Source organism: Petromyzon marinus, chromosome 71 (genome assembly GCF_048934315.1).
Source record: "Petromyzon marinus isolate PM22_M1 ecotype Great Lakes invasive population chromosome 71, UKy_Petmar_22M1.pri1.0, whole genome shotgun sequence".
In the NCBI taxonomy this organism is placed as follows: domain Eukaryota; kingdom Metazoa; phylum Chordata; class Hyperoartia; order Petromyzontiformes; family Petromyzontidae; genus Petromyzon; species Petromyzon marinus.
In genome coordinates this window covers 1222959-2376391 of record NC_133737.1, presented here as the reverse complement: position 1 = coordinate 2376391, position 1153433 = coordinate 1222959, and the positions used below count along the sequence as shown (strand labels likewise).

General features: G+C 46.7%; 39 protein-coding genes, 2 long non-coding RNA genes and 5 pseudogenes across 71 annotated transcripts; 10 read left to right on the top strand and 36 right to left on the bottom strand.

The window, feature by feature from the left end:
• Window positions 1–10600: 10600 nt before the first annotated feature.
• LOC142906857 (uncharacterized) lies at window positions 10601–16269 on the bottom strand. Of its 3 annotated transcripts, none has more exons than XM_076055548.1 (3): window positions 16043–16227; window positions 14853–14915; window positions 10601–12775 (listed from the first exon to the last, which is right to left on the bottom strand). In XM_076055548.1, exon 3 carries the CDS (start codon window positions 12763–12765, stop codon window positions 11770–11772), a length of 996 nt encoding a protein of 331 aa, XP_075911663.1. In that variant the 5' UTR covers window positions 12766–12775; window positions 14853–14915; window positions 16043–16227; the 3' UTR covers window positions 10601–11769. The 3 variants fall into 3 exon arrangements, 2 of the variants coding, with proteins under 2 accessions (XP_075911663.1, XP_075911662.1); XM_076055547.1 differs by lacking the exon at window positions 16043–16227 and adding an exon at window positions 15910–16010; XR_012930531.1 differs by lacking the exon at window positions 10601–12775 and adding an exon at window positions 12786–13276 and having other exon boundaries at window positions 16043–16269.
• Window positions 16270–27942: 11673 nt separating this feature from the next.
• On the bottom strand, window positions 27943–33925 carry LOC142906841 (uncharacterized). Its single transcript, XM_076055488.1, has 3 exons — window positions 33650–33925; window positions 33044–33106; window positions 27943–30855 (listed from the first exon to the last, which is right to left on the bottom strand). Exon 3 carries the CDS (start codon window positions 30825–30827, stop codon window positions 29499–29501), a length of 1329 nt encoding a protein of 442 aa, XP_075911603.1. The 5' UTR covers window positions 30828–30855; window positions 33044–33106; window positions 33650–33925; the 3' UTR covers window positions 27943–29498.
• Window positions 33926–40679: 6754 nt separating this feature from the next.
• LOC142906893 (uncharacterized) lies at window positions 40680–57084 on the bottom strand. The gene is made up of 4 exons (XM_076055614.1): window positions 56983–57084; window positions 55049–55111; window positions 52366–53548; window positions 40680–43589 (listed from the first exon to the last, which is right to left on the bottom strand). The coding sequence occupies exons 1-4, from the start codon at window positions 56997–56999 to the stop codon at window positions 42159–42161; spliced, it is 2694 nt and encodes an 897-aa protein (XP_075911729.1). The 5' UTR covers window positions 57000–57084; the 3' UTR covers window positions 40680–42158.
• A 16483-nt stretch (window positions 57085–73567) lies between these two features.
• LOC142906846 (uncharacterized) lies at window positions 73568–130571 on the bottom strand. Of its 2 annotated transcripts, none has more exons than XM_076055507.1 (3): window positions 130454–130571; window positions 80141–80203; window positions 73568–76581 (listed from the first exon to the last, which is right to left on the bottom strand). In XM_076055507.1, the coding sequence occupies exon 3, from the start codon at window positions 76551–76553 to the stop codon at window positions 75249–75251; it is 1305 nt and encodes a 434-aa protein (XP_075911622.1). In that variant the 5' UTR covers window positions 76554–76581; window positions 80141–80203; window positions 130454–130571; the 3' UTR covers window positions 73568–75248. The 2 variants fall into 2 exon arrangements, with proteins under 2 accessions (XP_075911622.1, XP_075911621.1); XM_076055506.1 differs by lacking the exon at window positions 130454–130571 and adding an exon at window positions 84206–84334.
• LOC116957268 (uncharacterized) lies at window positions 90809–114007 on the bottom strand. Its single transcript, XM_076055605.1, has 4 exons — window positions 113916–114007; window positions 112810–112872; window positions 109918–111354; window positions 90809–96194 (listed from the first exon to the last, which is right to left on the bottom strand). Exons 1-4 carry the CDS (start codon window positions 113930–113932, stop codon window positions 95096–95098), a joined length of 2616 nt encoding a protein of 871 aa, XP_075911720.1. The 5' UTR covers window positions 113933–114007; the 3' UTR covers window positions 90809–95095.
• On the bottom strand, window positions 117004–130542 carry LOC142906845 (uncharacterized). Its single transcript, XM_076055505.1, has 3 exons — window positions 130454–130542; window positions 130100–130162; window positions 117004–120031 (listed from the first exon to the last, which is right to left on the bottom strand). Exon 3 carries the CDS (start codon window positions 120001–120003, stop codon window positions 118696–118698), a length of 1308 nt encoding a protein of 435 aa, XP_075911620.1. The 5' UTR covers window positions 120004–120031; window positions 130100–130162; window positions 130454–130542; the 3' UTR covers window positions 117004–118695.
• A 7269-nt stretch (window positions 130572–137840) lies between the features above and the next one.
• On the bottom strand, window positions 137841–143759 carry LOC142906867 (uncharacterized). Of its 3 annotated transcripts, XM_076055572.1 has the most exons (4): window positions 143614–143759; window positions 141321–141383; window positions 140894–141020; window positions 137841–140120 (listed from the first exon to the last, which is right to left on the bottom strand). In XM_076055572.1, exon 4 carries the CDS (start codon window positions 140108–140110, stop codon window positions 139082–139084), a length of 1029 nt encoding a protein of 342 aa, XP_075911687.1. In that variant the 5' UTR covers window positions 140111–140120; window positions 140894–141020; window positions 141321–141383; window positions 143614–143759; the 3' UTR covers window positions 137841–139081. The 3 variants fall into 3 exon arrangements, with proteins under 3 accessions (XP_075911687.1, XP_075911686.1, XP_075911688.1); XM_076055571.1 differs by lacking the exon at window positions 140894–141020 and having other exon boundaries at window positions 143614–143757; XM_076055573.1 differs by lacking the exons at window positions 140894–141020; window positions 141321–141383; window positions 143614–143759 and adding an exon at window positions 140522–140677.
• Window positions 143760–146630: 2871 nt separating this feature from the next.
• LOC142906837 (uncharacterized) lies at window positions 146631–154535 on the bottom strand. The gene is made up of 3 exons (XM_076055469.1): window positions 154398–154535; window positions 154004–154066; window positions 146631–149813 (listed from the first exon to the last, which is right to left on the bottom strand). Exon 3 carries the CDS (start codon window positions 149783–149785, stop codon window positions 148310–148312), a length of 1476 nt encoding a protein of 491 aa, XP_075911584.1. The 5' UTR covers window positions 149786–149813; window positions 154004–154066; window positions 154398–154535; the 3' UTR covers window positions 146631–148309.
• Window positions 154536–157421: 2886 nt separating this feature from the next.
• Window positions 157422–164040, bottom strand: LOC142906870 (uncharacterized). 2 transcript variants are annotated; one of them, XM_076055579.1, is made up of 2 exons: window positions 163636–164040; window positions 157422–160071 (listed from the first exon to the last, which is right to left on the bottom strand). In XM_076055579.1, the coding sequence occupies exon 2, from the start codon at window positions 160015–160017 to the stop codon at window positions 159022–159024; it is 996 nt and encodes a 331-aa protein (XP_075911694.1). In that variant the 5' UTR covers window positions 160018–160071; window positions 163636–164040; the 3' UTR covers window positions 157422–159021. The 2 variants fall into 2 exon arrangements, with proteins under 2 accessions (XP_075911694.1, XP_075911695.1); XM_076055580.1 differs by lacking the exon at window positions 163636–164040 and adding an exon at window positions 163222–163266.
• A 1536-nt stretch (window positions 164041–165576) lies between these two features.
• Window positions 165577–169886, bottom strand: LOC142906876 (uncharacterized). The gene is made up of 3 exons (XM_076055588.1): window positions 169501–169886; window positions 169126–169188; window positions 165577–168068 (listed from the first exon to the last, which is right to left on the bottom strand). The coding sequence occupies exon 3, from the start codon at window positions 168038–168040 to the stop codon at window positions 167129–167131; it is 912 nt and encodes a 303-aa protein (XP_075911703.1). The 5' UTR covers window positions 168041–168068; window positions 169126–169188; window positions 169501–169886; the 3' UTR covers window positions 165577–167128.
• Window positions 169887–181712: 11826 nt separating this feature from the next.
• Window positions 181713–210318, top strand: LOC116957264 (uncharacterized; annotated as a pseudogene).
• Window positions 210319–215162: 4844 nt separating this feature from the next.
• LOC142906882 (uncharacterized) lies at window positions 215163–242524 on the top strand. Its single transcript, XM_076055602.1, has 4 exons — window positions 215163–215296; window positions 217624–217686; window positions 221234–222679; window positions 238935–242524. Exons 3-4 carry the CDS (start codon window positions 221262–221264, stop codon window positions 241030–241032), a joined length of 3516 nt encoding a protein of 1171 aa, XP_075911717.1. The 5' UTR covers window positions 215163–215296; window positions 217624–217686; window positions 221234–221261; the 3' UTR covers window positions 241033–242524.
• Window positions 242525–253282: 10758 nt separating this feature from the next.
• On the top strand, window positions 253283–264062 carry LOC142905279 (uncharacterized). The gene is made up of 3 exons (XM_076055430.1): window positions 253283–253558; window positions 254026–254114; window positions 259464–264062. Exon 3 carries the CDS (start codon window positions 259505–259507, stop codon window positions 261173–261175), a length of 1671 nt encoding a protein of 556 aa, XP_075911545.1. The 5' UTR covers window positions 253283–253558; window positions 254026–254114; window positions 259464–259504; the 3' UTR covers window positions 261176–264062.
• A 19191-nt stretch (window positions 264063–283253) lies between these two features.
• LOC142906819 (uncharacterized) lies at window positions 283254–422033 on the bottom strand. Of its 10 annotated transcripts, none has more exons than XM_076055403.1 (3): window positions 421800–421960; window positions 419776–419898; window positions 283254–292409 (listed from the first exon to the last, which is right to left on the bottom strand). In XM_076055403.1, the coding sequence occupies exons 2-3, from the start codon at window positions 419823–419825 to the stop codon at window positions 290672–290674; spliced, it is 1788 nt and encodes a 595-aa protein (XP_075911518.1). In that variant the 5' UTR covers window positions 419826–419898; window positions 421800–421960; the 3' UTR covers window positions 283254–290671. The 10 variants fall into 10 exon arrangements, with proteins under 10 accessions (XP_075911518.1, XP_075911519.1, XP_075911521.1 ...); XM_076055397.1 differs by lacking the exon at window positions 283254–292409 and adding an exon at window positions 382192–384370 and having other exon boundaries at window positions 421800–422033; XM_076055398.1 differs by lacking the exon at window positions 283254–292409 and adding an exon at window positions 382192–384367 and having other exon boundaries at window positions 421800–422033.
• A 4161-nt stretch (window positions 422034–426194) lies between these two features.
• Window positions 426195–461144, top strand: LOC116957231 (uncharacterized). The gene is made up of 5 exons (XM_076055609.1): window positions 426195–426287; window positions 427662–427710; window positions 434382–435641; window positions 448446–448454; window positions 452603–461144. Exons 2-5 carry the CDS (start codon window positions 427679–427681, stop codon window positions 454077–454079), a joined length of 2778 nt encoding a protein of 925 aa, XP_075911724.1. The 5' UTR covers window positions 426195–426287; window positions 427662–427678; the 3' UTR covers window positions 454080–461144.
• On the top strand, window positions 442841–1074084 carry LOC116957256 (uncharacterized). Of its 4 annotated transcripts, none has more exons than XM_076055390.1 (4): window positions 1067770–1068084; window positions 1070072–1070195; window positions 1071590–1073528; window positions 1073565–1074084. In XM_076055390.1, exons 3-4 carry the CDS (start codon window positions 1071630–1071632, stop codon window positions 1073748–1073750), a joined length of 2085 nt encoding a protein of 694 aa, XP_075911505.1. In that variant the 5' UTR covers window positions 1067770–1068084; window positions 1070072–1070195; window positions 1071590–1071629; the 3' UTR covers window positions 1073751–1074084. The 4 variants fall into 4 exon arrangements, with proteins under 4 accessions (XP_075911507.1, XP_075911505.1, XP_075911506.1 ...); XM_076055389.1 differs by having other exon boundaries at window positions 1067771–1068084; window positions 1071620–1073528; XM_076055392.1 differs by lacking the exons at window positions 1067770–1068084; window positions 1070072–1070195 and adding an exon at window positions 442841–442969 and having other exon boundaries at window positions 1071620–1073528.
• On the bottom strand, window positions 479830–487866 carry LOC142906829 (uncharacterized). Of its 2 annotated transcripts, none has more exons than XM_076055438.1 (3): window positions 487434–487866; window positions 486880–486968; window positions 479830–482276 (listed from the first exon to the last, which is right to left on the bottom strand). In XM_076055438.1, exon 3 carries the CDS (start codon window positions 482233–482235, stop codon window positions 480592–480594), a length of 1644 nt encoding a protein of 547 aa, XP_075911553.1. In that variant the 5' UTR covers window positions 482236–482276; window positions 486880–486968; window positions 487434–487866; the 3' UTR covers window positions 479830–480591. The 2 variants fall into 2 exon arrangements, with proteins under 2 accessions (XP_075911553.1, XP_075911554.1); XM_076055439.1 differs by lacking the exon at window positions 487434–487866 and adding an exon at window positions 487375–487418.
• Window positions 509245–514970, bottom strand: LOC142906861 (uncharacterized). Of its 3 annotated transcripts, none has more exons than XM_076055558.1 (4): window positions 514853–514970; window positions 514340–514402; window positions 513438–513560; window positions 509245–511829 (listed from the first exon to the last, which is right to left on the bottom strand). In XM_076055558.1, the coding sequence occupies exon 4, from the start codon at window positions 511799–511801 to the stop codon at window positions 510752–510754; it is 1050 nt and encodes a 349-aa protein (XP_075911673.1). In that variant the 5' UTR covers window positions 511802–511829; window positions 513438–513560; window positions 514340–514402; window positions 514853–514970; the 3' UTR covers window positions 509245–510751. The 3 variants fall into 3 exon arrangements, with proteins under 3 accessions (XP_075911673.1, XP_075911674.1, XP_075911675.1); XM_076055559.1 differs by having other exon boundaries at window positions 513444–513560; XM_076055560.1 differs by lacking the exon at window positions 513438–513560.
• On the bottom strand, window positions 522191–527903 carry LOC142906850 (uncharacterized). 2 transcript variants are annotated; one of them, XM_076055515.1, is made up of 4 exons: window positions 527813–527903; window positions 526929–526991; window positions 526146–526239; window positions 522191–524660 (listed from the first exon to the last, which is right to left on the bottom strand). In XM_076055515.1, the coding sequence occupies exon 4, from the start codon at window positions 524630–524632 to the stop codon at window positions 523472–523474; it is 1161 nt and encodes a 386-aa protein (XP_075911630.1). In that variant the 5' UTR covers window positions 524633–524660; window positions 526146–526239; window positions 526929–526991; window positions 527813–527903; the 3' UTR covers window positions 522191–523471. The 2 variants fall into 2 exon arrangements, with proteins under 2 accessions (XP_075911630.1, XP_075911629.1); XM_076055514.1 differs by lacking the exon at window positions 526146–526239.
• Window positions 535758–567004, bottom strand: LOC142906808 (uncharacterized). The gene is made up of 5 exons (XM_076055354.1): window positions 566917–567004; window positions 558051–558113; window positions 552386–554222; window positions 540548–540804; window positions 535758–538311 (listed from the first exon to the last, which is right to left on the bottom strand). The coding sequence occupies exons 3-5, from the start codon at window positions 554192–554194 to the stop codon at window positions 537039–537041; spliced, it is 3339 nt and encodes a 1112-aa protein (XP_075911469.1). The 5' UTR covers window positions 554195–554222; window positions 558051–558113; window positions 566917–567004; the 3' UTR covers window positions 535758–537038.
• LOC142906864 (uncharacterized) lies at window positions 570552–578984 on the bottom strand. Its single transcript, XM_076055567.1, has 2 exons — window positions 577166–578984; window positions 570552–572665 (listed from the first exon to the last, which is right to left on the bottom strand). Exon 2 carries the CDS (start codon window positions 572653–572655, stop codon window positions 571615–571617), a length of 1041 nt encoding a protein of 346 aa, XP_075911682.1. The 5' UTR covers window positions 572656–572665; window positions 577166–578984; the 3' UTR covers window positions 570552–571614.
• On the bottom strand, window positions 579110–598887 carry LOC142906896 (uncharacterized). The gene is made up of 4 exons (XM_076055617.1): window positions 598334–598887; window positions 597946–598008; window positions 594563–595309; window positions 579110–581611 (listed from the first exon to the last, which is right to left on the bottom strand). Exons 3-4 carry the CDS (start codon window positions 595279–595281, stop codon window positions 580657–580659), a joined length of 1674 nt encoding a protein of 557 aa, XP_075911732.1. The 5' UTR covers window positions 595282–595309; window positions 597946–598008; window positions 598334–598887; the 3' UTR covers window positions 579110–580656.
• On the bottom strand, window positions 611355–622101 carry LOC142906875 (uncharacterized; annotated as a pseudogene).
• Window positions 622222–653004, bottom strand: LOC142906891 (uncharacterized). The gene is made up of 4 exons (XM_076055612.1): window positions 652835–653004; window positions 642839–642901; window positions 638099–639208; window positions 622222–624653 (listed from the first exon to the last, which is right to left on the bottom strand). Exons 3-4 carry the CDS (start codon window positions 639178–639180, stop codon window positions 623675–623677), a joined length of 2061 nt encoding a protein of 686 aa, XP_075911727.1. The 5' UTR covers window positions 639181–639208; window positions 642839–642901; window positions 652835–653004; the 3' UTR covers window positions 622222–623674.
• LOC142906904 (uncharacterized) lies at window positions 624769–633279 on the bottom strand. Its single transcript, XR_012930547.1, has 3 exons — window positions 633146–633279; window positions 627218–627280; window positions 624769–626802 (listed from the first exon to the last, which is right to left on the bottom strand). It is a non-coding gene; the product is annotated as an uncharacterized LOC142906904 (long non-coding RNA).
• Window positions 655191–672337, bottom strand: LOC116957215 (uncharacterized). Of its 4 annotated transcripts, none has more exons than XM_076055434.1 (4): window positions 672205–672337; window positions 670817–670879; window positions 670007–670129; window positions 664370–668475 (listed from the first exon to the last, which is right to left on the bottom strand). In XM_076055434.1, exon 4 carries the CDS (start codon window positions 668445–668447, stop codon window positions 666792–666794), a length of 1656 nt encoding a protein of 551 aa, XP_075911549.1. In that variant the 5' UTR covers window positions 668448–668475; window positions 670007–670129; window positions 670817–670879; window positions 672205–672337; the 3' UTR covers window positions 664370–666791. The 4 variants fall into 4 exon arrangements, with proteins under 4 accessions (XP_075911552.1, XP_075911549.1, XP_075911550.1 ...); XM_076055435.1 differs by having other exon boundaries at window positions 670013–670129; XM_076055437.1 differs by lacking the exons at window positions 670007–670129; window positions 670817–670879; window positions 672205–672337 and adding exons at window positions 655191–660914; window positions 663535–663548 and having other exon boundaries at window positions 666948–668741.
• LOC142906823 (uncharacterized) lies at window positions 675243–679056 on the bottom strand. Its single transcript, XM_076055411.1, has 2 exons — window positions 676053–679056; window positions 675243–675861 (listed from the first exon to the last, which is right to left on the bottom strand). Exon 1 carries the CDS (start codon window positions 678614–678616, stop codon window positions 676781–676783), a length of 1836 nt encoding a protein of 611 aa, XP_075911526.1. The 5' UTR covers window positions 678617–679056; the 3' UTR covers window positions 675243–675861; window positions 676053–676780.
• Window positions 684367–686712, bottom strand: LOC142906807 (uncharacterized; the record flags this gene model as incomplete). The annotated part of the gene is made up of 1 exon (XM_076055353.1): window positions 684367–686712. A coding segment is annotated over one exon (1173 nt), but the record flags the coding sequence as incomplete, so codon positions are not given.
• Window positions 695199–712554, bottom strand: LOC142906806 (uncharacterized). The gene is made up of 3 exons (XM_076055352.1): window positions 709545–712554; window positions 699414–699472; window positions 695199–697059 (listed from the first exon to the last, which is right to left on the bottom strand). The coding sequence occupies exons 1-3, from the start codon at window positions 710844–710846 to the stop codon at window positions 695787–695789; spliced, it is 2634 nt and encodes an 877-aa protein (XP_075911467.1). The 5' UTR covers window positions 710847–712554; the 3' UTR covers window positions 695199–695786.
• LOC142906805 (uncharacterized) lies at window positions 721945–739016 on the bottom strand. Its single transcript, XM_076055351.1, has 3 exons — window positions 736983–739016; window positions 726771–727027; window positions 721945–724444 (listed from the first exon to the last, which is right to left on the bottom strand). Exons 1-3 carry the CDS (start codon window positions 738282–738284, stop codon window positions 723226–723228), a joined length of 2778 nt encoding a protein of 925 aa, XP_075911466.1. The 5' UTR covers window positions 738285–739016; the 3' UTR covers window positions 721945–723225.
• LOC142906868 (uncharacterized) lies at window positions 746847–750639 on the bottom strand. Of its 2 annotated transcripts, XM_076055577.1 has the most exons (3): window positions 750325–750639; window positions 749898–750024; window positions 746847–749124 (listed from the first exon to the last, which is right to left on the bottom strand). In XM_076055577.1, the coding sequence occupies exon 3, from the start codon at window positions 749112–749114 to the stop codon at window positions 748086–748088; it is 1029 nt and encodes a 342-aa protein (XP_075911692.1). In that variant the 5' UTR covers window positions 749115–749124; window positions 749898–750024; window positions 750325–750639; the 3' UTR covers window positions 746847–748085. The 2 variants fall into 2 exon arrangements, with proteins under 2 accessions (XP_075911692.1, XP_075911691.1); XM_076055576.1 differs by lacking the exon at window positions 749898–750024 and having other exon boundaries at window positions 750325–750636.
• LOC142906888 (uncharacterized) lies at window positions 756266–775176 on the bottom strand. Its single transcript, XM_076055608.1, has 4 exons — window positions 775081–775176; window positions 774188–774249; window positions 771192–772085; window positions 756266–758767 (listed from the first exon to the last, which is right to left on the bottom strand). Exons 1-4 carry the CDS (start codon window positions 775132–775134, stop codon window positions 757453–757455), a joined length of 2325 nt encoding a protein of 774 aa, XP_075911723.1. The 5' UTR covers window positions 775135–775176; the 3' UTR covers window positions 756266–757452.
• LOC142906832 (uncharacterized) lies at window positions 794260–882643 on the bottom strand. 2 transcript variants are annotated; one of them, XM_076055447.1, is made up of 3 exons: window positions 882576–882643; window positions 800640–800702; window positions 794260–797084 (listed from the first exon to the last, which is right to left on the bottom strand). In XM_076055447.1, the coding sequence occupies exon 3, from the start codon at window positions 797054–797056 to the stop codon at window positions 795434–795436; it is 1623 nt and encodes a 540-aa protein (XP_075911562.1). In that variant the 5' UTR covers window positions 797057–797084; window positions 800640–800702; window positions 882576–882643; the 3' UTR covers window positions 794260–795433. The 2 variants fall into 2 exon arrangements, with proteins under 2 accessions (XP_075911562.1, XP_075911561.1); XM_076055446.1 differs by lacking the exon at window positions 882576–882643 and adding an exon at window positions 803049–803214.
• LOC142906895 (uncharacterized) lies at window positions 806327–822394 on the bottom strand (annotated as a pseudogene).
• LOC142906871 (uncharacterized) lies at window positions 831891–841963 on the bottom strand. Its single transcript, XM_076055581.1, has 2 exons — window positions 841645–841963; window positions 831891–833507 (listed from the first exon to the last, which is right to left on the bottom strand). The coding sequence occupies exon 2, from the start codon at window positions 833465–833467 to the stop codon at window positions 832475–832477; it is 993 nt and encodes a 330-aa protein (XP_075911696.1). The 5' UTR covers window positions 833468–833507; window positions 841645–841963; the 3' UTR covers window positions 831891–832474.
• On the bottom strand, window positions 850389–866093 carry LOC142906887 (uncharacterized). The gene is made up of 4 exons (XM_076055607.1): window positions 865859–866093; window positions 864486–864548; window positions 861938–863120; window positions 850389–853431 (listed from the first exon to the last, which is right to left on the bottom strand). Exons 3-4 carry the CDS (start codon window positions 863090–863092, stop codon window positions 851743–851745), a joined length of 2844 nt encoding a protein of 947 aa, XP_075911722.1. The 5' UTR covers window positions 863093–863120; window positions 864486–864548; window positions 865859–866093; the 3' UTR covers window positions 850389–851742.
• LOC142906824 (uncharacterized) lies at window positions 868894–872707 on the bottom strand. The gene is made up of 2 exons (XM_076055412.1): window positions 869704–872707; window positions 868894–869512 (listed from the first exon to the last, which is right to left on the bottom strand). Exon 1 carries the CDS (start codon window positions 872265–872267, stop codon window positions 870432–870434), a length of 1836 nt encoding a protein of 611 aa, XP_075911527.1. The 5' UTR covers window positions 872268–872707; the 3' UTR covers window positions 868894–869512; window positions 869704–870431.
• On the bottom strand, window positions 877997–899231 carry LOC142906890 (uncharacterized). Its single transcript, XM_076055611.1, has 4 exons — window positions 899115–899231; window positions 898189–898251; window positions 889901–890861; window positions 877997–880202 (listed from the first exon to the last, which is right to left on the bottom strand). Exons 3-4 carry the CDS (start codon window positions 890824–890826, stop codon window positions 879170–879172), a joined length of 1959 nt encoding a protein of 652 aa, XP_075911726.1. The 5' UTR covers window positions 890827–890861; window positions 898189–898251; window positions 899115–899231; the 3' UTR covers window positions 877997–879169.
• Window positions 907041–909790, bottom strand: LOC142906849 (uncharacterized). The gene has a single exon (XM_076055513.1). It carries the CDS (start codon window positions 909570–909572, stop codon window positions 908322–908324), a length of 1251 nt encoding a protein of 416 aa, XP_075911628.1. The 5' UTR covers window positions 909573–909790; the 3' UTR covers window positions 907041–908321.
• Window positions 956705–979826, top strand: LOC142906804 (uncharacterized; annotated as a pseudogene).
• Window positions 984161–988664, top strand: LOC142906879 (uncharacterized). Its single transcript, XM_076055599.1, has 2 exons — window positions 984161–984225; window positions 987217–988664. The coding sequence occupies exon 2, from the start codon at window positions 987245–987247 to the stop codon at window positions 988067–988069; it is 825 nt and encodes a 274-aa protein (XP_075911714.1). The 5' UTR covers window positions 984161–984225; window positions 987217–987244; the 3' UTR covers window positions 988070–988664.
• LOC142906815 (uncharacterized) lies at window positions 995225–1014908 on the top strand. Its single transcript, XM_076055368.1, has 2 exons — window positions 995225–995412; window positions 997918–1014908. The coding sequence occupies exon 2, from the start codon at window positions 1011686–1011688 to the stop codon at window positions 1014611–1014613; it is 2928 nt and encodes a 975-aa protein (XP_075911483.1). The 5' UTR covers window positions 995225–995412; window positions 997918–1011685; the 3' UTR covers window positions 1014614–1014908.
• Window positions 1016863–1027215, top strand: LOC116957254 (uncharacterized). Of its 2 annotated transcripts, XR_012930519.1 has the most exons (4): window positions 1016863–1016975; window positions 1017447–1017535; window positions 1022570–1024348; window positions 1026862–1027215. XR_012930519.1 is itself a non-coding variant. In XM_076055440.1 (3 exons), exon 3 carries the CDS (start codon window positions 1022611–1022613, stop codon window positions 1024252–1024254), a length of 1644 nt encoding a protein of 547 aa, XP_075911555.1. In that variant the 5' UTR covers window positions 1016863–1016975; window positions 1017447–1017535; window positions 1022570–1022610; the 3' UTR covers window positions 1024255–1025236. The 2 variants fall into 2 exon arrangements, 1 of the variants encoding a protein (XP_075911555.1); XM_076055440.1 differs by lacking the exon at window positions 1026862–1027215 and having other exon boundaries at window positions 1022570–1025236.
• LOC116957274 (uncharacterized) lies at window positions 1047325–1064580 on the bottom strand. Of its 3 annotated transcripts, none has more exons than XM_076055426.1 (2): window positions 1064497–1064580; window positions 1047325–1055206 (listed from the first exon to the last, which is right to left on the bottom strand). In XM_076055426.1, exon 2 carries the CDS (start codon window positions 1055194–1055196, stop codon window positions 1053469–1053471), a length of 1728 nt encoding a protein of 575 aa, XP_075911541.1. In that variant the 5' UTR covers window positions 1055197–1055206; window positions 1064497–1064580; the 3' UTR covers window positions 1047325–1053468. The 3 variants fall into 3 exon arrangements, with proteins under 3 accessions (XP_075911541.1, XP_075911542.1, XP_075911540.1); XM_076055427.1 differs by lacking the exon at window positions 1064497–1064580 and adding an exon at window positions 1059304–1059359; XM_076055425.1 differs by lacking the exon at window positions 1064497–1064580 and adding an exon at window positions 1056632–1057216.
• Window positions 1074085–1106151: 32067 nt separating the features above from the next.
• Window positions 1106152–1110772, top strand: LOC142906821 (uncharacterized; annotated as a pseudogene).
• A 20815-nt stretch (window positions 1110773–1131587) lies between these two features.
• LOC142906899 (uncharacterized) lies at window positions 1131588–1145272 on the bottom strand. Its single transcript, XR_012930540.1, has 3 exons — window positions 1144695–1145272; window positions 1144140–1144226; window positions 1131588–1136742 (listed from the first exon to the last, which is right to left on the bottom strand). It is a non-coding gene; the product is annotated as an uncharacterized LOC142906899 (long non-coding RNA).
• Window positions 1145273–1153433: the final 8161 nt, after the last annotated feature.

The following is a 1153433-nucleotide window of genomic DNA, read 5'->3' as shown; positions in this document are numbered from 1 at the left end:
TGCTAAATTCTATGCTAATTCCTTTGTCAAGGCACTTTGTTTCGTCTCACACAGCTTAAAGGTCGCGATCTGAGCGTGGCTTTGTTCGCTCCAGCGCTGTCCTCCAGACAGTCTCGTCCCTTCACCTGATGAAGGCCGCTTGTGTTGTGGTCGAAACGTCGTGAGAATTTTATCGTGTTATTTTAATTGATCAATTTATCATTTTATTCACATTCTACATGACTTTACGGAAAGAACCAAAGAAGATGAATCCTTGCAGTCACGAAAGTTTTAAATCGAAATTTAACCGCCTCTACGGGGAGGGATTCCACACAACCTTAAGATCATTCAACAGACTCCGGAATAAGAAGGCTCAACTAATCGAGTCTCTCACCTTTCTGAAGAGATGCCGCGACTCTAAGGTAATACCAACCGTATTTACACTAACCTCTGCTGCTGCAACTTCTCTCAATGCAAAACGAATTCTAGCTAGAACTAGCTTCGCTCTTATCTCGGAAAAAATCAGACTTACACGCACTGAACTCGATCAGTTAGACAAGACACTCTACAAATCACACTTAACATTGACAACAACAATATCTACATCGGATTGGGAACATGTAGACAATATGACTACCTCTTCGGCTGCCACTATGTCGACCAAATGTAGGGACAATTTGATTTCCAATTTCAATCACTTCTCCAACAAAAAATCGGATCAACACACCAAAAAGTTAGACGTCAACAAAGTCGTAATTAATCGCAGTAACAGTTCCATTTCTGATGGTCTGAAATCCGTTTTAGCTAAAGGTCTAAACTTTGCTGTCGCACCGAGACACATACCGGTTAATTATATCATTGCCCATGTCGACGTTGCACTCAAGGGCTTGAGTCACATCTCTGCAGACGTAGCAAGATCTGAAATCGCTGCAACCCTAAAAAACGCTAAGTTGCCACCCAGCAACATCAGCAAAGATGAACGCTTTGAATTATCTCAATTAAAAAAGAGACGTGATATTGTCATCCTCTCAGCCGACAAGGGCAATGCCACTGTCATCATGGACAAAACAGAATATAACAACAAAATTCAAGAACTACTCAACGATGGCAGCTATACCAAAATAAAAAGAGATCCCACCAACAGCCTGGTTACCAAAACAAACAAAATAATCTCTGATTCAACAGCATTAATTTATCAGACCAAACAGTTCTCGTTGAAACCCTCTGCTGCCAGACCACCAAGATTATATGGCCTTCCAAAGATACACAAAGAAGATACACTCCTTCGTCCTATCATCTCTACTTTCAACTCCCCCACCTATAAACTGGCACGTTTTCTTGCTGATATACTGCGACCTTTCACTGGAAAAACCACCTCTGCGGTACTAAATTCTACTCACCTGGTATCGACAATCAAAGGAATTTTCCTGTCCCCAGACGACCTGCTTGTCAGTTTTGATGTGGTGTCCTTGTTCACCAAAGTCCCGGTACCTGACACCATCGCTATCATTGAAGACCTGGTTCATCAAGGACTGCATACTGATCTACCCCCCCTGGTGAGACATTGCTTAACCAACACATACTTCACCTGGAATGGAACTTTCTACAAACAAACCGAGGGCACCCCAATGGGCTCCCCCCCATCTCCGGTTGTAGCCAACGTATTCATGTAAAAATTTGAAACTGACGCCATCCAGACTGCCACTCTACGCCCGACCTTATGGAAGAGGTACGTGGATGACACCTTTGTCATCTGGCCACATGGCCAGCCTGCTCTAGACCAATTCCGCGACCACATCAATTCCATACACCCAGCCATCAGATTTACCATGGAGGTCGAAACAGATGGCAAACTACCCTTTTTGGATGTCTTAATTAAATGGAGACATGATGGTTCAATGAGCCACTCTGTCTATAGGAAAGCTACCCATACAGATGCTTACTTGAAACCGGATTCCCACCACCATCCATCCCAGAAGAACTCCCTCATCAAGACTCTATACCATAGAGCCCAATGCATTTCCGACCAGGAACACATTACCAGTGAACTCAAGCACGTCCACCAGGCTCTCAGGGCTAATAGTTACTCCGACTACACAATCTGCAAAGCCATCACTCCAGTCATGAAGAAGGATCCTCTTGTGGAGCCACTCAAAACCATCACCTTACCCTACATTGCAGGGGTCAGTAAAAAGATCTCCAAAATCCTGAATAAACACAAGATCCTGGTCAGATTCAACACAGTACATAAAATCCGTGATCTGGTTCCTTCTGTAAAACATGCTGTTCCAGACATACAGTACCCGGGCGTTTACAAACTAAAGTGCCTCTGTGGTAGTAGCTACATTGGAGAAACCAAACGACATATCTCGGACTGCATACGCGAACATAAAGCAGACTTGAAACACGGTAGAACGAACTCCTCTGCCGTGGAAGACCACTGTTATAATTCAGTGGGCTCACATGACATTGACTTCTCCAAGACGGAGGTTATTTGCAAAAAAACCGGCTACCATGAGAGATTCATTCATAAGGCCATTCACATATACAAGCACAGAGACAATTTCAACCGAGAAGATGGATTCTGGCTTAGTAACCATTGGAAAGATGTTTTACACCATTTCCGTTCTTAATTAATTGTATTTTACAATGACCTTCAGACCGCAGCTCTTTCGCTGGCATTGACTCTTAATACCTCTCACACCACGGTTAATGGTATGGTTTACAACATGGAGTATAACAGTGCCTCGCAGCTGTCTCTCTCCCCCTCCTCCGTTCCGACCATGGATGAACTCGTCCGTCTGAACGGGGCTCGTAGCTATCCGTGGTGGTAAAGTTGAGGGTAAGAATCCACCCATTTTTTCGCCATATAGCATTGTGATATATAACGACTTATTGTTGGTAGCTTAGCTGATTGGAGAATATATAAAGTTTATTGATAACATTGAGGTAATTTATAATTTAGTTTTGTATTAGTTTACTAGAGAGTATTCATCATATAGTGTAGTGTATACCCAGTTACTGTTAATAGCTCAAATGTATAGGCTTTGACTTTAACATAGCCCTTTCTGTGACCAGTCACAAGCGAATCACTCAGTTATTTCAATGCTAAATTCTCCTAGTTATTTCAATGCTAAATTCTCCTGTTTGACTTGTACTAGGTGCCTCTGTGAATGTGTATGCTTTGACTTTAACATAGCCATTTTTGTGACCAGTCACAAGCTAATTACTCAGCTATTTCAATGCTAGATTCTATGCTAATTCCTTTGTCAAGGGGTGCCTCTGTGGATGTGTATGCTTTGACTTTAACATAGCCATTTCTGTGACCAGTCACAAGCTAATCACTCAGCTATTTCAATGCTAAATTCTATGCTAATTCCTTTGTCAAGGCACTTTGTTTCGTCTCACACAGCTTAAAGGTCGCGATCTGAGCGTGGCTTTGTTCACTCCAGCGCTGTCCTCCAGACAGTCTCGTCCCTTCACCTGATGAAGGCCGCTTGTGTTGTGGCCGAAACGTCGTGAGAATTTTATCGTGTTATTTTAATTGATCAATTTATCATTTTATTCACATTCTACATGACTTTACGGAAAGAACCAAAGAAGATGAATCCTTGCAGTCACGAAAGTTTTAAATCGAAATTTAACCGCCTCTATGGGGAGGGATTCCACACAACCTTAAGATCATTCAACAGACTCCGGAATAAGAAGGCTCAACTAATCGAGTCTCTCACCTTTCTGAAGAGATGCCGCGACTCTAAGGTAATACCAACCGTATTTACACTAACCTCTGCTGCTGCAACTTCTCTCAATGCAAAACGAATTCTAGCTAGAACTAGCTTCGCTCTTATCTCGGAAAAAATCAGACTTACACGCACCGAACTCGATCAGTTAGACAAGATACTCTACAAATCACACTTAACATTGACAACAACAATATCTACATCGGATTGGGAACATGTAGACAATATGACTACCTCTTCGGCTGCCACTATGTCGACCAAATGTAGGGACAATTTGATTTCCAAATTCAATCACTTCTCCAACAAAAAATCGGATCAACACATCAAACAGTTAGACGTCAACAAAGTCGTAATTAATCGCAGTAACAGTTCCATTTCTGATGGTCTGAAATCCGTTTTCGCTAAAGGTCTAAACTTTGCTGTCACACCGAGACACATACCGGTTAATGATATCATTGCCCATGTCGACGTTGCACTCAAGGGCTTGAGTCACATCTCTGCAGACGTAGCAAGATCTGAAATCGCTGCAACCCTAAAAAACGCTAAGTTGCCACCCAGCAACATCAGCAAAGATGAACGCTTTGAATTATCTCAATTAAAAAAGAGACGTGATATTGTCGTCCTCTCAGCCGACAAGGGCAATGCCACTGTCATCATGGATAAAACAGAATATAACAACAAAATTCAAGAACTACTCAACGATGGCAGCTATACAAAAATAAAAAGAGATTCCACCAACAGCCTGGTTACCAAAACGAACAAAATCATCTCTGATTCAACAGCATTAATTTATCAGACCAAACAGTTCTCGTTGAAACCCTCTGCTGCCAGACCACCAAGATTATATGGCCTTCCAATGATAAACAAAGAAGATACACCCCTTCGTCCCATCTCTACTATCAACTCCCCCACCTATAAACTGGCACGTTTTCTTGCTGATATACTGCGACCTTTCACTGGAAAAACCACCTCTGCGGTACTAAATTCTACTCACCTGGTATCGACAATCAAAGGAATTTTCCTGTCCCCAGACGACCTGCTTGTCAGTTTTGATGTGGTGTCCTTGCTCACCAAAGTACTGGTACCTGACACCATCGCTATCATTGAAGACCTGGTTCATCAAGGACTGCATACTGATCTACCCCCCCCTGGTGAGACATTGCTTAACCAACACATACTTCACCTGGAATGGAACTTTCTACAAACAAACCGAGGGCACCCCAATGGGCCCCCCCCCATCTCCGATTGTAGCCAACGTATTCATGGAAACATTTGAAACTGACGCCATCCAGACTGGCACTCCACGCCCGACCTTATGAAAGAGGTACGTGGATGACACCTTTGTCATCTGGCCACATGGCCAGCCTGCTCTAGACCAATTCCGCGACCACATCAATTCCATACACCCAGCCATCAGATTTACCATGGAGGTCGAAAAATATGGCAAACTACCCTTTTTTGATGTCTTAATTAAAAGGAGACCTGATGGTTCAATGAGCCACTCTGTCTACAGGAAAGCTACCCATACAGATGCTTACTTGAAACTGGATTCCCACCACCATCCATCCCAGAAGAACTCCCTCATCAAGACTCTATACCATAGAGCCCAATGCATTTCCGACCAGGAACACATTACCAGTGAACTCAAGCACATACACCAAGCTCTCATGGCTAATGGTTACTCCGAGTACACAATCCGCAAAGCCATCACTCCAGCCATGAAGAAGGATCCTCTTGTGGAGCCACTCAAAACCATCACCTTACCCTACATTGCAGGGGTCTCTAAAAAGATCTCCAAAATCCTGAATAAACACAAGATCCTGGTCAGATTCAACACAGTACATAAAATCCGTGATCTGGTTCCATCTGTAAAGATGCTGCTCCAGACATACAGTACCCGGGCGTTTACAAACTGAAGTTCCTCTGTGGTAGTAGCTACATTGGAGAAACCAAACGACATATCTCGGACCGCATCCACGAACATAAAGCAGACTTGAAACAGGGTAGAACGAACTCCTCTGCCGTGGGAGATCATTGTTATCATTCAGTGGGCTCACATGACATTGACTTCTCCAAGACGGAGGTTCTTTGCAAACCAACCGGCTACCATGAGAGATTTGTTCATGAGGCCATTCACATATACAAGCACAGAGACAATTTCAACCGAGAAGATGGATTCTGGCTTAGTAACCATTGGAAAGATATTTTAAACCATTTCCGTTCTTAATTAATTGTATTTTACTATGACCTTCAGACCGCAGCTCTTTCGCTGGCATTGACTCTTAATACCTCTCACACCACGGTTAATGGTATGGTTTACAACATGGAGCATAACAGCGCCTCGCAGCTGTCTCTCTCCCCCTCCTCCATTCCGACCATGGATGAACTCGTCCGTCTGAACGGGGCTCGTAGCTATCCGTGGTGCTAAAGTTGAGGGTAAGAATCCACCCATTTTTTCGCCATATAGCATTGTGATATATAACGACTCATTGTTGGTAGCTTAGCTGATTGGAGAATATATAAAGTTTATTGATAACATTGAGGTAATTTATATTTTAGTTTATTATTGGTTTACTAGAGTATTCATTATATAGTGTAGTGTATATCTAGTTACTGTTAATAGCTCAGATGTGTAGGCTTTGACTTTAACATAGCCATTTCTGTGACCAGTCACAAGCTAATCACTCAGTTATTTCAATGCTAAATTCTCCTAGTTATTTCAATGCTAAATTCTCCTGTTTGATTTGTACTAGGTGCCTCTTTGAATGTGTATGCTTTGACTTTAACATAGCCATTTCTGTGACCAGTCACAAGCTAATTACTCAAGTGTTTCAATGCTAAATTCTATGCTAATTCCTTTGTCAAGTGGTGCCTCTGTGGATCTGTATGCTTTGACTTTAACATAGCCATTTCTGTGACCAGTCACAAGCTAATCACTCAGCTATTTCAATGCTAAATTCAGTGGTAATTCCTTTGTCAAGGCGCTTTGTTTCTTCTCACACAGCTTAAAGGTCGCGATCTGAGCGTGGCTTTGTTCGCTCCAGCGCTGTCCTCCAGACAGTCTCGTCCCTTCACCTGATGAAGGCCGCTTGTGTTGTGGCCGAAACGTCGTGAGAATTTTATCGTGTTATTTTAATTTATCAATTTATTATTTTATTCTCATTCTACATGACTTTACCGAAAGAACCAAAGAAGGTAACTTGATTTGTTTCAGCTTTTTTCTTTCTTGCAAGCATCAACATTTTTAAGGGTTTTTCAGTGAAAGCTAAGGGAATATGAAATTTATCCAAGACAAGAATCCAATTCCCGGGCGAAGCTGGTTCACAGGTGGTGGTGGGTCCAGACCCACGCCTGGCCACGTTCACCTGCTTAGAATTAATGCTCCCTCACTCCACCAAGTAGAGTGAACACCGCCATGCGCCCAGAGTGAACACCGCCACGCGCCCAGAGTGAACACCGCCACGCGTCTAGAGCGAACACCGCCACGCGTCTAGAGCGAACACCGCCACGCGTCTAGAGTGAACACCGCCACGTGCCCAGAGTGAACACTGCCACGCGTCTAGAGTGAACACCGCCACGCGTCCAGAGTGAACACCGCCACGCTGTGTGTGTGTACAAACTGTGTGTACGTTCATGCTGTGTGTGTGTACACTGTGTGTGTACACCGTGTGTATACACTGTGTGTATGTACACTGTGTGTGTACACGGTGTGTGTGCACACTGTGTCTGTACACAATGTGTGTACGTACATGCAACGTGGACATTATTGTGTGTGTACGCACACGGTGTGTGTACGCACATGGTGTATGTACGCACACGGTGTGTGTGTACACACGGTGTTTGTGTGCACATGCATATATTATGATAGTATTTTTTTTGTTTGCATTTTGACTTCAGGTATTGTGGTTAATGCAGACATGAATCCTTGTAAAAAGGTTTCAGTTTTGTTGCCAGAAAAAAGAGGAAAAACCCTATTATTACAGTTCGTCTCTTGTTAGGGAACTCCGAAAATCTTGGCAAAACACTGAATTAACAGACAAAACAAGACAAAACAGGGCTCACCGACAGGCTGAGGCTACCATCATCGGCGCCATCTTCTCACCAACACGGGTGTGCTGAACAGCAGGCCCCTCTCACCAGCACAGGTGTGCTGAACAGCAGGCCCTTCTCACCAGCACAGGTGTGCTGAACAACAGGCCTCTCTCACCAGCACGGGTGTGCTGAACAGCAGGCACCTCTCACCAGCACAGGTGTGCTGAACAGCAGGCATTTCTCACCAGAACAGGTGTGCTGAACAGCAGGCCTTTCTCACCAACACAGGTGTGCTGAACAGCAGGCCCCTCTCACCAGCACGGGTGTGCTGAACAGCAAGCCTCTCTCACCAGCACGGGTGTGCTGAATAGCAGGCCCCTCTCACCAGCACAGGTGTGCTGAACAGCAGGCCCTTCTCACCAGCACGGGTGTGATGAACAGTAGGCCTCTCTCACCAACACGGGTGTGCTGAACAGCAGGCCCCTCTCACCAGCACGGGTGTGCGGAACAGTACGCTTCTCTCACCAGCACAGGTGTGATGAACAGTAGGCCTCTCTCACCAGCGCTAGTGTGCTGAACAGCAAGCCCCTCTCACCAGCACGGGTGTGATGAACAGCAGGCCCCTCTCACCAGCACGGGTGTGCTGAACAGCAGTCCCCACTCACCAGCACGGGTGTGCTGAACAGCAGGCCTCTTTCACCAGCACGGGTGTGCTGAACAGCAGGCCCCTCTCACCAGCAAGGGAGATCAAGCAAAACAAGACAAAACCGGACAAAACCGGGCGCACCAACCGGCCAAGGCTGCCATCATCTGCGCCAACCGAAAGAACGAAGAATATGGTAGCACATTCTCTATTTATTGCAGAGGTTCAAGGTTCACATGCGACAGGCACACCTGGCTACCCCAGTAACATTCACCACAATATGCGCAGTCTGCTTAATGGCAGATGTAAAACATAGCGTTGAGTCATTCACAACGCACAGGTCATTGCATGTTGGTGTCACGGTCAAAACTGGGGTAATTCCAAACATTATCCAGAAACTACACAAGAGAGATGGCGCGTCAATGATCGCCCCCTACCGACAGACTCATGTCCACGTGCAGGCCAGTGCAGGGCCACCTTGTGCCACACCGGGGCAGCTGCCACTTAGGGGGAGGGGGGAGTCCTTCGATTGTTTGAGATTAGATTCGATACGAAACACTGAGTTGCTGAGGCAATTAGGCAAGCGACTTATGAGTGCAAATATGATGTTGGTAACGTAGTGAAAGCTTGGGAGCTTCATTGTCTCTCGCTCCTGCTGACAGATTTACCCAGCCCACAGCTCCACAGATACCAGCCGCTCCTACTGTGCAGGTTCGGCTACATATGGTGCGGAAGAAGTTCCAGATACACACACACAGACCCACAGATTAGCATGGTTGGCTACGTATTGTGCGAAATAATTTCAACGTACACACAGAGACTCGGAGCAAGTTTGAGTCGCGTGGAGTCGTGGGCCGTGAAAGTTGAACGGGCGCATGTTGCTACTGACAGTAGTTGAATATGGTTGGCAAGACGCTGATAGAGACACACACAGAGACCGACAAGAGAGAAGTGGACAGACACAGACAAGAGGAAGACAGAAAGAAAGATACAGAGACGACAGAGACACAGTCAGCGAGAGAGACACACAAAGGGGAACAGAGACAGACGGACAGAGAGATGTTGAATCGAACAAACTTAACTCACTCCATTAAAAGAGATTCCTCAATCTTTGCCCATCCCCGGAATTAAGTCGTTCTAGTTTCTATTTATTTCATTGTGTGTGGTGTGTACGTGTAAGCAATGTGGGACATCGATGTACACGGATATGAACAAGATCAGCAGACAAGACGTCTTTGATACTCTTTAGTTATTTCGGTAAAGTCACGTAGGTAGGAAAAAATTAAAATAAAATAAAAAATTATTCACGACGTTTTGATCACAATACGAGGGTTCGCCCTCAGGCGAAAACATCCAGACATTGTCGTGGCAGAAATTACGTGAGCTACGGCACGTGACAAAGATAAGGTGACCCCCCCCCCCCCCCTCCGGGAGTGACAGCCTCCCTTCTCTCACAGCCTGCACACTCCAGGATCTGCTACCCACAGGTCCCTTAGCTCGGCGTTAAGGGAAGACTGGACGACCCGTCCCAGCCAGGGTACGGGAGCTCACCTCTGGTCTGCTACAACCCGGCTCTGGCTAGAGCCCAGGGAGGGTCCCCGGGTGCTGGTCCAGTCTTCAGGTCTTCGGATGTCTTCAGGCTTGAGTTGGTGAACACTGCCCGGCCCGTCCCGAGGGCCGGCCTGTTAACCCCAGGTCGGGCTCACCCCTCCACTCCTGAACCCCCCCCCCCCTCCCAAAAACCTTCTGGAAGGTCTTATCTTAAGGGGCCTTAGGGACGGGTGGGGGGTCAGGGGTGTTAGTCTCCGGTCACGGGGGGGCGCCAGGGGTTTACTTTGGTCGACCCCTACGCACCTCGCTCTCTCTCTCGGCTGCCTGCTGTTGACCTGTGAACGTGATGGTAGGTCAGCTTACAGCGCCTTGTTGTGGCGCTTACGCACAACTTCGTGACGAACGCTGCACGTTACGTCGCTTTCATGCAGGGGGCGCTGAAAACCTACACACCCCCTGCATGAACGACGGAGGTGCAGGGACAGACGTTCGATCGAGTTGGAATCGATCAGCAGACGGCGGTCTTCTCGCACGGCCAGCTCTGTGTCGCCTCATCTCGATCCCGCGATCCCAAACCAGGTGAAAGTCCGTATCGAACCGAACCCCCGGTAAGGCCATCTACTTAACGACGAGAGAAAATTCACACGAAATATCGTTTTCAATGAATAAGCTTTTAATGAAGAAATACAATTATCTAATTAAAAACATAATACAATTCAAAGTTGTTCAAAACGGAGCATCGGAAGCTTGCGTGGAGGCGTCGTTCGTGTGCAATTTTCTTCGTGACTTTCCTGGCCCAAGGCCGTAAATGTTTCTGAGGGGCGCCGCAGGCGGTCAGGCTTGCTTCAACCCTCGGTTGTGAACATCCAGACGTTAATCAGCAAGGAGCATTTCTAGACCTAGTTTGACAAAATCTACGTCAACATGTAATACAAAATTATTATTCGTGTTGTAGAGAATGTATCTCCTCCAAGTGTAGTTGATGAATGATCCGAGTGTGCTCCCTATTTCGAAGACAATTAGTTGCTCCAGAGAGAGATGCTTCCTGAAAACACACAAATACCCATTGACCTGTATCACAAGAACAATGTGTCTCACCTGAGTTATCTGTACAGGTTACTTCCAAAACACACACTTTGTCCTAACATCACTTATTCAATGTTCGACCCTTATAGACAAAATCTTACATGTACGCACACAATCAGACAAGTATTCATTATAAATTATTGAGTCATTTTAACTAAATTTTATTACTGCACTGAAATATGCTTATCAGGTTACATCGTTTTAACAAGAAGATATTTTAAAAATACACACCGTCTGCTTAACAGTGTATGTACAACATACTATTGCGCCATTCAAAACGAGTAGGCCATTTCATGCTGGCGTCTGGGTCAAAATTTATCAAATTCTAAACATTACCTACAAACTCCACAACTGAGATGCCACATCAACCATCGCCCCCTACTGACAGGCTCTTGTCCACATGCAGGCCGGTGCAGGGCCACCACCTTGTGCCACACAGGGGCAGCTGCTACTTGGGGATGCTCTTCGAGTGTTTGAGATGAGATATGACACAAAACTCCGAATTGCCAGAGGCGATTAAGCAAGCACCATATAAATGAAATTATTCCAACCTTGTGAATGCTTGGGAGCTTATTGGCTCTCGCTCCTGGTTAGAGATCTACGCAACCCACAGGTCCACAAAGACTTGCCGCTCTTACCCTGCAGGTTGAACCTAGGAATTGAGTGTTCAACTTCACATTCTTGTCATTAAAGGCCTGTGAAAAAAGGTGCATCTATTGGAGCGACATCGTTTCAAGCTTACACATCTACCGGGTCTCCATTTGACTTTGTATTGTCTCGGAGGAAGTCCACCCACACCTCCACTTCCACAAACTGCGGGGAGTTGCCTCGCTCTGCCTCACAGTCAGAATTCTCCTCCTGCTTCACGTTGCCTCCATCGATGTGAAGGTCCGATTTTGGAGTTGAATCTTCTTCTTCACATTTGACCTTCACTTCTTCGCTCTTCACCATCACTTCTTCACATTTCACCTTCACCTCTTCACATTTCACCTCGATATCTTTAAAAGTGTCCAAGCTGGGATTTTTTTCCGGTTCTTGTCTCATGAGGGATGGGCTCATTGCGGCTCTTTGACTTTCACAAGCTGATTTCAGACTCCACTCCTTGTGGATCTTCTGATGCTTGTGTGTTCTCTGGTGTTTTTGAAGAGTAGATAACTGTGTAAACGCCATCCCACACACACTGCACTTGAAAGGTTTCTCTACCGTGTGTGTTCTATGGTGGGCATGAAGATTTGGTGACTGTGCAAACGCCTTCCCACACACACTGCACTTGAAGGGTTTATCTCCTGTGTGTGTTCTCTGGTGTGTTACAAGAGCAGATGACTGTGCAAACGCCTTCCTACACACACTGCACTTGAAGGGTTTCTCTCCTGTGTGTGTTCTCTGGTGTGTTACAAGAGTAGATGAATGTGCAAACGCCTTCACACACACACTGCACTTGAAGGGTTTCTCTCCCGTGTGTGTTCGCTGGTGTGCTTGAAGATGTGGTGACTGTGAAAACATCTTCCCACACAAACTGCACTTGAAGGGTTTCTCTCCCGTGTGTATTCTCTGGTGCGTTACAAGAAGAGATGACTGTGCAAACGCCTTCCCACACACACTGCACTTGAAGTGTTTCTCTCCCAAGTGAGTTTTCTGGTGCTCTGTCAAATTTCCCGTACGATCCGTGCTGTATGCACACCGGTCGCATTGATGCCTTTTTGCACCGAGCTGTGCCGAGTGCCTTTGCTCCATCAGACAAATTCTGCAGAGGAAGCAACAGAGGAAGCGTCAGCTGCAGACAGAAAAATAATTATATCGACACCATCTACACGTCAGTATCAATGCACAGAAGAATGCATACACACAGTCACACGTGACTTACACGTCTATACTTCTTCATATATTCATGATATAGTGAAAATATGTCCCAAATTCATCACACGGGCTGTTATGGCACACAATGAGAGGGCAAATGTCACAAACATGTCTGGAAGCCCTCGTATCTTCAAAATGAATATTAACCCAAAACTGCGAGCACACAATTTCGGCTGTCTGGCTTCAAAAGGAATATTTATGAAAGCTAAATGCAGCTGACATAGCAAAGGGTGTGGAAAATAATACTATTTGTGTTATGCAGAAATGCATAAATTAATGTGCAATCGCAACTTAGAGGTGTGAAGCCAGGCACAGATGTCCTTGAATGCTGGGATGAACAATTCCGACTTCAGCTGCACGTGTGCTGTGATAACTTCCCGACTACATTCTTAGAAAGAGTTGCAGAGGAAAACAAAAATAAACTACCGTTTTGATATAACCTCCGTGCTCTATAGAGTTAATAGACTTTACTGCAAATACAAACTTGACCCTGTCACACACTCAGGGGTGGAGCCAGGATTTTCAGGTAGGAGGGGCAACCCCTTCAGCAATGAAAAATGATAGTTGTTAGTAAGGAGTTGTTAGCAAGGAGTTGTTAGTAAGTAAGGACTTGTCCTATGCTTTTTATTGGACGCGGGTGATCGGCATCGCGCTCGCTGAAGGTGTTTGCCTTCAGGGAAGTCGTGTACTGTATACGCAACTGCGCACAATTCTGAGTCGCTTGTATCTGCTTTGCCATTAATTATTGCCAATTATGGAATCGAAATGTTGTCCTCTCATAGAGTCCCTGGCACGTAATAATATGCCACACGGTGGCAGTGGGGGTCGCAAAATGCTGATTTATCTATATATATAAAAGCAAAATGTGTGGATATGTAAATTTTGATTTAAAGCTTTCGTGACTGCAGCAATTCATATTCTTAGTTCTTTCGGTAAATTCACGTTGAAGGGAAACAATAAAATATATATACACCGAAAGAACTAAGATTATGTGTGGATGTGTCTGTTCGAAAGTATTTAGCATACTTCCCAACATGCTACACACATGAAATTTGGCATGTGGGTAGGTTCCATACTGTACACAATGAAAAAATATAAAAATATACTTTTGTATTTTGTATGATCATGAAGTTTGTGGCGCCAACCCGCAACACACCTAAGTTAAGCGCTCTGCAATGCTTAGAGCTGTTCACAGCGTGCCGGGAGATTTTAGGTGGCGCTTCGCTCCTGGCCGATTAAGCCACTGTCTTCTCGGAGTTTCAATACATATCCGTGCGAAGAACAGGTACAACAGCTATATTAAATATGAAGCAGAACATTATATCTGTTTGTTTGTGTGTAGCAGCAAAACTCTCCAACGCTGAGCTCTGGCATCATGACATTTTCACAGCTTATGCTGTTTGGAATTTCTAAGTGAACGCGACTATTTTCAGCTCGCCACGTCATTCACTTCCCGAGTGGCCAAAATCGACCTTGCGTAGAAGTGGGTTAAGGTTGAATTTCCTTGAGTGAAAACATCCGATTTAGGTAACTTGATTTGTTTCGGCATTTTTCTTTCTTGCAAGCATCAACATTTTAAGGGGTTTTCAGTGAAATATAAGGGAATATTAAATTTGAAATTTATCCAAGACAAGAATCCAAGTCCTGGGTGAAGCTGGGTAGTGAAGCTAGTTACTAATAATCCCCAATGATCCGATCAAAATTAGGGATTTCGATCGGACCGTTGAGGAGGCACGTGCCACCCCACCCCCACTGGCTCCACCACTGTCACACACTGGCATGGTTCACAAGTGGTGGTGTGTCCAGACCCACGCCTGGCCACCTTCACCTGCTCAGATTCCATGCTTCCTCACTCCAAGTAGAGTGCACACCACCACGCGTCTACAGTGAACACCGTCACGCGTCCTGATTGAACACCGCCACGCGTCTAAAGTGAACACCGCCACGCTGTTGAAGAGCCTCACCTTGTGTTGTGGGCAGGTTGCTTCTGAAAACAAAAGTGGTGCAGCAGCTCCAGCGGGCTTGGCCTGGTAAAAAAAATGCAATAAAGCTGCGTCAATATTTAAAAGTAAAACAAAGTGACAAAGTGGCGAGCCGTGTGAAGACAAATTAAACTTAAGCGAGAGAACTGAAGCAAATGCGATCAGGCGAGGGCATGAGGCAAGGCCCCGGGTTGTAAAGTTCCAACCTGGACATCGCTTCCATGCTCGCTACTACTCAATTGACATCCCTATGAGAGAGAGCGAGGCTCTACCTCGGAAAACAACAACCACCACCACAACCACCACCACAACCATCACCACCACAACCACCACAACAACCACAACCACCACAACCACCACAACAACCACCACCACAACAACCACCACAACAACCACCAGAACAACCACCACCACATCCACAACAAGCAATACCACAACAACCACAACAACCACCACCTCAACAACCACCACAACCACAAACACCACCACAACCATACTCTTTAGTTCTATTGGGTAAAGTCACGTAGGTAAAAAATAAAATAACAAAAATCACGACGTTTCGGCCACAACACAAGCGGCCTTCATCAGGTAAAGGGACGAGACTGTCTGGAGGACAACAACCACCACAACCACCACCACGACAACAACCACCACAAACACCACCACAACCACCACCACAACCACCACAACAACCACAACTACCACCACAACCACCACAACAACCACAACCACCACAATAACCACCAAAACCACCACTACAACCACCACAACAACCACAACCAGCACCACAACAACAACCACAACCACCACAACCACAACAACCATCACCATAAGCACCACAACGACTACCACAACCACCACCACAACCACCACCACCAAAACCACCACAACAACCACCACAACAACCACCACAACAACCACCACAAAAACCACCACCACAACCACTAAAACAAAGTGACAAAGTGACGAGCTGAGTGAATCAGGCAAGGGCAGGAGGCAAGGCCCCGCGTGGCTAGGCCCCGCGCTTTAAAGTTCCAACCTGGACATCGCATCCATGCTCGCTGCTACTCAATTGACATCCCTACGAGAGAGAGAGCGAGGCTCTACCTCGGTAAACAACAACCACCACCACCACTACCACAACAACCACAACCGCGATGAGAATTTCTCACCTCGGATTACAGTGCACGGCGGAGCAGCAGCTTCCTGTTATCTCGTGACGTCACGCGGCAGCAGGAGGTGACATGACGTCACTTGAACAGAAAACGGCAGTGACCCAGGCAGAGGGGACGTCACGCTCAAGGGCGCCTTGGACAGGGTGGGGTGAATACCTTGGTGACATGACGTACCTGGCGAGGTACACCTCCCCCTGGCGTTTCACGCCGATGAGGTAATGCTGAGTGGGGACGTCACAGAGCGGGGTTGGAGTTTATGTTGATTTAGATTAATTTTCCATTGCTCCCTCCCTTGATCAGAGGCCCCTTGGGTGTGTGAGCTCAGCAACAACTGTGTGTGTGTGTACACTGTGTGTGTACGTACACAGTGTGTGTGTACACTGTGTGTGTACACTGTGTGTGTGTAGACAATGTGTGTGTACACTGTGTGTACACTGTGTGTGTGCACTGTGTGTACACTGTGTGTGTGTACACTGTGTGTGTACACTGTGTGTGTACACTGTGTGTGTGTACACTGTGTGTGTACACTGCGTGTGTGTACACTGTGTGTGTACACTGCGTGTGTGTACACTGTGTGTGTGTGTGTACACTGTGTGTGTACGCTGTATGTGTATACACTGTGTGTGTACACTGTGTGTTAACACTGTGTGTGTGTGTACACTGTGTGTGTAGACTGTGTGTACACCGTGTACACTGTGTGTGTGTGTCTGTACACTGTGTGTGTACACACTGTGTGTATGTGTACACTGTGTACACACTGTGTGTATGTGTACACTGTGTGTGTACACACTGTGTGTGTACGTACACGGTGTGTGTGTGTACACTGTGTTTGTACACTGTGTGTGTGTACACTGTGTGTGTACACTGTGTACACTGTGTGTGTACACTGTGTGTGTGTACACTTTGTGTGTACACTGTATGTGTGTACACATTGTGTGTGTACACTGTGTGTGTGTGTGTACACTGTGTGTGTGTACACTGTGTGTACACTGTGTGTGTGTACACTGTGTGTGTACACACTGTGTGTGTGTGTACACTGTGTGTACACACACACACAGTTTACACACACACAGTGTGTACACACACACACAGTGTGTACACTGTGTGTGTGTGTAAACTGTGTGTGTACACTGTGTGTGTGTACACTGTGTGTGTGGGGGGGCCAAGCATCCACGCAGATTGAGGCGAGCCGAGTGGTGGCGCATTCTATTTTGACTTAAAACTTTCGTGACTGCAGGAATTAATATTCTTGGTTCTTTCGGTAAAGTCAGGAAAATTCAAAAACATGTTACTCAAAAGAAAATAATTAAATGAAATGACAATTTAAATAATAAAAATAACCACATTTTTTCTTTATTTTTGTTTTCTATTTACATGACTTTAATCAGAAAGGGTTTTTTTTTTTATCAGAAAGGGTTTCATTCGCCATGAAAGTTCGCACAAACAAATAATTTACATTCAACATATAGGAATCTTAAATCTTAAATAAGTGGTATACAAGTCTAACTATACTAAAGGTAAAAAGTCTAACACTAAGGGGCTTAAGTATGTAAAATTTTGAATAAATATTTAATTAAAAGTAGCTATAAGATACAATCTAAAAATACCAAAAAATACAAATAGGGTAACATAGTGTAAATATGGCAAGGTGTCATTTTGTAGATAAAATGTTAAAGTCAGTGTAAGCCCTTCGCCTTGTTGAAGAGGCCAGCAGCGGATGGGAAGAAACTGTTTTTGTGGCTTGAGGTTTTGGTCCCGATGGACCGCAGCCTTCTGCCGGGGGGGAGTAGCTGGAACAGAGAAGTGTCCAGGGTGGGAGGAATCGGCCACAAATCGTCCTCGCTCGCCTCATGCTCCTCGAGGTGTGCAGGTCCTCGAGGGTTGGTAGATTGTGTGGTGCCACCGCAGCGGAGCAGCTCGGTCGGCGCTACCTCCTCCACGCACCCCCCCTCCCCCCGCACGAACGCATGCCCCACTAAACACTCGCATGCACCCCCGTAGGGTCTCGATTAGGGATCACCTGGTACGATGGTTTTCACCCGAGGACCCCACTAGCAGGGACGTTCCACGGTTTCCCCAGATCAGGAAATTGGCTGAACCCCCCTGACCGGATTACATGACGGCCCCCCCCCCAAAAAAAAGGGTGCGTAGAGCTTTACAGGCCGGCCGCGATGAAGCGTACACATCACGGGTAATGGGAACCTCAGCCAGTACCCAGCGGCAGGATAACCAGTGGGGTGGGAGGGAAAAGCCCCTAGGCAGATAAGAGTTGACTTAAGGGGGAGGGAGCGAGGGGATTATCGATGAGTCACCGGCGAGGAACGCAGGCACAGAGACAATGGGAAGGGGGGGGGATGACGCGACCCCCCCCCCCCCCAACGGCCAGAGCGCTCAAAACGGCCGCAAAGAGGATTCAATTGGATGCTCAGGATGACGTCATTTGACCCGGGGGTTAACGGGCGTTGGGAACATAAGGGGGGCAGGAGGGAGAATTTGGTCAGAGTCCTTCTGGAGCGATAGGAGTGTGGATGATACGCTGCAGTCTGCTCTTGTCCTTGGCAATGGCAGCAGCGTACCAGACAGTTATAGAGGAGGTGAGGATGGATTCAATGATTTTCTGTATAGAAGTGCACCATCATTGTCTTTGGCAGGTTGAATTTCTTCAGCTGCCGTGGGAAGATCATCCTCTGTTGAGCTCTCTTGGTGAAAGGGCTGATGTTCACTTCCCACTTGAGGTCCCGGGAGAGAATAGTGCCCAGGAAACGGAAGGACTCTACAGTTTTGACTGGGAAGTCGCACAGGGTGATGGGGGTGAGTGGGGCTGTATTTTTCCTAGTCCACAACCATCTCAACTGTCTTTAGAGCATTCAGCTCTAAGTTGTTCTGGCTACACCAGGTCACCAGGTTGTCAGCTTCCCACCCATAGTCAGACTCATCCCCACCATAGATCAGCCCAATGAGGGTGGTGTCATCCGCAAACTTCAAGAGTTTGACGGACAGATGATTGGAGGTGCAGCTGTTGGTGTACAGGGAGAAGAGCAGTGGGGAAAGGACGCAGCCCTGAGGAGTTCCGGTGCTGATGTACCTGGAGTCAGAGACTTGTGTTCCCAGCTTAACGCACTTCTTCCTGTCAGACAGGAAGTCTGTGATCCACCTGCAGGTGGAGTCGGGCATGTTCAGCTGGAAGAGCTCGTCCTGAAGCAGGGCAGAGATGATGGTGTTGAAGGCAGAGCTGAAGTCCACAAACAGGATCCTGGCGTAGGATGCTCGTTAGTCCAGATGCTGTAGGGTGAAGTGGAGGGCAATGTTAACTGCGTCGTCCACAGACCTGTGGGCTCTGTAGGCAAACTGAAGGGGGTTCAGGATAGGGTCTGTGATGGCTTTGCGGTGTGCCAGGACCAGGCGCTCAAAAGACTTCATTACCACAGAGGTAAGGGCGACCGGTCTATAATCATTTAGTCCTGTTGGCCTTAGCTTTTTGGGCACAGGGATGATGGTGGAGGACTTGAGACAGGCTGGTACATGGCATGTCTCCAGGGAGGTGTTAAAGATGTTGGTGAACACCGGAGACAGCTGGTCAGTGCAGTGCCTGAGGGTGGCTGGAGAGACAGAGTCCGGCCCAGCTGCTTTGCGTGGGTTCTGCCTCTTGAAAAGTCTATTAACTTCTCCCTCCTGAAAGGAGAGAGTCGTCTCTGTAGTAGGGGTGGGGAATACGGCCTCTTGGGTGGGAAGGGGTAGTTCAGGACAGTCCAATTGTCTTTTAAATCTGCAGTAGAACTCGTTAATGTCGTTGGCCAGGCGGAAGTCGTTAGTGGTGTGGGGGGCTCTGGGCTTATAGTTGGTGATCTGCCTGAGCCCTCTCCAGACAGAAGCAGAGTCGTTAGCAGAGAACTGGTGTTTTAGTCTCTCTAATTACAGTCGTTTAGCCTCTCTCACCGCCTTGCTAAACCTGGTCTTCGACTCCTTGAATCTGTCTCTATCCCCACTCCTCAACGCTTCCTCCTCCAACCTCAACCTTCTGAGCTTTGCTGAGAACCAGGGCTTGTTGTTGTTGTTGTTGAAGTTCAACCTGGTACGTGTTGGAATACAGCAGTCCTCACAGAAGCTGATGTACGACGTCACAGCCTCTGTGAGTTCATCCAGACTATTGGTAGCAGTCGTGAACATATCCCAGTCAGTACAGTCCAAGCACGCCCGCAAATCCTCCACAGCCTCACTGGTCTACTGTTTAGATGTCCTCACAGCAGGTTTACAGAGTTATAGTTTCTGCCTGTATGCAGGAATCAGGTGGACCATGGCATGGTCAGAGTGTCCCAGTGCTGCTCGGGGGACGGCGTGGTAGGCTCTACAGACTGTAGTGTAGCAGTGATCCAGAGTGTTCCCTTCTCTGGTAGGGCATTTAATGAATTGTATGTATTTGGGGAGTTCGTGGCTGAGATTACCTTTGTTAAAGTCGCCAAGTACGATAACCAGCGAATCTGGATTTGCTCGCTCCACACTCAGAATCTGGTCGGCGAGGATGCCTTGGGCCTCTTTAACCTGAGGACCTGGCGGCAAGTAAACTCTGACCAAAATTAGCGACGCGAACTCGCGAGGCGAGTAAAAAGGTTTAGAGTTTTAAAAAAATATTCAAGGAGCAGAGAACAACGTTGCAGAATCACTGTGACATCTACACACCAGCCACTGTTAATGTAAAAACAAATACCACCGCTTTTCGTCTTGGTGGAGAGTGCTATGTCACGATCCGATCTTACAAGATGGAATCCTGCCAGTTGTAGTGCAGTGTCCGGAATCAAATCACACAGCCATGTCTCCGTGAAGCACAAAACAGAAGATGAAAGAAAGTCTCTGTTTGTCACCATCAGTAGCTGAAGTTCCTCCATTTTGTTGCACAGTGAACAAAGTTGGAGAGGAAAAAGTTCGGAAGCACTGTTCGGATCCCGCGTCTGCGTAGCCGTACTAGAGCCCCCGACCGTTTACCCCTTTGGCGGCGTTTCGCTGCTTGAGCAAAGTCTAGAGCAGCTTTGACTAGAATGCCCACTAATTCTGCCGCTGGAAGCAGAAAAGTGGGAAATAAATCCACAGGAGTTGTTTCCGTGATGTTTAAAAGTTCATCTCTTGTTAGGGAAATCTTGGCAAAACACTGAATTAACAGACAAAACAAGACAAAACAGGGCGCACCGACCAGCTGAGGCTACCATCATCGGCGCCATCTTCTCACCAGCACGGGTGTGCTGAACAGCAGGCCCCTCTCACTAACACAGGTGTGCTGAACAGCAGGCCCCTCTCACCAGCACGGGTGTGCTGGAGAGCAGGCCCCTCTCACCAACATGGGTGTGCTGAACAGCAGGCCCCTCTCACCAGCACGGGTGTGCTGAACAGCAGGCCTCTCTCACCAGCACAGGTGTGATGAACAGCAGGCCTCTCTCACCAGCACGGATGTGCTGAACAGCAGGCCTCTCTCACCAGCACAGGTGTGCTGAACAGCAGGCCGCTCTTACCAACACGGGTGTGCTGAACAGCAGGCCCCTCTCACTTGCACGGGTGTGCTGAACAGCAGGCCCCTCTCACCAGCACGGGTGTGCTGAACAGCAGGCCCCTCTCACCCGCACGAGTGTGCTGAACAGCAGGCCCCTCTCACCAGCACGGGTGATTAAACAAAACAAGACAAAACCGGACAAAACAGGGCGTACCCACTGGCCGAGGCTGCCATCATCGGCGCCAACCGAAAGAACCAAGAATATGGTAGCACATTATCTATTTATTGCAGAGGTTCAAGGTTCAAATCCGACAGACACACCTGGCTACCCCAGTAGCAATCACCAAAACATGCGCAGTCTGCTTAACGGCAGCTGTAAAACATAGCGTTGTGTCATTCACAATTCACAGGTCATTGCATGTTGGTGTCACGGTCAAAATTGGGGTAATTCCAAACATTATCCAGAAACTACACAACGGAGATGGCGCGTCAATGATCGCCCCCTACCTACAGACTCATGTCCACGTGCAAGCCGTTGCAGGGCCACCTTGTGCCACACAGGGGCAGCTCCCACTTAGGGGGCGTCCTTCGATTTTTTGAGATGAGATTCGATACGAAACACTGAGTTGCCGAGGCAATTAGGGAATCGACTTATGAGTGCATATATGATATTGCTAACATAGTGAATGCTTGGGAGCTTCATTGTCTTTCGCTCCTGCTGACAAATGTACCCAGCCCACAGCTCCACAGATACCAGCCGCTCATACTGTGCAGGTTCGGCTACGCACGGTGCGAAAGAAGTTCCAGAAACACACAGAGACTCACACAGAGACCCACAGATTAGCATGGTTGGCTACGTATTGTGCGTAACAAGTTCAACGTACACACAGAGACTCAGAGCAAGTTTGAGTTCGTGCAGTCGTGGGTCTTGAAAGTTGAACAGGCACATGTTGCTACTGACAGTAGTTGAATACGGTTGGAAAGACGCTGATAGAGACACACACAGAGACTGACAAGAGAGAGGTGGACAGACACAGACAAGAGGAAGACAGAATGATACAGAGACGACAGAGACACAGTCAGCGAGAGAGACACAGAGGGGAACAGAGACACAGACAGACAGAGGGATGTTGAATCGAACACAATTAACTCGCTCCATTGAAAGAGATTCCTCAATATTTGCCCATCCCCGGAATTAAGTCGTTCTAGTTTCTATTTATTTAAATGTGTGTGGTGTGTATGTGTAAGCAATGTGGGATATCGATGTACACAGATATGAACAAGCTCAGCAGACAAGACGTCTTTCATACTCTTTTGTTCTTTCGGTAAAGTCACGCAGGTAGAAAAAATTAATAAAAAAAATAAATCGCAACGTTTCGATCGCAACACGAGCGGTCATCCTCAGACGAAAACATCCAGACATTGGCGCGGCAGAAGTCACTTGAGCTACGGCACGTGATAAAGATAAGGTGACCTCCCCCCCCCCCCAATCGCTCGCCCCGCTCAGCTGAGCATCGTTTTAATGCGGTGGGCTCACGCGAAATTGATTTCTGTAAGATGAAGGTACTTTGAAAACCCACTGGCTATTCTCTTTTAAGTGTTGTGTCCTTAACTAACCACACGGAGACGTCTGGTTGAGGCAACGCGTTTATTATAACTCTTTCGAACTCGGCTCTACACACTACTGTAACACGAAGTGGTACGGCCCCTTCCACCAGATAGCCTACGGGAGTGACAGCCTTCCTTCTATCGCAGCCTGCACACTCAGTTCAGTTCAGTTTCAGTTCAGTTTATTTTGGTATAGCCCTGTGAGCCATCCGGCTCTTGAATCGGGTGCAACCACAACAAACAAAAAAAAACACAAACAAAAAAAACATCTTAAAGTGACTATGTGACTGTGCAAACAGAAAATCCATGGGAAAAAAAAACGGTAAAAATATTCCTGAAAAAAGCACCGTACAGCAACGCTGTGTGCAAAAAATCCCAGTGGGATGCAAGTCAAACAACAACAACCACAAAAACTCAGATTAAGGCCATCAGTCTAACTCCGTACTACAACAAAACAAACATGTTCAAACCAAAAAACGTTTTCCAAATCACCAAAAAATAAAGCCATAATTGCAATGTAAGAGTGATCACAAGGACTGTGACCGAATTTTTACAATAAACTATAAACTACCTATTGATGGTGTGAAAAGGGAATTTATAAGAGCTGCAAAAATTTGGGGTACCACTACTTGAAAAAATATACTGTACCATTGAAATTAGTTTAATGTTTAGTTCGATTTAGAACATCTTTCCAATGGTTGCTTAATTTGAAACCATCCTCTCGGTTGAAATTGTGTCTGTGTTTGTAGATCTGAATTGCTTCATGAACAAATCGTATACTTTAACTTTTCAATGAGCCATTTCAATGCTAAATTATATGCTTATTCCTTTGTCAAGGCGCTTTGTGTTTTTCTTCTCACACAGCTTAAAGGTCGTGATCTAAGCGTGGCTTCTCTCACTCCAGCGCTGTCCTCCAGACAGTCTCGTCCCTTCACCTGATGAAGGCCGCTTGTGTTGTGGCCGAAACGTCGTGATTTCTTGTTATTTTATTTTCACCTACGTGACTTTACCCAATAGAACCAAAGAGTATGGATCCTAGCAGTCACGAAAGCTTTAAATCTAGAATAGAAGGCACAGTACTGCTTATTATCAAGGCTACTGTAAATGTGATTCAGAGAGTCTAATGCAGCAGATGTGGTGCTGTATTTTTTTCGGAACCCAGATTGTTTAGATGTAGTAGATTGTTGGTGGACAGGAAACTGCTAATTTGGTAGGTCAAAATTTTTTCTAAAATTTTCATCAACGGGGACAAAATTGAGATAGGTCGGTAGTTATTTGGATCATCTTTAGGGTCCCCTTTGTGAAGTGGACGGACATAGGAATGTTTTCATTCTAGAGGAACTGATGCTTCTTTCATGGACAGGTTGAAAATATGGGCTATAGGTTTGTATATTAGGTGACCAACAGTTAGTAGAGCAAAGACAGAAATACTATCTGCTCCGGTAGAGGAGGACCCTTTGAGGTTGGACAGTTGTTTCAGAAAATTACTTTCGTGGATTGGCTGGAAACTAAATTCGTTCAATGTTTGGACAGGGGTGTAGGAATTTGCATGAGCAGGGGTGACTCGCAATACATTATCAAAAAGATTACCAGCTTCAGAAAAATGAAGGTTAAAATTGTCAACTATTTTTTTGGGATCTGAAAAATATTCCCCATTTCGGTTAAGCTCAACGGGCAGATTGTCTGTTTTGGATGTCTTTTCGATACATTGTTTTCCAGAAAATCCTGGCATTTCCATGTGATTCCAGGAGAGTGGAGGAAAAATGGGCATTTTTTGCATGCCATATTTTTTTGACGCATTTATTAAATTAAAATCCTGTATTCTAGCCAGTCATTGACCAAATTACTTTCTGAGCACATGCCCAAGCCTTGTCCCTAGTTTTAATGAGCTTTGTAATCAAAAGATCAAACCATGGTGGGCGGTTGGTTTTAGTTTTAAATCTAACCAACGGAGCATGTTTGTTAAGAATTTGGAGAAACGTGTACCTGAAGGTCTCCCAAGCCTGTCGGGTTGGGGATATCACAGACCTTGTCAATATCCGAGTAAAGCACATCATTAGTAAATGCCTGAGTGCTGAAGAGTATCATAGAGTGCTTCTCAACCAATTTATGGGGGACTTTGGGTCTGGCTGATGATCTCACACCAAAAATGAAGGAGTGATCACTAAGGTTATTACCCAGAACACCAGTCAGTGTGAAATTGTGAGGGGCATTTGTCAATAGGACGTCAAGCAGAGATGACTGTCCCGGATTTTTTAGGTTGGGTCTTGTGGGGACATTTATTAATTGAAACAGGGTAAATTCATCTGTAAAATGTGTGGCCACGGCCGGCGGGTTTAGCCAATTCCAATTTAGATCACCCACTAAAACTATTTCACCTTTAGGGAGGCCCCAAACAAGCTCTCTCAGTGCAGATGCAGCTTCAACATCCTTCCCAATAGGCGGTCTATAGCAGCACACTACCAATATCTGTTGATTATTTGGAAGAGTTATTCTGAGAGCCAAACCTTCAAAGCAACATTTTTTAAACAAGGAGTGAGCTGGTGAACATGCAATAGTATTACGAACATAGATGGCAATTCCACCTCCTTTAGATCCTCGGTCAAGTCGAAAAAGGTTGTAGTTGTCAATCGTAATCTGCAAGTCATTGACGGCAGGAGTGAGAAATGTTTCTGTTAGGAAAAAAATGTCCGGGTCAAGATTTGCCACTTCTAGTTTTAGTTGACTTAATTTAATCACAAGTCCTCTGATGTTGACATGTAGAACACCAACACTTTTCCTGACAGAAAAATCTACATAATTATACGAGTTCTTTATATTTGGGCCAGGATGAAGCTCAATACCACCCAGAAATAAGAAAAGTAGAATTAATAGTTTGCTCAAGTATTTTCTGTGAAAGGATGAAGAGCGGTGAACCTTGGACGAATAGCAGCAGCACGCAGATCGTGTTATTTTTATGAGCAGAATGAAGTTTGGAAGGAGTGCTGGTGAAGTAATGGGACAAAGATAGGGTTTAAAAGGATACAATGATGGAGTGTAGAAGTGTCTATGAGCTGTTTCATTTGCAGGTGTAGTGGCAACTCGAGCAACAAGTATGGATGCAAAGTAACGAGGGTAGCCGTTTGTAGAGTTGATTGTGGCACTAGATATGGCCGGGAACGACAGTAGTAAGATACACAGCAAGAGAATTGCCATCTTTAAGATAACAAAGATCCACAACAGTTAAACACACAAGTGAAATACGCACAGGTAGGCCGAGCGCGAGTAATGTCTTGCCGCACTCGTCGCACATGTACGGCTTCTCGCCCGTGTGCTTGAGTTTGTGGTGGCGGTCAACTCCAGGTCACGAAGATGACTAGCCATTCAAGTTCTTGCTGTTTGTAAGCACACCTTGGTGCGTTGCTATTTCGCTACGCTAGCGTGCATGTGACCTAACACTCTTTTTTTCAAGGAACATCTTCGTGAACAGGGCAATAACCTGATCAAGCAGGTGAAGGGTAAAAACCTCAAGGAGCGTGTTAAGATGGTCGAGGGCTTCCTGCAGAAGCTTCAGCTCCTTGATAACGGAGAGTGTTTCTGAGCAAACCAGGCAGCAGCAGATTTAGGCAGACCCAAGGAGCAGCATCTCAGGCAGGCCCAGGGAGCAGCAGCTCAGGCAGGCCCAGGGAGCAGCAGCTCAGGCAGGCCCAGGGAGCAGCAGCTCAGGCAGGCCCAGGGAGCAGCAGCTCAGGCAGGCCCAGGGAGCAGCAGCTCAAGTAGAGCCAGGGAGCAGCAGCTCTGGTAGACCCATGGAGCAGCTTAGGCAGCTGTAGGGAGAAGCAGCACAGACAGACCCGTGGAGAAGTAGCTTTGGTAGACTCAGGGAGCAGCAGCTCGGGCAGATGCAGGGAGCAGCTCAGGCAGCCACGGGGAGCAGCTCAGGCAGACCCAGGGAGCAGCAGCTCAAACATATACTGCGTTATGAGATTTCTATTCGCATGAATGAAGCTCTGCTACCCACGGGTCCCTTAGCCCGGCGTTAAGGGAAGACTGGACCACCCGTCCCAGCCAGGGTACGGGAGCTCACCTCTCGTCCGCTACAACCCGGCTCTGGCGAGAGCTCGGGGAGGGTCCCCGGGTGTCCGAGCCACCTCGGTCCGCTACAACCCGGCTCTAACAAGAGCCTCGGTTGAGGGTCCCCGGGTGCTGGTAAAGTCTTCAGGTCTTCGGATGTCTTCAGGCTTGAGTTGGTGAACACTGCCCGGCCCATCCAGAGGGCCGGACTTTTATCCCCAGGTCGGGCTCACCCCTCCCCTCCTGACAACCCCCCCCTCCCAGAACCTTCTGGAAGGTCTTATCTTAATGGGCCTTAGGGACGGGTGGGGGGGTCAGGGGTGTTAGTCTCCGGTCACGGGGGGGGGGGGGCAGGGGTTTACTTTGGTCGACCCCTACGCACCTCACTCTCTCGCTCTCGGCTGCCCCCTGTTGACCCGTGAACGTGGTGGCAGGTCAGCTGACAGCGCCTTGTTATGGCGCTTACGCACAACTTCGTGACTAACGCTGCACGTTCCGTCGTTTTCGTGCAAGGGGCGCTGCAAACCTACGCGCCCCCTGCATGAACGACGGAGGCGCAAGGACAGACGTTCGATCGCGTTGGAATCGATCTGCAGACGGCGGTCTTCTCGCACGGCCAGCTCTGTCGCCTCATCTCGATCACCGCGATCCCAACCAGGTGAAAGTCCGCATCGAACCGAACCCCCGGCAAGGCCATCTACTTAACGACGAGAGAAAATTCATACCAAATGTCGTTTTCAAATAAGTCTTCCAGATGTAAAATGAGATAAGCTTTTAATGAAGAAATACAATTATCGAATTCAAAACATAATCAAATTAAAACTGTTTCATTTTAAAACTTCAAAACGGAGCATCAGGTGCTTGCGTGGAGGCGTCGTTCGTGTGCAGTTTGCTTAGTGACTTTCCTGGCCCCATGCTGTAAATGGTTGTGAGGGGCGCCGCAGGCGGTCAGGCTTGCTTCAACCCTTGGTTGTGAACATCCAGACGTTAATCAGCAAGGAGCATTTATAGTCCTAGTTCACCAACATATAAGACGTCATGCAAAATTCTCATGAGTGTTGTTGTGGAGAATGTATCTACTAGATGTGCTCTGCCTTGTAACCGAATACAAATCTGCACCAAAAATGAATTTCAAATGTGCACTTAAAATTACTTCCTTGGTATGACGCAGATCAGCAGACACGACATCTTTCATTTATCGATCTCTCCACAAAACAAAGGAATGTTTTACAAAAACTATAACTAGCACAGCCTTCTGAGAGTGCATCATTGATTCAGTGCAAGCCACCTGTGGGCTCTTATTGGTGCACAGCGTCTCAAAAGCAGCCGGGCTGCTTCAACCGATAGTTTCGGACATCCAGACGTTAATCAGCAAGGAGCATTTCTAGACCTAGTTAGACAAAATCTACGTCAACACGTAATACTAAATTATAATTCGTGTTGTAGAGAATGTATCTCCTCTACGTGTAACTGATTAATAATTCGAGTGTGCTCCCTATTTCAAAGACAATGACTTGCTCTAGACTGGAGGCAGACGCTTCCTGAAAACACAAAAGTACCCTTTGACCTGTATCACAAGAACAATGAGTCTCACCTGAGTTCTGTACAGGTTACTTCCAAAACACACAATTTGTCCTAACATCACTAATTCAATGTTTCACCCTTATAGACAAAATGTTACATATACGCACACAATCAGACAAGTATTCATTCTAAACTGACAGGCATATTAACAAAATTGAATTACTGCAGTGAAATACACTGCATCAGGTTACATCGTACTAACAAGACGCTATTTTAAAACATACGTACTGTCTGCTTAACAGTGTATGTACAACTTACTATTGCGCCAATCAAAACGAGTAGGCCATTGCATGCTGGCGTCTGGGTCAAAATTGAGCTAATTCTAAACATTACCTACTAACTACACAACTGAGATGACACATCAACCAGCGCCCCATACTGACAGGCTCTTGTCCACATGCAGGCCGGTGCAGGGCCACCACCTTGTGCCACACAGGGGCAGCTGCTACTTCGGGGTGCTCTTCGAGTGTTTGAGATGAGAAACGATGCAAAACTCCGAATTGCCAGAGGTGATTAAGCAAGCACCATATAATTGCAATTATAACATAGTCAACGCTTGGGAGCTTATTGGCTCTCGCTCCTGGTTAGAGATCTACCCAACCCACAGGTCCACAAAGACTGGCTGCTCTTACCCTGCAGGTTGAAACTCGCAATTGAGTGTTCAACTTCATTCTTGTCATTAAAGGCCTGTGACAAAGGTGCATCTATTGGAGCGACATCGTCTCAAGCTTACACATCTACCGGGTCTCCATTTGACTTTGTATTGTCTAGGAAGTCGACCCACACCTCCACTTCCACAAACTGCTGGGAGTTGCCTCGCTCTGCCTCGCAGTCAGAATTCTCCTCCTGCTTCACGTTGCCTCCATCGACGTGAAGGTCCGATTTTGGAGTTGAATCTTCATCTTCACATTTTACACTCACTTCTTCGCTCTTCACCATCACTTCTTCACATTTCACCTTCACCTCTTCATATTTCACCTGGATACCTTTAAAAGTGTCCAAGCTGGGATTTTCTTCCGGTTCTTGTTTCATGAGGGATGGGCTCATTGCGGCACTTTGACTTTCACAAGCTGATTTCAGACTCCACTCCTTGTGGATCTTCAGATGCTTTTGAGTTCTCTGGTGTCTTTGAAGATGTGTTGAACGTGCAAACGCCTTCCCACACACACTGCACTTGAAGGGTTTCTCTCCTGTGTGAGTTCTCTGGTGTGTTACAAGAGCAGATGACTGTGCACATGCCTTCCCACACACACTGCACTTGAAGGGTTTATCTCCTGTGTGTGTTCTCTGGTGTTTTACAAGAGTAGATGAAAGTGCAAACGCCTTCCCACACACACTGCACTTGAAGGGTTTATCTCCTGTGTGAGTTCTCTGGTGTTTTTTAAGAGTAGATGAATCTGAAAATGCCGTCCCACACACACTGCACTTGAAGGGTTTCTCTCCTGTGTGTGTTCTCTGGTGTGTTACAAGAGCAGATGAATGTGCAAAGGCCTTCCCACACACACTGCACTTGAAGGGTTTCTCTCCTGTGTGTGTTCTCTGGTGTGTTACAAGTGTAAATGAAAGTGCAAACACCTTCCCACACACACTGCACTTGAAGGGTTTCTCTCCTGTGTGTGTTCTCTGGTGTGTTACAAGTGTAAATGAAAGTGCAAACGCCTTACCACACACACTGCACTTGAAGGGTTTCTCTCCTGTGTGTGTTCTCTGGTGTCTTTGAAGATGTGGTGACTGTGCAAACCCCTTCCCACACACACTGCACTTGAAGGGTTTCTCTCCCGTGTGTGTTCTCTGGTGTATTACAAGAGTAGATGAATGTATAAACGCCATCCCACACACACTGCACTTGAAGGGTTTCTCTCCCGTGTGAGTTCTCTGGTGTGTTACAAGAGTAGATGAACGTGAAAACGCCTTCTCACACACACTGCACTTGAAGGGGTTCTCTCCTGTGTGAGTTCTCTGGTGCTGTGTCAAATGTGCAGGACGATCCGTGCTGTTTGCACGCCGGTCGCATTGTTGCCTTTTTGCGCCGAGCCGCGCTGAGTGCCTTTGCTCCATCAGACAAATTCTGCAGAGGAAGTGACAGCTGCAGACAGAAAAAAATAATATCCACACCATCTACACGTCAGTATCGATGCACAGAGGAATGCATATATACAGTCACACGTGACTTACATGTCTATACTTATTCATATATTCATGATTTAGTGGAAACGTGTCCCAAATTCATCACACGGGCTATGGCACACAATGAGAGGGCAAATGTCATAAACGTGCCTGGAAGCCCTCGTATCTTCAAAATGAATGTTAATCCAAAACTCCGAGCACACAATTTCAGCTGTCTGGCTTCAAAAGGAATATTTATGAAAGCTAAATTCAGCTGACATAGCAAAGGGTGTGGAAAATAATACTATTTGTGCTATGCAGAAATGCATAAATAAATGTTCAATCACAACTTAGAGGTGTGAAGCCAGGCACAGATGTCCTTGAATGCTGGGATGAACAGTTCCAACTTCAGCTGCACGTGTGCTGTGATAACTTCCCGCCTCCATTCTTACAATGAGTTCCAGAGGAAAACAAAAATAAACTACCGTTTTGATATAACCTTCGTGCACAATAGAGTTAATAGACTTTACTGCACATACAAACTTGACACTGTCACACACTCAGAGGTGGAGCCAGGATTTTCAGGCAGGGAGGGGCAACCCCTCCAGCAATTTAAAATGATAGTTGTTAGTAAGTAGGGAGTTTTAAGTAAGGAGTTGTTAGTAAGGAGTTGTTAGTAAGTAAGGAAGATGTTTGTAAGGAGTTGTTAGTAAGTAAGGAGTTGTTAGTAAGGAGTTGTTATTAAGTAAGGAGTTGTTAGTAAGGGTTTGTTAGTAAGGAGTTGTTATTAAGGAGTTATTAGTAAGGAGTTGTTGGTAAGGAGTTGTTAGTAAGGAGTTGTTACTAAGGACTTGTCCTATGCTTTTTATTGGACGCGGATGATCGGCATCGCGCTCGCTGAAGGTGTTTGCCATCAGGGAAGTCGTGTACTATATAGGCAACTGCGCACAATTCTGTGAGTCGCTTGTAACTGCTTTACCGTTACTTATTGCCAATTATGGCCTCGGACTGTTGTCCTCTCAGAGAGTCCCTGGCACGTAATAATATGCCACACGGTGGCAGTGGGGGTCGCAAAATGCTGATTTATCTATATTTATAAAAGGGAAATTTGTGAATTTGTGTCTGTTTGAAATGTTCAGCATACTTCCCAACATGCTACACACTTGAAATTTGGCATGTCGGTAGCTTCCAGACGGGACACAATGCAAAAAGTATTAAAATATACTTTTGTATTTTGGGGGGGGGGTGGGGGAAATGACCATGGAGTGTGTGGCATCAATCTGCAACAAAGATAAGGGAATATGAAATTTGAAATTTATCCAAGACAAGAATCCAAGTTCCGGGCGATGCCGGGTAGTGAAGCTAGTTATTAATAAACCCCAACGGTCCGATCGAAATTAGGGATTTCGATCGGACCGTTGGAGGGGCACGTGCCACCCCACCCCCACTGGCTCCATCACTGTCACACACTGGCATGGTTCACAGGTGGTGGTGTGTCCAGACCCACGCCTGGCCACCTTCACCTGCTCAGAATTCATGCTTCCTCACTCCACCAAGTAGAGTGAACACCGCCGTGTGCCCAGAGTGAACACCGCCACGCGTCTCGAGTGAACACCGCCACGCGCCCAGAGTGAACACGGCTGCGTGCCAAGAGTGAACACCGCCGTGCGTCAAGAGGGAACACTGCCACGCGTCCAGAGTGAACACCGCTACGCGTCTAGAATGAACACCGCCATGCGTCTAGAGTGAACACCACCACGCGTCTAGAGTGAACACCGCCACGTGCCCAGAGTGAACACCGCCACGCGTCCAGAGTGAACACCGCAACGCGTCCAGAGTGAACACCGCCACGCGTCCAGAGTGAACACCGCCACGCGTCTAGAGTGAACACCGCAACGCGTCTAGAGTGAACACCGCCACGCGTCTAGAGTGAACACCGCCACGCGTCCAGAGTGAACACCGCCACGCGTCCAGAGTGAACACCGCCACGCGTCTAGAGTGAACACCGCCACGCGTCTAGAGTGAACACCGCCACGCGTCCAGAGTGAACACCGCCACGCGTCCAGAGTGAACACCGCCACGCGTCCAGAGTGAACACCACCACGCATCTAGAGTGAACACCGCCACGCGTCTAGAGTGAACACCGCCACGCTGTTGACGGGCCTCACCTTGTGTTGTGGGCAGGTCGCTTCTGAAAACAAAAGCGGTACAGCAGCTCAAGCGGGCTTGGCCTGGTAAAAAAGCATGAAATAAAAACAGCGTGAATATTTAAAAGTAAAACAAAGTGACAAAGTGGCGAGCCGTATTAAGACAAATTCAACTTTAGCGAGAGAATTGAAGCAAACGCGATCAGGCGAGGGCAGGAGGCAAGGCCCCACGTGGCTAGGCCCTGCGCTGTAAAGTTCCAACCCGGACATCGCTTCCATGCTCGCTGCTACTCAATTCACATCCCTACGAGAGAGAGCGAGGCTCTACCTCGGTAAACAACAACCACCACCACCACAACCACCACCACTACAACCACCACAAACACCACCACAACCACCACCACAACCACTACAACCACCACCACAACAACCACAACCATCACCACAACTACCACCACAACAACCACCACAACTACCACCACAACAACAACCACAACAACAACAACCACCACCATAACAACTACCACAACCACCACCACAACAATCACAATAACCACCACCACAACCACCACCGCAACCACCACCACAACAACCACCACAACCACAACCGTGATGAGAATTTCTCACCTCGGATTTCAGTGCACGGCGTAGCAGCAGCTTCCTGTTATCTCGTGACGTCACGCGGCAGCAGGAGGTGACATGACGTCACTTGACCAAAAACGGCAGCGGCCCAGGCAGAGGTGACGTTACGCTCAAGGGCGCCTTGGACGGGGTGGGGTGAATACCTTGGTGACATGACGCCACTACCGAGTTCCACCTCCCACTGGCGTTTCACGCCGATGAGGTAATGCTGAGTGGTGACGTCACAGAGCAGGGTTGGCCTTTAAGTTGATTTAGATTCATTTCCCATACACACAGTGTGTGTGTACGTACGTACACTGTGTGTACGTGTGTACACTGTGTGTGTACACACTGTGTGTACGTACATGCTGTGTGTGTACACTGTGTGTGTACGTACACGCTGTGTGTGTACACTGTGTGTGTGTGTACACTGTGTGTGTTTGTACACTGTGTGTGTTTGTACACAATGTGTGTACGAGTACACTGTGTATGTACACGGTGTGTGTACACTGTGTGTGTGTACACTGTGTGTACACACGGTGTATGTACATGCTGTTTGTGTGTACACTGTGTGTGTACGTACATGCTGTGTATACTGTGTGTGTGTACACCGTGTGTGTGTGTACACACTGTGTGTGTGTACGTACACAGTGTGTGTGTGCACTTTGTGTGTACACACTGTGTGTGTACGTGTACACTGTGTGTGTGTACACTGTGTGTGTGGGGGCCAAGCCTCCACGCAGATTGAGGCGAGTGGAGTGGAGGTGCATTCTATTTTGACTTAAAACTTTCGTGACTGCAGGAATTAATATTCTTGGTTCTTTCGGTAAAGTCAGGTAAATAAAAAAAAACATGTTACATTAATGAAAAAAATTAAATGAATTGACAATTTAAATAATAAAAATAAGCACATTTTTTCTTTATTTTGTTTTCTATTTACATGACTTTAATCAGAAAGGGTTTAAATCAGAAAGGGTTTTATTCGCCATGAAAGTTCGCACAAACAATGAATTTACATTCAACATATAGGAATCTTAAATCTTAAATAAGTGGTATACAAGTCTAACTATTCTAAAGGTACAAAGTCTAACTAACACCAAGGGGCTAAAGTATGTAAAATTTTGAATAAATATTGAATATAAAGTAGCTGTAAGATACAATCTAAAAATGCAAATAGGATAACATAGTGTAAATATGGCAAGGTGTCATTTTGTAGATACAATGTTAAAGTCAGTGTAAGCCCTTGGCCTTGTTGAAGAGGCCACCAGCGGATGGGAAGAAACTGTTTTTGTGGCGTGAGGTTTTGGTCCCGATGGACCGCAGCGTTCTGCCGGAGGGGAGTAGCTGGCACAGAGAAGTGTCCAGGGTGGGAGGAATCGGCCACAAATCTTCCTCGCTCGCCTCATGCTCCTCGAGGTGTGCAGGTCCTCGAGGGTTGGTAGATTGTGTGGTGCCACCGCAGCGGAGCAGCTCGGTCGACGCTACCCCTCCACGCACCCCCCCTCCCCCCCCACGAACGCACACCCTACTAAACACTCGCATGCACCCCCGTAGGGTCTCGAGGAGGGATCATCTGGTACGATGGGTTTTCACCCGAGGACCCCACTAACACGGACGTTCCACGGTTTCCCCGGACCAGGAATTTGGCTGAGCCCCCCAGACCGGATTACATGGCGGCCCCCCCAAAAAGGGGGGCGTAGAGCTTTACAGGCCGGCCGCGATGAAGCATTCACAACAAGGGGGTATGAGAACTTCAGCCAGTACCCAGCAGCAGGGTAAACAGTGGGGTGGGAGGGAAAAGCCCCTAGGCAGATAAGAAGTTGACTTAAGTGGGAGGGAGCGAGGGGATTATCGATGAATCAACGGCGAGGAACGCAGGCACAGAGACAATGGGAAGGAGGGGGGATGAAGCGACCCCCCCCCCCCCACAACGGCCAGAGCGCTCAAAATGGCCGTAAAAGAGGATTTGATTGGATGCTCAGGATGACGTCATGTGACCCGGGGGTTAACGGGCGTTGGGGACATAAGGGGGGCAGGAGGGAGAAATCAAAATACAGATAATACTTTGCAGCGTCATCCGAAACATTTTATTTTACGCCAATGAATAGCAGTGGCAGCTAGGGGTGTACAACTCCTCTAGAGCAGTTTTGAGAGAAGATCTCATTGGTAGCGATTCAAGTTGCAGTTTATTGGCAATAGCATTCCAGACTCTGGGGGCATAAATAGCAAAGGCCCTTCCTCCAGTTTTTGTACGGCAATAGGGAATGTGAAGTTGGTAAATGAGCGAAGACCTGAGGTCAAATTTGTTCTTTGAAACAGAGAGGATATCCAGCAGGTAGTCTGTGGATTTTTTTGTAAGTACCTCGTGAATAAATAAGATCTGGTGCACAAGCTGTCGAACATTAAGAGATGTTAAGTTTGACCCAATGTAGAGATCACAGTGGTGAGTTCTATATGGGTAGTTCAATGTAAATCTTAAGGCCGAGTGATAGATGGAATCAAGCTTCTTCAGTACAATACTTGGGGCTGATTTATACACGATGTCACGGTAGTCAATTAGAGGCAGTATGGTAGCTTTTATCAATTCCAAACGGAACATTGGGGAGAAGCAGTGCTTGTGTCGATACAAAAAACAATTTTTATTTTTGTCTTTTTACCAATATAATCAATGTGATATTCAAAATTCAGTTTTGAATCCAGGATGACCCCAAGATACTCATAGATCTTGACTTGCTCTATTTGACAATTATTTAAGTAATGTATTTGGGGAAAAATAACTTCCTGCTTTAGTCCTGGTGAGAAGAATAGCACCTTGGTTTTGGAGGTATTCAGGACTAGTTTAAGAGCAACTAGCTGATGTTGTAGTTTGTTGAAATCACCCTGTAGCTTAGCAATCACGTCATCCGGAGAGCAGCCAGCAGTAATCAGTATCGTGTCATCTGCAAAAAGATTTACCCTGGAATGATCCAGGTCAGTGCCCAAGTCATTGACATGAAGAGAGAACAAAAGGGGGCCGAGGATGGAACCCTGTGGAACCCCTTTTGTTATCTTAACACTGTTTGACCTCCAACCATCTGTGAATACAGTTTGGGTGCGAGAAAAGAGGTAATTTTGTAACCATTTTACTGCGTTTTCGGAAAAACCGAGGCAACTTAGTTTACTAAGCAGGGTGTTGTGGTCTACTGTATCAAAAGCTTTGGACAGGTCTATAAAAAGACAGGCACAGTACTGCTTATTATCAAGGCTACTTTAAATGTGATTCAGAGAGTCTAATGCAGCAGATGTGGTGCTGTATTTTTTTCGGAACCCAGATTGTTTTAGATATAGTAGATTGTTGGTGGACAGGAAACTGCTAATTTGGTAGGTCAATAATTTTTCAAAAATTTTCATCAACGGGGACAAAATTGAGATAGGTCGGTAGTTATTTGGATCACCTTTAGGGCCCTCTTTGTGAAGTGGATTGATATAGGAATGTTTCCATTCTAGAGGAACTGATGCTTCTTTGATGGACAGGTTGAAAATATGCGCGATAGGTTTGTATATTAGGTGACCAACAGTTAGTAGAGCAAAGACAGGAATACTGCCTGCTCCGGTAGAGGAGGACCCTTTGAGGTAGGACAGTTGTTTCAGAACATTACTTTCGTGGATTGGCTGGAAACTAAATTCGTTTAATGTTTGGACAGAGGTGTAGGAATTTGCATGAGCAGGGGTGACTCCCAATACATTATCAAAAAGATTACCAGCTTCAGAAAAATGAAGGTTAAAATTGTCAACTATTTTTTTAGGGATCTGAAAAATATTTCCCATTTCGGTTAAGCTCAATGGGCAGATTGTCTGTTTTGGATGCCTTTTCGATACATTTGATTGTTTTCCAGAAAATCCTGGCATGTCCATGTGATTCCAGGAGAGTGAAGGAAAAATAGGCATGTTTTGCATGCCGTATTTTTTTTACGCATCTATTCCTTAAAATCCTGTATTCTAGCCAGTCATTGACCAAATTACTTTCTGAGCACATGCCCAAGCCTTGTCCCTAGTTTTCATGAGCTTTGTAATCAAAGGATCAAACCATGGTGGGCAGTTGCTTTTAGTTTTAAATCTAACCAACGGAGCATGTTTGTTAAGAATTTGGAGAAACGTGTACCTGAAGGTCTCCCAAGCCTGTCAGGTTGGGGATATCACAGACCTTGTCAATATCCGAGTGAAGCACATCATTATTAAATGCCTGAGTGCTGAAGTGTATCATAGAGTGCTTCTCAGCCAATTTAGGGGGGGCTTTGGGTCTGGCTGATGATCTCACACCAAAAATGAAGGAGTGATCACGAAGGTTATTACCCAGAACACCAGTCAGTGTGAAATTGTGAGGGGCATTTGTCAATAGGACGTCAAGCAGAGATGACTGTCCCGGATTTTTTAGGTTGGGTCTTGTGGGGACATTTATTAATTGAAACAGGTTAAATTTATCTGTAAAATTTGTGGCCACGGCCGGCAGGTCTAGCAAATTCCAATTTAGTTCACCCACTAAAACTATTTCACCTTTAGGGAGGTCCCCAAAAAGCTCTCTCAGTGCAGATGCAGCTTCAATATCCTTCCCAATAGGCGGTCTATAGCAGCACACTACCAATATCTGTTGATTATTTGGAAGAGTTATTCTGAGAGCCAAACCTTCAAAGCAACATTTTTTTAACAAGGAGTTAGTTGGTGAACATGCAATAGTATTACGAACATAGATGGCAATTCCACCTCCTTTAGATCCTCGGTCAAGCCGAAAAAGGTTGTAGTTGTCAATCGTAATCTGCAAGTCATTGACGGCAGGAGTGAGAAATGTTTCTGTTAGGCAAAAAATGTCCGGGTCAAGATTTGCCACTTCTAGTTTTAGTTGACTTAATTTAATCACAAGCCCTCTGATGTTGACATGTAGAACACCAACATCTTTCCTGCCAGAAAAATCTACAGAATTATACGAGTTCTTTATATTTTGGCTAGGATGAAGCTCAATACCACCCAGAAATAAGAAAAGTAGAATTAATATTTTCCACAAGTATTTTCTGTGATAGGATGAAGAGCGGTGAACCTTGGACGAATAGCAGCAGAATGCAGATCGTGTTATTTTTATGAGCAGAATGAAGTTTGGAAGGAGTCCTGGTGAAGTAATGGGACAAAGATAGGGTTTAAAAGGATACAATGATGGAGTGTAGAAGTGTCTATGAGCTGTTTCATTTGCAGGTGTAGTGGCAAATCGAGCAACAAGTATGGACGCAAAGTAACGAGGGTAGCCGTTTGTAGAGTTGAATGTGGCACTAGATATGGCCGGGAACGACAGTAGTATGATACACAGCAGGAGAATTGCCATCTTTAAGATAACAAAGATCTACAACAGTTAAACACACAAGTGAAAAACGCACAGGTAGGCCGATCGCGAGTAATGTCTTGCCACACTCGTCGCACATGTACGGCTTCTCGCCCGTGTTTTTGAGTTTGTGGTGGCGTTCAGCTCCAGGTCACGAAGTTGACTAGCCGTTCAAGTTCTTGCTGTTTGTAAGCACACCTTGGTGCTTTGCTATTCGCTACGCTAGCGTGCATGTGACCTAACACTCTTTTTTTTCAAGGAACATCTTTGCGAACAGGGCAATAACCTGATCAAGCAGGTGAAGGGTAAAAACCTCAAGGAGCGGGTTAAGATGGTCTGAGGGCTTCCTGCAGAAGCTTCGGCTCCTTGATAACGGAGAGCGTTTCTGAGCAAACCAGGCAGCAGCGGATTTAGGCAGACCCAAGGAGCAGCATCTCAGGCAGGCCCAGGGAGCAGCAGCTCAGGCAGGCCCAGGGAGCAGCAGCTCAAGTAGACCCAGAGAGCAGCAGCTCAAGTAGAGCCAGGGAGCAGCAGCTCTGGAAGACCCATGGAGCAACTTAGGCAGCTGCAGGGAGCAGCAGCACAGACAGACCCGTGGAGCAGTAACTTTGGCAGGCCACGAAAGCAGCAGCTCAGGCAGACCCAGGGAGCAGCTCAGGCAGCCACGGGGAGCAGCAGCTCAGGCAGACCCAGGGAGCAGCTCAGGCAGGCCCAGGAAGCAGCAGCTCAGGCAGACCCAGGGAGCAGCTCAGGCAGGCCCAGGAAGCAGCAGCTCAGGCAGCCACGGGGAGCAGCAGCTCAGGTAGACGCAAAGAGCAGCAGCTCAGGCAGACCCGGGGAGCAGCAGCTCAAACATATACTGCGTTATGGGATTTATATTCGCATGAATGACGCTCTGCTACCCACGGATCCCTCAGCCCGGCGTTAAGGGAAGACTGGATGACCCGTCACAGCCAGGGTACGGGAGCTCACCTCTGGTCCGCTACAACCCGGCTCTGGCGAGAGCTCGGGGAGGGTCCCAGGGTGTCCGAGCCACCTCGGTCCGCTACAACCCGGCTCTAACAAGAGCCTCGGTTGAGGGTCCCCGGGTGCTGGTCCAGTCTTCAGGTCTTCGGATGTCTTCAGGCTTGAGTTGGTGAACACTGCCCCGGCCCGTCCAGAGGGCCGGACTTTTATCCCAAGGTCGGGCTCACCCCTCCCCTTCTGACCCCCCCCCTCCCAAAACCTTCTGGAAGGTCTTATCTTAAGGGGCCTTAGGGACAGGTGGGGGGTCAGGGGTGTTAGTCTCCGGTCACGGGGGGGGGGGGGGGTGGGGGCAGGGGTTTACTTTGGTCGACCCCTATGCACCTCGCTCTCTCTCGGCTGCCCCCAGTTGACCCATGAACGTGGTAGCAGGTCAGATTACAGCGCCTTGTTATGGCGCTTACGCACAACTTCGTGACTAATGCTGCACGTTCCGTCGCTGCAGACCTACGCGCCCCCTGCATGAACGACGGAGGCGCAGGGACAGATGTTCGATCGCGTTGGAATCGATCTGCAGACGGCGGTCTTCTCGCATGGGCAGCTCTGCGTCGCCTCATCTCGATCCCGCGATCCCAACCAGGTGAAAGTCCGCATCGAACCGAACCCCCGGCAAGGCCATCTACTTAACGACGAGAGGAAATTCACACGAAATAAGTCTTCCAGATGTAAAATGAGATAAGCTTTTAATGAATACAATTATCGAATTAAAAAATAATACAATTCAAAGTTGTTTCATTTTAAAACTTCAAAACAGAGCATCGGGAGCTTGCGTGGAGGTGTCGTTCGTGTGCAATTTTTTTCGTGACTTTCCTGGCCCAAGGCCGTAAATGGTTGTGAGGGGCGCGGTAGGCGGTCAGGCTTGCTTCAACCCTTGGTTGTGAACATCCACGCGTTAATCAGCAAGGGCCATTTCTAGTCCTAGTTCACCAACATATAAGACGTGATGCAAAATTCTAATGAGTGTTGTTGTGGAGAATGTATCTACTAGATGTGCTCTGCCATGTAACCAAATACAAATCTGTACCAAAAATGCATTTCAAATGTGCTCTTAAAATTACCTCCTTGCTATGAAGCAGATCAGCAGACACATCTTTCATTTATCAATCTCTCCACGAAACAAAGGAATGTTTTACACAAACTATAACTAGCACAGCCTTCTGGGAGTGCATTATTGATTCAGTGCAAGCCACCTGTGGACCCTTAATGGTGCACAGCATCTCAACAGCAGCCGGGCTGCTTCAACCGATAGTTTCGAACATCCAGTATACAAAATTATAATTCGTGTTGTAGAGAATGTATCTGCTCTACGTGTAACTGATTAATGATCTGAGTGTGCTCCATATTGCAAAGACAATGAGTTGCTCCAGAGGGAGAAGCTTCCTGAAAACGCAAAAATACCCTTTGACCTGTATCACAAGAATAATGAGTCTCACCTGAGTTATCTGTACAGGTTACTTCCAAAACACACACTTTGTCCTAACATCACTTATTCAATGTTTGACTCTTATAGACAAAATGTTACATGTACGGACATAATCAGACAAGCATTAATTCAAAATTATTGACAGGCATGTGAACAAAAATTAATTACTGCACTGAAATATACTGCATCAGGTTACATCGCATTTACAATAAGCTATTTAAAAAAAATACACAGTCTGCTTAATAGTATGTACAACATACTATTGCGCCATTCAAAACGAGTAGGCCATTGCATGCTGGCGTCTGGGTCAAAATTGAGCAAATTCTAAACATTACCTACAAACTCCACAACTGAGAAGCCACATCAACCATCGCCCCCTACTGACAGGCTCTTGTCCACATGCAGGCCGGTGCAGGGCCACACAGGGGCAGCTGCTACTTAGGGGTGCTCTTCCGAGTGTTTGAAACGAGATACGATACAAAACTTCGAATTGCCAGAGGCGATTAAGCAAGCACCATATAAATGGAATTATTAGAACCTTGTGAATGCTTGGGAGCTTATTGGCCCTCGCTCCTGGTTAGAGATCTACTAAACCCACAGGTCCACAAAGACTGGCCGCTCTTACCCTGCAGGTTGCACCTAGGAATTGAGTGTTCAACTTCATTCTTGTCATTGAAGGCCTGTGACAAAGGTGCATCTATTGGAGCGACATCGTCTCTGGCTTACACATCTACCGGGTCTCCATTTGACTTTGTATTGTCTAGGAAGTCCACCCACACCTCCACTTCCACAAACTGCTGGGAGTTGCCTCGCTCTGCCTCACAGTCAGAATTCTCCTCCTGCTTCACGTTGCCTCCATCGATGCGAAGGTCCGGTTTTGGAGTTGAATCTTCATCTTCACATTTTACCCTCACTTCTTCACTCTTCACCATCACTTCTTCACATTTCACCTTCACATCTTTATATTTCACCTCGATACCTTTAAAAGTGTCCAAGCTGGGAATTTCTTCTGCTTGTTTCATAAGGGATGGGCTCATTGCGGCACTTTGACTTTCACAAACTGATTTCAGACTCCTCTCCTTGTGGATCTTCTGATGCTTGCGAGTTCTCTGGTGCACATGAAGATTTGATGAATGTGTAAACGCCATCCCACACACACTGCACTTGAAGGGTTTCTTTCCCGTGTGTGTTCTCTGGTGTGTTACAAGAGCAGATGAACGTGCAAAAGCCTTCCCACACACACTGCACTTGAAGGGTTTCTCTCCCGTGTGTGTTCTCTGGTGTGCATGAAGATGTGTTGACTGTGAAAACGCCTTCCCACACACACTGCACTTGAAGGGTTTCTCTCCTGTATGTGTTCTCTGGTGTCGATGAAGAAGTGATGACTGTGCAAATGCCTTCCCACACACACTGCACTTGAAGGGTTTCTCTCCCGTGTGTGTTCTCTGGTGTACATGGAGATTTGTGGAAAGTGCAAACGCCTTCCCACACACACTGCACTTGAAGGGTTTCTCTCCCGTGTGTGTTCTCTGGTGTACATGAAGATTTGGGGAAAGTGCAAACGCCTTCCCACACACATTGCACCTGAACGGTTTCTCTCCCGTGTGTGTTCTCTGGTGTACATGAAGATTTGGGGAAAGTGCAAACGCCTTCCCACACACATTGCACCTGAAGGGTTTCTCTCCCGTGTGTGTTCTCTGGTGTCGCTGAAGAAGTGATGACTGTGCAAACGCCTTCCCACACACACTGCACTTGAAGGGTTTCTCTCCCTTGTGTGTTCTCTGGTGTTCTACAAGAATAGATGACTGTGCAAACGCCTTCCCACACACACTGCACTTGAAGGGTTTCTCTCCCATGTGAGTTCTCTGGTGTTTTTTAAGAGCAGATGAAAATGAAAACGCCTTCCCACACACATTGCACCTGAAGGGTTTCTCTCCAGTGTGTGTTCTCTGGTGTTCTACAAGAGTAGATGACTGTGCAAACGCCTTCCCACACACACTGCACTTGAAGCGTTTCTCTCCCGTGTGTGTTCTCTGGTGTACTTGAAGATGTGGTGACTGTGAAAACGCCTTCCCACACACACTGCACTTGAAGGGTTTCTCTTTCGTGTGTGTTCTCTGGTGTATTTGAAGATGTGGTGACCGTGCAAACGCCTTCCCACACACACTGCACTTGAAGGGATTCTCTCCTGTGTGTGTTCTCTGATGCCGTGTCAAATGTTCAGTACGATCCGTGCTGTATGCAAACCGGTCGCATTGATGCCTTTTTGCACCGAGCCGCGCCGAGTGCCTTTGCTCCATCAGACAAATTCTGCAGAGGAAGCGACAGCTGCAGACAGAAAAAAAGAATATCCACACCATCTACACGTCAGTATCGATGCACAGAGGAATGCATATATACAGTCACACGTGACTTACATGTCTATACTTATTCATATATTCATGATATAGTGAAAGTGTCCCAAATTCATCACACGGGCTGTTATGGCACACAATGAGAGGACAAATGGTCATATACGTGCCTCGAAGCCCTCAAATCTTCAAAATGAATGTTAACCCAAAACTCCGAGCACACAATTTCGGATGTCTGGCTTCAAAAGGAATATTTATGAAAGCTAAATTCAGCTGACATAGCTAAGGGTGTTGAAAATAATATTTGTGTTATGCAGACATGCATAAATTAATGTGTGCTGGGATAACCACTGTCACGCACTGGCATGGTTCACAGGTGGTGGTGTGTCGAGACCCACGCCTGGCCACGTTCACCTGCTCAGAATTAATGGTTCCTCATTCCATCAAGTAATTCATTGAGGATCAATCAACACAGCCGAGGCCGCGTGTCTCTCTCTCTCTCTCTCCCTGTGGTCGCGTGGATTTCCCTCCCGATCCCCGGGTTTCCCCTCCACATGTAGAGAGTGAACACCACCACGAGCCCAGAGTGAACACCGCCACGCGCCCAGAGTGAACACCGCCAAGCGTCTAGAGTGAACACTGCCACGCGTCTAGAGTGACCACCGCCACGCGTCTAGAGTGAACACCGCCACGCGTCCAGAGTGAACACTGCCACGCGTCTAGAGTGAACACCGCCACGTGCCCAGAGTGAACACCACCAAGCGTCTAGAGTGAACACCGCCACGCGTCTAGAGTGACCACCGCCACGCGTCTAGAGTGAACACCGCCACGCGTCCAGAGCGAACACTGCCACGTGTCTAGAGTGAACACCGCCACGCGCCCAGAGTGAACACCGCCGCGCGTCTAGAGTGAACACCGCCACGCGTCTAGAGTGAACACCACCACGCGCCCAGAGTGAACACCGCCACGCGCCCAGAGTGAACACCGCCGCGCATCCAGAGTGAACACCGCCACGCGTCTAGAGTGAACACCGCCATGCGTCTAGAGTGAACACCAACACGCGTCTAGAGTGAACACCGCCACGCTGTTGACGAGCCTCACCTTGTGTTGTGGGCAGGTCGCTTCTGAAAACAAAAGCGGTACAGCAGCTCAAGCGGGCTTGGCCTGGTAAAAAAGAATGAAATAAAAACTGCGTGAATATTTAAAAGTAAGACAAAGTGACAAAGAGGCGAGCCGTGTGAAGACAAATTAAACTTAAGCGAGAGAATTAAAGCAAACGCGATCAGGCGAGGGCAGGAGGCAAGGCCCCACGTGCCTAGGCCCCGCGCTGTAAAGTGGACATCGCTTCCATGCTCGCTGCTACTCAATTGACATCCCTACGAGAGAGAGAGGGAGGCTCTACCTCGGTAAACAACAACCACCACCACCACAACCACCACAACCACCACCGCCACAACCACCACCACAACAACCACCATCACAACAACCACCACCAGAACAACCACCACAACAGCCACCACCACAACCACCACCAAATCCACCACCACCAAAACCACACCACAACCACCACAACAACCACCACAACAACCACCACAACAACCACCACCATAACAACCACAACAACCACCACCACAACAACCACAACAACCACCACAACAACCACCACCACAACAACCACCACCACAACCACCACAACAACAACCACAACGACCACCACAACAACCACCACCACAACCACAACAACCACCACCGCAACAACTACCACAACAACCACCACAACCACCACAACAACCACAACCACCACCACAACAACCACCACCACAACAACCACCACAACAACCACCACCACAACAACAACCACAACCACCACAACCACAACCACCACCGCCAAAACCACAACCACCACCACCAAAACCACAACCACCACCACAATAACCACAACAACCACCACAATAACCACCACAATAACCACAACAACCACAACAACCACCACCACAACAACCACAACCACCACAACCACCACAATAACAACCACCACAACAACCACCATCACAACAACCACCACCACAACCACCACAATAACCACAACAACCACCACCACAACAACCACCACCACAACAACCACCACCACAACAACCACTACAACCACCACCAAAACCACAACCACTACAACCACCACCAAAACCACAACCACCACCACAACCACCACCACAACCACCACAACAACCACCACCACAACAACCACCACAATAACCACAACAACCACCACCAGAACCACCACCACAACAACCAGCACCACAACAACCACAACCACCACCACAACAACCACCACCACCAAAACCACAACAACCACCACAACAACCACCACCACAATAACCACAACAACCACCACAATAACCACCACCACAACCACCACCACCACAACAACCACCACCACAACCACCACCACCACCACAACAAACACCACAACAAACACCACAACAACCACCACAAACACCACCACAGCCACCACCACAACAACCACAACCACCACAATAACCACCACAACAACCACCATCACAACAACCACCACCACAATAACCACAACAACCACCACCACAACAACCACCGCCACAACAACCACCACCACAACAACCACTACAACGACCAGCAAAACCACAACAACCACCACCACAACCACCACCACCACATCCACCACAACAACCACCACCACAACAACCATCACAACCACCACCACAACAACCACCACCACAACAACCACCACAACAAGTAAAACAAAGTGACAACGTGGCGAGCCGAGTGAAGACAAATTAACCTTAAGCGAGAGAATTGAAGCAAACGCGATCAGGCGAGGGCAGGAGGCAAGGCCCCGCGTGGCTAGGCCCCGCGCTGTAAAGTTTCAACCTGGACATCGCTTCCATGCTCGCTGCTACTCAATTGACATCCCTACGAGAGAGAGGGAGGCTCTACCTCGGTAAACAACAACCACCACCACAACCACCACCGCCACAACCACCACCACAACAACCACCACCACCAGAACAACCATCACAACCACCACCAGAACAACCACCACAACAGCCACCACCACAACCACCACCAAAACCACCACCACCAAAACCACACCACAACCACCACAACAACCACAACCACCACCATAACAACCACCACACGAACCACAACCACCACAACAACCACCACCACAACAACCACAACAACCACCACCACAACCACAACAACCACCACAACGACCACAACCACCACCACAACCACCACCACAACCACAACAACCACCACCGCAACAACCACCACAACAACCACCACAACAACCACCACAACCACCACCACAACCACCACATCCACCACAACAACCACCACAACAAGTAAAACAAAGTGACAAAGTGGCGAGCTGAGTGAAGACAAATTAAACTTAAGCGAGAGAATTGAAGCAAACGCGATCAGGCGAGGGCAGGAGGCAAGGCCCCGCGTGGCTAGGCCCCGCGCTGTAAAGTTTCAACCTGGACATCGCTTCCATGCTCGCTGCTACTCAATTGACATCCCTACGAGAGAGAGCGAGGCTCTACCTCGGTAAACAACAACCACCACCACCACAACAACCACCACAACAACCACGATGAGAATTTCTCACCTCGACTTTCAGTGCACAGCGGAGCAGCAGCTTCCTGTTACTTCGTGACGTCACGCGGCAGCAGGAGTTGACATGACGTCACTTGCAGGGTACAAAACACTTCCCTCCCACAAAGAGCGGCTCTGTAACTTGAATAAATTATGTTAATGAGCCTGGCCCATACGTGGAGGGATGGGCGTAGGTGCCGAACTCGTCGCAATAATCTCGCGACGGCACTCATGAATATATTATGTTAATGAACCGCCAGTCACCGGCAGTAGCTTTGCCCAAATACGGATTCTACTTGAACAGATAACAGAAGTGACCCAGGCAGAGGTGACATGACGTCACTAGAGAGGTACACCTCCCCCTGGCGTTTCACGCTGATGAGGTAATGCTGAGTGGGGACGTCACAGAGCGGCGTTGGAGTTTAAGTTGATTTAGATTCATTTTCCATTGCTCCCTCCCTTGATCAAAGACCCCTTGGGTGTGTGAGCTGAGCAACAACTGTGTGTGTGTGCGTGTACACTGTGTGTGTAAACTGTGTGTGTACAGTGTATATGTACACTGTGTGTGTACACTGTGTGTGTGTGTACACGGTGTGTGTGTATACTGTGTGTGTGTGTGTACAGTGTGTGTGTGTACACGGTGTGTTTGTGTACACTGTGTGCGTGTACACTGTGTGTGTGTACACTGTGTGTGTGTACACGGTGTGTTTCTGTACACTGTGTGTGTGTGTACACAGTGTGTATGTGTACAGTGTATATATACACTGTGTATATATACGCTGTGTGTATATACACTGTGTGTGTGTGTGTGTTCACTGTGTGTGTGTGTACACTGTGTGTGTGTGTGTGTACACTGTGTGTACACTGATGTGTACACTGTGTGTACACTGTGTGTGTGTCACTGTCAGTATAACACGTAGGCTTTCGCGACCAATATTATTCATAATATAGGTTTTTGGGTTAGATCGCGTTATTTATAAATGTGTCGTAACCCTCCACCACCCGACACGGCTAATCAGCAAAAAAGTGTCACGTTGACAAAAGACAATTAGTTCACTACTTTAGCCCACCGGTGTGTTGAAGAGTGAATCCACAACATTTACAGTTTGAATACGCCGTTTCGCTGGTAATTACGGTTTTTAAAATTTTATTCAGTATCTCAGCGGAGACAACAAAAACAAAACAAAGCAAAGACCGAGGGGCCGCCCCCGTTCAGCTCCAGGTCACGAAGTTGACTAGCCGTTCAAGCTCTTGCTGTTTGTAAGCACACCTTGGTGCTTTGCTATTTCGCTACGCTAGCGTGCATGTGACCTAACACTCTTTTTTTTCAAGGAGCATCTTCGCGAACAGGGCAATAACCTGATCAAGCAGGTGAAGGGCAAAAACCTCAAGGAGCGGGTTAAGACCGTCTGAGGGCTTCCTGCAGAAGCTTCGGCTCCTTGATAACGGAGAGCGTTTCTGAGCAAACCAGGCAGCAGCAGATTTAGGCAGACCCAAGGAGCAGCATCTCAGGCAGGCCCAGGGAGCAGCAGCTCAGGCAGGCCCAGGGAGCAGCAGCTCAAGTAAACCCAGAGAGCAGCAGCTCAAGTAGAGCCAGGGAGCAGCAGCTCTGGAAGACCCATGGAGCAACTTAGGCAGCTGCAGGGAGCAGCAGCACAGACAGACCCGTGGAGCAGTAACTTTGGCAGGCCACGAAAGCAGCAGCTCAGGTAGACCCAGGGAGCAGCTCAGGCAGCCACGGGGAGCAGCAGCTCAGGCAGACCCAGGGAGCAGCTCAGGCAGGCCCAGGGAGCAGCTCAGGCAGGCCCAGGAAGCAGCAGCTCAGGCAGCCACGGGGAGCAGCAGCTCAAGTAGACCCAGGGAGCAGCAGCTCAGGTGGACGCAGGGAGCAGCAGCTCAGGCAGACCCGGGGAGCAGCAGCTCAAACATATACTGCGTTATGGGATTTCTATTCACATGAATGACGCTCTGCTACCCACGGATCCCTTAGCCCGGCGTTAAGGGAAGACTGGACGACCCGTCACAGCCAGGGTACGGGAGCTCACCTCTGGTGCGCTACAACCCGGCTCTGGCGAGAGCTCGGGGAGGGTCCCAGGGTGTCCGAGCCACCTCGGTCCGCTACAACCCGGCTCTAACAAGAGCCTCGGTTGAGGGTCCCCGGGTGCTGGTCCAGTCTTCAGGTCTTCGGATGTGTTCAGGCTTGAGTTGGTGAACACTGCCCGGCCCGTCCAGAGGGCCGGACTTTTATCCCCAGGTCGGGCTCACCCCTCCCCTCCTGACCCCCCCCCCTCCCAAAACCTTCTGGAAGGTCTTATCTTAATGGGCCTTAGGGACGGGTGGGGGGTCAGGGGTGTTAGTCTCCGGTCACGGGGGGGGGGGGGGCCCGAGGTTTACTTTGGTCGACCCCTACGCACCTCACTCTTTCTCTCTCGGCTGCCCCCTGTTATGGCGCTTACGCACAACTTCGTGACTAACGCTGCACGTTCCGTCGTTTTCGTGCAGGGGGCGCTGCAAACCTACACGCCCCCTGCATGAACGACGGAGGCGCAGGGACAGACGTTCGATCGCGTTGGAATCGATCTGCAGACGGCGGTCTTCTCGCACGGACAGCTCTGTGTCGCCTCATCTCGATCCCGCGATCCCAACCAGGTGAAAGTCCGCATCGAACCGAACCCCCGGCAAGGCCATCTACTTAACGACGAGAGAAAATTCATACCAAATGTCGTTTTCAAATAAGTCTTCCAGAAGTAAAATGAGATAAGCTTTTAATGAAGAAATACAATTATCGAATTCAAAACAATCAAATTAAAACTGTTTCATTTTAAAACTTCAAAACAGAGCATCGGGAGCTTGCGTGGAGGCGTCGTTCGTGTGCAATTTTTTTCGTGACTTTCCTGGCCCTAGGCTGTAAATGGTTGAGGGGCACCGCAGGCGGTCAGGCTTGCTTCAACCCTTGGTTGTGAACATCCAGACGTTAATCAGCAAGGACCATTTCTTGTCCTAGTTCACCAACATATAACATGTCATGCAAAATTCTCATGAGTGTTGTTGTGGAGAATGTATCTACTAGATGTGCGCTGCCTTGTAACCGAATACAAATCTGTACCAAAAATGCATTTCAAATGTAGTCTCTTAAATTACTTCCTTGGTATGACGCAGATCAGCAGACACGACATCTTTCATTTATCGATCTCTCCACAAAACAAAGGAATGTTTTACACAAACTATAACTAGCACAGCCTTATGGGAGTGCATTATTGAGTCAGTGCAAGCCACCTGTGGACCCTTATTGGTGTACAGCGTCTCAAGAGCAGCCGGGCTGCTTCAACCGATAGTTATGGACATCCAGACGTTAACAAGCAAGGACCATTTCTCGTCCTTATTCGACAAAATCTACGTCAACACGTAAAACAAAATTATAATTAGTGTTATAGAGAATGTTTCTCCTCTACGTGTAACTTTTGAGTCGTATGCCTTGTAGCTGATGAATGATCCGAGTGTGCTCCCTATTTCAAAGACAATGAGTTGCTCCAGAGGGAGATGCTTCCTGAAAACACAAAAAAAACCCTTTGCCCTGTATCACAAGAACAATGAGTCTCACCTGAGTTACCTGTACAGGTTACTTCCAAAAAACACTTTGTCCTAACATCACTTGTTCAATGTTTGACCCTTATAGACAAAATCAGACAAGTATTCATTCTAAATTATTGAGTAATTTTAACAAAATTTTATTACTGCACTGAAATATGCTGCATCAGGTTACATCGTATTTTTAAAAATACACACCGTCTGCTTAACAGTGTATGTACAACATACTCTTGCGCCATTCAAAACGAGTAGGCCATTGCATGCTGGCGTCTGGGTCAAAATGTATCAAATTCTAAACATTACCTACAAACTCCACAAATAAGATGCCACATCAACCATCGCCCCCTACTGACAGGCTCTTGTCCACATGCAGGCCGGTGCAGGGCCACCACCTTGTGCCACACAGGAGCAGCTGCTACTTGGGGGTGCTCTTCGAGTGTTTGAAACGAGATACGACACAAAACTCCGAATTGCCAGCGTCGATTAAGCAAGCACGATATAAATGGAATTATTATAACCTAGTGAATGCTTGGGAGATTATTGGCTCTCGCTCCTAGTTAGAGATCTACCCAACCCACAGGTCCACAAAGACTGGCCGCTCTTACCCTGCAGGTTGCACCTAGGAAATGAGCGTTCAACTTCACATTCTTGTCATTAAAGGCCTGTGACAAAGGTGCATCTATTGGAGCGACATCGTCTCAAGCTTACACATCTAACGGGTCTCCATTTGACTTTGTATTGTTTTGGAGGAAGTCCACCCACACCTCCACTTCCACAAACTGCTGGGAGTTGCCTCGCTCTGCCTCACAGTCAGAACTCTCCTCCTGCTTCACGTTGCCTCCATCGATGCAAAGGTCCGGTTTTGGAGTTGAATCTTCATCTTCACATTTTACCCTCATTTCACCATCACCTCTTCATATTTCACCTCGATATCTTTAAAAGTGTCCAAGCTGGGATTTTCTTCCAGTTCTTGTTTCATGAGGGATGGGCTCATTGCGGCACCTTGACTTTCACAAGCTGATTTCAGACTCCACTCCTTGTGGATCTTCCGATGCTTGTGTGTTCTCTGGTGTCTTTGAAGATTTGATGAAAGTGCAAACGCCTTCCCACACACACTGCACTTGAAGGGTTTCTCTCCTATGTGAGTTCTCTGGTGTGTTACAAGAGTAGATGATTGTGCAAACGCCTTCCCACACACATTGCACTTGAAGGGTTTATCTCCCGTGTGTGTTCTCTGGTGTTTTACAAGACCAGATGAATGTGCAAGCGCCTTCCCACACACACTGTCCTTGAAGGGTTTCTCTCCTGTGTGAGTGCTCTGGTGTATTACAAGAGTAGTTGAACGTGGAAACGCCTTCCCACACACACTGCACTTGAAGGGTTTCTCTCCTGTGTGAGTTCTCTGGTGTATTACAAGAGTAGCTGATTGTGCAAACGCCTTTCCACACACATTGCACTTGAAGGGTTTATCTCCCGTGTGTGTTCTCTGGTGTTTTACAAGACCAGATGAATGTGCAATCGCCTTCCCAAACACACTGCACTTGAAGGGTTTCTCTCCTGTGTGAGTCCTCTGGTGTGTTACAAGAGTAGTTGAACGTGCAAACGCCTTCCCACACACACTGCACTTGAAGGGTTTATCTCCCGTGTGTGTTCTCTGGTGTTTTACAAGAGCAGATGAATCTGAAAACGCCGTCCCACACACACTGCACTTAAAGGCTTTCTCTCCCGTGTATGTTCTCTGGTGTTTTACAAGACCAGATGAATGTGCAAGCGCCTTCCCACACACACTGCACTTGAAGGGTTTCTCTCCTGTGTGAGTCCTCTGGTGTGTTACAAGAGTAGTTGAACGTGCAAACGCCTTCCCACACACACTGCACTTGAAGGGTTTATCTCCCGTGTGTGTTCTCTGGTGTATTACAAGAGCAGATGAATCTGAAAACGCCGTCCCACACACACTGCACTTGAAGGCTTTCTCTCCCGTGTGTGTTCTCTGGTGTTTTACAAGAACAGATGAATGTGCAAACGCCTTCCCACACACACTGCACTTGAAGGGTTTCTCTCCTGTGTGAGTGCTCTGGTGTGTTACAAGAACAGATGAATGTGCAAACGCCTTCCCACACACACTGCACTTGAAGGGTTTCTCTCCTGTGTGTGTTCTCTGGTGTATATGAAGATGCGTTAACTGTGCAAACGCCTTCCCACACACATTGCACTTGAAGGGTTTATCTCCCGTGTGTGTTCTCTGGTGTTTTACAAGAGCAGATGAATGTGCAAGCGCCTTCCCACACACACTGCACTTGAAGGGTTTCTCTCCCGTGTGTGTTCTCTGGTGTTTTACAAGAGTAGATGAATGTGCAAACGACTTCCCACACACACTGCACTTGAAGGGTTTCTCTCCTGTGTGAGTTCTCTGGTGCCGTGTCAAATGGTCAGGACGATCTGTGCTGTATGCACACCGAGCGCATTGTTGCCTTTTTCCACCGAGCCGCGCCGAGTGCCTTTGCCCCATCAGACAAATTCTGCAGAGGAAGCGACAGCTGCAGACAGAAAAAAGAATATCCCCACCATCTACACGTCAGTATCGATGCACAGAGGAATGCATATATAGTCACACGTGACTTACATGTCTATACTTATTCATATATTCATGATATAGTGAAAAAGTGTCCCAAATTCATCACACGGGCTGTTATGGCACACAATGAGAGGGAAAATGGTTATAAACGTACCTAGAAGCCCTAGTATCTTCAAAATGAATGTTAACCCAGAACTCCTAGCACACAATTTCGGCTGTCTGGCATCAAAAGGAATATTTATGAAAGCTAAATTCAGCTGACATACCAAAGGATGTTGAAAATAATACTATTTGTGTTATGCAGAAATGCATAAATGAATGTTAAATCGCAACTTAGAGGTGTGAACCCAGGCACAGATGTCCTTGAATGCTGGGATGAACAGTTCCGACTTCTGCTGCACGTGTGCTGTGATAACTTCCTGACTCCATTCTTACAAAAAGTTCCAGAGGAAAACAAAAATAAACTACTATTTTGATATAACCTCAGTGCTCAATAGAGTTAATAGACTTTACTGCAAATACAAACTTGACCCTGTCACACACTCAGAGGTAGAGCCAGGATTTTCAGGTAGGGCAGGCAAGCCCTCCAGCAATGAAAAATGATAAGAGTTGTTAGTAAGTAAGGAGTTGTCAGTAAGTAAGGAGATGTTAGTAAGGACTTGTCCTATGCTTTTTATTCGACGCCTGTGATCGGCATCGCGTTCGCTGAAGGTGTTTGCCATCAGGGAAGTCGTGTACTGAATACACAACTGCACACAATTGTGAATTTGTGTCTGTTTGAAATGTTCAGCAAACTTCCCAACATGCTACAAACTTGAAATTTGTAATGTGCACAAAGTATTAAAATATAATTTTGTATTTTGGGGGGGTGGGGGAAATTACCATGGAGTGTGTGGCGTCAACCCGCAACACAGATAAGGGAATATGAAATTTATCCAAGACAAGAATCCAAGTCCCGGGCGAAGCCGTGTAGTGAAGCTAGTTACTAATAAACCCCAATGATCCCATCGAAATTAGGGATTTCGATCGGACCGTTGGGGGGGCACGTGCCACCACACCCCCACTGGCACCACCACTATCACGCACTGGCATGGTGCACAGGTGGTGGTGTGTCCAGACCCACGCCTGGCCACCTTCACCTGCTCAGAATTCATGGTTCCTCACTCCACCAAGTAGAGTGAACACCGCCACGCGTCTAGAGTGAACACCGCCACGTGTCCAGAGTGAACACCGCCACGTGTCCAGAGTGAACAACGCCAAGTGACTAGAGTGAACACCGCCACACGTCTAGAGTGAACACCGCCGCGTGTCTAGAGTGAACACCGTCACGCGTCTAGAGTGAACACCACCACGCGTCTAGAGTGAACACCGCCACGAGTCTAGAATGAACACCGCCACGCGCCCAGTGTGAACACCACCGCGCGTCTAGAGTGAACACCACCACGCTGTTGACGAGCCTCACCTTGTGATGTGGGCAGGCCGCTTCTGAAAACAAAAGTGGTACAGCAGCTCAAGCGGGCTTGGCCTGGTAAAAAAGAATGAAATAAAAACTGCGTGAATATTTAAAAGTAAAACAAAGTGACAAAGTGGCGAGCCGTGTGAAGACAAATTAAACTTAAGTGAGAGAAATGAAGTAAACGCAATCAGGCGAGGGCAGGAGGCAAGGCCCGCGTGGCTAGGCCCCGCGCTGTAAAGTTTCACCTGGACATCGCTTCCATGCTCGCTGCTACTCAATTGACATTCCTACGAGAGAGAGCGAGGCTCTACCTCGGTAAACAACAACCACAACCACCACCACCACAACCACCACCACCACTACAACCACCAACACAACAACCACCGCAACAACCACCACCACAACAACCACCACCACAACCACCATAACCACCACAACAAACACCACCACAACAACCACCACCACAACCACCACAACAACCACTACCACAACCACCACAACAACCACCACCACAACCACCACCACTACAACCACCACAACAACCACCACCACAACCACCGCAACAACCACCACCACAACAACCACTGCAACAACCACCACCACAACAACCACTACAACCACCACCACAGCAACCACCACAACCACAACAACCACTACCACAACCACCACAACAACCACCACCGCAACAACAACCACTACAACAACCACCACTACAACAACCACCACCATAACTACCACCACAACCACCACAACAACCACCACAACAACAACCTCCACAACAACCACCACACCAACCACAACCACCCCCACAAGCACCACCACAACAACGACCACCACAACAACCACAACCACCACAACAACCACCACCACAACAACCACCACAACAACCACCACAACAACCACCACCACAACCACCACAACAACCACCACCACCAAAACCACAACCACCACCACCACAACAACCACCACCACAATAACCACAACAACCACCACAATAACCACCACAATAACCACAACAACCACAACAACCACAACCACCACCAAAACAACCACCACAACAACCACCACAACAACCACAACAACCACCACAACCACCACCACAATAACAACCACCACAACAACCACCATCACAACAACCACCACCACAACCACCACAATAACCACAACAACCACCACCACAACAACCACCACCACAACAACCACCACCACAACAACCACTACAACCACCACCAAAACCACTACAACCACCACCAAAACCACAACAACCACCACCACAACCACCACAACAACCACCACCACAACCGCCACAACAACCACCACAACAACCACAACCACCACCACAACAACCACCACCACAATAACCACAACAACCACCACCAGAACCACCACCACCACCACAATAACCACAACCACCACCACAACAACCACCACCGCCAAAACCACAACAACCACAACAACCACCACCACAATAACCACAACAACCACCACAATAACCACCACCACAACCACCACCACAACAACCACCACCACAACCACCACCACAACCACCACCACAACAAACACCACAACAACCACCACAAACACCACCACAACCACCACCACAACAACCACAACAATAACAACTACCACAACAACCACCATCACAACAACCACCACAATAACCACAACAACCACCACCACCACAACAACCACTACCACCACCACAACAACCACCACCACAACAACCACCACAACAACCACTACAACCACCAGCAAAACCACAACAACCACCACCACAACCACCACCACCACATCCACCACAACAAGTAAAACAAAGTGACAACGTGGCGAGCCGAGTGAAGACAAATTAAACTTAAGCGAGAGAATTGAAGCAAACGCGATCAGGCGAGGGCAGGAGGCAAGGCCCCGCGTGGCTAGGCCCTGTGCTGTAAAGTTCCAACCTGGACATCGCTTCCATGCTCGCTGCTGCTCAATTGACATCCCTACGAGAGAGAGAGAGGCTCTACCTCGGTAAACAACAACCACAACAACCACCACAACCACATCCGCGATGAGAATTTCTCACCTCGGATTTCAGTGCACGGCGGAGCAGCAGCTTCCTGTTACTTCGTGACGTCACGCGGCAGCAGTAGGTGACATGACGTCACTTGCGGGGTACAAAACACTCCCCTCCCACAATGAGCGGCTCTGTAACTTGAATAAATTATGTTAATGAGCCTGGCTCATACGTGGAGGGATGGGCGTGGGTGCCGAACTCGTCGCAATAAACTCGCAACGGTTTTCATGAATATATTATGTTAATGAGCCGCCAGTCACCGGCAGTAGCTTTGCCCAAATAAGGATTCTAATTGAACAGATAAGGTAAGTGACCCAGGCAGAGGTGACGTCACGCTCAAGGGCGCGGTGGACGGGGTGGGGTGAATACCTTGGTGACATGACGTTCCTAGCGAGGTACATCTCCCCCTGGCGTTTCATGCCGATGAGGTAATGCTGAGTGGTGACGTCACAGAGCGGAGTTGGAGTTTAAGTTGATTTAGATTCATTTTCCATTGCTCCCTCTCTTGATCAGAGACCCCTTGGGTGTGTGAGCTGAGCAACAACGTGTACATTATTGTGTACACACTGTGTGTGTGATTGTACACTGTGTGTGTACACTGTGTAAACTGTGTGTGTACAGTGTATATACACTGTGTATGTGTGTACACTGTGTGTGTGTGTACACTGTGTGTGTGTACACGGTGTGTGTGTACACGGTGTGTGTGTACACTGTGTGTGTACACTGTGTGTGTGTGTACACTGTGTGTGTACACGGTGTGTGTGCACTGTGTGTGTGTACACGGTGTGTGTGTACACGGTGTGTGTGTGTGTACACTGTGTGTGTGTGTACACGGTGTGTTTGTGTACACGGTGTGTTTGTGTACACGGTGTGTTTGTGTACACTGTGTGTGTGTGTACACGGTGTGTATGTGTACAGTGTATATACACTGTGTGTGTGTACACTCTGTGTGTACACACTGTGTGTGTGTGTGTACACTGTCAGTTTAACACGTAGGCTTTCGCGACCAATATTATTCATAATATAGGTTTTTGGGTTAGATCGCGTTATTTATAAATGTGTCGTAACCCTCCACTACCCGACACAGCCAATCAGCAAAAAAGTGCAACATTGACAAAAGACAAGTAGTTCACTACGTTAGCCCACCGGTGTGTTGAAGAGTGAATCCACAACATTTACAGTTTGAATACGCCGTTTCGCTGGTAATTGCGGTCTTTAAAATTTTATTCAGTATCTCAGCGGAGACAACAAAAACAAAACAAAGCAAAGACCGAGGGGCCGCCCCCTCGCTCGCGCCATAAAGGCCCCGCTCGGCCACCGACCCATCCTCTGGACCGGAGTCACCCCTGCCACAGCACTGGAGGGGCAGCCTCCCCTTCCAGTCATGCACACCTTCACCCCGGACGCCCTAGCCCACCCTGGGCAGCGGCCACTTCTATCGTTCCTTTGCGGCATCGCGCCCCATTTTCACCCGGTCCACCACCACCCTTTCCAACAATCTCCTCGCAACATAACATGTCTCCAACGGGGACATCAGGGACCCCACCAGCTCCTTCTTTCGCGCTTTCCACAGTGCCTCCTTCGTTGCTCCTATTACAGCCCACACCTGGTCCCTGTCCTCCCTCCCCACCCCCCGCAGCTCTCCCCACATGACGTCCCGTGCCGTCACCCTCGACAGCGCGAAACGGGCCAGCAACGGCTTACTCCTCCTCCAGACCTCCTGGGCAAAAGGGCACGCCACCATCACGTGCGATGCAGTTTCGTCCGCGTTGCAGACCCTCGGACACTTGGGGTAAGCGCCATTTGGCGGCTGTACAAGAAACCCCGTGTCTCCAACTTGTCCCGGACAGCCAGCCATGACAGGTCCCTCTGCTCCTTCGTGAGCGCTGCCGACAACACATTCCTCCAAATCTTCCCGTGCATCTCCCTCCTCGCACCGGCCACCTCGTCACAGGCCTCCTCCTTCTCCGCCGCAGCTCGCACCTCCCTGGGAGCCCACTGGCCCTCCCACCGGTTCAGGCCGTGCTGCCCGACATAGCTCCCCACCACGTCGCTGACCCAGCCCCCCGGCCAGTCCAAAGGAGAGCTCCTTCCTACCTCAGTTATCCCAAGCCCCCGCAACCGCCACGTCAGCCGATACCTCATATAGCATGCTGCCTTGCCCCGCGGCTCCGCAGAGAAAAACAGCCGCAGCGCGTTGCAGACAAAAGTCGATTGAAGGGTAGACCCCACATTTGGGGCACCCCTCCCCCCATTGCCGACCTGCAGACACACCGCAGCCCTCCTCACCCTCTCCATCCCTCCCCCCCCAGATAAACCTGAAAATTGCCGAGGTCAAGGCCTTAGCCTCCCTCCCACCTGGCGGGAAAACCTGCGCCAAGTAGTTTAGGGATGGTAATATTTCTGTCTTTACCACCATAATCCTACCGGCCATCGTGAGCCGCCTCCCAGTACACTTACCCAGACAGCCCTTTGCCTTCCTCACCCCCTTCTCCCAGTTATTTTCCCCCATCCTATCCCCACAGAAGAACACCCCCAGTACCTTTATCCCCTCTGTAGACTCAATTCTGGCGGCCGACCCTTGAAAAGCCTCGAGTCTCCATAAACCATCAGCTCACTTTTCCCCACACTAACCTTCAATCCGGAGGCCGGGCAGAACCTCCCCATCCCCTCCATTGCCCTCCATACCGATGCTACGTCCCTACATAGCACGGCCACATCGTCCATGTACAGGGTCACCTTTCCTTGCTCCTTGCTCCCCGATATTACCACCCCCCTAATCCTCTGGTCATTCCGTATCATCTGCGCCAGAGGCTCCATGCACATGACAAATAGTACTGGGGACATCGGGCATCCCTGCCGCACCCCGGAACCCACTGGAATGATCCCGGAGCGTTCCCCATTTATCAGGAGCCTGGCTCTGAGCCCCCCATAAAGTCGCTCCACCCACTCCACCAGGGGCCCACACACCCCCATCCTCTCCATCACCGCCAGCATGAATTCATGCGAGAGGCGGTCGAAGGCCTTGTCCAGGTCCAGACTTAGGATCCCCAATGGGCACCCCCTCTCTCTCTCGCCTTCAATCGCCTCCCTTAAAACCACCAAAGTGTCCGCGATCCTCCTCCCCGGGACCGCACACGTCTGGTCCGGCCCCACCACCTCACCCACCACCTTCCCCAGTCGCCCCGCGACTACCCTTGCCAAGATCTTGTAGTCCGCATTCAGGAGGGTTATTGGCCTCCAACTTCCCAGGTCCCTACGGTCTCCCTTCCCTTTATAAATCAATGTGACCAGGCCCTCCAGCATGTCATCCGGCACCCGCCCCTCCTCCAGAGTTTCCCTACAAATTTGCATAATATCCTCTTTCAGGAGTTCCCAGAATTTTATATAGAAGTCCGCTGGGATCCTGTCCGGGCCTGGGGTCCTTTTCTTGTTCAGCCCCTTCACCGCCCCTTCCACTTCTTCCCATCGTATTCTCTCCTCTAGCGCCTCCGGGTTCTCAACCCTCTTCCCCAATGCCCCCAGCAGCTCCTCCCGCCGCCCCCCATCTATCCCTTTCCTCTTATACAAATCCCCATAAAAGTCTTCCGCTACACTAATCATCCCTTCCGTCGTCACCTGTCTACCCCTAGTAGGACTAACCAGCTCCCTCATTTCATTGTCTCCCTCCCTACCCGCCTTAAAGAAGAATCTTGTACACTGTTCCCTATCCTCTGTTGCCCTGACCCTCGCCCTATACACTAATTGCCTAGTCCTCTTTTCCAGGACTGAGGCTACCCTCCCTTTCAACTCCTCTATCCTTTCTCCCATCGGGAACCCTAGCTCTAGCAGTCTATACAGCCTTTCTAACCTAGCGTTCCACTGTCTCAATTCCCTACCCACCCCCTTCCTCCTACTATAACGCTGAAAGAACGTTCTTATCCTACCCTTTATCTGCCCCCACCACTCCACCCTCGTGGGGAAGCACACCTGCAGCGTCCTCCAGCTGGTATATGCTCGCGTGAAATCCTCCGCCACCTCCTGATCCACCAGCAAGCCCACATTCATCTTCCACACACCCTTCCCCCTCTTCACCCCACCTGGGATCACAAGCCCCGCCACCACTATTCTGTGATCCGAGAGGGGAAAAGGTTCCACCCCCGCACTTCCCACATTCACCTTGTCGGAGACGAAAATAAAGTCGATACGTGACTGTGTGCCCCCACTCTTATCCGCCCACGTGAACCCTGGCCGCGTGCCATGCACCCTCCTGAACGTATCCACCATCCCAAAGTCCTCCATCAACTCCCTCAGTTTCCTGGAAGAGGAATCTAACTTCCTCCTCCCCTTTACCGACACCAGATCCGCCAGACACAACGGGCAGTTAAAATCGCCCCCCACAATGACCTGCCTCATGGTGGCCAGTAGGCCCGCCAGGCTCTCCCACACCTCCGTCCTCTTCATACATCGTACCGGGGCATACACATTTATCAGCCCGAGCTCCACACCCTGGTAAGATGCATCTACACAGAGGAGCCGATCCGGTATTATTTCCTGGGTCTCTTCCACTCTCATTCCCCATCTTCCTAGGAGGGTAACCACGCCTGTACATCTGTTCCCGTTGCTGCCAGACCAAATGTAGTGTCCCTTCCATTCGTCCAGCAGAGCCTCCGACCCTAGGGTATAGGGTAGGTGACATTCTTGGAGGAAAATTACGTCACGTCTGGTGATCTGCAGCCACTGCATGATTGCCCCTCTCCTTCCCTTCCCCTTCATTCCTCTCACATTAACAGATGCTACAGATATGTCCATGCCGAGGGGTACATTATTCAGTGTCGGACTCTGGTGCGCGCTCCCCCCGTCTATCTTTGTCCGCCTTCTCCTTCACCTTTTTTCTCCCCTTCAACCTCCGGGGCTTCCCCCGGTTCAAACGTCCCCCCCCCCTTCCGCCCACCTCCACCCAGATTCCCCCGAATCCGGCGAGGATCCTGAAAGGCTCGCATCATGCTGGGGACTAGCTTCTTTCAGAACTCTGTCCAGCTTCTGTTTTCTCCCCACCGATTCCTCCCATGCGTCATCCGCTTCTTCCTCCACCCGCTGCCCCTCCTCGCCCTCCTCCTCGCCCATCACCTCCGCCCAGTCCCCCACTGGGGTTTCCGAGTCCTCTTCTCCATCTCCCCTCCCCTCCTCCCCCCCCTCCCCCTCCAGTGGTGGTGGTGCTCCCTCCCCCACAGATCCCCCCCCCCTCACCCTCCCCAGGGGGTCGTGGTTCCTCCACCTCCCCTTTCCCTTCCCCTCCATGCATCCGGCCCGCTTCCCGTCCGGCCACCTCCTCCGCCACCTCCTCTACCTGTCCACTCCAACATGCCCGCACCCTGTTAGCATAGGACTCTGGGCAGGTCCTATACAGATGCCCTCTGCTGCCGCACAGGTTGCAAAGGGCCGGCTCCCCACATTCCTCCACCGTGTGGTCCAGCGCCCTGCACCTGTAACAAACGCGTGCCACGCACGCTGCCGCCAGGTGCCCCCCTCCCTCACACCTCCTACACAGTTTGGGCTGTCTCGCATAGACAACATAGCCCCTGTTCCCCCCAATGTTCAATGCGCTCGGGACGTGCCTCAGTGCCCCCCCCCTCCGTCTTCAGACGCACCCTCCATTGTCTGGCCCCCGTCCATATCCCCACCGCATCCAGCACCCTCTTGCAACCCAACAGCACCACACAATGCTGCCTCAGCCACACCTCCACGTCCTGATCATACAATGCTTCATTATAAAGGAACACGGTCACAACCTTTGTCTCCAGGTCTGACAGTAACCGCGTCCTCATGGAGGTTAGCGGCTTCTCCCCTGCCTTCTCCTCGAAACGGGCAAGGAAATTTTGCAGCAGAATGTTGGAGTTGAAGCTCACATCAAACGCCCTCCCCCCCGGCAGAGCAATCAAGCAATAGAGGTCCTCCACCTCCACCCGCAGCATCCCAAGCACCACCGACCTCACGAAGGTCGTCCTGTCCAGGGTCACTCCCTCTTCCACATCTTCCTTGAATTCGACTCGCACGCAGTTGTGCCTCCTGGCCTGCATCGGGGTCAGGCCCGCCCCAGCTCCGCTGCGCCACCTCCCCGCTCCTCCGCCGGGCCTCCCCGCACCCACCGGGCCAGCGCCCACGGTCTTCTCCCTCCACTGCCCCTCCCCCGGCCCCTGGGCTGCAGGCGCCTCTCCTGCCCCTTCCTCCCCATTCTGGTCCGGGGCACTCCCACCCCATCCTCCCGGCGCTCCCCCTCGTTCTCCTTCCCGCTCCTCCCTCCCCGCACTCTCCAGCCCATCCACCCCCTCCACTCTCTTCCCTCGTTGCGCCTCACCCAACATCACCCCCACACCAGACGGGCTCACGCCGCTCCTCCGGTCGCTCGCAGCACCCCGGGCATCTTCCTTGGTCCGCGACGTGCGCCGCGACTCCGTCTCCATCCCCGCCATCTCCACGTGGCCGCTGCAGCGGGGTCACTCCTCCCGCGGTGCCTGTGGCTCCCCCACCCTCCGGCAGCAAGGCCACCCCAGACCACCCGGCCTGGGGCCCTCGCACACCCCGGGGTGGCTGGAGAACCCACGAGACACCGACGAGCGCTGCAGTAGTGCGTAAGGAAGAACAGGAACAGGAACGCGTTTCGCTGGTAATTACTCCAGCAGCATCGGGCAATTCGCCAGAATGGTAAAGCCCTCACTTGCTCCTGGTCTTAAATAGAGCAGCAGGGTGACGCCATCATTTAACTCATTCAGGTGCAGTGATTTGAGGCAGAGGGGGGGGGGGGGGTATTGTAATTATATAATCGATTGGTAATCAGTCAATGGTTATGATTAGTAACGAGTTGTAGATTAGTATTTAGTTGTAATGTGTGTTGTTGTGATTTTATGCTACGTTAGTTATCCGTCAATTAGTATGTGTTTCCCTTATAAGGAATTGTAATATGTATTATTTAATAATACGCTTCCAAGCCGCACTAAGCCTATAGCTATCAGAGCGATTAAAGTTATTTCTGTTTCTCTCAATTTCAATGGATTCTCTAATTAATCTTTGCCAGTAATAATTAGTTTTACACAACACTTCAACGTTATCAAAATCAATTGAGTGTCCTTGTTGACAAGCATGTTCTGCCACTGCCGACAGTTGTGTTTGAGATAATTTAATATTTCTTTGGTGTTCTTTTCATCTTATGCTGATGTTATGTCCCGTCTGTCCAATATAGCATCTGCCACATAAACAATTAATCCGATATACACCTTCTGTTGATAATTTAGGTAAATCGTCATTAGTGCAAGATACTAGTTTTTGAATTTTGTGTACTGTACCAAATCTTACTGTAATGTTTTGCTTTTGCAAAACACTGGCTAATTTGTCAGTTACTCCTGAGATATATGGAATTTTAATTGTTTTAACAATCTGATCGCTTTCAGCAGTGTTGCTTTGCGAACGTGATTTGGCATTCAGTGCTCTGTTAATTTGAGTATTATTGTAGCCATTCTGTCGTAATGCTTCTTTAATGTGTTTGATCTCTCTCACTAGACTTTCACCATCTGACACTGTTTTAGCCCAATGTATGAGCGTCTTGATAAGAGAGGATTTCTGAGCTGGATGGTGATGCGAATCTGCATTCAGATAGGCATCAGTGTGCGTTTGCTTTCTGTAAACGCTGTGTGTTATTTTATCGTTTAGGCCATGTCCAAGCAAAATATCTAGGAACGGGAGTGTGTTATTCACCTCCATTTCCATGGTGAACTGGATGGCCGGGTTTTGTGCATTGAGATGATATAGAAAATCATTAAGAGTATCTTTACCATGTGACCAGACAACCAAAGTGTCATGCACATATCTAAACCAAAAGATGGTTTTAATGTGCTCGAGGCAAGTGCTCTTATTTCAAAGTTTTCCATGTACAGATTTGCTATAGCAGGAGATAAAGGAGAGCCCATTGCTGCTCCTTCCTTTTGGTTAAAGAAATCCCCTCAACATAAGAAGTAAGCGCTATTTAAACAATGGTCATCAAGTTTCAGAATATCTTTTGGTAAACCTGTATTCTTTACGAGTATATCAAGTAATTTAAGCGATTCGTTCAATGGAACCTGAGTGAATAGAGAAATTGTGGTGCCGCCGCAGCGGAGCCGCTCCAGCGGAACCGCGCCCACCACCGTGGCGCCATCACCGATGCCGCGGATTTTCCGCCACTCTCCCGGAGCCGGTGCCTTCTCAGACGTCCGTGTTTTGGCCCCTGCACAGTCGTGAGGCCGCTGCAGCAGGGCCGCTCTGCCGAGGTCGAGCCCACCGCCACAAAGCCGCCACCGGGGGATGTCGACGCCGACGTGGCGCACCCTCACCACCCCCCCCTCCCCCCCCACACGAACGTACACACGCCCCACGTAGAGCCGGGAGGGGAGGTCACCCGGCGATCTTCCCCCTGTAGCTGACATGCACTGCGGCGCCGCGACCTAATATTAAAGTTGCATGGTCACGGAAAGGGCCATCGAACCACCGCGAGTGGAGCCACACAGGCACAAGCACGGGTTAGTGGACTGGTAGTGGGAGAACAGAGAGCGGACGTCGGTGAGATCACTGCGGCGACGTCACCCGAGCTGGGATCCGGGCATCAATAGGGCGGGAGAATCCGAGCCCCTGATTGGACGGGAGGCCAATGGTCTGAAAGAGTCAGTGAGTCAGCCATCTGAAACGTCCGTGAGACATACTCCAGCATCGGCAGGCTCGCCCCCTCATTCCCTTACAGCGGTCAGTACATTAGGGAGAAGTAAGTACGAGTGAGAGAGGCGTAAGTTTAGGCGTTTTAAATCCAGGATAGAGAGCGGGGCGATCGGTAGGGGAAATGGACTCGAAGACCTCCGAGGGATAGATTAGCGTTCACTGACCATACCATCACAGGTAAATCAAATTCGCTAGTGGGGGGATAAAACTGTGTTGCGTGGTCTTTTGGGAGTGTGAAGTGGAGGGCAGTGTGCGCTGGGTGTCTACGTGTATACGCGGCTGTGCACCTCGAGACGAAGCGTGGGGTGTTTACGTGCCCGCACGATTGCTCATAATAGTGCTTAGCGATCGCGTACCTGGGTGGCTGTGTCGCGGTCACGCACCCGCACAAGTGTCTGATAGTGAGGTAGCTAATTAAAGCGCCGAGCGCGCGCGTATTCGCGCGACTGTTTGAGCAGGACCTTTAACTCAGAGCCAAGCGAGTGTCCCCAATCAGCGGCGCGCGCACGGCAGAAACCCCGCCCGCCCGTCCCCCAGCTCCAACCCCCTCGCGTGCGATTGGTTTGTTTACGGGCGGAGGGTAGGGGCGTGTTTGTTATTGTCGGCACACGTGGAGCGCGGGTGGGAGGGAAACACGCGCCGTGCCTGTTTGTTTACGGGCGGCACGGAGATTTACTGGCGAGCACGCTTACAGCCCCACCCCGCCGTTGCACAGTGTAACGCATCGCAAGCGCAAAGCGTACGAGCCGCTAATTAAACTATGCAAACGCGGTCGACATCCCAGGCAGAGGTACAGGGGGGCGAGACGTTAGGGGTCGTTAGTTTGGACCTGACAGAGCAGCCGGGGGGTAGCGGTATGAGTGGAACGGGGGAGTCGGTGGGCAGCGGCCCCGACAATTCAGTGATGGCGGGGGACGGTAGCCCCCACAAAGGTTTTCCCGAGCGTATACACACTCCTACCCCGTGCTGCGGGGATGCAAAGACGGCCGGGATCTCCCTTTCTCTGGGACCCTGGGTTTAACATCGCCCAAGTCATTATGCAGTTTATGTTTGTGTAAGCTTAGTATAGTTCACGGTGAATAGCCCGAATGTTAAGTAGGAAATAATGTATTGTGAATTTTTATCAACTTAGCCTGGTGTTTTGCTGACATGCGCTGATATTCCAAGCCCCCGCCCTTATTTTTGCTCGGCACGGTGTCCGCCAACCTTTGCCCTAATTTTCTCTGCCCGACCGTTGTTGTCAGGCTCTTTTGCTGACGTTAGCAGTTCGCTGCGCTCTTGTTTTTTCTTTCCTCTCCAACCTTATATCAACTCTGCTCATTATTCGCTTCTGTCTGGGTTAGAGCATTCATTTTGACTTAGGAAGATTCTGATTGTCATATGCTTCAGGTCAAGTTGTATCGAAATTATTAAAGTATGGAAATAACATTTCATATTGAATTAATAGACGGTGATGGTTGACTGGTTGCCAATGGGAGTTGGTGTGATGATTGACCATGTTACCCCACTTTTGTCATTGAATCCCGAACTTTAACGTTACCTTAATAGCAATGCAGAATAAATGAGCTTTTTGACTTAACTATGTTAACGCGAACTGCTGGTGACCCTCGGTGCCGCTTACGTCACCCCGCAGCCTTGTGTTGTTCAGCCGAGTCTGCATCCTTGAGAGATAAACAACACCATTATTCTTGTCTCACCGTGGCTGGCCATCCAACCTTCTGCTCTGGGAGTATTATTCTTAATTTCAGGTATAAGTCCTTTTCACGTTCAGACGTGGGTTGTTTAAATCAGCTCCAGCCTGTGGTATTGGCCTGGCCTTCGGGTGTTTACCTCAGTCCCTAGGAATTCGCTGCTCAGGCTTGGTCGGTGACCTCCACATTCCATGCTGAGGGGCTTCGGACTGTTTTTTATTCGTTAGTAAAATATAAAAAAAAAACAATAGAAATATGTATCTATATGAATCGAAAAATTACTTGTTCATATTAAGATGGAAAAGGGGCCTAGATACAACAGCTTTCACCCGAGAACCCCACTAGCAGGGACGTTCCACGGTTTCCCCTGACCAGGCTGAGCCCCCCAGACCGGATTACATGGTGACCCCCCCAAAAAGGGGGGCGTAGAGTTTTACAGGCTAGCCGCGATGAAGCATTCACAACACGGGGGGATGGGAACTTCAGCCAGCACCCAGCGGCAGGGTAACCAGTGGGGTGGGAGGGAAAAGCCCCCAGGCAGATAAGGAGTTAACTTAAGTGGGAGGGAGCGAGGGGATTATCGATGAGTCACCGGCGAGGAACGCAGGCACAGAGACAATGGGAAGGGAGGGGGATGACGCGCCTCCCCACCCCCCCCAACGGCCAGAGCGCTCAAAACGGCCAGAAAGAGGATTTGATTGGCTGCTCAGGATGACGTCATGTGACCCGGGGGTTAACGGGCGTTGGGGACATAAGGGGGGCAGGAGGGAGATTGGGTCAGAGTCCTTCTGGAGCGACGGGAGTGTGGATGATACGCTGCAGTCTGCTCTTGTCCTTGGCAGCAGCGTACCAGACGGTTACGGAGGAGGTGAGGATGGATTCAATGATTTCTGTATAGAAGTGCACCATCATTGTCTTTGGCATGTTGAATTTCTTCAGCTGCCATAGGAAGTACATCCTCTGTTGAGCTCTCTTGGTGAGGGAACTGATGTTCAGTTCCCACTTGAGGTCCCGGGAGAGAATAGTGCCCAGGAAGCAGAAGGACTCCACAGTTTTGACTGGGGAGTCGCACAGGGTGATGGGGGTGAGTGGGGCTATATTCTTCCTGAAGTTCACAACCATCTCAACTGTCTTTAGACCATTTAGCTCTAAGTTGCTCTGGCTACACCAGGTCACCAGGTTGTCAGCTTCCCACCCATAGTCAGACTCATCACCACCAGAGATCAGCCGAATGAAGGTGGTGTCGTCCGCAAACTTCAAGAGTTTGACGGACTGATGATGATAGGGAGAAGAGCAGTGGGGAAAGGACGCAGCCCTGAGGAGTTCTGGTGCTGATAGACCTGGAGTCAGAGACTTGTGTTCCCAGCTTAACGCACTGCTTCCTGTCAGACAGGAAGTCTGTGATCCATTTACAGGTGGTGTAGGGCACGTTCAGCTGGAAGAGCTTGTCCTGAAGCAGGGCAGGGATGATGGTGTTGAAGGCAGAGCTGAAGTCCACAAACAGGATCCTGGCGTATGATGCTGGGGAGTCCAGATGCTGTAGGGTGAAGTGGAGGGCCATGTTAACTGCGTCGTCCACAGACCTGTTGGCTCTGTAGGCAAACTGAAGGGGGTCCAGGAGAGGGTCTGTGATGGCTTTGAGGTGTGCCAGGACCAGGCGCTCAAAAGATTTCATTACCACAGAGGTAAGGGCGACCGGTCTCTAATAATTTAGTCCTGTTGGCCTTAGCTTTTTGGGCACAGGGATGATGGTGGAGGACTTGAGACAGGCTGGTACATGGCATGTCTCCAGGGAGGTGTTAAAGATGTTGGTGAACACTGGAGACAGCTGGTCAGCGCAGTGCCTGAGGGTGGCTGGAGAGACAGAGTCCGGCCCAGCTGCTTTGCGTGGGTTCTGCCTCTTGAAAAGTCTATTAACTTCTCCCTCCTGAAAGGAGAGAGTCGTCTCTGTAGTAGTGGTGGGGGATGGGGCCTCTTGGGTGGGAAGGGGTAGTTCAGGACAGTCCGATTGTCTTTCAAATCTGCAGTAGAACTCATTCAGGTCGTTGGCCAGGCGGGAGTCGTTAGTGGTGTGGGGGGCTCTGGGCTTGTAGTTGGTGATCTGCCTGAGCCCTCTCCAGACAGAAGCAGAGTCGTTAGCAGAGAACTGGTGTTTTAGTCTCTCTGAGTACAGTCGTTTAGCCTCTCTCACCGCCTTGCTAAACCTGTCCTTGAATCTGTCTCTATCATCACTCCTAAACGCTTACTCCTTCTCCAACCTCAACCTTCTGAGCTTTGCTGAGAACCAGAGCTTGTTGTTGTTGAAGTTCACCCTGGTACGTGTTGGAATATAGCAGTCCTCACACAAGCTGATGTACGACGTCACAGCCTCTGTGAGTTCATCCAGACTCTTGGTAGCAGTCGTGAACATATCCCAGTCAGTAAAGTCCAAGCACGCCCGCAAATCCTCCACAGCCTCAGTGGTCCACTGTTTAGATGTCCTCACAGCAGGTTTACAGAGCTTTAGTTTCTGCCTGTGTGCAAGAATTAGGTGGACCATGGCATGGTCAGTGGCCCAGTGCTGCTCGGGGGACGGCGTGGTAGGCTCTACTGACTGTAGTATAGCAGTGACCCAAAGTGTTCCCTTCTCTGGTAGGGCATTTCATGAATTTTATGTATTTGGGGAGTTCGTGGCTGAGATTACCTTTGTTAAAGTCACCAAGTACGATAACCAGCAAATCTGGATTTGCTCGCTCCACACTCAGAATCTGGTGGGCGAGCATGCGTTGGGCCTCTTCAACCTGAGGACACGGCGGCAAGTAAACTCCGACCAAAATGAGCGACGCGAACTCGCGAGGCGAGTAGAAAGGTTTACAGTTTATAAAAAACAATGATTCAAGGATCGGACAACAATGTTGCAGAATCACTGTGACATCTACACACCAGCCACGGTTAATGTAAAAACAAATACCACCGCCTTTCGTCTTGCCGGAGAGTGCTATGTCACGATCCGATCTTACAAGATGGAATCCTGCCAGTTGTAGCGCAGTGTCCAGAATCAAATCACACAGCCATGTCTCCGTGAAGCACGAAACAGAAGCTGAAAGAAAGTCTCTGTTTTTCACCATCAGTAGCTGAAGTTCATCCATTTTGTTGCACAGTGAACGTACGTTGCAGAGGAAAATGCTCGGAGGCACTGTTCTGATCCCGCGTCTGCGTAGCCATACAAGAGCCCCCGACCGTTTGCCCCTTGGGCAGCGTTTCGCTGCTTGAGCAAAGCCTAGCGCGACTATGACTAGAATGCCCAAAAATTATGCTGCTGGAAACAGAAAAGTGGGAAATAAATCCACAGGAGTTATTTCCCTGATGTTTAAAAGTTCGTCTCTTGTTAGGGAACTCCGAAAATCTTGGCAAAACACTGAATTAACAGACAAGACAAAACAGGGCGCACCGACTGGCTGAGGCTACCATAATCGGCGCCATCTTCTCACCAGCACAGGTGTGCTGAACAGCAGGCCCCTCTCACCAGCACAGGTGTGCTAAACAGCAGGCCCCTCTCACCAACACGGGTGTGCTGAACAGCAGGCCCCTCTCACCAGCACGGGTGTGCTGAACATCAGGCCCCTCTCACCAACCCGAGTTGTGCTGAACAGCGGGCCCTCTTACCAGCACGGGTGTGTTGAACAGCAGGCCCCTCTCACCAGCACGAGTGTGCTGAACAGCAGGCCCCTCTCACCAACACGGGTGATCAAGCAAAACAAGACAAAACAGGGCGCACCAACCGGCCGCGGCTGCCATCATCGGCGCCAACCGAAAGAACCAAGAATATGGCAGTGCATTCTCTATTTATTGCAGAGGTTCAAGGTTCAAATGCGACAGGCACACCTGGCTACCCCAGTAACATTCACCACAATATGCGCAGTCTGCTTAACGGCAGATGTAAAACATAGCGTTGTGTCATTCACAACGCACAGGTAATTGCATGTTGGTGTCACGGTCAAAACTCGGGTAATTCCAAACATTATCCAGAAACTACACAACGGAGATGGCGCGTCAATGATCGCCCCCTACCGACAGACTCATGTCCACGTGCAGGCCGGTGCAGGGCCACCTTGTGCCACACAGGGGCAGCTGCCACTTAGTGGGGGGGGGGTCCTTCGATTGTTCGAGATGAGATTCGATACGAAACACCGAGTTGCTGAGGCAATTAGGCAAGCGACTTATGAGTGCAAATATGATGTTGGTAACGTAGTGAATGCTTGAGAGCTTCATTGTCTCTCGCTCCTGCTGACAGATGTACCCAGCCCACAGCTCCACAGATACCAGACGCTCCTCCTGTGCAGGTTCGGCTACGTACGGTGCAAAAGAAGTTCCAGATACACACAGAGACTCACAGGGACCCACAGATAGCATGGTTGGCTACGTATGGTGCAAAATAAGTTCAACGTACACACAGAGAGTCAGAGCAAGTTTGAGTTGCGTGTAGTCGTGGGCCATGAAAGTTGAATGGGCGCATGTTGCTACTGACAGTAGTTGAATACGGTTGGAAAGACGCTGATAGAGACACACACAGAGACTGACAATAGAGAGGTGGACAGAAACAGACAAGAGGAAGACAGAAAGATACAGAGACGACAGAGACACAGTCAGCGAGAGAGACACAAAGAGGGGAACAGAGACACAGACGGATAGAGAGATGTTCAATCGAACACACTTAACTCGCTCCATTGAGATTCCTCCATCTTTGCCCATCCCTGGAAGTAAGTCGTTCCAGTTTCTATTTACTTCATTGCGTGTGGTGTGTACGTGTAAGCAATGTGGGATATCGATGTATACGGATATGAACAAGATCAGCAGACAAGACGTCTTTCATACTCTTTGGTTCTTTCGGTGAAGTCACGTAGGTAGAAAAAATCAATAAAAAATAAATCACGACGTTTCGATCGCAACACGAGCGGTCGTCCTCAGGTGAAAACATCCAGACATTGTTGCGGCAGAAGTCACGTGAGCTACGGCACGTGACAAAGATAAGGTGACCCCCCCCCCCCCACTCCGTGTGGCTCGCCCTGCTCAGCTGAGCATTGTTTTAATGCGGTGGGCTCACGCAAAATTTATTTCTCTAAAAAGAAGGTACTTTGAAAACGCACTGGCTATTCTCTTTTATATAAGCGTTGTGTACTTAACTAACCACACGGAGACGTCTGGTTGAGGCAACGCGTTTATTATAACTCGAACTCGGCTCTTCACACTACTGTAGCACGAAGGGGTACGGCCCCTTCCACCCGATAGCCTCCGGGAGTGACAGCCTCCCTTCTATGGCAGCCTGCACACTCCGGGCTCTGCTACCCACAGGTCCCTTAGCCCGGCGTTAAAGGAAGACTGGACGACCCGTCCCAGACAGGCTACGGGAGCTCACCTCTGGTCCGCTACAACCCGGCTCTAACAAGAGCCTCGGTTGAGGGTCCCTGGGTGCTGGTCCACTCTTCAGGTCTTCGGATGTCTTCAGGCTTGAGTTGGTGAACACTGCCCGGCCGGTCCAGGGGGCCGGGCTTTTAACCCCAGGTCGGGGTCACCCCTCCCCTCCTGAACCACCAACCCCCCCTCCCAGAACCTTCTGGAAGGTCTTATCTTAAGGGGCCTTAGAGACGGGTGGGGGGTCAGGGATGTTATTCTCGGGTCACGGGGGGAGGGGGGGCGGGGGTTTACTTTGGTCGACCCGTACACACCTCACTCTCTCTCGGCTGCCCCCTGTTGACCCGTGAACGTGGTGGCAGGTCAGCTGACAGCGCCTTGTTGTGGCGCTTACGCACAACTTCGTGACTAACGCTGCACATTCCGTCATATTCATGCAGGGGGCGCTGCGAACCTACGCGTCCCCTGCATGAACGACGGAGGCGCAGGGACAGACGTTCGATCGCATTGGAATCAATTTGTGGACGGCGGTCTCCTCGCACGGCCAGCTCTGCGTCACCTCATCTGGATCCCGCGATCCCAACCAGGTGAAAGTTCGCATCGAACCAAACCACCGGCAAAGCCATCTACTTAATGACGCGAGAAAATTCACACGAAATATAGTTTTCAATTAATAAGCTTTTAATGAAGAAATACAATTATCTAATTCAAAATAATACAATTCAAAGTTGTTTCATTTTAAAACTTCAAAACGGAGCATCGGGAGCTTGCGTGGAGGCGTCGTTCATGTGCAATTTTTTTCGTGACTTTCCTGGCCCCAGGCCGTAAATGGTTGTGAGGGGCACCGCAGGCGATCTGGCTTGCTTCAAGCCATGGTTGTGAACATCCAGACGTTAATCAGCAAGGACCATTTCTTGTCCTAATTCGAGAAAATCTACATCAACACGTAATACAAAATTATAATTCGTGTTGTAGAGAATGTATCTCCTCTACGTGTAACTTTTGAGTGGTATGCCTTGTAACTGATGAATGATCCGAGTGTGCTCCCTATTTCAAAGACAATGAGTTGCTCCAGAGGGAGAAGCTTCCTGAAACATAAAATACCATTTGACCTGTATCACAAGAACAATGAGTCTCACCTGACTTATCTGTACAGGTTACTTCCAAAACACACACTGTCCTAACATCACTTATTCAATGTTTGACCCTTTTACACAATGTTACATGTACGTACACAATCAGACAAGTATTCATTCTAAATTATTGACAGGCATATGAACAAAATTGAATTACAGGTGCACCCCAAGCCTGTTCCCCCCCCCCCCCCCCCGCTTCAGTGTATATGCAAGATGTGCTGTTTTGAGCTGCCGCAAGATGAGCTGCCACTCTCCTTTTGCTCCCCCCCCCCCCAACCTTATTTCCTATTTAAGCTTCTGTTCACCTCTCTCTCTTTGCCTCTCCGTCTTTCCTACTGACCATGTACCTCGTATTTTCACTCTGTCTATGCTGGTTTGTGCAATACAGAAGTTGAACACGAAATTTAACACTCTTCTGAAATTCGTGGTCCGCCAGGAAGTGTCTGTGTTGTTGGCCTGGCTGGTTGTGCTTCACATGTTTTTTAGGTTTGTTAAATTCTCGTCTCTCATCTTTTTTACCTCCATGATTTGTTCTTGCCATGGTTTGTCCTTGACACCTGGTGAAGATCGCTTGTGTTGTGATCTAAACGTCGTGATTGTTTTGTATTTAATATAATTTTATTGTATTTCTACATACGTCACTTTACCGAAAAAACCAATGAGTAAGGTTACATCGTATTAACAAGAAGCTATTTTAAAAAAATATGCACCGTCTGCTTAACAGTGTATGTACAACATGCTATTGCACCAAAACGAGTTGACCATTGCATGCTGGCGTCTGCGTCAAAATGTATCAAATTCTAAACATTACCTACAAACTACACAACCAAGATCCCACATCAACCATCACCCCCTACTGACAGGCTCTTGTCCACATCCAGGCCGGTGCAGGGCCACCACCTTGTGCCACACAGGGGCAAATGCTATTTGGGGGTGCTCTACGAGTGTTTGAGACGAGATACGATACAAAACTCCAAATTGCCAGAGGTGATTAAGCAAGCACCATATAATTGCAATTGAAAACATAGTCAACGCTTGGGAGCTTATTGGCTCTCGCTTCTGGTTAGAGATCTACCCAACCCACAGGTCCACAAAGACTGGCTGCTCTTACCCTGCAGGTTGAACCTAGGAATTGAGTGTTCAACTTTATTGTTGTCATTAAAGGCCTGTGACAAAGGTGCATCTATTGGAGCGACATCGTCTCAAGCTTACACATCTAACGGGTCTCCAATTGACTTCGTATTGTCTCGGAGGAAGTCCACCCACACCTCCACTTCCACAAACTGCTGAGAATTGCCTCGCTCTGCCTCACAGTCAGAATTCTCCTCCTGCTTCACGTTTCCTCCATTAATGTGTCGGTCCGACTTTGGAGTTGAATCATCTTCACATTTTACCTTCACTTCTTCGCTCTTCACCATCACTTGTTCATATTTCACCTCTATACCTTTAAAAGTGTCCAAGCTTGGATTTTCTTCCGGTTCTTGTTTCATGAGGGATGGGCTCATTGCGCCACTTTGACTTCCACAAGCTGATTTCAGACTCCACTCCTTGTGGGTCTTCTGATGCTTGCGAGTTCTGTGTTTTTGAAGATGTGGTGACTGTGCAAACGCCTTCCCACACACACTGCACTTGAAGGGTTTCTCTCCCATGTGTGTTCTCTGGTGTACATGAAGATTTGATGAAAGTGCAAACGCCGTCCCACACACACTGCACTTGAAGGGTTTCTCTCCTGTGTGTGTTCTCTGGTGTTTTTTAAGAGTAGATGAATGTGCAAACGCCTTCCCACACACACTGCACTTGAAGGGTTTCTCTCCTGTGTGTGTACTCTGGTGTTTTATAAGAGTAGATGAATGTGCAAACGCCTTCCCACACACACTGCACTTGAAGGGTTTCTCTCCTGTGTGTGTTCTCTGGTGTTTTACAAGAGCAGATGAATCTGAAAACGCCTTCCCACACACACTGCACTTGAAGGGTTTCTCTCCCGTGTGAGTTCTCTGGTGTACTTGAAGATGTGATGAATGTGCAAACGCCTTCCCACACACACTGCACTTGAAGGGTTTCTCTCCCGTGTGTGTTCTCTGGTGTTCTACAAGAGTAGATGAACGTGCAAACGCCTTCCCACACACACTGCACTTGAAGGGTTTCTCTCCCGTGTGTGTTCTCTGGTGTGTTACAAGAGGAGATAAATCTGAAAACGCCTTCCCACACACACTGCACTTGAAGGGTTTCTCTCCTGTGTGAGTTCTCTGGTGTGTTACAAGAGTAGATGACTGTGTGAACGCCTTCCCACACACACTGCACTTGAAGGGTTTATTTCCCGTGTGTGTTCTCTGGTGTGCTACAAGAGCAGATGACTGTGAAAATGCCTTCCCACACACACTGCACTTGAAGGGTTTCTCTCCTGTGTGAGTTATCTGGTGCCGTGTCAAATGTTCAGTACTATCCGTGCTGTTTGCACGCCGGTTGCATTGATGCCTTTTTGCACCGAGCTGCGCTGAGTGCCTTTGCTCCATCAGACAAATTCTGCAGAGGAAGCGACAGCTGCAGACAGAAAAAAAAGAATATCCACACCATCTACATGTCAGTATTGATGCACAGAGGAATGCATATACACAGTCAAAGGTGACTTACATGTCTATACTTATTCATATATTTATGATATAGTGAAAAAGTGTCCCAAATTCATCACACGGGCTGTTATGGCACACAACGAGAGGGCGAATGTCATAAACATGCCTGGAAGCCCTCGTATCTTCAAAATGAATGTTAACCCAAAACTCCGAGCACACAATTTCGGCTATCTGGCTTCAAAAGGAATATTTATGAAAGCTAAATTCAGCTGACATACCAAAGGGTGTTGAAAATAATACTGTTTGTGTTATGCAGAAATGCATAAATTAATGTTCAATCACAACTTAGAGGTGTGAAGCCAGGCACAGATGTCCTTGAATGCTGGGATGAACAGTTCTGACTTCAACTGCACATGTGCTGTGATAACTTCCTGACTCCATTCTTACAAAAAGTTCCAGAGGAAATAAAAAATAAACTGTTTTGATATAACCTCCGTGCTCAATAGAGTTAATAGACTTTACTGCAAAATACAAACTTGACCCTGTCACACACTCAGAGGTGGAGCCAGGATTTTCAGGAAGATGGGGCAACCCCTTCAGCAATGAAAAATGATAGGAGTTGTTAGTAAGTAAGGAGTTGTTAGTAAGTAAGTTGTTAGTATGTAAGGAGTTGTTAGTAAGCAAGGAGTTGTTAGTAAGGAGTTGTTAGTAAGGAGTTGTAAGGAGTTGTTAGTTAGTAAGGACATGTCCCTTGCTTTTTATTTGACGCGTATGATAGGCATCACGCTCGCTGAAGGTGTTTGCCATCAGGGAAGTCGTGTACTGTATACGCAACTGCGCACAATTCTGTGAGTCGCTTGTAACAGCTTTGCCGTGACTTATTGCCAATTTTGGACTCGGACTGTTGTCCTCTCATAGAGTCCCTGGCACGTAATAATATGCCACACGGTGGCAGTGGGGGTCGCAAAATGCTGATTTATCTATATATAAAAGGGAAATGTGTGGATATGTGTGTCTGTTCGAAAGTGTTTAGCATACTTCCCAACATGCTACACACTTGAAATTTGGCATGTGGGTAGGTTCCGTACTGTACGCAATGAACAAAGTATGAAAATATAAGGAGGGAGGAAAGACGGACAGGGAGGCAGAGAGAGAGAGAGGGGGAGGTGCGGAGGGATGAACAGAAGCTTAAATAGGAAATACGGTTGGAGGGGGAGAGGGGCCAGAGCGAGAGCGGCAGCTTAAACACGCACATCTTACACATACAAAACGGCAGCTCAAAAAAGGACCACCTCTTGTAAATACAAAATGGAAGCTCAAAAAAGGACCACCTCTTGTAAATCCAAAACGGCAGCTCAAAAAAGGGCACATCTTACACATAAGTACAACGGTAACTTCCCCGTAGAAGTGTGATAATAAAGTATTAAAGCTTTCGTGACTGCATAAAATTACTCATTGGTTTTTTCGGTAAAGTCACGTATGTAGAAATACAATAAAATTATATTAAAACAAAAAAACAATCACGACGTTTCGATCACAACGCAAGAGATCTTCATCAGGTTTCAAGAACAAATCACGGAGGTAAATACAACAAAAAGATGAGAGACGAGAATTCAACAAACCTGAAAAACATTATGTGAAGCACATCCAGTCAGGCCAACAACACAGTTAGACACTTCCTGGCGGACCACGAATTTCAGGAGAGTGTTAAATTTCGTATTCAACCTTTGGATTGCACATACCAGCATAGATAGAATGAAAATTATGAGGTTCTACATACGTAACTTTACAAAAAAACAATGAGTAATTTTATGCAGTCACGAAAGCTTTAATACTTTATTATCACACTTCTACGGGGAAGTTACCGTTGTAATTACGTGTAAGATGTGCCCTTTTTTGAGCTGACATTTTGTATTTACAAGAGGTGGTCATTTTTTGAGCTGCCGTTTTGTATCTACAAGAGGTGGTCCTTTTTTGAGCTGCCGTTTTGTATGTGTAAGATGTGCGTGTTTGAGCTGCCGCTCTCGCTCTGGCCCCTCCCCCCCTCCAACTGTATTTCCTATTTAACCTTCTGTTCATCCCTCCGCCCCCCCCCCCCTCTCTCTCTGCCTCCCTGTCCGTCTTTCCTCCCCCCTTACCTCTTGGTGGACATGTATATGTATTTCTACTGACCTTGTACCTCGTATTTTTTATTCTATCTATGCTGGTATTTGCAATCCAAAGGTTGAACACGAAATTTAACACTCTTCTGAAATTCGTGGTCCGCTAGGAAGTGTCTGTGTTGTTGGCCTGACTGGATGTGCTTCACATGTTTTTTCAGGTTTGTTGAATTCTCGTCTCTCATCTTTTTGTTGTATTTACCTCCGTGATTTGTTCTTGACACCTGATGAAGATCGCTTGCATTGTGATCGAAACGTCGTGATTGTTTTTTGTTTTTTTGTTTAAATATAATTTTATTGTATTTCTACATACGTGACTTTACCGAAAAAAAAATGAGTAATTTTATGCAGTCACGAAAGCTTTAATACTTTATTATAAAAATATATTTTTGTATTTTGTATGACCATGAAGTTTGTTACGTCAACCCGCAACACACCTGAGTTAAGCGCTCTGAAATGCTTAGAGCTGTTCACAGCGTGCCGGGAGATTTTAGGTGGCGCGTCGCTCCTGGCCGATGAAGCCATTGGTTTCTCGGAGTTTCAATACATATCCGTGCGAAGAACGGGTAGAACGGCTATCTTAAATATGAAGCAGAAAATTATATCTGTTTGTTTGTGTGAAGCAGCAAAACCTCTCCAACGCTGAGCTTTGGTGTCATGAAATTTTCACAGCTTATGCTGTTTGGAATTTCTAAGTGAACGCGACTATTTTCAGCTCGCCACGTCATTCATTCCAGAGTGGCGAAAATCGACCTTGCGTAGAAGTGGATTAAGGTTAAATTTCCTTGAGTGAAAACAACCGATTTAGGTAACTTGATTTGTTTTGGCTTTTTTCCTTCTTGCAAGCATCAACATTTAAGGGTTTTTCAGTGAAATATAAGGTAATATGAAATATATCCAAGACAAGAATCCAAGTTCCGGGCGAAGCCGGGTAGTGAAGCTAGTTACTAATAAACCCCAATGATCCAATCGAAATTAGGGATTTCGATCGGACTGTTGGGGGGGCACGTGCCACCCCACCCCCACTGGCTCCACCACTGTCACGGACTGGCATGCTACACAGGTGATGGTGTGTCCAGACCCACGCCTGGCCACGTTCACCTGCTCAGAATTAATGCTTCCTCACTCCACCAAGCAAATTCATTGAGGATCAATCAATACAGCCGAAGTTGCGTGTCTCTATCTCTCTTCCCGTGGTTGCCTGGATTTCCTTCCCGATACCCGGGGTTCCCCTCCACATGTAGAGTGTGAACACCACCACGCGTCTAGGGTGAACACCGCCACGCGTCTAGAGTGAACACCGCCACACGTCTAGAGTGAACACCGCCACGCATCTAGAGTGAACACCGCCATGCTGTTGACGAGCCTCACCTTGTGATGTCAGCAGGTCGCTTCTAAAAACAAAAGCAGCACAGCAGCTCAAGCGGGCTTGGCCTGGTAAAAAAAAAAATGACATAAAAACTGCATGAATATTTAAAAGTAAAACAAAGTGACAAAGTGGCGAGCCGAGTGAAGACAAATTAAACTTAAGCGATAGAATTGAAGCAAACGCGATCAGGCGAGGGCAGGAGGCAAGACCCCGGGTGGCTAGGCCCCGCACTGTAAAGTTCCAACCTGGACATCGCTTCCATGCTTGCTGCTACTCAATTGACATCCCTACGAGAGAGACAGCGAGGCTCTACCTCGATAAACAACAACCACCACCACAACCACCACCACAACAACCACCACCACCACTACAACCACCACCACCAACACAACCACCACCAACACAACAACCACCACCACATCAACCACCACCACAACAACCACCACCACAACAACCACCACAACAACAACCACAACAACAACCACCACAACAACCACCACAGCAACCACAACCACCACAACCACTAGCACAACAACCACTACCACAACAATCACCACCACAACTATCACCACAACAACCACCACCACAGCCACCACCACAACCAGAACCCCCACAACCACAACCACCACAACAACCACCACCCACACAACCACTACCACAACAACCACCACCACAACAACCACTACCACAACAACCACCACCACAACCACAATCACCAGAACTACCACCACAACCACTACCACACCAATCACCACCACAACTATCACCACAACAACCACCACCACAGCAACCACCACAACCACAACCCAAACAATCACAACCACCACAACAACCACCACAGCCACCACCACAACCACAATCACCAGAACTACCACCACAACAACCACCACCACAACCACCACCAAAACCACAACCACAACAACCACCACAACAACCACCACAACCACCACCATAACCACCACAATAACCACAACAACCACCACCACAACAACCACCACCACAACCACCAACACAACAACAAACACCACAGCAACCACAACAACCATCACCACAACCACCACAACCACCACCACTACAGCAAACACCACCACAACCACCACAACAACCACCACAACAACCACCACCACAACAACCACCACCACAACAACCACCACAACAACCACGACCACCACCACAACAACCACCACAACCACCACCACAACCACCAACACAACAACCACCACAACAACCACCACCACAACCACCACCACCACCACCACAACCACCACAACAACCACCCCCACAACCACCACAACAACCACTACCACAACAACCACTACCACAACAAACACTACCACAACAACCACCACCACAACCACAATCACCAGAACTACCACCACAACAACCACTACCACAACAATCACCACCACAACTATCACCACAACAACCACCACCACAGTCACCACCACAACCACAATCCCCACAATCACAACCACCACAACAACCACCACCACAACAACCACCACCACAACCACCAACACAACAACAAACACCACAGCAACCACAACAACCATCACCACAACCACCACAACCACCACCACTACAGCAAACACCACCACAACCACCACAACAACCACCACCACAACAACCACCACAACAACCACCACCACAACAACCACCACCACAACAACCACCACAACAACCACGACCACAACCACCACCACAACAACCACCACAACCACCACCACAACCACCAACACAACAACCACCACAACAACCACCACCACAACCACCACCACCACCACCACAACCACCACAACAACCACCCCCACAACCACCACAACAACCACTACCACAACAACCACTACCACAACAAACACTACCACAACAACCACCACCACAACCACAATCACCAGAACTACCACCACAACCACTACCACACCAATCACCACCACAACTATCACCACAACAACCACCACCACAGCAACCACCACAACCACAACCCAAACAATCACAACCACCACAACAACCACCACAGCCACCACCACAACCACAATCACCAGAACTACCACCACAACAACCACCACCACAACCACCACCAAAACCACAACCACAACAACCACCACAACAACCACCACAACCACCACCATAACCACCACAATAACCACAACAACCACCACCACAACCACCAACACAACAACAAACACCACAGCAACCACAACAACCATCACCACAACCACCACAACCACCACCACTACAGCAAACACCACCACAACCACCACAACAACCACCACCACAACAACCACCACAACAACCACCACCACAACAACCACCACCACAACAACCACCACAACAACCACGACCACAACCACCACCACAACAACCACCACAACCACCACCACAACCACCACCACAACCACCAACACAACAACCACCACAACAACCACCACCACAACCACCACCACCACAACCACCACAACAACCACCCCCACAACCACCACAACAACCACTACCACAACAACCACTACCACAACAAACACTACCACAACAACCACCACCACAACCACAATCACCAGAACTACCACCACAACAACCACTACCACAACAATCACCACCACAACTATCACCACAACAACCACCACCACAGTCACCACCACAACCACAATCCCCACAATCACAACCACCACAACAACCACCACCACAACAACCACCACCACAACCACCAACACAACAACAAACACCACAGCAACCACAACAACCATCACCACAACCACCACAACCACCACCACTACAGCAAACACCACCACAACCACCACAACAACCACCACCACAACAACCACCACAACAACCACCACCACAACAACCACCACCACAACAACCACCACAACAACCACGACCACAACCACCACCACAACAACCACCACAACCACCACCACAACCACCAACACAACAACCACCACAACAACCACCACCACAACCACCACCACCACCACCACAACCACCACAACAACCACCCCCACAACCACCACAACAACCACTACCACAACAACCACTACCACAACAAACACTACCACAACAACCACCACCACAACCACAATCACCAGAACTACCACCACAACAACCACTACCACAACAATCACCACCACAACTATCACCACAACAACCACCACCACAGTCACCACCACAACCACAATCCCCACAATCACAACCACCACAACAACCACCACAACAACCACCACAGCCACCACCACAACCACAATCACCAGGACTACCACCACAACAACCACCACCACAACCACCACCACCAAAACCACAACAACCACCACAACAACCACCACAACCACCACCATAACCACCACAATAACCACAACAACCACCACCACCACAACAACCACCACAACAACCACAACAACCATCACCACAACCACCACCACAACAACCACAACAACCATCACCACAACCACCACCACTACAGCAAACACCACCACAACCATCACAACAACAACCACCACAACCATCACCACAACAACCACCACCACAACACCCACCACCACAACAACCACCACCACAACAACCACCACCACAACAACCACCACAACAACCACCACAACAACAAACACCACAACAACCACAACAAACACCACAACCACCACCAAAACCACCACTACAACAACCACCACAGCCACCACCACCACAACAACCACCACCACAACAACCACCACCACAACCACCACCACAACAACCACCACAACCATCACCACAACCACCAACACAACAACCACCACAACAACCACCACAACCACAACAACCACCACAACAAGTAAAACAAAGTGACAAAGTGGCGAGCTGAGTGAAGACAAATTAAACTTAAGCGAGAGAATTGAAGCAAACGCGATCAGGCGAGGGCAGGAGGCAAGGCCCCGCGTGGCTAGGCCCCGCGTTGTAAAGTTTCAACCTGGACATCGCTTCCATGCTCGCTGCTACTCAATTGACATCCCTACGAGAGAGAGAGCGAGGCTCTACCTCGGTAAACAACAACCACCACCACAACAACCACCACAACCACAACCGCGATGAGAATTTCTCACCTCGGATTTCAGTGCACGGCGGAGCAGCAGCTTCCTGTTATTTCGTGACGTCATACAGCAGCAGGAGTTGACATGACGTCACTTGCAGGGTACAAAACACTCCCCTCCCACAATGAGCGGCTCTGTAACTTAAATAAATTATGTTAATGAGCCAGGCCCATACGTAGGGGGATGGGCGTGGGTGCCGAGCTCGTCGCAATAATTTCGCGACGGCTTTCATGAATATATTATGTTAATGAGTCGCCAGTCCCTCGGAGTAGCTTTGCCCAAATAAGGATTCTACTTGAACAGATAAGGGAAGTGACCCAGGCAGAGGTGACGCCACGCTCAAGGGTGCGGTGGACGGGGTGTTGTGAGTACCTTGGTGACATGACGTCACTAGCGAGGTACACCTCCCCCTGGCGTTTCACGCCGATGAGGTAATGCTGAGTGATGACGTCACAGAGCGGGGTTTCAGTTTAAGTTGATTTAAATTAATTTTCCATTGCTCCCTCCCTTGATCAGAGACCCCTTGGGTGTGTGAGCTCAGCAACAACTGTGTGTGTGTTGTACACTGTGTGTGTGTGTGTACGCACACACACACAGTGTGTGTGTGTGTGTACACTGTGTGTGTACACTGTGTGTGTGTGTGTACACTGTGTGTGTGTACACTGTGTGTACGTACATGCTGTGTGTACGTACATGCTGTGTGTACGTACATGCTGTGTGTACGTACATGCTGTGTGTGTACACTGTGTGTGTACGTACATGCTGTGTGTGTGTACACTGTGTGTGTGTACACACCGTGTGTGTGTGGGGGCCAAACCTCCACGCAGATTGAGGCGAGCCTAGTGGAGGTGCATTCTATTTTGACTTTAAACTTTTGTGACTGCAGGAATTAATATTCTTAGTTCTTTCGGTAAAGTCAGGTAGATTAAAAAACATGTTTCATTAAAGAAAAAACTTAAATGAAATGACAATTTAAATAATAAAAATAAACACATTTTTTTCTCTATTATTGTTTTCTATTTACATGACTTTAATCAGAAAGGGTTTAAATCAGAAAGGGTTTTATTCGCCATGAAAGTTCGCACAGACAAGGAATTTACATTCAACATATAGGAATCTTAAATCTTAAATAAGTGGTATACAAGTCTAACTATACTAAAGGTACAACGTCTAACTAACACTAAGGGGCTAAAGTATGTAAAATTTTGAATAAATATTGAATATAAATTAGCTATGAGATACAATCTAAAAATACAAATAGGGTAACATAGTGTAAATATGGCAAGGTGTCATTTTGTAGATAAAATGTTAAATTCAGTGTAAGCCCTTGGCCTTGTTGAAGAGGCCAGCAGCGAATGGGAAGAAACTGTTTTTGTGGCGTGTGGTTTTGGTCCTGATGGACCGCAGCCTTCTGTCGGAGTTGAGTAGCTGGAACAGAGAAGTGTCCAGGGTGGGAGGAATCGGCCACAAATCTTCCTCGCTCGCCTCATGCTCCTCGAGGTGGGCAGGTCCTCGAAGGTTGGTAGATTGTGTGGTGCCACCGCAGCGGAGCAGCTCGATCGGCGCTACCCCCTCCACGTGCCCCCCCCACACCCACCCCATGAATGCACGCCCCACTAAACACTTACATGCACCCCCGTAGGGTCTCGAGGAGGGATCACCTGGTACGATGGGTTTTCACCCGAGAACTCCACTAGCAGGGACGTTCCACGGTTTCCCCGGACCAGGAAATTGGCTGAGCCCCCCAGACCGGATTACATGGTGGCCCCCCCAAAAAGGGGGCGTAGAGCTTTACAGGCCGGCCGCGATGAAGCATTCACAACACGCAGGGGATGGGAACTTCAGCCAGCACCCTGCGGCAGGGTAAACAGTGGGGTGGGAAGGGAAAGCTCCCAGGCAGATAAGAGTTGACTAAAGTGGGAGGGGGCAAGGGGATTATCGATGAGTCAACGCCGAAGAACGCAGGCACAGAGACAATGGGAAGGGGATGACGCGACCCCCCCCCCCCCCCCACAACGGCCAGAGCGCTCAAAATGGCCGCAAGAGGATTTGATTGAATGCTCAGGATGACGTCATATGACCCGGGGGTTAACGGGCGTTGGGGACATAAGGGGGGCAGGAGGGAGAATTGGGTCAGAGTCCTTCTGGAGCGACGGGACTGTGGATGATACGCTGCAGTCTGCTCTTGTCCTTGGCAGCAGCGTACCAGACGGTTATGGAGGAGGTGAGGATGGATTCAATTTCTGTATAGAAGTGCACCATTATTGTCTTAGGCAGGTTGAATTTCTTCAGCTGCCGTAGGAAGTACATCCTCTGTTGAGCTCTCTTGGTGAGGGAGCTGATGTTCAGTTCCCACTTGAGGTCCCGGGAGAGAATAGTGCCCAGGAAACGGAAGGACTCCACACCTTTGACTGGGGAGTCGCACAGGGTGATGGGGGTGAGTGGGGCTGTATTCTTCCTGAAGTCCAAGACCATCTCATCTGTATTCTTGCTTCTTTCGGTAAAGTCACCACGTAGATAGGGAAACAATAAAATAATAAAAATATAAAACAATAAAATGTTCACGTTTCGACTGCAACACAAGTACTCATCATCAGGTGTGAAAACCACAGTAAGAAAATTTGAAAAAAAGTCGCGGTTTTTATTGTTTCCCTTCTATGTGGTGACTTTACCGAAAGATCCAAGAATATGAATTCTTGGGGCGACTGCCCCCCGTTTCCCCGTTCTCCTGTGACCCCCCACTCGTCTCTTCTCCCCCCTCGCAGCATGAATTAAATGGCTGTACTAACCACCTTGTGAATACGCCGCTGTGCCCCTCTCGTCCACGCTAACCCCAAGCTGCGCAGTGACGAGAGCACCCATGCGGGCAGAATACACGCTCGTGCGAAAACACAAGACTCCACAACACACTGGCTCACCACACCATGCACCCCCCCCCCCCCCCCCCTCCGTACTCGCAGAGACAGCACGACACGGTTTAATGTGTACTGGCGATGTATTGTTTAATTCGAGTTAATCTACACGTGTCAGTGTGGACCAGCAGTGCTGATCTAACCTATCTCCCGGCGGCCTAGGACTCAATTTGCCTGGTCTCTCCCTACTCGCTCCCCCCTACGGGATTTTCTCCTTGGACTTACCTCCCCTCTCCGTTCTTACGCTCCGATCTCGAGGTGTAGGAAGTCGCGGGAAGGCAAGGCTGCACGTGGCTTTGGCTGGGAACTGGACCTGGCTGCTCTGAGACCTGTCTCATGGACGTTCGAGTAGCAGGGGACGATGACTCCTTGATCTCTCACTCCAGCAAACCCTGAACACAAAAGAGAGCTTGCTTCTCATTTTCGTCCCTTTTATCCCCCTACTTCAAAGCTAACGCGCCGCGAACCCGCTGGCCTCTCGTCCAATCCGGAGCCTCGGATTTCCCGCCCTTGGCCAATCGGATTTATCCCCCTCTCCGACGCCCGCTATACCGCACGGTGTGCAAGGGCGAGGGCCCCTCCCCTCCATTGTTTAACCGAGTGCCTGGCATCCTCTTGTACCGCCCCGCCCCCCTCCTGCCTGCCGATCCGCGTGTGCCCTGGGTGTTCCCTCAACGCGGTTCTCAGTAGTTCGCCGTGGCCGTGCAATTTTAAGTCGATCCACGGCTCCGCAGTGCCATTCGGCCTGGGGGGGGGGGGGGGTTCTGCCAATTCCCTGGCCCTGAGAAACCGTGGAGCACCCCCACGAGGGGGGCCCTCGGGTGAAAATTCAGGGGCAGGTGACCCCCCCACGAGACCCTACGTGAGTGCGTGTGTGCGTTCACGTGGAGGGTGGTGGGGGAAGCGCTGCGACGGCAGCCTGGTGGCTTCTCTGCCGCAGCACCCCCGTTGCAGGCACAGCTCCCACGGAGCGGCTTTGCTGTCGTGGCACCACAGTTCCAACGACTGCGAGAAGCCCATCTCAAGCTCAAGCCGCGTAAGTGTCATATTGCGCAGTGCGAGGTTGGGTACCTCGGACACCGCGTCAGCGAGGCAGGGGTGCGCACCGACCAGGAGAAGGTACGTGCCGTAGTGGAATGGCCAAGACTGAGGAACCTGACGGAGATCAGGTCGTTTTTGGGGCTAGCCACTTATTGTCGTCGATTTGTGAAGGGATTCGGCGAGATTGCACGCCCCCTCACCAAACTCAGTTCCCCTAAGAACCCCTATCAGTGGACGGAGGACCACCTCGCCCATACCCCCCACCCTGGCTTTCCCTGACTTTTCCACCGATTTTATTTTGGACACTGACGCCTGCAGCAGTGGGCTGGGCGCGGTGTTGTCATAGGTGCAGGATGGGATAGAGCGGGTCATCGCATACGCTAGCCGGACCCTGAGCGGGGCCGAGCTGAATTATTGCGTGACCCGTCAGGAACTGTATGCCGTGATTTTCACGTGTAAGCAGTTCCGGCCGTATTTGTACGGCAGGAAATGTCGCGTGCGAACTGACCATTATGCTCTGCAGTTTCTCCTAACGTTCAAGGAACCGTGGGGGCAGATGGCCCGGTGGCTGACGCAGCTGCAGGAGTATAACCTGCAGATCGAGTACAGGGCAGGGCGGACGCATGCAAACGCGGACGCCTTGTCAAGGCGACCCACGGTGTACGCCGAGACGAGGGTGGAGGAGGCCTGCCCGTACTTCACGGGGGGATGCTGCCGACAGGCAATGGACCCCCTAGAGCGCCCTGAGACTAACCCCCCTCCGCTGAAAGTGCCATGTGTGCCACGGAGGTCCCTGCAGAAGGAGCCAGGGACCCAGTGGACCGCCCAGCGGGCATGGGGCCCACACCCCGGGGCCCGACGGGCCGCTCCGCCCTGCCCGGTCAGATCCAAAAGGACGTCGGCTGTGCGTTCCCGGGCCTGGACGACGAGCAGCTGAGACAGGCCCAGCGGCGGGACCCGGACCTGGCGGCGGTGGAGGCGGCCCTGCAGGAGGAAAAGGTCGCCCTGCAGGGACCCTGGGTTGCGTGTAGAGAACGGAGTGGTGCGGGAACTAACCGAAGCCGGGCAGCTGGGGTGCATCTGTGTTCCCACCCAGGTGCGGCCCCAGCTGCTACGGTTGGTGCATGATCACCCGCTAGGGGGCCATGATGGGGATCGGCGCACTCGGGAGACCCTGCGTCGCCAGTATCTCTGGCCCAAACTGGCACAAGATGTGGCCACCTGGGTACAGGGCTGCCGCGCTTGTCAGCAGTGTGGGCAGAAACCGGTGCAGTATCAGGTGTCCCTGAGTCCGATCCGTGTCAGACGGGTGAACCAGCTAGTTGGGATCGACCTACAGGGGCCATTCCCACGATTACACCGAGGCAACCGGTATATCCTCGTGGCGGTGGAGTATTTCACGCGCTACCCAGTGGCGGTGGCCATCCCAGATAAAACGGCCCTTGTGGTCACCCGAGCATTTGTGGAGCATTACGTACTTAAACATGAGATCCCTGACCAAGTCATTACTGACCAGGGTAGTGAGTTCGAGGCAGAGCTATTTCAGGCGCTGTGCCGGGAGTTCGGAATCCAGAAGGACCAGACTACGGCATACCACCCCCAGGCGAATGGGATGGTGGAGCGTACGTACCAGACCTTAGCCGGGAAGCTCAAACGTATGGCGGCTGCCAATCAACAGGATTGGGACGAACACCTCCCCTATGCCCTGTTTGCCTATGCCACCACCATACACACATCTACGGGACAGACCCCGTTCCTAATGATGTTTGGTAGTGAATCTCGCCTACCAGCAGATGTTGTTCGGCGTTCCCCCGCCGCAACTGGAGGAAGGGAGCCAGCCCATGGAGCACCTGATGGTGACCCTGCGAGGGGCCCGTGGCCGGGCCTACCAATAGGCGGAGGCTGCACATCAGCGGCAAGAGCAGGACGCCCGGCCCGGTGTGGAGCCCCCCTTCTACTCAGTGGGCTCTAAGGTGCGGCTGCACACCCCGCGCGTAGGGGTTGGACAGGTGGGGAAGCTGACCACCTACTGGCGCGGACCCTGGACTGTGGTGCGGCAGATCCCCCCCTGGACGGTGCTGATCCAGGGCGGGGAGAGGGGCCGAGAGACGGTGGTCAACGTCCGCCAATTAAAACCATGGAGGGCAGCCCCGGCGAGAGAGACCCCAGCCCTTCAGGTACCCCGAAACCCCGGTATGTGTGAGTCCATGTGTGTGTGTAAGTCGATGTGTGTGCGTGGGTTCATGTTGTGTGTAAGTCCATGTGTGTGTCTCTTAGTCGATGTGTGTAAATCTACGTGTGCTTAGGTCTGTTGTTTATGTGGGTTATGAAAATTTAATGGAAATAATAAAAATTAAATGAAATTTGCATAATGTATCTGAAATTATGTTAATTTGTGTAATTGTGCGTATAAATTATGCTAATTCGAAAGATAATCATATTCATTTATGCGAGTGGGTGTGGTTATGTTAATTAAACCCCTTTATGATAATCAGGCCCCACCTCGTTGACGGGGGTCGGTTATCAATCGGGATAATACAATTATTCTTGCTTTAACATTTACCGAGTATGGATTAGAGTATTTATGTAAGGTCACCAAGTTCATATCTCAACGCAGAACCAGTTCTTATGCATAGATTTCAGGAAAGAATCATACGACCACTTCTGCATTAATCAATTTTATTTCCTAACTAAACTTTAACTCTAGAAGATGCAACTCTCGGCTTGGAATTACAACACAGGATCAACACAGTATCATCAATGACTGTGTGGTTTCACTTTGATTCATTTCCCCCGCGTAACGCGAGTGTTGTTGGTGAGAGAGAAGCCAAAAATGCATATGCTATTCTAAACAAAAACCTTAACTTCATCATCAATGATTATCCTTGAATTGTCCACACAGTACCGCACTCATTATTGGTCAAAGGAAACCCTTATCACGTTGTTAGCACATTGGGTCATGGAACAGTTGAGTATTCTGTAGAGTACGCGAGTACGTGCGGCGATCAGTAACGAAAGGTACTTAAAGGTTATATGACGATATTCATACGAAAAGGCGATCAAAACAGTTATTGTTCCCAAAGACACAAATATAGCAACAGATCCATCGGACAGATTATATGATTACCGAAATGTCTTAGAGTAAGGGTGTGCAGTGGGGAGCGCTCTTTCCCCTGATATCCTTATCTTGGGCCAACGTTTAATTGTGGACCAGTTTGCCTGATAAGGAAGTCGGTTGGATACGCTATTCCCCCATGTGAGCGTAGCTCCGTGGCGAAGGTGTCAAGGATTAATTCGTATTGATGGATCGGTTGGTAATTTATGCGATTAGAAGTACAGCCCAAAACAAAGTATTAAGGAGGAAAAATATGAATATACTTATAAACGACGGAGTGTACACTCAGTCTGCCGCAATGCCTTCACGGCCACTGATGGTTAACAGACTTGAGTATTGGCTTTTTGGTTAAGGACCCGTGTATGTTGAGTGATATGAATTGTGTTAAGTCATCAGTGTTCGGAATTGACTCCTTATGTCAAGCAGACGCCTGATTTGTCGTGTAGTGGGGCAGTGTGCATCATACATATTAGTTGATTCTCTTCTCACAGTAGTTGGTTAGGTTCGGCTCACACTGGTTGAAATAGGTTGACCAGTTGACAAGTTGTTGTAGTTGCGATGGCCCGTCGGTAGATGGCGCACACAGCTCGCTCATAGCGTGCGTGGTGGTGTCGTCGGCTTGGCGGATGGCCCACGTTCCGCTCTCAGCGGGCACGGTTGTATGATCGGTAGATGGCGCTTGTCTGCTGGTCGCTGGCACGGCTGTGTCGCCGAGTGTTGACCACTGGTTGCGCTATCGGGCGCTGGCGATACACGTTCTTTGCATTGCTACTTTTGATGGTGCCGACTCGCACCGCGTAGCCCCGTCACTAAACAGCGAGTCTCGCCATTCTGACGGGCGGCAGAGACCTCCCCCGCGTCGGCGGCGGTTGATCTCCTGCAGGGATTAGTTGAGCTGGCAAGTGGGTCTTGCTCACTTGCTGATGAGCTCTTTGCTGATGAGCTCTTTGCTGATGAGCTGAGTTGAGCTGGCAAGTGGGTCTTGCTCGCTTGCTCATGAGCTGAGTTGAGCTGGCAAGTGGGTCTTGCCCACTTGCTGACAAGCTGAGGTTTCAATGCTGTAGTGTCCTCTTTTATGCCAAAATCCCTCCTCTTGGCTCCTCCCCACAAGGCGGAGCTTCTTTTGATTTATCTGTGTCGTGGTCTGGAGTGTGTGTCCGTATGTGCGTGCGTCCGTCCGTATGTGTGTCCTTGTGTGCGCCATTTACGGCATAGTTCTGTTGCCCTCCTCTTTCCATAAACCATAACAGGTGTTACAAACCGTCTCAAAGGCATCTCTGTGTTGCACAATCTGAAGGGAGGGCGAGATTCCCTCCGGTATGACCTTCCCCGACGCACAAAGAAATGGTAAGGTTTTTTTTTAAGTTAACATTTTATTCCGTGAGTTTATTCCATCATAGTCTTACAGTTATGATTCTGTATGTGACTCGAGGTCTGTTGTTTAGTTTTCCATGGTGGTGTTTGATTTTATTTCAAGGGAAGGTGCTCTCTTGAGCGTATGCATATTCTTATCATGTGCTGCAGGAAGACAAAGGCGGCCGGGAGGCTCTCTTTTTCCCTGGCCCCCGGTTTAACATCGCTCAAGTATCATGTAGTTTTATGTTTAACAAGGTTGTGTTTTACCCTATTATCCTGGCTCTCCTTCAGTTTTATTAATTTGTCATTCCGCGTGTAAGCTTTCATTTATCATTTTATTCCCGATATCCTGAGCCAGAGGTAACCTCTCAGTTGTTGGAATCTTGTGCTCTTTGTTTTTGCAAGGTTATATAAACGGAACCATGTTAGCATTATATTCTGTATTAATATCCTTTCCTTTAACTTAAAACTTGCTCGCCTGAGGTTTCGCTGAAGCACGCTGCACATTGAGGCATCTCTCTTTCTCTCCGTTGCCCTTGGTCCACCATCACCCAAACACCACCTGTTCCATGTTCAACAAGGTTATGATTCACCCCGCTATCCTGGCCCCTCTCCAGTCTTCAATAATTTTCGTCATTCCATGTAGCTGCGGTGGGGGAATGTTATCTACGGATTCCCAGCCTTCTGGTGCTATCTTTGCTCTCTCACGCTGCGGGAAGACAAAGGCGTCTCTCTCCTTTATCATGCAGCTGCTAGCTTAGCACAGACACCCGGTGGTGTCTCTCCTGCCCTCCCTTCAGGGCTGCGCCGGCTCAGGCTCTTTCCTCTGCTCCATTCTCTCTCCTTTGGCGGGCAGCTGCCAGTTTCACGCTGGCATTCAGTGTTGCCTCTCCCACCCTTCCTTCAGGGCTCTTACTGTGAGCTGCTCATTAGGTCCACACACGCCGCACATCCCAAGGCTTCTCTCTCCACGCCCCCTCCTCTCTGCTTGCGCGGGGAATGCCATTAGCTGCGGTGGGGGAGTGTTATCTACGGATTCCCAGCGTTCCCGCGAGCGCAGGTGGCAGCAATTATTTCTTAGCTCGGGTTTAATAATTTATTTATATAGCAATTCAATGGCCCTTCCATGAACTCCACCTGCTGTTTGCTTATGCTTGTTGTTTTCATTCATTATTTCGGTTAAACAAAAAAGTATATATCGGCAAATATTGTTATTGATATTAAAGATGGAAAAAGGGGCCCATATACAACAGGTCCATGTGTGTGTGAGAGTCTATGTGTGTGTGAGTCGCTGTATGTGTGTATGTCGATTTGTGTGTAACTCCACGTGTGTGTATAAAGTGGATGTCTGTGTGTGTAAGTCGATGTGTTTGTGTGTGTGGGTCGATGTGTGTGTGGGTCGATGTGTGTCTTTTTCGCCCGGGTAACGCCAAGTGCTTCCCGGCGTTACCCGGTTGTAAAGGGCGCCGCAGGCGGTCAGGTTTGCTTCAACCCATGGTTGTGAACATCCAGACGTTAATCAGCAAGGACCATTTCTCGTCCTAATTCGACAAAATCTACGTCAACATGTAATACAAAATTGAAATTCGTGTTGCAGAGAATGTACCTCCAATATGTTTAACTTTTGAGTGGTATGCCTTGTAACTGATGAATGATCCGAGTGTGCTCCCTATTTCAAAGACAATGAGTTGCACCAGAGGGAGATGCTTCCTGAAAACACAAAAATACCATTTGACCTGTATCACAAGAACAATGAGTCTCACCTGAGTTATCTGTACAGGCTACTTCCAAAACACACACTTTGTCCTAACATCACTTATCAATGTTTGACCCTTATAGACAAAATGTTACATATACGCACACAATCAGACAAGTATTCATTCTAAATTGACAGGCATATTAACAAAATTGAATTACTGCAGTGAAATATACTGCATCAGGTTACATCGTACTAACAAGAAGCTATTTTAAAACATACGTACTGTCTGCTTAACAGTGTATGTACAACATACTATTGCGCCATTTAAAACGAGTAGGCCATTGCATGCTGGCGTCTGGGTCAAAATTTAGCAAATTCTAAACATTACCTACTAACTACACAACTGAGATGCCACATCAACCAGCGCCCCCTACTGACAGGCTCTTATCCACATGCAGGCCGGTGCAGGGCCACCACCTTGTGCCACACAGGGGCAGCTGCTACTTGGGGGTGCTCTACGAGTGTTTGAGACGAGATACGATACAAAACACCAAATTGCCAGAGGTGATTAAGCAAGCACCATATAATTGCAATTGAAAACATAGTCAACGCTTGGGAGCTTATTGGCTCTCGCTCCTGGTTAGAGATCTACCCAACCCACAGGTCCACAAAGACTGGCTGCTCTTACCCTGCAGGTTGAAACTCACAATTGAGTGTTCAACTTCATTCTTGTTATTAAAGGCCTGTGACAAAGGTGCATCTATTGGAGCGACATCGTCTCAAGCATACACATCTACCGGGTCTCCATTTGACTTTGTATTGTCTAGGAAGTCCACCCAAACTTCCACTTCCACAAACTGCTGGGAGTTGCCTCGCTCTGCCTCGCAGTTAGAATTCTCCTCCTGCTTCACGTTGCCTCCATCGATGTGAAGGTCCGATTTTGGAGTTGAATCTTCATCCTCACATTTTACACTCACTTCTTCGCTCTTCACCATCACTTCTTCACATTTCACCTTCACCTCTTCATATTTCACCTCGATACCTTTAAAAGTGTCCAAGCTGGGATTTTCTTCCAGTTGTTTCATGAGGGATGGGCTCATTGCGGAACTTTGACTTTCACAAGCTGATTTCAGACTCCACTCCTTGTGGATCTTCTGATGCTTTTGAATTCTCTGGTGTCTTTGAAGATGTGTTGAACGTGCAAACGCCTTCCCACACACACTGCACTTGAAGGGTTTCTCTCCCGTGTGTGTTCTCTGGTGTGCTACAAGAGCAGATGACTGTGAAAACGACTTCCCACACACACTGCACTTGAAGGGTTTCTCTCCAGTGTGTGTTCTCTGGTGTGTTACAAGAGTAGATGAAAGTGTAAACGCCTTCCCACACACACTGCAGTTGAAGGGTTTCTCTCCCGTGTGTGTTCTCTGGTGTTTTTTAAGAGCAGATGACTGTGCAAACGCCTTCCCACACACACCACATCTGAAGGGTTTATCTCCCATGTGTGTTCTCTGGTGTATTACAAGTGTAGATGAAAGTGTAAACGCCTTCCCACACACACTGCACTTGAAGGGTTTCTCTCCCGTGTGTGTTCTCTGGTGTTTTTTAAGAGTAGATGAATCTGAAAACGCCTTCCCACACACACTGCAATTGAAGGGTTTCTCTCCTGTGTGAGTTCTCTGGTGTGTTACAAGAGTAGATGAATGTGCAAACGCCTTCCCACACACACTGCACTTGAAGTGTTTCTCTCCCGTGTGTGTTCTCTGGTGTATTACAAGAGCAGATGACTGTGAAAATGCCTTCCCGCACACACTGCACTTGGAGGGTTTCTCTCCTGTGTGAGTTTTCTGGTGCCGTGTCAAATTCCCCGTACGATGCGTGCTGTATGCACACCGGTCACATTGTTGTCTTTTTGCACCGAGCCGTGCCGAGTGCCTTTGCTCCATCAGACAAATTCTGCAGAGGAAGCGACAGCTGCAGACAGAAAAAAAAGAATATCCACACCATCTACACGTCAGTATTGATGCACAGAGGAATGCATATACACAGTCAAAGGTGACTTACACGTCTATACTTATTCATAATTTCATGATATAGTGAAAAAGTGTCCCAAATTCATCACACGGGCTGTTATGGCACACAATGAGAGGGCAAATGGTCATAAACGTGCCTGGAAGCCCTCGTATCTTCAAAATGAATGTTAACCCAAAACTCCGAGCACACAATTTCGGCTGTGTGGCTTGAAAAGGAATATTTATGAAAGCTAAATTCAGCTGACATAGCAAAGGGTGTGGAAAATAATACTATTTGTGTTATGCAGAAATGCATAAATTAATGTTCCATCGCAACTTAGAGGTGTGAAGCCAGGCACAGATGTCCTTGAATGCTGGGATGAACAGTTCCAACTTCAGCTGCACGTGTGCTGTGATTACTTCCTGACTCCATTCTTACAAAGAGTTGCATAGAAAAACAAAAAAACTGTTCCGTGCTCAATAGAGTTAATAGATTTTACTGCAAATACAATCTTGACCCTGTCACACACTCAGAGGTGGAGCCAGGATTTTTAGGTAGGGGGGGCAACCCCGTTCAGCAATGAAAAATTATAGTTGTTAGTAAGGAGTTGTTAGTAAGGAGTTTTTAGTAAGGAGTGTTAGTAAGTAAGGAGTTGTTAGTAAGTAGTTCTAAGTAAGGAGTTGTTAGTAAGAAGTTGTTAGTAATTATGGAGTTGTTAGTAAGTAAGGAGTTGTTAGTAAGGACTTGTCCTATGCTTTTTATTCGACGCGTGTGATAGGCATCGCGCTCGCTGAAGGTGTTTGCCATCAGGGAAGTCGTGTACTGTATACGCAACTGCGCACAATTCTGTGAGTCGCTTGTAACTGCTTTGCCATTAATTATTGCCAATTATGGAATCGGACTGTTGTCCTCTCATAGCGTCCCTGGCACATAATAATATGCCACACGGTGGCAGTGGGGGGGTCGCAAAATGCTGATTTATCTATATATATAAAAGGGAAATTTGTCAATTTGTGTCTGTTTGAAATGTTCAGCATACTTCCCGACATGCAACAAACTTGAAATTTGGCATGTGGATAGCTTCCAGACTGGACACAATGCACAAAGTATTAAAATAGCCGTCATATCTGAGCAGTCACCCTATGCGGCAGCGTTGCGCAGTGTGCCCGCTGACGTCACGCATCCCTCCCTCAACACTCCGCGAAGGCCGTGTTTTAATCCAAGACAAAAATCAAAGTCCCGGGTGAAGCCGGGTAGGAAAGCTAGTCTATATATAAAAGGGAAATTTGTGGACATGTGTGTGTGTGTCTGTGCGAAATGTTTAGCATACTTCTCAACAGGCCACACACTTGAAATTTGGCATGTGGGTAGGTTCCATACTGTACACAATGAAAAAAGTATAAAAATATACTTTTGTATTTTGTATGACCATGAAGTTTGTGGCATCAACCCGCAACACACCTGAGTTAAGCGCTCTGCAATGCTTACCACTACAATATGGCTCTTCACGAGCCGTACTTCTAGAGCTGTTAACAGCGTGCCGGGAGATTTTAGGTGGCGCTTTGCTTCTGGCTGATGAAGCCATTGGGTTCTCGGAGTTTCAATACATATCCGTGCGAATAACGGGTACAACAGCTATATTAAATATAAAGCAGAAATTACATCTGTTTGTTTGTGTGAAGCAGCAAAAACTGTCCAACACTGAGCTCTGGCGTCATGAAATTTTTACAGCTATGCTGACTGGAATTTCTAAGTGAACGCGACTATTTTCAGCTCGCCACGTCATTCCCTTCCCGAGTGGCCAAAATCGACCTTACGTAGAAGTGGGTTAAGGTTGAAATTCCTTGAGTGGAAACATCCGATTTAGGTAACTTGATATGTTTCAGCTTTTTTCTTTCTTGCAAGCATCAATATTTTGAAGGGTTTTTCAGTGAAATATAAGGGAATATGAAATTTATCCAAGACAAGAATCCAAGTCCCGGAAGAAGCCGGGTAGTGAAGCGAGTTATTAATAAACCCTAATGATCCGATCGAAATTATGGATTTCCATCGGACCGTTGGGGGGGCACGTGCCACCCCACCCCCACTGGCTCCACCACTGTCACACACTATCATGGTTCACAGGTGGTGGTGTGCCCAGACCCAAGCCTGGCCACCTTCACCTGTTCAGAATTCATGTTTCCTCACTCCACCAAGTAGAGTCAACACCGCCACGCGTCCAGAGTGAACAGCGCCACGCATCCAGAGTGAACAGCGCCACGCATCCAGAGTGAACAGCGCCATGCGTCCAGAATCAACACCGCCACGAGCCCAGAGTGAACACCGCCACGCGTCCAGAGTGAACACCGCCACGCGTCCGGAGTGAACACCGCCATGAGTCCGGAGTGAACACCGCCACGTGTCTAGAGTGAACACCGCCACGCGTCTAGAGTGAACACCGCCACACTGTTGACGAGCCTCACCTTGTGTTATGGGCAGGTCGCTTCTGAAAACAAAAGCGGTACAGCAGCTCAAACGGGCTTGGCCTGGTAAAAAAGGAAATAAAAACTGCATGAATATTTAAAAGTAAAACAAAGTGACAAAGTGGCGAGCCCTGTGAAGACAAATTAAACTTAAGCGAGAGAATTGAAGCAAACGCGATCAGGCGAGGGCAGGAGGCAAGGCCCCGCGTGGCTAGGCCCCGCGCTGTAAAGTTCCAACCTGGACATCGCTTCCATGCTCGCTGCTACTCAATTGACATCCCTACGAGAGAGAGAGCGAGGCTCTACCTCGGTAAACAACAACCACCACAACAACCACCACCACAACCACCACCACCACAACAACCACCACCACAACCACCACCACAACCACCACCACAACCACCACAACAACAACCACCACCACAACCACCACAACCACCACCACAACAACCACAACCACCACAACAACCACCACAACAACAACCACCACAACAACCACCACAACCACCACAACAACCACCACAACAACCACCACAACCACCACAACCACTACCACAACAACCACAACCACCACCACAACAACCACCACAACAACCACCACAACCACCACAACAACCACCACAACAACCACAACAACCACAACCACCACCATAACAACCACAACAACCACCACAACAACCACAACCACCACAACAACCACCACAACAACCACAACCACCACAACCACCACCACAACCACCACAACAACCACCACAACAAGTAAAACAAAGTGACAAAGTGACGAGCTGAGTGAAGACAAATTAAACTTAAGCGAGAGAATTGAAGCAAACGCGATCAGGCGAGGGCAGGAGGCAAGGCCGCGCGTGGCTAGGCCCCGCGTGGTAAAGTTTCAACCTGGACATCGCTTCCATGCTCGCTGCTACTCAATTGACATCCCTACGAGAGAGAGCGAGGCTCTACCTCGGTAAACAACAACCACCACCACCACAACAACCACCACAACAACCACCACAACAACCACCACCACAACCACCACAACCACGATGAGAATTTCCCACCTCGGATTTCAGTGCACGGCGGAGCAGCAGCTTCCTGTTATCTCGTGACGTCACGCAGCAGCAATAGCTGACATGACATCACGCGGCAGCAGGAGGTGACATGACGTCACTTGAACAGAACACGGCAGCTACCCAGGCAGAGGTGACGTCACGCTCAAGGGCGCCTTGGACGGTGTGGGGTGAATACCTTGGTGACATGACGTCACTAGCGAGGTACACCTCCCCCTGGCGTTTCACGCCGATGAGGTCATGCTGTGTAATGACGTCACAGAGCGGGGTTGGAGTTTAAGTTGATTTAGATTAATTTTCCATTGCTCCCTCCCTTGATCAGAGACCCCTTGGGTGTGTGAGCTCAGCAACAACTGTGTGTGTGTTTGTACACTGTGTGTGTGTGTGTTAACTGTGTGTGTACGTACACACTGTGTACGTACACACTGTGTGTGTGTACACTGTGTGTGTACACTGTGTGTGTACAAAAACAGACACAATTTCAACCGAGAGGATGGTTTCAAATTAAGCCATCATTGGAAAGATGTTCTAAATCAAACCAAACATTAAACTAATTTTCAATGGAACAGTATATTTATTCAAGTCGTGGTATCCCAAACTTTCACAGCAGCCTATTTCCCTTCACAACAACATTATGTAAACTCCCCAACCCCCCCCCCCCCCCCCCCACCGTGCCGGTCCAGTACATCATTTTATGCTAATTCCTTTGTCAAGGCGTTTTTTGTTTCCTCCCACACAGCTTAAAGGACGCGACCTGGGCTTGGCTGTCTTCACTCCAACGCTGTCCTCTGGACAGTCCGGTCCCTTCACCGGATGAAGGCCACTTGTGTTGTGGCCGAAACGTTGTGATTTTGGTTATTTTATTTTTACCTACGTGACTTTACCGAATAGAACCAAAGAGCATACACTGTGTGTGTTTGTTCACTGTGTGTGTGTTTGTACACTGTGTGTGTGTACACTGTGTGTGTGTACACAAAGTGTGTGTACACTGTGTGTGTGTGTACACTGTGTGTATACTGTGTGTGTATACACTGTGTGTGTTTGTACACTGTGTGTGTGTGTACACAATGTGTGTACGTGTACATTGTGTGTACACGGTGTGTGTACACTATGTGTGTGTGTACACTGTGTGTGTACACATTGTGTGTGTGTACACTGTGTGTGTACACACTGTGTGTACGTACATGCTGTGTGCGTGTACACTGTGTGCACGTACATGCTGTGTGTGTGTACACTGAGTGTGTACGTACACGCTGTGTGTGTACACTGTGTGTGTGTACACTGTGTGCGTGTGTACACGGTGTGTTTGTGTACATTGTGTGTGTACACTGCGTGTGTGTGTGTACACACTGTGTGTGTGTGTACACACTGTGTGTGTGTGTACACACTGTGTGTGTGTGCACTTTGTGTGTACAACACTATGTGTGTACACTGTGTATGTTTACACTGTGTGTGTACACACTGTGTGTGTGTGGGGGCCAAGCCTCCACGCAGATTGAGGCGAGCCGAGTGGAGGTGCATTCTATTTTGACTTAGAACTTTTGTGACTGCAGCAATTAATATTCTTGGTTCTTTCGGTAAAGTCAGGTAAATTAAAAAAAACATCTTACATTAATGAAATAAATTAAATGAAAAGACAATTTAAATAAAATATTATCACATTTTTTTCTTTATTATTGTTTTCTAATTACATGACTTTAATCAGAAAGGGTTTTAATCAGAAAGGGTTTTATTCGCCATGAAATTTCGCACAAACAAGGAATTTACATTCAACATATAGGAATCTTAAATCTCAAATAAGTGGTATACAAGTCTAACTATACTAAAGGTACAAAGTTTAACTAACACTAAGGGGCTAAAGGATGTAAAAATTTTCATAAATATTGAATAGAAAGTAGCTATAAGATACAATCTAAAATACAAAAATTACAAATAGGGTAACATAGTGTAAATATGGAAAGGTGTCATTTTATAGATAAAATGTTCAAGTCAGTGTAAGCCCTTGGCCTTGTTGAAGAGGCCAGCAGCGAATGGGAAGAAACTGTTTTTGTGGCGTGAAGTTTTGGTCCCGATGGACCGCAGCCTTCTGCCGGAGGGGAATAACTGGAACAGAGAAGTGTCCAGGGTGGGAGGAATCGGCCACAAATCTTCCTCGCTCGCCTCATGCTCCTCGAGGTGTGCAGGTCCTCGAGGGTTGGTAGATTGTGTGGTGCCACCGCAGCGGAGCAGCTCGGTCAGCGCTACCCCCTCCACGCACCCCCACCCCCCCCCACGAACGCACGACCCACTAAACACTCGCATGCACCCCCGTAGGGTCTCAAGGAGGGATCACCTGGTACGATGGATTTTCACTCGAGGACCCCACTAGCAGGGACGTTCCACGGTTTCCCCAGACCAGGAAATTGGCTGAGCCCCCCAGACTGGATTACATGGCGGCCCCCCCAAAAAGGGGGGCGTAGAGCTTTACAGGCCGGCCGCATTGAAGCATTCACAACACGGGGGGGGGGGGGTGGGACCTTCAGCCAGTACCCAGCGTAAGGGTAAACAGTGGGGTGGGAGGGAAAAGCCCCGAGGTAGATAAGAAGTTGACTTAAGTGGGAGGGGGCAAGGGGATTATCGGTGAGTCACCGGCGAGGAACGCAGGCACAGAGACAATGGGAAGGAGGGGGGGGGGATGACGCGACCCCCCCCCCCCCCCACCAACGGCCATAGCGCTCAAAACGGCCGGAAAAGGGGATTTGATTGGATGCTCAGGATGACGTCATGTGACCCGGGGGTTAACGGGCTTTGGGGACATAAGGGGGGAGGACGGAGAATTGGGTCAGAGTCCTTCTGGAGCGACGGGAGTGTGGATGATATGCTGCAGTCTGCTCTTGTCCTTGGCAGTGGCAGCAGCGTACCAGACGGTTATGGAGGAGGTGAGGATGGATTCAATGATTGCTGTATAGAAGTGCACCATCATTGTCTTTGGCAGGTTGAATTTATTCAGCTGCCGTTGGAAGTACATCCTCTGTTGAGCTCTCTTGGTGAAAGGGCTGATGTTCACTTCCCACTTGAGGTCCCGGGAGAGAATAGTGCCCAGGAAACGGAAGGACTCTACAGTTTTGACTGGGAAGTCGCACAGGGTGATGGGGGTAAGTGGGGCTGTATTTTTCTTGAAGTCCACAACCATCTCAACTGTCTTTAGAGCATTTAGCTCTAAGTTGTTCTGGCTACACCAGGTCACCAGGTTGTCAGCTTCCCACCCATATTCAGACTCATCCCCACCAGAGATCAGCCCAATGAGGGTGGTGTCATCCGCAAACTTCAAGAGTTTGACGGACAGATGATTGGAGGTGCAGCTGTTGGTGTACAGGGAGAAGAGCAGTGGGGAAATGACGCAGCCCTGAGGAGTTCCGGTGCTGATGTACCTGGAGTCAGAGACTTGTGTTCCCAGCTTAATGCACTGCTTCCTGTCAGACAGGAAGTCTGTGATCCACCTGCAGGTGGAGTCGGGCACGTTTAGCTGGAAGAGCTCGTCCTGAAGCAGGGCAGGGATGATGGTGTTGAAGGCAGAGCTGAAGTCCACAAACAGGATCCTGGTGTAGGATGCTCGGGAGTCCAGATGCTGTAGGATGACGTGGAGGGCCATGTTAACTGCGTCGTCCACATACCTGTGTAGGCAAACTGAAGGGGGTCCAGGAGAGGGTCTGTGATGGCTTTGAGGTGTGCCAGGACCAGGCGCTCAAAAGACTTCATTACCACAGAGGTAAGGGCGCCCTGTCTATAATAATTTAGTCCTGTTGGCCTTAGCTTTTTGGGCACAGGGATGATGGTGGAGGACTTGAGACAGGCTGGTACATGGCATGTCTCCAGGGAGGTGTTAAAGATGTTGGTGAACACCGGAGACAGCTGGTCAGTGCAGTGCCTGAGGGTGGCTGGAGAGACAGAGTTCGGCCCAGCTGCTTTGCGTGGGTTCTGCCTCTTGAAAAGTCTATTAACTTCTCCCTCCTGAAAGGAGAGAGTTGTCTCTGTAGTAGGGGTGGGGAATGGGGCCTCTTGGGTGGGAAGGGATAGTTCAGGACAGTCCAATTGTCTTTCAAATATGCAGTAGAACTCGTTCAGGTCGTTGGCCAGGCGGGAGTCGTTAGTGGTGTGGGGGGCTCTGGGCTTGTAGTTGGTGATCTGCCTGAGCGGTCTCCAGAGAGAAGCAGAGTCATTAGCAGAGAACTGGTGTTTTAGTCTCTCTGAGTACAGTCGTTTAGCCTCTCTCACCGCCTTGCTAAACCTGTTCTTCGTCTCCTTGAATCTGTCTCTATCACCACTCCTAAACGCTTCCTCCTTCTCCAACCTCAACCTTCTGAGCTTTGCTGAGAACCAGGGCTTGTTGTTGTTGAAGTTCACGCTGGTACGAGTTGGAATATAGCAGTCCTCACAAAAGCTGATGTACGACGTCACAGCCTCTGTGAGTTCATCCAGTCTCTTGATAGCAGTCGTGAACATATCCCAGTTAGTACAGTCCAAGCACGCCTGCAAATCCTCCACAGCCTCACTGGTCCACTGTTTAGATGTCCTCACAGCAGGTTTACATAGCTTTAGTTTCTGCCTGTATGCAGGAATCAGGTGGACCTTGGCATGTTCAGAGTGTCCCAATGCTGCTCGGGGGACGGCGTGGTAGGCTCTACTGACTGTAGTGTAGCAGTGCTCCAGAGTGTTCCCTTCTCTGGTAGGGCATTTAATGAATTGTATGTATTTGTGGAGTTCGTGGCTGAGATTACCTTTGTTAAAGTCGCCAAGTACGATAACCAGCGAATCTGGATTTGCTCGCTCCACACTCAGAATCTGGTTGGTGAGCATGCGATGGGCCTCTTTAACCTGAGGACCCGGCGGCAAGTAAACTCCGACCAAAATGAGCGACGCGAACTCGCGAGGCGAGTAGAAAGGTTTACAGTTTATGAAAAATTATTCAAGGAGCGGAGAACAATGTTGCAGAATCACTGTGACATCTACACACCAGCCACTGTTAATGTAAAAACAAATACCACCGCCTTTCATCTTGCCGATGAGTGCTATGTCACGATCCAAACTTACAAGATGGACTCCTGCCAGTTGTAACGCAGTGTCCGGAATCAAATCACACAGCCATGTCTCTGTGAAGCACAAGACAGAAGATGAAAGAAAGTCTCTGTTTTTCACCATCAGTAGCTGAAGTTCGTCCATATTGTTGCACAGTGAATGTACGTTGGAGAGGAAAAAGTTCGGAAGCAACGTTCGGATCCCGCGTCTGCATAGCCGTACAAGAGCCCCCGACCATTTACCTCTTGGGCGGCGTTTCGCTGCTTGAGCAAAGCCTAGCGCGGCTATGACTAGAATTCCCACATTTTCTGCCGCTGGAAGCAGAAAGTTGGGAAATAAATCCACAGGAGTTGTTTCCCTGATGTTAAAAGTTTGTCTCTTGTTAGGGAACTCCGAAAATCTTGGCAAAACACTGAATTAACAGACAAGACAAAACAAGGCGCACCGACCGGCTGAGGCTACCATCATCGGCGCCATCTTCTCACCATCACGGGTGTGCTGAACAGCAGGCCTCTCTCACCAGCACGATTGTGCTGAACAGCAGGCCCCTCTCACCAGCACATGTGTGCTAAACAGCAGTCCCCTCTCACCAGCACGGGTGTGCTGAACAGCAGGCCTCTCTCACCAGCACAGGTGTGCTGAACAGCAAGCCTCTCTCACCAGCATGGGTGTGCTGAACAGCAGGCCCCTCTCACCAGCACAGGTGTGCTGAACAGCAGGCCCCTCTCACCAGCACAGGTGTGCTGAACAGCAAGCCTCTCTCACCAACACAGGTGTCCGGAACAGCAGGTCCCTCTCACCAGCACGGGTGTGCTGAACAGCAGGCCCCTCTCACCAGCACAGGTGTGCTGAACAGCAGGCCTCTCACCAGTGCAAGTATGCTGAACAGCAGGCCCGTCTCACCAGCACGGGTGTGCTGAACAGCAGGCCCCTATCACCAGCACGGGTAATCAAGCAAAACAAGACAAAACCAGACAAAACAGGGCGCACCAACCGGCCGAGGCTGCTATCATCGGCGCCAACTGAAAGAACCAAGAATATGGTAGCACATTCTCTATTTATTGCAGAGGTTCAAGGGTCAAATCCGACAGACACACCTGGCTACCCCAGTAACATTCACAAAAATATGCGCAGTCTGCTTAACGGCAGATGTAAACCATAGCGTTGTGTCATTCACAACGCACAGGTCATTGCATGTTGGTGTCACGGTCAAAATTGTGGAAATTCCAAACATTATTCAGAAACTACACAAGGGAGATAGCGCGTCAATGATCGCCCCCTACCAACAGACTCATGTCCACGTGCAGGCCGGTGCAGGGCCACCTTGTGCCACACAGGGGCAGCTGCCACTTGGGGGGGGGGGGGGTCCTTCGATTGTTTGAGATGAAATTCGATACGAAACACCGAGTTGCCGAGGCAATTAGGCAAGTGATTTATGAGTGCAAATATGATGTTGGTAACGTAGTGAATGCTTGGGAGCTTCATTGTCTCTCGCTCCTGCTGACAGATGTACCCAGCCCATAGCTCCACAGATACCTGCCGCTCCTCCTGTGCAGGTTCGGCTACGTACGGTGCGAAATAAGTTACAGATACACACAGAGACTCACACAGAGACCCACAGATTAGCACGGTTGGCTACATACGGTGCAAAATAAGGTCCACGTACACACAAGAGACTCGGAGCAAGTTTGAGTCGCGTGCTACTGACAGTAGTTGAATATGGTTGGAAAGACGCTGATAGAGACACACACAGAGACTGACAAGGGAGAGGTGGACAGACACAGACAAGAGGAAGACAGAAAGAAAGATACAGAGACGACAGAGACACAGTCGGCGAGAGAGAGACACAGAGGAGAACAGAGACACCGACGGACAGAGATGTTGAATCGAACACACTTAACTCGCTCCATTGAAAGAGATTCCTCGATCTTTGCCCATCCCCGGAAGTCGTTCTTGTTTCATTGTGTGTGGTGTGTACGTGTAAGCAATGTGGGATATCGATGTACATGGATATGAACAAGATCAGCAGACAAGACGTCTTTCATACTCTTTGGTTCTTTCAGTAAAGTGACGTAGGTCGAAAAAATAAAATAATAAAAAATAAATCGCGACGTTTCGATCGCAACACGAGCGGTCGTCCTCAGACGAAAACATCCAGACATTGTCGTGGCAGAAGTCACGTGAGCTACAGCACGTGACAAAGATAAGGTGACCCCCCCCCCCCCGTGGCTCGCCCCACACAGCAGAGCATTGTTTTAATGCGGTGGGCTCACGCGAAATTGATTTCTCTAAAACGAAGGTACTTTGAAAACCCACTAGCTATTCTCTTTTATATAAGCGTTGTGTCCTTAACTAACCACACGGAGACGTCTGGTGGAGGCAACGCGTTTATTATAACAACTCTTTCGAACTCGGCTCTACACACTACTGTAGCACGAAGGGGTACGGCCCCTTCCACCCGATAGCCTGCGGGAGTGACAGCCTCCCTTCTATCGCAGCCTGCACACTCCGGGCTCTGCTACCCACGGGTCCCTTAGCCCGGCGTTAAGGGAAGACTGGACGACCCGTCCCAGCCAGGGTACGGGAGCTCACCTCTGGTCCGCTAAAACCCGGCTCTGGCTAGAGCCCGGGGAGGGTCCCCGGGTGCTGGTCCAGTCTTCAGGTCTTCGGATGTCTTCAGGCTTGAGTTGGTGAACACTGCCCGGCCCGTCCAGAGGGCCGGACTTTTATCCCCAGGTCAGGCTCACCCCTCCCCTCCTGACCCCCCCCCCTCCCAAAACCTTCTGGAAGGTCTTATCTTAAGGGGCCTTGGGGACGGGTGGGGGGGTCAGGGGTGTTAGTCTCCGGTCACGGGGGGGGGGGGGCAGGGGTTTACTTTGGTCGACCCCTACGCACCTCGCTCTCTCTCTCTCGGCTGCCCCCTGTTATGGCGCTTACGCACAACTTCGTGACTAACGCTGCACGTTCCGTCGTTTTCATGCAGGGGGCGCTGCAAACCTACGCGCCCCCTGCATGAACGACGGAGGCACAAGGACAGACGTTCGATCGCGTTGTAATCGATCTGCAGACGTCGGTCTTCTCGCACGGCCAGCTCTGTGTCGCCTCATCTCGATCCCGCGATCCCAAACCAGGTGAAAGTCCGCATCGAACCGAACTCCCAGCAAGGCCATCTACTTAACCACGACAGAAAATTCATACCAAATGTCGTTTTCAAATAAGTCTTCCAGATGTAAAATGAGAAGCTTTTAATGAAGAAATACAATTATCAAATTCAAAACAATCAAATTAAAACTGTTTCATTTTAAAACTTCAAAACAGAGCATCGGGAGCTTGCGCGGAGGCGTCGTTCGTGTGCAATTTTTTTCGTGACTTTCCTGGCCCTAGGCTGTAAATGGTTGAGGGGCACCGCAGGCGGTCAGGCTTGCTTCAACCCTTGGTTGTGAACATCCAGACGTTAATCAGGAAGGACCATTTCTTGTCCTAGTTCACCAACATATAAGACGTCATGCAAAATTCTCATGAGTGTTGTTGTGGAGAATGTATCTACTACATGTGCGCTGCCTTGTAACCGAATACAAATCTGTACCAAAAATGCATTTCAAATGTAGTCTCTTAAATTACTTCCTTGGTATGACGCAGATCAGCAGACACGACATCTTTCATTTATCAATCTCTCCACAAAACAAAGGAATGTTTTACACAAACTATAACTAGCACAGCCTTATGGGAGTGCATTATTGAGTCAGTGCAAGCCACCTGTGGACCCTTATTGGTGTACAGCGTCTCAAGAGCAGCCGGGCTGCTTCAACCGATAGTTATGGACATCCAGACGTTAATAAGCAAGGACCATTTCCTTTGCCCTGTATCACAAGAACAGTGAGTCTCACCCGAGTTACCTGTACAGGTTACTTCCAAAACACACACTTTGTCCTAACATCACTTATTCAATGTTTGACCCTTATAGACAAAATCAGACAAGTATTCATTCTAAATTATTGAGTAATTTTAACAAAATTGTATTACTGCACTGAAATATGCTGCATCAGGTTACATCGTATTTTTAAAAATACGCACCGTCTGCTTAACAGTGTATGTACAACATACTCTTGCGCCATTCAAAACGAGTAGGACATTGCATGCTGGCGTCTGGGTCAAAATGTATCAAATTCTAAACATTACCTACAAACTCCACAAATAAGACGCCACATCAACCATCGCCCCCTACTGACAGGCTCTTGTCCACATGCAGGCTAGTGCAGGGCCACCACCTTGTGCCACACAGGAGCAGCTGCTACTTGGGGGTGCTCTTCGAGTGTTTGAAACGAGATACGACACAAAACTCCGAATTGCCAGCGTCGATTAAGCAAGCACGATATAAATGGAATTATTAGAACCTAGTGAATGCTTAGGAGATTATTGGCTCTCGCTCCTAGTTAGAGATCTACCCCACCCACAGGTCCACAAAGACTGGCCGCTCTTACCCTGCAGGTTGCACCTAGGAATTGAGCGTTCAACTTCACATTCTTGTCATTAAAGGCCTGTGACAAAGGTGCATCTATTGGAGCGACATCGTCTCAAGCTTACACATCTAACGGTTCTCCATTTGACTTTGTATTGTTTTGGAAAAAGTCCACCCACACCTCCACTTCCACAAACTGCTGGGAGTTGCCTCGCTCTGCCTCACAGTCAGAACTCTCCTCCTGCTTCACGTTGCCTCCATCGATGCGAAGGTCCGGTTTTGGAGTTGAATCTTCATCTTCACATTTTACCCTCACTTTTTCACTCTTCACCATCACTTCTTCACATTTCACCATCACCTCTTCATATTTCACCTCGATACCTTTAAAAGTGTCCAAGCTGGGATTTTCTTCCAGTTCTTGTTTCATGAGGGATGGGCTCATTGCGGAACTTTGACTTTCACAAGCTGATTTCAGACTCCACTCCTTGTGGATCTTCCGATGCTTGTGTGTTCTCTGGTGTCTTTGAAGATTTGATGAAACTGCAAACGCCTTCCCACACACACTGCACTTGAAGGGTTTCTCTCCTATGTGAGTTCTATGGTGTGTTAGAAGAGTAGATGATTGTGCAAACGCCTTCCCACACACATTGCACTTGAAGGGTTTATCTCCCGTGTGTGTTCTCTGGTGTTTTACAAGACCAGATGAATGTGCAAGCGCCTTCCCACACACACTGTCCTTGAAGGGTTTCTCTCCTGTGTGAGTGCTCTGGTGTGTTACAAGAGTAGTTGAACGTGCAAACGCCTTCCCACACACACTGCACTTGAAGGGTTTCTCTCCTGTGTGAGTTCTCTGGTGTATTACAAGAGTAGATGATTGTGCAAACGCCTTCCCACACACATTGCACTTGAAGGGTTTATCTCCCGTGTGTGTTCTCTGGTGTTTTACAAGACCAGATGAATGTGCAAGCGCCTTCCCACACACACTGCACTTGAAGGGTTTCTCTCCTGTGTGAGTCCTCTGGTGTGTTACAAGAGTAGTTGAACGTGCAAACGCCTTCCCACACACACTGCACTTGAAGGGTTTATCTCCCGTGTGTGTTCTCTGGTGTTTTACAAGAGCAGATGAATCTGAAAACGCCGTCCCACACACACTGCACTTAAAGGCTTTCTCTCCCGTGTGTGTTCTCTGGTGTTTTACAAGACCAGATGAATGTGCAAGCGCCTTCCCACACACACTGCACTTGAAGGGTTTCTCTCCTGTGTGAGTCCTCTGGTGTGTTACAAGAGTATTTGAACGTGCAAACGCCTTCCCACACACACTGCACTTGAAGGGTTTATCTCCCGTGTGTGTTCTCTGGTGTATTACAAGAGCAGATGAATCTGAAAACGCCGTCCCACACACACTGCACTTAAAGGCTTTCTCTCCCGTGTGTGTTCTCTGGTGTTTGACAAGAGCAGATGAATTTGAAAATGCCATCCCACACACACTGCACTTGAAGGGTTTCTCTCCTGTGTGAGTGCTCTGGTGTGTTACAAGAACAGATGAATGTGCAAACGCCTTCCCACACACACTGCACTTGAAGGGTTTCTCTCCTGTGTGTGTTCTCTGGTGTACATGAAGATGCGTTAACTGTGCAAACGCCTTCCCACACACATTGCACTTGAAGGGTTTATCTCCCGTGTGTGTTCTCTGGTGTTTTACAAGAGCAGATGAACTTGCAAACGCCTTCCCACACACACTGCACTTGAAGGGTTTCTCTCCCGTGTGTGTTCTCTGGTGTTTTACAAGAGTAGATGAATGTGCAAACGCCTTCCCACACACACTGCACTTGAAGGGTTTCTCTCCCGAGTGAGTTCTCTGGTGCCGTGTCAAATTGTCAGGACGATCTGTGCTGTATGCACACCGATCGCATTGTTGAGTTTTTGCACCGAGCCGCGCCGAGTGCCTTTGATCCATCAGACAAATTCTGCAGAGGAAGCGACAGCTGCAGACAGAAAAAAGAATATCCCCACCATCTACACGTCAGTATCGATGCACAGAGGAATGCAAATATACAGGTACACGTGACTTACATGTCTTTACCTATTCATATATTCATGATATAGTGAAAAAGTGTCCCAAATTCATCACACGGGCTGTTATGGCACACAATGAGAGGGAAAATGGTTATAAACGTACCTAGAAGCCCTAGTATCTTCAAAATGAATGTTAACCCAGAACTCCGAGCACACAATTTCGGCTGTCTGGCATCAAAAGGAATATTTATGAAAACTAAATTCAGCTGACATAGCAAAGGGTGTGGAAAATAATACTATTTGTGTTATGCAGAAATTCATAAATGAATGTTAAATCGCAACTTAGAAGTGTGAACCCAGGCACAGATGTCCTTGAATGCTGGGATGAACAGTTCCGACTTCTGCTGCACGTGTGCTGTGATAACTTCCTGACTCCATTCTTACAAAAAGTTCCAGGTGAAAAGAAAAATAAACTATTTTGATATAACCTCCGTGCTCAATAGAGTTAATAGACTTTACTGCAAATACAAACTTGACCCTGTCACACACTCAGAGGTGGAGTCAGGATTTTCAGGTAGGGCAGGCAAGCCCTCCAGCAATGAAAAATGATAAGAGTTGTTAGTAAGTAAGGAGTTGTTAGTAAGTAAGGAGTTGTCAGTAAGTAAGGAGATGTTAGTAAGGACTTGTCCTATGCTTTTTATTCGATGCCTGTGATCGGCATCGCGTTCGCTGAAGGTGTTTGCCACCAGGGAAGTCGTGTACTGAATACGCAACTGCACACAATTGTGAATTTGTGTCTGTTTGAAATGTTCAGCAAACTTCCCAACATGCTACAAACTTGAAATTTGTAATGTGGATAGCTTCCAGACTGGACACAATGCACAAAGTATTCAAAAACTACTTTTTATTTTGGGGGGGTGGGGGAAATAACCATGGAGTGTGTGGCGTCAACCCGCAACACAGATAAGGGAATATGAAATTTGAAATTAATCCAAGACAAGAATCCAAGTCCCGGGCGAAGCCGGGTAGTGAAGCTAGTTACTAATAAACCCCAATGATCCCATCGAAATTAGGGATTTCGATCGGACCGTTGGGGGGGCACGTGCCACCACACCCCCACTGGCACCACCACTGTCACGCACTGGCATGGTGCACAGGTGATGGTGTGTCCAGACCCATGCCTGGCCACCTTCACATGCTCAGAATTCATGATTCCTCACTCCACCAAGTAGAGTGAACACCGCCACGAGTCTAGAGTGAACACCGCCGCGCGTCTAGTGAACACCGCCACGCGTCCAGAGGGAACACCGCCACGCGTCTAGAGTGAACACCGCCACGCGTCTAGAGTGAACACCGCCGCGCATCTAGAGTGAACACTGCCGCGCGTCTAGAGTGAACATCACCACGCTGTTGACGAGCCTCACCTTGTGATGTGGGTAGGTCGCTTCTGAAAACAAAAGTGGTACAGCAGCTCAAGCGGGCTGGGCCTGGCAAAAAAGAATGAAATAAAAACTGCGTGAATATTTAAAAGAAAAACAAAGTGACAAAGTGGCGAGCCGTGTGAAGACAAATTAAACTTAAGCGAGAGAATTTAAGTAAACGCAATCAGGCGAGGGCAGGAGGCAAGGACCCGCGTGGCTAGGCCCCGCGCTGTAAACTTTCACATGGACATCGCTTCCATGCTCGCTGCTACTCAATTGACATCCCTACGAGAGAGAGAGCGAGGCTCTACCTCGGTAAACAACAACCACCACCACCACTACAACCACCAACACAACAACCACCGCAACAAACACCACCACAACAACAACCACAACAACCACAACCACCACCAAAACCACCATAACCACCACAACAAACACCACCACAACAACCACCACCACTACCACAACCACCACCACAACAACCACCACCACAACCACCACAACCACCACCACTACAACCACCACAACAACCACCACAACAACCACCACCACAACAACCACCACAACCACCACCACTACAACCACCACAACAACCACCACCACAACAACCACCGCAACAACCACCACCACAACAACCACCACAACAACCACCACAACAACCACAACCTCCACAACAACCACCACACCAACCACAACCACCACCAGAACCACCACCACCAAAACAACAACCACCACAACAACCACCACCACAACAACCACAACCACCACAACAACCACCACCACCACAACAACCACCACCACAACCACCACAACCACCACAACAACCACCACCACCACAACAACCACCACCACAACCACCACCACAACAACCACCACAACCACCACCACAACAACCACCACGACAACCACCACCACAACAACAACCACCACCACAACAACCACAACAACCACCACAACAACCACCACAACAAGTAAAACAAAGTGACAAAGTGGCGAGCCGAGTGAAGACAAATTAAACTTAAGCGAGAGAATTGAAGCAAACGCGATCAGGCGAGGGCAGGAGGCAAGGCCCCGCGTGGCTAGGCCCCGTGCTGTAAAGTTTCAACCTGGACATCGCTTCCATGCTCGCTGCTACTCAATTGGCATCCCTACGAGAGAGAGCGGGGCTCTACCTCGGTAAACAACAACCACCACAACAACCACCACAACCGCGATGAGAATGTCTCACCTCGGATTTCAGTGCACGGCGGAGCAGCAGCTTGCTGTTACTTCGTGACGTCACGCAGCAGCAGGAGTTGACATGACGTCACTTGCGGGGTACAAAACACTCCCCTCCCACAATGAGCGGCTCTGTGGGCGTGGGTGCCGAACTCGTCGCAATAAACTCGGGACGGCTTTCATGGATATATTATGTTAATGAGCTGCCAGTCACCGGGAGTAGCTTTGCCCAAACAAGGATTCTAGTTGAACAGGTAAGGGAAGTGACCCAGGCAGAGGTGACGTCACGCTCAATGGCGCAGTGGACCGGGTGGGATGAATACCTTGGTGACATGACGTCACTAGCGAGGTACACCTCCCCCTGGCGTTTCACGCCGATGAGGTAATGCTGAGTGGTGACGTCACAGAGCGGGGTTGGAGTTTAAGTTGATTTAGATTCATTTTCCCTTGCTCCCTTCCTTGATCAGAGACCCCTTGGGGTGTGTGAGCTCAGCAACAACTGTGTGTGTGTGTACACTATGTGTACGTTTACACTGTGTGTGTACACTGTATGTGTGAACACTGTGTGTGTACACACACTGTGTGTGTGACTGGGCCCCCCACAGTGTGTGTACACACTGTGGGGGGCCCAGTCATCTAAGTCAGTCGACCAATGGCATTTTTTCATCAATTTATTATTTTCACATTTTTTTTTTCTATTTACATAACTTTACCGAAAGAACCAAGAATACGGTTGCACATTCTCTATTTATTGCAGAGATTCAAGGTTCAACACCGACAGACACACCTGGCTACCCCAGTAACATTCACCAAAATATGCACAGTCTGCTTAACGGCAGCTATAAAACATAGCGTTGTATCATTCACAACGCGCAGGTCATTGCATATTTGTGTCACGGTCAAAATTGGGGTAATTCCAAACATTATCCAGAAACTACACAATGGAGATGACGCTTCAATGATCGCCCCCTACCGACAGACTCATGTCCACGTGAAGGCCGGTGCAGGGCCACCTTGTGCCACACAGGGGCAGCTGCAACTCAGGGGGGGGGTCCTTCGATTGTTTGAGATGAGATTCGATACGAAACACTGAGTTGCTGAGGCAATTAGGCAAGCGACTTATGAGTGCAAATATGATGTTGGTAACGTAGTGAATGCTTGGGAGCTTCATTGTCTCTCGCTCCTGCTGACAGATGTACCTAGCCCACAGCTCCACAGATACCAGACGCTCCTCCTGTGCAGGTTCGGCTACGTACGGTGCAAAAGAAGTTCCAGATACACACAGAGACTCACAGAGACCCACAGATAGCATGGTTGGCTACGTATGGTGCAAAATAAGTTCAACGTACACACAGAGAGTCAGAGCAAGTTTGAGTTGCGTGTAGTCGTGGGCCATGAAAGTTGAATGGGCGCATGTTGCTACTGACAGTAGTTGAATACGGTTGGAAAGACGCTGATAGAGACACACACAGAGATTGACAATAGAGAGGTGGACAGAAACAGACAAGAGGAAGACAGAAAGATACAGAGACGACAGAGACACAGCCAGCGAGAGAAACACAAAGAGGGGAACAGAGACACAGACGGATAGAGAGATGTTCAATCGAACACACTTAACTTGCTCCATTGAGATTCCTCCATATTTGCCCATCCCTGGAAGTAAGTCGTTCTAGTTTCTATTTACTTCATTGCGTGTGGTGTGTACGTGTAAGCAATGTGGGATATCGATGTATACGGATATGAACAAGTTCAACAGACAAGACGTCTTTCATACTCTTTGGTTCTTTCGGTGAAGTCACGCAGGTAGAAAAAATCAATAAAAAATAAATCACGACGTTTCGATCGCAACACGAGCGGTCGTCCTCAGGTGAAAACATCCAGACATTGTCGCGGCAGAAGTCACGTGAGCTACGGCACGTGACAAAGATAAGGTGACCCCCCCCCCCACTCCGTGTGGCTCGCCCCGCTCAGCTGAGCATTGTTTTAATGCGGTGGGCTCACGCGAAATTTATTTCTCTAAAAAGAAGGTACTTTGAAAACGCACTGGCTATTCTCTTTTATATAAGCGTTGTGTCCTTAACTAACCACACGGAGACGTCTGGTTGAGGCAACGCGTTTATTATAACTCTTTCGAACTCGGCTCTTCACACTACTGTAACACGAAGGGGTACGGCCCCTTCCACCCGATAGCCTCCGGGAGTGACAGCCTCCCTTCTATGGCAGCCTGCACACTCCGGGCTCTGCTACCCACAGGTCCCTTAGCCCGGCGTTAAAGGAAGACTGGACGACCCGTCCCAGACAGGGTACAGGAGCTCACCTCTGGTCTGCTACAACCCGGCTCTAACAAGAGCCTCGGTTGAGGGTCCCTGGGTGCTGGTCCAGTCTTCAGGTCTTCGGATGTCTTCAGGCTTGAGTTGGTGAACACTGCCCGGCCGGTCCAGGGGGCCGGGCTTTTAACCCCAGGTCGGGGTCACCCCTCCCCTCCTGAACCACCAACCCCCCCTCCCAGAACCTTCTGGAAGGTCTTATCTTAAGGGGCCTTAGAGACGGGTGGAGGGTCAGGGATGTTATTCTCGGGTCACGGGGGGGGGGGGGGCGGGGGTTTACTTTGGTCGACCCGTACACACCTCACTCTCTCTCGGCTGCCCCCTGTTGACCCGTGAACGTGGTGGCAGGTCAGCTGACAGCGCCTTGTTGTGGCGCTTACGCACAACTTCGTGACTAACGCTGCACGTTCCGTCATATTCATGCAGGGGGCGCTGCAAACCTACGCGTCCCCTGCATGAACGATGGAGGCGCAGGGACAGACGTTCGATCGCATTGGAATCAATTTGCGGACGGCGATCTTCTCGCACGGCCAGCTCTGCGTCGCCTCATCTGGATCCCGCGATCCCAACCAGGTGAAAGTTCGCATCGAACCAAACCACCGGCAAAGCCATCTACTTAATGACGCGAGAAAATTCACACGAAATATAGTTTTCAATTAATAAGCTTTTAATGAAGAAATACAATTATCTAATTCAAAATAATACAATTCAAAGTTGTTTCATTTTAAAACTTCAAAACGGAGCATCGGGAGCTTGCGTGGAGGCGTCGTTCGTGTGCAATTTTTTTCGTGACTTTCCTGGCCCCAGGCCGTAAATGGTTGTGAGGGGCACCGCAGGCGATCTGGCTTGCTTCAAGCCATGGTTGTGAACATCCAGACGTTAATCAGCAAGGACCATTTCTTGTCCTAATTCGAGAAAATCTACATCAACACGTAATACAAAATTATAATTCGTGTTGTAGAGAATGTATCTCCTCTACGTGTAACTTTTGAGTGGTATGCCTTGTAACTGATGAATGATCCGAGTGTGCTCCCTATTTCAAAGACAATGAGTTGCTCCAGAGGGAGAAGCTTCCTGAAACATAAAATACCCTTTGACCTGTATCACAAGAACAATGAGTCTCACCTGACTTATCTGTACAGGTTACTTCCAAAACACACACTTTGTCCTAACATCACTTATTCAATGTTTGACCCTTTTACACAAAATGTTACATGTACGTACACAATCAGACAAGTATTCATTCTAAATTATTGACAGGCATCTGAACAAAATTGACTTACAGGTGCACCCCAAGCCTGTTCCCACCCCCCCCCCCCCGCTTCTGTGTATATGCAAGATATGCTGTTTTGAGCTGCCGCAAGATGAGCTGCCACTCTCCTTTTGCTCCCCCCCCCCCCAACCTTATTTCCTATTTAAGCTTCTGTTCACCTCTCTCTCTCTCTCTTTGCCTCTCCGTCTTTCCTACTGACCATGTACCTCGTATTTTCACTCTGTCTATGCTGGTTTGTGCAATCCAGAAGTTGAACACGAAATTTAACACTCTTCTGAAATTCGTGGTCCGCCAGGAAGTGTCTGTGTTGTTGGCCTGACTGGTTGTGCTTCACATGTTTTTTAGGTTTGTTAAATTCTCGTCTCTCATCTTTTTTACCTCCATGATTTGTTCTTGCCATGATTTGTCCTTGACACCTGGTGAAGATCGCTTGTGTTGTGATCTAAACGTCGTGATTGTTTTGTATTTAATATAATTTTATTGTATTTCTACATACGTGACTTTACCGAAAAAACCAATGAGTAAGGTTACATCGCATTAACAAGAAGCTATTTTAAAAAAAATATGCACCGTCTGCTTAACAGTGTATGTACAACATGCTATTGCGCCAAAACGAGTTGACCATTGCATGCTGGCGTCTGCGTCAAAATGTATCAAATTCTAAACATTACCTACAAACTACACAACCAAGATCCCACATCAACCATCACCCCCTACTGACAGGCTCTTGTCCACATCCAGGCCGGTGCAGGGCCACCACCTTGTGCCACACAGGGGCAAATGCTATTTGGGGGTGCTCTACGAGTGTTTGAGACGAGATACGATACAAAACTCCAAATTGCCAGAGGTGATTAAGCAAGCACCATATAATTGCAATTGAAAACATAGTCAACGCTTGGGAGCTTATTGGCTCTCGCTCCTGGTTAGAGATCTACCCAACCCACAGGTCCACAAAGACTGGCTGCTCTTACCCTGCAGGTTGAACCTAGGAATTGAGTGTTCAACTTTATTGTTGTCATTAAAGGCCTGTGACAAAGGTGCATCTATTGGAGCGACATCGTCTCAAGCTTACACATCTAACGGGTCTCCAATTGACTTCGTATTGTCTCGGAGGAAGTCCACCCACACCTCCACTTCCACAAACTGCTGAGAATTGCCTTGCTCTGCCTCACAGTCAGAATTCTCCTCCTGCTTCACGTTTCCTCCATTAATGTGTCGGTCCGACTTTGGAGTTGAATCATCTTCACATTTTACCTTCACTTCTTCGCTCTTCACCATCACTTCTTCATATTTCACCTCTATACCTTTAAAAGTGTCCAAGCTTGGATTTTCTTCCGGTTCTTGTTTCATGAGGGATGGGCTCATTCCGCCACTTTGACTTCCACAAGCTGATTTCAGACTCCACTCCTTGTGGGTCTTCTGATGCTTGCGAGTTCTCTTGTGTTTTTGAAGATGTGGTGACTGTGCAAACGCCTTCCCACACACACTGCACTTGAAGGGTTTCTCTCCCATGTGTGTTCTCTGGTGTACATGAAGATTTGATGAAAGTGCAAACGCCGTCCCACACACACTGCACTTGAAGGGTTTCTCTCCTGTGTGTGTTCTCTGGTGTTTTATAAGAGTAGATGAATGTGCAAACGCCTTCCCACACACACTGCACTTGAAGGGTTTCTCTCCTGTATGTGTACTCTGGTGTTTTATAAGAGTAGATGAATGTGCAAACGCCTTCCCACACACACTGCACTTGAAGGGTTTCTCTCCTGTGTGTGTTCTCTGGTGTTTTACAAGAGCAGATGAATCTGAAAACGCCTTCCCACACACACTGCACTTGAAGGGTTTCTCTCCCGTGTGAGTTCTCTGGTGTACTTGAAGATGTGATGAATGTGCAAACGCCTTCCCACACACACTGCACTTGAAGGGTTTCTCTCCCGTGTGTGTTCTCTGGTGTTCTACAAGAGTAGATGAACGTGCAAACGCCTTCCCACACACACTGCACTTGAAGGGTTTCTCTCCCGTGTGTGTTCTCTGGTGTGTTACAAGAGGAGATAAATCTGAAAACGCCTTCCCACACACACTGCACTTGAAGGGTTTCTCTCCTGTGTGAGTTCTCTGGTGTGTTACAAGAGTAGATGACTGTGTGAACGCCTTCCCACACACACTGCACTTGAAGGGTTTATTTCCCGTGTGTGTTCTCTGGTGTGCTACAAGAGCAGATGACTGTGAAAATGCCTTCCCGCACACACTGCACTTGAAGGGTTTCTCTCCTGTGTGAGTTATCTGGTGCCGTGTCAAATTTCCAGTACTATCCGTGCTGTTTGCACGCCGGTTGCATTGATGCTTTTTTGCACCGAGCTGCGCTGAGTGCCTTTGCTCCATCAGACAATTTCTGCAGAGGAAGCGACAGCTGCAGAGAGAAAAAAAAGAATATCCACACCATCTACATGTCAGTATTGATGCACAGAGGAATGCATATACACAGTCAAAGGTGACTTACATGTCTATACTTATTCATATATTTATGATACAGTGAAAAAGTGTCCCAAATTCATCACACGGGCTGTTATGGCACACAACGAGAGGGCGAATGTCATAAACATGCCTGGAAGCCCTCGTATCTTCAAAATGAATGTTAACCCAAAACTCCGAGGACACAATTTCGGCTATCTGGCTTCAAAAGGAATATCTATGAAAGCTAAATTCAGCTGACATACCAAAGGGTGTTGAAAATAATACTGTTTGTGTTATGCAGAAATGCATAAATTAATGTTCAATCGCAACTTAGAGGTGTGAAGCCAGGCACAGATGTCCTTGAATGCTGGGATGAACAGTTCTGACTTCAACTGCACATGTGCTGTGATAACTTCCTGACTCCATTCTTACAAAAAGTTCCAGAGGAAATAAAAAATAAACTGTTTTGATATAACCTCCGTGCTCAATAGAGTTAATAGACTTTACTGCAAAATACAAACTTGACCCTGTCACACACTCAGAGGTGGAGCCAGGATTTTCAGGAAGATGGGGCAACCCCTTCAGCAATGAAAAATGATAGGAGTTGTTAGTAAGTAACGAGTTCATATTCTTAGTTTTTTCGGTAAAGTCACGTTGAAGAGAAACAACAAAATAACAAAATATATATAAAACAATAAAAAATTCTCACGACGTTTCGACCATAACTCAAACGGTCATCATCAGGTGTGTCGGTTTGCATAAATTTATTTTGAAAACGGGATATTTATTTATATATATATATATATATAAAATAACGTTTGCGTCACGCGCAACGATTGGCAGTTTGCCCAGGACTAGTCCATCTATTTTTTGAAAACAGGAGGGGGGAGACGAAATTTGTTTTTTATGTATGCTGTCTGAAAGCCACTGTAAGCGTGAACAATCAATCAAGAACTGAAATGATTTATCAAATCTTTCCAATGATTGCTAAGATAGAATCCATCTTCTCGGTTGAAATTGTCTCTGTGCTTGTATATGTGGATAGCCTCATGAACGAATCTCTCATGGAAGCCAGATGGCTTACAAAGAACCTCCGTCTTGGAAAAGTCAATGGCATGTGAGCCTACTGAATTAGAACAATGATCTGCTACGGCCGAGGTGTTGGTCCTACCGTGTTTAAGGTCTGCTTTATGTTCACGAATGCGGTCCGAGATATGGCGTTTGGTTTCTCCAATGTAACTACTACCACAGAGGCAACTTAGTTTGTAGACACCAGGGTATTGTATGTCCGGAATCACATCTTTTACAGACGGAACCAGATCACGGATTTTATGTAATGTGTTGAAACGGACCTGGATCTTGTGTTTATTCAAGATTTTGGAGATCTTTTTTGTGATCCCAGCAATGTAGGGTAAAGTGATGGTTTTGAAAGGCTCCTCAAGAGGGTTCTTCTTCATGGTTTGAGTGATAGCTTTGCGGATTGTATAGTCGGAGTAACCATTAGCCCTAAGAGCTTGGTGTACGTGCTTGAGTTCACTGCTTATGTGTTCCTGGTCGGATATGCATTGGGCTCTATGATACAGAGTCTTGATGAGAGAATTCTTCTGTGATGGATGGTGGTGGGAATCCGGTTTCAGATAAGCATCCGTATGGGTAGCTTTCCTGTAGACAGAGTGGCTCATTGAACCATCAGGTCTCTTTTTAATTAGGACATCCAAAAAAGGTATCTTGCCATCTATTTCGACTTCCATGGTAAATCTGATGGCTGGGTGTATGGAATTGATGTGGTCGAAGAATTGGTCTAGAGCAGGCCGGCCATGTGGCCAGATGACAAAAGTGTCATCCACGTATCTCTTCCATAAGGTTGGGCGCAGAGTGGCAGTCTGGATGGCGTCAGTCTCAAATTTCTCCATGAAAATGTTAGCTATAACTGGAAAAAGGGGGGAGCCCATTGGGGTGCCCTCAGTTTGTTTGTAGAAAGTTCCATTCCAAGTGAAGTATGTATTGGTTAAACAGTGTCTCACCAGGGGGGGTACCTCAGTGTTTAGTCCTTGATTAACCAAGTCTTCAATGATTGCAATGGTGTCAGGTACAGGAACCTTGGTGAATAAGGAAACTACATCAAAACTGACAAGCAGGTCGTCTGGGGACAGGGAAATACCCTTGATTGTTGATACCAGGTGAGTAGAATTTTGTACCGCAGAGGTGGTCTTTCCAGTGAAAGGATGCAGGATTTCAGACAAAAAACGAGCTAGTTTGTAGGTGGGGGAGCTGATAGTAGAGACTATGGGACGAAGAGGTGTATCAACTTTATGTATTTTTGGTAAGCCGTATAATCTTGGTGGCCTGGCAGCAGAAGGTTTCAACGAAAACTGTTTAGATTGATCAATTAATGCGGTTAAATCAGAAATTATTTTGTTGGTTTGTGTGACGAGGCTGTTGGTGGGATCTCTTTTTATTTTTGTATAACTACCATCGTCGAGTAATTCTTTAATTTTGTTGTTGTATTCTATTTTATCCATGATGACAGTAGCATTGCCTTTGTCAGCTGAGAGAACTACAATATCATTCCTCTTTTTTAATTTATATAATTCAAAACGCTCATCTTTGCTGAGGTTGCTAGCTGGCATCTTAGCGTTTTTGAGGGTTGCAGCGATTTCAGATCTTGCTACGTCTGCAGCGATGTGACCCAGGCCCCTGAGAGCAACGTCTACTTGGGCAATTATATCATTAACTGGTATGTGTTTAGGTGTGACTGCAAAGTTTAGACCTTTAGCTAAAACGGATTTCAGACCATCGGAAATAGAACTGTTACTGCGATTAATTACGACTTTATTAACGTCTAACTTTTTGGTGTGTGGGTCCGGTCTTTTGTTGAAGAGGAGGTTAAATTTGGAAATCAGGTTTTCCTTACATTTGGTCGACATAGTAGCAGCTGAAGAGGCAGTCATATTGTCTACATGTTCCCAATCCGATGTGGACATTATTGCCGTCAATGATAAGTGTGATTTGTAGAGTGTCTTGTCTAACTGATCTAGTTCTGTGCGTATAAGTCTGATTTTTTCTGAGATAAGAGCTAAGCTAGTTTTGAAAAGAATTCGTTTCGCATTAGAAGAAGTTACAGTAGCAGAGGTGAGTGTAAATGCGATTGGTATTACCCCAGAGTCGCGGCATCTCTTCAGGAAGGTGAGAGACTCGATCAGCTGAGCTTTCTTATCCCGGAGTTTGTTGAAGGATCTTAAAGTTATGTGAAAACCCTCCCCGTAGAGGCGATTAAATTTTGATTTAAAGCTTTCGTGACTGCAGTAATTCATATTCTTAGTTTTTTCGGTAAAGTCACGTTGAAGAGAAACAACAAAATAACAAAATATATATAAAACAATAAAAAATTCTCACGACGTTTCGACCATAACTCAAACGGTCATCATCAGGTGTGTTGGTTTGCATAAATTTATTTAGAAAACGGCATATTTATTTATATATATATAAAAAAATAACGTTTGCGTCACGCGCAACGATTGGCAGTTTGCCCAGGACTAGTCCATCTATTTTTTGAAAAGAGGAGGGGGGAGACGAAATTTGTTTTTATGTATGCTGTCTGAAAGCCACTGTAAGCATGAACAATCAATCAAGAACTGAAATGATTTATCAAATCTTTCTAATGATTGCTAAGATAGAATCCATCTTCTCGGTTGAAATTGTCTCTGTGCTTGTATATGTGGATAGCCTCATGAACGAATCTCTCATGGAAGCCAGATGGCTTACAAAGAACCTCCGTCTTGGAAAAGTCAATGGCATGTGAGCCTACTGAATTAGAACAATGATCTGCTACGGCCGAGGTGTTGGTCCTACCGTGTTTAAGGTCTGCTTTATGTTCACGAATGCGGTCCGAGATATGGCGTTTGGTTTCTCCAATGTAACTACTACCACAGAGGCAACTTAGTTTGTAGACACCAGGGTATTGTATGTCCGGAATCACATCTTTTATAGACGGAACCAGATCACGGATTTTATGTAATGTGTTGAAACGGACCTGGATCTTGTGTTTATTCAAGATTTTGGAGATCTTTTTTGTGATCCCAGCAATGTAGGGTAAAGTGATGGTTTTGAAAGGCTCCTCAAGAGGGTTCTTCTTCATGGTTTGAGTGATAGCTTTGCGGATTGTATAGTCGGAGTAACCATTAGCCCTAAGAGCTTGGTGTACGTGCTTGAGTTCACTGCTTATGTGTTCCTGGTCGGATATGCATTGGGCTCTATGATACAGAGTCTTGATGAGAGAATTTTTTTTATTGTTTTATATATATTTTGTTATTTAGTTGTTTCTCTTCAACGTGACTTTACCGAAAAAACTAAGAATATGAATTACTGCAGTCACGAAAGCTTTAAATCAAAATTTAATCGCCTCTACGGGGAGGGTTTTCACATAACTTTAAGATCCTTCAACAAACTCCGGGATTAGAAAGCTCAGCTGATCGAGTCTCTCACCTTCCTGAAGAGATGCCGCGACTCTGGGGTAATACCAATCGCATTTACACTCACCTCTGCTACTGTAACTTCTTCTAATGCGAAACGAATTCTTTTCAAAACTAGCTTAGCTCTTATCTCAGAAAAAATCAGACTTATACGCACAGAACTAGATCAGTTAGACAAGACACTCTACAAATCACACTTATCATTGATGGCAATAATGTCCACATCGGATTGGGAACATGTAGACAATATGACTGCCTCTTCAGCTGCTACTATGTCGACCAAATGTAAGGAAAACCTGATTTCCAAATTTAACCTCCTCTTCAACAAAAGACCGGACCCACACACCAAAAAGTTAGACGTTAATAAAGTCGTAATTAATCGCAGTAACAGTTCTATTTCCGATGGTCTGAAATCCGTTTTAGCTAAAGGTCTAAACTTTGCAGTCACACCTAAACACATACCAGTTAATGATATAATTGCCCAAGTAGACGTTGCTCTCAGGGGCCTGGGTCACATCGCTGCAGACGTAGCAAGATCTGAAATCGCTGCAACCCTCAAAAACGCTAAGATGCCAGCTAGCAACCTCAGCAAAGATGAGCGTTTTGAATTATATAAATTAAAAAAGAGGAATGATATTGTAGTTCTCTCAGCTGACAAAGGCAATGCTACTGTCATCATGGATAAAATAGAATACAACAACAAAATTAAAGAATTACTCGACGATGGTAGTTATACAAAAATAAAAAGAGATCCCACCAACAGCCTCGTCACACAAACCAACAAAATAATTTCTGATTCAACCGCATTAATTGATCAATCTAAACAGTTTTCGTTGAAACCTTCTGCTGCCAGGCCACTAAGATTATACGGCTTACCAAAAATACATAAAGTTGATACACCTCTTCGTCCCATAGTCTCTACTATCAGCTCCCCCACCTACAAACTAGCTCGTTTTTTGTCTGAAATCCTGCGTCCTTTCACTGGAAAGACCACCTCTGCGGTAAAAAATTCTACTCACCTGGTATCAACAATCAAGGGTATTTCCCTGTCCCCAGACGACCTGCTTGTCAGTTTTGATGTAGTTTCCTTATTCACCAAGGTTCCTGTACCTGACACCATTGCAATCATTGAAGACTTGGTTAATCAAGGACTAAACACTGAGGTACCCCCCCTGGTGAGACACTGTTTAACCAATACATACTTCACTTGGAATGGAACTTTCTACAAACAAACTGAGGGCACCCCAATGGGCTCCCCCCTTTCTCCAGTTATAGCTAACATTTTCATGGAGAAATTTGAGACTGACGCCATCCAGACTGCCACTCTGCGCCCAACCTTATGGAAGAGGTACGTGGATGACACTTTTGTCATCTGGCCACATGGCCGGCCTGCTCTAGACCAATTCTTCGACCACATCAATTCCATACACCCAGCCATCAGATTTACCATGGAAGTCGAAATAGATGGCAAGATACCTTTTTTGGATGTCCTAATTAAAAAGAGACCTGATGGTTCAATGAGCCACTCTGTCTACAGGAAAGCTACCCATACGGATGCTTATCTGAAACCGGATTCCCACCACCATCCATCACAGAAGAATTCTCTCATCAAGACTCTGTATCATAGAGCCCAATGCATATCCGACCAGGAACACATAAGCAGTGAACTCAAGCACGTACACCAAGCTCTTAGGGCTAATGGTTACTCCGACTATACAATCCGCAAAGCTATCACTCAAACCATGAAGAAGAACCCTCTTGAGGAGCCTTTCAAAACCATCACTTTACCCTACATTGCTGGGATCACAAAAAAGATCTCCAAAATCTTGAATAAACACAAGATCCAGGTCCGTTTCAACACATTACATAAAATCCGTGATCTGGTTCCGTCTGTAAAAGATGTGATTCCGGACATACAATACCCTGGTGTCTACAAACTAAGTTGCCTCTGTGGTAGTAGTTACATTGGAGAAACCAAACGCCATATCTCGGACCGTATTCGTGAACATAAAGCAGACCTTAAACACGGTAGGACCAACACCTCGGCCGTAGCAGATCATTGTTCTAATTCAGTAGGCTCACATGCCATTGACTTTTCCAAGACGGAGGTTCTTTGTAAGCCATCTGGCTTCCATGAGAGATTCGTTCATGAGGCTATCCACATATACAAGCACAGAGACAATTTCAACCGAGAAGATGGATTCTATCTTAGCAATCATTGGAAAGATTTGATAAATCATTTCAGTTCTTGATTGATTGTTCACGCTTACAGTGGCTTTCAGACAGCATACATAAAAACAAATTTCGTCTCCCCCCTCCTGTTTTCAAAAAATAGATGGACTAGTCCTGGGCAAACTGCCAATCGTTGCGCGTGACGCAAACGTTATTTTTTTTATATATAAATAAATAAATATGGCGTTTTCAAAATAAATTTATGCAAACCGACACACCTGATGATGACCGTTTGAGTTATGGTCGAAACGTCGTGAGAATTTTTTATTGTTTTATATATATTTTGTTATTTTGTTGTTTCTCTTCAACGTGACTTTACCGAAAAAACTAAGAATATGAATTACTGCAGTCACGAAAGCTTTAAATCAAAAAGTAAGGAGTTGTTAGTAAGTAAGTTGTTAGTATGTAAGGAGTTCTTAGTAAGCAAGGAGTTGTTAGTAAGGAGTTGTTAGTAAGGAGTTGTAAGGAGTTGTTAGTTAGTAAGGACTTGTTCCTTGCTTTTTATTTGACGCGTATGATAGGCATCGCGCTCGCTGAAGGTGTTTGCCATCAGGGAAGTCGTGTACTGTATACGCAACTGCGCACAATTCTGTGAGTCGCTTGTAACAGCTTTGCCGTGACTTATTGCCAATTTTGGACTCGGTCTGTTGTCCTCTCATAAGAGTCCCTGGCACGTAATAATATGCCACACGGTGGCAGTGGGGGTCGCAAAATGCTGATTTATCTATATATATAAAAGGGAAATGTGTGGATATGTGTCTGTTCGAAAGTGTTTAGCATACTTCCCAACATGCTACACACTTGAAATTTGGCATGTGGGTAGGTTCCGTACTGTACACAATGAACAAAGTATAAAAATATAAGGAGGGAGGAAAGACGGACAGGGAGGCAGAGAGAGAGGGAGGTGCGGAGGGATGAACAGAAGCTTAAATAGGAAATACGGTTGGAGGGGGGGAGGGGCCAGAGCGAGAGTGACAGCTCAAGCACGCACATCTTACACATACAAAACGGCAGCTCAAAAAAGGACCACCTCTTGTAAATACAAAATGGCAGCTCAAAAAAGGACCACCTCTTGTAAATACAAAACGGCAGCTCAAAAAAGGGCACATCTTACACATAATTACAACGGTAACTTCCCCGTAGAAGTGTGATAATAAAGTATTAAAGCTTTCGTGACGGCATAAAATTACTCATTGTTTTTTTCGGTAAAGTCACGTATGTAGAAATACAATAAAATTATATTTAAACAAAAAACAATCACGACGTTTCGATCACAACGCAAGCGATCTTCATCAGGTGTCAAGAACAAATCACGGAGGTAAATACAACAAAAAGATGAGAGACGAGAATTCAACAAACCTGAAAAAACATTATGTGAAGCACATCCAGTCAGGCCAACAACACAGTTAGACACTTCCTGGCGGACCACGAATTTCAGGAGAGTGTTAAATTTCGTATTCAACCTTTGGATTGCACATACCAGCATAGATAGAATGAAAAATACGAGGTTCTACATACGTGACTTTACAAAAAAAAACAATGAGTAATTTTATGCAGTCACGAAAGCTTTAATACTTTATTATCACACTTCTACGGGGAAGTTACCGTTGTAATTACGTGTAAGATGTGCCCTTTTTTGAGCTGACATTTTGGATTTACAAGAGGTGGTCATTTTTTGAGCTGCCGTTTTGTATCTACAAGAGGTGGTCCTTTTTTGAGCTGCCGTTTTGTATGTGTAAGATGTGCGTGTTTGAGCTGCCGCTCTCGCTCTGGCCCCTCCCCCCCTCCAACCGTATTTCCTATTTAACCTTCTGTTCATCCCTCCGCCCCCCCCCCCCCTCTCTCTCTGCCTCCCTGTCCGTCTTTCCTCCCCCCTTACCTCTTGGTGGACATGTATTTCTACTGACCTTGTACCTCGTATTTTTTATTCTATCTATGCTGGTATTTGCAATCCAAAGGTTGAACACGAAATTTAACACTCTTCTGAAATTCGTGGTCCGCCAGGAAGTGTCTGTGTTGTTGGCCTGACTGGATGTGCTTCACATGTTTTTTCAGGTTTGTTGAATTCTCGTCTCTCATCTTTTTATTGTATTTACCTCCGGGATTTGTTCTTGACACCTGATGAAGATCGCTTGCATTGTGATCGAAGCGTCGTGATTGTTTTTTGTTTTTTGTTTAAATATAATTTTATTGTATTTCTACATACGTCACTTTACCGAAAAAAACAATGAGTAATTTTATGCAGTCATGAAAGCTTTAATACTTTATTATAAGAATATATTTTTGTATTTTGTATGACCATGAAGTTTGTTACGTCAACCCGCAACACACCTGAGTTATGCGCTCTGCAATGCTTAGAGCTGTTCACAGCGTGCCAGGCGATTTGAGGTGGCGCGTCGCTCCTGGCCGATGAAGCCATTGGTTTCTCGGAGTTTCAATACATATCCGTGCGAAGAACGGGTAGAACGGCTATCTTAAATATGAAGCAGAAAATTACATCTGTTTGTTTGTGTGAAGCAGCAAAACCTCTCCAACGCTGAGCTTTGGCGTCATGAAATTTTCACAGCTTATGCTGTTTGGAATTTGTAAGTGAACACGACTATTTTCAGCTCGCCACGTCATTCATTCCAGAGTGGCGAAAATCGACCTTGCATAGAAGTGGGTTAAGGTTGAAATTCCTTGAGTGGAAACATCCGATTTAGGTAACTTGATATGTTTCAGCTTTTTTCTTTCTTGCAAGCATCAATATTTTGAAGGGTTTTTCAGTGAAATATAAGGGAATATGAAATTTATCCAAGACAAGAATCCAAGTCCCGGAAGAAGCCGGGTAGTGAAGCGAGTTATTAATAAACCCTAATGATCCGATCGAAATTATGGATTTCCATCGGACCGTTGGGGGGGCACGTGCCACCCCACCCCCACTGGCTCCACCACTGTCACACACTATCATGGTTCACAGGTGGTGGTGTGCCCAGACCCAAGCCTGGCCACCTTCACCTGTTCAGAATTCATGTTTCCTCACTCCACCAAGTAGAGTCAACACCGCCACGCGTCCAGAGTGAACAGCGCCACGCATCCAGAGTGAACAGCGCCACGCATCCAGAGTGAACAGCGCCATGCGTCCAGAATCAACACCGCCACGAGCCCAGAGTGAACACCGCCACGCGTCCAGAGTGAACACCGCCACGCGTCCGGAGTGAACACCGCCATGAGTCCGGAGTGAACACCGCCACGTGTCTAGAGTGAACACCGCCACGCGTCTAGAGTGAACACCGCCTCGCGTCTAGAGTGAACACCGCCACGCTGTTGACGAGCCTCACCTTGTGTTATGGGCAGGTCGCTTCTGAAAACAAAAGCGGTACAGCAGCTCAAACGGGCTTGGCCTGGTAAAAAAGGAAATAAAAACTGCATGAATATTTAAAAGTAAAACAAAGTGACAAAGTGGCGAGCTGAGTGAAGACAAATTAAACTTAAGCGAGAGAATTGAAGCAAACGCGATCAGGCGAGGGCAGGAGGCAAGGCCCCGCGTGACTAGGCCCCGCGCTGTAAATTTCCAACCTGGACATCGCTTCCATGCTCGCTGCTACTCAATTGACATCCCTACGAGAGAGAGCGAGGCTCTACCTCGGTAAACAACAACCACCACCACCACAACCGCGATGAGAATTTCTCACCTCGGCTTTCAGTGCACGGCGGAGCAGCAGCTTCCTGTTATTTCGTGACGTCATACAGCAGCCGGAGTTGACATGACGTCACTTGCAGGGTACAAACACTCCCCTCCCACAATGAGCGGCTCTGTAACTTAAATAAATTATGTTAATGAGCCTGGCCCATACGTAGAGGGATGGGCGTGGGTGCCGATCTCGTCGCAATAATCTCGCGACGGCTTTCATGAATATATTATGTTAATGAGCCGCCAGTCCCTTGGAGTAGCTTTGCCCAAATAAGGATTCTACTTGAACAGATAAGGGAAGTGACCCAGGCAGACGTGACGCCACGCTCAAGGGCGCGGTGGACGGGGTGTTGTGAATTCCTTGGTGACATGACGTCACTAGCGAGGTACACCTCCCCCTGTCGTTTCACGCCGATGAGGTAATGCTGAGTGGTGACGTCACAGAGCGGGGTTTGAGTTTAAGTTGATTTAAATTAATTTTCCATTGCTCCCTCCCTTGATCAGAGACCCCTTGGGTGTGTGAGCTCAGCAACAACTGTGTGTGTGTGTTTGTACACTATGTGTGTGTACGCACACAGTGTGTGTGTACGTGTACGTGTGTACACTGTGCCTCAGTGGCCCGTGATCACAACTCTCTATTTAACTCCATCAAAAAAGTAACCTGCAGCGCCACACCTATTACCATCATTAGGGGAAAAAACGGTGATCCAATTTCCGACCCCCAGGAACAGGTTCGCAGATTTGCTGAGCATTTCTGTGAGGTCCTGGGGGAGGGAAAATCCCTCAGCCAGGAAAACACCGTGGCACAAAGTGAGGATGACCCTGCTGAGGCTGCGGTGCCTCAAATATTGGATGAAGTCACCCCCTGTGAGTGGCTGGCTGAGGTGCCATCTGCTGAGGAAGTATTGAAGGCGATCCGGAGTCTGAGACCAGGAAAGGCAGCGGGCAGAGATGATCTCCCAAGCGAAATGCTGAGGGAGGGTGGCGTTTGTGCACAGACTGCCCTATATGACATCATAACAACAGTCTGGACCACTGGACGGGTTCCGCAGGATTGGAAGGATGCCCTGGTGGTCCCCCTTTTTAAGAAGGGGGACCGCACAGACTGTAACAACTACAGGGGCATCTCACTCCTCAGTGTGCCGGGAAAGGTCCTGGCAAGGATTATTCAGCATCGCCTTGCCAGGCACGCTGAGGAGAGGCTTGCGGAGCCCCAATGCGGTTTCAGGAAAGGGCGGTCCTGCACAGATGCCATATTTTCTGTCCGTCTGCTACAGCAGAGGTGTAGGGAATTCCAACAAGACCTACATCTCTGCTTTATTGACCTGGTCAAGGCCTATGATACCATCAGTAGGCCTAGGCTCTGGGTCGTTCTTCGTGCTTTTGGAGTACCTGACCCTCTGCTCACGATCATTAAGGACCTTCATGATGGTGAGCGGGCCCGGGTAAAACTACGTGGCCGGGAGTCAGAGCCATTCCCTGTACACCTTGGGGTGCGACAGGGATGTCCTCTGGCTCCCACATTATTTAACATCTATTTTGACCACGTAGTTCGTGAAGCCTTCAATAGCTGTACCGGGGGAATCTCCATATGGTACAGATATAATGGGAGGCTAATCGATGCCCGGGTGCGGTCAAGGGATGGCTCCCTATTGCTCAACCACGTTATGTATGCTGATGACTTGGTAATAGCTGCTCAGTCAGAGGAGGAGTTGGAGACGCTGCTGCTGAGACTGGAGCGTGCCACTAAGAGGTGGGGCCTTACCATCAGCCCCACCAAAACTAAGCACCTGCCTGGGTATTTTGTACCATCGGACACTCCACCCCCACAACTCCCAATCGGTGATGGGGCAGTTGTGGAGAGAGTGGAGAGTTTCCCATACCTGGGCAGTGTGCTTATGACTGGCTCCAGTTTAACAGCAGAGGTCTCACTCCGAATCAGTCGAGCGGCAATATCTTTTCATCGGTTGCGTAACGCTGTGTGGAAGCTACCTGGTCTGTCGCTCCGCACTAAGCTTCAGGTCTTCTCGGCCACGGTCATTCCCTCCCTTCTCTACGCTTGCGAAACGTGGACCCCCCTAATGGAACATCTTCGCCGGTTAGAAACATTTAGGCTGGCCTGCCTACGATCCATCCTGGGTTTAACCAGACTGGATTGTGTGAGGAGCTCACAAATCCTTGAAAGATCTGGGCAAGGTCCCATCGGTGAGCTCCTCCGGCAGGCAAGGCTGCGATGGCTGGGTCATGTAGCCTGCATGCCCAGCCACCGCATGCCGAAACAGCTTTTGTTTGGCCGGATTGAGGGGGCTAAGCGGGCGCGGCATGGGCTAGAGAAGAGATGGAGTGATGTGGTACAGGAGGACGTGGAGCTGAGTGGACTTGCCGATGACTGGTACCAGCGGTGTCAAGATCGGCCTCTGTGGAGGAGGCTCGTGAAGGATGCTACTGGGCAGTTGGAGGCAGTCGCCCTCCAACAACAACGGAGGGCGGAGGAGCGACGCTCACAACAGCGAGCGGAGCGCCGGGTGGCTAAAGCACAGCAGGTTGGCACAGTAGGGGGCACAGGTGGTGCATCAACCAGTCATCTCAGTCAGTCGACCCGTGGCACCTGGGTCTGCCCCGTGACCTCCTGCCAGCGGGCGTTCGACACTTCACGTGGCCTCAGGGTGCACATAGCCTGGCACAAGCGTCGTGGTGACGTCACCGCCACTTAGTGGCGAATGGCGGTTGTTGTGTACACTGTGTGTGTGTACACTGTGTGTGTGTACACTGTGTGTGTACAATCTGTGTGTGTGTACAATCTGTGTGTGTGTACACTCTGTGTGTGTACGTACACACACACACTGTGTACGTACGTACACAGTGTGTGTGTGTACACTGTGTGTGTACACTGTGTGTGTACACTGTGTGTGTACGTACATGCTGTGTGTGTGTACACTGTGTTTGTGTACACTGTGTGTGTGTGTACGTGTACACACTGTGTGTATACGTGTACACACTGTGTGTGTGTACACTGTGTGTGTGTACACACTGTGTGTGTGTGGGGGCCAAGCCTCCACGCAGATTGAGGCGAGCCTAGTGGAGGTGCATTCTATTTTGACTTTAAACTTTTGTGACTGCAGGAATTAATATTCTTGGTTCTTTCGGTAAAGTCAGGTAAATTAAAAAAACATGTTTCATTAAAGAAAAAACTTAAATGAAATGACAATTTAAATAATAAAAATAAACACATTTTTTATTTATTATTGTTTTCTATTTACATGACTTTAATCAGAAAGGGTTTAAATCAGAAAGGGTTTTATTCGCCATGAAAGTTCGCACAGACAAGGAATTTACATTCAACATATAGGAATCTTAAATCATAAATAAGTGGTATACAAGTCTAACTATACTAAAGGTACAACGTCTAACTAACACTAAGGGGCTAAAGTATGTAAAATTTTGAATAAATATTGAATATAAATTAGCTATGAGATACAATCTAAAAATACAAATAGGGTAACATAGTGTAAATATGGCAAGGTGTCATTTTGTAGATAAAATGTTAAAGTCAGTGTAAGCCCTTGGCCTTGTTGAAGAGGCCAGCAGCGGATGGGAAGAAACTGTTTTTGTGGCGTGAGGTTTTGGTCCCGATGGACCGCAGCCTTCTGCCGGAGGGGAGTAGCTGGAACAGAGAAGTGTCCAGGGTGGGAGGAATTGGCCACAAATCTTCCTCGCTCGCCTCATGCTCCACGAGGTGTGCAGGTCCTCGAGGGTTGGTAGATTGTGTGGTGCCACCGCAGCGGAGCAGCTTGGTCGCCGTTACCCCCTCCATGTGCCCCCCCCCCCCCCACGAACGCACGCCCCACTAAACACTTACATGCACCCCCGTAGGGTCTCGAGGAGGGATCACCTGGTACGATGGGTTTTCACCCGAGAACTCCACTAACAGGGACGTTCCACGGTTTCCCCGGACCAGGAAATTGGCTGAGCCCCCAGACCGGATTACCTGGTGACCCCCCCAAAAAGGGGGGCGTAGAGCTTTACAGGCCGGCCGCGATGAAGCATTCACAACACGGGGGGATGGGAACTTCAGCCAGCACCCAGCAGCAGGGTAACCAGTGGGGTGGGAGGGTAAAGCCCCTAGGCCGAAAAGAGTAGACTTAGGTGGGAGGGAGCAAGGGGATTATCGATGAGTCACCGGCGAGGAACGCAGGCACAGAGACAATGGGAAGGGGGGGGGGATGACGCGACCCCCCCCCCCCCAACGGCCAGAGCGCTCAAAATGGCCGCAAAGAGGATTCGATTGCATGCTCACGATGACGTCATGTGACCCGGGGGTGAACGGGCGTTGGGGACATAAGGGGGGCAGGAGGGAGAATTGGGTCAGAGTCCTTCTGGAGCGATGGGAGTGTGGATGATACGCTGCAGTCTGCTCTTGTCCTTGGCAGTGGCAGCAGCGGTTATGGAGGTGAGGATGGATTCAATGATCGCTGTATAGAAGTGCACCATCATTGTCTTTGGCAGGTTGAATTTCTTCAGCTGCCGTAGGAAGTACATTCTCTGTTGAGCTCTCTTGGTGAGGGGGCTGATGTTCAGTTCCCACTTGAGGTCCCGGGAGAGAATAGTGCCCAGGAAGCGGAAGGACTCCACAGGTTTGACTGGGGAGTCGCACAGGGTAATGGGGGTGAGTGGGGCTGTATTCTTCCTGAAGTCCACAACCATCTCAACTGTATTTTTGGTTCTTTCGGTAAAGTCACCACGAAGATAGGGAAAAAATAAAATAATAAAAATATAAAACAATAAAATTCTCACGGCGTTTCGACTGCAACATAAGCAATCGTCATCAGGTGTGAAAACCACGGCAAGAAAATTTGAAAAAAGTCGCGGTTTTCATTTTGTTTCCCTTCTACGTGGTGACTTTACCGAAAGAACCAAGAATATGAATTGTTGGGGTGGCTGCCCCCCGTCTCCTCATTCTCCCGTGACCCCCCACTCGTCTCTTCTCCCCCCCTCGCTGCTGCCCCTCATGGCATGATTTAAACGGCTGTACTAACCACCTTGCGAATACGCCGCGGTGCCCCTCTCGTCCACGCTAACCACGAGCTGCGGGTGAAAACTCAGGGGCAGGTGACCCCCCCCACGAGACCCTACGTGAGTGCGTGTGTGCGTTCACGTGGAGGGTGGTGGGGGAAGCCCTGCGACGGCAGCCTGGTGGCTTCTCTGCCGCAGCACCCCCGTTGCAGGCACGGCTCCCACGGAGCGGCTTCGCTGTCGTGGTACCACAGTTCCAACGACTGCAAGAAGCCCATCTCAAGCTCAAGCCGCGTGTCATATTGCGCAGCGCGAGGTTGGGTACCTCGGACACCGCGTCAGCGAGGCAGGGGTGCGCACCGACCCGGAGAAGGTACGCGCCGTAGTAGAATGGCCAAGACTGAGGAACCTGACGGAGATCAGGTCGTTTTTGGGGCTAGCCACTTATTGTCGTCGATTTGTGAAGGGATTCGGCGAGATTGCATGCCCCCTCACCCAACTCACTTCCACTAGGAACCCCTATCAGTGGACGGAGGACCACCTCGCCCATACCCCCCACCCTGGCTTTCCCTGACTTTTCCACCGATTTTATTTTGGACACTGACGCCTGCAGCAGTGGGCTGGGCGCGGTGTTGTCACAGGTGCAGGGTGGGACGGAGCGGGTCATCGCATACGCCAGCCGAACCCTGAGCGGTGCCGAGCTGAATTATTGCGTGACCCGTCAGGAACTGTATGCCGTGATTTTCACGTGTAAGTAGTTCCGGCCGTATCTGTACGGCAGGAAATGTCGCGTGCGAACTGACCATTATGCTCTGCAGTTTCTCCTCACATTCAAGGAACCGCGGGGGGCAGATGGCCCGGTGGCTGATGCAGCTGCAGGAGTATAACCTGCAGATCGAGTACAGGGCAGGGCGGACGCACGCAAACGCGGACGCCTTGTCAAGGCGACCCGCGGTGTGCGCCGAGACGAGGGCGGAGGAGGCCTGCCCGTACTTCACGGGGGGACGCTGCCGACAGGCAACGGCCCCCCTGGAGCGCCCTGAGACTAACCCCCCTCCGCTGAAAGTGCCGTGTGTGCCACGGAGGTCCCTGCAGAAGGAGCCAGGGACCCAGTGGACCGCCCGGCGGGCACGGGGCCCACATCCCGGGCCCCGACGGGCCGCTCAACCTCACCCGGTGAGATCCAAGAGGACGTCGGCTGTGCGTTCCCGGGCCTGGATCACGAGCAGCTGAGACAGGCCCAGCGGCGGGACCCGGACCTGGCGGCGGTGGAGGCAGCCCTGCGGGAGGAAAAGGTCGCCCTGCAGGGACCCTGGAGTGGTTTGTATGCCCGGTTGCGTGTAGAGAACGGAGTGGTGCGGGAACTAACCGAAGCCGGGCAGCTAGGGTGCATCTGTGTTCCCGCCCAGGTGCGGCCCCAGCTGCTACGGTTGGTGCATGATCACCCGCTAGGGGGCCATGATGGGGAACGGCGCACTCGGGAGACCCTGCGTCGCCAGTATCTCTAGCCCAAACTGGCACAAGATGTGGCCACCTGGGTACAGGGCTGCCGCGCTTGTCAGCAGTGTGGGCAGAAACCGGTGCAGTATCAGGTGTCCCTGAGTCCGATCCGTGTCAGGCGGGTGAACCAGCTAGTTGGGATCGACCTACAGGGGCCATTCCCACGATTACACCGAGGCAACCGGTATATCCTCGTGGCGGTGGAGTATTTCACGCGCTACCCAGTGGCGGTGGTCATCCCAGATAAAATGGCCCTTGTGGTCACCAGAGCATTTGTGGAACAATACGTACTTTAACATGGGATCCCTGAACGAGTCATTACTGACCAGGGTAGTGAGTTCGAGGCAGAGCTATTTCAGGCGCTGTGCCAGGAGTTCGGAATCCAGAAGGACCAAACTACGGCATACCACCCCCAGGCGAATGGGATGGTGGAGCGTACAAACCAGACCTTAGCCGGGAAGCTCAAATTTTCATAACCCACATATACAACAGGGGCCAGGGGTTTACTTTGGTCGACCCCTACGCACCTCGCTCTCTCTCTCGGATGCCTCCTGTTGACCCATAAACGTGGTGGCAGGTCAGCTCACACCGCTTTGTTGTGGCGCTTGCGCACAACTTCGTGACTAACGCTGCACGTTCTGTCGTTTTCATGCAGGGGGCACTGCAAACCTACGCGCCCCCTGCATGAACGATGGAGGCGCAGGAACAGACGTTCGATCGCGTTGTAATCGATCTGCGGACGGCGGTCTTCACGCACGGCCAGCTCTGTGTCGCCTCATCTCAATCCCGCGATCCCAACCAGGTGAAAGTCCCCATCGAACTAAACCTCTGGCAAGGCCATCTACTTAAAGACGAGAGAGAATTCACACAAAATATCGTTTTCAATGAATAAGCTTTTAATGAAGAAATACAATTATCTAATTCAAAACATAATACAATTCAAAGTTGTTTCATTTTCAAACTTCAAATCGGAGCATCAGGTGCTTGCGTGAATGCGTCATTCGTGTGCAATTTTTTTCGTTAATTTCCTGGCCCAAGGCCGTAAATGGTTGTGGGGGGCGCCGCAGGCAGTCAGGCTTGCTTCAAGCATTGGTTGTGAACATCCAGACGTTAATCAGCAAGGACCATTTCTCGTCCTAATTCGACAAAATCTACGCCAACACGTAAAACTAAATTATAATTCGTGTTGTAGAGAATGTATCTCCTCTACATGTAACTTTTGTGTGGTATGCCTTCTAACTTATGAATGATCCGAGTGTGCTCCCTACTTGAAAAGACAATGAGTTGCTCCAGAGGGAGATGCTTCCTGAAAATACAAAAATACCCTTTAACCTGTATCACAAGAACAATGAGTCTCACCTGAGTTATCTGTACAGGTTACTTCCAAAACACACTTTGTCCTAACATCACTTATTCAATGTTTGACCGTTTTACACAAAATGTTACATGTACGCACACAATCAGACAAGTATTCATTCTAAATTATTGACAGGAATATTCACAAAATTGAATTACTGCAGTGAAATATACTGCATCAGGTTCACATCGCATTAACAAGAAGCTATTTTAAAAAAAATACGTTTAACAGTGTATGTACATCATACTATTGCGCCATTTAAAATGAGGCCATTGGATGCTGGCGTCTGGGTCAAAATTGAGCAAATTCTAAACATTACCTACTAACTACACAACCAAGATGCCACATCAACCATCACCCCTTACTGACAGGCTCTTGTCCACATGCAGGCCGGAGCAGGGCCACCACCTTGTGCCACACAGGGGCAGCTGCTACTTGGGGATGCTCTTCGAGTGTTTGAGACGAGATACGATACAAAACTCTGAATTGCCAGAGGCGATTAAGCAAGCACCATATAAATGCAATTATTAGAACATAGTGAATGCTTGGGAGCTTATTGGCTGTCGCTCCTGGTTAGAGATCTACCCAACCCACAGATCCACAAAGACTGGCCGCTCTTCCCCTGCAATTTGCACCTAGGAATTTAGTGTTCAACTTCACATTCTTGTCATTAAAGGCCTGTGACAAAGGTGCATCTATTGGAGCGACATCGTCTCTGGCTTACACATTTACCGGGTCTCCATTTGACTTTGTATTGTCTCAGAGGAAGTCCACCCACACCTCCACTTCCACAAACTGCTGGGAGTTGCCTCGCTCTGCCTCACAGTCAGAATTCTCCTCCTGCTTCACGTTGCCTCCATCGATGTGAAGGTCCGATTTTGGAGTTGAATCGTCACATTTTACCTTCACTTCTTCGCTCTTCACCATCACTTCTTCACATTTCACCATTTCATATTTCACCTCGATACCTTTAAAAGTGTCCAAGCTGGGATTTTCCTCCGGTTCTTGTTTCATGAGGGATGGGCTCATTGCGGCACTTTGACTTTCACAAGCTGATTTCCGACTCCACTCCTTGTGGATCTTCTGATGCTTGTGTGTTGTCTGGTGTACATGAAGATTTGATGAAAGTGCAAACACTATCCCGCACGGAGTGCACCTGAAGGGTTTCTCTACCGTGTGTGTTCTCTGGTGTCTTACAATCGAAGATGAATATGCAAACGCCTTCCCACACACACTGCACTTGAAGGGTTTCTCTCCCGTGTGTGTTCTCTGGTGTACATGAAGACTTTGTGAACGTGTAAATGCCTTCCCACACACACTGCACTTGAAGGGTTTCTCTCCTGTGTGTGTTCTCTGGTGTGCATGACGATGTGATGAACGTGCAAACGCCTTCCCACACACACTGCACTTGAAGGGTTTATCTCCCGTGTGTGATCTCTGGTGTGTTACGAGAGCAGATGACTGTGCAAACGCCTTCCCACACACACTGCACTTGAAGGGTTTCTCTCCTGTGTGAGTTCTCTGGTGTCTTTGAAGATTTGCTGAAAGTGTAAACGTCTTCCCACACGCACTGCACTTGAAGGGTTTATATCCCGTGTGTGTTCTCTGGTGTACATGAAGATTTGGTGACTGTGAAAACGCCTTCTCACACACACTGCACTTGAAGGGTTTCTCTCCTGTGTGAGTTCTCTGGTGCCGTCTCAAACGGTCAGGACGATCCGTGCTGAATGCACACCGGTCGCATTGTCGCCTTGTTGCACCGAGCTGCGCCCAGTGCCTTTTCTCCATCAGATAAATTCTGTAGAGGAAGCGACAGAGGAAGCGTCAGCTGCAGACAGAAAAAAATTATATCCACACCATCTACACGTCAGTATCGATGTACAGAGGAATGCATACACACAGTCACACGTGACTTACATGTCTATACTTATTCATATGTTCATTTTATAGTGAAAAAGTGTCCCACATTCATCAAACGGGCTGTTATGGCACACAATGAGAGGGCAAATGGTCATAAACGTGCCTGGAAGCCCTCGTATCTTCAAAATGAATGTTAACCCAAAACTCCGAGCACACAATTTCGGATGTCTGGCTTCAAAAGGAACATTTATGAAAGCTAAATTCAGCTGACATAGCAAAGGGTGTGGAAAATAATACTATTTGTGTTATGCAGAAATGCATAAATTAATGTTCAATCACAACGTAGAGGTGTGAAGCCAGGCACAGATGTCCTTGAATGCTGGGATGAACAGTTCCGACTTCAGCTGCACGTGTGCTGTGATAACTTCCCGACTCCATTCTTACAAACAGTCCCAGAGGAAAACAAAAATAAACTATTGTTTTGATATAACCTCCATGCTAAATAGAGTTAATAGACTTTACTGCCAATACAAACTTGACCCTGTCACACACTGGCATGGTAAACAGTTGGTGGTGTGTCCAGACGCATGCCTGGCCACCTTCATCCTCTCAGTATTAATGCTTCCTTACTCCACCAAGTAATTAATTGAAGATCAATCAACATTGCCGAGGCTGCATGTCTCTCTCTACATGTGGTGAGATGTTAACTACCTCTCCTGGCATACAGGAAGTGGTGGGTTGGATCCCGACCCTGGCGCCTGCTGTATATTTGGAGTTTACGTGTCTCTCTCTCCCTGTGGCCGCGTGGATTTCCCTCCAGATCCCCCGGTTGTCCCCACTCCACATGCAGAGAGTGAACACCGCCACACGTCTAGAGTGAACACCGCCATGCGTCTAGAGTGAACACCACCATGCGTCTAGAGTGAACACCGCCACACGTCTAGAGTGAACAGCGCCAAGCGTCTAGAGTGAACACCGCCACGCGTCTAGAGTGAACACCGCCACGAGCCCAGAGTGAACACCGCCACGCACCCAGAGTGAACACCGCCACGCGTCCAGAGTGAACACCGCCACGCGTCCAGAGTGAACACCGCCACGCGTCCAGAGTGAACACCGCCACGCTGTTGACGAGCCTCACCTTGTGTTGTGGGCAGGTCGCTTCCGAAAACAAAAGCGGTACAGCAGCTCAAGCGGGCTTGGCCTGGTAAAAAAGAACGAAATAAAAACTGCGTGAATATTTAAAAGTAAAACAAAGTGACAAAGTGGCGAACCGTGTGAAGACAAATTAAACTTAAGCGAGAGAATTGAAGCAAACGCGATCAGGCGAGGGCAGGAGGCAAGGCCCCGCGTGACTAGGCCCCGCGCTGTAAAGTTCCAACCTGGACATCGCTTCCATGCTTGCTGCTACTCAATTGACATCCCTACGAGAGAGAGCGAGGCTCTACCTCGGTAAACAACCACCACCACCACAACCACCACCAACACTACAACCACCACAACCACCACAACCAAACCAACCACCACAACCACCACCACAACAACCACCACCATAACAACCACCACAATAACCACCACAACAACTACCACCAAAATAATCACCACAACAAGTAAAACAAAGTGACAAAGTGGCGAGCCGTGTGAATACAAATTAAACTTAAGCTAGAGAATTGAAGAAAACACGATCAGGCGAGGGCAGGAGGCAAGGCCCCGCGTGGCTAGGCCCCGTGCTGTAAAGTTCCAACCTGGACATCGCTTCCATGCTCGCTGCTACTCAATTGGCATCCCTACGAGAGAGAGCGAGGCTCTACCTCGGTAAACAACCACCACCACCACAACCACCACCAACACTACAACCACCACAACCACCACAACCAAAACAACCACCACAACAACCACCACCACAACAACCACCACCATAACAACCACCACAATAACCACCACAACAACTACCACCAAAATAATCACCACAACAAGTAAAACAAAGTGACAAAGTGGTGAGCCGTGTGAATACAAATTAAACTTAAGCTAGAGAATTGAAGAAAACACGATCAGGCGAGGGCAGGAGGCAAGGCCCCGCGTGGCTAGGCCCCGTGCTGTAAAGTTCCAACCTGGACATCGCTTCCATGCTCGCTGCTACTCAATTGACATCCCTACGAGAGAGAGCGAGGCTCTACACCAGTAAACAACCACCACCACAACTACCACCACAACAACCACCACCAAAACAACCACCACAACAAACACCACCACAACAACCACCACCACAACAACCACCACCACAACCACCACCACTATTGCCAATAAACTGCAACTTGAATCACTACCTATGAGATCTTCACTTAAAACTGCTCTAGAGGAGTTGTACACCTCTAGCTGCCACTGCTACTCAGTGGCCTAAAATAAAATAAAATGTTTTGCTCCGGACGACCACTGCAAAGTATTATCTGTATTTGATTTAGTGTGCTGATCTTAAAGGTGCATTGAAAAATGTGATACTCCGACTGATGCTCCTGTTGTTTGTGGAGTGACTCATGCAGCCAGCTGTGGCTCTAGGGTTTGGCGTTACATGTTATTTATGTAGTTTATTGTTAAAAATTTGGTCACAGTTCCTATGATCACTGTTACATTGCATTTATGGCTTTATTTTGGTGATTACTAAAAGTTTTTTGGTTTGGCCTCGTTTTTGTCTATTGTAGTACGGAGTTAGACTGATGGCCTTAATCTAAGTTTTCTTGTTGTTGTTTGACTTGCATCCCACTGGGATTTTTGCACACAGCGTTGGTATACGGTGCTATTTCAGGAATATTTTGATATTTTTTTCTGGATTTTCAGTTTGCACAGTCACATAGTCACTTTAAGATGTTTCCTTGTTCATGTTTTTGCTTTTTTGTTTGTTGCAGTTGCACCCGATTCAAGAGCCGAAATGGCTCACAGGGCTATACCAAATAAATGAAAACTATGAAAACTAAACCACCACCACCACAACAACCACCACCACAACTACCACAACAACCACCACCACAACCACCACCACAACAACCACCGCCACAACCACCGCCACAACCACAACCACCACAACAACCACCACAACAACCACCACAACCACAACAACCACCACCACAACAACAACCACCACCACAACAACCACCACAACAAGTAAAACAAAGTGACAAAGTGGCGAGCCGAGTGAAGACAAATTAAACTTAAGCGAGAGAATTAAAGCAAACGCGATCAGGCGAGGGCAGGAGGCAAGGCCCCGCGTGGCTAGGCCCCGTGCTGTAAATTTCCAACCTGGACATCGCTTCCATGCTCGCTGCTACTCAATTGACATCCCTACGAGAGAGAGCGAGGCTCTACCTCGGTAAACAATAACCACCACAACAACAACCACCACAACCACCACAACCACAACCGCGATGAGAATGTCTCACCTCGGATTTCAGTGCACGGCGGAGCAGAAGCTTCCTGTTACTTCGTGACGTCACGCAGCAGCAGGAGTTGACATGACGTCACTTGCGGGGTACAAAACACTCCCCTCCCACGATGAGCGGCTCTGTGGGCGTGGGTGCCGAACTCGTCGCAATAAACTCGCGACGGCTTTCATGAATATATTATGTTAATGAGCCGCCAGTCACCGGGAGTAGCTTTGCCCAATAGGTAAGGGCAGTGACCCAGGCAGAGATGACGTCACGCTCAAGGGCGCAGTGGACCGGGTGGGATGAATACCTTCGTGACATGACGTCACTAGCGAGGTACACCTCCCCCTGGCGTTACACGCCGATGAGGTAATGCTGAGTGGTGACGTCACAGAGCGGGGTTGGAGTTTAAGTTGATTTAGATTCATTTTCCCTTGCTCCCTCCCTTGATCAGAGACCCCTTAGGTGTGTGAGCTCAGCCACAACTGTGTGTGTGTGTACACTGTGTGTACGTGTACACTGTGTGTGTGTGTACACTGTATGTGTGCACACTGTGTGTGTGTACACTGTGTGTGTGTACTTCTCACTGTGTGTGTACACTGTGTGTGTGTACACACTTTGTACACACACACAGTGCAAACACACACAGTGTACACACACAGTGTGTACGTGTACACACACTGTGTGTACACGTACACACTGTGGGGGGCCCAGTCATCTAAGTCGACCAATGGCATTTATTCATCAATTTATTATTTTCCCAAAAAATTTGTTTTCAATTTACGTAACTTTACCGAAAGAACCAAGAATACGGTAGCACATTCTCTATTTATTGCAGAGATTCAAGGTTCAACACCGACAGACAGACCTGGCTACCCCAGTAACATTCACCAAAATATGCACAGTCTGCTTAACGGCAGCTATAAAACATAGCGTTGTGTCATTCACAACGCGCAGGTCATTGCATATTTGTGTCAGGGTCAAAATTGGGGTAATTCCAAACATCCAGAAACTACACAACGGAGATGGCGCTTCAATGATCGCCCCCTACCGACAGACTCATGTCCACGTGCAGGCCGGTGCAGGGCCACCTTGTGCCACACAGGGGCAGCTGCCACTTGGGTGGGGGGGGGGTCCTTCGCTTGTTTGAGATGAGATTCGATACGAAACACTGAGTTGCCGAGGCAATTAGGCAAGCGATTTATGAGTGCAAATATGATGTTGGTAACGTAGTGAATGCTTGGGAGCTTCATTGTCTCTCGCTCCTGCTGACAGATGTACCCAGCCCACAGCTCCACAGATACCAGCCGCTCCTCCTGTGCAGGTTCAGCTACGTACAGTGCAAAAGAAGTTCCAGATACACACAGAGACTCACACAGAGACCAACAGATTAGCATCGTTCGCTACGTATGGTGCGAAATAAGTTCAACGTACACACAGAGACTCGGAGCAAGTTTGAGTCGCATGCAGTCGTGGGCCATGAAAGTTGAATTGGCGCATGTTGCTACTGACAGTAGTTGAATACGGTTGGAAAGACGCTGATAGAGACACACACAGAGACTGACAAGAGAAAGGTGGACAGACACAGACAAGAGGAAGACAGAAAGAAAGATACAGAGATGACAGAGACACAGTCAGCGAGAGAGAGACCCAGAGGGGAACAGAGACACAGATGGACAGAGAGATGTTGAATCGAACAAACTTAACTCGCTCCATTGAAAGAGATTCCTCAATCTTTGCCCATCCCCGGAAGTCGTTCCAGTTTCTATTTATTTCATTGTATGTGGTGTGTACGTGTAAGCAATGTGGGATATCAATGTAGACAGATATGAACAAGATCAGCAGACAAAACGTCTTTCATACTCTTTGGTTCTTTGAGTGAAGTCACGCAGGTAGAAAAAATAAAATAAATCACGACGTTTCTATCGCAACACGAGCGGTCGTCCTCAGGCGAAAACATCCAGACATTGTCGCGGCAGAAGTCACGTGAGCTACGGCACGTGGCAAAGATAAGGTGACCCCCCACCCCCGTGGCTCGCCCTGCTCAGCTGAGAATTGTTTTAATGCGGTGTGCTCACACGAAATTAATTTCTCTAAAACGAAGGTACTTTGAAAACGCACTGGCTATACTTTTATATAAGTGTTGTGTCCTTAACTAACCACACGGAGACGTCTGGTTGAGGCAACGCGTTTATTATAACAACTCTTTCGAACTCGGCTCTACACACTACTGTACCACGAAGGAGTACGGCCCCTTCCACTTGATATTCTACGCGAGTGACAGCCTCCCTTCTATCGCAGCCTGCACACTCCGGGCTCTGCTACACACGGGTCCCTTAGCCCGGCGTTAAGGGAAGACTGGACGACCCGTCCCTGCCAGGGTACGGGAGCTCACCTCTGGTCCGCTACAACCCGGCTCTAACAAGAGCCTCGGTTGAGGGTCCCTGGGTGCTGGTCCAGTCTTCAGGTCTTCGGATGTCTTCAGGCTTGAGTTGGTGAACACTGCCCGGCCGGTCCAGGTTGGGGTCACCCCTCCCCTCCTGAACCCCCCCCCCCCTGCTCCCAAAACCTTCTGGAAGGTCTTATCTTAAAGGGCCTTAGAGACGGGTGGGGGGTCAGGGATGTTATTCTCCGGTCACGGGGGGGGGGGCGGGGGTTTACTTTGGTCGACCCGTACACACCTCACTCTCTCTCTCGGCTGCCCCCTGTTGACCCGTGAACGTGGTGGCAGGTCAGCTTACAGCGCCTTGTTGTGGCGCTTACGCACAACTTCGTGACTAACGCTGCACGTTCCGTCGTATTCATGCAGGGGGCGCTGCAAACCTACGCATCCCCTGCATGAACGATGGAGGCGCAGGGACAGACGTTCGATCGCATTGGAATCAATTTGCGGACGGCGGTCTTCTCGCACGGCCAGCTCTGTGTCGCCTCATCTCGATCCCGCGATCCCAACCAGGTGAAAGTCCGCATCGAACCAAACCACCGGCAAAGCCATCTACTTAATGACGCGAGAAAATTCACACGAAATATCGTTTTCAATTAATAAGCTTTTAATGAAGAAATACAATTATCTAATTCAAAATAATACAATTCAAAGTTGTTTCATTTTAAAACTTCAAAACGGAGCATCGGGAGCTTGCGTAGAGGCGTCGTTCGTGTGCAATTTTTTCGTGACTTTCCTGGCCCCAGGCCGTAAATGGTTGTGAGGGGCACCGCAGGCGATCTGGCTTGCTTCAAGCCATGGTTGTGAACATCCAGACGTTAATCAGCAAGGACCATTTCTTGTCCTAATTCGAGAAAATCTACATCAACACGTAATACAAAATTATAATTCGTTTTGTAGAGAATGTATTTCCTCTACGTGTAACTTTTGAGTGGTATGCCTTGTAACTGATGAATGATCCGAGTGTGCTCCCTATTTCAAAGACAATGAGTTGCTCCAGAGAAGCTTCCTGAAACATAAAATACCCTTTGACCTGTATCACAAGAACAATGAGTCTCACCTGAGTTATCTGTACAGGTTACTTCCAAAACACACACTTTGTCTTAACATCACTTATTCAATGTTTGACCCTTTTACACAAAATGTTACATGTATGCACACAATCATACAAGTATTAATTCTAAATTATTGACAGGCATATGAACAAAATTGAATTACAGGTGCACCCCAAGCCTGTTCCCACCCCCCCCCCCCCCCCCCGCTTGTGTATATGCAAGATGTGCTGTTTTGAGCTGCCGCAAGATGAGCTGCAACTCTCCTTTTGCTCCCCCCCCCCAACCTTATTTCCTATTTAAGCTTCTGTTCACCTCTCTCTCTCCTTGCCTCTCCGTCTTTCCTACTGACCATGTACCTCGTATTTTCACTCTGTCTATGCTGGTTTATGCAATCCAGAAGTTGAACACGAAATTTAACACTCCTGAAATTCATGGTCCGCCAGGAAGTGTCTGTGTTGTTGGCCTGACTGGTTATGCTTCACATGTTTTTTAGGTTTGTTAAATTCTCGTCTCTCATCTTTTTACCTCCATGATTTGTTCTTGCCATGATTTGTCCTTGACAACTGATGAAGATCGCTTGTGTTGTGATCTAAACGTCGTGATTGTTTTGTTTTAATATAATTTTATTGTATTTCTACATGTGACTTTACCGAAAAAACCAATGAGTAAGGTTACATCGCATTAACAAGAAGCTATTTTAAAAAAATATGCACCGTCTGCTTAACAATGTATGTACAACATACTATTGCGCCAAAACGAGTTGGCCATTGCATGCTGGCGTCTGGGTCAAAATGTATCAAATTCTAAACATTACCTATAAACTACACAACCAAGATGCCACATCAACCATCACCCCCTACTGACAGGCTCTTGTCCACATGCAGGCCAGTGCAGGGCCACCACCTTGTGCCACACAGGGGCAGGTGCTATTTGGGGATGCTCTTCGAGTGTTTGAGACAAGATACGATACAAAACTCCGAATTGCCAGAGGCGATTAAGCAACCACCATATAATTGGAATAATTAGAACCTTGTGAATGCTTGGGAGCTTATTGACTCTCGCTCATGGTTAGAGATCTACCCAACCCACAGGTCCACAAAGACTGGCCGCTCTTACCCTGCAGGTTGAACCTAGGAATTGAGTGTTCAACTTCATTGTTGTCATTAAAGGCCTGTGACAAAGGTGCATCTATTGGAGCGACATCGTCTCAAGCTTACACATCTAACGGGTCTCCAATTGACTTTGTATTGTCTCGGAGGAAGTCCACCCACACCTCCACTTCCACAAACTGCTGAGAATTGCCTCGCTCTGCCTCACAGTCAGAATTCTCCTCCTGCTTCACGTTTCCTCCATTAATGTGTCGGTCCGACTTTGGAGTTGAATCATCTTCACATTTTACCTTCACTTCTTCGCTCTTCACCATCACTTCTTCATATTTCACCTCGATACCTTTAAAAGTGTCCAAGCTTGGATTTTCTTCCGGTTCTTGTTTCATGAGGGATGGGCTCATTGCGCCACTTTGACTTCCACAAGCTGATTTCAGACTCCACTCCTTGTGGGTCTTCTGATGCTTGTGAGTTCTCTGGTGTCTTTGAAGATGTGGTGACTGTGCAAACGCCTTCCCACACACACTGCACTTGAAGGGTTTCTCTCCCATGTGTGTTCTCTGGTGTACATGAAGATTTGATGAAAGTGTAAACGCCGTCCCACACACACTGCACTTGAAGGGTTTCTCTCCTGTGTGTGTTCTCTGGTGTTTTTTAAGAGTAGATGAATGTGCAAACGCCTTCCCACACACACTGCACTTGAAGGGTTTATCTCCTGTGTGTGTACTCTGGTGTGTTATAAGAACAGATGAACGTGCAAACGCCTTCCCACACACACTGCACTTGAAGGGTTTATCTCCTGTGTGTGTACTCTGGTGTGTTATAAGAACAGATGAACATGTAAACGCCTTCCCACACACACTGCACTTGAAGGGCTTCTCTCCCGTGTGTGTTCTCTGGTGTTTTACAAGATTTGGTGACTGTGAAAACGCCTTCCCACACACACTGCACTTGAAGGGTTTCTCTCCCGTGTGTGTTCTCTGGTGTGTTACAAGAGCAGATGAATCTGTAAACGCCTTTCCACACACACTGCACTTGAAGGGTTTCTCTCCCGTGTGAGTTCTCCGGTGTGCTTGAAGATGTGGTGACTGTGCAAACGCCTTCGGACACACACTGCACTTGAAGGGTTTCTTTCCCGTATGTGTTCTCTGGTGTGTTACAAGAGCAGATGAATGTGCAAACGCCTTCCCACACACACTGCACTTGAAGGGTTTCTCTCCCGTGTGTGTTCTCTGGTGTACTTGAAGATGTGGTGACTGTGCAAACGCCTTCCCACACGCACTGCACTTGAAGGGTTTCTCTCCCGTGTGTGTTCTCTGGTGTACTTGAAGATGTGGTGACTGTGCAAACGCCTTCCCACACGCACTGCACTTGAAGGGTTTCTTTCCTGTGTGTGTTCTCTGGTGTGTTACAAGAGCAGATGAATGTGCAAATGCCTTCCCACACACACTGCACTTGAAGGGTTTCTCTCCTGTGCGTGTTCTCTGGTGCCGTGTCAAATTTCCAGTACGATCCGTGCTGTATGCACGCCGGTCGCATTGTTGCCTTTTTGCACCGAGCCGCGCCGAGTGCCTTTGCTCCATCAGACAAATACTGCAGAGGAAGCGACAGCTGCAGACAGAAAAAAAGAATATAAACACCATCTACACGTCAGTATCGATGCACAGAGGAATGCATACACACAGTAACACGTGACTAACACGTCTATACTTCTTCATATATTCATGTTATAGTGAAAAAGTGTCCCAAATTCATCACACGGGCTGTTATGGCACACAATGAGAGGGCAAATGGTTATAAACGTGCCTGGAAGCCCTGGTATCTTCAAAATGAATGTTAACACAAAACTCCGAGCACACAATTTCGGATGTCTGGCTTCAAAAGGAATATTTATGAAAGCTAAATTCAGCTGACATAGCAAAGGTGTTGAAAATAATACTATTTGTGTTATGCCGAAATGCATAAATGAATGTTAAATCGCAACTTAGAGGTGTGAACCCAGGCACAGATGTCCTTGAATGCTGGGATGAACAGTTCCGACTTCAGCTGCACGTGTGCTGTGATAACTTCCTGACTCCATTCTTACAAAGAGTTGCAGAGAAAAAACTAAAATAAACTGTTTTGATATAAGACCCGTGCTCAATAGGGTTAATAGACTTTACTGCAAATACAAACTTGACACTGTCACACACTCAGAGGTGGAGCCAGGATTTTCAGTTAGGGGGGGCAACCCCTTCGATCGGACTGTTGGGGGGGCACGTGCCACCCCAACCCCACTGGCTCCACCACTGTCACGCACTGGCATGGTTCACAGGTGGTGGTGTGTCCAGACTCACGCCTGGCCACGTTCACCTGCTCAGAATTAATAGTTCCTCATTCCACCAAGTAATTCATTGAGGATCAATCAACACAGCCGAGGCTGCGTGTCTCTCTCTCTCTCCCCGTGGTCGCGTGGATTTCCCTCCCGATCCCCGGGTTTCCCCTCCACATGTAGAGAGTGAACACCGCCACGCGTCCAGAGTGAACACCGTCACGCGCCCAGAGTGAACACCGCAAGGCACCCAGAGTGAACACCGCCGCGCGTCCAGAGTGAACACCGCCGCGCATCCAGAGTGAACAGCACCAAGCGTCTAGAGTGAACACCGCCACGCGTCTAGAGTGAACACCGCCACGCGCCCAGAGTGAACACTGCCACGCGTCTAGAGTGAACACCGCCACGCGTCTAGAGTGAACACCGCCACGTGTCAAGAGTGAACACCGCCACGCGTCTAGAGTGAACACCGCCACGCGTCTAGAGTGAACACCGCCACGCGTCTAGAGTGACCACCGCCACGTGTCAAGAGTGAACACCGCCACGCGTCTAGAGCAGTGGTTCTTAACCTGGGTTCGATCGAACCCCAGGGGTTCGGTGAGTCGATCTCAGGGGTTCGGCAGAGCCCCCGCCACGGAGGTCCGGACACACTTGAATTATTGTGTAAATTTGTGATGACACACACGGCCCGCTTGGCCATCACTGGCTGCAGATGATCATGCTACACTGCTTGGCCAATCAGCGCTGCGGGGAATTTGGTGCGTACTCAGTAGTCAACGTGTGACTGTTGTTGTCGTACGTCGTGTGATTTCTTTAATATTTTATCCATACTAACTATGTCGGGCAAAAGAAGAAAGTGGTCGGACGAATATGTACAACATGGATTCTCATGTATCACGGAACGTGATGGGAGTGAGCGTCCTATCTGCATGATTTGCAACGCCAAGTTGAGCAACTCTAGTCTTGCACCGGCAAAACTAAAGGAACACTTCTTGAAGCTGCATGGAGACGGGGAATACAAGAACACAACACTTGCTGAATTCAGGGTGAAGAGAGCCAGATTCGATGAAAGGGCCACTCTGCCTGCTCTTGGATTTGTACCTGTTAACAAACCGATCCTGACAGCATCGTACGAAGTTGCTTACCTGATCGCAAAGCAGGGCAAGCCACACACCATTGGTGAAACACTTGTGAGACCAGCTGCATTAAAGATGGCGAATCTGATACTCGGAACAGCGGCCGAAGGTAAATTATCCCAAATTCCCCTTTCAAATGACACCGTCAGTGACAGAATAGAAGACATGAGTAAAGACATCTTGGCTCAACTGTTGTTGTCGTACGTCGTGTGATTTCTTTAATATTTTATCCATACTAACTATGTCGGGCAAAAGAAGAAAGTGGTCGGACGAATATGTACAACATGGATTCTCATGTATCACGGAACGTGATGGGAGTGAGCGTCCTATCTGCATGATTTGCAACGCCAAGTTGAGCAACTCTAGTCTTGCACCGGCAAAACTAAAGGAACACTTCTTGAAGCTGCATGGAGACGGGGAATACAAGAACACAACACTTGCTGAATTCAGGGTGAAGAGAGCCAGATTCGATGAAAGGGCCACTCTGCCTGCTCTTGGATTTGTACCTGTTAACAAACCGATCCTGACAGCATCGTACGAAGTTGCTTACCTGATCGCAAAGCAGGGCAAGCCACACACCATTGGTGAAACACTTGTGAGACCAGCTGCATTAAAGATGGCGAATCTGATACTCGGAACAGCGGCCGAAGGTAAATTATCCCAAATTCCCCTTTCAAATGACACCGTCAGTGACAGAATAGAAGACATGAGTAAAGACATCTTGGCTCAAGTAGTCGCGGATCTGATTTCAAGCCTGGCAAAATTCAGCCTTCAACTCGACGAAACCACAGACGTTTCTGATCTAAGCCAGCTTGCTGTTTTTGTACGCTATGTGAAAGACGACATGATAAAAGAAGAGTTTTTATTTTGTAAGCCTCTTACAACAACAACGAAGGCAGCCGATGTGAAGAAGCTTGTGGATGACTTCTTCAGAGACAACAATCTTTCATGGGATATGGTTTTTGCAGTTTGTACGGACGGAGCTCCAGTCATGCTGGGAAGAAAGTCTGGTTTTGGTGCGCTAGTAAAGGCCGATGCACCACACATCATTGTGACGCATTGTATTCTGCACAGGCATGCGTTGGCAACAAAAACCTTACCTCCAAAAATGGCAGACGTATTAAAAACTGTGGTGGAATGTGTGAACTATGTGCGAAAAAGTGCTGAGGCACCGCATCTTCAGTGAGCTGTGTAAAGAAATGGGCTCTGAATTTGAGGTACTTCTGCTCCATTCTAATATTCGGTGGTTATCCCGGGGACAGGTGCTGAATCGTGTTTTTGCCATGCGTGTGGAATTAGCCCTGTTTTTGCAAGAGCACCAACACTGCCATGCAGATTGCTTCAAAAATCCTGAGTTCATTCTCATTTTAGCGTACATGGCTGATATATTCGCAGCTCTCAATCATCTCAATCAGCAGATGCAGGGTGGTGGAGTCAATATCATGGAAGCGGAAGAACACCTGCAGGCTTTTCAAAAAAAGCTACCGTTATGGAAACGACGAACAGAGAACAATAACTTCGCAAACTTCCCGCTTCTGGACGACTGTGCAAGTAAGATCGAAGATGTCTGGAATCGGAGATATTTCTGTATCCACGGAACTGAAGCAAACAATTGCCACGCACTTAGATGAGCTTGCAAAGTCTCTCGACGGATATTTCCCTACAAGAGAGTCATATCCAGCATGGGTGAGACAGCCGTTCACGTTTGCTGTTGAAACAGCAGATGTCAATGATGAATTCCTCGACGAAATTATTGAAATTCAGCAGAGCCAGGTTCAACAGCAACTCTTCAGAACAACAATGCTCTCAACGTTTTGGTGTCGACAAATGAACAAGTATCCAGTTATTGCTAAGAAAGCCCTGGATTTTTTTTATACCATTTGTTACAACATATCTTTGTGAGCAATCCTTTTCGAGGATGCTGGACATAAAAACGAAGAAAAGGAACAGACTTTGCTGTGAAAATGACATGAGAGTGGCACTTGCCAAGGTGAAGCCACGCATATCTGAACTGATCTCTCAAAGGCAACAGCAGAAGTCACATTGATTTCCAGGTATGTAATTTGTTGTGAGTTTATGCATTGTGTTGGTTTTATTCTTTGAACAAGGTAATGTTCATGCACGGCTCATTTTGTGTACCAGTAAAAAACATATCTATGTCTTGAATTTGAAAAAAAATCACATTTTATTTTTCACTAAAGAGGGGTTCGGTGAATGCGCATATGAAACTGGTGGGGTTCGGTACCTCCAACAAGGTTAAGAACCACTGGTCTAGAGTGAACACCGCCACGCGTCTAGAGTGAACACCACCACGCGTCAAGAGTGAACACCGCCACACTGTTGACGAGCCCCACCTTGTGTTGTGGGCAGGTTGCGTCTGAAAACAAAAGCGGTACAGCAGCTCAAGCGGGCTTGGCCTGGTAAAAAAGAATGAAATCAAAACTGCGTGAATATGTAAAAGTAAAACAAAGTGACAAAGTGGCGAGCCGTGTGAAGACAAATTAAACTTAAGCAAGAGAATTGAAGCAAACGCAATCAGGCGAGGGCAGGAGGCAAGGCCCCGCGTGCCTAGGCTAGGCCCCGTGCTGTAAAGTTCAAACCTGGACATCGCTTCCATGCTCGCTGCTACTCAATTGACATCCCTACGAGAGAGAGAGCGAGGCTTTACCTCGGTAAACAAAAACAACAATCACCACCACAACAACCACCACAACCACAACCACCACAACCGCGATGAGAATTTCTCACCTCGGATTTCAGTGCACGGCGGAGCAGCAGCTTCCTGTTACTTCGTGACGTCACGCAGCAGCAGGAGTTGACATGACGTCACTTGCGGGGTACAAAACACTCCCCTCCCACAATGAGCGGCTCTGTGGGCGTGGGTGCCGAACTCGTCGCAATAAACTCGGGATGGCTTTCATGAATATATTATGTTAATGAGCCGCCAGTCACCGGGAGTAGCTTTGCCCAAACAAGGATTCTACTTGAACAGATAATGATAGTGACCCAGGCAGAGGTGACGTCACGCTCAAGGGCGCAGTGGACCGGGTGGGATGAATACCTTGGTGACATGACGTCACTAGCTAGGTACACCTCCCCCTGGCGTTTCACGCCGATGAGGTAATGCTGAGTGGTGACGTCACAGAGCGGGGTTGGAGTTTAAGTTGATTTAGATACATTTTCCTTGCTCCCTCCCTTGATCAGAGACCCCTTGGGTGTGTGAGCTCAGCAACAACTGTGTGTGTGTACACTGTGTGTGTACACTGTGTGTGTGTACACTCTGTGTGTGTACACACTGTGTGTGTACGTACACTGTGTGTGTGTACGTACACACATAGTGTCTGTGTACACACTGTGTGTGTGTACACTGTGTGTGTGTGTACACTGTGTGTGTGTGTACACTGTGTGTGTGTACACTGTGTGAGTGTACACACTGTGGGGGGCCCAGTCATCTAAGTCAGTCGACCAATGGCATTTTTTCATCAATTTATTATTTTCCAAAAAAAAATATTTTCAATTTACATAACTTTACCGAAAGAACCAAGAATACGGTAGCGCATTCTCTATTTATTGCAGAGATTCAAGGTTCAACACCGACAGACAGACCTGGCTACCCCAGTAACAGTCACCAAAATATGCACAGTCTGCTTAACGGCAGCTGTAAAACATAGCGTTTTGTCATTCACAACGCGCAGGTCATTGCATATTTGTGTCAGGGTCAAAATTGGGGTAATTCCAAACATTATCCAGAAACTACACAACGGAGATGGCGCGTCAATGATCGCCCCCTACCGACAGACTCATGTCCACGTGCAGGCCGGTGCAGGGCCACCTTGTGCCACACAGGGGCAGCTGCCACTTGGGGGGGGGGGGGTCCTTCGCTTGTTTGAGATGAGATTCGATACGAAACACCGAGTTGCCGAGGCAATTAGGCAAGCGATTTATGAGTGCAAATATGATGTTGGTAACGTAGTGAATGCTTGGGAGCTTCATTGTCTTTCGCTCCTGCTGACAGATGTACCCAGCCCACAGCTCCACAGATACCAGCCGCTCCTCCTGTGCAGGTTCAGCTACGTACAGTGCAAAAGAAGTTCCAGAAACACACAGAGACTCACACAGAGACCAACAGATTAGCATGGTTGGCTACGTATGGTGCGAAATAAGTTCAACGTACACACAGAGACTCGGAGCAAGTTTGAGTCACGTGCAGTCGTGGGCCATGAAAGTTGAATTGGCGCATGTTGCTACTGACAGTAGTTGAATACGGTTGGAAAGACGCTGATAGAGACACACACAGAGACTGACAAGAGAAAGGTGGACAGACACAGACAAGAGGAAGACAGAAAGAAAGATACAGAGATGACAGAGACACAGTCAGCGAGAGAGACACAGAGGGGAACAGAGACACAGATGGACAGAGAGATGTTGAATCGAACAAACTTAACTCGCTCCATTGAAAGAGATTCCTCAATCTTTGCCCATCCCCGGAAGTCGTACCAGTTTCTATTTATTTCATTGTATGTGGTGTGTGCGTGTAAGCAATGTGGGATTTCAATGTAGACAGATATGAACAAGATCAGCAGACAAGACGTCTTTGATACTCTTTGGTTCTTTGAGTGAAGTCACGCAGGTAGAAAAAAATAAAATAAATCACGACGTTTCTATCGCAACACGAGTGGTCGTCCTCAGGCGAAAACATCCAGACATTGTCGCGGCAGAAGTCACGTGAGCTACGGCACGTCGCAAAGATAAGGTGACCCCCCACCCCCGTGGCTCGCCCTGCTCAGCTGAGCATTGTTTTAATGCGGTGGGCTCACGTGAAATAGATTTCTGGAAGACGAAGGTACTTTCAAAACCCACTGGCTAAACTCTTTTATATAAGTGTTGTGTCCTTAACTAACCACACGTAGACGTCTGGTTGAGGCAACGCGTTTATTATAACTCTTTTGAACTCGGCTCTACACACTACTGTACCACGAAGGTGTATGGCCCCTTCCACTTGATAGCCTACGCGAGTGACAGCCTCCCTTCTATCGCAGCCTGCACACTCCGGGCTCTGCTACCCACGGGTCCCTTAGCCCGGCGTTAAGGGAAGACAGGATGACCCGTCCCAGCCAGGGTACGGGAGCTCACCTCTGGTCCGCTACAACCCGGCTCTGGCGAGAGCTCGGGGAGGGTCCCCGGGTGCTGGTCCAGTCTTCAGGTCTTCGGATGTCTTCAGGCTTGAGTTGGTGAACACTGCCCGGCCGGTCCAGGGGGCCGGGCTTTTAACCCCAGGTCGGGGTCACCCCTCCCCTCCTGATCCCCCCCCCCTCCCAGAACCTTCTGGAAGGTCTTATCTTAAGGGGCCTTCGGGACCGGTGGGGGGTCAGGGGTGTTAGTCTCCGGTCACAGGGGGGGGCCGGGGGTTTAACCTTTGGTCGACCCCTACGCACCTCGCTCTCTCGGCTGCCCACTGTTGACCTGTGAACGTGGTGGCAGGTCAGCTTACAGTGCCTTGTTATGGCGCTTACGCACAACTTCGTGACTAACGCTGCACATTGTCGTTTTCATGCAGGGGGCGCTGCAAACCTACACGCTCCCTGCATGAATGATGGAGGTGCAGGGACAGACGTTCGATCGCGTTGGAATCGATCTGCAGATGGCGGTCTTCTCGCACGGCCAGCTCTGTCGCCTCATCTCGATCCCGCGATCCCGACCAAGTGAAAGTCCGCATCTAACCGGACCCCCGGCAAAGCCATTTACTTAACGACGAGAGAAAATTCACACCAAATATCTTTTCAATGAAGAAGCTTTTAATGAATAAATACAATTATCTAATTCTAATGAGTGTTGTTGTGGAGAATGTATCTACTAGATGTGCTCTGCCTTGTAACCAAATACAAATCTGTACCAAAAATGCATTCCAAATGTGCTCTTAAAATTACCTTGCTATGAAGCAGATCAGCAGACACGACATCTTTCACTTATCGATCTCTCCACGAAACAAAGGAATGTTTTTCACAAACTATAACTAGCACAGCCTTCTGGGAGTGCATCATTGATTCAGTGCAAGCCACCTGTGGACTCTTATTGGTGCACAGCGTCTCAAGAGCAGCCGGGCTTGCTTCAACCGATAGTTTCGAACATCCTGACATTAATCAGCAAGGAGCATTTCTAGACCTAATTTGACAAAATCTACATCAACACGTAAGAAAATATTATAATTCGTGTTGTAGAGAATGTACCTCCTTTTCGTGTAACTTTTGAGTGGTATGCCTGGTAACTGATGAATGATCCGAGTGTGCTCCCTATTTTGAAGACAATGAGTTGCTCCAGAGGCAGACGCTTCCTGAAAACGCGAAAATACCCTTTGACCTGTATCACAAGAACAATGAGCCTCACCTGAGTTATCTGTACAGGTTACTTCCAAAACACACACTTTGTCCTAACATCAATTAATCAATGTTTGACCCTTATAGACAAAATGTTAGATGTACGCACACAATCAGACAAGTATTGATTCTAAATTATTGAGTCATTTTAACTAAATTTTATTACTGCACTGAAATATACTGCATCAGGTTACATCGCATTAACAAGAATATATTTTAAAAAACATATGCACCGTCTGCTAACAGTGTATGTACAACATACTATTGCGTCATTCAAAACGAATAGGCCAATGCATGCTGGCGTTTGGGTCAAAATGGATCAAATTATAAACATTACCTACAAACTCCACAACTGAGATGCCACATCAACCATAGCCCCCTACTGACAGGCTCTTGTCCACATGCAGGCCGGTGCAGGGCCACCACCTTGTGCCACACAGGGGCAGCTGCTACTTAAGGGTGCTCTTCGAGTGTTTGAGACGAGATACGATACAAAACTCCGAATTGCCAGAGGCGATTAAGCAAACACCATATAATTGGAATAACTAGAACCTTGTGAATGCTTGGGAGCTTATTGGCTTTCGCTACTGGTAAGAGATCTACCCAACCCACAGGTCCACAAAGACTGGCCGCTCTTACCCTGAAGGTTGAACCCAGGAATTGAGTGTTCAACTTCATTCTTGTCATTAAAGGCCTGTGACAAAGGTGCATCTATTGCAGCAACATCGTCTCTGGCTTACACATTTACCGGGTCTCCATATGATTTTGCATTGTCTCGGAGGAAGTCCACCCACACCTCCACTTCCACAAACTGCTGGGAGTTGCCTCGCTCTGCCTCACAGTCAGAATTCTCCTCATGCTTCACGTTGAATCGAACGATGTGAAGGTCCGATTTTGGAGTTGAATTTTCATCTTCACATTTGACCTTCACTTCTTCACTCTTCACCATCACTTCTTCACATTTGACTTTCACTTCTTCGCTCTTCACCATCACTTCTTCAGATTTGACCTTCACATTTCACCTTCACCTCTTCATATTTCACCTCGATACCTTTAAAAGTGTCCAAGCTGGGATTTTCTTCCGGTTCTTGATTCATGAGGGATGGGCTCATTGTGGCACTTTGACTGTCACAAGCTGATTTCAGAATCCACTCCTTGTGGGTCTTCTGATGCTTGTGAGTTCTCTTGTGTTTTTGAAGATGTGGTGACTGTGCAAACGCCTTCCCACACACACTGCACTTGAAGGGTTTCTCTCCCGTGTGTGTTCTCTGGTGTACATGAAGATTTGATGAACGTGTAAACGCCTTCCCACACACACTGCACTTGAAGGGTTTCTCTCCCGTGTGTGTTCTCTGGTGTTTTTGAAGAGTAGATGGAACTGAAAACGCCTTCCCACACGGAGTGCACCTGGAGGGTTTCTCCACCGTGTGTGTTCTCTGGTGTGCTACAAGAGCAGATGAATCTGAAAACGCCTTCCCGCACACACTGCACTTGAAGGGTTTCTCTCCCGTGTGTCTTCTCTGGTGTTTTACAAGAGTAGATGACTGTGCAAACGCCTTCCCACACACAGTACACTTGAAGGGGTTCTCTCCCGTGTGTGTTCTCTGGTGTGTTACAAGAGTAGATGAATCTGAAAACGCCTTCCCACACACACTGCACTTGAAGGGTTTATCTCCCGTGTGTGTTCTCTGGTGTGCTACAAGAGTAGATGAAAGTGTAAACGCCTTCCCACACACACTGCACTTGAAGGGTTTCTCTCCCGTGTGTGTTCTCTGGTGTACATGAAGATTTGATGAATCTGAAAATGCCTTCCCACACACATTGCACTTGAAGGGTTTCTCTCCCGTGTGTGTTGTCTGGTGTTTTACAAGAGTAGATGAAAGTGTAAACGCCTTCCCACACACACGGGACTTGAACGGCTTCTCTCCTGTGTGAGTTCTTTGGTGCAAGGTCAAATTTCCAGTACGATCTGTGCTGTATGCACACCGTCGCATTGATGCCTTTTTGCACTGAGCTGCGCCGAGTGCCTTTGCTCCATCAGACAAATTCTGCAGAGGAAGCAACAGAGGAAGCGTCAGCTGCAGACAGAAAAAATTATATCTACAACATCTACACGTCAGTATCGATGCACAGAGGAATGCATACACACAGTAACACGTGACTTACACATCTATACTTATTCATATATTCATGATATAGTGAAAAAGTGTCCCAAATTCATCACACGGGCTGTTATGGCACACAATGAGAGGGCAAATGGTCATAAACGTGCCTGGAAGCCATCGTATCTTCAAAATTAATGTTAATACAAAACTCCGAGCACACAATTTCGGCTGTCTGGCTTCAAAAGGAATATTTAGGAAAGCTAAATTCAGCTGACATAGCAAAGGGTGTTGAAAATAATACTATGTGTTATGCAGAAATGCATAAATTAATGTTCAATCACAACGTAGAGGTGTGAAGCCAGGCACAGATGTCCTTGAATGCTGGGATGAACAGTTCCGACTTCAGCTGCACGTGTGCTGTGATAACTTCCTGACTCCATTCTTACAAAGATTTGCAGAGGAAAACAAAAATATAAACTACCGTTTTGATATAACCCCCGTGCTCAATAGAGTTAATAGACTTTACTGCAAATACAAACTTGACCCTGTCACACACTCAGAGGTGGAGCCAGGATTTTCAGGTAGGAGGGGCAACCCCTTCAGCAATGAAAAATGATAGTTGTTAGTAAGCAAGGAGTTGTTAGTAAGGAGTTGTTAGTAAGGAGTTGTTAGTAAGTAAGGACTTGTCCTATGCTTTTTATTGGACGCGGGTGATCGGCATCGCGCTCGCTGAAGGTGTTTGCCATCAGGGAAGTCGTGTACTGTATACGCAACTGAGCACAATTCTGAGTCGCTTGTAACTGCTTTGCCGTTAATTATTGCCAATTATGGACTCGGACTGTTGTCCTCTCATAGAGTCCCTGGCACGTAATAATATGCCACACGGTGGCAGTGGGGGTTGCAAAATGCTGATTTATCTATATATATAAAAGCGAAATGTGTGGATGTGTCTGTTCGAAAGTGTTTAGCATACTTCCCAACATGCTACACACTTGAAATTTGGCATGTGGGTAGGTTCCATACTGTACACAATAAAAAAAAGTATGAAAATATACTTTCGTATTTTGTATGACCATGAAGTTTGTGGCGTCAACCCGCAACACACCTGAGTTAAGCACTCTGGAATGCTTAGAGCTGTTCACAGCGTGCCGGGAGATTTTAGGTGGTGCTTCGCTCCTGGCCGATTAAGCCATTGTCTTCTCGGAGTTTCAATACATATCCGTGCGAAGAACGGGTACAACAGCTATATTAAATATGAAGCAGAACATTACATCTGTTTGTTTGTGTGTAGCAGCAAAACCTCTCCAACGCTGAGCTCTGGCGTCATGACATTTTCACAGCTTATGCTGTTTGGAATTTCTAAGTGAACGTGACTATTTTCAGCTCGACACGTCATTCCCTTTCCGAGTGGCAAAAATCGACCTTGTGTAGCAATGGATTAAGGTTAAATTTCCTTGAGTGAAAACATTCGATTTAGGTAACTTGATTTGTTTCGGCTTTTTTTCTTTCTTGCAAGCATCAACATTTTAAAGGGTTTTTTCAGTGAAATATATGGGAATATGAAATTTATCCAAGAGAAGAATCCAAGTCCCGGGCGAAGCCGGGTAGTAAAGCGAGTTACTAATAAACCCCAATGATCCGATCAAAATTAGGGATTTCGATCGGATCGTTGGGGGGCACGTGCCACCTCACCCCCACTGGCTCCACAACTGCCACACACTGGCATGGTTCACAGGTGGTGGTGTGTCCAGACCCACGCCTGGCCACCTTCACCTGCTCAGAATTCATGCTTCCTCACTCCAAGTAGAGTGAACACCGCCACGCGTCTAGAGTGTACACCGCCACGCTTCTAGAGTGAACACCTCCACGCGTCTAGACTGAACACCGCCACGCATCTAGATTGAACACCACCACACGTCTAGAGTGAACACCGCTGTGCATCTAGAGTGAACACCGCCACGCATCTAGAGTGAACACCGCCACGCATCTAGAGTGAACACCACCACACGTCTAGAGTGAACACCGCCGCACGTCTAGAGTGAACACCGCCACGCGTCTAGAGTGAACACCGCCACACGTCTAGACTGAACACTGCCACGTGTCTAGAGTGAACACCACCACGCGTCTAGAGTGAACACTACCACGCGTCTAGAGTGAAACTTAAGCAATATGCTCTTTGGTTATTTCGGTAAAGTCACGTAGGAAAAATTAATTCATTAAATAATAACATACGTTTTGATTGCAACACAAGCAATCATCATCAGGTACAAATGAAAGAGAAAACAAACCTAGTAAACTTAGAAACGTATTGCAATACAACACAGAGAGACGGCTAACATAACAGTCAACGCCCCACCTGGATGATAACGTTCTTCCAAAGATTGCTCAATTTGAGAGAGAGACAAAACACAGACACAGAGACACATAGACAGAGAGAGAGATAACACAGAGACACACAGAGAGAGATACACACATAGGCACACAGAGAAACAACGCCTCTGTGTCGAGGCCTTAAATAGAGAGGGGGGGTAGAGAAATTAGCATGTCAATGCAAGGCCGTAGCCATGGAGTCAACATTGGGGGGGACCAAATCTTCCAGGGGGTCGGGGATCTGGGGTCTCCCCCCCCCCCCCCAGAATAAAATTAAATTTGAAAACTAATTGCCTGCAATTTCCTGCTTAAAATATTTAACAATTTCACTAACACATGGGATGGATTTTTTTTTAATCTGATACAATGTCTAATATTGTATTGTATTACATTGCTCTGTTTTATCTTTTTTACCTTTTCTTGTTTCATAGTATGTAAAGGCGGAGATTAGTGATTCATAAAGTACAACGCAATCATATAAACAGAAATTACACGAGCACACAGAGAGAGAGAGAGAGAAAGCACACTTAATCAAACTGAGTACAATTAGGAAATGTAATGCAATGTAACACAGAGTCGTCAACACACAATGAACGCATAGCCTGGTTCTTTACGTTCATCCAAAGATTGCTCAACTAAGCAAGATAATTGAAGCAAACGCGATCAGGCAAGGGCAGAAGGCAAGGCCCCTCGTGGCTAGGCCCCACGCTGTAAAGTTCCAACCTGGCCATCGCTTCCATGCTCGCTGCTACTCAATTGACATTCCTACGAGAGAGAGAGCGAGGCTCTACCTCGGTAAACAAAAACCACCACAACAACCACCACAACCACAACAACCACCACCACAACAACCACCACCACAACAACCACCACAACAAGTAAAACAAAGTGACAAAGTGGCGAGCCGAGTGAAGACAAATTAAACTTAAGCGAGAGAATTAAAGCAAACGCGATCAGGCGAGGGCAGGAGGCAAGGCCCCTCGTGGCTAGGCCCCACGCTGTAAAGTTCCAACCTGGCCATCGCTTCCATGCTCGCTGCTACTCAATTGACATCCCTACGAGAGCGAGGCTCTACCTCGGTAAACAACAACCACCACAACAACCACCACCACCACAACCGCGATGAGAATTTCTCACCTCGGATTTCAGTGCATGGGCGGAGCAGCAGCTTCCTGTTATCTCGCGACTTCACGCGGCAGGTGACATGACGTCACTTGTGGGGAACAGAAACACTCGCCTCCCGCAAAGAGCGCATCTGTACCTTAAATAATGTTAATGAGCCCGTCCCATACGTGGAGGGATGGGGCGTGGGTGCTGAACCGGTCGCAAAAAATTCGCGACGGCTTTCATGAATGCATTATGTTAATGAGCGGGCAGTCACAGGGCGTAGCTTTGCCCAAATAAGGATTGGCACCGGAACAGAAATCGGCAGCGGCCGAACGGAGGTGACGTCACACCCAAGAGAGCAGTGGTTGGGGGTGGGCGACATGACGTCACTAGCGAGGCCCACCGCCCCCTGGCGTTTGACGCCGATGAGGTCACGCTGAGCGGTGACGTCAGAGAGCGGTGTCAGAGTTCAAGTGTGTTGACAGAAGGGGCGCGGCAGTGACGTGGGGAGCGCTGCGCTCCCGACCAGCCGGGTTCCATTCCCGCTCGTGGCCAACACCGCCAGTGACGATTTTCTGAACCGGTCCTGAGGCTCCCCTACGTCGACTCGGCCTCAAACGAGTACCCGGTGCGGTGTGTAGTAAACATCGCCACTAGGGAGACAAAGGCGGCCGGGCGTGGTGTTGGCCACCCACCCCCTCGTGCGCCGTCCCACCCTTAATAGGTGCTCGCTAACAGCACTTGCCCCTACATTCTGTCCAGGCTATATGGGGGATCTTTGTCTTTGTGTTAGGTGCTCACTAACAGCACTTGCCCCAACATTCTGTCCAAGCTATACGGGGATCTTTGTCTTTGTGTTAGGTGCTCGCTAACAGCACTTGCCCCAACATTATTTCCTGGCTATATGGCGGGTCTTTGTGTTAGGTGCTCACTAACAGCACTTGCCCAAACATTCTGTCCAAGCTATACGGGGGATCTTTGTCTTTGTGTGTTGGGAGCAAGTTTGAGTGGCGTGTAGCCGTGGGAGCTGAACGCGCGCCTGCTGCTACTGACAGTCGTTGACTACGGTTGGACAGACGCTGATAGACAGACAAGACAGGTGGACAGACACAAACAAGAGGAACACAGAGACAGAGAAAGATAGACAGAGAGACACAGGCAGAGAGAGAAACAGAGGGAAACAGAGACACAGACGGACAGAGAGATGTTGAACAAACTTAACTCGCTCCATTGAAAGAGATTCCTCAATCTTTGCCCATCTCCGGAAGTCGTTCCAGTTTCTATTTAGTTCATTGTGTGTGGTGTGTATGTGTAAGCAATGTGAGATATCGATGTACACAGATATGAACAAGATCAGCAGACGACGTATTTCATACTCATTGGTTCTTTCGGCAAAGTCACGTAGGTAGAAAAAATAAAATAATAAAAATAATAAATCACGACGTTTCGATCGAAACACGAGCGGTCGTCCTCAGGTGAAAACATCCAGACATTGTCGCGGCAGAAGTCACGTGAGCTACGGCACGTGACAAAGATAAGGTGACCCCCCCTCTCCCCCGCCGTGGCTCACCCCGCTCAGCTGAGCATCGTTTTAATGCGGTGGGCTCACGCGAAATTGATTTCTGTAAGACGAAGGTACTTTGAAAACCCACTGGCTAAACTATTTTCTATAAGTGCACAACTTCATCTGTGATGAACGCTGCACTTTCCATCGTTTTCATGCAGGGGGCACTGCAAACCTACACGCTCCCTGCATGAACGATGGAGGCGCAAGGACAGACGTTCGATCGCGTTGGAATCGATCTGCAGACGGCGGTCTTCTCGCACGGCCAGCTCTGTGTCGCCTCATCTCGATCCCGCGATCCCAACCAGGTGAAAGTCCGCATCGAACCGAACCCCCGGCAAGGCCATCTACTTAACGACGAGAGAAAATTCATACCAAATGTCGTTTTAAAATAAGTCTTCCAGATGTAAAATGAGAAGCTTTTAATGAAGAAATACAATTATCAAATTCAAAACAATCAAATTAAAACTGTTTCATTTTAAAACTTCAAAACAGAGCCTCGGGAGCTTGCGTGGAGGCGTCGTTCGTGTGCAATTTTTTTCGTGACTTTCCTGGCCCCAGGCTGTAAATGGTTGAGGGGCACCGCAGGCGGTCAGGCTTGCTTCAACCCTTGGTTGTGAACATCCAGACGTTAATCAGCAAGGACCATTTCTTGTCCTAGTTCACCAACATATAAGACGTCATGCAAAATTCTCATGAGTGTTGTTGTGGAGAATGTATCTACTAGATGTCCTCTGCCTTGTAACCGAATACAAATCTGTACCAAAAATGAATTTCAAATGTGCACTTAAAATTACTTCCTTGCTATGAAGCAGATCAGCAGACACGACATCTTTCATTTATCGATCTCTCCATGAAATAAAGGAATGTTTTACACAAACTAAAACTAGCACAGCCTTCTGGGAGTGCATCATTGATTCAGTGCAAGCCACCTGTGGACTCTTATTGGTGCACAACATCTCAAAAGCAGCCGGGCTGCTTAAACCGATAGTTTCGAACATCCAGACGTTAATCAGCAGGGAGCATTTCTAGACCTAGTTAGACAAAATCTACGTCAACACGTAATACAAAATTATAATTCGTGTTGAAGAGAATGTATCTCCTCTACGTGTAACTGATTAATAATCCGAGTGTGCTCCCTATTTCAAAGACAATGAGTTGCTCCAGAGGGAGATGCTTCCTGAAAACACAAAAATACCCTTTGACCTGTATCACAAGAACAATGAGTCTCACCTTAGTTATCTGTACAGGTTACTTCCAAAACACACACTTTGTCCTAACATCACTTATTTAATGTTTGACCCTTATAGACAAAATGTTACATGTATGCACACAATCAGACAAGTATTCATTCTAAATAATTAAGTCATTTTAAAAATTTGTATTACTGCACTGAAATATACTGCATCAGGTTACATCGCATTAACAATAACCTATTTTAAAAAAAATACGCACCGTCTGCTTAACAGTGTATGTACAACATACTATTGCGCCATTCAAAACGAGTTGGCCATTGCATGCTGGCGTCTGGGTCAAAATGTATCAAATTCTAAACATTACCTACAAACTCCACAACTGAGATGCCACATCAACCATCGCCCCCTACTGACAGGCTCTTGTCCATATGCAGGCCGGTGCAGGGCCACCACCTTGTGTCACACAGGGGCAGCTGCTATTTGGGGATGCTCTTCGAGTGTTTGAGACGAGATACGATACAAAACTCCGAATTGCCAGAGGCGATTAAGCAAGCACCATATAAATGGAATTATTAGAACATAGTGAATGCTTGGGAGCTTATTGGTTCTCGCTCCTGGTTAGAGATCTACCCAACCCACAGGGCCACAAAGACTGGCCGCTCTTACTCTGCAGGTTGAACCTAGGAATTGAGTGTTCAACTTCATTCTTGTCATTAAAGACCTGTGACAAAGGTGCATCTATTGGAGCGACATCGTCTCAAGCTTACACATCTACCGGGTCTCCATTTGACTTTGTATTGTCTCGGAGGAAGTCCACCCACACTTCCACTTCCACAAACTGCTGGGAGTTGCCTCGCTCTGCCTCACAGTCAGAATTCTCCTCCTGCTTCACATTGCCTCCATCGATGTGAAGGTCCGATTTTGGAGTTGAATCTTCATCTTCACATTTTACCTTCAGTTCTTCGCTCTTCACCATCACTTCTTCACATTTTACCTTCACCTCTTCATATTTCACCTCGATACCTTTAAAAGTGTCCAAGCTGGGATTTTCTTCCGGTTCTTGTTTCATGAGGGATGGGCTCATTGCGACACTTTGACTTTCACAAGCTGATTTCAGACTCCACTCCTTGTGGATCTTCCGATGCTTGTGTGTTCTCTGGTGTCTTTGAAGATTTGATGAAAGTGCAAATGCCTTCCCACACACACTGCACTTGAAGGGTTTCTCTCCTGTGTGAGTTCTCTGGTGTGTTACAAGAGTAGATGATTGTGCACACGCCGTCCCACACACACGGCACTTAAAGGCTTTCTCTCCCGTGTGTGTTCTCTGGTGTTTTACAAGAGCAGATGAATTTGAAAACGCCATCCCACACACACTGCACTTGAAGGGTTTCTCTCCCGTGTGTGTTCTCTGGTGTGTTACAAGAACAGATGAATGTGCAAACGCCTTCCCACACACACTGCACTTGAAGGGTTTCTCTCCTGTGTGTGTTCTCTGGTGTACATGAAGATGCATTAACCGTGCAAACGCCTTCCCACACACACTGCACTTGAAGGGTTTCTCTCCTGTGTGAGTTCTCAGGTGCCGTATCAAATGGTCAGGACGATCCGTGCTGTATGCACACCGTTCGCATTGTTGCCTTTTTGCACCGATCTGCACCGAGTGCCTTTGCTCCATCAGACAATTTCTGCAGAGGAAGCGACAGCTGCAGACAGAAAAAGGAATATCCCCACCATCTACACGTCAGTATCGATGCACAGAGGAATGCATATATACAGTCACACGTGGCACAGATGTCCTTGAATGCTGGGATGAACAGTTCCGACTTCTGCTGCACGTGTGCTGTGATAACTTCCTGACTCCATTCTTACAAAAAGTTCCAGAGGAAAACAAAAATAAACTACTATTTTGATATAACCTCCGTGCTCAATAGAGTTAATAGACTTTACTGCAAATACAAACTTGACCCTGTCACACACTCAGAGGTGGAGCCAGGATTTTCAGGTAGGGCAGGCAAGCCCTCCAGCAATGAAAAATGATAAGAGTTGTTAGTAAGTAAGGAGTTGTCAGTAAGTAAGGAGTTGTTAGTAAGTAAGGAGTTGTTAGTAAGGAAGTCGTGTACTGAATACGAACTGCACACAATTGTGAATTTGTGTCTGTTAGAAATGTTCCGCAAACTTCCCAACATGCTACAAACTTGAAATTTGTAATGTGGATAGCTTCCAGCCTGGACACAATGCACAAAGTATTCAAAAATATTTTTTTTTATTTTGGGGGGGTGGGGGAAATTACCATGGAGTGTGTGGCGTCAAACCGCAACACAGATAAGGGAATATGAAATTTGAAATTTATCCAAGACAAGAATCCAAGTCCCGGGCGAAGCCGGGTAGTGAAGCTAGTGACTAATAAACCCCAATGATCCCATCGAAATTAGGGATTTCGATCGGACCGTTGGGGGGGCACGTGCCACCACACCCCCACTGGCACCACCACTGTCACGCACTGGCATGGTGCACAGGTGATGGTGTGTCCAGACCCATGCCTGGCCACCTTCACATGCTCAGAATTCATGATTCCTCACTCCACCAAGTAGAGTGAACACCGCCACGCGTCTAGAGTGAACACCGCCGCGCGTCTAGTGAACACCGCCACGCGTCCAGAGTGAACACCGCCACGCGTCTAGAGTGAACACCGCCACGCGTCTAGAGTGAACACCGCCGCGCATCTAGAGTGAACACCACCACGCTGTTGACGAGCCTCACCTTGTGATGTGGGCAGGCCGCTTCTGAAAACAAAAGTGGTACAGCAGCTCAAGCGGGCTTGGCCTGGTAAAAAAGAATTAAATAAAAACTGCGTGAATATTTAAAAGTAAAACAAAGTGACAAAGTGGCGAGCCGTGTGAAGACAAATTAAACTTAAGTGAGAGAATTGAAGCAAACGCGATCAGGCGAGGGCAGGAGGCAAGGCCCCGCGTGGCTAGGCCCCGTGCTGTAAAGTTCCAACCTGGACATCGCTTCCATGCTCGCTGCTACTCAATTGACATCCCTACGAGAGAGAGCGAGGCTCTACCTCGGTAAACAACAACCACCACCACCACAACAACCACCACAACCACATCCGCGATGAGAATTTCTCACCTCGGATTTCAGTGCACGGCGGAGCAGCAGCTTCCTGTTACTTCGTGACGTCACGCGGCAGCAGTAGGTGACATGACGTCACTTGCGGGGTACAAAACACTCCCCTCCCACAATGAGCGGCTCTGTAACTTGAATAAATTATGTTAATGAGCCTGGCCCATACGTGGAGGGATGGGCGTGGGTGCCGAACTCGTCGCAATAAACTCGCAACGGCTTTCATGAATATATTATGTTAATGAGCCGCCAGTCACCTGCAGTAGCTTTGCCCAAATAAGGATTCTAATTGAACAGATAAGGGAAGTGACCCAGGCAGAGGTGACGTCACGCTCAAGGGCGCGGTGGACGGGGTGGGGTGAATACCTTGGTGACATGACGTTCCTAGCGAGGTACATCTCCCCCTGGCGTTTCATGCCAATGAGGTAATGCTGAGTGGTGACGTCACAGAGCGGAGTTGGAGTTTAAGTTGATTTAGATTCATTTTCCATTGCTCCCTCTCTTGATCAGAGACCCCTTGGGTGTGTGAGCTGAGCAACAACGTGGACATTATTGTGTACACACTGTGTGTGTGTGTGATTGTACACTGTGTGTGTGTAGACTGTGTAAACTGTGTGTGTACAGTGTATATACACTGTGTATGTGTGTACACTGTGCGTGTGTGTACACTGTGTGTGTGTACACGGTGTGTGTGTGTCCACTGTGTGTGTGTACACTGTGTGTGTGTACACGGTGTGTGTGTGTACACTGTGTGTGTGTGTACACGGTGTGTTTGTGTACACGGTGTGTTTGTGTACACTGTGTGTGTGTACACGGTGTGTATGTGTACAGTGTATATACACTGTGTGTGTGTGTACACACTGTGTGTGTGTGTACACTGTCAGTTTAACACGTAGGCTTTCGCGACCAATATTATTCATAATATAAGTTTTTGGGTTAGATCGCGTTATTTATAAATGTGTCGTAACCCACCACCACCCGACACGGCCAATCAGCAAAAAAGTCCAACATTGACAAAAGACAATTAGTTCACTACGTTAGCCCACCGGTGTGTTGAAGAGTGAATCCACAACATTTACAGTTTGAATACGCCGTTTCGCTGGTAATTACGGTTTTTAAAATTTTATTCAGTATCTCAGCGGAGACAACAAAAACAAAACAAAGCAAAGACCGAGGGGGCGCCCCCTCGCTCGCGCCATAAAGGCCCCGCTCGGCCACCGACCCATCCTCTGGACCGGAGTCACCCCTGCCACAGCACTGGAGGGGCAGCCTCCCCTTCCAGTCACGCACACCTTCACTCCCGGACGCCGGCGAGGCCCCCCCCCCCCGGCCGCCCTAGCCCACTCTGGGCAGCGGCCACTTCCATCGTTCCCTTGCGGCATCGCGCCCCATTTTCACCCGGTCCACCTCCACCACCCTTTCCAACAATCTCCTGGCAACATAACATGTCTCCAACGGGGACATCAGGGACCCCTCCAGCTCCTTCTTTCGCGCTTTCCACAGTGCCTCCTTCGTCGCTCCTGTTACAGCCCACACCTGGTCCCTGTCCTCCCTCCCCACCCCCCGCAGCTCTCCCCACATGACGTCCCGTGCCGTCACCCTCGACAGCGCGAAACGGGCCAGCAACGGCTTACTCCTCCTCCAGACCTCCTGGGCAAAAGGGCACGCCACCATCACGTGCGATGCAGTTTCGTCCGCGTTGCAGCCCCTCGGACACTTGGGGTATGCGCCATTTGGCGGCTGTACAAGAAACCCCGTGTCTCCAACTTGTCCCGGACAGCCAGCCATGACAGGTCCCTCTGCTCCTTCGTGAGCGCTGCCGACAACACATTCCTCCAAATCTTCCCGTGCATCTCCCTCCTCGCACCGGCCACCGCGTCACAGGCCTCCTCCTTCTCCGCCGCAGCTCGCACCTCCCTGGGAGCCCACCGGCCCCCCCACCGGTTCAGGCCGTGCTGTCTAACGTAGCTCCCCACCACGTCGCTGACCCAGCCCCCCGGCCAGTCCAAAGGAGAGCTCCTTCCTACCTCAGTCATCCCGAGCCCCCGCAACCGCCACGTCAGCCGATACCTCATATAGCATGCTGCCTTGCCCCGCGGCTCCGCAGAGAAAAACAGCCGCAGCGCGTTGCAGACAAAAGTCGATTGAAGGGTAGACCCCACATTTGGGGCACCCCTCCCCCCATTCCCGACCTGCAGACACACCGCAGCCCTCCTCACCCTCTCCATCCCTCCCCCCAGATAAACCTGAAAATCGCCGAGGTCAAGGCCTTAGCCTCCCTCCCACCTGGCGGGAAAACCTGCGCCAAGTAGTTTAGGGATGGTAATATTTCTGTCTTTACCACCATAATCCTACCGGCCATCGTGAGCCGCCTCCCAGCACACTTACCCAGACAGCCCTTTGCCTTCCTCACCCCTTCTCCCAGTTATTTTCCCCCATCCTATCCCCACAGAAGAACACCCCCAGTACCTTTATCCCCTCTGTTTGTAGACTCAATTCCGGCGGCCGACCCTCGAAAAGCCTCGAGTCTCCATAAACCATCAGCTCACTTTTCCCCACACTAACCTTCAATCCGGAGGTCGCACAGAACCTCCCCATCCCCTCCATTGCGCTCCATACCGATGCTACGTCCCTACATAGCATGGCCACATCGTCCATGTACAGGGTCACCTTTCCTTGCTCCTTGCTCCCCGGTATTACCACCCCCCTAATCCTCTGGTCATTCCGTATCATCTGCGCCAGAGGCTCCATGCACATGACAAATAGTACTGGGGACATCGGGCATCCCTGCCGCACCCCGGAACCCACTGGAATGATCCCGGAGCGTTCCCCATTTATCAGGAGCCTGGCTCTGAGCCCCCCATAAAGTCGCTAGACCCACTCCACCAGGGGCCCACACACCCCCATCCTCTCCATCACCGCCAGCATGAATTCATGAGAGAGGCGGTCGAAGGCCTTGTCCAGGTCCAGACTTAGGATCCCCAACGGGCACCCCCTCTCTCTCTCGCCTTCAATCGCCTCCCTCAAAACCCTTGCCAAGATCTTGTAGTCCACATTCAGGAGGGTTATTGGCCTCCAACTTCCCAGGTCCCTACGGTCTCCCTTCCCTTTATAAATCAATGTGACCAGGCCCTCCCGCATGTCATCCGGCACCCGCCCCTCGTCCAGAGTTTCCCTACAAATTTGCATAATATCCTCTTTCAGGAGTTCCCAGAATTTTATATAGAAGTCCGCTGGGATCCCGTCCGGGCCTGGGGTCCTTTTCTTGTTCAGCCCCTTCACCGCCCCTTCCACTTCCTCCCATCGTATTCTCTCCTCTAGCGCCTCCGGGTTCTCAACCCTCTTCCCCAATGCCCCCAGCAGCTCCTCCCGCCGCCCCCCATCTATCCCTTTCCTCTTATACAAATCCCCATAAAAGTCTTCCGCTACACTAATCATCCCTTCCGTCGTCACCTGTCTACCCCTAGTAGGACTAACCAGCTCCCTCATTTCATTGTCTCCCTCTCTACCTGCCTTAAAGAAGAATCTTGTACACTGTTCCCTATCCTCTGTTGCCCTGACCCTCGCCCTATACACTAATTGCCTAGTCCTCTTTTCCAGGACTGAGGCTACCCTCCCTTTCAACTCCTCTATCCTTTCTCCCACCGGGAACCCTAGCTCTAGCAGTCTATACAGCCTTTCTAACCTAGCGTTCCACTGTCTCAATTCCCTACCCACCCACTTCCTCCTACTATAACGCTGAAAGAACGTTCTTATCCTACCCTTTATCTGCCCCCACCACTCCACCCTCGTGGGGAAGCACACCTGCAGCGTCCTCCAGCTGGTATATGCTCGCGTGAAATCCTCCGCCACCTCCTGATCCACCAGCAAGCCCACATTCATCTTCCACACACCCTTCCCCCTCTTCACCCCACCTGGGATCACAAGCCCCGCCACCACTATTCTGTGATCCGAGAGGGGAAAAGGTTCCACCCCCGCACTTCCCACATTCACCTTGTCGGAGACGAAAATAAAGTCGATACGTGACTGTGTGTCCCCACTCTTATCCGCCCACGTGAAATCTGGCCACGTGCCATGCACCTTCCTGAACGTATCCACCATCCCAAAGTGCTCCATCAACTCCCTCAGTTTCCTGGAAGAGGAATCTAACTTCCTCCTCCCCTTTACCGACACCAGATCCGCCAGACACAACGGGCAGTTAAAATCGCCCTCCACAATGACCTGCCTCCTGGTGGCCAGTAGGCCCGCCAGGCTCTCCCACACCTCCGTCCTGTTCATACATCGTACCGGGGCATACACATTTTTCAGCCGTAGCTCCACACCCTGGTAAGATGCATCTACACAGAGGAGCCGATCCGGTATTATTTCCTGGGTCTCTTCCACTCTCATTCCTCATCTTCCTAGGAGGGTAACCACGCCTGTACATCTGTTCCCGTTGCTGCCAGACCAAATGTAGTGCCCCTTCCATTCGTCCAGCAGAGCCTCCGACCCTAGGGTATAGGGTAGGTGACATTCTTGGAGGAAAATTAAGTCACGTCTGGTGATCTGCAGCCACTGCATGATTGCCCCTCTCCTTCCCTTCCCCTTCATTCCTCTCACATTAACAGATGCTACAGATATGTCCATGCCGAGGCGTGCATTATTCCGTGTCGGACTCCGGTGCGCGCTCCCCCCGTCTGCCTTTGTCAGCCTTCTCCTTCACCTTTTTTCTCCCCTTCAACCTCCGGGGCTTCCCCCGGTTCAAACGTCCCCCCCCTTCCGCCCACCTCCACCCAGATTCCCCCGAATCCGGCGAGGATCCTGAAAGGCTCGCATCTTGCTGGGGACTAGCTTCTTTCAGAACTCTATCCAGCTTCCGTTTTCTCCCCCCCGATTCCTCCCATGCGTCATCCGCTTATTCCTCCACCCGCTGCCCCTCCTCGCCCTCCTCCTCGCCCATGACCTCCGCCCAGTCCCCCACTGGGGTTTCCGAGTCCTCTTCTCCATCTCCCCTCCCCTCCTCCCCCCCCTCCCCCTCCAGTGGTGGTGGTGCTCCCTCCCCCACAGATCCCCCCCCCCTCACCCTCCCCAGGGGGTCGTGGTTCCTCCACCTCCCCTTTCCCTTCAACTCCATGCATCCGGCCCGCTTCCCGTCCGGCCACCTCCTCCGCCGCCTCCTCTACCTGTCCACTTCGACATGCCCGCACCCTGTTAGCATAGGACTCTGGGCAGGTCCTATACAGATGCCCTCTGCTGCCGCACAGGTTGCAAAGGGCCGGCTCCCCACATTCCTCCACCGTGTGGTCCAGCGCCCTGCGCCTGTAACAAACGCGTGCCACGCACGCTGCCGCCAGGTGCCCCCCTCCCTCACACCTCCTACACAGTTTGGGCTGTCTCGCATAGACAACATAGCCCCTGTTCCCCCCAATCTTCAATGTGCTCGGGACGTGCCTCAGTGCCCCCCCCACCTCCGTCTTCAGACGCACCCTCCATTGTCTGGCCCCCATCCATATCCCTGCCGCATCCAGCACCCTCTTGCAACCCGAAAGCACCACACAATGCTGCCTCAGCCACACCTCCACGTCCTGATCATACAATGCTTCATTATAAAGGAACACGGTCACAACCTTTGTCTCCAGGTCCGACAGTAACCGCGACCTCATGGAGGTTAGCGGCTTCTCCCCTGCCTTCTCCTCGAAACGGGCAAGGAAATTTTGCAGCAGAATGTTGGAGTTGAAGCTCACATCAAACGCCCTCCCCCCCGGCAGAGCAATCAAGCAATAGAGGTCCTCCACCTCCACCCGCAGCATCCCAAGCACCACCGACCTCACGAAGGTCGTCCTGTCCAGGGTCACTCCCTCTTCCACATATTCCTTGAATTCGACTCGCACGCAGTTGTGCCTCCTGGCCTGCATCGGGGTCAGGCCCGCCCCAGCTCCGCTGCGCCACCTCCCCGCTCCTCCGCCGGGCCTCCCCGCACCCACCGGGCCAGCGCCCATGGTCTTCTCCCTCCACTGCCCCTCCCCCGGCCCCTGGGCTGCAGGCGCCTCTCCTGCCCCTTCCTCCCCATTCTGGTCCGGGGCACTCCCACCCCATCCTCCCGGCGCTCCCCCTCGTTCTCCTCCCCGCTCCTCCCTCCCCGCACTCTCCAGCCCATTCACCCCCTCCACTCTCTTCCCTCGTTGCGCCTCACCCAACATCACCCCCGCACCAGACGGGCTCACGCCGCTCCTCCGGTCGCTCGCAGCACCCCGGGCATCTTCCTTGGTCTGCGACGTGCGCCGCGACTCCGTTTCCATCCCCGCCATCTCCACGTGGCCGCTGCAGCGGGGTCACTCCTCCCACGGCGCCTGTGGCTCCCCCACCCTCCGGAAGCAAGGCCACCCCAGACCACCCGGCCTGGGGCCCTCACACACCCCGGGGTGGCTGGAGAACCCACGAGACACCGACGAGCGCTGCAGTAGTGCGTCAGGAAGAACAGGAACAGGAACGCGTTTCGCTGGTAATTACATCCAGCATCATCGGGCAATTCGCCAGAATGGTAAAGCCCTCACTTGCTCCTGGTCTTAAATAGAGCAGCAGGGTGACATCATCATTTAACTCATTCAGGTGCAGTGATTTGAGGCAGAGGGGGGTATTGTAATTATATAATCGATTGGTAATCAGTCAATGGTTATGATTAGTAACGAGTTGTAGATTAGTGATTAGTTGTAATGTGTGTTATTGTGATTTTATGCTACGTTAGTTAGCCTCTAATTAGTATGTGTTTTCCTTATAAGGAATTGTAATATGTATTATTTAATAATACGCTTCCAAGCCACACTAAGCCTATAGCTATCAGAGTGATTAAAGATATTTCTGTTTCTCTCAATTTCAATGGATTCTCTAATTAGTATTTGCCAGTAAAAATTAGTTTTACACAACACTTCAACGTTATCAAAATAAATTGAGTGTCCTTGTTGACAAGCATGTTCTGCCACTGCCGACAGTTGTGTTTGAGATAATTTAATATTTATTTGGTGTTCTTTTAGTCTTATGCTGATGTTATGTCCCGTCTGTCCAATATAGCATCTGCCACATAAACAATTAATCTGATATACACCTTCTGTTGATAATTTAGGTAATTCGTCTTTAGTGCAAGATACTAGTTTTTGAATTTGGTGTACTGTACCAAATCTTACTGTATTGTTTTGCTTTTGCAAAACACTGGCTAATTTGTCAGTTACTCCTGAGATATATGGAATTTTAATTGTTTTAACAATCTGATCGCTTTCAGCAGTGTTGCTTTTCGAACGTGATTTGGCATTCAGTGCTCTGTTAATTTGAGTATTATTGTAGCCATTCTGTCGTAATGCTTCTTTAACGTGTTTGATCTCTCTCACTAGACTTTCACCATCTGACACTGTTTTAGCCCAATATATGAGCGTCTTGATAATAGAGGATTTCTGAGCTGGATGGTGATGCGAATCTGCATTCAGGTAGGCATCAGTGTGCGTTTGCTTTCTGTAAATGCTGTGTGTTATTTTACCGTTTAGGCCATGTCCAAGCAAAAGATCTAGGAACGGGAGTGTGTTATTCACCTCCATTTCCATGGTGAACTGGATGGCCGGGTTTTGTGCATTGAGATGATTTAGAAAATCATTAAGAGTATCTTTAACATGTGGCCAGACAACCAAAGTGTCATGCACATATCTAAACCAAAAAGATGGTTTTAATGTGCTCAACTTTAGCACCACGGATAGCTACGGGCCCCGTTCAGACGGACGAGTTCATCCATGGTCGGAACAGAGGAGGGGGAGAGAGACAGCTGCGAGGCGCTATTATACTCCATGTTGTAAACCATACCATTAACCGTGGTGTGAGAGGTATTAAGAGTCAATGCTGGCGAAAGAGCTGCGGTCTGAAGGTCATCGTAAAATACAATTAATTAAGAACAGAAATGGTTTAAAACATCTTTCCAATGGTTACTAAGCCAGAATCCATCTTCTCGGTTGAAATTGTCTTTGTGCTTGTATATGTGAATGGCCTCATGAACGAATCTCTCATGGTAGCCGGTTGGTTTGCAAAGAACCTCCAAAAAAATGGGTGGATTCTTACCCTCAACTTTAGCACCACGGATAGCTACGGGCCCCGTTCAGACGGACGAGTTCATCCATGGTCGGAACAGAGGAGGGGGAGAGAGACAGCTGCGAGGCACTATTATACTCCATGTTGTAAACCATACCATTAACCGTGGTGTGAGAGATATTAAGAGTCAATGCTGGCGAAAGAGCTGCGGTCTGAAGGTCATCGTAAAATACAATTAATTAAGAACAGAAATGGTTTAAAACATCTTTCCAATGGTTACTAAGCCAGAATCCATCTTCTCGGTTGAAATTGTCTCTGTGCTTGTATATGTGAATGGCCTCATGAACGAATCTCTCATGGTAGCCGGTTGGTTTGCAAAGAACCTCCGTCTTGGAGAAGTCAATGTCATGTGAGCCCACTGAATTATAACAGTGATCTGCCACGGCAGAGGAGTTCGTCCTACCGTGTTTCAAGTCTGCTTTATGTTCGCGGATGCGGTCCGAGATATGTCGTTTGGTTTCTCCAATGTAGCTACTACCACAGAGGCACTTTAGTTTGTAAACGCCCGGGTACTGTATGTCTGGAACAGCATCTTTTACAGATGGAACTAAATCACGGATTTTATGTACTGTGTTGAATCGGACCTGGATCTTGTGTTTATTCAGGATTTTGGAGATCTTTTTAGTGACCCCTGCAATGTAGGGTAAGGTGATGGTTTTGAGTGGCTCCACAAGAGGATCCTTCTTCATGACTGGAGTGATGGCTTTGCGGATTGTGTAGTCGGAGTAACCATTAGCCCTGAGAGCCTGGTGTACGTGCTTGAGTTCAATGGTAATGTGTTCCTGGTCGGAAATGCATTGGGCTCTATGGTATAGAGTCTTCATGAGGGAGTTCTTCTGGGATGGATGGTGGTGGGAATCCGGTTTCAAGTAAGCATCTGTATGGGTAGCTTTCCTGTAGACAGAGTGGCTCATTGAACCATCATGTCTCCTTTTAATTAAGACATCCAAAAAGGGTAGTTTGCCATCTTTTTCGACCTCCATGGTAAATCTGATGGCTGGGTGTATGGAATTGATGTGGTCGCGGAATTGGTCTAGAGCAGGCTGGCCATGTGGCCAGATGACAAAGGTGTCATCAACGTACCTCTTCCATAAGGTCGGGCGTAGAGTGGCAGTCTGGATGGCGTCAGTTTCAAATTTTTCCATGAATACGTTGGCTACAACCGGAGATAGGGGGGAGCCCATTGGGGTGCCCTCAGTTTGTTTGTAGAAAGTTCCATTCCAGGTGAAGTATGTGTTGGTTAAGCAATGTCTCACCAGGGGGGGTACATCAGTATGCAGTCCTTGATGAACCAGGTCTTCAATGATAGCGATGGTGTCAGGTACCGGGACTTTGGTGAACAAGAACACCACATCAAAACTGACAAGCAGGTCGTCTGGGCACAGGGAAATGCCTTTGATTGTCGATACCAGGTGAGTAGAATTTAGTACCGCAGAGGTGGTTTTTCCAGTGAAAGGTCGCAGTATATCAGCAAGAAAACGTGCCAGTTTGTAGGTGGGGGAGTTGATAGTAGAGACGATGGGAGGAAGGGGTGTATCTTCTTTGTGTATCTTTGGAAGGCCATATAATCTTGGTGGTCTGGCAGCAGAGGGTTTCAACGAGAACTGTTTGATCTCATCAATTAATGCTGTTGAATCAGAGATGATTTTGTTCGTTTTGGTGACCAGGCTGTTGGTGGGATCTCTTTTTATTTTTGTATAGCTGCCATCGTTGAGTAGTTCTTGAATTTTGTTGTTATATTCTGTTTTGTCCATGATGACAGTGGCATTGCCCTTGTCGGCTGAGAGGACGACAATATCATCCCTCTTTTTTAATTGAGATAATTCAAAACGTTCGTCTTTGCTGATGTTGCTGGGTGGCAACTTAGCGTTTTTGAGGGTTGCAGCGATTTCAGATCTTGCTACGTCTGCAGAGATGTGACTCAAGCCCTTGAGTGCAACGTCGACATGGGCAATGATATCATTAACCGGTAAGTGTCTCGGTGTGACAGCAAAGTTTAGACCTTTAGCTAAAACGGATTTCAGACCATCAGAAATGGAACTGTTACTGCGATTAATTACGACTTTGTTGACGTCTATCTTTTCGGTGTGTGGATCCGATTTTTTGCTGGAGAGGTGATTGAATTTGGAAATCAAATTGTCCCTACATTTGGTCGACAGTGGCAGCCGAAGAGGTAGTCATATTGTCTACATGTTCCCAATCCGATGTAGACATTGTTGCTGTCAATTTTAAGTGTGATTTGTAGAGTGTCTTGTCTAACTGATCGAGTTCGGTGCGTGTAAGTTTGATTTTTTCCGAGATAAGAGCGAAGCTAGTTCTAGCTAGAATTCGTTTTGCATTGAGAGAAGTTGCAACAGCAGAGGTTAGTGTAAATGCGGTTGGTATTACCTTAGAGTTGCGGCATCTCTTCAGAAAGGTGAGAGACTCGATTAGTTGAGCCTTCTTATCCCGGAGTCTGTTGAATGATCTTAAGGATGTGTGGAATCCCTCCCCGTAGAGGCGGTTAAATTTCGATTTAAAGCTTTCATCTGTATGGGTAGCTTTCCTGTAGACAGAGTGGCTCATTGAACCATCGTGTCTCCTTTTAATTAAGACATCCAAAAAGGGTAGTTTGCCATCTTTTTCGACCTCCATGGTAAATCTGATGGCTGGGTGTATGGAATGGCCTTGTTCATGAGGCCATTCACATATACAAGCACAGAGACAATTTCAACCGAGAAGATGGATTCTGGCTTAGTAACCATTGGAAAGATGTTTTAAACCATTTCTGTTCTTAATTAATTGTATTTTACGATGACCTTCAGACCGCAGCTCTTTCGCCAGCATTGACTCTTAATACCTCTCACACCACGGTTAATGGTATGGTTTACAACATGGAGTATAATAGCGCCTCGCAGCTGTCTCTCTCCCCCTCCTCTGTTCCGACCATGGATGAACTCGTCCGTCTGAACGGGGCCCGTAGCTATCCGTGGTGCTAAAGTTGAGGGTAAGAATCCACCCATTTTTTCGCCATATAGCATTGTGATATATAACGACTTAATGTTGGTAGCTTAGCTGATTGGAGAATATAGAGTTTATTGATAACATTAAGGTAATTTATATTTTAGTTTTTTATTGGTTCACTATATAGTACTGTGAATAGCTCAGATGTGTAGGCCTTGACTTCAACATAGTCATTTCTGTGACCAGTCACTAGCTAATCACTCAGTTATTTCAATGCTAAATTCGCCTAGTTATTTCAATGCTAAATTCTCCTGTTTGATGTGTACTAAGTGCCTCGGTGAATGTGTATGCTCTGACTTTAACGTAGCTATTTCTGTGACCAGTTACAAGCTAATCACTCAGCTATTTCAATGCTAAATTCTATGCTAATTCCTTTGTCAAGGGGTGCCTCTGCGGATGTGTATGCTTTAACTTAGCTATTTCAATGCTAAATTATATGCTAATTCCTTTATCAAGGGGTGCCTCTGCGGATGTGTATGCTTTAACTTTTAACATAGCTATTTCTGTGACCAGTCACAAGCTAATCACTCAGCCATTTCAATGCTAAATTATATGCTAATTCCTTTGTCAAGGCGCTTTGTTTCCTCTCACACAGCTTAAAGGTCGTGATCTGAACGTGGCTCTTTCACTTCAGTGCTGTCCTACCAGACAGTCTCGTCCCTTCACCTGATGAAGGCCGCTTGTGTTGTGGCCAAAACGTCGTGAGAATATTATTGTGTTATTTTATTTTATCAATTTATTATTTTATTCTCATTCTACGTTGTGACTTTACCGAAAGAACCAAAGAAGATTATTTTGTATTATTTGATTTTATTTTTTCTACCTACGTGACTTTACCGAAAGAACCAAAGAGTATGAAAGACGTCTTGTCTGCTGATCTTGTTCATATCTCTGTACATCGGTATCCCACATTGCCTACAAATACACACCACACACAATGAACTAAATAGAAACTTGAATGACTTCCGGGGATGGGCAAAGATTGAGGAATCTCTTTCAATGGAGCGAGTTCAGTTTAACATCTCTGTCCGTCTGTGTCTCTGTGCTCCTCTGTGTCTCTCTCTGCCTGTGTCTCTCTGTCTCTGTCTATCTTTCTCTGTCTCTGTGTTCCTCTTGTTTGTGTCTGTCCACCTGTCTTGTCTGTCTGTGTCTGTCTATCAGCGTCTGTCCAACCGTAGTCAACGACTGTCAGTAGCAGCAGGCGCCCGTTCAGCTCCCACGGCTACACGCCACTCAAACTTGCTCCCAACACACAAAGACAAAGATCCCCCGTATAGCTTGGACAGAATGTTGGGGCAAGTGCTGTTAGTGAGCACCTAACACAAAGACAAAGATCCCCGTATAGCTTGGACAGAATGTTGGGGCAAGTGCTGTTAGTGAGCACCTAACACAAAGACAAAGATCCCCCATATAGCTTGGACAGAATGTCGGGGCAAGTGCTGTTAGTGAGCACATAAGACAAAGATCCCCCGTATAGCCTGGACAGACTGTAGGGGCAACTGCTGTTAGTGAGCACCTAACACAAAGACAAAGATCCCCCGTATAGCTTGGACAGAATGTAGGGGCAAGTGCTGTTAGCGAGCACCTATTAAGGGTGGGACGGCACATGAGGGGGTGGGTGACCAGCACCACGCCGGGCCGCCTTTGTCTCCCTAGTGGCGATGTTTACTACACACCGCACCGGGTACTCGTTTGAGGCTGAGTCGACGTAGGGGAGGCTCAGGACCGGTTCAGAAAATCGTCACTGGCGGTGTTGGCCACGAGCGGGAATGGAACTCGGCTGGTCGGGAGCGCAGCGCTCACACGTCACTGCCGCTCCCCTTCTGTCACCGCTCAGCATGACCTCATCGGCGTCAAACGCGAGGGGGCGGTTGGCCTAGCTAGTGACGTCATGTCAGCCACACCCGACAACCGCTCTCTTGAGCGTTACGTCACCTCCGTTCGGCCGCTGCCGATTTCTGTTCCGGTGCCAATCCTTATTTGGGCAAAGCTACGCCCGGTGACTGCACGCTCATTAACATAATGTGTCCGTTAAAGCCGTCCGCTCAGTGTGGGAGGAGAGTGTCTTGTATTCCGGAAGTGACGTCACGTCACCTGCTGCCGCGTGACGTCACGAGGAAACCTGAAGCTGCCGCTTCGTGCGTGAACTGAAATCCGAGGTGAGAAATTCTCATCGCGGTTGTGGTGGTTGTTGTTGTGGTGGTTGTTGTGGTTGTTGTTGTGGTGGTTTTTGTTGTGGTGGTTGTTGTTGTGGTGGTTGTTGTTGTGGTGGTTGTGGTTGTTGTGGTGGTGATTGTGGTGGTGGTTGTGGTGGTGGTTGTGGTGGTTGTGGTTGTTGTGGTTGTTGTGGTGGTGGTTGTGGTGGTGGTTGTGGTGGTGGTGTTGGTGGTTGTGGTGGTGGTTGTTGTTTACCGAGGTAGAGCCTCGCTCTCTCTCGTAGGGATGTCAATTGAGTAGCAGCGAGCATGGAAGCGATGTCCAGGTTGGAACTTTACAGCGCGGGGCCTAGCCACGCAGGGCCTTGCCTCCTGCCCTCGCCTGATCGCGTTTGCTTCAATTCTCTTGCTTAGTTGAGCAATCTTTGTAAGAATGTAATCGACCAGGCTATGCGTTAATTTTGTGTTGACCGACTCTCTGTGTTGCATTGCATTACATTTCCAAATTTTACTCAGTTTGTTTGATTAAGTGTGCTTTCTCTCTGTGTCCTGTTATTATTTACTGCAGTCACCAAAGCTCCAATCTCTCATTGGCACAAGGCCGTAATTGTAATATATTATAATAATTATAATATATATTGGGCGACACACACTGTTGTATATATGTTTTATGAAAATTGATGAAAATAATGAAAATTAAATGAAAGTTGAAATTTGCATAATTTATCCGAAATTTTGTTAATTAGTGTAATTATGCGCATAAATTATACTGATTCGAGAGATAATCGTATTAATTTATGCGAGTGGGCGTGGTTAGGATAATGCAGGTCGTTATGGATTATCAGGTCGAGCCTCGGTGACTAGGATTGTGCTATGAATTGGAATGACGCAATTTATCGTATGCAGTGACGCAGGCGTTGTGAGCATGAATGAGAGAGAGTCGATTCGACTCTGCTCTTTAATTCCGTATTATCGATAAGGATACGATTACTCTCGATTGAACATTACGAATTATGTGTGTTATGGATTATGTGTGGTGATAGTGTGCTTATGATAGGTCCCCAGGATTCAGATCTCATACACAGAACAATATTATGCAGAATTTCAGGAAGAATCACACACAAACCTTCTGCTTTAATCAATTTTATTTCTAGCTAAATTTAATTTTTGGATAATATGAAAACTCAATCTCGGGATTTTGGAATTTCAACACAGCGTTAACATGATACCATCACGATTGCGTTGTTTCACCTCGATAGCGGCACCTGTGGTTAATTCCCGACGCGTAGCGCAATCGATCGGTTGTTGAGAGAGAGATTAAAAACATGCGAACTATTCTATCAAACCTTAACTTTATAATATGCAAACTCGTATACTTGAATTGTTACACAACATGGCACTCGGTCTTTGATTCGTATCCAATCCTTAACACATTCTAATATGCGAAATTATTATGCTTGAAATCGTCAGCACAGTACCACGGCGATGTTCGTTCATTAATTCATCAACGATCATGCAATTAAAGCGTTCGACTGAAATAATTCTGATTGCCTCATCAATGTAACTCAATGGGTGGCGATGTTTTTCGTTATCAGCTAATAGTTGACGCAGTTATCATGAGTCTTGTATGTTTAATGGGAGGGTTGTTGATTTCTTGCGTTGAGCAAACGCCTAGGTTGATTTCCTTGTCAAAAAAAAATGTTTGTTCGTTGTGTAGCGGTGGGGGAGTGAGGAGGGAGTGTGGGGGAGGGGCATACGAACGACTGACAGTTTCTGTCCACCGCTGGCTGGATGAGTCAGCACGACGCTCGCCGTCGTCGCGCCGATGGGTGTTGAGTGCGGGGCCGCTGCCCTCTCAGCCCTGGTGACGCGAAGTTGCGCGCTGTAGCACGCTGGTGGCACGCTGTTGGCACGCGCTGGTGCTGGTGGCACGCTGGTGGCGCGCTGTTGGCACGCGCTGGTGCTAATGCTGGTGCTGGTGGCACGCTGGTGGCGCGCTGTTGGCACGCGCTGGTGCTGGTGCTGATGGCACGCTGGTGGCGCGCGCTCCCTCTCCTTGAAGATGCGCGAACGCGCCCGTGCTGGTTCGCTGATAGCAGTTTCTCTCCACTGCTGGCTGAGCTGCTGCACGCTCTTGCTTGGCGTTGCTGGCCGCGCTCTTTCTCCTTGAAGATGCGCGAACGCGCCCGTGCTGATTCGCTGACAGCAGTTTCCTCCACTGCTGTAGTATCTGACGCTGCACTCGCGGGCGACAGGTCAAGTTTTTCTTCTGCTGAGTGAGCCGAGTCGCACGCGCTCTCTTTGTTGAGGTTGTTGGCGGCTCTCTGACAGCAGGTTTCTTCCACTGCTGTATAACTCAAGTCGCACGCGCTTGGTCACTGGTTTGCTGAAGTTGTTGGCGGCTGCTCGTGCTTTTCCGCTGCTGGTTGAGCCACGTTGCACGTGCTTTCCTCGTGGAGATGCTCGAGCGCTCTCAGCGCTGATTCGCTGATACTTTGTTGGCGGCTGGCCAAGCTTTTTCTTCAGTTGAGTGAGTTGAGTCGCACGTGCTCTCTCTGTTGAAGTGCGCGAACGCGCCCGTGCTGGTTCGCTGACAGCAGGTTTCCTCCACTGCTGTATGGCTCACTTTTGTTGATATATCGCCACTCGGCGATCATCGCTACTCAGCGAGGCTCGGAGCCAGCCGCTCCATGCGACTGCTCGTCCTGTGGACGTCTTGACTCGCTGATCTGTCTTGACTCTTGACTTAACTTCACTGACTTTTGAAAATGCGGCTGACCGTTATATTCAAAGACAATTATCTCTGCGCAGTGGAAAAGGGGGGGGCGGGGTCTGTGTGTGTGAGTTCGTGTGGTTGTACAGATGGCTCCTGCGATAACGATCTGTTTGCCCTGGCGTGAAATTCCTCTCTCGCGCTCTTCGGGAGAGACAAAGGTGGTCGGGAGTACCTATCTCTTTATACTTTCGACTTTATATTTCTCAAATATCATTTGGTCCCATGTTCGCCAAGACTCGTGTTTGTAACTACGTCCTCCCGACACCCCTCTCGGGTTACCGAGGTTCGCATTGATATGATGGAGTTATTAGAAAGAAAAATAATTTTCATCCTGAGTTTAAGAGGTCCGTTTCCAGATTGTTGGAATCCATATCCCTTGGTTCTGTAAGGTTCTATAATGGAATATCGTTTAAGGTTAACACGTTATTATTAATATTATATTGCAATTTTCTTTAAAACTTTGTTTGCCTGGTTGCCATGTGTGGGGTGGGGTGTGTCTCCTCATCAAACCCAGCTGGCTTTTCCAGATGGCCCCTTGTGATAAAGGTGGTCGGGGTTGCTTGGGATATTGTTTAAACTCTTTTGTAAGTTTGCCCGTTCACCTCATTCCTTCTCGATAACCTTTGATGTGACTCGGTATTTTGTCTCCAAGCTTTGTTTTAACAGTAAAAGTATTAAAGGTGAAAATCATTTGATCGCGAATTAATTATTGGATAATAATTCACTGATGTATCTGGTGGCCTGGTCTTGATTGGAGTGAGCGCAAGGACCGCTTACTTTAGCTTATTCTTGTTATTGCATTTTAAATTTGAACCGTTGTTTTAATGACAAAGGAAAAAAAAATATATGGTTTAACCCGTGGGCGTCCTCGTTTCTGGCTTGCGGAGGGCTTCCCTCTGCGTGACCTCCCTTAGGGCACATCAAACTCTTGTTCATCTGGAGATCTTCACAGATAGCTGCTAACATGCTCACCTCGAGAGTTTTATTATTTCTTTATTTTTTAATGGTCTGTTTATGATCGACATCTGGTTTTTAGTGTGCCTGGCTTACGGGTTTTATTGATTATTTTGTTTGTTTGTAAAAAAATATATATAATGCAAATATTATTGTTAATATCAATTTTAGAAAAGGCTCATATACAACAACACCCCCCTCCCAATAATAAAATATGCTCAAAATGTCCCCCCCAATATATTGCTATGAAAATATGTTTTTTAAATAATAATTGCTATGTTAATAAAAACCACAATTTGCTAAACCTTGGCCACAAAATCTGGACTTGTCTTCATATAACAATGCATAGATTTCTGTTTATATGATTGCGTTGTACTTTATGAATCCCTAATCTCTGCCATTACATACTATGAAACAAGAAAAGGTAAAAAAGAAAAAACAGAGCAATGTAATACAATACAATATTAGACATTGTATCAAATAAAACAAATTCCAACCCATGTGTTAGTGAATTTTTAAAATATTTTATGCAGGAAATGGCAGGAAATTAGTTTTCAAATTACATTTTTTTCTGGGGGGGGGGGGACCCCAGACCCCCTGGAAAATTTGGTCCCCCCCCAATGTTGACTCCATGGCTACGGCCTTGCAATGACTTGCTAATTTCTCTACCCCCCCCCCTCTCTCGCTATTTAAGGCCTCGACACAGAGGCGTTGCCTATGTGTGTATCTCTCTCTGTGTGTCTTTGTGTTATCTCTCTCTGTCTGTGTCTCTGTGTCTGTGTTTTGTCTCTCAAATTGAGCAATCTTTGGAAGAACGTAATCAACCAGGTGGGGTGTTGTTGACTGTTATGTTAGCCGACTTTGTGTTGTATTGCAGTACTTTCTAAGTTTTCTAGGTTTGTTTTCTCTTTCATTTGTACCTGATGATGATTGCTTGTGTTGCAATCGAAACGTCGTATGCTATTTGCACACAGCGTTGGTGTACGGTGCTTTTTCTGGAATATTTTGCTGTTTTTTCCTGGATTTTCTATTTGCACAGTCACATAGTCACTTCAAGATGTTTTCTTGTTCGTGTTTTTGTTTTTTGTTTGTTGCGGTTGCACCCGATTCAAGAGCCGAAGGGCTCACAGAGCTATACCAAATAAATGAAACTGAAAATATTATTTTATTTATTTAGTTTTTTTCCACGTGACTTTACCGAAAGAACCAAAGACTATCTTGCTTAAGTTTTAATTTCTCTTCACCTGGCTTGCTACTTTGTTACTTTGTTTTATTTTAAATATTCACAGTTTTTATTTAATTTTTTTACCAGGCCACGCCCGCGTTCAACTGCTGTACTCCTCTTGTTTTCAAAAGCGACCTGCCCACAACAACAATAACAACAAGGTGGGGCTTGTCAACAGCATGGCGGTGTTCACTCTAAACGCGTGGAGGTGTTCACTCTGGATGCGTGGAGGTGTTCACTCTGGACGCGTGGCGGTGTTCACTCTGGATGCGTGGCGGTGTTAACTCTGGACACGTGGCGGTGTTCACTCTGGACACGTGGCGGGGTTCACTCTGGACGCGTTACGGTGTTCACTCAAGACGCTTGGCGGTGTTCACTCTAGACACGTGGCGGTGTTCACTCTGGAGGCGTGGCGGTGTTCACTCTACTTGGTGGAGTGAGGAAGCATTAATTCTGAGCAGGTGAAAGTGGCCAGGCGTGGGTCTGGACACACCACCACCTGTGAACCATGCCAGTGTGTGACAGTGGTGGAGCCAGTGGGGGTGTGGTGGCACGTACTTCCCCAATGGTCCGATTGAAATCCCTAATTTCGATCGGATCATTGGGGTTTATTAGTAACTAGCTTCACTACCTGGCTTCGCCTGGGACTTGGATTCTTGTCTTGGATAAATTTCAAATTTCATAATCCCTTATCTGTGTTGCGGGTTGACGCCACACACTCCATGGTCAATTCCCCCACTCCCCTAAAATACAAAAATATATTTTAATACTTTGTGCATTGTGTCCAATCTGGAAGCTACCCACATTACAAATGTCAAGTTTGTAGCATGTTTGGAAGTATGCTGAACATTTCAAACAGACACAAATTCACAATTGTGTGCAGTTGCGTATTCAGTACACGACTTCCCTGATGGCAAACACCTTCAGCGAGCGTGATGCCTATCACACGCATCGAATAAAAAGCATAGGACAACTCCTTAGTAACAACTCCTTACTTACTAACAACTCCTTACTAACAACTCCTTACTCACTAACAACTCCTTACTAACAACTCCTTACTTACTAACAACTATCATTTTTAATTTGCTGAAGGGGTTGCCCCTCCTACCTGAAAATCCTGGCTCCACCTCTGAGTGTGTGACAGGGTCAAGTTTGTATTTGCAGTAAACTCTATTAACTATATTGAGCACGGCGGTTATATCAAAACAGTTTATTTTAGTTTTCTATGGAACTCTTTGTAAGAATGGAGTCAGGAAGTTATCACAGCACACGTGCAGCTGAAGTCGGAACTGTCCATCCCAGCATTCAAGGACATCTGTGCCTGGCTTCACACCTCTAAGTTGCAATTGAACATTAATTTATGCATTTCTGCACAACACAAATAGTATTATTTTCAACACCCTTTGCTATGTCAGCTGAATTTCGCTTTCATTAATATTTTTTTTAAAGCCAGACAGCCGAAATTGTGTGCTCGGAGTTTTGGGTTAACATTCATTTTGAAGATACGAGGGCTTCCAGGCACGTTTATGACATTTGCCCTCTTATTGTGTGCCATAACAGCCCTTGTGATGAATTTGGGACACTTTTTCACTATATCATGAATATATGAATAAGTATAGACATGTAAGTCACGTGTGACTGTGTGTATGCATTCCTCTGTGCATCAATACTGACGTGTAGATGGTGTGGACATACGTTTTTTTCTGTCTGCAGCTGTCGCTTCCTCTGTTGCTTCCTCTGCAGAATTTGTCTAATGGAGCAAAGGCACTCGGCGCAGCTCGGTACAAAAAGGCAACAATGCAACCTGTGTGCATACAGCACGGATCGTACTGGAAATTTGACCTTGCACCAGAGAACTCACACAGGAGAGAAACCCTTCAAGTGCAGTGCGTGTGGGAAGGCGTTTTCAGTTTCATCTACTCTTGTAACACACCAGAGAACACACACGGGAGAGAAACCCTTCAAGTGCAATGTGTGTGGGAAGGCATTTTCAGATTCATCAAATCTTCATGTACACCAGAGAACACACACGGGAGAGAAACCCTTCAAGTGCAGTGTGTGTGGGAAGGCGTTTACACTTTCATCTACTCTTGTAACACACCAGAGAACACACACGGGAGAGAAACCTTTCAAGTGTACTGTGTGTGGGAAGGCGTTTGCACAGTCACCTACTCTTGTAAGACACCAGAGAAGACACACGGGAGAGAAACCCTTCAAGTGCAGTGTGTGTGGGAAGGCGTTTTCAGATTCATCTGCTCTTGTAGCACACCAGAGAACACACACAGGAGAGAAACCCTTCAAGTGCAGTGTGTGTGGGAAGGCGTTTACACGTTCATCAAATCTTCATGTACACCAAAGAACACACACGGGAGAGAAACCCTTCAATTGCAGTCTGTGTGGGAAGGTGTTTTCACAGTCACCACATCTTCAAAAACACAAGAAAACTCACAAGCATCAGAAGATCCACAAGGAGTGGAGTCTGAAATCAGCTTGTGAAAGTCAAAGTGCTGCAATGAGCCCATCCCTCATGAATCAAGAACTGGAAGAAAATCCCAGCTTGGACACTTTTAAAGGTATAGAGGTGAAATATGAAGAGGTGAAGGTGAAATGTGAAGAAGTGATGGTGAAGAGCGCAGAAGTGAAGGTCAAATGTGAAGATGAAGATTCAACTCCAAAATCGGACCTTCACATCGATGGAGGCAAGGTGAAGCAGGAGGAGAATTCTGACTGCGAGGCAGAGCGAGGCAACTCCCAGCAGTTTGTGGAAGTGGAGGTGTGGGTGGACTTCCTAGACAATACAAAGTCAAATGGAGACCCGGTAGATGTGTAAGGCAGAGACGATGTCGCTCCAATAGATGCACCTTTGTCACAGGCCTTCAATGACAAGAATGTGAAGTTGAACACTCAATTCCTAGGTGCAACCTGCAGGGTAAGAGCGGCCAGTCTTTGTGGACCTGTGGGTTGCGTAGATCTCAAACCAGTAGCGAGAGCCAATAAGCTCCCAAGCATTCACTGTTCTAATAATTGCATTTATATGGTGCTTGCTTAATCGCCTCTGGCAATTCGGAGTTTATTTATCGTATCTCGTCTCAAACACTCGAAGAGCATCCCCAAGTAGCAGCAGCCCCTGTGTGGCACAAGGTGGTGGCCCTGCACCGGCCTGCATGTGGACAAGAGCCTGTCAGTAGGGGGCGATGGTTGATGTGGCGTCTCAGTTGTGGAGTTTGTAGGTAATGTTTAGAATTTGGTAAATTTTGACCCAGACGCCAGCATGCAATGGCCTACTCGTTTTTAATGACAATAGTATGTTGTACATACACTGTTAAGCAGACGGTGTGTATTTTTTTAAAAATATATTCTTGTTAATACGATGTAACCTGATACAGTATATTTCAGTGCAGTAATAAAATTTTGTTAAAATGACTCAATAATTTATAATTAATGCTTGTCTGATTGTGTTCGTACATGTATCATTTTGTCTATAAGGGTCAAACATTGAATAAGTGATGTTAGGACAAAGTGTGTGTTTTGGAAGTAACCTGTACAGATAACTCAGGTGAGACTCATTGTTCTTGTGATACAGGTCAAAGGGTATTTTTGTGTTTTCAGGAAGCATCTTCCTCTGGAGCAACTATTTTTCTTTGAAATAGGGAGCACACTCGGATCATTAATCAGTTACAAGGCATACCACTCAAAAGTTACACGTAGGGGAGATGCATTCTCTACAACACGAATTATAATTTTGTATTATGTGTTGACGTAGATTTTGTCTTACTGGGTCTAGAAATGCTCCTTGCTGATTAACGTCTGAATGTTCGAAACTATCGGTTGAAGCAGCCCGGCTGCTTTTGATACGCTGTGCACCAATAAGAGTCCACAGGTGGCTTGCACTGAATCAATGATGCACTCTCAGAAGGCTGTGCTAGATATAGTTTGTGGTAAACATTCCTTTGTTTCGTGGAGAGATCGATAAATGAAAGATGTCGTGTCTGCTGATCTGCTTCATAGCAAGGAGGTAATTTTAAGAGCACATTTGAAATGCATTTTTGGTACAGATTTGTATTCGGTTACAAGGCAGAGCACATCTAGTAGATACATTCCCCACAACAACACTCATTAGAATTTTTCATGACGTCTTATATGTTCGTGAACGAGGACTAGAAATGCTCCTTGCTGATTAACGTCTGGATGTTCACAACCAAGGGTTGAAGCAAGCCTGACCGCCTGCGGCGCCCCTCACAACCATTTACGGCCTTGGGCCAGGAAAGTCACGAAAAAAATTGCACACGAACGACACCTCCATGCAAGCTCTCGATGCTCCGTTTTGAAGTTTTAAAATGAAACAGCTTAGAATTGTATTGTTTTGAATTAGATAATTGTATTTCTTCATTAAAAGCTTATCTCATTTTACATGTGGAAGACTTATTTGAAAACGACATTTGGTGTGAATTTTCTCACGTCGTTAAGTAGATGGTCTTGCCGGGGATTCGGTTCGATGCGGACTTTCACCTGGTTGGGATCGTGGGATCGAGATGAGGTGACACAGAGATGGCCGTGCGAGAAGACCGCCGTCTGCAGATCGATTCCAACGCGATCGAACGTCTGTCCCTGCGCCTCCACTGTTCATGCAGGGGGTGCGTAGATTTGCAGAGCCCCCTGCATGAAAACGATGGAAAGTACAGCGTTCGTCACAGATGAAGTTGTGCGCTTATATAAAAGAGAGTAGCCAGTGGGTTTTCAAAGTACCTTCGTCTTACAGAAATAAATTTCGCGTGAGCCCACCGCAGTAAAACGATGCTCAGCTGAGCGGGGTGAGCCACGGCGGGGGGGGGGGGTCACCTTATCTTTGTCACGTGCCGTAGCTCACGTGACTTCTGCCGCGACAATGTCTGGATGTTTTCACTTGAGGACGACCGCTCGTGTTGCGATCGAAACGTCGCGATTTATTTTTTATTATTTTATTTTTTCTACCTGCGTGACTTTACCCAAAGAACCAAAGTATGAAAGACGTCTTGTTTGCTGATCTTGTTCATAGCTGTGTACATTGCTTACACGTACACACCACACACAATGAAATAATTAGAAACTAGAACGACTTCTGGGGATGGGCAAAGATTGAGGAATCTTTCAATGGAGCGAGTTAAGTTTGTTCAACATATAGGAATAGGTTTTACCCTTTTAACTGGCACAAAAACTGACACCTTTATTCAAGGCATCATGTTTGCAATGACCACAACACAAGCAGTCAAAATGCAAACAAAAAAGACAACTCTGATAATAATATGCACTGTCTTTGAATTTGATTGGTCCACACCCGAGACAGCTTTTCTTAGAGCCTAGTCTCCATTGGTGTTGGACCAGAAGACGCCAAAAGGCGTACAACTAAAAAAACAGCGCACTATCAGAGTATTGAGGGCTCGGGGTGAGCATTTACATTATGAGACCTCCTTTGCCAGAAACAAGATATAGGAATAGGTTTTACCCTTTTAACTGGCACATCTCTCTGTCCGTCTGTGTCTCTGTTCCCCTCTGTGTCTCTCTCTGCCTGTGTCTCTCTGTCTATCTTTCTCTGTCTCTGTGTTCCTCTTGTTTGTGTCTGTCCACCTGTCTTGTCTGTCTATCAGCGTCTGTCCAACCGTAGTCACCGACTGTCAGTAGCAGCAGGCGCCCGTTCAGCTCCCACGGCTACACGCCACTCAAACTTGCTCCCAACACATAAATACAAAGATCCCCCGTGTAGCCTGCACAGACTGTTGGGGCAAATGCTGTAAGCGAGCACCTATTAAGGGTGAGACGGCACACGAGGGGGTGGGTGACCAGCACCACGCCGGGCCGCCTTTGTCTCCCTAGTAGCGATGTTTACTACACACCGCACCGGGTACTCATTTGAGGTTGAGTCGACGTAGGGGAGGCTCAGGACCGGTTCAGAAAATCGTCACTGGCGGTTTTGGCCACGAGCGGGAATGGAACTCGGCTGGTCGGGAGCGAGGCGCTCACCACGTCACTGCCGCTCCCCTTCTGTCACCGCTCAGCATGACCTCATCCGCGTCAAACGCGAGGGGGCGGTTGGCCTCGCTAGTGACGTCATGTCAGCCACACCCGACAACCGCTCTCTTGAGCGTTACGTCACCTCCGTTCGGCCGCTGCCGATTTCTGTTCCGGTGCCAATCCTTATTTGGGCAAAGCTACGCCCGTTGACTGCACGCTCATTAACATAATGTGTTCGTTAAAGCCGTCCGTTTAGTGTGGGAGGAGAGTGTCTTGTACCCCGGAAGTGACGTCACGGTACCTGCTGCCGCGTGACGTCACGAGGAAACATGAAGCTGCCGCTTCACGCGTGAACTGAAATTCGAGTTGAGAAATTCTCATCGCGGTTGTGGTGGTTGTGGTTGTTGTGGTGGTTGTTGTGGTGGTTGTTGTGGTGGTTGTAGTGGTTGTGGTGGTTGTTGTGGTTGTTGTGGTTGTGGTTGTTGTGGTTGTTGTGGTGGTTGTTGTTGTGGTCGTGGTGGTTGTTGTTGTGATGGTTGTGGTGGTGGTTGTGGTGGTGGTTGTTGTGGTGGTTGTTGTGGTTGTGGTGGTTGTTGTTGTGATGGTTGTGGTGGTGGTGGTTGTGGTGGTTGTTGTTTACCGAGGTAGAGCCTCGCTCTATCTCTCGTAGGGATGTCAATTGAGTAGCAGCGAGCATGGAAGCGATGTCCAGGTTGGAACTTTACAGCGTGGGGCCTAACCACACGGGGCCTTGCCTCCTGTCCTCGCCTGATCACGTTTGCTTCAATTCTCTTGCTTAGTTGAGCAATCTTTGTAAGAATGTAATCGACCAGGCTATGCGTTAATTGTGTGTTGACCGACTCTCTGTGTTGCATTGCATTATATTTCCAAATTTTACTCAGTTTGTTTGATTAAGTGTGCTTTCTCTCTCTCTGTGTGTCCTGTTATTATTTACTGCAGTCACCAAAGCTCTAAATCTCTCATTGACACAAGGCCGTAATTATAATATATTATAATAATTATAATATATATTGGGCGACACACACCCCCCTCCCAATAATCAAATATGCTCAAAATTTCCCCCCCAATATATTGCTATAAAAATATTTTTTAAATATAATAATTGCTATGTTAATAAAAACAATTTGCTAAACCTTGGCCACAAAATCTGGACTTGTCTTCATATAACAATGCATAGATTTCTGTTTATATGATTGCGTTGTACTTTATGAATCCTTAATCTCTGCCATTACATACTATGAAACAAGAAAAGGTAAAAAAAGTAATAATAGAGCAATGTAATACAATACAATATTTGACATTGTATCAAATAAAACAAATTCCATCCCATGTGTTAGTGAATTTTTTTAATATTTTACGCAGGAAATGGCAGGAAATTAGTTTTCAAATTTACATTTTTTTCTGGGGGGGGGACCCCAGACCCCCTGGAAGATTTGGTCCCCCCCAATGTTGACTCCATGGCTACGCCCTTGCATTGACATGCTAATTTCTGTACCACCCCTCTCTCGCTATTTAAGGCCTCGAAACAGAGGCGTTGCCTATGTGTGTATCTCTCTCTGTGTGTCTTTGTGTTATCTCTCTCTGTGTATGTGTCTCCGTGTCTGTGTTTTGTCTCTCAAATTGAGCAATCTTTGGAAGAACGTTATCAACCAGGTGGGGTGTTGACTTATGTTAGCCGACTCTTTGTGTTGTGTTCCCGTACGTTTCTAAGTTTTCTAGGTTTGTTTTCTCTTTCATTTGTACCTGATGATGATTGCTTGTGTTGCAATCGAAACGTCGTATGCTATTTGCACACAGCGTTGGTGTACGGTGCTTTTTCTGGAATATTTTGCTGTTTTTTCCTGGATTTTCTATTTGCACAGTCACATAGTCACTTCAAGATGTTTTCTTGTTCGTGTTTTTGTTTGTTGCGGTTGCACCCGATTCAAGAGCCGAAGGGCTCACAGAGCTATACCAAATGAATGAAACTGAAAATAGTAATTTAATTTTTTTTCCACATGACTTTACCGAAAGAACCAAAGAGTATCTTGCTTAATTTTTAATTTCTCTTCACCTGGCATGCTACTTTCTTACTTTGTTTTATTTAAAATATTCACAGTTTTTATTTATTTATTTTTACCAGGCCACGCCCGCATTGAGCTGCTGTAACACTCTTGTTTTCAGAAGCGACCTGCCCACAACAACAATAACAACAAGGTGGGGCTTGTCAACAGCGTGGTGGTGTTCACTCTAGACGCGTGGTGGTGTTCACTCTAGACGCGTGGTGGTGTTCACTTTAGACACGTGGTGGTGTTCACACTAGACGCGTGGCAGTGTTCACACTAGACGCATGGCGGTGTTCACTCTAGACGCGTGGTGGTGTTCACTCTAGATGTGTGGTGTTCACTCTAGACGCGTGGTGGTGTTCACTTTAGACACGTGGTGGTGTTCACTTTAGACACGTGGTGGTGTTCACTCTAGACACGTGGTGGTGTTCACTCTAGACACGTGGCGGTGTTCACTCTAGATGTGTGGCGGTGTTCACTCTAGACGCGTGGTGGTGTTCACTCTAGATGTGTGGTGTTCACTCTAGACGCGTGGTGGTGTTCACTTTAGACGCGTGGTGGTGTTCACTTTAGACACGTGGTGGTGTTCACTCTAGACGCGTGGTGGTGTTCACTCTAGATGTGTGGTGTTCACTCTAGATGCGTGGTGGTGTTCACTCCAGACGTGCGGCGGTGTTCACTCCAGACGTGTGGCGGTGTTCACTCTAGACGCGTGGCGGTGTTCACTCTAGACGCGTGGCGGTGTTCACTCTAGATGCGTGGCGGTGTTCACTCTAGACGCGTGGCGGTGCTCACTCAAGACGCGTGGCGGTGTTCACTCTAGACGCGTGGGGGTGTTGACTCTAGACGCGTGGCGGTGTTCACTCTAGACGCGTGGCTGTGAAAATTTCATGACGCCAGAGCTCAGCGTTGGAGAGGTTTTGCTGCTTCACACAAACAAACAGATGTAATGTTCTGCTTCATATTTAAGATAGCAGTTCTACCCGTTCTTCGCACGGATATGTATTGAACCTCCGAGAAGCCAATGGCTTCATCGGCCAGGAGCAAAGCGCCACCTAAAATCTCTCGGCACACTGTTAACAGCTCTAGAAGCACGGCGCGCAAAGAGCTATATGGTGGAGGTAAGCATTCAGTTTTTTTTTCAGTTTCTTTATTTTGGTATAGCCCTGTGAGCCATTCGGCTCTTGAATCGGGTGCATCCACAACAAACAAAAAAACAAAAACACGAACAAGAAAAACATCTTAAAGTGACTATGTGACTGCAAACAGAAAATACATGAAAATAAACAGCAAAATATTCCTGAAAAAAGCACCATACACCAACGCTGTGTGCAAAAAATCCCGGTGGGATGCAAGTCAAATAACAACAACAACCAAAATAAAACTTAGATTAAGGCCATCAGTCTAACTCTACTACAACAAACAAACAAACATGTCCAAACCAAAAAACGTTCCAAATCACCAAAAAATAAAGCCATAATTGCAACGTAACAGTGATTACAGGGACTGTGACCGAATTTTTACAATGAACTACATAAATAACATGTAACACCAAACCCTAGAGCCATAGCTGGCTGCATGAGTTACTCCACATAAACAGAAGCATCAGTCGGAGTATCAAATTTTTCAATACACCTTTAAGATCAGCACGCTAAATCAAAATACAGATAATACTTTGCAGCATCATCTGGAGCAAAACATTTTATTTTACGCCAATGAATAGCAGTGGCAGCTCGGGGTGTACAACTCCTCTAGAGCAGTTTTGAGAGAAGATCTCATTGGTAGCGATTCAAGTTGCAGTGTATTGGCAATAGCATTCCAGACCCTGGGGGCATCAATAGCAAAGGCCCTTCCTCCAGTTTTTGTACGGCAATAGGGAATGTGAAGCTGGTAAATGAGCGAAGACCTGAGGTCAAATTTGTTCTTTGAAACAGAGAGGAGATCCAGCAGAGCGCTTAACTCAGGCATTGCAGAGCGCTTAACTCAGGTGTGTTGTGGGTTGACGTCACACACTCCACGGTCATTTCCCCCCCCCCCCCCCAAAAAAAAAATACAAAAGTCTATTTTTATACTTTCTACATTGTGTACAGTATGGAACCTACCCACATGCCAAATTTCAATGGTGTTGCATGTTGGGAAGTATGCTAAACATTTCGAACAGACACACATATGCACACATTTCCCTTTTATAAATATAGATAAATCAGCATTTTGCGACCCCCACTGCCACCATGTGGCATATTATTACGTGCCAGGGACTCTATAAGAGGACAACAGTCCAAGTCCATAATTGGCAATAATTAACGGCAAAGCAGTTACAAGCGACTCACAGAATTGTGCGCAGTTGCGTATACAGTACACGACTTGCCTGATTTAAAGCTTTCGTGACTGCAAGGATTCATATTATTGCTTCTTTCGGTAAAGTCACGTAGAAGGGAAACAATAAAATAATACCGAAAGAACCAAGAATATGACTTCCCTGATGGCAAACACCTTCAGGGAGCGGTGATGCCTATCACACGCGTTGAATAAAAAGCGTAGGACAGGTCCTTACTTAGTAACAACTCCTTACTAACAACTCCTTACTTACTAACAACTCCTATCATTTTTGATTGCTGAAGGGGTTGCCCCTCCTACCTGAAAATCCTGGCTCCACCTCTGAGTGTGTGACAGGGTCAAGTTTTTATTTGCAGTAGAGTCTATTAACTCTATTGAGCATGGAGGTTATATCAAAACAGTTTATTTTTGTTTTCCTCTGGAACTTTTTGTAAGAATGGAGTCAGGAAGTTATCACCGCACACGTGCAGCTGAAGTTGGAACTGTTCATAACAGCATTCAAGGACATCTGTGCCTGGCTTCACACCTCAAAGTTGCGATTGAACGTTAATTTATGCATTTCTGCATAACACAAACAGTATTATTTTCAACACCCTTTGCTATGTCAGCTGAATTTAGCTTTCATAAATATTCCTTTTGAAGCCACACAGCCGAAATTGTGTGCTCTGAGTTTTGGGTTAACATTCATTTTGAAGATACTAGGGCTTCCAGGCATGTTTATGAACATTTGCCCTCTAATTGTGTGCCATAACAGCCCATGTGATGAATTTGGGACACTTTTTCACTATAACATGAATATATGAATAAGTATAGACATGTAAGTCATGTTTGACTGTATATATGCATTCCTCTGTGCCTCGATACTGACGTGTAGATGGTGTGGATATTGTTTTTTCTCTCTGCAGCTGTCGCTTCCTCTGCAGAATTTGTCTGATGGAGCAAAGGCACTCGGTGCAGCTCTGTGCAAAAAGGCATCAATGCGACCGGTGTGCATACAGGACGGATCGTACTGACCATTTGACCTTGCACCAGAGAACTCACACGGGAGAGAAACCCTTCAAGTGCAGTGTGTGCGGGAAGGCATTTTCACAGTCATCTGCTCTTGTAACACACCAGAGAACACACACGGGAGAGAAACCCTTCAAGTGCAGTGTGTGTGGGAAGTCGTTTTCAGATTCATCTACTCTTGTAACACACCAGAGAACACACACGGGAGAGAAACCTTTCAAGTGCAGTGTGTGTGGGAAGGCGTTTGCACAGTCATCAAATCTTCAAAAACACCAGAGAACACACGGGAGAGAAACCCTTCAAGTGCAGTGTGTGTGGGAAGTCGTTTTCAGATTCATCTACTCTTGTAACACACCAGAGAACACACACGGCAGAGAAACCCTTCAAGTGCAGTGTGTGTGGGAAGGCGTTTGCACAGTCATCAAATCTTCAAAAACACCAGAGAACGCACAAGCATCAGAAGATCCACAAGGGATGGAGTCTGAAATCAGCTTGTGAAAGTCAAAGTGCCGCAATGAGTCCATCCCTCATGAAACAACCAGAAGAAAATCCCGGCTTGGACACTTTTAAAGGTATCGAGTTGAAATATGAAGAAGTGATGATGAAGAGCGAAGAAGTGAGGGTAAAATGTGAAGATGAAGTTTCAACTCCAAAATGGGACCTTCACATCGATGGAGGCAACGTGAAGCAGGAGGAGAATTCTGACTGAGGCAGAGCGAGGCAACGCCCAGCAGTTTGTGGAAGTGGAGGTGTGGGTGGACTTCCTCCGAGACAATATTAAGTCAAATGGAGACCCGGTAGATGTGTAAGCTTGAGAAGATGTTGCTCCAATAAATGGACCTTCGTCACAGGCCTTTAATGACAAGAATGTGAAGTTGAACACTCAATTCCTAGGTTCAACCTGCAGGGTAAGAGCGGCCAGTCTTTGTGGACCTGTGGGTTGGGTAGATTTCTAACCAGGAGCGAGAACCAATAAGCTCCCAAGCGTTGAGTATGTTATCATAATTGCATTTAGATGGTGCTTGCTTAATCGCCTCTGGCAATTCGGAGTTTTGTATCATATCTCGTCTCAAACACTGGAAGAGCACCCCCAAGTAGCAGCTGCCCCTGTGTGGCACAAGGTGGTGGCCCTGCACCGGCCTGTATGTGGACAAGAGCCTGTCAGTAGGGGGCGATTATTGACGTGGCATCTTGGTTGTGGAGTTTGTAGGTAATGTTTAGAATTTGATCAATTTTGACCCAGACGCCAGCATGCAATGGCCTACTCGTTTTTAATGACACAATAGTATGTTGTACATACACTGTTAAGCAGATGGTGCGTATGTTGTACATACACTGTTAAGCAGATGGTGCGTATTTTTTTTAAATATCTTCTTGTTAATACGATGTAACCTGATACAGTATATTTCAGTGAAGTAATAAAATTTTGTTAAAATTACACAATAATTTAGAATTAATACTTGTCTGATTGTGTGCGTACATGTAACATTTTGTCTAAGGGTCAAACATTGATTAACTGATGTTAGGACAAAGTGTGTGTTTTGGAAGTAACCTGTACAGATAACTCAGGTGAGGCTCATTGTTCTTGTGATACAGGTCAAAGGGTATTTTTGTGTTTTCAGGAAGCATCTTCCTCTGGAGCAACTCATTGTCTTTGAAATAGGGAGCACACTCGGATCATTAATCAGTTACACGTAGAGGAGATACATTCTCTTCAACACGAATTATAATTTTGTATTACGTGTTGACGTAGATTTTGTCTAACTAGGTCTAGAAATGCTCCTTGCTGATTAACGTCTGGATGTTCGAAACTATCGGTTGAAGCAGCCCGGCTGCTTTTGAGATGTTGTGCACCAATAAGAGTCCACAGGTGGCTTGCACTGAATCAATGATGCACTCCCAGAAGGCTATGCTAGTTTTAGTTTGTGTAAAACATTCCTTTGTTTCATAGAGAGATCGATAAATGAAAGATGTCGTGTCTGCTGATCTGCTTCATAGCAAGGAAGTAATTTTAAGTGCACATTTGAAATTCATTTTTGGTACAGATTTGTATTCGGTTACAAGGCAGAGCACATCTAGTAGATACATTCTCCACAACAACACTCATGAGAATTTTGCATGACGTCTTATATGTTGGTGAACTAGGACAAGAAATGGTCCTTGCTGATTAACGTCTGGATGTTCACAACCAAGGGTTGAAGCAAGCCTGACCGCCTGCGGTGCCCCTCAACCATTTACAGCCTGGGGCCAGGAAAGTCACGAAAAAAATTGCACACGAATGAGGCCTCCACGCAAGCTCCCAATGCTAGATTGAACGCTTTCGTGACTGCAAGGATCCATATTCTTTGGTTCTATTGGGTAAAGTCACATAGGTAAAAAATAAAATAACAAAAATCACGACGTTTCGGCCACAACACAAGCGGCCTTCATCAGGCGAAGGGACCAGGCTGTCTCGAGGACAGCGCTGGAGCGAAACACAACCACTCTCAGACCGCGGACCTTTAAGCTGTGTGCGAGCAAACAAGGTGTCCTGACAAATAAATTAGGATAAAAATTAGCATTTGATTGGCCGATTTTAGAAAAGACGTGGTGTACGTGCCGGTGGACTTGCCGTTTGGCGCGGGGGTGGGGGGGGGGGAGTTTACCTATTGATGGGGTGAAAAGGGAATTTATAAAAGCTGCGAAAGTTTGGGGTACCACTACTTGAAAAATATACTGTACCATTAAAATTAGTTTAATGTTTAGTTCGATTTAGAACATCTTTCCAATGGTTGCTTAATTTGAAACCATCTTCTCGGTTGAAATTGTGTCCGTTTGTAGATCTGAATTGCCTCGTGAACAAATCTCTGATAAAAACCCGTGGGTTTGCAAAGAACCTTGGTATTGGAGAAAATTATATCGTGATCACCCACAGCGTTGTAACAGTGATCAGCCACGGCAGAAGAATTCGTTTTGCCGTGTTTCAAATCTGATTTGTGCTCGCGAATTCGGTCAGAGACATGTCGCTTTGTCTCCCCAATATAGCAATCACCGCAGGTACAACTCAATTTATAAACCCCGGGGTACTGTAAGTCAGGAATGACATCCTTCACGGATGGGATCAGATCACGAATTTTGTGTACTGTATTGAACCGGACCTGGATCTTGTGTTTGTTTAGAATTTTGGAAATCTTTTTAGTAATGCCTGCTATATATGGTAGTGTGATGGTTTTGACCGGAGTATCAAGTGGTTGTTTCTGTATGGAGGGAGAAACAGCTTGGCGGATGGTACGGTCAGAGTAACCATTCCTTTTGAGGGCCAGGTGTACATGTTTTAATTCACTGGTCAGGTGGTGTTGGTCCGAAATGAAATGAGCCCTATGGTATAAAGTTTTGAAGAGAATTATTTTGGGCTGGGTGGTGGTGGGAATCAGGTTTCAAGTAGGAATCTGTGTGGGTGGGTTTCCTGTAGACAGAATGCCCCAATGAGCTATCAGGTCTCCTCTCAAATAGAACATCTAAGAATGGTAGCTTGCCATCTTTCTCCACTTCCATGATGAATTTGATGGCGGGATGTCTGGAATTGATGTGGTGTAGGAAAAGGTTCAGAGCTGGGAGGCCATGTGGCCAAATGACGAAAGTGTCATCCACAGATCTCTTCCACAAGGAAGGTCTGAGGGTGGAAGTCTAGATGGCGTCTGATTCAAATTTCTCCATGAAAATATTGGCTATCACTGGTGACAAGGGGGATCCGATGGGGGTACCCTCATTTTGTTTGTAGAAGGAGCCATTCCAAGTAAAGTAGGTATTGTTGAGGCAGTGCCTAACCAGTGCAGGTGTGTCGGGATCTAGTCCATGTTGGACCAAATTTTCAATTATTTCAATGGTATCAGGTACTGGGACCTTGGTGAACAAAGAGACCACATCGAAGCTGACAAGGATATCGTCAGGGGACAGTACAACGTATTTGACCATAGAGACCAATTGGGCTGAGTTAAGTACTGCTGAGGCGGTCTTGCCAGTGAAGGCAGCAAGGTATCTGACAGAAAACGGGCTAGTCTATAGGTAGGGGAGTTGATCGTGGATACGATGGGTCGTAGTGGGGTGCCTTTTTTACGAATCTTGGGAAGACCATAGAATCTAGGGGGTCTTGCAGCAGAAGGTTTTAGGGAGGGACGTTTGGGTCGATTAGGGAGGTCGAACTTGTGATGATCTTGTTGGTTTTTATCGCTAGGCTATTGGTAGGGTCATTTTTTTTTTAGTAACTTCCATAGTTGAGCAGATTCTGGATTTTGTTGTTGTATGAATCTTTATCCATAATAACAGTAGCATTGCCTTTATCGGCTGAGAGGATGACTATATCACTTCTGTTTTTTAAATTCACGAGTTCAGAGCGTTCATTTTAGCTGATGTTACTAATAGGTTTCTTAACATTCTTAAGAATAGTGGCTATTTCAGCTCTCGCAACGTCTGCTTGGATGTGTACTACGCCTTTGAGGGCTACATCGACCTGAGAGATGATATCATCTACTGGTATGTGTTTTGGGGTGACAGCAAAATTTAGTCCCCTAGCCAGTACTGTTTTCAGATTGTCTGAAATCGGGGTGCTACTCTGATTAATGACGAATGGGTTCTTCTTTGATAGGTGGTTGAATTTATAAATCAGGTTAGCTTTACATTTGACTGACAGTGACTCCGCAGAAGAAGCAGTCATGTTGTCTACGTGATTCCAATCAGACGGTGACATTTTTTTGTGTTAACATTAAATGAGCTTGTAGGAGAGTCCTGTCTAAAGTATCGAGTTCAAATCGGAGTAGCCTTATCCTCTCTGAGATTAAAGATAGGCTGGCCTTAAGCAGAATCTGTTTAGAATTCGGAGAAGATACAGCAGCAGAAGTGAGTGTGAAAGCGGGTAAAGTCACGTAGGTAAAAAGCTCCCGATGCTCCGTTTTGAAGTTTTAAAATGAAACAGTTTTAATTTGATTATGTTTTGAATTCGATAATTGTATTTATTCATTAAAAGCTTATCTCATCTTACATCTGGAAGACTTATTTGAAAACGACATTTGGTATGAATTTTCTCTCGTCGTTAAGTAGATGGCCTTGCCGGGGGTTCGGTTCGATGCGGACTTTCACCTGGTTGGGATCGCGGGATCCAGATGAGGCGACACAGAGCTGGCCGTGCGAGAAGACCGCCGTCCACAGATTCCAATGCGATCGAACGTCTGTCCCTGCGCCTCCATCGTTCATGCAGGGGGCGCGTAGGTTTGCAGTGCCCCCTGCATGAAAACGACGGAACGTGCAGCGTTAGTCACGAAGTTGTGCGTAAGCGCCACAACAAGGCGCTGTAAGCTGACCTGCCACCACGTTCACGGGTCAACAGGGGGCAGCCGAGAGAGAGAGTGAGGTGTGTACGGGTCGACCAAAGTAAACCCCCGCCCCCCCCCCCCGCCCGTGACCGGAGACTAACACCCCTGACCCTCCACCCGTCCCTAAGGCCCATTAAGATAAGAACTTCCAGAAGGTTTTGGGAGGGGGGGGGGGGTCAAGAGGGGAGTGGAGACCCCGACCTGGGGTTAAAAGCCCGGCCCTCTGGACGGGCCGGGCAGTGTTCACCAACTCAAGCCTGAAGACATCCGAAGACCTGAAGACTGGACCAGCACCTGGGGACCCTCAACCGAGGCTCTTGTTAGAGCCGGGTTGTAGCGGACCGCGGTGGCTCGGACACCCTGAGACCCTCCCCGAGCTCTAGCCAGAGCCGGGTTGTAGCGGACCAGAGGTGATCTCCCGTACCCTGGCTGGGACGGGTCGTCCAGTCTTTCCTTAACGCCGGGCTAAGGGACCCGTGGGTAGCAGAGCCCGGAGTGTGCAGGCTGCGATAGAAGGGAGGCTGTCACTCGCGTAGGCTATCAAGTGGAAGGGGCCGTACACCTTCGTGGTACAGTAGTGTGTAGAGCCGAGTTCAAAAGAGTTATAATAAACGTGTTGCCTCAACCAGACGTCTACGTGTGGTTAGTTAAGGACACAACACTTATATAAAAGAGTTTAGCCAGTGGGTTTTGAAAGTACCTTCGTCTTCCAGAAATCTATTTCGCGTGAGCCCACCGCATTAAAACAATGCTCAGCTGAGCAGGGCGAGCCACGGGTGTGGGGGGGGGTCACCTTATCTTTGCCACGTGCCGTAGCTCACGTGACTTCTGCCGCGACAATGTCTGGGTGTTTTCGCCTGAGGACGACCGCTCGTGTTGCGATACAAACGTCGTGATTTATTGTATTTTTTCTACCTGCGTGACTTCACTCAAAGAACCAAAGAGTATGAAAGACGTCTTGTCTGCTGATCTTGTTCATATCTGTCTACATCGATATCCCACATTGCTTACACGTACACACCACACACAATGAAATAAATAGAAACTAGAACGACCTCCGGGGATGGGCAAAGATTGAGGAATCTCTTTCAATGGAGCGAGTTAAGTTTGTTCGATTCAACATCTCTCTGTCCATCTGTGTCTCTGTTCCCCTCTGTGTCTCTCTCTCGCTGACTGTGTCTCTGTCATCTCTGTATCTTTCTTTCTGTCTTCCTCTTGGCTGTGTCTGTCCACCTTTCTCTTGTCAGTCTCTGTGTGTGTCTCTATCAGCATCTTTCCAACCGTATTCAACTACTGTCAGTAGCAACATGCGCCAATTCAACTTTCATGGCCCACGACTGCACGCGACTCAAACTTGCTCCGAGTCTGTGTGTACGTTGAACTTATTTCGCACCATACGTAGCCAACCATGCTATCTGTGGGTTTCAGTGTGAGTCTCTGTGTGTATCTGGAACTTCTTTTGCACTGTACGTAGCTGAACCTGCACAGGAGGAGCGGCTGGTATCTGTGGAGCTGTGGGCTGGGTACATCTGTCAGCAGGAGCGAGAGACAATGAAGCTCCCAAGCATTCACTACGTTACCAACATCATATTTGCACTCATAAGTCGCTTGTCTAATTGCCTCAGCAACTCAGTGTTTCGTATCGAATCTCATCTCAAACAAGCGAAGGACCCCCCCCCGCACCCCCAAGTGGCAGCTGCCCCTGTGTGGTACAAGGTGGCCCTGCACCGGCCTGCACGTGGACATGAGTCTGTCGGTAGGGGGCGATCATTGAAGCGCCATCTCCGTTGTGTAGTTTCTGGATAATGTTTGGAATTACCCCAATTTTGACCCTGACACAAATATGCAATGACCTGCGCGTTGTGAATGACACAACGCTATGTTTTATAGCTGCCGTTAAGCAGACTGTGCATATTTTGGTGAATGTTACTGGGGTAGCCAGGTCTGTCTGTCGGTGTTGAACCTTGAATCTCTGCAATAAATAGAGAATGTGCTACCGTATTCTTGGTTCTTTCGGTAAAGTTACGTAAATTGAAAACAATTTTTTTTGGAAAATAATAAATTGATGAATAAATGCCATTGGTCGACTGACTTAGATGACTGGGCCCCCCACAGTGTGTGTACACACACACTGTGTGTGTACACACACAGTGTGTGTGTACACGTACACACTGTGTGTGTACACTGTGTGTGTTTGCACTGTGTGTGTACAAAGTGTGTGTGTACACTCTGTGTGCAAACACTGCAAACACTGTGTGTGTGTACGTACACACACACAGTGGCGAACCGTGTGAAGTTTAATTTGTCTTCACACGGTTCGCCACTTTGTCACTTTGTTTTACTTTTAAATATTTACGCAGTTTTTATTTCGTTCTTTTTTACCAGGCCAAGCCCGCTTGAGCTGCTGTACCCCTTTTGTTTTCGGAAGCGACCTGCCCACAACACAAGGTGAGGCTCGTCAACAGCGTGGCGGTGTTCACTCTGGACGCGTGGCGGTGTTCACTCTGGGCGCGTGGCGGTGTTCACTCTGGGCGCGTGGCGGTGTTCACTCTAGACGCTTGGCGCTGTTCACTCTAGACGTGTGGCGGTGTTCACTCTAGATGCATGGCGGTGTTCACTCTAGACGCATGGCGGTGTTCACTCTAGACGTGTGGCGGTGTTCACTCTCTGCATGTGGAGTGGGGACAACCGGGGGATCTGGAGGGAAATCCACGCAGCCACAGGGAGAGAGAGACACGTAAACTCCAAATATACAGCAGGCGCCAGGGTCGGGATCCAACCCACGACTTCCTGTATGCCAGGAGAGGTAGTTAACATCTCACCACATGTAGAGAGAGACATGCAGCCTCGGCAATGTTGATTGATCTTCAATTAATTACTTGGTGGAGTAAGGAAGCATTAATACTGAGAGGATGAAGGTGGCCAGGCATGCGTCTGGACACACCACCAACTGTTTACCATGCCAGTGTGTGACAGGGTCAAGTTTGTATTTGCAGTAAAGTCTATTAACTCTATTTAGCATGGAGGTTATATCAAAACAATAGTTTATTTTTGTTTTCCTCTGGGACTGTTTGTAAGAATGGAGTCGGGAAGTTATCACAGCACACGTGCAGCTGAAGTCGGAACTGCTCATCCCAGCATTAAAGGACATCTGTGCCTGGCTTTACACCTCTAAGTTGCAATTTAACATTAATTTATGCATTTATGCATAACACAAATAGTATTATTTTCCACACACTTTGCTATGTCAGCTGAATTTAGCTTTCATAAATGTTCCTTTTGAAGCCAGACATCCGAAATTGTGTGCTCGGAGTTTTGGGTTAACATTCATTTTGAAGATACGAGGGCTTCCAGGCACGTTTATGACCATTTGCCCTCTCATTGTGTGCCATAACAGCCCGTTTGATGAATTTGGGACACTTTTTCACTATAAAATGAACATATGAATAAGTATAGACATGTAAGTCACATGTGACTGTGTGTATGCATTCCTCTGTACATCGATACTGACGTGTAGATGGTGTGGATATAATTTTTTTCTGTCTGCAGCTGACGCTTCCTCTGTCGCTTCCTCTACAGAATTTGTCTGATGGAGAAAAGGCACTGGGCGCAGCTCGGTGCAACAAGGCGACAATGCGACCGGTGTGCATTCAGCACGGATCGTCCTGACCGTTTGAGACGGCACCAGAGAACTCACACAGGAGAGAAACCCTTCAAGTGCAGTGTGTGTGAGAAGGCGTTTTCACAGTCACCAAATCTTCATGTACACCAGAGAACACACACGGGATATAAACCCTTCAAGTGCAGTGCGTGTGGGAAGACGTTTACACTTTCAGCAAATCTTCAAAGACACCAGAGAACTCACACAGGAGAGAAACCCTTCAAGTGCAGTGTGTGTGGGAAGGCGTTTGCACAGTCATCTGCTCTCGTAACACACCAGAGATCACACACGGGAGATAAACCCTTCAAGTGCAGTGTGTGTGGGAAGGCGTTTGCACGTTCATCACATCGTCATGCACACCAGAGAACACACACAGGAGAGAAACCCTTCAAGTGCAGTGTGTGTGGGAAGGCATTTACACGTTCACAAAGTCTTCATGTACACCAGAGAACACACACGGGAGAGAAACCCTTCAAGTGCAGTGTGTGTGGGAAGGCGTTTGCATATTCATCTTCGATTGTAAGACACCAGAGAACACACACGGTAGAGAAACCCTTCAGGTGCACTCCGTGCGGGATAGTGTTTGCACTTTCATCAAATCTTCATGTACACCAGACAACACACAAGCATCAGAAGATCCACAAGGAGTGGAGTCGGAAATCAGCTTGTGAAAGTCAAAGTGCCGCAATGAGCCCATCCCTCATGAAACAAGAACCGGAGGAAAATCCCAGCTTGGACACTTTTAAAGGTATCGATGTGAAATATGAAGTGGTGAAATGTGAAGAAGTGATGGTGAAGAGCGAAGAAGTGAAGGTAAAATGTGACGATTCAACTCCAAAATCGGACCTTCACATCGATGGAGGCAACGTGAAGCAGGAGGAGAATTCTGACTGTGAGGCAGAGCGAGGCAACTCCCAGCAGTTTGTGGAAGTGGAGGTGTGGGTGGACTTCCTCTGAGACAATACAAAGTCAAATGGAGACCCGGTAAATGTGTAAGCCAGAGACGATGTCGCTCCAATAGATGCACCTTTGTCACAGGCCTTTAATGACAAGAATGTGAAGTTGAACACTAAATTCCTAGGTGCAAATTGCAGGGGAAGAGCGGCCAGTCTTTGTGGATCTGTGGGTTGGGTAGATCTCTAACCAGGAGCGACAGCCAATAAGCTCCCAAGCATTCACTATGTTCTAATAATTGCATTTATATGGTGCTTGCTTAATCGCCTCTGGCAATTCAGAGTTTTGTATCGTATCTCGTCTCAAACACTCGAAGAGCATCCCCAAGTAGCAGCTGCCCCTGTGTGGCACAAGGTGGTGGCCCTGCTCCGGCCTGCATGTGGACAAGAGCCTGTCAGTAAGGGGTGATGGTTGATGTGGCATCTTGGTTGTGTAGTTAGTAGGTAATGTTTAGAATTTGATACATTTTGACCCAGACGCCAGCATCCAATGGCCTCATTTTAAATGGCGCAATAGTATGATGTACATACACTGTTAAACGTATTTTTTAAAATAGCTTCTTGTTAATGCGATGTGAACCTGATGCAGTATATTTCACTGCAGTAATTCAATTTTGTGAATATTCCTGTCAATAATTTAGAATGAATACTTGTCTGATTGTGTGCGTACATGTAACATTTTGTCTATAAGGGTCAAACATTGAATAAGTGATGTTAGGACAAAGTGTGTTTTGGAAGTAACCTGTACAGATAACTCAGGTGAGACTCATTGTTCTTGTGATACAGGTTAAAGGGTATTTTTGTATTTTCAGGAAGCATCTCCCTCTGGAGCAACTCATTGTCTTTTCAAGTAGGGAGCACACTCGGATCATTCATAAGTTAGAAGGCATACCACACAAAAGTTACATGTAGAGGAGATACATTCTCTACAACACGAATTATAATTTAGTTTTACGTGTTGGCGTAGATTTTGTCGAATTAGGACGAGAAATGGTCCTTGCTGATTAACGTCTGGATGTTCACAACCAATGCTTGAAGCAAGCCTGACTGCCTGCGGCGCCCCTCACAACCATTTACGGCCTTGGGCCAGGAAATTAACGAAAAAAATTGCACACGAACGACGCATTCACGCAAGCACCTGATGCTCCGATTTGAAGTTTGAAAATGAAACAACTTTGAATTGTATTATGTTTTGAATTAGATAATTGTATTTCTTCATTAAAAGCTTATTCATTGAAAACGATATTTTGTGTGAATTTTCTCTCGTCTTTAAGTAGATGGCCTTGCCAGAGGTTCAGTTCGATGGGGACTTTCACCTGGTTGGGATCGCGGGATTGAGATGAGGCGACACAGAGCTGGCCGTGCGTGAAGACCGCCGTCCGCAGATCGATTACAACGCGATCGAACGTCTGTTCCTGCGCCTCCATCGTTCATGCAGGGGGCGCGTAGGTTTGCAGTGCCCCCTGCATGAAAACGACAGAACGTGCAGCGTTAGTCACGAAGTTGTGCGCAAGCGCCACAACAAGGCGGTGTGAGCTGACCTGCCACCACGTTTATGGGTCAACAGGAGGCATCCGAGAGAGAGAGCGAGGTGCGTAGGGGTCGACCAAAGTAAACCCCTGGCCCCTGTTGTATATGTGGGTTATGAAAATTTGAGCTTCCCGGCTAAGGTCTGGTTTGTACGCTCCACCATCCCATTCGCCTGGGGGTGGTATGCCGTAGTTTGGTCCTTCTGGATTCCGAACTCCTGGCACAGCGCCTGAAATAGCTCTGCCTCGAACTCACTACCCTGGTCAGTAATGACTCGTTCAGGGATCCCATGTTAAAGTACATATTGTTCCACAAATGCTCTGGTGACCACAAGGGCCGTTTTATCTGGGATGACCACCGCCACTGGGTAGCGCGTGAAATACTCCACCGCCACGAGGATATACCGGTTGCCTCGGTGTAATCGTGGGAATGGCCCCTGTAGGTCGATCCCAACTAGCTGGTTCACCCGTCTGACACGGATCGGACTCAGGGACACCTGATACTGCACCGGTTTCTGCCCACACTGCTGACAAGCACGGCAGCCCTGTACCCAGGTGGCCACATCTTGTGCCAGTTTGGGCTAGAGATACTGGCGACGCAGGGTCTCCCGAGTGCGCCGTTCCCCATCATGGCCCCCTAGCGGGTGATCATGCACCAACCGTAGCAGCTGGGGCCGCACCTGGGCGGGAACAGAGATGCACCCTGGCTGCCCGGCTTCGGTTAGTTCCCGCACCACTCCGTTCTCTACACGCAACCGGGCATACAAACCACTCCAGGGTCCCTGCAGGGCGACCTTTTCCTCCCGCAGGGCCGCCTCCACCGCCGCCAGGTCCGGGTCCCGCCGCTGGGCCTGTCTCAGCTGCTCGTGATCCAGGCCCGGGAACGCACAGCCGACGTCCTCTTGGATCTGACCGGGTGAGGCTGAGTGGCCCGTCGGGCCCCGGGATGTGGGCCCCGTGCCCGCCGGGCGGTCCACTGGGTCCCTGGCTCCTTCTGCAGGGACCTCCGTGGCACACACGGCACTTTCTCTCAGCGGAGGGGGGTTAGTCTCAGGGCGCTCTAGGGGGGCCGTTGCCTGTTGGCAGCGTCCCCCCGTGAAGCACAGGCAGGCCTCCTCCGCCCTCGTCACGGCGCACACCGCGGGTCGCCTTGACAAGGCGTCCGCATTTGCGTGCATCCGCCCTGCCCTGTACTCGATCTGCAGGTTATACTCCTGCAGCTGCATCAGCCACCGGGCCATCTGCCCCCCGCTGTTCCTTGAATGTGAGGAGAAACTGCAGAGCATAATGGTCAGTTCGCACGCGACATTTCCTGCCGTACAAATACGGCCGGAACTGCTTACACGTGAAAATCACGGCATACAGTTCCTGACGGGTCACGGAATAATTCAGCTTGGCACCACTCAGGGTCCGGCTGGCGTATGCGATGACCCGCTCCGTCCCACCCTGCACCTATGACAACACCGCGCCCAGCCCACTGCTGCAGGCGTCAGTGTCCAAAATAAAATCGGTGGAAAAGTCAGGGAAAGCCAGGGTGGGGGGTATGGGCGAGGTGGTCCTCCGTCCACTGATAGGGGTTCCTAGTGGAAGTGAGTTTGGTGAGGGGGCGTGCAATCTCGCCGAATCCCTTCACAAATCGACGACAATAAGTGGCTAGCCCCAAAAACTACCTGATCTCCGTCAGGTTCCTCAGTCTTGGCCATTCTACTACGGCGCGTACCTTCTCCTGGTCGGTGCGCACCCCTGCCTCGCTGACGCGGTGTCCGAGGTACCCAACCTCGCACTGCGCAATATGACACTTACGCGGCTTGAGCTTGAGATGGGCTTCTCGCAGTCGTTGGAACTGTGGTGCCACGACAGCGAAGCCGCTCCGTGGGAGCCGTGCCTGCAACGGGGGTGCTGCGGCAGAGAAGCCACCAGGCTGCCGTCGCAGGGCTTCCCCCCACCACCCTCCACGTGAACGCACACACGCACTCACGTAGGGTCTCGTGGGGGGGTCACCTGCCCCTGAGTTTTCACCTGCAGCTTGTGGTTAGCGTGGACGAGAGGGGCACCGCGGCGTATTCGCAAGGTGGTTAGTACAGCCATTTAAATCATGCCACGAGGGGCAGCAGCGAGGGGGGGAGAAGAGACGAGTGGGGGGTCACGGGAGAATGGGGAGACGGGGGGCAGCCACCCCAACAATTCATATTCTTGGTTCTTTCGGTAAAGTCACCACGTAGAAGGGAAACAAAATGAAAACCGCGACTTTTTTTCAAATTTTCTTGCTGTGGTTTTCACACCTGATGATGATTGCTTGTGTTGCAGTCGAAACGTCGTGACAATTTTATTGTTTTATATTTTATTATTTTATTTTTTCCCTATCTTCGTGGTGACTTTACCGAAAGAACCAAAAATACAGTTGAGATGGTTGTGGACTTCAGGAAGAATACAGCCCCACTCACCCCCATTACCCTGTACGACTCCCCAGTCAAACCTGTGGAGTCCTTCCGCTTCCTGGGCACTATTCTCTCCCGGGACCTCAAGTGGGAACTGAACATCAGCCCCCCACCAAGAGAGCTCAACAGAGAATGTACTTCCTACGGCAGCTGAAGAAATTCAACCTGCCTAAGACAATAATGGTGCACTTCTATACAGCGATCATTGAATCCATCCTCACCTCCTCCATAACCGCTGCTGCCACTGCCAAGGACAAGAGCAGACTGCAGCGTATCATCCACACTCCCATCGCTCCAGAAGGACTCTGACCCAATTCTCCCTCCTGCCCCCCTTATGTCCCCAACGCCCGTTAACCCCCGGGTCACATGACGTCATCCTGAGCATTCAATCGAATCCTCTTGCGGCCATTTTGAGCGCTCTGGCCGTTGTGGGGGGGGGGGGGGGGGGGGGTCGCGTCATCCCCCCCCCCTCCTTCCCATTGTCTCTGTGCCTGCATTCTTCGCCGGTGACTCATCGATAATCCCCTTGCCCCCTCCCACTTAAGTCAACTCTTATCTGCCTGGGGGCTTTCCCTTCCCACCCCACTGTTTACCCTGCCGCTGGGTGCTGGCTGAAGTTCCCATCCCCTGCGTGTTGTGAATGCTTCATCGCGGCCGGCCTGTAAAGCTCTACGCCCCCTTTTTGGGAGGGCCACCATGTAATCCGGTCTGGGGGGCTCAGCCAATTTCCTGGTCCGGGGAAACCGTGGAACGTCCCTGCTAGTGGAGTTCTCGGGTGAAAACCCATCGTACCAGGTGATCCCTCCTCGAGACCCTACGGGGGTGCATGCGAGTGTTTAGTGGGGCGTGCATTCATGGGGTGGGTGTGGGGGGGGCACGTGGAGGGGGTAGCGCCGATCGAGCTGCTCCGCTGCGGTGGCACCACACAATCTACCAACCCTCGAGGACCTGCCCACCTCGAGGAGCATGAGGCGAGCGAGGAAGATTTGTGGCCGATTCCTCCCACCCTGGACACTTCTCTGTTCCAGCTACTCAACTCCGACAGAAGGCTGCGGTCCATCAGGACCAAAACCACACGCCACAAAAACAGTTTCTTCCCATCCGCTGCTGGCCTCTTCAACAAGGCCAAGGGCTTACACTGACTTTAACATTTTATCTACAAAATGACACCATGCCATATTTACACTATGTTACCCTATTTGTATTTTTAGATTGTATCTCATAGCTAATTTATATTCAATATTTATTCAAAAATTTACATACTTTAGCCCCTTAGTGTTAGTTAGACGTTGTACCTTTAGTATAGTTAGACTTGTATACCACTTATTTAAGATTTCTATATGTTGAATGTAAATTCCTTGTCTGTGCGAACTTTCATGGCGAATAAAACCCTTTCTGATTTAAACCCTTTCTGATTAAAGTCATGTAAATAGAAAACAATAATAAAGAAAAAATGTGTTTATTTTTATTATTTAAATTGTCATTTCATTTAAGTTTTTTCTTTAATGAAACATGTTTTTTAATCTACCTGACTTTACCGAAAGAACCAAGAATATTAATTCCTGCAGTCACAAAAGTTTAAAGTCAAAATAGAATGCACCTCCACTAGGCTCGCCTCAATCTGCGTGGAGGCTTGGCCCCCACACACACACAGTGTGTACACACGCACGCTGTGTGTGTGCGCGCGCGCGCACACACACAGCGTGCAAACACACACAGTTGTTGCTGAGCTCACACACCCAAGGGGTCTCTGATCAAGGGAGGGAGCAATGGAAAATTAATTTAAATCAACTTAAACTCAAACCCCGCTCTGTGACGTCATCACTCAGCATTACCTCATCGGCGTGAAACGCCAGGGGGAGGTGTACCTCGCTAGTGACGTCATGTCACCAAGGTACTCACAACACCCCGTCCACCGCACCCTTGAGCGTGGCGTCACCTCTGCCTGGGTCACTTCCCTTATCTGTTCAAGTAGAATCCTTATTTGGGCAATGCTACTCCGAGGGACTGGCGACTCATTAACATAATATATTCATGAAAGCCGTCGCGAAATTATTGCGACGAGCTCGGCACCCACGCCCATCCCTCTACGTATGGGCCAGGCTCATTAACATAATTTATTTAAGTTACAGAGCCGCTCATTGTGGGAGGGGAGTGTTTTGTACCCTGCAAGTGACGTCATGTCAACTCCTGCTGCTGTATGACGTCACGAAATAACAGGAAGCTGCTGCTCCGCCGTGCACTGAAATCCGAGGTGAGAAATTCTCATCGCGGTTGTGGTGGTGGTGGTGGTGGTTGTTGTTGTGGTGGTGGTTGTTGTTGTGGTTGTTGTTGTTTACCGAGGTAGAGCCTCGCTCTCTCTCTCGTAGGGATGTCAATTGAGTAGCAGCGAGCATGGAAGCGATGTCCAGGTTGAAACTTTACAACGCGGGGCCTAGCCACGCGGGGCCTTGCCTCCTGCCCTCGCCTGATCGCGTTTGCTTCAATTCTCTCGCTTAAGTTTAATTTGTCTTCACTCGGCTCGCCACTTTGTCACTTTGTTTTACTTGTTGTGGTGGTTGTTGTGGTTGTGGTTATTGTGGTGGTTGTGGTGGTGGTTGTTGTGGTGGTTGTGGTGGTTGTTGTGGTGGTTGTTGTGTTGGTGGTTGTGGTGGTTGTTGTGTTGGTGGTTGTGGTGATGGTTGTGGTGGTTGTTGTGGTGGTGGTTGTGGTGGTTGTGGTGGTTGTTGTGGTGGTGGTGGCTGTGGTGGTTGTTGTAGTGGTGGTTTTGGTGGTGGTTGTGGTGGTGGTTGTTGTGGTGGTTGTTGTGGTGGTGGTTGTGGTGGTGGTTGTTGTGGTGGTGGTTGTTGTGGTGGTGGGTGTTGTGGTGGTGGTTGTTGTGGTGATGGTTGTGGTGGTGGTTGTTGTGGTGGTTGTGGTGGTGTTTGCTTTAGTGGTGGTGGTTGTGGTGTTTGTTGTTGTGGTGGTGGTTGTGGTGGTGGTTGTTGTGGTGGTGGTTGTTGTGGTTATTGTGGTGGTTATGGTGGTGGTTGTGGTTTTTGTGGTGGTTGTTGTGGTTTTGGTGGTGGTGGTTTTGGTGGTGGTTGTGGTGGTGGTTGTTTTGGTGGTAGGTCTGGTGATTGTGGTTGTGGTGGTGGATGTGGTGGTTGTTGTGGTGGTTGTTGTGGTGGTTGTGATTGTGGGGGTTGTGGTTGTGGTGGTGACTGTGGTGGTGGTTGTTGTGGTGATAGTTGTGGTGGTGATTGTTGTGGTAGTGGTTGTTGTGGTGGTAGTTCTGGTGATTGTGGTTGTGGTGGTGGTTGTTGTGGTAGTGGTTGTTGTGGTAGTGGTTGTTGTGGTAGTGGTTGTTGTGGTGGTTGTGGGGGTGGTTGTTGTGGTGGTGGTTGTGGTGGTTGTTGTGGTGGTTGTTGTGGTGGTGGTTGTGGTGGTTGTTGTGGTGGTGGTTGTTGTGGTGGTTGTTGTGGTGGTGGTGGCTGTGGTGGTTGTTGTAGTGGTGGTTGTGGTGGTGTTTGTGGTTGTGGTGGTGGTTGTGGTGGTTGTTGTGGTTGTTGTGGTGGTTGTTGTGGTGGTGGTTGTTGTGGTGGTGGTTGTGGTGGTGGTTGTTGTGGTGGTGGGTTTTGTGGTGGTTGTGGTGGTTGTTGTTGTGGTGATGGTTGTGGTGGTTGTTGTTGTGGTGATGGTTGTGGTGGTGTTTGCTGTAGTGGTGGTGGTTGTGGTGGTTGTGGTGATGGTTGTTGTGGTTGCTGTGGTGTTTGTTGTTGTGTTGGTGGTTGTGGTGGTGGTTGTTGTGGTGGTGGTTGTTGTGGTTATTGTGGTGCTTGTGGTGGTTGTTGTGGTGGTTGTTGTGGTTTTGGTGGTGGTGGTTTTGGTGGTGGTTGTGGTGGTGGTTGTTGTGGTGGTAGTTCTGGTGATTGTGGTTGTGGTGGTGGCTGTGGTGGTTGTTGTGGTGGTTGTGATTGTTTGGGTTGTGGTAGTGGTGGTGGCTGTGGTGGTGGTTGTTGTGGTGACAGTTGTGGTGGTGATTGTTGTGGTAGTGGTTGTTGTGGTGGTAGTTCTGGTGATTGTGGTTGTGGTGGTGGTTGTTGTGGTAGTGGTTGTTGTGGTAGTGGTTGTTGTGCTAGTGGTTGTGGTTGCTGTGGTGGTTGTTGTGGTGGTTGTTGTTGTGGTTGTTGTTGTGGTGGTTGTTGTAGTGGTGGTTGTTGTGGTGGTGGTTGATGTGGTGGTGGTTGTGGTGGTGGTGGTTGATGTGGTGGTGGTTGTTGTGTTGGTGGTGGTTGTGTTGGTGGTGGTTGTAGTGGTGGTGGTGGTTGTGGTGGTGGTGGTTGTTTACCGAGGTACAGCCTCGCTGTCTCTCTCGTAGGGATGTCAATTGAGTAGCAGCGAGCATGGAAGCGATGTCCAGGTTGGAACTTTACAGCGCGGGGCCTAGCCACCCGGGGTCTTGCCTCCTGCCCTCGCCTGATCACGTTTGCTTCAATTCTATCGCTTAAGTTTAATTTGTCTTCACTCGGCTCGCCACTTTGTCACTTTGTTTTACTTTTAAATATTCACGAAGTTTTTATTTCATTCTTTTTTTACCAGGCCAAGCCCGCTTGAGCTGCTGTGCTGCTTTTGTTTTTAGAAGCGACCTGCTGACATCACAAGGTGAGGCTCGTCAACAGCATGGCGGTGTTCACTCTAGACGCGTGGCGGTGTTCACTCTAGACGTGTGGCGGTGTTCACTCTAGACGCGTGGCGGTGTTCACCCTAGACGCGTGGTGGTGTTCACACTCTACATGTGGAGGGGAACCCCGGGTATCGGGAAGGAAATCCACGCAACCACGGGAAGAGAGATAGAGACACACAACTTCGGCTGTGTTGATTGATCCTCAATGAATTTGCTTGGTGGAGTGAGGAAGCATTAATTCTGAGAAGGTGAACGTGGCCAGGCGTGGGTCTGGACACACCATCACCAGTGTAGCATGCCAGTCCATGACAGTGGTGGAGCCAGTGGGGGTGGGGTGGCACGTGCCCCCCCAACAGTCCGATCGAAATCCCTAATTTCGATTGGATCATTGGGGTTTATTAGTAACTAGCTTCACTACCCGGCTTTGCCCGGAACTTGGATTCTTGTCTTGGATATATTTCATATTACCTTATATTTCACTGAAAAACCCTTAAATGTTGATGCTTGCAAGAAGGTAAAAAGCCAAAACAAATCAAGTTACCTAAATCGGTTGTTTTCACTCAAGGAAATTTAACCTTAATCCACTTCTACGCAAGGTCGATTTTCGCCACTCTGGAATGAATGACGTGGCGAGCTGAAAATAGTCGCGTTCACTTAGAAATTCCAAACAGCATAAGCTGTGAAAATTTCATGACGCCAAAGCTCAGCGTTGGAGAGGTTTTGCTGCTTCACACAAACAAACAGATGTAATTTTCTGCTTCATATTTAAGATAGCCGTTCTACCCGTTCTTCGCACGGATATGTATTGAAACTCCGAGAAACCAATGGCTTCATCGGCCAGAAGCGACGCACCACTTAAAATCTCCCGGCACGCTGTGAACAGCTCTAAGCATTGCAGAGCGCTTAACTCAGGTGTGTTGCGGGTTGACATAACAAACTTCATGGTCATACAAAATACAAAAATATATTTTTATAATAAAGTATTAAAGCTTTCGTGACTGCATAAAATTACTCATTGGTTTTTTCGGTAAAGTCACGTATGTAGAAATACAATAAAATTATATTTAAACAAAAAACAATCACGACGCTTCAATCACAATGCAAGCGATCTTCATCAGGTGTCAAGAACAAATCACGGAGGTAAATACAACAAAAAGATGAGAGACGAGAATTCAACAAACCTGAAAAAACATGTGAAGCACATCCAGTCAGGCCAACAACACAGACACTTCCTGGCATTCCACGAATTTTAGAAGAGTGTTAAATTTCGTGTTCAACCTTTGGATTGCAAATACCAGCATAGATAGAATAAAAAATACGAGGTACAAGGTCAGTACAAATACATATACATGTCCACCAAGAGGTAAGGGGGGAGGAAAGACGGGCAGGGAGGCAGAGAGAGAGGGGGGGCGGAGGGATGAACAGAAGCTTAAATAGGAAATACGGTTGGAGGGGGGGAGGGGCCAGAGCGAGTGCGGCAGCTCAAACACGCACATCTTACACATACAAAACGGCAGCTCAAAAAAGGACCACCTCTTGTAGATACAAAATGGCAGCTCAAAAAATGACCACCTCTTGTAAATACAAAATGTCAGCTCAAAAAAGGGCACATCTTACACGTAATTACAACGGTAACTTCCCCGTAGAAGTGTGATAATAAAGTATTAAAGCTTTCGTGACTGCATAAAATTACTCATTGTTTTTTTTGGTAAAGTCACGTATGTAGAACCTCGTATTTTTCATTCTATCTATGCTGGTATGTGCAATCCAAAGGTTGAATACGAAATTTAACACTCTCCTGAAATTCGTGGTCTGCTGGGAAGTGTCTAACTGTGTTGTTGGCCTGACTGGATGTGCTTCACATAATGTTTTTTCAGGTTTGTTGAATTCTCGTCTCTCATCTTTTTGTTGTATTTACCTCCGTGATTTGTTCTTGACACCTGATGAAGATCGCTTGCGTTGTGATCGAAACGTCGTGATTGTTTTTTTTAAATATAATTTTATTGTATTTCTACATACGTGACTTTACCGAAAAAAACAATGAGTAATTTTATGCAGTCACGAAAGCTTTAATACTTTATTATCACACTTCTACGGGGAAGTTACCGTTGTAATTATGTGTAAGATGTGCCCTTTTTTGAGCTGCCGTTTTGTATTTACAAGAGGTGGTCCTTTTTTGAGCTGCCATTTTGTATTTACAAGAGGTGGTCCTTTTTTGAGCTGCCGTTTTGTATGTGTAAGATGTGCGTGTTTGAGCTGCCGCTCTCGCTCTGGCCCCTCCCCCCCTCCAACCGTATTTCCTATTTAAGCTTCTGTTCATCCCTCCGCACCTCCCCCTCTCTCTCTCTCTGCCTCCCTGTCCGTCTTTCCTCCCTCCTTATATTTTTATACTTTGTTCATTGTGTACAGTACGGAACCTACCCACATGCCAAATTTCAAGTGTGTAGCATGTTGGGAAGTATGCTAAACACTTTCGAACAGACACATATCCACACATTTCCCTTTTATAAATATAGATAAATCAGCATTTTGCGACCCCCACTGCCACCGTGTGGCATATTATTACGTGCCAGGGACTCTATGAGAGGACAACAGTCCGAGTTCAAAATTGGCAATAAGTCACGGCAAAGCTGTTACAAGCGACTCACAGAATTGTGCGCAGTTGCGTATACAGTACACGACTTCCCTGATGGCAAACATCTTCAGCGAGCGCGATGCCTATCATACGCGTCAAATAAAAAGCAAGGGACAAGTCCTTACTAACTAACAACTCCTTACAACTCCTTACTAACAACTCCTTACTAACAACTCCTTGCTTACTAACAACTCCTTACATACTAACAACTTACTTACTAACAACTCCTTACTTACTAACAACTCCTATCATTTTTCATTGCTGAAGGGGTTGCCCCATCTTCCTGAAAATCCTGGCTCCACCTCTGAGTGTGTGACAGGGTCAAGTTTGTATTTTGCAGTAAAGTCTATTAACTCTATTGAGCACGGAGGTTATATCAAAACAGTTTATTTTTGATTTCCTCTGGAACTTTTTGTAAGAATGGAGTCAGGAAGTTATCACAGCACATGTGCAGTTGAAGTCAGAACTGTTCATCCCAGCATTCAAGGACATCTGTGCCTGGCTTCACACCTCTAAGTTGCGATTGAACATTAATTTATGCATTTCTGCATAACACAAACAGTATTATTTTCAACACCCTTTGCTATGTCAACTGAATTTAGCTTTCATAAATATTCCTTTTGAAGCCAGATAGCCGAAATTGTGTCCTCGGAGTTTTGGGTTAACATTCATTTTGAAGATACGAGGGCTTCCAGGCATGTTTATGACATTCGCCCTCTCGTTGTGTGCCATAACAGCCCGCGTGATGAATTTGGGACACTTTTTCACTATATCATGAATATATGAATAAGTATAGATGTGTAAGTCATGTGTTACTGTGTGTATGCATTCCTCTGTGCCTCAATACTGACGTGTAGATGGTGTGGATATTCTTTTTTTTCTCTCTGCAGCTGTCGCTTCCTCTGCAGAATTTGTCTGATGGAGCAGAGTCACTCAGCGCAGCTCGGTGCAAAAAGGCATCAATGCAACTGGCGTGCAAACAGCACGGATAGTACTGAACATTTGACACGGCACCAGATAACTCACACAGGAGAGAAACCCTTCAAGTGCAGTGTGTGCGGGAAGGCATTTTCACAGTCATCTGCTCTTGTAGCACACCAGAGAACACACACGGGAGAGAAACCCTTCAAGTGCAGTGTGTGTGGGAAGGCGTTTTCACATTCACCACATCTTCAAATACACCAGAAAACACACACGGGAGAGAAACCCTTCAAGTGCAGTGTGTGTGGGAAGGCGTTTGCACATTCATCTCCTCTTGTAGCACACCAGAGAACACACACGGGTGAGAAACCCTTTAAGTGCAGTGTGTGTGGGAAGGCGTTTGCACATTCATCACATCTTCAAGTACACCAGAGAACTCACACGGGAGAGAAACCCTTCAAGTGCAGTGTGTGTGGGAAGGCGTTTTCAGATTCATCTGCTCTTGTAAAACACCAGAGAACACACACAGGAGAGAAACCCTTCAAGTGCAGTGTGTGTGGGAAGGCGTTTGCAGATTCATCTGATCTTGTACCACACCAGAGAACACACACAGGAGAGAAACCCTTCAAGTGCAGTGTGTGTGGGAAGGCGTTTGCAGATTCATCTGCTCTTGTACCACACGAGAGAAGACACATGGGAGAGAAACCCTTCAAGTGCAGTGTGTGTGGGAAGGCGTTTGCACGTTCATCTACTCTTGTAACACACCAGAGAACTCACACAGGAGAGAAACCCTTCAAGTGCAGTGTGTGTGGGAAGGCGTTTGCACATTCATCTACTCTTGTAACACACCAGAGAACACACACAGGAGATAAACCCTTCAAGTGCAGTGTGTGTGGGAAGGCGTTTTCAAATTCATCTACTCTTGTAAAACACCAGAGAACACACATGGGAAATAAACCCTTCAAGTGCAGTGTGTGTGGGAAGGCGTTCACACAGTCATCTACTCTTGTAACACACCAGAGAACTCACACAGGAGAGAAACCCTTCAAGTGCAGTGTGTGTGGGAAGGCGTTTTCAGATTCATCTGCTCTTGTAAAACACCAGAGAACACACACAGGAGAGAAACCCTTCAAGTGCAGTGTGTGTGGGAAGGCGTTTTCAGATTCATCTGCTCTTGTAAAACACCAGAGAACACACACAGGAGAGAAACCCTTCAAGTGCAGTGTGTGTGGGAAGGCGTTTGCACATTCATCTACTCTTAAAAAACACCAGAGAACACACACAGGAGAGAAACCCTTCAAGTGCAGTGTGTGTGGGACGGCGTTTACACTTTCATCAAATCTTCATGTACACCAGAGAACACACATGGGAGAGAAACCCTTCAAGTGCAGTGTGTGTGGGAAGGCGTTTGCACAGTCACCACAACTTCAAAGACACCAGAGAACTCACAAGCATCAGAAGACCCACAAGGAGTGGAGTCTGAAATCAGCTTGTGGAAGTCAAAGTGGCGCAATGAGCCCATCCCTCATGAAACAAGAACCGGAAGAAAATCCAAGCTTGGACACTTTTAAAGGTATAGAGGTGAAATATGAACAAGTGATGGTGAAGAGCGAAGAAGTGAAGGTAAAATGTGAAGATGATTCAACTCCAAAGTCGGACCGACACATTAATGGAGGAAACGTGAAGCAGGAGGAGAATTCTGACTGTGAGGCAGAGCGAGGCAATTCTCAGCAGTTTGTGGAAGTGGAGGTGTGGGTGGACTTCCTCCGAGACAATACGAAGTCAATTGGAGACACGTTAGATGTGTAAGCTTGAGACGATGTCGCTCCAATAGATGCACCTTTGTCACAGGCCTTTAATGACAACAATAAAGTTGAACACTCAATTCCTAGGTTCAACCTGCAGGGTAAGAGCGGCCAGTCTTTGTGGACCTGTGGGTTGGGTAGATCTCTAACCATGAGCGAGAGTCAATAAGCTCCCAAGCATTCACAAGGTTCTAATTATTCCAATTATATGGTGGTTGCTTAATCGCCTCTGGCAATTCGGAGTTTTGTATCGTATCTTGTCTCAAACACTCGAAGAGCATCCCCAAATAGCAGCTGCCCCTGTGTGGCACAAGGTGGTGGCCCTGCACTGGCCTGCATGTGGACAAGAGCCTGTCAGTAGGGGGTGATGGTTGATGTGGCATCTTGGTTGTGTAGTTTGTAGGTAATGTTTAGAATTTGATACATTTTGACCCAGACGCCAGCATGCAATGGCCAACTCGTTTTGGCGCAATAGTATGTTGTACATACACTGTTAAGCAGACGGTGCATATTTTTTTTAAATAGCTTCTTGTTAATGCGATGTAACCTTACTCATTGGTTTTTTCGGTAAAGTCACGTATGTAGAAATACAATAAAATTATATTAAATACAAAACAATCACGACGTTTAGATCACAACACAAGCGATCTTCACCAGGTGTCAAGGACAAATCATGGCAAGAACAAATCATGGAGGTAAAAAAGATGAGAGACGAGAATTTAACAAACCTAAAAAACATGTGAAGCACAACCAGTCAGGCCAACAACACAGACACTTCCTGGCGGACCACGAATTTCAGAAGTGTTAAATTTCGTGTTCAACTTCTGGATTGCACAAACCAGCATAGACAGAGTGAAAATACGAGGTACATGGTCAGTAGGAAAGACGGAGAGGCAAAGAGAGAGAGGTGAACAGAAGCTTAAATAGGAAATAAGGTTGGGGGGGGGGGAGCAAAAGGAGAGTGGCAGCTCATCTTGCGGCAGCTCAAAACAGCACATCTTGCATATACACAGAAGCGGGGGGGGGGGGGGGGGGTGGGAACAGGCTTGGGGTGCACCTGTAATTCAATTTTGTTCAGATGCCTGTCAATAATTTAGAATGAATACTTGTTTGATTGTGTACGTACATGTAACATTTTGTGTATAAGGGTCAAACATTGAATAAGTGATGTTAAGACAAAGTGTGTGTTTTGGAAGTAACCTGTACAGATAACTCAGGTGAGACTCATTGTTCTTGTGATACAGGTCAAAGGGTATTTTATGTTTCAGGAAGCTTCTCCCTCTGGAGCAACTCATTGTCTTTGAAATAGGGAGCACACTCGGATCATTCATCAGTTACAAGGCATACCACTCAAAAGTTACACGTAGAGGAGATACATTCTCTACAACACGAATTATAATTTTGTATTACATGTTGATGTAGATTTTCTCGAATTAGGACAAGAAATGGCCCTTGCTGATTAACGTCTGGATGTTCACAACCATGGCTTGAAGCAAGCCAGATCGCCTGCGGTGCCCCTCACAACCATTTACGGCCTGGGGCCAGGAAAGTCACGAAAAAAATTGCACACGAACGACGCCTCCACGCAAGCTCCCGATGCTCCGTTTTGAAGTTTTAAAATGAAACAACTTTGAATTGTATTATTTTGAATTAGATAATTGTATTTCTTCATTAAAAGCTTATTAATTGAAAGCGATATTTCGTGTGAATTTTCTCGCGTCATTAAGTAGATGGCTTTGCCGGTGGTTTGGTTCGATGCGAACTTTCACCTGGTTGGGATCGCGGGATCCAGATGAGGCGACACAGAGCTGGCCGTGCGAGAAGACCGCCGTCCGCAAATTGATTCCAATGCGATCGAACGTCTGTCCCTGCGCCTCCGTCGTTCATGCAGGGGACGCGTAGGTTTGCAGCGCCCCCTGCATGAATATGACGGAACGTGCAGCGTTAGTCACGAAGTTGTGCGTAAGCGCCACAACAAGGCGCTGTAAGCTGACCTGCCACCACGTTCACAGTTCAACAGGGGGCAGCCGAGAGAGAGAGTGAGGTGTGTACGGGTCGACCAAAGCAAACCCCCGCCCCCCCCCCCGTGACCCGAGAATAACATCCCTGACCCCCCACCCGTCCCCAAGGCCCCTTAAGATAAGACCTTCCAAAAGGTTCTGGGAGGGGGGGGGCTCAAGAGGGTAGTGGAGACCCCGACCTGGGGTTAAAAGCCCAGCCCTCTGGACGGGCCGGGCAGTGTTCACCAACTCAAGCCTGAAGACATCCGAAGACCTGAAGACTGGACCAGCACCCGGGGACCCTCAACCGAGGCTCTTGTTAGAGTCGGGTTGTAGCGGACCGAGGTGGCTCGAACACCCTGGGACCCTCCCCGAGCTCTAGCCAGAGCCGGGTTGTAGCGGACCAGAGGTGAGCTCCCGTACCCGGGCTGGGACGGGTCGTCCAGTCTTCCCTTAACGCCGGGCTAAGGGACCCGTGGGTAGCAGAGCCCGGAGTGTGCAGGCTGCGATAGAAGGGAGGCTGTCACTCGCGTAGGCTATCAAGTGGAAGGGGCCGTACTCCTTCGTGGTACAGTAGTGTGTAGAGCCGAGTTCAAAAGAGTTATAAAAAACGCGTTGCCTCAACCAGACGTCTACGTGTGGTTAGTTAAGGACACAACACTTATATAAAAGTATAGCCAGTGGGTTTTCAAAGTACCTTCGTTTTACAGAAATCAATCTCGCGTGAGCCCACCGCATTAAAACAATGCTCAGCTGAGCAGGGATAGCCACGGGGGTGGGGGGTCACCTTATCTTTGTCACGTGCCGTAGCTCACGTGACTTCTGCCGTGACAATGTCTGGATGTTTTCGCCTGAGGACGACCGCTCGTGTTGCGATAGAAACGTCGTGATTTATTGTACTTTTTCTACCTGCGTGACTTCACTCAAAGAACCAAAGAGTATGAAAGACGTCTTGTCTGCTGATCTTGTTCATATCTATCTACATTGATATCCCACATTGCTTACACGTAGACACCACATACAATGAAATAAATAGAAACTGGAACGACTTCCGGGGATGGGCAAAGATTGAGGAATCTCTTTCAGTGGAGCAAGTTAAGTTTGTTCGATTCAACATCTCTCTGTCCATCTGTGTCTCTGTTCCCCTCTGTGTCTCTCTCTCGCTGACTGTGTCTCTGTCATCTCTGTATCTTTCTGTCTTCCTCTTGTCTGTGTCTGTCCACCTTTCTCTTGTCAGTCTCTGTGTGTGTCTCTATCAGCATCTTTCCAACCGTATTCAACTACTGTCAGTAGCAACATGCGCCAATTCAACTTTCATGGCCCACGACTGCACGCGACTCAAACTTGCTCCGAGTCTCTGTGTGTACGTTGAACTTATTTCGCACCATACGTAGCCAACCATGCTAATCTGTTGGTCTCTGTGTGAGTCTCTGTGTGTTTCTGGAACTTCTTTTGCACTGTACGTAGCTGAACCTGCACAGGAGGAGCGGCTAGTATCTGTGGAGCTGTGGGCTGGGTACATCTGTCAGCAGGAGCGAGAGACAATGAAGCTCCCAAGCATTCACTACGTTACCAACATCATATTTGCACTCATAAATCGCTTGCCTAATTGCCTCGGCAACTCAGTGTTTCGTATCGAATCTCATCTCAAACAAGCGAAGGACCCCCCCCCCCCAAGTGGCAGCTGCCCCTGTGTGGCACAAGGTGGCCCTGCACCGGCCTGCACGTGGACATGAGTCTGTCGGTAGGGGGCGATCATTGAAGCGCCATCTCCGTTGTGTAGTTTCTGGATAATGTTTGGAATTACCCCAATTTTGACCCTGACACAAATATGCAATGACCTGCGCGTTGTGAATGACACAACGCTATGTTTTATAGCTGCCGTTAAGCAGACTGTGCATATTTTGGTGAATGTTACTGGGGTAGCCAGGTCTGTCTGTCGGTGTTGAACCTTGAATCTCTGCAATAAATAGAGAATGTGCTACCGTATTCTTGGTTCTTTCGGTAAAGTTACGTAAATTGAAAACAATTTTTTTGGGAAAATAATAAATTGATGAATAAATGCCATTGGTCGACTGACTTAGATGACTGGGCCCCCCACAGTGTGTGTACACACAGTGTGTGTGTACACACAGTGTGTGTGTACACACACAGTGTGTGTACACACACAGTGTGTGTGTACACGTACACACTGTGTGTGTACACGTACACACTGTGTGTGTACACTGTGTGTGTTTGCACTGTGTGTGTACAAAGTGTGTGTGTACACTCTGTGTGCAAACACTGCAAACACTGTGTGTGTGTGTGTACGTACACACACACACAGTGTACGTACACACAAAGTGTACACACACACAGTGTACACACACAGTGAGTAGTACACGCACTGTGTGTGTACACACACACAGTGTACACACACACAGTGTACACACGTACAGTGTACACACATACAGTGTACACGTACACACAGTGTACACACACACAGTTGTTGCTGAGCTCACACACCCAAGGGGTCTCTGATCAAGGGAGGGAGCAAGGGAAAATGAATCTAAATCAACTTAAATTCCAACCCCGCCCTGTGACGTCACCACTCAGCATTACCTCATCGGCTTGAAACGCCAGGGGGAGGTGTACCTTGCTAGTGACGTCATGTCACCAAGGTATTCATCCCACTCGGTCCACTGCGCCCTTGAGCGTGACGTCACCTCTGCCTGGGTCACTTCCCTTACCTGTTCAACTAGAATCCTTGTTTGGGCAAAGCTACTCCCGGTGACTGTCGGCTCATTAACATAATATATTCATGAAAGCCGTCGCGAGTTTATTGCGACGAGTTCGGCACCCACGCCCACAGAGCCGCTCATTGTGGGAGGGGAGTGTTTGGTACCCCGCAAGTGGCGTCATGTCAACTCCTGCTGCTGCGTGACGTCACGAAGTAACAGGAAGCTGCTGCTCCGCCGTGCACTGAAATCCGAGGTGAGAAATTCTCATCGCGGTTGTGGTGGTGGTTGTTGTTGTGGTGGTTGTTGTGGTGGTGGTTGTTGTTTACCGAGGTAGAGCCTCGCTCTCTCTCGTAGGGATGTCAATTGAGTAGCAGCGAACATGGAAGCGATGTCCAGGTTGGAAATTTACAGCGCGGGGCCTAGCCACGCGGGGCCTTGCCTCCTGCCCTCGCCTGATCGCGTTTGCTTCAATTCTCTCGCTTAAGTTTAATTTGTCTTCACTCGGCTCGCCACTTTGTCACTTTGTTTTACTTGTTGTGGTGGTTGTTGTGGTCGTGGTTATTGTGGTAGTTGTTGTGGTTTTTGTGGTGGTTGTGGTGGTGGTTGTGGTGGTGGTTGTGGTGGTGGTTGTGGTGGTTGTTGTGGTGGTTGTTGTGTTGGTGGTTGTGGTGGTTGTTGTGGTGGTGGTGGTGGCTGTGGTGGTTGTTGTAGTGGTGATTTTGGTGGTGTTTGTGGTTGTTGTGGTGGTTGTTGTTGTGGTGGTGGTTGTGGTGGTGTTTGCTGTAGTGGTGGTGGTTGTGGTGGTTGTGGTGATGGTTGTTGTGGTTGTTGTGGTGTTTGTTGTTGTGTTGGTGGTTGTGGTGGTGGTTGTTTTGGTGGTAGTTCTGGTGATTGTGGTGGTGGCTGTGGTGGTTGTTGTGGTGGTTGTGATTGTGGGGGTTGTGGTTGTGGTGGTGACTGTGGTGGTGGTTGTTGTGGTGATAGTTGTGGTGGTGATTGTTGTGGTAGTGGTTGTTGTGGTGGTAGTTCTGGTGATTGTGGTTGTGGTGGTGGTTGTTGTGGTAGTGGTTGTTGTGGTAGTTGTGGGGGTGGTGGTTGTGGTGGTGGTTGTGGTGGTGGTTGTGGTGGTGGTGGCTGTGGTGGTTGTTGTAGTGGTGGTTTTGGTGGTGTTTGTGGTTGTGGTGGTTGTTGTGGTTGTTGTGGTGTTTGTTGTGGTGGTGGTTGTTGTGGTGGTGGTGGTTGTTGTGGTGGTTGTTGTGTTGGTGGTTGTGGTGGTGTTTGCTGTAGTGGTGGTGGTTGTGGTGGTTGTATAGGTGGTGGCTGTGGTGGTTGTTGTAGTGGTGGTTGTGGTGGTGTTTGTGGTTGTGGTGGTTGTTGTGGTTGTTGTGGTATTTGTTGTTGTGGTGGTGGTTGTGGTGGTGGTTGTTGTGGTGGTGGTTGTTGTGGTGGTGGTGGTTGTGGTGGTGGTTATACTCTTTGGTTCTATTCGGTGAAGTCACGTAGGTAAATAATAAAACAACAATAATCACGACGTTTCGGCCACAACACAAGCGGCCTTCATCAGGTGAAGGGACGAGCCTGTCTGGAGGACAGCGCTGGAGTGGAAGAAGCCACGCTTAGATCGCGACATTTAAGCTGTGTGAGAAGAAGAAGAAGACCACGGGCTTTGACAAAGGAATTAGCATATAATTTAGCATTGAAATGGCTCATTGAAATAGCTAAGTTAAAGTATACACATCCGCAGAGGTGCCCCTTGACAAAGGAATTAGCATAGAATTTAGCATTTAAATAGCTGAGTGATTAGCTAGTAACTGGTCACAGAAATAGCTATGTTAAAGTCAGAGTATATACATTCACCGAGGCACCTAGTACTCATCAAACAGGAGAATTTAGCGAAACACAACCACGCTCAGACATCGGACCTGTGTGCGAGCAAAGAGGTGGTGTACGTGCCGGTGGACTTGCAGTTTGGCGAGGGGGGGGGAAGGGGGGAGGGGGATTTTACCTATTGATGGTGTGAAAATGGGAATTTATAAGAGCTGCGAAAGTTTGGGGTACCACTACTCGAAAAATATACTGTACCATTTAAATTAGTTTAATGTTTAGTTCGATTTAGAACATCTTTCCAATGGTTGCTTAATTTGAAACCATCCTCTCGGTTGAAATTGTGTCTGTGTTTGTAGATCTGAATTGCTTCATGAACAAATCTCTGATAAAAGCCCGTGGGTTTGCAAAGAACCTTGGTATCGGAAAAAATTATATCGTGATCCCCCACAGCGTTGTAACAGTGATCAGCTACGGCAGAAGAATTCGTTTTGCCGTGTTTCAAATCTGATTTGTGCTCGCGAATTCGGTCAGAGACATGTCGCTTTGTCTCACCGATGTAGCAATAACCGCAGGTACAACTCAATTTGTGAACCCCGGGGTACTGTAAATCAGGAATGACATCCTTCACGGATGGGATCAGATCACGAATTTTGTGTACTGTATTGAACCGGACCTGGATCTTGTGTTTGTTTAGAATTTTGGAAATATTTTTAGTAACGCCTGCTATATATGGAAGTGTGATGGTTTTGACCGGAGTATCAAGTGGTTGTTTCTGTATGGAGGGAGAGACAGCTTGGCGGATGGTACGGTCAGAGTAACCATTCCTTTTGAGGGCCAGGTGTACATGTTTTAATTCACTGGTCAGGTGGTGTTGGTCCGAAATGCAATGAGCCCTATGGTATAAAGTTTTGATGAGAGAATTCTTTTGGGCTGGGTGGTGGTGGGAATCAGGTTTCAAGTAGGAATCTGTGTGGGTGGGTTTCCTGTAGACAGAATGTCCCAATGAGCCATCAGGTCTCCTCTCAAACAGAACGTCTAAGAATGGTAGCTTGCCATCTTTCTCCACTTCCATGGTGAATTTGATGGCGGGATGTCTGGAATTGATGTGGTGTAGGAAAAGGTTCAGAGCTGGGAGGCCATGTGGCCAAATGACGAAAGTGTCATCCACATATCTCTTCCACAGGGAAGGTCTGAGGGTGGAAGTCTGGATGGCGTCTGATTCAAATTTCTCCAAGAAAATATTGGCTGTCACTGGTGACAAGGGGGAACCCATGGGGGTACCCTCATTTTGTTTGTAGAAGGAGCCATTCCAAGTAAAGTAGGTATTGTTGAGGCAGTGCCTAACCAGTGCAGGTGTGTCGGGGTCTAGTCCATGTTGGACCAAATTTTCAATTATTTCAATGGTATCAGGTACTGGGACCTTGGTGAACAAAGAGACCACATCGAAGCTGACAAGGATATCGTCAGGGGACAGTACAACGTCTTTGACCATAGAGACCAATTGGGCTGAGTTAAGTACTGCTGAGGTGGTCTTGCCAGTGAAAGGCAGCAAGGTATCTGACAGAAAACGGGCTAGTCTAAAGGTAGGGGAGTTGATCGTGGATACGATGGGTCGTAGTGGGGTGCCTTCTTTATGAATCTTGGGAAGACCATAGAATCTAGGGGGTCTTGCAGCAGAAGGTTTTAGGGAGGGACGTTTAGTTGGGTCGATTAGGGAGGTCGAACTAGTGATGATCTTGTTGTTTTTTATCGCTAGGCTATTAGTGGGGTAATTTTTTATTTTTGAGTAACTTCCATCGTTGAGCAGATTCTGGATTTTGTTGTTGTATGAATCTTTATCCATAATAACAGTAGCGTTTCCTTAAATGTCGTGATCTAAGCGTGGCTTCTTCCACTCCAGCGCTGTCCTCCAGACAGGCTCGTCCCTTCACCTGATGAAGGCCGCTTGTGTTGTGCCCGAAACGTCGTGATTATTGTTGTTTTATTATTTACCTACGTGACTTTACCGAATAGAACCAAAGAGTATGGATCCTTGCAGTCACGAAAGCTTTAAATCTAGAATTGTGGTGGTGGTTGTTGTGGTGGTGGGTGTTGTGGTGGTGGTTGTGGTGGTTGTTGTTGTGTTGATGGTTGTGGTGGTTGTTGTTGTGGTGATGGCTGTGGTGGTGTTTGCTGTAGTGGTGGTGGTTGTGGTGGTTGTGGTGATGGTTGTTGTGGTTGTTGTTGTATTGATGGTTGTGGTGGTTGTTGTTGTGGTGATGGTTGTGGTGGTGTTTGCTGTAGTGGTGGTGGTTGTGGTGGTTGTGGTGATGGTTGTTGTGGTTGTTGTGGTGTTTGTTGTTGTGTTGGTGGTTGTGGTGGTGGTTGTTGTGGTGGTAGTTCTGGTGATTGTGGTTGTGGTGGTGGCTGTGGTGGTTGTTGTGGTGGTTGTGATTGTGGGGGTTGTGGTTGTGGTGGTGGCTGTGGTGGTGGTTGTTGTGGTGATAGTTGTGGTGGTGATTGTTGTGGTAGTGGTTGTTGTGGTGGTAGTTCTTGTGGTTGTGGTGGTGGTTGTTGTGGTAGTGGTTGTTGTGGTTGTTGTGGTAGTGGTTGTGGGGGTGGTGGTTGTTGTGGTGGTTGTGGGGGTTGTGGTTGTGGTGGTGGCTGTGGTGGTGGTTGTTGTGGTGATAGTTGTGGTGGTGATTGTTGTGGTAGTGGTTGTTGTGCTAGTGGTTGTTGTTGTGGTGGTGGTGTTTGTTGTAGTTGTGGTGGTTCTGGTTGTTATGGTGGTAATGGTTGTTGTGGTGTTTGTTGTTGTGGTGGTTGTGGTGGGGGTTGTTGTGGTGGTTGTCATGGTGGTTGTTGTGGTGGTTGTGGTGGTGGTTGTTGTAGTTATTGTGGTGGTTGTGGTTGCTGTGGTGGTTGTTGTGGTGGTTGTTGTTGTGGTTGTTGTGGTGGTGGTTGTTGTGGTGGTTGTTGTGGTGGTGGTTGTTGTGGTGGTGGTTGTTGTGGTGGTGGTTGTGGTGGTGGTTGTTGTGGTGGTTGTGGTGGTGGTTGATGTGGTGGTGGTTGTTGTAGTGGTGGTGGTTGTGGTTGTTGTGGTGGTTGTGGTGGTTGTTGTATTGGTGGTGGTTGTGGTGTTTGTTGTGGTGTTGTGGTGGTGGTTGTGGTGGTGGTTGTTGTTGTGGTTGTTGTGGTGGTGGTTGTTGTGGTGGTTGTGGTGGTTGTTGTGGTGGTTGTTGTGTTGGTGGTTAATGTGGTGGTGGTTGTGGTGGTGGTTGTTGTGGTGGTTGTGGTGGTGGCTGTGGTGGTTGTTGTAGTGGTGGTTGTTGTAGTGGTGGTTTTGGTGGTGTTTGTGGTTGTGGTGGTTGTTGTGGTTGTTGTGGTGTTTGTTGTGGTGGTGGTTGTTGTGGTGGTGGTGGTTGTTGTGGTGGTTGTTGTGTTGGTGGTTGTGGTGGTGTTTGCTGTAGTGGTGGTGGTTGTGGTGGTTGTTGTGTTGGTGGTTGTGGTGGTGTTTGCTGTAGTGGTGGTGGTTGTGGTGGTTGTGGTGATGGTTGTTGTGGTTGTTGTGGTGTTTGTTGTTGTGTTGGTGGTTGTGGTGGTTGTTGTGGTTATTGTGGTGGTTATGGTGGTGGTTGTTGTGGTGGTAGTTCTGGTGATTGTGGTGGTGGCTGTGGTGGTTGTTGTGGTGGTTGTGATTGTGGGGGTTGTGGTTGTGGTGGTGACTGTGGTGGTGGTTGTTGTGGTGATAGTTGTGGTGGTGATTGTTGTGGTAGTGGTTGTTGTGGTGGTAGTTCTGGTGATTGTGGTTGTGGTGGTGGTTGTTGTGGTAGTGGTTGTTGTGGTAGTGGTTGTTGTGGTGGTTGTGGGGGTGGTTGTTGTGGTGGTTGTGGTGGTTGTGGTTGTGGTGGTGGTGGCTGTGGTGGTTGTTGTAGTGGTGGTTGTGGTGGTGTTTGTGGTTGTGGTGGTTGTTGTGGTGTTTGTTGTTGTGGTGGTGGTGGTTGTGGTGGTGGTGGTTGTTGTAGTGGTGGTTATGGTGGTGTTTGTGGTTGTGGTGGTTGTTGTGGTGTTTGTTGTTGTGGTGGTGGTGGTTGTGGTGGTGGTGGTTGTAGTGGTGGTGGTTGTTGTGGTGGTGGTTGTTGTGGTGGTGGTTGTGGTGGTGGTTGTTGTGGTGGTGGGTGTTGTGGTGGTGGTTGTGGTGGTTCTGGTGCTTGTTGTTGTGTTGATGGTTGTGGTGGTTGTTGTTGTGGTGATGGTTGTGGTGGTGTTTGCTGTAGTGGTGGTGGTTGTGGTGGTTGTGGTGATGGTTGTTGTGGTTGTTGTGGTGTTTGTTGTTGTGGTGGTTGTGGTGGTGGTTGTTGTGGTGGTGGTTGTTGTGGTTATTGTGGTGGTTATGGTGGTGGTTGTGGTGGTTGTTGTGGTTGTTGTGGTTTTGGTGGTGGTTGTGGTGGTGGTTGTTGTGGTGGTAGTTCTGGTGTTTGTGGTTGTGGTGGTGGCTGTGGTGGTTGTTGTGGTGGTTGTGATTGTGGGGGTTGTGGTGGTGGCTGTGGTGGTGGTTGTTGTGGTGATAGTTGTGGTGGTTATTGTTGTGGTAGTGGTTGTTGTGGTGGTAGTTCTGGTGATTGTGGTTGTGGTGGTGGTTGTTGTGGTAGTGGTTGTTGTGGTAGTGGTTGTTGTGGGGTGGTGGTTGTTGTGGTGGTTGTGGGGGTTGTGGTTGTGGTGGTGGCTGTGGTGGTGGTTGTTGTGGTGATAGTTGTGGTGGTGATTGTTGTGGTAGTGGTTGTTGTGCTAGTGGTTGTTGTTGTGGTGGTGGTGTTTGTTGTAGTGGTGGTGGTTGTGGTTGTTATGGTGGTAATGGTTGTTGTGGTGTTTGTTGTTGTTGTGGTGGTGGTTGTTGTGGTGGTTGTCATGGTGGTTGTTGTGGTGGTTGTGGTGGTGGTTGTTGTAGTTATTGTGGTGGTTGTGGTTGCTGTGGTGGTTGTGGTGGTGGTTGTTGTTGTGGTTGTTGTTGTGGTGGTGGTTGTGGTGGTGGTTGTTGTGGTGGTGGTTGTGGTGGTGGTTGATGTGGTGGTGGTTGTTGTGGTGGTGGTTGTTGTGTTGGTGGTGGTTGTGTTGGTGGTGGTTGTGTTGGTGGTGGTTGTGTTGGTGGTGGTTGTGTTGGTGGTGGTTGTAGTGGTGGTGGTTGTAGTGGTGGTGGTGGTTGTAGTGGTGGTGGTGGTTGTTGTGGTTGTGGTGGTTGTTGTGGTTGTGGTTGTTGTTGTGGTGGTGGTTGTGGTGATTGTTGTTGTGATTGTTGTTGTGATTGTTGTTGTGGTGGTTGTGGTGGTGGTGGTTGTTGTTTACTGAGGTAGAGCCTCGCTGTCTCTCTCGTAGGGATGTCAATTGAGTAGCAGCGAGCATGGAAGCGATGTCCAGGTTGGAACTTTACAGCGCGGGGCCTAGCCACCCGGAGCCTTGCCTCCTGCCCTCGCCTGATCGCGTTTGCTTCAATTCTATCGCTTAAGTTTAATTTGTCTTCACTCGGCTCGCCACTTTGTCACTTTGTTTTACTTTTAAATATTCACGCAGTTTTTATTTCATTCTTTTTTTACCAGGCCAGGCCCGCTTGAGCTGCTGTGCTGCTTTTGTTTTTAGAAGCGACCTGCCGACATCACAAGGTGAGGCTCGTCAACAGTGTGGCGGTGTTCACTCTAGACGTGTGGCGGTGTTCACTCTAGACGTGTGGCGGTGTTCACTCTAGACGCTTGGCGGTGTTCACTCTAGACGCGTGGCGGTGTTCACTCTAGACGCGTGGTGGTGTTCACACTTTACATGTGGAGGGGAAACCCGGGTATCGGGAAGGAAATCCACGCAACCACGGGAAGAGAGATAGAGACACGCAACTTCGGCTGTGTTGATTGATCCTCAATGAATTTGCTTGGTGGAGTGAGGAAGCATTAATTCTGAGCAGGTGAACGTGGCCAGGCGTGAGTCTGGACACACCACCACCTGTGAACCATGCCAGTCCGTGACAGTGGTGGAGCCAGTGGGGGTGGGGTGGCACGTGCCCTCCCAACAGTCCGATCGAAATCCCTAATTTCGATTGGATCATTGGGGTTTATTAGTAACTAGCTTCACTACCCGGCTTCGCCCGGAACTTGGATTCTTGTCTTGGATATATTTCATATTACCTTATATTTCACTGAAAAACCCTTAAATGTTGATGCTTGCAAGAAGGAAAAAAGCCAAAACAAATCAAGTTACCTAAATCGGTTGTTTTCACTCAAGGAAATTTAACCTTAATCCACTTCTATGCAAGGTCGATTTTCGCCACTCTGGAATGAATGACGTGGCGAGCTGAAAATAGTCGCGTTCACTTAGAAATTCCAAACAGCATAAGCTGTGAAAATTTCATGACGCCAAAGCTCAGCGTTGGAGAGGTTTTGCTGCTTCACACAAACAAACAGATATAATTTTCTGCTTCATATTTAAGATAGCCATTCTACCCGTTCTTCGCACGGATATGTATTGAAACTCCGAGAAACCAATGGCTTCATCGGCCAGGAGCGACGCGCCACCTAAAATCTCCCGGCACGCTGTGAACAGCTCTAAGCATTGCAGAGCGCTTAACTCAGGTGTGTTGCGGGTTGACGTAACAAACTTCATGGTCATACAAAATACAAAAATATATTTTTATAATAAAGTATTAAAGCTTTCGTGACTGGATAAAATTACTCATTTTTTTTTCGGTAAAGTCACGTATGTAGAAATACAATAAAATTATATTTAAACAAAAAAACAAAAAACAATCACGACGCTTCGATCACAATGCAAGCGATCTTCATCAGGTGTCAAGAACAAATCACGGAGGTAAATACAACAAAAAGATGAGAGACGAGAATTCAACAAACCTGAAAAAACATATGAAGCACATCCAGTCAGGCCAACAACACAGACACTTCCTAGCGGACCACGAATTTCAGAAGAGTGTTAAATTTCGTGTTCAACCTTTGGATTGCAAATACCAGCATAGATAGAATAAAAAATACGAGGTACAAGGTCAGTAGAAATACATATACATGTCCACCAAGAGGTAAGGGGGGAGGAAAGACGGACAGGGAGGCAGAGAGAGGGGGGGGGGGGCGGAGGGATGAACAGAAGCTTAAATAGGAAATACGGTTGGAGGGGGGGAGGGGCCAGAGCGAGAGCGGCAGCTCAAACACGCACATCTTACACATACAAAACGGCAGCTCAAAAAAGGACCACCTCTTGTAGATACAAAACGGCAGCTCAAAAAATGACCACCTCTTGTAAATACAAAATGTCAGCTCAAAAAAGGGCACATCTTACACGTAATTACAACGGTAACTTCCCCGTAGAAGTGTGATAATAAAGTATTAAAGCTTTCGTGACTGCATAAAATTACTCATTGTTTTTTTTGGTAAAGTCACGTATGTAGAACCTCGTATTTTTCATTCTATCTATGCTGGTATGTGCAATCCAAAGGTTGAATACGAAATTTAACACTCTCCTGAAATTCGTGGTCCGCCAGGAAGTGTCTGTGTTGTTGGCCTGACTGGATGTGCTTCACATAATGTTTTTCAGGTTTGTTGAATTCTCGTCTCTCATCTTTTTGTTGTATTTACCTCCGTGATTTGTTCTTGACACCTGATGAAGATCGCTTGCGTTGTGATCGAAACGTCGTGATTGTTTTTTTGTTTTAATATAATTTTATTGTATTTCTACATACGTGACTTTACCGAAAAAACCAATGAGTAATTTTATGCAGTCACGAAAGCTTTAATACTTTATTATCACACTTCTACTGGGAAGTTACCGTTGTACTTATGTGTAAGATGTGCCCTTTTTTGAGCTGCCGTTTTGGATTTACAAGAGGTGGTCCTTTTTTGAGCTGCCATTTTGTATCTACAAGAGGTGGTCCTTTTTTGAGCTGCCGTTTTGTATGTGTAAGATGTGCGTGTTTAAGCTGCCGCTCTCGCTCTGGCCCCTCTCCCCCTCCAACCGTATTTCCTATTTAAGCTTCTGTTCATCCCTCCGCACCTCCCCCTCTCTCTCTCTCTCTGCCTCCCTGTCCGTCTTTCCTCCCTCCTTATATTTTCATACTTTGTTCATTGCGTACAGTACAGAACCTACCCACATGCCAAATTTCAAGTGTGTAGCATGTTGGGAAGTATGCTAATCACTTTCGAACAGACACACATATCCACACTTTTCCCTTTTATATATATAGATAAATCAGCATTTTGCGACCCCCACTGCCACCGTGTGGCATATTATTACGTGCCAGGGACTCTATGAGAGGACAACAGTCCGAGTCCAAAATTGGCAATAAGTCACGGCAAAGCTGTTACAAGCGACTCACAGAATTGGGCGCAGTTGCGTATACAGTACACGACTTCCCTGATGGCAAACACCTTCAGCGAGCGCGGTGCCTATCATACGCGTCAAATATAAAGCAAGGGACAAGTCCTTACTAACTAACAACTCCTTACAACTCCTTACTAACAACTCCTTACTAACAACTCCTTGCTTACTAACAACTCCTTACATACTAACAACTTACTTACTAACAACTCCTTACTTACTAACAACTCCTATCATTTTTCATTGCTGAAGGGGTTGCCCCATCTTCCTGAAAATCCTGGCTCCACCTCTGAGTGTGTGACAGGGTCAAGTTTGTATTTTGCAGTAAAGTCTATTAACTCTATTGAGCACGGAGGTTATATCAAAACAGTTTATTTTTTATTTCCTCTGGAACTTTTTGTAAGAATGGAGTCAGGAAGTAATCACAGCACATGTGCAGTTGAAGTCAGAACTGTTCATCCCAGCATTCAAGGACATCTGTGCCTGGCTTCACACCTCTAAGTTGCGATTGAACATTAATTTATGCATTTCTGCATAACACAAACAGTATTATTTTCAACACCCTTTGCTATGTCAACTGAATTTAGCTTTCATAAATATTCCTTTTGAAGCCAGATAGCCGAAATTGTGTGCTCGGAGTTTTGGGTTAACATTCATTTTGAAGATACGAGGGCTTCCAGGCATGTTTATGACATTCGCCCTCTCGTTGTGTGCCATAACAGCCCGCGTGATGAATTTGGGACACTTTTTCACCATATCATGAATATATGAATAAGTATAGATGTGTAAGTCATGTGTTACTGTGTTTGCATTCCTCTGTGCCTCAATACTGACGTGTAGATGGTGTGGATATTCTTTTTTTTCTCTCTGCAGCTGTCGCTTCCTCTGCAGAATTTGTCTGATGGAGCAAAGGCACTCAGCACAGCTCGGTGCAAAAAGGCATCAATGCAACCGGCGTGCAAACAGCACGGATAGTACTGAACATTTGACACGGCACCAGATAACTCACACAGGAGAGAAACCCTTCAAGTGCAGTGTGTGTGGGAAGGCGTTTTCAGATTCATCTCCTCTTGTAACACACCAGAAAACACACACGGGAGAGAAACCCTTCAAGTGCAGTGTGTGTGGGAAGGCGTTTGCACGTTCATCTACTCTTGTAGAACACCAGAGAACACACACAGGAGAGAATCCCTTCAAGTGCAGTGTGTGTGGGAAGGCGTTTGCACATTCATCACATCTTCAAGTACACCAGAGAACTCACACGGGAGAGAAACCCTTCAAGTGCAGTGTGTGTGGGAAGGCGTTTGCACGTTCATCTACTCTTGTAGAACACCAGAGAACACATACAGGAGAGAAACCCTTCAAGTGCAGTGTGTGTGGGAAGGCGTTTGCACATTCATCACATCTTCAAGTACACCAGAGAACTCACACGAGAGAGAAACCCTTCAAGTGCAGTGTGTGTGGGAAGGCGTTTGCACGTTCATCTACTCTTGTAGAACACCAGAGAACACACACAGGAGAGAAACCCTTCAAGTGCAGTGTGTGTGGGAAGGCGTTTGCACATTCATCACATCTTCAAGTACACCAGAGAACTCACACGGGAGAGAAACCCTTCAAGTGCAGTGTGTGTGGGAAGGCGTTTGCACGTTCATCTACTCTTGTAGAACACCAGAGAACACACACAGGAGAGAAACCCTTCAAGTGCAGTGTGTGTGGGAAGGCGTTTGCACATTCATCACATCTTCAAGTACACCAGAGAACTCACACGGGAGAGAAACCCTTCAAGTGCAGTGTGTGTGGGAAGGCGTTTTCAGATTCATCTGCTCTTGTAAAACACCAAAGAACACACACAGGAGAGAAACCCTTCAAGTACAGTGTGTGTGGGAAGGCGTTTGCAGATTCATCTACTCTTGTAAAACACCAGAGAACACACACAGGAAATACACCCCTCAAGTGCAGTGTGTGTGGGAAGGTGTTCACACAGTCATCTACTCTTGTAACACACCAGAGAACACACACAGGAGAGAAACCCTTCAAGTGCAGTGTGTGTGGGAAGGCGTTTTCAGATTCATCTGCTCTTGTAAAACACCAGAGAACACACACAGGAGAGAAACCCTTCAAGTGCAGTGTGTGTGGGAAGGCGTTTGCAGATTCATCTGATCTTGTACCACACCAGAGAACACACACAGGAGAGAAACCCTTCAAGTGCAGTGTGTGTGGGAAGGCGTTTGCAGATTCATCTGCTCTTGTACCACACGAGAGAAGACACACGGGAGAGAAACCCTTCAAGTGCAGTGTGTGTGGGAAGGCGTTTGCACGTTCATCTACTCTTGTAACACACCAGAGAACACACACAGGAGATAAACCCTTCAAGTGCAGTGTGTGTGGGAAGGTGTTTTCAGATTCATCTACTCTTGTAACACACCAGAGAACTCACACAGGAGATAAACCCTTCAAGTGCAGTGTGTGTGGGAAGGCGTTTTCAAATTCATCTCCTCTTGTAACACACCAGAGAACACACACGGGAGAGAAACCCTTCAAGCGCAGTGTGTGTGGGAAGGCGTTTGCACGTTCATCTACTCTTGTAGAACACCAGAGAACACACACGGGAGAGAAACCCTTCAAGTGCAGTGTGTGTGGGAAGGCGTTTGCAAAGTCATCAAATCTTCATGTACACCAGAGAACACACACGCATCAGAAGATCCACAAGGAGAGGAGTCTGAAATCAGCTTGTGAAAGTCAAAGTACCGCAATGAGCCCATCCTTGATGAAACAAGATACGGAAGAAAATCCCAGCTTGGACACTTTTAAAGGTATCGAGGTGAAATATGAAGAGGTGAAGGTGAAATGTGAAGAAGTGATGGTGAAGAGCGAAGAAGTGAAGGTAAAATGTGAAGATGAAGATTCAACTCCAAAATTGGGCCTTCACATCAATGGAGGCAACGTGAAGCAAGAGGAGAACTCTGACTGTGAGGCAGAGCGAGGCAACTCCCAGCAGTTTGTGGAAGTGGAGGTGTGGGTGGACTTCCTCCGAGACAATACAAAGTCAAATGGAGACCCGGTAGATGTGTAAGGCAGAGACGATGTCGCTCCAATAGATGCACCTTTGTCACAGGCCTTTAATGACAAGAATGTGAAGTTGAACACTCAATTCCTAGGTTCAACCTGCAGGCTAAGAGCGGCCAGTTTTTGTGGAACAGTGGGTTTGGTAGATCTCGAACCATGAGCGAGAGCCAATACGCTCCCTTCCTACACCTGTGACAACACCGCGCCCAGCCCACTGCTGAAGGCATCGGTGTCCAAAATAAAATTGGTGGAAAGGGTCAGGGAAAGCCAGGGTGGGGGTGTGGGTGAGGTGGTCCTCCGTCCACTGATAGGGATTCTTGGGGGAAGTGAGTTGGGTGAGGGGGCGTGCAATCTCGCTGAATCCCTTGACAAATCGACGACAATAAGTGGCTAGCCCCAAAAACGACCTGATCTCCGTCAGGTTCCTCAGTCTTGGCCATTCCACTACGGCGCGTACCTTCTCCAGGTCGGTGCGCACCCCTGCCTCGCTGACGCGGTGTCCGAGGTACCCAACCTCGCGCTGCGCAAGGTAACACACAGCTTGAGCTTGAGATGGGCTACTCGCAGTTGCTGGAACACCTCCCGTAACCTGGACCAGTGCTCAGACAGAGATCTTCTGAACACTATCACATCATCCAGGTAAATTAGGCACTGTTCCCACTGCAAGCCCCCCATCACCAACTCCATCAACCGCTGGAATGTCGCAGGCACGTTAGTGAGTCCGAACGGGAGTATTCGGAACTCGAACAGTCCCATCGGGGTGGTAAACGCGGTCTTTGACCGATCCTCCTCCACCATCTCCACCTGCCAGTACCCGGACGCTAGATTGAGGGTGGAAAAATACCGCGCCCCTGCGAGGCTGTCAAAGGTGTCATTGATGCGGGGGATGGGAAGGCGTCGCTGAGGGTAGCTGCATTTAACTTTCGATAATCGACGCAAAACCGGGTCGATCCATCCTTTTTCGTCACTAGTACAACCGGTGTAGAGGTGTGACGGGAGGGGGGACACGCGGTTGTAGGGCAGTGGTTACAACCACGTCCACTACGGACCACCCTGGGGGGCTGTGGGGGATGCTGGGATCCCTCGCGAGCCCCACCCCTGAGTGAGGAACTGTAGAAAAGGTGGGACCCGGGGTGCTGGAGTTCAGTTCGGCTCAAGCAAGATGAAGCACCAGTGAAGAAAGAAGATCAACAGGCTAGACCCTGGAACTCCTTTGGCCCGCTGTCCTTTTGAGGGCCGGGCAAAGCAAGCCAGGGTACGACCCCAGAGCCGCGAGGCCCGATGTCCTTTTAAGGGCCGGACTCGTGTGGCTGGTGGTCGTGACCTACGCCGAAGCTGGGCTAGGTCAGATAGCCTCGGGAGATAGGGCCAGGTTGGAGGGAACCAGGGAACTAGCGTAGGCTTGAGCTCGGGGACCGTTCCCTCTGTAGAGTACAGGTGGAGAGTATTAGATTCGTTACTGTGATCGAAGAGTTGGTAATAAATACGTGTTGCCTCTACGAACAGTCTCCGACGTCATTAAGGCCACTACACCGGTGCAGAACAGGGGCTCGCCGAGGGCTGGATTATGTTATCACGGAGCATATCCACGACTGCTTCTTTGATCTGGGCCCGTTCAGGCGCGCCCACTCGGTATGCGGGGAGTTTGATGGGTCGGGCTGCACCGGTGTCAATTTGGTGCTTAACGAGGTCTGTCTGGCCCACATCCGAATCGTGCTCACTGAACACGTCGGCGTACTCCCGCAACAACCCGCGCAGCTGATCGGCCTCCCCCTTAGGTAAATCCGCCCAGGGTACATGTAACGCATCACGCAAGGGGGCGACCTCGGCTCGGAGAGTCGGGCCGACCCGCCAGGCCAGGTCCTGGTTGTCCTCGGGGCGACCGGGGTCCTCAGCCCAGAGTGCAAACACCGAGTCGTTAGAGTGGCGCGCGTGCAGGGGGTGTATGGTGGATACCGTGGTGCGTCATAGCATTGCCGGGGTACCGTGTGGGTTAAACACCCGCATGAACAGTCGCCCCCCCGTCTGCGTTGACCAGCGTGGCTGATCCCACCACTCCGTACCGCACTGCCAACTCCGGGTGAGGAGTCAGCATTACCTCGCCCGATGGTCGATGTGCGGGGTCAGTGGAGGGTGCTGCCATGGGCACCAGCATCTCGGCGAGCGGCCCGATGGTGACGGCCGACACCAGGGTAGCGGCCACGGGTGTGAAGCGGAATCCGCTCCCCGCTGCCTTCCAAGGTGGCGCATCGCTGGCGGGGCTGCACGTTGAGCCCCAACTTTTCCAGGAGGTCAGTACCTGCGATACACTCGTGGCATAACACGCTCGAGACACAGAACTCCTGGGTGCACACCTGGTGTCCGAGATGGACTTCCAGGGTGACCTTCCCCAGCAGCCCCATCCCTGCTCTGCTTGCGGTGTGCAGCGCACGATCCGGGGCCTGCAGGCGGCCCACGTCAACCCCGAGCACGCTGCAGTGCGCGGCGCTCACGAGTGAGGCCACCGCCCCCGTGTCCAACAGAATCCGGGTGCGCCGCCCGTTCACCTGCCCTTCCACCAGCGACGTGGCCCCCGTGATTCCCCCCACCAGCTCCCGCAGCCAGTCACCCGTCCTCACCGCCTCCTTGGGTGTTGTTGCCGGAATCTGTGTGGAGGTCACTCGCTCGCCATTATTATTGTCTTTTTGTGTTGGGACCGTGTCGATTGCACCCCTAGTTGGTTCACTCCCTAGAGTTTAACCCTGGCGCGTGTCTAGCGCGGGCGATCTGAGGACAGTCTCTCACGAGATGCCCTCGACGGTCGCACAGGTAGCACGCCCGGGGAAGGGCGGCGGCCCCTAGGGGCTTCCCCGCCCACTCCCTACTTCCCCTCCAGACTCTGCCTCTAGTCGGGCCACCCTCCCGGTTAGCCCTCCTAACGTGGAGCGTAGTTCACCCATCTCGGACTGGATCGTCTCCACGGTAGACTGCAGTTTGGTGATATGGCCGAGCACTTGGGTCACCTCCCCGCTAACTCGGTTCACCTCCCCGCCAACTTGGGCCACCTCCCCGCCAACTTGGGCCACCTTGTTGTCTATCCTCCCGATGCCCGTCTGTATCCCCACTACCCAGCCCGGGGTTGTCTCGCGGGGTCCCGGGGGCTCCCTTGCCCACCCCCTTACCGTCCTGGCGAGCTCCTCCTCCTCCTCTTCCTCCTCTGGGAGTAGGCTCGCGATGGCACGCTCTCGTCCCAGCCCCCCGAAGCTTTGCTCGCGCTCACTAGACAGTCTCTCGCATTTATGCGCACGCTCGACAAGGGCGTTAAAGGGTAGACGTGCACAGCTTACATCGGGCTGCCACCACGAGGTGCGAGCCAAGTACCGCTGGATCTTCTCGGCGGCGAGGTCCTCAATCGCCTCGGTCGTGTACCCCGGGCGTACGATCTTTGTTAGCGCGCGCACATCATCGGCATAGTTAGAAAAGTCCTCGCCGGGTTGGCGGCGGCACGCCTCTAAGGCTGCCTTTGCCTCCTCATCACGCGCACCGAAGCGCAGATCAAGTCGGCGCATCAACTCCTCTGATTGGGTTTGCGCGCTTGCGGGTAGGGCCTCCACAAAGTCGGCCGCCCGCCCGCCCATCCAGGTTCATAGCAAGTCGGCGTAACGCCTGCGCGTCCGTCCAGCCATTAATGTCTTTAGCCCCTATGATGTTGCGGGCAAACGCTTTCCGTGAAGGGGTCCCCTGGCCGGTGAACACATTCCTTAATTTTGCATGTGGTGCTACGCACCTCTCCCGTGGGGATGTGGGGGTTCGTACCACCAATTTGTGGGGGCTTATGCCCCCCTCCCCACTCCCCATTACGTGGGGGCTGATCTCTCACTCTCCACGAGCGAGAGTGGGGGGGGGGGTGATGTTTGCCTCCACCACCCCCGTCCCCTCCGCGTTTGCGTCTTTCGGGGTCTCCCGAGCGGGTGACCGCCCCCCCCCCCCCCTCCCGTACCAGGGTCCTCTCGGACCGACATAGCTGGCGGCTGGCCGACCCCGCCTAGGGTTTGATTACGCCCCGCGTGCCTTCGCCCACTCGCGGGTCCTAACTGCCTGGATTTCGCAAGTGTTTGACTCGCCGCTGTGTGGGGGTGTAATTCATAATTTCCACTAATCCGTTGTGTCAAAAAGGCAAACGCTCCCGCGCGGTCCGAGTATAAATAAATTAATCGTACCAGGTGGTCCCTCCTCGAGACCCTACGGGGGTGCATGTGAGTGTTTAGTGGGGCGTGCGTTCGTGGGGGTGGGGGGGTGCGAGGAGGGGGTAGCGCCGGCCGAGTTGCTCCGCTGCGGTGACACTACAGCCTCTTCACCCGTTCTACAGAGGGAAGTATTTCCCAAGCTAACACCCCAAGTTAACTCCTCTACTTCCCTCTATCCTACGATCCTCCTCTCAAGGAGACTAATTGACCTGGCCCAGCTTCGGCACAGGTCTCGACCACCAGCCACACGAATCCGGCCATGAAAAGGACATCGGCCTTCGCGGCTCTGGGGTTGTACCACTGGTTTGCTCTGCCCGACACAGAACCCACACAGTGTACACACAGTTTGTACACACACACACACAGTCCACACACAGTGTATACACAGTTTGTACACACACACAGAACACACACACAGTGTATACACAGTTTGTACACACAGTACACACAGTGTATACACAGTTTGTAAACACAGTACACAGTGTATACACAGTTTGTACACACACACAGTGTATACACAATTTGTACACACACAGTGTATACACAGTTTGTACACACACACACAGTGTATACACAGTTTCTACACACACACAGTGTATACACAGTTTGTACATACAATACACACAGTGTATACACAGCCAAATCACGATCGCAAAGCAATACTGCTGAAAGCGATCAGATTGTTAAAACAATTAAAATTCCATATATCTCAGGAGTAACTGACAAATTAGCCCGTGTTTTGCAAAAGCAAAACATTGCAGTAAGATTTGATACAGTACACAAAATTAAAAAACTAGTATCTTGCACTAAAGACGCATTTCTTAAATTATCAACAGAAGGTGTACATTGGATTAATTGTTTATGTGGGAGATGCTATATTGGACAGACGGGACGTAATATCAGCATAAGACTAAAAGAACATCAAAGAAATTAAATGATTTCAAACACAACTGTCGGCAGTGGCAGAACATGCTTGTCAACAAGGACACTCAATTGATTTTGATAACGTTGAAGTGTTGTGTAAAACTAATTATTACTGGCAAAGACTAATCAGAGAATCCATTGAAATTGAGAGGAATAGAAATAACTTTAATCGCTCTGACAGTTCCAGGCTTAGTGCGGCTTGGAAGCGTATTATTAATTAATACATATTACAATTCCTTATAGGGGAAACGCATACTAATTAATGGATTACTAATATAAACAATAAAACATTACAACTAATTACCAATCTACAATTCATTACTAATCATAACCATTGACTGATTACCAATCGATTATATAATTACAATACCCCCCCCCCCGCCTCAAATCACTGCACCTGAAATGAGTTCAATGATGACGTCACCCTGCTGCTCTATTTAAGACCGGGAGCAAGCGAGGGCTTTACCATTCTGGCGAATTGCCCGATGATGCTGGATGTAATTACCAGCGAAACGTCGTACTCAAACTGTAAATGTTGTGGATTTACTCTTCAATACACCGGTTGGCTAAAGTAGTGAACTATTTGTCTTTTGTCAACGTGACACTTTTTTTGCTGATTGGCCGTGTCGGGTGGTGGAGGGTTATAACACATTTATAAATAACGCGATCTAACCAAAAAACCTTTATTATGAATAATATTGGTCGCGAAAGCCTACGTGTTAAACTGACTAACCTCTATGGGGAGGATACTTTTCTTAAAACCAGAAAGTTGGAGAAGCTCCGCATTAAGCGGATGAAATTGATATCTCCACTGGTGTTCCTCAAAAGGTGCAGAGATTCAAAGGTAATACCAAACGCAGTTAAAATAACACATCACATAAAGTCTTCTAAAGCTAGCCAAATACTACACAAAGCTAGTGAATTATTAATAGAGAGAATACAGCACAACAGGAGTGAATTATCTCACATTTCAGAATCGCTAAAGCAGTTACACTTAGATGTAAGCAATAGTGTATCCATGCATTATTGGAATATAATCGATACCATAACACAACAATCGGCTGATAATGTGTTTAATCTAACAAAAACTCACCAAATTAATAAATTTTCTAGACTTCATAATAAACAAATCCCTACTAAAAACGAACAATTTAAAAACAAAACCGTAATGAACTTTACTAACACTGTTTTAACCAGTGACATGATCTCTGTTCTTTCTAAAGGCCTTAACTTTGCCATTACCCCACACACAATTGCAGTGGATGAGATAATTGCTGAGGTAGAATCAGCAGTAAGACTACTTCCACATAATGAGGCAGAGATGACTAGACACGAGGTTGCCAAAATAATTGAGAATAGCAAAGTTCCAAAAGTAAATATTAGCTCTAACGAAGCAAAAGCCTTCAGAGAGCTGCGTGTAAATAAAGATATCCAAATCCTGGCAGCTGATAAAGGCCGCACTACTGTAGTGACGTCACGAGCCGATTATGATAATAAGATTAGAAATTTACTAGAGAAAAGTACCTACATTAAAATTAAATGAGATCCAACTAATACTTTAGAACTTAAGACTACTGCAATAATTGCAAATTCATTAATCCCTAAGAATGAGCAATACCAAATTAAGCCAAGGGCCTCAAAACCACCTAAACTGTATGGGCTACCAAAGATTCATAAAATCGACATACCATTACGACCCATAGTCAATACAATTGGCTCTGCCACATATAAATTAGCAAAATATATAACAAAACAAATACAACCCTACATCGGTAGGACATCTTCATTCATAAGAAATTCAGAACATCTTGTGAATGTGATTAAAGATATTAAACTTAATCCTAATGATATTCTGATAAGTTTTGACGTGATTTCTCTATTCACAGGTTCCAGTGAACGAATCGCTTAAATTACTTGATACACTAGTAAAGAATATAGGTTTACCAAAAGATATTCCGAAACTTGCTGACCATTGTTTAAATAACACTTCTTATGAAGAGGGGATTTCTTTAAACAAAAGGAAGGAGCAGCAATGGGCTCTCCTTTATCCCCTGCTATAGCAAATCTGTACATGGAAAACTTTGAAATAAGAGCACTTGCCTCGACCACATTAAAACCATCTTTTTGGTTTAGATATGTAGATTACACTTTGGTTGTCTGGCCACATGGTAAAGATACCCTTAATGATTTTCTAAATCATCTCAATGCACAAAACCCGGCCATCCAGTTCACCATGAAAATGGAGGTGAGTAACATACTCCCGTTCCTAGATATTTTGCTTGGACATAGCCTAAACGGTAAAATAACACAGCGTTTACAGAAAGCAAACGCACACTGATGCCTATCTGAATGCAGATTCGCATCATCATCCAGCTCAGAAATCCTCTCTTATCAAGACGCTCATACATCGGGCTAAAACAGTGTCAGATGGTGAAAGTCTAGTGAGAGAGATCAAACACGTTAAAGAAGCACTACGACAGAATGGCTACAATAATGCTCAAATTAACAACACTGAATGCCAAATCACGATCGCAAAGCAATACTGCTGAAAGCGATCAGATTGTTAAAACAATTAAAATTCCATATATCTCAGGAGTAACTGACAAATTAGCCCGTGTTTTGCAAAAGCAAAACATTACAGTAAGATTTGGTACAGTACACAAAATTCAAAAACTAGTATCTTGTACTAAAGACGCATTACCTAAATTATCAACAGAAGGTGTATATCGGATTAATTGTTTATGTGGCAGATGCTATATTGGACAGACGGGACGTAACATCAGCATAAGACTAAAAGAACATCAAAGAAATTAAATTATCTCAAACACAGCTGTCGGCAGTGGCAGAACATGCTTGTCAACAAGGACACTCAATTGATTTTGATAACGTTGAAGTGTTGTGTAAAACTAATTATTACTGGCAAAGACTAATCAGATAATCCATTGAAATTGAGAGGAATAGAAATAACTTTAATCGCTCTGACAGCTCCAGGCTAATTGCGGCTTGGAAGCGTATTATTAAATAATACATATTACAATTCCTTATAGGGGAAACACATACTAATTAACGGATTACTAACGTAGCATATAAACACGATAAAACACATTACAACTAATTACCAATCTACAATTCATTACTAATCAACCATTGACTGATTACCAATCGATTATATAATTACAATACCCTCCGCCTCAAATCACTGCACCTGAAATGAGTTAAATGATGATGTCACCCTGCTGCTCTATTTAAGACCGGGAGCAAGCGAGGGCTTTACCATTCTGGCGAATTGCCCGATGATGCTGGATGTAATTACTAGCGAAACGTACTCAAACTGTAAATGTTATGGATTCACTCTTCAACACACCTGATTAGCCGTGATGGGGGGTGGAGGGTTACGACACATTTATAAATAACGCGATCTAACCCAAAAACCTTTATTATGAATAATATTGGTCGTGAAAGCTTACGTGTTAAACAAATAAATGAAACTGAAAAACTGAAGCTGAAACACAGTACACAGTGTATATACACACACACAGTGTATACACAGTTTGTACACACACAATAATGTTCACGTTGTTGTTGAGCTCACGCACCCAAGGGGCAAGGTACACGTTTCTCCAAATTCTTAACAAAAATGCTCCGTTGGTTAGATTTAAAACTAAAGCAACCGCCCACCATGGTTTGAACCTTTTATTACAAAGCTCATGAAAACTAGGAACAAGGCTTGGGCATGTGCTCAGAAAAGTAAGTTGCTCAATGACTGGCTAGAATACAGGATTTTAAGGAATAGAGGCATCAAAAAAATAAGGCATGCAAAACATGCCTACTTTTCCTCCACTCTCCTGGAATCACATGAAAATGCCAGGATTTTCTGGAAAACAATCAAATGTATCAAAAGGTATCCAAAACAGATAATCTGCCCTTTGAGCTTAACCAAAATGGGGAATATTTTTCAGATCCCCAAAAAATAGTTGACAATTTTAACCTTCATTTTTCTGAAGCTGGTATTCTTTTTGATAATGTATTGGGAATCACCCTTGCTCATGCAAATTCCTACACCCCTGTCCAAACATTAAACGAATTTAGTTTCCAGCCAATCCACGAAAGTAATGTTCTGAAACAACTGTCCTACCTCAAAGGGTCCTCCTCTACCGGAGCAGATAGTGTTCCTGTCTTTGCTCTACTAACTGTTGGTCACCTAATATACAAACTTATAGCCCACATTTTCAACCTGTCCATCAAAGAAGCATCAGTTCCTCTAGAATGGAAACATTCCTATGTCCGTCCACTTCACAAAGGGGGCCCTAAAGATGATCCAGACAACTACTGACCTATCTCAATTTTGTTCCCGTTGATGAAAATTCATGAAAAATTATTGAACTACCAAATTAGCAGTTTCCTGTCCACCAACAATCTACTACATCTAAAACAATCTGGGTTCCGGAAAAAAATACAGCACCACATCTGCTGCATTAGACACTCTGAATCACATTTACAGTAGCCTTGATAATAAGCAATACTGTGCCTGTCTTTTTCTTGACCTGTCAGCTTTTGATACAGTAGACCACAACACCCTGCTTAGTAAACCAAGTTGCCTCGGTTTTTCCGAAAACGCAGTAAAATGGTTAAAAAATTACCTCTTTTCTCGCACCCAAACTGTATTCACAGATGGTTGGAGGTCAAACAGTGTTAAGATAACAAAAGGGGTTCCACAGGGTTCCATCCTCGGCCCCCTCTTGTTTTCTCTATATGTCAATGACTTGGGCACTGACCTGGATCATTCCAGGGTAAATCTTTTTGCAGATGACACGATACTGAATACTGTTGGCCGCTCTCCAGATGACGTGATTGCTAAGCTCCAGGGTGATTTCAACAAACTACAACATCAGCTAGTTGCTCTTAAACTAATCCTGAATATCTCCAAAACCAAGGTGCTATGCTTCTCACCAGGACTAAAGCAGGAAGTTATTTTTACCCAATTACATTCCTTAAATAATTATCAAATAGAGCAAATCAAGATCTATAAGCATCCTGGGGTCATCCTGGATTCAAAACTGAATTTTGAAGATCACATTGATTATATAGGTAAAAAGACAAATATAAAAAATTGGTTTTCTGTATCGACACAAGCACTGCTTCCCGCCTATGTTCCGTTTGGAATTGATAAAAGCTACCATACTGCCTCTACTTGATTACTGTGACATCGTGTATAAATCAGCTCCAAGTACTGAACTGAAGAAGCTTGATTCCATCTATCACTCGGCCTTAAGATTTGCATTGAACTGCCCATATAAGACTCACCACTTTGATCTCTACATTGGGTCAAACTTAACATTTCTTAATGTTCGACGGCTTGTGCACCAGATCTTATTTATTCACGATGTACTTACAAAATAATCCGCAAACTACCTGCTGGATCTCCTCTCTGTTTCAAAGAAAAAAATTTACCTCAGGTCTTCGCTCATTTACAAGCTTCACATTCCCTATTGCCGTACAAAAACTGGAGAAAGGGCCTTTGCTATTGATGCCCCCAGGGTCTGGAATGCTATTGCCAAAAAAACTGCAACTTGAATTATTACCAATGAGATCTTCACTCAAAACTGCTGTAGAGGAGTTGTACACCCCTAGCTGCCACTGCTATTCAGTGGCCTAAAATAAAATAAAATGTTTCGCTCCGGATGACCACTGCAAAGTATTATCTGTATTTTGATATAGCGTGCTGATTTTAAAGGTGCATTGAAAAATTTGATACTCCGACTGATGCTCCTGTTTTATGAGACCTCCATTGCCAGTAACAAGATATAGTAATAGGTTTTACCCTTTTAACTGACACAAAAACTGACACCTTTATTTCAGGCATCATGTTTGCAATAACCACAACACAAGCAGTCAAAATGCAAACAAAAGAGACAACTCTGATAATAATATGCACTGTCCTTGAATTTGATTGGCCCACACCCGAGACGGCTTTTCTTAGAGCCTAGTTTGTGCCAGTTAAAAGGGTAAAACCTATTACTATATCTTGTTACTGGCAAAGGAGGTCTCAATGTAAATGCTCACCCTGAGCCCTCAATACTCTGATGGTGCGCTGTTTTTGAGTTGTACGCCTTTTGGTGTCATCTCGTCCAACACCAGTGGAGACTAGGCTCTAAGAAAAGCCGTCTCGGGTGTGGACCAATCAAATTCAAGGACAGTGCATGTCATTATCAGAGTTGTCTTTTTTGTTTGCATTTTGACTGCTTGTGTTGTGGTTATTGCAAACATGATGCCTTGAATAAAGGTGTCAGTTTTTGTGCCAGTTAAAAGGGTAAAACCTATTACTATTTGATGCTCCTGTTGTTGTGGAGTGACTCATGCAGCCAGCTATGGCTCTCGGGTTTGGTGTTACATGTTATTTATGTAGTTTATTGTGAAAATTCGGTCACAGTTCCTATGATCACTGTTACATTGCTTTTATGGCTTTATGTTGGTGGTGTCGAAAACGTTTTTTGGTTTGGCCATGTTTGTTTGTTGTAGTACGGAGTTAGACTGATGGCCTTAATCTAAGTTTTCTTGTGGTTGTTGTTGTTTGACTTGCATCCCACTGGGATTTTTTGGACACAGCGTTGGTGTACGGTGCTTTTTCAGGAATATTTTGCTGGTTTTTTCCTGGATTATCTGTTTGCACAGTCACATAGTCACTTTAAGATGTTTTCTTGTTCATGTTTTTTTGTTTGTTGCGGTTGCACCCGATTCAAGAGCCGAATGGCTCACAGGGCTATACCAAATAAATGAAACTGAAACTGAAAGAGAGGGAGCAATGGAATACAATCTAAATAAACTTAAACTCAAACCCCGCTCTCTGACGTCACAACTCCGCATTACCTCATCGGCGTGAGACGCGAGGGGGAGGTGTAACCCGCTAGTGACGTCATGTCACCAAGGTATTCACCCAACCCCCCTCTACCGCGAGTTCACTCACTTATGGGCCTAAGTTCATTAACATAATTTATTAATATTCTTAGTTTTTTCGGTAAAGTCACGTTGAAGAGAAATAACAAAATATATATAAAACAAAAAAAAATTCTCACGACGGTCATCATCATGATGACCGTTTGAGTTATGGTCGAAACGTCGTGAGAATTTTTTATTGTTTTATATATATTTTGTTATTTTGTTGTTTCTCTTCAACGTGACTTTACCGAAAAAACTAAGAATATGAATTACTGCAGTCACGAAAGCTTTAAATCAAAATATAATTTATTAAGTTGCACCGCCGCACATTGGGTATGGGAGTTGTTGTAACCCTCTAGTGACGTCATGTCACCTCCTGCTGCCGCGTGACGTCACGAGACACCAGGAAGCTGCCGATCGGGTCTCCTGCGCTCACTGAGATTTGAGGTGAGAAGTTCACATCGTGGTGGTGGTTGTTGTTGTTGTGGTGGTTGTTGTTGTTTACCCAGGTAGAGCCTCGCTCCTCTCTCTCTCGTAGGGATATCAATTGAGTAGCAGCGAGTAATGGAATCGACGTCCAGGTCGGAACATTACAACGCGGGGCCTAGCCATGCGGAGCCTTGCCTCCTGCCCCTCGCCTTGATTGCATTTGCTTTTATTCTCTCGCTTTAAGTTTAATTTGTCTTCACCTGGCTCGCTGCTTTGTCACTTTGTTTTTCTTTGAAATATTCCTACAGTTTTCTTTGTTTTGTTATCTTTAGTTATCTTTACCAAGGTCAAAGCCCGCTTCAGCTGCTGTAACGCTCTTGTTTTCAGAAGCGACCTGCACACAACAGAGTGGTTTATCAACGTGTTGAAATGCCCGTCGGTCAAATACTCTAAAACGCGTGGTGATGTTCACTCTGAATGTGCAGGGGAAAAAACCCTGGAGGATCCTGAGGGAAAATCCACGCGACCACGAGGAGAGAGACACGCAAACTCCAAATATACATCCTTAATACAGGTTTGTTTGGGTTAGATCGCGTCAATGTGTGTGTGTAGTTAAACCCCTCCACCACTCGACACAGCCAACTAGTAGGGGTTGTCACGTTATCTACCGAAATATAGTAGTAACTACTATAAATAGTAACTACTGACTATAGTAGTATCTACTGACTAGTAGTATTTACTGACCATAGTATCTACTGACAGGAGTATCTACTAACTCTACAGTAGTATCTACTAACTCTATAGTAGTAACTACTGACTCTAAATAGTATCTACTGACTCTATAGTAGTATCTACTGACTGTAGTAGTATTTACTGACCATAGTAGTATCTAATGACAGTAGTATCTACTTACTATACAGGAGTATCTACTAACTCTACAGTAGTATCTACTGACTCTATAGTAGTAACTAGTGACTCTAAATAGTATCTACTGACTCTATAGTAGTATCTACTGACTATAGTAGTAACTACTGACTATAGTAGTATTTACTGACCATAGTAGTGTCTAATGACAGTAGTATCTACTTACTATACAGGAGTATCTACTGACTATAGTAGTATCTACTGACTGTAGTAGTATTTACTGACCATAGTGTCTAATGACAGTAGTATCTACTTACTATACAGGAGTATCTACTGACTGTAGTAGTATTTACTGACCATAGTATCTACTGACAGGAGTATCTACTGACTCTATAGTAGTATCTACTGACTCTATAGTAGTATCTACTGACTATAGTAGTATCTACTGACTCTATAGTAGTATTTACTGACCATAGTGTCTAATGACAGTAGTATCTACTTACTATACAGGAGTATCTACTGACTGTAGTAGTATTTACTGACCATAGTATCTACTGACAGGAGTATCTACTGACTCTATAGTAGTATCTACTGACTCTATAGTAGTATCTACTGACTATAGTAGTAACTACTAACTCTAAATAGTATCTACTGACTCTATAGTAGTATCTACTGACTGTAGTAGTATTTACTGACCATTGTAGTGTCTAATGACAGTAGTATCTACTTGCTATACAGGAGTATCTACTGACTATAGTAGTATCTACTGACAGTAGTATCTACTGACAGCAGTGTCTACTTTCTCTATAGTAGTATCTACTTACTCTATAGTAGTATCTACTGATCATAGTAGTATCTACTGATCATATTAGTATCTATGGACTGTATAGTAGTATCAACTGACTGTATTATCTACTGACAGTAGTATCTACTGACAGTAGTATCTACTTACTCTATAGTAGTATCTACTGATCATAGTAGTATCTACTGATCACAGTAGTATCTATGGACTGTATAGTAGTATCAACTGACTGTATTATCTACTGACAGTAGTATCTACTGACAGTAGTATCTACTTACTCTATATTAGTATCTACTGGCTATAGTAGTATCTAATGATCACAGTAGTATCTATGGACTGTATAGTAGTATCAACTGACTGTAGTACCTACTGACAGTAGTATCTACTGACAGTAGTATCTACTTACTCTATAGTAGTATCTACTTACTCTATAGTAGTATCTACTTACTCTATAGTAGTATCTACTTACTCTATAGTATCTACTGGCCATAGTAGTATCTACTGATCACAGTAGTATCTATGGACTGTATAGTAGTATCAACTGACTGTCGCGGTATTTGCTGGCTAGTGGTATCTACTGACTAGTATCTACTGATTCTACAGTAGTATCTGCCGACTATAGTGGGAACGAGTAACTCGAAAGTAGTATCTGCTTACTCTTTAAAAGTAGCTTCTACTGACTGCAGTGATATCTACCGACTCTACAGTAGTAACTACCGACTTTATAGTCGTAACTACTGACTATAGTAGTATATAGTGACTCTACAGTAGTTTCTACTGACTGCAGTAGTGTCTACCGACTCTTTAATATATATCAAGGCCGTAATTATAATATATATTGGGGGGGGGGGGTTAAAATATGCTCAAAATGCCCCCCCCCAATATATTGCTATAAAAATATAAAAAAATTAGTAATAATTGCCATGCTATGTAAATAAAAAGAACAATTTGCTAAACCTTGGCCACAATATCTGGACTTGTCTTCATATAAATCAATGCATAGATTTCTGTTTATATGATTGTGGTTATGGTTGTACTTTATTAATCCCTAATCTCAGACATTACATACAATGAAACAAGAAATGATAAAAAAGTAAAAACAGAGCAATGTAATACAATACACTATTTTACATGATTATAAAAAAATAATAAAAAGTCTATCTCATGTGTTAGTGAATTTTTTAATATTTTTTTGCAGGAAATGGCAGTAAATTAGTTTTCAAATTTAGATATTTTTCTGGGTTGGGACCCCCAGACCCCCTGGAAGATTTGGTCCCCCCCAATGTTGACTCCATGGCTACAGCCTTGGTATATATCGACTCTATAGCAGTAGCTACTAACTCTATAGTAGGAAATACTGACTTTAGTAATAACTACTAACTCTATAGTAGTATATACTGGCTCGATAGCACTATCTACTATCACTACAGTAGTATGTACTGGCTGTCGTAGTAGCTACTATCACTACAGTAGTATGTACTGGCTATAGTAGTAGTTACTATCACTACAGTAGTATGTACTGGCTATAGTAGTAGCTACTATCACTACAGTAGTATGTACTGGCTGTAGTAGTAGCTACTATCACTACAGTAGTATGTACTGGCTGTAGTAGTAGCTACTATCACTACAGTAGTATGTATTGGCTGTAGTAGTAGCTACTATCACTCCAGTAGTATGTACTGGCTATAGTAGTAGCTATCACTCCAGTAGTATGTACTGGCTGTAGTAGTAGTTACTATCACTACAGTAGTATGTACTGGCTGTAGTAGTAGCTACTATCACTACAGTGGTATGTACTAGCTGTAGTAGTAGCTACTATCACTACAGTGGTATGTACTAGCTGTAGTAGTAGCTACTATCACTACAGTAGTATGTACTGACTGTAGTAGTACCTACTATCACTACAGTAGTATGTACTGGCTGTCGTAGTAGCTACTATCACTACAGTAGTATGTACTGGCTGTAGTAGTAGCTACTATCACTACAGTAGTATGTATTGGCTGTAGTAGTAGCTACTATCACTCCAGTAGTATGTACTGGCTATAGTAGTAGCTATCACTCCAGTAGTATGTACTGGCTGTAGTAGTAGTTACTATCACTACAGTAGTATGTACTGACTGTAGTAGTAGCAACTATCACTACAGTAGTATGTATTGGCTGTAGTAGTAGCTACTATCACTCCAGTAGTATGTACTGGCTGTAGTAGTAGTTACTATCACTACAGTAGTATGTACTGGCTGTAGTAGTAGCTACTATCACTACAGTGGTATGTACTAGCTGTAGTAGTAGCTACTATCACTACAGTGGTATGTACTAGCTGTAGTAGTAGCTACTATCACTACAGTAGTATGTACTGACTGTAGTAGTACCTACTATCACTACAGTAGTATGTATTGGCTGTAGTAGTAGCTATACTAACTTTAGCAATACGTACTGGCTGTAGTATTAGCTATATTTAACTCTATAACAGTGTGTACTGGCTGTTGTAGTAACTATACTATCTGTAAATCAGTGTGTACTGGCTGTAATAGTAGCTATACAAACTCTATAGCAATGAGTACTGGCCGTAGTAGTAGCTATACTAACTCTATAGCAGTGTGTACTGGTCACAGTAGTAGCTATACTAACTCTATAGCAGTGTGTACTGGTCACAGTAGTAGCTATACTAACTCTATAGCAGTGTGTACTGGATGTAATAGCTATACTAACTCTATAGCAGTGTGTGCTGGCTGTAGTAGTAGCTATACTAACTCTATAGCAGTGTGTACTGTATGTAATAGCTATACTAACTCTATAGCAGTGTGTGCTGGCTGTAGTAGTAGCTATACTAACTCTATAGCAGTGTGTACTGGCTGTAGTAGTAGCTATACTGACTCTATAATTATAATCTCTAGTTCTTTGGTTGAGTCATGTAGATAGACAAATAGTAATACAAATAAAGTTACTAATAAAGTGAATAAAAAATAAAAATAACCATCGATGTAAGCTGTAGCCTGGTTGTTAAGTTTTGTGAATGTACTGGCAGTCTATAATGCAGACTGAAGAAATGGTTATTAATAACCAAGAATAAGTCTATAGACTGCCATTACACTCGCCCAGCTTACTAACCATTGCTACAGTCTACATTATAGACTGCGCGTAAACTCACTAAACTTAATAAGAAACCTACAGTCTACATTATAGACTGCCAGTTCACTCACCGAGGTTAAGAACCAGGCTATAGTCTACATTATAGACTGCCAGTGCACTCAACCAACTTAATAACCATTGCCATAGTCGCATCTTGATTTGAAGCTTTCGTGACTGCAGGAATGCATACTCTTTGGTTCTTTCGGTGAATTCACGTTGGTAGAAAAAATAATAGATCACAACGTTTCGATCGCAACTCAAGCAACCGTCATCAGGTGTGAAACAAAACACAGCAGAAGGATTGCTGACGTAGGAGAAAGAGCTGCTGCAACAAGAGTTGCAGCAGCTCTTTGGAGGTTCAATCAAAACAATAGCTTATTTGAGTATCCTCTGGAACTTTTTGTAAGAATGTAAACATATTCTTAGCTCTTTCGGTAAAGTCACCACGTTGAAGGGAAACAATAAAATAATCAAATATATATATAAAACAATAAAAAAATTCTCACGACGTTTCGACCATAACACAAACTGTCGTCATCAGGTGTGTCGGTTTGGTCGAAACGTCGTGAGAATTTTTATTGTTTTATATATATTTTATTGTTTCCCTTCAACGTGACTTTACCGAAAGAGCTAAGAATGAATTACTGCAGTCACGAAAGATTTAAATCAGAATGTAAACAGTCAGGAAATTGACACAGCATATATGCTGCTGAAGTTAGATCTGTTCATCCAAGCATTCAAGCAAATCTGAGCCTGGCTTCACACCTCTAAATTGCGATTGAATATTAATTTATGCATTTCTGCATAATACAAATCGTATTATTATCAACAGCCGTTGCTATGTTAGCTGAATTTTGCTTTTATAAATATTGCTATTGTTGCCAGGCAGCCGAAATTGTGTGCTTGATGTTTTGGGTTAATATTTATTTTGAAGATACTAGGGCCTCCGGGCATATTTATAACCATTTGCCCTCTCATTGTGTGCCTTAACAGCCCATAAGATGGATTGGGGAATATCTTGAGTATATGAATAAATATAGACGTGTAAGTCACCTGTGATTGTGTATATGCATTCCTCTGTGCCTCGATATTGACGTAGATGGTGTGGATATTTTTTTCTGTCTGCAGCTGAAACATTCTTCTGACGCTTCATCGGCAGAATTGGTCTGATGGAGCAAAGGCACTCGGCGCAGCCCGGTTCAACAAGACAACAATGGGACCAGGATACAAACAGCATGGATTGTACTGGAAGTGTGACATGGCACCAGAGAACTCAAAGAGGAGATGAACCCTTCAAGTGCACTGTGTGTGAGAAGGCATTTTCAGATTCATCTGTTTTTAAAAAACACCAGAGAACGCACACGGGAGTGAAACCTTTCAAGTGCACTGTCTGTGAGAAGGCATTTGCAGAGTTATCAAATCTTAAAACACACCATAGAACACACACAGGAGAGAAATATTTCAAGTGCACTGTGTGCGAGAAGGCATTTGCACAATTATCAAATCTTCAGAGGCACCACAGAACGCACACAGGAGAGAAACCCTTCAAGTGCAGTGTGTGTGGGAAGGCATTTTCAAATTCATCTGGTCTTAAGAACCACCAGAGAACACACACGGAAGGGAAACATTACAAGTGCAGTTTGTGCGAGACGACATTTTCAAGTTCATTTTGTTTTAAAATGCACCAGAGAACACACAAAGGAGAGAAACCCTTCAGGTGCACTCTGTGCGGGAAGCCCTTTGCATATTCATCACAGCTTAAAAAACACCAGAGAACGCACACAGGAGAGAAACCCTTCAAGTGCACTCTGTGCGGGAAGCCCTTTGCAGATTCATCACTTCTTAAAAAACACCAGAGAACGCACACAGGAGAGAAACCCTTCAAGTGCACTGTCTGTGAGAAGGCATTTGCATGGTCATCAGATCTTCAGATCCACCAGAGAACACACACGGGAGAGAAACCCTTCAAGTGCACTTTCTGTGAGAAGGCATTTGCATGCTCATCAGCTCTTCAGATCCACCAGAGAACACACACAGGAGAGAAACCCTTCAGGTGCACTCCGTGTGGGAAGCCCTTTGTAGATTCATCACATCTTAAAAAACACCAGAGAACACACACAGGAGATAAACCCTTCAGGTGCACTGTCTGTGAGAAGGCATTTGCATGGTCATCAGATCTTCAGATCCACCAGAGAACACACACAGGAGAGAAACCCTTCAGGTGCACTCTGTGTGGGAAGCCCTTTGCAGATTCATCACATCTTAAACGGCACCAGAGAACACACATGGGAGAGAAACCCTTCAAGTGCACTCTGTGTGGAAAGGCGTTCACACGGTCATCATATCTTGAAATACACCAGAGAACACACACAGGAGAGAATCCCTTCAAGTGCAGTGTGTGTGGGAAGGCATTTTCAGATTCATCAAATCTTAAAATACACCAGGGAACACACAGGCATCAGAAAATCCCCAAGGAGTGTAGTCTGAAAGCGGCTTGTGAAAGTCAAAGTGCTGCAATAAGCCCATCCCTCCTGAAAATAGAACCAGAAGAGAATCCCAGCTTGGACACTATGAAATGTTTCAAGGTGAAATGTGAAGAGGTGACAGTGAAGAGCGAAGAAGTGAAGGTGAAATGTGAAGATGAAGATTCAACTCCAAAATGGGACCTTAACATCGATGGAGGCAACGTGAAGCAGGAGGAGAATTCTGACTGTGAGGCAGAGCGAGGCAACTCCCAGCAGTTTGTGAAAGTGGAGGTGTGGGTGGACTTCTTAGACAATACAAAGTCAAAAATGCCTATCGATAATTTAATGAATACTTATTCTTGGTTCTTTCGGTAAAGTCACGTAGAAGGGAAACAATAAAATAATAAAAAATATATAAAACTAAAAATTCTCACGACGTTTCGACCATAACACAAACACCTGATGACGACCGTTTGTGTTATGGTCGAAACGTCGTGAGAATTTTAAATTTTTATATATTTTATTGTTTCCCTTCAACGTGACTTTACTGAAAGAGCTAAGATTATAATGAATACTTGTCTGATTTTGTGCGTACATGTAACATTTTGTCTATAAGGTCAAATATGGAACACGTGATTGTAGGAGAAAGTGTGTGTTTTGGAAGTAACCTATACAGATGTAGTGGAGTAGGAAGGTATGCTGGGGAAACTGCGCGATTGTATTGATGACACGGACAGTGTGAGGTTATTTGGGGGTTAGCCTATGGAAGGCGTAAACAGCGTGGGTCGCCTTAGGACAGGCACGTGCAGAAGCTGAAAGGTGACGTCATCGGTTGGGCCAGTTAAGGTAGACGAGAAGCAACGGCAGTGATTGGCTGGGACTTGTTGGGGAGTCAGCTGAAGAGAATTGGGAGTGGGAGCTGAGGAGAGTTGGGGTCCGGAGTTGGAAGCCAGGACAGTGTGTAGAGTTAGCGGAGCTGAAGAAGACGGAACAGTTAGCAGTGGAGTGAGCGTAGAGTTAGCGGAGCTGAAGAAGATGAAGCAGTTAGCAGTGGAGTGAGCGTAGAGTTAGCGGAGCTGAAGAAGACGGAACAGTTAGCAGTGGAGTGAGCGTAGAGTTAGCGGAGCTCAAGAAGACGGAACAGTTAGCAGTGGAGTGAGCGTAGAGTTAGCGGAGCTCAAGAAGACGGAACAGTTAGCAGTGGAGTGAGCGTAGAGTTAGCGGAGCTGAAGAAGAAGCAGTTAGCAGTGGAGAGAGCGTAGCGTTAGCGGAGCTGAAGAAGACGGAACAGTTAGCAGTGGACTGAGCGTAGAGTTAGCGGAGCTGAAGAAGGCGGAGCAGTTAGCAGTGGAGAGAGCGTAGAGTTAGCGGAGCTGAAGAAGGCGGAACAGTTAGCAGTGGAGAGAGCGTGGAGTTAACGGAGCTGAAGAAGACGGAACAGTTAGCAGTGGAGTGAGCGTAGTAATAGAGGAGCTGAAGAAGGCGGAGCAGTTAGCAGTGGAGTGAGCGTAGAGTTAGCGGAGCTGAAGAAGGCGGAACAGTTAGCAGTGGAGTGAGCGTAGAGTTAGCGGAGCTGAAGAAGGCGGAACAGTTAGCAGTGGAGTGAGCGTAGAGTTAGCGGAGCTGAAGAAGGCGGAGCAGTTAGCAGTGGAGTGAGCGTAGAGTTAGCGGAGCTGAAGAAGAAGCAGCAGTTAGCAGTGGAGTGAGCGTAGAGTTAGCGGAGCTGAAGAAGGCGGAACAGTTAGCAGTGGAGTGAGCGTAGAGTTAGCGGAGCTGAAGAAGACGGAGCAGTTAGCAGTGGAGTGAGTGTAGAGTTAGCGGAGCTGAAGAAGGCGGAACAGTTAGCAGTGGAGTGAGCGTAGAGTTAGCGGAGCTGAAGAAGGCGGAACAGTTAGCAGTGGAGAGAGCGTAGAGTTAGCGGAGCTGAAGAAGACTTAGCAGTGGAGTGAGCGTAGAGTTAGCGGAGCTGAAGAAGACGGAGCAGTTAGCAGTGGAGTGAGTGTGGAGTTAGCGGAGCTGAAGAAGGCGGAACAGTTAGCAGTGGAGTGAGCGTAGAGTTAGCGGAGCTGAAGAAGACGGAACAGTTAGCAGTGGAGTGAGCGTAGAGTTAGCGGAGCTGAAGAAGACGGAACAGTTAGCAGTGGAGTGAGCGTAGCGTTAGCGGAGCTGAAGAAGACGGAACAGTTAGCAGTGGAGTGAGTGTAGAGTTAGCGGAGCTGAAGAAGCCGAAGCAGTTAGCAGTGGAGTGAGCGTAGAGTTAGCGGAGCTGAAGAATACGGAACAGTTAGCAGTGGAGTGAGCGTAGAGTTAGCGGAGCTGAAGAAGTCGGAGCAGTTAGCAGTGGAGTGAGCGTAGAGTTAGCGGAGCTGAAGAAGACGGAACAGTTAGCAGTGGAGTGAGCGTAGAGTTAGCGGAGCTGAAGAAGACGGAACAGTTAGCAGTGGAGTGAGCGTAGAGTTAGCGGAGCTGAAGAAGACGGAACAGTTAGCAGTGGAGAGAGCGTAGCGTTAGCGAAGCTGAAGAAGACGGAACAGTTAGCAGTGGAGTGAGCGTAGAGTTAGCGGAGCTGAAGAAGACTTAGCAGTGGAGTGAGCGTAGAGTTAGCGGAGCTGAAGAAGACGGAACAGTTAGCAGTGGAGTGAGCGTGGAGTTAGCGGAGCCGAAGAAGGCGGAGCAGTTAGCAGTGGAGAGAGCGTAGAGTTAGCGGAGCTGAAGACGTCTTAGCAGTGGAGAGAGCGTAGTAATAGAGGAGCTGGAGACGAGGTGTGTGGAGACAGAGAAGTGAGATTGGCTTTCGCTGCGTGCGACGACGCTGTATTAGCGGAGGAGCTGAGGAGGATAGCCAGCAGTGGAGAGAGCGTAGGAATAGAGGAGTTGAAGACGTGTGTGTGTGTGTGCGGAGCAGAGCGACGTGATACTGGGAACCAAAGGTGGTGAGCGAGACGGGCGAAGCACGGCGAGGCGAGCCGCTGTGTCCGGGATACGGTGGAGTGTGGAGAACGTGTTTTTTATTTATTTTTAATTTTTTTTAATTTTTTTAAATTATATCTTAAAGCTATTTTATATTCGATATTTATTTAATTTTATATACTTCAGCCCCTTGGTGTTAGACTTTTAACCCTCATTATAGTAAGACTTGTTTAAAACTTATTTAAGATTTTAGATTCCTATATGTTGAATGTATGCACCATCCTGCCAAAGTAAATTCCGTGTCGGTGTGAACTTACATGGCGAATAAAACCCTTTCTGATTCTGAAAATAACTCACGTGAGAGCTGTTCTTTTGATACGGGTCAACTGGTAATTTTTCGTGATTGAGGAAGCATCTGCCTCTGGAAAAAGTCATTGTCTTTTGAAATAAGGAACATTCGCATAATTAATCAGTTACAAGGCATGCGACTTAAAAGTTACGTAAGGGAGATACATTCTCCACAACGCGTATTCTAATTTTATCATACGTGTGTGGCAGTCAGAGTGATAGCTTTGGGGGGGCAGGGTGTTTCTTTGATTGGGGAGAAGCGAGGGACTCGTGGGTTGGGGTGGAGTGGCTTTGTGTGAAGGCGGTTGCAGGTGCGTTGGATTGGATTGGCTCGTGCGCACGGGGTTTAGACTCGTGGGCACGCAGCGCCAATCAAATGGGGGGAATGAGCCCAAGGGTGTGATTCAATTAAAGGCCCCGCCATGGGGAACCCAGAGGAAGGGGCGGGGAATTTCATTACGCGACTGATCCTGCTTCAAGGTGGCTTGCTGATCCGGCTCGAGGTGGCTGGGGACTGATCCGCTGAGGGTGGTCTTCTTTGGTTCTTTCGGTAAAGTCACCACGTAGAATGAGAATAAAATAATAAATTGATAAAATAAAATAACACAATAATATTCTCACGACGTTTCGGCCACAACACAAGCGGCCTTCATCAGATGAAGGGACGAGACTGTCTGGTAGGACAGCGCTGGAGTGGAGAGCACTCCAGCGCTGTCCTACGAGACTGTCTGGTAGGACAGTGCTGGAGTGGAGAGCACTCCAGCGCTGTCCTACCAGACAGTCTCGTCCCTTCATCTGATGAAGGCCGCTTGTGTTGTGGCCGAAACGTCGTGAGAATATTGTGTTATTTTATCAATTTATTATTTTATTCTCATTCTACGTGACTTTACCGAAAGAACCAAAGAAGATGAATCATTGCAGTCACGAAAGCTTTAAGTCGCTGAGGGTGGTGTTTGGAGCGGTTTTTGTTTGGTCTGCTCCAGAGCCGGGCGGTGCGTCGTGCGTGCCTTCGCTCAGCGGTTTGCTCCCACCGGCGTTTGTGTGGGTGGAGTAAGTCGGTGAGGCCGCGGTTGTTGGAGTATTGCGTGACTGTGTTGGTTGTTGTGTTGTTGCGAGGGTCATTTGGGTTGGTATAGTGGCTTGTGATGCGTGCACTCCTCCACAGAGAAGTAGTAGCCCTGTTGCCCTTTAACAATGTAGTAAGATTTGTGCAGAGATTAAATTATAAGTAAACACTATACATCCTGGAATATACCGGCAGTGGTCTTGGTTGTGTTTCCCGCATTGTAATATGGGGTGTCGCGTGAAATAGAGGCCCCGCCGTAATTTAAGCGACAATGATGCTAGCGAGGGTTTCGGATGTAGACCGAAACCTGCTAAAGCATGTCCCAAAAGGATGCACCATTGCAACGTATTTTGTAGATTTTGTCGAACTAGGACTAGAAATGCTCCTTGCTGATTTCACATCTGGATGTTCGTCACCATCGGTTGAAGCAAGCCCGACTGCTGTTGAGACATTGTACACCAATACTGGTCCGCAGGTGGCTTGCACTGAATCAATGATGTACTCCTAGAAGGCTGCTATTTATACTCTTTGGTTCTATTGGGTAAAGTCACGTAGGTGAAAACAAAATAACAAAAAAATCACGACAGCGCTGTCCTCCAGACAGGCTCGTCCCTTCACCTGATGAAGGCCGCTAGTGTTGTGGCCGAAACGTCGTGATTTTTTGTTATTTTGTTTTCACCTACGTGACTTTACCCAATAGAACCAAAGAGTATGGATCCTAGCAATCACGAAAGCTTTAAATCTAGAACTGCTATTTATAGTTTGTGTAAAACATTTCTCTGTGTCCATGAAGAGACCAATAAATGAAATACACGTGTCTGCTGATCTGATTCATAGCAAGGAGGTAATTTTAAGAGCACATTTGAAATGCATCATGGATTTTTGTTACAGATTTGTATTCTAGCCTAGGTTTTATTGGATTTTAATATCTGTTTAGAAAAAAAATTAAATTAACCGTGTCCATCGATATCCCGCTGCTTACCACATGTTTACTTAAATATGTAAAAGCCTCTGAAGATATCGCCTCAGTCACGTGGGTGGTGTCAGTGCCTCCCTATCTGGTTAATGACCTCACCAACAGCAGAACTCCTCTCGTCCACGGGACGTGGCGACTGCGCACCGAGTCTTGGAATTCATTTGCACAGTCAATCAAATCTTGACCGACAACAGAGAACACGCACAGAAGAGGATCCCATCAGGTGCATTTTGTGTGGTGAGACGTTTGCACGGTCATCAAATCTTCACAACCGCCAGGGAACACGTTAAGAACGCCGTCAAGTACACTGTGTTTGAAGGCCTTTGAAGTGTTTTGAAACTGAAACACGCGTAAGGAGATCAATAAAGAGCAGAGTCTGCATTCGAGGTGTGAAATTCCAAGTGCCACAATAAGCCCATAGCTTGCAACGCAAGAACCATTAGAAAATCCTTGCTTGGATTACATGGCCAGGAGGAAAGGTGACATATGAAGACTCCAGGGTTTGAGCTCCGGTCATCAATGAAGGCAGCTGAAAGCGTGAGAAGAGGTTGGACTGTGAGTGAACCCGGGACAAATCCCAGACGGTTTTCGATGTGCAGGTTTGGGTTGAATGTTTTAATAATGTAGAGTAGGAGCAGCCAGTATATACAGTGAGGGAAAAAAGTATTTGATCCCCTGCTGATTTTTTACGTTTGCCCACTGACAAAGAAATGATCAGTCTTGATTTTAATGGTAGGTTTATTTGAACAGTGAGAGACAGAATAACAACAAAAATCCAGAAAAACGCATGTCAAAAATGTTATGAATTGATTTTCATTTTAATGAGGAAAATAAGTATTTGACCCCCTTCTCAATCAGAAAGATGTCTGGCTCCCAGGTGTCTTTTATACAGGTAACGTGCTGAGATTAGGAGCACACTCTTAAAGGGAGTGCTCCTAATCTCAGCTTGTTACCTGTATAAAAAGACACCTGTCCACAGAAGCAATCTTTCAGATTCCAACTCTCCACCATCGCCAAGACCAAAGAGCTCTCCAAGGATGTAAGGGACAAGATTGTAGACCTACACAAGGCTGGAATGGGCTACAAGACCATTGCCAAGCAGCTTGGTGAGAAGATGACAACAGTTGGTGCGATTATTCGCAAATGTAAGAAACACAAAAGACCTGTCAATCTCCCTCGGCCTGGGGCTCCATGCAATATCTCACCTCGTGGAGTTGCAATGATGAGAACAGTGAGGAATCAGCCCAGAACTACACGGGAGGATCTTGCCAGTGATCTCAAGGCAGCTGGGACCATAGTCACCAAGAAAACAATTGGTAACACACTATGCCGTGAAGGACTGAAATCCTGCAGCGCCCGCAAGGTCCCCCTGCTCAAGAAAGTACATACACATGCCGTCTGAAGTTTGCCAATGAACATCTGAATGATTCAGAGGACAACTGGGTGAAAGTGTTGTGGTCAGATGAGACCAAAATGGAGCTCTTTGGCATCAACTCAACTCGCCGTGTTTGGAGGAGGAGGAATGCTGCCTATGACCCCAAGAACACCATCCCCACCGTCAAACATGGAGGTGGAAACATTATGCCTTGGGGGTGTTTTTCTGCTAAGGGGACAGGACAACTTCACCGCATCAAAGGGACGATGGACGGGGCCATGTACCGTCAAATCTTGGGTGAGAACCTCCTTCCCTCAGCCAGGGCATTGAAAATGGGTCGTGGATGGGTATTCCAGCATGACAATAACCCAAAACATACGGCCAAGGCAACAAGTGAGTGGCTCAAGAAGAAGCACATTAAGGTCCTGGAGGGGCCTAGCCAGTCTCCAGACCTTAATCCCATAGAAAATTTGTGGAGGGAGCTGAAGGTTCGAGTTGCCAAACGTCAGCCTCGAAACAATGACTTGGAGAAGATCTGCAAAGAGGAGTGGGACAAAATCCCTCCTGAGATGTGTGCAAACCTGGTGGCCAACTACAAAAAACGTCTGACCTCTGTGATTGCCAACAAGGGTTTTGCCACCAAGTACTAAGTCGTTTTGCGGAGGGGTCAAATACTTATTTCCCTCATTAAAATGCAAATCAATTTATAACATTTTTGACATGCGTTTTTCTGGATTTTTTGTTGTTGTTATTCTGTCTCTCACTGTTCACCATTAAAATTATAGACTGATCATTTCTTTGTCAGTGGGCAAACGTACAAAATCAGCAGGGGATCAAATACTTTTTTTCCCTCACTGTATGACCGAACGTGTTTGGGTAGATCCTGTAACCAGGAGGCTGAGACACGGAAGCTCAATAGCATGCACCTTGGGATACTAGTAACAAAATACTTGTATTTATATGGCGCTTAATTGCCTCAGCAACTCAAAGTGGCTTGTATCAAATCTCATCTCAAACAGTCGACGGCCACTCCCACGGTGTAACTGTCCCTGTGCCGCATGAGTTGACTCAGTAGCGGTCTAAGTGGATGTTCCTCTGCCAGTAGGGGGTGATGATTGATCTCAGGTGGGTAGCTTTTGGATACTTGTGCAATTTGGTAAATGTTAACAATTACATTGGCATGGAATGGCTTATTTATTTTGAATCACTTCGGAGGCATTTTAACATCCACTGTGAAGCAGATGGTGCATATGTTTTCAGGTTACTGCAGCTGCAGTAATAACCAGATCTGCCGGCCGCATTTGAATCTTGTGTAGTGGCCTTGGTTGACGACAGACGGTTGAATTAAGGCAACACGTATTTATTAACAATGACTACGATACAGCACGTAGCGAACCTGACACTTGAAGAGGTAACGGCCTCTTCACTCGTTATACTGAGGGAAGTATATCCCAAGCTAACACCCCAAGGTAACTCCTCTACTTCCCTCTATCCTACGATCCTCCTCTCACGGAGATTAATTGACCCGGCCCAGCTTTGGCACAGGTCTCGACCACCAGCCACACGAATCTGGCCCTGAAAAGGACATCGGCCTTCGCGGCTCTGGGGTCGTACCACTGGCTTGCTCTGCCCGGCCCTTAGAAGGGCAGCGGGTCAGAGGAGTCCCAGGGTCTATCTAGCTGGACTTCAGTCTTCAGCTGGTTCTTCGTCTTGACTTGGTCGAACTGCACTCTCTGCTCTCAGGGTCCCGCCTTTTATACAATTCCGCACCGAGGGGCGGGTTTCTGTGGGATCACACGCACCCCCAGCCCCCTCCTCTCAGGAGGGGCCCTGGTCAGGGATGACACAATCACCCCGCACCGGTAAGTACTGTAATTCACCCGGGTTTGGTGTGCACGCGTTCCAACATCACCACCAATATGGTGTTCGACCATATTATATTTTGCTACTGGCAAAGGAGGTCTCATGATGTAAATGCTCTCAATACTCTGATGGTGCGTTGCCTTTGAGTTGTGCGCCTTTTGGCGTCATCTGGTCGAACACCATATGAGACTGGGCTATACAAAAGCTGCCTCTGGTGTGGACCAATCAATTTCCAGGACAATGCATACATTATCAGTGCTGTGTTTTTGCATTTTGACCGCAGGTATTGTGGTTAATGCAAACATGATCCCTTGTAAAAAGGTGTCAGTTTTGTGCCAGATAAAAGGGTAAAAAACGTATTACTATTCCATGATCTTTGCAATTTGCACGCTACTCATCTCTATCAGCTTCAGATTTCTCCCAGGCCCTTTGCGTTGTTGTAACAGCCCGATTTATTTCCATTTATTTGGTATAGCCCTGTGAGCCATTCGGCTCTTGAATCGGGTGCAACCGCAACAAACAAAAAACAAAAACATGAACAAGAAAAACATCTTAAAGTGACTATGTGACTGTGCAAACAGAAAATCCAGGAATAAACATCAAAATATTCCTGAAAAAGCACCGTACACCAACGCTGTGTGCAAAAAATCCCAGTGGGATGCAAGTCAACAACAACAACCACAAGACAACTAAGATTAAGGCCATCAGTCTAACTCCGTACTACAATAAACAAAAACATGGTCAAACCAATTTTTTTCGAAATCACCAAAATAAAGCCATAAATGCATTGTAACAGTGATCATAGGGACTGTGACCGAATGTTTTACAATAAACTACATAAATATCATGTAACACCAAACCCTAGAGCCATAGCTGGCTGCGATGTGACCTCGCCTAATCGTAATAATTATAAAGCAATTTTGTTTTACTTTTCTGTACTTAGCACTGCTACCGTGGTTTTGTATTGTTTGTTGGACATCTGTGAAAGAGCTTTATAACTCATCGGATTGCTCCAGAATGAATTAATATTGATTTTAATATTGAACCCTGTTGTGGTTCTACGTCTGAAGCGCAGGCGTAATGGTAGGCCCCGCTGTAGAGATGTAGCCGGAAGATCACGCATCTGCTGTGGTTGAGCCCGCTACGTAGTTATCTGTTCACTGTTGGGTCCTCGCCGTGCGTGATGCTACGCGACTATACACACAGGAAGCAATTGGCGGGACCCCGGGATCCCATCACTGCCCCAGGGTGGGAAAAACCACGTAGCGACACGAGTCTTGCCGTACCGACAACAAAACTAAGTGTCAATCGATTGGCCTCGTCGAGAGCTACTCGGGGCACTAAGTTTCGTAAAAAGTTGAAAAATTACATAAACACGTTAAATTCACTGCCTGGGGGGGCAGGGCTCGCCTTGGCAAAGAAGCTGAGGATCGACGGCTGACCGGAGGGCGTCGTCGCCGCGCGCGACCGCGGCGGACGCCCCCCCGGGGCTCACGTTTGGCCGGTGGGGTGGCGCCCATCGTGTCGATCGCCGCCTGCTGCTGCTGGCGCTTGTTGGCGCGAGTCTGGGCGGGCGGCGCGTTGCTGTCGGGATCACGAGTGGGCGGACTGAAAAATAATAATTACTGACCTGATTTTTGCGGGACCCCAGGGTCCCGCCAAATGATTCGTATAGCTAAACACTGTCCTAACATTTTTTTTTAATGACAGAGTGCCTTCTGAACTTCCTGTTCTTTGCTGCAATAACTTGTGGATCTTTGAAAGTTCAATTCGAAACGGCGAATCGGCATCATCATTAGACAGAACCAGAGTGAAACTGACAGAAACGGAGACATTCAGTATTCATTACACTCTTAAATTCTGGAAACGTGTAGATTTACACACCCATTCCACAATGTGCAATGTATACAATTTAACTAGGCCATACAATATACATAATATGATGTAAAAGCAAGCCATTACCCACATGCGATATTTACTAAAATCTTAATCATCAGTGCATCTTACAATACAGCAATTACACTGCGTAACAATTTATTTATTGTTCCCGGGTAGAAAGTGTTATTTCCTAGTTGCGTGTGCTTCAAAAGTACATAAAATGGCTATTATTCCCCACAAACTTTGCTTTTGTGACCAGGACATTGATATTTTGTAATTTACATATTTTCCAGAACATTCCAGATAGATTCAGTGCTGAGTAAACTTGGAGTAACTTCTAGAACATTTTAGAACTTTCCAGTAATATAAATAGTAGTCCAATAGTTCAGTTTAGTTCCAGCTGCCTAAGTAGAAAGATATCTGCATTTATCTGAGATGGCATTAAGAGGCTGCAAGCATCCGGCAGACGCATTTTGCTATGTCAGCGGCCAATTTATCAAGGCAAGAGCGAAAAAGTACTCTGTGAAAGCATCTCCAAAGATGTGTGAGGCCTACAAGGCATATTTCGGCATGCCTGTTGGGGATCAAGACAATCCCTGGGCAGCTCATTTCACCTGCGAGCAACGCAAAAAAAATCTCTGGAAGGTAAGATGGACAATTGTTGCTTGGAATTTTACGTTATAAAATTTGTTCAAATTCTTAAAATTGTAAAGGTTTTTAATTTTTAAATGTTTTACAATTTAAAATGTTATTGAGAAAATATCATATATGAAAAATGTCGCGGGAATATCTTACATATAAGTCATGGGTGAAATAAATGTATTTTTGTAGGATGGTACAGAGGGGATGCTATGAAGTTCGGAACTCACTGACCACTCAAGCAACTGCTACTTCTGCATGGTGGACCCTTCCAAACGTCGGACTGGCAAGCATGCACCTGCTATCACGTATCCGGACCTTCCTTCATCCATCGCCCCGGTGCCACACTGCCATCAGCTCCCCCTACCCACTCCTCCGGAGAGAGAGCGCAGACGTCTTTTGAGGAGATCACCAAGTCAAAGAGCGAGGAAGACGTAGATCCAGATGACAATTTCAGAGGTGGAGCTGACGAGAGAAACCCATACTACCCCAACCGGAAATACCTCAACGACTTGTTCAGAGATTTTGGTCTCACAAAGTCCAATGCTGAGCTTTCGACGTCTAGACTCAAGCAGTGGAACTAGTTGGATGAGAGTGTGCAAGTCGCAGATCAGAGGAAGCGTCACCAACCTTTTTTCAGCTTCTTCACCCGTCAAGATGGGCTCTGCTTCTGCCAGAATGTGAAGTCTGTTCGAGGCAATTGGAATCACCTGTAACCAGAATGAGTGGTGCCTCTTCATTGACAGCTCATCCAGGGGCCTCAAAGCCGTGCTGCTCCATAATGGTAACAAGTACCCGTCTCTTCCCCTGGCTCACTCGGTGCACCTCAAAGAGGATTACAACAGCATCAAGACCTTGCTGGACGCCTTAAAGTATGAGGAGTATGGCTGGGAGGTCATCGGAGACTTCAAAATAGTGGAATTCCTGATAGGTCTCCAAGGCGGTTTCACCAAGTTTCCCTGCGATCTTTATCTTTGGGACAGTAGGGGCACCAAGGCGCACTAATACAGGCAGGACTGGCCACAGCGGACCAAGCTCTCTGTGGGGAGGAACAACGTCAAGTGGGAGCCACTGGTGTACCCCCAGAAGGTGCTGATGCCATCACTGCACATCAAATTGGGCCTTATGAAACAATTTGTCAGAGCTGTAGATAAGGAGTCGGCAGCGTTCAAGTACCTTCAAGACTTCTTCTCTAAGCTGCCTGAGGCAAAGGTCAAAGCCAGTGTCTTCGTCAGACCACAGATAAAGATGATCCTGGAGTGAAATAAATTCCCCAAGAAGCTCACTAGTAAGGAGAAAGCGGCTTGGAACAGCTTTGTCGCAGTGGTTCGTGGCTTCCTGGGCAATCACAAGGTCGAAAACTACGTGGAGCTGGTTGAGACTCTGGTGAAGAACTACAGCACAATGGCTGTAGAATGCCCCTCAAAGTCCATATCCTTGATGCGCATCTTGATAAATTCAAGGAGAACAAGGAAGCGTACTCGGAGGAGCAAGGCGAGAGTTTCCATCAGGATATACTGGACTTTGAACACCACCACCAAAGACCTCCTACGGGGCCACCACACTCCCCCGGGCGTGTTACCTGTGTGACCGTCGAGGGCATCTCATGAGAGACTGTCCTCAGACTGCCCGTGGAAGACATGCGGCAGGGTTAAACTCTAACGCCCCCTAGAGAGTGGACCAACTAGGGGTGCAATCGACGTGGTCCCGACACAAATAGATGATAATGAGACTACTGGTGAGCGAGTGACCTCCGCGCAGATTCCGGCAACAGCACCTAAGAACACGGTGACTTCTGGCGACTGGCTACGGGAGCTGGTGGCGGGAATCACGGGAGCAAAGTCGCTGGTGAAAGGACAGGTAAACGGATGGCGTACCCGGATTCTGTTGGACACGGGGGCGGTGGCCTCACTCGTGAGCGCCACACACTGCAGCGTGCTCGGGGTTGACGTGGGCCGCCTGCAGGCCCCGGATCGCGCGCTGCACACCGCAAGCAGAGCAGGGATGGGGCTGCTGGGGAGGGTCACCCTTGAGGTCCGTCTCGGACACCAGGTGTGCACCCAGGAGTTCTATGTCTCGAGTGTGTTGTGCCACGATTGTATTGCAGGTACGGACCTCCTGGAAAAGTTGGGGCTCAACGTGCAGCCCCGCCAGCGATGCGTCACCTTGGAAGGCAGCGGGGAGCGGATTCCGCTTCACACCCGTGGCCGCTATGCTGGTGTCGGTCGTCATCATCCGACCGCTTGCCGAGATGCTGGTGCCCATGGCAACCCCCTCCACTGACCCCGCACATCGACCATCGGGCGAGGTAATGCTGACTCCTCACCCGGAGTTGGCAGTGCGGTACGGAGTGGTGGGATCAGCCACGCTGGTAAACGCGGACGGGGGCCAACTGTTTATGCGGGTGTTTAACCCACACAGTACCCCGGCAATGCTGCGACGGTGCACCACGGTAGCCACAGTACACCCCCTGCACGCGCGCCACTTCTAACGATTCGGTGTTTGCCCTCTGGGCTGAGGACCCCGGCCGCCCCGAGGACAACCAGGACCTGGCCTGGCGGGTCGGCCCGACTCCCCGAGCCGAGGTCGTCCCACTTCTCGACCCGTTACTTGTACCCTGGGCGGATCTACCTAAGGGGGAGGCCGATCGGCTGCGCGGGTTGTTGCGGGAGTTCGCCGACGTGTTCAGTGAGCACGATTCAGATGTAGGCCGAACAGACCTCGTTAAGCACCAAATTGACATCGGTGCCGCCCGACCCATTAAACTCCCCGCATACCGAGTGGGCGCACCTGAACGGGGCCAGATCAAAGAGGCAGTCTTGGATCTGCTCTGCGAAAACATAATCCAGCCCTCAGCGAGCCCCTGGTCTGCCCCGGTAGTGCTGATGAGTAAAAAGGACGGGTCGACCCAGTTTTGCGTTGATTACCGAAAGTTGAACGCAGTTACCCTCAGCGACGCCTTCCCCATACCCCACATCGATGACACCTTTGACAGCCTCGCAGGGGCACGGGCACTTTTCCACCCTCGATCTAGCGTCCGGGTACTGGCAGGTGGAGATGGCGGAGGAGGATCGGCCAAAAACTGCATTCACCACCCCGATGGGACTATTCGAGGTTCGAGTACTCACGTTCGGACTCACTAACGTGCCTGCGACATTCCAGCGGTTGATGGAGTTGGTGATGCGGGGCTTGCAGTGGGAACAATGCCTAATTTACTTGGACAACGTGATAGTGTTCAGCAGATCTCTGTCTGAGCACTGGTCCAGGTTACGGGAGGTGTTCCAACAACTGCGAGCAGCCCATCTCAAGCTCAAGCCGCGTAAGTCTTATATGGAGCAGCGTGAGGTGGGGTACCTCGGACACCGCGTCAGCGAGGCAGGGGTGCACACCGACCCAGAGAAGGTACACGCCGTAATGGAATGGCCACGGCCAAGGAACCTGATAGAGATTAGGTCATTCTTGGGGCTCACCACCTATTATCATCGATTTGTAAAGGGATTCAGCGAGATTGCACGCCCCCTCACCCAACTCACCTCCCCTAAGAACCCCTATCAGTGGACGGAGACCTGCCAGACGGCCTTCACAACCCTCAATGACCACCTCGCCCATACCCCCCCACCCTGGCTTTCCCCGATTTTTTCACCGATTTTATTTTGGACACCGACGTCTGCAGCAGTGGGCTGGGCGCGGTGTTGTCACAGGTGCAGGGTGGGACGGAGCGGGTCATCGCATACGCCAGCCGGACCCAGAGTGGGTCCGAACTGAACTATTGCGTGACCCGTCAGGAACTGTATGCCGTGATCTTCGCGTTTATACAGTTCGGGCCGTATTTGTACGGCAGGAAATGTCGCGTGCGAACTGACCATTATGCTCTGCAGTTCCTCCTCACATTCAAGGAACCGCGTGGGCAGATGGCCCGATGGCTGGCGCAGCTGCAGGAGTACAACCTGTAGATCGAGTACCGGGCGGGATGGACGCACGCAAACGCGGACGCCCTGTCGAGGCGACCCGCGGTATGCCCCGGGGAGAGAGAGTGCAGTATGCGTCACAGAGACCCCTACAGAGGGAGCCAGGGACCCAACGGACCGCCCCGCCCTGACCGGGCGGATCCAAGAGGACGTCGGCTGCGCCTTCCCAGGCCTGGACGACGAGCAGCTGAGACGGACCCAGGAACGGGATCCGGACCTGGCGGCGGCGGAGGCGGCCCTGCGGGAGAAGAAGAGCGCCCTCTACCGGGACCCTGGAGTGGTTTGTACGCCCGGTTGTGTGTAGAGAACGGGGTGCTGCGGGAACTAACCGAAGCCGGCCAGCCGAGGTGCATCTGTGTTCTTGCCCAGGTGCGGCCCCAGCTGCTACGGCTGATGCACGACCACCCGCTCGGGGGCCATGATGGGGAACGGCGCACTCGGGAGACCCTGCGTCGCCAGTATCTCTGGCCCAAACTGGCACAAGATGTGGCCACCTGGGTACAGGGCTGCCGCGCTTGTCAGCAGTGTGGGCAGAAACCGGTGCAGTATCAGGTGCCCCTGAGTCCGATCCGTGTCAGACGGGTGAACCAGCTAGTTGGGATCGACCTACAGGGGCCATTCCCGCGATCCCACCGAGGCGACCGGTATATCCTCGTGGTGGTGGAGTATTTCACCCGCTATCCCGTAGCGGTGGCCATCCCTGATAAAACATCCCTTGTGGTTGCCCGGGCATTCCTGAAGCACTGCGTGCTTAAACATGGGATCCCCGAACGAGTCATTACTGACCAGGGTAGCGAGTTCGAGGCAGAGCTGTTTCAGGCGCTGTGCCGGGAGTTCGGAATCCATAAGGACCGAACTACGGCGCACCACCTCCAGGCGAACGGTATGGTGGAGCATATGAACCAGACCTTCTCAAACGTATGGCGGCCGCCAATCAACAGGACTGGGACGAACACCTCCCCTAATCCCTGTTCGCCTACACCACCACCGTACACACATTTATGGGACAGACCCCGTTCCTAATGATGTTTGGTCGTGAGTCTCGTCTACCCGCAGATCCGTTGTTCGGCGTTTCCCCACCGCAACCGGAGGAAGGGAGCCGGCCCGTGGAGCACCTGATGGGGACCCTGCGAGGGGCCCGTGGCCGGGCCTACCAACAAGGGGAGGCTGCACATCAGCGGCAAGAGCAGGGCGCCCGGCCCGGTGTGGAGCCCCCCTTCTACTCAGCGGGCTCTAAGGTGCGGCTGCACACCCCGCGCGTCGGGGCTGGACAGGTGGGGAAGCTGACCACCTACTGGCGCGGACCCTGGACCGTGGTGCGACAGATCCCCCCCCCTGGACGGTGCTGATCCAGGGCGAGGAGAGGGGACCGAGAGACGGCGGTCAACGTCCGCCGATTGAAACCACGGAGGGCGGCCCCGGCGAAGGAGAACCCCGCCGGTCGAGCACCCCGAAATCCCGGGGGTCCCCGCTAACCCCCATGCTCGGGAGCCTCGCAACGCTACAATGGGCCCCGCAGGGCCCCGCAGGGCCCCGAGAGGTCCCGGCCCCGGCCATGGGACGGCGGGGGGCGACGTCCCCCCTGAACCCTTCTGCCTCTGAGTTTGTTCCCCAGCCCGTAGGTGCCGAGGGACAAGAGGAGCCGCTGGAGTGGAGGAGGAGACCAACCGCAGGAACCCCCGAGGCCTGCCACGAGGGGCCGCAGGGCGAGTCCCGAGGACCCCGCGGCGCTACCTCGTGGGGGCCAGCCCAGGCGAGGTGCTCCGGCAGTCAACCCGGGGCAGGCACCTCAACGGGGGGGGGGGCTATGCGATGCCACAGCAGCAAAGCCGCTCTGTCGGCGCCACGCCTGCGATGCCCTCACAACAATGCAGCCTGGCCGACGCTGTTTCCCCCTCGCCACCACCCCCCCCCCCACATGGACACACACACCCCCACGTAGGACCTCGTGGGGAAGTCGCCTGGCCTCCAGATTTTCACCCAGGAGCCCTCCTCGTGGGGACATCCTCCACGGTTTCCTGGGGCCAGGGAATTGGCCCGAGGCTTCCCCGAGGTTGAATTGCACTGCGGCGCCGTGAATCGACGTGAAATTGCATGGTCACGACGAGGCTACTCAGCCACCACGGTTAAGGCACACACAGCACGGCAGGAAGAGGGGGGACGGGGCCACTAACGATGGATTAGAGCACACAGGAGGCAGAATCAGCCGGGTAGGCGCCTGATTGGCTAAAGATCTGCGTGAGCACCAGGGTAAAGCGTCTGATTGGCAGGACAAGTGTGCTCGTACGCCCCTGCCAATTCAGCAGCCCAGCGGCGGCCCCTTTGATGGGTAAAGAGGGATGCGGACGGGGCATCGATCCGATTGGCCGTGAGGGCCGCCGGATCAGCCGAGGGGTTCCTTTGATGTAGAGGAGAATTAAATGGGAGAGGAAAGGGCGATGATCAGTTCGTGTGTTCTTCTCAAGCCAGCGATCGGGGCCGTCGACTTTCCGGCCACTCGAACGTCCGTGCGACGAGTCGCAGTGCAGCGAGGACTGGACCGCAGGAGCTCCGTGCGGGTCAAATCGTGAGCACGAGAGAGAGAGAAATTCCAAAGAGGTGGGGTGGATTGGGTTTAGACTGGCGAGTGTCAGCGTAGTTCCCTCACCGATTTTAGCTCTGGGTCACCTCGTGGTTAATCCAAGTCACACCGGGAATAAATCGTTAGCGAGCAATAACCGTCTCGTGTGGTTTCTGCGAGTGTGGGAAGAGCGCATGGTGGCGTGAGTCCGCTCGTCGTAACACGGAGATGTGCGCGCGAATAACTCTATCGGGGCGACCATTGTGTGCGAATCCGACCGACGTTCCTCCGTCGTCGTGCTGAGTTTGCGCGCGAATCCGGTCGCCAGTATTCATCATTGCGCAGAGGAGCCGGAGAACGATTAAAGCATTTCTTTAATCCGCCAGTGTACCGCAATACTCGTTCTAAAACCCATCATCCCGCATACCCGCCCCACCGCCCTTTAAATCATCCCCATTGCACACTTGCGGCTTCAACACGTGCGTCAGTGACGTCACTGCCTACACATCCACAGAGGCACCTAGTACAAATCAAATAGGATAATTTAGCATTGAAATAACTGAGGGATTAGCTTGTGACTGGTCATAGAAATAGCTATGTTAAAGTCAAAGCCTACACATCCACAGAGGCACCTAGTACATGGGCGTCAAAGGGGCTGCAACAACTCAACTATCATACAATAAACTGATGTGAAAAAACCTAAGTCTAAATTACATCAATATAATAAATGTACTCAATATATTCTTCAATAAGCTGAGATGTTAACAGTAACTGGGTATACACTACACTATATAATGAATACCATATAGTAAACCAATAAAAACTAAAATATAAAATACCTCAATGTTTATACTCTTTGGTTCTATTGGGTAAAGTCATGTAGGTGAAAATAAAATAACAAAAAATCACGACGTTTCGGCCACAACACAAGCGGCCTTCATCAGGTGAAGGGACGAGACTGTCTGGAGGACAGCGCTGGAGTGAGAGAAGCCACGCTTAGATCACGACCTTTAAGCTCAATGTATTAAATAAATTTCGATTTAAAGCTTTCGTGACTGCAATGATTCATCTTCTTTGGTTATTTCGGTAAAGTCACGTAGAATGAGAAATAAATAATAAATTGATAAAATAAAATAACACAATAATATTCTCACGACGTTTCGGCCACAACACAAGAGGCCTTCATCAGGTGAAGGGACGAGACTGTCTGGTAGGACAGCGCTGGAGTGAAAGAGCCACGTTCAGAACGTGAGCCACGTTCAGAACGTGAGCCACGTTCAGAACGTGAGCCACGTTCAGAACGTGAGCCACGTTCAGAACGTGAGCCACGTTCTGAACGTGAGCCACGTTCTGAACGTGAGCCACGTTCTGAACGTGAGCCACGTTCTGAACGTGAGCCACGTTCAGAACGTGAGCCACGTTCAGAACGTGAGCCACGTTCTGAACGTGAGCCACGTTCTGAACGTGAGCCACGTTCTGAACGTGAGCCACGTTCTGAACGTGAGCCACGTTCAGAACGTGAGCCACGTTCAGAACGTGAGCCACGTTCAGAACGTGAGCCACGTTCAGAACGTGAGCCACGTTCAGAACGTGAGCCACGTTCAGAACGTGAGCCACGTTCAGAACGTGAGCCACGTTCAGAACGTGAGCCACGTTCAGAACGTGAGCCACGTTCAGAACGTGAGCCACGTTCAGAACGTGAGCCACGTTCAGAACGTGAGCCACGTTCAGAACGTGAGCCACGTTCAGAACGTGAGCCACGTTCAGAACGTGAGCCACGTTCAGAACGTGAGCCACGTTCAGAACGTGAGCCACGTTCAGAACGTGAGCCACGTTCAGAACGTGAGCCACGTTCAGAACGTGAGCCACGTTCAGAACGTGAGCCACGTTCAGAACGTGAGCCACGTTCAGAACGTGAGCCACGTTCAGAACGTGAGCCACGTTCAGAACGTGAGCCACGTTCAGCGCTGTCCGACCAGACAGTCTCGTCCCTTCACCTGATGAAGGCCGCTTGTGTTGTGGCCGAAACGTCGTGAGAATATTATTGTGTTATTTTATTTTATCAATGTATTATTTTATTCTCATTCTACGTGACTTTACCGAAAGAACCAAAGAAGGTTATCAATAACTCTACATATTCTCCAATCAGCTGAGCTACCAACAATAAGTTGTTTTATATCACAATGCTATATGGCGAAAAAATGGGTGGATTCTTACCCTCAACTTTAGCAACACGTACAGCTACGAGCCCCGTTCAGACGGATGAGTTCATCATGGTCGGAACGGAGGAGGGAGGAGACAGCTGCGAGGCGCTGTTATACTCCATGTTGTAAACCATACCATTAACTGTGGTGTGAGAGGTATTAAGAGTCAATGCCAGCGAAAGAGCTGCGGTCTGAAGGTCCTCGTAAAATACAATTAATTAAGAACCAAAATGGTTTAAAACATCTTTCCAATGGTTACTAAGCCAGAATCCATCTTCTCGGTTCAAATTATCTCTGTGCTTGTATATGTGGGTGACCTCAAGAACGAATCTCTCATGGTAGCCGGTTGGTTTGCAAAGAACCTCCATCTTGGAAGTCAATGTCATGTGAGCCCACTGAATTATAACAGTTATCTACCATGGCAGAGGAGTTCGTTCTACCGTGTTTCAAGTCTGCTTTATGTTCGCGGATGCGGTCCGAGATATGTCGTTTGGTTTCTCCAATGTAGCTACTACCACAGAGGCACTTTAGTTTGTAAACGCCCGGGTACTCTATGTCTGGAACAGCATCTTTTACAGATGGAACCAGATCACGGATTTTATGTACTGTGATGTATCGGACCTGGATCTTGTGTTTATTCAGGATTTTGGAGATCTTTTTAGTGACCCCTGCAATGTAGGGTAAGGTGATGGTTTTGAGTGGCTCCACAAGAGGATCCTTCTTCATGACTGGAATTATGGCTTTGCAGATTGTGTAGTCAGAGTAACCATTAGCCCTGAGAGCCTGGTGTACGTGCTTGAGTTCACTGGTAATGTGTTCCTGGTCGGAAATGCATTGGGCTCTATGGTATAGAGTATTGATGAGGGAGTTCTTCTGGGATGGATGGTGGTGGGAATCCGGTTTCAAGTAAGCATCTGTATGGGTAGCTTTCCTGTAGACAGAGTGGCTCATTGAACCATCAGGTCTCCTTTTAATTAAGACATCCAAAAAGGGTAGTTTGCCATCTTTTTCAACCTCCATGGTAAATCTGATGGCTGGGTGTATGAAATTGATGTGGTCGCGGAATTGGTCTAGAGCAGGCTGGCCATGTGGCCAGATGACAAAAGTGTCATCCACGTACCTCTTCCATAAGGTCGGGCGTAGAGTGGCAGTCTGGATGGCGTCAGTTTCAATTATTTCCATGAATACGTTGGCTACAACCGGAGATAGGGGGGAGCCCATTGGGGTGCCCTCAGTTTGTTTGTAGAAAGTTCCATTCCAGGTGAAGTATGTGTTGGTTAAGCAACGTCTCACCAGGGGGGGTACATCAGTATGCAGTCCTTGATGAACCAGGTCTTCAATGATAGCGATGCTGTCAGGTACCGGAACTTTGGTGAACAAGGACACCACATCAAAACTGACAAGCAAGTCGTCTGGGGACAGGGAAATGCATTTGATTGTCGATACCAGGTGAGTAGAGTTTAGTACCGCAGAGGTGGATTTTCCAGTGAAAGGTTGCAGTATATCAGCAAGAAAACGTGCCAGTTTATAAATGGGGGAGTTGATAGTAGAGACGATGGGACGAAGGGGTGTATCTTTGGAAGGCCATATAATCTTGGTGGTCTGGCAGCAGAGGGTTTCAACGAGAACTGTTTGGTCTGATCAATTAATTCTGTTGAATCAGAGATGATGTTCGTTTTGGTAACCAGGCTGTTGGTGGGATCTCTTTTTATTTTTGTATAGCTGCATCGTTGAGTAGTTCTTGAAATTTGTTGTATTATTGTTTTGTCCATGATGACAGTGGCATTGCCCTTGTCGGCTGAGAGGACAGCAATATCATCTCTCTTTTTTAATTGAGATATTTCAAAGCGTTCATCTTTGCTGATGTTGCTAGGTGGCAACTTAGCGTTTTTGAGGGTTGCAGCGATTTCAGATCTTGCTACGTCTGCAGCGATGTGACTCAAGCCCTTGAGTGCAACGTCGACATGGGCAATGATATCATTAACCGGTATGTGTCTCGGTGTGACAGCAAAGTTTAGACCTTTAGCTAAAACAGATTTCAGGCCATCAGAAATGGAACTTACTGCGATTAATTACGACTTTGTTAACGTCTATCTTTTCGGTGTGTGGATCCGATTTTTTGTTGGAGAGGTGATTGAATTTGGAAATTAAATTGTCCCTACATTTGGTCGACATAGTGGCAGCCGAAGAGGTATATTGTCTACATGTTCCCAATCCGATGTAGACATTGTTGCTGTCAATGTCACGAAAGCTTTAAATCGAAATTTAACCGCCTCTACGGGGAGGGATTCCACATGTGGGTGAATAAGTTCAAGTCACTGAATGAAGATTTGGAAAGACTTGAACGACAGCAAGCAGAGCTGGCGAGCAAACACAAGTGGACAGAAATGAAAAAACTTCAACCCCGCAGACCAGCTGATTGTCAAAACATGGAACGCGCTTCCTGTCACATACCACACACTGCAGCGTGTGAGTATTGCTGTATTGACCATGTTTGGTTCTACGTATTCATGTGAGCAGTCGTTCTCACATCTAAAAAACATCAAGACCAACCTATGATCCCGTTTAACGGATGAAAGCCTCAACACCTGCATGAAGCTTAACCTCACCACGTATCAACCAGACTACAAAGCCATCAGCAAAACCATGCAGCACCAGAAGTCGCATTAATAGTAAGAAGTATTTTATTTATTATTGGTTGTTGGTATAACAACGTTATTAAAAATAATACATTCAGAGACTTATTATATTCTAAAATTGGTGGTCTTAGTTAAAAATACACGCATTTAGTTGTATTCAGTGTTAAAAAATATTATATGGCTCTCACGGAAATTTATTTTAAAATATGTGGCTTTCATGGCCCTCTCAGCCAAAAAGGTTCCCGACCCCTGATCTAGCTAGTCGATCTTCTTTCTTCACCGGCTCTTCATCTTGCTCAAGTCGAACTGCCCCCTCAGCTCCTCCGGGTCCCGACTTTTATACTGTCCCTCGCCGAGGGGCGTGGCTGGGAGGGATCACAGCGTCCCCCCCACGGTCCCCCCAGGGTGGTGGCCGTAGCGGACGTAGTTCGTGGCCACCGCCCTACGACCGCGTGTCACACCCTCCCGTAACACCTCTACAACTTGTACCGACAAAATTCCTCAGGTCCCCAGCAGGGGCGCTGGGTCGGCGTGTTTGAACACAAGGCGCTCTGGGCTGCTTCGTCAGTCTCTCTCCACCGCTGGGGTGGTTGCCGAGTCTGCGCGCTGGTCACGCTGTCGGCGGTGCCCGTACTGGCAGGGATGATGGGTCCGGCTACGTCTCCGTAGATGCGCGCCATCATCCCGTCGCCAGGCGCCGCTCGCAGCTCGTCCGCTGGTTGCCGCGCGTCACCCCCCTTGGCACCAGACACTGTTGGTCCTTGTAGACTGTGGAGCGACTTGGAGAGATAGTGCCTGCCATCTCCCCCCCCCCCCCCCCCCCTTTTCAAGAGTCCTCTTCCAGTTGTCTGTACAGAGGACACGCTACAGATCAAGTTATATCGTTCCGTGTCAGTCTCCGATTCCGATCCTCAACTAAACTTCGCCTGCGGGGTTGCGATTTGAAGGGGCACTCTCACGAATAGTGAGTGGTTGCACCAGCTTTCGCAAAAAGGGTTGCCTTTGATCGGAGCACAATTGGAACGATTGTCACTATGATCGTATGTGTTGACTGTACACAGCGACCTCGCCACCGGGAAAAGTAATGTTACAGCACTCCCCGCCCCACGTTTGTATTGTAATACTGCGAGCACCAGCCTTGGCTGGAAGCCTCTCTTAATGACGCAAAAAAAAAAACTTTCCGTGATGCGTGGCTTCTGCCGATGCAGTGCTCCCTATCAATTTTCCAGTCACGAGGGCGATCCCTGGACCCTGCCACTCCCAGTACTTCGTCTTTCGTAAGGCATTGTGAAAAGCAACAGTTTTTAATGAGCGTCACAAATTAATGCAAAGCTTCCTCATCCAGTCCAATGATGTGGTTGACGAAGTGTGGATTTCAGCGGTACCGCCAGGCTGCGCTTGATTGTTCGGACTTCTCCAGTCGCAGTTGGGCGATTATTTGAGCAGTACTGATTTCTGTTTTTGCGTTCTTGCTTATATCTGAATTTTTTCCTACCTCAGGCTCTTTCTTCTCACAAAGGGGCAGCTGTTTTCCTTTTGAAGTCGCTTGGGGCTGTTTTGTTGTCCGGATTTTCTTTATCACCGACATGTTTCTGTTCACGTTTTGGGCAGCGTTCCCCACGCTCCCATCACGGGCTGGAAGTACTGCAAATTTTTTCGCATCGGACTTGCAGTCTCTCTCAAAAAGGGGGCGCTTGTGGCCTTTTGAAGTCGTGAACGATTGTGCACGGGGTGTGTGTGTGCTTGCTGTCACCATGTAATTCCGTTCTCTCATCACGGGTAGGAAGTCAAATAGAATATCATTCACCCCTTATAGCTTGGTACCGTACCACTTTCCGCAGTTTTGACCCTGCAAGTGACTTGAAGTACGTTTTGAGCAGCGTTCACAGCTCTCGCGTCGTGGTTTTGAATTATTGCGTGGTAATTGATATATTAGGGGAGGCGCCCCCCTGCATACATAATTTACCGCTACCATGTGCTGTTAGCTACTGGAAGACAAAGGCGGTTGGGCGAGGCTTTGATCCCGTGGAATACATATTATCGTGGTCGTGTGTGATTGACACATTTCGCATTGTAGCTCTTCTGAATGACCCTAGGTCTAATACTTTCATAACTATTATTTGGTTCATGCTTAACCAAGATTTGTGGTATACCATAGTTGTTACCAAATATATTCTGAGGGTTTTATTAAACTTTGTTCCCCGTCTGTATCACCAGGGATCCGTGATTCTTATTCTCAAGTTATATTTTGATATCCTGAGGTTGAAGATAGACATTTCGATTTAAAGCTTTCGTGACTGCAGGGAATCATCTTCTTTGGTTCTTTCGGTAAAGTCACGTAGAATGAGAATAAAATAAAAATAAGACAATAAAATTCTCACGACGTTTCGGCCACAACACAAGCGGCCTTCTTCAGGTGAAAGAACAGAACTGTCGAGACGACAGTGCTTCAATGAGTGCTGCTGAGATTCGTGGCGTCTTTTAAGCTCGGTGATAGGTGTGAATGACCTTAGAGTCGCGGCATCTCTTCATGAAGGTGAGAGACTCGATTAGTTGAGCTTTCTTGTCCCGGAGTCTGTTGAAGGATCCTGAAGAGATGCCGTGACACTAAGGTCATTCACACCTATCACCGAGCTTAAAAGACGCCACGAATCTCAGCAGCACTCATTGAAGCACTGTCGTCCCGACAGTTCTGTTCTTTCACCTGAAGAAGGCCGCTTGTGTTGTGGCCGAAACGACGTGAGAATTTCGTCTTATTTTTATTTTATTATTTTATTATCATTCTTTCGGTAAAGTCACCACGTAGATACAGCTAAGCTTCGAACTTTACTGTTGTATTTAAAGAACCCCAGTCAGCTCATAATTATTAACCGTCCTTGGGTGGATTGTGCTGTCCAAGGAAGGTTCGTGACCCTTGCTGTTTCAGTCTTGGTTGTTTTATTGTGGGGTTGTTTCCTTTAAGGCGGTCTTCTCTTTAAGTCAAATGGGGATCTCCTGCAGAATCTCATAAGCCCCCTCCTTGGGTTTGCAGGTTTTATTATATTCTATGACTTCCCCATCAGGCTTATGAGTAATTATCCTCCAGTTGTCTTTTGCGTGGCAAGGCAGGAGGCAGAGGGTGTGACTCACCCTTTCCGTGCCCCAGGGCTACATCCCCATCAAATTACAAAAAAACCAGGCAGAATTACTCTCAATATAATTTTTTGTAAAAGGCAATTACAGTAAAACCTTGGATTGCGAGTAACTTGGTCTGCGAGTGTTTTGCAAGACGAGCAAATTTTTCACTTGATAAGTGTATACTGTTTACACGTGGTCACAACACTATAGTACTGTAGTAAACAGTATACACGTGGTCACAACACTATAGTACTGTAGTAAACAGTATACACGTGGTCACAACACTATAGTACTGTAATAAACAGTATACACGTGGTCACAACATTATAGTACTGTAGTAGACAGTATACATGTGGTCACAACACTATAGTACTATAGTAAACAGTATACACGTGGTCACAACACTATAGTAAACATTACACACGTGGTCACAACACTATAGTACTGTAGTAGACAGTATACACGTGGTCACAACACTATAGTACTGTAGTAGACAGTATACACGTGGTCACAACACTATAGTACTGTAGTAAACAGTATACACGTGGTCACAACACTATAGTACTGTAGTAAACAGTATACACGTGGTCACAACACTATAGTACTGTAGTAGACAGTATACACGTGGTCACAACACTATAGTACTGTAGTAGACAGTATACACGTGGTCACAACACTATAGTACTGTAGTAAACAGTATACACGTGGTCACAACACTATAGTACTGTAGTAGACAGTATACACGTGGTCACAACACTATAGTACTGTAGTAAACAGTATACACATGGTCACAACACTATAGTACTATAGTAAACAGTATACACATGGTCACAACACTATAGTACTATAGTAAACAGTATACACGTGGTCACAACACTATAGTACTATAGTAAACAGTATACACGTGGTCACAACACTATAGTACTATAGTAAACAGTATACACGTGGTCACAACACTATAGTACTGTAGTAAACAGAATACACGTGGTCACAACACTATAGTAAACAGTATACACGTGGTCACAACACTATAGTACTGTAGTAAACAGTATACACGTGGTCACAACACTATAGTACTGTAGTAAACAGTATACACGTGGTCACAACACTATAGTACTGTAGTAGACAGTATACACGTGGTCACAACACTATAGTACTATAGTAGACAGTATACACGTGGTCACAACACTATAGTACTGTAGTAAACAGTATACACGTGGTCACAACACTATAGTACTATAGTAGACAGTATACACGTGGTCACAACACTATAGTACTGTAGTAGACAGTATACACGTGGTCACAACACTATAGTACTGTAGTAGACAGTATACACGTGGTCACAACACTACAGTACTGTAGTAAACAGTATACACGTGGTCACAACACTATAGTACTGTAGTAGACAGTATACACGTGGTCACAACACTATAGTACTGTAGTAAACAGTATACACGTGGTCACAACACTAGTACTATAGTAGACAGTATACACGTGGTCACAACACTATAGTACTGTAGTAGACAGTATACACGTGGTCACAACACTATAGTACTGTAGTAGACAGTATACACGTGGTCACAACACTATAGTACTGTAGTAGACAGTATACACATGGTCACAACACTATAGTACTGTAGTAAACAGTATACACGTGGTCACAACACTATAGTACTGTTGTAAACAGTATACACGTGGTCACAACACTAGTACTGTAGTAGACAGTATACACGTGGTCACAACACTATAGTACTATAGTAAACAGTATACACGTGGTCACAACACTATAGTACTGTAATAGACAGTATACACGTGGTCACAACACTATAGTACTGTAGTAAACAGTATACACGTGGTCACAACACTATAGTACTGTAGTAAACAGTATACACGTGGTCACAACACTATAGTACTGTAGTAAACAGTATACACGTGGTGACAACACTATAGTACTGTAGTAAACAGTATACACGTGGTCACAACACTATAGTACTAAAGTAAACAGTATACACGTGGTCACAACACTATAGTACTGTAGTAAACAGTATACACGTGGTCACAACACTATAGTACTGTTGTAAACAGTATACACGTGGTCACAACACTAGTACTGTAGTAGACAGTATGCACGTGGTCACAACACTATAGTACTATAGTAAACAGTATACACGTGGTCACAACACTATAGTACTGTAGTAAACAGTATACACGTGGTCACAACACTATAGTACTGTAGTAAACAGTATACACGTGGTCACAACCCTAAGCAGTGTTAGCGATGAATCTGTTTAACGACAATGCAATGTCACATTTCCGCGAAATCCTCAAAAGGAGGCAAAAGCGAGTGTCATTGGGATAGGTTCCTTGCTAGAGTCGCATTCCCACTGAGCCAACAGATGGCGGTGATTCAGTTAGTGACAGTGAAAGTCGTCCTACACAATAACCCTCCTCCTCTCCTCTCTCTCGTCTCCCTCACACCAGCCACGATTAAATTTAATTTATAAAGTCGATTACTTAACATTAAATTTAAATAATAAAAATATAAAAAGGTATTTTGTATTAATCATTTTTACATGCATATTTTTGGGTTGTGGAACGAATCATCTGAGTTTCCATGATTTCTTATGGGGGAATTCGCTTTGACATACGAGTGCTTTGGATTACAAACACGTTTCCGGAACGAATAATGCTCGCAATCCAAGGTTTTACTGTATATGCAACATGCTCTTCGAGTGAGAATAGGTTTTCTACTTTTTTCTGGAAACAGGTGTCGAGATGTTAAAACACCAAACTGAAACCTCTCACAAGGAATCACGTCACTGCATTAACTACAACACTTGTGGTCAGAATGCAAACAAAATCACACTGATAATATGATGGCGTTGTCTTTGAAACTGATTGGTCCACACCAGAGACAGCTTTCTTTTGAGCCTCGTCTCAAACGGTGTTAGACCAGAGGACGCTAAACGGCGTGCTCTTCGAGTGTTTGTGATGATACAAAACTCCCGAGTTGCTGAGGTGATTAAGCAAGCACCATATACATGCTAATATTAGTATTATTATAACATAGTGAATGCTTGGGAGCTTATTGACTCTGGCTCCTAGTTAGAGATCTACCCAACCCGCAGGTCCGCAAAGACTGACCGCTCTTACTCTGCAGGTTGAACCTAGGAATTGAGTGTTAAACTTCGCGTTATTTTTGTTAAAGATCGTATAGACAAAATGTTACATGTGTGGTGGTCACTCTGTAAACACGCACATGCTACACAGTAACTACCAGAGCGAGGTCATTCATAACCCTGATGGAGACCCCGCCTGAGGGGTAGAGGCTGTGAAGTGTGTGTGTGTATGGGATCCCCCAGAACCCTGGTCCTAGACAGAAAGTGGGGTCGAACAAGCACAGATTGTTGGGCTCCCTGTGACCAGCACCTCTCCTGAGGGGAGGGGCCTGCGAGGGATCTGTGATCCCTCGGAACCCCCGCCCCTCGGTGGGAAATGGTATAAAAGGCGGGCTCCTGAGAGCAGGAGGCAGTTCGTCTCAAGCCGAAGCCGTGGAGCCGCCTGAAGAGGAGATCCTGGACCCCAAACCCCGACGTCCTTCTGAGGGCCGGGGCTCAGTGCGGTGCCAGTGATCAGCAGGCTAGGGCCCTGAAGTTCCCTCAGCCCGACGTCCTTCTCAGGGCCGGGTCTGGACGGGCCAGTGGTCAAAGACCCACCGGTGCCAGCGGTGGGTCAGCCTCCCCTAGGTCCAGCTAGCCGGAGGGCTAGAGTAGTAGTTCGACCCAAGGCTAGAGTAAGCTAGCCCGGAGGCTGTACCTCCCTAGGTTGTGGGTAAAAGGAACCGTTACCCCTTCGTGTTAAGGACCTAGGGAATCGTTAAGGATATAAATAAAATAGTTTAATTCCTACTACGACTCCGTCTCCATCTATGACTACTACACATGTACACACAAAATCAGACAAGTATTCATTAATTTTGATTTAAAGCTTTCGTGACTGCTACAATTATCATCAGGTGTGAAAACCACAGCAATAATTTTTTCTTGCTGTGGCAGCTGAAAAAAATGACATTTGATTAAAATATGCTTATTTAAATTAGGCTCGGCTTAATTATCTAGGGGTATATTACCAATTGTGAAAATAAAATGGTTGTTTTAGTGTAATTCTATCAGGTATCAGAATTCAGATCCCCTAGTTAAAGATCTACCCAACCCACAAGTCCACAAATACTGAGCGCTCTTGCTGTGCAGGTTGAACCTAGGTATGGAGTTATTTTCATTAAAGGCCTGTGACAAAGGTGAATCTATTCGGGCTTCATTGTCTCAATCTTACACATCTACAGGGTCTCCATTTGACTTTGTATTGTCTAAGAAGTCCACCCACACCTCCACTTCCACAAACTGCTGGGAGTTGCCTCGCTCTGCCTCACAGTCGGAATTCTCCTCCTGCTTCACGTCGCCTCCATTGATGTGAAGGTCCGATTTTGGAGTTGAATCTTCATCTTCACATTTCACCTTCACTTCTTCGCTCTTCACCGTCACCTCTTCAAATTTCACCTTGAAACATTTCATAGTGTCCAAGCTGGAATTCACTTCTGGTTCTTTTTTCAGGAGGGATGGGCTCATTGCAGCACTTTGACTTTCACAAGTCGATTTCAGACTACACTCCTTGGCGATCTTCTGATGCCTGTGTGTTCTCTGGTGTCGATGCAGAACTGATGACTGTGAAAATGCCTTCTCACAGACAGTGCAATTGAAGGGTTTCTCTCCTGTGTGTGTTCCCTGGTGCCTTTTAAGATCAGATGAACTTGAAATTGCCTTCCCACACACAGTGCACTTGAAGGGTTTCTCTCCTGTGTGCGTTCTCTGGTGTTTTTTAAGATTTGATGACTGTGAAAATTCCTTCTCACACACACTGCACTTGAAGGGGTTATCTCCTGTGTGTATTCTTTGGTGTGCTTTAACATAAAATGAAGTTGAAAATGCCTTCCCACACACACTGCACTTGAAGGGTTTCTCTCCTGTGTGCGTTCTCTGGTGTATTTTAAGATTTGATGACTGTGAAAATTCCTTCTCACACACAGTGCACTTGAAGGGTTTTTCTCCTGTGTGTGTCCTCTGGTGTGTTTGAAGACGTGATGACCGTGCAAACGCCTTCCTGCACAGAGTGCACTTGAAGGGGTTCTCTCCTGTGTGCCTTCTCTTGTGTCTCTGAAGATCTGATGACCGTGCAAATGCGCTTCCACACACAGTGCACTTGAAGGGTTTCTCTCCTGTGTGTGTTCTCTGGTGGATCTGAAGACCTGATGAATGTGCAAATGCCTTCTCACAGACAGTGCACTTGAAGGGTTTCTCTCCTGTGTGTGTTCTCTGGTGGCTCTGAAGAACTGACGACTGTGAAAATGTCTTCTCACAGACAGTGCACTTGAAGGGTTTCTCTCCTGTGTGTGTTCTCTGGTGGATCTGAAGACCTGATGAATGTGCAAATGCCTTCTCACAGACAGTGCACTTGAAGGGTTTCTCTCCTGTGTGTGTTCTCTGGTGGCTCTGAAGAACTGACGACTGTGAAAATGTCTTCTCACAGACAGTGCACTTGAAGGGTTTCTCTCCTGTGTGCCTTCTCTGGTGGATCTGAAGATTTGATGACCGTGCAAATGCCTTCTCACAGACACTGCACTTGAAGGGTTTCTCTCCTGTGTGTGTTCTCTGGTGGTTTTTAAGATGTGATAACTCTGCAAATGCCTTTTCACACACACTGCACTTGAAGGGGTTCTCTCCCCTGTGTGTCCTCTGGTGTTTTTTAAGATGTGATGACTCTGCAAATTCCTTCTCACACACACTGCACTTGAAGGTTTTCTCTCCCGTGTGTGTTCTCTGGTGTCTTTTAAGATGTGATGACTCTGCAAATGCCTTCTCACACACAATGCACTTGAAGGGTTTCTCTCCTGTGTGCGTTCTCTTGTGCTGTGCCAAACTTCCAGTACTACCCGTGCTGTATGCACACTGGTCGCATTGTTTATTTTTTGTACCGAGCTGCGCCGAGTGCCGTTGCTTCATCAGACCAATTCTGAAGAGGAAGCGTCAGAGGAAGAGTCAGCTGCAGTCATAAAAATGTATCCACACCATCTACGTCAGTATCAAGACACAGAGGAATGCATATATACAGTCACACATGACTTACACATCTATACTTATTCATATATTCATGATACAGTGAAAATTATTCCCCAATTCATCACGCCGGCTGTTCAGGCACACAATGAGAGGGCCAATGGTCATAAATATTCCTGGATGCCCTAGTATCTTCAAAATGAATGTTTACCCAAAACTCCAAGCACACAATTTCGGCTGTCTAGCTATGAAAGGAATATTTAAGAAGAATTCAGCTATAATAGCAAAGTGTGTTGAAAATAATACTATTTGTATGATGCAGAAATGCATAAATTAATGTTCAATCGAAACTTCGAGGTGGAATCCAGGCTCAGATTTGCTTTAATGCTCGGATGAACAGATCTAACTTCAGCTGCATATGTGGTGAGATATTTTCCTGACTGTTTCCATCCTTACAAAAAGTCCCAGAGGAAAATTAAAATAAACTATTGTTTTGATTTAACCTCCATGTTCAATCGTTAATATACATTACTGCAAATACAAACTTGACATCGTCACACACTGGCATGGTAAAAAGGTGGTAGAACCATGCCTGGCCACCTTCATCTGCTCATTATTAATGCTTTCTCACTTCACCATGTAATTAATTTAAGATCAATCAACATAGCAGAGGCCCACAATAAGTTCAGCTTTCACTTACACTATGTAACACGATTTTTTTTTGTCGCCGGATGGCTAGTGTTATTTTTTTATTGGTCATGCCCACAAACTTTCCTTTTGTAACCAGGACTTTACGTAAAGGAATGACACAAATGCGCACGTTTTCTCATTGAAAATAGGTACATTTCAAAAGATCACTGTCCTGGTCACAAAGGCAAAGTTTGTGGGGAATAATAGCCATTTTCTGTACTTTTGAGGCATAAGCAATTAGAAAATAACACTTACTACGCAGGGACAATTTTTTTTGTTACAGTGTTATCAATCATGTTTGCTGTTGGCGATAATCAAACTAATTGTCGAGTTCATAATGCAGTGAAATAACTGCGAGATAAACTCTTAAATACACGTACATTTCACATGGATCATTAACATATTATACGAACAAAACATCCAACATTCATGACGAATTGCAAGTAACCTTTTCCCAGTGCTAATGCCGTGATAGGTGCAATTTAAGGCCATGTAAGTGTGGATTCCTTGTCAATAGGTAATGGGAATGATCCAGGTGTCAAGGCATGACTGACAGAAGAACCAGCTGTGCTCCCCACTGTCTTGCTGGGTTTGATGAACCCAGCGTTCCACCTATTATTCATGTGGGCGTTGCTCTTCCGACCTCATCGTTATTGCAGAGCAACTATCTCTTATCTGCCATGAAGCATACCTCACTGGGCCTCCTCCACAGAGGCCGATCTCCGCTCCTGGCACCAGTCATCGGCAGGTCCGATCACCTCCACATCCTCCAATCTCTTCTCTAGCCAATGCCTCGCCTGATCAGCCCCTAATATCTGGACAAAAAGCTGGTTGATCATGCAGTGTCTGGGAATGCGGGATTCATGACCAAACCAATGCAGCCTCGCCTGCCAAAGAAACTCAAGATTATATTCTATATTGATATCTAAGGGTCTGTAAGCTTCTAAATAGAATATAAACTGGTTGAAGAGAGGATGAATCATAGGCAGGCCAGCCTTCACTGTATAAGCCAGCACAGATGGTCATTTAAATAAGTTCATATTTTGAATCCACAGAGTAATATCTGTGGCCAAGAAGAATCACAGCTTTGTCCATTAGTTTCTGAAAATGCTTGTCCTGGTGAGGGTCACGGTGGCAGTACGCTGAGAAGGGCGGTCCAGGCCTCCCTTTCCCTGGCGACAGACTCCAGCTCATCCTGGGGAATTCCCAAGCGTTCCCAGGCCAGCCGAGTGACATAGTCCCGCCAGCGTGTCCTGGGGCAAGCCCTGGGGTCATCGCCCAGTGGGACGTGTGTGGTAGAGATCCAGGGGGAGTCTATTGGGGGGGCATCCTTACATATATTCTATATTGATTTCACCCCTAGAGCCAGGGCCCAGGGGTTGTGCTCACCAACAAGCGCCTCGTGACCTCGTGACCCATGTAGCTCAGTCAGGCCAACTCGAATTGGCTAAGTGGTGCCATCCTGTGCGTCGAACATCCGCAGGATGAAGGGTGAGGGGCGGATGCGATGCCAGTATGGCAGGGAGAGGGATGGTCTCAGACGGACTAGACATTAGCGATGGACACACAAAGCTTTGTACGGAGCAGAAGTCCAGGCACCTTCCACACAATGTAACAGTCTAATGAAAGAATGCTGCTCGACTAATTTGAAGTGAGACTTTGGCTGCCAAACCAGAGCTGGTCGTGAACACATTAACCAGGTATGGAAGCTCCTACAAGACTTGTAGAACTGCCTGATTATTCATGGAGAGTTGAGCAGGTGCAGTGTTGTATGACATGACATTCCCAGGCAGGTAATTTATTTTTGTGGAACATTTGCAAGGCCCCATTTCATGATGGAATTATCAAGGCACAGAACAAGATGCCCTAATTCCATCTCACTGAGTAGCCATTACCAAATCATCAGATGTGACATGGTTGACCAGCAGGGAACGATCCCTTAACTATAACCAGGCATTGATGAGCGTATCATTGTAACTATAACGAATGCAATGGTTTTCATATGACGATTTGGAGATTCTCAAACTACATAGTTATTGAAGATGCTATGTAATGTAATGCATGGGGCCAGAGTGAATTTCTGCCACAAGCCAAGTTGAACAGGAAATGGCTCCGACTCCTGGTCACGCAGCTTTAGACTGTCCTGCCCAAAATCATACAAATCCTCAAATAATGTGAACAGAGGCATAGATTTGAAAACAAATAACAACCCAAAGCCCCAAGCCTCTTTATGGTACTACAGGCCTTAATTAAATCAAGAATGCAGAGATCTAGTTTCTGTTGAAAATCCGTACACCTCTACTGTCGTCAATAGACAGAAGATACGGCAGCCCCTTGCAATTCGCGGAGGTTACGATCTTGCAAATTGCTGCGCGAAAGATAAAAGCGCGATATTCAATACTTAAGCCTTACCAAAGTAATGGCGTTAAGTAAACGTCAACGAAATTTTACATCAGATATGAATTAAGTACTGTACTGTATTCCAAATAAACTATACAATTGAAATAAAGAAGAAGAAACCGTATACAAAAAATATTCCAAGACAAAAAATTAGTATAAACCTATAAAGATAAAGCAGACTTTGCGCTTGTGTAGATTTTTTGTGAACCAAATTGCGCCAACACACCCCAAACTCTCCACACACACTCACGGGTGAGTTAGTGTGTTCTTCCCATCTGCTGCTGGCCTGTTAAACAAGGCCAAGGGCTTACACTGTTTTTAACATTTTATCTATAAAATGACACCTTGCCGATATTAACTATGCTAACCTATTTGTATTTATTATTTTAAAATTATATCTTAAAGCTATTTTATATTCCATATTTATTCAATTTTATATACTTCAGCCCCTTGGTGTTAGACTTTTAACCCTTATTATAGTAAGACTTGTTTAAAACTTATTTAAGATTTTAGATTCCTATATGTTGAATGTATGCACCATCCTGCCAAAGTAAATTCCGTGTCGGTGTGAACTTACATGGCGAATAAACCCTTTCTGATTCTGATTCTGATTTTCCACTATTTTTAGCTTCCCTGCTCACCTTCAACACCTGTACCACGTGCACACCCCCCCCCCCCCGCTCCTCACCTCCCCCCCATTGCTTTCTCTTGCCATGTGTTAAAGCCCGGGGCATTCCCACAACTTCCGGTTTGCCACACATCCAAACACATTTTGACGTTTCATCTACGACAATTCCACGCACTCACCGTGACATAAGTGTCTCCACCGCACTGCTACATTTGTTCTCACAGATCTACTTGCAAGTCTGACAATCCTAGACAGGCTCGCCAGCATTGCAAAAAATGTCATCAACACCAAGAGGCAAATCCTGCAAGGTGATGATGGCTACCATTTCCCACTTCGCCAAACTGACCCAGCAACAAGTTGCCAACACAAAAAGATTGCCGCCATGGACTTCTTTGCCTTCAGGATCATGGTGTGAAACGGCAGCTTAAATCTCTTCTTGAGACGCAAAAAGCTCTTCCACTAATTTGCTGTCGACATGTATGCCAAAATTGAAGCTTCATTCGATTAAACCTATCAGATGGAAAAAAACATCCAACATTGTCTATCTTGAAGCTCTCCAAGGGCCACGGATTTACAAGCCCTGCGATTGTAAAACACAACCGAAAACCCGTTACAAAAACACACATTTACCGACTTCACTGTCAGAAATAAATTATTCTAACAAAGCCAGCATGGCAAGACATTACCCTTAATGTTTGATTACTGAGACCTGTGCGAAGCCGGGTAACTTAGCTAGTACTGAAAAAATACTATATCTTAGATGTTGGTGCTTGAATGGGGAGCGGTAGTCCAACGGTTAGCGTCCTGAGCTATAATCCCAGCGAGCCGATTTGTATTCCTACAGAGCCAAGCCACGACATTTGGCTGTCGCCTGATGAAGCTGGTTATAATTACTGGCGAAACATCGTACTCAGATTGTAAATGTTGTGGCTTGGCTCTCCAACACACAACCGGTGTGCTGTACTAGTGACGAATTTGCCACGTTCTTTTGACGTGACAACCCTTACTAGTTGGCTGTGTCAGGTGGTAGGCGGGTTTAACGACACATTTATATATCTTCTTTGGTTCTTTCGGTAAAGTCACGTAGAATGAGAATAAAATAATAAATTAATAAAATAAAATAACACAATAAAATTTTCACGACGTTTCGGCCACAACACAAGTGGCCTTCATCAGGTGAAGGGACCAGACTGTCTCGAGGATAGCGCTGGAGTGAAGACAGCCAAGCTCAGACCGCGACCTTTAAGCTTTGTGAGAGGAAACAGAGCGCCTTGACAAAGGACTTAGCATAAAAATTAGCATTTAATTGGCGGACTTAGCGTGATGAACGGTGTAGAGGGGGTGAACATGTGCAGACCGGCGAGGGGGGGAGGGGGAGTTTACATATTGATGGTGTGAAAAGGGAATTTAAGTTGCTGCGAAAGTTTGGGATACCACTACTTGAAAAAATATACTGTACCATTGAAAATTTGTTTAATGTTTGGTTCGGATGTATCTAGCATTGGCCTTCACCTGATGAAGGCCACTTGTGTTGTGGCCGAAACGTCGTGAGAATTTGATCGTGTTATTTTATTTTATTAATTTATTATTTTATTCTCATTCTACGTGGTGGTGACTTTACCGAAAGAACCAAAGAAGATGAATCCTTGCAGTCACGAAAGCTTTAAATCGAAACCTTCATATATTTAGACGATCTAACCCAGGGGGGTCCCCAACCCCCGGGCCGCAGAACGGTACCGGTCCGTGGCCTGTTAGGAACCGGGCAGCACAGCAGGAGGTGAGAGCGGCGAGTCCGCGCGTGGCCCACCCATTATTTTATTTACCAATTCCGTCCGCGCCACTTTTCCGCACTTGTCTCAGTCATAGTTTTGGTAAGCCCACGAGCTAGCCCCTAGCAAAAATGAGTAAAAAACAAACGTTGTTGGAGAGCTTCTTTGAAAAAAGGGGGAAAAACCCAATGATGAACCCTCTTTGCGGATTGTACGGTCAGAATATCCGTTCATCCTGTTGGCTTGGTGTACGTGCTCCAGCTCACTGGCTAGGCCTCCTTCCCCCCTCTCTTACCTATATAACCTCTTGCCACGGCAGCTCTCCTGCCGACTTCAGCATTTTCTTGCCGTGGTTGTCCCACCTGATGAAGATCGCTCGTGTTGCATTCGAAACGTCGTGATTTGTTTTATTTTCTTATTTCTACCAACGTTACTTTACCGAAAGGACAAAAAAGTATGGATTCCTGCAGTCACGAAAGCTTAAAATCAAGATGGAATTGATGTGGTTGAGAAATTGGTTCAGTGCTGGCAGGCCATGTGGCCAGATGACGAACGTGTCATCTACGCATCTCTTCCACAAGGAAGGACATAGGGTGGATGTCTGGATGGCATCTGTCTCAAATGTCTCCATGAAAACATTCGCTACCACTGGCGATAAGGGAGAACCCATTGGGGTACCCTCATTTTGTTTGTAGAATGTACCATTCCAGGTGAAGTAAGTGTTGGTAAGGCAGTGCCAAGCCCTCACGATGAACAGATATTCTGACCGTAAAATCCGCAAAGCTGTCTCCCCAGCAATGTGGAGACAACCATCTGAGGATCCAACCGAAACCCTCACTTTGCCATACATAGCAGGGGTTACCAAAAATATTTCCAAAATCTTAAAGAAACACAAGATCTAGGTTCGTCTCAACACAGTACACAATATCCGTGATTTGATCCCATCTGTAAAGGATGTGATTCCTGACATGCAATACCCTGGTGTCTACAAACAGTTGTGGCTGCGGCAACAGTTACATTGGGGAAACGAAACGACATGTCTCGGGCCGTGTTCGTGAACACAAGGGAGATCTGAAACACGCAGGACCAATACCTCTGCCGTTGCCGATCATTGTTTAAAGCTGCGGGCTCACACGAAAGAGATTTTTCCAAGACGAAGGTACTCTGCAAACCCACCGGCTATCATGACAAATTTGTTCATGAAGCCATCCAGATATATAAACACAGACACAACTTCAACCGAGAAGATGGATACAAACTGAGCAATCATTGGAAGGACGTTATTAACCAAGTAAAGTCTTAACTGACTGTGATGTCAGCTGTTATTTCCGGCTCTCTGAGTACATCACCAGGTTAAATATCTGTGAGGTGGCCCAGCCACAGGAGGATCCCCGCCACCTCTGGTGGCTGGGACCGTCTCACATTGACGTGCTCATCTCTCTCACATTGACATGCAAATTCCTTCTCTAGCTCCGCCCACTTACCCTTGGGTTGAGCCCACCAAAATCTTAGATATAAAAGTCTCCGCCACGCGCGCTTGCGAGGGATTTGGCTCTCGAACGGTGGGCTTGACGTCGAAAAAAAATTGTCAGTCAGCACGCCCTAAGCCCCGCGGTGGGAATAGGCTATTCCGTTTTCCCATCCGTAAACTCTAATGAGTAAAATGAGCGAATTATAGTGCCATTATAATTTTAAATATTCTTGCGCGAGCTCGACCGTACCAACTGGCGACAATTGCGTGGGGGGGGGGGCGGACCCTGCCAAGTGATGCGCGTTCGGTCGAACTCACGGGAGACATTTTCTTTAACGCGTTTAACATGCAATTAATATAGACATAAAGCTGCGGCTGTTTCTTCACAGTGTGATGTCCTCTTCGCCCACCTCCCCCACCCCCAACACGATGCGTGCAGTTACTGCTATGAAGTCCGTAGATATTAATATTACAGCGCTCATATACCATTATTGTAGTATTATTGTTTATTATTATTAAACAAATACGTTGCCAGATATTACAATCATAATGTTTGCGTGCGCAAAACTCATTTTTCATTATTACGTTGCTAAATATTCCCTTATTCTTAGTTTTTTCGGTAGAGTCACGTTTTAGGGAAACAACAAATTAATAAAATATATATAAATTATGCAAACCAACACACCTGAAGACGACCGTTTGAGTTATGGTCGAAACGTCGTGAGAATTTTTTTATTGTTTTATATATATTTTATTATTTTGTTGTTTCCCTTCAACGTGACCTTACCGAACAAACTAAGAATATGAATTACTGCAGTCACGAAAGCTTTAAATCAAAACATTCCCTTTTGTAGCTGTGCTTTTATGATGCTGCGATGGTCTACTGCCAGTCTGTGATGTGGCCTGCTGCCTGTTGATTCATTAACGTCAGTGCACTGGCACTCTATCATCTACACTGATGATTTTCCTTTTGACCATTATGAGTGTATGCCAGTCTATAATCTGTTGCATGCTTCTTTACCTCACTCAGCGTACTGACAGCCTTTCATGTCGACTGTTTTCTGCTTTTTCAGCTGCTGCCCGTATTGCCAGCTTTTTATGTCGACTGTAGCGGTGCTTATGTCATTGAGTCGGCGTACTGGCAGTCTATAATCTAGACTGTATCCTGCTTCTCAACTTACCTGTGCGTACTGATGCTCTTTCATTTACACTTACTACAGCTTAATTCTTCAATGCATTTCTATTGGTTCGATTGTTCACGTCACGCTATTTACTCATACGTAGTACTGCGATGCTGATGAATATGTTATACGTTGGACTTTCTTAGCTACAGCCCATTGCATTTCGTCTATCGTTTTGGTACATTGGTGGGAACATCACCCATTTCTATTTCACCGTACCGCACCTTTACTTTTCACTAAAGCGGGGAGAACGCAGGGAGGTTCAATGCCCCAAATATTGTTGACCTTGCTTTCTTACGGTGGGTGAGGAACATTGCCAGAGGGACATTGTTCCTCCATACCAAGAAAACACCATCGCACGATTTCCTGACAATAACAGAGCATACGATGCCCTACAATAACACATTGTCCTGTCGCAAGGCCAAGATGCCTACCACGTCAACATTCCTCTAATTACAAAGCTGCAGGACAAAGACATCCTCTCAAAACTGTCCACTCTAAAAATACTTCTATTCCTTCGTGATCATGGACAGAGGAGGAAACTGCATATGATGGTGCGCCAACCTCTTTCACCAGTATGTTGTCGATTAGTATGCCAACATTGAGAGTGAGCACCTTCTTTACATTCAACTGAATCAAAACCGACTGCGTGTGAACAGTATGCTCATCTCTGGGGCGACATCAATGCCAAAGGAGATACAAACGCTCACAATATGGGCAGAATAGTTGCTTTGCCTTCATCCTTCACAGCTCCACCAAGATCCATGCATGAGAAGACTCAGGATGCCATGACGTACATCAGCCAACATAACACGCCCCATCTCTACATCACCTTCACTTGCAATCCCGAATGAAAGGAGATCCAGCTTTAGCTTTATCCAAACCAAAAGCCACCAGACAGACATGACATCTTAGCAAGGGTCTTCAAACTCAAAGTTTATTGCCTCTTGATGCTTATTATGACCAACGAAGGCGGCGTCATTGGATAGACAAGCAGTACCTTGCACACCATTGGGTGGCAAAAATGTCCTCTTCCTCATGCTCACATTTCCCAATGGATGAGGGAAACAATTCATGCAATTCACATTGACACATTTATCAGTACTGAGCTACCTCACCTTCATCAAGACCCTGCCCTTTTGTTATGTGGTCTGCAACCAAATGGTCCATGGCCCATGTGGCCAGTTCTATCCAAATGCGCCATGTATGCAAGACCACAGCTGTACCAAGTGGTATCCATGCAACTACGTGAAAGACGCTCAAGTTGGCCCATGATGGCTATCCTCTATATCTTCACAGAAATACTGAGCATGGTGGATTTCAAACAACGCTCAGACCTGCCACTAACTCGCTAATTAAGGTTCACAACCGATGGATCGTTTCCCTACTGCCCTCCCCTGTGCAAGATCTTCCACCATCTTCATGAAGCTATGACAGAAGCTTCAGATGCTCAGTCCCCTTTCCCAACTGACATTGATCTTCTGCAAGATTCTTCAAGTTTGCAGCCCATCTAACCCCATGGGGACTCTGCCAAAAAATACAAAGAGGGCATCCTCCACGGAGCTCAACGACAAAATACAAACCCCGACGTCAACTTCTCTGATGTGATCTTCAAACAGGCCCTCATCCTCCTTCAGGACAGACTGCACTGCATTGGTGCTAAAGACCTCGCGTCTATGGGACTACCAACGCCCTACACGGACAACATGCATGCCCTTGCTCAAGAATGCCCTACGTTAAATACGCCATTGTGCTTCAACGGCTTCGTATATTTACTCACGAAAATTAACCAAGGCTCACGCGTGCACAAAGCCAAGCCCACACGAACATCTTGGAAGACATTGAGACTACAAATTGAGTCTTTTTTGTTTTTCCCCTTGACGCACCTGCCAGTACTGGGAAGACTTTTGTTTTCAAACTGCTCCTCGCTAAGGCTCGCCAGAGAGAGGGAAAATTGCTCTAGCTGTGGCATCATCGGGGATTGCTGTGCAAGTCTTTGTGTGTGTAAGTCGATGTGTGTGTAAGTGGATGTGTGTGTGAGTCGATGTGTGTGTAAGTCGATGTGTGTGTAAGTCGATGTGTGTGTAAGTGGATGTGTGTGTAAGTCGATGTGTGTGTAAGTCAATGTGTGTGTAAGTGGATGTGTGTGTAAGTCGATTTGTGTGTAAGTCGATGTGTAAGTCGATGTGTGTGTAAGTCGATGTGTGTGTAAGTCGATGTGTGTGTAAGTCGATGTGTGTGTAAGTGGATGTGTGTGTAAGTCGATGTGTAAGTCGATGTGTGTGTAAGTGGGTGTGTGTGTAAGTCGATGTGTGTGTAAGTCGATGTGTGTGTGTAAGTCGATGTGTGTGTAAGTCGATGTGTGTGTAAGTCGATGTGTGTGTGTTGTCCGGCAAAACAACCCCCTACCTCCTCGCGGTGCCGGACGGGCAACTCTGTCGTGGACAGCGCTGTGGGGGGAGATCCAATTTTGATTGGCTCCTCCCCTCATGGCAAATGTGTCCACCACAGGGGCTAAACGGGGGCTCTGGACGGGTGCGAGGGGCTGGTAACCCCTCCACCTTCAATTAATTACCACGAAACTACGAATTCAACTGAAATATGTAACAACTAAGCTTGTGCCGGAGGCCCCGGGGGGCCAGGCGTCTATGACGTCTCCTGGCCAAACCCCAATTGGCGGAGCCAGGAGATTGAATACCTACCCTCGGGGCTACTCCAGAAACAACGAAAAGCCACTACGGTTGGCCACGTGGAATGTTCGAACGCTCACTGCAGAGGAGAGGCTGCCACTCCTCTGTCGGGAGCTGGACCGGTACCGCCTGGATCTATGCGGCATTCAGGAGGTCCGGTGGACCGGCTCTGGCTCCTGCCACCATGAGGGGTGGACAGTCCTCTACTCGGGGCAGCAGACTGCCAAACAACAGGGTGTGGGTCTTCTTTTGAACAAAAGAATGAAGGGGGCGTGGGAGCGTGGCGGTGAGGTGTGGGAAGCTGTAAGCCCCAGGCTACTTTGGGCTCGCCTTCCCATCAACCGGAGGCGAGGAATGGTGGTCGTGGTTACTTATGCCCCCACCGAAGATGAACATCCGTGGAGGGATGCAGGCAAAGCCGATGAGTCAGATGCCTTCTATGACCTCCTGTCACAGGTGCTGGCTAAAGTGGCCCCTCGGGATAGAGTCATCATGTTGGGTGACTTCAATGCCCGAGTTGGTCATGATACTGGCACCTGGTCTGGAGTGATTGGAGGGCATGGGCCAGATCAGCTCAATAACAACGGTAGGAGGCTGCTAGATTTTTGTGCAGCCCATGGGCTTGTAATTACCAACACGCTGTTCCGGCATCGGCGCATCCACACAACATCATGGATGCATGCCGGGTCCAAGCAAGAACATCTGCTGGATTACATAGTGACGGACCAGCGAATGCGAGCCCATGTCCTTGACACCAGGACCTACCGTGGAGCTGATCTGCCCTCTGACCATCGACTAGTCATCTGTAAGATGCGCCTGCCATTCTTCCACTCCGGTGGTGGGTGTACACCCAGGACCCCATTCCAACCTAAAGTGGCCTGGTCTCAGTTATCTGATGAAAGTTGCAAGCGAGAATTTCATCATCGCTTGCGGCTGGGATTGGCATCGTCCCCGACTCCTCCTGATGTCGAGGGTAAATGGGCGAGGTTTAGGACTGTGACTCATGCAGCTGCAATGGCTGCTTTGGGTACGCGGTCCAGACCTCCCCAGACACCCTGGATGACAGAGGAGTTGTTCACGATGGTTGAGAAAAAGCGACAGGCCCACTGTCATCGGCTACAGAATCCCACGTCAGAGAATGAGGAGGCTTACCGCAGCCTTCGCTCGGAGGTTCGGAGAGCCGTGAGGCGCTGCAAGGATGGGTGGTGGTCGCGGGTTGCTGAGGAGATGGAGTCTGCCTCAGTGGCCCGTGATCACAAATCTCTATTTAACTCCATCAAAAAAGTAACCTGCAGCGCCACACCTATTACCATCATTAGGGGAAAAAACGGTGATCCAATTTCCGACCCCCAGGAACAGGTTCGCAGATTTGCTGAGCATTTCTGTGAGATCCTGGGGGAGGGAAAATCCCTCAGCCAGGAAAACATCGTGGCACAAAGTGAGGATGACCCTGCTGAGGCTGCGGTGCCTCAAATATTGGATGAAGTCACCCCCTGTGAGTGGCTGGCTGAGGTGCCATCTGCTGAGGAAGTATTGAAGGCGATCCGGAGTCTGAGACCAGGAAAGGCAGCGGGCAGAGATGATCTCCCAAGCGAAATGCTGAGGGAGGGTGGCGTTTGTGCACAGACTGCCCTATATGACATCATAACAACAGTCTGGACCACTGGACGGGTTCCGCAGGATTGGAAGGATGCCCTGGTGGTCCCCCTTTTTAAGAAGGGGGACCGCACAGACTGTAACAACTACAGGGGCATCTCACTCCTCAGTGTGCCGGGAAAGGTCCTGGCAAGGATTATTCAGCATCGCCTTGCCAGGCACGCTGAGGAGAGGCTTGCGGAGCCCCAATGCGGTTTCAGGAAAGGGCGGTCCTGCACAGATGCCATATTTTCTGTCCGTCTGCTACAGCAGAGGTGTAGGGAATTCCAACAAGACCTACATCTCTGCTTTATTGACCTGGTCAAGGCCTATGATACCATCAGTAGGCCTGGGCTCTGGGTCGTTCTTCGTGCTTTTGGAGTACCTGACCCTCTGCTCACGATCATTAAGGACCTTCATGATGGTGAGCGGGCCCGGGTAAAACTACGTGGCCGGGAGTCAGAGCCATTCCCTGTACACCTTGGGGTGCGACAGGGATGTCCTCTGGCTCCCACATTATTTAACATCTATTTTGACCACGTAGTTCGTGAAGCCTTCAATAGCTGTACCGGGGGAATCTCCATATGGTACAGATATAATGGGAGGCTAATCGATGCCCGGGTGCGGTCAAGGGATGGCTCCCTATTGCTCAACCACGTTATGTATGCTGATGACTTGGTAATAGCTGCTCAGTCAGAGGAGGAGTTGGAGACGCTGCTGCTGAGACTGGAGCGTGCCACTAAGAGGTGGGGCCTTACCATCAGCCCCACCAAAACTAAGCACCTGCCTGGGTATTTTGTACCATCGGACACTCCACCCCCACAACTCCCAATCGGTGATGGGGCAGTTGTGGAGAGAGTGGAGAGTTTCCCATACCTGGGCAGTGTGCTTATGACTGGCTCCAGTTTAACAGCAGAGGTCTCACTCCGAATCAGTCGAGCGGCAATATCTTTTCATCGGTTGCGTAACGCTGTGTGGAAGCTACCTGGTCTGTCGCTCCGCACTAAGCTTCAGGTCTTCTCGGCCACGGTCATTCCCTCCCTTCTCTACGCTTGCGAAACGTGGACCCCCCTAATGGAACATCTTCGCCGGTTAGAAACATTTAGGCTGGCCTGCCTCCGATCCATCCTCGGTTTAACCAGACTGGATTGTGTGAGGAGCTCACAAATCCTTGAAAGATCTGGGCAGGGTCCCATCGGTGAGCTCCTCCGGCAGGCAAGGCTGCGATGGCTGGGTCATGTAGCCCGCATGCCCAGCCACCGCATGCCGAAACAGCTTTTGTTTGGCCGGATTGAGGGGGCTAAGCGGGCGCGGCACGGGCTAGAGAAGAGATGGAGTGATGTGGTACAGGAGGACGTGGAGCTGAGTGGACTTGCCGATGACTGGTACCAGCGGTGTCAAGATCGGCCTCTGTGGAGGAGGCTCGTGAAGGATGCTACTGGGCAGTTGGAGGCAGTCGCCCTCCAACAACAACGGAGGGCGGAGGAGCGACGCTCACAACAGCGAGCGGAGCGCCGGGTGGCTAAAGCACAGCAGGTTGGCACAGTAGGGGGCACAGGTGGTGCATCAGCCAGTCATCTCAGTCAGTCGACCCGTGGCACCTGGGTCTGCCCCGTGACCTCCTGCCAGCGGGCGTTCGATACTTCACGTGGCCTCAGGGTGCACATAGCCTGGCACAAGCGTCGTGGTGACGTCACCGCCACTTAGTGGCGAATGGCGGTTGTTGTTGTTGTTGTTGTGTCAGTCCATGTGTGTGTGGGGAGCGATAGTGTAGTGGTTAGCGCTACGCTGCGCTATGAACCTGGCGACCCGGGTTCGATTCCCGCTCACGGCCACCAACACCGGTGACGATTATCTGAACCGGTCCCGGACCTCCCCTAGGTCGACTCAGCCTCAAATGAGTACCTGGTGCGGTGTGTAAATATTGCCACTGGGGAGACAAAGGCGGTCGGGCGTGGTGCTGGCCACCCACCCCCTCGTGTACCGTTCCGGCCTTCATAGGTGCTCGCTAACAGCACTTGCCCCTACAGTCTGTTAAGGCTATATGGGGGATCTTTGTGTGTTGGAGTCCATGTGTGTGTAAGTCTATGTGTGTGTGTTTGAGTCCATGTGTGTGTGTTTGAGTCCATGTGTGTGTCAGCCGATGTGTGTGCATGGCTCAAAGTGAGCGTGTAAGTCACTGTGTGTGTGTAAGTCAATGTGTGTGTGTGTAAGTCACTATGTGTGTGTGTGTGAGTCAATGTGTGTGTGTGTAAGTCAATGTAGGTGTGTGTAAGTCAATGTGTGTGTGTGTAAGTCAATGTCTGTGTGTGTAGGCCAATGTGTGTGTGTGTAAGTCAATGTGTGTGTGTAAGTCAATGTGTGTGTGTAAGTCAATGTGTGTGTGTATCTAAAGTCCATGTCTGTCTGTGTGTATCTAAAGTCAATGTCTGTGTGAGTCTAAGCAGAGAATTAAAGCAAAAGCAATCAGGCGATGGGCAGGAGGCGAGGCCCCGCATGGCTAGGCCCCGCGTTGTAATGTTCCGACCTGGACGTCGATTCCATTACTCGCTGCTACTCAATTGATATCCCTACGAGAGAGAGAGGAGCGAGGCTCTACCTGGGTAAACAACAACAACAACCACCACCACCACCAACACGACAACAACAACAACCACGATGTGAACTTCTCACCTCGGCTCACAGTGAGCGCGCGCGTTGAGTACGGCAGCTTCCTGGTGTCTCGTGACGTCACGCGGCAGCAGGTGACATGACGTCACTAGCGGGGAACATACCTCCCCCCCCACGCCGATGAGGTAGTGCAGCGGTGACGTCAGAAAGCGGGGTTAGAGTTCAAGTTTATTAAGATTCCTATTCCATTGATCCCTCTATTGAACATTGACCCTTTGGTGTGCGTGAACTCAACAACGTGAACATTGTGTATACAGTGTGTGTGTACAAACTGTGTATACAGCGTGTGTGTACAAACTGTGTATACAGCATGTGTGTACAAACTGCGTATAAGTGTGTGAGACCAAATTGCGTATAAGTGTGTGTGTGTGTACAAACTGTGTATAAGTGTGTGTACAACCTGTGTATAAGTGTGTGTACAAACTGTGTATACAGTGTGTGTACAACCTGTGTATAAGTGTGTGTGTACAAACTGTGTATAAGTGTGTGTACAACCTGTGTATAAGTGTGTGTGTACAACCTGTGTATAAGTGTGTGTACAACCTGTGTATACAATGTGTGTACAAACTGTGTATAAGTGTGTGTGTACATCCTGTGTATAAGTGTGTGTACAAACTGTGTATAAGTGTATAAAAACTGTGTATAAGAGTGTGTGTACAAACTGTATACAGTGTGTACAAACTGTGTATAAGTGTGTGTACAAACTGTGTATACAGTGTGTGCACAACCTGTGTATAAGTGTGTGTACAATCTGTGTATAAGTGTGTGTACAAACTGTGTACAAGTGTGTGTACAAACTGTATAAGTGTGTGTACAAACTGTATACAGTGTGTGTACAAACTGTGTATAAGTGTGTGTGTACAAACTGTGTATAAGTGTGTGTGTGTACAAATTGTGTATAAGTGTGTGTGTACAAACTGTGTATAAGTGTGTGTGTACAAACTGTGTATAAGTGTGTGTGTGTGTACAAATTGTGTATAAGTGTGTGTACAAACTGTGTAGAAGTGTGTGTGTACAAACTGTGTATACAGTGTGTGTACAAACTGTGTATAAGTGTGTGTGTACTAACTGTGTATAAGTGTGTGTGTGTACAAACTGTGTATAAGTGTGTACAAACTGTGTATAAGTGTGTGTGTACAAACTGTGTATGTGTGTGTACAAACCGTGTATAAGTGTGTGTGTACAACCTGTGTATAAGTGTGTACAAACTGTGTAAAAGTGTGTGTACAAACTGTGCATAAGTGTGTGTGTACAAATTGTGTATACAGCATGTGTGTACAAACTGTGTATACAGCATGTGTGTACAAACTGCGTATAAGTGTGTGAGACCAAATTGCGTATAAGTGTGTGTGTGTACAAACTGTGTATAACAGTGTGTGCATAAACTGTGTATAAGTGTGTGTGTACAAACTGTGTATAAGTGTGTGTGTACAACCTGTGTATAAGTGTGTGTGTACGAACTGTGTAAACAGTGTGTGTACAACCTGTGTATAAGTGTGTGTGTACAAACTGTGTAAGCAGTGTGTGTACAAACTGTGTATAAGTGTGTGTACAACCTATGTATAAGTGTGTGTGTACAAACTGTGTATAAGTGTGTGTGTACAAACTGTGTATAAGTGTGTACAAACTGTCTATAAGTGTGTGTGTACAACCTGTGTATAAGTGTGTGTGTGTGTACAAACTGTGTATATAATGTGTGTGTACAACCTGTGTATAAGTGTGTGTGTACAAACTGTGTATACAGCGTGTGTACAAACTGTGTATAAGTGTGTGTGTGTGTGCAACCTTTGTATAAATGTGTGTGTACAACCTGTGTATAAGTGTGTGTGCAAACTGTGTATAAGTGTGTGTACAAACTGTGTACAAGTGTGTGTACAAACTGTATAAGTGTGTGTATAAACTGTGTATAAGTGTGTGTGTACAACCTGTGTATAAGTGTGTACAAACTGTGTATAAGTGTGTACAAACTGTGTATAAGTGTGTGTACAAACTGTGTATAAGTGTGTGTGTACAAACTGTGTATAAGTGTGTGTGTACAAACTGTGTATAAGTGTGTGTGTACAACCTGTGTATAAGTGTGTGTACAACCTGTGTATACAATGTGTGTGTACAACCTGTGTATACAGTGTGTGCACAAACTGTGTATACAGTGTGTGTGTACAACCTGTGTATAAGTGTGTGTACAACCTGTGTATACAATGTGTGTACAAACTGTGTATAAGTGTGTGTGTACAAACTGTGTAAACAGTGTGTGTACAAACTGTGTACAAGTGTGTGTACAAACTGTGTATAAGTGTGTGTGTACATCCTGTGTATAAGTGTGTGTACAAACTGTGTATGAGAGTGTAAAAACTGTGTATAAGTGTGTGTACAAACTTTATACAGTGTGTACAAACTGTGTATAAGTGTGTGTACAAACTGTGTATACAGTGTGTGCACAACCTGTGTATAAGTGTTTGTACAATCTGTGTATAAGTGTGTGTACAAACTGTGTACAAGTGTGTGTACAAACTGTATAAGTGTGTGTACAAACTGTATACAGTGTGTGTACAAACTGTGTATAAGTGTGTGTGTACAAGCTGTGTATAAGTGTGTGTGTACAAATTGTGTATAAGTGTGTGTGTACAAACTGTGTATAAGTGTGTGTGTACAAACTGTGTATAAGTGTGTGTGTGTACAAATTGTGTATAAGTGTGTGTACAAACTGTGTATAAGTGTGTGTGTACAAACTGTGTATACAGTGTGTGTACAAACTGTGTATAAGTGTGTGTGTACAAACTGTGTATAAGTGTGTGTGTGTACAAACTGTGTATAAGTGTGTACAAACTGTGTATAAGTGTGTGTGTACAAACTGTGTATAAGTGTGTGTTTACAAACTGTGTATAAGTGTGTATGTACAAACTGTGTATAAGTGTGTGTGTACAAACTGTGTATAAGTGTGTGTGTACAAACTGTGTATAAGTGTGTGTGTACATACTGTGTATGTGTGTGTACAAACTGTGTATACAGTGTGTGTACAAACTGTGTAAACAGTGTGTGTACAAACTGTGTATAAGTGTGTGTACAACCTGTGTATACAGTGTGTGTACAAACTGTGTATAAGTGTGTGTGTGTACAGCCTGTGTATAAGTGTGTGTGTACAAACTGTGTATACAGTGTGTGCACAAACTGTGTATAAGTGTGTGTACAAACTGTGTATAAGTGTGTGTACAGCCTGTGTATAAGTGTGTGTGTGTACAAACTGTGTATAGTGTGTGTGTGTACAAACTGTGTATACAGTGTGTGTGTACAAACTGTGTATGTGTGTGTACAAACTGTGTATACAGCGTGTGTACAAACTGTGTATAAGTGTGTGTACAAACTGTGTACAAGTGTGTGTACAAACTGTATAAGTGTGTGTACAAACTGTGTATACAGTGTGTGCACAAACTGTGTATAAGTGTGTGTACAAACTGTGTATAAGTGTGTGTACAGCCTGTGTATAAGTGTGTGTGTGTACAAACTGTGTATAGTGTGTGTGTACAAACTGTGTATACAGTGTGTGTGTACAAACTGTGTATGTGTGTGTACAAACTGTGTATACAGCGTGTGTACAAACTGTGTATAAGTGTGTGTACAAACTGTGTAAGTGTGTGTACAAACTGTATACAGTGTGTGTACAAACTGTGTATACAGTGTGTGTGTACAAACTGTGTATAAGTGTGTGTACAAATTGTGTATAAGTGTGTGTACAAACTGTGTATAAGTGTGTGTGTACAAACTATGTATAAGTGTGTGTACAAACTGTGTATACAGTGTGTGTACAAACTGTGTATACAGTGTGTGTACAAACTGTGTATAAGTGTGTGTACAAACTGTGTAAACAGTGTGTGTACAACCTGTGTATAAGTGTGTGTGTACAAACTGTGTAAGCAGTGTGTGTACAAACTGTGTATAAGTGTGTGTACAACCTATGTATAAGTGTGTGTGTACAAACTGTGTATAAGTGTATAAAAACTGTGTATAAGAGTGTGTGTACAAACTGTATACAGTGTGTACAAACTGTGTATAAGTGTGTGTACAAACTGTGTATACAGTGTGTGCACAACCTGTGTATAAGTGTGTGTACAATCTGTGTATAAGTGTGTGTACAAACTGTGTACAAGTGTGTGTACAAACTGTATAAGTGTGTGTACAAACTGTATACAGTGTGTGTACAAACTGTGTATAAGTGTGTGTGTACAAACTGTGTATAAGTGTGTGTGTGTACAAATTGTGTATAAGTGTGTGTGTACAAACTGTGTATAAGTGTGTGTGTACAAACTGTGTATAAGTGTGTGTGTGTACAAATTGTGTATAAGTGTGTGTACAAACTGTGTAGAAGTGTGTGTGTACAAACTGTGTATACAGTGTGTGTACAAACTGTGTATAAGTGTGTGTGTACTAACTGTGTATAAGTGTGTGTGTGTACAAACTGTGTATAAGTGTGTACAAACTGTGTATAAGTGTGTGTGTACAAACTGTGTATGTGTGTGTACAAACCGTGTATAAGTGTGTGTGTACAACCTGTGTATAAGTGTGTACAAACTGTGTAAAAGTGTGTGTACAAACTGTGCATAAGTGTGTGTGTACAAATTGTGTATACAGCGTGTGTGTACAAACTGTGTATACAGCATGTGTGTACAAACTGCGTATAAGTGTGTGAGACCAAATTGCGTATAAGTGTGTGTGTGTACAAACTGTGTATAACAGTGTGTGCATAAACTGTGTATAAGTGTGTGTGTACAAACTGTGTATAAGTGTGTGTGTACAACCTGTGTATAAGTGTGTGTGTACAAACTGTGTAAACAGTGTGTGTACAACCTGTGTATAAGTGTGTGTGTACAAACTGTGTAAGCAGTGTGTGTACAAACTGTGTATAAGTGTGTGTACAACCTATGTATAAGTGTGTGTGTACAAACTGTGTATAAGTGTGTGTGTACAAACTGTGTATAAGTGTGTACAAACTGTCTATAAGTGTGTGTGTACAACCTGTGTATAAGTGTGTGTGTGTACAAACTGTGTATATAATGTGTGTGTACAACCTGTGTATAAGTGTGTGTGTACAAACTGTGTATACAGCGTGTGTACAAACTGTGTATAAGTGTGTGTGTGTGTGCAACCTTTGTATAAATGTGTGTGTACAACCTGTGTATAAGTGTGTGTGCAAACTGTGTATAAGTGTGTGTACAAACTGTGTACAAGTGTGTGTACAAACTGTATAAGTGTGTGTATAAACTGTGTATAAGTGTGTGTGTACAACCTGTGTATAAGTGTGTACAAACTGTGTATAAGTGTGTACAAACTGTGTATAAGTGTGTGTACAAACTGTGTATAAGTGTGTGTACAACCTATGTATAAGTGTGTGTGTACAAACTGTGTATAAGTGTGTGTGTACAAACTGTGTATAAGTGTGTACAAACTGTCTATAAGTGTGTGTGTACAACCTGTGTATAAGTGTGTGTGTGTACAAACTGTGTATATAATGTGTGTGTACAACCTGTGTATAAGTGTGTGTGTACAAACTGTGTATACAGCGTGTGTACAAACTGTGTATAAGTGTGTGTGTGTGTGCAACCTTTGTATAAATGTGTGTGTACAACCTGTGTATAAGTGTGTGTGCAAACTGTGTATAAGTGTGTGTACAAACTGTGTACAAGTGTGTGTACAAACTGTATAAGTGTGTGTATAAACTGTGTATAAGTGTGTGTGTACAACCTGTGTATAAGTGTGTACAAACTGTGTATAAGTGTGTACAAACTGTGTATAAGTGTGTGTACAAACTGTGTATAAGTGTGTGTGTACAAACTGTGTATAAGTGTGTGTGTACAAACTGTGTATAAGTGTGTGTGTACAACCTGTGTATAAGTGTGTGTACAACCTGTGTATACAATGTGTGTGTACAACCTGTGTATACAGTGTGTGCACAAACTGTGTATACAGTGTGTGTGTACAACCTGTGTATAAGTGTGTGTACAACCTGTGTATACAATGTGTGTACAAACTGTGTATAAGTGTGTGTGTACAAACTGTGTAAACAGTGTGTGTACAAACTGTGTACAAGTGTGTGTACAAACTGTGTATAAGTGTGTGTGTACATCCTGTGTATAAGTGTGTGTACAAACTGTGTATGAGAGTGTAAAAACTGTGTATAAGTGTGTGTACAAACTTTATACAGTGTGTACAAACTGTGTATAAGTGTGTGTACAAACTGTGTATACAGTGTGTGCACAACCTGTGTATAAGTGTTTGTACAATCTGTGTATAAGTGTGTGTACAAACTGTGTACAAGTGTGTGTACAAACTGTATAAGTGTGTGTACAAACTGTATACAGTGTGTGTACAAACTGTGTATAAGTGTGTGTGTACAAGCTGTGTATAAGTGTGTGTGTACAAATTGTGTATAAGTGTGTGTGTACAAACTGTGTATAAGTGTGTGTGTACAAACTGTGTATAAGTGTGTGTGTGTACAAATTGTGTATAAGTGTGTGTACAAACTGTGTATAAGTGTGTGTGTACAAACTGTGTATACAGTGTGTGTACAAACTGTGTATAAGTGTGTGTGTACAAACTGTGTATAAGTGTGTGTGTGTACAAACTGTGTATAAGTGTGTACAAACTGTGTATAAGTGTGTGTGTACAAACTGTGTATAAGTGTGTGTTTACAAACTGTGTATAAGTGTGTATGTACAAACTGTGTATAAGTGTGTGTGTACAAACTGTGTATAACTGTGTGTGTACAAACTGTGTATAAGTGTGTGTGTACATACTGTGTATGTGTGTGTATAAACTGTGTATACAGTGTGTGTACAAACTGTGTAAACAGTGTGTGTACAAACTGTGTATAAGTGTGTGTACAACCTGTGTATACAGTGTGTGTACAAACTGTGTATAAGTGTGTGTGTGTACAGCCTGTGTATAAGTGTGTGTGTACAAACTGTGTATACAGTGTGTGCACAAACTGTGTATAAGTGTGTGTACAAACTGTGTATAAGTGTGTGTACAGCCTGTGTATAAGTGTGTGTGTGTACAAACTGTGTATAGTGTGTGTGTGTACAAACTGTGTATACAGTGTGTGTGTACAAACTGTGTATGTGTGTGTACAAACTGTGTATACAGCGTGTGTACAAACTGTGTATAAGTGTGTGTACAAACTGTGTACAAGTGTGTGTACAAACTGTATAAGTGTGTGTACAAACTGTGTATACAGTGTGTGCACAAACTGTGTATAAGTGTGTGTACAAACTGTGTATAAGTGTGTGTACAGCCTGTGTATAAGTGTGTGTGTGTACAAACTGTGTATAGTGTGTGTGTACAAACTGTGTATACAGTGTGTGTGTACAAACTGTGTATGTGTGTGTACAAACTGTGTATACAGCGTGTATACAAACTGTGTATAAGTGTGTGTACAAACTGTGTAAGTGTGTGTACAAACTGTATACAGTGTGTGTACAAACTGTGTATACAGTGTGTGTGTACAAACTGTGTATAAGTGTGTGTACAAACTGTGTATAAGTGTGTGTACAAACTGTGTATAAGTGTGTGTGTACAAACTGTGTATAAGTGTGTGTACAAACTGTGTATACAGTGTGTGTACAAACTGTGTATACAGTGTGTGTACAAACTGTGTATAAGTGTGTGTACAAACTGTGTAAACAGTGTGTGTACAACCTGTGTATAAGTGTGTGTGTACAAACTGTGTAAGCAGTGTGTGTACAAACTGTGTATAAGTGTGTGTACAACCTATGTATAAGTGTGTGTGTACAAACTGTGTATAAGTGTGTGTGTACAAACTGTGTATAAGTGTGTACAAACTGTCTATAAGTGTGTGTGTACAACCTGTGTATAAGTGTGTGTGTGTACAAACTGTGTATATAATGTGTGTGTACAACCTGTGTATAAGTGTGTGTGTACAAACTGTGTATACAGCGTGTGTACAAACTGTGTATAAGTGTGTGTGTGTGCAACCTTTGTATAAATGTGTGTGTACAACCTGTGTATAAGTGTGTGTGCAAACTGTGTATAAGTGTGTGTACAAACTGTGTACAAGTGTGTGTACAAACTGTATAAGTGTGTGTATAAACTGTGTATAAGTGTGTGTGTACAACCTGTGTATAAGTGTGTACAAACTGTGTATAAGTGTGTACAAACTGTGTATAAGTGTGTGTACAAACTGTGTATAAGTGTGTGTGTACAAACTGTGTATAAGTGTGTGTGTACAAACTGTGTATAAGTGTGTGTGTACAACCTGTGTATAAGTGTGTGTACAACCTGTGTATACAATGTGTGTGTACAACCTGTGTATACAGTGTGTGCACAAACTGTGTATACAGTGTGTGTGTACAACCTGTGTATAAGTGTGTGTACAACCTGTGTATACAATGTGTGTACAAACTGTGTATAAGTGTGTGTGTACAAACTGTGTAAACAGTGTGTGTACAAACTGTGTACAAGTGTGTGTACAAACTGTGTATAAGTGTGTGTGTACATCCTGTGTATAAGTGTGTGTACAAACTGTGTATGAGAGTGTAAAAACTGTGTATAAGTGTGTGTACAAACTTTATACAGTGTGTACAAACTGTGTATAAGTGTGTGTACAAACTGTGTATACAGTGTGTGCACAACCTGTGTATAAGTGTTTGTACAATCTGTGTATAAGTGTGTGTACAAACTGTGTACAAGTGTGTGTACAAACTGTATAAGTGTGTGTACAAACTGTATAGAGTGTGTGTACAAACTGTGTATAAGTGTGTGTGTACAAGCTGTGTATAAGTGTGTGTGTACAAATTGTGTATAAGTGTGTGTGTACAAACTGTGTATAAGTGTGTGTGTACAAACTGTGTATAAGTGTGTGTGTGTACAAATTGTGTATAAGTGTGTGTACAAACTGTGTATAAGTGTGTGTGTACAAACTGTGTATACAGTGTGTGTACAAACTGTGTATAAGTGTGTGTGTACAAACTGTGTATAAGTGTGTGTGTGTACAAACTGTGTATAAGTGTGTACAAACTGTGTATAAGTGTGTGTGTACAAACTGTGTATAAGTGTGTGTTTACAAACTGTGTATAAGTGTGTATGTACAAACTGTGTATAAGTGTGTGTGTACAAACTGTGTATAAGTGTGTGTGTACAAACTGTGTATAAGTGTGTGTGTACATACTGTGTATGTGTGTGTACAAACTGTGTATACAGTGTGTGTACAAACTGTGTAAACAGTGTGTGTACAAACTGTGTATAAGTGTGTGTACAACCTGTGTATACAGTGTGTGTACAAACTGTGTATAAGTGTGTGTGTGTACAGCCTGTGTATAAGTGTGTGTGTACAAACTGTGTATACAGTGTGTGCACAAACTGTGTATAAGTGTGTGTACAAACTGTGTATAAGTGTGTGTACAGCCTGTGTATAAGTGTGTGTGTGTACAAACTGTGTATAGTGTGTGTGTGTACAAACTGTGTATACAGTGTGTGTGTACAAACTGTGTATGTGTGTGTACAAACTGTGTATACAGCGTGTGTACAAACTGTGTATAAGTGTGTGTACAAACTGTGTACAAGTGTGTGTACAAACTGTATAAGTGTGTGTACAAACTGTGTATACAGTGTGTGCACAAACTGTGTATAAGTGTGTGTACAAACTGTGTATAAGTGTGTGTACAGCCTGTGTATAAGTGTGTGTGTGTACAAACTGTGTATAGTGTGTGTGTACAAACTGTGTATACAGTGTGTGTGTACAAACTGTGTATGTGTGTGTACAAACTGTGTATACAGCGTGTGTACAAACTGTGTATAAGTGTGTGTACAAACTGTGTAAGTGTGTGTACAAACTGTATACAGTGTGTGTACAAACTGTGTATACAGTGTGTGTGTACAAACTGTGTATAAGTGTGTGTACAAACTGTGTATAAGTGTGTGTGTACAAACTGTGTATAAGTGTGTGTACAAACTGTGTATACAGTGTGTGTACAAACTGTGTATACAGTGTGTGTACAAACTGTGTATAAGTGTGTGTACAAACTGTGTATAAGTGTGTGTGTACAACCTGTGTATACAGTGTGTGTGTGTACAAACTGTGTATAAGTGTGTGTACAACCTGTGTATAAGTGTGTGTGTACAAACTGTGTATAAGTGTGTGTGTACAACCTGTGTATAAGTGTGTGCACAACCTGTGTATACAATGTGTGTACAAACTGTGTATAAGTGTGTACAAACTGTGTATAAGTGTGTGTACAAACTGTGTATAAGTGTGTGTGTACAAACTGTGTATAAGTGTGTGTGTACAAACTGTGTATAAGTGTGTGTGTACAACCTGTGTATAAGTGTGTGTGTACAAACTGTGTATAAGTGTGTGTACAAACTGTGTATAAGTGTGTGTACAAACTGTGTATAAGTGTCTGTATAAACTGTGTATAAGTGTGTGTGTGTACAGCCTGTGTATAAGTGTGTGTGTGTGTACAACCTGTGTATAAGTGTGTGTGTACAACCTGTGTATAAGTGTGTGTACAACCTGTGTATACAATGTGTGTGTACAACCTGTGTATACAGTGTGTGCACAAACTGTGTATACAGTGTGTGTGTACAACCTGTGTATAAGTGTGTGTACAACCTGTGTATACAATGTGTGTACAAACTGTGTATAAGTGTGTGTGTACAAACTGTGTAAACAGTGTGTGTACAAACTGTGTACAAGTGTGTGTACAAACTGTATAAGTGTGTGTACAAACTGTGTATAAGTGTGTGTGTACAACCTGTGTATAAGTGTGTGTGTACAAACTGTGTATAAGTGTGTGTACAAACTGTGTATAAGTGTGTGTACAAACTGTGTATAAGTGTCTGTATAAACTGTGTATAAGTGTGTGTGTGTGTGTACAGCCTGTGTTAAGTGTGTGTGTACAACCTGTGTATAAGTGTGTGTACAACCTGTGTATACAATGTGTGTGTACAACCTGTGTATACAGTGTGTGCACAAACTGTGTATACAGTGTGTGTGTACAACCTGTGTATAAGTGTGTGTACAACCTGTGTATACAATGTGTGTACAAACTGTGTATAAGTGTGTGTGTACAAACTGTGTAAACAGTGTGTGTACAAACTGTGTACAAGTGTGTGTACAAACTGTATAAGTGTGTGTACAAACTGTGTATAAGTGTGTGTGTACATCCTGTGTATAAGTGTGTGTACAAACTGTGTATGAGTGTGTAAAAACTGTGTATAAGTGTGTGTACAAACTGTATACAGTGTGTACAAACTGTGTATAAGTGTGTGTACAAACTGTGTATACAGTGTGTGCACAACCTGTGCATAAGTGTGTGTACAATCTGTGTATAAGTGTGTGTACAAACTGTGTACAAGTGTGTGTACAAACTGTATAAGTGTGTGTACAAACTGTATACAGTGTGTGTACAAACTGTGTATAAGTGTGTGTACAAACTGTGTATAAGTGTGTGTGTACAACCTGTGTATACAGTGTGTGTGTGTACAAACTGTGTATAAGTGTGTGTACAACCTGTGTATAAGTGTGTGTGTACAAACTGTGTATAAGTGTGTGTGTACAACCTGTGTATAAGTGTGTGTACAACCTGTGTATACAATGTGTGTACAAACTGTGTATAAGTGTGTACAAACTGTGTATAAGTGTGTGTACAACCTGTGTATAAGTGTGTGTGTACAAACTGTGTATAAGTGTGTGTGTACAACCTGTGTATAAGTGTGTGCACAACCTGTGTATACAATGTGTGTACAAACTGTGTATAAGTGTGTACAAACTGTGTATAAGTGTGTGTACAAACTGTGTATAAGTGTGTGTGTACAAACTGTGTATAAGTGTGTGTGTACAAACTGTGTATAAGTGTGTGTGTACAACCTGTGTATAAGTGTGTGTGTACAAACTGTGTATAAGTGTGTGTACAAACTGTGTATAAGTGTGTGTACAAACTGTGTATAAGTGTCTGTATAAACTGTGTATAAGTGTGTGTGTGTACAGCCTGTGTATAAGTGTGTGTGTGTGTACAACCTGTGTATAAGTGTGTGTGTACAACCTGTGTATAAGTGTGTGTACAACCTGTGTATACAATGTGTGTGTACAACCTGTGTATACAGTGTGTGCACAAACTGTGTATACAGTGTGTGTGTACAACCTGTGTATAAGTGTGTGTACAACCTGTGTATACAATGTGTGTACAAACTGTGTATAAGTGTGTGTGTACAAACTGTGTAAACAGTGTGTGTACAAACTGTGTACAAGTGTGTGTACAAACTGTATAAGTGTGTGTACAAACTGTGTATAAGTGTGTGTGTACAACCTGTGTATAAGTGTGTGTGTACAAACTGTGTATAAGTGTGTGTACAAACTGTGTATAAGTGTGTGTACAAACTGTGTATAAGTGTCTGTATAAACTGTGTATAAGTGTGTGTGTGTGTACAGCCTGTGTATAAGTGTGTGTGTGTGTGTACAACCTGTGTTAAGTGTGTGTGTACAACCTGTGTATAAGTGTGTGTACAACCTGTGTATACAATGTGTGTGTACAACCTGTGTATACAGTGTGTGCACAAACTGTGTATACAGTGTGTGTGTACAACCTGTGTATAAGTGTGTGTACAACCTGTGTATACAATGTGTGTACAAACTGTGTATAAGTGTGTGTGTACAAACTGTGTAAACAGTGTGTGTACAAACTGTGTACAAGTGTGTGTACAAACTGTATAAGTGTGTGTACAAACTGTGTATAAGTGTGTGTGTACATCCTGTGTATAAGTGTGTGTACAAACTGTGTATGAGTGTGTAAAAACTGTGTATAAGTGTGTGTACAAACTGTATACAGTGTGTACAAACTGTGTATAAGTGTGTGTACAAACTGTGTATACAGTGTGTGCACAACCTGTGTATAAGTGTGTGTACAATCTGTGTATAAGTGTGTGTACAAACTGTGTACAAGTGTGTGTACAAACTGTATAAGTGTGTGTACAAACTGTATACAGTGTGTGTACAAACTGTGTATAAGTGTGTGTGTACAAACTGTGTATAAGTGTGTGTGTACAAATTGTGTATAAGTGTGTGTGTACAAACTGTGTATAAGTGTGTGTGTACAAACTGTGTATAAGTGTCTGTGTGTGTGTACAAATTGTGTATAAGTGTGTGTACAAACTGTGTATAAGTGTGTGTGTACAAACTGTGTATACAGTGTGTGTACAAACTGTGTATAAGTGTGTGTGTGTACAAACTGTGTATAAGTGTGTGTGTGTGTACAAACTGTGTATAAGTGTGTACAAACTGTGTATAAGTGTGTGTGTACAAACTGTGTATAAGTGTGTACAAACTGTGTATAAGTGTGTATGTACAAACTGTGTATAAGTGTGTGTGTACAAACTGTGTATAAGTGTGTGTGTACAAACTGTGTATAAGTGTGTGTGTACATACTGTGTATGTGTGTGTACAAACTGTGTATACAGTGTGTGTACAAACTGTGTAAACAGTGTGTGTACAAACTGTGTATAAGTGTGTGTACAAACTGTGTATACAGTGTGTGTACAAACTGTGTGTGTGTGTACAGCCTGTGTATAAGTGTGTGTGTACCAACTGTGTATAAGTGTGTGTGTACAACCTGTGTATAAGTGTGTGTACAACCTGTGTATACATTGTGTGTGTACAACCTGTGTATACAGTGTGTGCACAAACTGTGTATAAGTGTGTGTACAAACTGTGTATAAGTGTGTGTACAGCCTGTGTATAAGTGTGTGTGTGTACAAACTGTGTATAGTGTGTGTGTACAAACTGTGTAAACGTGTGTATGAACAACCTGTGTATACAATGTGTGTGTACAACCTGTGTATACAATGTGTGTACAACCTGTGTATAAGTGTGTGTGTACAAACTGTGTATGTGTGTACAACCTGTGTATAAGTGTGTGTGTACAAACTGTGTATAAGTGTTTGTGTGTGTACAAACTGTGTATACAGTGTGTGTGTACAAACTGTGTATACAGTGTGTGTGTACAAACTGTGTATGTGTGTGTACAAACTGTGTATACAGCGTGTGTACAAACTGTGTATAAGTGTGTGTACAAACTGTGTACAAGTGTGTGTACAAACTGTATAAGTGTGTGTACAAACTGTATACAGTGTGTGTACAAACTGTGTATAAGTGTGTGTGTACAAACTGTGTATAAGTGTGTGTACAAACTGTGTATAAGAGTGTGTGTGTACAACCTGTGTATAAGGGTATGTACAAACTGTGTATGAGTGTGTGTGTACAAACTGTGTATAAGTGTGTGTGTACAAACTGTGTATAAGTGTGTGTGTACAACCTGTGTATAAGTGTGTGTACAACCTGTGTATACAATGTGTGTGTACAACCTGTGTATACAGTGTGTGCACAAACTGTGTATACAGTGTGTGTGTACAACCTGTGTATAAGTGTGTGTACAACCTGTGTATACAATGTGTGTACAAACTGTGTATAAGTGTGTGTGTACAAACTGTGTAAACAGTGTGTGTACAAACTGTGTACAAGTGTGTGTACAAACTGTATAAGTGTGTGTACAAACTGTGTATAAGTGTGTGTGTACATCCTGTGTATAAGTGTGTGTACAAACTGTGTATGAGTGTGTAAAAACTGTGTATAAGTGTGTGTACAAACTGTATACAGTGTGTACAAACTGTGTATAAGTGTGTGTACAAACTGTGTATACAGTGTGTGCACAACCTGTGTATAAGTGTTCGTACAATCTGTGTATAAGTGTGTGTACAAACTGTGTACAAGTGTGTGTACAAACTGTATAAGTGTGTGTACAAACTGTATAGAGTGTGTGTACAAACTGTGTATAAGTGTGTGTGTACAAACTGTGTATAAGTGTGTGTGTACAAATTGTGTATAAGTGTGTGTGTACAAACTGTGTATAAGTGTGTGTGTACAAACTGTGTATAAGTGTGTGTGTGTACAAATTGTGTATAAGTGTGTGTACAAACTGTGTATAAGTGTGTGTACAAACTGTGTATACAGTGTGTGTACAAACTGTGTATAAGTGTGTGTGTACAAACTGTGTATAAGTGTGTGTGTGTACAAACTGTGTATAAGTGTGTACAAACTGTGTATAAGTGTGTGTGTACAAACTGTGTATAAGTGTGTGTTTACAAACTGGGTATAAGTGTGTATGTACAAACTGTGTATAAGTGTGTGTGTACAAACTGTGTATAAGTGTGTGTGTACAAACTGTGTATAAGTGTGTGTGTACATACTGTGTATGTGTGTGTACAAACTGTGTATACAGTGTGTGTACAAACTGTGTAAACAGTGTGTGTACAAACTGTGTATAAGTGTGTGTACAACCTGTGTATACAGTGTGTGTACAAACTGTGTATAAGTGTGTGTGTACAGCCTGTGTATAAGTGTGTGCGTACAAACTGTGTATACAGTGTGTGCACAAACTGTGTATAAGTGTGTGTACAAACTGTGTATAAGTGTGTGTACAGCCTGTGTATAAGTGTGTGTGTGTACAAACTGTGTATAGTGTGTGTGTACAAACTGTGTATACAGTGTGTGTGTACAAACTGTGTATGTGTGTGTACAAACTGTGTATACAGTGTGTGTACAAACTGTGTATAAGTGTGTGTGTACAAACTGTGTATAAGTGTGTGTGTACAAACTGTGTATAAGTGTGTGTGTACAACCTATGTATACAGTGTGTGTTTACAAACTGTGTATAAGTGTGTATGTACAAACTGTGTATAAGTGTGTGTGTATAAACTGTGTATAAGTGTGTGTGTACAAACTGTGTATAAGTGTGTGTGTGTACATACTGTGTATGTGTGTGTACAAACTGTGTATACAGTGTGTGTACAAACTGTGTAAACAGTGTGTGTACAAACTGTGTATAAGTGTGTGTACAACCTGTGTATACAGTGTGTGTACAAACTGTGTATAAGTGTGTGTGTGTACAGCCTGTGTATAAGTGTGTGTGTACAAACTGTGTATACAGTGTGTGCACAAACTGTGTATAAGTGTGTGTACAAACTGTGTATAAGTGTGTGTACAGCCTGTGTATAAGTGTGTGTGTACAAACTGTGTATAGTGTGTGTGTACAAACTGTGTATACAGTGTGTGTGTACAAACTGTGTATGTGTGTGTACAAACTGTGTATACAGCGTGTGTACAAACTGTGTATAAGTGTGTGTACAAACTGTGTACAAGTGTGTGTACAAACTGTATAAGTGTGTGTACAAACTGTATACAGTGTGTGTACAAACTGTGTATACAGTGTGTGTGTACAAACTGTGTATAAGTGTGTGTACAAACTGTGTATAAGTGTGTGTACAAACTGTGTATAAGTGTGTGTGTACAAACTGTGTATAAGTGTGTGTACAAACTGTGTATACAGTGTGTGTACAAACTGTGTATACAGTGTGTGTACAAACTGTGTATAAGTGTGTGTGTACAAACTGTGTATAAGTGTGTGTACAAACTGTGTATACAGTGTGTGTACAAACTGTGTATAAGTGTGTGTGTACAACCTGTGTATACAGTGTGTGTGTGTACAAACTGTGTATAAGTGTGTGTACAACCTGTGTATAAGTGTGTGTGTACAAACTGTGTTTAAGTGTGTGTGTACAACCTGTGTATAAGTGTGTGTACAACCTGTGTATACAATGTGTGTACAAACTGTGTATAAGTGTGTACAAACTGTGTATAAGTGTGTGAACAAACTGTGTATAAGTGTGTGTGTACAAACTGTGTATAAGTGTGTGTGTACAAGCTGTGTATAAGTGTGTGTGTACAAATTGTGTATAAGTGTGTGTGTACAAACTGTGTATAAGTGTGTGTGTACAAACTGTGTATAAGTGTGTGTGTGTACAAATTGTGTATAAGTGTGTGTACAAACTGTGTATAAGTGTGTGTGTACAAACTGTGTATACAGTGTGTGTACAAACTGTGTATAAGTGTGTGTGTACAAACTGTGTATAAGTGTGTGTGTGTACAAACTGTGTATAAGTGTGTACAAACTGTGTATAAGTGTGTGTGTACAAACTGTGTATAAGTGTGTGTTTACAAACTGTGTATAAGTGTGTATGTACAAACTGTGTATAAGTGTGTGTGTACAAACTGTGTATAAGTGTGTGTGTACAAACTGTGTATAAGTGTGTGTGTACATACTGTGTATGTGTGTGTACAAACTGTGTATACAGTGTGTGTACAAACTGTGTAAACAGTGTGTGTACAAACTGTGTATAAGTGTGTGTACAACCTGTGTATACAGTGTGTGTACAAACTGTGTATAAGTGTGTGTGTGTACAGCCTGTATATAAGTGTGTGTGTACAAACTGTGTATACAGTGTGTGCACAAACTGTGTATAAGTGTGTGTACAAACTGTGTATAAGTGTGTGTACAGCCTGTGTATAAGTGTGTGTGTGTACAAACTGTGTATAGTGTGTGTGTGTACAAACTGTGTATACAGTGTGTGTGTACAAACTGTGTATGTGTGTGTACAAACTGTGTATACAGCGTGTGTACAAACTGTGTATAAGTGTGTGTACAAACTGTGTACAAGTGTGTGTACAAACTGTATAAGTGTGTGTACAAACTGTGTATACAGTGTGTGCACAAACTGTGTATAAGTGTGTGTACAAACTGTGTATAAGTGTGTGTACAGCCTGTGTATAAGTGTGTGTGTGTACAAACTGTGTATAGTGTGTGTGTACAAACTGTGTATACAGTGTGTGTGTACAAACTGTGTATGTGTGTGTACAAACTGTGTATACAGCGTGTGTACAAACTGTGTATAAGTGTGTGTACAAACTGTGTAAGTGTGTGTACAAACTGTATACAGTGTGTGTACAAACTGTGTATACAGTGTGTGTGTACAAACTGTGTATAAGTGTGTGTACAAACTGTGTATAAGTGTGTGTACAAACTGTGTATAAGTGTGTGTGTACAAACTGTGTATAAGTGTGTGTACAAACTGTGTATACAGTGTGTGTACAAACTGTGTATAAGTGTGTGTACAAACTGTGTATAAGTGTGTGTGTACAACCTGTGTATACAGTGTGTGTGTGTACAAACTGTGTATAAGTGTGTGTACAACCTGTGTATAAGTGTGTGTGTACAAACTGTGTATAAGTGTGTGTGTACAACCTGTGTATAAGTGTGTGTACAACCTGTGTATACAATGTGTGTACAAACTGTGTATAAGTGTGTACAAACTGTGTATAAGTGTGTGTACAACCTGTGTATAAGTGTGTGTGTACAAACTGTGTGTAAGTGTGTGTGTACAACCTGTGTATAAGTGTGTGCACAACCTGTGTATACAATGTGTGTACAAACTGTGTATAAGTGTGTACAAACTGTGTATAAGTGTGTGTACAAACTGTGTATAAGTGTGTGTGTACAAACTGTGTATAAGTGTGCGTGTACAAACTGTGTATAAGTGTGTGTGTACAACCTGTGTATAAGTGTGTGTGTACAAACTGTGTATAAGTGTGTGTACAAACTGTGTATAAGTGTGTGTACAAACTGTGTATAAGTGTCTGTATAAACTGTGTATAAGTGTGTGTGTGTACAGCCTGTGTATAAGTGTGTGTGTGTGTACAACCTGTGTATAAGTGTGTGTGTACAACCTGTGTATAAGTGTGTGTACAACCTGTGTATACAATGTGTGTGTACAACCTGTGTATACAGTGTGTGCACAAACTGTGTATACAGTGTGTGTGTACAACCTGTGTATAAGTGTGTGTACAACCTGTGTATACAATGTGTGTACAAACTGTGTATAAGTGTGTGTGTACAAACTGTGTAAACAGTGTGTGTACAAACTGTGTACAAGTGTGTGTACAAACTGTGTATAAGTGTCTGTATAAACTGTGTATAAGTGTGTGTGTGTGTACAGCCTGTGTATAAGTGTGTGTGTGTGTACAACCTGTGTTAAGTGTGTGTGTACAACCTGTGTATAAGTGTGTGTACAACCTGTGTATACAATGTGTGTGTACAACCTGTGTATACAGTGTGTGCACAAACTGTGTATACAGTGTGTGTGTACAACCTGTGTATAAGTGTGTGTACAACCTGTGTATAAAATGTGTGTACAAACTGTGTATAAGTGTGTGTGTACAAACTGTGTAAACAGTGTGTGTACAAACTGTGTACAAGTGTGTGTACAAACTGTATAAGTGTGTGTACAAACTGTGTATAAGTGTGTGTGTACATCCTGTGTATAAGTGTGTGTACAAACTGTGTATGAGTGTGTAAAAACTGTGTATAAGTGTGTGTACAAACTGTATACAGTGTGTACAAACTGTGTATAAGTGTGTGTACAAACTGTGTATACAGTGTGTGCACAACCTGTGTATAAGTGTGTGTACAATCTGTGTATAAGTGTGTGTACAAACTGTGTACAAGTGTGTGTACAAACTGTATAAGTGTGTGTACAAACTGTATACAGTGTGTGTACAAACTGTGTATAAGTGTGTGTGTACAAACTGTGTATAAGTGTGTGTGTACAAATTGTGTATAAGTGTGTGTGTACAAACTGTGTATAAGTGTGTGTGTACAAACTGTGTATAAGTGTGTGTGTGTGTACAAATTGTGTATAAGTGTGTGTACAAACTGTGTATAAGTGTGTGTGTACAAACTGTGTATACAGTGTGTGTACAAACTGTGTATAAGTGTGTGTGTGTACAAACTGTGTATAAGTGTGTGTGTGTGTGTACAAACTGTGTATAAGTGTGTACAAACTGTGTATAAGTGTGTGTGTACAAACTGTGTATAAGTGTGTACAAACTGTGTATAAGTGTGTATGTACAAACTGTGTATAAGTGTGTGTGTACAAACTGTGTATAAGTGTGTGTGTACAAACTGTGTATAAGTGTGTGTGTACATACTGTGTATGTGTGTGTACAAACTGTGTATACAGTGTGTGTACAAACTGTGTAAACAGTGTGTGTACAAACTGTGTATAAGTGTGTGTACAAACTGTGTATACAGTGTGTGTACAAACTGTGTGTGTGTGTACAGCCTGTGTATAAGTGTGTGTGTACCAACTGTGTATAAGTGTGTGTGTACAACCTGTGTATAAGTGTGTGTACAACCTGTGTATACAATGTGTGTGTACAACCTGTGTATACAGTGTGTGCACAAACTGTGTATAAGTGTGTGTACAAACTGTGTATAAGTGTGTGTACAGCCTGTGTATAAGTGTGTGTGTGTACAAACTGTGTATAGTGTGTGTGTACAAACTGTGTAAACGTGTGTATGTACAACCTGTGTATACAATGTGTGTGTACAACCTGTGTATACAATGTGTGTACAACCTGTGTATAAGTGTGTGTGTACAAACTGTGTATGTGTGTACAACCTGTGTATAAGTGTGTGTGTACAAACTGTGTATAAGTGTGTGTGTGTGTGTGTACAAACTGTGTATACAGTGTGTGTGTACAAACTGTGTATACAGTGTGTGTGTACAAACTGTGTATGTGTGTGTACAAACTGTGTATACAGCGTGTGTACAAACTGTGAATAAGTGTGTGTACAAACTGTGTACAAGTGTGTGTACAAACTGTATAAGTGTGTGTACAAACTGTATACAGTGTGTGTACAAACTGTGTATAAGTGTGTGTGTACAAACTGTGTATAAGTGTGTGTACAAACTGTGTATAAGTGTGTGTGTGTACAACCTGTGTATAAGGGTATGTACAAACTGTGTATGAGTGTGTGTGTACAAACTGTGTATAAGTGTGTGTGTACAAACTGTGTATAAGTGTGTGTGTACAACCTGTGTATAAGTGTGTGTACAACCTGTGTATACAATGTGTGTGTACAACCTGTGTATACAGTGTGTGCACAAACTGTGTATACAGTGTGTGTGTACAACCTGTGTATAAGTGTGTGTACAACCTGTGTATACAATGTGTGTACAAACTGTGTATAAGTGTGTGTGTACAAACTGTGTAAACAGTGTGTGTACAAACTGTGTACAAGTGTGTGTACAAACTGTATAAGTGTGTGTACAAACTGTGTATGAGTGTGTAAAAACTGTGTATAAGTGTGTGTACAAACTGTATACAGTGTGTACAAACTGTGTATAAGTGTGTGTACAAACTGTGTATACAGTGTGTGCACAACCTGTGTATAAGTGTTCGTACAATCTGTGTATAAGTGTGTGTACAAACTGTGTACAAGTGTGTGTACAAACTGTATAAGTGTGTGTACAAACTGTATAGAGTGTGTGTACAAACTGTGTATAAGTGTGTGTGTACAAACTGTGTATAAGTGTGTGTGTACAAATTGTGTATAAGTGTGTGTGTACAAACTGTGTATAAGTGTGTGTGTACAAACTGTGTATAAGTGTGTGTGTGTACAAATTGTGTATAAGTGTGTGTACAAACTGTGTATAAGTGTGTGTACAAACTGTGTATAAGTGTGTGTACAGCCTGTGTATAAGTGTGTGTGTGTACAAACTGTGTATAGTGTGTGTGTACAAACTGTGTAAACGTGTGTATGTACAACCTGTGTATACAATGTGTGTGTACAACCTGTGTATACAATGTGTGTACAACCTGTGTATAAGTGTGTGTGTACAAACTGTGTATGTGTGTACAACCTGTGTATAAGTGTGTGTGTACAAACTGTGTATAAGTGTGTGTGTGTGTGTACAAACTGTGTATACAGTGTGTGTGTACAAACTGTGTATACAGTGTGTGTGTACAAACTGTGTATGTGTGTGTACAAACTGTGTATACAGCGTGTGTACAAACTGTGTATAAGTGTGTGTACAAACTGTGTACAAGTGTGTGTACAAACTGTATAAGTGTGTGTACAAACTGTATACAGTGTGTGTACAAACTGTGTATAAGTGTGTGTGTACAAACTGTGTATAAGTGTGTGTACAAACTGTGTATAAGTGTGTGTGTGTACAACCTGTGTATAAGGGTATGTACAAACTATGTATGAGTGTGTGTGTACAAACTGTGTATAAGTGTGTGTGTACAAACTGTGTATAAGTGTGTGTGTACAACCTGTGTATAAGTGTGTGTACAACCTGTGTATACAATGTGTGTGTACAACCTGTGTATACAGTGTGTGCACAAACTGTGTATACAGTGTGTGTGTACAACCTGTGTATAAGTGTGTGTACAACCTGTGTATACAATGTGTGTACAAACTGTGTATAAGTGTGTGTGTACAAACTGTGTAAACAGTGTGTGTACAAACTGTGTACAAGTGTGTGTACAAACTGTATAAGTGTGTGTACAAACTGTGTATAAGTGTGTGTGTACATCCTGTGTATAAGTGTGTGTACAAACTGTGTATGAGTGTGTAAAAACTGTGTATAAGTGTGTGTACAAACTGTATACAGTGTGTACAAACTGTGTATAAGTGTGTGTACAAACTGTGTATACAGTGTGTGCACAACCTGTGTATAAGTGTTCGTACAATCTGTGTATAAGTGTGTGTACAAACTGTGTACAAGTGTGTGTACAAACTGTATAAGTGTGTGTACAAACTGTATAGAGTGTGTGTACAAACTGTGTATAAGTGTGTGTGTACAAACTGTGTATAAGTGTGTGTGTACAAATTGTGTATAAGTGTGTGTGTACAAACTGTGTATAAGTGTGTGTGTACAAACTGTGTATAAGTGTGTGTGTGTACAAATTGTGTATAAGTGTGTGTACAAACTGTGTATAAGTGTGTGTACAAACTGTGTATACAGTGTGTGTACAAACTGTGTATAAGTGTGTGTGTACAAACTGTGTATAAGTGTGTGTGTGTACAAACTGTGTATAAGTGTGTACAAACTGTGTATAAGTGTGTGTGTACAAACTGTGTATAAGTGTGTGTTTACAAACTGTGTATAAGTGTGTATGTACAAACTGTGTATAAGTGTGTGTGTACAAACTGTGTATAAGTGTGTGTGTACAAACTGTGTATAAGTGTGTGTGTACATACTGTGTATGTGTGTGTACAAACTGTGTATACAGTGTGTGTACAAACTGTGTAAACAGTGTGTGTACAAACTGTGTATAAGTGTGTGTACAACCTGTGTATACAGTGTGTGTACAAACTGTGTATAAGTGTGTGTGTACAGCCTGTGTATAAGTGTGTGCGTACAAACTGTGTATACAGTGTGTGCACAAACTGTGTATAAGTGTGTGTACAAACTGTGTATAAGTGTGTGTACAGCCTGTGTATAAGTGTGTGTGTGTACAAACTGTGTATAGTGTGTGTGTACAAACTGTGTATACAGTGTGTGTGTACAAACTGTGTATGTGTGTGTACAAACTGTGTATACAGCGTGTGTACAAACTGTGTATAAGTGTGTGTACAAACTGTGTACAAGTGTGTGTACAAACTGTATAAGTGTGTGTACAAACTGTATACAGTGTGTGTACAAACTGTGTATACAGTGTGTGTGTACAAACTGTGTATAAGTGTGTGTACAAACTGTGTATAAGTGTGTGTACAAACTGTGTATAAGTGTGTGTGTACAAACTGTGTATACAGTGTGTGTACAAACTGTGTATAAGTGTGTGTGTACAAACTGTGTATAAGTGTGTGTGTACAAACTGTGTATAAGTGTGTGTGTACAACCTGTGTATACAGTGTGTGTTTACAAACTGTGTATAAGTGTGTATGTACAAACTGTGTATAAGTGTGTGTGTACAAACTGTGTATAAGTGTGTGTGTACAAACTGTGTATAAGTGTGTGTGTACATACTGTGTATGTGTGTGTACAAACTGTGTATACAGTGTGTGTACAAACTGTGTAAACAGTGTGTGTACAAACTGTGTATAAGTGTGTGTACAACCTGTGTATACAGTGTGTGTACAAACTGTGTATAAGTGTGTGTGTGTACAGCCTGTGTATAAGTGTGTGTGTACAAACTGTGTATACAGTGTGTGCACAAACTGTGTATAAGTGTGTGTACAAACTGTGTATAAGTGTGTGTACAGCCTGTGTATAAGTGTGTGTGTACAAACTGTGTATAGTGTGTGTGTACAAACTGTGTATACAGTGTGTGTGTACAAACTGTGTATGTGTGTGTACAAACTGTGTATACAGCGTGTGTACAAACTGTGTATAAGTGTGTGTACAAACTGTGTACAAGTGTGTGTACAAACTGTATAAGTGTGTGTACAAACTGTATACAGTGTGTGTACAAACTGTGTATACAGTGTGTGTGTACAAACTGTATATAAGTGTGTGTACAAACTGTGTATAAGTGTGTGTACAAACTGTGTATAAGTGTGTGTGTACAAACTGTGTATAAGTGTGTGTACAAACTGTGTATACAGTGTGTGTACAAACTGTGTATACAGTGTGTGTACAAACTGTGTATAAGTGTGTGTGTACAAACTGTGTATAAGTGTGTGTACAAACTGTGTATACAGTGTGTGTACAAACTGTGTATAAGTGTGTGTGTACAACCTGTGTATACAGTGTGTGTGTGTACAAACTGTGTATAAGTGTGTGTACAACCTGTGTATAAGTGTGTGTGTACAAACTGTGTTTAAGTGTGTGTGTACAACCTGTGTATAAGTGTGTGTACAACCTGTGTATACAATGTGTGTACAAACTGTGTATAAGTGTGTACAAACTGTGTATAAGTGTGTGAACAAACTGTGTATAAGTGTGTGTGTACAAACTGTGTATAAGTGTGTGTGTACAAACTGTGTATAAGTGTGTGTGTACAACCTGTGTATAAGTGTGTGTACAACCTGTGTATACAGTGTGTGCCCAAACTGTGTATACAGTGTGTGTGTACAACCTGTGTATAAGTGTGTGTACAACCTGTGTATACAATGTGTGTACAAACTGTGTATAAGTGTGTGTGTACAAACTGTGTAAACAGTGTGTGTACAAACTGTGTACAAGTGTGTGTACAAACTGTATAAGTGTGTGTACAAACTGTATACAGTGTGTGTACAAACTGTGTATACAGTGTGTGTGTACAAACTGTGTATAAGTGTGTGTACAAACTGTGTATAAGTGTGTGTACAAACTGTGTATAAGTGTGTGTGTACAAACTGTGTATAAGTGTGTGTACAAACTGTGTATACAGTGTGTGAACAAACTGTGTATACAGTGTGTGTACAAACTGTGTATAAGTGTGTGTGTACAAACTGTGTATAAGTGTGTGTACAAACTGTGTATACAGTGTGTGTACAAACTGTGTATAAGTGTGTGTGTACAACCTGTGTATACAGTGTGTGTGTGTACAAACTGTGTATAAGTGTGTGTACAACCTGTGTATAAGTGTGTGTGTACAAACTGTGTTTAAGTGTGTGTGTACAACCTGTGTATAAGTGTGTGTACAACCTGTGTATACAATGTGTGTACAAACTGTGTATAAGTGTGTACAAACTGTGTATAAGTGTGTGAACAAACTGTGTATAAGTGTGTGTGTACAAACTGTGTATAAGTGTGTGTGTACAAACTGTGTATAAGTGTGTGTGTACAACCTGTGTATAAGTGTGTGTACAACCTGTGTATACAGTGTGTGCCCAAACTGTGTATACAGTGTGTGTGTACAACCTGTGTATAAGTGTGTGTACAACCTGTGTATACAATGTGTGTACAAACTGTGTATAAGTGTGTGTGTACAAACTGTGTAAACAGTGTGTGTACAAACTGTGTACAAGTGTGTGTACAAACTGTATAAGTGTGTGTACAAACTGTGTATAAGTGTGTGTGTGTACATCCTGTGTATAAGTGTGTGTACAAACTGTGTATGAGTGTGTAAAAACTGTGTATAAGTGTGTGTACAAACTGTATACAGTGTGTACAAACTGTGTATAAGTGTGTGTACAAACTGTGTATACAGTGTGTGCACAACCTGTGTATAAGTGTGTGTACAATCTGTGTATAAGTGTGTGTACAAACTGTGTACAAGTGTGTGTACAAACTGTATAAGTGTGTGTACAAACTGTATACAGTGTGTGTACAAACTGTGTATAAGTGTGTGTGTACAAACTGTGTATAAGTGTGTGTGTACAAATTGTGTATAAGTGTGTGTACAAACTGTGTATAAGTGTGTGTGTACAAACTGTGTATAAGTGTGTGTTTGTGTGTACAAATTGTGTATAAGTGTGTGTACAAACTGTGTATAAGTGTGTGTGTACAAACTGTGTATACAGTGTGTGTACAAACTGTGTATAAGTGTGTGTGTACAAACTGTGTATAAGTGTGTGTGTGTACAAACTGTGTATAAGTGTGTACAAACTGTGTATAAGTGTGTGTGTACAAACTGTGTATAAGTGTGTACAAACTGTGTATAAGTGTGTATGTACAAACTGTGTATAAGTGTGTGTGTACAAACTGTGTATAAGTGTGTGTGTACAAACTGTGTATAAGTGTGTGTGTACATACTGTGTATGTGTGTGTACAAACTGTGTATACAGTGTGTGTACAAACTGTGTATAAGTGTGTGTGTAAAAACTGTGTATAAGTGTGTGTACAAACTGTGTATACAGTGTGTGTACAAACTGTGTATGTGTGTGTGTGTGTACAGCCTGTGTATAAGTGTGTGTGTACAAACTGTGTATAAGTGTGTGTGTACAACCTGTGTATAAGTGTGTGTACAACCTGTGTATACAATGTGTGTGTACAACCTGTGTATACAGTGTGTGCACAAACTGTGTATAAGTGTGTGTACAAACTGTGTATAAGTGTGTGTACAGCCTGTGTATAAGTGTGTGTGTGTACAAACTGTGTATAGTGTGTGTGTACAAACTGTGTATACGTGTGTATGTACAACCTGTGTATACAATGTGTGTGTACAACCTGTGTATACAATGTGTGTACAACCTGTGTATAAGTGTGTGTGTACAAACTGTGTATAAGTGTGTGTGTACATCCTGTGTATAAGTGTGTGTACAAACTGTGTATAAGTGTGTGTGTGTACAACCTGTGTATAAGGGTATGTACAAACTGTGTATAAGTGTGTGTGTACAAACTGTGTATACAATGTGTGTACAACCTGTGTATAAGTGTGTGTGTACAAACTGTGTATAAGTGTGTGTGTACAAACTGTGTATACAATGTGTGTACAACCTGTGTATAAGTGTGTGTGTACAAACTGTGTATAAGTGTGTGTGTACATCCTGTGTATAAGTGTGTGTGTACAAACTGTGTATACAGTGTGTGTACAAACTGTGTATACAGTGTGTGTGTACAAACTGTGTATACAGTGTGTGTACAAACTGTGTATAAGTGTGTGTGTACAAACTGTGTATAAGTGTGTGTACAAACTGTGTATAAGTGTGTGTGTACAAACTGTGTATAAGTGTGTGTGTACATCCTGTGTATAAGTGTGTGTGTACAAACTGTGTATACAGTGTGTGTACAAACTGTGTATTAGTGTGTGTGTGTACAAACTGTGTATAAGTGTGTGTGTACAAACTGTGTATACAGTGTGTGCACAACCTGTGTATAAGTGTATGTACAATCTGTGTATAAGTGTGTGTACAAACTGTGTACAAGTGTGTGTACAAACTGTATAAGTGTGTGTACAAGCTGTATACAGTGTGTGTACAAACTGTGTATAAGTGTGTGTGTACAAACTGTGTATAAGTGTGTGTGTACAAATTGTGTATAAGTGTGTGTGTACAAACTGTGTATAAGTGTGTGTGTGTGTGTACGAATTGTGTATAAGTGTGTGTACAAACTGTGTATAAGTGTGTGTGTACAAACTGTGTATAAGTGTGTGTGTACAAACTGTGTATAAGTGTGTGGTTGTACAACCTGTGTATAAGTGTGTGTGTACAAACTGTGTATAAGTGTGTGTACAAACTGTGTATAAGTGTGTGTACAAACTGTGTATAAGTGTCTGTATAAACTGTGTATAAGTGTGTGTGTACAGCCTGTGTATAAGTGTGTGTGTGTGTACAACCTGTGTATAAGTGTGTGTGTACAACCTGTGTATAAGTGTGTGTACAACCTGTGTATACAATGTGTGTGTACAACCTGTGTATACAGTGTGTGCACAAACTGTGTATACAGTGTGTGTGTACAACCTGTGTATAAGTGTGTGTACAACCTGTGTATACAATGTGTGTACAAACTGTGTATAAGTGTGTGTGTACAAACTGTGTAAACAGTGTGTGTACAAACTGTGTACAAGTGTGTGTACAAACTGTATAAGTGTGTGTACAAACTGTGTATAAGTGTGTGTGTGCATCCTGTGTATAAGTGTGTGTACAAACTGTGTATGAGTGTGTAAAAACTGTGTATAAGTGTGTGTACAAACTGTATACAGTGTGTACAAACTGTGTATAAGTGTGTGTACAAACTGTGTATACAGTGTGTGCACAACCTGTGTATAAGTGTGTGTACAATCTGTGTATAAGTGTGTGTGTACAAACTGTGTATACAGTGTGTGTACAAACTGTGTATAAGTGTGTGTGTACAAACTGTGTATAAGTGTGTACAAACTGTGTATAAGTGTGTGTGTACAAACTGTGTATAAGTGTGTGTTTACAAACTGTGTATAAGTGTGTATGTACAAACTGTGTATAAGTGTGTGTGTACAAACTGTGTATAAGTGTGTGTGTACAAACTGTGTATAAGTGTGTGTGTACATACTGTGTATGTGTGTGTACAAACTGTGTATACAGTGTGTGTACAAACTGTGTAAACAGTGTGTGTACAAACTGTGTATAAGTGTGTGTACAACCTGTGTATACAGTGTGTGTACAAACTGTGTATAAGTGTGTGTGTACAGCCTGTGTATAAGTGTGTGCGTACAAACTGTGTATACAGTGTGTGCACAAACTGTGTATAAGTGTGTGTACAAACTGTGTATAAGTGTGTGTACAGCCTGTGTATAAGTGTGTGTGTGTACAAACTGTGTATAGTGTGTGTGTACAAACTGTGTATACAGTGTGTGTGTACAAACTGTGTATGTGTGTGTACAAACTGTGTATACAGCGTGTGTACAAACTGTGTATAAGTGTGTGTACAAACTGTGTACAAGTGTGTGTACAAACTGTATAAGTGTGTGTACAAACTGTATACAGTGTGTGTACAAACTGTGTATACAGTGTGTGTGTACAAACTGTGTATAAGTGTGTGTACAAACTGTGTATAAGTGTGTGTACAAACTGTGTATAAGTGTGTGTGTACAAACTGTGTATAAGTGTGTGTACAAACTGTGTATACAGTGTGTGTACAAACTGTGTATAAGTGTGTGTGTACAAACTGTGTATAAGTGTGTGTGTACAAACTGTGTATAAGTGTGTGTGTACAACCTGTGTATACAGTGTGTGTTTACAAACTGTGTATAAGTGTGTATGTACAAACTGTGTATAAGTGTGTGTGTACAAACTGTGTATAAGTGTGTGTGTACAAACTGTGTATAAGTGTGTGTGTACATACTGTGTATGTGTGTGTACAAACTGTGTATACAGTGTGTGTACAAACTGTGTAAACAGTGTGTGTACAAACTGTGTATAAGTGTGTGTACAACCTGTGTATACAGTGTGTGTACAAACTGTGTATAAGTGTGTGTGTGTACAGCCTGTGTATAAGTGTGTGTGTACAAACTGTGTATACAGTGTGTGCACAAACTGTGTATAAGTGTGTGTACAAACTGTGTATAAGTGTGTGTACAGCCTGTGTATAAGTGTGTGTGTACAAACTGTGTATAGTGTGTGTGTACAAACTGTGTATACAGTGTGTGTGTACAAACTGTGTATGTGTGTGTACAAACTGTGTATACAGCGTGTGTACAAACTGTGTATAAGTGTGTGTACAAACTGTGTACAAGTGTGTGTACAAACTGTATAAGTGTGTGTACAAACTGTATACAGTGTGTGTACAAACTGTGTATACAGTGTGTGTGTACAAACTGTATATAAGTGTGTGTACAAACTGTGTATAAGTGTGTGTACAAACTGTGTATAAGTGTGTGTGTACAAACTGTGTATAAGTGTGTGTACAAACTGTGTATACAGTGTGTGTACAAACTGTGTATACAGTGTGTGTGCAAACTGTGTATAAGTGTGTGTGTACAAACTGTGTATAAGTGTGTGTACAAACTGTGTATACAGTATGTGTACAAACTGTGTATAAGTGTGTGTGTACAACCTGTGTATACAGTGTGTGTGTGTACAAACTGTGTATAAGTGTGTGTACAACCTGTGTATAAGTGTGTGTGTACAAACTGTGTTTAAGTGTGTGTGTACAACCTGTGTATAAGTGTGTGTACAACCTGTGTATACAATGTGTGTACAAACTGTGTATAAGTGTGTACAAACTGTGTATAAGTGTGTGAACAAACTGTGTATAAGTGTGTGTGTACAAACTGTGTATAAGTGTGTGTGTACAAACTGTGTATAAGTGTGTGTGTACAACCTGTGTATAAGTGTGTGTACAACCTGTGTATACAGTGTGTGCCCAAACTGTGTATACAGTGTGTGTGTACAACCTGTGTATAAGTGTGTGTACAACCTGTGTATACAATGTGTGTACAAACTGTGTATAAGTGTGTGTGTACAAACTGTGTAAACAGTGTGTGTACAAACTGTGTACAAGTGTGTGTACAAACTGTATAAGTGTGTGTACAAACTGTATACAGTGTGTGTACAAACTGTGTATACAGTGTGTGTGTACAAACTGTGTATAAGTGTGTGTACAAACTGTGTATAAGTGTGTGTACAAACTGTGTATAAGTGTGTGTGTACAAACTGTGTATAAGTGTGTGTACAAACTGTGTATACAGTGTGTGTACAAACTGTGTATACAGTGTGTGTACAAACTGTGTATAAGTGTGTGTGTACAAACTGTGTATAAGTGTGTGTACAAACTGTGTATACAGTGTGTGTACAAACTGTGTATAAGTGTGTGTGTACAACCTGTGTATACAGTGTGTGTGTGTACAAACTGTGTATAAGTGTGTGTACAACCTGTGTATAAGTGTGTGTGTACAAACTGTGTTTAAGTGTGTGTGTACAACCTGTGTATAAGTGTGTGTACAACCTGTGTATACAATGTGTGTACAAACTGTGTATAAGTGTGTACAAACTGTGTATAAGTGTGTGAACAAACTGTGTATAAGTGTGTGTGTACAAACTGTGTATAAGTGTGTGTGTACAAACTGTGTATAAGTGTGTGTGTACAACCTGTGTATAAGTGTGTGTACAACCTGTGTATACAGTGTGTGCCCAAACTGTGTATACAGTGTGTGTGTACAACCTGTGTATAAGTGTGTGTACAACCTGTGTATACAATGTGTGTACAAACTGTGTATAAGTGTGTGTGTACAAACTGTGTAAACAGTGTGTGTACAAACTGTGTACAAGTGTGTGTACAAACTGTATAAGTGTGTGTACAAACTGTGTATAAGTGTGTGTGTGTACATCCTGTGTATAAGTGTGTGTACAAACTGTGTATGAGTGTGTAAAAACTGTGTATAAGTGTGTGTACAAACTGTATACAGTGTGTACAAACTGTGTATAAGTGTGTGTACAAACTGTGTATACAGTGTGTGCACAACCTGTGTATAAGTGTGTGTACAATCTGTGTATAAGTGTGTGTACAAACTGTGTACAAGTGTGTGTACAAACTGTATAAGTGTGTGTACAAACTGTATACAGTGTGTGTACAAACTGTGTATAAGTGTGTGTGTACAAACTGTGTATAAGTGTGTGTGTACAAATTGTGTATAAGTGTGTGTACAAACTGTGTATAAGTGTGTGTGTACAAACTGTGTATACAGTGTGTGTACAAACTGTGTATAAGTGTGTGTGTACAAACTGTGTATAAGTGTGTGTGTGTACAAACTGTGTATAAGTGTGTACAAACTGTGTATAAGTGTGTGTGTACAAACTGTGTATAAGTGTGTACAAACTGTGTATAAGTGTGTATGTACAAACTGTGTATAAGTGTGTGTGTACAAACTGTGTATAAGTGTGTGTGTACAAACTGTGTATAAGTGTGTGTGTACATACTGTGTATGTGTGTGTACAAACTGTGTATACAGTGTGTGTACAAACTGTGTATAAGTGTGTGTGTAAAAACTGTGTATAAGTGTGTGTACAAACTGTGTATACAGTGTGTGTAAAAACTGTGTATGTGTGTGTGTGTACAGCCTGTGTATAAGTGTGTGTGTACAAACTGTGTATAAGTGTGTGTGTACAACCTGTGTATAAGTGTGTGTACAACCTGTGTATACAATGTGTGTGTACAACCTGTGTATACAGTGTGTGCACAAACTGTGTATAAGTGTGTGTACAAACTGTGTATAAGTGTGTGTACAGCCTGTGTATAAGTGTGTGTGTGTACAAACTGTGTATAGTGTGTGTGTACAAACTGTGTATACGTGTGTATGTACAACCTGTGTATACAATGTGTGTGTACAACCTGTGTATACAATGTGTGTACAACCTGTGTATAAGTGTGTGTGTACAAACTGTGTATAAGTGTGTGTGTACATCCTGTGTATAAGTGTGTGTGTACATCCTGTGTATAAGTGTGTGTACAAACTGTGTATAAGTGTGTGTGTGTGTACAACCTGTGTATAAGGGTATGTACAAACTGTGTATAAGTGTGTGTGTACAAACTGTGTATACAATGTGTGTACAACCTGTGTATAAGTGTGTGTGTACAAACTGTGTATAAGTTTGTGTGTACAAACTGTGTATACAATGTGTGTACAACCTGTGTATAAGTGTGTGTGTACAAACTGTGTATAAGTGTGTGTGTACATCCTGTGTATAAGTGTGTGTGTACAAACTGTGTATACAGTGTGTGTACAAACTGTGTATACAGTGTGTGTGTACAAACTGTGTATACAGTGTGTGTACAAACTGTGTATAAGTGTGTGTGTACAAACTGTGTATAAGTGTGTGTACAAACTGTGTATAAGTGTGTGTGTACAAACTGTGTATAAGTGTGTGTGTACATCCTGTGTATAAGTGTGTGTGTACAAACTGTGTATACAGTGTGTGTACAAACTGTGTATTAGTGTGTGTGTGTACAAACTGTGTATAAGTGTGTGTGTACAAACTGTGTATACAGTGTGTGCACAACCTGTGTATAAGTGTATGTACAATCTGTGTATAAGTGTGTGTACAAACTGTGTACAAGTGTGTGTACAAACTGTATAAGTGTGTGTACAAGCTGTATACAGTGTGTGTACAAACTGTGTATAAGTGTGTGTGTACAAACTGTGTATAAGTGTGTGTGTACAAATTGTGTATAAGTGTGTGTGTACAAACTGTGTATAAGTGTGTGTGTGTGTGTACAAATTGTGTATAAGTGTGTGTACAAACTGTGTATAAGTGTGTGTGTACAAACTGTGTATAAGTGTGTGTGTACAAACTGTGTATAAGTGTGTGGTTGTACAACCTGTGTATAAGTGTGTGTGTACAAACTGTGTATAAGTGTGTGTACAAACTGTGTATAAGTGTGTGTACAAACTGTGTATAAGTGTCTGTATAAACTGTGTATAAGTGTGTGTGTGTACAGCCTGTGTATAAGTGTGTGTGTGTGTACAACCTGTGTATAAGTGTGTGTGTACAACCTGTGTATAAGTGTGTGTACAACCTGTGTATACAATGTGTGTGTACAACCTGTGTATACAGTGTGTGCACAAACTGTGTATACAGTGTGTGTGTACAACCTGTGTATAAGTGTGTGTACAACCTGTGTATACAATGTGTGTACAAACTGTGTATAAGTGTGTGTGTACAAACTGTGTAAACAGTGTGTGTACAAACTGTGTACAAGTGTGTGTACAAACTGTATAAGTGTGTGTACAAACTGTGTATAAGTGTGTGTGTACATCCTGTGTATAAGTGTGTGTACAAACTGTGTATGAGTGTGTAAAAACTGTGTATAAGTGTGTGTACAAACTGTATACAGTGTGTACAAACTGTGTATAAGTGTGTGTACAAACTGTGTATACAGTGTGTGCACAACCTGTGTATAAGTGTGTGTACAATCTGTGTATAAGTGTGTGTACAAACTGTGTACAAGTGTGTGTACAAACTGTATAAGTGTGTGTACAAACTGTATACAGTGTGTGTACAAACTGTGTATAAGTGTGTGTGTACAAACTGTGTATAAGTGTGTGTGTACAAATTGTGTATAAGTGTGTGTGTACAAACTGTGTATAAGTGTGTGTGTACAAACTGTGTATAAGTGTGTGTGTGTGTGTGTACAAATTGTGTATAAGTGTGTGTACAAACTGTGTATAAGTGTGTGTGTACAAACTGTGTATACAGTGTGTGTACAAACTGTGTATAAGTGTGTGTGTACAAACTGTGTATAAGTGTGTGTGTGTACAAACTGTGTATAAGTGTGTACAAACTGTGTATAAGTGTGTGTGTACAAACTGTGTATAAGTGTGTGTGTGTACAAACTGTGTATAAGTATGTACAAATTGTGTATAAGTGTGTGTGTACAAACTGTGTATAAGTGTGTGTGTACAAACTGTGTATAAGTGTGTGTGTGTGTGTACAAATTGTGTATAAGTGTGTGTACAAACTGTGTATAAGTGTGTGTGTACAAACTGTGTATACAGTGTGTGTACAAACTGTGTATAAGTGTGTGTACAACCTGTGTATACAATGTGTGTACAAACTGTGTATAAGTGTGTACAAACTGTGTATAAGTGTGTGAACAAACTGTGTATAAGTGTGTGTACAAACTGTGTATAAGTGTGTGTACAGCCTGTGTATAAGTGTGTGTGTACAAACTGTGTATAGTGTGTGTGTACAAACTGTGTATACAGTGTGTGTGTACAAACTGTGTATGTGTGTGTACAAACTGTGTATACAGCGTGTGTACAAACTGTGTATAAGTGTGTGTACAAACTGTGTACAAGTGTGTGTACAAACTGTATAAGTGTGTGTACAAACTGTATACAGTGTGTGTACAAACTGTGTATACAGTGTGTGTGTACAAACTGTATATAAGTGTGTGTACAAACTGTGTATAAGTGTGTGTACAAACTGTGTATAAGTGTGTGTGTACAAACTGTGTATAAGTGTGTGTACAAACTGTGTATACAGTGTGTGTACAAACTGTGTATACAGTGTGTGTACAAACTGTGTATAAGTGTGTGTGTACAAACTGTGTATAAGTGTGTGTACAAACTGTGTATACAGTATGTGTACAAACTGTGTATAAGTGTGTGTGTACAACCTGTGTATACAGTGTGTGTGTGTACAAACTGTGTATAAGTGTGTGTACAACCTGTGTATAAGTGTGTGTGTACAAACTGTGTTTAAGTGTGTGTGTACAACCTGTGTATAAGTGTGTGTACAACCTGTGTATACAATGTGTGTACAAACTGTGTATAAGTGTGTACAAACTGTGTATAAGTGTGTGAACAAACTGTGTATAAGTGTGTGTGTACAAACTGTGTATAAGTGTGTGTGTACAAACTGTGTATAAGTGTGTGTGTACAACCTGTGTATAAGTGTGTGTACAACCTGTGTATACAGTGTGTGCCCAAACTGTGTATACAGTGTGTGTGTACAACCTGTGTATAAGTGTGTGTACAACCTGTGTATACAATGTGTGTACAAACTGTGTATAAGTGTGTGTGTACAAACTGTGTAAACAGTGTGTGTACAAACTGTGTACAAGTGTGTGTACAAACTGTATAAGTGTGTGTACAAACTGTATACAGTGTGTGTACAAACTGTGTATACAGTGTGTGTGTACAAACTGTGTATAAGTGTGTGTACAAACTGTGTATAAGTGTGTGTACAAACTGTGTATAAGTGTGTGTGTACAAACTGTGTATAAGTGTGTGTACAAACTGTGTATACAGTGTGTGTACAAACTGTGTATACAGTGTGTGTACAAACTGTGTATAAGTGTGTGTGTACAAACTGTGTATAAGTGTGTGTACAAACTGTGTATACAGTGTGTGTACAAACTGTGTATAAGTGTGTGTGTACAACCTGTGTATACAGTGTGTGTGTGTACAAACTGTGTATAAGTGTGTGTACAACCTGTGTATAAGTGTGTGTGTACAAACTGTGTTTAAGTGTGTGTGTACAACCTGTGTATAAGTGTGTGTACAACCTGTGTATACAATGTGTGTACAAACTGTGTATAAGTGTGTACAAACTGTGTATAAGTGTGTGAACAAACTGTGTATAAGTGTGTGTGTACAAACTGTGTATAAGTGTGTGTGTACAAACTGTGTATAAGTGTGTGTGTACAACCTGTGTATAAGTGTGTGTACAACCTGTGTATACAGTGTGTGCCCAAACTGTGTATACAGTGTGTGTGTACAACCTGTGTATAAGTGTGTGTACAACCTGTGTATACAATGTGTGTACAAACTGTGTATAAGTGTGTGTGTACAAACTGTGTAAACAGTGTGTGTACAAACTGTGTACAAGTGTGTGTACAAACTGTATAAGTGTGTGTACAAACTGTGTATAAGTGTGTGTGTGTACATCCTGTGTATAAGTGTGTGTACAAACTGTGTATGAGTGTGTAAAAACTGTGTATAAGTGTGTGTACAAACTGTATACAGTGTGTACAAACTGTGTATAAGTGTGTGTACAAACTGTGTATACAGTGTGTGCACAACCTGTGTATAAGTGTGTGTACAATCTGTGTATAAGTGTGTGTACAAACTGTGTACAAGTGTGTGTACAAACTGTATAAGTGTGTGTACAAACTGTATACAGTGTGTGTACAAACTGTGTATAAGTGTGTGTGTACAAACTGTGTATAAGTGTGTGTGTACAAATTGTGTATAAGTGTGTGTACAAACTGTGTATAAGTGTGTGTGTACAAACTGTGTATACAGTGTGTGTACAAACTGTGTATAAGTGTGTGTGTACAAACTGTGTATAAGTGTGTGTGTGTGTACAAACTGTGTATAAGTGTGTACAAACTGTGTATAAGTGTGTGTGTACAAACTGTGTATAAGTGTGTACAAACTGTGTATAAGTGTGTATGTACAAACTGTGTATAAGTGTGTGTGTACAAACTGTGTATAAGTGTGTGTGTACAAACTGTGTATAAGTGTGTGTGTACATACTGTGTATGTGTGTGTACAAACTGTGTATACAGTGTGTGTACAAACTGTGTATAAGTGTGTGTGTAAAAACTGTGTATAAGTGTGTGTACAAACTGTGTATACAGTGTGTGTACAAACTGTGTATGTGTGTGTGTGTACAGCCTGTGTATAAGTGTGTGTGTACAAACTGTGTATAAGTGTGTGTGTACAACCTGTGTATAAGTGTGTGTACAACCTGTGTATACAATGTGTGTGTACAACCTGTGTATACAGTGTGTGCACAAACTGTGTATAAGTGTGTGTACAAACTGTGTATAAGTGTGTGTACAGCCTGTGTATAAGTGTGTGTGTGTACAAACTGTGTATAGTGTGTGTGTACAAACTGTGTATACGTGTGTATGTACAACCTGTGTATACAATGTGTGTGTACAACCTGTGTATACAATGTGTGTACAACCTGTGTATAAGTGTGTGTGTACAAACTGTGTATAAGTGTGTGTGTACATCCTGTGTATAAGTGTGTGTGTACATCCTGTGTATAAGTGTGTGTACAAACTGTGTATAAGTGTGTGTGTGTGTACAACCTGTGTATAAGGGTATGTACAAACTGTGTATAAGTGTGTGTGTACAAACTGTGTATACAATGTGTGTACAACCTGTGTATAAGTGTGTGTGTACAAACTGTGTATAAGTGTGTGTGTACAAACTGTGTATACAATGTGTGTACAACCTGTGTATAAGTGTGTGTGTACAAACTGTGTATAAGTGTGTGTGTACATCCTGTGTATAAGTGTGTGTGTACAAACTGTGTATACAGTGTGTGTACAAACTGTGTATACAGTGTGTGTGTACAAACTGTGTATACAGTGTGTGTACAAACTGTGTATAAGTGTGTGTGTACAAACTGTGTATAAGTGTGTGTACAAACTGTGTATAAGTGTGTGTGTACAAACTGTGTATAAGTGTGTGTGTACATCCTGTGTATAAGTGTGTGTGTACAAACTGTGTATACAGTGTGTGTACAAACTGTGTATTAGTGTGTGTGTGTACAAACTGTGTATAAGTGTGTGTGTACAAACTGTGTATACAGTGTGTGCACAACCTGTGTATAAGTGTATGTACAATCTGTGTATAAGTGTGTGTACAAACTGTGTACAAGTGTGTGTACAAACTGTATAAGTGTGTGTACAAGCTGTATACAGTGTGTGTACAAACTGTGTATAAGTGTGTGTGTACAAACTGTGTATAAGTGTGTGTGTACAAATTGTGTATAAGTGTGTGTGTACAAACTGTGTATAAGTGTGTGTGTGTGTGTACAAATTGTGTATAAGTGTGTGTACAAACTGTGTATAAGTGTGTGTGTACAAACTGTGTATAAGTGTGTGTGTACAAACTGTGTATAAGTGTGTGGTTGTACAACCTGTGTATAAGTGTGTGTGTACAAACTGTGTATAAGTGTGTGTACAAACTGTGTATAAGTGTGTGTACAAACTGTGTATAAGTGTCTGTATAAACTGTGTATAAGTGTGTGTGTGTACAGCCTGTGTATAAGTGTGTGTGTGTGTGTACAACCTGTGTATAAGTGTGTGTGTACAACCTGTGTATAAGTGTGTGTACAACCTGTGTATACAATGTGTGTGTACAACCTGTGTATACAGTGTGTGCACAAACTGTGTATACAGTGTGTGTGTACAACCTGTGTATAAGTGTGTGTACAACCTGTGTATACAATGTGTGTACAAACTGTGTATAAGTGTGTGTGTACAAACTGTGTAAACAGTGTGTGTACAAACTGTGTACAAGTGTGTGTACAAACTGTATAAGTGTGTGTACAAACTGTGTATAAGTGTGTGTGTACATCCTGTGTATAAGTGTGTGTACAAACTGTGTATGAGTGTGTAAAAACTGTGTATAAGTGTGTGTACAAACTGTATACAGTGTGTACAAACTGTGTATAAGTGTGTGTACAAACTGTGTATACAGTGTGTGCACAACCTGTGTATAAGTGTGTGTACAATCTGTGTATAAGTGTGTGTACAAACTGTGTACAAGTGTGTGTACAAACTGTATAAGTGTGTGTACAAACTGTATACAGTGTGTGTACAAACTGTGTATAAGTGTGTGTGTACAAACTGTGTATAAGTGTGTGTGTACAAATTGTGTATAAGTGTGTGTGTACAAACTGTGTATAAGTGTGTGTGTACAAACTGTGTATAAGTGTGTGTGTGTGTGTGTACAAATTGTGTATAAGTGTGTGTACAAACTGTGTATAAGTGTGTGTGTACAAACTGTGTATACAGTGTGTGTACAAACTGTGTATAAGTGTGTGTGTACAAACTGTGTATAAGTGTGTGTGTGTACAAACTGTGTATAAGTGTGTACAAACTGTGTATAAGTGTGTGTGTACAAACTGTGTATAAGTGTGTGTGTGTACAAACTGTGTATAAGTATGTACAAATTGTGTATAAGTGTGTGTGTACAAACTGTGTATAAGTGTGTGTGTACAAACTGTGTATAAGTGTGTGTGTGTGTGTGTGTACAAATTGTGTATAAGTGTGTGTACAAACTGTGTATAAGTGTGTGTGTACAAACTGTGTATACAGTGTGTGTACAAACTGTGTATAAGTGTGTGTACAACCTGTGTATACAATGTGTGTACAAACTGTGTATAAGTGTGTACAAACTGTGTATAAGTGTGTGAACAAACTGTGTATAAGTGTGTGTGTACAAACTGTGTATAAGTGTGTGTGTACAAACTGTGTATAAGTGTGTGTGTACAACCTGTGTATAAGTGTGTGTACAACCTGTGTATACAGTGTGTGCCCAAACTGTGTATACAGTGTGTGTGTACAACCTGTGTATAAGTGTGTGTACAACCTGTGTATACAATGTGTGTACAAACTGTGTATAAGTGTGTGTGTACAAACTGTGTAAACAGTGTGTGTACAAACTGTGCACAAGTGTGTGTACAAACTGTATAAGTGTGTGTACAGAACTGTATACAGTGTGTGTACAAACTGTGTATACAGTGTGTGTGTACAAACTGTGTATAAGTGTGTGTACAAACTGTGTATAAGTGTGTGTACAAACTGTGTATAAGTGTGTGTGTACAAACTGTGTATAAGTGTGTGTACAAACTGTGTATACAGTGTGTGTACAAACTGTGTATACAGTGTGTGTACAAACTGTGTATAAGTGTGTGTGTACAAACTGTGTAAAAGTGTGTGTACAAACTGTGTATACAGTGTGTGTACAAACTGTGTATAAGTGTGTGTGTACAACCTGTGTATACAGTGTGTGTGTGTACAAACTGTGTATAAGTGTGTGTACAACCTGTGTATAAGTGTGTGTGTACAAACTGTGTTTAAGTGTGTGTGTACAACCTGTGTATAAGTGTGTGTACAACCTGTGTATACAATGTGTGTACAAACTGTGTATAAGTGTGTACAAACTGTGTATAAGTGTGTGAACAAACTGTGTATAAGTGTGTGTGTACAAACTGTGTATAAGTGTGTGTGTACAAACTGTGTATAAGTGTGTGTGTACAACCTGTGTATAAGTGTGTGTACAACCTGTGTATACAGTGTGTGCCCAAACTGTGTATACAGTGTGTGTGTACAACCTGTGTATAAGTGTGTGTACAACCTGTGTATACAATGTGTGTACAAACTGTGTATAAGTGTGTGTGTACAAACTGTGTAAACAGTGTGTGTACAAACTGTGTACAAGTGTGTGTACAAACTGTATAAGTGTGTGTACAAACTGTGTATAAGTGTGTGTGTGTACATCCTGTGTATAAGTGTGTGTACAAACTGTGTATGAGTGTGTAAAAACTGTGTATAAGTGTGTGTGTACAAACTGTGTATAAGTGTGTACAAACTGTGTATAAGTGTGTATGTACAAACTGTGTATAAGTGTGTGTGTACAAACTGTGTATAAGTGTGTGTGTACAAACTGTGTATAAGTGTGTGTGTACATACTGTGTATGTGTGTGTACAAACTGTGTATACAGTGTGTGTACAAACTGTGTATAAGTGTGTGTGTAAAAACTGTGTATAAGTGTGTGTACAAACTGTGTATACAGTGTGTGTACAAACTGTGTATGTGTGTGTGTGTGTACAGCCTGTGTATAAGTGTGTGTGTACAAACTGTGTATAAGTGTGTGTGTACAACCTGTGTATAAGTGTGTGTACAACCTGTGTATACAATGTGTGTGTACAACCTGTGTATACAGTGTGTGCACAAACTGTGTATAAGTGTGTGTACAAACTGTGTATAAGTGTGTGTACAGCCTGTGTATAAGTGTGTGTGTGTACAAACTGTGTATAGTGTGTGTGTACAAACTGTGTATACGTGTGTATGTACAACCTGTGTATACAATGTGTGTGTACAACCTGTGTATACAATGTGTGTACAACCTGTGTATAAGTGTGTGTGTACAAACTGTGTATAAGTGTGTGTGTACATCCTGTGTATAAGTGTGTGTACAAACTGTGTATAAGTGTGTGTGTGTACAACCTGTGTATAAGGGTATGTACAAACTGTGTATAAGTGTGTGTGTACAAACTGTGTATACAATGTGTGTACAACCTGTGTATAAGTGTGTGTGTACAAACTGTGTATAAGTGTGTGTGTACAAACTGTGTATACAATGTGTGTACAACCTGTGTATAAGTGTGTGTGTACAAACTGTGTATAAGTGTGTGTGTACATCCTGTGTATAAGTGTGTGTGTACAAACTGTGTATACAGTGTGTGTACAAACTGTGTATACAGTGTGTGTGTACAAACTGTGTATACAGTGTGTGTACAAACTGTGTATAAGTGTGTGTGTACAAACTGTGTATAAGTGTGTGTACAAACTGTGTATAAGTGTGTGTGTACAAACTGTGTATAAGTGTGTGTGTACATCCTGTGTATAAGTGTGTGTGTACAAACTGTGTATACAGTGTGTGTACAAACTGTGTATTAGTGTGTGTGTGTACAAACTGTGTATAAGTGTGTGTGTACAAACTGTGTATACAGTGTGTGCACAACCTGTGTATAAGTGTATGTACAATCTGTGTATAAGTGTGTGTACAAACTGTGTACAAGTGTGTGTACAAACTGTATAAGTGTGTGTGTACAAATTGTGTATAAGTGTGTGTGTACAAACTGTGTATAAGTGTGTGTGTGTGTGTACAAATTGTGTATAAGTGTGTGTACAAACTGTGTATAAGTGTGTGTGTACAAACTGTGTATAAGTGTGTGTGTACAAACTGTGTATAAGTGTGTGGTTGTACAACCTGTGCATAAGTGTGTGTGTACAAACTGTGTATAAGTGTGTGTACAAACTGTGTATAAGTGTGTGTACAAACTGTGTATAAGTGTCTGTATAAACTGTGTATAAGTGTGTGTGTGTACAGCCTGTGTATAAGTGTGTGTGTGTGTACAACCTGTGTATAAGTGTGTGTGTACAACCTGTGTATAAGTGTGTGTACAACCTGTGTATACAATGTGTGTGTACAACCTGTGTATACAGTGTGTGCACAAACTGTGTATACAGTGTGTGTGTACAACCTGTGTATAAGTGTGTGTACAACCTGTGTATACAATGTGTGTACTAACTGTGTATAAGTGTGTGTGTACAAACTGTGTAAACAGTGTGTGTACAAACTGTGTACAAGTGTGTGTACAAACTGTATAAGTGTGTGTACAAACTGTGTATAAGTGTGTGTGTGCATCCTGTGTATAAGTGTGTGTACAAACTGTGTATGAGTGTGTAAAAACTGTGTATAAGTGTGTGTACAAACTGTATACAGTGTGTACAAACTGTGTATAAGTGTGTGTACAAACTGTGTATACAGTGTGTGCACAACCTGTGTATAAGTGTGTGTACAATCTGTGTATAAGTGTGTGTGTACAAACTGTGTATACAGTGTGTGTACAAACTGTGTATAAGTGTGTGTGTACAAACTGTGTATAAGTGTGTACAAACTGTGTATAAGTGTGTGTGTACAAACTGTGTATAAGTGTGTGTTTACAAACTGTGTATAAGTGTGTATGTACAAACTGTGTATAAGTGTGTGTGTACAAACTGTGTATAAGTGTGTGTGTACAAACTGTGTATAAGTGTGTGTGTACATACTGTGTATGTGTGTGTACAAACTGTGTATACAGTGTGTGTACAAACTGTGTAAACAGTGTGTGTACAAACTGTGTATAAGTGTGTGTACAACCTGTGTATACAGTGTGTGTACAAACTGTGTATAAGTGTGTGTGTACAGCCTGTGTATAAGTGTGTGCGTACAAACTGTGTATACAGTGTGTGCACAAACTGTGTATAAGTGTGTGTACAAACTGTGTATAAGTGTGTGTACAGCCTGTGTATAAGTGTGTGTGTGTACAAACTGTGTATAGTGTGTGTGTACAAACTGTGTATACAGTGTGTGTGTACAAACTGTGTATGTGTGTGTACAAACTGTGTATACAGCGTGTGTACAAACTGTGTATAAGTGTGTGTACAAACTGTGTACAAGTGTGTGTACAAACTGTATAAGTGTGTGTACAAACTGTATACAGTGTGTGTACAAACTGTGTATACAGTGTGTGTGTACAAACTGTGTATAAGTGTGTGTACAAACTGTGTATAAGTGTGTGTACAAACTGTGTATAAGTGTGTGTGTACAAACTGTGTATAAGTGTGTGTACAAACTGTGTATACAGTGTGTGTACAAACTGTGTATAAGTGTGTGTGTACAAACTGTGTATAAGTGTGTGTGTACAAACTGTGTATAAGTGTGTGTGTACAACCTGTGTATACAGTGTGTGTTTACAAACTGTGTATAAGTGTGTATGTACAAACTGTGTATAAGTGTGTGTGTACAAACTGTGTATAAGTGTGTGTGTACAAACTGTGTATAAGTGTGTGTGTACATACTGTGTATGTGTGTGTACAAACTGTGTATACAGTGTGTGTACAAACTGTGTAAACAGTGTGTGTACAAACTGTGTATAAGTGTGTGTACAACCTGTGTATACAGTGTGTGTACAAACTGTGTATAAGTGTGTGTGTGTACAGCCTGTGTATAAGTGTGTGTGTGTACAAACTGTGTATACAGTGTGTGCACAAACTGTGTATAAGTGTGTGTACAAACTGTGTATAAGTGTGTGTACAGCCTGTGTATAAGTGTGTGTGTACAAACTGTGTATAGTGTGTGTGTACAAACTGTGTATACAGTGTGTGTGTACAAACTGTGTATGTGTGTGTACAAACTGTGTATACAGCGTGTGTACAAACTGTGTATAAGTGTGTGTACAAACTGTGTACAAGTGTGTGTACAAACTGTATAAGTGTGTGTACAAACTGTATACAGTGTGTGTACAAACTGTGTATACAGTGTGTGTGTACAAACTGTATATAAGTGTGTGTACAAACTGTGTATAAGTGTGTGTACAAACTGTGTATAAGTGTGTGTGTACAAACTGTGTATAAGTGTGTGTACAAACTGTGTATACAGTGTGTGTACAAACTGTGTATACAGTGTGTGTACAAACTGTGTATAAGTGTGTGTGTACAAACTGTGTATAAGTGTGTGTACAAACTGTGTATACAGTGTGTGTACAAACTGTGTATAAGTGTGTGTGTACAACCTGTGTATACAGTGTGTGTGTGTACAAACTGTGTATAAGTGTGTGTACAACCTGTGTATAAGTGTGTGTGTACAAACTGTGTTTAAGTGTGTGTGTACAACCTGTGTATAAGTGTGTGTACAACCTGTGTATACAATGTGTGTACAAACTGTGTATAAGTGTGTACAAACTGTGTATAAGTGTGTGAACAAACTGTGTATAAGTGTGTGTGTACAAACTGTGTATAAGTGTGTGTGTACAAACTGTGTATAAGTGTGTGTGTACAACCTGTGTATAAGTGTGTGTACAACCTGTGTATACAGTGTGTGCCCAAACTGTGTATACAGTGTGTGTGTACAACCTGTGTATAAGTGTGTGTACAACCTGTGTATACAATGTGTGTACAAACTGTGTATAAGTGTGTGTGTACAAACTGTGTAAACAGTGTGTGTACAAACTGTGTACAAGTGTGTGTACAAACTGTATAAGTGTGTGTACAAACTGTATACAGTGTGTGTACAAACTGTGTATACAGTGTGTGTGTACAAACTGTGTATAAGTGTGTGTACAAACTGTGTATAAGTGTGTGTACAAACTGTGTATAAGTGTGTGTGTACAAACTGTGTATAAGTGTGTGTACAAACTGTGTATACAGTGTGTGTACAAACTGTGTATACAGTGTGTGTACAAACTGTGTATAAGTGTGTGTGTACAAACTGTGTATAAGTGTGTGTACAAACTGTGTATACAGTGTGTGTACAAACTGTGTATAAGTGTGTGTGTACAACCTGTGTATACAGTGTGTGTGTGTACAAACTGTGTATAAGTGTGTGTACAACCTGTGTATAAGTGTGTGTGTACAAACTGTGTTTAAGTGTGTGTGTACAACCTGTGTATAAGTGTGTGTACAACCTGTGTATACAATGTGTGTACAAACTGTGTATAAGTGTGTACAAACTGTGTATAAGTGTGTGAACAAACTGTGTATAAGTGTGTGTGTACAAACTGTGTATAAGTGTGTGTGTACAAACTGTGTATAAGTGTGTGTGTACAACCTGTGTATAAGTGTGTGTACAACCTGTGTATACAGTGTGTGCCCAAACTGTGTATACAGTGTGTGTGTACAACCTGTGTATAAGTGTGTGTACAACCTGTGTATACAATGTGTGTACAAACTGTGTATAAGTGTGTGTGTACAAACTGTGTAAACAGTGTGTGTACAAACTGTGTACAAGTGTGTGTACAAACTGTATAAGTGTGTGTACAAACTGTGTATAAGTGTGTGTGTGTACATCCTGTGTATAAGTGTGTGTACAAACTGTGTATGAGTGTGTAAAAACTGTGTATAAGTGTGTGTACAAACTGTATACAGTGTGTACAAACTGTGTATAAGTGTGTGTACAAACTGTGTATACAGTGTGTGCACAACCTGTGTATAAGTGTGTGTACAATCTGTGTATAAGTGTGTGTACAAACTGTGTACAAGTGTGTGTACAAACTGTATAAGTGTGTGTACAAACTGTATACAGTGTGTGTACAAACTGTGTATAAGTGTGTGTGTACAAACTGTGTATAAGTGTGTGTGTACAAATTGTGTATAAGTGTGTGTGTACAAACTGTGTATAAGTGTGTGTGTACAAACTGTGTATAAGTGTGTGTGTGTGTGTGTACAAATTGTGTATAAGTGTGTGTACAAACTGTGTATAAGTGTGTGTGTACAAACTGTGTATACAGTGTGTGTACAAACTGTGTATAAGTGTGTGTGTACAAACTGTGTATAAGTGTGTGTGTGTACAAACTGTGTATAAGTGTGTACAAACTGTGTATAAGTGTGTGTGTACAAACTGTGTATAAGTGTGTGTGTGTACAAACTGTGTATAAGTATGTACAAATTGTGTATAAGTGTGTGTGTACAAACTGTGTATAAGTGTGTGTGTACAAACTGTGTATAAGTGTGTGTGTGTGTGTACAAATTGTGTATAAGTGTGTGTACAAACTGTGTATAAGTGTGTGTGTACAAACTGTGTATACAGTGTGTGTACAAACTGTGTATAAGTGTGTGTACAACCTGTGTATACAATGTGTGTACAAACTGTGTATAAGTGTGTACAAACTGTGTATAAGTGTGTGAACAAACTGTGTATAAGTGTGTGTGTACAAACTGTGTATAAGTGTGTGTGTACAAACTGTGTATAAGTGTGTGTGTACAACCTGTGTATAAGTGTGTGTACAACCTGTGTATACAGTGTGTGCCCAAACTGTGTATACAGTGTGTGTGTACAACCTGTGTATAAGTGTGTGTACAACCTGTGTATACAATGTGTGTACAAACTGTGTATAAGTGTGTGTGTACAAACTGTGTAAACAGTGTGTGTACAAACTGTGCACAAGTGTGTGTACAAACTGTATAAGTGTGTGTACAGAACTGTATACAGTGTGTGTACAAACTGTGTATACAGTGTGTGTGTACAAACTGTGTATAAGTGTGTGTACAAACTGTGTATAAGTGTGTGTACAAACTGTGTATAAGTGTGTGTGTACAAACTGTGTATAAGTGTGTGTACAAACTGTGTATACAGTGTGTGTACAAACTGTGTATACAGTGTGTGTACAAACTGTGTATAAGTGTGTGTGTACAAACTGTGTATAAGTGTGTGTACAAACTGTGTATACAGTGTGTGTACAAACTGTGTATAAGTGTGTGTGTACAACCTGTGTATACAGTGTGTGTGTGTACAAACTGTGTATAAGTGTGTGTACAACCTGTGTATAAGTGTGTGTGTACAAACTGTGTTTAAGTGTGTGTGTACAACCTGTGTATAAGTGTGTGTACAACCTGTGTATACAATGTGTGTACAAACTGTGTATAAGTGTGTACAAACTGTGTATAAGTGTGTGAACAAACTGTGTATAAGTGTGTGTGTACAAACTGTGTATAAGTGTGTGTGTACAAACTGTGTATAAGTGTGTGTGTGTACAACCTGTGTATAAGTGTGTGTACAACCTGTGTATACAGTGTGTGCCCAAACTGTGTATACAGTGTGTGTGTACAACCTGTGTATAAGTGTGTGTACAACCTGTGTATACAATGTGTGTACAAACTGTGTATAAGTGTGTGTGTACAAACTGTGTAAACAGTGTGTGTACAAACTGTGTACAAGTGTGTGTACAAACTGTATAAGTGTGTGTACAAACTGTGTATAAGTGTGTGTGTGTACATCCTGTGTATAAGTGTGTGTACAAACTGTGTATGAGTGTGTAAAAACTGTGTATAAGTGTGTGTACAAACTGTATACAGTGTGTACAAACTGTGTATAAGTGTGTGTACAAACTGTGTATACAGTGTGTGCACAACCTGTGTATAAGTGTGTGTACAATCTGTGTATAAGTGTGTGTACAAACTGTGTACAAGTGTGTGTACAAACTGTATAAGTGTGTGTACAAACTGTATACAGTGTGTGTACAAACTGTGTATAAGTGTGTGTGTACAAACTGTGTATAAGTGTGTGTGTACAAATTGTGTATAAGTGTGTGTACAAACTGTGTATAAGTGTGTGTGTACAAACTGTGTATAAGTGTGTGTTTGTGTGTACAAATTGTGTATAAGTGTGTGTACAAACTGTGTATAAGTGTGTGTGTACAAACTGTGTATACAGTGTGTGTACAAACTGTGTATAAGTGTGTGTGTACAAACTGTGTATAAGTGTGTGTGTGTACAAACTGTGTATAAGTGTGTACAAACTGTGTATAAGTGTGTGTGTACAAACTGTGTATAAGTGTGTACAAACTGTGTATAAGTGTGTATGTACAAACTGTGTATAAGTGTGTGTGTACAAACTGTGTATAAGTGTGTGTGTACAAACTGTGTATAAGTGTGTGTGTACATACTGTGTATGTGTGTGTACAAACTGTGTATACAGTGTGTGTACAAACTGTGTATAAGTGTGTGTGTAAAAACTGTGTATAAGTGTGTGTACAAACTGTGTATACAGTGTGTGTACAAACTGTGTATGTGTGTGTGTGTACAGCCTGTGTATAAGTGTGTGTGTACAAACTGTGTACAAGTGTGTGTGTACAACCTGTGTATAAGTGTGTGTACAACCTGTGTATACAATGTGTGTGTACAACCTGTGTATACAGTGTGTGCACAAACTGTGTATAAGTGTGTGTACAAACTGTGTATAAGTGTGTGTACAGCCTGTGTATAAGTGTGTGTGTGTACAAACTGTGTATAGTGTGTGTGTACAAACTGTGTATACGTGTGTATGTACAACCTGTGTATACAATGTGTGTGTACAACCTGTGTATACAATGTGTGTACAACCTGTGTATAAGTGTGTGTGTACAAACTGTGTATAAGTGTGTGTGTACATCCTGTGTATAAGTGTGTGTACAAACTGTGTATAAGTGTGTGTGTGTACAACCTGTGTATAAGGGTATGTACAAACTGTGTATAAGTGTGTGTGTACAAACTGTGTATACAATGTGTGTACAACCTGTGTATAAGTGTGTGTGTACAAACTGTGTATAAGTGTGTGTGTACAAACTGTGTATACAATGTGTGTACAACCTGTGTATAAGTGTGTGTGTACAAACTGTGTATAAGTGTGTGTGTACATCCTGTGTATAAGTGTGTGTGTACAAACTGTGTATACAGTGTGTGTACAAACTGTGTATACAGTGTGTGTGTACAAACTGTGTATACAGTGTGTGTACAAACTGTGTATAAGTGTGTGTGTACAAACTGTGTATAAGTGTGTGTACAAACTGTGTATAAGTGTGTGTGTACAAACTGTGTATAAGTGTGTGTGTACATCCTGTGTATAAGTGTGGGTGTACAAACTGTGTATACAGTGTGTGTACAAACTGTGTATTAGTGTGTGTGTGTACAAACTGTGTATAAGTGTGTGTGTACAAACTGTGTATACAGTGTGTGCACAACCTGTGTATAAGTGTATGTACAATCTGTGTATAAGTGTGTGTACAAACTGTGTACAAGTGTGTGTACAAACTGTATAAGTGTGTGTACAAACTGTATACAGTGTGTGTACAAACTGTGTATAAGTGTGTGTGTACAAACTGTGTATAAGTGTGTGTGTACAAATTGTGTATAAGTGTGTGTGTACAAACTGTGTATAAGTGTGTGTGTGTGTGTACAAATTGTGTATAAGTGTGTGTACAAACTGTGTATAAGTGTGTGTGTACAAACTGTGTATAAGTGTGTGTACAAACTGTGTATAAGTGTGTGGTTGTACAACCTGTGTATAAGTGTGTGTGTACAAACTGTGTATAAGTGTGTGTACAAACTGTGTATAAGTGTGTGTACAAACTGTGTATAAGTGTCTGTATAAACTGTGTATAAGTGTGTGTGTGTACAGCCTGTGTATAAGTGTGTGTGTGTGTACAACCTGTGTATAAGTGTGTGTGTACAACCTGTGTATAAGTGTGTGTACAACCTGTGTATACAATGTGTGTGTACAACCTGTGTATACAGTGTGTGCACAAACTGTGTATACAGTGTGTGTGTACAACCTGTGTATAAGTGTGTGTACAACCTGTGTATACAATGTGTGTACAAACTGTGTATAAGTGTGTGTGTACAAACTGTGTAAACAGTGTGTGTACAAACTGTGTACAAGTGTGTGTACAAACTGTATAAGTGTGTGTACAAACTGTGTATAAGTGTGTGTGTACATCCTGTGTATAAGTGTGTGTACAAACTGTGTATGAGTGTGTAAAAACTGTGTATAAGTGTGTGTACAAACTGTATACAGTGTGTACAAACTGTGTATAAGTGTGTGTACAAACTGTGTATACAGTGTGTGCACAACCTGTGTATAAGTGTGTGTACAATCTGTGTATAAGTGTGTGTACAAACTGTGTACAAGTGTGTGTACAAACTGTATAAGTGTGTGTACAAACTGTATACAGTGTGTGTACAAACTGTGTATAAGTGTGTGTGTACAAACTGTGTATAAGTGTGTGTGTACAAATTGTGTATAAGTGTGTGTGTACAAACTGTGTATAAGTGTGTGTGTACAAACTGTGTATAAGTGTGTGTGTGTGTGTGTACAAATTGTGTATAAGTGTGTGTACAAACTGTGTATAAGTGTGTGTGTACAAACTGTGAATACAGTGTGTGTACAAACTGTGTATAAGTGTGTGTGTACAAACTGTGTATAAGTGTGTGTGTGTACAAACTGTGTATAAGTGTGTACAAACTGTGTATAAGTGTGTGTGTACAAACTGTGTATAAGTGTGTGTGTGTACAAACTGTGTATAAGTGTGTACAAATTGTGTATAAGTGTGTGTGTACAAACTGTGTATAAGTGTGTGTGTACAAACTGTGTATAAGTGTGTCTGTGTGTGTACAAATTGTGTATAAGTGTGTGTACAAACTGTGTATAAGTGTGTGTGTACAAACTGTGTATACAGTGTGTGTACAAACTGTGTATAAGTGTGTGTGTACAAACTGTGTATAAGTGTGTGTGTGTGTACAAACTGTGTATAAGTGTGTACAAACTGTGTATAAGTGTGTGTGTACAAACTGTGTATAAGTGTGTACAAACTGTGTATAAGTGTGTATGTACAAACTGTGTATAAGTGTGTGTGTACAAACTGTGTATAAGTGTGTGTGTACAAACTGTGTATAAGTGTGTGTGTACATACTGTGTATGTGTGTGTACAAACTGTGTATACAGTGTGTGTACAAACTGTGTAAACAGTGTGTGTACAAACTGTGTATAAGTGTGTGTACAAACTGTGTATACAGTGTGTGTACAAACTGTGTATGTGTGTGTGTACAGCCTGTGTATAAGTGTGTGTGTACAAACTGTGTATAAGTGTGTGTGTACAACCTGTGTATAAGTGTGTGTACAACCTGTGTATACAATGTGTGTGTACAACCTGTGTATACAGTGTGTGCACAAACTGTGTATAAGTATGTGTACAAACTGTGTATAAGTGTGTGTACAGCCTGTGTATAAGTGTGTGTGTGTGTACAAACTGTGTATAGTGTGTGTGTACAAACTGTGTATACGTGTGTATGTACAACCTGTGTATACAATGTGTGTGTACAACCTGTGTATACAATGTGTGTACAACCTGTGTATAAGTGTGTGTGTACAAACTGTGTATGTGTGTACAACCTGTGTATAAGTGTGTGTGTACAAACTGTGTATAAGTGTGTGTGTGTGTACAAACTGTGTATACAGTGTGTGTGTACAAACTGTGTATACAGTGTGTGTGTACAAACTGTGTATGTGTGTGTACAAACTGTGTATACAGCGTGTGTACAAACTGTGTATAAGTGTGTGTACAAACTGTGTACAAGTGTGTGTACAAACTGTATAAGTGTGTGTACAAACTGTATACAGTGTGTGTACAAACTGTGTATAAGTGTGTGTGTACAAACTGTGTATAAGTGTGTGTACAAACTGTGTATAAGTGTGTGTGTGTACAACCTGTGTATAAGGGTATGTACAAACTGTGTATAAGTGTGTGTGTACAAACTGTGTATAAGTGTGTGTGTACAAACTGTGTATAAGTGTGTGTGTACAACCTGTGTATAAGTGTGTGTACAACCTGTGTATACAATGTGTGTGTACAACCTGTGTATACAGTGTGTGCACAAACTGTGTATACAGTGTGTGTGTACAACCTGTGTATAAGTGTGTGTACAACCTGTGTATACAATGTGTGTACAAACTGTGTATAAGTGTGTGTGTACAAACTGTGTAAGCAGTGTGTGTACAAACTGTGTACAAGTGTGTGTACAAACTGTATAAGTGTGTGTACAAACTGTGTATAAGTGTGTGTGTACATCCTGTGTATAAGTGTGTGTACAAACTGTGTATGAGTGTGTAAAAACTGTGTATAAGTGTGTGTACAAACTGTATACAGTGTGTACAAACTGTGTATAAGTGTGTGTACAAACTGTGTATACAGTGTGTGCACAACCTGTGTATAAGTGTTTGTACAATCTGTGTATAAGTGTGTGTACAAACTGTGTACAAGTGTGTGTACAAACTGTATAAGTGTGTGTACAAACTGTATACAGTGTGTACAAACTGTGTATAAGTGAGTGTGTGTACAAACTGTGTATAAGTGTGTGTGTACAAATTGTGTATAAGTGTGTGTGTACAAACTGTGTATAAGTGTGTGTGTACAAACTGTGTATAAGTGTGTGTGTACAAACTGTGTATAAGTGTGTGTGTGTACAAATTGTGTATAAGTGTGTGTACAAACTGTGTATAAGTGTGTGTGTACAAACTGTGTATACAGGGTGTGTACAAACTGTGTATAAGTGTGTGTGTACAAACTGTGTATAAGTGTGTGTGTGTACAAACTGTGTATAAGTGTGTACAAACTGTGTATAAGTGTGTGTGTACAAACTGTGTATAAGTGTGTGTTTACAAACTGTGTATAAGTGTGTATGTACAAACTGTGTATAAGTGTGTGTGTACAAACTGTGTATAAGTGTGTGTGTACAAACTGTGTATAAGTGTGTGTGTACATACTGTGTATGTGTGTGTACAAACTGTGTATACAGTGTGTGTACAAACTGTGTAAACGGTGTGTGTACAAACTGTGTATAAGTGTGTGTACAACCTGTGTATACAGTGTGTGTACAAACTGTGTATAAGTGTGTGTGTGTACAGCCTGTGTATAAGTGTGTGTGTACAAACTGTGTATACAGTGTGTGCACAAACTGTGTATAAGTGTGTGTACAAACTGTGTATAAGTGTGTGTACAGCCTGTGTATAAGTGTGTGTGTGTACAAACTGTGTATAGTGTGTGTGTACAAACTGTGTATACAGTGTGTGTGTACAAACTGTGTATGTGTGTGTACAAACTGTGTATACAGCGTGTGTACAAACTGTGTATAAGTGTGTGTACAAACTGTGTACAAGTGTGTGTACAAACTGTATAAGTGTGTGTACAAACTGTATACAGTGTTTGTACAAACTGTGTATACAGTGTGTGTGTACAAACTGTGTATAAGTGTGTGTACAAACTGTGTATAAGTGTGTGTACAAACTGTGTATAAGTGTGTGTGTACAAACTGTGTATAAGTGTGTGTACAAACTGTGTATACAGTGTGTGTACAAACTGTGTATAAGTGTGTGTGTACAAACTGTGTATAAGTGTGTGTACAAACTGTGTATAAGTGTGTGTGTACAACCTGTGTATACAGTGTGTGTGTGTACAAACTGTGTATAAGTGTGTGTACAACCTGTGTATACGTGTGTGTGTACAAACTGTGTATAAGTGTGTGTGTACAACCTGTGTATAAGTGTGTGTACAACCTGTGTATACAATGTGTGTACAAACTGTGTATAAGTGTGTACAAACTGTGTATAAGTGTGTGTACAAACTGTGTATAAGTGTGTGTGTACAAACTGTGTATAATTGTGTGTGTACAAACTGTGTATAAGTGTGTGTGTACAACCTGTGTATAAGTGTGTGTGTACAAACTGTGTATAAGTGTGTGTACAAACTGTGTATAAGTGTGTGTACAAACTGTGTATAAGGGTATGTACAAACTGTGTATAAGTGTGTGTGTACAAACTGTGTATAAGTGTGTGTGTACAAACTGTGTATAAGTGTGTGTGTACAACCTGTGTATAAGTGTGTGTACAACCTGTGTATACAATGTGTGTGTACAACCTGTGTATACAGTGTGTGCACAAACTGTGTATACAGTGTGTGTGTACAACCTGTGTATAAGTGTGTGTACAACCTGTGTATACAATGTGTGTACAAACTGTGTATAAGTGTGTGTGTACAAACTGTGTAAACAGTGTGTGTACAAACTGTGTACAAGTGTGTGTACAAACTGTATAAGTGTGTGTACAAACTGTGTATAAGTGTGTGTGTACATCCTGTGTATAAGTGTGTGTACAAACTGTGTATGAGTGTGTAAAAACTGTGTATAAGTGTGTGTACAAACTGTATACAGTGTGTACAAACTGTGTATAAGTGTGTGTACAAACTGTGTATACAGTGTGTGCACAACCTGTGTATAAGTGTGTGTACAATCTGTGTATAAGTGTGTGTACAAACTGTGTACAAGTGTGTGTACAAACTGTATAAGTGTGTGTACAAACTGTATACAGTGTGTGTACAAACTGTGTATAAGTGTGTGTGTACAAACTGTGTATAAGTGTGTGTGTACAAATTGTGTATAAGTGTGTGTGTACAAACTGTGTATAAGTGTGTGTGTACAAACTGTGTATAAGTGTGTGTGTGTACAAATTGTGTATAAGTGTGTGTACAAACTGTGTATAAGTGTGTGTGTACAAACTGTGTATACAGTGTGTGTACAAACTGTGTATAAGTGTGTGTGTACAAACTGTGTATAAGTGTGTGTGTGTACAAACTGTGTATAAGTGTGTACAAACTGTGTATAAGTGTGTGTGTACAAACTGTGTATAAGTGTGTACAAACTGTGTATAAGTGTGTATGTACAAACTGTGTATAAGTGTGTGTGTACAAACTGTGTATAAGTGTGTCTGTACATACTGTGTATGTGTGTGTACAAACTGTGTATACAGTGTGTGTACAAACTGTGTATAAGTGTGTGTGTACAAACTGTGTATAAGTGTGTGTACAAACTGTGTATACAGTGTGTGTACAAACTGTGTATGTGTGTGTGTGTACAGCCTGTGTATAAGTGTGTGTGTACAAACTGTGTATAAGTGTGTGTGTACAACCTGTGTATAAGTGTGTGTACAACCTGTGTGTACAATGTGTGTGTACAACCTGTGTATACAGTGTGTGCACAAACTGTGTATAAGTGTGTGTACAAACTGTGTATAAGTGTGTGTACAGCCTGTGTATAAGTGTGTGTGTGTACAAACTGTGTATAGTGTGTGTGTACAAACTGTGTATACGTGTGTATGTACAACCTGTGTATACAATGTGTGTGTACAACCTGTGTATACAATGTGTGTACAACCTGTGTATAAGTGTGTGTGTACAAACTGTGTATAAGTGTGTGTGTACATCCTGTGTATAAGTGTGTGTACAAACTGTGTATAAGAGTGTGTGTGTACAACCTGTGTATAAGGGTATGTACAAACTGTGTATAAGTGTGTGTGTACACACTGTGTATACAATGTGTGTACAACCTGTGTATAAGTGTGTGTGTACAAACTGTGTATAAGTGTGTGTGTACAAACTGTGTATACAATGTGTGTACAACCTGTGTATAAGTGTGTGTGTACAAACTGTGTATAAGTGTGTGTGTACATCCTGTGTATAAGTGTGTGTGTACAAACTGTGTATACAGTGTGTGTACAAACTGTGTATTAGTGTGTGTGTGTACAAACTGTGTATAAGTGTGTGTGTGTACAAACTGTGTATACAGTGTGTGTACAAACTGTGTATAAGTGTGTGTACAAACTGTGTATAAGTGTGTGTGTACAAACTGTGTATAAGTGTGTGTGTACATCCTGTGTATAAGTGTATGTGTACAAACTGTGTATACAGTGTGTACAAACTGTGTATTAGTGTGTGTGTGTACAAACTGTGTATAAGTGTGTGTGTACAAACTGTGTATACAGTGTGTGCACAACCTGTGTATAAGTGTGTGTACAATCTGTGTATAAGTGTGTGTACAAACTGTGTACAAGTGTGTGTACAAACTGTATAAGTGTGTGTACAAACTGTATACAGTGTGTGTACAAACTGTGTATAAGTGTGTGTGTACAAACTGTGTATAAGTGTGTGTGTACAAATTGTGTATAAGTGTGTGTGTACAAACTGTGTATAAGTGTGTGTGTACAAACTGTGTATAAGTGTGTGTGTGTGTACAAATTGTGTATAAGTGTGTGTACAAACTGTGTATAAGTGTGTGTGTACAAACTGTGTATAAGTGTGTGTGTACAAACTGTGTATACAGTGTGTGTACAAACTGTGTATAAGTGTGTGTGTACAAACTGTGTATAAGTGTGTGTGTGTACAAACTGTGTATAAGTGTGTACAAACTGTGTATAAGTGTGTGTGTGTACAAACTGTGTATAAGTGTGTACAAACTGTGTATAAGTGTGTATGTACAAACTGTGTATAAGTGTGTGTGTACAAACTGTGTATAAGTGTGTGTGTACAAACTGTGTATAAGTGTGTGTGTACATACTGTGTATGTGTGTGTACAAACTGTGTATACAGTGTGTGTACAAACTGTGTAAACAGTGTGTGTACAAACTGTGTATAAGTGTGTGTGTGTACAGCCTGTGTATAAGTGTGTGTGTACAAACTGTGTATAAGTGTGTGTGTACAACCTGTGTATAAGTGTGTGTACAACCTGTGTATACAATGTGTGTGTACAACCTGTGTATACAGTGTGTGCACAAACTGTGTATAAGTGTGTGTACAAACTGTGTATAAGTGTGTGTACAGCCTGTGTATAAGTGTGTGTGTGTACAAACTGTGTATAGTGTGTGTGTACAAACTGTGTATACGTGTGTATGTACAACCTGTGTATACAATGTGTGTGTACAACCTGTGTATACAATGTGTGTACAACCTGTGTATAAGTGTGTGTGTACAAACTGTGTATAAGTGTGTGTGTGTACAAACTGTGTATACAGTGTGTGTGTACAAACTGTGTATACAGTGTGTGTGTACAAACTGTGTATGTGTGTGTACAAACTGTGTATACAGCGTGTGTACAAACTGTGTATAAGTGTGTGTACAAACTGTGTACAAGTGTGTGTACAAACTGTATAAGTGTGTGTACAAACTGTGTATAAGTGTGTGTGTACATCCTGTGTATAAGTGTGTGTACAAACTGTGTATGAGTGTGTAAAAACTGTGTATAAGTGTGTGTACAAACTGTATACAGTGTGTACAAACTGTGTATAAGTGTGTGTACAAACTGTGTATACAGTGTGTGCACAACCTGTGTATAAGTGTGGGTACAATCTGTGTATAAGTGTGTGTACAAACTGTGTACAAGTGTGTGTACAAACTGTATAAGTGTGTGTACAAACTGTATACAGTGTGTGTACAAACTGTGTATAAGTGTGTGTGTACAAACTGTGTATAAGTGTGTGTGTACAAATTGTGTATAAGTGTGTGTGTACAAACTGTGTATAAGTGTGTGTGTACAAACTGTGTATAAGTGTGTGTGTGTGTACAAATTGTGTATAAGTGTGTGTACAAACTGTGTATAAGTGTGTGTGTACAAACTGTGTATACAGTGTGTGTACAAACTGTGTATAAGTGTGTGTGTACAAACTGTGTATAAGTGTGTGTGTGTACAAACTGTGTATACGTGTGTACAAACTGTGTATAAGTGTGTGTGTACAAACTGTGTATAAGTGTGTACAAACTGTGTATAAGTGTGTATGTACAAACTGTGTATAAGTGTGTGTGTACAAACTGTGTATAAGTGTGTGTGTACAAACTGTGTATAAGTGTGTGTGCACATACTGTGTATGTGTGTGTACAAACTGTGTATACAGTGTGTGTACAAACTGTGTATAAGTGTGTGTGTGTACAAACTGTGTATAAGTGTGTGTACAATCTGTGTATAGAGTGTGTGTACAAACTGTGTATGTGTGTGTGTGTACAGCCTGTGTATAAGTGTGTGTGTACAAACTGTGTATAAGTGTGTGTGTACAACCTGTGTATAAGTGTGTGTACAACCTGTGTATACAATGTGTGTGTACAACCTGTGTATACAGTGTGTGCACAAACTGTGTATAAGTGTGTGTACAAACTGTGTATAAGTGTGTGTACAGCCTGTGTATAAGTGTGTGTGTGTACAAACTGTGTATAGTGTGTGTGTACAAACTGTGTATACGTGTGTATGTACAACCTGTGTATACAATGTGTGTGTACAACCTGTGTATACAATGTGTGTACAACCTGTGTATAAGTGTGTGTGTACAAACTGTGTATAAGTGTGTGTGTACATCCTGTGTATAAGTGTGTGTACAAACTGTGTATAAGTGTGTGTGTGTACAACCTGTGTATAAGGGTATGTACAAACTGTGTATAAGTGTGTGTGTACAAACTGTGTATACAATGTGTGTACAACCTGTGTATAAGTGTGTGTGTACAAACTGTGTATAAGTGTGTGTGTACAAACTGTGTATACAATGTGTGTACAACCTGTGTATAAGTGTGTGTGTACAAACTGTGTATAAGTGTGTGTGTACATCCTGTGTATAAGTGTGTGTGTACAAACTGTGTATACAGTGTGTGTACAAACTGTGTATTAGTGTGTGTGTGTACAAACTGTGTATAAGTGTGTGTGTGTACAAACTGTGTATACAGTGTGTGTACAAACTGTGTATAAGTGTGTGTACAAACTGTGTATAAGTGTGTGTGTACAAACTGTGTATAAGTGTGTGTGTACATCCTGTGTATAAGTGTATGTGTACAAACTGTGTATACAGTGTGTGTACAAACTGTGTATTAGTGTGTGTGTGTACAAACTGTGTATAAGTGTGTGTGTACAAACTGTGTATAAAGTGTGTGCACAACCTGTGTATAAGTGTGTGTACAATCTGTGTATAAGTGTGTGTACAAACTGTGTACAAGTGTGTGTACAAACTGTATAAGTGTGTGTACAAACTGTATACAGTGTGTGTACAAACTGTGTATAAGTGTGTGTGTACAAACTGTGTATAAGTGTGTGTGTACAAATTGTGTATAAGTGTGTGTGTACAAACTGTGTATAAGTGTGTGTGTACAAACTGTGTATAAGTGTGTGTGTGTGTGTACAAATTGTGTATAAGTGTGTGTACAAACTGTGTATAAGTGTGTGTGTACAAACTGTGTATAAGTGTGTGTGTGTACAAACTGTGTATAAGTGTGTACAAACTGTGTATAAGTGTGTGTGTACAAACTGTGTATAAGTGTGTACAAACTGTGTATAAGTGTGTATGTACAAACTGTGTATAAGTGTGTGTGTACAAACTGTGTATAAGTGTGTGTGTACAAACTGTGTATAAGTGTGTGTGTACATACTGTGTGTGTGTGTGTACAAACTGTGTATACAGTGTGTGTACAAACTGTGTAAACAGTGTGTGTACAAACTGTGTACAAGTGTGTGTGTGTACAGCCTGTGTATAAGTGTGTGTGTACAAACTGTGTATAAGTGTGTGTGTACAACCTGTGTATAAGTGTGTGTACAACCTGTGTATACAATGTGTGTGTACAACCTGTGTATACAGTGTGTGCACAAACTGTGTATAAGTGTGTGTACAAACTGTGTATAAGTGTGTGTACAGCCTGTGTATAAGTGTGTGTGTGTACAAACTGTGTATAGTGTGTGTGTACAAACTGTGTATACGTGTGTATGTACAACCTGTGTATACAATGTGTGTGTACAACCTGTGTATACAATGTGTGTACAACCTGTGTATAAGTGTGTGTGTACAAACTGTGTGTGGACAACCTGTGTATAAGTGTGTGTGTACAAACTGTGTATAAGTGTGTGTGTGTACAAACTGTGTATACAGTGTGTGTGTACAAACTGTGTATACAGTGTGTGTGTACAAACTGTGTATGTGTGTGTACAAACTGTGTATACAGCGTGTGTACAAACTGTGTATAAGTGTGTGTACAAACTGTGTACAAGTGTGTGTACAAACTGTATAAGTGTGTGTACAAACTGTATACAGTGTGTGTACAAACTGTGTATAAGTGTGTGTGTACAAACTGTGTATAAGTGTGTGTACAAACTGTGTATAAGTGTGTGTGTGTGTACAACCTGTGTATAAGGGTATGTACAAACTGTGTATAAGTGTGTGTGTACAAACTGTGTATACAATGTGTGTACAACCTGTGTATAAGTGTGTGTGTACAAACTGTGTATAAGTGTGTGTGTACAAACTGTGTATACAATGTGTGTACAACCTGTGTATAAGTGTGTGTGTACAAACTGTGTATAAGTGTGTGTGTACATCCTGTGTATAAGTGTGTGTGTACAAACTGTGTATACAGTGTGTGTACAAACTGTGTATTAGTGTGTGTGTGTACAAACTGTGTATAAGTGTGTGTGTACAAACTGTGTATAAGTGTGTGTGTACAAACTGTGTATAAGTGTGTGTGTACAAACTGTGTATAAGTGTGTGTACAAACTGTGTATAAGTGTGTGTGTACAAACTGTGTATAAGTGTGTGTGTACAAACTGTGTATAAGTGTGTGTGTACAAACTGTGTATAAGTGTGTGTGTACAAACTGTGTATAAGTGTGTGTGTACAAACTGTGTATACAATGTGTGTACAACCTGTGTATAAGTGTGTGTATACAAACTGTGTATAAGTGTGTGTACAAACTGTGTAAAAGTGTGTGTGTACAACCTGTGTATACAATGTGTGTACAACCTGTGTATAAGTGTGTGTGTACAAACTGTGTATAAGTGTGTGTGTACAACCTGTGTATAAGTGTGTGTACAACCTGTGTATACAATGTGTGTACAAACTGTGTATAAGTGTGTACAAACTGTGTATAAGTGTGTGTGTACAAACTGTGTATAAGTGTGTGTGTACAAACTGTGTATAAGTGTGTGTGTACAAACTGTGTATAAGTGTGTGTGTACAACCTGTGTATAAGTGTGTGTGTACAAACTGTATAAGTGTGTGTACAAACTGTTTACAGTGTGTGTACAAACTGTGTATAAGTGTGTGTGTACAAACTGTGTATAAGTGTGTGTACAAACTGTGTATAAGTGTGTGTGTGTACAACCTGCGTATAAGGGTATGTACAAACTGTGTATAAGTGTGTGTGTACAAACTGTGTATACAATGTGTGTACAACCTGTGTATAAGTGTGTGTGTACAAACTGTGTATAAGTGTGTGTGTACAAACTGTGTATACAATGTGTGTACAACCTGTGTATAAGTGTGTGTGTACAAACTGTGTATAAGTGTGTGTGTACATCCTGTGTATAAGTGTGTGTGTACAAACTGTGTATACAGTGTGTGTACAAACTGTGTATTAGTGTGTGTGTGTACAAACTGTGTATAAGTGTGTGTGTACAAACTGTGTATATAGTGTGTACAAACTGTGTATAAGTGTGTGTACAAACTGTGTATAAGTGTGTGTGTACAAACTGTGTATAAGTGTGTGTGTACAAACTGTGTATAAGTGTGTGTGTACAAACTGTGTATAAGTGTGTGTGTACAAACTGTGTATACAATGTGTGTACAACCTGTGTATAAGTGTGTGTGTACAAACTGTGTATAAGTGTGTGTACAAACTGTGTAAAAGTGTGTGTGTACATCCTGTGTATAAGTGTGCGTGTACAAACTGTGTATACAGTGTGTGTACAAACTGTGTATTAGTGTGTGTGTGTACAAACTATGTATAAGTGTGTGTACAAACTGTGTATAAGTGTGTGTGTACATCCTGTGTATAAGTGTGTGTGTACATACTGTGTATGTGTGTGTACAAACTGTGTATACAGTGTGTGTACAAACTGTGTAAACAGTGTGTGTACAAACTGTGTATAAGTGTGTGTGTGTACAGCCTGTGTATAAGTGTGTGTGTACAAACTGTGTATAAGTGTGTGTGTGTCCGGCAAAACAACCCCCTACCTCCTCGCGGTGCCGGACGGGCAACTCTGTCGTGGACAGCGCTGTGGGGGGAGATCCAATTTTGATTGGCTCCTCCCCTCATGGCATATGTGTCCACCACAGGGGCTAAACGGGGGCTCTGGACGGGTGCGAGGGGCTGGTAACCCCTCCACCTTCAATTAATTACTACGAAACTACGAATTAAACTGAAATATGTAACAACTAAGCTTGTGCCGGAGGCCCCGGGGGGCCAGGCGTCTATGACGTCTCCTGGCCAAACCCCAATTGGCGGAGCCAGGAGATTGAATACCTACCCTCGGGGCTACTCCAGAAACAACGAAAAGCCACTACGGTTGGCCACGTGGAATGTTCGAACGCTCACTGCAGAGGAGAGGCTGCCACTCCTCTGTCGGGAGCTGGACCGGTACCGCCTGGATCTATGCGGCATTCAGGAGGTCCGGTGGACCGGCTCTGGCTCCTGCCACCATGAGGGGTGGACAGTCCTCTACTCGGGGCAGCAGACTGCCAAACAACAAGGTGTGGGTCTTCTTTTGAACAAAAGAATGAAGGGGGCGTGGGAGCGTGGCGGTGAGGTGTGGGAAGCTGTAAGCCCCAGGCTACTTTGGGCTCGCCTTCCCATCAACCGGAGGCGAGGAATGGTGGTCGTGGTTACTTATGCCCCCACCGAAGATGAACATCCGTGGAGGGATGCAGGCAAAGCCGATGAGTCAGATGCCTTCTATGACCTCCTGTCACAGGTGCTGGCTAAAGTGGCCCCTCGGGATAGAGTCATCATGTTGGGTGACTTCAATGCCCGAGTTGGTCATGATACTGGCACCTGGTCTGGAGTGATTGGAGGGCATGGGCCAGATCAGCTCAATAACAACGGTAGGAGGCTGCTAGATTTTTGTGCAGCCCATGGGCTTGTAATTACCAACACGCTGTTCCGGCATCGGCGCATCCACACAACATCATGGATGCATGCCGGGTCCAAGCAAGAACATCTGCTGGACTACATAGTGACGGACCAGCGAATGCGAGCCCATGTCCTTGACACCAGGACCTACCGTGGAGCTGATCTGCCCTCTGACCATCGACTAGTCATCTGTAAGATGCGCCTGCCATTCTTCCACTCCGGTGGTAGGTGTACACCCAGGACCCCATTCCAACCTAAAGTGGCCTGGTCTCAGTTATCTGATGAAAGTTGCAAGCGAGAATTTCATCATCGCTTGCGGCTGGGATTGGCATCGTCCCCGACTCCTCCTGATGTCGAGGGTAAATGGGCGAGGTTTAGGACTGTGACTCATGCAGCTGCAATGGCTGCTTTGGGTACGCGGTCCAGACCTCCCCAGACACCCTGGATGACAGAAGAGTTGTTCACGATGGTTGAGAAAAAGCGACAGGCCCACTGTCATCGGCTACAGAATCCCACGTCAGAGAATGAGGAGGCTTACCGCAGCCTTCGCTCGGAGGTTCGGAGAGCCGTGAGGCGCTGCAAGGATGGGTGGTGGTCGCGGGTTGCTGAGGAGATGGAGTCTGCCTCAGTGGCCCGTGATCACAAATCTCTATTTAACGCCATCAAAAAAGTAACCTGCAGCGCCACACCTATTACCATCATTAGGGGAAAAAACGGTGATCCAATTTCCGACCCCCAGGAACAGGTTCGCAGATTTGCTGAGCATTTCTGTGAGGTCCTGGGGGAGGGAAAATCCCTCAGCCAGGAAAACATCGTGGCACAAAGTGAGGATGACCCTGCTGAGGCTGCGGTGCCTCAAATATTGGATGAAGTCACCCCCTGTGAGTGGCTGGCTGAGGTGCCATCTGCTGAGGAAGTATTGAAGGCGATCCGGAGTCTGAGACCAGGAAAGGCAGCGGGCAGAGATGATCTCCCAAGCGAAATGCTGAGGGAGGGTGGCGTTTGTGCACAGACTGCCCTATATGACATTATAACAACAGTCTGGACCACTGGACGGGTTCCGCAGGATTGGAAGGATGCCCTGGTGGTCCCCCTTTTTAAGAAGGGGGACCGCACAGACTGTAACAACTACAGGGGCATCTCACTCCTCAGTGTGCCGGGAAAGGTCCTGGCAAGGATTATTCAGCATCGCCTTGCCAGGCACGCTGAGGAGAGGCTTGCGGAGCCCCAATGCGGTTTCAGGAAAGGGCGGTCCTGCACAGATGCCATATTTTCTGTCCGTCTGCTACAGCAGAGGTGTAGGGAATTCCAACAAGACCTACATCTCTGCTTTATTGACCTGGTCAAGGCCTATGATACCATCAGTAGGCCTGGGCTCTGGGTCGTTCTTCGTGCTTTTGGAGTACCTGACCCTCTGCTCACGATCATTAAGGACCTTCATGATGGTGAGCGGGCCCGGGTAAAACTACGTGGCCGGGAGTCGGAGCCATTCCCTGTACACCTTGGGGTGCGACAGGGATGTCCTCTGGCTCCCACATTATTTAACATCTATTTTGACCACGTAGTTCGTGAAGCCTTCAATAGCTGTACCGGGGGAATCTCCATATGGTACAGATATAATGGGAGGCTAATCGATGCCCGGGTGCGGTCAAGGGATGGCTCCCTATTGCTCAACCACGTTATGTATGCTGATGACTTGGTAATAGCTGCTCAGTCAGAGGAGGAGTTGGAGACGCTGCTGCTGAGACTGGAGCGTGCCACTAAGAGGTGGGGCCTTACCATCAGCCCCACCAAAACTAAGCACCTGCCTGGGTATTTTGTACCATCGGACACTCCACCCCCACAACTCCCAATCGGTGATGGGGCAGTTGTGGAGAGAGTGGAGAGTTTCCCATACCTGGGCAGTGTGCTTATGACTGGCTCCAGTTTAACAGCAGAGGTCTCACTCCGAATCAGTCGAGCGGCAATATCTTTTCATCGGTTGCGTAACGCTGTGTGGAAGCTACCTGGTCTGTCGCTCCGCACTAAGCTTCAGGTCTTCTCGGCCATGGTCATTCCCTCCCTTCTCTACGCTTGCGAAACGTGGACCCCCCTAATGGAACATCTTCGCCGGTTAGAAACATTTAGGCTGGCCTGCCTACGATCCATCCTGGGTTTAACCAGACTGGATTGTGTGAGGAGCTCACAAATCCTTGAAAGATCTGGGCAGGGTCCCATCGGTGAGCTCCTCCGGCAGGCAAGGCTGCGATGGCTGGGTCATGTTGCCCGCATGCCCAGCCACCGCATGCCAAAACAGCTTTTGTTTGGCCGGATTGAGGGGGCTAAGCGGGCGCGGCACGGGCTGGAGAAGAGATGGAGTGATGTGGTACAGGAGGACGTGGAGCTGAGTGGACTTGCCGATGACTGGTACCAGCGGTGTCAAGATCGGCCTCTGTGGAGGAGGCTCGTGAAGGATGCTACTGGGCAGTTGGAGGCAGTCGCCCTCCAACAACAAAGGAGGGCGGAGGAGCGACGCTCACAACAGCGAGCGGAGCGCCGGGTGGCTAAAGCACAGCAGGTTGGCACAGTAGGGGGCACAGGTGGTGCATCAGCCAGTCATCTCAGTCAGTCAACCCGTGGCACCTGGGTCTGCCCCGTGACCTCCTGCCAGCGGGCGTTCGACACTTCACGTGGCCTCAGGGTGCACATAGCCTGGCACAAGCGTCGTGGTGACGTCACCGCCACTTAGTGGCGAATGGCGGTTGTTGTTGTTGTTGTTGTGTACAACCTGTGTATAAGTGTGTGTGTACAAACTGTGTATGTGTGCACAAACTGTGTATACAGTGTGTGTGTACAAACTGTGTATGTGTGTACAAACTGTGTATAAGTGTGTGTGTACAAACTGTGTATACAGTGTGTGTGTACAAACTGTGTATACAGTGTGTGTGTACAAACTGTGTATAAGTGTGTGTGTACAAACTGTGTATACAATGTGTGTGTACAAACTGTGTATAAGTGTGTGTGTACAAACTGTGTATAAGTGTGTGTACAAACTGTGTATACAGTGTGTGTACAAACTGTGTATACAGTGTGTGTGTGTACAAACTGTGTATAAGTGTGTATGTACAAACTGTATAAGTGTGTGTACAAACTGTGTATAAGTGTGTGTACAAACTGTGTATAAGTGTGTACAAACTGTGTATAAGTGTGTGTGTACAAACTGTGTATAAGTGTGTACAAACTGTGTATAAGTGTGTATGTACAAACTGGGTATAAGTGTGTGTGTACAAACTGTGTATAAGTGTGTGTGTACAAACTGTGTATAAGTGTGTGTGTACATACTGTGTATGTGTGTGTACAAACTGTGTATACAGTGTGTGTACAAACAGTGTAAACAGTGTGTGTACAAACTGTGTATAAGTGTGTGTACAAACTGTGTATACAGTGTGTGTACAAACTGTGTATGTGTGTGTGTGTACAGCCTGTGTATAAGTGTGTGTGTACAAACTGTGTATAAGTGTGTGTGTACAACCTGTGTATAAGTGTGTGTACAACCTGTGTATACAATGTGTGTGTACAACCTGTGTATACAGTGTGTGCACAAACTGTGTATAAGTGTGTGTACAAACTGTGTATAAGTGTGTGTACAGCCTGTGTATAAGTGTGTGTGTGTACAAACTGTGTATAGTGTGTGTGTACAAACTGTGTATACGTGTGTATGTACAACCTGTGTATACAATGTGTGTGTACAACCTGTGTATACAATGTGTGTACAACCTGTGTATAAGTGTGTGTGTACAAACTGTGTATGTGTGTACAACCTGTGTATAAGTGTGTGTACAAACTGTGTATAAGTGTGTGTGTGTGTACAAACTGTGTATACAGTGTGTGTGTACAAACTGTGTATACAGTGTGTGTGTACAAACTGTGTATGTGTGTGTACAAACTGTGTATACAGCGTGTGTACAAACTGTGTATAAGTGTGTGTACAAACTGTGTACAAGTGTGTGTACAAACTGTATAAGTGTGTGTACAAACTGTATACAGTGTGTGTACAAACTGTGTATAAGTGTGTGTGTACAAACTGTGTATAAGTGTGTGTACAAACTGTGTATAAGTGTGTGTGTGTACAACCTGCGTATAAGGGTATGTACAAACTGTGTATAAGTGTGTGTGTACAAACTGTGTATACAATGTGTGTACAACCTGTGTATAAGTGTGTGTGTACAAACTGTGTATAAGTGTGTGTGTACAAACTGTGTATACAATGCGTGTACAACCTGTGTATAAGTGTGTGTGTACAAACTGTGTATAAGTGTGTGTGTACATCCTGTGTATAAGTGTGTGTGTACAAACTGTGTATACAGTGTGTGTACAAACTGTGTATTAGTGTGTGTGTGTACAAACTGTGTATAAGTGTGTGTGTACAAACTGTGTATATAGTGTGTACAAACTGTGTATAAGTGTGTGTACAAACTGTGTATAAGTGTGTGTGTACAAACTGTGTATAAGTGTGTGTGTGTACAAACTGTGTATAAGTGTGTGTGTACAAACTGTGTATAAGTGTGTGTACAAACTGTGTATACAATGTGTGTACAACCTGTGTATAAGTGTGTGTGTACAAACTGTGTATAAGTGTGTGTACAAACTGTGTAAAAGTGTGTGTGTACATCCTGTGTATAAGTGTGCGTGTACAAACTGTGTATACAGTGTGTGTACAAACTGTGTATTAGTGTGTGTGTGTACAAACTGTGTATAAGTGTGTGTACAAACTGTGTATAAGTGTGTGTGTACATCCTGTGTATAAGTGTGTGTGTACATACTGTGTATGTGTGTGTACAAACTGTGTATACAGTGTGTGTACAAACTGTGTAAACAGTGTGTGTACAAACTGTGTATAAGTGTGTGTGTGTACAGCCTGTGTATAAGTGTGTGTGTACAAACTGTGTATAAGTGTGTGTGTGTACAACCTGTGTATAAGTGTGTGTGTACAAACTGTGTATGTGTGTACAAACTGTGTATACAGTGTGTGTGTACAAACTGTGTATGTGTGTACAAACTGTGTATACAGTGTGTGTGTACAAACTGTGTATAAGTGTGTGTGTACAAACTGTGTATACAGTGTGTGTACAAACTGTGTATAAGTGTGTGTGTACAAACTGTGTATACAGTGTGTGTGTACAAACTGTGTATAAGTGTGTGTGTACAAACTGTGTATACAATGTGTGTGTACAAACTGTGTATAAGTGTGTGTACAAACGGTGTATAAGTGTGTGTACAAACTGTGTATACAGTGTGTGTACAAACTGTGTATACAGTGTGTGTGTGTACAAACTGTGTATAAGTGTGTATGTACAAACTGTATAAGTGTGTGTACAAACTGTGTATAAGTGTGTGTACAAACTGTGTATAAGTGTGTGTGTATAAACTGTGTATAAGTGTGTGTACAAACTGTGTATAAGTGTGTGTGTGTACAAACTGTGTATAAGTGTGTGTGTACAAACTGTGTATAAGTGTGTGTGTGTACAAACTGTGTATACAGTGTGTGTGTACAAACTGTGTATACAGTGTGTGTGTACAAACTGTGTATGTGTGTGTACAAACTGTGTATACAGCGTGTGTACAAACTGTGTATAAGTGTGTGTACAAACTGTGTACAAGTGTGTGTACAAACTGTATAAGTGTGTGTGTGTACAAACTGTGTATAAGTGTGTGTGTACAAACTGTGTATAAGTGTGTGTACAAACTGTGTATAAGTGTGTGTGTACAAACTGTCACGGTCAGACATTTGTGACTATGTATGACGAGGGGAGGAGGGGTGACGTCACATCAAAATGCGCAACTTTAAATATAGACAACACGTTCTATTTAATTAAATAGACTTTTAATTAAATATTTTCTCATACACCAGAGTGTAGCGCCACATTAAATACGCACTACAATGACAATAGTTTAAAGCGATTTGAAGCATGTTTTATTTTTTTTTGGGGGGGGGGGCAGAGCTTTGTGACGTCATATTTGAGGGGGGGGTCTGACTTTTTGTGACGTCGTGTCACAAGGGGGGGGGGTCAAAAATCGCGTGACGTCATTTATGGACGTGTGTACAAACACACGTCCATAAATGATGATTATTGCTTGTGTTGCAGTCGAAACGTCGTGAGAATTTTATTGTTTATTTTTATTATTTTATTGTTTCCCTTCTACGTGACTTTACCGAAAGAACCAGGAATATGAATCCCTGCAGTCACGAAAGCTTTAAATCAAAACATTATCTTGGTCGTGTGTGATTGACAATTCGCATTATCTCTTCTGAATGACCCAAGGTCTAATACTTTCATACTGACTTGGTTCATGATTAACCGTGATTTGTGGTATACCATAGTTGTTACCACGGATATTACGAGGGTTTAATTAACATTTGTTCCCAGTCTGTATTGACAGGGATCCTTGATTCTTATTCTCAAGTTATATTTTGATATCCTGAGGTTTAAGATATAGCTAACCTTCAAACCTTACTGTTGTATTAAAAAAAAAACCCCAGTTAGCTCATAACGATTAACTGCCCTTTGTTGTATATGCTGGGTATTGTAAATTTAATTAAAATAATAAATATTTAATGCAATTTCAAAACATGCATCATTATCCGAAATTATGGTTAATTTATACAAGTCTGTGCATAAATTATGCTGCTTAGAGATATAATCGTATTAATTTATGCGAATGTGTGTGATTATGTTAATGCAAGCCATTATGATAATTAGGCCCTCCCTCATTGTCGAGGGTAGTATTACCAATCGGGATAATACGATTAATGTATAAAGTTATGCAGGTGTGCTGTAAGTATGCTAGAATAAGCTCGGCTTCGTTGTCTCGGTTCGTATTATCACTCGGTATAATACAATTATTCTCGCTTTAACATTTAACGATTATGTATTAGTGTGTTTATGTCAGGTCTCCAAATTCAAATCTCACCGCAGGATACAGTTCTTATAATTAAGATTATTACACCATGAACTTAGGAAAGAAACACTCAAACACTTCTGTGTTAAGCAATTTTAATTTCTAAACATAACACTCTAATATGCAAACTCTTATGCTTGGAATTGTCAACACAGTACTCCTGGAGATGTTCTCCTCATCGATCCATACATTTAACCCTCAATGATCACGTTGTTAAATTGGGTAACAGAATAATCGATTAATTCCTTAGAATAACGCGAACATATATGGTGATAGGAAAAAGTCCTTAAAATTCATATGAAGGGCAATAAAGAAACATGTCCCGATGGCAAAAGTATACGGCAATGAATTCATTGGGAAGATTATGTAGCTTTAACTTTAACATAGCCATAGCCATTTCTGGGACCAGTCAAGCTAATCACTCAGCCATTTCAATGCTAAATTCTATGCTAATTCCTTTGTCAACGCGCTTTATGTCTTCTCACACAGCTTAAAGGTCGCGATCTGAGCGTGGCTCTTTCACTCCAGCGCTGTCCTCCAGACAGTCTCGTCCCTTCACCTGATGAAGGCCGCTTGTGTTGTGGCCGAAACGTCGTGAGAATTTTATTGTTATTTTATTTTATCAATTTATTATTTTATTCTCATTCTACGTGAATTTACCGAAAGAACCAAAGAAGATGAATCCTTGCAGTCACGAAAGCTTTAAATCGAAATTTAAAGATGATGTAGTTACGAAATGTCTTGGGACAATGGTGTGCGACAGTCTGCCTGCTTCAGCAAATGCTCATCAATTGGCTGAGGCTTCAATTAATTCGCGGGCAAGATTCTGTGATCAAAAGAACGATTTCAACACAATATTCTCCTTGTGAGTGTGTAGATTCGTAACGTAGGTTTCTAAACGTTGGGTTTCATCAATTAATTCATTGGTAATAGTTATGCAATTAAAAAGAAAGTGAAAAAAATAACGACTGAAATACTTCTAAATGACTATCCACGTAACTCAATGGGCCGCAATGTTCCTCGTTATCAGCTAGTAGTTGACGCACTTATCATGAGTCTTCTTGTACGTGTTAATGTGTGAGTGTTGTTGATCTTCTTGCATTAAGCAAACGCCGAGGTGGGGCATCCCTTGTATCAAAAATGTGTTTGTCCCCTGCGGAGAGGTGAGGGTGTGAGGGTGGGCGTGTCTTACAAACGGTGGGCGTCTTACAAACGGTGGGCGTGCCTTACAACGGTGGGCGTGTCTTACAACGGTGTGCGTGTCTTACAACGGTGTGCGTGTCTTACAACGGTGGGCGTGTCTTACAACGGTGTGCGTGCCTTACAACGGTGGGCGTGTCTTACAACGGTGGGCGTCTTACAACGGTGGGCGCGTCTTACAAACGGTGGGCGTGCCTTACATCGGTGGGCGTGTCATAGAAACGGCTTTGTTGCTCTCTCTCGCTCGGGGCGTCGGCTTAGCTGCCCGTCCGCTGACAGCAGCAGGCTCCTTCCACTGCTGGAGGAGCTGCGCCGCACGCGCTCCCTCCTGCCCCGTGCTCTTTGTCGATGCCCGACTGCGCGTGCAGTTCGTTCGCCGGCGGCAGACGCCCTTGCTCGTTATTCTGTTGCTCGGCTGTGGCTGCTGGTGGGAGCCGGCACTCTGGATGGAATGACTTTGAGCGACGCTTCTCCTGTCGGCTCTAAACTCGCGTTCGGTGACACGTCGCTACTCGGCGAGTCTCTCCATCCCCGGTTGGTTGCAGAGTCTCACCCCGGAGCTTGCCGCTCGCCGCCCTCTTCTGAGAGAGCTGTCTCCTGCCGAGCTGTCCCTTGTCGAGCTCCCCATGTCGAGCTGAACTGTGTGTGTCGTAGGAATAGGTTTCACCCTTTTTTTAACTGGCACAAAAACTGGCACCTCTATTCAAGGCATCATGTTTGCAATAACCACAACACAAGCAGTCAAAATGCAAAGAGTATTATACTCTGATAGTGCGCTGTTCTTGAGCCGCACGCCCCCTGGCGTCCCCCGGCCCAACACCAATGGAGACCAGGCTCCAGGAAAAGCCAGGGGGCGTGCGGCTCAAGAACAGCGCACTATCAGAGTATAATACACTTTTGTTTGCATTTTGACTGCTTGTGTTGTGGTTATTGCAAACATGATGCCTTGAATAGAGGTGCCAGTTTTTGTGCCAGTTAAAAAAAGGGTGAAACCTATTCCTATATCTTGTTACTGGCAAAGGAGGTCTCATGATGTGTGTCGTGTTGCTGTTTTTAATCCGAAAAATCTCCCCTCTGCGCCTCTCTTGCGAGAGAAAAAGAAACAGATGCTTACTCCGTCATGCTCTAACCCCCCCTCCCCTCTTCCCTTGGTGACCCCGGCTGCTTTACATCAAATTGATGGTTGTTTGCCCTCCCAACCCCTCTCTTCGCGGTATCCGCTAAGGGAGGGGACGCACCGTTCATACGTTTTATGGCTACCATGTGTTTGTGTTAAATTGTTGGAAGACAAAGGCGGCCGGGGAGGCTCTGATTTAATGGAAAACATTGATCTGGTCTTTGTGTTTGACATATTTCTTGTACCTCTAATGAATTAGCCTAGGTCTAATCTCTTGTGATTATCATTTGGTTTGTGTTTAACCAAGATTTGTAATGTACCATTAGATGTTACCTCCGGTATTTCAAGGCTTTGATTAACTTTTGCTCCCTGTCTGCATCCAGGGATCCGTGTTTTTTTATTCTCGAGGTCAGAGATATCCCAAGGGCTGGAGATATAACCAAGCCCTCACTTTCTTGACTGCCAGAATTCACATTCCTTGGTTCTCTTGGTGAAGTTACATAGATAGAAATATACAATAGGAAACAATGTGAGTTGAATAAGGGTGAAATAAAATAAGTAATAATGAAGCCACTAATATAGACTGCAGTCTATCATGTCGACTTATTCTTATAGCCAAGCTTTAACTTTTTCCATACAAAAAAAATATCAGTTATAATGTCCGTTTGCCTTGTGCTCTGTGTCCGTGCCTGTGATTCTGGATATTTGTTTGTGAACTGTCAACAGTGCCAAGCAGGTGATGGTATTTGGTCCTTTGGCAATCTGGAGATTTTGCAGATCGTGGTTAACCTCCCTTTGCCCCCGGAGTTTATTATTTAATGGCCTTTCACGACCTCCAGATGCTCAGTGCTTGTGGGAGGTAGCAGGTTTGAGGGTGTTTATTTATTTTATCGATTATTAATCAAAAATGGCAGAATTATTCTTACTCTTTGGTTCTATTCGGTAAAGTCACGTAGGTAAAAAATAAAACAAAAATCACGTTTCGGCTACAACACAAGTGGCCTTCATCAGGTGAAGGGACCAGACTGTCTCGAGGACAGCGCTGGAGTGAACACAGCCAAGCTCAGACCGCGACCTTTAAGCTGTGTGAGAGGAATTAAGGTGCCTTGATAAAGGAATTAGCATAAAAAATAGCATTTAATTGGCGGACTTAGCATGATGAACGGTGTAGAGGGGGTGAACATGTGCAGGCCGGCGAGGTGGGGAGGGGGAGTTTACATATTGATGGTGTGAAAAGGGAATTTTAAGAAGCTGCGAAAGTTTGGGGTACCACGACTTGAAAAAATATACTGTACCATTGAAAATTAGTTTAATGTTTGGTTTGATTTAGAACATCTTTCCAATGGTTGCTTAATTTGAAACCATCCTCTTGGTTGAAATTGTGTCTGTGCTTGTAAATCTGAATTGCCTCGTGGACAAATCTCATAAAAACCCGTGGGTTTGCAAAGAACCTTGGTATCGGAGAAAATTATATCGTGATCACCCACAACGTTGTAACAGTGATCAGCCACGGCAGAAGAATTCGTTTTGCCGTGTTTCAAATCTGATTTGTGCTCGCGAATTTGGTCAGAGACATGTCGCTTCATCTCCCCGATATAGCAATCACCGCAGGTACAACTCAATTTGTAAACCCCGGAGTACTGTAAGTCAGGAATGACATCCTTCACGAATGGGATCAGATCACAAATTTTGAGTACTGTGTTGAACCGGACCTGGATCTTGTGTTTGTTTAGAATTTTGGAAACCTTTTTAGTAACGCCTGCAATATATGGAAGTGTGATGGTTTTGACCGGAGTATCAAGTGGTTGTTTCTGTATGGAGGGAGAAACAGCTTGGCGGATGGTATTGTCAGAGTATCCATTCCTTTTGAGGGCCAAGATGTACATGTTTTAATTCACTGGTCAGGTGGTGTTGGTGCAAAATGCAAGAATTATTCTGAATATAAATTTTGGAAAAAGGCCTACACATATACAACACCTTGGGAGAATTTCTCTGTCCAAGGGAGGTTCGTGACCCCTGCTGTTTTCGTCTTTTGTTTGGTTTTGGGGTTTTTCCTTCACGGCGGCCTTCTCTTTAAGTCAACTGGGGATTTCCCGCAGAATCTCATTAGCCCTCCACCCCCCACCTTTGGGTTTGCCATTTTTTTATTACATTTTATAACTTCCTCAGCAGGCTTGTGAGTAATTATCCTCCAGCAGTCTTTTGTGTGGCAAGGCAGGAGGCAGTGGGGGATGGGGGGGACTCACCCTTTCTGTGCCCCCAGTGCTACATCCCGATCAAAATGATTACAAAACAATAGAAAGAATCAATATAATAACTTTATGGAAAAGGCATATTTACAACATGCTTTTCGAGTGTTTGTGATGAGATGATACAAAACAACTGAGTTGCTGGGGCGATAAAGCAAGCGCCATATAAATGCTAAAATTATTATAACATAGTGTAACATCGTGAATGCTTCGGAGATTATTGGCTCTGGCTCCTGGCTAGAGATCTACCCAACCCACAGGTCCGCAAATACTGGTTGCTCTTACTCTGCAGGTTGAACCTAGGAATGTAGTGTTCAACTTCACGTTATTGTAATTAAAAGCCTGTGCCAAGGCTGAATCTATTGGAGCTTCATTGTCTCAACCTTACACATCTACAGGGTCTCCATTTGACTTTGTATTGTCTAAGAAGTCCACCCACACCTCCACTTCCACAAACTGCTGGGAGTTGCCTCGCTCTGCCTCACAGTCAGAATTCTCCTCCTGCTTCACGTTGCCTCCATCGATGTGAAGGCCCAATTTTGGAGTTGAATCTTCATCTTCACATTTTACCATCACTTCTTCGCTCTTCCCCATCACTTCTTCACATTTCACCTTCGCCTCTTCAAAATCCACCTTGATACATTTCATTGCGTCCAAGCTGGAAGTAAATTCTGGTTCTTTTTTCAGCAGGGATGGGCTCATTGCAGCACTTTGACTTTCAGAAGCCGATTTCAGACTCCGCTCCTTGGGGCTCTTCTGATACCTGTGTGTCCTCTGGTGTCTTTGAAGATATGATGACCGTGCAAACGCCTTCCCGCACAGAGTGCACTCGAAGGGTTTCCCTCCTGTGTGCGTTCTCTGGTGGTCGTGAAGAGTTGATAACCGTGCAAATGCGCTTCCACACAAACTGCACTTAAAATGTTTCTCTCCCGTGTGTGTTCTCTGGTGGATCAGAAAACCTGTTGACCATGCAAATGCCTTCCCACACACACTGCACTTGAAGGGTTTCTCTCCTGTGTGTGTTCTCTGGTGTTTTTTAAGAAGTGATGACTCTGTAAATGCCTTCTCACACACAGTGCACCTGAAGGGTTTCTCTCTTGTGTGTGATCTCTGGTGGATCAGAAAACGTGTTGACCATGCAAATGCCTTCTCACAGATAGTGCACTTGAAGGGTTTCTCTCCTGTGTGTGTTCTCTGGTGGATCTGAAGACTTGATGACTGTGCAAACGCCTTCCCGCACAGAGTGCAGTTGAAGGGTTTCTCTCCTGTGTGCGTTCTCTGGTGTTTTTTAAGAACTGATGACCGTGCAAACGCCTTCTCACACAGAGTGCACCTAAAGGGTTTCTCTCCTGTGTGTGTTCTCTGGTGTTTTTTAAGAAGTGATGACTCTGTAAATGCCTTCTCACACACACTGCACCTGAAGGGTTTCTCTCCTGTGTGTGATCTCCGGTGTCTCTGAAGATCTGATGACTTTGCAAATGCCTTCTCACAAACAATGCACTTGAAGGGTTTCTCTCCCGTGTGTGTTCTCTGGTGGTCGCGAAGAAACGATGGCCGTGCAAATGCGCTCCCACACACCGTGCACTTGAAAGGTTTAGCTCCTGAGTGTGTTCTCTGGTGGCTCCTAAGATGTGATGACTGTGCAAATGCCTTCTCACACACAGTGCACTTGAAGGGTTTCTCTCCCGTGTGTGTTCTCTGGTGGTCGTGAAGAAACGATGGTCGTGCAAATGCGCGCCCACACACAGTGCACTTGAAGGGTTTCTCTCCTGTGTGTGTTATCTGGTGACTCCTAAGATGTGATGACTGTGCAAATGCCTTCTCACACACAATGCACTTGAAGGGTTTCTCTCCTGTGTGTGTTCTCTGGTGCACTTTAAAACAAAATGAATTTGAAAATGTCTTCTCACACAAACTGCACTTGAAATGTTTCTCTCCCGTGTGTGTTCTCTGGTGGGTCTTAAGATCAGATGAACTTGAAAATGCCTTCTCACACACAGTGCACTTGAAAGGTTTCTCTCCCGTGTGTGTTCTCTGGTGTGTTTTAAGGGTGAATGAATCTGAAAAGTCCTTCTCACACACAGTGCACTTGAAGGGTTCATCTCCTGTTTGAGTTCTCTGGTGCCATGTCACACTTCCAGTACAATCCGTGCTGTTTGCATCCTGGTCCCATTGTTGTCTTGTTGAACCGGGCTGCGCCGAGTGCCTTTGCTCCATCAGACCAATTCTGCTGAGGAAACGTCAGAAGACGCGTCAGCTGCAGACAGAAAAAAATATCCACACCATCTACGTCAGTATTGAGGCACAGAGGAATACATTTATAGACATAGTCAAACATGACTTACATGTCTATATGTATTCATATATTCAATATATTCCCCAATCCATCACATGGGCTGTGAAGGCACACAATGAGAGGGCAAATGGTTATAAATATGCCTGGAGGCCCTAGTATCTTCAAAATAAATATTAACCCAAAACACCAAGCACACAATTTTGGCTGCCAGGCAACAATAGCAATATTTATAAAAGCAAAATTCAGCTAACATAGCAAAGGCTTATTCTTAGTTTTTTCGGTAAAGTCACGTTGAAGAGAAACAACAAAATAACAAAATATATATAAAACAATAAAAAATTCTCACGACGTTTCGACCATAACTCAAACGGTCATCATCAGGTGTGTCGGTTTGCATAAATGTATTTTGAAAACGGCATATTTATTTATTTATATATATATAAAAAACGTTTGCGTCACGCGCAACGATTGGCAGTTTGCCCAGGACTAGTCCATCTATTTTTTGAAAAGAGGAGGGGGGAGACGAAATTTGTTTTTATGTATGCTGTCTGAAAGCCACTGTAAGCGTGAACAATCAATCAAGAACTGAAATGATTTATCAAATCTTTCCAATGATTGCTAAGATAGAATCCATCTTCTCGGTTGAAATTGTCTCTGTGTTTGTATATGTGGATAGCCTCATGAACGAATCTCTCATGGAAGCCAGATGGCTTACAAAGAACCTCCGTCTTGGAGAAGTCAATGTCATGTGAGCCTACTGAATTATAACAATGATCTGCTACGGCCGAGGTGTTGGTCCTACCGGCCTGCTCTAGACCAATTCTTCGACCACATCAATTCCATACACCCAGCCATCAGATTTATCATGGAAGTCGAAATAGATGGCAAGATACCTTTTTTGGATGTCCTAATTAAAAAGAGACCTGATGGTTCATTGAGCCACTCTGTCTACAGGAAAGCTACCCATACGGATGCTTATCTGAAACCGGATTCCCACCACCATCCATCACAGAAGAATTCTCTCATCAAGACTCTGTATCATAGAGCCCAATGCATATCCGACCAGGAACACATAAGCAGTGAACTCAAGCACGTACACCAAGCTCTTAGGGCTAATGGTTACTCCGACTATACAATCCGCAAAGCTATCACTCAAACCATGAAGAAGAACCCTCTTGAGGAGCCTTTCAAAACCATCACTTTACCCTACATTGCTGGGATCACAAAAAATATCTCCAAAATCTTGAATAAACACAAGATCCAGGTCCGTTTCAACACATTACATAAAATCCGTAATCTGGTTCCGTCTGTAAAAGATGTGATTCCAGACATACAATACCCTGGTGTCTACAAACTAAGTTGCCTCTGTGGTAGTAGTTACATTGGAGAAACCAAACGCCATATCTCGGACCGCATTCGTGAACATAAAGCAGACCTTAAACACGGTAGGACCAACACCTCGGCCGTAGCAGATCATTGTTATAATTCAGTAGGCTCACATGACATTGACTTCTCCAAGACGGAGGTTCTTTGTAAGCCATCTGGCTTCCATGAGAGATTCGTTCATGAGGCTATCCACATATACAAACACAGAGACAATTTCAACCGAGAAGATGGATTCTATCTTAGCAATCATTGGAAAGATTTGATAAATCATTTCAGTTCTTGATTGATTGTTCACGCTTACAGTGGCTTTCAGACAGCATACATAAAAACAAATTTCGTCTCCCCCCTCCTCTTTTAAAAAAATAGATGGACTAGTCCTGGGCAAACTGCCAATCGTTGCGCGTGACGCAAACGTTATTTTTTATATATATATAAATAAATGTGCCGTTTTCAAAATAAATTTATGCAAACCGACACACCTGATGATGACCGTTTGAGTTATGGTCGAAACGTCGTGAGAATTTTTTATTGTTTTATATATATTTTGTTATTTTGTTGTTTCTCTTCAACGTGACTTTACCGAAAAAACTAAGAATATGAATTACTGCAGTCACGAAAGCTTCAAATCAAAATTTAATCGCCTCTACGGGGAGGGTTTTCACATAACTTTAAGATCCTTCAACAAACTCCGGGATAAGAAAGCTCAGCTGATCGAGTCTCTCACCTTCCTGAAGAGATGCCGCGACTCTGGGGTAATACCAATCGCATTTACACTCACCTCTGCTACTGTAACTTCTTCTAATGCGAAACGAATTCTTTTCAAAACTAGCTTAGCTCTTATCTCAGAAAAAATCAGACTTATACGCACAGAACTAGATCAGTTAGACAAGACACTCTACAAATCACACTTATCATTGACGGCAATAATGTCCACATCGGATTGGGAACATGTAGACAATATGACTGCCTCTTCAGCTGCTACTATGTCGACCAAATGTAAGGAAAACCTGATTTCCAAATTTAACCTCCTCTTCAACAAAAGACCGGACCCACACACCAAAAAGTTAGACGTTAATAAAGTTGTAATTAATCGCAGTAACAGTTCTATTTCCGATGGTCTGAAATCGGTTTTAGCTAAAGGTCTAAACTTTGCAGTCACACCTAAACACATACCAGTTAATGATATAATTGCCCAAGTAGACGTTGCTCTCAGGGGCCTGGGTCACATCGCTGCAGACGTAGCAAGATCTGAAATCGCTGCAACCCTCAAAAACGCTAAGATGCCAGCTAGCAACCTCAGCAAAGATGAGCGTTTTGAATTATATAAATTAAAAAAGAGGAATGATATTGTAGTTCTCTCAGCTGACAAAGGCAATGCTACTGTCATCATGGATAAAATAGAATACAACAACAAAATTAAAGAATTACTCGACGATGGTAGTTATACAAAAATAAAAAGAGATCCCACCAACAGCCTCGTCATACAAACCAACAAAATAATTTCTGATTCAACCGCATTAATTGATCAATCTAAACAGTTTTCGTTGAAACCTTCTGCTGCCAGGCCACCAAGATTATACGGCTTACCAAAAATACATAAAGTTGATACACCTCTTCGTCCCATAGTCTCTACTATCAGCTCCCCCACCTACAAACTAGCTCGTTTTTTGTCTGAAATCCTGCGTCCTTTCACTGGAAAGACCACCTCTGCGGTACAAAATTCTACTCACCTGGTATCAACAATCAAGGGTATTTCCCTGTCCCCAGACGACCTGCTTGTCAGTTTTGATGTAGTTTCCTTATTCACCAAGGTTCCTGTACCTGACACCATTGCAATCATTGAAGACTTGGTTCATCAAGGACTAAACACTGAGGTACCCCCCCTGGTGAGACACTGTTTAACCAATACATACTTCACTTGGAATGGAACTTTCTACAAACAAACTGAGGGCACCCCAATGGGCTCCCCCCTTTCTCCAGTTATAGCTAACATTTTCATGGAGAAATTTGAGACTGACGCCATCCAGACTGCCACTCTGCGCCCAACCTTATGGAAGAGGTACGTGGATGACACTTTTGTCATCTGGCCACATGGCCGGCCTGCTCTAGACCAATTCTTCGACCACATCAATTCCATACACCCAGCCATCAGATTTACCATGGAAGTCGAAATAGATGGCAAGATACCTTTTTTGGATGTCCTAATTAAAAAGAGACCTGATGGTTCATTGAGCCACTCTGTCTACAGGAAAGCTACCCATACGGATGCTTATCTGAAACCGGATTCCCACCACCATCCATCACAGAAGAATTCTCTCATCAAGACTCTGTATCATAGAGCCCAATGCATATCCGACCAGGAACACATAAGCAGTGAACTCAAGCACGTACACCAAGCTCTTAGGGCTAATGGTTACTCCGACTATACAATCCGCAAAGCTATCACTCAAACCATGAAGAAGAACCCTCTTGAGGAGCCTTTCAAAACCATCACTTTACCCTACATTGCTGGGATCACAAAAAATATCTCCAAAATCTTGAATAAACACAAGATCCAGGTCCGTTTCAACACATTACATAAAATCCGTAATCTGGTTCCGTCTGTAAAAGATGTGATTCCAGACATACAATACCCTGGTGTCTACAAACTAAGTTGCCTCTGTGGTAGTAGTTACATTGGAGAAACCAAACGCCATATCTCGGACCGCATTCGTGAACATAAAGCAGACCTTAAACACGGTAGGACCAACACCTCGGCCGTAGCAGATCATTGTTATAATTCAGTAGGCTCACATGACATTGACTTCTCCAAGACGGAGGTTCTTTGTAAGCCATCTGGCTTCCATGAGAGATTCGTTCATGAGGCTATCCACATATACAAACACAGAGACAATTTCAACCGAGAAGATGGATTCTATCTTAGCAATCATTGGAAAGATTTGATAAATCATTTCAGTTCTTGATTGATTGTTCACGCTTACAGTGGCTTTCAGACAGCATACATAAAAACAAATTTCGTCTCCCCCCTCCTCTTTTAAAAAAATAGATGGACTAGTCCTGGGCAAACTGCCAATCGTTGCGCGTGACGCAAACGTTATATTTTTATATATATATATATATATAAATAAATAAATGTGCCGTTTTCAAAATAAATTTATGCAAACCGACACACCTGATGATGACCGTTTGAGTTATGGTCGAAACGTCGTGAGAATTTTTTATTGTTTTATATATATTTTGTTATTTTGTTGTTTCTTTTCAACGTGACTTTACCGAAAAAACTAAGAATATGAATTACTGCAGTCACGAAAGCTTTAAATCAAAATTTAATCGCCTCTACGGGGAGGGTTTTCACATAACTTTAAGATCCTTCAACAAACTCCGGGATAAGAAAGCTCAGCTGATCGAGTCTCTCACCTTCCTGAAGAGATGCCGCGACTCTGGGGTAATACCAATCGCATTTACACTCACCTCTGCTACTGTAACTTCTTCTAATGCGAAACGAATTCTTTTCAAAACTAGCTTAGCTCTTATCTCAGAAAAAATCAGACTTATACGCACAGAACTAGATCAGTTAGACAAGACACTCTACAAATCACACTTATCATTGACGGCAATAATGTCCACATCGGATTGGGAACATGTAGACAATATGACTGCCTCTTCAGCTGCTACTATGTCGACCAAATGTAAGGAAAACCTGATTTCCAAATTTAACCTCCTCTTCAACAAAAGACCGGACCCACACACCAAAAAGTTAGACGTTAATAAAGTTGTAATTAATCGCAGTAACAGTTCTATTTCCGATGGTCTGAAATCCGTTTTAGCTAAAGGTCTAAACTTTGCAGTCACACCTAAACACATACCAGTTAATGATATAATTGCCCAAGTAGACGTTGCTCTCAGGGGCCTGGGTCACATCGCTGCAGACGTAGCAAGATCTGAAATCGCTGCAACCCTCAAAAACGCTAAGATGCCAGCTAGCAACCTCAGCAAAGATGAGCGTTTTGAATTATATAAATTAAAAAAGAGGAATGATATTGTAGTTCTCTCAGCTGACAAAGGCAATGCTACTGTCATCATGGATAAAATAGAATACAACAACAAAATTAAAGAATTACTCGACGATGGTAGTTATACAAAAATAAAAAGAGATCCCACCAACAGCCTCGTCATACAAACCAACAAAATAATTTCTGATTCAACCGCATTAATTGATCAATCTAAACAGTTTTCGTTGAAACCTTCTGCTGCCAGGCCACCAAGATTATACGGCTTACCAAAAATACATAAAGTTGATACACCTCTTCGTCCCATAGTCTCTACTATCAGCTCCCCCACCTACAAACTAGCTCGTTTTTTGTCTGAAATCCTGCGTCCTTTCACTGGAAAGACCACCTCTGCGGTACAAAATTCTACTCACCTGGTATCAACAATCAAGGGTATTTCCCTGTCCCCAGACGACCTGCTTGTCAGTTTTGATGTAGTTTCCTTATTCACCAAGGTTCCTGTACCTGACACCATTGCAATCATTGAAGACTTGGTTCATCAAGGACTAAACACTGAGGTACCCCCCCTGGTGAGACACTGTTTAACCAATACATACTTCACTTGGAATGGAACTTTCTACAAACAAACTGAGGGCACCCCAATGGGCTCCCCCCTTTCTCCAGTTATAGCTAACATTTTCATGGAGAAATTTGAGACTGACGCCATCCAGACTGCCACTCTGCGCCCAACCTTATGGAAGAGGTACGTGGATGACACTTTTGTCATCTGGCCACATGGCCGGCCTGCTCTAGACCAATTCTTCGACCACATCAATTCCATACACCCAGCCATCAGATTTACCATGGAAGTCGAAATAGATGGCAAGATACCTTTTTTGGATGTCCTAATTAAAAAGAGACCTGATGGTTCATTGAGCCACTCTGTCTACAGGAAAGCTACCCATACGGATGCTTATCTGAAACCGGATTCCCACCACCATCCATCACAGAAGAATTCTCTCATCAAGACTCTGTATCATAGAGCCCAATGCATATCCGACCAGGAACACATAAGCAGTGAACTCAAGCACGTACACCAAGCTCTTAGGGCTAATGGTTACTCCGACTATACAATCCGCAAAGCTATCACTCAAACCATGAAGAAGAACCCTCTTGAGGAGCCTTTCAAAACCATCACTTTACCCTACATTGCTGGGATCACAAAAAAGATCTCCAAAATCTTGAATAAACACAAGATCCAGGTCCGTTTCAACACATTACATAAAATCCGTAATCTGGTTCCGTCTGTAAAAGATGTGATTCCAGACATACAATACCCTGGTGTCTACAAACTAAGTTGCCTCTGTGGTAGTAGTTACATTGGAGAAACCAAACGCCATATCTCGGACCGCATTCGTGAACATAAAGCAGACCTTAAACACGGTAGGACCAACACCTCGGCCGTAGCAGATCATTGTTATAATTCAGTAGGCTCACATGACATTGACTTCTCCAAGACGGAGGTTCTTTGTAAGCCATCTGGCTTCCATGAGAGATTCGTTCATGAGGCTATCCACATATACAAACACAGAGACAATTTCAACCGAGAAGATGGATTCTATCTTAGCAATCATTGGAAAGATTTGATAAATCATTTCAGTTCTTGATTGATTGTTCACGCTTACAGTGGCTTTCAGACAGCATACATAAAAACAAATTTCGTCTCCCCCCTCCTCTTTTAAAAAAATAGATGGACTAGTCCTGGGCAAACTGCCAATCGTTGCGCGTGACGCAAACGTTATATTTATATATATATATATATATAAATAAATAAATAAATGTGCCGTTTTCAAAATAAATTTATGCAAACCGACACACCTGATGATGACCGTTTGAGTTATGGTCGAAACGTCGTGAGAATTTTTTATTGTTTTATATATATTTTGTTATTTTGTTGTTTCTTTTCAACGTGACTTTACCGAAAAAACTAAGAATATGAATTACTGCAGTCACGAAAGCTTTAAATCAAAATTTAATCGCCTCTACGGGGAGGGTTTTCACATAACTTTAAGATCCTTCAACAAACTCCGGGATAAGAAAGCTCAGCTGATCGAGTCTCTCACCTTCCTGAAGAGATGCCGCGACTCTGGGGTAATACCAATCGCATTTACACTCACCTCTGCTACTGTAACTTCTTCTAATGCGAAACGAATTCTTTTCAAAACTAGCTTAGCTCTTATCTCAGAAAAAATCAGACTTATACGCACAGAACTAGATCAGTTAGACAAGACACTCTACAAATCACACTTATCATTGACGGCAATAATGTCCACATCGGATTGGGAACATGTAGACAATATGACTGCCTCTTCAGCTGCTACTATGTCGACCAAATGTAAGGAAAACCTGATTTCCAAATTTAACCTCCTCTTCAACAAAAGACCGGACCCACACACCAAAAAGTTAGACGTTAATAAAGTCGTAATTAATCGCAGTAACAGTTCTATTTCCGATGGTCTGAAATCCGTTTTAGCTAAAGGTCTAAACTTTGCAGTCACACCTAAACACATACCAGTTAATGATATAATTGCCCAAGTAGACGTTGCTCTCAGGAGCCTGGGTCACATCGCTGCAGACGTAGCAAGATCTGAAATCGCTGCAACCCTCAAAAACGCTAAGATGCCAGCTAGCAACCTCAGCAAAGATGAGCGTTTTGAATTATAAATTAAAAAAGAGGAATGATATTGTAGTTCTCTCAGCTGACAAAGGCAATGCTACTGTCATCATGGATAAAATAGAATACAACAACAAAATTAAAGAATTACTCGACGATGGTAGTTATACAAAAATAAAAAGAGATCCCACCAACAGCCTCGTCATACAAACCAACAAAATAATTTCTGATTCAACCGCATTAATTGATCAATCTAAACAGTTTTCGTTGAAACCTTCTGCTGCCAGGCCACCAAGATTATACGGCTTACCAAAAATACATAAAGTTGATACACCTCTTCGTCCCATAGTCTCTACTATCAGCTCCCCCACCTACAAACTAGCTCGTTTTTTGTCTGAAATCCTGTGTCCTTTCACTGGAAAGACCACCTCTGCGGTACAAAATTCTACTCACCTGGTATCAACAATCAAGGGTATTTCCCTGTCCCCAGACGACCTGCTTGTCAGTTTTGATGTAGTTTCCTTATTCACCAAGGTTCCTGTACCTGACACCATTGCAATCATTGAAGACTTGGTTCATCAAGGACTAAACACTGAGGTACCCCCCCTGGTGAGACACTGTTTAACCAATACATACTTCACTTGGAATGGAACTTTCTACAAACAAACTGAGGGCACCCCAATGGGCTCCCCCCTTTCTCCAGTTATAGCTAACATTTTCATGGAGAAATTTGAGACTGACGCCATCCAGACTGCCACTCTGCGCCCAACCTTATGGAAGAGGTACGTGGATGACACTTTTGTCATCTGGCCACATGGCCGGCCTGCTCTAGACCAATTCTTCGACCACATCAATTCCATACACCCAGCCATCAGATTTACCATGGAAGTCGAAATAGATGGCAAGATACCTTTTTTGGATGTCCTAATTAAAAAGAGACCTGATGGTTCATTGAGCCACTCTGTCTACAGGAAAGCTACCCATACGGATGCTTATCTGAAACCGGATTCCCACCACCATCCATCACAGAAGAATTCTCTCATCAAGACTCTGTATCATAGAGCCCAATGCATATCCGACCAGGAACACATAAGCAGTGAACTCAAGCACGTACACCAAGCTCTTAGGGCTAATGGTTACTCCGACTATACAATCCGCAAAGCTATCACTCAAACCATGAAGAAGAACCCTCTTGAGGAGCCTTTCAAAACCATCACTTTACCCTACATTGCTGGGATCACAAAAAAGATCTCCAAAATCTTGAATAAACACAAGATCCAGGTCCGTTTCAACACATTACATAAAATCCGTAATCTGGTTCCGTCTGTAAAAGATGTGATTCCAGACATACAATACCCTGGTGTCTACAAACTAAGTTGCCTCTGTGGTAGTAGTTACATTGGAGAAACCAAACGCCATATCTCGGACCGCATTCGTGAACATAAAGCAGACCTTAAACACGGTAGGACCAACACCTCGGCCGTAGCAGATCATTGTTATAATTCAGTAGGCTCACATGACATTGACTTCTCCAAGACGGAGGTTCTTTGTAAGCCATCTGGCTTCCATGAGAGATTCGTTCATGAGGCTATCCACATATACAAACACAGAGACAATTTCAACCGAGAAGATGGATTCTATCTTAGCAATCATTGGAAAGATTTGATAAATCATTTCAGTTCTTGATTGATTGTTCACGCTTACAGTGGCTTTCAGACAGCATACATAAAAACAAATTTCGTCTCCCCCCTCCTCTTTTCAAAAAATAGATGGACTAGTCCTGGGCAAACTGCCAATCGTTGCGCGTGACGCAAACGTTAATTTATATATATATATATATATAAATAAATAAATGTGCCGTTTTCAAAATAAATTTATGCAAACCGACACACCTGATGATGACCGTTTGAGTTATGGTCGAAACGTCGTGAGAATTTTTTTATTGTTTTATATATATTTTGTTATTTTGTTGTTTCTTTTCAACGTGACTTTACCGAAAAAACTAAGAATATGAATTACTGCAGTCACGAAAGCTTTAAATCAAAATTTAATCGCCTCTACGGGGAGGGTTTTCACATAACTTTAAGATCCTTCAACAAACTCCGGGATAAGAAAGCTCAGCTGATCGAGTCTCTCACCTTCCTGAAGAGATGCCGCGACTCTGGGGTAATACCAATCGCATTTACACTCACCTCTGCTACTGTAACTTCTTCTAATGCGAAACGAATTCTTTTCAAAACTAGCTTAGCTCTTATCTCAGAAAAAATCAGACTTATACGCACAGAACTAGATCAGTTAGACAAGACACTCTACAAATCACACTTATCATTGACGGCAATAATGTCCACATCGGATTGGGAACATGTAGACAATATGACTGCCTCTTCAGCTGCTACTATGTCGACCAAATGTAAGGAAAACCTGATTTCCAAATTTAACCTCCTCTTCAACAAAAGACCGGACCCACACACCAAAAAGTTAGACGTTAATAAAGTCGTAATTAATCGCAGTAACAGTTCTATTTCCGATGGTCTGAAATCCGTTTTAGCTAAAGGTCTAAACTTTGCAGTCACACCTAAACACATACCAGTTAATGATATAATTGCCCAAGTAGACGTTGCTCTCAGGGGCCTGGGTCACATCGCTGCAGACGTAGCAAGATCTGAAATCGCTGCAACCCTCAAAAACGCTAAGATGCCAGCTAGCAACCTCAGCAAAGATGAGCGTTTTGAATTATATAAATTAAAAAAGAGGAATGATATTGTAGTTCTCTCAGCTGACAAAGGCAATGCTACTGTCATCATGGATAAAATAGAATACAACAACAAAATTAAAGAATTACTCGACGATGGTAGTTATACAAAAATAAAAAGAGATCCCACCAACAGCCTCGTCATACAAACCAACAAAATAATTTCTGATTCAACCGCATTAATTGATCAATCTAAACAGTTTTCGTTGAAACCTTCTGCTGCCAGGCCACCAAGATTATACGGCTTACCAAAAATACATAAAGTTGATACACCTCTTCGTCCCATAGTCTCTACTATCAGCTCCCCCACCTACAAACTAGCTCGTTTTTTGTCTGAAATCCTGCGTCCTTTCACTGGAAAGATCTCCTCTGCGGTACAAAATTCTACTCACCTGGTATCAACAATCAAGGGTATTTCCCTGTCCCCAGACGACCTGCTTGTCAGTTTTGATGTAGTTTCCTTATTCACCAAGGTTCCTGTACCTGACACCATTGCAATCATTGAAGACTTGGTTCATCAAGGACTAAACACTGAGGTACCCCCCCTGGTGAGACACTGTTTAACCAATACATACTTCACTTGGAATGGAACTTTCTACAAACAAACTGAGGGCACCCCAATGGGCTCCCCCCTTTCTCCAGTTATAGCTAACATTTTCATGGAGAAATTTGAGACTGACGCCATCCAGACTGCCACTCTGCGCCCAACCTTATGGAAGAGGTACGTGGATGACACTTTTGTCATCTGGCCACATGGCCGGCCTGCTCTAGACCAATTCTTCGACCACATCAATTCCATACACCCAGCCATCAGATTTACCATGGAAGTCGAAATAGATGGCAAGATACCTTTTTTGGATGTCCTAATTAAAAAGAGACCTGATGGTTCATTGAGCCACTCTGTCTACAGGAAAGCTACCCATACGGATGCTTATCTGAAACCGGATTCCCACCACCATCCATCACAGAAGAATTCTCTCATCAAGACTCTGTATCATAGAGCCCAATGCATATCCGACCAGGAACACATAAGCAGTGAACTCAAGCACGTACACCAAGCTCTTAGGGCTAATGGTTACTCCGACTATACAATCCGCAAAGCTATCACTCAAACCATGAAGAAGAACCCTCTTGAGGAGCCTTTCAAAACCATCACTTTACCCTACATTGCTGGGATCACAAAAAAGATCTCCAAAATCTTGAATAAACACAAGATCCAGGTCCGTTTCAACACATTACATAAAATCCGTAATCTGGTTCCGTCTGTAAAAGATGTGATTCCAGACATACAATACCCTGGTGTCTACAAACTAAGTTGCCTCTGTGGTAGTAGTTACATTGGAGAAACCAAACGCCATATCTCGGACCGCATTCGTGAACATAAAGCAGACCTTAAACACGGTAGGACCAACACCTCGGCCGTAGCAGATCATTGTTATAATTCAGTAGGCTCACATGACATTGACTTCTCCAAGACGGAGGTTCTTTGTAAGCCATCTGGCTTCCATGAGAGATTCGTTCATGAGGCTATCCACATATACAAACACAGAGACAATTTCAACCGAGAAGATGGATTCTATCTTAGCAATCATTGGAAAGATTTGATAAATCATTTCAGTTCTTGATTGATTGTTCACGCTTACAGTGGCTTTCAGACAGCATACATAAAAACAAATTTCGTCTCCCCCCTCCTCTTTTCAAAAAATAGATGGACTAGTCCTGGGCAAACTGCCAATCGTTGCGCGTGACGCAAACGTTATTTTTTATATATATATAAATAAATGTGCCGTTTTCAAAATAAATTTATGCAAACCGACACACCTGATGATGACCGTTTGAGTTATGGTCGAAACGTCGTGAGAATTTTTTATTGTTTTATATATATTTTGTTATTTTGTTGTTTCTCTTCAACGTGACTTTACCGAAAAAACTAAGAATATGAATTACTGCAGTCACGAAAGCTTTAAATCAAAATTTAATCGCCTCTACGGGGAGGGTTTTCACATAACTTTAAGATCCTTCAACAAACTCCGGGATAAGAAAGCTCAGCTGATCGAGTCTCTCACCTTCCTGAAGAGATGCCGCGACTCTGGGGTAATACCAATCGCATTTACACTCACCTCTGCTACTGTAACTTCTTCTAATGCGAAACGAATTCTTTTCAAAACTAGCTTAGCTCTTATCTCAGAAAAAATCAGACTTATACGCACAGAACTAGATCAGTTAGACAAGACACTCTACAAATCACACTTATCATTGACGGCAATAATGTCCACATCGGATTGGGAACATGTAGACAATATGACTGCCTCTTCAGCTGCTACTATGTCGACCAAATGTAAGGAAAACCTGATTTCCAAATTTAACCTCCTCTTCAACAAAAGACCGGACCCACACACCAAAAAGTTAGACGTTAATAAAGTCGTAATTAATCGCAGTAACAGTTCTATTTCCGATGGTCTGAAATCCGTTTTAGCTAAAGGTCTAAACTTTGCAGTCACACCTAATCACATACCAGTTAATGATATAATTGCCCAAGTAGACGTTGCTCTCAGGGGCCTGGGTCACATCGCTGCAGACGTAGCAAGATCTGAAATCGCTGCAACCCTCAAAAACGCTAAGATGCCAGCTAGCAACCTCAGCAAAGATGAGCGTTTTGAATTATATAAATTAAAAAAGAGGAATGATATTGTAGTTCTCTCAGCTGACAAAGGCAAAGCTACTGTCATCATGGATAAAATAGAATACAACAACAAAATTAAAGAATTACTCGACGATGGTAGTTATACAAAAATAAAAAGAGATCCCACCAACAGCCTCGTCATACAAACCAACAAAATAATTTCTGATTCAACCGCATTAATTGATCAATCTAAACAGTTTTCGTTGAAACCTTCTGCTGCCAGGCCACCAAGATTATACGGCTTACCAAAAATACATAAAGTTGATACACCTCTTCGTCCCATAGTCTCTACTATCAGCTCCCCCACCTACAAACTAGCTCGTTTTTTGTCTGAAATCCTGCGTCCTTTCACTGGAAAGACCACCTCTGCGGTACAAAATTCTACTCACCTGGTATCAACAATCAAGGGTATTTCCCTGTCCCCAGACGACCTGCTTGTCAGTTTTGATGTAGTTTCCTTATTCACCAAGGTTCCTGTACCTGACACCATTGCAATCATTGAAGACTTGGTTCATCAAGGACTAAACACTGAGGTACCCCCCCTGGTGAGACACTGTTTAACCAATACATACTTCACTTGGAATGGAACTTTCTACAAACAAACTGAGGGCACCCCAATGGGCTCCCCCCTTTCTCCAGTTATAGCTAACATTTTCATGGAGAAATTTGAGACTGACGCCATCCAGACTGCCACTCTGCGCCCAACCTTATGGAAGAGGTACGTGGATGACACTTTTGTCATCTGGCCACATGGCCGGCCTGCTCTAGACCAATTCTTCGACCACATCAATTCCATACACCCAGCCATCAGATTTACCATGGAAGTCGAAATAGATGGCAAGATACCTTTTTTGGATGTCCTAATTAAAAAGAGACCTGATGGTTCATTGAGCCACTCTGTCTACAGGAAAGCTACCCATACGGATGCTTATCTGAAACCGGATTCCCACCACCATCCATCACAGAAGAATTCTCTCATCAAGACTCTGTATCATAGAGCCCAATGCATATCCGACCAGGAACACATAAGCAGTGAACTCAAGCACGTACACCAAGCTCTTAGGGCTAATGGTTACTCCGACTATACAATCCGCAAAGCTATCACTCAAACCATGAAGAAGAACCCTCTTGAGGAGCCTTTCAAAACCATCACTTTACCCTACATTGCTGGGATCACAAAAAAGATCTCCAAAATCTTGAATAAACACAAGATCCAGGTCCGTTTCAACACATTACATAAAATCCGTAATCTGGTTCCGTCTGTAAAAGATGTGATTCCAGACATACAATACCCTGGTGTCTACAAACTAAGTTGCCTCTGTGGTAGTAGTTACATTGGAGAAACCAAACGCCATATCTCGGACCGCATTCGTGAACATAAAGCAGACCTTAAACACGGTAGGACCAACACCTCGGCCGTAGCAGATCATTGTTATAATTCAGTAGGCTCACATGACATTGACTTCTCCAAGACGGAGGTTCTTTGTAAGCCATCTGGCTTCCATGAGAGATTCGTTCATGAGGCTATCCACATATACAAACACAGAGACAATTTCAACCGAGAAGATGGATTCTATCTTAGCAATCATTGGAAAGATTTGATAAATCATTTCAGTTCTTGATTGATTGTTCACGCTTACAGTGGCTTTCAGACAGCATACATAAAAACAAATTTCGTCTCCCCCCTCCTCTTTTCAAAAAATAGATGGACTAGTCCTGGGCAAACTGCCAATCGTTGCGCGTGACGCAAACGTTATTTTTTATATATATATAAATAAATGTGCCGTTTTCAAAATAAATTTATGCAAACCGACACACCTGATGATGACCGTTTGAGTTATGGTCGAAACGTCGTGAGAATTTTTTATTGTTTTATATATATTTTGTTATTTTGTTGTTTCTCTTCAACGTGACTTTACCGAAAAAACTAAGAATATGAATTACTGCAGTCACGAAAGCTTTAAATCAAAATTTAATCGCCTCTACGGGGAGGGTTTTCACATAACTTTAAGATCCTTCAACAAACTCCGGGATAAGAAAGCTCAGCTGATCGAGTCTCTCACCTTCCTGAAGAGATGCCGCGACTCTGGGGTAATACCAATCGCATTTACACTCACCTCTGCTACTGTAACTTCTTCTAATGCGAAACGAATTCTTTTCAAAACTAGCTTAGCTCTTATCTCAGAAAAAATCAGACTTATACGCACAGAACTAGATCAGTTAGACAAGACACTCTACAAATCACACTTATCATTGACGGCAATAATGTCCACATCGGATTGGGAACATGTAGACAATATGACTGCCTCTTCAGCTGCTACTATGTCGACCAAATGTAAGGAAAACCTGATTTCCAAATTTAACCTCCTCTTCAACAAAAGACCGGACCCACACACCAAAAAGTTAGACGTTAATAAAGTCGTAATTAATCGCAGTAACAGTTCTATTTCCGATGGTCTGAAATCCGTTTTAGCTAAAGGTCTAAACTTTGCAGTCACACCTAAACACATACCAGTTAATGATATAATTGCCCAAGTAGACGTTGCTCTCAGGGGCCTGGGTCACATCGCTGCAGACGTAGCAAGATCTGAAATCGCTGCAACCCTCAAAAACGCTAAGATGCCAGCTAGCAACCTCAGCAAAGATGAGCGTTTTGAATTATATAAATTAAAAAAGAGGAATGATATTGTAGTTCTCTCAGCTGACAAAGGCAAAGCTACTGTCATCATGGATAAAATAGAATACAACAACAAAATTAAAGAATTACTCGACGATGGTAGTTATACAAAAATAAAAAGAGATCCCACCAACAGCCTCGTCATACAAACCAACAAAATAATTTCTGATTCAACCGCATTAATTGATCAATCTAAACAGTTTTCGTTGAAACCTTCTGCTGCCAGGCCACCAAGATTATACGGCTTACCAAAAATACATAAAGTTGATACACCTCTTCGTCCCATAGTCTCTACTATCAGCTCCCCCACCTACAAACTAGCTCGTTTTTTGTCTGAAATCCTGCGTCCTTTCACTGGAAAGACCACCTCTGCGGTACAAAATTCTACTCACCTGGTATCAACAATCAAGGGTATTTCCCTGTCCCCAGACGACCTGCTTGTCAGTTTTGATGTAGTTTCCTTATTCACCAAGGTTCCTGTACCTGACACCATTGCAATCATTGAAGACTTGGTTCATCAAGGACTAAACACTGAGGTACCCCCCCTGGTGAGACACTGTTTAACCAATACATACTTCACTTGGAATGGAACTTTCTACAAACAAACTGAGGGCACCCCAATGGGCTCCCCCCTTTCTCCAGTTATAGCTAACATTTTCATGGAGAAATTTGAGACTGACGCCATCCAGACTGCCACTCTGCGCCCAACCTTATGGAAGAGGTACGTGGATGACACTTTTGTCATCTGGCCACATGGCCGGCCTGCTCTAGACCAATTCTTCGACCACATCAATTCCATACACCCAGCCATCAGATTTACCATGGAAGTCGAAATAGATGGCAAGATACCTTTTTTGGATGTCCTAATTAAAAAGAGACCTGATGGTTCATTGAGCCACTCTGTCTACAGGAAAGCTACCCATACGGATGCTTATCTGAAACCGGATTCCCACCACCATCCATCACAGAAGAATTCTCTCATCAAGACTCTGTATCATAGAGCCCAATGCATATCCGACCAGGAACACATAAGCAGTGAACTCAAGCACGTACACCAAGCTCTTAGGGCTAATGGTTACTCCGACTATACAATCCGCAAAGCTATCACTCAAACCATGAAGAAGAACCCTCTTGAGGAGCCTTTCAAAACCATCACTTTACCCTACATTGCTGGGATCACAAAAAAGATCTCCAAAATCTTGAATAAACACAAGATCCAGGTCCGTTTCAACACATTACATAAAATCCGTAATCTGGTTCCGTCTGTAAAAGATGTGATTCCAGACATACAATACCCTGGTGTCTACAAACTAAGTTGCCTCTGTGGTAGTAGTTACATTGGAGAAACCAAACGCCATATCTCGGACCGCATTCGTGAACATAAAGCAGACCTTAAACACGGTAGGACCAACACCTCGGCCGTAGCAGATCATTGTTATAATTCAGTAGGCTCACATGACATTGACTTCTCCAAGACGGAGGTTCTTTGTAAGCCATCTGGCTTCCATGAGAGATTCGTTCATGAGGCTATCCACATATACAAACACAGAGACAATTTCAACCGAGAAGATGGATTCTATCTTAGCAATCATTGGAAAGATTTGATAAATCATTTCAGTTCTTGATTGATTGTTCACGCTTACAGTGGCTTTCAGACAGCATACATAAAAACAAATTTCGTCTCCCCCCTCCTCTTTTCAAAAAATAGATGGACTAGTCCTGGGCAAACTGCCAATCGTTGCACGTGACGCAAACGTTATTTTTATATATATAAATAAATAAATGTGCCGTTTTCAAAATAAATTTATGCAAACCGACACACCTGATGATGACCGTTTGAGTTATGGTCGAAACGTCGTGAGAATTTTTTATTGTTTTATATATATTTTGTTATTTTGTTGTTTCTCTTCAACGTGACTTTACCGAAAAAACTAAGAATATGAATTACTGCAGTCACGAAAGCTTTAAATCAAAATTTAATCGCCTCTACGGGGAGGGTTTTCACATAACTTTAAGATCCTTCAACAAACTCCGGGATAAGAAAGCTCAGCTGATCGAGTCTCTCACCTTCCTGAAGAGATGCCGCGACTCTGGGGTAATACCAATCGCATTTACACTCACCTCTGCTACTGTAACTTCTTCTAATGCGAAACGAATTCTTTTCAAAACTAGCTTAGCTCTTATCTCAGAAAAAATCAGACTTATACGCACAGAACTAGATCAGTTAGACAAGACACTCTACAAATCACACTTATCATTGACGGCAATAATGTCCACATCGGATTGGGAACATGTAGACAATATGACTGCCTCTTCAGCTGCTACTATGTCGACCAAATGTAAGGAAAACCTGATTTCCAAATTTAACCTCCTCTTCAACAAAAGACCGGACCCACACACCAAAAAGTTAGACGTTAATAAAGTCGTAATTAATCGCAGTAACAGTTCTATTTCCGATGGTCTGAAATCCGTTTTAGCTAAAGGTCTAAACTTTGCAGTCACACCTAAACACATACCAGTTAATGATATAATTGCCCAAGTAGACGTTGCTCTCAGGGGCCTGGGTCACATCGCTGCAGACGTAGCAAGATCTGAAATCGCTGCAACCCTCAAAAACGCTAAGATGCCAGCTAGCAACCTCAGCAAAGATGAGCGTTTTGAATTATATAAATTAAAAAAGAGGAATGATATTGTAGTTCTCTCAGCTGACAAAGGCAAAGCTACTGTCATCATGGATAAAATAGAATACAACAACAAAATTAAAGAATTACTCGACGATGGTAGTTATACAAAAATAAAAAGAGATCCCACCAACAGCCTCGTCATACAAACCAACAAAATAATTTCTGATTCAACCGCATTAATTGATCAATCTAAACAGTTTTCGTTGAAACCTTCTGCTGCCAGGCCACCAAGATTATACGGCTTACCAAAAATACATAAAGTTGATACACCTCTTCGTCCCATAGTCTCTACTATCAGCTCCCCCACCTACAAACTAGCTCGTTTTTTGTCTGAAATCCTGCGTCCTTTCACTGGAAAGACCACCTCTGCGGTACAAAATTCTACTCACCTGGTATCAACAATCAAGGGTATTTCCCTGTCCCCAGACGACCTGCTTGTCAGTTTTGATGTAGTTTCCTTATTCACCAAGGTTCCTGTACCTGACACCATTGCAATCATTGAAGACTTGGTTCATCAAGGACTAAACACTGAGGTACCCCCCCTGGTGAGACACTGTTTAACCAATACATACTTCACTTGGAATGGAACTTTCTACAAACAAACTGAGGGCACCCCAATGGGCTCCCCCCTTTCTCCAGTTATAGCTAACATTTTCATGGAGAAATTTGAGACTGACGCCATCCAGACTGCCACTCTGCGCCCAACCTTATGGAAGAGGTACGTGGATGACACTTTTGTCATCTGGCCACATGGCCGGCCTGCTCTAGACCAATTCTTCGACCACATCAATTCCATACACCCAGCCATCAGATTTACCATGGAAGTCGAAATAGATGGCAAGATACCTTTTTTGGATGTCCTAATTAAAAAGAGACCTGATGGTTCATTGAGCCACTCTGTCTACAGGAAAGCTACCCATACGGATGCTTATCTGAAACCGGATTCCCACCACCATCCATCACAGAAGAATTCTCTCATCAAGACTCTGTATCATAGAGCCCAATGCATATCCGACCAGGAACACATAAGCAGTGAACTCAAGCACGTACACCAAGCTCTTAGGGCTAATGGTTACTCCGACTATACAATCCGCAAAGCTATCACTCAAACCATGAAGAAGAACCCTCTTGAGGAGCCTTTCAAAACCATCACTTTACCCTACATTGCTGGGATCACAAAAAAGATCTCCAAAATCTTGAATAAACACAAGATCCAGGTCCGTTTCAACACATTACATAAAATCCGTAATCTGGTTCCGTCTGTAAAAGATGTGATTCCAGACATACAATACCCTGGTGTCTACAAACTAAGTTGCCTCTGTGGTAGTAGTTACATTGGAGAAACCAAACGCCATATCTCGGACCGCATTCGTGAACATAAAGCAGACCTTAAACACGGTAGGACCAACACCTCGGCCGTAGCAGATCATTGTTATAATTCAGTAGGCTCACATGACATTGACTTCTCCAAGACGGAGGTTCTTTGTAAGCCATCTGGCTTCCATGAGAGATTCGTTCATGAGGCTATCCACATATACAAACACAGAGACAATTTCAACCGAGAAGATGGATTCTATCTTAGCAATCATTGGAAAGATTTGATAAATCATTTCAGTTCTTGATTGATTGTTCACGCTTACAGTGGCTTTCAGACAGCATACATAAAAACAAATTTCGTCTCCCCCCTCCTCTTTTCAAAAAATAGATGGACTAGTCCTGGGCAAACTGCCAATCGTTGCGCGTGACGCAAACGTTATTTTTTATATATATATAAATAAATGTGCCGTTTTCAAAATAAATTTATGCAAACCGACACACCTGATGATGACCGTTTGAGTTATGGTCGAAACGTCGTGAGAATTTTTTATTGTTTTATATATATTTTGTTATTTTGTTGTTTCTCTTCAACGTGACTTTACCGAAAAAACTAAGAATATGAATTACTGCAGTCACGAAAGCTTTAAATCAAAATTTAATCGCCTCTACGGGGAGGGTTTTCACATAACTTTAAGATCCTTCAACAAACTCCGGGATAAGAAAGCTCAGCTGATCGAGTCTCTCACCTTCCTGAAGAGATGCCGCGACTCTGGGGTAATACCAATCGCATTTACACTCACCTCTGCTACTGTAACTTCTTCTAATGCGAAACGAATTCTTTTCAAAACTAGCTTAGCTCTTATCTCAGAAAAAATCAGACTTATACGCACAGAACTAGATCAGTTAGACAAGACACTCTACAAATCACACTTATCATTGACGGCAATAATGTCCACATCGGATTGGGAACATGTAGACAATATGACTGCCTCTTCAGCTGCTACTATGTCGACCAAATGTAAGGAAAACCTGATTTCCAAATTTAACCTCCTCTTCAACAAAAGACCGGACCCACACACCAAAAAGTTAGACGTTAATAAAGTCGTAATTAATCGCAGTAACAGTTTTATTTCCGATGGTCTGAAATCCGTTTTAGCTAAAGGTCTAAACTTTGCAGTCACACCTAAACACATACCAGTTAATGATATAATTGCCCAAGTAGACGTTGCTCTCAGGGGCCTGGGTCACATCGCTGCAGACGTAGCAAGATCTGAAATCGCTGCAACCCTCAAAAACGCTAAGATGCCAGCTAGCAACCTCAGCAAAGATGAGCGTTTTGAATTATATAAATTAAAAAAGAGGAATGATATTGTAGTTCTCTCAGCTGACAAAGGCAAAGCTACTGTCATCATGGATAAAATAGAATACAACAACAAAATTAAAGAATTACTCGACGATGGTAGTTATACAAAAATAAAAAGAGATCCCACCAACAGCCTCGTCATACAAACCAACAAAATAATTTCTGATTCAACCGCATTAATTGATCAATCTAAACAGTTTTCGTTGAAACCTTCTGCTGCCAGGCCACCAAGATTATACGGCTTACCAAAAATACATAAAGTTGATACACCTCTTCGTCCCATAGTCTCTACTATCAGCTCCCCCACCTACAAACTAGCTCGTTTTTTGTCTGAAATCCTGCGTCCTTTCACTGGAAAGACCACCTCTGCGGTACAAAATTCTACTCACCTGGTATCAACAATCAAGGGTATTTCCCTGTCCCCAGACGACCTGCTTGTCAGTTTTGATGTAGTTTCCTTATTCACCAAGGTTCCTGTACCTGACACCATTGCAATCATTGAAGACTTGGTTCATCAAGGACTAAACACTGAGGTACCCCCCCTGGTGAGACACTGTTTAACCAATACATACTTCACTTGGAATGGAACTTTCTACAAACAAACTGAGGGCACCCCAATGGGCTCCCCCCTTTCTCCAGTTATAGCTAACATTTTCATGGAGAAATTTGAGACTGACGCCATCCAGACTGCCACTCTGCGCCCAACCTTATGGAAGAGGTACGTGGATGACACTTTTGTCATCTGGCCACATGGCCGGCCTGCTCTAGACCAATTCTTCGACCACATCAATTCCATACACCCAGCCATCAGATTTACCATGGAAGTCGAAATAGATGGCAAGATACCTTTTTTGGATGTCCTAATTAAAAAGAGACCTGATGGTTCATTGAGCCACTCTGTCTACAGGAAAGCTACCCATACGGATGCTTATCTGAAACCGGATTCCCACCACCATCCATCACAGAAGAATTCTCTCATCAAGACTCTGTATCATAGAGCCCAATGCATATCCGACCAGGAACACATAAGCAGTGAACTCAAGCACGTACACCAAGCTCTTAGGGCTAATGGTTACTCCGACTATACAATCCGCAAAGCTATCACTCAAACCATGAAGAAGAACCCTCTTGAGGAGCCTTTCAAAACCATCACTTTACCCTACATTGCTGGGATCACAAAAAAGATCTCCAAAATCTTGAATAAACACAAGATCCAGGTCCGTTTCAACACATTACATAAAATCCGTAATCTGGTTCCGTCTGTAAAAGATGTGATTCCAGACATACAATACCCTGGTGTCTACAAACTAAGTTGCCTCTGTGGTAGTAGTTACATTGGAGAAACCAAACGCCATATCTCGGACCGCATTCGTGAACATAAAGCAGACCTTAAACACGGTAGGACCAACACCTCGGCCGTAGCAGATCATTGTTATAATTCAGTAGGCTCACATGACATTGACTTCTCCAAGACGGAGGTTCTTTGTAAGCCATCTGGCTTCCATGAGAGATTCGTTCATGAGGCTATCCACATATACAAACACAGAGACAATTTCAACCGAGAAGATGGATTCTATCTTAGCAATCATTGGAAAGATTTGATAAATCATTTCAGTTCTTGATTGATTGTTCACGCTTACAGTGGCTTTCAGACAGCATACATAAAAACAAATTTCGTCTCCCCCCTCCTCTTTTCAAAAAATAGATGGACTAGTCCTGGGCAAACTGCCAATCGTTGCGCGTGACGCAAACGTTATTTTTTATATATATATAAATAAATGTGCCGTTTTCAAAATAAATTTATGCAAACCGACACACCTGATGATGACCGTTTGAGTTATGGTCGAAACGTCGTGAGAATTTTTTATTGTTTTATATATATTTTGTTATTTTGTTGTTTCTCTTCAATGTGACTTTACCGAAAAAACTAAGAATATGAATTACTGCAGTCACGAAAGCTTTAAATCAAAATTTAATCGCCTCTACGGGGAGGGTTTTCACATAACTTTAAGATCCTTCAACAAACTCCGGGATAAGAAAGCTCAGCTGATCGAGTCTCTCACCTTCCTGAAGAGATGCCGCGACTCTGGGGTAATACCAATCGCATTTACACTCACCTCTGCTACTGTAACTTCTTCTAATGCGAAACGAATTCTTTTCAAAACTAGCTTAGCTCTTATCTCAGAAAAAATCAGACTTATACGCACAGAACTAGATCAGTTAGACAAGACACTCTACAAATCACACTTATCATTGACGGCAATAATGTCCACATCGGATTGGGAACATGTAGACAATATGACTGCCTCTTCAGCTGCTACTATGTCGACCAAATGTAAGGAAAACCTGATTTCCAAATTTAACCTCCTCTTCAACAAAAGACCGGACCCACACACCAAAAAGTTAGACGTTAATAAAGTTGTAATTAATCGCAGTAACAGTTCTATTTCCGATGGTCTGAAATCCGTTTTAGCTAAAGGTCTAAACTTTGCAGTCACACCTAAACACATACCAGTTAATGATATAATTGCCCAAGTAGACGTTGCTCTCAGGGGCCTGGGTCACATCGCTGCAGACGTAGCAAGATCTGAAATCGCTGCAACCCTCAAAAACGCTAAGATGCCAGCTAGCAACCTCAGCAAAGATGAGCGTTTTGAATTATATAAATTAAAAAAGAGGAATGATATTGTAGTTCTCTCAGCTGACAAAGGCAAAGCTACTGTCATCATGGATAAAATAGAATACAACAACAAAATTAAAGAATTACTCGACGATGGTAGTTATACAAAAATAAAAAGAGATCCCACCAACAGCCTCGTCATACAAACCAACAAAATAATTTCTGATTCAACCGCATTAATTGATCAATCTAAACAGTTTTCGTTGAAACCTTCTGCTGCCAGGCCACCAAGATTATACGGCTTACCAAAAATACATAAAGTTGATACACCTCTTCGTCCCATAGTCTCTACTATCAGCTCCCCCACCTACAAACTAGCTCGTTTTTTGTCTGAAATCCTGCGTCCTTTCACTGGAAAGACCACCTCTGCGGTACAAAATTCTACTCACCTGGTATCAACAATCAAGGGTATTTCCCTGTCCCCAGACGACCTGCTTGTCAGTTTTGATGTAGTTTCCTTATTCACCAAGGTTCCTGTACCTGACACCATTGCAATCATTGAAGACTTGGTTCATCAAGGACTAAACACTGAGGTACCCCCCCTGGTGAGACACTGTTTAACCAATACATACTTCACTTGGAATGGAACTTTCTACAAACAAACTGAGGGCACCCCAATGGGCTCCCCCCTTTCTCCAGTTATAGCTAACATTTTCATGGAGAAATTTGAGACTGACGCCATCCAGACTGCCACTCTGCGCCCAACCTTATGGAAGAGGTACGTGGATGACACTTTTGTCATCTGGCCACATGGCCGGCCTGCTCTAGACCAATTCTTCGACCACATCAATTCCATACACCCAGCCATCAGATTTACCATGGAAGTCGAAATAGATGGCAAGATACCTTTTTTGGATGTCCTAATTAAAAAGAGACCTGATGGTTCATTGAGCCACTCTGTCTACAGGAAAGCTACCCATACGGATGCTTATCTGAAACCGGATTCCCACCACCATCCATCACAGAAGAATTCTCTCATCAAGACTCTGTATCATAGAGCCCAATGCATATCCGACCAGGAACACATAAGCAGTGAACTCAAGCACGTACACCAAGCTCTTAGGGCTAATGGTTACTCCGACTATACAATCCGCAAAGCTATCACTCAAACCATGAAGAAGAACCCTCTTGAGGAGCCTTTCAAAACCATCACTTTACCCTACATTGCTGGGATCACAAAAAAGATCTCCAAAATCTTGAATAAACACAAGATCCAGGTCCGTTTCAACACATTACATAAAATCCGTAATCTGGTTCCGTCTGTAAAAGATGTGATTCCAGACATACAATACCCTGGTGTCTACAAACTAAGTTGCCTCTGTGGTAGTAGTTACATTGGAGAAACCAAACGCCATATCTCGGACCGCATTCGTGAACATAAAGCAGACCTTAAACACGGTAGGACCAACACCTCGGCCGTAGCAGATCATTGTTATAATTCAGTAGGCTCACATGACATTGACTTCTCCAAGACGGAGGTTCTTTGTAAGCCATCTGGCTTCCATGAGAGATTCGTTCATGAGGCTATCCACATATACAAACACAGAGACAATTTCAACCGAGAAGATGGATTCTATCTTAGCAATCATTGGAAAGATTTGATAAATCATTTCAGTTCTTGATTGATTGTTCACGCTTACAGTGGCTTTCAGACAGCATACATAAAAACAAATTTCGTCTCCCCCCTCCTCTTTTCAAAAAATAGATGGACTAGTCCTGGGCAAACTGCCAATCGTTGCGCGTGACGCAAACGTTATTTTTTTTATATATATATATAAATAAATAAATGTGCCGTTTTCAAAATAAATTTATGCAAACCGACACACCTGATGATGATCGTTTGAGTTATGGTCGAAACGTCGTGAGAATTTTTTATTGTTTTATATATATTTTGTTATTTTGTTGTTTCTTTTCAACGTGACTTTACCGAAAAAACTAAGAATATGAATTACTGCAGTCACGAAAGCTTTAAATCAAAATTTAATCGCCTCTACGGGGAGGGTTTTCACATAACTTTAAGATCCTTCAACAAACTCCGGGATAAGAAAGCTCAGCTGATCGAGTCTCTCACCTTCCTGAAGAGATGCCGCGACTCTGGGGTAATACCAATCGCATTTACACTCACCTCTGCTACTGTAACTTCTTCTAATGCGAAACGAATTCTTTTCAAAACTAGCTTAGCTCTTATCTCAGAAAAAATCAGACTTATACGCACAGAACTAGATCAGTTAGACAAGACACTCTACAAATCACACTTATCATTGACGGCAATAATGTCCACATCGGATTGGGAACATGTAGACAATATGACTGCCTCTTCAGCTGCTACTATGTCGACCAAATGTAAGGAAAACCTGATTTCCAAATTTAACCTCCTCTTCAACAAAAGACCGGACCCACACACCAAAAAGTTAGACGTTAATAAAGTCGTAATTAATCGCAGTAACAGTTCTATTTCCGATGGTCTGAAATCCGTTTTAGCTAAAGGTCTAAACTTTGCAGTCACACCTAAACACATACCAGTTAATGATATAATTGCCCAAGTAGACGTTGCTCTCAGGGGCCTGGGTCACATCGCTGCAGACGTAGCAAGATCTGAAATCGCTGCAACCCTCAAAAACGCTAAGATGCCAGCTAGCAACCTCAGCAAAGATGAGCGTTTTGAATTATATAAATTAAAAAAGAGGAATGATATTGTAGTTCTCTCAGCTGACAAAGGCAATGCTACTGTCATCATGGATAAAATAGAATACAACAACAAAATTAAAGAATTACTCGACGATGGTAGTTATACAAAAATAAAAAGAGATCCCACCAACAGCCTCGTCATACAAACCAACAAAATAATTTCTGATTCAACCGCATTAATTGATCAATCTAAACAGTTTTCGTTGAAACCTTCTGCTGCCAGGCCACCAAGATTATACGGCTTACCAAAAATACATAAAGTTGATACACCTCTTCGTCCCATAGTCTCTACTATCAGCTCCCCCACCTACAAACTAGCTCGTTTTTTGTCTGAAATCCTGCGTCCTTTCACTGGAAAGACCACCTCTGCGGTACAAAATTCTACTCACCTGGTATCAACAATCAAGGGTATTTCCCTGTCCCCAGACGACCTGCTTGTCAGTTTTGATGTAGTTTCCTTATTCACCAAGGTTCCTGTACCTGACACCATTGCAATCATTGAAGACTTGGTTCATCAAGGACTAAACACTGAGGTACCCCCCCTGGTGAGACACTGTTTAACCAATACATACTTCACTTGGAATGGAACTTTCTACAAACAAACTGAGGGCACCCCAATGGGCTCCCCCCTTTCTCCAGTTATAGCTAACATTTTCATGGAGAAATTTGAGACTGACGCCATCCAGACTGGCACTCTGCGCCCAACCTTATGGAAGAGGTACGTGGATGACACTTTTGTCATCTGGCCACATGGCCGGCCTGCTCTAGACCAATTCTTCGACCACATCAATTCCATACACCCAGCCATCAGATTTACCATGGAAGTCGAAATAGATGGCAAGATACCTTTTTTGGATGTCCTAATTAAAAAGAGACCTGATGGTTCATTGAGCCACTCTGTCTACAGGAAAGCTACCCATACGGATGCTTATCTGAAACCGGATTCCCACCACCATCCATCACAGAAGAATTCTCTCATCAAGACTCTGTATCATAGAGCCCAATGCATATCCGACCAGGAACACATAAGCAGTGAACTCAAGCACGTACACCAAGCTCTTAGGGCTAATGGTTACTCCGACTATACAATCCGCAAAGCTATCACTCAAACCATGAAGAAGAACCCTCTTGAGGAGCCTTTCAAAACCATCACTTTACCCTACATTGCTGGGATCACAAAAAAGATCTCCAAAATCTTGAATAAACACAAGATCCAGGTCCGTTTCAACACATTACATAAAATCCGTAATCTGGTTCCGTCTGTAAAAGATGTGATTCCAGACATACAATACCCTGGTGTCTACAAACTAAGTTGCCTCTGTGGTAGTAGTTACATTGGAGAAACCAAACGCCATATCTCGGACCGCATTCGTGAACATAAAGCAGACCTTAAACACGGTAGGACCAACACCTCGGCCGTAGCAGATCATTGTTATAATTCAGTAGGCTCACATGACATTGACTTCTCCAAGACGGAGGTTCTTTGTAAGCCATCTGGCTTCCATGAGAGATTCGTTCATGAGGCTATCCACATATACAAACACAGAGACAATTTCAACCGAGAAGATGGATTCTATCTTAGCAATCATTGGAAAGATTTGATAAATCATTTCAGTTCTTGATTGATTGTTCACGCTTACAGTGGCTTTCAGACAGCATACATAAAAACAAATTTCGTCTCCCCCCTCCTCTTTTAAAAAAATAGATGGACTAGTCCTGGGCAAACTGCCAATCGTTGCGCGTGACGCAAACGTTATATTTTTTATATAAATAAATAAATAAATGTGCCGTTTTCAAAATAAATTTATGCAAACCGACACACCTGATGATGACCGTTTGAGTTATGGTCGAAACGTCGTGAGAATTTTTTATTGTTTTATATATATTTTGTTATTTTGTTGTTTCTCTTCAACGTGACTTTACCGAAAAAACTAAGAATATGAATTACTGCAGTCACGAAAGCTTTAAATCAAAATTTAATCGCCTCTACGGGGAGGGTTTTCACATAACTTTAAGATCCTTCAACAAACTCCGGGATAAGAAAGCTCAGCTGATCGAGTCTCTCACCTTCCTGAAGAGATGCCGCGACTCTGGGGTAATACCAATCGCATTTACACTCACCTCTGCTACTGTAACTTCTTCTAATGCGAAACGAATTCTTTTCAAAACTAGCTTAGCTCTTATCTCAGAAAAAATCAGACTTATACGCACAGAACTAGATCAGTTAGACAAGACACTCTACAAATCACACTTATCATTGACGGCAATAATGTCCACATCGGATTGGGAACATGTAGACAATATGACTGCCTCTTCAGCTGCTACTATGTCGACCAAATGTAAGGAAAACCTGATTTCCAAATTTAACCTCCTCTTCAACAAAAGACCGGACCCACACACCAAAAAGTTAGACGTTAATAAAGTCGTAATTAATCGCAGTAACAGTTCTATTTCCGATGGTCTGAAATCCGTTTTAGCTAAAGGTCTAAACTTTGCAGTCACACCTAAACACATACCAGTTAATGATATAATTGCCCAAGTAGACGTTGCTCTCAGGGGCCTGGGTCACATCGCTGCAGACGTAGCAAGATCTGAAATCGCTGCAACCCTCAAAAACGCTAAGATGCCAGCTAGCAACCTCAGCAAAGATGAGCGTTTTGAATTATATAAATTAAAAAAGAGGAATGATATTGTAGTTCTCTCAGCTGACAAAGGCAATGCTACTGTCATCATGGATAAAATAGAATACAACAACAAAATTAAAGAATTACTCGACGATGGTAGTTATACAAAAATAAAAAGAGATCCCACCAACAGCCTCGTCATACAAACCAACAAAATAATTTCTGATTCAACCGCATTAATTGATCAATCTAAACAGTTTTCGTTGAAACCTTCTGCTGCCAGGCCACCAAGATTATACGGCTTACCAAAAATACATAAAGTTGATACACCTCTTCGTCCCATAGTCTCTACTATCAGCTCCCCCACCTACAAACTAGCTCGTTTTTTGTCTGAAATCCTGCGTCCTTTCACTGGAAAGACCACCTCTGCGGTACAAAATTCTACTCACCTGGTATCAACAATCAAGGGTATTTCCCTGTCCCCAGACGACCTGCTTGTCAGTTTTGATGTAGTTTCCTTATTCACCAAGGTTCCTGTACCTGACACCATTGCAATCATTGAAGACTTGGTTCATCAAGGACTAAACACTGAGGTACCCCCCCTGGTGAGACACTGTTTAACCAATACATACTTCACTTGGAATGGAACTTTCTACAAACAAACTGAGGGCACCCCAATGGGCTCCCCCCTTTCTCCAGTTATAGCTAACATTTTCATGGAGAAATTTGAGACTGACGCCATCCAGACTGCCACTCTGCGCCCAACCTTATGGAAGAGGTACGTGGATGACACTTTTGTCATCTGGCCACATGGCCGGCCTGCTCTAGACCAATTCTTCGACCACATCAATTCCATACACCCAGCCATCAGATTTACCATGGAAGTCGAAATAGATGGCAAGATACCTTTTTTGGATGTCCTAATTAAAAAGAGACCTGATGGTTCATTGAGCCACTCTGTCTACAGGAAAGCTACCCATACGGATGCTTATCTGAAACCGGATTCCCACCACCATCCATCACAGAAGAATTCTCTCATCAAGACTCTGTATCATAGAGCCCAATGCATATCCGACCAGGAACACATAAGCAGTGAACTCAAGCACGTACACCAAGCTCTTAGGGCTAATGGTTACTCCGACTATACAATCCGCAAAGCTATCACTCAAACCATGAAGAAGAACCCTCTTGAGGAGCCTTTCAAAACCATCACTTTACCCTACATTGCTGGGATCACAAAAAAGATCTCCAAAATCTTGAATAAACACAAGATCCAGGTCCGTTTCAACACATTACATAAAATCCGTAATCTGGTTCCGTCTGTAAAAGATGTGATTCCAGACATACAATACCCTGGTGTCTACAAACTAAGTTGCCTCTGTGGTAGTAGTTACATTGGAGAAACCAAACGCCATATCTCGGACCGCATTCGTGAACATAAAGCAGACCTTAAACACGGTAGGACCAACACCTCGGCCGTAGCAGATCATTGTTATAATTCAGTAGGCTCACATGACATTGACTTCTCCAAGACGGAGGTTCTTTGTAAGCCATCTGGCTTCCATGAGAGATTCGTTCATGAGGCTATCCACATATACAAACACAGAGACAATTTCAACCGAGAAGATGGATTCTATCTTAGCAATCATTGGAAAGATTTGATGAATCATTTCAGTTCTTGATTGATTGTTCACGCTTACAGTGGCTTTCAGACAGCATACATAAAAACAAATTTCGTCTCCCCCCTCCTCTTTTAAAAAAATAGATGGACTAGTCCTGGGCAAACTGCCAATCGTTGCGCGTGACGCAAACGTTATTTTTTATATATATATAAATAAATGTGCCGTTTTCAAAATAAATTTATGCAAACCGACACACCTGATGATGACCGTTTGAGTTATGGTCGAAACGTCGTGAGAATTTTTTATTGTTTTATATATATTTTGTTATTTTGTTGTTTCTCTTCAACGTGACTTTACCGAAAAAACTAAGAATATGAATTACTGCAGTCACGAAAGCTTTAAATCAAAATTTAATCGCCTCTACGGGGAGAGTTTTCACGTAACTTTAAGATCCTTCAACAAACTCCGGGATAAGAAAGCTCAGCTGATCGAGTCTCTCACCTTCCTGAAGAGATGCCGCGACTCTGGGGTAATACCAATCGCATTTACACTCACCTCTGCTACTGTAACTTCTTCTAATGCGAAACGAATTCTTTTCAAAACTAGCTTAGCTCTTATCTCAGAAAAAATCAGACTTATACGCACAGAACTAGATCAGTTAGACAAGACACTCTACAAATCACACTTATCATTGACGGCAATAATGTCCACATCGGATTGGGAACATGTAGACAATATGACTGCCTCTTCAGCTGCTACTATGTCGACCAAATGTAAGGAAAACCTGATTTCCAAATTTAACCTCCTCTTCAACAAAAGACCGGACCCACACACCAAAAAGTTAGACGTTAATAAAGTCGTAATTAATCGCAGTAACAGTTCTATTTCCGATGGTCTGAAATCCGTTTTAGCTAAAGGTCTAAACTTTGCAGTCACACCTAAACACATACCAGTTAATGATATAATTGCCCAAGTAGACGTTGCTCTCAGGGGCCTGGGTCACATCGCTGCAGACGTAGCAAGATCTGAAATCGCTGCAACCCTCAAAAACGCTAAGATGCCAGCTAGCAACCTCAGCAAAGATGAGCGTTTTGAATTATATAAATTAAAAAAGAGGAATGATATTGTAGTTCTCTCAGCTGACAAAGGCAATGCTACTGTCATCATGGATAAAATAGAATACAACAACAAAATTAAAGAATTACTCGACGATGGTAGTTATACAAAAATAAAAAGAGATCCCACCAACAGCCTCGTCATACAAACCAACAAAATAATTTCTGATTCAACCGCATTAATTGATCAATCTAAACAGTTTTCGTTGAAACCTTCTGCTGCCAGGCCACCAAGATTATACGGCTTACCAAAAATACATAAAGTTGATACACCTCTTCGTCCCATAGTCTCTACTATCAGCTCCCCCACCTACAAACTAGCTCGTTTTTTGTCTGAAATCCTGCGTCCTTTCACTGGAAAGACCACCTCTGCGGTACAAAATTCTACTCACCTGGTATCAACAATCAAGGGTATTTCCCTGTCCCCAGACGACCTGCTTGTCAGTTTTGATGTAGTTTCCTTATTCACCAAGGTTCCTGTACCTGACACCATTGCAATCATTGAAGACTTGGTTCATCAAGGACTAAACACTGAGGTACCCCCCCTGGTGAGACACTGTTTAACCAATACATACTTCACTTGGAATGGAACTTTCTACAAACAAACTGAGGGCACCCCAATGGGCTCCCCCCTTTCTCCAGTTATAGCTAACATTTTCATGGAGAAATTTGAGACTGACGCCATCCAGACTGCCACTCTGCGCCCAACCTTATGGAAGAGGTACGTGGATGACACTTTTGTCATCTGGCCACATGGCCGGCCTGCTCTAGACCAATTCTTCGACCACATCAATTCCATACACCCAGCCATCAGATTTACCATGGAAGTCGAAATAGATGGCAAGATACCTTTTTTGGATGTCCTAATTAAAAAGAGACCTGATGGTTCATTGAGCCACTCTGTCTACAGGAAAGCTACCCATACGGATGCTTATCTGAAACCGGATTCCCACCACCATCCATCACAGAAGAATTCTCTCATCAAGACTCTGTATCATAGAGCCCAATGCATATCCGACCAGGAACACATAAGCAGTGAACTCAAGCACGTACACCAAGCTCTTAGGGCTAATGGTTACTCCGACTATACAATCCGCAAAGCTATCACTCAAACCATGAAGAAGAACCCTCTTGAGGAGCCTTTCAAAACCATCACTTTACCCTACATTGCTGGGATCACAAAAAAGATCTCCAAAATCTTGAATAAACACAAGATCCAGGTCCGTTTCAACACATTACATAAAATCCGTAATCTGGTTCCGTCTGTAAAAGATGTGATTCCAGACATACAATACCCTGGTGTCTACAAACTAAGTTGCCTCTGTGGTAGTAGTTACATTGGAGAAACCAAACGCCATATCTCGGACCGCATTCGTGAACATAAAGCAGACCTTAAACACGGTAGGACCAACACCTCGGCCGTAGCAGATCATTGTTATAATTCAGTAGGCTCACATGACATTGACTTCTCCAAGACGGAGGTTCTTTGTAAGCCATCTGGCTTCCATGAGAGATTCGTTCATGAGGCTATCCACATATACAAACACAGAGACAATTTCAACCGAGAAGATGGATTCTATCTTAGCAATCATTGGAAAGATTTGATAAATCATTTCAGTTCTTGATTGATTGTTCACGCTTACAGTGGCTTTCAGACAGCATACATAAAAACAAATTTCGTCTCCCCCCTCCTCTTTTCAAAAAATAGATGGACTAGTCCTGGGTAAACTGCCAATCGTTGCGCGTGACGCAAACGTTATTTATATATATATAAATAAATATGCCGTTTTCAAAATAAATTTATGCAAACCGACACACCTGATGATGACCGTTTGAGTTATGGTCGAAACGTCGTGAGAATTTTTTATTGTTTTATATATATTTTGTTATTTTGTTGTTTCTCTTCAACGTGACTTTACCGAAAAAACTAAGAATATGAATTACTGCAGTCACGAAAGCTTTAAATCAAAATTTAATAGCAAAGGCTGTTGAAAATAATACTATTTGCATTATGCAGAAATGCATAAATTAATGTTCAATCGCAATTTAGAGGTGTGAAGCCAGTCTTAGATTTGCTTGAATGCTTGGATGAACAGATCTAACTTCAGATGCACATGTGCTGTGTTAATTTCCTGTTTCCATTCTTACAAAAAGTCCCAGAGGAAAATTAAAATAAGCTATTGTTTTGATTTAACCTCCATGTTCAATAGTTAATATACTTTACTGCAAATACAAACTTGACATTGTCACACACTGGCATGGTACAAAGGTGGTGGTGTGTCCAGAACCATGCCTGGCCACCTTCATCTGCTCATTATTAATGCTTTCTCACTTCACCATGTAATTAATTTAAGATCAATCAACATAGCAGAGGCCCACAATAAGTTCAGCTTTCACTTACACTATGTAACACGATTTTTTTTTGTCGCTGGATGGCTAGTGTTATTTTTTTATTGGTCATGCCCACAAACTTTCGTTTTGTAACCAGGACTTTACGTGAAGGAATGACACAAATGCGCACGTTTTCTCATTGAAAATAGGTACATTTCAAAAGATCACTGTCCTGGTCACAAAAGCAAAGTTTGTGGGGAATAATAGCCATTTTCTGTACTTTTGAGGCATAAGCAATTAGAAAATAACACTTACTACGCAGGGACAATTTTTTTTTGTTACACAGTGTTATCAATCATGTTTGCTGTCGGCGATAATCAAACTAATTGTTGAGTTCATAATGCAGTGAAATAACTGCGAGATAAACTCTGAAATACACGTACATTTCGCGTGGATCATTAACATATTATACGAACAAAACATCCAACATTCATGACGAATTGCAAGTAACCTTTTCCCAGTGCTAATGCCATGATAGGTGCAATTTAAGGCCATGTAAGTGTGGATTCCGTGTCAGCAGGTAATGGGAATGATCCAGGTGTCAAGGGATGACTGACAGAAGAACCAGCTGTGCTCCCCACTGTCTTGCTGGGTTTTAGTAACCCAGCGTTCCACCTATTATTCATGTGGGCGTTGCTCTTCCGACCTCATCGTTATTGCAGAGCAACTAACTCTTATCTGCCATGAAGCATACCTCACGGGCCTCCTCCACAGAGGCCGATCTCCACTCCTGGCACAAGTCATCGGCAGGTCCGATCACCTCCACATCCTCCAGTCTCTTCTCTAGCCAATGCCTCGCCTGACCAGCCCCTAATATCTGGACAAAAAGCTGCTTGAGCATGCAGTGTCTGGGAATGCGGGATTCATGACCAAACCAATGCAGCCTCGCCTGCCAAAGAAACTCAAGATTATATTCTATATTGATATCTTAAGGGTCTGCAAGCTTCTAATATAATATAAACTGGTTGAATAGAGGATAAATCATTGGCAGGCCAGCCTTCACTGTATAAGCCAGCACAGATGGTCATTTACAGTGAGGGAAAAAAGTATTTGATCCCCTGCTGATTTTGTACGTTCGCCCACTGACAAAGAAATGATCAGTGTATAATTTTAATGGTAGGTTTATTTGAACAGTGAGAGACAGAATAACAACAAAATCCAGAAAAACGCATGTCAAAAATGTTATAAATTGATTTGCATTTGAATGAGGGAAATAAGTATTTGACGCCCTCTCAATCAGAAAGATTTCTGGCAGCCAGGTGCCTTTTATGCAGGTAACGAGCTGAGATTAGGAGCACACTCTTAAAGGGAGTGCTCCTAAACTCAGCTTGTTACCTGTATAAAAGACACCTGTCCACAGAAGCAATCAATCAATCAGATTCCAAACTCTCCACCATGGTCAAGACCAAAGAGCTCTCCAAGGATGTCAGGGACAAGATTGTAGACCTACACAAGGCTGGAATGGGCTACAAGACCATTGCCAAGCAGCTTTGTGAGAAGGTGACAACAGTTGGTGCGATTATTCGCAAATGGAAGAAACACAAAAGAACTGTCAATATCCCTCGACCTGGGGCTCCATGCAAGATCTCACCTCGTGGAGTTGCAATGATCATGAGATCGGTGTGGAATCAGCCCAGAACTACACGGGAGGATCTTGTCAATGATCTCAAGGCAGCTGGGACCATAGTCACCATGAAAACAATTGGTAACACACTACGTCGTGAAGGACTGAAATGCTGCAGCGCCCGCAAGGTCCCCCTGCTCCAGACAGCACATATACATGCCCGTCTGAAGTTTGCCAATGAACATCTGAATGATTCAGAGGACAATTAGGTGAAAGTGTTGTGGTCAGATAAGACCAAAATGGAGCTCTTTGGCATCAACTCAACTCGCCGTGTTTGGAGGAGGAATGCTGCCTATGACCCCAAGAACACCACCCCCACCGTCAAACATGGAGGTGGAAACATTATGCTTTGGGGGTGTTTTTCTGCCAAGTGGACAGGCCAACTTCACCGCATCAAAGGGATGATGGACGGGGCCATGTACCGTCAAATATTGGGTGAGAACCTCCTTCACTCAGCCAGGGCATTGAAAATGGGTCGTGGATGGGTATTCCAGCATTACAATGACCCAAAACACACGGCCAAGGCAACAAAGGAGTGGCTCAAGAAGCACATTAAGGTCCTAGAGTGGCCTAGCCAGTCTCCAGACCTTAATCCCATAGAAAATCTGTGGAGGGAGCTGAAAGTTCGAGTTGTTATTTTATTTTATCAATTTATTATTTTATTATCATTCTACGTGGTGGTGACTTTACCGAAAGAACCACAGTGAGAATATTATTGTGTTATTTTATTTTATCAATTTATTATTTTATTATCATTCTACGTGGTGGTAACTTTACCTAAAGAACCACAGTGAGAATATTATTGTTATTTTATTTTATCAATTTATTATTTTATTATCATTCTACGTGGTGGTGACTTAACCGACAGAACCAAAGAAGATTAAAGCGAGAGAATTAAAGCAAATGCAATCAGGCGATGGGCAGGAGGCGAGGCCCCGCATGGCTAGGCCCCGCGTTGTAATGTTCCGACCTGGACGTCGATTCCATTACTCGCTGCTACTCAATTGATATCCCTACGAGAGAGAGAGACGGAGCGAGGCTCTACCTGGGTAAACAACAACAACACGACAACAACCACGAGGTGAATTTCTCACCTCGTAGTATCTCAGTGAGAGCAGGCACGCGCGTAGTGCAGAAGCTTCCCGCTATATAGTGACGTCACGCGGCAGCAGGAGGTGACGTGACGTCACTCGCGTGGTCTCAACGCACAATCCCCTCCCCCCAACGAGCTGCGGTGTAACTGAATAAATTATGTTAATGAGACAGGCTCACTTCCATTGATGGATGAGGCGTGGTATGCTGAAACCGGCACAATGAACTCGCGACGGTATTTATGAACAAATTATGTTAATGAACCGCCAGTGACCGGCGTAGCTCTGCCCAAATATGGATTTTTACTGGAACGGAAATCAGCAGTGACCAAGCAGACGTGACGTCACGCTCAAAAGCGCGGTGGAGGGGGTGAATACCTTGGTGACATGACGTCACTAGAGAGGTACATCTCCCCTCGGCGTCTCACACCGATGAGGTAATGAGAAGTTGTGACGTCAGAGAGCGGGGGATTTGAGTTTATTTACATTCCTTTTCCATTTCTCCCTCTCTCTTGAACAGAGACCCCTTGGGTGCGTGAGCTCAACAACAACAACGTGGTTACTCTCTGGTTCTATTGGGTAAAGTCACGTAGGTAAAAAATAAAATAACAAAAATCACGACGTTTCGGCCACAACACAAGCGGCCTTCATCAGGTGAAGGGACGAGACTGTCTGGAGGACAGCGCTGGAGTGAAAAAAGCCACGCTCAGATCACGACCTTTAAGCTGTGTGAGAAGAAACAAAGCGCCTTGACAAAGGAATTAGCATTGAATTTAGCATTGAAATGGCTGAGTGATTAGCTTGTGACTGGTCACAGAAATGGCTATATTAAAGTTAAAGCATACACATCCACAGAGGCATCACTGGTTACTCCGACTACACAATCCGCAAAGCCATCACTCCAGTCATGAAGAAGGATCCCCTTGAAGAGCCACTCAAAACCATCACCTTACCCTACATTGCAGGGGTCACTAAAAAGATCTCCAAAATCCTGAACAAACACGAGACCCAGGTCCGATTCAACACAGTACATAAAATCCGTGATTTGATTCCACGTGTAAAAGATGCTGTTCCAGACATACAGTACCCGGGCGTTTATAAACTAAAGTGCCTCTGTGGTAGTAGCTACATTGGAGAAACCAAACGACATATCTCGGACCGCATCCACGAACATAAAGCAGACTTGAAACACGGTAGGACGAACTCCTCTGCCGTGGCAGATCGCTGTTACAATTCAGTGGGCTCACATGACATTGACTTCAACCAAGACGGAGGTTATTTGCAAGCCAACCGGCTACCATGAGAGATTCGTTCATGAGGCCACCCATATATACAAGCACAGAGACAATTTCAACCGAGAAGATGGATTCTGGCTTAGTAACCATTGGAAAGATGTTTTAAACCATTTCCGTTCTTAATTAATTGTATTTTACAATGACCTTCAGAACGCAGCTCTTTCGCTGGCATTGACTCTTAATACCTCTCACACCACGGTTAAAGGTATGGTTTACAACATGGAGTATAACAGCGCCTCACAGCTGTCTCTCTCCCCCTCCTCTGTTCCGACCATGGATGAACTCGTCCGTCTGAACGGGACCCGTAGCTATCCGTATTGCTAAAGTTGAGGGTAAGAATCCACCCATTTTTCGCCATATAACATTGTGATATATAACGACTTATTGTTGGTAGCTTAGCTGATTGGAGAATATAGAGTGTATTGATAACATTGAGGTAATTTATATTTTAGTATTTTTTATTGGTTCACTATATAGTATTCATTATATATTGTATTGTATACCCAGTTACTGTGAATAGCTCAGATGTGTTGGCCGTGACTTCAACATAGCCATTTCTGTGACCAGTCACAAGCTGATCACTCAGTTATTTCAATGCTAAATTCGCTTAGTTATTTCAATGCTAAATTCTCCTGTTTGATTTGTACTAGGTGCCTCGGTGAATGTGTGTGCTCTGACTTTAACATAGCTATTTCTGTGACCAGTTACAAGCTAATCACTCAGCTATTTCAATGCAAATTTTTATGCTAATTCCTTTGTCAAGGAGTGCCTCTGCGGATGTGTATACTTTAACTTAGCTATTTCAATGCTAAATTCTATGCTAATTCCTTTGTCAAGGGGTGCCTTTGCGGATGTGTATGCTTTAACTTTAACATAGCCTTTTCTGTGACCAGTCACGAGCTAATCACTCAGCCATTTCAATGCTAAATTCTATGATAATTCCTTTGTCAAGGCGCTTTGTTTCTTCACGCAGCTTAAAGGTCGTGATCTCAGCGTGGCTTTCTCACTCCAGCGCTGTCCTCCAGACAGTCTCGTCCACTTCACCTGATGAAGGCCGCTTGTGTTGTGGCCGAAACGTCGTGAGAATATTATTGTGTTATTTTATTTTATCAATTTATTATTTTATTCTCATTCTACGTGACTTTACCGAAAGAACCAAAGAAGATGAATCCTTGCAGTCACGAAAGCTTTAAGTCGAAATTTAACCATTTTAAACCCTCCAAATAAAAACACATTCTTCAAATCGCTTTAAACTATTGTCATTGTAGTGCGTATTTAATGTGGCGCTACACTCTGATGTAGGAGAAAATATTTAAAAGTCTATTTAATTAAATAGAACGTTTTTATATTTAAAGTTGCGCATTTTGATGTGACGTCACCCCCCCCCTCGTCACATATCGTCACAAATGTGTGACCGTCACAGTTTGTACACATTGTATACACAGTTTGTACACACACACTGTATACACAGTTTGTACACACACATTGTATACACAGTTTGTACACACACTGTATACACAGTTTGTACACATTGTATACACAGTTTGTACACACACTTATACACAGTTTGTACACATTGTATACACAGTTTGTACACACACACTTATACACAGTTTGTACACACACTGTATACACAGTTTGTACACACACACACTTATACACAGTTTGTACAAACACTTATACACAGTTTGTACACATTGTATACACAGTTTGTACACACACACTTATACACAGTTTGTACACACACTGTATACACTGTTCACACACTATACACAGTTTGTACACACACTGTATACACAGTTTGTACACATACACTTATACACAGTTTGTACACACATACACAGTTTGTACACAGTTTGTACACACATACACAGTTTGTACACAGTTTGTACACACACACTTATACACAGTTTGTACACACACACTTATACACAGTTTGTACACACACACTTATACGCAGTTTGTACACACACACTTATACGCAGTTTGTACACACACACTGTATACGCAGTTTGTACACACACACTTATACACAGGTTGTACACACACACACTTATACACAGTTTGTACACACACACACTGTATACACAGTTTGTACACACACTATTTACACAGTTTGTACACACACACTTATACACAGTTTGTACACACACATTATACACAGGTTGTACACACACACTTATACACAGTTTGTACACACACTGTATACACAGTTTGTTCACACACTATACACAGTTTGTACACACACTTATACACAGTGTGTACACACACACTGTATACGCAGTTTGTACACACACACTTATACACAGTTTGTACACACACACGTATACACAGTTTGTACACACACACTTATACACAGTTTGTACACACACTTATAGACAGTTTGTACACACACTGTATACACAGTTTGTACACACACACTTATACACAGTTTGTACACACACACTTATATACAGTTTGTACACACACACTTATACACAGTTTGTACACACACACTGTATACACAGTTTGTACACACACTGTATACACAGTTTGTACACACACTTATACACAGTTTGTACACACACACTTATACACAGTTTGTACACACACATTGTATACACAGTTTGTACACACACATTGTATACACAGTTTGTACACACACTTATGCACAGTTTGTACACACACACTGTATACACAGTTTGTACATACACACTTATACACAGTTTGTACACACACTTATACACAGTTTGTACACACACTTATACACAGTTTGTACACACACACTTATACGCAGTTTGTACACACACACTTATACACAGTTTGTACACACACACACACTTATACACAGTTTGTACACACACACACTTATACACAGTTTGTACACACACACTTATACACAGTTTGTACACACACACTTATACAGTTTGTACACACACACTTATACACAGTTTGTACACACACACTGTATACACAATGTTCACGTTGTTGAGCTCACGCACACCAAAGGGTCAATGTTCAATAGAGGGATCAATGGAATAGGAATCTTAATAAACTTGAACTCTAACCCCGCTCTCTGACGTCACCGCTGCATTACCTCTTCGGCGTGAGGGGGGAGGTGTACCCCGCTATTGACGTCATGTCACCTGCTGCCGCGTGACGTCACGAGACACCAGGAAGCTGCCGTACTCTACGCGCGCGCTCACTGTGAGCCGAGGTGAGAAGTTCACATCGTGGTTGTTGTTGCTGTTGTCGTGTTGGTGGTGGTGGTGGTGGTTGTTGTTGTTGTTGTTTACCCAGGTACAGCCTCGCTCCTCTCTCTCTCTCTCGTAGGGATATCAATTGAGTAGCAGCGAGTAATGGAATCGACGTCCAGGTCGGAACATTACAACGCCGGGCCTAGCCATGCGGGGCCTCGCCTCCTGCCCATCGCCTGATTGCGTTTGCTTTAATTCCCTGCTTAGACTCACACAGACATTGGCCTACACACACACAGACAGACATGGACTTTAGATACACACACATTGACTTACACACACACATTGACTTACACACACACATTAACTTACACACACACATCGACTGATACATCGACTTACACACACATCGACTTACACACACATCGACTTACACACACATCGACCGACACACACATCGACTCACACATCGACTTACACACACATCGACATACACACACATCGACTTACACACACATCGACTTACACACACATCGACTTACACACACATCCACTTACACACACATCGACTTACACACACATCGACTTACACATCCACTTACACACACATCCACTTACACACACATCGACTTACACACACATCCACTTACACACACATCCACTTACACACACATCCACTTACACACACATCCACTTACACACACATCGACTTACACACACATCGACTTACACACACAAAGACTTGCACAGCAATCCCCGATGATGCCACAGCTAGAGCAATTGTCTCTCTCTCTGGCGAGCCTTAGCGAGGAGCAGTTTGAAAACAAAAGTCTTCCCAGTACTGGCAGGTGCGTCAAGGGGAAAAACAAAAAAGACTCAATTTGTAGTCTCAATGTCTTCCAAGATGTTCGTGTGGGCTTGACTTTGTGCACGCGTGAGCCTTGGTTAATTTTCGTGAGTAAATTTACGAAGCCGTTGAAGCACAATGGCATAGGAATAGGTTTTACCCTTTTAACTGGCACAAAAAACTGACACCTTTATTCAAGGCATCATGTTTGCAATAACCACAACACAAGCAGTCAAAATGCAAACAAAAAAGACAACTCTGATAATAATATGCACTGTCCTTGAATTTGATTGGTCCACACCCGAGACAGCACAATAGCATATTTAACGTAGGGCCTCTTGAGCAAGGGCATGCAGGTTGTCCGTGTAGGGCGTTGGTAATCCCATAGACGCGAGGTATTTAGCACCAATGCAGTGCAGTTTGTCCTGAAGGAGGATGAGGGCCTGTTTGAAGATCACATCAGAGAAGTTGACGTCGAGGTTTGTATTTTGTCATTGAGCTCCGTGGAGGATGTCCTTACTCATGCCCTCTTTGTATTTTTTGGCAGAGTCCCCATGGGGTTAGATGGGCTGCAAACTTGAAGAATCTTGCAGAAGGTAAATGTCAGTTGGGAAACGGGACTGAGCATCAGAAGCTTCTGTCATAGCTTCATGAAGATGGTGGAAGATCTTGCACAGGGGAGGGCAGTAGGTAAACGATCCATCGATTGTGAACCTGAATTAGCGAGTTAGTGGCAGGTCTGAGCGTTGTTTGAAATCCACCATGCTCAGCATTTCTGTGAAGATATAAGAGGATAGCCATCATGGGCCAACTTGAGCGTCTTTCAAGTAGTTGCATGGATACGTCTTGGTACGGCTGTGGTCTTGCATACTTGGCGCATTTGGATAGAACTGGCCACATGGGCCATGGACCATTTGGTTGCAGACCTCATGACAAAAGGGCAGGGTCTTGATGAAGGTGAGGTAGATTTCGATTTAAAGCTTTCGTGACTGCAATGATTCATCTTCTTTGGTTCTTTCGGTAAAGTCACGTAGAATGATAATAAAATAATAAATTGATAAAATAAAATAACACAATAATATTCTCACGACGTTTCGGCCACAACACAAGCGGCCTTCATCAGGTGAAGGGGGCGAGACTGTCTGGTAGGACAGCGCTGGAGTGAAAGAGCCACGTTCAGATCACGGCCTTTAAGCTGTGTGAGAGGAACAAAGCGCCTTGACAAAGGAATTAGCATATAATTTAGCATTGAAATGGCTGAATGATTAGCTTGTGACTGGTCACAGAAATAGCTGTGTTAGAAGTTAAAGCATACACACCCGCAGAGGCACCCATTGTTAAAGGAATTAGCATAGAATTTAGCATTGAAATAGCTAAGTTAAGGCATACACATCCGCAGAGGCACCCCTTGACAATGGAATTAGCATAGAATTTAGCATTGAAATAGCTGAGTGATTAGCTTGTACCTGCTGCAGAAATAGCTACGTTAAAGTCAGAGCATACACATTCACCGAGGCCCTTAGTACAAATCAAACAGGAGAATTTAGCATTGAAATAACTAGGCGAATTTAGCATTGAAATAACTGAGTGATTAGCTAGTGACTGGTCACAGAAATGACTACACATCTGAGCTATTCACAGTACTATATAGTGAACCAATAAAAACTAAAATATAAATTACCTTCATGTTATCAATAAACTCTATATTCTCCAATCAGCTAAGCTACCAACAATAAGTCGTTATATATCACAATGCTATATGGCGAAAAAATGGGTGGATTCTTACCCTCAAATTTCAGCACCACGGATAGCTACGGGCCCCGTTCAGACGGACGAGTTCGTCCATGGTCGGAACAGAGGAGGGGGAGAGAGACAGCTGCGAGGCCCTAGTATACTCCATGTTGTAAAACTATACCATTAACCGTGGTGTGAGAGGTATTAAGAGGCAATGCTGGCGAAAGAGCTGCGGTCTGAAGGTCATCGTAAAAATACAATTAATTAAGAACAGAAATGATTTAAAACATCTTTCCAGTGGTTACTAAGCCAGAATCCATCTTCTCGGTTGAAATTGTCTCTGTGCTTGTATATGTGGGTGGCCTCATGAACGAATCTCTCATGGTAGCCGGTTGGCTTGCAAAGAACCTCCGTCTTGGTTGAAGTCAATGTCATGTGAGCCCACTGAATTGTAACAGCGATCTGCCACGGCAGAGGAGTTCGTCCTACCGTGTTTCAAGTCTGCTTTATGTTCGTGGATGCGGTCCGAGATATGTCGTTTGGCTTCTCCAATGTAGCTACTACCACAGAGGCACTTTAGTTTATAAACGCCCGGGTACTGTATGTCTGGAACAGCATCTTTTACACGTGTAATCAGATCACGGATTTTATGTACTGTGTTGAATCGGACCTGGATCTTGTGTTTATTCAGGATTTTGGAGATCTTTTTAGTGACCCCTGCAATGTAGGGTAAGGTGATGGTTTTGAGTGGCTCCACAAGAGAATCCTTCTTCATGACTGGAGTGATGGCTTTGCTGATTGTGTAGTCGGAGTAACCATTAGCCCTGAGAGCCTGGTGTACGTGCTTGAGTTCACTGGTAATGTGTTCCTGGTCGGATATGCATTGGGCTCTTTGGTATAGAGTCTTGATGAGGGAGTTCTTCTGGGATGGATGGTGGTGGGAATCCGGTTTCAAGTAAGCATCTGTATGGGTGGCTTTCCTGTAGACAGAGTGGCTCATTGAACCATCATGTCTCCTTTTAATTAAGACATCCAAAAAGGGTAGTTTGCCATCTTTTTCGACCTCCATGGTAAATCTGATGGCTGGGTGTATGGAATTGATGTGGTCGCGAAATTGGTCTAGAGCAGGCTGGCCATGTGGCCAGATGACAAAGATGTGTATGCTTTAACTTTAACATAGCCATTTCTGTGACCAGTCACAAGCTAATCACTCGGCCATTTCAATGCTAAATTATATGCTAATTCCTTTGTCAAGGCGCTTTGTTTCTTCTGACACAGCTTAAAGGTCGTGATCTGAGCGTGGCTTTTTTCACTCCAGCGCTGTCCTACCAGACAGTCTCGCCCCTTCACCTGATGAAGGCCGCTTGTGTTGTGGCCGAAACGTCGTGAGTTTTGTTATTTTATTTTTTACCTACGTGACTTTACCCAATAGAACCAGAGATTAACCACGTTGTTGTTGAGCTCACGCACTCAAGGGGTCTCTGTTCAAGAGAGAAATGGAAAAGGAATATAAATAAACTCAAATCCCCCGCTCTCTGACGTCACAACTTCGCATTACCTCATCGGTGTGAGACGCCTAGGGGAGATGTACCTCTCTGGTGACGTCATGTCACCAAGGTATTCACCCCCCCTCCACCGCGCTTTTTAGCGTGACGTCACGTCTGCTTGGTCACTGCCGATTTCCGTTCGAGTAAAAATCCATATTTGGGCAGAGCTACGCCCGGTCACTGGCGGTTCATTAACATAATTTATTCATAAATACCGTCGCGAGTTCATTGTGCCGGGTTCAGCATACCACGCCTCATCCATCAATGGACGTGAGCATGTCTCATTAACATAATTTATTCAGTTACACCGCCGCTCGTTGGGGGGAGGGGATTGTGCGTTGAGACCACGCGAGTGACGTCACCTCCTGCTGCCGCGTGACGTCACGATATAGCGGGAAGCTTCTGCACTACGCGCGCGCCTGCTCTCACTGAGACACTACGAGGTGAGAAATTCACATCGTGGTTGTTGTTGTGGTGGTGTTGTTGTGGTGTTGTTGTTGTTTACCCAGGTACAGCCTCGCTCCTCTCTCTCTCGTTGGGATATCAATTGAGTAGCAGCGAGTAATGGAATCGACGTCCTGGTCGGAACATTACAACGCGGGGCCTAGCCATGCGGGGCCTCGCCTCCTGCCCATCGCCTGATTGCGTTTGCTTTAATTCTCTCGCTTTAACCTTCTTTGGTTCTGTCGGTAAAGTCACCACCACGTAGATTGAGAATAAAATAATAAATTGATGAAATAAAATAACACAATAATATTCTCACTGTGTGGTTCTGTCGGTAAAGTTACCACCACGTAGAATGAGAATAAAATAATAAATTGATAAAATAAAATAACAATATTCTCACTGTGGTTCTTTCGGTAAAGTCACCACCACGTGGAATGAGAATAAAATAATAAAATTGATAAAATAAAATAATAATATTCTCACTGTGGTTCTTTCGGTAAAGTCACCACATAGAATGATAATAAAATAACAAATTTATAAAATAAAATAACAACTCGAACTTTCAGCTCCCTCCACAGATTTTCTATGGTATTAAGGTCTGGAGACTGGCTAGGCCACTCTAGGACCTTAATGTGCTTCTTGAGCCACTCCTTTGTTGCCTTGGCCGTGTGTTTTGGGTCATTGTAATGCTGGAATACCCATCCACGACCCATTTTCAATGCCCTGGCTGAGGGAAGGAGGTTCTCACCCAATATTTGACGGTACATGGCCCCATCCATCATCCCTTTGATGCGGTGAAGTTGGCCTGTCCACTTGGCAGAAAAACACCCCCAAAGCATAATGTTTCCACTTCCATGTTTGACGGTTGGGATGGTGTTCTTGGGGTCATATGCAGCATTCCTCCTCCAAACACGGCGAGTTGAGTTGATGCCAAGGAGCTCCATTTTGGTCTTATCTGACCACAACACTTTCACCTAATTTTCCTCTGAATCATTCAGATGTTCATTGGCAAACTTCAGACGGGCATGTATATGTGCTGTCTGGAGCAGGGGGACCTTGCAGGCGCTGCAGGATTTCAGTCCTTCACGACGTATTGTGTTACCAATTGTTTTCTTGGTGACTATGGTCCCAGCTGCCTTGAGATCATTGACAAGATCCTCCCGTGTAGTTATGGGCTGATTCCACACCGTTCTCATGATCATTGCAACTCCACGAGGTGAGATCTTGCATGGAGCCCCAGGCCGAGGGATATTGACAGTTCTTTTGTGTTTCTTCCATTTGCGAATAATAGCACCAACTGTTATCACCTTCTCACAAAGCTGCTTGGCAATGGTCTTGTAGCCCATTCCAGCCTTGTGTAGGTCTACAATCTTGTCCCTGACATCCTTGGAGAGCTCTTTGGTCTTGACCATGGTGGAGAGTTTGGAATCTGATTGATTGATTGCTTCTGTGGACAGGTGTCTTTTATACAGGTAACAAGCTGAGATTAGAAGCACTCCCTTTAAGAATGTGCTCCTAATCTCAGCTCGTTACCTGCATAAAAGGCACCTGGGTGCCAGAAATCTTTCTGATTGAGAGGGCGTCAAATACTTATTTCCCTCATTCAAATGCAAATCAATTTATTACATTTTTGGCATGCGTTTTTCTGGATTTTGTTGTTATTCTGTCTCTCACTGTTCAAATAAACCTACCATTAAAATTATACACTGATCATTTCTTTGTCAGTGGGCAAACGTACAAAATCAGCAGGGGATCAAATACTTTTTTCCCTCACTGTAAATGACCATCTGTGCTGGCTTATACAGTGAAGGCTGGCCTGCCAATGATTTATCCTCTATTCAACCAGTTTATATTCTATTTAGAAGCTTACAGACCCTTAAGATATCAATATAGAATATAATCTTGAGTTTCTTTGGCAGGCGAGGCTGCATTGGTTTGGTCATGAATCCCGCATTCCCAGATACTGCATGATCAACCAGCTTTTTGTCCAGATATTAGGGGCTGATCAGGCATGGCATTGGCTAGAGAAGAGATTGGAGGATGTGGAGGTGATCGGACCTGCCGATGACTGGTGCCAGGAGTGGAGATCGGCCTCTGTGGAGGAGGCCGAGTGAGGTATGCTTCATGGCAGATAAGAGATAGTTGCTCTGCAATGATGATGAGGTCGGAAGAGTAACGCCCACATGAATAATAGGTGGAACACTGGGTTCCCAACACCCAGCAAGACAGTGGGGAGCACAGCTGGTTCTTCTGTCAGTCATCCCTTGACACCTGGATCATTCCCGTTACCTGCTGACACGGAATCCACACTTACATGGCCTTAAATTGCACCTATCATAGCATTAGCACTGGGAAAAGGTTACTTGCAATTCGTCATGAATGTTGGATGTTTTGTTTGTATAATATGTTAATGATCCACGTGAAATGTACGTGTATTTAAGAGTTTATCTCGCAGTTATTTCACTGCATTATGAACTCAACAATTAGTTTGATTATCGCCGACAGCAAACATGATTGATAACACTGTAACAAAAAAAATTGTCCCTGCATAGTAAGTGTTATTTTCTAATTGCTTATGCCTCAAAAGTACAGAAAATGGCTATTATTCCCCACAAACTTTGCTTTCGTGACCAGGACAGTGATCTTTTGAAATGTACCTATTTTCAATGAGAAAACGTGCGCATTTGTGTCATTCCTTCACATAAAGTCCTGGTTACAAAAGGAAAGTTTGTGGGCATGACCAATAAAAAAATAACACTAGCCATCCAGCGACAAAAAAATCGTGTTACATAGTGTAAGTTGAACTTATTGTGGGCCTCTGCTATGTTGATTGATCTTAAATTAATTACATGGTGAAGTGAGAACGCATTAATAATGAGCAGATGAAGGTGGCCAGGCATGGTTCTGGACACACCACCACCTTTTTACCATGCCAGTGTGTGACGATGTCAAGTTTGTATTTGCAGTAATGTATATTAACGACTGAACATGGAGGTTAAATCAAAACAATAGTTTATTTTAATTTTCCTCTGGGACTTTTTGTAAGGATGGAAACAGGAAAACATCTCAGCACATATGCAGCTGAAGTTAGATCTGTTCATCCGAGCATTCAAGCGAATCTGAGCCTGGCTTCCACCTCGAAGTTTCGATTGAACATTAATTTATGCCTTTCTGCATAATACAAATAGTATTATTTTCAAGACACTTTGCTATTATAGCTGATTTTTTCTTAAATATTCCTTTCATAGCTAGTCAGCCGAAATTGTGTGCTTGGAGTTTTGGGTAAACATTCATTTTGAAGATACTAGGGCATCCAGGAATATGTATGACCATTGGCCCTCTCATTGTGTGCCTTAACAGCCCGTGTGATGAATTGGGGAATAATTTTCACTATATCATGAATATTTGAATAAGTATAGATGTGTAAGTCATGTGTGACTGTGTATATATGCATTCCTCTGTGTCTTGATACTGACGTAGATGGTGTGGATACATTTTTCTGACTGCAGCTGACTATTTCTCTGACGCTTCCTCTGCAGAATTGGTCTGATGGAGCAACGGCACTCGGCGCAGCTCGGTACAAAAAAGAAACAATGCGACCAGTGTGCATACAGCACGGATCATACTGGAAGTTTGACTCAGCACAAGAGAACACACACAGGAGAGAAACCCTTCAAGTGCAGTGTGTGTGAGAAGGCATTTGCCAAGCCATCGCTTCTTCACGACCACCAGAGAACACACACGGGAGAGAAACCCTTCAAGTGCATTGTTTGTGAGAAGACATTTGCACAGTCAGCAGTTCTTCAGAGACACAAGAGAACACACACGGGAGAGAAACCCTTCAGGTGCACTGTGTGCGGGAAGGCGTTTAAATGGTCATCACATCTTAAAAAACACCAGAGAATGCACACAGGAGAGAAACCCTTCAAGTGCACTGTGTGTAGAAGCGTATTTGCACAGTCATCAAGTCTTAAGATCCACCAGAGAATGCACACAGGAGAGAAACCCTTCAAGTGCACTGTGTGTGAGAAGGCATTTGCACGGTTATCACATCTTCACGACCACCAGAGAATGCACACAGGAGAGAAACCCTTCAAGTGCACTGTGTGTGAGAAGGCATTTGCACAGTCATCACGTCTTAAGATCCACCAGAGAATGCACACAGGAGAGAAACCCTTCAAGTGCACTGTGTGTGAGAAGGCATTTGCACACTCATCAAGTCTTAAGTACCACCAGAGAATGCACACAGGAGAGAAACCCTTCAAGTGCACTGTGTGTGAGAAGGCGTTTACACGTTCATCAGGTCTTAAGATCCACCAGAGAAGGCACACAGGAGAGAAACCCTTCAAGTGCACTGTGTGTGAGAAGGCATTTGCAAAGTCAGCAGTTCTTCAGAGACACCAGACAACACACACAGGAAAGAAACCCTTCAAGTGCACTGTGTGTGAGAAGGCATTTGCAGAGTCATCACATCTTAAAAAACACCAGAGAACACACACAGGAGAGAAACCCTTCAAGTGCACTGTGTGTAGAAGTGCATTTGCACAGTCATCACATCTTCACGACCACCAGAGAACACACACAGGAGAGAAACCCTTCAAGTGCACTGTGTGTGAGAAGGCATTTGCAGAGTCATCACATCTTAAAAAACACCAGAGAACACACACAGGAGAGAAACCCTTCAAGTGCACTGTGTGTGAGAAGGCATTTGCAGAGTCATCACATCTTAAAAAACACCAGAGAACACACACAGGAGAGAAACCCTTCAAGTGCACTCTGTGCGGGAAGGCGTTTGCACGGTCATCACATCTTCAAAGACACCAGAGGACACACAGTTATCAGAAGATCCCCAAGGAGCGGAATCTGAAATCGGCTTGTGAAAGTCAAAGTGCTGCAATGAGCCCATCCCTGCTGAAAAAAGAACCAGAATTTAATTCCAGCTTGGACGCAATGAAATGTATCAAGGTGGATTTTGAAGAGGCGAAGGTGAAATGTGAAGAAGTGATGGTGAAGAGCGAAGAAGTGATGGTGAAATGTGAAGAAGTGATGGTGAAGAGCGAAGAAGTGAAGGTAAAATGTGAAGATGAAGATTCAACTCCAAAATCGGACCTTCACATCGATGGAGGCAACGTGAAGCAGGAGGAGAATTCTGACTGTGAGGCAGAGCGAGGCAACTCCCAGCAGTTTGTGGAAGTGGAGGTGTGGGTGGACTTCTTAGACAATACAAAGTCAAATGGAGACCCTGTAGATGTGTAAGGTTGAGACAATGAAGCTCCAATAGATTCAGCCTTGGCACAGGCTTTTAATTACAATAACGTGAAGTTGAACAGTCCATTCCTAGGTTCAACCTGCAGAGTAAGAGCAACCAGTATTTGCGGACCTGTGGGTTGGGTAAATCTCTTGCCAGGAGCCAGAGCCAATAATCTCCGAAGCATTCACGATGTTACACTATGTTATAATAATTTTAGCATTTATATGGCGCTTGCTTAATCGCCTCAGCAACTCAGTTGTTTTGTATCATCTCATCACAAACACTCGAAGAGCATGTTGTATATATGCCTTTTCCATAAAATTGTATTGATTGATTCTTTCTATTGTTTTGTAATCATTTTGATCGGGATGTAGCGCTGGGGCACGGAAAGGGTGAGTCACACCCCCCCCCCTGCTGCCTCCTGCCTTGCCACACACAAGACTGCTGGGGAAGTTATAAAATGTCATTTTAAAAAATGGCAAACCCAAGGGTGGGGGGGGGGGGCTAATGAGATTCTGCGGGAAATCCCCAGTTGACTTCAAGAGAAGGCCGCCATGAAGGAAAAACCCCACAACAAAACAAAAGACGAAAACAGCAGGGGTCACGAACCTCCCTTGGACAGCGAAATTCATTTAAGGTGTTGTATATGTGTAGGCCTTTTTCCAAAATTTATATTAAGAATAATTCTTGCATTTCGCACCAACACCACCTGACCAGTGAATTAAAACATGTACATCTTGGCCCTCAAAAGGAATGGATACTCTGACAATACCATCCGCCAGGCTGTTTCTCCCTCCATACAGAAACAACCACTTGATACTCCGGTCAAAACCATCACACTGCCACATATAGCAGGCGTTACTAAAAAGATTTCCAAAATTCTAAACAAACACAAGATCCACGTCCGGTTCAATACAGTGCACAAAATTCGTGATCTGATCCCATCCGTGAATGATGTCATTCCTGACTTACAGTACCCCGGGGTTTACAAATTGAGTTGTACCTGCGGTGACTGCTATATCGGGGAGACGAAGCGACATGTCTCTGACCGAATTCGCGAGCACAAATCAGATTTGAAACACGGCAGAACGAATTATTCTGCCGTAGCTGATCACTGTTACAACGCTGTGGGTGATCACGATATAATTTTCTCCGATACCAAGGTTCTTTGCAAACCCACGGGTTTTTATCAGAGATTTGTTCACGAGGCAATTCAGATTTACAAACACGGACACAATTTCAACCGAGAAGATGGTTTCAAATTAAGCAACCATTGGAAAGATGTTCTAAATCGAACCAAGCATTAAACTAATTTTCAATGCTACAGTATATTTTTTCAAGTAGTGGTACCCCAAACTTTCGCAGCTTCTTAAAATTCCCTTTTCACACCATCAATATGTAAACTCCCCCTCCCCCCCTCGCCGGCCTGCACATGTTCACCCCCTCTACACCGTTCATCATGCTAAGTCCGCCAATTAAATGCTAATTTTTATGCTAATTCCTTTGTCAAGGCACCTTAATTCCTCTCACACAGCTTAAAGGTCGCGGTCTGAGCTTGGCTGTGTTCACTCCAGCGCTGTCCTCGAGACAGTCTGGTCCCTTCACCTGATGAAGGCCACTTGTGTTGTGGCCGAAACGTCGTGATTTTTGTTTTATTTTTTACCTACGTGACTTTACCGAATAGAACCAAAGAGTAAGAATAATTCTGCCATTTTTTAATAATAATCGATTACATAAATAAATTAACACCCTCAAACCCGCTACCTCCCACAAGCACTGAGCATCTGGAGGTCGTGAAAGGCCATTAAATAAAAAAACTCCGGGGGCAAAGGGAGGTTAACGACGACGATCTGCAAAATCTCCAGATTGCCAAAGGACCACATACCATGAGATGCTTGGCACTGTTGACAGTTCACAAACAAATATCCAGAATCACAGGCACGGACACAGAGCACAGGGCAAACGGACATTATAACTGATATTTTTTTTTCGTATGGAAAAAGTTACAGCTTGGCTATAAGAATAAGTCGACATGATAGACTGCAGTCTACATTAGTGGCTTTATTATTACTTATTTTATTTCACCCTTATTCAACTCACATTGTTTCCTATTTTATATTTCTATCTATGTAACTTCACCAAGAGAACCAAGGAATGTGAATTGTGGCAGTCAAGAAAGTGAGGGCTTGGTTATATCTCCAGCCTCGGGATATCTCTGACCTCGAGAATAAAAAAACACGGATCCCTGGATGCAGACAGAGAGCAAAAGTTAATAAAAGCCTTGAAATACCGGAGGTAACATCTAATGGTACATTACAAATCTTGGTTAAACACAAACCAAATAATAATCACAAGGGATTAGACCTAGGCTAATTCATTAGAGGTACAAGAAATAGGTCAAACACAAAGACCACATAAATGTATTCCATTAAATCAGAGCCTCCCTGGCCACCTTTGTCTTCCAACAATTTAACACAAACACATGGTAGCCATAAAACGTATGAAAGGTGCGTCCCCTCCCTTAGCGGACACCGCGAAGAGAGGGGTTGGGAGGGCAAACAAACATCAATTTGATGTAAAGCAGCCCGGGGTCACCAAGGGAAGAGGGGAGGGGTTAGAGCATGACGGAGTAAGCATCTGTTTCTTTTTCTCTCGTAAGAGACGCGCAGAGGGGAGATTTTTCGGATTAAAAACAGCAACACGACACACACATCATGAGACCTCCTTTGCCAGTAACAAGATATAGGAATAGGTTTCACCCTTTTTTTAACTGGCACAAAAACTGGCACCTCTATTCAAGGCATCATGTTTGCAATAACCACAACACAAGCAGTCAAAATGCAAACAAAAGAGTATTATACTCTGATAGTGCGCTGTTCTTGAGCCGCCACGCCCCCTGGCTTTTCCTGGAGCCTGGTCTCCATTGGTGTTGGGCCGGGGGACGCCAGGGGGCGTGGCGGCTCAAGAACAGCGCACTATCAGAGTATAATTGTCTTTTGTTTGCATTTTGACTGCTTGTGTTGTGGTTATTGCAAACATGATGCCTTGAATAGAGGTGCCAGTTTTTGTGCCAGTTAAAAAAAGGGTGAAACCTATTCCTACGACACACACAGTTCAGCTCGACATGGGGAGCTCGACAAGGGACAGCTCGGCAAGAGACAGCTCTCTCAGAAGAGGGCGGCGAGCGGCAAGCTCCGGGGTGAGACTCTGCAACCAACCGGGGATGGAGAGACTTGCCGAGTAGCGACGTGTCGCCGAACGCGAGTTTAGAGCCGACAGGAGAAGCGTCGCTCAAAGTCATTCCATCCTGAGTGCCGGCTCCCACCAGCAGCCACAGCCGAGCAACAGAATAACGAGCAAGGGTGTCTGCCGCCGGCGAACGAACTGCACGCGCAGTCGGGTTATCGACAGCGAGAGAGAGCAACGAAGCCGTTTGTATGACACGCCCACCGTTGTAAGACACGCCCACCGTTGTAAGACACGCCCACCGTTGTATGACACGCACACCGTTGTAAGAAACGCCCACCGTTGTAAGACACGCCCACCGTTGTATGACACGCACACCGTTGTAAGACACGCCCACCGTTTGTATGACACGCCCACCGTTGTATGGCACGCCCACCGTTGTAAGACACGCCCACCGTTGTAAGACACGCCCACCGTTTGTAAGACGCCCACCGTTGTAAGACACGCCCACCGTTGTAAGACACGCCCACCGTTTGTAAGACACGCCCACCATTGTAAGACGCCCACCGTTGTAAGACACGCCCACAGTTGTAAGACACGCCCACCCTCACACCCTCGCCTCTCATCTAGGAGACAAACACATTTTTGATACAAGGGATGCCCAACCTCGGCGTTTGCTTAACGCAAGAAGATCAACAACACTCACACATTAACACATACAAGAAGACTCATGATAAGTGCGTCAACTACTAGCTGATAACGAGGAACATTGCGGCCCATTGAGTTACGTGGATACAGTCATTTAGAAGTATTTTAGTCGTTTTTTTTTTCACTTTCTTTTTAATTGCATAACTATTACCAATGAATTAATTGATGAAACCAAACGTTTAGAAACCTACGTTACGAATCTACACACTCACAGGGAGAATATTGTGTTGAAATCGTTCTGTTTGATCACAGAATCTTGCCTGCGAATTGATTGAAGCCTCAGCCAATTGATGAGCATTTGCTGAAGCAGGCAGACTGTCGCACACCATTGTCCCAAGACATTTCGTAACTACATAATCTTAAAATTTCGATTTAAAGCTTTCGTGACTGCAATGATTCATCTTCTTTGGTTCTTTCGGTAAAGTCACGTAGAATGAGAATAAAATAATACATTGATAAATAAAATAACACAATAAAATTCTCACGACGTTTCGGCCACAACACAAGCGGCCTTCATGAGGTGAAGGGACGAGACTGTCTGGAGGACAGCGCTGGAGTGAAAAAGCCACGCTCAGATCGCGACCTTTAAGCTGTGTGAGAAGACATAAAGCTCCTTGACAAAGGAATTAGCATAGAATTTAGCATTGAAATGGCTGAGTGATTAGCTTGTGACTGGTCCCAGAAATGGCTATGGCTATGTTAAAGTTAAAGCTACATAATCTTCCCAATGAATTCATTGCCGTATACTTTTGCCACCGGGACATGTTTCTTAATTGCCCTTCATATGAATTTTAAGGACTTTTTCCTATCACCATATATGTTCGCGTTATTCTAAGGAATTAATCGATTATTCTGTTACCCAATTTAACAACGTGATCATTGAGGGTTAAATGTATGGATCGATGAGAAGAACATCTCCAGGAGTACTGTTTTGACAATTCCAAGCATAAGAGTTCGCATATTAGAGTATTATGTTTTTGTTTAGAAATTAAAATTGCTTAACACAGAAGTGTTTGAGTGTTTCTTTCCTAAGTTCATGCGTAATAATCTTAATTATAAGAACTGTATCCTGCGGTGAGATTTGAATTTGGAGACCTGACATAAACACACTAATACATAATCGGTAAATGTTAAAGCGAGAATAATTGTATTATACCAAGTAATAATACGAACGTAGACAATGAAGCCGAGCTTAATCTAGCATACTTACAGCACACCTGCATCACTTCATACATTAATTGTATTATCCCGATTGGTAATACTACTCTCGACAACGAGGGAGGGCCTAATTATCATAACGGCTCGCATTAACATAATCGCACACATTTGCATAAATTAATATGATTATCTCTCTAATCAGCATAATGTATGCGCATACGTGTATAAATTAACATAATTTTGGATAATTATCCATTTTTTATTTCATTTAATATTTATTATTTTCATTAAATTTCCAATACCTGGCATATACAACAAAAGGCAGTTAATCATTATGAGCTAACTGGGTTTTTTTTTAAATACAACAGTAAGGTTTGAAGCCTAGCTATATCTTAAACCTCAGGATATCAAAATATAACTTGAGAATAAGAATCACGGATCCCTGTCAATACAGACTGGGAACAAATGTTAATTAAACCCTCGTAATATCCGTGGTAACAACTATGGTATACCACAAATCTTGGTTAAACATGAACCAAGTCAGTATGCAAGTATTAGACCGTGGGTCATTCAGAAGAGACAATGCGAATTGTCAATCACACACGACCAAGATAATGTTTTGATTTAAAGCTTTCGCGACTGCAGGGATTCATATTCTTGGTTCTTTCGGTAAAGTCACGTAGGAGGAAACAAAATAATAAAAATATAAAACAATAAAATTCTCACGACGTTTCGACTGCAATACAAGCAATCAATCATTTATAGACGTGTGTTTGTACACACGTCCATAAATGACGTCACGCGATTTTTGACCCCCCCCCCCTTCGTGACACGACGTCACAAAAAGTCAGACCCCCCCCCTCAAATATGACGTCACACAGCTTTGCCCCCCCGCCCCCGCAAAAAAACCTAAAACATGCTTCAAATCGCTTTAAACTATTGCCATTTTAGTGCGTATTTAATGTGGCGCTACACTCTGGTGTAGGAGAAAATATTTATTTAAAAGTCTATTTAATTAAATAGAACGTGTTGTCTATATTTAAAGTTGCGCATTTTGATGTGACGTCGCCCCCCCTCCCCCCTCGTCACACATCGTCACAAATGTCTGACCGTCACAGTTTGAACGCACACACTGTATACACAGTTTGTACACACACACTTATACACAGTTTGTACACACTTATACACAGTTTGTACACACACACTGTATACACAGGTTGTACACACACACTGTATACACAGGTTGTACACACACACTTATACACAGTTTGTACACACACTTATACACAGTTTGTACACACACACTTATACACAGTTTGTACACACACTTATACACAGTTTGTACACACACACATATACACAGTTTGTATACACACACTTATACACAGTTTGTACACACACACTTATACACAGTTTGTACACACACTTATAGACAGTTTGTACACACACTTATACACAGTTTGTACACACACTTATAGACAGTTTGTACACACACTGTATACACAGTTTGTACACACACACTTATACACAGTTTGTACACACACACTTATACACAGTTTGTACACACACACTGTATACACAATGTTCACGTTGTTGAGCTCACGCACACCAAAGGGTCAATGTTCAATAGAGGGATCAATGGAATAGGAATCTTAATAAACTTGAACTCTAACCCCGCTCTCTGACGTCACCACTGCATTACCTCATCGGCGTGAGGGGGGAGGTGTGTACCCCGCTAGTGACGTCATGTCACCTGCTGCCGCGTGACGTCACGAGACACCAGGAAGCTGCCGTACACTACGCGCGCGCTCACTGTGAGCCGAGGTGAGAAGTTCACATCGTGGTTGTTGTTGTTGTTGTCGTGTTGGTGGTGGTGGTGGTTGTTGTTGTTTACCCAGGTACAGCCTCGCTCCTCTCTCTCTCTCTCGTAGGGATATCAATTGAGTAGCAGCGAGTAATGGAATCGACGTCCAGGTCGGAACATTACAACGCGGGGCCTAGCCATGCGGGGCCTCGCCTCCTACCCATCGCCTGATTGCACTTGCTTTAATTCTCTGCTTCGACTCACACAGACATTGACTTTAGATACACACACACATCGACTTTAGATCTACACACACACATTGACTTACACACACACATTGGCCTACACACACACATTGGCCTACACACACACAGACATGGACTTTAGATACACACACACATCGACTCACACACACACATTGGCCTACACACACACAGACATGGACTTTAGATACACACACACACATTGACTTACACACATTGACTTACACACAGTGACTTACACGCTCACTTTGAGCCATGCACACACATGGACTAACACACACACAGCGACTTACACACAGACATATGGCGTTGCCTGTGCAAAGCATACACAGACACACATAGACTTACACACACACGGACTCCAACACACAAAGATCCCCCATATAGCCTTAACAGACTGTAGGGGCAAGTGCTCTTAGCGAGCACCTATGAAGGCCGGAACGGTACACGAGAGGGTGGGTGGCCAGCACCACGCCCGACCGCCTTTGTCTCCCCAGTGGCGATGTTTACACACCGCACCAGGTACTCATTTGAGGCTGAGTCGACCTAGGGGAGGACCGGGACCGGTTCAGATAATCGTCACTGGTGTTGGCCGTGAGCGGGAATCGAACCCGGGTCGCCAGGTTCATAGCGCAGCGTAGCGCTAACCGCTACACTATCGCTCCCCACACACACATCGACTTACACACACATCGACTTACACACACATCCACTTACACACACAAAGACTTACACACACATCGACTTACACACACATCGACTTACACACACACATCGACTTACACACACATCGACTTACACACACATCGACTTACACACACATCGACTGACACACACACATCCACTTACACACACACACATCGACTTACACACACATCGACTTACACACACATTGACTTACACACACAAAGACTTGCACAGCAATCCCCGATGATGCCACAGCTAGAGCAATTGTCTCTCTCTCTGGCGAGCCTTAGCGAGGAGCAGTTTGAAAACAAAAGTCTTCCCAGTACTGGCAGGTGCGTCAAGGGGGAAAAAAAGACTCAATTTGTAGTCTCAATGTCTTCCAAGATGTTCGTGTGGGCTTGACTTTGTGCACGCGTGAGCCTTGGTTAATTTTCGTGAGTAAATTTACGAAGCCGTTGAAGCACAATGGCATAGGAATAGGTTTTACCCTTTTAACTGGCACAAAAAAATTGACACCTTTATTCAAGGCATCATGTTTGCAATAACCACAACACAAGCAGTCAAAATGCAAACAAAAAAGACAACTCTGATAATAATATGCACTGTCCTTGAATTTGATTGGTCCACACCCGAGACAGCACAATAGCATATTTAACGTAGGGCCTCTTGAGCAAGGGCATGCAGGTTGTCCGTGTAGGGCGTTGGTAATCCCATAGACGCGAGGTATTTAGCACCAATGCAGTGCAGTTTGTCCTGAAGGGGGATGAGGGCCTGTTTGAAGGTCACATCAGAGAAGTTGACGTCGAGGTTTGTATTTTGTCATCGAGCTCCGTGGAGGATGTCCTTACTCATGCCCTCTTTGTATATTTGGCAGAGTCCCCATGGGGTTAGATGGGCTGCAAACTTGAAGAATCTTGCAGAAGATCAATGTCAGTTGGGAAAGGGGACTGAGCATCAGAAGCTTCTGTCATAGCTTCATGAAGATGGTGGAAGATCTTGCACAGGGGAGGGCAGTAGGGAACGATCCAGCGGTTGTGAACCTTAATTAGCGAGTTAGTGGCAGGTCTGAGCGTTGTTTGAAATCCACCATGCTCAGTATTTCTGTGAAGATATAGAGGATAGCCATCATGGGCCAACTTGAGCGTCTTTCAAGTAGTTGCATGGATACCTCTTGGTACAGCTGTGGTCTTGCATACATGGCGCATTTGGATAGAACTGGCCACATGGGCCATGGACCGTTTGGTTGCAGAACTCATAACAAAAGGGCAGGGTCTTGATGAAGGTGAGGTAGCTCAGTACTGATAAATGTGTCAATGTGAATTGCATGAATTGTTTCCCTCATCCATTGGGAAAAATGAGCATGAGGAAGAGGACATTTTTGCCACCCAATGGTGTGCAAGGTACTGCTTGTCTATCCAAAGACGCCGCCTTCGTTGGTCGTAATAAGCATCAAGAGGCAATAAACTTTGAGTTTGAAGACCCTTGCTAAGATGTCATGTCTGTCTGGTGGCTTTTGGTTTGGATAAAGCTGGATCTCCTTTCATTCGGGATTGCAAAGTGAAGGTGATGTAGAGATGGGGCGTGGCATGTTGGCTGATGTACGTCATGGCATCTTGAGTCTTCTCATGCATGTATCTTGGTGGAGCTGTGAAGGATGAAGGCAAAGCAACTAATCTGCCCATATTGTGAGCGTTTGTATCTCCTTCGGCATTGATGGCGTCCCAGAGATGAGCATACTGTTCACACGCAGTCGGTTTTGATTCAGTTGAATGCAATAGAAGGCGCTCACTCTCAATGTTGGCATACTAATCGACAACATACTGGTGAAAGAGGTTGGCGCACCATCATATGCAGTTTCCTCCTCTGTCCATGATCACGAAAGAATAGAAGTATTTTTAGCGAAGACAGTTTTGAGAGGATGTCTTTGTCCTGCAGCTTTGTAATTGGAGGAATGTTGACGTGGTAGGCACCTTGGCCTTGCGACAGGACAATGTGTTATTGTAGGGCATCGCATGCTCTGTTATTGTCAGGAAATCGTGCGATGGTGTTTTCTTGGTATGGAGGAACAATGTCCCTCCGGCAATGTTCCTCACCCACCGTAAGAAAGCAAGGTCAACAATATTTGGGGCATTGAACCTCCCTGCGTTCTCCCCGCTTTAGTGAAAAGTAAAGGTGCGGTATGGCGAAATAGAAATGGATGATGTTCCCACCAATGTAACAAAACGATAGACGAAATGCAATGGGCTGTAGCTAAGAACGTCCAATGTATTTAGCAGTATAACATTTTGATCAGCATCGCAGTACTACGTATGAGTAAATAGCGTGAGGTGAGCAATCGAAACAATAGAAATGCATTGAAGAATTAAGCTGTAGTAAGTGTAAATGAAAGAGCATCAGTACGCACAGGTAAGTTGAGAAGCAGGATACAGTCTAGATTATAGACTGCCAGTACGCCGACTCAATGACATAAGCACAGCTACAGTCGACATAAAAAGCTGGCAATACAGGCAGCAGCTGAAAAAGCAGAAAACAGTCGACATGAAAGGCTGTGGCAGTACGCTGAGTGAGGTAAAGAAGCAGGCAACAGATTATAGACTGGCATACGCTCAATGGTCAAAAGGAAAATTATCAGTGTAGATGATAGAGTGCCAGTGCACTGACGTTAATTAATCAACAGGCAGCAGGCTACATCACAGACTGGCATTAGAGCATCGCAGCGTCATAAAAGCACAGCTAAAAAAGGCAATATTTAGCAACGTAATAATGAAAAATGAGTTTTGTGCACACAAACATGATTGTAATATCTGGCAACGTATTTGTTTAATAATAATAATAAACAATAATATTACAATAATGGTATATAAGCGCTGTAATATTAATATCTACGGACTTCATAGCAGTAACTGCACGCATCGTGTTGGGAGGGGGGGGGGGGCGAAGAGGACATCACACTGTGAAGAAACAGCCGCAGGTTTATGTCTATATTAATTGCATGTTAAACGCGTTAAAGAAAATGTCCCCCGTGAGCTCGACCGAACGCTCATCACTTGACAGGGTTCGCCCCCCTCCCCCCCACGCAATTGTCGCCAGTTGGTACGGTCGAGCTCGCGCAATAAGTAAATAATAAAAATTGTAATGGCACGAAATCGCTCATTTTACTAATTAGAGTTTACGGATGGGAAAACGGAATAGCCTATTCCCACCGCGGGGCTTAGGGCGTGCTGCCTGCCAATTTTTTTTCGACGTCAAGCCCACCGTTCGAGAGCCAAATCCCTCGCAAGCGCACGCGGCGGAGACTTTTATATGTAAGATCTTGGTGGGCTCAACCCAAGGGTAAGTGGGCGGAGCTAGAGAAGGAATTTGCATGACAATGTGAGAGAGATGAGCACGTCAATGTGAGACGGTCCCAGCCTCCAGAGGTGGCGGGGATCCTCCTGTGGCTGGGCTGCCTCACAGATATTTAACCTGGTGATGTTCTCAGAGAGCCGGAAAAAACAGCTGACATCACAGTCAGTTAAGACTTTACTTGGGTTAATAACGTCCTTCCAATGATTGCTCAGTTTGTATCCATCTTCTCGGTTGAAGTTGTGTCTGTGTTTATATATCTGGATGGCTTCATGAACACATTTTTCATGATAGCCGGTGGGTTTGCAGAGTACCTTCGTCTTGGAAAAATCTCTTTCGTGTGAGCCCGCAGCTTTAAACAATGATCGGCAACGGCAGAGGTATTGGTCCTGCGTGTTTCAGATCTCCCTTGTGTTCACGAACACGGTCCGAGACATGTCGTTTCGTTTCCCCAATGTAACTGCTGCCGCAGCCACAACTCAGTTTGTAGACACCAGGGTATTGCATGTCAGGAATCACATCCTTTACAGATGGGATCAAATCACAGATTTTGTGTACTGTGTTGAAACAAACCTAGATCTTGTGTTTCTTTAAGATTTTGGAAGTATTTTTTGTAACCCCTGCTATGTATGGCAAAGTGATGGTTTCGGTTGGATCCTCAGATGGTTGTCTCCACATTGCTGGGGAGACAGCTTTGCGGATTGTACGGTCAGAATATCTGTTCATCGTGAGGGCTTTGGCACTGCCTTACCAACACTTACTTCACCTGGAATGGTACATTCTACAAACAAAATTAGGGTACCCCAACGGGTTCTCCCTTATCGCCAGTGGTAGCGAATGTTTTCATGGAGAAATTTGAGACAGATGCCATCCAGACATCCACCCTATGTCCTTCCTTGTGGAAGAGATGCGTAGAAGACACGTTCGTCATCTGGCCACATGGCCTGCCAGCACTGAACCAATTTCTCAACCACATCAATTCTATCTTGATTTGAAGCTTTCGTGACTGCAGGAATCCATACTTTTTTGTTCTTTCGGTAAAGTAACGTTGGTAGAAATAAGAAAATAAAACAAATCACGACGTTTCGAATGCAACACGAGCGATCTTCATCAGGTGGGACAACCACGGCAAGAAAATGCTGAAGTCTGCAGGAGAGCTGCCGTGGCAAGAGGTTATATAGGTAAGAGAGGGGGGAAGGAGGCCTAGCCAGTGAGCTGGAGCACGTACACCAAGCCCTCAGGATGAACGGATATTCTGACCGTACAATCCGCAAAGAGGGTTCATCATTGGGTCTTTCTCCCTTTTCAAAGAAGCTCTCCAACAACGTTTGTTTTTTTACTCATTGTGGCTAGGGGTTGGCTCGTGGGCTTACCAAAACTGTGACTGAGACAAGTGCGGAAAAGTGGCGTGGACGGAAGTGGTAAATAAAATAATGGGCGGGCCATGCGCGGACTCGCCGCTCTCACCTCCTGCTGTGCTGCCCGGTTCCTAACAGGACACGGACCGGTACCGTTCTGCGGCCCGGGGGTTGGGGACCCCGCTGAGTTAGAGCGTCTAAATATATGAATGGTGTCGGTAACCCCGCCACCACCCAACACAGCCAACTAGTAAGGGTTGTCACGTCAAAAGAACGTGGCAAATTCGTCACTAGTACAGCACACCGGTTGTGTGTTGGATAGCCAAGTCACAAAATTTACAATCAGCACGATGTTTCGCCAGTAATTATAACCAGCTTCATCAGGCGACAGCCAAATGTCGTGGCTTGGCTCTGTAGGAATACAAATCGGCTCGCTGGGATTATAGCTCAGGATGCTAACCGTAGGACTACCGCTCCCCATTCAAGCACCAACATCTAAGATATAGTATTTTTTCAGTACTAGCTAAGTTACCCGGCTTCGCACAGGTCTCAATAATCAAACATTAAGAGTAATGTCTTGCCATGCTTTATCTTTATAGATTTATACTAATTTTTTGTCTTGGAATATTTTTTGTATCCGGTTTCTTCTTCTTTATTTCAATTGTATAGTTTATTTGGAATACAGTACATTACTTAATTCATATGTGATGTCAAATTTCGTTGACGTTTACTTAACGCCATTACTTTGGTAAGGCTTAAGTATTGAATATCGCGCTTTTATCTTTCGCGCAGCAATTTCCAAGAACGTAACCTCCGCGAAATTCAAGGGGCTGCCGTATCTTCTGTCTATTGACTACAGCAAAGGTGTACGGATTTTCAACAGAAACTAGATCTCTGCATTTTTAATTTAATTAAGGCCTGTAGTACCATAAAGAGGCTTGGGGCTTTGGGTTATTTGTTTTCAAATCTATGCCTCTGTTCACATTATTTGAGGATTTGTATGATTTTGGGCAGGACAGTCTTTAGCTGCGTGACCAGGAGTCGGAGCCATTTCCTGTTCAACTTGGCTTGTGACAGAAATTCACTCTGGCCCCATGCATTACATTACATAGCATCTTCAATATCTATGTAGTTTGAGAATCTCCAAATCGTCATATGAAAACCATTGCATTCGTTATAGTTACAATGATACGCTCATCAATGCCTGGTTATAGTTAAGGGATCGTTCCCTGCTGGTCAACCATGTTACATCTGCTGATGATTTGGTAATGGCTACTCAGTGAGATGGAATTAGGGAATCTTGTTCTGTGCCTTGATAATTCCATCATGAAATGGGGCCTTGCAAATGTTCCACAAAAATAAATGACCTGCCTGGGAATGTCATGTCATACAACACTGCACCTGCTCAACTCTGCATGAATAATCAGGCAGTTCTACAAGTCTTGTAGGTGCTCCCATACCTGGTTAATGTGTTCACAACCAGCTCTGGTTTGGCAGCCAAAGTCTCACTTCAAATTAGTCGAGCAGCATTCTTTCATTAGACTGTGTAACTCTGTGTGGAAGGTGCCTGGACTTTTACTCCGTACTAAGCTTTGTGTGTCCATCGCTAATGTCTAGTCCGTCTGAGACCATCCCTCTCCCTGCCATACTGGCATCGCATCCGCCCCTCACCCTTCATCCTGCGGATGTTCGACGCACAGGATGGCACCACTCAGCCAATTCGAGTTGGCCTGACTGAGTTACATGGGTCACGAGGTCACGAGGCGCTTGTTGGTGAGCACAACCCCTGGGCCCTGGCTCTAGGGGTGATATCAATATAGAATATATGTAAGGATGCCCCCCCAATAGACTCCCTCTGGAACTCTACCAGACACCTCCCACTGGGCGATGACCCCAGGGCTTGCCCCAGGACACGCTGGCGGGACTATGTCACTCGGCTGGCCTGGGAACGCTTGGGAATTCCCCAGGATGAGCTGGAGTCTGTCGCCAGGGAAAGGGAGGCCTGGACCGCCCTTCTCAGCGTACTGCCACCGTGACCCTCACCAGGACAAGCATTTTCAGAAACTAATGGACAAAGCTGTGATTCTTCTTGGCCACAGATATTACTCTGTGGATTCAAAATATGAACTTATTTAAATGACCGTCTGTGCTGGCTTATACAGTGAAGGCTGGCCTGCCTATGATTCATCCTCTCTTCAACCAGTTTATATTCTATTTAGAAGCTTACAGACCCTTAGATATCAATATAGAATATAATCTTGAGTTTCTTTGGCAGGCGAGGCTGCATTGGTTTGGTCATGAATCCCGCATTCCCAGACACTGCATGATCAACCAGCTTTTTGTCCAGATATTAGGGGCTGATCAGGCGAGGCATTGGCTAGAGAAGAGATTGGAGGATGTGGAGGTGATCGGACCTGCCGATGACTGGTGCCAGGAGCGGAGATCGGCCTCTGTGGAGGAGGCCCAGTGAGGTATGCTTCATGGCAGATAAGAGATAGTTGCTCTGCAATAACGATGAGGTCGGAAGAGCAACGCCCACATGAATAATAGGTGGAACGCTGGGTTCATCAAACCCAGCAAGACAGTGGGGAGCACAGCTGGTTCTTCTGTCAGTCATGCCTTGACACCTGGATCATTCCCATTACCTATTGACAAGGAATCCACACTTACATGGCCTTAAATTGCACCTATCACGGCATTAGCACTGGGAAAAGGTTACTTGCAATTCGTCATGAATGTTGGATGTTTTGTTCGTATAATATGTTAATGATCCATGTGAAATGTACGTGTATTTAAGAGTTTATCTCGCAGTTATTTCACTGCATTATGAACTCGACAATTAGTTTGATTATCGCCAACAGCAAACATGATTGATAACACTGTGTAACAAAAAAAATTGTCCCTGCGTAGTAAGTGTTATTTTCTAATTGCTTATGCCTCAAAAGTACAGAAAATGGCTATTATTCCCCACAAACTTTGCCTTTGTGACCAGGACAGTGATCTTTTGAAATGTACCTATTTTCAATGAGAAAACGTGCGCATTTGTGTCATTCCTTTACGTAAAGTCCTGGTTACAAAAGGAAAGTTTGTGGGCATGACCAATAAAAAAATAACACTAGCCATCCGGCGACAAAAAAAAATCGTGTTACATAGTGTAAGTGAAAGCTGAACTTATTGTGGGCCTCTGCTATGTTGATTGATCTTAAATTAAGTACATGGTGAAGTGAGAAAGCATTAATAATGAGCAGATGAAGGTGGCCAGGCATGGTTCTGGACACACCACCACCTTTTTACCATGCCAGTGTGTGACGATGTCAAGTTTGTATTTGCAGTAATGTATATTAACGATTGAACATGGAGGTTAAATCAAAACAATAGTTTATTTTAATTTTCCTCTGGGACTTTTTGTAAGGATGGAAACAGTCAGGAAAATATCTCAGCACATATGCAGCTGAAGTTAGATCTGTTCATCCGAGCATTAAAGCAAATCTGAGCCTGGATTCCACCTCGAAGTTTCGATTGAACATTAATTTATGCATTTCTGCATCATACAAATAGTATTATTTTCAACACACTTTGCTATTATAGCTGAATTCTTCTTAAATATTCCTTTCATAGCTAGACAGCCGAAATTGTGTGCTTGGAATTTTGGGTAAACATTCATTTTGAAGATACTAGGGCATCCAGGAATATTTATGACCATTGGCCCTCTCATTGTGTGCCTGAACAGCCGGCGTGATGAATTGGGGAATAATTTTCACTGTATCATGAATATATGAATAAGTATAGATGTGTAAGTCATGTGTGACTGTATATATGCATTCCTCTGTGTCTTGATACTGACGTAGATGGTGTGGATACATTTTTATGACTGCAGCTGACTCTTCCTCTGACGCTTCCTCTTCAGAATTGGTCTGATGAAGCAACGGCACTCGGCGCAGCTCGGTACAAAAAATAAACAATGCGACCAGTGTGCATACAGCACGGATAGTACTGGAAGTTTGGCACAGCACAAGAGAACGCACACAGGAGAGAAACCCTTCAAGTGCATTGTGTGTGAGAAGGCATTTGCAGAGTCATCACATCTTAAAAGCCACCAGAGAACACACACGGGAGAGAAAACCTTCAAGTGCAGTGTGTGTGAGAAGGCATTTGCACGGTCATCAAATCTTCAGATCCACCAGAGAAGGCACACAGGAGAGAAACCCTTCAAGTGCACTGTCTGTGAGAAGACATTTTCACAGTCGTCAGTTCTTCAGAGCCACCAGAGAACACACACAGGAGAGAAACCCTTCAAGTGCACTGTCTGTGAGAAGGCATTTGCACATTCATCAGGTCTTCAGATCCACCAGAGAACACACACAGGAGAGAAACCCTTCAAGTGCACTGTCTGTGAGAAGACATTTTCACAGTCGTCAGTTCTTCAGAGCCACCAGAGAACACACACAGGAGAGAAACCCTTCAAGTGCACTGTCTGTGAGAAGGCATTTGCACATTCATCAGGTCTTCAGATCCACCAGAGAACACACACAGGAGAGAAACCCTTCAAGTGCACTGTGTGTGGAAGCGCATTTGCACGGTCATCAGATCTTCAGAGACACAAGAGAAGGCACACAGGAGAGAACCCCTTCAAGTGCACTCTGTGCAGGAAGGCGTTTGCACGGTCATCACGTCTTCAAACACACCAGAGGACACACACAGGAGAAAAACCCTTCAAGTGCACTGTGTGTGAGAAGGAATTTTCACAGTCATCAAATCTTAAAATACACCAGAGAACGCACACAGGAGAGAAACCCTTCAAGTGCAGTGTGTGTGGGAAGGCATTTTCAACTTCATTTTATGTTAAAGCACACCAAAGAATACACACAGGAGATAACCCCTTCAAGTGCAGTGTGTGTGAGAAGGAATTTTCACAGTCATCAAATCTTAAAAAACACCAGAGAACGCACACAGGAGAGAAACCCTTCAAGTGCACTGTGTGTGGGAAGGCAATTTCAAGTTCATCTGATCTTAAAAGGCACCAGGGAACACACACAGGAGAGAAACCCTTCAATTGCACTGTCTGTGAGAAGGCATTTTCACAGTCATCAGTTCTGCATCGACACCAGAGAACACACAGGCATCAGAAGATCGCCAAGGAGTGTAGTCTGAAATCGACTTGTGAAAGTCAAAGTGCTGCAATGAGCCCATCCCTCCTGAAAAAAGAACCAGAAGTGAATTCCAGCTTGGACACTATGAAATGTTTCAAGGTGAAATTTGAAGAGGTGACGGTGAAGAGCGAAGAAGTGAAGGTGAAATGTGAAGATGAAGATTCAACTCCAAAATCGGACCTTCACATCAATGGAGGCAACGTGAAGCAGGAGGAGAATTCCGACTGTGAGGCAGAGCGAGGCAACTCCCAGCAGTTTGTGGAAGTGGAGGTGTGGGTGGACTTCTTAGACAATACAAAGTCAAATGGAGACCCTGTAGATGTGTAAGATTGAGACAATGAAGCCCGAATAGATTCACCTTTGTCACAGGCCTTTAATGAAAATAACTCCATACCTAGGTTCAACCTGCACAGCAAGAGCGCTCAGTATTTGTGGACTTGTGGGTTGGGTAGATCTTTAACTAGGGGATCTGAATTCTGATACCTGATAGAATTACACTAAAACAACCATTTTATTTTCACAATTGGTAATATACCCCTAGATAATTAAGCCGAGCCTAATTTAAATAAGCATATTTTAATCAAATGTCATTTTTTTCAGCTGCCACAGCAAGAAAAAATTATTGCTGTGGTTTTCACACCTGATGATAATTGTAGCAGTCACGAAAGCTTTAAATCAAAATTAATGAATACTTGTCTGATTTTGTGTGTACATGTGTAGTAGTCATAGATGGAGACGGAGTCGTAGTAGGAATTAAACTTTTATTTATATCCTTAACGATTCCCTAGGTCCTTAACACGAAGGGGTAACGGTTCCTTTTACCCACAACCTAGGGAGGTACAGCCTCCGGGCTAGCTTACTCTAGCCTTGGGTCGAACTACTACTCTAGCCCTCCGGCTAGCTGGACCTAGGGGAGGCTGACCCACCGCTGGCACCGGTGGGTCTTTGACCACTGGCCCGTCCAGACCCGGCCCTGAGAAGGACGTCGGGCTGAGGGAACTTCAGGGCCCTAGCCTGCTGATCACTGGCACCGCACTGAGCCCCGACCCTCAGAAGGACGTCGGGGTTTGGGGTCCAGGATCTCCTCTTCAGGCGGCTCCACGGCTTCGGCTTGAGACGAACTGCCTCCTGCTCTCAGGAGCCCGCCTTTTATACCATTTCCCACCGAGGGGCGGGGGTTCCGAGGGATCACAGATCCCTCGCAGGCCCCTCCCCTCAGGAGAGGTGCTGGTCACAGGGAGCCCAACAATCTGTGCTTGTTCGACCCCACTTTCTGTCTAGGACCAGGGTTCTGGGGGATCCCATACACACACACACTTCACAGCCTCTACCCCTCAGGCGGGGTCTCCATCAGGGTTATGAATGACCTCGCTCTGGTAGTTACTGTGTAGCATGTGCGTGTTTACAGAGTGACCACCACACATGTAACATTTTGTCTATACGATCTTTAACAAAAATAACGCGAAGTTTAACACTCAATTCCTAGGTTCAACCTGCAGAGTAAGAGCGGTCAGTCTTTGCGGACCTGCGGGTTGGGCAGATCTCTAACTAGGAGCCAGAGTCAATAAGCTCCCAAGCATTCACTACGTTATAATAATACTAATATTAGCATGTATATGGTGCTTGCTTAATCACCTCAGCAACTCGGAGTTTTGTACCACATCTCATCACAAACACTCGAAGAGCACGCCGTTTAGCGTCCTCTGGTCTAACACCGTTTGAGACGAGGCTCAAAAGAAAGCTGTCTCTGGTGTGGACCAATCAGTTTCAAAGACAACGCCATCATATTATCAGAGCGTGTTTTTTGTTTGCATTCTGACCACAAGTATTGTGGTTAATGCATCGACGTGATTCCTTGTGAGAGGTTTCAGTTTGGTGTTTTAACATCTCGACACCTGTTTCCAGAAAAAAGTAGAAAACCTATTCTCACTCGAAGAGCATGTTTGAATATACAGTAAAACCTTGGATTGCGAGCATTATTCGTTCCGGAAACGTGTTTGTAATCCAAAGCACTCGTATGTCAAAGCTAATTCCCCCATAAGAAATCATGGAAACTCAGATGATTCGTTCCACAACCCAAAAATATGCATGTAAAAATGATTAATACAAAATCCCTTTTTATATTTTTATTATTTAAATTTAATGTTAAGTAATCGAATTTATAAATTAAATTTAATCGTGGCTGGTGTGAGGGAGACGAGAGAGAGGAGAGGAGGAGGGTTATTGTGTAGGACGACTTTCACTGTCACTAACTGAATCACCGCCATCTGTTGGCGCAGTGGAATGCGACTCTAGCAAGGAACCTATCCCAATGACACTCGCTTTTGCCTCCTTTTGAGGATTTCGCGGAAATGTGACATTGCATTGTCGTTAAACAGATTCATCGCTTAGTGTTGTGACCACGTGTATACTGTTTACAACAGTACTATAGTGTTGTGACCACGTGTATACTGTCTATTACAGTACTATAGTGTTGTGACCACGTGTATACTGTTTACTACAGTACTATAGTGTTGTGACCACGTGTATACTGTTTACTACAGTACTATAGTGTTGTGACCACGTGTATACTGTTTACTACAGTACTATAGTGTTGTGACCACGTGTATACTGTTTACTACAGTACTATAGTGTTGTGACCACGTGTATACTGTTTACTACAGTACTATAGTGTTGTGACCACGTGTATACTGTTTACTACAGTACTATAGTGTTGTGACCACGTGTATACTGTTTACTACAGTACTATAGTGTTGTGACCACGTGTTTACTGTTTACTACAGTACTATAGTGTTGTGACCACGTGTATACTGTCTACTACAGTACTATAGTGTTGTGACCACGTGTATACTGTCTACTACAGTACTATGGTGTTGTGACCACGTGTATACTGTTTACTACAGTACTATAGTGTTGTGACCACGTGTATACTGTTTACTACAGTACTATAGTGTTGTGACCACGTGTATACTGTTTACTATAGTGTTGTGACCACGTGTATTCTGTTTACTACAGTACTATAGTGTTGTGACCATGTGTATACTGTTTACTATAGTACTATAGTGTTGTGACCATGTGTATACTGTTTACTACAGTACTATAGTGTTGTGACCACGTGTATACTGTCTACTACAGTACTATAGTGTTGTGACCACGTGTATACTGTTTACTACAGTACTATAGTGTTGTGACCACGTGTATACTGTCTACTACAGTACTATAGTGTTGTGACCACGTGTATACTGTCTACTATAGTACTATAGTGTTGTGACCACGTGTATACTGTCTACTACAGTACTATAGTGTTGTGACCACGTGTATACTGTTTACTACAGTACTATAGTGTTGTGACCACGTGTATACTGTTTACTACAGTACTATAGTGTTGTGACCACGTGTATACTGTCTACTACAGTACTATAGTGTTGTGACCACGTGTATACTGTTTACTACAGTACTATAGTGTTGTGACTACGTGTATACTGTTTACTACAGTACTACAGTGTAGTGACCACGTGTATACTGTTTACTACAGTACTATAGTGTTGTGACCACGTGTATACTGTTTACTACAGTACTATAGTGTTGTGACCACGTGTATACTGTCTACTACAGTACTATAGTGTTGTGACCACGTGTATACTGTCTACTACAGTACTATAGTGTTGTGACCACGTGTATACTGTTTACTACAGTACTATAGTGTTGTGACCACGTGTATACTGTTTACTACAGTACTATAGTGTTGTGACCACGTGTATACTGTCTACTACAGTACTATAGTGTTGTGACCACGTGTATACTGTCTACTACAGTACTATAGTGTTGTGACCACGTGTGTAATGTTTACGACAGTACTATAGTGTTGTGACCACGTGTATACTGTTTACTACAGTACTATAGTGTTGTGACCACGTGTATACTGTTTACTATAGTACTATAGTGTTGTGACCACATGTATACTGTCTACTACAGTACTATAGTGTTGTGACCACGTGTATACTGTTTATTACAGTACTATAGTGTTGTGACCACGTGTATACTGTTTACTACAGTACTATAGTGTTGTGACCACGTGTATACTGTTTACTACAGTACTATAGTGTTGTGACCACGTGTAAACAGTATACACTTATCAAGTGAAAAATTTGCTCGTCTTGCAAAACACTCGCAGACCAAGTTACTCGCAATCCAAGGTTTTACTGTAATTGCCTTTTACAAAAAATTATATTGAGAGTAATTCTGCCTGGTTTTTTTGTAATTTGATGGGGATGTAGCCCTGGGGCACGGAAAGGGTGAGTCACACCCTCTGCCTCCTGCCTTGCCACGCAAAAGACAACTGGAGGATAATTACTCATAAGCCTGATGGGGAAGTCATAGAATATAATAAAACCTGCAAACCCAAGGAGGGGGCTTATGAGATTCTGCAGGAGATCCCCATTTGACTTAAAGAGAAGACTGCCTTAAAGGAAACAACCCCACAATAAAACAACCAAGACTGAAACAGCAAGGGTCACGAACCTTCCTTGGACAGCACAATCCACCCAAGGACGGTTAATAATTATGAGCTGACTGGGGTTCTTTAAATACAACAGTAAAGTTCGAAGCTTAGCTGTATCTACGTGGTGACTTTACCGAAAGAATGATAATAAAATAATAAAATAAAAATAAGACAAAATTCTCACGACGTTTCGGCCACAACACGAGCGGCCTTCTTCAGGTGAAAGAACAGAACTGTCGGGACGACAGTGCTTCAATGAGTGCTGCTGAGATTCGTGGCGTCTTTTAAGCTCGGTGATAGGTGTGAATGACCTTAGAGTCGCGGCATCTCTTCAGGATCCTTCAACAGACTCCGGGACAAGAAAGCTCAACTAATCGAGTCTCTCACCTTCATGAAGAGATGCCGCGACTCTAAGGTCATTCACACCTATCACCGAGCTTAAAAGACGCCACGAATCTCAGCAGCACTCATTGAAGCACTGTCGTCTCGACAGTTCTGTTCTTTCACCTGAAGAAGGCCGCTTGTGTTGTGGCCGAAACGTCGTGAGAATTCTATTGTCTTATTTTTATTGTATTCTCATTCTACGTGACTTTACCGAAAGAACCAAAGAAGATGATTCCCTGCAGTCACGAAAGCTTTAAATCGAAATTTATATCTTCAACCTCAGGATATCAAAATATAACTTGAGAATAAGAATCACGGATCCCTGGTGATACAGACGGGGAACAAAGTTTAATAAAACCCTCGAAATATATTTGGTAACAACTATGGTATACCACAAATCTTGGTTAAGCATGAACCAAATAATAGTTATGAAAGTATTAGACCTAGGGTCATTCAGAAGAGCTACAATGCGAAATGTGTCAATCACACACGACCAAGATAATATGTATTCCACGGGATCAAAGCCTCGCCAACCGCCTTTGTCTTCCAGTAGCAAACAGCACATGGTAGCGGTAAATTATGTATGCAGGGGGGCGCCTCCCCTAATATATCAATTACCACGCAATAATTCAAAACCACGACGCGAGTGCTGTGAACGCTGCTCAAAACGTACTTCAAGTCACTTGCAGGGTCAAAACTGCGGAAAGTGGTACGGTACCAAGCTATAAGAGGTGAATAATATTTTATTTGACTTCCTACCCGTGATGAGAGAACGGAATTACATGGCGACAGCAAGCACACACACCCCGTGCACAATAGGTCACGACTTCAAAGGCCACAGCGCCCCTTTTTGAGAGAGACTGCAAGTCTGATGCGAAAAAAATGTAACACTTCCAGCCCGTGATGGGAGCGTGGGGAACGCTACCCAAAACGTGAACAGAAACATGTCGGTGATAAAGAAAATCCGGACAACAAAACAACCCCCAAGCGACTTCAAAAGGAAAACAGCTGCCCCTTTGTGAGAAGAAAGAGCCTGAGGTGGGAAAAAATTCAGATATGAGCAAGAACGCAAGAACAGAAATCAGTTACTGCTCAAATAATTGCCCAACTGCGACTGTGGAGAAGTCCGAACAATCAAGCACATCCTGGCGGTACCGCTGAAATCCACACTTCGTCAACCACATCATTGGACTGGATGAGGAAGCTTTGCATTAATTTGTGACGCTCATTAAAAACTGTTGCTTTTCACAATGCCATACGAAAGACGAAGTACTGGGAGTGGCAGGGTCCAGGGATCGCCCTCGTGACTGGAAAATTGATAGGGAGCGCTGCATCGGCAGAAGCCACGCATCACGGAAAGTTTTTTTTTGCGTCATTAAGAGAGGCTTCCAGCCAAGGCTGGTGCTCGCAGTATTACAATACAAACGTGGGGGCGGGGGGAGTGCTGTAACATTACTTTTCCCGGTGGCGAGGTCGCTGTGTACAGTCAACACATACGATCATAGTGACAATCGTTCCAATTGTGCTCCGATCAAAGTCAACCCCTTCTAGCGAAAGCTGGTGCAACCACTCACTATTCGTGAGAGTGCCCCTTCAAATCGCAACCCACAGGCGAAGTTTAGTTGAGGGTCGGATCGGAGACTGACACGGAACGATCTGTAGCGTGTCCTCTGTGCAGCATGAGTCGTACAGACAACTGGAAGAGGACTCTTTAAGAGGGGATGGGGGGGGGAGATGACAGGCGCTGTCTCTCCAAGTCGCTCCACAGTCTACAAGGACCAAAAGTGTCTGGTGCCAAGGGGGGTGACGCGCGGCAACCAGCGGACGAGCTGCGAGCGGCGCCTGGCGACGGGATGATGGCGCGCATCTACGGAGACGTAGCCGGACCCATCATCCCTGCCAGTACGGGCACCGCCGACAGCGTGACCAGCGCGCAGACTCGGCAACCACCCCAGTGGTGGAGAGAGACTTGACGAAGCAGCCCAGAGCGCCTTGTGTTCAAACACGCCGACCCAGCGCCCCTGCTGGGGACCTGAGGAATTTTGTCGGTACAAGTTGTAGAGGTGTTACGGGAGGGTGTGACACGCGGTCGTAGGGCGGTGGCCACGAACCACGTCCGCTACGGCCACCACCCTGGGGGGACCGTGGGGGGGACGCTGTGATCCCTCCCAGCCACGCCCCTCGGCGAGGGACAGTATAAAAGTCGGGACCCGGAGGAGCTGAGGGGGCAGTTCGACTTGAGCAAGATGAAGAGCCGGTGAAGAAAGAAGATCGACTAGCTAGATCAGGGGTCGGGAACCTTTTTGGCTGAGAGGGCCATGAAAGCCACATATTTTAAAATACATTTCCGTGAGAGCCATATAATATTTTTTAACACTGAATACAACTAGATGCGTGTATTTTTAACTAAGACCACCAATTTTAGAATATAATAAGTCTCTGAATGTATTCTTTTTAATAACGTTATACCAACAACCAATAATAAATAAAATACTTCTTACTATTAATGCGACTTCTGGTGCTGCATGGTTTTGCTGATGGCTTTGTAGTCTGGTTGATACGTGGTGAGGTTAAGCTTCATGCAGGCGTTGAGGCTTTCATCCGTTAAACGGGATCATAGGTTGGTCTTGATGTTTTTTAGATGTGAGAACGACTGCTCACATGAATACGTAGAACCAAACATGGTCAATACAGCAATACTCACGCTGCAGTGTGTGGTATGTGACAGGAAGCGCGTTCCATGTTTTGACAATCAGCTGGTCTGCGGGGTTGAAGTTTTTTCATTTCTGTCCACTTGTGTTTGCTCGCCAATTCTGCTTGCTGTCGTTCAAGTCTTTCCATTCAGTGACTTGAGCTTATTCACCCACATGTGGAATCCCTCCCCGTAGAGGCGGTTAAATTTCGATTTAAAGCTTGCGTGACATTGACAGCAACAATGTCTACATCAGATTGGGAAAATGTAGACAATATGACTACCTCTTCGGCTGCCACTATGTCGACCAAATGTAGGGACAATTTAATTTCCAAATTCAATCACCTCTCCAACAAAAAATCGGATCCACACACCAAAAAGATAGATGTTAACAAAGTCTTAATTAATCGCAGTAACAGTTCCATTTCTGATAGCCTGAAATCCGTTCGAGACCAATTCCGCGACCACATCAATTCCATACACCCAGCCATTAGATTTACCATGGAGGTCGAAAAAGATGGCAAGCTACCTTTTTTGGATGTCTTAATTAAAAGGAGACATGATGGTTCAATGAGCCACTCTGTCTACAGGAAAGCTACCCATACAGATGCTTACTTGCAACCGGATTCCCACCACCATCCATCCCAGAAGAACTCCCTCGTCAATACTCTATACCATAGAGCCCAATGCATTTCCGACCAGGAACACATCAGTGAACTCAAGCACGTACACCAGGCTCTCAGGGCTAATGGTTACTCCGACTACACAATCTGCAAAGCCATCATTCCAGTCATGAAGAAGGATCCTCTTGTGGAGCCACTCAAAACCATCACCTTACCCTACATTGCAGGGGTCACTAAAAAGATCTCCAAAATCCTGAATAAACACAAGATCCAGGTCCGATTCATCACAGTACATAAAATCCGTGATCTGGTTCCATCTGTAAAAGGTGCTGTTCCAGACATACAGTACCCGGGCGTTTACAAACTAAAGTGCCTCTGTGATAGTAGCTACATTGGAGAAACCAAACGACATATCTCGGACCGCATCCGCGAACATAAAGCAGACTTGAAACACGGTAGAACAAACTCCTCTGCCGTGGCAGATCACTGTTATAATTCAGTGGGCTCACATGACATTGACTTCCAAGACGGAGGTTCTTTGCAAACCAACCGGCTACCATGAGAGATTCGTTCATGAGGCCATCCACATATACAAGCACAGAGATAATTTGAACCGAGAAGATGGATTCTGGCTTAGTAACCATTGGAAAGATGTTTTAAACCATTTCGGTTCTTAATTAATTGTATTTTACGAGGACCTTCAGACCGCAGCTCTTTCACTGGCATTGACTCTTAATACCTCTCACACCACAGTTAATGGTATGGTTTACAACATGGAGTATAACAGCGCCTCGCAGCTGTCTCCTCCCTCCTCCGTTCCGACCATGGATGGACTCGTCTGTCTGAACGGGGCTCGTAGCTGTCCGTGGTGCTGAAGTTGAGGGTAAGAATCCACCCATTTTTTTGCCATATGGCATTGTGATATAAAACGACTTGTTGGTAGCTCAGCTGATTGGAGAATATATAGAGTTTATTGATAACATTGAGGTAGTTTATATTTTAGTTTTTATTGGTTTACTATATGGTATTCATTATATAGTGTAGTGTATACCCAGTTACTGTTAATAGCTCAGCTTATTGAAGAATATATTGAGTACATTTAGTATATTGATGTAATTTAGACTTAGGTTTTTTCACATTGGTTTATTGTATGATAGTTGAGTTGTTGCAGCCCCTTTGGCGTCCATGTACTAGGTGCCTCTGTGGATGTGTAGGCTTTGACTTTAACATAGCTATTTCTATGACCAGTCACAAGCTAATCCCTCAGTTATTTCAATGCTAAATTATCCTATTTGATTTGTACTAGGTGCCTCTGTGGATGTGTAGGCAGTGACGTCACTGACGCACGTGTTGAAGCCGCAAGTGTGCAATGGGGATGATTTAAAGGGCGGTGGGGCGGGTATGCGGGATGATGGGTTTTAGAACGAGTATTGCGGTACACTGGCGGATTAAAGAAATGCTTTAATCGTTCTCCGGCTCCTCTACGCAATGATGAACACTGGCGACCGGATTCGCGCGCAAACTCGGCACGACGACGGAGGAACGTCGGTCGGATTCGCACACAATGGTCGCCCCGATATAGTTATTCGCGCGCACATCTCCGTGTTACGACGAGCGGACTCACGCCACCATGCGCTCTTCCCACACTCGCAGAAACCACACGAGACGGTTATTGCTCACTAACGATTTATTCCCGGTGTGACTTGGATTAACCACGAGGTGACCCAGAGCTAAAATCGGTGTAGGAACTACACTGTCACTCGCCAGTCTAAACCCAATCCACCCCACCTCTTTGGAATTTCTCTCTCTCGTGCTCACGATTTGACCCGCACGGAGCTCCTGCGGTCCAGTCCTCGCTGCACTGCGACTCGTCGCACGGACGTTCGAGTGGCCGGAAAGTCGACGGCCCCGATCGCTGGCTTGAGAAGAACACACGAACTGATCATCGCCCTTTCCTCTCCCATTTAATTCTCCTCTACATCAAAGGAACCCCTCGGCTGATCCGGCGGCCCTCACGGCCAATCGGATCGATGCCCCGTCCGCATCCCTCTTTACCCATCAAAGGGGCCGCCGCTGGGCTGCTGAATTGGTAGGGGCGTACGAGCACACTTGTCCTGCCAATCAGACGCTTTACCCTGGTGCTCACGCAGATCTTTAGCCAATCAGGCGCCTACCCGGCTGATTCTGCCTCCTGTGTGCTCTAATCCATCGTTCGTGGCCCCGTCCCCCCTCTTCCTGCTGTGCTGTGTGTGCCTTAACCGTGGTGGCTGAGTAGCCTCGTCGTGACCATGCAATTTCACGTCGATTCACGGCGCCGCAGTGCGATTCAACCTCGGGGAAGCCTCGGGCCAATTCCCTGGCCCCAGGAAACCGTGGAGGATGTCCCCACGAGGGGGGCTCCTGGGTGAAAATCTGGAGGCCAGGCGACTTCCCCACGAGGTCCTACGTGGGGGTGTGTGTGTCCATGTGGGGGGGGGGGGGGTGGTGGCGAGGGGGAAACAGCGTCGGCCAGGCTGCATTGTTGTGAGGGCATCGCAGGCGTGGCGCCGACAGAGCGGCTTTGCTGCTGTGGCATCGCATAGCCCCCCCCCCCCGTTGAGGTGCCTGCCCCGGGTTGACTGCTGGAGCACCTCGCCTGGGCTGCCCCCCACGAGGCAGCGCCGCGGGGTCCTCGGGACTCGCCCGGCGCCCCTCGTGGCCGGCCTCGGGGGTTCCTGCGGTTGGTCTCCTCCTCCACTCCAGCGGCTCCTCTTGTCCCTCGGCACCTACGGGCTGGGGAACAAACTCAGAGGCAGAAGGGTTCAGGGGGGCCGTCGCCCCCCGCCGTCCCATGGCCGGGGCCGGGACCTCTCAGGGCTCGGGGCCCTGCGGGGCACATTGTAGCGTTGCGAGGCTCCCGAGCATGGGGGTTAGCGGGGACCCCCGGGATTTCGGGGTGCTCGACCGGCGGGGTTCTCCTTCGCCGGGGCCGCCCTCCGTGGTTTCAATCGGCGGACGTTGACCGCCGTCTCTCGGTCCCCTCTCCTCGCCCTGGATCAGCACCGTCCAGGGGGGGATCTGTCGCACCACAGTCCAGGGTCCACGCCGGTAGGTGGTCAGCTTCCCCACCTGTCCAGCCCCGACGCGCGGGGTGTGCAGCCGCACCTTAGAGCCCGCCGAGTAGAAGGGGGGCTCCACACGGGGCCGGGCGCCCCGCTCCTGTCGCTGGTGCGCGGCCTCCCCTTGTTGGTAAGCCCGGCCACGGGCCCCTCGCAGGGTCCCCATCAGGTGCTCCACGGGCCGGCTCCCTTCCTCCGGTTGCGGTGGGGAAACGCCGAACAACGGATCTGCGGGTAGACGAGACTCACAACCAAACATCATTAGGAACGGGGTCTGTCCCGTAGATGTGTGTACGGTGGTGGTGTAGGCGAACAGGGATTAGGGGAGGTGTTCGTCCCAGTCCTGTTGATTGGCGGCCGCCATACGTTTGAGAAGGTCTGGTTCATATGCTCCACCATACCGTTCGCCTGGAGGTGGTACGCCGTAGTTCGGTCCTTATGGATTCCGAACTCCCGGCACAGCGCCTGAAACAGCTCTGCCTCGAACTCGCTACCCTGGTCAGTAATGACTTGTTCGGGGATCCCATGTTTAAGCACGCAGTGCTTCACGAATGCCCGGGCAACCACAAGGGATGTTTTATCAGGGATGGCGACCGCCACGGGATAGCGGGTAAAGTACTCCACCACCACGAGGATATACTGGTCGCCTCGGTGGGATCGCGGGAATGGCCCCTGTAGGTCGATCCCAACTAGCTGGTTTGCCCAACTGACGCGGATCGGACTCAGGGGCACCTGATACCACGCCGGTTTCTGCCCACACTGCTGACAAGCGCGGCAGCCCTGTACCCAGGCGGCCACGTCCTGCGCCAATTTGGGCCAGAGATGCTGGCGACGCAGGGTCTCCCGAGTGCGCCGTTCCCCATCATGGCCCCCGAGCGGGTGGTCGTGCATCAGCCGTAGCAGCTGGGGCCGCACCTGGGCAAGAACACAGATGCACCCTGGCTGCCCGGCTTCGGTTAGTTCCCGCAGCACCCCGTTCTCTACACACAACCGGGCGTACAAACCACTCCAGGGTCCCGGTAGAGGGCGCTCTTCTTCTCCCGCAGGGCCGCCTCCGCCGCCGCCAGGTCCGGATCCCGTTGCTGGGTCCGTCTCAGCTGCTCGTCGTCCAGGCCTGGGAAGGCGCAGCCGACGTCCTCTTGGATCTGCCCGGTCAGGGCGGGGCGGTCCGTTGGGTCCCTGGCTCCCTCTGTAGGGGTCTCTGTGACGCATACTGCACTCTCTCTCCCCGGGGCATACCGCGGGTCGCCTCGACAGGGCGTCCGCGTTTGCGTGCGTCCGTCCCGCCCGGTACTCGGGCCATCTGCCCCCACGGTTCCTTGAATGTGAGGAGGAACAGCAGAGCATAAATACGGCCGGAATTGTTTACACGCGAAGATCACGGCATACAGTTCCTGACGGGTCACGCAATAGTTCAGTTCGGACCCACTCTGGGTCCGGCTGGCGTATGCGATGACCCACTCCGTTCCACCCTGCACCTGTGACAACACCGCGCCCAGCCCACTGCTGCAGGCGTCGGTGTCCAAAATAAAATCGGTGGAAAAATCGTGGAAAGCCAGGGTGGGGGGTATGGGTGAGGTGGTCGTTGAGGGTTGTGAAGGCCGTCTGGCAGGTCTCCGTCCACTGATAGGGGTTCTTAGGGGAAGTGAGTTGGGTGAGGGGGCGTGCAATCTCGCTGAATCCCTTTACAAATCGATGATAATAGGTGGTGAGCCCCAAGAATGACCTAATCTCCATCAGGTTCCTTGGCCGTGGCCATTCCATTACGGCGCGTACCTTCTCCGGGTCGGTGTGCACCCCCGCCTCGCTGACGCGGTGTCCGAGGTACCCCACCTCACGCTGCGCAATATGACACTTACGCGGCTTGAGCTTGAGATGGGCCGCTCGCAGTCGCTGGAACACCTCCCGTAACCTGGACCAGTGCTCAGACAGAGATCTGCTGAACACTATCACGTCGTCCAGGTAAATTAGGCACTGTTCCCACTGCAAGCCCCGCATCACCAACTCCATCAACCGCTGGAATGTCGCAGGCACGTTAGTGAGTCCGAACGTGAGTACTCGAACCTCGAATAGTCCCATCGGGGTGGTAAATGCAGTTTTTGGCCGATCCTCCTCCGCCATCTCCACCTGCCAGTACCCGGACGCTAGATCGAGGGTGGAAAAGTACCATGCCCGTGCCCCTGCGAGGCTGTCAAAGGTGTTGTCGATGCGAGGTATGGGGAAGGCGTCCCCGAGGGTGACTGCGTTCAACTTTCGGTAATCAACGCAAAACTGGGTCGACCTGTCCTTTTTACTCGCCAGCACTACCTGGGCAGACCAGGGGCTCGCTGAGGGCTGGATTATGTTACAACGGAGCATATCCAAGACTGCCTCTTTGATCTGGCCCCGTTCAGGTGTGCCCACCCGGTATGCGGGGAGTTTGATGGGTCGGGCGGCACCGGTGTCAATTTGGTGCTTAACGAGGTCTGTCTGGCCCATGTCCGAATCGTGCTCACTGAACACGTCGGCGTACTCCCGCAACAACCCGCGCAGCCGATCGGCCTCCCCCTTAGGTAGATCCGCCCAGGGTACAAGTAACGGGTCGAGAAGTGGGACGACCTCGGCTCGGGGAGTCGGGCCGACCCGCCAGGCCAGGTCCTGGTTGTCCTCGGGGCGGCCGGGGTCCTCAGCCCAGAGGGCAAACACCGAATCGTTAGAAGTGGCGCGCGTGCAGGGGGTGTACTGTGGCTACCGTGGTGCACCGTCGCAGCATTGCCGGGGTACTGTGAGGGTTAAACACCCGCATAAACAGTCGGCCCCCGTCCGCGTTTACCAGCGTGGCTGATCCCACCACTCCGTACCGTTCCGCCAACTCCGGGTGAGGAGTCAGCATTACCTCGCCCGATGGTCGATGTGCGAGGTCAGTGGAGGGGGTTGCCACTGGCACCAGCATCTCGGCAAGCGGTCCGATGGTGACGACCGACACCAGGGTAGCGGCCACGGGTGTGAAGCGGAATCTGCTCCCCGCTGCCTTCCAAGGTGACGCATCGCTGGCGGGGCTGCACGTTGAGCCCCAACTTTTCCAGGAGGTCAGTACCTGCAATACAATCATGGCACAACACGCTCGAGACATAGAACTCCTGGGTGCACACCTGGTGTCCGAGATGGACTTCCAGGGTAACCCTCCCCAGAGGTCCCATCCCTGCTCTGCTTGCGGTGTGCAGCGCGCGATCCGGGGCCTGCAGGCGGCCCACGTCAACCCCGAGCACGCTGCAGTGTGCGGCGCTCACGAGTGAGGCCACCGCCCCCATTTCCAACAAAATCCGGGTACGCCATCCGTTTACCTGTCCTTCCACCAGCGACTTTGCTCCCGTGATTCCCGCCACCAGCTCCCGTAGCCAGTCGCCAGAAGTCACCGTGTTCTTAGGTGCTGTTGCCGGAATCTGCGCGGAGATCACTCGCTCACCAGTAGTCTCATTATCATCTATTTGTGTCGGGACCACGTCGATTGCACCCCTAGTTGGTCCACTCTCTAGGGGGCGTTGGAGTTTAACCCTGCCGCATGTCTTCCACGGGCAGTCTGAGGACAGTCTCTCATGAGATGCCCTCGATGGTCACACAGGTAACACGCCCGGGGGAGTGTGGTGGCCCCGTAGGAGGTCTTTGGTGGTGGTGTTCAAAGTCCAGTATATCCTGATGGAAACTCTCGCCTTGCTCCTCCGAGTACGCTTCCTTGTTCTCCTTGAATTTATCAAGATGCGCATCAAGGATATGGACTTTGAGGGGCATTCTACAGCCATTGTGCTGTAGTTCTTCACCAGAGTCTCAACCAGCTCCACGTAGTTTTCGACCTTGTGATTGCCCAGGAAGCCACGAACCACTGCGACAAAGCTGTTCCAAGCCGCTTTCTCCTTACTAGTGAGCTTCTTGGGGAATTTATTTCACTCCAGGATCATCTTTATCTGTGGTCTGACGAAGACACTGGCTTTGACCTTTGCCTCAGGCAGCTTAGAGAAGAAGTCTTGAAGGTACTTGAACGCTGCCGACTCCTTATCTACAGCTCTGACAAATTGTTTCATAAGGCCCAATTTGATGTGCAGTGATGGCATCAGCACCTTCTGGGGGTACGCCAGTGGCTCCCACTTGACGTTGTTCCTCCCCACAGAGAGCTTGGTCCGCTGTGGCCAGTCCTGCCTGTATTAGTGCGCCTTGGTGCCCCTACTGTCCCAAAGATAAAGATCGCAGGGAAACTTGGTGAAACCGCCTTGGAGACCCATCAGGAATTCCACTATTTTGAAGTCTCCGATGACCTCCCAGCCATACTCCTCATACTTCAAGGCGTCCAGCAAGGTCTTGATGCTGTTGTAATCCTCTTTGAGGTGCACCGAGTGAGCCAGGGGAAGAGACGGGTACTTGTTACCATTATGGAGCAGCACGGCTTTGAGGCCCCTGGATGAGCTGTCAATGAAGAGGCACCACTCATTCTGGTTACAGGTGATTCCAATTGCCTCGAACAGACTTCACATTCTGGCAGAAGCAGAGCCCATCTTGACGGGTGGAGAAGCTGAAAAAAGGTTGGTGACGCTTCCTCTGATCTGCGACTTGCACACTCTCATCCAACTAGTTCCACTGCTTGAGTCTAGACGTCGAAAGCTCAGCACTGGACTTTGTGAGACCAAAATCTCTGAACAAGTCGTTGAGGTATTTCTGGTTGGGGTAGTATGGGTTTCTCTCGTCAGCTCCACCTCTGAAATTGTCATCTGGATCTACGTCTTCCTCGCTCTTTGACTTGGTGATCTCAAAAGACGGCTGCGCTCTCTCTCCGGAGGAGTGGGTACGGGGAGCTGATGGCAGTGTGGCACCGGGGCGATGGATGAAGGTCCGGATACGTGATAGCAGGTGCATTCTTGCCAGTCCGACGTTTGGAAGGATCCACCATGCAGAAGTAGCAGTTGCTTGAGTGGTCAGTGAGTTCCGAACTTCATAGCTTCCCCTCTGTACCATCCTACAAAAAATACATTTATTTTACCCATGACTTATATGTAAGATATTCCCGCGACATTTTTCATATATGATATTTTCTCAATAACATTTTAAATTGTAAAACATTTAAAAATTAAAAACCTTTACAATTTTAAGAATTTGAACAAATTTTATAACGTCAAATTCCAAGCAACAATTGTCCATCTTACCTTCCAGAGTTTTTTTTTGCATTGCTCGCAGGTGAAATGAGCTGCCCAGGGATTGTCTTGATCCCCAACAGGCATGCCGAAATATGCCTTGTAGGCCTCACACATCTTTGGAGATGCTTTCACAGAGTACTTTTTCGCTCTTGCCTTGATAAATTGGCCGCTGACATAGCAAAATGCGTCTGCCGGATGCTTGCAGCCTCTTAATGCCATCTCAGATAAATGCAGATATCTTTCCACTTAGGCAGCTGGAACTAAACTGAACTATTGGACTACTATTTATATTACTGGAAAGTTCTAGAATGTTCTAGAAGTTACTCCAAGTTTACTCAGCACTGAATCTATCTGGAATGTTCTGAAAAATATGTAAATTACAAAATATCAATGTCCTGGTCACAAAAGCAAAGTTTGTGGGGAATAATAGCCATTTTATGTACTTTTGAAGCATACGCAACTAGGAAATAACACTTCCTACCCGGGAACAAAAAATAAATTGTTACGCAGTGTAATTGCTGTATTGTAAGATGCACTGATGATTAAGATTTTAGTAAATATCGCATGTGGGTAATGGTTTGTTTTTACATCATATGTATATTGTATGGCCTAGTTAAATTGTATACATTGCACATTGTGGAATGGGTGTGTAAATCTACACGTTTCCAGAATTTAAGAGTGTAATGAATACTGAATGTCTCCGTTTCTGTCAGTTTCACTCTGGTTCTGTCTAATGATGATGCCGATTCGCCGTTTCGAATTGAACTTTCAAAGATCCACAAGTTATTGCAGCAAAGAACAGGAAGTTCAGAAGGCACTCTGTCATTAAAAAACAATGTTGGGACAGTGTTTAGCTATACAAATCATTTGGCGGGACCCTGGGGTCCCACAAAAATCAGGTCAATAATAATTATTATTTTTCAGTCCGCCCACTCGTGATCCCGACAGCAACGCGCCGCCCGCCCAGACTCGCGCCAACAAGCGCCAGCAGCAGCAGCAGGCGGCGATCACCACGATGGGCGCCACCCCACCGGCCAAACGTGAGCCCCGGGGGGGCGTCCGCCGCGGTCGCGCGCGGCGACGACGCCCTCCGGTCAGCCGTCGATCCTCAGCTTCTTTGCCAAGGCGAGCCCTGCCCCCCCAGGCAGTGAATTTAACGTGTTTATGTAATTTTTCAACTTTTTACGAAACTTAGTGCCCCGAGTAGCTCTCGACGAGGCCAATCGATTGACACTTAGTTTTGTTGTCGGTACGGCAAGACTCGTGTCGCTACGCGGTTTTTCCCACCCTGGGGCAGTGATGGGACCCCGGGGTCCCGCCAATTGCTTCCTATGTGTATAGTCGCGTAGCATCACGCACGGCGAGGACCCAACAGTGAACAGATAACTACGTAGCGGGCTCAACCACAGCAGATGCGTGATCTTCCGGCTACATCTCTACAGCGGGGCCTACCATTACGCCTGCGCTTCAGACGTAGAGCCACAACAGGGTTCAATGTTAAAATCAATATTAATTCATTCTGGAGCAATCCGATGAGTTATAAAGCTCTTTCACAGATGTCCAACAAACAATACAAAACCACGGTAGCAGTGCTAAGTACAGAAAAGTAAAACAAAATTGCTTTATAATTATTACGATTAGGCGAGGTCACATCGCAGCCAGCTATGGCTCTAGGGTTTGGTGTTACATGATATTTATGTAGTTTATTGTAAAACATTCGGTCACAGTCCCTATGATCACTGTTACAATGCATTTATGGCTTTATTTTGGTGATTTCGAAAAAAATTGGTTTGGCCATGTTTTTGTTTATTGTAGTACGGAGTTAGACTGATGGCCTTAATCTTAGTTGTCTTGTGGTTGTTGTTGTTGACTTGCATCCCACTGGGATTTTTTGCACACAGCGTTGGTGTACGGTGCTTTTTCAGGAATATTTTGATGTTTATTCCTGGATTTTCTGTTTGCACAGTCGCATAGTCACTTTAAGATGTTTTTCTTGTTCATGTTTTTGTTTTTTGTTTGTTGCGGTTGCACCCGATTCAAGAGCCGAATGGCTCACAGGGCTATACCAAAGAAATGGAAATAAATCGGACTGTTACAACACAAAGGGCCTGGGAGAAATCTGAAGCTGATAGAGATGAGTAGCGTGCAAATTGCAAAGATCATGGAATAGTAATGTTTTTTACCCTTTTATCTGGCACAAAACTGACACCTTTTTACAAGGGATCATGTTTGCATTAACCACAATACCTGCGGTCAAAATGCAAACAAAACACAGCACTCTGATAATGTATGCATTGTCCTGGAAATTGATTGGTCCACACCAGAGGCAGCTTTTGTATAGCCCAGTCTCATATGGTGTTCGACCAGATGACGCCAAAAGGCGCACAAAAGACAACGCACCATCAGAGTATTGAGAGCTCGGGGTAAGCATTTACATCATGAGACCTCCTTTGCCAGTAGCAAAATATAATATGGTCGAACACCATATTGGTGGTGATGTTGGAACGCGCGCACACCAAACCCGGGTGAATTACAGTACTTACCGGTGCGGGGTGATTGTGTCATCCCTGACCAGGGCCCCTCCTGAGGGGAGGGGGCTGTGGGGTGCGTGTGATCCCACAGAAACCCGCCCCTCGGTGCGGAATTTGATAAAAGGCGGGACCCTGAGAGCAGAGCGTGCAGTTCGACCCAGTCAAGACGAAGAACCAGCTGAAGACTGAAGTCCAGCTAGATAGACCCTGGGACTCCTCTGACCCGCTGCCCTTCTAAGGGCCGGGCAGAGCAAGCCAGTGGTACGACCCCAGAGCCGCGAAGGCCGATGTCCTTTTCAGGGCCAGATTCGTGTGGCTGGTGGTCGAGACCTGTGCCAAAGCTGGGCCGGGTCAATTAATCTCCTTGAGAGGAGGATCGTAGGATAGAGGGAAGTAGAGGAGTTAACTTGGAGTGTTAGCTTGGGAAATACTTCCCTCGGTATAACGGGTGAAGAGGCCGTTACCTCTTCAAGTGTCAGGTTCGCTACGTGCTGTATCGTAGTCATTGTTAATAAATACGCGTTGCCTTAATTCAACCGTCTCTGTCGTCAACCAAGGCCACTACACAAGATTCAAATGCGGCTGGCAGATCTGGTTATTACTGCAGCTGCAGTAACCTGAAAACATATGCACCATCTGCTTCACAGTGGATGTTAAAATGCCTCCGAAGTGATTCAAAATAAATAAGCCATTCCATGCCAATGTAATTGTTAACATTTACCAAATTGCACAAGTATCCAAAAGCTACCCACCTGAGATCAATCATCACCCCCTACTGGCAGAGGAACATCCACTTAGACCGCTACTGAGTCAACTCATGCGGCACAGGGACAGTTACACCGTGGGAGTGGCCGTCGACTGTTTGAGATGAGATCTGATACAAGCCACTTTGAGTTGCCGAGGCAATTAAGCGCCATATAAATACAAGTATTTTGTTACTAGTATCCCAAGGTGCATGCTATTGAGCTTCCGTGTCTCAGCCTCCTGGTTACAGGATCTACCCAAACACGTTCGGTCATACAGCGAGGGAAAAAAAGTATTTGATCCCCTGCTGTTTTGTACGTTTGCCCACTGACAAAGAAATGATCAGTCTATAATTTTAATGGTGAACAGTGAGAGACAGAATAACAACAAAAAATCCAGAAAAACGCATGTCAAAAATGTTATAAATTGATTTACATTTTAATGAGGGAAATAAGTATTTGACCCCTCTGCAAAACGACTTAGTACTTGGTGGCAAAACCCTTGTTGGCAATCACAGAGGTCAGACGTTTTTTGTAGTTGGCCACCAGGTTTGCACACATCTCAGGAGGGATTTTGTCCCACTCCTCTTTGCAGATCTTCTCCAAGTCATTGTTTCGAGGCTGACGTTTGGCAACTCGAACCTTCAGCTCCCTCCACAGATTTTCTATGGGATTAAGGTCTGGAGACTGGCTAGGCCCCTCCAGGACCTTAATGTGCTTCTTCTTGAGCCACTCCTTTGTTGCCTTGGCCGTATGTTTTGGGTCATTGTCATGCTGGAATACCCATCCACGACCCATTTTCAATGCCCTGGCTGAGGGAAGGAGGTTCTCACCCAAGATTTGACGGTACATGGCCCCGTCTATCGTCCCTTTGATGCGGTGAAGTTGTCCTGTCCCCTTAGCAGAAAAACACCCCCAAAGCATGTTTCCACCTCCATGTTTGACGGTGGGGATGGTGTTCTTGGAGTCATAGGCAGCATTCCTCCTCCTCCAAACACGGCGAGTTGAGTTGATGCCAAAGAGCTCCATTTTGGTCTCATCTGACCACAACATTTTCACCCAGTTGTCCTCTGAATCATTCAGATGTTCATTGGCAAACTTCAGACGACATGTGTATGTACTTTCTTGAGCAGGGGGACCTTGCGGGCACTGCAGGATTTCAGTCGCACCAACTGTTGTCATCTTCTCACCAAGCTGCTTGGCAATGGTCTTGTAGCCCATTCCAGCCTTGTGTAGGTCTACAATCTTGTCCCTTACATCCTTGGAGAGCTCTTTCGTCTTGGCCATGGTGGAGAGTTGGAATCTGATTGATTGCTTCTGTGGACAGGTGTCTTTTTATACAGGTAACAAGCTGAGATTAGGAGCACTCCCTTTAAGAGTGTGCTCTTAATCTCAGCACGTTACCTGTATAAAAGACACCTGGGAGCCAGACATCTTTCTGATTGAGAAGGGGGTCAAATACTTATTTCCATCATTAAAATCAATTTATAACATTTTTGACATGCGTTTTTCTGGATTTTTGTTGTTATTCTGTCTCTCACTGTTCAAATAAACCTACCATTAAAATTAGACCTGATAATTTCTTTGTCAGTGGGCAAACGTACAAAATCAGCAGGGGATCAAATACTTTTTTCCCTCACTGTATATACTGGCTGCTCCTACTCTACATTATTAAAACATTCAACCCAAACCTGCACATCGAAAATCGTCTGGGATTTGTCCCGGGTTCACTCACAGTCCAACCTCTTCTCACGCTTTCAGCTGCCTTCATTGATGACCTGGAGCTCAAACCCTGGAGTCTTCATGTCACCTTTCCTCCTGGCCATGTAATCCAAGCAAGAATTTTCTAATGGTTCTTGCGTTGCAAGCTATGGGCTTCTTGTCGCACTTGGAATTTCACACCTCGAATGCAGACTCCGCTCTTGATTGATCTCCTTACGCGTGTTTCAGTTTCAAAACACTTCAAAGGCCTTCAAACACAGTGTACTTGACGGCGTTTTTAACGTGTTCCCTGGCGGTTGTGAAGATTTGATGACCGTGCAAACGTCTCACCACACAAAATGCACCCGGTGGGCTCCTCTTCTGTGCGTGTTCTCCGTTGCCGGTCAAGATTTGATTGACTGTGCAAATGAATTCCAAGACTCGGTGCGCAGTCGCCACGTCCCGTGGACGAGAGGAGTTCTGCTGTTGGTGAGGTCATTGACCAGATAGGGAGGCACTGACATCACCCACATGACTTTGAGGCGATATCTTCAGAGGCTTTTACATATTTAAGTAAACATGTGGTAAGCAGCGGGATATCGATGGACACGGTTAATTTAATTTTTTTTCTAAACAGATATTAAAATCCAATGAAACCTAGGCTAGAATACAAATCTGTAACAAAAATCCATGACGCATTTCAAATGTGCTCTTAAAATTACCTCCTTGCTATGAATCAGATCAGCAGACACGTGGATTTCATTTATTGGTCTCTCCATGGACACAGAGAAATGTTTTACACAAACTATAAATAGCAGTTCTAGATTTAAAGCTTTCGTGATTGCTAGGATCCATACTCTTTGGTTCTATTGGGTAAAGTCACGTAGGTGAAAACAAAATAACAAAAAAATCACGACGTTTCGGCCACAACACTAGCGGCCTTCATCAGGTGAAGGGACGAGCCTGTCTGGAGGACAGCGCTGTCGTGATTTTTTTGTTATTTTGTTTTCACCTACGTGACTTTACCCATTAGAACCAAAGAGTATAAATAGCAGCCTTCTAGGAGTACATCATTGATTCAGTGCAAGCCACCTGTGGACCAGTATTGATGTACAATGTCTCAACAGCAGTCGGGCTTGCTTCAACCGATGGTGACGAACATCCAGACGTTCAATCAGCAAGGAGCATTTCTAGTCCTAGATCGACAAAATCTACAAAATACGTTGCAATGGTGCATCCTTTTGGGACATGCTTTAGCGGGTTTCGGTCTACATCCGAAACCCTAGCTAGCATCACTGTCGCTTAAATTACGGCGGGGCCTCTATTTCACGCGACGCCCAAAATTACAATGCGGGAAACACAACCAAGACCACTGCCGGTATATTCCAGATGTATAGTGTTTACTTATAATTTAATCTCTACACAAATCTTACATTGTTAAAGGGCAACAGGGCTACCACTTCTCTGTGGAGGAGTGCACGCATCACAAGCCACTATACCAACCCAAATGACCCTCGCGACAACACAACAACCAACACAGTCACGCAATAATCCAACAACCGCGTTCTCACCGACTTACTCCACCCACAAACGCCGGTGGGAGCAAACCGCTGAGCGAAGGCACGCACGACGCACCACCCGGGTCTGGAACAGACCAAACAAAAACCGCTCCAAACACCATCCTCAGCGATTTAAAGCTTTCGTGACTGCAATGATTCATCTTCTCTGATTCTTTCGGTAAAGTCACGTAGAATGAGAATAAAATAATAAATTGATAAAATAAAATAACACAATAATATTCTCACGACGAGTGCTCTCCACTCCAGCGCTGTCCTACCAGACAGTCTCGTCCCTTCATCTGATGAAGGCCGCTTGTGTTGTGGCCGAAACGTCGTGAGAATATTATTGTTATTTTATCAATTTATTATTTTATTCTCATTCTACGTGGTGACTTTACCGAAAGAACCAAAGAAGACCACCCTCAGCGGATCAGTCCCCAGCCACCTCGAGCCGGATCAGCAGGCCACCTTGAAGCAGGATCAGTCGCGTAATGAAATTCCCCGCCCCTTCCTCCGGGTTCCCCATAGCGGGGCCTTTAATTGAATCACACCCTTGGGCTCATCCCCCCCCCCCATTTGATTGGCGCTGCGTGCCCACGAGTCTAAACCCCCGTGCGCACGAGCCAATCAAATCCAACGCACCTACAACCACCTTCACACAAAGCCACTCACCCCCCCACCCCACGAGTCCCTCGCTTCTCCACAATCAAAGAAACACCCTGCCCCCCCAAAGCTATCACTCTGACTGCCACACACGTATGATAAAATTAGAATACGCGTTGTGGAGAATGTATCTCCCATACGTAACTTTTAAGTCGCATGCCTTGTAACTGATTAATTATGCGAATGTTCCTTATTTCAAAGACAATTGACTTTTTCCAGAGGCAGATGCTTCCTCAATCACGAATACCAGTTGACCCGTATCAAAAGAACAGCTCTCACGTGAGTTATTTTCAGAATCAGAAAGGGTTTTATTCGCCATATAAGTTCACACCGACACGGAATTTACTTTGGCAGGATGGTGCATACATTCAAATAGGAATCTAAAATCTTAAATAAGTTTTAAACAAGTCTTACTATAATGAGGGTTAAAAGTCTAACACCAAGGGGCTGAAGTATATAAAATTAAATAAATAACGAATATAAAATAGCTTTAAGATAAAAAAATATAAAAAAAAAATAAAAACCCACGTTCTACACACTCCACCGTATCCCGGACACCGCGGCTCGCCTCGCCGTGCTTCGCCCGTCTCGCTCACCACCTTTGGTTCCCAGTATCACGTCGCTCTGCTCCGCACACACACACACGTCTTCAACTCCTCTATTCCTACGCTCTCTCCACTGCTGGCTATCCTCCTCAGCTCCTCCGCTAATACAGCGTCGTCGCACGCAGCGAAAGCCAATCTCACTTCTCTGTCTCCACACACCTCGTCTCCAGCTCCTCTATTACTACGCTCTCTCCACTGCTAAGACGTCTTCAGCTCCGCTAACTCTACGCTCTCTCCACTGCTAACTGCTCCGCCTTCTTCAGCTCCGCTAACTCTACGCTCACTCCACTGCTAACTGTTCCGTCGTCTTCAGCTCTGCTAACTCTACACTCACTCCACTGCTAACTGTTCCGTCTTCTTCAGCTCCGCTAACTCTACGCTCACTCCACTGCTAACTGTTCCGTCTTCTTCAGCTCCGCTAACTCTACGCTCACTCCACTGCTAACTGTTCCGTCTTCTTGAGCTCCGCTAACTCTACGCTCACTCCACTGCTAACTGTTCCGTCTTCTTCAGCTCCGCTAACTCTACGCTCACTCCACTGCTAACTGTTCCGTCTTCTTCAGCTCCGCTAACTCTACGCTCACTCCACTGCTAACTGTTCCGTCTTCTTCAGCTCCGCTAACTCTACGCTCACTCCACTGCTAACTGTTCCGTCTACTTCAGCTCCGCTAACTCTAAGCTCACTCCACTGCTAACTGTTCCGTCTTCTTCAGCTCCGCTAACTCTACGCTCACTCCACTGCTAACTGTTCCGTCTTCTTCAGCTCCGCTAACTCCACGCTCACTCCACTGCTAACTGTTCCGTCTTCTTCAGCTCCGCTAACTCTACGCTCACTCCACTGCTAACTGTTCCGTCTTCAGCTCCGCTAACTCTACACACAGTCCTGGCTTCCAACTCCGGACCCCAACTCTCCTCAGCTCCCACTCCCAATTCTCAACTCCGACTCCCCAATTCTCTTCAGCTCCGACTCCCCAACTCTCTGTCTCCTCCCAATTTATCCCCCTTCACATTATTGCTAATTAATTGGCCCGCGTGCCTCAGCACACAACGCGTCATCCACCACCTGTCTCCTCTCAGACATCCCGGCACCTCTCCAGCCCCTGCAACAGTCCCAGCCAATCACTGCCGTTGCTTCTCGTCTACCTTAACTGGCCCAACCGATTACCTCACCTTTCAGCTTCTGCACGTGCCTGCCCTAAGGCGACCCACACTGTTTACGCCTTCCATAGGCTAACCCCCAAATAACCCCACACTGTCCGTGTGATCAATACAATCGCGCAGTTTCCCCAGCATACCTTCCTACTCCACTACATCTGTATAGGTTACTTCCAAAACACACACTTTCTCCTACAATCACGTGTTCCATATTTGACCTTATAGACAAAATGTTACATGTACGCGCAAAATCAGACAAGTATTCATTATAATCTTAGCTCTTTCGGTAAAGTCACGTTGAAGGGAAACAATAAAATATATATAAAACAATTAAAATTCTCACGTTTCGACCATAACACAAACGGTCGTCATCAGGTGTTTGTGCTATGGTCGAAACGTCGTGAGAATTTTTAGTTTTATATATATTTTATCATTTTATTGTTTCCCTTCAACGTGACTTTACCGAAAGAGCTAAGAATATGAATGACTGCAGTCACGAAAGCTTTAAATCAAAATTTAAGTATTCATTAATTTTGATTTAAAGCTTTCGTGACTGCAACAATCATCATCAGGTGTGAAAACCACAGCAATATTTTTTTCTTGCTGTGGTTTTCACACCTGATGATGATTGCTTGTGTTGCAGTCGAAACGTCACGATAATTTTATTGTTTTATATTTTTATTATTTTATTGTTTCCCTTCTACGTGACTTTACCGAAAGAACCAAGAATAAGTATTCATTAAATTATCGATAGGCATATTTACAAAATGTAATTACTGCACTGAAATGTATTTCATCGTGTTATATCGTATTCACAAGTTGATCTCTGTCGGATGAGGCCTACACCTACAGTAGTCAGATTGAGGGGTAGAGGTTCAAGGTTCAAATCTGACAGGCATCCCTGATTAGTCCAGGAACATTAATTACAAATATGCACCGTACTTCTTAACATCTGATTCTAAAACAAACTATTGTCATTCAAAATGTGCATGCGATTGCATGCTGGCGTTGTGGTTAAAGTTTGGCAAATTCGAAACATTACCCACAAATGACACAACTGAGATCATACATCAATCATTGCGCCCTACCAACAGACTCATGCCCACATGCAGACTGGTGCAGGACCACCTTATGCCACACAGGGGCAGCTGAAAAAATGACATTTGATTAAATTATGCTAATTTAAATTAGGCTGGGCTTCGTTATCTAGGGGTATATTACCAATTGTGAAAATAAAATGGTTATGTTTTAGTGTAATTCTATCAGGTCTCAGAATTCAGATCTCCTAGTTAGAGATCTACCCAACCCACAGGTCCACAAATACTGACCGCTCTTGCTGTGCAGGTTGAACCTAGGAATAGAGTTATTTTCATTAAAGGCCTGTGACAAAGGTGAATATATTCGGGCTTCATTGTCTCAATCTTACACATCTACAGGGTCTCCATTTGACTTTGTATTGTCTAAGAAGTCCACCCACACCTCCACTTCCACAAACTGCTGGGAGTTGCCTCGCTCTGCCTCACAGTCAGAATTCTCCTCCTGCTTCACGTTGCCTCCATCGATGTTAAGGTCCCATTTTGGAGTTGAATCTTCATCTTCACATTTGACCTTCACTTCTTCGCTCTTCACTGTCACCTCTTCACATTTCACCTTGAAACATTTCATAGTGTCCAAGATGGGATTCTCTTCTGGTTCTATTTTCAGGAGGGATGGGCTCATTGCAGCACTTTGACTTTCACAAGTCGCTTTCAGACTACACTCCTTGGGGATCTTCTGATGCCTGTGTGTTCCCTGGTGTATTTTAAGATTTGATGAATCTGAAAATGCCTTCCCACACACACTGCACTTGAAGGGATTCTCTCCTGTGTGTGTTCTCTGGTGTATTTCAAGATATGATGACCGTGTGAACGCCTTTCCACACAGAGTGCACTTGAAGGGTTTCTCTCCCATGTGTGTTCTCTGGTGCCGTTTAAGATGTGATGAATCTGCAAAGGGCTTCCCACACAGAGTGCACCTGAAGGGTTTCTCTCCTGTGTGTGTTCTCTGGTGGATCTGAAGATCTGATGACCATGCAAATGCCTTCTCACAGACAGTGCACCTGAAGGGTTTATCTCCTGTGTGTGTTCTCTGGTGTTTTTTAAGATGTGATGAATCTACAAAGGGCTTCCCGCACAGAGTGCACCTGAAGGGTTTCTCTCCTGTGTGTGTTCTCTGGTGGATCTGAAGAGCTGATGACCATGCAAATGCCTTCTCACAGAAAGTGCACTTGAAGGGTTTCTCTCCCGTGTGTGTTCTCTGGTGGATCTGAAGATCTGATGACCATGCAAATGCCTTCTCACAGACAGTGCACTTGAAGGGTTTCTCTCCTGTGTGCGTTCTCTGGTGTTTTTTAAGAAGTGATATATCTGCAAAGGGCTTCCCGCACAGAGTGCACTTGAAGGGTTTCTCTCCTGTGTGCGTTCTCTGGTGTTTTTTAAGCTGTGATGAATATGCAAAGGGCTTCCCGCACAGAGTGCACCTGAAGGGTTTCTCTCCTTTGTGTGTTCTCTGGTGCATTTTAAAACAAAATGAACTTGAAAATGTCGTCTCGCACAAACTGCACTTGTAATGTTTCCCTTCCGTGTGTGTTCTCTGGTGGTTCTTAAGACCAGATGAATTTGAAAATGCCTTCCCACACACACTGCACTTGAAGGGTTTCTCTCCTGTGTGCGTTCTGTGGTGCCTCTGAAGATTTGATAACTGTGCAAATGCCTTCTCGCACACGGTGCACTTGAAATATTTCTCTCCTGTGTGTGTTCTATGGTGTGTTTTAAGATTTGATAATTCTGCAAATGCCTTCTCACAGACAGTGCACTTGAAAGGTTTCACTCCCGTGTGCGTTCTCTGGTGTTTTTTAAAAACAGATGAATCTGAAAATGCCTTCTCACACACAGTGCACTTGAAGGGTTCATCTCCTCTTTGAGTTCTCTGGTGCCATGTCACACTTCCAGTACAATCCATGCTGTTTGTATCCTGGTCCCATTGTTGTCTTGTTGAACCGGGCTGCGCCGAGTGCCTTTGCTCCATCAGACCAATTCTGCCGATGAAGCGTCAGAAGAATGTTTCAGCTGCAGACAGACAAAAAATATCCACACCATCTACGTCAGTATCGAGGCACAGAGGAATGCATATACACAATCACAGGTGACTTACACGTCTATATTTATTCATATACTCAAGATATTCCCCAATCCATCTTATGGGCTGTTAAGGCACACAATGAGAGGGCAAATGGTTATAAATATGCCCGGAGGCCCAAGTATCTTCAAAATAAATATTAACCCAAAACACCAAGCACACAATTTCGGCTGCCTGGCAACAATAGCAATATTTATAAAAGCAAAATTCAGCTAACATAGCAACGGCTGTTGATAATAATACGATTTGTATTATGCAGAAATGCATAAATTAATATTCAATCGCAATTTAGAGGTGTGAAGCCAGGCTCAGATTTGCTTGAATGCTTGGATGAACAGATCTAACTTCAGCAGCATATATGCTGTGTCAATTTCCTGACTGTTTACATTCTGATTTAAAGCTTTCGTGACTGCAGTAATTCATTCTTAGCTCTTTCGGTAAAGTCACGTTGAAGGGAAACAATAAAATATATATAAAACAATAAAAATTCTCACGACGTTTCAACCAAACCGACACACCTGATGACGACAGTTTGTGTTATGGTCGAAACGTCGTAAGAATTTTTTTATTGTTTTATATATATTTGATTATTTTATTGTTTCCCTTCAACGTGGTGACTTTACCGAAAGAGCTAAGAATATGTTTACATTCTTACAAAAAGTTCCAGAGGATACTCAAATAAGCTATTGTTTTGATTTAACCTCCAAAGAGCTGCTGCAACTCTTGTTGCAGCAGCTCTTTCTCCTACGTCAGCAATCCTTCTGCTGTGTTTTGTTTCACACCTGATGACGGTTGCTTGAGTTGCGGTCGAAACGTTGTGATCTATTATTTTTTCTACCTACGTGAATTCACCGAAAGAACCAAAGAGTATGCATTCCTGCAGTCACGAAAGCTTCAAATCAAGATGCGACTATGGCAATGGTTATTAAGTTGGTTGAGTGCACTGGCAGTCTATAATGTAGACTATAGCCTGGTTCTTAACCTCGGTGAGTGAACTGGCAGTCTATAATGTAGACTGTAGGTTTCTTATTAAGTTTAGTGAGTTTACGCGCAGTCTATAATGTAGACTGTAGCAATGGTTAGTAAGCTGGGCGAGTGTAATGGCAGTCTATAGACTTATTCTTGGTTATTAATAACCATTTATTCAGTCTGCATTATAGACTGCCAGTACATTCACAAAACTTAACAACCAGGCTACAGCTTACATCGATGGTTATTTTTATTTTTTATTCACTTTATTAGTAACTTTATTTGTATTACTATTTGTCTATCTACATGACTCAACCAAATAACCAGAGATTATAATTATAGAGTCAGTATAGCTACTACTACAGCCAGCACACACTGCTATAGAGTTAGTATAGCTATTACATACAGTACACACTGCTATAGAGTTAGTATAGCTACTACTGTGACCAGTACACACTGCTATCGAGTTAGTATAGCTACTACTGTGACCAGTACACACAGCTATAGAGTTAGTATAGCTACTACTACGGCCAGTACTCATTGCTATAGAGTTTGTATAGCTACTATTACAGCCAGTACACACTGATTTACAGGTAGTATAGTTACTACAACAGCCAGTACACACTGTTATAGAGTTAAATATAGCTAATACTACAGCCAGTACGTATTGCTAAAGTTAGTATAGCTACTACTACAGCCAATACATACTACTGTAGTGATAGTAGGTACTACTACAGTCAGTACATACTACTGTAGTGATAGTAGCTACTGCTACAGCTAGTACATACCACTGTAGTGATAGTAGCTACTACTACAGCTAGTAAATACCACTGTAGTGATAGTAGCTACTACTACAGCCAGTACATACTACTGTAGTGATAGTAACTACTACTACAGCTAGTACATACTACTGGAGTGATAGTAGCTACTACTACAGCCAATACATACTACTGTAGTGATAGTTGCTACTACTACAGCCAGTACATACTACTGTAGTGATAGTAGCTACTACTACAGCCAATACATACTACTGTAGTGATAGTTGCTACTCCTACAGCCAGTACATACCACTGTAGTCATAGTAGCTACTAATAAAGCCAGTACATACTACTGTAGGGATAGTAGCTACTACTATAGCCAATAAATACCACTGTAGTGATAGTAGATACTACTATAGCCAGTACATACCACTGTAGTGATAGTAGCTACTACTAAAGCCAGTACATACTACTGTAGTGATAGCTACTACTATAACCAGTTCATACTACTGTAATGATAGCTACTACTATAGCCAGTACATACTACTGTAGTGATAGTAGCTACTACAGCCAATACATACTACTGTAGTGATAGTAGCTACTACTACAGCCAGTACATACTACTGTAGTGATAGTAGCTACTACTACAGCCAGTACATACTACTGTAGTGATAGTAGCTACTACTATAGCCAGTACATTCTACTGTAGTGATAGTAACTACTACTATAGCCAGTACATACTACTGTAGTGATAGTAACTACTACTATAGCCAGTACATACTACTGTAGTGATAGTAGCTACTACTACAGCCAGTACATACTACTGTAGTGATAGTAGATAGTGCTATCGAGTCAGTATATACTACTATAGAGTTAGTAGTTATTACTAAAGTCAGTATTTCCTACTATAGAGTTAGTAGCTACTGCTATAGAGTCGATATATACCAAGGCTGTAGCCATGGAGTCAACATTGGGGGGGACCAAATATTCCAGGGGGTCTGGGGGTCCCAACCCAGAAAAATATCTAAATTTGAAAACTAATTTCCTGCCAAAAATATTTAAAAATTCACTAACACATGAGACAGACTTTTTATTATTTTTTTATAATCATGTAAAATAGTATATTGTATTACATTGCTCTGTTTTTACTTTTTTACCATTTCTTGTTTCATTGTATGTAATTTCTGAGATTAGGGATTAATAAAGTACAACCATAACCACAATCATATAAACAGAAATCTATGCATTGATTTATATGAAGACAAGTCCAGATATTGTGGCCAAGGTTTAGCAAATTCTTCTTTTTATTTACATAGCATGGCAATTATTACTAATTTTTTTTTTATATATTTTTATAGCAATATATTGGGGGGGGACATTTTGAGCATATTTTAACCCCCCCAATATATATTATAATTACGGCCTTGATATATATTAAAGAGTTGGTAGACACTACTGCAGTCAGTAGAAACTACTGTAGAGTCACTATATACTATTATAGTCAGTAGTTACGACTATAAAGTCGGTAGTTACTACTGTAGAGTCGGTAGATATCACTGCAGTCAGTAGAAGCTACTTTTAAAGAGTAAGCAGATACTACTTTCGAGTTACTCGTTCCCACTATAGTCGGCAGATACTACTGTAGAATCAGTAGATACTAGTCAGTAGATACCACTAGCCAGCAAATACTGCGACAGTCAGTTGATACTACTATACAGTCCATAGATACTACTGTGATCAGTAGATACTACTATGGCCAGTAGATACTATAGAGTAAGTAGATACTACTATAGAGTAAGTAGATACTACTATAGAGTAAATGGATACTACTGTCAGTAGATACTACTGTCAGTAGATACTACAGTCAGTTGATACTACTATAGAGTCCATAGATACTAATATGATCAGTAGATACTACTATGATCAGTAGATACTACTATAGAGTAAGTAGATACTACTATAGAGAAAGTAGACACTACTGTCAGTAGATACTACTGTCAGTAGATACTGTCAGTAGATAATACAGTCAGTTGATACTACTATACAGTCCATAGATACTACTGTGATCAGCAGATACTACTATGATCAGTAGATACTACTATAGAGAAAGTAGACACTACTGTCAGTAGATACTATGGTCAGTAGATACTACAGTCAGTTGATACTACTATAGAGTCCATAGATACTAATATGATCAGTAGATACTACTATGATCAGTAGATACTACTATAGAGTAAGTAGATACTACTATAGAGAAAGTAGACACTACTGACAGTAAATACTACTAGTCAGTAGATACTACTGTAGAGTCAGTAGATACTCCTGTATAGTAAGTAGATACTACTGTAATTAGACACTATGGTCAGTAAATACTACTACTACAGTCAGTAGATACTACTATAGAGTCAGTAGATACTCCTGTATAGTAAGTAGATACTACTGTCATTAGATACTACTATGGTCAGTAAATACTACTACAGTCAGTAGATACTACTATAGAGTCAGTAGATACTATTTAGAGTCAGTAGTTACTACTATAGTCAGTAGATACTACTATAGAGTCAGTAGATACTACTGTAGAGTTAGTAGATACTCCTGTCAGTAGATACTATGGTCAGTAAATACTACTAGTCAGTAGATACTACTATAGTCAGTAGATACTATTTAGAGTTAGTAGTTACTATTTAGAGTTAGTAGTTACTACTATAGTCGGTAGATAACGTGACAACCCCTACTAGTTGGCTGTGTCGAGTGGTGGAGGGGTTTAACTACACACACACATTGACGCGATCTAACCCAAACAAACCTGTATTAAGGATGTATATTTGGAGTTTGCGTGTCTCTCTCCTCGTGGTCGCGTGGATTTTCCCTCAGGATCCTCCAGGGTTTTTTTCCCTGCACATTCAGAGTGAACATCACCACGCGTTTTAGAGTATTTGACCGACGGGCATTTCAACACGTTGATAAACCACTTTGTTGTGTGCAGGTCGCTTCTGAAAACAAGAGCGTTACAGCAGCTGAAGCGGGCTTTGACCTTGGTAAAGATAACTAAAGATAACAAAACAAAGAAAACTGTAGGAATATTTCAAAGAAAAAACAAAGTTTCAAAGCAGCGAGCCAGGTGAAGACAAATTAAACTTAAAGCGAGAGAATTAAAGCAAACGCAATCAAGGCGAGGGGCAGGAGGCAAGGCTCCGCATGGCTAGGCCCCGCGTTGTAATGTTCCGACCTGGACGTCGATTCCATTACTCGCTGCTACTCAATTGATATCCCTACGAGAGAGAGAGGAGCGAGGCTCTACCTGGGTAAACAACAACAACCACCACAACAACCACCACCACCACGATGTGAACTTCTCACCTCAAATCTCAGTGAGCGCAGGAGACCCGATCGGCAGCTTCCTGGTGTCTCGTGACGTCACGCGGCAGCAGGAGGTGACATGACGTCACTACAGGGTTACAACAACTCCCATACCCAATGTGCGGCGGTGCAACTTAATAAATTATATTTTGATTTAAAGCTTTCGTGACTGCAGTAATTCATATTCTTAGTTTTTTCGGTAAAGTCACGTTGAAGAGAAACAACAAAATAACAAAATATATATAAAACAATAAAAAATTCTCACGACGTTTCGACCATAACTCAAACGGTCATCATCAGGTGTGTCGGTTTGCATAAATTTATTTTGAAAACGGCATATTTATTTATATATATAAAAATAACGTTTGCGTCACGCGCAACGATGGCAGTTTGCCAGGACTAGTCCATCTATTTTTTGAAAAGAGGAGGGGGGAGACGAAATTTGTTTTTATGTATGCTGTCTGAAAGGCACTGTAAGCGTGAACAATCAATCAAGAACTGAAATGATTTATCAAATCTTTCCAATGATTGCTAAGATAGAATCCATCTTCTCGGTTGAAATTGTCTCTGTGTTTGTATATGTGGATAGCCTCGTGACTTTACCGAAAAAACTAAGAATATGAATTACTGCAGTCACGAAAGCTTTAAATCAAAATTTAATCGCCTCTACGGGGAGGGTTTTCACATAACTTTAAGATCTTTCAACAAACTCCGGGATAAGAAAGCTCAGCTGATCGAGTCTCTCACCTTCCTGAAGAGATGCCGCGACTCTGGGGTAATACCAATCGCATTTACACTCACCTCTGCTACTGTAACTTCTTCTAATGCGAAACGAATTCTTTTCAAAACTAGCTTAGCTCTTATCTCAGAAAAAATCAGACTTATACGCACAGAACTAGATCAGTTAGACAAGACACTCTACAAATCACACTTATCATTGACGGCAATAATGTCCACATCGGATTGGGAACATGTAGACAATATGACTGCCTCTTCAGCTGCTACTATGTCGACCAAATGTAAGGAAAACCTGATTTCCAAATTTAACCTCCTCTTAAACAAAAGACCGGACCCACACACCAAAAAGTTAGACGTTAATAAAGTCGTAATTAATCGCAGTAACAGTTCTATTTCCGATGGTCTGAAATCCGTTTTAGCTAAAGGTCTAAACTTTGCAGTCACACCTAAACACATACCAGTTAATGATATAATTGCCCAAGTAGACGTTGCTCTCAGGGGCCTGGGTCACATCGCTGCAGACGTAGCAAGATCTGAAATCGCTGCAACCCTCAAAAACGCTAAGATGCCAGCTAGCAACCTCAGCAAAGATGAGCGTTTTGAATTATATAAATTAAAAAAGAGGAATGATATTGTAGTTCTCTCAGCTGACAAAGGCAATGCTACTGTTATCATGGATAAAATAGAATACAACAACAAAATTAAAGAATTACTCGACGATGGTAGTTATACAAAAATAAAAAGAGATCCCACCAACAGCCTCGTCACACAAACCAACAAAATAATTTCTGATTCAACCGCATTAATTGATCAATCTAAACAGTTTTCGTTGAAACCTTCTGCTGCCAGGCCACCAAGATTATACGGCTTACCAAAAATACATAAAGTTGATACACCTCTTCGTCCCATAGTCTCTACTATCAGCTCCCCCACCTACAAACTAGCTCGTTTTTTGTCTGAAATCCTGCGTCCTTTCACTGGAAAGACCACCTCTGCGGTACAAAATTCTACTCACCTGGTATCAACAATCAAGGGTATTTCCCTGTCCCCAGACGACCTGCTTGTCAGTTTTGATGTAGTTTCCTTATTCACCAAGGTTCCTGTACCTGACACCATTGCAATCATTGAAGACTTGGTTCATCAAGGACTAAACACTGAGGTACCCCCCCTGGTGAGACACTGTTTAACCAATACATACTTCACTTGGAATGGAACTTTCTACAAACAAACTGAGGGCACCCCAATGGGCTCCCCCCTTTCTCCAGTTATAGCTAACATTTTCATGGAGAAATTTGAGACTGACGCCATCCAGACTGCCACTCTGCGCCCAACCTTATGGAAGAGGTACGTGGATGACACTTTTGTCATCTGGCCACATGGCCGGCCTGCTCTAGACAAATTCTTCGACCACATCAATTCCATACACCCAGCCATCAGATTTACCATGGAAGTCGAAATAGATGGCAAGATACCTTTTTTGGATGTCCTAATTAAAAAGAGACCTGATGGTTCAATGAGCCACTCTGTCTACAGGAAAGCTACCCATACGGATGCTTATCTGAAACCGGATTCCCACCACCATCCATCACAGAAGAATTCTCTCATCAAGACTCTGTATCATAGAGCCCAATGCATATCCGACCAGGAACACATAAGCAGTGAACTCAAGCACGTACACCAAGCTCTTAGGGCTAATGGTTACTCCGACTATACAATCCGCAAAGCTATCACTCAAACCATGAAGAAGAACCCTCTTGAGGAGCCTTTCAAAACCATCACTTTACCCTACATTGCTGGGATCACAAAAAAGATCTCCAAAATCTTGAATAAACACAAGATCCAGGTCCGTTTCAACACATTACATAAAATCCGTGATCTGGTTCCGTCTGTAAAAGATGTGATTCCGGACATACAATACCCTGGTGTCTACAAACTAAGTTGCCTCTGTGGTAGTAGTTACATTGGAGAAACCAAACGCCATATCTCGGACCGCATTCGTGAACATAAAGCAGACCTTAAACACGGTAGGACCAACACCTCGGCCGTAGCAGATCATTGTTCTAATTCAGTAGGCTCACATGCCATTGACTTTTCCAAGACGGAGGTTCTTTGTAAGCCATCTGGCTTCCATGAGAGATTCGTTCATAAGGCTATCCACATATACAAACACAGAGACAATTTCAACCGAGAAGATGGATTCTATCTTAGCAATCATTGGAAAGATTTGATAAATCATTTCAGTTCTTGATTGATTGTTCACGCTTACAGTGCCTTTCAGACAGCATACATGAAAACAAATTTCGTCTCCCCCCTCCTCTTTTCAAAAAATAGATGGACTAGTCCTGGCAAACTGCCATCGTTGCGCGTGACGCAAACGTTATTTTTATATATATAAATAAATATGCCGTTTTCAAAATAAATTTATGCAAACCGACACACCTGATGATGACCGTTTGAGTTATGGTCGAAACGTCGTGAGAATTTTTTATTGTTTTATATATATTTTGTTATTTTGTTGTTTCTCTTCAACGTGACTTTACCGAAAAAACTAAGAATATGAATTACTGCAGTCACGAAAGCTTTAAATCAAAATTTAATCGCCTCTACGGGGAGGGTTTTCACATAACTTTAAGATCTTTCAACAAACTCCGGGATAAGAAAGCTCAGCTGATCGAGTCTCTCACCTTCCTGAAGAGATGCCGCGACTCTGGGGTAATACCAATCGCATTTACACTCACCTCTGCTACTGTAACTTCTTCTAATGCGAAACGAATTCTTTTCAAAACTAGCTTAGCTCTTATCTCAGAAAAAATCAGACTTATACGCACAGAACTAGATCAGTTAGACAAGACACTCTACAAATCACACTTATCATTGACGGCAATAATGTCCACATCGGATTGGGAACATGTAGACAATATGACTGCCTCTTCAGCTGCTACTATGTCGACCAAATGTAAGGAAAACCTGATTTCCAAATTTAACCTCCTCTTAAACAAAAGACCGGACCCACACACCAAAAAGTTAGACGTTAATAAAGTCGTAATTAATCGCAGTAACAGTTCTATTTCCGATGGTCTGAAATCCGTTTTAGCTAAAGGTCTAAACTTTGCAGTCACACCTAAACACATACCAGTTAATGATATAATTGCCCAAGTAGACGTTGCTCTCAGGGGCCTGGGTCACATCGCTGCAGACGTAGCAAGATCTGAAATCGCTGCAACCCTCAAAAACGCTAAGATGCCAGCTAGCAACCTCAGCAAAGATGAGCGTTTTGAATTATATAAATTAAAAAAGAGGAATGATATTGTAGTTCTCTCAGCTGACAAAGGCAATGCTACTGTTATCATGGATAAAATAGAATACAACAACAAAATTAAAGAATTACTCGACGATGGTAGTTATACAAAAATAAAAAGAGATCCCACCAACAGCCTCGTCACACAAACCAACAAAATAATTTCTGATTCAACCGCATTAATTGATCAATCTAAACAGTTTTCGTTGAAACCTTCTGCTGCCAGGCCACCAAGATTATACGGCTTACCAAAAATACATAAAGTTGATACACCTCTTCGTCCCATAGTCTCTACTATCAGCTCCCCCACCTACAAACTAGCTCGTTTTTTGTCTGAAATCCTGCGTCCTTTCACTGGAAAGACCACCTCTGCGGTACAAAATTCTACTCACCTGGTATCAACAATCAAGGGTATTTCCCTGTCCCCAGACGACCTGCTTGTCAGTTTTGATGTAGTTTCCTTATTCACCAAGGTTCCTGTACCTGACACCATTGCAATCATTGAAGACTTGGTTCATCAAGGACTAAACACTGAGGTACCCCCCCTGGTGAGACACTGTTTAACCAATACATACTTCACTTGGAATGGAACTTTCTACAAACAAACTGAGGGCACCCCAATGGGCTCCCCCCTTTCTCCAGTTATAGCTAACATTTTCATGGAGAAATTTGAGACTGACGCCATCCAGACTGCCACTCTGCGCCCAACCTTATGGAAGAGGTACGTGGATGACACTTTTGTCATCTGGCCACATGGCCGGCCTGCTCTAGACAAATTCTTCGACCACATCAATTCCATACACCCAGCCATCAGATTTACCATGGAAGTCGAAATAGATGGCAAGATACCTTTTTTGGATGTCCTAATTAAAAAGAGACCTGATGGTTCAATGAGCCACTCTGTCTACAGGAAAGCTACCCATACGGATGCTTATCTGAAACCGGATTCCCACCACCATCCATCACAGAAGAATTCTCTCATCAAGACTCTGTATCATAGAGCCCAATGCATATCCGACCAGGAACACATAAGCAGTGAACTCAAGCACGTACACCAAGCTCTTAGGGCTAATGGTTACTCCGACTATACAATCCGCAAAGCTATCACTCAAACCATGAAGAAGAACCCTCTTGAGGAGCCTTTCAAAACCATCACTTTACCCTACATTGCTGGGATCACAAAAAAGATCTCCAAAATCTTGAATAAACACAAGATCCAGGTCCGTTTCAACACATTACATAAAATCCGTGATCTGGTTCCGTCTGTAAAAGATGTGATTCCGGACATACAATACCCTGGTGTCTACAAACTAAGTTGCCTCTGTGGTAGTAGTTACATTGGAGAAACCAAACGCCATATCTCGGACCGCATTCGTGAACATAAAGCAGACCTTAAACACGGTAGGACCAACACCTCGGCCGTAGCAGATCATTGTTCTAATTCAGTAGGCTCACATGCCATTGACTTTTCCAAGACGGAGGTTCTTTGTAAGCCATCTGGCTTCCATGAGAGATTCGTTCATGAGGCTATCCACATATACAAACACAGAGACAATTTCAACCGAGAAGATGGATTCTATCTTAGCAATCATTGGAAAGATTTGATAAATCATTTCAGTTCTTGATTGATTGTTCACGCTTACAGTGCCTTTCAGACAGCATACATAAAAACAAATTTCGTCTCCCCCCTCCTCTTTTCAAAAAATAGATGGACTAGTCCTGGCAAACTGCCATCGTTGCGCGTGACGCAAACGTTATTTTTATATATATAAATAAATATGCCGTTTTCAAAATAAATTTATGCAAACCGACACACCTGATGATGACCGTTTGAGTTATGGTCGAAACGTCGTGAGAATTTTTTATTGTTTTATATATATTTTGTTATTTTGTTGTTTCTCTTCAACGTGACTTTACCGAAAAAACTAAGAATATGAATTACTGCAGTCACGAAAGCTTTAAATCAAAATTTAATCGCCTCTACGGGGAGGGTTTTCACATAACTTTAAGATCTTTCAACAAACTCCGGGATAAGAAAGCTCAGCTGATCGAGTCTCTCACCTTCCTGAAGAGATGCCGCGACTCTGGGGTAATACCAATCGCATTTACACTCACCTCTGCTACTGTAACTTCTTCTAATGCGAAACGAATTCTTTTCAAAACTAGCTTAGCTCTTATCTCAGAAAAAATCAGACTTATACGCACAGAACTAGATCAGTTAGACAAGACACTCTACAAATCACACTTATCATTGACGGCAATAATGTCCACATCGGATTGGGAACATGTAGACAATATGACTGCCTCTTCAGCTGCTACTATGTCGACCAAATGTAAGGAAAACCTGATTTCCAAATTTAACCTCCTCTTAAACAAAAGACCGGACCCACACACCAAAAAGTTAGACGTTAATAAAGTCGTAATTAATCGCAGTAACAGTTCTATTTCCGATGGTCTGAAATCCGTTTTAGCTAAAGGTCTAAACTTTGCAGTCACACCTAAACACATACCAGTTAATGATATAATTGCCCAAGTAGACGTTGCTCTCAGGGGCCTGGGTCACATCGCTGCAGACGTAGCAAGATCTGAAATCGCTGCAACCCTCAAAAACGCTAAGATGCCAGCTAGCAACCTCAGCAAAGATGAGCGTTTTGAATTATATAAATTAAAAAAGAGGAATGATATTGTAGTTCTCTCAGCTGACAAAGGCAATGCTACTGTTATCATGGATAAAATAGAATACAACAACAAAATTAAAGAATTACTCGACGATGGTAGTTATACAAAAATAAAAAGAGATCCCACCAACAGCCTCGTCACACAAACCAACAAAATAATTTCTGATTCAACCGCATTAATTGATCAATCTAAACAGTTTTCGTTGAAACCTTCTGCTGCCAGGCCACCAAGATTATACGGCTTACCAAAAATACATAAAGTTGATACACCTCTTCGTCCCATAGTCTCTACTATCAGCTCCCCCACCTACAAACTAGCTCGTTTTTTGTCTGAAATCCTGCGTCCTTTCACTGGAAAGACCACCTCTGCGGTACAAAATTCTACTCACCTGGTATCAACAATCAAGGGTATTTCCCTGTCCCCAGACGACCTGCTTGTCAGTTTTGATGTAGTTTCCTTATTCACCAAGGTTCCTGTACCTGACACCATTGCAATCATTGAAGACTTGGTTCATCAAGGACTAAACACTGAGGTACCCCCCCTGGTGAGACACTGTTTAACCAATACATACTTCACTTGGAATGGAACTTTCTACAAACAAACTGAGGGCACCCCAATGGGCTCCCCCCTTTCTCCAGTTATAGCTAACATTTTCATGGAGAAATTTGAGACTGACGCCATCCAGACTGCCACTCTGCGCCCAACCTTATGGAAGAGGTACGTGGATGACACTTTTGTCATCTGGCCACATGGCCGGCCTGCTCTAGACAAATTCTTCGACCACATCAATTCCATACACCCAGCCATCAGATTTACCATGGAAGTCGAAATAGATGGCAAGATACCTTTTTTGGATGTCCTAATTAAAAAGAGACCTGATGGTTCAATGAGCCACTCTGTCTACAGGAAAGCTACCCATACGGATGCTTATCTGAAACCGGATTCCCACCACCATCCATCACAGAAGAATTCTCTCATCAAGACTCTGTATCATAGAGCCCAATGCATATCCGACCAGGAACACATAAGCAGTGAACTCAAGCACGTACACCAAGCTCTTAGGGCTAATGGTTACTCTGACTATACAATCCGCAAAGCTATCACTCAAACCATGAAGAAGAACCCTCTTGAGGAGCCTTTCAAAACCATCACTTTACCCTACATTGCTGGGATCACAAAAAAGATCTCCAAAATCTTGAATAAACACAAGATCCAGGTCCGTTTCAACACATTACATAAAATCCGTGATCTGGTTCCGTCTGTAAAAGATGTGATTCCGGACATACAATACCCTGGTGTCTACAAACTAAGTTGCCTCTGTGGTAGTAGTTACATTGGAGAAACCAAACGCCATATCTCGGACCGCATTCGTGAACATAAAGCAGACCTTAAACACGGTAGGACCAACACCTCGGCCGTAGCAGATCATTGTTCTAATTCAGTAGGCTCACATGCCATTGACTTTTCCAAGACGGAGGTTCTTTGTAAGCCATCTGGCTTCCATGAGAGATTCGTTCATGAGGCTATCCACATATACAAACACAGAGACAATTTCAACCGAGAAGATGGATTCTATCTTAGCAATCATTGGAAAGATTTGATAAATCATTTCAGTTCTTGATTGATTGTTCACGCTTACAGTGCCTTTCAGACAGCATACATAAAAACAAATTTCGTCTCCCCCCTCCTCTTTTCAAAAAATAGATGGACTAGTCCTGGCAAACTGCCATCGTTGCGCGTGACGCAAACGTTATTTTTATATATATAAATAAATATGCCGTTTTCAAAATAAATTTATGCAAACCGACACACCTGATGATGACCGTTTGAGTTATGGTCGAAACGTCGTGAGAATTTTTTATTGTTTTATATATATTTTGTTATTTTGTTGTTTCTCTTCAACGTGACTTTACCGAAAAAACTAAGAATATTAATAAATTATGTTAATGAACTTAGGCCCATAAGTGAGTGAACTCGCGGTAGAGGGGGGTTGGGTGAATACCTTGGCGACATGACGTCACTAGCGGGTTACACCTCCCCCTCGCGTCTCACGCCGATGAGGTAATGCGGAGTTGTGACGTCAGAGGGCGGGGTTTGAGTTTAAGTTTATTTAGATTGTATTCCATTGCTCCCTCTCTTTCAGTTTCAGTTTCATTTATTTGGTATAGCCCTGTGAGCCATTCGGCTCTTGAATCGGGTGCAACCGCAACAAACAAAAAAACACGAACAAGAAAACATCTTAAAGTGATAATGTGACTGTGCAAACAGATAATCCAGAAAAAAAAACCCAGCAAAATATTCCTGAAAAAGCACCGTACACCAACGCTGTGTGCAAAAAATCCCAGTGGGATGCAAGTCAAACAACGACAACCACAAGAAAACTTAGATTAAGGCCATCAGTCTAACTCCGTACTACAACAAACAAACATGGCCAAACCAAAAAAGTTTTCGACACCACCAAAATAAAGCCATAAAAGCAATGTAACAGTGATCATAGGAACTGTGACCGAATTTTCACAATAAACTACATAAATAACATGTAACACCAAACCCGAGAGCCATAGCTGGCTGCATGAGTCACTCCACAACAACAGGAGCATCAAATAGTAATAGGTTTTACCCTTTTAACTGGCACAAAAACTGACACCTTTATTCAAGGCATCATGTTTGCAATAACCACAACACAAGCAGTCAAAATGCAAACAAAAGAGACAACTCTGATAATGACATGCACTGTCCTTGAATTTGATTGCTCCACACCCGAGACGGCTTTCTTTAGAGCCTAGTCTCCACTGGTGTTCGACGAGATCACACCAAAAGGCGTACAGCTCAAAAACAGCGCACCATCAGAGTATTGAGGGCTCAGGGTGAGCATTTACATTGAGACCTCCTTTGCCAGTAACAAGATATAGTAATAGGTTTTACCCTTTTAACTGGCACAAACTAGGCTCTAAGAAAAGCCGTCTCGGGTGTGGGCCAATCAAATTCAAGGACAGTGCATATTATTATCAGAGTTGTCTCTTTTGTTTGCATTTTGACTGCTTGTGTTGTGCTTATTGCAAACATGATGCCTGAAATAAAGGTGTCAGTTTTTGTGTCAGTTAAAAGGGTAAAACCTATTACTATATCTTGTTACTGGCAATGGAGGTCTCATAAAACAGGAGCATCAGTCGGAGTATCAAATTTTTCAATGCACCTTTAAAATCAGCACGCTATATCAAAATACAGATAATACTTTGCAGTGGTCATCCGGAGCGAAACATTTTATTTTATTTTAGGCCACTGAATAGCAGTGGCAGCTAGGGGTGTACAACTCCTCTACAGCAGTTTTGAGTGAAGATCTCATTGGTAATGATTCAAGTTGCAGTTTTTTGGCAATAGCATTCCAGACCCTGGGGGCATCAATAGCAAAGGCCCTTTCTCCAGTTTTTGTACGGCAATAGGGAATGTGAAGCTTGTAAATGAGCGAAGACCTGAGGTCAATTTTTTTCTTTGAAACAGAGAGGAGATCCAGCAGGTAGTTTGCGGATTATTTTGTAAGTACATCGTGAATAAATAAGATCTGGTGCACAAGCCGTCGAACATTAAGAAATGTTAAGTTTGACCCAATGTAGAGATCAAAGTGGTGAGTCTTATATGGGCAGTTCAATGCAAATCTTAAGGCCGAGTGATAGATGGAATCAAGCTTCTTCAGTTCAGTACTTGGAGCTGATTTATACACGATGTCACAGTAATCAAGTAGAGGCAGTATGGTAGCTTTTATCAATTCCAAACGGAACATAGGGGGGAAGCAGTGCTTGTGTCGATACAGAAAACCAATTTTTTATATTTGTCTTTTTACCTATATAATCAATGTGATCTTCAAAATTCAGTTTTGAATCCAGGATGACCCCAGGATGCTTATAGATCTTCATTTGCTCTATTTGATAATTATTTAAGGAATGTAATTGGGTAAAAATAACTTCCTGCTTTAGTCCTGGTGAGAAGCATAGCACCTTGGTTTTGGAGATATTCAGGATTAGTTTAAGAGCAACTAGCTGATGTTGTAGTTTGTTGAAATCACCCTGGAGCTTAGCAATCACGTCATCCGGAGAGCGGCCAACAGTATTCAGTATCGTGCCATCTGCAAAAAGATTTACCCTGGAATGATCCAGGTCAGTGCCCAAGTCATTGACATATAGAGAAAACAAGAGGGGGCCGAGGATGGAACCCTGTGGAACCCCTTTTGTTATCTTAACACTGTTTGACCTCCAACCATCTGTGAATACAGTTTGGGTGCGAGAAAAGAGGTAATTTTTTAACCATTTTACTGCGTTTTCGGAAAACCGAAGCAACTTGGTTTACTAAGCAGGGTGTTGTGGTCTACTGTATCAAAAGCTGACAGGTCAAGAAAAAGACAGGCACAGTACTGCTTATTATCAAGGCTACTGTAAATGTGATTCAGAGTGTCTAATGCAGCAGATGTGGTGCTGTATTTTTTTCCGGAACCCAGATTGTTTTAGATGTAGTAGATTGTTGGTGGACAGGAAACTGCTAATTTGGTAGTTCAATAATTTTTCATAAATTTTCATCAACGGGGACAAAATTGAGATAGGTCAGTAGTTGTCTGGATCATCTTTAGGGCCCCCTTTGTGAAGTGGATGGACATAGGAATGTTTCCATTCTAGAGGAACTGATGCTTCTTTGATGGACAGGTTGAAAATGTGGGCTATAGGTTTGTATATTAGGTGACCAACAGTTAGTAGAGCAAAGACAGGAACACTATCTGCTCCAGTAGAGGAGGACCCTTTGAGGTAGGACAGTTGTTTCAGAACATTACTTTCGTGGATTGGCTGGAAACTAAATTCGTTTAATGTTTGGACAGGGGTGTAGGAATTTGCATGAGCAGGGGTGATTCCCAATACATTATCAAAAAGATTACCAGCTTCAGAAAAATGAAGGTTAAAATTGTCAACTATTTTTTGGGGATCTGAAAAATATTCCCCATTTTGGTTAAGCTCAAAGGGCAGATTATCTGTTTTGGATACCTTTTGATACATTTGATTGTTTTCCAGAAAATCCTGGCATTTTCATGTGATTCCAGGAGAGTGGAGGAAAAGTAGGCATGTTTTGCATGCCTTTTTTTTTGACGCATCTATTCCTTAAAATCCTGTATTCTAGCCAGTCATTGAGCAACTTACTTTTCTGAGCACATGCCCAAGCCTTGTCCCTAGTTTTCATGAGCTTTGTAATAAAAGGTTCAAACCATGGTGGGCGGTTGCTTTAGTTTTAAATCTAACCAACGGAGCATGTTTGTTAAGAATTTGGAGAAACGTGTACCTTGCCCCTTGGGTGCGTGAGCTCAACAACAACGTGAACATTATTGTGTGTGTACAAACTGTGTATACACTGTGTGTGTGTGTATATACACTGTGTACTGTGTTTCAGCTTCAGTTTTTCAGTTTCATTTATTTGTTTAACACGTAAGCTTTCACGACCAATATTATTCATAATAAAGGTTTTTGGGTTAGATCGCGTTATTTATAAATGTGTCGTAACCCTCCACCCCCCATCACGGCTAATCAGCAAAAAAGTGTCAGGTTGACAAAAGACAAATAGTTCACTACTTTAGCCCACCGGTGTGTTGAAGAGTGAATCCATAACATTTACAGTTTGAGTACGTTTCGCTAGTAATTACATCCAGCATCATCGGGCAATTCGCCAGAATGGTAAAGCCCTCGCTTGCTCCCGGTCTTAAATAGAGCAGCAGGGTGACATCATCATTTAACTCATTTCAGGTGAAGTGATTTGAGGCGGAGGGGGAGGGTATTGTAATTATATAATCTATTGGTAATCAGTCAATGGTTGATTAGTAATGAATTGTAGATTGGTAATTAGTTGTAATGTGTTTTATCGCATTTATATGCTACGTTAGTAATCTGTTAATTAGTATGTGTTTCCCCTATAAGGAATTGTAATATGTATTATTTAATAATACGCTTCCAAGCCGCAATTAGCCTGGAGCTGTCAGAGCGATTAAAGTTATTTATATTCCTCTCAATTTCAATGGATTATCTGATTAGTCTTTGCCAGTAATAATTAGTTTTACACAACACTTCAACGTTATCAAAATCAATTGAGTGTCCTTGTTGACAAGCATGTTCTGCCACTGCCGACAGTTGTGTTTGAGATAATTTAATTTTATTTGATGTTCTTTTAGTCTTATGCTGATGTTACGTCCCGTCTGTCCAATATAGCATCTGCCACATAAACAATTAATCCGATATACACCTTCTGTTGATAATTTAGGTAATGCGTCTTTAGTACAAGATACTAGTTTTTGAATTTTGTGTACTGTACCAAATCTTACTGTAATGTTTTGCTTTTGCAAAACACGGGATAATTTGTCAGTTACTCCTGAGATATATGGAATTTTAATTGTTTTAACAATCTGATCGCTTTCAGCAGTATTGCTTTGCGATCGTGATTTGGCATTCAGTGCTCTGTTAATTTGAGCATTATTGTAGCCATTCTGTCGTAGTGCTTCTTTAACGTGTTTGATCTCTCTCACTCGACTTTCACCATCTGACACTGTTTTAGCCCGATGTATGAGCGTCTTGATAAGAGAGGATTTCTGAGCTGGATGATGATGCGAATCTGCATTCAGATAGGCATCAGTGTGCGTTTGCTTTCTGTAAACGCTGTGTTATTTTACCGTTTAGGCCATGTTCAAGCAAAATATCTAGGAACGGGAGTATGTTACTCACCTCCATTTCCATGGTGAACTGGATGGCTGGGTTTTGTGCATTGAGATGATTTAGAAAATCATTAAGGGTATCTTTACCATGTGGCCAGACAACCAAAGTGTCATCTGCATATCTAAACCAAAAAGATGGTTTTAATGTGCTCGAGGCAAGTGCTCTTATTTCTAAGTTTTCCATGTACAGATTTGCTATAGCAGGGGATAAAGGAGAGCCCTTTGCTGCTCCTTCCTTTTGTTTAAAGAAATCCCCTCTCCATAAGAAGTGTTATTTAAACAATGGTCAGCAAGTTTCGGAATATCTTTTGGTAAACCTATATTCTTTACTAGTGTATCAAGTAATTTAAGCGATTCGTTTACTGGAACCTGTGAATAGAGAAATCACGTCAAAACTTGTCAGAATATCATTAGGATTAAGTTTAATATCTTTAATCACATTCACAAGATGTTCTGAATTTCTTATGAATGAAGATGTCCTATCGATGTAGGGTTGTATTTGTTTTGTTATATATTTTGCTAATTTATATGTGGCAGAGCCAATTGTATTGACTATGGGTCGTAATGGTATGTCGATTTTATGAATCTTTGGTAGCCCATACAGTCTAGGTGGTTTTGAGGCCCTTGGCTTAATTTGGTATTGCTCATTCTTAGGGATTAATGAATTTGCAATTATTGCAGTAGGCTTACGTTCTAAAATATTAGTTGGATCTCATTTAATTTTAATGTAGGTACTTTTCTCTAGTAAATTTCTAATCTTATTATCATAATCGGCTCGTGACATCACTACAGTAGTACGCCTTTATCAGCTGCCAGGATTTGGATATCTTCATTTACACGCAGCTCTCTGAAGGCTTTTGCTTCGTTAGAGCTAATATTTACTTTTGGAACTTTGCTATTCTCAATTACTTTGGCAACCTCGTGTCTAGTCATCTCTGCCTCATTATGTGGAAGTAGTCTTACTGCTGATTCTACCTCAGCAATTATCTCATCCACTGTAATTGTGCGTGGGGTAATGGCAAAGTTAAGGCCTTTAGAAAGAACAGAGATCATGTCACTGGTTAAAACAATGTTAGTCAAGTTCATTACGGTTTTGTTTTTAAATTGTTCGTTTTTAGTAGGAATTTGTTTATTATGAAGTCTAGAAAATTTATTAATTTGGTGAGTTTTTGTTAGATTAAACACATTATCAGCCGATTGTTGTTATGGTATCGATTATATTCCAATAATGCATGGATACACTATTGCTTATATCTAAGTGTAACTGCTTTAGCGATTCTGAAATGAGATCATTCACTCCTGTTGTGCTGTATTCTCTCTATTAATAATTCACTAGCTTTGTGTAGTATTTGGCTAGCTTTAGAAGACTTTATGTGATGTTTTATTTTAACTGCGTTAGGCATTACCTTTGAATCTCTGCACCTTTTGAGGAACGCCAGTGAAGATATCAATTTAATCCGCTTAATGCGGAGCTTCTCCAACTTTCTGGTTTTAAGAAAAGTATCCTCCCCATAGAGGTTAGTCAGTTTAACACGTAGGCTTTCGCGACCAATATTATTCATAAAGGTTTTTTGGTTAGATCGCGTTATTTATAAATGTGTCATAACCCTCCACCACCCGACACGGCCAATCAGCAAAAAAAGTGTCACGTTGACAAAAGACAAATAGCTCACTACTTTAGCCTACCGGTGTATTGAAGAGTGAATCCACAACATTTACAGTTTGAGTACGACGTTTCGCTGGTAATTACATCCAGCATCATCGGGCAATTCGCCAGAATGGTAAAGCCCTCGCTTGCTCCCGGTCTTAAATAGAGCAGCAGGGTGACGTCATAATTTAACTCATTTCAGGTGCAGTGATTTGAGGTGGAGGGGGGTATTGTAATTATATAATCGATTGGTAATCAGTCAATGGTTATTTTTAGTAATGAATTGTAGATTGGTAATTAGTTGTAATGTTTTATTGTGTTTATGTTAGTAATCCGTTAATCAGTATGCGTTTCCCCTATAAGGAATTGTAATATATATTATTTAATAATACGCTTCCAAGCCGCACTAAGCCTGTAGCTGTCAGAGTGATTAAAGTTATTTCTATTCCTCTCAATTTCAATGGATTCTCTGATTAGTCTTTGCCAGTAATAATTAGTTTTACACAACACTTCAACGTTATCAAAATCAATTGAGTGTCCTTGTTGACAAGCATGTTCTGCCACTGCCGACAGTTGTGTTTGAGATAATTTAATATTTCTTTAATGTTCTTTTAGTCTTATGCTGATGTTACGTCCCGTCTGTCCAATATAGCATCTGCCACATAAACAATTAATCCGATATACACCTTCTGTTGATAATTTAGGAAATGCGTCTTTAGTGCAAGATACTAGTTTTTGAATTTTGTGTACTGTACCAAATCTTACTTAATGTTTTGCTTTTGCAAAACACGGGCTAATTTGTCAGTTACTCCTGAGATATATGGAATTTTTATTGTTTTAACAATCTTATCGCTTTCAGCAGTATTGCTTTGCGATCGTGATTTGGCTGTGTATACAATGTGTGTACTGTGTGTATGTACAAACTGTGTATACACTGTGTGTGTGTACAAACTGTGTATACACTGTGTGTGTACAAACTGTGTATACACTGTGTGTGTACTGTGTGTACAAACTGTGTATACACTGTATGTACTGTGTGTACAAACTGTGTATACACTGTGTGTGTTCTGTGTGTGTGTACAAACTGTGCATACACTGTGTGTGTATTGTGTGTGTGTACAAACTGTGTATACACTGTATGTGTACTGTATGTGTGTGTGTACAAACTGTGTATACACTGTGTGGGTTCTGTGTGTCTGGCAGAGCAAGCCAGTGGTACAACCCCAGAGCCACGAAGGCCGATGTCCTTTTCAGGGCTGGATTCGTGTGGCTGGTGGTCGAGACCTGTGCCGAAGCTGGGCCAGGTCAATTAGTCTCCTTGAGAGGAGGATCGTAGGATAGAGGGAAGTAGAGGAGTTAACTTGGGGTGTTAGCTTGGGAAATACTTCCCTCTGTAGAACGGGTGAAGAGGCTGTAGTGCCACCGCAGCGGAGCAACTCGGCTGGCGCTACCCTCTCCTCGCAACCCCGCCCCCCCCCCACGAACGCACGCCCCACTAAACACTCACATGCACCCCCGTAGGGTCTCGAGGAGGGATCACCTGGTACGATGGGTTTTCACCAGAGGACCCCACTAGCAGGGACGTTCCACGGTTTCCCCGGACCAGGAAATTGGCTGAGCCCCCCAGACCGGATTTCATGGCGGCCCCCAAAGAGCTTTACAGGCTAGCCGCGATGAAGCATTCACAACACAGTGGGGAGGGGGTGGGACCTCAAAGCCAGCACCCAGCGGCAGGGTTAACAGTGGGGAGGGAGGGAAAAGGAGCGCTCAAAACGGCCGCAAAGAGGATTCGATTGGATGCGAAGGATGACGTCATATGACCCGGGGGTTAACGGGCGTTGGAGACATAAGGGGGCTGTGGGGGGGGGGCGGATTGAATCAGAGTTCTTCTGGAGCGGCGGAAGAGACCAGCCATCCTCAGCGTCCTTCAACGCATGCAGGGTGGAGCTGGAAACGATCGGTCAGAAAAAGTCCCCAAGGCGAGCATCTTCCCCAGCCCCATCGGGCAGCTGAAGACGTGAGTAGGTACAGGAAGGGGGACCAATCCAGTAAGCTCGAGCTTGGGAGATAGACGCACTCTGCGACGGCTAGGAGACATGCCATGTACCATTCTGTCTCAAGTCCTCCACCATCATCCCTGTCCCCAAAAAGTAAAGGCCAACAGAACTAAATTATTATAGACTGGTCACCCTTACCTCTGTGGTAATGAAATCTTTTGAGCGCCTGGTCCTGGCACACCTCAAAGCCATCACAGACCCTCTCCTGGACCCCCTTCAGTTTGCCTACAGAGGCAACAGGTCTGTGGACGACACAGTTAACATGGCCCTCCACTTCACCCTACAGCATCTGGACTCCCCAGCATCCTACGCCAGGATCCTGTTTGGGGACTTCAGCTCTGCCTTCAACACCATCATCCCTGCCCTGCTTCAGGACAAGCTCTTCCAGCTGAACGTGCCCGACTCCACCTGCAGGTGGATCACAGAGTTCCTGTCTGACAAGAAGCAGTGCGTTAAGCTGGGAACACAAGTCTCTGACTCCAGGTCCATCAGCACCGGAACTCCTCAGGGCTGCGTCCTTTCCCCACTGCTCTTCTCCCTATATACCAACAGCTGCACCTCCAATCATCAGTCCGTCAAACACTTGAAGTTTGTGGACGACACCACCCTCATTGGGCTGATCTCTGGTGGGGATGAGTCTGACTATAGGTGGGAAGCTGACAACCTGGTGACCTGGTGTAGTCAGAACAACTTAGAGCTAAATGCTCTAAAGACAGTTGAGATGGTTGTGGACTTCAGGAAGAATACTGCCCCACTCACCCCGATCACCTTGTGTGACTCCCCAGTCAAAATTGTAGAGTCCTTCCACTTGCTGGCCACTATTCTCTCCCGGGACCTCAAGTAGGAACTGAACATCAGCTCCCTCACCAAGAGAGCACAACAGAGGATGTACTTCCTACGGCAGCTGAAGAAATTCAATCTGCCAAAGACAATGATGGTGCAATTCTATACAGCAATCATTGAATCTATCCTCACCTCCATAACCGTCTGGTACGCTGCTGCCACTGCCAAGGACAAGAGCAGACTGCAGCGTATCGTCCACATTGCTGAGAAGGTGATTGCCTGCAATCTACCAACCCTTGAGGACCTGCACACCTCGAGGAGCATGAGGCGAGCGAGGAAGATTTGTGGCCGATTCCTCCCACCCTGGACACTTCTCTGTTCCAGCTACTCCCCTCCGGCAGAAGGCTGCGGTCCATCAGGACCAAAACCTCACGCCACAAAAACAGTTTCTTCCCATCCGCTGCTGGCCTCTTAAACAAGGCCAAGGACTTACACTGACTTTAACATTTTATCTACAAAATGACACCTTGCCAATATTAACTATGTTACCCTCTTTGTATTTTTTATTTATTTTAAGATTGTATCTTATAGCTATTTTATATTCTATATTTATTCAATTTAATATACTTTAGCCCCTTGGTGTTAGACTTTGAACCCTTATTATAGTAAGACTTGTTTACCACTTAAGATTTTAGATTTCTATATGTTGAATGTATGCACCATCCTGCCAAAGTAAATTCCGTGCCTGTGTGAACTTTCATGGCGAATAAAACCCTTTCTGATTCTGATTCTTTCTGATTCTGATAGGAGGTTAGGCGCGTACGAAGGGTGCTGGCTGGAGGGGGCCATAAACGGGGGTCCCCATTCGCTCCGGGAAATGAATCTTAGCACAGGCTGACGTTGTGACGCGTGGTGCATGTGTCCGTGTGAAGAGCGGTGGGAGAGCGATCGGCGTACGACGGTGTGTGGATGACTATAAATCAGTGTGGGTGTGACGCGCGCGCATATTAAAATACCAACGGTTGCCGCTCCGGCGCGTGTCAATGCGCGCACCACAGTATTAACGGTGAGACACGCGCGAGGGTCGCGCGGAGAAACCGCGTGGGTGGGTGGGGGAGGGGGCCGCGCGAGCGCCGATTAATTTATTAATACTCGGACCGCGCGGGAGCGTTCGCCTTTTTGACACAACGGCTTAGTGGAAATTATGAATTACACACACACAGCGGCGAGTCAAACACTTGCGTAATCCAGGCAGTTAGGACCCGCGAGTGGGGGAAGGCACGCGGCGCGTAATCAAACCCTAGGCGGGGTCGGCCAGCCGCCAGCTATGTCGGTCCGAGAGGACCCTGGTACGGGGGGGGGCGGTCACCCGCTCGGGGGACCCCGAAAGACGCAAACGCAGAGGGGACGGGGGTGGTGGAGGCAAACATCACACCCCCCCCCCCTCGCTCGTGGAGAGTGAGAGATCAGCCCCCACGTAATGGGGAGTGGAGCGGGGGGGCATCAGCCCCCACAAATTGGTGTCAGAGGTTGTACGAACCCCCACATCCCCACGGGAGAGGTGCGTAGCACCACATGCAAAATTAAGGAATGTGTTCACCGGCCAGGGGACCCCTTCACGGAAAGCGTTTGCCCGCAACATCATAGGGGCTAAAGACATTAATGGCTGGATGGACGCGCAGGCGTTACGCCGACTTGCTATGAACCTGGATGGGCGGGCGGCTGACTTTGTGGAGGCCCTACCCGCAAGCGCGCAAACCCAATTAGAGGAGTTGATGCGCTGACTTGACCTGCGCTTCGGTGCGCGTGATGAGGAGGCAAAGGCAGCCTTAGAGGCGTGCCGCCGCCAACCCGGCGAGGACTTTTCTAACTATGCCGAGGATGTGCGCGCGCTAACAAAGATCGCACGCCCGGGGTACACGACCGAGGCGATTGAGGACCTCGCCGCCGAGAAGATCCAGCGGTACTTGGCTCGCACCTCGTGGTGGCAGCCCGATGTAAGCTGTGCACGTCTACCCTTTAACGCCTTTGTCGAGCGTGCGCATAAATGCGAGAGACTGTCTAGTGAGCGCGAGCAAAGCTTCGGGGGCTGGGAGGAGAGCGTGCCATCGCGAGCCTACTCCCAGAGGAGGAAGAGGAGGAGGAGGAGCTCGCCAGGACGGTAAGGGGGTGGGCAAGGGAGCCCCCGGGACCCCGCGAGACAACCCCGGGCTGGGTAGTGGGGATACAGACGGGCATCGGGAGGATAGACAACAAGGTGGCCCAAGTTGGCGGGACAGGTGGCCCAAGTTGGCGGGGAGGTGAACCGAATTAGCGGGGAGGTGACCCAAGTGCTCGGCCATATCACCAAACTGCAGTCTACCGTGGAGACGATCCAGTCCGAGATGGGTGAACTACGCTCCACGGTAGGAGGGCTAACCGGGAGGGTGGCCCGACTAGAGGCAGAGTCTGGGCAGCGGCGTACTGGAGGGGAAGTAGGGAGTGGGCGGGGAAGCCCCTAGGGGCCGCCGCCCTTCCCCGGGCATGTTACCTGTGCGACTGTCGAGGGCATCTCGTGAGAGACTGTCCTCAGATGGCCCACGCTAGACACGCGCCAGGGTTAAACTCTAGGGAGTGAACCAACTAGGGGTGCAATTGACACGGTCCCAACACAAAAAGACAATAATAATGGCGAGCGAGTGACCTCCACACAGATTCCGGCAACAACACCCAAGGAGGCGGTGAGGACGGGTGACTGGCTGCGGGAGCTGGTGGGGGGAATCACGGGGGCCACGTCGCTGGTAGAAGGGCAGGTGAACGGGCGGCGCACCTGGATTCTGCTGGACACGGGGGCGGTGGCCTCACTCGTGAGCGCCGCGCACTGCAGCGTGCTCGGGGTTGACGTGAGCCGCCTGCAGGCCCCGGATCGCGCGCTGCACACGGCGAGCGGAGCCGGGATGGGACCTCTGGGGAGGGTCACCCTGGAAGTCCATCTCGGACGCCAGGTGTGTGACCAAGAGTTCTATGTCTCGAGCGTGTTATGCCACGAGTGTATCGCAGGTACGGACCTCCTGGAAAAGCTGGGGCTCAACGTGCAGCCCCGCCAGCGATGCGCCACCGTGGAAGGCAGCGGGGAGCGGATCCCGTTCTTGGGACCCCGAGCTGAATCGCCCTCGCTTCACACCCGTGGCCGCTACCCTGGTGTCGGCCGTCACCATCGGGCCGCTCGCCGAGATGCTGGTGCCAGTGGCAGCACCCTCCACTGACCCCGCACATCGACCATCGGGCGAGGTAATGCTGACTCCTCACCCGGAGTTGGCAGCGCGGTACGGAGTGGTGGGATCAGCCACGCTGGTAAGCGCAGACGGGGGTCGACTGTTTATGCGGGTGTTTAACCCTCACGGTACCCCGGCAATGCTATGATGACGCACCACGGTATCCACCATACACCCCCTGCACGCGCGCCACTCTAACGACTCGGTGTTTGCACTCTGGGCTTAGGACCCCGGTCGCCCCGAGGACAACCAGGACCTAGGCCTGGCGGGTCCGCCCAACTCCCCGAGCCGAGGTCATCCCCTTGCGTGATGCGTTACATGTGCCACGGGCAGATTTACCTAAGGGGGAGGCCGATCAGCTGCGCGGGTTGTTGCGGGAGTACGCCGACGTGTTCAGTGAGCACGATTCGGATGTGGGCCGGACAGACCTCGTTAAGCACCAAATTGACACCGGTGCAGCCAGACCCATCAAACTCCCCGCATACCGAGTGGGCGCGCCTGAACGGGCCCAGATCAAAGAGGCAGTCGTGGATATGCTCCGTGATAACATAATCCAGCCCTCGGCGAGCCCCTGGTCTGCACCGGTGTAGTGGCCTTAATGACGTCGGAGACTGTTCGTAGAGGCAACACGTATTTATTACCAACACTTCGATCACAGTAACGAATCTAATACTTGGAGGGGTAACGGCCTCTCCACCTGTACTCTACAGAGGGAACGGTCCCCGAGCTCAAGCCTACGCTAGTTCCCTGGTTCCCTCCAACCTGGCCCTATCTCCCGAGGCTATCTGACCTAGCCCAGCTTCGGCGTAGGTCACGACCACCAGCCACACGAGTCCGGCCCTTAAAAGGACATCGGGCCTCGCGGCTCTGGGGTCGCACCCTGGCTTGCTTTGCCCGGCCCTCAAAAGGACAGCGGGCCAAAGGAGTTCCAGGGTCTAGCTAGTTGATCTTCTTTCTTCACTGGTGCTTCATCTTGCTTGAGCCGAACTGAACTCCAGCACCCCGGGTCCCACCTTTTATACAGTTCCTCACTCAGGGGTGGGGCTCGAGAGGGATCCCAGCATCCCCCACAGCCCTCCAGGGTGGTCCGTAGCGGACGTGGTTGTAACCACTGCCCTACAACCGCCTGTCCCCCCTCCCGTCACACCTCTACACCGGTTGTACTAGTGACGAAAAAGGATGGATCGACCCGGTTTTGCGTCGATTATCGAAAGTTAAATGCAGCTACCCTCAGCGACGCCTTCCCATCCCCCACATCGATGACACCTTTGACAGCCTCGCAGGGGCGCGGTATTTTTCCACCCTCGATCTAGCGTCCGGGTACTGGCAGGTGGAGATGGTGGAGGAGGATCGGCCAAAGACCGCGTTTACCACCCCGATGGGACTGTTCGAGTTCCGAATACTCCTGTTCGGACTCACTAACGTGCCTGCGACATTCCAGCGGTTGATGGAGTTGGTGATGGGGGGCTTGCAGTGGGAACAATGCCTAATTTACCTGGATGATGTGATAGTGTTCAGTAGATTTCTGTCTGAGCACTGGTCCAGGTTACGGGAGGTGTTCCAGCGACTGCGAGTAGCCCATCTCAAGCTCAAGCTGTGTGTTACCTTGCGCAGCGCGAGGTTGGGTACCTCGGACACCGCGTCAGCGAGGCAGGGGTGCGCACCGACCTGGAGAAGGTACGCGCCGTAGTGGAATGGCCAAGACTGAGGAACCTGACGGAGATCAGGTCGTTTTTGGGGCTAGCCACTTATTGTCGTCGATTTGTCAAGGGATTCAGCGAGATTGCACGCCCCCTCACCCAACTCACTTCCCCCAAGAATCCCTATCAGTGGACGGAGGACCACCTCACCCACACCCCCACCCTGGCTTTCCCTGACCCTTTCCACCAATTTTATTTTGGACACCGATGCCTTCAGCAGTGGGCTGGGCGCGGTGTTGTCACAGGTGTAGGAAGGGAGCGTATTGGCTCTCGCTCATGGTTCGAGATCTACCAAACCCACTGTTCCACAAAAACTGGCCGCTCTTACCCTGCAGGTTGAACCTAGGAATTGAGTGTTCAACTTTATTGTTGTCATTAAAGGCCTGTGACAAAGGTGCATCTATTGGAGCGACATCGTCTCTGCCTTACACATCTACCGGGTCTCCATTTGACTTTGTATTGTCTCGGAGGAAGTCCACCCACACCTCCACTTCCACAAACTGCTGGGAGTTGCCTCGCTCTGCCTCACAGTCAGAGTTCTCCTCTTGCTTCACGTTGCCTCCATTGATGTGAAGGCCCAATTTTGGAGTTGAATCTTCATCTTCACATTTTACCATCACTTCTTCGCTCTTCACCATCACTTCTTCACATTTCACCTTCACCTCTTCATATTTCACCTCAATACCTTTAAAATTGTCCAAGTTGGGATTTTCTTCCGGTTGTTTCATGAGGGATGGGCTCATTGCGGCACTTTGACTTTCACAAGCTGATTTCAGACTCCACTCCATGTGGATCTTCTGATGCTTGTGTGTTCTCTGGTGTACTTGAAGATTTGATGACTGTGCAAACGCCTTCCCACACACACTGCACTTGAAGGGTTTCTCTCCTGTGTGTTTTCTCTGGTGTACTTGAAGATGTGATGAACGTGCAAACGCCTTCCCACACACACTGCACTTGAAGGGTTTCTCTCCCGTGTGAGTTCTCTGGTGTCTTTGAAGATATGTTGAATGTGCAAACGCCTTCCCACACACACTGCACTTGAAGGGTTTCTCTCCCGTGTGTGTTCTCTGGTGTGTTACAAAAGTAAATGAATATGAAAACGCCTTGCTACACACACTGCACTTGAAGGGTTTCTCTCCTGTGTGTGTTCTCTGGTGTGTTACAAGAGGAGATGACTGTGCAAACGCCTTCCCACACACACTGCACTTGAAGGGTTTATCTCCCGTGTGTGTTCTCTGGTGTGTTACAAGAGCAGATGACTGGGCAAACGCCTTCCCACACACACTGCACTTGAAGGGTTTCTCTCCCGTGTGTGTTCTCTGGTGTGCTACAAGAGCAGATGAATGTGCAAACGCCTTCCCACACACACTGCACTTGAAGGGTTTCTCTCCTGTGTGAGTTCTCTGGTGCCGTGTCAAATGTGCAGGACGATCCGTGCTGTTTGCACCGAGCCGCGCCGAGTGCCTTTGCTCCATCAGACAAATTCTGCAGAGGAAGCGACAGCTGCAGACAGAAAAAAACATCCACACCATCTACACGTCAGTATCGATGCACAGAGGAATGCATATACACAGTCACACGTCACTTACACGTCTATACTTATTCATATATTCATGGTAGAGTGAAAAATAGTCTCCAATTCATCACACGGGCTGTTTTGGCACACAATGAGAGGGCAAATGTCATAAGTAAGGAGTTGTCCTATGCTTTTTATGCGACGAGTGTGATCGGCATCGCGCTCGCTGAAGGTGTTTGCATTCGTATCTTCAAAATGAATGTTCACCCAAAACTCCGAGCACACAATTTCGGCTGTGTGGCTTCAAAAGGAATATTTATGAAAGCTAAATTCAGCTGACATGGCAAAGGGTGTGGAAAATAATACTATTTGTGTTATGCAGAAATGCAGAAATTAATGTTCAATCGCAACTTAGAGGTGTGAAGCCAGGCACAGATGTCCTTGAATGCAGGGATGAACAGTTCTGACTTCAGCTGCACGTGTGCTGTGATAACTTCCTGATTCCATTCTTACAAAGAGTTCCAGAGGAAAACAAAAATAAACTACAGTTTTGATATAACCTCCATGCTCAATAGAGTTAATAGACTTTACTGCAAATACCAACTTGACCCTGTCACACACTCTGAGGTGGAACCAGGATTTTCAGGTAGGAGGGGCAACTCCTTCAGCAATGAAAAATGATAGTTGTTAGTAAGTAGGAAGTTGTTAGTAAGGAGTTGTTAGTAAGTAAGGAGTTGTTCGTAAGTAAGGAGTTGTTAGTAGGGAGTTGTTAATAAGGAGTTGTTGGTAAGTAAGGAGTTGTTAGTAAGTAGGGCGTTGTTAGTAAGGAGTTGTTACTAGGGACTTGTCCCTTGCTTTTTATTCAACGCGTGTGATAGGCATCGTGCTCGCTGAAGGTGTTTGCCATCAGGGAAGTCGTGTACTGTATACGCAACTGCGCACAATTCTGTGAGTCGCTTGTAACTGCTTTGCCGTTAATTATTGCCAATTATGGACTCGGACTGTTGTCCTCTCATAGAGTCCCTGCCACGTAATAATATGCCACATGGTGGCGGTGGGGGTCGCAAAATGCTGATTTATCTATATATATAAAGGAAATGTGTGGATATGTGTGTCTGTTCGAAATGTTCAGCATACTTCCCGACATGCAACAAACTTGAAATTTGACATGTGGGTAGCTTCCAGACTGGAAACAATGCACAAAGTATTAAAATAGTCGTCATCTGAGATGTCACCTTATGCGGCAGCGTTACGCAGTGTGCCTGCTGACGTCACGCATCCCCCCCCCCAACACTCCGCGAAGGCCGTGTTTTAATCCAAGACAAGAATTAAAGTCCCGGGCAAAGCCGGGCAGTAAAGCTAGTCTATATATAATAGGGAAATGTGTGGACGTGTGTGTGTGTCTGTTCGAAATGTTTAGCATACTTCCCAACATGCAACACACTTGAAATTTGGCATGTGGGTAGGTTCCATACTTTACACAATGAAAAAACTATAAGAAATTACTTGTATATTTGGGGGGGGAGGGTGGGAGACCATGGAGTGTGTGACGTCAACCCGCAACACACCTGAGTTAAGTGGTTTGTAATGCTTACCCGTACCATATGGCTCGTCGCACGCCATACTTCTAGAGCTGTTAACAGCATGCCGGGAGATTTTATGTGGCGCTTTGCTCCTGGCCGATGAAGCCATTGGCTTCTCGGAGTTTCAATACATATCTGTGCGAAGAACGTGTACAACGGCTATCTTAAACATGAAGCAGAAATTACAACTGTTTGTTTGTGTGAAGCAGCAAAAACTCTCCAACGCTGAGCTCTGGCGTCATGAAATTTGCACAGCTTATGTTGTCTGGAATTTCTAAGTTAACACGACTATTTTCAGCTCGCCACGTCATTCTCTTCTGGAGTGGCCAAAATCGACATTACGTAGAAGTGGATTAAGGTTGAATTTCCTTGAGTGAAAACATCCGATTTAGGAAACTTGATTTGTTTCAGCTTTTTTCTTTCTTGCAAGCATCAAATTTTTTCAGGGGTTTTCGGTGAAAGGGAATATGAAATTTATCCAAGACAAGAATCCAAGTCCCGGGCGAAGGCGGGTAGTGAAGCGAGTTACTAATAAACCCCAATGATCCAATCGAAATTAGGGATTTCGATCGGACCATTGGGGGGGGCACGTGCCACCCCACCCCCACTGGCTCCACCACTGTCACACACTGGCATGGTTCACAGGTGGTGGTGTGTCCAGACCCATGCCTGGCCACCTTCACCTGCTCAGAATTAATGCTTCCTCACTCCACCAAGTAGAGTGAACACCGCCACGAGCCCAGAGTGAACACCGCCACGCGCCCAGAGTGAACACCGTCACGCGTCCAGAGTGAACACCGCCACGAGCCCAGAGTGAACACCGCCACGTGTCTAGAGTGAACACCGCCACGCGTCTAGAGTGAACACCGCCACGCGTCTAGAGTGAACACCACCACGCTGTTGACGAGCCTCACCTTGTGTTGTGGGCAGGTCGTTTCTGAAAACAAAAGCGGTACAGCAGCTCAAGCGGGCTTGGCCTGGTAAAAAATAATGAAATAAAAACTGCGTGAATATTTAAAAGTAAAACAAAGTGACAAAGTGGCGAGCCGAGTGAAGACAAATTAAACTTAAGTGAGAGAATTGAAGCAAATGCGATCAGGCGAGGGCAGGAGGCAAGGCCCCGCGTGGCTAGGCCCCGTGCTGTAAAGTTCAAACCTGGACATCGCTTCCATGCTCGCTGCTACTCAATTGACATCCCTACGAGAGAGAGAGCGAGACTCTACCCCGGTAAACAACAACCACCACCACAACCACCACCACTACAACCACCACACCCACCACCATAACCACCACAACAACCACCACAACAACCACCACAAAACCACTACCACAACCACCACTACAACCACCCACCCACCACAACCACCACCACATCCACAACCACCACCACAAGCACCACCACAACAACCGCGATGAGAATTTCTCACCTCAGATTTCAGTGCACGGCGGAGCAGCAGCTTCCTGTTATCTCGTGACGTCACGCGGCAGCAGGAGGTGACATGACGTCACTTGAACAGAAAACAGCAGCGACCCAGGCAGAGATGACGTCACGCTCAAGGGAGCCTTGGACAGGGTGGGGTGAATACCTTGGTGACATGACGTCACTAGCGAGGTACACCTCTCCCTGGCGTTTCACGCCGATGAGGTAATGCTGAGTGGTGACGTCACAGATCGGGGTTGGAGTTTAAGTTTAGATTCATTTTCCATTGCTCCCTCACTTGATCAGAGGCCCCTTGGGTGTGTGAGCTCAGCAACAACGTGGACATTATTGTGTACACACTGTGTGTGTGTTTGTACACTGTGTGTGTATACTGTGTGTGTGTACACTGTGTGTGTGTGTACACTGAGTGTACACGCTGTGTGTTTGTACACTGTGTGTGTGTACAGTGTGTGTGTGTACACTGTGTGTGTGTACACTGTGTGTGTGTACACTGTGTGTGTACACTGTGTGTGTACACTGTGTGTGTACACTGTGTGTGTGTACACTGTGTGTGTGTGTACACTGAGTGTACACGCTGTGTGTTTGTACACTGTGTGTGTGTACACTGTGTGTGTACACTGTGTGTGTACACTTTGTGTGAGGGGGGGCCAAGCCTCCACGCAGATTGAGGCGAGCCGAGTGGTGGCGCATTCTTTTTTTACTTAAAACTTTCGTGACTGCAGGAATTAATATTCTTGCTTCTTTCGGTAAAGTCTGGTAAATTAAAAAACATGTTACTCAAAAGAAAATAATGAAATGAAATGGCAATTTAAATAATAAAATTAACCACATTTTTTCTTTATTTTTGGTTTCTATTTACATGACTTTAATCAGAAAGGGTTTTAATCAGAAAGGATTTCATTCGCCATGAAAGTTCGCACGAAGAATTTACATTCAACATATAGGAATCTTAAATCTTAAATAAGTGGTATACAAGTCTAACTATACTAAAGGTAAAAGTCAAACTAACACTAAGGGGCTAAAAGTATGTAAAATATTGAATAAATATTTAATATAAAGTAGCTGTAAGATACAATCTAAAAATACAAATATGCTAATATAGTGTAAGTATGGCAAGGTGTCATTTTGTAGATAAAATTTTAAAGTCAGTGTAAGCCCTTGGCCTTGTTGAAGAGGCCAGCAGCGGATGGGAAGAAACTGTTTTTTGTGGCGTGAGGTTTTGGTCCCGATGGACCGCAGCCTTCTGCCCGAAGGGAGTAGCTGGCACAGAGAAGTGTCCAGGGTGGGAGGAATCGGCCACAAATCTTCCTCGCTCGCCTCATGCTCCTCGAGATGTGCAGGTCCTCGAGGGTTGGTAGATTGTGTGGTAGCCACCATAGCGCTACCCCCTCCACGCACCCCCCCCCCCCCCACGAACGCACGCCGCACTAAACACTCGCATGCACCCCCATAGGGTCTCAAGGAAGGATCACCTGGTAGGATGGGTTTTCACTCGAGGACCCCACTAGCAGGGACGTTCCACGGTTTCCCCAGACCAGGAAATTGGCTGAGCCTCCCAGACTGGATTACATGGCGGCCCCCCCAAAAAGGGTGGCGTAGAGCTTTACAGGCCGGCCGCATTGAAGCATTCACAACACGGGGGGGGGGGGGGGGGGTGGGACCTTCAGCCAGTACCCAGCGTAAGGGTAAACAGTGGGGTGGGAGGGAAAAGCCCCGAGGCAGATAAGAAGTTGACTTAAGTGGGAGGGGGCAAGGGGATTATCGGTGAGTCACCGGCGAGGAACGCAGGCACAGAGACAATGGGAAGGAGGGGGGGGGGATGACGCGACCCCCCCCCCCCCCCCACCAACGGCCAGAGTGCTCAAAACGGCCGGAAAAGAGGATTTGATTGGATGGTCAGGATGACGTCATGTGACCCGGGGGTTAACGGGCTTTGGGGACATAATGGGGGAGGAGGGAGAATTGGGTCAGAGTCCTTCTGGAGCAACGGGAGTGTGGATGATACGCTGCAGTCTGCTCTTGTCCTTGGTAGTGGCAGCAGCGTACCAGACGGTTATGGAGAAGGTGAGGATGGATTCAATGATTGCTGTATAGAAGTGCACCATCATTGTCTTTGGCAGGTTGAATTTATTCAGCTGCCGTTGGAAGTACATCATCTGTTGAGCTCTCTTGGTGAAAGGGCTGATGTTCACTTCCCACTTGAGGTCCTGGGAGAGAATAGTGCCCAGGAAACGGAAGGACTCTACAGTTTTGACTGGGAAGTCGCACAGGGTGATGGGGGTAAGTGGGGCTGTATTTTTCTTGAAGTCCACAACCATCTCAACTGTATTTAGAGCATTTAGCTCTAAGTTGTTCTGGCTACACCAGGTCACCAGGTTGTCAGCTTCCCACCCATAGTCAGACTCATCCCCACCAGAGATCAGCCCAATGAGGGTGGTGTCATCCGCAAACTTCAAGAGTTTGACGGACAGATGATTGGAGGTGCAGCTGTTGGTGTACAGGGAGAAGAGCAGTGGGGAAAGGACGCAGCCCTGAGGAGTTCCGGTGCTGATGTACCTGGAGTCAGAGACTTGTGTTCCCAGCTTAATGCACTGCTTACTGTCAGACAGGAAGTCTGTGATCCACCTGCAGGTGGAGTCGGGCACGTTCAGCTGGAAGAGCTCGTCCTGAAGCAGGGCAGGGATGATGGTGTTGAAGGCAGAGCTGAAGTCCACAAACAGGATCCTGGTGTAGGATGCTCGGGAGTCCAGATGCTGTAGGATGACGTGGAGGGCCATGTTAACTGCGTCGTCCACAGACCTGTGTAGGCAAACTGAAGGGGGTCCAGGAGAGGGTCTGTGATGGCTTTGAGGTGTGCCAGGAACAGGCGCTCAAAAGACTTCATTACCACAGAGGTAAGGGCGCCCTGTCTATAATCATTTAGTCCTGTTGGCCTTAGCTTTTTGGGCACAGGGATGATGGTGGAGGACTTGAGACAGGCTGGTACATGGCATGTCTCCAGGGAGGTGTTAAAGATGTTGGTGAACACCGGAGACAGCTGGTCAGCGCAGTGCCTGAAGGTGGCTGGAGAGACAGAGTCCGGCCCAGCTGCTTTGCGTGGGTTCTGCCTCTTGAAAAGTCTATTAACTTCTCCCTCCTGAAAGGAGAGAGTTGTCTCTGTAGTAGGGGTGGGGAATGGGGCTTCTTGGGTGGGAAGGGATAGTTCAGGACAGTCCAATTGTCTTTCAAATATGCAGTAGAACTCGTTCAGGTCGTTGGCCAGGAGGGAGTCGTTAGTGGTGTTGGGGGCTCTGGGCTTGTAGTTGGTGATCTGCCTGAGCGGTCTCCAGAGAGAAGCAGAGTCGTTAGCAGAGAACTGGTGTTTTAGTCTCTCTGAGTACAGTCGTTTAGCCTCTCTCACCGCCTTGCTAAACCTGTTCTTCGTCTCCTTGAATCTGTCTCTATCACCACTCCTAAACGCTTCCTCCTTCTCCAACCTCAACCTTCTGAGCTTTGCTGAGAACCAGGGCTTGTTGTTGTTGAAGTTCACGCTGGTACGTGTTGGAATATAGCAGTCCTCACAAAAGCTGATGTACGACGTCACAGCCTCTGTGAGTTCATCCAGTCTCTTGATAGCAGTCGTGAACATATCCCAGTTAGTACAGTCCAAGCACGCCTGCAAATCCTCCACAGCCTCACTGGTCCACTGTTTAGATGTCCTCACAGCAGGTTTACATAGCTTTAGTTTCTGCCTGTATGCAGGAATCAGGTGGACCTTGGCATGTTCAGAGTGTCCCAATGCTGCTCGGGGGACGGCGTGGTAGGCTCTACTGACTGTAGTGTAGCAGTGATCCAGAGTGTTCCCTTCTCTGGTAGGGCATTTAATTAATTGTATGTATTTGGGGAGTTCGTGGCTGAGATTACCTTTGTTGAAGTCGCCAAGTACGATAACCAGCGAATCTGGATTTGCTCGCTCCACACTCATAATCTGGTCGGTGAGCATGCGTTGGGCCTCTTTAACCTGAGGACCCGGCGGCAAGTAAACTCCGACCAAAATGAGCGACGCGAACTCGCGAGCCGAGTAGAAAGGTTTACAGTTTATAAAAAATTATTCAAGGAGCGGAGAGCAATGTTGCAGAATCACTGTGACATCTACACACCAGCCACTGTTAATGTAAAAACAAATACCACCGCCTTTCGTCTTGCCGATGAGTGCTATGTCACGATCCAATCTTACAAGATGGACTCCTGCCAGTTATAACGCAGTGTCCGGAATCAAATCACACAGCCATGTCTCTGTGAAGCACAAGACAGAAGATGAAAGAAATTATCTGTTTTTCACCATCAGTAGCTGAAGTTCGTCCATATTGTTGCACAGTGAACGTACGTTGGAGAGGAAAAAGTTCGGAAGCACTGTTCGGATCCTGCGTCTGCATAGTCGTACAAGAGCCCCCGACCATTTACCCCTTGGGCGGCGTTTCGCTGCTTGAGCAAAGCCTAGCGCGGCTATGACTAAAATTCCCACATTTTCTGCCGCTGGAAGCAGAAAGTTGGGAAATAAATCCACAGGAGTTGTTTCCCTGATGTTAAAAGTTTGTCTCTTGTTAGGGAACTCCGAAAATCTTGGCAAAACACTGAATTAACAGACAAAACAAGACAAAACAGGGCGCACCGACCGGCTGAGGCTACCATCATCGGCGCCATCTTCTCACCATCACGGGTGTGCTGAACAGCAGGCCTCTCTCACCAGCACGAGTGTGCTGAACAGCAGGCCCCTCTCACCAGCACAGGTGTGCTGAACAGCAGTCCCCTCTCACCAGCACGGGTGTGCTGAACAGCAGGCCTCTCTCACCAGCACAGGTGTGCTGAACAGCAAGCCTCTCTCACCAGCACGGGTGTGCTGAACAGCAGGCCCCTCTCACCAGCACAGGTGTGCTGAACAGCAGGCCCCTCTCACCAGCACAGGTGTGCTGAACAGCAAGCCTCTCTCACCAACACAGGTGTGCGGAACAGCAGGCCCCTCTCACCAGCACGGGTGTGCTGAGCAGCAGGCCTCTCTCACCAGCGAGGGTGTGCTGAACAGCAGGCCCCTCTCACCAGCACAGGTGTGCTGAACAGCAGGCCTCTCACCAGCGCGGGTATGCTGAACAGCAGGCCCCTCTCACCAGCACGGGTGTGCTGAACAGCAGGCCCCTATCACCAGCACGGGTAATCAAGCAAAACAAGACAAAACCAGACAAAACAGGGCGCACCAACCGGCCGAGGCTGCCATCATCGGCGCCAACTGAAAGAACCAAGAATATGGTAGCACATTCTCTATTTATTGCAGAGGTTCAAGGGTCAAATCCGACAGACACATCTGGCTACCCCAGTAACATTCACCAAAATATGCGCAGTCTGCGTAACGGCAGATGTAAACCATAGCGTTGTGTCATTCACAACGCACAGGTCATTTGATGTTGGTGTCACGGTCAAAATTGTGGAAATTCCAAACATTATCCAGAAACTACACAAGGGAGATAGCGCGTCAATGATCGCCCCCTACCAACAGACTCATGTCCACGTGCAGGCCGGTGTAGGGCCACCTTGTGCCACACAGGGGCAGCTGCCACTTGGGGGGGGGGGGGGTCCTTCGATTGTTTGAGATGAGATTCGATACGAAACACCGAGTTGCCGAGGCAATGAGACTCACACAGAGACCCACAGATTAGCACGGTTGGCTACATATGGTGCAAAATAAGGTCCACGTACACACAAGAGACTCGGAGCAAGTTTGAGTCGCGTGCTACTGACAGTAGTTGAATACGGTTGGAAAGACGCTGATAGAGACACACACAGAGACTGACAAGAGAGAGGTGGACAGACACAGACAAGAGGAAGACAGAAAGAAAGATACAGAGACGACAGAGACACAGTCGGCGAGAGAGGGACACAGCGGAGAACAGAGACACAGACGGACAGAGATGTTGAATCGAACACACTTAACTCGCTCCATTGAAAGAGATTCCTCGATCTTTGCCCATCCCCGGAAGTCGTTCTAGCTTCTATTTATTTCATTGTGTGTGGTGTGTACGTGTAAGCAATGTGGGATATCGATGTACACGGATATGAACAAGATCAGCAGACAAGACGTCTTTCATACTCTTTGGTTCTTTCAGTAAAGTGACGTAGGTCGAAAAAATAAAATAATAAAAATATATATCGCGACGTTTCGATCGCAACACGAGCGGTCGTCCTCAGACGAAAACATCCAGACATTGTCGCGTCAGAAGTCACGTGAGCTACGGCACGTGACAAAGATAAGGTGACCCACCCCCCCCCCCCCCGTGGCTCGCCCCGCTCAGCAGAGCATTGTTTACAATGCAGTGGGCTCAACGCGATTTCTGTAAAACGAAGGTACTTTGAAAACTCACTGGCTATACATTTATATAAGTGTTGTGTCCTTAACTAACCACACGGAGATATCTGGTTGAGGCAACGCGTTTATTATAATGCTTTCGAACTCGGCTCTACACACTACTGTACCACGAAGGAGTACGGCCCCTTCCACTTGATAGCCTGCGGGAGTGACAGCCTCCCTTCTATCGCAGCCTGCACACTCCGGGCTCTGCTACCCACGGGTCCCTTAGACCGGCGTTAAGGGAAGACTGGACGACCCGTCCCAGCCAGGGTACGGGAGCTCACCTCTGGTCCGCTACAACCCGGCTCTAACAAGAGCCTCGGTTGAGGGTCCCTGGGTGCTGGTCCAGTCTTCAGGTCTTCGGATGTCTTCAGGCTTGAGTTGGTGAACACTGCCTGGCCGGTCCAGGGGGCCGGGCTTTTAACCCCAGGTCGGGGTCACCCCTCCCCTCCTGAACCCCCCCCCCCCCTCCCAGAACCTTCTAGGTCTTATCTTAAGGGGCCTTAGGGACGGGTGGAGGGTCAGGTGTGGTAGTCTCCGGTCACGGGGAGGGGGGGCAGGGGTTTACTTTCATCGACCCCTACGCACCTCGCTTTCTCGGCTGCCCCCTGTTGACCCGTGAACGTGGTGGCAGGTCAGCTTACAGCGCCTTGTTGTGGCGCTTACGCACAACTTCGTGACTAACGCTGCACGTTCCGTCATATTCATGCAGGGGGCGCTGCAGACCTACGCGTCCCCTGCATGAACGACGGAGGCGCAGGGACAGACGTTCGATCGCGTTGTAATCGATCTCCGGACGGCGGTCTTCTCGCACGGCCAGCTCTGTGTCGCCTCATCTGGATCCCGCGATCCCAACCAGGTGAAAGTCCGCATCGAACCAAACCCCCGGCAAGGCCATCTACTTAATGACGAGAGAAAATTCACACGAAATAAGTCTTCCAGATGTAAAATGAGATAAGCTTTTAATGAATACAATTATCTAATTAAAAAATAATTAATGACGAGAGAAAATTCATACCAAATGTCGTTTTCAAATAAGTGTTCCAGATGTAAAATGAGATAAGCTTTTAATGAAGAAATACAATTATCGAATTCAAAACATAATCAAATTAAAACTGTTTCATTTTAAAACTTCAAAACGGAGCATCAGGTGCTTGTGTGGAGGCGTCGTTCGTGTGCAGTTTTCTTTGTGACTTTCTTGGCCCCAGGCCGTAAATGGTTGTGAGGGGCGGCGCAGGCGGTCAGGCTTGCTTCAAGCCATGGTTGTGAACATCCAGACGTTAATCAGCAAGGAGCATTTCTAGACCTAGTTAGACAAAATCTACGTCAACACGTAATACTAAATTACAATTCGTGTTGTAGAGAATGTATCTCCTCTACGTGTAACTGATTAATAATTCGAGTGTGCTCCCTATTTCAAAGACAATGACTAGCTCCAGAGGGAGAAGCTTCCTGAAAACACAAAAATACCCTTTGACCTTCATCACAAGAACAATGAGTCTCACCTGAGTTATCTGTACAGGTTACTTCCAAAACACACAATTTGTCCTAACATCACTTATTCAATGTTTCACCCTTAAAGACAAAATGTTACATATACGCACACAATCAGACAAGTATTCATTCTAAACTGACAGGCATATTAACAAAATTGAATTACTGCAGTTAAATATACTGCATCAGGTTACATCGTACTAACAAGAAGCTATTTTAAAACATACGTACCGTCTGCTTAACAGTGTATGTACAACATACTATTGCGCCAATCAAAACGAGTAGGCCATTGCATGCTGGCGTCTGGGTCAAAATTGAGCAAATTCTAAACATTACCTACTAACTACACAACTGAGATGACACATCAACCAGCGCCCCATACTGACAGGCTCTTGTCCACATGCAGGCCGGTGCAGGGCCACCACCTTGTGCCACACAGGGGCAGCTGCTACTTGGGGGTGCTCTTCGAGTGTTTGAGATGAGAAACGATACAAAACTCCGAATTGCCAGAGGTGATTAAGCAAGCACCATATAATTGCAATTATAACATAGTCAACGCTTGGGAGCTTCTTGGCTCTCGCTCCTGGTTAGAGATCTACCCAACCCACAGGTCCACAAAGACTGGCTGCTCTTACCCTGCAGGTTGAAACTCGCAATTGAGTGTTCAACTTCATTCTTGTCATTAAAGGTCTGTGCCAAAGGTGCATCTATTGGAGCGACATTGTCTCAAGCTTACACATCTACCGGGTCTCCATTTGACTTTGTATTGTCTAGGAAGTCCACCCACACCTCCACTTCCACAAACTGCTGGGAGTTGCCTCGCTCTGCCTCGCCGTCAGAATTCTCCTCCTGCTTCACGTTCCCTCCATCGATGTGAAGGTCCGATTTTGGAGTTGAATCTTCATCTTCACATTTTACACTCACTTCTTCGCTCTTCACCATCACTTCTTCACATTTCACCTTCACCTCTTCATATTTCACCTCGATACCTTTAAAAGTGTCCAAGCTGGGATTTTCTTCCAGTTCTTGTTTCATGAGGGATGGGCTCATTGCGGCACTTTGACTTTCACAAGCTGATTTCAGACTCCACTCCTTGTGGATCTTCAGATGCTTTTGAGTTCTCTGGTGTATTTGAAGATGTGTTGAACGTGCAAACGCTTTCCCACACACACTGCACTTGAAGGGTTTCTCTCCTGTGTGAGTTCTCTGGTGTGTTACAAGAGCAGATGACTGTGCACACGCCTTCCCACACACACTGCACTTGAAGGGTTTATCTCCTGTGTGTGTTCTCTGGTGTTTTACAAGAGTAGATGAAAGTGCAAATGCCTTCCCACACACACTGCACTTGAAGGGTTTATCTCCCGTGTGTGTTCTCTGGTGTTTTTTAAGAGTAGATGAATCTGAAAATGCCATCCCACACACAATGCACTTGAAGGGTTTCTCTCCTGTGTGTGTTCTCTGGTGTGTTACAAGTGTAAATGAAAGTGCAAACGCCTTCCCACACACACTGCACTTGAAGGGTTTCTCTCCTGTGTGTGTTCTCTGGTGTGTTACAAGTGTAAATGAAAGTGCAAACGCCTTACCACACACACTGCACTTGAAGGGTTTCTCTCCTGTGTGTGTTCTCTGGTGTCTTTGAAGATGTGGTGACTGTGCAAACCCCTTCCCACACACACTGCATTTGAAGGGTTTCTCTCCCGTGTGTGTTCTCTGGTGTATTACAAGAGTAGATGAATGTATAAACACCATCCCACACACACTGCAGTTGAAGGGGTTCTCTCCTGTGTGAGTTCTCTGGTGCTGTGTCAAATGTGCAGAACGATCCGTGCTGTTCGCACGCCGGTCGCATTGTTGCCTTTTTGCAGCGAGCCGCGCCGAGTGCCTTTGCTCCATCAGACAAATTCTGCAGAGGAAGTGACAGCTGCAGACAGAAAAAAATAATATCCACACCATCTACACGTCAGTATCGATGCACAGAGAAATGCATATATACACAATAACACGACTTACATGTCTATACTTATTCATATATGCATGATATAGTGGAAACGTGTCCCAAATTCATCACACGGGCTGTTATGGCACACAATGAGAGGGCAAATGTCATAAACGTGCCTGGAAGCCCTCGTATCTTCAAAATGAATGTTAATCCAAAACTCCGAGCACACAATTTCAGCTGTCTGGCTTCAAAAGGAATATTTATGAAAGCTAAATTCAGCTGACATAGCAAAGGGTGTGGAAAATAATACTATTTGTGCTATGCAGAAATGCATAAATAAATGTTCAATCGCAACTTAGAGGTGTGAAGCCAGGCACAGATGTCCTTGAATGCTGGGATGAACAGTTCCAACTTCAGCTGCACGTGTGCTGTGATAACTTCCCGACTCCATTCTTACAATGAGTTCCAGAGGAAAATAAAAATAAACTACCGTTTTGATATAACCTTCGTGCACAATAGAGTTAATAGACTTTACTGCAAATACAAACTTGACACTGTCACACAGAGGTGGAGCCAGGATTTTCAGGCAGGGAGGGGTAACCCCTCCAGCAATTAAAAATGATAGGAGTTGTTAGTAAGTAGGGAGTTGTTAGTAAGGAGTTGTTAGTAAGTAAGGAGTTGCTAGTAAGGAGTTGTTATTAAGTAAGGAGTTGTTAGTAAGGAGTTATTAATAAGGAGTTGTTAGTAAGGAGTTGTTATTAAGGAGTTGTTGGTAAGGAGTTGTTACTAAGGACTTGTCCTATGCTTTTTATTGGACGCGGATGATTGGCATCGCTCTCGCTGAAGGTGTTTGCCATCAGGGAAGTCGTGTACTATATAGGCAACTGCGCACAATTCTGAGTCGCTTGTAACTGCTTTGCCGTTACTTATTGCCAATTATGGCCTCGGACTGTTGTCCTCTCATAGAGTCCCTGGCACGTAATAATATGCCACATGGTGGCAGTGGCGGTCGCAAAATGCTGATTTATCTATATTTAGAAAATGGAAATTTGTGAATTTGTGTCTGTTTGAAATGTGCAGCATACTTCCCAACATGCTACACACTTGAAATTTGGCATGTCGGTAGCTTCCAGACAGGACACAATGCAAAAAGTATTAAAATATACTTTTGTATTTGGGGGGGGGGGGGGGGGGGGAAATGACCATGGAGTGTGTGGCATCAACCTGCAACAAAGATAAGGGAATATGAAATTTGAAATTTATCCAAGACAAGAATCCAAGTTCCGGGCGATGTCGGGTAGTGAAGCTAGTTATTAATAAACCCCAACGGTCCGATCGAAATTAGGGATTTCGATCGGACCGTTGGAGGGGCACGTGCCACCCCACCCCCACTGGCTCCACCACTGTCACACACTGGCATAGTTCACAGTTGGTGGTGTGTCCAGACCCACGCCTGGCCACCTTCACCTGCTCAGAATTCATGCTTCCTCACTCCACCAAGTAGAGTGAACACCGCCACGTGCCCAGAGTGAACACCGCCACGCGCCCGGAGTGAACACGGCTGCGCGCCCAGAGTGAACACCGCCGTGCGTCAAGAGGGAACACTGCCACTCGTCCAGAGTGAACACCGCCACGCGTCCAGAGTGAACACCGCCACGCGTTCAGAGTGAACACCGTCACGCGTCTAGAGTGAACACCACCACGTGCCCAGAGTGAACACCGCCACGCGTCTAGAGTGAACACCGCCACGCGCCCAGAGTGAACACCGCCACGCGCCCAAAGTGAACACCGCCACGCGCCCAGAGTGAACACCGCAAGGCACCCAGAGTGAACACCACCACGCGTCTAGAGTGAACACCGCCACGCGTTTAGAGTGAACACCGCCACGCGCCCAGAGTGAACACCGCCACGCGTCTAGAGTGAACACCGCCGCGCGCCCAAAGTGAACACCGCCACGCGTCTAGAGTGAACACCGCCACGCGCCCAGAGTGAACACCGCCGCGCGTCTAGAGTGAACACCGCCACGCGCCCAGAGTGAACACCGCCACATGCCCAGAGTGAACACCGCCACGCGTCTAGAGTGAACACCGCCGCTGGCCCAGAGTGAACACCGCCACGCGCCCAGAGTGAACACCGCCACGCGCCCAGAGTGAACACCGCCGCTGGCCCAGAGTGAACACCGCCACGCGCCCAGAGTGAACACCGCCGCGCGTCTAGAGTGAACACCGCCACGCTGTTGATGAGCCTCACCTTGTGTTGTGGGCAGGTCGCTTTTGAAAACAAAAGCGGTAAAGCAGCTCAAGCGGGCTTGGCCTGGTAAAAAATAATGAAATTAAAACTGCGTGAATATTTAAAAATAAAACAAAGTGACAAAGTGGCGAGCCGAGTGAAGACAAATTAAACTTAAGTGAGAGAATTGAAGCAAACGCGTTCAGGCGAGGGCAGGAGGCAACGCCCCGCGTGGCTAGGCCCCGTGCTGTAAAGTTCCAACCTGGACATCGCTTCCATGCTCCCTGCTACTCAATTGACATCCATACGAGAGAGCGAGACTCTACCCCGGTAAACAACAACCACCACCACCACCACAACCACCCCCACAACCACAACCACCACACCCACCACCACAAACACCACCACACCCATCACCACAACCACCACCACAACCACCACAACAACCACTACCACAACCACCACTACAACCACCCACCCACCACCACAAGCACCACCACAACCACCACCACCACCACATCCACCACCACAACAACCATCACAACAACCAACAAACAACCAACACAACAACCACCACCACCACAACCACCACAACCACCACCACTACAACAACCACCACAAACACCACCACAACCACAACAACCACCCCCACAACAACCACCACCACCACCACAACAACCACCACAACAACCACCACAACAACCACCACAACAACCACAACCACCACCACAACCACCACCACAAAAACCACCACAACCACCACCACAACAACCACCACCACAAAAACCACCACAACCACCACAACCACCACCACAACAACCACCACAACAACCACCACAACAACCACCACAACAACCACCACAACCACCACCACAACCACCACAACCGCGATGAGAATTTCTCACCTCAGATTTCAGTGCACGGCGGAGCAGCAGCTTCCTGTTATCTCGTGACGTCACGCGGCAGCAGGAGGTGACATGACGTCACTTGAACAGAAAGCAGCAGCGACCCAGGCAGAGTTGACGTCACGCTCAAAGGAGTCTTGGACAGGGTGGGGTGAATACCTTAGTGACATGACATCACTAGCGAGGTACACCTCCCCCTGGCGTTTCACGCCGCTGAGGTAATGCTGAGTGGTGACGTCACAGAGCGGGGTTGGAGTTTAAGTTGATTTAAATTAATTTTCCATTGCTCCCTCCCTTGATCAGAGACCCCTTGGGTGTGTGAACTGAGCAACAACGTGGACATTATTGTGCACACACTGTGTGTGTGTTTGTACACTGTGTGTGTGTGTGCACACTGCGTGTGTGTGTGTGTGTGCACACTGCGTTTGTGTGTGTGTGCACACTGCGTGTGTGTGTGTGTGCACACTGCGTGTGTGTGTGTGTGCACACTGCGTGTGTGTGTGTGTGCACACTGCGTGTGTGTGTGTGTGCACACTGCGTGTCAGACACACACACAGTGTGTGTCTGTACACTGTGTGTACACATTGTGTGTGTGTACACTGTGTGTGTACACTGTGTGTGTGTACACTGTGTGTGTGTACACTGTGTGTACACTGTGTGTGTACACTGTGTGTGTACACATTGTGTGTGTGTACACTGTGTGTGTACACTGTGTGTGTACACTGTGTGTGTGTACACTGTGTGTACACTGTGTGTACACTGTGTGTGTACACTGTGTGTGTACACTATGTGTACACTGTATGTGTGTGTACACTGTGTGTGTACACACGGTGTGTGTGTACACTGTGTACACACTGTGAGTACACTGTGTGTGTACACACTGTGTGTACACGGTGTGTGTGTGTACACTGTGTGTGTGTACACTGTGTGTGTACACTGTGTGTGTGTAGACAGTGTGTGTGTACACTGTGTGTACACTGTGTGTACACTGTGTGTGTGTGTACACTGTGTACACTGTGTGTGTGCACACTGTGTGTTTGAAAACTGTGTGTGTACACTGTGTGTACACTGTGTGTGTGTGTACACTGTGTGTGTGTACACACTTTGTGTGTGTGAGGGGGGGCCAAGCCCCCACGCAGATTGAGGCGAGCCGAGTGGTGGCGCATTCTATTTTGACTTAAAACTTTTGTGACTGCAGGAATTAATATTCTTGCTTCTTTCGGTAAAGTCTGGTAGATTAAAAAACATGTTACTCAAAAGAAAATAATGAACTGAAATGACAATTTAAATAATAAAAATAACCACATTTTTCTTTATTTTTGTTTTCTATTTACATGACTTTAATCAGAAAGGGTTTAAATCAGAAAGGGTTTTATTCGCCATGAAAGTTCGTACAGACAAGGAATTTACATTCAACATATAGGAATCTTAAATAAGTGGTATACAAGTCTAACTATACTAAAGGTACAACGTCTAACTAACACTAAGGGGCTAACGTATGTAAAATTTTGAATAAATATTGAATATAAATTAGCTATGAGATACAATCTAAAAATACAAATAGGGTAACATAGTGTAAATATGGCAAGGTGTCATTTTGTAGATAAAATGTTAAAGTCAGTGTAAGCCCTTGGCCTTGTTGAAGAGGCCAGCAGCGGATGGGAAGAAACTGTTTTTGTGGCGTGTGGTTTTGGTCCTGATGGGCCGCAGCCTTCTGTCGGAGTTGAGTAGCTGGAACAGAGAAGTGTCCAGGGTGGGAGGAATCGGCCACAAATCTTCCTCGCTCGCCTCATGCTCCTCGAGGTGTGCAGGTCCTCGAGGGTTGGTAGATTGTGTGGTGCCACCGCAGCGGAGCAGCTCGATCGGCGCTACCCCCTCCACGTGCCCCCCCCACACCCACCCCATGAATGCACGCCCCACTAAACACTCGCATGCACCCCCGTAGGGTCTCGAGGAGGGATCACCTGGTACGATGGGTTTTCACCCGAGAACTCCACTAGCAGGGACGTTCCACGGTTTCCCCGGACCAGGAAATTGGCTGAGCCCCCCAGACCGGATTAACTGGCGGCCCCACCAAAAAGGGGGGGCGTGGAGCTTTACAGGCCGGCCGCATTGAAGCATTCACAACACGGGGGGGGGGGGGGGGGTGGGACCTTCAGCCAGTACCCAGCGTAAGGGTAAACAGTGGGGTGGGAGGGAAAAGCCTCGAGGCAGATAAGAAGTTGACTTAAGTGGGAGGGGCCAAGGGGATTATCGGTGAGTCACCGGCGAGGAACGCAGGCACAGAGACAATGGGAAGGAGGGGGGGGATGACGCGACCCCCCCCCCCCCCCCCCCCCACCAACGGCCAGAGCGCTCAAAACGGCCGGAAAAGAGGATTTGATTGGATGGTCAGGATGACGTCATGTGACCCGGGGGTTAACGGGCTTTGGGGACATAATGGGGGAGGAGGGAGAATTGGGTCAGAGTCCTTCTGGAGCGACGGGAGTGTGGATGATATGCTGCAGTCTGCTCTTGTCCTTGGTAGTGGCAGCAGCGTACCAGACGGTTATGGAGAAGGTGAGGATGGATTCAATGATTGCTGTATAGAAGTGCACCATCATTGTCTTTGGCAGGTTGAATTTATTCAGCTGCCGTTGGAAGTACATCATCTGTTGAGCTCTCTTGGTGAAAGGGCTGATGTTCACTTCCCACTTGAGGTCCCGGGAGAGAATAGTGCCCAGGAAACGGAAGGACTCTACAGTTTTGACTGGGAAGTCGCACAGGGTGATGGGGGTAAGTGGGGCTGTATTTTTCTTGAAGTCCACAACCATCTCAACTGTCTTTAGAGCATTTAGCTCTAAGTTGTTCTGGCTACACCAGGTCACCAGGTTGTCAGCTTCCCACCCATAGTCAGACTCATCCCCACCAGAGATCAGCCCAATGAGGGTGGTGTCATCCGCAAACTTCAAGAGTTTGACGGACAGATGATTGGAGGTGCAGCTGTTGGTGTACAGGGAGAAGAGCAGTGGGGAAAGGACGCAGCCCTGAGGAGTTCCGGTGCTGATGTACCTGGAGTCAGAGACTTGTGTTCCCAGCTTAATGTACTGCTTCCTGTCAGACAGGAAGTCTGTGATCCACCTGCAGGTGGAGTCGGGCACGTTCAGCTGGAAGAGCTCGTCCTGAAGCAGGGCAGGGATGATGGTGTTGAAGGCAGAGCTGAAGTCCACAAACAGGATCCTGGTGTAGGATGCTCGGGAGTCCAGATGCTGTAGGATGACGTGGAGGGCCATGTTAACTGCGTCGTCCACAGACCTGTGTAGGCATACTGAAGGGGGTCCAGGAGAGGGTCTGTGATGGCTTTGAGGTGTGCCAGGACCAGGCGCTCAAAAGACTTCATTACCACAGAGGTAAGGGCGCCCGGTCTATAATCATTTAGTCCTGTTGGCCTTAGCTTTTTGGGCACAGGGATGATGGTGGAGGACTTGAGACAGGCTGGTACATGGCATGTCTCCAGGGAGGTGTTAAAGATGTTGGTAAACACCGGAGACAGCTGGTCAGCGCAGTGCCTGGGGGTGGCTGGAGAGACAGAGTCCGGCCCAGCTGCTTTGCGTGGGTTCTGCCTCTTGAAAAGTCTATTAACTTCTCCCTCCGGAAAGGAGAGAGTTGTCTCTGTAGTAGGGGTGGGGAATGGGGCCTCTTGGGTGGGAAGGGATAGTTCAGGACAGTCCAATTGTCTTTCAAATCTGCAGTAGAACTCGTTCAGGTCGTTGGCCAGGCGGGAGTCGTTAGTGGTGTGGGGGGCTCTGGGCTTGTAGTTGGTGATCTGCCTGAGCGGTCTCCAGAGAGAAGCAGAGTCGTTAGCAGAGAACTGGTGTTTTAGTCTCTCTGAGTACAGTCGTTTAGCCTCTCTCACCGCCTTGCTAAACCTGTTCTTCGTCTCCTTGAATCTGTCTCTATCACCACTCCTAAACACTTCCTCCTTCTCCAACCTCAACCTTCTGAGCTTTGCTGAGAACCAGGGCTTGTTGTTGTTGAAGTTCACGCTGGTACGTGTTGGAATATAGCAGTCCTCACAGAAGCTGATGTACGACGTCACAGCCTCTGTGAGTTCATCCAGTCTCTTGATAGCAGTCGTGAACTTATCCCAGTTAGTACAGTCCAAGCACGCCTGCAAATCCTCCACAGCCTCACTGGTCCACTGTTTAGATGTCCTCACAGCAGGTTTACAGAGCTATAGTTTCTGCCTGTATGCAGGAATCAGGTGGACCATGGCATGGTCAGAGTGTCCCAGTGCTGCTCGGGGGACGGCGTGGTAGGCTCTACTGACTGTAGTGTAGCAGTGATCCAGAGTGTTCCCTTCTCTGGTAGGGCATTTAATGAATTGTATGTATTTGTGGAGTTCGTGGCTGAGATTACCTTTGTTAAAGTCGCCAAGTACGATAACCAGCGAATCTGGATTTGCTCGCTCCACACTCAGAATCTGGTTGGTGAGCATGCGATGGGCCTCTTTAACCTGAGGACCCAGCGGCAAGTAAACTCCGACCAAAATGAGCGACGCGAACTCGCGAGGCAAGTAGAAAGGTTTACAGTTTATGAAAAATAATTCAAGGAGCGGAGAACAATGTTGCAGAATCACTGTGACATCTACACACCAGCCACTGTTAATGTAAAAACAAATACCACCGCTTTTCATCTTGCCGATGAGTCACGATCCAATCTTACAAGATGGACTCCTGCCAGTTGTAACGCAGTGTCTGGAATCAAATCACACAGCCATGTCTCTGTGAAGCACAAGACAGAAGATGAAAGAAAGTCTCTGTTTTTCACCATCAGTAGCTGAAGTTCGTCCATATTGTTGCACAGTGAACGTATGTTGGAGAGGAAAAAGTTCGGAAGCAACGTTCGGATCCCGCGTCTGCATAGCCGTACAAGAGCCCCCGACCATTTACCTCTTGGGCGGCGTTTCGCTGCTTGAGCAAAGCCTAGCGCAGCTATGACTAGAAATCCCACATTTTCTGCCGCTGGAAGCAGAAAGTTGGGAAATAAATCCACAGGAGTTGTTTCCCTGATGTTAACAGTTTGTCTCTTGTTAGGGAACTCCAAAAATCTTGGCAAAACACTGAATTAACAGACAAGACAAAACAGGGCGCACTGACCGGCTGAGGCTACCATCATCGGCGCCATCTTCTCACCATCACGGGTGTGCTGAACAGCAGGCCTCTCTCACCGGCACGATTGTGCTGAACAGCAGGCCCCTCTCACCAGCACAGGTGTGCTAAACAGCAGTCCCCTCTCACCAGCACGGGTGTGCTGAACAGCAGGCCTCTCTCACCAGCACAGGTGTGCTGAACAGCAAGCCTCTCTCACCAGCACGGGTGTGCTGAACAGCAGGCCCCTCTCACCAGCACAGGTGTGCTGAACAGCAGGCCCCTCTCACTAGCACAGGTGTGCTGAACAGCAAGCCTCTCTCACCAACACAGGTGTGCGGAACAGCAGGTCCCTCTCACCAGCACGAGTGTGCTGAGCAGCAGGCCTCTCTCACCAGCGAGGGTGTGCTGAACAGCAGGCCCCTCTCACTAGCGCGGGTATGCTGAACAGCAGGCCCCTCTCACCAGCACGGGTGTGCTGAACAGCAGGCCCTTATCACCAGCACGGGTAATCAAGCAAAACAAGACAAAACCAGACAAAACAGGGCGCACCAACCGGCCGAGGCTGCTATCATCGGCGCCAACTGAAAGAACCAAGAATATGGTAGCACATTATTTATTGCAGAGGTTCAAGGGTCAAATCCGACAGACACACCTGGCTACCCCAGTAACATTCACAAAAATATGCGCAGTCTGCTTAACGGCAGATGTAAACCATAGCGGTGTCATTCACAACGCACAGGTCATTGCATGTTGGTGTCACGGTCAAAATTGTGGAAATTCCAAACATTATTCAGAAACTACACAAGGGAGATAGCGCGTCAATGATCGCCCCCTACCAACAGACTCATGTCCACGTGCAGGCCGGTGTAGGGCCACCTTGTGCCACACAGGGGCAGCTGCCACTTGGCGGGGGGGGGGGGTCCTTCGATTGTTTGAGATGAAATTCGATACGAAACACCGAGTTGCCGAGGCAATTAGGCAAGTGATTTATGAGTGCAAATATGATGTTGGTAACGTAGTGAATGCTTGGGAGCTTCATTGTCTCTCGCTCCTGCTGACAGATGTACCCAGCCCACAGCTCCACAGATACCTGCCGCTCCTCCTGTGCAGGTTCGGCTATGTACGGTGCGAAATAAGTTACAGATACACACAGAGACTCACACAGAGACCCACAGATTAGCACGGTTGGCTACATACGGTGCAAAATAAGGTCCACGTACACACAAGAGACTCGGAGCAAGTTTGAGTCGCGTGCTACTGACAGTAGTTGAATACGGTTGGAAAGACGCTGATAGAGACACACACAGAGACTGACAAGAGAGAGGTGGACAGACACAGACAAGAGGAAGACAGAAAGAAAGATACAGAGACGACAGAGACACAGTCGGAGAGAGAGGGACACAGAGGAGAACAGAGACACAGATGGACAGAGAGATGTTGAATCGAACACACTTAACTCGCTCCATTGAAAGAGATTCCTCGATCTTTGCCCATCCCCGGAAGTCGTTCTTGTTTCATTGTGTGTGGTGTGTACGTGTAAGCAATGTGGGATATCGATGTACACGGATATGAACAAGATCAGCAGACAAGACGTCTTTCATACTCTTTGGTTCTTTCAGTAAAGTGATGTAGGTCGAAAAAAATAAATTATAAAAAATAAATCGCGACGTTTCGATCGCAACACGAGCGGTCGTCCTCAGACGAAAACATCCAGACATTGTCGCGGCAGAAGTCACGTGAGCTACGGCACGTGACAAAGATAAGGTGACCCCCCCCCCCACTCCGTGTGGCTCGCCCCGCTCAGCTGAGCATTGTTTTAATGCGGTGGGCTCACGCGAAATTTATTTCTCTAAAAAGAAGGTACTTTGAAAACGCACTGGCTATTCTCTTTTATATAAGCGTTGTGTCCTTAACTAACCACACGGAGACGTCTGGTTGAGGCAACGCGTTTATTATAACTCTTTCGAACTCGGCTCTTCACACTACTGTAACACGAAGGGGTACGGCCCCTTCCACCCAATAGCCTCCGGGAGTGACAGCCTCCCTTCTATGGCAGCCTGCACACTCCGGGCTCTGCTACCCACAGGTCCCTTAGCCCGGCGTTAAAGGAAGACTGGACGACCCGTCCCAGACAGGGTACGGGAGCTCACCTCTGGTCCGCTACAACCCGGCTCTAACAAGAGCCTCGGTTGAGGGTCCCTGGGTGCTGGTGCAGTCTTCAGGTCTTCGGATGTCTTCAGGCTTGAGTTGGTGAACACTGCCCGGCCAGTCCAGGGGGCCGGGCTTTTAACCCCAGGTCGGGGTCACCCCTCCCCTCCTGAACCCCCCCCCTCCCAGAACCTTCTGGAAGGTCTTATCTTAAGGGGCCTTAGGGACGGGTGGAGGGTCAGGTGTGGTAGTCTCCGGTCACGGGGAGGGGGGGCAGGGGTTTACTTTCATCGACCCCTACGCACCTCGCTCTCTCGGCTGCCCCCTGTTGACCCGTGAACGTGGTGGCAGGTCAGCTTACAGCGCCTTGTTGTGGCGCTTATGCACAACTTCGTGACTAACGCTGCACGTTCCGTCATATTCATGCAGGGGGCGCTGCAGACCTACGCGTCCCCTGCATGAACGACGGAGGCGCAGGGACAGACGTTCGATCGCGTTGTAATCGATCTGCGGACGGCGGTCTTCTCGCACGGCCAGCTCTGTGTCGCCTCATCTGGATCCCGCGATCCCAACCAGGTGAAAGTCCGCATCGAACCAAACCCCCGGCAAGGCCATCTACCTAATGACGAGAGAAAATTCACACGAAATAAGTCTTCCAGATGTAAAATGAGATAAGCTTTTAATGAATACAATTATCTAATAAAAAAATAATAATTAATGACGAGAGAAAATTCATACCAAATGTCGTTTTCAAATAAGTGTTCCAGATGTAAAATGAGATAAGCTTTTAATGAAGAAATACAATTATCGAATTCAAAGCATAATCAAATTAAAACTGTTTCATTTTAAAACTTCAAAACGGAGCATCAGGTGCTTGCGTGGAGGCGTCGTTCGTGTGCAGTTTTCTTTGTGACTTTCTTGGCCCCAGGCCGTAAATGGTTGTGAGGGGCGGCGCAGGCGGTCAGGCTTGCTTCAACCCTTGGTTGTGAACATCCAGACGTTAATCAGCAAGGAGCATTTCTAGACCTAGTTAGACAAAATCTACGTCAACACGTAATACTAAATTATAATTCGTGTTGTAGAGAATGTATCTCCTCTACGTGTAACTGATTAATAATTCGAGTGTGCTCCCTATTTCAAAGACAATGACTAGCTCCAGAGGGAGAAGCTTCCTGAAAACACAAAAATACCCTTTGACCTTCATCACAAGAACAATGAGTCTCACCTGAGTTATCTGTACAGGTTACTTCCAAAACACACAATTTGTCCTAACATCACTTATTCAATGTTTCACCCTTAAAGACAAAATGTTACATATACGCACACAATCAGACAAGCATTCATTCTAAACTGACAGGCATATTAACAAAATTGAATTACTGCAGTTAAATATACTGCATCAGGTTACATCGTACTAACAAGAAGCTATTTTAAAACATACATACCGTCTGCTTAACAGTGTATGTACAACATACTATTGCGCCAATCAAAACGAGTAGGCCATTGCATGCTGGCGTCTGGGTCAAAATTGAGCAAATTCTAAACATTACCTACTAACTACACAACTGAGATGACACATCAACCAGCGCCCCATACTGACAGGCTCTTGTCCACATGCAGGCCGGTGCAGGGCCACCACCTTGTGCCACACAGGGGCAGCTGCTACTTGGGGGTGCTCTTCGAGTGTTTGAGATGAGAAACGATACAAAACTCCGAATTGCCAGAGGTGATTAAGCAACCACCATATAATTGCAATTATAACATAGTCAACGCTTGGGAGCTTCTTGGCTCTCGCTCCTGGTTAGAGATCTACCCAACCCACAGGTCCACAAAGACTGGCTGCTCTTACCCTGCAGGTTGAAACTCGCAATTGAGTGTTCAACTTCATTCTTGTCATTAAAGGTCTGTGCCAAAGGTGCATCTATTGGAGCGACATTGTCTCAAGCTTACACATCTACCGGGTCTCCATTTGACTTTGTATTGTCTAGGAAGTCCACCCACACCTCCACTTCCACAAACTGCTGGGAGTTGCCTCGCTCTGCCTCGCCGTCAGAATTCTCCTCCTGCTTCACGTTGCCTCCATCGATGTGAAGGTCCGATTTTGGAGTTGAATCTTCATCTTCACATTTTACACTCACTTCTTCGCTCTTCACCATCACTTCTTCACATTTCACCTTTACCTCTTCATATTTCACCTCGATACCTTTAAAAGTGTCCAAGCTGGGATTTTCTTCCGGTTCTTGTTTCATGAGGGATGGGCTCATTGCGGCACTTTGACTTTCACAAGCTGATTTCAGACTCCACTCCTTGTGGATCTTCAGATGCTTTTGAGTTCTCTGGTGTATTTGAAGATGTGTTGAACGTGCAAACGCTTTCCCACACACACTGCACTTGAAGGGTTTCTCTCCTGTGTGAGTTCTCTGGTGTGTTACAAGAGCAGATGACTGTGCACACGCCTTCCCACACACACTGCACTTGAAGGGTTTATCTCCTGTGTGTGTTCTCTGGTGTTTTACAAGAGTAGATGAAAGTGCAAACGCCTTCCCACACACACTGCACTTGAAGGGTTTATCTCCCGTGTGTGTTCTCTGGTGTTTTTTAAGAGTAGATGAATCTGAAAATGCCGTCCCACACACAATGCACTTGAAGGGTTTCTCTCCTGTGTGTGTTCTCTGGTGTGTTACAAGAGCAGATGAATGTGCAAAGGCCTTCCCACACACACTACACTTGAAGGGTTTCTCTCCTGTGTGTGTTCTCTGGTGTGTTACAAGTGTAAATGAAAGTGCAAACGCCTTCCCACACACACTGCACTTGAAGGGTTTCTCTCCTGTGTGTGTTCTCTGGTGTGTTACAAGTGTAAATGAAAGTGCAAACGCCTTACCACACACACTGCACTTGAAGGGTTTCTCTCCTGTGTGTGTTCTCTGGTGTCTTTGAAGATGTGGTGACTGTGCAAACCCCTTCCCACACACACTGCATTTGAAGGGTTTCTCTCCCGTGTGTGTTCTTTGGTGTATTACAAGAGTAGATGAATGTATAAACGCCATCCCACACACACTGCAGTTGAAGGGGTTCTCTCCTGTGTGAGTTCTCTGGTGCTGTGTCAAATGTGCCGAACGATCCGTGCTGTTCGCACGCCGGTCGCATTGTTGCCTTTTTGCACCGAGCCGCGCCGAGTGCCTTTGCTCCATCAGACAAATTCTGCAGAGGAAGTGACAGCTGCAGACAGAAAAAAATAATATCCACACCATCTACACGTCAGTATCGATGCACAGAGAAATGCATATATACACAATAACACGACTTACATGTATATACTTATTCATATATGCATGATATAGTGGAAACGTGTCCCAAATTCATCACACGGGCTGTTATGGCACACAATGAGAGGGCAAATGTCATAAACGTGCCTGGAAGCCCTCGTATCTTCAAAATGAATGTTAATCCAAAACTCCGAGCACACAATTTCAGCTGTCTGGCTTCAAAAGGAATATTTATGAAAGCTAAATTCAGCTGACATAGCAAAGGGTGTGGAAAATAATACTATTTGTGCTATGCAGAAATGCATAAATAAATGTTCAATCGCAACTTAGAGGTGTGAAGCCAGGCACAGATGTCCTTGAATGCTGGGATGAACAGTTCCAACTTCAGCTGCACGTGTGCTGTGATAACTTCCCGACTCCATTCTTACAATGAGTTCCAGAGGAAAATAAAAATAAACTACCGTTTTGATATAACCTTCGTGCACAATAGAGTTAATAGACTTTACTGCAAATACAAACTTGACACTGTCACACACTCAGAGGTGGAGCCAGGATTTTCAGGCAGGGAGGGGTAACCCCTCCAGCAATTAAAAATGATAGGAGTTGTTAGTAAGTAGGGAGTTGTTAGTAAGGAGTTGTTAGTAAGTAAGGAGTTGCTAGTAAGGAGTTGTTATTAAGTAAGGAGTTGTTAGTAAGGAGTTGTTAGTAAGGAGTTATTAGTAAGGAGTTGTTAGTAAGGAGTTGTTATTAAGGAGTTGTTGGTAAGGAGTTGTTGGTAAGGAGTTGTTACTAAGGACTTGTCCTATGCTTTTTATTGGACGCGGATGATTGGCATCGCGCTCGCTGAAGGTGTTTGCCATCAGGGAAGTCGTGTACTATATAGGCAACTGCGCACAATTCTGAGTCGCTTGTAACTGCTTTGCCGTTACTTATTGCCAATTATGGCCTCGGACTGTTGTCCTCTCATAGAGTCCCTGGCACGTAATAATATGCCACATGGTGGCAGTGGCGGTCGCAAAATGCTGATTTATCTATATTTATAAAATGGAAATTTGTGAATTTGTGTCTGTTTGAAATGTGCAGCATACTTCCCAACATGCTACACACTTGAAATTTGGCATGTCGGTAGCTTCCAGACAGGACACAATGCAAAAAGTATTAAAATATACTTTTGTATTTGGGGGGGGGGGGGGGGGGGTGGGGGAAATGACCATGGAGTGTGTGGCATCAACCTGCAACAAAGATAAGGGAATATGAAATTTGAAATTTATCCAAGACAAGAATCCAAGTTCCGGGCGATGTCGGGTAGTGAAGCTAGTTATTAATAAACCCCAACGGTCCGATCGAAATTAGGGATTTCGATCGGACCGTTGGAGGGGCACGTGCCACCCCACCCCCACTGGCTCCACCACTGTCACACACTGGCATGGTTCACAGGTGGTGGTGTGTCCAGACCCACGCCTGGCCACCTTCACCTGCTCAGAATTCATGCTTCCTCACTCCACCAAGTAGAGTGAACACCGCCACGTGCCCAGAGTGAACACCGCCACGCGCCCGGAGTGAACACGGCTGCGCGCCCAGAGTGAACACCGCCGTGCGTCAAGAGGGAACACTGCCACTCGTCCAGTGTGAACACCGCCACACGTCCAGAGTGAACACCAACACGCGTCTAGAGTGAACACCGCCGCGCGCCCAGAGTGAACACCACCGCGCGCCCAGAGTGAACACCGTCACGCGTCTAGTGTGAACACCACCACGTGCCCAGAGTGAACACCGCCACGTGTCTAGAGTGAACACCGCCACGCACCCAGAGTGAACACCGCCACGCGTCTAGAGTGAACACCGCCACGCGCCCAGAGCGAACACCGCCACACGCCCAGAGTGAACACCGTCACGCGTCTAGAGTGAACACCGCCACGCGTCCAGAGTGAACACCACCGCGCGTCCAGAGTGAACACCGCCACGCGCCCAGAGCGAACACCGCCACACGCCCAGAGTGAACACCGTCACGCATCTAGAGTGAACACCGCCATGCGCCCAGAGTGAAAACCGCCACGCGCCCAGAGTGAACACCACAAGGCACCCAGAGTGAACACCACCACCCGTCTAGAGTGAACACCGCCACGCGTCCAGAGTGAACACCGCCACGCGTCTAGAGTGAACACCGCCACGCTGTTGACGAGCCTCACCTTGTGTTGTGGGCAGGTCGCTTCTGAAAACAAAAGCGGTACAGCAGCTCAAGCGGGCTTGGCCTGGTAAAAAATAATGAAATTAAAACTGCGTGAATATTAAAAAATAAAACAAAGTGAAAAAGTGGCGAGCCGAGTGAAGACAAATTAAACTTAAGTGAGAGAATTGAAGCAAACGCGTTCAGGCGAGGGCAGGAGGCAACGCCCCGCGTGGCTAGGCCCCGTGCTGTAAAGTTCCAACCTGGACATCGCTTCCATGCTCGCTGCTACTCAATTGACATCCATACGAGAGAGAGGGAGGCTCTACCTCGGTTAACAACAACCACCACCACAACCACCACCGCCACAACCACCACCACAACAACCACCATCACAACAACCACCACCAGAACAACCATCACAACAACCACCACCAGAACAACCACCACAACAGCCACCACCACAACCACCACCAAAACCACCACCACCAAAACCACACCACAACCACCACAACAACCACCACAACAACCACCACAACAACCACCACAACAACCACCACCATAACCACCACCACACGAACCACAACCACCACCACACGAACCGAGAGCGAGGCTCTACCTCGGTAAACAACAACCACCACCACCCCCACAACCACCACCACTACAACCACCACACCCACCACCACAAACACCACCACACCCATCACCACAACCACCACCACAACAACCACTACCACCACTACAACCACCCACCCACCACCACCACAAGCGCCACCACAACCACCACATCCACCACCACAACAACCATCACAACAACCAACACAACAACCACCACCACATCCACAACCACCACCACAAGCACCACCACAACCACCACCAGCACATCCACCACAACAACCAACACAACAACCACCACCGCCACAACCACCACAAAAACCACCACAACAACCACCACAACCACCACCATAACAACAACCACCACCACAACAACCACCACCACAACAACCACAAGCACCACCACGACCACAAGCACCACCACGACCACCACAACCACTACAACAACCACCATAACCACCACTACAACAACCACCACAAACACCACCACAACCACCACCACAACCACAACAACCACCCCCACAACCACAACAACCACCCCCACAACCACAACGACCACCACAACAACCACCCCCACAACCACAACAACGACCACCACAACCACAATCACCACAACCACCAGAACAACCACCACAACCACCACAACAACCACCACAACAACCACAACCACCACCACAAAAAACACCACAACCACCACCACAACAACCACCACCACAACCACCACCACCACAACCACCACAACAACCACAACAACCACCACAAGAAGTAAAACAAAGTGACAAAGTGGCGAGCCGAGTGAAGACAAATTAAACTTAAGCGAGAGAATTGAAGCAAACGCGATCAGGCGAGGGCAGGAGGCAAGGCCCCGCGTGGCTAGGCCCCGTGCTGTAAAGTTCCAACCTGGACATCGCTTCCATGCTCGCTGCTACTCAATTGACATCCCTACGAGAGAGAGGCTCTACCTCGGTAAACAACAACCACCACCACAACCATCACAACAACAACCACCACAACCACAACAACCACCACAACAACCACCACCACAACCACCACCACCACAACCACAACCGCGATGAGAATTTCTCACCTCAGATTTTAGTGCACGGCGGAGCAGCAGCTTCCTGTTATCTCGTGACGTCACGCGGCAGCAGGAGGTGACAAGACGTCACTTGAACAAAAACAGCAGCGACCCAGGCAGAGATGACGTCACGCTCAAAGGAGCCTTGGACAGGGTAGGGTGAATACCTTGGTGACATGACGTCACTAGCGAAGTACACCTCCCCCTGGCGTTTCACGCCGATGAGGTAATGCTGAGTAGTGACGTCACAGCGGGGTTGGAGTTTAAGTTTAGATTCATTTTCCATTGCTCCCTCACTTGATCAGAGGCCCCTTGGGTGTGTGAGCTCAGCAACAATGTGGACATTATTGTGTACACACTGTGTGTGTGTTTGTACACTGTGTGTGTGTACACTGTGTGTGTACACTGTGTGTGTGTACACTGTGTGTGTGTACACTGTGTGTGTACACTGTGTGTGTGTACACTGTGTGTGTGTACACTGTGTACACTGTGTGTGTGTACACTGTGTACACTGTGTGTGTGTACACTGTGTGTGTGCACACTGTGTGTTTGAAAACTGTGTGTGTACACTGTGTGTGTACACTGTGTGTGTGTACAGTGTGTGTACACACTGTGTGTGTACGTACACGGTGTACACTGTGTGTGTGTACACTGTGTACACTGTGTGTGTGTACACTGTGTGTGTGCATACTGTGTGTTTGAAAACTGTGTGTGTACACTGTGTGTGTACAGTGTGTGTACACACACTGTACACACACTGTGTGTTTGTACACTGTGTGTGTGTACACTGTGTGTGTGTGTACACTGTGTGTGTGTACATTGTGTCTGTGTGTACACTGTGTGTGTACACTGTGTGTGTACACTGTGTGTGTGTACACTGTGTGTGTACACACTGTGTGTGTACACACTGCGTGTGTATACACTGTGTGTTAACACTGTGTGTGTGTGCACACTGTGTGTGTGTGCACACTGTGTGTGTGTGTATACTGTGTGTGTGTATACTGTGTGTGTATACGTGAACACTGTGTGTACACTGTGTGTACACTGTGTGTCCACTGTGTGTACACTGTGTACACTGTGTGTGTACACTGTGTGTGTACACTATGTGTACATTGTATGTGTGTACACTGTATGTGTGTGTACACTGTGTGTGTACACACTGTGTGTGTACGTACACTGTGTGTGTACACACTGTGAGTGTGTACTCTGTGTGTGTACACACTGTGTGTGTACACGGTGTGTGTGTGTACACTGTGTGTACACTGTGTGTGTGTACACTGTGTGTACACTGTGTGTGTGTACACACTGTGTACACTGTGTGTGTGTACACTGTGTGTGCACACTGTGTGTTTGAAAACTGTGTGTGTACACTGTGTGTGTGTACAGTGTGTGTACACACTGTGTGTGTACACGGTGTGTGTGTGTGTACACTGTGTGTACACTGTGTGTGTGTGTGTAGACAGTGTTTGTGTACACTGTGTGTGTACACTGTGTACACTGTGTGTGTGTACACTGTGTGTGTGTACACTGTGTGTTTGAAAACTGTGTGTGTACACTGTGTGTGTACACTGTGTGTGTACACACTGTGTGTGTACACACTTTGTGTGTGTGAGGGGGGGCCAAGCCTCCACGCAGATTGAGGCGAGCCGAGTGGTGGCGCTTTCAATTTTGACTTAAAACTTTCGTGACTGCAGGATTTAATATTCTTGCTTCTTTCGGTAAAGTCTGGTAAATTAAAAAAACATGTTACTCAAAAGAAAATAATGAAATGAAATGGCAATTTAAATAATAAAATTAACCACATTTTTTCTTTATTTTTGGTTTCTATTTACATGACTTTAATCAGAAAGGGTTTTAATCAGAAAAGATTTCATTCGCCATGAAAGTTCGCACAAAGAATTTACATTCAACATATAGGAATCTTAAATCTTAAACAAGTGGCATACAAGTCTAACTATACTAAAGGTAAAAAGTCAAACTAACACTAAGGGGCTAAAAGTATGTAAAATATTGAATAAATATTTAATATAAAGTAGCTGTAAGATACAATCTAAAAATAAAAAAATACAAATATGGTAACATAGTGTAAGTATGGCAAGGTGTCATTTTGTAGATAAAATGTTCAAGTCAGTGTAAGCCCTTGGCCTTGTTGAAGAGGTCAGCAGCGGATGGGAAGAAACTGTTTTTGTGGCGTGAGGTTTTGGTCCCGATGGACCGCAGCCTTCTGCCGGAGGGGAGTAGCTGGAACAGAGAAGTGTCCAGGGTGGGAGGAATCGGCCACAAATCTTCCTCGCTCGCCTCATGCTCCTCGAGATGTGCAGGTCCTCGAGGGTTGGTAGATTGTGTGGTAGCCACCATAGCGCTACCCCCTCCACGCACCCCCCCCCCCCCCCCCCCCACGAACGCACGCCGCACTAAACACTCGCATGCACCCCCATAGGGTCTCAAGGAAGGATCACCTGGTAGGATGGGTTTTCACTCGAGGACCCCACTAGCAGGGACGTTCCACGGTTTCCCCAGACCAGGAAATTGGCTGAGCCTCCCAGACTGGATTACATGGCGGCCCCCCCAAAAAGGGGGCGTAGAGCTTTACAGGCCGGCCGCATTGAAGCATTCACAACACGGGGGGGGGGGGGGGGGGTGGGACCTTCAGCCAGTACCCAGCGTAAGGGTAAACAGTGGGGTGGGAGGGAAAAGCCTCGAGGCAGATAAGAAGTTGACTTAAGTGGGAGGGGGAAGGGGATTATCGGTGAGTCACCGGTGAGGAACGCAGGCACAGAGACAATGGGAAGGAGGGGGGGGGGATGACGCGACCCCCCCCCCCCCCCCCCACCAACGGCCAGAGCGCTCAAAACGGCCGGAAAAGAGGATTTGATTGGATGGTCAGGATGATGTCATGTGACCCGGGGGTTAACGGGCTTTGGGGACATAATGGGGGAGGAGGGAGAATTGGGTCAGAGTCCTTCTGGAGCGACGGGAGTGTGGATGATATGCTGCAGTCTGCTCTTGTCCTTGGTAGTGGCAGCAGCGTACCAGACGGTTATGGAGAAGGTGAGGATGGATTCAATGATTGTTGTATAGAAGTGCACCATCATTGTCTTTGGCAGGTTGAATTTATTCAGCTGCCGTTGGAAGTACATCATCTGTTGAGCTCTCTTGGTGAAAGGGCTGATGTTCACTTCCCACTTGAGGTCCCGGGAGAGAATAGTGCCCAGGAAACGGAAGGACTCTACAGTTTTGACTGGGAAGTCGCACAGGGTGATGGAGGTAAGTGGGGCTGTATTTTTCTTGAAGTCCACAACCATCTCAACTGTCTTTAGAGCATTTAGCTCTAAGTTGTTCTGGCTACACCAGGTCACCAGGTTGTCAGCTTCCCACCCATAGTCAGACTCATCCCCACCAGAGATCAGCCCAATGAGGGTGGTGTCATCCGCAAACTTCAAGAGTTTGACGGACAGATGATTGGAGGTGCAGCTGTTGGTGTACAGGGAGAAGAGCAGTGGGGAAAGGACGCAGCCCTGAGGAGTTCCGGTGCTGATGTACCTGGAGTCAGAGACTTGTGTTCCCAGCTTAATGCACTGCTTCCTGTCAGACAGGAAGTCTGTGATCCACCTGCAGGTGGAGTCGGGCACGTTCAGCTGGAAGAGCTTGTCCTGAAGCAGGGCAGGGATGATGGTGTTGAAGGCAGAGCTGAAGTCCACAAACAGGATCCTGGTGTAGGATGCTCGGGAGTCCAGATGCTGTAGGATGACGTGGAGGGCCATGTTAACTGCGTCGTCCACAGACCTGTGTAGGCAAACTGAAGGGGGTCCAGGAGAGGGTCTGTGATGGCTTTGAGGTGTGCCAGGAACAGGCGCTCAAAAGACTTCATTACCACAGAGGTAAGGGCGCCCTGTCTATAATCATTTAGTCCTGTTGGCCTTAGCTTTTTGGGCACAGGGATGATGGTGGAGGACTTGAGACAGGCTGGTACATGGCATGTCTCCAGGGAGGTGTTAAAGATGTTGGTGAACACCGGAGACAGCTGGTCAGCGCAGTGCCTGAGGGTGGCTGGAGAGACAGAGTCCGGCCCAGCTGCTTTGCGTGGGTTCTGCCTCTTGAAAAGTCTATTAACTTCTCCCTCCTGAAAGGAGAGAGTTGTCTCTGTAGTAGGGGTGGGGAATGGGGCTTCTTGGGTGGGAAGGGATAGTTCAGGACAGTCCAATTGTCTTTCAAATATGCAGTAGAACTCGTTCAGGTCGTTGGCCAGGAGGGAGTCGTTAGTGGTGTGGGGGGCTCTGGGCTTGTAGTTGGTGATCTGCCTGAGCGGTCTCCAGAGAGAAGCAGAGTCGTTAGCAGAGAACTGGTGTTTTAGTCTCTCTGAGTACAGTCGTTTAGCCTCTCTCACCGCCTTGCTAAACCTGTTCTTCGTCTCCTTGAATCTGTCTCTATCACCACTCCTAAACGCTTCCTCCTTCTCCAACCTCAACCTTCTGAGCTTTGCTGAGAACCAGGGCTTGTTGTTGTTGAAGTTCACGCTGGTACCTGTTGGAATATAGCAGTCCTCACAAAAGCTGATGTACGACGTCACAGCCTCTGTGAGTTCATCCAGTCTCTTGATAGCAGTCGTGAACATATCCCAGTTAGTACAGTCCAAGCACGCCTGAAAATCCTCCACAGCCTCACTGGTCCACTGTTTAGATGTCCTCACAGCAGGTTTACATAGCTTTAGTTTCTGCCTGTATGCAGGAATCAGGTGGACCTTGGCATGTTCAGAGTGTCCCAATGCTGCTCGGGGGACGGCGTGGTCGGCTCTACTGACTGTAGTGTAGCAGTGATCCAGAGTGTTCCCTTCTCTGGTAGGGCATTTAATGAATTGTATGTATTTGTGGAGTTCGTGGCTGAGATTACCTTTGTTAAAGTCGCCAAGTACGATAACCAGCGAATCTGGATTTGCTCGCTCCACACTCAGAATCTGGTTGGTGAGCATGCGATGGGCCTCTTTAACCTGAGGACCCGGCGGCAAGTAAACTCTGACCAAAATGAGCGACGCGAACTCGCGAGGCGAGTAGAAAGGTTTACAGTTTATGAAAAATTATTCAAGGAGCGGAGAACAATGTTGCAGAATCGCTGTGACATCTACACACCAGCCACTGTTAATGTAAAACAAATACCACCGCCTTTCATCTTGCCAATGAGTGCTATGTCACGATCCAATCTTACAAGATGGACTCCTGCCAGTTGCAACGCAGTGTCCGGAATCAAATCACACAGCCATGTCTCTGTGAAGCACAAGACAGAAGATGAAAGAAAGTCTCTGTTTTTCACCATCAGTAGCTGAAGTTCGTCCATATTGTTGCACAGTGAACGTACGTTGGAGAGGAAAAAGTTCAGAAGCACTGTTCGGATCCCGCGTCTGCATAGCCGTACAAGAGCCCCCGACCATTTACCCCTTGGGCGGCGTTTCGCTGCTTGAGCAAAGCCTAGCGCGGCTATGACTAGAATTCCCACATTTTCTGCCGCTGGAAGCACAAAGTTGGGAAATAAATCCACAGGAGTTGTTTCCCTGATGTTTAAAAGTTTGTCTCTTGTTAGGGAACTCCGAAAATATTGGCAAAACACTGAATTAACAGACAAGACAAAACAGGGCGCACCGACCGGCTGAGGCTACCATCATCGTCGCCATCTTCTCACCATCACGGGTGTGCTGAACAGCAGGCCTCTCTCACCAGCACGAGTGTGCTGAACAGCAGGCCCCTCTCACCAGCACAGGTGTGCTGAACAGCAGTCCCCTCTCACCAGCACGGGTGTGCTGAACAGCAGGCCTCTCTCACCAGCACAGGCGTGCTGAACAGCAAGCCTCTCTCACCAGCACGGGTGTGCTGAACAGCAGGCCCCTCTCACCAGCACAGGTGTGCTGAACAGCAAGCCTCTCTCACCAGCACGGGTGTGCTGAACAGCAGGCCCCTCTCACCAACACAGGTGTGCGGAACAGCAGGCCCTTCTCACCAGCACGGGTGTGCTGAGCAGCAGGCCCCTCTCACCAGCACAGGTGTGCTGAACAGCAGGCCTCTCTCACCAACACAGGTGTGCGGAACAGCAGGCCCCTCTCACCAGCACGGGTGTGCTGAACAGCAGGCCCCTATCACCAGCACGGGTAATCAAGCAAAACAAGACAAAACCAGACAAAACAGGGCGCACCAACCGGCCGAGGCTGCCATCATCGGCGCCAACTGAAAGAACCAAGAATATGGTAGCACATTCTATATTTATTGCAGAGGTTCAAGGTTCAAATCCGACAGACACACCTGGCTACCCCAGTAACATTCACAAAAATATGCGCAGTCTGCTTAACGGCAGATGTAAACCATAGCGTTTTGTCATTCACAACGCACAGGTCATTGCATGTTGGTGTCACGGTCAAAATTGGGGTAATTCCAAACATTATCCAGAAACTACACAACGGACATGGCGCTCCAATGATCGTCCCCTACCAACAGACTCATGTCCACGTGCAGGCCGGTGCAGGGCCACCTTGTGCCACACAGGGGCAGCTGCCACTTGGGGGGGGGGGGTCCTTCGATTGTTTGAGATGAGATTCGATACGAAACACCGAGTTGCCGAGGCAATTAGGCAAGCGATATATGAGTGCAAATATGATGTTGGTAACGTAGTGAATGCTTGGGAGCTTCATTGTCTCTCGCTCCTGCTAACAGATGTACCCAGCCCACAGCTCCACAGATACCAGCCGCTCCTCCTGTGCAGGTTCGGCTACATACGGTGCGAAAGAAGTTCCAGATACACACAGAGACTCACACAGAGACCCACAGATTAGCATGGTTGGCTACATACGGTGCGAAATAAGTTCAACGTACACACAGAGACTCGGAGCAAGTTTGAGTCGCGTGCAGTCGTGGGCCATGAAAGTTGAATGGGCGCATGTTGCTACTGACAGTAGTTGAATACGGTTGGAAAGACGCTGATAGAGACACATAGAGAGACTGACAATAGAGAGGTGGACAGAAACAGACAAGAGGAAGACAGAAAGATACAGAGACGACAGAGACACAGTCAGCAAGAGAGACACACAGAGGGGAACAGAGACACTGACGGATAGAGAGATGTTGAATCGAACAAACTTAACTCGCTCCATTGAGATTCCTCCATCTTTACCCATCCCTGGAAGTAAGTCGTTCTAGTTTCTATTTATTTCATTGCGTGTGGTGTGTACGTGTAAGCAATGTGGGATATCGATGTATACGGATGTAAACAGACAAGACGTCTTTCATACTCTTTGGTTCTTTCGGTAAAGTCACGTAGGTAGGAAAAATAAATAAATAAAACACGACGTTTCGATCGTAACACGAGCGGTCATCCTCAGGTGAAAACATCCAGACATTGTCGCGGCAGAAGTCACGTGAGCTACGGCACGTGACAAAGATAAGGTGACCCCCCCCCCCCTACTCCGTGTGGCTCGCCCCGCTCAGCTGAACATTGTTTTAATGCGGTGGGCTCACGCGAAATAGATTTCTGGAAGATGAAGGTACTTTGAAAACGCACTGGCTATTCTCTTTTATATAAGCGTTGTGTCCTTAACTAACCACACGGAGACGTCTGGTTGAGGCAACGCGTTTATTATAACTCTTTCGAACTCGGCTCTTCACACTACTGTAACACGAAGGGGTACGGCCCCTTCCACCCGATAGCCTCCGTGAGTGACAGCCTCCCTTCTATGGCAGCCTGTACACTCCAGGCTCTGCTACCCACAGGTCCCTTAGCCCGGCGTTAAAGGAAGACTGGACGACCCGTCCCAGACAGGGTACGGGAGCTCACCTCTGGTCCGCTACAATCCGGCTCTAACAAGAGCCTCGGTTGAGGGTCCCTGGGTGCTGGTCCAGTCTTCAGGTCTTCGGATGTCTTCAGGCTTGAGTTGGTGAACACTGCCCGGCCGGTCCAGGGGGCCGGGCTTTTAACCCCAGGTCGGGGTCACCCCTCCTCTCCTGAACCACCAACCCCCCCTCCCAGAACCTTCTGGAAGGTCTTATCTTAAGGGGCCTTAGAGACGGGTGGGGGGTCAGGGATGTTATTCTCGGGTCACGGGGGGGGGGGGGGGGGCGGGGGTTTACTTTGGTCGACCCGTACACACCTCACTCTCTCTCTCGGCTGCCCCCTGTTGACCCGTGAACGTGGTGGCAGGTCAGCTTACAGCGCCTTGTTGTGGCGCTTACGCACAACTTCGTGACTAACGCTGCACGTTCCGTCATATTCATGCAGGGGGCGCTGCAAACCTACGCGTCCCCTGCATGAACGACGGAGGCGCAGGGACAGACGTTCGATCGCATTGGAATCAATTTGCGGACGGCGGTCTTCTCGCACGGCCAGCTCTGTGTCGCCTCATCTGGATCCCGCGATCCCAACCAGGTGAAAGTTCGCATCGAACCAAACCACCGGCAAAGCCATCTACTTAATGACGCGAGAAAATTCACACGAAATATCGCTTTCAATTAATAAGCTTTTAATGAAGAAATACAATTATCTAATTCAAAATAATACAATTCAAAGTTGTTTCATTTTAAAACTTCAAAACGGAGCATCGGGAGCTTGCGTGGAGGCGTCGTTCGTGTGCAATTTTTTTCGTGACTTTCCTGGCCCCAGGCCGTAAATGGTTGTGAGGGGCACCGCAGGCGATCTGGCTTGCTTCAAGCCATGGTTGTGAACATCCAGACGTTAATCAGCAAGGGCCATTTCTTGTCCTAATTCGAGAAAATCTACATCAACATGTAATACAAAATTATAATTCGTGTTGTAGAGAATGTATCTCCTCTACGTGTAACTTTTGAGTGGTATGCCTTGTAACTGATGAATGATCCGAGTGTGCTCCCTATTTCAAAGACAATGAGTTGCTCCAGAGGGAGAAGCTTCCTGAAACATAAAATACCCTTTGACCTGTATCACAAGAACAATGAGTCTCACCTGAGTTATCTGTACAGGTTACTTCCAAAACACACACTTTGTCTTAACATCACTTATTCAATGTTTGACCCTTATACACAAAATGTTACATGTACGTACACAATCAAACAAGTATTAATTCTAAATTATTGACAGGCATCTGAACAAAATTGAATTACAGGTTCACCCCAAGCCTGTTCCCACCCCCCCCCCCCCCCCCGCTTCTGTGTATATGCAAGATGTGCTGTTTTGAGCTGCCGCAAGATGAGCTGCCACTCTCCTTTTGCTCCCCCCCCCCCAACCTTATTTCCTATTTAAGCTTCTGTTCACCTCTCTCTCTTTGCCTCTCCGTCTTTCCTACTGACCATGTACCTCGTATTTTCACTCTGTCTATGCTGGTTTGTGCAATCCAGAAGTTGAACACGAAATTTAACACTTCTGAAATTCGTGGTCCGCCAGGAAGTGTCTGTGTTGTTGGCCTGACTGGTTGTGCTTCACATGTTTTTTAGGTTTGTTAAATTCTCGTCTCTCATCTTTTTTACCTCCATGATTTGTTCTTGCCATGATTTGTCCTTGACACCTGGTGAAGATCGCTTGTGTTGTGATCTAAACGTCGTGATTGTTTTGTATTTAATATAATTTTATTGTATTTCTACATACGTGACTTTACCGAAAAAACCAATGAGTAAGGTTACATCGCATTAACAAGAAGCTATTTAAAAAAAATATGCACCGTCTGCTTAACAGTGTATGTACAACATACTATTGCGCCAAAACGAGTTGGCCATTGCATGCTGGCGTCTGGGTCAAAATGTATCAAATTCTAAACATTACCTACAAACTACACAACCAAGATGCCACATCAACCATCACCCCCTACTGACAGGCTCTTGTCCACATGCAGGCCAGTGCAGGGCCACCACCTTATGCCACACAGGGGCAGCTGCTATTTGGGGGTGCTCTTCGAGTGTTTGAGACAAGATACGATACAAAACTCCGAATTGCCAGAGGCGATTAAGCAACCACCATATAATTGGAATAATTAGAACCTTGTGAATGCTTGGGAGCTTATTGACTCTCGCTCATGGTTAGAGATCTACCCAACCCACAGGTCCACAAAGACTGGCCGCTCTTACCCTGCAGGTTGAACCTAGGAATTGAGTGTTCAACTTTATTGTTGTCATTAAAGGCCTGTGACAAAGGTGCATCTATTGGAGCGACATCGTCTCAAGCTTACACATCTAACGTGTCTCCAATTGACTTCGTATTGTCTCGGAGGAAGTCCACCCACACCTCCACTTCCACAAACTGCTGAGAATTGCCTCGCTCTGCCTCACAGTCAGAATTCTCCTCCTGCTTCACGTTTCCTCCATTAATGTGTCGGTCCGACTTTGGAGTTGAATCATCTTCACATTTTACCTTCACTTCTTCGCTCTTCACCATCACTTGTTCATATTTCACCTCTATACCTTTAAAAGTGTCCAAGCTTGGATTTTCTTCCGGTTCTTGTTTCATGAGGGATGGGCTCATTGCGCCACTTTGACTTCCACAAGCTGATTTCAGACTCCACTCCTTGTGGGTCTTCTGATGCTTGTGAGTTCTCTGGTGTCTTTGAAGTTGTGGTGACTGTGCAAACGCCTTCCCACACACACTGCACTTGAAGGGTTTCTCTCCCATGTGTGTTCTCTGGTGTACATGAAGATTTGATGAAAGTGTAAACGCCGTCCCACACACACTGCACTTGAAGGGTTTCTCTCCTGTGTGTGTTCTCTGGTGTTTTTTAAGAGTAGATGAATGTGCAAACGCCTTCCCACACACACTGCACTTGAAGGGTTTCTCTCCTGTGTGTGTTCTCTGGTGTTTTACAAGAGCAGATGAATCTGAAAACGCCTTCCCACACACACTGCACTTGAAGGGTTTCTCTCCTGTGTGTGTTCTCTGGTGTTTTACAAGAGTAGATGAATTTGAAAACGCCTTCCCACACACACTGCACTTGAAGGGTTTATCTCCTGTGTGTGTTCTCTGGTGTGTTACAAGAGTAGATGAATGTGCAAACGCCTTCCCACACACACTGCACTTGAAGGGTTTCTCTCCTGTGTGAGTTCTCTGGTGTGTTACAAGAGTAGATGACTGTGTGAACGCCTTCCCACACACACTGCACTTGAAGGGTTTATTTCCCATGTGTGTTCTCTGGTGTTTTACCAGAGTAGATGAAATTGAAAACGCCTTCCCACACACACTGCACTTGAAGGGTTTATCTCCTGTGTGTGTTCTCTGGTGTGTTACAAGAGTAGATGAACGTGCAAACGCCTTCCCACACACACTGCACTTGAAGGGTTTCTCTCCCATGTGTCTTCTCTCGTGTGGTACAAGAGCAGATGAATCTGCAAACGCCTTCCCACACACACTGCACTTGAAGGGTTTATCTCCTGTGTGTGTTCTCTGGTGTGGTACAAGATCAGATGAATCTGCAAACGCCTTCCCACACACACTGCACTTGAAGGGTTTCTCTCCTGTGTGTGTTCTCTGGTGTTTTACAAGAGCAGATGAATCTGAAAACGCCTTCCCACACACACTGCACTTGAAGGGTTTCTCTCCCGTGTGAGTTCTCTGGTGTACTTGAAGATGTGATGAATGTGCAAACGCCTTCCCACACACACTGCACTTAAAGGGTTTCTCACCCGTGTGTGTTCTCTGGTGTGCTACAAGAGGAGATGAATGTGCAAACGCCTTCCCACACACACTGCACTTGAAGGGTTTCTCTCCCGTGTGTGTTTTCTGGTGTATTTGAAGATGTGGTGAATGTGAAAACGCCTTCCCACACACACTGCACTTGAAGGGTTTCTCTCCCGTGTGTGTTCTCTGGTGTGCTACAAGAGCAGATGACTGTGAAAATGCCTTCCCGCACACACTGCACTTGAAGGGTTTCTCTCCTGTGTGAGTTATCTGGTGCCGTGTCAAATGTTCAGTACTATCCGTGCTGTTTGCACGCCAGTTGCATTGATGCCTGTTTGCACCGAGCTGCGCTGAGTGACTCTGCTCCATCAGACAAATTCTGCAGAGGAAGCGACAGCTGCAGAGAGAAAAAAAATAATATCCACACCATCTACACGTCAGTATTGAGGCACAGAGGAATGCATACACACAGTAACACATGACTTACACATCTATACTTATTCATATATTCATGATATAGTGAAAAAGTGTCCCAAATTCATCACACGGGCTGTTATGGCACACAACGAGAGGGTGAATGTCATAAACATGCCTAGAAGCCCTCGTATCTTCAAAATGAATGTTAACCCAAAACTCCGAGCACACAATTTCGGCTATCTGGCTTCAAAAGGAATATTTATGAAAGCTAAATTCAGCTGACATAGCAAAGGGTGTTGAAAATAATACTGTTTGTGTTATGCAGAAATGCATAAATTAATGTTCAATCGCAACTTAGAGGTGTGAAGCCAGGCACAGATGTCCTTGAATGCTGGGATGAACAGTTCTGACTTCAACTGCACATGTGCTGTGATAACTTCCTGACTCCATTCTTACAAAAAGTTCCAGAGGAAATCAAAAATAAACTGTTTTGATATAACCTCCGTGCTCAATAGAGTTAATAGACTTTACTGCAAAATACAAACTTGACCCTGTCACACACTCAGAGGTGGAGCCAGGATTTTCAGGAAGATGGGGCAACCCCTTCAGCAATGAAAAATGATAGGAGTTGTTAGTAAGTAAGGAGTTGTTAGTAAGTAAGTTGTTAGTATGTAAGGAGTTGTTAGTAAGCGAGGAGTTGTTAGTAAGGAGTTGTTAGTAAGGAGTTGTTAGTTAGTAAGGGCTTGTCCCTTGCTTTTTATTTGACGCGTATGATAGGCATCGCGCTCGCTGAAGATGTTTGCCATCAGGGAAGTCGTGTACTGTATACGCACCTGCGCACAATTCTGTGAGTCGCTTGTAACAGCTTTGCCGTGACTTATTGCCAATTTTGAACTCGGACTGTTGTCCTCTCATAGAGTCCCTGGCACGTAATAATATGCCACACGGTGGCAGTGGGGGTCGCAAAATGCTGATTTATCTATATTTATAAAAGGGAAATGTGTGGATATGTGTCTGTTCGAAAGTGTTTAGCATACTTCCCAACATGCTACACACTTGAAATTTGGCATGTGGGTAGGTTCCGTACTGTACACAATGAACAAAGTATAAAAATATGAGGGAGGAAAGACGGACAGGGAGGCAGAGAGAGAGAGAGGGGGAGGTGCGGAGGGATGAACAGAAGCTTAAATAGGAAATACGGTTGGAGGGGGGGAGGGGCCAGAGCGAGAGCGGCAGCTCAAACACGCACATCTTACACATACAAAACGGCAGCTCAAAAAAGGACCACCTCTTGTAAATACAAAATGGCAGCTCAAAAAAGGACCACCTCTTGTAAATACAAAACGGCAGCTCAAAAAAGGGCACATCTTACACATAATTACAACGGTAACTTCCCCGTAGAAGTGTGATAATAAAGTATTAAAGCTTTCGTGACTGCATAAAATTACTCATTGGTTTTTTCGGTAAAGTCACGTATGTAGAAATACAATAAAATTATATTTAAAAAAACAATCACGACGTTTCGATCACAACGCAAGCGATCTTCATCAGGTGTCAAGAACAAATCACGGAGGTAAATACAACAAAAAGATGAGAGATGAGAATTCAACAAACCTGAAAAAACATTGTGAAGCACATCCAGTCAGGCCAACAACACAGTTAGACACTTCCCAGCAGACCACAAATTTCAGGAGAGTGTTAAATTTCATATTCAACCTTTGGATTGCACATACCAGCATAGATAGAATGAAAAATACGAGGTTCTACATATGTGACTTTACCAAAAAAAACAATGAGTAATTTTATGCAGTCACGAAAGCTTTAATACTTTATTATCACACTTCTACGGGGAAGTTACCGTTGTAATTACGTGTAAGATGTGCCCTTTTTTGAGCTGACATTTTGTATTTACAAGAGGTGGTCATTTTTTGAGCTGCCGTTTTGTATCTACAAGAGGTGGTCCTTTTTTGAGCTGCCGTTTTGTATGTGTAAGATGTGCGTGTTTGAGCTGCCGCTCTCGCTCTGGCCCCTCCCCCCCTCCAACCGTATTTCCTATTTAAGCTTCTGTTCATCCCTCCGCCCCCCCCTCTCTCTCTGCCTCCCTGTCCGTCTTTCCTCCCCCCTTACCTCTTGGTGGACATGTATATGTATTTCTACTGACCTTGTACCTCGTATTTTTTATTCTATCTATGCTGGTATTTGCAATCCAAAGGTTGAACACGAAATTTAACACTCTTCTAAAATTCGTGGAATGCCAGGAAGTGTCTGTGTTGTTGGCCTGACTGGATGTGCTTCACATGTTTTTTCAGGTTTGTTGAATTCTCGTCTCTCATCTTTTTGTTGTATTTACCCCCCCCCCCCCCTCTCTCTGCCTCCCTGTCCATCTTTCCTCCCCCCTTACCTCTTGGTGGACATGTATATGTATTTCTACTGACCTTGTACCTCGTATTTTTTATTCTATCTATGCTGGTATTTGCAATCCAAAGGTTGAACACAAAATTTAATACTCTTCTGAAATTCGTGGTCCGCCAGGAAGTGTCTGTGTTGTTGGCCTGACTGGATGTGCTTCACATATTTTTCAGGTTTGTTGAATTCTCGTCTCTCATCTTTTTGTTGTATTTACCTCCGTGATTTGTTCTTGACACCTGATGAAGATCGCTTGCATTGTGATCGAAGCGTCGTGATTGTTTTTTGTTTAAATATAATTTTATTGTATTTCTACATACGTGACTTTACCGAAAAAACCAATGAGTAATTTTATGCAGTCACGAAAGCTTTAATACTTTATTATAAAAATATATTTTTGTATTTTGTATGACCATGAAGTTTGTTATGTCAACCCGCAACACACCTGAGTTAAGCGCTCTGCAATGCTTAGAGCTGTTCACAGCGTGCCGGGAGATTTTAAGTGGTGCGTCGCTTCTGGCCGATGAAGCCATTGGTTTCTCGGAGTTTCAATACATATCCGTGCGAAGAACGGGTAGAACGGCTATCTTAAATATGAAGCAGAAAATTACATTTGTTTGTTTGTGTGAAGCAACAAAACCTCTCCAACGCTGAGCTTTGGCGTCATGAAATTTTCACAGCTTATGCTGTTTGGAATTTCTAAGTGAACGCGACTATTTTCAGCTCGCCACGTCATTCATTCCAGAGTGGCGAAAATCGACCTTGCGTAGAAGTGGATTAAGGTTAAATTTCCTTGAGTTAAAACAACCGATTTAGGTAACTTGATTTGTTTTAGCTTTTTTCCTTCTTGCAAGCATCAACATTTAAGGGTTTTTCAGTGAAATATAAGGTAATATGAAATATATCCAAGACAAGAATCCAAGTTACGGGCGAAGCCGGGTAGTGAAGCTAGTTACTAATAAACCCCAATGATCCAATCGAAATTAGGGATTTCGATCGGACTGTTGGGAGGGCACGTGCCACCCCACCCCCACTGGCTCCACCACTGTCACGGACTGGCATGCTACACTGGTGATGGTGTGTCCACACCGATGCCTGGCCACGTTCACCTGCTCAGAATTAATGCTTCCTCACTCCACCAAGCAAATTCATTGAGGATCAATCAACACAGCCGAAGTTGCGTGTCTCTATCTCTCTTCCCGTGGTTGCGTGGATTTCCTTCCCGATACCCGGGTTTCCCATCCACATGTAGAGTGTGAACACCACCACGCTTCTAGAGTGAACACCGCCACGCGTCTAGAGTGAACACCGCCACGCGTCTAGAGTGAACACCGCCACACGTCTAGAGTGAACACCGCCACGCGTCTAGAGTGAACACCGCCACGCTGTTGACGAGCCTCACCTTGTGATGTCGGCAGGTCGCTTCTAAAAACAAAAGCAGCACAGCAGCTCAAGCGGGCCTGGCCTGGTAAAAAAAGAATGAAATAAAAACTGCGTGAATATTTAAAAGTAAAACAAAGTGACAAAGTGGCGAGCCGAGTGAAGACAAATTAAACTTAAGCGAGAGAATTGAAGCAAACGCGATCAGGCGAGGGCAGGAGGCAAGGCCCCGGGTGGCTAGGCCCCGCGCTGTAAAGTTCCAACCTGGACATCGCTTCCATGCTCGCTGCTACTCAATTGACATCCCTACGAGAGAGACAGCGAGGCTCTACCTCGGTAAACAACAACCACCACCACAACCACCACCACCACAACAACCACCACCACCACCACTACCACTACAACCACCACCACCACTACAACCACCACCAACACTACAACCACCACCACCACTACAACCACCACCAACACAACCACCACCAACACCACAACAACCACCACCACAACCACCACCACATCAACCACAACCACCACCACAACAACCACCACCACCACAACAACAACCACAACAACAACCACCACCACAACCACCACAACAACCACCATGACAACCACCACAACAACCACCACCACAACCACAACAACAACAAACACCACAACAACCATTACCACCATAACAACCACAACCACCACCACTACAACAAACACCACCACAACAACAACAACCACTAGCACAACAACCACTACCACAACAATCACCACCACAACTATCACCACAACAACCACCACCAAAGCCACCACCACAACCACAACCCCCACAACCACCACAACAACCACCACCCCACAACCACTACCACAACAACCACTACCACAACAACCACTACCACAACAACCACCACCACAACCACAATCACCAGAACTACCACCACAACAACCACTACCACAACAATAACCACCACAACTATCACCACAACAACCACCACCACAGCCACCACCACAACCACAACCCCCACAATCACAACCACCACAACAACCACCACAGCCACCACCACAACCACAATCACCAGAACTACCACCACAACAACCACCACCACAACCACCACCAAAACCACCACAACAACCACCACAACCACCACCATAACCACCACAATAACCACAACAACCACCACCACAACAACCACCACAACAACCACCACCACAACAACAAACACCACAACAACCACAACAACCATCACCACAACCACCACAACCACCACCACTACAGCAAACACCACCACAACCATCACCACAACAACAACCACCACAACCATCAACACAACAACAACCACCACAACCACCACAACCACCACCACAACCACCACAACAACAAACACCACAACAACCACCACAACCACAAACACCACCACAACCACCACTACAACAACCACCACAGCCACCACAACAACCACCACAACAACCACCACCACAACCACCACCACAACCACCAACACAACAACCACCACAACAACCACCACCACAACCACCACCACAAATACCACAACCACCACAACAACCACCCCCACAACAACCACTACCACAACAACCACCACCACAACCACAATCACCAGAACTACCACCACAACAACCACTACCACAACAATCACCACCACAACAATCACCACGACAACCACCACCACAACCACCACCAAAACCACAACAACCACCACAACAACCACCACAACCACCACCATAACCACCACAATAAACACAGCAACCACCACCACAACCACCAACACAACAACAAACACCACAACAACCACAACAACAATCACCACAACCACCACCACCACTACAGCAAACACCACCACAACCACCAATACAACAACCACCACCACAACAACCACCACAACACCCACCACCACAACAAACACCACAACAACCACAACAACTACCACAACCACAAACACCACCAAAACCACCACTACAACAACCACCACAACCACCACCACCACAACAACCACCACAACCACCACAACAACCACCACCACTACAACCACCACCACATTAACCACCAACACAACAACCACCACAACAACCACCACAACCACCACAAAAACCACCACCACAACCACCACAATAACCACGACCACAACAACCACCACAACAAGTAAAACAAAGTGACAAAGTGGCGAGCCGAGTGAAGACAAATTAAACTTAAGCGATAGAATTGAAGCAAACGCGATCAGGCGAGGGCAGGAGGCAAGGCCCCGCGTGGCTAGGCCCCGCGCTGTAAAGTTCCAACCTGGACATCGCTTCCATGCTCGCTGCTACTCAATTGACATCCATACGAGAGAGACAGCGAGGCTCTACCTCGGTAAACAACAACCACCACCACAACCACCACCACAACAACCACCACCACCACCACTACAACCACCACTACAACCACCACCACTACAACCACCACCAACACAACCACCACCAACACAACAACCACCACCACAACAACCACCACCACAACCACCACCACATCAACCACCACAACAACCACCACCACAACCACAACAACAACAAACACCACAACAACCATTACCACCATAACAACCACAACCACCACCACTACAACAAACACCACCACAACAACAACCACTAGCACAACAACCACTACCACAACAATCAACACCACAACTATCACCACAACAACCACCACCACAGCCACCACCACAACCACAACCCCCACAACCACAACCACCACAACAACCACCACCCCACAACCACTACCACAACAACCACTACCACAACAACCACTACCACAACAACCACCACCACAACCACAATCACCAGAACTACCACCACAACAACCACTACCACAACAATAACCACCACAACTATCACCACAACAACCACCACCACAGCCACCACCACAACCACAACCCCCACAATCACAACCACCACAACAACCACCACAGCCACCACCACAACCACAATCACCAGAACTACCACCACAACAACCACCACCACAACCACCACCAAAACCACAACAACCACCACAACAACCACCACAACCACCACCATAACCACCACAATAACCACAACAACCACCACCACAACAACCACCACCACAACCACCACAACAACAAACACCACAACAACCACAACAACCATCACCACAACCACCACAACCACCACCACTACAGCAAACACCACCACAACCATCACCACAACAACAACCACCACAACCATCAACACAACAACAACCACCACAACCATCAACACAACAACAACCACCACAACCATCAACACAACAACAACCACCACAACCACCACAACCACCACCACAACCACCACCACAACAACAAACACCACAACAACCACCACAACCACAAACACCACCACAACCACCACTACAACAACCACCACAGCCACCACCACCACAACAACCACCACAACAACCACCACCACAACCACCACCACAACCACCAACACAACAACCACCACAACAACCACCACCACAACCACCACCACAACCACCACCACAAACACCACAACCACTACCACAACAACCACCCCCACAACCACCACAACAACCACTACCACAACAACCACTACCACAACAACCACCACCACAACCACAATCACCAGAACTACCACCACAACAACCACTACCACAACAATCACCACCACAACTATCACCACAACAACCACCACCACAACCACCACCAAAACCACCACCACCAAAACCACAACAACCACCACAACCACCACCATAACCACCACAATAACCACAGCAACCACCACCACAACCACCAACACAACAACAAACACCACAACAACCATCACCACAACCACCACAACCACCACCACTACAGCAAACACCACCACAACCACGAACACAACAACCACCACCACAACAACCACCACAACAACCACCACCACAACAAACACCACAACAACCACAACAACCACCACAACCACAAACACCACCAAAACCACCACTACAACAACCACCACAGCCACCACCACCACAACAACCACCACAACCACCACAACAACCACCACCACTACAACCACCACCACATTAACCACCACAACCACCAACACAACAACCACCACAACCACCACAAAAACCACCACCACAACCACCACAATAACCACGACCACAACAACCACCACAACAAGTAAAACAAAGTGACGAAGTGGCGAGCCGAGTGAAGACAAATTAAACTTAAGCGAGAGAATTGAAGCAAACGCGATCAGGCGAGGGCAGAAGGCAAGGCCCCGGGTGGCTAGGCCCCGCGCTGTAAAGTTCAAACCTGGACATCGCTTCCATGCTCGCTGCTACTCAATTGACATCCCTACGAGAGAGGCAGCGAGGCTCTACCTCGGTAAACAACAACCACCACCACAACCACCACCACAACAACCACCACCACTACAACAACCACCACCACATCAACCACCACCACAACCACCACAACAACCACCACCACAACAACCACCACCACAACCACCACCACAACAACCACCACCACAACAACCACCACCACAACAACCACCACCACAACAACCACCACCACAACAACCACAACAACAACCACCACCACAACAACCACCACAGCAACCACAACCACCACAATAACTACAACAACCACCATAACCACCACACAACCATCATGACAACCACCACAACAACCACCACCACAACCACCACCACCACAACAACAAACACCACAACCATTACCACCATAACAACCACAACCACCACAACTACAACAAACACCACCACAACAACAACCACTAGCACAACAACCACTACCACAACAATCACCACCACAACTATCACCACAACAACCACCACCACAGCCACCACCACAACCACAACCCCCACAACCACAACCACCACAACAACCACCACCCCCACAACCACTACCACAACAACCACAACCACAATCACCAGAACTACCACCACAACAACCACTACCACAACAATCACCACCACAACTATCACCACAACAACCACCACCACAGCCACCACCACAACCACAACTCCCACAACCACCCCAACAACCACCACAGCCACCACCACAACCACAATCACCAGAACTACCACCACAACAACCACCACCACAACCACCACCAAAACCACAACAACCACCACAAAACCACCACAACCACCACCATAACCACCACAATAACCACAACAACCACCACAACAACCACCACCACAACCACAACCACCAACACAACAACAAACACCACAACAACCACCACAACCATCAACACAACAACAACCACCACAACCACCACCACAACACCCACCACCACAACAACCACCACCACAATTCTAGATTTAAAGCTTTCGTGACTGCAAGGATCCATACTCTTTGGTTCTATTCGGTAAAGTCACGTAGGTAAATAATAAAACAACAATAATCACGACGTTTCGGCCACAACACAAGCGGCCTTCATCAGGTGAAGGGACGAGCCTGTCTGGAGGACAGCGCTGGAGTGGAAGAAGCCACGCTTAGATCACGACATTTAAGGAAACGCTACTGTTATTATGGATAAAGATTCATACAGCAACAAAATCCAGAATCTGCTCAACGATGGAAGTTACTCAAAAATAAAAAATGACCCCACTAATAGCCTAGCGATAAAAACCAACAAGATCATCACTAGTTCGACCTCCCTAATCGACCCAACTAAACGTCCCTCCCTAAAACCTTCTGCTGCAAGACCCCCTAGATTCTATGGTCTTCCCAAGATTCATAAAGAAGGCACCCCACTACGACCCATCGTATCCAAGATCAACTCCCCTACCTATAGACTAGCCCGTTTTCTGTCAGATACCTTGCTGCATTTCACTGGCAAGACCACCTCAGCAGTACTTAACTCAGCCCAATTGGTCTCTATGGTCAAAGACGTTGTACTGTCCCCTGACGATATCCTTGTCAGCTTCGATGTGGTCTCTTTGTTCACCAAGGTCCCAGTACCTGATACCATTGAAATAATTGAAAATTTGGTCCAACATGGACTAGACCCCGACACACCTGCACTGGTTAGGCACTGCCTCAACAATACCTACTTTACTTGGAATGGCTCCTTCTACAAACAAAATGAGGGTACCCCCATGGGTCCCCCCTTGTCACCAGTGATAGCCAATATTTTCTTGGAGAAATTTGAATCAGACGCCATCCAGACTTCCACCCTCAGACCTTCCCTGTGGAAGAGATATGTGGATGACACTTTCGTCATTTGGCCACATGGCCTCCCAGCTCTGAACCTTTTCCTACACCACATCAATTCCAGACATCCCGCCATCAAATTCACCATGGAAGTGGAGAAAGATGGCAAGCTACCATTCTTAGACATTCTGTTTGAGAGGAGACCTGATGGCTCATTGGGACATTCTGTCTACAGGAAACCCACCCACACAGATTCCTACTTGAAACCTGATTCCCACCACCACCCAGCCCAAAAGAATTCTCTCATCAAAACTTTATACCATAGGGCTCATTGCATTTCAGACCAACACCACCTGACCAGTGAATTAAAACATGTACACCTGGCCCTCAAAAGGAATGGTTACTCTGACCGTACCATCCGCCAAGCTGTCTCTCCCTCCATACAGAAACAACCACTTGATACTCCGGTCAAAACCATCACACTTCCATATATAGCAGGCGTCAATAAAAAGATTTCCAAAATTCTAAACAAACACAAGATCCAGGTCCGGTTCAATACAGTACACAAAATTCGTGATCTGATCCCATCCGTGAAGGATGTCATTCCTGATTTACAGTACCCCGGGGTTTACAAATTGAGTTGTACCTGCGGTTATTGCTACATCGGTGAGACAAAGCGACATGTCTCTGACCGAATTCGCGAGCACAAATCAGATTTGAAACACGGCAAAACGAAATCTTCTGCCGTAGCTGATCACTGTTACAACGCTGTGGGGGATCACGCTATAATTTTTTCCGATACCAAGGTTCTTTGCAAACCCACGGGCTTTTATCAGAGATTTGTTCATGAAGCAATTCAGATCTACAAACACAGACACAATTTCAACCGAGAGGATGGTTTCAAATTAAGCAACCATTGGAAAGATGTTCTAAATCGAACTAAACATTAAACTAATTTCAATGGTACAGTATATTTTTCGAGTAGTGGTACCCCAAACTTTCGCAGCTCTTATAAATTCCCATTTTCACACCATCAATAGGTAAAATCCCCCTCCCCCCTTCCCCCCCCCCTCGCCAAACTGCAAGTCCACCGGCACGTACACCACCTCTTTGCTCGCACACAGGTCCGATGTCTGAGCGTGGTTGTGTTTCGCTAAATTCTCCTGTTTGATGAGTACTAGGTGCCTCGGTGAATGTATATACTCTGACTTTAACATAGCTATTTCTGTGACTAGTTACTAGCTAATCACTCAGCTATTTAAATGCTAAATTCTATGCTAATTCCTTTGTCAAGGGGCACCTCTGCGGATGTGTATACTTTAACTTAGCTATTTCAATGAGCCATTTCAATGCTAAATTATATGCTAATTCCTTTGTCAAAGCCCGTGGTCTTCTTCTTCTTCTCACACAGCTTAAATGTCGTGATCTAAGCGTGGCTTCTTCCACTCCAGCGCTGTCCTCCAGACAGGCTCGTCCCTTCACCTGATGAAGGCCGCTTGTGTTGTGGCCGAAACGTCGTGATTATTGTTGTTTTATTATTTACCTACGTGACTTTGCCGAATAGAACAAAAGAGTATAACCACCACCACAACCACCACCGCCACAACAACCACCACCAAAACAACCACCACCACAACCACCACCACAACAACAAATACCACAACAACCACCACAGCCACCACCACCACAACAACCACCACAACCACCACAACAACCACCACCACCACAACCACCACCACCACCACAACAACCACCACAACCACCACCACAACAACCACCACAACAACCACCACAACCACCAACACAACAACCACCACAACAACCACCACCACCACAACCACCACCACCACCACGACCACAACCACCACCACAACCACCACCCCCACAACCACCACAACAACCACTACCACAACAACCACTACCACAACAACCACCACCACAACCACAATCACCAGAACTACCACCACAACAACCACTACCACAACAATCACCACCACAACTATCACCACAACAACCACCACCACAGTCACCACCACAACCACAACCCCCACAATCACAACCACCACAACAACCACCACAGCCACCACCACAATCACCAGAACTACCACCAAAACAACCACCACCACAACCACCAACACAACAACAAACACCACAACAACCACAACAACCATCACCACAACCACCACAACCACCACCACTACAGCAAACACCACCACAACCACCACCACAACAACAAACACCACAACAACCACAAACACCACCAAAACCACCACTACAACAACCACCACAGCCACCACCACCACAACAACCACCACAACCACCAACACAACAACCACCACCACAACCAACACAACCACCACCACAACCACCACCACAACCACCACAACCACCACAAAAACCACAACAACTACCACAATAACCACGACCACAACAACCACCACAACAAGTAAAACAAAGTGACAAAGTGGCGAGCCGAGTGAAGACAAATTAAACTTAAGCGAGAGAATTGAAGCAAACGCGATCAGGCGAGGGCAGGAGGCAAGGCCCCGCGTGGCTAGGCCCCGCGCTGTAAATTTCCAACCTGGACATCGCTTCCATGTTCGCTGCTACTCAATTGACATCCCTACGAGAGAGAGCGAGGCTCTACCTCGGTAAACAACAACCACCACCACAACAACAACCACCACAACCACCACCACCACAACCGCGATGAGAATGTCTCACCTCGGATTTCAGTGCACGGCGGAGCAGAATCTTCCTGTTACTTCGTGACGTCACGCAGCAGGAGTTGACATGACGTCACTTGCGGGGTACAAAACACTCCCCTCCCACAATGAGAGGCTCTGTGGGCGTGGGTGCCGAACTCGTCGCAATAAACTCGCGACGGCTTTCATGAATATATTATGTTAATGAGCCGCCAGTCACCGGGAGTAGCTTTGCCCAAACAAGGATTCTAGTTGAATAGGTAAGGGCAGTGACCCAGGCAGAGGTGACGTCACGCTCAAGGGCGCAGTGGACCGGGTGGGATGAATACCTTCGTGACATGACGTCACTAGCGAGGTACACCTCCCCCTGGCGTTTCACGCCGATGAGGTAATGCTGAGTGGTGACGTCACAGAGCGGGGTTGGAGTTTAAGTTGATTTAGATTCATTTTCCCTTGCTCCCTCCCTTGATCAGTGACCCCTTAGGTGTGTGAGCTCAGCCACAACTGTGTGTGTGTGTACACTGTATGTACGTGTACACTGTGTGTGTGTACACTGTATGTACGTGTACACACACACAGTGTGTGTACTTCTCACTGTGTGTGTACACTGTGTGTGTGTACACTCTGTGTGTACGTACACTGTGTGTGTGTACGTACACACACACAGTGTTTGCAGTGTTTGCACACAGAGTGTACACACACACTTTGTACACACACAGTGCAAACACACACAGTGTACACACACAGTGTGTACGTGTGTACACACACTGTGTGTGTACACACACAGTGTGTGTACACACACAGTGTGTGTACACACACAGTGTGTGTACACTGTGTGTGTGTACACACACAGTGTACACACACACTGTGTGTCTAAGTCAGTCGACCAATGGCATTTATTCATCAATTTATTATTTTCCAAATTTGTTTTTCTATTTACGTAACTTTACCGAAAGAACCAAGAATACGGTAGCACATTCTCTATTTATTGCAGAGATTCAAGGTTCAACACCGACAGACACACCTGGCTACCCCAGTAACATTCACCAAAATATGCACAGCCTGCTTAACGGCGGCTATAAAACATAGCGTTTTGTCATTCACAACGCGCAGGTCATTGCATATTTGTGTCACGATCAAAATTGGGGTAATTCCAAACATTATCCAGAAACTACACAACGGAGATGGCGCGTCAATGATCGCCCCCTACCGACAGACTCATGTCCACGTGCAGGCCGGTGCAGGGCCACCTTGTGCCACACAGGGGCAGCTGCCACTTGGGGGGGGGTCCTTCGCTTGTTTGAGATGAGATTCGATACGAAACACCGAGTTGCTGAGGCAATTAGACAAGCGACTTATGAGTGCAAATATGATGTTGATAACGTAGTTAATGCTTGGGAGCTTCATTGTCTCTCGCTCCTGCTGACAGATGTACCCAGCCCACAGCTCCACAGATACCAGCCGCTCCTCCTGTGCAGGTTCAGCTACGTACAGTGCAAAAGAAGTTCCAGATACACACAGAGACTCACACAGAGACCAACAGATTAGCATGGTTCGCTACGTATGGTGCGAAATAAGTTCAACGTACACACAGAGACTCGGAGCAAGTTTGAGTCGCATGCAGTCGTGGGCCATGACAGTTGAATTGGCGCATGTTGCTACTGACAGTAGTTGAATACGGTTGGAAAGACGCTGATAGAGACACACACAGAGACTGACAAGAGAAAGGTGGACAGGCACAGACAAGAGGAAGACAGAAAGAAAGATACAGAGATGACAGAGACACAGTCAGCGAGAGAGAGACACAGAGGGGAACAGAGACACAGATGGACAGAGAGATGTTGAATCGAACAAACTTAACTCGCTCCATTGAAAGAGATTCCTCAATCTTTGCCCATCCCCGGAAGTCGTTCCAGTTTCTATTTATTTCATTGTATGTGGTGTGTACGTGTAAGCAATGTGGGATATCAATGTAGACAGATATGAACAAGATCAGCAGACAAAACGTCTTTCATACTCTTTTGTTCTTTGAGTGAAGTCACGCAGGTAGAAAAAATACAATAAATCACGACGTTTCTATCGCAACACGAGTGGTCGTCCTCAGGCGAAAACATCCAGACATTGTCGCGGCAGAAGTCACGTGAGCTACGGCACGTCGCAAAGATAAGGTGACCCCCCACCCCCGTGGCTCGCCCTGCTCAGCTGAGCATTGTTTTAATGCGGTGGGCTCACGCGAAATAGATTTCTGGAAGACGAAGGTACTTTCAAAACCCACTGGCTAAACTCTTTTATATAAGTGTTGTGTCCTTAACTAACCACACGTAGACGTCTGGTTGAGGCAACGCGTTTATTATAACTCTTTTGAACTCGGCTCTACACACTACTGTACCACGAAGGAATACGTCCCCTTCCACTTGATAGCCTACGCGAGTGACAGCCTCCCTTCTATCGCAGCCTGCACACTCCGGGCTCTGCTACCCACGGGTCCCTTAGCCCGGCGTTAAGGGAAGACAGGATGACCCGTCCCAGCCAGGGTACGGGAGCTCACCTCTTGTCCGCTACAACCCGGCTCTGGCGAGAGCTCGGAGAGGGTCCCCGGGTGCTGGTCCAGTCTTCAGGTCTTCGGATGTCTTCAGGCTTGAGTTGGTGAACACTGCCCGGCCGGTCCAGGGGGCCGGGCTTTTAACCCCAGGTCGGGGTCACCCCTCCCCTCCTGATCCCCCCCCCCTCCCAGAACCTTCTGGAAGGTCTTATCTTAAGGGGCCTTCGGGACCGGTAGGGGGTCAGGGGTGTTAGTCTCCGGTCACAGGGGGGGGCCGGGGGTTTAACCTTTGGTCGACCCCTACGCACCTCGCTCTCTCGGCTGCCCACTGTTGACCTGTGAACGTGGTGGCAGGTCAGCTTACAGTGCCTTGTTATGGCGCTTACGCACAACTTCGTGACTAACGCTGCACATTGTCGTTTTCATGCAGGGGGCGCTGCAAATCTACGCACCCCCTGCATGAACGATGGAGGTGCAGGGACAGACGTTCGATCGCGTTGGAATCGATCTGCAGATGGCGGTCTTCTCGCACGGCCAGCTCTGTCGCCTCATCTCGATCCCACAATCCCGACCAAGTGAAAGTCCGCATCTAACCGGACCCCCGGCAAAGCCATCTACTTAACGACGAGAGAAAATTCACACCAAATATCTTTTCAATGAAGAAGCTTTTAATGAATAAATACAATTATCTAATTCTAATGAGTGTTGTTGTGGAGAATGTATCTACTAGATGTGCTCTGCCTTGTAACCAAATACAAATCTGTACCAAAAATGCATTCCAAATGTGCTCTTAAAATTACCTTGCTATGAAGCAGATCAGCAGACACGACATCTTTCACTTATCGATCTCTCCACGAAACAAAGGAATGTTTTTCACAAACTATAACTAGCACAGCCTTCTGGGAGTGCATCATTGATTCAGTGCAAGCCACCTGTGCACTCTTATTGGAGCACAGCGTCTCAAGAGCAGCCGGGCTTGCTTCAACCGATAGTTTCGAACATCCTGACATTAATCAGCAAGGAGCATTTCTAAACCTAATTTGACAAAATCTACATCAACACGTAAGAAGATATTATAATTCGTGTTGTAGAGAATGTACCTCCTTTTCGTGTACCTCCTTTTCGTGTAACTTTTGAGTGGTATGCCTTGTAACTGATGAATGATCCGAGTGTGCTCCCTATTTCGAAGACAATGAGTTGCTCCAGAGGCAGACGCTTCCTGAAAACGCGAAAATACCCTTTGATCTGTATCACAAGAACAATGAGCCTCACCTGAGTTATCTGTACAGGTTACTTCCAAAACACACACTTTGTCCTAACATCAATTAATCAATGTTTGACCCTTATAGACAAAATGTTAGATGTACGCACACAATCAGACAAGTATTGATTCTAAATTATTGAGTCATTTTAACAAAATGTTATTACTGCACTGAAATATACTGCATCAGGTTACATCGCATTAACAAGAAGATATTTTAAAAACATATGCACCGTCTGCTAACAGTGTATGTACAACATACTAATGCGCCATTCAAAACAAGTAGGCCATTGCATGCTGGCGTTTGGGTCAAAATGGATCAAATTATAAACATTACCTTCAAACTCCACAACTGAGATGCCACATCAACCATAGCCCCCTACTGACAGGCTCTTGTCCACATGCAGGCCGGTGCAGGGCCACCACCTTGTGCCACACAGGGGCAGCTGCTACTTGGGGGTGCTCTTCGAGTGTTTGAGACGAGATACGATACAAAACTCCGAATTGCCAGAGGCGATTAAGCAAACACCATATAATTGGAATTATTAGAACCTTGTGAATGCTTGGGAGCTAATTGGCTTTCGCTACTGGTAAGAGATCTACCCAACCCACAGGTCCACAAAGACTGGCCGCTCTTACCCTGAAGGTTGAACCCAGGAATTGAGTGTTCAACTTCATTCTTGTCATTAAAGGCCTGTGACAAAGGTGCATCTATTGCAGCAACATCGTCTCTGGCTTACACATTTACCGGGTCTCCATATGACTTTGCTTTGTCTCGGAGGAAGTCCACCCACACCTCCACTTCCACAAACTGCTGGGAATTGCCTCGCTCTGCCTCACAGTCAGAATTCTCCTCATGCTTCACGTTGAATCGATCGATGTGAAGGTCCGATTTTGGAGTTGAATCTTCATCTTCACATTTGACCTTCACTCTTCACCATCACTTCTTCACATTTGACTTTCACTTCTTCGCTCTTCACCATAACTTCTTCAGATTTGACCTTCACTTCTTCACATTTCACCTTCACCTCTTCATATTTCACCTCGATACCTTTAAAAGTGTCCAAGCTGGGATTTTCTTCCGGTTCTTCATTCATGAGGGATGGGCTCATTGTGGCACTTTGACTGTCACAAGCTGATTTCAGAATCCACTCCTTGTGGGTCTTCTGATGCTTGTGAGTTCTCTTGTGTTTTTGAAGATGTGGTGACTGTGCAAACGCCTTCCCACACACACTGCACTTGAAGGGTTTCTCTCCCGTGTGTGTTCTCTGGTGTACATGAAGATTTGATGAACGTGTAAACGCCTTCCCACACACACTGCACTTGAAGGGTTTCTTTCCCGTGTGTGTTCTCTGGTGTTTTTGAAGAGTAGATGAAACTGAAAACGCCTTCCCGCACGGAGTGCACCTGAATGGTTTCTCCACCGTGTGTGTTCTCTGGTGTGCAACAAGAGCAGATGAATCTGAAAACGCCTTCCCGCACACACTGTACTTGAAGGGTTTCTCTCCCGTGTGTCTTCTCTGGTGTCTTACAAGAGTAGATGAATCTGAAAACGCCTTCTCACACACACTGCACTTGAAGGGTTTATCTCCCGTGTGTGTTCTCTGGTGTGCTACAAGAGTAGATGAAAGTGTAAACGCCTTCCCACACACACTGCACTTGAAGGGTTTCTCTCCCGTGTGTGTTCTCTGGTGTACATGAAGATTTGATGAATCTGAAAATGCCTTCCCACACACATTGCACTTTAAGGGTTTCTCTCCCGTGTGTGTTGTCTGGTGTTTTACAAGAGTAGATGAAAGTGTAAACGCCTTCCCACACACACGGCACTTGAATGGCTTCTCTCCTGTGTGAGTTCTTTGGTGCAAGGTCAAATTTCCAGTACGATCTGTGCTGTATGCACACCGGTCGCATTGATGCCTTTTTGCACTGAGCTGCGCCGAGTGCCTTTGCTCCATCAGACAAATTCTGCAGAGGAAGCAACAGAGGAAGCGTCAGCTGCAGACAGAAAAATTATATCAACAACATCTACACGTCAGTATCGATGCACAGAGGAATGCATACACAGAGTAACACGTGACTTACACATCTATACTTATTCATATATTCATGATATAGTAAAAAAGTGTCCCAAATTCATCACACGGGCTGTTATGGCACACAATGAGAGGGCAAATGGTCATAAACGTGCCTGGAAGCCATCGTATCTTCAAAATTAATGTTAATACAAAACTCCGAGCACACAATTTCGGCTGTCTGGCTTCAAAAGGAATATTTAGGAAAGCTAAATTCAGCTGACATAGCAAAGGGTGTTGAAAATAATACTGTGTTATGCAGAAATGCATAAATTAATGTTCAATCACAACGTAGAGGTGTGAAGCCAGGCACAGATGTCCTTGAATGCTGGGATGAACAGTTCCGACTTCAGCTGCACGTGTGCTGTGATAACTTCCTGACTCCATTCTTACAAAGATTTGCAGAGGAAAACAAAAATATAAACTACCGTTTTGATATAACCTCCGTGCTCAATAGAGTTAATAGACTTTACTGCAAATACAAACTTGACCCTGTCACACACTCAGAGGTGGAGCCAGGATTTTCAGGTAGGAGGGGCAACCCCTTCAGCAATGAAAAATGATAGTTGTTAGTCAGCAAGGAGTTGTTAGTCAGGAGTTGTTAGTAAGGAGTTGTTAGTAAGTAAGGACTTGTCCTATGCTTTTTATTGGACGCGGGTGATCGGCATCGCGCTCGCTGAAGGTGTTTGCCATCAGGGAAGTCGTGTACTGTATACGCAACTGAGCACAATTCTGAGTCGCTTGTAACTGCTTTGCCGTTAATTATTGCCAATTATGGACTCGGACTGTTGTCATCTCATAGAGTCCCTGGCACGTAATAATATGCCACACGGTGGCAGTGGGGGTTGCAAAATGCTGATTTATCTATATATATAAAAGCGAAATGTGTGGATGTGTCGGTTCGAAAGTGTTTAGCATACTTCCCAACATGCTACACACTTGAAATTTGGCATGTGGGTAGATTCCATACTGTACACAATGAAAAAAAGTATGAAAATATACTTTTGTATTTTGTATGACCATGAAGTTTGTGGCGTCAACCCGCAACACACCTGAGTTAAGCACTCTGGAATGCTTAGAGCTGTTCACAGCGTGCCGGGAGATTTTAGGTGGTGTTTCGCTCCTGGCCGATTAAGCCATTGTCTTCTCGGAGTTTCAATACATATCCGTGCGAAGAACGGGTACAACAGCTATATTAAATATGAAGCAGAACATTACATCTGTTTGTTTGTGTGTAGCAGCAAAACCTCTCCAACGCTGAGCTCTGGCGTCATGACATTTTCACAGCTTATGCTGTTTGGAATTTCTAAGTGAACGTGACTATTTTCAGCTCGACACGTCATTCCCTTTCCGAGTGGCAAAAATCGACCTTGTGTAGCAATGGATTAAGGTTAAGTTTCCTTGAGTGAAAACATTCGATTTAGGTAACTTGATTTGTTTCGGCTTTTTTTCTTTCTTGCAAGCATCAACATTTTAAAGGGTTTTTTCAGTGAAATATAAGGGAATATGAAATTTGAAATTTATCCAAGAGAACAATCCAAGTCCCGGGCGAAGCCGGGTAGTGAAGCGAGTTACTAATAAACCCCAATGATCCGATCAAAATTAGGGATTTCGATCGGATCGTTGGGGGGCACGTGCCACCTCACCTCCACTGGCTCCACCACTGCCACACACTGGCATGGTTCACAGGTGGTGGTGTGTCCAGACCTACGCCTGGCCACCTTCACCTGCTCAGAATTCATGCTTCCTCACTCCAAGTAGAGTGAACACCGCCACGCGTCTAGAGTGAACACCGCCACGCGTCCAGAGTGAACACCGCCACGCGTCTAGAGTGAACACGCAACGCTCCTAGAGTGAACACCGCCATGCGTCTAGAGTGAACACCGCCACGCGTCTAGAGGGAACACCACCACGCGTCTAGAGTGAACACCGCTGCGCATCTAGAGTGAACACCGCCACGCATCTAGAGTGAACACCACCACACGTCTAGAGTGAACACCGCCGCACGTCTAGAGTGAACACCGCCACGCGTCTAGAGTGAACACCGCCACACGTCTAGACTGAACACTGCCACGCGTCTAGAGTGAAACTTAAGCAATATACTCTTTGGTTATTTCGGTAAAGTAACGTAGGAAAATTAAATTAATTAAATAATAACATACGTTTTGATTGCAACACAAGCAATCATCATCAGGTACAAATGAAAGAGAAAACAAACCTAGTAAACTTAGAAACGTATTGCAATACAACACAGAGAGACGGCTAACATAACAGTCAACGCCCCACCTGGATGATAACGTTCTTCCAAAGATTGCTCAATTTGAGAGAGAGACAAAACACAGCCACAGAGACACATAGAAAGAGAGAGAGATAACACAGAGACACACAGTGAGAGATACACACATAGGCACACAGAGAAACAACGCCTCTGTGTCGAGGCCTTAAATAGAGAGGGGGGGTAGAGAAATTAGCATGTCAATGCAAGGCCGTAGCCATGGAGTCAACATTGGGGGGGACCAAATCTTCCAGGGGGTCGGGGATCTGGGGCCTCCCCCCCCCCCCAGAATAAAATTAAATTTGAAAACTAATTGCCTGCAATTTCCTGCTTAAAATATTTAACAATTTCACTAACACATGGGATGGATTTTTTTAAATCTGATACAATGTCTAATATTGTATTGTATTACATTGCTCTGTTTTATCTTTTTTACCTTTTCTTGTTTCATAGTATGTAATGGCAGAGAATAGTGATTCATAAAGTACAACGCAATCATATAAACAGAAATCTATGCATTGTTATATGCAGACAAGTCCAGATTTTGTGGCCAAGGTTTAGCAAATTGTTTTTATTAACATAGCATAGCAATTATTATATATTTATTTTGCATTATATTGGGGGGGACAGTTTGAGCATATTTGATTATTGGGGGGATGTGTGTCCCCCAATATGTATTATAATTATTATAACATATTATAATTACGGCCTTGTGTCAATGAGAGATTTGGAGCTTTGGTGACTGCAGGAAATAATAATAACACGAGCACAGAGAGAGAGAGAGAAAGCACACTTAATCAAACTGAGTACAATTAGGAAATGTAATGCAATGTAACACAGAGTCGTCAACACACAATGAACGCATAGCCTGGTTCTTTACGTTCATCCAAAGATTGCTCAACTAAGCAAGATAATTGAAGCAAACGCGATCAGGCAAGGGCAGAAGGCAAGGCCCCTCGTGGCTAGGCCCCACGCTGTAAAGTTCCAACCTGGCCATCGCTTCCATGCTCGCTGCTACTCAATTGACATCCCTACGAGAGCGAGGCTCTACCTCGGTAAACAACCACCACAACAACCACCACAACAACCACCACAACAACCACCACAACAACCACCACAACAACCACCACAACAACCACCACAACAACCACCACAACAACCACCACAACAACCACCACAACAACCACCACAACAACCACCACAACAACCACCACAACAACCACCACAACAACCACCACAACAACCACCACAACAACCACCACAACAACCACCACAACAACCACCACAACAACCACCACAACAACCACCACAACAACCACCACAACAACCACCACAACAACCACCACAACAACCACCACAACAACCACCACAACAACCACCACAACAACCACCACAACAACCACCACAACAACCACCACAACAACCACCACAACAACCACCACAACAACCACCACAACAACCACCACAACAACCACCACAACAACCACCACAACAACCACCACAACAACCACCACAACAACCACCACAACAACCACCACAACAACCACCACAACAACCACCACAACAACCACCACAACAACCACCACAACAACCACCACAACAACCACCACAACAACCACCACAACAACCACCACAACAACCACCACAACAACCACCACAACAACCACCACAACAACCACCACAACAACCACCACAACAACCACCACAACAACCACCACAACAACCACCACAACAACCACCACAACAACCACCACAACAACCACCACAACAACCACCACAACAACCACCACAACAACCACCACAACAACCACCACAACAACCACCACAACAACCACCACAACAACCACCACAACAACCACCACAACAACCACCACAACAACCACCACAACAACCACCACAACAACCACCACAACAACCACCACAACAACCACCACAACAACCACCACAACAACCACCACAACAACCACCACAACAACCACCACAACAACCACCACAACAACCACCACAACAACCACCACAACAACCACCACAACAACCACCACAACAACCACCACAACAACCACCACAACAACCACCACAACCACCACCACCACCACAACCGCGATGAGAATTTCTCACCTCGGATTTCAGTGCATGGGCGGAGCAGCAGCTTCCTGTTATCTCGCGACTTCACGCGGCAGGAGGTGACATGACGTCACTTGTGGGGAACAGAAACACTCCCCTCCCGCAAAGAGCGGATCTGTACCTTAAATAATGTTAATGAGCCCGTCCCATACGTGGAGGGATGGGGCGTGGGTGCTGAACCGGTCGCAAAAAATTCGCGACGGCTTTCATGAATGCATTATGTTAATGAGCGGGCAGTCACAGGGCGTAGCTTTGCCCAAATAAGGATTGGCACCGGAACAGAAATCGGCAGCGGCCGAACGGAGGTGACGTCACACCCAAGAGAGCAGTGGTTGGGGGTGGGCGACATGACGTCACTAGCGAGGCCCACCGCCCCCAGGCGTTTGACGCCGATGAGGTCACGCTGAGCGGTGACGTCAGAGAGCGGGGTCAGAGTTCAAGTTTGTTGACAGAAGGGGCGCGGCAGTGACGTGGGGAGCGCTGCGCTCCCGACCAGCCGGGTTCCATTCCCGCTCGTGGCCAACACCGCCAGTGACGATTTTCTGAACCGGTCCTGAGGCTCCCCTACGTCGACTCGGCCTCAAACGAGTACCCGGTGCGGTGTGTAGTAAACATCGCCACTAGGGAGACAAAGGCGGCCGGGCGTGGTGTTGGCCACCCACCCCCTCGTGCGCCGTCCCACCCTTAATAGGTGCTCGCTAACAGCACTTGCCCCTACATTCTGTCCAGGCTATATGGGGGATCTTTGTCTTTGTGTTAGGTGCTCACTAACAGCACTTGCCCCAACATTCTGTCCAAGCTATACGGGGATCTTTGTCTTTGTGTTAGGTGCTCGCTAACAGCACTTGCCCCAACATTATTTCCTGGCTATATGGCGGGTCTTTGTGTTAGGTGCTCACTAACAGCACTTGCCCCAACATTCTGTCCAAGCTATACGGGGGATCTTTGTCTTTGTGTGTTGGGAGCAAGTTTGAGTGGCGTGTAGCCGTGGGAGCTGAACGGGCGCCTGCTGCTACTGACAGTCGTTGACTACGGTTGGACAGACGCTGATAGACAGACAAGACAGGTGGACAGACACAAACAAGAGGAACACAGAGACAGAGAAAGATAGACAGAGAGACACAGGCAGAGAGAGAAACAGAGGGAAACAGAGACACAGACGGACAGAGAGATGTTGAACAAACTTAACTCGCTCCATTGAAAGAGATTCCTCAATCTTTGCCCATCTCCGGAAGTCGTTCCAGTTTCTATTTAGTTCATTGTGTGTGGTGTGTATGTGTAAGCAATGTGAGATATCGATGTACACAGATATGAACAAGATCAGCAGACGACGTATTTCATACTCATTGGTTCTTTCGGCAAAGTCACGTAGGTAGAAAAAATAAAATAATAAAAATAATAAATCACGACGTTTCGATCGAAACACGAGCGGTCGTCCTCAGGTGAAAACATCCAGACATTGTCGCGGCAGAAGTCACGTGAGCTACGGCACGTGACAAAGATAAGGTGACCCCCCCTCTCCCCCGCCGTGGCTCACCCCGCTCAGCTAAGCATCGTTTTAATGCGGTGGGCTCACGCGAAATTGATTTCTGTAAGACGAAGGTACTTTGAAAACCCACTGGCTAAACTATTTTCTATAAGTGCACAACTTCATCTGTGATGAACGCTGCACTTTCCATCGTTTTCATGCAGGGGGCACTGCAAACCTACACGCTCCCTGCATGAACGATGGAGGCGCAAGGACAGACGTTCGATCGCGTTGGAATCGATCTGCAGACGGCGGTCTTCTCGCACGGCCAGCTCTGTGTCGCCTCATCTCGATCCCGCGATCCCAACCAGGTGAAAGTCCGCATCGAACCGAACCCCCGGCAAGGCCATCTACTTAACGACGAGAGAAAATTCATACCAAATGTCGTTTTAAAATAAGTCTTCCAGATGTAAAATGAGAAGCTTTTAATGAAGAAATACAATTATCAAATTCAAAACAATCAAATTAAAACTGTTTCATTTTAAAACTTCAAAACAGAGCCTCGGGAGCTTGCGTGGAGGCGTCGTTCGTGTGCAATTTTTTTCGTGACTTTCCTGGCCCCAGGCTGTAAATGGTTGAGGGGCACTGCAGGCGGTCAGGCTTGCTTTAACCCTTGGTTGTGAACATCCAGACGTTAATCAGCAAGGACCATTTCTTGTCCTAGTTCACCAACATATAAGACGTCATGCAAAATTCTCATGAGTGTTGTTGTGGAGAATGTATCTACTAGATGTGCTCTGCCTTGTAACCGAATACAAATCTGTACCAAAAATGAATTTCAAATGTGCACTTAAAATTACTTCCTTGCTATGAAGCAGATCAGCAGACACGACATCTTTCATTTATCGATCTCTCCATGAAATAAAGGAATGTTTTACACAAACTAAAACTAGCACAGCCTTCTGGGAGTGCATCATTGATTCAGTGCAAGCCACCTGTGGACTCTTATTGGTGCACAACATCTCAAAAGCAGCTGGGCTGCTTAAACCGATAGTTTCGAACATCCAGACGTTAATCAGCAGGGAGCATTTCTAGACCTAGTTAGACAAAATCTACGTCAACACGTAATACAAAATTATAATTCGTGTTGAAGAGAATGTATCTCCTCTACGTGTAACTGATTAATAATCCGAGTGTGCTCCCTATTTCAAAGACAATGAGTTACTCCAGAGGGAGATGCTTCCTGAAAACACAAAAATACCCTTTGACCTGTATCACAAGAACAATGAGTCTCACCTTAGTTATCTGTACAGGTTACTTCCAAAACACACAATTTGTCCTAACATCACTTATTCAATGTTTCACCCTTAAAGACAAAATGTTACATATACGCACACAATCAGACAAGTATTCATTCTAAACTGACAGGCATATTAACAAAATTGAATTACTGCAGTTAAATATACTGCATCAGGTTACATCGTACTAACAAGAAGCTATTTTAAAACATACGTACCGTCTGCTTAACAGTGTATGTACAACATACTATTGCGCCAATCAAAACGAGTAGGCCATTGCATGCTGGCGTCTGGGTCAAAATTGAGCAAATTCTAAACATTACCTACTAACTACACAACTGAGATGACACATCAACCAGCGCCCCATACTGACAGGCTCTTGTCCACATGCAGGCCGGTGCAGGGCCACCACCTTGTGCCACACAGGGGCAGCTGCTACTTGGGGGTGCTCTTCGAGTGTTTGAGATGAGAAACGATACAAAACTCCGAATTGCCAGAGGTGATTAAGCAAACACCATATAATTGCAATTATAACATAGTCAACGCTTGGGAGCTTCTTGGCTCTCGCTCCTGGTTAGAGATCTACCCAACCCACAGGTCCACAAAGACTGGCTGCTCTTACCCTGCAGGTTGAAACTCGCAATTGAGTGTTCAACTTCATTCTTGTCATTAAAGGTCTGTGCCAAAGGTGCATCTATTGGAGCGACATTGTCTCAAGCTTACACATCTACCGGGTCTCCATTTGACTTTGTATTGTCTAGGAAGTCCACCCACACCTCCACTTCCACAAACTGCTGGGAGTTGCCTCGCACTGCCTCGCCGTCAGAATTCTCCTCCTGCTTCACGTTGCCTCCATCGATGTGAAGGTCCGATTTTGGAGTTGAATCTTCATCTTCACATTTTACACTCACTTCTTCGCTCTTCACCATCACTTCTTCACATTTCACCTTCACCTCTTCATATTTCACCTCGATACCTTTAAAAGTGTCCAAGCTGGGATTTTCTTCCGGTTCTTGTTTCATGAGGGATGGGCTCATTGCGGTACTTTGACTTTCACAAGCTGATTTCAGACTCCACTCCTTGTGGATCTTCAGATGCTTTTGCGTTCTCTGGTGTATTTGAAGATGTGTTGAACGTGCAAACGCTTTCCCACACACACTGCACTTGAAGGGTTTATCTCCTGTGTGTGTTCTCTGGTGTTTTACAAGAGTAGATGAAAGTGCAAACGCCTTCCCACACACACTGCACTTGAAGGGTTTATCTCCCGTGTGTGTTCTCTGGTGTTTTTTAAGAGTAGATGAATCTGAAAATGCCGTCCCACACACAATGCACTTGAAGGGTTTCTCTCCTGTGTGTGTTCTCTGGTGTGTTACAAGAGCAGATGAATGTGCAAAGGCCTTCCCACACACACTGCACTTGAAGGGTTTCTCTCCTGTGTGTGTTCTCTGGTGTCTTTGAAGATGTGGTGACTGTGCAAACCCCTTCCCACACACACTGCATTTGAAGGGTTTCTCTCCCGTGTGTGTTCTCTGGTGTATTACAAGAGTAGATGAATGTATAAACACCATCCCACACACACTGCAGTTGAAGGGGTTCTCTCCTGTGCGAGTTCTCTGGTGCTGTGTCAAATGTGCAGAACGATCCGTGCTGTTCACACGCCGGTCGCATTGTTGCCTTTTTGCACCGAGCCGCGCCGAGTGCCTTTGCTCCATCAGACAAATTCTGCAGAGGAAGTGACAGCTGCAGACAGAAAAAAATAATATCCACACCATCTACACGTCAGTATCGATGCACAGAGAAATGCATATATACACAATAACACGACTTACATGTCTATACTTATTCATATATGCATGATATAGTGGAAACGTGTCCCAAATTCATCACACGGGCTGTTATGGCACACAATGAGAGGGCAAATGTCATAAACGTGCCTGGAAGCCCTCGTATCTTCAAAATGAATGTTAATCCAAAACTCCGAGCACACAATTTCAGCTGTCTGGCTTCAAAAGGAATATTTATGAAAGCTAAATTCAGCTGACATAGCAAAGGGTGTGGAAAATAATACTATTTGTGCTATGCAGAAATGCATAAATAAATGTTCAATCGCAACTTAGAGGTGTGAAGCCAGGCACAGATGTCCTTGAATGCTGGGATGAACAGTTCCAACTTCAGCTGCACGTGTGCTGTGATAACTTCCCGACTCCATTCTTACAATGAGTTCCAGAGGAAAATAAAAATAAACTACCGTTTTGATATAACCTTCGTGCACAATAGAGTTAATAGACTTTACTGCAAATACAAACTTGACACTGTCACACACTCAGAGGTGGAGCCAGGATTTTCAGGCAGGGAGGGGTAACCCCTCCAGCAATTAAAAATGATAGGAGTTGTTAGTAAGTAGGGAGTTGTTAGTAAGGAGTTGTTAGTAAGTAAGGAGTTGCTAGTAAGGAGTTGTTATTAAGTAAGGAGTTGTTAGTAAGGAGTTATTAGTAAGGAGTTGTTAGTAAGGAGTTGTTATTAAGGAGTTGTTGGTAAGGAGTTGTTGGTAGGGAGTTGTTACTAAGGACTTGTCCTATGCTTTTTATTGGACGCGGATGATTGGCATCGCGCTCGCTGAAGGTGTTTGCCATCAGGGAAGTCGTGTACTATATAGGCAACTGCGCACAATTCTGAGTCGCTTGTAACTGCTTTGCCGTTACTTATTGCCAATTATGGCCTCGGACTGTTGTCCTCTCATAGAGTCCCTGGCACGTAATAATATGCCACATGGTGGCAGTGGCGGTCGCAAAATGCTGATTTATCTATATATATAAAATGGAAATTTGTTAATTTGTGTCTGTTTGAAATGTGCAGCATACTTCCCAACATGCTACACACTTGAAATTTGGCATGTCGGTAGCTTCCAGACAGGACACAATGCAAAAAGTATTAAAATATACTTTTGTATTTGGGGGGGGGGGGGGGGTGGGGGAAATGACCATGGAGTGTGTGGCATCAACCTGCAACAAAGATAAGGGAATATGAAATTTGAAATTTATCCAAGACAAGAATCCAAGTTCCGGGCGATGTCGGGTAGTGAAGCTAGTTATTAATAAACCCCAACGGTCCGATCGAAATTAGGGATTTCGATCGGACCGTTGGAGGGGCACGTGCCACCCCACCCCCACTGGCTCCACCACTGTCACACACTGGCATGGTTCACAGGTGGTGGTGTGTCCAGACCCATGCCTGGCCACCTTCACCTGCTCAGAATTCATGCTTCCTCACTCCACCAAGTAGAGTGAACACCGCCACGTGCCCAGAGTGAACACCGCCACGCGCCCGGAGTGAACACGGCTGCGCGCCCAGAGTGAACACCGCCGTGCGTCAAGAGGGAACACTGCCACTCGTCCAGAGTGAACACCGCCACGCGTCCAGAGTGAACACCGCCACGCGTTTAGAGTGAACACCGCCACGCGCCCAGAGTGAACACCGCCGCTGGCCCAGAGTGAACACCGCCACGCGCCCAGAGTGAACACCGCCGCGCGTCTAGAGTGAACACCGCCACGCTGTTGATGAGCCTCACCTTGTGTTATGGGCAGGTCGCTTTTGAAAACAAAAGCGGTAAAGCAGCTCAAGCGGGCTTGGCCTGGTAAAAAATAATGAAATTAAAACTGCGTGAATATTTAAAAATAAAACAAAGTGACAAAGTGGCGAGCCGAGTGAAGACAAATTAAACTTAAGTGAGAGAATTGAAGCAAACGCGTTCAGGCGAGGGCAGGAGGCAACGCCCCGCGTGGCTAGGCCCCGTGCTGTAAAGTTCCAACCTGGACATCGCTTCCATGCTCCCTGCTACTCAATTGACATCCATACGAGAGAGAGAGCGAGACTCTACCCCGGTAAACAACAACCACCACCACCACCACAACCACCCCCACAACCACAACCACCACACCCACCACCACAAACACCACCACACCCATCACCACAACCACCACCACAACAACCACTACCACAACCACCACTACAACCACCCACCCACCACCACAAGCACCACCACAACCACCACCACCACCACATCCACCACCACAACAACCATCACAACAACCAACAAACAACCAACACAACAACCACCACCACCACAACCACCAATACAACCACCACAACAACCACCACAACCACCACAACAACCACCACAACCACCACCACAACCACCACCACAACAACCACCACAACAACCACCACAACAACCACAACAACAACCACCACAACCACCACCACTACAACAACCACCACAAACACCACCACCACCACAACAACCACCCCCACAACAACCACCACCACAACCACCACAACAACCACCACAACAACCACCACAACAACCACCACAACCACCACCACAACAACCACCACAACAACCACAACTACCACCACAACCACCACCACAAAAACCACCACAACCACCACCACAACCACCACCACAACAACCACCACAACAACAACCACCACCACCACAACCACCACAACCGCGATGAGAATTTCTCACCTCAGATTTCAGTGCACGGCGGACAGCAGCTTCCTGTTATCTCGTGACGTCACGCGGCAGCAGGAGGTGACATGACGTCACTTGAACAGAAAGTAGCAGCGACCCAGGCAGAGATGACGTCACGCTCAAGGGAGCCTTGGACAGGGTGGGGTGAATACCTTAGTGACATGACGTCACTACCGAGGTACACCTCCCCCTGGCGTTTCACGCCGATGAGGTAATGCTGAGTGGTGACGTCACAGAGCGGGGTTGGAGTTTAAGTCGATTTAAATTAATTTTCCATTGCTCCCTCCCTTGATCAGAGACCCCTTGGGTGTGTGAGCTCAGCAACAACGTGGACCTTATTGTGTACACACTGTGCGTGTGTGTGTGTACACTGTGTGTGTGTGTACACTGTGTGTGTGTGTACACTGTGTGTGTGTGTACACTGTGTGTGTGTGTACACTGTGTGTGTGTGTACACTGTGTGTGTGTGTACACTGTGTGTGTGTGTACACTGTGTGTGTGTGTACACTGTGTGTGTGTGTACACTGTGTGTGTGTGTACACTGTGTGTGTGTGTACACTGTGTGTGTGTGTACACTGTGTGTGTGTGTACACTGTGTGTGTGTACACTGTGTGTGTGCACACTGTGTGTGTGCACACTGCGTGTGTGCACACTGCGTGTGTGCACACTGCGTGTGTGCACACTGCGTGTGTGTGTGTGTGCACACTGCGTGTGTGTGTGTGTACACACACACACACGCAGTGTGTGTGTGTGTACACTGTATGTGTACACTGTATGTGTACACTGTGTGTGTACACTGTGTGTGTACACTGTGTGTACACTGTGTGTACACTGTGTACACTGTGTGTGTACACTGTGTGTGTGTGTACACTATGTGTACACTGTATGTGTGTACACTGTATGTGTGTGTACACTGTATGTGTGTGTACACTGTGTGTGTGTGTAGACAGTGTGTGTGTACACTGTGTGTACACTGTGTGTGTGTGTACACTGTGTACACTGTGTGTGTGCACACTATGTGTTTGAAAACTGTGTGCACACTATGTGTTTGAAAACTATGTGTACACTGTATGTGTGTACACTGTATGTGTGTGTACACTGTATGTGTGTGTACACTGTGTGTGTGTGTAGACAGTGTGTGTGTACACTGTGTGTACACTGTGTGTGTGTGTACACTGTGTACACTGTGTGTGTGCACACTATGTGTTTGAAAACTGTGTGTGTACACTGTGTGTACACTGTGTGTGTGTGTACACTGTGTGTGTACACACTTTGTGTGTGTGAGGGGGGGCCAAGCCCCCACGCAGATTGAGGCGAGCCGAGTGGTGGCGCATTCTATTTTGACTTTAAACTTTTGTGACTGCAGGAATTAATATTCTTGCTTCTTTCGGTAAAGTCTGGTAGATTAAAAAACATGTTACTCAAAAGAAAATAATGAACTGAAATGACAATTTAAATAATAAAAATAACCACATTTTTCTTTATTTTTGTTTTCTATTTACATGACTTTAATCAGAAAGGGTTTAAATCAGAAAGGGTTTTATTCGCCATGAAAGTTCGTACAGACAAGGAATTTACATTCAACATATAGGAATCTTAAATCTTAAATAAGTGGTATACAAGTCTAACTATACTAAAGGTACAACGTCTAACTAACACTAAGGGGCTAAAGTATGTAAAATTTTGAATAAATATTGAATATAAATTAGCTATGAGATACAATCTAAAAATACAAATAGGGTAACATAGTGTAAATATGGCAAGGTGTCATTTTGTAGATAAAATGTTAAATTCAGTGTAAGCCCTTGGCCTTGTTGAAGAGGCCAGCAGCGAATGGGAAGAAACTGTTTTTGTGGCGTGTGGTTTTGGTCCTGATGGACCGCAGCCTTCTGTCGGAGTTGAGTAGCTGGAACAGAGAAGTGTCCAGGGTGGGAGGAATCGGCCACAAATCTTCCTCGCTCGCCTCATGCTCCTCGAGGTGTGCAGGTCCTCGAGGGTTGGTAGATTGTGTGGTGCCACCGCAGCGGAGCAGCTCGGTCGCCGTTACCCCCTCCATGTGCCCCCCCCCCCACGAACGCACGCCCCACTAAACACTCGCATGCACCCCCGTAGGGTCTCGAGGAGGGATCACCTGGTACGATGGGTTTTCACCCGAGAACTCCACTAGCAGGGACGTTCCACGGTTTCCCCGGACCAGGAAATTGGCTGAGCCCCCCAGACCGGATTACCTGATGACCCCCCCAAAAATGGGGGCGTAGAGCTTTACAGGCCGGCCGCATTGAAGCATTCACAACACGGGGGGGGGGGGGGGGGTGGGACCTTCAGCCATACCCAACTTAAGGGTAAACAGTGGGGTGGGAGGGAAAAGCCTCGAGGCAGATAAGAAGTTGACTTAAGTGGGAGGGGCCAAGGGGATTATCGGTGAGTCACCGGCGAGGAACGCAGGCACAGAGACAATGGGAAGGAGGGGGGGGGATGACGCGACCCCCCCCCCCCCCCACCAACGGCCAGAGCGCTCAAAACGGCCGGAAAAAAGGATTTGATTGGATGGTCAGGATGACGTCATGTGACCCGGGGGTTAACGGGCTTTGGGGACATAATGGGGGAGGAGGGAGAATTGGGTCAGAGTCCTTCTGGAGCGACGGGAGTGTGGATGATACGCTGCAGTCTGCTCTTGTCCTTGGCAGTGGCAGCAGCGTACCAGACGGTTATGGAGGAGGTGAAAATGGATTCAATGATTGCTGTATAGAAGTGCACCATCATTGTCTTTGGCAGGTTGAATTTATTCAGCTGCCGTTGGAAGTACATCCTCTGTTGAGCTCTCTTGGTGAAAGGGCTGATGTTCACTTCACATTTGAGGTCCCGGTAGAGAATAGTGCCCAGGAAACGGAAGAACTCTACAGTTTTGACTGGGAAGTCGCACAGGGTGATGGGGGTAAGTGGGGCTGTATTTTTCCTGAAGTCCACAACCATCTCAACTGTCTTTAGAGCATTTAGCTCTAAGTTGTTCTGGCTACACCAGGTCACCAGGTTGTCAGCTTCCCACCCATAGTCAGACTCATCCCCACCAGAGATCAGCCCAATGAGGGTGGTGTCATCCGCAAACTTCAAGAGTTTGACGGACAGATGATTGGAGGTGCAGCTGTTGGTGTACAGGGAGAAGAGCAGTGGGGAAATGACGCAGCCCTGAGGAGTTCCGGTGCTGATGTACCTGGAGTCAGAGACTTGTGTTCCCAGCTTAATGTACTGCTTCCTGACAGACAGGAAGTCTGTGATCCACCTGCAGGTGGAGTCGGGCACGTTCAGATGGAAGAGCTCGTCCTGAAGCAGGGCAGGGATGATGGTGTTGAAGGCAGAGCTGAAGTCCACAAACAGGATCCTGGTGTAGGATGCTCGGGAGTCCAGATGCTGTAGGGTGACGTTGAGGGCCATGTTAACTGCGTCGTCCACAGACCTGTGTAGGCATACTGAAGGGGGTCCAGGAGAGGGTCTGTGATGGCTTTGAGGTGTGCCAGGACCAGGCGCTCAAAAGACTTCATTACCACAGAGGTAAGGGCGCCCGGTCTATAATCATTTAGTCCTGTTGGCCTTGGCTTTTTGGGCACAGGGATGATGGTGGAGGACTTGAGACAGGCTGGTACATGGCATGTCTCCAGGGAGGTGTTAAAGATGTTGGTAAACACCGGAGACAGCTGGTCAGCGCAGTGCCTGAGGGTGGCTGGAGAGACAGAGTCCGGCCCAGCTGCTTTGCGTGGGTTCTGCCTCTTGAAAAGTCTATTAACTTCTCCCTCCGGAAAGGAGAGAGTTGTCTCTGTAGTAGGGGTGGGGAATGGGGCCTCTTGGGTGGGAAGGGATAGTTCAGGACAGTCCAATTGTCTTTCAAATCTGCAGTAGAACTCGTTCAGGTCGTTGGCCAGGCGGGAGTCGTTAGTGGTGTGGGGGGCTCTGGGCTTGTAGTTGGTGATCTGCCTGAGCGGTCTCCAGAGAGAAGCAGAGTCGTTAGCAGAGAACTGGTGTTTTAGTCTCTCTGAGTACAGTCGTTTAGCCTCTCTCACCGCCTTGCTAAACCTGTTCTTCGTCTCCTTGAATCTGTCTCTATCACCACTCCTAAACGCTTCCTCCTTCTCCAACCTCAACCTTCTGAGCTTTGCTGAGAACCAGGGCTTGTTGTTGTTGAAGTTCACGCTGGTACGTGTTGGAATATAGCAGTCCTCACAGAAGCTGATGTACGACGTCACAGCCTCTGTGAGTTCATCCAGTCTCTTGATAGCAGTCGTGAACTTATCCCAGTTAGTACAGTCCAAGCACGCCTGCAAATCCTCCACAGCCTCACTGGTCCACTGTTTAGATGTCCTCACAGCAGGTTTACAGAGCTATAGTTTCTGCCTGTATGCAGGAATCAGGTGGACCATGGCATGGTCAGAGTGTCCCAGTGCTGCTCGGGGGACGGCGTGGTAGGCTCTACTGACTGTAGTGTAGCAGTGATCCAGAGTGTTCCCTTCTCTGGTAGGGCATTTAATGAATTGTATGTATTTGTGGAGTTCGTGGCTGAGATTACCTTTGTTAAAGTCGCCAAGTACGATAAGCAGCGAGTCTGGATTTGCTCGCTCCACACTCAGAATCTGGTTGGTGAGCATGCGATGGGCCTCTTTAACCTGAGGACCCGGCGGCAAGTAAACTCCGACCAAAATGAGCGACGCGAACTCGCGAGGCAAGTAGAAAGGTTTACAGTTTATGAAAAATTATTCAAGGAGCGGAGAACAATGTTGCAGAATCACTGTGACATCTACACACCAGCCACTGTTAATGTAAAAACAAATACCACCGCCTTTCATCTTGCCGATGAGTCACGATCCAATCTTACAAGATGGACTCCTGCCAGTTGTAACGCAGTGTCCGGAATCAAATCACACAGCCATGTCTCTGTGAAGCACAAGACAGAAGATGAAAGAAAGTCTCTGTTTTTCACCATCAGTAGCTGAAGTTCGTCCATATTGTTGCACAGTGAACGTACGTTGGAGAGGAAAAAGTTCGGAAGCAACGTTCGGATCCTGCGTCTGCATAGCCGTACAAGAGCCCCCGACCATTTACCTCTTGGGCGGCGTTTCGCTGCTTGAGCAAAGCCTAGCGCGGCTATGACTAGAAATCCCACATTTTCTGCCGCTGGAAGCAGAAAGTTGGGAAATAAATCCACAGGAGTTGTTTCCCTGATGTTAAAAGTTTGTCTCTTGTTAGGGAACTCCGAAAATCTTGGCAAAACACTGAATTAACAGACAAGACAAAACAGGGCGCACTGACCGGCTGAGGCTACCATCATCGGCGCCATCTTCTCACCATCACGGGTGTGCTGAACAGCAGGCCTCTCTCACCGGCACGATTGTGCTGAACAGCAGGCCCCTCTCACCAGCACAGGTGTGCTAAACAGCAGTCCCCTCTCACCAGCACGGGTGTGCTGAACAGCAGGCCTCTCTCACCAGCACAGGTGTGCTGAACAGCAAGCCTCTCTCACCAGCACGGGTGTGCTGAACAGCAGGCCCCTCTCACCAGCACAGGTGTGCTGAACAGCAGGCCCCTCTCACCAGCACAGGTGTGCTGAACAGCAAGCCTCTCTCACCAACACAGGTGTGCGGAACAGCAGGTCCCTCTCACCAGCACGGGTGTGCTGAGCAGCAGGCCTCTCTCACCAGCGAGGGTGTGCTGAACAGCAGGCCCCTCTCACTAGCGCGGGTATGCTGAACAGCAGGCCCCTCTCACCAGCACGGGTGTGCTGAACAGCAGGCCCTTATCACCAGCACGGGTAATCAAGCAAAACAAGACAAAACCAGACAAAACAGGGCGCACCAACCGGCCGAGGCTGCTATCATCGGCGCCAACTGAAAGAACCAAGAATATGGTAGCACATTCTATATTTATTGCAGAGGTTCAAGGTTCAAATCCGACAGGCACACCTGGCTACCCCAGTAACATTCACAAAAATACGCGCAGTCTGCTTAACGGCAGATGTAAACCATAGCGTTGTGTCATTCACGACGCACAGGTCATTGCATGTTGGTGTCACGGTCAAAATTGTGGAAATTCCAAACATTATTCAGAAACTACACAAGGGAGATAGCGCGTCAATGATCGCCCCCTACCAACAGACTCATGTCCACGTGCAGGCCGGTGTAGGGCCACCTTGTGCCACACAGGGGCAGCTGCCACTTGGGGGGGGGGGGGTCCTTCGATTGTTTTAGATGAAATTCGATACGAAACACCGAGTTGCCGAGGCAATTAGGCAAGCGATTTATGAGTGCAAATATGATGTTGGTAACGTAGTGAATGCTTGGGAGCTTCATTGTCTCTCGCTCCTGCTGACAGATGTACCCAGCCCACAGCTCCACAGATACCTGCCGCTCCTCCTGTGCAGGTTCGGCTATGTACGGTGCGAAATAAGTTACAGATACACACAGAGACTCACACAGAGACCCACAGATTAGCACGGTTGGCTACATACGGTGCAAAATAAGGTCCACGTACACACAAGAGACTCGGAGCAAGTTTGAGTCGCGTGCTACTGACAGTAGTTGAATACGGTTGGAAAGACGCTGATAGAGACACACACAGAGACTGACAAGAGAGAGGTGGACAGACACAGACAAGAGGAAGACAGAAAGAAAGATACAGAGACGACAGAGACACAGATGGACAGAGAGATGTTGAATCGAACACACTTAACTCGCTCCATTGAAAGAGATTCCTTGATCTTTGCCCATCCCCGGAAGTCGTTCTTGTTTCATTGTGTGTGGTGTGTACGTGTAAGCAATGTGTGATATCGATGTACACGGATATGAACAAGATCAGCAGACAAGACGTCTTTCATACTCTTTGGTTCTTTCAGTAAAGTGACGTAGGTCGAAAAAATTAAATTATAAAAAATAAATCGCGACATTTCGATCGCAACACGAGCGGTCGTCCTCAGACGAAAACATCCAGACATTGTCGCGGCAGAAGTCACGTGAGCTACGGCACGTGACAAAGATAAGGTGACCCCCCCCCCCACTCCGTGTGGCTCGCCCCGCTCAGCTGAGCATTGTTTTAATGCGGTGGGCTCACGCGAAATTGATTTATCTAAAAAGAAGGTACTTTGAAAACGCACTGGCTATTCTCTTTTATATAAGCGTTGTGTCCTTAACTAACCACACGGAGACGTCTGGTTGAGGCAACGCGTTTATTATAACTCTTTCGAACTCGGCTCTTCACACTACTGTAACACGAAGGGGTACGGCCCCTTCCACCCAATAGCCTCCGGGAGTGACAGCCTCCCTTCTATGGCAGCCTGCACACTCCGGGCTCTGCTACCCACAGGTCCCTTAGCCCGGCGTTAAAGGAAGACTGGACGACCCGTCCCAGACAGGGTACGGGAGCTCACCTCTGGTCCGCTACAACCCGGCTCTAACAAGAGCCTCGGTTGAGGGTCCCTGGGTGCTGGTCCAGTCTTCAGGTCTTCGGATGTCTTCAGGCTTGAGTTGGTGAACACTGCCCGGCCAGTCCAGGGGGCCGGGCTTTTAACCCCAGGTCGGGGTCACCCCTCCCCTTCTGAACCCCCCCCCCTCCCAAAACCTTCTGGAAGGTCTTATCTTAAGGGGCCTTAGGGACGGGTGGTGGGTCAGGGGTGTTATTCTCCGGGGGGGGGGGGGGGCTGGGGTTTACTTTCATCGACCCCTACGCACCTCGCTCTCTCTCTCTCGGCTGCCCCCTGTTGACCCGTGAACGTGGTGGCAGGTCAGCTGACAGCACCTTGTTATAACGCTTACACACAACTTCGTGACTAACGCTGCACGTTCCGTCGTTTTCATGGAGGGGGCACTGCAGACCTACGCGCCCCCTGAATGAACGATGGAGGCGCAGGGACAGACGTTCGATCGCGTTGGAATCAATTTGCGGACGGCGGTCTTCTCGCACGGCCAGCTCTGTGTCGCCTCATCTCGATCCCGCGATCCCAACCAGGTGAAAGTCCGCATCGAACTGAACCCCCGGCAAGGCCATCTACTTAATGACGCGAGAAAATTCACACGAAATATCGTTTTCAATTAATTAGCTTTTAATGAAGAAATACAATTATCTAATTCAAAATAATACAATTCAAAGTTGTTTCATTTTAAAACTTCAAAACGGAGCATCGGGAGCTTGCGTGGAGGTGTCGTTCGTGTGCATTTTTTTCGTGACTTTCCTGGCCCCAGGCCGTAAATGGTTGTGAGGGGCACCGCAGGCGATCTGGCTTGCTTCAAGCCATGGTTGTGAACATCCAGACGTTAATCAGCAAGGACAATTTATTGTCCTAATTCGAGAAAATATACGTAAACATGTAATACAAAATTATAATTTGTGTTGTACAGAATGTATCTCCTCTACGTGTAACTTTTGAGTGGTATGCCTTGTAACTGAAGAATGATCCGAGTGTGCTCCCTATTTCAAAGACAATGAGTTGCTCCAGAGGGAGAAGCTTCCTGAAACATAAAATACCCTTTGACCTGTATCACAAGAACAATGAGTCTCACCTGAGTTATCTGTACAGGTTACTTCCAAAACACACACTTTGTCTTAACATCACTTATTCAATGTTTGACCCGTATACAGAAAATGTTACATGTACGTACACAATCAGACAAGTATTCATTCTAAATTATTGACAGGAATATGAACAAAATTGAATTACAGGTGCACCCCAAGCCTGTTCCCACCCCCCCCCCCCCCCCGCTTCTGTGTACATGCAAGATGTGCTGTTTTGAGCTGCCGCAAGATGAACTGCCTATTTAAGCTTCTGTTCACCTCTCTCTCTCTTCTTGCCTCTCTGTCTGTCTTTCCTACTGACCATGTACCTCGTATTTTCACTCTGTCTATGCTGGTTTGTGCAATCCAGAAGTTGAACACGAAATTTAACACTCCTGAAATTCGTGGTCCGCCAGGAAGTGTCTGTGTTGTTGGCCTGACTGGTTGTGCTTCACATAATGTTTTTTAGGTTTGTTAAATTCTCATCTCTCATCTTTTTTGTTGTATTTACCTCCATGATTTGTTCTTGCCATGATTTGTCCTTGACACCTGATGAAGATCGCTTGTGTTGTGATCTAAACGTCGTGATTTTGTTTTAATATAATTTTATTGTATTTCTACATACGTGACTTTACCGAAAAAAACAATGAGTAAGGTTACTTCGCATTAACAAGAAGCTATTTAAAAAAAAATATGCACCGTCTGCTTAACAGTGTATGTACAACATACTATTGCGCCATTCAAAACAAGTTGGCCATTGCATGCTGGCGTCTGGGACAAAATGTATCAAATTCTAAACATTACCTACAAACTACACAACCAAGATGCCACATCAACCATCACCCCCTACTGACAGGCTCTTGTCCACATGCAGGCCGGTGCAGAGCCACCACCTTGTGCCACACAGGGGCAGCTGCTATTTGGGGGTGCTCTTCGAGTGTTTGAGACGAGATACGATGCAAAACTCCGAATTGCCAGAGGCGATTAAGCAAGCATCATTTAAATGGAATTATTAGACATAGTGAATGCTTGGGAGCTGATTGGCTCTCGCTTCTGGTTAGAGATCTACCCAACCCACAGGCCCACAAAGACTGGCTGCTCTTACCCTGCAGGTTGCACCTAGAAATTGAGTGTTCAACTTCATTCTTGTCATTAAAGGCCTGTGACAAAGGTGCACCTATTGCAGCAACATCGTCTCAAGCTTATACATCTAACGGTTCTCCATTTGACTTCGTATTGTCTCGGGGGAAGTCCACCCACACCTCCACTTCCACAAACTGCTGAGAGTTGCCTCGCTCTGCCTCACAGTCAGAATTCTCCTCCTGCTTCACGTTGCCTCCATCAATGTGAAGGTCCGATTTTGGAGTTGAATCTTCATCTTCACATTTTACCCTCACTTCTTCGCTCTTCACCATCACTTCTTCAAATTTCACCTTCACCTCTTCATATTTCACCTCGATACCTATAAAAGTGTCCAAGCTGGGATTTTCTTCCGGTTCTTGTTTCATGAGGGATGGGCTCATTGTGGCACTTTGACTTTCACAAGCTGATTTCAGACTCAACTCCTTGTGGATCTTCTGATGCTTGTGTGATCTCTGGTCTACATGAAGATTTGATGAAAGTGTAAATGCCATCCTGCACAGAGTGCATCTGAAGGGTTTCTCTACCGTGTGAGTTCTCTGGTGTACACGAAGATTTGATGAATCTGAAAACGCCTTCCCACACACATTGCACTTGAAGGGTTTCTCTCCCGTGTGTGTTCTCTGGTGTGTTACAAGAGCAGATGACTGTGAAAATGCCTTCCCACACACACTGCACTTGAAGGGTTTCTCTCCCATGTGTGTTCTCTGGTGTACATTAAGATTTGATGAATCTGAAAACGCTTTCCCACACACACTGCACTTGAAGGGTTTATCTCCCGTGTGTGTTCTCTTGTGTTTTTTAAGAGTAGATGAATCTGAAAACGCCTTCCCACACACATTGCACTTGAAGGGTTTCTCTCCTGTGTGAGTTCTCTGGTGTTTTTTAAGAGCAGATGAATCTGAAAACGCCTTCCCACACACACTGCACTTAAAGTGTTTCTCTCCCGTGTGTGTTCTCTGGTGTGTTACAAGAGCAGATGAAACTGAAAATGCCTTCCCGCACAGAGTGCACTTGAAGGGTTTCTCTCCTGTGTGTGTTCTCTGGTGCAAGGTTAAATGTGCATGACGCTCCGTGCTGTATGCACACCGGTCGCATTGTTGCACTTTTGCTCCGAGCTGCGCCAAGTGCCTTTGCTCCATCAGACAAATTCTACAGAGGAAGCGACAGCTGCAGAGAGAAAAAAAAATATCCACACCATCTACACGTCAGTATCGATGCACAGAGGAATGCATAGACACAGTAACACGTGACTTACATGTCTATACTTATTCATATATTCATGTTGTAGTGGAAAAGTGTCCCAAATTCATCACACGGGCTGTTATGGCACACAATGAGAGGGTGAATGTCATAAACATGCCTGGAACCCCTCGTATCGTCAAAATGAATGTTAACCCAGAACTCCGAGCACACAATTTCGGCTGTCTGCAAATACAAACTTGACCCTGTCACACACTCAGAGGTGGAGCCAGGATTTTTAGGTAGGGGGGGCAACTCCTTCAGCAATGAAAAATGATAGGAGTTGTAAGTAAGGAAGGAGTTGTTAGTAAGTAAGGAGTTGTTAGTAAGTCAGGAGTTGTTAGTAAGAAGTTGTTAGTAAGTAGTTCTAAGTAAGAGTTGTTAGTAAGGAGTTGTTAGTAAGTAAGGAGTTGTTAGTAAGTAAGGAGTTGTTAGTAAGTAAGGACTTGTCCTATGCTTTTTATTCGACGCGTGTGATAGGCATCGCGCTCGCTGAAGGTGTTTGCCATCAGGGAAGTCGTGTACTGTATACGCAACTGCGCACAACTCTGTGAGTCGCTTGTAACTGCTTTGTCGTTACTTATTGCCAATTATGGAATCGGACTGTTGTCCTCTCATAGAGTCCCTGGCACGTAATAATATGCCACACGGTGGCAGTGGGAGGGGGTCGCAAAATGCTGATTTATCTATATTTATAAAAGGGAAATTTGTCAATTTGTGTCTGTTTGAAACGTTCAGCATACTTCCCGACATGCAACAAACTTGAAATTTGGCATGTGGGTAGCTTCCAGACTGGACACAATGCACAAAGTATTAAAATAGCCGTAACATCCGAGATGTCACCCTATGCGGCAGCGTTACGCAGTGTGCCTGCTGACGTCACGCATCCCTCCCCCAACACTCCGCGAAGGCCGTGTTTTAATCCAAGACAAGAATCAAAGTCCCGGGTGAAGCCAGGTAGGAAAGCTTGTCTATATATAAAAGGGAAATTTGTGGACATGTGTGTGTCTGTTCGAAATGTTTAGCATACTTCTCAACAGGCCACACACTTGAAATTTGGCATGTGGGTAGGTTCCATACTGTACACAATGAAAAAAGTATAAAAACATACTTTTGTATTTTGTATGACCATGAAGTTTGTGGCATCAACCCGCAACACACCTGAGTTAAGCGCTCTGCAATGCTTACCACTACAATATGGCTCTTCGCGAGCCGTACTTCTAGAGCTGTTAACAGCGTGCCGGGAGATTTTAGGCGGCGCTTTGCTCCTGGCCGATGAAGTCATTGGTTTCTCGGAGTTTCAATACATATCCGTGCGAAGAACGGGTACAACGGCTATCTTAAATATAAAGCAGAAATTACATGTTTGTGTGTGTAGCAGCAAAACTCTCCAACGCTGAGCTCTGGCGTCATGAAATTTGCACAGCTTATGCTGTCTGGAATTTCTAAGTGAACGTGACTATTTTCAGCTTGCCACGTCATTCCCTTCCCGAGTTGCCAAAGTCGATATTACGTGTAAGTGGGTTAAGGCCAAATTTCCTTCAGCGAAAAACATCCGATTTAGTTAAATTGATTTTTGTCAGCTTTTTTCTATTTTGCAAGCATCAATTTTTTTCAGGGTTTTTCAGTGAAATAAGGGAATATGAAATTAATCCAAGACAATAATCCAAGTCCCGGGCGAAGCCGGGTAGGGAAGCTAGTTACTAATAAACCCCTAATTTCGATCGGATCGTTGGGGGGGCACGTGCCACCCTACCCCCACTGGCTCCACCACTGTCACGCACTGGCATGGTTTACAGGTGGTGGTGTGTCCAGACCCAAGCCTGGCCACCTTCACATGCTCAGCATTAATGCTTCCTCACTGCAACAAGTAATGCACTGAGGATCAATCAACACAGCCGAGGCTGCGTCTCCCTCTCTCTCCCCGTGGTCGCGTTTATTTCCTTCCCGATCCCCCAGTTTCCCCTTCACATGTATAGAGTGAACACCGCCAAGCGCCCAGAGTGAACACCGCCACGCGCCCAGAGTGTACGCCGCCACGCGTCCAGAGTGAACGCTGCCACGGGTCCAGAGTGAACACCGCCACGCGTCCAGAGTGAACACCGCCACGCGTCCAGAGTGAACACCGCCACGCGTCCAGAGTGAACACAGCCACGCGTCCAGAGTGAACACCGCCACGCATCCAGAGTGAACACCGCCACGCGTCCAGAGTGAACACAGCCACGCGTCTAGAGTGAACACCGCCACACGTCTAGACTGAACACTGCCACGTGTCTAGAGTGAACACTGCCACGTGTCTAGAGTGAACACCGCCACACGTCTAGAGTGAACACCGCCACGTGTCTAGAGTGAACACCGCCATGCGTCTAGAGTGAACACCGCCACACGTCTAGAGTGAACACCGCCACGCGTCTAGAGTGAACACCGCCACGTGTCTAGAGTGAACACCGCCATGCGTCTAGAGTGAACACCGCCACGCGTCTAGAGTGAACACCGCCATGCGTCTAGAGTGAACACCGCCACGCGTCTAGAGTGAACACCGACACGCTGTTGATGAGCCTCACCTTGTGTTGTGGGCAGGTTGCGTCTGAAAACAAAAGCGGTACAGCAGCTCAAGCGGGCTTGGCCTGGTAAAAAAGAATGAAATAAAAACTGCGTGAATATGTAAAAGTAAGACAAAGTGACAAAGAGGCGAGCCGTGTGAAGACAAATTAAACTTAAGCAAGAGAATTGAAGCAAACGCGATCAGGCGAGGGCAGGAGGCAAGGCCCCGCGTGCCTAGGCTAGGCCCCGTGCTGTAAAGTTCAAACCTGGACATCGCTTCCATGCTCGCTGCTACTCAATTGACATCCCTACGAGAGAGAGAGCGAGGCTTTACCTCGGTAAACAAAAACAACAATCACCACCACAACAACCACCACCACAACCACAACCGCGATGAGAATTTCTCACCTCGGATTTCAGTGCACGGCGGAGCAGCAGCTTCCTGTTACTTCGTGACGTCACGCAGCAGCAGGAGTTGACATGACGTCACTTGCAGGGTACAAAACACTCCCCTCCCACAATGAGCGGCTCTGTGGGCTTGGGTGCCGAACTCGTCGCAATAAACTCGCGATGGCTTTCATGAATATATTATGTTAATGAGCCGCCAGTCACCGGGAGTAGCTTTGCCCAAATAAGGATTCTACTTGAACAGGTAATGGAAGTGACCCAGGCAGAGGTGACGTCACGCTCAAGGGCGCAGTGGACCGGGTGGGATGAATACCTTGGTGACATGACGTCACTAGCGAGGTACACCTCCCCCTGGCGTTTCACGCCGATGAGGTAATGCTGAGTGGTGACGTCACAGAGCGGGGTTGGAGTTTAAGTTGATTTAGATACATTTTCCCTTGCTCCCTCCCTTGATCAGAGACCCCGTGGGTGTGTGAGCTCAGCAACAACTGTGTGTGTGTACACTGTGTGTACGTGTACACTGTGTGTGTACACTCTGTGTGTGTACACACTGTGTGTGTACGTACACTGTGTGTGTGTACGTACACAGTGTCTGTACGTACACACTGTGTGTGTGTACACACTGTGTGTGTACGTATACACACTGTGTGTGTACGTACACACACTGTGTGTGTGTACACTGTGTGTGTGTACACTGTGTGTGTACACTGTGTGTGTGTGTACACACTGTGGGGGGCCCAGTCATCTAAGTCAGTCGACCAATGGCATTTTTTCATCAATTTATTATTTTCCAAAAAAAATTGTTTTCAATTTACTTAACTTTACCGAAAGAACCAAGAATACGGTAGCACATTCTGTATTTATTGCAGAGATTCAAGGTTCAACACCGACAGACACACCTGGCTACCCCAGTAACATTCACCAAAATATGCACAGTCTGCTTAACGGCAGCTATAAAACATAGCGTTTTGTCATTCACAACGCGCAGGTCATTGCATATCTGTGTCACGGTCAAAATTGGGGTAATTCCAAACATTATCCAGAAACTACACAACGGAGATAGCACGTCAATGATCGCCCCCTACCGACAGACTCATGTCCACGTGCAGGCCGGTGCAGGGCCACCTTGTGCCACACAGGGGCAGCTGCCACTTGGGGGGGGGGGGGGGGGTCCTTCGCTTGTTTGAGATGAGATTCGATACGAAACACCGAGTTGCCGAGGCAATTAGGCAAGCGATTTATGAGTGCAAATATGATGTTGGTAACGTAGTGAATGCTTGGGAGCTTCATTGTCTCTCGCTCCTGCTGACAGATGTACCCAGCCCACACCTCCACAGATACCAGCCGCTCCTCCTGTGCAGGTTCAGCTACGTACAGTGCAAAAGAAGTTCCAGAAACACACAGAGACTCACACAGAGACCAACAGATTAGCATGGTTGGCTACGTATGGTGCGAAATAAGTTCAACGTACACACAGAGACTCGGAGCAAGTTTGAGTCGCGTGCAGTCGTGGGCCATGAAAGTTGAATTGGCGCATGTTGCTACTGACAGTAGTTGAATACGGTTGGAAAGATGCTGATAGAGACACACACAGAGACTGACAAGAGAAAGGTGGACAGACACAGACAAGAGGAAGACAGAAAGAAAGATACAGAGATGACAGAGACACAGTCAGCGAGAGAGAGACACAGAGGGGAACAGAGACACAGATGGACAGAGAGATGTTGAATCGAACAAACTTAACTCGCTCCATTGAAAGAGATTCCTCAATCTTTGCCCATCCCCGGAAGTCGTTCCAGTTTCTATTTATTTCATTGTATGTGGTGTGTACGTGTAAGCAATGTGGGATATCAATGTAGATAGATATGAACAAGATCAGCAGACAAGACGTCTTTCATACTCTTTGGTTCTTTGAGTGAAGTCACGCAGGTAGAAAAAGTACAATAAATCACGACGTTTTATCGCAACACGAGCGGTCGTCCTCAGGCGAAAACATCCAGACATTGTCGCAGCAGAAGTCACGTGAGCTACGGCACGTGGCAAAGATAAGGTGACCCCCCCCCCCCCGTGGCTCACCCCGCTCAGCTGAGCATCGTTTTAATGCGGTGGGCTCATGCGAAATTTATTTCTCTAAAAAGAAGGTACTTTGAAAACGCACTGGCTATTCTCTTTTATATAAGTGTTGTGTCCTTAACTAACCACACGGAGACGTCTGGTTGAGGCAACGCGTTTATTATAACAACTCTTTCGAACTCGGCTCTACACACTACTGTACCATGAAGGGGTACGGCCCCTTCCACTTGATAGCCTACGCGAGTGACAGCCTCCCTTCTATCGCAGCCTGCACACTCCGGGCTCTGCTACCCACGGGTCCCTTAGCCCGGCGTTAAGGGTCCCAGCCAGGGTACGGGAGATCACCTCTGGTCCGCTACAACCCGGCTCTGGCTAGAGCTCGGGGAGGGTCCCAGGGTGTCCGAGCCACCTCGGTCCGCTACAACCCGGCTCTAACAAGAGCCTCGGTTGAGGGTCCCCGGGTGCTGGTCCAGTCTTCAGGTCTTCGGATGTCTTCAGGCTTGAGTTGGTGAACACTGCACGGCCCGTCCAGAGGGCTGGGCTTTTAACCCCAGGTCGGGGTCTCCACTCCCCTCTTGACCCCCCCCCCCTCCCAGAACCTTCTGGAAGGTCTTATCTTAATGGGCCTTAGGGACGGGTGGGGGTCAGGGGTTCTAGTCTCCGGTCACGGGGGGGGGGGGGGGTGCAGGGGTTTACTTTGGTCGACCCCTATGCACCTCGCTCTCTCGGCTGCCCCCTGTTGACCCATGAATGTGGTGGCAGGTCAGCTTACAGCGCTTTGTTATGGCGCTTACGCACAACTTCGTGACTAACGCTGCACGTTCCGTCGTTTTCATGCAGGGGGCGCTGCAAACCTACGCGCCCCCTGCATGAACGACGGAGGTGCAGGGACAGACGTTCGATCGAGTTGGAATCGATCTGCAGACGGTGGTCTTCTCGCACGGCCAGCTCTGTGTCGCCTCATCTCGATCCCGCGATCCCAACCAGGTGAAAGTCCGCATCGAACCGAATCCCCCGGCAAGGCCATCTACTTAACGACGAGAGAAAATTCATACCAAATGTCGTTTTCAAATAAGTCTTCCAGATGTAAGATGAGATAAGCTTTTAATGAATAAATACAATTATCGAATTCAAAACATAATCAAATTAAAACTGTTTCATTTTAAAACTTCAAAACGGAGCATCGGGAGCTTTTTACCTACGTGACTTTAACCGCTTTCACACTCACTTCTGCTGCTGTATCTTCTCCGAATTCTAAACAGATTCTGCTTAAGGCCAGCCTATCTTTAATCTCAGAGAGGATAAGGCTACTCCGATTTGAACTCGATACTTTAGACAGGACTCTCCTACAAGCTCATTTAATGTTAACACAAAAAATGTCACCGTCTGATTGGAATCACGTAGACAACATGACTGCTTCTTCTGCGGAGTCACTGTCAGTCAAATGTAAAGCTAACCTGATTTCTAAATTCAACCACCTATCAAAGAAGAACCCATTCGTCTTAATCAGAGTAGCACCCCGATTTCAGACAATCTGAAAACAGTACTGGCTAGGGGACTAAATTTTGCTGTCACCCCAAAACACATACCAGAAGATGATATCATCTCTCAGGTCGATGTAGCCCTCAAAGGCGTAGGACACATCCAAGCAGACGTTGCGAGAGCTGAAATAGCCACTATTCTTAAGAATGCTAAGAAACCTATTAGTAACATCAGCTAAAATGAACGCTCTGAACTCGCGAATTTAAAAAACAGAAGTGATATAGTCATCCTCTCAGCCGATAAAGGCAACGCTACTGTTATTATGGATAAAGATTCATACAACAACAAAATCCAGAATCTGCTCAACGATGGAAGTTACTCAAAAATAAAAAAAAATGACCCTAGCAATAGCCTAGCGATAAAAACCAACAAGATCATCACAAGTTCGACCTCCCTAATCGACCCAACTAAACGTCCCTCCCTAAAACCTTCTGCTGCAAGACCCCCTAGATTCTATGGTCTTCCCAAGATTCGTAAAAAAGGCACCCCACTACGACCCATCGTATCCACGATCAACTCCCCTACCTATAGACTAGCCCGTTTTCTGTCAGATACCTTGCTGCCTTTCACTGGCAAGACCGCCTCAGCAGTACTTAACTCAGCCCAATTGGTCTCTATGGTCAAATACGTTGTACTGTCCCCTGACGATATCCTTGTCAGCTTCGATGTGGTCTCTTTGTTCACCAAGGTCCCAGTACCTGATACCATTGAAATAATTGAAAATTTGGTCCAACATGGACTAGATCCCGACACACCTGCACTGGTTAGGCACTGCCTCAACAATACCTACTTTACTTGGAATGGCTCCTTCTACAAACAAAATGAGGGTACCCCCATCGGATCCCCCTTGTCACCAGTGATAGCCAATATTTTCATGGAGAAATTTTAATCAGACGCCATCCAGACTTCCACCCTCAGACCTTCCCTGTGGAAGAGATCTGTGGATGACACTTTCGTCATTTGGCCACATGGCCTCCCAGCTCTGAACCTTTTCCTACACCACATCAATTCCAGACATCCCGCCATCAAATTCATCATGGAAGTGGAGAAAGATGGCAAGCTACCATTCTTAGATGTTCTATTTGAGAGGAGACCTGATAGCTCATTGGGGCATTCTGTCTACAGGAAACCCACCCACACAGATTCCTACTTGAAACCTGATTCCCACCACCACCCAGCCCAAAATAATTATCTTCAAAACTTTATACCATAGGGCTCATTTCATTTCGGACCAACACCACCTGACCAGTGAATTAAAACATGTACACCTGGCCCTCAAAAGGAATGGTTACTCTGACCGTACCATCCGCCAAGCTGTTTCTCCCTCCATACAGAAACAACCACTTGATACTCCGGTCAAAACCATCACACTACCATATATAGCAGGCGTTACTAAAAAGATTTCCAAAATTCTAAACAAACACAAGATCCAGGTCCGGTTCAATACAGTACACAAAATTCGTGATCTGATCCCATCCGTGAAGGATGTCATTCCTGACTTACAGTACCCCGGGGTTTATAAATTGAGTTGTACCTGCGGTGATTGCTATATCGGGGAGACAAAGCGACATGTCTCTGACCGAATTCGCGAGCACAAATCAGATTTGAAACACGGCAAAACGAATTCTTCTGCCGTGGCTGATCACTGTTACAACGTTGTGGGTGATCACGATATAATTTTCTCCAATACCAAGGTTCTTTGCAAACCCACGGGTTTTTTTATCAGATTTGTTCACGAGGCAATTCAGATCTACAAACACAGACACAATTTCAACCGAGAAGATGGTTTCAAATTAAGCAACCATTGGAAAGATGTTCTAAATCGAACTAAACATTAAACTAATTTTAATGGTACAGTATATTTTTCAAGTAGTGGTACTCCAAACTTTCACAGCTCTTATAAATTCCCTTTTCACCCCATCAATAGGTAAACTCCCCCCCCCCCCCGCGCCAAACGGCAAGTCCACCGGCACGTACACCACCTCTTTTCTAAAATCGGCCAATCAAATGCTAATTTTTATGCTAATTTATTTGTCAGGACACCTTGTTTGCTCGCACACAGCTTAAAGGTCCGCGGTCTGAGAGTGGTTGTGTTTCGCTCCAGCGCTGTCCTCGAGACAGCCTGGTCCCTTCGCCTGATGAAGGCCGCTTGTGTTGTGGCCGAAACGTCGTGATTTTTGTCATTTTATTTTTTACCTACGTGACTTTACCCAATAGAACCAAAGAGTATGAATCCTTAGAGTCACGAAAGCGTTCAATCTAGCATTGGGAGCTTGCGTGGAGGCCTCATTCGTGTGCAATTTTTTTCGTGACTTTCCTGGCCCCAGGCTGTAAATGGTTGAGGGGCACCGCAGGCGGTCAGGCTTGCTTCAACCCTTGGTTGTGAACATCCAGACGTTAATCAGCAAGGACCATTTCTTGTCCTAGTTCACCAACATATAAGACGTCATGCAAAATTCTCATGAGTGTTGTTGTGGAGAATGTATCTACTAGATGTGCTCTGCCTTGTAACCGAATACAAATCTGTACCAAAAATGAATTTCAAATGTGCACTTAAAATTACCTCCTTGCTATGAAGCAGATCAGCAGACACGACATCTTTCATTTATCGATCTCTCCATGAAACAAAGGAATGTTTTACACAAACTAAAACTAGCACAGCCTTCTGGGAGTGCATCATTGATTCAGTGCAAGCCACCTGTGGACTCTTATTGGTGCACAACATCTCAAAAGCAGCCGGGCTGCTTCAACCGATAGTTTCGAACATCCAGACGTTAATCAGCAAGGAGCATTTCTAGACCTAGTTAGACAAAATCTACGTCAACACGTAATACAAAATTATAATTCGTGTTGAAGAGAATGTATCTCCTCTACGTGTAACTGATTAATGATCCGAGTGTGCTCCCTATTTCAAAGACAATGAGTTGCTCCAGAGGAAGATGCTTCCTGAAAACACAAAAATACCCTTTGACCTGTATCACAAGAACAATGAGCCTCACCTGAGTTATCTGTACAGGTTACTTCCAAAACACACACTTTGTCCTAACATCACTTAATCAATGTTTGACCCTTAGACAAAATGTTACATGTACGAACACAATCAGACAAGTATTAATTCTAAATTATTGAGTAATTTTAACACAATTTTATTACTGCACTGAAATATACTGTATCAGGTTACATCGTATTAACAAGAAGATATTAAAAAAAATACGCACCATCTGCTTAACAGTGTATGTACAACATACTATTGTCATTAAAAACGAGTAGGCCATTGCATGCTGGCGTCTGGGTCAAAATTTATCAAATTCTAAACATTACCTACAAACTCCACAACCAAGATGCCACGTCAATAATCGCCCCCTACTGACAGGCTCTTGTCCACATGCAGGCCGGTGCAGGGCCACCACCTTGTGCCACACAGGGGCAGCTGCTACTTGGGGGTGCTCTTCCAGTGTTTGAGACGAGATACGATACAAAACTCCGAATTGCCAGAGGCGATTAAGCAAGCACCATCTAAATGCAATTATGATAACATACTCAACGCTTGGGAGCTTGTTTCTCGCTCCTGGTTAGAGATCTACCCAACCCACAGGTCCACAAAGACTGGCTGCTCTTACCCTGCAGGTTGAACCTAGGAATTGAGTGTTCAACTTCACATTCTTGTCATTAAAGGCCTGTGACAAAGGGCCATTTATTGGAGCAACATCTTCTCAAGCTTACACATCTACCGGGTCTCCATTTGACTTTATATTGTCTCGGAGGAAGTCCACCCACACCTCCACTTCCACAAACTGCTGGGAGTTGCCTCGCTCTGCCTCAGTCAGAATTCTCCTCCTGCTTCACGTTGCCTCCATCGATGTGAAGGTCCGATTTTGGAGTTGAAACTTCATCTTCACATTTTACCCTGACTTCTTCGCTCTTCACCATCACTTCTTCATATTTCACCATCACCTCTTCACCTTTAAAAGTGTCCAAGGTGGGATTTTCTTCCGGTTGTTTCATGAGGGATGGACTCATTGCGGCACTTTTACTTTCACAAGCTGATTTCAGACTCCATCCCTTGTGGATCTTCTGATGCTTGTGCGTTCTCTGGTGTTTTTGAAGATTTGATTACTGTGCAAACGCCTTCCCACACACACTGCACTTGAAGGGTTTCTCTCCCGTGTGTGTTCTCTGGTGTGTTACAAGAGTAGATGAATCTGAAAACGCCTTCCCACACACACTGCACTTGAAGGGTTTCTCTCCCGTGTGAGTTCTCTGGTGCAAGTTCAAATGGTCAGTACGATCCGTGCTGTATGCACACCGGTCGCATTGATGCCTTTTTGCACAGAGCTGCACCGAGTGCCTTTGCTCCATCAGACAAATTCTGCAAAGGAAGTGACAGCTGCAGAGAGAAAAAAATAATATCCACACCATCTACACGTCAATATCGAGGCACAGAGGAATGCATATATACAGTCAAACATGACTTACATGTCTATACTTATTCATATCTTCATGTTATAGTGAAAAAGTGTCCCAAATTCATCACATGGGCTGTTATGGCACACAATTAGAAGGCAAATGTTCATAAACATGCCTGGAAGCCCTAATATCTTCAAAATGAATGTAAACCCAAAACTCCGAGCACACAATTTCGGCTGTCTGGCTTCAAAAGGAATATTTATGAAAGCTTAATTCAGCTGACATAGCAAAGGGTGTTGAAAATAATACTATTTGTGTTATGCAGAAATGCATAAATTAATGTTCAATCGCAACTTCGAGGTGTGAAGTCAGGCACAGATGTCCTTGAATGCTGTGATGAACAGTTCCGACTTCAGCTGCACGTGTGCTGTGATAACTTCCTGACTACATTCTTACAAAGATTGCAGAGGAAAACAAAAATAAACTGTTCCGTGCTCAATAGAGTTAATAGACTTTACTGCAAATACAAACTTGACCCTGAGCGGTGACAGAAGGGGAGCGGCAGTGACGTGGTGAGCGCTGCGCTCCTGACCAGCCGAGTTCCATTCCCGCTCGTGGCCAACACCGCCAGTGACGATTTTCTGAACCGGTCCTGAGCCGTCGACTCAGACTCAAACGAGTACCCGGAGCGGTGTGTAGTAAACATCGCCACTAGGGAGACAAAGGCGGCCGGGTGTGGTGCTGGCCACCCACCCCCTCATGTGCCGTCCCACCCTTAATAGGTGCTCGCTAACAGCACTTGCCCCAACATTCTGTCCAGGATATACGGGGGATCTTTGTCTTTGTGTGTTGGGAGCAAGTTTGAGTGGCGTGTAACCGTGGGAGCTGAACGGGCACCTGCTGCTACTGACAGTCGTTGACTACGGTTGGACAGACGCTGATAGACAGACACAGATAGACAAGACAGGCGGACAGACACAGACAAGAGGAACACAGAGACAGAGAAAGATAGACAGAGACAGAGAGACAAAGGCAGAGAGAGACACAGAGGCGCACAGAGACACAGACGGACAGAGATGTTAAACTGAACTCGCTCCATTGAAAGAGATTCCTCAATCTTTGCCCATCCCCGGAAGTCATTCTAGTTTCTATTTAGTTCATGGAGACACATAGACAGAGAGAGATAACACAAAGACACACAGAGAGAGATACACACATAGGCAACGCCTCTGTGTCGAGGCCTTAAATAGCGAGAGAGGGGTGGTACAGAAATTAGCAAGTCAATGCAAGGCCGTAGCCATGGAGTCAACATTGGGGGGGACCAAATCTTCCAGGGGGTCTGGGGTCCCCCCCCCCAGAAAAAAATGTAAATTTGAAAACTAATTTCCTGCCATTTCCTGCGTAAAATATTTAAAAAAATCACTAACACATGGGATGGAATTTGTTTTATTTGATACAATGTCAAATATTGTATTGTATTACATTGCTCTGTTTTTACTTTTTTACCTTTTCTTGTTTCATAGTATGTAATGGCAGAGATTAAGGATTCATAAAGTACAACGCAATCATATAAACAGAAATCTATGCATTGTTATATGAAGACAAGCCCAGATTTTGTGGCCAAGGTTTAGCAAATCGTTTTTATTAACATAGCAATTATTATATTTAAAAAATATTTTTATAGCAATATATTGGGGGGGGAAATTTTGAGCATATTTGATTATTAGGAGGGGGGTGTGTGTCGCCCAATATATATTATAATTTTTATAATATATTATAATTACGGCCTTGTGTCAATGAGAGATTTAGAGCTTTGGTGACTGCAGTAAATAAAAACAGGACACACAGAGAGAGAGAAAGCACACTTAATCAAACAAACTGAGTAAAATTTGGAAATATAATGCAATGCAACACAGAGAGTCGGTCAACACACAATTAACGCATAGCCTGGTCGATTACATTCTGACAAAGATTGCTCAACTAAGCAAGAGAATTGAAGCAAACGTGATCAGGCGAGGACAGGAGGCAAGGCCCCGTGTGGTTAGGCCCCACGCTGCAAAGTTCCAACCTGGACATCGCTTCCATGCTCGCTGCTACTCAATTGACATCCCTACGAGAGATAGAGCGAGGCTCTACCTCGGTAAACAACAACCACCACAACCACCACCACCACAACCACCACCACAACCATCACTACAACAACCTCCACAACAACCACCACAACAACCACCACAACCACCACAACAACCACAACAACCACCACAACCAGCACAACCACCACAACAACCACAAACACCACAAACACCACAACAACCACCACAACAACCACCACCACCACCACAACCACAACAACCACAACAACCACAACCACCACAACCACCACCACAACAACCACCACAACCGCGATGAGAATTTCTCACCTCGGATTTCAGTTCACGCGTGAAGCGGCAGCTTCATGTTTCCTCGTGACGTCACGCGGCAGCAGGTGACGTGACGTCACTTCCGGGGTACAAGACACTCTCCTCCCACACTAATCGGACGGCTTTAACGAACACATTATGTTAATGAGCGTGCAGTCACCGGGCGTAACTTTGCCCAAATAAGGATTGGCACCGGAACAGAAATCGGCAGCGGCCGAACGGAGGTGACGTAACGCTCAAGAGAGCGGTTATCGGGTGTGGCTGACATGACGTCACTAGCGAGGCCAACCGCCCCCTCCCGTTTGACGCCGATGAGGTCATGCTGTGCGGTGACAGAAGGGGAGCGGCAGTGACGTGGGGAGCGCTGCGCTCCCGACCAGCCGAGTTCCATTCCCGCTCGTGGCCAACACCGCCAGTGACGATTTTCTGAACCGGTCCTGAGCCTCCCCTACGTCGACTCAGCCTCAAACGAGTACCCGGTGCGGTGTGTAGTAAACATCGCCACTAGGGAGACAAAGGCGGCCCGGCGTGGTACTGGTCACCCACCCCCTCGTGTGCCGTCTCACCCTTAATAGGTGCTCGCTAACAGCATTTGCCCCAACAGTCTGTGCAGGCTACACGGGGGATCTTTGTATTTATGTGTTGGGAGCAAGTTTGAGTGGCGTGTAGCCGTGGGAGCTGAACAGGCTCCTGCTGCTACTGACAGTCGTTGACTACGGTTGGACAGACGCTGATAGACAGACACAGACAAGACAGGTGGACAGACACAGACAAGAGGAACACAGAGACAGAGAAAGATAGACAGAGACAGAGAGACACAGGCAGAGAGAGACACAGAGGGGAACAGAGACACAGACGGACAGAGAGATGTGCCAGTTAAAAGGGTAAAACCTATTCCTATATCTTGTTACTGGCAAAGGAGGTCTCATAATGTAAATGCTCACCCCGAGCCCTCAATACTCTTGATAGTGCGCTGTTTTTTGAGTTGTACGCCTTTTGGCGTCTTCTGGTCCAACACCAATGGAGACTAGGCTCTAATAAAAACTGTCTCGGGTGTGGACCAATCAAATTCAAGGACAGTGCATATTATTATCAGAGTTGTCTTTTTTGTTTGCATTTTGACTGCTTGTGTTGTGGTCATTGCAAACATGATGCTTTGAATAAAGGTGTCAGTTTTTGTGCCAGTTAAAAGGGTAAAACCTATTCCTATATCTTGTTTCTGGCAAAGGAGGTCTCATAATGTAAATGCTCACCCCGAGCCCTCAATACTCTGATAGTGCGCTGTTTTTTTAGTTGTACGCCTTTTGGCGTCTTCTGGTCCAACACCAATGGAGACTAGGCTCCAAGAAAAGCTGTCTCGGGAGTGGACCAATCAAATTCAAGGACAGTGCATATTATTATCAGAGTTGTCTTTTTTGTTTGCATTTTGACTGCTTGTGTTGTGGTCATTGCAAACATGATGCCTTGAATAAAGGTGTCAGTTTTTGTGCCAGTTATAAGGGTAAAATCTATTCCTATATCTTGTTTCTGGCAAAGGAGGTCTCATAATGTAAATGCTCACCCCGAGCCCTCAATACTCTGATAGTGCGCTGTTTTTTTAGTTGTACGCCTTTTGGCGTCTTCTGGTCCAACACCAATGGAGACTAGGCTCCAAGAAAAGCTGTCTCGGGAGTGGACCAATCAAATTCAAGGACAGTGCATATTATTATCAGAGTTGTCTTTTTTGTTTGCATTTTGACTGCTTGTGTTGTGGTCATTGCAAACATGATGCCTTGAATAAAGGTGTGAGTTTTTGTGCCAGTTAAAAGGGTAAAACCTATTCCTATATGTTGAACAAACTTAACTCGCTCCATTGAAAGAGATTCCTCAATCTTTGCCCATCCCCAGAAGTCGTTCTAGTTTCTAATTATTTCATTGTGTGTGGTGTGTACGTCTAAGCAATGTACACAGCTATGAACAAGATCAGCAAACAAGACGTCTTTCATACTCTTTGGTTCTTTCGGTAAAGTCACGCAGGTAGAAAAAATAAAAAATAAAAAATAAATCGCGACGTTTCGATCGCAACACGAGCGGTCGTCCTCAGGTGAAAACATCCAGACATTGTCGCGGCAGAAGTCACGTGAGCTACGGCACGTGACAAAGATAAGGTGACCCCCCCCCCCCCCCGCCGTGGCTCACCCCGCTCAGCTGAGCATCGTTTTACTGCGGTAGGCTCACGCGAAATTGATTTCTGTAAGACGAAGGTACTTTGAAAACCCACTGGCTACTCTCTTTTATATAAGCGCACAACTTCATCTGTGACGAACGCTGTACTTTCCATCGTTTTCATGCAGGGGGCTCTGCAAATCTACGCACCCCCTGCATGAACAGTGGAGGCGCAGGGACAGACGTTCGATCGCGTTGGAATCGATCTGCAGACGGCGGTCTTCTCGCACGGCCATCTCTGTGTCACCTCATCTTGATCCCACGATCCCAACCAGGTGAAAGTCCGCATCGAACCGAATCCCCGGCAAGACCATCTACTTAACGACGTGAGAAAATTCACACCAAATGTCGTTTTCAAATAAGTCTTCCACATGTAAAATGAGATAAGCTTTTAATGAAGAAATACAATTATCTAATTCAAAACAATACAATTCTAAGCTGTTTCATTTTAAAACTTCAAAACGGAGCATCGGGAGCTTGCATGGAGGTGTCGTTCGTGTGCAATTTTTTTCGTGACTTTCCTGGCCCAAGGCCGTAAGTGGTTGTGAGGGGCGCCGCAGGCGGTCAGGCTTGCTTCAACCCTTGGTTGTGAACATCCAGACATTAATCAGCAAGGAGCATTTCTAGTCCTCGTTCACGAACATATAAGACGTCATGAAAAATTCTAATGAGTGTTGTTGTGGGGAATGTATCTACTAGATGTGCTCTGCCTTGTAACCGAATACAAATCTGTACCAAAAATGCATTTCAAATGTGCTCTTAAAATTACCTCCTTGCTATGAAGCAGATCAGCAGACACGACATCTTTCATTTATCGATCTCTCCACGAAACAAAGGAATGTTTACCACAAACTATATCTAGCACAGCCTTCTGAGAGTGCATCATTGATTCAGTGCAAGCCACCTGTGGACTCTTATTGGTGCACAGCGTATCAAAAGCAGCCGGGCTGTTTCAACCGATAGTTTCGAACATTCAGACGTTAATCAGCAAGGAGCATTTCTAGACCTAGTAAGACAAAATCTACGTCAACACGTAATACAAAATTATAATTCGTGTTGTAGAGAATGCATCTCCCCTACGTGTAACTTTTGAGTGGTATGCCTTGTAACTGATTAATGATCCGAGTGTGCTCCCTATTTCAAAGAAAAAGAGTTGCTCCAGAGGAAGATGATTCCTGAAAACACAAAAATACCCTTTGACCTGTATCACAAGAACAATGAGTCTCACCTGAGTTATCTGTACAGGTTACTTCCAAAACACACACTTTGTCCTAACATCACTTATTCAATGTTTGACCCTTATAGACAAAATGATACATGTACGAACACAATCAGACAAGTATTAATGATAAATTATTGAGTCATTTTAACAAAATTTTATTACTGCACTGAAATATACTGTATCAGGTTACATCGTATTAACAAGAATATATTTTAAAAAAAATACACACCGTCTGCTTAACAGTGTATGTACAACATACTATTGTCATTAAAAACGAGTAGGCCATTGCATGCTGGCGTCTGGGTCAAAATTTACCAAATTCTAAACATTACCTACAAACTCCACAACTGAGATGCCACATCAACCATCGCCCCCTACTGACAGGCTCTTGTCCACATGCAGGCCGGTGCAGGGCCACCACCTTGTGCCACACAGGGGCAGCTGCTACTTGGGGATGCTCGAGTGTTTGAGACGAGATACGATAAATACACTCCGAATTGCCAGAGGCGATTAAGCAAGCACCATATAAATGCAATTATTGGAACAGTGAATGCTTGGGAGCTTATTGGCTCTCGCTACTGGTTTGAGATCTATGCAACCCACAGGTCCACAAAGACTGGCCGCTCTTACCCTGCAGGTTGCACCTAGGAATTGAGTGTTCAACTTCACATTCTTGTCATTGAAGGCCTGTGACAAAGGTGCATCTATTGGAGCGACATCGTCTCTGCCTTACACATCTACCGGGTCTCCATTTGACTTTGTATTGTCTAGGAAGTCCACCCACACCTCCACTTCCACAAACTGCTGGGAGTTGCCTCACTCTGCCTCGCAGTCAGAATTCTCCTCCTGCTTCACCTTGCCTCCATCGATGTGAAGGTCCGATTTTGGAGTTGAATCTTCATCTTCACATTTGACCTTCACTTCTGCGCTCTTCACCATCACTTCTTCACATTTCACCTCGATACCTTTAAAAGTGTCCAAGCTGGGATTTTCTTCCAGTTCTTGATTCATGAGAGATGGGCTCATTGCAGCACTTTGACTTTCACAAGCTGATTTCAGACTCCACTCCTTGTGGATCTTCTGATGCTTGTGAGTTCTCTTGTGTTTTTGAAGATGTGGTGACTGTGAAAACACCTTCCCACACAGACTGCAATTGAAGGGTTTCTCTCCCGTGTGTTCTTTGGTGTACATGAAGATTTGATGAACGTGTAAACGCCTTCCCACACACACTGCACTTGAAGGGTTTCTCTCCTGTGTGTGTTCTCTGGTGTGCTACAAGAGCAGATGAATCTGAAAACGCCTTCCCGCACACACTGCACTTGAAGGGTTTCTCTCCCGTGTGTCTTCTCTGGTGTCTTACAAGAGTAGATGACTGTGCAAACGCCTTCCCACACACAGTACACTTGAAAGGTTTCTCTCCCGTGTGTGTTCTCTGGTGTGTTACAAGAGTAGATGAAAGTGTAAACGCCTTCCCACACACACTGCACTTGAAGGGTTTCTCTCCCGTGTGTGTTCTCTGGTGTACATGAAGATTTGATGAATCTGAAAATGCCTTCCCACACACATTGCACTTGAAGGGTTTCTCTCCCGTGTGTGTTCTCTGGTGTGTTACAAGAGTAGATGAAACTGAAAACGCCTTCCCACACGCACTGCACTTGAAGGGTTTCTCTCCCGTGTGAGTTCTCTGGTGCAAGGTCAAATTTCTAGTACGATCCGTGCTGTATGCACACAGGTTGCATTGTTGCCTTTTTGTACCGAGCTGCGCCGAGTGCCTTTGCTCCATTAGACAAATTCTGCAGAGGAAGCAACAGAGGAAGCGACAGCTGCAGACAGAAAAAAACGTATGTCCACACCATCTACACGTCAGTATTGATGCAGAGAGGAATGCATACACACAGTCACACGTGACTTACATGTCTATACTTATTCATATATTCATGATATAGTGAAAAAGTGTCCCAAATTCATCACAAGGGCTGTTATGGCACACAATAAGAGGGCAAATGTCATAAACGTGCCTGGAAGCCCTCGTATCTTCAAAATGAATGTTAACCCAAAACTCCGAGCACACAATTTCGGCTGTCTGGCTTCAAAAGAAATATTAATGAAAGCGAAATTCAGCTGACATAGCAAAGGGTGTTGAAAATAATACTATTTGTGTTGTGCAGAAATGCATAAATTAATGTTCAATTGCAACTTAGAGGTGTGAAGCCAGGCACAGATGTCCTTGAATGCTGGGATGGACAGTTCCGACTTCAGCTGCACGTGTGCTGTGATAACTTCCTGACTCCATTCTTACAAAGAGTTCCATAGAAAACTAAAATAAACTGTTTTGATATAACCGCCGTGCTCAATATAGTTAATAGAGTTTACTGCAAATACAAACTTGACCCTGTCACACACTCAGAGGTGGAGCCAGGATTTTCAGGTAGGAGGGGCAACCCCTTCAGCAATTAAAAATGATAGTTGTTAGTAAGTAAGGAGTTATTAGTAAGGAGTTGTTAGTGAGTAAGGAGTTGTTAGTAAGGAGTTGTTAGTAAGTAAGGAGTTGTTAGTAAGGAGTTGTTAGTAAGTAAGGAGTTGTTACTAAGGACTTGTCCTATGCTTTTTATTCGACGCGTGTGATAGGCATCGCGCTCGCTGAAGGTGTTTGCCATCAGGGAAGTCGTGTACTGAATACGCAACTGCACACAATTGTGAATTTGTGTCTGTTTGAAATGTTCAGCATACTTCCAAACATGCTACAAACTTGACATTTGTAATGTGGGTAGCTTCCAGATTGGACACAATGCACAAAGTATTAAAATATAATTTTGTATTTTGGGGGAGTGGGGGAATTGACCATGGAGTGTGTGGCGTCAACCCGCAACACAGATAAGGGATTATGAAATTTGAAATTTATCCAAGACAAGAATCCAAGTCCCAGGCGAAGCCAGGTAGTGAAGCTAGTTAATAATAAACCCCAATGATCCGATCGAAATTAGGGATTTCAATCGGACCATTGGGGAAGTACGTGCCACCACACCCCCACTGGCTCCACCACTGTCACACACTGGCATGGTGCACAGGTGGTGGTGTGTCCAGACCCACGCCTGGCCACCTTCACATGCTCAGAATTCATGCTTCCTCACTCCACCAAGTAGAGTGAACCCCGCCACGTGTCCAGAGTGAACCCCGCCACGTGTCCAGAGTGAACACCTCCACGCGTTTAGAGTGAACACCGCCATGCTGTTGACAAGCCCCACCTTGTTGTTATTGTTGTTGTGGGCAGGTCGCTTTTGAAAACAAGAGGAGTACAGCAGCTGAACGCGGGCGTGGCCTAGTAAAAAAATTAAATAAAAACTGTGAATATTTAAAATAAAACAAAGTAACAAAGTAGCAAGCCAGGTGAAGAGAAATTAAAACTTAAACTTAAGCAAGATAGTCTTTGGTTCTTTCGGTAAAGTCACGTGGGGAAAAATAAATAAATAAAATAATATTTTCAGTTTCATTTATTTGGTATAGCTCTGTGAGCCCTTCGGCTCTTGAATCGGGTGCAACCGCAACGAACAAAAAACAAAAACACGAACAAGAAAACATCTTGAAGTGACTATGTGACTGTGCAAATAGAAAATCCAGGAAAAAACAGCAAAATATTCCAGAAAAAGCACCGTACACCAACGCTGTGTGCAAATAGCATACGACGTTTCGATTGCAACACAAGCAATCATCATCAGGTACAAATGAAAGAGAAAACAAACCTAGAAAACTTAGAAACGTACTGCAACACAACACAAAGTTGGCTAACATAACAGTCAACAACACCCCACCTGGTTGATTACGTTCTTCCAAAGATTGCTCAATTTGAGAGACAAAACACAGACACGGAGACACATAGACAGAGAGAGATAACACAAAGACACACAGAGAGAGATACACACATAGGCAACGCCTCTGGGTCGAGGCCTTAAATAGCGAGAGAGGGGGGGTAGAGAAATTAGCAAGTCAATGCAAGGCCGTAGCCATGGAGTCAACATTGGGGGGGGACCAAATTTTCCAGGGGGTCTGGGGTCCCCCCCCCCAGAAAATTTTTTAATTTCAAAACGAATTTCCTGCCATTTCCTGCATAAAATATTAAAAAAATTCACTAACACATGGGATGGAATTTGTTTTATTTGATACAATAATGTCTAATATTGTATTGTATTACATTGCTCTGTTTTTTTTCTTTTTTACCTTTTCTTGTTTCATAGTATGTAATGGCAAAGATTAGGGATTCATAAAGTACAACGCAATCATATAAACAGAAATCTATGCATTGTTATATGAAGACAAGTCCAGATTTTGTGGCCAAGGTTTAGCAAATTGTGGTTTTTATTAACATAGCAATTATTATTTTAAAAAAAAATATTTTCATAGCAATATATTGGGGGGGACATTTTGAGCATATTTTATTATTGGGAGGGGGGTGTTGTTGTATATGAGCCTTTTCTAAAATTGATATTAACAATAATATTTGCGTTATATATATATTTTACAAACAAATAAAATAATCAATAAAACCTGTAAGCCAGGCACACGAAAAACCAGATGTCGATCATAAACAGACCATTAAAAAATAAAGAAGTAATAAAACTCTCGAGGCGAGGATGTTAGCAGCTATCTGCGAAGATCTCCAGATGAACAAGAGTTTGATGTGCCCTAAGGGAGGTCACGCAGAGGGAAGCCCTCCGCAAGCCAGAAACGAGGACGCCCACGGGTTAAACCATATATATATTTTCCTTTGTCATTAAAACAACGGTTCAAATTTAAAATGCAATAACAAGAATATGCTAAAGTTAGCGGTCCTCGCGCTCACTCCAATCAAGACCAGGCCACCAGATACATCAGTGAATTATTATCCAATAATTAATTCGCGATCAAATGATTTTCACCTTTAATACTTTTACTGTTAAAACAAAGCTTGGAGACAAAATACCGAGTCACATCAAAGGTTATCGAGAAGGAATGAGGTGAACGGGCAAACTTACAAAAGAGTTTAAACAATATCCCAAGCAACCCCGACCACCTTTATCACAAGGGGCCATCTGGAAAAGCCAGCTGGGTTTGATGAGGAGACACACCCCACCCCACACATGGCAACCAGGCAAACAAAGTTTTAAAGAAAATTGCAATATAATATTAATAATAACGTGTTAACCTTAAACGATATTCCATTATAGAACCTTACAGAACCAAGGGATATGGATTCCAACAATCTGGAAACGGACCTCTTAAACTCAGGATGAAAATTATTTTTCTTTCTAATAACTCCATCATATCAATGCGAACCTCGGTAACCCGAGAGGGGTGTCGGGAGGACGTAGTTACAAACACGAGTCTTGGCGAACATGGGACCAAATGATATTTGAGAAATATAAAGTCGAAAGTATAAAGAGATAGGTACTCCCGACCACCTTTGTCTCTCCCGAAGAGCGCGAGAGAGGAATTTCACGCCAGGGCAAACAGATCGTTATCGCAGGAGCCATCTGTACAACCACACGAACTCACACACACAGACCCCGCCCCCCCCTTTTCCACTGCGCAGAGATAATTGTCTTTGAATATAACGGTCAGCCGCATTTTCAAAAGTCAGTGAAGTTAAGTCAAGAGTCAAGACAGATCAGCGAGTCAAGACGTCCACAGGACGAGCAGTCGCATGGAGCGGCTGGCTCCGAGCCTCGCTGAGTAGCGATGATCGCCGAGTGGCGATATATCAACAAAAGTGAGCCATACAGCAGTGGAGGAAACCTGCTGTCAGCGAACCAGCACGGGCGCGTTCGCGCACTTCAACAGAGAGAGCACGTGCGACTCAACTCACTCAACTGAAGAAAAAGCTTGGCCAGCCGCCAACAAAGTATCAGCGAATCAGCGCTGAGAGCGCTCGAGCATCTCCACGAGGAAAGCACGTGCAACGTGGCTCAACCAGCAGCGGAAAAGCACGAGCAGCCGCCAACAACTTCAGCAAACCAGTGACCAAGCGCGTGCGACTTGAGTTATACAGCAGTGGAAGAAACCTGCTGTCAGAGAGCCGCCAACAACCTCAACAAAGAGAGCGCGTGCGACTCGGCTCACTCAGCAGAAGAAAAACTTGACCTGTCGCCCGCGAGTGCAGCGTCAGATACTACAGCAGCGGAAAGAGCGCGCACCGGCGCAGCTCATCCAGCAGTGGAGGAAACTGCTGTCAGCGAATCAGCACGGGCGCGTTCGCGCATCTTCAAGGAGAAAGAGCGCGGCCAGCAACGCCAAGCAAGAGCGTGCAGCAGCTCAGCCAGCAGTGGAGAGAAACTGCTATCAGCGAACCAGCACGGGCGCGTTCGCGCATCTTCAAGGAGAGGGAGCGCGCGCCACCAGCGTGCCATCAGCACCAGCACCAGCGCGTGCCAACAGCGCGCCACCAGCGTGCCACCAGCACCAGCATTAGCACCAGCGCGTGCCAACAGCGCGCCACCAGCGTGCCACCAGCACCAGCGCGTGCCAACAGCGTGCCACCAGCGTGCTACAGCGCGCAACTTCGCGTCACCAGGGCTGAGAGGGCAGCGGCCCCGCACTCAACACCCATCGGCGCGACGACGGCGAGCGTCGTGCTGACTCATCCAGCCAGCGGTGGACAGAAACTGTCAGTCGTTCGTATGCCCCTCCCCCACACTCCCTCCTCACTCCCCCACCGCTACACAACGAACAAACATTTTTTTTTGACAAGGAAATCAACCTAGGCGTTTGCTCAACGCAAGAAATCAACAACCCTCCCATTAAACATACAAGACTCATGATAACTGCGTCAACTATTAGCTGATAACGAAAAACATCGCCACCCATTGAGTTACATTGATGAGGCAATCAGAATTATTTCAGTCGAACGCTTTAATTGCATGATCGTTGATGAATTAATGAACGAACATCGCCGTGGTACTGTGCTGACGATTTCAAGCATAATAATTTCGCATATTAGAATGTGTTAAGGATTGGATACGAATCAAAGACCGAGTGCCATGTTGTGTAACAATTCAAGTATACGAGTTTGCATATTATAAAGTTAAGGTTTGATAGAATAGTTCGCATGTTTTTAATCTCTCTCTCAACAACCGATCGATTGCGCTACGCGTCGGGAATTAACCACAGGTGCCGCTATCGAGGTGAAACAACGCAATCGTGATGGTATCATGTTAACGCTGTGTTGAAATTCCAAAATCCCGAGATTGAGTTTTCATATTATCCAAAAATTAAATTTAGCTAGAAATAAAATTGATTAAAGCAGAAGGTTTGTGTGTGATTCTTCCTGAAATTCTGCATAATATTGTTCTGTGTATGAGATCTGAATCCTGGGGACCTATCATAAGCACACTATCACCACACATAATCCATAACACACATAATTCGTAATGTTCAATCGAGAGTAATCGTATCCTTATCGATAATACGGAATTAAAGAGCAGAGTCGAATCGACTCTCTCTCATTCATGCTCACAACGCCTGCGTCACTGCATACGATAAATTGCGTCATTCCAATTCATAGCACAATCCTAGTCACCGAGGCTCGACCTGATAATCCATAACGACCTGCATTATCCTAACCACGCCCACTCGCATAAATTAATACGATTATCTCTCGAATCAGCATAATTTATGCGCATAATTGCACTAATTAACATAATTTCAGATAAATTATGCAAAATTCAACTTTCAATTAATTTTCATTATTTTCATCAATTTTCATAAAACATATATACAACAGTGTGTGTCGCCCAATATATATTATAATTATTATAATATATTACAATTACGGCCTTGTGCCAATGACAGATTGGAGCTTTGGTGACTGCAGTAAATAATAACAGGACACAGAGAGAAAGCACACTTAATCAAACAAACTGAGTAAAATTTGGAAATGTAATGCAATGCAACACAGAGAGTCGGTCAACACAAAATTAACGCATAGCTTGGTCGATTACATTCTTACAAAGATTGCTCAACTAAGCAAGAGAATTGAAGCAAACGCGATCAGGCGAGGGCAGGAGGCAAGGCCCCGCGTGGCTAGGCCCCGCGCTGTAAAGTTCCAACCTGGACATCGCTTCCATGCTCGCTGCTACTCAATTGACATCCCTACGAGGCGAGGCTTTACCTCGGTAAACAACAACCACCACCACAACCACCACCACCACAACCACCACCACAATCACCACCACAACCACAACCACCACAACAACCACAACAACCACCACAACCACCACCATCACAACCACCACAACCACAACCACCACCACAACCACCACCACAATCACCACCACAACAACCACAACCACCACAACAACCATGAGAATTTCTCACCTCGGATTTCAGTTCACGCACGAAGCGGCAGCTTCCTGTTTCCTCGTGACGTCACGCGGCAGCATGTGACATGACGTCACTTCTGGGGTACAAGACACTCTCCTCCCACACTGAGCGGACGGCTTTAACGAACACATTATGTTAATGAGCGTGCAGTCACCGGGCGTAGCTTTGCCCAAATAAGGATTGGCACCGGAACAGAAATCGGCAGCGGCCGAACGGAGGTGACGTCACGCTCAAGAGAGCGGTTGTCGGGGTGGCTGACATGACGTCACTAGCGAGGCCAACCGCCCCCTCGCGTTTGACGCCATTGAGGTCACGCTGAGCGGTGACAGAAGGGGAGCGGCAGTGACGTGGGGAGCGCTGCGCTCCCGACCAGCCGAGTTCCATTCCCGCTCGTGGCCAACACCGCCAGTGACGATTTTCTGAACCGGTCCTGAGCCTCCCCTACGTCGACTCAGCCTCAAACGAGTACCCGGTGCGGTGTGTAGTAAACATCGCCACTAGGGAGACAAAGGCGGCCCGGCGTGGTGTTGGTCACCCACCCCCTCGTGTGCCGTCTCACCCTTAATAGGTGCTCGCTAACAGCACTTGCCCCTACATTCTGTCCAGGCTTTACGGGGGATCTTTGTCTTTGCGTTAGGTGCTCACAAACTGCACTTTCCCCAAGTCTGTCCAGGCTATACGGGGGATCTTTGTGTGTTGGGAGCAAGTTTGAGTGGCGTGTAGCCGTGGGAGCTGAACGGGCGCCTGCTGCTATTGACAGTCGTTGACTACGGTTGGACAGACGCTGATAGACAGACAAGACAGGCGGACAGACACAGACAAGAGGAACACAGAGACAGATAGACAGAGAGACACAGGCAGAGAGAAACACAGAGGCGAACAGAGACACAGACGGACAGAGAGATGTTGAGCAAACTTAACTCGCTCCATTGAAAGATTCCTCAATCTTTGCCCATCCCCGGAGGTCGTTCAAGTTTCTATTTATTTCATTGTGTGTGGTGTGTACGTGTAAGCAATGTGGGATATCGATGTACACGGATATGAACAAGATCAGCAGACAAGACGTCTTTCATACTCTTTGGTTCTTTCGGGAAAGTCACGCAGGTAGAAAAAATTAAATAATAAAAAATAAATCACGACGTTTCGATCGCAACACGAGCGGTCGTCCTCAAGTGAAAACATCCAGACATTGTCGCGGCAGAAGTCACGTGAGCTACGGCACGTGACAAAGATAAGGTGACCCCCCCCCCTCCCCCAGTGACTCGCCCCGCTCAGCTGAGCATTGTTTTAATGCGGTAGGCTCACGGGAAATTGATTTCTGTAAGACAAAGGAACTTTGAAAACCCACTGGCTAAACTCTTTTATATAAGCGCTCAAATTTATCTGTGATGAACGCTGAACTTTCCATCGTTTTCATGCAAGGGGCGCTGCTAACCTACGCGCCCCCTGCATGAACGACGGAGGCACAGGGACAGACGTTCGATCGCGTTGGAATCAATCTGCAGACGGCGGTCTTCTCGCACGCCCAGCTCTGTGTCGCCTCATCTCGATCCCGCGATCCCAACCAGGTGAAAGTCCGCATCGAACCGAATCCCCGGCAAGGCCATCTACTTAACTACGAGAGAAAATTCACAAGAAATGTCGTCATCAATGAAGTCTTCCAGATGTAAAATGATAAGCTTTTAATGATGAAATACAATTATCTAACTCAAAAAGTTAATACAATTTAAAGTTATTTCATTTTCAAACTTCAAAACGGAGCATCGGGAGCTTGCGTGGAGGCGTCGTTCGTGTGAAATTTTTTTCGTGACTTTCCTTGCCCAAGGTCGTAAATGGTTGTGAGAGGCACCGCAGGCGATCTGGCTTGCTTCAACCCCTGGTTGTGAACATCCAGACGTTAATCAGCAAGGATCATTTCCCGTCCTAATTCGACAAAATCTACGTCAACACGTAATACAAAATTATAATTCGTGTTGCAGAGAATGTATCTCCTCTACGTGTAACTTTTGAGTGTTATGCTTTGTAATTGATGAATGATCCGAGTGTGCTCCCTATTTAAAATAGAATGAGTTGCTCCAGAGGGAGATGCTTCCTGAAAACACAAAAATACCCTTTGACCTGTATCACAAGAACAATGAGTCTCACCTGAGTTATCTGTACAGGTTACTTCCAAAACACACACTTTGTCCTAACATCACTTATTCAATGTTTGACCCTTATAGACAAAATGTTACATATACGAACACAATCAGACAAGTATTAATTCTAAATTATTGACAATCATTTTAACAAAATTACATAACTGCACTGAAATATACTGCATCAGGTTACATCACATTACCAAGAAGCTAATTAAAAAAATATGCACCATCTGCTTAACAGTGTATGTACAACATACTATTGCGCCATTCAAAACGAGTAGGCCATTGCATGCTGGCGTTTGGGTTAAAATTGATCAAATTCTAAACATTACCTACAAACTCCACAACTAAGATGGCACATTAACCATCGCCCCCTACTGACAGGCTCTTGTCCACATGCAGGCCGGTGCAGGGCCACCACCTTTTGCCACACAGGGGCAGCTGCTACTTGGGGATGCTCTTCGAGTGTTTGAGACGAGATACGACACAAAACTCCGAATTGCCAGAGGCGATTAAGCAAGCACCATATAAATGCAATTATTAGAACCTTAAATTTCGATTTAAAGCTTTCGTGACTGCAAGGATTCATCTTCTTTGGTTCTTTCGGTAAAGTCACGTAGAATGAGAATACTCATTCTACGTATTAGAACCTTGTGAATGCTTGGGAGGGTATTGGCTCTCGCTCCTGGTTAGAGATCTACGCAACCCACAGGTCCACAAAAACTGGCCGCTCTTACCCTGCAGGTTGCAGGGTAAGGCCTGTGACAAAGGTGCATCTATTGGAGCGACATCATCTCAAGCTTACACATCTACCGGGTCTCCATTTGACTTGGTTTTGTCTTGGAGGAAGTCCACCCACACCTCCACTTCCACAAACTGCTGGGAGTTGTCCCGCTCTGCCTCACAGTCAGAATTCTCCTCCTGCTTCACGTTGCCTCCATCGATGTGAAGGTCCGATTTTGGAGTTGAATCTTCATCTTCACATTTCACCTTCACTTCTTCGCTCTTCTTCACATTTCACCTTCACCTCTTCATATTTCACCTCGATACCTGTAAATGTGTCGAAGCTGGGATTTTCTTCCGGTTCTTGTTTCATGAGGGATGGGCTCATTGCGGCACTTTGACGTTCATAAACTGATTTCAGACTCCACTCCTTGTGGAGCGTCTCATGCTTGTGTGTTATCTGGTGTACATGAAGATTTGATGAAAGTGTAAACGCCATCCCGCACGGAGTGCACCTGAAGGGTTTCTCTATCCTGTGTGTTCTCTGGTGTTTTTTAAGAGTAGATGAATCTGAAAACACCTTCCCACACACACTGCACTTAAAGGGTTTCTCTCCTGTGTGAGTTCTCTGGTGTGTTACAAGAGTAGATGACTGTGCAAACGCCTTCCCACACACACTGCACTTGAAGGGTTTATCTCCCGTGTGTGTTCTCTGGTGTTTTTTAAGAGCAGATGATCGTGCAAACGCCTTCCCACACACACTGCACTTGAAGGGTTTCTCTCCTGTGTGTGTTCTCTGGTGTGTTACAAGAGGAGATGAATGTGAAAACGCCTTCCTACACACACTGCACTTGAAGGGTTTCTCTCCTGTGTGTGTTCTCTGATGTGTTATAAGAGTAGATAACTGTGCAAACGCCTTACCACACACAGTGCACTTGAAGGGTTTCTCTCCCGTGTGTATTCTCTGGTGTGTTACAAGAAGAGATGAATGTGCAAACGCCTTCCCACACACACTGCACTTGAAGGGTTTATCTTCCGAGTGTGTTCTCTGGTGTTTTACGAGAGTACATGAAAGTGCAAATGCCTTCCCACACACACTGCACTTGAAGGGTTTCTCTCCCGTGTGAGTTCTCTGGTGTCTTACAAGAAGAGATGAATGTGCAAACGCCTTCCCACACACACTGCACTTGAAGGGTTTCTCTCCTGTGTGAGTTCTCTGGTGCCGTGTCAAATTTCTAGTACGATCCGTGTTGTTTGCAAGCCGGTCGCATTGTTGCCCTTTTGCACCGAGCTGCGCCGAGTGCCTTTGCTCCATCAGACAAATTCTGCAGAGGAAGCGACAGCTGCAGACAGAAACAAATAATATCCATACCATCTACACGTCAGTATTGATGTGCAGAGGAATGCTTATATACAGTCCCACATGACTTACATGTCTATACTTATTCTATATTCATGATATAGTGAAAAAGTGTCTCAAATTCATCACACGGGCTGTTATGGCACACAATGAGAGGGCAAATGGTCATAAACGTGCCTGGAAGCCCTCGTATCTTCAAAATGAATGTTAACCCAAAACTCCGAGCACACAATTTCGGCTTTCTGGCTTCAAAAGGAATATTTATGAAAGCTAAATTAAGCTGACATAGCAAAGGGTGTTGAAAATAATACTATCTGTGTTATGCAGAAATGCATAAATTCATGTTCAATCGCAACTTAGAGGTGTGAAGCCCGGCACATGTCCTTGAATGCTGGGATGAACAGTTCTGACTTCAGTTGCACGTGTGCTGTGATAACTTCCTGACTCCATTCTTACAAAGAGTTCCAGAGGAAAACAAACTATTGTTTTGATATAACCTCCGTGCTCAATAGAGTTAATAGACTTTACTACAAATACAAACTTGACACTGTCACACACTGGCATGGTAAACAGTTGGTGGTGTATATTCTTAGCTCTTTCGGTAAAGTCACGTTGAAGGGAAATAATAAGATAATAAAATATATATAAAACAATAAAATTCTCACGACGTTTCGACCATAACACGAACGGTCATCATCAGGTGTGAAAAACCAACGGCAAGAAACATTTGAAAGAAGTGGTGGTTTGCATTTATTTATTTAAAAAACGTTAGCGACACGGGCAGCGATTTGGCAGTTTCTTTAGAAGGACAAGTCTACCTATGTTCTGAAAAGAGGGGGGAGACGAAAAATTAATGTATGCTGTCTGAAAGCCACCGTAAGCGTGAACAATCAATTAAGACCTGAAATGGTTTATCAAATCCTTCCAATAATTGCTAAGCCAGAATCCATCTTCTCAGTTGAAATTGTCTCTGTGCTTGTATATGTGGATAGCCTCATAAACTAATCTCTCATGGCAGCCAGATGGCTTACAAAGAACCTGTCTTGGAGAAGTCAATGTCATGTGAGCCTACCAAATTATAACAATGATCTGCCACGGCCGAGGTGTTGGTCCTACCGTGTTTAAGGTCTGCTTTGTATTCACGAATGCGGTCTGAGACATGGCGTTTGGTTTCTCCAATGTAACTACTACCACAGAGGCAACTTAGTTTGTAGACACCAGGGTACTGTATGTCCGGATTCACATCTTTTACAGACGGAACCAGATCACGGATTTTATGTAATGTGTTGAAACGGACCTGGATCTTGTGTTTATTCAAGATTTTGGAGATCTTTTTTGTGATCCCCGCTATGTAGGGTAAAGTGATGGTTTTGAAAAGCTTCTCAAGAGGGTCCTTCTTCATGGTTTGAGTGATAGCTTTGCGGATTGTATAGTCGGAGTATCACTCAAACCATGAAGAACTCATCCTTCTAAACAAACTGCCAAATTGCTGTCTGTGGCGCTAACGCTTTTTTATCAATAAATAAATACAAACACCGTTTAAAAATAAATGCAAACCGCCACTTCTTTCAAATGTTTCTTGCCGTTGGGTTTTTCACACCTGATGATGACCGTTTGTGTTATGGTCGAAATGTCGTGAGAATTTATATATATATTTTATTATTTTATTGTTTCCCTTCAACGTGACTTTACCGAAAGAGCTAAGAATATGAATTAATGCAGTCACGAAAGCTTTAAATCAAAATTTAGTTGGTGGTGTGTCCAGACGCATGCCTGGCCACCTTCATCCGCTCAGTATTAATGCTTCCTTACTCCACCAAGTAATTAATTGAAGATCAATCAACATCGTCGAGGCTGCGTGTCTCTCTCTCCATGTGGTGAGATGTTAACTACCTCTCCTGGAATACAGTATGTCGTGGGTTCGATGCCGACCCTGGCGCCTGCTGTATATTTGGAGTTTGTGTGTCCCTCTCTCTCTCCCTGTGGCCGCGTGGATTTCCCTCCGGATTCCCCAGTTGTCCCCACTCCACATGCAGAGAAAGAACACCGCCACGCGTCTAGAGTGAACACCGCCACGCGTCTAGAGTGAACACCGCCACACGTCTAGAGTGAACACCGCCACGCGTCTAGAGTGAACACCACCACGCGTCTAGAGTGAACACCACCACGCCTCTAGAGTGAACACCACTAAGCGTCTAGCGTGAACACCGCCACGCGTCCAGAGTTAACACCGCCATGCGTCTAGAGTGAACACCACCACACGTCTAGAGTGAACACCGCCACGCATCTAGAGTGAACACCGCCACGTGTCTAGAGTGAACATCGCCACACATCTAGAGTGAACACCACCACGCATCTAGAGTGAACACCGCCACGCGTCTAGAGTGAACACCGCCACGCGTCTAGAGTGAACACCACCACGCTGTTGACGAGCCTCACCTTGTGTTGTGGGCAGGTCGCTGCTGAAAGCAAAAGTGGTACAGCAGCTCAAGCGGGCTTGGCCTGGTAAAAAAGAATGAAATAAAAACTGCGTGAATATTTAAAAGTAAAACAAAGTGACAAAGTGGCGAGCCGTGTGAAGACAAATTAAACTTAAGCGAGAGAATTGAAGCAAATGCGATCAGGCGAGGGCAGGAGGCTAGGCCCCGCGTGGCTAGGCCCCACGCTGTAAAGTTCCAACCTGGATATCGCTTCCATGCTCGCTGCTACTCAATTGACATCCTTACGAGAGAGAGGGAGGCTCTACCTCGGTAAACAACAACCACCACCACAACCACCATCACAACAACCACCACCACAACCACCACAACCACAACAACAACCACCACAACCACCACAACCACCACCACAACAATCACCACCGCAGCCACCACCGCAGCCACCACCACAACCACCACCACAACCACCAAAACCACAAGAACCATAAAAACCACAACAACCACCACAACAACCACCACAACCACCACAACAACCACCATCACAACAACAACCACCGGCAAAACAACCACAACAACCACCACCACAACAACCACCACCACAACCACCACCACAACAACCACAACCACCACCACAACCACCACGAAAACCACCACCACCAAAACCACAACAACCACAGGGCAGGAGGCAAGGCCCCGCGTGGCAAGGCCCCGCGTGGCTAGGCCCCGCGCTGTAAAGTTCCAACCTGGACATCGCTTCCATGCTCGCTGCTACTCAATTGACATCCCTACGAGAGAGAGAGAGCGAGGCTCTACCTCGGTAAACAACAACCACCACCACAACCACCACCACAACAACCACCACAACAACAACCACCACCACCACAACCACCACCACAACAACAACCACCACCACCACAACAACCACCACAACAACAACCACCACCACAACAACCACGACCACCACAACAACCACCACCACAACAACCACCACAACAACCACCACAACCACCACCACAACAACCACCACAACAACCACCACCACAACAACCACTACCACCACAACCACCACAACCACCACCACTACCACCACAACAACCACCACCGCAGCCACCACCACAACCACGAAAACCACGACAACCATCACAACAACCACCACCACAACCACCACCACAACAACCACCACAACAACCACCACAACAACCACCACAACAACCACCACAACAACCACAACCACCACCACCACCACAACAACCAGCACCACAACCACAACAACCACTACCACAACCACCACCAAAATAACAACCACCACAACAACCACCACAACAACCACCCCAACAACCACCAACAACCACCACAACAACCACCGCAGCCACCACCACAACCTCTACCACAACAACAACCACCACAATAACAACCACCACAACAACCACCACAACAACCACCACAACAACCACAACCACCACAACAACCACCACCACAACAATCACCACCACAACAATCACCACCACAGCAACCACCACAACCACCACCACAACAACCACCACAACAACCACCACAACCATCACAACAACCACCACCACAACAACCACCCACACAAAAACCACAACATCCACGAAAACCACAACAACCACCACCACCACAACAACCACCACCACAGCAACCACCACCACAGCAACCACCACAACAACCACCACCACAACCACCACCACAACAACCATCACAACAACCACCACCACAACAACCACCACAACAACCACCACAACCACAACCACCACAACAATCACCACCGCAGCCACCACCACAACCACCACCACAACCACCAAAACCACAAGAACCATAAAAACCACAACAACCACCACAACAACCACCATCACAACAACAACCACCACAACCACCAGCAAAACAACCACAACAACCACCACCACAACAACCACCACCACCACAACCACCACCACAACAACCACAACCACCACGAAAACCACCAAAACCACAACAACCACAACAACCACAACAACCACCACCACCACAACCACTACCACCACCACAACCACAGGTCGCTTCTAAAAACAAAAGCGGTACAGCAGCTCAAGCGGGCTTGGCCTGGTAAAAAAGAATGAAATAAAAACTGCGTGAATATTTAAAAGTAAAACAAAGTGACAAAGTGGCGAGCCGTGTGAAGACAAATTAAACTTAAGTGAGAGAAATGAAGTAAACGCAATCAGGCGAGGGCAGGAGGCAAGGCCCGCGTGGCTAGGCCCCGCGTGGCTAGGCCCCGCGCTGTAAAGTTCCAACCTGGACATCGCTTCCATGCTCGCTGCTACTCAATTGACATCCCTACGAGAGAGAGAGCGAGGCTCTACCTCGGTAAACAACAACCACCACCACAACCACCACCACCACCACCACTAACAACCACCACCAACACAACAACCACCACCACAACCACCACCACATCAACCACCACCACAACCACCACCACAACCACCACAACAACCACCACAACAGCCAACACAACAACCACCACAACAGCCAACACAACAACCACCACAACAAGTAAAACAACCACGACAACAACGACCACCACAACAACCACCACCACCACAACAACAACCACCACCAAAACCACAACAACCACCAACACAACCACCACCACAACCACCACCACAACAACAACCACCACAACCACCACCACTGCAACAACCACCACAACCACCACCACAACCACCACCACAACCACAACAACAACCACCACCAACCACCACAACCACCACCACAACAACCACAAGAACCACCACAAACACCACCACAACAACCACCAAAACAACCACCACCACCACAACAACCACCACAACCACCACCACAACAACCACAACAACCACCACCACAACCACGACAACAACCACAACCACCACCACAACCACCACCACAACATCCACCACAACAACCAGCACCACAACCACCACCACAACAACCACAACCACTACCACCACAACAACCACCACAACCACCACCACTACCACCACAACAACCACCACCGCAGCCACCACCACAACCACGAAAACCACGACAACCATCACAACAACCAGCACCACAACCACTACCACAACAACCACTACCACAACCACCACCAAAATAACAACCACCACAACAACCACAACAACCACCACAACAACCACCACAACAACCACCACCACAACCACCACCACAACAACCAGCACCACAACCACTACCACAACAACCACTGCCACAACCACCACCAAAATAACAACCACCACAACAACCACCACAACCACCACCACAACAATCACCACCACAACAATCACCACCACAGCAACCACCACAACCACCACCACAACAACGACCACAACAACCACCACAACAACAACCACCACCCACACAAAAACCACAACATCCACGAAAACCACAACAACCACCACCACAACAACCACCACCACAGCAACCACCACCACCACAGCAACCACCACCACAACCACCACAGCAACCACCACCACAACCACCACAACAACCACAACCACCACAACAACCACCACCACAACAATCACCACCACAACAATCACCACCACAGCAACCACCACAACCACCACCACAACAACCACCACAACAACCACCACAACCATCACAACAACCACCACCACAACAACCACCCACACAAAAACCACAACATCCACGAAAACCACAACAACCACCACCACAACAACCACCACCACAGCAACCACCACCACAGCAACCACCACAACAACCACCACCACAACCACCACCACAACAACCATCACAACAACCACCACCACAACAACCACCACAACAACCACCACAACCACAACCACCACAACAATCACCACCGCAGCCACCACCACAACCACCACCACAACCACCAAAACCACAAGAACCATAAAAACCACAACAACCACCACAACAACCACCATCACAACAACAACCACCACAACCACCAGCAAAACAACCACAACAACCACCACCACAACAACCACCACCACCACAACCACCACCACAACAACCACAACCACCACGAAAACCACCAAAACCACAACAACCACAACAACCACAACAACCACCACCACCACAACCACTACCACCACCACAACCACAGGTCGCTTCTAAAAACAAAAGCGGTACAGCAGCTCAAGCGGGCTTGGCCTGGTAAAAAAGAATGAAATAAAAACTGCGTGAATATTTAAAAGTAAAACAAAGTGACAAAGTGGCGAGCCGTGTGAAGACAAATTAAACTTAAGTGAGAGAAATGAAGTAAACGCAATCAGGCGAGGGCAGGAGGCAAGGCCCCGCGTGGCTAGGCCCCGCGCTGTAAAGTTCCAACCTGGACATCGCTTCCATGCTCGCTGCTACTCAATTGACATCCCTACGAGAGAGAGAGCGAGGCTCTACCTCGGTAAACAACAACCACCACCACAACCACCACCACCACCACCACTAACAACCACCACCAACACAACAACCACCACCACAACCACCACCACATCAACCACCACCACAACCACCACCACAACCACCACAACAACCACCACAACAGCCAACACAACAACCACCACAACAGCCAACACAACAACCACCACAACAAGTAAAACAACCACGACAACAACCACCACAACCACCACCACAACCACCACCACAACCACAACAACAACCACCACCAACCACCACAACCACCACCACAACAACCACAAGAACCACCACAAACACCACCACAACAACCACCAAAACAACCACCACCACCACAACAACCACCACAACCACCACCACAACAACCACAACAACCACCACCACAACCACGACAACAACCACAACCACCACCACAACCACCACCACAACATCCACCACAACAACCAGCACCACAACCACCACCACAACAACCACAACCACTACCACCACAACAACCACCACAACCACCACCACTACCACCACAACAACCACCACCGCAGCCACCACCACAACCACGAAAACCACGACAACCATCACAACAACCACCACCACAACCACCACCACAACCACCACCACAACCACCACCACAACCACCACCACAACAACCACCACAACAACCACCACAACCACCACCACAACCACCACCACAACAACCAGCACCACAACAACCAGCACCACAACCACTACCACAACAACCACTACCACAACCACCACCAAAATAACAACCACCACAACAACCACAACAACCACCACAACAACCACCACAACAACCACCACCACAACCACCACCACAACAACCAGCACCACAACCACTACCACAACAACCACTGCCACAACCACCACCAAAATAACAACCACCACAACAACCACCACAACCACCACCACAACAATCACCACCACAACAATCACCACCACAGCAACCACCACAACCACCACCACAACAACGACCACAACAACCACCACAACAACAACCACCACCCACACAAAAACCACAACATCCACGAAAACCACAACAACCACCACCACAACAACCACCACCACAGCAACCACCACCACCACAGCAACCACCACAACAACCACCACCACAACCGCCACAACAACCACCACCACAACCACCACAACAACCACCACCACAGCAACCACCACAACAACCACCACCACAACCACCACCACAACAACCACCATAACAAGTAAAACAAAGTGACAAAGTGGCGAGCCGAGTGAAGACAAATTAAACTTAAGCGAGAGAATTGAAGCAAACGCGATCAGGCGAGGGCAGGAGGCAAGGCCCCGTGTGGGTAGGCCCCGCGCTGTAAATTTCCAACCTGGACATCGCTTCTATGCTCGCTGCTACTCAATTGACATCCCTACGAGAGAGAGCGAGGCTCTACCTCGGTAAACAACAACCACCACCACAACAACCACCACAACCACAACCGCGATGAGAATTTCTCACCTCGGATTTCAGTGCACGGCGGAGCAGCAGCTTCCTGTTACTTCGTGACATCACGCAGCAGGAGTTGACATGACGTCACTTGCGGGTTGCCGAACTCGTCGCAATAAACTCGCGACGGCTTTCATGAATATATTATGTTAATGAGCCGCCAGTCACCGGGAGTAGCTTTGCCCAAACAAGGATTCTAGTTGAACAGGTAAGGGAAGTGACCCAGGCAGAGGTGACGTCACGCTCAAGGGCGCAGTGGACCGGGTGGGATGAATACCTTGGTGACATGACGTCACTAACGAGGTACACCTCCCCCTGGCGTTTCACGCCGATGAGGTAATGCTGAGTGGTGACGTCACAGAGCGGGGTTGGAGTTTAAGTTGATTTAGATTCATTTTCCCTTGCTCCCTGCCTTGATCAGAGACCCCTTGGGTGTGAGCTCAGCAACAACTGTGTGTTTGTACACTGTGTGTACACACGTGTACACTGTGTGTACACGTGTGTACACACGTGGGGGGCCCAGTCATATAAGTCAGTCGACCAATGGCATTTTTTCATCAATTTATTATTTTCCAATTTTTTTTTCTATTTACGTAACTTTACCGAAAGAACCAAGAATACGGTAGCACATTCTCTATTCATTGCAGAGATTCAAGGTTCAACACCGACAGACACACCTGGCTACCCCAGTAACATTCACCAAAATATGCACAGTCTGCTTAACGGCAGCTATAAAACATAGCGTTGTGTCATTCACAACGCGCAGGTCATTGCATATTTGTGTCACGGTCAAAATTGGGGTAATTCCAAACATTATCCAGAAACTACACAACGGAGATGGCGCTCCAATGATCGCCCCCTACCGACAGACTCATGTCCACGTGCAGGCCGGTGCAGGGCCACCTTGTGCCACACAGGGGCAGCTGCCACTTGGGGGGGGGGGGGTCCTTCGCTTGTTTGAGATGAGATTCGATACGAAACACCGAGTTGCCGAGGCAATTAGGCAAGCGATTTATGAGTGCAAATATGATGTTGGTAACGTAGTGAATGCTTGGGAGCTTCATCGTCTCTCGCTCCTGCTGACAGATGTACCCAGCCCACAGCTCCACAGATACAAGACGCTCCTCCTGTGCAGGTTCGGCTACGTACGGTGCAAAAGAAGTTCCAGATACACACAGAGACTCACAGAGACCCACAGATAGCATGGTTGGCTACGTATGGTGCAAAATAAGTTCAACGTACACACAGAGAGTCAGAGCAAGTTTGAGTTGCGTGTAGTCGTGGGCCATGAAAGTTGAATTGGCGCATGTTGCTACTGACAGTAGTTGAATACGGTTGGGAAGATGCTGATAGAGACACACACAGAGACTGACAAGAGAGAGGTGGACAGACACAAACAAGAGGAAGACAGAAAGAAAGATACAGAGACGACAGAGACACAGTCAGTGAGAGAGAGAGACACAGAGGGGAACAGAGACACAGATGGACAGAGAGATGTTGAATCGAACAAACTTAACTTGCTCCACTGAAAGAGATTCCTCAATCTTTGCCCATCCCCGGAAGTCGTTCCAGTTTCTATTTATTTCATTGTATGTGGTGTGTACGTGTAAGCAATGTGGGATATCAATGTAGACAGATATGAACAAGATCAGCAGACAAGACGTCTTTCATACTCATTGGTTCTTTGAGTGAAGTCACGCAGGTAGAAAAAATAAAATAAATCACGACGCTTCTATCGCAACACGAGCGGTCGTCCTCAGGCGAAAACATCCAGACATTGTCGTGGCAGAAGTCACGTGAGCTACGGCACGTGACAAAGATAAGGTGACCCCCCACCCCCGTGGCTCGCCCTGCTCAGCTGAGCATTGTTTTAATGTGGTGGGCTCACGCGAAATTAATTTCTGGAAGACGAAGGTACTTTCAAAACCCACTGGCTAAACTCTTTTATATAAGTGTTGTGTCCTTAACTAACGACACGTAGACGTCTGGTTGAGGCAACGCGTTTATTATAACTCTTTTGAACTCTGCTCTACACACTACTGTACCACGAAGGAGTACGGCCCCTTCCACTTGATAGCCTACGCGAGTGACAGCCTCCCTTCTATCGCAGCCTGCACACTCCGGGCTCTGCTACACACGGGTCCCCTAGCCCGGCGTTAAGGGAAGACTGGACGACCCGTCCCAGCCAGGGTACGGGAGCTCACCTCTGGTCCGCTACAACCCGGCTCTAACAAGAGCCTCGGTTGAGGGTCCCTGGGTGCTGGTCCAGTCTTCAGGTCTTCGGATGTCTTCAGGCTTGAGTTGGTGAACACTGCCCGGCCGGTCCAGGGGGCCGGGCTTTTAACCCCAGGTCGGGGTCACCCCTCCCCTCCTGAACCACCAACCCCCCCTCCCAGAACCTTCTGGAAGGTCTTATCTTAAGGGGCCTTAGAGACGGGTGGGGGGTCAGGGATGTTATTCTCGGGTCACGGGGGTGGGGGCGGGGGTTTACTTTGGTCGACCCGTACACACCTCACTCTCTCTCGGCTGCCCCCTGTTGACCCGTGAACGTGGTGGCAGGTCAGCTGACAGCGCCTTGTTATGGCGCTTACGCACAACTTCGTGACTAACGCTGCACGTTCCGTCGTTTTCATGCAGGGGGCGCTGCAAACCTACGCGTCCCCTGCATGAACGATGGAGGCGCAGGGACAGACGTTCGATCGCATTGGAATCAATTTGCGGACGGCGGTCTTCTCGCACGGCCAGCTCTGCGTCGCCTCATCTGGATCCCGCGATCCCAACCAGGTGAAAGTTCGCATCGAACCAAACCACCGGCAAAGCCATCTACTTAATGACGCGAGAAAATTCACACGAAACATCGTTTACAATTAATAAGCTTTTAATGAAGAAATACAATTAACTAATTCCAAATAATACAATTCAAAGTTGTTTCATTTTAAAACTTCAAAACGGAGCATCGGGAGCTTGCGTGGAGGCGTCGTTCGTGTGCAATTTTTTTTCGTGACTTTCCTGGCCCCAGGCCGTAAATGGTTGTGAGGGGCACCGCAGGCGATCTGGCTTGCTTCAACCCTTGGTTGTGAACATCCAGACGTTAATCAGCAAGGACCATTTCTTGTCCTAATTCGAGAAAATCTACATCAACACGTAATACAAAATTATAATTCGTGTTGTAGAGAATGTATCTCCTCTACGTGTAACTTTTGAGTGGTATGCCTTGTAACTGATGAATGATCCGAGTGTGCTCCCTATTTCAAAGACAATGAGTTGCTCCAGAGGGAGAAGCTTCCTGAAACATAAAATACCCTTTGACCTGTATCACAAGAACAATGAGTCTCACCTGACTTATCTATACAGGTTACTTCCAAAACAAACACTTTGTCCTAACATCACTTATTCAATGTTTGACCCTTTTACACAAAATGTTACATGTACGTACACAATCAGACAAGTATTTATTCTAAATTATTGACAGGCATCTGAACAAAATTGAATTACAGGTGCACCCCAAGCCTGTTCCCACCCCCCCCCCCCCCCCCGCTTCTGTGTATATGCAAGATGTGCTGTTTTGAGCTGCCGCAAGATGAGCTGCCACTCTCCTTTTGCTCCCCCCCCCCCAACCTTATTTCCTATTTAAGCTTCTGTTCACCTCTCTCTCTCTTTGCCTCTCCGTCTTTCCTACTGACCATGTACCTCGTATTTTCACTGTCTATGCTGGTTTGTGCAATCCAGAAGTTGAACACGAAATTTAACACTCTTCTGAAATTCGTGGTCCGCCAGGAAGTGTCTGTGTTGTTGGCCTGACTGGTTGTGCTTCACATGTTTTTTAGGTCTGTTAAATTCTCGTCTCTCATCTTTTTTACATCCATGATTTGTTCTTGCCATGATTTGTCCTTGACACCTGGTGAAGATCGCTTGTTGTGATCTAAACGTCGTGATATGTTTTGTATTTAATATAATTTTATTGTATTTCTACATACGTGACTTTACCGAAAAAACCAATGAGTAAGGTTACATCGCATTAACAAGAAGCTATTTTAAAAAAATATGCACCGTCTGCTTAACAGTGTATGTACAACGTGCTATTGCGCCAAAACGAGTTGGCCATTGCATGCTGGCGTCTGCGTCAAAATGTATCAAATTCTAAACATTACCTACAAACTACACAACCAAGATCCCACATCAACCATCACCCCCTACTGACAGGCTCTTGTACACATGCAGGCCGGTGCAGGGCCACCACCTTGTGCCACACAGGGGCAGCTGCTATTTGGGGGTGCTCTTCGAGTGTTTGAGACAAGATACGATACAAAACTCCGAATTGCCAGAGGCGATTAAGCAACCACCATATAATTGGAATAATTAGAACCTTGTGAATGCTTGGGAGCTTATTGACTCTCGCTCATGGTTAGAGATCTACCCAACCCACAGGTCCACAAAGACTGGCTGCTCTTTCCCTGCAGGTTGAACCTAGGAATTAAGTGTTCAACTTTATTGTTGTCATTAAAGGCCTGTGACAAAGGTGCATCTATTGGAGCGACATCGTCTCAAGCTTACACATCTAACGGGTCTCCAATTGACTTCGTATTGTCTCGGAGGAAGTCCACCCACACCTCCACTTCCACAAACTGCTGAGAATTGCCTCGCTCTGCCTCACAGTCAGAATTCTCCTCCTGCTTCACGTTTCCTCCATTAATGTGTCGGTCCGACTTTGGAGTTGAATCATCTTCACATTTTACCTTCACTTCTTCGCTCTTCACCATCACTTGTTCATATTTCACCTTCACCTCTTTATATTTCACCTCGATACCTTTAAAAGTGTCCAAGCTTGGATTTTCTTCCGGTTCTTGTTTCATGAGGGATGGGCTCATTGCGCCACTTTGACTTCCACAAGCTGATTTCAGACTCCACTCCTTGTGGGTCTTCTGATGCTTGCGAGTTCTCTTGTGTTTTTGAAGATGTGGTGACTGTGCAAACGCCTTCCCACACACACTGCACTTGAAGGGTTTCTCTCCTGTGTGTGTTCTCTGGTGTTTTTTAAGAGTAGATGAATGTGCAAACGCCTTCCCACACACACTGCACTTGAAGGGTTTCTCTCCTGTGTGTGTACTCTGGTGTTTTATAAGAGTAGATGATCGTGCAAACGCCTTCCCACACACACTGCACTTGAAGGGTTTCTCTCCTGTGTGTGTTCTCTGGTGTTTTACAAGAGCAGATGAATCTGAAAACGCCTTCCCACACACACTGCACTTGAAGGGTTTCTCTCCCGTGTGAGTTCTCTGGTGTACTTGAAGATGTGATGAATGTGCAAACGCCTTCCCACACACACTGCACTTGAAGGGTTTCTCTCCCGTGTGTGTTCTCTGGTGTTCTACAAGAGTAGATGAACGTGCAAACGCCTTCCCACACACACTGCACTTGAAGGGTTTCTCTCCCGTGTGTGTTCTCTGGTGTGTTACAAGAGGAGATAAATCTGAAAACGCCTTCCCACACACACTGCACTTGAAGGGTTTCTCTCCTGTGTGAGTTCTCTGGTGTGTTACAAGAGTAGATGACTGTGTGAACGCCTTCCCACACACACTGCACTTGAAGGGTTTCTCTCCCATGTGTGTTCTCTGGTGTTCTACAAGAGTAGATGAACGTGCAAACGCCTTCCCACACACACTGCACTTGAAGGGTTTCTCTCCCGTGTGTGTTCTCTGGTGTGTTACAAGAGGAGATAAATCTGAAAACGCCTTCCCACACACACTGCACTTGAAGGGGTTCTCTCCTGTGTGAGTTCTCTGGTGTGTTACAAGAGTAGATGACTGTGTGAACGCCTTCCCACACACACTGCACTTGAAGGGTTTATTTCCCGTGTGTGTTCTCTGGTGTGCTACAAGAGCAGATGACGGTGAAAATGCCTTCCCGCACACACTGCACTTGAAGGGTTTCTCTCCTGTGTGAGTTATCTGGTGCCGTGTCAAATGTTCAGTACTATCCGTGCTGTTTGCACGCCGGTTGCATTGATGCCTTTTTGCACCGAGCTGCGCTGAGTGCCTTTGCTCCATCAGACAAATTCTGCAGAGGAAGCGACAGCTGCAGAGAGAAAAAAAAGAATATCCACACCATCTACACGTCAGTATTGATGCACAGAGGAATGCATATACACAGTCAAAGGTGACTTACATGTCTATACTTATTCATATATTTATGATATAGTGAAAAAGTGTCCCAAATTCATCACACGGGCTGTTATGGCACACAACGAGAGGGCGAATGTCATAAACATGCCTGGAAGCCCTCGTATCTTCAAAATGAATGTTAACCCAAAACTCCGAGCACACAATTTCGGCTATCTGGCTTCAAAAGGAATATTTATGAAAGCTAAATTCAGCTGACATACCAAAGGGTGTTGAAAATAATACTGTTTGTGTTATGCAGAAATGCATAAATTAATGTTCAATCGCAACTTAGAGGTGTGAAGCCAGGCACAGATGTCCTTGAATGCTGGGATGAACAGTTCTGACTTCAACTGCACATGTGCTGTGATAACTTCCTGACTCCATTTTTACAAAAAGTTCCAGAGGAAATAAAAAATAAACTGTTTTGATATAACCTCCGTGCTCAATAGAGTTAATAGACTTTACTGCAAAATACAAACTTGACCCTGTCACACACTCAGAGGTGGAGCCAGGATTTTCAGGAAGATGGGGCAACCCCTTCAGCAATGAAAAATGATAGGAGTTGTTAGTAAGTAAGGAGTTGTTAGTAAGTTGTTAGTATGTAAGGAGTTGTTAGTAAGCGAGGAGTTGTTAGTAAGGAGTTGTTAGTAAGGAGTTGTAAGGAGTTGTTAGTTAGTAAGGACTTGTCCCTTGCTTTTTATTTGACGCGTATGATAGGCACCGCGCTCGCTGAAAGTGTTTGCCATCAGGGAAGTCGTGTACTGTATACACAACTGCGCACAATTCTGTGAGTCGCTTGTAACAGCTTTGCCGTGACTTATTGCCAATTTTGGACTCGGACTGTTGTCCTCTCATAGAGTCCCTGGCACGTAATAATATGCCAAACGGTGGCAGTGGGGGTCGCAAAATGCTGATTTATCTATATATATAAAAGGGAAATGTGTGGATATGTGTGTCTGTTCGAAAGTGTTTAGCATACTTCCCAACATGCTACACACTTGAAATTTGGCATGTGGGTAGGTTCCGTACTGTACACAATGAACAAAGTATAAAAATATAAGGAGGGAGGAAAGACGGACAGGGAGGCAGAGAGAGAGAGAGAGGGGGAGGTGCGGAGGGATGAACAGAAGCTTAAATAGGAAATACGGTTGGAGGGGGAGAGGGGCCAGAGCGAGAGCGGCAGATAAAAAACGCACATCTTACACATACAAAACGGCAGCTCAAAAAAGGACCACCTCTTGTAAATACAAAATGGCAGCTCAAAAAAGGGCCACCTCTTGTAAATACAAAACGGCAGCTCAAAAAAGGGCACATCTTACACATAAGTACAACGGTAACTTCCCCGTAGAAGTGTGATAATAAAGTATTAAAGCTTTCGTGACTGCATAAAATGACTCATTGGTTTTTTCGGTAAAGTCACGTATGTAGAAATACAATAAAATTATATTAAAACAAAAAAACAATCACGGCGTTTCGATCACAACGCAAGCGATCTTCATCAGGTGTCAAGAACAAATCACGGAGGTAAATACAACAAAAAGATGAGAGACGAGAATTCAACAAACCTGAAAAACATTATGTGAAGCACATCCAGTCAGGCCAACAACACAGTTAGACACTTCCTGGCGGACCACGAATTTCAGGAGAGTGTTAAATTTCGTATTCAACCTTTGGATTGCACATACCAGCATAGATAGAATGAAAAATACGAGGTTCTACATACGTGACTTTACAAAAAAAAACAATGAGTAATTTTATGCGGTCACGAAAGCTTTAATACTTTATTATCACACTTCTACGGGGAAGTTACCGTTGTAATTACGTGTAAGATGTGCCCTTTTTTGAGCTGACATTTTGTATTTACAACAGGTGGTCATTTTTTGAGCTGCCGTTTTGTATCTACAAGAGGTGGTCCTTTTTTGAGCTGCCGTTTTGTATGTGTAAGATGTGCGTGTTTGAGCTGCCGCTCTCGCTCTGGCCCCTCCCCCCCTCCAACCGTATTTCCTATTTAAGCTTCTGTTCATCCCTCCGCCCGCCCCCCCCCTCTCTCTCTGCCTCCCTGTCCGTCTTTCCTCCCCCTTTACCTCTTGGTGGACATGTATATGTATTTCTACTGACCTTGTACCTCGTATTTTTATTCTATCTATGTTGGTATTTGCAATCCAAAGGTTGAACACGAAATTTAACACTCTTCTGAAATTCGTGGTCCGCTAGGAAGTGTCTGTGTTGTTGGCCTGACTGGATGTGCTTGACATGTTTTTTCAGGTTTGTTGAATTCTCGTCTCTCATCTTTTTGTTGTATTTACCTCCGTGATTTGTTCTTGACACCTGATGAAGATCGCTTGCATTGTGATCGAAGCGTCGTGATTGTTTTTTGTTTTTTTGTTTAAATATAATTTTATTGTATTTCTACATACGTGACTTTACCGAAAAAAAATTGAGTAATTTTATGCAGTCACGAAAGCTTTAATACTTTATTATAAAAATATATTTTTGTATTTTGTATGACCATGAAGTTTGTTACGTCAACCCGCAACACACCTGAGTTAAGCGCTCTGCAATGCTTAGAGCTGTTCACAGCGTGCCGGGAGATTTTAGGTGGCGCGTCGCTCCTGGCCGATGAAGCCATTGGTTTCTCGGAGTTTCAATACATATCCGTGCGAAGAACGGGTAGAACGGCTATCTTAAATATGAAGCAGAAAATTACATCTGTTTGTTTGTGTGAAGCAGCAAAACCTCTCCAACGCTGAGCTTTGGCGTCATGAAATTTTCACAGCTTATGCTGTTTGGAATTTCTAAGTGAACGCGACTATTTTCAGCTCGCCACGTCATTCATTCCAGAGTGGCGAAAATCGACCTTGCGTAGAAGTGGATTAAGGTTAAATTTCCTTGAGTGAAAACAACCGATTTAGGTAACTTGATTTGTTTTGGCTTTTTACCTTCTTGCAAGCATCAACATTTAAGGGTTTTTCAGTGAAATATAAGGTAATATGAAATATATCCAAGACAAGAATCCAAGTTCCGGGCGAAGCCGGGTAGTGAAGCTAGTTACTAATAAACCCCAATGATCCAATCGAAATTAGGGATTTCGATCGGACTGTTGGGGGGGCACGTGCCACCCCACCCCCACTGGCTCCACCACTGTCACGGACTGGCATGCTACACAGGTGATGGTGTGTCCAGACCCACGCCTGGCCACGTTCACCTTCTCAGAATTAATGCTTCCTCACTCCACCAAGCAAATTCATTGAGGATCAATCAACACAGCCGAAGTTGTGTGTCTCTATCTCTCTTCCCGTGGTTGCGTGGATTTCCTTCCCGATACCCGGGGTTCCCCTCCACATGTAGAGTGTGAACACCACCACGCGTCTAGGGTGAACACCGCCACGCGTCTAGAGTGAACACCGCCACGCGTCTAGAGTGAACACCACCACGCGTCTAGAGTGAACACCGCCACACGTCTAGAGTGAACACCGCCACACGTCTAGAGTGAACACCGCCACGCGTCTAGAGTGAACACCGCCACGCTGTTGACGAGCCTCACCTTGTGATGTCGGCAGGTCGCTTCTAAAAACAAAAGCAGCACAGCAGCTCAAGCGGGCCTGGCCTGGTAAAAAAAGAATGAAATAAAAACTGCGTGAATATTTAAAAGTAAAACAAAGTGACAAAGTGGCGAGCCGAGTGAAGACAAATTAAACTTAAGCGACAGAATTGAAGCAAACGCGATCAGGCGAGGGCAGGAGGCAAGGCCCCGGGTGGCTAGGCCCCACGCTGTAAAGTTCCAACCTGGACATCGCTTCCATGCTCGCTGCTACTCAATTGACATCCCTACGAGAGAGACAGCGAGGCTCTACCTCTGTAAACAACAACCACCACCACAACCACCACCACCACTACAACCACCACCAACACAACAACCACCACCACAACCACCACCACATCAACCACCACCACAACCACCACCACAACAACCACCACCACAACAACAACCACAACAACAACCACCACCACAACAACCACCACAGCAACCACAACCACCACAATAACTACAACAACCACCACCACAACCACCACAACAACCACCATGACAACCACCACAACAACCACCACCACAACAACAACAAACACCACAACAACCATTACCACCATAACAACCACAACCACCACCACTACAACAAACACCACCACCACAACAACAACCACTAGCACAACAACCACTACCACAACAATCACCACCACAACTATCACCACAACAACCACCACCACCACAGCCACCACCACAACCACAACCCCCACAACCACAACCACCACCCCACAACCACTACCACAACAACCACTACCACAACAACCACTACCACAACAACCACCACCACAACCACAATCACCAGAACTACCACCACAACAACCACTACCACAACAAAAACCACCACAACTATCACCACAACAACCACCACCACAGCCACCACCACAACCACAACCCCCACAATCACAATCACCACAACAACCACCACAGCCACCACCACAACCACAATCACCAGAACCACCACCACAACCACCTCCAAAACCACAACCACCACAACAACCACCATGACAACCACCACAACAACCACCACCACAACAACAACAAACACCACAACAACCATTACCACCATAACAACCACAACCACCACCACTACAACAAACACCACCACCACAACAACAACCACTAGCACAACAACCACTACCACAACAATCACCACCACAACTATCACCACAACAACCACTACCACAACAACCACTACCACAACAACCACCACCACAACCACAATCACCAGAACTACCACCACAACAACCACTACCACAACAATAACCACCACAACTATCACCACAACAACCACCACCACAGCCACCACCACAACCACAACCCCCACAATCACAACCACCACAACAACCACCACAGCCACCACCACATCCACAATCACCAGAACCACCACCACAACCACCACCAAAACCACAACAACCACCACAACCACCACAATAACCACAACAACCACCACCACAACAACCACCACCACAACCACCACAACAACAAACACCACAACAACCACAACAACCATCACCACAACCACCACAACCACCACCACTACAGCAAACACCACCACAACCATCACCACAACAACAACCACCACAACCATCAACACAACAACCACCACAACCACCACAATAACCACAACAACACCCACTACCACAACAACTACCACCACAACCACCACCACCACCACCACAACCACCACCACAACAACCACCACCACAACAACCACCACCACAACCACCACCACAACAACAAACACCACAACAACCACCACAACCACAAACACCACCACAACCACCACTACAACAACCACCACAGCCACCAGCACAACAACCACCACCACAACCACCACCACAACCACCACAACCACCAACACAACAACCACCAAAACAACCACCACCACAACCACCACCACAAACACCACAACAACCACTACCACAACAACCACCACCACAACCACAATCACCAGAACTACCACCACAACAACCACTACCACAACAATCACCACCACAACTATCACCACAACAACCACCACCACAACCACCACCAAAACCACCACCACCAAAACCACAACAACCACCACAACCACCACCATAACCACCACAATAACCACAACAACCACCACCACAACCACCAACACAACAACAAACACCACAACAACCACAACAACCATCACCACAACCACCACAACCACCACCACTACAGCAAACACTACCACAACCACCAACACAACAACCACCACCACAACAACCACCACCACCACAAACACCACAACAACCACAACAACCACCACAACCACAAACACCACCAAAACCACCACTACAACAACCACCACAGCCACCACCACCACAACAACCACCACAACCACCACAACAACCACCACCACCACAACCACCACCACATTAACCACCACAACCACCAACACAACAACCACCACAACCACCACCACAACCACCACAATAACCACCACCACAACAAGTAAAACAAAGTGACAAAGTGGCGAGCCGAGTGAAGACAAATTAAACTTAAGCGAGAGAATTGAAGCAAACGCGATCAGGCGAGGGCAGGAGGCAAGGCCCCGGGTGGCTAGGCCCCGCGCTGTAAAGTTCCAACCTGGACATCGCTTCCATGCTCGCTGCTACTCAATTGACATCCCTACGAGAGAGGCAGCGAGGCTCTACCTCGGTAAACAACAACCACCACCACAACCACCACCACAACAACCACCACCACTACAACCACCACCACAACAACCACCACCACAACAACCACCACCACAACAACCACCACCACAACAACCACAACAACAACCACCACAACAACCACCACAGCAACCACAACCACCACAATAACTACAACAACCACCACCACAACCACCACAACAACAACAACAACCGCCATTCGCCACTAAGTGGCGGTGACGTCACCACGACGCTTGTGCCAGGCTATGTGCACCCTGAGGCCACGTGAAGTGTCGAACGCCCGCTGGCAGGAGGTCACGGGGCAGACCCAGGTGCCACGGGTCGACTGACTGAGATGACTGGCTGATGCACCACCTGTGCCCCCTACTGTGCCAACCTGCTGTGCTTTAGCCACCCGGCGCTCCGCTCGCTGTTGTGAGCGTCGCTCCTCCGCCCTCCGTTGTTGTTGGAGGGCGACTGCCTCCAACTGCCCAGTAGCATCCTTCACGAGCCTCCTCCACAGAGGCCGATCTTGACACCGCTGGTACCAGTCATCGGCAAGTCCACTCAGCTCCACGTCCTCCTGTACCACATCACTCCATCTCTTCTCTAGCCCGTGCCGCGCCCGCTTAGCCCCCTCAATCCGGCCAAACAAAAGCTGTTTCGGCATGCGGTGGCTGGGCATGCGGGCTACATGACCCAGCCATCGCAGCCTTGCCTGCCGGAGGAGCTCACCGATGGGACCCTGCCCAGATCTTTCAAGGATTTGTGAGCTCCTCACACAATCCAGTCTGGTTAAACCCAGGATGGATCGTAGGCAGGCCAGCCTAAATGCTTCTAACCGGCGAAGATGTTCCATTAGGGGGGTCCACGTTTCGCAAGCGTAGAGAAGGGAGGGAATGACCGTGGCCGAGAAGACCTGAAGCTTAGTGCGGAGCGACAGACCAGGTAGCTTCCACACAGCGTTACGCAACCGATGAAAAGATATTGCCGCTCGACTGATTCGGAGTGAGACCTCTGCTGTTAAACTGGAGCCAGTCATAAGCACACTCCAGGTATGGGAAACTCTCCACTCTCTCCACAACTGCCCCATCACCGATTGGGAGTTGTGGGGGTGGAGTGTCCGATGGTACAAAATACCCAGGCAGGTGCTTAGTTTTGGTGGGGCTGATGGTAAGGCCCCACCTCTTAGTGGCACGCTCCAGTCTCAGCAGCAGCGTCTCCAACTCCTCCTCTGACTGAGCAGCTATTACCAAGTCATCAGCATACATAACGTGGTTGAGCAATAGGGAGCCATCCCTTGACCGCACCCGGGCATCGATTAGCCTCCCATTATATCTGTACCATATGGAGATTCCCCCGGTACAGCTATTGAAGGCTTCATGAACTACGTGGTCAAAATAGATGTTAAATAATGTGGGAGCCAGAGGACATCCCTGTCGCACCCCAAGGTGTACAGGGAATGGCTCTGACTCCCGGCCACGTAGTTTTACCCGGGCCCGCTCACCATCATGAAGGTCCTTAATGATCGTGAGCAGAGGGTCAGGTACTCCAAAAGCACGAAGAACGACCCAGAGCCCAGGCCTACTGATGGTATCATAGGCCTTGACCAGGTCAATAAAGCAGAGATGTAGGTCTTGTTGGAATTCCCTACACCTCTGCTGTAGCAGACGGACAGAAAATATGGCATCTGTGCAGGACCGCCCTTTCCTGAAACCGCATTGGGGCTCCGCAAGCCTCTCCTCAGCGTGCCTGGCAAGGCGATGCTGAATAATCCTTGCCAGGACCTTTCCCGGCACACTGAGGAGTGAGATGCCCCTGTAGTTGTTACAGTCTGTGCGGTCCCCCTTCTTAAAAAGGGGGACCACCAGGGCATCCTTCCAATCCTGCGGAACCCGTCCAGTGGTCCAGACTGTTGTTATGATGTCATATAGGGCAGTCTGTGCACAAACGCCACCCTCCCTCAGCATTTCGCTTGGGAGATCATCTCTGCCCGCTGCCTTTCCTGGTCTCAGACTCCGGATCGCCTTCAATACTTCCTCAGCAGATGGCACCTCAGCCAGCCACTCACAGGGGGTGACTTCATCCAATATTTGAGGCACCGCAGCCTCAGCAGGGTCATCCTCACTTTGTGCCACGATGTTTTCCTGGCTGAGGGATTTTCCCTCCCCCAGGACCTCACAGAAATGCTCAGCAAATCTGCGAACCTGTTCCTGGGGGTCGGAAATTGGATCACCGTTTTTTCCCCTAATGATGGTAATAGGTGTGGCGCTGCAGGTTACTTTTTTGATGGAGTTAAATAGAGATTTGTGATCACGGGCCACTGAGGCAGACTCCATCTCCTCAGCAACCCGCGACCACCACCCATCCTTGCAGCGCCTCACGGCTCTCCGAACCTCCGAGCGAAGGCTGCGGTAAGCCTCCTCATTCTCTGACGTGGGATTCTGTAGCCGATGACAGTGGGCCTGTCGCTTTTTCTCAACCATCGTGAACAACTCCTCTGTCATCCAGGGTGTCTGGGGAGGTCTGGACCGCGTACCCAAAGCAGCCATTGCAGCTGCATGAGTCACAGTCCTAAACCTCGCCCATTTACCCTCGACATCAGGAGGAGTCGGGGACGATGCCAATCCCAGCCGCAAGCGATGATGAAATTCTCGCTTGCAACTTTCATCAGATAACTGAGACCAGGCCACTTTAGGTTGGAATGGGGTCCTGGGTGTACAACCACCACAACAACCACCATGACAACCACCACAACAACCACCACCACAACCACCACAACAACAACAAACACCACAACAACCATTACCACCATAACAACCACAACCACCACAACTACAACAAACACCACCACCACAACAACAACCACTAGCACAACAACCACTACCACAACAATCACCACCACAACTATCACCACAACAACCACCACCACAGCCACCACCACAACCACAACCCCCACAACCACAACCACCACAACAACCACCACCCCCACAACCACTACGACAACAACCACTACCACAACAACCACTACCACAACAACCACCACCACAACCACAATCACCAGAACTACCACCACAACAACCACTACCACAACAATCACCACCACAACTATCACCACAACAACCACCACCACAGCCACCACCACAACCACAACCCCCACAATCACAACCACCACAACAACCACCACAGCCACCACCACAACCACAATCACCAGAACTACCACCACAACAACCACCACCACAACCACCACCAAAACTACAACAACCACCACAACAACCACCACAACCACCACAATAACCACAACAACCACCACAACAACCACCACCACAACCACCACCACAACCACCAACACAACAACAAACACCACAACAACCACAACAACCATCACCACAACCACCACCACTACAGCAAACACCACCACAACCATCACCACAACAACAACCACCACAACCATCAACACAACAACAACCACCACAACCACCACCACAACACCCACCACCACAACAACCACCACCACAATTCTAGATTTAAAGCTTTCGTGACTGCAAGGATCCATACTCTTTGGTTCTATTCGGTAAAGTCACGTAGGTAAATAATAAAACAACAATAATCACGACGTTTTGGCCACAACACAAGCGGCCTTCATCAGGTGAAGGGACGAGCCTGTCTGGAGGACAGCGCTGGAGTGGAAGAAGCCACGCTTAGATCACGACATTTAAGGAAACGCTACTGTTATTATGGATAAAGATTCATACAGCAACAAAATCCAGAATCTGCTCAACGATGGAAGTTACTCAAAAATAAAAAATGACCCCACTAATAGCCTAGCGATAAAAACCAACAAGATCATCACTAGTTCGACCTCCCTAATCGACCCAACTAAACGTCCCTCCCTAAAACCTTCTGCTGCAAGACCCCCTAGATTCTATGGTCTTCCCAAGATTCATAAAGAAGGCACCCCACTACGACCCATCGTATCCACGATCAACTCCCCTACCTTTAGACTAGCCCGTTTTCTGTCAGATACCTTGCTGCCTTTCACTGGCAAGACCACCTCAGCAGTACTTAACTCAGCCCAATTGGTCTCTATGGTCAAAGACGTTGTACTGTCCCCTGACGATATCCTTGTCAGCTTCGATGTGGTCTCTTTGTTCACCAAGGTCCCAGTACCTGATACCATTGAAATAATTGAAAATTTGGTCCAACATGGACTAGACCCCGACACACCTGCACTGGTTAGGCACTGCCTCAACAATACCTACTTTACTTGGAATGGCTCCTTCTACAAACAAAATGAGGGTACCCCCATGGGTTCCCCCTTGTCACCAGTGATAGCCAATATTTTCTTGGAGAAATTTGAATCAGACGCCATCCAGACTTCCACCCTCAGACCTTCCCTGTGGAAGAGATATGTGGATGACACTTTCGTCATTTGGCCACATGGCCTCCCACCTCTGAACCTTTTCCTACACCACATCAATTCCAGACATCCCGCCATCAAATTCACCATGGAAGTGGAGAAAGATGGCAAGCTACCATTCTTAGACGTTCTGTTTGAGAGGAGACCTGATGGCTCATTGGGACATTCTGTCTACAGGAAACCCACCCACACAGATTCCTACTTGAAACCTGATTCCCACCACCACCCAGCCCAAAAGAATTCTCTCATCAAAACTTTATACCATAGGGCTCATTGCATTTCGGACCAACACCACCTGACCAGTGAATTAAAACATGTACACCTGGCCCTCAAAAGGAATGGTTACTCTGACCGTACCATCCGCCAAGCTGTCTCTCCCTCCATACAGAAACAACCACTTGATACTCCGGTCAAAACCATCACACTTCCATATATAGCAGGCGTTACTAAAAATATTTCCAAAATTCTAAACAAACACAAGATCCAGGTCCGGTTCAATACAGTACACAAAATTCGTGATCTGATCCCATCCGTGAAGGATGTCATTCCTGATTTACAGTACCCCGGGGTTCACAAATTGAGTTGTACCTGCGGTTATTGCTACATCGGTGAGACAAAGCGACATGTCTCTGACCGAATTCGCGAGCACAAATCAGATTTGAAACACGGCAAAACGAATTCTTCTGCCGTAGCTGATCACTGTTACAACGCTGTGGGGGATCACGATATAATTTTTTCCGATACCAAGGTTCTTTGCAAACCCACGGGCTTTTATCAGAGATTTGTTCATGAAGCAATTCAGATCTACAAACACAGACACAATTTCAACCGAGAGGATGGTTTCAAATTAAGCAACCATTGGAAAGATGTTCTAAATCGAACTAAACATTAAACTAATTTCAATGGTACAGTATATTTTTCGAGTAGTGGTACCCCAAACTTTTGCAGCTCTTATAAATTCCCATTTTCACACCATCAATAGGTAAAATCCCCCTCCCCCCTTTCCCCCCCCCCCCTTCGCCAAACTGCAAGTCCACCGGCACGTACACCACCTCTTTGCTCGCACACAGGTCCGATGTCTGAGCGTGGTTGTGTTTCGCTAAATTCTCCTGTTTGATGAGTACTAGGTGCCTCGGTGAATGTATATACTCTGACTTTAACATAGCTATTTCTGTGACCAGTTACTAGCTAATCACTCAGCTATTTAAATGCTAAATTCTATGCTAATTCCTTTGTCAAGGGGCACCTCTGTGGATGTGTATACTTTAACTTAGCTATTTCAATGAGCCATTTCAATGCTAAATTATATGCTAATTCCTTTGTCAAAGCCCGTGGTCTTCTTCTTCTTCTCACACAGCTTAAATGTCGCGATCTAAGCGTGGCTTCTTCCACTCCAGCGCTGTCCTCCAGACAGGCTCGTCCCTTCACCTGATGAAGGCCGCTTGTGTTGTGGCCGAAACGTCGTGATTATTGTTGCTTTATTATTTACCTACGTGACTTCACCGAATAGAACCAAAGAGTATAACCACCACCACAACCACCACCACCACAACAACCACCACCACAACAACCACCACCACAACAAATACCACAACAACCACAACAACCACCACAACCACAAACACTACCACAACCACCACTACAACAACCACCACAGCCACCACCACCACAACAACCACCACAACAACCACCACAGCCACCACCACCACAACAACCACCACAACAACCACCACCACAACCACCACAACCACCACCACAACAACCACCACAACCACCAACACAACAATCACCACAACAACCACCACCACAACCACCACCACAACTACCACCCCCACAACCACCACAACAACCACTACCACAACAATCACTACCACAACAACCACCACCACAACCACAATCACCAGAACTACCACCACAACAACCACTACCACAACAATCACCACCACAACTATCACCACAACAACCACCACCACAGTCACCACCACAACCACAACCCCCACAATCACAACCACCACAACAACCACCACAGCCACAATCACCAGAACTACCGCCAAAACAACCACCACCACAACCACCACCAAAACCACAACAACCACCACAACAACCACCACAACCACCACCATAACCACCACAATAACCACAACAACCACCACCACAACAACCACCACCACCACAACCACCAACACAACAACAAACACCACAACAACCACAACAACCACCACCACTACAGCAAACACCACCACAACCACCACCACAACAACCACCACCACCACAACAACCACCACCACCACAACAACCACCACCACCACAACAACAAACACCACAACAACCACAACAACAACCACAAACACCACCAAAACCACCACTACAACAACCACCACAGCCACCACCACCACAACAACCACCACAACCACCACAACAACCACCACCACAACCACCACAACAACCACCACAACCACCAACACAACAACCACCACAACAACCACCACAACCACCACCACAACCACCACAACCACCACAAAAACCACAACAACCACCACAATAACCACGACCACAACAACCACAACAACAATCACCACAACAACCATGCCAACCACCACAAGAAGTAAAACAAAGTGACAAAGTGACGAGCTGAGTGAAGACAAATTAAACTTAAGCGAGAGAATTGAAGCAAACGCGATCAGGCGAGGGCAGGAGGCATGGCCCCGCGTGGCTAGGCCCCGCGCTGTAAATTTCCAACCTGGACATCGCTTCCATGTTCGCTGCTACTCAATTGACATCCCTACGAGAGAGAGCGAGGCTCTACCTCGGTAAACAACAACCACCACCACAACAACCACCACCACAACCGCGATGAGAATTTCTCACCTCGGATTTCAGTGCACGGCGGAGCAGCAGCTTCCTGTTACTTCGTGACGTCACGCAGCAGCAGGAGTTGACATGACGCCACTTGCGGGGTACCAAACACTCCCCTCCCACAATGAGCGGCTCTGTGGGCGTGGGTGCCGAACTCGTCGCAATAAACTCGCGACGGCTTTCATGAATATATTATGTTAATGAGCCGCCAGTCACCGGGAGTAGCTTTGCCCAAACAAGGATTCTAGTTGAACAGGTAAGGGAAGTGACCCGGGCAGAGGTGACGTCACGCTCAAGGGCGCAGTGGACCGAGTGGGATGAATACCTTGGTGACATGACGTCACTAGCAAGGTACACCTCCCCCTGGCGTTTCAAGCCGATGAGGTAATGCTGAGTGGGGACGTCACAGGGCGGGGTTGGAATTTAAGTTGATTTAGATTCATTTTCCCTTGCTCCCTCCCTTGATCAGAGACCCCTTGGGTGTGTGAGCTCAGCAACAACTGTGTGTGTGTACACTGTGTGTACGTGTACACTGTATGTGTGTACACTGTACGTGTGTACACTGTGTGTGTGTACACTGTGTGTGTGTACACACACAGTGCGTGTACTACTCACTGTGTGTGTACACTGTGTGTGTGTACACTTTGTGTGTGTACGTACACTGTGTGTGTGTACGTACACACACACAGTGTTTGCAGTGTTTGCACACAGAGTGTACACACACACTTTGTACACACACAGTGCAAACACACACAGTGTACACACACAGTGTGTACGTGTACACACACAGTGTGTGTACACACACACACAGTGTGTGTGTACACACACTGTGGGGGGCCCAGTCATCTAAGTCAGTCGACCAATGGCATTTATTCATCAATTTATTATTTTCCCAAAAAAATTGTTTTCAATTTACGTAACTTTACCGAAAGAACCAAGAATACGGTAGCACATTCTGTATTTATTGCAGAGATTCAAGGTTCAACACCGACAGACAGACCTGGCTACCCCAGTAACATTCACCAAAATATGCACAGTCTGCTTAACGGCAGCTATAAAACATAGCGTTGTATCATTCACAACGCGCAGGTCATTGCATATTTGTGTCACGGTCAAAATTGGGGTAATTCCAAACATTATCCAGAAACTACACAATGGAGATGACGCTTCAATGATCGCCCCCTACCGACAGACTCATGTCCACGTGCAGGCCGGTGCAGGGCCACCTTGTGCCACACAGGGGCAGCTGCCACTTGGGGGGGGGGGGGTCCTTCGATTGTTTGAGATTAGATTCGATACGAAACACTGAGTTGCTGAGGCAATTAGGCAAGCGACTTATGAGTGCAAATATGATGTTGGTAATGTAGTGAATGCTTGGGAGCTTCATTGTCTCTCGCTCCTGCTGACAGATTTACCCAGCCCACAGCTCCAGATACCAGCCGCTCCTACTGTGCAGGTTCGGCTACGTACGGTGCGAAATAAGTTCCAGATACACACAGAGACTCACACAGAGACCCACAGATTAGCATGGTTGGCTACGTATGGTGCGAAGCAAGTTCAACGTACACACAGAGACTCAGGGCAAGTTTGAGTCGCGTGCAGTCATGGGCCGTGAAAGTTGAACGGGCTCATGTTGCTACTGACAGTAGTTGAATACGGTTGGAAAGACGCTGATCGAGACACACACAGAGACTGACAAGAGAGAGGTGGACAGACACAGACAAGAGGAAGACGGAAAGAAAGATACAGAGAGAGACAGAGAGGGGAACAGAGACACAGACAGAGAGATGTTGAATCGAACACAACTAACTCGCTCCATTGAAAGAGATGCATCAATCTTTGCCCATCCCCGGAATTAAGTCGTTCTAGTTTCTATTTATTTCAATGTGTGTGGTGTGTACGTGTAAGCAATGTGGGCTATCGATGTACACAGATATGAACAAGCTCAGCAGACAAGACGTCTTTCATACTCTTTGGTTCTTTCGGTAAAGTCACGCAGGTAAAAACATCCAGACATTGTCGTGGCAGAAGTCACGTGAGCCCCGGCACGTGACAAAGATAAGGTGACCCCCCCCCCCTGTGGCTCGCCCCGCTCAGCTGAGCATCGTTTCAATGCGGTGGGCTCACGCGAAATTGATTTCTGTAAGATGAAGGTGCTTTGAAAACCCACTGGCTATTCTTTTTTTATATAAGTGTTGTGTCCTTAACTAACCACACGGAGACGTCTCGTTGAAGCAACGCGTTTATGATAACTCTTTCGAACTCGGCTCTACACACTCCTGTAACACGAAGGGGTACGGCCCCTTCCACCCGATAGCCTACGGGAGTGACAGCCTCCCTTCTATTGCAGCCTGCACACTCAGTTCAGTTCAGTTTCAGTTCAGTTTATTTTGGTATAGCCCTGTGAGCCATCCGGCTCTTGAATCAGGTGCAACCACAACAAACGAAAAAAACACGAACAAGAAAAACATCTTAAAGTGACTATGTGATTGTGCAAACAGAAAATCCATGGAAAAAAAACGGTAAAAATATTCCTGAAAAAACACCGTACACCAACGCTGTGTGCAAAAAATCCCAGTGGGATGCAAGTCAAACAACAACAACCACAAAAACTTAGATTAAGGCCATCAGTCCAACTCCGTACTACAACAAAACAAACATGTCCAGACTAAAAAACGTTTTCCAAATCACCAAAAAATAAAGCCATAATTGCAACGTAACAGTGATCACAACGACTGTGACCGAATTGTTACAATAACCTACATAAATAACATGTAACACCAAACCCTAGAGCCATAGCTGGCTGCATGAGTTACTCCACAACAACAGAAGCATCGGTCGGAGTATCAAATTTTTCAATGCACCTTTAAGATCAGCACGCCAAATCAAAATACAGATAATACTTTGCAGCGTCATCCGGAGCGAAACATTTTATTTTATTTTACGCCAATGAATAGCAGTGGCAGCTAGGTGTGTACAACTCCTCTAGAGCAGTTTTGAGAGTAGATCTCATTGGTAGCGATTCAAGTTGCAGTTTATTGGCAATAGCATTCCAGACTCTGGGGGCATCAATAGCAAAGGCCCTTCCTCCAGTTTTTGTACGGCAATAGGGAATGTGAAGCTGGTAAATGAGCGAAGACCTGAGGTCAAATTTGTTCTTTGAAACAGAAAGGATATCCAGCAGGTAGTCTGCGGATTTTTTTGTAAGTACATCATGAATAAGATCTGGTGCACAAGCTGTCGAACATTAAGAGATGTTAAGTTTGACCCAATGTAGAGATCACAGTGGCGAGTCCTATATGAGCAGTTCAATGTAAATCTTAAGGCCGAGTGATAGATGGAATCAAGCTTCTTCAGTACAGTACTTGGGGCTGATTTATACACGATGTCACAGTAGTCAATTAGAGGCAGTATGGTAGCTTTTATCAATTCCAAACGGATCATTGGAGGGAAGCAGTGCTTGTGTCGATACAGAAAACCAATTTTTATTTGTCTTTTTACCAATATAATCAATGTGATATTCAAAATTCAGTTTTGAATCCAGGATGACCCCAAGATACTTATAGATCTTGACTTGCTCTATTTGACAATTATTTAAGGAATGTAATTGGGGAAAAATAACTTCCTGCTTTAGTCCTGTTGAGAAGCATAGCACCTTGGTTTTGGAGGTATTCAGGACTAGTTTAAGAGCAACTAGCTGATGTTGTAGTTTGTTGAAATCACCCTGGAGCTTAGCAATCACGTCATCTGGAGAGCGGCCAGCAGTAATCAGTATCGTATCTTCTGCAAAAAGATTTACCCTGGAATGATCCAGGTCAGTGCCCAAGTCATTGACATAAAGAGAGAACAAGAGGGGGCCGAGGATGGAACCCTGTGGAACCCCTTTTGTTATCTTAACACTGTTTGACCTCCAACCATCTGTGAATACAGTTTGGGTGTGAGAAAAGAGGTAATTTTTTTAACCATTTTACTGTGTTTTTGGAAAAACCGAGGCAACTTAGTTTACCAAGCAGGGTGTTGTGGTCTACTGTATCAAAAGCTTTGGACAGGTCAAGAAAAAGACAGGCACAGTACAGCTTATTATCAAGGCTACTGTAAATTTGATTCAGAGAGTCTAATGCAGCAGATGTGGTGCTGTATTTTTTTCGGAACCCAGATTGTTTTAGATGTAGTAGATTGTTGGTGGGCAGGAAACTGCTAATTTGGTAGTTCAATAATTTTTCAAAAATTTTCATCAATGGGGACAAAATTGAGATAGGTCGGTAGTTTTTGGGATCATCTTTAGGGCCCCCTTTGTGAAGTGGACGGACATAGGAATGTTTCCATTCTAGAGGAACTGATGCTTCTTTGATGGACAGGTTAAAAATGTGGGCTATAGGTTTGTATATTAGGTGACCAACAGTTAGTAGAGCAAAGATGGGAAAACTATCTGCTCCGGTAGAGGAGGACCCTTTGAGGTAGGAAAGCTGTTTCAGAACATTACTTTCGTGGATTGGCTGGAAACTAAATTCGTTTAATGTTTGGACAGGGGTGTAGGAATTTGCATGAGCAGGGGTGACTCCCAATACATTATCAAAAAGATTACCAGCTTCAGAAAAATGAAGGTTAAAATTGTCAACAATTTTTTGGGGATCTAAAAAATATTCCCTATTTCCATTAATCTCAACGGGCAGATTGTCTGTTTTGGATGCCTTTTCGATAGATTTGATTGTTTTACAAATAATCCTGGCATTTCCATGCGATTCCAGGAAAGTAGGCATTTTTTTCATGCCGTATTTTTTTGATACATCTATTCCTTAAAATCCTGTATTCTAGCCAGTCATTTACCAAATTACTTTTCTGAGCACATGCCCAAGCCTTGTCCCTAGTTTTCATGAGCTTTGTAATCAAAGGATCATACCATGGTGGGCGGTTGCCTTTAGTTTTAAATCTAACCAACGGAGCATGTTTGTTAAGAATTTGGAGAAATGTGTACCTGAAAGTCTCCCAAGCCGTAGTCAGGTTGGGGATATCACAGACCTTATCAATATCCGAGTGAAGCACATCATTTGTAAATGCCTGAGTGCTGAAGTGCCTCAAAGAGTGCTTCTCAACAATTTTAGGGGGGGCTTTGGGTCTGGCTGATGATTTCACCCCAAAAATGAAGGAGTGATCACTAAGGTTATTACCCAGAACATCAGTCAGTGTGAAATTGTGAGGGGCATTTGTCAATAGGATGTCAAGCAGAGTTGACTGTTCCGGATTTTTTAGATTGGGTCTTGTGGGGACATTTATTAATTGAAACAGGTTAAATTCATCTGTAAAATTTGTGGCCACGGCTGGCGGATTTAGCCAATTCCAATTTAGATCACCCACTAAAACTATTTCACCTTTAGGGAGGCCCCCAAAAAACTCTCTCAGTGCCGATGCAGCTTCAACATCCTTCCCACAAGGGTGTCTATAGTAGCACACTACCAATATCTGTTATTTGGGAGAGTTATTCTGAGAGCCAAACCTTCAAAGCAACATTTTTTAAACAAGGAGTGAGCTGGTGAACATGCAATAGTATTACGAACATAGATGGCAATGCCACCTCCTTTAGATCCTCGGTCAAGCCAAAAAAGGTTGTAGTTTTCAATCGTAATCTGCAAGTCATTGACGGCAGGAGTGAGAAATGTTTCTGTTAGGAAAAAAATGTCCCAGTCAAGATTTGCCACTTCTAGTTTTAGTTGACTTAATTTAATCACAAGCCCTCTGATGTTGACATGTAGAACACCAACACCTTTCCTGCCAGAAAAATCTACAGAATTATACGAGTTATTTTCATTTGGGCCAGGATGATGCTCAATACCACCCAGAAATAAGAAAAGTAGAATTAACAGTTTGCACAAGTATTTTCTGTGAAAGGATAAAGAGCGGCGAACCTTGGACGAATAGCAGTAGCTCGCAGATGGTGTTATTTTTAAGAGCAGAATGAAGTTTGGAAGGAGTGCTGGTGAAGTAATGGGACAAAGATAGGGTTTAAAAGGATACAATGATGGAGTGTAGAAGTGTCTATGAGCTGTTTCATTTGCAGGTGTAGTGGCAAATCGAGCAACAAGTATTGACGCAAAATAACGAGGGTAGCCGTTTGTGGAGTTGAGTGTGGCACTAGATATGGCCGGGAGGGACAGTAGTATGATACGGAGCATCGGGAGCTTGCGTGGAGGCGTCGTTTGTGTGCAATTTTTGTCGTAACTTTCCTGGCCCAAGGCCGTAAATGGTTGTGAGGGGCGCCGCAGGCGGTCAGGCTTGCTTCAACCCTTGGTTGTGAACATCCAGACATTAATCAGCAAGGAGCATTTCACGTCCTAATTCGACAAAATCTACGTCAACACGTAATACAAAATTATAATTCGTGTTGTAGAGAATGTATCTCCTCTATGTGTAACTTTTGAGTGGTATGCCGTGTTATTGATGAATGATCAGAGTGTGCTCCCTATTTCAAAGACAATGAGTTGCTCCAGAGGGAGAAGCTTCCTGAAACATAAAAATACCCTTTGACCTGTATCACAAGAACAATGAGTCTCACCTGAGTTATCTGTACAGATTACTTCCAAAACAGACTTTGTCCTAACATCACTTGTTCAATGTTTGACCCTTTTACACAAAATATTACATGTACGTACACAATCAGACAAGTATTCATTCTAAATAAATGAGTCATTTTAAATTTGTTCATTACTGCACTGAAATATACTGCATCAGGTTACATCGCATTAACAAGAAGCTATTTAAAAAACATATGCACCATCTGCTTAACAGTGTATGTACAACATACTATTGCGCCATTCAAAACCATTGCATGCTGGCGTCTGGGTCAAAATTGATCAAATTCTAAACATTACCTACAAAGTCCACATCCAAGATGCCACATCAACCATCGCCCCCTACTGACAGGCTCTTGTCCACATGCAGGCCGGTGCAGGGCCACCACCTTGTGCCACAGGGGCAGCTGCTACTTGTGGATCATTTTCGAGTGTTTGAGACAAAATACGATACAAAACTCCGAATTTCAAGAGGCGATTAAGCATGCACCATATAAATGGAATTATTAGAACCTTGTGAATGCTTGAGAGCTTATTGGCTCTCGCTCATGGATAGAGATCTGCCCAACCCACAGGTCCACAAGAACTGGCCGCTCTTACCCTGCAGGTTTAACCGAGGAATTGAGTGTTCAACTTCACATTCTTGTCATTAAAGGCCTGTGAAAAAAGGTGCATCTATTGGAGCGACATCGTCTCAAGCTTACACATCTACTGGGTCTCCATTTGACTTTGTATTGTCTCGGAAGTCCACCCACACCTCCACTTCCACAAACTGCTGGGAGTTGCCTCGCTCTGCCTCGCAGTTAGAATTCTCCTCCTGCTTCACGTTGCCTCCATCGATGTGAAGGTCCGATTTTTGAGTTGAATCTTCATCTTCACATTTTACCCTCACTTCTACGCTCCTCACCATCACTTCTTCACATTTCACCTTCACTTCTTCATATTTCACCTCGATACCTTTAAAAGTGTCCAAGCTGGGATTTTCTTCCAGTTCTTGTTTCATGAGGGATGGGCTCATTGCGGCACTTTGACTTCCACAAGCTGATTTCAGACTCCACTCCTTGTGGATCTTCTGATGCTTGTGTGTTCTCTGGTGTACATGAAGATTTGATGAACGTGAAAATGCCTTCCCACACACACTGCACTTGAAGGGTTTCTCTCCCGTGTGAGTTCTCTGGTGTCTTTGAAGATTTGATGAATCTGAAAACGCCTTCCCACACACACTGCACTTGAAGGGTTTATCTCCCGTGTGTGTTCTCTGGTGTGTTACAAGAGTAGTTGACTGTGCAAACGCCTTCCCACACACACTGCATTTGAACGGTTTCTCTCCCGTGTGAGTTCTCTGGTGTATAACAAGAATATATGAACGTGAAAACGCCTTCCCACACACACTGCACTTGAAGGGTTTCTCTCCTGTGTGTGTTCTCTGGTGTCTTTTAAGAAGTGATGACTCTGCAAATGCCTTATCACACACACTGCACTTGAAGGGTTTCTCTCCTGTGTGTGTTCTCTTGTGCTGAGTCAAACTTCTAGTATGATCCGTGCTGTATGCACACTGGTCGCATTGATGCCTTTTTGCACCGAGCTGTGCCGAGTGCCTTTGCTCCATCAGACCAATTTTGCAGAGGAAGCAACAGAGGAAGCGTCAGCTGCAGACAGAAAAAAAGGTATCCACACAATCTACACAACAGTACACAGTCACACGTAACTTACACATCTATGCTTATATATTCATATCATGAAAAAGTGTCCCAAATTCATCACACGGGCGGTTATGGTACTCAATGAGAGGGCAAATGGTCATATACGTGCCTCGAAGCCCTCGAATCTTCAAAATGAATGTTAACCCAAAACTCACTCAATTTCGGCTGTCTGGCCTCAAAAGGAATATTTATGAAAGCTAAATTCAGCTGACATAGCAAAGGGTATGGAAAAATACGATTTGTGTTATGCATAAACGCATATATTAATGTTCAATCACAACTTAGAGGTGTGAAGCCAGGCACAGATGTCCTTGGATGCTGGGATGAACAGCTCCGACTTCAGCTGCACGTGTGCTGTGATAACTACCTGGCTCAATAGAACTAATATATTTTACTACAAATACAAACTTGACCCTGTCACACACTGGCATGGCAAACAGTTGGTGGTGTGTCCAGACGCATGCCTGGCCACCTTCATCCGCTCATTATTAATGCTTCCTTACTCCACCAAGTAATTAATTGAAGGTCAATCAACATCGCCGAGGCTGCGTGTCTCTCTCTACATGTGGTGAGATGTTAACTACCTCTCCTGGCATACAGGAAGTCGTGGGTTGGATCCCGACCCTGGCGCCTGCTGTATATTTGGAGTTTACGTGTCTCTCTCTCTCTCTCCCTGTGGCCGCGTGGATTTCCCTCCGGATCCCCCAGTTGCCCCCACTCCACATGCAGAGTGAACACTGCCACGCGTCTAGAGTGAACACTACCACGCATCTAGAGTGAACACCGCCATGCGTCTAGAGTGAACACCGCCACGCGTCTAGAGTGAACACCGCCACGCGTCTAGAGTGAACACCGCCACGCGTCTAGAGTGAACACCGCCATGCGTCTAGAGTGAACACCGCCACACGTCTAGAGTGAACACCGCCACACGTCTAGAGTGAACACCGCCATGCGTCTAGAGTGAACACCGCCACGCGTCTAGAGTGAACACCGCCACGCGTCTAGAGTGAACACCACCACGCGTCTAGAGTGAACACCACCACACGTCTAGAGTGAACAGCACCAAGTGTCTAGAGCAGTGGTTCTTAACCTGGGTTCGATCGAACCCCAGGGGTTCGGTGAGTCGATCTCAGGGGTTCGGCAGAGCCCCCGCCACGGAGGTCCGGACACACTTGAATTATTGTGTAAATTTGTGATGACACACACGGCCCGCTTGGCCATCACTGGCTGCAGATGATCATGCTACACTGCTTGGCCAATCAGCGCTGCGGGGAATTTAGTGCGTACTCAGTAGTCAACGTGTGACTGTTGTTGTCGTACGTCGTGTGATTTCTTTAATATTTTATCCATACTAACTATGTCGGGCAAAAGAAGAAAGTGGTCGGACGAATATGTACAACATGGATTCTCATGTATCACGGAACGTGATGGGAGTGAGCATCCTATCTGCATGATTTGCAACGCCAAGTTGAGCAACTCTAGTCTTGCACCGGCAAAACTAAAGGAACACTTCTTGAAGCTGCATGGAGACGGGGAATACAAGAACACAACACTTGCTGAATTCAGGGTGAAGAGAGCCAGATTCGATGAAAGGGCCACTCTGCCTGCTCTTGGATTTGTACCTGTTAACAAACCGATCCTGACAGCATCGTACGAAGTTGCTTACCTGATCGCAAAGCAGGGCAAGCCACACACCATTGGTGAAACACTTGTGAAACCAGCTGCATTAAAGATGGCGAATCTGATACTCGGAACAGCGGCCGAAGGTAAATTATCCCAAATTCCCCTTTCAAATGACACCGTCAGTGACAGAATAGAAGACATGAGTAAAGACATCTTGGCTCAAGTAGTCGCGGATCTGATTTCAAGCCCGGCAAAATTCAGCCTTCAACTCGACGAAACCACAGACGTTTCTGATCTAAGCCAGCTTGCTGTTTTTGTATGCTATGTGAAAGACGACATGATAAAAGAAGAGTTTTTATTTTGTAAGCCTCTTACAACAACAACGAAGGCAGCCGATGTGAAGAAGCTTGTGGATGACTTCTTCAGAGACAACAATCTTTCATGGGATATGGTTTCTGCAGTTTGTACGGACGGAGCTCCAGTCATGCTGGGAAGAAAGTCTGGTTTTGGTGCGCTAGTAAAGGCCGATGCACCACACATCATTGTGACGCATTGTATTCTGCACAGGCATGCGTTGGCAACAAAAACCTTACCTCCAAAAATGGCAGAAGTATTAAAAACTGTGATGGAATGTGTGAACTATGTGCGAAAAAGTGCTCTGAGGCACCGCATCTTCAGTGAGCTGTGTAAAGAAATGGGCTCTGAATTTGAGGTACTTCTGCTCCATTCTAATATTCGGTGGTTATCCCGGGGACAGGTGCTGAATCGTGTTTTTGCCATGCGTGTGGAATTAGCCCTGTTATTGCAAGAGCACCAACACTGCCATGCAGATTGCTTCAAAAATCCTGAGTTCATTCTCATTTTAGCGTACATGGCTGAAATATTCGCAGCTCTCAATCATCTCAATCAGCAGATGCAGGGTGGTGGAGTCAATATCATGGAAGCGGAAGAACACCTGAAGGCTTTTCAAAAAAAGCTACCGTTATGGAAACGACGAACAGAGAACAATAACTTCGCAAACTTCCCGCTTCTGGACGACTGTGCAAGTAAGATCGAAGATGTGTCTGGAATCGGAGATATTTCTGTATCCACGGAACTGAAGCAAACAATTGCCACGCACTTAGATGAGCTTGCAAAGTCTCTCGACGGATATTTCCCTACAAGAGTCATATCAAGCATGGGTGAGACAGCCGTTCACGTTTGCTGTTGAAACAGCAGATGTCAATGATGAATTCCTCAACGAAATCATTGAAATTCAGCAGAGCCAGGTTCAACAGCAACTCTTCAGAACAACAACGCTCTCAACGTTTTGGTGTCGACAAATGAACAAGTATCCAGTTATTGCTAAGAAAGCCCTGGATTTTTTTATACCATTTGTTACAACATATCTTTGTGAGCAATCCTTTTCGAGGATGCTGGACATAAAAACGAAGAAAAGGAACAGACTTTGCTGTGAAAATGACATGAGAGTGGCACTTGCCAAGGTGAAGCCACGCATATCTGAACTGATCTCTCAAAGGCAACAGCAGAAGTCACATTGATTTCCAGGTATGTAATTTGTTGTGAGTTTATGCATTGTGTTGGTTTTATTATTTGAACAAGGTAATGTTCATGCACGGCTCATTTTGTGTACCAGTAAAAAACATATCTACGTCTTGAATTTGAAAAAAATCACATTTTATTTTTCACTAAAGAGGGGTTCGGTGAATGCGCATATGAAACTGGTGGGGTTCGGTACCTCCAACAAGGTTAAGAACCACTGCTCTAAAAGATTTGATTTATCAAATCTTTCCAATGATTGCTAAGATAGAATCCATCCATTTGATAAATCATTTCAGTTCTTGATTGATTGTTCACGCTTACAGTGGCTTTCAGACAGCATACATTATAAAAAAAATTCGTCTCCCCCCTCCTCTTTTCAAAAAAATAGATGGACTAGTCCTGGGCAAACTTCCAATCGCTGCGCGTGACGCCAACGTTTTTTATAAATAAATAAATGTGCCGTTTTAAAAATAAATGTATGCAAACCGACACACCTGATGATGACCGTTTGAGTTATGGTCGAAACGTCGTGAGAATATTTTATTGTTTTATATATATTTTGTTATTTTGTTGTTTCTCTTCAACGTGACTTTACCGAAAAAACTAAGAATATGAATTACTGCAGTCACGAAAGCTTTAAATCAAAATTTACAATGATCTAATTCAAAATAATACAATTCAAAGTTGTTTCATTTTAAATCGGGAGCTTGCGTGGAAGCGTCGTTCGTGTGCAATTTTTTTCGTGACTTTCCTGGCCCCAGGCCGTAAATGGTTGTGAGGGGCACCGCAGGCGATCTGGCTTGCTTCAAGCCATGGTTGTTAACATCCAGACGTTAATCAGCAAGGGCCATTTCTTGTCCTAATTCGAGAAAATCTACATCAACATGTAATACAAAATTATAATTCGTGTTGTAGAGAATGTATCTCCTCTACGTGTAACTTTTGAGTGGTATGCCTTGTAACTGATGAATGATCCGAGTGTGCTCCCTATTTCAAAGACAATGAGTTGCTCCAGAGGGAGAAGCTTCCTGAAACATAAAATACCCTTTGACCTGTATCACAAGAACAATGAGTCTCACCTGAGTTATCTGTACAGGTTACTTCCAAAACACACACTTTGTCTTAACATCACTTATTCAATGTTTGACCCTTATACACAAAATGTTACATGTACGTACACAATCAAACAAGTATTCATTCTAAATTATTGACAGGCATCTGAACAAAATTGAATTACAGGTGCACCCCAAGCCTGTTCCCACCCCTCCCCCCCCCCCCCCCCCCGCTTCTGTGTATATGCAAGATGTGCTGTTTTGAGCTGCCGCAAGATGAGCTGCCACTCTCCTTTTGCTCCCCCCCCCCCAACCTTATTTCCTATTTAAGCTTCTGTTCACCTCTCTCTCTTTGCCTCTCCGTCTTTCCTACTGACCATGTACCTCGTATTTTCACTCTGTCTATGCTGGTTTGTGCAATCCAGAAGTTGAACACGAAATTTAACACTTCTGAAATTCGTGGTCCGCCAGGAAGTGTCTGTGTTGTTGGCCTGACTGGTTGTGCTTCACATGTTTTTTAGGTTTGTTAAATTCTCGTCTCTCATCTTTTTTACCTCCATGATTTGTTCTTGCCATGATTTGTCCTTGACACCTGGTGAAGATCGCTTGTGTTGTGATCTAAACGTCGTGATTGTTTTGTATTTAATATAATTTTATTGTATTTCTACATACGTGACTTTACCGAAAAAACCAATGAGTAAGGTTACATCGCATTAACAAGAAGCTATTTAAAAAAAATATGCACCGTCTGCTTAACAGTGTATGTACAACATACTATTGCGCCAAAACGAGTTGGCCATTGCATGCTGGCGTCTGGGTCAAAATGTATCAAATTCTAAACATTACCTACAAACTACACAACCAAGATGCCACATCAACCATCACCCCCTACTGACAGGCTCTTGTCCACATGCAGGCCAGTGCAGGGCCACCACCTTATGCCACACAGGGGCAGCTGCTATTTGGGGGTGCTCTTCGAGTGTTTGAGACAAGATACGATACAAAACTCCGAATTGCCAGAGGCGATTAAGCAACCACCATATAATTGGAATAATTAGAACCTTGTGAATGCTTGGGAGCTTATTGACTCTCGCTCATGGTTAGAGATCTACCCAACCCACAGGTCCACAAAGACTGGCCGCTCTTACCCTGCAGGTTGAACCTAGGAATTGAGTGTTCAACTTTATTGTTGTCATTAAAGGCCTGTGACAAAGGTGCATCTATTGGAGCGACATCGTCTCAAGCTTACACATCTAACGTGTCTCCAATTGACTTCGTATTGTCTCGGAGGAAGTCCACCCACACCTCCACTTCCACAAACTGCTGAGAATTGCCTCGCTCTGCCTCACAGTCAGAATTCTCCTCCTGCTTCACGTTTCCTCCATTAATGTGTCGGTCCGACTTTGGAGTTGAATCATCTTCACATTTTACCTTCACTTCTTCGCTCTTCACCATCACTTGTTCATATTTCACCTCTATACCTTTAAAAGTGTCCAAGCTTGGATTTTCTTCCGGTTCTTGTTTCATGAGGGATGGGCTCATTGCGCCACTTTGACTTCCACAAGCTGATTTCAGACTCCACTCCTTGTGGGTCTTCTGATGCTTGTGAGTTCTCTGGTGTCTTTGAAGTTGTGGTGACTGCAAACGCCTTCCCACACACACTGCACTTGAAGGGTTTCTCTCCCATGTGTGTTCTCTGGTGTACATGAAGATTTGATGAAAGTGTAAACGCCGTCCCACACACACTGCACTTGAAGGGTTTCTCTCCTGTGTGTGTTCTCTGGTGTTTTTTAAGAGTAGATGAATGTGCAAACGCCTTCCCACACACACTGCACTTGAAGGGTTTCTCTCCTGTGTGTGTTCTCTGGTGTTTTACAAGAGCAGATGAATCTGAAAACGCCTTCCCACACACACTGCACTTGAAGGGTTTCTCTCCTGTGTGAGTTCTCTGGTGTGTTACAAGAGTAGATGACTGTGTGAACGCCTTCCCACACACACTGCACTTGAAGGGTTTATTTCCCATGTGTGTTCTCTGGTGTTTTACAAGAGTAGATGAATTTGAAAACACCTTCCCACACACACTGCACTTGAAGGGTTTATCTCCTGTGTGTGTTCTCTGGTGTGTTACAAGAGTAGATGAATGTGCAAACGCCTTCCCACACACACTGCACTTGAAGGGTTTCTCTCCTGTGTGAGTTCTCTGGTGTGTTACAAGAGTAGATGACTGTGTGAACGCCTTCCCACACACACTGCACTTGAAGGGTTTATTTCCCGTGTGTGTTCTCTGGTGTTTTACAAGAGTAGATGAAATTGAAAACGCCTTCCCACACACACTGCACTTGAAGGGTTTATCTCCTGTGTGTGTTCTCTGGTGTGTTACAAGAGTAGATGAACGTGCAAACGCCTTCCCACACACACTGCACTTGAAGGGTTTCTCTCCCATGTGTCTTCTCTCGTGTGGTACAAGAGCAGATGAATCTGCAAACGCCTTCCCACACACACTGCACTTGAAGGGTTTCTCTCCTGTGTGTGTTCTCTGGTGTGGTACAAGATCAGATGAATCTGCAAACGCCTTCCCACACACACTGCACTTGAAGGGTTTCTCTCCTGTGTGTGTTCTCTGGTGTTTTACAAGAGCAGATGAATCTGAAAACGCCTTCCCACACACACTGCACTTGAAGGGTTTCTCTCCCGTGTGAGTTCTCTGGTGTACTTGAAGATGTGATGAATGTGCAAACGCCTTCCCACACACACTGCACTTAAAGGGTTTCTCACCCGTGTGTGTTCTCTGGTGTGCTACAAGAGGAGATGAATGTGCAAACGCCTTCCCACACACACTGCACTTGAAGGGTTTCTCTCCCGTGTGTGTTTTCTGGTGTATTTGAAGATGTGGTGAATGTGAAAACGCCTTCCCACACACACTGCACTTGAAGGGTTTCTCTCCCGTGTGTGTTCTCTGGTGTGCTACAAGAGCAGATGACTGTGAAAATGCCTTCCCGCACACACTGCACTTGAAGGGTTTCTCTCCTGTGTGAGTTATCTGGTGCCGTGTCAAATGTTCAGTACTATCCGTGCTGTTTGCACGCCAGTTGCATTGATGCCTGTTTGCACCGAGCTGCGCTGAGTGACTCTGCTCCATCAGACAAATTCTGCAGAGGAAGCGACAGCTGCAGAGAGAAAAAAAAGAATATCCACACCATCTACACGTCAGTATTGAGGCACAGAGGAATGCATACACACAGTAACACATGACTTACACATCTATACTTATTCATATATTCATGATATAGTGAAAAAGTGTCCCAAATTCATCACACGGGCTGTTATGGCACACAACGAGAGGGTGAATGTCATAAACATGCCTGGAAGCCCTCGTATCTTCAAAATGAATGTTAACCCAAAACTCCGAGCACACAATTTCGGCTATCTGGCTTCAAAAGGAATACTTATGAAAGCTAAATTCAGCTGACATAGCAAAGGCTGTTGAAAATAATACTGTTTGTGTTATGCAGAAATGCATAAATTAATGTTCAATCGCAACTTAGAGGTGTGAAGCCAGGCACAGATGTCCTTGAATGCTGGGATGAACAGTTCTGACTTCAACTGCACATGTGCTGTGATAACTTCCTGACTCCATTCTTACAAAAAGTTCCAGAGGAAATAAAAAATAAACTGTTTTGATATAACCTCCTTGCTCAATAGAGTTAATAGACTTTACTGCAAATACAAACTTGACCCTGTCACACACTCAGAGGTGGAGCCAGGATTTTCAGGAAGATGGGGCAACCCCTTCAGCAATGAAAAATGATAGGAGTTGTTAGTAAGTAAGGAGTTGTTAGTAAGTAAGTTGTCAGTATGTAAGGAGTTGTTAGTAAGCGAGGAGTTGTTAGTAAGGAGTTGTTAGTAAGGAGTTGTAAGGAGTTGTTAGTTAGTAAGGACTTGTCCCTTGCTTTTTTTATTTGACGCGTATGATAGGCATCGCGCTCGCTGAAGGTGTTTGCCATCAGGGAAGTCGTGTACTGTATACGCAACTGCGCACAATTCTGTGAGTCGCTTGTAACAGCTTTGCCGTGACTTATTGCCAATTTTGGACTCGGACTGTTGTCCTCTCATAGAGTCCCTGGCACGTAATAATATGCCACACGGTGGCAGTGGGGGTCGCAAAATGCTGATTTATCTATATATATAAAAGGGAAATTTGTGAATTTGCGTCTGTTTGAAATGTTCAGCATACTTCCCGACATGCAACAAACTTGAAATTTGACATGTGGGTAGCTTCCAGACTGGACACAATGCACAAAGTATTAAAATAGTCGTCATCTGAGATGTCACCTTATGCGGCAGCGTTACGCAGTGTGCCTGCTAACGTCACGCATCCCCCCCCCCCAACACTCCGCGAAGGCCGTGTTTTAATCCAAGACAAGAATTAAAGTCCCGGGCAAAGCCGGGCAGTAAAGCTAGTCTATATATAAAAGGGAAATGTGTGGACATGTGTGTGTGTGTGTCTGTTCGAAATGTTTAGCATACTTCCCAACATGCAACACACTTGAAATTTGGCATGTGGGTAGGTTCCATACTTTACACAATGAAAAAACTATAAGAAATTACTTGTATATTTGGGGGGGGGAGGGTGGGAGACCATGGAGTGTGTGACGTCAACCCGCAACACACCTGAGTTAAGTAGTTTGTAATGCTTACCCGTACCATATGGCTCGTCGCACGCCATACTTCTAGAGCTGTTAACAGCATGCCGGGAGATTTTATGTGGCGCTTTGCTCCTGGCCGATGAAGCCATTGGCTTCTCGGAGTTTCAATACATATCTGTGCGAAGAACGTGTACAACGGCTATCTTAAACATGAAGCAGAAATTACAACTGTTTGTTTGTGTGAAGCAGCAAAAACTCTCCAACGCTGAGCTCTGGCGTCATGAAATTTGCACAGCTTATGTTGTCTGGAATTTCTAAGTTAACACGACTATTTTCAGCTCGCCACGTCATTCTCTTCTGGAGTGGCCAAAATCGACCTTACGTAGAAGTGGATTAAGGTTGAATTTCCTTGAGTGAAAACATCCGATTTAGGAAACTTGATTTGTTTCAGCTTTTTTCTTTCTTGAAAGCATCAAATTTTTTCAGGGGTTTTCGGTGAAAGGGAATATGAAATTTATCCAAGACAAGAATACAAGTCCCGGGCGAAGCCGGGTAGTGAAGCTAGTTACTAACAAACCCCAATGATCCGATCGAAATTAGGGATTTCGATCGGACCATTGGGGGGGGCACGTGCCACCCCACCCCCACTGGCTCCACCACTGTCACACACTGGCATGGTTCACTGGTGGTGGTGTGTCCAGACCCACGCCTGGCCACCTTCACATGCTCAGAATTCATGCTTCCTCACTCCACCAAGTAGAGTGAACACCGCCACGCGTCTAGAGGGAACACCGCCACGCGTCTAGAGTGAACACCGCCACGCGTCTAGAGTGAACATCACCACGCTGTTGACGAGCCTCACCTTGTGATGTGGGTAGGTCGCTTCTGAAAACAAAAGTGGTACAGCAGCTCAAGCGGGCTGGGCCTGGCAAAAAAGAATGAAATAAAAACTGCGTGAATATTTAAAAGAAAAACAAAGTGACAAAGTGGCGAGCCGTGTGAAGACAAATTAAACTTAAGCGAGAGAATTTAAGTAAACGCAATCAGGCGAGGGCAGGAGGCAAGGACCCGCGTGGCTAGGCCCTGCGCTGTAAACTTTCACATGGACATCGCTTCCATGCTCGCTGCTACTCAATTGACATCCCTGAGAGAGAGAGCGAGGCTCTACCTCGGTAAACAACAACCACCACCACCACTACAACCACCAACACAACAACCACCGCAACAAACACCACCACAACAACAACCACAACAACCACAACAACCACCACCACAACCACCACAACAAACACCACCACAACAACCACCACAACCACCACCACTACCACAACCACCACCACAACAACCACCACCACAACCACCACAACCACCACCACTACAACCACCACAACAACCACCACCACAACAACCACCGCAACAACCACCACCACAACAACCACCACCACAACCACCACAACCACCACCACTACAACCACCACAACAACCACCACCACAACAACCACCGCAACAACCACCACTACCAGAACCACGACCACAGCAACCACCACAACCACTACAACAACCACCACCACAACAACCACCACAACAACCACCACAACAACCACAACAACCACCACAACAACCACAACCTCCACAACAACCACCACACCAACCACAACCACCACCAGAACCACCACCACCAAAACAACAACCACCACCACAACAACCACCACTACAACAACCACAACCACCACAACAACCACCACCACAACAACCACCACCACCACAACAACCACCACCACAACAACCACCACCACAACCACCACCACAACCACCACAACAACCACCACAACAACCACCACCACAACAACCACCACCACAACAACCACCACGACAACCACCACCACAACCACCATCACAACAACAACCACCACCACAACAACCACAACAACAACCACCACAACAAGTAAAACAAAGTGACAAAGTGGCGAGCCGAGTGAAGACAAATTAAACTTAAGCGAGAGAATTGAAGCAAACGCGATCAGGCGAGGGCAGGAGGCAAGGCCCCGCGTGGCTAGGCCCCGTGCTGTAAAGTTTCAACCTGGACATCGCTTCCATGCTCGCTGCTACTCAATTGACATCCCTACGAGAGAGAGCGAGGTTCTACCTCGGTAAACAAAAACAACCACCACAACAACCACCACAACAACCACCACAACAACAACAACCACCACCACAACCACCACCACAACCGCGATGAAAATGTCTCACCTCGGATTTCAGTGCACGGCGGAGCAGCAGCTTCCTGTTACTTCGTGACGTCACGCAGCAGCAGGAGTTGACATGACGTCACTTGCGGGGTACAAAACACTCCCCTCCCACAATGAGCGGCTCTGTGGGCGTGGGTGCCGAACTCGTCGCAATAAACTCGGGACGGCTTTCATGGATATATTATGTTAATGAGCTGCCAGTCACCGGGAGTAGCTTTGCCCAAACAAGGATTCTAGTTGAACAGGTAAGGGAAGTGACCCAGGCAGAGGTGACGTCACGCTCAATGGCGCAGTGGACCGGGTGGGATGAATACTTTGGTGACATGACGTCACTAGCGAGGTACACCTCCCCCTGGCGTTTCACGCCGATGAGGTAATGCTGAGTGGTGACGTCACAGAGCGGGGTTGGAGTTTAAGTTGATTTAGATTCATTTTCCCTTGCTCCCTCCCTTGATCAGAGACCCCTTGGGGTGTGTGAGCTCAGCAACAACTGTGTGTGTGTGTACACTGTGTGTACGTTTACACTGTGTGTGTACACTGTATGTGTGTACACTGTGTGTGTACGTACACTGTGTGTGTGTACGTACACACACAGTGTTTGCACTGTGTGTACACACACTGTGTGTGTGACTGGGCCCCCCACAGTGTGTGTACACACTGTGGGGGGCCCAGTCATCTAAGTCAGTCGACCAATGGCATTTTTTCATCAATTTATTATTTTCACATTTTTTTTCTATTTACGTAACTTTACCGAAAGAACCAAGAATACGGTTGCACATTCTCTATTTATTGCAGAGATTCAAGGTTCAACACCGACAGACACACCTGGCTACCCCAGTAACATTCACCAAAATATGCGCAGTCTGCTTAACGGCAGCTGTAAAACATAGCGTTTTGTCATTCACAACGCGCAGGTCATTGCATATTTGTGTCACGGTCAAAATTGGGGTAATTCCAAACATTATCCAGAAACTACACAATGGAGATGACGCTTCAATGATCGCCCCCTACCGACAGACTCATGTCCACGTGAAGGCCGGTGCAGGGCCACCTTGTACCACACAGGGGCAGCTGCCACTTGGGGGGGGGGGGGGTCCTTCGATTGTTTGAGATTAGATTCGATACGAAACACCGAGTTGCTGAGGCAATTAGACAAGCGACTTATGAGTGCAAATATGATGTTGGTAACGTAGTGAATGCTTGGGAGCTTCATCGTCTCTCGCTCCTGCTAACAGATGTACCCAGCCCACAGCTCCACAGATACAAGACGCTCCTCCTGTGCAGGTTCGGCTACGTACGGTGCAAAAGAAGTTCCAGATACACACAGAGACTCACAGAAACCCACAGATAGCATGGTTGGCTACGTATGGTGCAAAATAAGTTCAACGTACACACAGAGAGTCAGAGCAAGTTTGAGTTGCGTGTAGTCGTGGGCCATGAAAGTTGAATTGGCGCATGTTGCTACTGACAGTAGTTGAATACGGTTGGGAAGATGCTGATAGAGACACACACAGAGACTGACAAGAGAGAGGTGGACAGACACAAACAAGAGGAAGACAGAAAGAAAGATACAGAGACGACAGAGACACAGTCAGTGAGAGAGAGAGAGAGACACAGAGGGGAACAGAGACACAGATGGACAGAGATATGTTGAATCGAACAAACTTAACTTGCTCCACTGAAAGAGATTCCTCAATCTTTGCCCATCCCCGGAAGTCGTTCCAGTTTCTATTTATTTCATTGTATGTGGTGTGTACGTGTAAGCAATGTGGGATATCAATGTAGACAGATATGAACAAGATCAGCAGACAAGACGTCTTTCATACTCATTGGTTCTTTGAGTGAAGTCACGCAGGTAGAAAAAATAAAATAAATCACGACGCTTCTATCGCAACACGAGCGGTCGTCCTCAGGTGAAAACATCCAGACATTGTCGCGGCAGAAGTCACGTGAGCTACGGCACGTGACAAAGATAAGGTGACCCCCCCCACCCCCGTGGCTCGCCCTGCTCAGCTGAGCATTGTTTTAATGTGGTGGGCTCACGCGAAATTAATTTCTGGAAGACGAAGGTACTTTCAAAACCCACTGGCTAAACTCTTTTATATAAGTGTTGTGTCCTTAACTAACGACACGTAGATGTCTGGTTGAGGCAACGCGTTTATTATAACTCTTTTGAACTCTGCTCTACACACTACTGTACCACGAAGGAGTACGGCCCCTTCCACTTGATAGCCTACGCGAGTGACAGCCTCCCTTCTATCGCAGCCTGCACACTCCGGGCTCTGCTACACACGGGTCCCTTAGCCCGGCGTTAAGGGAAGACTGGACGACCCGTCCCAGCCAGGGTACGGGAGCTCACCTCTGGTCCGCTACAACCCGGCTCTAACAAGAGCCTCGGTTGAGGGTCCCTGGGTGCTGGTCCAGTCTTCAGGTCTTCGGATGTCTTCAGGCTTGAGTTGGTGAACACTGCCCGGCCGGTCCAGGGGGCCGGGCTTTTAACCCCAGGTCGGGGTCACCCCTCCCCTCCTGAACCACCAACCCCCCCTCCCAGAACCTTCTGGAAGGTCTTATCTTAAGGGGCCTTAGAGACGGGTGGGGGGTCAGGGATGTTATTCTCGGGTCACGGGGGTGGGGGCGGGGGTTTACTTTGGTCGACCCGTACACACCTCACTCTCTCTCGGCTGCCCCCTGTTGACCCGTGAACGTGGTGGCAGGTCAGCTGACAGCGCCTTGTTATGGCGCTTACGCACAACTTCGTGACTAACGCTGCACGTTACGTCGTTTTCATGCAGGGGGCGCTGCAAACCTACGCGCCCCCTGCATGAACGACGGAGGCACAAGGACAGACGTTCGATCGCGTTGGAATCGATCTGCAGACGTCGGTCTTCTCGCACGGCCAGCTCTGTGTCGCCTCATCTCGATCCCGCGATCCCAAACCAGGTGAAAGTCCGCATCGAACCGAACTCCCAGCAAGGCCATCTACTTAACCACGACAGAAAATTCATACCAAATGTCGTTTTCAAATAAGTCTTCCAGATGTAAAATGAGAAGCTTTTAATGAAGAAATACAATTATCAAATTCAAAACAATCAAATTAAAACTGTTTCATTTTAAAACTTCAAAACAGAGCATCGGGAGCTTGCGCGGAGGCGTCGTTCGTGTGCAATTTTTTTCGTGACTTTCCTGGCCCTAGGCTGTAAATGGTTGAGGGGCACCGCAGGCGGTCAGGCTTGCTTCAACCCTTGGTTGTGAACATCCAGACGTTAATCAGGAAGGACCATTTCTTGTCCTAGTTCACCAACATATAAGACGTCATGCAAAATTCTCATGAGTGTTGTTGTGGAGAATGTATCTACTACATGTGCGCTGCCTTGTAACCGAATACAAATCTGTACCTAAAATGCATTTCAAATGTAGTCTCTTAAATTACTTCCTTGGTATGACGCAGATCAGCAGACACATCTTTCATTTATCGATCTCTCCACAAAACAAAGGAATGTTTTACACAAACTATAACTAGCACAGCCTTATGGGAGTGCATTATTGAGTCAGTGCAAGCCACCTGTGGACCCTTATTGGTGTACAGCGTCTCAAGAGCAGCCGGGCTGCTTCAACCGATAGTTATGGACATCCAGACGTTAATAAGCAAGGACCATTTCTCGTCCTTATTCGACAAAATCTACGTCAACACGTAAAACAAAATTATAATTAGTGTTGTAGAGAATGTTTCTCCTCTACGTGTAACTTTTGAGTCGTATGCCTTGTAGCTGATGAATGATCCGAGTGTGCTCCCTATTTCAAAGAATGAGTTGCTCCAGAGGGAGATGCTTCCTGAAAACACAAAAAAACCCTTTGCCCTGTATCACAAGAACAGTGAGTCTCAACCGAGTTACCTGTACAGGTTACTTCCAAAACACACACTTTGTCCTAACATCACTTATTCAATGTTTGACCCTTATAGACAAAATCAGACAAGTATTCATTCTAAATTATTGAGTAATTTTAACAAAATTTTATTACTGCACTGAAATATGCTGCATCAGGTTACATCGTATTTTTAAAAATACGCACCGTCTGCTTAACAGTGTATGTACAACATACTCTTGCGCCATTCAAAACGAGTAGGACATTGCATGCTGGCGTCTGGGTCAAAATGTATCAAATTCTAAACATTACCTACAAACTCCACAAATAAGACGCCACATCAACCATCGCCCCCTACTGACAGGCTCTTGTCCACATGCAGGCCAGTGCAGGGCCACCACCTTGTGCCACACAGGAGCAGCTGCTACTTGGGGGTGCTCTTCGAGTGTTTGAAACGAGATACGACACAAAACTCCGAATTGCCAGCGTCGATTAAGCAAGCACGATATAAATGGAATTATTAGAACCTAGTGAATGCTTAGGAGATTATTGGCTCTCGCTCCTAGTTAGAGATCTACCCCACCCACAGGTCCACAAAGACTGGCCGCTCTTACCCTGCAGGTTGCACCTAGGAATTGAGCGTTCAACTTCACATTCTTGTCATTAAAGGCCTGTGACAAAGGTGCATCTATTGGAGCGACATCGTCTCAAGCTTACACATCTAACGGTTCTCCATTTGACTTTGTATTGTTTTGGAAAAAGTCCACCCACACCTCCACTTCCACAAACTGCTGGGAGTTGCTTCGCTCTGCCTCACAGTCAGAACTCTCCTCCTGCTTCACGTTGCCTCCATCGATGCGAAGGTCCGGTTTTGGAGTTGAATCTTCATCTTCACATTTTACCCTCACTTTTTCACTCTTCACCATCACTTCTTCACATTTCACCATCACCTCTTCATATTTCACCTCGATACCTTTAAAAGTGTCCAAGCTGGGATTTTCTTCCAGTTCTTGTTTCATGAGGGATGGGCTCATTGCGGCACTTTGACTTTCACAAGCTGATTTCAGACTCCACTCCTTGTGGATCTTCCGATGCTTGTGTGTTCTCTGGTGCCTTTGAAGATTTGATGAAACTGCAAACGCCTTCCCACACACACTGCACTTGAAGGGTTTCTCTCCTATGTGAGTTCTATGGTGTGTTACAAGAGTAGATGATTGTGCAAACGCCTTCCCACACACATTGCACTTGAAGGGTTTATCTCCCGTGTGTGTTCTCTGGTGTTTTACAAGACCAGATGAATGTGCAAGCGCCTTCCCACACACACTGTCCTTGAAGGGTTTCTCTCCTGTGTGAGTGCTCTGGTGTGTTACAAGAGTAGTTGAACGTGCAAACGCCTTCCCACACACACTGCACTTGAAGGGTTTCTCTCCTGTGTGAGTTCTCTGGTGTATTACAAGAGTAGATGATTGTGCAAACGCCTTCCCACACACATTGCACTTGAAGGGTTTATCTCCCGTGTGTGTTCTCTGGTGTTTAATAAGACCAGATGAATGTGCAAGCGCCTTCCCACACACACTGCACTTGAAGGGTTTCTCTCCTGTGTGAGTCCTCTGGTGTGTTACAAGAGTAGTTGAACGTGCAAACGCCTTCCCACACACACTGCACTTGAAGGGTTTATCTCCCGTGTGTGTTCTCTGGTGTTTTACAAGAGCAGATGAATCTGAAAACGCCGTCCCACACACACTGCACTTAAAGGCTTTCTCTCCCGTGTGTGTTCTCTGGTGTTTTACAAGACCAGATGAATGTGCAAGCGCCTTCCCACACACACTGCACTTGAAGGGTTTCTCTCCTGTGTGAGTCCTCTGGTGTGTTACAAGAGTATTTGAACGTGCAAACGCCTTCCCACACACACTGCACTTGAAGGGTTTATCTCCCATGTGTGTTCTCTGGTGTATTACAAGAGCAGATGAATCTGAAAACGCCATCCCACACACACTGCACTTAAAGGCTTTCTCTCCCGTGTGTGTTCTCTGGTGTTTGACAAGAGCAGATGAATTTGAAAATGCCATCCCACACACACTGCACTTGAAGGGTTTCTCTCCTGTGTGAGTGCTCTGGTGTGTTACAAGAACAGATGAATGTGCAAACGCCTTCCCACACACACTGCACTTGAAGGGTTTCTCTCCTGTGTGTGTTCTCTGGTGTACATGAAGATGCGTTAACTGTGCAAACGCCTTCCCACACACATTGCACTTGAAGGGTTTATCTCCCGTGTGTGTTCTCTGGTGTTTTACAAGAGCAGATGAACTTGCAAACGCCTTCCCACACACACTGCACTTGAAGGGTTTCTCTCCCGTGTGTGTTCTCTGGTGTTTTACAAGAGTAGATGAATGTGCAAACGCCTTCCCACACACACTGCACTTGAAGGGTTTCTCTCCTGAGTGAGTTCTCTGGTGCCGTGTCAAATGGTCAGGACGATCTGTGCTGTATGCACACCGATCGCATTGTTGAGTTTTTGCACCGAGCCGCGCCGAGTGCCTTTGCTCCATCAGACAAATTCTGCAGAGGAAGCGACAGCTGCAGACAGAAAAAAGAATATCCCCACCATCTACACGTCAGTATCGATGCACAGAGGAATGCAAATATACAGGTACACGTGACTTACATGTCTTTACCTATTCATATATTCATGATATAGTGAAAAAGTGTCCCAAATTCATCACACGGGCTGTTATGGCACACAATGAGAGGGAAAATGGTTATAAACGTACCTAGAAGCCCTAGTATCTTCAAAATGAATGTTAACCCAGAACTCCGAGCACACAATTTCGGCTGTCTGGCATCAAAAGGAATATTTATGAAAACTAAATTCAGCTGACATAGCAAAGGGTGTGGAAAATAATACTATTTGTGTTATGCAGAAATTCATAAATGAATGTTAAATCGCAACTTAGAAGTGTGAACCCAGGCACAGATGTCCTTGAATGCTGGGATGAACAGTTCTGACTTCTCCTGCACGTGTGCTGTGATAACTTCCTGACTCCATTCTTACAAAAAGTTCCAGATGAAAACAAAAATAAACTATTTTGATATAACCTCCGTGTTCAATAGAGTTAATAGACTTTACTGCAAATACAAACTTGACCCTGTCACACACTCAGAGGTGGAGCCAGGATTTTCAGGTAGGGCAGGCAAGCCCTCCAGCAATGAAAAATGATAAGAGTTGTTAGTAAGTAAGGAGTTGTTAGTAAGTAAGGAGTTGTCAGTAAGTAAGGAGATGTTAGTAAGGACTTGTCCTATGCTTTTTATTCGACGCCTGTGATCGGCATCGTGTTCGCTGAAGGTGTTTGCCATCAGGGAAGTCGTGTACTGAATACGCAACGGCACACAATTGTGAATTTGTGTCTGTTTGAAATGTTCAGCAAACTTCCCAACATGCTACAAACTTGAAATTTGTAATGTGGATAGCTTCCAGACTGGACACAATGCACAAAGTATTCAAAAACTACTTTTTTATTTTGGGGGGGTGGGGGAAAAAACCATGGAGTGTGTGGCGTCAACCCGCAACACATATAAGGGAATATGAAATTTGAAATTAATCCAAGACAAGAATCCAAGTCCCGGGCGAAGCCGGGTAGTGAAGCTAGTTACTAATAAACCCCAATGATCCCATCGAAATTAGGGATTTCGATCGGACCGTCGGGGGGGCACGTGCCACCACACCCCCACTGGCACCACCACTGTCACGCACTGGCATGGTGCACAGGTGGTGGTGTGTCCAGACCCACGCCTGGCCACCTTCACATGCTCAGAATTCATGCTTCCTCACTCCACCAAGTAGAGTGAACACCGCCACGCGTCTAGAGGGAACACCGCCACGCGTCTAGAGTGAACACCGCCACGCGTCTAGAGTGAACATCACCACGCTGTTGATGAGCCTCACCTTGTGTTGTGGGCAGGTCGCTTCTGAAAACAAAAGTGGTACAGCAGCTCAAGCGGGCTGGGCCTGGCAAAAAAGAATGAAATAAAAACTGCGTGAATATTTAAAAGAAAAACAAAGTGACAAAGTGGCGAGCCGTGTGAAGACAAATTAAACTTAAGCGAGAGAATTTAAGTAAACGCAATCAGGCGAGGGCAGGAGGCAAGGACCCGCGTGGCTAGGCCCCGCGCTGTAAACTTTCACATGGACATCGCTTCCATGCTCGCTGCTACTCAATTGACATCCCTACGAGAGAGAGAGCGAGGCTCTACCTCGGTAAACAACAACCACCACCACCACTACAACCACCAACACAACAACCACCGCAACAAACACCACCACAACAACAACCACAACAACCACAACCACCACCACAACCACCATAACCACCACAACAAACACCACCACAACAACCACCACAACCACCACAACCACCACCACAACAACCACCACCACAACCACCACCACAACAACCACCACCACAACAACCACCGCAACAACCACCACCACAACAACCACCACCACAACCACCACAACCACCACCACTACAACCACCACAACAACCACCACCACAACAACCACCGCAACAACCACCACCACAACAACCACTACCAGAACCACGACCACAGCAACCACCACAACCACTACAACAACCACCACCACAACAACCACCACAACAACCACCACAACAACCACCACAACAACCACCACAACAACCACAACCTCCACCACACCAACCACAACCACCACCAGAACCACCACCACCAAAACAACCACCACTACAACAACCACAACCACCACAACAACCACCACCACCACAACAACCACCACCACAACCACCACAACCACCACAACAACCACCACCACAACAACCACCACCACAACCACCACCACAACAACCACCACAACAACCACCACAACAACCACCACGACAACCACCACCACAACCACCATCACAACAACAACCACCACCACAACAACCACAACAACCACCACCACAACAACCACAACAAGTAAAACAAAGTGACAAAGTGGCGAGCCGAGTGAAGACAAATTAAACTTAAGCGAGAGAATTGAAGCAAACGCGATCAGGCGAGGGCAGGAGGCAAGGCCCCGCGTGGCTAGGCCCCGTGCTGTAAAGTTCCAACCTGGACATCGCTTCCATGCTCGCTGCTACTCAATTGACATCCCTACGAGAGAGAGCGAGGCTCTACCTCGGTAAACAACAACCACCACCACAACAACCACCACAACAACAACCACAACAACAACAACCACCACAACAACCACCACCACCACAACCGCGATGAGAATGTCTCACCTCGGATTTCAGTGCACGGCGGAGCAGCAGCTTCCTGTTACTTCGTGACGTCACGCAGCAGCAGGAGTTGACATGACGTCACTTGCGGGGTACAAAACACTCCCCTCCCACAATGAGCGGCTCTGTGGGCGTGGGTGCCGAACTCGTCGCAATAAACTCGGGACGGCTTTCATGGATATATTATGTTAATGAGCTGCCAGTCACCGGGAGTAGCTTTGCCCAAACAAGGATTCTAGTTGAACAGATAAGGGAAGTGACCCAGGCAGAGGTGACGTCACGCTCAATGGCGCAGTGGACCGGGTGGGATACTTTGGTGACATGACGTCACTAGCAAGGTACACCTCCCCCTGGCGTTTCACGCCGATGAGGTAATGCTGAGTGGTGACGTCACAGAGCGGGGTTGGAGTTTAAGTTGATTTAGATTCATTTTCCCTTGCTCCCTCCCTTGATCAGAGACCCCTTGGGGTGTGTGAGCTCAGCAACAACTGTGTGTGTGTGTACACTGTGTGTACGTTTACACTGTGTGTGTACACTGTATGTGTGTACACTGTGTGTGTACGTACACTGTGTGTGTGTACGTACACACACAGTGTTTGCACTGTGTGTACACACACTGTGTGTGTGACTGGGCCCCCCACAGTGTGTGTACACACTGTGGGGGGCCCAGTCATCTAAGTCAGTCGACCAATGGCATTTTTTCATCAATTTATTATTTTCACATTTTTTTTCTATTTACGTAACTTTACCGAAAGAACCAAGAATACGGTTGCACATTCTCTATTTATTGCAGAGATTCAAGGTTCAACACCGACAGACACACCTGGCTACCCCAGTAACATTCACCAAAATATGCGCAGTCTGCTTAACGGCAGCTATAAAACATAGCGTTGTATCATTCACAACGCGCAGGTCATTGCATATTTGTGTCACGGTCAAAATTGGGGTAATTCCAAACATTATCCAGAAACTACACAATGGAGATGACGCTTCAATGATCGCCCCCTACCGACAGACTCATGTCCACGTGAAGGCCGGTGCAGGGCCACCTTGTGCCACACAGGGGCAGCTGCCACTTGGGGGGGGGGGGGTCCTTCGCTTGTTTGAGATGAGATTCGATACGAAACACTGAGTTGCCGAGGCAATTAGGCAAGCGATTTATGAGTGCAAATATGATGTTGGTAACGTAGTGAATGCTTGGGAGCTTCATTGTCTCTCGCTCCTGCTGACAGATGTACCCAGCCCACAGCTCCACAGATACCAGCCGCTCCTCCTGTGCAGGTTCAGCTACGTACAGTGCAAAAGAAGTTCCAAATACACACAGAGACTCACACAGAGACCAACAGATTAGCATGGTTGGCTACGTATGGTGCGAAATAAGTTCAACGTACACACAGAGACTCGGAGCAAGTTTGAGTCGCGTGCAGTCGTGGGCCATGAAAGTTGAATTGGCGCATGTTGCTACTGACAGTAGTTGAATACGGTTGGAAAGATGCTGATAGAGACACACACAGAGACTGACAAGAGAAAGGTGGACAGACACAGACAAGAGGAAGACAGAAAGATACAGAGATGACAGAGACACAGTCAGCGAGAGAGAGACACAGAGGGGAACAGAGACACAGATGGACAGAGAGATGTTGAATCGAACAAACTTAACTTGCTCCACTGAAAGAGATTCCTCAATCTTTGCCCATCCCCGGAAGTCGTTCTAGTTTCTATTTATTTCATTGTATGTGGTGTCTACGTGTAAGCAATGTGGGATATCAATGTAGATAGATATGAACAAGATCAGCAGACAAGACGTCTTTCATACTCTTTGGTTCTTTGAGTGAAGTCACGCAGGTAGAAAACATCCAGACATTGTCACGGCAGAAGTCACGTGAGCTACGGCACATGACAAAGATAAGGTGACCCCCCACCCCCGTAGCTATCCCTGCTCAGCTGAGCATTGTTTTAATGCGGTGGGCTCACGCGAGATTGATTTCTGTAAAACGAAGGTACTTTGAAAACCCACTGGCTATACTTTTATATAAGTGTTGTGTCCTTATCTAACCACACGTAGACGTCTGGTTGAGGCAACGCGTTTTTTATAACTCTTTTGAACTCGGCTCTACACACTACTGTACCACGAAGGAGTACGGCCCCTTCCACTTGATAGCCTACGCGAGTGACAGCCTCCCTTCTATCGCAGCCTGCACACTCCGGGCTCTGCTACCCACGGGTCCCTTAGCCCGGCGTTAAGGGAAGACTGGACGACCCGTCCCAGCCAGGGTACGGGAGCTCACCTCTGGTCCGCTACAACCCGGCTCTGGCTAGAGCTCGGGGAGGGTCCCAGGGTGTTCGAGCCACCTCGGTCCGCTACAACCCGACTCTAACAAGAGCCTCGGTTGAGGGTCCCCGGGTGCTGGTCCAGTCTTCAGGTCTTCGGATGTCTTCAGGCTTGAGTTGGTGAACACTGCCCGGCCCGTCCAGAGGGCTGGGCTTTTAACCCCAGGTCGGGGTCTCCACTCCCCTCTTGACCCCCCCCCTCCCAGAACCTTTTGGAAGGTCTTATCTTAAGGGGCCTTGGGGACGGGTGGGGGGTCAGGGGTGTTAGTCTCCGGTCACGGGGATGGCGGGGGTTTAACCTTTGGTCGACCTCTACGGACCTCGCTCTCTCTCTCGGCTGCCCCCTGTTGAACTGTGAACGTGGTGGCAGGTCAGCTTACAGCGCCTTGTTGTGGCGCTTACGCACAACTTCGTGACTAACGCTGCACGTTCCGTCGTTTTCATGCAGGGGGAGCTGCAAACCTACGCGCCCCCTGTATGAACGACGGAGGCGCAAGGACAAACGTTCGATCGAGTTGGAATCGATCAGCAGACGGCGGTCTTCTCGCACGGCCAGCTCTGTGTCGCCTCATTTCGATCCCATGATCCCAACCAGGTGAAAGTCCGCATCGAACCGAACCCCCGGCAAGGCCATCTACTTAACGACGAGAGAAAATTCACACCAAATATCGTTTTCAATGAATAAGCTTTTAATTAAGAAATACAATTATCTAATTCAAAACATAATACAATTCAAAGTTTCATTTTCAAACTTCAAAACGGAGCATCGGGAGCTTGCGTGGAGGCGTCGTTCGTGTGCAATTTTTTTCGTGACTTTCCTGGCCTAAGGCCGTAAATGGTTGTGAGGGGCGCCGTAGGCGGTCAGGCTTGCTTCAACCCTTCGTTGTGAACATCCAGACGTTAATCAACAAGAACCATTTATCGTCCTAATTCGACAAAAACTACGTCAACACGTAATACAAAATTATAATTCGTGTTGTAGAGAATGTATCTCCTCTACGTGTAACTTTTGAGTGGTATGCCTTGTAACTGATTAATGATCCGAGTGTGCTCCCTATTTCAAAGACAATGAGTTGCTCCAGAGGGAGATGCTTCCTGAAAACACAAAAGTACCCTTTGACCTGTATCACAAGAACAATGAGTCTCACCTGAGTTCTGTACAGGTTACTTCCAAACACACACTTTGTCCTAACATCACTTATTTAATGTTTGACCTTTATAGACAAAATGTTACATGTATGCACACAATCAAACAAGTATTCATTCTAAATTAGAGTCATTTTAACAAAATTGTATTACTGTAGTGAAATATACTGCACCAGGTTAAATCGCATGAACAAGAAGCTATGTAAAAAATACGCTTAACAGTGTATGTACAACATACTATTGCACAATTCAAAACGAGTAGGCCATTGCATGCTGGCGTCTGGGTCAAAATTGATCAAATTCTAAACATTACCTACAAACTCCACAACTGAGATGCCACATCAACAATCGCTCCCTACTGACAGGCTCTTGTCCACATGCAGGCCGGTGCAGGGCCACACAGGGGCAGCTGCTACTTGGGGGTGCTCTTCCGAGTGTTTCAAACGAGATACGATACAAAACTCCGAATTGCCAGAGGCGATTAAGCAAGCACCATATAAATGGAATTAATAGAACATAGTGAATGCTTGGGAGCTTATTGGTTCTCGCTCCTGGTTAGAGATCTACCCAACCCACAGGTTCACAAAGACTGGCCGCTCTTACCCTGCAGGTTGAACCTAGGAATTGTGTTCAACTTCATTCTTATCATTAAAGGCCTGTGCCAAAGGTGCATCCATTGGAGCGACATCGTCTCAAGCTTACACATCTACCGGGTCTCCATTTGACTTTGTATTGTCTCGGAGGAAGTCCACCCACACCTCCACTTCCACAAACTGCTGGGAGTTGCCTCGCTCTGCCTCACAGTCAGAATTCTCCTCCCGCTTCACGTTGCCTCCATTGATGTGAAGGTCCGACTTTGGAGTTGAATCTTCATCTTCACATTTTACCTTCACTCCTTCGCTCTTCACCATCACTTCACATTTTACCTTCACTTCTTCGCTCTTCACCATCACTTCTTCACATTTCACCTTCACCTCTTCATATTTCACCTCGATACCTTTAAAAGTGTCCAAGCTGGGATTTTCTTCCGTATCTTGTTTCATCAAGGATGGGCTCATTGCGGTACTTTGACTTTCACAAGCTGATTTCAGACTCCTCTCCTTGTGGATCTTCTGATGCGTGTGTGTTCTCTGGTGTACATGAAGATTTGATGACTTTGCAAACGCCTTCCCACACACACTGCACTTGAAGGGTTTCTCTCCCGTGTGTGTTCTCTGGTGTTCTACAAGAGTAGATGAACGTGCAAACGCCTTCCCACACACACTGCGCTTGAAGGGTTTCTCTCCCGTGTGTGTTCTCTGGTGTGTTACAAGAGGAGATGAATTTGAAAACGCCTTCCCACACACACTGCACTTGAAGGGTTTATCTCCTGTGTGAGTTCTCTGGTGTGTTACAAGAGTAGATGAATCTGAAAACACCTTCCCACACACACTGCACTTGAAGGGTTTATCTCCTGTGTGTGTTCTCTGGTGTGTTACAAGAGTAGATGAACGTGCAAACGCCTTCCCACACACACTGCACTTGAAGTGTTTCTCTCCCGTGTGTCTTCTCTCGTGTGGTACAAGAGCAGATGAATCTGCAAACGCCTTCCCACACACACTGCACTTGAAGGGTTTCTCTCCTGTGTGTGTTCTCTGGTGTGGTACACGATCAGATGAAACAACAACCACCACCACAACCAACACCACAATAACCACAACAACCACCACAATAACCACAACCACCACCACAACAACTACCACCACAATAACCACAACAACCACCACCACAACAACCACCACAACAACCACAACCACCACCACAACAACCACCACAACCACCACCACAATAACCACCACCAGAACCACCACCACAACAACCACCACCACAACCACCACCACAACAACCACCACCACAACAACCACAACCACCACAACCACCACCAAAACCACAACCACCACAACAACCACCACAACCACCACCACCAAAACCACAACCACCACCACAACAACCACCACAACAACCACCACCACAACCACCACCACCAAAACCACAACAACCACCACAACAACCACCACAACAACAACCACCACAACAACCACCACAACAACCACCACAACCACAAACACCACCACAACCACCACCAATAGAACAACCACCACAACCACCACCACTGCAACAACCACCACAACAACCACAACCACCACCACAACAACAACCATCACCATAACCACCACTGCAACAACCACCATAACAACCACAACCACCATAACAACCACAACCACCACAACAACCACCACCACAACAACCACTACCACAACAACCACCACAACCACCACAACAACCACCACCACAATAACCACAACAACCACCACAACAACCACCACCACAACAACCACAACCACCACCACAACAAACACCACAACCACCAAAACCACAACAACCACCACCACAATAACCACAACAACCACCACCACAACCACCACAAAAACCACCACCACAACAACCACCACAACCACTACCTCAACCACCACAACAACCACCACCACAACAACCACAACAACCACTACAAACACCACCACAACCACAAACACCACCACAACAACCACAACAACCACCACCACAACCACAACAACCACCACAACAACCACCACAATAACCACAACAACCACCACCACAACAACCACCACCAAAACCACAACAACCACCACAACCACCACCACCACAACAACCACCACCACAACCACCACCAATAGAACAACCACCACAACCACCACCACTGCAACAACCACAACAACCACCACCACCACAACCACCACCAAAACCACAACAACCACCACAACCACCACCACAACAAAAACCACAACCACCACCACAACAACCACCACAACAAGTAAAACAACTACCACCACAACAACCACCACAACAACAACAACCACCACAACCACCACCACCACCAAAACCACAACCACCACCACAACCACCACCACCACAACCACCACCACAACAACCACCACCATAACAACAACCACAACAACCACCACCACAACCACCACCACCACAACCACCACCACAACCACCACCACAACCACAACAACCACCACAACAAGTAAAACAAAGTGACAAAGTGGCGAGCCGAGTGAAGACAAATTAAACTTAAGCGAGAGAATTGAAGCAAACGCGGTCAGGCGAGGGCAGGAGGCAAGGCCCCACGTGGCTAGGCCTCGTGCTGTAAAGTTCCAACCTGGACATCGCTTCCATACTCGCTGCTACTCAATTGACATCCCTACGAGAGAGAGCGAGGCTCTACCTCGGTAAACGACAACCACCACCACAACAACAACCACCACCACCACAACCGCCACCACAACAACCACCACAACCACCACCACAACCACCACCACCACAACAACCACCAATAGAACAACCACCACAACCACCACCACTGCAACAACCACCACCACAAAAACCACCACAACAACCACCACCACAACAACCACTACCACCACAACAACCACCACAATAACCACCACAACCACCACCACAACAACCACCACAACCACCACCAACAAAACCACAACAACCACCACCACAACAACCACCACCACAACAACCACCACCACAACCACCACCACAACCACCACCACCAAAACCACAACAACCACCACAACAACCACAACAACCACCACCACCAAAACCACCACCACAACAACCACCACCACAACAACAACCACCACAACAACCACAACAAGTAAAACAAAGTGACAAAGTGGCGAGCCGAGTGAAGACAAATTAAACTTAAGCGAGAGAATTGAAGCAAACGCGATCAGGTGAGGGCAGGAGGCAAGGCCCCGCGTGGCTAGGCCCCGTGCTGTAAAGTTCCAACCTGGACATCGCTTCCATGCTCGCTGCTACTCAATTGACATCCCTACGAGAGAGAGCGAGGCTCTACCTCGGTAAACAACCACCACCACAACCACCACCACCACAACCACCACAACAACAACCACCACCACAACCGCGATGAGAATTTCTCACCTCGGATTTCAGTGCACGGCGGAGCAGCAGCTTCCTGTTATTTCGTGACGTCATACAGCAGCAGGAGTTGACATGACGTCACTTGCGGGGTACAAAACACTCCCCTCCCACAATGAGCGGCTCTGTAACTTAAATAAATTATGTTAATGAGCCTGGCCCATACGTTAAGGGATGGGCGTGGGTGCCGATCTCGTCGCAATAATCTCGCGACGGCTTTCATGAATATATTATGTTAATGAGCCGCCAGTCCCTTGGAGTAGCTTTGTCCAAATAAGGATTCTACTTGAACAGATAAGGGAAGTGACCCAGGCAGAGGTGACGCCACGCTCAAGGGCGCGGTGGACGGGGTGGGGTGAATACCTTGGTGACATGACGTCACTAGCGAGGTACACCTCCCCCTGGCGTTTCACGCCGATGAGGTAATGCTGAGTGGTGACGTCACAGAGCGGGGTTTGAGTTTAAGTTGATTTAAATTAATTTTCCATTGCTCCCTCCCTTGATCAGAGACCCCTTGGATGTGTGAGCTCAGCAACAACTGTGTGTGTTTGTACACTGTGTGTGCGTACGCACACAGTTGTTGCACACACAGTGTGTGCGTGTACGCGTACACACTGTGTACACAGTTTGTGTGTGTGTACACACACACACAGTGTGTGTGTACACACTGTGTGTGTGTGGGGGCCAAGCCTCCACGCAGATTGAGGCGAGCCTAGTGGAGGTGCATTCTATTTTGACTTTAAACTTTTGTGACTGCAGGAATTAATATTCTTGGTTCTTTCGGTAAAGTCAGGTAGATTAAAAAACATGTTTCATTAAAGAAAAAACTTAAATGAAATGACAATTTAAATAATAAAAATAAACACATTTTTTCTTTATTATTATTTTCTATTTACATGACTTTAATCAGAAAGGGTTTAAATCAGAAAGGGTTTTATTCGCCATGAAAGTTCGCACAGACAAGGAATTTACATTCAACATATAGGAATCTTAAATCTTAAATAAGTGGTATATGTCTAACTATACTAAAGGTACAAAGTCTAACTAACACTAAGGGGCTAAAGTATGTAAAATGTTGAATAAATTTTGAATATAAAGTAGTGATAAGATACAATATAAAAATACAAAAAATTCAAATAGGGTAACATAGTGTAAATATGGCAAGGTGTCATTTTGTAGATAAAATGTTAAAGTCAGTGTAAGCCCTTGGCCTTGTTGAAGAGGCCAGCAGCGGATGGGAAGAAACTGTTTTTGTGGCGTGTGGTTTTGGTCCTGATGGACCGCAGCCTTCTGTCGGAGTTGAGTAGCTGGAACAGAGAAGTGTCCAGGGTGGGAGGAATCGGCCACAAATCTTCCTCGCTCGCCTCATGCTCCTCGAGGTGGGCAGGTCCTCGAGGGTTGGTAGATTGTGTGGTGCCACCGCAGCGGAGCAGCTCGATCGGCGCTACCCCCTCCACGTGCCCCCCCCACACCCACCCCATGAATGCATGCCCCACTAAACACTCGCATGCACCCCCGTAGGGTCTCGAGGAGGGATCACCTGGTACGATGGGTTTTCACCCGAGAACTCCACTAGCAGGGACGTTCCACGGTTTCCCCGGACCAGGAAATTGGCTGAGCCCCCCAGACCGGATTACATGGTGGCCCTCCCAAAAAGGGGGCGTAGAGCTTTACAGGCCGGCCGCGATGAAGCATTCACAACACGCAGGGGATGGGAACTTCAGCCAGCACCCAGCGGCAGGGTAAACAGTGGGGTGGGAAGGGAAAGCCCCCAGGCAGATAAGAGTTTACTTAAGTGGGAGGGGGCAAGGGGATTATCGATGAGCCACCGGCGAAGAATGCAGGCACAGAGACAATGGGAAGGAGGGGGGGGGGGATGACGCGACCCCCCCCCCACAACGGCCAGAGCGCTCAAAATGGCCGCAAGAGGATTCGATTGAATGCTCAGGATGACGTCATATGACCCGGGGGTTAACGGGCGTTGGGGACATAAGGGGGGCAGGAGGGAGAATTGGGTCAGAGTCCTTCTGGAGCGATGGGAGTGTGGATGATACGCTGCAGTCTGCTCTTGTCCTTGGCAGTGGCAGCAGCGGTTATGGAGGAGGTGAGGATGGATTCAATGATCGCTGTATAGAAGTGCACCATTATTGTCTTAGGCAGGTTGAATTTCTTCAGCTGCCGTAGGAAGTACATCCTCTGTTGAGCTCTCTTGGTGAGGGGGCTGATGTTCAGTTCCCACTTGAGGTCTCGGGAGAGAATAGTGCCCAGGAAGCGGAAGGACTCCACAGGTTTGACTGGGGAGTCGTACAGGGTAATGGGGGTGAGTGGGGCTGTATTCTTCCTGAAGTCCACAACCATCTCAACTGTATTTTTGGTTCTTTCGGTAAAGTCACCACGAAGATAGGGAAAAAATAAAATAATAAAAATATAAAACAATAAAATTGTCACGACGTTTCGACTGCAACACAAGCAATCATCATCAGGTGTGAAAACCACAGCAAGAAAATTTGAAAAAAGTCGCGGTTTTCATTGTTTCCCTTCTACGTGGTGAATTTACCGAAAGAACCAAGAATATGAATTGTTGGGGTGGCTGCCCCCCGTCTCCCCATTCTCCCGTGACCCCCCACTCGTCTCTTCTCCCCCCCTCGCTGCTGCCCCTCGTGGCATGATTTAAATGGCTGTACTAACCACCTTGCGAATACGCCGCGGTGCCCCTCTCGTCCACGCTAACCACGAGCTGCAGGTGAAAACTCAGGGGCAGGTGACCCCCCCACGAGACCCTACGTGAGTGCGTGTGTGCGTTCACGTGGAGGGTGGTGGGGGAAGCCCTGCGACGGCAGCCTGGTGGCTTCTCTGCCGCAGCACCCCCGTTGCAGGCACGGCTCCCACGGAGCGACTTCGCTGTCGTGGCACCACAGTTCCAACGACTGCAAGAAGCCCATCTCAAGCTCAAGCCGCGTAAGTGTCATATTGCGCAGTGCGAGGTTGGGTACCTCGGACACCGCGTCAGCGAGGCAGGGGTGCGCACCGACCAGGAGAAGGTACGCGCCGTAGTGGAATGGCCAAGACTGAGGAACCTGACGGAGATCAGGTCGTTTTTGGGGCTAGCCACTTATTGTCGTCGATTTGTGAAGGGATTCGGCGAGATTGCACGCCCCCTCACCAAACTCAGTTCCCCTAAGAACCCCTATCAGTGGACGGAGGACCACCTCGCCCATACCTCCCACCCTGGCTTTCCCTTACTTTTCCACCGATTTTATTTTGGACACTGACGCCTGCAGCAGTGGGCTGGGCGCGGTGTTGTCATAGGTGCAGGATGGGATAGAGCGGGTCATCGCATACGCTAGCCGGACCCTGAGCGGGGCCGAGCTGAATTATTGCGTGACCCGTCAGGAACTGTATGCCGTGATTTTCACGTGTAAGCAGTTCCGGCCGTATCTGTACGGCAGGAAATGTCGCGTGCGAACTGACCATTATGCTCTGCAGTTCCTCCTCACATTCAAGGAACCGTGGGGGGAAGATGGCCCGGTGGCTGATGCAGCTGCAGGAGTATAACCTGCAGATCGAGTACAGGGCAGGGCGGACGCACGCAAATGCGGACGCCTTGTCAAGGCGACCCGCGGTGTGCGCCGTGACGAGGGCGGAGGAGGCCTGCCTGTACTTCACGGGGGGACGCTGCCGACAGGCAACGGCCCCCATGGAGCGCCCTGAGACTAACCCCCCTCCGCTGAGAGAAAGTGCCGTGTGTGCCACGGAGGTCCCTGCAGAAGGAGCCAGGGACCCAGTGGACCGCCCGGCGGGCACGGGGCCCACATCCCGGGGCCCGACGGGCCGCTCCGCCTCACCCGGTCAGATCCAAGAGGACGTCGGCTGTGCGTTCCCGGGCCTGGATCATGAGCAGCTGAGACAGGCCCAGTGGCGGGACCCGGACCTGGCGGCGGTGGAGGCAGCCCTGCGGGAGGAAAAGGTCGCCCTGCAGGGGCCCTGGAATGGTTTGTATGCCCGGTTGCGTGTAGAGAACGGAGTGGTGCGGGAACTAACCGAAGCCGGGCAGCTGGGGTGCATCTGTGTTCCCGCCCAGGTGCGGCCCCAGCTGCTACGGTTGGTGCATGATCACCCGCTAGCGGGCCATGATGGGGAACGGCGCACTCGGGAGACCCTGCGTGGCCAGTATCTCTAGCCCAAACTGGCACAAGATGTGGCCACCTGGGTACAGGGCTGCCGCGCTTGTCAGCAGTGTGGGCAGAAACCGGTGCAGTATCAGGTGTCCCTGAGTCCGATCCGTGTCAGACGGGTGAACCAGCTAGTTGGGATCGACCTACAGGGGCCATTCCCACGATTACACCGAGGCAACCGGTATATCCTCGTGGCGGTGGAGTATTTCACGCGCTACCCAGTGGCGGTGGTCATCCCAGATAAAACGGCCCTTGTGGTCACCAGAGCATTTGTGGAACAATACGTACTTAAACATGGGATCCCTGAACGAGTCATTACTGACCAGGGTAGTGAGTTCGAGGCAGAGCTATTTCAGGCGCTGTGCCGGGAGTTTGGAATCCAGAAGGACCAAACTACGGCATACCACCCCCAGGTGAATGGGATGGTGGAGCGTACAAACCAGACCTTAGACGGGAAGCTCAAACGTATGGCAGCCGCCAATCAACAGGATTGGGACGAACACCTCCCCTATGCCCCTTTTGCCTACGCCACCACGGTACACACATCTATGGGACAGACCCCGTTCCTAATGATGTTTGGTCGTAAGTCTCGCCTACCAGCAGATCTGTTGTTCGGCGTTCCCCCGCCGCAACCGGAGGGAGCCAGCCCATGGAGCACCTGATGGGGATCCTGGGAGGGGCCCGTGGCCGGGCCTACCAACAGGCGGAGGCTGCACATCAGCGGCAAGAGCAGGGCGCCCGGCCCCGTGTGGAGCCCCCCTTCTACTCAGCAGGCTCTAAGGTGCGGCTGCACACCCCGCGCGTAGGGGCTGGACAGGTGGGGAAGCTGACCACCTACTGGCGTGGATCCTGGACCATGGTGCGGCAGATCCCCCCCTGGACGGTGCTGATCCAGGGCGGGGAGAGGGGCCGAGAGACAGTGGTCAACGTCCGCAGATTTAAACCATGGAGGGCGGCCCCGGCGAGAGAGACCCCAGCCCTTCGGGTGCCCCAAAACCCCGGTATGTGTGAGTCCGTGTGTGTGTACGTCAATTTGTGTGCGTGGGTCCATGTTGTGTGTAAGTCCATGTGTGTGTCTCTTAGTCGATATGTGTGTAAATCTGTGTGCTTAGGTCCATGTGTGTGAGAGTCTATGTATGTGTGTGAGTCGCTGTATGTCGATTTGTGTGTAACTCCATGTGTGTGTGTCTAAAGTGGATGTCTGTGTGTGTGTGTGTGTAGGTCAATGTGTGTGTATGTCTTTTTCGCCCCGGTAACGCTGGGTGCTTACCGCTAGTACTCTTATATAAGCGCACAACTTCATCTGTGACGAAGGCTGCACTTTCCGTCGTTTTCATGCAGGGGGCGCTGCAAACCTACACACCCCCTGCATAAACGATGGAGGCACAGAGACAGACGGTCGATCGCGTTGAAATCGATCTGCAGACGGCGGTCTTCTCGCACGGCCAGCTCTGTGTCGCCTCATCTCTATCCCGCGATCCGAACCAGGTGAAAGTCCACATCGAACCGAATCCCCGGCAAGGCCATCTACTTAACAAGATAAAATTCACACTAAATATCGTTTTCAATGAATAAGCTTTTAAAGAAGAAATACAATTATCTAATTAAAAACATAATACAAGTCAAAGTTGTTTCATTTTCAAACTTCAAAACGGAGCATCGGGAGCTTGCGTGGAGGCGTCGTTCGTGTGCAATTTTTTCGTGACTTTCCTGGCCCAAGGCCGTAAATGGTTGTGAGGGGCGCCGCAGGTGGTCTGGCTTGCTTCAACCCTTGCTTGTGAACATCCAGACGTTAATCAGCAAGGACCATTTCTCGTCCTAATTCGACAAAATCTACGTCAACACGTAATACAAAAATTTGTGTTGTAGAGAATGTATCTCCTCTACGTGTAACTTTTGAGTGGCATGCCTTGTAACTGATGAATGATCCGAGTGTGCTCTCTATTTCAAAGAGAATGAGTTGCTCCAGAGGGAGATGCTACCTGAAAACGTGAAAATACCCTTTGACCTGTATCACAAGAACAATGAGTCTAACCTGAGTTATCTGTACAGGTTACTTCCAAAACACACACTTTGTCCTAACATCACTTATTCAATGTTTGACCCTTAAAGACAAAATGTTACATATACGCACACAATCAGACAAGTATTCATTCTAAACTGACAGGCATATTAACAAAATTGAATTACTGCAGTTAAATATACTGCATCAGGTTACATCGTACTAACAAGAAGCTATTTTAAAACATACGTACCGTCTGCTTAACAGTGTATGTACAACATACTATTGCGCCAATCAAAACGAGTAGGCCATTGCATGCTGGCGTCTGGGTCAAAATTGAGCAAATTCTAAACATTACTTACTAACTACACAACTGAGATGCCACATCAACCAGCGCCCCATACTGACAGGCTCTTGTCCACATGCAGGCCGGTGCAGGGCCACCACCTTGTGCCACACAGGGGCAGCTGCTACTTGGGGGTGCTCTTCGAGTGTTTGAGATGAGAAACGATACAAAACTCCGAATTGCCAGAGGTGATTAAGCAAGCACCATATAATTGCAATTATAACATAGTCAACGCTTGGGAGCTTCTTGGCTCTCGCTCCTGGTTAGAGATCTACCCAACCCACAGGTCCACAAAGACTGGCTGCTCTTACCCTGCAGGTTGAAACTCGCAATTGAGTGTTCAACTTCATTCTTGTCATTAAAGGTCTGTGCCAAAGGTGCATCTATTGGAGCGACATTGTCTCAAGCTTACACATCTACCGGGTCTCCATTTGACTTTGTATTGTCTAGGAAGTCCACCCACACCTCCACTTCCACAAACTGCTGGGAGTTGCCTCGCTCTGCCTCGCCGTCAGAATTCTCCTCCTGCTTCACGTTCCCTCCATCGATGTGAAGGTCCGATTTTGGAGTTGAATCTTCATCTTCACATTTTACACTCACTTCTTCGCTCTTCACCATCACTTCTTCACATTTCACCTTCACCTCTTCATATTTCACCTCGATACCTTTAAAAGTGTCCAAGCTGGGATTTTCTTCCAGTTCTTGTTTCATGAGGGATGGGCTCATTGCGGCACTTTGACTTCCACAAGCTGATTTCAGACTCCACTCCTTGTGGATCTTCAGATGCTTTTGAGTTCTCTGGTGTATTTGAAGATGTGTTGAACGTGCAAACGCTTTCCCACACACACTGCACTTGAAGGGTTTCTCTCCTGTGTGAGTTCTCTGGTGTGTTACAAGAGCAGATGACTGTGCACACGCCTTCCCACACACACTGCACTTGAAGGGTTTATCTCCTGTGTGTGTTCTCTGGTGTTTTACAAGAGTAGATGAAAGTGCAAACGCCTTCCCACACACACTGCACTTGAAGGGTTTATCTCCCGTGTGTGTTCTCTGGTGTTTTTTAAGAGTAGATGAATCTGAAAATGCCATCCCACACACAATGCACTTGAAGGGTTTCTCTCCTGTGTGTGTTCTCTGGTGTGTTACAAGAGCAGATGAATGTGCAAAGGCCTTCCCACACACACTGCACTTGAAGGGTTTCTCTCCTGTGTGTGTTCTCTGGTGTGTTACAAGTGTAAATGAAAGTGCAAACGCCTTCCCACACACACTGCACTTGAAGGGTTTCTCTCCTGTGTGTGTTCTCTGGTGTGTTACAAGTGTAAATGAAAGTGCAAACGCCTTACCACACACACTGCACTTGAAGGGTTTCTCTCCCGTGTGTGTTCTCTGGTGTCTTTGAAGATGTGGTGACTGTGCAAACCCCTTCCCACACACACTGCATTTGAAGGGTTTCTCTCCCGTGTGTGTTCTCTGGTGTATTACAAGAGTAGATGAATGTATAAACACCATCCCACACACACTGCAGTTGAAGGGGTTCTCTCCTGTGTGAGTTCTCTGGTGCTGTGTCAAATGTGCAGAACGATCCGTGCTGTTCGCACGCCGGTCGCATTGTTGCCTTTTTGCAGCGAGCCGCGCCGAGTGCCTTTGCTCCATCAGACAAATTCTGCAGAGGAAGTGACAGCTGCAGACAGAAAAAAATTATATCCACACCATCTACACGTCAGTATCAATGCACAGAGAAATGCATATATACACAATAACACGACTTACATGTCTATACTTATTCATATATGCATGATATAGTGGAAACGTGTCCCAAATTCATCACACGGGCTGTTATGGCACACAATGAGAGGGCAAATGTCATAAACGTGCCTGGAAGCCCTCGTATCTTCAAAATGAATGTTAATCCAAAACTCCGAGCACACAATTTCAGCTGTCTGGCTTCAAAAGGAATATTTATGAAAGCTAAATTCAGCTGACATAGCAAAGGGTGTGGAAAATAATACTATTTGTGCTATGCAGAAATGCATAAATAAATGTTCAATCGCAACTTAGAGGTGTGAAGCCAGGCACAGATGTCCTTGAATGCTGGGATGAACAGTTCCAACTTCAGCTGCACGTGTGCTGTGATAACTTCCCGACTCCATTCTTACAATGAGTTCCAGAGGAAAATAAAAATAAACTACCGTTTTGATATAACCTTCGTGCACAATAGAGTTAATAGACTTTACTGCAAATACAAACTTGACACTGTCACACAGAGGTGGAGCCAGGATTTTCAGGCAGGGAGGGGTAACCCCTCCAGCAATTAAAAATGATAGGAGTTGTTAGTAAGTAGGGAGTTGTTAGTAAGGAGTTGTTAGTAAGTAAGGAGTTGCTAGTAAGGAGTTGTTATTAAGTAAGGAGTTGTTAGTAAGGAGTTATTAGTAAGGAGTTGTTAGTAAGGAGTTGTTATTAAGGAGTTGTTGGTAAGGAGTTGTTACTAAGGACTTGTCCTATGCTTTTTATTGGACGCGGATGATTGGCATCGCTCTCGCTGAAGGTGTTTGCCATCAGGGAAGTCGTGTACTATATAGGCAACTGCGCACAATTCTGAGTCGCTTGTAACTGCTTTGCCGTTACTTATTGCCAATTATGGCCTCGGACTGTTGTCCTCTCATAGAGTCCCTGGCACGTAATAATATGCCACATGGTGGCAGTGGCGGTCGCAAAATGCTGATTTATCTATATTTAGAAAATGGAAATTTGTGAATTTGTGTCTGTTTGAAATGTGCAGCATACTTCCCAACATGCTACACACTTGAAATTTGGCATGTCGGTAGCTTCCAGACAGGACACAATGCAAAAAGTATTAAAATATACTTTTGTATTTGGGGGGGGGGGGGGAAATGACCATGGAGTGTGTGGCATCAACCTGCAACAAAGATAAGGGAATATGAAATTTGAAATTTATCCAAGACAAGAATCCAAGTTCCGGGCGATGTCGGGTAGTGAAGCTAGTTATTAATAAACCCCAACGGTCCGATCGAAATTAGGGATTTCGATCGGACCGTTGGAGGGGCACGTGCCACCCCACCCCCACTGGCTCCACCACTGTCACACACTGGCATAGTTCACAGTTGGTGGTGTGTCCAGACCCATGCCTGGCCACCTTCACCTGCTCAGAATTCATGCTTCCTCACTCCACCAAGTAGAGTGAACACCGCCACGTGCCCAGAGTGAACACCGCCACGCGCCCGGAGTGAACACGGCTGCGCGCCCAGAGTGAACACCGCCGTGCGTCAAGAGGGAACACTGCCACTCGTCCAGAGTGAACACCGCCACGCGTCCAGAGTGAACACCGCCACGCGTTCAGAGTGAACACCGCCACGTGCCCAGAGTGAACACCGCCACGCGTTCAGAGTGAACACCACCACGCGTCCAGAGTGAACACCGCCACGTGCCCAGAGTGAACACCGCCACGCGTCTAGAGTGAACACCGCCACGCGTTCAGAGTGAACACCGCCACGTGCCCAGAGTGAACACCGCCACGCGTTCAGAGTGAACACCACCACGCGTTCAGAGTGAACACCGCCACGTGCCCAGAGTGAACACCGCCACGCGTTCAGAGTGAACACCACCACGCGTCCAGAGTGAACACCGCCACGTGCCCAGAGTGAACACCGCCACGCGTCTAGAGTGAACACCACCACGCGTCTAGAGTGAACACCGCCACATGCCCAGAGTGAACACCGCCACATGCCCAGAGTGAACACCGCCACGCGCCCAGAGTGAACACCGCCGCGCGTCTAGAATGAACACCGCCACATGCCCAGAGTGAACACCGCCACATGCCCAGAGTGAACACCGCCACGCGTCTAGAGTGAACACCGCCGCTGGCCCAGAGTGAACACCGCCACGCGCCCAGAGTGAACACCGCCACGCGCCCAGAGTGAACACCGCCGCTGGCCCAGAGTGAACACCGCCACGCGCCCAGAGTGAACACCGCCGCGCGTCTAGAGTGAACACCGCCACGCTGTTGATGAGCCTCACCTTGTGTTGTGGGCAGGTCGCTTTTGAAAACAAAAGCGGTAAAGCAGCTCAAGCGGGCTTGGCCTGGTAAAAAATAATGAAATTAAAACTGCGTGAATATTTAAAAATAAAACAAAGTGACAAAGTGGCGAGCCGAGTGAAGACAAATTAAACTTAAGTGAGAGAATTGAAGCAAACGCGTTCAGGCAAGGGCAGGAGGCAACGCCCCGCGTGGCTAGGCCCCGTGCTGTAAAGTTCCAACCTGGACATCGCTTCCATGCTCCCTGCTACTCAATTGACATCCATACGAGAGAGAGAGCGAGACTCTACCCCGGTAAACAACAACCACCACCACCACAACCACCCCCACAACCACAACCACCACACCCACCACCACAAACACCACCACACCCATCACCACAACCACCACCACAACCACCACAACAACCACTACCACAACCACCACTACAACCACCCACCCACCACCACAAGCACCACCACAACCACCACCACCACCACATCCACCACCACAACAACCATCACAACAACCAACAAACAACCAACACAACAACCACCACCACCACAACCACCACTACAACCACCACAACCACCACCACTACAACAACCACCACAAACACCACCACAACCACAACAACCACCCCCACAACAACCACCACCACCACAACAACCACCACAACAACCACCACAACAACCACCACAACAACCACCACAACAACCACCACAACAACCACAACCACCACCACAACCACCACCACAAAAACCACCACAACCACCACCACAACAACCACCACCACAAAAACCACCACAACCACCACAACCACCACCACAACAACCACCACAACAACCACCACAACAACCACCACAACAACCACCACAACCACCACCACAACCACCACAACCGCGATGAGAATTTCTCACCTCAGATTTCAGTGCACGGCGGAGCAGCAGCTTCCTGTTATCTCGTGACGTCACGCGGCAGCAGGAGGTGACATGACGTCACTTGAACAGAAAGCATCAGCGACCCAGGCAGAGTTGACGTCACGCTCAAAGGAGTCTTGGACAGGGTGGGGTGAATACCTTAGTGACATGACATCACTAGCGAGGTACACCTCCCCCTGGCGTTTCACGCCGCTGAGGTAATGCTGAGTGGTGACGTCACAGAGCGGGGTTGGAGTTTAAGTTGATTTAAATTAATTTTCCATTGCTCCCTCCCTTGATCAGAGACCCCTTGGGTGTGTGAGCTCAGCAACAACGTGGACATTATTGTACACACACTGTGTGTGTGTGTGTGTGCACACTGCGTGTGTGTGTGTGTGCACACTGCGTGTGTGTGTGTGTGTGCACACTGCGTGTGTGTGTGTGTGCACACTGCGTGTGTGTGTGTGCACACTGCGTGTCAGACACACACACAGTGTGTGTCTGTACACTGTGTGTACACATTGTGTGTGTGTACACTGTGTGTGTACACTGTGTGTGTACACTGTGTGTGTGTACACTGTGTGTACACTGTGTGTGTACACTGTGTGTACACATTGTGTGTGTGTACACTGTGTGTGTACACTGTGTGTGTACACTGTGTGTGTGTACACTGTGTGTGTACACTGTGTGTGTACACATTGTGTGTGTGTACACTGTGTGTGTACACTGTGTGTGTACACTGTGTGTGTGTACACTGTGTGTACACTGTGTGTACACTGTGTGTGTACACTATGTGTACACTGTATGTGTGTACACTGTATGTGTGTGTACACTGTGTGTGTACACACGGTGTGTGTACGTACACTGTGTACACACTGTGAGTACACTGTGTGTGTACACACTGTGTGTACACGGTGTGTGTGTGTACACTGTGTGTGTGTACACTGTGTGTGTACACTGTGTGTGTGTAGACAGTGTGTGTGTACACTGTGTGTACACTGTGTGTACACTGTGTGTGTGTGTACATTGTGTACACTGTGTGTGTGCACACTGTGTGTTTGAAAACTGTGTGTGTACACTGTGTGTACACTGTGTGTGTGTGTACACTGTGTGTGTGTACACACTTTGTGTGTGTGAGGGGGGGCCAAGCCCCCACGCAGATTGAGGCGAGCCGAGTGGTGGCGCATTCTATTTTGACTTAAAACTTTTGTGACTGCAGGAATTAATATTCTTGCTTCTTTCGGTAAAGTCTGGTAGATTAAAAAACATGTTACTCAAAAGAAAATAATGAACTGAAATGACAATTTAAATAATAAAAATAACCACATTTTTCTTTATTTTTGTTTTCTATTTACATGACTTTAATCAGAAAGGGTTTAAATCAGAAAGGGTTTTATTCGCCATGAAAGTTCGTACAGACAAGGAATTTACATTCAACATATAGGAATCTTAAATAAGTGGTATACAAGTCTAACTATACTAAAGGTACAACGTCTAACTAACACTAAGGGGCTAACGTATGTAAAATTTTGAATAAATATTGAATATAAATTAGCTATGAGATACAATCTAAAAATACAAATAGGGTAACATAGTGTAAATATGGCAAGGTGTCATTTTGTAGATAAAATGTTAAAGTCAGTGTAAGCCCTTGGCCTTGTTGAAGAGGCCAGCAGCGGATGGGAAGAAACTGTTTTTGTGGCGTGTGGTTTTGGTCCTGATGGACCGCAGCCTTCTGCCGGAGGGGAGTAGCTGGAACAGAGAAGTGTCCAGGGTGGGAGGAATCGGCCACAAATCTTCCTCGCTCGCCTCATGCTCCTCGAGGTGGGCAGGTCCTCGAGGGTTGGTAGATTGTGTGGTGCCACCGCAGCGGAGCAGCTCGATCGGCGCTACCCCCTCCACGTGCCCCCCCCACACCCACCCCATGAATGCACGCCCCACTAAACACTCGCATGCACCCCCGTAGGGTCTCGAGGAGGGATCACCTGGTACGATGGGTTTTCACCCGAGAACTCCACTAGCAGGGACGTTCCACGGTTTCCCCGGACCAGGAAATTGGCTGAGCCCCCCAGACCGGATTAACTGGCGGCCCCACCAAAAAGGGGGGCGTAGAGCTTTACAGGCCGGCCGCATTGAAGCATTCACAACACGGGGGGGGGGGGGGGGGGGTGGGACCTTCAGCCAGTACCCAGCGTAAGGGTAAACAGTGGGGTGGGAGGGAAAAGCCTCGAGGCAGATAAGAAGTTGACTTAAGTGGGAGGGGCCAAGGGGATTATCGGTGAGTCACCGGCGAGGAACGCAGGCACAGAGACAATGGGAAGGAGGGGGGGGATGACGCGACCCCCCCCCCCCCCCCACCAACGGCCAGAGCGCTCAAAACGGCCGGAAAAGAGGATTTGATTGGATGGTCAGGATGACGTCATGTGACCCGGGGGTTAACGGGCTTTGGGGACATAATGGGGGAGGAGGGAGAATTGGGTCAGAGTCCTTCTGGAGCGACGGGAGTGTGGATGATATGCTGCAGTCTGCTCTTGTCCTTGGTAGTGGCAGCAGCGTACCAGACGGTTATGGAGAAGGTGAGGATGGATTCAATGATTGCTGTATAGAAGTGCACCATCATTGTCTTTGGCAGGTTGAATTTATTCAGCTGCCGTTGGAAGTACATCATCTGTTGAGCTCTCTTGGTGAAAGGGCTGATGTTCACTTCCCACTTGAGGTCCCGGGAGAGAATAGTGCCCAGGAAACGGAAGGACTCTACAGTTTTGACTGGGAAGTCGCACAGGGTGATGGGGGTAAGTGGGGCTGTATTTTTCTTGAAGTCCACAACCATCTCAACTGTCTTTAGAGCATTTAGCTCTAAGTTGTTCTGGCTACACCAGGTCACCAGGTTGTCAGCTTCCCACCCATAGTCAGACTCATCCCCACCAGAGATCAGCCCAATGAGGGTGGTGTCATCCGCAAACTTCAAGAGTTTGACGGACAGATGATTGGAGGTGCAGCTGTTGGTGTACAGGGAGAAGAGCAGTGGGGAAAGGACGCAGCCCTGAGGAGTTCCGGTGCTGATGTACCTGGAGTCAGAGACTTGTGTTCCCAGCTTAATGTACTGCTTCCTGTCAGACAGGAAGTCTGTGATCCACCTGCAGGTGGAGTCGGGCACGTTCAGCTGGAAGAGCTCGTCCTGAAGCAGGGCAGGGATGATGGTGTTGAAGGCAGAGCTGAAGTCCACAAACAGGATCCTGGTGTAGGATGCTCGGGAGTCCAGATGCTGTAGGATGACGTGGAGGGCCATGTTAACTGCGTCGTCCACAGACCTGTGTAGGCATACTGAAGGGGGTCCAGGAGAGGGTCTGTGATGGCTTTGAGGTGTGCCAGGACCAGGCGCTCAAAAGACTTCATTACCACAGAGGTAAGGGCGCCCGGTCTATAATCATTTAGTCCTGTTGGCCTTAGCTTTTTGGGCACAGGGATGATGGTGGAGGACTTGAGACAGGCTGGTACATGGCATGTCTCCAGGGAGGTGTTAACAGATGTTGGTAAACACCGGAGACAGCTGGTCAGCGCAGTGCCTGGGGGTGGCTGGAGAGACAGAGTCCGGCCCAGCTGCTTTGCGTGGGTTCTGCCTCTTGAAAAGTCTATTAACTTCTCCCTCCGGAAAGGAGAGAGTTGTCTCTGTAGTAGGGGTGGGGAATGGGGCCTCTTGGGTGGGAAGGGATAGTTCAGGACAGTCCAATTGTCTTTTAAATCTGCAGTAGAACTCGTTCAGGTCGTTGGCCAGGCGGGAGTCGTTAGTGGTGTGGGGGGCTCTGGGCTTGTAGTTGGTGATCTGCCTGAGCGGTCTCCAGAGAGAAGCAGAGTCGTTAGCAGAGAACTGGTGTTTTAGTCTCTCTGAGTACAGTCGTTTAGCCTCTCTCACCGCCTTGCTAAACCTGTTCTTCGTCTCCTTGAATCTGTCTCTATCACCACTCCTAAACGCTTCCTCCTTCTCCAACCTCAACCTTCTGAGCTTTGCTGAGAACCAGGGCTTGTTGTTGTTGAAGTTCACGCTGGTACGTGTTGGAATATAGCAGTCCTCACAGAAGCTGATGTACGACGTCACAGCCTCTGTGAGTTCATCCAGTCTCTTGATAGCAGTCGTGAACTTATCCCAGTTAGTACAGTCCAAGCACGCCTGCAAATCCTCCACAGCCTCACTGGTCCACTGTTTAGATGTCCTCACAGCAGGTTTACAGAGCTATAGTTTCTGCCTGTATGCAGGAATCAGGTGGACCATGGCATGGTCAGAGTGTCCCAGTGCTGCTCGGGGGACGGCGTGGTAGGCTCTACTGACTGTAGTGTAGCAGTGATCCAGAGTGTTCCCTTCTCTGGTAGGGCATTTAATGAATTGTATGTATTTGTGGAGTTCGTGGCTGAGATTACCTTTGTTAAAGTCGCCAAGTACGATAACCAGCGAATCTGGATTTGCTCGCTCCACACTCAGAATCTGGTTGGTGAGCATGCGATGGGCCTCTTTAACCTGAGGACCCGGCGGCAAGTAAACTCCGACCAAAATGAGCGACGCGAACTCGCGAGGCAAGTAGAAAGGTTTACAGTTTATGAAAAATAATTCAAGGAGCGGAGAACAATGTTGCAGAATCACTGTGACATCTACACACCAGCCACTGTTAATGTAAAAACAAATACCACCACTTTTCATCTTGCCGATGAGTCACGATCCAATCTTACAAGATGGACTCCTGCCAGTTGTAACGCAGTGTCTGGAATCAAATCACACAGCCATGTCTCTGTGAAGCACAAGACAGAAGATGAAAGAAAGTCTCTGTTTTTCACCATCAGTAGCTGAAGTTCGTCCATATTGTTGCACAGTGAACGTATGTTGGAGAGGAAAAAGTTCGGAAGCAACGTTCGGATCCCGCGTCTGCATAGCCGTACAAGAGCCCCCGACCATTTACCTCTTGGGCGGCGTTTCGCTGCTTGAGCAAAGCCTAGCGCAGCTATGACTAGAAATCCCACATTTTCTGCCGCTGGAAGCAGAAAGTTGGGAAATAAATCCACAGGAGTTGTTTCCCTGATGTTAAAAGTTTGTCTCTTGTTAGGGAACTCCAAAAATCTTGGCAAAACACTGAATTAACAGACAAGACAAAACAGGGCGCACTGACCGGCTGAGGCTACCATCATCGGCGCCATCTTCTCACCATCACGGGTGTGCTGAACAGCAGGCCTCTCTCACCGGCACGATTGTGCTGAACAGCAGGCCCCTCTCACCAGCACAGGTGTGCTAAACAGCAGTCCCCTCTCACCAGCACGGGTGTGCTGAACAGCAGGCCTCTCTCACCAGCACAGGTGTGCTGAACAGCAAGCCTCTCTCACCAGCACGGGTGTGCTGAACAGCAGGCCTCTCTCACCAGCACAGGTGTGCTGAACAGCAAGCCTCTCTCACCAGCACGGGTGTGCTGAACAGCAGGCCCCTCTCACCAACACAGGTGTGCGGAACAGCAGGTCCCTCTCACCAGCACGAGTGTGCTGAGCAGCAGGCCTCTCTCACCAGCGAGGGTGTGCTGAACAGCAGGCCCCTCTCACTAGCGCGGGTGTGCTGAACAGCAGGCCCTTATCACCAGCACGGGTAATCAAGCAAAACAAGACAAAACCAGACAAAACAGGGCGCACCAACCGGCCGAGGCTGCTATCATCGGCGCCAACTGAAAGAACCAAGAATATGGTAGCACATTATTTATTGCAGAGGTTCAAGGGTCAAATCCGACAGACACACCTGGCTACCCCAGTAACATTCACAAAAATATGCGCAGTCTGCTTAACGGCAGATGTAAAACATAGCGGTGTCATTCACAACGCACAGGTCATTGCATGTTGGTGTCACGGTCAAAATTGTGGAAATTCCAAACATTATTCAGAAACTACACAAGGGAGATAGCGCGTCAATGATCGCCCCCTACCAACAGACTCATGTCCACGTGCAGGCCGGTGTAGGGCCACCTTGTGCCACACAGGGGCAGCTGCCACTTGGCGGGGGGGGGGGGGTCCTTCGATTGTTTGAGATGAAATTCGATACGAAACACCGAGTTGCCGAGGCAATTAGGCAAGTGATTTATGAGTGCAAATATGATGTTGGTAACGTAGTGAATGCTTGGGAGCTTCATTGTCTCTCGCTCCTGCTGACAGATGTACCCAGCCCACAGCTCCACAGATACCTGCCGCTCCTCCTGTGCAGGTTCGGCTATGTACGGTGCGAAATAAGTTACAGATACACACAGAGACTCACACAGAGACCCACAGATTAGCACGGTTGGCTACATACGGTGCAAAATAAGGTCCACGTACACACAAGAGACTCGGAGCAAGTTTGAGTCGCGTGCTACTGACAGTAGTTGAATACGGTTGGAAAGACGCTGATAGAGACACACACAGAGACTGACAAGAGAGAGGTGGACAGACACAGACAAGAGGAAGACAGAAAGAAAGATACAGAGACGACAGAGACACAGTCGGAGAGAGAGGGACACAGAGGAGAACAGAGACACAGATGGACAGAGAGATGTTGAATCGAACACACTTAACTCGCTCCATTGAAAGAGATTCCTCGATCTTTGCCCATCCCCGGAAGTCGTTCTTGTTTCATTGTGTGTGGTGTGTACGTGTAAGCAATGAGGGATATCGATGTACACGGATATGAACAAGATCAGCAGACAAGACGTCTTTCATACTCTTTGGTTCTTTCAGTAAAGTGATGTAGGTCGAAAAAATTAAATTATAAAAAATAAATCGCGACGTTTCGATCGCAACACGAGCGGTCGTCCTCAGACGAAAACATCCAGACATTGTCGCGGCAGAAGTCACGTGAGCTACGGCACGTGACAAAGATAAGGTGACCCCCCCCCCCACTCCGTGTGGCTCGCCCCGCTCAGCTGAGCATTGTTTTAATGCGGTGGGCTCACGCGAAATTTATTTCTCTAAAAAGAAGGTACTTTGAAAACGCACTGGCTATTCTCTTTTATATAAGCGTTGTGTCCTTAACTAACCACACGGAGACGTCTGGTTGAGGCAACGCGTTTATTATAACTCTTTCGAACTCGGCTCTTCACACTACTGTAACACGAAGGGGTACGGCCCCTTCCACCCAATAGCCTCCGGGAGTGACAGCCTCCCTTCTATGGCAGCCTGCACACTCCGGGCTCTGCTACCCACAGGTCCCTTAGCCCGGCGTTAAAGGAAGACTGGACGACCCGTCCCAGACAGGGTACGGGAGCTCACCTCTGGTCCGCTACAACCCGGCTCTAACAAGAGCCTCGGTTGAGGGTCCCTGGGTGCTGGTCCAGTCTTCAGGTCTTCGGATGTCTTCAGGCTTGAGTTGGTGAACACTGCCCGGCCAGTCCAGGGGGCCGGGCTTTTAACCCCAGGTCGGGGTCACCCCTCCCCTCCTGAACCCCCCCCCTCCCAGAACCTTCTGGAAGGTCTTATCTTAAGGGGCCTTAGGGACGGGTGGAGGGTCAGGTGTGGTAGTCTCCGGTCACGGGGAGGGGGGGCAGGGGTTTACTTTCATCGACCCCTACGCACCTCGCTCTCTCGGCTGCCCCCTGTTGACCCGTGAACGTGGTGGCAGGTCAGCTTACAGCGCCTTGTTGTGGCGCTTATGCACAACTTCGTGACTAACGCTGCACGTTCCGTCATATTCATGCAGGGGGCGCTGCAGACCTACGCGTCCCCTGCATGAACGACGGAGGCGCAGGGACAGACGTTCGATCGCGTTGTAATCGATCTGCGGACGGCGGTCTTCTCGCACGGCCAGCTCTGTGTCGCCTCATCTGGATCCCGCGATCCCAACCAGGTGAAAGTCCGCATCGAACCAAACCCCCGGCAAGGCCATCTACCTAATGACGAGAGAAAATTCACACGAAATAAGTCTTCCAGATGTAAAATGAGATAAGCTTTTAATGAATACAATTATCTAATAAAAAAATAATAATTAATGACGAGAGAAAATTCATACCAAATGTCGTTTTCAAATAAGTGTTCCAGATGTAAAATGAGATAAGCTTTTAATGAAGAAATACAATTATCGAATTCAAAGCATAATCAAATTAAAACTGTTTCATTTTAAAACTTCAAAACGGAGCATCAGGTGCTTGCGTGGAGGCGTCGTTCGTGTGCAGTTTTCTTTGTGACTTTCTTGGCCCCAGGCCGTAAATGGTTGTGAGGGGCGGCGCAGGCGGTCAGGCTTGCTTCAACCCTTGGTTGTGAACATCCAGACGTTAATCAGCAAGGAGCATTTCTAGACCTAGTTAGACAAAATCTACGTCAACACGTAATACTAAATTATAATTCGTGTTGTAGAGAATGTATCTCCTCTACGTGTAACTGATTAATAATTCGAGTGTGCTCCCTATTTCAAAGACAATGACCAGCTCCAGAGGGAGAAGCTTCCTGAAAACACAAAAATACCCTTTGACCTTCATCACAAGAACAATGAGTCTCACCTGAGTTATCTGTACAGGTTACTTCCAAAACACACAATTTGTCCTAACATCACTTATTCAATGTTTCACCCTTAAAGACAAAATGTTACATATACGCACACAATCAGACAAGTATTCATTCTAAACTGACAGGCATATTAACAAAATTGAATTACTGCAGTTAAATATACTGCATCAGGTTACATCGTACTAACAAGAAGCTATTTTAAAACATACGTACCGTCTGCTTAACAGTGTATGTACAACATACTATTGCGCCAATCAAAACGAGTAGGCCATTGCATGCTGGCGTCTGGGTCAAAATTGAGCAAATTCTAAACATTACCTACTAACTACACAACTGAGATGACACATCAACCAGCGCCCCATACTGACAGGCTCTTGTCCACATGCAGGCCGGTGCAGGGCCACCACCTTGTGCCACACAGGGGCAGCTGCTACTTGGGGGTGCTCTTCGAGTGTTTGAGATGAGAAACGATACAAAACTCCGAATTGCCAGAGGTGATTAAGCAAGCACCATATAATTGCAATTATAACATAGTCAACGCTTGGGAGCTTCTTGGCTCTCGCTCCTGGTTAGAGATCTACCCAACCCACAGGTCCACAAAGACTGGCTGCTCTTACCCTGCAGGTTGAAACTCGCAATTGAGTGTTCAACTTCATTCTTGTCATTAAAGGTCTGTGCCAAAGGTGCATCTATTGGAGCGACATTGTCTCAAGCTTACACATCTACCGGGTCTCCATTTGACTTTGTATTGTCTAGGAAGTCCACCCACACCTCCACTTCCACAAACTGCTGGGAGTTGCCTCGCTCTGCCTCGCCGTCAGAATTCTCCTCCTGCTTCACGTTCCCTCCATCGATGTGAAGGTCCGATTTTGGAGTTGAATCTTCATCTTCACATTTTACACTCACTTCTTCGCTCTTCACCATCACTTCTTCACATTTCACCTTCACCTCTTCATATTTCACCTCGATACCTTTAAAAGTGTCCAAGCTGGGATTTTCTTCCAGTTCTTGTTTCATGAGGGATGGGCTCATTGCGGCACTTTGACTTTCACAAGCTGATTTCAGACTCCACTCCTTGTGGATCTTCAGATGCTTTTGAGTTCTCTGGTGTATTTGAAGATGTGTTGAACGTGCAAACGCTTTCCCACACACACTGCACTTGAAGGGTTTCTCTCCTGTGTGAGTTCTCTGGTGTGTTACAAGAGCAGATGACTGTGCACACGCCTTCCCACACACACTGCACTTGAAGGGTTTATCTCCTGTGTGTGTTCTCTGGTGTTTTACAAGAGTAGATGAAAGTGCAAACGCCTTCCCACACACACTGCACTTGAAGGGTTTATCTCCCGTGTGTGTTCTCTGGTGTTTTTTAAGAGTAGATGAATCTGAAAATGCCATCCCACACACAATGCACTTGAAGGGTTTCTCTCCTGTGTGTGTTCTCTGGTGTGTTACAAGAGCAGATGAATGTGCAAAGGCCTTCCCACACACACTGCACTTGAAGGGTTTCTCTCCTGTGTGTGTTCTCTGGTGTGTTACAAGTGTAAATGAAAGTGCAAACGCCTTCCCACACACACTGCACTTGAAGGGTTTCTCTCCTGTGTGTGTTCTCTGGTGTGTTACAAGTGTAAATGAAAGTGCAAACGCCTTACCACACACACTGCACTTGAAGGGTTTCTCTCCTGTGTGTGTTCTCTGGTGTCTTTGAAGATGTGGTGACTGTGCAAACCCCTTCCCACACACACTGCATTTGAAGGGTTTCTCTCCCGTGTGTGTTCTCTGGTGTATTACAAGAGTAGATGAATGTATAAACACCATCCCACACACACTGCAGTTGAAGGGGTTCTCTCCTGTGTGAGTTCTCTGGTGCTGTGTCAAATGTGCAGAACGATCCGTGCTGTTCGCACGCCGGTCGCATTGTTGCCTTTTTGCAGCGAGCCGCGCCGAGTGCCTTTGCTCCATCAGACAAATTCTGCAGAGGAAGTGACAGCTGCAGACAGAAAAAAATAATATCCACACCATCTACACGTCAGTATCGATGCACAGAGAAATGCATATATACACAATAACACGACTTACATGTCTATACTTATTCATATATGCATGATATAGTGGAAACGTGTCCCAAATTCATCACACGGGCTGTTATGGCACACAATGAGAGGGCAAATGTCATAAACGTGCCTGGAAGCCCTCGTATCTTCAAAATGAATGTTAATCCAAAACTCCGAGCACACAATTTCAGCTGTCTGGCTTCAAAAGAAATATTTATGAAAGCTAAATTCAGCTGACATAGCAAAGGGTGTGGAAAATAATACTATTTGTGCTATGCAGAAATGCATAAATAAATGTTCAATCGCAACTTAGAGGTGTGAAGCCAGGCACAGATGTCCTTGAATGCTGGGATGAACAGTTCCAACTTCAGCTGCACGTGTGCTGTGATAACTTCCCGACTCCATTCTTACAATGAGTTCCAGAGGAAAATAAAAATAAACTACCGTTTTGATATAACCTTCGTGCACAATAGAATTAATAGACTTTACTGCAAATACAAACTTGACACTGTCACACAGAGGTGGAGCCAGGATTTTCAGGCAGGGAGGGGTAACCCCTCCAGCAATTAAAAATGATAGGAGTTGTTAGTAAGTAGGGAGTTGTTAGTAAGGAGTTGTTAGTAAGTAAGGAGTTGCTAGTAAGGAGTTGTTATTAAGTAAGGAGTTGTTAGTAAGGAGTTATTAGTAAGGAGTTGTTAGTAAGGAGTTGTTATTAAGGAGTTGTTGGTAAGGAGTTGTTACTAAGGACTTGTCCTATGCTTTTTATTGGACGCGGATGATTGGCATCGCTCTCGCTGAAGGTGTTTGCCATCAGGGAAGTCGTGTACTATATAGGCAACTGCGCACAATTCTGAGTCGCTTGTAACTGCTTTGCCGTTACTTATTGCCAATTATGGCCTCGGACTGTTGTCCTCTCATAGAGTCCCTGGCACGTAATAATATGCCACATGGTGGCAGTGGCGGTCGCAAAATGCTGATTTATCTATATTTAGAAAATGGAAATTTGTGAATTTGTGTCTGTTTGAAATGTGCAGCATACTTCCCAACATGCTACACACTTGAAATTTGGCATGTCGGTAGCTTCCAGACAGGACACAATGCAAAAAGTATTAAAATATACTTTTGTATTTGGGGGGGGGGGGGGGAAATGACCATGGAGTGTGTGGCATCAACCTGCAACAAAGATAAGGGAATATGAAATTTGAAATTTATCCAAGACAAGAATCCAAGTTCCGGGCGATGTCGGGTAGTGAAGCTAGTTATTAATAAACCCCAACGGTCCGATCGAAATTAGGGATTTCGATCGGACCGTTGGAGGGGCACGTGCCACCCCACCCCCACTGGCTCCACCACTGTCACACACTGGCATAGTTCACAGTTGGTGGTGTGTCCAGACCCACGCCTGGCCACCTTCACCTGCTCAGAATTCATGCTTCCTCACTCCACCAAGTAGAGTGAACACCGCCACGTGCCCAGAGTGAACACCGCCACGCGCCCGGAGTGAACACGGCTGCGCGCCCAGAGTGAACACCGCCGTGCGTCAAGAGGGAACACTGCCACTCGTCCAGAGTGAACACCGCCACGCGTCCAGAGTGAACACCGCCACGCGTTCAGAGTGAACACCGCCACGTGCCCAGAGTGAACACCGCCACGCGTCCAGAGTGAACACCGCCACGCGTCCAGAGTGAACACCGTCACGCGTCTAGAGTGAACACCGTCACGCGTCTAGAGTGAACACCACCACGTGCCCAGAGTGAACACCGCCACGCGTCTAGAGTGAACACCGCCACGCGCCCAGAGTGAACACCGCCACGCGCCCAAAGTGAACACCGCCACGCGCCCAGAGTGAACACCGCAAGGCACCCAGAGTGAACACCACCACGCGTCTAGAGTGAACACCGCCACGCGTTTAGAGTGAACACCGCCACGCGCCCAGAGTGAACACCGCCACGCGTCTAGAGTGAACACCGCCGCGCGCCCAGAGTGAACACCGCCACGCGTCTAGAGTGAACACCGCCACGCGCCCAGAGTGAACACCGCCGCGCGTCTAGAGTGAACACCGCCACATGCCCAGAGTGAACACCGCCACGCGTCTAGAGTGAACACCGCCGCTGGCCCAGAGTGAACACCGCCACGCGCCCAGAGTGAACACCGCCGCTGGCCCAGAGTGAACACCGCCACGCGCCCAGAGTGAACACCGCCGCGCGTCTAGAGTGAACACCGCCACGCTGTTGATGAGCCTCACCTTGTGTTGTGGGCAGGTCGCTTTTGAAAACAAAAGTGGTAAAGCAGCTCAAGCGGGCTTGGCCTGGTAAAAAATAATGAAATTAAAACTGCGTGAATATTTAAAAATAAAACAAAGTGACAAAGTGGCGAGCCGAGTGAAGACAAATTAAACTTAAGTGAGAGAATTGAAGCAAACGCGTTCAGGCGAGGGCAGGAGGCAACGCCCCGCGTGGCTAGGCCCCGTGCTGTAAAGTTCCAACCTGGACATCGCTTCCATGCTCCCTGCTACTCAATTGACATCCATACGAGAGAGAGAGCGAGACTCTACCCCGGTAAACAACAACCACCCCCACAACCACAACCACCACACCCACCACCACAAACACCACCACACCCATCACCACAACCACCACCACAACCACCACAACAACCACTACCACAACCACCACTACAACCACCCACCCACCACCACAAGCACCACCACAACCACCACCACATCCACCACCACAACAACCATCACAACAACCAACAAACAACCAACACAACAACCACCACCACCACAACCACCACTACAACCACCACAACCACCACCACTACAACAACCACCACAAACACCACCACAACCACAACAACCACCCCCACAACAACCACCACCACCACAACAACCACCACAACAACCACCACAACAACCACCACAACAACCACCACAACAACCACAACCACCACCACAACCACCACCACAAAAACCACCACAACCACCACCACAACAACCACCACCACAAAAACCACCACAACCACCACAACCACCACCACAACAACCACCACAACAACCACCACAACAACCACCACAACCACCACCACAACCACCACAACCGCGATGAGAATTTCTCACCTCAGATTTCAGTGCACGGCGGAGCAGCAGCTTCCTGTTATCTCGTGACGTCACGCGGCAGCAGGAGGTGACATGACGTCACTTGAACAGAAAGCAGCAGCGACCCAGGCAGAGTTGACGTCACGCGCAAAGGAGTCTTGGACAGGGTGGGGTGAATACCTTAGTGACATGACATCACTAGCGAGGTACACCTCCCCCTGGCGTTTCACGCCGCTGAGGTAATGCTGAGTGGTGACGTCACAGAGCGGGGTTGGAGTTTAAGTTTAGATTCATTTTCCATTGCTCCCTCACTTGATCAGAGACCCCTTGGGTGTGTGAGCTCAGCAACAACGTGGACATTATTGTGCACACACTGCGTGTGTGTGTGCACACTGCGTGTGTGTGTGCACACACTGCGTGTGTGTGTGCACACTGCGTGTGTGTGTGCACACACTGCGTGTGTGTGCGCACACTGCGTGTGTGTGTGCACACTGCGTGTGTGTGTGCACACTGCGTGTGTGTGTGCACACTGCGTGTGTGTGTGCACACTGCGTGTGTGTGTGCACACTGCGTGTGTGTGTGCACACTGCGTGTGTGTGTGCACACTGCGTGTGTGTGTGCACACTGCGTGTGTGTGTCTGTACACTGTGTGTACACATTGTGTGTGTGTACACTGTGTGTGTACACTGTGTGTGTGTACACTGTGTGTACACTGTGTGTACACTGTGTGTGTACACATTGTGTGTGTGTACACATTGTGTGTGTGTACACTGTGTGTGTACACTGTGTGTGTACACTGTGTGTGTGTACACTGTGTGTACACTGTGTGTACACTGTGTGTGTACACTGTGTGTGTACACTATGTGTACACTGTATGTGTGTACACTGTATGTGTGTGTACACTGTGTGTGTACACACGGTGTGTGTGTACACTGTGTACACACTGTGAGTACACTGTGTGTGTACACACTGTGTGTACACGGTGTGTGTGTGTGTACACTGTGTGTGTGTACACTGTGTGTGTACACTGTGTGTGTGTAGACAGTGTGTGTGTACACTGTGTGTACACTGTGTGTACACTGTGTACACTGTGTGTGTGCACACTGTGTTTGAAAACTGTGTGTGTACACTGTGTGTGTGTGTACACTGTGTGTGTGTACACACTTTGTGTGTGTGAGGGGGGGCCAAGCCCCCACGCAGATTGAGGCGAGCCGAGTGGTGGCGCATTCTATTTTGACTTAAAACTTTTGTGACTGCAGGAATTAATATTCTTGCTTCTTTCGGTAAAGTCTGGTAGATTAAAAAACATGTTACTCAAAAGAAAATAATGAACTGAAATGACAATTTAAATAATAAAAATAACCACATTTTTCTTTATTTTTGTTTTCTATTTACATGACTTTAATCAGAAAGGGTTTAAATCAGAAAGGGTTTTATTCGCCATGAAAGTTCGTACAGACAAGGAATTTACATTCAACATATAGGAATCTTAAATAAGTGGTATACAAGTCTAACTATACTAAAGGTACAACGTCTAACTAACACTAAGGGGCTAACGTATGTAAAATTTTGAATAAATATTGAATATAAATTAGCTATGAGATACAATCTAAAAATACAAATAGGGTAACATAGTGTAAATATGGCAAGGTGTCATTTTGTAGATAAAATGTTAAAGTCAGTGTAAGCCCTTGGCCTTGTTGAAGAGGCCAGCAGCGGATGGGAAGAAACTGTTTTTGTGGCGTGTGGTTTTGGTCCTGATGGGCCGCAGCCTTCTGTCGGAGTTGAGTAGCTGGAACAGAGAAGTGTCCAGGGTGGGAGGAATCGGCCACAAATCTTCCTCGCTCGCCTCATGCTCCTCGAGGTGTGCAGGTCCTCGAGGGTTGGTAGATTGTGTGGTGCCACCGCAGCGGAGCAGCTCGATCGGCGCTACCCCCTCCACGTGCCCCCCCCACACCCACCCCATGAATGCACGCCCCACTAAACACTCGCATGCACCCCCGTAGGGTCTCGAGGAGGGATCACCTGGTACGATGGGTTTTCACCCGAGAACTCCACTAGCAGGGACGTTCCACGGTTTCCCCGGACCAGGAAATTGGCTGAGCCCCCCAGACCGGATTAACTGGCGGCCCCACCAAAAAGGGGGGCGTGGAGCTTTACAGGCCGGCCGCATTGAAGCATTCACAACACGGGGGGGGGGGGGGGGGGTGGGACCTTCAGCCAGTACCCAGCGTAAGGGTAAACAGTGGGGTGGGAGGGAAAAGCCTCGAGGCAGATAAGAAGTTGACTTAAGTGGGAGGGGCCAAGGGGATTATCGGTGAGTCACCGGCGAGGAACGCAGGCACAGAGACAATGGGAAGGAGGGGGGGGATGACGCGACCCCCCCCCCCCCCCCCCCCACCAACGGCCAGAGCGCTCAAAACGGCCGGAAAAGAGGATTTGATTGGATGGTCAGGATGACGTCATGTGACCCGGGGGTTAACGGGCTTTGGGGACATAATGGGGGAGGAGGGAGAATTGGGTCAGAGTCCTTCTGGAGCGACGGGAGTGTGGATGATATGCTGCAGTCTGCTCTTGTCCTTGGTAGTGGCAGCAGCGTACCAGACGGTTATGGAGAAGGTGAGGATGGATTCAATGATTGCTGTATAGAAGTGCACCATCATTGTCTTTGGCAGGTTGAATTTATTCAGCTGCCGTTGGAAGTACATCATCTGTTGAGCTCTCTTGGTGAAAGGGCTGATGTTCACTTCCCACTTGAGGTCCCGGGAGAGAATAGTGCCCAGGAAACGGAAGGACTCTACAGTTTTGACTGGGAAGTCGCACAGGGTGATGGGGGTAAGTGGGGCTGTATTTTTCTTGAAGTCCACAACCATCTCAACTGTCTTTAGAGCATTTAGCTCTAAGTTGTTCTGGCTACACCAGGTCACCAGGTTGTCAGCTTCCCACCCATAGTCAGACTCATCCCCACCAGAGATCAGCCCAATGAGGGTGGTGTCATCCGCAAACTTCAAGAGTTTGACGGACAGATGATTGGAGGTGCAGCTGTTGGTGTACAGGGAGAAGAGCAGTGGGGAAAGGACGCAGCCCTGAGGAGTTCCGGTGCTGATGTACCTGGAGTCAGAGACTTGTGTTCCCAGCTTAATGTACTGCTTCCTGTCAGACAGGAAGTCTGTGATCCACCTGCAGGTGGAGTCGGGCACGTTCAGCTGGAAGAGCTCGTCCTGAAGCAGGGCAGGGATGATGGTGTTGAAGGCAGAGCTGAAGTCCACAAACAGGATCCTGGTGTAGGATGCTCGGGAGTCCAGATGCTGTAGGATGACGTGGAGGGCCATGTTAACTGCGTCGTCCACAGACCTGTGTAGGCATACTGAAGGGGGTCCAGGAGAGGGTCTGTGATGGCTTTGAGGTGTGCCAGGACCAGGCGCTCAAAAGACTTCATTACCACAGAGGTAAGGGCGCCCGGTCTATAATCATTTAGTCCTGTTGGCCTTAGCTTTTTGGGCACAGGGATGATGGTGGAGGACTTGAGACAGGCTGGTACATGGCATGTCTCCAGGGAGGTGTTAAAGATGTTGGTAAACACCGGAGACAGCTGGTCAGCGCAGTGCCTGGGGGTGGCTGGAGAGACAGAGTCCGGCCCAGCTGCTTTGCGTGGGTTCTGCCTCTTGAAAAGTCTATTAACTTCTCCCTCCGGAAAGGAGAGAGTTGTCTCTGTAGTAGGGGTGGGGAATGGGGCCTCTTGGGTGGGAAGGGATAGTTCAGGACAGTCCAATTGTCTTTCAAATCTGCAGTAGAACTCGTTCAGGTCGTTGGCCAGGCGGGAGTCGTTAGTGGTGTGGGGGGCTCTGGGCTTGTAGTTGGTGATCTGCCTGAGCGGTCTCCAGAGAGAAGCAGAGTCGTTAGCAGAGAACTGGTGTTTTAGTCTCTCTGAGTACAGTCGTTTAGCCTCTCTCACCGCCTTGCTAAACCTGTTCTTCGTCTCCTTGAATCTGTCTCTATCACCACTCCTAAACGCTTCCTCCTTCTCCAACCTCAACCTTCTGAGCTTTGCTGAGAACCAGGGCTTGTTGTTGTTGAAGTTCACGCTGGTACGTGTTGGAATATAGCAGTCCTCACAGAAGCTGATGTACGACGTCACAGCCTCTGTGAGTTCATCCAGTCTCTTGATAGCAGTCGTGAACTTATCCCAGTTAGTACAGTCCAAGCACGCCTGCAAATCCTCCACAGCCTCACTGGTCCACTGTTTAGATGTCCTCACAGCAGGTTTACAGAGCTATAGTTTCTGCCTGTATGCAGGAATCAGGTGGACCATGGCATGGTCAGAGTGTCCCAGTGCTGCTCGGGGGACGGCGTGGTAGGCTCTACTGACTGTAGTGTAGCAGTGATCCAGAGTGTTCCCTTCTCTGGTAGGGCATTTAATGAATTGTATGTATTTGTGGAGTTCGTGGCTGAGATTACCTTTGTTAAAGTCGCCAAGTACGATAACCAGCGAATCTGGATTTGCTCGCTCCACACTCAGAATCTGGTTGGTGAGCATGCGATGGGCCTCTTTAACCTGAGGACCCGGCGGCAAGTAAACTCCGACCAAAATGAGCGACGCGAACTCGCGAGGCAAGTAGAAAGGTTTACAGTTTATGAAAAATAATTCAAGGAGCGGAGAACAATGTTGCAGAATCACTGTGACATCTACACACCAGCCACTGTTAATGTAAAAACAAATACCACCACTTTTCATCTTGCCGATGAGTCACGATCCAATCTTACAAGATGGACTCCTGCCAGTTGTAACGCAGTGTCTGGAATCAAATCACACAGCCATGTCTCTGTGAAGCACAAGACAGAAGATGAAAGAAAGTCTCTGTTTTTCACCATCAGTAGCTGAAGTTCGTCCATATTGTTGCACAGTGAACGTATGTTGGAGAGGAAAAAGTTTGGAAGCAACGTTCGGATCCCGCGTCTGCATAGCCGTACAAGAGCCCCCGACCATTTACCTCTTGGGCGGCGTTTCGCTGCTTGAGCAAAGCCTAGCGCAGCTATGACTAGAAATCCCACATTTTCTGCCGCTGGAAGCAGAAAGTTGGGAAATAAATCCACAGGAGTTGTTTCCCTGATGTTAAAAGTTTGTCTCTTGTTAGGGAACTCCAAAAATCTTGGCAAAACACTGAATTAACAGACAAGACAAAACAGGGCGCACTGACCGGCTGAGGCTACCATCATCGGCGCCATCTTCTCACCATCACGGGTGTGCTGAACAGCAGGCCTCTCTCACCGGCACGATTGTGCTGAACAGCAGGCCCCTCTCACCAGCACAGGTGTGCTAAACAGCAGTCCCCTCTCACCAGCACGGGTGTGCTGAACAGCAGGCCTCTCTCACCAGCACAGGTGTGCTGAACAGCAAGCCTCTCTCACCAGCACGGGTGTGCTGAACAGCAGGCCTCTCTCACCAGCACAGGTGTGCTGAACAGCAAGCCTCTCTCACCAGCACGGGTGTGCTGAACAGCAGGCCCCTCTCACCAACACAGGTGTGCGGAACAGCAGGTCCCTCTCACCAGCACGAGTGTGCTGAGCAGCAGGCCTCTCTCACCAGCGAGGGTGTGCTGAACAGCAGGCCCCTCTCACTAGCGCGGGTGTGCTGAACAGCAGGCCCTTATCACCAGCACGGGTAATCAAGCAAAACAAGACAAAACCAGACAAAACAGGGCGCACCAACCGGCCGAGGCTGCTATCATCGGCGCCAACTGAAAGAACCAAGAATATGGTAGCACATTATTTATTGCAGAGGTTCAAGGGTCAAATCCGACAGACACACCTGGCTACCCCAGTAACATTCACAAAAATATGCGCAGTCTGCTTAACGGCAGATGTAAAACATAGCGGTGTCATTCACAACGCACAGGTCATTGCATGTTGGTGTCACGGTCAAAATTGTGGAAATTCCAAACATTATTCAGAAACTACACAAGGGAGATAGCGCGTCAATGATCGCCCCCTACCAACAGACTCATGTCCACGTGCAGGCCGGTGTAGGGCCACCTTGTGCCACACAGGGGCAGCTGCCACTTGGCGGGGGGGGGGGGGTCCTTCGATTGTTTGAGATGAAATTCGATACGAAACACCGAGTTGCCGAGGCAATTAGGCAAGTGATTTATGAGTGCAAATATGATGTTGGTAACGTAGTGAATGCTTGGGAGCTTCATTGTCTCTCGCTCCTGCTGACAGATGTACCCAGCCCACAGCTCCACAGATACCTGCCGCTCCTCCTGTGCAGGTTCGGCTATGTACGGTGCGAAATAAGTTACAGATACACACAGAGACTCACACAGAGACCCACAGATTAGCACGGTTGGCTACATACGGTGCAAAATAAGGTCCACGTACACACAAGAGACTCGGAGCAAGTTTGAGTCGCGTGCTACTGACAGTAGTTGAATACGGTTGGAAAGACGCTGATAGAGACACACACAGAGACTGACAAGAGAGAGGTGGACAGACACAGACAAGAGGAAGACAGAAAGAAAGATACAGAGACGACAGAGACACAGTCGGAGAGAGAGGGACACAGAGGAGAACAGAGACACAGATGGACAGAGAGATGTTGAATCGAACACACTTAACTCGCTCCATTGAAAGAGATTCCTCGATCTTTGCCCATCCCCGGAAGTCGTTCTTGTTTCATTGTGTGTGGTGTGTACGTGTAAGCAATGTGGGATATCGATGTACACGGATATGAACAAGATCAGCAGACAAGACGTCTTTCATACTCTTTGGTTCTTTCAGTAAAGTGATGTAGGTCGAAAAAATTAAATTATAAAAAATAAATCGCGACGTTTCGATCGCAACACGAGCGGTCGTCCTCAGACGAAAACATCCAGACATTGTCGCGGCAGAAGTCACGTGAGCTACGGCACGTGACAAAGATAAGGTGACCCCCCCCCACTCCGTGTGGCTCGCCCCGCTCAGCTGAGCATTGTTTTAATGCGGTGGGCTCACGCGAAATTTATTTCTCTAAAAAGAAGGTACTTTGAAAACGCACTGGCTATTCTCTTTTATATAAGCGTTGTGTCCTTAACTAACCACACGGAGACGTCTGGTTGAGGCAACGCGTTTATTATAACTCTTTCGAACTCGGCTCTTCACACTACTGTAACACGAAGGGGTACGGCCCCTTCCACCCAATAGCCTCCGGGAGTGACAGCCTCCCTTCTATGGCAGCCTGCACACTCCGGGCTCTGCTACCCACAGGTCCCTTAGCCCGGCGTTAAAGGAAGACTGGACGACCCGTCCCAGACAGGGTACGGGAGCTCACCTCTGGTCCGCTACAACCCGGCTCTAACAAGAGCCTCGGTTGAGGGTCCCTGGGTGCTGGTCCAGTCTTCAGGTCTTCGGATGTCTTCAGGCTTGAGTTGGTGAACACTGCCCGGCCAGTCCAGGGGGCCGGGCTTTTAACCCCAGGTCGGGGTCACCCCTCCCCTCCTGAACCCCCCCCCTCCCAGAACCTTCTGGAAGGTCTTATCTTAAGGGGCCTTAGGGACGGGTGGAGGGTCAGGTGTGGTAGTCTCCGGTCACGGGGAGGGGGGGCAGGGGTTTACTTTCATCGACCCCTACGCACCTCGCTCTCTCGGCTGCCCCCTGTTGACCCGTGAACGTGGTGGCAGGTCAGCTTACAGCGCCTTGTTGTGGCGCTTATGCACAACTTCGTGACTAACGCTGCACGTTCCGTCATATTCATGCAGGGGGCGCTGCAGACCTACGCGTCCCCTGCATGAACGACGGAGGCGCAGGGACAGACGTTCGATCGCGTTGTAATCGATCTGCGGACGGCGGTCTTCTCGCACGGCCAGCTCTGTGTCGCCTCATCTGGATCCCGCGATCCCAACCAGGTGAAAGTCCGCATCGAACCAAACCCCCGGCAAGGCCATCTACCTAATGACGAGAGAAAATTCACACGAAATAAGTCTTCCAGATGTAAAATGAGATAAGCTTTTAATGAATACAATTATCTAATAAAAAAATAATAATTAATGACGAGAGAAAATTCATACCAAATGTCGTTTTCAAATAAGTGTTCCAGATGTAAAATGAGATAAGCTTTTAATGAAGAAATACAATTATCGAATTCAAAGCATAATCAAATTAAAACTGTTTCATTTTAAAACTTCAAAACGGAGCATCAGGTGCTTGCGTGGAGGCGTCGTTCGTGTGCAGTTTTCTTTGTGACTTTCTTGGCCCCAGGCCGTAAATGGTTGTGAGGGGCGGCGCAGGCGGTCAGGCTTGCTTCAACCCTTGGTTGTGAACATCCAGACGTTAATCAGCAAGGAGCATTTCTAGACCTAGTTAGACAAAATCTACGTCAACACGTAATACTAAATTATAATTCGTGTTGTAGAGAATGTATCTCCTCTACGTGTAACTGATTAATAATTCGAGTGTGCTCCCTATTTCAAAGACAATGACCAGCTCCAGAGGGAGAAACTTCCTGAAAACACAAAAATACCCTTTGACCTTCATCACAAGAACAATGAGTCTCACCTGAGTTATCTGTACAGGTTACTTCCAAAACACACAATTTGTCCTAACATCACTTATTCAATGTTTCACCCTTAAAGACAAAATGTTACATATACGCACACAATCAGACAAGTATTCATTCTAAACTGACAGGCATATTAACAAAATTGAATTACTGCAGTTAAATATACTGCATCAGGTTACATCGTACTAACAAGAAGCTATTTTAAAACATACGTACCGTCTGCTTAACAGTGTATGTACAACATACTATTGCGCCAATCAAAACGAGTAGGCCATTGCATGCTGGCGTCTGGGTCAAAATTGAGCAAATTCTAAACATTACCTACTAACTACACAACTGAGATGACACATCAACCAGCGCCCCATACTGACAGGCTCTTGTCCACATGCAGGCCGGTGCAGGGCCACCACCTTGTGCCACACAGGGGCAGCTGCTACTTGGGGGTGCTCTTCGAGTGTTTGAGATGAGAAACGATACAAAACTCCGAATTGCCAGAGGTGATTAAGCAAACACCATATAATTGCAATTATAACATAGTCAACGCTTGGGAGCTTCTTGGCTCTCGCTCCTGGTTAGAGATCTACCCAACCCACAGGTCCACAAAGACTGGCTGCTCTTACCCTGCAGGTTGAAACTCGCAATTGAGTGTTCAACTTCATTCTTGTCATTAAAGGTCTGTGCCAAAGGTGCATCTATTGGAGCGACATTGTCTCAAGCTTACACATCTACCGGGTCTCCATTTGACTTTGTATTGTCTAGGAAGTCCACCCACACCTCCACTTCCACAAATTGCTGGGAGTTGCCTCGCTCTGCCTCGCCGTCAGAATTCTCCTCCTGCTTCACGTTGCCTCCATCGATGTGAAGGTCCGATTTTGGAGTTGAATCTTCATCTTCACATTTTACACTCACTTCTTCGCTCTTCACCATCACTTCTTCACATTTCACCTTCACCTCTTCATATTTCACCTCGATACCTTTAAAAGTGTCCAAGCTGGGATTTTCTTCCGGTTCTTGTTTCATGAGGGATGGGCTCATTGCGGCACTTTGAGTTCTCTGGTGTATTTGAAGATGTGTTGAACGTGCAAACGCTTTCCCACACACACTGCACTTGAAGGGTTTATCTCCTGTGTGAGTTCTCTGGTGTGTTACAAGAGCAGATGACTGTGCAAACGCCTTCCCACACACACTGCACTTGAAGGGTTTATCTCCTGTGTGTGTTCTCTGGTGTTTTACAAGAGTAGATGAAAGTGCAAACGCCTTCCCACACACATTGCACTTGAAGGGTTTATCTCCCGTGTGTGTTCTCTGGTGTTTTTTAAGAGTAGATGAATCTGAAAATGCCATCCCACACACAATGCACTTGAAGGGTTTCTCTCCTGTGTGTGTTCTCTGGTGTGTTACAAGAGCAGATGAATGTGCAAAGGCCTTCCCACACACACTGCACTTGAAGGGTTTCTCTCCTGTGTGTGTTCTCTGGTGTGTTACAAGTGTAAATGAAAGTGCAAACGCCTTCCCACACACACTGCACTTGAAGGGTTTCTCTCCTGTGTGTGTTCTCTGGTGTGTTACAAGTGTAAATGAAAGTGCAAACGCCTTACGACACACACTGCACTTGAAGGGTTTCTCTCCTGTGTGTGTTCTCTGGTGTCTTTGAAGATGTGGTGACTGTGCAAACCCCTTCCCACACACACTGCATTTGAAGGGTTTCTCTCCCGTGTGTGTTCTCTGGTGTATTACAAGAGTAGATGAATGTATAAACACCATCCCACACACACTGCAGTTGAAGGGGTTCTCTCCTGTGTGAGTTCTCTGGTGCTGTGTCAAATGTGCAGAACGATCCGTGCTGTTCGCACGCCGGTCGCATTGTTGCCTTTTTGCACCGAGCCGCGCCGAGTGCCTTTGCTCCATCAGACAAATTCTGCAGAGGAAGTGACAGCTGCAGACAGAAAAAAATAATATCCACACCATCTACACGTCAGTATCGATGCACAGAGAAATGCATATATACACAATAACACGACTTACATGTCTATACTTATTCATATATGCATGATATAGTGGAAACGTGTCCCAAATTCATCACACGTGCTGTTATGGCACACAATGAGAGGGCAAATGTCATAAACGTGCCTGGAAGCCCTCGTATCTTCAAAATGAATGTTAATCCAAAACTCCGAGCACACAATTTCAGCTGTCTGGCTTCAAAAGGAATATTTATGAAAGCTAAATTCAGCTGACATAGCAAAGGGTGTGGAAAATAATACTATTTGTGCTATGCAGAAATGCATAAATAAATGTTCAATCGCAACTTAGAGGTGTGAAGCCAGGCACAGATGTCCTTGAATGCTGGGATGAACAGTTCCAACTTCAGCTGCACGTGTGCTGTGATAACTTCCCGACTCCATTCTTACAATGAGTTCCAGAGGAAAATAAAAATAAACTACCGTTTTGATATAACCTTCGTGCACAATAGAGTTAATAGACTTTACTGCAAATACAAACTTGACACTGTCACACAGAGGTGGAGCCAGGATTTTCAGGCAGGGAGGGGTAACCCCTCCAGCAATTAAAAATGATAGGAGTTGTAAGTAAGTAGGGAGTTGTTAGTAAGGAGTTGTTAGTAAGTAAGGAGTTGCTAGTAAGGAGTTGTTATTAAGTAAGGAGTTGTTAGTAAGGAGTTGTTATTAAGGAGTTGTTGGTAAGGAGTTGTTGGTAAGGAGTTGTTAGTAAGGAGTTGTTATTAAGGAGTTGTTGGTAAGGAGTTGTTGGTAAGGAGTTGTTACTAAGGACTTGTCCTATGCTTTTTATTGGACGCGGATGATTGGCATCGCGCTCGCTGAAGGTGTTTGCCATCAGGGAAGTCGTGTACTATATAGGCAACTGCGCACAATTCTGAGTCGCTTGTAACTGCTTTGCCGTTACTTATTGCCAATTATGGCCTCGGACTGTTGTCCTCTCATAGAGTCCCTGGCACGTAATAATATGCCACATGGTGGCAGTGGCGGTCGCAAAATGCTGATTTATCTATATTTATAAAATCGAAATTTGTGAATTTGTGTCTGTTTGAAATGTGCAGCATACTTCCCAACATGCTACACACTTGAAATTTGGCATGTCGGTAGCTTCCAGACAGGACACAATGCAAAAAGTATTACTTTTGTATTTGGGGGGGGGGGGGGGGGGGGAAATGACCATGGAGTGTGTGGCATCAACCTGCAACAAAGATAAGGGAATATGAAATTTGAAATTTATCCAAGACAAGAATCCAAGTTCCGGGCGAAGTCGGGTAGTGAAGCTAGTTATTAATAAACCCCAACGGTCCGATCGAAATTAGGGATTTCGATCGGACCGTTGGAGGGGCACGTGCCACCCCACCCCCACTGGCTCCACCACTGTCACACACTGGCATAGTTCACAGTTGGTGGTGTGTCCAGACCCACGCCTGGCCACCTTCACCTGCTCAGAATTCATGCTTCCTCACTCCACCAAGTAGAGTGAACACCGCCACGTGCCCAGAGTGAACACCGCCACGCGCCCGGAGTGAACACGGCTGCGCGCCCAGAGTGAACACCGCCGTGCGTCAAGAGGGAACACTGCCACTCGTCCAGAGTGAACACCGCCACGCGTCCAGAGTGAACACCGCCACGCGTTCAGAGTGAACACCGCCACGTGCCCAGAGTGAACACCGTCACGCGTCTAGAGTGAACACCGCCACGCGTCTAGAGTGAACACCGCCACGCGCCCAGAGTGAACACCGCCACGCGCCCAAAGTGAACACCGCCACGCGCCCAGAGTGAACACCGCAAGGCACCCAGAGTGAACACCACCACGCGTCTAGAGTGAACACCGCCACGCGTTTAGAGTGAACACCGCCACGCGCCCAGAGTGAACACCGCCACGCGTCTAGAGTGAACACCGCCACGCGTCTAGAGTGAACACCGCCGCGCGTCTAGAGTGAACACCGCCACATGCCCAGAGTGAACACCGCCACGCGTCTAGAGTGAACACCGCCACGCGTCTAGAGTGAACACCGCCGCGCGTCTAGAGTGAACACCGCCACATGCCCAGAGTGAACACCGCCACGCGTCTAGAGTGAACACCGCCGCTGGCCCAGAGTGAACACCGCCACGCGCCCAGAGTGAACACCGCCACGCGCCCAGAGTGAACACCGCCGCTGGCCCAGAGTGAACACCGCCACGCGCCCAGAGTGAACACCGCCGCGCGTCTAGAGTGAACACCGCCACGCTGTTGATGAGCCTCACCTTGTGTTGTGGGCAGGTCGCTTTTGAAAACAAAAGTGGTAAAGCAGCTCAAGCGGGCTTGGCCTGGTAAAAAATAATGAAATTAAAACTGCGTGAATATTTAAAAATAAAACAAAGTGACAAAGTGGCGAGCCGAGTGAAGACAAATTAAACTTAAGTGAGAGAATTGAAGCAAACGCGTTCAGGCGAGGGCAGGAGGCAACGCCCCGCGTGGCTAGGCCCCGTGCTGTAAAGTTCCAACCTGGACATCGCTTCCATGCTCCCTGCTACTCAATTGACATCCATACGAGAGAGAGAGCGAGACTCTACCCCGGTAAACAACAACCACCCCCACAACCACAACCACCACACCCACCACCACAAACACCACCACACCCATCACCACAACCACCACCACAACCACCACAACAACCACTACCACAACCACCACTACAACCACCCACCCACCACCACAAGCACCACCACAACCACCACCACATCCACCACCACAACAACCATCACAACAACCAACAAACAACCAACACAACAACCACCACCACCACAACCACCACTACAACCACCACAACCACCACCACTACAACAACCACCACAAACACCACCACAACCACAACAACCACCCCCACAACAACCACCACCACCACAACAACCACCACAACAACCACCACAACAACCACCACAACAACCACCACAACAACCACAACCACCACCACAACCACCACCACAAAAACCACCACAACCACCACCACAACAACCACCACCACAAAAACCACCACAACCACCACAACCACCACCACAACAACCACCACAACAACCACCACAACAACCACCACAACAACCACCACAACCACCACCACAACCACCACAACCGCGATGAGAATTTCTCACCTCAGATTTCAGTGCACGGCGGAGCAGCAGCTTCCTGTTATCTCGTGACGTCACGCGGCAGCAGGAGGTGACATGACGTCACTTGAACAGAAAGCAGCAGCGACCCAGGCAGAGTTGACGTCACGCTCAAAGGAGTCTTGGACAGGGTGGGGTGAATACCTTAGTGACATGACATCACTAGCGAGGTACACCTCCCCCTGGCGTTTCACGCCGCTGAGGTAATGCTGAGTGGTGACGTCACAGAGCGGGGTTTGAGTTTAAGTTGATTTAAATTAATTTTCCATTGCTCCCTCTCTTGATCAGAGACCCCTTGGGTGTGTGAGCTGAGCAACAACGTGGACATTATTGTGCACACACTGTGTGTGTTTGTACACTGTGTGTGTGTGTTTGTACACTGTGTGTGTGTGTTTGTACACTGTGTGTGTTTGTACACTGTGTGTGTTTGTACACTGTGTGTGTTTGTACACTGTGTGTGTGTGTGCACACTGCGTGTGTGTGTGTGTGCACACTGCGTGTGTGTGTGTGTGCACACTGCGTGTGTGTGTGTGCACACTGCGTGTCAGACACACACACAGTGTGTGTCTGACACGCAGTGTGCACACATTGTGTGTGTGTACACTGCGTGTGTGCACACTGCGTGTGTGCACACTGCGTGTGTGCACACTGCGTGTGTGCACACACTGCGTGTCAGACACACACACACAGTGTGTGTCTGTACACTGTGTGTACACATTGTGTGTGTGTACACTGTGTGTGTACACTGTGTGTGTGTACACTGTGTGTACACTGTGTGTACACTGTGTGTGTACACTGTGTGTGTACACATTGTGTGTGTGTACACTGTGTGTGTACACTGTGTGTGTACACTGTGTGTGTGTACACTGTGTGTACACTGTGTGTACACTGTGTGTGTACACTGTGTGTGTACACTATGTGTACACTGTATGTGTGTACACTGTATGTGTGTGTACACTGTGTGTGTACACACGGTGTGTGTGTACACTGTGTACACACTGTGAGTACACTGTGTGTGTACACACTGTGTGTACACGGTGTGTGTGTGTGTACACTGTGTGTGTGTACACTGTGTGTGTACACTGTGTGTGTGTAGACAGTGTGTGTGTACACTGTGTGTACACTGTGTACACTGTGTGTGTGCACACTGTGTGTTTGAAAACTGTGTGTGTACACTGTGTGTGTGTGTACACTGTGTGTGTGTACACACTTTGTGTGTGTGAGGGGGGGCCAAGCCCCCACGCAGATTGAGGCGAGCCGAGTGGTGGCGCATTCTATTTTGACTTAAAACTTTTGTGACTGCAGGAATTAATATTCTTGCTTCTTTCGGTAAAGTCTGGTAGATTAAAAAACATGTTACTCAAAAGAAAATAATGAACTGAAATGACAATTTAAATAATAAAAATAACCACATTTTTCTTTATTTTTGTTTTCTATTTACATGACTTTAATCAGAAAGGGTTTAAATCAGAAAGGGTTTTATTCGCCATGAAAGTTCGTACAGACAAGGAATTTACATTCAACATATAGGAATCTTAAATAAGTGGTATACAAGTCTAACTATACTAAAGGTACAACGTCTAACTAACACTAAGGGGCTAACGTATGTAAAATTTTGAATAAATATTGAATATAAATTAGCTATGAGATACAATCTAAAAATACAAATAGGGTAACATAGTGTAAATATGGCAAGGTGTCATTTTGTAGATAAAATGTTAAAGTCAGTGTAAGCCCTTGGCCTTGTTGAAGAGGCCAGCAGCGGATGGGAAGAATCTGTTTTTGTGGTGTGAGGTTTTGGTCCTGATGGACCGCAGCCTTCTGTCGGAGTTGAGTAGCTGGAACAGAGAAGTGTCCAGGGTGGGAGGAATCGGCCACAAATCTTCCTCGCTCGCCTCATGCTCCTCGAGGTGTGCAGGTCCTCGAGGGTTGGTAGATTGTGTGGTGCCACCGCAGCGGAGCAGCTCGATCGGCGCTACCCCCTCCACGTGCCCCCCCCACACCCACCCCATGAATGCACGCCCCACTAAACACACGCCCCACTAAACACTCGCATGCACCCCCGTAGGGTCTCGAGGAGGGATCACCTGGTACGATGGGTTTTCACCCGAGAACTCCACTAGCAGGGACGTTCCACGGTTTCCCCGGACCAGGAAATTGGCTGAGCCCCCCAGACCGGATTAACTGGCGGCCCCACCAAAAAGGGGGGCGTGGAGCTTTACAGGCCGGCCGCATTGAAGCATTCACAACACGGGGGGGGGGGGGGGGGGTGGGACCTTCAGCCAGTACCCAGCGTAAGGGTAAACAGTGGGGTGGGAGGGAAAAGCCTCGAGGCAGATAAGAAGTTGACTTAAGTGGGAGGGGCCAAGGGGATTATCGGTGAGTCACCGGCGAGGAACGCAGGCACAGAGACAATGGGAAGGAGGGGGGGGATGACGCGACCCCCCCCCCCCCCCCCACCAACGGCCAGAGCGCTCAAAACGGCCGGAAAAGAGGATTTGATTGGATGGTCAGGATGACGTCATGTGACCCGGGGGTTAACGGGCTTTGGGGACATAATGGGGGAGGAGGGAGAATTGGGTCAGAGTCCTTCTGGAGCGACGGGAGTGTGGATGATATGCTGCAGTCTGCTCTTGTCCTTGGTAGTGGCAGCAGCGTACCAGACGGTTATGGAGAAGGTGAGGATGGATTCAATGATTGCTGTATAGAAGTGCACCATCATTGTCTTTGGCAGGTTGCATTTATTCAGCTGCCGTTGGAAGTACATCATCTGTTGAGCTCTCTTGGTGAAAGGGCTGATGTTCACTTCCCACTTGAGGTCCCGGGAGAGAATAGTGCCCAGGAAACGGAAGGACTCTACAGTTTTGACTGGGAAGTCGCACAGGGTGATGGGGGTAAGTGGGGCTGTATTTTTCTTGAAGTCCACAACCATCTCAACTGTCTTTAGAGCATTTAGCTCTAAGTTGTTCTGGCTACACCAGGTCACCAGGTTGTCAGCTTCCCACCCATAGTCAGACTCATCCCCACCAGAGATCAGCCCAATGAGGGTGGTGTCATCCGCAAACTTCAAGAGTTTGACGGACAGATGATTGGAGGTGCAGCTGTTGGTGTACAGGGAGAAGAGCAGTGGGGAAAGGACGCAGCCCTGAGGAGTTCCGGTGCTGATGTACCTGGAGTCAGAGACTTGTGTTCCCAGCTTAATGTACTGCTTCCTGTCAGACAGGAAGTCTGTGATCCACCTGCAGGTGGAGTCGGGCACGTTCAGCTGGAAGAGCTCGTCCTGAAGCAGGGCAGGGATGATGGTGTTGAAGGCAGAGCTGAAGTCCACAAACAGGATCCTGGTGTAGGATGCTCGGGAGTCCAGATGCTGTAGGATGACGTGGAGGGCCATGTTAACTGCGTCGTCCACAGACCTGTGTAGGCATACTGAAGGGGGTCCAGGAGAGGGTCTGTGATGGCTTTGAGGTGTGCCAGGACCAGGCGCTCAAAAGACTTCATTACCACAGAGGTAAGGGCGCCCGGTCTATAATCATTTAGTCCTGTTGGCCTTAGCTTTTTGGGCACAGGGATGATGGTGGAGGACTTGAGACAGGCTGGTACATGGCATGTCTCCAGGGAGGTGTTAAAGATGTTGGTAAACACCGGAGACAGCTGGTCAGCGCAGTGCCTGGGGGTGGCTGGAGAGACAGAGTCCGGCCCAGCTGCTTTGCGTGGGTTCTGCCTCTTGAAAAGTCTATTAACTTCTCCCTCCGGAAAGGAGAGAGTTGTCTCTGTAGTAGGGGTGGGGAATGGGGCCTCTTGGGTGGGAAGGGATAGTTCAGGACAGTCCAATTGTCTTTCAAATCTGCAGTAGAACTCGTTCAGGTCGTTGGCCAGGCGGGAGTCGTTAGTGGTGTGGGGGGCTCTGGGCTTGTAGTTGGTGATCTGCCTGAGCGGTCTCCAGAGAGAAGCAGAGTCGTTAGCAGAGAACTGGTGTTTTAGTCTCTCTGAGTACAGTCGTTTAGCCTCTCTCACCGCCTTGCTAAACCTGTTCTTCGTCTCCTTGAATCTGTCTCTATCACCACTCCTAAACGCTTCCTCCTTCTCCAACCTCAACCTTCTGAGCTTTGCTGAGAACCAGGGCTTGTTGTTGTTGAAGTTCACGCTGGTACGTGTTGGAATATAGCAGTCCTCACAGAAGCTGATGTACGACGTCACAGCCTCTGTGAGTTCATCCAGTCTCTTGATAGCAGTCGTGAACTTATCCCAGTTAGTACAGTCCAAGCACGCCTGCAAATCCTCCACAGCCTCACTGGTCCACTGTTTAGATGTCCTCACAGCAGGTTTACAGAGCTATAGTTTCTGCCTGTATGCAGGAATCAGGTGGACCATGGCATGGTCAGAGTGTCCCAGTGCTGCTCGGGGGACGGCGTGGTAGGCTCTACTGACTGTAGTGTAGCAGTGATCCAGAGTGTTCCCTTCTCTGGTAGGGCATTTAATGAATTGTATGTATTTGTGGAGTTCGTGGCTGAGATTACCTTTGTTAAAGTCGCCAAGTACGATAACCAGCGAATCTGGATTTGCTCGCTCCACACTCAGAATCTGGTTGGTGAGCATGCGATGGGCCTCTTTAACCTGAGGACCCGGCGGCAAGTAAACTCCGACCAAAATGAGCGACGCGAACTCGCGAGGCAAGTAGAAAGGTTTACAGTTTATGAAAAATAATTCAAGGAGCGGAGAACAATGTTGCAGAATCACTGTGACATCTACACACCAGCCACTGTTAATGTAAAAACAAATACCACCGCTTTTCATCTTGCCGATGAGTCACGATCCAATCTTACAAGATGGACTCCTGCCAGTTGTAACGCAGTGTCTGGAATCAAATCACACAGCCATGTCTCTGTGAAGCACAAGACAGAAGATGAAAGAAAGTCTCTGTTTTTCACCATCAGTAGCTGAAGTTCGTCCATATTGTTGCACAGTGAACGTATGTTGGAGAGGAAAAAGTTCGGAAGCAACGTTCGGATCCCGCGTCTGCATAGCCGTACAAGAGCCCCCGACCATTTACCTCTTGGGCGGCGTTTCGCTGCTTGAGCAAAGCCTAGCGCAGCTATGACTAGAAATCCCACATTTTCTGCCGCTGGAAGCAGAAAGTTGGGAAATAAATCCACAGGAGTTGTTTCCCTGATGTTAAAAGTTTGTCTCTTGTTAGGGAACTCCAAAAATCTTGGCAAAACACTGAATTAACAGACAAGACAAAACAGGGCGCACTGACCGGCTGAGGCTACCATCATCGGCGCCATCTTCTCACCATCACGGGTGTGCTGAACAGCAGGCCTCTCTCACCGGCACGATTGTGCTGAACAGCAGGCCCCTCTCACCAGCACAGGTGTGCTAAACAGCAGTCCCCTCTCACCAGCACGGGTGTGCTGAACAGCAGGCCTCTCTCACCAGCACAGGTGTGCTGAACAGCAAGCCTCTCTCACCAGCACGGGTGTGCTGAACAGCAGGCCCCTCTCACCAGCACAGGTGTGCTGAACAGCAGGCCCCTCTCACTAGCACAGGTGTGCTGAACAGCAAGCCTCTCTCACCAACACAGGTGTGCGGAACAGCAGGTCCCTCTCACCAGCACGAGTGTGCTGAGCAGCAGGCCTCTCTCACCAGCGAGGGTGTGCTGAACAGCAGGCCCCTCTCACTAGCGCGGGTGTGCTGAACAGCAGGCCCTTATCACCAGCACGGGTAATCAAGCAAAACAAGACAAAACCAGACAAAACAGGGCGCACCAACCGGCCGAGGCTGCTATCATCGGCGCCAACTGAAAGAACCAAGAATATGGTAGCACATTATTTATTGCAGAGGTTCAAGGGTCAAATCCGACAGACACACCTGGCTACCCCAGTAACATTCACAAAAATATGCGCAGTCTGCTTAACGGCAGATGTAAAACATAGCGGTGTCATTCACAACGCACAGGTCATTGCATGTTGGTGTCACGGTCAAAATTGTGGAAATTCCAAACATTATTCAGAAACTACACAAGGGAGATAGCGCGTCAATGATCGCCCCCTACCAACAGACTCATGTCCACGTGCAGGCCGGTGTAGGGCCACCTTGTGCCACACAGGGGCAGCTGCCACTTGGCGGGGGGGGGGGGTCCTTCGATTGTTTGAGATGAAATTCGATACGAAACACCGAGTTGCCGAGGCAATTAGGCAAGTGATTTATGAGTGCAAATATGATGTTGGTAACGTAGTGAATGCTTGGGAGCTTCATTGTCTCTCGCTCCTGCTGACAGATGTACCCAGCCCACAGCTCCACAGATACCTGCCGCTCCTCCTGTGCAGGTTCGGCTATGTACGGTGCGAAATAAGTTACAGATACACACAGAGACTCACACAGAGACCCACAGATTAGCACGGTTGGCTACATACGGTGCAAAATAAGGTCCACGTACACACAAGAGACTCGGAGCAAGTTTGAGTCGCGTGCTACTGACAGTAGTTGAATACGGTTGGAAAGACGCTGATAGAGACACACACAGAGACTGACAAGAGAGAGGTGGACAGACACAGACAAGAGGAAGACAGAAAGAAAGATACAGAGACGACAGAGACACAGTCGGAGAGAGAGGGACACAGAGGAGAACAGAGACACAGATGGACAGAGAGATGTTGAATCGAACACACTTAACTCGCTCCATTGAAAGAGATTCCTCGATCTTTGCCCATCCCCGGAAGTCGTTCTTGTTTCATTGTGTGTGGTGTGTACGTGTAAGCAATGTGGGATATCGATGTACACGGATATGAACAAGATCAGCAGACAAGACGTCTTTCATACTCTTTGGTTCTTTCAGTGAAGTGATGTAGGTCGAAAAAATTAAATTATAAAAAATAAATCGCGACGTTTCGATCGCAACACGAGCGGTCGTCCTCAGACGAAAACATCCAGACATTGTCGCGGCAGAAGTCACGTGAGCTACGGCACGTGACAAAGATAAGGTGACCCCCCCCCCACTCCGTGTGGCTCGCCCCGCTCAGCTGAGCATTGTTTTAATGCGGTGGGCTCACGCGAAATTTATTTCTCTAAAAAGAAGGTACTTTGAAAACGCACTGGCTATTCTCTTTTATATAAGCGTTGTGTCCTTAACTAACCACACGGAGACGTCTGGTTGAGGCAACGCGTTTATTATAACTCTTTCGAACTCGGCTCTTCACACTACTGTAACACGAAGGGGTACGGCCCCTTCCACCCAATAGCCTCCGGGAGTGACAGCCTCCCTTCTATGGCAGCCTGCACACTCCGGGCTCTGCTACCCACAGGTCCCTTAGCCCGGCGTTAAAGGAAGACTGGACGACCCGTCCCAGACAGGGTACGGGAGCTCACCTCTGGTCCGCTACAACCCGGCTCTAACAAGAGCCTCGGTTGAGGGTCCCTGGGTGCTGGTCCAGTCTTCAGGTCTTCGGATGTCTTCAGGCTTGAGTTGGTGAACACTGCCCGGCCAGTCCAGGGGGCCGGGCTTTTAACCCCAGGTCGGGGTCACCCCTCCCCTCCTGAACCCCCCCCCTCCCAGAACCTTCTGGAAGGTCTTATCTTAAGGGGCCTTAGGGACGGGTGGAGGGTCAGGTGTGGTAGTCTCCGGTCACGGGGAGGGGGGGCAGGGGTTTACTTTCATCGACCCCTACGCACCTCGCTCTCTCGGCTGCCCCCTGTTGACCCGTGAACGTGGTGGCAGGTCAGCTTACAGCGCCTTGTTGTGGCGCTTATGCACAACTTCGTGACTAACGCTGCACGTTCCGTCATATTCATGCAGGGGGCGCTGCAGACCTACGCGTCCCCTGCATGAACGACGGAGGCGCAGGGACAGACGTTCGATCGCGTTGTAATCGATCTGCGGACGGCGGTCTTCTCGCACGGCCAGCTCTGTGTCGCCTCATCTGGATCCCGCGATCCCAACCAGGTGAAAGTCCGCATCGAACCAAACCCCCGGCAAGGCCATCTACCTAATGACGAGAGAAAATTCACACGAAATAAGTCTTCCAGATGTAAAATGAGATAAGCTTTTAATGAATACAATTATCTAATAAAAAAATAATAATTAATGACGAGAGAAAATTCATACCAAATGTCGTTTTCAAATAAGTGTTCCAGATGTAAAATGAGATAAGCTTTTAATGAAGAAATACAATTATCGAATTCAAAGCATAATCAAATTAAAACTGTTTCATTTTAAAACTTCAAAACGGAGCATCAGGTGCTTGCGTGGAGGCGTCGTTCGTGTGCAGTTTTCTTCGTGACTTTCTTGGCCCCAGGCCGTAAATGGTTGTGAGGGGCGGCGCAGGCGGTCAGGCTTGCTTCAACCCTTGGTTGTGAACATCCAGACGTTAATCAGCAAGGAGCATTTCTAGACCTAGTTAGACAAAATCTACGTCAACACGTAATACTAAATTATAATTCGTGTTGTAGAGAATGTATCTCCTCTACGTGTAACTGATTAATAATTCGAGTGTGCTCCCTATTTCAAAGACAATGACTAGCTCCAGAGGGAGAAGCTTCCTGAAAACACAAAAATACCCTTTGACCTTCATCACAAGAACAATGAGTCTCACCTGAGTTATCTGTACAGGTTACTTCCAAAACACACAATTTGTCCTAACATCACTTATTCAATGTTTCACCCTTAAAGACAAAATGTTATATATACGCACACAATCAGACAAGTATTCATTCTAAACTGACAGGCATATTAACAAAATTGAATTACTGCAGTTAAATATATTGCATCAGGTTACATCGTACTAACAAGAAGCTATTTTAAAACATACGTACCGTCTGCTTAACAGTGTATGTACAACATACTATTGCGCCAATCAAAACGAGTAGGCCATTGCATGCTGGCGTCTGGGTCAAAATTGAGCAAATTCTAAACATTACTTACTAACTACACAACTGAGATGCCACATCAACCAGCGCCCCATACTGACAGGCTCTTGTCCACATGCAGGCCGGTGCAGGGCCACCACCTTGTGCCACACAGGGGCAGCTGCTACTTGGGGGTGCTCTTCGAGTGTTTGAGATGAGAAACGATACAAAACTCCGAATTGCCAGAGGTGATTAAGCAACCACCATATAATTGCAATTATAACATAGTCAACGCTTGGGAGCTTCTTGGCTCTCGCTCCTGGTTAGAGATCTACCCAACCCACAGGTCCACAAAGACTGGCTGCTCTTACCCTGCAGGTTGAAACTCGCAATTGAGTGTTCAACTTCATTCTTGTCATTAAAGGTATGTGCCAAAGGTGCATCTATTGGAGCGACATTGTCTCAAGCTTACACATCTACCGGGTCTCCATTTGACTTTGTATTGTCTAGGAAGTCCACCCACACCTCCACTTCCACAAACTGCTGGGAGTTGCCTCGCTCTGCCTCGCCGTCAGAATTCTCCTCCTGCTTCACGTTGCCTCCATCGATGTGAAGGTCCGATTTTGGAGTTGAATCTTCATCTTCACATTTTACACTCACTTCTTCGCTCTTCACCATCACTTCTTCACATTTCACCTTCACCTCTTCATATTTCACCTCGATACCTTTAAAAGTGTCCAAGCTGGGATTTTCTTCCGGTTCTTGTTTCATGAGGGATGGGCTCATTGCGGCACTTTGACTTCCACAAGCTGATTTCAGACTCCACTCCTTGTGGATCTTCAGATGCTTTTGAGTTCTCTGGTGTATTTGAAGATGTGTTGAACGTGCAAACGCTTTCCCACACACACTGCACTTGAAGGGTTTCTCTCCTGTGTGAGTTCTCTGGTGTGTTACAAGAGCAGATGACTGTGCACACGCCTTCCCACACACACTGCACTTGAAGGGTTTATCTCCTGTGTGTGTTCTCTGGTGTTTTACAAGAGTAGATGAAAGTGCAAACGCCTTCCCACACACACTGCACTTGAAGGGTTTATCTCCCGTGTGTGTTCTCTGGTGTTTTTTAAGAGTAGATGAATCTGAAAATGCCGTCCCACACACAATGCACTTGAAGGGTTTCTCTCCTGTGTGTGTTCTATGGTGTGTTACAAGAGCAGATGAATGTGCAAAGGCCTTCCCACACACACTGCACTTGAAGGGTTTCTCTCCTGTGTGTGTTCTCTGGTGTGTTACAAGTGTAAATGAAAGTGCAAACGCCTTACCACACACACTGCACTTGAAGGGTTTCTCTCCTGTGTGTGTTCTCTGGTGTGTTACAAGTGTAAATGAAAGTGCAAACGCCTTACCACACACACTGCACTTGAAGGGTTTCTCTCCTGTGTGTGTTCTCTGGTGTCTTTGAAGATGTGGTGACTGTGCAAACCCCTTCCCACACACACTGCATTTGAAGGGTTTCTCTCCCGTGTGTGTTCTCTGGTGTATTACAAGAGTAGATGAATGTATAAACGCCATCCCACACACACTGCAGTTGAAGGGGTTCTCTCCTGTGTGAGTTCTCTGGTGCTGTGTCAAATGTGCAGAACGATCCGTGCTGTTCGCACGCCGGTCGCATTGTTGCCTTTTTGCACCGAGCCGCGCCGAGTGCCTTTGCTCCATCAGACAAATTCTGCAGAGGAAGTGACAGCTGCAGACAGAAAAAAATAATATCCACACCATCTACACGTCAGTATCGATGCACAGAGAAATGCATATATACACAATAACACGACTTACATGTCTATACTTATTCATATATGCATGATATAGTGGAAACGTGTCCCAAATTCATCACACGGGCTGTTATGGCACACAATGAGAGGGCAAATGTCATAAACGTGCCTGGAAGCCCTCGTATCTTCAAAATGAATGTTAATCCAAAACTCCGAGCACACAATTTCAGCTGTCTGGCTTCAAAAGGAATATTTATGAAAGCTAAATTCAGCTGACATAGCAAAGGGTGTGGAAAATAATACTATTTGTGCTATGCAGAAATGCATAAATAAATGTTCAATCGCAACTTAGAGGTGTGAAGCCAGGCACAGATGTCCTTGAATGCTGGGATGAACAGTTCCAACTTCAGCTGCACGTGTGCTGTGATAACTTCCCGACTCCATTCTTACAATGAGTTCCAGAGGAAAATAAAAATAAACTACCGTTTTGATATAACCTTCGTGCACAATAGAGTTAATAGACTTTACTGCAAATACAAACTTGACACTGTCACACACTCAGAGGTGGAGCCAGGATTTTCAGGCAGGGAGGGGTAACCCCTCCAGCAATTAAAAATGATAGGAGTTGTTAGTAAGTAGGGAGTTGTTAGTAAGGAGTTGTTAGTAAGTAAGGAGTTGCTAGTAAGGAGTTGTTATTAAGTAAGGAGTTGTTAGTAAGGAGTTGTTATTAAGGAGTTGTTGGTAAGGAGTTGTTAGTAAGGAGTTGTTATTAAGGAGTTGTTGGTAAGGAGTTGTTGGTAAGGAGTTGTTACTAAGAACTTGTCCTATGCTTTTTATTGGACGCGGATGATTGGCATCGCGCTCGCTGAAGGTGTTTGCCATCAGGGAAGTCGTGTACTATATAGGCAACTGCGCACAATTCTGAGTCGCTTGTAACTGCTTTGCCGTTACTTATTGCCAATTATGGCCTCGGACTGTTGTCCTCTCATAGAGTCCCTGGCACGTAATAATATGCCACATGGTGGCAGTGGCGGTCGCAAAATGCTGATTTATCTATATTTATAAAATGGAAATTTGTGAATTTGTGTCTGTTTGAAATGTGCAGCATACTTCCCAACATGCTACACACTTGAAATTTGGCATGTCGGTAGCTTCCAGACAGGACACAATGCAAAAAGTATTAAAATATACTTTTGTATTTGGGGGGGGGGGGGGGTGGGGGAAATGACCATGGAGTGTGTGGCATCAACCTGCAACAAAGATAAGGGAATATGAAATTTGAAATTTATCCAAGACAAGAATCCAAGTTCCGGGCGATGTCGGGTAGTGAAGCTAGTTATTAATAAACCCCAACGGTCCGATCGAAATTAGGGATTTCGATCGGACCGTTGGAGGGGCACGTGCCACCCCACCCCCACTGGCTCCACCACTGTCACACACTGGCATAGTTCACAGTTGGTGGTGTGTCCAGACCCACGCCTGGCCACCTTCACCTGCTTAGAATTCATGCTTCCTCACTCCACCAAGTAGAGTGAACACCGCCACGTGCCCAGAGTGAACACCGCCACGCGCCCGGAGTGAACACGGCTGCGCGCCCAGAGTGAACACCGCCGTGCGTCAAGAGGGAACACTGCCACTCGTCCAGAGTGAACACCGCCACGCGTCCAGAGTGAACACCGCCACGCGTTCAGAGTGAACACCGTCACGCGTCTAGAGTGAACACTGCCACTCGTCCAGAGTGAACACCACCACGCGTCCAGAGTGAACACCGCCACGTGCCCAGAGTGAACACCGCCACGCGTCCAGAGTGAACACCGCCACGCGCCCAAAGTGAACACCGCCACGCGTCTAGAGTGAACACCGCCGCGCGCCCAGAGTGAACACCGCCGCGCGTCTAGAGTGAACACCGCCGCTGGCCCAGAGTGAACACCGCCACGCGCCCAGAGTGAACACCGCCACGCGCCCAGAGTGAACACCGCCACGCGCCCAGAGTGAACACCGCCGCTGGCCCAGAGTGAACACCGCCACGCGCCCAGAGTGAACACCGCCGCGCGTCTAGAGTGAACACCGCCACGCTGTTGATGAGCCTCACCTTGTGTTGTGGGCAGGTCGCTTCTGAAAACAAAAGCGGTAAAGCAGCTCAAGCGGGCTTGGCCTGGTAAAAAATAATGAAATTAAAACTGCGTGAATATTTAAAAATAAAACAAAGTGACAAAGTGGCGAGCCGAGTGAAGACAAATTAAACTTAAGTGAGAGAATTGAAGCAAACGCGTTCAGGCGAGGGCAGGAGGCAACGCCCCGCGTGGCTAGGCCCCGTGCTGTAAAGTTCCAACCTGGACATCGCTTCCATGCTCCCTGCTACTCAATTGACATCCATACGAGAGAGAGAGCGAGGCTCTACCTTGGTAAACAACCACCACCACCACAACCACCCCAACAACCACAACCACCACACCCACCACCACAAACACCACCACACCCATCACCACAACCACCACCACAACCACCACAACAACCACTACCACAACCACCACTACAACCACCCACCCACCACCACCACAAGCACCACCACAACCACCACCACCACATCCACCACCACAACAACCATCACAACAACCAACAAACAACCAACACAACAACCACCACCACCACAACCACCACTACAACCACCACAACAACCACCACAACCACCACCACTACAACAACCACCACAAACACCACCACAACCACAACAACCACCCCCACAACAACCACCACCACCACAACAACCACCACAACAACCACCACAACAACCACCACAACAACCACAACCACCACCACAACCACCACCACAAAAACCACCACAACCACCACCACAACAACCACCACCACAAAAACCACCACAACCACCACCACAACCACCACCACAACAACCACCACAACAACCACCACAACCACCACAACCGCGATGAGAATTTCTCACCTCAGATTTCAGTGCACGGCGGAGCAGCAGCTTCCTGTTATCTCGTGACGTCACGCGGCAGCAGGAGGTGACATGACGTCACTTGAACAGAAAGCAGCAGCGACCCAGGCAGAGATGACGTCACGCTCAAAGGAGCCTTGGACAGGGTGGGGTGAATACCTTAGTGACATGACATCACTAGCGAGGTACACCTCCCCCTGGCGTTTCACGCCGCTGAGGTAATGCTGAGTGGTGACGTCACAGAGCGGGGTTGGAGTTTAAGTTGATTTAAATTAATTTTCCATTGCTCCCTCCCTTGATCAGAGACCCCTTGGGTGTGTGAGCTCAGCAACAACGTGGACCTTATTGTGTACACACTGTGTGTGTTTGTACACTGTGTGTGTTTGTACACTGTGTGTGTTTGTACACTGTGTGTGTTTGTACACTGTGTGTGTTTGTACACTGTGTGTGTTTGTACACTGTGTGTGTGTACACTGTGTGTGTGTACACTGTGTGTGTGTGTGTGTGCACACTGCGTGTGTGTGTGTGTGCACACTGCGTGTGTGTGTGTGCACACTGCGTGTGTGTGTGTGCACACTGCGTGTGTGTGTGTATACGTGAACACTGTGTGTACACTGTGTGTGTGCACACTGCGTGTGTGTGTGTGTGCACACACACACATAGTGTGTGTCTGTACACTGTGTGTGTACACTGTGTGTACACTGTGTACACTGTGTGTGTACACTGTGTGTGTGTACACTATGTGTACACTGTATGTGTGTACACTATGTGTGTGTACACTATGTGTACACTGTATGTGTGTACACTATGTGTACACTGTATGTGTGTACACTGTATGTGTGTGTACACTGTGTACACACTGTGTGTACACTGTGTGTGTACACACTGTGTGTACACTGTGTGTGTACACACTGTGTGTACACGGTGTGTGTGTGTACACTGTGTGTGTGTACACTGTGTGTGTACACTGTGTGTGTGTAGACAGTGTGTGTGTACACTGTGTGTACACTGTGTGTACACTGTGTGTGTGTGTACACTGTGTACACTGTGTGTGTGCACACTGTGTGTTTGAAAACTGTGTGTACACTGTGTGTACACAGTGTGTGTGTACACTGTGTGTGTACACTGTGTGTGTGTGTGTACACTGTGTGTGTGTGTACACTGTGTGTGTACACTGTGTGTACACTGTGTGTGTGTGTGTACACTGTGTGTGTACACTGTGTGTGTACACTTTGTGTGTGTGAGGGGGGGCCAAGCCCCCACGCAGATTGAGGCGAGCCGAGTGGTGGCACATTCTATTTTGACTTTAAACTTTTGTGACTGCAGGAATTAATATTCTTGGTTCTTTCGGTAAAGTCAGGTAGATTAAAAAACATGTTTCATTAAAGAAAAAACTTAAATGAAATGACAATTTAAATAATAAAAATAAACACATTTCTTCTTTATTATTATTTTCTATTTACATGACTTTAATCAGAAAGGGTTTAAATCAGAAAGGGTTTTATTCGCCATGAAAGTTCGTACAGACAAGGAATTTACATTCAACATATAGGAATCTTAAATCTTAAATAAGTGGTATACAAGTCTAACTATACTAAAGGTACAACGTCTAACTAACACTAAGGGGCTAAAGTATGTAAAATTTTGAATAAATATTGAATATAAATTAGCTATGAGATACAATCTAAAAATACAAATAGGGTAACATAGTGTAAATATGGCAAGGTGTCATTTTGTAGATAAAATGTTAAATTCAGTGTAAGCCCTTGGCCTTGTTGAAGAGGCCAGCAGCGAATGGGAAGAACCTGTTTTTGTGGCGTGTGGTTTTGGTCCTGATGGACCGCAGCCTTCTGTCGGAGTTGAGTAGCTGGAACAGAGAAGTGTCCAGGGTGGGAGGAATCGGCCACAAATCTTCCTCGCTCGCCTCATGCTCCTCGAGGTGGGCAGGTCCTCGAGGGTTGGTAGATTGTGTGGTGCCACCGCAGCGGAGCAGCTCGATCGGCGCTACCCCCTCCACGTGCCCCCCCCACACCCACCCCATGAATGCACGCCCCACTAAACACTCGCATGCACCCCCGTAGGGTCTCGAGGAGGGATCACCTGGTACGATGGGTTTTCACCCGAGAACTCCACTAGCAGGGACGTTCCACGGTTTCCCCGGACCAGGAAATTGGCTGAGCCCCCCAGACCGGATTACATGGTGGCCCTCCCAAAAAAGGGGGCGTAGAGCTTTACAGGCCGGCCGCGATGAAGCATTCACAACACGCAGGGGATGGGAACTTCAGCCAGCACCCAGCGGCAGGGTAAACAGTGGGGTGGGAAGGGAAAGCCCCCAGGCAGATAAGAGTTGACTTAAGTGGGAGGGGGCAAGGGGATTATCGATGAGTCACCGGCGAAGAATGCAGGCACAGAGACAATGGGAAGGAGGGGGGGGGGATGACGTGACCCCCCCCCCCCCCACAACGGCCAGAGCGCTCAAAATGGCCGCAAGAGGATTCGATTGAATGCTCAGGATGACGTCATATGACCCGGGGGTTAACGGGCGTTGGGGACATAAGGGGGGCAGGAGGGAGAATTGGGTCAGAGTCCTTCTGGAGCGATGGGAGTGTGGATGATACGCTGCAGTCTGCTCTTGTCCTTGGCAGTGGCAGCAGCGGTTATGGAGGAGGTGAGGATGGATTCAATGATCGCTGTATAGAAGTGCACCATTATTGTCTTAGGCAGGTTGAATTTCTTCAGCTGCCGTAGGAAGTACATTCTCTGTTGAGCTCTCTTGGTGGGGGGGCTGATGTTCAGTTCCCACTTGAGGTCCCGGGAGAGAATAGTGCCCAGGAAGCGGAAGGACTCCACAGGTTTGACTGGGGAGTCGCACAGGGTAATGGGGGTGAGTGGGGCTGTATTCTTCCTGAAGTCCACAACCATCTCAACTGTATTTTTGGTTCTTTCGGTAAAGTCACCACGAAGATAGGGAAAAAATAAAATAATAAAAATATAAAACAATAAAATTCTCACGGCATTTCGACTGCAACACAAGCAATCATCATCAGGTGTGAAAACCACAGCAAGAAAATTTGAAAAAAGTCGCGGTTTTCATTTTGTTTCCCTTCTACGTGGTGACTTTACCGAAAGAACCAAGAATATGAATTGTTGGGGTGGCTGCCCCCCGTCTCCCCATTCTCCCGTGACCCCCCACTCGTCTCTTCTCCCCCACTCGCTGCTGCCCCTCGTGGCATGATTTAAATGGCTGTACTAACCACCTTGCGAATACGCCGCGGTGCCCCTCTCGTCCACGCTAACCCCGAGCTGCGGGTGAAAACTCAGGGGCAGGTGACCCCCCCACGAGACCCTACGTGAGTGCGTGTGTGCGTTCACGTGGAGGGTGGTGGGGGAAGCGCTGCGACAGCAGCCTGGTGGCTTCTCTGCCGCAGCACCCCCGTTGCAGGCACGGCTCCCACGGAGCGGCTTCGCTGTCGTGGCACCAGTTCCAACGACTGCGAGAAGCCCATCTCAAGCTCAAGCCGCGTAAGTGTCATATGGCGCACCGCGAGGTTGGGTACCTCGGACACCGCGTCAGCGAGGCAGGAGTGCGCACCGACCCGGAGAAGGTACGCGCCGTAATGGAATGGCCAAGACTGAGGAACCTGATGGAGATGAGGTCGTTTTTGGGGCTAGCCACTTATTGTCGTCGATTTGTGAAGGTATTCGGCGAGATTGCACGCCCCCTCACCCAACTCACTTCCACTAGGAACCCCTATCAGTGGACGGAGGACCACCTCGCCCATACCCCCCACCCTGGCTTTCCCTGACTTTTCCACCGATTTTATTTTGGACACTGACGCCTGCAGCAGTGGGCTGGGCGCGGTGTTGTCACAGGTGCAGGGTGGGACGGAGCGGGTCATCGCATACGCCAGCCGGACCCTGAGCGGTGCCGAGCTGAATTATTCCGTGACCCGTCAGGAACTGTATGCCGTGATTTTCACGTGTAAACAGTTCCGGCCGTATCTGTACGGCAGGAAATGTCGCGTGCGAACTGACCATTATGCTCTGCAGTTCCTCCTCACATTCAAGGAACCGCGGGGGGAAGATGGCCCGGTGGCTGATGCAGCTGCAGGAATATAACCTGCAGATCGAGTACAGGGCAGGGCGGACGCACGCAAACGCGGACGCCTTGTCAAGGCGACCCACGGTGTGCGCCGTGACGAGGGCGGAGGAGGCCTGCCCGTACTTCACGGGGGGACGCTGCCGACAGGCAACGGCCCCCCTGGAGCGCCCTGAGACTAACCCCCCTCCGCTGAAAGTGCCGTGTGTGCCACGGAGGTCCCTGCAGAAGGAACCAGGGACCCAGTGGACCGCCCGGCGGGCACGGGGCCCACAACCCGGGGCCCGACGGGCCGCTCCGCCCTGCCCGGTCAGATCCAAAAGGACGTCGGCTGTGCGTTCCCGGGCCTGGACGACGAGCAGCTGAGACAGGCCCAGCGGCGGGACCCGGACCTGGCAGCGGTGGAGGCGGCCCTGCGGGAGGAAAAGGTCGCCCTGCAGGGACCCTGGAGTGGTTTGTATGCCCGGTTGCGTGTAGAGAACGGAGTGGTGCGGGAACTAACCGAAGCCGGGCAGCTAGGGTGCATCTGTGTTCCCGCCCAGGTGCGGCCCCAGCTGCTACGGTTGGTGCATGATCACCCGCTAGGGGGCCATGATGGGGAACGGCGCACTCGGGAGACCCTGCGTCGCCAGTATCTCTAGCCCAAACTGGCACAAGATGTGGCCACCTGGGTACAGGGCTGCCGCGCTTGTCAGCAGTGTGGGCAGAAACCGGTGCAGTATCAGGTGTCCCTGAGTCCGATCCGTGTCAGACGGGTGAACCATCTAGTTGGGATCGACCTACAGGGGCCATTCCCACGATTACACCGAGGCAACCGGTATATCCTCGTGGCGGTGGAGTATTTCACGCGCTACCCAGTGGCGGTGGTCATCCCAGATAAAACGGCCCTTGTGGTCACCAGAGCATTTGTGGAACAATACGTACTTTAACATGGGATCCCTGAACGAGTCATTACTGACCAGGGTCGTGAGTTCGAGGCAGAGCTATTTCAGGCGCTGTGCCAGGAGTTCGGAATCCAGAAGGACCAAACTACGGCATACCACCCCCAGGCGAATGGGATGGTGGAGCGTACAAACCAGACCTTAGCCGGGAAGTTCAAATTTTCATAACCCACATATACAACAGGGGCCAGGGGTTTACTTTGGTCGACCCCTACGCACCTCGCTCTCTCTCTCGGATGCCTCCTGTTGACCCATAAACGTGGTGGCAGGTCAGCTCACACCGCCTTGTTGTGGCGCTTGCGCACAACTTCGTGACTAACGCTGCACGTTCTGTCGTTTTCATGCAGGGGGCACTGCAAACCTACGCACCCCCTGCATGAACGATGGAGGCGCAGGAACAGACGTTCGATCGCGTTGTAATCAATCTGCGGACGGCGGTCTTCACGCACGGCCAGCTCCGTGTCGCCTCATCTCAATCCCGCGATCCCAACCAGGTGAAAGTCCCCATCGAACTGAACCTCTGGCAAGGCCATCTACTTAAAGACGAGAGAAAATTCACACAAAATATCGTTTTCAATGAATAAGCTTTTAATGAAGAAATACAATTATCTAATTCAAAACATAATACAATTCAAAGTTGTTTCATTTTCAAACTTCAAATCGGAGCATCAGGTGCTTGCGTGAATGCGTCGTTCGTGTGCAATTTTTTTCGTTAATTTCCTGGCCCAAGGCCGTAAATGGTTGTGAGGGGCGCCGCAGGCAGTCAGGCTTGCTTCAAGCATTGGTTGTGAACATCCAGACGTTAATCAGCAAGGACCATTTCTCGTCCTAATTCGACAAAATCTACGCCAACACGTAAAACTAAATTATAATTCGTGTTGTAGAGAATGTATCTCCTCTACATGTAACTTTTGTATGGTATGCCTTCTAACTTATGAATGATCCGAGTGTGCTCCCTACTTGAAAAGACAATGAGTTGCTCCAGAGGGAGATGCTTCCTGAAAATACAAAAATACCCTTTAACCTGTATCACAAGAACAATGAGTCTCACCTGAGTTATCTGTACAGGTTACTTCCAAAACACACTTTGTCCTAACATCACTTATTCAATGTTTGACCCTTATAGACAAAATGTTACATGTACGCACACAATCAGACAAGTATTCATTCTAAATTATTGACAGGAATATTCACAAAATTGAATTACTGCAGTGAAATATACTGCATCAGGTTCACATCGCATTAACAAGAAGCTATTTTAAAAAATACGTTTAACAGTGTATGTACATCATACTATTGCGCCATTTAAAATGAGGCCATTGGATGCTGGCGTCTGGGTCAAAATTGAGCAAATTCTAAACATTACCTACTAACTACACAACCAAGATGCCACATCAACCATCACCCCTTACTGACAGGCTCTTGTCCACATGCAGGCCGGAGCAGGGCCACCACCTTGTGCCACACAGGGGCAGCTGCTACTTGGGGATGCTCTTCGAGTGTTTGAGACGAGATACGATACAAAACTCTGAATTGCCAGAGGCGATTAAGCAAGCACCATATAAATGCAATTATTAGAACATAGTGAATGCTTGGGAGCTTATTGGCTGTCGCTCCTGGTTAGAGATCTACCCAACCCACAGATCCACAAAGACTGGCCGCTCTTCCCCTGCAATTTGCACCTAGGAATTTAGTGTTCAACTTCACATTCTTGTCATTAAAGGCCTGTGACAAAGGTGCATCTATTGGAGCGACATCGTCTCTGGCTTACACATTTACCGGGTCTCCATTTGACTTTGTATTGTCTCAGAGGAAGTCCACCCACACCTCCACTTCCACAAACTGCTGGGAGTTGCCTCGCTCTGCCTCACAGTCAGAATTCTCCTCCTGCTTCACGTTGCCTCCATCGATGTGAAGGTCCGATTTTGGAGTTGAATCGTCACATTTTACCTTCACTTCTTCGCTCTTCACCATCACTTCTTCACATTTCACCACTTCATATTTCACCTCGATACCTTTAAAAGTGTCCAAGCTGGGATTTTCCTCCGGTTCTTGTTTCATGAGGGATGGGCTCATTGCGGCACTTTGACTTTCACAAGCTGATTTCCGACTCCACTCCTTGTGGATCTTCTGATGCTTGTGTGTTGTCTGGTGTACATGAAGATTTGATGAAAGTGCAAACACTATCCCGCACGGAGTGCACCTGAAGGGTTTCTCTACCGTGTGTGTTCTCTGGTGTCTTACAATCGAAGATGAATATGCAAACGCCTTCCCACACACACTGCACTTGAAGGGTTTCTCTCCCGTGTGTGTTCTCTGGTGTACATGAAGACTTTGTGAACGTGTAAATGCCTTCCCACACACACTGCACTTGAAGGGTTTCTCTCTTGTGTGTGTTCTCTGGTGTACATGACGATGTGATGAACGTGCAAACGCCTTCCCACACACACTGCACTTGAAGGGTTTATCTCCCGTGTGTGATCTCTGGTGTGTTACGAGAGCAGATGACTGTGCAAACGCCTTCCCACACACACTGCACTTGAAGGGTTTCTCTCCTGTGTGAGTTCTCTGGTGTCTTTGAAGATTTGCTGAAAGTGTAAACGTCTTCCCACACGCACTGCACTTGAAGGGTTTATATCCCGTGTGTGTTCTCTGGTGTACATGAAGATTTGGTGACTGTGAAAACGCCTTCTCACACACACTGCACTTGAAGGGTTTCTCTCCTGTGTGAGTTCTCTGGTGCCGTCTCAAACGGTCAGGACGATCCGTGCTGAATGCACACCGGTCGCATTGTCGCCTTGTTGCACCGAGCTGCGCCCAGTGCCTTTTCTCCATCAGACAAATTCTGTAGAGGAAGCGACAGAGGAAGCGTCAGCTGCAGACAGAAAAAAATTATATCCACACCATCTACACGTCAGTATCGATGTACAGAGGAATGCATACACACAGTCACACGTGACTTACATGTCTATACTTATTCATATGTTCATTTTATAGTGAAAAAGTGTCCCAAATTCATCAAACGGGCTGTTATGGCACACAATGAGAGGGCAAATGGTCATAAACGTGCCTGGAAGCCCTCGTATCTTCAAAATGAATGTTAACCCAAAACTCCGAGCACACAATTTCGGATGTCTGGCTTCAAAAGGAACATTTATGAAAGCTAAATTCAGCTGACATAGCAAAGGGTGTGGAAAATAATACTATTTGTGTTATGCATAAATGCATAAATTAATGTTAAATCGCAACTTAGAGGTGTGAAGCCAGGCACAGATGTCCTTGAATGCTGGGATGAGCAGTTCCGACTTCAGCTGCACGTGTGCTGTGATAACTTCCCGACTCCATTCTTACAAACAGTCCCAGAGGAAAACAAAAATAAACTATTGTTTTGATATAACCTCCATGCTAAATAGAGTTAATAGACTTTACTGCAAATACAAACTTGACCCTGTCACACACTGGCATGGTAAACAGTTGGTGGTGTGTCCAGACGCATGCCTGGCCACCTTCATCCTCTCAGTATTAATGCTTCCTTACTCCACCAAGTAATTAATTGAAGATCAATCAACATTGCCGAGGCTGCATGTCTCTCTCTACATGTGGTGAGATGTTAACTACCTCTCCTGGCATACAGGAAGTCGTGGGTTGGATCCCGACCCTGGCGCCTGCTGTATATTTGGAGTTTACGTGTCTCTCTCTCCCTGTGGCCGCGTGGATTTCCCTCCAGATCCCCCGGTTGTCCCCACTCCACATGCAGAGAGTGAACACCGCCACACGTCTAGAGTGAACACCGCCACGCGTCTAGAGTGAACACCGCCATGCGTCTAGAGTGAACACCGCCACACGTCTAGAGTGAACAGCGCCAAGCGTCTAGAGTGAACACCGCCACGCGTCTAGAGTGAACACCGCCACGCGCCCAGAGTGAACACCGCCACGCACCCAGAGTGAACACCGCCACGCGTCCAGAGTGAACACCGCCACGCGTCCAGAGTGAACACCGCCACGCGTCCAGAGTGAACACCGCCACGCTGTTGACGAGCCTCACCTTGTGTTGTGGGCAGGTCGCTTCCGAAAACAAAAGCGGTACAGCAGCTCAAGCGGGCTTGGCCTGGTAAAAAAGAACGAAATAAAAACTGCGTGAATATTTAAAAGTAAAACAAAGTGACAAAGTGGCGAACCGTGTGAAGACAAATTAAACTTAAGCGAGAGAATTGAAGCAAACGCGATCAGGCGAGGGCAGGAGGCAAGGCCCCGCGTGACTAGGCCCCGCGCTGTAAAGTTCCAACCTGGACATCGCTTCCATGCTTGCTGCTACTCAATTGACATCCCTACGAGAGAGAGCGAGGCTCTACCTCGGTAAACAACAACCACCACCACAACCACCACAACAACCACCACCACAACAACAACCACAACCGCGATGAGAATTTCTCACCTCGAATTTCAGTGCACGGCGGAGCAGCAGCTTCCTGTTACTTCGTGACGTCACGCGGCTGCAGGAGTTTACATGACGTCACTTGCGGGGTACAAAACACTCCCCTCCCACAATGAGCGGCTCTGTAAATTAAATAAATTATGTTAATGAGCCTGGCCCATACGTGGAGGGATGGGCGAGGGTGCCGAACACGTCGCAATAAACTCGCGACGGCTTTCATGAATATATTATGTTCATGAGCCGCCAGTCACCAGGAGTAGCTTTGCCCAAATTAGGATTCTAGTTGAACAGATAACGGAAGTGACCCAGGCAGAGGTAACGTCACACTCAAGAGCGCGTTGGACGGGGTGGGGTGAATACCTTGGTGACAGACGTCACTAGCGAGGAACACCCTCCCCCTGGCGTTTCACGCCGATGAGGTAATGCTTAGTGGTGACGTCACAGAGCGGGGATGGAGTTTAAGTTGATTTAGATTAATTTTCCATTGCTCCCTCCCTTGATCAGAGACCCCTTGGGTGTGTGAGCTCAGCAACAACTGTGTGTGTGTGTACACTGTGTGTGTGGGGGCCAAGCCTCCATTCTATTTTGACTTAAAACTTTCGTGATTGCAGGAATTCATATTCTTGGTTCTTTCGGTAAGGTCAGGTAAATTAAAAAACATGTTACATTAAAAAAAAATGAAATGACAATTTAAATAATAAAAATAACCACATTTTTATTTTATTTTATTTACATGACTTTAATCATAAAGGGTTTTAATCAGAAAGGGTTTTATTCAACATGAAATTTCGCACAGACAAGGAATTTACATTCAACATATAGGAATCTTAAATCTTAAATAAGTGGTATATATCTAACTATACTAAAGGTACAAAGTCTAACTAACACTAAGGGGCTAAAGTATGTAAAATTTTGAATAAATTTTGAATATAAAGTAGTGATAAGATACAATCTAAAAATACAAAAAATTCAAATAGGGTAACAGTGTAAATATGGCAAGGTGTCATTTTGTAGATAAAATGTTAAAGTCAGTGTAAGCCCTTGGCCTTGTTGAAGAGGCCAGCAGCGAATGGGAAGAAACTGTTTTTGTGGCGTGAGGTTTTGGTCCCGATGGACCGCAGCCTTCTGCCGGAGGGGAGTAGCTGGAACAGAGAAGTGTCCAGGGTGGGAGGAATCGGCCACAAATCTTCCTCGCTCGCCTCATGCTCCTCGAGGTGTGCAGGTCCTCGAGGGTTGGTAGATTGTGTGGTGCCACCGCAGCGGAGCAGCTCGGTCGCCGTTACCCCCTCCATGTGCCCCCCCCCCCCACGAACGCACGCCCCACTAAACACTTACATGCACCCCCGTAGGGTCTCGAGGAGGGATCACCTGGTACGATGGGTTTTCACCCGAGAACTCCACTAGCAGGGACGTTCCACGGTCTCCCCGGACCAGGAAATTGGCTGAGCCCCCAGACCGGATTACCTGATGACCCCCCCCCCAAAAAGGGGGGCGTAGAGCTTTACAGGCCGGCCGCGATGAAGCATTCACAACACGGGGGGATGGGAACTTCAGCCAGCACCCAGCAGCAGGGTAACCAGTGGGGTGGGAGGGAAAAGCCCCTAGGCTGACAAGAGTTGACTTAAGTGGGAGGGAGCGAGGGGATTATCGATGAGTCACCGGCGAGGAACGCAGGCACAATGGGAAGGGGGGGGGGATGACGCGACCCCCCCCCCCCCCAATGGCCAGAGCGCTCAAAACGGCCGTAAAGAGGATTCGATTGGATGCTCAGGATGACGTCATGTCACCCGGGGGTGAACGGGCGTTGGGGACATAAGGGGGCAGGAGGGAGAATTGGGTCAGAGTCCTTCTGGAGCGGTGGGAGTGTGGATGATATGCTGCAGTCTGCTCTTGTCCTTGGCAGTGGCAGCAGTGGTTATGGAGGAGGTGAGGATGGATTCAATGATCGCTGTATAGAAGTGCACCATCATTGTCTTTGGCAGGTTGAATTTCTTCAGCTGCCGTAGGAAGTACATTCTCTGTTGAGCTCTCTTGGTGAGGGGGCTGATGTTCAGTTCCCACTTGAGGTCCCGGGAGAGAATAGTGCCCAGGAAGCGGAAGGACTCCACAGGTTTGACTGGGGAGTCGCACAGGGTAATGGGGGTGAGTGGGGCTGTATTCTTCCTGAAGTCCACAACCATCTCAACTGTATTTTTGGTTCTTTCGGTAAAGTCACCACGAAGATAGGGAAAAAATAAAATAATAAAAATATAAAACAATAAAATTCTCACGACGTTTCGACTGCAACACAAGCAATCATCATCAGGTGTGAAAACCACAGCAAGAAATTTTGAAAAAAGTCGCGGTTTTCATTTTGTTTCCCTTCTACGTGGTGACTTTACCGAAAGAACCAAGAATATGAATTGTTGGGGTGCCTGCCCCCCGTCTCCCCATTCTCCCGTGACCCCCCACTCGTCTCTTCTCCCCCCCTCGCTGCTGCCCCTCGTGGCATGATTTAAATGGCTGTACTAACCATCTTGCGAATACGCCGCGGTGCCCCTCTCGTCCACGCTAACCCCGAGCTGCGGGTGAAAACTCAGGGGCAGGTGACCCCCCCACGAGACCCTACGTGAGTGCGTGTGTGCGTTCACGTGGAGGGTGGTGGGGGGAAGCCCTGCGACGGCAGCCTGGTGGCTTCTCTGCTGCAGCACCCCCGTTGCAGGCACGGCTCCCACGGAGCGTCTTCGCTGTCGTGGCACCACAGTTCGAACGACTGCGAGAAGCCCATCTCAAGCTCAAGCCGCGTAAGTGTCATATTGCGCAGCGCGAGGTTGGGTACCTAAGACACCGCGTCAGCGAGGCAGGGGTGCGCACCGACCCGGAGAAGGTACGCGCCGTAGTGGAATGGCCAAGACTGAGGAACCTGACGGAGATCAGGTCGTTTTTGGGGCTAGCCACTTATTGTCGTCGATTTGTGAAGGGATTCGGCGAGATTGCACGCCCCCTCACCAAACTCAGTTCCCCTAAGAACCCCTATCAGTGGACGGAGGACCACCTCGCCCATACCCCCCACCCTGGCTTTCCCTGACTTTTCCACCGATTTTATTTTGGACACCGACGCCTGCAGCAGTGGGCTGGGCGCGGTGTTGTCACAGGTTCAGGATGGGATAGAGCGGGTCATCGCATACGCCAGCCGGACCCTGAGCGGGGCCGAGCTGAATTATTGCGTGACCCGTCAGGAACTGTATGCCGTGATTTTCACGTGTAAACAGTTCCGGCCGTATCTGTACGGCAGGAAATGTCGCGTGCGAACTGACCATTATGCTCTGCAGTTCCTCCTCACATTCAAGGAACCGTGGGGGGCAGATGGCCCGGTGGCTGATGCAGCTGCAGGAGTATAACCTGCAGATCGAGTACAGGGCAGGGCGGACGCACGCAAACGCGGACGCCTTGTCAAGGCGACCCGCGGTGTGCGCCGAGACGAGGGTGGAGGAGGCCTGCCCGTACTTCACGGGGGGACGCTGCCGACAGGCAACGGCCCCCCTGGAGCGCCCTGAGACTAACCCCCCTCCGCTGAGAGAAAGTGCCGTGTGTGCCACGGAGGTCCCTGCAGAAGGAGCCAGGGACCCAGTGGACCGCCCGGCGGGCACGGGGCCCACATCCCGGGGCCCGACGGGCCACTCAGCCTCACCCGGTCAGATCCAAGAGGACGTCGGCTGTGCGTTCCCGGGCCTGGATCACGAGCAGCTGAGACAGGCCCAGCGGCGGGACCCGGACCTGGCGGCGGTGGAGGCAGCCCTGCGGGAGGAAAAGGTCGCCCTGCAGGGACCCTGGAGTGGTTTGTATGCCCGGTTGCGTGTAGAGAACGGAGTGGTGCGGGAACTAACCGAAGCCGGGCAGCTGGGGTGCATCTGTGTTCCTGCCCAGGTGCGGCCCCAGCTGCTACGGTTGGTGCATGATCACCCGCTAGGGGGCCATGATGGGGAACGGCGCACTCGGGAGACCCTGCGTCGCCAGTATCTCTAGCCCAAACTGGCACAAGATGTGGCCACCTGGGTACAGGGCTGCCGCGCTTGTCAGCAGTGTGGGCAGAAACCGGTGCAGTATCAGGTGTCCCTGAGTCCGATCCGTGTCAGACGGGTGAACCAGCTAGTTGGGATCGACCTACAGGGGCCATTCCCACGATTACACCGAGGCAACTGGTATATCCTCGTGGCGGTGGAGTATTTCACGCGCTACGCAGTGGCGGTGGTCATCCCAGATAAAACGGCCCTTGTGGTCACCAGAGCATTTGTGGAACAATACGTACTTAAACATTGGATCCCTGAACGAGTCATTACTGACCAGGGTAGTGAGTTCGAGGCAGAGCTATTTCAGGCGCTGTGCCGGGAGTTCGGAATCCAGAAGGACCAAACTACGGCATACCACCCCCAGGCGAATGGGATGGTGGAGCGTACAAACCAGACCTTAGACGGGAAGCTCAAACGTATGGCAGCCGCCAATCAACGGGATTGGGACGAACACCTCCCCTATGCCCCTTTCGCCTACGCCACCACGGTACACACATCTATGGGACAGACCCCGTTCCTAATGATGTTTGGTCGTAAGTCTCGCCTACCAGCAGATCTGTTGTTCGGCGTTCCCCCGCCGCAACCGGAGGGAGCCAGCCCGTGGAGCACCTGATGGGGATCCTGGGAGGGGCCCGTGGCCGGGCCTACCAACAGGCGGAGGCTGCACATCAGCGGCAAGAGCAGGGCGCCCGGCCCCGTGTGGAGCCCCCCTTCTACTCAGCGGGCTCTAAGGTGCGGCTGCACACCCCGCGCGTAGGGGCTGGACAGGTGGGGAAGCTGACCACCTACTGGCGTGGATCCTGGACCATGGTGCGGCAGATCCCCCCCTGGACGGTGCTGATCCAGGGTGGGGAGAGGGGCCGTGAGACAGTGGTCAACGTCCGCAGATTTAAACCATGGAGGGCGGCCCCGGCGAGAGAGACCCCAGCCCTTCGGGTGCCCCAAAACCCCGGTATGTGTGAGTCCGTGTGTGTGTACGTCAATTTGTGTGCGTGGGTCCATGTTGTGTGTAAGTCCATGTGTGTGTCTCTTAGTCGATATGTGTGTAAATCTGTGTGCTTAGGTCCATGTGTGAGAGTCTATGTATGTGTGTGAGTTGCTGTATGTCGATTTGTGTGTAACTCCATGTGTGTGTGTCTAAAGTGGATGTCTGTGTGTGTAGGTCAATGTGTGTGTATGTCTTTTTTGCCCAGGTAACGCTGGGTGCTTACCGCTAGTACTCTTATATAAGCGCACAACTTCATCTGTGACGAACGCTGCACTTTCCGTCGTTTTCATGCAGGGGGCGGTGCAAACCTACACACCCCCTGCATAAACGATGGAGGCACAGAGACAGACGTTCAATCGCGTTGAAATCGATCTGCAGACGGCGGTCTTCTCGCACGGCCAGCTCTGTGTCGCCTCATCTCTATCCCGCGATCCGAACCAGGTGAAAGTCCACATCGAACCGAATCCCCGGCAAGGCCATCTACTTAACGACAAGATAAAATTCACACTAAATATCGTTTTCAATGAATAAGCTTTTAAAGAAGAAATACAATTATCTCATTCAAAACATAATACAATTCAAAGTTGTTTCATTTTCAAACTTCAAAACGGAGCATCGGGAGCTTGCGTGAATGCGTCATTCGTGTGCAATTTTTTTCGTGACTTTCCTGGCCCAAGGCCGTAAATGGTTGTGAGGGGCGCCACAGGTGGTCTGGCTTGCTTCAACCCTTGGTTGTGAACATCCAGACGTTAATCAGCAAGGACCATTTCTCGTCCTAATTCGACAAAATCTACGTCAACACGTAATACAAAATTCGTGTTGTAGAGAATGTACCTCCTCTACGTGTAACTTTTGAGTGGTATGCCTTGTAACTGATGAATGATCCGAGTGTGCTCTCTATTTCAAACAGAATGAGTTGCTCCAGAGGGAGATGCTACCTGAAAACGTGAAAATACCCTTTGACCTGTATCACAAGAACAATGAGTCTAACCTGAGTTATCTGTAAAGGTTACTTACAAAACACACACTTTGTCCTAACATCACTTATTCAATGTTTGACCCTTATAGACAAAATATTACATGTACGCACACAATCAGACAAGTATTAATTCTAAATTAGAGTCATTTTAACAAAATTGAATTACTGCAGTGAAATATACTGCATCAGATTACATCGTACTAACAAGATGCTATTTTTAAAAATATGCTTAACAGTGTATGTTCAACATACTATTGCGCCATTCAAAACGAGTAGGCCATTGCATGCTGGCATCTGGGTCAAAATTTATCAAATTCTAAACATTACCTACAAACTCCACAACTGAGATGCCACATCAACCATCGCCCCCTACTGACAGGCTCTTGTCCACATGCAGGCCAGTGCAGGGGCATCACCTTGTGCCACACAGGGGCAGCTGCTACTTGGGGGTGCTCTTCGAGTGTTTGAAACGAGATACGACACAAAACTCCTTATTGCCAGAGGCGATTAAGCAAGCACCATATAAATGCAATTGATAACCTAGTGAATGCTTGGGAGCTTATTGGTTTTCGCTCCTGGTTAGAGATCTACGCAACCCACAGGTCCACAAAGACTGGCCGCTCTTACCCTGCAGGTTGCACTTAGGAATTGTGTTCAACTTCATTCTTGTCATTAAAGGCCTGTGACAAAGGTGCATCTATTGGAGCGACATCGTCTCTGCCTCACACATCTACTGGGTCTTCATTTGACTTTGTATTGTCTCGGAGGAAGTCCACCCACACCTCCACTTCCACAAACTGCTGGGAGTTGCCTCGCTCTGCCTCACAGTCAGAATTCTCCTCTTGCTTCACGTTGCCTCCATCGATGTGAAGGTCCCATTTTGGAGTTGAATCTTCATCTTCACATTTGACCTTCACTTCTTCACTCTTCACCATCACTTCTTCACATTTCACCTTAACCTCTTCATATTTCACCTCGATTCCTTTAAAAGTGTCCAAGCTGGGATTTTCTTCCGGTTCTTGTTGCAGGAAGGATGGGCACATTGCGGCACTATGACTTCCACAAGCTGATTTCAGACTCCACTCCTTGTGGATCTTCTGATGCTTGTGTGTTCTCTGGTGTACATGAAGATTAGATGACTTTGCAAAGGCAATCCCACATACACTGCACTTGAAGAGTTTCTCTCCCATGTGTGTTCTCTGGTGTTCTACAAGAGTAGATGAACGTGCAAACGCCTTCCCACACACACTGCACTTGAAGGGTTTCTCTCCTGTGTGTGTTCTCTGGTGTATTTGAAGATGTGCTGAATGTGCAAATGCCTTCCCACACACACTGCACCTGCAGGGTTTATCTCCCGTGTGTGTTCTCTGGTGTTTTACAAGAGTAGATGAACGTGTAAACGCCTTCCCACACACACTGCACTTGAAGGGTTTATCTCCCATGTGTGTTCTCTGGTGTTTTACAAGAGTAGATGAAACTGAAAACGCCTTCCCACACACACTGCACTTGAAGGGTTTCTCTCCTGTGTGTGTTCTCTGATGTGTTACAAGAGTAGATAACTGTGCAAATGCCTTCTCACACACACTGCACTTGAAGGGTTTCTCTCCTGTGTGTGTTCTCTGGTGTGCTTGAAGATGTGTTGAACGTGCAAACGCCTTCCCACACACACTGCACTTGAAGGGTTTCTCTCCTGTGTGTGTTCTCTGATGTGTTACAAGAGTAGATAACTGTGCAAACGCCTTCCCACACACACTGCACTTGAAGGGTTTATCTCCCGTGTGTGTTCTCTGGTGTTTTAAAAGAGTAGATGAATGTGCAAACGCCTTCCCACACACACTGCACTTGAAGGGTTTATCTCCCGTGTGTGTTCTCTGGTGTTTTACAAGACCAGATGAATGTGCAAACGCCTTCCCACACACACTGCACTTGAAGGGTTTCTCTCCTGTGTGTGTTCTCTGATGTGTTACAAGAGTAGATGAATGTGCAAACGCCTTCCCACACACACCGCACTTGAAAGGTTTCTCTCCTGTGTGAGTTCTATGGTGCCGTGTCAAATGTGCAGGACGATCCGTGCTGTATGCACGCCGTCGCATTGTTGCCTTTTTGCACCGAGCCGCGCCGAGTGCCTTTGCTCCATCAGACAAATTCTGCAGAGGAAGTGACAGCTGCAGACTGAAAAAATTATATCCACACCATCTACACGTCAGTATCGATGCACAGAGGAATGCATACACACAGTAACACATGACTTACATGTCTATACTTATTAATATATTCATGATATAGTGAAAAAGTGTCCCAAATTTATCACATGGTCTGTTATGGCACACAATGAGAGGGCAAATGTTCATAAACATGCCTGGAAGCCCTAGTATCTTCAAAATGAATGTTCACCCAAAACTCCGAGCACACAATTTCGGCTGTCTGGCTTCAAAAGGAATATTTATTAAAGCTAAATTCAGCTGACATAGCAAAGGGTGTGGAAAATAATACTATTTGTATTATGCAGAAATGCATAAATTAATGTTCAATCGCAACTTAGAGGTGTGAAGCCAGGCACAGATGTCCTTGAATGCTGGGATGAACAGTTCCGACTTCAGCTGCACATGTGCTGTGATAACTTCCTGACTCCATTCTTACAAAGAGTTGCAGAGAAAAACTCAAATAAACTACTGTTTTGATATAACATCCGTGCTCAATATAGTTAATAGACTTTACTGCTAATACAAACTTAACCCTGTCACACACTCAAGAGGTGGAGCCAGGATTTTCAGGTAGGGGGGGGGGCAACCCCTCCAGCAAAATGATAGTTGTAAGTAAGTAAGGAGTTGTTAGTAAGGAGTTGTTAGTAAGTAAGGAGTTGTTAGTGAGTTGCTAGTAAGGAGTTGTTAGTAAGGCGTTGTTAGTAAGGAGTTATTAGTAAGGAGTTGTTATTAAGTAAGGAGTTGTAAGTAAGGAGTTGTTAGTAAGGCGTTGTTAGTAAGGAGTTGTTCATAAGGAGTTGTTAGTAAGTAAGGCATTGTTATTAAGGAGTTGTTAGTAAGTATGGACTTGTCCCTTGCTTTTTATTCGACGCGTGTGATCGGCATCGCGCTCGCTGAAGGTGTTTGCCATCAGGGAAGTCGTGTACTGTATACGCAACTGCGCACAATTCTGTGAGTCCCTTGTAACTGCTTTGCCGTTACTTATTGCCAATTATGGACTCGGACTGTTGTCGTCTCATAGAGTCCCTGGCACGTAATAATATGCCACACGGTGGCAGTGGGGGTCGCAAAATGCTGATTTATCTATATATATAAAAGGGAAATGTGTGGATATGTGTGTCTGTTTGAAATGTTTAGCATACTTCCCAACATGCTACACACTTGAAATTTGGCATGTGGGTAGGTTCCATACTGTACACAATGAAAAAAAGTATAAAAAATGTACTTTTGTATTTTGTATGACCATGAAGTTTGTGGCGTTAACCCGCAACACACCTGAGTTAAGCGCTCTGCAATGCTTAGAGCTGTTAACAGCGTGCCGGGAGATTTTAGGTGGCGCTTTGCTCCTGGCCGATGAAGCCATTGGTTTCTCGGAGTTTCAATACATATCCGCGCGAAGAACGGGTACAACAGCTATATTAAATATGAAGCAGAACATTACATCTGTTCGTTTGCGTGAAGCAGCAAAACCTCTCCAACGCTGAGCTCTGGCGTCATGAAATTTTCACAGCTTATGCTGTCTGGAATTTCTAAGTGAACCCGACTATTTTAAGCTCGCCACGTCATTCCCTTCTGGAGTGGCCAAAATCGAACTTGCGTAGAAGTGGGAAAAGGTTGAATTTCCTTGAGTGAAACATCCGAATTAGGTAACTTGCTTTGTTTCAGCTTTTTTCTTTCTTGCAAGCATCAACATTTTTAAGGGTTTTTCAGTGAAAAATGAGGGAATATGAAATTTATCCAAGACAAGAATCCAATTCCCGGGCGAAGCCGGGTAGTGAAGCTAGTTACTATTAAACCCCAATGATCCGTTCGAAATTAGGGTTTTCGATCGGACCGTTGGGGGGGCATGTGCCACCCCACCCCCACTGGCTCCACCACTGTCACGCACTGGCATGGTTCACAGGTGGTGGTGTGTCCAGACCCACGCCTGGCCACCTTCACCTGCTCAGAATTCATGCTTCCTCACTCCACCAAGTAGAGTGAACACCGCCACGTGCCCAGAGTGAACACCGCCACGCGCCCAGAGTGAACACCATCACGCGTCTAGAGTGAACACCGTCACGCGTCCAGAGTGAACACCGCCACGAGCCCAGAGTGAACACCGCCACGCGCCCAGAGTGAACACTGCCACGAGCCCAGAGTGAACACCGCCACGCGTCCAGAGTGAACACCGCCACGCGCCCAGAGTGAACACCGCCACACATCTAGGGTGAACACCGTCACGCGTCTAGAGTGAACACCGCCACGCGCCCAGAGTGAACACCGCCACGAGCCCAGAGTGAACACCGCCACGCGTCCAGAGTGAACACCACAAGGCACCCAGAGTGAACACCACCACGCGTATAGAGTGAACACCGCCGCACGCCCAGAGTAAACACCGCCACGCGTCTAGAGATGAACACCACCACAAGTTCAGAGTGACCACCGCCACGCGTCTAGAGTGAACACCGCCACGCTGTTGACGAGCCTCACCTTGTGTTGTGGGCAGGTCGTTTCTGAAAACAAAAGCGGTACAGCAGCTCAAGCGGGCTTGGCCTGGTAAAAAATAATGAAATAAAAACTGCGTGAATATTTAAAAGTAAAACAAAGTGACAAAGTGGCGAGCCGAGTGAAGACAAATTAAACTTAAGTGAGAGAATTGAAGCAAATGCGATCAGGCGAGGGCAGGAGGCAAGGCCCCGCGTGGCTAGGCCCCGTGCTGTAAAGTTCCAACCTGGACATCGCTTCCATGCTCGCTGCTACTCAATTGACATCCCTACGAGAGAGAGAGCGATACTCTACCCCGGTAAACAACAACCACCACCACAACCACCACCACCACAACCACCACCACTACAACCACCACACCCACCACCATAACCACCACAACAACCACCACAACAACCACCACAACAACCACCACAAAACCACTACCACAACCACCACTACAACCACCCACCCACCACCACCACAACCACCACCACATCCACAACCACCACCACATCCACAACCACCACCACAAGCACCACCACAACAACCGCGATGATAATTTCTCACCTCAGATTTCAGTGCACGGCGGAGCAGCAGCTTCCTGTTATCTCGTGACGTCACGCGGCAGCAAGAGGTGACATGACGTCACTTGAACAGAAAACAGCAGCGACCCAGGCAGAGATGACGTCACGCTCAAGGGAGCCTTGGACAGGGTGGGGTGAATACCTTGGTGACATGACGTCACTAGCGAGGTACACCTCTCCCAGGCGTTTCACGCCGATGAGGTAATGCTGAGTGGTGACGTCACAGATCGGGGTTGGAGTTTAAGTTTAGATTCATTTTCCATTGCTCCCTCACTTGATCAGAGGCCCCTTGGGTGTGTGAGCTCAGCAACAACGTGGACATTATTGTGTACACACTGTGTGTGTGTTTGTACACTGTGTGTGTATACTGTGTGTGTGTACACTGTGTGTGTGTGTACACTGAGTGTACACGCTGTGTGTTTGTACACTGTGTGTGTGTACAGTGTGTGTGTACACTGTGTCTGTGTGTACACTGTGTCTGTGTGTACACTGTGTATGTGTGCACACTGTGTGTGTGTACACTGTGTGTGTACACTGTGTGTGTGTGCACACTGTGTGTGTGTGTACACTGTGTGTGTGTGTGTACACTGTGTGTGTGTGTGTGTGTACACTGTGTGTGTGTACACTGTGTGTGTGCACACTGTGTGTGTGCACACTGTGTATGTGTACACTGTGTGTGTGTACACTGTGTGTGTACACTTTGTGTGAGGGGGGGCCAAGCCTCCACGCAGATTGAGGCGAGCCAAGTGGTGGCGCATTCTTTTTTTACTTAAAACTTTCGTGACTGCAGGAATTAATATTCTTGCTTCTTTCAGAAAAGTCTGGTAAATTAAAAAACATGTTACTCAAAAGAAAATAATGAAATGAAATGGCAATTTAAATAATAAAATTAACCACATTTTTTCTTTATTTTTGGTTTCTATTTACATGACTTTAATCAGAAAGGGTTTTAATCAGAAAGGATTTCATTCGCCATGAAAGTTCGCACGAAGAATTTACATTCAACATATAGGAATCTTAAATCTTAAATAAGTGGTATACAAGTCTAACTATACTAAAGGTAAAAAGTCAAACTAACACTAAGGGGCTAAAAGTATGTAAAATATTGAATAAATATTTAATATAAAGTAGCTGTAAGATACAATCTAAAAATAAAAAAATACAAATATGGTAACATAGTGTAAGTATGGCAAGGTGTCATTTTTTAGATAAAATGTTCAAGTCAGTGTAAGCCCTTGGCATTGTTGAAGAGGCCAGCAGCGGATGGGAAGAAACTGTTTTTGTGGCGTGAGGTTTTGGTCCTGATGGACCGCAGCCTTCTGCCGGGGGGGAGTAGCTGGAACAGAGAGTGTCCAGGGTGGGAGGAATCGGCCACAAATCTTCCTCGCTCGCCTCATGCTCCTCGAGGTGTGCAGGTCCTCGAGGGTTGGTAGATTGTGTGGTGCCACCGCAGCGGAGCAGCTCGGTCGCCGTTACCCCCTCCATGTGCCCCCCCCCCCCCCACGAACGCATGCCCCACTAAACACTCGCATGCACCCCCATAGGGTCTCAAGGAAGGATCACCAGGTAGGATGGATTTTCACTCGAGGACTCCACTAGCAGGGACGTTCCACGGTTTCCCCGGACCAGGAAATTGGCTGAGCCCCCCAGACTGGATTACATGGCGGCCCCCCCAAAAAGGGGGGCGTAGAGCTTTACAGGCCGGCCGCATTGAAGCATTCACAACACGGGGGGGGTGGGGGGGGTGGGACCTTCAGCCAGTACCCAGCGTAAGGGTAAACAGTGGGGTGGGAGGGAAAAGCCCCGAGGCAGATAAGAAGTTGACTTAAGTGGGAGGGGCCAAGGGGATTATCGGTGAGTCACCGGCGAGGAACGCAGGCACAGAGACAATGGGAAGGAGGGGGGGGGGGATGACGCGACCCCCCCCCCCCCCCCACCAACGGCCAGAGCGCTCAAAACGGCCGGAAAAGAGGATTTGATTGGATGCTCAGGATGACGTCATGTGACCGGGGGTTAACGGGCTTTGGGGACATAATGGGGGAGGAGGGAGAATTGGGTCAGAGTCCTTCTGGAGCGACGGGAGTGTGGATGATATGCTGCAGTCTGCTCTTGTCCTTGGCAGTGGCAGCAGCGTACCAGACGGTTATGGAGGAGGTGAAAATGGATTCAATGATTGCTGTATAGAAGTGCACCATCATTGTCTTTGGCAGGTTGAATTTATTCAGCTGCCGTTGGAAGTACATCCTCTGTTGAGCTCTCTTGGTGAAAGGGCTGATGTTCACTTCCCATTTGAGGTCCCGGTAGAGAATAGTGCCCAGGAAACGGAAGAACTCTACAGTTTTGACTGGGAAGTCGCACAGGGTGATGGGGGTAAGTGGGGCTGTATTTTTCCTGAAGTCCACAACCATCTCAACTGTCTTTAGAGCATTTAGCTCTAAGTTGTTCTGGATACACCAGGTCACCAGGTTGTCAGCTTCCCACCCATAGTCAGACTCATCCCCACCAGAGATCAGCCCAATGAGGGTGGTGTCATCCGCAAACTTCAAGAGTTTGACGGACAGATGATTGGAGGTGCAGCTGTTGGTGTACAGGGAGAAGAGCAGTGGGGAAAGGACGCAGCCCTGAGGAGTTCCGGTGCTGATGTACCTGGAGTCAGAGACTTGTGTTCCCAGCTTAATGTACTGCTTCCTGTCAGACAGGAAGTCTGTGATCCACCTGCAGGTGGAGTCGGGCACGTTCAGCTGGAAGAGCTCGTCCTGAAGCAGGGCAGGGATGATGGTGTTGAAGGCAGAGCTGAAGTCCACAAACAGGATCCTGGTGTAGGATGCTCGGGAGTCCAGATGCTGTAGGGTGACGTGGAGGGCCATGTTAACTGCGTCGTCCACAGACCTGTGTAGGCATACTGAAGGGGGTCCAGGAGAGGGTCTGTGATGGCTTTGAGGTGTGCCAGGACCAGGCGCTCAAAAGACTTCATTACCACAGAGGTAAGGGCGCCCGGTCTATAATCATTTAGTCCTGTTTGCCTTAGCTTTTTGGGCACAGGGATGATGGTGGAGGACTTGAGACAGGCTGGTACATGGCATGTCTCCAGGGAGGTGTTAAAGATGTTGGTAAACACCGGAGACAGCTGGTCAGCGCAGTGCCTGAGGGTGGCTGGAGAGACAGAGTCCGGCCCAGCTGCTTTGCGTGGGTTCTGCCTCTTGAAAAGTCTATTAACTTCTCCCTCCGGAAAGGAGAGAGTTGTCTCTGTAGTAGGGGTGGGGAATGGGGCCTCTTGGGTGGGAAGGGATAGTTCAGGACAGTCCAATTGTCTTTCAAATCTGCAGTAGAACTCGTTCAGGTCGTTGGCCAGGCGGGAGTCGTTAGTCGTGTGGGGGGCTCTGGGCTTGTAGTTGGTGATCTGCCTGAGCGGTCTCCAGAGAGAAGCAGAGTCGTTAGCAGAGAACTGGTGTTTTAGTCTCTCTGAGTACAGTCGTTTAGCCTCTCTCACCGCCTTGCTAAACCTGTTCTTCGTCTCCTTGAATCTGTCTCTATCACCACTCCTAAACGCTTCCTCCTTCTCCAACCTCAACCTTCTGAGCTTTGCTGAGAACCAGGGCTTGTTGTTGTTGAAGTTCACGCTGGTACGTGTTGGAATATAGCAGTCCTCACAGAAGCTGATGTACGACGTCACAGCCTCTGTGAGTTCATCCAGTCTCTTGATAGCAGTCGTGAACTTATCCCAGTTAGTACAGTCCAAGCACGCCTGCAAATCCTCCACAGCCTCACTGGTCCACTGTTTAGATGTCCTCACAGCAGGTTTACAGAGCTATAGTTTCTGCCTGTATGCAGGAATCAGGTGGACCATGGCATGGTCAGAGTGTCCCAGTGCTGCTCGGGGGACGGCGTGGTAGGCTCTACTGACTGTAGTGTAGCAGTGATCCAGAGTGTTCCCTTCTCTGGTAGGGCATTTAATGAATTGTATGTATTTGTGGAGTTCGTGGCTGAGATTACCTTTGTTAAAGTCGCCAAGTACGATAACCAGCGAATCTGGATTTGCTCGCTCCACACTCAGAATCTGGTTGGTGAGCATGCGATGGGCCTCTTTAACCTGAGGACCCGGCGGCAAGTAAACTCCGACCAAAATGAGCGACGCGAACTCGCGAGGCAAGTAGAAAGGTTTACAGTTTATGAAAAATAATTCAAGGAGCGGAGAACAATGTTGCAGAATCACTGTGACATCTACACACCAGCCACTGTTAATGTAAAAACAAATACCACCGCCTTTCAGATTGCCGATGAGTCACGATCCAATCTTACAAGATAGACTCCTGCCAGTTGTAACGCAGTGTCCGGAATCAAATCACACAGCCATGTCTCTGTGAAGCACAAGACAGAAGATGAAAGAAAGTCTCTGTTTTTCACCATCAGTAGCTGAAGTTCGTCCATATTGTTGCACAGTGAACGTACGTTGGAGAGGAAAAAGTTCGGAAGCAACGTTCGGATCCCGCGTCTGCATAGCCGTACAAGAGCCCCCGACCATTTACCTCTTGGGCGGCGTTTCGCTGCTTGAGCAAAGCCTAGCGCGGCTATGACTAGAAATCCCACATTTTCTGCCGCTGGAAGCAGAAAGTTGGGAAATAAATCCACAGGAGTTGTTTCCCTGATGTTAAAAGTTTGTCTCTTGTTAGGGAACTCCGAAAATCTTGGCAAAACACTGAATTAACAGACAAGACAAAACAGGGCGCACTGACCGGCTGAGGCTACCATCATCGGCGCCATCTTCTCACCATCACGGGTGTGCTGAACAGCAGGCCTCTCTCACCGGCACGATTGTGCTGAACAGCAGGCCCCTCTCACCAGCACAGGTGTGCTAAACAGCAGTCCCCTCTCACCAGCACGGGTGTGCTGAACAGCAGGCCTCTCTCACCAGCACAGGTGTGCTGAACAGCAAGCCTCTCTCACCAGCACGGGTGTGCTGAACAGCAGGCCCCTCTCACCAGCACAGGTGTGCTGAACAGCAGGCCCCTCTCACTAGCACAGGTGTGCTGAACAGCAAGCCTCTCTCACCAACACAGGTGTGCGGAACAGCAGGCCCCTCTCACCAGCACGGGTGTGCTGAGCAGCAGGCCCCTCTCACCAGCACAGGTGTGCTGAACAGCAGGCCTCTCACCAGCGCGGGTATGCTGAACAGGAGGCCCCTCTCACCAGCTCGGGTGTGCTGAACAGCAGGCCCCTATCACCAGCACGGGTAATCAAGCAAAACAAGACAAAACCAGACAAAACAGGGCGCACCAACCGGCCGAGGCTGCCATCATCGGCGCCAACTGAAAGAACCAAGAATATGGTAGCACATTCTATATTTATTGGAGAGGTTCAAGGTTCAAATCCGACAGACACACCTGGCTACCCCAGTAACATTCACAAAAATATGCGCAGTCTGCTTAACGGCAGATGTAAACCATAGCGTTGTGTCATTCACAGCGCACAGGTCATTGCATGTTGGTGTCACGGTCAAAATTGTGGAAATTCCAAACATTATTCAGAAACTACACAAGGGAGATAGCGCGTCAATGATCGCCCCCTACCAACAGACTCATGTCCACGTGCAGGCCGGTGTAGGGCCACCTTGTACCACACAGGGGCAGCTGCCACTTGGCGGGGGGGGGGGGGTCCTTCGATTGTTTGAGATGAAATTCGATACGAAACACCGAGTTGCCGAGGCAATTAGGCAAGCGATTTATGAGTGCAAATATGATGTTGGTAACGTAGTGAATGCTTGGGAGCTGCATTGTCTCTCGCTCCTGCTGACAGATGTACCCAGCCCACAGCTCCACAGATACCTGCCGCTCCTCCTGTGCAGGTTCGGCTATGTACGGTGCGAAATAAGTTACAGATACACACAGAGACTCACACAGAGACCCACAGATTAGCACGGTTGGCTACATACGGTGCAAAATAAGGTCCACGTACACACAAGAGACTCGGAGCAAGTTTGAGTCGCGTGCTACTGACAGTAGTTGAATACGGTTGGAAAGACGCTGATAGAGACACACACAGAGACTGACAAGAGAGAGGTGGACAGACACAGACAAGAGGAAGACAGAAAGAAAGATACAGAGACGACAGAGACACAGTCGGAGAGAGAGGGACACAGAGGAGAACAGAGACACAGATGGACAGAGAGATGTTGAATCGAACACACTTAACTCGCTCCATTGAAAGAGATTCCTTGATCTTTGCCCATCCCCGGAAGTCGTTCTTGTTTCATTGTGTGTGGTGTGTACGTGTAAGCAATGTGGGATATCGATGTACACGGATATGAACAAGATCAGCAGACAAGACGTCTTTCATACTCTTTGGTTCTTTCAGTAAAGTGACGTAGGTCGAAAAAATTAAATTATAAAAAATAAATCGCGACGTTTCGATCGCAACACGAGCGGTCGTCCTCAGACGAAAACATCCAGACATTGTCGCGGCAGAAGTCACGTGAGCTACGGCACGTGACAAAGATAAGGTGACCCCCCCCCACTCCGTGTGGCTCGCCCCGCTCAGCTGAGCATTGTTTTAATGCGGTGGGCTCACGCGAAATTTATTTCTCTAAAAAGAAGGTACTTTGAAAACGCACTGGCTATTCTCTTTTATATAAGCGTTGTGTCCTTAACTAACCACACGGAGACGTCTGGTTGAGGCAACGCGTTTATTATAACTCTTTCGAACTCGGCTCTTCACACTACTGTAACACGAAGGGGTACGGCCCCTTCCACCCGATAGCCTCCGGGAGTGACAGCCTCCCTTCTATGGCAGCCTGCACACTCCGGGCTCTGCTACCCACAGGTCCCTTAGCCCGGCGTTAAAGGAAGACTGGACGACCCGTCCCAGACAGGGTACGGGAGCTCACCTCTGGTCCGCTACAACCCGGCTCTAACAAGAGCCTCGGTTGAGGGTCCCTGGGTGCTGGTCCAGTCTTCAGGTCTTCGGATGTCTTCAGGCTTGAGTTGGTGAACACTGCCCGGCCAGTCCAGGGGGCCGGGCTTTTAACCCCAGGTCGGGGTCACCCCTCCCCTCCTGAACCCCCCCCCCTCCCAGAACCTTCTGGAAGGTCTTATCTTAAGGGGCCTTAGGGACGGGTGGAGGGTCAGGTGTGGTAGTCTCCGGTCACGGGGAGGGGGGGCAGGGGTTTACTTTCATCGACCCCTACGCACCTCGCTCTCTCGGCTGCCCCCTGTTGACCCGTGAACGTGGTGGCAGGTCAGCTTACAGCGCCTTGTTGTGGCGCTTACGCACAACTTCGTGACTAACGCTGCACATTCCGTCATATTCATGCAGGGGGCGCTGCAGACCTACGCGTCCCCTGCATGAACGACGGAGGCGCAGGGACAGACGTTCGATCGCGTTGTAATCGATCTGCGGACGGCGGTCTTCTCGCACGGCCAGCTCTGTGTCGCCTCATCTGGATCCCGCGATCCCAACCAGGTGAAAGTCCGCATCGAACCAAACCCCCGGCAAGGCCATCTACTTAATGACGAGAGAAAATTCACACGAAATAAGTCTTCCAGATGTAAAATGAGATAAGCTTTTAATGAATACAATTATCTAATTAAAAAATAATAATTAATGACGAGAGAAAATTCATACCAAATGTCGTTTTCAAATAAGTGTTCCAGATGTAAAATGAGATAAGCTTTTAATGAAGAAATACAATTATCGAATTCAAAGCATAATCAAATTAAAACTGTTTCATTTTAAAACTTCAAAACGGAGCATCAGGTGCTTGCGTGGAGGCGTCGTTCGTGTGCAGTTTTCTTTGTGACTTTCTTGGCCCCAGGCCGTAAATGGTTGTGAGGGGCGGCGCAGGCGGTCAGGCTTGCTTCAACCCTTGGTTGTGAACATCCAGACGTTAATCAGCAAGGAGCATTTCTAGACCTAGTTAGACAAAATCTACGTCAACACGTAATACTAAATTATAATTCGTGTTGTAGAGAATGTATCTCCTCTACGTGTAACTGATTAATAATTCGAGTGTGCTCCCTATTTCAAAGACAATGACTAGCTCCAGAGGGAGAAGCTTCCTGAAAACACAAAAATACCCTTTGACCTTCATCACAAGAACAATGAGTCTCACCTGAGTTATCTGTACAGGTTACTTCCAAAACACACAATTTGTCCTAACATCACTTATTCAATGTTTCACCCTTAAAGACAAAATGTTACATATACGCACACAATCAGACAAGTATTCATTCTAAACTGACAGGCATATTAACAAAATTGAATTACTGCAGTTAAATATACTGCATCAGGTTACATCGTACTAACAAGAAGCTATTTTAAAACATACGTACCGTCTGCTTAACAGTGTATGTACAACATACTATTGTGTCATTAAAAACGAGTAGGCCATTGCATGCTGGCGTCTGGGTCAAAATTGAGCAAATTCTAAACATTACCTACTAACTACACAACTGAGATGACACATCAACCAGCGCCCCATACTGACAGGCTCTTGTCCACATGCAGGCCGGTGCAGGGCCACCACCTTGTGCCACACAGGGGCAGCTGCTACTTGGGGGTGCTCTTCGAGTGTTTGAGATGAGAAACGATACAAAACTCCGAATTGCCAGAGGTGATTAAGCAAACACCATATAATTGCAATTATAACATAGTCAACGCTTGGGAGCTTCTTGGCTCTCGCTCCTGGTTAGAGATCTACCCAACCCACAGGTCCACAAAGACTGGCTGCTCTTACCCTGCAGGTTGAAACTCGCAATTGAGTGTTCAACTTTATTCTTGTCATTAAAGGTCTGTGCCAAAGGTGCATCTATTGGAGCGACATTGTCTCAAGCTTACACATCTACCGGGTCTCCATTTGACTTTGTATTGTCTAGGAAGTCCACCCACACCTCCACTTCCACAAACTGCTGGGAGTTGCCTCGCTCTGCCTCGCCGTCAGAATTCTCCTCCTGCTTCACGTTGCCTCCATCGATGTGAAGGTCCGATTTTGGAGTTGAATCTTCATCTTCACATTTTACACTCACTTCTTCGCTCTTCACCATCACTTCTTCACATTTCACCTTCACCTCTTCATATTTCACCTCGATACCTTTAAAAGTGTCCAAGCTGGGATTTTCTTCCGGTTCTTGTTTCATGAGGGATAGGCTCATTGCGGCACTTTGACTTTCACAAGCTGATTTCAGACTCCACTCCTTGTGGATCTTCAGATGCTTTTGAGTTCTCTGGTGTATTTGAAGATGTGTTGAACGTGCAAACGCTTTCCCACACACACTGCACTTGAAGGGTTTCTCTCCTGTGTGAGTTCTCTGGTGTGTTACAAGAGCAGATGACTGTGCACACGCCTTCCCACACACACTGCACTTGAAGGGTTTCTCTCCTGTGTGTGTTCTCTGGTGTTTTACAAGAGTAGATGAAAGTGCAAACGCCTTCCCACACACACTGCACTTGAAGGGTTTATCTCCCGTGTGTGTTCTCTGGTGTTTTTTAAGAGCAGATGAATCTGAAAATGCCATCCCACACACAATGCACTTGAAGGGTTTCTCTCCTGTGTGTGTTCTCTGGTGTGTTACAAGAGCAGATGAATGTGCAAAGGCCTTCCCACACACACTGCACTTGAAGGGTTTCTCTCCTGTGTGTGTTCTCTGGTGTGTTACAAGTGTAAATGAAAGTGCAAACGCCTTCCCACACACACTGCACTTGAAGGGTTTCTCTCCTGTGTGTGTTCTCTGGTGTGTTACAAGTGTAAATGAAAGTGCAAACGCCTTACCACACACACTGCACTTGAAGGGTTTCTCTCCTGTGTGTGTTCTCTGGTGTCTTTGAAGATGTGGTGACTGTGCAAACCCCTTCCCACACACACTGCATTTGAAGGGTTTCTCTCCCGTGTGTGTTCTCTGGTGTATTACAAGAGTAGATGAATGTATAAACACCATCCCACACACACTGCAGTTGAAGGGGTTCTCTCCTGTGTGAGTTCTCTGGTGCTGTGTCAAATGTGCAGAACGATCCGTGCTGTTCGCACGCCGGTCGCATTGTTGCCTTTTTGCACCGAGCCGCGCCGAGTGCCTTTGCTCCATCAGACAAATTCTGCAGAGGAAGTGACAGCTGCAGACAGAAAAAAATAATATCCACACCATCTACACGTCAGTATCGATGCACAGAGAAATGCATATATACACAATAACACGACTTACATGTCTATACTTATTCATATATGCATGATATAGTGGAAACGTGTCCCAAATTCATCACACGGGCTGTTATGGCACACAATGAGAGGGCAAATGTCATAAACGTGCCTGGAAGCCCTCGTATCTTCAAAATGAATGTTAATCCAAAACTCCGAGCACACAATTTCAGCTGTCTGGCTTCAAAAGGAATATTTATGAAAGCTAAATTCAGCTGACATAGCAAAGGGTGTGGAAAATAATACTATTTGTGCTATGCAGAAATGCATAAATAAATGTTCAATCGCAACTTAGAGGTGTGAAGCCAGGCACAGATGTCCTTGAATGCTGGGATGAACAGTTCCAACTTCAGCTGCACGTGTGCTGTGATAACTTCCCGACTCCATTCTTACAATGAGTTCCAGAGGAAAATAAAAATAAACTACCGTTTTGATATAACCTTCGTGCACAATAGAGTTAATAGACTTTACTGCAAATACAAACTTGACACTGTCACACACTCAGAGGTGGAGCCAGGATTTTCAGGCAGGGAGGGGTAACCCCTCCAGCAATTAAAAATGATAGGAGTTGTTAGTAAGTAGGGAGTTGTTAGTAAGGAGTTGTTAGTAAGTAAGGAGTTGCTAGTAAGGAGTTGTTATTAAGTAAGGAGTTGTTAGTAAGGAGTTATTAGTAAGGAGTTGTTAGTAAGGAGTTGTTATTAAGGAGTTGTTGGTAAGGAGTTGTTGGTAAGGAGTTGTTACTAAGGACTTGTCCTATGCTTTTTATTGGACGCGGATGATTGGCATCGCGCTCGCTGAAGGTGTTTGCCATCAGGGAAGTCGTGTACTATATAGGCAACTGCGCACAATTCTGAGTCGCTTGTAACTGCTTTGCCGTTACTTATTGCCAATTATGGCCTCGGACTGTTGTCCTCTCATAGAGTCCCTGGCACGTAATAATATGCCACATGGTGGCAGTGGCGGTCGCAAAATTCTGATTTATCTATATTTATAAAATGGAAATTTGTGAATTTGTGTCTGTTTGAAATGTGCAGCATACTTCCCAACATGCTACACACTTGAAATTTGGCATGTCGGTAGCTTCCAGACAGGACACAATGCAAAAAGTATTAAAATATACTTTTGTATTTGGGGGGGGGGGGGGTGGGGGAAATGACCATGGAGTGTGTGGCATCAACCTGCAACAAAGATAAGGGAATATGAAATTTGAAATTTATCCAAGACAAGAATCCAAGTTCCGGGCGATGTCGGGTAGTGAAGCTAGTTATTAATAAACCCCAACGGTCCGATCGAAATTAGGGATTTCGATCGGACCGTTGGAGGGGCACGTGCCACCCCACCCCCACTGGCTCCACCACTGTCACACACTGGCATAGTTCACAGTTGGTGGTGTGTCCAGACCCACGCCTGGCCACCTTCACCTGCTCAGAATTCATGCTTCCTCACTCCACCAAGTAGAGTGAACACCGCCACGTGCCCAGAGTGAACACCGCCACTCGTCCAGAGTGAACACCGCCACGCGTCCAGAGTGAACACCGCCACGTGCCCAGAGTGAACACCGCCACGCGTCTAGAGTGAACACCGCCACGCGCCCAGAGTGAACACCGCCACGCGCCCAAAGTGAACACCGCCACGCGCCCAGAGTGAACACCGCAAGGCACCCAGAGTGAACACCACCACGCGTCTAGAGTGAACACCGCCACGCGTTTAGAGTGAACACCGCCACGCGTCCAGAGTGAACACCACCACGCGTCTAGAGTGAACACCGCCACGCGCCCAGAGTGAACACCGCCGCGCGCCCAGAGTGAACACCGCCACGCGTCTAGAGTGAACACCGCCACATGCCCAGAGTGAACACCGTCACGCGTCTAGAGTGAACACCGCCATGCGCCCAGAGTGAACACCGCCACGCGCCCAGAGTGAACACCGCCGCTGGCCCAGAGTGAACACCGCCACGCGCCCAGAGTGAACACCGCCACGCGTCTAGAGTGAACACCGCCACGCTGTTGATGAGCCTCACCTTGTGTTGTGGGCAGGTCGCTTTTGAAAACAAAAGCGGTAAAGCAGCCAAGCGGGCTTGGCCTGGTAAAAAATAATGAAATTAAAACTGCGTGAATATTTAAAAATAAAACAAAGTGACAAAGTGGCGAGCCGAGTGAAGACAAATTAAACTTAAGTGAGAGAATTGAAGCAAACGCGTTCAGGCGAGGGCAGGAGGCAACGCCCCGCGTGGCTAGGCCCCGTGCTGTAAAATTCCAACCTGGACATCGCTTCCATGCTCCCTGCTACTCAATTGACATCCATATGAGAGAGAGACCGAGACTCTACCCCGGTAAACAACAACCACCACCACCACCACAACCACCACAACCACCACACCCACCACCACAAACACCACCACACCCATCACCACAACCACAACCACCACCACAAGCACCACCACAACCACCACCACCACATCCACCACCACAACAACCATCACAACAAACAACCAACACAACAACCACCACAACCACCACTACAACCACCACAACAACCACCACAACCACCACAACAACCACCACCACAACCACCACCATAACAACAACCACCACAACAACCACCACCACAACAACCACAACAACTACCACCACAACAACCACAAGCACCACCACGACCACCACAACCACCACCACTACAACAACCACCACAAACACCACCACAACAACCACCCTCACAACAACCACCACCACCACAACAACCACCACAACAACCACCACCACCACAACAACCACAACTACCACCACAACCACCACCACAACCACCACCACAACCACCACCACAACCACCACCACAACAACCACCACAACAACAACCACCACAACCACCACCACAACCATCACAACCATCACAACCGCGATGAGAATTTCTCACCTCAGATTTCAGTGCACGGCGGAGCAGCAGCTTCCTGTTATCTCGTGACGTCATGCGGCAGCAGGATGTGACATGACGTCACTTGAACAGAAAACAGCAGCGACCCAGGCAGAGATGACGTCACGCTCAAGGGAGCCTTGGACAGGGTGGGGTGAATACCTTAGTGACATGACGTCACTACCGAGGTACACCTCCCCCTGGCGTTTCACGCCGATGAGGTAATGCTGAGTGGTGACGTCACAGAGCGGGGTTGGAGTTTAAGTTTAGATTCATTTTCCATTGCTCCCTCACTTGATCAGAGGCCCCTTGGGTGTGTGAGCTCAGCAACAACGTGGACATTATTGTGTACACACTGTGTGTGTTTGTACACTGTGTGTGTGTACACTGTGTGTGTGTGTACACTGTGTGTGTGTACACTGTGTGTTTGTACACTGTGTGTGTACACTGTGTGTGTGTGTACACTTTGTGTGTGTACACACTGTGTGTGTGTACACACACTGTGTGTGTGTGTATACACTGTGTGTGTGTGTGCGCACACACTGTGTGTGTGCGCGCACACTGTGTGTGTGTATGCGCACACTGTGTGTGTGTATACGTGAACACTGTGTGTACACTGTGTGTACACTGTGTGTGTGTACACTGTGTGTGTGTGTGTACATACAGTGTGTGTGTGTGTACACACACACACACACTGTGTGTGTGTGTGTCTGTACACTGTGTGTACACATTGTGTATGTGTACACTGTGTGTGTACACTGTGTGTGTACACTGTGTGTACACTGTGTACACTGTGTGTGTACACTGTGTGTGTGTACACTATGTGTACACTGTATGTGTGTACACTGTATGTGTGTGTACACTGTGTGTGTACACACGGTGTGTGTGTACACTGTGTACACACTGTGTGTACACTGTGTGTGTACACACTGTGTGTACACGGTGTGCGTGTGTACACTGTGTGTGTGTACACTGTGTGTGTACACTGTGTGTGTGTGTGTAGACAGTGTGTGTGTACACTGTGTGTGTACACTGTGTGTACACTGTGTGTACACTGTGTGTGTGTACACTGTGTACACTGTGTGTGTGTACACTGTGTGTGTGCACACTGTGTGTTTGAAAACTGTGTGTGTACACTGTGTGTACACTGTGTGTGTGTGTACACTGTGTGTACACTGTGTGTGTGTACACTTTGTGTGTGTGAGGGGGGGCCAAGCCTCCTCGCAGATTGAGGCGAGCCGAGTGGTGGCGCTTTCTATTTTGACTTAAAACTTTCGTGACTGCAGGAATTAATATTCTTGCTTCTTTCGTTAAAGTCTGGTAAATTAAAAAAACATGTTACTCAAAAGAAAATAATGAAATGAAATGGCAATTTAAATAATAAAATTAACCACATTTTTTCTTTATTTTTGGTTTCTATTTACATGACTTTAATCAGAAAGGGTTTTAATCAGAAAAGATTTCATTCGCCATGAAAGTTCGCACGAAGAATTTACATTCAACATATAGGAATCTTAAATCTTACATAAGTGGTATACAATTCTAACTATACTAAAAGTAAAAAGTCAAACCAACACTAATGGGCTAAAAGTATGTAAAATATTGAATAAATATTTAATATAAAGTAGCTGTAAGATACAATCTAAAAATAAAAAAATACAAATATGGTAACATAGTGTAAGTATGGCAAGGTGTCATTTTTTAGATAAAATGTTAAAGTCAGTGTAAGCCCTTGGCCTTGTGGAAGAGGCCAGCAGCGGATGGGAAGAAACTGTTTTTTGTGGCGTGAGGTTTTGGTCCCGATGGACCGCAGCCTTCTGCCGGTGGGGAGTAGCTGGAACAGAGAAGTGTCCAGGGTGGGAGGAATCAGCCACAAATCTTCCTCGCTCGCCTCATGCTCCTCGAGGTGTGCAGGTCCTCGAGGGTTGGTAGATTGTGTGGTGCCACCGCAGCGGAGCAGCTCGGTCGGCGCTACCCTCTCCACGTGCTCTCCCCCCCTCCCCCCCCCACGAACGCACGTCCCACTAAACACTTACATGCACCCCCGTAGGGTCTCGGGGAGGGATCACCTGGTACGATGGGTTTTCACTCGAGGACCCCACTAGCAGGGACGTTCCACGGTTTCCCCAGACCAGGAAATTGGCTGAGCCTCCCAGACTGGATTACATGGCGGCCCCCCCAAAAAGGGGGGCGTAGAAGCTTTACAGGCCGGCCGCGATGAAGCGTACACATCACGGGGGGATGGGACCTTCAGCCAGTACCCAGCGGCAGGATAACCAGTGGGGTGGGAGGGAAAAACCCTTAGGCAGAAAAGAGTTAACTTAAGTGGGAGGGAGCGCGGGGATTATCGATGAGTCACCGGCGAGGAACGCAGGCACAGAGACAATGGGAAGGGGGGGGGATGACGCGACCCCCCCCAACGGCCAGAGAGCTCAAAACGGCCGCAAAGAGGATTCGATTGGATGCTCAGGATGACGTCATGTGACCCGGGGGTTAACGGGCGTTGGGAACATAAGGGGGGCAGGAGGGAGAATTTGGTCAGAGTCCTTCTGGAGCGACGGGAGTGTGGATGATACGCTGCAGTCTGATCTTGTCCTTGGCAATGGCAGCAGCGTACCAGACGGTTATGGAGGAGGTGAGGATGGATTAAATGATTTCTGTATAGAAGTGCACCATCATTTTCTTTGGCAGGTTGAATTTCTTCAGCTGCCGTAGGAAGTACATCCTCTGTTGAGCTCTCTTGGTGAAAGGGCTGATGTTCACTTCCCACTTGAGGTCCCGGGAGAGAATAGTGCCCAGGAAACGGAAGGACTCTACAGTTTTGACTGGGAAGTCGAACATGGTGATGGGGTTAAGTGGGGCTGTATTTTTCCGGAAGTTCACAACCATCTCAACTGTCTTTAGAACATTTAGCTCTAAGTTGTTCTGGCTACACCAGGTCACCAGGTTGTCAGCTTCCCACCTATAGTCAGACTCATCCCCACGAGAGATCAGCCCAATGAGGGTGGTGTCGTCCGCAAACTTCAAGAGTTTGACGGACAGATGATTGGAGGTGCAGCTTTTGGTGTACAGGGAGAAGAGCAGTGGGGAAAGGATGCAGCCCTGAGGCGTTCCGGTACTGATGTACCTGGAGTCAGAGACTTATGTTCCCAGCTTAACGCACTGCTTCCTGTAAGACAGGAAGTCTGTGATCCACCTGCAGGTGGAGTCGGGCACGTTCAGCTGGAAGAGCTCGTCCTGAAGCAGGGCAGGGACGATGGTGTTGAAGGCAGAGCTGAAGTCCACAAACAGGATCCTGGCGTAGGATGCTCGGGAGTCCAGATGCTGTATGGTGAAGTGGAGGGCCATGTTAACTGTGTCGTCCACAGACCTGTGTAGGCAAACTGGAGGGGGTCCAGGAGAGGGTCTGTGATGGCTTTGAGGTGTGCCAGGACCAGGCGCTCAAAATACTTCATTACCACAGAGGTAAGGGCGACTGGTCTATAATCATTTAGTCCTGCTGGCCTTAGCTTTTTGGGCACAGGGATGATGGTGGAGGACTTGAGACAGGCTGGTACATGGCATGTCTCCAGGGAGGTGTTAAAGATGTTGGTGAACACCGGAGACAGCTGGTCAGCGCAGTGCCTGAGGGTGGCTGGAGAGACAGCGTCCGGCCCAGCTGCTGTGCGTAGGTTCTGCCTCTTGAAAAGTCTATTAACTTCTCACTCCGGAAAGAAGAGAGTCGTCTCTGTAGTAGGGGTGGGGGATGGGGCCTCTTGGGTGGGAAGGGGTAGTTCAGGACAGTCCAATTGTCTTTCAAATCTGCAGCAGAACTCGTTCAGGTCGTGGGCCAGGCGGGAGTCGTTAGTGGTGTTGGGGGCTCTGGGCTTGTAGTTGGTGATCTGCCTGAGCCCTCTCCAGACAGAACCAGAGTCGTTAGCAGAGAACTGGTGTTTTAGTCTCTCTGAGTACAGTCGTTTAGCCTCTCTCACCGCCTTGCTAAACCTGTTCTTCGACTCCTTGAATCTGTCTCTATCACCACTCCTAAACGCTTCCACCTTCTCCAACCTCAACCTTCTGAGCTTTGCTGAGAACCAGGGCTTGTTGTTGTTGAAGTTCACCCTGGTACGTGTTGGAATACAGCAGTCCTCACAGAAGCTGATGTACGACGTCACAGCCTCTGTGAGTTCATCCAGACTATTGGTAGCAGTCGTGAACATATCCCAGTCAGTACAGTCCAAGCACGCCCGCAAATCCTCCACAGCCTCACTGGTCCACTGTTTAGATGTCCTCACAGCAGGTTTAAAGACTTTGGTTTCTGCCTATATGCAGGAATCAGTTGGACCATGGCATGGTCAGAGTGTCCCAGTGCTGCTCGGGGGACGGCGTGGTAGGCTCTACTGACTGTAGCGTGGCAGTGATCCAGAGTGTTCCCTTCTCTGGTAGGGCATTTAATGAATTGTATGTATTTGTGGAGTTCGTGGCTGAGATTACCTTTGTTAAAGTCGCCAAGTACGATAACCAGCGAATCAGGATTTGCTCGCTCCACACTCAGAATCTGGTCGGCGAGCATGCGTTGGGCCTCTTTAACCTGAGGACCCGGCGGCAAGTAAACTCCGACCAAAATGAGCGATGCGAACTCGTGAGGTGAGTAGAAAGGTTTACAGTTTATAAAAAAATGATTCAAGGAGCGGAGAACAATGTTGCAGAATCACTTTGACATCTACACACCAGCCACTGTTAATGTAAAAACAAATACCACCGCCTTTCGTCTTGCCGGTGAGTGCTATGTCAGGATCCGATCTTACAAGATGGAATCCTGCCAGTTGTAGCGCAGTGTCCGGAATCAAATCACACAGCCATGTCTCCGTGAAGCACAAAACAGAAGATGAAAGAAAGTCTCTGTTTTTCACCATCAGTAGCTGAAGTTCGTCCATTTTGTTGTACAGTGAACGTACGTTGGAGAGGAAAAAGTTCGGAAGCACTGTTCGGATCCCGCGTCTGCGTAGCCGTACTAGAGCCCCCGACCGTTTACCCCTTCGGTGGCGTTTTGCTGCTTGAGCAAAGCCTAGCACGGCTATGACTAGCATGCCCACAAATTCTGCCGCTGGAAACGGAAAAGTGGGAAATAAATCCACAGGAGTCGTTTCCCTGATGTTTAAAAGTTTGTCTCTTCATCATTAGACCTCCTTTGCCAGTACCAAAATGTAACAATAGGGTTTTTCCCCTTTTTTCTGGCAACAAAACTGAAACCTTTTTACGAGGATTCATGTCTGCATTAACCACAATACCTGCAGTCAAAATGCAAACAAAAAACATACTATGATAATATATGCATTGTCCTTGAAACTAATTGGTCCACCCCGAGCCCTCATTACTTTGATAGTGCATTGTGTTTGAGCTGTACGCCTTCTGGCGTCACCTGGTCGAGCACCAATTGGGTCGAGGCTCAAAAGAAAGCCGTCCCTTGGTGTGGACCAATCAGTTTCAAGGACAATGCATATATTATCATAGTATGTTTTTTGTTTGCATTTTGACTGCAGGTATTGTGGTTAATGCAGACATGAAGCCTTGTAAAAAGGTTTCAGTTTTGTTGCCAGAAAAAAGGGGAAAACACCTATTATTACAGTTCGTCTCTTCAGTTTAACATGTAGGCTTTCGCGACCAATATTATTCATAATAAAGGTTTTTGGGTTAGATCGCGTTTATTTATAAATGTGTCGTAACCCTCCACCCCCGACACGGCCAATCAGCAAAAAAAAGTGTCACGTTGACAAAAAGACAAATAATTCACTACTTTAGCCCACCGGTGTGTTGAAGAGTGAATCCACATTTACAGTTTGAGTATGACGTTTCGCTGGTAAATACGGTTTTTAAAATTTTATTCAGTATCTCAGCGGAGACAACAAAAACAAAACAAAGCAAAGACCGAGGGGCCGCCCCCTCGCTCGCGCCATAAAGGCCTCGCTCGGCCACCGACCCATCCTCTGGACCGGAGTCACACCTGCCACAGCACTGAAGGGGCAGCCTCCCCTTCCAGTCATGCACACTTTCACTCCCGGACGCCGGCGAGGCTCCCCCCCCCCCCCCCCCCCCCCCGGCCGCCCTAGCCTACCCTGGGCAGCGGCCACTTCCATCGTTCCTTTGCGGCATCGCGCCCCATTTTCACCCGGTCCACCTCCACCACCCTTTCCAACAATCTCCTCGCAACATAACATGTCTCCAACGGGGACATCAGGGACCCCTCCAGCTCTTTCTTTCGCGCTTTCCACAGCGCCTCCTTCGTCGCTCCGATTACAGCCCACACCTGGTCCCTGTCCTCCCTCCCCACCCCCCGCAGCTCTCCCCACATGACGTCCCGTGCCGTCACCCTCGACAGCGCGAAACGGGCCAGCAACGGCTTACTCCTCCTCCAGACCTCCTGGGCAAAAGGGCACGCCACCATCACGTGCGATGCAGTTTCGTCCGCGTTGCAGCCCCTTGGACACTTGGGGTATGCGCCATTTGGCGGCTGTACAAAAAACCCCGTGTCTCCAACTTGTCCCGGACAGCCAGCCATGACAGGTCCCTCTGCTCCTTCGTGAGCGCTGCCGACAACACATTCCTCCAAATCTTCCCATGCATCTCCCTCCTCGCACCGGCCACCGCGTCACAGGCCTCCTCCTTCTCCGCCGCAGCTCGCACCTCCCTGGGAGCCCACCGGCCCCCCCACCGGTTCAGGCCGTGCTGTCTAACGTAGCTCCCCACCACGTCGCTGACCCAGCCCCCCGGCCAGTCCAAAGGAGAGCTCCTTCCTACCTCAGTCATCCCGAGCCCCCGCAACCGCCACGTCAGCCGATACCTCATATAGCACGCTGCCTTGCCCCGCGGCTCCGCAGAGAAAAACAGCCGCAGCGCGTTGCAGACAAAAGTCGATTGAAGGGTAGACCCCACATTTGGGGCACCCCTCCCCCCATTCCCGACCTGCAGACACACCGCAGCCCTCCTCACCCTCTCCATCCCTCCCCCCCCAGATAAACCTGAAAATCGCCGAGGTCAAGGCCTTAGCCTCCCTCCCACCTGGCGGGAAAACCTGCGCCAAGTAGTTTAGGGATGGTAATATTTCTGTCTTTACCACCATAATTCTACCGGCCATCGTGAGCCGCCTCCCAGCACACTTACCCAGACAGCCCTTTGCCTTCCTCACCCCCTTCTCCCAGTTATTTTCCCCCATCCTATCCCCACAGAAGAACACCCCCAGTACCTTTATCCCCTCTGTTTGTAGACTCAATTCCGGCGGCCGACCCTCGAAAAGCCTCGAGTCTCCATAAACCATCAGCTCACTTTTCCCCACACTAACCTTCAATCCGGAGGCCGCGCAGAACCTCCCCATCCCCTCCATTGCGCTCCATACCGATGCTACGTCCCTACATAGCATGGCCACATCGTCCATGTACAGGGTCACCTTTCCTTGCTCCTTGCTCCCCGGTATTACCACCCCCCTAATCCTCTGATCATTCCGTATCATCTGCGCCAGAGGCTCCATGCACATGACAAATAGTACTGGGGACATCGGGCATCCCTGCCGCACCCCGGAACCCACTGGAATGATCCCGGAGCGTTCCCCATTTATCAGGAGCCTGGCTCTGAGCCCCCCATAAAGTAGCTAGACCCACTCCACCAGGGGCCCACACACCCCCATCCTCTCCATCACCGCCAGCATGAATTCATGAGAGAGGCGGTCGAAGGCCTTGTCCAGGTCCAGACTTAGGATCCCCAACGGGCACCCCCTCTCTCTCTCGCCTTCAATCGCCTCCCTCAAAACCACCAAAGTGTCCGCGATCCTCCTCCCCGGGACCGCACACGTCTGGTCCGGCCCCACCACCTCACCCACCACCTTCCCCAGTCGCCCCGCGACTACCCTTGCCAAGATCTTGTAGTCCACATTCAGGAGGGTTATTGGCCTCCAACTTCCCAGGTCCCTACGGTCTCCCTTCCCTTTATAAATCAATGTGACCAGGCCCTCCCGCATGTCATCCGGCACCCGCCCCTCGTCCAGAGTTTCCCTACAAATTTGCATAATATCCTCTTTCAGGAGTTCCCAGAATTTTATATAGAAGTCCGCTGGGATCCCGTCCGGGCCTGGGGTCCTTTTCTTGTTCAGCCCCTTCACCGCCCCTTCCACTTCTTCCCATCGTATTCTCTCCTCTAGCGCCTCCGGGTTCTCAACCCTCTTCCCCAATGCCCCCAGCAGCTCCTCCCGCCGCCCCCCATCTATCCCTTTCCTCTTATACAAATCCCTATAAAAGTCTTCCGCTACACTAATCATCCCTTCCGTCGTCACCTGTCTACCCCTAGTAGGACTAACCAGCTCCCTCATTTAATTGTCTCCCTCCCTACCTGCCTTAAAGAAGAATCTTGTACACTGTTCCCTATCCTCTGTTGCCCTGACCCTCGCCCTATACACTAATTGCCTAGTCCTCTTTTCCAGGACTGAGGCTACCCTCCCTTTCAACTCCTCTATCCTTTCTCCCACCGGGAACCCTAGCTCTAGCAGTCTATACAGCCTTTCTAACCTAGCGTTCCACTGTCTCAATTCCCTACCCACCCACTTCCTCCTACTATAACGCTGAAAGAACGTTCTTATCCTACCCTTTATCTGCCCCCACCACTCCACCCTCGTGGGGAAGCACACCTGCAGCGTCCTCCAGCTGGTATATGCTCGCGTGAAATCCTCCGCCACCTCCTGATCCACCAGCAAGCCCACATTCATCTTACACACCCTTCCCCCTCTTCACCCCACCTGGGATCACAAGCCCCGCCACCACTATTCTGTGATCCGAGAGGGGAAAAGGTTCCACCCCCGCACTTCCCACATTCACCTTGTCGGAGACGAAAATAAAGTCGATACGTGACTGTGTGTCCCCACTCTTATCCGCCCACGTGAAATCTGGCCACGTGCCATGCACCTTCCTGAACGTATCCACCATCCCAAAGTGCTCCATCAACTCCCTCAGTTTCCTGGAAGAGGAATCTAACTTCCTCCTCCCCTTTACCGACACCAGATCCGCCAGACACAATGGGCAGTTAAAATCGCCCTCCACAATGACCTGCCTCCTGGTGGCCAGTAGGCCCGCCAGGCTCTCCCACACCTCCGTCCTGTTCATACATCGTACCGGGGCATACACATTTTTCAGCCGTAGCTCCACACCCTGGTAAGATGCATCTACACAGAGGAGCCGATCCGGTATTATTTCCTGGGTCTCTTCCACTCTCATTCCTCATCTTCCTAGGAGGGTAACCACGCCTGTACATCTGTTCCCGTTGCTGCCAGACCAAATGTAGTGTCCCTTCCATTCGTCCAGCAGAGCCTCCGACCCTAGGGTATAGGGTAGGTGACATTCTTGGAGGAAAATTACGTCACGTCTGGTGATCTGCAGCCACTGCATGATTGCCCCTCTCCTTCCCTTCCCCTTCATTCCTCTCACATTAACAGATGCTACAGATATGTCCATGCCGAGGCGTGCATTATTCCGTGTCGGACTCCGGTGCGCGCTCCCCCCGTCTGCCTTTGTCAGCCTTCTCCTTCACCTTTTTTCTCCCCTTCAACCTCCGGGGCTTCCCCCGGTTCAAACGTCCCCCCCCTTCCGCCCACCTCCACCCAGATTCCCCCGAATCCGGCGAGGAACCTGAAAGGCTCGCATCTTGCTGGGGACTAGCTTCTTTCAGAACTCTATCCAGCTTCCGTTTTCTCCCCCCCGATTCCTCCCATGCGTCATCCGCTTATTCCTCCACCCGCTGCCCCTCCTCGCCCTCCTCCTCGCCCATCACCTCCGCCCAGTCCCCCACTGGGGTTTCCGAGTCCTCTTCTCCATCTCCCCTCCCCTCCTCCCCCCCCTCCCCCTCCAGTGGTGGTGGTGCTCCCTCCCCCACAGATCCCCCCCCCCCTCACCCTCCCCAGGGGGTCGTGGTTCCTCCACCTCCCCTTTCCCTTCAACTCCATGCATCCGGCCCGCTTCCCGTCCGGCCACCTCCTCCGCCACCTCCTCTACCTGTCCAGTCCGACATGCCCGCACCCTGTTAGCATAGGACTCTGGGCAGGTCCTATACAGATGCCCTCTGCTGCCGCACAGGTTGCAAAGGGCCGGCTCCCCACATTCCTCCACCGTGTGGTCCAGCGCCCTGCGCCTGTAACAAACGCGTGCCACGCACGCTGCCGCCAGGTGCCCCCCTCCCCCACACCTCCTACACAGTTTGGGCTGTCCCGCATAGACAACATAGCCCCTGTTCCCCCCAATGTTCAATGCGCTCGGGACGTGCCTCAGTGCCCCCCCCCCCTCCGTCTTCAGACGCACCCTCCATTGTCTGGCCCCCGTCCATATCCCCACCGCATCCAGCACCCTCTTGCAACCCAACAGCACCACACAATGCTGCCTCAGCCACACCTCCACGTCCTGATCATACAATGCTTCATTATAAAGGAACACGGTCACAACCTTTGTCTCCAGGTCTGACAGTAACCGCGTCCTCATGGAGGTTAGCGGCTTCTCCCCTGCCTTCTCCTCGAAACGGGCAAGGAAATTTTGCAGCAGAATGTTGGAGTTGAAGCTCACATCAAACGCCCTCCCCCCCGGCAGAGCAATCAAGCAATAGAGGTCCTCCACCTCCACCCGCAGCATCCCAAGCACCACCGACCTCACGAAGGTCGTCCTGTCCAGCATCACTCCCTCTTCCACATCTTCCTTGAATTCGACTCGCACGCAGTTGTGCCTCCTGGCCTGCATCGGGGTCAGGCCCGCCCCAGCTCCGCTGCGATACGTCCCCGCTCCTCCGCCGGGCCTCCCCGCACCCACCGGGCCAGCGCCCGCGGTCTTCTCCCTCCACTGCCCCTCCCCCGGCCCCTGGGCTGCAGGCACCTCTCCTGCCCCTTCCTCCCCATTCTGGTCGGGGGCACTCCCACCCCATCCTCCCGGTGCTCCCCCTCGTTCTCCCCCCCACTCCTCCCTCCCCACACTCTCCAGCCCATCCACCCCCTCCACTCTCTTCCCTCGTTGCGCCTCACCCAACATCACCCCCGCACCAGACGGGCTCACGCCGCTCCTCCGGTCGCTCGCAGCACCCCGGGCGTCTTCCTTGGTCCGCGACGTGCGCCGCGACTCCGTCTCCATCCCCGCCATCTCCACGTGGCCGCTGCAGCGGGGTCACTCCTCCCGCGGCGCCTGTGGCTCCCCCACCCTCCGGCAGCAAGGCCACCCAAGACCACCCGGCCTGGGGCCCTCGCACACCCCGGGGTGGCTGGAGAACCCACGAGACACCGACGAGCGCTGCAGTAGTGCATCAGGAAGAACAGGAACAGGAACGCGTTTCGCTGGTAATTACATCCAGCATCATCGGGCAATTCGCCAGAATGGTAAAGCCCTCGCTTGCTCCTGGTCTTAAATATAGCAGCAGGGTGACGTCATCATTTAACTCATTCAGGTGCAGTGATTTGAGGCAGAGGGGGGATATTGTAATTATATAATCGATTGGTAATCGGTCAATGGTTATGATTAGTAACGAGTTGTAGATTAGTAATTAGTTGTAATATGTGTTATTGTGATTTTGTGCTACGTTAGTTATCCGTTAATTAGTATGTGTTTCCCTTATAAGGAATTGTAATATGTATTATTTAATAATACGCTTCCAAGCCGCACTAAGCCTATAGCTATCAGAGCGATTAAAGTTATTTCTGTTTCTCTCAATTTCAATGGATTCTCTAATTAGTCTTTGCCAGTAATAATTAGTTTTACACAACACTTCAACGTTATCAAAATCAATTGAGTGTCCTTGTTGACAAGCATGTTCTGCCACTGCCGACAGTTGTGTTTGAGATCATTTAATATTTCTTTGGTGTGCTTTTCGTCTTGTGCTGATGTTATGTCCCGTCTGTCCAATATAGCATCTGCCACATAAACAATTAATCCGATATACACCTTCTGTTGATAATTTAGGTAATTCGTCTTTAGTGCAAGATACTAGATTTTGAATTTTGTGTACTGTACCAAATCTTACTGTAATGTTTTGCTTTTGCAAAACACTGGCTAATTTGTCAGTTACTCCTGAGATATATGGAATTTGAATTGTTTTAACAATCTGATCGCTTTCAGCAGTGTTGCTTTGCGAACGTGATTTGGCATTCAGTGCTCTGTTAATTTGAGTATTATTGTAGCCATTCTGTCGTAATGCTTCTTTAACATGTTTGATCTCTCTCACTAGACTTTCACCATCTGACACTGTTGTAGCCCAATGTATGAGCGTCTTGATAAGAGAGGATTTCTGAGCTGGATCGTGATGCGAATCTGCATTCAGATAGGCATCAGTGTGCGTTTGCTTTCTGTAAACGCTGTGTGTTATTTTACCGTTTAGGCCATGTCCAAGCAAAATATCTAGGAACGGGAGTGTGTTATTCACTTCCATTTCCATGGTGAACTGGATGGCCGGGTTTTGTGCATTGAGATGATATAGAAAATCATTAAGAGTATCTTTATTATGTGACCAGACAACCAAAGTGTCATGCACATAACTAAACCAAAAAGATGGATTTAATGTGCTCGAGGCAAGTGCTCTTATTTCAAAGTTTTCTATGTACAGATTTGCTATAGCAGGAGATAAAGAAGAGCCCATTACTGCTCCTTCCTTTTGTTTAAAGAAATCCCCTCAACATAAGAAGTAAGCGTTATTTAAACAATGGTCAGCAAGTTTCAGAATATCTTTTGGTAAACCTGTATTCTTTACGAGTATATCAAGTAATTTAAGCGATTCGTTCACTGCAACCTTAGTAAATAGAGAAATCGCATCAAAACTTGCCAGAATATCATTAAGATTAAGTTTAATATCTTTAATCACATTCACAAGATGTTCTCAATTTCTTATGAATGAAGATGTCCTACCGATGTAGGGCTGTATTTGTTTAGTTATATATTTTGCTAATTTATAAGTGGCAGAGCCAATTGTACTGACTATGGGTCGTAATGGGATGTCGATTTTATGAATCTAAGGTAGCCCATACAGTCTAGGTGGTTTTGAGGCCCTTGGCTTAATTTGGTGTTGCTCATTTTTAGGGATTAATGAATTTTCAATTAATGCAGTAGTCTTACGTTCTAAAGTATTAGTTGGATCTCATTTAATTTTAATGTAAGTACTTTCCTCTAGTAGACTTCTAATTGTATTATCATAATTAGCTCGTGACATCACTACAGTAGTGTGGCCTTTATCAGCTGCCAGGATTTGGATATCTTTATTTACACGGAGCTCTCTTAAGGCTTTTGCCTCGTTAGAGCTAATAATAAAAATAACCACATTTTTTCCATATTTTTGTTTTCTATTTACATGACTTTAATCAGGAAGGGTTTTATTCGCCATGAAAGTTCGCACAGAAACGGAATTTACTTTGGCAGGAAGGTGCATACATTCAACATATAGGAAACTTAAATCTTAAATAAGTGGTATACAAGTCTAACTATACTAAAGGTAGAAAGTCTAACTAACACTAAGGGGCTAAAGTATGTACAATTTTGAATAAATATTTAATATAAAGTAGCTATAAGATACAAGCTAAAAATACAAAAAATACAAATAGGGTAACATAGTGTAAATATGGCAAGGTGTCATTTTGTAGATAAAATGTTAAAGTCAGTGTAAGCCCTTGGCTTTGTTGAAGAGGCCAGCAGCAGAAGGGAAGAAACTGTTTTTGTGGCGTGAGGTTTTGGTCCAAAAGGACCGTAACCTTCTGCCGGAGGGGAGTAGCTGGAACAGAGAAGTGTCCAGGGTGGGAGGAATCGGCCACAAATCTTCCTCGCTCGCCTCATGCTCCTTGAGGTGTGCAGGTCCTCGAGGGTTGGTAGATTCCATTGGAAACCTCATTTGCCAGGAACAAAATATGATAATTAGTTTTTTTACCTTTTTTCTGGCAACAAAACTGACACCTTTTTTACAAGGAGTCATGTTTACATTGACCACAATACCTGCGGTCGGAACGCAAACAAAAAACAACTCTGATAATGTATGCACTGTCCTTGAAATTGATTGGTCCACACCCGAGACAGCTTTCTTTAGAGCCTCGTCTCACATGGTGTTGGACCAGAAGACGCCAAAAGGCGCACAACTCAAAGACAATGCACCCTCAGAGTATGAGAGCTCGGGGAAAGCATTTACATCATTAGAAACCTCATTTGCCAGTAACAAAAAATGATATATTTTTTTACCCTTTTATCTGGCAACAAAACTGACACCTTTTTTTACAAGGAGTCATGTTTACATTGACCACAATACCTGTGGTCGGAACGCAAACAAAAACAACAACTCTGATAATGTATGCACTGTCCTTGAAATTGATTGGTCCACACCCGAGACAGCTTTCTTTAGAGCCTCGTCTCACATGGTGTTTTGACGGACAGATGATTGTAGGTGTAGCTGTCGGTGTACAGGGAGAAGAGCAGTGGGGAAAGGACGCATCCCTGAGGAGTTACGGTGCTGATGGACTTGGAGTCAGAGACTTGTGTTCCCAGCTTAACACACTGCTTCCTGTCAGACAGGAAGTCTGTGATCCACCTGCAGGTGGAGTCGGGCATGTTCAGCTGGAAGAGCTCGTCCTGAAGCAGGGCAGGGATGATGGTGTTGAAGGCAGAGCTGAAGTCCACAAACAGTATCCTGGCGTAGGATGCTCGGGAGTCCAGATGCTGTAGGGTGAAGTGGAGGGCCATGTTAACTGCGTCGTCCACAGACCTGTTGGCTCAGTAGGCAAACTGAAGGGGGTCCAGGAGAGGGTCTGTAATGGCTTTGAGGTGTGCCAGGACCAAGCGCTCAAAATACTTCATTACCACAGAGGTAAGGGCGACCAGTCTATAATCATTTAGTCCTGTTGGCCTTAGCTTTTTGGGCACAGGGATGATGGTGGAGGATTTGAGACAGGCTGGTACATGGCATGTCTCCATGGAGGTGTTTACGATGTTGGTGAACACCGGAGACAGCTGGTCAATGCAGTGCCTGAGGGTGGCTGGAGAGACAGAGTCCGGCCCAGCTGCTTTGCGTGGGTTCTGCCTTTTAAAAAGTCTATTAACTTCTCCCTCCTGAAAGGAGAGGGTCGTCTCTGTAGGAGGGGTGGGGGATGCGGCCTCTTGGGTGGGAAGGGGTAGTTCAGGACAGTCCAATTGCCTTTCAAATCTGCAGAACTCGTTCAGGTCGTCGGCCAGGCGGGAGTCGTCAGTGGTGTGGGGGGCTCTGGGCTTGTAGTTGGTGATCTGCCTGAACCCTCTCCAGATAGAAGCAGAGTCGTTAACAGAGAACTGGTGTTTTAGTCTCTCTGAGTACAGTCGTTTAGCCTCTCTCACCGCCTTGCTAAAACTGTTCTTCAACTCCTTGACTCTGTCTCTATCCCCACTCCTACACGCTTCCTCCTTCTCCAAACTCAACCTTCTGAGCTTTGCTGAGAACCAGGGCTTGTTGTTGTTGAAGTTCACCCTAGTACGTGTTGGAATACAGCAGTCCTCACAGAAGCTGATGTACGACGTCACAGCCTCTGTGAGTTCATCCAGACTATTGGTAGCAGTCGTGAACATATCCCAGTCAGTACAGTCCAAGCACACCCGCAAATCCTCCACAGCCTCACTGGTCCACTGTTTAGATGTCCTCACAGCAGGTTTACAGAGCTTTAGTTTCTGCCTGTATGCAGGAATTAGGTGGACCATCGCATGGTCAGAGTGTCCCAGTGCTGCTCGGGGAACGGCGTGGTAGGCTAGCAGTGATCCAGAGTGTTCCCTTCTCTGTTAGGGTATTTAATGAATTGTATGTATTTGTGGAGTTCGTGGCTGAGATTACCTTTGATAAAGTCGCCAAGTACGATAACCAGCGAATCTGGATTTGCTCGCTCCACACTCAGAATCTGGTCGGTGAGCATGCGTTTGGCCTCTTTAACCTGAGGACCCGGTGGCAAGTAAACTCCGACCAAAATGAGCGACGCGAACTCACAAAGCGAGTAGAAAGATTTACAGTTTATGAAAAATTATTCAAGGAGCGGAGAACAATATTGCAGAATCACTGTGACATCTACACACCAGCCACTGTTAATGTAAAAACAAATACCACCGCCTTTCGTCTTGCCGGTGAGTGCTATGTCACGATCCAATCTTACAAGATGGAATCCTGCCAGTTGTAACGCAGTGTCCGGAATCAAATCACACAGCCATGTCTCTGTGAAGCACAAAACAGAAGATGAAATAAAGTCTCTGTTTTTCACCATCAGTAGCTGAAGTTTGTCCATATTGTTGCACAGTGAACGTACGTTGGAGAAAAAAAAGTTTGGAAGCACTGTTCGGATCCCGCGTCTGCATAGCCGTACAAGAGCCCCCGACCATTTACCCCTTGGGCGGCGTTTCGCTGCTTGAGCAAAGCCTAGCGCGGCTATGACTAGAATTCCCACATATTCTGCCGCTGGAAGCAGAAAGTTGGGAAATAAATCCACAGGAGTCGTTTCCCTGATGTTTAAAAGTTTGTCTCTTGTTGGGAACTCCGAAAATCTTGGCAAAACACTGAATTAACAGAGAAGACAAAACAGGGCGCACCGACCGGCTGAGGCTACCATCATCGCCGCCATCTTCTCACCATCACGGGTGTGCTGAACAGCAGGCCTCTCTCACCAGCACGAGTGTGCTGAACAGCAGGCCCCTCTCACCAGCACAGGTGTGCTGAACAGCAGTCCCCTCTCACCAGCACAGGTGTGCTGAACAGCAGTCCCCTCTCACCAGCACAGGTGTGCTGAACAGCAAGCCTCTCTCACCAGCACGGGTGTGCTGAACAGCAGGCCCTTCTCACCAGCACAGGTGTGCTGAACAGCAGGCCTCTCACTAGCGCGGGTATGCTGAACAGCAGGCCCCTCTCACCAGCATGGGTGTGCTGAACAGCAGGCCCCTCTCACCAGCACGGGTAATCAAGCAAAACAAGACAAAACCAGACCTAACAGGGCGCACCAACCGGCCGAGGCTGAAATCATCGGTGCCAACTGAAAGAACCAAGAATATGTTAGCACATTCTATATATATTGCAGAGGTTCAAGGTTCAAATCCGACAGACACACCCTGGCTACCCCAGTAACATTCACCAAAATATGCGCAGTCTGCTAAACGGCAGATGTAAACCATAGCGTTGTGTCATTCACAACGCACAGGTCATTGCATGTTGGTGTCACGATCAAAATTGTGGAAATTCCAAACATTATCCAGAAACTACACAACGGAGATGGCGCCTCAATGATCGTGCAGGGCCGGTGCAGGGCCACCTTGTGCCACACAGGGGCAGCTGCCACTTGGGGGGGGGGGGTCCTTCGATTGTTTGAGATGAGATTCGATACGAAACACCGAGTTGCCGAGGCAATTAGGCAAGCGATTTATGAGTGCAAATATGATGTTGGTAACGTAGTGAATGCTTGGGAGCTTCATTGTCTCTCGCTCCTGCTGACAGATGTACCCAGCCCACAGCTCCACAGATACCAGCCGCTCCTCCTGTGCAGATTTGGCTACGTACGGTGCGAAATAAGTTACAGATACACACAGAGACTCACACAGAGACCCACAGATTAGCACGGTTGGCTACATACGGTGCAAAATAAGGTCCACGTACACACAAGAGACTCGGAGCAAGTTTGAGTCGCGTGCTACTGACAGTAGTTGAATACGGTTGGAAAGACGCTGATAGAGACACACACAGAGACTGATAAGAGAGAGGTGGACAGACACAGACAAGAGGAAGACAGAAAGAAAGATACAGAGACGACAGAGACACAGTCGGCGAGAGAGAGAGACACAGAGGAGAACAGAGACACAGAAGGACAGAGATGTTGAATCGAACACACTTAACTCGCTCCATTGAAAGAGATTCCTCGATCTTTGCCCATCCCCGGAAGTCGTTCGTGTTTCATTGTGTGTGGTGTGTACGTGTAAGCAATGTGGGATATCGATGTACACGGATATGAAAAAGATCAACAGACAAGACGTCTTTCATACTCTTTGGTTCTTTCAGTAAAGTGACGTAGGTCGAAAAAATTAAATTATAAAAAATAAATCGCGACGTTTCGATCGCATCACGAGCGGTCGTCCTCAGACGAAAACATCCAGACATTGTCGCGGCAGAAGTCACGTGAGCTACGGCACGTGACAAAGATAAGGTGCCCCCCCCCCCCGTGGCTCGCCCCGCTCAGCTGAGCATTGTTTTAATGCGGTGGGCTCACGCGAAATTGATTTCTGTAAAACGAAGGTACTTTGAAAACCCACTGGCTATACTTTTATATAAGTGTTGTGTCCTTAACTAACCACACGGAGACATCTAGCTGAGGCAACGTGTTTATTATAACTCTTTCGAACTCGGCTCTACACACTACTGTAACACGAAGGGGTACGGCCCCTTCCACCCGATAGCCTGCGGGAGTGACAGCCTCCCTTCTATCGCAGCCTGCACACTCCGGGCTCTGCTACCCACGGGTCCCTTAGCCCGGCGTTAAGGGAAGACTGGACGACCCGTCCCAGCCAGGGTACGGGAGATCACCTCTGGTCCGCTACAACCCGGCTCTAACAAGAGCCTCGGTTGAGGGTCCCCGGGTGCTGGTCCAGTCTTCAGGTCTTCGGATGTCTTCAGGCTTGAGTTGGTGAACACTGCCCGGCCCGTCCAGAGGGCTGGGCTTTTAACCCCAGGTCGGGGTCTCCACTCCCCTCTTGACCCCCCCCCCCCTCCCAGAACCTTTTGGAAGGTCTTATCTTAAGGGGCCTTGGGGACGGGTGGGGGGTCAGGGGTGTTAGTCTCCGGTCACGGGGATGGCGGGGGTTTAACCTTTGGTCGACCTCTACGGACCTCGCTCTCTCTCTCGGCTGCCCCCTGTTGAACTGTGAACGTGGTGGCAGGTCAGCTTACAGCGCCTTATGGCGCTTACGCACAACTTCGTGACTAACGCTGCACGTTCCGTCGTTTTCATGCAGGGGGAGCTGCAAACCTACGCGCCCCCTGCATGAACGACGGAGGCGCAAGGACAAACGTTCGATCGAGTTGGAATCGATCAGCAGACGGCGGTCTTCTCGCACGGCCAGCTCTGTGTCGCCTCATTTCGATCCCACGATCCCAACCAGGTGAAAGTCCGCATCGAACCGAACCCCCGGCAAGGCCATCTACTTAACGACGAGAGAAAATTCACACCAAATATCGTTTTCAATGAATAAGCTTTTAATTAAGAAATACAATTATCTAATTCAAAACATAATACAATTCAAAGTTTCATTTTCAAACTTCAAAACGGAGCATCGGGAGCTTGCATGGATGCGTCCTTCGTGTGCAATTTTTTTCGTGACTTTCCTGGCCTAAGGCCGTAAATGGTTGTGAGGGGCGCCGTAGGCGGTCAGGCTTGCTTCAACCCTTCGTTGTGAACATCCAGACGTTAATCAACAAGAACCATTTCTCGTCCTAATTCGACAAAAACTACGTCAACACGTAATACAAAATTATAATTCGTGTTGTAGAGAATGCATCTCCCCTACGTGTAACTTTTGAGTGGTATGCCTTGTAACTGATTAATGATCCGAGTGTGCTCCCTATTTCAAAGACAATGAGTTGCTCCAGAGGGAGATGCTTCCTGAAAACACAAAAGTACCCTTTGACCTGTATCACAAGAACAATGAGTCTCACCTGAGTTATCTGTACAGGTTACTTCCAAACACACACTTTGTCCTAACATCACTTATTTAATGTTTGACCTTTATAGACAAAATGTTACATGTATGCACACAATCAAACAAGTATTCATTCTAAATTAGAGTCATTTTAACAAAATTGTATTACTGTAGTGAAATATACTGCACCAGGTTAAATCGCATGAACAAGAAGCTATGTAAAAAATACGCTTAACAGTGTATGTACAACATACTATTGCACAATTCAAAACGAGTAGGCCATTGCATGCTGGTGTCTGGGTCAAAATTGATCAAATTCTAAACATTACCTACAAACTCCACAACTGAGATGCCACATCAACAATCGCTCCCTACTGACAGGCTCTTGTCCACATGCAGGCCGGTGCAGGGCCACACAGGGGCAGCTGCTACTTGGGGGTGCTCTTCCGAGTGTTTCAAACGAGATACGATACAAACTCCGAATTGCCAGAGGCGATTAAGCAAGCACCATATAAATGGAATTAATAGAACATAGTGAATGCTTGGGAGCTTATTGGTTCTCGCTCCTGGTTAGAGATCTACCCAACCCACAGGTTCACAAAGACTGGCCGCTCTTACCCTGCAGGTTGAACCTAGGAATTGTGTTCAACTTCATTATCATCATTAAAGGCCTGTGCCAAAGGTGCATCTATTGGAGCGACATCGTCTCAAGCTTACACATCTACCGGGTCTCCATTTGACTTTGTATTGTCTCGGAGGAAGTCCACCCACACCTCCACTTCCACAAACTGCTGGGAGTTGCCTCGCTCTGCCTCACAGTCAGAATTCTCCTCCCGCTTCACGTTGCCTCCATTGATGTGAAGGTCCGACTTTGGAGTTGAATCTTCATCTTCACATTTTACCTTCACTCCTTCGCTCTTCACCATCACTTCACATTTTACCTTCACTTCTTCGCTCTTCACCATCACTTCTTCACATTTCACCTTCACCTCTTCATATTTCACCTCGATACCTTTAAAAGTGTCCAAGCTGGGATTTTCTTCCGTATCTTGTTTCATCAAGGATGGGCTCATTGCGGTACTTTGACTTTCACAAGCTGATTTCAGACTCCTCTCCTTGTGGATCTTCTGATGCGTGTGTGTTCTCTGGTGTACATGAAGATTTGATGACTTTGCAAACGCCTTCCCACACACACTGCACTTGAAGGGTTTCTCTCCCGTGTGTGTTCTCTGGTGTGTTACAAGAGGAGATGAATTTGAAAACGCCTTCCCACACACACTGCACTTGAAGGGTTTATCTCCTGTGTGAGTTCTCTGGTGTGTTACAAGAGTAGATGACTGTGTGAACACCTTCCCACACACACTGCACTTGAGGGGTTTATTTCCCGTGTGTGTTCTCTGGTGTTTTACAAGAGTAGATGAATCTGCAAACGCCTTCCCACACACACTGCACTTGAAGGGTTTCTCTCCTGTGTGTGTTCTTTGGTGTTTTACAAGCGCAGATGAATCTGAAAACGCCTTCCCACACACACTGCACTTGAAGGGTTTCTCTCCCGTGTGAGTTCTCTGGTGTACTTGAAGATGTGATGAATGTGCAAACGCCTTCCCACACACACTGCACTTGAAGGGTTTCTCTCCCGTGTGTGTTCTCTGGTGTGTTACAAGAGGAGATGAATGTGAAAACGCCTTCCCACACACACTGCACTTGAAGGGTTTCTCTCCTGTGTGAGTTATCTGGTGTGTTACAAGAGTAGATGACTGTGTGAACGCCTTCCCACACACACTGCACTTGAAGGGTTTATTTCCCGTGTGTGTTCTCTGGTGTTTTACAAGAGTAGATGAATTTGAAAACGCCTTCCCACACACACTGCACTTGAAGGGTTTATCTCCTGTGTGTGTTCTCTGGTGTGTTACAAGAGTAGATGAACGTGCAAACGCCTTCCCACACACACTGCACTTGAAGGGTTTCTCTCCCGTGTGTGTTCTCTGGTGTTCTACAAGAGTAGATGAACGTGCAAACGCCTTCCCACACACACTGCACTTGAAGGGTTTCTCTCCCGTGTGTGTTCTCTGGTGTGCTACAAGAGCAGATGACTGTGAAAACGCCTTCCCACACACACTGCACTTGAAGGGTTTCTCTCCCGTGTGTGTTCTCTGGTGTGCTACAAGAGCAGATGACTGTGAAAATGCCTTCCCGCACACACTGCACTTGAAGGGTTTCTCTCCTGTGTGAGTTATCTGGTGCCATGTCAAATGTTCAGTACTATCCGTGCTGTTTGCACGCCGGTTGCATTGATGCCTTTTTGCACCGAGCTGTGCTGAGTGCCTTTGCTCCATCAGACAAATTCTGCAGAGGAAGCGACAGCTGCAGAGAGAAAAAAAAGAATATCCACACCATCTACACGTCAGTATTGAGGCACAGAGGAATGCAAACACACAGTAACACATGACTTACACATCTATACTTATTCATATATTCATGATATGGTGAAAAAGTGTCCCAAATTCATCACGCGGGCTGTTATGGCACACAACGAGAGGGCGAATGTCATAAACATGCCTGGAAGCCCTCGTATCTTCAAAATGAATGTTAACCCAAAACTCCGAGCACACAATTTCGGCTATCTGGCTTCAAAAGGAATATTTATGAAAGCTAAATTCAGTTGACATAGCAAAGGGTGTTGAAAATAATACTTTTTGTGTTATGCAGAAATGCATAAATTAATGTTCAATCGCAACTTAGAGGTGTGAAGCCAGGCACAGATGTCCTTGAATGCTGGGATGAACAGTTCTGACTTCAACTGCACATGTGCTGTGATAACTTCCTGACTCCATTCTTACAAAAAGTTCCAGAGGAAATAAAAAATAAACTGTTTTGATATAACCTCCGTGCTCAATAGAGTGAATAGACTTTACTGCAAAATACAAACTTGACCCTGTCACACACTCAGAGGTGGAGCCAGGATTTTCAGGAAGATGGGGCAACCCCTTCAGCAATGAAAAATGATAGGAGTTGTTAGTAAGTAAGGAGTTGTTAGTAAGTAAGTTGTTAGTATGTAAGGAGTTGTTAGTAAGCAAGGAGTTGTTAGTAAGGAGTTGTTAGTAAGGAGTTGTAAGGAGTTGTTAGTTAGTAAGGACTTGTCCCTTGCTTTATATTTGACGCGTATGATAGGCACCGCGCTCGCTGAAGGTGTTTGCCATCAGGGAAGTCGTGTACTGTATACGCAACTGCGCCCAATTCTGTGAGTCGCTTGTAACAGCTTTGCCGTGACTTATTGCCAATTTTGGACTCGGACTGTTGTCCTCTCATAGAGTCCCTGGCACGTAATAATATGCCACACGGTGGCAGTGGGGGTCGCAAAATGCTGATTTATCTATATATATATAAAAGGGAAAAGTGTGGATATGTGTGTCTGTTCGAAAGTGATTAGCATACTTCCCAACATGCTACACACTTGAAATTTGGCATGTGGGTAGGTTCCGTACTGTACGCAATGAACAAAGTATGAAAATATAAGGAGGGAGGAAAGACGGACAGGGAGGCAGAGAGAGGGGGAGGTGCGGAGGGATGAACAGAAGCTTAAATAGGAAATACGATTGGAGGGGGAGAGGGGCCAGAGCGAGAGCGGCAGCTTAAACACGCACATCTTACACATACAAAACGGCAGCTCAAAAAAGGACCACCTCTTGTAAATACAAAATGGCAGCTCAAAAAAGGCCCACCTCTTGTAAATCCAAAACGGCAGCTCAAAAAAGGGCACATCTTACACATAAGTACAACGGTAACTTCCCCGTAGAAGTGTGATAATAAAGTATTAAAGCTTTCGTGACTGCATAAAATTACTCATTGTTTTTTTTGGTAAAGTCACGTATGTAGAAATACAATAAAATTATATTAAAACAAAAAAACAATCACGACGTTTCGATCACAACGCAAGCGATCTTCATCAGGTGTCAAGAACAAATCACGGAGGTAAATACAACAAAAAGATGAGAGACGAGAATTCAACAAACCTGAAAAACATTATGTGAAGCACATCCAGTCAGGCCAACAACACAGTTAGACACTTCCTGGCGGACCACGAATTTCAGGAGAGTGTTAAATTTCGTATTCAACCTTTGGATTGCACATACCAGCATAGATAGAATGAAAAATACGAGGTTCTACATACGTGACTTTACCAAAAAAAACAATGAGTAATTTTATGCAGTCACGAAAGCTTTAATACTTTATTATCACACTTCTACGGGGAAGTTACCGTTGTAATTACGTGTAAGATGTGCCCTTTTTTGAGCTGACATTTTGTATTTACAAGAGGTGGTCATTTTTTGAGCTGCCGTTTTGTATCTACAAGAGGTGGTCCTTTTTTGAGCTGCCGTTTTGTATGTGTAAGATGTGCGTGTTTGAGCTGCCGCTCTCGCTCTGGCCCCTCCCCCCCTCCAACCGTATTTCCTATTTAAGCTTCTGTTCATCCCTCCCCCCCCCCCCTCTCTCTGCCTCCCTGTCCGTCTTTCCTCCCCCCTTACCTCTTGGTGGACATGTATATGTATTTCTACTGACCTTGTACCTCGTATTTTTTATTCTATCTATGCTGGTATTTGCAATCCAAAGGTTGAACACGAAATTTAACACTCTTCTGAAATTCGTGGTCCGCTAGGAAGTGTCTGTGTTGTTGGCCTGACTGGATGTGCTTCACATGTTTTTTCAGGTTTGTTGAATTCTCGTCTCTCATCTTTTTGTTGTATTTACCTCCGTGATTTGTTCTTGACACCTGATGAAGATCGCTTGCATTGTGATCGAAGCGTCGTGATTGTTTTTTGTTTTTTTGTTTAAATATAATTTTATTGTATTTCTACATACGTGACTTTACCGAAAAAACAAATGAGTAATTTTATCCAGTCACGAAAGCTTTAATACTTTATTATAAAAATATATTTTTGTATTTTGTATGACCATCAAGTTTGTTACGTCAACCCGCAACACACCTGAGTTAAGCGCTCTGCAATGCTTAGAGCTGTTCACAGCGTGCCGGGAGATTTTAGGTGGCGCGTCGCTCCTGGCCGATGAAGCCATTGGTTTCTCGGAGTTTCAATACATATCCGTGCGAAGAACGGGTAGAATGGCTATCTTAAATATGAAGCAGAAAATTATATCTGTTTGTTTGTGTGAAGCAGCAAAACCTCTCCAACGCTGAGCTTTGGCGTCATGAAATTTTCACAGCTTATGCTGTTTGGAATTTCTAAGTGAACGCGACTATTTTCAGCTCGCCACGTCATTCATTCCAGAGTGGCGAAAATCGACCTTGCGTAGAAGTGGATTAAGGTTAAATTTCCTTGAGTGAAAACAACCGATTTAGGTAACTTGATTTGTTTTGGCTTTTTTCCTTCTTGCAAGCATCAACATTTAAGGGTTTTTCAGTGAAATATAAGGTAATATGAAATATATCCAAGACAAGAATCCAAGTTCCGGGCGAAGCCGGGTAGTGAAGCTAGTTACTAATAAACCCCAATGATCCAATCGAAATTAGGGATTTCGATCGGACTGTTGGGGGGGCACGTGCCACCCCACCCCCACTGGCTCCACCACTGTCACGGACTGGCATGGTACACTGGTGATGGTGTGTCCAGACCCACGCCTGGCCACGTTCACCTTCTCAGAATTAATGCTTCCTCACTCCACCAAGCAAATTCATTGAGGATCAATCAACACACCCGAAGTTGTGTGTCTCTATCTCTCTTCCCGTGGTTGCGTGGATTTCCTTCCCGATACCCGGGTTTCCCCTCCACATGTAGAGTGTGAACACCACCACGCGTCTAGGGTGAACACCGCCACGCGTCTAGAGTGAACACCGCCACACGTCTAGAGTGAACACCGCCACGCGTCTAGAGTGAACACCGCCACGCTGTTGACGAGCCTCACCTTGTGATGTCGGCAGGTCGCTTCTAAAAACAAAAGCAGCACAGCAGCTCAAGCGGGCTTGGCCTGGTAAAAAAAGAATGAAATAAAAACTGCGTGAATATTTAAAAGTAAAACAAAGTGACAAAGTGGCGAGCCGAGTGAAGACAAATTAAACTTAAGCGATAGAATTGAAGCAAACGCGATCGGGCAAGGGCAGGAGGCAAGGCCCCGGGTGGCTAGGCCCCGCGCTGTAAAGTTCCAACCTGGACATCGCTTCCATGCTCGCTGCTACTCAATTGACATCCCTACGAGAGAGACAGCGAGGCTCTACCTCGGTAAACAACAACCACCACCACAACCACCACCACCACAACAACCACCACTACAACCACCACCACCAACACAACCACCACCACAACAACCACCACAACAACAACCACAACAACAACCACCACCAAAACAACCACCACAGCAACCACAACCACCACAACCACTAGCACAACAATCACCACCACAACTATCACCACAACAACCACCACCACAGCCACCACAACCACAACCCCCACAACCACAACCACCACAACAATCACCACCACAACTATCACCACAACAACCACCACCACAGCCACCACCACCACAACCACCAGAACTACCACCACAACAACCACTACCACAACAATCACCACCACAACTATCACCACAACAACCACCACCACAGCCACCACCACAACCACAACCCAAACAATCACAACCACAACAACAACCACCACAGCCACCACCACAACTACAATCACCAGAACTACCACCACAACAACCACCACAACAACCACCAACACAACAATAAACACCACAACAACCACAACAACCATCACCACAACCACCACCACTACAGCAAACACCACCACAACCATCACCACAACAACAACCACCACAACCATCACCACAACAACAACCACCACCACAACACCCACCACCACAACAACCACCACCACAACCACCACCACAACAACCACCACCACAACAACCACCACCACAACAACCACCACCACCACAACCACCACCACAACAACAAACACCACAACAACCACAACAACCACCACAACCACAAACACCACCACAAGCACCACTACAACAACCACTACAGCCACCACCACAAAAACCACCACAACAACCACTACCACAACAACCACTACCACAACAACCACCACCACAATCACCAGAACTACCACCACAACAACCACCACCACAACCACCACCAAAACCACCACCACCAAAACCACAACCACCACAACAACCACCACCACCACAACAACAACCACCACCACCACAACACCCACCACCACAACAACCACCACCACAACAACCACCACCACAACAACCACCACCACCACAACAACCACCACCACAACAACCACCACCACAACAACCACCACCACAACAACCACCACCACAACAACCACCACCACAACAACCACCACCACAACCACCACCACAACCACCACAACCATTACCACAACCACCAACACAACAACCACCACAACAACCACCACAACCACCACCACAACCACCACAACCATCACCACAACCACCAACACAACAACCACCACAACTTTCGATTTAAAGCTTTCGTGACTGCAATGATTCATCTTCTTTGGTTCTTTCGGTAAAGTCACGTAGAATGAGAATAAAATAATAAATTGATAAAATAAAATAACACAATAATATTCTCACGACGTTTCGGCCACAACACAAGCGGCCTTCATCAGGTGAAGGGGGCGAGACTGTCTGGTAGGACAGCGCTGGAGTGAGAGAGCCACGTTCAGATCACGGCTTTTAAGCTGTGTGAGAGGAACAAAGAGCCTTGACAAAGGAATTAGCATAAAATTTAGCATTGAAATGGCTGAATGATTAGCTTGTGACTGGTCACAGAAATAGCTATGTTAAAAGTTAAAGCATACACATCCGCAGAGGCACCCATTGTTAAAAGGAATTAGCATAGAATTTAGCATTGAAATAGCTAAGTTAAGGCATACACATCCGCAGAGGCACCCCTTGACAATGGGATTAGCATAGAATTTAGCATTGAAATGGCTGAGTGATTCGCTTGTAACTGCTACAGAAATAGTTACGTTGAAGTCAGAGCATACACATTCACCGAGGCACTTAGTACAAATCAAACAGGAGAATTTAGCATTGAAATAACTAGGCGAATTTAGCATTGAAATAACTGGGTGATTTGCTAGTGACTGGTCACAGAAATGACTACACATCTGAGCTATTCACAGTACTATATAGTGAACCAATAAAAACTAAAATATAAATTACCTTCATGTTATCAATAAACTCTATATTCTCCAATCAGCTAAGCTACCAACCATAAGTAGTTATATATCACAATGCTATATGGCGAAAAAATGGGTGGATTCTTACCCTCAATTGAGTAGCGTTTATTTCCTTCCCGATCCCCCGGTTTCCCCTCCACATGTATAGAGTGAACACCGCCAAGCGCCCAGAGTGAACACCGCCACCCGTCTAGAGTGAACGCCGCCACGCGCCCAGGGTGTACGCCGCCACGCGTCCAGAGTGAACGCCGCCACGCGCCCAGAGTGAACACCGCCACGCTGTTGACGAGCCTCACCTTGTGTTGTGGGCAGGTCGCTTCTGAAAACAAAAGCGGTACAGCAGCTCAAACGGGCTTGTCCTGCTAAAAAAGGAAATAAAAACTGCGTGAATATTTAAAAGTAAAACAAAGTGACAAAGTGGCGAGCCCCGTGAAGACAAATTAAACTTAAGCGAGAGAATTGAAGCAAACGCGATCAGGCGAGGGCAAGAGGCAAGGCCACGCGTGGCTAGGCCCCGTGCTGTAAAGTTTCAACCTGGACATCGCTTCCATGCTCGCTGCTACTCAATTGACATCCCTGAGAGAGAGAGCGAGGCTCTACCTCGGTAAACAAAAACAACCACCACCACAACCACCACAACCACCACAACAACAACCACCACAACAACCTCCACCACAACCGCGATGAGAATTTCTCACCTCGGATTTCAGTGCACGGGCGGAGCAGCAGCTTCCTGTTATCTCGTAACGTCACGCGGCAGCAGGAGACGACATGACGTCACTTGTGGGGAACGATAACAATAGGCGGCTCCGTACGTGACATAATTTAGGTGAATAAATTATGTTAATGTACCCAGCCCATATGTGGAGGGATGGGGGTGGGTGCTGAACCCGTCGCGACAGCTTTCACGAAATAATTATGTTAATGAGCCGCCAGTCACTGGGCGTGGCCTTGCCCAAGTATGGATTCTACTTGAACAGAAAACGAAAGCGACCCAGGTAGAGGTGACGTCACACTCAAGGGCGCCTTGGACGGGGTGGGGTGAATACCCTGGTGACATGACGTCACTAGCGAGGTACACCTCCCCCTGGCGTTTCACTCCGATGAGGTAATGCTGAGTGGCGACGTCACAGAGCGGGGTTGGAGTTTAAGTTGATTTAGATTAATTTTCCATTGCCCCCTCCCTTTATCCGAGACCCCTTGGGTGTGTGAGCTCAGCAACAACAACGTGAACATTATTGTGAGTACACTGTGTGTACGTACGCACACCGTGTGTACGTACGCACACACAACGCGCAGGTCATTGCATATTTGTGTCAGGGTCAAAATTGGGGTAATTCCAAACATTATCCAGAAACTACACAACGGAGATGACGCATCAATGATTGCCCCCTACCGACAGACTCATGTCCACGTGCAGGCCGGTGCAGGGTCACCTTGTGCCACACAGGGGCAGCTGCCACTTAGTGGGGGGGGGGGGGGTCCTTCGATTGTTTGAGATGAGATTCGATACGAAACACCGAGTTGCCGAGGCAATTAGGCAAGCGACTTATGAGTGCAAATGTGATGTTGGTAACGTAGTGAATGCTTGGGAGCTTCATTGTCTCTCGCTCCTGCTGACAGATGTACCCAGCCCACAGCTCCACAGATACCAGCCGCTCCTCCTGTGCAGGTTCAGCTACGTACAGTGCAAAAGAAGTTCCAGATACACACAGAGACTCAGAGAGACCAACAGATTAGCATGGTTCGCTACGTATGGTGCGAAATAAGTTCAACGTACACACAGAGACTCAGAGCAAGTTTGAGTCGCGTGCAGTCGTGGGCCATGAAAGTTGAATTGGCGCATGTTGCTACTGACAGTAGTTGAATACGGTTGGAAAGATGCTGATAGAGACACACAGAGACTGACAAGAGAAAAGTGGACAGACACAGACAAGAGGAAGACAGAAAGAAAGATACAGAGATGACAGAGACACAGTCAGCGAGAGAGACACAGATGGACAGAGAGATGTTTAATCGAACAAACTTAACTTGCTCCACTGAAAGAGATTCCTCAATCTTTGCCCATCCCCGGAAGTCGTTCCAGTTTCTATTTATTTCATTGTATGTGGTGTGTGCGTGTAAGCAATGTGCGATATCAATGTAGACAGATATGAACAAGATCAGCAGACAAGACGTCTTTCATACTCTTTGGTTCTTTGAGTGAAGTCACGCAGGTAGAAAAAGTACAATAAATCACGACGTTTCTATCGCAACACGAGCGGTCGTCCTCAGGCGAAAACATCCAGACATTGTCGCGGCAGAAGTCACGTGAGCTACGGCACGTGGCAAAGATAAGGTGACCCCCCACCCCCGTGGCTCGCCCTGCTCAGCTGAGCATTGTTTTAATGCGGTGGGCTCACGCGAAATTAATTTCTGGAAGACGAAGGTACTTTCAAAACCCACTGGCTAAACTCTTTTATATAAGTGTTGTGTCCTTAACTAACGACACGTAGACGTCTGGTTGAGGCAACGCGTTTATTATAACTCTTTTGAACTCTGCTCTACACACTACTGTACCACGAAGGAGTACGGCCCCTTCCACTTGATAGCCTACGCGAGTGACAGCCTCCCTTCTATCGCAGCCTGCACACTCCGGGCTCTGCTACACACGGGTCCCTTAGCCCGGCGTTAAGGGAAGACTGGACGACCCGTCCCAGCCAGGGTATGGGAGCTCACCTCTGGTCCGCTACAACCCGGCTCTAACAAGAGCCTCGGTTGAGGGTCCCTGGGTGCTGGTCCAGTCTTCAGGTCTTCGGATGTCTTCAGGCTTGAGTTGGTGAACACTGCCCGGCCGGTCCAGGTTGGGGTCACCCCTCCCCTCCTGAACCACCCCCCCCCCCCCCGCTCCCAAAACCTTCTGGAAGGTCTTATCTTAAGGGGCCTTAGAGACGGGTGGGGGGTCAGGGATGTTATTCTCCGGTCACGGGGGGGGGGGGCGGGGGTTTACTTTGGTCGACCCGTACACACCTCACTCTCTCTCGGCTGCCCCCTGTTGACCCGTGAACGTGGTGGCAGGTCAGCTTACAGCGCTTTGTTGTGGCGCTTACGCACAACTTCGTGACTAACGCTGCACGTTCTGTCGTATTCATGCAGGGGGCGCTGCAAACCTACGCGTCCCCTGCATGAACGATGGAGGCGCAGGAACAGACGTTCGATCGCATTGGAATCAATTTGCGGACGGCGGTCTTCTCGCACGGCCAGCTCTGTGTCGCCTCATCTGGATCCCGCGATCCCAACCAGGTGAAAGTCCCCATCGAACTGAACCTCTGGCAAGGCCATCTACTTAATGACGCGAGAAAATTCACACGAAATATCGTTTTCAATTAATACGCTTTTAATTAAGAAATACAATTATCTAATTCAAAATAATACAATTCAAAGTTGTTTCATTTAAAACTTCAAAACGGAGCATCGGGAGCTTGCGTAGAGGCGTCGTTCGTGTGCAATTTTTTTCGTGACTTTCCTGGCCCCAGGCCGTAAATGGTTGTGAGGGGCACCGCAGGCGATCTGGCTTGCTTCAAGCCATGGTTGTGAACATCCAGACGTTAATCAGCAAGGACCATTTCTTGTCCTAATTCGAGAAAATCTACAACACGTAATACAAAATTATAATTCGTGTTGTAGAGAATGTATCTCCTCTACGTGTAACTTTTGAGTGGTATGCCTTGTAACTGATGAATGATCCGAGGGTGCTCCCTATTTCAAAGACAATGAGTTGCTCCAGAGGGAGAAGCTTCCTGAAACATAAAAATACCCTTTGACCTGTATCACAAGAACAATGACTCTCACCTGAGTTATCTGAACAGGTTACTTCCAAAACACACACTTTGTCCTAACATCACTTATTCAATGTTTGACCGTTTTACACAAAATGTTACATGTACGCACACAATCAGACAAGTATTCATTCTAAATTATTGACAGGCATATGAACAAAATTGAATTGCAGGTGCACCCCAAGCCTGTTCCCACCCCTCCCCCCTGCTTCTGTGTATATGCAAGATGTGCTGTTTTGAGCTGCCGCAAGATGAGCTGCCACTCTCTTTCTGCCCCCCCCCCCCCCCAACCTTATTTACTATTTAAGCTTCTGTTCACCTCTCTCTCTCCTTGCCTCTCCGTCTTTCCTACTGACCATGTACCTCGTATTTTCACTCTGTCTATGTTGGTTTATGCAATCCAGAAGTTGAACACGAAATTTAACACTCTCCTGAAATTCGTGGTCCGCCAGGAAGTGTCTACATACGTGACTTTACCGAAAAAACAATGAGCAAGGTTACATCGCATTAACAAGAAGCTATTTTTAAAAAATATGCACCGTCTGCTTAACAGTGTATGTACAACATACTATTGCGCCATTCAAAATGAGTAGGCCATTGCATGCTGGCGTCTGGGTCAAAATTGAGCAAATTCTAAACATTACCTCACCTGAGTTATCTGTACAGGTTATTTCCAAAACACACACTTTGTCCTAACATCACTTATTCAATGTTTGACCCTTATAGACAAAATTTTGCATGTACGCACACAATCAGACAAGTATTCATTCTAAATTATTGACAGGCATATGAACAAAATTGAATTAATGCACTGAAATATCCTGCATCAGGTTACATCGCATTAACAAGAAGCTATTGTTAAAAAAAACATATGCACCATCTGCTTAACAGTGTATTTACAACATAGTATTGTGCCATTGAAAATTAGTAGGTCATTGCATGTTGGTGTCACGGTCAAAGATTGAGCAAATTCCAAACATTACCTACAAACTCCACAACTCAGATAGCACGTCAATGATCGCCCCCTACTGACAGGCTCTTGTCCTCATGCAGGCCGGTGCAGGGCCACCACCTTGTGCCACACAGGGGCAGCTGCTACTTGGGGGTGCTCTTCGAGTGTTTGAGACGAGATACGATACAAAACTCCGAATTGCCGAGGCGATGAAGCAAGCACCATATAAATGCAATTATTAGAACATAGTGAATGCTTGGGAGCTTATTGCCTCTCGCTCCTGGTTAGAGATTTAAACAACCCACAGTTCCACAAAGACTGGCCGCTCTTACCCTGCAGGTTGAACCTAGGAATTGAGTGTTCAACTTCACATTCTTGTCATTACAGGCCTGTGACAAAGGTGCATCTATTGGAGCGACATCGTCTAAAGCTTACACATCTAATGGGTCTCCATTTGACTTTGTATTGTCATGGAGGAAGTCCACTCACACCTCCACTTCCACAAACTGCTGGGAGTTGCCTCACTCTGCCTCAGTCGGAATTCTCCTCCTGCTTCATGTTGCCTCCATTGATGTGAAGGTTCAATTTTGGAGTTGAATCTTCATCTTCACATTTCACCTTCACTTCTTCGCTCTTCACCATCACTTCTTCACATTTGACCTTCACTTCCTCGCTCTTCACCATCACTTCTTCACATTTCACCTTTACCTCTTCATATTTCACCTCGATACCTTTAAAAGTGTCCAAGCTGGGATTTTCTTCCAGTTCTTGTTTCATGAGGGATGGGCTCATTGCGGCACTTTGACTTTCACAAGCTGATTTCAGACGCCACTCCTTGTGGATCTTCTGATGCTTGTGTGTTCTCTGGTGTACATGAAGATTTGATGAACGTGTAAACGCCTTCCCACACACACTGCACTTGAAGGGTTTCTCTACCGTGTGAGTTATATGGTGTCTTACAAGAGCAGATGAATTTGCAAACGCCTTCCCACACACACTGCACTTGAAGGGTTTATCTCCTGTGTGTGTTCTCTGGTGTGTTACAAGAGAAGATGAAAGTGTAAACGCCTTCCCACACACACTGCACTTGAAGGGTTTCTCTCCCGTGTGTGTTCTCTGGTGTGTTACAAGAGTAGATGACTGTGCAAACGCCTTCCCACACACACTGCACTTGAAGGGTTTCTCTCCCGTGTGTGTTCTCTGGTGTTCTACAAGAGTAGATGAATGTGCAAACGCCTTCCCACACACACTGCACTTGAAGGGTTTCTCTCCTGTGTGAGTTCTCTGGTGCAAGGTTAAATTTCCAGTACGATCTGTGCTGTATGCACACCGGTCGCATTGTTGCCTTTTTGCACCGAGCTGTGCCGAGTGCCTTTGCTCCATCAGACAAATTCTGCAGAGGAAGCGACAGTTGCAGACAGAAAAAAATATCCACACCATCTACACGTCAGTATCGAGGCCCAGAGGAATGCATATATACAGTAACACATGACTTACACGTCTATAATTATTCTAAATTTCATGATATAGCAAAAAAGTGTCCGAAATTTATCACACGGGCTGTTATGGCACACAATGAGAGGGCAAATCGTCATAAACGTGCCTGGAAGCCCTAGTATCTTCAAAATGAATGTTAACCCAAAACTCCGAGCACACAATTTCAGCTGTCTGGCTTCAAAAGGAATATTTATGAAAGCTAAATTCAGCTGACATAGCAAAGGGTGTGGAAAATTATACTGTGTTATGCAGAAATGCATATATAAATGTTCAATCGCAACTTAGAGGTGTGAAGCCAGGCACAGATGTCCTTGAATGCTGGGATGAACAGTTCCGACTTCAGCTGCACGTGTGCTGTGAAAACTACCTGACTCCATTCTTACAGAGTTCCAGAGGAAAACAAAAATAAACTACTGTTTTGATATAACCTCCGTGCTCAATAGAGTTAATAGACTCTACTGCAAATACAAACTTGACCCTGTCACACACTCAGAGGTGGAGCCAGGATTTTCAGGTAGGAGGGGCAACCCCTTCAGCAATGAAAAATGATAGGAGTTGTTAGTAAGTAGGAAGTTGTTAGTAAGGAGTTGTTAGTAAGTAAGGAGTTGTTCGTAAGTAAGGAGTTGTTAGTAGGGAGTTGTTAATAAGGAGTTGTTGGTAAGTAAGGAGTTGTTAGTAAGTAGGGCGTTGTTAGTAAGGAGTTGTTACTAAGGACTTGTCCCTTGCTTTTTATTCAACGCGTGTGATAGGCATCGTGCTCGCTGAAGGTGTTTGCCATCAGGGAAGTCGTGTACTGTATACGCAACTGCGCACAATTCTGTGAGTCGCTTGTAACTGCTTTGCCGTTAATTATTGCCAATTATGGACTCGGACTGTTGTCCTCTCATAGAGTCCCTGGCACGTAATAATATGCCACACGGTGGCAGTGGGGGTCGCAAAATGCTGATTTATCTATATATATAAAAAGGAAATGTGTGGATATGTGTGTCTGTTCGAAATGTTTAGCATACTTCCCGACATGCAACAAACTAGAAATTTGGCATGTGGGTAGCTTCCAGACTGGACACAATGCACACAGCATTAAAATAGCCGTCATATCTGAGATGTCACCCTATGCGGCAGCGTTGCGCAGTGTGCCTGCGGACGTCATGCATCCCCCCTCCCAACACTCCGCGAAGGCCGTGTTTTAATCCAAGACAAGAATCAAAGTCCCGGGCGAAGCCGGGTAGTAAAGCTTGTCTATATATAAAAGCGAAATGTGTGGATATGTGTGTGTGTGTCTGTTCGAAATGTTTAGCATACTTCCCAACATGCAACACAGTTGAATTTTGGCATGTGGGTAGGTTCCATACTGTACACAATGTAAAAAGAATAAAAATAGACTTTTATATTTGGGGGGGGGGCCCATGAAGTTTGTGGCGTCAACCCGCAACACACCTGAGTTAAGCGCTCTGCAATGCTTACCACTACAATATGGCTCTTCGCACGCCGTACTTCTAGAGCTGTTCACAGCGTGCCGGGAGATTTTAGGCGGCGCTTTGCTCCTGGCCGATGAAGCCATTGGTTTCTCAGAGTTTCAATACATATCCGTGCGAAGAACGGGTACAACGGCTATCTTTAATATAAAGCAGAAATTATGCCTGTTTGTGTGAAGCAAAACTCTCCAACGCTGAGCTCTGGCGTCATGAAATTTGCACAGCTTATGCTGTCTGGAATTTCTAAGTGAACGTGACTATTTTCAGCTTGCCACGTCACTCCCTTCCCGAGTTGCCAAAGTCGATATTACGTATAAGTGGGTTAAGGCCAAATTTCCTTCAGCGAAAAACATCCGATTTAGTTAAATTGATTTTTGTCAGCTTTTTTCTATCTTGCAAGCATCAATTTTTTTCATGGTTTTTCAGTGAAATAAGGGAATATGAAATTAATCCAAGACAATAATCCAAGTCCCGGGCGAAGCCGGGTAGGGAAGCTAGTTACTAATAAACCCCTAATTTCGATCGGATCGTTGGGGGGCACGTGCCACCCTACCCCCACTGGCTCCACCACTGTCACGCACTGGCATGGTTTACAGGTGGTGGTGTGTCCAGACCCAAGCCTGGCCACCTTCACATGCTCAGCATTAATGCTTCCTCACTGCAACAAGTAATGCACTGAGGATCAATCAACACAGCCGAGGCTGCGTCTCCCTCTCTCTCCCCGTGGTCGCGTTGATTTCCTTCCCGATCCCCCGGTTTCCCCTCCACATGTATAGAGTGAACACCGCCAAGCGCCCAGAGTGAACACCGCCACGCGTCCAGAGTGAACGCCGCCACGCGCCCAGAGTGAACGCCGCCACGCGTCCAGAGTGAACACCGCCACGCGTCTAGAGTGAACACCGCCACGCGTCTAGAGTGAACACCGCCACGTGTCCACAGTGAATAGCGCCACGTGTCTAGAATGAACACCGCCACGCGTCCAGAGTGAACGCCGCCACGCGCCCAGAGTGAACGCCGCCAAGCGTCTAGAGTGAACACCGCCACGCGTCCAGAGTGAACACCGCCACGCGTCTAGAGTGAACACCGCCACGCGCCCTGAGTGAACACCGCCACGCACCCAGAGTGAACACCGCCACGCGTCCAGAGTGAACACCGCCACGCGTCCAGAGTGAACACCGCCACGCGTCCAGAGTGAACACCGCCACGTGTCTAGAGTGAACACCGCCACGCTGTTGACGAGCCTCACCTTGTGATGTGGGCAGGTCGCTTCCGAAAACAAAAGCGGTACAGCAGCTCAAGCGGGCTTGGCCTGGTAAAAAAGAACGAAATAAAAACTGCGTGAATTATTAAAAGTAAAACAAAGTGACAAAGTGGCGAGCCGAGTGAAGACAAATTAAACTTAAGCGAGAGAATTGAAGCAAACGCGATCAGGCGAGGGCAAGAGGCAAGGCCACGCGTGGCTAGGCCCCGTGCTGTAAAGTTTCAAACTGGACATCGCTTCCATGCTCGCTGCTACTCAATTGACATCCCTACGAGAGAGAGCGAGGCTCTACCTCGGTAAACAACAACAACCACCACCACAACAACCACCACAACAACAACAACAACCACAACAACAACCACAACAACCACCACCACAACAACCACCACAACCGCGATGAGAATTTCTCACCTCGAATTTCAGTGCACGGGCGGAGCAGCAGCTTCCTGTTATCTCGTGACGTCACGCGGCAGCAGGAGGTGACATGACGTCACTTGTGGGGAACGCTAACAATAGGCGGCTCCGTACGTGACATAATTTAGGTGAATAAATTATGTTAATGTACCAGGCCCATATGTAGAGGGATGGGGCGTGGGTGCTGAACCCGTCGCGACAGCTTTCACGAAATAATTATGTTAATGAGCCGCCAGTCACTGGGCGTGGCCTTGCCCAAGTATGGATTCTACTTGAACAGAAAACGGCAGCGACCCAGGCAGAGGTGACGTCACACTCAAGGGCGCCTTGGACCGGGTGGGATGAATACCTTCGTGACATGACGTCACTAGCGAGGTACACCTCCCCCTGGCGTTTCACGCCGATGAGGTAATGCTGAGTGGTGACGTCACAGAGCGGGGTTGGAGTTTAAGTTGATTTAGAGTCATTTTCCCTTGCTCCCTCCCTTGATCAGAGACCCCTTGGGTGTGTGAGCTCAGCAACAACTGTGTGTGTGTGTACACTGTGTGTGTGTGTACACACTGTGGGGGGCCCAGTCATCTAAGTCAGTCGACCAATGGCATTTATTCATCAATTTATTATTTTCCAAATTTGTTTTTCTATTTACGTAACTTTACCGAAAGAACCAAGAATACAGTAGCACATTCTCTATTTATTGCAGAGATTCAAGGTTCAACACGGACAGACACACCTGGCTACCCCAGTAACATTCACCAAAATATGCACAGTCTGCTTAACGGCGGCTATAAAACATAGCGTTGTGTCATTCACAACGCGCAGGTCATTGCATATTTGTGTCACGGTCAAAATTGGGGTAATTCCAAACATTATCCAGAAACTACACAACGGAGATGACGCTTCAATGATCGCCCCCTACCGACAGACTCATGTCCACGTGCAGGCCGGTGCAGGGCCACCTTGTGCCACACAGGGGCAGCTGCCACTTGGGGGGGGGGGGGGGTCCTTCGCTTGTTTGAGATTAGATTCGATACGAAACACTGAGTTGCTGAGGCAATTAGACAAGCGACTTATGAGTGCAAATATGATGTTGGTAACGTAGTGAATGCTTGGGAGCTTCATTGTCTCTCGCTCCTGCTGACAGATGTACCCAGCCCACAGCTCCACAGATACCAGCCGCTCCTCCTGTGCAGGTTCAGCTACGTACAGTGCAAAAGAAGTTCCAGAAACACACAGAGACTCACACAGAGACCAACAGATTAGCATGGTTGGCTACGTATGGTGCGAAATAAGTTCAACGTACACACAGAGACTCGGAGCAAGTTTGAGTCGCGTGCAGTCGTGGGCCATGAAAGTTGAATTGGCGCATGTTGCTACTGACAGTAGTTGAATACGGTTGGAAAGACGCTGATAGAGACACACACAGAGACTGACAAGAGAAAGGTGGACAGACACAGACAAGAGGAAGACAGAAAGAAAGATACAGAGATGACAGAGACAAGTCAGCGAGAGAGACACAGAGGGGAACAGAGACACAGATGGACAGAGAGATGTTGAATCGAACAAACTTAACTTGCTCCATTGAAAGAGATTCCTCAATCTTTGCCCATCCCCGGAAGTCATACCAGTTCTATTTATTTCATTGTATGTGGTGTGTGCGTGTAAGCAATGTGCGATATCAATGTAGACAGATATGAACAAGATCAGCAGACAAGACGTCTTTCATACTCTTTGGTTCTTTCGGTAAAGTCACGCAGGTAGAAAAAAATAAAATAAATCACGACGTTTCTATCGCAACACGAGTGGTCGTCCTCAGGCGAAAACATCCAGACATTGTCGCGGCAGAAGTCACGTGAGCTACGGCACGTGGCAAAGATAAGGTGACCCCCCACCCCCGTGGCTATCCCTGCTCAGCAGAGCATTGTTTTAATGCGGTGGGCTCACGCGAAATTGATTTCTGTAAAACGAAGGTACTTTGAAAACCCACTGGCTAAACTCTTTTATATAAGTGTTGTGTCCTTAACTAACCACACGTAGACGTCTGGTTGAGGCAACGCGTTTATTATAACTCTTTTGAACTCGGCTCTACACACTACTGTACCACGAAGGGGTACGGCCCCTTCCACTTGATAGCCTACGCGAGTGACAGCCTCCCTTCTATCGCAGCCTGCACACTCTGGGCTCTGCTACCCACGGGTCCCTTAGCCCTGCGTTAAGGGAAGACTGGACGACCCGTCCCAGCCAGGGTACGGGAGCTCACCTCTGGTCCGCTACAACCCGGCTCTGGCGAGAGCTCGGGGAGGGTCCCCGGGTGCTGGTCCAGTCTTCAGGTCTTCGGATGTCTTCAGGCTTGAGTTGATGAACACTGCCCGGCCGGACCAGGGGGCCGGGCTTTTAACCCCAGGTCGGGGTCACCCCTCCCCTCCTGATCTCCCCCCCCCTCCCAGAACCTTCTGGAAGGTCTTATCTTAAGGGGCCTTCGGGACCGGTGGGGGGTCAGGGGTGTTAGTCTCCGGTCACAGGGGGGGGGGGCGGGGGTTTAACCTTTGGTCGACCCCTACGCACCTCGCTCTCTCGGCTGCCCAGTGTTGACCTGTGAACGTGGTGGCAGGTCAGCTTACAGTGCCTTGTTATGGCGCTTATGCACAACTTTGTGACTAACGCTGCACATTGTCGTTTTCATGCAGGGGGCGCTGCAAACCTACACGCTCCCTGCATGAATGATGGAGGTGCAGGGACAGACGTTCGATCGCGTTGGAATCGATCTGCAGATGGCGGTCTTCTCGCACGGCCAGCTCTGTCGCCTCATCTCGATCCCGCGATCCCGACCAAGTGAAAGTCCGCATCTAACCGGACCCCCGGCAAAGCCATCTACTTAACGACGAGAGAAAATTCACACGAAATATCTTTTCAATGAAGAAGCTTTTAATGAATAAATACAATTATCTAATTCTAATGAGTGTTGTTGTGGAGAATGTATCTACTAGATGTGCTCTGCCTTGTAACCAAATACAAATCTGTACCAAAAATGCATTCCAAATGTGCTCTTAAAATTACCTTGCTATGAAGAAGATCAGCAGACACGACATCTTTCACTTATCGATCTCTCCACGAAACGAAGGAATGTTTTTCACAAACTATAACTAGCACAGCCTTCTGGGAGTGCATCATTGATTCAGTGCAAGCCACCTGTGGACTCTTATTGGTGCACAGCGTCTCAAGAGCAGCCGGGCTTGCTTCAACCGATAGTTTCGAACATCCTGACATTAATCAGCAAGGAGCATTTCTAGACCTAATTTGACAAAATCTACATCAAAACGTAAGAAAATATTATAATTCGTGTTGTAGAGAATGTACCTCCTTTTCGTGTAACTTTTGAGTGGTATGCCTGGTAACTGATGAATGATCCGAGTGTGCTCCCTATTTTGAAGACAATGAGTTGCTCCAGAGGCAGACGCTTCCTGAAAACGCGAAAATACCCTTTGACCTGTATCACAAGAACAATGAGCCTCACCTGAGTTATCTGTACAGGTTACTTCCAAAACACACACTTTGTCCTAACATCAATTAATCAATGTTTGACCCTTATAGACAAAATGTTAGATATACGCACACAATCAGACAAGTATTGATTCTAAATTATTGAGTCATTTTAACTCAATTTTATTACTGCACTGAAATATACTGCATCAGGTTACATCGCATTAACAATAATATATTAAAAAAAACATATGCACCGTCTGCTAACAGTGTATGTACAACATACTATTGCGTCATTCAAAACGAATAGGCCAATGCATGCTGGCGTTTGGGTCAAAATGGATCAAATTATAAACATTACCTACAAACTCCACAACTGAGATGCCACATCAACCATAGCCCCCTACTGACAGGCTCTTGTCCACATGCAGGCCGGTGCAGGGCCACCACCTTGTGCCACACAGGGGCAGCTGCTACTTGGGGATGCTCTTCGAGTGTTCGAGACGAGATACGATACAAAACTCTGAATTGCCAGAGGCGATTAAGCAAGCACCATATAAATGCAATTATTAGAACATAGTGAATGCTTGGGAGCTTATTGGCTGTCGCTCCTGGTTAGAGATCTACCCAACCCACAGATCCACAAAGACTGGCCGCTCTTCCCCTGCAATTTGCACCTAGGAATTTAGTGTTCAACTTCACATTCTTGTCATTAAAGGCCTGTGACAAAGGTGCATCTATTGCAGCAACATCGTCTCTGGCTTACACATTTACCGGGTCTCCATATGACTTTGCATTGTCTCGGAGGAAGTCCACCCACACCTCCACTTCCACAAACTGCTGGGAGTTGCCTCGCTCTGCCTCACAGTCAGAATTCTCCTCATGCTTCACGTTGAATCGATCGATGTGAAGGTCCGATTTTGGAGTTGAATTTTCATCTTCACATTTGACCTTCACTTCTTCACTCTTCACCATCACTTCTTCACATTTGACTTTCACTTCTTCGCTCTTCACCATCACTTCTTCAGATTTGACCTTCACTTCTTCACATTTCACCTTCACCTCTTCATATTTCACCTCGATACCTTTAAAAGTGTCCAAGCTGGGATTTTCTTCCGGTTCTTGATTCATGAGGGATGGGCTCATTGTGGCACTTTGACTGTCACAAGCTGATTTCAGAATCCACTCCTTGTGGGTCTTCTGATGCTTGTGAGTTCTCTTGTGTTTTTGAAGATGTGGTGACTGTGCAAACGCCTTCCCACACACACTGCACTTGAAGGGTTTCTCTCCCGTGTGTGTTCTCTGGTGTACATGAAGATTTGATGAACGTGTAAACGCCTTCCCACACACACTGCACTTGAAGGGTTTCTCTCCCGTGTGTGTTCTCTGGTGTTTTTGAAGAGTAGATGAAACTGAAAACGCCTTCCCGCACGGAGTGCACCTGAAGGGTTTCTCCACCGTGTGTGTTCTCTGGTGTGCTACAAGAGCAGATGAATCTGAAAACGCCTTCCCGCACACACTGCACTTGAAGGGTTTCTCTCCCGTGTGTCTTCTCTGGTGTCTTACAAGAGTAGATGACTGTGCAAACGCCTTCCCACACACAGTACACTTGAAGGGGTCTCTCCCGTGTGTGTTCTCTGGTGTGTTACAAGAGTAGATGAATCTGAAAACGCCTTCCCACACACACTGCACTTGAAGGGTTTATCTCCCGTGTGTGTTCTCTGGTGTGCTACAAGAGTAGATGAAAGTGTAAACGCCTTCCCACACACACTGCACTTGAAGGGTTTCTCTCCCGTGTGTGTTCTCTGGTGTACATGAAGATTTGATGAATCTGAAAATGCCTTCCCACGCACATTGCACTTGAAGGGTTTCTCTCCCGTGTGTGTTGTCTGGTGTTTTACAAGAGTAGATGAAAGTGTAAACGCCTTCCCACACACACGGCACTTGAACGGCTTCTCTCCTGTGTGAGTTCTTTGGTGCAAGGTCAAATTTCCAGTACGATCTGTGCTGTATGCACACCGTCGCATTGATGCCTTTTTGCACTGAGCTGCGCCGAGTGCCTTTGCTCCATCAGACAAATTCTGCAGAGGAAGCAACAGAGGAAGCGTCAGCTGCAGACAGAAAAAATTATATCTACAACATCTACACGTCAGTATCGATGCACAGAGGAATGCATACACACAGTAACACGTGACTTACACATCTATACTTATTCATATATTCATGATATAGTGAAAAAGTGTCCCAAATTCATCACACGGGCTGTTATGGCACACAATGAGAGGGCAAATGGTCATAAACGTGCCTGGAAGCCATCGTATCTTCAAAATTAATGTTAATACAAAACTCCGAGCACACAATTTCGGCTGTCTGGCTTCAAAAGGAATATTTAGGAAAGCTAAATTCAGCTGACATAGCAAAGGGTGTTGAAAATAATACTATGTGTTATGCAGAAATGCATAAATTAATGTTCAATCACAACGTAGAGGTGTGAAGCCAGGCACAGATGTCCTTGAATGCTGGGATGAACAGTTCCGACTTCAGCTGCACGTGTGCTGTGATAACTTCCTGACTCCATTCTTACAAAGATTTGCAGAGGAAAACAAAAATATAAACTACCGTTTTGATATAACCCCCGTGCTCAATAGAGTTAATAGACTTTACTGCAAATACAAACTTGACCCTGTCACACACTCAGAGGTGGAGCCAGGATTTTCAGGTAGGAGGGGCAACCCCTTCAGTAATGAAAAATGATAGGAGTTAGTAAGCAAGGAGTTGTTAATAAGGAGTTGTTAGTAAGTAAGGACTTGTCCTATGCTTTTTATTGGACGTGGGTGATCGGCATCGCGCTCGCTGAAGGTGTTTGCCATCAGGGAAGTCGTGTACTGTATACGCAACTGAGCACAATTCTGAGTCGCTTGTAACTGCTTTGCCGTTAATTATTGCCAATTATGGACTCGGACTGTTGTCCTCTCATAGAGTCCCTGGCACGTAATAATATGCCACACGGTGGCAGTGGGGGTCGCAAAATGCTGATTTATCTATATTTATAAAAGCGAAATGTGTGGATGTGTCTGTTCGAAAGTGTTTAGCATACTTCCCAACATGCTACACACTTGAAATTTGGCATGTGGGTAGGTTCCATACTGTACACAATGAAAAAAAGTATGAAAATATACTTTTGTATTTTGTATGACCATGAAGTTTGTGGCGTCAACCCGCAACACACCTGAGTTAAGCACTCTGGAATGCTTAGAGCTGTTCACAGCGTGCCGGGAGATTTTAGGTGGTGCTTCGCTCCTGGCCGATTAAGCCATTGTCTTCTGGGAGTTTCAATACATATCCGTGCGAAGAACGGGTACAACAGCTATATTAAATATGAAGCAGAACATTACATCTGTTTGTTTGTGTGTAGCAGCAAAACCTCTCCAACGCTGAGCTCTGGCGTCATGACATTTTCACAGCTTATGCTGTTTGGAATTTCTAAGTGAACGTGACTATTTTCAGCTCGACACGTCATTCCCTTTCCGAGTGGCAAAAATCGACCTTGTGTAGCAATGGATTAAGGTTAAATTTCCTTGATTGAAAACATTTGATTTAGGTAACTTGATTTGTTTCGGCTTTTTTTCTTTCTTGCAAGCATCAACATTTTAAAGGGTTTTTTCAGTGAAATATAAGGGAATATGAAATTTGAAATTTATCCAAGAGAAGAATCCAAGTCCCGGGCGAAGCCGGGTAGTGAAGCGAGTTACTAATAAACCCCAATGATCCGATCAACATTAGGGATTTCGATCGGATCGTTGGGGGGCACGTGCCACCTCACCCCCACTGGCTCCACCACTGCCACACACTGGCATGGTTCACAGGTGGTGGTATGTCCAGACCCACGCCTGGCCACCTTCACCTGCTCAGAATTCATGCTTCCTCACTCCAAGTAGAGTGAACACCGCCACGCGTCTAGAGTGAACACCGCCACGCATCTAGAGTGAACACCGCCACGCATCTAGAGTGAACACCACCACATGTCTAGAGTGAACACCGCCGCACGTCTAGAGTGAACACCGCCACGCGTCTAGAGTGAACACCGCCACACGTCTAGACTGAACACTGCCACGTGTCTAGAGTGAACACCACCACGCGTCTAGAGTGAACACTGCCACGCGTCTAGAGTGAAACTTAAGCAATATACTCTTTGGTTATTTCGGTAAAGTCACGTAGAAAAATTTAATTAATTAAATAATAACATACGTTTTGATTGCAACACAAGCAATCATCATCAGGTACAAATGAAAGAGAAAACAAACCTAGTAAACTTAGAAACGTATTGCAATACAACACAGAGAGACGGCTAACATAACAGTCAACGCCCCACCTGGATGATAACGTTCTTCCAAAGATTGCTCAATTTGAGAGAGAGACAAAACACAGACACAGAGACACATAGACAGAGAGAGAGATAACACAGAGACACACAGAGAGAGATACACACATAGGCACACAGAGAAACAACGCCTCTGTGTCGAGGCCTTAAATAGAGAGGGGGGTAGAGAAATTAGCATGTCAATGCAAGGCCGTAGCCATGGAGTCAACATTGGGGGGGACCAAATCTTCCAGGGGGTCGGGGATCTGGGGTCTCCCCCCCCCCAGAATAAAATTAAATTTGAAAACTAATTGCCTGCAATTTCCTGCTTAAAATATTTAACAATTTCACTAACACATGGGATGGAATTTTTTAAATCTGATACAATGTCTAATATTGTATGGTATTACATTGCTCTGTTTTATCTTTTTTACCTTTTCTTGTTTCATAGTATGTAATGGCAGAGATTAGTGATTCATAAAGTACAACGCAATCATATAAACAGAAATCTATGCATTGTTATATGAAGACAAGTCCAGATTTTGTGGACAAGGTTTAGCAAATTGTTTTTTTTAACATAGCATAGCAATTATTATATATTTATTTTGCATTATATTGGGGGGGACAGTTTGAGCATATTTGATTATTGGGGGGATGTGTGTCCCCCAATATGTATTATAATTATTATAACATATTATAATTACGGCCTTGTGTCAATGAGAGATTTGGAGCTTTGGTGACTGCAGGAAATAATAATAACACGAGCACACAGAGAGAGAGAGAAAGCACACTTAATCAAACTGAGTACAATTAGGAAATGTAATGCAATGTAACACAGAGTCGTCAACACACAATGAACGCATAGCCTGGTTCTTTACGTTCATCCAAAGATTGCTCAACTAAGCAAGATAATTGAAGAAAACGCGATCAGGCAAGGGCAGAAGGCAAGGCCCCTCGTGGCTAGGCCCCACGCTGTAAAGTTCCAACCTGGCCATCGCTTCCATGCTCGCTGCTACTCAATTGACATCCCTACGAGAGCGAGGCTCTACCTCGGTAAACAACCACCACCACAACAACCACCACAACAACCGCGATGAGAATTTCTCACCTCGGATTTCAGTGCATGGGCGGAGCAACAGCTTCCTGTTATCTCGCGACTTCACGCGGCAGGTGACATGACGTCACTTGTGGGGAACAGAAACACTCCCCTCCCGCAAAGAGCGGATCTGTACCTTAAATAATGTTAATGAGCCCGTCCCATACGTGGAGGGATGGGGCGTGGGTGCTGAACCGGTCGCAAAAAATTCGCGACGGCTTTCATGAATGCATTATGTTAATGAGCGGGCAGTCACAGGGCGTAGCTTTGCCCAAATAAGGATTGGCACCGGAACAGAAATCGGCAGCAGCCAAACGGAGGTGACGTCACACTCAAGAAAGCAGTGGTTGGGGGTGGGCGACATGACGTCACTAGCGAGGCCCACCGCCCCCTGGCGTTTGACGCCGATGAGGTCGCGCTGAGCGGTGACGTCAGAGAGCGGGGTCAGAGTTTTAGTTTGTTGACAGAAGGGGAGCGGCAGTGACGTGGGGAGCGCTGCGCTCCCGACCAGCCGAGTTCCATTCCCGCTCGTGGCCAACACCGCCAGTGACGATTTTCTGAACCGGTCCTGAGCCTCCCCTACGTCGACTCGGCCTCAAACGAGTACCCGGTGCGGTGTGTAGTAAACATCGCCACTAGGGAGACAAAGGCGGCCGGGCGTGGTGCTGGCCACCCACCCCCTCATGTGCCGTCCCACCCTTAATAGGTGCTCGCTAACAGCACTTGCCCCTACAGTCTGTGCAGGCTATACGGGGGATCTTTGTCTTTGTGTTAGGTGCTCGCTAACAGCACTTGCCCCAACATTCTGTCCAAGCTATACGGGGGATCTTTGTCTTTGTGTGTTGGCAGCAAGTTTGAGTGGCGTGTAGCCGTGGGAGCTGAACGGGCGCCTGCTGCTACTGACAGTCGTTGACTACGGTTGGACAGACGCTGATAGACAGACAGACACAAACAAGAGGAACACAGAGACAGAGAAAGATAGACAGAGACTGAGAGACACAGGCAGAGAGAGACACAGAGGGAAACAGAGACACAGACGGACAGAGAGATGTTGAACAAACTTAACTTGCTCCACTGAAAGAGATTCCTCAATCTTTGCCCATCCCCGGAAGTCGTTCCAGTTTCTATTTATTTCATTGTATGTGGTGTGTACGTGTAAGCAATGTGGGATATCAATGTAGACAGATATGAACAAGATCAGCAGACAAGACGTCTTTCATACTCTTTGGTTCTTTGAGTGAAGTCACGCAGGTAGAAAAAATAAAATAAATCACGACGTTTCTATCGCAACATGAGCGGTCGTCCTCAGGCGAAAACATCCAGACATTGTCGCGGCAGAAGTCACGTGAGCTACGGCACGTGACAAAGATAAGGTGACCCCCCACCCCCGTGGCTCGCCCTGCTCAGCTGAGAATTGTTTTAATGTGGTGGGCTCACGCGAAATTAATTTCTGGAATACGAAGGGTGAGGGATGGGGCCTCTTGGGTGGGAAGGGGTGGTTCAGGACAGTCCAATTGTCTTTCAAATCTGCAGAACTCGTTCAGGTCGTCGGCCAGGCGGGAGTCGTCAGTGGTGTGGGGGGCTCTGGGCTTGTAGTTGGTGATCTGCCTGAGCCCTCTCCAGATAGAAGCAGAGTCGTTAGCAGAGAACTGGTGTTTTAGTCTCTCTGAGTACAGTCGTTTAGCCTCTCTCACCGCCTTGCTAAAACTGTTCTTCAACTCCTTGAATCTGTCTCTATCCCCACTCCTACACGCTTCCTCCTTCTCCAAACTCAACCTTCTGAGCTTTGCTGAGAACCAGGGCTTGTTGTTGTTGAAGTTCACCCTAGTACGTGTTGGAATACAGCAGTCCTCACAGAAGCTGATGTACGACGTCACAGCCTCTGTGAGTTCATCCAGACTATTGGTAGCAGTCGTGAACATATCCCAGTCAGTACAGTCCAAGCACACCCGCAAATCCTCCACAGCCTCACTGGTCCACTGTTTAGATGTCCTCACAGCAGGTTTACAGAGCTTTAGTTTCTGCCTGTATGCAGGAATTAGGTGGACCATCGCATGGTCAGAGTGCTGCTCGGGGGACGGCGTGGTAGGCTCTACTGACTGTAGTGTAGCAGTGATCCAGAGTGTTCCCTTCTCTGGTAGGGTATTTAATGAATTGTATGTATTTGTGGAGTTCGTGGCTGAGATTGCCTTTGTTAAAGTCGCCAAGTACGATAACCAGCGAATGTGGATTTGCTCGCTCCACACTCAGAATCTGGTCGGTGAGCATGCGTTTGGCCTCTTTAACCTGAGGACCCGGCGGCAAGTAAACTCCGACCAAAATGAGCGACGCAAACTCACAAGGCGAGTAGAAAGATTTACAGTTTATGAAAAATTATTCAAGGAGCGGAGAACAATGTTGCAGAATCACTGTGACATCTACACACCAGCCACTGTTAATGTAAAAACAAATACCACCGCCTTTCGTCTTGCCGGTGAGTGCTATGTCACGATCCAATCTTACAAGATGGAATCCTGCCAGTTGTAACGCAGTGTCCGGAATCAAATCACACAGCCATGTCTCTGTGAAGCACAAGACAGAAGATGAAAGAAAGTCTCTGTTTTTCACCATCAGTAGCTGAAGTTCGTCCATATTGTTGCACAGTGAACGTACGTTGGAGAAAAAAAAGTTTCTGAAGCACTGTTCGGATCCCGCGTCTGCATAGCCGTACAAGAGCCCCCGACCATTTACCCCTTGGGCGGCGTTTCGCTGCTTGAGCAAAGCCTAGCGCGGCTATGACTAGAATTCCCACATATTCTGCCGCTGGAAGCAGAAAGTTGGGAAATAAATCCACAGGAGTTGTTTCCCTGATGTTTAAAAGTTTGTCTCTTGTTAGGGAACTCCGAAAATCTTGGCAAAACACTGAATTAACAGACAAGACAAAACAGGGCGCACCGACCGGCTGAGGCTACCATCATCGCCGCCATCTTCTCACCATCACGGGTGTGCTGAACAGCAGGCCTCTCTCACCAGCACGAGTGTGCTGAACAGCAGGCCCCTCTCACCAGCACAGGTGTGCTGAACAGCAGTCCCCTCTCACCAGCACGAGTGTGCTGAACAGCAGGGCTCTCTCACCAGCACAGGTGTGCTGAACAGCAAGCCTCTCTCACCAGCACGGGTGTGCTGAACAGCAGGCCCTTCTCACCACCACAGGTGTGCTGAACAGCAGGCCTCTCACCAGCGCGGGTATGCTGAACAGCAGGCCCCTCTCACCAGCACGGGTGTGCTGAACAGCAGGCCCCTCTCACCAGCACGGGTAATCAAGCAAAACAAGACAAAACCAGACAAAACAGGGCGCACCAACCGGCCGAGGCTGAAATCATCGGCGCCAACTGAAAGAACCAAGAATATGGTAGCACATTCTATATTTATTGCAGAGGTTCAAGGTTCAAATCCGACAGACACACCTGGCTACCCCAGTAACATTCACCAAAATATGCGCAGTCTGCTTAACGGCAGATGTAAACCATAGCGTTGTGTCATTCACAACGCACAGGTCATTGCATGTTGGTGTCAAGATCAAAATTGTGGAAATTCCAAACATTATCCAGAAACTACACAACGGAGATGGCGCGTCAATGATCGCCCCCTACCAACAGACTCATGTCCACGTGCAGGCCGGTGCAGGGCCACCTTGTGCCACACAGGGGCAGCTGCCACTTGGGGGGGGGGGGGGTCCTTCGATTGTTTGAGATTAGATTCGATACGAAACACTGAGTTGCTGAGGCAATTAGGCAAGCGACTTATGAGTGCAAATATGATGTTGGTAATGTAGCGAATGCTTGGGAGCTTCATTGTCTCTCGCTCCTGCTGACAGATTTACCCAGCCCACAGCTCCAGATACCAGCCGCTCCTACTGTGCAGGTTCGGCTACGTACGGTGCGAAATAAGTTCCAGATACACACAGAGACTCACACAGAGACCCACAGATTAGCATGGTTGGCTACGTATGGTGCGAAGCAAGTTCAACGTACACACAGAGACTCAGGGCAAGTTTGAGTCGCGTGCAGTCATGGGCCGTGAAAGTTGAACGGGCTCATGTTGCTACTGACAGTAGTTGAATACGGTTGGAAAGACGCTGCTCGAGACACACACAGAGACTGACAAGAGAGAGGTGGACAGACACAGACAAGAGGAAGACGGAAAGAAAGATACAGAGAGAGACAGAGAGGGGAACAGAGACACAGACAGAGAGATGTTGAATCGAACACAACTAACTCGCTCCATTGAAAGAGATGCATCAATCTTTGCCCATCCCCGGAATTAAGTCGTTCTAGTTTCTATTTATTTCAATGTGTGTGGTGTGTACGTGTAAGCAATGTGGGCTATCGATGTACACAGATATGAACAAGCTCAGCAGACAAGACGTCTTTCATACTCTTTGGTTCTTTCGGTAAAGTCACGCAGGTAAAAAACATCCAGACATTGTCGTGGCAGAAGTCACGTGAGCCCCGGCACGTGACAAAGATAAGGTGACCCCCCCCCCTGTGGCTCGCCCCGCTCAGCTGAGCATCGTTTCAATGCGGTGGGCTCACGCGAAATTGATTTCTGTAAGATGAAGGTGCTTTGAAAACCCACTGGCTATTCTTTTTTTATATAAGTGTTGTGTCCTTAACTAACCACACGGAGACGTCTCGTTGAAGCAACGCGTTTATGATAACTCTTTCGAACTCGGCTCTACACACTCCTGTAACACGAAGGGGTACGGCCCCTTCCACCCGATAGCCTACGGGAGTGACAGCCTCCCTTCTATTGCAGCCTGCACACTCAGTTCAGTTCAGTTTCAGTTCAGTTTATTTTGGTATAGCCCTGTGAGCCATCCGGCTCTTGAATCAGGTGCAACCACAACAAACGAAAAAAACACGAACAAGAAAAACATCTTAAAGTGACTATGTGACTGTGCAAACAGAAAATCCATGGAAAAAAAACGGTAAAAATATTCCTGAAAAAACACCGTACACCAACGCTGTGTGCAAAAAATCCCAGTGGGATGCAAGTCAAACAACAACAACCACAAAAACTTAGATTAAGGCCATCAGTCCAACTCCGTACTACAACAAAACAAACATGTCCAGACTAAAAAACGTTTTCCAAATCACCAAAAAATAAAGCCATAATTGCAACGTAACAGTGATCACAACGACTGTGACCGAATTTTTACAATAACCTACATAAATAACATGTAACACCAAACCCTAGAGCCATAGCTGGCTGCATGAGTTACTCCACAACAACAGAAGCATCGGTCGGAGTATCAAATTTTTCAATGCACCTTTAAGATCAGCACGCCAAATCAAAATACAGATAATACTTTGCAGCGTCATCCGGAGCGAAACATTTTATTTTATTTTACGCCAATGAATAGCAGTGGCAGCTAGGTGTGTACAACTCCTCTAGAGCAGTTTTGAGAGTAGATCTCATTGGTAGCGATTCAAGTTGCAGTTTATTGGCAATAGCATTCCAGACTCTGGGGGCATCAATAGCAAAGGCCCTTCCTCCAGTTTTTGTACGGCAATAGGGAATGTGAAGCTGGTAAATGAGCGAAGACCTGAGGTCAAATTTGTTCTTTGAAACAGAAAGGATATCCAGCAGGTAGTCTGCGGATTTTTTTGTAAGTACATCATGAATAAGATCTGGTGCACAAGCTGTCGAACATTAAGAGATGTTAAGTTTGACCCAATGTAGAGATCACAGTGGCGAGTCCTATATGAGCAGTTCAATGTAAATCTTAAGGCCGAGTGATAGATGGAATCAAGCTTCTTCAGTACAGTACTTGGGGCTGATTTATACACGATGTCACAGTAGTCAATTAGAGGCAATATGGTAGCTTTTATCAATTCCAAACGGATCATTGGAGGGAAGCAGTGCTTGTGTCGATACAGAAAACCAATTTTTATTTGTCTTTTTACCAATATAATCAATGTGATATTCAAAATTCAGTTTTGAATCCAGGATGACCCCAAGATACTTATAGATCTTGACTTGCTCTATTTGACAATTATTTAAGGAATGTAATTGGGGAAAAATAACTTCCTGCTTTAGTCCTGTTGAGAAGCATAGCACCTTGGTTTTGGAGGTATTCAGGACTAGTTTAAGAGCAACTAGCTGATGTTGTAGTTTGTTGAAATCACCCTGGAGCTTAGCAATCACGTCATCTGGAGAGCGGCCAGCAGTAATCAGTATCGTATCTTCTGCAAAAAGATTTACCCTGGAATGATCCAGGTCAGTGCCCAAGTCATTGACATAAAGAGAGAACAAGAGGGGGCCGAGGATGGAACCCTGTGGAACCCCTTTTGTTATCTTAACACTGTTTGACCTCCAACCATCTGTGAATACAGTTTGGGTGTGAGAAAAGAGGTAATTTTTTTAACCATTTTACTGTGTTTTTGGAAAAACCGAGGCAACTTAGTTTACCAAGCAGGGTGTTGTGGTCTACTGTATCAAAAGCTTTGGACAGGTCAAGAAAAAGACAGGCACAGTACAGCTTATTATCAAGGCTACTGTAAATTTGATTCAGAGAGTCTAATGCAGCAGATGTGGTGCTGTATTTTTTTCGGAACCCAGATTGTTTTAGATGTAGTAGATTGTTGGTGGGCAGGAAACTGCTAATTTGGTAGTTCAATAATTTTTCAAAAATTTTCATCAATGGGGACAAAATTGAGATAGGTCGGTAGTTTTTGGGATCATCTTTAGGGCCCCCTTTGTGAAGTGGACGGACATAGGAATGTTTCCATTCTAGAGGAACTGATGCTTCTTTGATGGACAGGTTGAAAATGTGGGCTATAGGTTTGTATATTAGGTGACCAACAGTTAGTAGAGCAAAGATGGGAAAACTATCTGCTCCGGTAGAGGAGGACCCTTTGAGGTAGGAAAGCTGTTTCAGAACATTACTTTCGTGGATTGGCTGGAAACTAAATTCGTTTAATGTTTGGACAGGGGTGTAGGAATTTGCATGAGCAGGGGTGACTCCCAATACATTATCAAAAAGATTACCAGCTTCAGAAAAATGAAGGTTAAAATTGTCAACAATTTTTTGGGGATCTGAAAAATATTCCCTATTTCCATTAATCTCAACGGGCAGATTGTCTGTTTTGGATGCCTTTTCGATAGATTTGATTGTTTTACAAAAAATCCTGGCATTTCCATGCGATTCCAGGAAAGTAGGCAATTTTTTTCATGCCGTATTTTTTTGATACATCTATTCCTTAAAATCCTGTATTCTAGCCAGTCATTTACCAAATTACTTTTCTGAGCACATGCCCAAGCCTTGTCCCTAGTTTTCATGAGCTTTGTAATCAAAGGATCATACCATGGTGGGCGGTTGCCTTTAGTTTTAAATCTAACCAACAGAGCATGTTTGTTAAGAATTTGGAGAAATGTGTACCTGAAAGTCTCCCAAGCCGTAGTCAGGTTGGGGATATCACAGACCTTATCAATATCCGAGTGAAGCACATCATTTGTAAATGCCTGAGTGCTGAAGTGCCTCAAAGAGTGCTTCTCAACAATTTTAGGGGGGGCTTTGGGTCTGGCTGATGATTTCACCCCAAAAATGAAGGAGTGATCACTAAGGTTATTACCCAGAACATCAGTCAGTGTGAAATTGTGAGGGGCATTTGTCAATAGGATGTCAAGCAGAGTTGACTGTTCCGGATTTTTTAGATTGGGTCTTGTGGGGACATTTATTAATTGAAACAGGTTAAATTCATCTGTAAAATTTGTGGCCACGGCCGGCGGATTTAGCCAATTCCAATTTAGATCACCCACTAAAACTATTTCACCTTTAGGGAGGCCCCCAAAAAACTCTCTCAGTGCCGATGCAGCTTCAACATCCTTCCCACAAGGGTGTCTATAGTAGCACACTACCAATATCTGTTATTTGGGAGAGTTATTCTGAGAGCCAAACCTTCAAAGCAACATTTTTTAAACAAGGAGTGAGCTGGTGAACATGCAATAGTATTACGAACATAGATGGCAATGCCACCTCCTTTAGATCCTCGGTCAAGCCAAAAAAGGTTGTAGTTTTCAATCGTAATCTGCAAGTCATTGACGGCAGGAGTGAGAAATGTTTCTGTTAGGAAAAAAATGTCCCAGTCAAGATTTGCCACTTCTAGTTTTAGTTGACTTAATTTAATCACAAGCCCTCTGATGTTGACATGTAGAACACCAACACCTTTCCTGCCAGAAAAATCTACAGAATTATACGAGTTATTTTCATTTGGGCCAGGATGATGCTCAATACCACCCAGAAATAAGAAAAGTAGAATTAACAGTTTGCACAAGTATTTTCTGTGAAAGGATAAAGAGCGGCGAACCATGGACGAATAGCAGTAGCTCGCAGATGGTGTTATTTTTAAGAGCAGAATGAAGTTTGGAAGGAGTGCTGGTGAAGTAATGGGACAAAGATAGGGTTTAAAAGGATACAATGATGGAGTGTAGAAGTGTCTATGAGCTGTTTCATTTGCAGGTGTAGTGGCAAATCGAGCAACAAGTATTGACGCAAAATAACGAGGGTAGCCGTTTGTGGAGTTGAGTGTGGCACTAGATATGGCCGGGAGGGACAGTAGTATGATACGGAGCATCGGGAGCTTGCGTGGAGGCGTCGTTTGTGTGCAATTTTTGTCGTAACTTTCCTGGCCCAAGGCCGTAAATGGTTGTGAGGGGCGCCGCAGGCGGTCAGGCTTGCTTCAACCCTTGGTTGTGAACATCCAGACATTAATCAGCAAGGAGCATTTTTCGTCCTAATTCGACAAAATCTACGTCAACACGTAATACAAAATTATAATTCGTGTTGTAGAGAATGTATCTCCTCTATGTGTAACTTTTGAGTGGTATGCCGTGTTATTGATGAATGATCAGAGTGTGCTCCCTATTTCAAAGACAATGAGTTGCTCCAGAGGGAGAAGCTTCCTGAAACATAAAAATACCCTTTGACCTGTATCACAAGAACAATGAGTCTCACCTGAGTTATCTGTACAGATTACTTCCAAAACAGACTTTGTCCTAACATCACTTGTTCAATGTTTGACCCTTTTACACAAAATATTACATGTACGTACACAATTAGACAAGTATTCATTCTAAATAAATGAGTCATTTTAATTTTTTTTAGATTGGGTCTTGTGGGGACATTTCTTAATTGAAACAGTTTAAATTCATCTGTAAAATTTGTGGCCACAGCCGGCGGATTTAGCCAATTCCAATTTAGATCACCCACTAAAACTATTTCACCTTTAGGGAGGCCCCCAAAAAACTCTCTCAGTGCCGATGCAGCTTCAACATCCTTCCCACAAGGGTGTCTATAGCAGCACACTACCAATATCTGTTATTTGGGAGAGTTATTCTCAGAGCCAAACCTTCAAAGCAACATTTTTTAAACAAGGAGTGAGCTGGTGAACATGCAATAGTATTAAGAACATAGATGGCAATGCCACTTCCTTTAGATCCTCGGTCAAGCCAAAAAAGGTTGTAGTTTTCAATCGTAATCTGCAAGTCATTGACGGCAGGAGTGAGAAATGTTTCTGTTAGGAAAAAAATGTCCGGGTCAAGATTTGCCACTTCTAGTTTTAGTTGACTTAATTTAATCACAAGCCCTCTGATGTTGACATGTAGAACACCAACACCTTTCCTGCCAGAAAAATCTACAGAATTATACGAGTTATTTTCATTTGGGCCAGGATGATGCTCAATACCACCCAGAAATAAGAAAAGTAGAATTAACAGTTTGCACAAGTATTTTCTGTGAAAGGATAAAGAGCGGCGAACCTTGGACGAATAGCAGCAGCTCGCTGATGGTGTTATTTTAAAGAGCAGAATGAAGTTTGGAAGGAGTGCTGGTGAAGTAATGGGACAAAGATAGGGTTTAAAAGGATACAATGATGGAGTGTAGAAGTGTCTATGAGCTGTTTCATTTGCAGGTGTAGTGGCAAATCGAGCAACAAGTATTGACGCAAAATAACGAGGGTAGCCGTTTGTGGAGTTGAGTGTGGCACTAGATCTGGCCGGGAGGGACAACAGTATTATACGGAGCATCGGGAGCTTGCGTGGAGGCGTCGTTCGTGTGCAATTTTTGTCGTGACTTTCCTGGCCCAAGGCCGTAAATGGTTGTGAGGGGCGCCGCAGGCGGTCAGGCTTGCTTCAACCCTTGGTTGTGAACATCCAGACATTAATCAGCAAGGAGCATTTCACGTCCTAATTCGACAAAATCTACGTCAACACGTAATACAAAATTATAATTCGTGTTGTAGAGAATGTATCTCCTCTATGTGTAACTTTTGAGTGGTATGCCGTGTTATTGATGAATGATCAGAGTGTGCTCCCTATTTCAAAGACAATGAGTTGCTCCAGAGGGAGAAGCTTCCTGAAACATAAAAATACCCTTTGACCTGTATCACAAGAACAATGAGTCTCACCTGAGTTATCTGTACAGATTACTTCCAAAACAGACTTTGTCCTAACATCACTTGTTCAATGTTTGACCCTTTTACACAAAATATTACATGTATGTACACAATCAGACAAGTATTCATTCTAAACAAATGAGCCATTTTAAATTTGTTCATTACTGCACTGAAATATACTGCATCAGGTTACATCGCATTAACAAGAAGCTATTTAAAAAACATATGCACCATCTGCTTAACAGTGTATGTACAACATACTATTGCGCCATTCAAAACCATTGCATGCTGGCGTCTGGGTCAAAATTTATCAAATTCTAAACATTACCTACAAAGTCCACATCCAAGATGCCACATCAACCATCGCCCCCTACTGACAGGCTCTTGTCCACATGCAGGCCGGTGCAGGGCCACCACCTTGTGCCACAGGGGCAGCTGCTACTTGTGGATCCTTTTCGAGTGTTTGAGACAAGATACGATACAAAACTCCGAATTTCAAGAGGCGATTAAGCATGCACCATATAAATGGAATTATTAGAACCTTGTGAATGCTTGAGAGCTTATTGGCTCTCGCTCAGGGATAGAGATCTGCCCAACCCACAGGTCCACAAGAACTGGCCGCTCTTACCCTGCAGGTTTAACCGAGGAATTGAGTGTTCAACTTCACATTCTTGTCATTAAAGGCCTGTGAAAAAAGGTGCATCTATTGGAGCGACATCGTCTCAAGCTTACACATCTACTGGGTCTCCATTTGACTTTGTATTGTCTCGGAAGTCCACCCACACCTCCACTTCCACAAACTGCTGGGAGTTTCCTCGCTCTGCCTCGCAGTCAGAATTCTCCTCCTGCCTCACGTTGCCTCCATCGATGTGAAGGTCCGATTTTTGAGTTGAATCTTCATCTTCACATTTTACCCTCACTTCTACGCTCCTCACCATCACTTCTTCACATTTCACCTTCACTTCTTCATATTTCACCTCGATACCTTTAAAAGTGTCCAAGCTGGGATTTTCCTCCAGTTCTTGTTTCATGAGGGATGGGCTCATTGCGGCACTTTGACTTCCACAAGCTGATTTCAGACTCCACTCCTTGTGGATCTTCTGATGCTTGTATGTTCTCTGGTGTACATGAAGATTTGATGAACGTGAAAATGCCTTCCCACACACACTGCACTTGAAGGGTTTCTCTCCCGTGTGAGTTCTCTGGTGTCTTTGAAGATTTGATGAATCTGAAAACGCCTTCCCACACACACTGCACTTGAAGGGTTTATCTCCCGTGTGTGTTCTCTGGTGTGTTACAAGACTAGTTGACTGTGCAAACGCCTTCCCACACACACTGCACTTGAAGGGTTTATCTCCCGTGTGTGTTCTCTGGTGTGTTACAAGAGTAGTTGACTGTGCAAACGCCTTCCCACACACACTGCATTTGAACGGTTTCTCTCCCGTGTGAGTTCTCTGGTGTACAACAAGAATAGTTGACTGTGCAAACGCCTTCCCACACACACTGCACTTGAAGGGTTTCTCTCCTGTGTGTGTTCTCTGGTGTCTTTTAAGAAGTGATGACTCTGCAAATGCCTTCTCACACACACTGCACTTGAAGGGTTTCTCTCCTGTGTGTGTTCTCTTGTGCTGAGTCAAACTTCTAGTATGATCCGTGCTGTATGCACACTGGTCGCATTGATGCCTTTTTGCACCGAGCTGTGCCGAGTGCCTTTGCTCCATCAGACAAATTTTGCCGAGGAAGCAACAGAGAAAGCGTCAGCTGCAGACAGAAAAAAAAGATATCCACACAATCTACACAACAGTACACAGTCACACGTAACTTACACATCTATACTTATATATTCATATCATGAAAAAGTGTCCCAAATTCATCACACGGGCGGTTATGGTACTCAATGAGAGGGCAAATGGTCATATACGTGCCTCGAAGCCCTCGAATCTTCAAAATGAATGTTAACCCAAAACTCACCCAATTTCGGCTGTCTGGCCTCAAAAGGAATATTTATGAAAGCTAAATTCAGCTGACATAGCAAAGGGTATGGAAAAATACGATTTGTGTTATGCATAAACGCATATATTAATGTTCAATCACAACTTAAAGGTGTGAAGCCAGGCACAGATGTCCTTGAATGCTGGGATGACCAGCTCCGACTTGAGCTGCACGTGTGCTGTGATAACTACCTGGCTCAATAGAACTAATAGATTTTACTACAAATACAAACTTGACCCTGTCACACACTGGCATGGCAAACAGTTGGTGGTGTGTCCAGACGCATGCCTGGCCACCTTCATCCGCTCATTATTAATGCTTCCTTACTCCACCAAGTAATTAATTGAAGATCAATCAACATCGCCGAGGCTGCGTGTCTCTCTCTACATGTGGTGAGATGTTAACTACCTCTCCTGGCATACAGGAAGTCGTGGGTTGGATCCCGACCCTGGCGCCTGCTGTATATTTGGAGTTTACGTGTCTCTCTCTCCCTGTGGCCGCGTGGATTTCCCTCCGGATTCCCCAGTTGTCCCCACTCCACATGCAGAGTGAACACTGCCACGCGTCTAGAGTGAACACTACCACGCATCTAGAGTGAACACCGCCATGCGTCTAGAGTGAACACCGCCACGCGTCTAGAGTGAACACCGCAACGCGTCTAGAGTGAACACCGCCATGCGTCTAGAGTGAACACCGCCACAAGTCTAGAGTGAACACCGCCACACGTCTAGAGTGAACAGCACCAAGCGTCTAGAGTGAACACCGCCACACGTCTAGAGTGAACAGCACCAAGCGTCTAGAGTGAACACCGCCACGCGTCTAGAGTGAACACCGCCACGCGTCTAGAGTGAACACCGCCACGCGTCAAGAGTGAACACCGCCACCCGTCTAGAGTGAAGACCGCCACACGTACAGAGTGGACACCGCCACGCGTCTAGAGTGAACACCGCCACCCGTCTAGAGTCAACACCACCACGCGTACAGAGTGAACACCGCCACGCGTCTAGAGTGAACACCGCCACGCATCCAGAGTGAACACTACCACGCATCTAGAGTGAACAACGCCATGCGTCTAGAGTGAACACCGCCACACGTCTAGAGTAAACACCGCCATGCGTCTAGAGTGAACACCGCCACGCGTCTAGAGTGAACACCGCCACGCGTCTAGAGTGAACACCGCCACGCGTCTAGAGTGAACACCGCCATGCGTCTAGAGTGAACACCGCCACACGTCTAGAGTGAACACCGCCACACGTCTAGAGTGAACACCGCCATGCGTCTAGAGTGAACACCGCCACACGTCTAGAGTGAACACCGCCACGCGTCTAGAGTGAACACCGCCACGCGTCTAGAGTGAACACCGCCACGCGTCTAGAATGAACACCGCCACACGTCTAGAGTGAACACCGCCACACGTCTAGAGTGAACGGCACCAAGCGTCTAGAGTGAACACCGCCACACGTCTAGAGTGAACAGCACCAAGCGTCTAGAGTGAACACCGCCACGCGTCTAGAGTGAACACCGCCATGCGTCTAGAGTGAACACCGCCACGCGTCTAGAGTGAACACCGCCACGCGTCTAGAGTGAACACCGCCACGCGTCTAGAGTGAACACCGCCATGTGTCTAGAGTGAACACCGCCACACGTCTAGAGTGAACACCGCCACACGTCTAGAGTGAACACCGCCATGTGTCTAGAGTGAACACCGCCACGCGTCTAGAGTGAACACCGCCACACGTCTAGAGTGAACACCGCCACACGTCTAGAGTGAACACCGCCACACGTCTAGAGTGAACACCGCCACACGTCTAGAGTGAACAGCACCAAGTGTCTAGAGCAGTGGTTCTTAACCTGGGTTCGATCGAACCCCAGGGGTTCGGTGAGTCGATCTCAGGGGTTCGGCAGAGCCCCCGCCACGGAGGTCCGGACACACTTGAATTATTGTGTAAATTTGTGATGACACACACGGCCCCATTGGCCATCACTGGCTGCAGATGATCATGCTACACTGCTTGGCCAATCAGCGCTGCGGGGAATTTAGTGCGTACTCAGTAGTCAACGTGTGACTGTTGTTGTCGTACGTCGTGTGATTTCTTTAATATTTTATCCATACTAACTATGTCGGGCAAAAGAAGAAAGTGGTCGGACGAATATGTACAACATGGATTCTCATGTATCACGGAACGTGATGGGAGTGAGCGTCCTATCTGCATGATTTGCAACGCCAAGTTGAGCAACTCTAGTCTTGCACCGGCAAAACTAAAGGAACACTTCTTGAAGCTGCATGGAGACGGGGAATACAAGAACACAACACTTGCTGAATTCAGGGTGAAGAGAGCCAGATTCGATGAAAGGGCCACTCTGCCTGCTCTTGGATTTGTACCTGTTAACAAACCGATCCTGACAGCATCGTACGCAGTTGCTTACCTGATCGCAAAGCAGGAAAAGCCACACACCATTGGTGAAACACTTGTGAAACCAGCTGCATTAAAGATGGCGAATCTGATACTCGGAACAGCGGCCGAAGGTAAATTATCCCAAATTCCCCTTTCAAATGACACCGTCAGTGACAGAATAGAAGACATGAGTAAAGACATCTTGGCTCAAGTAGTCGCGGATCTCATTTCAAGCCCGGCAAAATTCAGCCTTCAACTCGACGAAACCAGACGTTTCTGATCTAAGCCAGCTTGTTGTTTTTGTACGCTATGTGAAAGACGACATGATAAAAGAAGAGTTTTTATTTTGTAAGCCTCTTACAACAACAACGAAGGCAGCCGATGTGAAGAAGCTTGTGGATGACTTCTTCAGAGACAACAATCTTTCATGGGATATGGTTTCTGCAGTTTGTACGGACGGAGCTCCAGTCATGCTGGGAAGAAAGTCTGGTTTTGGTGCGCTAGTAAAGGCCGATGCACCACACATCATTGTGACGCATTGTATTCTGCACAGGCATGCGTTGGCAACAAAAACCTTACCTCCAAAAATGGCAGAAGTATTAAAAACTGTGGTGGAATGTGTGAACTATGTGCGAAAAAGTGCTCTGAGGCACCGCATCTTCAGTGAGCTGTGTAAAGAAATGGGCTCTGAATTTGAGGTACTTCTGCTCCATTCTAATATTTGGTGGTTATCCCGGGGACAGGTGCTGAATCGTGTTTTTGCCATGCGTGTGGAATTAGCCCTGTTTTTGCAAGAGCACCAACACTGCCATGCAGATTGCTTCAAAAATCCTGAGTTCATTCTCATTTTAGCGTACATGGCTGATATATTCGCAGCTCTCAATCATCTCAATCAGCAGATGCAGGGTGGTGGAGTCAATATCATGGAAGCGGAAGAACACCTGAAGGCTTTTCAAAAAAAGCTACCGTTATGGAAACGACGAACAGAGAACAATAACTTCGCAAACTTCCCGCTTCTGGACGACTGTGCAAGTAAGATCGAAGATGTGTCTGGAATCGGAGATATTTCTGTATCCACGGAACTGAAGCAAACAATTGCCACGCACTTAGATGAGCTTGCAAAGTCTCTCGACGGATATTTCCCTACAAGAGAGTCATATCCAGCATGGGTGAGACAGCCGTTCACGTTTGCTGTTGAAACAGCAGATGTCAATGATGAATTCCTCGACGAAATCATTGAAATTCAGCAGAGCCAGGTTCAACAGCAACTCTTCAGAACAACAACGCTCTCAACGTTTTGGTGTCGACAAATGAACAAGTATCCAGTTATTGCTAAGAAAGCCCTGGATTTTTTATACCATTTGTTACAACATATCTTTGTGAGCAATCCTTTTCGAGGATGCTGGACATAAAAACGAAGAAAAGGAACAGACTTTGCTGTGAAAATGACATGAGAGTGGCACTTGCCAAGGTGAAGCCACGCACATCTGAACTGATCTCTCAAAGGCAACAGCAGAAGTCACATTGATTTCCAGGTATGTAATTTGTTGTGAGTTTATGCATTGTGTTGGTTTTATTCTTTGAACAAGGTAATGTTCATGCACGGCTCATTTTGTGTACCAGTAAAAAACATATCTATGTCTTGAATTTGAAAAAAATCACATTTTATTTTTCACTAAAGAGGGGTTCGGTGAATGCGCATATGAAACTGGTGGGGTTCGGTACCTCCAACAAGGTTAAGAACCACTGCTCTAGACGCTTGGTGCTGTTCACTCTAGACGTGTGGCAGTGTTCACTCTAGACGCTTGGTGCTGTTCACTCTAGACGTGTGGCGGTGTTCACTCTAGACATGTGGCGGTGTTCACTCTAGACGTGTGGCGGTGTTCACTCTAGACGCATGGCGGTGTTCACTCTAGACGCGTGGCGGTGTTCACTCTAGACGCATGGCGGTGTTCACTCTAGATGCGTGGTAGTGTTCACTCTGGACGCGTGGCGGTGTTCACTCTAGACGCGTGGCGGTGTTCACTCTGTACGCGTGGCAGTGTTCACTCTAGACGGGTGGCGGTGTTCACTCTAGACGCGTGGCGGTGTTCACTCTGTACGCGTGGTGGTCTTCACTCTAGACGGGTGGTGGTGTTCACTCTAGACGCGTGGCGGTGGTCACTCTAGACGCGTGGCGGTGTTCACTCTGGACGCGTGGCGGTGTTCACTCTGGACGCATGGCGGTGTTCACTATAGACGCGTGGCGGTGTTCACTCTAGACGCTTGGTGCTGTTCACTCTAGACGTGTGGCGGTGTTCACTCTAGACCAGTGGTTCTTAACCTTGTTGGAGGTACCGAACCCCACCAGTTTCATATGCGCATTCACCGAACCCCTCTTTAGTGAAAAATAAAATGTGATTTTTTTCAAATTCAAGACATAGATATGTTTTTTACTGGTACACAAAATGAGCCGTGCATGAACATTACCTTGTTCAAAGAATAAAACCAACACAATGCATAAACTCACAACAAATTACATACCTGGAAATCAATGTGACTTCTGCTGTTGCCTTTGAGAGATCAGTTCAGATATGCGTGGCTTCACCTTGGCAAGTGCCACTCTCATGTCATTTTCACAGCAAAGTCTGTTCCTTTTCTTCATTTTTATGTCCAGCATCCTCGAAAAGGATTGCTCACAAAGATATGTTGTAACAAATGGTATAAAAAAATCCAGGGCTTTCTTAGCAATAACTGGATACTTGTTCATTTGTCGACACCAAAACGTTGAGAGCGTTGTTGTTCTGAAGAGTTGCTGTTGAACCTGGCTCTGCTGAATTTCAATGATTTCGTCGAGGAATTCATCATTGACATCTGCTGTTTCAACAGCAAACGTGAACGGCTGTCTCACCCATGCTGGATATGACTCTCTTGTAGGGAAATATCCATCGAGAGACTTTGCAAGCTCATCTAAGTGCGTGGCAATTGTTTGCTTCAGTTCCGTGGATACAGAAATATCTCCGATTCCAGACACATCTTCGATCTTACTTGTACAGTCGTCCAGAAGCGGGAAGTTTGCGAAGTTATTGTTCTCTGTTCGTCGTTTCCATAACGGTAGCTTTTTTTGAAAAGCCTTCAGGTGTTCTTCCGCTTCCATGATATTGACTCCACCACCCTGCATCTGCTGATTGAGATGATTGAGAGCTGCGAATATATCAGCCATGTACGCTAAAATGAGAATGAACTCAGGATTTTTGAAGCAATCTACATGGCAGTGTTGGTGCTCTTGCAAAAACAGGGCTAATTCCACACGCATGGCAAAAACACGATTCAGCACCTGTCCCCGGGATAACCACCGAATATTAGAATGGAGCAGAAGTACCTCAAATTCAGAGCCCATTTCTTTACACAGCTCACTGAAGATGCGGTGCCTCAGAGCACTTTTTCGCACATAGTTCACACATTCCACCACAGTTTTTAATACTTCTGCCATTTTTGGAGGTAAGGTTTTTGTTGCCAACGCATGCCTGTGCAGAATACAATGCGTCACAATGATGTGTGGTGCATCGGCCTTTACTAGCGCACCAAAACCAGACTTTCTTCCCAGCATGACTGGAGCTCCGTCCGTACAAACTGCAGAAACCATATCCCATGAAAGATTGTTGTCTCTGAAGAAGTCATCCACAAGCTTCTTCACATCGGCTGCCTTCGTTGTTGTTGTAACAGGCTTACAAAATAAAAACTATTCTTTTATCATGTCGTCTTTCACATAGCGTACAAAAACAGCAAGCTGGCTTAGATCAGAAACGTCTGTGGTTTCGTCGAGTTGAAGGCTGAATTTTGCCGGGCTTGAAATCAGATCCGCGACTACTTGAGCCAAGATGTCTTTACTCATGTCTTCTATTCTGTCACTGATGGTGTCATTTGAAAGGGGAATTTGGGATAATTTACCTTCGGCCGCTGTTCCGAGTATCAGATTCGCCATCTTTAATGCAGCTGGTTTCACAAGTGTTTCACCAATGGTGTGTGGCTTGCCCTGCTTTGCGATCAGGTAAGCAACTTCGTACGATGCTGTCAGGATCAGTTTGTTAACAGGTACAAATCCAAGAGCAGGCAGAGTGGCCCTTTCATCGAATCTGGCTCTCTTCACCCTGAATTCAGCAAGTGTTGTGTTCTTGTATTCCCCGTCTCCATGCAGCTTCAAGAAGTGTTCCTTTAGTTTTGCCGGTGCAAGACTAGAGTTGCTCAACTTGGCGTTGCAAATCATGCAGATAGGACGCTCACTCCCATCACGTTCCGTGATACATGAGAATCCATGTTGTACATATTCGTCCGACCACTTTCTTCTTTTGCCCGACATAGTTAGTATGGATAAAATATTAAAGAAATCACACGACGTACGACAACAACAGTCACACGTTGACTACTGAGTACGCACTAAATTCCCCGCAGCGCTGATTGGCCAAGCAGTGTAGCATGATCATCTGCAGCCAGTGATGGCCAAGCGGGCCGTGTGTGTCATCACAAATTTACACAATAATTCAAGTGTGTCCGGACCTCCGTGGCGGGGGCTCTGCCGAACCCCTGAGATCGACTCACCGAACCCCTGGGGTTCGATCGAACCCAGGATAAGAACCACTGGTCTAGAGTGAACACCGCCACGCGTCTAGAGTGAACACCGCCACGCGTCCAGAGTGAACACCGCCACGCGTCCAGAGTGAACACCGCCACGCGTCTAGAGTGACCACCGCCACGCGTCTAGAGTGAACACCGCCACCCGTCTAGAGTGAAGACCGCCACGCGTACAGAGTGAACACCGCGACGCGTCTAGAGTGAACACCGCCACCCGTCTAGAGTGAACACCGCCACGCGTCTAGAGTGAACACCACCACGCGTACAGAGTGAACACCGCCACGCATCCAGAGTGAACACCGCCACGCGTCCAGAGTGAACACTACCACGCATCTAGAGTGAACACCGCCATGCGTCTAGAGTGAACACCGCCACGCGTCTAGAGTGAACACCGCCATGCGTCTAGAGTGAACACCGCCACGCGTCTAGAGTGAACACCACCACGCGTCTAGAGTGAACACCGCCACGCGTCTAGAGTGAACACCGCCATGCGTCTAGAGTGAACACCGCCACACGTCTAGAGTGAACACCGCCACGCGTCTAGAGTGAACACCGCCATGCGTCTAGAGTGAACACTGCCACACGTCTAGAGTGAACACCGCCACACGTCTAGAGTGAACAGCACCAAGCGTCTAGAGTGAACACCGCCACACGTCTAGAGTGAACAGCACCAAGCGTCTAGAGTGAACACCGCCACGCGTCTAGAGTGAACACCGCCACGCGTCCAGAGTGAACACCACCACGCGTCCAGAGTGAACACCGCCACGCGTCTAGAGTGACCACCGCCACGCGTCTAGAGTGAACACCGCCAACCGTCTAGAGTGAAGACCGCCACGCGTGCAGAGTGAACACCGCCACGCATACAGAGTGAACACCACCACGCTGTTGATGAGCCTCACCTTGTGTTGTGGGAAGGTCGCTTCCGAAAACAAAAGCGGCACAGCAGCTCAAGCGGGCTTGGCCTGGTAAAAAAGAATGAAATAAAAACTGCGTGAATATTTAAAAGTAAAACAAAGTGACAAAGTGGCGAGCCGTGTGAAGACAAATTAAACTTAAGCGAGAGAATTGAAGCAAACGCGATCAGGTGAGGGCAGGAGGCAAGGCCCCGCGTGGCTAGGCCCCGTGCTGTAAAGTTCAAACCTGGACATCGCTTCCATGCTCGCTGCTACTCAATTGACATCCCTACGAGAGAGAGCGAGGCTCTACCTCGGTAAACAACCACCACCACAACCACCACCACTATAACCACCACCACAACAACCACCACAACAACCACCACAACAACCACAACCACCAGCACAACAACCACCAGCACAACAAACACAACCACCACCACAACAACCACCACCACAACAACCACCACAACCACCACAACAACTACCACAACCACCAAAACAACAACCACCACAACCACCACCACAGCCACCACCAAGACCACCACCGCCACCACCACCAAAACCACTAAAACCACAACAACCACTACAACCACCACCACATATACCACAACAACCACCACCCCCACCACCACAACCACCACCCCCACTACCACCACCCCCACCACCACCACCCCCACCACCAAAACCACCACCACCAAAACCACAACCAACAGAACAACCACCACAACAATCACCAACACCACAACCACCACCACCACAACAACCACCACCACAACAACTACCACGACAACCACCACAACAACCACCACCACAACCACCACAACAACCACCACCACCACAACCACCACCACAACCACCACAACCACCACCACAACAACCACCACCACCACAACAACCACCACAACAACCACCACGACAACCACCACCACCACAACCACCATCACAACAACAACCACCACAACAACCACCACAACAACCACCACAACAAGTAAAACAAAGTGACAAAGTGGCGAGCTGAGTGAAGACAAATTAAACTTAAGCGAGAGAATTGAAGCAAACGCGATCAGGCGAGGGCAGGAGGCAAGGCCCCGGGTGGCTAGGCCCCGCGCTGTAAAGTTCCAACCTGGACATCGCTTCCATGCTCGCTGCTACTCAATTGACATCCCTACGAGAGAGAGCGAGGCTCTACCTCGGTAAACAAAAACAACAACCACCACCACCATAAACACCACAACCGCGATGAGAATTTCCCACCACGGATTTCAGTGCACGGCGGAGCAGAAGCTGCCTGTCATCTCGTGACGTCACGCGGCAGCAGGAGGTGACATGACGTCACTTGATGAAAACACACCAGTGCCTTTGATGGGGTGGGGTGAACACCCTGGTGACATGACGTCACTAGCGAGGTACACCTCCCCCTGGCATTTCACGCCGATGAGGTAATGCTGAGTGGTGACGTCACAGATGGGGGTTTGAGTTTAAGTTGATTTAAAATAATTTTCCATTGCTCCCTCCCTTGATCAGAGACCCCTTGGGTGTGTGAGCTCAGCAACAACTGTGTGTGTACGTACATGTTGTGTGTGTGTACACTGTGTGTTTGTGTACACTGTGTGTGTGTACGTGTACACACTGTGTGTGTATACGTGTACACACTGTGTGTGTGTACACTCTGTGTGTGTGTGGGGGAAAAGCCTCCACGCAGATTGAGGCAAGCCTAGTGGAGGTGCATTCTATTTTGACTTTAAACTTTTGTGACTGCAGGAATTAATATTCTTGGTTCTTTCGGTAAAGTCAGGTAGATTAAAAAACATGTTTCATTAAAGAAAAAACTTAAATGAAATGACAATTTAAATAATAAAAATAAACAATTTTTTTCTTTATTATTGTTTTCTATTTACATGACTAATCAGAAAGGGTTTAAATCAGAAAGGGTTTTATTCGCCATGAAAGTTCGCACAGACAAGGAATTTACATTCAACATATAGGAATCTTAAATCATAAATAAGTGGTATACAAGTCTAACTATACTAAAGGTACAACGTCTAACTAACACTAAGGGGCTAAAGTATGTAAAATTTTGAATAAATATTGAATATAAATTAGCTATGAGATACAATCTAAAAATACAAATAGGGTAACATAGTGTAAATATGGCAAGGTGTCATTTTGTAGATAAATGTTAAAGTCAGTGTAAGCCCTTGGCCTTGTTGAAGAGGCCAGCAGCGGATGGGAAGAAACTGTTTTTGTGGCGTGAGGTTTTGGTCCCGATGGACCGCAGCCTTCTGCCGGAGGGGAGTAGCTGGAACAGAGAAGTGTCCAGGGTGGGAGGAATCGGCCACAAATCTTCCTCGCTCGCCTCATGCTCCTCGAGGTGTGCAGGTCCTCGAGGGTTGGTAGATTGTGTGGTGCCACCGCAGCGGAGCAGCTCGGTCGCCGTTACCCCCTCCACGCACCCCCCCCCCCCCCACGAACGCACGCCGCACTAAACACTCGCATGCACCCCCGTAGGGTCTCGAGGAGGGATCACCTGGTACGATGGGTTTTCACTCGAGGACCCCACTAGCAGGGACGTTCCACGGTTTCCCCAGACCAGGAAATTGGCTGAGCCTCCCAGACTGGATTACATGGCGGCCCCCCCAAAAAGGGGGGCGTAGAGCTTTACAGGCCGGCCGCATTGAAGCATTCACAACACGGGGGGGGGGGGGTGGGACCTTCAGCCAGTACCCAGCGTAAGGGTAAACAGTGGGGTGGGAGGGAAAAGCCTCGAGGCAGATAAGAAGTTGACTTAAGTGGGAGGGGGCAAGGGGATTATCGGTGAGTCACCGGTGAGGAACGCAGGCACAGAGACAATGGGAAGGAGGGGGGGGATGACGCACCCCCCCCCCCCCACCAACGGCCAGAGCGCTCAAAATGGCCGGAAAAGAGGATTTGATTGGATGGTCAGGATGACGTCATGTGACCCGGGGGTTAACGGGCTTTGGGGGCATAATGCGGGAGGAGGGAGAATTGGGTCAGAGTCCTTCTGGAGCGACGGGAGTGTGGATGATATGCTGCAGTCTGCTCTTGTCCTTGGTAGTGGCAGCAGCGTACCAGACGGTTATGGAGAAGGTGAGGATGGATTCAATGATTGCTGTATAGAAGTGCACCATCATTGTCTTTGGCAGGTTGAATTTATTCAGCTGCCGTTGGAAGTACATCATCTGTTGAGCTCTCTTGGTGAAAGGGCTGATGTTCACTTCCCACTTGAGGTCCCGGGAGAGAATAGTGCCCAGGAAACGGAAGGACTCTACAGTTTTGACTGGGAAGTCGCACAGGGTGATGGGGGTAAGTGGGGCTGTATTTTTCTTGAAGTCCACAACCATCTCAACTGTCTTTAGAGCATTTAGCTCTAAGTTGTTCTGGCTACACCAGGTCACCAGGTTGTCAGCTTCCCACCCATAGTCAGACTCATACCCACCAGAGATCAGCCCAATGAGGGTGGTGTCATCCGCAAACTTCAAGAGTTTGACGGACAGATGATTGGAGGTGCAGCTGTTGGTGTACAGGGAGAAGAGCAGTGGGGAAAGGACGCAGCCCTGAGGAGTTCCGGTGCTGATGTACCTGGAGTCAGAGACTTGTGTTCCCAGCTTAATGCACTGCTTCCTGTCAGACAGGAAGTCTGTGATCCACCTGCAGGTGGAGTCGGGCACGTTCAGCTGGAAGAGCTCGTCCTGAAGCAGGGCAGGGATGATGGTGTTGAAGGCAGAGCTGAAGTCCACAAACAGGATCCTGGTGTAGGATGCTCGGGAGTCCAGATGCTGTAGGATGACGTGGAGGGCCATGTTAACTGCGTCGTCCACAGACCTGTGTAGGCAAACTGAAGGGGGTCCAGGAGAGGGTCTGTGATGGCTTTGAGGTGTGCCAGGAACAGGCGCTCAAAAGACTTCATTACCACAGAGGTAAGGGCGCCCTGTCTATAATCATTTAGTCCTGTTGGCCTTAGCGTTTTGGGCACAGGGATGATGGTGGAGGACTTGAGACAGGCTGGTACATGGCATGTCTCCAGGGAGGTGTTAAAGATGTTGGTGAACACCGGAGACAGCTGGTCAGCGCAGTGCCTGAAGGTGGCTGGAGAGACAGAGTCCGGCCCAGCTGCTTTGCGTGGGTTCTGCCTCTTGAAAAGTCTATTAACTTCTCCCTCCTGAAAGGAGAGAGTTGTCTCTGTAGTAGGGGTGGGGAATGGGGCTTCTTGGGTGGGAAGGGATAGTTCAGGACAGTCCAATTGTCTTTCAAATATGCAGTAGAACTCGTTCAGGTCGTTGGCCAGGAGGGAGTCGTTAGTGGTGTTGGGGGTTCTGGGCTTGTAGTTGGTGATCTGCCTGAGCGGTCTCCAGAGAGAAGCAGAGTCGTTAGCAGAGAACTGGTGTTTTAGTCTCTCTGAGTACAGTCGTTTAGCCTCTCTCACCGCCTTGCTAAACCTGTTCTTCGTCTCCTTGAATCTGTCTCTATCACCACTCCTAAACGCTTCCTCCTTCTCCAACCTCAACCTTCTGAGCTTTGCTGAGAACCAGGGCTTGTTGTTGTTGAAGTTCACGCTGGTACGTGTTGGAATATAGCAGTCCTCACAAAAGCTGATGTACGACGTCACAGCCTCTGTGAGTTCATCCAGTCTCTTGATAGCAGTCGTGAACATATCCCAGTTAGTACAGTCCAAGCACGCCTGCAAATCCTCCACAGCCTCACTGGTCCACTGTTTAGATGTCCTCACAGCAGGTTTACATAGCTTTAGTTTCTGCCTGTATGCAGGAATCAGGTGGACCTTGGCATGTTCAGAGTGTCCCAATGCTGCTCGGGGGACGGCGTGGTAGGCTCTACTGACTGTAGTGTAGCAGTGATCCAGAGTGTTCCCTTCTCTGGTAGGGCATTTAATGAATTGTATGTATTTGTGGAGTTCGTGGCTGAGATTACCTTTGTTAAAGTCGCCAAGTACGATAACCAGCGAATCTGGATTTGCTCGCTCCACACTCAGAATCTGGTTGGTGAGCATGCGATGGGCCTCTTTAACCTGAGGACCCGGCGGCAAGTAAACTCTGACCAAAATGAGCGACGCGAACTCGCGAGGCGAGTAGAAAGGTTTACAGTTTATGAAAAATTATTCAAGGAGCGGAGAACAATGTTGCAGAATCGCTGTGACATCTACACACCAGCCACTGTTAATGTAAAACAAATACCACCGCCTTTCATCTTGCCAATGAGTGCTATGTCACGATCCAATCTTACAAGATGGACTCCTGCCAGTTGTAACGCAGTGTCCGGAATCAAATCACACAGCCATGTCTCTGTGAAGCACAAGACAGAAGATGAAAGAAAGTCTCTGTTTTTCACCATAAGTAGCTGAAGTTCGTCCATATTGTTGCACAGTGAACGTACGTTGGAGAGGAAAAAGTTCAGAAGCACTGTTCGGATCCCGCGTCTGCATAGCCGTACAAGAGCCCCTGACCATTTACCCCTTGGGCGGCGTTTCGCTGCTTGAGCAAAGCCTAGCGCGGCTATGACTAGAATTCCCACATTTTCTGCCTCTGGAAGCACAAAGTTGGGAAATAAATCCACAGGAGTTGTTTCCCTGATGTTTAAAAGTTTGTCTCTTGTTAGGGAACTCCGAAAATATTGGCAAAACACTGAATTAACAGACAAGACAAAACAGGGCGCACCGACCGGCTGAGGCTACCATCATCGTCGCCATCTTCTCACCATCACGGGTGTGCTGAACAGCAGGCCTCTCTCACCAGCACGAGTGTGCTGAACAGCAGGCCCCTCTCACCAGCACAGGTGTGCTGAACAGCAGTCCCCTCTCACCAGCACGGGTGTGCTGAACAGCAGGCCTCTCTCACCAGCACAGGTGTGCTGAACAGCAAGCCTCTCTCACCAGCACAGGTGTGCTGAACAGCAAGCCTCTCTCACCAGCACGGGTGTGCTGAACAGCAGGCCCCTCTCACCAGCACAGGTGTGCTGAACAGCAAGCCTCTCTCACCAGCACGGGTGTGCTGAACAGCAGGCCCCTCTCACCAACACAGGTGTGCGGAACAGCAGGCCCCTCTCACCAGCACAGATGTGCAGAACAGCAGTCCCCTCTCACCAGCACGGGTGTGCTGAACAGCAGGCCTCTCTCACCAGCACAGGTGTGCTGAACAGCAAGCCTCTCTCACCAGCACGGGTGTGCTGAACAGCAGGCCCCTCTCACCCGCACAGGTGTGCTGAACAGCAGGCCCCTCTCACCAGCACAGGTGTGCTGAACAGCAAGCCTCTCTCACCAACACAGGTGTGCGGAACAGCAGGCCCCTCTCACCAGCACGGGTGTGCTGAGCAGCAGGCCTCTCTCACCAGCGAAGGTGTGCTGAACAGCAGGCCCCTCTCACCAGCACAGGTGTGCTGAACAGCAGGCCTCTCACCAGCGTGGGTATGCTGAACAGCAGGCCCCTCTCACCAGCACGGGTGTGCTGAACAGCAGGCCCCTATCACCAGCACGGGTAATCAAGCAAAACAAGACAAAACCAGACAAAACAGGGCGCACCAACCGGCCGAGGATGCCATCATCGGCGCCAACTGAAAGAACCAAGAATATGGTAGCACATTCTCTATTTATTGCAGAGGTTCAAGGGTCAAATCCGACAGACACACCTGGCTACCCCAGTAACATTCACCAAAATATGCGCAGTCTGCGTAACGGCAGATGTAAACCATAGCGTTGTGTCATTCACAACGCACAGGTCATTTGATGTTGGTGTCACGGTCAAAATTGTGGAAATTCCAAACATTATCCAGAAACTACACAAGGGAGATAGCGCGTCATTGATCGCCCCCTACCAACAGACTCATGTCCACGTGCAGGCCGGTGCAGGGCCACCTTGTGCCACACAGGGGCAGCTGCCACTTGGGGGGGGGGTCCTTCGATTGTTTGAGATGAGATTCGATACGAAACACCGAGTTGCCGAGGCAATGAGACTCACACAGAGACCCACAGATTAGCACGGTTGGCTACATATGGTGCAAAATAAGGTCCACGTACACACAAGAGACTCGGAGCAAGTTTGAGTCGCGTGCTAATGACAGTAGTTGAATACGGTTGGAAAGACGCTGATAGAGACACACACAGAGACTGACAAGAGAGAGGTGGACAGACACAGACAAGAGGAAGACAGAAAGAAAGATACAGAGACGACAGAGACACAGTCGGCGAGAGAGGGACACAGCGGAGAACAGAGACACAGATGGACAGAGATGTTGAATCGAACACACTTAACTCGCTCCATTGAAAGAGATTCCTCGATCTTTGCCCATCCCCGGAAGTCGTTCTAGTTTCTATTTATTTCATTGTGTGTGGTGTGTACGTGTAAGCAATGTGGGATATCGATGTACACGGATATGAACAAGATCAGCAGACAAGACGTCTTTCATACTCTTTGGTTCTTTCAGAAAAGTGACGTAGATCGAAATAATAAAATAATAAAAATATATATCGTGACGTTTCGATCGCAACACGAGCGGTCGTCCTCAGACGAAAACATCCAGACATTGTCGCATCAGAAGTCACGTGAGCTACGGCACGTGACAAAGATAAGGTGACCCACCCCCCCCCCCCCGTGGCTCGCCCCGCTCAGCAGAGCATTGTTTACGATGCAGTGGGCTCAACGCGATTTCTGTAAAACGAAGGTACTTTTAAAACTCACTGGCTATACATTTATATAAGTGTTGTGTCCTTAACTAACCACACGGAGATATCTGGTTGAGGCAACGCGTTTATTATAACGCTTTCGAACTCGGCTCTACACACTACTGTACCACGAAGGAGTACGGCCCCTTCCACTTGATAGCCTGCGGGAGTGACAGCCTCCCTTCTATCGCAGCCTGCATACTCCGGGCTCTGCTACCCACGGGTCCCTTAGACCGGCGTTAAGGGAAGACTGGACGACCCGTCCCAGCCAGGGTACGGGAGCTCACCTCTGGTCCGCTACAACCCGGCTCTAACAAGAGCCTCGGTTGAGGGTCCCTGGGTGCTGGTCCAGTCTTCAGGTCTTCGGATGTCTTCAGGCTTGAGTTGGTGAACACTGCCTGGCCGGTCCAGGGGGCCGGGCTTTTAACCCCAGGTCGGGGTCACCCCTCCCCTCCTGAACCCCCCCCCCCTCCCAGAACCTTCTGGAAGGTCTTATCTTAAGGGGCCTTAGGGACGGGTGGAGGGTCAGGTGTGGTAGTCTCCGGTCACGGGGAGGGGGGGCAGGGGTTTACTTTCATCGACCCCTACGCACCTCGCTCTCTCGGCTGCCCCCTGTTGACCCGTGAACGTGGTGACAGGTCAGCTTACAGCGCCTTGTTGTGGCGCTTACGCACAACTTCGTGACTAACGCTGCACGTTCCGTCATATTCATGCAGGGGGCGCTGCAGACCTACGCGTCCCCTGCATGAACGACGGAGGCGCAGGGACAGACGTTCGATCGCGTTGTAATCGATCTGCGGACGGCGGTCTTCTCGCATGGCCAGCTCTGTGTCGCCTCATCTGAATCCCGCGATCCCAACCAGGTGAAAGTCCGCATCGAACCAAACCCCCGGCAAGGCCATCTACTTAATGACGAGAGAAAATTCACACGAAATAAGTCTTCCAGATGTAAAATGAGATAAGCTTTTAATGAATACAATTATCTAATAAAAAAATAATAATTAATGACGAGAGAAAATTCATACCAAATGTCGTTTTCAAATAAGTGTTCCAGATGTAAAATGAGATAAGCTTTTAATGAAGAAATACAATTATCGAATTCAAAACATAATCAAATTAAAACTGTTTCATTTTAAAACTTCAAAACGGAGCATCAGGTGCTTGCGTGGAGGCGTCGTTCGTGTGCAATTTTTTTCGTGACTTTCCTGGCCCTAGGCTGTAAATGGTTGAGGGGCACCGCAGGCGGTCAGGCTTGCTTCAACCCTTGGTTGTGAACATCCAGACGTTAATCAGGAAGGACCATTTCTTGTCCTAGTTCACCAACATATAAGACGTCATGCAAAATTCTCATGAGTGTTGTTGTGGAGAATGTATCTACTACATGTGCGCTGCCTTGTAACCGAATACAAATCTGTACCAAAAATGCATTTCAAATGTAGTCTCTTAAATTACTTCCTTGGTATGACGCAGATCAGCAGACACGACATCTTTCATTTATCAATCTCTCCACAAAACAAAGGAATGTTTTACACAAACTATAACTAGCACAGCCTTATGGGAGTGCATTATTGAGTCAGTGCAAGCCACCTGTGGACCCTTATTGGTGTACAGCGTCTCAAGAGCAGCCGGGCTGCTTCAACCGATAGTTATGGACATCCAGACGTTAATAAGCAAGGACCATTTCCTTTGCCCTGTATCACAAGAACAATGAGTCTCACCCGAGTTACCTGTACAGGTTACTTCCAAAACACACACTTTGTCCTAACATCACTTATTCAATGTTTGACCCTTATAGACAAAATCAGACAAGTATTCATTCTAAATTATTGAGTAATTTTAACAAAATTGTATTACTGCACTGAAATATGCTGCATCAGGTTACATCGTATTTTTAAAAATACGCACCGTCTGCTTGACAGTGTATGTACAACATACTCTTGCGCCATTCAAAACGAGTAGGACATTGCATGCTGGCGTCTGGGTCAAAATGTATCAAATTCTAAACATTACCTACAAACTCCACAAATAAGACGCCACATCAACCATCGCCCCCTACTGACAGGCTCTTGTCCACATGCAGGCCAGTGCAGGGCCACCACCTTGTGCCACACAGGAGCAGCTGCTACTTGGGGGTGCTCTTCGAGTGTTTGAAACGAGATACGACACAAAACTCCGAATTGCCAGCGTCGATTAAGCAAGCACGATATAAATGGAATTATTAGAACCTAGTGAATGCTTAGGAGATTATTGGCTCTCGCTCCTAGTTAGAGATCTACCCCACCCACAGGTCCACAAAGACTGGCCGCTCTTACCCTGCAGGTTGCACCTAGGAATTGAGCGTTCAACTTCACATTCTTGTCATTAAAGGCCTGTGACAAAGGTGCATCTATTGGAGCGACATCGTCTCAAGCTTACACATCTAACGGTTCTCCATTTGACTTTGTATTGTTTTGGAAAAAGTCCACCCACACCTCCACTTCCACAAACTGCTGGGAGTTGCCTCGCTCTGCCTCACAGTCAGAACTCTCCTCCTGCTTCACGTTGCCTCCATCGATGCGAAGGTCCGGTTTTGGAGTTGAATCTTCATCTTCACATTTTACCCTCACTTTTTCACTCTTCACCATCACTTCTTCACATTTCACCATCACCTCTTCATATTTCACCTCGATACCTTTAAAAGTGTCCAAGCTGGGATTTTCTTCCAGTTCTTGTTTCATGAGGGATGGGCTCATTGCGGCACTTTGACTTTCACAAGCTGATTTCAGACTCCACTCCTTGTGGATCTTCCGATGCTTGTGTGTTCTCTGGTGTCTTTGAAGATTTGATGAAACTGCAAACGCCTTCCCACACACACTGCACTTGAAGGGTTTCTCTCCTATGTGAGTTCTATGGTGTGTTAGAAGAGTAGATGATTGTGCAAACGCCTTCCCACACACATTGCACTTGAAGGGTTTATCTCCCGTGTGTGTTCTCTGGTGTTTTACAAGACCAGATGAATGTGCAAGCGCCTTCCCACACACACTGTCCTTGAAGGGTTTCTCTCCTGTGTGAGTGCTCTGGTGTGTTACAAGAGTAGTTGAACGTGCAAACGCCTTCCCACACACACTGCACTTGAAGGGTTTCTCTCCTGTGTGAGTTCTCTGGTGTATTACAAGAGTAGATGATTGTGCAAACGCCTTCCCACACACATTGCACTTGAAGGGTTTATCTCCCGTGTGTGTTCTCTGGTGTTTTACAAGACCAGATGAATGTGCAAGCGCCTTCCCACACACACTGCACTTGAAGGGTTTCTCTCCTGTGTGAGTCCTCTGGTGTGTTACAAGAGTAGTTGAACGTGCAAACGCCTTCCCACACACACTGCACTTGAAGGGTTTATCTCCCGTGTGTGTTCTCTGGTGTTTTACAAGAGCAGATGAATCTGAAAACGCCGTCCCACACACACTGCACTTAAAGGCTTTCTCTCCCGTGTGTGTTCTCTGGTGTTTTACAAGACCAGATGAATGTGCAAGCGCCTTCCCACACACACTGCACTTGAAGGGTTTCTCTCCTGTGTGAGTCCTCTGGTGTGTTACAAGAGTATTTGAACGTGCAAACGCCTTCCCACACACACTGCACTTGAAGGGTTTATCTCCCGTGTGTGTTCTCTGGTGTATTACAAGAGCAGATGAATCTGAAAACGCCGTCCCACACACACTGCACTTAAAGGCTTTCTCTCCCGTGTGTGTTCTCTGGTGTTTGACAAGAGCAGATGAATTTGAAAATGCCATCCCACACACACTGCACTTGAAGGGTTTCTCTCCTGTGTGAGTGCTCTGGTGTGTTACAAGAACAGATGAATGTGCAAACGCCTTCCCACACACACTGCACTTGAAGGGTTTCTCTCCTGTGTGTGTTCTCTGGTGTACATGAAGATGCGTTAACTGTGCAAACGCCTTCCCACACACATTGCACTTGAAGGGTTTATCTCCCGTGTGTGTTCTCTGGTGTTTTACAAGAGCAGATGAACTTGCAAACGCCTTCCCACACACACTGCACTTGAAGGGTTTCTCTCCCGTGTGTGTTCTCTGGTGTTTTACAAGAGTAGATGAATGTGCAAACGCCTTCCCACACACACTGCACTTGAAGGGTTTCTCTCCCGAGTGAGTTCTCTGATGCCGTGTCAAATGGTCAGGACGATCTGTGCTGTATGCACACCGATCGCATTGTTGAGTTTTTGCACCGAGCCGCGCCGAGTGCCTTTGCTCCATCAGACAAATTCTGCAGAGGAAGCGACAGCTGCAGACAGAAAAAAGAATATCCCCACCATCTACACGTCAGTATCGATGCACAGAGGAATGCAAATATACAGGTACACGTGACTTACATGTCTTTACCTATTCATATATTCATGATATAGTGAAAAAGTGTCCCAAATTCATCACACGGGCTGTTATGGCACACAATGAGAGGGAAAATGGTTATAAACGTACCTAGAAGCCCTAGTATCTTCAAAATGAATGTTAACCCAGAACTCCGAGCACACAATTTCGGCTGTCTGGCATCAAAAGGAATATTTATGAAAACTAAATTCAGCTGACATAGCAAAGGGTGTGGAAAATAATACTATTTGTGTTATGCAGAAATTCATAAATGAATGTTAAATCGCAACTTAGAAGTGTGAACCCAGGCACAGATGTCCATGAATGCTGGGATGAACAGTTCCGACTTCTGCTGCACGTGTGCTGTGATAACTTCCTGACTCCATTCTTACAAAAAGTTCCAGGTGAAAAGAAAAATAAACTATTTTGATATAACCTCCGTGCTCAATAGAGTTAATAGACTTTACTGCAAATACAAACTTGACCCTGTCACACACTCAGAGGTGGAGCCAGGATTTTCAGGAAGATGGGGCAACCCCTTCAGCAATGAAAAATGATAGGAGTTATGCAGAAATGCATGAATTAATGTTCAATTAGAACTTAGAGGTGTGAAGCCAGGCACAGATGTCCTTGAATGCTGGGATGAACAGTTCCGACTTCAGCTGCATGTGTGCTGTGATATCTTCCTGACTCCATTCTTACAAAGAGTTGCAGAGGAAAACAAAAACTAAACTACTGTTTTGATATAACCTCCGTGCTCAGTCTAGTTAATAGACTTTACTGCAAATACAAACTTTACCCTGTCACACACTCAGAGGTGGAGTCAGGATTTTCAGGTAGGGCAGGCAAGCCCTCCAGCAATGAAAAATGATAAGAGTTGTTAGTAAGTAAGGAGTTGTTAGTAAGTAAGGAGTTGTCAGTAAGTAAGGAGATGTTAGTAAGGACTTGTCCTATGCTTTTTATTCGACGCCTGTGATCGGCATCGCGTTCGCTGAAGGTGTTTGCCACCAGGGAAGTCGTGTACTGAATACGCAACTGCACACAATTGTGAATTTGTGTCTGTTTTAAATGTTCAGCAAACTTCCCAACATGCTACAAACTTGAAATTTGTAATGTGGATAGCTTCCAGACTGGACACAATGCACAAAGTATTCAAAAACTACTTTTTATTTTGGGGGGGTGGGGGAAATAACCATGGAGTGTGTGGCGTCAACCCGCAACACAGATAAGGGAATATGAAATTTGAAATTAATCCAAGACAAGAATCCAAGTCCCGGGCGAAGCCGGGTAGTGAAGCTAGTTACTAATAAACCCCAATGATCCCATCGAAATTAGGGATTTCGATCGGACCGTCGGGGGGGCACGTGCCACCACACCCCCACTGGCACCACCACTGTCACGCACTGGCATGGTGCACAGGTGGTGGTGTGTCCAGACCCACGCCTGGCCACCTTCACATGCTCAGAATTCATGCTTCCTCACTCCACCAAGTAGAGTGAACACCGCCACGCGTCTAGAGGGAACACCGCCACGCGTCTAGAGTGAACACCGCCACGCGTCTAGAGTGAACATCACCACGCTGTTGACGAGCCTCACCTTGTGATGTGGGTAGGTCGCTTCTGAAAACAAAAGTGGTACAGCAGCTCAAGCGGGCTGGGCCTGGCAAAAAAGAATGAAATAAAAACTGCGTGAATATTTAAAAGAAAAACAAAGTGACAAAGTGGCGAGCCGTGTGAAGACAAATTAAACTTAAGCGAGAGAATTTAAGTAAACGCAATCAGGCGAGGGCAGGAGGCAAGGACCCGCGTGGCTAGGCCCCGCGCTGTAAACTTTCACATGGACATCGCTTCCATGCTCGCTGCTACTCAATTGACATCCCTGAGAGAGAGAGCGAGGCTCTACCTCGGTAAACAACAACCACCACCACCACTACAACCACCAACACAACAACCACCGCAACAAACACCACCACAACAACAACCACAACAACCACAACAACCACAACCACCACCACAACCACCATAACCACCACAACAACCACCACAACCACCACCACTACCACAACCACCACAACAACCACCACCACAACCACCACAACCACCACCACTACAACCACCACAACAACCACCACCACAACAACCACCGCAACAACCACCACCACAACAACCACCACCACAACCACCACAACCACCACCACTACAACCACCACAACAACCACCACCACAACAACCACCGCAACAACCACCACTACCAGAACCACGACCACAGCAACCACCACAACCACTACAACAACCACCACCACAACAACCACCACAACAACCACCACAACAACCACAACAACCACCACAACAACCACAACCTCCACAACAACCACCACACCAACCACAACCACCACCAGAACCACCACCACCAAAACAACAACCACCACCACAACAACCACCACTACAACAACCACAACCACCACAACAACCACCACCACCACAACAACCACCACCACAACCACCACAACAACCACCACCACAACAACCACCACCACAACCACCACCACAACCACCACAACAACCACCACAACAACCACCACCACAACAACCACCACCACAACAACCACCACGACAACCACCACCACAACCACCATCACAACAACAACCACCACCACAACAACCACAACAACAACCACCACAACAAGTAAAACAAAGTGACAAAGTGGCGAGCCGAGTGAAGACAAATTAAACTTAAGCGAGAGAATTGAAGCAAACGCGATCAGGCGAGGGCAGGAGGCAAGGCCCCGCGTGGCTAGGCCCCGTGCTGTAAATTTCCAACCTGGACATCGCTTCCATGCTCGCTGCTACTCAATTGACATCCCTACGAGAGAGAGCGAGGTTCTACCTCGGTAAACAAAAACAACCACCACAACAACCACCACAACAACCACCACAACAACAACCACAACAACAACAACCACCACAACCACCACCACAACCGCGATGAAAATGTCTCACCTCGGATTTCAGTGCACGGCGGAGCAGCAGCTTCCTGTTACTTCGTGACGTCACGCAGCAGCAGGAGTTGACATGACGTCACTTGCGGGGTACAAAACACTCCCCTCCCACAATGAGCGGCTCTGTGGGCGTGGGTGCCGAACTCGTCGCAATAAACTCGGGACGGCTTTCATGGATATATTATGTTAATGAGCTGCCAGTCACCGGGAGTAGCTTTGCCCAAACAAGGATTCTAGTTGAACAGGTAAGGGAAGTGACCCAGGCAGAGGTGACGTCACGCTCAATGGCGCAGTGGACCGGGTGGGATGAATACTTTGGTGACATGACGTCACTAGCGAGGTACACCTCCCCCTGGCGTTTCACGCCGATGAGGTAATGCTGAGTGGTGACGTCACAGAGCGGGGTTGGAGTTTAAGTTGATTTAGATTCATTTTCCCTTGCTCCCTCCCTTGATCAGAGACCCCTTGGGGTGTGTGAGCTCAGCAACAACTGTGTGTGTGTGTACACTGTGTGTACGTTTACACTGTGTGTGTACACTGTATGTGTGTACACTGTGTGTGTACGTACACTGTGTGTGTGTACGTACACACACAGTGTTTGCACTGTGTGTACACACACTGTGTGTGTGACTGGGCCCCCCACAGTGTGTGTACACACTGTGGGGGGCCCAGTCATCTAAGTCAGTCGACCAATGGCATTTTTTCATCAATTTATTATTTTCACATTTTTTTTCTATTTACGTAACTTTACCGAAAGAACCAAGAATACGGTTGCACATTCTCTATTTATTGCAGAGATTCAAGGTTCAACACCGACAGACACACCTGGCTACCCCAGTAACATTCACCAAAATATGCGCAGTCTGCTTAACGGCAGCTGTAAAACATAGCGTTTTGTCATTCACAACGCGCAGGTCATTGCATATTTGTGTCACGGTCAAAATTGGGGTAATTCCAAACATTATCCAGAAACTACACAATGGAGATGACGCTTCAATGATCGCCCCCTACCGACAGACTCATGTCCACGTGAAGGCCGGTGCAGGGCCACCTTGTACCACACAGGGGCAGCTGCCACTTGGGGGGGGGGGTCCTTCGATTGTTTGAGATTAGATTCGATACGAAACACCGAGTTGCTGAGGCAATTAGACAAGCGACTTATGAGTGCAAATATGATGTTGGTAACGTAGTGAATGCTTGGGAGCTTCATCGTCTCTCGCTCCTGCTAACAGATGTACCCAGCCCACAGCTCCACAGATACAAGACGCTCCTCCTGTGCAGGTTCGGCTACGTACGGTGCAAAAGAAGTTCCAGATACACACAGAGACTCACAGAAACCCACAGATAGCATGGTTGGCTACGTATGGTGCAAAATAAGTTCAACGTACACACAGAGAGTCAGAGCAAGTTTGAGTTGCGTGTAGTCGTGGGCCATGAAAGTTGAATTGGCGCATGTTGCTACTGACAGTAGTTGAATACGGTTGGGAAGATGCTGATAGAGACACACACAGAGACTGACAAGAGAGAGGTGGACAGACACAAACAAGAGGAAGACAGAAAGAAAGATACAGAGACGACAGAGACACAGTCAGTGAGAGAGAGAGAGAGACACAGAGGGGAACAGAGACACAGATGGACAGAGATATGTTGAATCGAACAAACTTAACTTGCTCCACTGAAAGAGATTCCTCAATCTTTGCCCATCCCCGGAAGTCGTTCCAGTTTCTATTTATTTCATTGTATGTGGTGTGTACGTGTAAGCAATGTGGGATATCAATGTAGACAGATATGAACAAGATCAGCAGACAAGACGTCTTTCATACTCATTGGTTCTTTGAGTGAAGTCACGCAGGTAGAAAAAATAAAATAAATCACGACGCTTCTATCGCAACACGAGCGGTCGCCCTCAGGTGAAAACATCCAGACATTGTCGCGGCAGAAGTCACGTGAGCTACGGCACGTGACAAAGATAAGGTGACCCCCCCCACCCCCGTGGCTCGCCCTGCTCAGCTGAGCATTGTTTTAATGTGGTGGGCTCACGCGAAATTAATTTCTGGAAGACGAAGGTACTTTCAAAACCCACTGGCTAAACTCTTTTATATAAGTGTTGTGTCCTTAACTAACGACACGTAGATGTCTGGTTGAGGCAACGCGTTTATTATAACTCTTTTGAACTCTGCTCTACACACTACTGTACCACGAAGGAGTACGGCCCCTTCCACTTGATAGCCTACGCGAGTGACAGCCTCCCTTCTATCGCAGCCTGCACACTCCGGGCTCTGCTACACACGGGTCCCTTAGCCCGGCGTTAAGGGAAGACTGGACGACCCGTCCCAGCCAGGGTACGGGAGCTCACCTCTGGTCCGCTACAACCCGGCTCTAACAAGAGCCTCGGTTGAGGGTCCCTGGGTGCTGGTCCAGTCTTCAGGTCTTCGGATGTCTTCAGGCTTGAGTTGGTGAACACTGCCCGGCCGGTCCAGGGGGCCGGGCTTTTAACCCCAGGTCGGGGTCACCCCTCCCCTCCTGAACCACCAACCCCCCCTCCCAGAACCTTCTGGAAGGTCTTATCTTAAGGGGCCTTAGAGACGGGTGGGGGGTCAGGGATGTTATTCTCGGGTCACGGGGGTGGGGGCGGGGGTTTACTTTGGTCGACCCGTACACACCTCACTCTCTCTCGGCTGCCCCCTGTTGACCCGTGAACGTGGTGGCAGGTCAGCTGACAGCGCCTTGTTATGGCGCTTACGCACAACTTCGTGACTAACGCTGCACGTTACGTCGTTTTCATGCAGGGGGCGCTGCAAACCTACGCGCCCCCTGCATGAACGACGGAGGCACAAGGACAGACGTTCGATCGCGTTGGAATCGATCTGCAGACGTCGGTCTTCTCGCACGGCCAGCTCTGTGTCGCCTCATCTCGATCCCGCGATCCCAAACCAGGTGAAAGTCCGCATCGAACCGAACTCCCAGCAAGGCCATCTACTTAACCACGACAGAAAATTCATACCAAATGTCGTTTTCAAATAAGTCTTCCAGATGTAAAATGAGAAGCTTTTAATGAAGAAATACAATTATCAAATTCAAAACAATCAAATTAAAACTGTTTCATTTTAAAACTTCAAAACAGAGCATCGGGAGCTTGCGCGGAGGCGTCGTTCGTGTGCAATTTTTTTCGTGACTTTCCTGGCCCTAGGCTGTAAATGGTTGAGGGGCACCGCAGGCGGTCAGGCTTGCTTCAACCCTTGGTTGTGAACATCCAGACGTTAATCAGGAAGGACCATTTCTTGTCCTAGTTCACCAACATATAAGACGTCATGCAAAATTCTCATGAGTGTTGTTGTGGAGAATGTATCTACTACATGTGCGCTGCCTTGTAACCGAATACAAATCTGTACCTAAAATGCATTTCAAATGTAGTCTCTTAAATTACTTCCTTGGTATGACGCAGATCAGCAGACACATCTTTCATTTATCGATCTCTCCACAAAACAAAGGAATGTTTTACACAAACTATAACTAGCACAGCCTTATGGGAGTGCATTATTGAGTCAGTGCAAGCCACCTGTGGACCCTTATTGGTGTACAGCGTCTCAAGAGCAGCCGGGCTGCTTCAACCGATAGTTATGGACATCCAGACGTTAATAAGCAAGGACCATTTCTCGTCCTTATTCGACAAAATCTACGTCAACACGTAAAACAAAATTATAATTAGTGTTGTAGAGAATGTTTCTCCTCTACGTGTAACTTTTGAGTCGTATGCCTTGTAGCTGATGAATGATCCGAGTGTGCTCCCTATTTCAAAGAATGAGTTGCTCCAGAGGGAGATGCTTCCTGAAAACACAAAAAAACCCTTTGCCCTGTATCACAAGAACAGTGAGTCTCAACCGAGTTACCTGTACAGGTTACTTCCAAAACACACACTTTGTCCTAACATCACTTATTCAATGTTTGACCCTTATAGACAAAATCAGACAAGTATTCATTCTAAATTATTGAGTAATTTTAACAAAATTTTATTACTGCACTGAAATATGCTGCATCAGGTTACATCGTATTTTTAAAAATACGCACCGTCTGCTTAACAGTGTATGTACAACATACTCTTGCGCCATTCAAAACGAGTAGGACATTGCATGCTGGCGTCTGGGTCAAAATGTATCAAATTCTAAACATTACCTACAAACTCCACAAATAAGACGCCACATCAACCATCGCCCCCTACTGACAGGCTCTTGTCCACATGCAGGCCAGTGCAGGGCCACCACCTTGTGCCACACAGGAGCAGCTGCTACTTGGGGGTGCTCTTCGAGTGTTTGAAACGAGATACGACACAAAACTCCGAATTGCCAGCGTCGATTAAGCAAGCATGATATAAATGGAATTATTAGAACCTAGTGAATGCTTAGGAGATTATTGGCTCTCGCTCCTAGTTAGAGATCTACCCCACCCACAGGTCCACAAAGACTGGCCGCTCTTACCCTGCAGGTTGCACCTAGGAATTGAGCGTTCAACTTCACATTCTTGTCATTAAAGGCCTGTGACAAAGGTGCATCTATTGGAGCGACATCGTCTCAAGCTTACACATCTAACGGTTCTCCATTTGACTTTGTATTGTTTTGGAAAAAGTCCACCCACACCTCCACTTCCACAAACTGCTGGGAGTTGCTTCGCTCTGCCTCACAGTCAGAACTCTCCTCCTGCTTCACGTTGCCTCCATCGATGCGAAGGTCCGGTTTTGGAGTTGAATCTTCATCTTCACATTTTACCCTCACTTTTTCACTCTTCACCATCACTTCTTCACATTTCACCATCACCTCTTCATATTTCACCTCGATACCTTTAAAAGTGTCCAAGCTGGGATTTTCTTCCAGTTCTTGTTTCATGAGGGATGGGCTCATTGCGGCACTTTGACTTTCACAAGCTGATTTCAGACTCCACTCCTTGTGGATCTTCCGATGCTTGTGTTCTCTGGTGTCTTTGAAGATTTGATGAAACTGCAAACGCCTTCCCACACACACTGCACTTGAAGGGTTTCTCTATGTGAGTTCTATGGTGTGTTACAAGAGTAGATGATTGTGCAAACGCCTTCCCACACACATTGCACTTGAAGGGTTTATCTCCCGTGTGTGTTCTCTGGTGTTTTACAAGACCAGATGAATGTGCAAGCGCCTTCCCACACACACTGTCCTTGAAGGGTTTCTCTCCTGTGTGAGTGCTCTGGTGTGTTACAAGAGTAGTTGAACGTGCAAACGCCTTCCCACACACACTGCACTTGAAGGGTTTCTCTCCTGTGTGAGTTCTCTGGTGTATTACAAGAGTAGATGATTGTGCAAACGCCTTCCCACACACATTGCACTTGAAGGGTTTATCTCCCGTGTGTGTTCTCTGGTGTTTAATAAGACCAGATGAATGTGCAAGCGCCTTCCCACACACACTGCACTTGAAGGGTTTCTCTCCTGTGTGAGTCCTCTGGTGTGTTACAAGAGTAGTTGAACGTGCAAACGCCTTCCCACACACACTGCACTTGAAGGGTTTATCTCCCGTGTGTGTTCTCTGGTGTTTTACAAGAGCAGATGAATCTGAAAACGCCGTCCCACACACACTGCACTTAAAGGCTTTCTCTCCCGTGTGTGTTCTCTGGTGTTTTACAAGACCAGATGAATGTGCAAGCGCCTTCCCACACACACTGCACTTGAAGGGTTTCTCTCCTGTGTGAGTCCTCTGGTGTGTTACAAGAGTATTTGAACGTGCAAACGCCTTCCCACACACACTGCACTTGAAGGGTTTATCTCCCGTGTGTGTTCTCTGGTGTATTACAAGAGCAGATGAATCTGAAAACGCCGTCCCACACACACTGCACTTAAAGGCTTTCTCTCCCGTGTGTGTTCTCTGGTGTTTGACAAGAGCAGATGAATTTGAAAATGCCATCCCACACACACTGCACTTGAAGGGTTTCTCTCCTGTGTGAGTGCTCTGGTGTGTTACAAGAACAGATGAATGTGCAAACGCCTTCCCACACACACTGCACTTGAAGGGTTTCTCTCCTGTGTGTGTTCTCTGGTGTACATGAAGATGCGTTAACTGTGCAAACGCCTTCCCACACACATTGCACTTGAAGGGTTTATCTCCCGTGTGTGTTCTCTGGTGTTTTACAAGAGCAGATGAACTTGCAAACGCCTTCCCACACACACTGCACTTGAAGGGTTTCTCTCCCGTGTGTGTTCTCTGGTGTTTTACAAGAGTAGATGAATGTGCAAACGCCTTCCCACACACACTGCACTTGAAGGGTTTCTCTCCTGAGTGAGTTCTCTGGTGCCGTGTCAAATGGTCAGGACGATCTGTGCTGTATGCACACCGATCGCATTGTTGAGTTTTTGCACCGAGCCGCGCCGAGTGCCTTTGCTCCATCAGACAAATTCTTCAGAGGAAGCGACAGCTGCAGACAGAAAAAAGAATATCCCCACCATCTACACGTCAGTATCGATGCACAGAGGAATGCAAATATACAGGTACACGTGACTTACATGTCTTTACCTATTCATATATTCATGATATAGTGAAAAAGTGTCCCAAATTCATCACACGGGCTGTTATGGCACACAATGAGAGGGAAAATGGTTATAAACGTACCTAGAAGCCCTAGTATCTTCAAAATGAATGTTAACCCAGAACTCCGAGCACACAATTTCGGCTGTCTGGCATCAAAAGGAATATTTATGAAAACTAAATTCAGCTGACATAGCAAAGGGTGTGGAAAATAATACTATTTGTGTTATGCAGAAATTCATAAATGAATGTTAAATCGCAACTTAGAAGTGTGAACCCAGGCACAGATGTCCTTGAATGCTGGGATGAACAGTTCTGACTTCTGCTGCACGTGTGCTGTGATAACTTCCTGACTCCATTCTTACAAAAAGTTCCAGGTGAAAACAAAAATAAACTATTTTGATATAACCTCCGTGTTCAATAGAGTTAATAGACTTTACTGCAAATACAAACTTGACCCTGTCACACACTCAGAGGTGGAGCCAGGATTTTCAGGTAGGGCAGGCAAGCCCTCCAGCAATGAAAAATGATAAGAGTTGTTAGTAAGTAAGGAGTTGTTAGTAAGTAAGGAGTTGTCAGTAAGTAAGGAGATGTTAGTAAGGACTTGTCCTATGCTTTTTATTCGACGCCTGTGATCGGCATCGCGTTCGCTGAAGGTGTTTGCCATCAGGGAAGTCGTGTACTGAATACGCAACGGCACACAATTGTGAATTTGTGTCTGTTTGAAATGTTCAGCAAACTTCCCAACATGCTACAAACTTGAAATTTGTAATGTGGATAGCTTCCAGACTGGACACAATGCACAAAGTATTCAAAAACTACTTTTTATTTTGGGGGGGTGGGGGAAATAACCATGGAGTGTGTGGCGTCAACCCGCAACACATATAAGGGAATATGAAATTTGAAATTAATCCAAGACAAGAATCCAAGTCCCGGGCGAAGCCGGGTAGTGAAGCTAGTTACTAATAAACCCCAATGATCCCATCGAAATTAGGGATTTCGATCGGACCGTCGGGGGGGCACGTGCCACCACACCCCCACTGGCACCACCACTGTCACGCACTGGCATGGTGCACAGGTGGTGGTGTGTCCAGACCCACGCCTGGCCACCTTCACATGCTCAGAATTCATGCTTCCTCACTCCACCAAGTAGAGTGAACACCGCCACGCGTCTAGAGGGAACACCGCCACGCGTCTAGAGTGAACACCGCCACGCGTCTAGAGTGAACATCACCACGCTGTTGACGAGCCTCACCTTGTGATGTGGGTAGGTCGCTTCTGAAAACAAAAGTGGTACAGCAGCTCAAGCGGGCTGGGCCTGGCAAAAAAGAATGAAATAAAAACTGCGTGAATATTTAAAAGAAAAACAAAGTGACAAAGTGGCGAGCCGTGTGAAGACAAATTAAACTTAAGCGAGAGAATTTAAGTAAACGCAATCAGGCGAGGGCAGGAGGCAAGGACCCGCGTGGCTAGGCCCCGCGCTGTAAACTTTCACATGGACATCGCTACTCAATTGACATCCCTACGAGAGAGAGCGAGGCTCTACCTCGGTAAACAACAACCACCACTACAACCACCAACACAACAACCACCGCAACAAACACCACCACAACAACAACCACAACAACCACAACAACCACAACCACCACCACAACCACCATAACCACCACAACAAACACCACCACAACAACCACCACAACCACCACCACTACCACAACCACCACCACAACAACCACCACAACCACCACAACCACCACCACTACAACCACCACAACAACCACCACCACAACAACCACCGCAACAACCACCACCACCACAACAACCACCACCACAACCACCACAACCACCACCACTACAACAACCACCACCACAACAACCACCGCAACAACCACCACCACAACAACCACTACCAGAACCACGACCACAGCAACCACCACAACTACTACAACAACCACCACCACAACAACCACCACAACAACCACAACAACAACCTCCACAACAACCACCACACCAACCACAACCACCACCAGAACCACCACCAAAACAACAACCACCACAACAACCACCACTACAACAACCACAACCACCACAACAACCACCACCACCACAACAACCACCACCACAACCACCACAACCACCACAACAACCACCACCACAACAACCACCACCACAACCACCACCACAACCACCACAACAACCACCACAACAACCACCACCACAACAACCACCACGACAACCACCACCACAACCACCATCACAACAACAACCACCACCACAACAACCACAACAACCACAACAACCACCACAACAAGTAAAACAAAGTGACAAAGTGGCGAGCCGAGTGAAGACAAATTAAACTTAAGCGAGAGAATTGAAGCAAACGCGATCAGGCGAGGGCAGGAGGCAAGGCCCCGCGTGGCTAGGCCCCGTGCTGTAAAGTTTCAACCTGGACATCGCTTCCATGCTCGCTGCTACTCAATTGACATCCCTACGAGAGAGAGCGAGGTTCTACCTCGGTAAACAAAAACAACCACCACAACAACCACCACAACAACCACCACAACAACAACCACAACAACAACAACCACCACCACCACAACAACCACAACCGCGATGAGAATTTCTCACCTCGGATTTCAGTGCACGGCGGAGCAGCAGCTTCCTGTTACTTCGTGACGTCACGCAGCAGCAGGAGTTGACATGACGTCACTTGCGGGGTACAAAACACTCCCCTCCCACAATGAGCGGCTCTGTGGGCGTGGGTGCCGAACTCGTCGCAATAAACTCGGGACGGCTTTCATGGATATATTATGTTAATGAGCTGCCAGTCACCGGGAGTAGCTTTGCCCAAACAAGGATTCTAGTTGAACAGGTAAGGGAAGTGACCCAGGCAGAGGTGACGTCACGCTCAATGGCGCAGTGGACCGGGTGGGATGAATACTTTGGTGACATGACGTCACTAGCGAGGTACACCTCCCCCTGGCGTTTCACGCCGATGAGGTAATGCTGAGTGGTGACGTCACAGAGCGGGGTTGGAGTTTAAGTTGATTTAGATTCATTTTCCCTTGCTCCCTCCCTTGATCAGAGACCCCTTGGGGTGTGTGAGCTCAGCAACAACTGTGTGTGTGTGTACACTGTGTGTACGTTTACACTGTGTGTGTACACTGTATGTGTGTACACTGTGTGTGTACGTACACTGTGTGTGTGTACGTACACACACAGTGTTTGCACTGTGTGTACACACACTGTGTGTGTGACTGGGCCCCCCACAGTGTGTGTACACACTGTGGGGGGCCCAGTCATCTAAGTCAGTCGACCAATGGCATTTTTTCATCAATTTATTATTTTCACATTTTTTTTCTATTTACGTAACTTTACCGAAAGAACCAAGAATACGGTTGCACATTCTCTATTTATTGCAGAGATTCAAGGTTCAACACCGACAGACACACCTGGCTACCCCAGTAACATTCACCAAAATATGCGCAGTCTGCTTAACGGCAGCTATAAAACATAGCGTTTTGTCATTCACAACGCGCAGGTCATTGCATATTTGTGTCACGGTCAAAATTGGGGTAATTCCAAACATTATCCAGAAACTACACAATGGAGATGACGCTTCAATGATCGCCCCCTACCGACAGACTCATGTCCACGTGAAGGCCGGTGCAGGGCCACCTTGTACCACACAGGGGCAGCTGCCACTTGGGGGGGGGGGTCCTTCGATTGTTTGAGATTAGATTCGATACGAAACACCGAGTTGCTGAGGCAATTAGACAAGCGACTTATGAGTGCAAATATGATGTTGGTAACGTAGTGAATGCTTGGGAGCTTCATCGTCTCTCGCTCCTGCTAACAGATGTACCCAGCCCACAGCTCCACAGATACAAGACGCTCCTCCTGTGCAGGTTCGGCTACGTACGGTGCAAAAGAAGTTCCAGATACACACAGAGACTCACAGAAACCCACAGATAGCATGGTTGGCTACGTATGGTGCAAAATAAGTTCAACGTACACACAGAGAGTCAGAGCAAGTTTGAGTTGCGTGTAGTCGTGGGCCATGAAAGTTGAATTGGCGCATGTTGCTACTGAAAGTAGTTGAATACGGTTGGGAAGATGCTGATAGAGACACACACAGAGACTGACAAGAGAGAGGTGGACAGACACAAACAAGAGGAAGACAGAAAGAAAGATACAGAGACGACAGAGACACAGTCAGTGAGAGAGAGAGAGAGACACAGAGGGGAACAGAGACACAGATGGACAGAGATATGTTGAATCGAACAAACTTAACTTGCTCCACTGAAAGAGATTCCTCAATCTTTGCCCATCCCCGGAAGTCGTTCCAGTTTCTATTTATTTCATTGTATGTGGTGTGTACGTGTAAGCAATGTGGGATATCAATGTAGACAGATATGAACAAGATCAGCAGACAAGACGTCTTTCATACTCATTGGTTCTTTGAGTGAAGTCACGCAGGTAGAAAAAATAAAATAAATCACGACGCTTCTATCGCAACACGAGCGGTCGTCCTCAGGTGAAAACATCCAGACATTGTCGGGGCAGAAGTCACGTGAGCTACGGCACGTGACAAAGATAAGGTGACCCCCCCCACCCCCGTGGCTCGCCCTGCTCAGCTGAGCATTGTTTTAATGTGGTGGGCTCACGCGAAATTAATTTCTGGAAGACGAAGGTACTTTCAAAACCCACTGGCTAAACTCTTTTATATAAGTGTTGTGTCCTTAACTAACGACACGTAGACGTCTGGTTGAGGCAACGCGTTTATTATAACTCTTTTGAACTCTGCTCTACACACTACTGTACCACGAAGGAGTACGGCCCCTTCCACTTGATAGCCTACGCGAGTGACAGCCTCCCTTCTATCGCAGCCTGCACACTCCGGGCTCTGCTACACACGGGTCCCTTAGCCCGGCGTTAAGGGAAGACTGGACGACCCGTCCCAGCCAGGGTACGGGAGCTCACCTCTGGTCCGCTACAACCCGGCTCTAACAAGAGCCTCGGTTGAGGGTCCCTGGGTGCTGGTCCAGTCTTCAGGTCTTCGGATGTCTTCAGGCTTGAGTTGGTGAACACTGCCCGGCCGGTCCAGGGGGCCGGGCTTTTAACCCCAGGTCGGGGTCACCCCTCCCCTCCTGAACCACCAACCCCCCCTCCCAGAACCTTCTGGAAGGTCTTATCTTAAGGGGCCTTAGAGACGGGTGGGGGGTCAGGGATGTTATTCTCGGGTCACGGGGGTGGGGGCGGGGGTTTACTTTGGTCGACCCGTACACACCTCACTCTCTCTCGGCTGCCCCCTGTTGACCCGTGAACGTGGTGGCAGGTCAGCTGACAGCGCCTTGTTATGGCGCTTACGCACAACTTCGTGACTAACGCTGCACGTTACGTCGTTTTCATGCAGGGGGCGCTGCAAACCTACGCGCCCCCTGCATGAACGACGGAGGCACAAGGACAGACGTTCGATCGCGTTGGAATCGATCTGCAGACGTCGGTCTTCTCGCACGGCCAGCTCTGTGTCGCCTCATCTCGATCCCGCGATCCCAAACCAGGTGAAAGTCCGCATCGAACCGAACTCCCAGCAAGGCCATCTACTTAACCACGACAGAAAATTCATACCAAATGTCGTTTTCAAATAAGTCTTCCAGATGTAAAATGAGAAGCTTTTAATGAAGAAATACAATTATCAAATTCAAAACAATCAAATTAAAACTGTTTCATTTTAAAACTTCAAAACAGAGCATCGGGAGCTTGCGCGGAGGCGTCGTTCGTGTGCAATTTTTTTCGTGACTTTCCTGGCCCTAGGCTGTAAATGGTTGAGGGGCACCGCAGGCGGTCAGGCTTGCTTCAACCCTTGGTTGTGAACATCCAGACGTTAATCAGGAAGGACCATTTCTTGTCCTAGTTCACCAACATATAAGACGTCATGCAAAATTCTCATGAGTGTTGTTGTGGAGAATGTATCTACTACATGTGCGCTGCCTTGTAACCGAATACAAATCTGTACCTAAAATGCATTTCAAATGTAGTCTCTTAAATTACTTCCTTGGTATGACGCAGATCAGCAGACACATCTTTCATTTATCGATCTCTCCACAAAACAAAGGAATGTTTTACACAAACTATAACTAGCACAGCCTTATGGGAGTGCATTATTGAGTCAGTGCAAGCCACCTGTGGACCCTTATTGGTGTACAGCGTCTCAAGAGCAGCCGGGCTGCTTCAACCGATAGTTATGGACATCCAGACGTTAATAAGCAAGGACCATTTCTCGTCCTTATTCGACAAAATCTACGTCAACACGTAAAACAAAATTATAATTAGTGTTGTAGAGAATGTTTCTCCTCTACGTGTAACTTTTGAGTCGTATGCCTTGTAGCTGATGAATGATCCGAGTGTGCTCCCTATTTCAAAGAATGAGTTGCTCCAGAGGGAGATGCTTCCTGAAAACACAAAAAAACCCTTTGCCCTGTATCACAAGAACAGTGAGTCTCAACCGAGTTACCTGTACAGGTTACTTCCAAAACACACACTTTGTCCTAACATCACTTATTCAATGTTTGACCCTTATAGACAAAATCAGACAAGTATTCATTCTAAATTATTGAGTAATTTTAACAAAATTTTATTACTGCACTGAAATATGCTGCATCAGGTTACATCGTATTTTTAAAAATACGCACCGTCTGCTTAACAGTGTATGTACAACATACTCTTGCGCCATTCAAAACGAGTAGGACATTGCATGCTGGCGTCTGGGTCAAAATGTATCAAATTCTAAACATTACCTACAAACTCCACAAATAAGACGCCACATCAACCATCGCCCCCTACTGACAGGCTCTTGTCCACATGCAGGCCAGTGCAGGGCCACCACCTTGTGCCACACAGGAGCAGCTGCTACTTGGGGGTGCTCTTCGAGTGTTTGAAACGAGATACGACACAAAACTCGGAATTGCCAGCGTCGATTAAGCAAGCACGATATAAATGGAATTATTAGAACCTAGTGAATGCTTAGGAGATTATTGGCTCTCGCTCCTAGTTAGAGATCTACCCCACCCACAGGTCCACAAAGACTGGCCGCTCTTACCCTGCAGGTTGCACCTAGGAATTGAGCGTTCAACTTCACATTCTTGTCATTAAAGGCCTGTGACAAAGGTGCATCTATTGGAGCGACATCGTCTCAAGCTTACACATCTAACGGTTCTCCATTTGACTTTGTATTGTTTTGGAAAAAGTCCACCCACACCTCCACTTCCACAAACTGCTGGGAGTTGCTTCGCTCTGCCTCACAGTCAGAACTCTCCTCCTGCTTCACGTTGCCTCCATCGATGCGAAGGTCCGGTTTTGGAGTTGAATCTTCATCTTCACATTTTACCCTCACTTTTTCACTCTTCACCATCACTTCTTCACATTTCACCATCACCTCTTCATATTTCACCTCGATACCTTTAAAAGTGTCCAAGCTGGGATTTTCTTCCAGTTCTTGTTTCATGAGGGATGGGCTCATTGCGGCACTTTGACTTTCACAAGCTGATTTCAGACTCCACTCCTTGTGGATCTTCCGATGCTTGTGTGTTCTCTGGTGTCTTTGAAGATTTGATGAAACTGCAAACGCCTTCCCACACACACTGCACTTGAAGGGTTTCTCTCCTATGTGAGTTCTATGGTGTGTTACAAGAGTAGATGATTGTGCAAACGCCTTCCCACACACATTGCACTTGAAGGGTTTATCTCCCGTGTGTGTTCTCTGGTGTTTTACAAGACCAGATGAATGTGCAAGCGCCTTCCCACACACACTGTCCTTGAAGGGTTTCTCTCCTGTGTGAGTGCTCTGGTGTGTTACAAGAGTAGTTGAACGTGCAAACGCCTTCCCACACACACTGCACTTGAAGGGTTTCTCTCCTGTGTGAGTTCTCTGGTGTATTACAAGAGTAGATGATTGTGCAAACGCCTTCCCACACACATTGCACTTGAAGGGTTTATCTCCCGTGTGTGTTCTCTGGTGTTTAATAAGACCAGATGAATGTGCAAGCGCCTTCCCACACACACTGCACTTGAAGGGTTTCTCTCCTGTGTGAGTCCTCTGGTGTGTTACAAGAGTAGTTGAACGTGCAAACGCCTTCCCACACACACTGCACTTGAAGGGTTTATCTCCCGTGTGTGTTCTCTGGTGTTTTACAAGAGCAGATGAATCTGAAAACGCCGTCCCACACACACTGCACTTAAAGGCTTTCTCTCCCGTGTGTGTTCTCTGGTGTTTTACAAGACCAGATGAATGTGCAAGCGCCTTCCCACACACACTGCACTTGAAGGGTTTCTCTCCTGTGTGAGTCCTCTGGTGTGTTACAAGAGTATTTGAACGTGCAAACGCCTTCCCACACACACTGCACTTGAAGGGTTTATCTCCCATGTGTGTTCTCTGGTGTATTACAAGAGCAGATGAATCTGAAAACGCCATCCCACACACACTGCACTTAAAGGCTTTCTCTCCCGTGTGTGTTCTCTGGTGTTTGACAAGAGCAGATGAATTTGAAAATGCCATCTCACACACACTGCACTTGAAGGGTTTCTCTCCTGTGTGAGTGCTCTGGTGTGTTACAAGAACAGATGAATGTGCAAACGCCTTCCCACACACACTGCACTTGAAGGGTTTCTCTCCTGTGTGTGTTCTCTGGTGTACATGAAGATGCGTTAACTGTGCAAACGCCTTCCCACACACATTGCACTTGAAGGGTTTATCTCCCGTGTGTGTTCTCTGGTGTTTTACAAGAGCAGATGAACTTGCAAACGCCTTCCCACACACACTGCACTTGAAGGGTTTCTCTCCCGTGTGTGTTCTCTGGTGTTTTACAAGAGTAGATGAATGTGCAAACGCCTTCCCACACACACTGCACTTGAAGGGTTTCTCTCCTGAGTGAGTTCTCTGGTGCCGTGTCAAATGGTCAGGACGATCTGTGCTGTATGCACACCGATCGCATTGTTGAGTTTTTGCACCGAGCCGCGCCGAGTGCCTTTGCTCCATCAGACAAATTCTGCAGAGGAAGCGACAGCTGCAGACAGAAAAAAGAATATCCCCACCATCTACACGTCAGTATCGATGCACAGAGGAATGCAAATATACAGGTACACGTGACTTACATGTCTTTACCTATTCATATATTCATGATATAGTGAAAAAGTGTCCCAAATTCATCACACGGGCTGTTATGGCACACAATGAGAGGGAAAATGGTTATAAACGTACCTAGAAGCCCTAGTATCTTCAAAATGAATGTTAACCCAGAACTCCGAGCACACAATTTCGGCTGTCTGGCATCAAAAGGAATATTTATGAAAACTAAATTCAGCTGACATAGCAAAGGGTGTGGAAAATAATACTATTTGTGTTATGCAGAAATTCATAAATGAATGTTAAATCGCAACTTAGAAGTGTGAACCCAGGCACAGATGTCCTTGAATGCTGGGATGAACAGTTCTGACTTCTCCTGCACGTGTGCTGTGATAACTTCCTGACTCCATTCTTACAAAAAGTTCCAGGTGAAAACAAAAATAAACTATTTTGATATAACCTCCGTGTTCAATAGAGTTAATAGACTTTACTGCAAATACAAACTTGACCCTGTCACACACTCAGAGGTGGAGCCAGGATTTTCAGGTAGGGCAGGCAAGCCCTCCAGCAATGAAAAATGATAAGAGTTGTTAGTAAGTAAGGAGTTGTTAGTAAGTAAGGAGTTGTCAGTAAGTAAGGAGATGTTAGTAAGGACTTGTCCTATGCTTTTTATTCGACGCCTGTGATCGGCATCGTGTTCGCTGAAGGTGTTTGCCATCAGGGAAGTCGTGTACTGAATACGCAACGGCACACAATTGTGAATTTGTGTCTGTTTGAAATGTTCAGCAAACTTCCCAACATGCTACAAACTTGAAATTTGTAATGTGGATAGCTTCCAGACTGGACACAATGCACAAAGTATTCAAAAACTACTTTTTTATTTTGGGGGGGTGGGGGAAAAAACCATGGAGTGTAAGGGAATATGAAATTTGAAATTAATCCAAGACAAGAATCCAAGTCCCGGGCGAAGCCGGGTAGTGAAGCTAGTTACTAATAAACCCCAATGATCCCATCGAAATTAGGGATTTCGATCGGACCGTCGGGGGGGCACGTGCCACCACACCCCCACTGGCACCACCACTGTCACGCACTGGCATGGTGCACAGGTGGTGGTGTGTCCAGACCCACGCCTGGCCACCTTCACATGCTCAGAATTCATGCTTCCTCACTCCACCAAGTAGAGTGAACACCGCCACGCGTCTAGAGGGAACACCGCCACGCGTCTAGAGTGAACACCGCCACGCGTCTAGAGTGAACATCACCACGCTGTTGATGAGCCTCACCTTGTGTTGTGGGCAGGTCGCTTCTAAAAACAAAAGTGGTACAGCAGCTCAAGCGGGCTGGGCCTGGCAAAAAAGAATGAAATAAAAACTGCGTGAATATTTAAAAGAAAAACAAAGTGACAAAGTGGCGAGCCGTGTGAAGACAAATTAAACTTAAGCGAGAGAATTTAAGTAAACGCAATCAGGCGAGGGCAGGAGGCAAGGACCCGCGTGGCTAGGCCCCGCGCTGTAAACTTTCACATGGACATCGCTTCCATGCTCGCTGCTACTCAATTGACATCCCTACGAGAGAGAGAGCGAGGCTCTACCTCGGTAAACAACAACCACCACCACCACTACAACCACCAACACAACAACCACCGCAACAAACACCACCACAACAACCACAACAACCACAACCACCACCACAACCACCATAACCACCACAACAAACACCACCACAACAACCACCACAACCACCACAACCACCACCACAACAACCACCACCACAACCACCACAACCACCACCACAACAACCACCACCACAACAACCACCGCAACAACCACCACCACAACAACCACCACCACAACCACCACAACCACCACCACTACAACCACCACAACAACCACCACCACAACAACCACCGCAACAACCACCACCACAACAACCACTACCAGAACCACGACCACAGCAACCACCACAACCACTACAACAACCACCACCACAACAACCACCACAACAACCACCACAACAACCACCACAACAACCACCACAACAACCACAACCTCCACCACACCAACCACAACCACCACCAGAACCACCACCACCAAAACAACCACCACTACAACAACCACAACCACCACAACAACCACCACCACAACAACCACCACCACAACCACCACAACCACCACAACAACCACCACCACAACAACCACCACCACAACCACCACCACAACAACCACCACAACAACCACCACAACAACCACCACGACAACCACCACCACAACCACCATCACAACAACAACCACCACCACAACAACCACAACAACCACCACCACAACAACCACAACAAGTAAAACAAAGTGACAAAGTGGCGAGCCGAGTGAAGACAAATTAAACTTAAGCGAGAGAATTGAAGCAAACGCGATCAGGCGAGGGCAGGAGGCAAGGCCCCGCGTGGCTAGGCCCCGTGCTGTAAAGTTCCAACCTGGACATCGCTTCCATGCTCGCTGCTACTCAATTGACATCCCTACGAGAGAGAGCGAGGCTCTACCTCGGTAAACAACAACCACCACCACAACAACCACCACAACAACAACCACAACAACAACAACCACCACAACAACCACCACCACCACAACCGCGATGAGAATGTCTCACCTCGGATTTCAGTGCACGGCGGAGCAGCAGCTTCCTGTTACTTCGTGACGTCACGCAGCAGCAGGAGTTGACATGACGTCACTTGCGGGGTACAAAACACTCCCCTCCCACAATGAGCGGCTCTGTGGGCGTGGGTGCCGAACTCGTCGCAATAAACTCGGGACGGCTTTCATGGATATATTATGTTAATGAGCTGCCAGTCACCGGGAGTAGCTTTGCCCAAACAAGGATTCTAGTTGAACAGGTAAGGGAAGTGACCCAGGCAGAGGTGACGTCACGCTCAATGGCGCAGTGGACCGGGTGGGATACTTTGGTGACATGACGTCACTAGCAAGGTACACCTCCCCCTGGCGTTTCACGCCGATGAGGTAATGCTGAGTGGTGACGTCACAGAGCGGGGTTGGAGTTTAAGTTGATTTAGATTCATTTTCCCTTGCTCCCTCCCTTGATCAGAGACCCCTTGGGGTGTGTGAGCTCAGCAACAACTGTGTGTGTGTGTACACTGTGTGTACGTTTACACTGTGTGTGTACACTGTATGTGTGTACACTGTGTGTGTACGTACACTGTGTGTGTGTACGTACACACACAGTGTTTGCACTGTGTGTACACACACTGTGTGTGTGACTGGGCCCCCCACAGTGTGTGTACACACTGTGGGGGGCCCAGTCATCTAAGTCAGTCGACCAATGGCATTTTTTCATCAATTTATTATTTTCACATTTTTTTTCTATTTACGTAACTTTACCGAAAGAACCAAGAATACGGTTGCACATTCTCTATTTATTGCAGAGATTCAAGGTTCAACACCGACAGACACACCTGGCTACCCCAGTAACATTCACCAAAATATGCGCAGTCTGCTTAACGGCAGCTATAAAACATAGCGTTGTATCATTCACAACGCGCAGGTCATTGCATATTTGTGTCACGGTCAAAATTGGGGTAATTCCAAACATTATCCAGAAACTACACAATGGAGATGACGCTTCAATGATCGCCCCCTACCGACAGACTCATGTCCACGTGAAGGCCGGTGCAGGGCCACCTTGTGCCACACAGGGGCAGCTGCCACTTGGGGGGGGGGGGGTCCTTCGCTTGTTTGAGATGAGATTCGATACGAAACACTGAGTTGCCGAGGCAATTAGGCAAGCGATTTATGAGTGCAAATATGATGTTGGTAACGTAGTGAATGCTTGGGAGCTTCATTGTCTCTCGCTCCTGCTGACAGATGTACCCAGCCCACAGCTCCACAGATACCAGCCGCTCCTCCTGTGCAGGTTCAGCTACGTACAGTGCAAAAGAAGTTCCAAATACACACAGAGACTCACACAGAGACCAACAGATTAGCATGGTTGGCTACGTATGGTGCGAAATAAGTTCAACGTACACACAGAGACTCGGAGCAAGTTTGAGTCGCGTGCAGTCGTGGGCCATGAAAGTTGAATTGGCGCATGTTGCTACTGACAGTAGTTGAATACGGTTGGAAAGATGCTGATAGAGACACACACAGAGACTGACAAGAGAAAGGTGGACAGACACAGACAAGAGGAAGACAGAAAGATACAGAGATGACAGAGACACAGTCAGCGAGAGAGAGACACAGAGGGGAACAGAGACACAGATGGACAGAGAGATGTTGAATCAAACAAACTTAACTTGCTCCACTGAAAGAGATTCCTCAATCTTTGCCCATCCCCGGAAGTCGTTCTAGTTTCTATTTATTTCATTGTATGTGGTGTCTACGTGTAAGCAATGTGGGATATCAATGTAGATAGATATGAACAAGATCAGCAGACAAGACGTCTTTCATACTCTTTGGTTCTTTGAGTGAAGTCACGCAGGTAGAAAACATCCAGACATTGTCACGGCAGAAGTCACGTGAGCTACGGCACATGACAAAGATAAGGTGACCCCCCACCCCCGTAGCTATCCCTGCTCAGCTGAGCATTGTTTTAATGCGGTGGGCTCACGCGAGATTGATTTCTGTAAAACGAAGGTACTTTGAAAACCCACTGGCTATACTTTTATATAAGTGTTGTGTCCTTATCTAACCACACGTAGACGTCTGGTTGAGGCAACGCGTTTTTTATAACTCTTTTGAACTCGGCTCTACACACTACTGTACCACGAAGGAGTACGGCCCCTTCCACTTGATAGCCTACGCGAGTGACAGCCTCCCTTCTATCGCAGCCTGCACACTCCGGGCTCTGCTACCCACGGGTCCCTTAGCCCGGCGTTAAGGGAAGACTGGACGACCCGTCCCAGCCAGGGTACGGGAGCTCACCTCTGGTCCGCTACAACCCGGCTCTGGCTAGAGCTCGGGGAGGGTCCCAGGGTGTTCGAGCCACCTCGGTCCGCTACAACCCGACTCTAACAAGAGCCTCGGTTGAGGGTCCCCGGGTGCTGGTCCAGTCTTCAGGTCTTCGGATGTCTTCAGGCTTGAGTTGGTGAACACTGCCCGGCCCGTCCAGAGGGCTGGGCTTTTAACCCCAGGTCGGGGTCTCCACTCCCCTCTTGACCCCCCCCCTCCCAGAACCTTTTGGAAGGTCTTATCTTAAGGGGCCTTGGGGACGGGTGGGGGGTCAGGGGTGTTAGTCTCCGGTCACGGGGATGGCGGGGGTTTAACCTTTGGTCGACCTCTACGGACCTCGCTCTCTCTCTCGGCTGCCCCCTGTTGAACTGTGAACGTGGTGGCAGGTCAGCTTACAGCGCCTTGTTGTGGCGCTTACGCACAACTTCGTGACTAACGCTGCACGTTCCGTCGTTTTCATGCAGGGGGAGCTGCAAACCTACGCGCCCCCTGTATGAACGACGGAGGCGCAAGGACAAACGTTCGATCGAGTTGGAATCGATCAGCAGACGGCGGTCTTCTCGCACGGCCAGCTCTGTGTCGCCTCATTTCGATCCCATGATCCCAACCAGGTGAAAGTCCGCATCGAACCGAACCCCCGGCAAGGCCATCTACTTAACGACGAGAGAAAATTCACACCAAATATCGTTTTCAATGAATAAGCTTTTAATTAAGAAATACAATTATCTAATTCAAAACATAATACAATTCAAAGTTTCATTTTCAAACTTCAAAACGGAGCATCGGGAGCTTGCGTGGAGGCGTCGTTCGTGTGCAATTTTTTTCGTGACTTTCCTGGCCTAAGGCCGTAAATGGTTGTGAGGGGCGCCGTAGGCGGTCAGGCTTGCTTCAACCCTTCGTTGTGAACATCCAGACGTTAATCAACAAGAACCATTTATCGTCCTAATTCGACAAAAACTACGTCAACACGTAATACAAAATTATAATTCGTGTTGTAGAGAATGTATCTCCTCTACGTGTAACTTTTGAGTGGTATGCCTTGTAACTGATTAATGATCCGAGTGTGCTCCCTATTTCAAAGACAATGAGTTGCTCCAGAGGGAGATGCTTCCTGAAAACACAAAAGTACCCTTTGACCTGTATCACAAGAACAATGAGTCTCACCTGAGTTCTGTACAGGTTACTTCCAAACACACACTTTGTCCTAACATCACTTATTTAATGTTTGACCTTTATAGACAAAATGTTACATGTATGCACACAATCAAACAAGTATTCATTCTAAATTAGAGTCATTTTAACAAAATTGTATTACTGTAGTGAAATATACTGCACCAGGTTAAATCGCATGAACAAGAAGCTATGTAAAAAATACGCTTAACAGTGTATGTACAACATACTATTGCACAATTCAAAACGAGTAGGCCATTGCATGCTGGCGTCTGGGTCAAAATTGATCAAATTCTAAACATTACCTACAAACTCCACAACTGAGATGCCACATCAACAATCGCTCCCTACTGACAGGCTCTTGTCCACATGCAGGCCGGTGCAGGGCCACACAGGGGCAGCTGCTACTTGGGGGTGCTCTTCCGAGTGTTTCAAACGAGATACGATACAAAACTCCAAATTGCCAGAGGCGATTAAGCAAGCACCATATAAATGGAATTAATAGAACATAGTGAATGCTTGGGAGCTTATTGGTTCTCGCTCCTGGTTAGAGATCTACCCAACCCACAGGTTCACAAAGACTGGCCGCTCTTACCCTGCAGGTTGAACCTAGGAATTGTGTTCAACTTCATTCTTATCATTAAAGGCCTGTGCCAAAGGTGCATCCATTGGAGCGACATCGTCTCAAGCTTACACATCTACCGGGTCTCCATTTGACTTTGTATTGTCTCGGAGGAAGTCCACCCACACCTCCACTTCCACAAACTGCTGGGAGTTGCCTCGCTCTGCCTCACAGTCAGAATTCTCCTCCCGCTTCACGTTGCCTCCATTGATGTGAAGGTCCGACTTTGGAGTTGAATCTTCATCTTCACATTTTACCTTCACTCCTTCGCTCTTCACCATCACTTCACATTTTACCTTCACTTCTTCGCTCTTCACCATCACTTCTTCACATTTCACCTTCACCTCTTCATATTTCACCTCGATACCTTTAAAAGTGTCCAAGCTGGGATTTTCTTCCGTATCTTGTTTCATCAAGGATGGGCTCATTGCGGTACTTTGACTTTCACAAGCTGATTTCAGACTCCTCTCCTTGTGGATCTTCTGATGCGTGTGTGTTCTCTGGTGTACATGAAGATTTGATGACTTTGCAAACGCCTTCCCACACACACTGCACTTGAAGGGTTTCTCTCCCGTGTGTGTTCTCTGGTGTTCTACAAGAGTAGATGAACGTGCAAACGCCTTCCCACACACACTGCGCTTGAAGGGTTTCTCTCCCGTGTGTGTTCTCTGGTGTGTTACAAGAGGAGATGAATTTGAAAACGCCTTCCCACACACACTGCACTTGAAGGGTTTATCTCCTGTGTGAGTTCTCTGGTGTGTTACAAGAGTAGATGAATCTGAAAACGCCTTCCCACACACACTGCACTTGAAGGGTTTATCTCCTGTGTGAGTTCTCTGGTGTGTTACAAGAGTAGATGAATCTGAAAACACCTTCCCACACACACTGCACTTGAAGGGTTTATCTCCTGTGTGTGTTCTCTGGTGTGTTACAAGAGTAGATGAACGTGCAAACGCCTTCCCACACACACTGCACTTGAAGTGTTTCTCTCCCGTGTGTCTTCTCTCGTGTGGTACAAGAGCAGATGAATCTGCAAACGCCTTCCCACACACACTGCACTTGAAGGGTTTCTCTCCTGTGTGTGTTCTCTGGTGTGGTACACGATCAGATGAAACAACAACCACCACCACAACCAACACCACAATAACCACAACAACCACCACAATAACCACAACCACCACCACAACAACTACCACCACAATAACCACAACAACCACCACCACAACAACCACCACAACAACCACAACCACCACCACAACAACCACCACAACCACCACCACAATAACCACCACCAGAACCACCACCACAACAACCACCACCACAACCACCACCACAACAACCACCACCACAACAACCACAACCACCACAACCACCACCAAAACCACAACCACCACAACAACCACCACAACCACCACCACCAAAACCACAACCACCACCACAACAACCACCACAACAACCACCACCACAACCACCACCACCAAAACCACAACAACCACCACAACAACCACCACAACAACAACCACCACAACAACCACCACAACAACCACCACAACCACAAACACCACCACAACCACCACCAATAGAACAACCACCACAACCACCACCACTGCAACAACCACCACAACAACCACAACCACCACCACAACAACAACCATCACCATAACCACCACTGCAACAACCACCATAACAACCACAACCACCATAACAACCACAACCACCACAACAACCACCACCACAACAACCACTACCACAACAACCACCACAACCACCACAACAACCACCACCACAATAACCACAACAACCACCACAACAACCACCACCACAACAACCACAACCACCACCACAACAAACACCACAACCACCAAAACCACAACAACCACCACCACAATAACCACAACAACCACCACCACAACCACCACAAAAACCACCACCACAACAACCACCACAACCACTACCTCAACCACCACAACAACCACCACCACAACAACCACAACAACCACTACAAACACCACCACAACCACAAACACCACCACAACAACCACAACAACCACCACCACAACCACAACAACCACCACAACAACCACCACAATAACCACAACAACCACCACCACCACAACAACCACCACCAAAACCACAACAACCACCACAACCACCACCACCACAACAACCACCACCACAACCACCACCAATAGAACAACCACCACAACCACCACCACTGCAACAACCACAACAACCACCACCACCACAACCACCACCAAAACCACAACAACCACCACAACCACCACCACAACAAAAACCACAACCACCACCACAACAACCACCACAACAAGTAAAACAACTACCACCACAACAACCACCACAACAACAACAACCACCACAACCACCACCACCAAAACCACAACCACCACCACAACCACCACCACCACAACCACCACCACAACAACCACCACCATAACAACAACCACAACAACCACCACCACAACCACCACCACCACAACCACCACCACAACCACCACCACAACCACAACAACCACCACAACAAGTAAAACAAAGTGACAAAGTGGCGAGCCGAGTGAAGACAAATTAAACTTAAGCGAGAGAATTGAAGCAAACGCGGTCAGGCGAGGGCAGGAGGCAAGGCCCCACGTGGCTAGGCCTCGTGCTGTAAAGTTCCAACCTGGACATCGCTTCCATACTCGCTGCTACTCAATTGACATCCCTACGAGAGAGAGCGAGGCTCTACCTCGGTAAACGACAACCACCACCACAACAACAACCACCACCACCACAACCGCCACCACAACAACCACCACAACCACCACCACAACCACCACCACCACAACAACCACCAATAGAACAACCACCACAACCACCACCACTGCAACAACCACCACCACAAAAACCACCACAACAACCACCACCACAACAACCACTACCACCACAACAACCACCACAATAACCACCACAACCACCACCACAACAACCACCACAACCACCACCAACAAAACCACAACAACCACCACCACAACAACCACCACCACAACAACCACCACCACAACCACCACCACAACCACCACCACCAAAACCACAACAACCACCACAACAACCACCACAACAACCACCACCACCAAAACCACCACCACAACAACCACCACCACAACAACAACCACCACAACAACCACAACAAGTAAAACAAAGTGACAAAGTGGCGAGCCGAGTGAAGACAAATTAAACTTAAGCGAGAGAATTGAAGCAAACGCGATCAGGTGAGGGCAGGAGGCAAGGCCCCGCGTGGCTAGGCCCCGTGCTGTAAAGTTCCAACCTGGACATCGCTTCCATGCTCGCTGCTACTCAATTGACATCCCTACGAGAGAGAGCGAGGCTCTACCTCGGTAAACAACCACCACCACAACCACCACCACCACAACCACCACAACAACAACCACCACCACAACCGCGATGAGAATTTCTCACCTCGGATTTCAGTGCACGGCGGAGCAGCAGCTTCCTGTTATTTCGTGACGTCGTACAGCAGCAGGAGTTGACATGACGTCACTTGCGGGGTACAAAACACTCCCCTCCCACAATGAGCGGCTCTGTAACTTAAATAAATTATGTTAATGAGCCTGGCCCATACGTTAAGGGATGGGCGTGGGTGCCGATCTCGTCGCAATAATCTCGCGACGGCTTTCATGAATATATTATGTTAATGAGCCGCCAGTCCCTTGGAGTAGCTTTGTCCAAATAAGGATTCTACTTGAACAGATAAGGGAAGTGACCCAGGCAGAGGTGACGCCACGCTCAAGGGCGCGGTGGACGGGGTGGGGTGAATACCTTGGTGACATGACGTCACTAGCGAGGTACACCTCCCCCTGGCGTTTCACGCCGATGAGGTAATGCTGAGTGGTGACGTCACAGAGCGGGGTTTGAGTTTAAGTTGATTTAAATTAATTTTCCATTGCTCCCTCCCTTGATAAGAGACCCCTTGGATGTGTGAGCTCAGCAACAACTGTGTGTGTTTGTACACTGTGTGTGCGTACGCACACAGTTGTTGCACACACAGTGTGTGCGTGTACGCGTACACACTGTGTACACAGTTTGTGTGTGTGTACACACACACACAGTGTGTGTGTACACACTGTGTGTGTGTGGGGGCCAAGCCTCCACGCAGATTGAGGCGAGCCTAGTGGAGGTGCATTCTATTTTGACTTTAAACTTTTGTGACTGCAGGAATTAATATTCTTGGTTCTTTCGGTAAAGTCAGGTAGATTAAAAAACATGTTTCATTAAAGAAAAAACTTAAATGAAATGACAATTTAAATAATAAAAATAAACACATTTTTTCTTTATTATTATTTTCTATTTACATGACTTTAATCAGAAAGGGTTTAAATCAGAAAGGGTTTTATTCGCCATGAAAGTTCGCACAGACAAGGAATTTACATTCAACATATAGGAATCTTAAATCTTAAATAAGTGGTATATGTCTAACTATACTAAAGGTACAAAGTCTAACTAACACTAAGGGGCTAAAGTATGTAAAATGTTGAATAAATTTTGAATATAAAGTAGTGATAAGATACAATATAAAAATACAAAAAATTCAAATAGGGTAACATAGTGTAAATATGGCAAGGTGTCATTTTGTAGATAAAATGTTCAAGTCAGTGTAAGCCCTTGGCCTTGTTGAAGAGGCCAGCAGCGGATGGGAAGAAACTGTTTTTGTGGCGTGTGGTTTTGGTCCTGATGGACCGCAGCCTTCTGTCGGAGTTGAGTAGCTGGAACAGAGAAGTGTCCAGGGTGGGAGGAATCGGCCACAAATCTTCCTCGCTCGCCTCATGCTCCTCGAGGTGTGCAGGTCCTCGAGGGTTGGTAGATTGTGTGGTGCCACCGCAGCGGAGCAGCTCGATCGGCGCTACCCCCTCCACGTGCCCCCCCCACACCCACCCCATGAATGCACGCCCCACTAAACACTCGCATGCACCCCCGTAGGGTCTCGAGGAGGGATCACCTGGTACGATGGGTTTTCACCCGAGAACTCCACTAGCAGGGACGTTCCACGGTTTCCCCGGACCAGGAAATTGGCTGAGCCCCCCAGACCGGATTACATGGTGGCCCTCCCAAAAAGGGGGCGTAGAGCTTTACAGGCCGGCCGCGATGAAGCATTCACAACACGCAGGGGATGGGAACTTCAGCCAGCACCCAGCGGCAGGGTAAACAGTGGGGTGGGAAGGGAAAGCCCCCAGGCAGATAAGAGTTTACTTAAGTGGGAGGGGGCAAGGGGATTATCGATGAGCCACCGGCGAAGAATGCAGGCACAGAGACAATGGGAAGGAGGGGGGGGGGATGACGCGACCCCCCCCCCCCACAACGGCCAGAGCGCTCAAAATGGCCGCAAGAGGATTCGATTGAATGCTCAGGATGACATCATATGACCCGGGGGTTAACGGGCGTTGGGGACATAAGGGGGGCAGGAGGGAGAATTGGGTCAGAGTCCTTCTGGAGCGATGGGAGTGTGGATGATACGCTGCAGTCTGCTCTTGTCCTTGGCAGTGGCAGCAGCGGTTATGGAGGAGGTGAGGATGGATTCAATGATCGCTGTATAGAAGTGCACCATTATTGTCTTAGGCAGGTTGAATTTCTTCAGCTGCCGTAGGAAGTACATCCTCTGTTGAGCTCTCTTGGTGAGGGGGCTGATGTTCAGTTCCCACTTGAGGTCTCGGGAGAGAATAGTGCCCAGGAAGCGGAAGGACTCCACAGGTTTGACTGGGGAGTCGTACAGGGTAATGGGGGTGAGTGGGGCTGTATTCTTCCTGAAGTCCACAACCATCTCAACTGTATTTTTGGTTCTTTCGGTAAAGTCACCACGAAGATAGGGAAAAAATAAAATAATAAAAATATAAAACAATAAAATTGTCACGACGTTTCGACTGCAACACAAGCAATCATCATCAGGTGTGAAAACCACAGCAAGAAAATTTGAAAAAAGTCGCGGTTTTCATTGTTTCCCTTCTACGTGGTGAATTTACCGAAAGAACCAAGAATATGAATTGTTGGGGTGGCTGCCCCCCGTCTCCCCATTCTCCCGTGACCCCCCACTCGTCTCTTCTCCCCCCCTCGCTGCTGCCCCTCGTGGCATGATTTAAATGGCTGTACTAACCACCTTGCGAATACGCCGCGGTGCCCCTCTCGTCCACGCTAACCACGAGCTGCAGGTGAAAACTCAGGGGCAGGTGACCCCCCCACGAGACCCTACGTGAGTGCGTGTGTGCGTTCACGTGGAGGGTGGTGGGGGAAGCCCTGCGACGGCAGCCTGGTGGCTTCTCTGCCGCAGCACCCCCGTTGCAGGCACGGCTCCCACGGAGCGACTTCGCTGTCGTGGCACCACAGTTCCAACGACTGCAAGAAGCCCATCTCAAGCTCAAGCCGCGTAAGTGTCATATTGCGCAGTGCGAGGTTGGGTACCTAAGACACCGCGTCAGCGAGGCAGGGGTGCGCACCGACCAGGAGAAGGTACGCGCCGTAGTGGAATGGCCAAGACTGAGGAACCTGACGGAGATCAGGTCGTTTTTGGGGCTAGCCACTTATTGTCGTCGATTTGTGAAGGGATTCGGCGAGATTGCACGCCCCCTCACCAAACTCAGTTCCCCTAAGAACCCCTATCAGTGGACGGAGGACCACCTCGCCCATACCTCCCACCCTGGCTTTCCCTTACTTTTCCACCGATTTTATTTTGGACACTGACGCCTGCAGCAGTGGGCTGGGCGCGGTGTTGTCATAGGTGCAGGATGGGATAGAGCGGGTCATCGCATACGCTAGCCGGACCCTGAGCGGGGCCGAGCTGAATTATTGCGTGACCCGTCAGGAACTGTATGCCGTGATTTTCACGTGTAAGCAGTTCCGGCCGTATCTGTACGGCAGGAAATGTCGCGTGCGAACTGACCATTATGCTCTGCAGTTCCTCCTCACATTCAAGGAACCGTGGGGGGAAGATGGCCCGGTGGCTGATGCAGCTGCAGGAGTATAACCTGCAGATCGAGTACAGGGCAGGGCGGACGCACGCAAATGCGGACGCCTTGTCAAGGCGACCCGCGGTGTGCGCCGTGACGAGGGCGGAGGAGGCCTGCCCGTACTTCACGGGGGGACGCTGCCGACAGGCAACGGCCCCCATGGAGCGCCCTGAGACTAACCCCCCTCCGCTGAGAGAAAGTGCCGTGTGTGCCACGGAGATCCCTGCAGAAGGAGCCAGGGACCCAGTGGACCGCCCGGCGGGCACGGGGCCCACATCCCGGGGCCCGACGGGCCGCTCCGCCTCACCCGGTCAGATCCAAGAGGACGTCGGCTGTGCGTTCCCGGGCCTGGATCATGAGCAGCTGAGACAGGCCCAGTGGCGGGACCCGGACCTGGCGGCGGTGGAGGCAGCCCTGCGGGAGGAAAAGGTCGCCCTGCAGGGGCCCTGGAATGGTTTGTATGCCCGGTTGCGTGTAGAGAACGGAGTGGTGCGGGAACTAACCGAAGCCGGGCAGCTGGGGTGCATCTGTGTTCCCGCCCAGGTGCGGCCCCAGCTGCTACGGTTGGTGCATGATCACCCGCTAGCGGGCCATGATGGGGAACGGCGCACTCGGGAGACCCTGCGTGGCCAGTATCTCTAGCCCAAACTGGCACAAGATGTGGCCACCTGGGTACAGGGCTGCCGCGCTTGTCAGCAGTGTGGGCAGAAACCTGTGCAGTATCAGGTGTCCCTGAGTCCGATCCGTGTCAGACGGGTGAACCAGCTAGTTGGGATCGACCTACAGGGGCCATTCCCACGATTACACCGAGGCAACCGGTATATCCTCGTGGCGGTGGAGTATTTCACGCGCTACCCAGTGGCGGTGGTCATCCCAGATAAAACGGCCCTTGTGGTCACCAGAGCATTTGTGGAACAATACGTACTTAAACATGGGATCCCTGAACGAGTCATTACTGACCAGGGTAGTGAGTTCGAGGCAGAGCTATTTCAGGCGCTGTGCCGGGAGTTTGGAATCCAGAAGGACCAAACTACGGCATACCACCCCCAGGTGAATGGGATGGTGGAGCGTACAAACCAGACCTTAGACGGGAAGCTCAAACGTATGGCAGCCGCCAATCAACAGGATTGGGACGAACACCTCCCCTATGCCCCTTTTGCCTACGCCACCACGGTACACACATCTATGGGACAGACCCCGTTCCTAATGATGTTTGGTCGTAAGTCTCGCCTACCAGCAGATCTGTTGTTCGGCGTTCCCCCGCCGCAACCGGAGGGAGCCAGCCCATGGAGCACCTGATGGGGATCCTGGGAGGGGCCCGTGGCCGGGCCTACCAACAGGCGGAGGCTGCACATCAGCGGCAAGAGCAGGGCGCCCGGCCCCGTGTGGAGCCCCCCTTCTACTCAGCAGGCTCTAAGGTGCGGCTGCACACCCCGCGCGTAGGGGCTGGACAGGTGGGGAAGCTGACCACCTACTGGCGTGGATCCTGGACCATGGTGCGGCAGATCCCCCCCTGGACGGTGCTGATCCAGGGCGGGGAGAGGGGCCGAGAGACAGTGGTCAACGTCCGCAGATTTAAACCATGGAGGGCGGCCCCGGCGAGAGAGACCCCAGCCCTTCGGGTGCCCCAAAACCCCGGTATGTGTGAGTCCGTGTGTGTGTACGTCAATTTGTGTGCGTGGGTCCATGTTGTGTGTAAGTCCATGTGTGTGTCTCTTAGTCGATATGTGTGTAAATCTGTGTGCTTAGGTCCATGTGTGTGAGAGTCTATGTATGTGTGTGAGTCGCTGTATGTCGATTTGTGTGTAACTCCATGTGTGTGTGTCTAAAGTGGATGTCTGTGTGTGTGTGTGTGTAGGTCAATGTGTGTGTATGTCTTTTTCGCCCCGGTAACGCTGGGTGCTTACCGCTAGTACTCTTATATAAGCGCACAACTTCATCTGTGACGAAGGCTGCACTTTCCGTCGTTTTCATGCAGGGGGCGCTGCAAACCTACACACCCCCTGCATAAACGATGGAGGCACAGAGACAGACGGTCGATCGCGTTGAAATCGATCTGCAGACGGCGGTCTTCTCGCACGGCCAGCTCTGTGTCGCCTCATCTCTATCCTGCGATCCGAACCAGGTGAAAGTCCACATCGAACCGAATCCCCGGCAAGGCCATCTACTTAACAAGATAAAATTCACACTAAATATCGTTTTCAATGAATAAGCTTTTAAAGAAGAAATACAATTATCTAATTCAAAACATAATACAAGTCAAAGTTGTTTCATTTTCAAACTTCAAAACGGAGCATCGGGAGCTTGCGTGGAGGCGTCGTTCGTGTGCAATTTTTTCGTGACTTTCCTGGCCCAAGGCCGTAAATGGTTGTGAGGGGCGCCGCAGGTGGTCTGGCTTGCTTCAACCCTTGCTTGTGAACATCCAGACGTTAATCAGCAAGGACCATTTCTCGTCCTAATTCGACAAAATCTACGTCAACACGTAATACAAAAATTTGTGTTGTAGAGAATGTATCTCCTCTACGTGTAACTTTTGAGTGGCATGCCTTGTAACTGATGAATGATCCGAGTGTGCTCTCTATTTCAAAGAGAATGAGTTGCTCCAGAGGGAGATGCTACCTGAAAACGTGAAAATACCCTTTGACCTGTATCACAAGAACAATGAGTCTAACCTGAGTTATCTGTACAGGTTACTTCCAAAACACACACTTTGTCCTAACATCACTTATTCAATGTTTGACCCTTATAGCCAAAATGTTACATGTACGCACACAATCAGACAAGTATTCATTCTAAATTAGAGTCATTTTAACAAAATGTAATTACTGCAGTGAAATATACTGCATCAGATTACATCGTACTAACAGGATGATATTTTTAAAATATGCTTAACAGTGTATGTTCAACATACTATTGCGCCATTCAAAACGAGTAGGCAATTGCATGCTGGCATCTGGGTCAAAATTTATCAAATTCGAAACATTACCTACAAACTCCACAACTGAGATGCCACATCAACCATCGCCCCCTACTGACAGGCTCTTGACCATATGCAGGCCAGTGCAGGGCCATCACCTTGTGCCACACAGGGGCAGCTGCTACTTGGGGGTGCTCTTCGAGTGTTTGAAACGAGATACGACACAAAACTCCTTATTGCCAGAGGCGATTAAGCAAGCACCATATAAATGCAATTGATAACCTAGTGAATGCTTGGGAGCGTATTGGTTCTTGCTCCTGGTTAGAGATCTACGCAACCCACAGGTCCACAAAGACTGGCCGCTCTTACCCTGCAGGTTGAACCAAGGAATTGAGTGTTCAACTTCATTCTTGTCATTAAAGGCCTGTTACAAAGGTGCATCTATTGGAGCGACATCGTCTCTGCCTCACACATCTACTGGGTCTTCATTTGACTTTGTATTGTCTCGGAGGAAGTCCACCCACACCTCCACTTCCACAAACTGCTGGGAGTTGCCTCGCTCTGCCTCAAAGTCAGAATTCTCCTCCTGCTTCATGTTGCCTCCATCGATGTGAAGGTCCCATTTTGGAGTTGAATCTTCATCTTCACATTTTACCTTCACTTCTTCACTCTTCACCATCACTTCTTCACATTTCACCTTCACCTCTTCATATTTCACCTCAATACCTTTAAAAGTGTCCAAGCTGGGCTTTTCTTCCGGTTCTTGTTTCATGAGGGATGGGCTCATTGCGGCACTTTGACTTCCACAAGCTGATTTCAGACTCCACTCCTTGTGGATCTTCTGATGCGTGTGTGTTCTCTGGTGTACATGAAGATTTGATGACTTTGCAAAGGCATTCCCACATACACTACACTTGAAGGGTTTCTCTCCCATGTGTGTTCTCTGGTGTTCTACAAGAGTAGATGAACGTGCAAACGCCTTTCCACACACACTGCACTTGAAGGGTTTCTCTCCCGTGTGTGTTCTCTGGTGTTTTACAAGAGTAGATGAATCTGAAAACGCCTTCCCACACACACTGCACTTTAAGGGTTTATCTCCCGTGTGTGTTCTCTGGTGTTTTACAAGAGTAGATGAACGTGTAAACGCCTTCCCACACACACTGCACTTGAAGGGTTTATCTCCCATGTGTGTTCTCTGGTGTTTTACAAGAGTAGATGAAACTGAAAACGCGTTCCCACACACACTGCACTTGAAGGGTTTCTCTCCTGTGTGTGTTCTCTGATGTGTTACAAGAGTAGATAACTGTGCAAATGCCTTGCCACACACACTGCACTTGAAGGGTTTCTCTCCTGTGTGTGTTCTCTGGTGTGCTTGAAGATGTGTTGAACGTGCAAACGCCTTCCCACACACACTGCACTTGAAGGGTTTCTCTCCTGTGTGTGTTCTCTGATGTGTTACAAGAGTAGATAACTGTGCAAACGCCTTCCCACACACACTGCACTTGAAGGGTTTATCTCCCGTGTGTGTTCTGCGGTGTTTTAAAAGAGTAGATGAATGTGCAAACGCCTTCCCACACACACTGCACTTGAATGGTTTATCTCCCGTGTGTGTTCTCTGGTGTTTTACAAGACCAGATGAATGTGCAAACGCCTTCCCACACACACTGCACTTGAAGGGTTTCTCTCCTGTGTGAGTTCTGTGGTGCCGTGTCAAATGTGCAGGACGATCCGTGCTGTATGCACGCCGGTCGCATTGTTGCCTTTTTGCACCGAGCCGCGCCGAGTGCCTTTGCTCCATCAGACAAATTCTGCAGAGGAAGTGACAGCTGCAGACTGAAAAAAATTATATCCACACCATCTACACGTCAGTATCGATGCACAGAGGAATGCATACACACAGTAACACGTGACTTACATGTCTATACTTATTAATATATTCATGATATAGTGAAAAAGTGTCCCAAATTCATCACATGGGCTGTTATGGCACACAATGGGAGGGAAAATGTTCATAAACATGCCTGGAAGCCCTAGTATCTTCAAAATGAATGTTCACCCAAAACTCCGAGCACACAATTTCGACTGTCTGGCTTCAAAAGGAATATTTATTAAAGCTAAATTCAGCTGACATAGCAAAGGGTGTGGAAAATAATACTATTTGTGTTATGCAGAAATGCATAAATTAATGTTCAATCGCAACTTAGAGGTGTGAAGCCAGGCACAGATGTCCTTGAATGCTGGGATGAACAGTTCCGACTTCAGCTGCACATGTGCTGTGATAACTTCCTGACTCCATTCTTACAAAGAGTTGCAGATAAAAACTTAAATAAACTACTGTTTTGATATAACATCCGTGCTCAATATAGTTAATAGACTTTACTGCTAATACAAACTTGACCCTGTTACACACTCAAGAGGTGAAGCCAGGATTTTCAGGTAGGGGGGGCAACCACTCCAGCAAAATGATAGGAGTTGTTAGTAAGTAAGGAGTTGTTAGTAAGGAGTTGTTAGTAAGTAAGGAGTTCATATTCTTAGTTTTTTCGGTAAAGTCACGTTGAAGAGAAACAACAAAATAATAAAATATATATAAAACAATAAAAAATTCTCACGACGTTTCGACCATACCTCAAACGGTCGTCTTCAGGTGTGTTGGTTCGCATAAATTTATTTTTAAACGGCGCATTTATTTATTTATAAAAAACGTTAGCGCCACGCGCAGCGATTTGGCAGTTTACCCAGGACTAGTCCATCTATATCCTGAAAAGAGGAGGGGGGAGACGAAATTTTTTTATAATGTATGCTGTCTGAAAGCCACTGTAAGCGTGAACAATCAATTAAGACCTGAAATGGTTTATCAAATCTTTCCAATGATTGCTAAGATAGAATCCATCTTCTCGGTTGAAATTGTCTCTGTGCTTGTATATGTGGATAGCCTCATGAACGAATCTCTCATGGAAGCCAGATGGCTTACAAAGAACCTCTGTCTTGGAAAAGTCAATGGCATGTGAGCCTACTGAATTAGAACAATGATCTGCCACGGCCGAGGTGTTGGTCCTACCGTGTTTAAGGTCTGCTTTGTGTTCACGAATGCGGTCCGAGACATGGCGTTTGGTTTCTCCAATGTAACTACTACCACAGGGGCAACTTAGTTTGTAGACACCAGGGTATTGTATGTCCGGAATCACATCTTTTACAGACGGAACCAGATCACGGATTTTATGTAATGTGTTGAAACGGACCTGGATCTTGTGTTTATTCAAGATTTTGGAGATCTTTTTTGTGATCCCAGCAATGTAGGGTAAAGTGATGGTTTTGAAAGGCTCCTCAAGAGGGTTCTTCTTCATGGTTTGAGTGATAGCTTTGCGGATTGTATAGTCGGAGTAACCATTAGCCCTAAGAGCTTGGTGTACGTGCTTGAGTTCACTGCTTATGTGTTCCTGGTCGGATATGCATTGGGCTCTATGATACAGAGTCTTGATGAGAGAATTCTTCTGTGATGGATGGTGGTGGGAATCCGGTTTCAGATAAGCATCCGTATGGGTAGCTTTCCTGTAGACAGAGTGGCTCATTGAACCATCAGGTCTCTTTTTAATTAGGACATCCAAAAAAGGTATCTTGCCATCTATTTCGACTTCCATGGTAAATCTGATGGCTGGGTGTATGGAATTGATGTGGTCGAAGAATTGGTCTAGAGCAGGCCGGCCATGTGGCCAGATGACAAAAGTGTCATCCACGTACCTCTTCCATAAGGTTGGGCGCAGAGTGGCAGTCTGGATGGCGTCAGTCTCAAATTTCTCCATGAAAATGTTAGCTATAACTGGAGAAAGGGGGGAGCCCATTGGGGTGCCCTCAGTTTGTTTGTAGAAAGTTCCATTCCAAGTGAAGTATGTATTGGTTAAACAGTGTCTCACCAGGGGGGGGTACCTCAGTGTTTAGTCCTTGATGAACCAAGTCTTCAATGATTGCAATGGTGTCAGGTACAGGAACCTTGGTGAATAAGGAAACTACATCAAAACTGACAAGCAGGTCGTCTGGGGACAGGGAAATACCCTTGATTGTCGATACCAGGTGAGTAGAATTTTGTACCGCAGAGGTGGTCTTTCCAGTGAAAGGACGCAGGATTTCAGACAAAAAACGAGCTAGTTTGTAGGTGGGGGAGCCGATAGTAGAGACTATGGGACGAAGGGGTGTATCTAATTTATGTATTTTTGGTAAGCCGTATAATCTTGGTGGCCTGGCAGCAGAAGGTTTCAACGAAAACTGTTTAGATTGATCAATTAATGCGGTTGAATCAGAAATTATTTTGTTGGTTTGTGTGACGAGGCTGTTGGTGGGATCTCTTTTTATTTTTGTATAACTACCATCGTCGAGTAATTCTTTAATTTTGTTGTTGTATTCTATTTTATCCATGATGACAGTAGCATTGCCTTTGTCAGCTGAGAGGACTACAATATCATTCCTCTTTTTAAATTTATATAATTCAAAACGCTCATCTTTGCTGAGGTTGCTAGCTGGCATCTTAGCGTTTTTGAGGGTTGCAGCGATTTCAGATCTTGCTACGTCTGCAGCGATGTGATCCAGGCCCCTGAGAGCACCGTCTACTTGGGCAATTATATCATTAACTGGTATGTGTTTAGGTGTGACTGCAAAGTTTAGACCTTTAGCTAAAACGGATTTCAGACCATCGGAAATAGAACTGTTACTGCGATTAATTACGACTTTATTAACGTCTAACTTTTGGATGTGGGGTCCGGTCTTTTGTTGAAGAGGAGGTTAAATTTGGAAATCAGGTTTTCCTTACATTTGGTCGACATAGTAGCAGTTGAAGAGGCAGTCATATTGTCTACATGTTCCCAATCCGATGTGGACATTATTGCCGTCAATGATAAGTGTGATTTGTAGAGTGTCTTGTCTAACTGATCTAGTTCTGTGCGTATAAGTCTGATTTTTTCTGAGATAAGAGCTAAGCTAGTTTGGAAAATAATTCGTTTCGCATTAGAAGAAGTTACAGCAGCAGAGGTCAGTGTAAATGCGATTGGTATTACCCCAGAGTCGCGGCATCTCTTCAGGAAGGTGAGAGACTCGATCAGCTGAGCTTTCTTATCCCGGAGTTTGTTGAAGGATCTTAAAGTTATGTGAAAACCCTCCCCGTAGAGGCGATTAAATTTTGATTTAAAGCTTTCGTGACTACAGTAATTCATATTCTTAGTTTTGGGTAATACCAATCGCATTTACACTGACCTCTGCTGCTGTAACTTCTTCTAATGCGAAACGAATTATTTTCCAAACTAGCTTAGCTCTTATCTCAGAAAAAATCAGACTTATACGCACAGAACTAGATCAGTTAGACAAGACACTCTACAAATCACACTTATCATTGACGGCAATAATGTCCACATCGGATTGGGAACATGTAGACAATATGACTGCCTCTTCAGCTGCTACTATGTCGACCAAATGTAAGGAAAACCTGATTTCCAAATTTAACCTCCTCTTCAATAAAAGACCGGACCCACACACCAAAAAGTTAGACGTTAATAAAGTCGTAATCAATCGCAGTAACAGTTCTATTTCCGATGGTCTGAAATCCGTTTTAGCTAAAGGTCTAAACTTTGCAGTCACACCTAAACACATACCAGTTAATGATATAATTGCCCAAGTAGACGGTGCTCTCAGGGGCCTGGGTCACATCGCTGCAGACGTAGCAAGATCTGAAATCGCTGCAACCCTCAAAAACGCTAAGATGCCAGCTAGCAACCTCAGCAAAGATGAGCGTTTTGAATTATATAAATTAAAAAAGAGGAATGTTATTGTAGTCCTCTCAGCTGACAAAGGCAATGCTACTGTCATCATGGATAAAATAGAATACAACAACAAAATTAAAGAATTACTCGACGATGGTAGTTATACAAAAATAAAAAGAGATCCCACCAACAGCCTCGTCACACAAACCAACAAAATAATTTCTGATTCAACCGCATTAATTGATCAATCTAAACAGTTTTCGTTGAAACCTTCTGCTGCCAGGCCACCAAGATTATACGGCTTACCAAAAATACATAAAGTAGATACACCCCTTCGTCCCATAGTCTCTACTATCGGCTCCCCCACCTACAAACTAGCTCGTTTTTTGTCTGAAATCCTGCGTCCTTTCACTGGAAAGACCACCTCTGCGGTACAAAATTCTACTCACCTGGTATCGACAATTAAGGGTATTTCCCTGTCCCCAGACGACCTGCTTGTCAGTTTTGATGTAGTTTCCTTATTCACCAAGGTTCCTGTACCTGACACCATTGCAATCATTGAAGACTTGGTTCATCAAGGACTAAACACTGAGGTACCCCCCCTGGTGAGACACTGTTTAACCAATACATACTTCACTTGGAATGGAACTTTCTACAAACCGAGGGCACCCCAATGGGCTCCCCCCTTTCTCCAGTTATAGCTAACATTTTCATGGAGAAATTTGAGACTGACGCCATCCAGACTGCCACTCTGCGCCCAACCTTATGGAAGAGGTACGTGGATGACACTTTTGTCATCTGGCCACATGGCCGGCCTGCTCTAGACCAATTATTCGACCACATCAATTCCATACACCCAGCCATCAGATTTACCATGGAAGTCGAAATAGATGGCAAGATACCTTTTTTGGATGTCCTAATTAAAAAGAGACCTGATGGTTCAATGAGCCACTCTGTCTACAGGAAAGCTACCCATACGGATGCTTATCTGAAACCGGATTCCCACCACCATCCATCACAGAAGAATTCTCTCATCAAGACTCTGTATCATAGAGCCCAATGCATATCCGACCAGGAACACATAAGCAGTGAACTCAAGCACGTACACCAAGCTCTTAGGGCTAATGGTTACTCCGACTATACAATCCGCAAAGCTATCACTCAAACCATGAAGAAGAACCCTCTTGAGGAGCCTTTCAAAACCATCACTTTACCCTACATTGCTGGGATCACAAAAAAGATCTCCAAAATCTTGAATAAACACAAGATCCAGGTCCGTTTCAACACATTACATAAAATCCGTGATCTGGTTCCGTCTGTAAAAGATGTGATTCCGGACATACAATACCCTGGTGTCTACAAACTAAGTTGCCCCTGTGGTAGTAGTTACATTGGAGAAACCAAACGCCATGTCTCGGACCGCATTCGTGAACACAAAGCAGACCTTAAACACGGTAGGACCAACACCTCGGCCGTGGCAGATCATTGTTCTAATTCAGTAGGCTCACATGCCATTGACTTTTCCAAGACAGAGGTTCTTTGTAAGCCATCAGGCTTCCATGAGAGATTCGTTCATGAGGCTATCCACATATACAAGCACAGCACAATTATTATGAAACTGCCAAATCGCTGCGCGTGGCGCTAACGTTTTTTTTATAAATAAATTAATGCGCCGTTTAAAAATAAATTTACGCGAACCAACACACCTGAAGACGACCGTTTGAGTTATGGTCGAAACGTCGTGAGAATTTTGTTATTGTTTGATATATATTTTATTATTTTGTTGTTTCTCTTCAACGTGACTTTACCGAAAAAACTAAGAATATGAATTACTGCAGTCACGAAAGCTTTAAATCAAAAGTAAGGAGTTGTTAGTAAGTAAGGAGTTGCTAGTAAGTAAGGAGTTGTTAGTAAGGCATTGTTAGTAAGGAGTTGTTATTAAGGAGTTGTTAGTAAGGAGTTGTTAGTAAGGCATTGTTGGTAAGGAGTTGTTCGTAAGTAAGGAGTTGTTAGTAAGGCATTGTTATTAAGGTGTTTTTAGTAAGTATGGACTTGTCCCTTGCTTTTTATTCGACGCGTGTGTTAGGCATCGTGCTCGCTGAAGGTGTTTGCCTTCAGGGAAGTCGTGTACTGTATACGCAACTGCGCACAATTATGCGAGTCGCTTGTAACTGCTTTGCCATTAATTATTGCCAATTATGGAATCGGACTGTTGTCCTCTCATAGAGTCCCTGGCACGTAATAATATGCCACACGGTGGCAGTGGGGGTCGCAAAATGCTGATTTATCTATATATAAGGGAAATGTGTGGATACGTGTGTCTGTTTGAAATGTTTAGAATACTTCCCAACATGCTACACACTTGAAATTTGGCATGTGGGTAGGTTCCATACTGTACACAATGAAAAAAAAGTATAAAAATTTACTTTTGTATTTTGTATGACCATGAAGTTTGTGGCGTTAACCCGCAACACACCTGAGATAAGCGCTCTGCAATGCTTAGAGCTGTTAACAGCGTGCCAGGAGATTTTAGGTGGCGCTTTGCTCCTGGCCGATGAAGCCATTGGTTTCTCGGAGTTTCAATACATATCCGCGCGAAGAACGGGTACAACAGCTATATTAAATATGAAGCAGAACATTACATCTGTTCGTTTGCGTGAAGCAGCAAAACCTCTCCAACGCTGAGCTCTGGCGTCATGAAATTTTCACAGCTTATGCTGTGTGGAATTTCTAATTGAACACGACTATTTTAAGCTCGCCACATCATTCCCTTCCGGAGTGGCCAAAATCGAACTTGCGTAGAAGTGGGAAAAGGTTGAATTTCCTTGAGTGAAACATCCGATTTAGGTAACTTGATTTGTTTGAGCTATTTTCTTTCTTGCAAGCATCAACATTTCAGTGAAAGATGAGGGAATATGAAATTTATCCAAGACAAGAATCCAATTCCCAGGCGAAGCTGGGTAGTGAAGCTAGTTACTAATAAACCCCAATGATCCGATCGAAATTCGGACCGTTGGGGGGGCATGTGCCATCCCAACCCCACTGGCTCCACCACTGTCACACACTGGCATGGTTCACAGGTGGTGGTGTGTCCAGACCCACGCCTGGCCACCTTCACCTGCTCAGAATTAATGCTTCCTCACTCCACCAAGTAGAGTGAACACCGCCACGCGTCTAGAGTGAACACCGCCGCGCGCCCAGAGTGAACACCACCGCGCGTCTAGTGTGAACACCGCCACGCGCCCAGAGTGAACACCGTCACGCGCCCAGAGTGAACACCACAAGGCACCCAGAGTGAACACCACCACGCGTCGAGTGAACACCGCCGCGGGCCCAGAGTGAACACCGCCGCGGGCCCAGAGTGAACACCGCCACGCGTCTAGAGTGAACACCGCCACGCTGTTGATGAGCCTCACCTTGTGTTGTGGGCAGGTCGCTTTTGAAAACAAAAGCGGTAAAGCAGCTCAAGCGGGCTTGGCCTGGTAAAAAATAATGAAATTAAAACTGCGTGAATATTTAAAAATAAAACAAAGTGACAAAGTGGCGAGCCGAGTGAAGACAAATTAAACTTAAGTGAGAGAATTGAAGCAAACGCGTTCAGGCGAGGGCAGGAGGCAACGCCCCGCGTGGCTAGGCCCCGCGCTGTAAAGTTCCAACCTGGACATCGCTTCCATGCTCCCTGCTACTCAATTGACATCCATACGAGAGTGTGAGCGAGACTCTACCCCGGTAAACAACAACCACCACCACCACCACAACCACCACAACCACCACACCACCACCACAAACACCACCACACCCATCACCACAACCACCACCACAACCACCACAACAACCACTACCACAACCACCACTACAACCACCCACCCACCACCACCACCACCACCACAAGCACCACCACCACCACATCCACCACCACAACAACCATCACAACAACCAACAAACAACCAACACAACAACCACCACAACCACCACTACAACCACCACAACAACCACCACAACAACCACCACCATAACAACAACCACCACCACCACAACAACCACCACCACAACAACCACAACAACTACCACCACAACAACCACAAGCACCACCACGACCACCACAACCACCACCACTACAACAACCACCACAAACACCACCACAACAACCACCCCCACAACAACCACCACCACCACAACAACCACCACAACAACCACCACAACAACCACCACCACAACAACCACCACAACAACCACCACAACAACCACAACCACCACCACAACCACCACCACAACAACCACCACAACAACAACCACCACAACCACCACCACAACCATCACAACCGCGATGAGAATTTCTCACCTCAGATTTCAGTGCACGGCGGAGCAGCAGCTTCCTGTTATCTCGTGACGTCATGCGGCAGCAGGAGGTGACATGACGTCACTTGAACAGAAAACAGCAGCGACCCAGGCAGAGATGACGTCACGCTCAAGGGAGCCTTGGACAGGGTGGGGTGAATACCTTAGTGACATGACGTCACTACCGAGGTACACCTCCCCCTGGCGTTTCACGCCGATGAGGTAATGCTGAGTCGTGACGTCACAGAGCGGGGTTGGAGTTTAAGTTTAGATTCATTTTCCATTGCTCCCTCACTTGATCAGAGGCCCCTTGGGTGTGTGAGCTCAGCAACAACGTGGACATTATTGTGTGCACACTGTGTGTTTGTACACTGTGTGTGTGTACACTGTGTGTGTGTACACTGTGTGTGTGTACACTGTGTGTTTGTACACTGTGTGTGTGTGTACACTGTGTGTGTGTGTACACTTTGTGTGTGTACACTGTGTGTGTGTGCGCACACTGTGTGTGTGTGCGCACACTGTGTGTGTGTGTGCGCACACTGTGTGTACACTGTGTGTGTGCACACTGTGTGTACACTGTGTGTGCACTGTGTGTACACTGTGTGTGTGTGTGTGTACACACACACACACACAGTGTGTGTGTCTGTACACTGTGTGTACACATTGTGTATGTGTACACTGTGTGTGTACACTGTGTGTACACTGTGTACACTGTGTGTGTACACTGTGTGTGTGTACACTATGTGTACACTGTATGTGTGTGCACTGTATGTGTGTGTACACTGTGTGTGTACACACGGTGTGTGTGTACACTGTGTACACACTGTGTGTACACTGTGTGTGTACACACTATGTGTACACGGTGTGCGTGTGTACACTGTGTGTGTGTACACTGTGTGTGTACACTGTGTGTGTGTAGACAGTGTGTGTGTACACTGTGTGTGTACACTGTGTGTACACTGTGTGTACACTGTGTGTGTACACTGTGTACACTGTGTGTGTGTACACTGTGTGTGTGCACACTGTGTGTTTGAAAACTGTGTGTGTACACTGTGTGTACACTGTGTGTGTGTGTACACTGTGTGTGTACACTGTGTGTGTGTACACTTTGTGTGTGTGAGGGGGGGCCAAGCCTCCACGCAGATTGAGGCGAGCCGAGTGGTGGCGCTTTCTATTTTGACTTAAAACTTTCGTGACTGCAGGAATTAATATTCTTGCTTCTTTCGTTAAAGTCTGGTAAATTAAAAAAACATGTTACTCAAAAGAAAATAATGAAATGAAATGGCAATTTAAATAATAAAATTAACCACATTTTTTCTTTATTTTTGGTTTCTATTTACATGACTTTAATCAGAAAGGGTTTTAATCAGAAAAGATTTCATTCGCCATGAAAGTTCGCACGAAGAATTTACATTCAACATATAGGAATCTTAAATCTTACATAAGTGGTATACAATTCTAACTATACTAAAAGTAAAAAGTCAAACCAACACTAATGGGCTAAAAGTATGTAAAATATTGAATAAATATTTAATATAAAGTAGCTGTAAGATACAATCTAAAAATAAAAAAATACAAATATGGTAACATAGTGTAAGTATGGCAAGGTGTCATTTTTTAGATAAAATGTTAAAGTCAGTGTAAGCCCTTGGCCTTGTGGAAGAGGCCAGCAGCGGATGGGAAGAAACTGTTTTTTGTGGCGTGAGGTTTTGGTCCCGATGGACCGCAGCCTTCTGCCGGTGGGGAGTAGCTGGAACAGAGAAGTGTCCAGGGTGGGAGGAATCAGCCACAAATCTTCCTCGCTCGCCTCATGCTCCTCGAGGTGTGCAGGTCCTCGAGGGTTGGTAGATTGTGTGGTGCCACCGCAGCGGAGCAGCTCGGTCGGCGCTACCCTCTCCACGTGCTCTCCCCCCCCTCCCCCCCCCACGAACGCACGTCCCACTAAACACTTACATGCACCCCCGTAGGGTCTCGGGGAGGGATCACCTGGTACGATGGGTTTTCACCCGAGAACTCCACTAGCAGGGACGTTCCACGGTTTCCCCGGACCAGGAAATTGGCTGAGCCCCCCAGACCGGATTAACTGGCGGCCCCACCAAAAAGGGGGGCGTGGAGCTTTACAGGCCGGCCGCATTGAAGCATTCACAACACGGGGGGGGGGGGGGGGGGGTGGGACCTTCAGCCAGTACCCAGCGTAAGGGTAAACAGTGGGGTGGGAGGGAAAAGCCTCGAGGCAGATAAGAAGTTGACTTAAGTGGGAGGGGCCAAGGGGATTATCGGTGAGTCACCGGCGAGGAACGCAGGCACAGAGACAATGGGAAGGAGGGGGGGGATGACGCGACCCCCCCCCCCCCCCCCACCAACGGCCAGAGCGCTCAAAACGGCCGGAAAAGAGGATTTGATTGGATGGTCAGGATGACGTCATGTGACCCGGGGGTTAACGGGCTTTGGGGACATAATGGGGGAGGAGGGAGAATTGGGTCAGAGTCCTTCTGGAGCGACGGGAGTGTGGATGATATGCTGCAGTCTGCTCTTGTCCTTGGTAGTGGCAGCAGCGTACCAGACGGTTATGGAGAAGGTGAGGATGGATTCAATGATTGCTGTATAGAAGTGCACCATCATTGTCTTTGGCAGGTTGAATTTATTCAGCTGCCGTTGGAAGTACATCATCTGTTGAGCTCTCTTGGTGAAAGGGCTGATGTTCACTTCCCACTTGAGGTCCCGGGAGAGAATAGTGCCCAGGAAACGGAAGGACTCTACAGTTTTGACTGGGAAGTCGCACAGGGTGATGGGGGTAAGTGGGGCTGTATTTTTCTTGAAGTCCACAACCATCTCAACTGTCTTTAGAGCATTTAGCTCTAAGTTGTTCTGGCTACACCAGGTCACCAGGTTGTCAGCTTCCCACCCATAGTCAGACTCATCCCCACCAGAGATCAGCCCAATGAGGGTGGTGTCATCCGCAAACTTCAAGAGTTTGACGGACAGATGATTGGAGGTGCAGCTGTTGGTGTACAGGGAGAAGAGCAGTGGGGAAAGGACGCAGCCCTGAGGAGTTCCGGTGCTGATGTACCTGGAGTCAGAGACTTGTGTTCCCAGCTTAATGTACTGCTTCCTGTCAGACAGGAAGTCTGTGATCCACCTGCAGGTGGAGTCGGGCACGTTCAGCTGGAAGAGCTCGTCCTGAAGCAGGGCAGGGATGATGGTGTTGAAGGCAGAGCTGAAGTCCACAAACAGGATCCTGGTGTAGGATGCTCGGGAGTCCAGATGCTGTAGGATGACGTGGAGGGCCATGTTAACTGCGTCGTCCACAGACCTGTGTAGGCATACTGAAGGGGGTCCAGGAGAGGGTCTGTGATGGCTTTGAGGTGTGCCAGGACCAGGCGCTCAAAAGACTTCATTACCACAGAGGTAAGGGCGCCCGGTCTATAATCATTTAGTCCTGTTGGCCTTAGCTTTTTGGGCACAGGGATGATGGTGGAGGACTTGAGACAGGCTGGTACATGGCATGTCTCCAGGGAGGTGTTAACAGATGTTGGTAAACACCGGAGACAGCTGGTCAGCGCAGTGCCTGGGGGTGGCTGGAGAGACAGAGTCCGGCCCAGCTGCTTTGCGTGGGTTCTGCCTCTTGAAAAGTCTATTAACTTCTCCCTCCGGAAAGGAGAGAGTTGTCTCTGTAGTAGGGGTGGGGAATGGGGCCTCTTGGGTGGGAAGGGATAGTTCAGGACAGTCCAATTGTCTTTCAAATCTGCAGTAGAACTCGTTCAGGTCGTTGGCCAGGCGGGAGTCGTTAGTGGTGTGGGGGGCTCTGGGCTTGTAGTTGGTGATCTGCCTGAGCGGTCTCCAGAGAGAAGCAGAGTCGTTAGCAGAGAACTGGTGTTTTAGTCTCTCTGAGTACAGTCGTTTAGCCTCTCTCACCGCCTTGCTAAACCTGTTCTTCGTCTCCTTGAATCTGTCTCTATCACCACTCCTAAACGCTTCCTCCTTCTCCAACCTCAACCTTCTGAGCTTTGCTGAGAACCAGGGCTTGTTGTTGTTGAAGTTCACGCTGGTACGTGTTGGAATATAGCAGTCCTCACAGAAGCTGATGTACGACGTCACAGCCTCTGTGAGTTCATCCAGTCTCTTGATAGCAGTCGTGAACTTATCCCAGTTAGTACAGTCCAAGCACGCCTGCAAATCCTCCACAGCCTCACTGGTCCACTGTTTAGATGTCCTCACAGCAGGTTTACAGAGCTATAGTTTCTGCCTGTATGCAGGAATCAGGTGGACCATGGCATGGTCAGAGTGTCCCAGTGCTGCTCGGGGGACGGCGTGGTAGGCTCTACTGACTGTAGTGTAGCAGTGATCCAGAGTGTTCCCTTCTCTGGTAGGGCATTTAATGAATTGTATGTATTTGTGGAGTTCGTGGCTGAGATTACCTTTGTTAAAGTCGCCAAGTACGATAACCAGCGAATCTGGATTTGCTCGCTCCACACTCAGAATCTGGTTGGTGAGCATGCGATGGGCCTCTTTAACCTGAGGACCCGGCGGCAAGTAAACTCCGACCAAAATGAGCGACGCGAACTCGCGAGGCAAGTAGAAAGGTTTACAGTTTATGAAAAATAATTCAAGGAGCGGAGAACAATGTTGCAGAATCACTGTGACATCTACACACCAGCCACTGTTAATGTAAAAACAAATACCACCACTTTTCATCTTGCCGATGAGTCACGATCCAATCTTACAAGATGGACTCCTGCCAGTTGTAACGCAGTGTCTGGAATCAAATCACACAGCCATGTCTCTGTGAAGCACAAGACAGAAGATGAAAGAAAGTCTCTGTTTTTCACCATCAGTAGCTGAAGTTCGTCCATATTGTTGCACAGTGAACGTATGTTGGAGAGGAAAAAGTTCGGAAGCAACGTTCGGATCCCGCGTCTGCATAGCCGTACAAGAGCCCCCGACCATTTACCTCTTGGGCGGCGTTTCGCTGCTTGAGCAAAGCCTAGCGCAGCTATGACTAGAAATCCCACATTTTCTGCCGCTGGAAGCAGAAAGTTGGGAAATAAATCCACAGGAGTTGTTTCCCTGATGTTAAAAGTTTGTCTCTTGTTAGGGAACTCCAAAAATCTTGGCAAAACACTGAATTAACAGACAAGACAAAACAGGGCGCACTGACCGGCTGAGGCTACCATCATCGGCGCCATCTTCTCACCATCACGGGTGTGCTGAACAGCAGGCCTCTCTCACCGGCACGATTGTGCTGAACAGCAGGCCCCTCTCACCAGCACAGGTGTGCTAAACAGCAGTCCCCTCTCACCAGCACGGGTGTGCTGAACAGCAGGCCTCTCTCACCAGCACAGGTGTGCTGAACAGCAAGCCTCTCTCACCAGCACGGGTGTGCTGAACAGCAGGCCTCTCTCACCAGCACAGGTGTGCTGAACAGCAAGCCTCTCTCACCAGCACGGGTGTGCTGAACAGCAGGCCCCTCTCACCAACACAGGTGTGCAGAACAGCAGGTCCCTCTCACCAGCACGAGTGTGCTGAGCAGCAGGCCTCTCTCACCAGCGAGGGTGTGCTGAACAGCAGGCCCCTCTCACTAGCGCGGGTGTGCTGAACAGCAGGCCCTTATCACCAGCACGGGTAATCAAGCAAAACAAGACAAAACCAGACAAAACAGGGCGCACCAACCGGCCGAGGCTGCTATCATCGGCGCCAACTGAAAGAACCAAGAATATGGTAGCACATTATTTATTGCAGAGGTTCAAGGGTCAAATCCGACAGACACACCTGGCTACCCCAGTAACATTCACAAAAATATGCGCAGTCTGCTTAACGGCAGATGTAAAACATAGCGGTGTCATTCACAACGCACAGGTCATTGCATGTTGGTGTCACGGTCAAAATTGTGGAAATTCCAAACATTATTCAGAAACTACACAAGGGAGATAGCGCGTCAATGATCGCCCCCTACCAACAGACTCATGTCCACGTGCAGGCCGGTGTAGGGCCACCTTGTGCCACACAGGGGCAGCTGCCACTTGGCGGGGGGGGGGGGGGTCCTTCGATTGTTTGAGATGAAATTCGATACGAAACACCGAGTTGCCGAGGCAATTAGGCAAGTGATTTATGAGTGCAAATATGATGTTGGTAACGTAGTGAATGCTTGGGAGCTTCATTGTCTCTCGCTCCTGCTGACAGATGTACCCAGCCCACAGCTCCACAGATACCTGCCGCTCCTCCTGTGCAGGTTCGGCTATGTACGGTGCGAAATAAGTTACAGATACACACAGAGACTCACACAGAGACCCACAGATTAGCACGGTTGGCTACATACGGTGCAAAATAAGGTCCACGTACACACAAGAGACTCGGAGCAAGTTTGAGTCGCGTGCTACTGACAGTAGTTGAATACGGTTGGAAAGACGCTGATAGAGACACACACAGAGACTGACAAGAGAGAGGTGGACAGACACAGACAAGAGGAAGACAGAAAGAAAGATACAGAGACGACAGAGACACAGTCGGAGAGAGAGGGACACAGAGGAGAACAGAGACACAGATGGACAGAGAGATGTTGAATCGAACACACTTAACTCGCTCCATTGAAAGAGATTCCTCGATCTTTGCCCATCCCCGGAAGTCGTTCTTGTTTCATTGTGTGTGGTGTGTACGTGTAAGCAATGTGGGATATCGATGTACACGGATATGAACAAGATCAGCAGACAAGACGTCTTTCATACTCTTTGGTTCTTTCAGTAAAGTGATGTAGGTCGAAAAAATTAAATTATAAAAAATAAATCGCGACGTTTCGATCGCAACACGAGCGGTCGTCCTCAGACGAAAACATCCAGACATTGTCGCGGCAGAAGTCACGTGAGCTACGGCACGTGACAAAGATAAGGTGACCCCCCCCCACTCCGTGTGGCTCGCCCCGCTCAGCTGAACATTGTTTTAATGCGGTGGGCTCACGCGAAATTTATTTCTCTAAAAAGAAGGTACTTTGAAAACGCACTGGCTATTCTCTTTTATATAAGCGTTGTGTCCTTAACTAACCACACGGAGACGTCTGGTTGAGGCAACGCGTTTATTATAACTCTTTCGAACTCGGCTCTTCACACTACTGTAACACGAAGGGGTACGGCCCCTTCCACCCAATAGCCTCCGGGAGTGACAGCCTCCCTTCTATGGCAGCCTGCACACTCCGGGCTCTGCTACCCACAGGTCCCTTAGCCCGGCGTTAAAGGAAGACTGGACGACCCGTCCCAGACAGGGTACGGGAGCTCACCTCTGGTCCGCTACAACCCGGCTCTAACAAGAGCCTCGGTTGAGGGTCCCTGGGTGCTGGTCCAGTCTTCAGGTCTTCGGATGTCTTCAGGCTTGAGTTGGTGAACACTGCCCGGCCAGTCCAGGGGGCCGGGCTTTTAACCCCAGGTCGGGGTCACCCCTCCCCTCCTGAACCCCCCCCCTCCCAGAACCTTCTGGAAGGTCTTATCTTAAGGGGCCTTAGGGACGGGTGGAGGGTCAGGTGTGGTAGTCTCCGGTCACGGGGAGGGGGGGCAGGGGTTTACTTTCATCGACCCCTACGCACCTCGCTCTCTCGGCTGCCCCCTGTTGACCCGTGAACGTGGTGGCAGGTCAGCTTACAGCGCCTTGTTGTGGCGCTTATGCACAACTTCGTGACTAACGCTGCACGTTCCGTCATATTCATGCAGGGGGCGCTGCAGACCTACGCGTCCCCTGCATGAACGACGGAGGCGCAGGGACAGACGTTCGATCGCGTTGTAATCGATCTGCGGACGGCGGTCTTCTCGCACGGCCAGCTCTGTGTCGCCTCATCTGGATCCCGCGATCCCAACCAGGTGAAAGTCCGCATCGAACCAAACCCCCGGCAAGGCCATCTACCTAATGACGAGAGAAAATTCACACGAAATAAGTCTTCCAGATGTAAAATGAGATAAGCTTTTAATGAATACAATTATCTAATAAAAAAATAATAATTAATGACGAGAGAAAATTCATACCAAATGTCGTTTTCAAATAAGTGTTCCAGATGTAAAATGAGATAAGCTTTTAATGAAGAAATACAATTATCGAATTCAAAGCATAATCAAATTAAAACTGTTTCATTTTAAAACTTCAAAACGGAGCATCAGGTGCTTGCGTGGAGGCGTCGTTCGTGTGCAGTTTTCTTTGTGACTTTCTTGGCCCCAGGCCGTAAATGGTTGTGAGGGGCGGCGCAGGCGGTCAGGCTTGCTTCAACCCTTGGTTGTGAACATCCAGACGTTAATCAGCAAGGAGCATTTCTAGACCTAGTTAGACAAAATCTACGTCAACACGTAATACTAAATTATAATTCGTGTTGTAGAGAATGTATCTCCTCTACGTGTAACTGATTAATAATTCGAGTGTGCTCCCTATTTCAAAGACAATGACCAGCTCCAGAGGGAGAAGCTTCCTGAAAACACAAAAATACCCTTTGACCTTCATCACAAGAACAATGAGTCTCACCTGAGTTATCTGTACAGGTTACTTCCAAAACACACAATTTGTCCTAACATCACTTATTCAATGTTTCACCCTTAAAGACAAAATGTTACATATACGCACACAATCAGACAAGTATTCATTCTAAACTGACAGGCATATTAACAAAATTGAATTACTGCAGTTAAATATACTGCATCAGGTTACATCGTACTAACAAGAAGCTATTTTAAAACATACGTACCGTCTGCTTAACAGTGTATGTACAACATACTATTGCGCCAATCAAAACGAGTAGGCCATTGCATGCTGGCGTCTGGGTCAAAATTGAGCAAATTCTAAACATTACCTACTAACTACACAACTGAGATGACACATCAACCAGCGCCCCATACTGACAGGCTCTTGTCCACATGCAGGCCGGTGCAGGGCCACCACCTTGTGCCACACAGGGGCAGCTGCTACTTGGGGGTGCTCTTCGAGTGTTTGAGATGAGAAACGATACAAAACTCCGAATTGCCAGAGGTGATTAAGCAAACACCATATAATTGCAATTATAACATAGTCAACGCTTGGGAGCTTCTTGGCTCTCGCTCCTGGTTAGAGATCTACCCAACCCACAGGTCCACAAAGACTGGCTGCTCTTACCCTGCAGGTTGAAACTCGCAATTGAGTGTTCAACTTCATTCTTGTCATTAAAGGTCTGTGCCAAAGGTGCATCTATTGGAGCGACATTGTCTCAAGCTTACACATCTACCGGGTCTCCATTTGACTTTGTATTGTCTAGGAAGTCCACCCACACCTCCACTTCCACAAATTGCTGGGAGTTGCCTCGCTCTGCCTCGCCGTCAGAATTCTCCTCCTGCTTCACGTTGCCTCCATCGATGTGAAGGTCCGATTTTGGAGTTGAATCTTCATCTTCACATTTTACACTCACTTCTTCGCTCTTCACCATCACTTCTTCACATTTCACCTTCACCTCTTCATATTTCACCTCGATACCTTTAAAAGTGTCCAAGCTGGGATTTTCTTCCGGTTCTTGTTTCATGAGGGATGGGCTCATTGCGGCACTTTGAGTTCTCTGGTGTATTTGAAGATGTGTTGAACGTGCAAACGCTTTCCCACACACACTGCACTTGAAGGGTTTATCTCCTGTGTGAGTTCTCTGGTGTGTTACAAGAGCAGATGACTGTGCAAACGCCTTCCCACACACACTGCACTTGAAGGGTTTATCTCCTGTGTGTGTTCTCTGGTGTTTTACAAGAGTAGATGAAAGTGCAAACGCCTTCCCACACACACTGCACTTGAAGGGTTTATCTCCCGTGTGTGTTCTCTGGTGTTTTTTAAGAGTAGATGAATCTGAAAATGCCATCCCACACACAATGCACTTGAAGGGTTTCTCTCCTGTGTGTGTTCTCTGGTGTGTTACAAGAGCAGATGAATGTGCAAAGGCCTTCCCACACACACTGCACTTGAAGGGTTTCTCTCCTGTGTGTGTTCTCTGGTGTGTTACAAGTGTAAATGAAAGTGCAAACGCCTTCCCACACACACTGCACTTGAAGGGTTTCTCTCCTGTGTGTGTTCTCTGGTGTGTTACAAGTGTAAATGAAAGTGCAAACGCCTTACGACACACACTGCACTTGAAGGGTTTCTCTCCTGTGTGTGTTCTCTGGTGTCTTTGAAGATGTGGTGACTGTGCAAACCCCTTCCCACACACACTGCATTTGAAGGGTTTCTCTCCCGTGTGTGTTCTCTGGTGTATTACAAGAGTAGATGAATGTATAAACACCATCCCACACACACTGCAGTTGAAGGGGTTCTCTCCTGTGTGAGTTCTCTGGTGCTGTGTCAAATGTGCAGAACGATCCGTGCTGTTCGCACGCCGGTCGCATTGTTGCCTTTTTGCACCGAGCCGCGCCGAGTGCCTTTGCTCCATCAGACAAATTCTGCAGAGGAAGTGACAGCTGCAGACAGAAAAAAATAATATCCACACCATCTACACGTCAGTATCGATGCACAGAGAAATGCATATATACACAATAACACGACTTACATGTCTATACTTATTCATATATGCATGATATAGTGGAAACGTGTCCCAAATTCATCACACGCGCTGTTATGGCACACAATGAGAGGGCAAATGTCATAAACGTGCCTGGAAGCCCTCGTATCTTCAAAATGAATGTTAATCCAAAACTCCGAGCACACAATTTCAGCCTTCTGGCTTCAAAAGGAATATTTATGAAAGCTAAATTCAGCTGACATAGCAAAGGGTGTGGAAAATAATACTATTTGTGCTATGCAGAAATGCATAAATAAATGTTCAATCGCAACTTAGAGGTGTGAAGCCAGGCACAGATGTCCTTGAATGCTGGGATGAACAGTTCCAACTTCAGCTGCACGTGTGCTGTGATAACTTCCCGACTCCATTCTTACAATGAGTTCCAGAGGAAAATAAAAATAAACTACCGTTTTGATATAACCTTCGTGCACAATAGAGTTAATAGACTTTACTGCAAATACAAACTTGACACTGTCACACAGAGGTGGAGCCAGGATTTTCAGGCAGGGAGGGGTAACCCCTCCAGCAATTAAAAATTATAGGAGTTGTAAGTAAGTAGGGAGTTGTTAGTAAGGAGTTGTTAGTAAGTAAGGAGTTGCTAGTAAGGAGTTGTTATTAAGTAAGGAGTTGTTAGTAAGGAGTTGTTAGTAAGGAGTTGTTATTAAGGAGTTGTTGGTAAGGAGTTGTTGGTAAGGAGTTGTTAGTAAGGAGTTGTTATTAAGGAGTTGTTGGTAAGGAGTTGTTGGTAAGGAGTTGTTACTAAGGACTTGTCCTATGCTTTTTATTGGACGCGGATGATTGGCATCGCGCTCGCTGAAGGTGTTTGCCATCAGGGAAGTCGTGTACTATATAGGCAACTGCGCACAATTCTGAGTCGCTTGTAACTGCTTTGCCGTTACTTATTGCCAATTATGGCCTCGGACTGTTGTCCTCTCATAGAGTCCCTGGCACGTAATAATATGCCACATGGTGGCAGTGGCGGTCGCAAAATGCTGATTTATCTATATTTATAAAATCGAAATTTGTGAATTTGTGTCTGTTTGAAATGTGCAGCATACTTCCCAACATGCTACACACTTGAAATTTGGCATGTCGGTAGCTTCCAGACAGGACACAATGCAAAAAGTATTAAAATATACTTTTGTATTTGGGGGGGGGGGGGGGGGGGGGAAATGACCATGGAGTGTGTGGCATCAACCTGCAACAAAGATAAGGGAATATGAAATTTGAAATTTATCCAAGACAAGAATCCAAGTTCCGGGCGATGTCGGGTAGTGAAGCTAGTTATTAATAAACCCCAACGGTCCGATCGAAATTAAGGATTTCGATCGGACCGTTGGAGGGGCACGTGCCACCCCACCCCCACTGGCTCCACCACTGTCACACACTGGCATGGTGCACAGGTGGTGGTGTGTCCAGACCCACGCCTGGCCACCTTCACCTGCTCAGAATTCATGCTTCCTCACTCCACCAAGTAGAGTGAACACCGCCGTGTGCCCAGAGTGAACACCGCCACGCGCCCGGAGTGAACACGGCTGCGCGCCCAGAGTGAACACCGCCGTGCGTCAAGAGGGAACACTGCCACTCGTCCAGAGTGAACACCGCCACGCGTCCAGAGTGAACACCGCCACGCGTTCAGAGTGAACACCACCACGCGTCCAGAGTGAACACCGCCACGCGTCTAGAGTGAACACCGCCACGCGTCCAGAGTGAACACCGCCACGCGTCTAGAGTGAACACCGCCACGTGCCCAGAGTGAACACCGCCACGCGTCTAGAGTGAACACCGCCACGCGCCCAGAGTGAACACCGCAAGGCACCCAGAGTGAACACCGCCACGCGTCTAGAGTGAACACCGCCACGCGTTCAGAGTGAACACTACCACGCGACCAAAGTGAACACCGCCACGCGCCCAGAGTGAACACCGCAAGGCACCCAGAGTGAACACCACCACGCGTCTAGAGTGAACACCGCCACGCGTTTAGAGTGAACACCACCACGCGCCCAGAGTGAACACCACCACGCGCCCAGAGTGAACACCGCCACGCGTCCAGAGTGAACACCGCCGCGCGCCCAGAGTGAACACCGCCACGCGTCTAGAGTGAACACCGCCACGCGCCCAGAGTGAACACCGCCGCGCGTCTAGAGTGAACACCGCCACATGCCCAGAGTGAACACCGCCACGCGTCTAGAGTGAACACCGCCGCTGGCCCAGAGTGAACACCGCCACGCGCCCAGAGTGAACACCGCCACGCGCCCAGAGTGAACACCGCCGCTGGCCCAGAGTGAACACCGCCACGCGCCCAGAGTGAACACCGCCACGCGCCCAGAGTGAACACCGCCACGCGCCCAGAGTGAACACCGCCGCTGGCCCAGAGTGAACACCGCCACGCGTCCAGAGTGAACACCGCCACGCACCCAGAGTGAACACCGCCGCGCGTCTAGAGTGAACACCGCCACGCTGTTGATGAGCCTCACCTTGTGTTGTGGGCAGATCGCTTTTGAAAACAAAAGCGGTAAAGCAGCTCAAGCGGGCATGGCCTGGTAAAAAATAATGAAATTAAAACTGCGTGAATATTTAAAAATCAAACAAAGTGACAAAGTGGCGAGCCGAGTGAAGACACATTAAACTTAAGTGAGAGAATTGAAGCAAACGCGTTCAGGCGAGGGCAGGAGGCAACGCCCCGCGTGGCTAGGCCCCGTGCTGTAAAGTTCCAACCTGGACATCGCTTCCATGCTCCCTGCTACTCAATTGACATCCCTGAGAGAGAGAGCGAGGCTCTACCCCGGTAAACAACAACCACCACCACCACAACCACCACAACCACCCCCACAACCACAACCACCACACCCACCACCACAAACACCACCACACCCATCACCACAACCACCACCACAACCACCACAACAACCACTACCACAACCACCACTACAACCACCCACCCACCACCACCACCACCACAAGCACCACCACAACCACCACCACCACCACATCCACCACCACAACAACCATCACAACAACCAACAAACAACCAACACAACAACCACCACCACCACAACCACCACTACAACCACCACAACAACCACCACAACCACCACCACTACAACAACCACCACAAACACCACCACAACCACAACAACCACCCCCACAACAACCACCACCACAACCACCACCACCACAACAACCACCACAACAACCACCACAACCACCACCACAACAACCACCACAACAACCACAACCACCACAACAACCACCACAACAACCACCACAACAACCACCACAACCACCACCACAACAACCACCACAACAACCACAACCACCACAACCACCACCACAAAAACCACCACAACCACCACCACAACCACCACCACAACAACCACCACAACAACAACCACCACAACCACCACCACAACCACCACAACCGCGATGAGAATTTCTCACCTCAGATTTCAGTGCACGGCGGAGCAGCAGCTTCCTGTTATCTCGTGACGTCACGCGGCAGCAGGAGGTGACATGACGTCACTTGAACAGAAAGACCCAGGCAGAGTTGACGTCACGCTCAAAGGAGCCTTGGACAGGGTGGGGTGAATACCTTAGTGACATGACATCACTAGCGAGGTACACTTCCCCCTGGCGTTTCACGCCGATGAGGTAATGCTGAGTGGTGACGTCACAGAGCGGGGTTGGAGTTTAAGTTGATTTAAATTAATTTTCCATTGCTCCCTCTCTTGATCAGAGACCCCTTGGGTGTGTGAGCTGAGCAACAACGTGGACATTATTGTGTGCACACACTGCGTGTGTGTGTGCACACTGCGTGTGTGTGTGCACACTGCGTGTGTGTGTGCACACTGCGTGTGTGTGTGCACACTGCGTGTGTGTGTGCACACTGCGTGTGTGTGTGCACACTGCGTGTGTGTGTGCACACTGCGTGTGTGTGTGCACACTGCGTGTGTGTGTGCACACTGCGTGTGTGTGTGCACACTGCGTGTGTGTGTGCACACTGCGTGTGTGTGTGCACACTGCGTGTGTGTGTGCACACTGCGTGTGTGTGTGCACACTGCGTGTGTGTGTGCACACTGCGTGTGTGTGTGCACACTGCGTGTGTGTGTGCACACTGCGTGTGTGTGTGCACACTGCGTGTGTGTGTGCACACTGCGTGTGTGTGTGCACACTGCGTGTGTGTGTGCACACTGCGTGTGTGTGTGCACACTGCGTGTGTGTGTGCACACTGCGTGTGTGTGTGCACACTGCGTGTGTGTGTGCACACTGCGTGTGTGTGTGCACACTGCGTGTGTATACGTGAACACTGCGTGTGTACACTGTGTGTACACTGTGTGTGTGTACACTGTGTGTGTGTGTGTGTACACACACACAGTGTGTGTGTGTCTGTACACTGTGTGTGTACACATTGTGTATGTGTACACTGTGTGTGTACACTGTGTGTGTACACTGTGTGTGTACACTATGTGTACACTGTATGTGTGTACACTGTATGTGTGTGTACACTGTGTGTGTACACACGGTGTGTGTGTACACTGTGTACACACTGTGTGTACACTGTGTGTGTACACACTGTGTGTACACGGTGTGTGTGTGTACACTGTGTGTGTGTACACTGTGTGTGTACACTGTGTGTGTGTAGACAGTGTGTGTGTACACTGTGTGTACACTGTGTGTACACTGTGTGTACACTGTGTGTGTGTGTACACTGTGTACACTGTGTGTGTGCACACTGTGTGTTTGAAAACTGTGTGTGTACACTGTGTGTACACTGTGTGTGTGTGTACACTGTGTGTGTACACTGTGTGTGTACACACTTTGTGTGTGTGAGGGGGGGCCAAGCCCCCACGCAGATTGAGGCGAGCCGAGTGGTGGCGCATTCTATTTTGACTTTAAACTTTTGTGACTGCAGGAATTAATATTCTTGCTTCTTTCGGTAAAGTCTGGTAGATTAAAAAACATGTTACTCAAAAGAAAATAATGAACTGAAATGACAATTTAAATAATAAAAATAACCACATTTTTCTTTATTTTTGTTTTCTATTTACATGACTTTAATCAGAAAGGGTTTAAATCAGAAAGGGTTTTATTCGCCATGAAAGTTCGTACAGACAAGGAATTTACATTCAACATATAGGAATCTTAAATAAGTGGTATACAAGTCTAACTATACTAAAGGTACAACGTCTAACTAACACTAAGGGGCTAACGTATGTAAAATTTTGAATAAATATTGAATATAAATTAGCTATGAGATACAATCTAAAAATACAAATAGGGTAACATAGTGTAAATATGGCAAGGTGTCATTTTGTAGATAAAATGTTAAAGTCAGTGTAAGCCCTTGGCCTTGTTGAAGAGGCCAGCAGCGGATGGGAAGAAACTGTTTTTGTGGCGTGTGGTTTTGGTCCTGATGGGCCGCAGCCTTCTGTCGGAGTTGAGTAGCTGGAACAGAGAAGTGTCCAGGGTGGGAGGAATCGGCCACAAATCTTCCTCGCTCGCCTCATGCTCCTCGAGGTGTGCAGGTCCTCGAGGGTTGGTAGATTGTGTGGTGCCACCGCAGCGGAGCAGCTCGATCGGCGCTACCCCCTCCACGTGCCCCCCCCACACCCACCCCATGAATGCACGCCCCACTAAACACTCGCATGCACCCCCGTAGGGTCTCAAGGAGGGATCACCTGGTACGATGGTTTTCACCCGAGAACTCCACTAGCAGGGACGTTCCACGGTTTCCCCGGACCAGGAAATTGACTGAGCCCCCCAGACCGGATTACATGGCGCCCCCCCCAAAAAGGGAGCGTAGAGCTTTACAGGCCGGCCACGATGAAGCATTCACAACACGGAGGGGATGGGAACTTCAGCCAGCACCCAGCGGCAGGGTAAACAGTGGGGTGGGAAGGGAAAGCCCCCAGGCAGATAAGAAGTTGACTTAGGTGGGAGCGGACAAGGGGATTATCGATGAGTCAACGCCGAAGAACGCAGGCACAGAGACAATGGGAAGGGGATGACGCGACCCCCCCCCCCCCCCCCACAACGGCCAGAGCGCTCAAAATGGCCGCAAGAGGATTCGATTGAATGCTCAGGATGACGTCATGTGACCGGGGGGTTAACGGGCGTTGGGGACATAAGGGGGGCAGGAGGGAGAATTGGGTCAGAGTCCTTCTGGAGCGACGGGAGTGTGGATGATACGCTGCAGTCTGCTCTTGTCCTTGGCAGCAACGTACCAGACGGTTATGGAGGAGGTGAGGATGGATTCAATTTCTGTATAGAAGTGCACCATTATTGTCTTAGGCAGGTTGAATTTCTTCAGCTGCCGTAGGAAGTACATTCTCTGTTGAGCTCTCTTGGTGAGGGGGCTGATGTTCAGTTCCCACTTGAGGTCCCGGGAGAGAATAGTGCCCAGGAAGCGGAAGGACTCCACAGGTTTGACTGGGGAGTCGCACAGGGTAATGGGGGTGAGTGGGGCTGTATTCTTCCTGAAGTCCAAGACCATCTCATCTGTATTCTTGCTTCTTTCGGTAAAGTCACCACGTAGATAGGGAAACAATAAAATAATAAAAATATAAAACAATAAAATGTTCACGTTTCGACTGCAACACAAGTACTCATCATCAGGTGTGAAAACCACAGTAAGAAAATTTGAAAAAAAGTCGCGGTTTTTATTGTTTCCCTTCTACGTGGTGACTTTACCGAAAGATCCAAGAATATGAATTCTTGGGGCGACTGCCCCCCGTTTCCCCGTTCTCCTGTGACCCCCCACTCGTCTCTTCTCCCCCCTCACAGCATAAATTAAATGGCTGTACTAAGCACCTTGCGAATACGCCGCTGTGCCCCTCTCGTCCACGCTAACCCCAAGCTGCGCAGTGACGAGAGCACCCATGCGGGCAGAATACACGCTCGTGCGAAAACACAAGACTCCACAACACACTGGCTCACCACACCATGCACCCCCCCCCCCCCCCCCTCCGTACTCGCAGAGACAGCACGACACGGTTTAATGTGTACTGGCGATGTATTGTTTAATTCGAGTTAATCTACCCGTGTCAGTGTGGACCAGCAGTGCTGATCTAACCTATCTCCCGGCGGCCTAGGACTCAATTTGCCTGGTCTCTCCCTACTCGCTCCCCCCTACGGGATTTTCTCCTTGGACTTACCTCCCCTCTCCGTTCTTACGCTCCGATCTCGAGGTGTAGGAAGTCGCGGGGAGGCAAGGCTGCACGTGGCTTTGGCTGGGAACTGGACCTGGCTGCTCTGAGACCTGTCTCATGGACGTTCGAGTAGCAGGGGACGATGACTCCTTGATCCCTCACTCCAGCAAACCCTGAACACAAAAGAGAGCTTGCTTCTCATTTTCGTCCATTTTTATCCCCCTACTTCAAAGCTAACGCGCCGCGAACCCGCTGGCCTCTCGTCCAATCCGGAGCCTCGGATTTCCCGCCCTTGGCCAATCGGATTTATCCCCCTCTCCGACGCCCGCTATACCGCACGGTGTGCAAGGGCGAGGGCCCCTCCCCTCCATTGTTTAACCGAGTGCCTGGCATCCTCTTGTACCGCCCCGCCCCCCTCCTGCCTGCCGATCCGCGTGTGCCCTGGGTGTTCCCTCAACGTGGTTCTCAGTAGTTCGCCGTGGCCGTGCAATTTTAAGTCGATCCACGGCTCCGCAGTGCAATTCGGCCTGGGGGGGGGGGGGGGTTCTGCCAATTCCCTGGCCCTGAGAAACCGTGGAGCACCCCCACGAGGGGGGCCCTCGGATGAAAATTCAGGGGCAGGTGACCCCCCCACGAGACCCTACGTGAGTGCGTGTGTGCGTTCACTTGGAGGGTGGTGGGGGAAGCGCTGCGACGGCAGCCTGGTGGCTTCTCTGCCGCAGCACCCCCGTTGCAGGCACGGCTCCCACGGAGCGGCTTCGCTGTCGTGGCACCACAGTTCCAACGACTGCGAGAAGCCCATTCAAGCTCAAGCCGCGTAAGTGTCATATTGCGCAGTGCGAGGTTGGGTACCTAAGACACCGCGTCAGCGAGGCAGGGGTGCGCACCGACCAGGAGAAGGTACGCGCCGTAGTGGAATGGCCAAGACTGAGGAACCTGACGGAGATCAGGTCGTTTTTGGGGCTAGCCACCTATTGTCGTCGATTTGTGAAGGGATTCGGCGAGATTGCACGCCCCCTCACCAAACTCAGTTCCCCTAAGAACCCCTATCAGTGGACGGAGGACCACCTCGCCCATACCCCCCACCCTGGCTTTCCCTGACTTTCCACCGATTTTATTTTGGACACCGACGCCTGCAGCAGTGGGCTGGGCGCGGTGTTGTCACAGGTGCAGGGTGGGACGGAGCGGGTCATCGCATACGCCAGCCGGACCCTGAGCGGGGCCGAGCTGAATTATTGCGTGACCCGTCAGGAACTGTATGCCGTGATTTTCACGTGTAAGCAGTTCCGGCCGTATCTGTACGGCAGGAAATGTCGCGTGCAAACTGACCATTATGCTCTGCAGTTTCTCCTAACGTTCAAGGAACCGTGGGGGCAGATGGCCCGGTGGCTGACGCAGCTGCAGGAGTATAACCTGCAGATTGAGTACAGGGCAGGGCGGACGCACGCAAACGCGGACGCCTTGTCAAGGTGACCCACGGTGTGCGCCGTGACGAGGGCGGAGGAGGCCTGCCCGTGCTTCACGGGGGGACGCTGCCGACAGGCAACGGCCCCCCTGGAGCGCCCTGAGACTAACCCCCCTCCGCTGAGAGAAAGTGCCGTGTGTGCCACGGAGGTCCCTGCAGAAGGAGCCAGGGACCCAGTGGACCGCCCGGCGGGCACGGGGCCCACATCCCGGGGCCCGACGGGCCGCTCCGCCTCACCCGGTGAGATCCAAGAGGACGTCGGCTGTGCGTTCCCGGGCCTGGATCACGAGCAGCTGAGACAGGCCCAGCGGCGGGACCCGGACCTGGCGGCGGCGGAGGCGGCCCTGCGGGAGGAAAAGGTCGCCCTGCAGGGACCCTGGAGTGGTTTGTATGCCCGGTTGCGTGTAGAGAACGGAGTGGTGCGGGAACTAACCGAAGCCGGGCAGCCAGGGTGCATCTGTGTTCCCGCCCAGGTGCGGCCCCAGCTGCTACGGTTGGTGCATGATCACCCGCTAGGGGGCCATGATGGGGAACGGCGCACTCGCGAGACCCTGCGTCGCCAGTATCTCTAGCCCAAACTGGCACAAGATGTGGCCACCTGGGTACAGGGCTGCCGCGCTTGTCAGCAGTGTGGGCAGAAACCGGTGCAGTATCAGGTGTCCCTGAGTCCGATCCGTGTCAGACGGGTGAACCAGCTAGTTGGGATCGACCTACAGGGGCCATTCCCACGATTACACCGAGGCAACCGGTATATCCTCGTGGCGGTGGAGTATTTCACGCGCTACCCAGTGGCGGTGGTCATCCCAGATAAAACGGCCCTTGTGGTCACCAGAGCATTTGTGGAACAATACGTACTTTAACATGGGATCCCTGAACGAGTCATTACTGACCAGGGTAGTGAGTTCGAGGCAGAGCTATTTCAGGCGCTGTGCCAGGAGTTCGGAATCCAGAAGGACCAAACTACGGCATACCACCCCCAGGCGAATGGGATGGTGGAGCGTACAAACCAGACCTTAGCCGGGAAGCTCAAATTTTCATAACCCACATATACAACAGGGGCCAGGGGTTTACTTTGGTCAACCCCTACGCACCTCGCTCTCTCTCTCGGATGCCTCCTGTTGACCCATAAACGTGGTGGCAGGTCAGCTCACACCGCCTTGTTGTGGCGCTTGCGCACAACTTCGTGACTAACGCTGCACGTTCCGTCGTTTTCATGCAGGGGGCACTGCAAACCTACGCGCCCCCTGCATGAACGATGGAGGCGCAGGAACAGACGTTCGATCGCGTTGTAATCGATCTGCGGACGGCGGTCTTCACGCACGGCCAGCTCTGTGTCGCCTCATCTCAATCCCGCGATCCCAACCAGGTGAAAGTCCCCATCGAACTGAACCTCTGGCAAGGCCATCTACTTAAAGACGAGAGAAAATTCACACGAAATATCGTTTTCAATGAATAAGCTTTTAATGAAGAAATACAATTATCTAATTCAAAACATAATACAATTCAAAGTTGTTTCATTTTCAAACTTCAAATCGGAGCATCAGGTGCTTGCGTGAATGCGTCGTTCGTGTGCAATTTTTTTCGTTAATTTCCTGGCCCAAGGCCGTAAATGGTTGTGAGGGGCGCCGCAGGCAGTCAGGCTTGCTTCAAGCATTGGTTGTGAACATCCAGACGTTAATCAGCAAGGACCATTTCTCGTCCTAATTCGACAAAATCTACGCCAACACGTAAAACTAAATTATAATTCGTGTTGTAGAGAATGTATCTCCTCTACATGTAACTTTTGTGTGGTATGCCTTCTAACTTATGAATGATCCGAGTGTGCTCCCTACTTGAAAAGACAATGAGTTGCTCCAGAGGGAGATGCTTCCTGAAAATACAAAAATACCCTTTAACCTGTATCACAAGAACAATGAGTCTCACCTGAGTTATCTGTACAGGTTACTTCCAAAACACACTTTGTCCTAACATCACTTATTCAATGTTTGACCCTTATAGACAAAATGTTACATGTACGCACACAATCAGACAAGTATTCATTCTAAATTATTGACAGGAATATTCACAAAATTGAATTACTGCAGTGAAATATACTGCATCAGGTTCACATCGCATTAACAAGAAGCTATTTTTAAAAAAATACGTTTAACAGTGTATGTACATCATACTATTGCACCATTTAAAATGAGGCCATTGGATGCTGGCGTCTGGGTCAAAATTGAGCAAATTCTAAACATTACCTACTAACTACACAACCAAGATGCCACATCAACCATCACCCCTTACTGACAGGCTCTTGTCCACATGCAGGCCGGAGCAGGGCCACCACCTTGTGCCACACAGGGGCAGCTGCTACTTGGGGATGCTCTTCGAGTGTTTGAGACGAGATACGATACAAAACTCTGAATTGCCAGAGGCGATTAAGCAAGCACCATATAAATGCAATTATTAGAACATAGTGAATGTTTGGGAGCTTATTGGCTGTCGCTCCTGGTTAGAGATCTACCCAACCCACAGATCCACAAAGACTGGCCGCTCTTCCCCTGCAATTTGCACCTAGGAATTTAGTGTTCAACTTCACATTCTTGTCATTAAAGGCCTGTGACAAAGGTGCATCTATTGGAGCGACATCGTCTCTGGCTTACACATTTACCGGGTCTCCATTTGACTTTGTATTGTCTCAGAGGAAGTCCACCCACACCTCCACTTCCACAAACTGCTGGGAGTTGCCTCGCTCTGCCTCACAGTCAGAATTCTCCTCCTGCTTCACGTTGCCTCCATCGATGTGAAGGTCCGATTTTGGAGTTGAATCGTCACATTTTACCTTCACTTCTTCGCTCTTCACCATCACTTCTTCACATTTCACCACTTCATATTTCACCTCGATACCTTTAAAAGTGTCCAAGCTGGGATTTTCCTCCGGTTCTTGTTTCATGAGGGATGGGCTCATTGCGGCACTTTGACTTTCACAAGCTGATTTCCGACTCCACTCCTTGTGGATCTTCTGATGCTTGTGTGTTGTCTGGTGTACATGAAGATTTGATGAAAGTGCAAACACTATCCCGCACGGAGTGCACCTGAAGGGTTTCTCTACCGTGTGTGTTCTCTGGTGTCTTACAATCGAAGATGAATATGCAAACGCCTTCCCACACACACTGCACTTGAAGGGTTTCTCTCCCGTGTGTGTTCTCTGGTGTACATGAAGACTTTGTGAACGTGTAAATGCCTTCCCACACACACTGCACTTGAAGGGTTTCTCTCCTGTGTGTGTTCTCTGGTGTACATGACGATGTGATGAACGTGCAAACGCCTTCCCACACACACTGCACTTGAAGGGTTTATCTCCCGTGTGTGATCTCTGGTGTGTTACGAGAGCAGATGACTGTGCAAACGCCTTCCCACACACACTGCACTTGAAGGGTTTCTCTCCTGTGTGAGTTCTCTGGTGTCTTTGAAGATTTGCTGAAAGTGTAAACGTCTTCCCACACGCACTGCACTTGAAGGGTTTATATCCCGTGTGTGTTCTCTGGTGTACATGAAGATTTGGTGACTGTGAAAACGCCTTCTCACACACACTGCACTTGAAGGGTTTCTCTCCTGTGTGAGTTCTCTGGTGCCGTCTCAAACGGTCAGGACGATCCGTGCTGAATGCACACCGGTCGCATTGTCGCCTTGTTGCACCGAGCTGCGCCCAGTGCCTTTTCTCCATCAGACAAATTCCGTAGAGTAAGCGACAGAGGAAGCGTCAGCTGCAGACAGAAAAAAATTATATCCACACCATCTACACGTCAGTATCGATGTACAGAGGAATGCAAACACACAGTCACACGTGACTTACATGTCTATACTTATTCATATGTTCATTTTATGGTGAAAAAGTGTCCCAAATTCATCAAACGGGCTGTTATGGCACACAATGAGAGGGCAAATGGTCATAAACGTGCCTGGAAGCCCTCGTATCTTCAAAATGAATGTTAACCCAAAACTCCGAGCACACAATTTCGGATGTCTGGCTTCAAAAGGAACATTTATGAAAGCTAAATTCAGCTGACATAGCAAAGGGTGTGGAAAATAATACTATTTGTGTTATGCATAAATGCATAAATTAATGTTAAATCGCAACTTAGAGGTGTAAAGCCAGGCACAGATGTCCTTGAATGCTGGGATGAGCAGTTCCGACTTCAGCTGCACGTGTGCTATGATAACTTCCCGACTCCATTCTTACAAACAGTCCCAGAGGAAAACAAAAATAAACTATTGTTTTGATATAACCTCCATGCTAAATAGAGTTAATAGACTTTACTGCAAATACAAACTTGACCCTGTCACACACTGGCATGGTAAACAGTTGGTGGTGTGTCCAGACGCATGCCTGGCCACCTTCATCCTCTCAGTATTAATGCTTCCTTACTCCACCAAGTAATTAATTGAAGATCAATCAACATTGCCGAGGCTGCATGTCTCTCTCTACATGTGGTGAGATGTTAACTACCTCTCCTGGCATACAGGAAGTCGTGGGTTGGATCCCGACCCTGGCGCCTGCTGTATATTTGGAGTTTACGTGTCTCTCTCTCCCTGTGGCCGCGTGGATTTCCCTCCAGATCCCCCGGTTGTCCCCACTCCACATGCAGAGAGTGAACACCGCCACACGTCTAGAGTGAACAGCGCCAAGCGTCTAGAGTGAACACCGCCACGCGTCTAGAGTGAACACCGCCACGCGCCCAGAGTGAACACCGCCACGCACCCAGAGTGAACACCGCCACGCGTCCAGAGTGAACACCGCCACGCGTCCAGAGTGAACACCGCCACGCGTCCAGAGTGAACACCGCCACGCGTCCAGAGTGAACACCGCCATGCGTCTAGAGTGAACACCAACACGCGTCTAGAGTGAACACCGCCACGCTGTTGACGAGCCTCACCTTGTGTTGTGGGCAGGTCGCTTCCGAAAACAAAAGCGGTACAGCAGCTCAAGCGGGCTTGGCCTGGTAAAAAAGAACGAAATAAAAACTGCGTGAATATTTAAAAGTAAAACAAAGTGACAAAGTGGCGAACCGTGTGAAGACAAATTAAACTTAAGCGAGAGAATTGAAGCAAACGCGATCAGGCGAGGGCAGGAGGCAAGGCCCCGCGTGACTAGGCCCCGCGCTGTAAAGTTCCAACCTGGACATCGCTTCTATGCTTGCTGCTACTCAATTGACATCCCTACGAGAGAGCGAGGCTCTACCTCGGTAAACAACCACCACCACAACCACCACCAACACTACAACCACCACAACCAAAACAACCACCACAACAACCACCACCACAACAACCACCACCATAACAACCACCACAATAACCACCACAACAACTACCACCAAAATAATCACCACAACAAGTAAAACAAAGTGACAAAGTGGCGAGCCGTGTGAATACAAATTAAACTTAAGCTAGAGAATTGAAGAAAACACGATCAGGCGAGGGCAGGAGGCAAGGCCCTGCGTGACTAGGCCCCGCGCTGTAAAGTTCCAACCTGGACATCGCTTCCATGCTTGCTGCTACTCAATTGACATCCCTACGAGAGAGAGCGAGGCTCTACCTCGGTAAACAACCACCACCACCACAACCACCACCAACACTACAACCACCACAACCACCACAACCAAAACAACCACCACCATAACAACCACCACAATAACCACCACAACAACTACCACCAAAATAATCACCACAACAAGTAAAACAAAGTGACAAAGTGGCGAGCCGTGTGAATACAAATTAAACTTAAGCTAGAGAATTGAAGAAAACACGATCAGGCGAGCGCAGGAGGCAAGGCCCCGCGTGGCTAGGCCCCGTGCTGTAAAGTTCCAACCTGGACATCGCTTCCATGCTCGCTGCTACTCAATTGACATCCCTACGAGAGAGAGCGAGGCTCTACATCAGTAAACAACCACCACCACAACTACCACCACAACAACCACCACCAAAACAACCACCACAACAAACACCACCTCAACAACCACCACCACAACCACAACAACCACCACCACAACCACCACCACTATTGCCAATAAACTGCAACTTGAATCACTACCTATGAGATCTTCACTTAAAACTGCTCTAGAGGAGTTGTACACCTCTAGCTGCCACTGCTACTCAGTGGCCTAAAATAAAATAAAATGTTTTGCTCCGGACGACCACTGCAAAGTATTATCTGTATTTGATTTAGTGTGCTGATCTTAAAGGTGCATTGAAAAATGTGATACTCCGACTGATGCTCCTGTTGTTTGTGGAGTGACTCATGCAGCCAGCTGTGGCTCTAGGGTTTGGCGTTACATGTTATTTATGTAGTTTATTGTAAAACATTTGGTCACAGTTCCTATGATCACTGTTACATTGCATTTATGGCTTTATTTTGGTGATTACTAAAAGTTTTTTGGTTTGGCCTCGTTTTTGTTTATTGTAGTACGGAGTTAGACTGATGGCCTTAATCTAAGTTTTCTTGTTGTTTGACTTGCATCCCACTGGGATTTTTGCACACAGCGTTGGTATACGGTGCTATTTCAGGAATATTTTGATATTTTTTCCTGGATTTTCAGTTTCCACAGTCACATAGTCACTTTAAGATGTTTCCTTGTTCATGTTTTTGCTTTTTTGTTTGTTGCAGTTGCACCCGATTCAAGAGCCGAATGGCTCACAGGGCTATACCAAATAAATGAAAACTATGAAAACTAAACCACCACCACAACCACCACCACAACAACCACCACCACAACTACCACAACAACCACCACCACAACCACCACCACAACCACCACGACAACAACCACCATCACAACCACCACCACAACCACCGCCACAACCACCACCACAACAACCACCACCACAACAACCACCACCACAACAACCACCACCACAACCACCAACACAACAACCACCAACACAACAACCACCACAACAACCACCACAACAACAAGTAAAACAAAGTGACAAAGTGGCGAGCCGAGTGAAGACAAATTAAACTTAAGCGAGAGAATTGAAGCAAACGCGATCAGGCGAGGGCAGGAGGCAAGGCCCCGCGTGGCTAGGCCCCGTCCTGTAAAGTTCCAACCTGGACATCGCTTCCATGCTCGCTGCTACTCAATTGACATCCCTACGAGAGAGAGCGAGGCTCTACCTCGGTAAACAACAACCACCACCACAACAACCACCACAACCACCACAACAACAACCACCACAACCACCACCACCACAACCGCGATGAGAATGTCTCACCTCGGATTTCAGTGCACGGCGGAGCAGCAGCTTCCTGTTACTTCGTGACGTCACGCAGCAGCAGGAGTTGACATGACGTCACTTTCGGGGTACAAAACACTCCCCTCCCACAATGAGCGGCTCTGTGGGCGTGGGTGCCAAACTCGTCGCAATAAACTCGCGACGACTTTCATGAATATATTATGTTAATGAGCCGCCAGTCACCGGGAGTAGCTTTGCCCAAACAAGGATTCTAGTTGAACAGATAAGGTAAGTAACCCAGGCAGAGGTGACGTCACGCTCAAGGGCGCAGCGGACCGGGTGGGATGAATACCTTCGTGACATGACGTCACTAGCGAGGTACACCTCCCCCTGGCGTTTCATGCCGATGAGGTAATGCTGAGTGGTGACGTCACAGAGCGGAGTTGGAGTTTATAGATTCATTTTCCATTGCTCCCTCTCTTGATCAGAGACCCCTTGGGTGTGTGAGCTGAGCAACAACGTGTACATTATTGTGTACACACTGTGTGTGTGTGATTGTACACTGTGTGTGTACACTGTGTAAACTGTGTGTGTACAGTGTATATACACTGTGTATGTGTGTACACTGTGTGTGTGTGTACACTGTGTGTGTGTACACGGTGTGTGTGTGTGTACACTGTGTGTGTACAGTGTGTGTGTGTGTACACTGTGTGTGTACACGGTGTGTGTGCACTGTGTGTGTGTACACGGTGTGTGTGTACACGGTGTGTGTGTACACTGTGTGTGTGTACACGGTGTGTTTGTGTACACGGTGTGTTTGTGTACAGTGTATATACACTGTGTGTGTGTACACTCTGTGTGTACACACTGTGTGTGTGTGTACACTGTCAGTTTAACACGTAGGCTTTCGCGACCAATATTATTCATAATATAGGTTTTTGGGTTAGATCGCGTTATTTATAAATGTGTCGTAACCCACCACCACCCGACACGGCCAATCAGCAAAAAAGTCCAACATTGACAAAAGACAATTAGTTCACTACGTTAGCCCACCGGTGTGTTGAAGAGTGAATCCACAACATTTACAGTTTGAATACGCCGTTTCGCTGGTAATTACGGTTTTTAAAATTTTATTCAGTATCTCAGCGGAGACAACAAAAACAAAACAAAGCAAAGACCGAGGGGGCGCCCCCTCGCTCGCGCCATAAAGGCCCCGCTCGGCCACCGACCCATCCTCTGGACCGGAGTCACCCCTGCCACAGCACTGAAGGGGCAGCCTCCCCTTCCAGTCACGCACACCTTCACCCCCGGACGCCCTAGCCCACCCTGGGCAGCGGCCACTTCCATCGTTCCCTTGCGGCATCGCGCCCCATTTTCACCCGGTCCACCTCCACCACCCTTTCCAACAATCTCCTCGCAACATAACATGTCTCCAACGGGGACATCAGGGACCCCTCCAGCTCCTTCTTTCGCGCTTTCCACAGTGCCTCCTTCGTCGCTCCTGTTACAGCCCACACCTGGTCCCTGTCCTCCCTCCCCACCCCCCGCAGCTCTCCCCACATGACGTCCCGTGCCGTCACCCTCGACAGCGCGAAACGGGCCAGCAACGGCTTACTCCTCCTCCAGACCTCCTGGGCAAAAGGGCACGCCACCATCACGTGCGATGCAGTTTCGTCCGCGTTGCAGCCCCTCGGACACTTGGGGTATGCGCCATTTGGCGGCTGTACAAGAAACCCCGCGTCTCCAACTTGTCCTGGACAGCCAGCCATGACAGGTCCCTCTGCTCCTTCGTGAGCGCTGCCGACACATTCCTCCAAATCTTCCCATGCATCTCCCTCCTCGCACCGGCCACCGCGTCACAGGCCTCCTCCTTCTCCGCCGCAGCTCGCACCTCCCTGGGAGCCCACCGGCCCCCCCACTGGTTCAGGCCGTGCTGCCCTACGTAGCTCCCCACCACATCGCTGACCCAGCCCCCCGGCCAGTCCAAAGGAGAGCTCCTTCCTATCTCAGTCATCCCAAGCCCCCGCAACCGCCACGTCAGCCGATACCTCATATAGCATGCTGCCTTGCCCCACGGCTCCGCAGAGATAAACAGCCGCAGCGCGTTGCAGATAAAAGTCGATTGCAGGGTATACCCCACATTTGGGGCACCCCTCCCCCCATTCCCGACCTGCAGACACACCGCAGCCCTCCTCACCCTCTCCATCCCTCCCCCCCAGATAAACCTGAAAATCGCCGAGGTCAAGGCCTTAGCCTCCCTCCCACCTGGCGGGAAAACCTGCGCCAAGTAGTTTAGGGATGGTAATATTTCTGTCTTTACCACCATAATCCTACCGGCCATCGTGAGCCGCCTCCCAGCACACTTACCCAGACAGCCCTTTGCCTTCCTCACCCCCTTCTCCCAGTTATTTTCCCCCATCCTATCCCCACAGAAGAACACCCCCAGTACCTTTATCCCCTCTGTTTGTAGACTCAATTCCGGCGGCCGACCCTCGAAAAGCCTCGAGTCTCCATAAACCATCAGCTCACTTTTCCCCACACTAACCTTCAATCCGGAGGTCGCGCAGAACCTCCCCATCCCCTCCATTGCGCTCCATACCGATGCTACGTCCCTACATAGCATGGCCACATCGTCCATGTACAGGGTCACCTTTCCTTGCTCCTTGCTCCCCGGTATTACCACCCCCCTAATCCTCTGGTCATTCCGTATCATCTGCGCCAGAGGCTCCATGCACATGACAAATAGTACTGGGGACATCGGGCATCCCTGCCGCACCCCGGAACCCACTGGAATGATCCCGGAGCGTTCCCCATTTATCAGGAGCCTGGCTCTGAGCCCCCCATAAAGTCGCTAGACCCACTCCACCAGGGGCCCACACACCCCCATCCTCTCCATCACCGCCAGCATGAATTCATGAGAGAGGCGGTCGAAGGCCTTGTCCAGGTCCAGACTTAGGATCCCCAACGGGCACCCCCTCTCTCTCTCGCCTTCAATCGCCTCCCTCAAAACCCTTGCCAAGATCTTGTAGTCCACATTCAGGAGGGTTATTGGCCTCCAACTTCCCAGGTCCCTACGGTCTCCCTTCCCTTTATAAATCAATGTGACCAGGCCCTCCCGCATGTCATCCGGCACCCGCCCCTCGTCCAGAGTTTCCCTACAAATTTGCATAATATCCTCTTTCAGGAGTTCCCAGAATTTTATATAGAAGTCCGCTGGGATCCCGTCCGGGCCTGGGGTCCTTTTCTTGTTCAGCCCCTTCACCGCCCCTTCCACTTCCTCCCATCGTATTCTCTCCTCTAGCGCCTCCGGGTTCTCAACCCTCTTCCCCAATGCCCCCAGCAGCTCCTCCCGCCGCCCCCCATCTATCCCTTTCCTCTTATACAAATCCCCATAAAAGTCTTCCGCTACACTAATCATCCCTTCCGTCGTCACCTGTCTACCCCTAGTAGGACTAACCAGCTCCCTCATTTCATTGTCTCCCTCTCTACCTGCCTTAAAGAAGAATCTTGTACACTGTTCCCTATCCTCTGTTGCCCTGACCCTCGCCCTATACACTAATTGCCTAGTCCTCTTTTCCAGGACTGAGGCTACCCTCCCTTTCAACTCCTCTATCCTTTCTCCCACCGGGAACCCTAGCTCTAGCAGTCTATACAGCCTTTCTAACCTAGCGTTCCACTGTCTCAATTCCCTACCCACCCACTTCCTCCTACTATAACGCTGAAAGAACGTTCTTATCCTACCCTTTATCTGCCCCCACCACTCCACCCTCGTGGGGAAGCACACCTGCAGCGTCCTCCAGCTGGTATATGCTCGCGTGAAATCCTCCGCCACCTCCTGATCCACCAGCAAGCCCACATTCATCTTCCACACACCCTTCCCCCTCTTCACCCCACCTGGGATCACAAGCCCCGCCACCACTATTCTGTGATCCGAGAGGGGAAAAGGTTCCACCCCCGCACTTCCCACATTCACCTTGTCGGAGACGAAAATAAAGTCGATACGTGACTGTGTGTCCCCACTCTTATCCGCCCACGTGAAATCTGGCCACGTGCCATGCACCTTCCTGAACGTATCCACCATCCCAAAGTGCTCCATCAACTCCCTCAGTTTCCTGGAAGAGGAATCTAACTTCCTCCTCCCCTTTACCGACACCAGATCCGCCAGACACAACGGGCAGTTAAAATCGCCCTCCACAATGACCTGCCTCCTGGTGGCCAGTAGGCCCGCCAGGCTCTCCCACACCTCCGTCCTGTTCATACATCGTACCGGGGCATACACATTTTTCAGCCGTAGCTCCACACCCTGGTAAGATGCATCTACACAGAGGAGCCGATCCGGTATTATTTCCTGGGTCTCTTCCACTCTCATTCCTCATCTTCCTAGGAGGGTAACCACGCCTGTACATCTGTTCCCGTTGCTGCCAGACCAAATGTAGTGCCCCTTCCATTCGTCCAGCAGAGCCTCCGACCCTAGGGTATAGGGTAGGTGACATTCTTGGAGGAAAATTAAGTCACGTCTGGTGATCTGCAGCCACTGCATGATTGCCCCTCTCCTTCCCTTCCCCTTCATTCCTCTCACATTAACAGATGCTACAGATATGTCCATGCCGAGGCGTGCATTATTCCGTGTCGGACTCCGGTGCGCGCTCCCCCCGTCTGCCTTTGTCAGCCTTCTCCTTCACCTTTTTTCTCCCCTTCAACCTCCGGGGCTTCCCCCGGTTCAAACGTCCCCCCCCTTCCGCCCACCTCCACCCAGATTCCCCCGAATCCGGCGAGGATCCTGAAAGGCTCGCATCTTGCTGGGGACTAGCTTCTTTCAGAACTCTATCCAGCTTCCGTTTTCTCCCCCCCGATTCCTCCCATGCGTCATCCGCTTATTCCTCCACCCGCTGCCCCTCCTCGCCCTCCTCCTCGCCCATGACCTCCGCCCAGTCCCCCACTGGGGTTTCCGAGTCCTCTTCTCCATCTCCCCTCCCCTCCTCCCCCCCCTCCCCCTCCAGTGGTGGTGGTGCTCCCTCCCCCACAGATCCCCCCCCCCTCACCCTCCCCAGGGGGTCGTGGTTCCTCCACCTCCCCTTTCCCTTCAACTCCATGCATCCGGCCCGCTTCCCGTCCGGCCACCTCCTCCGCCGCCTCCTCTACCTGTCCACTTCGACATGCCCGCACCCTGTTAGCATAGGACTCTGGGCAGGTCCTATACAGATGCCCTCTGCTGCCGCACAGGTTGCAAAGGGCCGGCTCCCCACATTCCTCCACCGTGTGGTCCAGCGCCCTGCACCTGTAACAAACGCGTGCCACGCACGCTGCCGCCAGGTGCCCCCCTCCCTCACACCTCCTACACAGTTTGGGCTGTCTCGCATAGACAACATAGCCCCTGTTCCCCCCAATCTTCAATGTGCTCGGGACGTGCCTCAGTGCCCCCCCCACCTCCGTCTTCAGACGCACCCTCCATTGTCTGGCCCCCATCCATATCCCTGCCGCATCCAGCACCCTCTTGCAACCCGAAAGCACCACACAATGCTGCCTCAGCCACACCTCCACGTCCTGATCATACAATGCTTCATTATAAAGGAACACGGTCACAACCTTTGTCTCCAGGTCCGACAGTAACCGCGACCTCATGGAGGTTAGCGGCTTCTCCCCTGCCTTCTCCTCGAAACGGGCAAGGAAATTTTGCAGCAGAATGTTGGAGTTGAAGCTCACATCAAACGCCCTCCCCCCCGGCAGAGCAATCAAGCAATAGAGGTCCTCCACCTCCACCCGCAGCATCCCAAGCACCACCGACCTCACGAAGGTCGTCCTGTCCAGGGTCACTCCCTCTTCCACATATTCCTTGAATTCGACTCGCATGCAGTTGTGCCTCCTGGCCTGCATCGGGGTCAGGCCCGCCCCAGCTCCGCTGTGCCACCTCCCCGCTCCTCCGCCGGGCCTCCCCGCACCCACCGGGCCAGCGCCCATGGTCTTCTCCCTCCACTGCCCCTCCCCCGGCCCCTGGGCTGCAGGCGCCTCTCCTGCCCCTTCCTCCCCATTCTGGTCCGGGGCACTCCCACCCCATCCTCCCGGCGCTCCCCCTCGTTCTCCTCCCCGCTCCTCCCTCCCCGCACTCTCCAGCCCATCCACCCCCTCCACTATCTTCCCTCGTTGCGCCTCACCCAACATCACCCCCGCACCAGACGGGCTCACGCCGCTCCTCCGGTCGCTCGCAGCACCCCGGGCATCTTCCTTGGTCTGCGACGTGCGCCGCGACTCCGTTTCCATCCCCGCCATCTCCACGTGGCCGCTGCAGCGGGGTCACTCCTCCCACGGCGCCTGTGGCTCCCCCACCCTCCGGAAGCAAGGCCACCCCAGACCACCCGGCCTGGGGCCCTCACACACCCCGGGGTGGCTGGAGAACCCACGAGACACCGACGAGCGCTGCAGTAGTGCGTCAGGAAGAACAGGAACAGGAACGCGTTTCGCTGGTAATTACATCCAGCATCATCGGGCAATTCGCCAGAATGGTAAAGCCCTCACTTGCTCCTGGTCTTAAATAGAGCAGCAGGGTGACATCATCATTTAACTCATTCAGGTGCAGTGATTTGAGGCAGAGGGGGGTATTGTAATTATATAATCGATTGGTAATCAGTCAATGGTTATGATTAGTAACGAGTTGTAGATTAGTGATTAGTTGTAATGTGTGTTATTGTGATTTTATGCTACGTTAGTTAGCCTCTAATTAGTATGTGTTTTCCTTATAAGGAATTGTAATATGTATTATTTAATAATACGCTTCCAAGCCACACTAAGCCTATAGCTATCAGAGTGATTAAAGATATTTCTGTTTCTCTCAATTTCAATGGATTCTCTAATTAGTATTTGCCAGTAAAAATTAGTTTTACACAACACTTCAACGTTATCAAAATAAATTGAGTGTCCTTGTTGACAAGCATGTTCTGCCACTGCCGACAGTTGTGTTTGAGATAATTTAATATTTATTTGGTGTTCTTTTAGTCTTATGCTGATGTTATGTCCCGTCTGTCCAATATAGCATCTGCCACATAAACAATTAATCTGATATACACCTTCTGTTGATAATTTAGGTAATTCGTCTTTAGTGCAAGATACTAGTTTTTGAATTTGGTGTACTGTACCAAATCTTACTGTATTGTTTTGCTTTTGCAAAACACTGGCTAATTTGTCAGTTACTCCTGAGATATATGGAATTTTAATTGTTTTAACAATCTGATCGCTTTCAGCAGTGTTGCTTTTCGAACGTGATTTGGCATTCAGTGCTCTGTTAATTTGAGTATTATTGTAGCCATTCTGTCGTAATGCTTCTTTAACGTGTTTGATCTCTCTCACTAGACTTTCACCATCTGACACTGTTTTAGCCCAATATATGAGCGTCTTGATAATAGAGGATTTCTGAGCTGGATGGTGATGCGAATCTGCATTCAGGTAGGCATCAGTGTGCGTTTGCTTTCTGTAAATGCTGTGTGTTATTTTACCGTTTAGGCCATGTCCAAGCAAAAGATCTAGGAACGGGAGTGTGTTATTCACCTCCATTTCCATGGTGAACTGGATGGCCGGGTTTTGTGCATTGAGATGATTTAGAAAATCATTAAGAGTATCTTTAACATGTGGCCAGACAACCAAAGTGTCATGCACATATCTAAACCAAAAAGATGGTTTTAATGTGCTCAACTTTAGCACCACGGATAGCTACGGGCCCCGTTCAGACGGACGAGTTCATCCATGGTCGGAACAGAGGAGGGGGAGAGAGACAGCTGCGAGGCGCTATTATACTCCATGTTGTAAACCATACCATTAACCGTGGTGTGAGAGGTATTAAGAGTCAATGCTGGCGAAAGAGCTGCGGTCTGAAGGTCATCGTAAAATACAATTAATTAAGAACAGAAATGGTTTAAAACATCTTTCCAATGGTTACTAAGCCAGAATCCATCTTCTCGGTTGAAATTGTCTCTGTGCTTGTATATGTGAATGGCCTCATGAACGAATCTCTCATGGTAGCCGGTTGGTTTGCAAAGAACCTCCAAAAAAATGGGTGGATTCTTACCCTCAACTTTAGCACCACGGATAGCTACGGGCCCCGTTCAGACGGACGAGTTCATCCATGGTCGGAACAGAGGAGGGGGAGAGAGACAGCTGCGAGGCACTATTATACTCCATGTTGTAAACCATACCATTAACCGTGGTGTGAGAGATATTAAGAGTCAATGCTGGCGAAAGAGCTGCGGTCTGAAGGTCATCGTAAAATACAATTAATTAAGAACAGAAATGGTTTAAAACATCTTTCCAATGGTTACTAAGCCAGAATCCATCTTCTCGGTTGAAATTGTCTCTGTGCTTGTATATGTGAATGGCCTCATGAACGAATCTCTCATGGTAGCCGGTTGGTTTGCAAAGAACCTCCGTCTTGGAGAAGTCAATGTCATGTGAGCCCACTGAATTATAACAGTGATCTGCCACGGCAGAGGAGTTCGTCCTACCGTGTTTCAAGTCTGCTTTATGTTCGCGGATGCGGTCCGAGATATGTCGTTTGGTTTCTCCAATGTAGCTACTACCACAGAGGCACTTTAGTTTGTAAACGCCCAGGTACTGTATGTCTGGAACAGCATCTTTTACAGATGGAACTAAATCACGGATTTTATGTACTGTGTTGAATCGGACCTGGATCTTGTGTTTATTCAGGATTTTGGAGATCTTTTTAGTGACCCCTGCAATGTAGGGTAAGGTGATGGTTTTGAGTGGCTCCACAAGAGGATCCTTCTTCATGACTGGAGTGATGGCTTTGCGGATTGTGTAGTCGGAGTAACCATTAGCCCTGAGAGCCTGGTGTACGTGCTTGAGTTCAATGGTAATGTGTTCCTGGTCGGAAATGCATTGGGCTCTATGGTATAGAGTCTTCATGAGGGAGTTCTTCTGGGATGGATGGTGGTGGGAATCCGGTTTCAAGTAAGCATCTGTATGGGTAGCTTTCCTGTAGACAGAGTGGCTCATTGAACCATCATGTCTCCTTTTAATTAAGACATCCAAAAAGGGTAGTTTGCCATCTTTTTCGACCTCCATGGTAAATCTGATGGCTGGGTGTATGGAATTGATGTGGTCGCGGAATTGGTCTAGAGCAGGCTGGCCATGTGGCCAGATGACAAAGGTGTCATCAACGTACCTCTTCCATAAGGTCGGGCGTAGAGTGGCAGTCTGGATGGCGTCAGTTTCAAATTTTTCCATGAATACGTTGGCTACAACCGGAGATAGGGGGGAGCCCATTGGGGTGCCCTCAGTTTGTTTGTAGAAAGTTCCATTCCAGGTGAAGTATGTGTTGGTTAAGCAATGTCTCACCAGGGGGGGTACATCAGTATGCAGTCCTTGATGAACCAGGTCTTCAATGATAGCGATGGTGTCAGGTACCGGGACTTTGGTGAACAAGAACACCACATCAAAACTGACAAGCAGGTCGTCTGGGCACAGGGAAATGCCTTTGATTGTCGATACCAGGTGAGTAGAATTTAGTACCGCAGAGGTGGTTTTTCCAGTGAAAGGTCGCAGTATATCAGCAAGAAAACGTGCCAGTTTGTAGGTGGGGGAGTTGATAGTAGAGACGATGGGAGGAAGGGGTGTATCTTCTTTGTGTATCTTTGGAAGGCCATATAATCTTGGTGGTCTGGCAGCAGAGGGTTTCAACGAGAACTGTTTGATCTCATCAATTAATGCTGTTGAATCAGAGATGATTTTGTTCGTTTTGGTGACCAGGCTGTTGGTGGGATCTCTTTTTATTTTTGTATAGCTGCCATCGTTGAGTAGTTCTTGAATTTTGTTGTTATATTCTGTTTTGTCCATGATGACAGTGGCATTGCCCTTGTCGGCTGAGAGGACGACAATATCATCCCTCTTTTTTAATTGAGATAATTCAAAACGTTCGTCTTTGCTGATGTTGCTGGGTGGCAACTTAGCGTTTTTGAGGGTTGCAGCGATTTCAGATCTTGCTACGTCTGCAGAGATGTGACTCAAGCCCTTGAGTGCAACGTCGACATGGGCAATGATATCATTAACCGGTAAGTGTCTCGGTGTGACAGCAAAGTTTAGACCTTTAGCTAAAACGGATTTCAGACCATCAGAAATGGAACTGTTACTGCGATTAATTACGACTTTGTTGACGTCTATCTTTTCGGTGTGTGGATCCGATTTTTTGCTGGAGAGGTGATTGAATTTGGAAATCAAATTGTCCCTACATTTGGTCGACAGTGGCAGCCGAAGAGGTAGTCATATTGTCTACATGTTCCCAATCCGATGTAGACATTGTTGCTGTCAATTTTAAGTGTGATTTGTAGAGTGTCTTGTCTAACTGATCGAGTTCGGTGCGTGTAAGTTTGATTTTTTCCGAGATAAGAGCGAAGCTAGTTCTAGCTAGAATTCGTTTTGCATTGAGAGAAGTTGCAACAGCAGAGGTTAGTGTAAATGCGGTTGGTATTACCTTAGAGTTGCGGCATCTCTTCAGAAAGGTGAGAGACTCGATTAGTTGAGCCTTCTTATCCCGGAGTCTGTTGAATGATCTTAAGGATGTGTGGAATCCCTCCCCGTAGAGGCGGTTAAATTTCGATTTAAAGCTTTCATCTGTATGGGTAGCTTTCCTGTAGACAGAGTGGCTCATTGAACCATCGTGTCTCCTTTTAATTAAGACATCCAAAAAGGGTAGTTTGCCATCTTTTTCGACCTCCATGGTAAATCTGATGGCTGGGTGTATGGAATGGCCTTGTTCATGAGGCCATTCACATATACAAGCACAGAGACAATTTCAACCGAGAAGATGGATTCTGGCTTAGTAACCATTGGAAAGATGTTTTAAACCATTTCTGTTCTTAATTAATTGTATTTTACGATGACCTTCAGACCGCAGCTCTTTCGCCAGCATTGACTCTTAATACCTCTCACACCACGGTTAATGGTATGGTTTACAACATGGAGTATAATAGCGCCTCGCAGCTGTCTCTCTCCCCCTCCTCTGTTCCGACCATGGATGAACTCGTCCGTCTGAACGGGGCCCGTAGCTATCCGTGGTGCTAAAGTTGAGGGTAAGAATCCACCCATTTTTTCGCCATATAGCATTGTGATATATAACGACTTAATGTTGGTAGCTTAGCTGATTGGAGAATATAGAGTTTATTGATAACATTAAGGTAATTTATATTTTAGTTTTTTATTGGTTCACTATATAGTACTGTGAATAGCTCAGATGTGTAGGCCTTGACTTCAACATAGTCATTTCTGTGACCAGTCACTAGCTAATCACTCAGTTATTTCAATGCTAAATTCGCCTAGTTATTTCAATGCTAAATTCTCCTTTTTGATGTGTACTAAGTGCCTCGGTGAATGTGTATGCTCTGACTTTAACGTAGCTATTTCTGTGACCAGTTACAAGCTAATCACTCAGCTATTTCAATGCTAAATTCTATGCTAATTCCTTTGTCAAGGGGTGCCTCTGCGGATGTGTATGCTTTAACTTAGCTATTTCAATGCTAAATTATATGCTAATTCCTTTATCAAGGGGTGCCTCTGCGGATGTGTATGCTTTAACTTTTAACATAGCTATTTCTGTGACCAGTCACAAGCTAATCACTCAGCCATTTCAATGCTAAATTATATGCTAATTCCTTTGTCAAGGCGCTTTGTTTCCTCTCACACAGCTTAAAGGTCGTGATCTGAACGTGGCTCTTTCACTTCAGTGCTGTCCTACCAGACAGTCTCGTCCCTTCACCTGATGAAGGCCGCTTGTGTTGTGGCCAAAACGTCGTGAGAATATTATTGTGTTATTTTATTTTATCAATTTATTATTTTATTCTCATTCTACGTTGTGACTTTACCGAAAGAACCAAAGAAGATTATTTTGTATTATTTGATTTTATTTTTTCTACCTACGTGACTTTACCGAAAGAACCAAAGAGTATGAAAGACGTCTTGTCTGCTGATCTTGTTCATATCTCTGTACATCGGTATCCCACATTGCCTACAAATACACACCACACACAATGAACTAAATAGAAACTTGAATGACTTCCGGGGATGGGCAAAGATTGAGGAATCTCTTTCAATGGAGCGAGTTCAGTTTAACATCTCTGTCCGTCTGTGTCTCTGTGCTCCTCTGTGTCTCTCTCTGCCTGTGTCTCTCTGTCTCTGTCTATCTTTCTCTGTCTCTGTTCCTCTTGTTTGTGTCTGTCCACCTGTCTTGTCTGTCTGTGTCTGTCTATCAGCGTCTTTCCAACCGTAGTCAACGACTGTCAGTAGCAGCAGGCGCCCGTTCAGCTCCCACGGCTACACGCCACTCAAACTTGCTCCCAACACACAAAGACAAAGATCCCCCGTATAGCTTGGACAGAATGTTGGGGCAAGTGCTGTTAGTGAGCACCTAACACAAAGATCCCCGTATAGCTTGGACAGAATGTTGGGGCAAGTGCTGTTAGTGAGCACCTAACACAAAGACAAAGATCCCCCATATAGCTTGGACAGAATGTCGGGGCAAGTGCTGTTAGTGAGCACATAAGACAAAGATCCCCCGTATAGCCTGGACAGACTGTAGGGGCAACTGCTGTTAGTGAGCACCTAACACAAAGACAAAGATCCCCCGTATAGCTTGGACAGAATGTAGGGGCAAGTGCTGTTAGCGAGCACCTATTAAGGGTGGGACGGCACATGAGGGGGTGGGTGACCAGCACCACGCCGGGCCGCCTTTGTCTCCCTAGTGGCGATGTTTACTACACACCGCACCGGGTACTCGTTTGAGGCTGAGTCGACGTAGGGGAGGCTCAGGACCGGTTCAGAAAATCGTCACTGGCGGTGTTGGCCACGAGCGGGAATGGAACTCGGCTGGTCGGGAGCGCAGCGCTCACACGTCACTGCCGCTCCCCTTCTGTCACCGCTCAGCATGACCTCATCGGCGTCAAACGCGAGGGGGCGGTTGGCCTAGCTAGTGACGTCATGTCAGCCACACCCGACAACCGCTCTCTTGAGCGTTACGTCACCTCCGTTCGGCCGCTGCCGATTTCTGTTCCGGTGCCAATCCTTATTTGGGCAAAGCTACGCCCGGTGACTGCACGCTCATTAACATAATGTGTCCGTTAAAGCCGTCCGCTCAGTGTGGGAGGAGAGTGTCTTGTATTCCGGAAGTGACGTCACGTCACCTGCTGCCGCGTGACGTCACGAGGAAACCTGAAGCTGCCGCTTCGTGCGTGAACTGAAATCCGAGGTGAGAAATTCTCATCGCGGTTGTGGTGGTTGTTGTGGTGGTTGTTGTGGTTGTTGTTGTGGTGGTTTTTGTTGTGGTGGTTGTTGTTGTGGTGGTTGTTGTTGTGGTGGTTGTGGTTGTTGTGGTGGTGATTGTGGTGGTGGTTGTGGTGGTGGTTGTGGTGGTTGTGGTTGTTGTGGTGGTGGTTGTGGTGGTGGTTGTGGTGGTGGTGTTGGTGGTTGTGGTGGTGGTTGTTGTTTACCGAGGTAGAGCCTCGCTCTCTCTCGTAGGGATGTCAATTGAGTAGCAGCGAGCATGGAAGCGATGTCCAGGTTGAAACTTTACAACGCGGGGCCTAGCCACGCAGGGCCTTGCCTCCTGCCCTCGCCTGATCGCGTTTGCTTCAATTCTCTTGCTTAGTTGAGCAATCTTTGTAAGAATGTAATCGACCAGGCTATGCGTTAATTTTGTGTTGACCGACTCTCTGTGTTGCATTGCATTACATTTCCAAATTTTACTCAGTTTGTTTGATTAAGTGTGCTTTCTCTCTGTGTCCTGTTATTATTTACTGCAGTCACCAAAGCTCCAATCTCTCATTGGCACAAGGCCGTAATTGTAATATATTATAATAATTATAATATATATTGGGCGACACACACTGTTGTATATATGTTTTATGAAAATTGATGAAAATAATGAAAATTAAATGAAAGTTGAAATTTGCATAATTTATCCGAAATTTTGTTAATTAGTGTAATTATGCGCATAAATTATACTGATTCGAGAGATAATCGTATTAATTTATGCGAGTGGGCGTGGTTAGGATAATGCAGGTCGTTATGGATTATCAGGTCGAGCCTCGGTGACTAGGATTGTGCTATGAATTGGAATGACGCAATTTATCGTATGCAGTGACGCAGGCGTTGTGAGCATGAATGAGAGAGAGTCGATTCGACTCTGCTCTTTAATTCCGTATTATCGATAAGGATACGATTACTCTCGATTGAACATTACGAATTATGTGTGTTATGGATTATGTGTGGTGATAGTGTGCTTATGATAGGTCCCCAGGATTCAGATCTCATACACAGAACAATATTATGCAGAATTTCAGGAAGAATCACACACAAACCTTCTGCTTTAATCAATTTTATTTCTAGCTAAATTTAATTTTTGGATAATATGAAAACTCAATCTCGGGATTTTGGAATTTCAACACAGCGTTAACATGATACCATCACGATTGCGTTGTTTCACCTCGATAGCGGCACCTGTGGTTAATTCCCGACGCGTAGCGCAATCGATCGGTTGTTGAGAGAGAGATTAAAAACATGCGAACTATTCTATCAAACCTTAACTTTATAATATGCAAACTCGTATACTTGAATTGTTACACAACATGGCACTCGGTCTTTGATTCGTATCCAATCCTTAACACATTCTAATATGCGAAATTATTATGCTTGAAATCGTCAGCACAGTACCACGGCGATGTTCGTTCATTAATTCATCAACGATTATGCAATTAAAGCGTTCGACTGAAATAATTCTGATTGCCTCATCAATGTAACTCAATGGGTGGCGATGTTTTTCGTTATCAGCTAATAGTTGACGCAGTTATCATGAGTCTTGTATGTTTAATGGGAGGGTTGTTGATTTCTTGCGTTGAGCAAACGCCTAGGTTGATTTCCTTGTCAAAAAAAAATGTTTGTTCGTTGTGTAGCGGTGGGGGAGTGAGGAGGGAGTGTGGGGGAGGGGCATACGAACGACTGACAGTTTCTGTCCACCGCTGGCTGGATGAGTCAGCACGACGCTCGCCGTCGTCGCGCCGATGGGTGTTGAGTGCGGGGCCGCTGCCCTCTCAGCCCTGGTGACGCGAAGTTGCGCGCTGTAGCACGCTGGTGGCACGCTGTTGGCACGCGCTGGTGCTGGTGGCACGCTGGTGGCGCGCTGTTGGCACGCGCTGGTGCTAATGCTGGTGCTGGTGGCACGCTGGTGGCGCGCTGTTGGCACGCGCTGGTGCTGGTGCTGATGGCACGCTGGTGGCGCGCGCTCCCTCTCCTTGAAGATGCGCGAACGCGCCCGTGCTGGTTCGCTGATAGCAGTTTCTCTCCACTGCTGGCTGAGCTGCTGCACGCTCTTGCTTGGCGTTGCTGGCCGCGCTCTTTCTCCTTGAAGATGCGCGAACGCGCCCGTGCTGATTCGCTGACAGCAGTTTCCTCCACTGCTGGATGAGCTGCGCCGGTGCGCGCTCTTTCCGCTGCTGTAGTATCTGACGCTGCGCTCGCGGGCGACAGGTCAAGTTTTCTTCTGCTGAGTGAGCCGAGTCGCACGCGCTCTCTTTGTTGGGGTTGTTGGCGGCTCTCTGACAGCAGGTTTCCTCCACTGCTGTATAACTCAAGTCGCACGCGCTTGGTCACTGGTTTGCTGAAGTTGTTGGCGGCTGCTCGTGCTTTTCCGCTGCTGGTTGAGCCACGTTGCACGTGCTTTCCTCGTGGAGATGCTCGAGCGCTCTCAGCGCTGATTCGCTGATACTTTGTTGACGGCTGGCCAAGCTTTTTCTTCAGTTGAGTGAGTTGAGTCGCACGTGCTCTCTCTGTTGAAGTGTGCGAACGCGCCCGTGCTGGTTCGCTGACAGCAGGTTTCCTCCACTGCTGTATGGCTCACTTTTGTTGATACATCGCCACTCAGCGATCATCGCTACTCAGCGAGGCTCGGAGCCAGCCGCTCCATGCGACTGCCGTCCTGTGGACGTCTTGACTCGCTGATCTTTCTTGACTCTTGACTTAACTTCACTGACTTTTGAAAATGCGGCTGACCGTTATATTCAAAGACAATTATCTCTGCGCAGTGGAAAAGGGGGGGGGCGGGGTCTGTGTGTGTGAGTTCGTGTGTGTGTGTGTACAGATGGCTCCTGCGATAACGATCTGTTTGCCCTGGCGTGAAATTCCTCTCTCGCGCTCTTCGGGAGAGACAAAGGTGGTCGGGAGTACCTATCTCTTTATACTTTCGACTTTATATTTCTCAAATATCATTTGGTCCCATGTTCGCCAAGACTCGTGTTTGTAACTACGTCCTCCCGACACCCCTCTCGGGTTACCGAGGTTCGCATTGATATGATGGAGTTATTAGAAAGAAAAATAATTTTCATCCTGAGTTTAAGAGGTCCGTTTCCAGATTGTTGGAATCCATATCCCTTGGTTCTGTAAGGTTCTATAATGGAATATCGTTTAAGGTTAACACATTATTGTTAATGTTATTTTGCAATTTCTTTAAAACGTGTTTGTCTGGTTGCCGTGTGTGGGGTGGGGTGTGTCTCCTCATCAAACCCGGCTGGCTTTTCCAGATGGCCCCTTGTGATAAGGTATAATTCCTGCTTCTCCGCGCTGTGAGAGAAACAAAGATGGTCGGGGTTGCTTGGGATATTGTTTAAACTCTTTCGTAAGTTTGCCCGTTCGCCTCATTCCTTCTCGATAACCTTTGATGTGACTCGGTATTTTGTCTCCAAGCTTTGTTTTAACAGTAAAAGTATTAAAGGTGAAAATCATTTGATAGCGAATTAATTATTGGATAATAATTCACTGATGTATCTGGTGGCCTGGTCTTGATTGGAGTGAGCGCGAGGACCGCTAACTTTAGCTCATTCTTGTTATTGCATTTTAAATTTGAACCGTTGTTTTAAAAAAAAAATAGTTTAACCCGTGGGCGTCCTCATTTCTGGCTTGCGGGAGGGCTTCCCTCTGCGTGACCTCCCTTAGGGCACATCAAACTCTTGTTCATCTGGAGATCTTCGCAGATAGCTGCTAACATCCTCGCCTCGAGAGTTTTATTATTTCTTTATTTATTAATGGCCTGTTTATGACCGACACCTGTTTTTTTGTGTGCCTGGCTTACGGGTTTTATTAATTATTTTGTTTCGTTTGTAAAAAAAAAATATTATATATATAACGGCAAATATTATTGTTAATATCAATTTTGGAAAAAGGCTCATATACAACACAGTGAAAGGCAGCAAGGTATCTGACAGAAAACGGGCTAGTCTAAAGGTAGGGGAGTTGATCGTGGATACGATGGGTCGTAGTGGGGTGCCTTCTTTATGAATCTTGGGAAGACCATAGAATCTAGGGGGTCTTGCAGCAGAAGGTTTTAGGGAGGGACGTTTAGTTGGGTCGATTAGGGAGGTCGAACTAGTGATGATCTTGTTGGTTTTTATCGCTAGGCTATTAGTGGGGTCATTTTTTTATTTTTGAGTAACTTCCATCGTTGAGCAGATTCTGGATTTTGTTGTTGTATGAATCTTTATCCATAATAACAGTAGCGTTTCCTTAAATGTCGTGATCTAAGCGTGGCTTCTTCCACTCCAGCGCTGTCCTCCAGACAGGCTCGTCCCTTCACCTGATGAAGGCCGCTTGTGTTGTGGCCGAAACGTCGTGATTATTGTTGTTTTATTATTTACCTACGTGACTTTACCGAATAGAACCAAAGAGTATGGATCCTTGCAGTCACGAAAGCTTTACATCTAGAATTGTGGTGGTGGTTATTGTGGTGGTGGGTGTTGTGGTGGTGGTTGTGGTGGTTGTTGTTGTGTTGATGGTTGTGGTGGTTGTTGTTGTGGTGATGGTTGTGGTGGTGTTTGCTGTAGTGGTGGTGGTTGTGGTGGTTGTGGTGATGGTTGTTGTGGTGTTTGTTGTTGTGTTGGTGGTTGTGGTGGTGGTTGTTGTGGTTATTGTGGTGGTTATGGTGGTGGTTGTGGTGGTTGTTGTGGTGGTTGTTGTGATTTTGGTGGTGGTTGTGGTGGTGGTTGTTGTGGTGGTAGTTCTGGTGATTGTGGTTGTGGTGGTGGCTGTGGTGGTTGTTGTGGTGGTTGTGATTGTGGGGGTTGTGGTTGTGGTGGTGGCTGTGGTGGTGGTTGTTGTGGTGATAGTTGTGGTGGTGATTGTTGTGGTAGTGGTTGTTGTGGTGGTAGTTCTTGTGGTTGTGGTGGTGGTTGTTGTGGTAGTGGTTGTTGTGGTTGTTGTGGTAGTGGTTGTGGGGGTGGTTGTTGTTGTGGTGGTTGTGGTTGTGGGGGTTGTGGTTGTGGTGGTGGCTGTGGTGGTGGTTGTTGTGGTGATAGTTGTGGTGGTGATTGTTGTGGTTGTTGTTGTGGTGGTTGTTGTGGTGGTTGTTGTGGTGGTGGTTGTTGTGGTGGTTGTGGTGGTGGTTGATGTGGTGGTGGTTGTTGTAGTGGTGGTGGTTGTGGTGGTGGTTGTTGTGGTGGTTGTTGTGGTGGTTGTTGTATTGGTGGTGGTTGTGGTGTTTGTTGTGGTGTTGTGGTGGTGGTTGTGGTGGTGGTTGTTGTTGTGGTTGTTGTGGTGGTGGTTGTTGTGGTGGTGGTTGTGGTGGTTGTTGTGGTGGTTGTTGTGTTGGTGGTTGTGGTGGTTAATGTGGTGGTGGTTGTGGTGGTGGTTGCTGTGGTGGTTGTGGTGGTTGTTGTGGTGGTTGTTGTATTGGTGGTGGTTGTGGTGTTTGTTGTGGTGTTGTGGTGGTGGTTGTGGTGGTGGTTGTTGTTGTGGTTGTTGTGGTGGTGGTTGTTGTGGTGGTGGTTGTGGTGGTTGTTGTGGTGGTTGTTGTGTTGGTGGTTGTGGTGGTTAATGTGGTGGTGGTTGTGGTGGTGGTTGCTGTGGTGGTTGTGGTGGTTGTTGTGGTGGTGGTGGCTGTGGTGGTTGTTGTAGTGGTGGTTTTGGTGGTGTTTGTGGTTGTGGTGGTTGTTGTGGTTGTTGTGGTTGTTGTGGTGTTTGTGGTGGTGGTGGTTGTTGTGGTGGTGGTGGTTGTTGTGGTGGTTGTTGTGTTGGTGGTTGTGGTGGTGTTTGCTGTAGTGGTGGTGGTTGTGGTGGTTGTGGTTGTGGTGGTTGTATAGGTGGTGGTGGCTGTGGTGGTTGTTGTAGTGGTGGTTGTGGTGGTGGTTGTTGTGGTTGTTGTGGTATTTGTTGTTGTGGTGGTGGTTGTTGTGGTGGTGGTTGTGGTGATGGTTGTTGTGGTGTTTGTTGTTGTGTTGGTGGTTGTGGTGGTGGTTGTTGTGGTTATTGTGGTGGTTATGGTGGTGGTTGTGGTGGTTGTTGTGGTGGTTGTTGTGATTTTGGTGGTGGTTGTGGTGGTGGTTGTTGTGGTGGTAGTTCTGGTGATTGTGGTTGTGGTGGTGGCTGTGGTGGTTGTTGTGGTGGTTGTGATTGTGGGGGTTGTGGTTGTGGTGGTGGCTGTGGTGGTGGTTGTTGTGGTGATAGTTGTGGTGGTGATTGTTGTGGTAGTGGTTGTTGTGGTGGTAGTTCTTGTGGTTGTGGTGGTGGTTGTTGTGGTAGTGGTTGTTGTGGTTGTTGTGGTAGTGGTTGTGGGGGTGGTTGTTGTTGTGGTGGTTGTGGTTGTGGGGGTTGTGGTTGTGGTGGTGGCTGTGGTGGTGGTTGTTGTGGTGATAGTTGTGGTGGTGATTGTTGTGGTAGTGGTTGTTGTGGTGGTAGTTCTTGTGGTTGTGGTGGTGGTTGTTGTGGTAGTGGTTGTGGGGGTGGTTGTTGTTGTGGTGGTTGTGGTTGTGGGGGTTGTGGTTGTGGTGGTGGCTGTGGTGGTGGTTGTTGTGGTGATAGTTGTGGTGGTGATTGTTGTGGTAGTGGTTGTTGTGCTAGTGGTTGTTGTTGTGGTGGTTGTTGTGGTGGTGGTGGTTGTCGTGGTGGTGGTTGTTGTGGTGGTTGTGGTGGTGGTTGATGTGGTGGTGGTTGTTGTAGTGGTGGTGGTTGTGGTGGTGGTTGTTGTGGTGGTTGTTGTGGTGGTTGTTGTATTGGTGGTGGTTGTGGTGTTTGTTGTGGTGTTGTGGTGGTGGTTGTGGTGGTGGTTGTTGTTGTGGTTGTTGTGGTGGTGGTTGTTGTGGTGGTGGTTGTGGTGGTTGTTGTGGTGGTTGTTGTGTTGGTGGTTGTGGTGGTTAATGTGGTGGTGGTTGTGGTGGTGGTTGCTGTGGTGGTTGTGGTGGTTGTTGTGGTGGTTGTTGTATTGGTGGTGGTTGTGGTGTTTGTTGTGGTGTTGTGGTGGTGGTTGTGGTGGTGGTTGTTGTTGTGGTTGTTGTGGTGGTGGTTGTTGTGGTGGTGGTTGTGGTGGTTGTTGTGGTGGTTGTTGTGTTGGTGGTTGTGGTGGTTAATGTGGTGGTGGTTGTGGTGGTGGTTGCTGTGGTGGTTGTGGTGGTTGTTGTGGTGGTGGTGGCTGTGGTGGTTGTTGTAGTGGTGGTTTTGGTGGTGTTTGTGGTTGTGGTGGTTGTTGTGGTTGTTGTGGTGTTTGTTGTGGTGGTGGTTGTTGTGGTGGTGGTGGTTGTTGTGGTGGTTGTTGTGTTGGTGGTTGTGGTGGTGTTTGCTGTAGTGGTGGTGGTTGTGGTGGTTGTGGTTGTGGTGGTTGTATAGGTGGTGGTGGCTGTGGTGGTTGTTGTAGTGGTGGTTGTGGTGGTGGTTGTTGTGGTTGTTGTGGTATTTGTTGTTGTGGTGGTGGTTGTTGTGGTGGTGGTTGTGGTGATGGTTGTTGTGGTGTTTGTTGTTGTGTTGGTGGTTGTGGTGGTGGTTGTTGTGGTTATTGTGGTGGTTATGGTGGTGGTTGTGGTGGTTGTTGTGGTGGTTGTTGTGATTTTGGTGGTGGTTGTTGTGGTGGTAGTTCTGGTGATTGTGGTTGTGGTGGTGGCTGTGGTGGTTGTTGTGGTGGTTGTGATTGTGGGGGTTGTGGTTGTGGTGGTGGCTGTGGTGGTGGTTGTTGTGGTGATAGTTGTGGTGGTGATTGTTGTGGTAGTGGTTGTTGTGGTGGTAGTTCTTGTGGTTGTGGTGGTGGTTGTTGTGGTAGTGGTTGTTGTGGTTGTTGTGGTAGTGGTTGTGGGGGTGGTTGTTGTTGTGGTGGTTGTGGTTGTGGGGGTTGTGGTTGTGGTGGTGGCTGTGGTGGTTGTTGTGGTGATAGTTGTGGTGGTGATTGTTGTGGTAGTGGTTGTTGTGCTAGTGGTTGTTGTTGTGGTGGTTGTTGTGGTGGTGGTTGTTGTGGTGGTGGTTGTTGTGGTGGTTGTGGTGGTGGTTGATGTGGTGGTGGTTGTTGTAGTGGTGGTGGTTGTGGTGGTGGTTGTTGTGGTGGTTGTTGTGGTGGTTGTTGTATTGGTGGTGGTTGTGGTGTTTGTTGTGGTGTTGTGGTGGTGGTTGTGGTGGTGGTTGTTGTTGTGGTTGTTGTGGTGGTGGTTGTTGTGGTGGTGGTTGTGGTGGTCGTTGTGGTGGTTGTTGTGTTGGTGGTTGTGGTGGTTAATGTGGTGGTGGTTGTGGTGGTGGTTGCTGTGGTGGTTGTGGTGGTTGTTGTGGTGGTGGTGGCTGTGGTGGTTGTTGTAGTGGTGGTTTTGGTGGTGTTTGTGGTTGTGGTGGTTGTTGTGGTTGTTGTGGTGTTTGTTGTGGTGGTGGTGGTTGTTGTGGTGGTTGTTGTGTTGGTGGTTGTGGTGGTGTTTGCTGTAGTGGTGGTGGTTGTGGTGGTTGTGGTTGTGGTGGTTGTATAGGTGGTGGTGGCTGTGGTGGTTGTTGTAGTGGTGGTTGTGGTGGTGGTTGTTGTGGTTGTTGTGGTATTTGTTGTTGTGGTGGTGGTTGTGGTGGTGGTTGTTGTGGTGGTGGTTGTGGTGATGGTTGTTGTGGTGTTTGTTGTTGTGTTGGTGGTTGTGGTGGTGGTTGTTGTGGTTATTGTGGTGGTTATGGTGGTGGTTGTGGTGGTTGTTGTGGTGGTTGTTGTGATTTTGGTGGTGGTTGTGGTGGTGGTTGTTGTGGTGGTAGTTCTGGTGATTGTGGTTGTGGTGGTGGCTGTGGTGGTTGTTGTGGTGGTTGTGATTGTGGGGGTTGTGGTTGTGGTGGTGGCTGTGGTGGTGGTTGTTGTGGTGATAGTTGTGGTGGTGATTGTTGTGGTAGTGGTTGTTGTGGTGGTAGTTCTTGTGGTTGTGGTGGTGGTTGTTGTGGTAGTGGTTGTTGTGGTTGTTGTGGTAGTGGTTGTGGGGGTGGTTGTTGTTGTGGTGGTTGTGGTTGTGGGGGTTGTGGTTGTGGTGGTGGCTGTGGTGGTGGTTGTTGTGGTGATAGTTGTGGTGGTGATTGTTGTGGTAGTGGTTGTTGTGGTGGTAGTTCTTGTGGTTGTGGTGGTGGTTGTTGTGGTAGTGGTTGTGGGGGTGGTTGTTGTTGTGGTGGTTGTGGTTGTGGGGGTTGTGGTTGTGGTGGTGGCTGTGGTGGTGGTTGTTGTGGTGATAGTTGTGGTGGTGATTGTTGTGGTAGTGGTTGTTGTGCTAGTGGTTGTTGTTGTGGTGGTTGTTGTGGTGGTGGTGGTTGTCGTGGTGGTGGTTGTTGTGGTGGTTGTGGTGGTGGTTGATGTGGTGGTGGTTGTTGTAGTGGTGGTGGTTGTGGTGGTGGTTGTTGTGGTGGTTGTTGTGGTGGTTGTTGTATTGGTGGTGGTTGTGGTGTTTGTTGTGGTGTTGTGGTGGTGGTTGTGGTGGTTGTTGTTGTGGTTGTTGTGGTGGTGGTTGTTGTGGTGGTGGTTGTGGTGGTTGTTGTGGTGGTTGTTGTGTTGGTGGTTGTGGTGGTTAATGTGGTGGTGGTTGTGGTGGTGGTTGCTGTGGTGGTTGTGGTGGTTGTTGTGGTGGTTGTTGTATTGGTGGTGGTTGTGGTGTTTGTTGTGGTGTTGTGGTGGTGGTTGTGGTGGTGGTTGTTGTTGTGGTTGTTGTGGTGGTGGTTGTTGTGGTGGTGGTTGTGGTGGTTGTTGTGGTGGTTGTTGTGTTGGTGGTTGTGGTGGTTAATGTGGTGGTGGTTGTGGTGGTGGTTGCTGTGGTGGTTGTGGTGGTTGTTGTGGTGGTGGTGGCTGTGGTGGTTGTTGTAGTGGTGGTTTTGGTGGTGTTTGTGGTTGTGGTGGTTGTTGTGGTTGTTGTGGTGTTTGTTGTGGTGGTGGTTGTTGTGGTGGTGGTGGTTGTTGTGGTGGTTGTTGTGTTGGTGGTTGTGGTGGTGTTTGCTGTAGTGGTGGTGGTTGTGGTGGTTGTGGTGGTTGTGGTGGTTGTATAGGTGGTGGTGGCTGTGGTGGTTGTTGTAGTGGTGGTTGTGGTGGTGGTTGTTGTGGTTGTTGTGGTATTTGTTGTTGTGGTGGTGGTTGTTGTGGTGGTGGTTGTGGTGATGGTTGTTGTGGTGTTTGTTGTTGTGTTGGTGGTTGTGGTGGTGGTTGTTGTGGTTATTGTGGTGGTTATGGTGGTGGTTGTGGTGGTTGTTGTGGTGGTTGTTGTGATTTTGGTGGTGGTTGTTGTGGTGGTAGTTCTGGTGATTGTGGTTGTGGTGGTGGCTGTGGTGGTTGTTGTGGTGGTTGTGATTGTGGGGGTTGTGGTTGTGGTGGTGGCTGTGGTGGTGGTTGTTGTGGTGATAGTTGTGGTGGTGATTGTTGTGGTAGTGGTTGTTGTGGTGGTAGTTCTTGTGGTTGTGGTGGTGGTTGTTGTGGTAGTGGTTGTTGTGGTTGTTGTGGTAGTGGTTGTGGGGGTGGTTGTTGTTGTGGTGGTTGTGGTTGTGGGGGTTGTGGTTGTGGTGGTGGCTGTGGTGGTGGTTGTTGTGGTGATAGTTGTGGTGGTGATTGTTGTGGTAGTGGTTGTTGTGCTAGTGGTTGTTGTTGTGGTGGTGGTTGTTGTGGTGGTGGTTGTTGTGGTGGTTGTGGTGGTGGTTGATGTGGTGGTGGTTGTTGTAGTGGTGGTGGTTGTGGTGGTGGTTGTTGTGGTGGTTGTTGTGGTGGTTGTTGTATTGGTGGTGGTTGTGGTGTTTGTTGTGGTGTTGTGGTGGTGGTTGTGGTGGTGGTTGTTGTTGTGGTTGTTGTGGTGGTGGTTGTTGTGGTGGTGGTTGTGGTGGTCGTTGTGGTGGTTGTTGTGTTGGTGGTTGTGGTGGTTAATGTGGTGGTGGTTGTGGTGGTGGTTGCTGTGGTGGTTGTGGTGGTTGTTGTGGTGGTGGTGGCTGTGGTGGTTGTTGTAGTGGTGGTTTTGGTGGTGTTTGTGGTTGTGGTGGTTGTTGTGGTTGTTGTGGTGTTTGTTGTGGTGGTGGTGGTTGTTGTGGTGGTTGTTGTGTTGGTGGTTGTGGTGGTGTTTGCTGTAGTGGTGGTGGTTGTGGTGGTTGTGGTTGTGGTGGTTGTATAGGTGGTGGTGGCTGTGGTGGTTGTTGTAGTGGTGGTTGTGGTGGTGGTTGTTGTGGTTGTTGTGGTATTTGTTGTTGTGGTGGTGGTTGTGGTGGTGGTTGTTGTGGTGGTGGTTGTGGTGATGGTTGTTGTGGTGTTTGTTGTTGTGTTGGTGGTTGTGGTGGTGGTTGTTGTGGTTATTGTGGTGGTTGTGGTGGTTGTTGTGGTGGTTGTTGTGATTTTGGTGGTGGTTGTGGTGGTGGTTGTTGTGGTGGTAGTTCTGGTGATTGTGGTTGTGGTGGTGGCTGTGGTGGTTGTTGTGGTGGTTGTGATTGTGGGGGTTGTGGTTGTGGTGGTGGCTGTGGTGGTGGTTGTTGTGGTGATAGTTGTGGTGGTGATTGTTGTGGTAGTGGTTGTTGTGGTGGTAGTTCTTGTGGTTGTGGTGGTGGTTGTTGTGGTAGTGGTTGTTGTGGTTGTTGTGGTAGTGGTTGTGGGGGTGGTTGTTGTTGTGGTGGTTGTGGTTGTGGGGGTTGTGGTTGTGGTGGTGGCTGTGGTGGTGGTTGTTGTGGTGATAGTTGTGGTGGTGATTGTTGTGGTAGTGGTTGTTGTGCTAGTGGTTGTTGTGGTGGTTGTTGTGGTGGTGGTGGTTGTGGTGGTGGTGGTGGTTGTGGTGGTGGTTGTTGTGGTGGTTGTTGTGGTGGTTGTTGTATTGGTGGTGGTTGTGGTGTTTGTTGTGGTGTTGTGGTGGTGGTTGTGGTGGTGGTTGTTGTTGTGGTTGTTGTGGTGGTGGTTGTTGTGGTGGTGGTTGTGGTGGTTGTTGTGGTGGTTGTTGTGTTGGTGGTTGTTGTGGTGGTGGTGGCTGTGGTGGTTGTTGTAGTGGTGGTTTTGGTGGTGTTTGTGGTTGTGGTGGTTGTTGTGGTTGTTGTGGTGTTTGTTGTGGTGGTGGTTGTTGTGGTGGTGGTGGTTGTTGTGGTGGTTGTTGTGTTGGTGGTTGTGGTGGTGTTTGCTGTAGTGGTGGTGGTTGTGGTGGTTGTGGTTGTGGTGGTTGTATAGGTGGTGGTGGCTGTGGTGGTTGTTGTAGTGGTGGTTGTGGTGGTGGTTGTTGTGGTTGTTGTGGTATTTGTTGTTGTGGTGGTGGTTGTGGTGGTGGTGGTTGTGGTGGTGGTTATACTCTTTGGTTCTATTCGGTGAAGTCACGTAGGTAAATAATAAAACAACAATAATCACGACGTTTCGGCCACAACACAAGCGGCCTTCATCAGGTGAAGGGACGAGCCTGTCTGGAGGACAGCGCTGGAGTGGAAGAAGCCACGCTTAGATCACGACATTTAAGCTGTGTGAGAAGAAGAAGAAGACCACGGGCTTTGACAAAGGAATTAGCATATAATTTAGCATTGAAATGGCTCATTGAAATAGCTAAGTTAAAGTATACACATCCACAGAGGTGCCCCTTGACAAAGGAATTAGCATAGAATTTAGCATTTAAATAGCTGAGTGATTAGCTAGTAACTGGTAACAGAAATAGCTATGTTAAAGTCAGAGTATATACATTCACCAAGGCACCTAGTACTCATCAAACAGGAGAATTTAGCGAAACACAACCACGCTCAGACATCGGACCTGTGTGCGAGCAAAGAGGTGGTGTACGTGCCGGTGGACTTGCAGTTTGGCGAGGGGGGGGGGGGAAGGGGGGAGGGGGATTTTACCTATTGATGGTGTGAAAATGGGAATTTATAAGAGCTGCGAAAGTTTGGGGTACCACTACTCGAAAAATATACTGTACCATTGAAATTAGTTTAATGTTTAGTTCGATTTAGAACATCTTTCCAATGGTTGCTTAATTTGAAACCATCCTCTCGGTTGAAATTGTGTCTGTGTTTGTAGATCTGAATTGCTTCATGAACAAATCTCTGATAAAAGCCCGTGGGTTTGCAAAGAACCTTGGTATCGGAAAAAATTATAGCGTGATCCCCCACAGCGTTGTAACAGTGATCAGCTACGGCAGAAGATTTCGTTTTGCCGTGTTTCAAATCTGATTTGTGCTCGCGAATTCGGTCAGAGACATGTCGCTTTGTCTCACCGATGTAGCAATAACCGCAGGTACAACTCAATTTGTAAACCCCGGGGTACTGTAAATCAGGAATGACATCCTTCACGGATGGGATCAGATCACGAATTTTGTGTACTGTATTGAACCGGACCTGGATCTTGTGTTTGTTTAGAATTTTGGAAATCTTTTTAGTAACGCCTGCTATATATGGAAGTGTGATGGTTTTGACCGGAGTATCAAGTGGTTGTTTCTGTATGGAGGGAGAGACAGCTTGGCGGATGGTACGGTCAGAGTAACCATTCCTTTTGAGGGCCAGGTGTACATGTTTTAATTCACTGGTCAGGTGGTGTTGGTCCGAAATGCAATGAGCCCTATGGTATAAAGTTTTGATGAGAGAATTCTTTTGGGCTGGGTGGTGGTGGGAATCAGGTTTCAAGTAGGAATCTGTGTGGGTGGGTTTCCTGTAGACAGAATGTCCCAATGAGCCATCAGGTCTCCTCTCAAACAGAACGTCTAAGAATGGTAGCTTGCCATCTTTCTCCACTTCCATGGTGAATTTGATGGCGGGATGTCTGGAATTGATGTGGTGTAGGAAAAGGTTCAGAGCTGGGAGGCCATGTGGCCAAATGACGAAAGTGTCATCCACATATCTCTTCCACAGGGAAGGTCTGAGGGTGGAAGTCTGGATGGCGTCTGATTCAAATTTCTCCAAGAAAATATTGGCTATCACTGGTGACAAGGGGGAACCCATGGGGGTACCCTCATTTTGTTTGTAGAAGGAGCCATTCCAAGTAAAGTAGGTATTGTTGAGGCAGTGCCTAACCAGTGCAGGTGTGTCGGGGTCTAGTCCATGTTGAACCAAATTTTCAATTATTTCAATGGTATCAGGTACTGGGACCTTGGTGAACAAAGAGACCACATCGAAGCTGACAAGGATATCGTCAGGGGACAGTACAACGTCTTTGACCATAGAGACCAATTGGGCTGAGTTAAGTACTGCTGAGGTGGTCTTGCCAGTGAAATGCAGCAAGGTATCTGACAGAAAACGGGCTAGTCTATAGGTAGGGGAGTTGATCTTGGATGCGATGGGTCGTAGTGGGGTGCCTTCTTTATGAATCTTGGGAAGACCATAGAATCTAGGGGGTATTGCAGCAGAAGGTTTTAGGGAGGGACGTTTAGTTGGGTCGATTAGGGAGGTCGAACTAGTGATGATCTTGTTGGTTTTTATCGCTAGGCTATTAGTGGGGTCATTTTTTATTTTTGAGTAACTTCCATCGTTGAGCAGATTCTGGATTTTGTTGCTGTATGAATCTTTATCCATAATAACAGTAGCGTTTCCTTAAATGTCGTGATCTAAGCGTGGCTTCTTCCACTCCAGCACTGTCCTCCAGACAGGCTCGTCCCTTCACCTGATGAAGGCCGCTTGTGTTGTGGCCGAAACGTCGTGATTATTGTTGTTTTATTATTTACCTACGTGACTTTACCGAATAGAACCAAAGAGTATGGATCCTTGCAGTCACGAAAGCTTTAAATCTAGAATTGTGGTGGTGGTTGTTGTGGTGGTGGGTGTTGTGGTGGTGGTTGTGGTGGTTGTTGTTGTGTTGATGGTTGTGGTGGTTGTGGTGATGGTTGTTGTGGTTGTTGTGGTGTTTGTTGTTGTGTTGGTGGTTGTGGTGGTGGTTGTGGTGGTGGTTGTTGTGGTGGTTGTTGTGGTTATTGTGGTGGTTATGGTGGTGGTTGTGGTGGTTGTTGTGGTGGTTGTTGTAGTTTTGGTGGTGGTTGTGGTGGTGGTTGTTGTGGTGGTAGTTGTGGTGGTGATTGTTGTGGTAGTGGTTGTTGTGGTGGTAGTTCTGGTGATTGTGGTTGTGGTGGTGGTTGTTGTGGTAGTGGTTGTTGTGGTAGTGGTTGTTGTGGTAGTGGTTGTGGGGGTGGTGGTTGTTGTGGTGGTTGTGGGGGTTGTGGTTGTGGTGGTGGCTGTGGTGGTGGTTGTTGTGGTGATAGTTGTGGTGGTGGTTGTTGTGGTAGTGGTTGTTGTTGTGGTGGTGGTGTTTGTTGTAGTTGTGGTGGTTGTGGTTGTTATGGTGGTAATGGTTGTTGTGGTGTTTGTTGTTGTTGTGGTGGTTGTGGTGGTGGTTGTTGTGGTGGTTGTCATGGTGGTTGTTGTGGTGGTTGTGGTGGTGGTTGTTGTAGTTATTGTGGTGGTTGTGGTTGCTGTGGTGGTTGTGGTGGTGGTTGTTGTTGTGGTGGTGGTTGTTGTGGTGGTTGTTGTGGTGGTGGTTGTTGTGGTGGTGGTTGTTGTGGTGGTTGTTGTGGTGGTTGTGGTGGTGGTTGATGTGGTGGTGGCTGTTGTAGTGGTGGTGGTTGTTGTGGTGGGGGTTGTGGTGGTGGTTGTTGTTTACCGAGGTAGAGCCTCGCTGCCTCTCTCGTAGGGATGTCAATTGAGTAGCAGCGAGCATGGAAGCGATGTCCAGGTTGGAACTTTACAGCGCGGGGCCTAGCCACCCGGGGCCTTGCCTCCTGCCCTCGCCTGATCGCGTTTGCTTCAATTCTCTCGCTTAAGTTTAATTTGTCTTCACTCGGCTCGCCACTTTGTCACTTTGTTTTACTTGTTGTGGTGGTTGTTGTGGTGGTGGTTGTGGTGGTTGTTGTGGTGGTTGTTGTGTTGGTGGTTGTGGTGGTTAATGTGGTGGTGTTTGTGGTGGTGGTGGTTGTTGTGGTGGTTGTGGTGGTTGTTGTGGTGGTGGTGGTGGCTGTGGTGGTTGTTGTAGTGGTGGTTTTGGTGGTGTTTGTGGTTGTGGTGGTTGTTGTGGTTGTTGTGGTGTTTGTTGTGGTGGTGGTTGTTGTGGTGGTGGTTGTTGTGGTGGTGGTTGTTGTGTTGGTGGTTGTGGTAGTGTTTGCTGTAGTGGTGGTGGTTGTGGTGATGGTTGTTGTGGTTGTTGTGGTGTTTGTTGTTGTGTTGGTGGTTGTGGTGGTGGTTGTTGTGGTTATTGTGGTGGTTATGGTGGTGGTTGTGGTGGTTGTTGTGGTGGTTGTTGTGGTTTTGGTGGTGGTGGTTTTGGTGGTGGTTGTTGTGGTGATAGTTGTGGTGGTGATTGTTGTGGTAGTGGTTGTTGTGGTGGTAGTTCTGGTGATTGTGGTGGTGGTTGTTGTGGTAGTGGTTGTTGTGGTGTTTGTGGTGGTGGTTGTGGTGGTGGTTGTTGTGGTGGTTGTTGTGGTGGTGGTTGTGGTGGTGGTTGTGGTGGTGGTTGTGGTGGTGGTTGTTGTGGTGGTGGCTGTGGTGGTTGTTGTAGTGGTGGTTGTGGTGGTGTTTGTGGTTGTGGTGGTTGTTGTGGTGTTTGTTGTGGTGGTTGTGGTGGTGGTTGTTGTGGTGGTGGTTGTTGTGGTGGTGGTTGTGGTGGTGGTGGTTGTGGTGGTGGTTGTTGTGGTAGTGGGTGTTGTGGTGGTGGTTGTGGTGGTTGTGGTGGTTGTTGTTGTGTTGATGGTTGTTGTTGTGGTGATGGTTGTGGTGGTGTTTGCTGTAGTGGTGGTGGTTGTGGTGGTTGTGGTGATGGTTGTTGTGGTTGTTGTGGTGTTTGTTGTTGTGGTGGTTGTGGTGGTGGTTGTTGTGGTGGTGGTTGTGGTGGTTATGGTGGTGGTTGTGGTGGTGGTTGTGGTGGTTGTTGTGGTTTTGGTGGTGGTTGTGGTGGTGGTTCTGGTGATTGTGGATGTGGTGGTGGCTGTGGTGGTTGTTGTGGTGATAGTTGTGGTGGTTATTGTTGTGGTAGTGGTTGTTGTGGTGGTAGTTCTGGTGATTGTGGTTGTGGTGGTGGTTGTTGTGGTAGTGGTTGTTGTGGTAGTGGTTGTTGTGGTGATAGTTGTGGTGGTTATTGTTGTGGTAGTGGTTGTTGTGCTAGTGGTTGTTGTTGTGGTGGTGGTGTTTGTTGTAGTGGTGGTGGTTGTGGTTGTTATGGTGGTAATGGTTGTTGTGGTGTTTGTTGTTGTTGTGGTGGTGGTTGTTGTGGTGGTTGTCATGGTGGTTGTTGTGGTGGTTGTGGTGGTGGTTGTAGTTATTGTGGTGGTTGTGGTTGCTGTGGTGGTTGTTGTGGTGGTGGTTGTTGTTGTGGTTGTTGTGGTTTTGGTGGTGGTTGTGGTGGTGGTTCTGGTGATTGTGGTTGTGGTGGTGGCTGTGGTGGTTGTTGTGGTCGTTGTGATTGTGGGGGTTGTGGTTGTGGTGGTGGCTGTGGTGGTGGTTGTTGTGGTGATAGTTGTGGTGGTTATTGTTGTGGTAGTGGTTGTTGTGGTGGTAGTTCTGGTGATTGTGGTTGTGGTGGTGGTTGTTGTGGTAGTGGTTGTTGTGGTAGTGGTTGTTGTGGTAGTGGTTGTGGGGTGTTGGTTGTGGTTGTGGGGGTTGTGGTTGTGGTGGTGGCTGTGGTGGTGGTGGTTGTTGTGGTGATAGTTGTGGTGGTGATTGTTGTGGTAGTGGTTGTTGTGCTAGTGGTTGTTGTTGTGGTGGTGGTGTTGTTGTAGTGGTGGTGGTTGTGGTTGTTATGGTGGTAATGGTTGTTGTGGTGTTTGTTGTTGTTGTGGTGGTGGTTGTTGTGGTGGTTGTCATGGTGGTTGTTGTGGTGGTTGTGGTGGTGGTTGTTGTAGTTATTGTGGTGGTTGTGGTTGCTGTGGTGGTTGTTGTTGTGGTGGTGGTTGTTGTTGTGGTTGTTGTTGTGGTGGTGGTTGTGGTGGTGGTTGTGGTGGTGGTTGTTGTGGTGGTGGTTGTTGTGTTGGTGGTGGTTGTTGTGTTGGTGGTGGTTGTAGTGGTGGTGATGGTGGTGGTTGTGGTGGTGGTTGTTGTTTACAGAGGTAGAGCCTCGCTGTCTCTCTCGTAGGGATGTCAATTGAGTAGCAGCGAGCATGGAAGCGATGTCCAGGTTGGAACTTTACAGCGCGGGGCCTAGCCACCCGGGGCCTTGCCTCCTGCCCTCGCCTGATCGCGTTTGCTTCAATTCTATCGCTTAAGTTTAATTTGTCTTCACTCGGCTCGCCACTTTGTCACTTTGTTTTACTTTTAAATATTCACGCAGTTTTTATTTCATTCTTTTTTTACCAGGCCAGGCCCGCTTGAGCTGCTGTGCTGCTTTTGTTTTTAGAAGCGACCTGCCGACATCACAAGGTGAGGCTCGTCAACAGCGTGGCGGTGTTCACTCTAGACGCGTGGCGGTGTTCACTCTAGACGTGTGGCGGTGTTCACTCTAGACGTGTGGCGGTGTTCACTCTAGACGCGTGGCGGTGTTCACTCTAGACGCGTGGCGGTGTTCACTCTAGACGCGTGGCGGTGTTCACCCTAGACGCGTGGTGGTGTTCACACTCTACATGTGGAGGGGAACCCCGGGTATCGGGAAGGAAATCCACGCAACCACGGGAAGAGAGATAGAGACACACAACTTCGGCTGTGTTGATTGATCCTCAATGAATTTGCTTGGTGGAGTGAGGAAGCATTAATTCTGAGAAGGTGAACGTGGCCAGGCGTGGGTCTGGACACACCATCACCTGTGTAGCATGCCAGTCCATGACAGTGGTGGAGCCAGTGGGGGTGGGGTGGCACGTGCCCCCCCCAACAGTCCGATCGAAATCCCTAATTTTGATTGGATCATTGGGGTTTATTAGTAACTAGCTTCACTACCCGGCTTCGCCCGGAACTTGTATTCTTGTCTTGGATATATTTCATATTACCTTATATTTCACTGAAAAACCCTTAAATGTTGATGCTTGCAAGAAGGAAAAAAGCCAAAACAAATCAAGTTACCTAAATCGGTTGTTTTCACTCAAGGAAATTTAACCTTAATCCACTTCTACGCAAGGTCGATTTTCGCCACTCTGGAATGAATGACGTGGCGAGCTGAAAATAGTCGCGTTCACTTAGAAATTCCAAACAGCATAAGCTGTGAAAATTTCATGACGCCAAAGCTCAACGTTGGAGAGGTTTTGCTGCTTCACACAAACAAACAGATATAATTTTCTGCTTCATATTTAAGATAGCCGTTCTACCCGTTCTTCGCACAAATATGTATTGAAACTCCGAGAAACCAATGGTTTCATCGGCCAGGAGCGACGCGCCACCTAAAATCTCCCGGCACGCTGTGAACAGCTCTAAGCATTGCAGAGCGCTTAACTCAGGTGTGTTGCGGGTTGACGTAACAAACTTCATGGTCATACAAAATACAAAAATATATTTTTATAATAAAGTATTAAAGCTTTCGTGACTGCGTAAAATTACTCATTTTTTTTTCGGTAAAGTCACGTATGTAGAAATACAATAAAATTATATTTAAACAAAAAAACAAAAAACAATCACGACGCTTCGATCACAATGCAAGCGATCTTCATCAGGTGTCAAGAACAAATCACGGAGGTAAATACAACAAAAAGATGAGAGACGAGAATTCAACAAACCTGAAAAAACATGTGAAGCACATCCAGTCAGGCCAACAACACAGACACTTCCTAGCGGACCACGAATTTCAGAAGAGTGTTAAATTTCGTGTTCAACCTTTGGATTGCAAATACCAGCATAGATAGAATAAAAATACGAGGTACAAGGTCAGTAGAAATACATATACATGTCCACCAAGAGGTAAGGGGGGAGGAAAGATGGACAGGGAGGCAGAGAGACGGGGGGGGGGGGGGGCGGAGGGATGAACAGAAGCTTAAATAGGAAATACGGTTGGAGGGGGGGAGGGGCCAGAGCGAGAGCGGCAGCTCAAACACGCACATCTTACACATACAAAACGGCAGCTCAAAAAAGGACCACCTCTTGTAGATACAAAACGGCAGCTCAAAAAATGACCACCTCTTGTAAATACAAAATGTCAGCTCAAAAAAGGGCACATCTTACACGTAATTACAACGGTAACTTCCCCGTAGAAGTGTGATAATAAAGTATTAAAGCTTTCGTGACCGCATAAAATTACTCATTTTTTTTTTGTAAAGTCACGTATGTAGAACCTCGTATTTTTCATTCTATCTATGCTGGTATGTGCAATCCAAAGGTTGAATACGAAATTTAACACTCTCCTGAAATTCGTGGTCCGCCAGGAAGTGTCTAACTGTGTTGTTGGCCTGACTGGATGTGCTTCACATAATGTTTTTCAGGTTTGTTGAATTCTCGTCTCTCATCTTTTTGTTGTATTTACCTCCGTGATTTGTTCTTGACACCTGATGAAGATCGCTTGCGTTGTGATCGAAACGCCGTGATTGTTTTTTTGTTTTAATATAATTTTATTGTATTTCTACATACGTGACTTTACCGAAAAAACCAATGAGTCATTTTATGCAGTCACGAAAGCTTTAATACTTTATTATCACACTTCTACGGGGAAGTTACCGTTGTACTTATGTGTAAGATGTGCCCTTTTTTGAGCTGCCGTTTTGGATTTACAAGAGGTGGTCCTTTTTTGAGCTGCCATTTTGTATTTACAAGAGGTGGTCCTTTTTTGAGCTGCCGTTTTGTATGTGTAAGATGTGCGTTTTTTATCTGCCGCTCTCGCTCTGGCCCCTCTCCCCCTCCAACCGTATTTCCTATTTAAGCTTCTGTTCATCCCTCCGCACCTCCCCCTCTCTCTCTCTCTGCCTCCCTGTCCGTCTTTCCTCCCTCCTTATATTTTTATACTTTGTTCATTGTGTACAGTACGGAACCTACCCACATGCCAAATTTCAAGTGTGTAGCATGTTGGGAAGTATGCTAAACACTTTCGAACAGACACACATATCCACACATTTCCCTTTTATATATATAGATAAATCAGCATTTTGCGACCCCCACTGCCACCGTTTGGCATATTATTACGTGCCAGGGACTCTATGAGAGGACAACAGTCCGAGTCCAAAATTGGCAATAAGTCACGGCAAAGCTGTTACAAGCGACTTACAGAATTGTGCGCAGTTGTGTATACAGTACACGACTTCCCTGATGGCAAACACTTTCAGCGAGCGCGGTGCCTATCATATGCGTCAAATAAAAAGCAAGGGACAAGTCCTTACTAACTAACAACTCCTTACAACTCCTTACTAACAACTCCTTACTAACAACTCCTCGCTTACTAACAACTCCTTACATACTAACAACTTACTTACTAACAACTCCTTACTTACTAACAACTCCTATCATTTTTCATTGCTGAAGGGGTTGCCCCATCTTCCTGAAAATCCTGGCTCCACCTCTGAGTGTGTGACAGGGTCAAGTTTGTATTTTGCAGTAAAGTCTATTAACTCTATTGAGCACGGAGGTTATATCAATACAGTTTATTTTTTATTTCCTCTGGAACTTTTTGTAAGAATGGAGTCAGGAAGTTATCACAGCACATGTGCAGTTGAAGTCAGAACTGTTCATCCCAGCATTCAAGGACATCTGTGCCTGGCTTCACACCTCTAAGTTGCGATTGAACATTAATTTATGCATTTCTGCATAACACAAACAGTATTATTTTCAACACCCTTTGGTATGTCAGCTGAATTTAGCTTTCATAAATATTCCTTTTGAAGCCAGATAGCCGAAATTGTGTGCTCGGAGTTTTGGGTTAACATTCATTTTGAAGATACGAGGGCTTCCAGGCATGTTTATGACATTCGCCCTCTCGTTGTGTGCCATAACAGCCCGTGTGATGAATTTGGGACACTTTTTCACTATATCATAAATATATGAATAAGTATAGACATGTAAGTCACCTTTGACTGTGTATATGCATTCCTCTGTGCATCAATACTGACGTGTAGATGGTGTGGATATTCTTTTTTTTCTCTCTGCAGCTGTCGCTTCCTCTGCAGAATTTGTCTGATGGAGCAAAGGCACTCAGCGCAGCTCGGTGCAAAAAGGCATCAATGGAACCGGCGTGCAAACAGCACGGATAGTACTGAACATTTGACACGGCACCAGATAACTCACACAGGAGAGAAACCCTTCAAGTGCAGTGTGTGCGGGAAGGCATTTTCACCGTCATCTGCTCTTGTAGCACACCAGAGAACACACACGGGAAATAAACCCTTCAAGTGCAGTGTGTGTGGGAAGGCGTTCACACAGTCATCTACTCTTGTAACACACCATAGAACTCACACAGGAGAGAAACCCTTCAAGTGCAGTGTGTGTGGGAAGGCGTTTTCAGATTTATCTCCTCTTGTAACACACCAGAGAACACACACGGGAGAGAAACCCTTCAAGTGCAGTGTGTGTGGGAAGGCGTTTGCACGTTCATCTACTCTTGTAGAACACCAGAGAACACACACGGGAGAGAAACCCTTCAAGTGCAGTGTGTGTGGGAAGGCGTTCACACAGTCATCTACTCTTGTAACACACCAGAGAACTCACACAGGAGAGAAACCCTTCAAGTGCAGTGTGTGTGGGAAGGCGTTTTCAGATTTATCTCCTCTTGTAACACACCAGAGAACACACACGGGAGAGAAACCCTTCAAGTGCAGTGTGTGTGGGAAGGCGTTTGCACGTTCATCTACTCTTGTAGAACACCAGAGAACACACACGGGAGAGAAACCCTTCAAGTGCAGTGTGTGTGGGAAGGCGTTTGCACATTCATCACATCTTCAAGTACACCAGAGAACTCACACGGGAGAGAAACCCTTCAAGTGCAGTGTGTGTGGGAAGGCGTTTTCAGATTCATCTGCTCTTGTAAAACACCAGAGAACACACACAGGAGAGAAACCCTTCAAGTGCAGTGTGTGTGGGAAGGCGTTTGCACATTCATCTACTCTTAAAAAACACCAGAGAACACACACAGGAGAGAAACCCTTCAAGTGCAGTGTGTGTGGGAAGGCGTTTGCACAGTCACCACATCTTCAAAAACACCAGAGAACTCGCAAGCATCAGAAGACCCACAAGGAGTGGAGTCTGAAATCAGCTTGTGGAAGTCAAAGTGGCGCAATGAGCCCATCCCTCATGAAACAAGAACCGGAAGAAAATCCAAGCTTGGACACTTTTAAAGGTATCGAGGTGAAATATAAAGAGGTGAAGGTGAAATATGAACAAGTGATGGTGAAGAGCGAAGAAGTGAAGGTAAAATGTGAAGATGATTCAACTCCAAAGTCGGACCGACACATTAATGGAGGAAACGTGAAGCAGGAGGAGAATTCTGACTGTGAGGCAGAGCGAGGCAATTCTCAGCAGTTTGTGGAAGTGGAGGTGTGGGTGGACTTCCTCCGAGACAATACGAAGTCAATTGGAGACCCGTTAGATGTGTAAGCTTGAGACGATGTCGCTCCAATAGATGCACCTTTGTCACAGGCCTTTAATGACAACAATAAAGTTGAACACTTAATTCCTAGGTTCAACCTGCAGGGTAAGAGCAGCCAGTCTTTGTGGACCTGTGGGTTGGGTAGATCTCTAACCATGAGCGAGAGTCAATAAGCTCCCAAGCATTCACAAGGTTCTAATTATTCCAATTATATGGTGGTTGCTTAATCGCCTCTGGCAATTCGGAGTTTTGTATCGTATCTTGTCTCAAACACTCGAAGAGCACCCCCAAATAGCAGCTGCCCCTGTGTGGCACAAGGTGGTGGCCCTGCACCGGCCTGCATGTGTACAAGAGCCTGTCAGTAGGGGGTGATGGTTGATGTGGGATCTTGGTTGTGTAGTTTGTAGGTAATGTTTAGAATTTGATACATTTTGACGCAGACGCCAGCATGCAATGGCCAACTCGTTTTGGCGCAATAGCACGTTGTACATACACTGTTAAGCAGACGGTGCATATTTTTTTAAAATAGCTTCTTGTTAATGCGATGTAACCTTACTCATTGGTTTTTTCGGTAAAGTCACGTATGTAGAAATACAATAAAATTATATTAAATACAAAACATATCACGACGTTTAGATCACAACACAAGCGATCTTCACCAGGTGTCAAGGACAAATCATGGCAAGAACAAATCATGGATGTAAAAAAGATGAGAGACGAGAATTTAACAAACCTAAAAAACATGTGAAGCACAACCAGTCAGGCCAACAACACAGACACTTCCTGGCGGACCACGAATTTCAGAAGAGTGTTAAATTTCGTGTTCAACTTCTGGATTGCACAAACCAGCATAGACAGAGTGAAAATACGAGGTACATGGTCAGTAGGAAAGACGGAGAGGCAAAGAGAGAGAGAGGTGAACAGAAGCTTAAATAGGAAATAAGGTTGGGGGGGGGGGAGCAAAAGGAGAGTGGCAGCTCATCTTGCGGCAGCTCAAAACAGCACATCTTGCATATACACAGAAGCGGGGGGGGGGGGGGGGGGGTGGGAACAGGCTTGGGGTGCACCTGTAATTCAATTTTGTTCAGATGCCTGTCAATAATTTAGAATGAATACTTGTCTGATTGTGTACGTACATGTAACATTTTGTGTAAAAGGGTCAAACATTGAATAAGTGATGTTAGGACAAAGTGTGTGTTTTGGAAGTAACCTGTATAGATAAGTCAGGTGAGACTCATTGTTCTTGTGATACAGGTCAAAGGGTATTTTATGTTTCAGGAAGCTTCTCCCTCTGGAGCAACTCATTGTCTTTGAAATAGGGAGCACACTCGGATCATTCATCAGTTACAAGGCATACCACTCAAAAGTTACACGTAGAGGAGATACATTCTCTACAACACGAATTATAATTTTGTATTACGTGTTGATGTAGATTTTCTCGAATTAGGACAAGAAATGGTCCTTGCTGATTAACGTCTGGATGTTCACAACCATGGCTTGAAGCAAGCCAGATCGCCTGCGGTGCCCCTCACAACCATTTACGGCCTGGGGCCAGGAAAGTCACGAAAAAAATTGCACACGAACGACGCCTCTACGCAAGCTCCCGATGCTCCGTTTTGAAGTTTTAAAATGAAACAACTTTGAATTGTATTATTTTGAATTAGATAATTGTATTTCTTCATTAAAAGCTTATTAATTGAAAACGATATTTCGTGTGAATTTTCTCGCGTCATTAAGTAGATGGCTTTGCCGGTGGTTTGGTTCGATGCGGACTTTCACCTGGTTGGGATCGCGGGATCGAGATGAGGCGACACAGAGCTGGCCGTGCGAGAAGACCGCCGTCCGCAAATTGATTCCAATGCGATCGAACGTCTGTCCCTGCGCCTCCGTCGTTCATGCAGGGGACGCGTAGGTTTGCAGCGCCCCCTGCATGAATATGACGGAACGTGCAGCGTTAGTCACGAAGTTGTGCGTAAGCGCCACAACAAGGCGCTGTAAGCTGACCTGCCACCACGTTCACGGGTCAACAGGGGGCAGCCGAGAGAGAGTGAGGTATGTACGGGTCGACCAAAGCAAACCCCCGCCCCCCCCCCCCCCCCCCGTGACCCGAGAATAACACCCCTGACCCCCCACCCGTCTCTAAGGCCCCTTAAGATAAGACCTTCCAGAAGGTTCTGGGAGGGGGGGTTGGTGGTTCAGGAGGGGAGGGGTGACCCCGACCTGGGGTTAAAAGCCCGGCCCTCTGGACGGGCCGGGGCAGTGTTCACCAACTCAAGCCTGAAGACATCCGAAGACCTGAAGACTGGACCAGCACCCGGGGACCCTCAACCGAGGCTCTTGTTAGAGCCGGGTTGTAGCGGACCGAGGTGGCTCGGACACCCTGGGACCCTCCCCGAGCTCTAGCCAGAGCCGGGTTGTAACGGACCAGAGGTGAGCTCCCGTACCCTGGCTGGGACGGGTCGTCCAGTCTTTCCTTAACGCCGGGCTAAGGGACCCGTGGGTAGCAGAGCCCGGAGTGTGCAGGCTGCGATAGAAGGGAGGCTGTCACTCCCGCAGGCTATCAAGTGGAAGGGGCCGTACTCCTTCGTGGTACAGTAGTGTGTAGAGCCGAGTTCAAAAGAGTTATAATAAACGCGTTGCCTCAACCAGACGTCTACGTGTGGTTAAGGACACAACACTTATATAAAAGAGTTTAGCCAGTGGGTTTTGAAAGTACCTTCGTCTTCCAGAAATAAATTTCGCGTGAGCCCACCACATTAAAACAATGCTCAGCTGAGCAGGGCGAGCCACGGGGGTGGGGGGTCACCTTATCTTTGCCACGTGTCGTAGCTCACGTGACTTCTGCCGCGACAATGTCTGGATGTTTTCGCCTGAGGACGACCGCTCGTGTTGCGATCGAAACGTCGTGATTTATTGTACTTTTTCTACCTGCGTGACTTCACTCAAAGAACCAAAGAGTATGAAAGACGTCTTGTCTGCTGATCTTGTTCATATCTATCTACATTGATATCCCACATTGCTTACACGTAGACACCACATACAATGAAATAAATAGAAACAGGTACGACTTCCGGGGATGGGCAAAGATTGAGGAATCTCTTTCAATGGAGCAAGTTAAGTTTGTTCGATTCAACATCTCTCTGTCCATCTGTGTCTCTGTTCCCCTCTGTGTCTCTCTCTCGCTGACTGTGTCTCTGTCATCTCTGTATCTTTCTGTCTTCCTCTTGTCTGTGTCTGTCCACCTTTCTCTTGTCAGTCTCTGTGTGTGTCTCTATCAGCATCTTTCCAACCGTATTCAACTACTGTCAGTAGCAACATGCGCCAATTCAACTTTCATGGCCCACGACTGCACGCGACTCAAACTTGCTCCGAGTCTCTGTGTGTATGTTGAACTTATTTCGCACCATACGTAGCCAACCATGCTAATCTGTTGGTCTCTGTGTGAGTCTCTGTGTGTTTCTGGAACTTCTTTTGCACTGTACGTAGCTGAACCTGCACAGGAGGAGCGGCTAGTATCTGTGGAGCTGTGGGCTGGGTACATCTGTCAGCAGGAGCGAGAGACAATGAAGCTCCCAAGCATTAACTACGTTATCAACATCATATTTGCACTCATAAGTCGCTTGTCTAATTGCCTCAGCAACTCAGTGTTTCGTATCGAATCTAATCTCAAACAATCGAAGGACCCCCCCCCCCAAGTGGCAGCTGCCCCTGTGTGGCACAAGGTGGCCCTGCACCGGCCTGCACGTGGACATGAGTCTGTCGGTAGGGGGCGATCATTGGAGCGCCATCTCCGTTGTGTAGTTTCTGGATAATGTTTGGAATTACCCCAATTTTGACCGTGACACAAATATGCAATGACCTGCGCGTTGTGAATGACACAACGCTATGTTTTACAGCTGCCGTTAAGCAGACTGCGCATATTTTGGTGAATGTTACTGGGGTAGCCAGGTCTGCCTGTCGGTGTTGAACCTTGAATCTCTGCAATAAATAGAGAATGTGCTACCGTATTCTTGGTTCTTTCGGTAAAGTTATGTAAATTGAAAACAATTTTTTTTGGAAAATAATCAACTGATGAAAAAATGCCATTGGTCGACTGACTTAGATGACTGGGCCCCCCACAGTGTGTGTGTACACACACACACACACTGTGTGTGTGTACGTGTACACTGTGTGTGTGTACACTGTGTGTGTGTGTGTGTACACACACACACACACAGTGTGTGTGTACACACACACAGTGTGTGTACACACACACACACACAGTGTGTACACACACACTGTACACACACGTGTGTACACACACACAGTGTACACGCAGTGTACACACACACAGTGTACACACACACAGTGTGTGTACACACACACAGTGTACACGCAGTGCACACACACACAGTGTACACACACAGTGTACACACACACAGTATACACACACACAGTGTGTACACACAGTATATATACACGCAGTGTACACACAGACAGTGTATATACACTGTACACACACAGTGTACACACACACAATGTGCACACACACAATGTGCACACACACACAGTGTACACACACAGAGTGTACAAACACATACAGTTGTTGCTGAGCTCACACACCCAAGGGGTCTCTGATCAAGGGAGGGAGCAATGGAAAATAAATCTAAATGAACTTAAACTCCAACCCCGCTCTGTGACGTCAACACTCAGCATTACCTCATCGGCGTGAAACGCCAGGGGGAGGTGTACCTCGCGAGTGACGTCATGTCACCAATGTATCCACCACACCCTGTCCACCGCGCCCTTGAGCGTGACGTCACCTCTGCCTGCGTCACTCCCCTTACCTATTCAAGTAGAATCCTTATTTGGGCAAAGCTACTCCCGGTGACTGGCGGCTCATTAACATAATATATTCATGAAAGTCATCGCGAGTTTAGAGTTTATTGCGACGAGTTCGGCACCCACGCCCATCCCTCCACGTATGGACCAGCCTCATTAACATAATTTATTGAAGTTACAGAGCCGCTCATTGTGGGAGGGGAGTGTTTTTTAACCCCGAAAGTGACGTCATGTCAACTCCTGCTGCCGCGTGACATCACGAAGTAACAGGAAGCTGCTGCTCCGCCGTGCACTGAAATCCGAGGTGAGAAATTCTCATCGCGGTTGTGGTTGTGGTGGTTGTTGTGGTGATTGTTGTGGTGGTGGTGGTTGTTGTGGTGGTGGTGGTGGTTGTTGTTTACCGAGGTAGAGCCTCGCTCTCTTTCTCGTAGGGATGTCAATTGAGTAGCAGCGAGCATGGAAGCGATGTCCAGGTTGGAACTTTACAGCACGGGGCCTAGCCACGCGGGGCCTTGCCTCCTGCCCTCACCTGATCGCGTTTGCTTCAATTCTCTCGCTTAAGTTTAATTTGTCTTCACTCGGCTCGCCACTTTGTCACTTTGTTTTACTTGTTGTTGTGGTTGTTGTGGTGGTTGTTGTGGTGGTTGTTGTTGTGGTTGTGGTGGTGGTTGTGGTGGTTGTGGTGGTGGTGGTTTTGGTGGTGGTGGTTGTTGTGGTGGTTGTTGTGGTTTTGGTGGTGGTGGTTGTGGTGGTGGTTGTGGTGGTGGTTGTTGTTGTGGTTGTTGTGGTGGTTGTGGTGGTTGTTGTGGTCTTTTTTGTGGTGGTTGTGGTGGTGGTTGTTGTGGTGGTTGTTGTGGTGGTGGTTGTGGTGGTTGTGGTTGTTGTGGTGGTTGTGGTTGTTGTGGTGGTAGTGGTTGTTGTGGTGGTGGTTGTTGTGGTGGTTTTTGTGGTGGTGGTTGTTGCAGTGGTGGTGGTTGTGGTGGTTGTTCTATTGGTGGTTGTTGTGGTGGTGGTTGTGGTGGTGGTTGTGGTGGTGGTTGTGGTGGTTGTTGTGGTGGTGGTTGTGGTGGTGGTGGTGGTTGTCGTTTACCGAGGTAGAGCCTCGCTCTCTCTCTCGTAGGGATGTCAATTGAGTAGCAGGGAGCATGGAAGCGATGTCCAGGTTGGAACTTTACAGCGCGGGGCCTAGCCACGTGGGGCCTTGCCTCCTGCCCTCGCCTGACCGCGTTTGCTTCAATTCTCTCGCTTAAGTTTAATTTGTCTTCACTCGGCTCGCCACTTTGTCACTTTGTTTTACTTGTTGTGGTGGTTGTTGTGGTTGTGGTGGTGGTTGTGGTGGTGGTTGTGGTGGTGGTTGTTGTTTTGGTTGTTGTTGTGGTGGTTGTTGTGGTGGTTGTGGTGGTGGTTGTGGTTGTGGTGGTAGTTGCAGTGGTGGTGGTTGTGGTGGTTGTTCTATTGGTGGTGGTTGTGGTGGTGGTTGTTATGGTGGTGGTTGTTGTGGTGGTGGTGGTTGTGGTGGTGGTTGTGGTTTTGGTGGTTGTGGTTTTGGTGGTGGTGGTTGTGGTGGTTGTTGTGGTGGTTGTTGTGGTGGTAGTTGTTTTACTTGTTGTGGTGGTTGTTGTGGTGGTGGTCGTTGTTGTGGTGGTTGTTGTGGTGGTTGTGGTGGTGGTTGTGGTGGTTTTTGTTGTGGTTGTTGTTGTGGTGGTTGTGGTGGTTTTGGTTGTAGTTGTGGTGGTTGTTGCAGTGGTGGTGGTTGTGGTGGTTGTTCTATTGGTGGTGGTTGTGGTGGTGGTTGTTGTGGTGGTGGTTGTGGTGGTTGTTGTGGTTTTGGTGGTGGTTGTGGTGGAGGTTGTTGTGGTGGTGGTGGTTGTTGTGGTTATTGTGGTTGTTGTGATGGTGGTTGTTGTGGTGGTTGTTGTGGTTGTTGTGGTGGTGTTTGTGGTTGTGGTGGTGTTTGTAGTGGTTGTTGTGGATGTTGTGGTGGTGGTTGTTGTGGTGGTTGAAGTAGTGGTTGTGGTGGTTGTTGTGGTGGTGGTTTTTGTGGTGGTTGCGGTGGTGGCTGTGGTGGTGGTGGTTGTTGTGGTTGTGGTGGTTGTTGTGGTTTTGGTGGTGGTGGTGGTTGTGGTGGTGGTTGTTGTTGTGGTGGTGGTTGTTGTGGTTATTGTGGTGGTGGTTGTGGTGGTTGTTGTGGTAGTGGTTGTTGTGGTGGTGGTTGTTGTGGTGGTTGTGGTTGTTATGGTGGTTGTTGCAGTGGTGGTTATGGTGATGGTTGTTGTTGTGGTGGTGGTTGTGGTTGTTGTGGTGGTTGTTGCAGTGGTGGTGGTTGTGGTTGTTGTTCTATTGGTGGTGGTTGTGGTGGTGTTTGTGGTTGTGGTGGTTGTTGTGGTTGTTGTGGTGGTTGTTTTTGTGGTGGTTGTTGTGGTTTTGGTGGTGGTGGTTGTTGTGGTGGTTGTTGTGGTGGTGGTTTTGGTGGTGGTTGTGGTGGTTGTTGTGGTTTTGGTGGTTGTGGTTGTTTTGGTGGTGGTTGTGGTGGTGGTTGTTGTGGTGGTGGTTGTTGTGGTTATTGTGGTGGTTGTTGTGGTGGTGGTTGTGGTGGTGGTGGTTGTTGTTGTGGTTGTGGTGGTTGTTGTGGTGCTTGTTGTGGTTTTGGTGGTGGTGGTTGTGGTGGTTGTGGTGGTGGTTCTGGTGGTGGTTATTGTGGTGGTGGTTGTTGTGGTTGTTGTGGTGGTGGTTGTTGTGGTGGTGGTTGTTGTGGTTATTGTGGTGGTGGTTGTTGTGGTGGTGGTTGTTGTGGTTATTGTGGTGGTTGTTGTGGTTATTGTGGTGTTGATTGTGGTGGTGGTTGTTGTTGTGGTGGTTGTGGTTGTGGTGGTGTTTGTGGTTGTTGTGGTGGTGTTTGTGGTTGTTGTGGTTGTTGTGGTGGTGGTTGTTGTGGTGGTTTTTGTGGTGGTGGTTGTGGTGGTGGTGGTTGTTGTGGTTATTGTGGTTATTGTGGTGGTGGTTGTTGTGGTTGTTGTGGTGGTGGTTCTGGTTGTTGTGGTGGTGGTTGTTGTGGTGGTGGTTCTGGTGGTGGTTGTTGTGGTTATTGTGGTGGTTGTGGTTGTTGTGGTGGGGTGGTTGTGGTGGTGGTTGTTGTGGTGGTGGTTGTGGTGGTGGTTGTTGTGGTGGTGGTTGTTGTGGTGGTGGTTGTTGTGGTGGTGGTTGTGGTGGTGGTGGTTGTTGTGCTGGTGGTTGTGGTGGTGGTTGTGGTTTTGGTGGTTGTGGTGGTTGTTATTGTGGTTGTTGTTGTGGTGGTGGTTATTGTGGTGGTTTTTGTGGTGGTGGTTGTTGCAGTGGTGGTGGTTGTGGTGGTTCTATTGGTGGTGGTTGTGGTGGTGGTGGTTGTGGTGGTGGTTGAGGTGGTGGTGTTTGTGGTGGTGGTTGTTGTGGTGGCAGTTGTGGTGGTTGTGGTGGTGGTTGTTGTGGTGGTTGTTGTGGTGGTGGTTGTTGTTGTGGTGCTTGTTGTTGTGGTGCTTGTTGTTGTGGTTGTTGTGGTGGTGGTTGTGGTGGTTGTGGTGGTGGTGGTTGTGGTGGTGGTTGTGGTGGTTGTTGTGGTGGTGGTTGTTGTGGTTTTGGTGGTGGTGGTTGTGGTGGTGGTTGTTGTGGTTTTGATGGTGGTGGTTGTGGTGGTGGTGGTGGTGGTGGTTGTGGTGGTGGTTGTCGTTTACCGAGGTAGAGCCTCGCTCTCTCTCTCGTAGGGATGTCAATTGAGTAGCAGCGAGCATGGAAGCGATGTCCAGGTTGGAACTTTACAGCGCGGGGCCTAGCCACGCGGGGCCTTGCCTCCTGCCCTCGCCTGACCGCGTTTGCTTCAATTCTCTCGCTTAAGTTTAATTTGTCTTCACACGGCTCGCCACTTTGTCACTTTGTTTTACTGGTTGTTGTGGTGGTTGTTGTGGTGGTGGTTGTGGTGGTGGTTGTGGTGGTGGTTGTGGTTGTGGTGGTTGTTGCAGTGGTGGTGGTTGTGGTGGTTGTTCTATTGGTGGTGGTTGTGGTGGTTGTTGTGGTGGTGGTTGTTGTGGTGGTTGTGGTGGTAGTTGTGGTGGTAGTTGTTTTACTTGTTGTGGTGGTTGTTGTGGTGGTTGTTGTGGTGGTGGTGGTTGTTGTGGTGGTTGTTGTGGTGGTTGTGGTGGTTGTTGTTGTTGTGGTGGTGGTGGTTGTGGTGGTGGTTTTGGTTGTAGTTGTGGTGGTTGTTGCAGTGGTGGTGGTTGTTCTATTGGTGGTGGTTGTGGTGGTGGTTGTTGTGGTTTTGGTGGTGGTTGTGGTGGTGGTTGTTGTGGTGGTGGTGGTTGTGGTGGTGGTTTTGGTTGTAGTTGTGGTGGTTGTTGCAGTGGTGGTGGTTGTTCTATTGGTGGTGGTTGTGGTGGTGGTTGTTGTGGTTTTGGTGGTGGTTGTGGTGGTGGTTGTTGTGGTGGTGGTTGTTGTGGTTATTGTGGTGGTTGTTGTGGTGTTTTTTGTGGTGGTGGTTGTTGCAGTGGTGGTGGTTGTGGTGGTTGTTCTATTGGTGGTGGTTGTGGTTGTTGTGGTGGTGGTTGTCGTGGTGGTGTTTGTGGTGGTTGTGGTGGTGGTTGTGGTGGTGGTTGTTGTGGTGGCGGTTGTGGTGGTGGTTGTTGTGGTGGTTGTTGTGGTGGTTGTGGTGGTAGTGGTTGTTGTTGTGGTTGTTGTTTTGCTTGTTGTTGTGGTTGTTGTTGTGGTGGTGGTTGTGGTGGTTGTGGTTGTGGTGGTGGTTGTGGTGGTGGTGGTTGTTGTGGTTTTTGTGGTGGTTGTGGTAGTGGTTGTTGTGGTTTTGGTGGTGGTTGTGGTAGTGGTTGTTGTGGTTTTGGTGGTGGTTGTTGTGGTTTTGGTGGTGGTGGTGGTTGTTGTGGTTTTGGTGGTGGTGGTTGTTGTGGTGGTTGTCGTTTACCGAGGTAGAGCCTCGCTCTCTCTCGTAGGGATGTCAATTGAGTAGCAGCGAGTATGGAAGCGATGTCCAGGTTGGAACTTTACATCGCGGGGCCTAGCCACGCGGGGCCTTGCCTCCTGCCCTCGCCTGACCGCGTTTGCTTCAATTCTCTCGCTTAAGTTTAATTTGTCTTCACTCGGCTCGCCACTTTGTCACTTTGTTTTACTTGTGGTGGTTGTTGTGGTGGTGGTTATTGTGGTGGTGGTGGTTGTTGTTGTGGTGGTTGTTGCAGTGCTGGTGGTTGTGGTGGTTGTTCTATTGGTGGTGGTTGTGGTGGTTGTTGTGGTGGTGGTGGTTGTTGTGGTGGTGGTGGTTGTTGTGGTGGTTGTTGTGGTGGTTGTGGTTGTTGTGGTGGTTGTTGTGGTGGTGGTTGTGGTGGTGGTTTTGGTTGTAGTTGTGGTGGTTGTTGCAGTGGTGGTGGTTGTGGTGGTTGTTCTATTGGTGGTGGTTGTGGTGGTGGTTGTGGTGGTGGTTGTTGTGGTTTTGGTGGTTGTGGTGGTGGTTGTTGTGGTGGTGGTTGTTGTGGTTATTGTGGTGGTTGTTGTGGTGGTGGTTGTTGCAGTGGTGGTGGTTGTGGTGGTTGTTCTATTGGTGGTGGTTGTGGTTGTTGTGGTGGTGGTTGTCGTGGTGGTGTTTGTGGTGGTTGTGGTGGTGGTTGTGGTGGTGGTTGTTGTGGTGGCGGTTGTGGTGGTGGTTGTTGTGGTTGTTGTGGTGGTTGTGGTGGTAGTGGTTGTTGTTGTGGTTGTTGTTGTTTTGCTTGTTGTTGTGGTTGTTGTTGTGGTGGTTGTGGTGGTTGTGGTGGTGGTGGTTGTGGTGGTGGTTGTTGTGGTTTTGGTGGTGGTTGTGGTAGTGGTTGTTGTGGTTTTGGTGGTGGTGGTTGTGGTAGTGGTTGTTGTGGTTTTGGTGGTGGTTGTTGTGGTTTTGGTGGTGGTTGTTGTGGTTTTGGTGGTGGTTGTGGTGGTGGTGGTTGTGGTGGTGGTGGTTGTTGTTTACCGAGGTAGAGCCTCGCTCTCTCTCTCGTAGGGATGTCAATTGAGTAGCAGCGAGTATGGAAGCGATGTCCAGGTTGGAACTTTACAGCGCGGGGCCTAGCCACGCGGGGCCTTGCCTCCTGCCCTCGCCTGACCGCGTTTGCTTCAATTCTCTCGCTTAAGTTTAATTTGTCTTCACTCGGCTCGCCACTTTGTCACTTTGTTTTATTTGTTGTTGTGGTGGTTGTTGTGGTGGTGGTTGTGGTGGTGGTTGTTGTGGTGGTTGTTGTTTTGGTTGTTGTTTTGATTGTTGTGGTGGTTGTGGTGGTGGTTGTGGTGGTTGTTGCAGTGGTGGTGATTGTGGTGGTTGTGGTGGTGGTGGTTGTTGCAGTGGTGGTGGTTGTGGTGGTTGTTCTATTGGTGGTGGTTGTGGTGGTTGTTGTGGTGGTGGTTGTGGTGGGAAAGGTCCTGGCAAGGATTATTCAGCATCGCCTTGCCAGGCACGCTGAGGAGAGGCTTGCGGTGCCCCAATGCGGTTTCAGGAAAGGGCGGTCCTGCACAGATGCCATATTTTCTGTCCGTCTGCTACAGCAGAGGTGTAGGGAATTCCAACAAGACCTACATCTCTGCTTTATTGACCTGGTCAAGGCCTATGATATCATCAGTAGGCCTGGGCTCTGGGTCGTTCTTCGTGCTTTTGGAGTACCTGACCCTCTGCTCACGATCATTAAGGACCTTCATGATGGTGAGCGGGCCCGGGTAAAACTACGTGGCCGGGAGTCAGAGCCATTCCCTGTACACCTTGGGGTGCGACAGGGATGTCCTCTGGCTCCCACATTATTTAACATCTATTTTGACCACGTAGTTCGTGAAGCCTTCAATAGCTGTACCGGGGGAATCTCCATATGGTACAGATATAATGGGAGGCTAATCGATGCCCGGGTGCGGTCAAGGGATGGCTCCCTATTGCTCAACCACGTTATGTATGCTGATGATTTGGTAATAGCTGCTCAGTCAGAGGAGGAGTTGGAGACGCTGCTGCTGAGACTGGAGCGTGCCACTAAGAGGTGGGGCCTTACCATCAGCCCCACCAAAACTAAGCACCTGCCTGGGTATTTTGTACCATCGGACGCTCCACCCCCACAACTCCCAATCGGTGATGGGGCAGTTGTGGAGAGAGTGGAGCGTTTCCCATACCTGGGCAGTGTGCTTATGACTGGCTCCAGTTTAACAGCAGAGGTCTCACTCCGAATCAGTCGAGCGGCAATATCTTTTCATCGGTTGCGTAACGCTGTGTGGAAGCTACCTGGTCTGTCGCTCCGCACTAAGCTTCAGGTCTTCTCGGCCACGGTCATTCCCTCCCTTCTCTACGCTTGCGAAACGTGGACCCCCCTAATGGAACATCTTCGCCGGTTAGAAACATTTAGGCTGGCCTGCCTACGATCCATCCTGGGTTTAACCAGACTGGATTGTGTGAGGAGCTCACAAATCCTTGAAAGATCTGGGCAGGGTCCCATCGGTGAGCTCCTCCGGCAGGCAAGGCTGCGATGGCTGGGTCATGTAGCCCGCATGCCCAGCCACCGCATGCCGAAACAGCTTTTGTTTGGCCGGATTGAGGGGGCTAAGCGGGCGCGGCACGGGCTAGAGAAGAGATGGAGTGATGTGGTACAGGAGGACGTGGAGCTGAGTGGACTTGCCGATGACTGGTACCAGCGGTGTCAAGATCGGCCTCTGTGGAGCAGGCTCGTGAAGGATGCTACTGGGCAGTTGGAGGCAGGCGCCCTCCAACAACAACGGAGGGCGGAGGAGCGATGCTCACAACAGCGAGCGGAGCGCCGGGTGGCTAAAGCACAGCAGGTTGGCACAGTAGGGGGCACAGGTGGTGCATCAGCCAGTCATCTCAGTCAGTCGACCCGTGGCACCTGGGTCTGCCCCGTGACCTCCTGCCAGCGGGCGTTCGACACTTCACGTGGCCTCAGGGTGCACATAGCCTGGCACAAGCGTCGTGGTGACGTCACCGCCACTTAGTGGCGAATGGCGGTTGTTGTTGTTGTGGTGGTGGTTGTTGTGGTTTTGGTGGTGGTTGTTGTGGTGGTTGTTGTGGTGGTAGTTGTTTTACTTGTTGTGGTGGTTGTTGTGGTGGTTGTTGTGGTGGTGGTTGTGGTTGTTGTTGTGGTGGTGGTTGTGGTGGTGGTTTTGGTGGTGGTGGTTGTGGTGGTGGTTGTTGTGGTGGCTGTTGTGGTGGTAGTTGTTTTACTTGTTGTGGTGGTTGTTGTGGTGGTGGTGGTTGTGGTGGTTCTATTGGTGGTGGTTGTGGTGGTGGGTGTTGTGGTGGTGGTTGTGGTGGTGGTTGTTGTGGTTTTGGTGGTGGTTGTGGTGGTGGTTGTTGTGGTGGTGGTTGTTGTGGTTATTGTGGTGGTTGTTGTGGTGGTTTTTGTGGTGGTTGTGGTGGTGGTTGTTGTGGTTATTGTGGTTATTGTGGTGGTGGTTGTTGTGGTGGTGGTCGTTGTGGTTTTCGTGGTGGTGGTAGTTGTTATGGTGGTTGTTGTGGTTTTCGTGGTGGTGGTTGTGGTGGTGGTTGTTGTGGTGGTCGTGGTTGTTGTGGTGGTGGTTGTTGTGGTGGTGGTTCTGGTGGTGGTTGTTGTGGTTATTGTGGTGGTGGTGGTTCTGGTGGTGGTTGTTGTGGTTATTGTGGTGGTGGTTGTGGTGGTGGTTGTGGTGGTGGTTGTGGTGGTGGTTGTTGTGGTGGTTGTTGTGGTGGTTGTTGTGGTGATGGTGGTTGTTGTGGTGGTTGTGGTTGTTATGGTGGTTGTTGCAGTGGTGGTTGTGGTGGTTGTTGTTGTGGTGGTGGTTGTGGTTGTTGTGGTGGTTGTTGCAGTGGTTGTGTTTGTGGTGGTTGTTGTGGTTGTGGTTGGTGTGGTGGTGATTGTTGTTGTGGTCATTGTTGTGGTGGTGGTTGTTGTGGTTTTGGTGGTGGTTGTTGTGGTTTTGGTGGTGGTGGTTTTGGTGGTGGTGGTTGTGGTCGTTGTTGTGGTGGTGGTTGTTGTGGTGGTGTTTGTGGTGGTGGTTGTCGTGGTTTTTGTGGTGGTGTTTGTGGTGGTGGTTGTGGTGGTCGTTGTGGTTGTTGTTCTGGTGGTGGTGGTTGTGGTGGTGGTTGTGGTGGTTGTTGTGGTGGTTGTGGTGTGGTGGTGGTTTTGGTGGTGGCTGTGGTGGTGGTTGTTCTGGTGGTGGTTGTTGTGGTGGTTGTGGTGGTGGTGGTTGTGGTTGTGGTGGTGGTTGTTGTTTACCGAGGTAGAGCCTCCCTCTCTCTCTCGTAGGGATGTCAATTGAGTAACAGCGAGCATGCAAGCGATGTCCAGGTTGGAACTTTACAGCGCGGGGCCTAGGCACGCGGGGCCTAGGCACGCGGGGCCTAGGCACGCGGGGCCTAGGCACGCGGGGCCTAGGCACGCGGGGCCTAGGCACGCGGGGCCTAGGCACGCGGGGCCTAGGCACGCGGGGCCTAGGCACGCGGGGCCTAGGCACGCGGGGCCTTGCCTCCTGCCCTCGCCTGATCGCGTTTGCTTCAATTCTCTCGCTTAAGTTTAATTTGTCTTCACACGGCTCGCCTCTTTGTCACTTTGTTTTACTTTTAAATATTCACGCAGTTTTTATTTCATTCTTTTTTACCAGGCCAAGCCCGCTTGAGCTGCTGTACCGCTTTTGTTTTCAGAAGCGACCTGCCCACAACACAAGGTGAGGCTCGTCAACAGCGTGGTGGTGTTCACTCTGGGCGTGTGGCGGTGTTCACTCTCTATATGTGGAGGGGAAACCCGGGGATCGGGAGGGAAATCCACACGACCATGGGGAGATAGAGAGAGAGAGAGACACGCAGCCTCGGCTGTGTTGATTGATCCTCAATTAATTACTTGATGGAATGAGGAACTATTAATTCTGAGTAGGTGGACGTAGCCAGGCATGAGTCTGGACACACCACCACCTGTGAACCATGCCAGTGCGTGACAGTGGTGGAGCCAGTGGGGGTGGGGTGCCACGTGCCCCCCCAACAGTCCGATTGAAGGGGTTGCCCCCCTAACTGAAAATCCTGGCTCCACCTCTGAGTGTGTGACAGTGTCAAGTTTGTATTTGCAGTAAAGTCTATTAACTCTATTGAGCACGGGTCTTATATCAAAACAGTTTATTTTAGTTTTTTCTCTGCAACTCTTCGTAAGAATGGAGTCAGGAAGTTATCACAGCACACGTGCAGCTGAAGTCGGAACTGTTCATCCCAGCATTCAAGGACATCTGTGCCTGGGTTCACACCTCTAAGTTGCGATTTAACATTCATTTATGCATTTCGGCATAACACGAATAGTATTATTTTCAACACTCTTTGCTATGTCAGCTGAATTTAGCTTTCATAAATATTCCTTTTGAAGCCAGACATCCGAAATTGTGTGCTCGGAGTTTTGGGTTAACATTCATTTTGAAGATACCAGGGCTTCCAGGCACGTTTATAACCATTTGCCCTCTCATTGTGTGCCATAACAGCCCGTGTGATGAATTTGGGACACTTTTTCACTATAACATGAATATATGAAGAAGTATAGACTTGTTAGTCACGTGTTACTGTGTGTATGCATTCCTCTGTGCATCGATACTGACGTGTAGATGGTGTTTATATTCTTTTTTTCTGTCTGCAGCTGTCGCTTCCTCTGCAGTATTTGTCTGATGGAGCAAAGGCACTCGGCGCGGCTCGGTGCAAAAAGACAACAATGTGACCGGCGTGCATACAGCACGGATCGTACTGGAAATTTGACACGGCACCAGAGAACACACACGGGAGAGAAACCCTTCAAGTGCAGTGTGTGTGGGAAGGCGTTTGCACATTCATCTGCTCTTGTAACACACCAGAGAACACATACGGGAAAGAAACCCTTCAAGTGCAGTGTATGTGGGAAGGCGTTTGCACAGTTGCCACATCTGCAAGTACACCAGAGAACACACACGGGAGAGAAACCCTTCAAGTGCAGTGTGTGTGGGAAGGCGTTTGCACATTCATCTGCTCTTGTAACACACCAGAGAACACATACGGGAAAGAAACCCTTCAAGTGCAGTGTGTGTCCGAAGGCGTTTGCACAGTCACCACATCTTCAAGCACACCGGAGAACTCACACGGGAGAGAAACCCTTCAAGTGCAGTGTGTGTGGGAAGGCGTTTACAGATTCATCTGCTCTTGTAACACACCAGAGAACACACACGGGAGAGAAACCCTTCAAGTGCAGTGTGTGTGGGAAGGCGTTTTCACAGTCACCAAATCTGGTAAAACACACGAGAACACACACGGGAGAGAAGCCCTTCAGGTGCAGTGTGTGTGGCAAGGCGTTTACATGTTCATCTGCTCTTGTAACACACCAGAGAACACACACGGGAGAGAAACCCTTCAAGTGCAGTGTGTGTGGGAAGGCGTTTGCACGTTCATCTGTTCTTATAACACACCAGAGTACACACACAGGAGAGAAACCCTTCAAGTGCAGTGTGTGTGGGAAGGCGTTTGCACATTCATCTACTCTTAAAAAACACCAGAGAACACACACAGGAGAGAAACCCTTCAAGTGCAGTGTGTGTGGGAAGGCATTTACACTTTCATCAAATCTTCATGTCCACCAGAGAACACACATGGGAGAGAAACCCTTCAAGTGCAGTTTGTGTGGGAAGGCGTTTACACATTCATCTGGTCTTGTAACACATCAGAGAAGACACACGGGAGAGAAACCCTTCAAGTGCAGTGTGTGTGGGAAGGCGTTTGCACATTCATCTACTCTTAAAAAACACCAGAGAACACACAGGAGAGAACCCCTTCAAGTGCAGTGTGTGTGGGAAGGCGTTTGCACAGTCATCTACTCTTGTAGCACACCAGAGAAGTCACGGGGAAGAGAAACCCTTCAAGTGCAGTGTGTGTGGGAAGGCGTTTGCACGTTCATCAAATCTTCATTTACACCAGAGAACACACAAGCATCAGACGATCCGCAAGGAGTGGAGTCTGAAATCAGCTTGTGAAAGTCAAAGTGGCGCAATGTGCCCATCCCTCATGAAACAAGAACCGGAAGAAAATCCCAGCTTGGACACTTTTAAAGGTATCGAGGTGAAATATAAAGAGGTGAAGGTGAAATGTGAAGAAGTGATGGTGAAGAGCGAAGAAGTGAAGGTAAAATGTGAAGATGATTCAACTCCAAAGTCGGACCACATCAATGGAGGAAACGTGAAGCAGGAGGAGAATTCTGACTGTGAGGCAGAGCGAGGCAACTCCCAGCAGTTTGTGGAAGTGGAGGTGTGCGTGGACTTCCTCCGAGACAATACGAAGTCATTTGGAGACCCGTTAGATGTGTAAGCTTGAGACAATGTCGCTCCAATAGATGCACCTTTGTCACAGGCCTTTAATGACAATCAATGAAGTTGAGCACTCAATTCCTAGGTAAGAGCGGCCAGTCTTTGTGGACCTGTGGGTTGGGTAGATCTCTAACCATGAGCGAGAGCCAATAAGCTCCCAAGCATTCACAAGGTTCTAATTATTCCAATTATATGGTGGTTGCTTAATCGCCTCTGGCAATTCGGAGTTTTGTATCGTATCTTGTCTCAAACACTCGAAGAGCACCCCCAAATAGCAGCTGCCCCTGTGTGGCACAAGGTGGTGGCCCTGCACTGGCCTGCATGTGTACAAGAGCCTGTCAGTAGGGGGTGATGGTTGATGTGGGATCTTGGTTGTGTAGTTTGTAGGTAATGTTTAGAATTTGATACATTTTGACGCAGACGCCAGCATGCAATGGCCAACTCGTTTTGGCGCAATAGCACGTTGTACATACACTGTTAAGCAGACGGTGCATATTTTTTTAAAATAGCTTCTTGTTAATGCGATGTAACCTTACTCATTGGTTTTTTCGGTAAAGTCACGTATGTAGAAATACAATAAAATTATATTAAATACAAAACATATCACGACGTTTAGATCACAACACAAGCGATCTTCACCAGGTGTCAAGGACAAATCATGGCAAGAACAAATCATGGATGTAAAAAAGATGAGAGACGAGAATTTAACAGACCTAAAAAACATGTGAAGCACAACCAGTCAGGCCAACAACACAGACACTTCCTGGCGGACCACGAATTTCAGAAGAGTGTTAAATTTCGTGTTCAACTTCTGGATTGCACAAACCAGCATAGACAGAGTGAAAATACGAGGTACATGGTCAGTAGGAAAGACGGAGAGGCAAAGAGAGAGAGAGGTGAACAGAAGCTTAAATAGGAAATAAGGTTGGGGGGGGGGGAGCAAAAGGAGAGTGGCAGCTCATCTTGCGGCAGCTCAAAACAGCACATCTTGCATATACACAGAAGCGGGGGGGGGGGTGGGAACAGGCTTGGGGTGCACCTGTAATTCAATTTTGTTCAGATGCCTGTCAATAATTTAGAATAAATACTTGTCTGATTGTGTACGTACATGTAACATTTTGTGTAAAAGGGTCAAACATTGAATAAGTGATGTTAGGACAAAGTGTATGTTTTGGAAGTAACCTGTATAGATAAGTCAGGTGAGACTCATTGTTCTTGTGATACAGGTCAAAGGGTATTTTATGTTTCAGGAAGCTTCTCCCTCTGGAGCAACTCATTGTCTTTGAAATAGGGAGCACCCTCGGATCATTCATCAGTTACAAGGCATACCACTCAAAAGTTACACGTAGAGGAGATACATTCTCTACAACACGAATTATAATTTTGTATTACGTGTTGATGTAGATTTTCTCGAATTAGGACAAGAAATGGTCCTTGCTGATTAACGTCTGGATGTTCACAACCATGGCTTGAAGCAAGCCAGATCGCCTGCGGTGCCCCTCACAACCATTTACGACCTGGGGCCAGGAAAGTCACGAAAAAAATTGCACACGAACGACGCCTCCACGCAAGCTCCCGATGCTCCGTTTTGAAGTTTTAAAATGAAACTACTTTGAATTGTATTATTTTGAATTAGTTAATTGTATTTCTTCATTAAAAGCTTATTAATTGAAAACGATATTTCGTGTGAATTTTCTCGCGTCATTAAGTAGATGGCTTTGCCGGTGGTTTGGTTCGATGCGAACTTTCACCTGGTTGGGATCGCGGGATCGAGATGAGGCGACACAGAGCTGGCCGTGCGAGAAGACCGCCGTCCGCAAATTGATTCCATTGCGATCGAACGTCTGTCCCTGCGCCTCCGTCGTTCATGCAGGGGATGCGTAGGTCTGCAGCGCCCCCTGCATGAATACGACGGAACGTGCAGCGTTAGTCACGAAGTTGTGCGTAAGCGCCACAACAAGGCGCTGTAAGCTGACCTGCCACCACGTTCACGGGTCAACAGGGGGCAGCCGAGAGAGAGAGAGAGTGAGGTGTGTACGGGTCGACCAAAGTAAACCCCCGCCCCCCCCCCCGTAACCGGAGAATAACATCCCTGACCCCCCACCCGTCTCTAAGGCCCCTTAAGATAAGACCTTCCAGAAGGTTTTGGGAGCGGGGAGGGGTGACCCCAACCTGGACCGGCCGGGCAGTGTTCACCAACTCAAGCCTGAAGACATCCGAAGACCTGAAGACTGGACCAGCACCCAGGGACCCTCAACCGAGGCTCTTGTTAGAGCCGGGTTGTAGCGGACCAGAGGTGAGCTCCCGTACCCTGGCTGGGACGGGTCGTCCAGTCTTCCCTTAACGCCGGGCTAAGGGACCCGTGTGTAGCAGAGCCCGGAGTGTGCAGGCTGCGATAGAAGGGAGGCTGTCACTCGCATAGGCTATCAAGTGGAAGGGGCCGTACTCCTTCGTGGTACAGTAGTGTGTAGAGCAGAGTTCAAAAGAGTTATAATAAACGCGTTGCCTCAACCAGACGTCTCCGTGTGGTTAGTTAAGGACACAACACTTATATAAAAGTATAGCCAGTGCGTTTTCAAAGTACCTTCGTTTTAGAGAAATTTATTTCGTGTGAGCCCACCGCATTAAAACAATGCTCAGCTGAGCAGGGCGAGCCACGGGGGTGGGGGGTCACCTTATCTTTGCCACGTGCCGTAGCCACGTGCCGTAGCTCACGTGACTTCTGCCGCGACAATGTCTGGATGTTTTCGCCTGAGGACGACCGCTCGTGTTGCGATAGAAACGTCGTGATTTATTTTATTTTTTCTACCTGCGTGACTTCACTCAAAGAACCAAAGAGTATGAAAGACGTTTTGTCTGCTGATCTTGTTCATATCTGTCTACATTGATATCCCACATTGCTTACACGTACACACCACATACAATGAAATAAATAGAAACTGGAACGACTTCCGGGGATGGCCAAAGATTGAGGAATCTCTTTCAATGGAGCGAGTTAAGTTTGTTCGATTCAACATCTCTCTGTCCATCTGTGTCTCTGTTCCCCTCTGTGTCTCTCTCTCGCTGACTGTGTCTCTGTCATCTCTGTATCTTTCTTTCTGTCTTCCTCTTGTCTGTGTCTGTCCACCTTTCTCTTGTCAGTCTCTGTGTGTGTCTCTATCAGTGTCTTTCCAACCGTATTCAACTACTGTCAGTAGCAACATGTGCCAATTCAACTTTCATGGCCCACGACTGCATGCGACTCAAACTTGCTCCGAGTCTCTGTGTGTACGTTGAACTTATTTCGCACCATACGTAGCGAACCATGCTAATCTGTTGGTCTCTGTGTGAGTCTCTGTGTGTATCTGGAACTTCTTTTGCACTGTACGTAGCTGAACCTGCACAGGAGGAGCGGCTGGTATCTGTGGAGCTGTGGGCTGGGTACATCTGTCAGCAGGAGCGAGAGACAATGAAGCTCCCAAGCATTAACTACGTTATCAACATCATATTTGCACTCATAAGTCGCTTGTCTAATTGCCTCAGCAACTCAGTGTTTCGTATCGAATCTAATCTCAAACAATCGAAGGACCCCCCCCCCCCAAGTGGCAGCTGCCCCTGTGTGGCACAAGGTGGCCCTGCACCGGCCTGCACGTGGACATGAGTCTGTCGGTAGGGGGCGATCATTGGAGCGTCATCTCCGTTGTGTAGTTTCTGGATAATGTTTGGAATTACCCCAATTTTGACCGTGACACAAATATGCAATGACCTGCGCGTTGTGAATGACACAACGCTATGTTTTATAGCCGCCGTTAAGCAGACTGTGCATATTTTGGTGAATGTTACTGGGGTAGCCAGGTCTGTCTGTCGGTGTTGAACCTTGAATCTCTGCAATAAATAGAGAATGTGCTACTGTATTCTTGGTAAATAGAAAAACAAATTTGGAAAATAATAAATTAATGAATAAATGCCATTGGTCGACTGACTTAGATGACTGGGCCCCCCACAGTGTGTACACACACACAGTGTACACACACACACAGTGTACACACACACACACAGTTGTTGCTGAGCTCACACACCCAAGGGGTCTCTGATCAAGGGAGGGAGCAAGGGAAAATGAATCTAAATCAACTTAAACTCCAACCCCGCTCTGTGACGTCACCACTCAGCATTACCTCATCGGCGTGAAACGCCAGGGGGAGGTGTACCTCGCTAGTGACGTCATGTCACGAAGGTATTCATCCCACCCGGTCCAAGGCGCCCTTGAGTGTGACGTCACCTCTGCCTGGGTCGCTGCCGTTTTCTGTTCAAGTAGAATCCATACTTGGGCAAGGCCACGCCCAGTGACTGGCGGCTCATTAACATAATTATTTCGTGAAAGCTGTCGCGACGGGTTCAGCACCCACCCCCATCCCTCCACATATGGGCTGGTAAGATTAACATAATTTATTCACCTAAATTATGTCACGTACGGAGCCGCCTATTGTTAGCGTTCCCCACAAGTGACGTCATGTCACCTCCTGCTGCCGCGTGACGTCACGAGATAACTGGAAGCTGCTGCTCCGCCCGTGCACTGAAATTCGAGGTGAGAAATTCTCATCGCGGTTGTGGTGGTGGTTGTTGTGGTTGTTGTTGTGGTTGTTGTTGTGGTTGTTGTTGTGGTGGTTGTTGTGGTGGTTGTGGTGGTGGTTGTTTTTGTTTACCGAGGTAGAGCCTCGCTCTCTCTCGTAGGGATGTAAATTGAGTAGCAGCGAGCATGGAAGCGATGTCCAGGTTTGAACTTTACAGCACGGGGCCTAGCCTAGGCACGCGGGGCCTTGCCTCCTGCCCTCGCCTGATCGCGTTTGCTTCAATTCTCTCGCTTAAGTTTAATTTGTCTTCACGGGGCTCGCCACTTTGTCACTTTGTTTTACTTTTAAATATTCACGCAGTTTTTATTTCGTTCTTTTTTACCAGGCCAAGCCCGCTTGAGCTGCTGTACCGCTTTTGTTTTCAGACGCAACCTGCCCACAACACAAGGTGAGGCTCGTCAACAGCGTGGCGGTGTTCACTCTAGACACGTGGCTGTGTTCACTCTTGACGCGTGGTGGTGTTCACTCTAGACACGTGGCGGTGTTCACTCTGTACGCGTGGTGGTGTTCACTCTAGACGGGTGGCGGTGTTCACTCTAGACGCGTGGCGGTGTTCACTCTGGACGCGTGGTGGTGTTCACTCTAGACGGGTGGCGGTGTTCACTCTGGACGCGTGGTGGTGTTCACTCTAGACGCGTGGCGGTGTTCACTCTGGACGCGTGGTGGTGTTCACTCTAGACGGGTGGCGGTGTTCACTCTAGACGCGTGGCGGTCTTCACTCTAGACGGGTGGCGGTGTTCACTCTGGACGCGTGGCGGTGTTCACTCTAGACGCGTGGCGGTGTTCACTCTGGACGCGTGGCGGTGTTCACTCTAGACGCGTGGCGGTGTTCACTCTAGACGCGTGGCGATGTTCACTCTAGACGCGTGGCGGTGTTCACTCTAGACGCATGGCGGTGTTCACTCTAGACGTGTGGCGGTGTTCACTCTAGACACGTGGCTGTGTTCACTCTATACACGTGGCGGTGTTCACTCTGGATGCGTGGCGGTGTTCACTCTGGACGCGTGGCGGTGTTCACTCTATACATGTGGAGGGGAAACCGGGGGATCGGGAAGGAAATCAACGCGACCACAGGGAGAGAGAGGGAGACGCAGCCTCGGCTGTGTTGATTGATCCTCAGTACATTACTTGTTGCAGTGAGGAAGCATTAATGCTGAGCATGTGAAGGTGGCCAGGCTTGGGTCTGGACACACCACCACCTGTGAACCATGCCAGTGCATGACAGTGGTGGAGCCAGTGGGGGTAGGGTGGCACGTGCCCCCCCAACGATCCGATCGAAATTAGGGGTTTATTAGTAACTAGCTTCCCTACCCGGCTTCACCCGGGACTTGGATTATTGTCTTGGATTAATTTCATTTTCCCTTATTTCACTGAAAAACCCTGAAAAAAATTGATGCTTGCAAGATAGAAAAAAGCTGACAAAAATCAATTTAACTAAATCGGATGTTTTTCGCTGAAGGAAATTTGGCCTTAACCCACTTACACGTAATATCGACTTTGGCAACTCGGGAAGGGAATGACGTGGCAAGCTGAAAATAGTCACGTTCACTTAGAAATTCCAGACAACATAAGCTGTGCAAATTTCATGACGCCAGAGCTCAGCGTTGGAGAGTTTTGCTGCTACACACAAACAAACAGATGTAATTTCTGCTTTATATTTAAGATAGCCGTTGTACCCGTTCTTCGCACGGATGTGTATTGAAACTCCGAGAAACCAATGACTTCATCGGCCAGGAGCAAAGCGCCGCCTAAAATCTCCCAGCACGCTGTGAACAGCTCTAGAAGTACGGCACGCGAAGAGCCATATGGTAGTGGTGAGCATTGCAGAGCGCTTAACTCAGGTGTGTTGTGGGTTGACGCCACAAACTTCATGGTCATACAAAATACAAAAGTATATTTTTATCTTGTTTCATTGTGTACAGTATGGAACCTACCCACATGCCAAATTTCAAGTGTGTAGCATGTTGAGAAGTATGCTAAACATTTCGCACAGACACACACACACGTCCACAAGTTTCCCTTTTATATATAGACTAGCTTTCCTACCCGGCTTCACCCGGGACTTTGATTTTTGTCTTGGATTAAAACACGGCCTTCGCGGAGTGTTGGGGGAGGGATGCGTGACGTCAGCAGGCACACTGCGTAACGCTGACGCATAGGGTGACTTCTCAGATATGACGGCTATTTTAATACTTTGTGCATTGTGTCCAGTCTGGAAGCTACCCACATGCCAAATTTCAAGTTTGTTGCATGTCGGGAAGTATGCTGAACATTTCAAACAGACACAAATTGACAAATTTCCCTTTTATAAATATAGATAAATCAGCATTTTGCGACCCCCCCCCCCCACTGCCACCGTGTGGCATATTATTACGTGCCAGGGACGCTATGAGAGGACAAGAGTCCGATTCCATAATTGGCAATAATTAATGGCAAAGCAGTTACAAGCGACTCACAGAATTGTGCGCAGTTGCGTATACAGTACACGACTTCCCTGATGGCAAACACCTTCAGCGAGCGCGATGCCTATCACACGCGTCGAATAAAAAGCATAGGACAAGTCCTTACTTACTAACAACTCCTTACTTACTAACAACTCCATACTTACTAACAACTCCATAATTACTAACAACTCCTTACTAACAACTCCTTACTTAGAACTACTTACTAACAACTCCTAACTAACAACTCCTTACTTACTAACACTCCTTACTAACAACTCCTTACTAACAACTCCTTACTAACAACTATAATTTTTCATTGCTGAACGGGGTTGCCCCCCCTACCTAAAAATCCTGGCTCCACCTCTGAGTGTGTGACAGGGTCAAGATTGTATTTGCAGTAAAGTCTATTAACTCTATTGAGCACGGAACAGTTTATTTTTGTTTTCCTCTGCAATCTTTGTAAGAATGTAGTCAGGAAGTTATCACAGCACACGTGCAGCTGAAGTCGGAACTGTTCATCACAGCATTCAAGGACATCTGTGCCTGACTTCACACCTCGAAGTTGCGATTGAACATTAATTTATGCATTTTTGCATAACACAAATAGTATTATTTTCAACACCCTTTGCTATGTCAGCTGAATTAAGCTTTCATAAATATTCCTTTTGAAGCCAGACAGCCGAAATTGTGTGCTCGGAGTTTTGGGTTTACATTCATTTTGAAGATATTAGGGCTTCCAGGCATGTTTATGAACATTTGCCTTCTAATTGTGTGCCATAACAGCCCATGTGATGAATTTGGGGCACTTTTTCACTATAACATGAAGAAATGAATAAGTATAGACATGTAAGTCATGTTTGACTGTATATATGCATTCCTCTGTGCCTCGATATTGACGTGTAGATGGTGGGGATATTCTTTTTTTCTCTCTGCAGCTGTCGCTTCCTTTGCAGAATTTGTCTGATGGAGCAAAGGCACTCGGTGCAGCTCTGTGCAAAAAGGCATCAATGCGACCGGTGTGCATACAGCACGGATCGTACTGACCATTTGAACTTGCACCAGAGAACTCACACGGGAGAGAAACCCTTCAAGTGCAGTGTGTGTGGGATGTCGTTTGCACAGTTCTCTACTCTTCAAAAACACCAGAGAACACACACGGGAGAGAAACCCTTCAAGTGCAGTGTGTGCGGGAAGGCATTTTCGCAGTCATCTACTCTTGTAACACACCAGAGAATACACACGGGAGATAAACCCTTCAAGTGCAGTGTGTGTGGGAAGGTGTTTTCAGATTCATCTACTCTTGTAACACACCAGAGAACACACACGGGAGAGAAACCCTTCAAGTGCAGTGTGTGTGGGAAGGCGTTTGCACAGTCATCAAATCTTCAAAAACACCAGAGAACGCACAAGCATCAGAAGATCCACAAGGGATGGAGTCTGAAATCAGCTTGTGAAAGTCAAAGTTCCGCAATGAGTCCATCCCTCATGAAACAACCGGAAGAAAATCCCAGCTTGGACACTTTTAAAGGTATCGAGGTGAAATATGAAGAGGTGAAGGTGAAACGTGAAGAAGTGATGGTGAAGAGCGAAGAAGTGAAAGTCAAATGTGAAGATGAAGTTTCAACTCCAAAATCGGACCTTCACATCGATGGAGGCAACGTGAAGCAGGAGGAGAATTCTGACTGTGAGGCAGAGCGAGGCAACTCCCAGCAGTTTGTGGAAGTGGAGGTGTGGGTGGACTTCCTCCGAGACAATACAAAGTCAAATGGAGTCCCGGTAGATGTGTAAGCTTGAGAAGATTTTGCTCCAATAAATGGACCTTTGTCACAGGCCTTTAATGACAAGAATGTGAAGTTGAACACTCAATTCCTAGGTTCAACCTGCAGGGTAAGAGCGGCCAGTCTTTGTGGACCTGTGGGTTGGGTAGATCTCTAACCAGGAGCGAGAACCAATAAACTCCCAAGCGTTGAGTATGTTATCATAATTGCATTTAGATGGTGCTTGCTTAATCGCCTCTGGCAATTCGGAGTTTTGTATCGTATCTCGTCTCAAACACTGGAAGAGCACCCCCAAGTAGCAGCTGCCCCTGTGTGGCACAAGGTGGTGGCCCTGCACCGGCCTGCATGTGGACAAGAGCCTGTCAGTAGGGGGCGATTATTGATGTGGCATCTTGGTTGTGGAGTTTGTAGGTAATGTTTAGAATTTGATCAATTTTGACCCAGATGCCAGCATGCAATGGCCTACTCGTTTTTAATGACACAATAGTATGTTGTACATACACTGTTAAGCAGACGGTGCGTATTTTTTTTAAATATCTTCTTGTTAATATGATGTAACCTGATACAGTATATTTCAGTGCAGTAATAAAATTTTGTTAAAATGACTCAATCATTTGAATTAATACTTGTCTGATTGTGTGCGTACATGTAATATTTTGTCTAAGGGTCAAACATTGATTAAGTGATGTTAGGACAAAGTGTGTGTTTTGGAAGTAACCTGTACACATAACTCAGGTGAGGCTCATTGTTCTTGTGATACAAGTCAAAGGGTATTTTTGTGTTTTCAGGAAGCGTCTGCCTCTGGAGCAATTCATTGTCTTTGAAATAGGGAGCACACTCGGATCATTAATCAGTTACACGTAGAGGAGATACATTCTCTTCAACACGAATTATAATTTTGCATTACGTGTTGAAGTAGATTTTGTCTTACTAGGTCTAGAAATGCTCCTTGCTGATTAACGTCTGGATGTTCGAAACTATCGGTTGAAGCAGCCCGGCTGCTTTTGAGATGTTTTGCACCAATAAGAGTCCACAGGTGGCTTGCACTGAATCAATGATGCACTCCCAGAAGGCTGTGCTAGTTTTAGTTTGTGTAAAACATTCCTTTGTTTCATGGAGAGATCGATAAATGAAAGATGTCGTGTCTGCTGATCTGCTTCATAGCAAGGAAGTAATTTTAAGTGAACATTTGAAATTCATTTTTGGTACAGATTTGTATTCGGTTACAAGGCAGAGCACATCTAGTAGATACATTCTCCACAACAACACTCATTAGAATTTTGCATGACGTCTTATATGTTGGTGAACTAGGACAAGAAATGGTCCTTGCTGATTAACGTCTGGATGTTCACAACCAGGGGTTGAAGCAAGCCTGACCGCCTGCGGTGCCCCTCAACCATTTACAGCCTGGGGCCAGGAAAGTCACGAAAAAAATTGCACACGAATGAGGCCTCCACGCAAGCTCCCAATACTAGATTGAACGCTTTCGTGACTGCAAGGATCCATACTCTTTGGTTCTATTGGGTAAAGTCACGTAGGTAAAAAATAAAATAACAAAAATCACGACGTTTCGGCCACAACACAAGCGGCCTTCATCAGGCGAAGGGACCAGGCTGTCTCGAGGACAGCGCTGGAGCGAAACACAACCACTCTCAGACCGCGGACCTTTAAGCTGTGTGCGAGCAAACAAGGTGTCCTGACAAATAAATTAGCATAAAAATTAGCATTTGATTGGCCGATTTTAGAAAAGACATGGTGTACGTGCCGGTGGACTTGCCGTTTGGCGCGGGGGGGGGGGGGGGGGGTGAGTTTACCTATTGATGGGGTGAAAAGGGAATTTATAAGAGCTGCGAAAGTTTGGGGTACCACTGCTTGAAAAATATACTGTACCATTAAAATTAGTTTAATGTTTAGTTCGATTTAGAACATCTTTCCAATGGTTGCTTAATTTGAAACATCTTCTCGGTTGAAATTGTGTCTGTGTTTGTAGATCTGAATTGCCTCGTGAACAAATCTCTGATAAAAAAAACCCGTGGGTTTGCAAAGAACCTTGGTATTGGAGAAAATTATATCGTGATCACCCACAGCGTTGTAACAGTGATCAGCCACGGCAGAAGAATTTGTTTTGCCGTGTTTCAAATCTGATTTGTGCTCGCGAATTCGGTCAGAGACATGTCGCTTTGTCTCCCCGATATAGCAATCACCGCAGGTACAACTCAATTTATAAACCCCGGGGTACTGTAAGTCAGGAATGACATCCTTCACGGATGGGATCAGATCACGAATTTTGTGTACTGTATTGAACCGGACCTGGATCTTGTGTTTGTTTAGAATTTTGGAAATCTTTTTAGTAACGCCTGCTATATATGGTAGTGTGATGGTTTTGACCGGAGTATCAAGTGGTTGTTTCTGTATGGAGGGAGAAACAGCTTGGCGGATGGTACGGTCAGAGTAACCATTCCTTTTGAGGGCCAGGTGTACATGTTTTAATTCACTGGTCAGGTGGTGTTGGTCCGAAATGAAATGAGCCCTATGGTATAAAGTTTTGAAGAGAATTATTTTGGGCTGGGTGGTGGTGGGAATCAGGTTTCAAGTAGGAATCTGTGTGGGTGGGTTTCCTGTAGACAGAATGCCCCAATGAGCTATCAGGTCTCCTCTCAAATAGAACATCTAAGAATGGTAGCTTGCCATCTTTCTCCACTTCCATGATGAATTTGATGGCGGGATGTCTGGAATTGATGTGGTGTAGGAAAAGGTTCAGAGCTGGGAGGCCATGTGGCCAAATGACGAAAGTGTCATCCACAGATCTCTTCCACAGGGAAGGTCTGAGGGTGGAAGTCTGGATGGCGTCTGATTAAAATTTCTCCATGAAAATATTGGCTATCACTGGTGACAAGGGGGATCCGATGGGGGTACCCTCATTTTGTTTGTAGAAGGAGCCATTCCAAGTAAAGTAGGTATTGTTGAGGCAGTGCCTAACCAGTGCAGGTGTGTCGGGATCTAGTCCATGTTGGACCAAATTTTCAATTATTTCAATGGTATCAGGTACTGGGACCTTGGTGAACAAAGAGACCACATCGAAGCTGACAAGGATATCGTCAGGGGACAGTACAACGTATTTGACCATAGAGACCAATTGGGCTGAGTTAAGTACTGCTGAGGCGGTCTTGCCAGTGAAAGGCAGCAAGGTATCTGACAGAAAACAGGCTAGTCTATAGATAGGGGAGTTGATCGTGGATACGATGGGTCGTAGTGGGGTGCCTTTTTTACGAATCTTGGGAAGACCATAGAATCTAGGAGGTCTTGCAGCAGAAGGTTTTAGGGAGGGACGTTTAGTTGGGTCGATTAGGGAGGTCGAACTTGTGATGATCTTGTTGGTTTTTATCGCTAGGCTATTGCTAGGGTCATTTTTTATTTTTGAGTAACTTCCATCGTTGAGCAGATTCTGGATTTTGTTGTTGTATGAATCTTTATCCATAATAACAGTAGCGTTGCCTTTATCGGCTGAGAGGATGACTATATCACTTCTTCTGTTTTTTAAATTCGCGAGTTCAGAGCGTTCATTTTAGCTGATGTTACTAATAGGTTTCTTAGCATTCTTAAGAATAGTGGCTATTTCAGCTCTCGCAACGTCTGCTTGGATGTGTCCTACGCCTTTGAGGGCTACATCGACCTGAGAGATGATATCATCTACTGGTATGTGTTTTGGGGTGACAGCAAAATTTAGTCCCCTAGCCAGTACTGTTTTCAGATTGTCTGAAATCGGGGTGCTACTCTGATTAATGACGAATGGGTTCTTCTTTGATAGGTGGTTGAATTTAGAAATCAGGTTAGCTTTACATTTGACTGACAGTGACTCCGCAGAAGCAGTCATGTTGTCTACGTGATTCCAATCAGACGGTGACATTTTTTTGTGTTAACATTAAATGAGCTTGTAGGAGAGTCCAGTCTAAAGTATCGAGTTCAAATCGGAGTAGCCTTATCCTCTCTGAGATTAAAGATAGGCTGGCCTTAAGCAGAATCTGTTTAGAATTCGGAGAAGATACAGCAGCAGAAGTGAGTGTGAAAGCGGTTAAAGTCACGTAGGTAAAAAGCTCCCGATGCTCCGTTTTGAAGTTTTAAAATGAAACAGTTTTAATTTGATTATGTTTTGAATTCGATAATTGTATTTATTCATTAAAAGCTTATATCATCTTACACCTGGAAGATTTATTTGAAAACGACATTTGGTATGAATTTTCTCTCGTCGTTAAGTAGATGGCCTTGCCGGGGGTTCGGTTCGATGCGGACTTTCACCTGGTTGGGATCGCGGGATCGAGATGAGGCGACACAGAGCTGGCCGTGCGAGAAGACCACCGTCTGCAGATCGATTCCAACGCGGTTGAACGTCTGTCCCTGCACCTCCGTCGTTCATGCAGGGGGCGCGTAGGTTTGCAGCGCCCCCTGCATGAAAACGACGGAACGTGCAGCGTTAGTCACGAAGTTGTGCGTAAGCGCCATAACAAGACGCTGTAAGCTGACCTGCCACCACGTTCATGGGTCAACAGGGGGCAGCCGAGAGAGCGAGAGAGCGAGGTGCATTGGGGTCGACCAAAGTAAACCCCTGCACCCCCCCCCCGCCCGTGACCGGAGACTAACACCCCTGACCCTCCACCCGTCCCTAAGGCCCATTAAGATAAGAACTTCCAGAAGGTTTTGGGAGGGGGGGGGTCAAGAGGGGAGTGGAAACGCCGACCTGGGGTTAAAAGCCCGGCCCTCTGGACGGGCCGGGCAGTGTTCACCAACTCAAGCCTGAAGACATCCGAAGACCTGAAGACTGGACCAGCACCCGGGGACCCTCAACCGAGGCTCTTGTTAGTGCCGGGTTGTAGCGGACCGCGGTGGCTCGGACACCCTGGGACCCTCCCCGAGCTCTAGCCAGAGCCGGGTTGTAGCGGACCAGAGGTGATCTCCCGTACCCTGGCTGGGACGGGTCGTCCAGTCTTTCCTTAACGCCGGGCTAAGGGACCCGTGGGTAGCAGAGCCCGGAGTGTGCAGGCTGCGATAGAAGGGAGGCTGTCACTCGCGTAGGCTATCAAGTGGAAGGGGCCGTACACCTTCGTGGTACAGTAGTGTGTAGAGCCGAGTTCAAAAGAGTTATAATAAACGCGTTGCCTCAACCAGACGTCTACGTGTGGTTAGTTAAGGACACAACACTTATATAAAAGAGTTTAGCCAGTGGGTTTTGAAAGTACCTTCGTCTTCCAGAAATCTATTTCGCGTGAGCCCACCACATTAAAACAATGCTCAGCTGAGCAGGGCGAGCCACGGGTGTGGGGGGGGGGTCACCTTATCTTTGCCACGTGCCGTAGCTCACGTGACTTCTGCCGCGACAATGTCTGGATGTTTTCGCCTGAGGACGACCGCTTGTGTTGCGATAGAAGCGTCGTGATTTATTTTATTTTTTCTACCTGCGTGACTTCACTCAAAGAACCAAAGAGTATGAAAGACGTCTTGTCTGCTGATCTTGTTCATATCTGTCTACATTGATATCCCACATTGCTTACACGTACACACCACATACAATGAAATAAATAGAAACTGGAACGACTTCCGGGGATGGGCAAAGATTGAGGAATCTCTTTCAATGGAGCGAGTTAAGTTTGTTCGATTCAACATCTCTCTGTCCATCTGTGTCTCTGTTCCCCTCTGTGTCTCTCTCGCTGACTGTGTCTCTGTCATCTCTGTATCTTTCTTTCTGTCTTCCTCTTGTCTGTGTCTGTCCACCTTTCTCTTGTCAGTCTCTGTGTGTGTCTCTATCAGCATCTTTCCAACCGTATTCAACTACTATCAGTAGCAACATGCGCCAATTCAACTTTCATGGCCCACGACTGCACGCGACTCAAACTTGCTCCGAGTCTCTGTGTGTACGTTGAACTTATTTCGCACCATACGTAGCCAACCATGCTATCTGTGGGTTTCTGTGTGAGTCTCTGTGTGTATCTGGAACTTCTTTCGCACCGTACGTAGCCGAACCTACACAGGAGGAGCGGCTGATATCTGTGGAGCTGTGGGCTGGGTACATCTGTCAGCAGGAGCGAGAGACAATGAAGCTCCCAAGCATTCACTACGTTACCAACATCATATTTGCACTCATAAGTCGCTTGCCTAATTGCCTCGGCAACTCGGTGTTTCGTATCGAATCTCATCTCAAACAAGCGAAGGACCCCCCCCCCCCAAGTGGCAGCTGCCCCTGTGTGGCACAAGGTGGCCCTGCACCGGCCTGCACGTGGACATGAGTCTGTCGGTAGGGGGCGATCATTGACGCGTCATCTCCGTTGTGTAGTTTCTGGATAATGTTTGGAATTACCCCAATTTTGACCCTGACACAAATATGCAATGACCTGCGCGTTGTGTGTGCGCACGTACACACAGTGTACTCACAATAATGTTCACGTTGTTGTTGCTGAGCTCACACACCCAAGGGGTCTCGGATAAAGGGAGGGAGCAAGGGAAAATGAATCTAAATCAACTTAAACTCCAACCCCGCTCTGTGACGTCACCACTCAGCATTACCTCATCGGCGTGAAACGCCAGGGGGAGGTGTACCTCGCTAGTGACGTCATGTCACCAGGGTATTCACCCCACCCCGTCCAAGGCGCCCTTGAGTGTGACGTCACCTCTGCCTGGGTCGCTGCCGTTTTCTGTTCAAGTAGAATCCACACTTGGGCAAGGCCACGCCCAGTGACTGGCGGCTCACTAACATAATTATTTCGTGAAAGCTGTCGCGACGGGTTCAGCACCCACGCCCCATCCCTCTACATATGGGCTGGGTACATTAACATAATTTATTCACCTAGATTATGTCACGTACGGAGCCGCCTATTGTTAGCGATCCCCACAAGTGACGTCATGTCACCTCCTGCTGCCGCGTGACGTCACGAGATAACAGGAAGCTGCTGCTCCGCCCGTGCACTGAAATCCGAGGTGAGAAATTCTCATCGCGGTTGTGGTGGTTGTTGTGGTGGTGGTTGTGGTTGTTGTTGTGGTTGTTTTTGTTTACCGAGGTAGAGCCTCGCTCTCTCTCGTAGGGATGTCAATTGAGTAGCAGCGAGCATGGAAGCGATGTCCAGGTTTGAACTTTACAGCACGGGGCCTAGCCACGCGTGGCCTTGCCTCTTGCCCTCGCCTGATCGCGTTTGCTTCAATTCTCTCGCTTAAGTTTAATTTGTCTTCACACGGCTCGCCACTTTGTCACTTTGTTTTACTTTTAAATATTCACGCAGTTTTTATTTCGTTCTTTTTTACCAGGCCAAGCCCGTTTGAGCTGTTGTACCGCTTTTGTTTTCAGAAGCGACCTGCCCACAACACAAGGTGAGGCTCGTCAACAGCGTGGCGGTGTTCACTCTAGACACGTGGCTGTGTTCACTCTGGACGCGTGGCGGTGTTCACTCTGGACGCGTGGCGGTGTTCACTCTAGACGCGTGGCGGTGTTCACTCTATACATGTGGAGGGGAAACCGGGGGATCGGGAGGGAAATCAACGCGACCACGGGGAGAGAGAGGGAGACGCAGCCTCGGCTGTGTTGATTGATCCTCAGTGCATTACTTGTTGCAGTGAGGAAGCATTAATGCTGAGCATGTGAAGGTGGCCAGGCTTGGGTCTGGACACACCACCACCTGTAAACCATGCCAGTGCGTGACAGTGGTGGAGCCAGTGGGGGTAGGGTGGCACGTGCCCCCCCAACGATCCGATCGAAATTAGGGGTTTATTAGTAATTAGCTTCCCTACCCGGCTTCACCCGGGACTTGGATTATTGTCTTGGATTAATTTCATATTCCCTTATTTCACTGAAAACCCCTGAAAAAAATTGATGCTTGCAAGATAGAAAAAAGCTGACAAAAATCAATTTAACTAAATCGGATGTTTTTCGCTGAAGGAAATTTGGCCTTAACCCACTTATACGTAATATCGACTTTGGCAACTCGGGAAGGGAATGACGTGGCAAGCTGAAAATAGTCACGTTCACTTAGAAATTCCAGACAGCATAAGCTGTGCAAATTTCATGACGCCAGAGCTCAGCGTTGGAGAGTTTTGCTTCACACAAACAAACAGATGTAATTTCTGCTTTATATTTAAGATAACCGTTGTACCCGTTCTTCACACGGATATGTATTGAAACTCCGAGAAACCAATGGCTTCATCGGCCAGGAGCAAAGCGCCGCCTAAAATATCCCGGCACGCTGTGAACAGCTCTAGAAGTACGACGTGCGAAGAGCCATATGGTAGTGGTGAGCATTGCAGAGCGCTTAACTCAGGTGTGTTGCGGGTTGACGCCACAAACTTCATGGTCCCCCCCCCCAAATATAAAAGTCTATTTTTATTCTTTTTACATTGTGTACAGTATGGAACCTACCCACATGCCAAAATTCAACTGTGTTACATGTTGGGAAGTATGCTAAACATTTCGAACAGACACACACACACATATCCACACATTTCGCTTTTATATATAGACAAGCTTTACTACCCGGCTTCGCCCGGGACTTTGATTCTTGTCTTGGATTAAAACATGGCCTTCGCGGAGTGTTGGGAGGGGGGATGCATGACGTCCGCAGGCACACTGCGCAACGCTGCCGCATAGGGTGACATCTCAGATATGACGACTATTTTAATGCTGTGTGCATTGTGTCCAGTCTGGAAGCTACCCACATGCCAAATTTCTAGTTTGTTGCATGTCGGGAAGTATGCTAAACATTTCGAACAGACACACATATCCACACATTTCCTTTATATATATAGATAAATCAGCATTTTGCGACCCCCACTGCCACCGTGTGGCATATTATTACGTGCCAGGGACTCTATGAGAGGACAACAGTCCGAGTTCATAATTGGCAATAATTAACGGCAAAGCAGTTACAAGCGACTCAGAATTGTGCGCAGTTGCGTATACAGTACACGACTTCCCTGATGGCAAACACCTTCAGCGAGCACGATGCCTATCACACGCGTTGAATAAAAAGCAAGGGACAAGTCCTTAGTAACAACTCCTTACTAACAACGCCCTACTTACTAACAACTCCTTACTTACCAACAACTCCTTATTAACAACTCCCTACTAACAACTCCTTACTCACGAACAACTCCTTACTTACTAACAACTCCTTACTAACAACTTACTAACAACAACTATCATTTTTCATTGCTGAAGGGGTTGCCCCTCCTACCTGAAAATCCTGGCTCCACCTCTGAGTGTGTGACAGGGTCAAGTTTGTATTTGCAGTAAAGTCTATTAACTCTATTGAGCACGGAGGTTATATCAAAACGGTAGTTTATATTTTTGTTTTCCTCTGCAAATCTTTGTAAGAATGGAGTCGGGAAGTTATCACAGCACACGTGCAGCTGAAGTCAGAACTGTTCATCCCAGTATTCAAGGACATCTGTGCCTGGCTTCACACCTCTAAGTTGCGATTGAACATTAATTTCTGCATAACACAAATAGTATTATTTTCCACACCCTTTGCCATGTCAGCTGAATTTAGCTTTCATAAATATTCCTTTTGAAGCCACACAGCCGAAATTGTGTGCTCGGAGTTTTGGGTGAACATTCATTTTGAAGATACGAATGCAAACACCTTCAGCGAGCGCGATGCCGATCACACGCGTCGCATAAAAAGCATAGGACAACTCCTTATGACATTTGCCCTCTCATTGTGTGCCAAAACTACCCGTGTAATGAATTGGAGACTATTTTTCACTCTACCATGAATATATGAATAAGTATAGACGTGTAAGTGACGTGTGACTGTGTATATGCATTCCTCTGTGCATCGATACTGACGTGTATATGGTTTGGATGTTTTTTTCTGTCTGCAGCTGTCGCTTCCTCTGCAGAATTTGTCTGATGGAGCAAAGGCACTCGGCACGGCTCGGTGCAAACAGCACGGATCGTCCTGCACATTTTACACGGCACCAGAGAACTCACACAGGAGAGAAACCCTTCAAGTGCAGTGTGTGTGGGAAGGCGTTTGCACGTTCATCTGCTCTTGTAGCACACCAGAGAACACACACGGGAGAGAAACCCTTCAAGTGCAGTGTGTGTGGGAAGGCGTTTGCCCAGTCATCTGCTCTTGTAACACACCAGAGAACACACACGGGAGATAAACGCTTCAAGTGCAGTGTGTGGGAAGGCGTTTGCACAGTCATCTCCTCTTGTAACACACCAGAGAACACACACAGGAGAGAAACCCTTCAAGTGCAGTGTGTGTAGCAAGGCGTTTTCATATTCATTTACTTTTGTAACACACCAGAGAACACACACGGGAGAGAAACCCTTCAAGTGCAGTGTGTGTGGGAAGGCGTTTGCACATTCAACATATCTTCAAAGACACCAGAGAACTCACACGGGAGAGAAACCCTTCAAGTGCAGTGTGTGTGGGAAGGCGTTTGCACGTTCATCACATCTTCAAGTACACCAGAGAAAACACACAGGAGAGAAACCCTTCAAGTGCAGTGTGTGTGGGAAGGCGTTTGCACAGTCATCAAATCTTCAAGTACACCAGAGAACACACAAGCATCAGAAGATCCACAAGGAGTGGAGTCTGCAATCAGCTTGTGAAAGTCAAAGTGCCGCAATGAGCCCATCCCTCATGAAACAACCGGAAGAAAATCCCAACTTGCACAATTTTAAAGGTATTGAGGTGAAATATGAAGAGGTGAAGGTGAAATGTGAAGAAGTGATGGTGAAGAGCGAAGAAGTGATGGTAAAATGTGAAGATGAAGATTCAACTCCAAAATTGGGCCTTCACATCAATGGAGGCAACGTGAAGCAAGAGGAGAACTCTGACTGTGAGGCAGAGCGAGGCAACTCCCAGCAGTTTGTGGAAGTGGAGGTGTGGGTGGACTTCCTCCGAGACAATACAAAGTCAAATGGAGACCCGGTAGATGTGTAAGGCAGAGACGATGTCGCTCCAATAGATGCACCTTTGTCACAGGCCTTTAATGACAACAATAAAGTTGAACACTCAATTCCTAGGTTCAACCTGCAGGGTAAGAGCGGCCAGTTTTTGTGGAACAGTGGGTTTGGTAGATCTCGATCCATGAGCGAGGGCCAATACGCTCCCTTCCTACACCTGTGACAACACCGCGCCCAGCCCACTGCTGAAGGCATCGGTGTCCAAAATAAAATTGGTGGAAAGGGTCAGGGAAAGCCAGGGTGGGGGTGTGGGTGAGGTGGTCCTCCGTCCACTGATAGGGATTCTTGGGGGAAGTGAGTTGGGTGAGGGGGCGTGCAATCTCGCTGAATCCCTTGACAAATCGACGACAATAAGTGGCTAGCCCCAAAAACGACCTGATCTCCGTCAGGTTCCTCAGTCTTGGCCATTCCACTACGGCGCGTACCTTCTCCTGGTCGGTGCGCACCCCTGCCTCGCTGACGCGGTGTCCGAGGTACCCAACCTCGCGCTGCGCAAGGTAACACACAGCTTGAGCTTGAGATGGGCTACTCGCAGTTGCTGGAACACCTCCCGTAACCTGGACCAGTGCTCAGACAGAGATCTTCTGAACACTATCACATCATCCAGGTAAATTAGGCACTGTTCCCACTGCAAGCCCCCCATCACCAACTCCATCAACCGCTGGAATGTCGCAGGCACGTTAGTGAGTCCGAACGGGAGTATTCGGAACTCGAACAGTCCCATCGGGGTGGTAAACGCGGTCTTTGACCGATCCTCCTCCACCATCTCCACCTGCCAGTACCCGGACGCTAGATTGAGGGTGGAAAAATACCGCGCCCCTGCGAGGCTGTCAAAGGTGTCATTGATGCGGGGGATGGGAAGGCGTCGCTGAGGGTAGCTGCATTTAACTTTCGATAATCGACGCAAAACCGGGTCGATCCATCCTTTTTCGTCACTAGTACAACCGGTGTAGAGGTGTGACGGGAGGGGGGACACGCGGTTGTAGGGCAGTGGTTACAACCACGTCCACTACGGACCACCCTGGGGGGCTGTGGGGGATGCTGGGATCCCTCGCGAGCCCCACCCCTGAGTGAGGAACTGTAGAAAAGGTGGGACCCGGGGTGCTGGAGTTCAGTTCGGCTCAAGCAAGATGAAGCACCAGTGAAGAAAGAAGATCAACAGGCTAGACCCTGGAACTCCTTTGGCCCGCTGTCCTTTTGAGGGCCGGGCAAAGCAAGCCAGGGTACGACCCCAGAGCCGCGAGGCCCGATGTCCTTTTAAGGGCCGGACTCGTGTGGCTGGTGGTCGTGACCTACGCCGAAGCTGGGCTAGGTCAGATAGCCTCGGGAGATAGGGCCAGGTTGGAGGGAACCAGGGAACTAGCGTAGGCTTGAGCTCGGGGACCGTTCCCTCTGTAGAGTACAGGTGGAGAGTATTAGATTCGTTACTGTGATCGAAGAGTTGGTAATAAATACGTGTTGCCTCTACGAACAGTCTCCGACGTCATTAAGGCCACTACACCGGTGCAGAACAGGGGCTCGCCGAGGGCTGGATTATGTTATCACGGAGCATATCCACGACTGCTTCTTTGATCTGGGCCCGTTCAGGCGCGCCCACTCGGTATGCGGGGAGTTTGATGGGTCGGGCTGCACCGGTGTCAATTTGGTGCTTAACGAGGTCTGTCTGGCCCACATCCGAATCGTGCTCACTGAACACGTCGGCGTACTCCCGCAACAACCCGCGCAGCTGATCGGCCTCCCCCTTAGGTAAATCCGCCCAGGGTACATGTAACGCATCACGCAAGGGGGCGACCTCGGCTCGGAGAGTCGGGCCGACCCGCCAGGCCAGGTCCTGGTTGTCCTCGGGGTGACCGGGGTCCTCAGCCCAGAGTGCAAACACCGAGTCGTTAGAGTGGCGCGCGTGCAGGGGGTGTATGGTGGATACCGTGGTGCGTCATAGCATTGCCGGGGTACCGTGTGGGTTAAACACCCGCATGAACAGTCGCCCCCCCGTCTGCGTTGACCAGCGTGGCTGATCCCACCACTCCGTACCGCACTGCCAACTCCGGGTGAGGAGTCAGCATTACCTCGCCCGATGGTCGATGTGCGGGGTCAGTGGAGGGTGCTGCCATGGGCACCAGCATCTCGGCGAGCGGCCCGATGGTGACGGCCGACACCAGGGTAGCGGCCACGGGTGTGAAGCGGAATCCGCTCCCCGCTGCCTTCCATGGTGGCGCATCGCTGGCGGGGCTGCACGTTGAGCCCCAACTTTTCCAGGAGGTCAGTACCTGCGATACACTCGTGGCATAACACCTGGGTGCACACCTGGTGTCCGAGATGGACTTCCAGGGTGACCTTCCCCAGCAGCCCCATCCCTGCTCTGCTTGCGGTGTGCAGCGCACGATCCGGGGCCTGCAGGCGGCCCACGTCAACCCCGAGCACGCTGCAGTGCGCGGCGCTCACGAGTGAGGCCACCGCCCCCGTGTCCAACAGAATCCGGGTACGCCGCCCGTTCACCTGCCCTTCCACCAGCGACGTGGCCCCCGTGATTCCCGCCACCAGCTCCCGCCGCCAGTCACCCGTCCTCACCGCCTCCTTGGGTGTTGTTGCCGGAATCTGTGTGGAGGTCACTCGCTCGCCATTATTATTGTCTTTTTGTGTTGGGACCGTGTCGATTGCACCCCTAGTTGGTTCACTCCCTAGAGTTTAACCCTGGCGCGTGTCTAGCGCGGGCGATCTGAGGACAGTCTCTCACGAGATGCCCTCGACGGTCGCACAGGTAGCACGCCCGGGGAAGGGCGGCGGCCCCTAGGGGCTTCCCCGCCCACTCCCTACTTCCCCTCCAGACTCTGCCTCTAGTCGGGCCACCCTCCCGGTTAGCCCTCCTAACGTGGAGCGTAGTTCACCCATCTCGGACTGGATCGTCTCCACGGTAGACTGCAGTTTGGTGATATGGCCGAGCACTTGGGTCACCTCCCCGCTAATTCGGTTCACCTCCCCGCCAACTTGGGCCACCTCCCCGCCAACTTGGGCCACCTTGTTGTCTATCCTCCCGATGCCCGTCTGTATCCCCACTACCCAGCCCGGGGTTGTGTCGCGGGGTCCCGGGGGCTCCCTTGCCCACCCCCTTACCGTCCTGGCGAGCTCCTCCTCCTCCTCTTCCTCCTCTGGGAGTAGGCTCGCGATGGCACGCTCTCGTCCCAGCCCCCCGAAGCTTTGCTCGCGCTCACTAGACAGTCTCTCGCATTCATGCGCACGCTCGACAAGGGCGTTAAAGGGTAGACGTGCACAGCTTACATCGGGCTGCCACCACGAGGTGCGAGCCAAGTACCGCTGGATCTTCTCGGCGGCGAGGTCCTCAATCGCCTCGGTCGTGTACCCCGGGCGTGCGATCTTTGTTAGCGCGCGCGCATCCTCGGCATAGGTAGAAAAGTCCTCGCCGGGTTGGCGGCGGCACGCCTCTAAGGCTGCCTTTGCCTCCTCATCACGCGCACCGAAGCGCAGGTCAAGTCAGCGCATCAACTCCTCTAATTGGGTTTGCGCGCTTGCGGGTAGGGCCTCCACAAAGTCGGCCGCCCGCCCGCCCATCCAGGTTCATAGCAAGTCGGCGTAACGCCTGCGCGTCCATCCAGCCATTAATGTCTTTAGCCCCTATGATGTTGCGGGCAAACGCTTTCCGTGAAGGGGTCCCCTGGCCGGTGAACACATTCCTTAATTTTGCATGTGGTGCTACGCACCTCTCCCGTGGGGATGTGGGGGTTCGTACCACCTCTGACACCAATTTGTGGGGGCTGATGCCCCCCTCCCCACTCCCCATTACGTGGGGGCTGATCTCTCACTCTCCACGAGCGAGAGTGGGGGGGGGGGTGATGTTTGCCTCCACCACCCCCGTCCCCTCCGCGTTTGCGTCTTTCGGGGCCCCCGAGCGGGTGACCGCCCCCCCCCCTCCCGTACCAGGGTCCTCTCGGACCGACATAGCTGGCGGCTGGCCGACCCCGCCTAGGGGTTGATTACGCGCCGCGTGCCTTCCCCCACTCGCGGGTCCTAACTGCCTGGATTACGCAAGTGTTTGACTCGCCGCTGTGTGTGTGTGTAATTAATAATTTCCACTAAGCCGTTGTGTCAAAAAGGCGAACGCTCCCGCGCGGTCCGAGTATAAATAAATTAATCGGCGCTCGCGCGGCCCCCTGCCCCACCCACCCACGCGGTTTCTCCACGCGACCCTCGCGCGTGTCTCACCGTTAATACTGTGGTGCGCGCATTGACACGCGCCGGAGCGGCAACCGTTGGTATTTTAATATGCGCGCGCGTCACACCCACACTGATTTATAGTCATCCAAACACCGTCGTACGCCGATCGCTCTCCCACCGCTCTTCACGCGGACACATGCACCACGCGTCACAACGTCAGCCTGTGCTAAGATTCATTTCCCGGAGCGAATGGGGACCCCCGTTTATGGCCCCCTCCAGCCAGCACCCTTCGTACGCGCCTAACCTCCTATCAGAATCAGAAAGAATCAGAATCAGAAAGGGTTTTATTCGCCATGAAAGTTCACACAGACACGGAATTTACTTTGGCAGGATGGTGCATACATTCAACATATAGGAAACTTAAATCTTAAGTGGTAAACAAGTCTTACTATAATAAGGGTTCAAAGTCTAACACCAAGAGGCTAAAGTATATAAAATTGAATAAATATAGAATATAAAATAGCTATAAGATACAATCTTAAAATAAATAAAAAATACAAATAGGGTAACATAGTTAATATTGGCAAGGTGTCATTTTGTAGATAAAATGTTAAAGTCAGTGTAAGTCCTTGGCCTTGTTGAAGAGGCCACCAGCGGATGGGAAGAATCTGTTTTTGTGGCGTGAGGTTTTGCTCCTGATGGACCACAGCCTTCTGCCGGAGGGGAGTAGCTGAAAGAGAGAGTGGCCAGGGTGGGAGCAATCGGCCACAAATCTTCCTCGCTCGCCTCATGGTCCTCGTGGTGTGCAGGTCCTCGAGGGTTGGTAGATTGCGCTCCTTTTCCCTCCCTCCCCACTGTTAACCCTGCTGCTGGGTGCTGGCCTTGAGGTCCCCCCCCCCCCCCCACCGTGTTGTGTATGCTTCATCGCGGCCATCCTGTAAAGCTCTACGCCCCCTTCTTTGGGGGCCACCATGAAATCCGGTCTGGGGGGCTCAGCCAATTTCCTGGTCCGGGGAAACCGTGGAACGTCCCTGCTAGTGGGGTCCTCTGGTGAAAACCCATCGTACCAGGTGATCCCTCCTCGAGACCCTACGGGGGTGCATGTAAGTGTTTAGTGGGGCGTGCATTCGTGGGGGTGGGGGGGGGGGGGGTGCGAGGAGGGGGTAGCGCCGGCCGAGTTGCTCCGCTGCGGTGACACTACAGCCTCTTCACTCGTTATACTGAGGGAAGTATTTCCCAAGCTAACACCCCAAGTTAACTCCTCTACTTCCCTCTATCCTACGATCCTCCTCTCAAGGAGACTAATTGACCTGGCCCAGCTTCGGCACAGGTCTCGACCACCAGCCACACGAATCCGGCCCTGAAAAGGACATCGGCCTTCGTGGCTCTGGGGTTGTACCACTGGCTTGCTCTGCCAGACACACAGAACCCACACAGTGTATACACAGTTTGTACACACACACATACAGTACACATACAGTGTATACACAGTTTGTACACACACACACAATACACACACAGTGTATGCACAGTTTGTACACACACACAGAACACACACAGTGTATACACAGTTTGTACACACAGTACACACAGTGTATACACAGTTTGTACACACAGTACACACACAGTGTATACACAGTTTGTACACACACACAGTGTATACACAGTTTGTACATACACACAGTACACACAGTGTATACACAGCCAAATCACGATCGCAAAGCAATACTGCTGAAAGCGATCAGATTGTTAAAACAATTAAAATTCCATATATCTCAGGAGTAACTGACAAATTAGCCTGTGTTTTGCAAAAGCAAAACATTAAGTAAAATTTGGTACAGTACACAAAATTCAAAAAATAGTATCTTGCACTAAAGACGCATTTCCTAAATTATCTACAGAAGGTGTATATCGGATTAATTGTTTATGTGGCAGATGCTATATTGGACAGACGGGACGTAACATCAGCATAAGACTAAAAGAACATTAAAGAAATATTAAATTATCTCAAACACAACTGTCGGCAGTGGCAGAACATGCTTGTCAACAAGGACACTCAATTGATTTTGATAACGTTGAAGTGTTGTGTAAAACTAATTATTACTGGCAAAGACTAATCAGAGAATCCATTGAAATTGAGAGGAATAGAAATATCTTTAATCACTCTGACAGCTACAGGCTTAGTGCGGCTTGGAAGCGTATTATTAAATAATATATATTACAATTCCTTATAGGGGAAACGCATACTGATTAACGGATTACTAACATAAACACAATAAAACATTACAACTAATTACCAATCTACAATTCATTACTAAAAATAACCATTGACTGATTACCAATCGATTATATAATTACAATACCCCCCCCCTCCACCTCAAATCACTGCACCTGAAATGAGTTAAATTATGACGTCACCCTGCTGCTCTATTTAAGACCGGGAGCAAGCGAGGGCTTTACCATTCTGGCGAATTGCCCGATGATGCTGGATGTAATTACCAGCGAAACGTCGTACTCAAACTGTAAATGTTGTGGATTCACTCTTCAATACACCGGTAGGCTAAAGTAGTGAGCTATTTGTCTTTTGTCAACGTGACACTTTTTTTGCTGATTGGCCGTGTCGGGTGGTGGAGGGTTATGACACATTTATAAATAACGCGATCTAACCAAAAAACCTTTATGAATAATATTGGTCGCGAAAGCCTACGTGTTAAACTGACTAACCTCTATGGGGAGGATACTTTTCTTAAAACCAGAAAGTTGGAGAAGCTCCGCATTAAGCGGATGAAATTGATATCTTCACTGGCGTTCCTCAAAAGGTGCAGAGATTCAAAGGTAATGCCTAACGCAGTTAAAATAAAACATCACATAAAGTCTTCTAAAGCTAGCCAAATACTACACAAAGCTAGTGAATTATTAATAGAGAGAATACAGCACAACAGGAGTGAATTATCTCACATTTCAGAATCGCTAAAGCAGTTACACTTAGATATAAGCAATAGTGTATCCATGCATTATTGGAATATAATCGATACCATAACACAACAATCGGCTGATAATGTGTTTAATCTAACAAAAACCCACCAAATTAATAAATTTTCTAGACTTCATAATAAACAAATTCCTACTAAAAACGAACAATTTAAAAACAAAACCGTAATGAACTTTGCTAACACTGTTTTAACCAGTGACATGATCTCTGTTCTTTCTAAAAGCCTTAACTTCGCCATTACCCCACGTACAATTACAGTGGATGAGATAATTGCTGAGGTAGAATCAGCAGTAAGACTACTTCCACATAATGAGGCAGAGATGACTAGACACGAGGTTGCCAAAGTAATTGAGAATAGCAAAGTTCCAAAAGTAAATAGCTCTAACGAGGCAAAAGCCTTCAGAGAGCTGCGTGTAAATAAAGATATCCAAATCCTGGCAGCTGATAAAGGCGCACTACTGTAGTGATGTCACAAGCCGATTATGATAATAAAATTAGAAATTTACTAGAGAAAAGTACCTACATTAAAATTAAATGAGATCCAACTAATACTTTAGAATGTAAGCCTACTGCAATAATTGCAAATTCATTAATCCCTAAGAATGAGCAATACCAAATTAAGCCAAGGGCCTCAAAACCACCTAGACTGTATGGGCTACCAAAGATTCATAAAATCGACATACCATTACGACCCATAGTCAATGCAATTGGCTCTGCCACATATAAATTAGCAAAATATATAACAAAACAAATACAACCCTACATCGGTAGGACATCTTCATTCATAAGAAATTCAGAACATCTTGTGAATGTGATTAAAGATATTAAACTTAATCCTAATGATATTCTGATAAGTTTTGACGTGATTTCTATATGCACAGGTTCCAGTGAACGAATCGCTTAAATTACTTGATACACTAGTAAAGAATATAGGTTTACCAAAAGATATTCCGAAACTTGCTGACCATTGTTTAAATAACACTTCTTATGGAGAGGGGATTTCTTTAAACAAAAGGAAGGAGCAGCAATGGGCTCTCCTTTTTCATCCCCTGCTATAGCAAATCTGTACATGGAAAACTTTGAAATAAGAGCACTTGCCTCGAGCACATTAAAACCATCTTTTTGGTTTAGATATGTAGATGACACTTTGGTTGTCTGGCCACATGGTAAAGTTACCCTTAATGATTTTCTAAATCATCTAAATGCACAAAACCCGGCCATCCAGTTCACCATGGAAATGGAGGTGAGTAACATACTCCCATTCCTAGATATTTTGCTTGGACATGGCCTAAACGGTAAAATAACACAGCGTTTACAGAAAGCAAACGCACACTGATGCCTATCTGAATGCAGATTCGCATCATCATCCAGCTCAGAAATCCTCTCTTATCAAGACGCTCATAGATCGGGCTAAAACAGTGTCAGATAGTGAAAGTCTAGTGAGAGAGATCAAACACGTTAAAGAAGCACTACGACAGAATGGCTACAATAATGCTCAAATTAACAGAGCACTGAATGCCAAATCACGATCGCAAAGCAATACTGCTGAAAGCGATCAGATTGTTAAAACAATTAAAATTCCATATATCTCAGGAGTAACTGACAAATTAGCCCGTGTTTTGCAAAAGCAAAACATTACAGTAAGATTTGGTACAGTACACAAAATTCAAAAACTAGTATCTTGTACTAAAGACGCATTACCTAAATTATCAACAGAAGTTTATATCGGATTAATTGTTTATGTGGCAAATGCTATATTGGACAGACGGGACGTAACATCAGCATAAGACTAAAAGAACATCAAATAAATTAAATTATCTCAAACACAACTGTCGGCAGTGGCAGAACATGCTTGTCAACAAGGACACTCAATTGATTTTGATAACGTTGAAGTGTTGTGTAAAACTAATTATTTCTGGCAAAAACTAATCAGATAATCCATTGAAATTGAGAGGAATAGAAATATCTTTAATCACTCTGACAGCTACAGGCTTAGTGCGGCTTGGAAGCGTATTATTAAATAATACATATTACAATTCCTTATAGGGGAAACACATACTAATTAACGGATTACTAACGTAGCATATAAACACAATAAAACACATTACAACTAATTACCAATCTACAATTCATTACTAATCAACCATTGACTGATTACCAATCGATTATATAATTACAATACCCTCCCCCTCCGCCTCAAATCACTGCACCTGAAATGAGTTAAATGATGATGTCACCCTGCTGCTCTATTTAAGACCGGGAGCAAGCGAGGACTTTACCATTCTGGCGAATTGCCCGATGATGCTGGATGTAATTACCAGCAAAACGTACTCAAACTGTAAATGTTGTGGATTCACTCTTCAACACACCGGTGGGCTAAAGTAGTGAACTATTTGTCTTTTGTCAACCTGACACTTTTTCTGCTGATTGGCCATGATGGGGGGTGGAGGGTTACGACACATTTATAAATAACGCGATCTAACCCAAAAACCTTTATTATGAATAATATTGGTCGCGAAAGCTTACGTGTTAAACAAATAAATGAAACTGAAAAACTGAAGCTGAAACACAGTACACAGTGTATACACACACACACAGTGTATACACAGTTTGTACACACACAATAATGTTCACGTTGTTGTTGAGCTCACGCACCCAAGGGGCAAGGTACACGTTTCTCCAAATTCTTAACAAACATGCTCCGTTGGTTAGATTTAAAACTAAAGCAACCGCCCACCATGGTTTGAAGCTTTTATTACAAAGCTCATGAAAACTAGGGACAAGGCTTGGGCATGTGCTCAGAAAAGTAATTTGCTCAATGACTGGCTAGAATACAGGATTTTAAGGAATAGATGCGTCAAAAAAATCAGGCATGCAAAACATGCCTACTTTTCCTCCACTCTCCTGGAATCGCATGAAAATGCCAGGATTTTCTGGAAAACAATCAAATGTATCAAAAAGGCATCCAAAACAGATAATTTGCCCTTTGAGCTTAACCAAAGTGGGGAATATTTTTCAGATCCCCAAAAAATAGTTGACAATTTTAACCTTCATTTTTTGAAGCTGGTAATCTTTTTGATAATGTATTGGGAGTCACCCCTGCTCATGCAAATTCCTACACCCCTGTCCAAACATTAAACAAATTTAGTTTCCGGCCAATCCACGAAAGTAATGTTCTGAAACAACTGTCCTACCTCAAAGGGTCCTCCTCTACCGGAGCAGATAGTGTTCCCGTCTTTGCTCTACTAACTGTTGGTCACCTAATATACAAACGTATAGCCCACATTGTCAACCTGTCCATCAAAGAAGCATCAGTTCCTCTAGAATGGAAACATTCCTATGTCCGTCCACTTCACAAAGGGGGCCCTAAAGATGATCCAGACAACTACTGACCTATCTCAATTTTGTCCCCGTTGATGAAAATTTATGAAAAATTATTGAACTACCAAATTAGCAGTTTCCTGTCCACCAACAATCTACTACATCTAAAACAATCTGGGTTCCGGAAAAAATACAGCACCACATCTGCTGCATTAGACACTCTGAATCACATTTACAGTCGCCTTGATAATAAGCAGTACTGTGTCTGTCTTTTTCTTGACCTGTCAGCTTTTGATATAGTAGAACACAACACCCTGCTTAGTAAACCAAGTTGCCTTGGTTTTTCCAAAAACGCAGTAAAATGGTTAAAAAATTACCTCTTTTCTCGCACCCAAACTGTATTCACAGATGGTTGGAGGTCAAACAGTGTTAAGATAACAAGAGGGGTTCCACAGGGTTCCATCCTCGGCCCCCTCTTGTTTTCTCTATATGTCAATGACTTGGGCACTGACCTGGATCATTCCAGGGTAAATCGTTTTGCAGATGACACGATACTGATTACTGCTGGCCGCTCTCCGGATGACGTGATTGCTAAGCTCCAGGGTGATTTCAACAAACTACAACATCAGCTAGTTGCTCTTAAACTAATCCTGAATATCTCCAAAACCAAGGTACTATGCTTCTCACCAGGACTAAAGCAGGAAGTTATTTTTACCCAATTACATTCCTTAAATAATTATCAAATAGAGCAAATCAAGATCTATAAGTATCCTGGGGTCATCCTGGATTCAAAACTGAATTTTGAAGATCACATTGATTATATTGGTAAAAAGACAAATAGAAAAAATTGGTTTGCTGTATCGACACAAGCACTGCTCCCCCCCTATGTTCCGTTTGGAATTGATGGTCAAGATGGCGCCGATGATGGCAGCCTCGGCCGGTTGGTGCGCCCTGATTTGTCCAGTTTTGTCTTGTTTTGTCTTGAGAGGGGCTTGCTGTTCAACACACTCGTGCTGGTGAGAGAGGCCTGCTGTTCATCACACCCGTGCTGGTGAGAGAGGCCTGCTGTTTTGGGGCCTGCTGTTCATCACACCCGTGCTGGTGAGAGAGGCCTGCTGTTCAGTACACCCGTGTTGAGGGGCCTGCTGTTCAGCACACCCTTGCTGGTGAGAGAGGCCTGCTGTTCAACACACCCGTGCTGGTGAGAGGGGCCTGCTTTTCAGCACACCCGTGCTGGTGAGAGGGGCCTGCTGTTCAGCACACCCGTGCTGGTGAGAGAGGCCTGCTGTTCAGCTCACACGTGTTGAGGGGTCTGCTGTTCAGCACACCCGTGCTGGTGAGAGGGGCCTGCTGTTCATCACATCCGTGTTGGTGAGAGGGGCCTGCTGTTCAGCACACCGGTGCTGGTGAGAGAGGCCTGCTGTTCAGCACACCCGTGTTGAGGGGCCTGCTGTTCAGCACACCCGTGCTGGTGAGAGGGGCCTGCTGTTGAGGGGCCTACTGTTCAGCACACCCGTGTTGGTGAGAGAGGCCTGCTGTTCAGCACACCCGTGTTGAGGGGCCTACTGTTCAGCACACCCGTGCTGGTGAGAGGGGCCTGCTGTTCAACAGACCCGTGCTGGTGAGAGGGGCCTACTGTTCAGCACACCCGTGCTGGTGAGAGGGGCCTGCTGTTCAACACACCCGTGCTGGTTAGAGGGGCCTGCTGTTCAACACACCCGTGCTGGTGAGAGGGGCCTGCTGTTCAACAGACCCGTGCTGGTGAGAGGGGCCTACTGTTCAGCACACCCGTGCTGGTGAGAGGGGCCTGCTGTTCAACACACCCGTGCTGGTGAGAGGGGCCTGCTGTTCAACACACCCGTGCTGGTGAGAGGGGCCTGCTGTTCAACACACCCGTGCTGGTGAGAGGGGCCTGCTGTTCATCACACCCGTGCTGGTGAGAGAGGCCTACTATTCATCACACCCGTGCTGGTGTGAGGGGCGTGCTGTTCATCACCCCCGTGTTGGTGAGAGGGGCCTGCTGTTCACTCCCATGCTGGTGAGAGAGGCCTACTGTTCATCACACCCGTGTTGGTGAGAGGGGCCTGCTGTTCACCACTCCCATGCTGGTGAGAGGGGCCTACTGTTCAACACACCAGTGCTGGTGAGAGAGTCCTGCTGTTCAGCACACCCGTGCTGGTGCGAAGATGGCGCTGATGATGGTAGCCTCAGCCGGTCGGTGCGCCCTGTTTTGTCTTGTTTTGTCTGTCAATTCAGTGTTTTGCCAAGATTTTCGGAGTTCTCTAACAAGAGACGAACTTTTAAATATCAGGGAAACAACTCCTGTGGATTTAATTCCTACTTTTCTGCTTCCAGCGGCAGAATTAGTAGGCATTCTAGTCAATGCCGCGCTAGGCTTTGCTCAAGCAACGAAACGCCGCCCAAGGGGTAAACGGTCGGGGGCTCTAGTACGGCTACGCAGACGCGGGATCCGAACAGTGCTTCCGAGCTTTTTCCTCTCCAACGTACGTTCACTGTACAACAAAATGGATGAACTTCAGCTACTGATGGTAAAAAACAAAGACTTTCTTTCAGCTTCTGCATTGTGCTTCACGGAAACATGGCTGTGTGATTTGATTCCGGACACTTCGCTACAACTAGCAGGATTCCATCTTGTAAGATCGGATCGTGACATAGCACTCTCCGGCAAGACGAAAGGCGGTGGTATTTGTTTTTACATTAACAGTGGCTGGTGTGTAGATGTCACAGTGATTCTGCAACATTGTTCTCCACTCCTTGAATCAATTTTTATAACCTGTAAACCGTTTTACTCGCCTCGCGAGTTCGCGTCGCTCATTTTGGTCGGAGTTTATTTGCCGCCTTGTCCTCAGGTTAAAGAGGCCCAACGCATGCTCGCCGATCAGATTCTGAGTGTGGAGCGAGCAAATCCAGATTCGTTGGTTATCGTACTTGGCGACTTTAACAAAGGTAATCTCAGCCACGAACTCCCTAAATACATACAATTCATTAAATGCCCAACCAGAGAAGGGAACACTCTGGATCACTGCTACACTACAGTCAGTAGAGCCTACCACGCCGTCCCCCGAGCAGCACTAGGACACTCTGACCATGCCATGGTCCACCTGATTCCTGCATACAGGCAGAAACTAAAACTCTGTAAACCTGCTGTGAGGACATCTAAACAGTGGACCAGTGAGGCTGTGGAAGATTTGCGGGCGTGCTTAGACTGTACTGACTGGGATATGTTCACGACTGCTACCAATAGTCTGGATGAACTCACAGAGGCTGTGACGTCCTACATCAGCTTCTGTGAGGACTGCTGTATCCCAACACGTACCAGGGTGAACTTTAACAACAATAAGCCCTGGTTCTCAGCAAAGCTCAGAAGGTTGAGGTTGGAGAAGGAGGAAGCGTTTAGGAGTGGAGATAGAGACAGATTCAAGGAGTCGAAGAACAGGTTTAGCAAAGCGGTGAGAGAGGCTAAACGACTGTACTCAGAGAGACTAAAACACCAGTTCTCTACAAACGACGCTGCTTCTGTCTGGAGAGGGCTCAGGCAGATCACCAACTACAAACCCAGAGCCCCCCACACCACTAACGACTCCCGCCTAGCCAACGACCTGAACGAGTTCTACTGTAGATTTGAAAGACAATTGGACTGTCCTGAACCACCCCTTCCAACCCAAGAGGCCCCATCCCCCACCAATACTACAGAGACGACTATCTCCTTTCAGGAGGGAGAAGTTAATAGACTTTTCAAGAGGCAGAATCCACGCAAAGCAGCCGGGCCGGACTCTGTCTCTCCAGCCACCCTCAGGCACTGCGCTGACCAGCTGTCTCCGGTGTTCACCAACATCTTTAACACCTCCCTGGAGACATGCCATGTACCAGCCTGTCTCAAGTCCTCCACCATCATCCCTGTGCCCAAAAAGCTAAGGCCAACAGGACTAAATGATTACAGACCGGTCGCCCTTACATCTGTGGTAATGAAGTCTTTTGAGCGCCTGGTCCTGGCACACCTCAAAGCCATCACAGACCCTCTCCTGGACCCCCTTCAGTTTGCCTACAGAGCCAACAGGTCTGTGGACGATGCAGTTAACATGGCCCTCCACTTCACCCTACAGCATCTGGACGCCCCAGCATCCTACGCCAGGATCCTGTTTGTGGACTTCAGCTCTGCCTTCAACACCATCATCCCTGCCCTGCTTCAGGACAAGCTCTTCCAGCTGAACGTGCCATACACCACCTGTAAATGGATCACAGACTTCCTGTCTGACAGGAAGCAGTGCGTTAAGCTGGGAACACAAGTCTCTGGCTCCAGGTCCATCAGCACCGGAACTCCTCAGGGCTGCGTCCTTTCCCCTCTGCTCTTCTCCCTGTATACCAACAGCTGCACCTCCAATCATCTGTCCGTCAAACTATTGAAGTTTGCGGATGACACCACCCTCATTGGGCTGATCTCTGGTGGGGATGAGTCTGACTATAGGTGGGAAGCTGACAATCTGGTGACCTGGTGTAGCCAGAACAACTTAGAGCTAAATGCTCTAAAGACAGTTGAGATGGTTGTGGACTTCAGGAAGAATACAGCACCACTCACCCCCATCACCCTGTTAGACTCCCCAGTCAAAATTGTAGAGTCCTTCCGCTTCCTGGGCACTATTCTCTCCCGGGACCTCAAGTGGGAATTGAACATCAGCTCCCTCACTAAGAAAGCTCAACAGAGGATGTACTTTCTACGGCAGCTGAAGAAATTCAACCTGCCAAAGACAATGATGGTGCAATTCTATACAGCGATCATTGAATCCATCCTCACCTCCTCCATAACCGTCTTGTACGCTGCTGCCACTGCCAAGGACAAGAGTAGACTGCAGCGTATCATCCACACTGCTGAGAAGGTAATTGCCTGCAATCTACCGACCCTCGAGGACCTGCACACGACAAGGTCTATGAGGCGAGCGAGGAAGATTATGGCCGATTTCTCCCACCCTGGACACTCTCTGTTTCAGCTACTCCCCTCCGGCAGAAGGCTTCGGTCCATCAGGACCAAAACCTCACGCCATAAAAACAGTTTCTTCCCATCTGCTGCTGGCCTGTTAAACAAGGCCAAGGGCTAACACTGTTTTTAACATTTGATCTACATAACGACACGTTGCTGATATTAACTATGTTTCCCTATTTGTATTTGTATTTTTAAATTATATCTTAAAGCTATTTTATATTCGATATTTATTTAATTTTATATACTTCAGCCCCTTAGTGTTAGACTTTTAACCCTTATTATAGTAAGACTTGTTTAAAACTTATTTAAGATTTTAGATTCCTATATGTTGAATGTATGCACCATCCTGCCAAAGTAAATTCCGTGTCGGTGTGAACTTACATGGCGAATAAAACTCTTTCTGATTCTGATTCTGATAAAAGCTACCATACTGCCTCTACTTGATTACTGTGACATCGTGTATAAATCAGCTCCAAGTACTGAACTGAAGAAGCTTGATTCCATCTATCACTCGGCCTTAAGATTTGCATTGAACTGCCCATATAAGACTCACCACTTTGATCTCTACATTGGGTCAAACTTAACATTTCTTAATGTTCGACGGCTTGTGCACCAGATCTTATTTATTCACGATGTACTTACAAAATAATCCGCAAACTACCTGCTGGATCTCCTCTCTGTTTCAAAGAAAAAAATTGACCTCAGGTCTTCGCTCATTTACAAGCTGCACATTCCCTATTGCCGTACAAAAACTGGAGGAAGGGCCTTTGCTATTGATGCCCCCAGGGTCTGGAATGCTATTGCCAAAAACTGCAACTTGAATCATTACCAATGAGATCTTCACTCAAAACTGCTCTAGAGGAGTTGTACACCCCTAGCTGCCACTGCTATTCAGTGGCCTAAAATAAAATAAAATGTTTCGCTCCGGATGACCACTGCAAAGTATTATCTGTATTTTGATATAGCGTGCTGATTTTAAAGGTGCATTGAAAAATTTGATACTCCGACTGATGCTCCTGTTTTATGAGACCTCCATTGCCAGTAACAAGATATAGTAATAGGTTTTACCCTTTTAACTGACACAAAACTGACACCTTTATTTCAGGCATCATGTTTGCAATAACCACAACACAAGCAGTCAAAATGCAAACAAAAGAGACAACTCTGATAATAATATGCACTGTACTTGAATTTGATTGGTCCACACCCGAGACGGCTTTTCTTAGAGCCTAGTTTGTGCCAGTTAAAAGGGTAAAACCTATTACTATATCTTGTTCCTGCAAAGGAGGTCTCATAATGTAAATGCTCACCCCGAGCCCTCAATACTCTGATAGTGCGCTGTTTTTGAGTTGTACGCCTTTTGGTGTCATCTGGTCCAACACCAGTGGAGACTAGGCTCTAAGAAAAGCCGTCTCGGGTGTGGACCAATCAAATTCAAGGACAGTGCATGTCATTATCAGAGTTGTCTCTTTTGTTTGCATTTTGACTGCTTGTGTTGTGGTTATTGCAAACACGATGCCTTGAATAAAGGTGTCAGTTTTTGTGCCAGTTAAAAGGGTAAAACCTTGATTTAAAGCTTTCGTGACTGCAGTAATTCATATTCTTAGTTTTTTCGGTAAAGTCAACGTGACTTTACCGAAAAAACTAAGAATAGGGTAAAACCTATTACTATTTGATGCTCCTGTTGTTGTGGAGTGACTCATGCAGCCAGCTATGGCTCTCGGGTTTGGTGTTACATGTTATTTATGTAGTTTATTGTGAAAATTCGGTCACAGTTCCTATGATCACTGTTACATTGCTTTTATGGCTTTATGTTGGTGGTGTCGAAAACGTTTTTTGGTTTGGCCATGTTTGTTTGTTGTAGTACGGAGTTAGACTGATGGCCTTAATCTAAGTTTTCTTGTGGTTGTTGTTGTTTGACTTGCATCCCACTGGGATTTTTTGGACACAGCGTTGGTGTACGGTGCTTTTTCAGGAATATTTTGCTGGTTTTTTCCTGGATTATCTGTTTGCACAGTCACATAGTCACTTTAAGATGTTTTCTTGTTCATGTTTTTTTGTTTGTTGCGGTTGCACCCGATTCAAGAGCCGAATGGCTCACAGGGCTATACCAAATAAATGAAACTGAAACTGAAAGAGAGGGAGCAATGGAATACAATCTAAATAAACTTAAACTCAAACCCCGCTCTCTGACGTCACAACTCCGCATTACCTCATCGGCGTGAGACGCGAGGGGGAGGTGTAACCCGCTAGTGACGTCATGTCACCAAGGTATTCACCCAACTCCCCTCTACCGCGAGTTCTCTCACTGATGGGCCTAAGTTCATTAACATAATTTATTAAGTTGCACCGCCGCATATTGGGTATGGGAGTTGTTGTAACCCTCTAGTGACGTCATGTCACCTCCTGCTGCCGCGTGACGTCACGAGACACCAGGAAGCTGCCGATCGGCGCTCCTGCGCTCACTGAGATTTGAGGTGAGAAGTTCACATCGTGGTGGTGGTGGTTGTTGTTGTGGTGGTTGTTGTTGTTGTTTACCCAGGTAGAGCCTCGCTCCTCTCTCTCTCGTAGTGATATCAATTGAGTAGCAGCGAGTAATGGAATCGACGTCCAGGTCGGAACATTACAACGCGGGGCCTAGCCATGCGGAGCCTTGCCTCCTGCCCCTCGCCTTGATTGCATTTGCTTTAATTCTCTCGCTTTAAGTTTAATTTGTCTTCACCTGGCTCGCTGCTTTTAAACTTTGTTTTTTCTTTGAAATATTCCTACAGTTTTCTTTGTTTTGTTATCTTTAGTTATCTTTACCAAGGTCAAAGCCCGCTTCAGCTGCTGTAACGCTCTTGTTTTCAGAAGCGACCTGCACACAACAGAGTGGTTTATCAACGTGTTGAAATGCCCGTCGGTCAAATACTCTAAAACGCGTGGTGATGTTCACTCTGAATGTGCAGGGAAAAAAACCCTGGAGGATCCTGAGGGAAAATCCACGCGACCACGAGGAGAGAGACACGCAAACTCCAAATATACATCCTTAATACAGGTTTGTTTGGGTTAGATCGCGTCAATGTGTGTGTGTAGTTAAACCCCTCCACCACTCGACACAGCCAACTAGTAGGGGTTGTCACGTTATCTACCGACTATAGTAGTAACTACTAACTCTAAATAGTAACTACTGACTATAGTAGTATCTACTGACTATAGTAGTATCTACTGACTGTAGTAGTATTTACTGACCATAGTATCTACTGACAGGAGTATCTACTAACTCTACAGTAGTATCTACTGACTCTATAGTAGTAACTACTGACTAAACAGTATCTACTGACTCTATAGTAGTATCTACTGACTATAGTAGTAACTACTGACTCTAAATAGTATCTACTGACTCTATAGTAGTAACTACTGACTATAGTAGTATTTACTGACCATAGTAGTGTCTAATGACAGTAGTATCTACTTACTATACAGGAGTATCTACTGACTATAGTAGTATCTACTGACTGTAGTAGTATTTACTGACCATAGTGTCTAATGACAGTAGTATCTACTTACTATACAGGAGTATCTACTGACTGTAGTAGTATTTACTGACCATAGTATCTACTGACAGGAGTATCTACTGACTCTATAGTAGTATCTACTGACTCTATAGTAGTATCTACTGACTATAGTAGTAACTACTAACTCTAAATAGTATCTACTGACTCTATAGTAGTATCTACTGACTGTAGTAGTATTTACTGACCATTGTAGTGTCTAATGACAGTAGTATCTACTTGCTATACAGGAGTATCTACTGACTATAGTAGTATCTACTGACAGTAGTATCTACTGACAGCAGTGTCTACTTTCTCTATAGTAGTATCTACTTACTCTATAGTAGTATCTACTGATCATAGTAGTATCTACTGATCATATTAGTATCTATGGACTGTATAGTAGTATCAACTGACTGTATTATCTACTGACAGTAGTATCTACTGACAGTAGTATCTACTTACTCTATAGTAGTATCTACTGATCATAGTAGTATCTACTGATCACAGTAGTATCTATGGACTGTATAGTAGTATCAACTGACTGTATTATCTACTGACAGTAGTATCTACTGACAGTAGTATCTACTTACTCTATATTAGTATCTACTGGCTATAGTAGTATCTAATGATCACAGTAGTATCTATGGACTGTATAGTAGTATCAACTGACTGTAGTACCTACTGACAGTAGTATCTACTGACAGTAGTATCTACTTACTCTATAGTAGTATCTACTTACTCTATAGTAGTATCTACTTACTCTATAGTAGTATCTACTTACTCTATAGTATCTACTGGCCATAGTAGTATCTACTGATCACAGTAGTATCTATGGACTGTATAGTAGTATCAACTGACTGTCGCGGTATTTGCTGGCTAGTGGTATCTACTGACTAGTATCTACTGATTCTACAGTAGTATCTGCCGACTATAGTGGGAACGAGTAACTCGAAAGTAGTATCTGCTTACTCTTTAAAAGTAGCTTCTACTGACTGCAGTGATATCTACCGACTCTACAGTAGTAACTACCGACTTTATAGTCGTAACTACTGACTATAGTAGTATATAGTGACTCTACAGTAGTTTCTACTGACTGCAGTAGTGTCTACCGACTCTTTAATATATATATCAAGGCCGTAATTATAATATATATTGGGGGGGGGGGGTTAAAATATGCTCAAAATGTCCCCCCCCAATATATTGCTATAAAAATATAAAAAAAATTAGTAATAATTGCCATGCTATGTAAATAAAAAGAACAATTTGCTAAACCTTGGCCACAATATCTGGACTTGTCTTCATATAAATCAATGCATAGATTTCTGTTTATATGATTGTGGTTATGGTTGTACTTTATTAATCCCTAATCTCAGACATTACATACAATGAAACAAGAAATGATAAAAAAGTAAAAACAGAGCAATGTAATACAATACACTATTTTACATGATTATAAAAAAATAATAAAAAGTCTATCTCATGTGTTAGTGAATTTTTTAATATTTTTTTGCAGGAAATGGCAGTAAATTAGTTTTCAAATTTAGATATTTTTCTGGGTTGGGACCCCCAGACCCCCTGGAAGATTTGGTCCCCCCCAATGTTGACTCCATGGCTACAGCCTTGGTATATATCGACTCTATAGCAGTAGCTACTAACTCTATAGTAGGAAATACTGACTTTAGTAATAACTACTAACTCTATAGTAGTATATACTGGCTCGATAGCACTATCTACTATCACTACAGTAGTATGTACTGGCTGTCGTAGTAGCTACTATCACTACAGTAGTATGTACTGGCTATAGTAGTAGTTACTATCACTACAGTAGTATGTACTGGCTATAGTAGTAGCTACTATCACTACAGTAGTATGTACTGGCTGTAGTAGTAGCTACTATCACTACAGTAGTATGTACTGGCTGTAGTAGTAGCTACTATCACTACAGTAGTATGTATTGGCTGTAGTAGTAGCTACTATCACTCCAGTAGTATGTACTGGCTATAGTAGTAGCTATCACTCCAGTAGTATGTACTGGCTGTAGTAGTAGTTACTATCACTACAGTAGTATGTACTGGCTGTAGTAGTAGCTACTATCACTACAGTGGTATGTACTAGCTGTAGTAGTAGCTACTATCACTACAGTGGTATGTACTAGCTGTAGTAGTAGCTACTATCACTACAGTAGTATGTACTGACTGTAGTAGTACCTACTATCACTACAGTAGTATGTACTGGCTGTCGTAGTAGCTACTATCACTACAGTAGTATGTACTGGCTGTAGTAGTAGCTACTATCACTACAGTAGTATGTACTGGCTATAGTAGTAGCTATCACTCCAGTAGTATGTACTGGCTGTAGTAGTAGTTACTATCACTACAGTAGTATGTACTGACTGTAGTAGTAGCAACTATCACTACAGTAGTATGTATTGGCTGTAGTAGTAGCTACTATCACTCCAGTAGTATGTACTGGCTGTAGTAGTAGTTACTATCACTACAGTAGTATGTACTGGCTGTAGTAGTAGCTACTATCACTACAGTGGTATGTACTAGCTGTAGTAGTAGCTACTATCACTACAGTGGTATGTACTAGCTGTAGTAGTAGCTACTATCACTACAGTAGTATGTACTGACTGTAGTAGTACCTACTATCACTACAGTAGTATGTATTGGCTGTAGTAGTAGCTATACTAACTTTAGCAATACGTACTGGCTGTAGTATTAGCTATATTTAACTCTATAACAGTGTGTACTGGCTGTTGTAGTAACTATACTATCTGTAAATCAGTGTGTACTGGCTGTAATAGTAGCTATACAAACTCTATAGCAATGAGTACTGGCCGTAGTAGTAGCTATACTAACTCTATAGCAGTGTGTACTGGTCACAGTAGTAGCTATACTAACTCTATAGCAGTGTGTACTGGTCACAGTAGTAGCTATACTAACTCTATAGCAGTGTGTACTGTATGTAATAGCTATACTAACTCTATAGCAGTGTGTGCTGGCTGTAGTAGTAGCTATACTAACTCTATAGCAGTGTGTACTGTATGTAATAGCTATACTAACTCTATAGCAGTGTGTGCTGGCTGTAGTAGTAGCTATACTAACTCTATAGCAGTGTGTACTGGCTGTAGTAGTAGCTATACTGACTCTATAATTATAATCTCTGGTTCTTTGGTTGAGTCATGTAGATAGACAAATAGTAATACAAATAAAGTTACTAATAAAGTGAATAAAAAATAAAAATAACCATCGATGTAAGCTGTAGCCTGGTTGTTAAGTTTTGTGAATGTACTGGCAGTCTATAATGCAGACTGAAGAAATGGTTATTAATAACCAAGAATAAGTCTATAGACTGCCATTACACTCGCCCAGCTTACTAACCATTGCTACAGTCTACATTATAGACTGCGCGTAAACTCACTAAACTTAATAAGAAACCTACAGTCTACATTATAGACTGCCAGTTCACTCACCGAGGTTAAGAACCAGGCTATAGTCTACATTATAGACTGCCAGTGCACTCAACCAACTTAATAACCATTGCCATAGTCGCATCTTGATTTGAAGCTTTCGTGACTGCAGGAATGCATACTCTTTGGTTCTTTCGGTGAATTCACGTAGGTAGAAAAAATAATAGATCACAACGTTTCGATCGCAACTCAAGCAACCGTCATCAGGTGTGAAACAAAACACAGCAGAAGGATTGCTGACGTAGGAGAAAGAGCTGCTGCAACAAGAGTTGCAGCAGCTCTTTGGAGGTTCAATCAAAACAATAGCTTATTTGAGTATCCTCTGGAACTTTTTGTAAGAATGTAAACATATTCTTAGCTCTTTCGGTAAAGTCACCACGTTGAGGGGAAACAATAAAATAATCAAATATATATATAAAACAATAAAAAAAATTCTCACGACGTTTCGACCATAACACAAACTGTCGTCATCAGGTGTGTCGGTTTGGTCGAAACGTCGTGAGAATTTTTATTGTTTTATATATATTTTATTGTTTCCCTTCAACGTGACTTTACCGAAAGAGCTAAGAATATGAATTACTGCAGTCACGAAAGATTTAAATCAGAATGTAAACAGTCAGGAAATTGACACAGCATATATGCTGCTGAAGTTAGATCTGTTCATCCAAGCATTCAAGCAAATCTGAGCCTGGCTTCACACCTCTAAATTGCGATTGAATATTAATTTATGCATTTCTGCATAATACAAATCGTATTATTATCAACAGCCGTTGCTATGTTAGCTGAATTTTGCTTTTATAAATATTGCTATTGTTGCCAGGCAGCCGAAATTGTGTGCTTGATGTTTTGGGTTAATATTTATTTTGAAGATACTAGGGCCTCCGGGCATATTTATAACCATTTGCCCTCTCATTGTGTGCCTTAACAGCCCATAAGATGGATTGGGGAATATCTTGAGTATATGAATAAATATAGACGTGTAAGTCACCTGTGATTGTGTATATGCATTCCTCTGTGCCTCGATATTGACGTAGATGGTGTGGATATTTTTTTCTGTCTGCAGCTGAAACATTCTTCTGACGCTTCATCGGCAGAATTGGTCTGATGGAGCAAAGGCACTCGGCGCAGCCCGGTTCAACAAGACAACAATGGGACCAGGATACAAACAGCATGGATTGTACTGGAAGTGTGACATGGCACCAGAGAACTCAAAGAGGAGATGAACCCTTCAAGTGCACTGTGTGTGAGAAGGCATTTTCAGATTCATCTGTTTTTAAAAAACACCAGAGAACGCACACGGGAGTGAAACCTTTCAAGTGCACTGTCTGTGAGAAGGCATTTGCAGAGTTATCAAATCTTAAAACACACCATAGAACACACACAGGAGAGAAATATTTCAAGTGCACTGTGTGCGAGAAGGCATTTGCACAATTATCAAATCTTCAGAGGCACCACAGAACGCACACAGGAGAGAAACCCTTCAAGTGCAGTGTGTGTGGGAAGGCATTTTCAAATTCATCTGGTCTTAAGAACCACCAGAGAACACACACGGAAGGGAAACATTACAAGTGCAGTTTGTGCGAGACGACATTTTCAAGTTCATTTTGTTTTAAAATGCACCAGAGAACACACAAAGGAGAGAAACCCTTCAGGTGCACTCTGTGCGGGAAGCCCTTTGCATATTCATCACAGCTTAAAAAACACCAGAGAACGCACACAGGAGAGAAACCCTTCAAGTGCACTCTGTGCGGGAAGCCCTTTGCAGATTCATCACTTCTTAAAAAACACCAGAGAACGCACACAGGAGAGAAACCCTTCAAGTGCACTGTCTGTGAGAAGGCATTTGCATGGTCATCAGATCTTCAGATCCACCAGAGAACACACACGGGAGAGAAACCCTTCAAGTGCACTTTCTGTGAGAAGGCATTTGCATGGTCATCAGCTCTTCAGATCCACCAGAGAACACACACAGGAGAGAAACCCTTCAGGTGCACTCTGTGTGGGAAGCCCTTTGTAGATTCATCACATCTTAAAAAACACCAGAGAACACACACAGGAGATAAACCCTTCAGGTGCACTGTCTGTGAGAAGGCATTTGCATGGTCATCAGATCTTCAGATCCACCAGAGAACACACACAGGAGAGAAACCCTTCAGGTGCACTCTGTGTGGGAAGCCCTTTGCAGATTCATCACATCTTAAACGGCACCAGAGAACACACATGGGAGAGAAACCCTTCAAGTGCACTCTGTGTGGAAAGGCGTTCACACGGTCATCATATCTTGAAATACACCAGAGAACACACACAGGAGAGAATCCCTTCAAGTGCAGTGTGTGTGGGAAGGCATTTTCAGATTCATCAAATCTTAAAATACACCAGGGAACACACAGGCATCAGAAGATCCCCAAGGAGTGTAGTCTGAAAGCGGCTTGTGAAAGTCAAAGTGCTGCAATAAGCCCATCCCTCCTGAAAATAGAACCAGAAGAGAATCCCAGCTTGGACACTATGAAATGTTTCAAGGTGAAATGTGAAGAGGTGACAGTGAAGAGCGAAGAAGTGAAGGTGAAATGTGAAGATGAAGATTCAACTCCAAAATGGGACCTTAACATCGATGGAGGCAACGTGAAGCAGGAGGAGAATTCTGACTGTGAGGCAGAGCGAGGCAACTCCCAGCAGTTTGTGAAAGTGGAGGTGTGGGTGGACTTCTTAGACAATACAAAGTCAAATGGAGACCCTGTAGATATGTAAGATTGAGACAATGAAGCCCGAATAGATTCACCTTTGTCACAGGCCTTTAATATAAATAACTCCATTCCTAGGTTCAACCTGCACAGCAAGAGCGGTCAGTATTTGTGGACCTGTGGGTTGGGTAGATCTCTAACTAGGGGATCTGAATTCTGAGACCTGATAGAATTACACTAAAACATAACCATTTTATTTTCACAATTGGTAATATACCCCTAGATAACGAAGCCCAGCCTAATTTAAATTAGCATAATTTAATCAAATGTCATTTTTTTCAGCTGCCCCTGTGTGGCATAAGGTGGTCCTGCACCAGTCTGCATGTGGGCATGAGTCTGTTAGTAGGGCGCAATGATTGATGTATGATCTCAATTGTGTCATTTGTGGGTAATGTTTCGAATTTGCCAAATTTTAACCACAACGCCAGCATGCAATCGCATGCACATTTTGAATGACAATAGTTTGTTTTAGAATCAGATGTTAAGAAGTACGGTGCATATTTGTAATTAATGTTCCTGGACTAATCAGGGATGCCTGTCGGATTTGAACCTTGAACCTCTACCCCTCAATCTGACTACTGTAGGTGTAGGCCTCATCCGACAGAGATCAACTTGTAAATACGATATAACACGATGAAATACATTTCAGTGCAGTAATTACATTTTGTAAATATGCCTATCGATAATTTAATGAATACTTATTCTTGGTTCTTTCGGTAAAGTCACGTAGAAGGGAAACAATAAAATAATAAAAATATATATAAAACTAAAAATTATCACGACGTTTCGACCATAACACAAACACCTGATGACGACCGTTTGTGTTATGGTCGAAACGTCGTGAGAATTTTAATTTTTTATATATATTTTATTGTTTCCCTTCAACGTGACTTTACTGAAAGAGCTAAGATTATAATGAATACTTGTCTGATTTTGTGCGTACATGTAACATTTTGTCTATAAGGTCAAATATAGAACACGTGATTGTAGGAGAAAGTGTGTGTTTTGGAAGTAACCTATACAGATGTAGTGGAGTAGGAAGGTATGCTGGGGAAACTGCGCGATTGTATTGATCACACGGACAGTGTGGGGTTATTTGGGGGTTAGCCTATGGAAGGCGTAAACAGCGTGGGTCGCCTTAGGACAGGCACGTGCAGAAGCTGAAAGGTGACGTCATCGGTTGGGCCAGTTAAGGTAGACGAGAAGCAACGGCAGTGATTGGCTGGGACTTGTTGGGGAGTCGGAGCTGAAGAGAATTGGGAGTGGGAGCTGAGGAGAGTTGGGGTCCGGAGTTGGAAGCCAGGACAGTGTGTAGAGTTAGCGGAGCTGAAGAAGGCGGAACAGTTAGCAGTGGAGTGAGCGTAGAGTTAGCGGAGCTGAAGAAGACGGAACAGTTAGCAGTGGAGTGAGCGTAGAGTTAGCGGAGCTGAAGAAGGCGGAGCAGTTAGCAGTGGAGTGAGCGTAGCGTTAGCGGAGCTGAAGAAGACGGAACAGTTAGCAGTGGAGTGAGTGTGGAGTTAGCGGAGCTGAAGAAGACGGAACAGTTAGCAGTGGAGTGAGTGTGGAGTTAGCGGAGCTGAAGAAGACGGAACAGTTAGCAGTGGAGTGAGCGTAGAGTTAGCGGAGCTGAAGAAGACGGAACAGTTAGCAGTGGAGTGAGCGTAGAGTTAGCGGAGCTCAAGAAGACGGAACAGTTAGCAGTGGAGTGAGTGTGGAGTTAGCGGAGCTGAAGAAGACAGAACAGTTAGCAGTGGAGTGAGCGTAGAGTTAGCGGAGCTGAAGAAGACGGAGCAGTTAGCAGTGGAGTGAGCGTAGAGTTAGCGGAGCTGAAGACGGAACAGTTAGCAGTGGAGTGAGCGTAGCGTTAGCGGAGCTGAAGAAGGCGGAACAGTTAGCAGTGGAGTGAGCGTAGAGTTAGCGGAGCTGAAGAAGGCGGAACAGTTAGCAGTGGAGAGAGCGTAGAGTTAGCGGAGCTGAAGAAGGCGGAACAGTTAGCAGTGGAGTGAGCGTAGAGTTAGCGGAGCTGAAGAAGACTTAGCAGTGGAGTGAGCGTAGAGTTAGCGGAGCTGAAGAAGGCGGAGCAGTTAGCAGTGGAGTGAGTGTAGAGTTAGCAGAGCTGAAGACGACGGAACAGTTAGCAGTGGAGTGAGCGTAGAGTTAGCGGAGCTGAAGAAGGCGGAGCAGTTAGCAGTGGAGTGAGCGTACAGTTAGCGGAGCTGAAGAAGACGGAACAGTTAGCAGTGGAGTGAGTGTAGAGTTAGCAGAGCTGAAGACGACGGAACAGTTAGCAGTGGAGTGAGCGTAGAGTTAGCGGAGCTGAAGAAGGCGGAGCAGTTAGCAGTGGAGAGAGCGTAGAGTTAGCGGAGCTGAAGAAGGCGGAGCAGTTAGCAGTGGAGAGAGCGTAGAGTTAGCGGAGCTGAAGACGTCTTAGCAGTGGAGAGAGCGTAGTAATAGAGGAGCTGGAGACGAGGTGTGTGGAGACAGAGAAGTGAGATTGGCTTTCGCTGCGTGCGACGACGCTGTATTAGCGGAGGAGCTGAGGAGGATAGCCAGCAGTGGAGAGAGCGTAGGAATAGAGGAGTTGAAGACGTGTGTGTGTGTGTGTGCGGAACAGAGCGACGTGATACTGGGAACCAAAGGTGGTGAGCGAGACGGGCGAAGCACGGCGAGGCGAGCCGCGGTGTCCGGGATACGGTGGAGTGTGGAGAACGTGTTTTTTTATTTATTTTTTTAAAAAAAATTTAAATTATATCTTAAAGCTATTTTATATTCGATATTTATTTAATTTTATATACTTCAGCCCCTTGGTGTTAGACTTTTAACCCTCATTATAGTAAGACTTGTTTAAAACTTATTTAAGATTTTTAGATTCCTATATGTTGAATGTATGCACCATCCTGCCAAAGTAAATTCCGTGTCGGTGTGAACTTACATGGCGAATAAAACCCTTTTCTGATTCTGAAAATAACTCACGTGAGAGCTGTTCTTTTGATACGGGTCAACTGGTAATTTTTCGTGATTGAGGAAGCATCTGCCTCTGGAAAAAGTCATTGTCTTTTGAAATAAGGAACATTCGCATAATTCATCAGTTACAAGGCATGCGACTTAAAAGTTACGTATGGGAGATACATTCTCCACAACGCGTATTCTAATTTTATCATACGTGTGTGGCAGTCAGAGTGATAGCTTTGGGGGGGCAGGGTGTTTCTTTGATTGGGGAGAAGCGAGGGACTCGTGGGGTGGGGGGGTGAGTGGCTTTGTGTGAAGGTGGTTGTAGGTGCGTTGGATTTGATTGGCTCGTGCGCACGGGGGGTTTAGACTCGTGGGCACACCGCGCCAATCAAATGGGGGGAATGAGCCCAAGGGTGTGATTCAATTAAAGGCCCCGCCATGGGGAACCCAGAGGAAGGGGCGGGGAATTTCATTACGCGACTGATCCTGCTTCAAGGTGGCTTGCTGATCCGGCTCGAGGTGGCTGGGGACTGATCCGCTGAGGGTGGTCTTCTTTGGTTCTTTCGGTAAAGTCACCACGTAGAATGAGAATAAAATAATAAATTGATAAAATAAAATAACACAATAATATTCTCACGACGTTTCGGCCACAACACAAGCGGCCTTCATCAAATGAAGGGACGAGACTGTCTGGTAGGACAGCGCTGGAGTGGAGAGCACTCCAGCGCTGTCCTACGAGACTGTCTGGTAGGACAGCGCTGGAGTGGAGAGCACTCCAGCGCTGTCCTACCAGACAGTCTCGTCCCTTCATCTGATGAAGGCCGCTTGTGTTGTGGCCGAAACGTCGTGAGAATATTTGTGTTATTTTATTTTATCAATTTATTATTTTATTCTCATTCTACGTGACTTTACCGAAAGAACCAAAGAAGATGAATCATTGCAGTCACGAACGCTTTAAATCGCTGAGGGTGGTGTTTGGAGTGGTTTTTGTTTGGTCTGCTCCAGAGCCGGGCGGTGCGTCGTGCCTGCCTTCGGAGTTTTGCTCAGCGGTTTGCTCCCACCGGCGTTTGTCGGTGGAGTAAGTCGCTGAGGCCGCGGTTGTTGGATTATTGTGTGACTGTGTTGGTTGTTGTGTTCTTGCGAGGGTCATTTGGGTTGGTATAGTGGCTTGTGATGCGTGCACTCCTCCACAGAGAAGTAGTAGCCCTGTTGCCCTTTAACAATGTAGTAAGATTTGTGCAGAGATTAAATTATAAGTAAACACTATACATCCTGGAATATACCGGCAGTGGTCTTGGTTGTGTTTCCCGCATTGTAATATGGGGTGTCGCGTGAAATAGAGGCCCCGCCGTAATTTAAGCGACAATGATGCTAGCGAGGGTTTCGGATGTAGACCGAAACCTGCTAAAGCATGTCCCAAAAGGATGCACCATTGCAACGTATTTTGTAGATTTTGTCGAACTAGGACTAGAAATGCTCCTTGCTGATTTCACATCTGGATGTTCGTCACCATCGGTTGAAGCAAGCCCGACTGCTGTTGAGACATTGTACACCAATACTGGTCCGCAGGTGGCTTGCACTGAATCAATGATGTACTCCTAGAAGGCTGCTATTTATACTCTTTGGTTCTATTGGGTAAAGTCACGTAGGTGAAAACAAAATAACAAAAAAATCACGACAGCGCTGTCCTCCAGACAGGCTCGTCCCTTCACCTGATGAAGGCCGCTAGTGTTGTGGCCGAAACGTCGTGATTTTTTGTTATTTTGTTTTCACCTACGTGACTTTACCCAATAGAACCAAAGAGTATGGATCCTAGCAATCACGAAAGCTTTAAATCTAGAACTGCTATTTATAGTTTGTGTAAAACATTTCTCTGTGTCCATGAAGAGACCAATAAATGAAATACACGTGTCTGCTGATCTGATTCATAGCAAGGAGGTAATTTTAAGAGCACATTTGAAATGCATCATGGATTTTTGTTACAGATTTGTATTCTAGCCTAGGTTTTATTGGATTTTAATATCTGTTTAGAAAAAAAATTAAATTAACCGTGTCCATCGATATCCCGCTGCTTACCACATGTTTACTTAAATATGTAAAAGCCTCTGGAGATATCGCCTCAAAGTCACGTGGGTGATGTCAGTGCCTCCCTATCTGGTCAATGACCTCACCAACAGCAGAACTCCTCTCGACTGCGCACCGAGTCTTGGAATTCATTTGCACAGTCAATCAAATCTTGACCGGCAACGGAGAACACGCACAGAAGAGGAGCCCATCGGGTGCATTTTGTGTGGTGAGACGTTTGCACGGTCATCAAATCTTCACAACCGCCAGGGAACACGTTAAAAACGCCGTCAAGTACACTGTGTTTGAAGGCCTTTGAAGTGTTTTGAAACTGAAACACGCGTAAGGAGATCAATAAAGAGCGGAGTCTGCAATCGAGGTGTGAAATTCCAAGTGCCACAATAAGCCCATAGCTTGTAGCGCAAGAACCATTAGAAAATTCTTGCTTGGATACATGGCCAGGAGGAAAGGTGACATGAAGACTCCAGGGTTTGAGCTCCAGGTCATCAATGAAGGCAGCTGAAAGCGTGAGAAGAGGTTGGACTGTGAGTGAACCCGGGACAAATCCCAGACGATTTTCGATGTGCAGGTTTGGGTTGAATGTTTTAATAATGTAGAGTAGGAGCAGCCAGTATATACAGTGAGGGAAAAAAGTATTTGATCCCCTGCTGATTTTTTACGTTTGCCCACTGACAAAGAAATGATCAGTCTTGATTTTAATGGTAGGTTTATTTGAACAGTGAGAGACAGAATAACAACAAAAATCCAGAAAAACGCATGTCAAAAATGTTATGAATTGATTTTCATTTTAATGAGGAAAATAAGTATTTGACCCCCTTCTCAATCAGAAAGATGTCTGGCTCCCAGGTGTCTTTTATACAGGTAACGTGCTGAGATTAGGAGCACACTCTTAAAGGGAGTGCTCCTAATCTCAGCTTGTTACCTGTATAAAAAGACACCTGTCCACAGAAGCAATCAATCAGATTCCAACTCTCCACCATCGCCAAGACCAAAGAGCTCTCCAAGGATGTAAGGGACAAGATTGTAGACCTACACAAGGCTGGAATGGGCTACAAGACCATTGCCAAGCAGCTTGGTGAGAAGATGACAACAGTTGGTGCGATTATTCGCAAATGTAAGAAACACAAAAGAACTGTCAATCTCCCTCGGCCTGGGGCTCCATGCAATATCTCACCTCGTGGAGTTGCAATGATGAGAACAGTGAGGAATCAGCCCAGAACTACACGGGAGGATCTTGCCAATGATCTCAAGGCAGCTGGGACCATAGTCACCAAGAAAACAATTGGTAAGACACTATGCCGTGAAGGACTGAAATCCTGCAGCGCCCGCAAGGTCCCCCTGCTCAAGAAAGTACATACACATGCCGTCTGAAGTTTGCCAATGAACATCTGAATGATTCAGAGGACAACTGGGTGAAAGTGTTGTGGTCAGATGAGACCAAAATGGAGCTCTTTGGCATCAACTCAACTCGCCGTGTTTGGAGGAGGAGGAATGCTGCCTATGACCCCAAGAACACCATCCCCACCGTCAAACATGGAGGTGGAACATGCTTTGGGGATGTTTTTCTGCTAAGGGGACAGGCCAACTTCACCGCATCAAAGGGACGATGGACGGGGCCATGTACCGTCAAATCTTGGGTGAGAACCTCCTTCCCTCAGCCAGGGCATTGAAAATGGGTCGTGGATGGGTATTCCAGCATGACAATGACCCAAAACATACGGCCAAGGCAACAAGGGAGTGGCTCAAGAAGAAGCACATTAAGGTCCTGGAGGGTCCTAGCCAGTCTCCAGACCTTAATCCCATAGAAAATCTGTGGAGGGAGCTGAAGGTTCGAGTTGCCAAACGTCAGCCTCGAAACAATGACTTGGAGAAGATCTGCAAAGAGGAGTGGGACAAAATCCCTCCTGAGATGTGTGCAAACCTGGTGGCCAACTACAAAAAACGTCTGACCTCTGTGATTGCCAACAAGGGTTTTGCCACCAAGTACTAAGTCGTTTTGCAGAGGGGTCAAATACTTATTTCCCTCATTAAAATGCAAATCAATTTCTAACATTTTTGACATGCGTTTTTCTGGATTTTTTGTTGTTATTCTGTCTCTCACTGTTCACCATTAAAATTATAGACTGATCATTTCTTTGTCAGTGGGCAAACGTACAAAATCAGCAGGGGATCAAATACTTTTTTTCCCTCACTGTATGACCGAACGTGTTTGGGTAGATCCTGTAACCAGGAGGCTGAGACACGGAAGCTCAATAGCATGCACCTTGGGATACTAGTAACAAAATACTTGTATTTATATGGCGCTTAATTGCCTCAGAAACTCAAAGTGGCTTGTATCAAATCTCATCTCAAACAATCGACAGCCACTCCCACGGTGTAACTGTCCCTGTGCCGCATGAGTTGACTCAGTAGCGGTCTAAGTGGATGTTCCTCTGCCAGTAGGGGGTGATGATTGATCTCAGGTGGGTAGCTTTTGGATACTTGTGCAATTTGGTAAGTGTTAACAATTACATTGGCATGGAATGGCTTATTTATTTTGAATCACTTCGGAGGCATTTTAACATCCACTGTGAAGCAGACGGTGCATATTTTTTCAGGTTACTGCAGCTGCAGTAATAACCAGTTCTGCGGCTGCATTTGAATCTTGTGTAGTGGCCTTGCTTGACGACAGAGACGGTTGAATTAAGGCAACGCGTATTTATTAACAATGACTACGATACAGCACGTAGCGAACCTGACACTTGAAGAGGTAACGGCCTCTTCACTCGTTATACTGAGGGAAGTATATCCCAAGCTAACACCCCAAGTTAACTCCTCTACTTCCCTCTATCCTACGATCCTCCTCTCAAGGAGACTAATTGACCCGGCCCAGCTTTGGCACAGGTCTCGACCACCAGCCACACGAATCTGGCCCTGAAAAGGACATCGGCCTTCGCGGCTCTGGGGTCGTACCACTGGCTTGCTCTGCCCGGCCCTTAGAAGGGCAGCGGGTCAGAGGAGTCCCAGGGTCTATCTAGCTGGACTTCAGTCTTCAGCTGGTTCTTCGTCTTTACTTGGTCGAACTGCACTCTCTGCTCTCAGGGTCCCGTCTTTTATACAATTCCGCACCGAGGGGCGGGTTTCTGTGGGATCACACGCACCCCCAGCCCCCTCCCCTCAGGAGGGGCCCTGGTCAGGGATGACACAATCACCCTGCACCGGTAAGTGCTGTAATTCACCCGGGTTTGGTGTGCGCGCGTTCCAACATCACCAATATGGTGTTCGACCATATATTTTGCTACTGGCAAAGGAGGTCTCATGATGTAAATGCTTACCCCGAGCTCTCAATACTCTGATGGTGCGTTGTCTTTGAGTTGTGCACCTTTTGGCGTCATCTGGTCGAACACCATATGAGACTGGGCTATACAAAAGCTGCCTCTGGTGTGGACCAATCAATTTCCAGGACAATGCATACATTATCAGAGTGCTGTGTTCTGTTTGCATTTTGACTGCAGGTATTGTGGTTAATGCAAACATGATCCCTTGTAAAAAGGTGTCAGTTTTGTGCCAGATAAAAGGGTAAAAAACGTATTACTATTCCATGATCTTTGCAATTTGCACGCTACTCATCTCTATCAGCTTCAGATTTCTCCCAGGCCCTTTGCGTTGTAACAGCCCGATTTATTTCCATTTCTTTGGTATAGCCCTGTGAGCCATTCGGCTCTTGAATCGGGTGCAACCGCAACAAACAAAAACACGAACAAGAAAACATCTTAAAGTGACTATGTGACTGTGCAAACAGAAAATCCAGGAATAAACATCAAAATATTCCTGAAAAAGCACCGTACACCAACGCTGTGTGCAAAAAATCCCAGTGGGATGCAAGTCAACAACAACAACAACCACAAGACAACTAAGATTAAGGCCATCAGTCTAACTCCGTACTACAATAAACAAAAACATGGCCAAACCAAAAAACTTTTCGAAATCACCAAAATAAAGCCATAAAAGCAATGTAACAGTGATCATAGGGACTGTGACCAAATGTTTTACAATAAACTACATAAATATCATGTAACACCAAACCCTAGAGCCATAGCTGGCTGCGATGTGACCTCGCCTAATCGTAATAATTATAAAGCAATTTTGTTTTACTTTTCTGTACTTAGCACTGCTACCGTGGTTTTTTATTGTTTGTTGGACATCTGTGAAAGATTTTTCGATTTAAAGCTTTCGTGACTGCAATGATTCATCTTCTTTGGTTCTTTCGGTAAAGTCACGTAGAATGAGAATAAAATAATAAATTGATAAAATAAAATAACACAATAATATTCTCACGACGTTTTATCAATTTATTATTTTATTCTCATTCTACGTGACTTTACCGAAAGAACCAAAGAAGATGAATCTGTGAAAGAGCTTTATAACTCATCGGATTGCTCCAGAATGAATTAATATTGATTTTAATATTGAACCCTGTTGTGGTTCTACGTGTGAAGCGCAGGCGTAATGGTAGGCCCCGCTGTAGAGATGTAGCCGGAAGATCACGCATCTGCTGTGGTTGAGCCCGCTACGTAGTTATCTGTTCACTGTTGGGTCCTCGCCGTGCGTGATGCTACGCGACTATACACATATGAAGCAATTGGTGGGACCCCGGGGTCCCATCACTGCCACAGGGTGGGAAAAACCGCGTAGCGACACGAGTCTTGCCGTACCGACAACAAAACTAGTGGTCAATCGATTGGCCTCGTCGAGAGCTACTCGGGGCACTAAGTTTCGTAAAAAGTTGAAAAATTACATAAACACGTTAAATTCACTGCCTGGGGGGGCAGGGCTCGCCTTGGCAAAGAAGCTGAGGATCGACGGCTGACCGGAGGGCGTCGTCGCCGCGCGCGACTGCGGCGGACGCCCCCCGGGGCTCGCGTTTGGCCGGTGGGGTGGCGCCCATCGTGGTGATCGCCGCCTGCTGCTGCTGCTGGCGCTTGTTGGCGCGAGTCTGGGCGGGCGGCGCGTTGCTGTCGGGATCACGAGTGGGCGGACTGAAAAATAATAATTACTCACCTGATTTTTGCGGGACCCCAGGGTCCCGCCAAATGATTCGTATAGCTAAACACTGTCCCAACATTTTTTTTTAATGACAGAGTGCCTTCTGAACTTCCTGTTCTTTGCTGCAATAACTTGTGGATCTTTGAAAGTTCAATTCGAAACGGCGAATCGGCATCATCATTAGACAGAACCAGAGTGAAACTGACAGAAACGGAGACATTCAGTATTCATTACACTCTTAAATTCTGGAAACGTGTAGATTTACACACCCATTCCACAATGTGCAATGTATACAATTTAACTAGGCCATACAATATACACAATATGATGTAAAAGCAAGCCATTACCCACATGCGATATTTACTAAAATCTTAATCATCAGCGCATCCTACAATACAGCAATTACACTGCGTAACAATTTATTTTTTCTTCCCGGGTAGGAAGTGTTATTTCCTAGTTGCGTATGCTTCAAAAGTACATAAAATGGCTATTATTCCCCACAAACTTTGCTTTTGTGACCAGGACAGTGATATTTTGTAATTTACATATTTTCCAGAACATTCCAGATAGATTCAGTGCTGAGTAAACTTGGAGTAACTTCTAGAACATTCTAGAACTTCCCAGTAATATAAATAGTAGTCCAATTAGTTCAGTTTAGTTCCAGCTGCCTAAGTGGAAAGATATCTGCATTTATCTGAGATGGCATTAAGAGGCTGCAAGCATCCGGCAGACGCATTTTGCTATGTCAGCGGCCAATTTATCAAGGCAAGAGCGAAAAAGTACTCTGTGAAAGCATCTCCAAAGATGTGTGAGGCCTACAAGGCATATTTCGGCATGCCTGTTGGGGATCAAGACAATCCCTGGGCAGCTCATTTCACCTGCGAGCAATGCAAAAAAAAACTCTGGAAGGTAAGATGGACAATTGTTGCTTGGAATTTTACGTTATAAAATTTGTTCAAATTCTTAAAATTGTAAAGGTTTTTAATTTTTAAATGTTTTACAATTTAAAATGTTATTGAGAAAATATATATATATCATATATGAAAAATGTCGCGGGAATATCTTACATATAAGTCATGGGTAAAATAAATGTATTTTTTGTAGGATGGTACAGAGGGGAAGCTATGAAGTTCGGAACTCACTGACCACTCAAGCAACTGCTACTTCTGCATGGTGGACCCTTCCAAACGTCGGACTGGCAAGCATGCACCTGCTATCACGTATCCGGACCTTCCTTCATCCATCGCCCCGGTGCCACACTGCCATCAGCTCCCCCTACCCACTCCTCCGGAGAGAGAGCGCAGCCGTCTTTTGAGGAGATCACCAAGTCAAAGAGCGAGGAAGACGTAGATCCAGATGACAATTTCAGAGGTGGAGCTGACGAGAGAAACCCATACTACCCCAACCGGAAATACCTCAACGACTTGTTCAGAGATTTTGGTCTCACAAAGTCCAATGCTGAGCTTTCGACGTCTAGACTCAAGCAGTGGAACTAGTTGGATGAGAGTGTGCAAGTCGCAGATCAGAGGAAGCATCACCAACCTTTTTTCAGCTTCTTCACCCGTCAAGATGGGCTCTGCTTCTGCCAGAATGTGAAGTCTGTTCGAGGCAATCGGAATCACCTGTAACCAGAATGAGTGGTGCCTCTTCATTGACAGCTCATCCAGGGGCCTCAAAGCCGTGCTGCTCCATAATGGTAACAAGTACCCGTCTCTTCCCCTGGCTCACTCGGTGCACCTCAAACAGGATTACAACAGCATCAAGACCTTGCTGGACGCCTTGAAGTATGAGTACAGCTGGAAGGTCATCGGAGACTTCAAAATAGTGGAATTCCTGATGGGTCTCCAAGGCGGTTTCACCAAGTTTCCCTGCGATCTTTATCTTTGGGACAGTAGGGGCACCAAGGCGCACTAATACAGGCAGGACTGGCCACAGCGGACCAAGTTCTCTGTGGGGAGGAACAACGTCAAGTGGGAGCCACTGGCGTACCCCCAGAAGGTGCTGATGCCATCACTGCACATCAAATTGGGCCTTATGAAACAATTTGTCAGAGCTGTAGATAAGGAGTCGGCAGCGTTCAAGTACCTTCAAGACTTCTTCTCTAAGCTGCCTGAGGCAAAGGTCAAAGCCAGTGTCTTCGTCAGACCACAGATAAAGATGATCCTGGAGTGAAATAAATTCCCCAAGAAGCTCACTAGTAAGGAGAAAGCGGCTTGGAACAGCTTTGTCGCAGTGGTTCGTGGCTTCCTGGGCAATCACAAGGTCGAAAACTACGTGGAGCTGGTTGAGACTCTGGTGAAGAACTACAGCACAATGGCTGTAGAATGCCCCTCAAAGTCCATATCCTTGATGCGCATCTTGATAAATTCAAGGAGAACAAGGAAGCGTACTCGGAGGAGCAAGGCGAGAGTTTCCATCAGGATATACTGGACTTTGAACACCACCACCAAAGACCTCCTACGGGGCCACCACACTCCCCCGGGCGTGTTACCTGTGTGACCGTCGAGGGCATCTCATGAGAGACTGTCCTCAGACTGCCCGTGGAAGACATGCGGCAGGGTTCAACTCCAACGCCCCCTAGAGAGTGGACCAACTAGGGGTGCAATCGACGTGGTCCCGACACAAATAGATGATAATGAGACTACTGGTGAGCGAGTGACATCCGCGCAGATTCCGGCAACAGCACCTAAGAACACGGTGACTTCTGGCGACTGGCTACGGGAGCTGGTGGCGGGAATCACGGGAGCAAAGTCGCTGGTGAAAGGACAGGTAAACGGATGGCGTACCCGGATTCTGTTGGACACGGGGGCGGTGGCCTCACTCGTGAGCGCCACACACTGCAGCGTGCTCGGGGTTGACGTGGGCCGCCTGCAGGCCCCGGATCGCGCGCTGCACACCGCAAGCAGAGCAGGGATGGGGCTGCTGGGGAGGGTCACCCTTGAGGTCCGTCTCGGACACCAGGTGTGCACCCAGGAGTTCTATGTCTCGAGTGTGTTGTGCCACGATTGTATTGCAGGTACAGACCTCCTGGAAAAGTTGGGGCTCAACGTGCAGCCCCGCCAGCGATGCGTCACCTTGGAAGGCAGCGGGGAGCGGATTCCGCTTCACACCCGTGGCCGCTATGCTGGTGTCGGTCGTCATCATCCGACCGCTCGCCGAGATGCTGGTGCCCATGGCAGCACCCTCCACTGACCCCGCACATCGACCATCGGGCGAGGTAATGCTGACTCCTCACCCAGAGTTAGCGGAACGGTACGGAGTGGTGGGATCAGCCACGCTGGTAAACGCAGATGGGGGCCGACTGTTTATGCGGGTGTTTAACCCACACAGTACCCCGGCAATGCTGCGACGGTGCACCACGGTAGCCACAGTACACCCCCTGCACGCGCGCCACTTCTAACGATTCGGTGTTTGCCCTCTGGGCTGAGGACCCCGGCCGCCCCGAGGACAACCAGGACCTGGCCTGGCGGGTCGGCCCGACTCCCCGAGCCGAGGTCGTCCCACTTCTCGACCCGTTACTTGTACCCTGGGCGGATCTACCTAAGGGGGAGGCCGATCGGCTGCGCGGGTTGTTGCGGGAGTTCGCCGACGTGTTCAGTGAGCACGATTCAGACATGGGCCAGACAGACCTCGTTAAGCACCAAATTGACATCGGTGCCGCCCGACCCATCAAACTCCCCGCATACCGAGTGGGCGCACCTGAACGAGGCCAGATCAAAGAGGCAGTCTTGGATCTGCTCCGTGATAACATAATCCAGCCCTCAGCGAGCCCCTGGTCTGCCCCGGTAGTGCTGATGAGTAAAAAGGACGGGTCGACCCAGTTTTGCGTTGATTACCGAAAGTTGAACGCAGTTACCCTCAGCGACGCCTTCCCCATACCCCACATCGATGACACCTTTGACAGCCTCGCAGGGGCACGGGCACTTTTCCACCCTCGATCTAGCGTCCGGGTACTGGCAGGTGGAGATGGCGGAGGAGGATCGGCCAAAAACTGCATTTACCACCCCGATGGGGCTGTTCGAGGTTCGAGTACTCCCGTTCGGACTCACCAACGCGCCCGCGACATTCCAGCGGTTGATGGAGTTGGTGATGGGGGGCTTGCAGTGGGAACAGTGCCTAATTTACCTGGATGATGTGATAGTGTTCAGCAGATCTCTGTCTGAGCACTGGTCCAGGTTACGGGAGGTGTTCCAACGACTGCGAGCGGCCCATCTCAAGCTCAAGCCGCGTAAGTCTTATATGGAGCAGCGTGAGGTGGGGTACCTCGGACACCGCGTCAGCGAGGCAGGGGTGCACACCGACCCAGAGAAGGTACACGCCGTAATGGAATGGCCACGGCCAAGGAACCTGATAGAGATTAGGTCATTCTTGGGGCTCACCACCTATTATCATCGATTTGTAAAGGGATTCAGCGAGATTGCACGCCCCCTCACCCAACTCACCTCCCCTAAGAACCCCTATCAGTGGACGGAGACCTGCCAGACGGCCTTCACAACCCTCAATGACCACCTCGCCCATACCCCCCCACCCTGGCTTTCCCCGATTTTTTCACCGATTTTATTTTGGACACCGACGTCTGCAGCAGTGGGCTGGGCGCGGTGTTGTCACAGGTGCAGGGTGGGACGGAGCGGGTCATCGCATACGCCAGCCGGACCCAGAGTGGGTCCGAACTGAACTATTGCGTGACCCGTCAGGAACTGTATGCCGTGATCTTCGCGTTTATACAGTTCGGGCCGTATTTGTACGGCAGGAAATGTCGCGTGCGAACTGACCATTATGCTCTGCAGTTCCTCCTCACATTCAAGGAACCGCGTGGGCAGATGGCCCGATGGCTGGCGCAGCTGCAGGAGTACAACCTGTAGATCGAGTACCGGGCGGGATGGACGCACGCAAACGCGGACGCCCTGTCGAGGCGACCCGCGGTATGCCCCGGGGAGAGAGAGTGCAGTATGCGTCACAGAGACCCCTACAGAGGGAGCCAGGGACCCAACGGACCGCCCCGCCCTGACCGGGCGGATCCAAGAGGACGTCGGCTGCGCCTTCCCAGGCCTGGACGACGAGCAGCTGAGACGGACCCAGGAACGGGATCCGGACCTGGCGGCGGCGGAGGCGGCCCTGCGGGAGAAGAAGAGCGCCCTCTACCGGGACCCTGGAGTGGTTTGTACGCCCGGTTGTGTGTAGAGAACGGGGTGCTGCGGGAACTAACCGAAGCCGGCCAGCCGAGGTGCATCTGTGTTCTTGCCCAGGTGCGGCCCCAGCTGCTACGGCTGATGCACGACCACCCGCTCGGGGGCCATGATGGGGAACGGCGCACTCGGGAGACCCTGCGTCGCCAGTATCTCTGGCCCAAACTGGCACAAGATGTGGCCACCTGGGTACAGGGCTGCCGCGCTTGTCAGCAGTGTGGGCAGAAACCGGTGCAGTATCAGGTGCCCCTGAGTCCGATCCGTGTCAGACGGGTGAACCAGCTAGTTGGGATCGACCTACAGGGGCCATTCCCGCGATCCCACCGAGGCGACCGGTATATCCTCGTGGTGGTGGAGTATTTCACCCGCTATCCCGTAGCGGTGGCCATCCCTGATAAAACATCCCTTGTGGTTGCCCGGGCATTCCTGAAGCACTGCGTGCTTAAACATGGGATCCCCGAACGAGTCATTACTGACCAGGGTAGCGAGTTCGAGGCAGAGCTGTTTCAGGCGCTGTGCCGGGAGTTCGGAATCCATAAGGACCGAACTACGGCGTACCACCTCCAGGCGAACGGTATGGTGGAGCATATGAACCAGACCTTCTCAAACGTATGGCGGCCGCCAATCAACAGGACTGGGACGAACACCTCCCCTAATCCCTGTTCGCCTACACCACCACCGTACACACATTTATGGGACAGACCCCGTTCCTAATGATGTTTGGTCGTGAGTCTCGTCTACCCGCAGATCCGTTGTTCGGCGTTTCCCCACCGCAACCGGAGGAAGGGAGCCGGCCCGTGGAGCACCTGATGGGGACCCTGCGAGGGGCCCGTGGCCGGGCCTACCAACAAGGGGAGGCTGCACATCAGCGGCAAGAGCAGGGCGCCCGGCCCGGTGTGGAGCCCCCCTTCTACTCAGCGGGCTCTAAGGTGCGGCTGCACACCCCGCGCGTCGGGGCTGGACAGGTGGGGAAGCTGACCACCTACTGGCGCGGACCCTGGACCGTGGTGCGACAGATCCCCCCCCCTGGACGGTGCTGATCCAGGGCGAGGAGAGGGGACCGAGAGACGGCGGTCAACGTCCGCCGATTGAAACCACGGAGGGCGGCCCCGGCGAAGGAGAACCCCGCCGGTCGAGCACCCCGAAATCCCGGGGGTCCCCGCTAACCCCCATGCTCGGGAGCCTCGCAACGCTACAATGTGCCCCGCAGGGCCCCGCAGGGCCCCGAGAGGTCCCGGCCCCGGCCATGGGACGGCGGGGGGCGACGGCCCCCCTGAACCCGTCTGCCTCTGAGTTTGTTCCCCAGCCCGTAGGTGCCGAGGGACAAGAGGAGCCGCTGGAGTGGAGGAGGAGACCAACCGCAGGAACCCCCGAGGCCGGCCACGAGGGGCCGCCGGGCGAGTCCCGAGGACCCCGCGGCGCTGCCTCGTGGGGGCCAGCCCAGGCGAGGTGCTCCAGCAGTCAACCCGGGGCAGGCACCTCAACGGGGGGGGGGGGGCGGCTATGCGATGCCACAGCAGCAAAGCCGCTCTGTCGGTGCCACTCCTGAGATGCCCCCACAACAATGCTGCCTGGCCGACGCTGTTTCCCCCTCGCCCCCCCCCCACATGGACACACACACCCCCACGTAGGACCTCGTGGGGAAGTCGCCTGGCCTCCAGATTTTCACCCAGGAGCCCCCCTCGTGGGGACATCCTCCACGGTTTCCTGGGGCCAGGGAATTGGCCCGAGGCTTCCCCCCGAGGTTGAATCGCACTGCGGCGCCGTGAATCGACGTGAAATTGCATGGTCACGACGAGGCTACTCAGCCACCGCGGTTAAGGCACACACAGCACAGCAGGAAGAGGGGGGACGGGGCCACGAACGATGGATTAGAGCACACAGGAGGCAGAATCAGCCGGGTAGGCGCCTGATTGGCTAAAGATCTGCGTGAGCACCAGGGTAAAGCGTCTGATTGGCAGGACAAGTGTGCTCGTACGCCCCTGCCAATTCAGCAGCCCAGCGGCGGCCCCTTTGATGGGTAAAGAGGGATGCGGACGGGGCATCGATCCGATTGGCCGTGAGGGCCGCCGGATCAGCCGAGGGGTTCCTTTGATGTAGAGGAGAATTAAATGGGAGAGGAAAGGGCGATGATCAGTTCGTGTGTTCTTCTCAAGCCAGCGATCGGGGCCGTCGACTTTCCGGCCACTCGAACGTCCGTGCGACGAGTCGCAGTGCAGCGAGGACTGGACCGCAGGAGCTCCGTGCGGGTCAAATCGTGAGCACGAGAGAGAGAAATTCCAAAGAGGTGGGGTGGATTGGGTTTAGACTGGGGAGTGACAGCGTAGTTCCCTCACCGATTTTAGCTCTGGGTCACCTCGTGGTTAATCCAAGTCACACCGGGAATAAATCGTTAGCGAGCAATAACCGTCTCGTGTGGTTTCTGCGAGTGTGGGAAGAGCGCATGGTGGCGTGAGTCCGCTCGTCGTAACACGGAGATGTGTGCGCGAATAACTCTATCGGGGCGACCATTGTGTGCGAATGCGACCGACGTTCCTCTGTCGTCGTGCCGAGTTTGCGCGCGAATCCGGTCGCCAGTGTTCATCATTGTGCAGAGGAGCCGGAGAACGATTAAAGCATTTCTTTAATCCGCCAGTGTACCGCAATACTCGTTCTAAAACCCATCATCCCGCATACCCGCCCCACCGCCCTTTAAATCATCCCCATTGCACACTTGCGGCTTCAACACGTGCGTCAGTGACGTCACTGCCTACACATCCACAGAGGCACCTAGTACAAATCAAACAGGATAATTTAGCATTGAAATAGCTATGTTAAAGTCAAAGCCTACACATCCACAGAGGCACGGAGTACATGGACGTCAAAGGTGCTGCAACAACTCAACTATCATACAATAAACTGATGTGAAAAAACCTAAGTCTAAATTACATCAATATAATAAATGTACTCAATATATTCTTCAATAAGCTGAGATGTTAACAGTAACTGGGTAAACACTACACTATATAATGAATACCATATAGTAAACCAATAAAAACTAAAATATAAACTACCTCAATGTTTATACTCTTTGGTTCTATTGGGTAAAGTCATGTAGGTGAAAATAAAATAACAAAAAATCACGACGTTTCAGCCACAACACAAGCGGCCTTCATCAGGTGAAGGGACGAGACTGTCTGGAGGACAGCGCTGGAGTGAGAGAAGCCACGCTTAGATCACGACCTTTAAGCTCAATGTTATGAATAAATTTCGATTTAAAGCTTTCGTGACTGCAATGATTCATCTTCTTTGGTTCTTTCGGTAAAGTCACGTAGAATGAGAAATAAATTATAAATTGATAAAATAAAATAACACAATAATATTCTCACGACGTTTCGGCCACAACACAAGCGGCCTTCATCAGGTGAAGGGACGAGACTGTCTGGTAGGACAGCGCTGGAGTGAAAGAGCCACGTTCAGAACGTGAGCCACGTTCTGAACGTGAGCCACGTTCTGAACGTGAGCCACGTTCTGAACGTGAGCCACGTTCTGAACGTGAGCCACGTTCAGAACGTGAGCCACGTTCTGAACGTGAGCCACGTTCTGAACGTGAGCCACGTTCTGAACGTGAGCCACGTTCTGAACGTGGCTCTTTCACTCCAGCGCTGTCCTACCAGACAGTCTCGTCCCTTCACCTGATGAAGGCCGCTTGTGTTGTGGCCGAAACGTCGTGAGAATATTATTGTTTTATTTTATTTTATCAATTTATTATTTTATTCTCATTCTACGTAACTTTACCGAAAGAACCAAAGAAGGTTATCAATAAACTCTACATATTCTCCAATCAACTGAGCTACCAACAATAAGTTGTTTTATATCACAATGCTATATGGCGAAAAAATGGGTGGATTCTTACCCTCAACTTTAGCAACACGTACAGCTACGAGCCCCGTTCAGACGGACGAGTTCATCATGGTCGGAACGGAGGAGGGAGGAGACAGCTGCGAGGCGCTGTTATACTCCATGTTGTAAACCATACCATTAACTGTGGTGTGAGAGGTATTAAGAGTCAATGCCAGCGAAAGAGCTGCGGTCTGAAGGTCCTCGTAAAATACAATTAATTAAGAACCTAAATGGTTTAAAACATCTTTCCAATGGTTACTAAGCCAGAATCCATCTTCTCGGTTCAAATTATCTCTGTGCTTGTATATGTGGGTGACCTCAAGAACGAATCTCTCATGGTAGCCGGTTGGTTTGCAAAGAACCTCCGTCTTGGAAGTCAATGTCATGTGAGCCCACTGAATTATAACAGTGATCTACCATGGCAGAGGAGTTCGTTCTACCGTGTTTCAAGTCTGCTTTATGTTCGCGGATGCGGTCCGAGATATGTCGTTTGGTTTCTCCAATGTAGCTACTACCACAGAGGCACTTTAGTTTGTAAACGCCCGGGTACTGTATGTCTGGAACAGCATCTTTTACAGATGGAACCAGATCACGGATTTTATGTACTGTGATGAATCGGACCTGGATCTTGTGTTTATTCAGGATTTTGGAGATCTTTTTAGTGACCCCTGCAATGTAGGGTAAGGTGATGGTTTTGAGTGGCTCCACAAGAGGATCCTTCTTCATGACTGGAATGATGGCTTTGCAGATTGTGTAGTCGGAGTAACCATTAGCCCTGAGAGCCTGGTGTACGTGCTTGAGTTCACTGGTAATGTGTTCCTGGTCGGAAATGCATTGGGCTCTATGGTATAGAGTATTGATGAGGGAGTTCTTCTGGGATGGATGGTGGTGGGAATCCGGTTTCAAGTAAGCATCTGTATGGGTAGCTTTCCTGTAGACAGAGTGGCTCATTGAACCATCAGGTCTCCTTTTAATTAAGACATCCAAAAAGGGTAGTTTGCCATCTTTTTCAACCTCCATGGTAAATCTGATGGCTGGGTGTATGGAACTGATGTGGTCGCGGAATTGGTCTAGAGCAGGCTGGCCATGTGGCCAGATGACAAAGGTGTCATCCACGTACCTCTTCCATAAGGTCGGGCGTAGAGTGGCAGTCTGGATGGCGTCAGTTTCAATTTTTTCCATGAATACGTTGGCTACAACCGGAGATAGGGGGGAGCCCATTGGGGTGCCCTCAGTTTGTTTGTAGAAAGTTCCATTCCAGGTGAAGTATGTGTTGGTTAAGCAACGTCTCACCAGGGGGGGTACATCAGTATGCAGTCCTTGATGAACCAGGTCTTCAATGATAGCGATGGTGTCAGGTACCAGAACTTTGGTGAACAAGGACACCACATCAAAACTGACAAGCAGGTCGTCTGGGGACAGGGAAATGCATTTGATTGTCGATACCAGGTGAGTAGAGTTTAGTACCGCAGAGGTGGTTTTTCCAGTGAAAGGTTGCAGTATATCAGCAAGAAAACGTGCCAGTTTATAAATGGGGGAGTGGATAGTAGAGACGATGGGACGAAGGGGTGTATCTTTGGAAGGCCATATAATCTTGGTGGTCTGGCAGCAGAGGGTTTCAACGAGAACTGTTTGGTCTGATCAATTAATGCTGTTGAATCAGAGATGTTGTTCGTTTTGGTAACCAGGCTGTTGGTGGGATCTCTTTTTATTTTTGTATAGCTGCCATCGTTGAGTAGTTCTTGAAATTTGTTGTATTATTCTGTTTTGTCCATGATGACAGTGGCATTGCCCTTGTCGGCTGAGAGGACAGCAATATCATCTCTTTTTTAATTGAGATATTTCAAAGCGTTCATCTTTGCTGATGTTGCTAGGTGGCAACTTAGCGTTTTTGAGGGTTGCAGCGATTTCAGATCTTGCTACGTCTGCAGCGATGTGACTCAAGCCCTTGAGTGCAACGTCGACATGGGCAATGATATCATTAACCGGTATGTGTCTCGGTGTGACAGCAAAGTTTAGACCTTTAGCTAAAACGGATTTCAGGCCATCAGAAATAGAACTGTTACTGCGATTAATTACGACTTTGTTAACGTCTATCTTTTCGGTGTGTGGATCCGATTTTTTGTTGGAGAGGTGATTGAATTTGGAAATTAAATTGTCCCTACATTTGGTCGACATAGTGGCAGCCGAAGAGGTAGTCATATTGTCTACATGTTCCCAATCCGATGTAGACATTGTTGCTGTCAATGTCACGCAAGCTTTAAATCGAAATTTAACCGCCTCTACGGGGAGGGATTCCACATGTGGGTGAATAAGTTCAAGTCACTGAATGAAGATTTGGAAAGACTTGAACGACAGCAAGCAGAGCTGGCGAGCAAACACAAGTGGACAGAAATGAAAAAACTTCAACCCCGCAGACCAGCTTATTGTCAAAACATGGAACGCGCTTCCTGTCACATACCACACACTGCAGCGTGTGAGTATTGCTGTATTGACCATGTTTGGTTCTACGTATTCATGTGAGCAGTCGTTCTCACATCTAAAAAACATCAAGACCAACCTATGATCCCGTTTAACGGATGAAAGCCTCAACGCCTGCATGAAGCTTAACCTCACCACGTATCAACCAGACTACAAAGCCATCAGCAAAACCATGCAGCACCAGAAGTCGCATTAATAGTAAGAAGTATTTTATTCATTATTGGTTGTTGGTATAACAACGTTATTAAAAATAATACATTCAGAGACTTATTATATTCTAAAATTGGTGGTCTTAGTTAAAAATACACGCATTTAGTTGTATTCAGTGTTAAAAAATATTATATGGCTCTCACGGAAATTTATTTTAAAATATGTGGCTTTCATGGCCCTCTCAGCCGCCAAAAAGGTTCCCGACCCCTGATCTAGCTAGTCGATCTTCTTTCTTCACCGGCTCTTCATCTTGCTCGAGTCGAACTGCCCCCTCAGCTCTCCGGGTCCCGGCTTTTATACTGTCCCTCGCCGAGGGGCGTGGCTGGGAGGGATCACAGCGTCCCCCCCACGGTCCCCCAAGGGTGGTGGCCGTAGCGGACGTAGTTCGTGGCCACCGCCCTACGACCGCGTGTCACACCCTCCCGTAACACCTCTACAACTTGTACCGACAAAATTCCTCAGGTCCCCAGCAGGGGCGCTGGGTCGGCGTGTTTGAACACAAGGCGCTCTGGGCTGCTTCGTCAGTCTCTCTCCACCGCTGGGGTGGTTGCCGAGTCTGCGCGCTGGTCACGCTGTCGGCGGTGCCCGTACTGGCAGGGATGATGGGTCCGGCTACGTCTCCGTAGATGCGCGCCATCATCCCGTCGCCAGACGCCGCTCGTAGCTCGTCCGCTGGTTGCCGCGCGTCACCCCCCTTGGCACCAGACACTGTTGGTCCTTGTAGACTGTGGAGCGACTTGGAGAGATAGTGCCTGCCATCTCCCCCCCCCCCCCCCCCTTTTCAAGAGTCCTCTTCCAGTTGTCTGTACAGAGGACAAGCTACAGATCAAGTTAAATCGTTCCCTGTCAGTCTCCGATTCCGATCCTCAACTAAACTTCGCCTGCGGGGTTGCGATTTGAAGGGGCACTCTCACGAATAGTGAGTGGTTGCACCAGCTTTCGCAAAAAGGGTTGCCTTTGATCGGAGCACAATTGGAACGATTGTCACTATGATCGTATGTGTTGACTGTACACAGCGACCTCGCCACCGGGAAAAGTAATGTTACAGCACTCCCCGCCCCACGTTTGTATTGTAATACTGCGAGCACCAGCCTTGGCTGGAAGCCTCTCTTAATGACGCAAAAAAAAAAACTTTCCGTGATGCGTGGCTTCTGCCGATGCAGTGCTCCCTATCAATTTTCCAGTCACGAGGGCGATCCCTGGACCCTGCCACTCCCAGTACTTCGTCTTTCGTAAGGCATTGTGAAAAGCAACAGTTTTTAATGAGCGTCACAAATTAATGCAAAGCTTCCTCATCCAGTCCAATGATGTGGTTGACGAAGTGTGGATTTCAGCGGTACCGCCAGGCTGCGCTTGATTGTTCGGACTTCTCCAGTCGCAGTTGGGCGATTATTTGAGCAGTACTGATTTCTGTTTTTGCGTTCTTGCTTATATCTGAATTTTTTCCTACCTTAGGCTCTTTCTTCTCACAAAGGGGCAGCTGTTTTCCTTTTGAAGTCGCTTGGGGCTGTTTTGTTGTCCGGATTTTCTTTATCACCGACATGTTTCTGTTCACGTTTTGGGCAGCGTTCCCCACGCTCCCATCACGGGCTGGAAGTGCTGCAAATTTTTTCGCATCGGACTTGCAGTCTCTCTCAAAAAGGGGGCGCTTGTGGCCTTTTGAAGTCGTGAACGATTGTGCACGGGGTGTGTGTGTGCTTGCTGTCACCATGTAATTCCGTTCTCTCATCACGGGTAGGAAGTCAAATAGAATATCATTCACCCCTTATAGCTTGGTACCGTACCACTTTCCGCAGTTTTGACCCTGCAAGTGACTTGAAGTACGTTTTGAGCAGCGTTCACAGCTCTCGCGTCGTGGTTTTGAATTATTGCGTGGTAATTGATATATTAGGGGAGGCGCCCCCCTGCATACATAATTTACCGCTACCATGTGCTGTTAGCTACTGGAAGACAAAGGCGGTTGGGCGAGGCTTTGATCCCGTGGAATACATATTATCGTGGTCGTGTGTGATTGACACATTTCGCATTGTAGCTCTTCTGAATGACCCTAGGTCTAATACTTTCATAACTATTATTTGGTTCATGCTTAACCAAGATTTGTGGTATACCATAGTTGTTACCAAATATATTCTGAGGGTTTTATTAAACTTTGTTCCCCGTCTGTATCACCAGGGATCCGTGATTCTTATTCTCAAGTTATATTTTGATATCCTGAGGTTGAAGATAGACATTTCGATTTAAAGCTTTCGTGACTGCAGGGAATCATCTTCTTTGGTTCTTTCGGTAAAGTCACGTAGAATGAGAATAAAATAAAAATAAGACAATAAAATTCTCACGACGTTTCGGCCACAACACAAGCGGCCTTCTTCAGGTGAAAGAACAGAACTGTCGAGACGACAGTGCTTCAATGAGTGCTGCTGAGATTCGTGGCGTCTTTTAAGCTCGGTGATAGGTGTGAATGACCTTAGAGTCGCGGCATCTCTTCATGAAGGTGAGAGACTCGATTAGTTGAGCTTTCTTGTCCCGGAGTCTGTTGAAGGATCCTGAAGAGATGCCGTGACACTAAGGTCATTCACACCTATCACCGAGCTTAAAAGACGCCACGAATCTCAGCAGCACTCATTGAAGCACTGTCGTCCCGACAGTTCTGTTCTTTCACCTGAAGAAGGCCGCTTGTGTTGTGGCCGAAACGACGTGAGAATTTCGTCTTATTTTTATTTTATTATTTTATTATCATTCTTTCGGTAAAGTCACCACGTAGATACAGCTAAGCTTCGAACTTTACTGTTGTATTTAAAGAACCCCAGTCAGCTCATAATTATTAACCGTCCTTGGGTGGATTGTGCTGTCCAAGGAAGGTTCGTGACCCTTGCTGTTTCAGTCTTGGTTGTTTTATTGTGGGGTTGTTTCCTTTAAGGCGGTCTTCTCTTTAAGTCAAATGGGGATCTCCTGCAGAATCTCATAAGCCCCCTCCTTGGGTTTGCAGGTTTTATTATATTCTATGACTTCCCCATCAGGCTTATGAGTAATTATCCTCCAGTTGTCTTTTGCGTGGCAAGGCAGGAGGCAGAGGGTGTGACTCACCCTTTCCGTGCCCCAGGGCTACATCCCCATCAAATTACAAAAAAACCAGGCAGAATTACTCTCAATATAATTTTTTGTAAAAGGCAATTACAGTAAAACCTTGGATTGCGAGTAACTTGGTCTGCGAGTGTTTTGCAAGACGAGCAAATTTTTCACTTGATAAGTGTATACTGTTTACACGTGGTCACAACACTATAGTACTGTAGTAAACAGTATACACGTGGTCACAACACTATAGTACTGTAGTAAACAGTATACACGTGGTCACAACACTATAGTACTGTAATAAACAGTATACACGTGGTCACAACATTATAGTACTGTAGTAGACAGTATACATGTGGTCACAACACTATAGTACTATAGTAAACAGTATACACGTGGTCACAACACTATAGTAAACATTACACACGTGGTCACAACACTATAGTACTGTAGTAGACAGTATACACGTGGTCACAACACTATAGTACTGTAGTAGACAGTATACACGTGGTCACAACACTATAGTACTGTAGTAAACAGTATACACGTGGTCACAACACTATAGTACTGTAGTAAACAGTATACACGTGGTCACAACACTATAGTACTGTAGTAGACAGTATACACGTGGTCACAACACTATAGTACTGTAGTAGACAGTATACACGTGGTCACAACACTATAGTACTGTAGTAAACAGTATACACGTGGTCACAACACTATAGTACTGTAGTAGACAGTATACACGTGGTCACAACACTATAGTACTGTAGTAAACAGTATACACATGGTCACAACACTATAGTACTATAGTAAACAGTATACACATGGTCACAACACTATAGTACTATAGTAAACAGTATACACGTGGTCACAACACTATAGTACTATAGTAAACAGTATACACGTGGTCACAACACTATAGTACTATAGTAAACAGTATACACGTGGTCACAACACTATAGTACTGTAGTAAACAGAATACACGTGGTCACAACACTATAGTAAACAGTATACACGTGGTCACAACACTATAGTACTGTAGTAAACAGTATACACGTGGTCACAACACTATAGTACTGTAGTAAACAGTATACACGTGGTCACAACACTATAGTACTGTAGTAGACAGTATACACGTGGTCACAACACTATAGTACTATAGTAGACAGTATACACGTGGTCACAACACTATAGTACTGTAGTAAACAGTATACACGTGGTCACAACACTATAGTACTATAGTAGACAGTATACACGTGGTCACAACACTATAGTACTGTAGTAGACAGTATACACGTGGTCACAACACTATAGTACTGTAGTAGACAGTATACACGTGGTCACAACACTACAGTACTGTAGTAAACAGTATACACGTGGTCACAACACTATAGTACTGTAGTAGACAGTATACACGTGGTCACAACACTATAGTACTGTAGTAAACAGTATACACGTGGTCACAACACTAGTACTATAGTAGACAGTATACACGTGGTCACAACACTATAGTACTGTAGTAGACAGTATACACGTGGTCACAACACTATAGTACTGTAGTAGACAGTATACACGTGGTCACAACACTATAGTACTGTAGTAGACAGTATACACATGGTCACAACACTATAGTACTGTAGTAAACAGTATACACGTGGTCACAACACTATAGTACTGTTGTAAACAGTATACACGTGGTCACAACACTAGTACTGTAGTAGACAGTATACACGTGGTCACAACACTATAGTACTATAGTAAACAGTATACACGTGGTCACAACACTATAGTACTGTAATAGACAGTATACACGTGGTCACAACACTATAGTACTGTAGTAAACAGTATACACGTGGTCACAACACTATAGTACTGTAGTAAACAGTATACACGTGGTCACAACACTATAGTACTGTAGTAAACAGTATACACGTGGTGACAACACTATAGTACTGTAGTAAACAGTATACACGTGGTCACAACACTATAGTACTAAAGTAAACAGTATACACGTGGTCACAACACTATAGTACTGTAGTAAACAGTATACACGTGGTCACAACACTATAGTACTGTTGTAAACAGTATACACGTGGTCACAACACTAGTACTGTAGTAGACAGTATGCACGTGGTCACAACACTATAGTACTATAGTAAACAGTATACACGTGGTCACAACACTATAGTACTGTAGTAAACAGTATACACGTGGTCACAACACTATAGTACTGTAGTAAACAGTATACACGTGGTCACAACCCTAAGCAGTGTTAGCGATGAATCTGTTTAACGACAATGCAATGTCACATTTCCGCGAAATCCTCAAAAGGAGGCAAAAGCGAGTGTCATTGGGATAGGTTCCTTGCTAGAGTCGCATTCCCACTGAGCCAACAGATGGCGGTGATTCAGTTAGTGACAGTGAAAGTCGTCCTACACAATAACCCTCCTCCTCTCCTCTCTCTCGTCTCCCTCACACCAGCCACGATTAAATTTAATTTATAAAGTCGATTACTTAACATTAAATTTAAATAATAAAAATATAAAAAGGTATTTTGTATTAATCATTTTTACATGCATATTTTTGGGTTGTGGAACGAATCATCTGAGTTTCCATGATTTCTTATGGGGGAATTCGCTTTGACATACGAGTGCTTTGGATTACAAACACGTTTCCAGAACGAATAATGCTCGCAATCCAAGGTTTTACTGTATATGCAACATGCTCTTCGAGTGAGAATAGGTTTTCTACTTTTTTCTGGAAACAGGTGTCGAGATGTTAAAACACCAAACTGAAACCTCTCACAAGGAATCACGTCACTGCATTAACTACAACACTTGTGGTCAGAATGCAAACAAAATCACACTGATAATATGATGGCGTTGTCTTTGAAACTGATTGGTCCACACCAGAGACAGCTTTCTTTTGAGCCTCGTCTCAAACGGTGTTAGACCAGAGGACGCTAAACGGCGTGCTCTTCGAGTGTTTGTGATGATACAAAACTCCCGAGTTGCTGAGGTGATTAAGCAAGCACCATATACATGCTAATATTAGTATTATTATAACATAGTGAATGCTTGGGAGCTTATTGACTCTGGCTCCTAGTTAGAGATCTACCCAACCCGCAGGTCCGCAAAGACTGACCGCTCTTACTCTGCAGGTTGAACCTAGGAATTGAGTGTTAAACTTCGCGTTATTTTTGTTAAAGATCGTATAGACAAAATGTTACATGTGTGGTGGTCACTCTGTAAACACGCACATGCTACACAGTAACTACCAGAGCGAGGTCATTCATAACCCTGATGGAGACCCCGCCTGAGGGGTAGAGGCTGTGAAGTGTGTGTGTGTATGGGATCCCCCAGAACCCTGGTCCTAGACAGAAAGTGGGGTCGAACAAGCACAGATTGTTGGGCTCCCTGTGACCAGCACCTCTCCTGAGGGGAGGGGCCTGCGAGGGATCTGTGATCCCTCGGAACCCCCGCCCCTCGGTGGGAAATGGTATAAAAGGCGGGCTCCTGAGAGCAGGAGGCAGTTCGTCTCAAGCCGAAGCCGTGGAGCCGCCTGAAGAGGAGATCCTGGACCCCAAACCCCGACGTCCTTCTGAGGGCCGGGGCTCAGTGCGGTGCCAGTGATCAGCAGGCTAGGGCCCTGAAGTTCCCTCAGCCCGACGTCCTTCTCAGGGCCGGGTCTGGACGGGCCAGTGGTCAAAGACCCACCGGTGCCAGCGGTGGGTCAGCCTCCCCTAGGTCCAGCTAGCCGGAGGGCTAGAGTAGTAGTTCGACCCAAGGCTAGAGTAAGCTAGCCCGGAGGCTGTACCTCCCTAGGTTGTGGGTAAAAGGAACCGTTACCCCTTCGTGTTAAGGACCTAGGGAATCGTTAAGGATATAAATAAAATAGTTTAATTCCTACTACGACTCCGTCTCCATCTATGACTACTACACATGTACACACAAAATCAGACAAGTATTCATTAATTTTGATTTAAAGCTTTCGTGACTGCTACAATTATCATCAGGTGTGAAAACCACAGCAATAATTTTTTCTTGCTGTGGCAGCTGAAAAAAATGACATTTGATTAAAATATGCTTATTTAAATTAGGCTCGGCTTAATTATCTAGGGGTATATTACCAATTGTGAAAATAAAATGGTTGTTTTAGTGTAATTCTATCAGGTATCAGAATTCAGATCCCCTAGTTAAAGATCTACCCAACCCACAAGTCCACAAATACTGAGCGCTCTTGCTGTGCAGGTTGAACCTAGGTATGGAGTTATTTTCATTAAAGGCCTGTGACAAAGGTGAATCTATTCGGGCTTCATTGTCTCAATCTTACACATCTACAGGGTCTCCATTTGACTTTGTATTGTCTAAGAAGTCCACCCACACCTCCACTTCCACAAACTGCTGGGAGTTGCCTCGCTCTGCCTCACAGTCGGAATTCTCCTCCTGCTTCACGTTGCCTCCATTGATGTGAAGGTCCGATTTTGGAGTTGAATCTTCATCTTCACATTTCACCTTCACTTCTTCGCTCTTCACCGTCACCTCTTCAAATTTCACCTTGAAACATTTCATAGTGTCCAAGCTGGAATTCACTTCTGGTTCTTTTTTCAGGAGGGATGGGCTCATTGCAGCACTTTGACTTTCACAAGTCGATTTCAGACTACACTCCTTGGCGATCTTCTGATGCCTGTGTGTTCTCTGGTGTCGATGCAGAACTGATGACTGTGAAAATGCCTTCTCACAGACAGTGCAATTGAAGGGTTTCTCTCCTGTGTGTGTTCCCTGGTGCCTTTTAAGATCAGATGAACTTGAAATTGCCTTCCCACACACAGTGCACTTGAAGGGTTTCTCTCCTGTGTGCGTTCTCTGGTGTTTTTTAAGATTTGATGACTGTGAAAATTCCTTCTCACACACACTGCACTTGAAGGGGTTATCTCCTGTGTGTATTCTTTGGTGTGCTTTAACATAAAATGAAGTTGAAAATGCCTTCCCACACACACTGCACTTGAAGGGTTTCTCTCCTGTGTGCGTTCTCTGGTGTATTTTAAGATTTGATGACTGTGAAAATTCCTTCTCACACACAGTGCACTTGAAGGGTTTTTCTCCTGTGTGTGTCCTCTGGTGTGTTTGAAGACGTGATGACCGTGCAAACGCCTTCCTGCACAGAGTGCACTTGAAGGGGTTCTCTCCTGTGTGCCTTCTCTTGTGTCTCTGAAGATCTGATGACCGTGCAAATGCGCTTCCACACACAGTGCACTTGAAGGGTTTCTCTCCTGTGTGTGTTCTCTGGTGGATCTGAAGACCTGATGAATGTGCAAATGCCTTCTCACAGACAGTGCACTTGAAGGGTTTCTCTCCTGTGTGTGTTCTCTGGTGGCTCTGAAGAACTGACGACTGTGAAAATGTCTTCTCACAGACAGTGCACTTGAAGGGTTTCTCTCCTGTGTGTGTTCTCTGGTGGATCTGAAGACCTGATGAATGTGCAAATGCCTTCTCACAGACAGTGCACTTGAAGGGTTTCTCTCCTGTGTGTGTTCTCTGGTGGCTCTGAAGAACTGACGACTGTGAAAATGTCTTCTCACAGACAGTGCACTTGAAGGGTTTCTCTCCTGTGTGCCTTCTCTGGTGGATCTGAAGATTTGATGACCGTGCAAATGCCTTCTCACAGACACTGCACTTGAAGGGTTTCTCTCCTGTGTGTGTTCTCTGGTGGTTTTTAAGATGTGATAACTCTGCAAATGCCTTTTCACACACACTGCACTTGAAGGGGTTCTCTCCCCTGTGTGTCCTCTGGTGTTTTTTAAGATGTGATGACTCTGCAAATTCCTTCTCACACACACTGCACTTGAAGGTTTTCTCTCCCGTGTGTGTTCTCTGGTGTCTTTTAAGATGTGATGACTCTGCAAATGCCTTCTCACACACAATGCACTTGAAGGGTTTCTCTCCTGTGTGCGTTCTCTTGTGCTGTGCCAAACTTCCAGTACTACCCGTGCTGTATGCACACTGGTCGCATTGTTTATTTTTTGTACCGAGCTGCGCCGAGTGCCGTTGCTTCATCAGACCAATTCTGAAGAGGAAGCGTCAGAGGAAGAGTCAGCTGCAGTCATAAAAATGTATCCACACCATCTACGTCAGTATCAAGACACAGAGGAATGCATATATACAGTCACACATGACTTACACATCTATACTTATTCATATATTCATGATACAGTGAAAATTATTCCCCAATTCATCACGCCGGCTGTTCAGGCACACAATGAGAGGGCCAATGGTCATAAATATTCCTGGATGCCCTAGTATCTTCAAAATGAATGTTTACCCAAAACTCCAAGCACACAATTTCGGCTGTCTAGCTATGAAAGGAATATTTAAGAAGAATTCAGCTATAATAGCAAAGTGTGTTGAAAATAATACTATTTGTATGATGCAGAAATGCATAAATTAATGTTCAATCGAAACTTCGAGGTGGAATCCAGGCTCAGATTTGCTTTAATGCTCGGATGAACAGATCTAACTTCAGCTGCATATGTGGTGAGATATTTTCCTGACTGTTTCCATCCTTACAAAAAGTCCCAGAGGAAAATTAAAATAAACTATTGTTTTGATTTAACCTCCATGTTCAATCGTTAATATACATTACTGCAAATACAAACTTGACATCGTCACACACTGGCATGGTAAAAAGGTGGTAGAACCATGCCTGGCCACCTTCATCTGCTCATTATTAATGCTTTCTCACTTCACCATGTAATTAATTTAAGATCAATCAACATAGCAGAGGCCCACAATAAGTTCAGCTTTCACTTACACTATGTAACACGATTTTTTTTTGTCGCCGGATGGCTAGTGTTATTTTTTTATTGGTCATGCCCACAAACTTTCCTTTTGTAACCAGGACTTTACGTAAAGGAATGACACAAATGCGCACGTTTTCTCATTGAAAATAGGTACATTTCAAAAGATCACTGTCCTGGTCACAAAGGCAAAGTTTGTGGGGAATAATAGCCATTTTCTGTACTTTTGAGGCATAAGCAATTAGAAAATAACACTTACTAGGCAGGGACAATTTTTTTTGTTACAGTGTTATCAATCATGTTTGCTGTTGGCGATAATCAAACTAATTGTCGAGTTCATAATGCAGTGAAATAACTGCGAGATAAACTCTTAAATACACGTACATTTCACATGGATCATTAACATATTATACGAACAAAACATCCAACATTCATGACGAATTGCAAATAACCTTTTCCCAGTGCTAATGCCGTGATAGGTGCAATTTAAGGCCATGTAAGTGTGGATTCCTTGTCAATAGGTAATGGGAATGATCCAGGTGTCAAGGCATGACTGACAGAAGAACCAGCTGTGCTCCCCACTGTCTTGCTGGGTTTGATGAACCCAGCGTTCCACCTATTATTCATGTGGGCGTTGCTCTTCCGACCTCATCGTTATTGCAGAGCAACTATCTCTTATCTGCCATGAAGCATACCTCACTGGGCCTCCTCCACAGAGGCCGATCTCCGCTCCTGGCACCAGTCATCGGCAGGTCCGATCACCTCCACATCCTCCAATCTCTTCTCTAGCCAATGCCTCGCCTGATCAGCCCCTAATATCTGGACAAAAAGCTGGTTGATCATGCAGTGTCTGGGAATGCGGGATTCATGACCAAACCAATGCAGCCTCGCCTGCCAAAGAAACTCAAGATTATATTCTATATTGATATCTAAGGGTCTGTAAGCTTCTAAATAGAATATAAACTGGTTGAAGAGAGGATGAATCATAGGCAGGCCAGCCTTCACTGTATAAGCCAGCACAGATGGTCATTTAAATAAGTTCATATTTTGAATCCACAGAGTAATATCTGTGGCCAAGAAGAATCACAGCTTTGTCCATTAGTTTCTGAAAATGCTTGTCCTGGTGAGGGTCACGGTGGCAGTACGCTGAGAAGGGCGGTCCAGGCCTCCCTTTCCCTGGCGACAGACTCCAGCTCATCCTGGGGAATTCCCAAGCGTTCCCAGGCCAGCCGAGTGACATAGTCCCGCCAGCGTGTCCTGGGGCAAGCCCTGGGGTCATCGCCCAGTGGGACGTGTGTGGTAGAGATCCAGGGGGAGTCTATTGGGGGGGGCATCCTTACATATATTCTATATTGATATCACCCCTAGAGCCAGGGCCCAGGGGTTGTGCTCACCAACAAGCGCCTCGTGACCTCGTGACCCATGTAGCTCAGTCAGGCCAACTCGAATTGGCTAAGTGGTGCCATCCTGTGCGTCGAACATCCGCAGGATGAAGGGTGAGGGGCGGGTGCGATGCCAGTATGGCAGGGAGAGGGATGGTCTCAGACGGACTAGACATTAGCGATGGACACACAAAGCTTTGTACGGAGCAGAAGTCCAGGCACCTTCCACACAGTGTTACACAGTCTAATGAAAGAATGCTGCTCGACTAATTTTAAATGAGACTTTGGCTGCCAAACCAGAGCTGGTCGTGAACACATTAACCAGGTATGGGAGCTCCTACAAGACTTGTAGAACTGCCTGATTATTCATGCAGAGTTGAGCAGGTGCAGTGTTGTATGACATGACATTCAGAGGCAGGTCATTTATTTTTGTGGAACATTTGCAAGGCCCCATTTCATGATGGAATTATCAAGGCACAGAACAAGATGCCCTAATTCCATCTCACTGAGTAGCCATTACCAAATCATCAGATGTGACATGGTTGACCAGCAGGGAACGATCCCTTAACTATAACCAGGCATTGATGAGCGTATCATTGTAACTATAACGAATGCAATGGTTTTCATATGACGATTTGGAGATTCTCAAACTACATAGTTATTGAAGATGCTATGTAATGTAATGCATGGGGCCAGAGTGAATTTCTGCCACAAGCCAAGTTGAACAGGAAATGGCTCCGACTCCTGGTCACGCAACTTTAGACTGTCCTGCTCAAAATCATACAAATCCTCAATTAATGTGAACAGACGCATAGATTTGAAAACAAATAACAACCCAAAGCCCCAAGCCTCTTTATGGTAATACAGGCCTTAATTAAATCAAGAATGCAGAGATCTAGTTTCTGTTGAAAATCCGTACACCTCTACTGTAGTCAATAGACAGAAGATACGGCAGCCCCTTGCATTTCGCGGAGGTTACGTTCTTGGAAATTGCTGCGCGAAAGATAAAAGCGCGATATTCAATACTTAAGCCTTACCAAAGTAATGGCGTTAAGTAAACGTCAACGAAATTTGACATCACATATGAATTAAGTACTGTACTGTATTCCAAATAAACTATACAATTGAAATAAAGAAGAAGAAACCGGATACAAAAAATATTCCAAGACAAAAAATTAGTATAAATCTATAAAGATAAAGCATGGCAAGACATTACTCTTAATGTTTGATTATTGAGACCTGTGCGAAGCCGGGTAACTTAGCTAGTACTGAAAAAATACTATATCTTAGATGTTGGTGCTTGAATGGGGAGCGGTAGTCCTACGGTTAGCATCCTGAGCTATAATCCCAGCGAGCCGATTTGTATTCCTACAGAGCCAAGCCACAACATTTGGCTGTCGCCTGATGAAGCTGGTTATAATTACTGGCGAAACATCGTACTCAGATTGTAAATGTTGATAGATGGGTGTATGGAATGGATGTGTACTCTTTGGTTCTTTGGTAAAGTCACGTAGGTAGAAATAAAATAAAACAAATCACGACGTTTCGAACGCAACACGAGCGATCTTCATCAGGTGGGACAACCAAAATGCTGAAGTCGGCGGGAGAGCTGCCGTGGCAAGAAGTTATATAGGTAAGAGAGGGGGGAGGAGGCAAGGGGAGAGAGGGGGGGGGGTAGGGGCAGGGCACGTGAGCGTTAAGGAAAAAGGACGTTAGGCTGGGGGGGGGGGGGGGGGAAGTGAGCGGGACTAGAAGTGGGAAGGTGGTGGAAGAACAGATAGAGGACGTGAGGCAAATTGAACAATCATTGGAAGGATGTCATCAACCAGGTAATGCCTTAACTTTTGTTGTTTCCATCATTACCTGCCGGTTTACTGCTAGCCCCACCCACTCCCCCCCAGCCTCACGTCCTCTTCCCCTAGCGCTCACGCGGCCCTCCTCCTACCCCCCCTCTCTCCCCCCTTGCCTCCTCCCCCCTCTCTTACCTATATAACCTCTTGCCACGGCAGCTCTCCTGCCGACTTCAGCATTTTCTTGCTGTGGTTGTCCCACCTGATGAAGATCGCTCGTGTTGCATTCGAAACGTCGTGATTTGTTTTATTTTCTTATTTCTACCTACGTTACTTTACCGAAAGAACAAAAAAGTATGGATTCCTGCAGTCACGAAAGCTTCAAATCAAGATGGAATTGCTGTGGTTGAGAAATTGGTTCAGTGCTGGCAGGCCACGTGGTCAGATGACGAACGTGTCATCTACGTATCTCTTCCACAAGGAAGGACATAGGGTGGATGTCTGGATGGCATCTGTCTCAAATGTCTTCATGAAAACATTCGCTACCACTGGCGATAAGGGAGAACCCATTGGGGTACCCTCATTTTGTTTGTAGAATGTACCATTCCAGGTGAAGTGTTGGTAAGGCAGTGCCAAGCCCTCACGATGAACAGATATTCTGACCGTACAATCCGCAAAGCTGTCTCCCCAGCAATGTGGAGACAACCATCTGAGGATCCAACTGAAACCATCACTTTGCCATACATAGCAGGGGTTACCAAAATATTTCCAAAATCTTAAACAAACACAAGATCTAGGTTCGTTTCAACACAGTACACAAAATCCGTGATTTGATCCCATCTGTAAAGGATGCGATTCCTGACATGCAATACCCTGGTGTCTACAAACTGAGTTGTGGCTGCGGCAGCAGTTACATTGGGGAAACGAAACGACATGTTTGATTAATTAACGTCAGTGCACTGGCACTCTATCATCTACACTGATAATTTTACTTTTGACCATTATGAGTGCATGCCAGTCTATAATCTGTTGCCTGCTTCTTTACCTCACTCAGCGTACTGCCACAGCCTTTCACGTCGACTGTTTTCTGCTTTTTCAGCTGCTGCCCGTATTGCCAGCTTTTGATGTCGACTGTAGCTGTGCTTATGTCATTGAGTCGGCATATTGGCAGTCTATAATCTAGACTGTATCCTGCTTCTCAACTTACCTGTGCGTACTGATGCTCTTTCATTTACACTTACTACAGCTTAATTCTTCAATGCATTTCTATTGTTTCGATTGCTCACCTCACGCTATTTACTCATACGTAGTACTGCGATGCTGATTAATATGTTATACTGCTAAATACGTTGGACTTTCTTAGCTACAGCCCATTGCATTTCGTCTATCGTTTTGTTACATTGGTGGGAACATCACCCATTTCTATTTCGCCGTACCGCACCTTTACTTTTCACTAAAGCGGGGAGAACGCAGGGAGGTTCAATGCCCCAAATATTGTTGACCTTGCTTTCTTACGGTGGGTGAGGAACATTGCCAGAGGGACATTGTTCCTCCATACCAAGGAAACACCATCGCACGATTTCCTGACAATAACAGAGCATACGATGCCCTACAATAACACATTGTCCTGTCGCAAGGCCAAGATGCCTACCACGTCAACATTCCTCCAATTACAAAGCTGCAGGACAAAGACATCCTCTCAAAACTGTCTACTCTAAAAATACTTCGATGCCTTCGTGATCATGGACAGAGGAGGAAACCGCATATGATGGTGCGCCAACCTCTTTCACCAGTATGTTGTCGATAAGTATGCCAACATTGAGAGTGGGCGCCTTCTTTACATTCAACTGAATCAAAACCGACTGCGTGTGAACAGTATGCTCATCTCTGGGGCGACATCAATGCCGAAGGAGATACAAACGCTCACAATATGGGCAGATTAGTTGCTTTGCCTTCATCCTTCACAGCTCCACCAAGATACATGCATGAGAAGACTCAGGATGCCATGACGTACATCAGCCAATATGCCACGCCCCATCTCTACATCACCTTCACTTGCAATCCTGAATGAAAGGAGATCCAGCTTTAGCTTTATCCAAACCAAAAGCCACCAGACAGACATGACATCTTAGCGAGGGTCTTCAAACTCAAAGTTTATTGCCTCATGATGCTCATCACGACCAACGAAGGCGGCGTCTTGGGATAGACAAGCAGTACCTTGCACACCATTGGGTGGCAAAAACGTCCTGTTCCTCATGCTCACATTTCCCAAATGGATGAGGGAAACAATTCATGCAATTCACATTGACACATTTATCAGTACTGAGCTACCTCACCTTCATCAAGACTCTGCCCTTTTGTTATGTGGTATGCAACCAAATGGTCCATGGCCCATGTGGCCAGTTCAATCTAAATGCGCCATGTATGCAAGACCACAGCAGTACCAAGAGGTATCCATGCAACTACTTGAAAGACGCTCAAGTTGGCCCATGATGGCTATCCTCTATATCTTCGCAGAAATACTGAGCATGGTGGATTTCAAACAACGCTCAGACCTGCCACTAACTCGCTAATTAAGGTTCACAACCGATGGATCATTTCCCTACTGCCCTCCCCTGTGCAAGATCTTCCACCATCTTCATGAAGCTATGACAGAAGCTTCTGATGCTCAGTCCCCTTTCCCAACTGACATTGCTCTTCTGCATAAATCTTCAAGTTTGCAGCCCAGTAAGGACATCCTCCACGGAGCTCAATGACAAAATACAAACCTCGACGTCAACTTCTCTGATGTGATCTTCAAACAGGCCCTCATCCTCCTTCAGGGCAAACTGCACTGCATTGGTGCTAAATACCTCGCGTCTATGGGACTACCAACGCCCTACACGGACAACCTGCATGCCCTTGCTCAAGAAGGCCCTAAGTTAAATACGCCATTGTGCTTTAACGGCTTCGTATATTTACTCACGGAAATTAACCAAGGCTCACGCGTGCACAAAGTCAAGCCCACACGAACATCTTGGAAGACATTGAGACTACAAATTGAGTCTTTTTGTTTCCCCCCTTGACGCACCTGCCAGTACTGGGAAGACTTTTGTTGTCAAACTGCTCCTCGCTAAGGCTCGCCAGAGAGAGAGAGAATTGCTCTAGCTGTGGCATCATCGGGGATTGCTGTGTAAGTGGATGTGTGTGTAAGTCGATGTGTGTGTGTAAGTCGATGTGTGTGTGTAAGTCGATGTGTGTGTAAGTCGGTGTGTAAGTCGATGTGTGTGTAAGTCGATGTGTGTGTAAGTGGATGTGTAAGTGGATGTGTGTGTAAGTCGATGTGTGTGTCAGTCGATGTGTGTGTACGTGGATGTGTGTGTAAGTGGATGTGTGTGTAAGTCGATGTGTAAGTCGATGTGTGTGTAAGTCGATGTGTGTGTAAGTCGATGTGTGTGTAAGTCGATGTGTGTGTAAGTCGATGTGTGTGTAAGTCGATGTGTGTGTGAGTCGCTGTGTGTGTGAGTCGATGTTTGTGTAAGTCGATGTGTGTGTAAGTCGATGTGTGTGTAAGTCGATGTGTGTGTGTAAGTCGATGTGTGTGTAAGTCGATGTGTGTGTGTGTAAGTCCATGTGTGTGTAAGTCGATGTGTGTGTGTGTAAGTCGATGTGTGTGTAAGTCGATGTGTGTGTGTAAGTCGATGTGTGTGTAAGTGGATGTGTGTGTAAGTGGATGTGTGTGTAAGTGGATGTGTGTGTAAGTCGATGTGTGTGTAAGTCGATGTGTGTGTAAGTCGATGTGTAAGTCGATGTGTGTGTAAGTCGATGTGTGTGTAAGTCGATGTGTAAGTCGATGTGTGTGTAAGTCGATGTGTGTGTAAGTGGATGTGTGTGTAAGTGGATGTGTGTGTAAGTGGATGTGTGTGTAAGTCGATGTGTAAGTCGATGTGTGTGTAAGTCGATGTGTGTGTAAGTCGATGTGTGTGTAAGTCGATGTGTGTGTAAGTCGATGTGTGTGTAAGTCGATGTGTGTGTAAGTCGATGTGTGTGTGAGTCGCTGTGTGTGAGTCGATGTTTGTGTAAGTCGATGTGTGTGTAAGTCGATGTGTGTGTGTGTAAGTCCATGTGTGTGTGTGTGTAAGTCGATGTGTGTGTGTGTAAGTCTTTGTGTGTGTAAGTCGATGTGTGTGTAAGTCGATGTGTGTGTAAGTCGATGTGTGTCAGTCGATGTGTGTGTAAGTCGATGTGTGTGTAAGTCGATGTGTGTGTAAGTCCATGTGTGTGTAAGTCGATGTGTGTGTAAGTCCATGTGTGTGTAAGTCGATGTGTGTGTAAGTCGATGTGTGTGTCAGTCCATGTGTGTGTGGGGAGCGATAGTGTAGTGGTTAGCGCTACGCTGCGCTATGAACCTGGCGACCCGGGTTCGATTCCCGCTCACGGACAACACCAGTGACGATTATCTGAACCGGTCCCGGGTCTCCCCTAGGTCGGCTCAGCCTCAAATGAGTACCTGGTGTAGCGGTGTGTAAACATCGCCACTGGGGAGACAAAGGCGGTCGGGCGTGGTGCTGGCCACTCACCGCCTCGTGTACCGTTCCGGCCTTCATAGGTGCTCGCTAACAGCACTTGCCCCTACAGTCTGTTAAGGCTATACGGGGGATCTTTGTGTGTTTGAGTCCATGTGTGTGTAAGTCTATGTGTGTCTGTGTATTTTTTGTACAGGCAACGCCAGATGTCTGTGTGTGTACGTTGCTGTGTGTCAGTCCATGTGTGTGTGTTTGAGTCCATGTGTGTGTGTTTGAGTCCATGTGTGTGTGAGTCCATGTGTGTGTCTGTGTGTAAGTCTATGTGTGTGTAAGTCCATGTGTGTGTGTTTGAGTCCATGTGTGTGTAAGTCTACGTGTGTCTGTGTATTTTTTGCACAGGCAACGCCATATGTCTGTGTGTAAGTCGCTGTGTGTGTGTCAGTCCATGTGTGTGCATGGCTTAAAGTGAGCGTGTAAGTCACTGTGTGTAAGTCACTGTGTGTGTGTGTAAGTCAATGTGTGTGTGTGAGTCGATGTGTATGTGTGTATCTAAAGCCCATGTCTGTGTGTTGGCCAATGTGTGTGTGTGTAAGTCAATGTGTGTGAGTCAATGTGTGTGTGTATCTAAAGCCAATGTCTGTGTGAGTCGAATCAGAGAATTAAAGCAAACGCAATCAGGCGATGGGCAGGAGGCAAGGCCCCGCATGGCTAGGCCCCGCGTTGTAACGTTCCGGCCTGGACGTCGATTCCATTACTCGCTGCTACTCAATTGATATCCCTACGAGAGAGAGGAGCGAGGCTGTACCTGGGTAAACAACAACAACAACAACACCACCAACACGACAACACGACAACAACAACAACCACGATGTGAACTTCTCACCTCGGCTCACAGTGAGCGCGCGCGTAGTTCGGCAGCTTCCTGGTGTCTCGTGACGTCACGCGGCAGCAGACCACATGACGTCACTAGCGGGGTACACACCTCCCCCTCACGCCGATGAGGTATGCAGTGGTTGACGTCAGAAAGCGGGGTTAGAGTTCAAGTTTATTAAGTTTCCTATTCCATTGATCCCTCTATTGAACATTGACCCTTTGGTGTGCGTGAGCTCAACAACGTGAACATTGTGTATACAGTGTGTGTGTGTACAAACTGTGTATACGTGTGTGTGTACAAACTGTGTATACAGTGTGTGTATACAAACTGTGTATAAGTGTGTGTGTACAAACTGTGTATACGTGTGTGTGCACAAACTGTGCATAAGTATGTGTGTGTACAAACTGTGTATAAGTGTGTGTGTGTACAAACTGTGTATTAGTGTGTGTGTACAAACTGCGTATACAGTGTGTGTACAAACTGTGTATAGTGTGTGAACAAACTGTGTATACAATGTGTACAAACTGTGTATAAGTGTGTGTGTGTGTGTACAAACTGTGTATACAGTGTGTATACAAACTGTGTATACAATGTGTGCACAAACTGTGTATAAGTGTGTGTGTACAAACTGTGTATACAGTGTGTGTACAAACTGTGTATACAGTGTGTGTACAACCTGTGTATATGTGTGTGACCAAACGGTGTATACAATGTGTACAAACTGTGTATAAGTGTGTGTGTGTGTGTACAAACTGTGTATACAGTGTGTATACAAACTGTGTATACAATGTGTGCACAAACTGTGTATAAGTGTGTGTGTACAAACTGTGTATACAATGTGTACAAACTGTGTATAAGTGTGTGTGTACAAACTGTGTATACAGTGTGTGTGTACAGACTGTGTATACAGTGTGTGTGTACAAACTGTGTATAAGTGTGTGTACAAACTGCGTATAAGTGTGTGTGTAGAAACTGCGTATAAGTGTGTGTGTACAAACTGTGTATAAGTGTGTGTGTACAAACTGTGTATAAGTGTGTGTACAAACTGTGTATAAGTGTGTGTGTACAAACTGTGTATACAAACTGTGTATAACTTTAATAATAAACACGTTCTATTTAATTAAATAGACTTTTAATTATTTTCTCCTACATCAGAGTGTAGCGCCACATTAAATACACACTACAATGACAATAGTTTAAAGCGATTTGAAGAATGTGTTATTATTTGGAGGGTTTAAAATAGTTAAATTTCGACTTAAAGCTTTCGTGACTGCAAGGATTCATCTTCTTTGGTTCTTTCGGTAAAGTCACGTAGAATGAGAATAAAATAATAAATTGATAAAATAACACAATAATATTCTCACGACGTTTCGGCCACAACACAAGCGGCCTTCATCAGGTGAAGTGGACGAGACTGTCTGGAGGACAGCGCTGGAGTAAGAAAGCCACGCTGAGATCACGACCTTTAAGCTGCGTGAAGAAACAAAGCGCCTTGACAAAGGAATTATCATAGAATTTAGCATTGAAATGGCTGAGTGATTAGCTCGTGACTGGTCACAGAAAAGGCTATGTTAAAGTTAAAGCATACACATCCACAAAGGCACTCCTTGACAAAGGAATTAGCATATAATTTAGCATTGAAATAGCTGAGTGATTAGCTTGTAACTGGTCACAGAAATAGCTATGTTAAAGTCAGAGCACACACATTCACCGAGGCACCTAGTACAAATCAAACAGGAGAATTTAGCATTGAAATAACTAAGCGAATTTAGCATTGAAATAACTGAGTGATCAGCTTGTGACTGGTCACAGAAATGGCTATGTTGAAGTCACGGCCAACACATCTGAGCTATTCACAGTAACTGGGTATACAATACAATATATAATGAATACTATATAGTGAACCAATAAAAAATACTAAAATATAAATTACCTCAATGTTATCAATACACTCTATATTCTCCAATCAGCTAAGCTACCAACAATAAGTCGTTATATATCACAATGTTATATGGCGAAAAATGGGTGGATTCTTACCCTCAACTTTAGCAATACGGATAGCTACGGGTCCCGTTCAGACGGACGAGTTCATCCATGGTCGGAACAGAGGAGGGGGAGAGAGACAGCTGCGAGGCGCTGTTATACTCCATGTTGTAAACCATACCATTAACCGTGGTGTGAGAGGTATTAAGAGTCAATGCCAGCGAAAGAGCTGCATTCTGAAGGTCATTGTAAAATACAATTAATTAAGAACGGAAATGGTTTAAAACATCTTTCCAATGGTTACTAAGCCAGAATCCATCTTCTCGGTTGAAATTGTCTCTGTGCTTGTATATGTGGGTGGCCTCATGAACCAATCTCTCATGGTAGCCGGTTGGCTTGCAAATAACCTCCGTCTTGGTTGAAGTCAATGTCATGTGAGCCCACTGAATTGTAACAGCGATCTGGTTTCTCCAATGTAGCTACTACCACAGAGGCACTTTAGTTTATAAACGCCCGGGTACTGTATGTCTGGAACAGCATCTTTTACACGTGGAATCAGATCACGGATTTTATGTACTGTGTTGAATCGGACCTGGGTCTCGTGTTTGTTCAGGATTTTGGAGATCTTTTTAGTGACCCCTGCAATGTAGGGTAAGGTGATGGTTTTGAGTGGCTCTTCAAGGGGATCCTTCTTCATGACTGGAGTGATGGCTTTGCGGATTGTGTAGTCGGAGTAACCAGTGATGCCTCTGTGGATGTGTATGCTTTAACTTTAATATAGCCATTTCTGTGACCAGTCACAAGCTAATCACTCAGCCATTTCAATGCTAAATTCAATGCTAATTCCTTTGTCAAGGCGCTTTGTTTCTTCTCACACAGCTTAAAGGTCGTGATCTGAGCGTGGCTTTTTTCACTCCAGCGCTGTCCTCCAGACAGTCTCGTCCCTTCACCTGATGAAGGCCGCTTGTGTTGTGGCCGAAACGTCGTGATTTTTGTTATTTTATTTTTTACCTACGTGACTTTACCCAATAGAACCAGATAGTAACCACGTTGTTGTTGTTGAGCTCACGCACCCAAGGGGTCTCTGTTCAAGAGAGAGGGAGAAATGGAAAAGGAATCTAAATAAACTCAATCCCCCGCTCTCTGACGTCACAACTTAGCATTACCTCATCGGTGTGAGACGCCTAGGGGAGATGTACCTGTCTGGTGACGTCATGTCACCAAGGTATTCACCTCCTCCCACAACCCCCCCTCCACCGGGCTTTTTGAGCGTGACGTCACGTCTGCTTGGTCACTGCTGATTTCCGTTCCAGTAAAAATCCATATTTGGGCAGAGCTACGCCCGGTCACTGGCGGTTCATTAACATAATTTATTCATAAATACCGTCGCGAGTTCATTGTGCCGGGTTCAGCATACCACGCCTCATCCATCAATGGACGTGAGCATGTCTCATTAACATAATTTATTCAGTTACACCGCCGCTCGTTGGGGGGAGGGGATTGTGCGTTGAGACCACGCGAGTGACGTCACGTCACCTGCTGCCGCGTGACGTCACGATTTAGCGGGAAGCTTCTGCACTACGCGCGCGCCTGCTCTCACTGAGACACTACGAGGTGAGAAATTCACATCGTGGTTGTTGTTGTGGTGTTGTTGTTGTTGTTTACCCAGGTACAGCCTCGCTCCTCTCTCTCTCGTAGGGATGTCAATTGAGTAGCAGCGAGTAATGGAATCGACGTCCAGGTTGGAACATTACAACGCGGGGCCTAGCCATGCGGGGCCTCGCCTCCTGCCCATCGCCTGATTGCGTTTGCTTTAATTCTCTCGCTTTAATCTTCTTTGGTTCTGTCGGTAAAGTCACCACCACGTAGATTGAGAATAAAATAATAAATTGATGAAATAAAATAACACAATAATATTCTCACTGTGTGGTTCTGTCGGTAAAGTTACCACCACGTAGAATGAGAATAAAATAATAAATTGATAAAATAAAATAACAATATTCTCACTGTGGTTCTTTCGGTAAAGTCACCACCACGTGGAATGAGAATAAAATAATAAAATTGATAAAATAAAATAATAATATTCTCACTGTGGTTCTTTCGGTAAAGTCACCACATAGAATGATAATAAAATAACAAATTTATAAAATAAAATAACAACTCGAACTTTCAGCTCCCTCCACAGATTTTCTATGGTATTAAGGTCTGGAGACTGGCTAGGCCACTCTAGGACCTTAATGTGCTTCTTGAGCCACTCCTTTGTTGCCTTGGCCGTGTGTTTTGGGTCATTGTAATGCTGGAATACCCATCCACGACCCATTTTCAATGCCCTGGCTGAGGGAAGGAGGTTCTCACCTAATATTTGACGGTACATGGCCCCATCCATCATCCCTTTGATGCGGTGAAGTTGGCCTGTCCACTTGGCAGAAAAACACCCCCAAAGCATAATGTTTCCACTTCCATGTTTGACGGTTGGGATGGTGTTCTTGGGGTCATATGCAACATTCCTCCTCCAAACACGGCGAGTTGAGTTGATGCCAAGGAGCTCCATTTTGGTCTTATCTGACCACAACACTTTCACCTAATTTTCCTCTGAATCATTCAGATGTTCATTGGCAAACTTCAGACGGGCATGTATATGTGCTGTCTGGAGCAGGGGGACCTTGCAGGCGCTGCAGGATTTCAGTCCTTCACGACGTATTGTGTTACCAATTGTTTTCTTGGTGACTATGGTCCCAGCTGCCTTGAGATCATTGACAAGATCCTCCCGTGTAGTTATGGGCTGATTCCACACCGTTCTCATGATCATTGCAACTCCACGAGGTGAGATCTTGCATGGAGCCCCAGGCCGAGGGATATTGACAGTTCTTTTGTGTTTCTTCCATTTGCGAATAATAGCACCAACTGTTGTCACCTTCTCACAAAGCTGCTTGGCAATGGTCTTGTAGCCCATTCCAGCCTTGTGTAGGTCTACAATCTTGTCCCTGACATCCTTGGAGAGCTCTTTGGTCTTGACCATGGTGGAGAGTTTGGAATCTGATTGATTGATTGCTTCTGTGGACAGGTGTCTTTTATACAGGTAACAAGCTGAGATTAGAAGCACTCCCTTTAAGAATGTGCTCCTAATCTCAGCTCGTTACCTGCATAAAAGGCACCTGGGTGCCAGAAATCTTTCTGATTGAGAGGGCGTCAAATACTTATTTCCCTCATTCAAATGCAAATCAATTTATTACATTTTTGACATGCGTTTTTCTGGATTTTGTTGTTGTTATTCTGTCTCTCACTGTTCAAATAAACCTACCATTAAAATTATACACTGATCATTTCTTTGTCAGTGGGCAAACGTACAAAATCAGCAGGGGATCAAATACTTTTTTCCCTCACTGTAAATGACCATCTGTGCTGGCTTATACAGTGAAGGCTGGCCTGCCAATGATTTATCCTCTATTCAACCAGTTTATATTCTATTTAGAAGCTTACAGACCCTTAAGATATCAATATAGAATATAATCTTGAGTTTCTTTGGCAGGCGAGGTTGCATTGGTTTGGTCATGAATCCCGCATTCCCAGATACTGCATGATCAACCAGCTTTTTGTCCAGATATTAGGGGCTGATCAGGCATGGCATTGGCTAGAGAAGAGATTGGAGGATGTGGAGGTGATCGGACCTGCCGATGACTGGTGCCAGGAGTGGAGATCGGCCTCTGTGGAGGAGGCCGAGTGAGGTATGCTTCATGGCAGATAAGAGATAGTTGCTCTGCAATGATGATGAGGTCGGAAGAGTAACGCCCACATGAATAATAGGTGGAACACTGGGTTCCCAACACCCAGCAAGACAGTGGGGAGCACAGCTGGTTCTTCTGTCAGTCATCCCTTGACACCTGGATCATTCCCATTACCTGCTGACACGGAATCCACACTTACATGGCCTTAAATTGCACCTATCATAGCATTAGCACTGGGAAAAGGTTACTTGCAATTCGTCATGAATGTTGGATGTTTTGTTTGTATAATATGTTAATGATCCACGTGAAATGTACGTGTATTTAAGAGTTTATCTCGCAGTTATTTCACTGCATTATGAACTCAACAATTAGTTTGATTATCGCCGACAGCAAACATGATTGATAACACTGTAACAAAAAAAATTGTCCCTGCATAGTAAGTGTTATTTTCTAATTGCTTATGCCTCAAAAGTACAGAAAATGGCTATTATTCCCCACAAACTTTGCTTTCGTGACCAGGACAGTGATCTTTTGAAATGTACCTATTTTCAATGAGAAAACGTGCGCATTTGTGTCATTCCTTCACATAAAGTCCTGGTTACAAAAGGAAAGTTTGTGGGCATGACCAATAAAAAAATAACACTAGCCATCCAGCGACAAAAAAATCGTGTTACATAGTGTAAGTTGAACTTATTGTGGGCCTCTGCTATGTTGATTGATCTTAAATTAATTACATGGTGAAGTGAGAACGCATTAATAATGAGCAGATGAAGGTGGCCAGGCATGGTTCTGGACACACCACCACCTTTTTACCATGCCAGTGTGTGACGATGTCAAGTTTGTATTTGCAGTAATGTATATTAACGACTGAACATGGAGGTTAAATCAAAACAATAGTTTATTTTAATTTTCCTCTGGGACTTTTTGTAAGGATGGAAACAGGAAAACATCTCAGCACATATGCAGCTGAAGTTAGATCTGTTCATCCGAGCATTCAAGCGAATCTGAGCCTGGCTTCCACCTCGAAGTTTCGATTGAACATTAATTTATGCCTTTCTGCATAATACAAATAGTATTATTTTCAAGACACTTTGCTATTATAGCTGAATTTTTCTTAAATATTCCTTTCATAGCTAGACAGCCGAAATTGTGTGCTTGGAGTTTTGGGTAAACATTAATTTTGAAGATACTAGGGCATCCAGGAATATGAATGACCATTGGCCCTCTCATTGTGTGCCTTAACAGCCCGCGTGATGAATTGGGGAATAATTTTCACTGTATCATGAATATATGAATAAGTATAGATGTGTAAGTCATGTGTGACTGTGTATATATGCATTCCTCTGTGTCTTGATACTGACGTAGATGGTGTGGATACGTTTTTCTGACTGCAGCTGACTCTTCCTCTGACGCTTCCTCTGCAGAATTGGTCTGATGGAGCAACGGCACTCGGCGCAGCTCGGTACAAAAAATAAACAATGCGACCAGTGTGCATACAGCACGGATCATACTGGAAGTTTGACTCAGCACAAGAGAACACACACAGGAGATAAACCCTTCAAGTGCAGTGTGTGTGAGAAGGCATTTGCAAAGTCATCACATCTTAAAAGACACCAGAGAACACACACAGGAGAGAAACCCTTCAAGTGCAGTGTGTGTGAGAAGGCATTTGCAGAGTCATCACATCTTAAAAGACACCAGAGAATACACACAGGAGAGAAATCCTTCAAGTGCACTGTGTGTGAGAAGGCATTTTCAAGTTCATCTGATCTTAAAAGACACCAGAGAACACACAATGGAGAGAACCCCTTCAAGTGCACTGTGTGTGAGAAGGCATTTGCACAGTTATCAGGTCTTCAGATCCACCAGCAAAGGCACACAGGAGAGAACCCCTTCAAGTGCACTGTGTGTGAGAAGGCATTTGCAGAGTCATCACATCTTAAAAAACACCAGAGAACACACACAGGAGAGAACCCCTTTAAGCACACTGTGTGTGAGAAGACATTTTCACAGTCGTCAGTTCTTCAGAGCCACCAGAGAACACACACAGGAGAGAAACCCTTCAAGTGCACTGTGTGTGGGAAGGCATTTTCAAGTTCATCTGATCTTAAAAGACACCAGAGAACACACACTGGAGAGAACCCCTTCAAGTGCACTGTGTGTGAGAAGGCATTTGCAGAGTTATCAGGTCTTCAGATCCACCAGCGAAGGCACACAGGAGAGAACCCCTTCAAGTGCACTGTGTGTGAGGAGGCATTTGCACAGTTATCAGGTCTTCAGATCCACCAGCGAAGGCACACAGGAGAGAAAACCTTCAAGTGCATTGTGTTTGAGAAGGCATTTACACAGTCATCAATTCTCCGCAACCACCAGAGAAGGCACACAGGAGAGAAACCCTTCAAGTGCAGTGTGTGTGAGAAGGCATTTGCAGAGTCATCACATCTTAAAAGACACCAGAGAACACACACAGGAGAGAAACCCTTCAAGTGCAGTGTGTGTGAAAAGGCATTTGCAGAGTCATCACATCTTAAAAACCACCAGAGAACACACACAGGAGATAAACCTTTCAAGTGCAGTGTGTGTGAGAAAGCATTTGCAGAGTCATCACATCTTAAAAACCACCAGAGAACACACACAGGAGAGAAACCCTTCAAGTGCACTGTGTGTGGGAGCGCATTTGCACGGCCATCGCATCTTCACGAACACCAGAGAACACACACGGGAGAGAAACCCTTCAAGTGCATTGTTTGTGAGAAGGCATTTGCAAAGTCAGCAGTTCTTAAAAAACACCAGAGAACGCACACAGGAGAGAAACCCTTCAAGTGCACTGTGTGTGAGAAGGCATTTGCACAGTTATCAGGTCTTCAGATCCACCAGAGAAGGCACACAGGAGAGAAAACCTTAAAGTGCACTGTGTTTGAGAAGGCATTTACACGGTCATCAGGTCTTCAGATCCACCAAAGAAGGCACACAGGAGAGAAACCCTTCAAGTGCACTGTGTGTGGGAAGGAATTTTCAAGTTCATCTGATCTTACAAAACACCAGAGAACACACACTGGAGAGAACCCCTTCAAGTGCACTTTGTGCGGGAAGGCGTTTGCACGGTCATCACATCTTCAAAGACACCAAAGGACACACAGTTATCAGAAGATCCCCAAGGAGCGGAGTCTGAAATCGGCTTGTGAAAGTCATAGTGCTGCAATGAGCCCATCCCTGCTGAAAAAAGAACCAGAATTTAATTCCAGCTTGGACGCAATGAAATGTATCAAGGTGGATTTTGAAGAGGCGAAGGTGAAATGTGAAGAAGTGATGGTGAAGAGCGAAGAAGTGATGGTGAAATGTGAAGAAGTGAAGAGCGAAGAAGTGAAGGTAAAATGTGAAGATGAAGATTCAACTCCAAAATTGGGCCTTCACATCGATGGAGGCAACGTGAAGCAGGAGGAGAATTCTGACTGTGAGGCAGAGCGAGGCAACTCCCAGCAGTTTGTGGAAGTGGAGGTGTGGGTGGACTTCTTAGACAATACAAAGTCAAATGGAGACCCTGTAGATGTGTAAGGTTGAGACAATGAAGCTCCAATAGATTCAGCCTTGGCACAGGCTTTTAATTACAATAACGTGAAGTTGAACACTCCATTCCTAGGTTCAACCTGCAGAGTAAGAGCAACCAGTGTTTGCGGACCTGTGGGTTGGGTAGATCTCTAGCCAGGAGCCAGAGCCAATAATCTCCGAAGCATTCACGATGTTACACTATGTTATAATAATTTTAGCATTTATATGGCGCTTGCTTAATCGCCCCAGCAACTCAGTTGTTTTGTATCATCTCATCACAAACACTCGAAGAGCATGTTGTATATATGCCTTTTCCATAAAATTGTATTGATTGATTCTTTCTATTGTTTTGTAATCATTTTGATCGGGATGTAGCGCTGGGGCATGGAAAGGGTGAGTCACCCCTCTCCGCTGCCTCCTGCCTTGCCACACAAAAGACTGCTGGAGGATAATTACTCACAAGTCTGCTGGGGAAGTTATAAAATGTAATTAAAAAATGGCAAACCCAAGGGGGGAGGGGGGGCTAATGGGATTCTGCGGGAAATCCCCAGTTGACTTCAAGAGAAGGCCGCCATGAAGGAAAAACCCCACAACAAAACAAAAGACGAAAACAGCAGGGGTCACGAACCTCCCTTGGACAGCGAAATTCACCCAAGGTGTTGTATGTGTGTGTAGGCCTTTTTCTAAAAAATATATTAAGAATTCTTGCATTTCGGACCAACACCACCTGACCAGTGAATTAAAACATGTACATCTTGGCCCTCAAAAGGAATGGTTACTCTGACCGTAGCATCCGCCAAGCTGTCTTTCCCTCCATACAGAAACAACCACTTGATACTCCGGTCAAAACCATCACACTACCATATTTAGCAGGCATTACTAAAAAGATTTCCAAAATTCTAAACAAACACAAGATCCAGGTCCGGTTCAACACAGTACTCAAAATTCGTGATCTGATCCCATCCGTGAAGGATGTCATTCCTGACTTACAGTACCCCGGGGTTTACAAATTGAATTGTACCTGCGGTGATTGCTATATCGGGGAGATGAAGCGACATGTCTCTGACCGAATTCGCGAGCACAAATCAGATTTGAAACACGGCAAAATGAATTCTTCTGCCGTGGCTGATCACTGTTACAACGTTGTGGGTGATCACGATATAATTTTCTCCGATACCAAGGTTCTTTGCAAACCCACGGGTTTTTATCAGAGATTTGTTCACGAGGCAATTCAGATTTACAAACAGACACAATTTCAACCGAGAAGATGGTTTCAAATTAAGCAACCATTGGAAAGATGTTCTAAATCAAACCAAACATTAAACTAATTTTCAATGGTACAGTATATTTTTTTAAGTAGTGGTACCCCAAACTTTCGCAGCTTCTTAAAATTCCCTTTTCACACCATCAATATGTAAACTCCCCCTCCCCCCTCACCGGCCTGCACATGTTCACCCCCTCTACACCGTTCATCGTGCTAAGTCCGCCAATTAAATGCTAATTTTTATGCTAATTCCTTTGTCAAGGCACCTTAATTCCTCTCACACAGCTTAAAGGTCGTGGTCTGAGCTTGGCTGTGTTCACTCCAGCGCTGTCCTCGAGACAGTCTGGTCCCTTCACCTGATGAAGGCCACTTGTGTTGTGGCCGAAACGTCGTGATTTTTGTTTTATTTTTTACCTACGTGACTTTACCGAATAGAACCAAAGAGTAAGAATAATTATGCCATTTTTTAATTAATAATCGATTAAATATATAAATGAACACCTTCAAACCCGCTACCTCCCACAAGCACCAAGCATCTGGAGGTCGTAAAAGGCCATTAAATAATAAACTCCGGGGGCAAAGGGAGGTTAACGACGACGATCTGCAAAATCTCCAGATTGCCAAAGGACCACATACCATGAGATGCTTGGCACTGTTGACCGATCGCAAACATATCCAGAATCACAGGCACGGACACAGAGCACAGGGCAAACGGACATTGTAACTGATATTTTTTTTCGTACGGAAAAAGTTCAAGCTTGGCTATAAGAATAAGTCGACATGATAGACTGCAGTCTATATTAGTGGCTTTATTACATATTTAATTTCACCCTTATTCAACTCATATTGTTTCTTATTTTATATTTCGATCTATGTAACGTCACCAAGAGAACCAAGGAATGTGAAGTCTGGCAGTCAAGAAAGTGAGGGCTTGGTTATATCTCCAGCCCTCGGGATATCTCTGACCTCGAGAATAAAAAAAAACACGGATCCCTGGATGCAGACAGGGAGCAAAAGTTAATAAAACCCTTGAAATACCGGAGGTAACATCTAATGGTACATTACAAATCTTGCTTAAACACAAACCAAATGATAATCACAAAGGATTAGACCTAGGCTAATTCATTAGAAGTACAAGAAATAGGTCAAACACAAAGACCACATAAATGTATTCCATTAAATCAGAGCCTCCCCGGCCGCCTTTGTCTTCCAACAATTTGACACAAACACATGGTAGCCATAAAACGTATGAAAGGTGCGTCCCCTCCCTTGGCGGACACCGCGAAGAGAGGGGTTGGAAGGGCAAACAAACATCAATTTGATGTAAAGCAGCCCGGGGTCACCAAGGGAAGAGGGGAGGGGGGGTTAGAGCATGACGGAGTAAAGCATCTGTTTCTTTTTCTCTCGCAAGAGACGCGCAGAGGGGAGATTTTTCGGATAAAAACAGCAACACGACACACAGTTCAGCTCGACATGGGGAGCTCGACAACGGGACAGCTCGGCAAGAGACAGCTCTCTCAGAAGAGGGCGGCGAGCGGCAAGCTCCGGGGTGAGACTCTGCAATCAACCGGGGATGGAGAGACTCGCCGAGTAGCGACGTGTCACCGAACGCGAGTTTAGAGCCGACAGAAGAAGCGTCGCTCAAAGTCATTCCATCCAGAGTGCCGGCTCCCACCAGCAGCTACAGCCGAGCAACAGAATAACGAGCAAGGGTGTCTGCCGCCGGCGAACGAACTGCACGCGCAGTCGGGTTATCGACAAAGAGCTCGGGGCAGGAGGGAGCGCGTGCGGCGCAGCTCCTCCAGCAGGGGAAGGAGCCTGCTGCTGTCAGCGGACGGGCAGCTAAGCCGACGCCCCGAGCGAGAGAGAGCAACGAAGCCGTTTGTAAGACACGCCCACCGTTGTAAGACACGCCCAACGTTGTAAGACACGCCCACCGTTATAAGACGCCCACCGTTGTAAGGCACGCCCACCGTTGTAAGACACGCCCACCGTTGTAAGGCACGCCCACCGTTGTAAGGCACGCCCACCGTTGTAAGACACGCCCACCATTGTAAGACACGCCCACCGTGGTAAGACACGCCCACCGTTGTAAGACACGCCCAACGTAAGACACGCCCACCGTTGTAAGACACGCCCACCGTTGTAAGGCACGCCCACCGTTGTAAGACACGCCCACTGTTGTAAGACACGCCCGCCGTTGTAAGACACGCCCACCGTTGTAAGACACGCCCACCGTTTGTAAGACACGCCCACCGTTTGTAAGACACGCCCACCGTTGTAAGACACGCCCACCGTTTGTAAGACACGCCCACCGTTGTGAGACACGCCCACCGTTTGTAAGACACGCCCACCGTTGTAAGAGACGCCCACCGTTGTGAGACACGCCCACCGTTGTGAGACACGCCCACCGTTGTGAGACACGCCCACCGTTGTGAGACACGCCCACCGTTGTAAGACACGCCCACCGTTGTAAGACACGCCCACAGTTGTAAGACGTTCACCGTTGTAAGACACGCCCACCGTTTGTCTGACACGCCCACCGTTGTAAGACACGCCCACCGTTGTAAGGCACGCCCACCGTTGTAAGACACACCCACCGTTTGTAAGACACGCCCACCGTTGGAAGACACGCCCACCCGCACACCCTCACCTCTCCGCTGGAGACAAACACATTTTTGATACAAGGGATGCCCAACCTCGGCTTTTGCTTAACGCAAGAAGATCAACAACACTCACACATTAACACTTACAAGAAGACTCATGATAAGTGCGTCAACTACTAGCTGATAACGATGAACATTGCGGCCCATTGAGTTACGTGGATACAGTCATTTAGAAGTATTTTAGGCGTTTTTTTTCACTTTCTTTTTAATTGCATAACTATTACCAATGAATTAATTGATGAAACCAAACGTTTAGAAACCTACGTTACGAATCTACACACTCACAGGGAGAATATTGTGTTGAAATCGTTCTTTTGATCACAGAATCTTACCCGCGAATTAATTGAAGCCTCAGCCAATTGATGAGCATTTGCTGAAGCAGGCAGACTGTCGCACACCATTGTCCCAAGACATTTCGTAACTACATAATCTTTAAATTTCGATTTAAAGCTTTCGTGACTGCAAGGATTCATCTTCTTTGGTTCTTTCGGTAAAGTCACCACGTAGAATGAGAATAAAATAATAAATTGATAAAATAAAATAACAATAAAATTCTCACGACGTTTCGGCCACAACACAAGCGGCCTTCATCAGGTGAAGGGACGAGACTGTCTAGAGGACAGCGCTGGAGTGAAAAAGCCACGCTCAGATCGCGACCTTCAAGCTGTGTGAGAAGACATAAAGCGCCTTGACAAAGGAATTAGCATAGAATTTAGCATTGAAATGGCTGAGTGATTAGCTTGTGACTGGTCCCAGAAATGGCTATGGCTATGTTAAAGTTAAAGCTACATAATCTTCCCAATGAATTCATTGCCGTATACTTTTGCCATCGGGACATGTTTCTTTATTGCCCTTCATATGAATTTTAAGGACGTTTTCCTATCACCATATATGTTCGCGTTACTCTAAGGAATTAATCGATTATTCTGTTACCCAATTTAACAACGTGATCATTGAGGGTTAAATGTATGGATCGATGAGGAGAACATCTCCAGGAGTACTGTGTTGACAATTCCAAGCATAAGAGTTCGCATATTAGAGTATTATGTTTTGAAATTAAAATTGCTTAACACAGAAGTGTTTGAGTGTTTCTTTCCTAAGTTCATGCGTAATAATCTTAATTATAAGAACTGTATCCTGCGGTGAGATTTAATTTGGAAACCTGACATAAACACACTAATACATAATCGTTAAATGTTAAAGCGAGAATAATTGTATTATACCGATTGATAATACGAACGTAGACAACGAAGCCGAGCTTAATCTAGCATACTTACAGCAGACCTGCATAACTTCATACAATTAATTGTATTATCCCGATTGGTAATACTACCCTCGACAACGAGGGAGGGCCTAATTATCATAACGTTTTACATTAACATCATCGCACACATTCGCATAAACGAATACGAATATCTCTATAATCAGCATAATTTATGTGCATACTTGTATCAATTAACATAATTTCGGATAATTATGTATTTCTTCATGTTTCATTTATTATTTTCATCAAATTTCCAAAACCCGGCATATACAACAAAGGGCAGTTAATCATTATCAACTAACTGGGGTTTTTAAATACAACAGTAAGGTTTGAAGCTTAGCTATATCTTCAACCTCAGGATATCAAAATATAACTTGAGAATAAGAATCACGGATCCCTGTCAAAACAGACTGGGAACAAATGTTAATTAAACCCTCGTAATATCCGTGGTAACAACTATGGTATACCACAAATCTTGGTTAAACATGAACCAAGTCATTATGAAAGTATGAGACCTTGGGTCATTCAGAAGAGATAATGCGAAATATGTCAATCACACACGACCAAGATAATGTTTTGATTTAAAGCTTTCGTGACTGCTGGGATTCATATTCCTGGTTCTTTCGGTAAAGTCACGTAGAAGGGAAACAATAAAATAATAAAAATAAACAATACAATTCTCACGAAGTTTCGACTGCAACACAAGCAATAATCATCATTTATGGACGTGTGTTTGTACACACCTCCATAAATTACGTCACGCGATTTTTGACCCTCCCCCTTCGTGACACGACGTCGCAAAAAGTCAGACGCTCCCCCTCAAATATGACGTCACAAAGCTCTGCCCCCCCCAAAAAATAAAAACATGCTTCAAATCGCTTAAAACTATTGTCATTGTAGTGCGTATTTAATGTGGTGCTACACTCTGATGTAGGAGAAAATATTTATTTAAAAGTTTATTTAATTAAATAGAACGTGTTGTCTATATTTAAAGTTGCGCATTTTGATGTGACATCAACCCCCCCCCTCCCCCCTCGTCACACATCGTCACAAATGTCTGACCGTCACAGTTTGTACAAACACACTTGTACACAACAACAACAGCAACCGCCATTCGCCACTAAGTGGCGGTGACGTCACGACGACGCTTGTGCCAGGCTATGTCCACCCTGAGGCCACGTGGAGTGTCGAACGCCCGCTGGCAGGAGGTCACGGGGCAGACCCAGGTGCCACTGGTCGACTGACTGAGATGACTGAGATGATGCAGCACCTGTGCCCCCTACTGTGCCAACCTGCTGTGCTTTAGCCACCCGGCGCTCCGCTCGTTGTTCTTAGCGTCGCTCCTCCGCCCTCCGTTGCTATTGGAGGGCGTCTGCCTCCAACTGCCCAGTAGCGTCCTTCACGAGCCTCCTCCACAGAGGCCGATCTTGACACCACTGGTACCAGTCATCGGCAAGTCCACTCAGCTCCACGTCCTCCTGTACCACATCACTCCATCTCTTCTCTAGCCCGTGCCACGCCCGCTTAGCCCCCTCAATCCGGCCGAACAAAAGCTGTTTCTGCATGCGGTGGCTGGGCATGCGGGCTACATGACCCAGGCATCGCAGCCTTCCCCGCCGGAGGAGCTCACCGATGGGACCTTGCCCAGATCTTTCAAGAATTTGTGAGCTCCTCACACAATCCAGTCTGGTTAAACCCAGGATGGATCGTAGGCTGGCCAGCCTGAATGTTTCTAACCGGCGAAGATGTTCCATTAGGGGGGTCCACGTTCGCAAGCGTAGAGAAGGGAGGGAATGACCGTGGCCGAGAAGACCTGAAGCTTAGTGCGGAGCGACAGACCAAGTAGCTTCCACACAGCGTTACGCAACCGATGAAAGGATATTGCCGCTCGACTGATTCGGAGTGAGACCTCTGCTGTTAAACTGGAGCCAGTCATAAGCACACTGCCCAGGTATGGGAAACTCTCCACTCGCTCCACAACTGCCCCATCACCGATTGGGAGTTGTGGGGGTGGAGTGTCCGATAGTACAAAATACCCAGGCAGGTGCTTAGTTTTGGTGGGGCTGATGGTAAGGCCCCACCTCTTAGTGGCACGATCCAGTCTCAGCAGCAGCGTCTCCAACTCCTCCTCTGAATGAGCAGCTATTACCAAATCATCAGCATACATAACGTGGTTGAGCAATAGGGAGCCATCCCTTTACCACACCCGGGCATCGATCAGCCTCCCATTATATCTGTACCATATGGAGATTCCCCCGGTACAGCTATTGAAGTCTTCACGAACTACGTGGTCAAAATAGATGTTAAATAATGTGGGAGCCAGAGGACATCCCTGTCGCACCCCAAGGTGTACAGGGAATGGCTCTAACTCCCGGCCACGTAGTTTTACCCGGGCCCGCTCACCATCATGAAGGTCCTTAATGATCGTGAGCAGAGGGTCAGGTACTCCAAAAGCACGAAGAACAACCCAGAGCCCAGGCCTACTGATGGTATCATAGGCCTTGACCAGGTCAATGAAGCAGAGATGTAGGTCTTGTTGGAATTCCCTACAGCTCTGCTGTAGCAGACGGACAGAAAATATGGCATCTGTGCAGGACCGCCCATTCCTGAAACCGCATTGGGGCTCCGCAAGCCTCTCCTCAGCGTGCCTGGCAAGGCGATGTTGAATAATCCTTGCCAGGACCTTTCCCGGCACACTGAGGAGTGAGATGCCCCTCTAGTTGTTACAGTCTGTGCGGTCCCCCTTCTTAAAAAGGGGGACCACCAGGGCATCCTTCCAATCCTGCGGAACCCGTCCAGTGGTCCAGACTGTTGTTATGATGTCATATAGGGCAGTCTGTGCACAAACGCCGCCCTCTCTCAGGATTTTGCTTGGGAGATCATCTCTGCCCGCTGCCTTTCCTGGTCTCAGACTCTGGATCGCCTTCAATACTTCCTCAACAGATGGCACCTCAGCCAGCCACTCACAGGGGGTGACTTCTTCCAATATTTGACGCACCGCAGCCTCAGCAGGGTCATCCTCACTTTGTGCCACGATGTTTTCCTGGCTGAGGGATTTTCCCTCCCCCAGGACCTCACAGAAATGCTCAGCAAATCTGCAAAACCTGTTCCTGGGGGTCGGAGATTGGGTCACCGTTTTTTCCCCTAATGATGGTAATAGGTGTGGCGCTGCAGATTACTTTTTTGATGGAGTTAAATAGAGATTTGTGATCACGGGCCACTGAGGCAGACTCCATCTCCTCAGCAACCCGCGACCACCACCCATCCTTGCAGCGCCTCACGGCTCTCCGAACCTCCGAGCGAAGGCTGCGGTAAGCCTCCTCATTCTCTGACGTGGGATTCTGTAGCCGATGACAGTGGGCCTGTCGCTTTTTCTCAACCATCTTGAACACCTCCTCTGTCAGCCAGGGTCTCTGGGGAGGTCGGGACCGCGTACCCAAAGCAGCCATTGCAGCTGCATGAGTCACAGTCCTAAACCTCGCCCATTTACCCTCGACATCGGGGACGATGCCAATCCCAGCCGCAAGCGATGATGAAATTCTCGCTTGCAACTTTCATCAGATAACTGAGACCAGGCCACTTTAGGTTGGAATGGGGTCCTGGGTGTACACCCACCACCGGAGTGGAAGAATGGCAGGCGCATCTTACACAGTTTGTACACACCGTATACCCAGTTTGTGCACACACACTTATACGCAGTTTGGACACACACTGTATACACAGTTTGTACACGCACTTATACCCAGTTTGTAAACACACACACTTATACAAAGTTTGTACACACACACACTTATATACAGTTTGTACACACACACTTATACACAGTTTGTACACACACACTTATACACAGTTTGTACACACAAACTTATACACAGTTTGTACACACACACACTTATACACAGTTTGTACACACACACTTATACACAGTTTGTACACACACACACTTATACACAGTTTTTACACACACACTTATACACAGTTTGTACATACACACTTATACACAGTTTGTACACACACACTTATACACAGTTTGTACACACACACTTATACACAGTTTGTACACACACACTTATACACAGTTTGTACATACACACTTATACACAGTTTGTACACACACACCTATACACAGTTTGTACACACACACTGTATACACAGTTTGTACACACACACTATACACAGTTTGTACACACACACACTTATACACAGTTTGTACACACACACCTATACACAGTTTGTACACACACACTGTATACACAATGTTCACGTTGTTGAGCTCACGCACACCAAAGGGTCAATGTTCAATAGAGGGATCAATGGAATAGGAATCTTAATAAACTTGAACTCTAACCCCGCTCTCTGACGTCTCCACTGCAACACCTAATCGGCGTGAGGGGGAGGTGTGTACCCCGCTGGTGACGTCATGTCACCTGCTCCCTCGTGACGTCAGGAGACACCAGGAAGCTTCCGAATTACGCGCGCGCTCACTGTGAGCCGAGGTGAGAAGTTCACATCGTGGTTGTTGTTGTTGTTGTCGTGTTGGTGGTGGTGGTGGTTGTTGTTGTTGTTTACCCAGGTACAGCCTCGCTCCTCTCTCTCTCTCGTAGGGATATCAATTGAGTAGCAGCGAGTAATGGAATCGACGTCCAGGTCGGAACATTACAACGCGGGGCCTAGCCATGCGGGGCCTCACCTCCTGCCCATCGCCTGATTGCATTTGCTTTAATTCCCTGCTTAGACTCACACAGACATTGGCCTACACACACACAGACATGGACTTTAGATACACACACATTGACTTACACACACACATTGACTTACACACACACATTGACTTTAGATACACACACATTGACTTACACACACACATTGACTCACACACACACATTGACTCACACACACACATTGACTTCACACGCACATTGACTTACACACACACACAGTGACTTACACGCTCACTTTGAGCCATGCACACACATGGACTGACACACACACACAGCGACTTACACACAGACATCTGGAGTTTCCTGTCTAAAAAATACACAGACACACGTAGACTTACACACACATGGACTCAAACACACACACATGGACTTACACACACATGGACTTACACACACATAGACTTACACACAGACACACACAGACTTACACACACATAGACTTACCCACACACACACACATTGACTCACACACAGTGACTTACACACACATTGACTTACACACAAACACATTGACTTACACACACACAGTGACTTACACGCTCACTTTGAGCCATGCACACACATGGACTGACACACACACAGCGACTTACACACAGACATCTGGCGTTGCCTGTCTAAAAAATACACAGACACACATAGACTTACAAACACATGGACTCAAACACACACACATGGACTCAAACACATACACTTACACACACATAGACTTACACACAGACACACAGTGACTTACACACACATGGACTCAAACACACACACATGGATTGACACACATAGACTTACACACACACACACACATGGACTCAAACACACACACATGGACTCAAACACACACACATGGACTCAAACACACACATGGACTCAAACACACACACATGAACTCAAACACACACACATACACTTACACGCACATAGACTTACACACAGACACAGTGACTTACACACACATGGACTCAAACACACACACATACACTTACACACACGGACTCCAACACACAAAGATCCCCCATATAGCCTTAACAGACTGTAGGGGCAAGTGCTGTTAGCGAGCACCTATGAAGGCCGGAACGGTACACGAGGGGGTGGGTGGCCAGCACCACGCCCGACCGCCTTTGTCTCCCCAGTGGCAATGTTTACTACACACCGCACCAGGTACTCATTTGAGGCTGAGTCGACCTAGGGGAGGCCCGGGACCGGTTCAGATAATCGTCACTGGTGTTGGTGGCCGTGAGCAGCGGGAATCGAACCCGGGTCGCCAGGTTCATAGCGCAGCGTAGCGCTAACCGCTACACACACACACACATCGACTTACACACACATCGACTTACACACACACATCGACTTACACACACATCCACTTACACATCCACTTACACACACATCGACTTACACATCGACTTACACATCGACTTACACACACATCGACTTACACACACATCGACTTACACACACATCGAGTTACACACACACATCGACTTACACATACATCGACTTACACACACATCCACTTACACACACATCCACTTACACACACATCGACTTACACACACATCGACTTACACACATCGACTTACACACACATCGAGTTACACACACACATCGACTTACACATACATCGACTTACACACACATCGACTTACACACACATCGACTTACACATCGACTTACACACACATCCACTTACACACACATCGACTTACACACACATCGACTTACACACATCCACTTACACACACATCCACTTACACACACATCGACTTACACACATCGACTTACACACACATCGACTTACACACACATCGACTTACACACACATCCACTTACACACACATCGACTTACACACACACACCGACTTACACACACACATCGACTTGCACACACATCGACTTACACACACATCGACTTACACACACATCGACTTACACACACATCGACTTACACACACATCGACTTACACACACATCGACTGACACACACATCGACTTACACACACATCGACTTACACACACATCGACTTACACACACACACCGACTTACACACACACATCGACTTACACACACATCGACTTACACATCGACTAACACACACATCGACTTACACACACATCGACTTACACACACATCGACTTACACATCGACTTACACACACATCGACTTACACACACATCGACTTACACACACATCGACTTACACACACATCGACTGACACACATCGACTTACACACACATCGACTTACACACACATCGACTTACACACACATCGACTTACACACACACCGACTTACACACACACATCGACTTACACATCGACTTACACACACATCGACTTACACACACATCGACTTACACACACATCGACTTACACACACATCGACTTACACACACATCGACTTATACATCGACTTACACACACATCGACTTACACACACATCGACTTACACACACATCGACTTACACATCGACTTACACATCGACTTACACACACATCGACTTACACACACAGCGACTTACACACACATCGACTGACACATCGACTTACACACACATCGACTGACACATCGACTTACACACACAGCGACTTACACACACATCGACTTACACACACATCGACTTACACACACATCGACTTGCACACACATCGACTTACACATACACCGACTTACACACACATCGACTTACACACACATCGACTTACACACACATCGACTTGCACACACATGGACTTGCACACACATGGACTTGCACACACATGGACTTGCACATACATCGACTTACACAAACATCGACTTACACACACATCCACTTACACACACATCCACTTACACACACATCGACTTACACATCGACTAACACACACATCGACTTACACACACATCGACTTACACACACATCGACTTACACATCGACTTACACACACATCGACTTACACACACATCGACTTATACATCGACTTACACACACATCGAATTACACACACATCGACTTACACACACATCGACTTACACATCGACTTACACATCGACTTACACACACATCGACTTACACACACAGCGACTTACACACACATCGACTGACACATCGACTTACACACACATCGACTGACACATCGACTTACACACACAGCGACTTACACACACATCGACTTACACACACATCGACTTACACACACATCGACTTGCACACACATCGACTTACACATACACCGACTTACACACACATCGACTTACACACACATCGACTTACACACACATCGACTTGCACACACATGGACTTGCACACACATGGACTTGCACACACATGGACTTGCACATACATCGACTTACACAAACATCGACTTACACACACATCCACTTACACACACATCCACTTACACACACATCGACTTACACATCGACTAACACACACATCGACTTACACACACATCGACTTACACACACATCGACTTACACATCGACTTACACACACATCGACTTACACACACATCGACTTACACACACATCGACTTACACACACATCGACTTACACACACATCGACTGACACACATCGACTTACACACACATCGACTTACACACACATCGACTTACACACACATCGACTTACACACACACCGACTTACACACACACATCGACTTACACATCGACTTACACACACATCGACTTACACACACATCGACTTATACATCGACTTACACACACATCGACTTACACACACATCGACTTACACACACATCGACTTACACATCGACTTACACATCGACTTACACACACATCGACTTACACACACAGCGACTTACACACACATCGACTGACACATCGACTTACACACACATCGACTGACACATCGACTTACACACACAGCGACTTACACACACATCGACTTACACACACATCGACTTACACACACATCGACTTGCACACACATCGACTTACACACACATCGACTTACACACACATCGACTTACACACACATCGACTTACACACACATCGACTTGCACACACATGGACTTGCACACACATGGACTTGCACACACATGGACTTGCACATACACCGACTTACACACACATCGACTTACACACACATCGACTTACACACACATCGACTTGCACACACATGGACTTGCACACACATGGACTTGCACACACATGGACTTGCACACACATGGACTTGCACATACACCGACTTACACACACATCGACTTACACACACATCGACTTACACACACATCGACTTGCACACACATGGACTTGCACACACATGGACTTGCACACACATGGACTTGCACATACATCGACTTACACAAACATCGACTTACACACACATCCACTTACACACACATCCACTTACACACACATCGACTTACACATCGACTAACACACACATCGACTTACACACACATCGACTTACACACACATCGACTTACACATCGACTTACACACACATCGACTTACACACACATCGACTTACACACACATCGACTTACACACACATCGACTTACACACACATCGACTGACACACATCGACTTACACACACATCGACTTACACACACATCGACTTACACACACATCGACTTACACACACACCGACTTACACACACACATCGACTTACACATCGACTTACACACACATCGACTTACACACACATCGACTTATACATCGACTTACACACACATCGACTTACACACACATCGACTTACACACACATCGACTTACACATCGACTTACACATCGACTTACACACACATCGACTTACACACACAGCGACTTACACACACATCGACTGACACATCGACTTACACACACATCGACTGACACATCGACTTACACACACAGCGACTTACACACACATCGACTTGCACACACATGGACTTGCACACACATGGACTTGCACACACATGGACTTGCACATACATCGACTTACACAAACATCGACTTACACACACATCCACTTACACACACATCCACTTACACACACATCGACTTACACATCGACTAACACACACATCGACTTACACACACATCGACTTACACACACATCGACTTACACATCGACTTACACACACATCGACTTACACACACATCGACTTACACACACATCGACTTACACACACATCGACTTACACACACATCGACTGACACACATCGACTTACACACACATCGACTTACACACACATCGACTTACACACACATCGACTTACACACACACCGACTTACACACACACATCGACTTACACATCGACTTACACACACATCGACTTACACACACATCGACTTATACATCGACTTACACACACATCGACTTACACACACATCGACTTACACACACATCGACTTACACATCGACTTACACATCGACTTACACACACATCGACTTACACACACAGCGACTTACACACACATCGACTGACACATCGACTTACACACACATCGACTGACACATCGACTTACACACACAGCGACTTACACACACATCGACTTACACACACATCGACTTACACACACATCGACTTGCACACACATCGACTTACACACACATCGACTTACACACACATCGACTTACACATCGACTTACACACACATCGACTTACACACACATCGACTTACACACACATCGACTTACACACACATCGACTTACACACACATCGACTTACACACACATCGACTGACACACATCGACTTACACACACATCGACTTACACACACATCGACTTACACACACACATCGACTTACACATCGACTTACACACACATCGACTTACACACACATCGACTTACACACACATCGACTTACACACACATCGACTTACACACACATCGACTTATACATCGACTTACACACACATCGACTTACACACACATCGACTTACACACACATCGACTTACACATCGACTTACACATCGACTTACACACACATCGACTTACACACACAGCGACTTACACACACATCGACTGACACATCGACTTACACACACATCGACTGACACATCGACTTACACACACAGCGACTTACACACACATCGACTTACACACACATCGACTTACACACACATCGACTTGCACACACATCGACTTACACATACACCGACTTACACACACATCGACTTACACACACATCGACTTACACACACATCGACTTGCACACACATGGACTTGCACACACATGGACTTGCACACACATGGACTTGCACATACATCGACTTACACAAACATCGACTTACACACACATCCACTTACACACACATCCACTTACACACACATCGACTTACACATCGACTAACACACACATCGACTTACACACACATCGACTTACACATCGACTTACACACACATCGACTTACACACACATCGACTTACACACACATCGACTTACACACACATCGACTTACACACACATCGACTGACACACATCGACTTACACACACATCGACTTACACACACATCGACTTACACACACATCGACTTACACACACACCGACTTACACACACACATCGACTTACACATCGACTTACACACACATCGACTTACACACACATCGACTTATACATCGACTTACACACACATCGACTTACACACACATCGACTTACACACACATCGACTTACACATCGACTTACACATCGACTTACACACACATCGACTTACACACACAGCGACTTACACACACATCGACTGACACATCGACTTACACACACATCGACTGACACATCGACTTACACACACAGCGACTTACACACACATCGACTTACACACACATCGACTTACACACACATCGACTTGCACACACATCGACTTACACACACATCGACTTACACACACATCGACTTACACACACATCGACTTACACACACATCGACTTGCACACACATGGACTTGCACACACATGGACTTGCACACACATGGACTTGCACATACACCGACTTACACACACATCGACTTACACACACATCGACTTACACACACATCGACTTGCACACACATGGACTTGCACACACATGGACTTGCACACACATGGACTTGCACACACATGGACTTGCACATACACCGACTTACACACACATCGACTTACACACACATCGACTTACACACACATCGACTTGCACACACATGGACTTGCACACACATGGACTTGCACACACATGGACTTGCACATACATCGACTTACACAAACATCGACTTACACACACATCCACTTACACACACATCCACTTACACACACATCGACTTACACATCGACTAACACACACATCGACTTACACACACATCGACTTACACACACATCGACTTACACATCGACTTACACACACATCGACTTACACACACATCGACTTACACACACATCGACTTACACACACATCGACTTACACACACATCGACTGACACACATCGACTTACACACACATCGACTTACACACACATCGACTTACACACACATCGACTTACACACACACCGACTTACACACACACATCGACTTACACATCGACTTACACACACATCGACTTACACACACATCGACTTATACATCGACTTACACACACATCGACTTACACACACATCGACTTACACACACATCGACTTACACATCGACTTACACATCGACTTACACACACATCGACTTACACACACAGCGACTTACACACACATCGACTGACACATCGACTTACACACACATCGACTGACACATCGACTTACACACACAGCGACTTACACACACATCGACTTGCACACACATGGACTTGCACACACATGGACTTGCACACACATGGACTTGCACATACATCGACTTACACAAACATCGACTTACACACACATCCACTTACACACACATCCACTTACACACACATCGACTTACACATCGACTAACACACACATCGACTTACACACACATCGACTTACACACACATCGACTTACACATCGACTTACACACACATCGACTTACACACACATCGACTTACACACACATCGACTTACACACACATCGACTTACACACACATCGACTGACACACATCGACTTACACACACAGCGACTTACACACACATCGACTTACACACACATCGACTTACACACACATCGACTGACACATCGACTTACACACACAGCGACTTACACACACATCGACTTACACACACATCGACTTACACACACATCGACTTGCACACACATCGACTTACACATACACCGACTTACACACACATCGACTTACACACACATCGACTTACACACACATCGACTTGCACACACATGGACTTGCACACACATGGACTTGCACACACATGGACTTGCACATACATCGACTTACACAAACATCGACTTACACACACATCCACTTACACACACATCCACTTACACACACATCGACTTACACATCGACTAACACACACATCGACTTACACACACATCGACTTACACACACATCGACTTACACATCGACTTACACACACATCGACTTACACACACATCGACTTACACACACATCGACTTACACACACATCGACTTACACACACATCGACTGACACACATCGACTTACACACACATCGACTTACACACACATCGACTTACACACACATCGACTTACACACACACCGACTTACACACACACATCGACTTACACATCGACTTACACACACATCGACTTACACACACATCGACTTATACATCGACTTACACACACATCGACTTACACACACATCGACTTACACACACATCGACTTACACATCGACTTACACATCGACTTACACACACATCGACTTACACACACAGCGACTTACACACACATCGACTGACACATCGACTTACACACACATCGACTTACACACACATCGACTTACACACACATCGACTTACACACACATCGACTTATACATCGACTTACACACACATCGACTTACACACACATCGACTTACACACACATCGACTTACACATCGACTTACACATCGACTTACACACACATCGACTTACACACACAGCGACTTACACACACATCGACTGACACATCGACTTACACACACATCGACTGACACATCGACTTACACACACAGCGACTTACACACACATCGACTTACACACACATCGACTTACACACACATCGACTTGCACACACATCGACTTACACATACACCGACTTACACACACATCGACTTACACACACATCGACTTACACACACATCGACTTGCACACACATGGACTTGCACACACATGGACTTGCACACACATGGACTTGCACATACATCGACTTACACAAACATCGACTTACACACACATCCACTTACACACACATCCACTTACACACACATCGACTTACACATCGACTAACACACACATCGACTTACACACACATCGACTTACACACACATCGACTTACACATCGACTTACACACACATCGACTTACACACACATCGACTTACACACACATCGACTTACACACACATCGACTTACACACACATCGACTTACACACACACCGACTTACACACACACATCGACTTACACATCGACTTACACACACATCGACTTACACACACATCGACTTATACATCGACTTACACACACATCGACTTACACACACATCGACTTACACACACATCGACTTACACATCGACTTACACATCGACTTACACACACATCGACTTACACACACAGCGACTTACACACACATCGACTGACACATCGACTTACACACACATCGACTGACACATCGACTTACACACACAGCGACTTACACACACATCGACTTACACACACATCGACTTACACACACATCGACTTGCACACACATCGACTTACACACACATCGACTTACACACACATCGACTTACACACACATCGACTTACACACACATCGACTTGCACACACATGGACTTGCACACACATGGACTTGCACACACATGGACTTGCACATACACCGACTTACACACACATCGACTTACACACACATCGACTTACACACACATCGACTTGCACACACATGGACTTGCACACACATGGACTTGCACACACATGGACTTGCACACACATGGACTTGCACATACACCGACTTACACACACATCGACTTACACACACATCGACTTACACACACATCGACTTGCACACACATGGACTTGCACACACATGGACTTGCACACACATGGACTTGCACATACATCGACTTACACAAACATCGACTTACACACACATCCACTTACACACACATCCACTTACACACACATCGACTTACACATCGACTAACACACACACCGACTTACACACACATCGACTTACACACACATCGACTTACACATCGACTTACACACACATCGACTTACACACACATCGACTTACACACACATCGACTTACACACACATCGACTTACACACACATCGACTGACACACATCGACTTACACACACATCGACTTACACACACATCGACTTACACACACATCGACTTACACACACACCGACTTACACACACACATCGACTTACACATCGACTTACACACACATCGACTTACACACACATCGACTTATACATCGACTTACACACACATCGACTTACACACACATCGACTTACACACACATCGACTTACACATCGACTTACACATCGACTTACACACACATCGACTTACACACACAGCGACTTACACACACATCGACTGACACATCGACTTACACACACATCGACTGACACATCGACTTACACACACAGCGACTTACACACACATCGACTTGCACACACATGGACTTGCACACACATGGACTTGCACACACATGGACTTGCACATACATCGACTTACACAAACATCGACTTACACACACATCCACTTACACACACATCCACTTACACACACATCGACTTACACATCGACTAACACACACACCGACTTACACACACATCGACTTACACACACATCGACTTACACATCGACTTACACACACATCGACTTACACACACATCGACTTACACACACATCGACTTACACACACATCGACTTACACACACATCGACTGACACACATCGACTTACACACACATCGACTTACACACACATCGACTTACACACACATCGACTTACACACACACCGACTTACACACACACATCGACTTACACATCGACTTACACACACATCGACTTACACACACATCGACTTATACATCGACTTACACACACATCGACTTACACACACATCGACTTACACACACATCGACTTACACATCGACTTACACATCGACTTACACACACATCGACTTACACACACAGCGACTTACACACACATCGACTGACACATCGACTTACACACACATCGACTGACACATCGACTTACACACACAGCGACTTACACACACATCGACTTACACACACATCGACTTACACACACATCGACTTGCACACACATCGACTTACACACACATCGACTTACACACACATCGACTTACACATCGACTTACACACACATCGACTTACACACACATCGACTTACACACACATCGACTTACACACACATCGACTTACACACACATCGACTTACACACACATCGACTTACACACACATCGACTTACACACACATCGACTTACACACACACATCGACTTACACATCGACTTACACACACATCGACTTACACACACATCGACTTACACACACATCGACTTACACACACATCGACTTACACACACATCGACTTATACATCGACTTACACACACATCGACTTACACACACATCGACTTACACACACATCGACTTACACATCGACTTACACATCGACTTACACACACATCGACTTACACACACAGCGACTTACACACACATCGACTGACACATCGACTTACACACACATCGACTGACACATCGACTTACACACACAGCGACTTACACACACATCGACTTACACACACATCGACTTACACACACATCGACTTGCACACACATCGACTTACACATACACCGACTTACACACACATCGACTTACACACACATCGACTTACACACACATCGACTTGCACACACATGGACTTGCACACACATGGACTTGCACACACATGGACTTGCACATACATCGACTTACACAAACATCGACTTACACACACATCCACTTACACACACATCCACTTACACACACATCGACTTACACATCGACTAACACACACATCGACTTACACACACATCGACTTACACACACATCGACTTACACATCGACTTACACACACATCGACTTACACACACATCGACTTACACACACATCGACTTACACACACATCGACTTACACACACATCGACTGACACACATCGACTTACACACACATCGACTTACACACACATCGACTTACACACACATCGACTTACACACACACCGACTTACACACACACATCGACTTACACATCGACTTACACACACATCGACTTACACACACATCGACTTATACATCGACTTACACACACATCGACTTACACACACATCGACTTACACACACATCGACTTACACATCGACTTACACATCGACTTACACACACATCGACTTACACACACAGCGACTTACACACACATCGACTGACACATCGACTTACACACACATCGACTGACACATCGACTTACACACACAGCGACTTACACACACATCGACTTACACACACATCGACTTACACACACATCGACTTGCACACACATCGACTTACACACACATCGACTTACACACACATCGACTTACACACACATCGACTTACACACACATCGACTTGCACACACATGGACTTGCACACACATGGACTTGCACACACATGGACTTGCACATACACCGACTTACACACACATCGACTTACACACACATCGACTTACACACACATCGACTTGCACACACATGGACTTGCACACACATGGACTTGCACACACATGGACTTGCACACACATGGACTTGCACATACACCGACTTACACACACATCGACTTACACACACATCGACTTACACACACATCGACTTGCACACACATGGACTTGCACACACATGGACTTGCACACACATGGACTTGCACATACATCGACTTACACAAACATCGACTTACACACACATCCACTTACACACACATCCACTTACACACACATCGACTTACACATCGACTAACACACACATCGACTTACACACACATCGACTTACACACACATCGACTTACACATCGACTTACACACACATCGACTTACACACACATCGACTTACACACACATCGACTTACACACACATCGACTTACACACACATCGACTGACACACATCGACTTACACACACATCGACTTACACACACATCGACTTACACACACATCGACTTACACACACACCGACTTACACACACACATCGACTTACACATCGACTTACACACACATCGACTTACACACACATCGACTTATACATCGACTTACACACACATCGACTTACACACACATCGACTTACACACACATCGACTTACACATCGACTTACACATCGACTTACACACACATCGACTTACACACACAGCGACTTACACACACATCGACTGACACATCGACTTACACACACATCGACTGACACATCGACTTACACACACAGCGACTTACACACACATCGACTTGCACACACATGGACTTGCACACACATGGACTTGCACACACATGGACTTGCACATACATCGACTTACACAAACATCGACTTACACACACATCCACTTACACACACATCCACTTACACACACATCGACTTACACATCGACTAACACACACATCGACTTACACACACATCGACTTACACACACATCGACTTACACATCGACTTACACACACATCGACTTACACACACATCGACTTACACACACATCGACTTACACACACATCGACTTACACACACATCGACTGACACACATCGACTTACACACACATCGACTTACACACACATCGACTTACACACACATCGACTTACACACACACCGACTTACACACACACATCGACTTACACATCGACTTACACACACATCGACTTACACACACATCGACTTATACATCGACTTACACACACATCGACTTACACACACATCGACTTACACACACATCGACTTACACATCGACTTACACATCGACTTACACACACATCGACTTACACACACAGCGACTTACACACACATCGACTGACACATCGACTTACACACACATCGACTGACACATCGACTTACACACACAGCGACTTACACACACATCGACTTACACACACATCGACTTACACACACATCGACTTGCACACACATCGACTTACACACACATCGACTTACACACACATCGACTTACACATCGACTTACACACACATCGACTTACACACACATCGACTTACACACACATCGACTTACACACACATCGACTTACACACACATCGACTTACACACACATCGACTTACACACACATCGACTGACACACATCGACTTACACACACATCGACTTACACACACATCGACTTACACACACACATCGACTTACACATCGACTTACACACACATCGACTTACACACACATCGACTTACACACACATCGACTTACACACACATCGACTTACACACACATCGACTTATACATCGACTTACACACACATCGACTTACACACACATCGACTTACACACACATCGACTTACACATCGACTTACACATCGACTTACACACACATCGACTTACACACACAGCGACTTACACACACATCGACTGACACATCGACTTACACACACATCGACTGACACATCGACTTACACACACAGCGACTTACACACACATCGACTTACACACACATCGACTTACACACACATCGACTTGCACACACATCGACTTACACATACACCGACTTACACACACATCGACTTACACACACATCGACTTACACACACATCGACTTGCACACACATGGACTTGCACACACATGGACTTGCACACACATGGACTTGCACATACATCGACTTACACAAACATCGACTTACACACACATCCACTTACACACACATCCACTTACACACACATCGACTTACACATCGACTAACACACACATCGACTTACACACACATCGACTTACACACACATCGACTTACACATCGACTTACACACACATCGACGTACACACACATCGACTTACACACACATCGACTTACACACACATCGACTGACACACATCGACTTACACACACATCGACTTACACACACATCGACTTACACACACATCGACTTACACACACACCGACTTACACACACACATCGACTTACACACACATCGACTTACACACACATCGACTTATACATCGACTTACACACACATCGACTTACACACACATCGACTTACACACACATCGACTTACACACACATCGACTTACACACACATCGACTTACACACACAGCGACTTACACACACATCGACTGACACATCGACTTACACACACATCGACTTACACATCGACTTACACACACATCGACTTACACACACATCGACTTATACATCGACTTACACACACATCGACTTACACACACATCGACTTACACACACATCGACTTACACATCGACTTACACATCGACTTACACACACATCGACTTACACACACAGCGACTTACACACACATCGACTGACACATCGACTTACACACACATCGACTGACACATCGACTTACACACACAGCGACTTACACACACATCGACTTACACACACATCGACTTACACACACATCGACTTGCACACACATCGACTTACACATACACCGACTTACACACACATCGACTTACACACACATCGACTTACACACACATCGACTTGCACACACATGGACTTGCACACACATGGACTTGCACACACATGGACTTGCACATACATCGACTTACACAAACATCGACTTACACACACATCCACTTACACACACATCCACTTACACACACATCGACTTACACATCGACTAACACACACATCGACTTACACACACATCGACTTACACACACATCGACTTACACATCGACTTACACACACATCGACTTACACACACATCGACTTACACACACATCGACTTACACACACATCGACTTACACACACATCGACTGACACACATCGACTTACACACACATCGACTTACACACACATCGACTTACACACACATCGACTTACACACACACCGACTTACACACACACATCGACTTACACATCGACTTACACACACATCGACTTACACACACATCGACTTATACATCGACTTACACACACATCGACTTACACACACATCGACTTACACACACATCGACTTACACATCGACTTACACATCGACTTACACACACATCGACTTACACACACAGCGACTTACACACACATCGACTGACACATCGACTTACACACACATCGACTGACACATCGACTTACACACACAGCGACTTACACACACATCGACTTACACACACATCGACTTACACACACATCGACTTGCACACACATCGACTTACACATACACCGACTTACACACACATCGACTTACACACACATCGACTTACACACACATCGACTTGCACACACATGGACTTGCACACACATGGACTTGCACACACATGGACTTGCACATACATCGACTTACACAAACATCGACTTACACACACATCCACTTACACACACATCCACTTACACACACATCGACTTACACACACACATCGACTTACACACACATCGACTTACACATCGACTTACACAAACATCGACTTACACACACACATCGACTTACACACACACATCGACTTACACACACACATCGACTTACACATACACCGACTTACACACACATCGACTTACACACACATCGACTTACACACACATCGACTTGCACACACATGGACTTGCACACACATGGACTTGCACACACATGGACTTGCACATACATCGACTTACACAAACATCCACTTACACACACATCCACTTACACACACATCGACTTACACACACACATCGACTTACACACACATCGACTTACACATCGACTTACACAAACATCGACTTACACATCGACTTACACACACACATCGACTTACACACACACATCGACTTACACACACATCCACTTACACACACACATCGACTTACACACACATCCACTTACACAGCAATCCCCGATGATGCCACAGCTAGAGCAATTGTCTCTCTCTCTGGCGAGCCTTAGCGAGGAGCAGTTTGAAAACAAAAGTCTTCCCAGTACTGGCAGGTGCGTCAAGGGGGGAAACAAAAACGACTCAACTTGTAGTCTCAATGTCTTCCAAGATGTTCGTGTGGGCTTGACCTTGTGCACGCGTGAGCCTTGGTTAATTTCCGTAAGTAAATATACGAAGCCGTTAAAGCACAATGGCATATTTAACGTAGGGCCTCTTGAGCAAGGGCATGCAGGTTGTCCGTGTAGGGCGTTGGTAGTCCCATAGACGCGAGGTATTTAGCACCAATGCAGTGCAGTTTGCCCTGAAGGGGGATGAGGGCCTGTTTGAAGATCACATCAGAGAAGTTGACGTCGAGGTTTGTATTTTGTCATTGAGCTCCGTGGAGGATGTCCTTACTCATGCCCTCTTTGTATATTTTGGCAGAGTCCCCATGGGGTTAGATGGGCTGCAAACTTGAAGAATCTTGCAGAAGATCAATGTCAGTTGGGAAAGGGGACTGAGCATCAGAAGCTTCTGTCATAGCTTCATGAAGATGGTGGAAGATCTTGCACAGGGGAGGGCAGTAGTGAAACGATCCATCGGTTGTGAACCTTAATTAGCGAGTTAGTGGCAGGTCTGAGCGTTGTTTGAAATCCACCATGCTCAGTGTTTCTGTGAAGATATAGAGGATAGCCATCATGGGCCAACTTGAGCGTCTTTCAAGTAGTTGCATGGATACGTCTTGGTACGGCTGTGGTCTTGCATACATGGCGCATTTGGATAGAACTGGCCACATGGGCCATGGACCATTTGGTTGCAGACCTCATAAAAAAGGGCAGGGTCTTGATGAAGGTGAGGTAGCTCAGTACTGATAAATGTGTCAATGTGAATTGCATGAATTGTTTCCCTCATCCATTGGGAAATGTGAGCATGAGGAAGAGGACGTTTTTGCCACCCAATGGTGTGCAAGGTACTGCTTGTCTATCCAAAGACGCCGCCTTCGTTGGTCGTGATGAGCATCATGAGGCAATAAACTTTGAGTTTGAAGACCCTCGCTAAGATGTCATGTCTGTCTGGTGTCTTTTGGTTTGACTAAAGCTAAAGCTGGATCTCCTTTCATTCGGGATTGCAAGTGAAGGTGATGTTGAGATGGGGCGTGGCATATTGGCTGAGGTACGTCCATGGCATCTTGAGTCTTCTCATGCATGTATCTTGGTGGAGCTGTGAAGGATGAAGGCAAAGCAACTAATCTGCCCATATTGTGAGCGTTTGTATCTCCTTCGGCATTGATGGCGCCCCAGAGATGAGCATACTGTCGACACGCAGTCGGTTTTGATTCAGTTGAATGTAAAGAAGGCGCTCACTCTCAATGTTGGCGTACTAATCGACAACATACTGGTGAAAGAGGTTGGCGCACCATCATATGCGGTTTCCTCCCCTGTCCATGATCACGAAGGAATAGAAGTATTTTTAGTGTAGACAGTTTTGAGAGGATGTCTTTGCCCTGCAGCTTTGTAATTGGAGGAATGTTGACGTGGTAGGCATCTTGGCCTTGCGACAGGACAATGTGTTATTGTAGGGCATCGTATGCTCTGTTATTGTCAGGAAATCGTGCGATGGTGTTTTCTTGGTATGGAGGAACAATGTGCCTCTGGCAGTGTTCCTCACCCACCGTAAGAAAGCAAGGTCAACAATATTTGGGGCATTGAACCTCCCTGCGTGCTCCCCGCTTTAGTGAAAAGTAAAGGTGCGGTACGGCGAAATAGAAATGGGTGATGTTCCCACCAATGTAACAAAACGATAGACGAAATGCAATGGGCTGTAGCTAAGCAAGTCCAACGTATTTAGCAGTATAACATATGGATCAGCATTGCAGTACTACGTATGAGTAAATAGCGTGACGTGAGCAATCGAACCAATAGAAATGCATTGAAGAATTAAGCTGTAGTAAGTGTAAATGAAAGAGCATCAGTACGCACAGGTAAGTTGAGAAGCAGGATACAGTCTAGATTATAGACTGCCAGTACGCCGACTCAATGACAAGACCAGCTACAGTCGACATCAAAAGCTGGCAATACGGGCAGCAGCTGAAAAAGCAGAAAACAGTCGACATGAAAGGCTGTCAGTACGCTGAGTGAGGTAAAGAAGCAGGCAACAGATTATAGACTGGCATGCACTCATAATGGTCAAAAGGAAAATTATCAGTGTAGATGATAGAGTGCCAGTGCACTGACGTTAATTAATCAACAGGCAGCAGGCCACATCACAGACTGGCAGTAGAGCATCGCAGCATCCAAAACATGTCGTTTCGTTTCCCCAATGTAACTGCTGCCGCAGCCACAACTCAGTTTGTAGACACGGGTATTGAATGTCAGGAATCACATCCTTTACACATGGGATCAAATCACAGATTTTGTGTACTGTGTTGAAACGAACCTAGATCTTGTGTTTCTTTAAGATTTTGGAAATATTTTTGGTAACCCCTGCTATGTATGGCAAAGTGATGGTTTCGGTTGGATCCTCAGATGGTTGTCTCCACATTGCTGGGGAGACAGCTTTGCGGATTGTACGGTCAGAATATCTGTTCATCGTGAGGGCTTGGCACTGCCTTACCAACACTTACTTCACCTGGAATGGTACATTCCACAAACAAAATGAGGGTACCCCAATGGGTTCTCCCTTATCGCCAGTGGTAGCGAATGTTTTCATGGAGACATTTGAGACAGATGCCATCCAGACATCCACCCTATGTCCTTCCTTGTGGAAGAGATGCGTAGATGACACGTTCGTCAACCAAACATTAAACAAATTTTCAATGGTACAGTATATTTTTTCAAGTAGTGGTATCCCAAACTTTCGCAGCAGCTTAAATTCCCTTTTCACACCATCAATATGTAAACTCCCCCTCCCCCCCTCGCCGGTCTGCTCATGTTCACCCCCTCTACACCGTTCATCACGCTAAGTCCGCCAATTAAATGCTAATTTTTATGCTAAGTCCTTTGTCAAGGCGCTCTGTTTCCTCTCACACAGCTTAAAGGTCGCGGTCTGAGCTTGGCTGCGTTCACTCCAGTGCTGTCCTCGAGACAGTCTGGTCCCTTCACCTGATGAATGCCACTTGTGTTGTGGCCGAAACGTCGTGAGAAATTTATTGTGTTATTTTATTTTATCAATTTATTATTTTATTCTCATTCTACGTGACTTTACCGAAAGAACCAAAGAAGATATATAAATGTGTCGTTAAACCCGCCTACCACCTGACACAGCCAACTAGTAAGGGTTGTCACGTCAAAAGAACGTGGCAAATTCGTCACTAGTACAGCACACCGGTTTTGTGTTGGAGAGCCAAGCCACAACATTTACAATCTGAGTACGATGTTTCGCCAGTAATTATAACCAGCTTCATCAGGCGACAGCCAAATGTCGTGGCTTGGCTCTGTAGGAATACAAATCGGCTCGCTGGGATTATAGCTCAGGACGCTAACCGTTGGACTACCGCTCCCCATTCAAGCACCAACATCTAAGATATACTATTTCTTCAGTACTAGCTAAGTTACCCGGCTTCGCACAGGTCTCAGTAATCAAATATTAAGGGTAATGTCTTGCCATGCTGGCTTTGTTAGAATAATTGATTTCTGACAGAGAAGTTGGTAAATGTGTGTTTTTGTAACGGGTTTTCGGTTGTGTTATACAATCGCAGAGCTTGTAAATCCGTGGCCCTTGGAGTGCTTCAGGATAGACAATGTTGGATGTTTTTTTCCATCTGATAGGTTTAATCGAATGAAGCTTCAATTTTGGCATACATGTCGACAGCAAATTAGTGGAAGAGCTTTTTGCATCTCAAGAAGAGATTTAAGCTGCCGTTTCACACCATGATCCTGAAGGCAAAGAAGCCCATGGCGGCAATCTTTTTGTGTTGGCAACTTGTTGCTGGGTCAGTTTGGCGAAGTGGGAAATGGTAGCCATCATCACCTTGCAGGATTTGCCTCTTGGTGTTGATGACATTTTTTGCAATGCTGGCGAGCCTGTCTAGTATTGTCAGACATGCAAGTAGATCTGTGAGAACAAATGTAGCAGTGCAGTGGAGACACGTATGTTATGGTGAGTGCGTGGAATTGTCGTAGATGAAATGTCAATATGTGTTTGCATGTGTGGCAAACCGGAAGTTGTGAGAATGCCCCGGGCTTTAACACATGGCAAGAGAAAGCAATGGGGGGAGGTGAGGAGCGGGGGGGGGGGTGTGCACGTGGTACAGGTGTTGAAGGTGAGCAGGGAAGCTAAAAATAGTGCGAGAAACACACTAACTCACCCGTGAGTGTGTGTGGAGAGTTTGGGGTGTGTTGGTGCAAATTGGTTCACAAAAAAATCTACACAAGCGCAAAGTCTGCTTTATCTTTATAGGTTTATACTAATTTTTTGTCTTGGAATATTTTTTGTATCCGGTTTCTTCTTCTTTATTTCAATTGTATAGTTTATTTGGAATACAGTACAGTACTTAATTCATATGTGATGTCAAATTTCGTTGACGTTGACTTAACGCCATTACTTTAGTAAGGCTTAAGTATTGAATATCGCGCTTTTATCTTTCGCGCAGCAATTTCCAAGATCGTAACCTCCGCGAAATGCAAGGGGCTGCCGTATCTTCTGTCTATTGACTAAAGCAGAGGTGTACGGATTCTCAACAGAAACTAAATCTCTGCATTCTTGATTTAATTAATGCCTGTAGTACCATAAAGAGACTTGGGGCTTTGGGTTGTTATTTGTTTTCAAATCTATGCCTCTGTTCACATTATTTGAGGATTTGTATGATTTTGAGCAGGACAGTCTAAAGTTGCGTGACCAGGAGTCGGAGCCATTTCCTGTTCAACTTGGCTTGTGACAGAAATTCACTCTGGCCCCATGCATTACATTACATAGCATCTTCAATAACTATGTAGTTTGAGAATCTCCAAATCGTCATATGAAAATTATTGCATTCGTTATAGTTACAATGATACGCTCATCAATGCCTGGTTATAGTTAAGGGATCGTTCCCTGCTGGTCAACCATGTCACATCTGATGATTTGGTAATGGCTACTCAGTGAGATGGAATTAGGGCATCTTGTTCTGTGCCTTGATAATTCCATCATGAAATGGGGCCTTGCAAATGTTCCACAAAAATAAATGACCTGCCTGGGAATGTCATGTCATACAACACTGCATCTGCTCAACTCTGCATGAATAATCAGGCAGTTCTACAAGTCTTGTAGGAGCTCCCATACCTGGTTAATGTGTTCACGACCAGCTCTGGTTTGGCAGCCAAAGTCTCAGTTCAAATTAGTCGAGCAGCATTCTTTCATTAGACTGTGTAACTCTGTGTGGAAGGTGCCTAGACTTTTGCTCCGTACAAAGCTTTGTGTGTCCATCGCTAATGTCAAGTCCGTCTGAGACCATCCCTCTCCCTGCCATACTGGCATCGCACCCTCGCCCCTCACCCTTCATCCTGCGGATGTTCGACGCACAGGATGGCACCACTTAGCCAATTCGAGTTGGCCTGACTGAGCTACGTGGGTCACGCGGCCACGAGGCGCTTGTTGGTGAACACAACCCCTGGGCCCTGGCTCTAGGGGTGATATCAATATAGAATATATGTAAGGATGCCCCCCAATAGACTCCCCCTGGAACTCTACCAGACACCTCCCACTGGTCGATGACCCCAGGGCTGGCCCAGGACACGCTGGCGGGACTATGTCGCTGGGCTGGCCTGGGAACGCTTGGGAATTCCCCAGGATGAGCTGGAGTCTGTCGCCAGGGAAAGGGAGGCCTGGACCGCCCTTCTCAACGTGCTGCCACCGGCGACCCTCACCAGGACAAGCGTTTTCAGAAACTAACGGACAAAGCTGTGATTCTTCTTGGCCACAGATATTACTCTGTGGATTCAAAATATGAACTTATTTAAATGACTCTCTGTGCTGGCTTATACAGTGAAGGCTGGCCTGCCTATGATTTATCCTCTATTCAACCAGTTTATATTCTATTAGAAGCTTACAGACCCTTAAGATATCAATATAGAATATAATCTTGAGTTTCTTTTGCAGGCGAGGCCGCATTGGTTTGGTCATGAATCCCGCATTCCCAGACACTGCATGCTCAAGCAGCTTTTTGTCCAGATATTAAGGGCTGATCAGGCGAGGCATTGGCTAGAGAAGAGATTGGAGGATGTGGAGGTGATCGGACCTGCCGATGACTGGTGCCAGGAGCGGAGATCGGCCTCTGTGGAGGAGGCCCGTGAGGTATGCTTCATGGCAGATAAGAGATAGTTGCTCTGCAATAACGATGAGGTCGGAAGAGCGACGCCCACATGAATAATAGGTGGAATGCTGGGTTCCTCAAACCCAGCAAGACAGTGGGGAGCACAGCTGGTTCTTCTGTCAGTCATCCCTTGACACCTGGATCATTCCCATTACCTGCTGACACGGAATCCACACTTACATGGCCTTAAATTGCACCTATCATAGCATTAGCACTGGGAAAAGGTTACTTGCAATTCGTCATGAATGTTGGATGTTTTGTTCGTATAATATGTTAATGATCCACGTGAAATGTACGTGTTATTTAAGAGTTTATCTTGCAGTTATTTCACTGCATTATGAACTCAACAATTAGTTTCATTATCGCCGACAGCAAACATGATTGATAACACTGTGTAACAAAAAAAATTTTGACCCTGCGTAGTAAGTGTTATTTTCTAAGTGCTTATGCCTCAAAAGTACAGAAAATGGCTATTATTCCCCACAAACTTTGCTTTTGTGACCAGGACAGTGATCTTTTGAAATGTACCTATTTTCAATGAGAAAACGTGCGCATTTGTGTCATTCCTTTACGTAAAGTCCTGGTTACAAAAGGAAAGTTTGTGGGCATGACCAATAAAAAAATAACACTAGCCATCCGGCGACAAAAAAAAATCGTGTTACATAGTGTAAGTGAAAGCTGAACTTATTGTGTGCCTCTGCTATGTTGATTGATCTTAAATTAATTACATGGTGAAGTGAGAAAGCATTAATAATGAGCAGATGAAGGTGGCCAGGCATGGTTCTGGACACACCACCACCTTTTTACCATGCCAGTGTGTGACGATGTAAAGTTTGTATTTGCAGTAATGTATATTAACGATTGAACATGGAGGTTAAATCAAAACAATAGTTTATTTTAATTTTCCTCTGGGACTTTTTGTAAGGATGGAAACAGTCAGGAAAATATCTCAGCACATATGCAGCTGAAGTTAGATCTGTTCATCCGAGCATTAAAGCAAATCTGAGCGTGGATTCCACCTCGAAGTTTCGATTGAACATTAATTTATGCATTTCTGCATCATACAAATAGTATTATTTTCAACACACTTTGCTATTATAGCTGAATTTTTCTTAAATATTCCTTTCATAGCTAGACAGCCGAAATTGTGTGCTTGCAGTTTTGGGTAAACATTCATTTTGAAGATACTAGGGCATCCAGGAATATTTATAACCATTGGCCCTCTCATTGTGTGCCTGAACAGCCGGCGTGATGAATTGGGGAATAATTTTCACTATATCATGAATATATGAATAAGTATAGATGTGTAAGTCATGTGTGACTGTATATATGCATTCCTCTGTGCCTTGATACTGACGTAGATGGTGTGGATACATTTTTATGACTGCAGCTGACTCTTCCTCTGACGCTTCCTCTGCAGAATTGGTCTGATGAAGCAACGGCACTCGGCGCAGCTCGGTACAAAAAAGAAACAATGCGACCAGTGTTCATACAGCACGGATAGTACTGGAAGTTTGGCACAGCACAAGAGAATGCACACAGGAGAGAAACCCTTCAAGTGCATTGTGTGTGAGAAGGCATTTGCAGAGTCATCGCATCTTAAAAGACACCAGAGAACACACACGGGAGAGAAAACCTTCAAGTGCAGTGTGTGTGAGAAGGAATTTGCAGAGTCATCACATCTTAAAAAACACCAGAGGACACACAGGGGAGAGAACCCCTTCAAGTGCAGTGTGTGTGAAAAGGCATTTGCAGAGTTATCACATCTTAAAAACCACCAGAGAACACACACAGGAGAGAAACCCTTCAAGTGCAGTGTCTGTGAGAAGGCATTTGCACATTCATCAGGTCTTCAGATCCACCAGAGAACACACACAGGAGAGAAACCCTTCAAGTGCACTGTGTGTGGAAGCGCATTTGCACGGTCATCAAATCTTCAGATCCACCAGAGAAGGCACACAGGAGAGAAACCCTTCAAGTGCACTGTCTGTGAGAAGACATTTTCACAGTCGTCAGTTCTTCAGAGCCACCAGAGAACACACACAGGAGAGAAACCCTTCAAGTGCACTCTGTGAGAAGGCATTTGCACATTCATCAGGTCTTCAGATCCACCAGAGAACACACACAGGAGAGAAACCCTTCAAGTGCACTGTCTGTGAGAAGACATTTTCACAGTCAGTTCTTCAGAGCCACCAGAGAACACACACAGGAGAGAAACCCTTCAAGTGCACTGTCTGTGAGAAAGCATTTGCACATTCATCAGGTCTTCAGATCCACCAGAGAACACACACAGGAGAGAAACCCTTCAAGTGCACTGTGTGTGGAAGCGCATTTGCACGGTCATCAGATCTTCAGAGACACAAGAGAAGACACACAGGAGAGAACCCCTTCAAGTGCACTCTGTGCAGGAAGGCGTTTGCACGGTCATCACGTCTTCAAACACACCAGAGGACACACACAGGAGAAAAACCCTTCAAGTGCACTGTGTGTGAGAAGGAATTTTCACAGTCATCAAATCTTAAAATACACCAGAGAACGCACACAGGAGAGAAACCCTTCAAGTGCAGTGTGTGTGGGAAGGCATTTTCAACTTCATTTTATGTTAAAGCACACCAGAGAATGCACACAGGAGATAACCCCTTCAAGTGCAGTGTGTGTGAGAAGGAATTTTCACAGTCATCAAATCTTAAAAAACACCAGAGAACGCACACAGGAGAGAAACCCTTCAAGTGCACTGTGTGTGGGAAGGCAATTTCAAGTTCATCTGATCTTAAAAGGCACCAGGGAACACACACAGGAGAGAAACCCTTCAATTGCACTGTCTGTGAGAAGGCATTTTCACAGTCATCAGTTCTGCATCGACACCAGAGAACACACAGGCATCAGAAGATCGCCAAGGAGTGTAGTCTGAAATCGACTTGTGAAAGTCAAAGTGCTGCAATGAACCCATCCCTCCTGAAAAAAGAACCAGAAGTGAATTCTAGCTTGGACACTATGAAATGTTTCAAGGTGAAATTTGAAGAGGTGACGGTGAAGAGTGAAGAAGTGAAGGTGAAATGTGAAGATGAAGATTCAACTCCAAAACCGGACCTTCACATCAATGGAGGCAACGTGAAGCAGGAGGAGAATTCCGACTGTGAGGCAGAGCGAGGCAACTCCCAGCAGTTTGTGGAAGTGGAGGTGTGGGTGGACTTCTTAGACAATACAAAGTCAAATGGAGACCCTGTAGATGTGTAAGATTGAGACAATGAAGCCCGAATAGATTCACCTTTGTCACAGGCCTTTACTGAAAATAACTCCATACCTAGGTTCAACCTGCACAGCAAGAGCGCTCAGTATTTGTGGACTTGTGGGTTGGGTAGATCTTTAACTAGGGGATCTGAATTCTGATACCTGATAGAATTACACTAAAACAACCATTTTATTTTCACAATTGGTAATATACCCCTAGATAATTAAGCCGAGCCTAATTTAAATAAGCATATTTTAATCAAATGTCATTTTTTTCAGCTGCCACAGCAAGAAAAAATTATTGCTGTGGTTTTCACACCTGATGATAATTGTTGCAGTCACGAAAGCTTTAAATCAAAATTAATGAATACTTGTCTGATTTTGTGCGTACATGTGTAGTAGTCATAGATGGAGACGGAGTCGTAGTAGGAATTAAACTCTTTTATTTATATCCTTAACGATTCCCTAGGTCCTTAACACGAAGGGGTAACGGTTCCTTTTACCCACAACCTAGGGAGGTACAGCCTCCGGGCTAGCTTACTCTAGCCTTGGGTCGAACTACTACTCTAGCCCTCCGGCTAGCTGGACCTAGGGGAGGCTGACCCACCGCTGGCACCGGTGGGTCTTTGACCACTGGCCCGTCCAGACCCGGCCCTGAGAAGGACGTCGGGCTGAGGGAACTTCAGGGCCCTAGCCTGCTGATCACTGGCACCGCACTGAGCCCCGGCCCTCAGAAGGACGTCGGGGTTTGGGGTCCAGGATCTCCTCTTCAGGCGGCTCCACGGCTTCGGCTTGAGACGAATTGCCTCCTGGTCTCAGGAGCCCGCCTTTTATACCATTTCCCACCGAGGGGCGGGGGTTCCGAGGGATCACAGATCCCTCGCAGGCCCCTCCCCTCAGGAGAGGTGCTGGTCACAGGGAGCCCAACAATCTGTGCTTGTTCGACCCCACTTTCTGTCTAGGACCAGGGTTCTGGGGGATCCCATACACACACACACTTCACAGCCTCTACCCCTCAGGCGGGGTCTCCATCAGGGTTATGAATGACCTCGCTCTGGTAGTTACTGTGTAGCATGTGCGTGTTTACAGAGTGACCACCACACATGTAACATTTTGTCTATACGATCTTTAACAAAAATAACGCGAAGTTTAACACTCAATTCCTAGGTTCAACCTGCAGAGTAAGAGCGGTCAGTCTTTGCGGACCTGCGGGTTGGGCAGATCTCTAACTAGGAGCCAGAGTCAATAAGCTCCCAAGCATTCACTACGTTATAATAATACTAATATTAGCATGTATATGGTGCTTGCTTAATCACCTCAGCAACTCGGAGTTTTGTACCACATCTCATCACAAACACTCGAAGAGCACGCCGTTTAGCGTCCTCTGGTCTAACACCGTTTGAGACGAGGCTCAAAAGAAAGCTGTCTCTGGTGTGGACCAATCAGTTTCAAAGACAACGCCATCATATTATCAGAGCGTGTTTTTTGTTTGCATTCTGACCACAAGTATTGTGGTTAATGCATCGACGTGATTCCTTGTGAGAGGTTTCAGTTTGGTGTTTTAACATCTCGACACCTGTTTCCAGAAAAAAGTAGAAAACCTATTCTCACTCGAAGAGCATGTTTGAATATACAGTAAAACCTTGGATTGCGAGCATTATTCGTTCCGGAAACGTGTTTGTAATCCAAAGCACTCGTATGTCAAAGCTAATTCCCCCATAAGAAATCATGGAAACTCAGATGATTCGTTCCACAACCCAAAAATATGCATGTAAAAATGATTAATACAAAATCCCTTTTTATATTTTTATTATTTAAATTTAATGTTAAGTAATCGAATTTATAAATTAAATTTAATCGTGGCTGGTGTGAGGGAGACGAGAGAGAGGAGAGGAGGAGGGTTATTGTGTAGGACGACTTTCACTGTCACTAACTGAATCACCGCCATCTGTTGGCGCAGTGGAATGCGACTCTAGCAAGGAACCTATCCCAATGACACTCGCTTTTGCCTCCTTTTGAGGATTTCGCGGAAATGTGACATTGCATTGTCGTTAAACAGATTCATCGCTTAGTGTTGTGACCACGTGTATACTGTTTACAACAGTACTATAGTGTTGTGACCACGTGTATACTGTCTATTACAGTACTATAGTGTTGTGACCACGTGTATACTGTTTACTACAGTACTATAGTGTTGTGACCACGTGTATGTATACTGTTTACTACAGTACTATAGTGTTGTGACCACGTGTATACTGTTTACTACAGTACTATAGTGTTGTGACCACGTGTATACTGTTTACTATAGTACTATAGTGTTGTGACCACGTGTATACTGTTTACTATAGTACTATAGTGTTGTGACCACGTGTATACTGTTTACTACAGTACTATAGTGTTGTGACCACGTGTATACTGTTTACTACAGTACTATAGTGTTGTGACCACGTGTATACTGTTTACTACAGTACTATAGTGTTGTGACCACGTGTATACTGTTTACTACAGTACTATAGTGTTGTGACCACGTGTATACTGTTTACTACAGTACTATAGTGTTGTGACCACGTGTATACTGTTTACTACAGTACTATAGTGTTGTGACCACGTGTATACTGTCTACTACAGTACTATAGTGTTGTGACCACGTGTATACTGTCTACTACAGTACTATAGTGTTGTGACCACGTGTATACTGTTTACTACAGTACTATAGTGTTGTGACCACGTGTATACTGTTTACTACAGTACTATAGTGTTGTGACCACGTGTATACTGTTTACTATAGTGTTGTGACCACGTGTATTCTGTTTACTACAGTACTATAGTGTTGTGACCACGTGTATACTGTTTACTACAGTACTATAGTGTTGTGACCACGTGTATACTGTCTACTACAGTACTATAGTGTTGTGACCACGTGTATACTGTCTACTACAGTACTATAGTGTTGTGACCACGTGTATACTGTTTACTACAGTACTATAGTGTTGTGACCACGTGTATACTGTTTACTACAGTACTATAGTGTTGTGACCACGTGTATACTGTTTACTATAGTGGTGTGACCACGTGTATTCTGTTTACTACAGTACTATAGTGTTGTGACCACGTGTATACTGTTTACTATAGTACTATAGTGTTGTGACCACGTGTATACTGTTTACTATAGTACTATAGTGTTGTGACCACGTGTATACTGTTTACTATAGTACTATAGTGTTGTGACCACGTGTATACTGTTTACTACAGTACTATAGTGTTGTGACCACGTGTATACTGTCTACTACAGTACTATAGTGTTGTGACCACGTGTATACTGTCTACTACAGTACTATAGTGTTGTGACCACGTGTATACTGTCTACTACAGTACTATAGTGTTGTGACCATGTGTATACTGTTTACTACAGTACTATAGTGTTGTGACCACGTGTATACTGTCTACTACAGTACTATAGTGTTGTGACCACGTGTATACTGTCTACTATAGTACTATAGTGTTGTGACCACGTGTATACTGTTTACTACAGTACTATAGTGTTGTGACCACGTGTATACTGTTTACTACAGTACTATAGTGTTGTTTCAATGAGTGCTGCTGAGATTCGTGGCGTCTTTTAAGCTCGGTGATAGGTGTGAATGACCTTAGAGTCGCGGCATCTCTTCAGGATCCTTCAACAGACTCCGGGACAAGAAAGCTCAACTAATCGAGTCTCTCACCTTTCTGAAGAGATGCCGTGATTCTAAGGTCATTCACACCTATCACCGAGCTTAAAAGACGCCACGAATCTCAGCAGCACTCATTGAAGCACTGTCGTCCCGACAGTTCTGTTCTTTCACCTGAAGAAGGCCGCTTGTGTTGTGGCCGAAACGTCGTGGGAATTTTATTGTCTTATTTTTATTTTATTCTCATTCTACGTGACTTTACCGAAAGAACCAAAGAAGATGATTCCCTGCAGTCACGAAAGCTTTAAATCGAAATGTCTATCTTCAACCTCAGGATATCAAAATATAACTTGAGAATAAGAATCACGGATCCCTGGTGATACAGACGGGGAACAAAGTTTAATAAAACCCTCAGAATATATTTGGTAACAACTATGGTATACCACAAATCTTGGTTAAGCATGAACCAAATAATAGTTATGAAAGTATTAGACCTAGGGTCATTCAGAAGAGCTACAATGCGAAATGTGGCAATCACACACGACCAAGATAATATGTATTCCACGGGATCAAAGCCTCGCCAACCGCCTTTGTCTTCCAGTAGCTAACAGCACATGGTAGCGGTAAATTATGTATGCAGGGGGGCGCCTCCCCTAATATATCAATTACCACGCAATAATTCAAAACCACGACGCGAGAGCTGTGAACGCTGCTCAAAACATACTTCAAGTCACTTGCAGGGTCAAAACTGCGGAAAGTGGTACGGTACCAAGCTGTAAGGGGTGAATGATATTCTATTTTGACTTCCTACCCGTGATGAGAGAACGGAATTACATGGCGACAGCAAGCACACCCGTGCACAATCGTTCACGCCTTCAAAAGGCCACAAGCGCCCCCTTTTTTAGAGAGACTGCAAGTCCGATGCGAAAAAAATTTTGCAGCACTTCCAGCCCGTGATGGGAGCGTGGGGAACGTTGCCCAAAACGTGAACAGAAACATGTCGGTGATAAAGAAAATCCGGACAACAAAACAGCCCCCAAGCGACTTCAAAGGGAAAACAGCTGCCCCTTTGTGAGAAGAAAGAGCCTTGAGGTGGGGAAACAATTCAGATATGAGCAAGAACGCAAAAACAGAAATCGGTTACTGCTCAAATAATCGCCCAGCTGCGACTGTGGAGAAGTCCGAACCATCAAGCGCAGCCGGGCGGCGCCGCTGAAATCCACACTTCGTCGACCACATCATTGGACCGGATGAGGAAGCTTTGCATTAATTTGTGACGCTCATTAAAAACTGTTGCTTTTCACAATGCCATACGAAAGACGAAGTACTGGGAGTGGCAGGGTCCAGGGATCGCCCTCGTGACTGGAAAATTGATAGGGAGCGCTGCATCGGCAGAAGCCACGCATCACGGAGAGTTATTTTTGCGTCATTAAGATAGGCTTCCAGCCAAGGCTGGTGCTCGCAGTATTACAATACAAACGTGGGGGGGGGGGGGGGGGGGAGTGCTGTAACATTACTTTTCCCGGTGGCGAGGTCGCTGTGTACAGTCAACACATACGATCATAGTGACAATCGTTCCAATTGTGCTCCGATCAAAGTCAACCCCTTCTAGCGAAAGCTGGTGCAACCACTCACTATTCGTGAGAGTGCCCCTTCAAATCGCAACCCCGCAGGCGAAGTTTAGTTGAGGGTCGGATCGGAGACTGACACGGAACGATATAACTTGATCTGTAGCGTGTCCTCTGTACAGGCAACTGGAAGAGGACTCTTGAAAAGGGGGGGGGGGGGGAGATGGCAGGCACTATCTCTCCAAGTCGCTCCACAGTCTACAAGGACCAACAGTGTCTGGTGCCAAGGGGGGTGACGCGCGGCAACCAGCGGACGAGCTGCGAGCGGCGTCTGGCGACGGGATGATGGTGCGCATCTACGGAGACGTAGCCGGACCCATCATCCCTGCCAGTACGGGCACCGCCGACAGCGTGACCAGCGCGCAGACTCGGCAACCACCCCAGCGGTGGAGAGAGACTGACGAAGCAGCCCAGAGGGCCTTGTGTTCAAACACGCCGACCCAGCGCCCCTGCTGGGGACCTGAGGAATTTTGTCGGTACAAGTTGTAGAGGTGTTACGGGAGGGTGTGACACGCGGTCGTAGGGCGGTGGCCACGAACACGTCCGCTACGGCCACCACCCTGGGGGGACCGTGGTGGGGGGACGCTGTGATCCCTCCCAGCCACGCCCCTCGGCGAGGGACAGTATAAAAGCCGGGACCCGGAGAGCTGAGGGGGCAGTTCGACTCAAGCAAGATGAAGAGCCGGTGAAGAAAGAAGATCGACTAGCTAGATCAGGGGTCGGGAACCTTTTTGGCTGAGAGGGCCATGAAAGCCACATATTTTAAAATAAATTTCCGTGAGAGCCATATAATATTTTTTAACACAATACAACTAAATGCGTGTATTTTTAACTAAGACCACCAATTTTAGAATATAATAAGTCTCTGAATGTATCCTTTTTAATAACGTTGTTATACCAACAACCAATAATAAATAAAATACTTCTTACTATTAATGCGACTTCTGGTGCTGCATGGTTTTGCTGATGGCTTTGTAGTCTGGTTGATACGTGGTGAGGTTAAGCTTCATGCAGGCGTTGAGGCTTTCATCCGTTAAACGGGATCATAGGTTGGTCTTGATGTTTTTTAGATGTGAGAACGACTGCTCACATGAATACGTAGAACCAAACATGGTCAATACAGCAATACTCACACGCTGCAGTGTGTGGTATGTGACAGGAAGCGCGTTCCATGTTTTGACAATCAGCTGGTCTGCGGGGTTGAAGTTTTTTCATTTCTGTCCACTTGTGTTTGCTCGCAAGCTCTGCTTGCTGTCGTTCAAGTCTTTCCAAATCGTCATTCAGTGACTTGAACTTATTCACCCACATGTGGAATCCCTCCCCGTAGAGGCGGTTAAATTTCGATTTAAAGCTTTCGTGACATTGACAGCAACAATGTCTACATCAGATTGGGAACATGTAGACAATATGACTACCTCTTCGGCTGCCACTATGTCGACCAAATGTAGGGACAATTTAATATCCAAATTCAATCACCTCTCCAACAAAAAATCGGATCCACACACCAAAAAGATAGATGTTAACAAAGTCTTAATTAATCGCAGTAACAGTTCCATTTCTGATGGCCTGAAATCCGTTCTAGACCAATTCCGCGACCACATCAATTCCATACACCCAGCCATTAGATTTACCATGGAGGTCGAAAAAGATGGCAAGCTACCTTTTTTGGATGTCTTAATTAAAAGGAGACATGATGGTTCAATGAGCCACTCTGTCTACAGGAAAGCTACCCATACAGATGCTTACTTGCAACCGGATTCCCACCACCATCCATCCCAGAAGAACTCCCTCATCAATACTCTATACCATAGAGCCCAATGCATTTCCGACCAGGAACACATCAGTGAACTCAAGCACGTACACCAGGCTCTCAGGGCTAATGGTTACTCCGACTACACAATCTGCAAAGCCATCATTCCAGTCATGAAGAAGGATCCTCTTGTGGAGCCACTCAAAACCATCACCTTACCCTACATTGCAGGGGTCACTAAAAAGATCTCCAAAATCCTGAATAAACACAAGATCCAGGTCCGATTAATCACAGAACATAAAATCCGTGATCTGGTTCCATCTGTAAAAGGTGCTGTTCCAGACATACAGTACCCGGGCGTTTACAAACTAAAGTGCCTCTGTGATAGTAGCTACATTGGAGAAACCAAACGACATATCTCAGACCGCATCCGCGAACATAAAGCAGACTTGAAACACGGTAGAACGAACTCCTCTGCCGTGGCAGATCACTGTTATAATTCAGTGGGCTCACATGACATTGACTTCCAAGACGGAGGTTCTTTGCAAACCAACCGGCTACCATGAGAGATTCGTTCATGAGGCCATCCACATATACAAGCACAGAGATAATTTGAACCGAGAAGATGGATTCTGGCTTAGTAACCATTGGAAAGATGTTTTAAACCATTTCGGTTCTTAATTAATTGTATTTTACGAGGACCTTCAGACCGCAGCTCTTTCACTGGCATTGACTCTTAATACCTCTCACACCACAGTTAATGGTATGGTTTACAACATGGAGTATAACAGCGCCTCGCAGCTGTCTCCTCCCTCCTCCGTTCCGACCATGGATGGACTCGTCCGTCTGAACGGGGCTCGTAGCTGTCCGTGGTGCTGAAGTTGAGGGTAAGAATCCACCCATTTTTTCGCCATATGGCATTGTGATATAAAACGACTTATTGTTGGTAGCTCAGCTGATTGGAGAATATATAGAGTTTATTGATAACATTGAGGTAGTTTATATTTTAGTTTTTATTGGTTTACTATATGGTATTCATTATATAGTGTAGTGTATACCCAGTTACTGTTAATAGCTCAGCTTATTGAAGAATATATTGAGTACATTTATTATATTGATGTCATTTAGACTTAGGTTTTTTCACATCGGTTTATTGTATGATAGTTGAGTTGTTGCAGCCCCTTTGGCGTCCATGTACTAGGTGCCTCTGTGGATGTGTAGGCTTTGACTTTAACATAGCTATTTCTATGACCAGTCACAAGCTAATCCCTCAGTTATTTCAATGCTAAATTATCCTGTTTGATTTGTACTAGGTGCCTCTGTGGATGTGTAGGCAGTGACGTCACTGACGCACGTGTTGAAGCCGCAAGTGTGCAATGGGGATGATTTAAAGGGCGGTGGGGCGGGTATGCGGGATGATGGGTTTTAGAACGAGTATTGCGGTACACTGGCGGATTAAAGAAATGCTTTAATCGTTCTCCGGCTCCTCTACGCAATGATGAACACTGGCGACCGGATTCGCGCGCAAACTCGGCACGACGACGGAGGAACGTCGGTCGGATTCGCACACAATGGTCGCCCCGATAGAGTTATTCGCGCGCACATCTCCGTGTTACGACGAGCGGACTCACGCCACCATGCGCTCTTCCCACACTCGCAGAAACCACACGAGACGGTTATTTCTCGCTAACGATTTATTCCCGGTGTGACTTGGATTAACCACGAGGTGACCCAGAGCTAAAATCGGTGTAGGAACTACGCTGTCACTCGCCAGTCTAAACCCAATCCACCCCACCTCTTTGGAATTTCTCTCTCTCTCGTGCTCACGATTTGACCCGCACGGAGCTCCTGCGGTCCAGTCCTCGCTGCACTGCGACTCGTCGCACGGACGTTCGAGTGGCCGGAAAGTCGACGGCCCCGATCGCTGGCTTGAGAAGAACACACGAACTGATCATCGCCCTTTCCTCTCCCATTTAATTCTCCTCTACATCAAAGGAACCCCTCGGCTGATCCGGCGGCCCTCACGGCCAATCGGATCGATGCCCCGTCCGCATCCCTCTTTACCCATCAAAGGGGCCGCCGCTGGGCTGCTGAATTGGCAGGGGCGTACGAGCACACTTGTCCTGCCAATCAGACGCTTACCCTGGTGCTCACGCAGATCTTTAGCCAATCAGGCTCCTACCCGGCTGATTCTGCCTCCTGTGTGCTCTAATCCATCGTTCGTGGCCCCGTCCCCCCTCTTCCTGCCGTGCTGTGTGTGCCTTAACCGTGGTGGCTGAGTAGCCTCGTCGTGACCATGCAATTTCACGTCGATTCACGGCGCCGCAGTGCGATTCAACCTCAGGGAAGCCTCGGGCCAATTCCCTGGCCCCAGGAAACCGTGGAGGATGTCCCCACGAGGAGGGCTCCTGGGTGAAAATCTGGAGGCCAGGCGACTTCCCCACGAGGTCCTACGTGGGGGTGTGTGTGTCCATGTGGGGGGTGGCGAGGGAGAAACAGCGTCGGCCAGGCTGCATTGTTGTGGGGGCATCGCAGGCAGGCGTGGCGCCGACAGAGCGGCTTTGCTGCTGTGGCATCGCATAGCCGCCGCCCCCCGTTGAGGTGCCTGCCCCGGGTTGACTGCTGGAGCACCTCGCCTGGGCTGCTCCCCACGAGGCAGCGCCGCGGGGTCCGCGGGACTCGCCCGGCGGCCCTCGTGGCCGGCCTCGGGGGTTCCTGCGGTTGGTCTCCTCCTCCACTCCAGCGGCTCCTCTTGTCCCTCGGCACCTACGGGCTGGGGAACAAACTCAGAGGCAGAAGGGTTCAGGGGGGCCGTCGCCCCCCGCCGTCCCATGGCCGGGGCCGGGACCTCTCGGGGCCCTGCGGGGCCCTGCGGGGCCCATTGTAGCGTTGCGAGGCTCCCGAGCATGGGGGTTAGCGGGGACCCCCGGGATTTCGGGGTGCTCGACCGGCGGGGTTCTCCTTCGCCGGGGCTGCCCTCCATGGTTTCAATCGGCGGACTTTGACCACCGTCTCTCGGTCCCCTCTCCTCGCCCTGGATCAGCACCGTCCAGGGGGGGGATCTGTCGCACCACGGTCCAGGGTCCGCGCCAGTAGGTGGTCAGCTTCCCCACCTGTCCAGCCCCTACCCGCGGGGTGTGCAGCCGCACCTTAGAGCCCACTGAGTAGAAGGGGGGCTCCACACGGGGCCGGGAGCCCCGCTCCTGTCGCTGGTGCGCGGCCTCCCCTTGTTGGTAGGCCCGGCCATGGGCCCCTCGCAGGGTCTCCATCAGGTGCTCCACGGGCCGGCTCCCTTCCTCCGGTTGCGGTGGGGAAACGCCGAACGGCTGATCTGCGGGTAGACGAGACTCACGACCAAACATCATTAGGAACGGGGTCTGTCCCATAGATGTGTGTACCGTGGTGGCGTAGGCGAACAGAGCATAGGGGAGGTGTTCGTCCCAGTCCTGTTGATTGGCGGCTGCCATACGTTTGAGAAGGTCTGGTTCATACGCTCCACGATACCGTTCGCCTGGAGGTGGTACGCCGTAGTTCGGTCCTTATGGATTCCGAACTCCCGGCACAGCGCCTGAAACAGCTCTGCCTCGAACTCGCTACCCTGGTCAGTAATGACTTGTTCGGGGATCCCATGTTTAAGCACGCAGTGCTTCACGAATGCCCGGGCAACCACAAGGGATGTTTTATCAGGGATGGCGACCGCCACGGGATAGCGGGTAAAGTACTCCACCACCACGAGGATATACCGGTCGCCTCGGTGGGATCGCGGGAATGGCCCCTGTAGGTCGATCCCAACTAGCTGGTTTGCCCAACTGACGCGGATCAGACTCAGGGGCACCTGATACCGCGCCGGTTTCTGCCCACACTGCTGACAAGCGCGGCAGCCCTGTACCCAGGCGGCCACGTCCTGCGCCAATTTGGGCCAGAGATGCTGGCGACGCAGGGTCTCCCAAGCGTGCCGTTCCCCATCATGGCCCCCGAGCGGGTGGTCGTGCATCAGCCGTAGCAGCTGGGGCCGCACCTGGGCGGGAACACAGATGCACCCTGGCTGCCCGGCTTCGGTTAGTTCCCGCAGCACCCCGTTCTGCACGCACAACCGGGCGTACAAACCACTCCAGGGTCCCGGTAGAGGGCGCTCTTCTTCTCCCGCAGGGCCGCCTCCGCTGCCGCCAGGTCCGGATCCCATTCCTGGGTCCGTCTCAGCTGCTCGTGATCCAGGCCTGGGAAGGCACAGCCGACGTCCTCTTGGATCTGCCCGGTCAGGGCGGGGCAGTCCGTTGGGTCCCTGGCTCCCTCTGTAGGGGTCTCTGTGACGCATACTGCACTCTCTCTCCCCGGGGCATACCGCGGGTCGCCTTGACAAGGCGTCCGCGTTTGCGTGCGTCCGTCCCGCCCGGTACTCGGGCCATCTGCCCCCACGGTTCCTTGAATGTGAGGAGGAACTGCAGAGCATAATGGTCAGTTCGCACGCGACATTTCCTGCCGTACAAATACGGCCCGAACTGTATAAACGCGAAGATCACGGCATACAGTTCCTGACGGGTCACGCAATAGTTCAGTTCGGACCCGCTCAGGGTCCGGCTGGCGTATGCGATGACCCACTCTGTCCCACCCTGCACCTGTGACAACACCGCATCCAGCCCACTGCTGCAGGCGTCGGTGTCCAAAATAAAATCGGTGAAAAAATCGGGGAAAGCCAGGGTGGGGGGTATGGGTGAGGTGGTCGTTGAGGGTTGTGAAGGCCGTCTGGCAGGTCTCCGTCCACTGATAGGGGTTCTTAGGGGAGATGAGTTGGGTGAGGGGGCGTGCAATCTCGCTGAATCCCTTTACAAATCGATGATAATAGGTGGCGAGTCCCAAGAATGACCTAATCTCCATCAGGTTCCTTGGCCGTGGCCATTCCACTACGGCGCGTACCTTCTCCGGGTCGGTACGCACCCCCGCCTCGCTGACGCGGTGTCCGAGGTACCTCACCTCGCGCTGCGCAATATAAGACTTACGCGGCTTTAGCTTGAGATGGGCCGTTCACAGTCGCTGGAACACCTCCCGTAACCTGGACCAGTGCTCAGACAGAGATCTGCTGAACACTATCACATCATCCAGGTAAATCAGGCACTGTTCCCACTGCAAGCCCCGCATCACCAACTCCATCAACCGCTGGAATGTCGCGGGCGCGTTGGTAAGTCCGAACGGGAGTACTCGAACCTCGAACAGCCCCATCGGGGTGGTAAATGCAGTTTTTGGCCGATCCTCCTCCGCCATCTCCACCTGCCAGTACCCGGACGCTAGATCGAGGGTGGAAAAGTGCCATGCCCGTGCCCCTGCGAGGCTGTCAAAGGTGTCATCGATGTGGGGTATGGGGAAGGCGTCGCTGAGGGTAACTGCGTTCAACTTTCGGTAATCAACGCAAAACTGGGTCGACCCGTCCTTTTTACTCATCAGCACTACCGGGGCAGACCAGGGGCTCGCTGAGGGCTGGATTATGTTTTCGCAGAGCAGATCCAAGACTGCCTCTTTGATCTGGCCCCGTTCAGGTGCGCCCACTCGGTATGCGGGGAGTTTAATGGGTCGGGCGGCACCGATGTCAATTTGGTGCTTAACGAGGTCTGTCTGGCCCATGTCTGAATCGTGCTCACTGAACACGTCGGCGAACTCCCGCAACAACCCGCGCAGCCGATCGGCCTCCCCCTTAGGTAGATCCGCCCAGGGTACAAGTAACGGGTCGAGAAGTGGGACGACCTCGGCTCGGGGAGTCGGGCCGACCCGCCAGGCCAGGTCCTGGTTGTCCTCGGGGCGGCCGGGGTCCTCAGCCCAGAGGGCAAACACCGAATCGTTAGAAGTGGCGCGCGTGCAGGGGGTGTACTGTGGCTACCGTGGTGCACCGTCGCAGCATTGCCGGGGTACTGTGTGGGTTAAACACCCGCATAAACAGTCGGCCCCCATCTGCGTTTACCAGCGTGGCTGATCCCACCACTCCGTACCGTTCCGCCAACTCTGGGTGAGGAGTCAGCATTACCTCGCCCGATGGTCGATGTGCGGGGTCAGTGGAGGGTGCTGCCATGGGCACCAGCATCTCGGCGAGCGGTCCGATTGTGACGGCCGACACCAGGGTAGCGGCCACGGGTGTGAAGCGGAATCCGCTCCCCGCTGCCTTCCAAGGTGGCGCATCGCTGGCGGGGCTGCACGTTGAGCCCCAACTTTTCCAGGAGGTCCGTACCTGCAATACAATCGTGGCACAACACACTCGAGACATAGAACTCCTGGGTGCACACCTGGTGTCCGAGATGGACTTCCAGGGTAACCCTCCCCAGCAGCCCCATCCCTGCTCTGCTTGCGGTGTGCAGCGCGCGATCCGGGGCCTGCAGGCGGCCCACGTCAACCCCGAGCACGCTGCAGTGTGTGGCGCTCACGAGTGAGGCCACCGCCCCCGTGTCCAACAGAATCCGGGTACGCCATCCGTTTACCTGTCCTTCCACCAGCGACTTTGCTCCCATGATTCCCGCCACCAGCTCCCGTAGCCAGTCGCCAGAAGTCACCGTGTTCTTAGGTGCTGTTGCCGGAATCTGCGCGGATGTCACTCGCTCACCAATAGTCTCATCATAATATTTGTGTCGGGACCACGTCGATTGCACCCCTAGTTGGTCCACTCTCTAGGGGGCGTTGGAGTTTAACCCTGCCGCATGTCTTCCACGGGCAGTCTGAGGACAGTCTCTCATGAGATGCCCTCGACGGTCACACAGGTAACACGCCCAGGGGAGTGTGGTGGCCCCGTAGGAGGTCTTTGGTGGTGGTGTTCAAAGTCCAGTATATCCTGATGGAAACTCTCGCTTTGCTCCTCCGAGTACGCTTCCTTGTTCTCCTTGAATTTATCAAGATGCGCATCAAGGATATGGACTTTGAGGGGCATTCTACAGCCATTGTGCTGTAGTTCTTCACCAGAGTCTCAACCAGCTCCACGTAGTTTTCGACCTTGTGATTGCCCAGGAAGCCACGAACCACTGCGACAAAGCTGTTCCAAGCCGCTTTCTCCTTACTAGTGAGCTTCTTGGGGAATTTATTTCACTCCAGCATCATCTTTATCTATGGTCTGACGAAGACACTGGCTTTGACCTTTGCCTCAGGCAGCTTAGAGAAGAAGTCTTGAAGGTACTTGAACGCTGCCGACTCCTTATTTACAGCTCTGACAAATTGTTTCATAAGGCCCAATTTGATGTGCAGTGATGGCATCAGCACCTTCTGGGGGTACGCCAGTGGCTCCCACTTGACGTTGTTCCTCCCCACAGAGAACTTGGTCCGCTCTGGCTAGTCCTGCCTGTAGTAGTGCGCCTTGGTGCCCCTACTGTCCCAAAGACAGTAGGGAAACTTTGTGAAACCGCCTTGGAGACCCATCAGGAATTCCACTATTTTTGAAGTCTCCGATGACCTTCCAGCTGTACTCATACTTCAAGGCGTCCAACAAGGTCTTGATGCTGTTGTAATCCTCTTTGAGGTGCACCGAGTGAGCCAGGGGAAGAGACGGGTACTTGTTACCATTATGGAGCAGCACGGCTTTGAGGCCCCTGGATGAGCTGTCAATGAAGAGGCACCACTCATTCTGGTTACAGGTGATTCCGATTGCCTCGAACAGACTTCACATTCTGGCAGAAGCAGAGCCCATCTTGACGGGTGAAGAAGCTGAAAAAAGGTTGGTGACGCTTCCTCTGATCTGCGACTTGCACACTCTCATCCAACTAGTTCCACTGCTTGAGTCTAGACGTCGAAAGCTCAGCATTGGACTTTGTGAGACCAAAATCTCTGAACAAGTCGTTGAGGTATTTCTGGTTGGGGTAGTATGGGTTTCTCTCGTCAGCTCCACCTCTGAAATTGTCATCTGGATCTACGTCTTCCTCGCTCTTTGACTTGGTGATCTCCTCAAAAGACGGCTGCGCTCTCTCTCCGGAGGAGTGGGTACGGGGAGCTGATGGCAGTGTGGCACCGGGGCGATGGATGAAGGTCCGGATACGTGATAGCAGGTGCATTCTTGCCAGTCCGACATTTGGAAGGATCCACCATGCAGAAGTAGCAGTTGCTTGAGTGGTCAGTGAGTTCCGAACTTCATAGCTTCCCCTCTGTACCATCCTACAAAAAATACATTTATTTTACCCATGACTTATATGTAAGATATTCCCGCGACATTTTTCATATATGATATTTTCTCAATAACATTTTAAATTGTAAAACATTTAAAAATTAAAAACCTTTACAATTTTAAGAATTTGAACAAATTTTATAACGTCAAATTCCAAGCAACAATTGTCCATCTTACCTTCCAGAGTTTTTTTTTGCATTGCTCGCAGGTGAAATGAGCTGCCCAGGGATTGTCTTGATCTCCAACAGGCATGCCGAAATATGCCTTGTAGGCCTCACACATCTTTGGAGATGCTTTCACAGAGTACTTTTTCGCTCTTGCCTTGATAAATTGGCCGCTGACATAGCAAAATGCGTCTGCCGGATGCTTGCAGCCTCTTAATGCCATCTCAGATAAATGCAGATATCTTTCCACTTAGGCAGCTGGAACTAAACTGAACTATTGGACTACTATTTATATTACTGGAAAGTTCTAGAATGTTCTAGAAGTTACTCCAAGTTTACTCAGCACTGAATCTATCTGGAATGTTCTGAAAAATATGTAAATTACAAAATATCAATGTCCTGGTCACAAAAGCAAAGTTTGTGGGGAATAATAGCCATTGTATGTACTTTTGAAGCATACGCAACTAGGAAATAACACTTCCTACCCGGGAACAAAAAATAAATTGTTACGCAGTGTAATTGCTGTATTGTAAGATGCACTGATGATTAAGATTTTAGTAAATATCGCATGTGGGTAATGGTTTGTTTTTACATCATATGTATATTGTATGGCCTAGTTAAATTGTATACATTGCACATTGTGGAATGGGTGTGTAAATCTACACGTTTCCAGAATTTAAGAGTGTAATGAATACTGAATGTCTCCGTTTCTGTCAGTTTCACTCTGGTTCTGTCTAATGATGATGCCGATTCGCCGTTTCGAATTGAACTTTCAAAGATCCACAAGTTATTGCAGCAAAGAACAGGAAGTTCAGAAGGCACTCTGTCATTAAAAAACAATGTTGGGACAGTGTTTAGCTATACGAATCATTTGGCGGGACCCTGGGGTCCCGCAAAAATCAGGTCAATAATAATTATTATTTTTCAGTCCGCCCACTCGTGATCCCGACAGCAACGCGCCGCCCGCCCAGACTCGCGCCAACAAGCGCCAGCAGCAGCAGCAGGCGGCGATCACCACGATGGGCGCCACCCCACCGGCCAAACGTGAGCCCCGGGGGGGCGTCCGCCGCGGTCGCGCGCGGCGACGACGCCCTCCGGTCAGCCGTCGATCCTCAGCTTCTTTGCCAAGGCGAGCCCTGCCCCCCCAGGCAGTGAATTTAACGTGTTTATGTAATTTTTCAACTTTTTACGAAACTTAGTGCCCCGAGTAGCTCTCGACGAGGCCAATCGATTGACACTTAGTTTTGTTGTCGGTACGGCAAGACTCGTGTCGCTACGCGGTTTTTCCCACCCTGGGGCAGTGATGGGACCCCGGGGTCCCGCCAATTGCTTCCTATGTGTATAGTCGCGTAGCATCACGCACGGCGAGGACCCAACAGTGAACAGATAACTACGTAGCGGGCTCAACCACAGCAGATGCGTGATCTTCCGGCTACATCTCTACAGCGGGGCCTACCATTACGCCTGCGCTTCAGACGTAGAGCCACAACAGGGTTCAATGTTAAAATCAATATTAATTCATTCTGGAGCAATCCGATGAGTTATAAAGCTCTTTCACAGATTCATCTTCTTTGGTTCTTTCGGTAAAGTCACGTAGAATGAGAATAAAATAATAAATTGATAAAACGTCGTGAGAATATTATTGTGTTATTTTATTTTATCAATTTATTATTTTATTCTCATTCTACGTGACTTTACCGAAAGAACCAAAGAAGATGAATCATTGCAGTCACGAAAGCTTTAAATCGAAAAATCTTTCACAGATGTCCAACAAACAATACAAAACCACGGTAGCAGTGCTAAGTACAGAAAAGTAAAACAAAATTGCTTTATAATTATTACGATTAGGCGAGGTCACATCGCAGCCAGCTATGGCTCTAGGGTTTGGTGTTACATGATATTTATGTAGTTTATTGTAAAACATTCGGTCACAGTCCCTATGATCACTGTTACAATGCATTTATGGCTTTATTTTGGTGATTTCGAAAAAAATTGGTTTGGCCATGTTTTTGTTTATTGTAGTACGGAGTTAGACTGATGGCCTTAATCTTAGTTGTCTTGTGGTTGTTGTTGTTGACTTGCATCCCACTGGGATTTTTTGCACACAGCGTTGGTGTACGGTGCTTTTTCAGGAATATTTTGATGTTTATTCCTGGATTTTCTGTTTGCACAGTCACATAGTCACTTTAAGATGTTTTTCTTGTTCATGTTTTTGTTTTTTGTTTGTTGCGGTTGCACCCGATTCAAGAGCCGAATGGCTCACAGGGCTATACCAAAGAAATGGAAATAAATCGGGCTGTTACAACGCAAAGGGCCTGGGAGAAATCTGAAGCTGATAGAGATGAGTAGCGTGCAAATTGCAAAGATCATGGAATAGTAATGTTTTTTACCCTTTTATCTGGCACAAAACTGACACCTTTTTACAAGGGATCATGTTTGCATTAACCACAATACCTGCGGTCAAAATGCAAACAAAACACAGCACTCTGATAATGTATGCATTGTCCTGGAAATTGATTGGTCCACACCAGAGGCAGCTTTTGTATAGCCCAGTCTCATATGGTGTTCGACCAGATGACGCCAAAAGGCGCACAAAAGACAACGCACCATCAGAGTATTGAGAGCTCGGGGTAAGCATTTACATCATGAGACCTCCTTTGCCAGTAGCAAAATATAATATGGTCGAACACCATATTGGTGGTGATGTTGGAACGCGCGCACACCAAACCCGGGTGAATTACAGTACTTACCGGTGCGGGGTGATTGTGTCATCCCTGACCAGGGCCCCTCCTGAGGGGAGGGGGCTGTGGGGTGCGTGTGATCCCACAGAAACCCGCCCCTCGGTGCGGAATTTGATAAAAGGCGGGACCCTGAGAGCAGAGCGTGCAGTTCGACCCAGTCAAGACGAAGAACCAGCTGAAGACTGAAGTCCAGCTAGATAGACCCTGGGACTCCTCTGACCCGCTGCCCTTCTAAGGGCCGGGCAGAGCAAGCCAGTGGTACGACCCCAGAGCCGCGAAGGCCGATGTCCTTTTCAGGGCCAGATTCGTGTGGCTGGTGGTCGAGACCTGTGCCAAAGCTGGGCCGGGTCAATTAATCTCCTTGAGAGGAGGATCGTAGGATAGAGGGAAGTAGAGGAGTTAACTTGGAGTGTTAGCTTGGGAAATACTTCCCTCGGTATAACGGGTGAAGAGGCCGTTACCTCTTCAAGTGTCAGGTTCGCTACGTGCTGTATCGTAGTCATTGTTAATAAATACGCGTTGCCTTAATTCAACCGTCTCTGTCGTCAACCAAGGCCACTACACAAGATTCAAATGCGGCTGGCAGATCTGGTTATTACTGCAGCTGCAGTAACCTGAAAACATATGCACCATCTGCTTCACAGTGGATGTTAAAATGCCTCCGAAGTGATTCAAAATAAATAAGCCATTCCATGCCAATGTAATTGTTAACATTTACCAAATTGCACAAGTATCCAAAAGCTACCCACCTGAGATCAATCATCACCCCCTACTGGCAGAGGAACATCCACTTAGACCGCTACTGAGTCAACTCATGCGGCACAGGGACAGTTACACCGTGGGAGTGGCCGTCGACTGTTTGAGATGAGATCTGATACAAGCCACTTTGAGTTGCCGAGGCAATTAAGCGCCATATAAATACAAGTATTTTGTTACTAGTATCCCAAGGTGCATGCTATTGAGCTTCCGTGTCTCAGCCTCCTGGTTACAGGATCTACCCAAACACGTTCGGTCATACAGCGAGGGAAAAAAAGTATTTGATCCCCTGCTGTTTTGTACGTTTGCCCACTGACAAAGAAATGATCAGTCTATAATTTTAATGGTGAACAGTGAGAGACAGAATAACAACAAAAAATCCAGAAAAACGCATGTCAAAAATGTTATAAATTGATTTGCATTTTAATGAGGGAAATAAGTATTTGACCCCTCTGCAAAACGACTTAGTACTTGGTGGCAAAACCCTTGTTGGCAATCACAGAGGTCAGACGTTTTTTGTAGTTGGCCACCAGGTTTGCACACATCTCAGGAGGGATTTTGTCCCACTCCTCTTTGCAGATCTTCTCCAAGTCATTGTTTCGAGGCTGACGTTTGGCAACTCGAACCTTCAGCTCCCTCCACAGATTTTCTATGGGATTAAGGTCTGGAGACTGGCTAGGCCCCTCCAGGACCTTAATGTGCTTCTTCTTGAGACACTCCTTTGTTGCCTTGGCCGTATGTTTTGGATCATTGTCATGCTGGAATACCCATCCACGACCCATTTTCAATGCCCTGGCTGAGGGAAGGAGGTTCTCACCCAAGATTTGACGGTACATGGCCCCGTCTATCGTCCCTTTGATGCGGTGAAGTTGTCCTGTCCCCTTAGCAGAAAAACACCCCCAAAGCATGTTTCCACCTCCATGTTTGACGGTGGGGATGGTGTTCTTGGAGTCATAGGCAGCATTCCTCCTCCTCCAAACACGGCGAGTTGAGTTGATGCCAAAGAGCTCCATTTTGGTCTCATCTGACCACAACATTTTCACCCAGTTGTCCTCTGAATCATTCAGATGTTCATTGGCAAACTTCAGACGACATGTGTATGTACTTTCTTGAGCAGGGGGACCTTGCGGGCACTGCAGGATTTCAGTCGCACCAACTGTTGTCATCTTCTCACCAAGCTGCTTGGCAATGGTCTTGTAGCCCATTCCAGCCTTGTGTAGGTCTACAATCTTGTCCCTTACATCCTTGGAGAGCTCTTTCGTCTTGGCCATGGTGGAGAGTTGGAATCTGATTGATTGCTTCTGTGGACAGGTGTCTTTTTATACAGGTAACAAGCTGAGATTAGGAGCACTCCCTTTAAGAGTGTGCTCTTAATCTCAGCACGTTACCTGTATAAAAGACACCTGGGAGCCAGACATCTTTCTGATTGAGAAGGGGGTCAAATACTTATTTCCATCATTAAAATCAATTTATAACATTTTTGACATGCGTTTTTCTGGATTTTTGTTGTTATTCTGTCTCTCACTGTTCAAATAAACCTACCATTAAAATTAGACCTGATAATTTCTTTGTCAGTGGGCAAACGTACAAAATCAGCAGGGGATCAAATACTTTTTTCCCTCACTGTATATACTGGCTGCTCCTACTCTACATTATTAAAACATTCAACCCAAACCTGCACATCGAAAATCGTCTGGGATTTGTCCCGGGTTCACTCACAGTCCAACCTCTTCTCACGCTTTCAGCTGCCTTCATTGATGACCTGGAGCTCAAACCCTGGAGTCTTCATGTCACCTTTCCTCCTGGCCATGTAATCCAAGCAAGAATTTTCTAATGGTTCTTGCGTTGCAAGCTATGGGCTTCTTGTCGCACTTGGAATTTCACACCTCGAATGCAGACTCCGCTCTTGATTGATCTCCTTACGCGTGTTTCAGTTTCAAAACACTTCAAAGGCCTTCAAACACAGTGTACTTGATGGCGTTTTTAACGTGTTCCCTGGCGGTTGTGAAGATTTGATGACCGTGCAAACGTCTCACCACACAAAATGCACCCGATGGGCTCCTCTTCTGTGCGTGTTCTCCGTTGCCGGTCAAGATTTGATTGACTGTGCAAATGAATTCCAAGACTCGGTGCGCAGTCGCCACGTCCCGTGGACGAGAGGAGTTCTGCTGTTGGTGAGGTCATTGACCAGATAGGGAGGCACTGACATCACCCACATGACTTTGAGGCGATATCTTCAGAGGCTTTTACATATTTAAGTAAACATGTGGTAAGCAGCGGGATATCGATGGACACGGTTAATTTAATTTTTTTTCTAAACAGATATTAAAATCCAATGAAACCTAGGCTAGAATACAAATCTGTAACAAAAATCCATGACGCATTTCAAATGTGCTCTTAAAATTACCTCCTTGCTATGAATCAGATCAGCAGACACGTGGATTTCATTTATTGGTCTCTCCATGGACACAGAGAAATGTTTTACACAAACTATAAATAGCAGCCTTCTAGGAGTACATCATTGATTCAGTGCAAGCCACCTGCGGACCAGTATTGGTGTACAATGTCTCAACAGCAGTCGGGCTTGCTTCAACCGATGGTGACGAACATCCAGATGTGAAATCAGCAAGGAGCATTTCTAGTCCTAGTTCGACAAAATCTACAAAATACGTTGCAATTGTGCATCCTTTTGGGACATGCTTTAGCAGGTTTCGGTCTACATCCGAAACCCTAGCTAGCATCACTGTCGCTTAAATTACGGCGGGGCCTCTATTTCACGCGACGCCCAAAATGACAATGCGGGAAACACAACCAAGACCACTGCCGGTATATTCCAGATGTATAGTGTTTACTTATAATTTAATCTCTACACAAATCTTACAACATTGTTAAAGGGCAACAGGGCTACTACTTCTCTGTGGAGGAGTGCACGCATCACAAGCCACTATACCAACCCAAATGACCCTCGCAAGAACACAACAACCAACACAGTCACACAATAATCCAACAACCGCGGCCTCACCGACTTACTCCACCCACAAACGCCGGTGGGAGAAAACCGCTGAGCAAAACTCCGAAGGCACGCACGACGCACCGCCCGGCTCTGGAGCAGACCAAACAAAAACCGCTCCAAACACCACCCTCAGCGGATCAGTCGCCAGCCACCTCGAGCCGGATCAGTCGCGTAATGAAATTCCCCGCCCCTTCCTCTGGGTTCCCCATAGCGGGGCCTTTAATTGAATCACACCCTTGGGCTCATTCCCCCCATTTGATTGGCGCTGCGTGCCCACGAGTCTAAACCCCCGTGCGCACGAGCCAATCCAATCCAACGCACCTGCAACCACCTTCACACAAAGCCACTCCCCCCCCCCCACCACGAGTCCCTCGCTTCTCCCCAATCAAAGAAACACCCTGCCCCCCCAAAGCTATCACTCTGACTGCCACACACGTGTGATAAAATTAGAATACGCGTTGTGGAGAATGTATCTCCCATACGTAACTTTTAAGTCGCATGCCTTGTAACTGATGAATTATGCGAGTGTTCCTTATTTCAAAGACAATGACTTTTTCCAGAGGCAGATGCTTCCTCAATCACGAAAAATACCAGTTGACCCGTATCAAAAGAACAGCTCTCACGTGAGTTATTTTCATCGTTTAACACGTTCTCCACACTCCACCGTATCCCGGACACCGCGGCTCGCCTCGCCGTGCTTCGCCCGTCTCGCTCACCACCTTGGTTCCCAGTATCACGTCGCTCTGCTCCGCACACACGTCATCAACTCCTCTATTCCTACGCTCTCTCCACTGCTGGCGATCCTCCTCAGCTCCTCCGCTAATACAGCGTCGTCGCACACAGCGAAACCCAATCTCACTTCTCTGTCTCCGCACACCTCGTCTCCAGCTCTATTACTACGCTCACTCCACTGCTAACTGCTCCGCCTTCTTCAGCTCCGCTAACTCTACGCTCACTCCACTGCTAACTGCTCCGCCTTCTTCAGCTCCGCTAACTCTACGCTCACTCCACTGCTAAGTCTTCTTCAGCTCCGCTAACTCTACGCTCTCTCCACTGCTAACTGCTCTGCCTTCTTCAGCTCCGCTAACGCTACGCTCTCTCCACTGCTAACTGCTCCGTCTTCTTCAGCTCCGCTAACTCTACACTCACTCCACTGCTAACTGTTCCGTCTTCTTCAGCTCCGCTAACTCTACGCTCACTCCACTGCTAACTGCTCCGCCTTCTTCAGCTCCGCTAACTCTACGCTCACTCCACTGCTAACTGTTCCGTCTTCTTCAGCTCCGCTAACTCTACGCTCACTCCACTGCTAACTGTTCCGTCTTCTTCAGCTCCGCTAACTCTACACTCACTCCACTGCTAACTGTTCCGTCTTCTTCAGCTCCGCTAACTCTACGCTCTCTCCACTGCTAACTGCTCTGACTTCTTCAGCTCCGCTAACTCTACGCTCACTCCACTGCTAACTGTTCCGCCTTCTCCAGCTCCGCTAACTCTACGCTCACTCCACTGCTAACTGTTCCGTCTTCTTCAGCTCCGCTAACTCTACACACTGTCCTGGCTTCCAACTCCGGACCCCAACTCTCCTCAGCTCCCACTCCCAATTCTCTTCAACTCCGACTCCCCAACTCTCTGTCTCCTCCCAATTTATCCCCCTTCACATTATTGCTAATGAATTGGCCCGCGTGCCTCCGCACACAACGCGTCATCCACCACCTGTCTCCTCTCAGACATCCCGGTACCTCTCCAGCCCCGGCAACAGTCCCAGCCAATCACTGCCGTTGCTTCTCGTCTACCTTAATTGGCCCAACCGATGACGTCACCTTTCAGCTTCTGCACGTGCCTGTCCTAAGGCGACCCACGCTGTTTACGCCTTCCATAGGCTAACCCCCAAATAACCCCACAATGTCCGTGTGATCAATACAATCGCGCAGTTTCCCCAGCATACCTTCCTACTCCACTACATCTGTATAGGTTACTTCCAAAACACACACTTTCTCCTACAATCACGTGTTCCATATTTGACCTTATAGACAAAATGTTACATGTACGCACAAAATCAGACAAGTATTCATTATAATCTTAGCTCTTTCAGTAAAGTCACGTTGAAGGGAAACAATAAAATATACATAAAAAATTAAAATTCTCACGACGTTTCGACCATAACACAAACGGTCGTCATCAGGTGTTTGTGTTATGGTCGAAACGTCGTGATAATTTTTAGTTTTATATATATTTTTATTATTTTATTGTTTCCCTTCTACGTGACTTTACCAAAAGAACCAAGAATAAGTATTCATTAAATTATCGATAGGCATATTTACAAAATGTAATTACTGCACTGAAATGTATTTCATCGTGTTATATCGTATTTACAAGTTGATCTCTGTCGGATGAGGCCTACACCTACAGTAGTCAGATTGAGGGGTAGAGGTTCAAGGTTCAAATCCGACAGGCATCCCTGATTTGTCCAGGAACATTAATTACAAATATGCACCGTACTTCTTAACATCTGATTCTAAAACAAACTATTGTCATTCAAAATGTGCATGCGATTGCATGCTGGCATTGTGTTTAAAATTTGGCAAATTCGAAACATTACCCACAAATGACACAACTGAGATCATACATCAATCATTGCGCCCTATTAACAGACTCATGCCCACATGCAGCCTGGTGCAGGACCACCTTATGCCACACAGGGGCAGCTGAAAAAAATGACATTTGATTAAATTATGCTAATTTAAATTAGGCTGGGCTTCGTTATCTAGGGGTATATTACCAATTGTGAAAATAAAATGGTTATGTTTTAGTGTAATTCTATCAGGTCTCAGAATTCAGATCCCCTAGTTAGAGATCTACCCAACCCACAGGTCCACAAATACTGACCGCTCTTGCTGTGCAGGTTGAACCTAGGAATGGAGTTATTTTTATTAAAGGCCTGTGACAAAGGTGAATCTATTCGGGCTTCATTGTCTCAATCTTACATATCTACAGGGTCTCCATTTGACTTTGTATTGTCTAAGAAGTCCACCCACACCTCCACTTTCACAAACTGCTGGGAGTTGCCTCGCTCTGCCTCACAGTCAGAATTCTCCTCCTGCTTCACGTTGCCTCCATCGATGTTAAGGTCCCATTTTGGAGTTGAATCTTCATCTTCACATTTCACCTTCACTTCTTCGCTCTTCACTGTCACCTCTTCACATTTCACCTTGAAACATTTCATAGTGTCCAAGCTGGGATTCTCTTCTGGTTCTATTTTCAGGAGGGATGGGCTTATTGCAGCACTATGACTTTCACAAGTCGCTTTCAGACTACACTCCTTGGGGATCTTCTGATGCCTGTGTGTTCCCTGGTGCATTTGAAGATATGATGAACGTGTGAACGCCTTTCCACACAGAGTGCACTTGAAGGGTTTCTCTCCCATGTGTGTTCTCTGGTGCCGTTTAAGATGTGATGAATCTGCAAAGGGCTTCCCACACAGAGTGCACCTGAAGGGTTTCTCTCCTGTGTGTGTTCTCTGGTGGATCTGAAGATCTGATGACCATGCAAATGCCTTCTCACAGAGAGTGCACTTGAAGGGTTTCTCTCCTGTGTGTGTTCTCTGGTGTTTTTTAAGATGTGATGAATCTACAAAGGGCTTCCCGCACAGAGTGCACCTGAAGGGTTTCTCTCCTGTGTGTTCTCTGGTGGATCTGAAGAGCTGATGACCATGCAAATGCCTTCTCACAGAAAGTGCACTTGAAGGGTTTCTCTCCCGTGTGTGTTCTCTGGTGGATCTGAAGATCTGATGACCATGCAAATGCCTTCTCACAGACAGTGCACTTGAAGGGTTTCTCTCCTGTGTGCGTTCTCTGGTGTTTTTTAAGAAGTGATGAATCTGCAAAGGGCTTCCCGCACAGAGTGCATTTGAAGGGTTTCTCTCCTGTGTGCGTTCTCTGGTGTTTTTTAAGCTGTGATGAATATGCAAAGGGCTTCCCGCACAGAGTGCACCTGAAGGGTTTCTCTCCTTTGTGTGTTCTCTGGTGCATTTTTAAACAAAATTAACTTGAAAATGTCGTCTCACACAAACTGCACTTGTAATGTTTCCCTTCCGTGTGTGTTCTCTGGTGGTTCTTAAGACCAGATGAATTTGAAAATGCCTTCCCACACACACTGCACTTGAAGGGTTTCTCTCCTGTGTGCATTCTGTGGTGCCTCTGAAGATTTGATAACTGTGCAAATGCCTTCTCACACACAGTGCACTTGAAATATTTCTCTCCTGTGTGTGTTCTATGGTGTGTTTTAAGATTTGATAACTCTGCAAATGCCTTCTCACAGACAGTGCACTTGAAAGGTTTCACTCCCGTGTGTGTTCTCTGGTGTTTTTTAAAAACAGATGAATCTGAAAATGCCTTCTCACACACAGTGCACTTGAAGGGTCTCTCTCCTGTTTGAGTTCTCTGGTGCCATGTCACACTTCCAGTACAATCCATGCTGTTTGCATCCTGATCCCATTGTTGTCTTGTTGAACCAGGCTGCGCCGAGTGCCTTTGCTCCATCAAACCAATTCTGCCGATGAAGCGTCAGAAGAATGTTTCAGCTGCAGACAGAAAAAAATATCCACACCATCTACGTCAGTATCGAGGCACAGAGGAATGCATATACACAATCACAGGTGACTTACACGTCTATATTTATTCATATACTCAAGATATTCCCCAATCCATCTTATGGGCTGTTAAGGCACACAATGAGAGGGCAAATGGTTATAAATATGCCCGGAGGCCCAAGTATCTTCAAAATAAATATTAACCCAAAACACCAAGCACACATTTTCGGCTGCCTGGCAACAATAGCAATATTTATAAAAGCAAAATTCAGCTAACATAGCAACGGCTGTTGATAATAATATGATTTGTATTATGCAGAAATGCATAAATTAATATTCAATCGCAATTTAGAGGTGTGAAGCCAGGCTCAGATTTGCTTGAATGCTTGGATGAACAGATCTAACTTCAGCAGCATATATGCTGTGTTAATTTCCTGACTGTTTACATTCTGATTTAAAGCTTTCGTGACTGCAGTAATTCATATTCTTAGCTCTTTCGGTAAAGTCACCACGTTGAAGGGAAACAATAAAATAATATATATATATAAAACAATAAAAATTCTCACGACGTTTCGACCAAACCGACACACCTGATGACGACCGTTTGTGTTATGGTCGAAACGCCGTGAGAATTTTTTTATTGTTTTATATATATTTGATTATTTTATTGTTTCCCTTCAACATGACTTTACCGAAAGAGCTAAGGATATGTTTACATTCTTACAAAAAGTTCCAGAGGATACTCAAATAAGCTATTGTTTTGATTTAACCTCCAAAGAGCTGCTGCAACTCTTGTTGCAGCAGCTCTTTCTCCTACATCAGCAATCCTTCTGCTGTGTTTTGTTTCACACCTGATGACGGTTGCTTGAGTTGTGATCGAAACGTTGTGATCTATTATTTTTTCTACCTACGTGAATTCACCGAAAGAACCAAAGAGTATGAATTCCTGCAGTCACGAAAGCTTCAAATCAAGATGAGAATATGGCAATGGTTATTAAGTTGGTTGAGTGCACTGGCAGTCTATAATGTAGACTATAGCCTGGTTCTTAACCTCGGTGAGTGAACTGGCAGTCTATAATGTAGACTGTAGGTTTCTTATTAAGTTTAGTGAGTTTACTCGCAGTCTATAATGTAGACTGTAGCAATGGTTAGTAAGCTGGGCGAGTGTACTGGCAGTCTATAGACTTATTCTTGGTTATTAATAACCATTTCTTCAGTCTACATTATAGACTGCCAGTACAATCACAAAACTTAACAACCAGGCTACAGCTTACATCGATGGTTATTTCTTTTTTTTATTCACTTTATTAGTAACTTTATTTGTATTACTATTTGTCTATCTACATGACTCAACCAAAGAACCAAAGATTATAATTATAGAGTCAGTATAGCTACTACTACAGCCAGTACACACTGCTAGAGTTAGTATAGCTACTACTACAGCCAGAACACACTGCTATAGAGTTAGTATAGCTATTACATACAGTACACACTGCTATAGAGTTAGTATAGCTACTATTACAGCCAGTACACACTGATTTACAGATAGTATAGTTACTACAACAGCCAGTACACACTGTTATAGAGTTAAATATAGCTAATACTACAGCCAGTACGTATTGCTAAAGTTAGTATAGCTACTACTACAGCCAATACATACTACTGTAGTGATAGTAGGTACTACTACAGTCAGTACATACTACTCTAGTGATAGTAGCTACTACTACAGCTAGTACATACCACTGTAGTGATAGTAGCTACTACTACAGCTAGTACATACCACTGTAGTGATAGTAGCTACTACTACAGCCAGTACATACTACTGTAGTGATAGTAACTACTACTACAGCCAGTACATACTACTGGAGTGATAGCTACTACTATAGCCAGTACATACTACTGGAGTGATAGTAGCTACTACTACAGCCAATACATACTACTGTAGTGATAGTTGCTACTACTACAGTCAGTACATACTACTGTAGTGATAGTAACTACTACTACAGCCAGTACATACTACTGGAGTGATAGCTACTACTATAGCCAGTACATACTACTGGAGTGATAGTAGCTACTACTACAGCCAATACATACTACTGTAGTGATAGTAGCTACTACTACAGCCAGTACATACTACTGGAGTGATAGTAGCTACTACTACAGCCAATACATACTACTGTAGTGATAGTTGCTACTACTACAGTCAGTACATACTACTGTAGTGATAGTAACTACTACTACAGCCAGTACATACTACTGGAGTGATAGCTACTACTATAGCCAGTACATACTACTGGAGTGATAGTAGCTACTACTACAGCCAATACATACTACTGTAGTGATAGTAGCTACTACTACAGCCAGTACATACTACTGTAGTGATAGTAACTACTACTATAGCCAGTACATACTACTGTAGTGATAGTAGCTACTACGACAGCCAGTACATACTACTGTAGTGATAGTAGATAGTGCTATCGAGCCAGTATATACTACTATAGAGTTAGTAGTTATTACTAAAGTCAGTATTTCCTACTATAGAGTTAGTAGCTACTGCTATAGAGTCGATATATACCAAGGCTGTAGCCATGGAGTCAACATTGGGGGGGACCAAATCTTCCAGGGGGTCTGGGGGTCCCAACCCAGAAAAATATCTAAATTTGAAAACTAATTTACTGCCATTTCCTGCAAAAAAATATTTAAAAATTCACTAACACATGAGATAGACTTTTTATTATTTTTTTATAATCATGTAAAATAGTGTATTGTATTACATTGCTCTGTTTTTACTTTTTTATCATTTCTTGTTTCATTGTATGTAATGTCTGAGATTAGGGATTAATAAAGTACAACCATAACCACAATCATATACACAGAAATCTATGCATTGATTTATATGAAGACAAGTCCAGATATTGTGGCCAAGGTTTAGCAAATTGTTCTTTTTATTTACATAGCATGGCAATTATTACTATTTTTTTAAATATTTTTATAGCAATATATTGGGGGGGGGGGGACATTTTGAGCATATTTTAACCCCCCCCCCCCCAATATATATTATAATTACGGCCTTGATATATATATTAAAGAGTCGGTAGACACTACTGCAGTCAGTAGAAACTACTGTAGAGTCACTATATACTACTATAGTCAGTAGTTACGACTATAAAGTCGGTAGTTACTACTGTAGAGTCGGTAGATATCACTGCAGTCAGTAGAAGCTACTTTTAAAGAGTAAGCAGATACTACTTTCGAGTTACTCGTTCCCACTATAGTCGGCAGATACTACTGTAGAATCAGTAGATACTAGTCAGTAGATACCACTAGCCAGCAAATACTGCGACAGTCAGTTGATACTACTATACAGTCCATAGATACTACTGTGATCAGTAGATACTACTATGGCCAGTAGATACTATAGAGTAAGTAGATACTACTATAGAGTAAGTAGATACTACTGTCAGTAGATACTACTGTCAGTAGGTACTACAGTCAGTTGATACTACTATACAGTCCATAGATACTACTGTGATCATTAGATACTACTATAGCCAGTAGATACTAATATAGAGTAAGTAGATACTACTGTCAGTAGATACTACTGTCAGTAGATAATACAGTCAGTTGATACTACTATACAGTCCATAGATACTACTGTGATCAGTAGATACTACTATGATCAGTAGATACTACTATGATCAGTAGATACTACTATAGCAGGGGTCGGGAACCTATGGCTCGCGAGCCAGATGTGGCTCTTTTGATGATTGCATATGGCTCGCAGATAAAACAAAATATTCTCACTTGTTTTAATCCATCCATCGATTTTTCACTGCGCATGTCCTGTTCAGGGCTGCAGGAGCAATTGTCCATTATTTTAATTGGATGATACTGGCCTACGTTTGCCGTTGCTGGGTAAAACAGGTAAACGCCCCCTTTTGAATCAGTCTGAGACTGCGTCTGCTCGGTCATTAGCTCAAAGCTAACCCTTCGACGAAGAAGATGGCGAAAAGAAAAAAAGACGACGAGTATCGTACATTTCAGGACGAATGGACCGAAGAATTCGCCTTTGTGGAGAGAGCGGGTTCTGCGGTGTGTCTAATTTGCAATGACAAAATTACATCGTTGAAACGGTCGAATGTAAAGCGGCACTTCGACACGCGCCACGCTACCTTTGCATCAAAATACCCTGCGGGAGACAGCAGAAAGAAAGCGTGCCAAGAGCTTCTGAGCAGGGTGCAAGCTAGCCAGCAGCAACTTCGCGTATGGACCCGGCAAGGTGACTATAATTCGGCTAGCTTTGCTGGTTCTTTAGCAATAGTGAGGAACGGAAAACCATTCACAGATGGCGAGTATGCTAAAACGTTCATGCTGGATGTAGCCAATGAACTTTTTGATGATCTTCCGAACAAAGACAAGATAATCAAACGGATACAAGACATGCCTCTGTCGGCAAGAACTGTTCATGATCGTACCATCGTGATGGCAAACAAAGTGGAGGAAACGCAAGTGAAGGACATAAATGCAGCGCCGTTCTTTTCTCTGGCTTTGGATGAGTCAACAGACGTGAGCCATTTGTCGCAGTTCAGCGTGATTGCAAGATATGCTGTTGGTGACACACTGCGCGAAGAAAGTCTTGCTGTTCTGCCATTAAAAGGGTCCACAAGAGGTGAGGATTTATTCAAGTCTTTCATGGAGTTTGCTCAAGAAAAAAGTCTACCTATGGATAAACTTCTCTCAGTGTGTACTGATGGTGCTCCGTGTATGGTGGGGAAAAACAAAGGATTTGTGGCGCTTCTCCGTGAACATGAAAATAGACCCATCCTAAGTTTCCATTGCATTATACACCAGGAGGCACTTTGTGCTCAGATGTGTGACAGGCAGTTTGGCGAAGTGATGTCGCTGGTCATTCGTGTGATCAACTTTATTGTTGCCCGAGCCTTAAATGATCGCCAGTTTAAAACACTGCTGGATGAAGTTGTAAATAACTATCCTGGTCTGCTTTTGCACAGCAATGTGCGTTGGTTGTCAAGAGGGAAGGTGCTTAGCCGTTTTGCGGCTTGCCTGAACGAAATCCGGACTTTCCTTGAAATGAAAGGCGTCGGGCATCCTGAGCTAGCCGACACCGAGTGGCTCCTCAAGTTTTACTATCTCGTAGATCTGACTGAACATCTGAACCAGCTCAACGTGAAAATGCAAGGCATTGGAAATACAGTGTTATCCCTTCAACAAGCTGTATTTGCTTTTGAAAACAAGCTGGAGCTTTTCATCACGGATCTTGAAACAGGTCGTTTACTACATTTTGAAAAACTGAGCCAATTTAAAGATGCATGCACAGCAAGTGAGCCCATTCAAAACCTTGATCTCCACCAGCTAGCTGGCTGCACATCCAGTCTCCTACAGTCCTTCAAAGCACGCTTTGGAGAATTTCGTGAGCACACTCGTCTTTTTAAGTTCATCACCCATCCAAACGAGTGTTCACTGAACACAGCCGACCTGAATTACATCCCTGGTGTCTCCGTCAGAGATTTTGAAGCAGAAGTGGCTGACCTGAAGGCCTCAGACATGTGGGTGAATAAGTTCAAGTCACTGAATGAAGATTTGGAAAGAATCACACGACAGAAAGCGGAGTTGGCGAGCAAGCACATGTGGACAGAAATGAAAAAACTCCAACCCGAAGACCAGCTGATTCTCAAAACTTGGAACGCGCTTCCTGTCACATACCACACACTGCAGCGTGTGAGTATTGCTGTATTGACCATGTTTGGATCTACGTATGCATGTGAGCAGTCATTCTCACATCTTAAAAACATCAAGTCCAACCTACGGTCACGTTTAACGGATGAAAGCCTCAACGCTTGCATGAAGCTTAACCTCACCAAGTACCAACCCGACTACAAAGACATCAGCAAATCCATGCAGCACCAGAAGTCGCATTAATGGTGAGTGTTATAACAACATTATTTAAAAGAATAAATTCAGAGGCTTATTATACTGACATTTAGTTGAATTCACTTTTAAAATATATTATATGGCTCTCACTGAAATAAATTTCCAATTTTTTTTGCTTTCATGGCTCTCTTAGTCAAAAAGGTTCCCGACCCCTGTACTATAGAGTAAGTAGATACTACTGTCAGTAGATACTACTGTCAGTAGATAATACAGTCAGTTGATACTACTATACAGTCCATAGATACTAATATGATCAGTAGATACTACTATGATCAGTAGATACTACTATAGAGTAAGTAGATACTACTATAGAGAAAGTAGACACTGCTGTCAGTAGATACTACTGTCAGTAGATACTACTATAGTCAGTAGATACTCCTGTATAGCAAGTAGATACTACTGTCATTAGACACTACAATGGTCAGTAAATACTACTACAGTCAGTAGATACTACTATAGAGTCAGTAGATACTATTTAGAGTTAGTAGTTACTACTATAGTCAGTAGATACTACTATAGAGTCAGTAGATACTACTATAGAGTCAGTAGATACTCCTGTCAGTAGATACTATGGTCAGTAAATACTACTACAGTCAGTAGATACTCCTGTATAGTAAGTAGATACTACTGTCATTAGACACTATGGTCAGTAAATACTACTATAGAGTCAGTAGACACTACTATAGTCAGTAGATACTACTATAGAGTCAGTAGATACTACTATAGAGTCAGTAGATACTCCTGTATAGTAAGTAGATACTACTGTCATTAGACACTATGGTCAGTAAATACTACTACAGTCAGTAGATACTACTATAGTCTGTAGATACTCCTGTATAGTAAGTAGATACTACTGTCATTAGACACTACTATGGTCAGTAAATACTACTATAGTCAGTAGTTACTACTATAGTCAGTAGATACTACTATAGAGTTAGTAGATACTATTTAGAGTCAGTAGTTACTACTATAGAGTCAGTAGATACTACTGTAGAGTTAGTAGATACTCCTGTATAGTAAGTAGATACTACTGTCATTAGATACTACTATGGTCAGTAAATACTACTACAGTCAGTAGATACTACTATAGAGTCAGTAGATACTATTTAGAGTCAGTAGTTACTACTATAGTCAGTAGATACTACTATAGTCAGTAGATACTATTTAGAGTCAGTAGTTACTACTGTAGAGTTAGTAGATACTACTGTAGAGTTAGTAGATACTCCTGTCAGTAGATACTATGGTCAGTAAATACTACTAGTCAGTAGATACTACTATAGTCAGTAGATACTATTTAGAGTTAGTAGTTACTATATAAAGTTAGTAGTTACTCCTATAGTCAGTAGATAACGTGACAACCCCTACTAGTTGGCTGTGTCGAGTGGTGGAGGGGTTTAACTACACACATATATTGATGCGATCTAACCCAAACAAACCTGTATTAGGGATGTATATTTGGAGTTTGCGTGTCTCTCCTCGTGGTCGCGTGGATTTTCCCTCAGGACCCTCCAGGGTTTTTTTCCCTGCACATTCAGAGTGAACATCACCACGCGTTTTAGAGTATTTGACCGACGGGCATTTCAACACGTTGATAAACCACTTTGTTGTGTGCAGGTCGCTTCTGAAAACAAGAGCGTTACAGCAGCTGAAGCGGGCTTTGACCTTGGTAAAGATAACTAAAGATAACAAAACAAAGAAAACTGTAGGAATATTTCAAAGAAAAAACAAAGTTTCAAAGCAGCGAGCCAGGTGAAGACAAATTAAACTTAAAGCGAGAGAATTAAAGCAAACGCAATCAAGGCGAGGGGCAGGAGGCAAGGCTCCGCATGGCTAGGCCCCGCGTTGTAATGTTCCGACCTGGACGTCGATTCCATTACTCGCTGCTACTCAATTGATATCCCTACGAGAGAGAGAGGAGCGAGGCTCTACCTGGGTAAACAACAACAACCACCACAACAACAACCACCACCACCACGATGTGAACTTCTCACCTCAAATCTCAGTGAGCGCAGGAGACCCGATCGGCAGCTTCCTGGTGTCTCGTGACGTCACGCGGCAGCAGGAGGTGACATGACGTCACTACAGGGTTACAACAACTCCCATACCCAATGTGCGGCGGTGCAACTTAATAAATTATATTTTGATTTAAAGCTTTCGTGACTGCAGTAATTCATATTCTTAGTTTTTTCGGTAAAGTCACGTTGAAGAGAAACAACAAAATAACAAAATATATATAAAACAATAAAAAAATCTCACGACGTTTCGACCATAACTCAAACGGTCATCATCAGGTGTGTCGGTTTGCATAAATTTATTTTGAAAACGGCATATTTATTTATATATATAAAAATAACGTTTGCGTCACGCGCAACGATGGCAGTTTGCCAGGACTAGTCCATCTATTTTTTGAAAAGAGGAGGGGGGAGACGAAATTTGTTTTTATGTATGCTGTCTGAAAGGCACTGTAAGCGTGAACAATCAATCAAGAACTGAAATGATTTATCAAATCTTTCCAATGATTGCTAAGATAGAATCCATCTTCTCGGTTGAAACTGTCTCTGTGTTTGTATATGTGGATAGCCTCGTGACTTTACCGAAAAAACTAAGAATATGAATTACTGCAGTCACGAAAGCTTTAAATCAAAATTTAATCGCCTCTACGGGGAGGGTTTTCACATAACTTTAAGATCTTTCAACAAACTCCGGGATAAGAAAGCTCAGCTGATCGAGTCTCTCACCTTCCTGAAGAGATGCCGCGACTCTGGGGTAATACCAATCGCATTTACACTCACCTCTGCTACTGTAACTTCTTCTAATGCGAAACGAATTCTTTTCAAAACTAGCTTAGCTCTTATCTCAGAAAAAATCAGACTTATACGCACAGAACTAGATCAGTTAGACAAGACACTCTACAAATCACACTTATCATTGACGGCAATAATGTCCACATCGGATTGGGAACATGTAGACAATATGACTGCCTCTTCAGCTGCTACTATGTCGACCAAATGTAAGGAAAACCTGATTTCCAAATTTAACCTCCTCTTAAACAAAAGACCGGACCCACACACCAAAAAGTTAGACGTTAATAAAGTCGTAATTAATCGCAGTAACAGTTCTATTTCCGATGGTCTGAAATCCGTTTTAGCTAAAGGTCTAAACTTTGCAGTCACACCTAAACACATACCAGTTAATGATATAATTGCCCAAGTAGACGTTGCTCTCAGGGGCCTGGGTCACATCGCTGCAGACGTAGCAAGATCTGAAATCGCTGCAACCCTCAAAAACGCTAAGATGCCAGCTAGCAACCTCAGCAAAGATGAGCGTTTTGAATTATATAAATTAAAAAAGAGGAATGATATTGTAGTTCTCTCAGCTGACAAAGGCAATGCTACTGTTATCATGGATAAAATAGAATACAACAACAAAATTAAAGAATTACTCGACGATGGTAGTTATACAAAAATAAAAAGAGATCCCACCAACAGCCTCGTCACACAAACCAACAAAATAATTTCTGATTCAACCGCATTAATTGATCAATCTAAACAGTTTTCGTTGAAACCTTCTGCTGCCAGGCCACCAAGATTATACGGCTTACCAAAAATACATAAAGTTGATACACCTCTTCGTCCCATAGTCTCTACTATCAGCTCCCCCACCTACAAACTAGCTCGTTTTTTGTCTGAAATCCTGCGTCCTTTCACTGGAAAGACCACCTCTGCGGTACAAAATTCTACTCACCTGGTATCAACAATCAAGGGTATTTCCCTGTCCCCAGACGACCTGCTTGTCAGTTTTGATGTAGTTTCCTTATTCACCAAGGTTCCTGTACCTGACACCATTGCAATCATTGAAGACTTGGTTCATCAAGGACTAAACACTGAGGTACCCCCCCTGGTGAGACACTGTTTAACCAATACATACTTCACTTGGAATGGAACTTTCTACAAACAAACTGAGGGCACCCCAATGGGCTCCCCCCTTTCTCCAGTTATAGCTAACATTTTCATGGAGAAATTTGAGACTGACGCCATCCAGACTGCCACTCTGCGCCCAACCTTATGGAAGAGGTACGTGGATGACACTTTTGTCATCTGGCCACATGGCCGGCCTGCTCTAGACAAATTCTTCGACCACATCAATTCCATACACCCAGCCATCAGATTTACCATGGAAGTCGAAATAGATGGCAAGATACCTTTTTTGGATGTCCTAATTAAAAAGAGACCTGATGGTTCAATGAGCCACTCTGTCTACAGGAAAGCTACCCATACGGATGCTTATCTGAAACCGGATTCCCACCACCATCCATCACAGAAGAATTCTCTCATCAAGACTCTGTATCATAGAGCCCAATGCATATCCGACCAGGAACACATAAGCAGTGAACTCAAGCACGTACACCAAGCTCTTAGGGCTAATGGTTACTCCGACTATACAATCCGCAAAGCTATCACTCAAACCATGAAGAAGAACCCTCTTGAGGAGCCTTTCAAAACCATCACTTTACCCTACATTGCTGGGATCACAAAAAAGATCTCCAAAATCTTGAATAAACACAAGATCCAGGTCCGTTTCAACACATTACATAAAATCCGTGATCTGGTTCCGTCTGTAAAAGATGTGATTCCGGACATACAATACCCTGGTGTCTACAAACTAAGTTGCCTCTGTGGTAGTAGTTACATTGGAGAAACCAAACGCCATATCTCGGACCGCATTCGTGAACATAAAGCAGACCTTAAACACGGTAGGACCAACACCTCGGCCGTAGCAGATCATTGTTCTAATTCAGTAGGCTCACATGCCATTGACTTTTCCAAGACGGAGGTTCTTTGTAAGCCATCTGGCTTCCATGAGAGATTCGTTCATGAGGCTATCCACATATACAAACACAGAGACAATTTCAACCGAGAAGATGGATTCTATCTTAGCAATCATTGGAAAGATTTGATAAATCATTTCAGTTCTTGATTGATTGTTCACGCTTACAGTGCCTTTCAGACAGCATACATAAAAACAAATTTCGTCTCCCCCCTCCTCTTTTCAAAAAATAGATGGACTAGTCCTGGCAAACTGCCATCGTTGCGCGTGACGCAAACGTTATTTTTATATATATAAATAAATATGCCGTTTTCAAAATAAATTTATGCAAACCGACACACCTGATGATGACCGTTTGAGTTATGGTCGAAACGTCGTGAGAATTTTTTATTGTTTTATATATATTTTGTTATTTTGTTGTTTCTCTTCAACGTGACTTTACCGAAAAAACTAAGAATATGAATTACTGCAGTCACGAAAGCTTTAAATCAAAATTTAATCGCCTCTACGGGGAGGGTTTTCACATAACTTTAAGATCTTTCAACAAACTCCGGGATAAGAAAGCTCAGCTGATCGAGTCTCTCACCTTCCTGAAGAGATGCCGCGACTCTGGGGTAATACCAATCGCATTTACACTCACCTCTGCTACTGTAACTTCTTCTAATGCGAAACGAATTCTTTTCAAAACTAGCTTAGCTCTTATCTCAGAAAAAATCAGACTTATACGCACAGAACTAGATCAGTTAGACAAGACACTCTACAAATCACACTTATCATTGACGGCAATAATGTCCACATCGGATTGGGAACATGTAGACAATATGACTGCCTCTTCAGCTGCTACTATGTCGACCAAATGTAAGGAAAACCTGATTTCCAAATTTAACCTCCTCTTAAACAAAAGACCGGACCCACACACCAAAAAGTTAGACGTTAATAAAGTCGTAATTAATCGCAGTAACAGTTCTATTTCCGATGGTCTGAAATCCGTTTTAGCTAAAGGTCTAAACTTTGCAGTCACACCTAAACACATACCAGTTAATGATATAATTGCCCAAGTAGACGTTGCTCTCAGGGGCCTGGGTCACATCGCTGCAGACGTAGCAAGATCTGAAATCGCTGCAACCCTCAAAAACGCTAAGATGCCAGCTAGCAACCTCAGCAAAGATGAGCGTTTTGAATTATATAAATTAAAAAAGAGGAATGATATTGTAGTTCTCTCAGCTGACAAAGGCAATGCTACTGTTATCATGGATAAAATAGAATACAACAACAAAATTAAAGAATTACTCGACGATGGTAGTTATACAAAAATAAAAAGAGATCCCACCAACAGCCTCGTCACACAAACCAACAAAATAATTTCTGATTCAACCGCATTAATTGATCAATCTAAACAGTTTTCGTTGAAACCTTCTGCTGCCAGGCCACCAAGATTATACGGCTTACCAAAAATACATAAAGTTGATACACCTCTTCGTCCCATAGTCTCTACTATCAGCTCCCCCACCTACAAACTAGCTCGTTTTTTGTCTGAAATCCTGCGTCCTTTCACTGGAAAGACCACCTCTGCGGTACAAAATTCTACTCACCTGGTATCAACAATCAAGGGTATTTCCCTGTCCCCAGACGACCTGCTTGTCAGTTTTGATGTAGTTTCCTTATTCACCAAGGTTCCTGTACCTGACACCATTGCAATCATTGAAGACTTGGTTCATCAAGGACTAAACACTGAGGTACCCCCCCTGGTGAGACACTGTTTAACCAATACATACTTCACTTGGAATGGAACTTTCTACAAACAAACTGAGGGCACCCCAATGGGCTCCCCCCTTTCTCCAGTTATAGCTAACATTTTCATGGAGAAATTTGAGACTGACGCCATCCAGACTGCCACTCTGCGCCCAACCTTATGGAAGAGGTACGTGGATGACACTTTTGTCATCTGGCCACATGGCCGGCCTGCTCTAGACAAATTCTTCGACCACATCAATTCCATACACCCAGCCATCAGATTTACCATGGAAGTCGAAATAGATGGCAAGATACCTTTTTTGGATGTCCTAATTAAAAAGAGACCTGATGGTTCAATGAGCCACTCTGTCTACAGGAAAGCTACCCATACGGATGCTTATCTGAAACCGGATTCCCACCACCATCCATCACAGAAGAATTCTCTCATCAAGACTCTGTATCATAGAGCCCAATGCATATCCGACCAGGAACACATAAGCAGTGAACTCAAGCACGTACACCAAGCTCTTAGGGCTAATGGTTACTCCGACTATACAATCCGCAAAGCTATCACTCAAACCATGAAGAAGAACCCTCTTGAGGAGCCTTTCAAAACCATCACTTTACCCTACATTGCTGGGATCACAAAAAAGATCTCCAAAATCTTGAATAAACACAAGATCCAGGTCCGTTTCAACACATTACATAAAATCCGTGATCTGGTTCCGTCTGTAAAAGATGTGATTCCGGACATACAATACCCTGGTGTCTACAAACTAAGTTGCCTCTGTGGTAGTAGTTACATTGGAGAAACCAAACGCCATATCTCGGACCGCATTCGTGAACATAAAGCAGACCTTAAACACGGTAGGACCAACACCTCGGCCGTAGCAGATCATTGTTCTAATTCAGTAGGCTCACATGCCATTGACTTTTCCAAGACGGAGGTTCTTTGTAAGCCATCTGGCTTCCATGAGAGATTCGTTCATGAGGCTATCCACATATACAAACACAGAGACAATTTCAACCGAGAAGATGGATTCTATCTTAGCAATCATTGGAAAGATTTGATAAATCATTTCAGTTCTTGATTGATTGTTCACGCTTACAGTGCCTTTCAGACAGCATACATAAAAACAAATTTCGTCTCCCCCCTCCTCTTTTCAAAAAATAGATGGACTAGTCCTGGCAAACTGCCATCGTTGCGCGTGACGCAAACGTTATTTTTATATATATAAATAAATATGCCGTTTTCAAAATAAATTTATGCAAACCGACACACCTGATGATGACCGTTTGAGTTATGGTCGAAACGTCGTGAGAATTTTTTATTGTTTTATATATATTTTGTTATTTTGTTGTTTCTCTTCAACGTGACTTTACCGAAAAAACTAAGAATATGAATTACTGCAGTCACGAAAGCTTTAAATCAAAATTTAATCGCCTCTACGGGGAGGGTTTTCACATAACTTTAAGATCTTTCAACAAACTCCGGGATAAGAAAGCTCAGCTGATCGAGTCTCTCACCTTCCTGAAGAGATGCCGCGACTCTGGGGTAATACCAATCGCATTTACACTCACCTCTGCTACTGTAACTTCTTCTAATGCGAAACGAATTCTTTTCAAAACTAGCTTAGCTCTTATCTCAGAAAAAATCAGACTTATACGCACAGAACTAGATCAGTTAGACAAGACACTCTACAAATCACACTTATCATTGACGGCAATAATGTCCACATCGGATTGGGAACATGTAGACAATATGACTGCCTCTTCAGCTGCTACTATGTCGACCAAATGTAAGGAAAACCTGATTTCCAAATTTAACCTCCTCTTAAACAAAAGACCGGACCCACACACCAAAAAGTTAGACGTTAATAAAGTCGTAATTAATCGCAGTAACAGTTCTATTTCCGATGGTCTGAAATCCGTTTTAGCTAAAGGTCTAAACTTTGCAGTCACACCTAAACACATACCAGTTAATGATATAATTGCCCAAGTAGACGTTGCTCTCAGGGCCCTGGGTCACATCGCTGCAGACGTAGCAAGATCTGAAATCGCTGCAACCCTCAAAAACGCTAAGATGCCAGCTAGCAACCTCAGCAAAGATGAGCGTTTTGAATTATATAAATTAAAAAAGAGGAATGATATTGTAGTTCTCTCAGCTGACAAAGGCAATGCTACTGTTATCATGGATAAAATAGAATACAACAACAAAATTAAAGAATTACTCGACGATGGTAGTTATACAAAAATAAAAAGAGATCCCACCAACAGCCTCGTCACACAAACCAACAAAATAATTTCTGATTCAACCGCATTAATTGATCAATCTAAACAGTTTTCGTTGAAACCTTCTGCTGCCAGGCCACCAAGATTATACGGCTTACCAAAAATACATAAAGTTGATACACCTCTTCGTCCCATAGTCTCTACTATCAGCTCCCCCACCTACAAACTAGCTCGTTTTTTGTCTGAAATCCTGCGTCCTTTCACTGGAAAGACCACCTCTGCGGTACAAAATTCTACTCACCTGGTATCAACAATCAAGGGTATTTCCCTGTCCCCAGACGACCTGCTTGTCAGTTTTGATGTAGTTTCCTTATTCACCAAGGTTCCTGTACCTGACACCATTGCAATCATTGAAGACTTGGTTCATCAAGGACTAAACACTGAGGTACCCCCCCTGGTGAGACACTGTTTAACCAATACATACTTCACTTGGAATGGAACTTTCTACAAACAAACTGAGGGCACCCCAATGGGCTCCCCCCTTTCTCCAGTTATAGCTAACATTTTCATGGAGAAATTTGAGACTGACGCCATCCAGACTGCCACTCTGCGCCCAACCTTATGGAAGAGGTACGTGGATGACACTTTTGTCATCTGGCCACATGGCCGGCCTGCTCTAGACAAATTCTTCGACCACATCAATTCCATACACCCAGCCATCAGATTTACCATGGAAGTCGAAATAGATGGCAAGATACCTTTTTTGGATGTCCTAATTAAAAAGAGACCTGATGGTTCAATGAGCCACTCTGTCTACAGGAAAGCTACCCATACGGATGCTTATCTGAAACCGGATTCCCACCACCATCCATCACAGAAGAATTCTCTCATCAAGACTCTGTATCATAGAGCCCAATGCATATCCGACCAGGAACACATAAGCAGTGAACTCAAGCACGTACACCAAGCTCTTAGGGCTAATGGTTACTCCGACTATACAATCCGCAAAGCTATCACTCAAACCATGAAGAAGAACCCTCTTGAGGAGCCTTTCAAAACCATCACTTTACCCTACATTGCTGGGATCACAAAAAAGATCTCCAAAATCTTGAATAAACACAAGATCCAGGTCCGTTTCAACACATTACATAAAATCCGTGATCTGGTTCCGTCTGTAAAAGATGTGATTCCGGACATACAATACCCTGGTGTCTACAAACTAAGTTGCCTCTGTGGTAGTAGTTACATTGGAGAAACCAAACGCCATATCTCGGACCGCATTCGTGAACATAAAGCAGACCTTAAACACGGTAGGACCAACACCTCGGCCGTAGCAGATCATTGTTCTAATTCAGTAGGCTCACATGCCATTGACTTTTCCAAGACGGAGGTTCTTTGTAAGCCATCTGGCTTCCATGAGAGATTCGTTCATGAGGCTATCCACATATACAAACACAGAGACAATTTCAACCGAGAAGATGGATTCTATCTTAGCAATCATTGGAAAGATTTGATAAATCATTTCAGTTCTTGATTGATTGTTCACGCTTACAGTGCCTTTCAGACAGCATACATAAAAACAAATTTCGTCTCCCCCCTCCTCTTTTCAAAAAATAGATGGACTAGTCCTGGCAAACTGCCATCGTTGCGCGTGACGCAAACGTTATTTTTATATATATAAATAAATATGCCGTTTTCAAAATAAATTTATGCAAACCGACACACCTGATGATGACCGTTTGAGTTATGGTCGAAACGTCGTGAGAATTTTTTATTGTTTTATATATATTTTGTTATTTTGTTGTTTCTCTTCAACGTGACTTTACCGAAAAAACTAAGAATATGAATTACTGCAGTCACGAAAGCTTTAAATCAAAATTTAATCGCCTCTACGGGGAGGGTTTTCACATAACTTTAAGATCTTTCAACAAACTCCG

Bases quoted from the DNA above. Each gene is read 5' to 3' on its own strand.
- LOC142906857 (XM_076055547.1), bottom strand. The intron at 12,776-14,852 runs GTGAGGCTCTTC...CTTCCTCTGCAG, and splicing joins CAACCTGCCCACAACACAAG to AATTTGTCTGATGGAGCAAA.
- LOC142906841 (XM_076055488.1), bottom strand. From the start codon at position 30,827: ATGGAGCAAAGGCACTCAGCGCGGCTCGGCGCAAAAAGGCAACAATGC.
- LOC142906893 (XM_076055614.1), bottom strand. The intron at 53,549-55,048 runs GTGAGGCTCGTC...TTCTGTCTGCAG, and splicing joins CGGCCTGCCCACATCACAAG to CTGTCGCTTCCTCTGCAGAA. The intron at 43,590-52,365 runs GCGTTTCCACGT...GTGTGTGGGAAG, and splicing joins AGTGCAGTGTGTGTGGGAAG to GCGTTTGCACGGTCACCACA.
- LOC142906846 (XM_076055507.1), bottom strand. From the start codon at position 76,553: ATGGAGCAAAGGCACTCAGCGCAGCTCGGTGCAAAAAGGCATCAATGC.
- LOC116957268 (XM_076055605.1), bottom strand. The intron at 111,355-112,809 runs GTGAGGCTCGTC...TTCTGTCTGCAG, and splicing joins CGACCTACCCACATCACAAG to CTGTCGCTTCCTCTGCAGAA. The intron at 96,195-109,917 runs GTTTGCAGTTTC...GTGTGCATACAG, and splicing joins TGCAGTGTGTGTGGGAAGGC to CACGCATCGTACGGGGAATT.
- LOC142906845 (XM_076055505.1), bottom strand. From the start codon at position 120,003: ATGGAGCAAAGGCACTCAGCGCAGCTCGGTGCAAAAAAGCATCAATGC.
- LOC142906867 (XM_076055572.1), bottom strand. From the start codon at position 140,110: ATGGAGAAAAGGCACTGGGCGCAGCTCGGTGCAACAAGGCGACAATGC.
- LOC142906837 (XM_076055469.1), bottom strand. From the start codon at position 149,785: ATGGAGCAAAGGCACTCGGCGCGGCTCGGTGCAAAAAGGCAACAATGC.
- LOC142906870 (XM_076055579.1), bottom strand. From the start codon at position 160,017: ATGCGACGGTGTGCATACAGCACAGATCGTACTGGAAATTTGACCTTG.
- LOC142906876 (XM_076055588.1), bottom strand. From the start codon at position 168,040: ATGGAGCAAAGGCACTCGGTGCAGATCGGTGCAAAAAGGCAACAATGC.
- LOC142906882 (XM_076055602.1), top strand. From the start codon at position 221,262: ATGGAGCAGAGTCACTCAGCGCAGCTCGGTGCAAAAAGGCATCAATGC. The intron at 222,680-238,934 runs GTCACCACAACT...CAGCACGGATAG, and splicing joins TGTGGGAAGGCGTTTGCACA to TACTGAACATTTGACACGGC.
- LOC142905279 (XM_076055430.1), top strand. From the start codon at position 259,505: ATGGAGCAAAGGCACTCGGCGCAGCCCGGTTCAACAAGACAACAATGG.
- LOC142906819 (XM_076055397.1), bottom strand. From the start codon at position 419,825: ATGACTTGTGCCAGGAGTGGAGATCGGCCTCTGTGGAGGAGGCCCGTG. The intron at 384,371-419,775 runs GTATGCTTCATG...ACGTTTCCTCAG, and splicing joins CTGTGGAGGAGGCCCGTGAG to CAGAATTGGTCTGATGGAGC.
- LOC116957231 (XM_076055609.1), top strand. From the start codon at position 427,679: ATGGGCTGCAAACTTGAAGAATCTTGCAGAAG. The intron at 427,711-434,381 runs GTAAATGTCAGT...CTTCCTCTGCAG, and splicing joins CTTGAAGAATCTTGCAGAAG to AATTGGTCTGATGGAGCAAC.
- LOC142906829 (XM_076055438.1), bottom strand. From the start codon at position 482,235: ATGGAGCAAAGGCACTCGGCGCAGCCCGGTTCAACAAGACAACAATGG.
- LOC142906861 (XM_076055558.1), bottom strand. From the start codon at position 511,801: ATGGAGCAAAGGCACTCGGCGCGGCTCGGTGCAAACAGCACGGATCGT.
- LOC142906850 (XM_076055515.1), bottom strand. From the start codon at position 524,632: ATGGAGCAAAGGCACTCGGCGCGGCTCGCTGCAAAAAGGCAACAATGC.
- LOC142906808 (XM_076055354.1), bottom strand. From the start codon at position 554,194: ATGGAGCAGAGTCACTCAGCGCAGCTCGGTGCAAACAGGCATCAATGC. The intron at 540,805-552,385 runs TAAGCTTGAGAC...TAGCAGCGAGCA, and splicing joins TTGGAGACACGTTAGATGTG to TGGAAGCGATGTCCAGGTTG. The intron at 538,312-540,547 runs GTGAGGCTCGTC...TTCTGTCTGCAG, and splicing joins CGACCTGCCCACAACACAAG to CTGTCACTTCCTCTGCAGAA.
- LOC142906864 (XM_076055567.1), bottom strand. From the start codon at position 572,655: ATGGAGCAAAGGCACTCGGCGCAGCTCAGTGCAAAAAGGCATCAATGC.
- LOC142906896 (XM_076055617.1), bottom strand. From the start codon at position 595,281: ATGGAGCAAAGGCACTTGGCGCAGCTCGGAGCAAAAGTGCAACAATGC. The intron at 581,612-594,562 runs GTTGAGTCTGAA...CGGTGCAAAAAG, and splicing joins CATCAGAAGATCCACAAGGA to GCAACAATGCGACCGGCGTG.
- LOC142906891 (XM_076055612.1), bottom strand. From the start codon at position 639,180: ATGGAGCAAAGGCACTCAGCGCAGCTCGGTGCAAAAAGGCATCAATGC. The intron at 624,654-638,098 runs GTCACCACATCT...GGATCGTACTAG, and splicing joins TGTGGGAAGGCGTTTGCACA to AAATTTGACACGGCACCAGA.
- LOC116957215 (XM_076055437.1), bottom strand. From the start codon at position 668,558: ATGTGTTACTGTGTGTATGCATTCCTCTGTGCCTCAATACTGACGTGT.
- LOC142906823 (XM_076055411.1), bottom strand. From the start codon at position 678,616: ATGGAGCAAAGGCACTCGGCGCGGCTCGGTGCAAAAACTCAACAATGC.
- LOC142906806 (XM_076055352.1), bottom strand. From the start codon at position 710,846: ATGGTGTGGATATTATTTTTTTCTGTCTGCAGCTGTCACTTCCTCTGC. The intron at 699,473-709,544 runs TAAGCTTGAGAC...TTTACCAGGCCA, and splicing joins ATGGAGACCCGGTAGATGTG to AGCCCGCTTGAGCTGCTTTA. The intron at 697,060-699,413 runs GTGAGGCTCATC...TTCTGTCTGCAG, and splicing joins CGACCTGCCCACAACACAAG to CTGTCACTTCCTCTGCAGAA.
- LOC142906805 (XM_076055351.1), bottom strand. From the start codon at position 738,284: ATGGTGTGGATATTATTTTTTTCTGTCTGCAGCTGTCACTTCCTCTGC. The intron at 727,028-736,982 runs TAAGCTTGAGAC...TAGCAGGGAGCA, and splicing joins ATGGAGACCCGGTAGATGTG to TGGAAGCGATGTCCAGGTTG. The intron at 724,445-726,770 runs GTGAGGCTCATC...TTCTGTCTGCAG, and splicing joins CGACCTGCCCACAACACAAG to CTGTCACTTCCTCTGCAGAA.
- LOC142906868 (XM_076055577.1), bottom strand. From the start codon at position 749,114: ATGGAGAAAAGGCACTGGGCGCAGCTCGGTGCAACAAGGCGACAATGC.
- LOC142906888 (XM_076055608.1), bottom strand. From the start codon at position 775,134: ATGACGTCACGAGATAACAGGAAGCTGCTGCTCCGCCGTGCACTGAAA. The intron at 772,086-774,187 runs GTGAGGCTCATC...TTCTGTCTGCAG, and splicing joins CGACCTGCCCACAACACAAG to CTGTCACTTCCTCTGCAGAA. The intron at 758,768-771,191 runs GCATCTGAAGAT...ACGGCACCATAG, and splicing joins ATACACCAGAGAACTCAAAA to AACTCACACAGGAGAGAAAC.
- LOC142906832 (XM_076055447.1), bottom strand. From the start codon at position 797,056: ATGGAGCAAAGGCACTCAGCACAGCTCGGTGCAAAAAGGCATCAATGC.
- LOC142906871 (XM_076055581.1), bottom strand. From the start codon at position 833,467: ATGGAGCAAAGGCACTCGGCACAGCTCGGTGCAAAAAGGCATCAATGC.
- LOC142906887 (XM_076055607.1), bottom strand. From the start codon at position 863,092: ATGGAGCAAAGGCACTCGGCGCGGCTCGGTGCAAAAACTCAACAATGC. The intron at 853,432-861,937 runs GCGTTTGCACGT...GTGTGTGGGAAG, and splicing joins AGTGCAGTGTGTGTGGGAAG to GCGTTTGCACATTCATCTAC.
- LOC142906824 (XM_076055412.1), bottom strand. From the start codon at position 872,267: ATGGAGCAAAGGCACTCGGCGCGGCTCGGTGCAAAAACTCAACAATGC.
- LOC142906890 (XM_076055611.1), bottom strand. From the start codon at position 890,826: ATGGAGCAAAGGCACTCGGCGCGGCTCGGTGCAAAAAGGCAACAATGC. The intron at 880,203-889,900 runs TCATGTACACCA...TTCATCTGATCG, and splicing joins TTTGCAAAGTCATCAAATCT to TGTACCACACCAGAGAACAC.
- LOC142906849 (XM_076055513.1), bottom strand. From the start codon at position 909,572: ATGGTGTGGATATTATTTTTTTCTGTCTGCAGCTGTCACTTCCTCTGC.
- LOC142906879 (XM_076055599.1), top strand. From the start codon at position 987,245: ATGGAGCAAAGGCACTCGGTGCAGCTCTGTGCAAAAAGGCATCAATGC.
- LOC142906815 (XM_076055368.1), top strand. From the start codon at position 1,011,686: ATGGCGCTGATGATGGTAGCCTCAGCCGGTCGGTGCGCCCTGTTTTGT.
- LOC116957254 (XM_076055440.1), top strand. From the start codon at position 1,022,611: ATGGAGCAAAGGCACTCGGCGCAGCCCGGTTCAACAAGACAACAATGG.
- LOC116957274 (XM_076055426.1), bottom strand. From the start codon at position 1,055,196: ATGAAGCAACGGCACTCGGCGCAGCTCGGTACAAAAAATAAACAATGC.
- LOC116957256 (XM_076055392.1), top strand. From the start codon at position 1,071,630: ATGGAGCAACGGCACTCGGCGCAGCTCGGTACAAAAAATAAACAATGC. The intron at 1,073,529-1,073,564 runs GTGAAATGTGAA...GAAGAAGTGAAG, and splicing joins TGAAGAGCGAAGAAGTGATG to GTAAAATGTGAAGATGAAGA.